Raw genomic sequence first — 1,148,559 nt, forward strand, 5'->3', positions numbered from 1 at the left:
GATCCGGGGATAACTTGCTTTTTACTTATTGCATGTGGCTTTGGCAGGCTTAGAGGTTATATTAAACTGCCCCAGTTTTTGCTGGAGAGGATTTCTAATAATAAAAAAGTCAACGCTTTTTAATAAGTTATAAACGCAAGAAGCAATGTTCCAGGAGAGGGGTGTAAGGAGCTTATCCATCTCTCTCCTTTGGTTTGCACAGTTTGCTGAGGTGATGCCTCCGCTGGGGAAATGGAAGTTGGCAAGTGGACAGCATCCCATCTGGTGATTGGTGGAGGACTGAGTCAAATACAGAGGCAAGAGATGGGTGACGGACTGGCTTAGAGAAATCGTGAGGGCATGAGAGGATGGCCCCTTTCACTCGGATCAATCTTCCACCTGTAGGGGTAAAGAAATCTCTAAGTTTTGGTTTTTCATTTTTGCAACCTTAAGTTTGGTTCTCCACATTTCCACATCAGTTTGCGGGGGGGGGGGGGGAGGGAGGAATTACATCTGCATGAAAATTCATCATCCTCATATTCATGTTTGTATGTGATTTTGCCTAATATGCCTTGGAAGGACTTTCCCTAATATAATGCATATCAATGTTTGTTTGTTTTAACCGATATATACATTTTTATACACCTTAAGCCTAGTATGTGCCTTTTTTCTTTTACACATTGCTTGGCTGGAAAATTGTATTGCAAAATTTGAAGAAATGTGCATTTTGATGGATAGCTGTCCTTTGTGTACGTATTGTTTCAGAAAGTGCTATTTAGGTATATTTGACTTTAAATGTGACTGATCCTAACTCCTCCATAACTACCCGGAGGTCCTCCAGTGGATTTTGTTAAGGATGAATTTAATTCAGTGCCTGCCCTTTCCATCCTTCCATGAAGAAACCACCCAAGCAAATTATGTTTGCCAATTGGTTTCATACCTTCTGCCAAAAAGCACTTCAGCAGTCATTCAGGGATCTATGCCAGGTGCTTTTTCTTAGCTTTGCTTGTCCACCTTAGTGAATTCATCCATAGCAAATGAACAGCAATTGATGGAAAGATCAATTGGAGTAGGAGGGATACTCTTGTTAGAGTAATTCTCTAATGTCACATTGTGCAGTCCTTCAGAATATTGCCTCCATTGTAGAAATGATTCATTCGCATTCAGTACAGGGCCAGCATCTCTTCCACTCACCTTTGCTTCTTCCTGTTTGTTTGTTTTTTAATGCTTGATTCTTTTTATCTTTCACTTTATTTAGCCAATTTCTTTAAATCACTTTTATAACAGCATACAAGCGTGTAAAAAGGAAACGGCAACTTAAAATGAATTAAAACATAAACATGAAAACTCACTGACTCAGAAATTCCCACAAAATTATACGGAAGGTGTGAGGGATTTATGCCATTTGGTTATACAATGACCCCAGCAAGGGGAGAATTTATGGCACTACGGATCTTGTAAAAGTTCTGGGCTCAAATTTCCTCTCTGGGAGAAATGAAATCAAGAGGACCTTGGAAGAGGCAGGGGGTGGATGGAATAGTGTGAGGGCAAACTGCTTCAACAATACCTTTTCCTCATCCCATGTTTCATCACCCAAAATGCTTCCTCAGCCGTTCTGTAATGGAGCACAGTAACTACATCAGCTTTGCCCTTCACACTGTTGTTCCTGTTGCTCTGTAAAGTTGGAACAAGATGGTGTGATGTGGGGAGTCTTTCAGGGTTCTGAAATATAAGGGAGGTCACCTCGAGTATAGAAGACTCCCCACTTCGCACAAATCCACTCACCCTCTCTGGTGGGTGCGATTGCGGGCTGGCATTACCCCATGCGCCGTGATCTGACATGGGAAGTCCCAGGAACTCTTTCCCAAGCAGCAAAAGAAGCGTTTGGGCTGAGCTTGCTGTCTGGATAATCGGCTAATCAGTGAATCACGAACAACAATGGGCCACCGTGTGTGTGTGTGTGTGTGTGTGTGTGTGTGTGTGTGTGTGTGTGCTTAGCCCATCTCTCCAGTAAATTACATATACTGTATATATTGTTGTGGAGGGGGGTGACTAAAAATCAGTCCTCCTGTCAGGGAAATATCTCCTCACTCACCAAGTGTAAGATATTCTACCTTCTCCTTCTTTAGCAGAGTTTGTCTTCTCATCCAGTGAAGTAAGCAGCTCACATATATCTTTGAAACAAAGCTTTAATAGTAGAAAAATGTAACATGGTTACATACTGACAGAGAGAAACGGAACAACTCGAGGCAAGTGACAGTTAGCCTCTTAACTGACAAGCTAAAAGGAGGGGCCAATTCTAGAGTACAGTATAAAAGCCCCACCCACTAGAGGCCAGGTATTCTATCAATCAAATTAGGCATCAATGCTTTGCCTACACATATTAAATATACATAGGCATGTGGCTTGCTCTGCAACCAATTTTTTTGTTGGACCTCCCACACTCCCACCCTTTATATATTGCATTTGTTGTCAATAAAGTTGCAGCTTGATTTCACCCAAATATTGGTTGTCAAGTCTCTTTGTCTTGGTATTGGGATGGACTGAAGAGTAGGGGGTGTGTGTGCCTGGCCACGCAATTGCCCTCCAACTGTGGAAGGTGAACTGGGGCAGGAGCAGTGCTAGCACTGGTCACTGCTGTCCCAAATCTGTCCACTTTCTCATTTTTCCCTGTCTTCTTGTTCTCCACCTCAATTTGAAAATGAAAATGATGAAATCCCTCAGCATTGCAGCTCAAAGTTCTCCTAATGTACACATTTTTGTATGCTATTTCCCCTAGTATGCATGTTTTTGCAAATTAATGTTCATTAATAGAATGCATTTTTGCATGTTATTTTCACTAAGATGTGCATTTCAATGCACTCTTTCCCCTAATATAAGCATTTCTGAACACAGGGTGTGGCTGGAGAACTGCGCTACAAATTTGGAGATGTGCGAATTGTGTCTTTCGGTTTGTGTATTGTCTTGTAAAGTTTGAATTAAACAGAGTCACCTTTAAATGAGAACTGAACTGAATTTCTCCACCTATCCCTACTGCTGCTCTCCCTTGAATGTTAATGTGCACAGAAAAACCAGGAGAAAGTTCATGTTCCCAGGATTCTGTCAACTCTTCTCGACCTCTTTCCAAGTTCCTTTTGACCCTGAGACATGTTCACCATCATCTCATTTTCATATGTAGTAGGAGCATTCACTCGTTAAATTCAATGAGAGTACAATCTGTAAACTATCTAGTGGAGATGTGCACTCCCAGAGTTATTCAAATGTAACTTTCAGTGAGTGAAAAGTCTGTGGGTGGATCTTCCGTGCTGAACTGGGGGTGCTTATATTCATTTGAAGGGGTTTTTATTTTACTTTTTAATTCCCTGTCTTCTGAGCCATTCCTTACACACCCTTGATCATTAGCACTTCCTTTTTCTTCCCTTGGCTTCTTGCTCTATCATTTACCCACCTGAAAACAACCTACCTGCCAAATAACAATGTGTTTTAAAAAAGAAGACACCTTGGCATGTGTTGGTTGGCTTGTATTATTAAATTTTGCATCTGGGAAACAGATGTGAAATCTAACCAGGAAGGCTATTTTTCCCCTTGCAATTAACATCCAACGAGTATTTAGCACAAAAATATATGTTTGAATATCACAAAATCTCATTTAGGTAAACATTTTATCTGTCAGACAGAGGGAAAGACAGAGAAACCACTCGGGGCTGACTGTTGCAAGGCATGATATGCGAGGGGATCGATTTTGCTCAATAGGAAATACAGAAACTGTACTGTATATTTCAAAACTGTAACCAGGGAGCAGTGGCTCCAAGCCTCCAAACGATGGTAGTTTTTGCAAAGATTTTGAGCTTTGCAATTTAGTGATGAATATGTCAAAGAACAGCTCTTTCAACTTTGCTGTGAAACCTTCCTCCATGAAGTTCACTCAAATAAAGGCATAGATGGCTTCAGAAAGGAGGCAAGTCTACAGCACCCTCAACTGATACCCACAGGTGTCCTACAAAGGCAGCAGCAGGAGCAGTGGCAAGAGGGAAGATTAACATAAGGTTACCAGACGTCCCTGTTTCCCAGGGTACAGTCCCCGGCAGTGGCGTAGCGTGGGTTGTCAGCACCCGGGGCAAGGCAAGTAATTTGCGCCCCCTAACCCATGGATTTGCGCCCCCTAACCCTAACCCCCAGATGTTGCGCCCAGTGCGGCCGGCCCCCCCTACACCCCCCACGCTACGCCACTGGTCCCCGGATTTACAAATCAGCCCCCATACAAAATCCATTGAAGTTGAAAAGTGTCCCCGGATTCATTGAAAAAGATCTGGTAACCTTAGATTAACACCTCTCTCTCTCTCTCTCTCTCTCTCTCTCTCTCTCTCTCTCTCTCTCTCACACACACACACACACACACACACACACAAGTACACACACACACACACCACAGTATCTCTTAGCTGCCCCACTACTGTGTTTAATTGCATTTTATTCTTGTATTTTAATAATAAGTTGCAAGCTACCTTAGAGATCATTTGATTGAGAGATGTAATTCTTTAAAATAAATAAGCATCCCTAGCCATAGGGTTGCCACCTTTCACTTGGCCGATCATCGGCAATTCAGAAACTTTTTGCATCTGTAAGAAAAGAATGAAAACTTCTGGCAGCCATGTATCAAGATAATCTTGTAACTTTAAAAAACCAACCATTTAAATATACAGTTGGAAAACAAGTCACTGGGGCCAACACAGCAATTTCTGAGTAAGCAGACAAAATAATGTCACACATTATATTTCTTCAGTCCGCTGTTTTAATACTGTACTAGCTATTCTTTGCTGCTGCCTAATCCTTAAGAGGATCAATAAAAATGCCAAGTCAGGAGTCTAGAGGAGCTGGAACATAGATTCAGAAAGAGCAATACAAGAGGAACACACAGGCCAACAGGCAGAGGATACTTAGAGTGTAACTGGGCAGCCCCCTCAAAATCAGAATCTGGTTGCAGCCTGCCCGCCAGGTCAGGAGGAAACCAATGAGCTGACTGAGTAGAAAGCTCTCTCTCTCTCTCTCTCTCTCTCTCTCTCTCTCTCTCTCTCTCTCTGTGTGTGTGTGTGGAGAGAGAGAGAGAGAGAGAGAGAGAGAGAGAGAGTGTGTCATGTTGTGAGTGTAGAGAATGATGCCACAACTTCACAATTGAAACTACCCCAGATCTCCTCACAGCCTCTGTCTACACAAAAAACAAAAACAAAAAAAATGTGTTGTAGTAATGCCTTTACTTACATCACATCCATTGTCATTTAAACAGTTTTCTCATATCCTCCTTTCGTGGGGCTGCACACTGATAACACGGCTTCCTGGTGTTGTGTTAGTCTATTGCAGCAAACATCAAAAAACCCCTTAAATGTGATTAAATGCAAAGGTGTGTGTTAAGAGTATAAGATTTTGTGTGTGTTTTTAAGGAACAGGTTTCCTCGCCAACTCCCTCCCCACAATGTTTTAAGGAGAGCACACACATTAGTTGCTTTTAGCAGTAGTAATGACCTGCAATTCATGTTAAAATAACAAAGGTTTTCATCATAAATAACCCATCAATCCCTTGGCAACCGCCCCATGAATTTTTCATGAGCTTGTCCCTTCCATTTTCACTGTTGACTCTAATCTATTTATTCTACAATATCGTTAGCATTTTCTGCCTTTGTTTCTCCCCACCCTTCACTGCATCAATGAACATTTTTATGTTCCCAGGTGACACTTAAGTTTTCTTTGCCCCACTCCCTCAGCACTGCCACAGCGGCGCACTTTTTACCTAGTTAACAAGCACAGCACTCTAAAAATTAAACTTGGCAACACTTCTTGGGGTCCAACAGCTTTCTAAATCACTGCAGACACCTGCCGCAGGGAAAATATTAGAGACTGTTCTCCCTATAATAAAACAGCTTCACAGTGCCACATCATTTAAGGGAACTACTCACCCATTTTCACCCCTTGTACAATTTTGCCAAGAAAACACAGCTTCCTCTGCTAATGGTTCAATAGTGATGCCACATTTGTTTGCTTGATTCCAGCCTGTTGGACCAGCTGTGGGGAAATATTGCTGCAGCAAGGAGGCGGCGACACCTTGGGCAATGGCTGTACTTCAGAAAAGTCAAATCGAATGCCAGAGATGAGAGCTAGAAGGCGAACATCAACCTTGCTAGTTGCTATGTACACGCTTTAAAGCATAAAGTGAAATTGATGTGCAACAAAACCTCCAATGAAAAAAATTCCCATTAACTCTAAATTTTGTGTGTGTGTGTGTGTGTGTGTGTGTGTGTGTGTGTGTGTAAACTCCAGAGGCCCAACATTTCCACCCTAATGGATGACTTTACACAGCTAAAGGGCTCAATTTGAATCAGAGCTCAGAAATGTATTACCCAGAGAAGTTCATTTGAACCACACTGTTCTTCTTGACAGATGTTACTAAAGTGAGTGGCATGGGATTCAGATAAGCAAATGTAGCCCCCATGCCATTCCAGTAATATATGAATCACCCCATAGCCTCCTTGTGGACTGCCCTCTGTGGGGTGGGTGGTCCATACAACAAGTCATTTGATATATCCCATCTTGCCATGATGACCACATTTTCTGCAGCCACAGCAGTGATGCTCTAAATGTTCCCACAGCAAACATATAAACTCTGAGGGGTGTGCATACTTTTCTCAATATATGGGGCCACCATATGGGTTGGCTGCAGCTCTAGCCAATATCCAATCCAGCATATGTTTCGACACAACCATCTATCCTTTGCAACATATGCTTTTGTGGTGGGGCATTGTGGTGAATTGCAGCAGCATAGACCTCATAGCTCCTAGCCCTAATGGTTATATACCGGTAATACCTCTTATACTGGACGGGGAACATAGGCATCATGGCCAGGAGGCGTTGATGGCCTTGCCCTCCATGATTTTGTCTAATCCTCTTTTAAGGACATCTAAGTTGGTGGACATCACTACTTCTTGAGGGAGTGGATTTCATCATTTCAGGGCCAAATGACAGCTACCACCAACAGGAACATCACCATCACTACTGGTGGAATTTTCTGTAAGCACTGTGGGACCTTCTGTGGTGGACAGGGCCTCCCCGCCAGCAGGGCACTTCGTGGTTGGTGGAGAGGCAACCTATTCAATCCTATCTCCCTCCAGCTAGCAGTTCTGAAGGCTTGGGATTGCTCCATATATACTGTATCCAGAATCTGAAAGTTGCACCAAATTGTGGCTTTATAAATATGCAAGTTTTTAACATGTGAGTTTAATTGATTAATTAATAAATTACTGAGTTAGAGTCAGGTGATTGATCAACCAACATGATTTAATTATTTGACAACCTCCCAAATTAAATACACTAATTAAACAAAAGAAAAACACAGAGTCAATCCAGCCTGCGTGCCTCTCCTGAATAGCAGATGGGCACAATTATTGCTTCTTTGAAGAGGTCTACATCATGAACCATAGCTCTGACAGCTGGACCAGAAAGGTGAGCCATGGACATGGCAGTAGGGATGCTTGTGGAATTTTAAGCTTTGTGAATTCCAATACAAACTGACCTGATCCACACTATCCCTGGCTTTAGCACTTCCAGTTTTCAGATCAAATATGTATCAGAATGTAAGTCACAAGTACATATTTTCAGAGAGAGAGATCTGTTTAGATATGCAATTTTGAGAGAAACCACAAATAGACATTTGAGTGCAAATCTTCATGCAGATCTCTCTCTCTCTCTCTTTAAAAGCATATTATTGTGGAAACTGAATCAGCTTATAAGTGAATGCATACAAAAGTGATATGGAATGGAAAGAAGACTAATTTGTGCTTTGCTACGTAACATCCAATTTCCATACATGGTTTAATATCCAGCTAAGGTTACATCGGGATGCGGGTGGCGCTCTGGGTTAAACTACAGAGCCTAGGACTTGCCAATCAGAAGGTCGGCGGTTCAAATCCCCATGACGGGGTGAGCTCCCGTTGCTTGGTCCCTGCTCCTGCCAACCTAGCAGTTCGAAAGCACGTCAAAGTGCAAGTAGATAAATAGGTACCGCTCCAGCGGGAAGGTAAACGGCATTTCCGTGCACTGCTCTGGCACACCAGAAGCAGCTCAGTCATGCTTGCCACATAACTCGGAAGCTGTACGCCGGCTCCCTCGGCCAATAAAGCATGATGAGTGCCACAACCCCAGAGTCGGTCACGACTGGACCTAAAGGTCAGGGGTCCCTTTACCTTTACTTAAGGTTACATCATCTGAACTCATAGTAGTGCTGGCTGAGACCATTCATCACACTATTTTTCATACAACAAATATTGGATTAATCATCAGGAGTCATCAAATTTGAAGAATTTTTGCTTTACTTGAAATGCAAGATGGCATGAGCCCTCATCCTTTCTTTTAAGAACAAAAATACAAGAATATAGGAAGCTGCCTTATACTGAATTAAGCCATTGGTCTATCTAGCTCAGTATAGTCTACACTACAGGATGAGGCTCTCTGTTCCATGGGCCCATCTTATCCTGCCAGGCCATTTCCCCCAAACTATGCCCACCTTCACTGACTTTATTCATCAAAGCTATGCATGTAAAGACAACAATAGCCCAAAGTACTTCAGAATGGACCAATGATCAGCTTGCTTCTCAACTATGCTATGCACAGTTAAAGTCTATTGTGGCAATGTTGGTAATTGACTGACACCGTCCTCTTCCCTTACAACTCTTTTAAATTACCTTGAAGCTTATTTCCGCCTAGCCCTGTGGAATATTAATCACCACTTCATTAGATTCACTGAAAGGGGAAGTTGGGAATTTACAAAAGCAATTTCTAATTGCACTTTTGAGTCACAGTGAGATTGAAATGGGGGAGGGGTTTGCTCATGAACAAACTCTACTATTAATTAGCATAAATGGTAACTTAGAAGAGGGGGGAAACATGTGTCAGCAATAACTTTTCCTATGAGGATCTCAAGCAAAGTACCATAGAAGCAACTATCTGAACTTGCTTTAATTGCAAAACAAATGGAATGGAATCAGGTGGAATGTGGCTCCTTCTGTCTCCTTCTGTCCTGGCCCATCCCAGTTAAGGAGGGCATGTGTCTGTATGCAACTACAGCTACAAGAACCTATTTACCCAAAAATGGAAAGAAGAAGATGTCCTGACAAAAGAAGAATGGATGCTGAAACTAATGGACTATGCAGAAATGGTGAAGCTTAGCAGAAGAATAAGAAATCAAGACACAACTTTTATATATATATAAAGGAATGGAAATGGTTTATTGACTATTTACAAATAAGCTGTAAGCAGATCAAGACATTGGCAGGATTATTGTTAAAACCTGCAGTTTCAAAAATAAATATGAGAACAGACAATTAAAAGAATGTTAAGATAATTTGGAATATGCAGAGAATGTGAAAATAAATATAAGGAACCAAAGAAAGAGGGGGAAGGAAGTCAAGGTTCAAAATGTTAGAATTATTGTTGAACTATAGCTGTAATGTATATACATTACACACACACACACACACACACACACACACACACACACACATGTGTCTGATAGTTAAGTATTTATTGACAAAACAAGCACTTACAGCAACTCCTATGGTACTCTGGATGCACAAGCACTCACACACCTCTAGCCACTAAGCAACTCTCCCCCAATGTCTGTGGAGCACAGCCCTCTGCTGGTTTAAATGCTCTTCCCTGACAAGCTGCACACCTACAACCTGAGACTTCTCCCGCACAGATGTTGTCACTGCTCTTCCTGGTTTCTGGTTCTAGGAGACAGCGGGGCAGAGAAAGATGTCCTGTTTGCTGCCTGAACTCACTCTTCTTCTGCCACATCCTGTGTGCTTTCCTCCATTTTGGACTGCCCTAACTCTCCCTCCTTTCCTTGCCCTGGCTCCTGCCTTGTGGACAGCATCAAACCCCATAAATTGTAGGTTCCCTTTCCTGGGTCACTCCCTTGGCCCCACTGCACCCTGCACCTTCTATGCTTTGCATCTTCCCCTAACCCTTTCCCCTCTTACCCTCCTTCTCTCCCTGTCAGATCTCCCTGTTTGAACAAGCTCTCAATGGTCTACAGTTGAATCTGTGGCCTGTCTCCACTGAACAGTATTGATGAGTTATTACAGTAAGACCTTTTCCTTGTGATACTCATATCTTGAAAATGAAAGCTCCTTCTCTATACCCAACCCATTCAAATTAGCAACATGCAACAGTCTTTGTGGTGAAAATTCTATTCTATTCTCCTTTTTTCAGTAAATAGGTATCCTCCTACCATTTTGTAGTGTTTGATTCAGTCATTTTAAAAAGCTAGAGCACCCTAACCTTCTGCCTTGAAATTCACTAGAAAAAGTCACATTGGTTTCATTTTTCATCTGACAGACAGCACCTCGGACATTGGATTTCAAATTAGTCTATTTTGCTCTTATGTGAAGAAACCTAGAATAATTCAGTTTCACTTGTTGAAAATAGCTGGCAGGGAAAGTACATTTCATTTCACTCTCACATGATTATTACCACCATGGGGAGAATAGGAAACCAACACTGTTGTTGTCAACAGTATTTAGAGATGGGGAAGGGCCATAGCTCAGTGGCAGAACAGCTGCTTTGCATGCAGAAGGTCTTGGGATCAATCCCTGGCACCTCCAGGTAAGGCTTGGAAAGATCCTCTGTCTGAAAGTCTGAAAAGTCAGTGCTGACAATCCTGACTTACAGTAGATGGACTAATGACTCACCATAAGGCAGCTTGCTATGTTTCTTTGTAAGGAACATATGATAGTGAGTCAAGACCATTGGCCCATCTTGCCAAATAACATCTCATCTGACTGGTACAGCATAATTTGTAAAAGGAGGGATGCCATTTCTCAAGACATGATCAGCTCATACCATTTGGAAGACCTTCCTTTCCCATAATGCCAACTTCATTCATGCAGCTGATTCCATGAGAAATTAGCTTTGGGAATCCTACAAATATTAACAATGAGTCACCAGTATATACAGTCAGTGAGCCTTGGATGACACAATGTGGACACAAGGAATGTTATCTTTCTCACTTTTGGATGGGCGGTAGCTACTGAAAGGTTCACTGGCCAGTTTCTCTCACCTTTAGGTGGGCTTCATGACCATGAAGTCCACAAAAGTCAGCATCAGCATGAGTTCACAATGGCCAGTCTTTGTCCTTCAGTTGGGCATCAGCAACATGAGGTCATAATGGAAGTCTCTCCTTCAGTTAGCAGCAACAACTGAGGTCACAATGGCCAGTCTCCCTCCTTTAGGCAGGCAGCATCAACATGAGGTCACAATGGCCTTGCCTATTCTTCAGGTGGACAGCATCAGAATGAGGTCACAACTGACACAACTGTCGGCGCTCCCAGCTGGTTGCCCAGGAAAGTATAAAGACAAGGAAAGGTTTCTTGCCATCCTTTTTTTATTTCAATATTTACAAAGACAGGCTATAGAACCCAGCCTCTTGGATAATGGCAAGTGAATCTCCTCTCCCCATCTCTCCCACTTTCTCATTTGTCACCTATGGGTGCTGCTATGTGCCCTCTGTCTTTGAGCTCTTTCCTCTCCTATTTTTAAGGCTCGCCGAGTTCTGGGAGATGGAAGGTCTGGGATGCTTTCTAATACACTGTGTAAGCCAGTGGCCGCTCCGGTTCTGCCTCCTCCTCTCCCATTATTTCCCAACTTCCCCCCTCATCTGCCTCTGAGCTGTGACCTCCCTCAAACCCCTGTTGTAAATCTATACTGTCTTCCTCTTCCTCCTCCCTGGAAGGGTCAAGATGGGGTGGCGGTCTCCACCATTCATCCTCTGCCCAGTCCCTGACACACACTCCTTCTCTCTCCTTCCAGCAGACTAATCATCACCACCAGTTGGCACTGGGGCACAACCCTGTTTCTCTCTCACACACACACATATATGCTGGAGCAGAAACACGTGGTCACAACCTCTCATTGAGGAGGAAAAAGAGCGGGATAATTGGTTGGTTGGGGTGGCAATCCCTTTCCCAAATTCGAATGCATCTTCTGACTGAAGCTGTGGCTCCGGGTTCCGCCACCGCTGCCTCGGTGTCTGTGGTTTCCCACGTCTTCGTGACCTGCGAGGGCTGCTTCTGCTTCGCCGCTGAGTACCAGAGGCAGCAGCTGCCCTTGCCTTATAAGCAGCTCACTTGCTTCTCCAGGAGTCAGTTTCTGAAACCACCGGTCCTAAGACGGGCAGGGCACAGAGGCTGCTGTGGTGCCATGAAGAAGGGGAGGCCACTATGTATAAAAAGGACATATTGGAAGTTGTGCGAGGGAAAGATTCAGCCTGGGAGCTGGTGCATCCTGGGTGGGACTGGAGCCCAGACAGAGGCCTCTTGTCTCAGAGGAACTGCTGTATGCACCGCTGTGGCTGCCGCCGAAGGGAAAAGGCCCTGGAGAGAGGAGAAAGGCAGACAGAGTGGTCCTGGAAGTGTATCTCTGCTGCTTCCTTAGTTATCCCCAGGACAATTGTGTGGATCTGCTACTGCTGGCTGAGTTTGCCTACAATGCCTGCCGTGCTTCTGTGGGACATAGACTATGTTATGCAATCTTGGGATTTCCTCCACGTGGCTCCCCTGCAAGTCCTATGAATGAGAGCAGAAAGGAGATGCTCTTGTCCTGAAGTGGGTGGGCCAAGCTTTCTTTGGGAGCAATGTCAGGGCTGGGGCATTGGGCATCCATTCCTCCACATCTGCCAGGAGGATACCAAGTCCTTCTTCCTTCACAGGGCCACGCTTCAAGAGAATGGTCTCTGATGCCGTTTCCCAAGCTGATGGACAAGAGCCAAACTCCGTCATCTGTGGCATTCCAATCTTGCCTTTCTGCATTGACTCCCAAAATATGTATGAGCGTGAAAGAGCTATGAGGAGCACCAGCTTCCTGCTGAAGCACGTCTCTCAACATTTGAACTTTGATGTAAGTAAGCAGGTCTCAAGGTGACTTCTGGACCAAGGCTTAACACTGCAAATTCAGACACACACCCCCAAGGTCATGCTTCCAGAGAATGGTATTTGTCACCACTTCCCAAGCTGATGGACAAGAGCCAAACTCCGTCATCCGTGGCATTTCAGTCCATCCTTTCTGGATTGTAAAGTCCTTCCAAGTCACTGAAGGAATCCATGCTACTCAGTGCCTTGCATGTCTTCGGGGATGTCCCAGTTGTTGTCTGAATGTGCCAGTCCCTGACAACAGGATAATGGCTTGACTGGCACATGTTAAAACTAAATAAAGAAATTAGAGCAACTGGTTGCTTGTGATCGGCCAACAATCAAATAATATTTTGTAATAAACCTCTCATTGAAGAGTAAAGGAGTATGTGGTGAGCAACTGCAGTAATGGACAGACACAAAGGATCTCGGTCACAGAACAAGATATCTGAACGTAAGTGTGCAGTGGACAGTGGGAGGGGGTACATTTCTCAAGAAACAGCTTCGCTATATCCCTTAGTGCATGCTCCATTTGTCACTATCCCTCCTTACGGACAGACAGATTAACTATTTCACAGAGCGCCCGCCCCTAAATGCAGTTGTCCAGATTAATTTTTAATCATATCTGGGTATTCCAAAACTGTTTCTACCCTAACAACAGCTTTTGTGTGATGAGCTTTCTGTAGCTATCCGCTGATCTGAGCTGACTCCACACCCTATTATAGTCTGCCAAGAAGAGATGGATAAATCTATTAAGCCCAGCTCTGCTTGACAACCTCACATGAACTTGCATTCATCAGACCCTTTCCAAAAGAGAGACAGTTCTTATTTCATCTGCCAGCTTAAAAAATATAATCAAAAAAATCTCCATAACCAAACTGTGGGTTAATAGATCTTTAATCTGTCTTTAATTACTCATTAATAATGCAGTTCCTAATTCCCCTCTTTTTTCATTAAAAAGGGAAAGAACAGATAGATAAATGTGTGTGTTTACCAAAAGAGCAGACTGATAGGGAAAATACGGCTGCTATAACAGCTCTGGCAATCACTTTCTGGTAATTTTGACAGACAAAATAGAATAAAAACGAGGGATGTATAAAATACTGCTGAGAAATCATGATACCAGTATCAACCCCCCTCCCCGCTTCCTTGGTATTCTTCAGATGTTTTACCCAAGATAAAACCGCCAAATCCACCTCAGAACTGCACTTTAGGCAAAATTCAGCAATAACATTGTGGGTTGACCAGAATCCCCACAGAAATTTCAAAGGTTTTTATCAAAATCCCTGTAAAATTCCTCGGGCATTCTGGCCCAAGAAGCAACATCTAAGTCTTCCCTGCAATTGATGGCAACTGAAAAAAAATGATTCTTCAGAAATATCGGTGACTTCCCTGGCTCTCCTATATAGTTCTGGTGGTAGCCAACCCTTTGGTGGGGTGGAGCCATTGAACCATCCTCCTGGCACCAAGAAAACTGTAGTTTACCTGGGCACAGCAAGGCAGCAGTGAGGTCAGGGCTGTATAGATTCATTAGTGGAGCCCATCAAGTGTTTCTGCCAGTGTCCCTGTGCTGTCACTGTCACCTCACTGTCACCCTGACCTACTGACTACCTGAAGTGCACTTTCACAAAGGCTGCATCCACACCATTCATTTAAAGCACAATTATACCACTTTAACAATCATAATTTCCCCCCAAATAATCCTGGGAACAGTAGTTTGTTATGAGCGCCAAGAGTTGTTAGGAGTCCCCTACGCAGAACGGCAATTCCCAGAGTCCCCTGTGAAAAGGGATTGGTTGTTAAGCCACCCTGGGCACCGTAGCTCTGTGAGGAGAACTCTCCCTAGAAAATAGGAAGACTTGGAGGGTCTGCAGTCTCAACCTAATCTCCTCCCCTCAATCCCCTGTGATTGGCAGCAGATCTATCAGGTGGTTGGGACTACAACTCCCATCAAGCCCATCAAGGTTGATGAAGGCTGTCTTAGAGGCTGATAATAGGAAGGGATATATGCTAGCACAAAGGCTGTTGCAAGGCTTTGTCATGTCTTAGTAAATATATAAATCAAATCAAACACAGAGATCAATGTCTTTCTTTTTCCTACTCCCACTCCATGCAATGCTTCACAGCTATTTTTTAAAAATTGTATGCGGCTAAAGAATGGTTGTTTTTCTGTGTGATTCCAAGTGACATCCCCCCCCCTTTTGACAAGGGTCAGTTGCATTGAAGGAGGATATTCCTCTGGTAATAGCTCATTTGACTGGCCTTCCTTCTTCACATGTGGAGATAGCATTGGGTCAACATATGCATGAAAGGGACTGAGCCAGAAGTAACAGAAAGCTGCAAAGTTGAGGGCAAGGGGAGATGGGGGGAGGAAATGGCATTTCTGACATGAGCCTAACCTATTAAGCAATCAAATCCCACCCTAAATGAAAATTGCTTCTCCAAATATTACCTTTTGTCAAATTGGAAGCACATGGTAATGAAGAATTTGGCAGGGATTATAGCTCCTCATTGGTAAGACACAATCAAAGACAAACTTAAAATATAAGCCTAGATCAGGTGGAGGGTCGGTGTTATTGACAACATGAGCTTTCCAGTGAATGTCCACGACAGACCAGAGCTTAGAAACTTCATTTGAAAAAGGAACCAGTTCAACACATCGAAAAATGATGTGGTTTGAGATCTCCCCACATATGCTAACATAAGCAGAATATCAAAGGACTCCCAACATTTTTTAAAGCATTGGCGCATCCCCATGATTTGTGTACCTTTGAGAAACTGGCAAGGACATTAATGCACTTTATGTGCCTGGCATCTAATGTATCAGAAAGCACCAGGAAGAGTTTATGAGGAATGAGGTAGGAAAAGGGCATTGGTAGTAAGTTATTTCGAAAAGCTGCAATGCATGACAGGTCCTGGCTAATAAATAAAACGTGGTACCCTCACTCATCTCCCAAAAGTTAAGCTTTATTACTGACAACACAATGGATGGCTCTGATATATTTGGAGAAGTCTGTTTTCTTTTGTTTGAAAGGGTTGGATTATTTGACTCTTGTACATAAGTGAATTTTGTCCCAGCGACGTCTTGGGACCACACAACCAACAAGGTTTGAAGGGAAGGTGGCTTGAAGGACTGAGGTTTGAATGAAATTCTTCTCTGGAGCACCCATTGTCCCCCTTTGTCCCCCGATCCTTGCTGAATGCAACACCACCTTATGGCAAATAGAGGAGATGATACATATCACAACTCACAGCAGGCCAATGAGCCCCAGCCCCAGCCCTGCTTCCCAGTTAGCTATTGTGGTGAAAAGCCATCCTGGGGAACTTTACCGGAGGGTGAAATATATCCCTAAAATCTATATAAATCATAAAACAACAACACTTGGAAGTTTGTGGGGTTAAACTAGGCTACCTGGATAACACCCCTAGTGCTTCAGAAAGCCCTCTGTGAATGTTACCTTTGAGTCTCTCATGTACTCAGTCTGATACTTTACTTTTTATTCTTACCAAAAAGAGAAAAGGAATGACAGTTGAAGCACCAAAATGAAATGGGGGATGAAAAACATTCACCCAAAAGAGCTAGGCCATCTATATGGGCATATTGGTGACTTTGGAGTTATATTCGTTTTGCTTTCACAAATTCAAGGAGTCACAGTGAGCTTAATATTAAAAAAGGTTCATTCAGCAACCAGAAAAGGGAAGCTAGAAATAGTTGCTGATTTTCTATTTTTATTTTTAATGACCAATATTTTCCTAAAAAGGTGAAATCAGGCTAAATGGTGTTTTAGAAAACAGTTTGGCATTTTGATGTGAAATATGTGTATGTGGGTGTAGGGAAGAAGAAGAGTTTGGATTTGATATCCTGCTTTATCACCACCCCAAGGAGTCTCAAAGTGGCTCACAATCTCCTTTCCCTTCCTCCCCCACAACAAACACTCTGTGAGGTGAGTGAGGTTGAGAGATTTCAGAGAACTGTGAGTAGCCCAAGGTCACCCAGCAGCTGCATGTGGAGGAGCGGGGACGTGAACCCGGTTCACCAGATTACAAGTCTACCGCTCTTAACCACTACACCACACTGGCTCTCTACATACATGAGGAGCACCATATACAATCATACAATGATGTAAGCTACACCAGTCATTTGGGGCTCTGGCTACACATGGGGGGAGGTGAGGTGACCTCCCCAGGCAACAGGATCCACAGGGACAGCAGATCAAGCCTCCAAGGAATGTATTGTCTGCTGCTACTGCCATGGTGACACACCCCTGTGGCATGCTCCTTGGAGACTAGATCTGTCATTCCCTCATCATCAGTACTCCCCATGCCACCTATACAGTAGCTTCTTTGGAAATAGGTGCTGCTGGTGGTCTCCCATCCTTATCCCTGGTAGGGTTGGGAGTACCCTTCTGTGGTTCACCTCACTGGCCAAAATGTCTTGGGTTGGTCCTGGCTCAGGCTTTGCCCAATGGACATTTCTCTTCAGAAGGAAGAGCCCGTCAGATGAAAAAAGATTCCCCACCCAGTCCCTACACTAAGGGGTCCATTCCAGTTCTAGTTGGAAACAACTAACCAGACACAGCTTTAATAATAATAATAATAATAATAACAATAATAATAATAATAATACAACCACAATGACATTGGCCACCAATATGGCAGACTGATTCCATATGCACCTTTCTGTTGATGAATTAGTGCAACTGTTTTCAGACTCGAAAGGTATGGGAATGTTTTTTAAAAGCAATGAAATTTCTTCAAGGCTTTGTTGTTAACATTTCCCTTTTTATTTTTTGCTTTGCTGCTAAGAGAGATGTGCCCTTCCTTCGCTGACAGAGCCCGCCTCCATACGGCTTGCCCTTCCTCAACACACTGATCACACAACACTGCATACGTAAATGATCTGTTTTATATTCCCTCCTATGCTGTCTAGTTAAATCTCTCATTTTTAAATCTATGACTTCTCTATCAAGAAACAGGAGAAATTGCTGACTGCACTGTAAAACTCCCTGAGCTGTGAGGCCCATAGATCAGCTTTATTTGAGTTGGAGCATTTTCACGAAGAGGGGGAGGCTAACAGCAATCTGTCTCAGGTTTGGATGCTTGCTGGGTTCATAATTTCTACTAGGGCTGTTTGGGAAGGCCTCTGGTAAGATGAGATCCACCCGAAAATAATAACCGCCTGCTACCACAAATAATAAAGCAGTAATATATTATTTCATGTGCCTTGCTGAACTGGTAGGCACACTGGTTTCAGAGCATCTCTGTGGGAATTATGCTCTGAAATCACAATGTTGTTTACTGAAATTTGGATACCTATTTTTGCACAAGGCTCATTTTTGAAAGGGTCCCTTAGGAATGAGTTCTCTTTGGGAAGATGCATTAGCCCTAGCGAGCCTGATTGGTACCAACCACAGCCAAGCTGCTACTCAAAAGCGTCGTTAGGAACTCAGCTGGGAACAGCAGCAATTGCTTGTGTTAGGGGAAAGTCCAGGGTTCTGATAATGCAGGTGAGAGACCAACACAGCTATCCACACATTGCATCCTCACATGGTCTTTCTTTCTGCAATGTGTGTACCAGTATCAGATGTGAGGGGCAGGTTTGTCCCTTCCCTCCCCATCACAATGTCCCGTACATATTTACTGTTGGACTGGGAGCCAAACTGATTATATGCTTAGACCTCATCTACATTATATATTTAAAGCAGTATCATACCACTATAAACAGTCATGACTTCTCCCAAAGAACCCTGGGAACGGTAGTTTGCTAAGGGTGCTGGGAATTGTTAGGAGACCCCTATTCCTATCAGAGAGTTATAATTCCTGGAATGGTTTAACAATCAGTCCCTCTTCCCAGGGAATTCTGGGAACTGCAGTATCAATTGGTGGCTCTCTGGGTTCTAGCAAAGAAACAAAGGAACATTTCCACACAAGTCTCCTGAAAATTCACCAGCATCTCTGCTAATATACAACTTTGCATGCAATTTTTCACAATATATAAATTTTGGCAAAACAATTTCCCGTTATATATATATTTATTTATAATGCACTTGTGTATGTCATTTTCACCAATGTATGCATTCATATGCCGATTTCACCTTAGTATATGCAATTTTGTACACATTACGTGACACACTGCAAAATTCAAAGAGTTGTGAATTTGGAAGGTTGGCTGTTCCACTTCACATATTATCTCAGAAAGTGCAAATTGGGTAAGTTAGCCTTTAAATGCAAACTGAATCCAATGTCTCCCTGTTCCCTAGCCCAGAGCCAATCCCCTCAATTCATAGCACTTTTTAATGGACGGAAATACAGCAGCTGGCATGCAGAAGCTGCATCAAGCCAGGCTATGAGCTCAGCTCGGCTTTTGGAGGAAAGATTGCTTTCAACACGAGCCATCAATCAAAAGAACAGCAGTTCTAAATAGAATGGCTCTGGGGAGGCAGGAGTGGTTTTCAGACAATGGCAGCACTAGGCCACAGAGATAGGTCTATAATTTGAGGGATTCCTGCTATATTGAAAGAAAAGAAGAAGGAAAAATGAAACACATACGTACCACATTGAGGTAACTGTGATTGAAAGGTCTCTTCCTTTTCTTCCATCAGCTGTTACCATAATTTAATGTCATTTCATAAAAGAATCCTTAAAGAAATCCATTAGCATGACAATAAGCCATTCTTTCTCTCCTAATTTTTATTTTGCCTCTGCCAGTGGACTAGGAAAAAGCTTGTACTATGAAACACCAACATTCGGTTTCATCCGTTTAACACACGCAGACCTAATTTCTGTCACTGTGTCTACTAACTGAAAAGCCATTGGGGTTGGGAGTATTGGGTTGCTACAAAATTTCACAGAAATTGGAAATTCTAAAACAAATCTGGAAGTTCTTACTTCTGGAAGGAATTGAGGGAGGGGAGCAAAAAAAAAATTCAATCAAGCTGATTTTTCAGGTGATGCCCTGATGGTCAGGACTTCAGAAAGCAGAGCTGGGCTGTTTGAAAGGCCTTTTGCAAACAGCGCCATGCTACTCTTTGAACCTCTGAAAACCAGAGATTTAAAGAGCACTGCAGAGCTGCTTGAATATGGGTTTTCTTCCCATATTGGGCCTCTTCCCAATATTGGGCCTCTTCCCAATAGGAAACCGAAGAGCAGGGGTTAAATCCTGCTACTGCGACTGCATGTGCCAGTTCCTAAACTGCCATGCAGCCAATGCATAATCAGTAGTTCTAGGTAGGAAGAAGAAGAAGAAGAAGAAGAGCAGCCCAGGATGCTTATTGAACACATAATGTCAATCCATGTGTGGTTGGTAGACCATATAGTTGGTCAAGTCAACTCAAAATGCATTTAGGCCTGCATTGATTCATTTTCGGTTAAAAATGATAGGCTTTAGCATTTCAGATTCAGTTCCTTCCTCCATCTAACAAGCTAATGGTGGACCCAGGGTGCATGAAAGCAATCTGGCATGTGATCAAGTGGCAGAGTCCAATTGCATCCACGTACTTAACGTGTCTTCTGGTCCAAAGATCCTGACACATAGCAGTGGCATATATTACTGCTGAATGGACTGTGATAAAATATCAGTTTTCTCTCTAGGAGGAGAGGGAAGGAGGGGGCTGATTCTATTTTCAGCTCCTCCTCAGGTTGTCAGGGCTGAGAAAGCTTACTGTGATAACCATCTTAGAGGATACCTACACCTATGCAGGCCAAATCCATCAGCAGGGCATGTGCAACCCTCGGTTCTGAATATGGGTTCTTTGAAATTTTGCACACATCAAACCTCTCCCAGTAGAGATATTCAAGCAGAAGATTCTCCATCAGCCTTGTTGAGATTAATGGGGGTTTGCATATCACCAGGTGTTTAGTATCTTTCTCTCCTTCTCCCTTCCGTGCCAGATATCCCCTTCCCCTTAGAAAACATTGGTCCTCATTTCCCCAAAAATGTATATTTAACTGCCCCACTGGCTACATTCTTTATCATTAACTGCGATCAAAGCTTAATAATGTGTAAACTGATCCTGTATGGCACTGTATTAGGACTTGATATCTGGTAATTTTGAAGAGTTTAGTTTCTGCAGCCTAAAGTGGTTTATTACATTGTTACTTATGTTTTATTTGGCAGTGCATTTAATGTATATGTTGCAGCTCATATTGCTTTGAGAACTGATAGGTTTTGATTTAACTGTTTTCTTGTGTGAAATTGAATTTGTTCCTAATTTTAAAGCTTATAAGTCAGCTGGGCCTATTTGTCTGAATAGCAGCTGTTGTGTTTTGGGACTGGCTCTCACCAACTTGCTGGCATGTGATTAATTTTAAAATTATCTGAAAACATTCACAGTTTTGAACATAACATATTGCATGTCTATAAAACATGTGCAAATCAATCCTCATTGCATTTTCCACGTGGAAATTAATAAATTGCATAGAAATGTGAATATTCTTTTCTCTAGTTTTCCCTGCAAAGTAATTAAAGTCTAGTCATGAGCTTCAGGAAGGAAAACAGATTCTTGCACGTAGCTCCCCATATTGTAATTTAGACACTTTATCCAACACAGTTATTCAATTCCATGTTGAATAATGCCAGGTCTGGATATTATTAATATCCAGATATTATTGGATATTATTATTATTTATTGTAGTTGTAGTTGTGGTAGTAGTAGTAATAGTAGAATTAGGGATGCGGGAGGCGTTGTGGTCTAAACACTGAGCCTCTTGGGCTCGCCAATCAGAAGGTTGGTGGTTCGAATCCTCACAATGGGGTGAGCTCCCATTGCTCTGTCCTATCAGTTCAAAAGCATGCCAGTGCAAGTAAATAGGTACCACTGAGGCAGAAAGGTAAATAGCGTTCCCATGTGCTCTGGTTTCCATCATGGTGTTCCATTGCGCCAGAAGCAGTTTAGTCATGCTGGCCACATGACCCAGAAAGCTGTCTGTGGACAAACGCTGGCTCCCTCAGCCTGAAAGCGAGATAAGCGCCCCAACCCCTTAACCTTTACCTTTTTACCCAGTAGTAGTAGTATTAGTAGTAGTAATAGTAATGGGGGGTTTCCACTATTCTGACATCTCCTGAAAGTTGAACTCTACTAAATATGGAAGGAGCAACACATTTTTTGTCTTGGCTTGCTGACAACTTCATATTTCAGAAGATGGAGTAAGGAACAAAGGGATCTCCTAACCTGAACTTAATCCTGACCAACAGGGGAGAAGGGACTGATGAAGTGGAAGTGGAAGGAACCTTGAGGGAAAGTGACCATGTCATCTTCAAAGTTGTGGTAGCAAGAGATATGAAAGCTAAGCAGAGCCAGATATGCACCCTGGACTTTAGGAAAGCTAATTTCAAGGAACTCAAAGAAAAGTTGAGAGGGATTCCCAAAAGAATAGCTGTCGACAACACCAGATCTTAACATCATGGGGCAACTAAACTACTGTAAAGCAACATTATGCCTCAAACCAAGATTTGCAGAAACATTGCTGACCCTGTATTGATTCCTGGAAGGTTTAGTACATGATTGATATTTTTTTTTTTAATAAAAATTTTTTATTAGTTTTCCAGATTTTATAAAGACATAACACACACAAATGGACAAAGACAAAAACATGCATAATTTCAAAAATCTTACTTTCATAACCTTGTTCCTTGACTTCCCCCCACCCCCCTTCAAGCATCCCAATTTCCATAATTATGTCAGCAAGTTATTATTTCTCCTCTTCACCTTCTTAATATAATATTTTTTATAGAAAATTTAGATTCTTTCCTAAGTTGGACTCAGGTTCCCTTCCATCGATTGCCCAATTTATATTAGATAAAATACGTATTAATTAAACCGAAAAGTCATGAGTGTTATTAAAATTCTGTTTCCCCCCCCCCTCCCATCCCCGGTTTCCGTCCCTTCCCAAATACATGTCCATAATAATAGTTCTTAGCCTGGGTTCCTCACGTCCAAGGCCTTCAAATCTCTTTGAGTCCCTCTCCGCCGGTCTTGTTGGTAGTCCTTTATGTTGGTCAGTAAATCTCGAAGAAGTTCTGTCTCATTCAAACCAAATCTTCTTTCCACAAGAGAACTTGAGAACCATTGCTGCAAAAGATCCACGAGCCCTTCATCTTCGAAATGGAGGCCCCAGTCATATTTCTTCTTTATTTTAAGTTCCTGTATTCCAAATGCTCTAGGGGCCTCCTCCTTCATCTTTCGCATCTTTCGCAGATTTGTAATCCATGTGATCCAAAGGTCTTCTTGTTTATACTCCACTAGTATAGCTTCCTGGTTGGTACTTTCCATCTGTACTTTCTCCTCTCCTTGTTTAGTCTTCAATTCTTGAGATATCTCTTCCAATTCAGCTGTGGATTCTTTCTCATTCAAATCCTCAGTACATTCAGCAGAGCTGTTTATTCCAGAAGTCAAGGTCATGAGCTGTTTGTTCATAGTCAGACTCTGCTCTTGTAAAATTCCAACAAGATAAAACGTTCTTTCTAGCTCCGCTAGTAACTTTCCATCCACAGCCAGTACATGATTGATATTAACCTCTTTTCTGTCACGTGATGCTTGGTTGAATGGAACTTTCAGTGGTCTAGAAAAATATGAAAATGTTTAGGTTACTTGTATTCAAAGCAGTTCTAAGTCACTCATTCCATTAAAGCAAGGATTTCTGCTTGCACAGGGTAACTTCCTTCCTATCTGCTCCCACCGTACAGCCCTAAATCTGTTCTGGGATGGGTTTCTCCAATCTTCTGGAGCAGATTTGGGGAGGGAGCAAGGCATGTACATCTCTCTCTACTGTATATATTAATGTATTTTGGTTGACATATTCAATTGTTGTTGCTCTTTATTGATTATATGTATTGAATATTAAATAAGTTTTTATTTTATGTAAAAAGCAGGACTGTCTTTACCATCCAAACAGTATAGGCTGCAATATTAGTTAGATGTCAGCAAATCTCTCTCTCTTTCTCTTTCTCTCTCTCTCTCTCTCTCTCTCTCTGTGTGTGTGTGTGTGTGTGTGTGTGTGAGTGAGTGTGTTTCTCCCCTCAACGTATCTGCCTGATACAATCTACACAGCTGAATTTGCTAAATGGGAGCTTGATGCTGCCTCTTCATATATATATTTTCTTTTCTTTTCTTTTTACATTTTTTAATATTAAAATACTGGTACTTTTACCAAGAGGAGTTACTGCTGAAGCAAGCAAACTGCAGGCTTAGATCCACAGAAACTGAAACGAAATTGATAAAAGCTACTCAGGACAATATGAAATACTACACTACTTTGTGGCGCCTTCTGCTGCTAACAGTTCTTATATCCCCCTCCTCTAAAAGAAAATTGCAAATATAACAGAAAGAGTGGGGAAAATATCAGCACATGGTCTGAGGGACAGTGAACCAGCCCCCTGATGATGTCCCACACAAACACACCATGTCAATTTGGAGTTGGCAGGCTCAAAATATTAATAACCCCCCACTCAAATGCATCATAAACTTTTAGAACTTTCTTGTTGTTAGGAGAGAAGAATCTGAAGGACTTTTAAAAGACAGGTTGCTTACAGAGAAGGGCACGGAGGCCAGGCAGCCTAATCATGATTTACTGTCGGATCTGTTTCACATAGTTTGATCATAAAATTCTGACAGGGTCAATGTCTTTACAGTCCATGTAAAAGTGTCCATGGGCTAAGGCAGGGCTGTCAAAATCAAATGAGCTGTAGGAGAAACTCTCCACCCAGTAGGTGCCAAAGGATCACACCTGTAGCTTATTGATAAAAGATTTCTAGGATTAGTGGGTGGGGGAGTCAGTGGAAGACCCAGTTGCTAACTTCTAAAAATAGTAAAGGTAAAGGGACCCCTGACCATTAGGTCCAGTCGTGACCGACTCTGGGGTTGCGGCGCTCATTTCGCTTTATTGGCTGAGGGAGCCGGAGTACTGCTTCCAGGTCATGTGGCCAGCATGACTAAGCCGCTTCTGGCGAACCAGAGCAGCGCACAGAAATGGCGTTTACCTTCCTTCCAGAGCGGTACCTATTTATCTACTTGCACTTTGAGGTGCTTTCGAACTGCTAGGTTGGCAGGAGCAGGGACTGAGCAACGGGAGCTCATCCTGTCACAGGGATTTAAACCGCCAACCTTCTGATCGGCAAGTCCTAGCCTCTGTGGTTTAACCCACAGCGCCACCCGCGTCCCAACTTCTAAAAATACTTACTACTATTCTCTACCAATATCCAGATCTTGCCTGCCAAAATCCCTTTGCTAGGCCACTGCTGTTGTCAATCGTTACCTTGTGCACTAGCAATGTGCCAATATCTTCAACCAGGTGTTTGGACTGCTTATATGAACGATGGGCAAAAAGAAACTGGCTGCAAAGAGAGAGAGAGATTAATGTAATAACTTCAAAGAATTTTTGAGCAAGGGGAGGAAGGGTTTGCCTACTGTGTTTTCTTACTTCAAAGTGATTAAGAGGTAGCAGAGTGGTGGGTGTCCTTTCTTGTACGTTATTTTAACACAGCAGTTTCTCACAAGCTGACTTCTTAGCTTACCAGTGCTTGTCTGTGTATAGAAGGAAGATGAATCAAAACATTATGCTATATGCATCAAAAATGAGGCTGCCTAAGGAGTGTAGGAGAACTCTGGAGACATACACACATACACACATGGTAAGGAACATAGGATTTGTTTTTGTTTTAAAAAAAGTTAAATTGATGTTTTAACTTAAAAAACACACACCTTATTTTCCGTTGATCTGGTGGTGGTTGTTCCGGAGTTCTTCAGCACTCTGCAAGTAGCCTCCTAGGCCATCTCACTTATTGTGAAGCTCACAGACTTAGAGAAACGTAGAGACATAGAAACTCTCTATGTTTCTGTACTATGTTTCTATACTGACTTTTTCTGTATGTTTCTCTGAGTCTATGGGCTACACAGGAAGTAATGCTCTCCAGGATGCTGCTTACAGAGTGCTGAAGAACTCTGGAATACAGAGAGCGAGAGCGAGAGCTCGCAAAACAAATTTTTTTTAAAAAAGTTAGAAGTTTCCTTTAACTGTTTTGCTTGTTTGTTCTTAATTCAATGTTGCTCTGCTTTTTTCTTTTTCTTGTTAAATAATCTTACAGAGTTTTTTGCAGCATTCTGGAAACCACCACTTTGTGATGACTTTTTGAGGACCATCATCTTCAGCCAAAAACTAAATTATTCATCTTGCTGTCCACTGTAGCAATATTACATAAATTAAATATGCTAGGTATCAAATTACATAAATTGCACCCTTTTATTTTAATGCAAAAGAAATGTCATGCAATTGGGCTGAAAACAACAATGGATACCAATCATATTTGCTAGATTGATTTCTGTTCCAGGCACAGGACAGATAAGTGAACATCACCAATTTTTGCTCCGCTTTCCACATCCCTAATTAACAGGCAAGTGCTAGTATCAGTGATTCTGCAGCTGTCAGCAAAGAGCAAAGGAGATATGTGAAGAAGAAATGAGACCTAATTCTATATCTTTAGATAAGTTGCATGCTGGTAGCCAAAGCCCTCCTTTGTCCTCCTTTTAGAGACGAGTGTCCAAAAACTCTAATTTTGTGTGCGTACCCTGGACCGATTTTATCCCTCAGCAAGAAGCTGACATATAGCTGTGTGTGTTGCTTATGAAATCTGACGTGATATCAGCACTCTCAGCATGAATGTGCAGACAGTTCATTCCCCCTCCTCAATTATGGCAAGTTGCAGGTTATGGCTGCATTAGGAGCTATCTAGCCCCAAATCCCATTCATTAGAAGACTCTGTCTGAGGCTGAAAATAAATATTTTTTAAAATGTTCTCAGCACAGTTTGCCCAGCTTTCCTAGCATTCCTTGTAGATAGATGCTAGCCTTCTTTAGGTGTTACCTTTAAACAAAGATAAAACACATGTTTGGACTAGCTTCACCTCTTGTGGTTGTTCCCATCACTCTCCAGTTCATGTGTGAAATAGGGAGCTTCCTAAATGCAGACATGGCTGGCAGAGCAGTGGGGTGGCATAAAATTGCTTACACCCAGTCACACGAATGGAGAGGAATGAGGTGGCAGAGAGGTTGGCATAGTGTGGGTTTAGCAGCAGAGCCAATAAAGGCTGCCAGGTGTAGATTTCTGCTTTTGCAAGGTGAGCAGTCAAAGGTTTCTACCCACAGAGCAGCCACTGCCTCCTTTTGCTTGATCACTTCGTCTGGGTGTCCATGCTGGGCCAAAACCTTCCTCATACACAACCCAAAGATCAAAGAGCAGGTTCAGCCTTCCAGAGGGAGAAAGCAGGAAAGTGGCCAGTTCCCGTTCACTTGTATTGGTACAGACTGGGTTTTCCCCCTTTCTTCCCTGACTATTTCAAATCAATATATAAAACTCACTTTCTGTGTCTTCACAAGGCTTTTTTCTGACACCCTCCACTGTTCCCACTGCTGAATACTAGGCAAGGGGAGAGCTTTGATTCAGCTTGCATTTGAAGGCATTTTCCATAATGAGAGGCAAAACAAAATACAGCCACCCTAAATTCACAACTCTCTGAATTTTGCAGCCACGTAAAGAATTGCATGGACTAGTGTAAAATTTTGCATTAAAGCATATATTTTTATGAATATGCATTTCTGTTTTCTAATGAAAACAAGATACAAAATAATTAAATCCGGGTAAATTTATTTGCAGAATTGTGTATGATGGGCAAAAGTACATACAAACATGCTTTGTAACATGTTGCAAAGTAAAACACAAACTTGCTACATGAAACACGAAACAGAAACAGCACTAAAATGCCTGTGAATTTTCATGAGGTATTTTTTTTTTAACACACCAGCAGATTTGGGAATGTGAAGGACTCAACTTAAGCCTGGGAAAATGAGAAACCTAAGTTGACAGATCCGCCCATCGCTACTGAACACACAAAGAAGAGGAAGTGTTTGGGATTCTTACTTGCAGTGCAAAGGCGCTACTGTGACCATTATGTTTTCACATCTGTTTGGTGAGAAGATAATGCCTCCGAAATGTATACATCGGCATTTCTAAAACATGCAGTCAATTTTCTGCTCAGACTACTCACTTAATGATGTACTTATTCTGTATCAGAGGGCAATTGTATCAGTCAGAAAATATATCCTGGAAATTCACAAGCAGGGAGGCTTGGTAAACAAACACACCATTTTTCCAGGAAGCTATTTATGTGGGTGCCTTAAAGTCCCACACTTGACAAAAGAAGCCCTAGACAGAGCTTCCTGCAATATTGTTCTAAATTCTGAGGATGGTCAGAGGGACATATGGACAGTTTTACTATTGGCCAAATTGGAAACAGTTAGAAAGCAATTGCGGGTATGAGGTATGAGGCAGCATTATTCTTTTGATACTCTAATGCCCTGCTGAGTAAGCCTTGTAATGTAACAAGGAAAGACAAAAGGTCAGAAGAGCCATCCCTGCAGCTGGCCAAGAAAATCCAAAGCTGTTGCCTGTGGAGAGTTGTTCATTAACAGAGGCTGTTAAGTACCATATGCAGTAAAATGCTCTTGATGAACATTTGCTCTTTCTTGTAATTCTGATTCAAGGCCTACACACAGGCCAGGAGCTTAGAGAGGGTGTGTGTGTGTGTGTGTGTGTGTGTGTGTGTGTGTGTGTAATAGCCACCCTCAGTATGGTCTTTTTAGCCAAATGGCCTGTGGGATGCATGAAACATTTGGATAGGAGAAAGTTGTGATCAACAGCAGAGTGTTGAGAAAAACACAGAGGGCATATTGAGAAAATGAGGGGTATGTAATACTTGGCTATTAGAGCCAGCATTTTGAAATAAGGGATTTGCGGCAACATCTGCCACTGCTAAAATAGGTGGCCTTTTTGTGTCTTCATCTTATTAACAAATTGCTAATTCCGCAGCACCAATATAAAGTTTACCGAGCCACTCAAATATTCATCTGCAGAGAAGTGAATCCATCATTCACACTGTTGCATGTCAGTCAAACCAAGAAGTGGCCACCACCTTCTCCACCACCAAGGCAAGGGTTTTTGCTCTCTCACAGGAATGATAAACCTGTGTCTGGTCTGTACCACTTCAGACTGTAGGTGAAGACCCATATACCTGAATGCTCCTGCAAAATCCCTTCCCCTTAAGGTCCAGTTCTTTTCCTATGGTGAGGGGATGTTTTGTACGGAGGAGCAATCAAATCAAATAAGAGACTCCCTCTGCAATCTCAGATGGTACAGTCCTGACATAGTTAACCATTTCAGTGATTGGTTAGATCCAGGCAGGACACTGAATGGAACTTAAGCAGGCATGGTTCTTAAAACAGTTATTATTGTATACCTACAGAATGATTGTAATGGTTAGGAAACATAGGGAGAGTCGCTATCCTGGCCCAATGTGATGGTGGGTGACAGACAGAATTTTTTCTCCATCACGACCTTGCAACTTCTTGCCCCAATGTAAAGCTTCTGTAGAAGCTTCAGACCCTGAGTTACAGCACTTCTTTTGTCTTCCCTTTGATTATTCTCTCTTTTCCTCTGATACTGCACTGCTTGCAGCCCTTCCTTGGTACTGATTACATGGGGGAGGAAGAGAAAAAATGCCTAGGCCTGATGCTCACCCCAGCTCCTGCTTCCACACAGATTTGTTGAAAGTAATGACGAACTAATACAGTGGAGGTTGCTTGTCTCCAGAGTGTGGGGTAAGTCTGAAAATATCAGTTTCAGGGCACATTGTAACTTAATTTTGCGAAGGCTTGCTTTAAATGTAATTCTGATGACTCATGCTAGATAGATTCCTTGCAGTGGTTTAATGTAATTTTCAGACATCAGAATGGTCTTCAACTAGAGCTCAAAAGTATCAGGGCTTTCTAGCTCATAAATAATATCTGCATTTTGGAAATGCTTACAGATATATATATATAGAGAGAGAGAGAGCGTGCAAAATACACTTCTGCTCAACAAACAAACAAACAAACAAACAAACAAACACAAACCCCACAGTATTTTTACGCATTCTTGGGTTCTCCAAGGTGCTGTGAAACTGGACTCTGGGCCTTTTGAGATTTTCGTACTAAAGCTGTTGGGATGTAGAAGCTAACAGTGTGAACTGTGAGCCAGGAAATATCCACTTCAAATATAATCTTAGCTACCGCCTCACAAGGAGAGATTAGGAAAACAACAGCCTCTCAGCCTCAGATTTCCATTTGCAATATGGGAACTACCGTATTTTACAGGCCTATTGTAAAAATTATTGACCCAAAGTATGTGAAGCTATTTGGACCCAAATATGCCTTATGGATGCTTGACAAGCATTCTGATTTGGCAGGACAGTCAAATACCCCATCACAGGGCATTCTCCAGCAAATTGACTATGCAGTCAGCCTAGTCATGCAGGACGTGAGTCACCATTACTAAGACTGGTATGCAATGCAGACCCTCCAAGTGTCCCTATTTTCCAGGGATGTCCCTAATTTAGAGATGCCGTCCCGGTTTCTGATTTGATCCTGGAGTGTCCCACTTTTCCTTAGGATGTCCCTATTTCCCATGGAGAAATGTTGGAGGGTATGGAGTTATCTGACTCCCGAGCTATCTGAAGGCAATCCTGTATAGGAAAGTTTTTTTAAATGTTTAATGTTTTATTATGTTTCTATATATATTGGAAGCTTCCCAGAGTGGCTGGGGCAACCCAGTAAAATGTGTGGAGTATACATAGTAAAATTATTGCTATGGAATGGGACTTCCCTATTTTCATTGGAGAAATGTTGGAGGGTATGCAAATGTTCCAAAGCTGTTGCCCATCCTCACTTTTATTAGGCTTGCGTTGTGCTTGGTGATGTTGATTTTCCACTTCATCAATTTGAAATTTGGATGACAGCAGAATCCATATTGAAAAACAATAACAACACAAACACAAACTTCTTGTATTGTCCATTTCACATCTCCCATTTGGTTAAATTCCTAGGAAATAACAATAGATTACAATCACATAATGTCATTCAATTCTAGTTTTGGTAATTTCACAAAGTTGTTCAAACAATTATTTTTCATCGATTGAACAAATAGCAAAATCTCATGTGATTAATAGAATCTTAGATTCCAGCTATCCATATTTGTGTCTGCTGAAGAGCAGTTCTATTGTTATATCAGTAGACTTCTTGCTTTAGACAACATGCATTTTAATATGTACATACTTTTATGCAGACTGCAGGGGTGTTGACTTGTAGTGTTCTAGAACTTTAAAATCTTATACAGAAAGGATGTCCTATAAAACTAGAATGTTCTCTTTTAAGTAATATATGTTGTATCCAATAAAGTCATACTCAGAGGAGAACCATTAAAATCAATGGACTTCAGTAAGTAAGGGTACAATCCTAACCCTGGCCACTGCCAGAAATGCTAAATGGAACTGTGGGGTCACTACTGCCCTGCTGTGCAAACTGCCTGAGGCAGAGGTGGGGGCAGGCAGATCACTGCAGCAGCCTGAAGCAGGTGCAATAACTGGGCTCAATGCCATCACTTAACAGCATTGGGGCTGACTTGGAATCCAATGGCTCTGGGGCTGGGTCATGCAATCTTCCTCCTGACTCCCAGAATACACCATTTTAGGCATTCAGTGGAGGGAAGGGGGAGTGCCACACCAGCTGAGTGACACCAGCGTCATTCTGCAAGCAGAAGCCGGCAAGGCTGGGTGGAGGGACACCTCCGCCAAATCATAACACACACCTCACAGCCCAGCACAAAGGAGGTTTGGATTGCACACTAAATTGGATACAACCCAAGGTATTTTGAAGAAGTCAGATGAGGGGGTTCAAAGACCTGCCTTGCCAAATGTAACATAACCGTAACAAAATGAGCTAAGCTTCATACTATGGGATGGTGGGGTGGAAGGAGGAATTGTGCATTTCATGCTAATATTCTGGTGGGCGAACTGTACTATTTTAAATGCCTTCCTTGAATAGAACATCCGTGCATGTGAAATGCTAAATATAACTATGGAAGCTATGTTCATTTATCAAAGCCACGGTGAGTCTCCAAAATAATGACTGGAGTCAGAAGCTGTTTTATAAGGCACCCAACCTAATCTGAAACAGCACAATCCGCCTCATGCATGCAAGGAGAGACGATCTTCTTAGACAGACTGTGGAGTCCAACCCACTCCCCAATGTCTGATAAGCAATGATTAGCAATGTCTGATAAGTGAGCATTGCTGAGCACCTAGACTCTGACAGTGCGGGTGGCTGAGGGCAAGTTGGGGGGAGAGGAAGGTGGCCCTGCCTCAATATCAGAAGGAATCTCCACCCAGTCTTTATTTTAGGTAAAGGTAAAGGGACCCCTGACCATTAGGTCCAGACGTGACCAACTCTGGGGTTGCGGCGCTCATCTCGCTTTATTGGCCAAGGGAGCCGGCGTACAGCTTCCAGGTCATATGGCCAGCATAACTAAGCCACTTCTGGCGAACCAGAGCAGCGCACGGAAATGCTGTTTACCTTCCTGCCAGAGCGGTACCTATTCATCTACTTGCACTCTGACATGCTTTCGAACTGCTAGGTTGGCAGGAGCTGGGACCGAACAATGGGAGCTCACCCCATCGCAGGGATTCGAACCACTGAACTTCTGATCGGCAAGTCCTAGGCTCTGAGGTCCATAGTTTTTATTTTATTTTAGCCCTAAAATTTGTACCTGAAGAATTTTGTCCCTTCTTTAATGGGCCAAACATAGCTACATCAAACACTGTGAGAACCAACTTGATCTTTCCCCCTTTGATGTGTAGGATGAACCCTCCAAGTTGCAATGAGTAAACATTTTCAGAAATCCATCAAATCTGCCCTGAATCTAATGGCAACATTTCCAGAGGACTTCCTGCTTCTAAGTCCAGTTGACACAGACTTTCCCTAGGTTACTGAAAATTACTACTATATACTGTCTGTTACAATGCCTTTCAAGGTACTGTAAGTAAATGAAAAACACATTCAATCAGTGAAGTGATCAAAACAAGAACATCACAATGCAATGTATAAGGGCATCATTCCTGTTAGATGGTGGCAAAAGTCTGAGCAAACATGTTTTTAGCAAATGTCACAATATCATCAGTGTGGGTGTTTGTCAGAGCCCAGAAGAGAGCAGGTTCCATAAAAATTGAACTGTGATGCAGAATGCTCCTCCACAATAAATAAATAAAAGGTCCTTAACTGAGACTGCAGCACAACCTGGAGGGTCCTATCAACCAAGTGCAATGCTTGGACAGGGCAAATCTTCACAGTTTGGATAATCATTCATAATACTGAAGGCTGAAATATGTGTTCTGCCACAAAATTAGGCTGTGGTGCTTCTGTGGTCATTTTCTCACATGCATTCCTTTCAAAAACACCCCATACATATGCATTAAGTGGGGAACAATTCTGAAGTCTGATTTCACTCTGAAGACCCCAGAGCAGTGTTTCTGCTACAAAGTAAATATTTCTAATGCTCCAAGGAAATAAAAAGGATTCTCTCACACAATCTTCTCCACAACCTCTCGCCTCAATCTTGCAGGAAAGGGGTGGGCCACTTGCAGCTACCACCATGTTTTGAGGCAGCCACTTAGCTGTGCTAGGCTGGATCTAGACTTGACAGCGCCATCTGTGTTATAACAGTGTTATAACGCATATAAAGCGCTTTTCTTTCAAGATGTAGCTGAGTCCCTAGAATGTCCTGGGATATAGCTGAGGGGACAGAAAACATCAGCTGGTTGCCCAGCCGCTGAACGGAGCTCCAGTAATGCTACAACACTTGGCAATGATAATCCCCCACCCCTGAAGCTTTTAAAGAAAATTTGCTCCCACACACTTACCCCAAATCATCTAGTTTAGCCCCCCCGAATACTCCCGCTTTAATTCCTCCTCTTGTTTTTGTCTGATTTCTAGAGATAGCAACAGCAGCTGTGTGCTCTTGCACAATCCACTCTTGAAAAACGTTACCCCCCCCCCCAAGCTGTGTTGTTCAAAGCCCACATTTCCATCTTCCTGGAACTGAGGCCACTATAAGCAGCTGCTGTCTGGGTGCGACCTACGTGCTGTCTCCCAGAATACCCTTGATTGCCACGTCTCTGCTTGTGTCTTAGCAGTGCAGGTAGCCATTTAAGACTGACATTTCTTCACCCCATTTGGAGCGACTGCCATGCTGAACGTCTCCCTGGGTTTTAATTGCATTGTCAGAAAAAAAAGAATCAAATAACATTAATTAAATCAGGCGCTTTCTCTCTCTGCGCTCTTTTAGGTTGGAGAGAGCAGGCTCCACAGGAACAGATACCTGCAGCACCAGAGAGATTGATTTGTCAGGATGTCAATTTAGCAAAACAAACAGAGCAGACTTTTTCAGGTGGGAGGGAGGAATCACGGGGAGTTGGAAAAGGGGAGAACTCCATGAAATATTCAGGGATGAATCGCAAACTGATGTCATTATTTATGAAAGGGTTCAGTCAAAAAGCAAAAAGCAAAAACCACCCTAGTTCAAACAAGATTTTCTTTGAACCAGTTCATCACATAGAATGTACAAGAGGATCCAAAGGAAGATTGGCTTCGTTAACCGACATCAAATTGGCAAAGAGAAGGGTTAAGATCTTCATTCAAATATACATTCTAATAAGGAGGATATATCATGTGGCGCTGTGGGTTAAACCACTGAGCCTAGGGCTTGCAATTCAAATACCCATGACGGGTGAGCTCCCGTTGCTCGGTCCTAGCTCCTGCCAACCTAGCAGTTCAAAAGCACACAGTGCAAGTAGATAAATAGGTACCACTCCAGCGGGAAGGTAAGCAACATTTTCGTGTGGTGCTCTGGTTTGCCAAAAGTGGCTTAGACATGCTGGCCGCATCACCCGGAAGCTGTACTCCAGCTCCCTCGGCCAATAAAGCGAGATGAGCGTCGCAACCCCAGAGTCGTCCACGACTGGACCTAATGGTCAGAGGTCCCTTTACCTTTATCATGTCATTATTGGGCTTGGAAGTTTTAACACAGACAGACAGTCTAGGCTCCAAATATCAGGTTGCGTTTTTCTGGGGTTTTGTTACTGTAAAGGAGCTGAGTCGTATAATATTTTATTTTGTTTTGTTGTATTCAGTGGATCCCAATGATACAGTATGACTGCTAATGCATTTCATGTCATAAATATCAGCATGGCTGTTAAGCCCAGCCAAATTGTGGGTAAGTCACCTTTCCCCTGTGCATTAGCTGGAGTTAGCCTAATAAAAAACCACATATTAGAAACCTCTCTGCAAAGGGTTTATTAGGAGCCACTATTGTGGACAGGAGTCAGACACGACTAAACGACTAAGCAACAACAACAACATTGTGGACAGAGCAGAAAGATGAAGTATCTCTTTGAATCAAGATGCAACTTTTTAAATAAAAAAGACACACAAATGTCAACCAAATTTTCTTGGGAGAAGTTAGAAGGAAGTGTGCCAGTGAGAAGAGTTCTTCCTGATAAGTTCTCCTCTACTTCTGCTTATTGCATGACCAGGCACGACAGCCCCAGCCCCCAGATATCATAAGAAAGGAATAAGGACTCTGACAACATTATGGGTTTAAAATTAGGCTACAACTTTATTAAACTTCCGAATGTAGGAAGACCTTGGCTTAGGCCTTGGGCGTGTATCCCTACCAGCCCCCCAGCTGGGGAACTGGGGCACATGAGGGTAAATGGGATATGGGGGTGCTCTGCGAGATGTAAGTGTAGGCAGGCAGCCCAGCCCATATCCCCGCACGCAGAGTAGTTCACTGACAACCTTTCAGTGCATGGCCAGTGACGCCCATTATGTAACCCCTTTAAGAGGGGACCCTGGAATTGCCACTGCAGGGGATATGAATCCCCCCCCCTTATAGGGAAGAAAAGACTAAAGGATTCCACCCAGGGCCATAACAGTTGTGATGAATTGCTGCAGGGAAGACAAAACCTGGCAATGCAGGAAAACTTCTTCCCAGTCCTTCAACAGCGACCAGTCAAAGACCGCAGCAGCACCTGCCAAACAGGAAGGGAAAGTTAACCTGCAAACAAGAAAACATTGAACAAAGGGAGGGTGAATCTCCAGAGCCGACTGCCTGGCTGTTGTCGGCTCCACCCCCTATTTATAAATGGGGCTGGCCCCACCTCCCAGCAAGAAGCCTAATTACTGAGGCTGGGCGTGAACCTCTAAGTAATAACACTGAGAAGCAAACCAGTCCCCTACTACCAGTATGTTCCCTGGGAAATGTAGTCCACCGCACGATCACGCAAAGGGCACCCATATTATGAAATGTGAGTGCTCACTTCATCAGTGTCTGAATGTCCGCAAAAAGGCATACAACTAGTTTAGTTTAATCATCTTCAGGGGGAAAAATCAATTCAAGATGGCGAGTGTACCCACCTTGGAAGAATGGCAGATGCAACTAATAGACTATATGGAGATGGTGGAAATGACTGGCAGAATCCGAGATCAGGGAGAAGAGTTGGTGGAAGAAGATTGGAGGAAATTTAAAACTTATTTGCAGAAATATTGTAAAATTTTTGAATGCTGATGACATTGAAATGAATTGAAGGGGTTCTAGCAACAAGGTAAAATGTAAGATGGGATTAATAATAGATAAACTAATAGGACATGAATTTGCTGAACCAATTTTTAAAAGGGATACAAAAAAGGGAGACGTGAGGAAGTCAGGAAAATAAGTTAACTAAAGATGAAAAATTAAGAAAGAGGGAATTTTTGTTTTCTTATATATGTGTTTTTTCTTTTTCTTTCTTTGTGTTTAATGTCTGTACTTTTGTATTTTGTAATTTTGTATCTTTTTCGTTTTTGTATTTTTCTAAACTTTTCTATTGATAAAACCTAATAAAATATTATAAAAAAACAAAACAAGATGGCGAGTGTAGGGGGAGTAGGCTTGGAGGCTCCTTGGGGTAAGGAATTTGATATTTTGAGACTGGGCTAACGTCTCTGCCCCACAGCAGCAGTGCCCCACCAGTTGACTTTCCCGTCAATATCAAATGCTTTGGGAAAGGTCTTCCCTCAGCTTAGATGTCAATTAGCATAATGAAGCCCATTTGGAGCAGAGGCTTTGTCCTAGTTATCCCCTTTGTACTGCTGACAAGGAGGAATGTGCTTAGGTGATCCACATCATTCATCTTTCGTTTCCCCGACAGGAATTGCATTAAAAAATAATGGAAGAGATAGTGGCAAAAAAACAGGGTAATGTATGGAAGCTTTTGTCGGCCTCAAGATTTACTGCCCAGTTATAAACTTATAAAAAGTTTATGATAGGGGAATATTTAGCACATCGCCAATCCGAAGTCCTGATAAGAGCCTCACCTTTAGACACAAGACAGTTACCTGTCATGGGGAAACAGCTGTAAATTACCCTGGATAAAAAGCCACTGTGAAGCGTGAAATCAATTGAGTACTGCAGCATTCTGGGCCTTTCTTACTTAATGGCCAATGCCTTGCAGAGGACATTCTGTACATAAATGGACAAAGAGGCAAATGTCTTTTTTCTTCCCCAGGAAATGACAAGGAAGAGATTGCTTTATTTAAGGAGGAAGATGGTTTTGTGCTGGAGCACACTGCTGCCTCTCGCCAATAGGTGAAAGTGTAACCGTGCTCTTCCCTTCCCATCAATAATATGGTAAAAGAGACATGGGGCACAAGCAGGTCAACTACCAGGCAACTGTTAACAGGGCATCTGAAATATTATTATTATTATTATTAACAACAACAACAACAACAACAACATATTTAGGCCTTGAATGTGACACCTCTCTTTTGAATTTTCTGTATAAAATGCCTGAAATATTGTGCATCAATTTATTCACATTTAAATCATACATTTACTTAGTAATTCTACAGCTATTTGCAATGGTTCATGCTATGTATTAAAATATTTACTGCTGCTTATTTGATATATTGTGTATTGCTTTGGCAAAGTGGCATACAAATGAATGAGATAAAAATGTGCATATTTGTATGTAACATTATGTCTGACTGCACGAGTGAGATCAGAGGTAACGGAGAAGTAATTGCTGCTAGATGACATCAGTGTTATTATCTGAAGGCAGCCCTGTTTAGGGAAACTTTTAATGTTTGATGCATTATTGTATTTTAATATTTTGTTGGGAGCCACCCAGAGTGCCTGGGGAAGCCCAGCCAGATGGGTGGGGTATAAATAATAAAATTATTATTATTATTATTATTATTATTATTATTATTATTATTATTATTATTATACTCAACCATTCACAAGGGGGATGGTTTGTGCAGCCAAATGCAACTTTGACCCATAGACTGCTTTCTGGGAAACAGCTTGGTCTGCAAGAACACAAAAGTTGGCCATCCCTGCTGTAAATAAATAATTTTAAAAAACCACTTTCTTCATGTATCTTGGTAATGAACGACAGGAGCATTTGCTTAAGGAAGAAACAGGTGTGTGGAAATAAAACCACTTGCCTTTGAAACAGAGGTGGGGAACTGCAAGCCTCTGCAATGGCCTCTCAGGACTCAATCTAGACCACACCCCTCCCTCAGCCACACCTTCTCTCAGCTGCCAAAATGAAATATAGTGCTTGGGACAAACAATCATATAGCATGGAACAAAGCCATTCCCAGAGAAAGTAAATGTCATTGGAGAGCTAAAACACCAACTGAGATGCTTTCTGGGGCAGGTTGAACTATCTGAATCAATATTTGCAAGACATCTCAATGGAAGCAGAGCCCGTAAATCTATTACTGCAAATCTTCACAGTCTTGGGATCTTGACCAGGAGGATACGTTTATGAAGATAAAAGATATGCTGTGGGTCAACGCCATTGATAACTTTTGGCTCTAGCCCAACAGAATTGGAAGAAGAAACCCAGGCCTAGAGGAGAATTTTCATTCCCAAGTGGTTGAACCCAAAGAAATTTATTGATCAGATTACCAAACTGAGAAAGGATTCTGAACATTTATAACTGGCATGGTTCCTGGGAAGAACTACCTCAATTCGAGGCAGGAGAGATATTTTATATCAAACTTGTTGAAGAAAATGCAGGGCAAACGTCAGCTACTGCACAAGTTAAAATGAAACACCCAAATCATATTCTGTTGAGACTTAGCAAAAACTGGCAATATCTTCTTCGTATCTCTCAAAAGGTATAATCACAAAATCTAGAAGTAGTATCTAAAAACCCAGCTTCATCTTCGGAGTCTGTTCAAGCTATCATGTAAGTTGGATTGGCTTGCTCACTCTGGTTGAGTAATTTGAAATCCTTCAAGATTTAGAGATGAGAGACTCAATACTCGAACTGCCATTTTTTTAATTATTGTTTCTTTAAATCAAAGGGGGAAAGATACTGTCACCATAAAGTTTAGTAACTAGATGGTGCTGAACTTATCTGGGTGGAGTCAGGAATGTCATGTTACCATCCTGTTTTTCTTCAGGCGAGATAATGAAGTCCTTGTCTGCTTTTTTGACTGGTGTGTCCTCTAAGCCTTCCATGACAATATGTAAATGAATCCTGCACTTGTCCACTTGTCTCCGTGGTGACTAAACTGTGTTTATTACAGGCAGAAAAGAATGGAAGAGATCCAGCTCTGTTCTGATTTTTTCTTAATGCACCAATTTATTTGTTGACCAGACAGCAGACAAAAATATGATCTTCACCCTGCTTTGCTTCAATCCTGCTTTGCTAAAAACAACAAGGAGGACTGACCTCCTCTCTCTGAGCCCTGAAAGGTCTCATCAGCCTACTGCAAGGCAGCTCACATGTTTATAAATTTCTATTCAAAAGAGTCACAGGCAGACAGTCAGGGAATCAAGACAGACAAGAGCAAAGACAACTTAATTCCCCCAGGATATTCAGAGTGCAAGATGAATTCAGAAAGGGCTTTATTTAGCTATGGCGTGTGTTTCCCCTCCCCGCTTTCCCAGTGCTGAAAGGCTGTTGTGTTCCTTGTCTCTTTAGAAGCCTTCAGGTACTCATATAGATTCAAAGGCATTTACTGAATATGATATCATAGCAAAAAGCCCAATCTCTGTTGTGGACAAGCACATGTTTATGCCATGAAAACATTTGCCCTGCAGACCTGAACTTTCAACCACCTTCCTCCTCCTTCTGTTTTCTTAACAATGTAGCAGATCAATGAAATGAAGACATTCTTTCAGGGATTCAGAGATTGAAACTGAAATATTGTCTAAAGCAGGGGTAGGCAACCTAAGGCACGTGGGCTGGATGTGGCCCAATCGCCTTCTCAATCCTGCCCATGGACGGTCCGGGAATCAGTGTGTTTTTACATGAGTAGAATGTGCCCTTTTATTTAAAATGCATCTCTGGGTTATTTGTGGGGCATAGGAATTCGTTCATTATTTTTTTCCAAAATATAGTCTGGCCCACCACATGGTCTGAGGGACAGTGGACCGGCCCACGGCTGAAAAAGGTTGCTGACCCCTGGTCTAAAGGATATTGCAAGAGTGCAGATGGTACATTTCCTGCCATTGTTTACTATGAATGGTTTGCTAATGCCAGGGCCAAACTGTCTTTGAATAGAAATGGGAGTCAGTTACCACATGTGAAGTCCTGTAGGGAGGAAGGCTGTAGGATAGCTGGATAGAGCAGTCAAGTCCAACATCTCCTGTTTGCTAGAACAAGCAGAGGAATGAGGCTCCAGACAGGAAGGACTTCCTGTCAAACCTTTGGAAGCCACCTCCCACTGCATGTGACCAGGTAGATGGGCATGGCCCACATAAAAGGGCTGGTCATCTAGCTATCTCTCTCTCGATCTCTTTGCACTTTGATCCTCTTGTCTCCTGCCTTCTCATCCATAACAATGGATGTAGGCCCATGTTGTCAGTCTGAGACTTAGGACTCAGGTACATTATTAAAGAAACAGCGATTTGAATGTGTTATAAACATGCAACACCAGATGGCACCAGAGGGCAGGAAATTTTAAAACACGATTTTCCATAGAGATTTTTTTCTTTTGTTAAAACAATCCAATTTCTGACTTATTTATAGTGTTTCCCCCCTGTGTTTAGATCCACCCTGTGTTTAGGCTTCTCTTCACTTTCATCTACAAATGTACCTGTAACTTCAACCTGCTTTCAGATTGCTACTGAATGTGAACTGTGAGCGAACTCCATTCTTACTCTGATAAGACTGTTTTGTATTGTTAGTGTTTTAAGAGGGAAATATGGGGGGGGGGGGCAGGAAGAATCCAGGCTGCACTAAGGCATCCTGGATTGCTCCATTAAAAGGCTGAAACCAGCTGATCAACAGCTTCCTGTTTGTTGCAAAGGAATGTGCTCGGCTCTATGCTCACTAACATGATTAAGGAAGGACAATATCTAACTAAAATATCCTCTCCTTTGTAGGAATAAATATTCCTACAAAGGCTTCCAAAAAGAGGTTTAATATTATAAAGGAGAAACTACAAGCTGGGATCATGTGGGTGCTAGGGAAAAAATTGAATGTATAAGGAGCATTTGTCGCACGACAAATGCCCTTCAAGAAGCACCTTGCATACAACTTCTTTGTATATTCAAAGGGAAGGGGAAGTGGGAATGGTGTTTAAATATTCAGTGTTTCTCAGAGAATTTCCACAGACCCTCATCTCTGGGTATGTGTAGAACTAGGGCCATAGATCTCAAAATTGAACAATTATGTTCTTGTACAGAGAGATCCCTGTGGGGGGTGTTGTTGTTGCTTAAACTCAATTGCCTTTCTGAGGTCTCCCTTCACCTTTGCATTTTGAACCGGGATTGGATCAATATCCTTTGCTGCAATAATTGAGGGAATTGACAAAACAGGAGGCATTACTTAACTGTTCTAATCCTAATGGCTTCTAACTTCATTAGGCACTGCCAGTACAGGTCATAAAATCTCCGACACAGAGAGCCAATCCAAAGTGCTAAAGTAAGTTGGAAGAGGGGGGAAATGTCGCACAATGGAAAAGACTCAACATGAAATCAATCTGGTTTTCTCCAAACGATTTAATAGCCTTTGGCGTCAGCCAATTTCCCAGAAGGTAGAGGAGTATAGAAGGTTTTCAACCTTCATCATATTTCAATGCACTTTATAGTTTTATTTCTGAATCCACCATATCTTACCAAGTACAGAAAGACAAAGGTCCTGGAGGCATTATATAAGCAATTGAGCTTGGACTAGATAGTGGGACACACATGTTTTAGGAATTTAGGAAACTGATTTAAACTGAGGGAGACAATTGGTCCATCTAGATCATTTTCTGTCTAGATGAGGGATGAGAAACCTGTGGTCTCCTGTGCTCTTCAACAGCAACTCCCATCATCCATGACCACTGGTCTTTCTGGCTGATGCTGATGGGAGTTGGAGTCCAACAAAAGGTCCCATCCATGGGTCCACACTCAGTGGAGTGGCTCTCCAGCATTATAAACTCGAGTTTCTCATAGCATTAGCTGAAGATAACAGGGACTCCATGAGACCTTATCCATGAAAAGTCAGTTCTCTACCACTGAGATACAGCTCTTCACAACTGAAGAACCAGATGACAAGTTTCTTTTTTTAAAAAAAGCAAACAAAATCTGAAATTATTCCAGGAATTGGTCCAGCAAGAGAGGTTCATACACATAAGTGGGCTTCTGTGAATTTTGCAAAATACCCACATAAAGATTGTGATGTTCAACCAATCCCTACTGAACTATCTGGATGTGTCTTTTGATAAATAATAGGGATAATGATGCACTTCTTGAGTCACCAGTTATTTTTTCTTCCAGCAGCACCTTAAAGACCAACTAAGTTAGTTCTTGGTATGAGCTTTCGTGTGCATGCACACTTCTTCAGATACCTGAAGAAGTATCTGAAGAAGTGTGCATGCACACGAAAGCTCATACCAAGAACTAACTTAGTTGGTCTTTAAGGTGCTACTGGAAGGAATTTTTTTTTATTTTGACTATGGCAGACCAATACGGCTACCTATCTGTAACAGTTATTTTTTGTGATCATTTGCCTATGCCTACCTCTGGCTCAGGGCCACTATTTATAAGATAACCAGAAGACGCTTCATTCTGTTTTGCTGGGATGGGTTATATTGATTCAGGACCCTTGATTTTTCTCTTGAACCTTTTCTGCAGATGGTGTGCTGTGCAGTGTGCACATATTTGAATATGGAATGAGATGGCAGAGCTTTAATTTGATAGGTCCACTTTAAAGCATATATCAGGGTCTTTTGTGTAGGAAGAAAAGGACATCATCATATAAACACACCAATGCACTAAATAGCCTTGCTTCTAGTAGTTGGACGGGACCACAAGGGTCGTCTAGTCCTGTAATGCAGGAATCTTTTGCTCAAACCCACAGTCCTGATATCAAGAGTCTTGTGCTCTACCAACTGAGCTATCCAGCATGTTAATTATCTGGCTTATGTACCCTATAATTAGTACCTAGCTGTGGGCAGGTTCTGTGATGGAATTTGGAATAAGAAGTTATAGTTTTGGTCACACAGGTGAAAAAACAAACAAACAGATGACTGAGTGATCTTCTGATACAGCAAAATGTTCCATTCTTGTTGTGTACTTCATTACAGTCAAAGTTTTCTTCCACAGAAACATCTGCAGGAAAGGGATTGATGCCCCCCCCCCTTTGGGGAGATATGCAGGTTGGTTTCTGAATGGAAATGTATGAAAAGGGTTTTGTGCGATTTACGCCTCTGCTACAATCTTGGCTTGCTACTCCTTTTTAATAGAGCTTTGGTTTTATAGGGCAGGGATGAAGAGAGAAGGTAGATTAGCATCTACTTGTAAACCTCTGGGTGATTTGCTGAAGAATAGCAAGGATTTCTGACTCCTGATTGTTGCAGAAGAACAACAATAAAGTGATGCTCCCTCTGAAACTAGTCTGCTGAAATGAAAAAAGCTTGTGGTAATAAGTAGGTATAGATTTGTATATGGAAAGACAGTGAGCTCAGCTCAGTTCTGCTTGGAACATATAAAGAGCCGAGCTGGGTCATTGGCAGACCTGGGTGGCTCAAATTTCAGCAAGTGTAATAATAATAATAATAATAATAATAATAATAATAATAATAATAATAATAATTTAGCTATACCCCACCCATCTGGCTGGGCTTCTGGGTGGCTTCCAACAAAATATTAAAATACAGTAATACATCAAACGTTAAAAGCTTCCCTAAACAGGGCTGCTTTCAGGTGTCTTCTAAAAGTCTGGTAGTTTTGTTCTCTTTGACATCTGGTGGGAGGGCGTTCCACAGGGTGGGTGCCACTACCGAGAAGGCCCTCTGCCTGGTTCCCTGTAACTTGGCTTCTCGCAGTGAGGGAACCACCAGAAGGCCTTCAGGGCTGGACTTCAGTGTCCTGGTAGAATGATGGGGGTGGAGACCCTCCTTCAGATAGTGTTAAAAGCTAATGAAGCCAGGCTAAATTCCTGGTGAAGATATAACCTGAGGGATGGACCATTAAGAAGAACAAAGGTTCAAGGGACTCTGTTGGAGATGGCAAATTGATGGGGCCAGTCCCTCCCTCAACAGATAAAGCCAAAACTAAAACAGATTAGATTTAGAGTTGCTGTGATGTGAACTAGAGGTAGGAGCAGTGCTTTTTTTGGGGGGGGGAGTGGGATGCATACCCCTAAACATTTTGTGAATCTAAGTTTGGCCTCATTGAAGGGCAGTATTTCAATATGAGTAGGAAAATGAGAGTCCCCCTAAAGATTATATTTTTTTAGAAAAGAAACATTGAGTAGGAGTTATGTGGCAGAGAAGCAAAGGCAACTGGCAGGGCATGAAGTTAATTCTCTGCGTGGATCCTAGGCTGTGATTATGCTGTGAACCCCTCCATCCTAGGCTCAGGTAGGATATATGTGTAAATAAACTATATGGCATAAAGACACCACAGTCCCCACTGTGCCTCATTTTCCAAAAGGAAACACAGACGTTGGGTAAGCCACCAGGAGCCCCCTGGAACCACCACTCAGAGACTGGGGATTGTTGTTGTTTAGTCATTTAGTCGTGTCCGACTCTTCGTGACCCCATGGACCAGAGCACGCCAGGCACTTCTGTCTCCCACTGCCTCCCGCAGTTTGGTCAAACTCATGCTGGTAGCATACAACCATACGGTTGAGAACCAAATACTGGGGACAATGGGAATGGGCTGTCATTTTCAAGACCTACATGAAGTCTTCCTGAAAGCATCTGGTTGGGCTCTTTTGAAAATAGGATGCTTCCTCCTGTTGCACTCTCATTGTGGTCCTACAAGACCCTTCATTTTATTTTCAATTACTTGGATGAAGGGTGAACATAGGAAACTACATTACATCAAGTCGGATAATTGATCCATCTTACTCAGTAATGTCTACACTAAGTGGCTCTTTGTGGTTTTAGACAGGGTTGCACCCAATGAAGATCCATTCATGTAACCCCACTTGGCCCTCCTCTGCTCTCCCTGCACCCCCCCCAGTCTGCTCTGGAGAGTCCCCCAACCCCCTGGAACAGTTTTTGAGGGTGTATGGTGGAGGCTGCAGTGGAGAGGAGAGGGAAATTCCACTGCACAAGTGGAAATCTGATGCACAAGCAGGACATCAGCATTGGAATACAACCCAAGAGCCTTTTCCAGCCGTACCTGTGTATCCCAGGGATCGAACTGCGACCTTTTACATGCAAAGAAGCCGTAATACATGTTGTCTTCCACAATGTAATGGCCCTTCCCCAAAGCTAGGAAGCTGGGATAGAAGTGTAACATACAAATAAATTGGGAACCTGAAACCAATTTATCTAAAGAACATAAGAAGATGGAGGAAAAGCAATCTAACACTTTACAAAGGGGAGGCAGGTTGGAGGATTGTTTGGCTGTAAATAGGAAATGGAGTTCTCTTATTGCTGCAGCACGCTGGACAGCAGCTTAGAAAGAGAAATAATGCCTGCGAGGGGGGGGGCAAGGGAATTCTCAAGTTGGAATGTGATAAGAGCAAAACAGCAGATGTTTCCCGCTGAGAATCTCTGTGGGGTGCCTTAGTTGGTGTACACCATCAGCTGTGCGGAAGCAGAAAGGCCAAGCAAAATGATGCAAAATTACCAAAATCCACAGTGTGAGATGGACACAGATCACAACAAAACATCTGAAGGAGAGCTTGTAAAATTCAGGGGGGAGACCACACGCTCAAATTATGCCATGGAATTTGCCAGAAGCTTTGAATCAGTGTGTTCCCGTGACAGACAGACAGAAACTACAAAATGTTAGCAGAACCACTTGGCTACAAGATTCTCCTTTAGAGGGAGAAGCACACACGCTAATCTCGCTTCCTAAAATGAGCTTTCCATATTGTGCTTGTCTATTAAGAAATGTGTTGGAATCACAATCTTCCGCAGGAAGACAGTTGCCTGTTGGCTTGTTGCTGTTTTCCCCATGATACGGCCTTTGCATTGTAATACTGTGCTAAGCTCTGCTCCCGTTCTGGCTCAGCATATGAATTGCCATGGGACTCCGTGTATATTAAAATCTCCCTGGCTATGTTACTCTTCTGTCTCTGAGCCTAATCATAAACAGCAAGCTGAAGATATATTAATCTCTTGGTTCCATTTTTTATAGCTGAACCAGACATTCTGCAGCAGATAGGCTCTTCAGTCTCCAGAGGCCACTTGCAAAGTGATGGGGGGGAGGAGGACATTATTTTGGAGGGGAGATCTGGTTGGCAGGGGAGAAGAAACTTAACCCTTCCTATCTCACTGCGTTCTCCCTAAAACTCCCCCTTCACCTGCTTTTGCCCTGTAAAAAACGCAGAGAGAAACTTATGGTGCTTTAAGATTGTCACTATTTTGGGGGTGGGGTGGGATTTAATCACATCCTGGCAAATGTAGCCTGCATGATTAAAGCTGATTTGGAGTTCCCACCCAAATTGTCCTTTTTCCTATGAGGAAAGTGACCAGAAAATGCATTGGAACATTTATAAATGCATTGGAAAGTTGCTTGGGTGCAACATCGTCTCATCTCCTAACAAACAGATTGGTGTGAATGCTGATTCAAGAACCAACATTGTCTAATCTCTCCACAGACCCAACAGGCTGAATGCACACCTGAAATTGACCTTGTGAATCTTTAAACTTTCTTCAGAATCCTTACAAGTGTTTCACCTGAACTGGACCTTTCAAATACATGTTATTTGAAGTTCAGTGGCAATTCTAGAAACTCTAAAAACATTTAATAGACTGGTTACAGAACAATGCATGAAACTGCCTTCACCTTCTTGTATCTGAAATCTGCTTGACATTTTCTATTCTCTCACGGAAACTTATTATACTATTATGCGCTTATACCTTTTAACCCGTTCAACTCTGCAAAAGGGTATCAAGGTTTTCTTTGTGGTTGCTTTCCTCTCACTAAAACCTAGTTCATCCAACTTTAAAACAAGTGTTCTCTGTTTACAAGCAGCTTTGTAATCAGTCTTCAAGCACAGGCTACATTGCAGTTTATAGGAGTATGTAAAATATTGGCTTTTTCCTGAGGAAGCAAGAGATCTTGGTTGTTTATAATCCCTGTGCTCTGTCGAATTCTTTAACACGGGAGCAGAAATTGTGCACAGAACACTTTACTTGGCAACCACGTTACAATGAAAGCCTTGGTAACAATGCATCCATTAATAAATACATGGCTGCATTATGAAACCCTGCTTATAATACCTGTGATTTTTTAAAAGGGATGATATGCACTTCTACAGTAGAACATTTTCTGACTTTTCCTGAAGTGGATTTCTTTTCTCCAAGAAACTTTGAATGACAGCTCAGCTAGGGAGACTCTGGACATCTATGATTTTCCCACTCCCCAAAATGAAAGCCATATATTTGCTCTTTTGTGGATAAGCATTCAAAACAGGCTGAAGGTTTGTGAACATTACCATTGAACCTGTAGGGGGAAAGGGGAGTGGCTTAATAGCACAAGCTGCTGTATACTTAAGCTTGTTGTGTCTGTCTTGTGCAACAGTGAGCCAAATCTAGATTCATGTATACTGCTTTCTCTGCTTTAGAATAGGGAATGAGCAAGCAATTCAGCCAATTAGGCATGTGATGAAAAAACAGTCTTACAGATTTGTATAGGTGGTTGCTTCTCCTCATGAATGGGGAACATGATGTGCAATTGTGGATAATCTTCTTCTTCTTCTTCTTCTTCTTCTTCTTTGGCGATCACTCGTAGCCGAGTAAGATTGTCTTCCATAAACACGGTTTTAACAATGAGTCCGTAAGTGACTGTGGAGGCCAATTCTGGATCCATGCATCCTTCCACAGTGGGGACATTGGTTTCTGGGCAGGAGTTGATCACAGTGTGGATTTGCCAAGTGTGCCTTCCTCTTAGCACGTTTCTCCCTTGCGTCCTGAATACGAGTGTCTTCAAAGCCCATGACACCTTTGGTAAAGGCTGTTCTCCGAATGGAGCGCTCGCAGGCCAGGGCTAGGCTTCTCCAAGGAGGGTGGGGAAAGGCTCACTTAATGGAGTGCTTTCTATGCTTTTCAAAAATATTGGCCCACAGGACAATAAAAATGGCTATTTTAAGCCGGGGTATATATGGGAAGCATCTTGAAAGTGTGAACCTATGAACTTCAACCTGCAAATAAAAATATGGACTGGATTAATTACCTACAATTCATTGCTGAGTGTGAGCCTCGGATTCACATTGTTTAACCCCATAGATGCTTGCTAGAATTCCAAAGTTCACTACTGAGAAATAAACTTGAAAATGAAGAGACAGAAATTGCCAAGTAGTTGCTGAGTAAGAAGCTACATAAAAAGGAGCTCCAATCTAGTGCTTCTCATTTCCTATGGTTTCTCTCCATCTCTTTGCCCTGCAGTCTGAAGTTGTAGAGTCCAGCAAGAGCTGATGATATAGGACGGCTCTGGTCTGAAGCCACTTTATTGCCCAAATGTCTATGCTTCATGAGTTGTAGTCACTTAGTTTTATTCAGAGTAGACCCATTGAAATTAATGGACATGACTAACTTGGGTCTGTTTAATTCAAATGATCCAATACAGAGTAATACTTAGTCGTGTACATCCCCAATGCCACCCTAGGGATGGAGGAGAGTTTTGTTTGGTCAAGTTATTTAAACAAACTGAGCTAATTCACAGCCCCCAAACAAAGTACATAGATCAGAGCAGTGCTTTTTTCCCTTAAAAAAAACCCCAACGTTTAGGGGTACTCACATTTTCCTACTCATATTGAAATACTGCCCCTCACTGAGGCCAAACTTAGATTCACAAAATGTTTAGATGTATGCGTCCCCCTGCGTCCCCTCAGGAAAAAAGCACTGGATCAGAGCATATCTCAATATTTTGCAGCACTATACCAAAATGCAGTTAAAATGTGTATTTTGGGACAAAATACATTTAGAAATGCATACATTGGGATAATATATCAAATAAGTATTTAGTGATATAGTATTTGTATATTGTAATCCGCATTTAAACATGGTTTGCATATTTTTTTATTAAAGAAAAACCAAATTAATGCCAAAACCAAATGGAATGGACTTATGAAGAAGCACATGTGAAACTGAGATGGGTCAGAAATAGACCAATCCACTTATCCTTATTCCCTTCAATAAGGCACCATGGTTTTGATTTTGCCAAGAGTTTGGTCGCCTTAGCACATGTCATTGGCTCCCACCTCTGCTCAGATATCTCTCAGGTTCTGAAGTTAAGTGGCACAGGATAAACCTCCTGAAATTAAACATTTAGAGATAATTAAGAAATGGGTGATGTGAGAAGTGATGATGCCACTAGGTGATAGAGAATTCACATTCATCTGAGCTCATTAAGATCCATAATTGTACAAATTTACAAATTAAGTGCATTTGCATTAGGTTTGTATAAAGGTGGAGCTGGGCTTTCAGTGATAAAAAATATACTAACAGAGCTCCAGAACATGTCAGTGACACTTAAATACTGTCCGTTTATATATTTCTTTTTCTTTTTTTTAAGGTGAATTGAAAAAAAATAATGCACCCCACATTGGATTTGAATTTACATTGAGCGGAACCAATTACATCAAATCTTGCCCTCCAAAGTATTCCTTGTTTTCTCAATGCCTCCAGGGTTTCCGTGTTTCATTTGCAGAGTAAATTAAATCCATTGTTCCAAGATGAGCCACTTGTTAGGCTTTCCAGAGTAGCCTCTTGGGTGAAAGTTGGAAACAGTCACATTTAAATAAGTTGTTTGGTGATCATATTTGCATAGTAATCTAAATCATTTCCTTTCTTCTCCTTTCAGAATAAAATTCCCAGCCTTCCTGCATTCTCTACAAGGTCATCAGAAGCCATCAAAAGAATTGCAATGATTTATATTAGAGGAACAACATTTTATTTATTTTAATAGTTACTTCATGCAATAGCATTTGCAGCCAAATTCCAGAACTTAATTAGAATCTATGGGCAAAATCTTGGGTCCATTCCCATGGATTTGGGCTGCTGGGGGTATATAACAGACTCCATTATGGGTCTTGAAAACATCTCCCACACTGGACCACCATACGTAAGTATTGCATTATGATAAGAAGGAGGAGGATATGTGGGTGATGTGCGTATTTAATGAGTAAAATTCTTCCTATTTAATTGCAGTGATGAAAAAGAGCCCTGGCAGCAGGTACCTAACCACAAGCTACCACTTTAAATTTCACACAATACCTCAAGCATGCTCTTGGTAATGGTGGAAGGCTTAAAATGATGGCTTCATTCTGGCCAACTGCCATGGGCCCTCGGCTTTGTCATGGGCCCCTCGGTTTGGCAGCCCCAAGACAATGAGCATGAGGATGAGGAGGAAGGAAATGGAGCAAAGGGGAAAGTTAAAGGCTGTACCCAGGGATGGGGGTGTGGAGGTTCTCCACTTTTGACTCCCAAGTGCCAGAGAATGGGAAGTCCATCTGCTGGCTCTCTCTGCCAAACCTCCTTAAGAGCACAGAGCCTCCTTGAGAGGGAGGGAGGGCCTTGACCAGCTCGTGGGGACAGGTGCACAGGAGGCAGTGTGAGCAGAACCAAAGTCAGAAAGCAGGACACAGTAATTGAGAACCAGGGCCTGTCTCCATAGATGTGTTCAGACACATCCACCCAGATGAACCATGGGTGGCATTCCCCCAAAATGAGGTAGTTTCATGAGTGAGCTTGTCACACCTCGACTTCAAAAGCTGGGTGAGAGAGGCACACAAACTGTTGGGACATCTCTGTTGCTTTCATTCGGTTCTGAATCTCTTCCCTTGCTCGTATACTTTGTAGTGTTACTAGCCCAAATAAAGAACTCTTTCTTGCACGTAAAAGCCTCTGTCCATGGTGGACTCGGGGTCTCAGATTTCAGCGGTGCCCTGCATGACACGAAAATTCGGTGCCCTCCCCCCCTCACGATCCATTCTAAATCAAAGTTGCAACATCCCTTGAGGCTCCACACCCAGTGCAACCCAACCAGTCATGCTCCCCTAAATCTGCCTGCCTCTCTCATTGTTTTGGACAGAAGCTGGACATGAGTTGGCATGGCAGGAGTGGAGCAGGGCACCTGGAAGCAGCTGGTGTAAGATGCTGGGAAACTGTAGTTAGTGTGGTGGGGCAGAGTCACAGAGTTGCCTTCCTGACACTGGTACCACCGCTGGCAATAGCTTAATTGAAGGGGAAGAGTGTGGTGAGGTGAGGCAGCAGCGAGGCTGGGGCTGGATGGACATGCGGACAAAAGCATTGGAACAGCTCCATTGGTACGTCTTGACAGCCTCCACCTCACTGTCACTGTGTTTCAGCCTTATCCAGGTAAGATGTAGTGATTTCGGGAGGGTGACTCTGAGGCTCTGCCCCATGACATCAGACGCTACTGTTGCCAGCTACTGACCCTTGGGCTTTGGGCTGAAAAATAGTGATTTGAACCACCATACAGGAGGGAAAAGGAGCTGGAGGAGAGTATACATGAAGAAACGTCTCCACCCCCATTGTTCTACACGGACACTGAGGTCCAGCTCTGAGGGCCTTCTGGTTGTTCCCTCACTGTGAGAAGTGACGTTACAGGGAACCAGGCAGAGGGCCTTCTCCGTAGTGGCGTCCACCCTGTGGAATGCCCTCCCATGAGATGTCAAGGAAATAAACTACCAGACTTTTAGAAGACACCTGAAGGCAGCCCTGTTTAGGGAAGGTTTTAACGTCTGATGCATTACTGTATTTTAATATTTTGTTGGAAGCCACCCAGAGTGGCTGGGGAAACCCAGCCAGATGGGTGGGGTATAAATTATTATTATCATCATTATTATTATCGTCATCATCATTAATCCCAGCAGAAAAATAGCCAGAGTGGAAAGGTTCAAGTCATTCTTCCCAGCATGAGGGTTTTCCTAGGCAGGTTGCAGCTTCTGACGCTCCCTTTTGTTTTGTTTTCGCGCAGAGATGGAGCGTCTGAGATTGTTTCAGCCCAAATCTTCCTGACACGGAGGATTTGCTTTTCCCCTGATATAAAATATTCCTAGATTAAGCATTCCGCTGGAGTTGAATTACTAACATACTATTCATCACACATCAAAAAAAGAGAGAAAAGTGGGGCTTATATTTTAAAATGACATGGTTCTGATGTATTCCTTCTTCAGTCAACCAAAACGAAATTTAAACACAATCTTGCCTGTATTTCTTCTGCAATCAACCAAGACCAAATTTAAATCTCTCTCTCTCTCTCTCTCTCTCTCGCTCTCTCTCTCTCGGATCCAGTCTCTTTTTCAATGAAGAGGTTCTACTCAGCCGGTCAATTCTTATCACTGGCAAAAGCACTTACCATTTCATTCTTTACGGAAAGTGTTATTTAATTTCAGAGCTTTATATCCTTTTGTAGGAGGAAGCGGTGGCGCTAGACTGGTTTTGTCCTGCTGTAAATATCCATGCATCATGGTTGGATTAACTTACATTATTAATTTCATCTCTTTCTCTGCTTCTCCTGCCTGGTGCCCTTTTTCAGATTCACGCTAAATAAAATCAATATCTTATTTTTTTGTGAAAGATCACACAGTGTAAATCCATACACACCGGGCTGCTTCAAGAACAAGAATTTAATTTCATCAGGAGGTAAATTCCACACTTAATTTGCTCAAATAATTTTTTTATATATAAATATCATGGGAATGCTCCATTGTTCATATAAAGATTAATGGGTAAGAGCAAGCTGTTCAGCAAATAAAAAACCTTATGCTTTCTCTTTCTACCTTTTTGGAAGGTTTAGCCTTACAAAACCATGCAGAAGCAGCATTTCCACTGTACTGGACAGCACTTTTGCTGCAGCAGTAGATGGAAGACATTTCTTATTAGAGAATATTGGGGGAAGGGCTGCAGCTGAGGGGCAGATCATCTGCTTTCCATTCAGAAGGCCCTAGCTTTAGTCCTTGGCATCTCCAGTAAGGCTGGGAGAGACATCTTGCCTCTGAAACACTCAGCAGCCAGCCAGCACAGGCAATAATTAGCTAGATGAACTGGTGGTCTGACTCAGTAGAAGGTAGCTACAAATACGTTCCTGTCTACTTATTCCAGCTGTGCACAGCCTGCTAATAGGTCTTAGGCCCCCAACCTGAGATCACGCCAACTCAACCCATGCTGACCTGGAGACCACCACCCCAGATCCAGCCCTGAATGAACTCAGGAGCAGGCCTTGTTGGGTTTGCAGCCAAATCACAAATGCATGTTTTGCTAGACAAGCACAGGGCTAGTACACAGAGAGTACTTGAACTTCCTAGAGAGGACATTCTGTGAGCTCACGTCCCCTGCCGCCTCCAGGTGGGAATTCTGTGACAAAGGAGATAATCTTTTATATTTCCTCCTGCCTCTGAAGAGATTCTCTTTCCACCATGCTTCCAAACTGAGCAGGCATGTGTCTGAGAGCTTGAGACACACATAGCCTATTTTGAAGCCAGCTTTTGTATTTTTGCACCTGAGATGTTTTCTTGCCTGTATTGTATTTGCTGCCTGCACTGAAATATAAGTAAACCTTTTTTGTTTATCTTACTACAAGAGGTTGGTTCATTCTCTGCAATAGGGATGAAGAGGAGGTCAGCAGACGGCAAATGGAAGATAAAAAGTGCAATTGCCTAATTTCTACGTTTTAATTATCTGCAAAAAAGTATGTGTTTTATTGTGCTAAAAAGCTTCACAGCCTACTTACTTTTTATATTTTCCCCATACATGTGGGGTAGGATGTTTAAATTTTAATCCTCAATCCATCTCCCACATAAACAATACGAATATGACAGCCATTAGAAATGTGGTTTAGGTCTTAGTCTCTAAAATATTATCTAGGGTTTGCATCTGAGGCCTTAGTCTTTGTAATGCACAGCTTGTGCCCTGAGTTTTATGGTAGCCGCGCAAAATTTGGCCACCCTTAGCGTGATCTCTGGATCCTTATCCTCTATCAGGGATTTTAAGCACTGAAGTTCAGACCCACTTGGAATTTTCTGTATAACAGGGGTGATAAAGACCGAGCATAAATCCTCATAAAACTGACATCGTAGCAAGACATGAGAGACGGTTTCCACCTCTATCAGGCCGCAGGGGCAGACTCGCTCTGCATACGGTTTACCCACATGTCTGCCCTGCAATAAGACAGATGGCAGCATGTTGAATCTAGTGAGGGTGAACAACCGTCTATATTTAAATATTTGTAATTTTGACAGATATGTTGCTGGGGTAAAACCTCTCCCATTGTCTTTGATTGCTGGGTGCTTATTCATCTCACTGACATGACACTGAAATTCTATGTCCCAGATTCATTGACGAATTGCTGCTCTGGCTTTCTCATAACCTACGGCTATCAGTGCCTGTGGCGAAAATCCCAAGCCTTTCAGCTTTTTGTATAATGTAGTTTTCCATTTTGATTGATAGGGATCCAGTAGGGTTAAGGGTGCCAACCCAACAGGAAAGAAGATGAGTTTTATCCAGCAATGGATCATCAGGATCCATATCCGAGCACTAACAGGGATTTGGCTGACCTCTAAGTGGACAGCTATATTATACACGCAAGACAGGATCCCTAGAAGGGAAAGATAAAACTTGGTTTGAAAGGTTTCTAAGGGATCTAGCTTTTGAGAGCTGCAGATCTGGGAACCATAAGTCAGTTGTGATAGTACCTTTGCAGCAAAGACCCGGGAGGCTGACAGAATATATTTGCTGCCTTTTCCATTAAAAAAACCCCTTACGATAGCTTTAGAGGATCTTTGGGCGTTGGCAACAGTGTTTTTAACCTGACCATTCTATGAACCCTTTTCCTGAAAGGTTATGCCCAGATTCTTAAAGGATGATACCTGTTCAATGAGTCAATTGTCAATTACCCATTTGTGTCCCGATCTTTTTTGGGAAAACTTTATAAACTTTCCCTTTCCCCATCTCCTCCCTTCTACACTTAGAGCATCTATACCCTGCCTTTTTGCAACCCCCCCCCAAAGCTCTCTGAGCAGCTTACAAAAATCAGTACAGTGGTACCTTGGGTCAAGAACTTAATTCGTTCTGGAGGTCCGTTCTTAACCTGAAACTGTTCTTAACCTGAAGCACCACTTTAGCTAATGGGGCCTCCTGCTGCCGCCGCACCACTGCCACACGATTTCTGTTCTCATCCTGAAGCAAAGTTCTTAACCCGAGGTACTATTTCTGGGTTAGTGGAGTCTGTAACCTGAAGCGTCTGTAACCTGAAGCATCTCTAACCCGAGGTACTACTGTACTGAGATGGTTCCTGTCCTCAGGTTCGCAATCTAAAAAGAAATGACACACAAGGAAAAAAGAATGCAGGGGAAGGGGGGAGGGGAAGCAAGCCCAACCACAACTTCTCAATACAGTTATTTCTCTGCATGGATATTTTCAAAGCAAGGACTGGCGCATGAGAAAATGTGATTGGATATGGAAAATGTGCACATATTCCAGGGCAATAGAAATTGGTAGCTGGATGCAGGTATTACTGTGAAATAGCTGGCTCACAGAAGAGATGTCCAGATATGGAACGTGAAGGTCTATGAAGCTAAAAGCTGAAGTTTCATGTTGCCAACTTGAAAAGCCAAAGAAATCAATCACTGTTCAAAGCTGCTGCAGGGATGACATTTTGGGCTAGGACAAAAGAGAAGGCCACCTTCAGACTATTTCAAAGGTGTGTGTGTGTGTGTGTGTGTGAGAGAGAGAGAGAGAGAGAGAGAGAGAGAGAGAGAGAGAAGTATTATCTACATTTTATTATGCAACCATAGAGGTAGGCGCAAGAAGAATTATGAGGCCCCATTTTGGTCAAGAAAATGTCACAGGCGCAAGGACTTGAGGAATTCACACACTACGCTGCCATTAATACCTGAGAAAAGGACTTATTCATCATAGTTCAGTGCATTACATGCAGAACACCCCTGGTCTGATTCCTAACATCTCCAGGTAGGGAGGAGAAGGATTCCCTGTCAGATGTTCACTCTCCATGATTTCAGTAAGAGTAGACTATTCTTGGGGGGTCCAACACTAAATGAACTAGTATGAGGGCCCACAACTCGTCTCCAGTTAAGCATTACTAAGTCCTGTTGAAACCAGGGAAACAAGTTATTCACCACAAAGAACTCCTTCTGCAATCAGGCAAGCCCTGATGTTGGGATGCTGTCACGTGATTTCAAAAATCACCATATGATCCTCTTTGTAAGCGCAGACATTGGTTGACAGTAATGATTAAGACCAGCCAGCTGCAGGCAATGTTCACTAATAGGGATTCAGGGTAGGAGACGGTCGTGACAACTTGAGATTCAAGTGCTATAAAAAGACAGGGATTATAAAGGCAAGTGTCTTGAATAGAAAACTATTTGCAAAAAAATGTTGGTGTCCCCAATGCTGCTAAGAAAAAAAGAAAACCCCAAGATGGATATCTCAGGCCATCTTAATCTTCCCTACTTTTGGTAAAAATTAATAAACATTCTCCAAAGACTTTGAACAGATGGAGAATAAAAACAATTCCTCAGGTGGATGCCTGTTGAGACTTTATGGCATCCAGGAACCTTTTCTTTTATTTTCAGCTTATTTGATCTATGTAGGCAGACCACCTGCCGCATATTTCAAGAAACTGTCCACTTCCTAAAATATATACCTGATGTTTGTTGTTCCGGATAAGTGTCAGTACTCACTTCACATGCCCCTTACTCTAAAAACTCAATGGCCATGTGTTACATGGTTTTTTGAAAAAAATAAAAAATAATCTTGTCTTTTAAACTCAAGTTTTAATAGTGCATTTTGTCAGCAGCAACATACGTGTGTTCAGCTCTGAACTGGAGAAGTTGTACTGCTTGCTTAAAACAGATCTTTCTGCCCTGGGAGAAATTCCAAGTGCTTTGTGGAAGCCTAATGAAGGAAGGTCTCAGTGGACATTTTTATATGTACTCTTGGGCATTCAAGTCCCTTTATACCTTCACTGGGCTGGCCCTAGCATTAGGTAGCATGAGGGGAGCTCTTTAATTGGCAGATGCTGGGATGGTGGTAGCCTCTCTCTCTCTCTCTCTCTCTCTCTCTCTCTCTCTCTCTCTCTCTCTCTCTCTCACACACACACACACACACACACACACACACACACCCTCACTCACTCACTCACACAAACATTCTGCTTGAGATCCATGGCTGCATTCATCCTCCTGCACTGGTGTCCTTGCCGCAGTTAAATCTGCTTGGCCGAGTGACTGTTTTGCCTAGCTTTTCTCCCCACACCTCATAGACGGTGTTATTGGAAAAGGCCCCAAATAAATAAATAAATAAATAAAACCTCACCCATCTAGCTGGGTCTCCCCAGCCAATCTGGGCAGCTCCCAATAGAATACTAAAAACACAATAAAAGATCAAACATTAAAAACTTCCCTAAACAGAGCTGCCTTCAGGTGTCTTCTAAAAGTCAGATAGTTGTTTATTTCCTTGACATCTGATGGGAGGGCGTTCCACAGGGCAGGCACTACTACTGAGAAGGCCTCTGCCTGGTTCCCTGTAACCTCACTTCTCACATGGAAGGAACTGCCAGAAGGCCCTCAGAGCTGGACCTCAGTGTCTGGGCTGGACGATGGGGGTGGAGATGCTCCTTTGGGTATACTGGGCTGAGGCGGTTTAGGGCTTTAAAGGTCAGCACCAACCCTTTGAACTATACTCGGAAATGTACTGGGAGCCAATGTAGGTCTTTCAGGACTGGTGTTATGTGGTTCCCCCATCATGTTTCATGTAGCAAAAGTGAGCAGTCTTTCTTGGCTCTGTCAGAAGTTGCAAGGGATTGATCTGGGACCTTCTGAAAGCCTGATCCCATGTGCTTCCCATGCACCCTATAGATAAGGATAGGTTGAAATCAGATTCAGCTGAACCAAACCAGAAGGCTGGTTTTCACAAACATCTCCAGCATAAGATGCCTACACAAAGTCACCTTGTGATGAAGACCTGATTATGTAAATTCTGCTTTAATCCCAAAAAAAGGGAAAGTGTAAGATATAATGGAGGCTTTCCCTCCCTCTTGCTTTCATCATCCTCTTCCTTCAAGTGAGAATAATTAACCGTTAGAACAATTTGCCATGGAAATATGGCAAATTCCCCAACAGCCTTTCTGTGAAGATTGGATCTTCCTTTGCAGTTTTAGGGCATGCTGAGAGGGAGGGCAAAAATAACACTATGACCTCTATTATGCAAAGAAAAGTTGATACTGCTGGTAACTTTGGTCCCTAGAAATCAATGGTTTTATTAAGAAGGCAAGAAGAAACGTTAAGTAGGATGTAATTTAGTTGCTTGGAGAAGAGAGAGATGGCCTAACACAACAGTCCCGATGTAGGCTGGGTCACAATAATGGAGGCAATATTTAAATAGAAAGGAGACTGATTGAAATTGGATCATTTTTTATGCAGCTCATGCTTAACATCCAGAGCTCTTGGCTTCGAGGCATTATGAAGGCACACAAACTTGGCAGAGATTTGCAGAAGGATAAGGGATTTATCAGACTAAGAACAAAGAACAGGCTGCTTTTTGTGCTAATCAGATGGCATTCTTATTTAAATGGGGTTCTTATCCTTTATTAAAATCTGTGCTGAACTATTAGCCTTGATATTATCTCGTGGCAACCAGGGCCTCATGGAAAGTTCCTCCAAAGTTGATTTCAAACTTCCCTTTTGCTCCCCCTTGGTTTTGGATGAAGTCCATAACCTCAGGGAGTAACTGTATGCTGATTTATGTGTGTCTCATTTTGATTTCATGCTATTATTGGGCCATTTCCATAATTCTGTTGAAATCAGACACTGCACATTTAAAGTTACCTACAGCAGAACAGCACCCGCCCCACTTCATCTAACTTTATAGGGAGAACATTTTAAGGGGATTGCATTTATGGGGGAATGCAATCTTTTTCTGCTGTGTTGACTGGGGCAGAGCAGATGCTGAACAAGTCTGATTAGTTCCTCTGTTTAAAATAAGATCTTCTGTCGGAAGGGTGCTGGATTAAACTGTTACACTGATAGGGATGGGGGCAGAGTTCTGCTCCATCTGGAATCCAGAGTCCCAAATGAAGCAGAAGAATGCACACTCAGTGAGCAGTTTGAAGGGTGAATTTCACAGTGTGCTTTTGAAATGGGCAGGCCTTGCATAGCTTGAGGGCATCCTTGGTTTAGGTAGGCTAACAATGTGCCTATGACATCGCAAAGGGTTGACACTGGGTGGTGGTGGATGCAACTGCACAGACCTTGGGACACATACAATTCCAATTTCCACAATCCACTCAGGTGTTTTGACCAAGCAGGGGGGGGGGGCGGAATCTATTCCAAATTCTGCCCAAATCACAAGTCAGGAAACTGCTGTTCAGCTCCAGGTCTGTTTTGGGGCTTCCCATAGGCATCTGGTTGGGAGAACAGTGAGAACAGAATGCTGGACTCAAGAGACCTTTGGTCTGATCCAATATGGCTCTTTTTATATAATGCTGCCACCACTCTGTCTGCCACTACCACTAGTGGCCATTGTCTCTGCCCACCCTAAATACCCAGTTCCCATGTGATTTTTTTAAAGTGAAAATTGAGGTTCTTAAAAATCAAATTTCTCACTTGTCCTTCATCAATTGACAATCCCAGGTTGGTCATATCACGAAAACAAAACAATGACATCAAATTCAAAGAGCGGACATCTTGTTTGTGTCTTTGCAACTATGTAATCTCAACCTACCAGAAAACTTTCACATTTTCTGTGAAAGCCAGTGCTGAGGTATGGAAGGGGAGACATTTCTCTATCTAAGCTTCACTTGATGCTCACACTGAGAAGGTTCTGTGCCCACATTTAGGCTTACATCAGATGAACTTATAAGGTTCATGAGTGGAGGGTGGGTAGAGAGAGGGAAGCCTTGGAATGAGCCAGTTTGATAGTCCTGCTGGTGCATTTGAACCATACCAGCTTCCCTGCCAATGTTGCCGCTTCCCCTCTACCTCCCTTTAAGTAACAGAGATGCAACTGGCTAGGAGCTCAGGGCCCCAACACACCACCTGCAATTGGAGTGGCTCTCCTGAGGATCATAGTGACCAGGGAAAAGTAGACAAAGACAGAAAACCTTGTTTAATGTTTGTCAAGGCTTTAGATACTACTGCTACTACTACTACTAATAATAATAATACAGAGGTACCTTGGTTCTCAAACTTAATCCATTTCGGAGGTCCGTTCCAAAACCAAAGCATTCCAAAACCTAATGCAAAATGAATTAATCCATTTCAGACTTTTAAAAACAACCCTTAAAACAGCAATTTAAACATGAATTTTACTATCTAATGAGACCATTGATCCATAAAATAAAAGCAATAATCAATGTTCTGTAGTATAAAATAAATAAGACAGCATTGTAGATAACAAAAATACAATTTATTTATTTTTTCTTACCTGCACTGATGATAGTCCTTGTTTGAATGGGGGGCTTTTATCCATTTTTGCAGTCACACAAATCAATCAATCAATCAATCAATCAATCAATCTGTAGCTGAACTGGGTTCCCCACAGTCACAAAAACAAATTAACCAGAAAAGCCTCAAAAATGCAAAATAAATAGCAAAAACAAAAGTGCCAAACTTAATCCGTTCCAAAAGTCCGCTTGACTTCCAAAATGTTCGGAAACCAAGGCACAGCTTCTGACTGGTGCAGGTGCCCCAGAAACAATAGCTGACCAGACATTTGGCTTCTGAAAAAACATTTGAAAACTGGAACACTTACTTCCAGGTTTTCGCCGTTTGGGAACCAAGGCGTTTGAGAACCAAGGTACCACAGTAGTAACAATAATATTTTTACCTTGCTCATCTGGCCGGGTTGTCCAAGTCTTCAAACCTGTCTTGGTAGCACTTTGGTGGTCAGTATGCTCTTCTAGCGCAGGTATCATGTCCCTTCAACAGCCTTGTCTCCACCAGGTGATTTTTACCTGCTTTGCCCCCCTCAAGGTGAACTTCAAGACAAGAAATAATTTATACTCTTCTTCCCTCTCCATGCATGAATGCCCTTCTGATCCATTCAAGTCAAATGGAGTTTTGCCATTTACTTCAATGGGGCATAGGCTGCATCCAAATTAATTAACATCTACGAGTAAAATAATTATAATACAGTAGATGAAATCAGCAATTGTTCCTTTTTACTTCAATTAGTTTTAAATCAAAGAAAGAGAAGAGCACAAGGGTGCTCTGAATGTAGATTTCCCTTCCCATTTGGATTGGAGAGGAATGTTTATTTTAACTTGATATCAACCTTTAAAAACTGTTGCATTTTTATTTTTGGCTAGGAAAATAATTTTTATGTGGGTGCAATGGGAGTCAATAAACACTTTGGATCCATGCCAGCTTCAGTGTTTCAGAGCAATCAGGCAAAGCATCCTTAATGAGCACTGCGCAGCCACTTAGCTAAAGATTTGCTTGTGCTGCCTATCTATCTTGGGTGGTGCCATGAAACCATAACAATTTGCAACCACATAAAAAAATCTGAAAGAACATCTCTACCACCATCGTTCAACCTGGACACTGACGTCCAGCCCCAAGGGCCTTCTGGCGATCCCCTCGTTGCGAGAAGTGAAGTTACAGGGAAGCAGGCAGAGGGCCTTCTTGGTTGTGGTGCCCACCCTGTGGAACGCCCTCCCATCAGATGTCAATGAAATAAGCAACTATCTGACGTTTAGAAGACATCTGAAGGCAGTCCTGTTTAGGGAAGTTTTTAATGACTGATGTTTTAATGTATTTTTAATCTTTTGTTAGAAGCCGCCCAGAGTGGCTGGGGAAACCCAGCCAGATGGGCAGGGTAATAATAATAATAATAATAATAATAATAATAATAATAATAATAATAATAATAATTTGCAATTTAAAAAGGCCTAGGGCAGTTGATTGCCATTTTGAATGAAATAGACCTGAGGGGTCAAATCCAAGGAAAGGAAGAAAAAAAAAAAGTGGGCTTCAGATTCTTCTCTGAAGGGAACCAATGATGTGATATATACAAGATACCAACCCTGCAATGTTAGAGTCAAGATTTCTGCCACCTCAGCCCATCACCTCACTGAATGTACAGAAGATCTCTGCTGGGTCAGTTCAAAAGTCCACCTAGACCACCGTCCTTTTCCCCACAGTGGTCAGACAGATGCCTCTGGGAAGCCCACAAGCAACAGGCATTCAGAGGTAGACTTGCCACATAGTGGAATGTGGAGGTCAAGTTCTAAATTTACGGCAACACATCCTAGATTCCTAAGAAGGAATAGAACTACCCAGGATAGGATTAATATACTGACAAACCAGCTTTTTCCACTTTGTTCCACAACCTGTCACAAAATAAGACAGCTGTGGGAAGCAATGGTATTTCAAAAGCAATATATTTTAATATCACCACTTTCAAATATTTCTCCCCAGGCCGCATTTGACAGATGGATGGTCCCTCCAGTTTTAATGTTACAGAGGTGTGCCTTGATGACCTACCTAAACTGGGATGCTTTACACAGGTGTGAGTCACCTGATGACTGCAACATTATGTGATGATTTGCATGTGGGGAATAGGTCATCGCACATATAGAACACCAAAAGTAAAACACTCATATGGCCTCATACGACTTCAAATCCAATGGTTTTCAATGGATACATTTTGCACATCAAACAGCAAGTTTCAAATATGCACTAATTTAGTGAATATAAGTCAAGGGGCTGTATTTGCATGTGTGGACTAAGCCCAAGCAAAAAACAAGCAGGTTCTCAGCTCCCCCCAATGAACTGAACATATTTGACTGGGTCAGAAGCAGGTTAAGGGAGGGAGGAAAACCCTTTTCTTGCCTGCCAGAAGACAGGTTTACAAGTTAATTATTCAAAGTGAGTCAACTTTTGTTACTCATACAACCTGGCACATGACCTCTTGAACAGTGGGATGGTTCCCTCTAGGTGTCTTGAGGGAAACATTTTGTCATGTTAAATGTGACTTCTCCCTTAAGATGCTTCCGAAAGTGATGGAAGGGTCTGGCTCCAGACGAAAACTCAGTGGAGGCAGCGCCAGAGAGGAACAAACCTGCCCAAGTTATGCAGTTAAAAAGCACCCTTGTTTGTAAAGTGAGAATATGGAACAGAATATGACTCTTGGCAGCTGACAGGGCCCATTTTATCACTAGTCGAATGCTTTCCAAATCCATTCCGCACAAAAGCCGTAGCCTCTCTCGCCCTCCAAAAGCAGTCGTCTCTCTTAGCTGCTTGGAGTCGGAATTTGAAAAGGCAAGTCTAAGTGTACATATACAGAAATAAGTGCCACTGAGTGCAATAGAACTTTACTCCCAGGTAAGGGCAGATCTACCTCAAACTCCCCCCCCCCTCCAATGCACCATAAATAGCATAGCTCCTGACATAAACCTTATTTGTGGGCCTTTGAATAATGCAGTGCAAACAGATGCAGTAGAGACAAAAGAAAATTATTGGCAAGGAACAGAACACCTACCTTCTAAGCAGCTGGTCTGTTTCATTCAAAAGCACCCCATGGCCTTGTCTCACCCCTAAAACCGTCTGCTCTCCTCCACGCTTGTCCTGCGTGGCTTCCCCTTAGGTCTGCAACTTTGCTTCTTCCTGCAAATCCTAAATTAAAACCCGCATTTCCCATAAGCCACCATGAAACAAAACCTGGTTATCTATAATTAAGATGGGAAGCTGCCTTATACCAAGGGTCAGGAATAAATCATGTAGCATCAGTGCAGCAACTCATCCTGGTAGATCTTGCCCCTGTGAGATAGTTGTGGAGACCTTGCCACAGTTGTCTAAGTCTCCTCCTCTCCCATGTCCTTTCCAAACAATCAGAGACTCTGCCACCATACTCTTTGCTCCACCATCTTCTCTCAGGGTGGCCCAAGCCCTCAACTGGAGCACTCCTTTTACTGGCTGAGGATATAATGTATGATTCACAGATCACGCTAAGCCAAACAATGGCTTCCATGAAGTTGTGGTTTCCTGGAGAGCAGCGTGATGCTGCTTTGCTCCTCCCTGGTCTGTTCTGCTGCTGCACTGTGCTCAGCTAAACCATGGCTTGACGTAAGGTGTGGCCTGAGCCTGGGCTCAGGATTAACCTCTCTCCAAGCTAATCACAAGCTGTAGCCCAAGTTTGTCCAGCAGTGTACAGCTCATGGTTTGTCTGGGAGAGGTGAACCATGATCCTGAGTCCAGCACAGCTGAGCTCAGCACAAGATCAGGAAGGAGAAAAGTGGTTGTGGTCTCCTATCTGGGAGCCTGCATGCTTGCACATTCATACTAAATTATAGTCTGGCTGAACGTGATGTGTACACCAGGTCTGTATGTATGCATAGCTGGGGAGATGGGATGCTTTATGCTCCAGCTCACTGCTTGGAATCATCACAACACAATACACCTACAAGAGGAAGAGATGGTATAAGATCAGAGACTCACATGGTCAGCCGCTGCACTCAAACAGCTCCCCCCTGAGCAGTCTCCAAGCAGGAATCCATTCTTGTGTTCTCCGAGAAAATGAACGAAAATCCATCCTGTAGCAAAAGAGGAGCTGGGAGTATGGGAGCGATTACCCAAGTCCCAAAGATTATTATATATAGGAAAAACAAGGCCCTCCAGAGCTTGGTTTCCTAGACAATAATTTGCACTTAAGGCAAAATATGTTAAGAGCAGGGAGAAACACAGAGTTCAAGGCCAGTGCAATTGGGAGGCCTCTGGGAGATCCTATGCTGCAGTCTGTCATTTAAGTGGTAATGATGCATAGCAGCTGCTTGATGAAACACCACTCAGGATATTTCAACTGGCACTCCATTCAGTTTCCACCGAGAAAGCTAAAGTCTGTCATGTTGCGGCATTTGCTAGCTCGGAGCTCAGAATGTGTGAGAGGGAGAGAATGTGAAGGAAAGAACTATGGAAGGGGAAAATCAGGTTGCCAGCCCTTTGAATGGCCCTGCGGGAGCGGCACTATGAAGTGGTGCGTGGCCAGTCAGTGGAAAGCTTCTGCGAGAGGGGGTCAACATCAGATGGACAACCAAAAACACAGTAGAAAGAACTGGGATGAGAAGCTAAAAACATGGCTGGATCATATTTACATTTTCTATTGTTCTCCGGGTATCCCTGCTGTCAGAGATCAACAATACAGTGGTACCTCGGGTTAAGAACTTAATTCGTTCTGGAGCTCCGTTCTTTACCTGAGGTACCACTTTAGCTAATGGGGCCTCCCGCTGCCACTGCGCCACCGTGGCGCTTTTTCTGTTCTCATCCTGAAGCAAAGTTCTTAACCCGAGGTACTATTTCTGGGTTAGTGGAGTCTGTAACCTGAAGTGTCTGTAACCTGAGGTATCATGCTTCTAGTCCCTTATGTTTTGAAGTATGCCTTTTGGATAATAGTGATTTCTCCTATTAAAGATGAAGCAATGAGATGAATATAGAGTTCATATGATTTAAGCATTAGCATACCTGGCATGGACTAATGCATGCTTCTCGGGAGTGGTGCCCACCCTGTGGAACGCCCTCCCATCAGATGTCAAGGAAATAAACAACTATCTGACTTTTAGAAGACATCTGAAGGCAGCCTTATATAGCGAAGTTTTTAATATTTGATGTTTTATTGTTTTTTTAATATTCCATTGGGAGCCGCTCAGAGTGGCTGGGGCAACCCAGTCATATGGGTGGGTAATAATAATAATAATAATAATAATAATAATAATAATAATAATAATAATTCATCTTTTAGGCTGAAGATGTTACGCCCTTTTAACTCTTATTTTTATTACTTGCTCCTTCAGAACAAACTGATCTGTGATCCTTCTCCATTAATCCTCTGGCAGCCTGCAATATTTATTTAAACACAGAACAACCAACATTGCGGAGGGTTGTTCCTATGCAGGTCAATTAAATATGTGGATAGTATGATAGCTAGGACCTGAAGATTGCTCTTTGAGTCTCAGGATAGCTCGGCAGATTATATGGGGGGAGCAGGGCTAGAGAGGATCCGATAGATGGGGCAGGGGAAGCGATTTTGTCTGCAATATTATTCATTCTGAATTACAAACTCCCTTGTAATGCACGTTTTCCTCCTGCTTGCTTAATAGGGGAACAGGGAATACAAGTCCAATTGATTTCTGTTTGATTTCTGCACAATGTAGGAAGCTTCGTTTGAACACTGTAAGGGAAAGCTGGCGAGGGGCGTCTGCGAAACTAGCTATTCCCCCTTGCTTTTTCCATATCTCAGGCTCCTCAATCTCTTACCTTATTTCTTTCAAGCACACCATTCCAAATTTCCTGAGACTCATTAGCTTCTCTTGCCCTGTGTGATGGAAGGAAAAAAGCATCTGGAAGGGTTTGTAGTGCTGCCGGAGCAGAACAGAGAGAGGGAAAGAGAGAAAAAGTAATTCTGGTTTTATTTTAAACAGCTGGGGCATCTCTTCAATAAAGTTAATAGCCCCAAACTAGACCAGCTGCAACAAGAAACCTGTTTTTGTCACCCACCATTCTTGCACAACTACAGATGGAATCAAATGTATCTGGATGCTTTAAATCAGGAGCAGCTAACTGTTTTTTTGACCCAAGAGTCACATTCAAAGCTGGCCAATCTTGTGAGGGCTGCAAGGTAAAGGTAAAGGACCCCTGGACAAGTTAAGACCAGTCAAAGGCGACTATGGGGTTGTGGCGCTCATCTCACTTTCAGGCCGAGGGAGCCAACGTTTGTCCGCAGACGGCTTTCCAGATCATGTGGCCAGCAGGACTAAACCGCTTCTGGTGCAATGGAACACTGTGACGGAAACCAGAGCGCATGGAAACGCAGTTGACCTTCCCGCCACAGCAGTACCTATTTATCTACTTGCACTTGTGAGGGCTGCATGGCAGCACTGGCCATGTAAGAACTGGTACCGAACATTCCTGGTTGTCCACCACACATGCAGTACACACAAACACATATTTACTATATGTGCTGGCCATACACACACACACACACACACATGCAGAAACAGAACACCCACTCTGAGACACACACACACGCAGGCACTCAGAGTGCACACAACCTCCCAATCTCTTTTTCTTCCTCACTCAAATGCACATCATTCTCCCACCCTCCACACACATATCCATGCACACTATGCACAGACTCTCTTCCCCCTTCCAGCCCTCTCTATCACGCAGAGGTGGATTTAGGGCAGAGCAACCAGTCTGGGCACAGAGCCTCAGTGGTGCCATGGGGGATGCGACAACAATGATGTAGAATAGAAGGCAAGAGGCAGGGTTGCCAATTTTGACATCTCACAGGGTGCAGCTGAAATTTGAGACGCCAAGATCCCCCACTGCTGTCATCTGCCATAAAAAGACCATCCTAATTCCAATAATAATAATAATAATAATAATAATAATAATAATAATAATAATAATAATAATAATAAATTTATTATTTATACCCCGCCCATCTGGTTGGGTCCCCCCAGCCACTCAGGGCGGCTTCCAACAAAATATTAAAATACAATAGTCTGTTAAACATTAAAAGCTTCCCTAAACAGGGCTGCCTTCAGATGTCTTCTAAAAGTCTGGTACAGTGGTACCTCTGGTTAAGAACTTAATTCGTTCTGGAGGTCCATTCTTAACCTGAAACTGTTCTTAACCTGAGGTACCACTTTAGCTAATGGGGCCTCCCACTGCCGCTGTGACGCCCGAACATGATTTCTGTTCTCATCCTGAAGGAAAGTTTTTAACCTGAGGTACTATTTCTGGGTTAGCAGAGTCTGTAACCTGAAGCGTCTGTAACTTGAGGTACCACTGTGGTTGTTTTTCTCTTTGACACCTGGTGGGAGGGTGTTCCACAGGGTGGGTGCCACTACCAAGAAGGCCCTCTGCCTGGTTCCCTGTAACTTGGCTTCTTGCAGTGAGGGAACCGCCAGAAGGCCCTCAGCGCTAGACCTCAGTGTCCGGGCAGAACGAGGGGGTGGAGACGCTCCTTCAGGAGACCCCTCCCCCATCACTGCTCTGTATTCCACAGCGAGTTTTAAACCTCTCCTCTAAGGGCAGTGCTGTGATGGGGAGGAAGGTGGACTGGGGTGTGGCAAATCTATATACAAAAAAGGTAGTATAAACACTGACAACTGGGAATCACTGGCATGCGAGTGCTCCAATTGGAGAACGCCCTCTACCAAAGGTGTCATATCCTCTGAAGCAGCATGAACTCAGGATGAAAAGGAGAAACGAGCTAAGAGGAAGGCACGCTTGGCAAATCCTCACCGTGATCAACTCTCACCCAGAAACCTATGTCCCCCCCCCCCCTGTGGAAGGACGTGTGGATCCAGCATTGGCCTCCACAGTCATTTACGGACTCACTGTTAAGACCATATTCATGGAAGACAATCTTACTCTGCCATGAGTGATCACCAAAGAAGAAGAAGTGTGACTTTGTCCAGCTTGGCAGCTCTGAATAAATCCATGGGTTTACCACCCCCATTTTAAATAATCTGGTCTCTGGGACATGTATGCGGGCGAGGATGGGTGAAAATGTCTATTTCCCATGTTGTGTCATTTTCAGTTGGGTTCACCTTTAATTCAGTAATCTGCCTTAAGACCCACACACCAAAAATTAACCTTTAAATTTAAAATATTTAAATATTTAATGTATTTGAAATATTTGAAAGCATATGTGTTCCTCAACACATCTTCTCTTGAAAAGTGCATTTCTACCTCATTCCTCCACCCCCCTGAAAAAGTGGGTTCTAAACTTATTTTGATACATGTTTGAGCCAAAGCTGTATTCCATTCAGGAAGCATGAAAGCTGCTTGATGGACAATCCTCGTGATTGACATTTTATTACACTTACCATTAGTATAAGAGTAAAATGGGGAAAGGTGGATTATCTGCTTATTGACGACAGTTTAGAAGAGTTTGAAACAGTCTTTATATCAATTAACTCATATTGTCAGGTTTCAAGAACAAAGGCAACAAACTACTTTTAAAGATAAACGTAGAAACCTAGTTTTTTTTTAATGGAAAGTTTTCACCTAAAATGTTTTGTCATGTATTTGATTTTTAATTTTTTTTTGGGGGGGGGGTATCTGTTAAGTCCACTGAGATGGACTTAATTGAAACAAATCAGTTTACATTGTTGTGCAAAATGTTTTGCTGCACTTGTTTATGACAATCTATTACTTTCTATATTAAGACGCTAGAATTTTTGTGTTACAAACAAAATTAAAGAGCACAGTGAATACATTTAACATTTTATTAAATCACAAGTCATTGGCCCAAAAGAACAAGTGTTGCAGATAAAAAGAAAAATCTGTGTTTTTTCAGTTACAAAAATCTGCACAGAAACTTGTATTTAAATAATGTTTAATCACAAGATATGTATTATTATTATTAATACAATTGTTTACCTTATACCACAAAAATCTCAAGGCAATTTCCAACAAATTGTTTCCAACAATTTACAAATATATATATATAATATATATATGCAGGTTTTGGTGTCTTCGGGTGTCTTCCCGTGTAAGAGTTGGGGTGTCTAGGCGACGTTTCGACGAGGTCTCACTCGTCATCTTCAGGCTGGTGCTTTCGGCTTCTTGTTACTAGAACAGAGCAGGATCTCAGTGTTTGAGTTCCTATAAATACTGTTGAGGGGGTGTGGTGTATAGCCTCCAACGTTCTGGGCAGAGAGGAAGTTCCCAGGTTAGTGTGCCTTTTCTTCTTTTGTTCATTAATTACTTGAGGGATATCTTGAGTGATTTCTTGAGTGATATTCTGAGTACCACTTAGGAGGGTCATTAGGTACTCAGAGTACCTAAGTGGTACTCAGAATATCACTCAAGAAATCACTCAAGATATCCCTCAAGTAATTAATGAACAAAAGAAGAAAAGGCACACTAACCTGGGAACTTCCTCTCTGCCCAGAACGTTGGAGGCTATACACCACACCCCCTCAACAGTATTTATAGGAACTCAAACACTGAGATCCTGCTCTGTTCTAGTAACAAGAAGCCGAAAGCACCAGCCTGAAGATGACGAGTGAGACCTCGTCGAAACGTCGCCTAGACACCCCAACTCTTACACGGGAAGACACCCGAAGACACCAAAACCTGCATTCCTGTACCCGTGAAAATCTACGAAAGCATAATATATATATATATACAGTACAATAAATGTAATAAAGTGATCATACATATGCTAATTCCCCAAAACTAAAAGTTCCATTCCTCAAGTTCCTTTTATCTCAATGTAAAATTCCTCAAGTAACCTGTCTCTTTTTATACATTTTGGTCCTTTTTGAGCTGAGAACTGTATTACAAAATTCAAAGAAGTGCAAAATTTGATGGATTATTACATTCCAAGCATGTATTAATCCAGGAGGCATGAACTGTGTTAGCTCACATTAAAAAAAAACCCTGTCCAAATGAAATTCTTCTACATCTCTATTCTCAACACAGACAGATATCCTTCTAAATTCACTGCCAGGACAGAGAGGTGTCATCTCTCTTGGTTTTTAGAAAACCTGGTGAACAAACTGGTTGTGAAAGTCTTTTCATCAGCAGTGAGAAGCAGCATGTTAACTCTTTTCCTTTAAACCAGAGTGTTTAATTTTTTAAAATATTTGTATAATATTAACTCTTATAGAAAACATCTAAGCAATGTACAGCAAAACATCAAAAAGAAAAAGGAGGAAACTTCATAAGGAACTGGCTATTTGTTATTGTCTCATCCTCCTACATCCCTCCATAGTAAGGTAAAGGTACAGGGACCCCTGACCATTAGGTCCAGTCATGGCCAACTCTGGGGTTGCGGCGCTCATCTCGATTTATTGGCCGAGGGAGCCAGCGTACAGCTTCCAGGTCATGTGGCCAGCATGACTAAGCTGCTTCCGGCGAACCAGAGCAGCGCACGGAAACGCCGTTTACCTTCCTGCCGGAGCGGTACCTATTTATCTACTTGCACTTTGATGTGCTTTCGAACTGCTAGGTTGGCAGGAGCTGGGACCGAGCAATGGGAGCTCACCCCGTCATGGGGATTCAAACTGCCGACCTGATCGGCAAGTCCTAGGCTCTGTGGTTTAACCCACAGTGCCACCCGTGTCCCATATCCATAGTACTTCAAATTAAAGGAACAGCAGTTTTCCTTTCTTTCTGTGGTGTCATCATTTCCTCCCAGTCTTAGAAATATGGTGGCAGCGATGCCTTGTACCCTGATTGTTGCAGATACAGCGTTAAAACTATTTTATAAAGCTGCTATCACATTGCCGCCCACCACAAAATAAGAACCCCAGCCCCACTGAACTAGTGAACTGGTTTGGGCCCCTCTGTCCAGAGAGAAGCCAACCTCACCTTGCTCCCCACCAGTAAACTGGGGTGCTGAGCTGCAGACACAGCTGAGGTAAGGTCATCCTAGTTCCTCCCAGCAGGGCTTTTCTAAACAAGGCATAAGGTTGAAAGGCACTGTACTTTTGTAGGTAACAGTAGATCTTAACATTGAGGAGCCAAAGACATAATAACCATTGAGAAAACAATCCACAATACAGCACTGTGGTTTCTTCCTCCTCCGCAAGAGGGCCTCCATTGCCAACCTTCAGCGACAGAAAGATTGGTTTGCCCCGTTCTGATTCCCCCCACAAGGATATCTGTGAACTTAGCAACCTTTCATAATGCAGCAGTGATATTATCCCGATGAATCTTCAGCTCTGGGATCCCGTCTCACGCTGTGCATTCCAGATGGCCAAAATGAAAGCACTGTAGGGATGTTCAGATAACCTTGGGGGCTCTTTGAGAAAATATAATTGAGCCATTTAGGAGATGCTGCTATATGCTCATCACAGAGTATATTTCCAGATTTCCCCCCCCCCCTGCCACGTGTATACATATACAGGGCAGGAATGGCTTCTTTCGCATTTAGTTAGTTAGTTAGTTCGTTCGTTCATTCCAGTTATCCATTCAGTTTCAAGTTCTCCCATCAATCCCAGGGTGGGCTACAGCACAGAAACCTAAAGCTATGCATTGAAACTCAAATAAAGGCAATTCACTTTTTATGCACACTAAATGTAAAATTTAACTTTGCCCCATAACTCTTTTTTGTCCAAATTGTCGATCTGCCAGCTTTATCTTCTGCAGGTCCTCTCTAGGCCAGGATGAACTGTGTTGACAAAGTAATGTGAGCAGAAGGTTAGGGGCAACTAATGCTGATCGCCAAGAAACTGCAAAAAAATAGCCATCAATTAAATATAACCTCATCAGAAACATCTGCAGCTGTCATTAGGAATCTGTTTTGCATCAGCAATTTTCCAGAAATCATGTTCGCAGCTAAACTCTAGAATCATCTGAAATTTCCCCTCCTCCTCAGGACAAACTCCCAAATGGGGAGATTGCCAGGTGTGAGCCCCATTTTTGATGTGTCCCAATTCCACCACATGCTCGCTGCTGTTTTCTGGCAAAGTACACTCCTGGGATTTGGAATAAACCTGAAGTTCTGATACCCCGTCCCCTTCTAAGATCTTTGCAGCCAGTTGGAACGGCAGGATACTTGGAACAAAAATGCATGGCTTGCAGCTGACTAGCATCAAAACAGACTCTAGGATCGATTTCAGCCTTTTTATTTCACACCTTGCCATCTCAGTAGACCCCCCCCCTCCACACAAATTCACAGTAAGGATATCCATTGGAATTCTAAATGACTGTGGCTCGTAACCAAAGCAGCAGCGAACAATCATCAGGTGGAAAGTTGTCAGTGTCTTCAAGAGCAGCACCAGTCAATTAACCTTAACATGGACAGAACAGAGGTTCACCTCTCAAAGCACCAAGTGTTGCTTTTAATCATCTCAGTATAAACTCTGTCATACTGGTAGAAATTTAAATTACCGTGGAGAACTAACAATGTTAGGTTTTGTATTTTTATTATTATTACAGAAGCCCTGTGGACCTTACATGCACACCTTGAGTACTTCCCTGCCTAAAAATAAGTGCCATTGATTTCAGTACGTGTGCTTGGTGCCTCATCTTAAATCCAACTCTTCTGATTTAGCATAATAATAATAATAATTTTATTATTAATACCCCACCCACCTGGCATCTACATTCAGAATACCAGTGGGGCAGGTGGACAGACAGAATTAAAAAACCTGCTCTAGTGGGTAGCTAACTGTTTTAGAACTGAGGGTTTCAGCTTTCAGAATTTTGTGGGGTTTGGAGGGGGTAGGAAACCCTCCCCAAAACTGAATTGGGTGGGTGAAAGTAGAGTTGTCAGAAGGCATAGTTTTCTTCTTTGCCCTGTATTCCTCACACTCAGTATTCTTTCTGTTGAACAGCCATCCATCTTCTGCCAAAAAAACTGTGTCACTGCCTGCTGTGGTGAAATTACATAGTTCGTGTAATTTACATAAGTAATTATGCAAACTAAATTGTCATTACTTTATTCTACCTTATTCATTTCAATGCAAAGTAAACAGTGCAACTAAGGGCAGGGCACAAGTAACCAACTACATATTATTTGTGGATTGGTTATGGATTTGTGGGTTGATTTGTGGATTGTGGAAAGACAAGAGCATTAAACACCAAATGCACAACCAGTGTTGTGGGAACTGCTTCCCTCTTGTGTGACTGACCTGACTAGCAATGTGGGTTGTTGTTGTTTAGTCGTTTAGTCGTGTCCAATTCTTTGTGACCTCATGGACCAGAGCATGCCAGGCACTCCTGTCTTCCACTGCCTCCCGCAGTTTGGTCAAACTCATGCTGGTAGCTTCGAGAACACTGTCCAACCATCTCGTCCTCTGTTGTCCCCTTCTCCTTGTCCTCTCAATCTTTCCCAATATCAGGAAGTCTTCTCTTCTCATGAGGTGGCCAAAGTATTAGAGCCTCAGCTTCAGGATCCGTCCTTCCAACGAGCACTCAGGGCTGATTTCCTTAAGAATGGGTAGGTTTGATCTTCTTGCAGTCCATGGGACTCTCAAGAGTCTCCTCCAGCACCATAATTCAAAAGCATAAATTCTTTGGCAATCAGCCTTCTTTATGGTCCAGCTCTCACTTCTGTACATCACTACTGGGAAAACCATAGCTTTAACTATACGGACCTTTGTCGGCAAGGTGATGTCTCTAATTTTTAAGGTGCTGTGGGTATGAAGTCTGTAATGAGCAATGAGCTAATGACAAGGTTCCCTCCCTCCTAAAAGCATAGCTGTCAACGTTTCCCTTTTCTTGTGAGGAATCCTATTCGGAATAAGGGAATTTCCCGTAAAAAAGGGAAACGTTGACAGCTATGCCTAAAAGTTGCTTTCTTAGGAAGGAGGAGAATTTCACTGGAAAACACATGTGATGCCTTCATATATTCATCCCTGTCCATGTGATGCCTTCATATATGGGGTGGGATTGCATGAAGTGTCTCACAAGCCACTTGGGGTAAATGTAAGCCTTAGTTATACCAGAGTCATGAAGAAATGAATTCACACTTGTTGGCTGCTACCCCTATATGAATATATTCATTGTTAGATAAATGGCATATTGTGCTCTATAGTGGTAGATGTAATTGTGCACTAGCATATGAAAGACTGGAGATGTGTACAAATAGCATGTCTTGTTTTCAGATTTAAACCTCCCCTCCTTATATCCAAAGGTTAATTGGCTAGTGCCAAAGTTAAAAAAAAACCAAGTAGCAACTTTCCATGGAATCATTATTTCCTGATGATATTTTAAGATGCGTATTTGTACTATGCTCTCTTATTTTAAAGTGCTGTGTGTACTGGGGGGGGGTGTGTTTAAGTTATTTTCACAATGGTCTCTAACATTAATTAGCCAACTGCAGATGCAATTAAAAATGGAAAGGTAATAAAACCTGATACTGACAATACTTAAAATAAATTGTTGTTGTTGTTGTTGTTCTAAACTGTCTGTCCAGGGATCACATGGAAGTATACAAAATGAAATGTGCAATATGAATTTAAAAATTCTGAAGACACCAATAAAATTTCAATTGTGTTATATTCCATTAAACTCATCCACGATGGCCAATCTCAGAAACAAAAAAAAAACAAAAACAAATACACCCCAGTACTGGTCTCAACTTTCTCCAGAGCCTGAATAAATAAACACTTTTTAAGACACTGGAAAAGCAAATCACATCTCCAGTAGGAAAGAATTCTACAGTCAGGTGCCACTGTGAGAAAGCCCTGTCCTTTGTCACCGCCAACCAGGCAATGCCCAGTGGTGGCACCATTAGCAAGGCTTCCCCTGACACTCAGAGGCATGGGTAGGCAAACTAAGGCCCGGGGGCCAGATCTGGCCCAATTGCCTTCTAAATCCAGTCCGCGGACGGTCCAGGAATCAGTTTTTACATGAGTAGAATGTGTGCTTTTATTTAAAATGCATCTCTGGGTTATTTGTGGGGCATAGGAATTCGTTCATATTTTTTCCCCAAAATATAGTCTGGCCCCCAACAAGGTCTGAGGGACAGTGGACCGGCCCCCTGCTGAAAAAGTTTGCTGACCCCTGCTCTGAGGACTCAGAGTGGAGTGTAATAAGCAAAGTACTCTAGGGTTCTAAGCCATTTAAGGCTTTATTGAGCATATCAAAATGATATATTGATGGTAGCTAACACTGAGTACATTGGTGAAAATGTATAAATCCAAATCAAATAAGTGTTGGAAATGTAAAGAGAAAGAAGGTTATTTTTATCATATATGGTGGTTTTGTAGTAACGTTAAAGTTTATTGGGAAATTATATATAATGAAATGAAAAGGGTGTTTAAAATAACATTTGTAAAAACAAAAAACAGAAGCCTTCCTTTTGGGAATTATAGGGACAGAACTACACAAAGTATAATTCATTTATACAGTGGCAAGAACGTTACTTGCTCAAAAATGGAAAGAAGGAGAAGCCTCAGCAAAAGAAGAATGGATACAAAAACTTATGAAGTATGCAGAAACGGTGAAACTTACCGGAAAAATAAGAAATCAAGGGAACAAACTGTTTATAAAAGATTGGAAATGGTTTATTGGATATATGGTTTATTGGATATTGGATATCGACAAATAACTGTAAACAGATAAGAGCATTGGCAGGATTATTGAGTGAAGTCCAAACTTTGAATGTGGGAAGATCCCTGGTGAGTGGATCTTAGGGGCAGGGATTGCATGCACAGCATACCTTCCCGTGTTCACAGCAAAGCTTGAAGAGGACTACACTGAAGGATAAATAATCTGAAGCTAAGTATCAAATCAAACTTCAGACATATAGAGTAGTGGAAACATCTTGCATATCTTATTGTGAAGGGAGATGCAACAGCTATATTTTGGAAACTCCCCAAAAGCAGATAGATAAGGAGTCAGGAGATTTTTGTGCTTCCTATCCCCTGGCACATCTGCAATGATGGAAGCCATTTTCTATGAAACCATTGCAGATTTGTTTCATCCTTCCCAGAGGCCAGTTCTGCTTTCTCTTCCCACCACCTGTGCATTTGCATCTCATTGCTACTGCTTTTGATCACATTTGGTTGCTCAACGCTTTCCTCAAAAGGAGGAAATATAGAGGCTCGCTTCTCGGAGGGAGCCGAGAAGGCGGTGAACAGCCTGAAGGAACGCTCCTTCAAGCATTCTATACTTAGTCTCAGTTTTCTTAATTATGGTTTAGTACACACATCCCAGCTGCATGGGGTCTCTTGCCAGGAAAAGAGCATCAGCCGGCAACATCATTTCTGAGCACAATACCTGCAGAAGGGTGAACGGGGAGGGGGAGAGATGGACGTGCAACATCAGCTGCCCACAAAGCAGAGCCTCTGATGTTAGAAAACCCGCAAGGCATTTCTCCAGAGCTGGTTCAAAGACAGTGATGGCCAATGTCTGCCTTGATCCATTTCATTCTTGGCCCACAGGAAGCATTTTCTAGCCTCCAGCCATGCCATTGGTCATGAGTATTTCTATTTTTTTCTCCCTTCCCTGTGGAAAAGCATGGTGTAAGGCTCTCTCGGTCTTCCTAGCTGAATTATTTTGCTACTCAGCTATGCAGAAGCAGCAGGCCTTTAGGCTAATTAATAAATCATCAACGCATTTGTGGTGTGAAAAATGAAATATTTATGCTTGCCAGAGTAATATTTCTGTCTTGCAGCACTATGCTCTGTTGATGCCTGATGGAGGATGAAGTAAATACCAGCTGGTGTAGAATGAGCAGAATATAATTACTTTCTACAAAGTTAACTGGAAATTAAAAAGAGAGAGAGAGAAGAAGAAGTCAGAGAAACTAGCTCAGGAGAAAGAAAAATCTAATCATGACATGGCATGGAATGTAGAACGCGTTCTGGCGGGGGGAGATGGAGGGGGGAAACCAGCCACGCAGCTAATGCTGCCACGGGGCACAGGAAATTGCAAAAGCCATACTGTGGACAAGCATTCCCATGCCAAGGTCCTTTTACCAGAGCAGTTTGTGACCAGCTGGTAGTGTGAAAAGGCCTGATGGGAAGCCAAGGACACTTTATTACTTCAGCCACTCACCTCATCATTACAGAAAGGACTTAAAGCCTCAGATGTCTATAGCTTTTCCAGAAGACAAGCCATTGTTTTCTAGGAAGACCTTTCCACTCTTTGAAATCGAGCAAGAAGAGGACTTAGTTAAAAGAAGAGGGAGGGAAAACATATCCTTGGAGTTTACTTTCTGGTTTCCCTGTTCTCTGTCCTCAGAACCTGACCAAACTGTTGTTCCACCACCTGTCACATTTGAACATCCAGTAGTGACCAATGAGGTGAGGTGGGACACAAACCCCTTCATGAACACCAGGCACCAGAATGAAAAACATAACACACCCACCTCTTCCCAGTGTGAGCCAGTGTGGTGTAGAGCAGTGTTTCCCAACCTTTTTTGGGCAAAGGCACACTTGTTTCATGAAAAAAATCTCGAGGCACACCACCATGCCAGATGGGGAAAGGTCACTTTTTACTTATGTAAAAAAAAAATAAAAAAATTGTAACAGCATAGAAGGTAATGGTAAATGACTGTTAGGGTCTCCCCCCAAATGCAGAATTCTATTAATATCTTCCTTAGCGAGCCATGTTAACCCCTGTAATGCTTTCTATAGAGTAAGCATAGGGGACACTGGGGGATGTGGAACCAAGGGGGCAGTGGGCCAAAAGAGTTCGGGATCTACTGCTTTAAACAGAAATAAGAGCCAGTGGGTTCTTCCTTTTTTAAAGTATCGTTTCAGCGGGGACAGCAGTCCGGATTTCCAAAAAGCGGCGCTTTTTTGCGTCTGAGCAAAGAAGAGAGAGGGGGGAAAAAAGAGAGAGAGATTGATTTGTGGCTGCGCAAAGGGGGGAGGAGCCCAGGAGTAAAAGTAGGAAGGACGAAGGGAGGGGAAAGGAAAGTTAATAGAAGGAAAGGCGGGTGGGAGAGAAAGAGAAAGAAAGAGGGAAGGAAGGGGGGAAGAGAAGTGGAAAGGAGGGAGACCGAGGCGGGGGAGAAGCGTCTGGAGAGTTGCTCCGAAGTTTGGGGGGCCGCGGGGGTGGGCGCGCGTCCCAGGAGGTGGAGGCCAGCCCGGGCTGGGAGCCGCGCCGCGGCCCGGGGGCGGTAGGCGGACCGCGGCTCCTAGGATGTGGAAAGGGGACGGCGGCGCAGGGGGAGGAGACCCGCACGGCTAGGGCAGCGCGCAGGGGGAGGGGAGCGGGCCGGAGGCGGGCGAGGGGGGCCGTGATCCCGCGCGCCGCGAAAATGGCCTCCTTCCCCGCGGGCCCCGCCGAGCCCCCCGACTGGGGAGGGCGGCACGCCCCCGCTGCCGGAGGAGAGCAGAGGCAGGAGGAGGAGGACGAAGGCGCTGCCGAGGAGGCGCGCCAACTTCTGCCAACTTCGGCGCCCGCCCCGTCGCCGCAGGCTCCTCCCGGCCGAGAGCCAGAGGACGGCGGCGGAGCAGGAGGAGGAGGATCGGGTTTGGCGACGGCTGCTGCGTCCTCTCCAAGCGCGGGGCTGGCCTCCGCTGCGCCCGATCCTCCGCGCTAGCCGCGCTTCTCGGCGGAGCAGGTCTCGTGCGTGTGCGAGGCGCTGCTGCAGGCGGGCGACCCCGGCCGGCTGGGCCGCTTCCTGGGCTCGCTGCCGCCCGACGCCGAGGCGCCGTGCCTGGAGGCGCAGGCGGGCAAGAGCCTGGCCAAGGCGCGCGCGCTGCTGGCCTTCCAGCGCAGCGACTTCGCCGAGCTCTACCGCCTGGTGCAGAGCCGGCGATGGGATGTGGGAGGGAGCTCGCTCGCCGCCCCGTGTGTGCCTATGTGGGGCACATTACAGCCCCGTGACGTCAGCGCCACGCAGGCAGCCAGGCAGGCAGACGGTGAGAGCCCCGCGCTGGGCGGCCTCTCCTTGCCGCCGCCGCCCCGCCTCTCACCGCCCGACTCGCCCGCCTCCCTCCCACGGCACACCAGGCAACGTCTCGCGGCACACTAGTGTGCCGCGGAACACCGGTTGGGAAACACTGGTGTAGAGGTTAAGAGAGGTAGTCTCGTAATCTGGGGAACCGGGTTCGCGTCTCCGCTCCTCCACCTGCAGCTGCTGGGTGACCTTGGGCTAGTCACACTTCCTTGAAGTCTCTCAGCCCCACTCACCTCACAGAGTGTTTGTTGTGGGGGAGGAAGGGAAAGGAGAATGTTAGCCGCTTTGAGACTCCTTTGGGTAGTGATAAAGCGGGATATCAAATCCAAACTCTTCTTCTTCTTCCCTCCTTTCTTTCTCCCCTCTCTCTTCTACAAGCTGTAAGGTAACTAGGACAGTGTCTCTCACTGAGGACTCAGCTACATCAGTCAAAAAACATTTGTAACACCAGATGGCTTTGTAGAGCAGAAAAATAAATTAAAAAATTCTAAGTGATTTTCCATAGCATTCCCCCCCCCCTTTTGTTAAAACGATTTAATTTCTGGCTTATTTATAGCATTTTTTCTTGTGTGTAGATCCACCCTAAATGTAAATGAACCGTGAAAAGACTTTGTGAAATGATAGATGCACCTTTCCCTGTTTATTTGTTTTGCTTTGTAACACAACAATCTTTAATAAAAACTAATTTTGAAAAAGCATAATGCTGAGGCATAGTCTTTGCAGCTGAGGCAGTGATGGGGGGAGGGGAGAGGTAGAGATTATGCCTATGCAGGTACATGGCTGTTGTCTGACTAGGCCCAGACTAGGCTATACAGTGTTACCTCGAGTTACATATGCTTCATGTTACATGCGCTTCAGGTTACAGACTCTGCTAACCCAGAAATAGTACCTCGGGTTAAGAACTTTGCTTCAGGATGAGAACAGAAATCGGGCTCCGGCGGCGCGGTAGCAGCAGGAGGCCCCATTAGCTAAAGTGGTGCTTCAGGTTAAGAACAGTTTCAGGTTAAGAACGGACCTCCGGAATGAATTAAGTACGTAACCAGAGGTACCATTGTATAGGAAGCTGCTTTCTACTGAGTCAGATAATTGGTCAGTATTGTCTGTACTGACTGGTAGCAGCTGTCCAGGGCTTCAGGCAGGGGTCTCTGCCACCCCTACCAGGAGATGTTGGGAGTCGGATTTGGAACTGTCTGCATGCAAAGCAGATGCCCTAGCATTGAACCGGCCACTGCTTTTCAGCTAGCAGCTGCATGGTTGCACAAGGCTGACCTCAGTGGCCTCTGCCACTGTCACACTGGTTACTGGCCCTCCCTTTGGTCACTGCTCAGTGGCCAAAGAGTTACATCCCACCCCAGCTCCACAAGTAGTGCTGTTGCCATCCCATGTGAATACCAGGCCAATCAAATGACAAGGAGTGCATTAGTGCTGCGTTTTGTGAGGTCTGCTCAGCTCCTTGTCCAAAGAGAATGCTCCCATAAGCATGTTATGGATAAGCCACAAGGATAGATGATTTGATGTGGAAATAAAGTGGGAGGTCGGGGAAAGGTGGGAAGGGGCTAAAGAAACAGGTAAAGGGACACCTGACTCTTAGGTCCAGTCGCGGACGACTCTGGGGTTGCGGCGCTCATCTTGCTTTACTGGCCGAGGGAGCCGGCGTACAGCTTCCGGGTCATGTGGCCAGCATGACTAAGCTGCTTCTGGTGAATCAGAGCAGCACACAGAAACGTCGTTTACCTTCCCGCCGTATTTATCTACTAAGTATTTATCTACTTAGACTTTGACGTGCTTTCGAACTGCAAGGTGGGCAGGAGCAGGGACCGAGAAGCTCACCCTGTGGTGGGGATCCGAACTGCCGACTTTCTGATCGGCAAGCCCTAGGCTCTGTGGTTTAACCCACAGGCTAGAAGTGGGTAAGTGAGATAAAGCTCCACTCTTCCATTATAGTTCTCAAGTAGCCACCCAACAGAGCTCTTTCACATAGTAAAAAACAAAATTATGATCACATGCCTCAGTTAACGAGGTACTGCAAAGGATGCTGCGATGAGTCCATTAGGCACTTTTAGGACAAAATCACTTGACAACGCTTGACCTTGATAACGCTGTTAAAACTGGTGAAGTGTCTTCAGCTGCTGGACAGCTCGGATGGCAGCACATGAGACTCTAAATCTTATGGTTGCGGTTTTGAGCCCCATGTTGGGCAAAAGATTCCTGCATTGCAGGGGGTTGGACTAAATGAGCCTGGTGGTTCCAACTCTACAATTCTATGGTTCCTCTACACCATCTTATTCCATTTTGATGAATCAATTTCAGTTCTTGAGGCCTGAGGATGTAGACAAAGTGGGTGCAGCTGTCTGTCCCTTGCTTCCCTTAACAATTGTCCATCTTGCCTTGTTTGTGAAAGTTTGGGGGGCTGTCAGGGCACAGTTAACACATCTTTGCATGTGACAATGGTCTCCATTGCCTTGAAGGAGGCTGTTGTGTATCCACTTCTAGTATTATTATTAGTATTATTATTATTATTATTATTATTATTATTATTATTATTATTATTATTATACCACCCTATGCCTGCAGGTCCCTACTTCTAGCAGAGCATGGGAAGGGGACACTATCTGAATTATAATGAAAAACACCTCTTGCTCCTTGGCAAGACAGTGCCACAAGGCACTATTCTATCCGCAAGGTTATTTAATGTTTATATAAAGTCTTTGGGAGCAGCCATCAGGAGATTTGGAGTGCAGTGTCATCAGTATGCTGGTTTCTCCTCTCATATGAAGGCAGTTTTATAGGACAGGAGCATTAATCTGTAGAGCATCATTTTACATTTTTTAAAATTCTCAGATTTGAATGAAACACAGAATTCCCCCCCCCCTATTTTTCACTCCTTTCCTTTATTATGTACTTTCTGAGGTCTTCTGTCACCACACATAGACTGGAGACAAGAGATTTTAAGATGCAACTTGGTGGTATACTTTTTGACCTTGAAAAGGGGGCATCCGTAGGACCTACTGTAAGGCAATTCATTGGGTTAGCCGGCAGATTGGTCATAATGAGGATTAGAGCTTTAAAGCAGGCCTATCCTCTTTCCAAATTTACAACACCATCAGTGTCCCCAGGCTAAATAACCCAACTGCTCCCTTCCACATTATTTCCACCAATCAGAATATGTTTTTTCAACATCTTCATCTCGTCTCTTGGGTTCTGGACTTTTAGCTTGAATCAACCCACTGTGTCTTCCTGCACTTGAGTGACGGACCCTGCTGTGACAGTTCAGCTCAGGAACATGGTTTGCCTCTGAAGCTCTGGGTGAGAACTTCAATTACCTGCTTCCAAGCCCCACATTAGAAACAACTGATGCCTAGATGGCAACCCATACTGTGAGGGATCAAATTCTGGTCAGCTCCATTTATCTCAGACACCTCTCTTCCTCAGTTTATTTCCCCTTAACGTTCCTTCTCTCTCTGTCCTGCACAGCAATAGGCGGCCATATATTTTGGTACAGTCTCATCCAATATATTAACACCCCCATGAGATTTGCATCCAATGCTGGATCAGAGTGTGAGTCTGGGAGGAATCCCCTTATGTGCCATGACTATCAATTCCTGCCCATTTTTCTTTTATCCTCCCTTTTTCTTTTTTTCTTTTTTTAAATGCACCCCTTTTGTTTATGACTTGTTGTCAAAACAGTGCTGAGAATTAGGCATGGGTATTGATTTTCCCTCTTCTTATTTTATGCCTCTTTTTTCTTAACAACAAACATAATTGAAACACTTGTTTGAAAACAAAACAAAAAAAGCAGAATTTACAGCTCCTTCTCCTGGATGCAGAGAGATCTAATAATGTCTGCACCTTTGTCAACGGAATGAAATTACTGTTGTGTGTTGCAGTCAAGGTTATGCTTCCAAAGCAAGCCTGCAAAAGACTCGGTTTCTGATGTGACCAGCTCATTATGAGTTATCTTGGTTTTCAGCTCACCCTCTCTAAACACCAATTTTTCTGATATCAGAATGGAAAGAGAAAGATCAGCATCTAATTATTATGCAAAGAGGGAACTGTTTGTTCTCCTAAAGGTCTCCCACCAGAGAAAGCAAGCAGCACAATTCAAGGACAATTACTAATGCTACAGTACACAGCCGGATCATCTCCCATTTAAATTCCTTGCACCGTAACTGGAACTGTGAGGCACTGACTGTCATGGTCCTGGCCACGCTGAGAGTCAGGAGGATGGATCTGGGACTGCTGAAAAAGTGACTCAGAACAAAGTTCCTGAAGATTGGAAAAATATTGCCCAGCAGAGGGCAGAACAGTTGGATATTAATTTAGATTGAACATTTGACCGCTTTGAAGAATTATTGTACAGTCGTAACTTGGTTGTCAAACAGAATCCATTCCAGAAGTCTGTTTGACTTCTGAAAATGTTCAACAACCAAGGCACGGCTTCCAATTGGCTGCAGGAGCTTCCTGCACTCAATCGGAAGCCGCAGAAGCCGAGTCAGATATTTGGCTTCCAAAGAACGTTTGCAAACTGGAACACTCACTTCCGGGTTTGCGGCATTCGGGAGCCAAAACATTCGACTTGCAAAGGTATGACAGTATATACAACTGAGGGATGGTTAGCTGGAATTCATTTTTGTTGTTGTTTAGTCATTTAGTCGTGTCTGACTCTTCATGACCCCATGGACCAGAGCACGCCAGGCACTTCTGTCTTTCACTGCCTCCCACAGTTTGGTCAAACTCATGCTGGTAGCTTCGAGAACACTGTCCAACCATCTCGTCCTCTGTCATCCCCTTCTCCTTGTGCCCTCCATCTTTCCCAACATCAGGGTCTTTTCCAGGGAGTCTTCTCTTCTCATGAGGTGGCCAAAGTATTGGAGCCTCAGCTTCAGGACCTGTCCTTCCAGTGAGCACTCAGGGCTGATTTCCTTCAGAATGGATAGGTTTGATCTTCTTGCAGTCCATGGGACTCTCAAGAGTCTCCTCCAGCACCATAATTCAAAAGCATAAATTCTTCGGTGATCAGCCTTATTTATGGTCCAGCTCTCACTTCCATATATCACTACTGGGGAATTCATTTTACCTTTTATCTATTTCTTTCTTATTTCCTTTCTCTTTTCTCTTTATTCCTTTATTCCTTTCTTTAATATTCTCTCTTACGGTACTTTAATAAGAATTGCATGCAGATGGAGATGGTGAAAGACCCTGTGTGAGAGGCAGGGAAGGGGAAATCTCTCAGAATGAGAGGCTGAGAGAAGAGGGAAATGCTCCCAGGTGAGAGGTGGGAGGATGCATGCTTCTCTGTATGGGATAAAAATTCAGATATATCTGTGAGAGAAGACATTGTATTCGGTGAGCTGGCCCTTTAAGGAGTCAAACTCTTCAAGTTTGCGAGGGGTAGACCAGATATAATTGTTCTTCAACTTCCTCAGATGTTGTTGGACTACAACTCCCATCATCCCTGACCATTGGCTAAACTGGCTGGGTTACAAGCATACATTACTCCAGTCAGAACAAAAGTGTAGCCAAATAAATGTTGCTTTAAACACAGTCTAGCTTTCCCTATCTAGACATTGCCCCTAACCCTAACAATTTAGGTCCAATTTGTAGAATCTTACACCCTCAACCTGGCGTGCTATTTGCTTGTCTGTATCCTGAGACCACACCTTCATCTGCTCATCTGGTTGGTAATGTTCCCTCTCAGCAGTGCGACTCCCAGTCCACAAATTCAAGCAAGCTAGACTGTGTTTATTCTCAACAGCTGACATGTCTACATGTGATCCTGCATCTTCCTCAATGATTTTACCAGCTTCCAATTTGATCACCTGGCCAGAAGGTTCTAGCAAGTTAAACTCAAACCCCCCAATCAATGTATGTGCAAAAGTTATAGTTTTTGTACTAGCAGAACAGTTCATTTCCTTCGCATTGGTGATGGAAACACTAGGGGAGGTGGCAATGATACTGTTGGTTAGCCCTTTGCAATAAATACCTCGGCTTGACTGAAGTTGTATTTACAGTCTTTTATTTGTACAATATTTACAAAGTACAGAGCATCTCTTCAAGCATCCAAGTCGTCCGTAACAGATCCCGGGAGTGGGGGCTTCCTGCTCCGCCTCCAGCAAAGCAGCCTGGGCAATCCCAGATGTCGGCGTTGTTCTCTACGCTTTAACCCCCTCCTGTCCTGGGTGGGCAGAACTGGTGCTCCCTCACCCTCTGTGCTGAAGCTGGTGAAGTCGTGATGTTGCTTTCTAACCTCATGGAGGTGTGCCTCCTCCTCCCCTTGCTCTCCACCCCCTTCCAGTGCTGCCTCTTCTACTGGCCCCTCTCTCCCCCCATCCTCCAACTCCAGAGCCGTCCCAGCTGGCTCCATGACAGATACTAAACTCATTCACATGGCCCCATCCCTCACATGTTAACTCATTTTCCGAACACCTGAAGAGGGCTCTTGTTACATGCAAATGTGTGTAATTGTAGCCTGATAGGAACTTAAAATGGAGGGACCACTGCTTTTCTCACATTTCAAATTGAGAACACATGAAGATCCTTGCTGGATAAGACCAAGAGTTCTGCACTCTGTTCTCACAGTGGCCAACTAGATGCTCAGATTGCTTCTTCAAATGGGCTCACTGTGGGTATTTTTAATGTTGGGAAGCACAATAACGTCCACAAAGGAGGGGGAAGCTGCTTGGGGAAACTATTTGGAATGTGGTTGTTGACAGGCTGCGTAAGTCATCCACCCACAATTCTCAGCTCCAAATCATCCATATGGAAAGGGTCTACCTATCTACTGCCACATGCCTCTGCATACAATGTGTATCTCAGATGCAGGATGTGGTAGGATCAGAGTTCAAGTCAACCCCAAGCCTAGTTCTATTTTTCTAGAAAAGGGGGTGCCAGAATTCACCACGAACACCTCCCTTGTTCACTTATAATGGCAATGGCACCCACCTAAGAGGTGCGAATGGAGTTCTGGTTAGTTCTAGCTGAAAAGAAGGCCTGCCCAAGCCTGTAATTTATCAAGGGGAGAAAACCATGAACTCACTGGCGGACAAAGGTGGGGGCAGGGGGAGCGGTCCGCCCTGGGTGCCATCCTGGGGGAGACATCGCGGCCGCCCCCCAGGATGCACGGCGAGCACCCCAGGGACGTGCACCACATCCCCTGTACGTGCGCCACCCACGCCCACGCATATTCGCTGCTCCAGGTGCTGGGGCATGTAGCTCTGCCACTGCATGAACTATGTGAAATTGATGAAATGTGGAAGACAGAAGGTGTGTCTTTGGAAACACTTTGCACCCAGGATAGCACCACATAAAGGATAAAAACAAATCGAAGTAAATAATATATTATAACTCAATTTGCCTGTATAGAAACAAAAGTTACCCAGAATGGTTAGTTGAGTTACTTGACTCTCACATTTTGTTTATAAATGATAACAGCCATGTGAGAGTGTCCCTTTAATACAAGGGTTTTTTTTAAGGCAGTAGATTGTGGGGGGCAGGACTGCCTGCGCTTCTGGGAGGGATTAGAAGTAAATGTCATATTTTAGCTTTAGCTTTGGCTGTTTGTATCTGAGAGAACAGGCAATTTAAATGTCAGTTATTTTAGCTTGTCAATAAATTCCACAGCCGAACCACATCTGGTGCCTGTGATTGACAACCACAAATTAATAATAGCTTTGTTAAATATCCAGCCGCAAACACACAACACAGTTGCCGGCAACCAGCGGCGTGCAGTACAAAGAGCTCACCAAAGCATTTACGCGGATGTGCTGGCATGTCGTATAAAATGTTCAAGCTTAATTCACATTTTTAAAGAGGTCAGATTTAAGGTTAGACAGCACCCTTTGGGGGAAAGGCCCATCAGTAACCCACCATTAGCATGGTGAAACTTGGCGAAGCTTTACAGTAAAATGACCCTTCATCGGTCTACAGAATCTTTCATCATATAGCAAGACAGATGTTGAAGTTGAGACCCAGGAAGTCATGAATTGGAAGGGGAAGAGGATCCCAGTGAGGGGTTTAGCCATAGCTTACTCTATGGCATTAACCCCTTCATGCATTAAGTAGATTTAAGCATGTTGTTTATATGCGGTAGGCTATCCTACAAAAAGAGTGAAACCTGCTGGCAAGGATGGCAGGAAAGCAAAATACACAACAATTGTAGGGATGGTAGAGTGAAACACCACCCTCCTTTAGTCACTGTAGGGAGGCAGAAATTTCCACCTTGCCTTGGGCTCATCACAACCAGTGCTGTTTCCATTCCACTGCAGTTCAGCTTCCACTTAAACCTATGGTGCTAGTCTCACTATTGGCTATGACCAGAACATATGTAATGGATTATATAGATAAGTTAAATGAATCACAGTGGAAGTAAAAAGGAAAAAAGAAAAGCAGAAAATAAAGGAAGCATTTACATAATTTTGCAGACAGGGAAAAATAAAAACCAATAGCAAATGCCATTTGTATTAACTTTCATTATTTCTGATCCTGACCTTGAACGAACATGCCAGTTGTGGGAATTTCCACTCCCTTTTCCATTTCCAGCAGAATTCACTGACATCTTACATTCACTTAGCCATTTCCCTAAGAGAACTGCCAAAGAGAAGCCCCCTTACCTTCTCATAACATTGGATTTTTCTAGTCTATGATGTTTTCCGATTCACTCACCAATCCTGTTTCTGCATTAATCTTCAAAATATGCAGTTTAAATGTATTTTGACATGGTTTGTGAGTCAACAACTGTGTTGGAACATTCAGGCAGAGTGAAAGGTGATGGATTACTAAGGCTGAAGCCTTTAATCCACACACAAAATCAATGGCAGCAGTAAGCATAATTTACAACCAACTCATTCACCCACCTCCATCTGTGGCAATATAGTATCACAAAACAGCAACATATCCACTACTTTCCATCTCCCACCCAGGTATTATGCATCTTTATAGCTTCCCAAACCATTACAGCCTAGACAGCAAACAAACAAACACAACACATAATTCATAATACATCACAGTTTAGCACTGAATAGGAGCAAACAAGAATTGGGTTTTATACGGATTACCATTTGTTCCGATTTATCACTAAAGAGTAGCAATTAACACAAGAATTCCTTACAGCCAAATCCTCTGTATGATGTGCTGTTATCACATATGAACATTCTCCCAAAAATTGCATCCTCGGAATCTCATAACCCAAGGGTGGATGGGCAGGAAGTTCTCAAAGCAAAATGGCTCTGAGCTCCAGGAGAAGCAGCCTTATATGTGCTTTCCCCTCCCCTTTGCAAGGGTTCATAGGACAGCTTTTTCCCACAAGCCCCTCACACAGACAAGATACTAGGTGAAACCTTCCCCAGTATTTTGCTTCATTCTATGGGCCACAGTAGGCAAAGGCGTTCCACTCTTATTGGGCATGGAATAAGGCTTCTTCAAAGATCACAGCTGGTCTGGAATAAGTGGAGACTGATATCAGTTCTAGAACTCTTTATGATATACGCATCTTTTCTTTGCTGTACTGAACATTCACTTGATGCTAAATTAATTCACTGACCTTGCTACAGGTGCTAATGAGAAGTCTGACGACATGCAGAGTCCTGACTCATGGAAGATGCATGATTGACCATACAGAGAGTTGCAAGGGGCTCATTTGTGCCATTATAAAAGTAGGAAAGCAGGAGCCAACAGAGTGTAAATGCAGGAAGTCAGCAGAATTTATGCTAAGCTGATGTAAGTTATCCCTATTCCACAATCCATTCAGGGGCAGGAGATCTTATGACATGTGTGGTAAGAGTACAAACCAGATTTACACTTCTAGGATAGGATGATATACTTGTTTTGTTGAAATTGCAAAAGAAACCAGTGAGGGCAATTACATTTGTGAAGCCAGAGAATTCCAACAATGGATTTGTTCACTCGGATCACTAGCACAGTTTCATGGTTTCTGAAGAATAACATTGCTAAGACAAATGGTTCCAATTCTGCTGTAAAATGCCAAAGAACAAAACTTAAATCTTCCTGTAAGAGATTTCCTGTTTTCTGGCTTCACAAATGATGTCGTCCTCACAAGTTTATTTTGCAATCTCAATGAAACAAGATTCTCATTCTGTCTAGAACTGTAAATTTGGAACGTACTCCTACCACAAATGTCATAAGATCTTCTCCTAAGATCTCACCAGTTCCATTAACATTTTTCAGTACAGTGGTACCTCGGGTTAAGTACTTAATTTGTTCCGGAGGTATATTCTTAACCTGAAACTGTACTTAACCTGAAGCACTACTTTAGCTAATGGGACCTCCCGCTGCTGCCATGCCGCCGGAGCACAATTTCTGTTCTCATCCTGAAGCAAAGTTCTTAACCTGAGGTACTATTTCTGGGTTAGAGGAGTCTGTAACCTGAAGCGTATGTAACCTGAAGCGTATGTAACCCGAGGTACCACTGTACCCTGGTTTAAGTGTGTATTAAGCCTTAATGATTTGAGTGTTGTTTTCCATGAACCACTGATGGGTCCAGGTGAGGATGTTGACAATGTAGGGGGATCAGAATCGAGGCCCAATTTTTGCATGATGCGCTATTGGGTTTTGCCAGAATTGAGGATTTTCTCAGCTCTTATCAGTACAAGCTAACAAAGTGTGGACCCTAGCAGGGATCAGCTGGGTACAAAAAGCCTCTCTGAATGAAGGATCCAGTGTTCCTGATGTTCATCAGAACCAACCTATTACTCTTCACTGAATGTGACCTTGTACCTGACTGTCCGGTGCTCAGACCCATAAGCCATTCAAAATCTGGACAGCAATATAATATACGATATTATCATTTTAAAACTTATGTAAAGGTTTTTGTTTTACCAATTGTATTGCATCTGTAGCTTGCAGCAGGAAGATTTAAGATTTGTTCTTTGGCATTTTACCGTCAAACTGGAGCCATTTATCTTAGCAATTTTATCCTTCAAAAACTATGAAACTGCGCTGGTGATCCAAGTGAACAAGTAAGCAAAGAATAGACAAAATGTGCTGAAACTGATAGAGTAAAGTGTCTGCGATGTTTTTCCTCCAGAGCATTGTTGCTAACTAATGGCTATGTTATGATGAAGGTTAAATTGGATTTGTGGCCTGAGCTTTGTGGGAAGACATGTTGCAGTGACTTATATAATTTATTATGGGGAAACCCAGTCAGATGGGTGGGGTATAAATAATAAAATTATTATTTATTATGTATTATTTATTATTTACCATGGTGCCTTGGAAGTTTTAGTGAAGAACCAGAAGTCTATTGTTTTTGGCTTATGTATCAGCTCATCAAATCTGTTACAATCAGACAAACAGCTAAGGCTATTTGTCAAATATGGTGAAGTGACCACAAGCTTCTTACACTGGTCTCCCCAAATGATACCTGATGTTAAATTTAAGGTAAATTTGGAGGCACCTCCCAAGAAAACATTGAAGGAGCGTCAATAGAAATTCAAATGGATTAGGAACATTTTTACACAGGTGGGTGCTATATGTCCCAAGCTCTGCTACTGAAGAAGGGCTGTCGTTTAAGGGTAGAGCATCTTTCTTGCATACAGAAGGTCTTGGTTCAATTGCTGACGTTTCCAGGGAGGGCTGGGCATGTCTCTGTCTGAAATTCTGGAGAGCTGCTGCCAGTCAGTGTGGGCAATGCTGGGTTAGATGGACCAATGGACTGAACATAGGCAGTTTCCTATGTTCCTAATCAAGCCAACAACTGACAAAATGCACAATTCAAACTCTTTCACGTACAAAGGGTGTGTGACTCCCCATAGGAAAAGTGATCAATTGTGGACAGGAGGAGGAATATCAACCAAAAACGAATGGCTGATAAAAGTGATGGACTATGTGGAAATTGTGAAATTGACTGCTAAACTAAGAGGACATAACGATGAATTGTTTAAGGAAGAATGGAGACCACTGATGGACTATCTGTGAAACTTCATCTATACATGAAGTCACAGGCAGGATTTGAAATATAAGCAACAGATTATTGAAAGAATTAATAATATTGGGGCTTTGGTAATAAAAGCATATGAGTTCTAAAACAGCTATTAAAAAGGAATAACAAAAAAATCAGGAAAGGAGGGGTGGGAAGTCAAGAATAAATTGCATATTTTTTTAAAAAAAATCTAAATGATGGCAAGAGTTTATTGTAATATTTTTGGAGACTTAATTGTGTGTGTGTGTGTGTGTGAGAGAGAGAGAGAGAGGGAGGGAGAGAGCGAGAGCTAGAGATTGTTTAGTCTATTTCTGGTCTACAGTGGTTTCAGATATGTTAGGGGAGGGGGAATCTCCCAAATGCATTTAAATTGTATGCCTTTGCCCCTAAAATACATTTTTTTTCATACATTAGCAAAGCTATCCAGCTGTTTGAAAGCCTTGATATCTCCCCACCTCCAAACTTCCACAGCTTAATCATAATGAGCCAAGAACATCTTATTAGAATCAAATTGCTCCAAGCCTATTAGGCTTCTACTGAAACACTCAGCTTCAGTCGCAGTGCTCTCGTCATACCCAGGTGAGAGATAAGTTGGTTATTCCAGATGCTGAAATATTTACAGTAGTGATTCTCTTCTATTTCATGTTACATGTTCTGAAACGTCCCTTTTTCCTCCAGCAGCTGCTTTGAAATCAAGAACTGTTGCCAACTGTTTGAGGATTCAGAAAATTCCAAAGTATCACATATCATCAGGCCCTCGCTACACTTTCTTGTGCAAACAAGTCCCCCAGCATAGCAAACATGGCACAAGCAGAATATGTAATGCAATTGGCTAGGGAGAATGAGTCATCTATCTGAAACTCTTAGACATGGTAAACCCAACAGGTAACAGATAAAAGGTCACCCTATTTCATGCACAGTGCTTTAAGATAAAATAGCCGCTAGAGTTAATAATTCCCATCATAAATCTCACTACTGTAAAGAGCTCTGTTATACAACTGGAGTTATTTTTATCACAATGACCTTAATTATTAACATGATCCTGTCTGTCTTTGAAGAATTTCCTCCATCAGCTACATTCCAGAGGTGGAAGGCAGGTTTCTCAGAGCAGAAAGGTAGAATTTTTCCCCTTTCTAATGTAACAAGATAAACTATAACTCTTAATGATGCAAGCAAATTATGCTTTTTGTGTTGTCAATTTAGTTCTGTAAAATGCAAGCAGCAGCTGGCATAAGCCATACTCTCACTGAGATCTAACGAGATTTTCACCACAGTTCCCCAACTCCTACTGGAACAAACAAAAGAATCTATGTTGAATCCATACAGTCCCATCAAACTGAGGCCTTCTGTGTGTGACCTACATAATGTATAAGGACTTTATTCTTCCAAGTCAGACCAATTATTCACATGGCCCACTACTCCCTGTAGCAACTTGTGGGACTCATGATCTCTCCTAGCCCTAATAGCTGAGTTTCTTAATCTGGTGTGCACCACATGTGACTTACAAAGCCAAAGGCCATGTTGGGTGACTGGCCCAGTGTTGAATAACCCAACTGTTTTGCAGCCAGAGAGGTAGAAAGAGACCTTTTGCCATGCTTTCGATGGCCTGCCATACATAGTTGGTGAGATGAGTTCGGCTTGATGGGTTTCTTAATCTGGTGTGCACCACATGTGACTTACAAAGCCAAAGGCCATGTTGGGTGACTGGCCCAGTGTTGAATAACCCAACTGTTTTGCAGCCAGAGAGGTAGAAAGAGACCTTTTGCCATGCTTTCGATGGCCTGCCATACATAGTTGGTGAGATGAGTTCGGTTTGATGGGTCTCCAGATTTGCCTCGCTTCCATTCAAGACAACTCATCTCCTTTCAAGAGATGAAATATCACAGCTTCAGCAGATGACTTACTGGAGGCTCCTACTGGTCCTGAGATTGGTGTTAGAGTTATCAAAGCAGCTCAACAATATGTGACTGGTTAAGGCATCAGGAGGACTATGGTTAGCATGCCCAGGCAATGGAAACACAGCCCGACACCAAAAGAAAGAGAGAACTGCTTGCAAGCATGCAAGAATCCTGTCTTAAATCCTGGAAAGATCATACCAGTTGGTGTAGACAGTACTGAGCTACAAGCTGTGGCAAGCTAGACATTCTCAGAAGTAGAAATGAGGGGAAGAGGAAACAGCAATGGAACAATGGAAAATTGCTGATATATTGGTGCAGCTCCACAAACACGTTCAGCTTCTATGGAAACTCAAGATCTAGGGGGGAGATTCAGATGGGGAGAATTTCATAAGCATCCCCAGTGACAAGTAAAGATGTGCCAGGCGTCCCTGAGGAAATTGGAAAGTAGAATGATAGATTTTCACCTTGAATCAACTTTACTTTCTTATAGTCAGCTGCTGCCTCAAAAATAGTCTCCTTTCATTTCCATCCTTTGACTGCCTCCTAAGGAAAGATTATTTGAAATCTTTTCTGTGAACTCAGTAGTGTACTTTTATGAACCTTTAATACATCTGTATTACCGAGGTTGGAGTGTTTTGGAGATACATATATGAGTAATCTTATTACCGTAAGCATGGTCACAGTCAATTGCATTTGAATTAAATCTGAATAGCAGAGGAAAGCTACCTGTATGCAGAAGAGACAATCTGGCATTTGCAGTGCAGAAGACCAGGGGAGGCGGGGAGGTGCTGGAGAGAAAGAGAGAGAAAGAGATTAAAGAACCAAAGAGTTGTTGCTGTAAAGAAAATGCTTACCCTGTTGTTTTGTAGAATTATAATTCTACAAAACAACAGGGTTGTCTGTCTATTAAGAAATCATGTTGGCGTTCAAAAATCTTAGCTATGATGAATCAGTCAGAGGTAATACACTTGAGAACCAAATGATTATGAGCCAGAAACAATGGCTTTGGGTTTGTCAGGAATGAGAATAGCATCCAATAGGTAAAACTGACATCCATTCATTTTGAAGGTACATGTGCAGATCTGCTCAAGGGGCATGATGTGGGAGTTCCACCCTGTACAGTACTCTTCCTAAAAGCAAAAAGTGCAATGAGGAAAATGATCCATGAGAGAAGCTTGTTCTCAGCATAATCCCTGGGAACCTGGAAAGTATACGTGCATAGTGCACATGGAGTTTGTTCATGTCTGAATGCTCCACTGCAAGCTTCTGACCACTCCATAGAAGTGAACATGCTATCATTTACATCTAGGAGCACTGGGTGTGCACTGGAGCACTTGCAGTTAATTGCCACAACAGAAAAGAATTCTAAATTGTAGATCACAGCCTGTTCATTGTATATCAGAGTTCGCCTTCCTCTTCTAGCACAATAAATGGGAAGCAATTCAAGGTCACACAAATTAAAAAAAATGTCCAGTAGCACCTTAAAGGTAAAGGTAAAGGGACCATTAGGTCCAGTTGTGGCTGACTCTGGGGTTGCGGCGCTCATCTCACTTTATTGGCCAAGGGAGCCAGCGTACAGCTTCCGGATCATGTGGCCAGCATGACTGGCAAACCAGAGCAGTGCACAGAAACGCCATTTACCTTCACGCCGGAGCGGTACCTATTTATCTACTTGACTTTGACATGCTTTCGAACTGCTAGGTGGGCAGGAGCTGGGACTGAGCAATGGGAGCTTACTCCGTCACGGGGATTCGAACTGCCGACCTTCTGATCGGCAAGTCCCAGGCTCTGTGGTTTAACCCACAGCGCCACCCACGTCCCACTAAGTAGCACCTTAGAAACCAACTAAGTTTGTTCTGGGTATAAGCTTTCGTGGGCATGCACACTTCTACAGATACATGCACACGAAAGCTTATACCCAGAACAAACTTAGTTGGTCTCTAAGGTGAGGTGCTACTGGACACTTTTTAATTTTTTAATTTATTTTGGCTGCATCAGACCAACTCGGCTACCCACCTGAATCTAAAGTCAGACAAAGTTCTTCATTTATGCACTGTTAGGATCCCACTCTGTGTGGGGCTGCCCTTGAAGATGGCTTTGAAGCTACAGCTAGTGTACAGCCTACCTCCCAACTAGATGAGCACAGTACTCTACCTCTATTCCAAAGAAACACTGACACATTGAATCAAGAAGTAGGACCAACAAGCCTTACTGCTGACATAAACGGATGGAAGGTTGAAGCACCTGCTGTGGCTGTAGAGATGTATTTGGTTGCAGCTGGTTGCAAATGAAGGCATCTGGTTTTGCTGCCGCAGATGCCCCATAGCATTTCTTCTCTCTGCATTCCTCACAGAGATCATTCCTCCTCTGGTCACTGCTATGGATACATGACCTGACTGTCTGTCTCCAAGCAGACAGGAAGCTCATGTGCATACAACTATATGCATGAAGGCATCCATGTGATTCCTCCCTGTGGACTTGGAGGTGAATACAGGGATGGTGGGGGCAGGATACACCAGTATGCATGACAGCCCCTAATTTTATGCAAGATGCTGCTTTGCATAAAAGGAATACTGCACCTTTTATGCCTATCCACTGTCTATCTTCTCCAAGCAAGTAGACATTCTTTATATATAAATCCTTCTGCTCTGACAGTGGTGGTCTTTGTCATCTAAGTTTCTGGGGAGCATATTATAAGGTTCTATTTAAAAGGGTAAGGCACCACAACTCAGAAAGTGTTTAAAACTGCCCCATAATTATTTCATTGAAACATTTAATACACAACCAACATGTGATGTCATTGAAATTTCAGCCTCCTGGTGATATATAACCTTTTCCTACAATATGTTTTTAGCATTTGCGTTTCATAACATAACACTCAGCATTTAGGCTTTTGTAGCTATTGGCACCACATATACGCCACCCAGCTCCCTGAAGGTATACATGAAGTTCCTTGACTCTTTCTCCTTTGTTTGGAGTGCTTGCTCTTAGCAAACTTAATGGCAGCTCTAACGTGTCAAGAATTAAAGCAGGCCTTTCTTTTCATTTTTCATCTGAAGGACTGCACATTTATTCAGTGGTATTTTGATGTTGGAGGTTCAAAGGCTATCCAACAGATGCCACAAAGAGAAAGATCAGGGGAGCACTAGAAAGTTTACTTAAATAGGACTGTGTCATGCAAATTTGATCAATCCTTTCCAAATTGGCTGAAAGCCTATGAGATCACAGGAGTGACTGACTGGCTAGTGTACCTAAAGGTCAGCCAGCTATTTTGTGGAACCTTTAATCTTTTCTGGAGCTCTTTTCTTCTTCCTTTCTACAAGATCTTGCTTCTCAATATCTATTTTTTAATAGTCCTTTGGACTTGCCTGTGACCATATAGAGTCTCATCTAAATCACCACTTTCATTGCTCCCATTGTTATGAATCCTTCAGATTTGGAGTTCATAATAGCGCCCTAAGATTTTACTGATTTCTCCTTCACCACTCAAAAAAGATGATATCTGTGAAATCGAATGGAGCACAGCTTACCCTCAATGGGAAGAAGGATTTCCCCATATATATTTATGCAATATACAGTAAAGGGCTGTGAAAGTAAGGTTACATGGTCCGATTAAAAACAGATCGTTCTGTCAAAGTTGTTGAATAGATTTCATTATATTCAATATAAATATAAACCCAGGGAGCGTGGAATGCAGCTGTTCTCAAAAATATGGGGAATGCATTCTGGACTACAGATTGTATGCGAGAGGTTGCATATTTTACAGTTACTCCCAAATAGAAAGCTTTTTCTATGCAGTAACCTAACACACATCAGGGAGAGAGTTCTCCTTTCTGTTTCTGGCCAACCTCACTGAGGGATGTTTTCTGTTGACATGTCAGAGGACTTGAAATGACCCTACCTACCATTTGAGGTGGTCAAGTCCAGAATTCTACATTTGGCGTAATATATTGATTGACTCTCAGAGTGTCTGGGGAATTGTACCAAATGGCTTTAACTGGACCAAGCAGTCCCTCAAAGTCTCACCTTATCTGTCAGTGTTCCGGTGGAGTGAACATGCAGGTTAATTCACAAGAAGGCCTTTGATCGAACACACTCAGTTCAGCCTTGGGGAAAGTCACTATAACTGACTGTCTGAGCCCTTTTAGATGGCAGTTCTCTCACAAGTAATCCAGCTCCCATCCTGTTCCTGTGTACAGTACTGTGCAGTGACCTGCTGATGCAGATAATTCAGGTTCACTCCATTACTACAATCAGTGATAGCTCCAAGCTCATTCCCACCCTACGTTTAAGAAACAGAATATGTGCTGAAGTTTAAATGGCAATATGCACACAGGTCCTGATTACTGAATGCAATGACTTCCATGGAAACCGTTCATTAGGTGACCGTTTGCATAATGAGTCCACAATGTCCATTATTTCCTACGGAATATTTCTAATGAGGGATTTGTCTGATCTCTTTCCCTCACTCTCTATGGTTTCTTCCTGAAATTGCTGCGAAGAAGAAGAAGAAGAAGAAGAAGAAGAAGAAGAAGAAGAAGAAGAAGAAGAAGAAGAAGAAGAATAGTAGTAGTAGTAGTAGTAGTAGTAGTAGTAGTAGTAGTTTGGACTTGATATCCCGTCTTTCACTCCCCTTAAGGAGTCTCAAAGCAGTTAACAATCTCCTTTCCCTTTCTCCCCCACATCAAACAGTCTGTGAGGTGAGTGAGGCTAACAGACTTCAGAGAATTGTGACTAGCCCAAGGTCACCCAACAGCTGCATGTGGAGTAGCGGGGAAGCGAACCCGGTTCACCAGATTACGAGTCCACCGTTCTTAAACACTACACCACACTGGCAAAAGAGAGACAGTGGAGAAAAAATTGTCTGTTAGCTCCTGCTCCCTGGTTCATCTGATCTTGTTCCCCCCTTCCACTCTCTGTGGTTTCTGCCTTAAAATGGCTGCCACCAACCAGCAAAGCACAGGAGGTTGGCTGTCTAAATAGTGGAATCTCTGGAGTGTATAGTGAGATTTGGGTAAAATTATTTATGTGTGTATAAGTGAATTTTCAGATAGCGAATGTGTGGATAGTGGGGCCTGGGTCTGTGTGTAATAATAATAATGATGATGATGATGATGATGATGATGATGATGATGATAATAATAATAATAATAATAATAATAATAATAATAATTTATACCCTGCCCATCTGGCTGGGTTTCCCCATCCACTCTGGGTGGCTCCCAACAGAATATTAAAATACAATAACCTATTAAACATAAAAAGTTTCCCTAAACAGGGCTGCCTTCAGATGTCTTCTAAAAGTCAGACAGTTGTTTTTCTCCTTGACATCTGGTGGGAGGGTGTTCCACAGGGCGGGTGCCACTACCGAGAAGGCCCTCTGCCTGGTGCCCTGTAACTTGGCTTCTCGCAGCGAGGGAGCCGCCAGTAGGCCCTCAGCGCAGGACCTCAGTTTCCGGGCAGAACGATGGGGGTGGAGACGCTCCTTCAGGTATACTGGACTGAGGCCGTTTAGGGCTTTAGAGGTCAGCACCAACACTTTGAACTGTGCTCAGAAACGTACTGGGAGCCAATATAGGTTTTTCAAGACCGGTGTTATGTGGTCTTGGCAGCCGCTCCTAGTCCCCAGTCTAGCTGCCGCATTCTGGATTAGTTGTAGTTTCCCGGTCACCTTCAAAGGTAGCCCCGCACAGAGCACATTGCAGTAGTCGAAGTGAGAGACAACTAGAGCATACACCACTCTGGCGAGACTATGTACACACACACATAGTAGCATCAGTCATAGATGTTGTGAGTATGTTTAAGCACCATGTGAGAAAGGAGGCATATCTAATATCAGGAACCTCTGCCATTTAACGTACATGCACCACGCACTGCTGATGGTGGTATGTACAAGGTGGCTCGAGGTTTTTATTTTTTGTCATTTGAAGTCAGTGTCTGTGCCAAAAAAATTTTTAGGTGAAGTGATAATCACTTGTGCAATGTAGATGCAATGCATAATATGTGCACAGGCAGGATTTGTCGCCCGGGTCATCTGCAAGCTGGACTCCAACAACTCTAAAAATTACTTCTGCCTGTGATTCACATTTAGAAACCATTGCTTGGACTATTTTTTGCATTTTATTATAACAAAACAATTTCTTCTTTTGGATGATTTTTCAGCCCTCCTTGCTCACCTACTCATTTAAATTTCCCTCACCCTCATTCTCAGGTGCCTCTGTTTGCATCTTGTGAGATACCATGCAGGTTTTATTGAGCCACATACTTTTATTTACAAATGTGAGCAGACACTATCAATCAGATGTGGAATTATGACATCATTTTGTTTACTACATGGATCCTTTATTCCATGGGATCACCCACCTGACTAATGGGGCGGGGGGGGGGGGAGGAAACAGCCTAAGTAAACAACACTACTGAAAAGTATTTAAAAAACTGAGTATTTTCACAAACTAAATTATTTTCAAGGAAATATGAATATCCCACAGAAACACATTTTAATCCAAAAATCCAAAAATTCAGTGCATTGACTTCAATGGGTCTACTCTAAGCATAACTTAGGTGGCAATCACTTATAATATCCACCAAAGAGCACCTCCCAAGTGTGTTATGAGGGTGATTTTTTTTAAAAAAGCATTGTGCTTTTGCTTTATTATTTTGGAAAACAAATTGGATTATTTGACTCATGATGAATGAAACATGATACTTTAATGCAAAAAAGTATTGTTTATTGTTTATTTCATTTTTAAAGAAACAAATTGAAATATCCTTTGATTTCTCCTCTCCCCAATTATTTTGGCTTGGCTGTTACACTCAACAAGCAGAAGAGATACAAATTTGCTTTTATAGGAAACAAAAGGAATTCTTGTGGGATTTCTTACCCCCATAATTATTCATGACATTGTTTGATTTCAGTATGACCTTTATGGTTTTATTGTTTGTTTGACATATGCCTACGTTTGGATAATTGATTTTTTTTCCTCGTGTAATAATGTTTTGCAGGAGCTTTTTCAATGATATATGACCCTGTCTGCAAATTCCCCCACCCCAACCTCCCTTCTATCAGCTGTAATTTGCTATTCATTATGACTGAGTATCCATTGTAAATGAAAGCTTGCTCCCATAGGATTCAGTTTCTTCAGGTAAAAGTTGTGACAGGCAGCAGAAACAATTTCCTGTGTGCTTGTTGTTTTCTGAATAAGTTAGGATGCTCCTTCTTGCTAAAATATAGTGTCAGTCATGAATTGAGAAATTGTCCTGAGTATTCAGTAACAATCCTAGAAACCTAGAATTGAAGAGTTGGAAGGGACCAGGAGGGTCATGAAGTCTAACCCCCTGCAATGCAGGAATATCAGTTACATCATACATGACAGATGGCCAGCCAACCTCTGCTTGAAAACCTTCAAGGAAGAAGAGTCCACCATCTCCCAAGGTAACTGCTGCTTTGAGCATAAGATAACTGAATTTAAATAGCATGATAATAAGAGCAGCAGTATCACCCTTTCCATTTCTGCAAGGGGTGAGAGAGGAATCCATCCACTTTACACATTGGACCAATCTCATTTGACATTCCAAACTGGACCACAGCATAACTAACAGCTGGATGATGCCCTAATCCAGATTTTGAGATGCCATTTTGGTTCAAAAAAAGTGCACAAAGTGGTATACAGTAAGTATATATTAGGGAAAAGGCACATTTCATTGAACAAGTGCATCCAAAATGCATACAATTTATGATTATGATTATGATTATTGGAAAGTCCACTCAAAATAGAGTGCAATGGAGCTATGATTGAACATCATTAAATCCTGCATGGAGTAGACTTAAGATGCTCTGTTCACTGTCCATCCATAAAGTCAGAAGGAAGTCATGTTACATTTCATGAAACTTAGTCAGTGGTAACTTTGTATAGCATTTCAACCTGAGTTTACCTGTTGGATATTCAGGATTAAGCTATTGCTGCTTCTCTGTGAGGAATGCAGAGGAGTTTGAGGAATGCACAAATAGAATTCTTTTAGAACTTGGGATCTGTCAAAGAAACTGATGAGCAGACTTTTTTTTTTAACTTTTTCACATTATGTACTATTAACTAAAGGTAAACATAGCCACAGGATTTGGTGACAGAAACCAGCTTTGGTGACTTTTAAAAAGAGATCCTTTGTGATTGGGGAACTCAATTATTGTTAAATATGATAACTAAAATCCTCTAAGTTCAAAGAGAGCCTCCTTCTGCATACCACATCCTGAATGTGACCTAGGGGTGGATGGTTACTTTCATGACTTGTTTGAAACCCTCCCAGAAGCATCTCACAGCCTGCCATTAGAAGCAGAATGCTGGAATTTATGATACTTTGTCCAAGGTGAGCCAGGAATCGGGCACTATGAGACAAAGTAAGTAATCAGGACTGAATGAAAAGTCAGGACCAAGCAACAAATCAGGAGGCAAGGCCAAGAAGCAAGCCAGGAGTCAGGGCCAAAGTATAATTAAGGATACAGGAACACATCAAGAAAACTATGTTCTTCTGTTGTTGATGTTTAGCCGTTTAGTCGTGTCTGACTCTTCGTGACCCTATGGACCAGAGCACACCAGGCACTCCTGTCTTCCACTTCCTCCCACAGTTTGGTCAGACTCATGTGTGTAGCTTCGAGAACACTGTCCAACCATCTCATCCTCTGTCGTCCCCTTCTTCTTGTGCCCTCCATCTTTCCCAACATCAGGGTCTTTTCCAGGGAGTCTTCTCTTCTCATGAGGTGACCAAAGTATTGGAGCCTCAGCTTCACGATCTGTCCTTCCAGTGAGCACTCAGGGCTGCTTTCCTTAAGAATGGATGGGTTTGATCTTCTTGCAGTCCATGGGACTCTCAAGAGTCTCCTCCAGCACCATAATTCAAAAGCATCAATTCTTCGGTGATCAGCCTTCTTTATGGTCCAGCTCTCACTTCCATATATCACTACTGTTCTTCTAGGAAGACTCAATTGGAACAGGAAGCTTCATACTCCTTCCTGTTGAGGAGGACCCAATGGCCAGCCAGTGGGATGGTAGATGGAGTCAGTCCAGGACCTGAAGATAATTAAGAAGCTGTCATGCAGTTCACTGACTCACCACACGTTCAGCTGTCCAAGAATCTTAACAGCTCCCATCAGCTTCTTATCCAGGAAGTCTGAGATCTAACAACTTAATTTCTATTGTCAAGTTTAAATGGGTTTCATTTGGAATTTGGAGTCTCCAAGATCACATTTGCTCCAGGAATAAGATCATTTTAGATCGATGGCCCCAGTAACCAAGTCTTTTTCATAAAAGGCAGGAAAGCAGAGAGCATGAACACTCATTTCAGCAATTGATGGATATTATTTAAGTTAGGGTGGGCTATGTGATTCATGGGAAAAAACAATATTAAAAAGGATAGATGAGAGTATGGGGCAAATGTAATGTATTCCCAAAGGCCACACATACTGCTTCATTATATTTGGTGTCCCGGGAGTTAAGAGAGTGCACTGCATTGCAACATTATTTTCTCAAAAGGCTCTAATAGGCATTGCCTTTTAAAAGCTTCCGAGTAGTTTGTCAGGTTGCAATACATCAAGAAATACACTTGATGCAAGTTCAAAACACACTTTTGTCAATCCAGCCTTTCCCCTGAAGGGAAGATTGAACTAAAAGTAAAATACCAAGTGTTTCCCTTGGCCGAATGGGAAATTAAAGGTTTCTTCAACCTGGTTCCTCCAGGTGTTTGGGGATAACAGCTCCCATCATCCCTGAACATTTGGCCTTGCTAGCTCTGGCTGATAGGTGTTGCAGTCCAAGTGGAGGTCACCAGGTTGGGGAAAGCTGGTAGGCATTCTTCATAGTTTTTCATGTAGTAAAGTGTACACTAGGGGTGGGTGGATATGTCTATTTCAGTTTCTCGGTTTCTAATTTTTCCAACCTTTGGGTCAGTTCTCCAGACTTCCACATCAGCTTGCAATTTTATTTTATTTTTTAGAAGTCCACATGAAAATTCACAAGAATTTATATACACAATCTTCGACATGCTTTGATTAACTTCTGCAATGTTATATGCTACAAAAATTATAGATAATTTATGGTAAGGTAAAAGTAATACAATATGCAGTCAAAAAGGAAACAAAGGACGGAAGTCTCAATGTATGGAAGAATTTGTTTTTTGTATTTGATGTGATTTTCCCCCCTTTGGTTCTTTTTGTGGTGAATGGATTCAATATTTAAAATCAATAAAGATTAAATGGACATTGGAGCTGGCCGACCTTACTGGAAGAATCCGCGATCAGAAAGAAGAGGAACACCAAGAGCAATGGATGAAATTTAAAGACTATTTAGTTAAATATTGTAATACAGTGGTACCTCGGGTTAAGTACTTAATTCGTTCCGCAGGTTCGTTCTTAACCTGAAACTGTTCTTAACCTGAAGCACCACTTTAGCTAATGGGGCCTCCTGCTGCTGCTGCGCCGTCGGAGCACAATTTCTGTTCTCATTATGAAGCAAAGTTCTTAACCCGGGGTACTATTTCTGGGTTAACGGAGTCTGTAACCTGAAGCGTATGTAACCCGAGGTACCACTGTATAAGACAAGTAGAAGCTACTTGAAAGTACTAATTTGGCTAAGGAATAGAATATGATTAAACTGTAAAACATTATGGGTTTAGAAATTACGAAAAGAAGTAAAGATAGTATTTGGAAGGAGTAAATTTTGTTAGAAAGAAGATATTGGAAAACTATTACAAGGGGATACAATGGAATTCAGTTAGGGGGGATTTGAGGAAGTCAGTTAACAATGAAAACTAAATTGGATTCTAGAAGGATTGTGTGTTTATTTGTATGTTTTTCTTTTTTTCTTTTTTCTTTTTTATTTCTCTTTTTAGTATGTGATATTTGTTATAAATTCGGAAAATTAATAAGAAGAAATTGGAAAAAAAAGAAATTAATGAACATGACTAAGTTAATTTCAGTGAATCTACTTGTTGGGTAAACCTTAGTAGAATACAACAAGGTTTGTAGGCTATTTTCACCAATATGTGCATTTTTATGCACATTTTTATTTTTATTAGGAAAAAACAGTTCAGTGGCAGAGCACTTGCTTTACATCTCTAAGATTGTAGGGTGTTGTTTTTTTATTTGCTTGCCTTTTAGGTAATAGGTAATAGGAAAGACCCTCTGCCTGATACCCTGCCAGTCAGAGTGGACAATATTAAGTTAAACCCAGCTTTCTTTCTGTGTTCCATAGGACGCGTGTAAAAATGTATCCTTGAATCAACTTGGGGATGACCAACACACTCATAAAGGATCACTTCTTGATAGCTGTTGATCTGGAATAATTTTACGTCACTAGAAATTTCTGTGTTGATGGGAAATTGCACAAGTAAAAGGTCTGATCCTGAACAATGACTTATTATTTCATGGCAAAAAGAAAATCTCTTTGAGGAAGGAATCATTGTTCTTTTTCTAGGTGAGCTATTGTCACCGCGGAGTAAACCCAGTTATCTGATAGGGTTTGTGGGGAGGGTATTATCTGCTGGGCAATGTGCATTTGGCCAATGACAATCCAATCAGCATTTGGTGATGGCTCACTGGAGTGGCAGTCTTAAAAAATGAAAGGGGAGGACATTGCAGGCTGTTGGCTAAGGCAGTCTTTCCCTAAATGAAGCTTTAATGAACCAACTTCCATTTCATCAAGATGGGTCAGAGGTTGCCAGCTTCTCTTCAAGTGTTCAACATTTCGATTTCACCGTCAACAACTCAGCCTCATCCCCCCCCCCCTCAATGTGTACAATCTGTGTGCTCTATCACCCAATCTGTTAGCTGCTCTAATTTTTCACACAATGAAATGTTAATGCTTTTAGGATCATTTACATATGGCCTAGTAGTTATTTAAGAAAACAGCAATTAGACGTGTTGGGATAATTAACAGTGTGCATACCATTAGCAACGTGTGAATAATACTTTTTTTTAAGACGCCAGGCATTCAGGCAATGAAAGCCAAGTAAATGTAATCCAGCCCTCTCAGTTAAGATTTTATTTCCTCATTACATTAATTAAAACTAAAAGTATTCTGTTCAGAGTCTGTGGGAGGCAGGGTAGAATGGGTCAATGACCACTTTCCCCTAGAGGAATTCCAATCAGTTTGAACCCTATTTTTCTCACACCCCTGAAAAGGGCTTTCAGAATCATATCTGCATTTTGTTCTTTTCTTTTCTAAAGGCAGAAATGTGAATTTTGGCTCACTCATTCATCAGCAGGACGCGGAACATAATTCCTCAGGGCAACCTAAACTATGGACAGCAGTGTCCATAGCTTGACTCAACTCAGCTCTTTTGCATCCATAATTAACTTTCTTGTTAATGTACCCACTGATGTCAAACAGAATGAAAACGTTATGGCAGCGTGGTCCTGAGCATTCCCTAGAAGTCAATAATTTCAAAGGCCCTGCTATGCTATTGTTTCCAAATTAGGCATTAAAAGACATTAAAAGGCTCCCCCTCTGGCTCATTGAATATGGCATTATACTTGGCAGTATCTAAAGTCAAATTGGAGAATGATCTTGGGTTATTGGATTAGCTTTCCTTACATGTACCGTATTTTTCACCCTATAGGACGCACTTTTTCCCCTCAAAAAATGAAGGGGAAATGTGTGTGCGTCCTATGGGGCGAATGCAGGCTTTCGCTGAAGCCTCTCCAGGCTTCAGGAAGCTCTGCGCAACCCTCGGGAGACCGGCTCTGAGGGTTGCGCAGAGCTGCCTGCAGTCCCGGGATCAGCGCAGCTCTGCGTGGCCACCGGGAGCTGGGCGCGAAGTCCCGCCCCGCTCCGGATGGCCGCGCAGAGCTGCCTGCAGTCCCGGGATCAGCGCACTTCTCCCCATAGCCAGCCCCACAAGCTCGGGGGACAGCGGGGAGGCAGAGCGCGCCTTGCCGCTGTTCCCCGACCTGGTTCTTCCAGCCCCGCACCTGGGGGGGGAATAAAGAATTTTTTTTTCTTTATTTCCCCCCCCCAAAAAAAAACTAGGTGTGTCCTATGGGCCGGAGCGTCCTATGGGGCGCAAAATACAGTACTTGTTTCCTGGGGAAAAAATAGTACTTATGCTCCATTTGCATTACTCAGTGCCTCTCTGTTTTACAGAAGGCTTTAAAGAACTGAAACTGATAGTTACAAAGGCGTTTTGGCCTTTTACTCAATGGGCTTTACTTTTGAGTAGTCATGAATAGGATTGTGCCATTAGTTACTTATTTGCTGAGCACATTGCTCTTCCCTGAGTGAGGGCACAATTGTGCTGTATTTCCTTCTTGTTTTCAGAATTTATTTTCATTGCTGATTTTATGCTGTTTGCCACCATGATTTTTTCCCTTGCTGTTGACAGTGTAGCCATTTTTGCCCAAATAAAATAGCTGCACATGGAAAGGTCCTCATAGGCATAGTCATCTTGGGGAGTGCTGTGGGTGAACACTCCCCACATAAGAAACTCACCATTCCAACTATTCTCTGTTGCTGGATCCCTTCACCTACTTGAAGGAAAGGGACATTGCACACAGAAATGATATGTTGTTATTTTTCTGGAAATCTAACAGCTGAGACAAAGCTTCTCCCCACCTACCAACTGAATTTGGCCCTTCTGTGCCTCCTTGGTTATTTTTTTCTGGTGTCACAACTTTTCTTAGGATACACTACAGCTCTTTTTGTCCCTCCATTCATGAAGACACTCAAGGTTCAGATATGCCTTTTGCATCCCCCATTGGGTTCTCTTACTGTGCTTCAACTTACTCAATAATCTCAAGTAATTTCCAGTGATCAAGAGAAGAGCTTGGGGTTGTTCCTGGACCCAACATTGTCAATGAAGGCTCAGGTTGATTTGCCAATTATGGTCTCCCTTGGAAGAAATGACTTGGCCATGAAACCCACACTGGATTATTGAAACATGTTCCATGTTGGGCTGTTCTTGAAAATAATTCAGGAGCTTCAACTGGTCCAAAATGCACCGGTCAGTTTAGCGACTGGGATTCTATTTAAAACTCACATAACCCATGTTCCAGAGAAGCCACATTGCTTGCCAATTTGTTTCTGGGCCCAATTCAAGGTGCTCACATTATTGTTTAAATCCCTAAGCGACTTCAGCCCCAAATATCTGAAAGGCCACCTCTTTCCCGCAGATGTTAAGATTGACAGGTGTTAAGATAAAGGTGTGACCTTGTGATAGTTCCACCTACTCTTAGGTGTTGGGGGAGTGCATAAAGAGAAGAATTCATTGACCTGTTTGAGTGCCTTGAATAAAGTATGGCTGACCAAATGGAGCCCTGTTTAGGAAACCACCATCCAAATGGCATACAAAAAAAAAAAAAATATTGGAGACAAAATCAAGCTAAAACTAAGTCTCTCATATATATATATGAGAAAAAAAGTATCTCATACACACACACACACACATATGAGAAAAATAAGTATAAAACATAAGTAAGTTTTAAAACAGATATAAAACTTTTAAATCAGTTCTGCATGACCCTCTTGTGTATTACATTTGTTATACATTCATGGTTTTCCAACAGCTGATTTTAGCAGCATAGAAACGGTTCACCCACATCTCTCATGGGACTGGGAAAAGAATATATAAAGAGTAATGCAAATGATCAGATGTAATGCATGGCTTCCCTGTAACCCTTAAAGAGATTGGGACACCTTGGTTTAAAGAAGGTACATTCATGAGAGGAACGAACAGTCTGCAAACAGAGGCAGCCTCTAGCCTTTTTCGTGAACTGGAGGGCACTCACTGAAAATGAACTTAAGGCACATACTAAAAATTAACACAATCGACTGAGCTGAGTATTCCAGTGTCACTAATGTAATAATACCCCCCTTGGACCCCATGTCCACCTAAGCTACGTAAGATGATTAGATGTAATAAATTGTTAATATAGCAAATATGGACCAGCAAATCTTAAGCATAGCCTTTAATAAATCAATAGTCCATGTGTACCAAGTGAGTGAGCGGACCCACAACCTCTTCTCACCACAGGCAACTAGCAGCCAATGTTGTATAGTGTCTAGAGGATGAGTAGAGAACCTGTAACACTTCAGATGCTCTTGGTCTACTACTCCAATAATCCCTGATCATTGGCCATGTTGGCTGGAGCTGATGAGAGTTCCACAACATTTGGAGGGCCAAAGGATTCCCATCCCTAATTTAGAGTGTGGAATTTGGATCTGGGTTCAAAATCTTGCTCGGCCAAGAATGCATTGGGTAACTCACCATCACTGTGCCATCTCTACTTTCACAGTACTTCATATATTTGGTGTCATCTTCCCATGGTATCTGCAAAATGGTTCATTGGATCAAGTGATGTCTGCAAGAAAGAACAAACAACAGGCAATAGAAGTATTTGGTCACCCTGCTCATGTTCTTAGGATGTGTGATTGCATCCTGTCCCCCACCATCCAGTTCTGGTCATTTTATGAGATTGACCCAGGAACAGTATCCTTACATTGACAAGTTGCCTTGAAGATGTGCCCCAAATTTTCCTTTTTATCACCTAAATGAGCCACACACTGCAGAAATCTAATATTCCAGGCCTTGTTCTTCAATGCACAGGCATGCAATTGCATGGTACCCGAATCCCATTCTACGAAATCTCAGAAGTGGGGAATATTTAACGGTAATGTCATGAATTTTTCAAAAACACTCATGGGAATTTTCAGTTGAAGCCTTAGAACCACACACTCATGCACTTGGGTCTACAGGGAATAAAAGATCCAATCAAAAGGAATCTGCCAGTGAGGGGAAGACTATACAGTTTTTTTGCAGGCAAAGGAAGACAGAAGCAAAAAGAGAATATTCTGGTAAATAAAACATGTGAATGTGAATAAAAAACAATAACTAGGGCCTGCCACAAAGTGTTGTGGCATGGAGGGTTCCCTAGTTAGGATTCCAGTGATTCCATTAAATTCACTTCCTCCTGTTTTACATTCACACACAGTCAGTTAGCACCCCATAACCACTGAATATACTTGGCTTTTAAAATGGGTGGGGAGGGAGTTTCCATCAGACATTTCCCCTAAATATTTGTTTGTAGTTCTGCAGATGTTGTGCCTTTCTCTTCCCCCTCCCCGTTCTGCCTGCTAATATCTCCATCTTCCATGCGGGTGGTTCGCGGTAAAAATCACACTGAAGTTGCCATCAATATTTCAGGAGTTCTAAATCCCCATTCCAGCAAAACAAAAAACAAAAAATAAACAGTAAGACTCAGCCACTTGGCATTATCTATAATTATAATATCAAGTTGGTAGCCGTGTTGGTCTGACGCAGTCAAAAAAATAAACTAATATATATATATATATATATATATATATATATATATATATTGCAGTCGCACCTTATAGACCAACTAAGTTTGTTCTGGTATAAGCTTTTGTGTGTGTGCACATTTCTTCAGATACACATTTCTTCAGATAATTATAACAGTAACATTCTACTTAGTAGATAGATACTGTAGGTAGATAGATGATGATAGATCTCCACACACACACACACACGAGTTCTTAGTGAATTGTTCTTAACTTCCAGTGCTGCCTTGCATTTATCTTCAGATTACCTAACATGGTAAGGAAGCTCAAAGTTTTGAAAAGGCAGTGCTGTAGACAGATTGTGTGCTTGAGATGCAGGGGAAAGGAATCCATCAACTCAAGGAGATAATACAGCCTTTATTCTTAATGTGAGTGCTGGCAGCCAATGGAGGCATCATTCAGCACAGGATCTCTTAGTATGACTTCTGAAGCTTTTCTGGTGGCAATCTGAATTCAATTTGACACACAGTCAGCTAATCAGTGGCAATTTTGGGGTATGAGGAAAGATAATTTATAGGCACTCAACCCTTTTCGATCATTTCATTCAGCAGTGGCAGAGGCAACTCTTGCGACGATATCCATTAGCATTCCAGACAATATTAGTGGAAGTGTAAAACACTATTCACTTTCCCATTTACTATGGGTGAAGTCTTATGTATGATGTGGAGCTTCTACTGAAAATGACATCCTTGTGTCAAGCTCTCCTCCATAATACGTAAGCTAGTTATAGCGGAAAATGCCATCACCAAAACTGGCAAGGCTGGGCTACTTCTGAGTGGGGCGGTGTTGGGAGCAGGCCATGTGGCCTCCACACCCAGTGGGATGTGGGCTAAGCCCCCTCATCATCTTGGGAAGGGGTACAGAATCAGGTCATTGGGTTGTGGATTTGGCAGTCCAATTTACACTGTCATTTTGCATGGTTCCTCAATGGCTCTACATAATTGGCTCCTACTGGGGGGAAAGCATACAACAAAGTCATTAACATGGGGCAACCAGAAAGTGATCCTGCATGTAACATCAGAGCAGGGAGAATTGGTACAGGGATGCCATTTACAGTGGCAGCCCAGTGAAACACAACCCTTTCTGCACTCAAGCATGTCATCAAATTCTTCTGCAAGGCGAAACAGGGGTATGCACAAGACTACAAAACCCATGAGGTGCTGCAACCATGTGTGAGAACGTATGGTCAACAATATCCAAGGCCTGGATTATATCAAACAATTGGGATTACCCATATGACAATGCACATGTAATCTGATAAATGTGGATGTCACCAGACGATTGGGAAGGGAGAAGGATTGCTTCTATTTTTCTAAAGTGCTGCTTTCTTATGTTTCCAGGCTTAAATAAATAATAGGTAAGTTTTTATTTGCTAATAATAATAATAATAATAATAATAATAATAATAATAATAGAAAAGCTTAAACATCCATAGAGAATTGTAGCATTGCACAGGGCAGGTAACATTTATATTTAGTGCAGCAATTTTCATTGAAGTTTTCATTTTAAAATGTTACTCATCTGACTTCAGAGCACATTCAGTGCTGTCCTCTGTTTAGTCAGCAGCTTCTGATAAAACTCTGTTGTCAGTTATGGATAGTGAGAGCTTGGCTGTAACACCCCTACAGTTTGCCATTGGCTTGTGGAACCAAGGAGTGTAAGCTGAGCTCTGAAGTAGTTGTGTTCCAGTCCATTAAGTGCCATGTAGATTAGGACCTGGTCTTTGAGCTCCATGCTGAAGTCAATGAGAAGTTCACAATTCACAGGTGTGGTGAGCTTGTCTCAGTCTGTGCAGCTAATGAGCCATGGTGTTGCATTCTGTCCCTTTTGGTAGTATCTTGGTGATGGTCATCTCATTAGCACAGAGCAGTAGATCCCAGACAATGGCAAACTTGCCCATACCTGGAAGGGAGTCTACGCATCTGCCTATACTTCACCTTTGCCCCAACAGATGGAAGATGTACATATTTCTGTCATTTGAGCAGAGTCAGCATGGAGGAAAAATAGAGGGTTTTGAAACAATGGGGTAGTAATCAAAGTCATGGGGAAAGTTAAGAGAGTGTGGGAGTCTAACCAGACAGCTGTGTGGCATGGGGAGGTATGGACCAGCCATAGATACCTGGGGCCTAGAGCTCACAGCAAACAAGGAGAACCACCAATGGGGTGAAGCAAAAATATAGAGATTTTGAAGAAATCCAGTGGGGTGCAATGAATAGCATGTTGCTGTTGAGACTTTGGTTTTCTAGCAGCTTTTGGAGTGAACAATTAGTGGATTGGTAACAAGCCGAGTTAAACAGAGTATGTGAGAAAGTCCGCTTGGAGATAAGGAAGCCTAACAACAGCTGGTGATTGGCTAAGTTCTTCCTTAAAAGCAGAATGAGAAAGCAGTTCTCTTGTTGGAGTATTTGAGTGTTGAAATTTGGAAAGAAGTTTGAATCTAGTCCATGTATATAGTAACTTGTACAAAGCTGTGCTTTGCTGTACATAATAAAGCTAACTAAAAATCAAGTTACTAGTCAAGTAAGTTCTGTTTCCTGTTTGTCATCCTGGAATTGTACGATTTGGCAGCTGGTAGCAAGAGTTTTGGTTGAGATCCATCAACAGTTGCATGCTATTCATCAGAATTGCTGGAAAACAGCAAAGCATGATCAAGGCACCCTTGGGCACATTTGCAAAGCGGAGAAACTGTCATGGGCACCTCATTTACATGCCACAACCACACAAATACTGAGTCCTATTTTATTTGTAGAGGAGAATGCTTCTTTCAAGACAAATTTCAGCATGGGCATGGGCAAGGACTCTGCAGGGACCACAGAAAAATGTACACAGGTGCGAGTGTATGATACTGGGTATGTTCTTGCCCAAGTAAACTCATTTGAGTTCAATCAAGAAAGATTTAAGCATATCCATTGCAAATCCTACTTAGGACCCATTCACACAAAAGACAAAGAGCCTTTATGTGGTCACAGTGGCTCAGCTGGCTGCAGCAATTCTTGGTCTTGACAAATACTACACTCAACTAGATGCCCACATTTTAGAACTCTCATGATTCCATCACTACCATTGTGGCTTCCCGCTGGCACTCCAGCTGCATGAGGATTCTTTGCACATTCTTGAAAAAACACTGATGTGGTATGTTACTGCTCCTCTGTGATTGCTGATCACTGAAGGGAGAAGAGAGATGACAGACCATCCACAGAGAACATTGGACCACCCACCACTGATTCGTAGCAGCTGGTCTTGACACCAGACTTCTGGGTGGGGCAGGGAGGCTAAATGAGAAAAATTGTTGGTCCGATGTAAATGTTTTTTGGACTAGGGGGGAGGCTGAGGTTTTATTTATTTGATAATTAGTGGCTCAGATTATTGCTTTGACTATTGTTAATGTTGTTCGCTACCATTTATACGGCTGGTATGGCTTTTTTGCCCTATGGATGTTATATGAAATATTAATGTATTATATGATTCCCCCTGCTTTCTCCCCTATGGTATTATTCATTGTGTATTTTTCTTTGCTTAAGTTGTGTGGAGACCTTCGGGTGACAAGCAACTAATAAGTTTAATAATAATAATAATAATAATAATAATAATAATAATAATAATATGGCTCCAGTCTACAGATGGTATTCTAATTTTTGATGCTCCTGCTATATTTACAGTCCTTTTTTCTTTTAAAAAATGTTCAGGAGTACTCTCATTTTGACTCAAGAAAATCACCATTTTATAGTTCAAATTGGGACAAATAAATACAGTAAATGGACAAAAATACAACGATTCACAAAATGTTTAGGGGTATGCATGCCCCTGCGTACCCCCAGAAAAAAGCACTGTGTGTGTGTTCAAAATTCTGCAAATAGAAATTAAGCACAACAAGGAGAAATATTTTGTCTTCACCCATTCTGTTGTTTTGTATTTGCAATGAGTTAGGCATGGAGCAATCCAGCCAAAATTGGGGCCAGATCAGGATTGCTGAATTGGGCCCCAAATCAAACTGGAGGTGACTTGCGCAGCCCTACTAGGTCCTACTTTTTTAAAAAAATCAAATTTGGGAAAATTTTAGCACTGTTCTAGATCCTAGCACAACAAGTATTGAATTTTGAATGAATTATAACTCAGCAAATTCATGCTCAGCGCTCTCTCGCTCTCTCAATTCTTTTTTAGCATAGTGGCTCCACATTCATCCCCAAAATGTCCTGGGAGATTGATTTTGCAGATCATTATCATAAGAAACAACGAAAGGTGAACATGAGCATTGAAGAGGCAGGAGGAGAGTTTGAGGGAAACAAAGTACAAGAATATTTGGCTTTAGAGACAGAGTGAATTGTAACATCTCCCAGCTCTTCTTACAATTATCTCCTATCAAGATGAAGATTTATGAAGCCCTGTTTGTGAGATGAGCAATAGTTTCCTTCCCAAAGCTGGTTATTGACCAGAAATGTTCATTCCATAGAGCTAAGGATTAGATGCCCATTTATCTCCCTTTTAAGGGCATGCTATCATGAAAATGATTAAATATGGGATGGGGGGTGTGAAATCCACTTGTTAACGCTTTCAGATGCATCAGTGTCAACATGTAAATGATTGTATTTGAACCACTGCACAAGAAAAGAGGTCTGATCCTCGCTCTCATCCTTTCTTACACATGCATCTGATAGCATCCAAAGGGCAATAACTCAGAGCTATAGCAACCTGCCTTGTATGCAGAAGGTCACACCATCTTCAGGTAGGACTGGGGAAAATTTCTCCCTAATATCCTGGAGACTTGCTGCCAGACACTACAGACACACAGTGCTCACAAAGAAGTGCAAGAGCTGCTTAAGCAGCTTTCAGTGTCATCTGTGAAAATGATATTCTCTATGACTGAACATGTCTGAGAATAATTTCATTCACTTTCTGGATTCTTCAACCATGTGGCCAAGAAGCTCATTAGAAGTTGAAATCATCCGTGAATCAGTTTCTACTCTAAATTACAGGCGAATTTTAGCATCCTGGGTGGGGTGGGGGGAGTATAAAAACGATAGCATTATTTAGTGTGCTCAATTAGTCCATAAGTCAATATATTTGCAGGTCTTGTGCCTTACCGAAAGCTACAGAACGAAGATAGGCAACCCCATCATTGCAGTCTCTGGGTACCATTACAATGATGTATGCTTCTGGGGGCACACCTTCCAGATAAGATTAATATTTTTGGAAGGCCAGATGGTTGACTATGCAATGATCTTGTCAACAGGAAAACTCTGGCATCCAATGCGAGCATAACCTTCTGACCCCCGGATAGATGCCTCAGATCTAAATGATTCCAGAGTGAGCCAAACAGAGATATCCATAGTGCACTTGTCCCCTCAGTATTCTTATTAGCACCTACATCATCTAGTACCATCTGGTATCTTTTCCTGAGAGATGCTGTAAATAAGAATTTAAGAGACTATATATATACATAATATCCTTGAAATACATCCACAGCTGCTACCGAATTCTGTACGAGTTTCTTTCATTTCTTATACTGCACACAAGGTATTACATGTCTGGCTCCTTTCTTTCCTTCTTTCCTCCCCTCCCTTCCCCTTTTTGGTATATTTTTATTTATGTTTAAGAACAACATCTAGGTACAGGATAATAAAAATGTCTTCAGCAGTACAGATGTTTGTCAATTTTGAGCCAGAAATGGGCTTTTGTTCTTTGCCTCACATGGCTCGGGGATGAGAAAAGGCTGTTAGTATATTTCTAACGAGAACATTTTGGCCAGAAACTAATTTATTTGTAGAACTTTTTTCATTACCTTTGATGATGACCCAGAAACTGCAGCTGGGACAAAATGCTGCCACTCATTTTCGAATCACCTTTCACTTTGTAGAGAAGACCCCCCACGCCCCCTGCTGTTGTAATTTCCTTGCCCATAGAAATGTCATAAAGTGATGCCATCACTTTCTATAGCTTTAAGAAGTCTACAGTGCCTTTGTCACAGCACCAGCCAATCCCTGTCCTCACCCCAAACATATTTGCATGCTTAGAAACCACACTCAGGAAAGGGCTGAAATGTGGAATGTGGAATGGCCTGGAAGTAAAGGAAGGATGAAAATTGTGGGGCATTCACAGGGAAACAATGACCAGATAAGGCAACAGACAGAACTAACGATACCATCTAGCTGTGAACCCGCAAGACCTGGTCCCTGTCTTTTTGTTAGGCTCATCTGCATCTAGCCTAGCAGGGGTGTGTGTGTGTGTGTGTGTGTGTGTGTGTGTGTGTCTGCCTCACAGTTGTTTCCAGGAGTAATATTTGGCTTTGGCTAAGATGCACAGTTGTTGCATCTTTTTATATTTCTGTTGTTAGGCCTTAGCATGAATTATTACTGGATTACTGGATTTTATGATACATTTATTTATTTATTCAAGATGCTTGAATTTTCTGTTATATGTTACTTAAACTTTTCTGATGTTCTAGTGAGCCATTTTGCACATGGTTTATCATGGGGAAATGGCATACAAAACTGATGATGATGGAAATGTTAGAGAGCAGGAGAGAGCAGGGAGAAAAGGAAATTGGGGCTCTCATCTTTATATACTCACATTTCCATATGATGAGAATTCCAAATGGTGGGAATTTCACTAGTTACCAGGAATTCTTGTCTGGGCTAAGTATCTTTACTTACTTGAAACAAGGCAGGGGAATGTAAAGTGTGCTCCCCAGATTGAATTGTTCATGGTGTACATGTCAATCAGCCATGATGATATTCATTTAGCTGCCTGTAATTAATCTTTTGGCAAAATGGAATTCCACAGTAAATCTTAATTATGACCAGATGCGTTTCAATACAGACTTTCAACCCTTCAATTGCCCAATATGGCCTCTCTTGCTTTTTGAATATAAATCATTAATTAACTCAGTAAATAATCACAGGCATGCTGTAAGCATAATGAGGGACCTATTAACTCTGCTGAAAATGCTATGAGCAAGATGCATTTGTGGGAAAGCAAATAGTTGCTTAACACAGGAAGAAGCATCGGATGGTATATGCAGACAGGTTCCCAAAGGCCCTCTTGTAATCTGCATGCCTGTGCATTGCTAATGGTGTTTACTTGCAGATCCATAAGAGAATGTGCTTGCATGGCCAACACATAGGCTGTGTAAAGTGTTACATGGTGTGTTAGGAGTCAAGTCTGCAGCAGGCCTTGAACTGGTATTTTGAGGGATGTCAGGTGTGGACTGGTCCAAGTCAAGGACAGCTAAGTAGATGCCTTTCAAATTATTTTAACTACAATTCCCATCATCCCTGGCCATTGGGGCTGATGGGAGCTGTAGGTCAGAACAGCTGAAGGCCACCATGTTGATAGCCCCTGGTCTATGTGTATGTGTACCTATGTTTAGCTAAGGAAAGGAACTGCAATAGCCAGAATAGACAAGAAAGTGCACCAGTAGACCACAGCATGCCAGTTAATGCCCCCTGCACACTAATAGGCTTTTTTGGGGGTGGGGGTTGCTAACCAGGCAGTTTACAGCTAAGAGGCCAGCTCTTGGACTTATTTATTTGGACAGGTTGATAAAAAATAAAATAAATATCTAAACACTGTACATTAAGCAAACTAAAATCACTACCAATAACACAGAGATGAAATACAAAAATGCAGAGATAAAAGTGTATGTCTGGGTCGACTTTGTGAAATCAAAGAAAAGTTTTTAACAGATGTCTAAAGCAGTATAGTGAAGGTGTCTGCCTAATATTAAGAGGCAGAGAATGCCAAAGCATAGGTGCCGCCGCATGAAAAAATTAATTGCCCGCACACCCAGGAAGAAGACTCGAGAGAGGCTGCATTTGCAGCACTAAAGGTCATATTTATTATAGAACATAAAGAGCTGGAGCCAATTCAACCCAATTATGAAAATGTGGGCAGGTGGAGCTTGGGTAAGTCAGGTAGGGATGCACTGTTCCATTCCCCCAGGCACTGCACCTGGTCTCCATCTCCAAATATTAGGATGAGAGACAAAATTACCTGCCTCCTGGTAGAACAGTGGGTATGAGTACTTAACTTGTGTACCTCGGCCCTGCTGTCCAGCATTCATCGGAGTACATATTCTAGACCCCCAAAGAGCACCCACCAAAAACCTGCCAACTAGTCAGTGATGGAAGGTGGTTGGAAAGTGGTCTTCACCCAAGGAGGCCTCAGGTTGTTTACGCTTTCCATTGACAAAATCCACACCCCTGGCCACATAGGTTACATGCCGATCAAGGAAGAACAGCAGCAAATTAAATAACCAACCACACTCAGTTAGAACTGCAGGCAATGTGGAGTCAGTGGTGGTGGTGGGAGCAGTCCAAGGTGTGAATCAATGACACACACACACAAAAACCCTACTCAGACCCCCACAGGGTGACTTGCTTAGACCACACTGCCATAGCACAAAGAAGGAAGTCGAAAAAGGAGCTGGTACAACCTTAAATGCCAGGATGACAACCCCCTTTGTGATTGTCCAGGAGGGCCAAGGTAGATCCCATTCATTCTGTTTGGCATTGCAGCATTGCAACAATCCACTCTTGAAACCAATGCCTGGGCTACTGGAATTAAGCCATCCCAATACAGGAATGGCCACAGCTGTCCTATCAGCCAAGGCCAGTAAAAGACACTCCTAGGTATTGAGACCACCTGAACCTCCAGCTCAGTTTACTTTTCCTGCATGGCCACTCCCCATTTTGGATCTCCAAGATCTGACTCTTGAGAGAGGATGTCCTCCTTTCCCATAGTTCTTTAATCTGGCCTCTGGAGACACAGGGAAGGTTCCCTTTTTATTTCCCCACTCCCATACTGATTCCCTACAGACTAAGATTTATGCAATGACAACAACATTTTGTATTATGGTCCAAAGATCCACAGGAAGAGTTTCAAAAGCTAATTCAGCAGAGATACAGGGAAAAGATTCCAAGGCAGTCACTAAGATACATGCAAGTGAATGCTTCGTTCTTTAGATCTGTGTGAGCAAAAACAACTGGCAGGATGGCTGAAGACTGTTTAATTACATCCACACACCTAGCATTGCTACATACTGTAATCCTGCTGACAGGCAACCCCTTACACTCCCTAAGGTGACTGTACCAGAGCAAAAAGAAGGAGGGAGGGTCGAGAACCAGGCCATAATTTCAGATGTGCCCATCAAACTTTGATTAAAAGTGACCTGAGCAAGAAGGTCAAAATGCAAGTCAAGGAGGTGACATTGACTGTAAGTGTGTTGACCTCAAAGGCCAAAAAGATCATGTTTTTAAAATTTATGGTGTGTGTGTGTGTGTGTGTGTGTGTGTGTGTGTGTGTGTGTGTGTAAAATGAAGCCTAGGTTTTAAAAATAGGGGCAGGAAATTTTCTTGTGATAGCTGATGGATATGCATAGCTGATGGAAGAAGCGACTCAAGCCAGTGCAGGTTGCAGAGAGAGGAGCAGAGTTCAAAAGAAAGAGTTGGCAAATATTGAAAAGGCAGGAGCTTACTGATATTTGCAGGTGCATGCCAAAGGTTGGATCTAGCCTGAATTTAGCTCATTGGGATGGATGGATGATTGCTTCACTACACTTGCTGCAGAGTAAGGCAAAAGACTGCTCAGATGGTAGACTACAGATGAGGGATTAGATTCTGAAAGCTTTCCATAAAATAAAATAAAATCCCTGAAGGAAGAAAACTAACAGAGCAAAGAGAAGGCTGGTGTGTAACCTTTACCTACAGTGCTAGCTTTCTATCTGCAGGGGTTTTTCTTCTTCTTTATTTAATGGGGAGGCAGCATTCAAAAATTTAATCTTCACCTGCAATCTGATTTTATTTTTTATTTGATTGCTGCTACGTTGGTGTTGGAAATAAATAACAATATATGTTTTTTTAAAAGGCATCACAACTTTTTATACTATAATTGTATTTCTAGGATTTCCAGACCTTAGACATTAGCAGAAGTAGCACTTGTTAGGATATTTCCGTTCCACCTTAAAAGGGAGCAGGCTTTGAGAGTCACAGAGTCTGCGTATTTCCTGTTCACAGGATGTTTATGTTTTCTATTGCTTTCGTTTTCTCTCTGTGTCTGGAGACACTGAAGCAGGCAGTCATGTCTTTCTTTGTTCTGATCAACACTGAATAAAACTTGTAAATAATGCTCTCCTGAGTGCGACTTTTGCTGTGAATTATCTGCTGATAGAGTGTGCATGAGCTCTGGAATGTGGCAAGATATTTTCTAGAAACTCATGTCGCTAATTGCTGATACTGCGTGCCTACGGGAGATTGATGGATCGTCCGGCAGACGGCTTGGGGCCATGATGGACTTTGTCTCCCTGGTAGTATCCCAACAGCACTCTTAGCCCAGAACTAGCAGCATTCTTGTGAGCTGCCTGCTGGTCCGGGAACCGTCTCCTCCAGAAAAATACAGAGCGTCTAAGTTTGGCAGCCGCTCACAGTAGCAGTGGTCTCAGATCATGCTCAACCTCTTGTTGACTAGCTGGATATACATGTGTCTGTGTACGTCAAAATAAATAAATACTTTTGGATTCTGGGGGGCATGCCCCCCCGGTACGTGCTTGTGGACACCCATAATGGCAGGGCCAGCCCTTCTTCCCTTGTCATTGATTTCTGGTGCTACAAGACCTGATTGCAGTTGTGGCAGTTGCCACAGTGATGGCTAGGAGGGTGGGTAGCAAGTGTTGTACTTTGTAGTATGGAACAGAGTTGAGAGATAGACTGAAACCATCATCTTCCTGCCCAAATGGGCATATGCATACGCATGCATTCTGTGACCCCCAAGTATAGGACGGTATATCAATTCAGTAATTAATAATAATGTTGATACACACACTCTCTCACACACTTAACTACAGCAGCAGAACTTTGCTTTTCATCACTGAACCACCCCCACTAGAACTGGTTCGTCATCCCAGGAAGATGATATATTTTTGGTAAGCTGAGAGCAAGGATGGTTAACACATCACAGTGAAAATCTGGCATATCTATTAAGACTGAAATAGTATTCATTTCATGCTCAGCAACTGGAAAAGTTTGATCTTAATTTGGCTGGATGAATAAGAGTTTACATCCCCCCCCCAAAAAAAACCCATTGTTGCTCTTTTCATCTAAATGAGGCTCCTATTTTCTACATAAATAATTTACGATGTCAAGCCAAGATGTAGTTTTCCACCGGTGAGAGAAACTAAATAAAGCAGAAAATGATCATATGCATAGTTCTGTTGTGCAAGATGCATGCAGCGCCACTTGTACAAGGAGAACAGTGAGTGATAAGAACCTGAGAATCTTGGGAAATTCTTGAGAAGAATTTAGCATAGCCTGGGTTATAAGTGAATTAGATGTGAACAAAGTATGAATGAAAACTCTTGGCCACACAGTTAGTCATGGCCCCAGTCTTAAAGCTTTAAACAGCTTAACTCCTGATGAGTCTGCCACTGAATCAGAGCAAGGATCTTCAGAAGTCCATGGGCCTCCGGAACTACTATCCCTGCCTAATGGCACAGGAAGCACACCAGGTAATCTCCAGGACAGGTGGTTGGCCTGTTGAGGTTCTCCATTCTTTGAACAAGGGAAGCAGGGCTTGGGAGGGGTGGGGTGAAGGCCATGGGTCAAGTGGACTCAGTTCACCTCCAGCCTTCCCTTGGAGCTGTCCATGGTCTGCAACCACCAACCTGTGTTGCTCAGCTGTGCCTCATGGACTCCTTGTCAGGGCCTGGCCAGGCTAGGACACAATACAGACAAGAGGAAAGAGGCTGTTTCCCCCCTCACATATCTGACTAATGAACCACAGATATAATCAGAAGCACACACACATGTGCATCTGAATGCTGATGAACTGTGAAGTGTGTTCCCAGCCACATTCTGACATAATTCTTTATAATTAACTATGGTGCCTGGCCTCTTAGACTCTTGAGAGTCCCATGGACTGCAAGAAGATCAAACCTATCCATTCTTAAGGAAATCAGCCCTGAGTGCTCACTGGAAGGACAGATCCTGAAGCTGAGGCTCCAATACTTTGGCCACCTTATGAAAAGCGAAGACTCCCTGCAAAAGACCCTGATGTTGGGAAAGATGGAGGGCACAAGGAGAAGGGGACGACAGAGGACGAGATGGTTGGATAGTGTTCTCGAAGCTACCAGCATGAGTTTGACTAAACTGCAGGAGGCAGTGGAAGACAGGAGTGCCTGGCGTGCTCTGGTCCATGGGGTCACGAAGAGTCGGACACGACTAAACAACAACAAGGTACCTGGAAACAGGCAGTCAGTTCATGTATTCATAGCAGTGACCAGAGGAGGACTGACTGCTGGGAGGAGCACAGAGAGAAGAAACACACCTTCCCCAGCATAACCAGACACCTTCACCTGCCCCAGCTGCAACAAAACATGTCTCTCCCATTTCAGTCTCTACAGTCACAGCAGGCACTGTAATTCTCCAATGGTTTGAATTCATCTCCAAAGATGCATTCTTCCATTGTCTCAGGAGAGAGATGGATTCCAGCAGCATGCAACTAGAGATGGATGAAGGTGTTTCTAGATAACACACTGACAGGCGAGGCCCTGCAGTATGGAAAGGTTAAGTCTTCTGATGCAGTATCTCATAAAATCCTCTCCCAAAAGCGAAAAGCTTCCCATGAGCTCATGACACTTCCTTAGTTCTACATGGACCATGCAAAGTGCTGCAGACACATTTTTCTAATAGTTCTTTGAACCTCACAAGGATGAGAACTCTCCAAACTTTGCTAAGAACTAATGCACAGACTTTGCCCAAGCTCTGATTGCAAGCAAATGTATTAAACTCTTCTTATAACTCCTGAACTCCTGAAACCAAACTGTGCCATTCTGCCCTGAAAATCCATTTCTGCCTAGCAGCTATATGCTGCAAGAAGCTATATTTTTTAAATAATAATAATAATACAGTGGATTTTGTATAATGTACAAACCTTCAGTTTGCTATATCCTTTGTCTCCTAAAAATAGCAATCCATTTCTCAGGTCAAGAGCGTTAACTGCTCATTCCCTCCCTGACTGTCTCATTAATGTTTAAATACGCAGCTGGCAAAGCAATGTTTTAGAGCAGATTAACCCATTTACACATTTTGAAACATAGCTACTTTCTACTGTGCTAGCAAATCTGATTTTTCTAATATTGAGCTCAGGTTGAGATGTGTATGAATTAGTGAACGTCAGATCAGTTTGTAGTAGCTTCTTCTCACATCCCTAAACATAATCATAAAAGTCAATAAGAACCTAGTTGCAGTTATCAGATTTTTTTTTTTAAAAAAATGATCAGCCTTCCCTTTCATTTCAAAGAGAAATTGCTTAGAAAGCAGACTGGATCTTTAAGTGAAAACCCAGATGGTGAATATTCTCAGCACAGATATTGTGCTTTTAATGCCTCAGGGATCCATGGGTGGGCTTAAGATTTCAATGCAGTGACCATGCACAAAATTACCGTATTTTTCGCTCTATAACACGCATCTGACCATAACACGCATGTAGTTTTTAGAGGAGGAAAACGAAGAAAAAATATTCTAAATGAAACAGTGGATGTATGATTTTTATGGTTCATGCTGTGGCCACAGACATGTGATCTGACAGTGAGTTTGGGGTAGCCCAATGCAAAAATCCTGAGGATCCATGTGGATCCGTGCTTTGTAACCACATTTTAAGTGGGGAGGGAAGGAAAAGAACTCAAGGGACAAGGAGCTTTTCCGCGGGGAGGAGGGAGGGAGGGAAAGAGCACTGTTGCTTTAAAGGTATACTTAAGGTATTTGCCCTGTGCCTGGGTTTTTTTTCCATTTAACAGTTTGCAGCCTTTTCCTTCCGCTCCTTGTTTTGAGGCAGAATAGATTTGAGCAAGTGAGGAGGACTTGGATTGCAGGGGATTCGCCATAGAATGGAGCACAAAAAAGCGGTAGGGGCACTAGGACCCAGACATTGCTCAAATCTATCCTGCCTGAAAACAAGCTGCTTCATCCCAGCCGATCAGCTGAGACGCGGGGGATTTGCGAAGTTTTCCCCTCTCCCTCATGCCCTCCCCAGCCTTTTTTTTTACTTCCTGGTTTTCACTGCGTGGCTCAGCTCGAGGTTGGTTTTATTTTGCTGCTGGTTGCTTAAATTTTATCTTTCCTGCCGTCTCTCTGCAGCCTCATTGCTCTGTTTAGAGAGAGCGCAGACCTTTGCAAGCGTCTCTCCCTCCCGTGTAAGCGGCTGCTGACGGCTTTGCTGCTATGGCTCTCCTTCCCTCCCTCCTTCCTGGCTCCAGGTCGCTTTAAAGAAAGCAAAGTGAGAGCCTCGTAGAGCGTGTAAGTGGCTCCCGCTTTGCCTGACTGACGGCAGCCATGGCTCTGATCCGTGCATTCGCTCCTTAACACGCACAGGCATTTTCCCTTACTTTCTCGGAGCAAAAAAGTGCGTGTTTTGGAGCGAAATTTACGGTAAATGCCTATAGGCACAGAGTTTACAGTTGATTCTTGGATGATTCCTGGATTTTGTCATTGAGAATATATTTCAAATCTCCATGCACTGGATTTTGAGTGGTTTGTATTCAAGCAGCACTTCCATTTCCTCTCCTCCAAACATGCACTCTTCTCTAGAGCAGGCATAGGCAAACTCAGCACTCCAGATGTTTTTGGCCTACAACTCCCATGATCCCTAGCTAACAGGTCCAGTGGTCAGGGATGATGGGAATTGCAGTCCCAAAACATCTGGAGGGCCAAGTTTGCATATGCCTGCTCCAGAGGGTCTTCCAACCCTCTGGAGCTGATTTTCAGGATACACAGGGGGCTGCAAGGGAGAGGAAATGAAAGGTCCATTCTGCTAGTTCAGAAGGCTAGTGTACCAAGGAGTGGTCCATGATAATATTAAATCGGTTCTTCGCAGCATCAGACATATGGCTCTGGAAGCGCAAGGATTTTGTTAGATCCACATTTTTAAGTAAACGATATCTGCACTTCCTCACGGACTCACACATGGCTTGGTATGCAATTACCCATCAGCTTTCACACTTCTTGGAATTTTCAGATACAGTTCTCAGCTCAGAAAGAATACCAAAATTGGTATGAATGCATGTTTTTGACAAAGCTACATAATCTAGAGTAAAATGCATTTTATTTCATGAAAAATAAGTTCATAAATAATGCAACTTTTCATTCAGAACCAGAATTGAATGAACATATAATTGAGCACATGGAATAATTGACACACACCAGAAACACACTGATCCACCCACACATCCTTATCAATATATACTTATAGCTATAGAAACTGTCAATTGAGGATACACTCAGTGGTCCTGATGATGTGAACTAAAGTCTCTGGAAGGTGATACATGATACATCTGTTGGTTCCTCAAGACTTTGGAATATTCAGCCATTATGCGTAAGAATGTTCAAAGCCAGTATTACTGGGGTAGGGAGTATGGAAGATTTTTTTTCTAGGGCATGTCATAGACCTGGAATGAAAAGAAGACCACATTCACTCCTTTTTCTGATACTTGTCCTAATGCAGCAATAAGGCGGCTATGCTATGAAGTAGCCCTCAGAGAAAATTGTATGTCAGTAGACTTTGTTAATATTAAGGAAACTTTATTTCTCCCCCTGCAATAACAATTTAATTCCTCAAAGGATTCAGATCAGCATTAGATTTCAATTACACCTTGGGGCTTAGGTTCCACAACAGCAGTGCTAAGAACTATTGGGCTTCCATTTCACTTTACTTGATTGGGGGTTTTTTTAGGAGGAAGTAATTCCTATTGATTTGCATTGCTTATTCACTTTCTAATTTGTGTTTTCCATTCCCTTTGTCAAGTAGGATGACTAAAAGCTGAACCCTATCTGCATAATCCAAACTTTAAACAGAGATTCTTACAATTGCACTGGGGAGCTGATCTACCTGGCCGATAATTTGTGGCAAAGGCCCCTGTTCCCTCCCCCAAGCACCTACGCCTGGGGTCCTCAATGTGGTGTCTGTCAAGGCCCTCGACCCCTCCCAATTTTCATATCTATTGAGTTTTTAGGAGGGTGCCTTTTTGCCTGTTGTTTGGGGATGGTTTGAGTATTGCCAGTTTTCCTGCATAAAATGGGGGTTTTGTGGCTGCCCACAATAGTTTTTTTCATTTTCCAAAGCTATCACTCCTCTAAAAGGGTTATCACACTAGCACAAAAACTTCACAAAGGATACTGGCATAGAAGTTGGTTCAAAAATTCCTGCAGCAACTTGGAAACCCAGCCATATGGAAGTTATTTTTGGAAGCAATCACCTATGAACCAGCATGATGAGGGTTTGGGGATCTGTGAAGAGTTGACATGCTGGGAGAACCTAGATGCCTAGAGATTCTATGTCTTCTATTTCCCCCAACTCTTCTGTTCCCAATTCCACCTTCCCTGCTGCCTTATTGAACTATTGCCTCTAACAGTATCCTTTCCAATGTAATGTATACAATGGTTGTTTAAGTTTACCATCTGGCTCATCCATCATCTGAGTATGTAAGTATTCTGTGTAAATTGGTTTCAGTAACTGCACTGGCATAATCCCATGGTTTATTGCAACGTCGTTATGGAATAAAGTTATATGCTGTTTGGCACTAGTCAATAGTCATTCTTCAAACACAAGGCAACAGCTACCATCACCCATACCAGCAACAACTTGAGACAGATATCTGGGGTGTATATTCCTACATTGCAGTTAGGATGCCTCTGCAAAACTGGTGGCTATTCCAACTGCCTCAAATCCTAATGCCAGTGTGAACATTTGTACACGTGGTGAGTTTCCTTTCTGTATCTTCACTGGTGGATTCAGAACGATGGGTTTAAGGGCACATACTACCACAATTAACAGTGTCCCCAGCACACACATTTCCAATACCATCAGGAGAGTCTGAAAGGATATAGTAATTCAAATCTGGCATGCTGGATGTGTCAGCAGAAATGTGCACTGGAAGCTTGTGGTCACAGAATAGTCTGCTTAGTTCAAATCATTTAATACACCACCCTATCACTTCTTGGACCTCATCCCATCTTCGAATTCCTAATACTGTACCACAGTGGTGGCAGGATGCACAATGGTAGAATTCTTCTTTTTAAACAACTCTTACTGAAGCCCTTTTCAGAGTCCATACCTTTCAATCTTAAGCATGGTTTCACTCCCTTCCTACATTCTTCAAGCCTTCTCCTCCAAACTCTCTCTTCCATCAATGTCTTCTTTTTCACTTGTTTTTACTCTGTTTTGTTTTTTAGGCACCTTGCATCTGGTCTCTTAGCTTCTGGAACGTTCTCCCACTCAGCTTTCTAGTCCCATTTCACACAGCACCTCCACCCAGAGCATGTACGAAGTATTTTCCCCCTCCAAATGACAAGTATTCCTTCTCAAAGAAGATGGACCGTGAACAGTTCGTTTCTTACCCATTTCTTTCCCAGGAAGTTAGAATGTTTGTGCATATTCTGTAACACCAAGCAGCTCAAGTAACTGGTGTTAGGGGAACAATGAGAGGAGCACAGCATGTCTTCCTGTAATTAATATAATGTATTGCTATTGGTACGCATGTTTGACTGAACAGCATATATATCAGAAGAGAAGAAGCAGGGAAGTCTTCTATCTCTGAAACTATTTAAAAGTTTGCTATGATGCTGCAAAGCTAGGATAAATCCAAGGATAAAAAAAAATCTTAGCAACTTCACCCTGTTGAAATAGGTATTTCAAAATATCCCTGCTCCTCATAAATCAAAAACCTGAATATACAGAAACAATACTTGAGGAGCAGGTGGCAAAACTGCCTAAAAATCTCTTTTCGATATTTCACCAGAGAATTAATTTCATGTTGAAAGAATGGATCATTTTTACTGTTAGTTTAGCCACATGGTTCCAGGGTGCCTATTTTGTAATGCATTATCCATTTTCCTTGTGGGTCATTTGTTTCCGCTGCAAATTTCCAGAGACATATGGCTCTGATGCTCATAGATTCCCTGCACCCACTTATGTATTTTTATGTGCATAAATGACAACTGGGGCTGATTCTCCTTTTTTTAATCTGAGAAAGACATGAGAGAAGAGAGCAAGACCCTTATCCTGTGTTATATGGAGCAAAATTCTGATTATTGTCATTGAAAGAGACAAAGGTGCCAATGCATTGCAAAAATTGCCCATTTCCCACTCTCTCTGTAAGCCACCTGTAGTCACTAAAGCCAATTTACCAAGGACATATGTGCTGGAGTAAAGCAGGTGAGGTACTTTTTAATATATAATAATAAAAAAGAGGAAGCTACATTTGCAGCAGATCACAGGCAATTATTAACTTCTCAAAAATATTGCCACACACACACACACTTAGTTGTCTGCGGGTGCTCACACACACACAAAGCCAACTATTTCAAATTAAACATTGCAGTCCATTAACACGTGCAGAAAATGTACACTTCTCAGAGAGCAGTGTTCCTTATTGAATTTTTTGCTCCCTACCATTCTACATACTGTTTTGCTCCCTACCATACTGTATTTCCAGTGCAAGCTGTGAGAGACTGTGCTTCAGCTTTGGCTCCAGGTAGATGTATGGCACATAGAGGTGCCGTGAACCTTTAGGGATTGTCCATTCCTCTTCTGAAAACTGCATGTTTGTTGTTGCAGATATGAACGAGATGAGAGTCCTAGCGAGCCTCCAATCTTTCCCCTGTCCCTCCTGGTTGCAGCAGGGGCTGAGCTGGGATAGTCGCCAACTGCTGACGCTTCCAAATCACGTCCTTTGTGGGTGCTGCTCTCTCAATGGCCTTCTCTGGGACAGTGACTGTGGCCAGCTAGAGGAAAGGGGTTTGCCCCCATTCTCAGAATGCAGTTCCCTTTAAGTGGTCCAAAGATTCTCCAGTAGGGAGGAGGGTGGAAGGATAGCGGGGGAAGCAAGGGGACGGAAGGGCATGCTGCACAGAGGATGAGGCAAAGAGAAGGAAAGCAAGGAGAGAGAGAGAGAGAATGAGAGAGAGAGAAAGAGAAGCAAGGGTGAGCTGCCTCTGAATACCAGCTTGCAGGTGAGGAGTCACTCAGGTTCTGCTTGTGGGCTTCCAATGTGCATTGGTTGGCCACTGGAAGGACAGGATGCTGAATCCAGCAGGGCTCTTCTTTATGTTCTTGAGATATGGACACAGTGGGACAAGGCAAGAGGGAGTTGGAAGGAGGTTATATCACCTCTCTGTTTGGGACAGTAGGAGACTCAGTACAATACTCCTGGAGATGGGAGGAAATAGGGAGTGGAAACAGAATAGGGAGATTTGAGAGGGTCCTACTGCCACTCTATCCTAGGACCTCTTTTCAGAGGCTTGACTTGCAATCCACAGGGAAGGAGATCAGTCAGGAAGCATCTTTGGTCATGCCTTTGTGGCAGTGGTTGCATCAAAAACTGCTGACAGTTCAATCTCAGAAGCACAAACAAGAACCACTGGAAAAAGAATAGCCTGGGTGTTCACCATCTGAGTTGGGAAGTATTTACATCAGAATCCACAAACACCTTTCCAGTGAAAAAAAGGAGAATATGTAGAGGACTGCAGTCTTAACTGAGAAACCAAGGCACATTTCTCAACTTTTGCATTTCTATCTCACGTTCACTTCACACAGGATGGAAACTATTTCTTTTCAAGCCACTGAATAATTTTCATTTTCAGGAGGTTTAGAGTAGAAGGAGCTGAATAAATGCTTTGAAGTATGCATAATATTAAAATAATAGAAGCATTAAAATCTAATATCTGAGAAAGCTTGCCATCCTTCCCATGTGAAATTAGTCTTCTTCAGCAAATGAGGATAACAAAGGCGAGTCCAAATGCTCACCAAACCAAGATTTTCAATTCAGAGTTGGACTGGGAGTTAGCTGCTAGAGAAATATATATTGCGAGTAAATCGGGTGTAAAGGTGACAGTTGAAATCCTGCTCAATCTCCGAAAGAAGTGAAAATACCCAACCACAAAAAAAATGTATCAGCTTGTAAATTTTAGTTCCATTAAGAACCAAACATGATCCATTTGGGCTGTTGTTATCCTTGGCTCTGTTGACGTCAACTCCGCTCTGTTTCCAGTAAAGAAAAGTTACGTTTGGAAAATTATGGCAATAATGGTTATTAAATTTTTTTGCAAGGATCTTAGAGGTGATTTGTTTGTTTCTATGAAACTATGCATGGCAATCTAATTCTGACAAGTGATCAGCAGCATGCTGTTTAGAGCTGTAATACAAACAGCATCTGGGGAATGGAAGGGGCACTATTCGGTCTACTGCCCTGCTGCTCATGCCAACCAGAGTCAAACTGTAGCCAATGCAGCAGGTCCCTCCAACTCCCAAGAGAATGCGATCCTTTCCTAGTATATATATGAAAAACTGGCAGTGGTCTACCCATTGTCATTGAGGATTGACCAGTTGCTGAGGTTTTTGGGGGGAGGGAGAGCAGAGTTGTTGAATTTTTGGGGTGGAGGATTATATATTTTTAAGGGGAATAACATACATCACTCACCTCTCCAAACACCGCCAAAGAGTGTGCATTTTACGTGGCGGAGGGACAAAGTGAGGCGGGAGGGGGGAGGAGACATCTTTTTTTTAAAAAAAAAAGATATTTATTGAAATTTCAGCATATTACAAAAATAAAAGGAAAAAGTAAATAAAAAAACAAAAATAAAAATACAAAATAACAACAGTTAAAAACAAATCAGTCTTTCCATATCTTGTCTTTCATTTGCTTGTTTCCCTGACCTCCTCACACCTCCCTTTTTTGTATTCCAGTTCAATTAGTTAATTCAGCAAATCCTTTCCCTCTTTAATTTTATCTTAATCTTTTATCTTAATATATTATAACTTTAGGTTATCACCTGTTAACAATCCGTTTTTACATATTCCTTTATAATATTGCTGCTAAAAACCACTTAACTTCAATCCAACATCATTCTAACATTCATTAATTTTGCAGTATTTCTGTAAATAATCTTTAAACATCATACTGCTGTTTTTTTTACTCCCGCAATTGATAAGGATCACGCGATCGGCCAGGAACACCAGGGGATCTACTAGTTGATCGCGGTTGACTGGTTGAACATCTCTGCAATACAGCAGTTGGGCCAGGATGGGGCCTGAGTAATTCCCAGTGACAGCTCTGGGCCTGGCTTGGAGCTTGCAGATCATGAGTCAACTCAGCCCGTCCCTGAGCTGGAACATCCTGTTTTCTCTGGGGTGACGCCAGTGGGGATTCCACAGGTGGACATTTCAAAGCAAGGTATTCTCTACCGAGTACTTTATAGCTACATTTGTCGTGTAATGTTATTTGATGACAATATTTTAATGTCAAGCAATGGTCTTAAGCATTTGACAGAACAGCTAGCACAGAGTGGTGCTTAACATCTGATTGTGAAGTGAAAGCATGAGGCAGGAGTTGGTAATGCAGGTGAGCTGTGCACAAGCAAGCTGCTAGCTAGCTCTGCTGAGGCTCTTTTTTTAGCACAATATGCAAAACCAGTCAGATACATTTTGGACTGTGACCTTTACAATCCCGAGATCGAGGCGTGGTACAAAGTTATTTTGGCACCTGTTTCCACCACGTCACTTTCCCCTTGCACAATGTTTGACAAAAAAGGTCACAGACGGGGCACGGCAGACCACTGAGAAAGCCAAAGGTTAGATAGAGGGCATGATGTTCAGACAGCTGTGGCTTGTCTGTGGGTGGAAGTGTGCTCCACACTTAGCGGTCATTCCTGCAGATTGTATTTAACAGTCAACATTTTGTGGCATTTAACAGACTTGGGCTCCCAAGGAAGGGGTCACAGGGGTTGAAGAATACATCAGATATTGTGCCCCAAATTTGGAAACAGAGTTATGCATTGCCAAGGGAGATGCAATGTCAGATAGCTCTTCCAGAGGGCTGTTGAAATGTCCAACACCCTGGAGCATCTCAAGGCATATCAACGATGTGCTAGGGAGGACCGAGAAAGAGACCCAAAGTCACTCCTGTCCCCTGGCATGCCTCAGTCCTGGAGAGAATTTCAGACATATTCCTGAGCATTTCTAAAACACTCCCTCCCCTTTCATGCACATTGTTTTCAATGGGGAAGAAAACACTATGGCAGTTGAGCCACCTTCGGTTTCCCTCACACTCGCATGTACTTTAGGATCAAGACCTTATAGCACAACTCTATGCACACTTCCTTAGAATTAATTCCCACTGTGGTCAATGAAGCTTACTCTCGGGTAGACTTCCATAGGTTTGAAGCCTTAAAATTATATTTACTATTTGACATCGGACATATTTGATGCCTGCCAAAATAATAAAGAAATACTAAGAACAATGCCCTTGAATCCTGATTTTTTTTTTTAAAAAAAAAATCAAAATGCAAAATATTAGTTTTAGAATCATCGAACCATAGAGTTGGAAGGGACCACAAGAGTCATCTGGTTCAACCACCTGCAATGTAGGAATCTTTCACCCAACGTGAGGCTCAGACCCCTGACCCTGAGATTAAGAGTCTCATGCTCTACCGACTGTGCAATTTTAAACCTCGCATTCAAAATCCCCGGAATGGCTTTGGAAAGCCTGCTGGATTGTGAATACATTTGCAGTTCTGTTCTAGTAATAAAAAGGCATTTGCCTTCAAACAAACATTGTTTATCAAAGTGGCCAGTTCTTTGTAGAGCACACTATACTAATATCGGTTTAATAGAACCAGGCTTTTTAAAAAAAATGTATCACAGCAAGCGCAAGAAATGCAGAGTCTGAAAGAAAGAGTAATTGCTGGAAGCAGTGGTATTTCTCATAGCTACCCATTTCTCCATGGATAAAATCATATCTGAATGTAAGTATTCACACACAACCCGAAAATGAAAGATAAGACGGATGTTGGGTAATCATTATGCGCAGCCCATGCTCCAATAACATGATTGTGGGCATGATGGAAGCTATATAATACAGAGGTACTGAACATGATTTATAGCCTCTGGAAGCATACTAGTTTTGCTACATTTCTGTATATTTAGCTCAGTGTTCTGAAAAGGTGCATATTTAACAGCTCTGCGTTTATATTTTAAATGGTTGCCATTATACTTATAAAATACCAGGCTTCTGTCTTTATTTGAATGCCTGAAGCCTAATTTTCATGGCTGCTAGTGCTCCTGATTTCTCCCTTTAGGATTCTGTACTCCTTTCTGTTTGATTCTAGATCAATTATTTCTGTTTTATTGTCAATTTCTAAGCATAGCTATTAAGCTCTATTCTTCCCCAGTGGTAGCTGCATTATTGATGGCATTTACACAGTAGTGTCCTGCAAACCTCCTTTAACAATTTTTGTGTTTAACTTCTCGCATTTAAGGAACACCTACCCATATTACAGAGCACACAATAAATATCTGTATTTGAAATTCAGTGCAGGCAACCAATCATTTAAAAATAATGTTCTATCACATATATTTTTTTAAAAAAATAATGCTTTGTTCTTTAAAAATGCTGAAGTCAATCCAAGTGCATTCAGAACCCTCCACCAATAAATATAGGTAAAACTGCAAGGAATCTGATTGTGTACTCTTCTTAACCTTACAATGTTAGCCATTCTGCAATAATACAAGCTGTCTTAGATTTATAAAGATAAAATTATATTCCACTTTCCCACCATAATAGGACCCAAGCTGGCTTAAAAAGAAATTTGAAAAACAGCTTCAACTATCCAAAGTATCAAAAATATAAAGTTGTTTTTTTAAAAGCAATAGGCAGAGTGATCCAAACCACAAGACCCTCTGACTGGGAGTGATTCGGATGTTGCAGATCTATCAGCTTAACAGCCCTCTGGTGGAGTCCCATGCTTTGGACTGCACAGCAAGATGACAATCCTGTTCGCACTTACCCGGAAGTCCCACTGAATTCAATGGTCCCTCTTTCTGAGTAGACCTGCTTAGGGCTGAATACATAAACTGTAAGAGGCCGAATTGACATAGAGTCCTAAGGGATGGAATAAGAGGTGCTAAGCAACTCCTATGAACACGAGCTTTCAGATATTTTTAATCATAGGACTATTTATGGTAATTTAAACTTATAATAGTATCTGAAACATGGGTAGGCAAACTAAGGCCCCAGGGGCCGGATCTGGCCCAATCGCCTTCTAAATCCAGGCCACGGACGGTCCTGGAATCAGCGTGTTTTTACATGCGTAGAATGTGTCCTTTTATTTAAAATGCATCTCTGGGTAATTTGTGGGGCATAGGAATTCCTTCATATTTCCCCCCAAAAATATAGTCCAGCCCCTCCACAAGGTATGAGGGACAGTGGACCGACCTCCTGTTGAAAAAGTTTGCTGACCCCTGATCTGAAAGAACCAATTGCTCCTGAAAGAACCTGTCCATTAATATCAGAAGCTTTGTTCTGTGTCTCCCCTCAACCCCACCCTAGTAAGTCACATGGGGCCTGAAGACAGGGCCTTTTTAGTTGTGGTGTCCTATCTTTTGGACTCTTATGCCAGAGAGGTTTCACTGATGTCATCATTTTCTGTCCTAGTGAAAACATTTTCATTCACTCATTTTTTTGCTTGATTTTTTAAACAGTTTGCTAAATGTGTCATAGTTCTCATCTTTTGATGCCTTGTTTTTCAAGCTATTCCAAGTGCTTTGACTGAACAGCAGCTAAAAAATATTTTCAGGTATTAAAAATATCATCCCTGTTCCTTGTAAATGTAGAGCTGTTAACGAGGCATCTTTTAGCTAGGGCACCCTATTTTACAGAGGACAGTCCTCTATTTGAAGGTGTCTTCAACTGGAAGGGCTCTCTGTTAATAGATAAAGAACCACCAGAAGGGAGAGAAGGAGCCTTGAAGTTGTTCATCAATCAGCTTTCACTCTCCAGGAACTACAACTCATCATTCCTCGCTATTGGCCATGCTTGCTGAATGTTGTACTCATGAATTAGCACCTAGTCATAGACAGCAAATTGAGGAGGTGCAGAAACCACAGACCCTCCAGGGACATTCCTGGATAAATCCAGGGAGAGTCCCAGATTTACAGACGCTGTCTCAGTTTCCAATTTGATCCTGGAATGTCCTGCTTCTCCTTAGGCCAGCCCTATTTTCATTGGAGAATTGTTGAAGCATATAGTAAGCCATCCCTATTTTCATTGGAGAAATATTGGAGGGTATGTAGTTATCTGACCCCTGAGCCATCTGAAGGTAGCTCTGTATAGGGAAGCTTTTAAATGTTTTATTATGTTTTTATATATGTTGGAAGCTACACAGATTGGCTGGGGCAACCCAGTCACAGGGGTGGGGGTAAACATAGTATATAATAAAGAAAAAGAAGAAGAAGGAGAAGGAGAAGGAGAAGGAGAAGAAGAAGAAGAAGAAGAAGAAGAAGAAGAAGAAGGGAATAGGACATCCCTATTTCCACCAGAGAAATGTTGGAGGGTATGAGATCACCTAGTTACAACCTTTCCCACTTTGGCAAAATGTTGTTCTATTTAAATTATAATTACCGGTAGTTTAAAACTCCCACCTATACACATGAAGCTTTGTCTGCTTGTTTTTTTGGCAACCAGAGCTAAATATACAGAAGCCCAGCAAAAGTGTTTTGAGGAACTATAAGCCTGGGACCTTCTGCATATAAAGGATGGCTTCTACTACTGGGCTCTGAACCCTCCCCACCTTAGCCCTCAAGATGTGATCTACCAGATGTTTAATCCAGCCACTGTCCATCAAAGTGGATTTTGTTCCACTGACTCCGGCTGGTTGAAAAGAAAAAGAAAAACCTAAACACTTTCAGTTCTGCAGTTTACATATCATTCCAAACCAGTGCCTGTTTTCTTCACCTTCTGATAAGCAAAGAAAATGCCACCAAATAACTGCCATTGAGATAAGTGTGTGACCTTTGGGATGCTTTGAAGAATTCCACTCTAATTCTTACTACAGAAATAAATCAAAGTGAAAGTAGGAAAGCCCTGTTTTCTGAGATGCTGCACGTCTTGAGAGATCGTGTACCTTGTTGGGCCCAACTGGCTTTAAGGCAGAGATGGGGAAAACATGGACTGCCATGTTTGTTGTTGGACCCCTAATCCCATCAGCCACCTTGACCAATGCTCAGTGTGATGGGTACTGGAGTAAATATCTAAGGGATCTCCCTGTTGCAGAGCAACAATCCTATCTACACAGGAATAAGTCCCACTGAACTGTGTGAGGCTCACACCCGAGTAGATATGCATAGGATTACACTTAGTCATGCCAAACACCCATGCACACAAACTAGAAATTAACTCACATTCTTGGTTTGAATTATGGGGCTATTACAGTTCACTGGAGACCCAGGTGCAATGCATTTCTGAACACTTCCAAACGTATCAGATTGGATCTTTATAATGACCAGTTTCAAGTTTCTTTGGCATCACAGAGGCAGGAACCTTGTCCTCTTTTGCATCTGGATGCCCTTCATTCGAAAGCCATGCCATCACACTGTGTTTGGACCTCAGGAAGTGTTTTCCTGGTGACTTAAGCCTTCCACTCTATGTGTTCCCTTCCTCACATTAGATTCAACTGAGGGTTTTTTGAGGGCCGAGGGATGGCTACTGATCTTGGTCTGCCTGCTTGAAAATTTTGCTCTTTTTTTTTGTCCTTTCCTTCGATGATTCAGACGTCAGGAAACCCCTTCAGTAAGGGTGACAAAAGAGTCAGTGTCTGAGACTGCCACAGTTACAACCATTTTGGGAGTGGAAAGTGGGAACAGTGTTTGAGGTTAACAAATTTGTATGCTTGGTTTTATAATTGTACTTTGGTTTTCAAACAGAATGCGTTGTGGAAGTCTCTTTGACTTCTGAAATGTTTGGAAACCAAGGCACGGCTTCCGATTGGCTGCAAGAGTGTGCTGCAGCCAATCAGAAGCTGCAGAAGCAGAGCCGTAGCTAGGTGATCTTGCACCCCTGGCAGAACCATCCAGATTGTGCCCCCTAGCCACAGACAAATTACCGGTAGCTCTTCTTTTCACCTCTCTTCCACACACCCCCTCCACCCATTCAATTCACCCTCTATTTAAAACCATTCCTAATGAGGCAACAACCAATATTTATATTTATGGACATATTTTTAGCTGATTTTGCCCCCCCATTGCCTATACCCCTGGTGGGGGCCCACCTTGCCACCCCCTAGCTATGACCCTGTGCGGAAGCCACGCTGGACGTTCGGCTTCCGAGGCAAAGTTTGCAAACCAGAACACCTACTTGCAGGTTTGTGCCATTTGAGTTCCAAACTGTTTGTGAACTAAGCTGTTCAAAACCCAAGGTACAACTCTATTTACCAAGCACCATTGTAAGCTCATCCACAACTTGGTATTGTGTTAATGCAACACATCATGAAACTATAGGAACTGATATTGAAATTTCACACAGCTGGGGTGCATGATGAAATGCAGTAAACCAAATCAAACCAGACCCACACACTCCCAAGAAAACACAAATGCTAAACGCCAAGCTCAAATGTGCACAGCGATGAACAGACATTCAAATCAAAATCCTAGCTTCCTGCAGGATATAGATGCAAGTATAGCTTTGGCTAGCCAATCCCCTGTTCTTAGTGTGTGTGCGTGTGTTTTCAGAGCAAATATCAATAGAGGAAATTACTTAGGGAAGATTGATTTTTGAGAATTATTAGGGGATAACATTCACAGCAGCAAAATACACAGAACAATAACTGGCCTTTGAGGGTTCATTGAGCATGGAAGCACAGGCAAGGCATTTAGATAATTGCAAAAGAAGTGCGTTTCAAAATCAGCAGAGCTGGAGCAGCAAGGTCATTCATACCATATAATGGTAAATAAACCAAACACCAAGACTCCACTGACCACCGTAAAGCAAGACTCCTTGGTCAAAACCACAGTTTGCTTTCCACTTGCATAATCTGAAGGGTTATTCTATTTGCAGTTGCACCAATTCCACTTTAAGAACACAACTGGAAGGCAGCTAATGTAAATACTATCAAAAAAACCAAGAGGGATGCAATCTAGTCAACATTAAAAGTTGTTTACTCCCGTTGCTTCCAATAGCTTTTCCATGAGCCCTTGGATTCTGTGTATAGCTGTCCTATGTGGTAAGCCAAAGAACTGCATCTACCTGGACTGAGCAATGAAGTAAATTTTTCTCAGGCTTTGGACTGGCCCTACCCACCCCAAATTGTCACTGGGCCTTTCAAGACAGGAAGGGCTATTAGAGACTTCCTGTTTCAGCTTAGACTTAGCCCAAGACACAACCATATTTCCAATGTGTTTCTTGGTTTTGACACCGATACAATCGACTCCCATTTGGCGGGTCGGAGTTCCCTTTCAGCCTCCCAATTTGATGTTTTTGGTCTTTTTCTTTTTTTGAGTTGTCGTATTTAGCTTATCTCCTGGCACCAACATTGCTGTGGCTTACCAGAAGGGGGAAGAGGAAAGGCAGTAGGGAGCTTGGTACATAAAATATGCTTAATTTTGGCTGGGTTGTGCTGGTAGAGTTCATAACCCATAATGACTGTTAATGTTGCCATGATGCACAAAAACATTCTGTAAATCTGTCCCACCCCCTTTTACTGGAGATTTTGTCACATTAAACTCAATAGGTTCACTTTCTAGTAGACATGTAGGATTACACTGTGTCATTTTTTGGTCTGAAAATCATATTTATTCTTATCACCCAAAGATGCTTTTTCTGCATGTAAAAATATTTCCATAGGAGCCATTTTCTCCCATGCTGATCAAAAGTCTCAGATGCTTTTTCAAACAATACACATGTAAACAAGAAGGTAAAGCAGATGTCTGATCAAAATATATGGATACTCCATTTTCGGGGCTTAAAAATAGGTTCTCTGGAGGAGGAGATCAAAGATCAGATGCTTCCAAAGCATCTCTTGGTTTACACTATGGTTTACACCATAGGCAAACTCAGCCCTCCAGATGTTTTGGGATTACAACTCCCATCATCCCTAGCTAACAGAATCAGTGGTCAGGGATGATGGGAATTGTAGTCTTGAAATATCTGGAGGGATGAGTTTGCCTATGCCTGGTTTACACCTTTGGGCTGGCTCCTAGCACAACAGAACAAAATACAGTGGTACCTCGGGTTGCATACTCTTCAGGTTACATACGCTTCAGGTTACAGACTCCGCTAACCCAGAAATAGTACCTCAGGTTAAGAACTTTGCTTCAGGATGAGAACAGAAATAGTGCTCCGGCGGCGTGGCAGCAGTAGGAGGGGAGGCCCCATTAGCTAAAGTGGTGCTTCAGGTTAAGAACAGTTTCAGGTTAAGAACAGACCTCCAGAATGAATTAAGTACTTAACCCTAGGTACCACTGTAAAACTATCCTCTCCCGCCACCCCCCCGATAATTCATTGACTGGGAATAATTATTTGGATTGAGTGTGAATACCACCTCAAATATCTTACAGTGGTACCTCAGGTTACATATGCTTCAGGTTACATACACTTCAGGTTACAGATTCGGCTAACTCAGAAATATTACCTCGGGTTAAGAACTTGGCTTCAGGATGAGGACAGAAATCGTGCTCCCACGGCACGGCAGCAGCAGGAGGCACCATTAGCTAAAGTGGTGCTTCAGGTTAAGAACAGTTTCAGGTTAAGAACGGAGCTCCGGAACGAATTAAGTACTTAACCAGAGGTACCACTGTATTGGCAGAGGAGAAGAGCAGCCCGTTACACCTCCTCATTCAAAGCCTGTTGTTGGATCTTGCTAGGAGATGTTACTCGTCTTTTCATGACTCTTTTTTACTTCTCTTGAAACGCTGAAGATAATTTTTCTGAGCAGGACTCTCCAAGTCAGCTTCAAAGTTTACTGAAGTGGTACTAATGCCCCCGAACATGACCTCACACTCACACTAGAGCTACAGTAACTTTACAAAGGCATTTCAAGCTTTGGTGGGGGTGGGTTGGAATTAACAAGTTACTGAACTGACACAGACACACTTCTTGCTGTCCAGATACTAATAACACCCAAACGGAACATTCATTAAGCGTAAAAACCATATTTGAACTTTCACAGCTGTGACAGGCAACAGTCCTAGATTTTCACACAATATTGTTCACAATATGGATTCTGGCATCTCTAATGTGCCCGACTGGTATCTGCTATATATACGTATGCACAGCTTTGGAACTGTTTTTAACTTGCAATTTACAGCACGTCAAGTTGATGGACAGCCTCAGCTTAATTTTACTGTATAAAAAGTGACGTTACCTCGGAAGAATCATTTTCACATGGAAGACATCATTTTAAGAAATGTTGCAAATAAATAAGGCCCACCTGCCTCCCCTTCGGATGCAATTATCTATAGTGCCTAATATTTTAAAATGCTGCTTTCAAATGCACAGGACTTAGCAATAGATAGGTAGCCGTGTTGGTCTGCCATAGTCAAAATAAAAAAATTCCTTCCAGTAGCACCTTAAAGACCAACTAAGTTAGTTCTTGGTATGAGCTTTCGTGTGCATGCACACTTCTTCAGATACAGGACTTAGCAAGATGTATATCTTTCTCATCATCAGTAAATTTCCAGCTGGGGGAACTGAAGAGTGCTAAGCCTATTGAAATCCATGGGGTTGTACTAACCTGTTTGAAGGGCTAATGGCAGCCATATGGTAGTGGGGGGCAGGGTCAGAGATGAAAGTGGGCATAGCAATGAATGTGAATTTTAGCTTCTTACAGTAGGCTAATTTTTCCGCAGACCCACACAAAGACACCTGCATCTTCCATCTAGCCAAGTGAGAAGCATTACCAGTGTTTGAGGACACACTCCAGCCAGGCAAAAATCTTCTAGGAGGATGTCAAGGATGTGCTCTAAGAAGAGGGAATGCGGCCAGGAAAGGATTGTGGTCTGGGGCCAGAGAGAAAGGCTTTGAGGGGTTGCCAGACTCATAAATTTGCAGGAAAATGTGAACCACGATGGGGGGGGGGAATGTGATCAAAAGACAAACAGAGAACCCCATCCCTATTCAACACCCAGACTCTAGAAATTGCAACTTCTAAATGCTCCTCTTTTATGCTTCAGGTTACATAACTGAACTCATCATGAAAACCAAAACTAGGAGAGGGACCTTTGGAAACTGATGCAGCCAAAGAGTCTTATCAGCGTACAAGCTGAAATTGTTGTGTCTGAGTACAAAACTTAATAAGGGGAATGGCACATGTTAGCTGCAAGTGACTAAGGCTGCAATCCAAACCCAACTTACCTGAAATCAAGCCACACTGAATAGTTAGGAGTATGCTATAAGGCATCGTTGTTGTTTAGTCGTTTAGTCGTGTCCGACTCTTCATGACCCCATGGACCAGAGCACGCCACGCACTCCTGACTTCCACTGCCTCCCGCAGTTTGGTCAAACTCATGCTGGTAGCTTTGAGAACACTATCCAACCATCTCATCCTCTGTTGTCCCCTTCTCCTTGTGCCCTCCATCTTTCCCAGCATCAGGGTCTTTTCCAGGGGGTCTTCTCTCCTCATGAGGTGGCCAAAGTATTGGAGCCTCAGCTTCACGATCTGTCCTTTCAGTGAGCACTCAGGGCTGATTTCCTTAAGAATGGAGAATACTTAGGAGTGTGCTATAAGGCATTAAGCTGAGTAAAATCCTGATTCTGAAATATTGCTAAATTTTGAATGTAGAGGATTCCCCCCCCTTTCTATCCTATAATATATGAAACCAGGAGACCATACAAGATTCCTCTAAGAAATGAGGGCAACAACCTTCAGGCTGCAATTTCTAAACCCTTTGTTCCTCCCACTTTATAGCTGTTCCTTTTCTTCTCTAGCAACAGCACACCAACTGTGCTTCATCTAATAAGCAACATACTTTTTTTTTCTTTTTTAAGAATTAAAAAGTGGGCATTAGGGAAAGTTTCAGATGGTGTCAATGCGCAAACTTCTGCTAGTTCCTGGCCACACAGCTGCTTTCAGCTGATGGTTTACTCTCCTGGGAAATCACTGGATGTGGGTACATTTCAATATGCATGCTTTCGAAAGAAAAGAGGAAAAGTCCCAAGATTAATAATAGTTGTCATGCTTTGCCTGCTCTAACTGGGAAGGTACAGAACACTGAAATTGATACAGAAAATGTGTGCTGAAGGAAGTAGCAGCAATTGGACACTCTTGTCATTCACCATAATATATGGAGCAAACATCCACTATTATGGTCTTTTTCTACCGAAATATCTTAGTGACCTTCATGGGATTATGGTCAATGCATGCAAGGACTGTATGCCCTATCCATCAGAAGTGTTACCACATTCCACCCTGTTATATGGAATTTCTTTCTTCACAGTCCAGTCAAAAATTTCTCCCATTAAAATAAGAAGAGGTGTCTAATGGTGGTGTAACTGTGTCCTCTGTGTCTTGAAGCTGACTGGCCTCTAAGGCAGCATAAAGCGGGACATCAAATCAAGGGAGTCTATGTATTCATTGAAATCACAACTCCTCTCTTCTCTTACACCACAGCAGGGAAATCTGTGGCCCTCCAGGTAGTGTGGGACCCCAAATCCTTTCATCCCCAGTCAACAAGGTTAAGGTTCATGGGTTGATGGGGTTGCAGACCAGCAACATTTGGAGGACCATGAGTTTTTCAGCCCTGTCCTGCAGTATCAAAATTCCAGGGCATCCACTTGGCAGGTCTTCTCATATTTCTTTGTGCAGTGATAGGCCCCTAACAACACCTCCTGCACAGTTTAAGGGACCATACATACCCTACCAGTTTCCTTCCTGTCTTGCCCATTCCCTTTGAATTCATTAGCTTCTTTCTTATTTCCATTTTTTTGACTGCTTATCTTTACACTCTTCCAGATTCATCCCCCTTTTTGGTTGTTCAGCATGTTGATGTGGATGGGTCAGTTGAGTGATTTTTTCAAATATACTCTTCAATAGTAGGTTATAATTCCATTTATTTAGTATTTTTATTCCTATTCCATTTGCAAAAGGAAAAGATTACGGAGGAGCAGAAATGAATACATGGAACTAGCACCAAAGCTAGGCCGAACAGAGAGGATGGCGCCTAACCAGTGACCTAAGAGAGACCCATAAGCATATCTGTGGGAAGAGAGGAGCTTTCAAAGGGCTCCTCCAATGAGACAAATTTGCTTGTTTGTTATGCATTTGGATACTTCTTAAGTTATCACAACCAAGGTTTGTATGGTGCTGAGATCAAGGAGTGTTTTTTTTCATCTATGGAGACACTTGGATACCATTTTGAGTCCGGATAGTGGCTTGAAACTTTCAAAACTGCACTGATTTTAATCACTAATTTCAAAACTGCACTGATATTTTTTTTTTTGGGGGGGGGGAGTCTTATACTTCCAAAGCAATGTTATGAAGCTTTTAGTTATTAATAAAGTGGCATTAGTTTAACTTGTGTTACTTTCATCTCTCTCTCATTAAAGCAGTACAGGACAATCTTTAACCTCTCCTACTTTCTTACCAGCTAGACTAACAGTATGAAGACAGTTGGGGGGGGAAACAAGATCTGCAGCCAAAGGACTGAAGCCTTGCAGCTCGATCCTTAAGCTGACATTTAAGGATCACTGACTCCCAAATACCACATCAGCAATTGAGGAAGCCACTGTGGTTAGTTGGAAGAAAAATAATTAGCACAGCATACTCCATTTAAAACCAGTAATGCTAATCTCAGGTTTACCAAACGCCAAACAGAAATGGAAAATATATGGGTGGGTGGGTTGGAGGGAGGCTACCAATGTATCTTGTGTAATACCTCAGTAAGGCAATAAGCAAGAGACATTAATGCCTATTAAATACATACTGCAGGCCATCATAATCGAAGCTGTGCAGCTGGTAGAGATCAATGCCAACATTTCACCTGCTGACCATTCCATTTGGAGCTGCGTCATCCATCTTTTCTCTGTTACAGTTTCCATTAAAGGAATTCCAATTAGATAGAATAATGGCACTGGGGAGAATGTATAGCAGACGAGAAGGATGGCCAGGTGGCGATAGTGATCCCTTGTAGTCTGGAAGCAAGCTCGTACACAAACCAAAAAGTACTGATAAGCAGGGATAAGAATGCTTTGAGAATCCAGCATCTGTGAATTTGTCCAAACTCAGTAGAAGGTTTCCATCTCTAACACAGAATCATAGAGTTGTAAGGCCCCAAAGGATCATATTGTCTAACTCCCTGCAATGCGGGAATATGCAAATGTTCCATACAGGGATTGATCCTGCACCCTTGACATTTTCAGCACCATGCTCTAACCAACTGAGCTATTATTGGTGAACTTAAACATGAATACATACAGAATAGTTAACTTAGACACGACTACATATGACCTCCCCATTTCTCAACAGGAGGGCATGGTGCTGGTCTTCATTTTATGTCACCACACCTTGCAGCACCCAATAGGAATGGAATCATTCTATAGTACTGTGAAGGTAAATTCCCCCAGTAACTTAATCAGAACAACAGAGCCATGTCAGATTTGACTATTCGTCAATTCCATCATGAAGTTCAATTCCAACATTATGAATGTGCATTATTATGCAAACGTCTTTAACAGCATCTCTTTTGTGCAAGCTCGGCACATCTTTTACTCTAATTCCATCTTTTTAAAAAAGGAAAAGACTTGAAAACTATCCTCCGTATGGACAGCTACAAAGATGCACAGAATCAGAATGTGCAAAGCCTGCCGCAAAGCCTGTGAGTAAGCCCTTGAACGGATAAACACTGACAAGCTTGAAAATCGCCAACAATTTCAGGCTTTAATTTTAGAACCCAACATATACTGAAAACATTAACCCACTTTGAGTAACATACCTCTGCTGAGCCAAGGCAGGAGGGGGGGGGGAGAGAGAGAGCTGTGCCGATTAAGCAGAGTCCTGCTTAACTTTGCTTTTGTGTTGCCCTCCACACGACAGGGGCGAAACACAAGAAGTAATGCCCTAGAGGAAAGCTGGATGCTATCCAGAAGTTTATAGCTTTCAAAAGAGCCCTGTGGAGAAGATGAAGCTACTTAACATTTTGACTTTCCCCATCTGTTTGGAAAATAGGCAGGGAAAATGACGGCTTATAATTAGTGGTCATACAACTGCAAAAGTTTTCATGTAGATGTCTAGTGGCCATAATTATCCAAAGTTGCGTGGGTTGTAGAAACTGAACAAGCACAATCTTAAAAAACCAGTTCATTTAGATGAATTACACACACACACACAGAGGATGGTGACAATTAACAAGCAGCAAGACACTGGAGTGATGGAAAAGATACTTCACATTCAGGCTGAATGTTCGTGCTTTTGTTGGAAAGATCACATCCAGATAATAATTGATGGGACCAAGCTACAGCTAACATTCTCTGGTCAAAAGTATTGGGAAAGCTACTTTTCACTTTGGCAGGATCAAGCTCAAGATTTGCAGTTAATATAATGCAACAGCGTAAGGTGGAACTGCTATCCTAGAAGAAACAAAATAATAATAATAAAGTTCATTCAATAGAGTCTTAAATGTACCTATGGCTGCAATCCTAACCCTACTTACTTGGGAGTGAGCCCCACTGAATTCAACAGGACTTTCTTCTGTGTAGGTAGGCATGGTGTTAGGATTTCATTGTAATGTTGGCCACATACCACAATGCATTGAAACCATTTTAAATGGTCATGGCTTCCCCCAAAGAATTCTGGGAGCTGCAGCTTATTAAAGGTTCTGAGATTAATAAAGGGGGGGGTGGCTTTTCTCATTCCAGAGCTACAATTGTTAGAGTGGGCCACAAACCAGGCAAGCCTGTTCTTAACATGTTGATCCTATGCTTTTCTGCCAATCAATATACCTGTGATAATGGAACACAGCATTTCCTTCATTTCCTTCACTATGCCTTGTGAAGTTGCAAATGCTTTTGGCCACGTCAGAAGAATCGCACGATAAGGCTGTAAGTAGCAGTTATTCCTCTCGTTAAAGATACCAGGATTCCATGTTAACAAGAAGTAGTCCTACTACCGTTTCAGCATACATATATTTTTCGACATCAATGAATCGGTGTGACCTTTCTTTGAAAGCTTCGGGCTGTGTGATATCCTAAATATTGACAGATCTACAAAGCCTACTGCCTGCATGGATATCTAACAGCAAAAGTCTGAGTCAAAGCTTATTTGAAGTCTTTCATTCTCAAGAATGGAGTAGAATAGCTAATAATAACTGCTGGTATGATGAAGCATGTATGCAGATGCTAGGTTCTGTACACAACACAGATGGTATGAGGTCCTTGTTCAAAGGAGCTAACAATATTCATTAGGCAGAATGTGCTGAGACAGGGAAGAAGATCAGGAACTGACCCTAAACACTGGAGCTGGGGAATGTCAAATGGCAATTGATAAGAAAAGAGAGGGCAGGAATCTCAAGAAGGGGCTTTGTTGAAGAAGTGGAAGATGAGAGGGAGGGAGGTCAATGCATCAAGAGGAGAAGATGGAACTAGGAGGAGACAAAAGAGCAGGGTTCAGAAAAGTGTGGAAGTTATAGAAGGAAGGGAGCAGAGAGCACGTATTGTGGAGTGAGTCAAAGGCTGTCCAGAGCAGTGGCGTAGCGTGGGGGGTGCAGGGGGGGCCGGCCGCACCGGGCGCAACATCTGGGGGTTAGGGTTAGGGGGCGCAAATCCACGGGTTAGGGGGCGCAAATCCACGGGTTAGGGGCACAAATCCATGAGTTAGGGGTGCAAATCCACGGGTTAGGGGGCACAAATTACTTGCCTTGCCCCGGGTGCTGACAAACCACGCTACGTCACTGGTCCAGAGATATCAGAGGTCTCTAATAGACTTGATCGTCTCACGAAAACCATCTCATATGGGTTCTGCAAAGCACATCTGCATCAAAGTATTCCTAATACCTATAACTGCAATTCAAAAGTTTGGTGGCAAAGAGTAATAAAATGCTATCTGAATGTAATTCATGCAAATCTAAGCATCTTAACTATTTGTTTCAAAAGAGAACTTCTGGCATAGGATTCAAAAACTGGAAGTCCTTGGACTAGATTTAGTTTGTGGAAGAATACCATCTCCCTCCTAGCACTGACCCTCTTCTTCAAGATGCAATGAGGTCATGCAGGAGGGAGGGCAAGAGGTCGGAAGGGTGTAACACATACAAAAAGGAACTTAATGTGCTCTACCAGCTGCCTGATGTCCTAGACCTAGGCATATAATGTCCTAAAAGTCTTCCTAGGCATATAATTTATGGACTATTCACATTTAATTAAGCATGTATAGAGTGGAATTCAACAAAGTTTTACTCAGAGTAGACCCACTGGAATCAATGAACACAACTAACTTGTACCCATTAATTTTGATAGCTTTACTCTGAGTAAAACATAGTTGAATACCACCCATATGGTTTTAAAAAAATCACCATGTTATGATTTTTCTGTATTTCTACATTCCTCTTACTGCTATAAGAGCCCGGGGTGGTGTGCAACATAGAAAGTATTAATCCATATAATAATTAAAAACATCTAAAATTGCATCTCAAAAAAACCACCCAAACAATACCAGCTGCTGGAATTCCAGTCAACATTCCTGTTTCAAAAGCCCAGGTGAACAGATGCTATGGTTAATTTGATTTCTGTGCTATGACACATTAGAAATTGCTATACATTATAAAATATTAAGTACAGCTTAAAAGAGGGGGGATCCAAAAAACTCACAAATCTGAGCCATTGTGATCTGTCTGTTTTTACAAAGACCCACATTCCTTTTGCACACACATTGCCCCCTCAGTGGCATTTTCTAGTGAACTCCTAGTTGTTTCTTTCAGTGTCTTCTGCTTTTCCTTCCAACCACAACAGCCTTGGGGCTTCCCTCAGGGTCAGAAGCACATACTACAGGTTTGGGGCTTTTCAAGAATCCACATCCAATGAGAACAGCTGGCCTAAGTCCATTAGAGCCCACCAGACCAGATGACATCTATCCCCCCAATGCAAATTGCACCAACCTGACACTTAGACTGATATGGACAGAAATGGCTTGTGCTGAAATGCCAGTGGACCTTGGGGTGTCTATTGTGGCCTGCTGTCATGACTTGACAAGTCCATTGAGGCTTATGCAACATTCCTGCTTTACAAACAATTATGTCTGGAAATGATCCACTTACTTGTAGACTAAGTGGATAAATCGTGTCTTGGGCTGTCTGACTTGAGTTGGGATTCATGTCAAATGCAGGCAGACTGCAGTATATCAAGCAACCAGGAGGCTAGTATCCCTTTGGAATTAGTTTGCATTGCTTCTATAGAATGGGAAACAAATATTTGGATCTGCAAAGTCCATGTCACAAGTCAGATCTGCCTAGAAACTACATTCTGCAACCACATTGCTATTGTGCAAATTGAGGTGCAGTATAGCAGTAAAGCTTTCCCTGAATGCCAGGTGCTGGGGGACATCAGCAGGAGGGGGTTATTGCCTGCATTTCATGCTTTGGGACTTTCCACAGGAATCCAAGTAACTTGGAGCAGGTCCTTTAGTGCAGCTGCCCCCGTTCTCTGGAAGAACATACATGTTGAGATCTGACATCATCTTGAGTAGGGTTGCCATATTTCAAAGGGTGAAAATCCAGACACAAAAGTTGTTGAGCTCTCTCCCTCCCCCAATCTACACAACCCAGACATATCAGTGATTTCTGCCCAGACACTGTTTCCGATGTATGGCAACCCTAGTCTTGAAATGTTTGTGGAAGGTGACTAATAGAATGTTGTTGCTGTTGTTTATCATCATCTGGTTGACCACTATGAGAAACAGGAGACTGTCTTGTGGCCTGCTTGATCTGGATCCTTCTTATGTTCTCTGCATTCCAGGTTCACGTACTATGTCGGATAACCTACCCATATGCAAGAGGTGGCAACATTTCAACCTACAGTGTGTGTGTGCGCATGTGCAGAGAGGCTTTGTTGCCAATTTATCATGGCACGGGAGATGCTCTGGGACAGTTGCTAGTATATCTGTGTTTGTGAAAAAACCAACTAAAAATAAAATTTGGGAAACAGTATTTTTTGTTAAGTCGAAGATGCATATTTTTCTGACTAAAGGCAGCATCATCTTCACCATGTCAGCATGCTTGAAGGAGGTAAGGCATGTCCAACAGATTGATCGTGATCTACCAGTCGATCTTGGTGCATCCCTGGTCGATCCTGGTTGAACACACAATCCTGTGCATTCCCCCACCCCAAGCCCAAAGCTCAATAACTTTGGTGAATTATCCCCCCAAAAAGCTCAACACCTTTGGTCAACCAATGGGTAGATCACTGCCAGTTTTATTATAGTGGGAGTAGATTGCAGTCTCTTGGGAGTTGGACATGCCTGAAGTAGGCATACATTTGTGCAAAGCCAGGCTGCTGAGCTCAGCCCCAGTTCATTTCAAAAGCTGCTACAACAACACAGTGCACAGTATAGTTGTTGTGCTTCCTCCATAGCGTGCACGTGCACACACACACAAATGTTTAGCTGAGATAGACGGAAGTGCGTAATGAGAGAGCAATGCGGCAGCTTAACAATGACAGCTGTGAGCATTGTTCTTACCACCATCTCCCTCTACATATAGTGGAACAGTGGCCTACTTCACCATAACTATGCATGGGATGCTCTTTGCTCTGCTCCTCCTGAAGCCCGCCAAGATCTAATCCAAGGGTAGAAAAACCTGTGGTCTTCCTGATGTTACTAGACTTCAACCTACATCATCTCATTGACTATGCTTGTTGGGGCTGATGGGATTGGGGAGCCAAGAACAGGTTACAGCAGAGAGAAGGAACCTGCAACTCTCCAGGTATTGTTAGACCCCCAATCCCATCAGCCCCAACAAGCATCGTCAATGAGATGACGTTAGTTGAAGTCTAGGAACATCACTGGGCCATGCCCAACTACAAGGATTTTTGGAATCAAATGCTGGGCACCCAGGAGATGGGGAAGAGATTGAGGAGATTCTCAACAAGTTTTAAAACTTCTTATACAGCGAGAAGCCCACACAAAAGAGGGTTGTTAGCGCTTAGTTTCCACAGCATCTCAGGAAGGTATAAAACGGGCATAGATCAACCAACTTGTTATCACATTCAGGTATTAAAGCAGCGTGGAAAGCCAATGCATGTTTGTACAATTCAGCTGCCCAAGGAGTGGGGCTTTCATGATTGCAGGTGAATTTTTGAACAAGAAGCCAGCATCCTACAAGCACTAGCCCTGTACAGTCGAAGTAAATACCCGGGAGCCAGATTTGTCAGTTGAGAAAGCTTAGCCCTTTCATTAACTGCATGAACTCCCAAGTCAGTCTGATTCTGCTCAGACTTCTGGAAACATCTAGTTCACACTCAGCATGCCGAGAGACTTAACAGAGGCATTGAACAGCTGCCAGGATTCTTGATCCAACACTGCTATACACAAGGCTTTGCAAAACAGGATAAACAGCTTTGTTTCAAGCTAGCACCCAGTGACTTGTGCATCTGCAAACCTGAAGGGATCTATTTCCAAACTTCAGAGTCCTTGTAAGTAAGATATAGTACAATCTGGAGGCTTACGGGAAGAGGAGTCTTAAGCCTCTAAGTCCCATGAATAGTTCCTTACATAATACCCCTTGGATGCCAAAATTTGATTTGCATATATGATCAATTTACCAAAATGCATGGTCCATGCATACCTAGATTCTTCTACCTACAGCTTAATCCCATGCATGCTTAATAATAATAATAATAATAATAATAATAATAATAATAATAATTTATTATTTATACCCCGCCCATCTGGCTGGGCCTCCCCAGCCACTCTGGGCGGCTTCCATAAAAACCAAAAATACAATAAAATATCACACGTTAAAAACTTCCCTGAACAGGGCTGCCTTAAGAAGTAAATCCCATGGTGTTTGGTGGGGCTTACTCTTAGTTAAATGGGTACTTCATACTGCAATTTTACACACAAGTGCTGTATCACTTCTGGGGATGCTTAGTTGCAGTTTTTTAAAAATGTGATGTAGCATAGCTTGTTGTTAGCATGCTAAGTAACTATTTGCAAAATGTGTACCGGTTCTGGTCCAGTCATAAGAACCCAAGAAGAGCAGAGGTGCCAACTTGAATAAAATATCTGGGGGGGAGCTGATGACATGCCCTGTGATGAGTGGGGGCTGGGAGGAGCCAGGGGGCAGGGGGCAGAGCCAAGTATAGTGGCAGTGGCGATAGCTAGGAGGGCACTCAGCTTCAATGGCAATTCCATTGATTTATATGTACCACTCGCTCTCCACTGCCGTCCAAATTGGGGGATGAGTGCATCAAAATGCCCTACCCCATAGTCTGCCCTATTCAGGAGTGAATTGCTTTTTGCATTAAAAAAAAAAATCCAGAAAAAACTGGACTGACTTATGGATGTGTATATATGGAGCTAGCATGCGATGAAAATAAGCTTATCTGTCCACCCCGAGTTGCTCCACAGGGGCCTACAATTATTTAGCCCCCAACCCTGGAGCAAGGGGTTGGTTAACCAAATATGAGAAGTTGAGCTATAAGACTTTCAAAATTAGCTGTTGCTCTAAGAGATGGACAGGGAGAAAAATTCTGGCTCTGATTCACATGCTGATAAACAAGTGCCAAGAGTACATTTTCACCTGGCCTCAATGCAAGTTTATTTTTGGAAGGGACTTTTTCTTTTCTTTTTGGCAACGAGTCTATACACTTGGCTCATCTGCACTTCAGTTTATCAGACTTTTCCATTCCTAACTACAATACAACAACAGACTAATGGCCTATCAAATGTAGTATCTTCTTCTCTGACCTTATAAAAGCAAGTCAGGCCTGATTCTCCGTAACTGACTCCTATGAAAGTTATAATACAATAGCTAAAAAGTCATAAAAGCTTCCGGAGAACTGTTCTGATTTAGTGGATGGAGGGGAAGATGAAGAAAAAAATCCATGAACCTTGCAAACCTTTAACCACCAATTATTTTGATGGTGGTTTACATGTATAGTCATCTCATGATCCAAAGGATCCTGAGGGCAGCTTACAATAATAGGCAATATCCATATCATTTAAAAACAATCAATAAAATTACAAGTAAAACTATAAAAGCTATAAAAGCTGCACTGCAGTTAGAAACATATTAGACACTAGAATCTCTCTCTCCCTCTCATGCACTGCCACCACTAAGAACTGGTGGGCAGAGAATAACAACAACAATATTATTATATATACCCCACCCAACTGGCTGGCTGAATTCTGTTGAATTTCAGTCTTGATGACAATGGTCCAATCTGTCCCGCTTTGTGTGAATTTTTTGACCAAGCATACAAAAAGTCCCCATTTAAATTGTACGACTTTTTGTACAAACACCTTATCTAAACAACATACTTTCCAATGCTCTTCTGTGCATTTGTCCATAAATATGCATGTGTGTGTTTCTTCTGCACCAATACGGCATCGCAAAAATCCAGAGAAGGGCATCATCCAACTGGGAGTTGTGTTTCAATCCATAAGCAAGCTGGAGGGTATCAGATTGGGTTGGTCTGCTGTGAAATGCGGACCAATTGAACTCTTCACCTATCCCTAGCCAGTGCCCACTGGAGATCTTCTTTAAAATGAAGCTATAAGAATGCCATAAAAAATTTGGTTGATGATTAAAATTCCCTAGGGAAGGAGGTCTGCTGCACAGCTACCACCACAGAAAATACCCTGCTCCTTGTTGCCACTTTCATTTTCAGCCCTGCATGACCCAAGATACAGAGCAAGATCTCATATGATGCCTTTTAGGATATGGATGGAGGTGGTACTCAAGTTTACCACTCCCAGCCTGTTTGGGTTTTTAAGACAAGTACCAACTCCTTGAAACTGACAGTGAGTAGATTATTCAGTCCTCTCCAGGTTCCAGTTAATAGCCAAGCTACCATATTCTGGACTAGCAAGTCCTCCAGCACAAAGTGGCTATGGTCAGCTGATGGTGAGAAGCTGCCACCACATGTAACATTAAACTTTTTTTGCATGTCATTGCAATCCCTACATTGTGGCAGGCTGCAAAAAATGGAACCTTGGATTAGGGATGAGGGAGAAATTGGATTCACTGAGCATTTAAAGCCCAACCTATCTATTTCACATTTCCCCAAACAATACTTGAACCAAAACACAGTGATCCTTCAGAATTCATACTTCTCTGAATTTTGCAATGCTTTTCTCCAGCCGTACAAAATTCATCTACCAGAGTAAAGTGCATAGAAATGTATATATATATCAATGAAAACAATGTTCAAAATGCATTATATTAGTGAAAAATGCTTAGCAAAACTGTGTATATTAGGCAAAATTGCATACAAATACATGTATATTGAAAGAAATTCACATTAAAATGCTGATAAATTTGCACAAGGGCTATTATTAAAAATGCATACTGATGTGGGAACATGACTGGAACATAAGACTGTCATTTTTCCAAACAGAGAAACCAAAATTGTCATATTCACCCATCCTTACCTTGGATGTATCATACACATGGTAATGTCAAGAGACGACGCATGGTCCCTTTGGTTTTGTGAATGGTTCCTGAGAGAGTGTGAGTGCATGTTTATATATACTTCTCAAAAAAACAACAACAACTTTTGGATTATACTTTTCTATGTCAGAACAAGCCCTTTTCTCCCTTTAGCCCCATGTAAACTGACAAACACAGACACATCACGGCAGGCGAGATGTTTTGTTTCATATAACTATTGCTTCAGGATCCATAACAAAAACATAATTAGAGTGATTCATTTCATTTCACCATGCATGGGATCTCCCAGAAGGTTTTCAAATGTGTCTGTGCAGTGATGCCAAAGCTACTGCTGGTTATATTAGAAACTGCTCAAATGAACTTCTGTTCCCCTCTAGGTTTTTTCCAGCCCCCAACTCCTTCTCCTCCTAAGCTGTGGTGCATATTTCTCCTCCTCTTACAAACAACAGATAAAGAGAAAAGGAGATGAAAATTTTTCAAAATGGGGGGGGGGGGCGTTTCCAGTTTACACTATTTCAGTGATAAGTTCTGGGGGTGTGCAACTCACGGGATTTGTTTCCTTCCAACAAGCCCTGGGGAGCTTACAATTTTTTTTATAAAAAAAAATATGTGCTCATTTACAAAACCGAACATTTGAGGAATCAAGCAGGCAACAAAAGCAGGAAGGAAAACTGTTGGATTTCCAAAGCACAATCATATTGATGCACATGCAGCAACAGCAACAGCATCACTCCCGACTATTTCCATTTGAGCGGCTTTCTGCACTAACAATTTGTGGGATAGCCAACATACTTAAGTCTAAGTACTGCATGAAAGGGTTAATATCATAGAGTAAGTTGTCCTGCCAGGTTTAGCTAGGTCACTTCTCCTTACCTTGGGAGGGAATGAGCAATCAAGCCTATTGCTGTAACCTCAGTCTACCTGAGACATTCAATGCCTAATGAGGTTTGAACTGGTTGCTCCAGCTCAGACCAAATGGCTCTTACAAGCCTCTCTTGAGTTCCTATACCAGTAATCTAGGAACTTTTAATACTTTGTAACTAAACCAAGGTTTACTGTCTGTGCAACTTTTCTGAAGCACATGAACCCGACCTTTGGAGGCTTTGAAAGTAAACTAGTTTTTAACTTAGCAAATTCATGATCTTCCTTTCCTCCCATTGTTCCTGATGTAGAACTTCCCTCACCCCTTCCCTGGTCTAGAGAGGGGCACAATTTTGGGGTCTTCCTCTGATGCCACAATGCCTTGGGCTGGCCCTGAAGACTGCTGTCAAACATCACCCTGGAGGTAGATCACCAGTGAAAGAAACATCCCCAGGTATCACCGTTTCTTCAAAGACCAATTCTCCCTATGCTTATGCAACCAAAACTGCACCATCCGTGCACACAAAGGGTGGAAAGGCATAGCAAAAAACCCAAAAACCCCCACAATGGCTTAATCCCATCAAGCCCAGCTTTCTACCAATATGCAGTTTCAAAAGTTCCGAGATGGACATTTGACCACCCTGAGTGAAAAATCAGAGAGACACTGAGATCTTCATTGATTTCTCTATTGCAGTACTCATTAAATTATGAATTATTTCCCCACTTTTTAAAGAGAATTATGTGTTCGGATGGAGAAATTATTAATGTATGAAGGGACTGGGATATTTGGGGCCTTTTTGCATTAATAGGTCTGTTGCTTTTGTGCTGGTGTAGTCAAGTAAATTATGTATGTATTGTTTCACAGCATGGCTCTAGATAGTGTATTATATTGATGGATTATGTTAAATTTATTCATTTCAAAGATACTGTTGGTGTTTTATGTCCAGCCTTTGTCAAATATGCCTGTTAAAGTTTGGCGGTTTCAGAGAACTCTGTTACAGGAGAGTGGGTGGTGAAAAACATTTTGATCTGCAATGAATTGTGACATTGCATTTAGGATAGTCCTAGTGCCATTTTGGTTGGGGGGGGTTGCAAAGAGAAAACTGAATTTTCAGAGGAGAAAGCACAGGCTAGGAGCAAGGGATGCCTAACCCTCCCTGCCCTGTGCTGCTTTCTACTTTCCACTCTCACCAGCTGCTTTCCCCACTTGATCCAGAAACCAGATATGTGAGAAAAGGTGTGGTTAGGGAAATGGCAGCAAGTGGGGTACTGAGATGGAAAATGTGGGCAGAGGAGGGCTAAGCCCCGCCTCCATTCAAGGAATGGGCAAATCTATCGATTTCAGTTTCTCTCTGTTTCACATTTTTTCTAATCATATAGTCAGTTCTCCACATTTCCACATCAGTTTGTGAATTTGTTTTTAAGAAAACTCTCCTGAAAATTCGTCAGCATATTATTCCAGATTTCTCCTACTATATGTAGGGATCACCCACACCTCCTTTTGCGCCATGTTTCTAGGCACAAGGATGAGATTTAAAGCTCTATATATGGGCAGTGGTTTCCATATCTATCTATCTATCTATCTATCTATCTATCTATCTATCTATCTATCATCTATCTATCTATCATCTCTATCATCTATCTCCTGGATATTTACCTGGGAAAACCTATGTTTTCGGAGCCTTGGAGCAAACAGCAAATGGGTTTCCATAGATTGTCATATGCTCCAGCTATACAGCAGCAAATATAATGTTTTAAGTGTGTTTTAAGTGCATTATTCAAACGTGACAGTTAGGTGGCGATGGTGAGCTTATATTTTTCAAAACCTTTTTGCGTTTTTTATATGTGTCTAGATTCCACCTCAGTGGTAAAATGTGAGTTTTCCTGGGGGAAATGCTGGAACAACAAAAACAAAAACCCCACTCAGATGCAGAGCTTTAAAGTGTGGACGTTTGCTATAAGTAAGTTAAGTTAATTTGGAATGTGCAGAATGTGCAGAATAATATATATATTATCAGAATGTGCAGAATAATATATATATATATATATATATGGTTTTGGTGTCTTCGGGTGTCTTCCCGTGTAAGAGTTGGGGTGTCTAGGCGACGTTTCGACGAGGTCTCACTCGTCATCTTCAGGCTGGTGCTTTCGGCTTCTTGTTACTAGAACAGAGCAGGATCTCAGTGTTTGAGTTCCTATAAATACTGTTGAGGGGGTGTGGTGTATAGCCTCCAACGTTCTGGGCAGAGAGGGAGTTCCCAGGTTAGTGTGCCTTTTCTTCTTTTGTTCCTTAATTACTTGAGGGATATCTTGAGTGATTTCTAGAGTGATATTCTGAGTACCACTTAGGAGGGTCATTAGGTGTGGATTAGTTGCTAAAGCTTTCGTGTCTTGACCTCTTGAGCTTGTGAAAAGTTTTTCTGAGAAGATGGCTGTACTGCACTTAGTTGTGCTCTGGCTTGGCTTCGTGTATAGGGGCGAGCTGTGGTTTTGTGCCCTGTGCCAGCCAGATCTGTGTAGGGATTGCAGGGGGGGTGCAGCATCCGGAGGTGCCACTATGGTTTGGCTACTGGATGGTGTCTGTACTTTATCTGTGGAGAGGGTCTGGGTTTGGGTCTGGTGTGGTTGATTGGAGATGGCGTTCTGTGTGTCTCTGGTTCTGGTGTCGGTTTTTGTGGGGAGGGCTAATTTCCAGATGTGGGGAGGGCTAATTTTCTGGAAATTTCCAGATTTCCAGAAATTAGCCCTCCCCACAAAAACCGACACCAGAACCAGAGACACACAGAACGCCATCTCCAATCAACCACACCAGACCCAAACCCAGACCCTCTCCACAGATAAAGTACAGACACCATCCAGTAGCCAAACCATAGTGGCACCTCCGGATGCTGCACCCCCCTGCAATCCCTACACAGATCTGGCTGGCACAGGGCACAAAACCACAGCTCGCCCCTATACACGAAGCCAAGCCAGAGCACAACTAAGTGCAGTACAGCCATCTTCTCAGAAAAACTTTTCACAAGCTCAAGAGGTCAAGACACGAAAGCTTTAGCAACTAATCCACACCTAATGACCCTCCTAAGTGGTACTCAGAATATCACTCAAGAAATCACTCAAGATATCCCTCAAGTAATTAAGGAACAAAAGAAGAAAAGGCACACTAACCTGGGAACTCCCTCTCTGCCCAGAACGTTGGAGGCTATACACCACACCCCCTCAACAGTATTTATAGGAACTCAAACACTGAGATCCTGCTCTGTTCTAGTAACAAGAAGCCGAAAGCACCAGCCTGAAGATGACGAGTGAGACCTCGTCGAAACGTCGCCTAGACACCCCAACTCTTACACGGGAAGACACCCGAAGACACCAAAACCTGCATTCCTGTACCCGTGAAAATCTACGAAAGCAAATATATATATATATATATATATATATATATATATATATATATATATATATATATATATATATATATATATTAAGGAACTGCAGAAAGAGGGGGAAGGAAGTAGGAATTTTGAGATGTTAAAATGATTGTAAAATTATTGAAATGTATAAAACTGAAAATCATTAAAAAGTGGGGACCTTTGCCTGAGAATGCAGTGCAAAAGTAAGTCTGGAAGAGCCCACTGTGTTTTATGTGATGTTGCCCAACATACACATTTCTTGAACACATTTTTCTGTAATACTATTTTTGTTTTGTTTTTTCACCAATAGATACATTTTTAGACACTCCTTATCCTAGTGCACACATTTTTGTATGCGTTTTTCGCCTGGAGAACTGCCCTGCAAAATTTGGAGAAGTGTGACTTTCAAAGGGTAGCTGTCTATTTGTTTTGGAAATGGCCAATTTGGGAGGTTCACCTTTAAATGCAAACTGAACTGAATTTCTCTCCCATCTCTGCTCCCAACACCAGCATTGCTCCCCTGATATTTCTGACCTATCTGATCTATCTTGACTTCGGACATTGCTCCTTGAAGGCTATCGTGCAATTTCATGGCGGTTGTGAAGTTGAAATCATTGGGTTTCCTGTTTCCACTTAGGGCCAATATGCTGTACCAGTTGTTAAACAGCACATTCCAAATAGGTTAGTGTATTTTAGTGTTTTGTTGGAAACTGCCCAGAGTGGCTGGGGAAACCCAGCCAGATGGGCGGGGTATATTATTATTATTATTATTATCATTGCTTCTCAGGAAAAGAAAATCTGGGCATAAAGTCAAGACCCCTAAGGAGCTCAAGGCAGAGTATTCCCTTAGAATTTGAGGCAACTTTAATTTTTGAAAAGCTACAATGGTGAACAAGAGAGGAGGGGGACATTAGATTTTCAAACATTCATTGACAGTAGTCACATCTGGCAATTAACGTTGTTAGTGGTCATGGAGATGCATTAGGAGTAATAATCAGAGGCCCTTACCAATTTGAAAAATGGCCAGTTAGTGCCCCCCAAAGATGCTTAGTTATATACCCTTCTGTGAAATGGAAAGTTCCTTACCTATGCTAAGCATTTTTTTTAAAAAAATCTCCTTTGAATAGATGTTCATGGTAGGGAGAGATATGATATCAAAGAACTGGATCAGCTCTTTCAGAGTACTAGAGAAGCTGCAAATATCTGTGAACATCACATATTCTCTGTTCTGGACAGTGCCACTGAAAAGCAGAGGTGTTGCAAGGTGGATGTGGTCCGTCCTGGGTGTCACCTCCGAGGGGATTTACAAAATGCTGCGCGTCAGTCAACGTCAGTGAGAGATGCTGTGATTTTGGCATGCGCAGGGTTCCCGCTGCCGAAACAGTCCACCCGCTCAGCTCCCCCCCAAAGAGCTCGACACCTTTGACTCCACAAAAAGCAAGCAAGCAAGAAAGTCAAACCATTTTTGCAGGCAATAAATAAATAAATTTCAAGGGTGGGGGGGTGACAAGATTTTTTTCCGCACCGAGTACCACCTGAACTTGCTACACCGCTGCTGGAAAGGCCCTTGATTTTCCAATATTTCGACTAGATCCACATGTGGGGTGGAGAGGCTGGAGGGAGGGAAGCACAAGATAATTAAGCTGGCTGATGGTTGCAAATGTTGTTGGACTGCAACTCCCATAATCCCTAAACATTGGCCATGTTGACAGGGGCTGATGGAGTCTAAGAGGGCTGATGGAGTCTAAGGAGAGCCTCCTGAGAAAATAAGTGAGGAGGAGGAAGAGGAAGAGGAAGAAGATGATGAAGAAGAAGAAGAAGAAGAAAGAAAAGAAAAGAAAAGAAAAGAAAAGAAAAGAAAAGAAAAGAAAAGCTGCTCAAAGCTGGTGTGGCAGAAACTCAAGAGGAGCCATTACATTTGTATGGGAACGGAATAATCACGGACACCCCAGTGAAGTGCAGGCTTTAAAGGAGGTTCGCTTTGCCCACTACAAAGAATCTTAGAGCTGTCGCCCCATTTTAATTAAATATGACAGGTTGGCAAAAGGAGCAGCTAGGTGTGAAACACATCTACTGCTGGAGGGAGGTTCTCCACAGAACCATGACCTGAAATCAGGAAGTCACCAACTGTGACCTTCTCTGTGTTTTACAGAGCAGTTGGCGCTGCAGGCAAGGTTGTCAACTGTGCATTTCCCTGAAACTGACATGCCAGATTTATTATTATGAGCCAGGAAATGAAGGCTACAACCAATACAACTTGCTTCTTGTGTTACCTGGGATGAGTCAGCAGCCTCTTTGCTGCCCTCCTGCTCAGACATTTGAACCTTGGTGAGCTTCTTCAAGCCGCCTGTGAACACAGAGCATCTTATTCTTAAAAAGGTGGCTAGCACCCCAGAGCCATTGATCTGCATTCCCTTAACTTGCCTAAGTCTGCAATCCTATGCACAGTTTCTTGGGAGTAAGGTTCGCTGACCACATTGGGACGAACTTCTGTGTAGACATGAATCAGACTGCCTTGTGTGGCTGCAGTCCCTGCTTACTTGGGAGTAAGCTCTATGCTTCTGAGTCGGCATACAGGATCACTTTGTGAGTCTTGGGTGGAGATGCAGAGAAATCCATTTTTGATCACATTTTAACAAGAAACTTCCTGATTTGCACTTGCCAAACCAATGCAGAAAATGAAACGCCTTTGAAATTCACACTGATCTGAATTTTGTGCTGCGGGTTTCCAACTAAACAATTTGTACATTAAGGGCCAGTGTGCATAAAAATATGTGTATTAGTGAAAATAATGTACCAGTATGCCTTGTGACGGGGGAAATTGCTTGCAGAAATGTGCATATTAGTTAAAACTGCGCCCGAGTGCGCGTGCGCACCCACACACTATTTAATTGGGGAAAATTCACACTGAAAACACTGACAAATGTGGAAAACTGAATTTAATAGTAAACCCCCCAACCCGCCCCAAAGAAATAAAAATTGAAACTAACAGATTCATTAATCCCTAGGTCACCTCCAGGCTGTCACTATTTTGCAGGAGGGGTTCAATTGCACACCATAAATTTAGGTACATGCAATTAAGGTGAATCAGAGCTTACCTGACCTCCTGTTACTGGCATCACAAGGAAGAGAAGGGGTAGAGACAAGGTGGCATTGAAGCTCTTGGTAAGCCACAGTGATACAGGTAATGCCACATCACTGATCTCTACTGCACATAACCTCCCACAAGGCATTATGATGCAAAATTATGAATAATATTCAAAAGAGCACTTCAAGTACAAAACTGTACTGAAATAAAAAAAATGGTTTCACTATGTCTCCTTTTCAAAGCTGACTTTGTCAAAAGATGGTTAATCAGATTCTTTCCTTAGACTGGGTGTAATTATAGCATATAATTGCACAGCTTTTTAATCTATACATGGCTTTTCCATTAGACGGACCCTTCAGAAGGGGGGCTTTTGAGCTAGGCAGCACTTTTCTGTGCTTCAGGTGTCTCCATCTTTAATTCATTTGCTATTCATTGTAATAAAACTAATCACAATGAATTTATTTGGCATAATGCGGATATTTTATGTCCTTTCATCATCATTCCTCGGCAATTTCAATTATAGCCATTGCCTGATACCAGCACGGCTACCTTGCATTTTCTTGTTTTGCCTCCTCAATGCATCAATGTTAGCAGCAGAATCATTTGTACCTGCTACCAGCATCAAGGAGAGTAATGATGATGAAAAAACCTTTAATCAAATTTTGAACTAAGGAGTGGGCATGCTTAGACTCTTCAGCATCAACACAATCAAGGACTAGACCACATTTTGCAATGTTGTAAGCTCTTAGTAGACCACGCAGTTATGCCAGAGATGTTGGTCCCATCCATCTGGCAGGGGAGTTTCCCTCTGCCTTTGTGGCTGCATGCCTGCATCCAGTCAGCACTTTATTCTGTCTTCCCCACATTTCCACATCTGTTAATTTCACATCTTATTCCAGCTTTCACATGATGTGAAAGCTACTTCTGGAAATCTAGTGGGATCTAGCAGATGTTTAGTTCTCATTTCCATGTTAGCTGTTGCCAGGAAAAATCTGTCTGTAACACTTTTAATGGTGCTTTCATTATCATGCCACCTCCCGGGCTGGATCAAGACATTTTGGCACCTGACGTGAATGACAAAATGGCATTCGCCCCTGCCCTATTGACAGGGAAGAAGGGGGGGGAGTGAAGATCTACATCAGGAACAAGGGGGGAAATAAAGATCTGCATTGGGATCTCCTGCCCCTGTGAATCCTACTGCCTCAGGCAGTCATCTCACCTTGAGTCCTCTGCTCACATGATGAAATTTGGGGCAGTGTCCCAACATAAGAGTTCTTTCTTGACGTCTAAAATGTGCTGCAACATGGTGGCATGTCCACCAAAAAACCAAAATGCAGCGGATACTGCAGCGTCAGATGAGTGTTAGAAATCAAGACGGAAGCACTAGCATTGCAACAAAGAAAACTAACATAATAAACCTCATGGATGAGTGCAGCCTGTGTCTGTGAGAGAATAATACCCAGTTCATTTTGCTGAAACAACAACAGTGTTCTTTCTTTGTGAGCTGAAAACTCATATGAGCTCACACAGCTTCCTTCCTTGAAATCAATTTGCCAGTTTTCTACCAGGCTAGCTTCCAGGTTAATTCACAAAGCCCTAAATAACTTGAGGCCAAAGTACGTAAATAACTTGAGCCCTTGCACTCCACCTGGTTCACTAAGATTCTCTTATATGATGCTTCTGCTGGTTTTCTGCACCCCGAGGTTCAGTTGACCTCCACTCGGGGTGAACCTTTAGTGTGGCAGGACTGCCCTGTGGAACTCCCTGCCTGCAGAGCTTTGGGAGGAATAGTCCCTGCCTTCTTTCAGACACCTTTTGAAAACTGCACTGTTTAAACGGCGTACAACCACAATACCCCAAGGGCTGCCTCTTTCCACATGAACCTACCCTGAGACCATCTTCTGAGGCCCTCCTTTGTGTGCCTCCTTCCTCGAGAGGTCTGGAGGGTGGCAACACGAGAATGGGCCTTCTCTGCAGTGGCTCCCTGTCTGTGGAATGCTCTCCCCAGGAAAGTTCACCTGGCACTTTCATTATACACCTTTAGGTGCCAGGCCAAAACATTCCTTGTCAACAAGGCATTTGATTGATCTGATTTATATCCTACGCCCATTTAAAATGTTTGTTTTTTGGGGGGAGGGGAGGCTATTGGGTTGTTGTTTTTACTTTTATTATGTATTTGTGGTTTTATATCTTGATTTTATTCTGTGAACAGCCCTGAGACCCCCAGGTTTAGGGCAGTATCAATAAAAAATAAATAAATTTAGATAGATTTTCACAATATTAATTTTCTTTAAACCAGTAAGTATTTACTGATGTTCTACTGATGCATATTATGTTTTAAAGATGTGTGTGTGTTTTATTGTATTTTATATTTTGTAAGCCACCTCGGTATATTTTATGAAAGAGTGAATTATACACTTTCAAATCAATAAAAGAGTGTAGAGAAAGTGAAAGAGGGAGAAATCCTGCTGAGACTTGATCTCATATAGGTGACAGATATGGCCCGACAACCGAAATAGTTGCCAGGCACTGTTCTAGGATGAAGCACTGAGGACAGTGTCACACAGCAATCAAATTGCCATGAGTGTTGATTTAAAATAGCTTTATATGTGATGAAGCCAGTGCAGCGTTTGATTCAGAGAAGGAACAGAGTAGAATAAAGGTTTATTTGTGAGTTGCCCTCTCAGCTCTTCAGCTGAACAACCACACACGTCCCCTTTGGCAACAGAGAGGCCCAGATCCAGCTGTCAATAATATATGTTAATTAATTGTGTCATCTCTGAATATCTACATATGCTAGGGATTTGAGAAAGGCAGCAGTGGGGATCCTCTAATGATTTGTGAAGTTCCAGGACAATCAGTACCTGGCCCTCATGCTGAGAAGGCTTTCCAGCTATGCCATCTGGGCAGGCTCCTCCTTGCCATTGCTCAAAAGAAACAGTTTGCCTACTAGGACGTAGCTAAGGCTGGGAGGTTTATAGAAGTGCTGGCAGATCAATGCACATGGAAGCCATATCCAAGTGCAGATCAAAGATACAGGTCAGCATACTTCACAAAACCTCCCATTTTTACTCCCTGGCTCTTCCTGGATGTCATAATCAGAGTGACCACTAATGTTCTCCCACAGTGGAGCCCAGATCCAGTTATTTCTGCCTAAGCACAATATCCCAAAAAACTTCAGTGGAAGCTAAATGAGTCAACAGCCTGACCTGCAAGCTTCCTCAGGCAGGCTTCACAACTATCCCTAAGCGTAGTGAAATTTGCCACATCAACAGCCGTACCATTACTGTAGCACAGCATTACTTGGCAGATGCTGCTGAGTTGTGATGGCAATTTGTCAAGGTTTTTCAACACACTGTGCCTCACATTATTGATTTGTCACCAGACCTAAATGATGACGTTTAAAATGGCTCTCATGACTTGTTCCAAGCAGGGCCAATCAGAGGAAGGACTGGGAAGGCCATTTGGCTCCAGGGTGTCAAGTTTAAGCCCCCCCCCCCAAATTTAACCCTTTTTGGTATTTGCAACTGATTAGTGGGACCAAATTGTGACGCATTCTCTCAGCTTAAGAGCTACAAACTGAAGCAAATAAGGGATGTGATTTGATAAAAGATGTGATTTTTGTTAAATAATATAGATTATGTGATATCAAAGAGTTAAAAGTGCCTTATTTTGTTTTTGTGTATCATAATAATCATAATAATAAATTAAACAAAACCAGGAAGCAGTCCGAGCTCTTGGACCTCTGAGGCCTGGCCCCATCCTGCTGTAAAATATAGTCCAGCTATCTGTATAGACTCTAAAACAGGAGTGGAGAATATGTGCCCTCGAGATGACATTGGAATCTACCTCCCATCAGTGGCAGACTTTGGGCTCTCAAATTTCAGTGGCACCCTGTGTGACACTAAAATTCAGCACCTCCTAGCCTCTCACACTCCACTTTATAACATTGTTTCGTCACCTGCAGTGGCACCTGTGCCCAGTGCGGCGAAACCAGTCATGCTACCCTAAAACCACCTCTGCTCCCATTATCCCTAGCCAGCATCACCAATAGTCAGGGGTGATGGGACTTGTAGGTCAGTATCATTTGAAGGGCCACGGTTTCTTCACCCATGCTCTGAAATCCAGTTATCATAAACAGCAAGTGAGGTGCTAAATCTCTGTCTGCCCTTTTCACTTCAGATTGCCTAGAGTCCTGACTCATGACTGAATGTTCACCCATACGAAAAGAAAACATACCATGTCCACAGAAAACCAGATATCATAACAGTTCTCCTCTGGCCTTCTTCATGACGTGCTCGATTTCAATGCCTTGGATTCATTTCCCCATGAGGTGCATGCCATGATGTGAACCCTCACCTACAATCTGAAGTGATAGAGTCAAGCTAGAGGTTCATTACCTCATTAACTGTTTATGAAAACTTAGCCTGTGCATCATTCGTGTTCAGTATCATCAAACGTTCCCCCCAATGCACACTGGGTGCCATATATACAGTGGTACCTCGGGTTAAGTACTTAATTCGTTCCGGAGGTCCATTCTTAACCTGAAACTGTTCTTAACCTGAAGCACCACTTTAGCTAATGGGGCCTCCCGCTGCCGCCGTGCCTCCGGAGCCCAATTTCTGTTCTTATCCTGAAGCAAAGTTCTTAACCTGAAGCACTATTTCTGGGTCAGCAGAGTGTGTAACCTGAAGTTTATGTAACCTGAAGCGTATGTAACCCGAGGTACCACTGTATATATGGCACCCAGTGTGCGTTGGGGGGAAACTGTTGGGAAACAGTTTTCCAAAAAATACTGAATTTGTTTTCCTCCCTTGTTTCTCAAATTTATCCCTTGCTTGTAAAGTGACATATCAGAAGCAAAATGGCTTTTCCCCCCATTTAGGCAGAAAGATAACAGTGTCTACTTCTTTGGGGCTGTTCTTTGATGATTTAAGTCTGCTCTGTAGAGCAAACAAAAACTCCAACTATCTGTATTATATAACAAGAGGAATTAACTATCTTAACTCAAGCCAGTTTCTAAACTTTCCAAATTCTTTTTAATTTATTGTGAGACTTGGATATTTGACTCTCATTTTAATGATTGCCTCCCACCCATATAATATTACGAAGCACAGCTATATCTGTTGCTGAGCCTTGCTTCTTATTTCTGCCTATTGTTGAGTGCCAGCAAAAATGAAACAGGGTGGACATAGGCTGAGCTTCCCAACCCTTGTCAACAGAGATCTGGTTACATCAAACTTAGGGCTGGATGCACGGCACCCTTGCTTAGGGATCTGTTTGATTTCCTTCCTATAGCTTCTCTTTGCAGAGCCATGGCTAATGAGTTGTCTGACTTCCCTGTCATTAGGCGCAGCCTGGCAGATAGCATGCCACAGCTTGGATAAGCCTCATGTGCAGTACTGCAGATTCTGCTCATGGCATAGGGATGTGGATGCCATGGCCAAAGAACTGCCATGTGGATAAAAGAAACCACTGTGGACAGAGCAGTCATGTTTGTTGTCCACCCCACCCCACTCTTCCATCTGGATAAATTTATTCTCCATTATTCTTACTTTTCCATCCTTCATTTCACAGGCTTCTATTTTCCTCGGAACACTTATCGCCGCTGAGATTCACAATGACATAAAGATAATAAATTGGCAGTAATTTCTACCCGCAAGCATTGTCCATATATTGACAACTGTATGCTGTTTGAATAGGTATGAGTGCACGTCTCCTGTATTTGCCTATCCATCTATCTTTGTTTCTCTGTCAATATGCTTCTGAGAGAGTTTCCCTCTTCCCCTCCCAACCATATTGTACTTCCTTCATAAATCTCACACAACACAATGAAGCGTCTCTGTATTTATACAGTACCGATGATGCGGAAACACATCATAGCACGGGGAATGGCTCTTAACTCCTCTTCTGTTGTTTATCAAACTACTTGAAATGCATGGGGAGAATGCATCAATATTGTTAAGGTTAATGACTGACTGATTCATAATGAGAGAGAAAGAGAGACTATTTACAGGCAAATGTTCCTTAGTAATTGTTGTCATAAAAAGTGTCGATTAAAAAACATAAAACCCATACAGAAACTTTCTCCAGGAACCATCTTCAAAAACACTGGGAAGTGGGGTGCCATTAACATAACCTCCAGCTGAAATCACTGAGGGAGTACACAATGAAAAGGACAACACTCATACTGATCAGGTGAGGAACTCTGTAGCATCACCACCACTTCCCCTTTCCACATATCTAGGTTTGGGCACAAATTGGACTCAGACCTGCAGCATTTACAACGATATGCGAGGGGGTAAATACTTTTCCAAATCCCCCAACTGGCTTACAGCATTGGACCAGAGTCCAATACAGTGGTACCTCGGGTTACAGACGCTTCAGGTTACAGACTCCACTAACCCAGAAATAGTACCTCAGGTTAAGAACTTTCCTTCAGGATGAGAACAGAAATCGTGCTCCGGCAGTGCGGCGGCAGCAGGAGGCCCCATTAGCTAAAGTGGTACCTCAGGTTAAGAACAGTTTCAGGTTAAGAATAGACCTCCAGAACGAATTAAGTTCTTAACCCGAGGTACCACTGTATACGATTCAAAGCTGAGGAACAAATGGCCTTCCAGAAAGATTGCCTCAAGAGGTAGGTTATCTTTCCAGAATGTTCTTAAAATACCGATGCAACAAGCATTTAAGAAAACAAACATGGTGTGTTTCTATTTGTTTTCTTTATAAGCAAAAAGACAAACACAACATTCATTTTATTAAAAAATTAACAGGTCCACGAGGGACCAAATAATGGTGGTTCACAACCAGATTTTGTACACCATTGTCTGGCCACCTAACACGGGTGCTAAACTACTTTCCCCTCCACTTGCCTTGATGAAGGATAGGGGTATATGGGGGGGGGTGTAGAAGCTAGCCTGCTGTACAAAGGTATAAATTACATCCATTGCTTTGCTCACTTTTGCCTCTGGTTCTACCCTCTGCTGACCTGTGACCCTGGAAAACTGACCAGAGAATGCTGTCCACCCCTGAGCTAAGACGTTGTTGACAAAGTCTTTTCATTAAAAAAAATCATACCAGTGTTGGCTATATCTTAATTTTTTCATGATAAATGGGAGAAGCCTCTTCTTGCTATCTATTCATGGTAACAAAGAAGCAACAAGGATCAAAGGCATCTGTTTGTTCCATCAAGGTTTTTGTTCTTTTTAAAAGAGAGAGAATGAGGTAAAATTCTTTGGAACTACACTTTGGGGTTTCCCCCCCCCCAACATCTGTTTTCCTAATATATGCACAATGTGATTGAGTTTGGAAGCAGAGTCCGTCTGCAGGCTCAGATGTTTCTACTGGGAGCAATCAGAACACAAGGCAGACAAAGATGCCAGTGGTGAACTTTATACCATGTTAAACTGTGAAAGGATGTGAGATGACAGCAGAAGGCTCTTGCCAGCTCACATCACTGTCTACAAAGCCCTCAGCTTTTCCTGCCATCCTTCTGGACATCCATCTCCCTTATCAGGGAAGGCTTCAGATTTCATAGCCCATGGACAGTGTTCTTACAGATCAGAAAGGGACATTATAAATTGTTAAACAAGTCGGCTTCAAGGAACTTCAGCTCTGTGTAGACCGTGTGATCCAGTTCACACAGCCGTCAGTGAACCAGCCTCTATTTGGGCAAAGGCCATGGGGTGACTGTAGCAGCTGCTGCTAATTAGCTACAGGCACCTGCAAAGAACATCTTTCCTGTCCTCTCAGCATTGCTGTCCCCCGTTACTCATTCTAGCAGGGCCCGGCTTCTTTTGAAAGTGGAGGAGAACAAGGATGTTGCTGCCCAGAAACTTGCATGTTCCTCAACAACTGGAGGCGACGAGTGAGCCCAGCCACTGGAAGGTGGCACATCTTCCAAAAGGGCTGAAAGAGGCCTCTCCATTGTTTTGTTTTCTGCGAAGTTGGATGCACCACCACTCTAGCCTGCAGTTACCGTACTGGCCTGAAGATAAGTCTCACTTTTTCCCCCAAATGCCAACTGTGGAAAGTTAAGTGCGGCTTAAATTCACGACCATACAAAAATTGGCTATTATGATATTGCTGCTGAAACAGACATACTGTAAAATGGAACGGGTGTGAGTGCCTGCGGAATTTTAAGGGAGCGGCTTATATTCGGGTACTGTCTCCCCCCCCCACTTGAATTTTAAAGGTGAGGCTTATATTCAGCTGCGGCTTATATTCAGGCAAATGCGGTATTTAAAAAAGAGACACACCTAGTTATTATTAGAATCATAGAGTTGGAAGAGACCACAAGGGCCATCGAGTCCAACCCCCTGCCAAGCAGGAAACACCATCAGAGCACTCCTGACATATGGTTGTCAAGCCTCTGCTTAAAGACCTCCAAAGTAGGAGACTCCACCACACTCCTTGGCAGCAAATTCCACTGTCGAACAGCTCTTACTGTCAGGAAGTTCTTCCTAATGTTTAGGTGGAATCTTCTTTCTTGTAGTTTGGATCCATTGCTCCGTGTCCGCTTCTCTGGAGCAGCAGAAAACAACCTTTCTCCCTCCTCTATGTGACATCCTTTTATATATTTGAACATGGCTATCATATCACCCCTTAACCTCCTCTTCTCCAGGCTAAACATGCCCAGCTCCCTTAGCCGTTCCTCATAAGGCATCGTTTCCAGGCCTTTGACCATTTTGGTTGCCCTCCTCTGGACACGTTCCAGTTTGTCAGTGTCCTTCTTGAATTGTGGTGCCCAGAACTGGACACAGTACTCCAGGTGTGGTCTGACCAGAGCAGAATACAGTGGCACTATTACTTCCCTTGATCTAGATGCTATACTCCTATTGATGCAGCCCAGAATTGCATTGGCTTTTTTAGCTGCCGCGTCACACTGTTGGCTCATGTCAAGTTTGTGGTCAACCAAGACTCCTAGATCCTTTTCACATGTACTGCTCTCAAGCCAGGTGTCACCCATCTTGTATTTGTGCCTCTCATTTTTTTCTCCTGGGGCATTCAAATCAGGCTTCTTACTTTCTGAAACATCTCCAGTGTAGATATTAAACAGCATCCAATAAGCCAAAAATGGCTACGTTCAACCTTCATTCAACTGTCAGGGCCGTATTTGCCAATCACTGTGAACCACTGAGTACTGTTGCGTTCAGGTATTGCTGCCAGGCTTCCCACTGGCATCTGAATGGCAGCTGTGAGAGCAAGATGCTGGACTATGGTGGCCTTTTGGTCTGATCCAACAGAGCTTTCCTTATGCTGTTGTGCTTTAAATTCTATATATAACAAACATCAGCTGGTTCCTGCAGGCTCCTCCACTCCCTGTCCTCCAACAACATTTTAAAAAATATATACACTATGTTTCTCAATTCTTAACTTCCTTCTCTCTTTCTAGCTTTTAGTCACATGGCCCTTCCCCTCAAATTTGATTATTACAAAGTATGTGAAGTCTGTAGTGTTTTTCTTTTTCAATTTTGCCCTGCCCAATGTAATTCCATATTGTAGCCGCGTCGAAGCATCGTAAACACTACAAGCACGGTTGTATACCATTTTTCTTCAGTGGGGAGGAGAGAATGAAAAGGTTCTCTGGGTGATGGATGCTCCAGGGGGGCCATTATCAGCTACCAGACAAAAAGCACAGACTCACACGACTGCTGTGAAACACTTAGAACACCAGCTTTCATCTAAATGCTTTGGGCATTGTTAAGTGGCCAAAGCACTTTTGGAGTGTGATTTGTTGCTGCTAAGTGAAAGGGGCAAAAATACTGTATTTAGATCATTCAGACATTATCATTTTGGTAGAAACATTTGTCACTAAGTCTACAATTCTACGTACCTGGGAGTAAGCTGCATGAAGAATAATGGGTCTTCCTTCTAAGTGAAACATTTATTATTATTATTATTATTATTATTATTATTATTATTATTATTATTATTATTATATCCTTCTGCCTAATCCAACACAAATGCTCCACCCAGCCTGCTTCAAAACAGGGTTGAAATGATATATATATTTAAACAGTGGTGTTAGTGTTAAGGCTTGCTGTGGCCATTTGGTATTCAGAGAATAAACTGGCTGCTGAGCCAATGGATGCTAACAGGACTGGCCCACCCATTAGGCAAGGTGAGGTGACTGCCTCAAGCATCAGGACCATAGGGGCAGCAGATTCCAATGCAGATCTTTATCCCCACCAGAACCACCTCTTGTTCCTGGTGTAAATCTCCACTCGCCCTTCTTCCCTGCTGGGGAGGGAGGAACCATTTTGTGGTTTGCCTCAGGTGTCAACATGCCTTGAGCAGCCCTGGGAGCTAATACATGCAACCCCTGATTGTTCTGAAAGGTGCCCATCTTTCCTTAAGTGAACGGGTATTTCTTTCACCTGTGAAAAATATGAAGTGCCTCCTGCATTTTATTATCAAACAGTTTCTATGTACTTACAGAGTTTCAAAGACAAGCTTTCAGTGAGTAACTATAATAAATATGCCTCCTGTCTTTTCTCTTCCTGTACACATTTGCTTAACTCTACCTCGCCTCTCAATTGTCTGTCAACAGAACAAAAATATCAATATCTAAAACTACTTTATATTATACCTTGCCTAATAATTCACTGTGAACTGATGGTGGCAAAGTGGCATTTTGGGGCTAATGATCCAATAGGCTATAAAGGAGGAGACATTTGGTGTCAAGGTGTTTGTATTAATAGTTGCATGGCACAATACAAGCCACCATTGATTTTATAGCTTTCTTGTCACTGAATGAAGTGGTTTTCCTCATGTTGCATAAATGATCAATCAATGCCCACACCCTGCGGCTAATTGGCACCTAAAATAACAGCATAAAATGTTAAAGGGGAAAAGAAAACAGATTTCTTGTAGAGGCATGTCATGGTAGGGCTTAGTAAAAAAAACCCAAAAAACAAACCAGGAAGATTGAGTACAATGGGAAACACTTGAAAACATGCAATATATAAGCTTTCTGAAATGGCAGAGTGGTCACACCACTGAAATTAGGCTTGAAAGATACTTTCTGTTGTACTAATGTACTAAGGTGCAGGCTGTGTGACACCCACAACAGTTTCTTCAGCTTGCAAGTGGGCCCAAAAGGTTGGCAACCTCTGAGATCACATAGTTATGTCTGCCCTTCTCTTGATTTGCTAGTAACCTGAGGGGTTGGTATTCCCGCAATGCTTCAAGGGAGAGCATAGTAACCAATTGTGTTTAGGGAAATTTCAACCTTTCACCTGGGGCCGGATTTAGGTTTGATGAGGCCTTAAGCTACTGAAGTTAATGGGGCCCTTTATATGTCCAGCTGTCCTTTGTCAACAACAAATTGTCGCTGTTTTTTGTGTTGAATATATGCTATATGGTAATTTATGGACCTAACAGGTATCTAAAGCCATTTGCACATGCAGAATGTAGGCACCCTGTATATAGAAATGAGCAAACGAGTAATATTTTAGGGAGCAGGCTAGCAGGTGGGGCCCATTACTTACATCATAGGAGCCTACACAATGCAAAACACTGTTGCTGTATGTAGGTTTTAGTTTGTTTTTTATCTTATATTTTGGAAATGTACATCCAGTTGTTTTTTCTTTAATTTTTTTGGGGGCCCCCAAGAGAGTGGGGCTCTAAGCTATAGCTTGTTTAGCTTATATGTAAATCCGGCACTGGGAATAAGTCCCCCTGTCCTTGAATGCCTCTTTCCCACTTATGAGGTATATTGAGGAATACCACTGTTTTCTTCTGCTATTGGACCGGGGGACACACGTGAATGCAAGTATCACCTTTGTGTCATCATCAGCCATTGCCCTAGTTCTGACCTTCATCACACACCTATTTCCATGCCTATGATCTGAGGCTACTTAGGACTAGCAACAGAGGCATGTGACTGAGAGAGACGTGGTATTAAGATTAAGGGGCAGATGCAAGGATCTCAGAGGATGGAGGATGGAGGGGGGAGGACAGAAAGCAAGAGAGAGATGAGGGGAAAATCTACCTGGCCAGCGATTTACCATATTTCCACCATTTGGTGGGTGCCATGTGAGTTCCTTTCATTAACCACTGCTGTAAGGAAGTACTTCAATACCAGGTTTCCACTGCATAGGAGTACACAGCTAAAGAGGTTATTTAAAATACGTTAGTTGTTCTACAAGTTAGAAGTTCACATAGCCATGGTATGAAGGGGTTATGTGGCACTCACAACTGATGACATGACAGAAATAGGAACCAATAGGTAATACTCATGCAAATAGAGAAACTATCTAGAGGAGGAATCAACTTTTAATAATAATAATAATAATAAATTTTATTTATATCCCGCCCTCCCCAGCTGAGCCGGGCTCAGGGCGGCTAACAACAATCAAATAAACAATCAAATAATGACACATTCTAAAAAAATTTCATTATAAAAATTAGTTAAAATCACATTGGTGGCAACCGATTAAACAAAATTCTGTGCAGGTTGCCAGAGGAGGGGGTCAGGCTGCGCCCTGACTAAAGGCCTGGCGGAACAACTCTGTCTTGCAGGCCCTGCGGAAAGATGTCAAGTCCCGCAGGGCCCTGGTCTCTTGTGTCAGAGCATTCCACCAGGTTGGAGCTGCAGCCGAGAAGGCCCTGGCTCTAGTTGAGGCCAGCCTAACCTCTCTGAGGCCTGGGACCTTGAGGGTGTTATTATTTGTAGACTGTAGGTTTCTCTGTGGGGCATACCAGGAGAGGCGGTCCCGTAGGTACGAGGGTCCTAGGCCGTATAGGGCTTTAAAGGTTAAAACCAGCACCTTAAACCTGATCCTGTACTCCACCGGGAGCCAGTGCAGCTGGTATAGCACCGGATGAATGTGATCCCGCAGCGAAGACCCCGTAAGGAGTCTCGCTGCGGCATTCTGCACCCGCTGGAGTTTCTGGGTCAGTCTCAAGGGCAGCCCCACGTAGAGCGAGTTACAATAATCCAGTCTGGAGGTGACCGTCGCATGGATCACAGTGGCTAGGTCAGGGCGAGAGAGATAAGGGGCCAACTGCTTAGCTTGGCGGAGATGGAAAAATGCCGCCTTTGTTATAGCTGTAATCTGCGCCTCCATAGAGAGGGAGGTATCGAAGATTACACCCAAACTCTTAACAGACGGTGCTGGCACTAATTGCACCCCCGCAAGAGATGGGAGTTGCCCCCTCGATCCCATATCGTCCCGCCCCAGCCAGAGGACCTCTGTCTTCGAAGGATTTAACTTCAACCGGCTCCCACGTAACCATCCAGCCACAGCTTCCAGACATCTGGTCAGTGTGTCTGGGGCCGAGTTAGGATGGCCATCCATCAAGAGATAGAGTTGGGTGTCATCAGCATACTGATGGCAACCCAGCCCAAAACTCCGGACAAGCTGGGCGAGGGGGCGCATAAAGAATGAAAAACAGCTGCACATTCAGTGCTGGGAAAATGGGGTACTCCCCACAATAGGAGCTGTAACTTGGAGGAAAGATGTCTGGAGTAAAGACAACGAGTAGTCAACCCTGATTGTCCAGAAAGGCCCCCGAGCCACAAAACACTGATAGGCAGCACTGCATTATAACCAGTGATCTAATTCTCCTAGCACCATTCTCTGCCCCCACCCAAAAACAATTCCCAAAAGGGCAGTATTCCATCAACAAAGTGTGACAAGAATACATATTAAGAGACAACTATCAAATGTATGAGCAGGCACATAGAGGAAGACCAGGGCAGAAATGTTTCCTTTGCCAGGTGGAGAAGCTCCACAAAACCGTGGCCTCTTCTTTGCAGTAAAACAATAGGAAATCATGTTTCCTAATTAAAGCAACTTCATCTGGTTGTCTCGCATTTCCCCTCTGTGCCATAATTCTCGTGTAGAGCAAATTATGCCCCTTTTAGCAGATATTTACATCTCTTCCCATGTATCAAAGTTTAGTGAACAGTACTAAAGTGGATTCAAAAGCACTAAAAAAGTGGAGCATGTACTAAATCTACTGTATGGAATGCTTTGGTTAAAAGCATAACTATATTCCTAGCAGAGACAAGTGATAAATTTGATTCAGTTTGCATTTAAAGGCGAACCTACCTAATTTGCAATCCCAAACCATTATACAAACTGAAGCACAGCAATCATTCGAAATACACGTCGGAGAAATTTGCCATATAGTTTTCCTGCCAAGTAATAAGTACAAAACACAGATACAAGGGTAAAATGTGGATAAGAATGCATATATTTGTGTAAATAAAATACAAAGCATGTGTATATTAGACAAACTTGCCTGCAAGCATGTATATATGCTGATGAATCTTCATGGGTGCTTAATGAAAAGACAAGACAGGTTGCAAACTGATTTTTTTTTGGGGGGGGGGAGAAATGTGAAGAACTGAATTTCAGGTTGGAAAAATGATAAACCGAAACTGACAGATTTGCCCATCTCCAATTCCTATCTTCAACAGCTGCCCCCAAATATGCTGTTATAGATATGAATACGAAGGAACAAAAATATAGCCTCCATTGTAATGCCTGTATTATATTCTGTTTGATTATTCTGTATAGCGTTTCCAGTTCCACCAGGTTCTTTTCTCCCCCCTCCCCCCACCAGCCCTGCAGAAATACTTGCTGCAATTGAGGCGAATGCATAAAACTGCAGCACTGCAGAGGAAATTGCAGGTCTGTAATAACGTGGCTGTAATAAACCTCTTGACTTCTCCTGTTTCCATTATTTATTGGGTCCCCCCACTGCAGTCAACCAGATGCACATGTAGAATGACAAAGAACATTGCTTTTGGGCTCCGTTGTGATTGGTCCCAAATAAATATACTTTATATCTCATACTAAAGAAAAGTATCCTTAAGTCTACAGACTGCATTTTAATAAGCTAGAGAGGGGGGGGGGGGAATGGACCAGATAAAATAGTGAGATATTTCCCCAACAATCCATAGACAGGCAAGCGCTTTTAAAGAAAAGCTATTGCCTAATGCTTCACAGCTCTTTTTGAATTTCCAGGATCTTGACATGCACAGAGATTCACTTGAGGGGACCAGAAGGAGAGCAAGCAGAAAGTGATAAACAACTTACCTATCAAAATGCAGCCGCCCAATATCTGAAGTGTAAAATATTACTATTACTTGTGAGTATTTAAGAATAGAATTGTTGGGTACAATAATAACCACTGTGAAATAACTGAACTGACCACAGAGTTCATCCAAAGAACAATAAAGAGGCAGACTTCACCCCACAATGGGTGCTAAACCAAGAATCTTAAAGTTGCCAGGCAGAAATTCAACCTGTAAGCCAGCATGCAGCTCTAATCAAAAGGAAGGAATGACAGCTTAACTAACTAGCCTTGCAAGAAAATGGGGGTTTTTTGGGGGGGGGAGTGGGGCAATTTGATTCAGTTTGCATTTCAAGTTTTGCATTTCAAGTTTCATTGCCCAAATTTGAACTTTCTGAAATTATATAGGAACCAAAGCACAACCATCCTTCAACATTTGCACTTCACAAATTTTCCAGTGTGGTTCTCCAGCCAAGTAATGTATACAAAAATATATATCACATACTAGTATAAAGTGTGCGTAAAATGCATACCTTGCTGAACATAAAATTAAAATGCATTTTGTTGGGAGAAATTGCTTTGCAAAAAATGTGTCAATTAGGCAAAACAGCATACAGATATGTGTATATTTGGAGCATTTCCTGATGAATTTTCATGATGACTTAAAAAAAAAAAATCACGAGTAAGAAATATAGAAATAAGAACTAAAAAAAGGTTGGAAAAATAAGGAACAAAGAAATTAGGTAATGTGATACTTCCTAACCTATATAAAAGCTCCCAGGGTGGACTTATTCCAATGGTCTGAGAACAAGATACTCTGTTACTGTGTTCCTTATGAAAGGCTACCCTAGGCTCACCATATTTAACGCCCCCCCCCCGCCAACTGGAAAAAAAAATATGTGGCAGAAGTTCTGATAAAATGGCACAATATACAAATTAGCTAGAAGCCAAGCCCTTTCCTTACCTCCCCCTCCCCAATTTTAGTCCAAAACCCCTTGCCCTCACCAGCTGTTCTGAATCCCTGGCCTATGTGGCAGCAAGTCAGTATGTCAAATCCAAAGCTCAAAACCCAGGACTCAAACCACAGAAGCAAAGTCCAAAGATCAAGAAACACAGTCCAGGGTCAATCCAAGTAGCCAAGCCTGAAGTCCAGCAGTCCAGAGTCAAACCCAAACAGCAGTCCTGTAGAGGTTCAGGAATATTCAAGTCAAGATCCTTCAACATGGTCAGCTGAGCAGACACAGCCCCTCAGCTCTTGTTTCCCTTTCTGCAGGCTGATTGCAGCATCTGGGCTTGATGAGGCATATGACCCTCACCTGTTCCAAGCCTACTCCAGCTGAGGAATCACAACCCTCCTCCCAGAGCTAGCAAGTCCCACCTGGCCAGCTAGAGGGCTGGGCTGTGGGCCCTTGCCTGCCTCAGCCTCCTGGAGCACCCCACCCACTGCTTCCTACACCTCACAGCTTGTCGTGTTTGAGGAGACAGGGGGCCCTCTGGCTCTGGTGATGGATCCTGCTGCTCTGGTTCCTATGCATTGACCCCATCTCCTCACCATCCTCCATCAACCAGTGAGTACTTCCTTTCCCATCCCCTGCTTGCCCTGGTGTATTCCAGTCCCAGCTACACCCCTCACCCATCGTCCTGCCGGTTCATGACAGCAGCTGGCAGTCACCCAATCCCTCACTCTGAGCAGCCTCCTGTCTGAGGGGGAAGTTCTGAAGGTTCCCACCCATCCAGACTCACACATGTCATTTTGCTGCCCACCCTTTATCTGTTCCCTATATGCCACTCATTTTATGGCCCCAATGGCATCTTCCACACAGAAGAGGGGGATTTCAATAAAGGAAAAGTCTGAGAAATTAATATACAGAGGGGAAACCCCTAAGGAGAAATCTCCAAAACTGTCCAATGAGGATGAGGCATGCTCAGTGGGGATGGAATGCTGATTGACTATTGTTAAAGGAGAAACAAAGGCAGGTAGGGAAAATGTAATGGAGTTTCCTGGAAGGGGGTTCAACTGACTGGCTGAAACCCTGAACAATTTTTATTGCAATTCCCCCACTTGCCATATATTTATTATATTGATCCTTTTCCCCCCCCTGGAGACAATGAAACTGAGACAGACACCACCTGACCTTGAAACCTATCAAGACCATTCAGCGAAATTAAGTTAAGACCTTAAAATCTGTTAAGTGTTCATTATAGAGGAACAAAATAAAATTTAAGATGCACATCCTGTCCCTGTCCAACTGTATGAAGACATCCTTGTCACTTGCAAAGAAACTAGGAAGTCATAAAAGAAATTCTGCACACCACAACTTCGGTAGTACATAAATAACTACCTTTCTAAAGCTATCGGTTACAAATGAGTCCACTTCATGATTTATTGCAATGAGAAACAAAAGGTTAATAAGCTGTAGCATCTCCTTCCAATGTATTTCCCCACTACTGCATTTTAAAAGGAATATTACCAGTACCAAGTGGAGACATCTCAAACCACTTGCATTTTAGATGAGCACCTTTGCAGACTTACAATGCAATTCTAAACATCTCCGTTCAAATGTAAGACAGGAAAAGATGAGCCCAGCTTGGTATGATTCACATCTAGGAATATACAATGCCCTAAACAGCTGCTTTGGGCTGTTCTGGTTAGCTTAAGTATGTGTGTATGTCTGTTTCTATCGTTTCTATTCTGCCCATCCTCCCAGATGAGCCTGGGTATCAAACAGCAAAGCAACAAAAACAATACAATTTAAAATAAAATAAAAACACCTCAAAGCTAATAATGTCAAGGTTGCTGGGAACAGTATCTTTCAGCCATCAAATATCTGGGTGAACAGGATTATTATTATTTTTTTAATTCCTTCTGAATATTCATAATGAGGGAGAGAGATACATATCACTAGGGAAGAGATTCCACAAATGGGGAACCACCACCAAGAAGGCCCTGTTACAAGTATGGATGGAGGAATAGAATCATGGAATCGCGAAGCAGAAAGGGAACACAAGGGTCATCTAGTCCAATCTCCTACAACACAGAAATCTTCTGCCCAACATAGGGCTCAAACCCATGACCCTGAGATCAAGAGTCTCAAGCTCTGCTGATTGAGCTATCCCAATAAATCTGGTTCTGTTTGCATCTAATGAGAAATGACTTAATCTACGCTTCTCAAATCAATGCACAAAGTGAAACACCATTATCCTTCAATATTCAAATTTATCTTTATTTTGCAATTTATTTCTACAACTAAATAATGTGTATAAAAAGTTAATCTTTGAGGGGTTGGTATGCATAAAATGCATATATTAGTGAAAGTAATGTACAGAAAAGCATTACACTAGGGGGTAATTGTTTGCAGAAATGTGTATATTAGTCAAAACTGCATTCAAAAATACATTGTCAGAATAAATTTGGTAAATTTGGTTTTAAGCGCCCAGAATTAAAGTTACAAGCCCTTCTGATTCATTGGTAAAAATAAAATGTCCGATTATCCATGTGAAATAATGGTGGTGAGGATGTTCGCAAACTGACAGGGAGCTTCTGAAAGCATTGAATCTGAGGCTTCTTCTGCCAGCAGCTAAAAAATATATAGATTAGGAGTTACTTCTGCCACTTGGCTACTACTAATGATGGTGAACTGATATCATCTACTGGGACTAGTGCCCACCAGCTTTCAAATTTCATAATGTTCTTCTTCAGATCACAGCATTAGGAGCAAAACTTAAAGCAGAGCAGGAAAAAAAAAAAGCCTGTTGATTGAGACACACATATATTTGGGTGCTGGTGCAAGGCAGAGATAAATACTTCCATCTTCTTCATCAGTTTGCATTTGTCACATCTTTTACGTTGTGATAAATTGGAAACAGAGGCAAGTTGAGTCTTGCAGATTTGCCTTCAAAGATAGTAGTCTATGCAGCTATTCTGCCATTTTGGGGAGGGGAAATCAGTGTTGTTACTTCCTTGTCTGTACCAGGTCCAAGAATGGCTTATAATAATGAGAAAAATAGTCTATGTTGATATCCCCCCCGCCCCCGCCGCAGTATTCGCTCAATATGTAATTGGGTATTTTGTTTCTTAAATGACAGCTGCTGCAGTGGACTTTCCAGCACATTCCTAAATTGCTTCTCTATGAATTTGTTTCTCCTCAGTTACAAGAGCTCCATCACACTCAGAGACACAGGCACAGAATACCGAGACATCAGTGCTTGGTGCCAAAAAAACAACAACACACAAAAAACCACACCAAAACACAATTCAGTCCTTAGTCATGCAGACAAACAGACTGCTGATAAATTAAACATTGTCCTTTGCTGCATCTCAGATTAAACACACTTACGTAAACCAAGATACCTATACCCTATACCCTATAGGCCGCACTTTTTCCCCTCCAAAAATGAAGGGGAAATCTGGGTGTGTCCTATGGGGCGAATGCAGGCTTTCGCTGAAGCTTGGAGAGCGAGAGGGGTCGGTGCGCACCGACCCCTCTCGCTCTCCAGGCTTCAGGAAGACATCCGCAGCCTAGGCAGCCCTGCGGGAGTTCCCGCAGGGCTGTCAAGGCTGCGGATAGTAGCCTGCTTCCCGGAGCGTCGGGCGCCCTGAAAGCAGAGCGCCCGGCGCTTCAGGAACACATCCACAGCCTAGGCAGCCCTGCGGGAGGTCCCGCAGGGATGTCTAGGCTGCGGATAGCAGCCTGCCGCCCGGCGGGCGGGGCGCCCTGAAGCAGAGCGCCCCTCGCACCAGGCAGACACCGGCAGCGTGGGGAGCCCTGCAGGAGTTCCCCGCAGGGATCCCCATGCTGCGGATAGCAGCCTGCCGCCCGGTGGGCAGGGCGCCCTTAAGCAGAGCGCCCCTCACGCCGAGCAGACATCGGCCAGCCCCACAAGCTCGGGGGACAGCATGGAGGCGCAGTGCCGCCATCCCGCTGTTCCTTGACCTGGTTCGGTTTCCTCGACCTGCTTTTGGGGGGGGGAAATAAAGGAAACATTTTTTTCCTTTATTTCCCCCCCAAAAAACTAGGTGCGTCCTATGGGGCGGTGCGTTCTATGCGACAAAAAATACGGTACCGTGGTGCCTCGCAAGACGAAATTAATTCGTTCCACAAGTTTTTTCGTCTAGAGAATTTTTTGTCTTGCGAAGCACCGTGTCGGGAAAGTTTTGGAAAAGCTTCAAAAATCACCAAAGTCTTCAAAAACCTCAAAAAAGGCTACCACACCGCGTTCTATGAGTTCTCCTCGAAGTCAAGTCGCAACTGTATTAACGGTGTTAAGAAAAAGGAAACAAACTTGCAAGACGTTTTTGTCTTGCGAAGCAAGCCCATAGGGAAATTCGTCTTGCGAAGCAGCTCAAAAAACGCAAAACCCTTTCGTCTAGCGAGTTTTTTGTCTTGCGAGGCATTCGTCTTGCGGGGCACCACTGTACCTGAAAAATTGCTTGTTCAGGGTTGCTGTATGGAGGAGCGGTGGAAATGTGATCAATAGTGAGGCTGAAGGCCATTAGGGAGTGCAAACCATTGTTGCAGTTGCTGCCAGGGTCACAACTGGCCACATCAATGGGGCTTGCCTCAGCACCATGGCTAGAGGTAGTACAACCATGCTTGAAGAACAGAATTTCCAAAATTCTGGGCAATTAAGCCAAGGCCAAATTCTAGGCAACAATATGACTGACAGCTCTTCTAAGTGGGGTTGCCAGCCAGCTACTGTGTTTCCTACTCCAACTATGACTTCTCAGGCAGTTGCATTGGGGGGTCTGAAAAACCAGTAAATTCCAAACTCTGCCAAGCCCCACCCAACAACAACCAGTGTCTGTTCTGGTTTCACCTGTCAGATTCTGCTGTGATGCACCAGCAGGAAAGTGAGTGAAGCATATCAGGCAAAGGTCAAATGAGCAGACAGAAATGGAGATCTTCTAGATCTAGAAGGACAGGAGCAACCTTCTAAACCAGCAGCCCCATCATCAGAGAAGTTGAACATTCTGGTGCAAAGCTTTTCTGGATTTCCTAGAACCCTTGCTAAATATATTCATCAGCCAATCAGGCTGAAACTGATCAGAGACTCCACAGGTAGGGTGGAGGTACTGAAATAATCCAATAACTTTTCTTTTCTATGACGCTTCATATCAACATTTTTAAGCGTATGTAAGTGAAAGAGAGACAGAAAGACCCATCAGTTAAGCTATATTATTTACTGAGTGTGAAGTTAGCTAAGCTGGTAACCTCCTGTTGTCGTTGGGCTATGTTTTATTCCACCATTCCCTGATGAAGCACATGAGAAATCCCTTTGGGGTAGGCTAGGCTGAGAGAAATAATGACCCTGCCAAGCTCACCCCACAAGCCTCACAACAGAGCGGATCCTAGATCTCCTGTTCCCATCCCATCCATCTGTTCTGTCCATTGCTCTGGGCTTGGATGGACTTCAGGCATGGAGGATCAACTGTGCCTCACACTAGGATCCTATAAGGCCCAGCAACTACCGCCAAGGGTCCAACTTTGGCTGTGCGTGGAGTCAGATACAAAATAGAGGCTTGAGAGTAGGGATGTCAGAAGAATCTGTTGAAAAGGCACAAAGAATTACTACCTGTCCAAACCCATTACAGCATAGACTCTTGCTATGAATACTTTTCACTCAAGACCTCTACAACAAAATGGACTTTTTAAATGCACAGTATATGTAAATCGAACAGGGCTGGTCCAGAACAGTTTGCTACTTCAGGCCAAACATGTTCATCTATGTATAACTGCTGCTGTCCTGATAGGGGTCTTGCTGCTTTTTTCCCCTTCTGTTGTTGACTTTGTGTGTACGTATGTTTGCTGCAAGAGCAGTCTATGACCACAAAGGCTGCAATCCTAAACATATCTCCTTAGAGGTAGGTCCTGTTGAGTTAGTGGGGTTTACTCCCAGGTAAGTAGGGTTATCATTGCTTGCTTCCTACAGTGAATGTAAAATCCACTGGAATGCATTATTCACTATTTTCTATTTTCCAATGGAAAGAAGTGAACTCATTTGTTGACTTTATCAGCTCTCCTCAGTTAAAGTCTGAAGACCTCAAGCTGTCAAGCACAAACATTTTATACATAAACTAGCTTGAGCATTATATTCCAGGAGTTGTGCACACATGACCATTTTCCGCATAAAATATCAATTTACAAAATAAAATGTTGCATTACCAAAAGGGCTTGTGTAAGTGGCATTAGAGTGGCTGTCAAATGTTTAATATGCCCCCAGGAATTCACACAATCCAGGATACAAAGAGGGAAATAACAGCAGGGTCCTAAACTGTCCTTCGCTGGCGCCTGAATGAGGGATATTAACAGGATTAAGTTTATTCTGGAGCTGTAAAGTCAAGATAGTGAGGCTGAAACCCTAACCCCACCCCCACCCCATCTGAATTAAATGGTTAGGATTGCTTTTGGATGGACCATTAGCCTCTTAGTTAAGTTTAGTTTGCTTTTAAGATGCCACAAGGCTCTTCACCATTGTTGCAAAAGACTTTTAGTCCTGTGCACAAATGGCCCATCAGAAGTCCTTGCAAATCATCTAGAGATTTACTAGTTGCTCTCAATCTCTATCATCTGCCCATTCTGAACTACAACCCACTGGTTCTCTTTGCTTTACAGATAAGGCCAAACATTTTGAATCTGCTTCTTGATTCCCTTTGCAGTCTTTGATCTAAGACTCAGAACACCTTGATCTGGGCTAAAGCAGCAGGACTCTCGTGATTTTTATTTCATGTTGTCAGCATAAATATGCCTAATCTAGCCAAGCGGTCAACACAATTAAACCTTAATAAATCACATTGTGGTGGTAAAAAAAAAAATCATTACGGAGTAGCTGACATGAACACAAAATGAGATGCTATTGCAACCAAAAATGGAGAAAACTAGACACAGATCTAGCCCCAGATCTCTCCAGGTCAGCCAACCCAGGGTATTCAGAGGCTGTCTCAACTCAATTTGGCCAAAGCCTGGATACTCCCAAATTGGCTCAGTTTGGTTCAGGATTGAGGCTGCAGCTGGATCAGGTGCACAGCCCTAATTTCCATGCACATTTTATTTCAGTTAATGCATTTTGTGCCCATTACTTTGCTGGAAAACTGCACTGGACATTTTGAAAAAATGGTTGTGGTTGGATTTGCATATTGTTTCAGGAAATAGAATTAGGTAATTGCCACCGCCAAATCCTTTCTTAACATAGTATAACCATGATTTCCATTGTAGCTTAATACTGCAAGGTTCTTTCCATGTACAATTGGTGTGTGTGTGTCTTGCTTTGAGAACTACTGTCTTTGTTCTTTCCATGTTCGAAAAACTATTTTTTGTTTGAAATATTTCCAAAAATACACTTTCTTTATCTTTATTTATTGCATTAGCCGTGTGGCCATAGCATAATATACATTGAGATAACAACATAAAATAGGGGTGGGGAGGTAAAGGTAGATATTGTCCTGGGCGATTAACAAACAAACAAACAAAAAAAACAACTGTTGAGGCTGGAGGAGGACCGTTAAAGGGTCCTTCAGCTCCTCAGATATGTCCTAGTTCGATTGTCCTTGTACAATAAGGCTACTTGGGACTTTGTTCGGTTGTGCGGCGTATCGGCTGCAGCTGTGGTGTTAAAGAAAATGTTGGTGCCGCTTTCCTCTTCATCACACTAAGCAGGAAGTTTGCTGTCATCTCGGTAATCCAACAATCAGAATCCTGCAGAAAGAGGGACACTATCCAAGGCTGGATTGGGAGATGAAGCTTATTCACTAGGGGGGTTAAAAACCGAGATCTTTCATCTGTCCAGTTGGGACAGAAGAGCATTACATGGTCCATAGTCTCCAGGGCCGTGTCATTACAAGAGCATGTTCTATTTGCAATGGGAACTCTGGAATAACGACCCGACAGAACTGCTGTAGGAAAACAGTTGAGACGGGCACAGGTAAAGGCCCTACGCTTAGCCTCCGAAGAAATTGTGAAGCAGTATAGAGGGATCCCTTCAGGGGGTGGAATAGCTAGGGCTAGGCCTGAACACGGTCCTCTTGCATAGGAAGCTGTGTTAGAAAAATCAAGTTGCTGTAGTTTCTTTTTAATTAGAGGTAGGGCCGCCGGGCTGATACACTCTAAGTTAAAGACAGTTTTACAGTTCAAATTGAGAAGAGAGCGGAATACACTTTCTTTATGTTACTTAGACCTGATAGCACTTCATTTGTACCCAACTCTCTTTCTACCTTGTCTCACATTACTAATGAAGGCAATACAGAACATAATGCATTCATCATGTTCAGAGACAGTGTCTCTGCTTGTTCCAGATCACCTGGCATATATCACTAAGTGAAGCACATGGTCCTGGAAGCATGCCTGAGGTTGTGTCATAGCTGGAACTCCAGAGTTATATCATATATCATGCTCTCAAAAGCAATTTCTAGCACATTAAAAGCCTTCCTTGTTCACAGTAATGAGTAGTTTGAGGTTCGCTACAATGTTTTAAAACACAGGGTGTCAAACTGTCGTCTGTTAACCACTGGTGGTCCACAAGCTCCATTCATGTTTAAGTACATGTTTAATTCAGTGTAAGAAAACATACTTGACCACTCTCACTATTGTAGACAATTCCTATCTGTCTGTCCCTTTGCACCGTCTGTCTCTCGTCTCTTCCATGCCAGTAAGTTTCATGTCTTTGATAATAGCACTAGATCAGGGTGAGGATTTGCTGAACTAAATATTTGAAATGGGAATGCAGAAAGGGGAGGTATGAGGAGGTCGGTGAAGTAAGTTTTAAGAAAATAAGGTTTTGAAATTATACTTGTTCTTTTTTTGTTTGTGTTTGTCTGTATTGTTGTGTTTGATACAATTTGTGAAACTTTAATAAATATCTTTTTTTTTTAAAAAAAAGATAATAGCACTAGATCAGTTCAACATGAGGCCAGGCACCAATCATTTTTGTGACTTGGTTATGGTATAAATGTATGCTATAAATATGGAGCTGGATGATGAAAGGTCCACCAGATCATTTTCAATCATCAGTCTGCCACATTTGTCCAATGTTTGTTTAATTGGTTTGTTTTCCAAAGCAATGTTTTAGCCATCTGTAAGCACTATGCACAGCTGTTCCTTCCAAATTCTAACATATATGGTGGAAAGAGGGTAGTGAGGGAATCTTCTCCACTAAGCAAAGCTCTCTCCATGCTTCCTGCTCTGCTCACAGTATCTCACAGGCAGCCCAAAATAAATTTCTTTTAATCCTTCTCTTCAGCTTCTTAATGTCAAAGCCTTCCAATTTCAGAACCAAAGTGGACTTTACATTCTCAAAATCATGGCATCCACTGTTGCAGTGTCTTGAAGCTATTTCTCTACAATTATTGTTGACTGTTGTGATTGCCCTATATAGAGAGACTTTGCTTCTTGATAGGGTATCTCGGATGTGACTGAAGTGCTGGCTTCACATCATTTTTAGTTTATGAAAAAGTGGAATTTATCCCTCGCTATTAGACATATTATCCTTGCTTTTCCTGGCTATGTGTTTCCCTTGTTGCCCTGGCTCTTATTGGCCCGGCTCATTTCCATCAAAGCCTCCAGTGTTAAAATTTAAACGAGATGTTACATACAAACCATTTGTGTGGTTTAATAGCATCAGTATTTTACTTTTTTACTTGCTGTTTCCATGTAAGGAATGAATGGATTCTCCCAATTATTTGCTTGCTTTATAGCTGCATTGGCCATGCTAGTTACTATCTATTAGTTTGAATCAGGGGCTGTGTCTTCACACTGGCTAGTTTCCATTTGATGGGCATAGTTGGGAACGGACATTAGTTCAATGATGAAAATGCATATGCTGTGTATGCAAGATACTCTGGTTCTTTAAAAGCTTTGGTTCAGTGTTATTACTTTATTTTCTCAAAGAGAAATTGCTGATAAACCAAGAGAGCTGTGAAAGAGACCCAGTAGTGTCAAGTTCAGTCAGAGTGGGGCAACACTGAATTAGAAAGTTCAATACAGTGGATGCTTGGGTTGCGAACGTGATCCATGCAGGATTCATGTTCGCAACCCACAGCATTTGCAACCAGCAGTGCCGCATCTGCACACACGCGGGTTGTGATTCGGTGCTTCTGAGCATGTGCAAAGTGTGATTTAGCGCTTCTGTGCATGTGCGACCTCCGAAACCCGGAAGTAACCCGTTCCAGTATGTCTGGGTTTTGGAGCATCTGTAACCTGGAAAAAATGCAACCTGAAGCACCTTTAACCCGAGGTATGACTGTATAAAACAACTTCAAATGTTCCTCCCGTAGCTCTGGTCATCAGCATCCTGACCTAAGATCCATCCCTATGAAGAGTCACTCCTGCACTCCATCTTCAGTCATTTTATCAAATGAGATTTGTAAATATGTTGTTGTTGTTTAGTCATTTAGTCGTGTCCGACTCTCCATGACCCCATGTACCAGAGGACGCCAGGCACTCCTGCCTTCCACTGCCTCCCGCAGTTTGGTCAAACTCATGTTGGTAGCTTCGAGAACACTGTCCAACCATCTCGTCCTCTGCCGTCCCCTTCTCCTTGTGCCCTCCATCTTTCCCAGCATCAGGGTCTTTTCCAGGAAGTCTTCTCTTCTCATGAGATGGCCAAAGTATTGGAGCCTCAGCTTCATGATCTGTCCTTCCAGTGAGCACTCAGGGCTAATTTCCTTAAGAATGGATGGGTTTGATCTTCTTGCAGTCCATGGGACTCTCAAGAGTCTCCTCCAGCACCATAGTTCAAAAGCATCAATTCTTCGGCAATCAGCCTTCTTTCTGGTCCAGCTTTCACTTCCATACATCACTACTTGTAAATATACAGTCCACCTAATTCTGCATCCTCTTCTCACAGTGGTGCACCAGATGCCTGTGAGAAACCAGCAAGCAGGATCTGAGTACCACAGCAATCACCCCTCCTGTGGTTTCCAGCAACTGGTCTTCAGAAGCGAAGCATTGGTGTTTCCAGCTGCCCAGGCAGAGCATAGCCATTGCGGCTAGCAGCTATTGATAACCTTTGCTTCCATGAATTTGCCTCATTCTCTTTTAAAGCCATCCAAGTTGGTGGCCATCACATGTCCATGTGTTTGGTGTAAAGCCCAGAGTCAGAAAGCACAGATCTACTGAAAATTAAAATACAAGGCATTTAAATCAATGTAAACTCTGTGTGTGCATACTTGTGTGTACATGTGTGCATTAGTGTCAAGGGCCAACCCATTTGTTCTTAAGCCTTGACCATTGGTGCCACCTTGCCAACCAGCAAAATTATGTGACTGTATAAGGACGCAGGTGGCACTGTGGGTTAAACCACAGAGCCTAGGACTTGCCGATCAGAAGGTCGGCGGTTCGAATCCCCGCGACGGTCCCTGCTCCAGCTCGAAAGCACGTCAAAGTGCAAGTAGATAAATAGGTACCACTCCAGCAGGAAGGTAAATGGCGTTTCCATGTGCTGCTCTGGTTCACCAGAAGCGGCTTAGTCATGCTGGCCACATGACCTGGAAGCTGTCTGCGGACAAACGCCAGCTCCCTCAGCCAATAAAGCGAGATGAGCGCCGCAACCCCAGAGTCAGTCACGACTGGACCTAATGGTCGGGTCCCTTTACCTTTACCTATAGACGGTTGGTGCAAAACTTATTCTGCAGTTGACAAGAGAGAAAATCCTGCCCCTTTGTCCTTCACTGGCATGTACATACAATGGAAGGATGTGAACACTGCTGTTTCCTCTTACTTGTCAATCACCAAGAGAACTTTGGGAAGCTAGTTAAAAAGCATAGACCACTTCCTACAAAGTTTTACTTATAGCTCCATAGGAGGCAAGAATATTGATTTCGATGAACTAATAGTCTGGCTCAGTATAAGGCAGTTTCTTGGGCTCCTAGTTTATATATAGAGAGATTATTAAAATGAAAGCTGAAATGTCGGGGAAGAAGCCTGGAATATCCCTGACACTTGGCACCTACAAGCCCCCTTGCCCAGCATGGATTTTGCATTTTGCCTCGTCTAAGCATCTCTTTCCATTTGATCACTTTCAGGTGAAGGCTACACTCCAAAGCAATTCCACTGAAATATTTAGTATTTATTTCAATGGGGCACACAGCACGATTTTATACATGGGACGCGGGTGGTGCTGTGGGTTAAACCACAGAGCCTAAGGCTTGCCGATCAGAAGGTTGGCGGTTCGAATCCCCGCAATGGGGTGAGCTCCCGTTGTTCGGTCCCTGCTCCTGCCAACCTAGCAGTTCGAAAGCACGTCAAAGTGCAAGTAGATAAATAGGTACTGCTCCGGCGGGAAGGTAAACGGCATTTCCGTGTGCTGCTCTGGTTCACCAGAAGCGGCTTAGTCATGCTGGCCACATGACCTGGAAGCTGTACGCCGGCCTCCTCGGCCAATAAAGTGAGATGAGTGCCACAAACCCAGAGTCAGCCACGACTGGACCTAATGGTCAGGGGCCCCTTTACCTTTACCTTTTACAAATGTACTCAGAAACAGGTATGCCCCACTGATCTGAGTGGGACCTAAAATGTCACATCTCAAAGCAGTTAGTTTGATTAAGGCAGTTCTTCACATTTCAGGATGTACAATGTCATCTCACCTAATGCAGCTCCCATTTATTTCAGTGTGATTGTCTCATTCCCAGTCTTTTCTCACCTACTTTCCTTCTGAAAGCTCTGATAAATGGCACAGAATGGAAAGATACATTAAGGATCAGAAAAATGTATCAGTAAAATATATTCTACTGTAAATATATTTTATTATCCTATCCTTTTTACTACATGTGCAAGAATGTTTCCTCCCCCCACCTTTTAAAAAAAACCTACTGTATACATTCCAACCCCATCAGCACCCACTTTGAGGGCAAAAATATGTCCAATTTCATCTATCTCCCAATTTATTAGACCCTTTTCCTTCAGTGCGCAGTTCAATTTGCCATTTAAGCCTTCCCCATATCTCTTCAGTTCTCCCCATATTTTTAAGGCTGGTGAGGGATTTCCATGCTGCTGTCATACAGGACCTAGAACAGCCCTTTAAAAATGCCTCTCTCCTTATAAGAGATGAATTGCCTTCCTCATGAATTTTCAGTCTTGTAGCTCTGTTTCCATACATTCCAGTTCTTATACAAGATTGAATTTCATCTGTTTCATTCATATTAGAAATATATATATATATATCCAGAAATAACTAACAGTTGTTTTATTCAACACTTAACTCAATCTGAGACCCTGTTAGTTTGAAGAGCTGTATTTCAAAATCATTGTCACTATCCATTTTGCAGGCGTTTGCAAAAAAAGAAAGAAAGAAAAAGGACATGAACTCTTGAAGTAAGCACCCAGAGGAGAAAACAAATTTCCCCTAAAGTCCAGCTGAAATTCCCTACCTTGGATTTTGATGGCGAAGATCCTCAAATTATTTTCAGAGCATAGATGTTTGACAAATATTTGATATTCAACTTCAGCATTTCACACTCTGATATTTGGTTGGTTGCTTGGTTGGTTGGTTAATTATAGCAGTACCAGTCAGTATTGGACAGCACCTGACACTTGACATGCAGTAGTAAACGATTTTAACATCAACATTCAAAATAAGATTGTTGGCATGATTACTATGTCTTTGTGACTTATCAGCTGCTGGCTGGGTGGGAAACATTCATTCACCTTCTTGTGAATAGGAATAAAAATGTTTCAGTTCAAACTATGGGAGATTGCACAGGTTACATCCATAAAAATCAACAGTTTTGCAAATGACCAGGGCACTTCCAGCTTAGTTATACTTAAGGGCCTCACTCAGAATACTATCCTCCCCTATATCCAGATACATTACGATGCCCACCACCAAGGGAAGGAATGGACCTAGCAATTCCTTGGAGATCAGGAGGTCCAGTGTTCTGAAACAGAGGGCCAGGACCTTGGATAAGGGTCAAGGCGATGGTTCAGGACCATGGTTGGTACTTGTCCATCTGACACAGAAAATACAAGTTGTCTCAACAGAGTATTGGAGCAACTAGCAGCAATTTATAGTCTGGACTAGGTAAAGATGAAAGTCCCATCTTTTGTGTGTATGCATATGGCCAGTTAAAGAATGGGAACCTCCTTTTTTCAGCCTTTGTTTGTTCCCATTTGTTTGTTTACTTATTGGTCCCATCATCAATCTGAAGGTTTTGACCCTTCTTCCCCTGGAGGTTCCCTGGGGCTCCCCCAGCTGATTCCCCCCCCCCGCTTCCAACCAGTCCTTGATATCTGCATCCACCAACCCAATGGATTGTAACAAATATAGTAACTCACAGCACTTATCAGTAAGTTTCCAAATGCTTTAGCTGTCCTCAGATTGGATGGCAAAAATGTTAGTCTTTTTTTTTTAAAAAAAAGTGTATTCTTTGGCACCTATATTGAACAGCAAATATAATTAATTCAAGTAGCCTAGATGTAGTTTTTGAAGCTCTGCAATCCACAAACCATATTGCACAATCAGATTTAAGAAGTAATATCTTGCAATGGATAATCAACACTGATTTAGACTGTGTTTCAGCTAGTTTTGCAATGAGGCTGTTGGTTTACTCCACCACCTGACGAGATTAATTTTCAACATGTGGTGAGATGACCATCTTTCTCAAAAACATTGGGAAGCTGTTGAACTGGCCACAAGATGGAGCAATTGGATGACAGCTCAAGCCAGCCAGCTTTGACTTTAAACATCTGATTTCTAAGACCCTGTATGAATGCATTTCTTTTCTTTCTCTAAGAAATGCTTTTTTTAAAAAAAACAAAAACCTTGTTAAAATGTCAACATAGGATAAGACAAGTATTCATCTGATGAGTCACTGCTGAATAATATTTAGAAATCTCTGTTCAGCATGTTGTGACCAACAATCTGCCCCCTTCAGAAGGTCATGAAAACTTAATTGATTCTCCCCCCCCATTCTTATTAGAAAATGCTTGCTCTTTTTTAAAACTTCAGTTGGCAATGCTTTTAAAAATAATTCTCTGTCGCTCTTGCATATTCTGCATTTCAGAAGTATGGAATTAATTCAAACTAAGTGTTTTGCTTCCCATCCTAAGAAGAGAAGCGGTCTTCTTTTTCCACATTAAGCTTGTTACGTGGTGCCAAGCTTAAAGGTTCACCTTTAAAGTTGTGTCTTATTTCATGTAAACCCTAGCATTTTTGGCATAATTGTTAGTTAGTCACTTCCTTATCATGAATTTTGTGTGACTGTAGTCTCTCCAGTGATAATCTATATGCAGTGAAGCCTCTAACTCGAACTGGTATAATGTCACAGAATGTAGTCTGGGAAGAAGTTCTGGGAAATAGTGAGATCATGGGATGGGGTCACTGAAAACTAAGGCAGCCAGCAGACAGATGCAGAGTGAACTGAGAAAAAGGAAACTGTGGAAGAGGTAAGTGGAGGAGAAGGTTTGAGGATAGGGGGCAAATAAGTCAAGAACCGAGATAAGAAATGAGGTTGTGAAATCTTAAGGTTAGAAGGGACAATCTGGTATATGAAGTGTGTGTTGAAGGGGGGTACTAGGGAAAGAGACATAAGTCAGGAGAGACTTTAAGACTATATAGGTAATTTTAGTCACTCTGCCTTAAAATGGATAGCACCAGGCTGAAGGAGGTTTAGAAAAAAATCAGCATGGTTGGAAAGCATTTCCTATGAGCAAAGATCAAAGTGGTCAAGGTTTTTGTAGTTTGGGGTGATGGGTAAGGCAACTGTTAGTTTATAAAATTATAAATGGAGAGCGGGGCATTTCTCGCTTTTTATTTTCCTCCTTTAATACAGTGGTGCCTCGCAAGATGAAATTAATTCGTTCCGCGAGTTTTTTCGTCTAGCGAATTTTTCGTCTTGCGAAGCACGGTGTCGGAAAAGTTTTGGAAAAGCTTCAAAAATCACCAAAAACCTCAAAAAAGGCTACCACACCGCGTTCTATGAGTTGCTCCTCAAAGTCAAGTCACAACTGTATTAACGGTGTTAAGAAAAAGGAAACAAACTTGCAAGACGTTTTCGTCTTGCGAAGCAAGCCCATAGGGAAATTCATCTTGCGAAGCAGCTCAAAAACCGCAAAACCCTTTCGTCTAGCGAGTTTTTCGTCTTGCGAGGCATTCGTCTTGCGGGGCACCACTGTAACCCTAAAAGTTTGATGTTGTATGATGAAAGTTAATTGGTAGGGTGGAGTAAAGAAAATGAACTAATTAATTTGTGGAAGTCATCAGTATCAGAAGATATAATAACGGTCCCTGGAATCAAACAGGGACATTTAGGAATAAGGACATAAGAACTGCCTCTTGGAATCATGCACTTCAACCACTTCCATCTATTCCTTTGTACAGCCATCTGTGTTTCCCCTACGAGAGTATACTGAAAAGTTCAGCACAAAGTATTTTACTGAACCACGCAATTGAGGAAACTCAAGAAAAGGAAAAGAATGGGAGGTTTATTTGTTTTTTTCACTTCAAGGAGCATTGCTTTGTAGCTTTGCATTGCTCTCCGGCATTCCATTTCATCTAACACTTGCCAATGAACAGTGTCAAAAGAGCCTTTTGAAACTATAAGCTGCTCTTGACAGAATCTCTGACAGTACCATCAAACCTAAACTATGAAAGTTTTACCAGTAAACACGGTCATTTGTCATCACTTTTCCTCATGGCCGGGTGTCACGAGGTGCAAAATCATCAAGTGCCGGGTTTTTATTCTCCACTTCCAGTGAGAACTTGGATGTGTGACTAAAAATGATGAGGGTTCAGCGGGCTAATCGGATGAAGGGAAGCAAAAATAGTCCACATTGTAGATTTGAGCAGCAGGACACAAAAGGGGACAAATGAAAGGTTAACAAACTGAGCGGCAAAGAGCAAAGATTTTGTCCCTTCCCAGCATCTCCGCATGAACCCAGCTTTCTGAGACAGGTTCACACCTAGAGATGGAGCCTGTCAGATGGATAGAGATGGGCAGAATATGAATTTTGCTGGGTGGGGAGTGAAATGAAGGTCTCCTGGAAAATTGGGGGATGTGACGGATGTCTCAAAAGTTTCAGGAGGGGGTTGCCGTTACCTCACTTAACCAAACAAGGTGACCAAGGGTTTTCCATTTCCCCCCCTGCTTTTTTCAACTTAACAGAAAAGTCCACGCCACCTGCAGTCTCTCTGCAGCTTCCTGCCAGCCACACAGCCCAGTTGCATTTTTCAGCGCAGAAGGCGAAGGAAAGTGGGTTTCTCAAATTCACTTACAACTCAAAAGAACAACAGGGACAAGTGAGAGAGCTCCTGCCATAAAGTTTTCATGGTGTTGAGAGTTAGCATGAATTTCTCATACACTCCCACTGTGCAGCATGACCAAACATGCTGTTTGGGCCCATCATGTCCTGAAAGAAACCACTGGCTCCCGAAGTTTCTCTAACTTCTCTGGTTGCTGCACTGTGAAGCAACTTCACGTCAAGAGGCGATCTAAAAAGAAGAAGAAAAAGGATTCAAGTATTGAAAGAAAGGTGGAGGGAAACAAAGCTAAATGCCTCATAATTATCTTCACATTGCAAGCAATATTGATTTCTTTATGAATTTCACAGAAATTTGTCAGTGGACTGTCAAGGGCAAGATTGATTCTCTTGCCTGTGGGAATGTTACAATATCAGCATAATTAGCCCCATCAGCGCATTTGCAGAATCCTTTTTGACATTTCTCCTGCGATGGCAAATTAACACCATGTTGATGGCTTCCATCTATGGCTCAGCCACCAATGAATGAAAAGATACCTTAATCTCCCTTTTCTTGAAATGTTTCGCTCTTTTTTTCTTCCCAAAGGGGATAGGGTAAAGAGCACCATTATTACTGTAATAACTGTAGAGAAGAATTAACAGGAATAGATAAAATAATAATGGCAGCTATGACTCTTTATGATGCTTTTACCAGAATGTGTTTTTTTGTTCTCCCCATATTTGCACCGAAACGTTCTAACAAAATCCTTTTTAAACAATACTTCTGAATGATATTGGGTAATATTTTCCAGTCACACAGAATGCATAGCTTTACTCCGCTCTGGAAGTAAGGAAGAATGTAAGCACTGGTCAGAAGCAAGAAATTATGAGGAAAGATGAGAGCCAGTGTGGTGTACTGGTTCAGAGCGGTAGACTCGTAATCTGGGGAACCGGGTTCAGGTCTCCTCTCCTCCACATGCAGCTGCTGGGTGACCTTGGGCCAGTCACACTTCTCTGAAGTCTCTCAGCCCCACTCACCTCACAGAGTGTTTGTTGTGGGGGAGGAAGGGAAAGGAGAATGTTCGCCGCTTTGAGACTCCTTCAGGTAGTGATAAAGCAGGATATCAAATCCAAACTCTTCTTCTGGTGATCTACTTCATACCATATTCTCTTACCTTGATTCCATAGCCATCCCATCCCAGAGTCACTCATGCATACTCTCCTACTCCCGCTTCAGCTTTGAGGTATTTACACAACCTAACTTAGAAATCTCATGAGTCTTATTGAAGTTCTTTTTAAGATACAATTCTAACCATGTCCACTCAAAAATAAGTCCTATTAAATTCAGCGGGGCTCACTCCTGGGTAAGTGGGGTTAGGATTGTAGCCTTAGCTTCCTCTGAAATTCTTCAAACACTTTACTAAGCAGAAATTGCCAAATTAATAGAATCACAGAACTGTAGATTTGGAAGATACCCTAAGGGTCATGTAGTCCAACCCCCTGCAATGCAGGAACATAATTCCATCTAGAATTTCTCTTCACTTTTGCTAAGTTCACAGTGACTCCAGCCTTCCACATGACATCTTGCTGTGACCTAATTCAGCAGGAAAGCTCCTACCTCCGCATCAAAGTTTTCTGCCCAATTACTGAAAGAAGAGAGGAGGCCAACAGCAGATGAGGAGGTGGAGAAGGCATCACCAGGAATCCTCCATGCCCCACTGCCTTCAAAAACATCTCCTGACCATTTTAGGCCAATGTAACATATAAAGAAGGAGTCTGTAACAAGCACTAGCCAACCTAAACTTCAATGACTGCGAGGTCTGAATTTGAGGTAATCTTCACACTTTCCCTCACAGCGAGTACCACTCCTATCAGTGCTGCTTCTGCTGAAGCTCAGCCAAGCCAGATCAAAATATTATTCTTGGAAGGAGGTTGCCAAGCCACTGCTACAGCCTCACAGTGAGCTACATCTACTACGAGTCACTTAATACCTCATAAGCTGGTAAAGCAAAGGTGAATTTTCACATTAGCAAGACTGCTGAAGTCTAAAGGCTCATAATAATTTATCTCATGAATGGGTGTACCTCACAACAGAAGCTAGCACAAGGCAAACTAAGTTGCACACAGAAAGGATTATCGGTGTTTTGGAGTTTTTTGGCCTCTCACACACTTGCATCATACGTGAACTAACCTAAATCAGGGGTAGTCAACATGGTTTCTGCCAGAGATGTTTGGGACTACAACTCTCATCAGCCCAAGCCAGCATTGGCAATGGTGGAGGATGGAGGGAATGGCAGTCCACCACATCTGAATGGCATCACTAGTATAGACAATGGCAGAGAAAGACAAGGGGGAAGCAAGAACTTTCCAGACAAGTCAGTTGATCCATATCCTCCCAATGCTTGAAGCAAAGACAATTTTCATAAATAAATTGTAGAAGGAGAATATGCCAGAAAATAAAACAAGTCTACAATCCTAACTGTTGCTATTCACCAAAACCAGTAGGGGTTACTTCAGGGGTGGGGGCTGTTTGGGATGAAAGCATTGTAATGAGATAATAATAATAATAATAATAATAATAATAATAATAATAATAATAATAATAATAATTATTATTATTATTATTATTATTATTATTATTATTATTATTATTATTAATTTATACCCCGCCCTCCCCAGCCAAGGCCGGGCTCAGAGCGGCTTACAAGCAATAATAAAAACAAGTTGAATGAATTACAACTTAAAAACAAAATTAAAATACAGCATTAAAATATTGAAACATTAAATATTAAAATGTAGCCTCATCACAGGAGAAGGAAAAGAAAAAAGAAAGAGAGGGAGGGAAGGAAGGTAGGAATCAAACTGGCTCCAAGCCAAAGGCCAGGTGGAACAACTCTGTCTTACAGGCCCTGCGGAAAGAAATCAGATCCTGCAGGGCCCTGGTCTCATGAGGCAGAGCGTTCCACCAGACCGGAGCCAGAGTTGAAAAGGCCCTGGCTCTGGTTGAAGCCAATCTAACATCATTAGGGCCCGGGACCACTAGGGTGTTGCTATATACGGACCTTGAGGCTCTCCGTGGGACATACCAGGAGAGGCGGTCCCGTAGGTACGAGGGTCCTAGGCCGTGAAGGGCTTTAAAGGTCAAAAGCAGCACCTTAAATCTGACCCTGTACTCCACCGGGAGCCAGTGCACAACTATTATAGATACACAACTATTTATCTTCCAGAAATTGAACATGTAGGCCAAAGCTCTCCCCCCATCAAAAATCCTCCATACTTTTTCCTGGTGATTTCAATGTGGGCAGGCTGATATCCAGTTGCATTGCATAAATATGCATTTATATTTGCAGGTTGGATTCACTGGTATAACATGTGGTAATACCATACTACCATGGTCATCTCTCAAAAATTCCACTCATTTATCAGACATATTTTGCTGTACCATTTCAAGCAAATTCAGTGGCATTCAAAATTCAAAAATTCAAAACCTGTATGGGTTAACACAGGCCCATGGTGTTCTCTCTCCCACTTTCCCCCCACCTCAATTCTGTCTTCTCCTCAAGCCCTCCATGACTTCAGGCACAACTTCTCCACAAAGGCACCTCTCCCTCTACTGGCTTCCTTTGGAAGTATGTGACTCATGCACCAATTTTCTACTGAAAAAAGCTTTCAATTCTGCTGCTATTCTTTCTTTCTTTCTTTCTTTCTTTCTTTCTTTCTTTCTTTCTTTCTTTCTTTCTCTCTCTCTCTTTTTCTTTTATCCCTTGGGGGCATATCCAAAGGTACAGCATCTGGGAAGAAGATGTCCTTGACAGCATCCTCTAAGGCTGATGGAACCAGCCAGGCTGGCAAAATTTGATAGTCAACCAGTAATTGTAGAGTTATATTAAGAGAATATTTGACTTTGTGTGCTAAATACCCCAAGTACTACTTCACTGCAGAAGACAATGTATGTCTTATTTGTGGGGGGTTTTTAAAAACCCCTATCCTTTATCTTTCTACCTTTTCATTTAGCAAATGTTACCATGCTTATTAATATTCCTCAGCAGTCAGACCTGTGTGGTAGAGCATTAATATAACATTTTTTAAAATGAAGTTCCTGTTCTACTTGAGTTACTCAGTAAATATTTGGTAATCTATCTTGATACGTTCCTGTCTGTCAAGGGCTATTGCCTGCTTGATGCTTCTGCTTGAAAAGCAGACAATGGCAACCAGGAAGACACTTTCCTGTGATTCTAAGTCCCCTTTTTTCCTTAATTATTCATACAGCCACACAGTTTCCAGCGTTTTGAAGTCTCCCAGCAATGCAAGTAATTACAAGCTGCACATGGGATTTACTTTGGTGTAAACGCATAATGATGCTGAACAGGTTTGAACAATAACAGACCTAAACATGAGAACAAATAGATATATTTCATGGATGTTTTAATTCAAGGAACTTGAAGGCAAACCTTGCCCTTATTATTGATGGAGTCTGATCTAGCAGAATGATTCTGGGCCAAGAGAGGGGGGCGTTTTATGGAATTGTGCACTTCCAAAGTTCTAACCCTTTTGCCCACATAGGATTTCTAAAGGGTACGGCTACAGAGAAGACAGTCATGTCCATATGGAATTGGGATAGGGGACTAGCAGCTGTCCATATGTCATTGAACTCCAATTTCCATCAGACCCAGCCAGCAAAACTAAAAGTCAATGGATCGTTCATTTCATCTATTACTCATTGACAAACTATAGTTACAACCACTACTCTGCTTTTACAGGTATCTGAACCTAGAAATTGGATTGCTGAGTTGGGAGAAATAAATTGTGGTTGGGGCAAACCATGGTTAGGCATAACATCTCAAACTGAGGCCTAAGAGATATTCATCCAAGACGCTCTTTAAACATGACAGTCGTCCTTCCAGTTGCTTTCCTGGATCAGAGCAAAGGTCTGCCATAATGTTTTCAGCACTTGCCAGTCAGATGTTTTGATGGAGCCCACAATCGGCTTCTCCAAAGTATGCAAGTCCTAGGTTTGTAAAATGGGTGAAGGCCTTCCCTAAACACAGCAGCTTTCTCTTGTCAGTTTCGCAGCAACAACTATTCAGATGTACACTGTCTCTGAGCTCAGAAGTTGCATGTAATTCTCATGGCTAATGGCCATTGCCAGGCCTATCTTCCATGAATTTGTCTAATGCTTTTTGAAAGCCACATAAGCTAGCGACCTTTGCTGCATCCCGTGGTAGTGAATTCTGTAAGTTAATTGTGCATTGTGCAAAGAATCACTTTCCTTTGTCTTTCCTGACCTCTGTACAGCCAGTCAGTTACACTGGATAACTCCAATCCAAGTTCTGTGAGAGTGAAAAGCCTTTTTGTATCCACTGTTCATACTTTTCTAACTTTTATCATGTCCTGCTTAGTCACATTGCAGAGGAGCGGGGGCGGGGTGATGAATCTCTAAATTGAAAGTAAATCACTGTGGTGGTGTTGTGTACTTTTAGGGAAGATCTTGACAATTTTAGGCTGCAACACTAGGTCTACTTATCTCACTGAATTCATTATGACCCTTGTTTCCTAATAATTCCTAGCATTGAATTTGCCCTTTTCACTGTAGCAGGTCATGGAGGTCTCGGTTTTATTTCCTGTGAGCTTTATACTATCTTACATTTTTATGCATCCATTCCCCATGGAACTTGGGGTAGTTTATATGAGGCTATTTCTTTTTATCCACTCAACACACTGGACAGGTAGACAAAGGCTGAAATCCTGCACTCACTTAACTGAGTGTAAACTAGGGTTGCTATATTTTTAAAAATGAAAATCTGGACACAAAAGTTCTTGAGCTTCGTTAGACAAAGTTGTCAAGCTATCCCCCCCCCCCTTTTCTGTTTTGCTTTTTTGACCAAAAAGATGTTTTTGAGCTATTTCTAAGGAAAGTTGGCAAAAACGAGACTGTCAACATGGGTTGCCATGTGTCTGGATTTTTCAATACACTTTGCCCATTTCTGCCCAGACACTGCTTCCGACCACAGTATTCCGGGTATGTCTGGGAAATTCCGGACGTAAGGCAGCTAGGGCAGGGCAATATCAGCTTTTCAACATTGTGGTGTATCACCAGCCAAGCATTGTGGTTTGGCGATATACTGCAATGTGGTTTGGCAATATACTGCATCGTGGTTTGGCGATATACTGCAATGTTGAAAAAGCAAGATGCATTGGCCTCTGCCCGCGAGACACCAGGTGAAACTGCCCCAGCTCGCACCTCGAGAGCTGAGGCGGTTTCAGCCAGGCACTCACGGGATGGAACAATGCAGCTGGTTTCTGCCGCTCAGCTGGGGAGGGAACGTTCCCCCTCCCCCAGCTGAGAGAACCCCAGTATTCTCCCCACTTGCCCATGAGCAGGTGGAGCATCAGGGCTCCATGACTGCTCACTGCGGGGAGAAGCAACTGTGCTCCCCCCAGCTGAGCAGTTTCATGGAGTCCCCACCCCACTGCCAGCTTCTGGGAGCCAGCATCAGGCTGGGGGCTCCTTCACTGCTTGACTGAGGCAAGGGCAGCTGCACACTCCTCATTTGAGCAGTTTAAAGAGGAGGGCATCATATGAAGGCAGAGTGGGATGGCGGTTTCACTCAGCAGTATATCTCTGGTGAAACTGACACCGCTCCTGAGCTAGCAGAAGGTACTCTTGACTTCTACCTGTGGACGCTGCTAGCAGAGGGACTCAGCAGTAGTGGGGTTTCACCAGCGATATGCCGCTGAGTGAAGCCAACATCGAGGTCTGCTCCTCATACCGGTCCTGGGCGATCTCTCAATATATCGCCCAGGCCTAATGGCAACCCTATTAAACTCCATTGAAATCAGTAGGAAACTATGTATTGTATGGGAGAGTGATTGGTCCAAGTCAGGGATAGGCAAACTCAGCCCTCCAGATGTTTTGGGACTACAACTCCCATCATCCCTGAGCACTGGTCCTGTTAGCTAGGGATGATGGGAGTTGTAGTCCACACAGTACGTCTCATAACTGAGGAGAGATTTGTACCTGGGTTCCCACATATGAACCCAACCCAAAATCTTCTCTGTTGTGTAATGAAAACCAGTATCAACAACTGTGTGTGCCCTAGGTTGTATTCCTTTGGACTTAAATTCAGGTTGTTTCCAAAATGGATCCTTCCAAAATGTTTTACTTTAAAGACAACTTTTGAAAAGGGTGGATTTTTTTTAAGAGGCAAATTATTTTTGTTCTGTTGTTACAAAAACAACACATTATCATTTGAATTCCTTAGGAAAAACTTTGGGATTGAATATCATGTGGTTCTGGTGGCTTATTTGTTTTTGTTTTTCTCAGTTGGGGCCATTAGTTATTAGATCCACTGTAACCTCTATAAGCTTGGGATAGCTCAGTTGGTGGAGTAGGTCGTGGGTTCAAGCCCTACACGGAGCAAAAGATTTCTGCATGGCAGGGGGTTGGACTAAGTGACCCTCATGGTTCCTTACAATTCTATGAAGACATACTTCAGATATTGGATGTTACTCTTATTCAGAGTAGACCCATTGAAATATTTGGACTTAAGCCTGCTGATTTCAATGGGCCTACTCTGCATATAAATGATGTTGGATGTCACATATTGGAGGGGGGCTGAGCTGCAGCAGTGGCCCCACCCTGACACCCTGTACTCCCAACTAGACATCTACACCATGCCCATGCACTGCATGTGGACATCTGAAATGGGGAAGCCTACCTAGGTGGGGTTTCACATGATCTGGAACCCTGGATGATTAGGGTTCTATAACATGGGGGAGGCTCGCTACAGAATTCATGCTCAAGATGTGGTTGGAAGTGAGGCTAACTGGTGCACAGGAATCTGAAACTGAACAACAACAACAACTTATTATTTATATCCGCCCATCTGTCAGGGTTTCCCCAGCCACTCTGGATGGCTTCCAACAAAATATTAAAAATACTTTAAGACACCAGTCATTAAAAACTTCCCTAAACAGGACTGCCTTCAGATGTCTTCTAAAAGTCTGGTAGTTGTTGTTCTCTTTGACATCTGGTGGGAGGGTGTTCCACAGGGCTGGTGCCACTACCGAGAAGGCCCTCTGCCTGGTTCCCTGTAACTTGGCTTCTCACAGTGAGGGAACCACCAGAAGGCCCTCGGAGCTGGACCTCAGTCCCCAGTGTGATGACGTACCTCCATCAACGTGTGGAGTCCCGTGTTACATGAGTAATGGGCGAAGGGGACTAGAGAGTCTTTTGACTGACAGTAAGTTCAGGACTGACAAACAGTAGGACCCCCCCCCCCGAATTGAAATGCAAAAGATGAATTGTTAATCTAAGAGGTGTAGGTGCCCTTGCACAACTAACCCTTCATACCACCATATAAAAGCAGCAGTGATTCTAAAGCCGACTCCTGCTGACTTGACTGCTTGCAGAGGTGCTCCTGGTGCAGAGCTAACACAGCTGTAATTAATTACTTTGCTTGCCTGCTCGTCTACATCAGGTGAAGGTAGCTTAAAAATCATATGGCTTGAGCCAGGTTAAAGGGATGTGGAGCTTTGATGCAGGCCTAAACTGATGTAGGTTCTGCATAGTGCGGCCAGAATGAGATCTACTCTGCGGCTAAATCCCTGGGATTCCCGGCAGCTGAAAGGAGGGGTTGTCATTTGCCTGGAATGTTAGTCTATTCTGTCATTTGCCTGGTATGTTGGTCTACTCTATCCTTGTGTAAAGGGGGGAGGATGTTGTTGTTTGCTTGCATTCTGTTCTTGTGTATGAACTGTCCCTCATTCAGCAGCCGGGGGGGGGGGATGGAGGGAGAGAATGGATAAAAGAATGAAACAGTATGACCCCACCCGCTTTTTGCTTCAACCCTACTCCCAGTCAACATGTAACGCCACAGATTAAACCCAAGGGAGGGTAGCCCTTGAGAAAAGTTTGCCCATCACTCCTTTAGCCAGAAACATAGTGCTAAGGACCATTCATGGTACCTAAATATACCTAAACTCACAAGAATATACCTGAATAAATCTCAGTGATCATGAGCTGTACCCACTGTAGCACTAAAGTGAGTGTTCTGTCAGTGCAAAGATTTCTCATTGCACAATGGAGCATTCTTTCCCCCCCCTTTCCTCCTCCTTTGCCCCCCAAATCTGTTCTGCGTTCCCCAAACTATACCCTCCGCAGTGGATTTGGGGATGGTGAACATACATGAGGTAGGAGGGGGGGGGGAACCCTTGCACTAGTTGAATACCACCCCATGTGTTGCACACTAAATATGGTAAAAGCCTTGCTCTCAGTCCAGTCATCTTTGAGAAGCATGCCAAAGTTCTGGTTGAAAGGAAGAAACCATTATCAGGAAATATATTTGCATGTATATCTATTGAAGATACTGAGAGGGAGCAGAAGCAGAAATACTAATATAGGTGGCGAGAATAATTTATCTTTCTTCTCCTTAGCTCTGCTTCTGTGATTTAACATTTGGCTGGATTAACTAATGGGATCCTCTCCAACCCTCCTTGTATACTTAGGCAACTATGGAGTGAACTTAACCCTTCCCATTATGGTTTAACCTTGAGATCACAACTAAGAAAGCAGCTGCAATGGGCATCAGACATAATTTGCAGTCACTGAATTCAAGGCTAAGCTAGCATGCAGGCCAAATTACTACTCAGGTTTGATAATAAATTAGGAAAAATAATTTCACCTGTAGATCCCACAAATTGCTAAGGAAGGATTATAAGACTTCTGGAATGAATAAATATAACTTGTGCATGGAATGAAAACAGGTCCACTGACGTTTGAAACAACGTATGCACAATAAGAAGCTTGATCCCTGAAGAAGTGTGTGTTACAATTGCCCTTTCTGTTTGCTGTTTGCTCTCATCTGTTTCTTTAGTCTAAAACCTGGTCTGAAATGATCAATGCAAAATTAAGGGCATTTTGCTTTTGTCCCATGCATTGTGATGGAGTTTCTGCTAAATGCTGCAGTCCTTGGGATGTCCCCTTTGCTAGCAGTCTGCAATTGCAGGTCAGTTGGTGTTATTCTCATATGAGACCTGATCAAAATTATAGGAGACCAAGAGGGCTTCACTCATTACAGCAAAAAATCATGTGACCAGTGAGAGAGGCTGTGAAAGCCTTCTGGCCTCGTTTCCAAAAAAAGACAAAGAAGCTGCTTGCACATTCTCTCCTTGAAAGCTCAGTAAACCAGCCCATAGCCATTCCTACAACTTCCAGCTCTATGGAACCAACATACAAAGCCACACTGGGTGACAAGTCCTAGCTTGAGAGATCACCACTGTAAGAAGTGGGTCCTAAAACCCTTAATCCCGCTCCTTAAAATACAATCTGAATGAAATTGGTGAAGCGGTAAAGAGTTGATTTAGTACAATGCGTTCTTGCAAGAGCGGGTGTCCAAAGTAGGCACACCCTAGCTTTGGCAAAGCATGAACTTATATTCCTTGAAGTGCAGGTTCCCTCCTTTGCCTCCCCATTGGCTGGGTACTACTAGGTTGACAGCCTATCACGACCACCTAATTTCCCTACTAACATCCCCGCCTCCGTTTACATCTCCCATTACCCTTATTTCAGTGCCCCTTTACCCTTATTTATTATTTCCCTTATTTAGTTTATGTTCTTATGCAGTTACTTGCTAAGCCAACCTAAACCCCACATCCTGGCCACATGCTCTAAGCATCTCTCGTAATCAGGTGTGAATCAATCTGAGCTGCTGACGTTTGTCTAACTTGCTACATTTGTGGTTTATGTGAAAAAGCAACATCCTCATTTCTCACACCACCAAAAACACTAAGGTCATAGGAACCTGCCTTACTTCAAGTCAGTCCACTGGTTTATTTAGTTCAGTATTTTTTATCCTGACTGGCCGTGGCTCTCCAGGGTTTCAGTCAGGTCCTCTCAATGCCCTACCTGAAAATGCTGGGAATTAAACCTAGGACTTTTTGCATGCAAGGGAGGAGATACTAAAGCACCAAGTTATGAGTGTTCCTCTATGCACTATGCAGAACAAGTTAGTGATTATGTGATTTGTAGCAGGGAAGCGGGTGGCGCTGTGGGTTAAACCACAGAGCCTAGGACTTGCCGATCAGAAGGTCGGCGGTTCGAATCCCTGCGATGGGGTGAGCTCCCGTTGCTCGGTCCCAGCTCCTGCCAACCTAGCAGTTCAAAAGCACGTCAAAGTGCAAGTAGATAAATAGGTACCGCTCCGGCGGGAAGGTAAATGGTGTTTCCCTGTGCTGCTCTGGTTTCACCAGAAGCGGCTTAGTCATGCTGGCCACATGACCCAGAAGCTGTATGCTGGCTCCCTCAGCCAGCAACCCCAGAGTCGGTCACGACTGGACCTAATGGTCAGGGGTCCCTTTACCTAGCAGGGAAGTTGTGTACAGGAAAGATGCTCAACTCTCTGTCCCCACATACCTCTTTACTCCGTCAAACTTGCAGCTAGAAGCACAGGTTAAGGGAAAGCAACTTGGTAGAAGAGGCCATATGAGAAAAGCAGTGTGCGGCAATGGGATTAAGCACCCTCCCCACTTTTCCACTCTAAATCATACTGTTGCTGCAAGCCAGCTTCCCAGACCTAGCTCTGCTCCTAAATATCTAGTACGGCCCTCCGAGCCAGGAAACATTCATCTGCTCGCAGTTGATTGCAATGCGGACAAATTTGAATAAATAAGATGGGTAACAATCTCCCTGTATCTTGCAGACAAATAGTGCGTTTCATTTGTCATTTTTGTGGCTATTGTGCAAAAATGATTGAGGGGAAATCTAAAAATGCATGCCGCAACCAATTCCAGACAGCTCAGCTTAACCACTGTAATCACTCACAACTTGTTTTTGCCTTCCTTCCTTTAGACAATGTTGCACATGAGCAGTAAAGAGAAAAAGAAGCCTCTCTTTCCATTTAATAGGCTAGCAGGCAGCCATGAAACCTGCTGAAGACAACGTGAGGTAAGCACTACTTTGTTTCTGAAGTTGCCTAAAGTCCCTCAGACTCACAACGGAGGCACATTAGATGGCAAAAAGTCCTAACATAATTATTAGGCAGGCTCGCAAAGTACCTAATATTGTAATTGTACAGACAAATGGACCTTCCTTATTCTATGGGTATATTTCCACCCCTCCTTTCCTTGCATGCCCTTTATTCCCTGCACATATGCAAAGGTTCTCATCCAGAGTAGAGCTGAAAGTGATGGTGGAAAGGTGACCTTAGTAGTATTCAAGGTACATATGTTGAATATTCCAAAGTCAGAGCAATGACAGAAATGTTGTGTTGCTAACAGAGATATTGCAAAGTGCAGGGTAGTCTTATGGTGACCATAGCCATCTACCTGCAAGTGGAAATGGTTATTTGGAATGAATGGTGCAGGCAACTGGTATTTTTTCCAACCCAGCACATGAACTTCAGGGAAGCTTCTGTATTGTCATTCTTCAATGTGTCAAGTCAACCAGAAGGTCGAGCATTTCTTAGTCAAACAATGAGGGTTGGGATATCTTGGGATGGGGTGATTCATTTGACAGATAGTCTTGGGTAATGGCCCCCACACTATTCTAATCCTACACTCTACCTTCACTGCAATTCTAAACACATTCGTTGGAGCATAGGAGTCAAATCCTAGCGGCTGAGGTCCCTTCATCCCCTAATAAAATATCTGAGGGGGCCAGTTCTCCCAAAGTAGATGGACTTTACAAAGTAGATTCAAATGGGGGGGGGGTGTCGTGTGATTATGTGGAGTGGGGTTTACCTGGGCCACCCCAATATTTTATTCAAGTTGGCACCCCTGCATTGGAGAGTAATGCCTAATTTAAGTGAGCAAAATGAGCATGTTGAGAATGTGGCTGAGCAGAGCCGCCTAATTGTTGCACCATGACATGGATGCTTTATGGCTTGTACAATTCAGTCTGCATTTAGTGTTCCACTGTTAGTGAATACACCCGATCATTTACCAAGTGGTAATTCATCGGTATGTGCATGCAACCACTTTCTAAACTGGTCTTCTGTAAAATTGGTTACGTTTGGTTTGCAAGTCTCATTGATTTAAGCCAGGCTCACCCCCCAAACCGAAAGGTAACATTTGAATCTGGGCTTGCTTCCACTGAATGCATTTAGAAATGAACCACGCTGCTAGAGAAAATGTTAAGTGCTGAGATCACAAGCATATTTCTACTTTTATGCAAGATATTACGAAATATGTTTGCCTCTGATTTCTCCCAACTTTTTGAGCTCTTCACAGTCTTACTTACAGAGAAAGGTGACTCTCTCTTTTTAAAAATAAGCTAATCTCTTGCTAGTTTATTGAAGAATTTGACCTTAAACTTAACATAAAGGAAGCTGGGAAGTAATATACAAAATGACATCCATCAGCTGTCTTTCCAGGCTTCTCCCCCCCCCTTTCAATAATTAATCCTCAGGTTTCCATAATACATTAATGGCATCCAACACAAGAATACTTAAGCGGTTTGGATTTGGTTCAAAAAAGTTTGTTGAAGCAAAAAGCCTCAGAGTTTATTTATTTATTTTAAGGGAACGGAATCAAAATTATATTTGGCATGTGTGTCTAAAGTCTGCCCCTCCCCCTTTTAAGATGCATGCTAAACCATTGTAAGTGTTAATGCTACTAATAAAACTGGTTGCTTATAAGCTGGGCAGAAACTGAAAGAAATTGAGCAGAAAACTCTAAGAATGGAATATTGTTCCAGCTAAAAATAAGAGGCTCTAAATTTAAGTCCATAATAGTCAGGATGTAGCAAATCATAAATAAATTTCAGACTGTAGTAGAGGCATTTTGTTGCGACTGTTAGACACTATATTCATAGCTCCGAAATCATGATTTTGTTTTGTGCAATGAGGAGGTTGAGGGGAGTGTGTGTGATTCATCTTTATTTTAAAGTGTGAAATTACATGTGCTTTCTGTGGTTTTAAAGCAGCACAAGCTTCTGTTGTGAAAGTCATAAACTTGCCTTAGCAAAGAGGGAACAACTCCAAAGAGCGATGTTTAGTTGAATGCTCTGAAATGACACTATATCAGTATGAAGAAACTTTAAAGAATGTGAGAAAACAGGTTGCCCATCTGCTTCCTCCCTAAACAAAGAACTAGGAAGTGGAACAAAACAGAGGAGTGCATGCAGGGATAAGTCTTCACTCCATAGCAACAGAACAATTTGGGAACGATGGGAGGAGTAAGAGTAACTACACAGAATAGCACAGAGTGGGGTTGCCATACGTCCCGAATTTCCTGGACGTTGCCAGGATTCGGCCTTTGAAAACTGTCTGGGCAGAGATCGTGGAAATGCCTGGGAAATCTGGACTCATGGCAAGCCATATCAGAGGTGTAGATTTTGGCAATTTTTATTAAAAATAGCTCAAGAACTTTGGCCCAGAAAAGCTTGACAACATTTGTGTTGGGATTGTGTCTGGCAACCCTACCCCAAAGCCATCCATGGATACCTGTGCTCCATTTTAGCATACATTTAAGGAACAGACAGGCTTTCCCCAATGAACCCTATGGTGTGCTGGGTATCGATATTCCGCCACTGCTGCTCAATCGAGCAAGCATAACCTAACTTAGGGAGCCAGGGAGTAAGATGGGAACCACCATAGATGACTGTTGTTAGCAACCTTTCTTACCAATGCCCTCTGCTGAGTTGTGGGAGGCGGTGTACCCACCAAACCATTTATGTTCACAGGTTAAGGGCTTGACGAGTGGCTGCTCACATCCACCACTGGGGAGGGAGGCTAAAGTGAGAAACTCCTGCTATGGAGGGGTGAGGCAGGACAGAAGCAAGAGAAATTCCATTGGATGTATGCCTACTCTCTGGAGCCTGTTTCTTCTATCTGACTCCTATAGGGATGCCCTGGGGCAGCAAGGGAGTGCAGCTCCTTCCTCCCCCTAATACTGCCACCAGGGCCGGATTTAGATGAAGAGAGGCCCTAGGCTACTCCACTTGTGAGGCCCCTCCCAACCCCCCACCCTCACGACCAGAAGAAAAAAGGAAGAGTGTTATAAAGAAAATGGAATGAAGCCAAGGATGATGATGGGTATTTCAAATTCTGCAATTCACAATTTCTCCTCTAAAGGACACCAGAAACATCATCAAAATTTGTTTACAAACTGGCACAAGAACTCAATAACAGGTCTGATTTCTGAAGGGCTTTGCTGACCTTGTGAAAATGACCTAGCACACGATTCTGCAGATTTGGGCTGTGAGCTAGGGCCCCACAAAAAAAATTCAACTTGGGCCCCACTGGCTGGCCCTGAGTCTCATAGTTGCTGGGCCCGAGTTGCCCTGCCCTTGCATGAAGTCTTGGGTTGACAATTTTGGGACAGGGGAGACTGCGGCACTGGGGAGAGGGCAGGCTGGTGAGGCCCCCTAGATTTAGAGGCCCTAGGCTTCAGCCTACTTCGCCTATACATAAATCTGGCACTGACTGCCACAACAATCTTATTCATTACTCCAAAAAAATAATAAAAAGAAACAGAATCAGTAACTGGAGAAGAAATAGAAATGACTTCAGAGCCAAGTATGCAAATACAGACTTGTCAGGTCTTGCAAATAACTTTTTTTAACACTAGTACCAAGGCAGTCCAGATCAGGTCAGGGGACAGCGCCAAGAGCTAGTTTGGGGAGTCTGTCTATTCACCTGAAAACATGCAACTGGTATGTGTGTGTCTGTAGAATGATCTGTCCCCAATACACACATACATATACACACTGAACACTGTCCCTGGTGAGTTACAAGCCCTAATGCTACATAACAGGTGTAGCTTATAGCTGTAGTTGAGAGCTCCATACCAGAATGAGTTAATAATAATTGAATTTTTAATGACAGTTCCCATCCACTTCCTATTGTTTCCAAAATGAATAAAAAAACCAATCCACTACCTTCAAAAAGATCTTCCCAGACCTTCTGAGACCCCAAATTAATTATCCCAGCACTACTTTTGCATGTCTATATTTAGCATCATTTAGTGTTTTTCTTTTTTTTTCTTTTTTTGTTAAATAGCCACTTTACAAAAAGGGGGGGGGGATTGCTCAAAGCAGCTAACACAAAGGACAAAAAAGAGAAAGAAATCCATTAAAACAGACAATGCCATCTTAAGGAGCCTTCTACCAATAATAAAAACCAGATAATAAAAATAAATGTACACATTGCAAAACACCGTTACCAAATGAGAATATAAAGGAATATTTGAAACTAAAGAAAGAAAGCCATCTTTTGAAAAGACAGCAATTAGGCCTTCTTTTCAAAAAGAACAGAAAGTCTTGTACTAACAATTTGCGGTATGGCGCTTTCATGGGCTTCAAGTTGAGGACACGTGATAATGCCCTCCAATTTATCAGGTGTCCTGTTTACTGTGTTATTTATGTGAGTTGCTAGCACTACCCACTATTCAGGATTCAGCGCCATTCATGAGGTGCACAGAGGTTCAACCACATCTGGGCAATGAATGTATCTTGCCCAGTGCACACCCATGTAAATGCATATGCTTGAACACTAAGGCGTGATACAGTGTACAGCCTGCAATTCCACCCACTGCAACTCCTGAAGCATATTTTGATCTCAGGATTATGTACTGCAGAATAATGGCATTTTTCTAGCATAACGAAGCATCGCCTTTGGGGCTTTTAAATGGCTCGTTTAAAGGCCCAAAGATGATGGTTCTTGATGCCAGAAAAGAGGAGGGTGCAGAGTAAACAAAAACTACACACTTAGAGCAGGGAAAGTAGTCTCCCCTCCCCCCCTTCCTGTGACCACACTGCAAAAATTACAAGCTGCAGAAGAATTTGACCCATAGATTAATTAATCGGAAGTATACCAGATAGATGGCCCACTGCAGCTTCCTTAAATGAGTGAGTGGTTCATATAGTGTTGTATCTCTTGCATCAGAGCTGTCACTGGAAATAGATTATTCTTATCACTGGCTACAATGCTGTGTCCAGAATGATGACCTTGGAAAGTAATTTTGTTGATCAATATTTGTTGACACCGAAATTAAACAACAGTAAGTGCTTGTGGGCAAGCTGCAGAGAAAGCGAATTTCACCACCTTAAATCATATATTTATATATAATTTTCCTTTCACTCCCAACTTTTGACTGCCGCGGCCGCAGAGGCACTTCGGATTTGGCTGTACGCAGCTACAATGACTAGGCAGGCAGTAATTTCTCCTTTATCTCCTACTTGTTTTCTTGCGGAGGGGTGGAGTTGTCACTTTTTTGCTTCTGTGCGCTGGCTCTGCTCTTGTGCGGCAGGCTGGCATGCCAAAACTAGGCAAGTGAGGTATTACTCCCCTGTCACTATAAAAAAATTCCTACAGTAGCACCTTAAAGACCAACTAAGTTAGTTCTAGGTATGAGCTTTCGTGTGCATGCACACTTCTTCAGATCCCCTGTCACTGTCTCCTTCTGCTAAACTCACGCATGCCAAACAGTTGTTAAAGGCACAGAAGGAAACTTAAGAAGTTGGAAGGCCTATTCACTTTCCTAGCACAAACGGTACTGTTGCCCCCCAACACAAATCAAATCTATAAGCAGTGCAGTTTGATGGATCATCGTCAGCTAGACATAGGCTTCCCCACTGCCTAGGAAGTTTTGCTTTGGGATCTATTGCCATATAGGAAAAGCTGGGTATTTTCACATCACCTCAACACAAGGCCTCAGAGTTCCTCCTTCAGGTCCCACTCAGATTCCAGATTTTGCTACCCCTTATAATGGAAACACTATATTGGTAGCTACAACTGACTCCCTCAGGAATCAGACTGTTAAGTTGTGGGTGAACATATCAGACGACAGAGCGATTCTTCAAACAGCTCTTGTTTATTCACAGGTCAGAACTGAACTGAACTGAAGGGTTCAGTCAGCCTGCTTATATAGAGCTCCAGTACAACGTAACTGTAACAATTTTCTAAAACTATCCAATCGGTGAACATCACTTTAGATCCCTTATTTGCATAACTATCAACAGTATCCCCCTGCTGGCCCAGGGTGAGAACTTCAGTACATAACACAGACACCCTACAATAACCATGTAATTTCTGATCCTTGGTCAGGCTCTCTCCAGATGTTTATGACTGGGCAGCCAATGTTGTGTTGTCTCCTTCCGTTCTGTAACTGGCACTGCATAACAAACAGGACTTTTTTTACCAGGAACTCATTGAAACTCAGGTGGGTGCCATTGCCATTATAAGAGAACAAGAGAGGCTTTCATGGTGAGATCCGGCACCTCTCTTTCCAGAATAATAGCACTGATAAGAAGTACCCTTGATGCTTCACTCTCAGCCTCTCCAGCCTTCATCCTGATTTGCCTACACAAAGCTTATGCAGAGGATAGATTACATTGAACCTCTTTCTTGAGCATTCATTCGGATTTGTTCATGGGGTGGTTATCCAAAAACAAGCATTTGTCCTGCAGTCACCCCAACTTGCTCGTGGGGTGTTTATCCAAAAACAAGCATTTGTCCTGCAGTCACCCCAACTTGCTCGTGGGGTGTTTATCCGCACTTTCCCCCCTCACTTTCCCAACTCCAATTCTTTTTCAAAGCTGTGTTTGAAAGTTGTGTTTGAGCAGCTGAATCGTTCAAACTGCTTTAATTTTGCAAACCTGCACTTCCAGTCAGTGGGTGCTGGAATTGCTCTCCCCAAACAATGGCAGTTTGGAAGCACTCTCTGCTCAGGTGTGGCACAATCTTCACTGCCACACTTTCCACTGAATGGGGAAATGCCATAAGTCAAGAGCCAGAAGTGATATTTTAGGTGGCAAGCACATTTGTTGATCATCATTCAGCCCGGAAACTGAGATCCAGCGCTGAGGGCCTTCTGGCGGTTCCCTCATTGCGAGAAGTGAGGTTACAGGGAACCAGACAGAGGGCCTTCTCGGTAGTGGCGCCTGCCCTGTGGAATGCCCTCCCTTCATATGTGAAGGAAATAAGCAGCTATCTTCTCTTTAAAAGACATCTGAAGGCAGTTTTTAATATTTAATGCTGTATTGTTTTTAACACTTGATTGGGAGCTGCCCAGAGTGGTTGGGGAAACTCACCCAGATGGGCTGGGTATAAATAATAAACTATTATTATTATTATTATTATTATTATTATTATTATTATTATTATTATTGGCAAGGTTGTCATTTATTTTATTTTATTTTTTAAATGCACCTCCTCCCAAACTGACCTTGCATGTGTTGCAGTAACCTGATATTCAGAGATTTAGCAACCGGAGTTTTTCCCATCACTTGCCTCCATGCCAGATAAAGCTTCATCTGCTTAATTTTTGGATGTTAAAGTTACTGGAGCAGGGGCAACAAAAATAACAGCAACCCTAAGCCTGAATCTCAGCCCCTACCAGAGGTTGATCCTTGTCTATCCCACCCACCCTTCCAGCCAGACTTTGCAGGTTTGGTGTGAATAGCCAAACACTCCTTTACTTCTGCAGTAGTGTTGACTCCTTGAGAAGCAATATGCTAGCAAGCTGCCTACCAGCTGCTGGCAATTAAGGCAGTTAAGTAAAGAAAGCTGGTGAGCTGGTAAGGCAGCGATAAAGCAGGGCTAGCAGATCAGCTCAGCTGGATAAGTGGGTGCTTATGCTGGAGCAGCAAAATCAGAAGCACCTGCTGGAATAAAGCTAAATTACCCCAGCCAGTGCAGTCTGTTGTCACTGTATGCATAATTTTTGCTTATATAAAGATAATTGTAAAACGGAGGCCGGGGATCTGCTCCATGTCACAGGCTATGGCTTGTTCTTCCTTGGGCCATTTGAGCAGCAATGAGAGGATCCCAACCTGATGGAAAGAAAATGTATGCCAGAGCTTTTAAAAATGTGGCTCTTTTGTAAGTTTGCAAAGGATGCTGTCGATTCCTGTCTTTTATTATTATTACACCCTCTCATAGATGGGTAGAAGGGCTTATCAGCAAGTAATGCAAGCAACGCTTCCTGAAATTCCCTTTTCTGCACAACTGTTAAAGGTGCAGGGGGCACTGTCAATGGTCACATCTGACCACGCTAATTTCTAGTGGGGTAAGAAAATGGGGCACCATTCCATTGGCCTTTAAAAGTCCTTTTCTTTGGCCCTTCCAGACAACCTATTAAAAATTTAATGTATATTTATTAACAAGACCAATAAAGTGAGATGAGCGCCGCAACCCCAGAGTCAACCATGACTGGACCTTACACATTCCTACAAATCCTAAAAGATAATCAACATCATTTTCTGTGTTGTTTACTATTTAATCTACTCTCTGTACTCTTAGACTTCCTCAGGCAGAGAATATGGATTCACTGGGTCTTGAACTTTGTTGCTGCAATGTATAATAAACTCCAATTTTCTGCAGAAAACATTTTCTCATTGCCAACTAGGGTTGCCATACATCTGGGGAAACCTGGACATGTCCTCTTTTGGGGAGCCAACGTGCCCATCTGGGCAGATTTTTACATTTTTAAGGAAATGTCTGGGTTTTGGGGGCTTGAGCAGCTTGGGTTGCTCTGCATGCCATGACTGCTGCCAGCCTGAGTCGGGGTAAGAGGCCCATGGGCCTCTTTTCCTGGCTTAGACTGGCAGCAGCTCAGGCTGTCCTCTTTTTTGCTCTTCAAGATATGGCAAACCTATATGCCAATGCTATCTCACTTTAACCATATTTGTTAACGTTACCCTATATGCCATATCCCAGACTATAGCTAGCCTAAAGATAGGGGGGTTGTGTCAGGTTAGTCATATTGATTTGTATTGGGGGGGCACACAATAGGTCTTCTTGTGTTGTATATGTGATAAAGGGGAATCTTCCTCACACCTCTACATTTTTCTGGTTCCCTGAATAATTTTATCTTACTTTTCACAATATAGTTCACCCAGTCTGGTGCTATATTAAAAGCAGTTGCCAAAGCACAAATTTCACATGAATGCACAACATAATGCACTTTCTGTAGTTTAGTTTCTGCTTTGTGCCGATCAGGAATAAATACCAACATACCTCTGTCGTGATTATCTGATTATTAGACAAGTTTGGTAGAAATTTGTAACTCTTTACCTAGAAAATGGAGGTAAGAGTTATTCCACAAAAGGTTAAGGTACTCCCAGACTTCCAAGAAAGCTGAAATATAGTGCAAACACAGCTGACAACACTGATTATTAGCAATATCTGTAAAGGGAGATTATTCAACATAAACATCAAAAATTAGGTCATTATAGAGGCCAATATTCTAGTGCTGAGCAAACCTAGCAATGCATGATGGGATATTGTGCCAGGATGTGCCTATTTCATTATCATTGCAGGCTTGGATTTGGGGAATAGGGCACATTTAGATAGGGACCTATTTATGTGCTTGCAGGATACAAGCTTATTTACATAGGGTGGCCAGAGGAAAAAGAGGCCAAACGTCAGCAAGTGACTCTTTTGGCAGCATGGAGACAAACCTATCTGTAGCGTCACATTACGGAAGAGAATTGTTATCACAAGGACATAGTGTGTTGTCATCAATTTTCCCTTGATGCCCCAGTATAAGGCCTAAGGCCTGGATCTAGCATTGCTTTATAACTACAATCCATGCTTGCGTGAGTTAATATGCATCTGTATATTCAGCTTTTATTCAGTAGAAAACATTAGAATATCACATGGCTGATTAAGTCCAAGGAGTAATATGCTAGCATAAGATCAAAGGCTGAAACTAGATAAGCCAACAGACTAGCACACACTGTTGTTTTTAGTTCAAAGCAGTGGCATAGCGTGGGTTGCCAGCACCCGGGGCCGTTGTCAGCATCCACATCACCCATGAGATTGCAGCCACAGAGAAAAGAAGTGTCATTCCATTGTTTGGAGAGGCCACTTGCTGGTTTGCACGGAGAACATGTTTTCAATGCATCCCAGCAACAAAAACACACAGCAGTACTGAGGCAGCACTAGCGTTAAAATTTTGCAACCCTAACAATTTTGCACCCAGGGCAACTGTCCCTGTGCGTCCCCACACTACGCCACTGGTTCAAAACCATAAGAATATATTCTGTAGATTTATTTTCTTCCTCAGAAATGCATAAGGAATGTTGGGACTAATAATGTATACCCAGGTGGGCGTGAGTAATAAGCCAATCAGTCCTCTCTAGCATAAGACAATAAATCGGCTCCACCTCTTAGTGGGGTCATGTTGCGGGTGAGCCGTCAAGCCTCCCCTCTCAGCGTGGGGGGACGGGACTGCATCCCAACTTACACTGGGGAGGCCCGGCCATGCCAGGTAGCTAAGCGGCCAATCAGGCGGCTTGGGGGGCATGCCTGGGACCAATTTAAACCACAGCGTGATGCTGATTCACCGCTTTTCAGCCTTGTGACATGGATCTCCAGCCTTGCAACCCTTTGTTCAGGTTGTGTCATTTGGCCTTACTATGGACTTTGGTTGGTTGCTGTTGAAGGGCCAGGTAGGAATTTTTCCACTTGGAAAATTGGCACTGGCCACTTGGTTTTCGCCTACCTTGTAGAAATTGTCACAACTTTGTAAGGTTTGGCGGTTAGGCATTGGAATAGCAATGTGTAGGGGAGGGGAGGTGCTGCCATCACCTGCCCCTCCGTGCTCAAGGGTATTCCGTTAAAGGAATCTGGTGGTGTGGATCTTGTCCAAAGCCTGGGGAGGGGCTAGGGCCATGCCACGACCCCAGTGGGAACCCAGGGGATGTTCAAGTCATTCCACACCGGCGGGGCTCCCCTACTGGTGGTTTACCCTTACCAGACTCCCTGCAAGACGGGCAGGAATCAAATGTAGTCTGTGGATGCCAATGCCTAAGCCAATACTGCTCACATTCTGTAACCAATAAAGTTGTGGCCTAAATTTTGCCCATTAACATTTACCTAAAATTCTGTGTCCTTGTGTCTTTATTCTCATGGGGGTGGCTTGGGGCTTTGACACACAATACAAATATGTGGGCTGGAGGCACTGTCTTTAGAAATCCAGGATTTCATCCTGCCACAGCTATGAGGGGGCTCTGTCCACTGTCGTATCTAAGAGTTCTGACAGCAGCCACTACGTTGTTTATTCTGTCTCTTTTAGTTGTGCCTGCGCGTGTAGTAATATGCTCTATGTGTCCACTGAAGCTTTGCTTAGATGCAACTGTGCCGTGATGCATTTATACTTGCTATGCGTCAATAAAGCTTGCAATTCCCCACTCATGAGCAGGTTTATGCCTTGCATCCATAAAAGAACCTGTGGTCTTGGCAAACCACCTGGCCTTGGCAGAACACTATCTTCAGCTACTAATACCTGCAAATCAAGCTGCTGTTAAAGGAACAGCTTCAGGGACTAGCCAGGAAGTTAGTAACACCCAGAGACTGAAAAAAGCAGTTGGTGACCTATTTTTGATAGGAACTCTGACCGGAATTACTAGCTTTATGCAAGGGTTGCCATGAATGCATGTGTTTATTCATTTCCTACAAAGCACTTAGCTCTACTCTCCCTTTTTGCCCCTCCATTGCGGTGCCAACCCCTGTCCTTCCTTTTTGTCTGTACCTCTGCAGAGCTCCTTGTAGCCTTCAACTCCGTGACATGATGTGCTGTTTTTCAGAACGCTGTCTTTGTAAAAGAATGTCATCGAGATCCATCAGAGCTAATTTAATCCCATCAAGGTCATTATCGGAGGCATTTTTGAAAGCTTTTCTTTTCATCGGAGCTGGCTCTATTTATAGTCTATCTTCAGATTTCGCTTTCAATAAGAACGTTAAGAATTGTCTGACTGGATCAGACTAAAGGTCTGTTTAGTCCAGTGCTCTGTCTGCCAGCAGGGACCGGCCAGGTTCCCCTGGGAAGCAGACAAACAAGATATGAATGGAGACAGTTCTTCCCAGGAGCTCTGCCCCTACCCCAGCACCTGGAAATTAGTGGGATCCTGTGGAACAGCTGATGCTTATGCATCAAAATGAGGCCATCCATACACGAGCAGGATGTATCAGCAGCCTTGGGGGAACCCCAACCGTTTGCAAAAGTACCAAAAGATTAGGAGAGAAATCCAAGGCCCCCCATTATAAGAAACCAGTCCAATTATGAATTATGCCATAGAATACTGAGTCTCTGTTGTGGGTGGAGATAGAAACGTGTGTGTGTGTGTGTGTGTGTGTGTGTGTGTGTGTGTTCAAAGTTTCCTATAAGAAAGCATGGCTGCAACCCTGAACAGGATTGTTCCATCTGCAATGTTTCATGTAAGGCTCATAACTATAGATTGATTTCTCCTCATGAATTTGTTTAATTCACATCTGAAGTCACCTACGCTAGCGGTCATTACTCCCATCTTGTGGTAATGAATTCAAAGTCTGTGGTGTGCAGAAGTACTTCCTTTTCTTTGTCCTGAACCTTCTGCTAGTCATTTCCATTCAGTGGCTTTGAATTTTAGTGCTTTAGAAGACAGAAAATAATGTCTCTCTATTCACACTCTCCACATCGTTGATAATTGATGTCTATCCTGTTCTACCCACTCATATTAATCTTTTTAAAAAGCCCACCTCTCTAGTGACTCCCGCCTCCTTTTTTGGGTAGGGAAAATGTTCTCTCCCCTTCATCATTTTAGAATATACACATTCTACAATTCTGGGATATTCCTTCTGAAATGGAGCTAGCAGAACTGCCTCAAAAGATCCTCAATATGGGAGTGCACCTGATATGCACATAAGTTATTGCACTTTGCTAATTGCCATTTTATTTTAAGTATTGTGCCTAATCATTCCCAATATCAGATTTTATTTTTATTTTTAATTTTGAGCAGGCCGGGTTCATTGTTACAACATACTGGGGCACAACTACATTCACCAAAAATAGGAAAATATGAATGTTTAAAAACTGGTGAACCCTGGTCTGAAACCAGCATATTTCTCTACCAATAGTCTAGAAACTTTTACCTTTTGTAAATAAGCAACATTTTGACTTCCTGTGCATCTTTTCTGACTGCTGTACAGGAAAGCACATTTGAAGTGTTGTGTAGGTATACCATTTTGTGTGGTCTACTCTATGCGAGGGAAGTGGAAAAGCTTAGAAAGAGATTTTAAAAACCAAATGGCCATAACCTTATTTGGTTTCTCATAACTACATTAAGTCTAGTGTAGCTATCGTTTGCATGTAACGAAGTATGTAGCTAAATCTGTGTAGCCAAATCTCAGTGAGCCCAAGCAAAACATTGGGTTTGCTTATGCTCTCTTTCCCCTCCTCCTGCCACGCAGTCAGGTGGAAACTATCTTGCAAGTTTACTTTCAGTTTCAAAGAATATTGGCAAACTAGGAATTTGGTTTAAAACAGGCAAAGGCAAACTTGCCCCTCCAGATGTTTTGAGACTACAATTCCCATCATCCCTGACCACTGGTCCTGTTAGCTAGGGGTGATGGGAGTTGTAGTCCCAGAACATCTGGAGGGGCAAGTTTGCCTATGCCTGGTTTAAAACAAACAGTGGCTACTTGCTAAACAAGCCAACTTGAAACCATAGGTTTGCTAGTTGGTTTGTTTAGCTAGCCATTGTTTATTCTAAACTAGGGTTCCTTGTTCAAACACAACACTAAACTGGAATTCTTTGAAACAGAAAGTAATCTTGGCATAAGCTCTCCTCTGAATTGTGCTGTAGGAGAAAGAGGCCATGTCCAAGGTTTCGCTGGGGTGCACTGAGGCTCATCCACTTAGCACCAAGCATGGTTTCCTATTACCCATTGTGGCAGAAATGGGTTAGCGGGGGGGGGGGGCACAGGTTTTTGATATTTTGATACCATGGTGTTAAGAGCGTTCTAGATTACTTTCACATTTTTTACAAGTAAAAGGGGCAGTAACTGCAAAATCTGGGGGGCGGAATGCAGGATACTGTCTCAAAGAAAATAGCAAGAGTTCAATCTTGTTACTGTACAGCTGCAAGTCTTGCTTTAGTTAGAGGGGAATGGTGCAGAATTTCTCAACTGCATCTCATGTTTCCTGATTCAACCAACCTGTAAATTGAAAGCTTCCAATTTATCCACATAAGCAGAACCTTTACATGGGGTGCAGGGGCTGGTTGGGAGATGGATTGCAAGAGTGGGCCTTGAATTCTAGCAGCTTAGTATTCTTGCCACCTCACAGTTGTTCATTAAGGCATGCACAAGAATGGGTAGAATTCCATAGGGTGGAGCTATATCTTACAAAGAACACCAGGCCATTGTTACAAATAGCAGCCTTGTGACGAGCTCCCTTCGGCCTCTCCATCACATCCAGCTCAATTTGCCACAGTCCTGCCACAGTTGCATAGCGTATTTTCTTTCCCCAGCTCCCCATAATGGCTGACTGGGTGGGGAAATGTTTGTCATAATGATATGGAGACATAACTCTTAAGACACTGAAAAGTTACAGTAAGTATAATAAGGTCTGCTTGCCACTAAATAAGGCAACATGCTGAAATTCCCTTACAAATAATATTAATTGAGCATCATTTTGAGGCTTCACCTACCTCACCTTTCCTTTTCCTTTTTCACTATATATTTCTTAGCCAAGAAAATTCCCCATAGCCTTCCTTTGCTGTATTGAAAGGTCTTCCTGCTGCTCTTATTCATAACAAATTCAAGTGAATTCTTTCCTCCCCGCAAACATCACATATAGGCTTGCTGACAAGCTGCTGGCTGTTGTTGTGGCTCTTCCAAACTCCTTTGCATTTGACCTGACCTAATAATGACCTGGCAGAGAAAAGCGAATCTGTCCCTGCTCACCAGAGTTTCAGGTTTATTAACATCTTGATTGATGCAAGTTGATTTCCCCCCTTCACATTCAGAAGGGGGAGGGGATAGAGACCACCTAAATGTCATTCTGTATTCCAAGATCTACTCTGCATGTGGAAGGAAAAGATTCTTATGGCTGAAGGAGCCATTTTATGCCAGTTTCTCATGTTCAGCCTTTTATGAGAGACACGGAATTAGGTGATTTCCTCCCATCTGTATCCCCCTCCCCACACTGTAGACTTGGGTTCTTAATGTGTCCCATTTGGGAAGGTCTGCCTTCTGCACATCCTGGAGACATACTGAGAGGGCAGAATCAGATATTTGAGTTTGTGGCTGCTGACTGTTTTCATCAACCTATGGTGGGCTCAGCAAAAGTCATAGAACTTTTTGCCCCAGAAGCAAAAATGTCAACTTGATGCCTTCCCTCCCTCCTTCCCACCCAGTGTCAAATCCAAAGGCTGGACAGGAATCAGCCAGGGCTGGTGAGATCCTTCAACCTCCAAACTGCTGTCATTCTCACCCTGCATCAGGTACTGAAAAGGGTCAGAGGAGGCATGAAGAAATGTCTTGTTGACATAACATTTGTCTCCTAGATTAAGGAGGCCCACTGAAGGTCTGCTCTGATTCCCCCCCCCCCAAAAAAAACCCAAACCACCCTTGAGTCACACTGCCCCAACCAGAGCTCATTTCATAACATGAGAGACGGAGAGAGATAAGAAGCAGAAAAATTTCACACTTGGGGAATCTGCTTCCTGAGGTTATTGCTTCTCAGCAAGGTTGGCCTTAATTCCACTAGGTTTGATATATATGGTGAGCAAGGAACTGCTGTAGGCCTAGGAGAAATGAGGCTACCCTGAGCCTGGTGGCTTTGTGAATCAGACCTCATCTCAGTACATTTCCATAAAATAGGAGGCTGAAACTAGTAATTACAAGCTCCCCGGTGTTAAAAGTTTTCAGAGATGCATTGCTCTCCACTCCTCTTTAATTATACCCATGGTATTACACCAACTTAAGAACCCATATTAATGCTGAAATATATCTCTGTGGAATCTGATTATTCAGCATGTGAGTAATATGGAGGCAATGTTCCTCCTTTGACACCCTTGCCATAGAATGGATGTCCTATCCACCTCTGTGTGTAGCACTGGCGTACAGTGGTCAGCTACCTCAGGCCAGTAAATCCCAGCCATAGAACAGTTCTGAAGGCCATATTGCCTATTCCTCCCAGGAACACGGTGATAATGGAGAAGAGTGGTTTCAGCATCTCCTGATCAGAAGCTGCAAGCTGGCTGTGATTTTATATTTCCTGAATGATCATCCAGTTAGACTTTAGCTACCTAACCAGTAACAGAGAAGCACCAGCAGGATATCCTTGGTTCCAGTTTTCTGCTTGAGTATACTGGCAGGAGGTATGTGCCAGCATAGGTTGAAGGCTATGGATCAGGCCCTAAGACAAGGGCAGGCAATGTGGTGCCCTTCAGCTGTTGTTGGAATACAGCTCCCATGATCCTCAGGCAATATGGCCAATGTCAAGGATTATGGGATTTGTAATTAGTCAGTGTTTGATGAGCATAATATCGGCCACCTCTGTCCTTAGTGCTCAACTGGGCAGGTCATAAATTTAATTCATACTCAGAATTCCCATGTTCTTAGGTTCACTTGAGTAGTGAAATAAGATGGATTATTAGCTCTGGGGCAGTGGCTGTGGAAATCATACTGCACCCCCTTCTATGGGAAGAGTATGTTTCAATTAGAATCTCCAGGGACCTTTTGGAAGGCTTTCAACTCCATCTACATTTTAACAGTGGATTAGTGATATATCAATTAATATATGTACCAATAATCCAATTAAAACTATTCTCTGAATAAACTATCTGGCTCCACTCCAAATCTGCAGACTATTTAAACTAGCTAATGGAAACATTATGAGCCAGGCTGCATATTCTGTTTTCTAATTAAGGTAGTATTTGGCCGACACAGAACCAATTTACATGTAAAAAACCAAACAATTAAAAAAGGTCATATAACAAAAAAGTTATGCATTTGTGTTTGAAGATTAGACTACTAGGCATATAACAAATAAACAGAATGTGCAAACAAGATTGAACTTTACCGCACATGCACCCAGCTTGACACATGGTGGATCTGGAGCTAATCTGGCCTCTATTTGCATTTTATAATTGCCTACCATAAATTTTTAAAGGCATAATAAAATCCCTATTAAAATTTGAAAACAAGATTGCAAACATGACTCTGTATGGAAAACATCCGCACCTCTTTCCATTGAAGTTGCTGCTTAAAAATGACAAGAGCAACATCTTGGCCACATTTTGCATTGATCTGCTTGTCCTGCTGCCATTGGCCAGCTTGCACACACAAGGGCTCTGTTCACACAACCTATATACTCAAAGGAGCTGTAGAATGTCACACACACTCATGATTTGGCAGGCCCGGAGGGCTCGTGTCCTTGAGGTAGGAAGGAGTCTTATGGCATGCTTTGGGGCCTTCTCTGGAGCTACCTCGGCTTTCTTCCTCACATTTTCTTATATCTACCATGATCATATGTAATATATTCATAATGCCATGGACCTTGTGCCACAAAGTTCACTTGTGGGCATTTGGTACTGCTATAAATGTCAAGAGTGATGGTGCAGAGAGATTCAGCTCCCTGAACAATGCCATCTAACACAAAAACACAAAAAGCCCCAGAAGCAAGATGAATGTTGGTCTGTACAGTGGTACCTTGGGTTAAGAACTTAGTTCGTTCTGGAGGTCCGTTCTTAACCTGAAACTGTTCTTAACCTGAGGTACCACTTTAGCTAATGGGGCCTCCCGCTGCAGCAGCGCAATTTCTGTTCTCATCCTGAAGCAAAGTTCTTGACCTGAGGTAATATTTCTGGGTTAGCGGAGTCTGTAACCTGAAGCACCTGTAATCCGAGGTACCACTGTATTGGCAAATAGGGAGAGGGATGCAAGTGCTGCTGAATCAGGCCCAAGGCCCATTTAACCAAACATCCTGTTCTTTCATTGGGCAACCAGATGCCTATGGGAAGCCCGCAATAGGAGACCCCTTTCACTAAAGGCAGAATGACGCCTTACAAAGAACATTGGCAATACTTGTTAGGCTAGGCTACATAATTCTGCCCAGCATGTGGCAGTGAAGGTGGCAAAGAAGAACCAATTTTCCGCTTCCATTGTATCCTCAAGGAACTGTGCAACTGAATTGATTCAGGTGGTCTGGAGCCTGAGCATCCCACAAATGTCTTTGAGGATCAAGTCATTCAGCTCCACAGTGCCTTGGGTGCCACAGTTGTTGCACCCCCTATCAAAAGTGTCCAAAACCGCATCTCCTTGTATTCCAACAGGCATGGGGAACCTTTGGCCTGTGGCCTGCTGGCCCTTCTCATTGGCGTGACAAGCCATTATGACCAAGCCATGCCTGATGTCATATACGGCAGGTGAAAAGTAATTGGGCTGAGCTTGGCCCTAAAGGAGCTTCTGAAGCACCGCATATCAGCAGGTCAGTGGGGCTCCAAAGTGTACTGTGTCTTTGCAAGGGAAGCTGTGCTTTGCAAGCCATGACAATCAGCTGATTGTCAAAGTGCTGTGTCACCTGATGTCAAATTTGGCACACGGGGAGTAGGGGGGATAAGGATCTGGCCCACCAACCTGATAAGTGATAAGGATCAGGATCGGGCCTGCCAGCTGCCTGTTCTGCTTTGGGCTGGGGCTAAAGGAGATCCTCAGGATCTTCAGATGGCCGAGTCAAATGTATAATTTGTCCCTTAAGTTGAATTAGGTGTTATGATGTGCGGGAGATGATCTCTTTCTTTTTTTTAAGATATTCATTGAAAGTTTTTAAGATATAACAAAAAAAGAAAAATAAACATACAAAATAAAAAACAGTTAAAAACACACATTAATTTTCAATAACATAACTTCCATACACTTATTTCCTCGGACCTCCTCATACCTCCCTTCTTTGTATTCCAGTTCGATTTGTTAGTTCAGCAAATCCTTACCATTAAACTTTTACCCATTTGTGAAACCTTTTTTTTTCATATCTCTTAAAGCATTACAGCTGGAAACCGCTTAGTTTCTATCCAACATCCTTCTAACATTCATTAATTTTACAATGTTTCTGTAAGTAGTCTTTGAATTTCTTCCAGTCTTCTTTCACCGACTCTTCTCCCTGGTCTCAGATTCTGCCAGTCATTTCTGCCAGGAGATGATCTCTTCACAGTGCTGCTGTTTTCAACAAATAGCTCCATATTCCCGGTACCATGTAATTCAACCACAATTTACCATTGTACCATTGTACCATGTAATTCAACCACAATGTACCATGTAATTCAACACACAAGCACACAAGCATTTCAGTTTCTCATTCTAGCAAGAGGAAAGAAAAAGAGTGATTGCAAACAGGCTTTCCCGTTAAAACTATGTACCTGCATCATGGAGTGGTAGCACTTTTCTCTGCACTCATCCTTGGACAACTCTACTGGTGCAAGTCCCATGAATGTCAAACCAAACCTTTTGAGGATAAAGCTCTTCAGTCCCTGCTTGTTTTTAATGAGTAAAATCGGAAAGCACAGAACAAAGCAACTTCAATCAAAATTAATTTTGATTGCTTTATATATTGTTCATGACCTCCAGGTGTCAGCAACTAATGTTCCATAACCTGAAGTTTCGGAGTAAAAAACTAATTAAGGTTTCTGCTCAAGCTATCCCACTCAGCTTAAAAGTAATCTCTAAAATACTCACCGTTTAATTCCACTTGCAGAAATGGCTGCAATGAAAGCAAGCATTCAAGAAAAGCTGAGAGCGAGCTTTATAAAACTGCAAGAACTTGCATCAGAAAGCTCAGATATCCCTTGTAGCACATAGTCAAATAGCTTCTCTTCCTGTAAGTTGGCAGTTTGTCATGTGCTTTCTTTGAATAATCAGCATCATTACCTGAATAGGCCTTCAGAGCGAGCCGAGGTGATCAGTGGCTGCATTAAACTGTCAGCAGCCCAGACTGACAGATCTGTGGGCTGCAAACACAGCTGTATGCAACAACAAAAAAGGATGAGGCTTTTATTCTCTAAAAGGCAATGTGGGGCTTGTTTCACAAACAAAACCTTTGCAATGTCTAAAGCACTGTTCCCCCACCACCACCTTTTTGTTAGAATAAATGTGCAGTCCATTTGGGGTAAGAAATTGTTTCCTGAGATCTTGGCTTGACAGGCCTTCACATTGTACCTTGTGTCAGATATTACTATTATGCAGACGGAGAAAACTTCTTATTGATCCAAATGCTCTGTGGAAACTTCATTTGAAAAGCCTGTCTGACATTTTTATTTGATTCACCTGGTAATGCCAGGAATGTAAATGGGAGAGGGGGAAACCTAATTATAGTGGTTCTTCCTGACAAGCTCTTGAGGAAAAGCCGCCCTGTTAATGTAGTTTGGAGAAGATTATATACGCCTTCTAGGTTTGGGGGAGCGATGCAATTGCTTTGCACCTCAACGCCAACTTACCAGATGTGCACTTTCTGAAACAATATGCAAACTGAAACACTGCCACATCCTTTGGCATTCACACCTGTTTGAATTTTGCAGTGCCGTTCTCCATCCCAGTAATGTGCACAAAAGCATCTATGCTAGGAAAAGTGTGCATCTTAATGCATATATTAGAGAAAACAGTGTACAAAAGTTAGGGAAAATTGCTTTGCAAAAAGGTGAATATTAGTCCCAACTGCATGCAAAAATGTATATATTAGGAGAAATTGGCACTAAAATGCAGATCATTTTCCATTACAGTGGTACCTCGGGTTAAGTACTTAATTCGTTCTGGAGGTCCGTACTTAACCTGAAACTGTTCTTAACCTGAAGCACCACTTTAGCTAATGGGGCCTTCTGCTGCCGCCGTGCCGCCGGAGCACGATTTCTGTTCTCATCCTGAAGCAAAGTTCTTAACTTGAAGCACTATTTCTGGGTTAACGGAGTCTGTAACTTGAAGTGTATGTAACCTGAAGCGTATGTAACCCAAGGTACCACTGTATAACTGTTTTGTTTTTCTTTTAAATCATAAACTTAAGTTGGAGAACTGAACTGAAGAATAGGAAATGGAGAGAAACAAAAAATTACATATCTGCCCATCCCTAGCCCCTTCCGAAACCAGGGCCAACTTTAGGCTTTGTGGCAATTTCTTTAGGAAGCATACATGCAATGCTGGTGCCAATCGCCTCTTGGAGCTCCTTCTTCAACCACTACCTCTGTCACAAGTCTAAGTAAGCTAGGAGCCCATAGAAATTTGTTCAATTGTGACTCATAAATGACATTCCAAATCCATAGCCCGAGGAGGAGTTTTCAAGCCATCTCTTGATCCAGCCAGTCTTGTTCTCAACAAAAGACACAGACACAAACTGCAGTCAGTTCCAGTTGCGGTGTGTATGTGTTTAGAAACAAATACATATTGTAAAGCAGCATTTTCAACCTTGCCTGCAACTGAAATAAAGTCTAGATGTCTTGTGCTCAAAATATAATAGCTGGAAAATAATATCCTGGAAAAGAGCACATGGAAAGCCCTTCGAAACAACATTAAAATGTTTCATCAGAAAGAACACATTTCTGAAATCCAATGCAAGTCATTTAACTATGTGAAAAAAATGAGTTAGTGCCTCCAGGGCCTCATCATACATTACCATAGTGGCACAGGATCTGCTTTCTGTGGTTTCCAGCCAAACTGCTTGCAGTTTTGTTTTGAAGCCTGGATACATGTTGGTATGCCCAATCATACAGGCCTATTTTTCCCCTTGGCAATTATTGGATTGGGAGTACCTATGCAGCTGAGCACACACACAAACACTATAGTGTTCCAGTATAATGCCGTCATATTCATTATTGTGCACACAAAATTCATTCGTGTGCATTCATGTACACCGCAATCAGGATCTATCCATCCGAACCAGCCAATTTTAACTTTCAACAAGGTAGGGAGGAATGTGGATGGTGAAGGAGGAAGAGTTTGGTCCTGGCAAATAGGCATCAGTACCATTCACTAACTTCTGTTGGAAGAGTTTCTTTGCATAATGGGCTGGAGAGCTGATACAGTGGTACCTTGGGTTAAGAATTAATTCGTTCTGTAGGTCCGTTCTTAACCTGAAACTGTTCTTAACCTGAGGTACCACTTTAGCTAATGGGGCCTCCTCCTGCTGCCACGGCGCCACCATGCAATTTATGTTCTCATCCTGAAGCAAAGTTCTTAACCTGAGGTACTATTTCTGGGTTAGCGAAGTCTGTAACCTGAAGCATCTGTAACTCGAACTACCACTGTATCTCTATCTACCTTTAGTTGGAGCTTGAAAAGTGTGGAGATTCAAAGTCTGAGGTGAATGTTTTTGAAATGTGCTGCTAATATAAAGCATGCGTTTTGGGCGGCAATACCCAATGGTGAACCACGGCAACACTGAGGGGCAAAAACGTCAGCTCTGGGTGAAGCCAAGTGCTGCTGAGTGAAGCACTTGGTAACCTGTGACTGCTGGTTTGCTTGGTGTTGTTTGTTGGTGCTTCCTTCAACATTGCATATACTGCTGGGGGGGGGGCACGAAAAGAAGCCATCTCTCGTTCTGCTTATATTATCAACCTCATCTTAAGTGCTTCAGGGCACTCAAAGCACACTCAAATCCCTCACGAAAACATTACAGTCTAGCCATTTTGTTGGCAAATAGCCCAAACTGCTCTATAAGCTGCAATTCAGTTTCTCTTCGCATAGTTGGACTACAAGCAAAGTGGAAGAAGCAGAAGTCTTTTCTAAATCTTGAAAAACATGAAAGAAAGAAAAAAGAGAGAGAAGAGGGATTGGGTTAGATCTAGAATACATTAGTTACACTTACCGTATTTTTCGCCCCATAAGACGCACCGGCTCATAAGACGCACCTAGTTTTTTTGGGGGGAAATAAAGGGAAAAAATTTTTATTTCCCCCCAGGTGCGCTGCGCTAATCCCGAAGCTTGGGGCGTGTGGAGCTCAGCACGCCCCAAGCTTCTGGGTGCCGGCAAGGTCTCCGCTAGCCTTGGGAGAGCCGCGCGGCTCTCCCAGGGCTAGCGGACAGCTGCGCTACACCAGAAGCTTGGGGCGTGCGGAGCTCAGCACGCCCCAAGCTTCTGGGTGCCGGCAAGGTCTCCGCTAGCCTTGGGAGAGCTGGGTCTCCCACAGCTAGCGGATAGCTTCCTGAAGCCTGGAGAGCGAGAGGGGTCGGTGCGTACCGACCCCCCTCGCTCTCCAGGCTTCAGCGAAAGCCTGCATTCACCCCATAAGACGCACACACATTTCCCCTTCATTTTTGGAGGGGAAAAAGTGCGTCTTATAGGGCGAAAAATACGGTAGATCCCATTGAAATCAAGAGGACGTATTTCATGACAAATTATTCCAACTGATTGCAGTGTGACATAAGTGTAACTAATTTGGTCTGGATCCATTCCATTATTCTTGTTTTGAAGCTAGCAGCTTTCTATCCTCTGTGTTATAATGTATTTTTTAACAAAAAGACTGATGTCAAAGATACTTGAATTAGAGCTTCATGACCAGAAGAGAATGATATTTATGACAGAATGCTGGCCCTTCATTGTACCCATTTTAATGAGTAATGGAATTACAGTCGTTACCCTGAATAGCCTGCGTTTGACGAATCTGGATTAGAGGAATAGAGCAACTCGCTCTACTTAAGGAACACCTAGATATCTTGATGCTGCAGGGAATCTATGAAAAATATTTTTAAAAAATCGAATTGGTTTTCTGATTTGGATTTTCTTTGGTGTGGGAAGATGTTGTGTTTCTTTCCACAAACCTCCCTTTTGTGAAATCAGTAGTAGTTGGCTTCTCTCCCTTTGTCATCACAATAGGCTTCCTTTCATTGTAGGCTGAGCTTCCTGCAGCAGAGAGTCTGTTCCCTATGAGATTTGGAAGAGCAGGGGTCTTCATCATGCATGGAGATTGTAAGAGAAGAGTGCTCTCTGTTGCAGAACTGCAGCTTCCAACTTGTGGAGAGCTGTAGCAGTAGTGAAAGGGAGCGCAACCCTGTTCCTCATACTTGAACTCTCAGTGACCTTTGCTACCATTGACCATGGTATCCTGGATTGACTGTGGGATGAGTATCAGAGTCACTGTATTATAGTGGTTCCATTCCTACCGGTGTGGTTGAATCCAGTGTTGGGGGAGTGCTCTTCAATCCATGGGACTTGTGTAATGGGGGCACCATTTTGTCCATGGTGATATTTAACATCTGTATGAATATGTTGGGAATGTTTTTGGATGGTGTATTAGGTAAAGGGGGTCTGTTGAAGCCAAACAGTGTAGTATTATTTTGATGGCACTGTAGCCCATTACCAGCTGGTAGAAAAATCCTCTGATTGTAGATGCTGTTGTGAATGAAAAGGACCACAGAGCCTTGGGATGCCTTTCAAGGGGTCTCAGGATTGAAAGGTAGATTTTCTTTGAATGCCCTTGCATTTGCTTTTCAGTCAAGCAATGGTAAAGGTAAAGAGACCCCTGACCGTTAGGTCCAGTCCGAATGACTCTGGGGTTGTGGCGCTCATCTTGCTTTATTGCCTAAGAGAGCCGGCGTACAGCTTCCAGGTCATGTGGCCAGCATGACTGTCGCTTCTGGCGAACCAGAGCAGCGCACAGAAACGCCGTTTACCTTCCCGCCAGAGCGATACCTATTTATCTACTTGCACTTTGACGTGCTTTCAAACTGCTAGGTGGGCAGGAGCAGGGACCGAGGAATGGGAGCTCACCCCGTCATGGGGATTTGAACTGCCGACCTTCTGATCGGCAAGCCCTAGGCTCTGTGGTTTAGACCAGTGTTTCCCAACCTTTTTTGGGCAAAGGCACACTTGTTTGATGAAAAAAATCTCGCGGCACACCACCATTACAGCCCCGTGACGTCAGCGCGCAGCGTCATGCCGGGAGGGACGCACGAAAGTGAAAGTTTTCAATTTTTTCCCTCCCCCTTGCCGGGGAGCCTCCAAGCTTTGGGGGGGGGAGGAGGCAGCAAAGCGAGGGACTGAGGGACGGCGGCAGCTGAGGCGGCGGCGGCTGTTGTGGTGGTGGCGGCAATAGCGGGCGGAGGAGGGGGCGGCGGCGGGGCCGAGGTGGCCGCCGGCGGCGGGGGAGGCGGCGGCGGGTGGAGCAGGAGGGCGGCCGAGGCCGGTGAGGGAGTAGGGTTGCCCGGGGCTTGAGGAGCCGTCGCCGGGTGTTGCTGCTGCTGTTGTTGCTGCTGCTGCCCGGACATGCCGGCCTCCTCCTCGTCCGCTGTCTCGTGCTCCTCCCTTTTGCACGCGCTGCCCCGCCGCCGCCCCATTGGCTGGGTCCTGTCAGCTGATCCTGTGTTATTTCCTGTGTGTGTGTGTGAGGGGAGAATGGAGAGAGAAACCTCGGCACCACCACCGCGGAGCCGCCCCCGGCTCGACGCGGATCCTCGCCGCCGCCGCCTCTCACCGCCCGACTCGCCCGCCTCCCTCCCACGGCACACCAGCCAACGTCTCACAGCACACTAGTGTGCCGTGGAACACCGGTTGGGAAACACTGGTTTAGACCACAGTGCCACCCACATCCCCACAAATATGAATGGTACCAAATCTTTAAAATTTGCTTTAAATTTTGATGAAATTTAAATTGAGGTTTAAATTGAGATGAAATTCAAAGGATTAAAATGAAATATGTGAAAAAGGATGATTTAGAGGACTGAAGATGTGTTCCCACCTTTGCGGCCCCATTCTCTTGCAGTGAAAATGGGGAGGCTCTTCCTGATGGCTTCAGGGGCGGGCTGATGAAAATCAATTTCATGATCAGAGGAGAATTTGCTTTTCATGCAGACAACAGCTTTTCCCGTCACATTTGCTCCTAGGATTGGCACTCGAGCATAATGAAGTGTCATTTTTCAGCGGCATATTGACTCCAAGGCTTGAAACTGTGACAACCTCCCTGCACTGCCCCACATAAAAGAATGAAATAAAAATGAAATAAAAACCTCAGCCACCAAATATTATGGCAAGACAAACCTCTGTCACTCCCTCACCCCAAAGATTCCCCCCCCCCTATCTTTGGGGGCCAGTTTGGCTCCACCCCCACAAAATTACCCTTCAGTAGCATGGCCAAATGATTAGGCCTAACTCTGTTAAAATAAATATGATTTAATCTTGTGGTATGTTTTATTCCTTGAAATTTCAAACTGTTTTAAAATTCATAGGAGAATTCTTGGCAGTCTACATGTAAAAGAATCTGCTTGGAAAAGTAGCAAGATTTCAAATATGAACAAATGTCAGTATAGTTTTCACTTGAAGAGACAGACTTTGCTATGGAGATGATGACAGTGATTTTGTCTTCTCTGAGCATCATCTCCCTATAATAGCCACAAATGCAGATCTATGACCTTAGCCATGCTGGCCTTCTGTATCTTCCTCGTGTCCAGTCTGAAGCTCCTCAGTAATATCACACGTGGTCCTGTTCTTCCATTCTTTCCCTGAAGGACACACTAGTATTCACATAAGGCCAGGAAACATCTTACAGCAAGCAATTTTTGAACACATTCTCAAACAAAGCAGATTATCTGAGCTTCTGTAGAATCATTTGGAACAATTAAATACTATATATGAATATTGCAATGGGGTGACTGAAGAACATCACCCCGTAGCTTTTTTTCCAACGCTCATCTAAATCCATCTTTTGTTTCACTGTCTCCAGGGTTGACACAACCATCTGTTGAGGCGTTTAATGATTTTTGGAGAACTGCAATGGGGCAACAAAGAAAACCAAATCTGTACCAAGTAGCACAAGGCCAATTAAAAAACAAAGCAAATAAATAAATAGAGGTGAGAATATTTCTGTATTTTCCAAAAAATAAAATCAGAATTTATTTTTATTCTACATTTCCACTTCCCCCCTAGGTAAATCTAGTAGTAGTAGTAATTATTTATACCCTGCCTATCTGGCTGGGTTTCCCCAGCCACTCTGGGCGGCTCCCAACAGAATATTAAAAACACCAAACATTAAAAACTTGCCTAAGCAGGATTGCCTTCAGATGTCTTCTAAAAGTTATAGTTATTTATTTCCTTGGCATCTGGTGTGATGGCGTTCTACAGGACGGGTGCCACTACCAAGAAGGCCCTCTGCCTGGTTTCCTGTAGCTTCACTTCTCTCAGGGAGGGAACCGCCAGAAAGCCCTTGGCACTGGATCTCAGTGTCTGGGCAGAACGATGGGGGTGGAGACGCTCCTTCAGGTATACAGGACTGAGGCCGTTTAGGGCTTTTAAGTGTTTTGAATGCCTTGCTTCAGATTATAATATCTGGAAACAGGATCTATATTTCTTTGTTCATCTGAGGCGGCTTTCCATGAAGCCAATGCCATTTGGTATCTGAAGATCCTACATGACCTATAACTAAAATGCTGAATGCATGCCAGCATTCTTTATTTTAAAACAATAAACTGCAGATTGTGAAGCAAATTCATGATTTTTTTAAAAAAGTTTTTCAATTAAGTTAACTTGCACCAATTGCCCCAGCTTCCCACTCATTGCAAGGGAGACTTTGTAGCTCATTGGCCAAACTCACACTTCACATATAATAAGGTCCCGGAGCAACATGCAAATAGCATATACATTTAAAGACTTTCAGGTACCTGGCAGAGATTCCATACATACCAAGTGTCACAGGGAAAAAATGGAAACATCTCATTTTTTGGTGTGAGATTGCAACGGCCATTTAGGGTGCCACGATCTCACATGCTCCATGGTGAGTCACATAATCAATGCTGCCATCTTGCCCTGAAAAAAGCATGAAATCATGGTGCAAGTCATGTGACTCCCCCTGGAGCACATCCTGTTTTTTGATCTGAAAAGTATGAGATTCTGGGACAGAGGACAATACTGGGCTCAACGAACCAACAGTCTGAGGAGATCTAGTTCTTCATTCAGCAGTCCTGGTCATCATAAGTCAGACGCACTCTCCTGATCTATTGTCAAATGCTGGGTAAAAGACAGTGATGTTTAGATCTAATTGTATAGGCAAGCTGGCCCTGTACACTAAGGCTGCCTAATGGAAAGTTAATTGTAGAGCAGTGGAAAGGCATATAATGTGAATGAGCTAGAAACAGTGGCAGATATATAGGTGTCAGGCAGCTATGCTGGGGCTGCAGAGTTTGGCATTTGGTGACGTGTCTCATGCAGATGTGAATCAACCAGGGAGTGGTGACAGAAAAAAAAAGACTGAAGGCATTGAAATTTCTAAGAGTGACTTATTGTCTTGGGAAATTGCTGAAAAAGCAATGATTTTGTAGTCCTCCCTCCACCCCCTGGTATATGTTTCTTCAAGGAACTATGCAAGGCAATATAAGAGGCAACCAATGAAACCTTTATTTATCCAAAAGTACAACTCAAGACTCTTATGCTGACTAATTATTTTAAGGGATCTAATAGGCATATCTGCTTTTGATCAGTCACATGTTTTTCCCCCCACACCCTCCATTAACACAGATAGTGATTTTGTTGCACCATACCAAGTTCGCCTGCATTTTCCACCTAGTGGTGCTCTGCTAGGAACCAGATCTGGCTGTTTATGAAAAGAACAAATTGAGTAAGAGCAATTTCTGTGTTATTCAAATCCTCAGATCTGATGCTTGCCGAGCTGCAAATGGAAAGAGGGCAAAATAACACGAGCCAACCAACTCAATGTGTACATTTGAGATGAAAAGGATGGTAGGGGTTTTTAAAATCCATATTCAATTTTGCTGATAATTTCCCCACCAAAAGTAATCATAACTTCTGCAACTGCTAATACATAGGCTAAAGGCGTAACAACTTTAGTGGGTCATTAGAAACCATAGGTGGGATCCGAAGACACATGATTGAAGCTTCCGCCCACATTCTGGGGCTTTGGGGCATTCTCTGATTCCATTCTGGAGCACCTTGAGTCCACCCAAACAGCCACCCTTGAAAGTTAGGGGCTTTTCCAGAGCAACCTCTGATTCAGGACAAGGAGCTAAAGTTGGACACTAGTGCATATACCGAAGTTCTTGGTTGTATGCATTGGGTTCTTGGGAGACCAGACCAGCAGAATTAGAGACAGATAATCTGGTGCAAATCTTTACGATGCAAGAGCCAGTAAGTCTAGATAGATACCTTGTTCCAGACTACAGATGTGTGTAGTGGAACATGTTTGAATGTTTACCCTAAGGGGGGAAAGCTGTCTGCACAGAAAATTAGTACATCAAGAGAGAGGCTAGATCAGGTCTCTTGTCCCTGGTTTTCTCTTTGAAATGGTTTCTTTCTTCTTCTCCTTTTCAAGCTGGAGGAGCACTCAGTCATACAAATCCCCTATCTGTAGTCTGAAGTGCTGTCTAGGAAGAGCTATTACATGATTCTCCATTTGTGTACTGAAGCGGAAATAATGGAAGTGTGCAGTACAACTGAAGGGGCTCAGGAAGTCTTCTCATCCTGTTGCTCCATGTGCAAACCAGAGAGCTCTGGATTAATGGCAAGGTTACAATATTCAATGAAACAACACATGGTAGAATTGAAGGTAGGGTTGCCATACAGCCAGGAAAACCCACACATGTGCTCTTTTGGGGGACCAACATGCCCATCCAGGCAGATTTTAAAGGAAATGTCCGGGTTTTGGAGGGTTTTTTTGGGCTCGGACTTGGGCTCAGGCTCAGGTAGGTTGGGCTAGGACAGGCACCCCCAAACTTGGCCCTCCAGATGTTTTGGGACTACAACTCCCATCATCCCTGACCTGTGGTCCTGTTAGCTAGGGATGATGGGAGCTGTAGTCCCAAAACATCTGGAGGGCCGAGTTTGGGGATGCCTGGGCTAGGGCTTGCTAGCCCCAGCCAGGGAAACAGGCATGGTGGAGACCCCTTGTGCCTCTTTCCCTGACTCAGGCTGTCCTTTTTTTTGTTCAAGATACGGCAACCTTCATTGAAGGTGATGACCCAAAACAACTGCCTGAGTTTGTGAGATGGGGCAGAGAAACATGCAGCATGATGGTATTACAACAAAGGCAAGCCTACCTGAATGTTAGAGGAAGAAAGGGATAACCTGACACAGGACTGCCTGGTTGAATGCCATGCCTAGTCTAAACCACAGAGGAAAATGGAAAACAAAACAGAAGCTGCAATTCCTAATTACCAGATTAGCCATGTCATTCAGAACGAGGCTGTTAACAGAGAATGTTGTTCCTATTAGACAGTGGTCCCCCAAAACATAACAGAAACAAAAACACCACCAGATTCTAATTGGCCACTGAAGCATGATCGCAACAGATAAGGCTCTATCAAGTCATAGCTCCACCCAATGTGCAACAAAGGAACAAGCATACAAAAGAGCCAAACTGCTAAGCAATGGCTGGCAATGAATCTGCAAAACTGTAGAACACATGCATGTGTCAATCTGACCCAACAGACTTTCGCGGACATCTACCTGCATTGGGAAGCCTGCACACAAACAGGTGATTGTGGTTGCCATTCTACTCCATCTCCAGTGCAGCTGCAGGGGCTGTAGAGATAGGGCCTAAATACAAAAGCTGGGGATGTTTCCCATCAGGAGGCACATTAGGGTTCTGGATTTTGTTCCCCTCTGCCAAATTCCTATAGGTGCAAATGCTGCTCTTCAAACTGGATCCACATACTATCCTACCTACTATCCTGCCTTTGTTCAAATGCAAAGTTGGATAGGGCCTTGCATATATATATATATATATATATATATATATATATATATATATATATATATATATATATATATATATATATATGTGTGTGTGTGTGTGTGTGTGTGTGTGTGTGATATATATATGTGAGATATATATATATATATATATATATATATATATATATATATATCACATATTTTTGCAGAAGCTGCACATACAACACAATGCAATAAAGAATGACCATTTCATTCTTGTCATGAGAAAGGAGTCCTTAATTTATTGTCTGCACAATTTTAGTGGCATTTTAGGTGTTGTTGCATGTGTCTGCACCATTAAATTTCCTAGGAGGACTGTGTTTTTTAATAAAACAGCAGAATCTGGGGCAAAATAAATGAACAGAATGGCAGGACTGGGTTTCCAGCAAGAAATAGCTTTCTCTGCTTTAAAAGTAGGAAATTAGAACACGAACCAAAAAAAGTGAGTACCAGTTAAAATCTGGAGAAATATTTTACTGCCCTCAGTCCCATTAACAGGTCTTCTTTGGCACTTGAGAATGGTCACAAGTAGTTTGCCTTTTTTTTTATTCATAGAGAACAAAATTTACAAAGTCATTCATACACTTTTCTTTTTTTCTTTTTTTCTTTTGTTTGTTTTTTACTGACTTTGAAAATTGGGAATATTCAAAATACACTTTTTACCCACTTCATTCTTTCATTATTTACAGATATGTACAAGAAAAATGTAAGAGTTCTTTTTAATTGTATTAAAAATCTTTGCTGGTCAATTTCATTATATGGATGTTCCATGGGACGACTCCATGGCTTCTGGAATGACTCCCCCTGGCACAGACTGAAAGGACATTGGGATGGGGGTTTTCACAGGGCTCTGACGAAATAGTCCTCCGTTTGGTGATCTGTGTTTACACTGTATAGAGGGCATGGTAGCTGAGCTGCTCAGAGGCAGCGGCAGGTTGCTACCAGAGGCACCTGTGAGTGTCCTGCTGGCACCATGAGTTGTCTGTTCTGGTAAAAAGGAGGTGACAGAAAGTTGTGTGTTCTGGTATTCACGGACAGGCTCTAGGGTCTGACTGGGTGGCATGCCCCCAATCTCCAAGGCTGAGATTTCGATGGATGCTGGGGAGAGTTGCTTGTGAGCTAAATCTTCATCGATTAAACTGTTCATACGTCTGTGGACCTGTTCCAGATTCACTTCTTTATCCTATGAGAGAAGAGAGAAAAGTTTATTAATCCTGAAGTATTGGGGAGGCTCTATTCCCATCCAAAGAGAAAGTGGTGACAAGTTTTTCTAGTTCCCATGTAATTTGTCCTTCTCCCCACAGTAAAGCCTAAATGTGTATGTCTTTGTGGCCTCTGGGTCTAGGCTGCTATTATGGAGACTCCTTTGACTATCTTTGCTGATTTAGATCAGCCTTCCATAACTTGTGACCTACCCAGTTAACTCACCAGCCATGTATGGTGGGCCACTAGCTATTTAATAAACCTCTTCTTGTTGTTTTCTGACAGTGGAATTAGAAAGGTTGGTGGTTGTCAAACACCTGATAGTATATGACCAGTGGTTTGGGTGTGCTTGATGAGTCACAGGTTGTGTGGATTGATCTAAACATGGTGGTCCAAGCCTTGACAGATGGCAGATCACTTTATCACCCTAACTGTTGATTTCCATAATATTACAGGCAGAAATCCTTTTGCCTTTAGGTCATTTGATCCTTGCATGGCTAAAACAAAAGCAAATGTCTCTGATATTTCATGGTGTGGACTCTTAAGACCAACTCAATGCCCTTTGATTATATTGTTACGCACCATCACAAGCCTGATTTATTTCACATACCCACACTGAGGAACCACAATTGGCAGTGGATTCTCAGCGCACACAACAGATTCTTGATGTACACAGCAACAGATAATGCTCTTTCACTCATGATAATGTACACTGGGTTCCTCCATTGTTTATGTGAAATATCGTGCATGAAGTGGCCCTGGGAATGTAAAGGGATAGATGCCAAGATCGTAGTGGTGGGGCAAATAATTTAGCCATCAGCTTGACAGAAGACAAGCAAATATAAACTTAACTGTAACCTATGCAAGACATGGCCTGTCGTGGACAAAAGTCTCAGAAGTTGATACAGAAAGAAAACACTGGGTATTGGAGATGGCGAAGGAGAGGAGCAGCACAAACATTTGTTAAATGTTTGGATATGGATTATGACTATAAATTCAGCATCAGAAAAAGTAATAAAGCCTACTGTGAATACAAGTAATAGTGTATGCCGCAACCCTCACCAGATACCCAGGCACTTGCCCCATGCACTATCCAAATCACCCTGCTTTATATGAAAGTCATACAAGCCAAGAGCCTGTTATGTACTGAAGTTCTCACCCTGGGCCAGCAGGGGGATACTGTAGATAGTTTTCACTCAGGTCCACATATGCAAATAAGGGATTGAAAGTGACATTCAGTGATTGGATAGTTACAGAAAATGGTTACTGTTGCATTCTAGTGGAGTTCTATATAAGCAGGCTGGCTGAACCCTTCAGTTCAGTTCTGTTCTGGCCTGTGAATAAACAAGAGCTGTTTGAAGAATCACTGTGTCGTCTGATATGTTCACCCACAACTTAGCAGAGCCAGTGCAAGCTGGAGGGACATTTCTTCCTGTCAGATATTGCTCAGCTGATTAACAAATGTTCAGGAAGCTAGAGGGCAAATAGTTGCACTAACATTAATAGCTTCAACTATGTACAATATAATGTTTTCATGGCCCACCACAGAGTTTCCCATTGTCCCAGCCCATTAATGTCTGTAGATAGGAAACAACATGGGACAAGATAATGATCTGGGTACTCCCAATATGAAGTCTTTCTGGCCCCGTGGAAAGTCAGTAGTGGCACAAGAAGCAATTGTGCTATGAACCATCTCTGTGCCCAGAGACATTACGGGAGTAAAGAAGGATAGAGTAGTGAAAATCATGCTACCCCTTTAGCGTCATCCAAGCTTGAAGCAGTTGCAGGTAAATAAGAGAAACTTATCAACAGATATGGCCTGCAAAGCCAGCTTCCTTAATGAATAACTGTGTGCATCTTTCAAAAAGATTCTTCCCTTGACAGTACATCAAATGTATTTTGAGCCGTGAGCCAATTACGTTTATCTACAACAAACAAGAGTTGTGAGAAACACCAACATTGACATCTATGCTAGGAAGTCTTTTTCTAAACAGCTAATTGAATAGAAACTAGAATATGTCATTTGTATTTCAAGGCAACATGGCCAGTTGGAGGGGGAAATTTTGCCACTAATATTTAATCAGAAAAACTGGCATTACTCAAAGAATTATGGCAACCATATTGGGATTTTATGGGTAGGGAGTGGCAGAAATCTAGCATTGATTGACCCCTTTTTTCCTGGTCAGTTAGGTGACTTCACTGCACCAGGATTGACCTGTATGAGGTACTCATGTTGGTTTCTTCTCTGTAACTCTGTACTTACATCCTTGTTGTTTATCCAAATAAAAACTATAAATAAAAGAGGATTGCCAGATATCTGAAGTGGCCCCCTTATAATTTGGGTGTGCTATATGAAATCTGAAGATGTTTTGTCCCATCTCCTCTTTTAAAAAGGAAAAGGCAGAAAAAGATGATGCCAGTGCATTTGTCTAACTGTCCACTACCTGGATTCAATCAATCAGAGGAAATGGTGTACAGTATAGAGGGTAGTGAGTTTCATCTGTAAAGTGCCCACTTGTAGTTTATTTGTAGTGACTTTAAAAGAGGAGCATAGGCACACTAGCTAAAAGAGATGAAAACTTTAATATAACAACTTGGCACTTTCCATCTCAGAAGGCGTAAGAAATGATAATGCCGTTAAATCATATTCCAAATGCCACAAGAAAATGTTTTGTTTTACAGTCCCTAATGAAGATATCAATTTTCATTAGCTTTAAATGTAAAAGAGATTTGTTTTAAGACAGGTGATGCAGAAATGCATCTACATAATATATGGAAAGTAAAGAAAAATAGATGGAAATGAAAACAGTGGTATAGCATATATACCTACCGTTCACTATAATGGCACTGTCTTGAATTTAATATGAAGTGAAAAACAAGGGATTGCATTAAATGATTTATTTGCCTTAGTACACCCACTTTAAAAAGCTGGGGAACTTAGTTTTGGCTGATCCCCCTATCCACTCAAAGCCTCCCATCTCCCATGGCACAATGGGTCAGTGTGTTTGGCTGTTAACCAGAAGGTTGGTGGTTCAAGCCCACCCAGGGACGGCTGTGGGCAGGATTCCTGCACTGCAGGGGGTTGGACTAGATGACCATGGGGGTCCCTTCCAACTCTACAATTCTCTGATCCCCAAAAGCTGCAACTGAAAGTTGGGAGACTCTCTGGAACAGACTGAGATATGATGTCAAGGACTGTAATATGCGGTGGCTATCCTGACTTTCGTAAGCAGAAGCAGTTTCACAACTGGAAGCAAGCCAATGTCTTGTTCCAAAAATCTCACATTGAAGGTGAACATAAATGACTATTGGCCAAGTGGTATCTTACCACAGTGTGCATATAATCACTTCGTATGATGGTAATCCATGTGACATGAAGAATTGTACTTCTAGTTTAAAAATTGAGGATGTCAGTCATGTTTCCAAGAACGTGGCTGCTTGAAACCTGACCAAAGGCACCCCCACACTTATAATGTATATAACCCATAAGGGAATAATTTTTTTAATAATTCTGCATTCACTCCCTCCGTTAATACTTTCCAATTTGTCTAGTCCATTTGCAAGGCCATAATTCCAATTCATTCTGTCAGAATTTGAATGGCAGAGGTTTAGTTATTATCGCCTGCCAAAGGGAAGAAATGGGAGTAACACATGTATTTTGTTGTGATTTTAAAGTAACCGCTATGCACCGTTAAGCTAAATAGATGAATAAACAGTTGGCTTTTAATATACATTAATTTACACCCTCATTAGTCAAGGTTTTCAATACTTAGCAAGGTGTAATCACTGAACATAGATACATGTGGAAAACAAGACTCAGTGGTGTACATTAATTTAGCACTGTCAACTGACCTCGTCAAACATCACTTAATGCTACATAAAATTTGCTGACTGCATTCAGAATGCAGTTTTGCTAGGCTTAGTTTGGCAATTACTGGCATTTATTAAATCAGACTGGAGCTATATTCCAGATCTCTTCTATGTTAGGAAGTGACCAAACCTGTTCCAGAAACTACAGGGGGACCCCCCAGCTGACAAATCATGGCAAGTTAAGCAGACAAATGATGAGACGGTATATGCCTGTGGACTGTCTTGCCATAGTGGTGCATGCTCTAATTATTTCCCACTTGAACTACTGTAATGCGCTCTGTGTGGGGCTACCTTTGAAGGTGACCTGGAAACTGCTATGAATCCAGAATACGGCAGACTGGTGACTGGGAGTGGCCACTGGGACCACATAACACTGGTCTTGAAAAACCTACACTGGCTCCCAGTACGTTTCCGAGCACAATTCAAAGTGTTGGTGCTGAACTTTAAAGCCCTAAAGGGCCTCAGTCCTGTATACCTGAAGGAGCGTCTCCACCCCCATCATTCAGCTCGGACACTGAGATACAGTGCCGAGGGCCTTCTGGTGGTTCCCTCATTGTGAGAAGTGAGGTTACAGGGAACCAGGCAGAGGGCCTTCTCGGTAGTGGCGCCCGCCCTGTGGAACGCCCTCCTTTCAGATGTGAAGGAAATAAGCAGCTATCATATCTTTAAAAGACATCTGAAGGCAGCCCTGTTTAGGGAAGTTTTTAATGTTTAATGCTGTATTGTTTTTAACACTCGATTGGAAGCCGCCCAGAGTGGCTGGGGAAACCCAGCCAGATGGGCAGGGTATAAATAAATTATTATTATTAGTAGTAGTAGTAGTAGTAAGCATCCATTTATTTATTTATTTAACTATTTGATATATTAGACTTTTAGCTTAGGGTGGACAAGTGAATACTAAGAGGTGATATTATCACCATCTGCAAATATCTGAAGGGCTGTCACATGGAAGATGGAGCAAGCTTTCTTTGTGCTCCTCCAGAGGACATGAACCGATGGATTCAAATTACAAGGAAAGATATTCTGAGAAAACATTAGGAAGAACTTTCTGATGGTAGTGGGCAGTTGAGAGTGGAATGGACTGTCTCAGAAGGTAGTGGGCTCTCTTTAATTTGAGGTTTTTAAACAGAGGCTAGATGGCCATTTGGCAGGGGGGTTTAGCTGTGATTCTTGAACTGCAGGGTGTTAGACCAAATGACCATTGGGGTCCCTTCCAAGTCTATGATTCTATGATTCTACAAATATAAATCTAAGCAGTGGGGTCCTGGAAGCAAAATTGAAGTTGCTAGGCAGGCTGTTGGAAGTCAGGACCTCCATGATAGCTTTATCATGAATGCTACCAATTCCATTTGCAGAGACAGCCAGACAGCTTTAGCCGAGTAGCCTCCATGTGTGAATCAGACATTGGTGTCAGGAGGAGGGGTTGGATTTGTTAGGCACTGGGGAATATTTTGAGACAAGCCAGGCCTGGACAAGAGGGATAGACTCTGCTTGAATCAAGATGGAACCAGACAGTTGTCACTCCATATCAAAAAGGTGGTAGAACAGCCTTTGAACTGATGGGGGGTGGGGACCAGAGGGAGCTGAGCCAAGTTGTATTGATGCTCTTGCATTTAACTGTAAATATCATCTAGGCCCATGCTATCATTTACTCCATGTTAATGGCAGACCCAACAGTTCACAAGTGGTTAGATTTTAGCCCCCTTCTTCTTCCAGAGCCACTGTGAGACTAAACGTTTTAAAATGTAAGTATCCAAAGAAGGTTATTAACATTAACATACTCTGCTTCAGAAGCCAGTGCAAGGCAAGCTATTTTCAGAGTAAATTAGTATAGCTTGGAGAAGAAATTAGTATAGCTTGGAGAAGTATACCTTGACAAGGTAATAATTGGATGGGTAGTAGTGATCCTCAAACCACAACCATTAGTTTGTTGGAAAGTAGAGTGTAAATGTAAATAAAGTTGGAACAGGCAACTAGGTTAGTCCAAGCTAAGGTGGCAAGACAAAACGTCTGAGTTTGAAAGAAATGATGATAGAAAGTAAAATTAAGAAAGGAGGAATAGCCAAAATGGGGAAAGAGTTTTATGGGTGAACAAAATAGCTATTAGGCAGGTGGGTTAATATTTGTTGTACGCTGGCATATTATTGGCTAGGAAGCTTCTGCTCAAATGTTTTAACTGTCTAATATGTCAATTTCCGCCCTGTTGTGGTAGATTTATTTTTATGCAACAATGGAAATCTAAACACATATAGGAATTTCTAGATATATATTCTTTCACTACTTCTTGGAACATATGAACCAGGTCTGAGAGAGACTATGAAAAGGGTCTCTTTAGCCAATGTGTCTGTCATTTTCAGGTGTAAGGTCTGAGAAGAGTGAATTAAAGGTGGCATGTGGTGGGTAGACCTTTGGTTTACACGAACACTTCAATTTCAGAAGCAATGGAATGATTTAATCCCTACTGTCTTCTTGCTGTGGGTCAAATCATGTTATGGGTGAAATGTAGCTGCCAGTTCCTCATGGACGGATAATAACATTTGAAATAAGTACTGGAATGACATGAGATGGATGGATCATGTGGGAAGATCTCAAATCAGTGTTGTACATCTATAGAGGCCTATGATGGGACCTGCCCATTTCTTCTGAATCTGTTATTCAAATATAAATAAAACTGTGCCCTATCCATTAGGGTGTGCTCATTGGCCCTGTAGGCATCCCAAATAACAAGGCAAATCAGGACAATACAGGGAAAGGTCTCTGATGCACCTTATGGTACCTTCTTGGTGGCACAATTCGATTCAGAAAGATAAGGTGCATCAGACATTGCCTAAGCTTTCTAATGGCTTTGTCTCCTTGACTGTCCAAAGTCCTTGTAAATGGGGAAATGCCCAGAGCTTGAGGTGGTAAGGATGAGATACTCTGTCCATTATGCTTCCTTTCTGTTGCTCATTTTTCCAGCCATAAGGGCACACATCAGTTTTCATTTCATGAAAGTTCATCAACATTTTGGTGTGAATTTTTCTTCTTCAAATGCACATGTTTTTGGTAGGGAAGTTTGCCTAACACATTTTGCAAGATTTCACCTAATGCCCTGCGACTTTGTACATTGTTTTCATTAACATGCAGAACTGTATTGCAAAATTCAGAAAAGTGCAAATATCAAAGGATGGCTGTATTTTGGTACAATACAGTGGTACCTCGGGTTACAAACTCCACTAACCCGGAAGTAGTTGCTCCGGGTTGCAAACTTTGCCCCAGGATGAGAATGGAAATCATGTGCTGGCGGTGCAGCGGGAGGCCCCATTAGCGAAAGGGTAAGAACAGTTTCGGGTTAAGAACGGACTTCTGGAACGAATTAAGTTCGTAACCTGAGGTACCACTGTGCATTGTTTCAGGAAGTGTGAATTATGTAGTTTTGCCTTCCAATTTATCCTTCATCCCGAGAGGTGAGTTGGGAGAATATTTCATTTTGACACATAGGTATAGGTTTTATTCACAGTGAATGATTTCCCCAAGACATTCCCAATCACAAGGATTGGGGGGGGGGTTAAAACTGTTAGTTTTTCACAGTGATCTATGCATTCTCCAATGCAAGTCAGTGGACAGATTTCTCAGCCCAAGAAAAAGTCATGGGTGGTGGAGGAGAATCCCACAATCAATGAACCTTTGGGTAACAGGGTCTTTGTGAGATATGAGTGAGATGTTCTACACGTCAGTCTTTCTTAGAGATCAGTGTTCTTTTCCTCCACCCCTGCCCCCAATAAGTCATACTGTCACAACCCTAACATTAATGTCTGCTCTTGTGAAAGAACCATTGCATCAATCAATTTGGCAGTCTTCTCCCATTCTGGCAGAAAATTAAAAGCCTTTTTTTAAAAAAAAATCAAAATTTAAAGGTGCCCTGCACAATGCCTCCCCCCCAGTGTATCTTCTTATAATTTGGCATGCATAATCCACTGGGGGGGGGGCTACAATGACCAAAAATTTCACCCACTTCTATGAAAAGGGGAATTGTGAGTCGAGGACTCTCCGCCTGCTTAGGATAAATAAGACACAAGACAGACAACAGAGTGAAGCCACGAGGCTGCCGCATACACTTGAATGTGGCTCGACCCTGCCCACAAACCAGCCCTATTGACTGGCCCGCTGGGCAGGGCGTGGCAGCCAGGACAGTGACACAGGGGGCCGACTACACCCCACTGCTGACATGGGACCGGCTCCCATTCACAACACCTTCCCTCTGTGAGGAGGAGAGGATATGTCATCACAGTTTTTAGATTCCTCATTATAGTGCATAGGAAGAAAGCAGGGCCTCACTTTTAACAGATCTGATTTGATCTCCTAAGACTATAAAAGGAGCCTGGGTCATGCTAGTGGCACAGCTAATTCAGCATACTGTTCTCACAGAAGCACATTCTTAATAGTCATATAGAAAGCATTCAGATAGGCCAATTCCCTTTTCTCATTCTCTCTCTCTCTCTCTCTCTCTCTCTCTCTCTCTCTCCCCCCCATACACACACACAATGACTAGTACCTCCCTACAAGGTAAACCAAATGCAACTGTTGACCACAAGATAATTTCAGATAATTTCACTGGGCAAGCAAATAATATTGAATATGTTTTTGTACTTAAAAAGCAGAACTGAAAGAAAGGATGTTATTTTGCCTTTGCTCACGTGGTCTCGTGTTTCTGGGAAGCATCAGAGTGCTGGCGAGTCTGAAATTCTGAGAAAATACTCAGCAGCACCCTGATGCTTTGGTGTTGGTCGCTTGAAACAGATTTCTTAATGTCTGCTGATCTTCAAACAAGATGAGAGCAGTAAAAGGCAATAGCACTACCAAGTAGCCATTGCTTGTTTTCTTGGGGGGTGATACTGTTGAGTAACCATGTGCAAAATGAAAGTACGTATGCCTATCCCTCCTGAATCAGAGCAAAGGTACATCGAGCATAGCATCCTGTTGTCTACTGTATAGCGCCAGATAAGGAAGGGCTATACCTCAGTGCTACAGGCAGTGTGTGGCATGCAAAATCAAAGGTTCGGTACTTGGTATCTCCAGGCATGGCTGAGAAAGACTCATGTATGCAAGCTTGCCTCTCTACAAGCTTACCGGGCAGCTTAGACAGTGCTCAGCTAGATGGATCAGTGCAGCTTCCTATGTTCCTATTCCTCCAGAGGACCCACAAACATGGCTTGAAGCTCTCTCATATTGTTGCTCCCCAGCAACTAGAAGCCAGCAGCTACCTCAGAACGTGAAGTTTCCATATAACCATAATGTCTTCTAACCTTTGATAAATTTTATTTTGCTGTGTTTTGTTTTGTTTTGAACTATTCTGGAGCTCCTTTGGGGAAATAAAGTAGATTTGTTTAAAAATAAATAATAAATAGACAACCTCCATCTAGGCTAGTGGCGATCAATTCCATGCATTAATTATGTGCTGTGTGAAGAACTACTTTATTTTGTCTGTCCTGCATCCAGCCCTAGTCACTTGTGTCTGATGCCCTTGAGCTGTAGTATTATGAGATACAGACAGCTTCTCTTTCTGTTTTCTCTATACCGTGCCTAACTAAGATCGATAGTGAGGCTTTTAAGCAAAACAAATTTTGAAAATGAGGCCTTGTTGGCATAATTGACAACATTTCCCGGTGTGAGTCAACATTGTTTTTAGCAAAGGTTGTTTTCTAGCTGCTGTGACAAAAAATGCATCTGATAGCCTGCTGAAACCTCACAGACCTCCAAATATGTGTTCCTCATGCCAAAATATCTGGATTCTGGGAACCTGGCATGTTAATTACTTCCCAACAGCCAGGTGGAAGAGCTAAAATTAGGGATGTATGAAACTACCCTCATTCCATAGATGAAATTTGTTGGGCTTAAATTCCCTTGGAATTCCTCACTTGAGGAAGGACTTTCAGATTTGCTTTGAATTTCATTCTAGCCAAACTCCAATGGCAACCAAACAGCATGTTGAACCTGTTGATACATTTCACTAGTGTTAATGCAACTCTATAGGCTTCTGTTGAATTCTTCAAATTACAGAGGAAAAACATTTTCATGCTTTGCATTTATGGGGGGGGGGGGGGAATACATCATTGGGGCTCACCGAGTCCATGTTTCATTGGGTTACTTTCCCACAAGAAAGAAACCTGGATTGACAGACTGAATCATCAGGAATTACAGACATAATCAAAGACATGATTGCTTTTTTCTCTAACATGAGGAAAATGAATTGTACTCCAATATACTTAAGGTATTTTCGCATTAATTAAGCAGCTGGAATTTCAAAACAGTCATGAATGGGCACTCCAAGCCAGGTTTCAGATAGACTGGCCCATTCCCTTGAGGAGTTCCTGTGGTTCTGCACACCCTTGAATTAGAGTTGGATTGAGGGAGTTCTCCAATAGCAGCAATGAATGTGTGTCTATACATATATAGTAGTCGGTTTTGTAAGGTTAAGGAATGGATTGTAGCTCAGTAGGTGATCACGTGCATGGCATGCAGAGGGTCTCAGGTTTGGTCCCTGGCACATCTAGTTATAAGGAACTCAGTTGCATTGTTTGGGAAGGGCATCTATGCCTGGACAAAGCAGTTAGCATGGACAGTACTGGCCCGATGCATCAAGGGTCTGATACTGACTCAGAGCAATACAGATAAAAAGCAGCAAAAAATGATGTACAATAACATTTTTAAGGAAAATGTGACATCACATGAGGGTTTTTTTTATTTTCATGCCAAGAGGTATGAAAATGAAATTGTTTGGAAATGACAGCATTGTAGGCTGAGGAAATGTGTGCGTTGTGCAGTTGAGGTGTGCATTCACTACAGGCAACAAAAGAGGCAGGGAGGGTGGAAAGGTTGGAGGTTTCAGGGAGTAACTGCAAGCATGGATTTTATTTTATTTAAAAAAAAAAATACGTGATTTTATAAATGCTCACCCTGGTTCTGTGACCCAGCCTCACCTCATGGGCAATCTCCAAGGGGCAAAAAAACACAGAGAAGAAGAAGAGGGAGGGGAAAATGATCAAATAGTGTGGCTTCTAAGAAATGTACACATAGTGATGACAGATATCGGCATACCTATGTCATGCAACACTGATGATAGTAAGCAAAATGTCTGCATCTTTTATTTTAACTCTTCCCCCCATCCCTTCAGCATAGGCCAGACACACCCCAAAATGTGTTGGGGTTTTGGTGGGAGTGGAAGAAATACTTTCTAATTTTTCTCAGATTAATGTGTTACCCTTGGTATTTTTTCATTGCTGATCAATCACACCCATCACTGACATGCCACATGACATGAAATTGTCATTTCAAAGCAGGTTTTGATTTATTTCAGCTATACCTGCATTGCATTTCAATGTACTCTTACTTGGAAATAAGCCCCACTGGATAAATTTGCTTCCAAGTAAGTATGAATAAAATGATAGTACATATCATCTGGAATATGAGTAAAACCATTCAAACAAATCAAGGTATGTTTTTCCGTGTGACCTGGCCTGGAATTAGTAGTGGCATGAACTGGTTGCCTCCCACTTCTGATTTTTTTGGCGGAGTTGTGCGCTCAGTCACGAGTTTGCCTTCAATCAGCTAGTTCAGATATTTCCTATTTGTGACACAAATGACACACTAAAAATGTACCCAAACTACTGAAAGTGACTGGCATGGTCTAGGTTAATTTGTCTGATTCTGTTGGAGGTTTTCGTTTTTAATTTTGGTGTACTTCATACTCTAAAATGCTATTTTCTTCACCATTTTGGATACTGAAAAAGAATTGTATATTGGAAAAGAAAGGAGGTATACAATTTTCACCAATAAATTAGGTAATCTCAATTAGTGCTACATTTTAGGAGTGCTTTATATATTTATTTATTTGGTGGCGGAGGCAGGCTCACAGTAACCACTGAGGCCAAGGTAGGAAAGTATTTCAAATTGTGTGCATGTTGACAGGTGTTTGGATGACCGGCAGCTCTGTCCCATTCACTTGGAACAGGATTTTACTTTGGTATAATTTTCTCTGTACAAGTTAAGCCTGGTACAGAGCTTAACTCATTGTATTTCATAACGTCATATTTCATAACATGGCTGGGCCATTCAGTGGCCTTATGGCTTGCCCTCCTTGTCTCGTGTATTGGAAAGTCAACTTCTTTTCTGATAAACCCTTGTATAGCTTCCATGGAAGCCAAGGCTTCTTGCGCTTATCTTTCATATTAATACAGTCCATACGTTATAGCTATATAACCATCCTTCGCTTCTGCCGGTTACATGTTGCAGTGGGAACACGTACATCTTCCTCTCCCCTTATTCCTCACTCTTCCCCTGGTACAGAGATGCTGGTAGATTAGAGTAGTCCAGATTTCTAAACAGTTCAGTACCTTGACTTAAAATTGTATGTCTGAGAATTATCCAACCACCTATCACAAAAAAACTGTCTGTCAAATGGCCAGGTTTTCAACAGCTCTTCAAGTTCTAGTTTTGGAACTCCATTCAGATGGTAGTAAAGGGCTAATGATAAGTTGATATTTCTCTGAAAAGTGTTGGAGAAGAGTAGAATGACTTCCATTCTTCTCTAGCTACACTCTGGAATCTACAGGAGATTCCACATTCCACCACCAGGGACTTTCTGAAGTGTGGCCATTTCTGATTCCTTAAGGCTTCAATGGCGGGTAGCTTGTTTGGGTGGAAATCTGTCTCAGTAAGTAAGAATGAGTGAATACAGGCCATTGTTTAACAAGTGATAGCTTGCTTCCAGTGCGTGTGACCATTTTACAGAGCCTCAAACACATTACTTTCCGATGGAATCAGTGATAAATTCAAACTCTCAGTCATCTAACCACAATTAAGGCTGCAATTAAGGTAGGACCTGCTAGTTCTCCCAGTTTCTCATCTTTCTCCCCAAATCTTAAATTCTGCTTTCTAGATTTCAGCCACAATTTATGAATTTCCTTGCAAATATTCACCAGCATTTTGGTGTGAATTTATCCTAGTGAACACATTTTTTTCATACCAAGCCCCATTGTACTCTGAGTCCCCACTGAACTCTGGAGTACTTACTTCTGAGTAGACAGGAGTGGACTGTAAGCAATGAAAAATCAAGAGGATGCACATATGAATTGGCCTTGTGTAGTAGCTAGTGTGCTACTGTTCTACTCCCCAGTATTGCCAGTGACATTTTTTATTATTATTTCCTGCTCCCAAAAGTTTATTTCATCTTAGAAAATTAAAGTACAATGCAGTGATACATACAGACGATTATTTATATGAGAAATTTTAGCAAAAAAAGTACACAGATTTCAGATGTGATTGAAATACATAAAAATAATAATTTAAAAAGCAATGTAAAATATAAACATACAATGAAGGGGAATTATATATATATATTTAAAATCTTGTATTTTTCTTCACATGGAATAGGGAACACAAGTTGAAAAAAACAAATAAAACAGTAAAAAGAAAAACAGCCAGCAACAGGGTGGGTTGGGGGGAGAAGACAGTGATGAAATGGCAAAAAAAGAGAGATAATAGTGCAGGAATAGGCAAACTCGGCCCTCCAGATGTTTTGGGACTACAACTCCCACCATCCCTGACCACTGGTCCTGTTAGCTAGGGATGATGGGAGTTGTAGTCCCAAAACATCTGGAGGGCCAAGTTTGCCTACGCCTGTGATAGTCTGTGTTGAGAGTAGTCAACCTGTTGTCTGGCAGATGTTGAGAAAGACATTTCCAATCAGCTACAGCCAGCATGGCCAAAGGGATGGTGGGAGTCCACAACATCTGGAGAGCACTATAGTGCCTGTCTTCAGTGTCTTCATTTTTAAGTAGGAGGAAGGACCCAGTTCCCAAAACAGTTCAGCTAATTTTCTACTCTGAAAGTGCATGAATGCCCCAGTTATGCTTTAAAAAAAGGGGGGGGAATGGAGGTGATACATGCCTAAGTACAATGGATCCAGGTGGTACACAATGGCTACCATTATGCAGAACCTGTGGTGTTACTTTGTTCAGTCCCTAAGGAATGTTCCTCCTTCTGGCAGCTAATCTACATAATCGGAAATCCCATGCAATGTATCCCTTGCTGGACTCTACTACTTTAGATTGCATGGAGAACAGCATTTCCAACTTAGTCTATTTATTGAGGAGCACATTACATGTAGCGTACACCAGGCACCAATATCGAGTCTCTCTTCAGTGCCAGGTGAATAATTTTCCCTAGCCTTTTCTTTAGTTTTTGCGATTTTATGCTAATTTGTAGTACAATTTGCTGGGTGATCAAATTCACTGTATTTATTGTATTTTCATTTTTATGCTGTGCACCACTCGGCGAGCCCAGGCTGCAGAGATGCTAGCAAATATTTCAGTAAATAAAACAAAGCGTGAGAGCAATTCACACCTCCCATACAGGAGAAAGATCAAATAACTGAATGCTCATACGTGAAATATTTCTTGCAAATACAAAATCAGCATGTTTGAGAGATACTTGTAGCCTGTCCTTCTCCCTTGCATACTAGCTTTAAATATGCAGAGTTTTTTTGTTCAAAAAGAGGGATCATTCAAACATTTCACACACACAGTTTGAAGTCATACTGTCCATCATTGGATACATTACATGGGACTGTCACTTGTGAAGCTTGACTCTAAGACAGCAGGAGTTTTTAGGATGCAAATGTTTTGAGGTAGGTTAGAATACACCCATCATTAACAGCTATGGTATTATTCAAGCTAAATACACTGAAAGGGGGAGTTTTTTTTTAGTTGATACATCAAACATTATATACCACTTACTAGAACAAAAGAGCTCTAGGCAGTTTAAAATATTCATGAAAAATACCAATAAAATTGTATTTATGATGGTTGTGGCATTAGAGATCACAATAAGGCATAAAACATGTAAACCTGGTTAGGCTTGTAAAAAGAAAAAGGTTTAAAAAAAAAATGGTTGACACTCCTACAGTGCCAGAGGCAAACCTGTAGGAACAGGTCATCTCTAGTTCAAAAGCTTTGCACACTAGAGCCTTGTGCACTGATTTCAAAAAATTATTGGTTCGCAGGAAGATGAGTGAAGGCACTGACAATAACAAAATGCCACTATTTTAGCTCCTGCAGTGCTAATCTCACTATTGGCCCTTTGAACGCCGCTAAGAGGCATAAGACATTTTAGTAGAATGTTTTTCACATGGTCTGATAAGGAACAGTTAGGCAAACACAAGTTGCTTTCAGCTGCTAATAGCAGCGGACCTAACAGACAGCTGTTTTCGCTACACAGCAAAATGAAGGTTAGGGAGTGGGGAAAGAACACTTAGCAAAGCTGAATTCAGTACAGTATTTAAAGGTGGCATTGTTGAAAGTCCCTTTTCCACACAACTGATAAAGGTACTGGGAACCTGTCCTCCTTTAAATCTTACCTTTCCAATATGATTAAATAAAAACCCTGTTTTAACTGATGGCGGCAACAGATTGCAAAATAGGATTTATTGATGGCTTGAAATGTGCCCGAGGGCCTCTCTCGTTGATAGTAATTTTTGGGACTCCCTAGGAACTGCTATAAAATTATGATGTAAATTAGATTATTAATTAGGACAGGTTTAGACGGTTCAGTGCGCATTATTTTTTATCGTTATCAGGCGAAAACTCAATAACAAACTGATAGTAGGGAGCTGTAAGGTACCTAGGAACTTCATAAATGTAAGCACATTTATTTTTCTTGAAAGAGGCACCGGAACTCACCATGAATGCCTCCCTTGTTCTCTTACAATGGCAATGATGCCCACCTGAGAGGTGCCGGAACTGAGTTCCAGCTGAAAAAGCCCTGGCAAGCACCATCCATATTCTCACAGCATGGAACAATGACCTAAATGATGGGGAATCTGTCACTCTCCAGGTATTGTTGAACTACAACTCCCATCAGCTCTGATCACGAGCCTTGTTACCTGGTACTGACAGAAGCGGGAATCCACAAAATCCAGAAGGTCACACATTCCCCATTTCAGACCTAAAAGTAGCCAAGGCAGTGAAGAGCTTGCAAGTCATGCCATGATCAGCATCAAAGTGGCTTCCTCTGCCTAGATACTACCTTAGAGAGGAGTTGTCTGTTTCTGTGATCTACCTGAAGTTATTAATCCATTTTTCATTTCTTAAAGTATCGCCTCCTACTGAACTTAGGTTAGAAATATACTCCCCAGGAGGAAATTCCCCCGAAATGTTTCAATCAAATCTTCCATGGTTGGTTTGCCTTAAAATCCTGGCTGTAAGATCCCTGCAGTGCTTGCAGGGCATAGTTGACTGAAATTCTGCACTGCTACAGTGGCCGGTGAGCGTGGGCTATGCAAAGTGCCTACTTGCTGGCAAAGCACATCTTAGAAATGGGTGGTTAGCATTTTGCAATGTTAGAGAGCATTTAGCAAGCAATGACTAGGCTCTGGCAATTCCAAGAGACAGTCCTATTAGCAAAACTGCATTCCAAAGCATGAGTGAAGCTGGACAATATCAGAAGCCCATTGGAATTCTGTGCAAGAAGCAGACAAAGAAAGAATCCCAACAATGAGAAACAGCAAAGAATGGCGAAAAAGCCCCTTTCCCAAATGAATGGAGAGTTAGAATGCCTTGATATAAAAAGAAGCTGACCTCTATTTAACCATTCGTTTTTGTATTTGGCTACAACTTTGGGGCATAGTTTTTATTACGTGTGCTTGGGGAAATAATATGACCACTGTGTTGCATTGTAAGAACTTTGTATAGGAAGGACTTTTCATTATATTATTTTTAATAGTGGCACTCTTTGATATTACGGCTGAAAGGAAGTGCCTCTCAAAATCCCTTTGCATATTACAAAAATAGTAGAGCTACTCCAGGTATATCTTGTAAAATAAAAACCACTTCTGAGGACTAGGGCTGGATGGTATCTGGTTTTCAACATTGTGATATATCACAATGCTCAAACACTGAAAACATCTGAAAAAGTGGCTGGGCTGGGGAGGGAGGGAGAAGCGACCAGGAGGAAGGGAAGGAAGCTTTCTGCTTGCTCAGTCGAAGGAGTTCCTAGTGACTCGCTCCCTCCACAGCCCAGTCCCGGCCTCAGAAGAGGGAGCCTGAGAAGGTTTTTTCTCATCTGCCTGCCTGCAAGCAGGGTGGGCTGCCTCATTCTTCCTGTGACTGACCGGGAGGAAAGAGGCAGCCCACCTAACTTGCTTGGGCAAAGGCAAACATGCAGACAGGCAGATGGGCAAGCTGGCAATACATCGCGACTCCCTGGCTGCCGTCAGCACAGCACAGGCAGGAGTGAAATGCACTGTGATGGGCCACGTATGTATTGCCGGCTCAAAATGTCTGAAACCGGTTTCAGACAATGAATTGAAATACATGTGCATCCACATGTACTTTTTAAAAAAGTTGCGCATTGTTTACACATGGTATGGCAGCTTTCTCCAGTCTTAGGTTTTCAGTTGTTGTTGCACTATCCCCATTATCCTTGACTATTCTGGCTGTGGACAATGGAGGTTATATTCCAGCAGCTTCGGAGGAAGGCTGTTGTGTGAAATACACTTTGGGCAAACCTTTCAGAAAAATGTCCCTGGCAGTTTGACAAGGTGTAAAATAGGCCCTATTTGAATGAACTAAATCAGCAATTCCCTTTTGCACCAAGAACCCGCCATGTTCGAAGTGGTGAGAAATGCAGGGTAGAAAGCATGTGTTTTAATTGGTCATCCATCCACTGATTATAAATAATATTTTGCATTTCAACCAATAACGGATTCAATTTATAGAAGTGTGCATGTATCCCCAACAGCTAATTCATTTTAGGTGCCATTTTGAGATAGTGAAGTGAGTGAACCTTAGAAAGAAAGACAATCCTTAATACATTTCTCTTTTTCTCTCTCTTTCAAGTGGCATTCTAGAACAAAAGGTCTAAACGTTTAACTTATAAATGTATCAATTAAACATTGTTCTCATTAACCCCAGCTGCCTCCCCACCACCACCACACCATCAACTAACATCCTAATCCTATCAAAGTTTTCTCAGAAACGGTTCCTACTTTCTTCAATGGATTTACTTGCCCAAATATAGGGAAAGTAGATTTGATGCAGGAAATCCATGGCCCATTTTTTAAAAAGTTAATAGAACAAGGGCTATGATTCTGGGGGGCAGAACAACTTAATCTCTCCCCTACTTCTAATTCTCTTGTCCTGGTTAAAATTCCACTGTAGGTTTCTCCCTACAGGACAAACAGCAGCCACAGGGGGAAATTTCAGTCAGGAAAATGCTGTGGGAGAGAAATGTTACTGCCACATTTTCCACAGCTCTGTATGAGGCCTTGTCCCACCGCATTCAGATAAAAAAAACAACCTCTGGGACACAGTTGGTTTATATATTTCTTCCACATCATGTCTAGTTGTGCCCTGAAAGTTGGGCAACACTGACAGGGCAAATCAGCATTTATTTCATGAGTCAGTTTCACAAGGGTTTATTCAGAAGTTATGTCCCACCTCTTCATTAATTTGCAGAGGGTTTTTTTCTAAATAATAATAATAATAATAATAATAATAATAATAATAATAATGCATGAAAACTTGTATTTGAATGGTATTTTTGAATCTATTTTCTCACTAAATAGTTTTTTTTATTACTTCATAGTATGCATTTATATAGGCTTTTTTAAATCCCAAAGCACACTATATATATAATACACATTTGGGTGTGTCTTTTGAACTTAGAACTGCATCACAATTTTGGAGAACTGAAAAATTCAAAAAATATCCACAGTATGTCTAAGAGGCTACTTTGAATCGGAATCCACAAAGAGCAAATTCCTCAAACATCCCTACTGCCATGAACATGCAGAAGACTGAACTTTAAAGTGTTCAGTTCAGTTTAGTTTTAGTTCACTCACTATTAACTGAACGAACTAAAGGTTTCAGCCTTCATACTAATAATGTGTCTTTGCCCATAGATGGATTTCTCCACACATCATCTCTTCGTGAATAAGAAATGGATTCATGATACTCTTGGCTACGTGAGCAAATTACCTAAGTAAGTTATTTTTTGACAAAAAAAAAGTTCCCTTTGAAAAGAATGCACAGTGGACTTACATACAAAATGATTTCTCTGACTTGGATGTGAAGCATGTTAGCTAAAGACTTGGAGGACAAAATTGAATGAACAAGTAGGAAATCCATACAAGTGGAATGTTAATGACAAGTAGCATTATAGAATATAAGCCTTCCCATCAGTTTGTATGTGGTAGGCATGTCAATTAGTGCAACACTCTGGCTATTCAGAAATAAAAATTAAAAGTGATAGGCCCTGTGTTCTTCCCCAGTCGGGGTGTGGCTGCTGTCATAACCCTCTGGTACAAAGCATCTGTTGAAGATGAAAAGAAGGTTAAAGTGCCTTAATGTCTCAAAGCCCAACAGAGAGGTGAGGTTGTTAAAGACTGAAACAGATGCAAACAGATGCTGTCTCTTTGCACGATATGGCTATGACAGGTTGATTATTATTGCTTTGAAATATTTGCAAGAAAAACCTTTGATAACAGGCAATTTCATATTCTGACTATAAGAGATGCTTAACTAAAAGCCACTCATTTAGCTCTGAAGAGTATTATTTTTAGAAAGAGACAAGAAGGGGGGGGACACATCAACCAGTGATGGGGCCTGAATGATTTATTGTGTTATTAATGAGTGGAATAAAGATTCATTCATCTGTTCACACAAAGGAAAACAGCATTACATATTTCTCTAAAAGCGCTTGCCTTAGTTATGCACTGCTCCCACACTTCCTTTGTAAAGGGATATTTTCCTCCACAAAGAAAATTGAGTTACATAAGAGCACATGGGAACATACTGAAGTTCCTTGCTGCCGTATTTTGACATCATCCTCTGCAATCCCTCGCTGACTGCTTTATCAGCTAACAGCAACTAACTACCATAGAGACTTCACATCTTGGAATGAATTTATCTCTCCATGGTGGCAGAAGACACCTGGGATGGGCCTTACTCAAGTCCCCATTTCACAAGCAACCAGTTCAGTGGCTTTCATATGCACCCTCCCCCCAAAAAAACATTCACCAAGCTGAACACAGACCCTACTAGAAGCTCAATAAACCTCACGCTCTTGTGGTTTACCTAGGACTGCAAAAAAATGGGACAGGAAGGGTTGTTTAGTTCCTGTGAGATCACAATACGCAACTATATTTGAGCTGTCGCCAGCATGGTGAATCATGAGTTGCATATACCCAAGTTAAAAAATATATAGTTAAACTATTAAATGGTTTGAAGTCACTAGATTCCACCTGACCTATCTAGCTTGTTACTCAAGATTCATGTCACCTGGTGACTGCATTATTGCTTCTATTGCTTTAACCAAAAGATCAGATGAGGGCCCCAACACTTGCTCTCAATCTTCCCATATTACAGGTCAAGTATTTTAACACCAAACCAGAAGGGCAAAAAGCAGTCCTTGGGGTCGAGGAGGAGGTGACATGTGGTGCAGGCTTGGCCAGCAGGTAAACATGGGATTTTTGTTGTTGTTGCAAGAATCAGGAGGTGTTGAATCTGTGTTTTTAAGGCAGCCCTAAACATCCTTGTCTGTCAGTTTTAACAGAGGGGGCCAAAGGCATGGTGCCTGAGCTACTCTCTTACCCCTAAAGATGGTCTCTCCATGGCAAGGTTGAGGCACAATGGTGGGGCAATGTGGGAATGTTTGCAGTGCTGCTGCTGCCCAGGCTGTATCTGCTCTATAAATAAATACAGGACTTTAGTTGCCAGAGCTGACATTTTGGTACCTTCCATAAAACACAAACATTAGGGATTTTTTTAAAAAAAATATGGAAAAAGGATATAACTTTTTAAAAAGAAAGAAACCTGTGCTTAAATGTAATTATCTGCAATCGTAATCCAGTGAACTGGATTTCCACAGCTTCAGTTTGATGTAAGTTTTACATTCTCTACACTTAATTGTGATAAGAATAAAAGTTATGGACCTCTTTGGGTGTCTCTTGATGACAACGGTTGCTGCTCCACCACAACTCCAGGGCTGCCACCAAACAGGCCAGAAGCAGGCCCACTGCCAAAATGCAGAAGACCCCTGCAAAACTGTGAAGCTTCAGGGCCTTCCCATCCGTCTGTGCGTTGGTGTGGCTGTTCAGATCACAGCGTCCCATTCGTGGCCACCATTTCTCTTTGAACACATCCAAGTATCCAGCTTCTTGTAGTTCTAAGATCCTGCAGAGATCATTTTAGGGAAAACCACAAGCATTATATTTCTACAAGGAAAGCTTCCACAGAGGAAATCTGCAACTGGAAGAATATAAACTTGACAATCGGCAAGGTTTGTGCTACCAAAAAAATGTATACCCAATTGCACAATGAATGAGATATGAACAATGTAAAGTTTTGCAGGAATCAATATTAACAACACACTCAGAAAGTTGTGAATAAGTAAGGGCCTCTCAACATATTGGGTTGGATCCACCGATGTACTTGTGGGGTGAAAATGGTGCTACTGTTGCTGTTCAGCAAACTGTGGGACAAGTCTTTCCTCAGCATTGAGAACGTTACTTAGTACAAATGAAGCCTCATCTGTGAGTTCAGAAGCATCTCCCTGTTGAAAAGCAACCCCCAGCTGTGACCAGTTAGAGGAAGCAAACACTGTCAAGCTGTGCTTTTGAAGCACACAAACACTGTGCTTGTGGGTAGGAGTGCAATAGGTCTCCAACTACAGGAGAAGTCCTAATGGCCTTTGTACAAACCATTATAGGCAGCGATGGCCACTCTCTTACTCAACAAAACAGCCCATGAAGAAAGGCTCGACTAAGAGACCTTGAGACCTTAGGATATTAAATCTGATAGCAAGAAGAGGTACAGCAGAGAACCCCCAACCTGTCAGGCCCCATTTAGTGAATCCCCTCCCTACACACTATGAGAGGACTGAACAGGCATACTTTCTTAGTTGTCCTGCCTATACATTTCCAGTGGTTTATTAAATTGACCTTGTTATAGTTCCAGGTCCCAAGATCTCCAAATCATACACTGAACTGGATAGATTAACAATGCCTGCCAAATTCCTGTCTTGCCAGATTTTCGCTCTGGGGTGCTGAGATGTGGACACCGAAAACAATGGACACTGGAAAAATTGGGATGGGAAGCAGCCTTGACCCCCGAACAAAAGCCAACAGGTAACTGTAGAGCTAGGCATGGTTTCCTGCAAATCAGCTTCTTTAGTACTGCGTATCAGCACAGCAAGACTTAAGAGAGCACTACCTTACATATGCATAGCCCCATTTTGTTTGACAACTGACAGGCATGAAAACCCCTGAATTAGGCACAACAGGGAAAAACTGCAAACTTCATACAGATGCTCTGATGATTAAATCTCCAGGAGTGCTTCTGTTTAAGGATCATACCAGTCGTTGACAACAGCTTTGTACTCCTCCGAAGAGATTGTGGGAAACAGAAATTCAAGTGTGTGGGGGGAAATTTATTTTCTATTGAAGCACTGCCAATCCTAAACTAGCAGATAGTTGAAGATGTCAAACAGCCCTGCCTGAGATCCTGGCGATCCACAGATAATCAAGACTGGGCTGCTCTGACTCACGCAGGCTTGGTCATGTACACATTTTGTACAAGATGTACAAAATCTGCCCCAGCTACAATAAACCATGTCTCCACCATATTGGTCTCTACAGCCACAACAGGCACTGTAACTCTCCAGTTATTTGACTTTACCTTCAATGGCACACTTGAGACAGATGGATGCCAACAGACAAAAGCTCTGACCGACCTGGATAGCCCCCCAAACTGCCCTAGTATAAGTCAAGTGCTACTTGATTATAGTTTAGGGAGATCCATCTTGAACCTGATCTTATCATGATCGGAGTGAATATAAGAGCATCATATATCAGAACAGAAGAATAGAAGTATTTCTGCAGAGTGAAAACTGTAACATATGCCATCTGCTTCCTTTCCTACTTCTGGAAACATCCCCATGTGCCCGTGATGCAATCCCACACTCCCAGGATAAATTATATAAGCTAGTGGTGTTCAGCAAGGTAACCGCCTGTTCCGCTTTCCTTTTTTCCACCTAAATTGTCAGTTCAGACTTCCAGGAATGCTCACGTTTTGTTTCCAAAGCAAGACACACTAAACCTAATGCAATCACTATTGCACATATTGATTATGAAGGTGACATGTTGTTCAGGACTTGCCCTAATGAAATGGTAATTCTGGTTCTCTGTTAGCTTATTTTGGAGGAGATCTCACAGAATGTCAAGAAATTATTCTTTCTGCTAGTAGGCGAAGCCTCCTTTTGCAGAAGGCTAAATCTGGATCCAACCCATTATGCTTTTAAAATATACATCTGGTATTTTAAAGAGCAGAGCAAGAAGCATGAATTATGAATGTGGCAAAAAGGTGCTAGGAAATTTATTATCATACAGGTATACTCATTAGAGAGACAGGGTTGACTGCAGCTTCCTGTTGAGCAGCAAACCTGGGTTTGTTGCTGTGAAAAAGGTAAAGTGGCTCTTAGGAGCACCTCTCATTTGTCTACCTTTGAGCATAGAATAATAAACCACACATTTCTCACTGATTATTCCCCACTTGACAGTTTTCATTAATTTGTAGCCATGATTTTCTACTCTCGCACAGCTCTTCGCCTGTGAACTAGTCCTAATTTAGAAAGGGCTGGACTGCCCCTCTGTCCCTGCATCCCCCATACTCACCTGAATTGAGAACCAGATGGGCCATGCTGCGACCCTGAAGAAGCGACAGAACTAAAATGCATTGCTACAAGCGATATTCACCCAGAAGCAGCTGATTAGCCAAGGCTCTAAATGCCAGCAAATGGGATACTCGGCTTGATGTTGGGGAAGGGGTTCAAGACCGAGCACTTTTGTATTACCTTTGGGAGAAGAGATCCCTGTATGGACTTCCATGCTGGAGCGCTATCCCATATCCTTTGCTGCTGATGCTGTTTCCAATGACTGTCACGGAGCACTCATCGTCCGTCAATGCCGCGTACTCCACTACTGCAACATCCCACAAGAATGCGTAGTTGCCTTTCTTTGCCTGTAAAAACAAGGAACAAAACTTTCAGACACGTCTTTAACTTTGATAGAATGTTAACATTCTCTTTCAAAAGCTATCAGTTTTTGAACAGAGAATTCTTTTCAACTCATTTTAATATATATTTTTTATTTTCTGTTTTACAATTTAGAGTATTCATTTAAACACCCTTCTCTTTCCATGGTTCATTTTGCATATCATAAATCCCTGCATATTTTACAAAAACTAAACCATTCAGTATTCCATTATTACATCCATCAAAACTTATTTACACTGTTGAATTTATATTACTGCTGCCAACGTTTTCAAATGTACACAATTACCCTCCATAAATTCAATAAATGCTTTCCATTTTTCTCCAAATGTATGTTCTTCTTGTTCTCTTATTCTATATGTTAAGTCTGCAAGTTGTGCATATTCTGTCAGCTTAAGTTGTCATTCTTCTTTAGTTGGGACCTCATTCGTTTTTCATTTTTGAGCTTACGAAACACGGGCCACAGTAGTGGCATACATACATTTTAAGAATGCTTTAAAATCACCAAATACATTTTGCCAGACCCAGGTCTTCTCAAATTCACCTCTATTTTCACTATATGTGCAACATTTAGTGATAACTTACCTGTATATGAATCCCCCCCCCAAAAAAAGCTGTAAGAAATTTCCCAAGATCAACATTCTTTTAGCTTCTCCTGAATTTCCAATCTATGTTTAAAATTGCTTAAAATTTCATTGGGGGGGGGGAGAAGCTCATAACGTAATGTGGCTTAGGTAAAATTCCAATGCAGAAGGACTCCTAAAATTCACCTCAAGAATTTGGGGGAAATTCCATATCAGTGTCATATTCATACATCAATGTGTTTTTGAAAGAAATTTGGGATGACTTGCCGAAATCTCTCTTTGTGTGAAACAGTAACACAATAAGTGAAAGACAGAACAAATTATGTCTTGTCAAAGACATCTAGTTCATGTATCAAAAGTGGCCCTAATGACCATTTCATCAAACCAATTATGTCTAGCCGGCTCGAATAAAAGTAGCCACTATGAGGGAGAGATGAGAGTCACAACCTTCCAAGATAATGTTAAAAAAAAGGGTATGCCCCCCACCCATACCTTCTACATATGAGTGACTTGCAAGAACTGTTTAAGTGCCCTGCTAGATTAAGTGAAGGATCTTGTAAGTATGTGATGGCTAGTTCAGACACAAGACCAAATCATGGGAGTAGATGGATGAGCTTACTTATTGTAAGCCTTCCCTCTGCCCATGCAACTAACCTTAGATCTGGGATTGGTGCTAGGGCATCATTCTTGCCTATCATATGGGGTAGGAGGAGTCCTTACAGAGCATATATAAAGGGACGCCTCTGGTTCAGATAACTCCCTGATTCTGAAGGCTTATCTACAGGGGCAGCAGAGTTTCCTAGAGCCTTAAAAACCAGGCTTAGTGGGCTTTACTGTAATTTGGAAAGAAAAAAACCCCAAGATTTTGAGGGTGAGGTTGAAAACTTACTGAAAATAGAGATGCTATTTGAAAATAGCAAGTGAAACTAAAACTTACAAGCCTGTTTGGGGTCAGTTTTATCATTTGGGTCAATTCTCCCAATTGCTTTTCCGCAGAGATGTGGTGGCTGTCTACCATCCATATCTGAAATCCATCATTATAAGCTGAGAGGGAGCTTTCTGAAAATAAGCAAGCTTCCTGCATCCCCCCCCCCACACACCCCAACTCCTTCAAAATACCATCTAATAATGTCAAGCCAATTTGGAATTGAGCCAAGGATAGTTCGCCCATCACTACCTGGAAGGTGCGGGAAGTGTAAATGTTTTATATTTACACTTTGTTAATAGATTCAATAACACACTTTTAATCCTTCATTCAATTTTGTGATGTGCTTTTTCCCTGTTACAAAGTAAAACTTTTCGGGTGAAAGAATGAAACAAGCCTCATTTTATTTCAGAAAAGAGTAGCGTGCTTCAACTATCAGAAGTTTAGTGATTCTAAGGAAGCTTTTCTCTTGTGACATCGTAGGCTAAAGGAACTGAATTCTCCCACGAGTTTCACTTGTGGCTAATATTTACTTATATTAGTACACACCTACAAATCTCTCGTCCGCAAATGTCAGCTCTAATTGGGATTCCAAACAGTGACTGCATGCTGTGCGCATGAGGAATGTAAATCATTTTCGTTAACATAAGATGTAAGAAATGTCTCTGGATGGGAATTCAGGGAGAAGAAACCCGATCGCTTTGCTTGGTTAAAGTAATCATTGACTTCCTAATACATTTAAGTAATATGTTTTTAAGTCTCCAGTGAATGTACAAAGCACAGTGGAACAGATGGGCTGGTGAATTTAATGCAAATAAATGAGTAATCATAAATGCAGGCTCCCAAGCTATTAAAAGGAAGTTTAGATCATTTCTGTTTTCTCATCAGGTTCAGGGAAGCAATAATTTTGAATGTGTAATTAAATAAGAACACCCCCCCTCCCGCAAAAAAAGGCATATGGATGTTTCATTTCTTTGGGGTGGTTTTTTCTCTCTTGCATATGGTTCTGCAAATTTACATCAGGAATTGAGGGCCAAATTAGTTGTTATTGTAATCACATGCCAAGTGCTAAAACTGCTGCTATATGAATCAGTCTCTTTAACATGCAGTAGAAGCCACACAGTGTCCTGACATCACACAGCACAAGGCATCTCTTTGCTTCTGCTTGCTGATGACAGGCAAGCACAGAAATTTGACCTATCTACGAGACACGTTCTATTAGTCATTGCAGAGGGGGAACCAGATGCACAGCACCTGCCTTTACCATAATGTTCAGATTGGCTCTTACTATAATTTAGTCATTTAATTTCCTCTCCCCAAGAAACTCTGGGAAATGTAGTTCTGTGCAGTGCATCAGAAGACTCCAAAAGAGAACTGTCAGTCCACTCACTCACGGAACCACTATTTCTAAAATTCATTGGCGAAAAACCGTATCAGTAAAAACCAATATAGAACCAGAATATCTTTGCCACCCTCCCTCCCTCCCTCCCTCCCTCTGTCCCGCCCCCACCCCTGTACAGTGGTACTTCGGGTTACATATGCTTCAGGTTACATACGCTTCAGGTTACAGACTCCACTAACCCAGAAATAGTGCTTCAAGTTAAGAGCTTTGCTTCAGGATGAGAACAGAAATCGTGCTCCGGCGGCGCAGCAGCAGCAGGAGGCCCCATTAGCTAAAGTGGTGCTTCAGGTTAAGAACAGTTTCAGGTTAAGAACGGACCTCTGGAACAAATTAAGTACATAACCAGAGGTACCACTGTAGAGGAAAATCCCATTCCAGCTGTTTATCATCTTCCACCTTTAACCAACAGCAAATCTTTTTTGGGTCATTGACCCTTGGTCAACCCTCCAGGTCCCTCATCCCAGTGGTGGATGTGGCCACCCCAAACTCTTGTGCATGCACACACACTTAGAGCCACGCAGATTAGCTGAGGGGGAGGGTTTATCAACCTCTTTCTGCTCATCAAATGATAGATCTGATGACTGAGGAGGGGGTGATTTGCATCTGCTTTAGGGTGCCCACCCCAGCACTATGCCTCCTCCCCACCCCACCCCACTAGCTGGCACCACCAAAATTGGTAGGATCTTAAAGGGAAGCAGGAAAAAATGGGGGAGGGGTGATCTAAGGATTAGCCAACTTTGTTTTAGAGTTCTAGGCAAACGGTAATTAGACTACCTTCCCTTAAAGATGTTTGGTCACAAGTATTTGCTGAACACTTTGATGGCATTTCAAAAGATAAAAGTGAGGAGTGAAGAAATGACAGAATGTTGAAAACAAAATCAGGTTCTTAGCCTTTAAACAGGGAAGTAAAACTGTCAAGGATTAGGTCTTGAGACACCTACTGAATCAAAGGTGGTCCTTGTTAACAAGAAGGCCAGACCAGGAGTCCCAAAAGCAAACCCAGGATGAAAACTGTTCAGTCTTGATGCAGTATATATGACATATACTTCCATTTAAGTCTATGTTTGTGTATGGAATTGTGACAAGATAATTGCTAATGGCATAAACATCAGAACATCAGAACAATGTAATATCATCTAAAGCCTCCCTGCTAAGCCAATGAGCCTTTATAGCTGAGCATCAGGGCCTGCATGTCTTCCTTGTCACTCCAGCCTGATGGATCTGAAACACATCTGGAATTGGGGCAACTTTTTGCAGGAAGTAGGTGGTACTTCCTTCTCTGAACCTGGGAAAACGGTCAAGGTTTTCTCAGCTATATCCTCTGAGCCTGACAAGAGTGGCTAATACTGATAAAGTTGTGAGGAACAGACAATAGCAGTACTATTTGTCTAGAAAAAGACTTGCCAGAACTCACCATGGACACCTCCCTTGTTTTCTTATAATGGCAATGGCGCCCACCTGAGAGGTGCTGAGACTGAGTTCTGGCTGAAAAGAGAAGACCTGGGCAAAAGTGTCCACCGTTGTCCAAAGCACTAGGAACATTGGAAGCCTTGGTACATCTAGCTCTGGTACTGACCCCACTGACTGGCTTTTTCAAAACAGGCAATATTCCCAGCCCTCCCTGGAGATGTCAGGGATCAAACTTGAGACCTTTTTCATGCAAACCAGATGCTCTACCACTGAATTTACAGCCCTTCCTTCTGACGACTATCACATTTCCCTTTGGGCAAATGTGATATTTGCCAGATCCGCAGTCTAAGAGATCACCACCACACTTTTATACATTACAGCGTGTATGCACCCCTCTGCGTCTCACTGTGGTTTTGCCCCTAGCCTACTGTGCTGGAGAGCAAACGGCAACATGGCAGAGGAGAGGCAGGCACGAGTACAAGCTGTAGACCATCCTACTCCATTATTATTATCATTATTGTATTTTTTAAAATTACAGAGAAAGCATGAATTAAACATTACATCCAAATATTCAAAAATAAAAAAATACATAAAAGTAAAAATATAAAAAGAAAAGAAAAAGAAAAAAGAAAAATGATAAAGAATAAAAAAATGATAAAGAATTAGTCAAGTACATATCTGTGAGATTAACCACAAGTAATCTCCAAGTATTGCTTTGGAACCATATTTTGTCAGGTAGTTTTTAAAGCAATCCCATTCCTTTTTTACCTTGTTGCCTCAGTGATCTCCTATTAGTTCTATCATTTTGGCTAGTTCAAGGGACTCGCACAACTTTAATTGTCACTCGTCTTTTGTTGGTATTAACTCACTTTTCCACTACAGTGATACATTGATTTTGAGCTTCTGCGCATGCGCGAGCAGCAAACCTGGAAGTAACCTGTTCCTGTACTTCCAGGTTTGCTGCAGATGTTCCATGAAATGGATGCTAAACGGGGTGGACTCATAATGAGGTACTACTGTATTTTGCTACAGTGATACCTCGGGTTACAAACTCCTCAGGTTACAAACACTTCGGGTTATAGACTCCACTAACCCGGAAGTTTTACCTTGGGTTAAAAACTTTGACCCAGGAGGAGAACAGAAATCGTGTGGCAGCAGTGCAGCAGCCCCATTAGCTAAAGTGGTACCCTCAGGTTAAGAACGGTTTCAGGTTAAGAACGGACCTCCGGAATGAATTAAGTTCGTAACCAGAGGTGCCACTGTATTAGCATTCTAGCCGCTGTTGACATGTAAAGAAACACACTTTTATTTTCATTTGGGATGCTTATTGTTAGAATGCCTAATATGAAAGCTTCAGGTTTCTTTAAAAATGTGTGTTTTAGCATTCTTTTTAGTTCCTCATAGATCATGTCTCAAATTTTTTTTTTGGGGGGGGACATGCCCACCACCTGTGGAATAGACCATGCTACTCCTATCCGGATGTGCCACAAACACCACGCTAGTGGTGTCCTAGAATTTGGCCACCTATAGCTTCAGGTGATAAATAGGTCCAGTCCTGCCTATGAACCACTAGCATAGCACGGCTTTAGTTGTGTTATTTCTAAATAGAGACAAAACCAGGAGCAAATGTAACCTGAGAGACAAGGTTGCACCAGACATGTTTACTTCATCTATTTTGTATCTGTCTCTTGCTTCAGGGTTTTTACTGTCACCAGCTCTCTTGAGCCTGCAATCTGTTGACAGGAATGATAGTCCCTATCTACAGGATGCCTCCTATTTGCACCATAGGTGCTTGGGGAAATATTATCATCCACAGGCATTCCATTTCCATTACAAGCCAATGCCTGGAGAAGAATACTGCTGTTCCAGCCTCTGCCGTACCAGCTGAATGTCTCCTAGGTGGACTTTCTCCCTTTCGTTCTCAGAAGCTTTCCAGTCTGAGTCTCAAAACAAGGAAGCCGTGAGGTTGTTCTCTCTCTTCCTCTCTTATAGCACTGCGGTACTGAGGGCTGCATTGAGAATATGTCGGAGAAACAAAATAGACCACAATCCAGCACAATAAACACAGTTAAGCCCCTTTAAATCCACAGGTTTAAGTGCGCCTAACTCTGTGCTGGATTGCAGCCATTAAGCTTACTGGGCCCTTCAATATCAATAACGAAGGTTTTAGCTTATAAAGGACTCTGGCCTGCACCATAAAAGTAGATCATTTTCAACTATCCTCTGCCACTTTAACATTAAACAGAAGATTGCGACCATAATTTTAGATGTCTTTACTACTGCTCTACCAAAATGTCGCCAGAACAACATCTGGAGTAAAATTCATAGGTACTTCTCTAGGTAAAACATTCAAGGAACTTAGATAGAAGTCATAAAGTTTCAGTAAACATTTTAGTCAATAAGGGATTAGGACAGGTCTGTTGAGAGGGGGTATGGGGGTGCAGATGTACCAAGCCCACAGACAGCAGAAGCATCAGACACTGAGCTATTATTATTATTTTTTTATTTTAAGTAAGCTGAATGGCCTCCTGTAAAGGAAGTTAAGAACCAAAATGTGCTGGCAGGTGAACCAATATGGCTGTTCCTGCCTTTCAGTGCTTTTCGCCAGAGTGAAGTCAGAACTGTGATTGACAAGTGAGGTGTTTGGATACCAGGACAGGAATTCCTGAGGTCATAAACAGCTGCAGTATTCCTCACCCCTGAACTTTTATTTATCTTTTTCTGTTTCTTGGAATCTCTACAGTTTGAGATCCAACACTCCCTAAAAGTGTGTGTGTTCCCCCTCAATTGGATGTCACGCACCCCTTCACTCCAAAATTTGAAAAAATATATATGCAAAGATGCTTAGATAACTCCAGGCACTTATTAAAAACTCACTGTATAGTTAGCTTACAGTGCAATGGTATACATGTCTATTCAAAAATAAGTATCTGTGTGTTTAATGGGGTTCATGACGAGAGGATCTTTTGTGAACAGCAAACTGGGAGCTCAGCTGAACACAAGTGGGACTTATGAATCCAAACATGCGATAATTAGGCCAGATGAAGATTGGTTTAAGCACTGGAGCTGTACTACTTTGCAGGGATAGAGGGGAGACCCAGAAAAAGTCCCTTTATAGTCGAATGGTGCATCATTCTGTTTAAAGGAAGCAAAATATGATTACAAGTAGACATTTTATTCCTCCTTCTATGGCTATATCCTGCAAAAGAGGATTCAAATTTGCATATAACATATGCATGCAAATTATATGTGCATTTTTTTCAGCAAGTGTAGCAAAGAGCCCAATTCACAGTATATTGGGCCCAGAAAATCCTGTTCACACCCCTGAATAAGGGTTTCTCATGTCCCCTATGTCAATTTTTCAGACACACAGAGAAAACACCTCTCTTTCCTCAGTTAGCAGTGTGGTAGGCATGAAGAAGACATTCTCATTCCCCCGCTTTGAAATTGAAAGTTCTTAGGTATTTATATTTTAGATTCTGCAAATTATCACCTTTTGATCAAATGTGTGCCTGCATGTTACTGTTTGATTGGATGTGACAGGAAGACAGCCTAATGTGCAAAGGGGGGAAAGGGAAGGGGTGTTTTATTGATAAAAATGTCAGATAAATGGGAAGAAAGCATATTTCATATAGTTTCCGCTAGAAATTTCTGAAATGACATCAAAAGGCATAAAATGCCACCTCAAATACTTAAGGCTGAAGCAGTAATTTATAAAACAAAATTACTTGAAAGTCAAGAAGCAAATTCGCTGCTTAAATCCATACAAAATATGGAACCTCGTGGGGAAAGTGCTGGATTTGCAAGATATTGGCATCTAAGAGCCCCACCCCCAAAAAGAAAGGTACTAAATAAATTTGCTACTTCTTAACTCCTTTCAACTGAATGATGGGTGAAATCCCAAAAACCCTTGAAATTCTCTTTATCAGGAAAGAAAATAATGCTGAACAATTGTATCAGCTAGATTTCACACTAATATTTTTGAACTCATGCGTAAACTAAAGAATTAGCTCTAGTACAGTAATTATGACTATTTAATATGAGTACTAAATAGCAATTATATAGAATATTTCCCCATAGATTATGTCTGTAATTCCTATAACAACCTTGTTATTACCTCTGTATTGCAGATGGGGAGCCAAGGCTAAAAGGTAGTGGCTTGCCTAAGACTTCCCTAGTGAGCATCTGATTAAATAGTATTTGAATCAGGAACCTTTTGGCTCACATATGCTTACGTCCTTTTTCAATACAGAACATCAGCTCTCTTCTCTCTAAAGGTGTTCCTTAGTATATCTGTGGGCTTCACCTGTATGCCTATCCTAACAACTGCAGTGGGTTGTGGGGGGGGGGAACGCTACCCTCCTCTATAGTAAAACGATTCAGACAACCAAACAAACTCTAAAGCACCTACCAAGGCAAATTTGACATTACAAGGCTTATACAATGAGGCAAAACCTTTTAAACCTGCTAGATTACCTGAAAAAACAACAACATATTGCTCAAATTTACCTAAAGCTTCCAAAAACATATTTTGTAAAGTTCATTTCACAAAACTGCTAAGGAAACTGAATGTTATGAGCCTGAGAGATAAAGTAGTGGATTATGACATCGGAACAACAGTGACATTTTAATAGGAGAATAGAAAGCACATGAATTAGCGGTCATGTGCAAACTGTTTAGGTCAGTCTTGCGATGAGGCAGAATGAGGCAACTGCGTCAGGTGGCAGATTCTGGAAGTAGGGGTGGACCCGAGGACAAAGCGAAGTGTGCCCCATAACTGCTGCCTTCAGCTATGGTGGAAGATACTGTCCTATTTCCTAAATAGAAGAAAGATTGAACCACTGAGCTAGTCGACTTCTGCATGTGTCATGGGAGCACGAAGCAAAACACCTTTGGCCAGCCCTGCAAATTGTCACTGAGATGAGTGTGGAATTTTTGTTCGTTTCTCATTGTCAAGTAATTTTATTTCATAAGGTGGCATTTCATGCCTTTTCCTTCTATTATCTGATGTAATTTCACAACTCCCTGGTAAGAAACGGCATGAAAGGTGCTTCCTTCCCATTTGTCTGTGCATGATTTTTTTTTTTTTTTTTTGGCAGATACTTTTCTAATATGAATGCCTCTTCACACTGATGGCTGTCTTGTGTCCAATTAACAGGTAAAGTGTGGGGATTGGATTCGTGAAACAACTTTTAGGTCTTTACCGCCTTCCCATGCCTTTAAGAAAATGGCAGTTCATTGCAAGCAGCTTAGTCCAATGAAAATATAAGAAATCTTGCTTTTTATAGTTAACATTTCAGATTAGTCTCCACTGAAGTCCAATGGCATGTCAAGTTTCCATCCATGGAAACATTTCCCCTGTTGCTTCCATTTGCTAATGCTAATTTATGTTCGAAAATATATATTATTTCTAGGCATTGTATTTGACACAAACAACTTGCCTGTTTTAACCAAAGCGCTCAGTGAGCCGTGAAGAAAATATAATATGAGCATTATATTTTATTTGAAAATGCTATTAAACATTAGGCCTGGCTTATGCCAGGGTTTAATCATGGGGCACCTAAGTCAGCCAGGTATTAGAATGGAACTACATTGCCATTCAAGCTTTGGGGCTAAGCAGACCAAGTTACGCAATTTTAAAGAGCCATTTGTGCCAGGAAATTAAGAATCAAACTTAATTTGACAATATTATAATATACATTTAAATAACTTTCCAATTCTACAGTGAATCCCAAAATGGAATGCATTGGTATTCAACCAGTTTGCCTGTGTGACATTGAAACATGAATGTTAAATAAATCTATCCATAATAAATGGATGTTTATGCAATAGGTTATAAAATATGTATCTTTATATTCTTATGCATGCATTCAGCATCCGACATAATAGATGGATGTTAAATGGTGACATATGCATATGAAGATTGCAGCTGAACTCTTTGCACCCAACAAAGGGTTCTGTAAAAGCAACTGTAATCCTATTACCAGCTGTTTGCCACAAAAGGGGGGGGGTGGTATATTCAGTCCTTGAAGAATAGGACTGAGGAATCAAAAACAAAACTTCCTGTTTAGCTAGGGCAATGTATGCAAAACCCTGATTCCATACACTTATAGCTTTTAGCCATTTTGGGGTATATGTCTGAGCTGCCAGTGACATTTTTGAACCTTAAGGCAGTGTGTAATCTAGATCTTTTCCATAAGGTTCCTAAGCAGATGTGCATTATATTGCTTCAGCATAGCTTTTGCAGTGCAGGACATTCGATGAAAACCAGCTTCGTTCTTTCTCCTATTTCGGTAGCTTCAGAGGCAAAAAACACACACACACCAAGGGTTCAGTAATGAGAAAATGAGCTGAAAAGTCTGAAACTAATGCACCTGACCCAGAAAGACCACAGCTAATTAAAACAATACCCCTAGGCTGAAGATGGCAAAGCAGACAGCAAATGAACTAATCAGGGGGCATGTGAGTATCAGGGCATGATCTAAAGCTCATTAAAGTCAATGGAAGTTTCTAACCAAGTTCAATGGTGCAAGAATCAAATTCATGATGCAGAACACGTTCAGTAGCACAAGACATACATTACATACTCACTCTCCCAAGCAGAACCTCAAGGACAAAGCCTTCCACTTCAGGGCTATGACATGTGAAGGATGTGCATCTCAATTTGATTTAACTGACATGTGATGTGTCATGTGCTCCTCCTTCACTCACTGGGGAAGATTTCTCCGCATAAGCTCATGGCTCCAATCACATGCCGTTCCCTGTCTGACAGCCAGCAAATGATTACCACGAGATAAGGAACGCTAGACTTTGAGTCGCTGCACTATCTAGTCTACTACACCGGAGTTATTTCCCACTTCTGAACAGGGAGACTACGGTTGCCACTGCGTTTTGCCCAAAGCGAATGGGATTTATGGTGTTGTGCAGGCAAAACAGCAGTGAAAGGTCCAGGAAAACCAAAACAGGTTTCAGTGGGCTCACTTCTCCCCAGGTTGTTGCCCATATTTCACCCAAAGCAAAATTTGAAGTAAATCAGATCTGAGAGATACTGAGAGAAAGCAAAACAGTTTTGATAAAACTGTTTAAATTTCTCTAAGGCAGGTTGGTACATCTTTAGATTCAATGGGGGGGGGTTGTGCCCAATTATGGGGGGGTAAAGAAATGAACGAAGGGTCACTTCAATAGAGATTTCATGAGAAGTAGTAAGTGACTTGAGAGGTATCTTAGTACAACGCTGGTGGTGGCTCATTGCTCAGCCGTTTGTTTGTTTGTTTGTTCAACTTTTATTGATTTCCATCCCCCACCCCCACCCCCGTTGTGTGAGTGTTCACTCTTTCTAAACTGATGTTTATGGGAAAGTGACAAATAGGTGAAGGAAATGTTAAATGAGCTACTGCTGTATATACCATTTTAAAAGATTGAAGTAAGCTGATCTTGCAAAAGTCTCTTACTGTAAAAATAGATATATATATATATTTTTCCCAATAGGACAATGACAGCCATAGCACAGAGAAGCATTATCATGGATGGAGTGAGATGTGTGATAGATAAGGCTGGGAATGACTGCCTAGGGGGTATTGCATTTTTAAAAACCCTGATGTTAGATCGATATAGCTGCTCAAACACAACTGAAGTCACAGGGCTCTAGAAGAATGGCAGTACTTCTGGGATGTGTCAGATATTTACCTCTGTTTTCTGCCCATCAAAATCTTTTAAACAACATAAATAGGTGGTCTGGGTTTTGACTTTTCATCATTCCCCCCCCCCATAAAAATGAAAAAAGTGTTAGTCACTGATGTAATTTCTGCCCATTCGTATTTAGAGGAAAAACCTGAAGTGAAAAGTGATGCCAACATTTACCTTTGGTACATGGGACAAACAATTGACTAGTTCAGAGGATTTAATGATCCAGTGTTTCTCAAACTTGGGTCCCCATCTGTTGTTGGACTACAACTCCCATCAACCCTAGCTAGCAGGACCAGTCAGGGACGATGGGAGTTGCAGTGCAACAACAGCTGGGCTGGGGACCCAAATTTGGGTTGAGCAGGAAGTAAGTGTGTTCAATTCTCAGAATTTTTTCAGTAAGTAAGATGTGTTAGAGGACAATCCATGAAATTTCAAACTTCTCTGTATTTTGGAAGGAGCCTAACAATTTTGACAACTTCATCAATGAACAAGTCCCAAGTGGTCTCTGTCTGTGTGTGTGGAGGGGGAGAATATGAATGAAAGATAATTTCTTGAGGGCTCCTCTTGTTCAAACACTTCAGGACACTCCAAGTTGTGCAGTATGGATTCCATTTCTTAAATTTCCCTATTTGGCATTTGGGAATTATGAAAGAAAGCAGCAGTGGAAATCTCAAGTTTTGGGGGTCTTTTGGGCAAGACGTTTTCAGCAGGCTGCCCTCTCTGAATAGGCCCATCTTGTCTCCCTTGCTGGTGTTAATGCTGCACATTTACGTGCCTTCCCCCCTGTGCCCATATGAAACCACCTGCCAGAGAGAGCAAGAGGGCAAGTCCTACTGAGATGACTATTCCTGATTACAGTTGCTGGTAAATGTGGGAAAGGAGAGTCCTCTTCTGGGCTTCCTGCAGGAACCTTGCTGACCACTGTGAGAACACCTTGCCAGACTAGATAGACCATTGGCCTGATCCTGCAAGCTTTTCTTATGTTATCATTGCTTCTTTTCTTCCTTGCTCACACTGAAAGTAAACAGCCCTGAACAGCAAGGAGGAGAAGCAACAGGACCAGTAGATTCTAGGGACAGGCAATGGGAATAATAATAATAATAATAATAATAATAATAATAATAATAATAATAATAATAATAATAATTCAATGCCTAACAATGCTGACCTCTGACACCAGCTCTGCATAGCTGTCAGACAAATGTTAAGGGCTTTCTCCTTAAACTAAATAATCTCACTGCTCCTATAATTATGTGGAGCATAATGCCTACAGATACTGAAAGCAAGAAAACAGAGGAAAGGACATCCTTAGAGACCTTTATATTGCCTACCATCTACCTGCATTTTGAGTAGAAGCATCCACACTGGAATCTAAACCTTATACACAAATTGCATTTTTCCTTTCTTTTTAGTGAGTCTACATTAATGCAATATAATCGTGGAGCGTGCTTTAGTTCTCACACTCACCCTTGATATGGTAAATTCCTTACAATGTGACTTTTGCCTGCGATTTTCATGTGGAGAAATTTCCTTTGAACGCACACAGTGTGAGGAGCTCTGCGCTTTGCTGTGCCCTGCAGAATGACAGCTTTCCATGGCTTCCTAAAGACATGGCAAATCTCTGATCTCAGCAAGTTGGGGGCACATTCAGGAGAGATTATCACATGGAAATAAAAGGTGAAAGTCACATTGTAGCAACTTTTCAACATCAAAAAATGAATGTGACAATCAGGCTTTCGAGAGGAGGTGGGGGGGGGGGAGAGAAAGGCAACGTTAGGTTGCATTTCTTTGTCCTGTTGATTTCCGCAGAATTTTTGTTCTCATAGCATGCAGTGCAAGAGGTTAAATTCAATTGCTCGGGGGGGGGGAAGTATTTCCAGAAAATTACTGAAATTTTAGCAGAAGAGACATTAGCACAAGGGAAGAGCGATGCCATGGTACGGCTAAGATGTTTTCACTGTTTTGCACTTGTGCCACATTCTCTGCATTTGTTGTCTAGTTCTACCAAGTACTCTTCCAATGGCATCTATCCTCCATTAATACTGATATATATGGCACAGGAGAAACTAGGAAGTACACATATAACAAGGGTCTCCAAGTTGCCACAGGGCTAGAAGTCAGATGGTTCCTCTATTGTTGCTCTACTCTGAATACATCCCTTTGCCTTGTGGCATATAGACAAAATGTGCCAGCTTTGAGCTGACACTTAAAATAAATAATGCAACAAGAGTACAGGGTTCAGTATGAGGTTTCCAGTCACCTCTGATCATTGAACCCAATAACTGCCACTTGAATCTGGCAACAGCAACAAAGGTTTGAAGGCATTTAAAATTATGTGAGCATATATGGTAGAGGAGATATAATAATAATAATAATAATAATAATAATAATAATAATAATAATAATAATAATAAATGTTATTTATACCCCACCCTCCCCAACCAGAGCCGAGCTCAGGGTGGCTAACACCAGTAAAATCACAATTAAAACATAATGGGGGGGGAGGGGGGAAACCAATTTAAAATACAGGTTAAAATACAATTTAAAATGCAGCCTCATTTTAATAGTAGCCCATAGATCAAAACCATAAGGGGAAGGAAACAAAAGGGTCAGACTGAGTCCAACCCAAAGGCCAGGCGGAACAGCTCTGTCTTGCAGGCCCTGAGGAAAGACGTCAAGTCCCGCAGGGCCCTAGTATCTTGTGATAGAGCATTCCATCAAGTCAGGGCCAGTACTGAAAAGGCCCTGGCCCTAGTTGAGACCAATCTAACCAGTCTATGGGGGAAGGAATGCATGACTGAGTGGAATTACATGTCCAAAACCAACAAGTGTTGTATGGATGGGTGAATGCATAATGACATTTGACTTGGAAGTTGGACACCCGAAGCAGCTATACAATGCAGCCTAACTGCAAACCCAGTTGCATGAAACAATATGCACCAAGACAGGAGTTGAGATATACATACTATAGTATCAGTGAAGATGTGCAATCCTTGCTACACCGTGTTCTGCATAGGTTGGGAGTAGAGTGAGCAGGCCAGTCAAAGCCCTGGTCCCACAATGATAATGATGATGACTTAAATATGTATACTGCCCAATGCCCACAGGTCTCAGGACAATTAGCCTCTTATTCCCTTACTGCGCAGCATATTCTTTAAAATAAAATAAAAAACAGTTCTGCCGTGGCAGTTGCATTGCTCAGCTGAGGACCAGCTAGTTCATCTTCCAAGCTGCAGCTCAGCAAGGTGAATCCTGATTTAAAAAGCAAAGAGCTGAGCAAAAGGAACCTCTTCTCTCCAGAGTGCTGTGTAGCAAGCTCTGGGGGGAGAACAGATGAACCAGGACAGATCCAACACCCCACCCACAAAAATGGAAAGGGGTTGTCTTTGTCTTGCTCCCAGAAAAACTTTCATTTGGCAGCTGGAACTTGGCTGAGCATCCACCCAATTAACGTATTTCCACACACAAAGGTTCTGTGAAGCTATATTTGGTGGGATGCAAATCTTTACACCAAAATTCCAAGCACAGGTTTATACCAGACCTTGAAGGTAAACCACTGGCTTAGCAACTGACTCAATACATAAAATGACAAGGACTAACACCCTCCCCGATATGAAAGAAAACGGTAGGAATCAGAAATTCACAATACAAGGGATGTAATGAAAGTTTTAATGGATTAGAACAATAGCCATTCACAATGGGCAGTCTGGACTCCTGCTGTGGGTTCATCAAAGGCAATATGATTTTGATTGTCACCTAAGTGCAAGCTTCAGTTCAGAAGGGGGTGGGGGGGAGAATACAAAAAAAGCACGCCAATCTCGTTCCAAACAGATTTGCAGCTTTCTTGGGAAGAATAAATGGCAATTTAATCACTACGGTTTAGATGGTTTCTTTTTGAATCTATTTAAAAATTCTTAATGCCAGGTCATTGCTTTTATGGAACAGCAAATGGATTTATCCCCAATGAAAATATTAAACACAAACCTCCTAGAGGTAAATTAATGATGCCCACATTCTTACCTTCCGGATGCCTTCAGAGGGATTTGCCACGCAGTTATCAGCTCCATTATTCTTGCTGATAGTCTTCCACAACTCAGCAAAGGTGCTGTCTTGCTCCAGAGGGTTTGTTCCTTTTGCTTTGAAGTATTCATAAACCGCAGAATCCCGGACAGTACCATAGGATACATCCATTTGTTTGGAAAGATCCTGGAATGTTCTGAAATGGAAGAAGAGTTCAAATGTTTGTGAAATGCGGGGCAACATAAATATTTCATTTCTCAATCTGAAGGAAGCAAAAGATGTCTTGGGTCAAACTGCACTTCTTTGATCTCCTGGTTGTTTTAGGAACTTAAAAGCAGCTTGGAAAAGGAAAACAAGATTGATCATGGCAGCAGAGTGGGGGGAGAGGGGAGGATGTGAAGAACAAGCCACCCTATGGCTCCTTTCATGGGACTTGAGGTTTTAAGATTTTTTTAGCCTGAAATTCAGTATTTCCCCTAAAAATCTAACATGACAAATAACACAATAGATCTTGCAGAAGGAAGAAAATCCTATAACAGTAGTCATAGAACATATGTGCATTGCATAAATGCATCTATACCGATTATTTGGCTGTCAGTTTAAGGAAAACAGCTTCTAATAATTGTTAATTTCATTAGACAAGACTAGAATCAATCCTCTTAGTACTATTGCTCCAGCAGAGATGTCTGAAAATGGAAGAGGAGGGAAGGGTTTTTTGCATCTCCCCCTCTTCCCTGCAGGCCCCTGTGTCTCCTGAAACTGTTTTTTTTAAGAGGGTTACACCCCTCCCCCTGTTAAAGGATCCCTTCCAGTTGATCAAAAGCATTTTCAGTTGTGCAAGGACACCAACTGGATAAAACCTGTTATTTCTTAAAAACTTCAATACATGCATCCCAGTATGAGTAACCACAAGTAAGCTTTCGTTGCTGCCGATAAATACAACAATATAAGACCATCATATTTTTAAACAATGACTCCATGATGATTCCCCCACTCCATAATTTTGCGTTCCGTTTTTCTTCATCCACATCAGTGTAGCAAAAGGTATTGTGGTGGATGGTGCCAATCCAGTAAAGGTAGCCCACTAGCAGTGGGTGTCTGGTCCTATTAATTACGCTGTCTCCTTACCACCACCCACTTATTTGTCACCTAGAGTGGGATTCCCACTACCCTGTGGTGGACTACTCATGAGTAAAAGGAACTTCCAGCAAGGGATGTATAAATGTGCTTCAATCTGTGCAGACATTCACACTTTCTTTTAGCTACCATTTTCTCTTCTGCTTCAATTGGCTAATTTTGCACAAGTCTTTCTTCCACTTCATCATCCACTGATGCTGAAAGATATGTACAGTGGTACCTCGGGTTACATACGCTTCAGGTTACATACGCTTCAGGTTACATACTCCACTAACCCAGAAATAGTGCTTCAGGTTAAGAACTTTGTTTCAGGATGAGAACAGAAATCGTGCTCCGGTGGCACGGCGGCAGTGGGAGGCCCCATTAGCTAAAGTGGTGCTTCAGTTTAAGAAGTTTCATGTTAAGTAAGGACCTCCGGAACGAATTAAATACTTAACCCAAGGTACCACTGTATTGTTTTATGTATATCAGAGTGCTCAATGGACACACATATCTCAGCTATCCACAGGTATCTCCTAATCAGTTTATCTTCCCTATGGTTCTCTTTCCAAGTTAATGAATTCCCAGAGGGGTGGACCTGTTACTAGTATTTGTCATTCCTAGACTTCCACTCTCTGACCTGCCTTTAGCAGCCAATTGAGTCTTCGCTTTTTGTAGCACCTGATTAACTCACTTTGACAACATATTCTGCCAGTCTCGAGGCATCTTATCTGGAACTGAGATTGAGCTGGCCGCCTTTGCATTTACAAATGCAGGTACTTAATGAGTAGTACTTAATGAATGGTAAGGGAATACACTGGAAATGTGCTGAAGAAATTCTTAAGAGGCATGCTGAGCTTAAACAGTAGTTACTAAACGCTCTCTTCTGCATTCAGCATTAGCACAAGTGTACAATCTGTACTGAGTTTAATGAATTATACATGATAGGAGAAAATAAAACTAAATCATGATTTCACAGTGAAGACATCTTTCTGATTATTGTTCATTAATTACATACAATTAGAGCAAAACAGCATCTTGCTGTAACAGGCATATGGGATAGAGATGCTTTCAGAGGGTGAATCTCCTCTTCCGTACTTTTCTCTCTGTGCTTCATGATATCAACATAAACAAAAACAATGCTTTGATGAATGCGGGAGATCAAAATGAATTAGGCAGCTGAACCTAAATATGAAAGTGCTCTGAATTATTGCTGTGACAGCCACTGCTAAATTAATATATAACTGCCACAGAACACCAGAGCTATCACTTTCATCCAGCATATTTGAAATGGTAATTTCCTTCCCTTTATTAATATTTATTCATGGGCTTTTTTAGCAGCCAGACCAAGAGGGAACGCTTCAACCATCTTCATCTGGCTGGTAAATTAAGATTCCCCTCCCCCACAAAGTGTTTTCCAACAAGAGATTGGATCACTCATAGTTGTACATCATTTGATCGCTTGTCACTTGATAGCTCTCAGTTGTGTCGACTTGAAAGGGCTTTTTAAAATGATCACATTGGGCGATCATTATTAATCACAGAGCACCACCGACCTAACATCTCCTTTGCCAAGTAGCAGAGCGAAAACAAAACAAAACAGGTCACTGGAATGCCCCTGCCAATATTAAATCATTCATCCCCTTATAGTGCAAACTAAGAGACATAATTTAGAGACTGGTTCATACAGATAATTCTTTCTTTTTTGTGATCTCTCCCTTGCCCCAAATATATAACATTCTGTTATCTTTTGCCAATAGTAGGTTTTATTGGAAACGGGTAACTCCTGAAAAGGGTATAGCATGCTCAATAAAGAATGCATTTTAATTGCTGATATTTTCCCTAAAACAGAGATTGGTTTTTTCAACTTTTAACATCTTTTTCCATTTTCTTTATATGGGGTAGAGTCAATTGGCTTGATATAGGTTGTTTTAGGGTATACTGACCCCCAAATACAAAACAAAATTGGACTAATGGGTACTTTTAATTCTTGTTTTATGTTACTTTGTATTTTAGGAGGGATGTTCTTAACTATATTAGATTTACTATAATTCATTTGTATACCTGCTACTTTCTGTTACTTTCCCCATTCTTGTTTTTAAAGGAGGAGCTGCAATGAATGGACCAGGAAGCATACCGTATTTTTCGCTCCATAAGACACACTTTTTTCCTCCTAAAAAGTAAGGGGAAATGTCTGTGCAACTTATGGCGCGAATGCACTGGACAGCAGAGGGATCCCTTGGCTGCCGCTGCAGTCGCGAGGTGAGGGATGCCTCTGCAGCCAGAGCAATGGCTCCCATCCGCCACTCAATGTAAAGCAAGCAGAGCAGGAACCACTGACACACTCTGTGCAGAATATTGTTTTCCTTGTTTTCCTCCTCTAAAAACTAGGTGTGTCTTATGGTCAGGTGCGTCTTATGGAGCGAAAAATGAGGTATGTAGCCATGTCATCTGTAAATGCTTGAGTGACTGGGAGGGGAAAAGCAAAGCTACCAGCTGAAGTTTGTGGGGGTCTCCCATTCCCTGTGGGTGCCTAGGATTAAGAAAAAAACTTTGAGAGACGATTTTGTATTTCTAAACTGTTCAGTATATTAGATACCCTGCTGCTGATTTTCTCCTCCCCCCCTTTTTTAAAAAAATATACATTTGCCATTGTTGGAATCTCTATAGGGTTACGTAATTTTTAACATTATACCTGTATTTATATCATTATCTTGATTTTTATGTTATAGAGATACTATGTTATTTAGTGACATTTGTGTTGTATGTTGTAAACCACCTTGAGGTCTTATAATGAACAGTGGTATATAAATTCAATAAACAAAAATAACAATAAAAAGGACAGCACTTTAAACTTTTATTTACTTATTTATTTAGCACCTTTTATGATAGGTCCTTTGATATTAATGTTAACTCTTAATGCTACTGCCAAAGCTTCCAAAGCAAGAATAGTAAAGGGGAGAGGGGACATTCATCCTTAGTAACTCTAGATAATGTTTAGAAATTTGGAACCATAGCCATTTTTTTCCTAATATTAGATGTATAGTGCTGGTAAATAAGTTTAATTAATTTTAGTCCAAGTTTCATGTTTGAAATTACTTGCCAAAGAAAAGTATTTTCTACACAAACAAAGGCTTTAAAAATAGTTTTTGTTTTTTGCAATAAAAAATAACATTCAGGCAGATACTGATGGGGTCTACTGGAAGCTATGCATTAGAAAACTAGAATAGTCCAGGTCAGTGTAATGAGGTTTACTCATCTTTAGTCTATTTACTTGAATTGTAGTAAAAAAAAATCTTATAATCTATATTAAATAATATGAATGGCCACTGGGAATCAAGCTGCTTAGTATATTTGTTTGGTTTAGAAATTAGATTTAATTTTGATTGCCTCCAGGTTCCTAGGATCTATTCTCTTGAAAATAACATTGTTAAATAACCAGTAAGTGTGGAGTAAGATTTTCCGAATAGTGTTTATAATATTCTACACCAACCCTATCCAGTCCTGAAGATTTACTATTCTTTTAAGAAATTAAGGAATTGGTGTCTTTAAATTCTTCCTCACTCATTCATTTCAAAATAATTTTTGATCTGGAGTAACTACCCCAAATTTATTAATAGTTAAATAACTTTATAGTTACTTCATAGGATGCTGAGAGTTCTTGACAAGAGCCAGTTAAGGTCTTCTGCTGACAACAATTGTTGAAGAAATAGGAAGGGGGAATCATTTTGAAATTTTGAGGTATCATGGGAGAAAGTATACACCATTCCACTAGTAAAAATTAAGGAATATATTTTTCATTCATTTCAGAGATTTCCATCCCACCTTTCAAAATACAGTTTTCTCAAGGCAGCTGACAACCAATATTAAACAATTTTTAAATAGCAAAAAAATAAAAAATAAAAAAATCAATATCTAAAATATTAACAACTAACACAACAGCATCCATTAGATCAGCAAACCAACACAGGAATGGCAGAATTAAAATTAAAAAGATAAAACGAAGAGGATCGTTAACTGAATATCCAGTCCATCTTCTCTCTAAACTGGCCGTGAGCATCATGATTTTTTATATCTACTGAAAAATTAATTTTCATCACTCATTGCTCACTCCCTTATCTTTAGTTACATTATTTATGGACTAGGTTATTTCTGTGGAATCAGATGTATAAGAAGATCACTACAAAATGTATCTTCATTAAGTGGAACAATAAGAGCACATGGATTTCTTGCAAGTATTTCAGCAGATTTATTCTGCTAATCATTAAATAGAGATATGGCCTAATAAGTGTATATCATTCAATGTTTCCCCTCTCCATAGTACAGATAAAGAGAAAAATATATGTCTGTCTTCCTGTTCTCATTTCCTATACCTCTGTTTTTTCCATTTCACCCATCCCCACAGTTATTAACCCCTCAGCCCTCCAAACACAAGGCGCTGTTGAGTTTCTCTTGAAACTCCTTTCCAGCAGAACACCCTCCAGCTACCACAACAAAACTCTTCAAGCCCTTAAGCTGATTGAAACATTTAAAGTGGTTTAAGTTGCTTTAAGGACTTCTATCATTTTAAGCCCTTAAGCAGCTTTAACTAAAGCTCGCAAATAGCATCAGTCTCTAGTTGCTGAACATTTGTGAATGGCTGGTGATGATGTCCAAAATTGCCTTGGCATCCCAAATTCACCTTTTCTTCTGGACTTAAGTATTATCCTAAGTTATTAGTGTAGGAGGCTAGTCTTTCATCAGTTTCTACTTCCGTCTTGGGATCTAACATATTATTCATGATGGAAAGCACATCTCCATTCATTCTTCAGTATTGCAGGCTCCCAAGGGATGGGACCAACTAAGTCACATTAAGTCCACCAGCTCTGAATGCCAGCCCAGTAGAGGCTTCATAAATTTGCTACCTGCCTGAAGCTACAGAAGGGATGTGCCTTTCAACTCCTTAGCAGGGCACAATGCATGGCTAGTGTGCTTTAGTTAGCTTGGTGGGTTCACAAAATACAGTTGGCAGAGGGAGCAGGTTGGGCAGGTAAGACTAGGAATGAGTGATGTGGTATTTTGTGGTCCTCCAGTTTCAGCTTCCAAACAAATGATCAGTTCCTGTAGGCCAGTGATGGCCAAACTTGGCCCTCCAGTTGTTTTGGGACTACAATTCCCATCATCCCTGACCACTGGTCCTGTTAGCTAGGGATCATGGGAGTTGTAGTCCCAAAACAGCTGGAGGGCCAAGTTTGGCCATCACTGCTGTAGGCAATACTCTCTGAGCACTACTTTCATAGCTTGCACAAAACCTTCTCTAAGTTACATGAAGCAGTGCTGAAATTGCTTCCTGGGCAAACAACATACCCAAAGATTTGGACATGAAATACCAGACAGATGTGTAACACCCTTAAATGAAGCTGGCACAATATAAACTGCAGCTGATGAATTAAGAGGTATGCAATGCAATCTCCTTAGCACTTTCTCATATCCTTTCGTTTTGCCCTTTGAGACCTAATCCCTGTTAGCTCAAGTACCAACCAATAAACCTTCCATTACTGCCGAAAATCATCTTTTTTGCTCTAATCGAATTTTAGATTCTCATCAGAGCTTAGGCTTGTTTCATTCTTTAAAGCCAGCTGCTGTGACCATTCATGAGCTTTATTTCTTTTCCTTGGCACTCTTAACTCCAAATCTTGTGCTCCTACTGCTTTCATATTATAACAGGAAGAAAATTCCACAACCTTAATATCCACAATATTTGCAAAATGAAGCTGCCAATGTATAGGATGCCCCATTTACTCCAATACTCAGCTTTCAAACCATCGAGGGACTGTTTTTAAACGTGAAGACCAAAGCCGGTGGAGTATCAAGAGGCAATGTTCTTTGTAATAATTATTATTACCACGATTACTGTCCATCATTTATATAGTGCCAGCCATGTGGCAAGGTGCTTGTCATTGTGATCAGAGCAAAACTTCCAATGCAGAGATAAAAATGAATCCAGTTGCAAAATAAAAATAAAAAGTGTCATTGCTTGAAGCAATCTGTTTAGACTGGAACTCTTTTGATAATATTTTGCATTTTGCCCAGCCTGTTAGCAAGATATCTCACAATAATAGATAATACTGTGGAATTAAATGAATGAAACTATAATTTCTGGTGCTTATATAGCAGGCTAAAAACCAGCTGTTCATTTGTTATCCCATTACTGTAGCCACTGCTCATTTGCTGTGATGTCATGTTAGGCAATATTATAACTGCTCAGAGCAAATGTCAGGCAGGTTGACAAATACTGAGGCCTCTGTAGGCTCTGTCATATACTAGGTTTTCCCCATGTATACAAGTAAACAGCCATACTTGCAGTGTTTGACATTTTCCTTTCTTCTAATATACTGATAAATGACTAAGTTTTGAAGAAAGAAAGCCAACCTTTTCCTGCAATGAGGGAGAAGGAAAGGCACACACATCTAGTATCTAAACATTAGTAGTAAATACATTTCCCAACACCCAAGTATTCTTAGGTGATATGTAATATATGACATGGTCCTATGAGGGAAATGAATGGGTTTTTTTTGGGCAGTGTGTTATGGCCTTGGCCTCAAGCTCCGAGTCAGAGGAGGAGGGTGAGCTGCTCAGATTCGAGGCTGCTGTGTGTGACAAAAAGGTTGGTTTTGCTGGACCAGTTGGATCAAAAAGTGTTTCTTTTTTCTTTCTTTCCCTGCCAGAAAATGGTTAATGAACGACAGTCTCTGATTGGCTGTGGTTCCAGGAGGGAGAGTTTAAAAGGAGAGGTTTTGAGAGACAGTGGGAGGTAGAGTGAGGGAGAGGGTTGGAACAGAGGTTGGAGAGGTTTGGAGATAGGTAGGGAGACAGGCTGAGATAGAAAGAGTGAAAACGAGAAAGAGTTGGTTCTGGAAAACAAAACAACTTCCACTCTGAGCATATGGTGAAGGACAGAGTGTGGTGTCCTGTAGGAGGAACAGACCGAAAATTTTACTGGGAGGCAGAGGTTGAGCCAGGAGAAGTAGGAGATGGAAAGGAACAGCCTACTTGGGACTCAAATCTAGTCTGGAGGGGAGAGATTCTTCTAAGGAAAAGAAGAAACTCCCAAACCCAGTGAAAGGAGGGGGTGTGGCAAGCCCTTGGGTCTATTGCTTAAGGTACCTCAGGAGCAGGAGCAGGATTGTTAAACGGGGTGGATAACTGAAAGAAAGTATCACCGTTTAAAGGAACCAAACCTATAACGCAAAACAACTGAGGACAAATTAAAGTGTAATTGTACTATATGCCTGAAGTAACCTAAGTTTAATCCATTTGTGTTATATACTATCTTGCATGTCTGAGACGCCAACTTATTAGTTACCCCCTCACAAAGGTCCCCTGCAGGATACTCTGGGTTAGAATTTTAAAGAGGAAAGGAAAAGAAACCTTCGAGTAAAGTGTTGTTCAGTGTTATGCAGAATTGATGCTTTTGAATTATGGTGCTGGAGGAGACTCTTGAGAGTCCCATGGACTGCAAGAAGATCAAACGCATCCATTCTTAAGGAAATTAGCCCTGAGTGCTCACTGGAAGGACAGATTGTGAAGCTGAGGCTCCAATACTTTGGCCACCTCATGAGAAGAGAAGACTCCCTGGAAAAGACCCTGATGTTGGGAAAGATTGAGGGCACAAGGAGAAGGGGACGGCAGAGGACGAGATGGTTGAAGCTACAAACATGAGTCTGACCAAACTGCGGGAGACAGTGGAAGACAGAAGTGCCTGGCGTGCTCTGGTCCATGGGGTCACGAAGAGTCGGACACGACTAAACAACTAAACAACAACAACAAAAAGTGTTGTTCAGTGAGGTGGGGGCAATTTATCTAAGTGAGAGCAAGCCCAATGGCGTGAGAGGGAAAAGTGCCATTGCATCCGTCGCTGCACTGTGCTATTGGCTGAAAAGCAGGGCTACTCTCTTATCACTGAGCCTGACACCACAAAACCAGAGTCAGGACCTTCACAGGCACCCTGCCCTGAGGTCAGAGAGCCAAATGTCTCCTGCCTTGTCCCACCTGCCCAGAAGCAGAGGAAACATGCCAGGCAGGAGGCTGCAGACAGCAAGAGACACACTCATCTCCAAGCCAGTCACTTGACTGCTTGAGGAGTCTCCATTCTTTCAGCAAGGGAATGGAGCTTGGGAGGGCTGGGCTGGAGACAGGAGCGCACAAGGCCTTGGTCCACCTCCAACCACTGTTGAGGAAAATTGTTCCATGGGAGTAATTTGTGCTGCTTCCTTGTGGGTTCCTTGTTTCAGTTAGGAAATTAGTATTGAAAGACTATATACATCAAGATCAGGCAGGATTCCTTCCAGGCAGACAAATGAAGGATGATATAAGAAATATTATTGACATTATAGAATACCTGGAAGTGAGAAATGAAAAACAAGCAGCTTTGACGTTTATAGATGCTGAAAAACCTTTGACAACGTCTCCTGGGAATTTGTGAAAAAAATTACCGGAGAAATGAATTTCGGAGATAAATTTAGGAAAGGAATTCAAGCCATATATTCAGATCAAAAAGAGAAATTAATTGTTAATCAGGTGGTAACAGAGGAATGTAGAATACCTTGTTTCGGTTAGGCTGAGAGTCAAAAGCCAGCTTGGCATGATCTCTAAAATAAAATGAAAACCTGTCTGCAGAAATGCATGCAACCACTAACTGCAGCCTAAGTGGTTAACCAAGAAGTGACCAGGAAAACACTGGGCCATCTTTAAATTCAAGATCCAAACAGGAGTTTTTATTGACATTCACTTTTGCAAGTGTGGAATACTATAGAACTAAGAATGGTTACAGCGCAAATACTTTTATGGAGAGTTTTACTGCAGCAATTACTGAAGTTGTAATATTTCTGAAAATGCTGAAATGTTTAGATTTTCTTAGTTCCTCTGCATAAATAGAGCCTTAATTACAGCTGAAGGGGTGGAAAATATTCAAATGCTAAGGGAGTAAAAAGGATAGTTAACCTTGCTGCTGCTGCTACCCTATGCAGAAATCTTTAAATATTTTTTCTGTACGCATCAGGAAATGCTGCAAATAGATCTCCTGTATTGTCAACGTCATATGTCAGTGCTTTCTTGAACCTCCCTAGATTATGTACTAAGGTTTAATCTAAGACTTGGGTATGCATTCAGATTACACCAAAGCAGCAGGAAATGTAGAAGATATGCCAAGAATCTAATATCATTTTTTAAAGTAGGTCTCTGGCCATTATTTCTCTTGAGGTGAGCTTGAAAGCCTGTGTACAGATGACCTAGTGAACCCTCAGGAATAGCAGCTGGGGTATATTTTCTAAAGGTAGGTCTTCTGCAGCCACAAAGCTCCTTATCCTTCCCAATGCCCTGAGGCAGCAAGATAAATTGTATGCAACATAAACTAATCTCTGCAATTTTCCATGCATGTGTCTGTGTGGCTGCATCTGGGTCACAGAATGTGATTTTCCTTAGCAAATAGTGTGCCACACAGGCAGGGTTGTCCCACCCAAGAGGCTCACCTCAGGTGCTTGATCTGGCCTCTGAAGTACAAGCCACTTGCTGCTGGCTCCTCTCTGATCTCTTTTCACTCCCCCACCACCTTCAGAGCACCACAGATGGTGTTTGGCTACAAAAACGGTGTTGCTGTTGGTAAACCGCTTTGCTTTGAGGTATTTTTTTTTTTTAAAAAAATCAAAGTGTCTACAGTGGTACCTTGGGTTAAGTACTTAATTCATTTCGGAGGGCCATACTTAACCTGAAACTGTTCTTTACCTGAAGCACCACTTTAGCTAATGGGGCCTCCCGCTGCCGCCGCGCCGCCAGAGCATGGTTTCTGTTCTCATCCTGAAGCAAAGTTCTTAACCTGAAGCACTATTTCTGGGTTAGCGGAGTGTGTAACCTGAAGCATATGTAACCTGAAGCGTATGTAACCCGAGGTACCACTGTAATTTCTTCAAGAAATTATGTAAGTAAAGCACCAGTGTCTAGCAAACATCTAATAAATTGGAAGAAGGCTGTACTGTTATCGCTGGTAATGTTTACTATTGGAGTTTAAAAGAGTAATGTCAGGAGCTGGGCTGGATCGGAAGATTGGGGAATGAGATCGCAGGGAGATCAGCTCCTAATAGAAGAGGAGGGGGACTATCCCCCCCCACTTCCAGCATTTCCAGAAGGAGACAGACAGGCAGAGACAGAAGCTGCACAGTTGAGAGAGGAGCTACCTACTTTTGAGATAGTAGCTAAGCAACCAGAAGGAAGGGAGCAGCTGGGCTAGACATCAGTTGAGAGTGGGGGGACCCCCTCCCTCCCCCTGCACTCGAAGGTCCAAGTGTGTCTGGAAATAAAGGAGACACAGGGCAGGAGGGACATCCCATTGGCACGCTTCTTGCTGTGGAAGTTGGGAGGAGTCAGAGTGAGCAACTGTTATCCTTGCAGAGAGTCTGTCTGTGCTGGCAACATGATACTGTAGTGAAAAGACTATAAATCTAACAGATGTTTGTTAATTCCAATCGGTGAGCTACTAGAAGGGAGAAAGGAACTCCCGTACTTGACAAGTAATTAGTTACCGACCCTGAGTAGAGCCAATCCCCTGTGTTTTTGAAGAGTCGCTGGTCTGGGGATGCCTCCTGATTAGAAAGCAGCAAGCCTAGAATAGGGTCACATGCAGGGATGCTACAGGGTATTTCAGGTTCATGTAACACCCTAGGTTTTTGACTTAGCATGTTAGAGTAGACAGGATAGATGAGACAGATAGGTTCGTACATATTTTTTATCAGTTGCTCTGCAGCATCTACAAAAAAGATGGGAAGTAAATTCTAAAATTAACAAAGGCAGATGTCACAGACTTTGGAAATAACATGTTTCACCGCATAGGCCATCTGCACAATTAAAAACACACTGTATTTTAGGGCAGATGCACGTTTTGGTGACATAGGGAGGCCATGAAGGTAAGCTTCTTGCTCAGGGCCACCACACTAAGCTTTCAGCTCAATGGTGCAACTAAGCTGCTCCAACAGAAGAGTTGCCACTAAGATGTAGTGCTGCCCAGGGCATGCAGACATCTAAGCTTCTTTGGACAGAAAATGTGTGTTACCCCTGTGCCAAATTCCCATTGCTGAGTTTAAAATTGCTTAGCTTTCTCTCCCTCTCCAACCTTCCCTCCTCCTCTCTGTCCAAGTATTAAAATCACTGAATAGACACATTTGAAGTTTCTGCCACCAACATTCTGAATAATGTAAATTTTAAATGCCTGGCTTGAATAAACAGAGCTGGGCAGGGGAATGGGGGAATGTATTTAACATCCATGTAGGTCTGAATTCAAAAACACTTTATGTTTCCCAAGTGCATAATGTTCTGGCCAGAGGAGGGGGGCATAAATTAACAACTGGTTAGATATAATTTGCATACAAAGAACAAAATCTGATGAATAAAGGGTCCTTCACTCCTCCCCCTCCCAGATGGAATTTAGTACAAAATAGGGGGTTTCACTAATGCACAATTGGTGTCCAGAATTACAAGCAATCCTTTATATTTGAATTTTAGGCTGCTTTTGCAGAGACAATCAAATAAGAAGGTAAAAACCAATAAAATCCAAGATGTGTAAAACAACTTAGATATGAAAAAGATGCATACAAAGTAGTACCAAAAAAAAAAGCCTACCTAGAATGAAATATTACTTTTAACCAGTTTACTGTAAACTAGCAGGCAAGCCACAACTCATTCAAATCCAAAGGCCCAGTGAAATAGAACAGGATGGAATTCAGTGATGTGCTATGGAAAATATTCTGTCTGTGCAAGTGTTGCAACTTGCAATACAGAAATATTTTCTCTTTCCTCCCCCAATGCTATACTGCAGGTCCTCCCAGCCCCACCCCCAAGACCATTTCAGGGTGTACAATGAAACAGGTGGAAGTTTTGCCCATGGCTTTCACTGACGGGACTTGTTAGTTGAATTTCACCCATTACAGCAGATTGAAAGATCTACAGCAGGGTGGTTTGATGACTGACCTGGGGGCTGCATGTGTCTCTCAAGGCCTTTTTGGGCGGCCCTCAGAAACATTTGATGCACCTCCTCCCAGCCCTTGTGCATCCTTCCCAAGACAGGTAATTGAGGGGCTTTGGAAAGGAGGTGTGAAGGCTCTGGCTGTGTCTTAAGAGTACTTCTGCCTCCTTCCTAAAGCTTAGGTAGCACTTTCATAGCCTGATGTCTCACTCAGCTGGATTTTGGAAAGCAGCATGAGGGCTGAGGGGGGCATCAAATTTTGGCCTCACTCCCCACCCCACATGACGAGGCAATGTGTGGCCCACAGGCGCCATGTCAAAGTGCGCTTGTGGCCCTTGGTACGAAAAGTTGGGCTGTCCTGGAATCCATTCAGATGTTCAGAGAGAAAGAGAGAAAGAGAGTCAAACAACTTAGGCCGCAACTTTCCAAACTATATGTCACAACAAGTTAGTGTGTTAGTTACAGTGTGTAGGTGCGTTGCACGAACACTCCCCATACTCCTTCTGGGGGGCTGGAAAGGGGTTAGTTCAACCTCCAGTTTGCTAGTGAAACTGCATTTCTGTTTTGAGAGATGATGCATGTCTAAAAACTGTGTCACCAACATGAAAAGTTTGGAAAGCTCTGACTTCGGTGGTGCTGCCCCAAAGGCCCTGTTCCATATCATCACCAACTTCACCTATGAAGATGGGGGGTTATGAGGCAAAACATCAAGTCAGAATGTTAATAGAAGACAGTCCTTGCAACAGTATTCTTCTTCTTCTTCTTCTTCTTATTATTATTAGTGGGGGGTTTTCTGGGGGGACGCAGGGGTACACATACCCTTAAACATTTTGTGAATCTAACAGGAGAAGATAGTTTAAAAAATAGCATTTTAAGTTTCTTCTCTAGCATAGTGAATTGTCAGTTCCATTGCTACCCCCAATGGTGACCTCATTTCCTGTCACGGTGTTTCCTCAGAAGAGATTGTTTAATATGTGAAGTAGGAGTTGGAATCTGGCATGGTGATTGGTCAGTTTCATTGTATTTACTGTATTTATTTTTCCCCATTTGAATTATAAAATGGTGATTGTCTTGAGTCGAAATGAGAGTACCCCTAAACATTTTTTTAGGTGGCTTACACATAAAATAGGGACAACTAAAACATAGGGGGAATCATTAAAAAAAAATTAAACACACCCACCCACCCTGAGCCCAAACTAGAAAGGGCTTCAGTGACAGTCACACATGTTTTGAAGCCTTGTGGCTGCATACACTGCAACACACATGACACAGCAACAGCGAGGGAAGAATAAATGCATAAAAAGATCTGGTTAATTACAGCGGGAATCTGCAGCTATAGCAAGTCTAACAATGTAGACCGGACCAACTGAAGCACAGCAAAGCAAATGCATTTTGCATGAAATCCCATCCTGTAGAGAAATGGAATTCTATTATGTGTATCACATATTCCTTTGTGAATAATGCTGTCTTAGGAGTGACCGATGGTCACTGAATTTTAAGTGCACATTTTCATAATTTTTTTAGCATATGCACAGGTATTTGAAAGATTAAAACCAAGTCTGTCAGATAGGCAAGATATCTAGCAAATATATTCATGGATACTGTCCTGTGGCTTTGAGCTGCATGTGGAAATGTGCAGATAAGAATGCTTCCCTATGTCCTCTGATAGTCAGGGGAATGTTTTGTTCATGTAATACAGGGGACCCCTGTTCATGTCAGAAACATCTTCATTCACAGGAGAGAAGAGGAATGCAGCAGGAGGAGGTATTTGGATCTGACACAGACTGTACTCTTTTTCATCCAGATAAATTGGATGTGCCATGGGCACAAACCAGCAAAATAACCACCTTCAAAATAGTGAGTTCCTGTAAAAGTATGTGTTTTTCTTTAGATGCTTAACCAGGAGGCTGCCATTTTGAATTGTGGCTGCCACTTTGAATTTTCCAAGATTTCCCAAGCCTTCTGGAAGAACCAAAACCGAAGCCGCATTGATTCTCTTCCTACCCCCCAATTTTTTTCACCCTATCCTGAAATATTGTAGACATGAAACATGTAATTTTGAGTGAAATGGCTGAGAAAACACTTGTTTCCCCTACTCCAGTTGCCAGCCTAACCCAATCAATTGTAGGATTTCAGATGCCGCAAAGAAAAGAAGCAAATAATGCAATTAGGTTAAACACAGAAGTGACACAAAACCACTAACTAAACATTTCAAGGAGAAACAAGGGCTTTTACTATCATTTATTCATGGTGACTTAGTATTAATTAATCTTGCACACACATGCTGAACAAGATTTCTCCTGCCTCGGGCTTCACTATTAGCAGTTCCGGAGCTTTCCATCTAAGTGACAAGCACAGAAATCTGTTGCACAAAGCCAAATAAAATAATATGTTCCTCACAGAGTCATAGCAGACTTCTTGCCAAGAGGAAACACTATGTTGCATTTCTGTATCCTGCTTTATATATTGCTCAGATACTGAAGAAAAGGTATGGACTATATAAGCATCTATTTGCAGGACCCTTACAGGACTTTTGTTAGACTGGACTGGTGACTTTTAGCCACACTGCCATAGACAGAGTCAGTCATCAGAGAGAGGAAGAGGACTCAGCAGAGTTTAGATTTTAGGTGGTTGCAGATGGGTGTTTATTGTCGAATCTGTGCTTGCCATGCATGCAGGCTTGCTTCTTTCTTTCTTTCTTTCTTTCTTTCTTTCTTTCTTTCTTTCTTTCTTTCTTTCTTTCTTTCTTTCTTTCTTTCTTTCTTTCTTTCTTTCTTGTAGCATGGTCTTCAGTATCAACATGCCAGATTATATTTCCCCTGTTTAATCTGGTTTTTACATTTTCTGGGGGAAATGCAATAAATTTGTGGAATGCTCTCCCCAGGGAGGTTCACCTGGTGCCTTCATTATACACCTTTAGGCGCCAGGCAAAAACTTTCCAGTGTGGTGTAGTGGTTAAGAGTGATAGACTCGTAATCTGGGGAACCAGGTTCGTGTCTCCGCTCCTCCACATGCAGCTGCTGGGTGACCTTGGGCTAGTCACACTTCTCTGAAGTCTCTCAGCCCCACTCACCTCACAGAGTGTTTGTTGTGGGGGAGGAAGGGAAAGGAGATTGTTAGCTGCTTTGAGACTCCTTCGGGTAGTGACAAAGCAGGATATCAAATCCAAACTCTTCTTCTTCTCTTCTTCCTCTTTAACCAGGGCTTGGGCTGATTGGCACTCGCCCTTTAAAAATGTGTTGGGCAGGGGTTATTGGGTTGTTCCTGGTTTTGTTTTGTTTTTTAAAAAATGATTATGTATTTTGTGTTTTTATACTGTGATTTTATCCTGTGAACTGCCCTGAGACCTGCGGGGATAGGGCGACATACAAATTTAATGAATATTAATAATAGAATAATTAATAATAATTTTTAGAACCCCGTTGCCACAGTGAGCCATTTGTGAGATATCAACAAAATATTAAGAGCTCACTTGAAAGCACCCCATTTGTCACTTAGCTGCTATGGACTGAAAAACCGTGATGTGCCAAAAACTAATCCCAGGAGATTGAGCAGTTAAACAGGGGTAGCCTCAATGCCCAAATGGGAGGCTGCCCCCAGACCCCTATGTACATCTCCAAAAGTTCCATGGAAGAAAGGCTGGATATAACCCATCCTGAGTGTGAGTGCAGCAGCTCTAATAGTGGTGAATGCATTTTATATTCTAAGTTTTTATTCTCCAAATGCTTTATTACTTAGAAGGAGCTTTCAGTGGTGTGGGGTGTTTGTTTGCATTCCTCTATGCATAAATCAGTTTAGAGAAGAGCTCCAGTTTGTTCATTAGCTTTAGGTCTAGGGAGTGAGGGAGGGTGGAAGCATCAACTACAGGGTAATCTTGTTTGCCAAGTGGAAACGGAACAAAATAAAAGGCACTTAAGAGCAATTTATACAGATGGCTACACTTTTCAACCAAGACACAAAAATGAGCATAATTGCGGGGTGAACGTTTTCAAACAATCACTATGCTATTTTGTCTTCTATTTGAGTAAGCTTAAAGGGTTAACGCATTTACTAAAGCAAAGTATTTTAATACATGCAATATAATTAATAGTAAAAAGAAAGAAAGAAAAGCAACTAAAGTGATAGGCTGAAATAAGGAGCAACTCAGTCCCAACAGCAGGTTTTAGCCATTTACCTAAATCAAGTGTATCATAAAGTTGGCATGAAACCATTCTGTTTGAATCAGACACATCTGGCGAATGACAAATGCTTTTGCCTAAAATGGAAGTAACAAACTACCTTGATAATCTATGTAGATTTGCTTTCCACCTGCTTCATATCTTTTTATCCAGCTACTCAGATTTGGAGACGCATCTATCAAAACTTCAGCAACAAAGATCGAAGTTATGAAGGAAAAAAATATCTGATACATTGCCATCCTTAGCGAGGACCCCTTTGCAGGAATAAAGGTCACACATTCCTCATTTAGGAGCAGCAACTGTTGTGTGATTATCACTAGAGCAATGGTTACCATTTTCTTCTTTCCTACAAACCACCTGAAAATTGCTGATGGTCTTGGCAGATCACTTAATGATTTTTTCTGCCTGAGCCAGATGCTTTATGATTTTTTAAGTGTATTTTAATTGCTTATTTTATTTCTTATATCTTGTATTTTACTGAATATACAATATAAGAAACTAAATAATCAATAAAATGCAATTAAAAAATCATATGGATATTTAACATGATGAATATGCTATCTTCCATCTTCAGACTCAATTCCACAGATACGCCATGGACCCCCCGAATGAAGCTCACAGACCACTAGTGGTCCATGGACCACATCTTGAAACCATCACTAGAGAATTTCTGCCTTCTGCTTCTCCAGCTAGCCATGTGTTCTAACTTAAAGGCGAGTCACATTAGGAACTGGAATACAGACTTCAGGAAAAAATAAACACAAGAACAATCACTCCAGTGACACAGGAAACAGAAGTACCAGAGAGTCCACTGAGATTGTTTGGGCTAAAAGGGGCTTCCATGTACCGGTAATTTGGCATAGTGCCTGATAAAGATTCTGAGAGGGCATGATTAAAGGGTTCTCTGGAACAGATTAGTTTTGACATTTAGCATAATTATTTGTTTATTCTAACAGTTCTAAAAGGCAATCATTTATATAAGAGTTGACCGTGACTTGGCTATATTTAGCAGCTGAGCTGGCCAGATTTTCTTTTTGACCAGTTAAAACTGAACATCACATTCCAAGGAGACCATGGTATCATGTGCAGTGCTGTAAAGAAGCATGGTAGCCAAGACTGGGAGCTGCCAGCCAGCTCCTATCAGTTCATTTCAGATTGGCTTTGAATTGGGCTGATATATTTACCAAAGCATTGGCAAAAAGCTCAGCTCGCTGAGGAACCATTGGGGAAGCTGATGTTTCCATGTGGCTTTGCAGCTTTGAAGAGATGTCCCCAGGAAAACAGGATGAAAAAGCCCACCCCACCCCCCAAGGCCCACAGAGGAACCTTGGGGTAAAATAGTCTTCCACAGGGTTGGGATTCTGGCCCCCATTCCAGTTTTCCAAGATGTACTTCTCCAACATAGCCCTCTAGCAAAGCAACAGAGATGGTTGTCAATGGCTTTGCAAGGGAGCTCAGCTGAAGAGCTACTCTTAGAGAAAGTCCATCTGTATGAGATCCTTGCAGCCCAAGTATATTTGATAGTGATGGGCTTTTGTTCCCCTCCCAGTTTCACCAAGGATAGCTCTTCAACGCAGCCTCCTTGCAGAGTCATTGTCAACCGTCTTTATCACTTTACTGGGGAGCTGCTTTGAAGAACTATATTGGGGGGGGGATCATGCTAGTTGCAAAAAGCCCACTCTCCCACTGGGGTATGGGCTTTTGCTTCTAACCCCTATCTTCTTTAAGAAGCTATTTATTCAATAAGCCTTTTCCCTCTCATTTTTCTTTTTTAAAATCTAAGCTGCAGAAGAATCCCGGGGCTTTGAATTCTTATCTCTTATTTTGAGGCAAACATTACTGAGCCCTAGTAGCTCATTCCTGGGCCTAACTCTGAAAAAGTTTGTTGGCATCTCTGTGAGACAAATGGTGCTTCCATCCAGGTTAGGGGGCAATGAAAATCTAATAAATAAATGAAATTACAAACTTGCAATATAGAAGTCAATAAAAGTATTATTGTGGAGTGGTTTAAAAAATAGCGCTTTAATTAAATGGTGCTGATTTGCATGACCTACAGTGCTGGTGGTTCATTATTTTCCCTTTCATAATCCCATTCACTGATAACGAATGCACTGGAAAATGTTAATAAACTGAAGGTAGATCTGGAACTTTGCTATGGAATCAGAACAAGCAGAGGTCACTGGGACTCTCACTTTGGCAATCCCATTAGTCTTATGAAAAGAAAGTCTACAAAGGACTCCTTTTGAAGTTCTTGACTCTGACAGGGCTTGCGGTATTAAAAGTTCTAGGGCGCGCTCTAAAGTATGCTTCCTTGATGTTGCTTCCACAGCTCGGAAAGAGAAAGAGGAGAGAGCAGTTCGTGCTTCAAGGAAGCAACGGGGAAATGCAGAGAAATACCAAAGAGACGTTTGATTGCTAGAACATGTAGTGTGCACTCTGTGGAAATTATAATGTACAGCTCTTCTTATGAATAGTGTAGGCCATCCCCACTGGGGAACATTTGCTACCTTACTTTATAAATTGGTAAACCCTTTTCATCTCTCCAAGGGTTCGTACTAAACTTAAGCCCATCATGGCCGATTCTTTCTCAGGATGTCAATGACAGGCACGTAACAGAAAGAGGTTTCCTGCCTGTCTCTACGTTATCAGATTGAAATGCTAATGAAAACTAGACATTTTATTCTATCACACCAGTTCCACGTGATTTGCAATGGCTGCCAATTTTTTTTTGGCCCAATTCAAGGTGCTGGTCTAGTAAAGCCCTATGCGGCCTAGGACCCACGTACCTATGGGACCGCCTCTCCTGGTATGCCCTGCGGAGGACCTTAAGGTCCACAAATGACAACATTTTGGAGGTCCCAAGTCGCAAGGTGGTTAGATTGGGCTCAACTAGGGCCAGGGCCTTTTCAGTACTGGCCCCGACTTTGTGGAATGCTCTGTCACAAGAGACTAGGGCCCTGTGGGACTTGATATCTTTCCGCAGGGCCTGCAAGACAGAGCTGTTTTGCCTGACCTTTGGTTTGGACTCAGTCTGACCCTTATGTTCCCTCCCCTTATGGTTTTGATCTATGGGCTACTTTTAAAATAAGGCTGCATTTTAAATTGCATTTTAACCTGTATTTTAAATTGGCTCCCTTCCCCCCATTATGTTTTTACTGTAATTTTACTGGTGTTAGCCACCCTGAGCCCAGCTCTGGCCAGGGAGGGCAGGGTATAAATAAAAGTTATTATTATTATTAATTACTTGGTGCCTGAGCATGTGCCTACTTCTGTAAGTTCCATCTCTGCACTTTGATAATTATCTAGGAAGCAGGACTGGTGCCAACCATGACTAGCGTTCTTTCATTCTATAGAATGGCTTCCTAAGTGAGGTCTGTCAGTCCCCATTACTAGACTACTTCAAGGTGACTGATGAAGACTATGCTTTTTAAAAAGTCCTTTGGATAGTTATACAAACTTTGTTGGCTCAGTTTTACATTACTGGAATTTGTTAAACAGGTTCAATATTGCTAATTTATTATGCCTGTTTGTTTCTGTGCTAGTCTGTTTCTATCACTATCTTTTAGATGCACTTAAGCTTTTTCAACTATGAAACAGTGTTGCTCAGAGCCGGCTCACCCATAGGGCAGATGGGCCTTTAACACCAAGCACTGGCCTTCCAGGGATCACCAAGCATCCAGCCTCAGATTCGCTGACAAGGATCACAAATAATGTGTTGGCAAGGTGAGTTTGCAATATTGCAGAATGTGTATCCCTATCCCTAAATACAAGCTAGAGACACTTAATTATGAGGCATTTGAGATTATTTCCTGCATGGCTTAATTTATAAGCAAAGGCATCTCTTCTATTAGACAGCCTGGAAAGCCCTGGGAAAGTCACGTATACCACACTGGGGCAATCTTCACAAATGCAGATGGTCGGAAGATGCAAGAGGGGGTTTACAACCTCATTTCAGTTGATCTGGAATTTTAAAGATTGTCTCATGAAAAACAACATTCAGTGAATGTTGTACCCTTTCCAAGACATCTTTGTTAGTATTCCTCCTGCTCTAAGGTTCTAGTACGGTTTCTATCAGGCTCTGTCCACCTATGTATTTATTTGATGGGTGGATTCTTATCTCTTGAGTAGCGGGCAAAGGGGTGGCAAGTTTCTGCCACAAATCTGATCCTCTTTTATTATACAGACAACAGTGGCGGAATCTGGGCTTTCAAATTTCAGTGCCCCCACTCTCTTGCCTTCCGTTCTAAGTCACTGTTCCGGTGCCCCCTCGGCTTGGCACCTGGTGTGAGCAAACCAACCACGCTCCCGTAAATCTGCCTCTGCGTACAAAGAATGAACGGGGCCATTGTATGGTTGCCTGGGAAATGTGCTGCCTCTATACATCCCGACAGTAGTGAAATTCTATTGTTGCTATGGAACCACCCCACCCTTAACAACAGGAAGATGCTAGGAAGTGGTGACAGCAGAAAGGGGAATGACAATCAAGAGCAAAAGGGTTAGAGCCAAAGGCTCAGCATCATCTTATCTTATTTGTAAAGGGCTAAATTATTAGATGCTGACCAATACATTTTAAAGAGGCAGCTCCCTGGCTGAAAGACTTTAAAACAGACCGACATGGGCAGAGAAACGGGTGGGGAAGGTGGAATGCATCACACACAAAAGATCACTTGTGGGCTGGGTGCTCCGTGTAAATGCTGATGTACGTGATTATTTCTCCTCAAGAAAACAAAGAAGGGAAGATCATGTTAATAGGGGTCTTACTTGACTAGATTTTCAACCTTGACATAAACGAACATGAAAACTTGGGAATTAAGGTCCAAATTCTGACAACACTCCAAATCACCAGACAATAGATATGATTATATAAACAGACACACTCTGTGTGTGCAATCAAGGAACAGAGTTAAACAGACGTACCTAAAATATTCATAAAAAACTGCAAATGTAAAAGCTTATCTGACAAAGGCTTTAATTTGAAATGCCTTTGAATTTGCAGACAGCCTACTTTCTATGTGTCCTACTTTGTTTGTTTTTAGCGTGGCACTTAATTATTACCAGAAGGGTGCGCCTGAACCTGGTGCCCTAGAATATGTATGTAGTTGCAAACTCCACACACTTATCCTTGCAAACAAGCAGCAACATGGGAATCCAGATCATCTCTAATTAAATTCAGGCACACATAGGCCTGGGCTACACAGCAGATGCCATGGCTCCAGGAAGGCAGAGTGGACAAGCGACACCCATAGTTGGGTCAGCCCTAAGTGGTGTGTTGGGAAAAGCACTGGACTCGGATGGAGGAGATTCAGATTGCATTTCCACTCAGCCTTGGTGGTCTTCTCTCAGATTGCTGTATTATAGGGTTGTGATGAGAATAAAAGGGAAAGGAATCATGTAATAGTGGGAAGAGGGCATTGTAGTCCAGTCAAACATTCTTTGAGGGGGCAGGATAGTAACATGGGGGGAGAGGGGTTAGCAAACTAACACTGGGAGGAAATCTCGGAAGATGACTGGTTTTCAGATGAGTGGGTGTGACTGGCAGCTATGATTTGATGTCCTGAATCTATTTCTGAAAAGAAACCTACCGTATTTTTCGCTCTATAAGACGCACCAGACCACAAGACGCACCTAGTTTTTGGAGGAGGAAAACAAGAAAAAAAATATTCTGAATCTCAGAAGCCAGAACAGCAAGAGGGATCGCTGCGCAGTGAAAGCAGCAATCCCTCTTGCTGTTCTGGCTTCTGGGATAGCTGCGCAGCCTGCATTCGCTCCATAAGATGCACACACATTTCCCCTTACTTTTTAGGAGGGAAAAAGTGAGTCTTATAGAGCAAAAAATACGGTAATTCAGATGTGTGTTCCTTACAAGCCTGGGGAAGCTCAAAGTAGCAAACAGCTGCTCTGTACTATGTGTAATTATAATGCTTGGAGAACTGGAAATCCATTCAAAAAAAGCAAAAGCAATATGCATTAGCACAAGAAACACACAGCAGGACTCTGTGCCTGGCACTGGATGAATCAGATGAGAGTTTGGCATCCAAATGGCAATAATCATATAATGTTTGAAAGTACCTTACAGAAATGAATGCCAGAAAACGCCTTCCAGATAAAACATGCTAAAGGTTTTCTAGGCACAAAGGAAGCTGCCTTATTCAGTCAAGACTGTTGGTTCATCTAGCTCAGTAGTGTCTATTTCAGGCTTACTCAACCTTGGCCCCCCAGATTTTTTGGCCTACAACTCCCATGATCCCTAGCTAGCAGAACCAGTGGTCAGGGATGATGGGAATCGTAGTCTCAAAAAATCTGGAGGGCCAAGGTTGAGGAAGCTTCCACAGAATCAGACAGAAATCTGTCCCAAACCTACATGAATTGAACTTGGGATGTTTTTGTTGTTGTTTGTGTGTGTGTGTAGATACGGATGGCACTGTGGTCTAAACCACTGTGCATCTTGGGCTTGATGATTGGAAGGTCAGCGGTTTGAATCCATGCAATGGGATGAGCTCCCATTGCTCTGTTCCAGGTCCTGCCAACTTAGCAGTTCAAAAGCATACCAGTGCAAGTAGATAAATAGGTACTGCTGCAGTGGGAAGGTAAACAGTGTTTCTGTGCACTCTGGCTTCCATCACAGTGTTCTGTTGTGCCAGAAGCAGTTTAGTCATGCTGGCCACATGACCCAGAAAGCTGTCTTTGACTGGACTTAACTGTCCAGGGGTCCTTTATTTTTTATTTACAATGTATATACACACAATGTGTGGTTTAGTGCTGATACATATCATTACTTACAAAACATTTGAGAAAGCCCAAAGTATTTCACACATACGCTCTTGATACTTCTCACAACAGTGAAACGCAGATCAGTATTAACATCACCCCACTGAAAATTGTTGAGGAGTTGGGAGAGAGTGGCTGGCCTAAACCATCTAATGGAACACTTCTCCTTCCACACACCCCATTCCATGCAGAAGCTCTCCTAGTACAGTGGTACCTCGGGTTACTGATGCTTCAGGTTAAAGGTAAAGGTACCCCTGCCCGTACGGGCCAGTCGTGTCCGACTCTAGGGTTGTGCGCCCATCTCACTTAAGAGGCCGGGGCCAGCGCTGTCCGGAGACACTTCCGGGTCACATGGCCAGCGTGACAAGCTGCATCTGGTGAGCCAGTGCAGCACACGGAACGCCGTTTACCTTCCCGCTAGTAAGCGGTCCCTATTTATCTACTTGCACCTGGGGGTGCTTTCAAACTGCTAGGTTGGCAGGCACTGGGACCGAGCGACGGGAGCGCACCCCGCCGCGGGGATTCGAACCGCCGACCTTTCGATCAGCAAGTCCTAGGCGCTGAGGCTTTTGCCCACAGCGCCACCCGCGTCCCTAGATGCTTCAGGTTACAGACTGCTAACCCAGAAATAGTACCTCAGGTGAAGAACTTTGCTTCAGGATGAGAACAGAAATCGTGCGGCGGCAGCAGGAGGCCCCATTAGCTAAGGTGGTACCTCAGGTTAAGAACAGTTTCAGGTTAAGAACGGACCCCCAAAACGAATTAAATTCTTAACCCGAGGTACCACTGTATATTGCAAACTGCCAAGGGTACCGTGGCATTGCAGCATGGTGCATCCTGCTGCCTCCACAGACTCTTTGGCTGGGTCCTCAGCAGAAAGGAGATGTAAAAAACCTCTTCTGCTGGCTGGGAAGCATTTGAATTGGTTGCAAATGGGCCAATAGCAGCCAGAACAAGGGGCGGGCATGTTCAGCAAGCAAGCCTGACTGGGCCCCTTGTAGCCTTCACTCAGGTCTGCTCCCAGAGTATATAAAGAGTGCCAGCCCCTCACACGGCACTTCAGTTTTACTGAATCTCCCTCCTAACTGCCCGGCCGTTAGACCAGCTCCTACCATTCTTGGGGGTAGCATTTGTTTCCTGACCTTGCTGTGTATTATGATTGGTTGCCATATTAGGGGCTGGAGAGGTATTTGTCTTTCTGGTCAGTTGGCCGACCTGGAGTTTTTGCCTACTTCATAGCAATTGTAACAACTTTGGTGGGTAAGGCATTGGGCAAAAAACCTGGTCATAGTCGGAGGGAAGGTTGTAAGTCCCTCCAAGGGAATTGAGTAACCCATTAAAGGGATCCTAGAGGAGGTGCTCCTGTCTGGATGCTCTGGCAGGGTCTAGGGCCACAGCTCTCCTCAGTAGTGATCTGTGTGGGGAAGCACCTATTTGCATATGTCATAGGACTTCCTCACCACTGGTTCAACCCCTTGGAGAATAAACCAAAAGGTGGGCTGGTTGAAACAACAAGAAGAAGAGTTTGGATTTGATATCCCACTTCATCACTACCCTAAGGAGTCTCAAAGCAGCTAACAATCTCCTTTCCCTTCCTCCCCCACAACAAACACTCTGTGAGGTGAGTGAGGCTGAGAGACTTCAGAGAAGTGTGACTAGCCCAAGGTCACCCAACAGCTGTATGTGGAGGAGTGGGTCGCAAACCCGGTTCACCAGATTACGAGTCCACCACTCTTAACCACTACACCACACTGGCTCTCTACACCACACTGGCATAGACATATACCCAATGTCTATGCCAAAACCACACCCATCTGGAATCAGTAATGTTGTGGCCTAATTTGAACCAAAAGAATATTGTCACAGGTTGTCCTTTCAAGACATGTTGCGGGATGGCAGGTCATGGCTCCTGGGCACGTAAAGAGATTATCACTGAGCTCAAGGGAAGAAAACTCATAGAAAACCGAGATACAAGCTGAAAGGCTAAGCCATACAGTCTATCATGGAAGGAATGCAGTCATGGAGTATTTTGTGTTTGGAGGTAACAGTGGAGAAAAGTGCTCCATGGATAATTTTAACAGGTAAGGAATTTCAAATGCAGAATATGGCAGCACTCAAGCACGAGTTCTTCTGCTGAGCTGGAAGGTTTTCAGAGAAACAAAGGGCACTTTCAGCTTCTTTAGAACTGAGCTAATCTACTCCAGCAACAGGGAAAGGCATATCCTCCAACATTTCTCAAATGAAAATAGGAACGTCCTATTCCAGAATAAGCAGAATAATTTTATTATTTGAACCCCACCCATCTGACTGGGTTGCCCCAGCCACTCCGAGTGGCTTCCAACATACAAAAGTAATAAAAAATACTAAACATTAAAAAACTTCCCTGTACTGGGCTACCTTCAGATGTCTTCTAAAGCAGTGTTTCCCAACCTTTTTTGGGCAAAGGCACACTTGTTTGATGAAAAAAATCTCGAGGCACACCACCATTACAGCCCTGTGACGTCAGCGCGCAGCGTCACGCCGGGAGGGACGCACAAAAGTGTAAGTTTCAATTTTTTTTCCTCCCCCTTGCCGGGGAACCTCCAAGCTTTGGGGGTGGGGGGGGGGAGGAGGCAGCAAAGCGAGGCAGGAAGGAGAGCGCGGCTTGGCTGGGTGAGCTTTGGCAGGGGCAGGGAATGAGAGCCGCGAGGCGGGCGCTGCGGACGGAGGCGCTGCCCGCCGAGCTCACAGGCAGCCAGGCAGGCAGACGGCGAGAGCCCCGCGCTGGGCAGCCTCGCCTCGCCGCCGCCACCCCGCCTCTCGCCGCCCGACTCGCTTGCCTCCCTCCAGGCAACATCTCGCGGCACACCAGGCAACATCTCGCGGCACACTAGTGTGCCACGGAACAGTGGTTGGGAAACACTGTTCTAAAGGATGTATAGTTCTCATCTCCTTGGCTCATGGGTCACATAACTCCATGCCTTCCAACATTTATCCAATGTAAATAGAGGCTTCCTACCATACACTCCAACATTTCCCAGATGGAAATAGGAGCATTCTAAGGAAAAGTGGGACATTCCGGGATCAAATCAGAAACCAGTATGGCTTTTGTAAATCCGAGGCTGTCCCTGGAAAATAGGGACACTTGGAGGGTCTGGAAAGGACTGAGGCCTGCAAATAGTTCTTTAGTGTTAATTTGAGAGGGAAGAATCAATTAATGTTTCCAGAAAGAAATGTGGGAAGAAAATTACATGTATATATTTAAGCAGGTGTCTTCAGATGAAATTGTCTTGCTGTCTCCTTTGTACATTATCACTGACTGTAACGAATCAGCTGGAAGCTGGCTCTTGCCAATTTTGTTGACAGCTGGATGCAATTGCACCTCAGGATGAATGGCTGGAAGTTTTAATCACTGACACAGAGAAAGGTAAAAAGGCTAAATGTTCTACTAAGGGTAAAACTATGAAGTACTTTTATAAGCCAGGGAGATTTACCATGCTGATATATGATGTGTACTATCTTCCACTCTACTGCTTCCAAGACCTCTGCTGCTCTCAGTGCAACCACGCTGTGGAAGCGTGTTCCCTTACGCACGTGCAATTTTCGGCGCATAACTATATGAAATGACACATACAACTGAGGTTACACAAATACATCCCGCAAACATTAAGGCCAGATGTTCTATAGTTTTTGCTTCATGAGCCTGTGCAGCTGTAGCCATATGGCAGATCCTAGAGCCTGGCCTCTCAAGCAGAATTAACATTTTTCAATAAATAATAGCACTGCAGTTTCCCAGCATTGACAGTTTCAGAGGAAATTTTGAATTAGTTTCCGATAAGCGATGGCAAAACAAAGTTAGGCGAATGAGGCTTTTTCATTCCAAGTGGGTATTTCTCACAAACTGCAACTGCTGTCCCCAAACTTTTTCAAATGCCCTCCTTCCTGCCCAATACACCTTTCTTCATGTTTACAGATCGAGGTTGAATCCTGACAAGACAGAAATACTGTTTTGGGGGGACAGGAGGTGGACAGGTGTGGGGGACTCCCTGTTCCTGAATGGGGTAACCGTGCCCCTGAAGGACCTGGTGCACAGCCTGGGAGTCATTTTGGACTCACAGCTGTCCATGGAGGCACAGGTTAAATCCATGTCCAGGGCAGCTGTCTACCAGCTCCACCTGGTACGCAGGCTGAGACCCTACCTGCCCATGGACTGTCTCACCAGAGTGGTACATGCTCTAGTAATCTCTCGCTTGGACTACTGCAGTGCGCTCTATGTGGGGCTACCTTTGAAGGTGACCTGGAAACTACAACTAATCCAGAATGCGGCTGCTAGATTGGTGACTGGGAGCAGCTGGCGAGAACACATAACACCGGTCTTGAAAAGCCTACATTGGCTTCCAGTACGTTTCCGAGCACATTTCAGAGTGTTGGTGCTGACCTTTAAAGCCCTAAACGGCCTCAGTCCAGTTTACCTAAAGGAGTGTCTCCACCCCATCATTCTGCTTGGACACTGAGGTCCAGTGCTGAGGGTCTTCTGGCTGTTCCCTCCCTGCAAGAAGCGAAGTTACAGGAAACCAGGCAGAGGGCCTTCTCGGTAGAGGCGCCCACCCTGTGGAATGCCCTCCCATCAGATGTCAAGGAAATAAACAACTACCAGACTTTTAGAAGACATCTGAAGGCAGCCCTGTTTAGGGAAGCTTTTAATGTTTGACGGACTATTGTATTTTAATATTGGAAGCCGCCCAGAGTGGCTGGGGAAACCCAGCTGGATGGGCGGGGTATAAATAATAAATAATTATTATTATTTAAATGTTCCGGTTTCTCGGCTATGTAGTAGGGAAAAGCTCTTACCTGATAGGATTGTCCATTCTGTTCACAGTGAGAAACGCCGCTAGGTTCGCTGTGTAGGATGAACACACAATAAGAGTGAAGAGCCACCAGCTACCCATCACGATCCGCATTGCCATGGAATTGACTGCAGATTCACCACCTGAAATATAAGAAAATGAGTGAGCTCTTGGGAACTTATTTACAAAGGCTAATGCCGGTCTGTAACTCCTGTCTGGTAGTTATCTGTTAGCATTCTAAGCCCACAACTTTTGTATTTTAATGAACATCATCATAAAAAGCTGGATGTACACACACACAAAAAGAAACACACATTTACACAATTGTGGGGATTAAAAGACAAAATGCTACAATTCTGCGAACTCTGTACCATGTGAACTGTCTGCTTGTGTAGATCAAGTTTTACACTACAGGTTGAAGGTTATTTATTTGAATACACGGCCATGGTGGGTGGAAGCCACACTCCATGACAAAAATGTGCATGTTAGGGAGTTTAATAGTCTGCATCCCAATCCCTGAGATAACTAGTTTTTAAGGGCAGGGAGGAATATTCAACTATAAAGTAATATTTAACCATCGGAGAACCTATTTGTCATTTGCACCACCACCTCTTACTAGGTGAGTTAAATAAATGTGTAAATTGGCTCTGAAATTCCCAAGTGGTTTACTGAAACATATTCGAAAACATCAAAACATTAATGACATATTTTTATTGCTTCTTCTTGGTTTATAGCACTCCTTGTAACATGTCTAAAATTAGACACTGGACCTGCACGTGTCTCATGGGCATTTTACTAATATAAACATGTTCTTCATCAAAATTTGGACATACTGAGGCAAATACATATTTGACCTGGGAATGTTCAGAACCCTTCTGAGAAGTTTCCCTGGTCCTGTCAACATTGTGATTTCCTCAAAATCCCTCAGAAGCTTTGGGAAACTTTCCAATTGTGCTTTGCATTCCGTTTTAGAAGTAATCCACTAAAAGCTAGAACTCACTGAGAAGCGTCCACAGCTTTAGTGAAACTCTTTTGGCTTCTCCTAAAATTCAGAAAGATTTTGCTTGTTAAAAAGCTAAATTCACTTCAGATCTTGATGGCACCTCTATTGGGCACAACCCAAAGAAAAACATTTCCCACAGTGTTTCCTCAGTGTGTTGTCAAAAATCACCATGTAATGGGACAAACTGGTCATGCGAAACCATATTTAGGGTGAGTGAAACATCACATTTATTTATTTATTGCATTCATATCCCACAGTTAGAAAGGAAAGTGTAATGGTATAGGAAGCAAAAAGCTGAAAATCCCCATACTATACTATAGAAAACTATACAAGCCTGACCAAAACTAATCACCCCAAGCAAAGATGGTGGCGTTAGTTATTTATTAAGATAAAACAAATTATGAGCAAGAGACTATGGCGTTAGTTATATCATTTCTTGCTGTGTTTTTAAATCATTTATGGGGAGAGATGATTCCTACACAATTGTGCTTCTCCTTTAATTCAAAGGCACATTCGCTATCAGTCGATCTTTGATTACACCTGTTGTTGGTTGCTTAATTTAAAGTGCTTCTTTTTTATATTACTGAAGCTTGTGAGACAACTATCTCAATGAGACCACATTTAGTGGGCAACGTTTCCCATTAAAAGTTTTGCATCTTGCTCCTCTCCCAATTTCTTTTCTAACAACCTTGCAAGATGTATCCTTGTAATTAAGGGGGGGGGGTTTACTTCCATGCGGTAATCAACAAAATTCAGCTTGAAATGCAAGACTTCAAGTGAAGTCAGTTGACCAAAGAACACATTTGGGAATAATCTAGAAAAGAAGAAGAAGAAGATCTCTACAATTCTATTTCTTTTGGTTACAGATTTGCTTATCTCTAACTTTGAAATTAAAGGGCCAGAAGATTTTTATATGTAGCTGGATCATTCCTATTAACTTGTGGAAGGTTAAGGAATAATGGAACAAGCTCTAATCTACTCTTCACATTATTATTTACCAAACACTAGGCAGGGTAGGATCATTGTTGTCATTATTTACTGTCCCCCTTTTTGCATTTCTAGAGGCATCTATTTGGGCTAAATGGAATTTGATCTGATCCAGTTACATTCTTAGGAGTCTGCTTCACTGCATGATGAGATACTGCCGGCTACAGCATGCATTGCACTAACTCTCCCCCCAGTAGGAGCACAGGCTGAAAATAGGTATAATACTGACACTGCAAAAAGAGTGCAGCAGTTAGGGAGGGACGTCCTTTTAGTGTTGAATGCCACAGTGGACCCTGCACTCCATGGAAAATTCCTCTTGCCCTTTAACCTCTGCTCTTTCAGTCACTGATCAGATTCACATACAGAGTTTAGCTATAAGAACAACAAAATAATGTGGTGAGGATTTTCCGCATGTTCAAAACAGGGATGGAAGAGGAATTAAACAGATTTATACACTGAATCTGGCAGTTTCACTCTGACCGAGTCTTGTTTACATCGGACTGCCTATTTTACTGAGTGCCCTCTAATACCTCAGCAGCTCATTCATAGTCATCTACATTTTTGCAGCGTAATTATGTAACTGTATTACAACATACATGTTATTTCAGAGGTACACGCATTTCTGTATTTATCCGTTTATGTGCTGGTTACTTTAGGAAACCTGGGTTGTATATGCATAACATATGTGAGAGTTGTTTGGGATTCTTCTGCTCCAGTAGCTTGGGCTCAAAGAGGCAAGGTAGCTTGTGCGTTTGAGACAGACCTTGTATCAGAAAATTTATTTCAGAGGCTCAGCTAGCTTTTATAGGGCAATGCACATCAACTGGAGCTACAGTTAGCAGCTCTTGACCGCTGCGAGTAATTTTTACTTCAGTCACTTTTCAAAAAGTTCACCCTGCACTTAAGACTAATGGCACTTAAGGCTTTTTTTATAGCCACAAAGCATAAATACTACAACAATCTGCTATAAATATAAATATATATAGTGGGGGGAAACTTCAGCACATTTACATAAGCCATAAAATACTACCCTCCTAATGTCCTAAAATAACAAACACAACATATTTATATGGGTGTTTTCAAAAGTAGAATAATTTATATGTGGGGGTATACTGTAAACCACCCTGCGAAGGGCGGTATAGAAATTTAATAAAGAATAATAAAATCATGCCTTGTTCACTCACAAGTATATAATTTGGCACAAACGGATTATTTTGGGTCAGCTTAAAAGACCAACATAGTGTTTTGTGTATCACTGCCCTAGAATACTACTTTTAAAGTGTGAGGGAGAAATAAAATAACAACAACTGAAAATGAGAGTTTAACAAGCAGCTCGGAGTACAGAAATATACATGTTTTGTGTGCTGTGAAATCACGCTATGTCAACTCAAAGCATATTGTCAGTAGCAGAACAAGTTCTGTAATGTACCCTTCAAGCAGTTATTTGTGAAAGGTTAGTCCACAGCCTACCCTTTTGTGCTGAGACTGAAAAGTAGTGAATAGCCATCAGTACTGTGGGTTTTTTGTCAGACAGAAAAATACTTGACCAAGTACCTTGCTGAACAAAGGCCCCGTACACAATCCAAATGGCACTGTGAAGTGTGGAGGAAGCGGAGGCAGTGGACTGAGAAGAGTTCTGGGCTCTTACTGCTTGGATTCGGTTCAGCACAAATATCAGGACGCCAACAACAGGGATGGCCGCAGCGATGCAAGCCCACACCGCAAAATCAAAGGGGGCAAAGAGAGAAAAGATGTTGATCTTCTCTTCTGGTTTCTTGATCAGGATTCCTACAGAATAATCCATATAGCGCTTGCTGAAGTCTACAACACTCTCCCGTTCCGGTGTGATAGTGATGGCGGAGATGGCCAAGTCAGCTCTCTGCAAAGGGAACAGAAACAATGGTCAGAGCCTTTCCTGGTCCAGTGGAACTATTTGCCATTCAGCAGCAAAGGAAAGGTGGGAAGGAGGGAGAAAAACTGCTAGGTTCTGCTCCAAAAAAGTTATGGCGGAAAGGGGAATAAACAAGTCCCACTCCACCAAAGACCAGGACTAGATGCAGCAATCTACTCTGGCTATTTGCAAAAAGGAAAAAAAAATGCATATCTAGCCCTGCCGAGCTGCAGGATGAAGTGATTGGCGTCAGGAAGCACCACAGAGCTGGGAATAGATGAACTGATGCCTAAATGGTGCTGTAAGGCTTTTTAAAGCAAGGAGGGGATGCCATCTGAGTTCCGCTTCAGGCAACAAAACATATTGGACTGGCACTGGCCTCTGCATATTTTAAGTCCTTCAGAATGAAGAAGGGCTGGTGACATTATCACTGGTGTGGACACAGATTCTGGTGGGGGAAGGATGTGATGCCCTGCTTAGCATAAGGGCAGTGAGTTAATTAATTTTGGGTGGAAATTCTCCTGTTTCCTTCTTAGGCTGCAGGTGATGGCATGAAGGTTTCAATGTTCTACCATTATAAAACAAAGAAAGAAAGAAACGGATTTTCTACCCATAGAAAACTAGAATACCAGTGGGAGCCTTTCTTTCTTGCATGCTTCCTTTCTTTGTAGGGGAGAGGGCGTTGTGAAGAACATTCAGACTAAATGGTAAAGTCCAGGGGGGGAGGAATGCACGGCATGATTTTGTTGCGTATGCAAATGAACTATAATTGCAGGACCCTTATCCATTCAAAAAAATTTCAGTACCCAAGGTCTGGGATTCAAAAGGCTGGGATGTGCTGAGTGGAACTGCGACTATTGACTGCTTCAAGTGAAACAGTAGGTCAGCCTATGTCATAACAAAGCTCCTTTGGAAAGTCCCCTCCTTGTCCACAACACCTTCCCATTTGCGGCATATGTGGGGCTGCTCTTTGAAAAACACAATTCCAAAACCATTCTAGATGTGCAAAACATTTCACTGAACCATTATGAAGAAGAAAGCACAGGGTGCTGGTGATTGCTTATTACTGCATACAACTCACTGTATGAACTATTAATCTTATGTGCTAACTTGTTTTTGTACGCACTGTACCCTACATCAATGCATGAATTGTGCTGCAACGATGAATAGAAATGAACAATTGGAAACAAGGTGGAGAAGTTTGCATTCCTAAAACGATTTTGCTGTGAAGAATAACATGCTGATGGTGTCCCGTTAACACTTAGCAGGAAATGGACAGATCAAAAGAGGAGCCCCATAGTCCTGCCCAGGCATTCTGCCTGTGTGTGGGATTTGCATATGAGCTCTATACCAGCTCCCACTTCCACTTGTGGAAGGTGATGGACTAAAGCAGGGAGCTTCTCCAAGGCCTTCCACGACACAGCTTCTCCCTATACAACAGCCTTTCTCAATCTTGAGTTCCCAGATGTTGTTGGACTACAACTCCCATCATCCCTAGCTTGCAGGATCAGTGGTCAGGGATGATGGGAACTGTGGTCCAAAAACTGCAGGAGGCCCAAATTTGGAAAACCCTTGTCGAGGGTTGAGAAAGGCTGTTCTACAACTTGGAGGTGAAGCTTTGCATGCTCAGCCCTGCTCATGTGTAGCTTTTTTCACATGCGCAAAATAGCCTATCCTGAATAGCTCCCAAAGCAGATTGATTTTCTGAGGACTGAGTCTGTTATTTCAAAGCAACAAACAAAGAACAAAGGTGACATGAACATCCAGGATAATAATAATAATAATAATAATAATAATAATAATAATAATAATAAATTTCTACGCCGCCTTCCCCAGCCACTCCAGGCAGCTTTCAACAGAACATTAAAAACAGAATAAAACTTCAAACATTAAAACCTTCCCTAAACAGGGCTGCCTTCAGATGTCTCCTAATTCGGATAGTTGTTTATTTCCTTGACATATGATGGGAGAGCGTTCCACAGGGTGGACGCCACTACCGAGATGCTTTGAAATAGTGATAAGATTAAGGATATTCCTGTACAGCATTATAGCCATAACAGTTTTTTGATGTCATGTTTTGCTTTCATTTGCATCTTAAACTTTCTCCGAGCAGATATGCTAGGTGACAAGCAATACAGTATAACGCAATAGAGCAAAAGTATTAGGAAATGGCCACACCATTGAATATAAATGCCTAAGATTTCATTCTATCGCTATGACAATGTTCAACCTCGGTCAGAAATGAAGTGATGTTTCCTACAAAATATATTCCAGCATCTGTGCTCCCAAGGATTAAATGGTGAAATCTGTTCCGCTTTGCTTTAAGCAGCATTCACTTAATCCAAGTGAACACAAGTGCCCCCAAATCAGTTGTGACTCAATCACTTTGAGATGTGTTTTCCATTTTCTACATTTTAAAAGTCTCTCTCTCTCTTTTTAAGGCAAAACTATAACTTGCTCTTTGGGAAACCACTCAACTGTTCATTATAAAATAGCATTACTATAAAAAGCATGCATCTAGCCCACTTGGAAATCAAGGTGGAGTGGCTTTTAGTAAGAAAGCGATAGCAGAAAAGATGCCATAAAGCATGTAAGGGGAATTCATAGTCTGCTGTTGTGTGCATATAATGTACACCCCTACTTGTAAGTTCCATCCTTTAGCCATTTCACAAAGTTATCTGTTTTAGAGTGGCCACTGGATTTCTCCTCTAAACAAAAATTCAAGTGCAATTCCAAATTCCTCCTCAGAATTTCAAGGGGAAACCAAAAAAAGTGTGTTGACAAATCTAGCAAAGTTTCACAGGGAGAGATTCCTAGGATTTCACTTATAGGCTAAATTGAAACAGGAAGTTTGTCTTTAGGTAAAATATCTGAGATATTCAAAATAAGCCGATATTGTTTCAATAAGGCTAATGAAATCTTCCAAGGATTTCTGGCACATCCCAAGTATGTACATTTTGATGTTAGAAAGGCAATATTCCAAATATTAGTCCTTTAATAATTACAGTGGCAATATTTTGAGACAGGCAAAGTGGCTCCATATAGTTGACATGTTGTTGTTGTTTAGTCGTTTAGTCGTGCCCAACTCTTTGTGACCCCATGGACCAGAGCACGCCAGGCACTCCTGTCTTCCACTGCCTCCTGCAGTTTGGTCAGACTCATGTTTGTAACTTCGAGAACACTGTCCAACCATCTCATCCTCTGTTGTTGACATGTTACATATCCTCAATTTAGGTCAAATCCTATACCTATTTATCTGGGAGTAAGTCTCATTAAGCAGGTATAAGGGATTAGGCAGGTATAGGATTGCCTTGTTGAGTTCATTCTCCAATTATTATTATTATTATTATTATTATTATTATTATTATTATTACAGTGGTACCTCTGGTTGTGAATGGGATCCGTTCCAGAGGCCCATTTGCAACATGAATAGAACGCAACCCGCAGCAGCACGTCTGCGCACTATTTCTATGCATGCGTGTGACATCAATTTGCGCATCTGAGTATGCACAAGCGGTGAAACCCGGAAGTAATCATGAAGCAAATGTATCATGAAGTAAACGTAACATGAGGTATGACTGTATTATTATTACCGGTAATTGAATTTATATACCACCCTATACCCGGAGGTCTCAAGGCAGTTCACAGAATATATCATCTTTCTGCCCTATATACCTTGTTAATTAGTTCTCCAATCATGCCATTCCATGAGCTGTTATGGAGCTGTTGCCCGTATCTGCCATCTGGAGATTGATATATCTCATACTTGAAGCCCAGATTCTTCGAAAGTGCATCCAGGACGTCAATGGAGAATCCTTTATAGCGCTTGGGCTGTCCAAGTATATTCTCAGCCACCATAACAAAAGGTTCTTCCTGAGAACAAAGCAAGGTTTAAGCTGATGCTTAAATGGAAATTTAAAGTTGATTAATCAAAGATAGTCCAGCTCACGGTATCAATGGCACCCAGAATGGTAATGTTGCCAAGCCTCCAGCACTTTAGCTTCACATTTATTGGATTGACTTTCCAAGGGGGGGCGGGGGCAGGGAAAGACTTCCAGGATAAAAGTGAGAAATCTGTTACTCATTCTTCCATTATTCATAATTTTAAACCAACCCAAAAATAAATCTTAGAGTGGCTGGCCCCCCAAGGTACTTTGAGAGTTAAGGAACTGCACTTTGGAAACCACAAGACGACAAGGGATCCTGTAGGGTGATGGTTTCAATATGACATAGTCTACACGCTCAATTGCCAGGGGGATGCCAGCCCAACTGATTTTACTGCCGTTGCTCTTGGCTATCTATGCAAAGTGCTGCTGACATCTTCTCGGGGGTAGAACAGCTCACCTCCTGGACAGACAGGAGATCTGATCATGACCCTTAACAGCTGGAGGGGAGAAAGCGAATAACAGATTGTGTGTGGGGGGGGGGTGTCCTAAAGATCTCACTGAAGCACTCTAAGTTGCTTTAATGCACTGTGATCTTAGAGAATAGCAAAAGCAAAAGGGAGGGGGGACAAAGAATTGAAGCTGCGAGGTGGAGGGGGCTTGCATACATCATATTGCAGACTAGAGTCTCTTTTCAACTTGGATTTGACATCACAAACAAGCAACTGGCATGCCCATACACTTTTGATACAGAAAGAAAACAACATATTGAGGTCACAATGTTCAACGCAGCAAATAACTTCTAAGCTAGGTGCTGTTTTTGCAAGTACATTGTAGGTTTTTCTTTTTCCAGAGCTGCAGTAGGTTAGGAATCAGCCTTTCTCTATTTAGTTTATTTAGTTCAAAATCTGAGCCATAAGTCAGATAGCACCCTGCAACATTTTAGTGTGTGCGTGGAATCCCACACCTCTAAAAAAACCTCATTATCATTGTCAATGGACATTTCTAAAGGAAGTTATAAAACAAAGCATGGAGACAACTCTAAGATGGCAGGCAGCACCTTTGGCAGGCAGCACCTTTGCTAAGGAAGCTTAAGCACTGTTGCTAAGTTAACAGGTGAAGGAATGTTGACCATCCTACCTTGGACTCCCAAAGCAATAGAAAAAGCAGGAGAAGCCAAATGGAGGGTAATGCTGGGGTAAGTTTGTTCAGGCAACTTCCTTGTGTTCACGTTATTTCATCCACTCCCCAAACATACTGCCTGGTATGAAAGCGCTTACTGAAAAGAATGAAGAGGCCTACCCCTGCTTTAAATTAAGAGTGGGAACTTGGGTGCGGGAGATAAGGATTTGGGTCTGCTGAGGGAGTTTAGAGTGTGGGGAGGGAGACTGGTTTGACCCCAGCCTAGAAGGTGTGGCGGTAGGGGTTTCCCCACACAAGCGCAAAAAAGGGGGAGGTAACTTGAGGTAAACATGGGAGAGTTGTGTGGGGAGGCACTTGAGAGTTAACAGGAATCTCAACTCCTACTCTGCCCTACATGACAAAGGAGGTAGAGGACAGATATAGTCCCCCCACACGGGTGGACAGCTAGAGATAAACCTGGGGTGGAATGGAAAGGTTTTGTGATGTGGAGTTGGGCTAAGAGGAGAGGGAGTTTTGAATCTCCAGTTCTCCCACCTTAAACAGAGAGAGGGAAACCCTGGGCAATGTAAAATTGAGGCAGGGAGAGCAAGCATGGCAAGCAAAGTGAGCAGGGGGGCACCCCCTACTAGTATATATTTATTAGCTCTAAGTGTTACATAAGTACCATACTGTACTGCAATGGAATATGGGAGACCGCAAAGAATTATGCGCTAGATGGACCAGTGTTCTGACTGTTTCCTGTGTTCATCAATTGATTGTCAATGGCCTGCTCTTTATTCTATGCACCTTTTTTTTTAAGTATTTTAAATTGCAAATCAACTTGGGTGCCTTGGCAGAAAGGTGGTATAAAAAGGCAATACATAAGTAACATTTTGATACCTTGACACAACATTCATAAACTCTAGTTTCACATGGCCCTTGCAGTGGAGAATCTGCAAAAATGGAAATTCTCATGGCTGTTTTCCTGATTAGACAATACCATGCATAATGTGCTGCAGGTGACAAGAGAACTGAACAAAACCTTTAAAGTGTATGCGTAGGGGAAATAAAAGATGGGTTAAGGAAGGAAGGAAGGAAGAAAGGAAGGAAGGAAGGAAGGAAGGAGAGGGAGGGAGGGAGGGAGGGAGAGAGGGGGAAAGAGAGAGACTAGCAAGTAACATTTCTGAGCATTTTGCTTCCTCAACTCAAATATGGTCATACCAAGACAGTCACCACTTTCAGTGTTAATCCTTGCAAGTCACTGCCCAAGCGCCGTTCCTGCAGACTGCCGTTCAGCCCCTTCTCAGAGTCCCATGTTGCCAACTGCAAATGGAAATAACACAACAAATATGAAAAGGAAATAATACATTTGTAATCTTTGCATAAAATACTTCAAAGAGGAGTTAGATGAGAAAGATGCGTGAAAACACAGAAAAGGCTGAGAGAGCAGAAGAACGAAATGTTCTGTTATCCAAACAATTTTATGATCATAATTACAGAGCTTTAAATGGGTTGCACAAGAACATTGGCCGCCTGTATTATTTCAAAACATTCGTTCCTATAGATCATTTTTGTACATCTTTAGTCTACAGCAAATTGTTTGTCTCTTTATCAAAATGGTTGCCTAGGAGTTCTGTGCCCATAATTATGCACATTCATCTCAGGGCATTTTTGCATTTCTGACTTGAATCAGTGTTGGTTTGAAGCATCTGAAACAGGTATCTGACACCACAAATCTGGACTGTAATGCATACTCTGTTTAATCATGCATGCTAAGACATTAATGGCAGTTCACCCAGTTCAGCAATGGGCGACATTTGTGGCCCGGTGCGTGGCTTCCCCGTCCTCCTGCAGCCACACCGTCTTGCCAACCATTGCTCCGTTCCCCTGGCCATGGTGGGGCCTTCTGGGTTCCCACCAAACCCAGATTCAAATTTTGATCTATGTGTAGTGGCCTGGGGGGCAGGGCAACCGGAGCAGACTGAGTTGGAGCAGGCTTCACTCTGGTCTGCTCATAAACAACAAAATAGGGAGCGGAGCTGCCGCCAGCCGCACAGTCAGCTTCAGAGCGTTGAGGGACATCGTCAGAGGAGAGGAACCAGAGAGAGGCTTATCGGCTTCTTGAGCAGAGTGGCGCCAAGGTGCGGCCTCCCTCCCTGAGCAGAGTATTGGGGTGGGTTGAGCCCTCTGAAAAGCTAAAGGCGCTGGGTGGTAATAGCTGTCCAAGCGCCATGGCGCAGTGGTAGCAAAGGCGCCATTAGGGATATGAACCATGTGGAACATTGTACCAACCTGATAAATTAAGCAAGCTGAATAATTGCAAAACTTAAAACTATATTCACACAGAACAGCATCATAAAGTTGGAAAGTCCATCAAATCTAATGGCCTGTCACAGTAAATGGCACACATGTTTCAAAGATAACAAAGGCGGAAACTCCTCCCACTTTGAGAAAAAGCCACAGACTTGGTCAGATCCTTGTCTTAATGTGATGAGAGGAGAGGCACTGTTCCGTGATCTCAGATGTAGATATAAGCTTATTACCAAAGTCTGGAAGTAACTTTTTTTCTTCATTTTTAACAGTACACAAATTCTGGATCCTATGATCACCTTCAGGGCTGGCCCACACATGAGGCAAGGTGAGGCAGTCGCCTCAGGGCAGCGGGCTCCAGAAAGCTTGGTGGGACAGCAGATCCAGTCTCCATGCCACTTGCCATCGCCACCTTCTCCACCATTAGCCTAGGCGGCAGTTTGTGTGTGAATGCAGCAGTGGGCACATGCCAAAAAGATGTACAGTGGGTGTTCTTTGGCATGCAGGCATGTAGCAGAGGCGGGAGTGGCATTTTGTGTTTTGCCTCTAGCAGAAAAATGTCCTGGGCCAGCCCTGATCACCCTTAAGCACTTATGACTTACAAAACTTAAAACTGCATTCTGTAGCAGTCATTAGGGGTATGCATGTGGTTTCTGTAAAATCAATCAATTTCCTTTCCAGCACATTCACTAAAATAAAAACGAAGCAAACAAACCTCAGCATCCGCATTGTCTCACACTGGCTGCTGTAACGCTGGGACACAAAACAACACAGCAAGTGAAGCCAGAGGGGATAGGAAAAACAAGAACCCTGATGCCTGTTGTCCCTGCTGGCCAGTTGGCATTGCAAACACATCAGGCAGCACTGTGACACTTCGTGACAAAACCCTGCCACTGGGTTTTGTTCAAGGGTGCCACAACTTGGCAATCACATTCAGGGGCACTGAGAAGAGGACACGGTGAAAGCTATTAATATAAGGGAAGGTTGTTTTAAGATCCTGTCTGCCACTGATTCTGGGCACAAAGTGCCTGGCAGATTGTTCCTTCCAACACTGGTTTCCCAAATCACATCACATCCCAACTCCACTCATTCTGACAATATGGCACATCTGTGGATGGTCCAGGGAGGCCATCGTCATCTTCTGTGATGTTGGCCACCTGGTGCCACCAACCTTTGACTGTGCTGGACCTTCCATTCCTTGGTCGCTAGGCCAATCCAAGTAGGGGTATATTTAAGAGAGCAGCCAAGTGCAGCTCTCCCTGTTTGCTCAATGTTGAAGGATTTTCCACCCACCCACCCAGACTATTAAAGGTCCACCCAGTGGGGAGCTGGCAATTTGGCATGTGCACCTTACTATGGTTTACTTGCTATCTGGGAACTGTGAGGATTTTCCCCCTGCAAGCAAATTGGCCGGCTTGCAGGTTTTTGCCTACCTCATAGCGGATAAGGCATTGGGCTGGATCCTTAGTTGTGGGGATACCCCATTAGAGGGGTTCAGGAGGAGTGAATCTGTCTGGGATTCCACAGAGGGACCAATGGGCCAATATACCTCTCCCAATGGTGGCCTATGCAGGGTCATTGACCCAATCCATGTCAGGGGTGGCTCCCAGCACAAAGTCAACCTCACTGGGTTCCTATTAGGTAGCAGGTGAGCTGCCTGATGCTGGATACATGCCCAACGCCTTAGCCAAACCTACTCTTTCCTGTAATCAATAAAGTTATGGCCTAATTCAGCCCAATACCAGTCTCCTGTGTACATTCTTTCAACCCTCTCTGCACCAGCCACTGACGTTATGTCCCTGTGGTGGCAATTTCTCTCTCTCACACACTAATGTATATATTTAATTCCAATAACAAATCGCTTCCCACCTCAGTGATAACAAGAATTACGCAATTTCATGTACAAAAAGAGTTCTAACGATTAAAAGCACTTTCATAGGTAAAAATAATTTCAAATCCCATACAGATACAGCATGGGGTAAAAATCTCCACTTAAAAAGACTCCTGGAAGGTCTTCAATAGGTGCTGAAAAGACAACAGGAACAGCCTTACCTGTGACTCTTCCCTAGTTTTAGATATGAAATACTAATGTGGTGGAGTACAGAAGAAAGTAAGAGCTGCCGTTTCCCAAAGACTTCTGACTGCCTCAGAGAGAAATGAGGGGTCATTGTGCTTCTGCCAGCTTCAGTGAGGCAGAGAGAGACTAATGCGCCTGATTGCTGATGCTGCCTTCTTAGAACAAAGCTGGCCACTGTTACCTAATGATGACCATTAATGATGACACTGTCTACCTGAAGGAGACAAGTTGTGCATTGTGAGCTAATGATGATGAGGCCTACTTGAAGGAGAAGGACTGGCCATTGTGACCTAATGATGACCCTGCCTATTTAAAGGAGATGGATTGACCATTGTGATCTAATGATGGGGGGGGGAGAGAGAGCCCAATTATGGTCAGCCAAGACCCCAACAACTAGAAATGTGTTATCAGGGAATACAAAGCCCTATTTCTCAACACATTTTCTTCCCTTGAACCTCCCTGATTAACATATTGGGACTTTAAGAAGAAACTGCTGGAACAGGCCAATTGAGTCCAGCATCCTGTTCGGACAGTGGCCAATAAGTTGCCTGTGGAAAGCCAGCAAGCAGAATAATAATAATAATAATAATAATAATAATAATAATAATAATAATAATAATAATTTATTATTAGTACCCCGCCCATCTGGCTGGGTTTCCCCAGCCACTCTAAGCACAGGATCTAAGAACAGGAGCATTCTCAGCTCCTGCGATTTCCATTATTTGGAATTTAGAAGCCACAGAGACAGAGCTAGCCACCCTTTCTTTTTCCAGTGCAGAAGGTATCCATAAAATTTAGAAGCAATCTTCACATTACTGACAGCTATTGAAGTCTCTTTTATACTGATGAGCTTGGCTAGATTTTAGTAATCTAGGGATGGCTGCTAGTTTCGTCAGTTGTTGATTCCTTGTGTTTCACCTCTGAGTATTAAATGATTTTCTGTGTTTTATTGGAATGGTTTACATATTATTGTTTGCCACATTGTGAGAAATTTTCTGAAATACAGGGTATAAATTTATTTTTAAAAAGAGGAATATTAAGAATCTGTTGTGTGCAAGAATTATGGCAGGAATGCTTTGACAGAGTATGATCAAATGATAAAAATTCAAGCTACAGGAAAGGAGATTTCAGCTAAACATAAGAAAGGACTTATTGACAGAAAGAGCTTTTTCACAGTAGAAGGGACTTTCTAGGAAGGTGGTGGGCTCTCTTGCCTAGAGGCTTTTAGGCAAAGCTGGATGGCCATCTGTCCTGGATGCTTTATATATGATTCCTGCATTGAAAGGGCTGGACTAGAAGACCCTTGGGGTCCCTTTCCAACTCTACAATTTTATGATTGTATGAATACAAATCTAACCAGTGGGAGGGTCAGTTTGGTCAAATAGTGCAGGGTCGGTTCATAAGGGTAGAAGTGGTCCTTGAGGTATTGCGGTCAGGAGTCATCTAACACACAAAATCTTTTGATCTTATTAAATTTAATAATGACTAAGTCTCATTGAAATCAATAAAAAAGGTAGTTGTTACTTACTTTGGATGGCTTGGGACCTTTCTCTTTAAGGCTAAGTATTTGTTAAAGGTAAAGGTAAAGGGACCTATAGGTCCAGTCGTGGCCAACTCTGGGGTTGCGGCGCTCATCTCGCTTTATTGGCCGAGGGAGCCGGCGTACAGCTTCCAGGTCATGTGGCCAGCATAACTAAGCCGCTTCTGGCGAACCAGAGCAGTGTATGGAAATGCCGTTTACCTTCCTGCCGGAGCGGTTCCTATTTATCTACTTGCACTTTGATGTACTTTCGAACTGCTAGGTTGGCAGGAGCTGGGACCGAACAACGGGAGCTCACCCCATTGCGGGGATTCAAACCGCCGACCTTCTGATCAGCAAGTCCTAGGCTCTGTGGTTTAACCCACAGTGCCACCCGCGTCCCTTCAAGTATTTGTTACCTTTGAAGAAATCTGAATAAATTCAGCACCAAGGCCAGGGAATTCTGGAAATCAGCCAGCATAAGTAAGATTTTCTATTATGTTTGACTCAAAAAAAGAAAAAGAAAAGAGCTACAATTTGCTTCTTGCATATTAAACAGTCCAAAGAGGAGGAGAATTTCTCTAAGGCATGCTTATAGTTTCCTTTTATTTCATACCAGCCAGCACATAAAAATCTTTTTTGTATGCAAGGGTAAAATTCTACACTGCATTCAAAAATAATAACGATGCAGATAAGGTTAATAACAGGACATGAAGAAAGCCTTTTACCAAAAAGGCTCCCCCCTCCTCTGAATCTCTAGGCCCCTAACCATCCCATTTGTTCACAAATGTGTCGATTCTGAGTTGCACTTGTTCTAGGAGGCAGGAATGCATTCTGTAGGATCGATGAATTTATGGATACAGACACCTGTTTTTGACAGCTGACCTGTCAAGATCAGTGCCTGAAAAACTAACTTCCAGCACGGTTAAACCAAATGAGTCCTGCTGCTGTTTGATAAGACTTGTACAATCCTCATTCCTTTCAGAAATTAGCTATCCCTTCTTCCAGGACTCTCAGAGCCAGAGGTTACACAACAGTCATCAACTGATGCGAGAGATAACAGCTTCTAAATCTGTAGAAATTTATATATAAAATAAAGCAAGAGATAACAGCTCCAAAATCTGATGATGACAAACAACTGCTCACAGGCATCAGCCAGTTATAGAACAAATCTGTTGGTCCCCAGAAAATATATCTGCCAAGGCAATCCAGTTTATTTCATTTATTTTTAAATTCTTGATTTACTGAATTGTGAAGTTGGCTCCCTCAGATCCCATAGCCCAATATTTTATTTTATTTGTTAAGTCACTTAATAAACAGCAGTTTCAATAGCTAAATAATTCGCCAGGTGAGTTAAATAAGAAAACGGCATGTACATAACCAGAGGAATTGACCCATGCACAAAGAGGGACAGAGTCAATGCTTTAGGACAAATAATATCAGAGTTTTGATATAAGAAAATCAGAATGACAAGAACTGTGGATAGCCTTGGCATAAGGATATTTTCAGGAAGTTTAAGGCAGTAGTCTCATTTTGTAATTTTTGAATGGTACATGGAATTTTCTTTGGGGAAGGTAAACCGGAATATTTAAAGGTGTCATTTATTGTACGATCCATTTTACATCATTCACATTCAGAAAGTCACCAATTAGATTAGTCAGGATTAAGCAATGCACTCATTAAATAAACTTTCGTGCTTTCTTCCAATCTCTTGACTAATGAGCAGAAGAAAATGGTTGTGCTTCTGGTTAAACCAAAACAAGCTATTGGAGAATTTCCTGCAACTTCCTCTTGGTCTAATCACAGGTGAAATATTAACTTAAACTAGACAGAAAGAATCCTGCTTACATATGCAATTCTTATATTTGTGTTGTACTGTTTACTGCGGCAGATTGTTTCAATGGATTTTCTTTTAAACTTTCATTGGGTATTGATTTCATTTTGTAACATATTTGTGTTAAATATGTTGTCTGCTCTTTTAACATCCATAGTGAGATAATCCTTGTAACTGGAATGTCAATATTCCGAGGATAAACATAATCTGTATCCATATTGTAGGGGAAAGTATTGGATTAGCTCTGTTGCCAGTTTAGTGTGCAGCTTCAGCTATCAAATATGCATATAGGTCCAATTAGGGGAGAAATATATAGGCAGTTATACTTTACTTCCTGTCTCGCTACTGACCAAGCCACCTGTGTCTGCATCTGGTAAGAATTTTAAGGCTGAGTGGGGGAGACGTTAGCAGACATCCAAATGAGACTTTTAAAGGGTTGCTATCCTGAATTCAGATTGCACTAAAGCCTCCTGGCACAAAGAAAAATATAATGGCTGATTCCCCATCTCTGGAAATACAGATGTTACTCAGATCTTGTTTCCATCCTTAGAAGAAACACACAGGTTTCTTGGTAGGTGGCCAAGAGAAATAGGCATTCCTTACATTAAAATAAGTAGAGATTCGTTTTAGGTGTGCTATGTAACAAAAAGAAAGTCATTATAAAGTTGGTTAGAGCATGATGCTGATAATACCAAGGTCACAGGTTCAATTCCCAAACAAAACAGCTGCATATTCCTGCCTTGCAGGGGGCTGGACTAGATTATCCTCAGGGTCCCTTCCAGCTATATCATTCTAGGATACTATAAGCCAGAATGGCAGGGGCATAGCTAGCTGCCCTGGCACCCACAGCGGTGGAGTGGGGCAAGCCACCCACGGGGGTGGGGAGAGTCGCTCACGGAGGTGGGGCAAGCTGCCCACAGGGGTCACCGTGGCAAGCCACTCATGGGGGTGGCACGGTGATCCACCTGGGGGGGCAGCATGGTGATCTGCCCAGGGGCATGGCCGGCAAGCTGCCCATGGAGTCCGCCTGGTGGGCACAAGCCCCATGTTGCCATTTCAGGCAGCGTGGGGCCCCAAGCCACTGCATCACTCCCAGGAGAGGAGCGTGGCTCAGGCACACTGTAAGGCGGTAAGTGCCACCCCCCCATGGTGTGCCATATTGTCACCTCCTCAGGGATGACACCTGGGGTGGGCCGCACCCCCTACCCCCTTCCTACGCCCCTGCAGATTGGCCAGCTTTACCTCATAGCTGAAGAAAATGCTCACTCGGGGAGTAAAGTCCCACCTTTAGGTTGCCTAAGATGGTCTTCCTCCAGTTTCGAATTCCCTGATAATGTGGCTAAAGTTCTTTTATCATTTAACCTAAGGAAGAGTTCAGGACGCGAGTAGCACTGTGGGTTAAACCACAGAGCCTAGGACTTGCCGATTAGAAGGTCGGTGGTTCGAATCCCCATGACGGGGTGAGCTCCCGTTGCTCAGTTCCAGCACCTGCCAACCTAGCAGTTCGAAAGCATGTCAAAGTGCAAGTAGATAAATAGGTACCGCTCCGGCAGGAAGGTAAACAGCATTTTCGTGTGCTGCTCTGGTTCGCCAGAAGCGGCTTAGTCATGCTGGCCACATGATCCGGAAGCTGTACGCCGGCTCCCTCGACCAATGAAGCGAGATGAGCACCGCAACCCCAGAGTCGGCCATGACTGGACCTAATGGTCAGGGGTCCCTTTACCTTTACCTTTAAGGAAGAGTTCTGGAAAATGCAAAAGCTTGCCTGTCACTGTCTCTCAGCCTAACCTAGCTCACAGTGTCACTGAGGTTAAAATGGGAAAGGGGAGTGTTGTGTATGCTGCTTTGATCTCCTTAAAGGAAAGGTGGAGTATAAGCACAATATATAAGCAAACAAAGCACTTGGAAACATTTTGGATGTGACTTGGGAGATACCGAATTCTGTACTTTTGCATCCCAGGAGGGAAGCCTGGTAAAAATGCTTCCCCCTCCTGCTAAATTGATTGTAAATGCAATTCTGGATTCCACAACCCACTCCAGCACCTTGACAGAATGAATGATTTTGTTCTACATTCTGCACGGTGGAGCTGAGAGGTTCTGCCCATCTCTGCTGTTAATTATCTAAAACATTGCTTATCTTTGACTTCTATCCTGGGCCAGTCACAACACAACAATGATTTGGTTTCAGATGGCATTGCATCCTAGCCAATCTGAAATGTACCTGGCCCTGGCCCCTTCTGATGCAGAGATGAGTTCATGAATGTCAATCCTGAAAATTCCTTCCTCAGTACATATACAAACGCAACTAGGGCAGCCAACTTCCAGAGTTCAGATGAGGACAAATGGACTATCTAAAATAAGTCAAGATAAAAGATCAATTCTCAACAGCAAAATAACTCAACAGGAAATTGAAGGTGCCATTCAAAATATGCAACTTGGCAAATCTCCAGGCCCGGATGGACCCACCTCCAAATATTATAAGACTTTGAAGGACTTCTTGATACAGCCGTTGTTGGAGGTTTGTAACCAGATTATGGAGGGGAAGAGGGCACCGGAAACGTGGAAAGAAGCATTTATCACATTGATACCCAAATCAGAAAGGGAAAAGACCCAGCTTAAGAATTACCGTCCCATCTCACTCCTGAATGTGGATTACAAAATATTTGCAGACATTTTAGCGAATAGACTTAAAAAAGTATTAAATGAAGTAATTCATAAGGACCAAGCAGGCTTTCTCCCTGGTAGACATATGTCTGACAATACTAGGAACATTATTGATATACTGGAGCTGTTGCGAATTAGAAACACAAGGGCAGCTTTAATCTTTATTGATGCGGAGAAAGCATTTGACAACATTTCTTGGATGTTTATGAAGAAAAACTTGAAAGGGATGGGAGTGGGATGGGGGTTTGAAAATGGATTAGAAGCAATTTATTCAGAGCAAAAAGCTAAGCTGATAGTGAACAATGTGGTATCGGAGGAACTCCAAATTGAAAAAGGGACACGACAGGGGTGCCCTCTATCCCCTCTGTTATTTATCTCGGTTCTGGAGGTATTGCTGAATATGATCAGGGAGGACCAGTTGGTGCAAGGTATAGTGGTCGGAGCGAAACAATACAAACTGAAAGCTTTCGCAGACGACTTAGTCTTGACAGTACAGGAGCCAGAATCTAGTACAAAAAGAGTTCTTGAACTTATCTTGGAGTTTGGTCGGGTGGCGGGATTTAAGCTAAACAAACAAAAAACTAAGGTTTTGCTTAAAAATTTGACCCCTACAGAGATAGAGGGGTACCAGAAAGAGACAGAGCTAAGTGTGGTTAAAAAAGTGAAATACCTGGGGGTATCCTTGTCCACTAAAAACTTAAACCTCTTCAAAGATAATTATGAAAAATGTTGGCTGGAAATTAAAAAAGACTTGGATATTTGGTCAAGATTGAAACTTACCTTGTCAGGTCGAATCGCAGCTATAAAGATGTGTGTTTTGCCAAAAATGTTATTTCTATTTCAAACCCTTCAGGTCGTGGACAGAATGGAATGTTTTGGAAAATGGCAGAAGGACATCTCTAAGTTTGTCTGGCAGGGCAAAAAGCCCCGAATAAAATTTAAAATACTAACTGACTCAAAAGAAAGAGGGGGGTTTGCCCTGCCGGATTTAAGGTTGTACTACGAAGCTGCAGCCTTCTGCTGGCTGAAGGATTGGTTCCTGTTGGAAAACACCGATGTCCTAGATCTGGAAGGGTTTGATAATGTGTATGGTTGGCATGCATACTTGTGGTATGACAAGGCGAAGGTTCACAAACTGTTTAAAAACCATATTGTCAGAAAATCAATTTTTGCCGTCTGGATGAAGTACAAGGACTTACTAGAAAGTAAGACCCCGAGGTGGTTATCACCAGTGGAAGCCAAGATTTCTAAAAAAAGGCCTAATATGGAGGCCTACTGGCCAAAATATTGGGAATTGATTGAAAGAGTTGGAGATAATTGGAAGCTCCAAAGCCAGGACAAACTAAAAAGTAAGGTGCGAGATTGGTTACATTATGCTCAAATTCAAGAGGTATTTAAAATGGATAAAAAAGTGGGTTTTCAGTTGGAGAAATCGAAACTGGAGACGGAGTTACTAGAACCAAAGACTAAGGTACTTTCGAGGATGTATGACTTGCTGCTTAAATGGAACACACAGGATGAGACAGTTAAATCTGCTATGATAAAATGGGCACAGGATGTAGGACACAACATTATGTCTGAGGACTGGGAAAGGTTATGGAACACCGGTATGAAATTCACGGCATGTAGTGCCTTGAAAGAGAACATTATGAAAATGGTATACCGGTGGTACATGACCCCAGTCAAGTTGGCTAAAATATATCATCTTTCTGATAATAAGTGTTGGAAATGCAAGGAGGCAGAAGGGACATTCTTTCACCTCTGGTGGACCTGCCCGAAAGTAAAGGCCTTCTGGGAAATGATACATAATGAGCTGAAAAAGGTATTCAAATATACCTTTTCTAAGAAACCAGAGGCCTTTCTCCTGGGCATGGTGGACCGGAAGGTGTTAAAGAAGGATAGAACTCTGTTTATGTATGCAACCACAGCAGCAAGGATCCTTATGGCAAAGTTCTGGAAAACACCAGATTTACCCACACTGGAGGACTGGCAGACGCAGCTGATGGATTACATGGAGTTGGCAGAAATGACTGGCAGAATCCGAGATCTGAGCGAAGAAACAATGGAGGAGGACTGGAAAAAATTTAAGGACTATTTGCAAAAACACTATAAGCTGTTTGAATGTTAAGATTTTGCACGACTAAGAAACGTTATGCTTCTGCAATTTATTTAAGTAAATGATAAAGTAAATAATGACGGAAAAATGAGACAAATTAGAAACAAAATATTATGTTTATTAAAAGTTTTGAAACTAAATTACAAACTTCTGAAATTGGTAACATAATAAATTCAAAGGTACAATAAGATGTGAAACAAGATAACAAATTGCTGAATTGGCTAGAATAATGAATGCAATGTCGAGAGGATGTGAGGAGGTCCAAAAGAAAGTGAATTGTTGATATCTAACTCCTGTTTTTCTTTTCTTTTCTTACTCTTCTTTATATATATATAAAAAAATGTTTCTTGCATGTTGCTATGTAAACTAATCTGTTAACCTATGGAAAGAAACGCAATAAAAAATTTCTTTAAAAAAAAAAAAAAACTTCCAGAGTTCAGAGCATATCCAATCAACTTGCTAAAAGAGGTTTAGGTTGTTCCTTCCAGTCGATAAATGTGACTTCTGCTGGTAAAGTGCCATACAAATTAACGGTGTCATATAATGGATAATAAACCACCACTACAGAATAATGGCAGTATGAAGATTAAACAGCATGATTTTATATTGAACAAATCATTCTAGACAAACTTCATTGCCTTCCCGATACAATCACAGAATTCAAATTCAGGGAAAGGGTGGAGGAAGGGGTGGGTGGTATCTAAATTTTGGTAATGGGTTTCAACTTTTGCTCATGAAATCTTAATCATGAGAATATGAGCATCTTTTCCTAAAAAACAATATTGCACAGATATTTACTATCAGGGAACTACAATGTATGCAGAACAAAAAAATAATGTTCTGGGGTACACCTTGTGGCAGCGTCATGGTTCAGAAATACACACACACACACAATATCTTTGTAGAGGGAGATGAGCTTTCTGGTCAAGTGTCCAAGGAAGCTAGGATCATAGAAAATATAGCTCTCTGCAGCTAGGGAATTATGCAATGGGTCTGTGCAACATTATTGCGACTGTGGTCCCTGATGCAACATTCATAAAATCATAGAATTGTAGAGTTGGAAGGGACCTAGAGGGTCATCTAGTCTGACCCCCTGCAATGAGGAATCTCAACTAAAGTATCCATGCCAGATGTCCACCCAACCTCTGCTTTAAAACCTCCAAGGAAGGAGAGTCTGCAACCTTCTGAGGTAGCCCATCCCACTGTTAAACAGCTCTTACTATCAGAATGTTCTTCCTGAAGTTAGTCGGAATCTCCTTTCTTGTAACTTGAAGCCATTGGTTTGAGTTCTAGCCTCCAGAGCAGTAGAAAACAAGTTTGCTCACATTAAGTAAGGCGGTGCTGGCAGGGAAGGAGGAAGAGACAGAGGCATATACTGACCCATTTCAGATTAAAACTGAACCTATGGTATACAGACCGGGAACTGTTCCAAAGTGGGTCCAGGTAGGAAACACTAAAAATCCAGTGTTTAGCTCATCCCCAATTCAGGACCCCCTTCAACTTGATTAAAATATAGCCTTAATAAAATATACAGCTTCATCTTGAATTAATGGCAATGAAAGTTCACATTTTCTATAAAGGCTTACACAGTATTATCCACCAAGCTGAACATAGGGCACAAGCCATTTATTGGTAGCCCATTAGATTACTGTTTTTTTTGCTGCGGGCCTAGAACTGCAAAACCTGGGATGAGGAGATGAGGTTTTAAGGATCTGGAAGGCCACCAGATATGATTGGCAGGCTCTGTTAATCTTCACGGGTCACAATTTATGCAATGCAGTGCTAGAGAGATACCATAAAAATGGATAGTGCTTCCTGCTATGAGAGAAAAAGGAATCTATTCTGCTGAGTTTATGATTCTTTATTGTAGAGGAGGTGAAATTCTAAAAAGTTATGTGCAGTCACATTCTGTAAGATACATCATTAACCTAGACCAAATTCAGTGAAATGCGTTCTTCTCTTTCTTGGGAATCACTTGCGTTGCATTCAAATGTGTTGGGAAAGGAGAACAAATGAATAGCTGTCTCGGCCCACACTGAGGGGAGCACAAATGCCAATTGGTTACAAGGAGGCATGGGAAATGTGAGGGGAGCCACAGCAAAGGCCTGTGGGGGCCACATGTGGCCCACATATTGTGTCTATGTGCTGTATAATATACTTTTAAAACACAGAAACATTGCAGGAACATCCATTTACTTTGCTGGTTTATATATTGCTTTATGTACATACCTTGCCCTGGCACCATGTTATGAAGTTGCGGTTTAAAAAGGCAGTAAATAAATGAATAAATAATCCAAATAAAGGCTACTTAAAATATTTCTTACTGGTAGATAACACACAGAAGCTCAGTTCAGACATAAATGAACCACGATCCTAGTTTAATATCCTAGCTAGTTAAGCAACTGTAGTTTATATAAAGCAACTTCCCAAGTTTAGTCAAAAGAGGAAACTGCAGCAAGAGCAAACCAATAGCAGAAACTTTTAAACCTCCACTTCTTGGGTGCCAAGAATGAGGTGGATAAATGAACCTCAAAACTGATACTCTTCCCTCATGGTTTGTTGTTACTGGGCCAATACCCACACGCAAGCAAACACACAAAACCAACACTGGTTTTTGTTTTGTTTTTACAATTTATGTAACTGGACCACGGTTGCAGCCAGGGTTATCTATCTTAGCCTTGCCACCATCAACTCAATCCCGCTCAATAGATTTCTCCTAAAAGATTAATCTTTTTAAGACTGCTGATTCATAGGGCAGCCACATCAATTGATTCATCAACTTGATTAAATAATTAAACATTTTTGGCTGTATGAAAACAACAACAATGGCCCAGAGCAATGAGATCCTGACTCCACACAAAACTAAGGCAACTTGTGTCATTTCAAAGGCTCACGGTGATAATATTCTTCTCCCTGCAACCGATGCCTCGATGAGCCTAAACAAAAGCCAAAAGGTTCCGAACTTTAAATTTATTTGTTTGTTTATTATTAAAGATGTATTGCACTCCTTTCTTCAGTGCTGATAACCAGCTGATAAATGGAATTTATGCATACCGATAGAAGAAGCTCATCAAACCTTAAATGAAAATAAACAGAGATGGAGGCAGCTAAAAACAACAGATCAAGCTAAAGCAGTCATTAATTCCCCACCGGAGCATCATGGAAGCAGCCAAGACAGACACAGGGCATGTGGAAGCCATACACCAGAGCTATTCCTGCCTGAACCTTCCTCTTGCATGTTCCACTGAGCAGCAGCAACCAACCAGGCAGCTCCTCCTGCCTCACACCCTTTGCATAAGCTTGCAAAAACTACTAAACTGCTAGTTCAGATAAACTACCTTGCAACGTCCTCCTGGGAAAGCATGGGAACATGCTTTCCAGAAGGTCAGCTGATAATCAGTTAAGAAAGGACCTGTAAGTCTTTATGCTGGCAAAATGAAGTCTTTAACATTGCCGATAATGCAACGTAAGATCCAGCCACAGTGAAGAATGCCTGAAGTCGCAAGGGATTCAATGCGCCCAACTCAAATCGATGGGACTGAACTTTGCTGAATTTTGGAGGCATTGCGGCCAGATTCTGGAATGTGTGTTTGGCTGGATACAAACATTTAAATAGATAATGCATTTTTTTTTAAAAAAAAATTGTTTTCTTTTTGTTATTAAGATTTTTATTAGGTTTTCATTACTTTAACCAATTAATTTCAAACTTCAAACATACATTTCTCTTATAATCACCTTCCCTTCCATGCTGTTTTCTACTGTCATCCCTTTTATATACTACATAATTCGTATTCCACAATTACATCACACATGTCATCCAATTCCTCTATTTCTTATATTATCATTTCTTCCTGTTGCTCAGATTTCAAATCCTGCCCACAATTTCATTCTGTAGTTATTTTTTCCCCCCAAACTGGTTTTATTTTCAAACCTACCTGTTTTGTACTGAATTTCCAAACACTGGCAGGTAAAGGAAACTTTCTCTAGTTCTGTGAAACTAGACTTCAATTATGATGCTCTTTCTTGCCTACAATGAGCATTGATGATGTTAAAACATTAATTTAGATCAGACCTGTACAGCTTGCAGCCATCAAGGCAAACAAGCATGCATTTGACAAACATGCCCCCTTTACTCCCCAATCCCAGGCAAGCGGCAAAATAAATAAATAAATCCCATTTTATAAAGTTCCTGGTGGACCACCACATATGACTAGGATGAAATCAGCTCAGTGCATCACAAACTGTGCAGGCGTGCATTATATATTGCTATTAGGAACCAACAACCATTATAACATTTCAAAACGGTTAATATTTTCCCTGGGTTACATTAGTGATGTCTAGGGAGGTCACAGAAGCTTGAACAAATGTATTGGCTGACATCAAATACATACTGATTGGAAACAGCAGTCAACCAGAAGAGATTGTTATAAGCACAGGTTGTTATAATGAGACATTGAGGGTTATAAATACACCGTGTCCACCTGTGGCGAAATAAATTGCTCCAATTAATGCCAATCTTTAAAGGAAGAATGACCACAAAACGCTGATGAAGGCGAAAGAAGAAGGAATTAGAGGAGGACATTGGCAGTTCTTAAAATGTAAGCTTAAACTTGAGTGAGAAGCATTCACAATAAGTAAATGCAACAGCAACAAAAAACGAAAATCCATTCTGAGATACGCATATGGTAGCGGCAGTCATTTATAGTGTCATAAAAGTTTGTGTTTATTTCCCATAGGGCACAGAATTGAGAAGATGGTGCATTATTAACAAAATGCCAGTCATTATGAGAGATGTAAGCGAAGAGGGGCCATATTGTGCAGGCACCAGCACAATCCATTCCTGTATCCTCTGTACACATATATGCACCCACCCCCCACCCCAAGCTATAGTTCAGGCTAACCAAAGTTTGCCCGTGTTTGAACAATATGGTAAATTATAGTTATTTTTTAAAAAACAAAACAAAACCAGAAGCAAAGGCTTGCTCCTTGCAGCTTCACCAGAGGAGGAGTGGGACATTTGACCAAGCCCCAAAATCCACTTGTCCACTTATAACCTTGCATTTGGAAAAGAATGCATCACTTCAAAAGCCTAAAATATTGGAAACATATGGGGGGACGGGCCATTTGTCTAATAAAAATACTGTTCCGGGGCTTCCCACAAAGTTCCAGGAAACAGTATTTACAGGGTCAGTTTTCTTGTGAGTTGAGTGTGCTGAAGAGACATATATACCGTATTTTTCTGTGTATAAGACTAGGTTTCCCCCCTAAAAAATAAAGTCAAAAATTAGGGGGTGTCTTATACATCTCCCATATTTTCTTAAATCTGAGTCCCCCAAAATACATGGGGGTGTCTTATAGACGGAAAAATATGGGGGGGTGTTTGTGTGTGTGTGTGGTGTGTTCAATTTCAAATAAACAGGTTGAAGAAAAGAGGTGGAATGGAGGTAAGCTAGTACACAGATAGGCAATGCTGATCTGCAGAGAACCACCAGTTTTCCAAAGAGCAGGTGTAGAACTCTCAGCTAGCCAAAAAAAGTCAGATTTCTATTTCTGTGGATTTTGCTCAAACTCCAAAATGTTTCTCTCCTCCCTCCTCCCCTGCAGAGACAAACCATAGGTACTTAATAGCCAGCAACCATCGAAAACTACCGAGCAAGAATATTTTAGTCCTTGGCGTCCACTGAAAGCTCTTCAGGCATTAGATAAACAAAATGCCTTCAAGAGGAAAAACTCATTTTACATAGCCAGAAAGGACGTATACAATATACATTTCATATTGGTTACATACTAAGGTTAAAGAAAAGAAGACTGATGCTGGGATTCAGTCCAGTGATCCTCTGTGGGGAGGATAGAATATGCCAGTGTTGCAGGCTAGAAACTGACAAACACTTATGGCCCCTGTCAAAGTTATAACAAAGCAGCCAACTGGGAAATGAACAGAAGTATATAGCTGTAAAATGGTTGGTGTGCATCAAGCATCACATAGCCCCTTTATCACACTGGAAAATGTAATGCCATGAATCAATGCTATGGCTTTTCCCAGCCAAATCACCGTACTATGAATGTGGATTCTCTATATCAATTGAAAGGTCTAAATTACATGTTAAGGCAAAACCACACTCAGCAAATAGAAGATAAGTGTATATTGAACGCTCACAAGTCTTCAGCATGGGTACCCTTGCCTGGTTAGGTGAGTGAACAGTTTGCAAATGGTTTGGTCTGAGAAATGCGATTCATACAGTCAATCCAGTCCCACAAAAAAATTGGGCAATCACTAGGAACTTGAAGGAAAATAAAAGGTATATAAGTAGAAAGTGATATGAAGAAAGGATTGGTTCTGCACAATGAGTCTGTTCTGCTAAATATCAACTACTGTTTGGGATGTAAAAAGTATGTAGGGAAAATTCATAACTGGCATAATTGCATTTTTTAAAATTCATTTTTATTAAATTTTCCACTTTAACAATCCAATCAAATCACATTAAATATTCCAAATTATACATATACATATCAAATAGTCCGAATATTCTGCAAAATTATAAATTTTTAATAGGACTTCCCATGCTTCAAGTTCGGAGGGCTCTAATCATCTCATACTTCTACTGCTTTTCATAGTCATTTCCGATGTTTCCTCTAATTCTTTCTGTTGTTGACCTTCACTCTTTCACAGCTTCTGAGCTGTTCCCACAAGCATGTTAAAACAAACAATGATGTGTTTCTGTGTGGATTTTATGTCTATAATTCCCCTCTATAAGTTCGCAGCATCTCCTTGCATGCTGGTGTTTCTGCCACATCAATCCAAAAGTCTTTTCACTACTGGCAGCCGCTATCTTCACTCAGTTCTGATTAAACCAAGTCTAAGCATATGCTCAGTAATTTTCCCAGACTGGTTGCATCAAACATTAGCCTTTCCAGGGGAGATTTACCGAATCAAACTGGAAACAAAAATATAATGACATATTAAAGGCTCACCTCCCCCTATGACTATTGTAATTCTGCAGCCGGGTCTTGACTTCCGATCATGGCGGATTTCCAAATTAAAAGTGTGACACATCTCCCACATAGATTCCAGGAAACCCTCCAAGGCTTTTTTAACGTCTCTCCAGCGGCTAATGAGATCCTGCTTCTGTCTGATGTCAACAAATCGGAGAATCTTTTATCCGTTTCCAAGCAAGTCAAAGATCATAAGCCTTAATTATACAGTAGTATTATTTCCACACATTTTATAGTTTTAGAGCCATATTATATCAACAAATACAAAACTTTCCAACCTCGCTTGTTATAGATAATGTAAATGGTTCTTCTGGGTTTGTTTGTTTTTTTGCCAAATAATATAATAAAGCAAAGTAAAATAATAAGAGAGGCTCCCCCCCCCCCATTTTGTTCCATTCCAACATACCAACTTAAATGTTAATCCTTCTTCCACTCAGACTTTTTGGGCACCTCAGTGGCTGGGTTAATTAGCAGAGTAATTCCTCCTTCCTTGCTCGAAGCATGTCCAAAACTTAAATCCAATTTTTCATCTTAAGAAATGGAACTTGATTTGCTCACAGAGACAGTATCCAGGAGAGCCAGACTCTCTCGAGGGGCTTTCCATCCAGTGCCCCAGCCCCTCCTTCCTTCTAAATTTGGGGCTGGTTTGTTGGACACCCGTGGATGAGACTGTGTCTTCCCGTACCCCCCGGGAAGATTTTGGGAGGCTGATTACTCCCATCTCAGCCTCTAATTACCCCATGAGAGCTGGAGCGATGGAATTTTCAGCCATCTTCTGTGGCGCCTCAAGTGGAAGTCCATAACTGGCATAATCGTAAAAAAATAGCTGGAACACTGGCATGAGCTAACAATGTACAAACAAATATTTGCTAGTACTCGATTCTTATATACCCAGGTTTTTCTCATACATTTCCTTGTCAGCAGCTCCATACAGTGAACCAGAAACTGCTCTTAAAATTCTCTCAAATTTAAGCAACATTTTGAAGTTTGGTACTGAAGAGAAAAGAGATGGAAGACCTAAGGGTTCACCTGGAACTGCCTTAATAGAATAGTCCTGTACTCTTAACTTTCTGCACCAGGTGCCTAACTAATAATAATAATAATAATAATAATATACAGATACAAATAAAATTGCAAATTAGGGATCAACAAATACAAATCAGGAACAGAGAAAGATAATGTAAGTAAATTAGAAACAACAGCTAACAAAACCAACAGCAAGGATTGACTCACTCAGAGGTCTAAACAAGGTATTCATCAGCTGATTAAAGTCCAGTAGAAGGGGAGCTAGAGTCCAAACAGGCTTCCTTACTATTGCAACTGCAAAACCTAGGTGCAGCCACTGATCAAGCCAATTCTCATATGCCCATCAAATGACTTTCTGTTATTGATGGGAAACAAGAGAAGGGCATCTACTGAAGATCATATAGCTTGGGGAAGTTCATACAGGAAAAGGTGATCCTTCAAGTAACGGGGTTTTTTTCTGCTTGTAAAGTGTCCCTTCTATTCTAGCTTTCTGATTTGATGGGGGTGAAAATGCTTCTTTATAATATTGTTTTCTCACCACCACCACAACAGAAAGGGTCCTCTCAGCTACCACAAAAGATACAGGTAGCACAAAGGGATATTTTTGTCATTGTGCCATTTTTCTGACACTCCCAGAAAATCTGCTCTGGAGGGATGGGAGTCCGCCAAAACAGTGTATTAAATGGGAATCATCCAGAAATGAATCAAAGATCCATTGGCGCACACAAGGGGGCTTCCCATGAATGGAAGAACATATATGAAAGGGCAACACTTAGTGCTTTAATATTATTATTTTCTGTAAGGAAGGTCAGGATCATTATTTCCAGATAGCAAGGTGGTGGACTGAGGCTGAAAGGGAGTGGCTTGCTTATGACCACCAGGTATGTCTGCAGCAGAGGTAACAGTTGAACTGCAGATTTCTAGCTTTACAGCTCAGCTTACTGCTCTTCCAGAGATTTCAAAAAACAAACTGTTTTTGTTCAACATAGGGAATTGTGCTAGGGAATTGTTTTTTTTATCCAGCAGATATTTAGTTCTCTGTGAAACAAATTAGACTTACTTGGCAATATTAAGAAGGTATGCATGCTTATCTCCATAAGGTTGCAGTTTAATGGTTCTAATTTACTAGGGAAACAACTAAGGATCTGTTTCCCAAAGTGTATTCCTCCCTTTTCTATTTGTGTGTGTGTGTGTGTGTGTGTGTGTGTGTGTGTGTGTGTGTGAGAGAGAGAGAGAGAGAGAGAGAGAGAGAGAGAGAGTTTTCTGGGAGCAAAACATACCGTCATCCTACTCAATTCTCATTAGCTCTTAAAAACACAGAACTTCCTGTTTCCAGAACTATTTATACAGCAGACTCATTATTATTTGCAATATTGGCTTACTGAGCTTATCCGTTTATCCTTCTAAAAGAGGCGTGGGGATACCCTACATTGTATCACAAAGTCACATGTAAATATTTCATTCTTTGGCTTGTGGTGTCTTTTCTCAAGGCATATTTAGTATTCTGGCATTATTAATTAGAAAAAATGTCAGCTACTCTTTAAAAAAGGCTACGAGTTCAATATTCAAATTTGACTAACAGACAGAAATTATTTCTCTGTGCAACCAATTTTATTAATCCAGATGGCATTTTGTGATAAGCATAAAGTACACAGCAAGCGGAAAAAGTATCAGAGACAGAAGAGTTCCAGTGCACATAATGGCAGAGATTCAAGGCAGACACTTTTACAAAATTAAAACTAAACAGGTATCTATTACCAATGGTAAAATGTGCTTTCTGTTTTGCAAAAATTACTGGGCATGATTCAACCAGGTTTAATGCACTCCCATTAATTGTAATTTCTCCCACTTACACTGCATGTCCCCTCCAATCCATTCCAACTTTCCAGTTCTATATTTGGTTTTGTCACATTGCTGATACTAAAAAAATGTGCAAACTAGCCCCTTCATCCCACTAACCCAATGCATTAATTAGAAAAGCCCAGTACTAGGCCGTGCTAAATTAAAACATGTGTAATTTCCCCCCTTTGCTCCCAAAACCAGCGCATACACTTTTGTGGCACCTTTTCAAACTCTCTTTTGGGCACACTCCACCTATCTGACAATGAGTTTGTACAATAATTAAATTTGGCGTAATTACTTTACAGAGTGATCAGTGACAGTCTATTGTTCAGGAAGAATTAATCCTCCGAGTCTTCAAACAGCATTTCAGTTCCTGGTTCTAAATGAGATTTTCAAAGAATGTAATTCATAATAACTAAAATCCCTAATGCACACTAATATAGACTTGCTTTGTAGCTCGCTGGTAAAATGCTTCTGAATTAGAATCCTTCTGGGGTAATGAGTTACCTATGCCACACTCGGCCACCTGAACTGAAGCAGGAATTTAATAAGCATCCTTAATGACTTTCATTTCTGATGCTGGGGGGAAATCTTTATTGATTTTTGGAGAGTCATGCAAAGCTGATTCTTTAACGCCTGAATTCTCTGTCCCTCTTGAGTACAATGCCTTTGGGAACAGAAAAGTCTCCTATTTACTGCATAAAAGTAAAGTACCAATATTTTTTGCATACATTTCCATATAACCAGTTTAAAAAGGAGGGGGACCCCAAATTTAGCAGGTGAGAAAGCATTGGTCAAGTATACTGCTTAATTCTTACAATTCCGATCTAGTCTTCCCTGAGGTGGTAAATCTGTGTCTCAATTCTATATCATATGCAGGTATAGGCTTACATGATGGAATCCTCATTTGTGGAAAAACATCATTTAAAAAAGGAAAGCTTTTAGCTTGCTTGTACTCTTTGTCAAATAAGCTGGAAGGTCTTCTTGGGCCACTGTTCTTGATCTCAGTTGTCAGCTGAGTAGACAGCTATAGGAGTAGACAGAATCCTAAATTTGAAATGTTTTCCCTGACATACAATTTTCTGTGTGAAGAGATTTTGTTTTGGGGTTCGTTTCTCAAGATACTGCTTTAGCACATCAAGGAGACAAATCCTCGTTGCAAACTGGCTACAAAACTTGTAGCAGCACAGTAAGTGGCTTGTTTTTAAATGTAGCATGTGTAAGCAGAAAACATTGTATCAGATCATTTCTGTTCCAAAAGCCTCCTCCAGTAAACGTGCACTGAAAAACAGCAATTGAAATCCTTATTGACTGGCACCTTAATTGTATCATTCAGAAGAAGAAGAACAGTTTGAAGAGTTTGGATTTGATATCCCGCTTTATCACTACCCGAAGAAGTCTCAAAGCGGCTAACATTCTCCTTTCCCTTCCTCCCCCACAACAAACACTCTGTGAGGTGAGTGAGGCTGAGAGACTTCAGAGAAGTGTGACTAGCCCAAGGTCACCCAGCAGCTGCATGTGGAGGAGCAGAGACGCGAACCCGGTTCACCAGATTACGAGTCCACCGCTCTTAACCACTACACCACACTGGCTCTCCAGATATATACCTCAGATGTATTTTGTACGTTCTTACAATGTAAGTAACTGGGTTTTCAAAAACATGTATTATAAAGGTATATGAGGACTGAGAGGGGAAGCTCAGTGGCATATAGGTAAAGAACCATGGCCCCATTCACAAGCACATACATGCATTCATTTTCAAATTAATTCTGTATGGGCGACAAATGAAAGAGGTTGCACAGAGATTCATTAATGGTTGGTATTCTTATTAACCTCCCTGAATTCTAAGTCCTTCTAGTGCTTGGCTCCTGAGATTTTTCTCATCCCAGAGAACTGGTTGGATAGGTAGGTTCTTGCTTTTAATATTTCCTTTCTTTTCACTGGGGAAGTGCACCAGTTCAAACTTTAGCTGCTAAAGGAAGGGCTATGGTTGCCATTTCCTATTTTCAAAAGTCTGCCAGTGGAACAGTTGGAGCCTGTTACAGATTGGCAGAAATTCTAACTCTTTCTTTCTGACTGACAAGGTCATGGGTGTGATCAGTAGCAACTACTACTTTATTAAAGTACAGGGGTAAGCTGTATTGAACTTTTCAACTTTCAAATTCCAAACATGAGGGGTGCTAAAAAGCTGTAACATGATTTAGGAATTGAAAAGACTTTTTGGTTAAATTAATATAATTTACTATTGCTTGGTAAGTAAAATGTGTGTAAAATTGTATAGAAATAATTAAAATGATTGCCAAGTACTTGCTGCTCAGCTGCTGCAGTTGTTGTTGTTGTTGTTGTTGTTGTTGCTGCTGCTGCTGTTGCTGCTTCTTCTATTTAGCATTACCTGACATTTTCAGAAGCTTATAATTCTTTGGTTTTCCAAAATCAGTTTATGTGCTTCTTGATCAAACGTAGACTTACCAATCTAAATGTTGTCGAATCACAAAAAATAATAGCAGATTTGTATTCCTCACATGGAAAATGAATTTTTAAGATCCCTCACTGAAGAAATTTGCAGTGATTAAGTTTTACCTCCCCCCTAAAATGGCATGCCCTCGTACAGGAGCCCTGTCCTTCTTTGCAACTTGTCTATGGCAGCTGTAGTTGAAGATACAGCTCTGTTGACCAAGCTACTTCAGAAGGATGAATTTTCATATCAGGGCCACATCAGGCAGGGCCATATCAAAGGCCTTATATTGCCTGCCATTCATGGGAACTGTGATGTTACACGTGCTTATTCCTTTCTGTGTCTAAATTGGGCTCCAAATCTGAGCATGCACAGCCCCAAGTAACTCATAGGTTCCAGCCATAGGTCAGAGATTTCCCAGTTTAGTTTGTGACAGGATCTGAGTTTGGGTGAAATTGAAGACTGAAGATATCCCTGCAGATAATGCAGCACCTTGAGACTGAGGTCACTTTTCCCCCAACTGTGTTCACTGAAGTCACTTTTAAATTATCTGCACATGCACAAACTGATAAGGCCCTTTCTTCCTAGAACGGCACCCAGCGAAAGTCTTGTGACGGTTTTAATAGCATGCAGCCGATAAATTGGGTTTCTGTAAGTGAAACCTATAACAGCCAAGTTGTACAGTTTAGTAAAAACAAACAAACTCAGAAACCAACCGAGAGCTTTGCTGTGTATTAACATAAGAAACACAATAAACATGAAATAACCGAAAAATAAATAGGAGAAAAACTTGCCTGCAGAGAGAGAAACAATGGTTCTTATAAATATGTTCTGATATGAAATATTTATTGGCTGTTTGCAATTCCGCAAACTGCTAAAAATGCCTCATGCTTGCAGGCAAATAAAAGGAAAACAGGTTACTTGCTTCTCCCCCCTCCCTCCTCCTTTCTCTTTCAATTAATTAAAGTGTGTTGAATGTGGAAAGACTTCGAAAGCATTTGACAGTATAATCCACAATGCCAGCAGAAATATGACAAGGCTAATCATTAAGTTTAAAGGAGTATAAGTTTGCCTTGCAGGCATGAGCGTCCTATCAGTTTTCTTGTGGATGGACAGTCAATAATGCTTTCCTAATCTCCTATAACCGGCAGAGGCCAAACATCTTATTACAAGCCACATTTTCTAAAAAAAACAAAACAATGTGGGGAAACTCTAATATTAGACCTGTCAGCAAAGGAGGCATGGCAGTAATTATTATTATGGTAGCATTAGGGAAGGAGTAGGTGATGGGTTTGTTTTCTTTAATCAAAGCAATTATTACAATTGTAAGACTTTTAGAATTAAAAAGGCTCAGCTAATTTATTTGTCTTCCTTCTGCTCAGCCTGTCTTCACTGTGCTTTATAAATGACATTCCTGCCCACTGTATGATCTCCCTGGTTGCTATTTAGGCCAAGTGGGGACAGGAGATGATGCCCAGTCTCAATTGCCAAAAAGATCACTACTTTTATGCACAGTGCCTGAAAATGAATCATAACTTACATTTCTAACAAGAAATATTTCATTACTACTTTATTGTATTGTGAGTAGAGTGTAGCCTTTGCTCAAAATGCATTTCAGTGCTATTACATAAAATCTAAATGCTGCTGTTACTAGAACTGGTAGTAAACATTTTGTTGATGTAACCTGGCAAATATAGGCTGTTACCTACTTGAGATTTTCCAGACATTTCCCTTCATTGTGGGAAATGTGCCTAGTTCTAGGTAAACTGCCAGGGATTCTGGAAACTGTAGGTTGATGGTGGAAATCAGAGCAGATAAGTGGCTCATTCATTTCTGCACAAACACTTTAAAAACTGTTTGTACCCAGGTGCCTTTGCCTGCAAATTCCATCCACTTATGTAAAAACACACACACTACATTATAGCTATTTTCATTATAGTGAGTAGAGACAAGACAGAGTTTCGGAATTAACAGATCAGATCTAAACCTCAATAACAAATCAAATCTGAATGACACAGAGTGCACCTGAAGCAGACTGGGATGCTTCCAAACACTATGGACACAAAGAGAATCCTGCTGTCAGCACCATCCTATGCATGTCTATAGAAATTTAAGACATAATAATATATATACTGTGGTAGGTATTGCTTTTGAACTCCTTTGACATCCTTGGGCAAGCAACTGCCTCAACCCCATATTTATCGCATTGGAGTTAAAAATAGAAATCCTCACATTATAAACTAATTAATTTAAAATATAAAGTGCATAAAATAAACTAGAATATTCTACACTACTGTTGCAATTAGCTTAGTGTTTATAAAATCATGTCATGTCACAGAAGGTGGCATAGGAGAATATCCACATTTGCTGATTGTGTCATAATATGGATGCAAAGGGTGGTGTTTCTGTAACAATCATACTGTTGTTTCATGCACTATTTTGATTTGACATCGACTATTAATCTCCATGATACAGGATCTGAAAAGCCTTTTTTCCTCTTTGGTTACTGATTAGTAAACCTGTTTATTAAAACTGTTTTAAGCCTCTCTAAAGCAATCAATCATTTGCTACAGCCAAGGTGCTACAGGGAATCAATAATGAACTACATTCCTGCTACATGCTAATTCAGAGTAGATTTTAGAGGGAAACTGTCTGGAAGCTTGTTATGCAATTTTATAGTTGTAGCAGGGGCTGCTTATTAATTACTACAGTAGTTTTGGGACCATTACATTTATTCTAGGCAAACAAAGAGGGTGAGAAAAACAGGGTGGTGGAGTCAGTAGGCTCTTAAATGGCAGAGCTAGACACAGACAGAAACCAATGTCAGATGCATCTATACAAAGAAGCTTTCAAAAGTTTTGCTTCTGGATAGCAACTAGACCTCATTGCAAATGACCTCTCAACGTTACCTACTCTATAAGTGGGCAGAGATATGAAGGAAACCATCACACCTAATTTCTCCATTGGGTAGAGAAATTCTCCAACAGATTCTCATGGAAGAGACTCACCATTAGCAATGACAGTAAGGCAGTGTCTTCCTTTCTCCTTAAGGTGTTTTGGTTTTGTTCTTTGCATTTGAGAACAGCAGCATTGGAATCCTGGCTACTATTTCCCATCCTCTGCCGTTCCCTGGACCTAGAATTGTTTGGGGACATGTGGAGGGGGAACAGCCATCTCTGCCACCAACACAAAAAGGTGGGTAGGAAATCTTCAGAGAATATTATGTGAAGTGCCCTTTTCTAGACTAAAACGGCCTTTTGAGAAATTTCAGTTCAGCACTAATAGCAACATTGCAAGCAGACTAAAGAAGAATGTTGGGAGGTAATAGCGAGCAAGAAACATCTATTCCTTTCAAAGACCTGATTATCAGTTCCCAAATTCCAGGATGCCTATAGGTTATTTCTTGCATGGAATCTAGCCATAACAAAGTCAATCTCCTTTGTTTTTTCAATGCTCTAGCTTTTGATCTATAATGTTCTCTATTACTTGTTTATTATACTGTCAGGCTTTGGGGAATTGGCTTCCTCCCCCGTAAATGAGCAGATCAAACGATAGGAATTCTTACCAGTTAGTTTCTTTAATAAACACAGTGAAGGACAAAAGAAAGTGTCAACCCAGAATGGCGGTGCTCCCAATTAAGGCTGACACCCCCTCCATCCCTATTAATCTACGTCACTCCTACATCTTGTAATCCGACCTTGAACCCTCTGCGCTTTCTGTTCTGAGACTTTCTGAGCTCTTCTCGACCTTTGGCTGGGCTGAGGAATGCTGTCCAGAGACTGTGAATCTGTTAACCCTCTCTCTTCCAGTGTTTCTTCTCCTAGCTGTTCCCCTTCCAAAATTTCCCAGCTTCTGCCTTCTGAACTATGCCCCTCTGCAAACCACTGTTCCAAATCTATACTGTCCTCCTGCTCCTGGGAAGATGCAGGAGCAGGGGGAGGGGGAGGGGGTGGCTCCCACCATTCCTCCTTGGTGCAGCCCTCCTTGGCACGGTCCCTGACAGATACCCTTACAAAATTCTTTTGGACACTATCCATTATTATTTAGCACCAGTGGGAGTGTTGCCAAAATAGTGCCATCGGGCAAAGTAAAGCAGCACACAGGATATGAATGGGTAAGCATGGGTAGGGATGTTCTAAGACCAGAGGATATGGTGGTATAAAAATGTCTGTCTAATTAAAAAAAAAAGTGACATTCAGTCCAAAGAGAAGGGAAGAGACAACTGAACAGCTCACTAGTGTCTCAATACTGAAGTCAATCATAGAATTGTAGAGTTGGAAGGGACCCTGTGGATCATCTAGTTCAACCCCTTGCAATGCAGGAATATGCAGCTTCTTCATACGGTGATCGATCCTGCAACCTTGGCGTTATCAGCATCACACTCTAATCAACTGAAAAATTCAGGCTCTAGGCCCTTTCCAGTTTCATTAGCATACATTGAAATGACTATACTAAGCTTTTCTTCACAGCTATGTTAAAGATGAATCTACTTTGAAATGAAATGTTTCAGAATTATGATGGATGCAATAGACATTGTGCTTAAAGCCACATGATGCTGATGCAATGAAATAGCACCTCTGATTGAACAGAACAAGAATCATGCTGAAGCATACAGATACTGACTGTCACAGCTCCTCTTCATTTCAGTAGGGTTCGCATAAGAGACAATCTCTGGAAAGATCACATATTTTGCAAATTGCTTTAAAGTTCAAACAATCTGATAGGACAGCTACCCCAACCTGCAAGCGAGTCCCATCAAATTATCTTTTCATCTTCATTTTTTTCTCTTCCCACCACCCACAAATATACACGTTATTGCTAATACCTGTTGTTTTTCCCTTTCAATGTTACTGAAAATGGATCTTTCATTTACCTGGCAAAGCACTTAAATGGACTTCCTTACTGAGAAAATATATGTATGTGAACAGCAGGTGCCTGGTTAGGAAATTTAAATAGGGAAACACATATATGGGGCAAGGCCCATTACTGCATCACTAAAGAATTCAGCGTCCCTCCAACTACTCTTCCAAGTCTGTTAATATGTGTACACATCATGGCAATGATGATAGTTGACATTCTCAGGACAAAAGTGGGGGGGAGCACTTTTGCATGTTAAAATTGTTGAGTATTAAGAGCACATATGAATCGTCTGCATGAGAAGTACAATTTGTGAGTCAGAATCTGATCAACCACTATGGCAAGAACTTACATTATTTTACATGCCAATATTTTCAAAACACAATTAGATAAGCAACCTTATTAGAAAGCAGCATTGAAAATACCCACATTTATCAGAGAAGTACATTTGTGATAGCATACCAATAATACCTGAACAACATTTTACACAACTCATACATGTGAGTTGAAATAAGAAAACATGTGGACAGTTGTACATGTGCTCAGTCTGCAAACCAATTTACACGTGTAACACTGCACTGCACAGAAACAAAACAAAAAAAAACATGGCTTCACCTGTAGGCATGGGGAACAGCCATAATTAAGCCTCTAATGGATAAGAATATTCAGCAATAATCATACATTACAGATAGGCAGCCTATGTTTTCTGTCCTTACCAACTTATTTGGTAAACTTTCACAAGTTCCCATGGTTATTATTAAAACCTTTACTCATTTTAATCAGTAGAAAAATCAATTAAGCTTTAGCTGGCTGGGGCTGAGATTGAAAGGCACATTTGTTTAATTTTTTTAGACTATTTTGAGATTGGTCTATACAAAATAGGAAGTATTAAAGCTGTCCTTTCCTTCCAAACTGTTTAATAAACAGTTAATAAACAAAACTTGTTTATTAAATTTTGAGATATTGAAGAAAGTTCTTTTGTGATTGCTTGTATGTTTTAGTGACACACCCATTTATTTAACTGAGAGCAATTTTATATTAATCATCAGATTACTGAATATTGTTTCTGACTGCATTTGACATTAAAGTATATCTTTTTATCTGAACTTTGCCTAGGATTATACAGATTCAATAAAAACAGTCTTCAAACATATTTATAGAAGGAAGATGATTAATTGGTTTATAGTTCTAACAATAATTCCAAGTGCTCCAAAACTGTAGCTGGTATTGTGCAAAATTGTGCATCTCTGTTTATACATATTTATAATTTTATTTTTCTGTTACATTTTTAAGACACATTATTAGCAGTAGCTCCTCTGTCTTTCTAGAAATATAGACCCAGATATATCAATCTGTCAAGAACTACATGCACATTGGCATCTTAATGTGTGTCATAAACTCCCTTTCCCCAAAGCAAAACACACCACCAAATTATACAGAAAGAAGATTAAACTAGGACAGGATATATCCCTCTAATGCACATAAAGTTCTCTGTAACATCAGCTTCAGGTTTCATTAGTTTTGATTCTAATAATTTAAAGTAACTGTCAGAAGGATGCATGTGAAAAGCACGCTGATCTTAAAAGAGTGATGAATCTTATAATCATGTGGCGTTTTGAGGTAAAATGCCATTAAGTACATCAGAAACCTGACTTGCTGTACTAAAAAAGGGGGGAAATTCTGACTCACATTCCAACCTGTAGCAGAGCTGCTGAAATCAAAAACATTTGCAAGAAAAAAAGTGTCAGCTCCCAAAGTCTGATACCAACAATTATAATAGCGAGTGTAATAATAATTATAAAAATAAATGAATGCATCAGGTGTCAGACGACAGATTACAATAACTGGGGAGGGAAGGAGTTTGGTAACTCCTTAAAAGTGCATTGGGAACAGAACTCCACTGACAGCAGAACTTTACATAGAAACAGAAGATTTTTGAAGGTGTCTCTTCTGAGAAGTCAAATCAGTGCTCCACCAATACCGCAACACTGGGTCTTGATTCAGAAGTGCATATTATATGACTTATGATGAAGACAGACATAGCCTTTTAACTGCACTGGAGGGGATGTAGATTCACCTTCAACACCTTGAAAAGTAGGATTGAGCCAAAGCTCCACACCTTCCTGTGCAGCCTCATTTGTTAATACCTGAAAGGGGCTTTGAAGAAGGGTGGAGTCTACCCATTGAACCAAAGAAAGAAAGTGCTTCTTTTTTAGCCTATGCTATGTTGCAACTCATAATACAGTACAGTGGTACCTTGGGGTGCAGACGCTTCAGGTTATAGACACTTCAGGTTACAGACTCCACTAACCCAGAAATAGTACTTCGGGTTAAGAACTTTGCTTCAGCATGAGAACAGAAATCGCGTGGTGGCGGTGCAGCGGCAGCGGGAGGCCCCATTAGCTAAAGTGGTACCTCAAGTTAAGAACAGTTTCAGGTTAAGAATGGACCTCCAGAACAAATTAATTACTTAACCTGAGGTACCACCGTACTGGCTGGAAGTGAGTGAGAGAATCACACAGCATTGTGATAGCTACAGGAGAGGGAAGTCACCCAATTTCCTAGGCAATCTGGTGATTCTCTTTCTGCCGATGCTCTGACTGACAGAATGGCCTGGTCTGGAAGAGATGTAGTTTTCTTAAGTGTGGTTTTCTGTGGGCTTCACAATATGCAGGTCATATTTACATTATTTCAGTTTGAATCCTGGGTTGCTCAGCCTTGTTTCTATCTCTATGCTTCAGCCAGGCAGGAAGTCTTTCTATTTTCTGAAGGGTAGATATATGAGAGCTATTTTTCTGTGCCTTCCGCAACCAGCTTTTCTGTGCCTCCCACAACCAGCAAACTAGAAGGCCTGCTTGTTTTTGAACTTGTCCCTGAAGTGGAAAAGGCATGTACACACTGTGTTGAGGGTACTTCCAATCTGTTCCTCACTAATCTACACATTTTTTACCTGGTTGCACACATTGTGTGAGTGTGATTAACATGCACATTTTTTGTTATGTAAATAGCAGCCTGGGGAGCCTCACAATCATGGGATGGGAAGCTTAATTCTTCCCATCCCTGCCACAGGGTTGTCAGAAATTGCTTCTCTGAAAGTGCCTGGCAGATTTCTCGTTCCCAATAACAGCCTGTAGGGTCCCTTCAGAGTCCCAGCATGGTTATTTACCCCTGGGTTCTGCTCAGTGAGTTCTCAACTCCCCAGGGAGGAAATGACTCTTCCCATCACAGGTTCCTTTTTGTAATATGCTGTCCTTGTAATTTTTCTTGGGTATCTCTGCCTCGCCATTGAGGCTGTAACCTCAACCCTCTCCCTCCCATTTATTTCTCTCCCTGCCTGGTCTCTATCACTGCCAACTTTCTCTCTCTGTCTCCCTTTTATTCCATTCTCATTCATTACTCAGCTCCATCGGCTTTGTTGGTGGTAGACGTTCTCCCTTCCTTGCTGTTCATCCCTGTTCCAAAGGCCCAGTATTTGTCACCAAAGTTTTCCCACTTTTTGGCTTCTCCTCCTATCTCACTCCCCAGCTCCCACCAGGCATCCTTTATGAGGCTGCCGTGAATGTGAGGGGGTGCTCCCTGCACCTCCATGGCATGTTGCCACCAGCTCTTCACATTGCAGTTTGTAAGAGAAGCTCCCACCAGTGGCTATTAGTGTCACTTCTAGTTCAGTCCTAAATCAGTCCTAAATTAGTCCTAAATCAGTTACAAAATGGTTAAGCACGAAGTGTTCAGGACACCCCAGTAAATATTATATCCCACTACATAAATCATCACACAAATGCTGTGAAACTCCAGTTTGACTTCAGTTCTCAAGCCCTTCACTCCTATGAAGCTCCCCCCCCCATATAACTTTAACTGAGTTTCACCAAGAACCAAAAAAGGAGGCATTACGCAGTACATCCTTGAATAGCCTCTTCTGCGGCTTATGTTTGGCCACTTAGCAGCTCTAGTGGGAGTTGAACAATGGGGAAATGGCACACTGGGAGATAGTGTTTAACATAAACACCATCTCCAACTCCTTGAAAGATTCGGTGTCTCTGAAAATTTTTACACATCACTTGGGAAGACAGGCAAACTAATACCAGTGTACTGGAAGAAGCAAAGATCATCAGTGTCAAAGCAATGGTTCTTCAACATCAACTTTGTTGGACTGGTCATGTTGTGCGGATGCCTGATTATTGACTTCCAAGGCAACTACTTTATTCCGAACTTTAAAATGGAATGCGTAATGCTGATGGTCAACAGAAGAGGTTTAAAGATTCTCTCAAGGCAAATCTAAAAAAAATGTAGTATAAACACCAGCAACTGGGAAACACTGGCTTGCGAGTGCTCCAATTGGAGAACAGCCTTTTCCAAAGGTGTCATGGACTTTGAAGATGCTCAAACTCAGGATGAAAGGGAGAATTGAGCTAAGAGGAAGGCACATTTGGCAAACCCTCACTGTGATCAACTCCTGCCCGGAAACCTATGTTAAACCACAGAGCCTTGGACTTGCTGATCAGAAGGTTGGCGGTTCGAATCCCCACGACGGGGTGAGCTCCCATTGCTCGGTCTCTGCTCCTGCCAACCTAGCAGTTCGAAAGCACGTCAAAGTGCAAGTAGATAAATAGGTACCACTCCAGCGGGAAGGTAAACGGCGTTTCCGTGCGCTGCTCTGGTTTCACCAGAAATGGCTTAGTCATGCTGGCCACATGACCCGGAAGCTGTACACCGGCTCCCTCGGCCAATAAAGCGAGATGAGTGCCGCAACCCCAGAGTTGGTCACAACTGGACCTAATGGTCAGGGGTCCCTTTACCTTTACCTTTACACTGTGATCAACTCCTGCCCGAAACCTATGTCCCCACTGTGGAAGGACGTGTGGATCCAGAATTGGCCTCCACAGTCACTTATGGACTCTGTTAAAACTGTGTTTATGGAAGACAGTCTTAACATATTGCTCCCACTCCCTTTTCCTGAAACTAAATAGTTCTATGAGCTGCACCCAAACCCGACCCCACCCACTTCCTAAGCTGATATCAGTTTTGGAAGAGGATTGCAAATTTGGGAAAGGACACAGGAGGAAAGAATTAAACACCTGAGTGCTTCTTTCCCAGTTGGGCTTCTAATTAGTTAAACAAAACCCATGGGAAATTCTAATACAAGATCCCCTGTGTAGTATCTTGAAAAATGTAACCCTAGGATTACACACCTTGGGAAGGAGCTTTGAGGCCTGCAACTGATTTTTATACTGAAAATGAAAGCTTGCCCATAACCACTCACCACTTTATTATTGCAGAACTTATATGAGCATTTTCTAAAAAATTGTGGAGTTTATTTTGCAATCACATAGCCAAACTGGGAAACACTTTCTGTTATAAGTCCCCCCCCCCCCATTTCATACCACCATCCCCCTTCTGGTATATCATGATTTTCATTTACGATCTCAGTAGATTTTCAACTATCTAGGGAGTGTCACAGTTCGCACAGCAGTAAAAGGAAGCACTTAATTATTGAAATAAGCTAATCTTGTTAGCATTGCCGTGGGAGGATCATATCTCCAAAGAATTCAATAACAAAAGAGATCTGCTAGTATGTACGAAGACTAGGTGGCGATAACTAGACCTCAGCGTCAAATCTAACACTTTGAACAGTATCAGTGTCTCCCTCAGCTGGCAGGCACAAGGTATGCTTGGAAGAAGTGGTGATTGTGTAATGGGACTCCCTGGCAGCACTTTGGAAAGATGGTTGGAAGTTTAACCCCTTGTCTCAACCATCTCCAGAAAGTGGCCCTCTCATAATAACTCCCTTCTTATACTGGCTCATAACTGAGCATGGAATGTGGTACACCTTTTGGAACCTCACACCACATGGTCATGATTAATATAATTTGGGTACCAGCAGAAATACAGATGCAAATCAGAACCAAAATACCTAACATGAACTGTCACCACTAAAGCATACATGCGCGTGCGCGCGCGCACACACACACACACACACACAGGGCGGGTGGGGGAGAGGGAGAGAGACTGCTATATCATCAGCTTATCTTGAACTACAAGCTCCTAACTGAACACAACTGAAAAATGCAGAGGGATATTGAAGCCACTGGACACATAGGTCAGTGACACAGCACATGCTTGATATGCAGAAAATGTCCCAGATTCAATCCCCGTCAGCACCAGTAAAAAGGGCTTCAAGTAGCAAATATCAGATAACAAGGCCTCAATCATACCAGCTTCACCACACTTAAAATGAATGTTCATCCCCGGCAATCAAACTAGTATGATAGAGCTAGCGTTGCTCAGAAGTACAAAAATACAAAATGTTATTCGGGGGAGGGATGCAAACTGAAACATGGCCAACCTTTAAAATTAGTTGCTTTCTGAATTTTTCAATGCAGCTTTCCAGTACAACAATGAAAATGGTATGTAGTAAGATGTGCTAGCAAGGTTATGCTTAAAATTCTACAAGGAAGGCTCAAGCAGTATGTGGACCGAGAACTCCCAGAAGTGCAAGCTGGATTTAGAAGAGGCAGAGGAACCAGAGACCAAATTGCAAACATGCACTGGATTATGGAGAAAGCTAGAGAGTTCCAGAAAGACATCTACTTCTGCTTCATTTACTATGCAAAAGCCTTTGACTGTGTTGACCACAGCAAACTATGGCAAGTTCATAAAGAAATGGGAGTGCCTGATCACCTTATCTGTCTCCTGCGAAATCTCTATGTGGGACAAGAAGCTACAGTTAGAACTGGATATGGAACAACTGATTGGTTCCAAATTGGGAAAGGAGTACGGCAAGGCTGTATATTGTCTCCCTGCTTATTTAACTTATATGCAGAATTCATCATGCGAAAGGCTGGGCTGGATGAATCCCAAGCCGGAATTAAGATTGCCAGAAGAAATATCAACAACCTCAGATATGCAGATGACACAACCTTGATGGCAGAAAGTGAAGAGGAATTAAAGAACCTTTTAATGAGGGTGAAAGAGGAGAGCGCAAAATATGGTCTGAAGCTCAACATCAAAAAAACAAAGATCATGGCCACTGGGCCCATCACCTCCTGGCAAATAGATGGGGAAGAAATGGAGGCAGTGAGAGATTTTACTTTCTTGGGCTCCATGATCAGTGCAGATGGTGACAGCAGTCACGAAATTAAAAGACGCCTGCTCCTTGGGAGAAAGGCGATGGCAAACCTAGACAACATCTTACAAAGCAGAGACATCACCTTGCCAACAAAGGTACGTATAGTAAAAGCCATGGTTTTCCCAGTAGTGATGTATGGAAGTGAGAGCTGGACCATAAAGAAGGCTGATCGCCGAAGAATTGATGCTTTTGAATTATGGTGCTGGAGGAGACTCTTGAGAGTCCCATGGACTGCAAGAAGATCAAACCTCTCCATTCTGAAGGAAATCAGCCCTGAGCGCTCACTGGAAGGACAGATCGTGAAGCTGAGGCTCCAATACTTTGGCCACCTCATGAGAAGAGAAGACTCCCTGGAAAAGACCCTGATGTTGGGAAAGATGGAGGGCACAAGGAGAAGGGGACGACAGAGAATGAGATGGTTGGATGGTGTTCTTGAAGCTACCAGCATGAGTTTGATCAAACTGCGGGAGGCAGTGGAGGACAGAAGTGCCTGGCATGCTCTGGTCCATGGGGTCACGAAGAGTCGGACATGACTAAACGACTAAACAACAACAACAACAAGATGTGCGTTGAAGGTGTATACGTGAGTGAAAATAACATGCAGAAATGCATTAGATGTGGGGAGATTGCTTTGCAGAAATGTGTGTATTAGGCAAAATTGTATACAAAAATGTGTATGCTAGAGGAAATGCAGGTGAATTGCACAAACTCTGCTGGAAATTTGGAGAACTGAATTTAAGATGGGGGGGGGGAGAGAAACTGAAATTGGCAGATTCTGAGTAAGTAGCAACTTGATGTTTTTAAAGCACTATACAGTGGTGCCCCACAAGACGAATGCCTCGCAAGACGGAAAACTCGCTAGACGAAAGAGTTTTCCGTTTTGGAGGTGCTTCACAAAATGAATCTCCTATGGGCTTGCTTCGTAAGACGACAATGTCTTGCGAGTTCCTGCTGGTTTTTTCCCCTTCCCCCCCTTTTTCTAAGCCGCTAAGCCGCTTATCAGCTGATCTGATCAGCAGATAAGACGCTAAAAGCCGCTAATAGCGCTAATCCGCTAATCCGTCAATGGGCTTGCTTCGCAAGACGAAAAAACCGCTAGACGAAGAGAATCACAGAACGGATTCTTTTCGTCTTGCAAGGCACCACTGTATAACCTCTTTGATCAGAGGTTATGGTAGGCCTTAAAAAAAATAATCCAGGCAAATACAGTGGTACCTCAGGTTAAGTACTTAATTTGTTCCGGAGGGCTGTTCTTAACCTGAAACTATTCTTAACCTGAAGCACCACTTTAGCTAATGGGACCTCCTGCTGCTGCCGTGCTGCTGGAGCACGATTTCTGTTCTCATCCTGAAGCAAAATTCTTAACCCGAGGTAATATTTCTGGGTTAGCGGAGTCAGTAACCTGAAGCGTACGTAACCTGAAGCGTATGTAACCTGAGGTACCACTGTATTGTATTATCTTCAAGTTTCTGAAAAGAATTATATCCAGTTTTACATGGCATATGCCCCAAACATTATGTCTTGTTTTTAAAACCAGCTGCTTCACCAATGACAAGATTTTGTTTAAAATAGTAACAGGAATGAAAAGCATCAAAAAGCAAGACTTCAACCACAACCAAGCGAAATCACAAACACTACCAGAAGTGATTTCTGCAATCTGCTTGGGAAAGTGCTAAGGGAAACAGTAAGGCTGATTCTAAGAAACAGATGATATTTAAAGAAAATGAAGCTTTTTTTAAAAAAATAAATGTTTGAAATGACACAAATGAATAACCAATGATAAATGTTATCACTGGAAACAGAATGTTTCTTGTAAAATAAGGCATGTGTGTGAGATGGCAGTTTTGCCTCCGTTCTGGATACCTTGAGAAACAACTGATAAGGCTTGCTTTAAAAATGAAAAGAAAGCACAATGTTGTGAAACGAAACTAGTAGAAATGTGTACAACGGAGCTGCATCATACACACATTTAATTGATGTAAATTCAACTATACGCATTTGGCTGCAGCTCCCACAAAAGTGTCAAGGAACCCTTTTGCTTCCCATGTCCTTCCTTCCCTCTTATAGGATCCCATTGGGGTGGACTTTGGTTTTCAGATTTCAATGGCACCCTGTGTGAGACCAAAATTTGGTGCCCCCCCACCTCTTGCCTTCCTTTCTGCTGAATTCACTATATCATAGTTGTGACACCCTGCAGTGCCCCCTAGGCCTGGCACTCAGGGCAGTGGAACCAGTCGCCTGCCCTCTGATCTCATTTGCCAGTTCAAGGATCCGTTCCAGCCTTTTCATTCTGCCTCAACGGGACCTGCTTGACGTTGCCTCTATCTGCCTACCTTCTTCCTCCTATTTTGTTTTAAATCCTTTCCAGGATTCTTCCCCCTTTTGGAAGGTCCTTTCTGCTGGTCACTTGCCTGTGGAGAGGCAGCAAAGAGATGGAGAAGGAGAACCCAAGGTTCTTGAAATATACTCAGAGTCGAGAGTGGATTTCATGCTCTTTATTCAGCTCCTAGTGGTGAGAAGGAATGGAAGTTCCCCCAGAATGTCTGCTTTATATACATTATTTACACAATGGGCCCCATGTAACTGGCTAATTCCGGGATTCTTCTGTAGGCCAATCAGGTTGCGGATTCCCTTCCACCTGGAGCTGGATTGGGTGGCTCCTGTGGACCAATCAGACTGCTGCATTCTGGATCCTATTATTCTAGGACCAATCAGACTGCTGCATTCTGAATACTATTGTTCTAGGACCAATCAGACTGCTGCATTTTGGATCCTATTCAACTCAGTACATAACAGTTCTCCTCACCCCATGAGAGCTAGCTAGTAGCCAACATGTACCAGAGCTCCACCAGCCAGAGGAGAAGGCAGGGAAGCCCTTCTCTCCCTTCATTGATCCACGCAGTTCCTGCTCACTGGCCCCGAGAAGGCCCAGGGACTGAGGGGGGCACTGTCGGCATGTAGCAGTGACCCCAGCCAGATGAGGAAGAGTGAGTAAGCTGGAAGACTTCCCTGAGCCCAAAGTTCAAGAGTGCACTTTGGGGGCAATTGAAGATAATTTTGACTATACATGATTTTCAGCTTACTTGCTGACTTTAGAACCTAACCAAGACGTATTATAGAGCATTGGTCTCAACTGGTTCGTTGGAACCTACAAGTGGATTGTGTCCAGCCTAATTTGAGTCGCACCTGAATAGTAATAGTAATTTAGTATTTGTACCCCGCCCATCTGGCTGGGTTTCCCCAGCCACTCTGGGCAGCTTCCAACAAATATTAAAAATACATTAAAATGTCACACATTAAAAACTTCTCTGAACAGGGCTGCCTTCAGATGTCTTCTAAAAGTCTGGTAGTTGTTTATCTCTTTGACATCTGATGGGAGGGCGTTCCACAGGGTGGGCGCCACTACCGAGAAGGCCCTCTGCCTGGTTCCCTGTAGCTCAGCTTCTCCCAGTGAGGGAACCGCCAGAAGGCCCTCAGCGCTGGACCTCAGTGTCTAGGCAGAATGGTGGGGGTGGAGACACTTCTTCAGGTATACTGGGCAGAGGCCATTTAGGGCTTTAAAGGTCAACACTAACACAGCACATAGCCATTTTATTTTCCTTTACTGGGCGTGGGTGGAAGAGCAGATGGAGATACAGGCACTTTGGAGAATAAAGGGGTGAGAACAACAATCGCAGTGAAAATAAAGAGAACCATGAAAATTTTCAGTGAAAAAAGGCAATTGGCTTTGCCTCAATTCACCCTTAAACTTTACTTGAATTCAGGACCTTAATTTATGTTCCTCTCCTCCCCTTCCATCAGTCTCCCAACTCCTCCTTCTCACAATGTCCTCATTCAAAAACCCATCAGCACAAGTTCAATTAACTGCTGAGTCTTTTGTTTTCTGGCACAGCCTTTCTTGAGATATACTTTCGTTGCACAACAACTAAACCACAGACTCCATCCCCTCACACCTTTCCCACTAATTATTGATTAATTCATTTTGCTTTCACGTAGCAGGTTTTCATTTCAGTAGCTTCAGATCCCAGAAGACACCGATTTCCCCCCAACAGCAGGAGCCTAATTCTGTATGGATTTCTCAAAACCAAAATGCAGCAAGGCAGACAGCTACATACACAATGAAAAAGTTACACTCAGGTTCCAAGCAGATTGACAAATCATTCTATTGCTTGAATCTCTATCAGGCTTCACCTACTTATGCATTTCCTTCTAAGACCCCAAGCTACACGTTACACTGTGGATATATGCAATGATAGATGGTTGTGTCTCTGTTGCAGAGGACCCTTGGGAACAGACAGTTTTACAGGGTAGAAGAGAGGTCCAGAGTGTGTGACATCCTTTGCCTACCTGTGATTTCTCCCTGAAACATCCCATATTGCTGTGTTTCAAAGAAATTTTTGCCCTGATCAAGGTGGTTCTTTTTTAAAAAGGCAAGAGACACAGGCTAATGTTAAACAGCTGAAATGCAAGAGCCCCACTCTATTGTATTTGATTTTTAAGAATATGTAAACTGCCTTGGGGAACAGAAATAAAATAAATTTATTTCCTCTTCTACATAGTCATATCTTTCTTTCAGTATAACACTCTGTCTCTGCATTGAAAGATTTTACAGGGACTAGAAATAAAATATCACATTTTGTTTCCCAAGTAGGACAGGTCTTAGTTATACCAATTATACTATAATTCACCTGGAAATACCTACAAGTAGAGCTTAACATTTTCACAATTATGCTCACTGTCTCAGTGTTGGAATATTTTAAGGAATATAGCACATTTGAGAACAATTTTCTGGACTCCATCCTGACAGCCTAAAATTGTTATCTCTCAAGGCTTAGGTGTGTGAGAAATTAGAAAATATTATTTCCACAGCTAACGACTTTAGTGCTGTGAGGAAGATCAGTTCCACCAGTTGTTCTAAAATGGTTGCATTATCCCTAGGAAATTAGAATGTAACTCTCCTTCAGTGTGAACAGAAAAGCAGAAAAAAAGAGAAAACATTGTTACCCTCCGCACATCTTTCCCGAATGTTTCACTGTAGCTGGTTCCAAGGATTTCAAACTGGACGTAGGGGTTGGCACCATCTTCTCTGAACTCCATAACACCTGTGAGACCAGTGATGTGACCCTAAGGAAACAAGGTCATCAGTTTTAGCACATTTATTATATAGGTCACAAAAGTAGCGTAATGAAAATGAAAGTTGCATCATGTATCATAAGCACCACAAATGCCCAGAATAGTCTACAAACACAAGAACCCATTTTCTAAAAATAGAACTCATTTTCTAAAATAGAATCAATTTTTAAAATAAATAGATTTTTATGTAAATTGTACATTGTATGATCTTAATCTACATCAATGAAAAATAATAATCCTTTTTTTAAAGGAACCCATTCTGTAAAGAAACTAGAGAATGTTGGCAAAGACCATTTAATACTCATAAGCACCTGTGGGAGATTTAACACACACTAGAACTGCCAAAAGAGCAGAAAAATATTTTATTTGGATCTAAAACAGAATTCTGCTGGGGCCTTGTGCAGATATAAGCCATACTTGGCATGTCTGGATAATGTTGGGGACTGACCACAACCTAGAACACAAAACCACAGTTCTCATTCTTCATGCCTAGAGTTGCAAGTAAGAATGGCATGACTATTCAAAGCTAGGATGCTAAATTCAAGCAGGGCGCAGCAGGCTGCCTCCAACTGGGGTTCTTACCCTACACTTGTCCTCCCAGTTTCCCCTTCTCCTAAGAAAAACAACTTACCTCAGCTAAGTAGAAGGGGGTAGAGGGCTCCAATCATGAAAAGAGACACCTGGCTGCTAAATCCCATTATCCCCAGCAGCAAATGACACTCCAAGGTCATTTGCAATCAATGAGAAGGCTTATGGCAGCAGCCAACACTACACAATGTGATGTTTTCTGCCAGGAATCATGGGGCACAGGCCCTTCTCATGCCACATAAGGGCCTTCGCCACTTGTTATTTCCTCCTTCCACAAAGCTTTTGTTTTGTTGTTTCTTTTATATTAGGAAAGAAGGGGACTGGTGGGTGGGGCAGGGCAGAGGTGATACAAAGCCCAGATAGGTCTATGTCGGCATTCACAAAACCTCTTGCAAATTCTTCCCTTCTTCTCCTGCGCTTGTGCAGGAGATATAGAAGCATGAAAAGCTGCACCAACAAGTTAAAGAACAGTTTCTACCCCTGGGCTGTGAGGCTGCTGAATGGAAGACAGCAACATTGCAGCTGACGTTTGGGTTTGGTGGTCGTACGACAGCACACAGAGTGTAACAAGGACTGGGAGATTAGGGGGGGGGCTCATTTAATCTCACTGTAAGCAAGTGGTACAGTGACAATAAAGTATTTCCATTCTATTCTCCCTGAATCCTGGCCAATGTGTTCCCCAGCTCACCCTCCGTTTTCCTCCTGATCCTGCCATGCCAAAGCAACGTGACTTCATTGGTAAGGAAGCTTGCCTGCTCAGTCTGCCCGCTGGGTTTCCATTTTCCTATTCTTACCTTCTTAATCGTTTCCAGCATGGAGCGGCCTCCGTTCCAAGGCTTGGTTGATTTCCTCATGCAGTTCAGGCTTGCCATGCTGTGCCACTTCCTGTCCTCCAGCTTTCTGTGGAAGGCGTTGGCCAACATAAGCACACTGTCATAGAGATAGAGGTTGGAGACCTGAAAACAGGGACAAAACGTAATATAGATATGAGGAAATTGTTAAAGAATCCCCAGTATGTTTAAGGGTATAGTGGGGTATGCAAAACCAAGCATGGAACTGATTCATATTTAAAGCAATAGCAAACCCATCATGTAAATAATTGTTGATTACCTATTTTGCTGTGGTTTCACAAATGACAGCAAGATACAGAAGGAATCAGCACTCTGGTAGAGCGCATGCATTATATGTAGAAATTCTGGGTTTTACTAGAATAAACCCATTGAAATTAATGGACCTAACTTAGTCAGGTTCTTTACTTTCAATGGGTTGACTCTGAGTAAGACTCTTGAGTAAGTCAACTGTGATTACCATCCTCTGAGTTTAATACCTGGCATCTCTCCATACCTAGAATCCCATATCTCTGTATTTTCTTCCCCAGATGAATTCAATGCAAAATGTTCATTCTTCACCAGGTTAGGCTGCTGACACAGAGCCCATGTAAATCTGCAAAGCGGATCCTCCTTTTCAAGTGTCTGCGTTGTGCATGTGCCAGGGCACCCCCCCCTACACACACCCAGGGGAAGGGGAGGGGGTAATCCCGAGCTCACAGTGACCCCGCGATTGCACTACTGGCCTGTTGGCCAATCAGAGAGTGGTGGCGTGATTGTGGGGGCCTTTAAAAGGCAGTGGTGCATTGTCAGGGCTTCATCTGGCTTCATGCCACTGAACACCAGCCCACCTGTCCTAGTTTTAAGTGTCCACTTTGGCCTTGCTCTGGACACCGGTTGGCCACCTGTTTTGGAACAGGGGCCAGGTAGGATTTTTTCCCATTTGGCAGATTGGCACTGGCCATTTGGTTTTTGCCTACCTCTTAGCAATCATCACAACTTTGTAAGGTTAGGTGGTTAGGCATTGGCTTATTGTGATGTGGGGGAGGGGAGATGCAGCCATCACCTGCCCCTCCAGGTACAAGGGTATTCCATTAGAGAAATTCGTGGGTCTGGATCTCGCCCAAAGTCTGATTGAGGGGCTAGGGCCATGCCAGGACCCAACAAGAACCCCGGGGTGAGCTTCAGTTGGTTGCCATTGACAGAGCTCCCTCTTTTGGTGGTTTACCCTTTCAGACTTCCTGCAAGGCTGGCAGTTATAATTATTGCCAATGCCTAAGCCAATACCGGGACACGGGTGGAGCTGTGGGTAAAACCTCAGCGCCTAGGACTTGCTGATCGCATGGTCGGCAGTTCGAATCCCCGCGGCGGGGTGAGCTCCTGTCGTTCGGTCCCAGCTCCTGCCCACCTAGCAGTTCGAAAGCACCCTTAAGTGCAAGTAGATAAATAGGTACCGCTTTATAGCGGAAAGGTAAACAGCGTTTCCGTGTGCTGCGCTGGTGCCGGTTCGCCAGAGCAGCTTCGTCACGCTGGCCACGTGACCTGGAAGTGTCTTCGGACAGCGCTGGCTTCCGGCCTCTAGAGTGAGATGAGCGCACAACCCTAGAGTCTGTCAAGACTGGCCCGTACGGGCAGGGGTACCTTTACCTTTAAGCCAATACCACTCACATTTCTGTAATCAATAAAGTCGTGGCCTAAATTTTGCCCATTAACCTTTAAACTAAAATTCTGTGTCAATGTGTTTTTATTATTCCTGGGGGTGTGCCCCTGGGCCTTGATGCACACGTCTCTCTCTCTCTTTTTAACCTCAGTCACTCTCCAAGCAAGCTGATATCTGAGTTTGCCTCTAACACCTTGAAAGCATGTCTAAAAATTACCAAGACAAAACTGACGGCAGATTAAATATGATTATTTTAAGAGCTCTGAATTGTGACTTGGCCTTAGAGGCCCATTTTTGCATCCATGCCCAAATTATAGCAAGGGCAGGAAACTCTGATTGCCCTAGACTTTTGATGCTATTGCACCAATATCACTAAATCTGAGAAGGTAAGCTCTAGGAGACTCAAATCAGAGTGCCAATGGAGCTGCAAAAATAGCCAAAGTTTAACCTCAGGGGATTTGAGTCTGCAGCTCATTATTCTACCCAACTCCAGTTTTTGTCTCTTCATACCACATTTCAAAAGCCAACGTTCAAGCAAGTATTTGTCATTTAGTTGGACTCCCCGTTCTCCTTTTATACTGAGCTTCTCATCGGGGTTCTGTAGCTCACTTAAAAGCAAGTTTTACGCATAGAAGGTGAAACTATACCACTTTGTTTAATGTACCGAAAGTGAGAGACCGGATTCCTTCTGCTCCCTGATGAATTCCATTTCACACCCACACTTCATATTAGTAATTCATTGTAGAGTTGAGTTTTAGTAGCCAGCATGAAATGCACTACACATACTCTCAGGTTTGAACTGTTCTATTATAGTTCTGGAGAGAGGGAAGTCACAGCATATATAACATGTGGTGCCTTTTCAAAAATTCTTCATTTTGAAGACTTTTCATTCTGAACATCTTCTATTTTGAAAGATGGATATATATATATATATATATATATATATATATATATATATATATATCCTTGCCAAAAAAACCTGCTGTTTGAGGATGCAGACAGCTTGCCTATTTTTCATTTCCCTCACTGTTTGCAGCAGGGATGGGAAATCTGTGGCTCACAAAATGTGGGGGACAACAGTTTCCACAGTCGCTGGCCTTTGGTCCTGATAGCTGAGGTTCATAGGGGTTGGAGTCCAACAACATCCAGAGGCCCACAGGTTCCCCATGCCTGGTTTATGGTATTTAGTATGTGTGCTCTCACTCATGGCCTCTAGGTTTTTTGTTCATTGTTAATGTGCATGTTCTCTTTAAGGGAGAATCCACTTCTCTCTCATATGCCTGAAGCATAGGTACAGTGGTACCTCGCAAGACGAATGCCTCGCAAGACGAAAAACGCGCAAGACGAAAGAGTTTTCCATTTTTTTAGTCGTTCCGCAAGACGAATTTCCCTATGGGCTTGCTTCGCAAGATGAAACGTCTTGCGAGTTCTTGCGAGTTTGTTTCCTCTTTCTTAAAGCCGTTAAGCCATTAATAGCCGCTAAGCCACTAAGCCGTTAATAGCCACTAAGCCGCTAATAGCCACTAAGCCGCTAATAGCCGTGCTTCGCAAGACGAAGAGATTCACGGAACCGATTAATTTCGTCTTGCGAGGCACCACTGTATTTTCATATGTTTAGATGGGCAGGTAGAACGGAGGGGCAGATGTTAGTGGAAAATAGAACATCCCAGAGGTCCTAATAGTGACAAGAAGTGATGGGCAGGGAATCCAGAAATCAAATAGTAGAAAAGGTGGGTGCCTTTGACGTCGCTATTGGCAGTGCATAGGGTTGCAACTGTATTACACCAACACAAGAAGCACAGCTGTAAGCAGCTGCTTATAGGTAGGAAACCTAAGCAGAAAATTGGGGACCCAATAAATTTCAAATTGAGAAAATGAGCAAAAAGCACAAGGTAGGGAAAATAGTACACACTATTTCCTATCACATTTCAGACCACTCTGATCCTTTGTCAGGGAAATCTACAATTTAAAAATATTTATAATTACAGAACTGAGTATTTCAAGCTTAATAACCAATCAGTAAAAATCATGACAGCCTTAAAACAAGAACTGTTCAAAAAAAAAAGTTTAGAAAAGATACATAAATTCAAAGTAGAGATACACATCACTCAAACTCTGCATCTTCCACCAGCGACTACTAAAATCACTCCACACGGAAAGGCCCCTTCAAACTTTGCAGTTCACTGCACAGAAGGAAAACAACACCGCCACAAATGTGTTTCCAGATCAGGGTCAAACTAATTTCCCCCAGTTCCCTCCCATGCTTTAGATACAGCAAGAACCTTTCCAGCTACCTTTCCTCCTTTAAACATGACATTCAGAATTCCACATTGCTGTCACTTCAAATCCCTTTCAGGGGCCCCATCCGTTACGGACTCATAGAAGTGAACACGTTTCCCTCACACAACTCTCTTCTGGTGTTAGAGAAGATATTTACAGTATCACACTTTTGCTGCCAAAAATGGAAATGCTGTGAAGGAGGAAAGGGGGGAAGCTTGCTCATATTTGTTACCTCAAGCACCACCACAAATCTCAATTTGCTGTGAACACCCACTGCACATGGAGGTGCATGATAACAAGGAATTCATGTAAATTCCTGAACCGCTATGCAAGGCCTACCCTGGTGGTCTCAAGACATGAGAAAAGAGGAAACTGAAGAATTATCTCAGGTGCAGTGTGCCTCGATTGGTAGAAAAGGAGTGCTAAGGAGAATATAAAAACAAGGTCACCACTTTTGATTTGGGTTTACTGGGTTGTGCAGCACTGCTGATTTTTCCTCGTTACACACTTGGGAGAAGGAATACTTTGTTTTATTCAGACAATTTGTTTCCTGCCCCACATCTGGAGGTAAAAATAACATTTCACAAAACCAAACACAATACACTAAGATGCAAGAGTAGAAATGGCCGTTAAAACCACCTCAAGTGAAAGCTTAGAAATCTGAGCAAAAAGGCAGGTTTTAACCTGGTGCCTAAAATTGCCTGAAATATAGTTGATTTCAAGGGGGAGGAAGTTCCAAAGTCAGGATGCCACAATGGAGAAGCCCCTTTGCTACTTTCAATACATTTCTAAATATGTACATAAGAACAGCAAGACAACCCTCTCCACTGTAAGACCCAGGGAACTTTTACTGGACACATACAAATGTACTTCTTACTACTTTTGCATAATGCATCCTGAAAGAATTGGTGATATTGTCCATCTTCATTATAAGCCACGTCGTTTGAGTATCTTTTCAGGAAGCTCTGGTAGTATAATATGTTCAGCAAGTAATGTCAAAATGAAGACCTAGTGTTCATGGAAGGAACCCCCCCAATGTAGCTCTTCACCATGCCAGAATCACCTTGTTTGGAAACTTGGTCAACATTGCCACAAGAAGTTCCCTTTCATATGTTGAACTGCAGCTAGAAAAGGAGGTGCAGGAACTCACCATGAATTCGTCCCTTCTTTTCTTATAATGGCAATGGTGCCCACCTGAGAGGGGCCAGAACTGAGTGTCAGTGAGTTCTGGCTGAAAAAATAGCCCTGAGTAAGGAGATTTGTTAGAACAGCCCCCATCCAGTGAAGGTTACATGAAAAGGGCCTTCACTGATGCATTAAGGCTGCAATCCTATACTTCATTGCCTGGGAATACACCCCACTGAACACTGGGATTTCCTTCAGAATATACTTGCTATGGGATGTTTCGCACATTAATGAATAATCCCAGATCAAACACTTCAGAGAAGTTTTGGTATCGTCCAGTGTTGCCTAAAATTGATGCTCATCACTGGAGCCACTTCACACCTTAAGCTCCAAGTCAGAAATTGCTGAGGAATGAAGGGAAATCAAATCAAAATCAAGTGTATGTGTGTAGGTCAACCCCATACAGGGTCCATTCCAAACTAGGTTAAAAGGGGACTTGGAAATCCAGGAGGAAATTACTGGTATGGTGAACTGTCAACCTCACCCGGCAGTCAGGAACAAAGAGGATACAATGGTGAAAAGGGGAGAACCGGCCTGCAACTTGGAACGTTCTACTGCTGAGCAAGTTCAATAGATCAGGAACAATTTCTTTCTTTCTTTTATTGGAAGTTACTCTTTCAAACTTTCTGTTCCTTTAATCAAAAAGAAACATCTTTCAGGAGAATAAGGCAGCTCAGCAGGAGAATGACCCAGTATCATACCTATGGCAGGTTCAGAATAGTCAGCAAGGCTAGGTATCGAGTTAGGCAAGAGGACAATGGGGAGAGACACAAACTAGGAAAGCAAGCTGATTGCCAGATGCCATTGCTTGAATAATGCGTTCTCAGGCTGAGTATCCCGAGACTTTCAGTTGCCAAGCACACTCCATGAGTGGACACAACTGTCATCTTTCAAGACTGTAGCAGATGGAGGTAACTGAAACACATGCCACTCTTCCAGAGGCAGAATTTTCTGGAGAGACTTAGACAGGGGCGCCGACTTATAAAAAACATTGGGGGAGCCCGCGAAAGCTCATGAATAATAAATAAGCTCATGAATATGCAGATAAAGTGGCACCGCCTACTCGTGAGCGAATAGGGGAGAGCGTGCTGTGCCTATTAATCAGCTCCGAAGGAAATTGGGTGGAGCTTTTGCTCGGGAGGGAGGGCAGGAGGCATGCAGCCCGACCCTGTGCATTTTGGGCTGGGGGAGGGGTGGCGGTGGCGCTCTGCTGGAGGGGCGCCCGAGATTATTGCGGGGGCGGAGCCCCCCAAACGAATTTTTGAGGGGGCTCGGGCCCCCTCAGGCCCCATGGAGTCGGCGCCTATGGACTTAGAGCCATGTGTATTCACATAGTAAGGTATTACAAAATTCTACTATATACTTAAAGTTCAAAGAGACAGAGTCGAGCCAAAACAGAACTCATCCTGCCTCATCTGTACAAAGTTTGTGGGAAGGTTATATGATGCTGGATGCTTATTGAGCATTCATTCTGATTTGTTTGTGGGGAAGCTAGATGACATCTTATCAAGGAGTTGCGACCCCGCACTTTGCAATGCTTTTGATCCTTTTGATCACTTTTCATCCTGCAAAAAAGTCAATTTCTTTTGGAAGCAGTTTTGCACACAAATGCTTGTAAAGTGAGCTTTAAAATGACCTAGGAAATGAGAAAGCTTTAGGCAAAAATTTGGTCCAATGTTTCAAACCAATATACATGAGCATCAACTTTCCTTACTTCAGCTATTCCCCTTCCAAGTTGTTCTTTTCTTCTTAGACCCCTCCTTTCTGGTTTTACCCTTTACTGTTTATTCTCCTGGACCAGTCCCTCCCAATTGTCTCCCTTTTCTAGGCTGTGTTCTAGAAAAATCACAAAATTGGAGAGATTGATGGCACAGCAGGCTTTGGAAGCTAGCAGTAGCAGAGAAGCTTCCCCATCAGGTTTTTGTGACCAAAGGGCTAGAAAAAGCAGAAAGCAGATTTTGTTGTGTCAAATGGCTTTCTTGCTTATCCTACATAAAAATAAAACAACGAGTCCCCCTCTACCCCCAAAAGTATGTTACAGTTTGGAAAAATTAAAAATCGCCCAAGTCAGAAATAGATGAAGTTTTTGGTTGACATACTTATGGGATCAGCATTTGCAGACTGAAAAGCGTCTTCTTTTGTTGTATTTGAAACAAAAGAAAAAATGATGTACTGTTTGCACTCTGTAATTTGAATTGTAATGTTTCTTTATAAAAAAGAGGGGGGGGGACCAAAAGAAAAAAAGGAAGAGCAAAAACAAAAGAGCCATTCAAATAGATTCAGTCCATCTCATATGACAGTGAGGTTTCTCCTTTTTTAATACAGCTATTTTCTGCTACTTTGTCCATTCTAGTTTTCAAAAGACTCAAGTGACAAGACTTACAGTCCTTTCTTTCAGCAACTCTTTCACTATTTAATGGATCACCCTGTCAGGGAATTTTCACCAATACTCAGTTTTCATTTCTTTTTTCTTCATTTTGCTCTTTTACACACAGTTATAACTCCCTGAACAATTTCTCTCTGTCTCTGTTGTTCATATCTTTCAAGTAACAAGTGTCCTTCAGTTACTTGCATAAACCCCCCTCCACACAGAATCAACATCCTTCTGAGAGTAACAAAAGATTTCTAGTAATCACAGGACACAAATTCAATCTCAACCGTGTCCCTTAGGCAAAAAAACCCCAACAACCCCTGATTGACAAAAATGACTTGGCTTCTGTTTCTGAGAGCAGACTGACAGTCATTGGGTTATTCACACAAATTCCATTCCTGTCATCATCCCATATCAAACCACATTTCTCCTTCACATATTTGCAAAGCACTGTGAAAGGCACGTCCACATGGCTGGACCAGTGGCAGAGCTTCATGCTCCAGCACCGAGGGTGGAGAGCAGGTGGGGGCAGGGTGCGTGTCCCGGAGGCGTGGTGTGCTGCCCACAGGGGCAGGGGGTGCGTCCTGGGGGCAGGGTGTGCCACCTGTGGGGGCAGGGTGCCCAGTGCAGGCAGGGGGCAGCTGCGATGGCACCCTGGGGATCGCGCTGCCGGGGGCGGTGCACTCCCCCCCCAATCCTCTTCCTCCACCAGTGGGCTGGACCTCATAGATGATGCTGTCATTTAAAAAAGATCAGGCTATTTAGCCAACCTATGTGAATTCTCTTTAAATAAGTTAGGGGAGTGGCAAGAAGCTATTTTATAGGGAAGCAGCTTCTACACTGTTCCAGTAAAGAATGACACACACACACACACACAGAGAGAGAGAGAGAGAGAGAGAGAGAGAGAGAGAGAGAGAGAGAGAGAGAGAACACACATAAAAGGTACAGTGGTACATTGGTTCTCGAACATAATCCTCTCTGGAAGTCCGTTTGACTTCCGAAACATTAAAAAACCAAGGCGTGGCTTCCGATTGGCTGCTGGAGCTTCCTGCACTCAAGCAGAAGCCGCGTTAGATGTTTGGCTTCAGAAAAATGTTTGAAAACGGAAACACTTACTTCTAGGTTTTTGGCGTTCGGGAGCCGATTCGTTCGTCAACTAAGCCGCTTGAGAACCAAGGTTCCACTGTACTAACATACGTTCCAAAGACCCCAGAATTAACTCCCGAATCAATCCATGGACTATTAACTTTGATGAAAGGTTCTCAGAGGGGTTGTACATACAGCAATATTACTTCTAATGTTAACTAAGATCTAACATGGTGGAGTAGGAGAAATATATTCTTTCCCTATTCCTTAAGAGATATTCAGAATGGACTACAGCAGTCAAGATCAAACTAACAGACTGCTCTTATAAACATCAGGAACTGTTTGGGCAGGCAGTAGCCATAGTAGTGACTGATACAGATATGACTCCCTGGTGCTATTGAAACATCGGTCCTTCCAAATCCCTGCATAGTGCAATTTTGCAATGCTGAAGTCAAGGAGAAGAGCAGAGCATCGGCAAAAGGCTGTGCTGGCACTTCTGAAAAGGGCAGCAATTACTGTCCGGTATCAAATCTTTCATTCTTCAGTAACGTTGAAAGAGTGGTGGCATTTCAATTCCAGGCAGTCTTAAATGAAAGTAATTACTTAGATCCATTGCAATCTGGTTTCTGGCCTGGCTATTGGATGGAAACAGACTTGATCACCCTGGTGGATGACTACACCAGGGAATGGATGGGTTGAATGTAACCCTCTTTGTTCTTCTGGACCTCTTGGCAGCTTTCAGTACCATTGACCATGGTTTCCTCCTAGATCACCTTATTGGATTGCCACCATTTTTTATTGGCTCTGGGCCTTTCTGAAAAGACAAACCCAATCAGTGGCGCTGGGAGACTTCTGTTCCGCCTTTGGTCTATGGAATACTGTATCTCAAGCTTGTTAATATCTACTGTACATCAAGAACGTTTTGTTGTTGTTGTTGGCTGTGCAGACTATAGTTCAAAATAACCTTACATCTACAACAAACCTGTAAAGTAGGTCATATTACAGCTCAGGGTGAATAAGGTCTGAAGCTATTGGCTTATGTAAGAGCACTCAATGCACATTAAAAGAGCCTGCCCATCTAGTCCAGCAACCTGTTCCCAAAGTGACAAATCAGATGTCTATGACTTCATGGCTAAGATTATGTTTGAACTAAGAACTTGTAACTCAGCTCATAGCATGTGTGTTTAACTGCTTCAATCCCCCAGGGTACTATACGTGCTTTTTTATATTTTGGGTTTAGATGGAGTAAGGTCAGCTGCCTCAGATCCTTTCATCCCATATTTTAAATAAAAAAACACAGAAGAACAAACTGAGTTTAGGTAAATCAGTTCCTGCAAGAACACACAAAATGTGAATAGAAATAACATTTTTAAAAAAAAAAAACCAGAAGCACAGAGCTGTGAAATTGTTTTTCAGTAATAACTGAAACCCTACACCTTAGCTGGTAAATATATTATTTCAGGGGTAATGGATGATCTGCATTCACACAGCACAACTAATAATAGAGCAGGAGTCATTTTGAAAATCTGTGCTCACAACAGCATATTACCCTTATTCTGTCTAGGACAACTTACTCGCATTCTAGCAGTGCAACACTGTGTGCTTCTTCTTGCCTCCAGGTCACATCACTGGTGACTTCCAATGATGGCAAGACGTCTGAACTTATAGGTCAATTGTCCATTAAGAAGAGATTAGTCTCCATTGTGGGAAGGAATGTTAACGTGACACGTATTTCCAGTTCAAGTGTGCGAGAGATGCTGCAATTGACTCCCAGGTTCAGGATAAACAGTTGAGGGCCCTCAGCCAGAAAGTGTTGGTTAGTGTTTAATAGCTCATATATGTTATTCAATAGAGTGAAGAATGGGACAACCATTTTCCTAGCATGCAGTACATATTCAGGAATTGAGTAACAGACTTGCTCTAGACTTAGCTAGTTGCCTCCCCCTAGAGGAAGAGGCACACAGTCTGAGACTGCTCCTAGAGTCGTCACTCAGAGTTCAAGTTGTTTCAGTGGTTCATGGTGCTTTTTGCTGGCCCACCAGCTACAACTGTTCCTGGAGAAAGAGAGCCTGGCCACAGCAGTCCATGCTCCATATAAGCTCCTAGTTAGACTACTGCAATGCACTCTGCTTGGGGCTGCCCTTGACAATGACATGCAACTTGCAGATAGTGCAAAAGGTGGAAGTGAGTTTGCAGTCCAACACCAATCCTAAAGGAATTGAACTGGCTGCCAATATGCTTCCTCCCCACTTTCACAGTGTTTGTCATAATGTTTAGAACCCTGAATGGATTGGGACCATGATACTTGAGAGAGCACCTCTCACTACATATTCCTGCCTTAAAGTTAAGATCTGGTGAGATGGGAGAGGGCTGTCCTCCACACCAAATTAAAACCTGGCTTTTTACTCAGGCATTTGGCCTATGGTGAGAATAGCTTAGAATATGACTTGCTTGTAATGTTTGCTGGCACTCAGCATTTAAGATTTTATACTGAACATGACTATTATTGGTTGTGCTTCATGTTTTTTTTGTTTGATTGCTGTATCTTGCCCTGAGATCAACTGATATTTATTTATTGCATTTATAGACTGCCCTATACCTGGAGGTCTCAGGGCTGTTCACAGAATAAAATCAAAATATAAAACCACAAAATACATAATCAAAATAAAAACAACAACCCAATAGCTCCACCCCCAAAAAAACCCACTTTTTTTAAAAAAAAAAAGATATAGCTTGGATTAGAGGTATGTTAATAAATTAATACAGTGTGGAAATGTAATTGTCTACCCTGAGGTGTGCCCCTGCCCCACTGAAAGACCTTGACAGATTTTGAATCAGGGTGGAATAAATCCACATAAAGGCAAGCTTTGTCTTGACAGAAGACTCTTCACCTAACTCGTGTGCACTTGCTTAAATGTCAGAAGAGAACCCATGTGCATATACTTGTAGGTTCTCTTTAGGCATTTAAACCAATGCATGCTGCTGCTGTCTGACACACATTGTTCTAGCCAGATCAAATGTCTGTAAACCAAAGCCAATCTGGATCCCAAGGCCTAAAGTCTAACAGGGGTGAGAAGGTCAGCAGGGCAGAAATGTTTAGCGTAAAGAAGATCCATAGGGTAAAATGATCAAAGTGAGAGTGCATCCCAGAAACATCTGCAACTCATAGAAAAGTGCCACTCAAACATAAACCAGTGTGTGGCAGGTTGCCATGGCAGGGTCTCTGTGTGTGATGAAGCAGGGCTTCTACCACGATTCAGAAAGTAGTAACATGCCTCCCAAACTCATTCTCTGCCATCCCATACATTTACCGTCAAGACCTTCCATCAAAATCCTCCCACTTGAGAGATTTGGAACAAACAAAACCTAAATTTATTTAAACATTTGGCTTCATGGCTCCAAATGAGGGCCAGAAGACAATGCTGGCAAGAGATCTGATGGAATAAGGTAGGCACTGCACAGTCAAGGCACACACAGTTTAGGAGCGATGTGCTCCACTGTCTGAGTTTTATGGACAGTTTTACTAGCCTTGTCAGACAGAGCTTTACAAGGTTTGTCACCAATAAAGAAAACCTTTGGGTGCTGTTCACGAGGACATTCAGAACCAAGTAGCTCCGGCAGAATTTTAGCTAATTCTATCAGATTAAAGTTAATATGCTGTGACCTAAACATTTTTTCTTTATTGGCTTATATTCTAAGTAGTTGCATTTATTTGCCCCAATAAATACTACCCTAAGAAGATGGCAGAAATCTGTTTGCTTACTATAGCAAAACAGAGCCAGCAACAGCTAATAAGAAAGGGGGCCAGGTATTATTTATTACTACATATTAAGCTGATTTGATGACTACTGGACATTTCAAAAGGAAACAACAAGACCGAAACACTCTTTCCAATCTGGCAGAGAAAGCAGTAAATGTTTTACCATTAACATTCTAAGCAACATCTGAGGTCTGGCGGGGGGAGCAGTTAATATAATCATCACTCCTGTCCTACTGCTTCAGTTGCAACTGGGAGCAGGAAGACTGAGCTGGTGCAGAATCACCAATGGCCCAAGAGGAGGTGCTTTGGCTCCAGCAATGAGGTGGGGTGGGGAAGTAACTTAAGAGCCCCACTGGGTCACACCAAAAAGCTTTTCTAGCCCAGAATCCATGGCGGTCAACCTGGTGTATATAGGAAGCCCACCAACAGGAGATTGGGACAATAGTACAGTGGTACCTTGGGTTACAGACGCTTCAGGTTATGGATGCTTCAGGTTACAGACTCCACTAACCCAGAAATAGTACCTCGGGTTAAGAACTTTGCTTCAGGATGAAAACAGAAATCGTGTGGCGGCAGCAGGAGGCCCCATTAGCTAAAGTGGTACCTCAGGTTAAGAACAGTTTCAGGTTAAGAACGGACCTCCAGAACAAATTTAGTTCTTAACTTGAGGTACCACTATACTCTTGCATTAGTGTTCCTCAGCTACTAGCACTTGGAAGCAAATTGCCTCTGATCTTGGAGGCAGCATGACCACTAGCCACTCGTAGCTATTAAAGCTGTTCAAGTCGACAAACATCACTACATCAGATGTGCACATACCCAAAGCTTAACATCCTCTTCAGAGGCCCTGTTCTGGATGTCCCCTCCAACTAAAGTGAGGTGAACAATTACCAAGGAGGATGGTCTTGGGAAAATCATCTTTCCAGCATGTAATTATCTCTTGGAACTAGATCTTTTTAAGCAAGTCCAATGAAGAATGCCATGTTCATTTTTCCTTTTCAAAAAGACTGCAATTGACTTGGCGGCCTAGTACCTGACATTTTCCTGAGTCTAGTGGACTATTGATGTAGCATCTTCCTATGACTTCCTTACAATCAACGAAAAGTCCTATTCTCTTTCCTTTCCCCACAATTTGAGCTTCCTGCTTGCTTCTATGTATGGGATAATGTATAAACATGAATCCAATGTACCTGTGAGGACATTTTGAATATAATTCTCACATTCCTGGCTATGACAGTTTGTTTAGTCTTATTTGATTTTAAAAGGATATTGGGTCAGAAATTCAGAATGAGCTTAGGAGTGCTTAGCTCTTTCTGGGGTTGTGGCGCTTATCTATATTCACACAACCAAACCACACAAGAATATCCTCAAGCGTCAAAAATTGCAAATTTCAACACATGCCAAGGAATGCAAAAACCAGGTACAGTGGTGCCTCACAAGACGAAATTAATTGGTTCCGCAAGTTTTTTCTTCTTGCGAGTTTTTAGTCTTGCGAAGCACGGTTTCCCATAGGAATGCATTGAAAATCAATTAATGCGTTCCTAGGGAAACCGCTTGCCAGGCTGGCGGTGCGGAGAAGGGCTTTTCTCCGCACCGCAAGCCTTCAGGACAGGTACGGGAACAGAGGGGAAGGCGCGCAGCGCTTTCCCTCTGTTCCCGGGGCTTGCGTGGGAGGAGGGTTTTTCCTCCCCACCGCCAACATTCAGAACAGCATTCTGAATGTTGGCGGCGGGAAGGAAAACCCTCCTCCCACCCCAAGTCTTCAGGAAAGCCATCCGATGCCGGGCGGCGGGAGAAGGTGTCCCCGCCCCCCCGCCCGGCATCGGAGCTTCGTTCCGATGCCGCGCGCCGGGAGGAGGCGTTCCCCCCCCCCCCGCCCGGCATCGGAGCTTCGTTCCGATGCCGCACGCCGGGAGGAGGCGTTCCCCCCCCCCCGCGCGGCATCGGAGCTTCGTTCCGATGCCGCGCGGGGGGGAGGAGGCGTTCCCCCCCGCCCGGCATCGGAGCTTCGTTCCGATGCCGCGCGCCGGGAGGAGGCGTCCCCCCCCCCGCCCGGCATCGGAGCTTCGTTCCGATGCCGCGCGCCGGGAGGAGGCGTCCCCCCCCCCGCCCGGCACCGGAGCTTCGTTCCGATGCCGCGCGCCGGGAGGAGGCGTCCCCCCCCCCCGCCCGGCATCGGAGCTTCGTTCCGATGCCGCGCGGGGGGGGAGGAGGCGTTCCCCCCCCGCCCGGCATCGGAGCTTCATTCCGATGCCGCGCGGCGAGAGGAGGTCTGAGGACAGTGGGGAAGACGTGCTGCGCTTCCCCGCTGTCCCGGAGATTTCCCTATGGGCTGTCGTCTTGCGAGGCAAGCCCATAGGGAAATTCGTTTTGCGAAGCGCCTCCAAAACGGAAAACCCTTTCGTCTAGCGGGTTTTCCGTCTTGCGAGGCGTTCGTCTTGCGGGGTACCACTGTACCTAAGTCATTTCAGCAGAGCTCTTGTCAAAATTTCCATGTTCAACTTCCCTAGTCAATACATGAAATTGCTTAATAAATGGCAATAGAACATAACATACTTTTTACATAAAATAGCATCCCAAGAGGATTTGACAGGAGTCAGTGCAATGGGCTGCCAATAAAATTAGATCTAAAGCATTTGGAAACTAGGGGAAGGAGATAATTGGGTTGGCCAACAGCCATTTACATCTTGTATGTGGAACACACTGAGACCTAAGTCCTTCCATTTGCATTTCTCCTGTTCTATTACTCCTGTGAAACTTTCCTAGTAAAGTCACAGGTCACAACCTCCTCCCAGGGGAAAGAGAAGGGATACTCAACAGATATGCTACTGACCTGAAGCATTTGAAGATAACCTTCTTGTGGGTCACAGAGGAGCGAAGATATCCGGTGGTTGTTCCTCATGCATCGTTGATTATTCTCTCTTGACAGAGGGAAGATCTGTCGTATGACGGTCATCCTCCCGAGAGCACTGTGCACCAGTTCCAAAATTTCATTGTCGCTGATTTCCTGTGAGGAAAGAAACGAATTCATTAGAAGCTACTTCCATGATAAATTGTACTTTGTTGTTTTTTTAAATAACATTTTTATTAAATTTTCACAAATTTTAAGACAAACACAAAAACATAGACATACATAACACCACACAACACAAATAACAAGTATAATTTCAAATCCTTATTTTGTTAACATCTTTCACTGACTTCCCCACATCCCCCCTTCTTGTATCCCAATTCCCATAATCAGCTCAGCAAGTTCTTCTTTCCCATTTTTACCTTATTAATGTCATACTTAATTCATTTCAGATGCCCAATTTTAACTTATGAACCTCAATTTAGACCCCAATACTCATCATTTACACCCTTTTCTAAGGTCGATCCAAATTCCCTTTCACAATTTTCCCAATTTTTATAAGTTACAAAACAAAATACCAAAAGAAAAAACCATATAGTTATACACCCTTTGGATTCCAAAACTCTCACCCCCCCCCTTTCCCGGTTTCGATCCCCAAATTATCTCTCAGTCATCAACTCTCAGCCTGGAGATCTTACATCCGAGGCCCTTAAGTCTCTCTCAGTCCCTCTCTGCCGGTTTTGTTGGTAGTCTTTTATATTAACCATGGGTTTCGGAGAGGCTCTGTCTCAAAAAAAATCTGATTTTCTTCCAACCAGACCTCCATATTCGAAAGTGGAGCCCAAATCTTGTTTCTTATTGCTTTTAAGTCCAAATGTCCCTAATGTCCCACAAGCTCCAACTTTCATCTTGATCAAATTTGTAATCCATAGGTCTTCAGATCTCCCCATAGGGAGGTCTCTCCAAGCATGATAAATTGTACTTTGAATGAATCTTTTAGTTATTGAAGTCCAGCACCTATATATTTCTGAGGACATTAAAAAAAAACACGGAAAATAACTGAGACGGAGAGAACTCGGTGCACTTACCTAGTGAAAATTTAGCTAATCTCTGGCCTCATCTACACAGGACATTCTGTGCCTAGAAAGCATGGCTCCGAGCAGCTTTGCACTTGCCCCATCCTTTCTAGGCATGGGTCTGAGTTGACTTTGCCTTTGCCTCACTGCATTTCCCTGGGAAGGCTGCTCTTTAGTGCTAAATCGGAACAAACTACAATCTGCAGAAAACCCAATTGTGTTAAGCCATCAATTTCAGCTCTAAACCATCAATTTCCCCCCGGGAAAGTGGCAGGGTGAACAGGTGTGGATAAATTTGGTCAGTGTCTGGATGAGGAACTACTTATTAATAGCTTCAAATATTTTTCTCAGGCTTCACAAGGGAATAGTGAAGTCTAAGTGTAATAAGGAAATAGGTAGAATAATTAAAATGGAGGAAATTTATGCTTCTACGGCATTTTTCTTCTTCATTCAGACTTATCATGTGAAGACAGTTGTGGTTGTTTTGTTGTGGTGGCTGTTAATTTCATTTATGAATCACTTCCCATGGGGCATCCTAAAGCAACATACAATATAATCCCACCATTTGTCACAAATTGAAACTTCAATTTAAAACATTTGTTGGATTGCTGTATATTTTCTCATAATAGCTATAGCAAATGTATCAACAGAATAAACAGGCACTTTTTAATCAAAGGAGCTTGCACTTATGGCATGCATGCCCTAAAATATAAGACAATTAAATCAACCATAAAAACCACCACTCGTTACACAGAGCCTATCAAGTGGCCAGAAATATAGATGTTCCTGGGGAATAATCAGGATCCTCACTAAATGGCATTCTTACGTCATGTATTAATGTACTAGTAAATAAGCACAGCTTATCAAATGTGCGCGATAAGTATAATCTGAACCTATTCTTTGTAGTGTTTTCTATCCTGTGCCATAATATGATGATGATGATGATGGAGGACAGATTTCAGACCAAGGTATTAATCCAAAGGTTACTAGCTAAATAATGGCTCATTTAAAAGCACTTATGGCTTTTTCTTGGAACTAAAGAAAATAAATCCAGGAAGATTCTCCCCCTCGCTTTCTAAATGACAGGTGCCATAGGATATTGTCAGGGCATCCATGCTTTCTGAGAATATTCCATCTGATTAAATTGGCTATTTCGGAAGGGTTAGGAAAACACATTTGACATGAGTCACCTTGTTTTGTCCTGCCCTCCACTTGTGCTTGTGGCACAACAGTGTCGCCTACTTTATGCAACTTAATCTGTGTAGGGAGCGAGATTCTTGGTGCCCGGAATAACATCACTCAAGATTTTTTTCTGGGGTTTCAGGCAAGAGTGTGTCTCTTTTGCATCAGCCCTTCTTCTTTTAAAGTCAATTACATCCAATCAAGTCATACCGATGAACACAAGCTATATCAAACCCAACGGTACATGCAAAGCATTGCTTTTTGGTCTGATCAAGCATAGCTGTACTTAATAGTCTCATTATTTGCTTACTCTTGTGGCCAGGGGAAACGCCTCAGTGGCAAACGTATTATGAGAAGCTGACATAATTCTCACAACTTACGACAGAGAACACACAATGATTTGAAAGCTACCAATTTCCCATATAGAGTATTTATTTAAATAGTTGCTAGGGGGGGAGGGGAGGCTGCATAAGTAAGAAACTATTTCCATGTTACAGGCAACTTCCAGTTTATGCGGGGGTTACATTCCAAGGCACCACACATTTAAGTGAAATTGTGTATATTTGAGACACCACTGGAAAAGCCTGCAAACACCCCGTTCCACCCCCTACCCCTACCCCTCTTGTGACGTTTTCTGTCACTTTCAGGATTCGGCATGATGCGCGTGTGCATGATTGCACACATATTGCACACACAAAAATGGGGGTTGCCTGTATTAACAATGGGAAGTGTTTGAGCTTCAGTGTTCTTAAAACTCAGGGGCGTGGGGAAGAGATTGAGGCAGAAAGACAGAACCAACACATTTGGTAGCTCACACATCTAAAAATATGCTAGATGGGGGAGACAGAATGTAGTCTATAAGAACTTCTGCTTGTTTTGGTTGTCAAATTTTTTATTGATTTTACATTTTCAAAACAAATCTCCAGTATCAATACTAAACATTCATTTTTCAATTCCCCCCCTCCCTGTTGACTTCCCTCAGCTTCCATTTCTGGTTTATTGCATCAAATGATACATTCTGCTGTTCGTATATTATGCTATGTGATATTTCTTGTTTTGTGTAAATAAAGTTGTAAATGTTTATTTAAATCCTGCCAACAAGTCTATTTTTTTTGTTTGTTTCTGCAAATACACTGTAAAAGGTTCCCATTCTTTTTCAAAGTCTCTAATGTCCTTTTCTCGCAGTTTGTCCATTAACTTTGCTAACTCTATAAGAACTTCTGTTAACCTCACATTCCCCTTCTAAGGCATAGATGAGATGTAGTGATCTTAGTGCAATAACCTATGGTCTGGGAATGGAAGGGGCAGCATCTATGTCAGTGGAAGCTACTTCTTGCTTTGCTTGCTAGCTTCTGTAAGAGGCAGCATCCCACAGGCAGCTAATGCTCTCTGGAGGCCTCTGGGGGAAAACGTTCTACCACCACCACCATTTCAGCCCCCAAAACTACATACTGAATATTTAATCTTCCTGAACATTCAGGAAGTTAAACCCAAAGATTATTTTAAAGCATCTCAGGCTCCCAGTGCTCAATCCATTTGTGTATTTATTTATTTGCAGACAAAGAACATCAATTATTGTGTTTGCAATACCTAGCTATTTTGCTCAGGGGAAATATTTAAATCTGCTTTAGCTGCATTCAGTTATCATAACACAAATTGCAAAATGAGACAATTATGTTTCACATTAAAAACTCCTATTTTCCTAGAGGTAATGAAGGAAAATTATAAATTTTAATGACATTAATAATTTACCAAACCAAAAAGAGCTCCATGAAAAAAAAATGTCCCTGAGAAAAATCTGAAGATTAAACTTTAATAGGCATGAGGATCATGAGGTTGATGAAAAATCTGTAGACTTATATGCAGTATTTACAGCAGGGCTGGTGCTTTAAAAACGTGAAATGGATTTCCCTTACTTGCATATTTTGGTTTATAGAAGAGCAGCAATGTGGAGTCATGGTTGGTGCAGTTCTAGGTATGCAAACAAGCAGGGCTTTTTTTTCTGGGAGGACGCAGGGGTACGCATACCCCTAAACATTTTGTGAATCTAAATTTGGCCTGGGAGATTACAAGGGGTCAAAATAATAATAATGGATGTACCATGCTATATTAGAAGCAAAAAAACGTGTTTTTATGAATTGGAAGAGCCGCAAAAAGATTCCATTGAGCACATGGATTGATAATATGGACAGATTAGCTACATACAAATGAATTGCATGTCGACGCAAATTAAGAATGGATAAATATGAAGAAATCTGGAAGGAATATTTAAGCGATAAGGCGGATAGTGGTGGGAAGTAGGGGGAGGAGAGAGAGGTGGGAAAATATTGTTAAAAAGGTGTAGTCATAGGTATATCAGTGTATTCAAATCTGAATTGTCAAATTGTGTTATCATGGTTTTTTTGTATGTGTCTTTTGCGGTTGTTATTTGTATTGAAAAAAATGATTATTATTTTTTTACAAAAAAATCTAAGTTTGGCCTCATTGAGGGGCAGTACTTCAATATGAGTAGGAAAATGAGAGTACCCCTAAACATTCTTCTTTAGGATAAACAAGCATGGAGCCTCACTCAATGACTCATGGAGGAAACAAAGCAGCTAGCACCAGCAATTTGCATGGAAATGAACAAACAAATTCACAGTGCCAGCTGGAGTTCCTGGTACTGTGGCTAGGTCTGGGCATTTTGCTTGGCCTGCTCAAACACAAGCATGATGTCACGCAACCTCAGCGAGACCATTACTATGAGCCCCGCCATCTGCTTATTCACCACCACCACCACCACCCGGATCCATGGGAGGGGCTGGATCCAAGGGGAGGAGGAATGATCCTGTTGCCACTGTGTCATTTGCTGGAATCCCTCCTTCGCTGGGCCCACCTGTGGCTTCCACAGCATCCTACTCTTACTGTATCCTCTAGCTGCTCAGAAAAAAAAAAAAACTGCCTTGAGTTGGCCCTGAAATACTTCCACAGGGCTCAGGAAGCTAAAAAATGGTACATTGGTTCTCCAAGATTATTAGGAAATGATATTAATTGTTGCCTCTTACTGTCTTGAGCATATCCAGCCCAAGGAGTACAAACAGCCAGTAGTTTAATTCTTTATTGCCAAAGTATGAACTTACAATGGCTAGGCAGCTGCCACCCCTCCCCAGGCTTGTGCCCCGGGCCAGACTGTTGGAGCAACAGGGGGCCATGCCAACATGCCAACTTAAGTGCTCTAGTCTGATGGCACAAGTACAAGCAACCTGAGACTTCTCCTAGATTGAAGTTGTTGGTCTGCCTGGCTCTTTAAACTGCCCCCCCTTCCGCCAGATCCTAGGGAGCAGTGGGGGAGGGAAACAGAGTGGGTTTTGCCAGCCCTCTCCCTTCAGGCATCGCCTGTCCTTCCTCCACCGTCTCCGACTACTCAGACCCCTCCTCATCCTCCAGCTAGGGCTCCTGTCTTATGGGAGGCACAAAAACCCCATAAATCGCTACTCTCTTTCTCTGCATCAGCCTCTGGCCCTGCTACCTCTTCCACCTGCTCCAGAGCCCTGCAAGTCCCTGACACTTTCTCTCTGTAGAAAAAAAATGATTAAGCTATTCCCACCCCACTCAGAAAACTGAAAATGTGTTAAGCGTGCAGAAGAAAGTACAGTACCTGAAGACTGATATAGGGTATGGGGAACATTTTCATATCCAGCCACCATTGGAAACAAAAAGTGGACCTAAGCTTTCTTCTGCCAAAAAATATCCCAAATATTATACAGTGGTACCTCAGGTTAAGTACTTAATTCATTCCAGAGGGTTAAGTACTTAATTCATTTCTGTTCTCATCCTGAAGCAAAGTTCTTCACCCGAGGCACTATTTCTGGGTTAGCAGAGTCTGTAACAAGAGGCATATGTAACCTGAAGCGTATGTAACCTGAAGTGTATGTAACCTGAGGTACCACTGTATTCAGTAAACAATGTTGATTATGATATTTTAAGTTCTGTACCTCATTATCAAGACAGCACCATCTTAGTTATCAATGCTCTTCCTACTCTGCTTCCATCAATATTAACTATGGACTGTATCCAAACTAAGTTTAACTTACTTGAAACCACTGGGACAAGTTAGACATGACCTAAGTCTCATTTATTTCAATGAGAACTAACTTTAAGTAACGGATTATTTATAGAGAGAAGCAGTAACAGCTGAAGATTTACATAAGATACATCCCAGATGCAAATAATCTAACTCACTTGAGTTTTGGAGGAAGAACATAGCTACCAATAGATTTATTAGCCAAGAATGACATCAGACAAGTGAGAAATAAAGCCACCAGCACAAACAATGAATGGGGCCATGAGGTGAAAATGGGAAGCAAGGAAGTCTAGACTACGGCAGAGACAGCAAAGTAAATAATCATCCATCATGCACTGAATGGGTAGCATGGCCTCTGACAGTCAAAAGTAGAAGAGCAGGTGCTCTGTAGAATTGGGCAGAGATGGTAGAGGACATTAAATCAAGGATCCATTGGAAATTGGAGGGAAAGAAAATTAAACAGACCAGGAATGGACTAAAATAATCATGCAGCCACATCCTAGACACATTTACTTGAAAGCAAATTCTACTGAGTTTAGTATTTCTGGGGAAGTTTGTGCATGGTCCCAGGCTTAAAGACAAAGAGGCTTCAGTGTCAATCCACACATTACAAATTGGTTCTGATACATGTACCTCAATGTACATGGTGGTGGCCTAGTGTCATTGTTGGGAAACTTTGTACGTGTAGCTACTCACACAGAGTCAATTAAGGTTTGGCAGACAGCCAGAAGGCAATCTGAAGGAGTAAGTCTGCCTGGTGATAACAGAGACATGGAGACTGCTCCCTGATTGGTCAGGCTCTCTCAAGGGAGTGATAATTAGTGGCCTACTAACTGGAATGTGTTAGTTCAGAGGTTCGTGAGTTCAGAGTTCTGTGTGAGTGTAGGAGGTTGTGAGTCGTGTCAGAGAGAGCTAGCAAAAGATCCGTGTTCTGTTCCTGTAAATAGTCCACTGTATATAATAAACACCTAACTACAAGTTCCTGGTTCCTGCTTCGTCTATCCTATCTGCAGCCAAGTCGCCAATTGCTTCCGTGGATTCTGCGTGTACTCTGCTAGGTCTGGCTAAGGTCCTGCAACTAGTCAGAAGGTTGCGAAGCTCCAAATCGACAAGGTGCCCCATGATATTCTTGTAAAGAAGCTGGTAAAATGAGGTCTTGACTATGCTACCACTCAGTGGATTTGTAACTGGCTGACTGACCGAACCCAAAGGGTGCTCATCAATGGTTCCTCTTCATCCTGGAGAAGAGTGACTAGTGGGGTGCCACAGGGTTCTGTCTTGGGCCCGGTCTTATTCAACATCTTTATCAACGACTTGGATGATGGACTCAAGGGCATCCTGATCAAATTTGCAGATGACACCAAACTGGGAGGGGTGGCTAACACCCCAGAGGACAGGATCACACTTCAAAACGACCTTGACGGATTAGAGAACTGGACCAAAACAAACACGATGAACTTTAACAGGGAGAAATGTAAAGTATTGCACTTGGGCAAAAAAAATGAGAGGCACAAATACAAGATGGGTGACACCTGGCTTGAGAGCAGTACATGTGAAAGGGATCTAGGAGTCTTGGTTGACCACAAACTTGACATGAGCCAACAGTGTGATGCGGCAGCTAAAAAAGCCAATGCAATTCTGGGCTGCATCAATAGGAGTATAGCATCTAGATCAAGGGAAGTAATAGTGCCAGTGTATTCTGCTCTGGTCAGACCTCACCTGGAGTACTGTGTCCAGTTCTGGGCACCACAGTTCAAGAAGGACACTGACAAACTGGAACGTGTCCAGAGGAGGGCAACCAAAATGGTCAAAGGTCTGGAAACGATGCCTTATGAGGAACGGCTAAGGGAGCTGGGCATGTTTAGCCTGGAGAAGAGGAGGTTAAGGGGTGATATGATAGCCATGTTCAAATATATAAAAGGATGTCATATAGAGGAGGGAGAAAGGTTGTTTTCTGCTGCTCCAGAGAAGCGGACACGGAGCAATGGATCCAAACTACAAGAAAGAAGATTCCACCTAAACATTAGGAAGAACTTCCTGACAGTAAGAGCTGTTCAACAGTGGAATTTGCTGCCAAGGAGTGCGGTGGAGTCTCCTACTTTGGAGGTCTTTAAGCAGAGGCTTGACAACCATATGTCAGGAGTGCTCTGATGGTGTTTCCTGCTTGGCAGGGGGTTGGACTCTATGATTCTATTGGTTTTGCCAATAGTCACATCACATGGCAGCATAACTTGGGATAAGAATACTCATGACACCCACAGTGGAAATGTCTATATTAATTGTGGGCAAGGGCGGGAACCTTTTTTTGACCTGGGAGCTATGTTCCTTGGCAGACGCCCCTTCAGGGCTGTGTAGCAGAGGTGGGTGAGACAGGTACAGATCCAGGAGGAAAAGCAGGTGAAGAAATGTATACCACTCTCCATTTTTATTGTAAAATAATTTAAGATTTTTAAAAATCCGCCTAATTACAAGGAAATCAGTGTTTACACCTGATCAACTGCGAATTAACATTTGCAACAGACAGATCTGTAGGCAGCAGGTGGTCTTGGAAAGTAAACTTTAGTTTTTAAAAATGGGTGTTTTATCCGCTTGCAGTCCATTGGGACTGTTTCTCACATGTGTTCATTTCAAAAGAACATCTTGTTGCACACCTTTTTTTGTTCAACTTAATTTTACCGAGATATGCTGAGAAGACGCTCTTGGATGTTTCTGCACAGTAAGCCAATGTGAAGTACCAAAGTAAGTGTTTTCCTATCACTACCATACTATAGAAACTCTGATCTAATCTCACAGTAACAAGAAAAGAACAAACATCCTCAAATATTTCTGGGATCTCATACAGAGAATTTACAACATGAATAAAGCATGACATTCTTTCCTCTGGCAATGTGTTTGACAGATAAAAGAAACAAAAGAATGGTAATGATAGCTTGTGGTGAGGTAATAAGCGCTACCCTTTGAAACTTATTGGATGTGTGTTAATCTGAATTGACTGAAAGTCATTAACGTGAATAGCCACAAATGAAAGCCTCAAAGTCAAGTAGCAACTCTAACCTTCAGCTCTCCAACTTAGTTTAGCAACTTGTAATTAAATCTGTTTTGTGGCATTTCAGGTGACAGCAATGGGGCTGCACTTTATCTTCCCATCAAAACAAAGGGGAGAAAATTTCATTATAACCAATTTATGTCTGGAAACACTGACTGCAGCTAATGGAAGTTGCATCGACAGGGAGATACAGCAAGGAGGAAGTTGACTTCCAGAATTAGCTAATTACAGGCCAGGGCTTGATGTGTAGCTCACTTAGAGCACTTATGGAAAATCTAAGAAACTACAGGAAGTGCAAGTCCTTCCAGTTTTTACATTTCTTCTCTACGAATCTAAAATGGGAGTTCACACACCCTGGGATGGATCCAGAGTTGCCTTTCCATCAATGGAAGGGCTCGTTCCATTCGCAGATAGTGAATCCAGCAGTCCCCAGTGCCCATGTATTCTGGATCACCTGGAGCTGTATTTGAATGGCACCGAGGGCTAAAATGAGTGAGAATGGGCAAAAATGGCCTCTCTCCCCACTCGCCAATCAGTAGAGCGCTGCCACAGGTAGTCTGAGTCCAACTCCATTTCCTAAAGCTTCTCCCTTGCCCTAGGCATCAGGGAGAATTTGCACAGGATAGTTAATATTAATAGTAGAATAAACAGGTCATCTTGAAACGTGGCCACCCTATATAAAATCACAGGGCAAGGATGCACAACTGAAATTGCTCTGAGGGCTACTTTTACATTTTTATTAACTCGAGAGGGCTGCACCATGAATTAATCATGGGAAAATGTCCGTGTCATATTTGTACTCAGTTTACTCACACATGCAAAACGAACGTACGTGGATAAAATATGTCGCTGCAAATCTCGCCACCATGTTTAAGGTTTTTCTTTTGCTTAATCAAACACAAAGATCAAGTACCAGGCTGTGACACAAATGTTAAGAGCTCTCTCTCTCTCTCTCTCTCTCTCTCTCTCTCTCTCTCTCTGACACACACACACACACACACACACACACACACACACACACACACAAGGGGCTGGGTGGTATCTGGTTTTCAATATTGTGATATATCTGCCCTATCTGCCTCCTTGCCCTTCGACATTCCTGTTTGTACCTGCTTCAAGTAAGCTCCGTGTATCTGATTCTGGCCTGGAATCAGCTTTGTTATTTGGATTGCATTCCTTATAGTTTGTGAGCTTGGACCAGATTTCTTGATCCTGTCTAGGTCCTCCTGTGGGATCTCTCCTGGAATTTGAATGATGCTGGTCTTGATCCTGCAGGGACTTGGGCTGTCACATTTCTGAGTGGTCAAACTGCTTACAGCCCACAGCTGTCAAAGAGATGCTTGCTTTCCTCCATATTCTTCCTTGTTCTTAAAGCCTTTTATGCTAAGCAGATCACTTATCCTTTCATTTGTCCTTCCTCTCCTTTAATTTTCTTGTACATTCTGATAAATATTAACCCTGCAGCTCTGTGACTTGCATCCTGATCATCCCTTCTGAAATGCAGATAATCCAGGCATAACACAAGTTGAGAGTGGCTTGTTCCTTTTTAAAATAAAAATCAGAATATAACTTCAATTCCCACTGAATTATAGTTGAACCTTGGATCTCAAATGCCTTGGCTCCTGAACAAATTGGCTCCTGAATGATCGAAACCCGGAAGTGAGTATTCCGGTTTTTGAACTATTTCCGGAAGCCGAAAGTCCGGTGTGGCTTCCATGGCTTCCAATTGGCTGCAGGACGCTCCTGCAGGCAATCAGAAGCTGCGCCTTGGTTTTGGAATGGTTCCAGGAGCGCATTCTGTTCAAGAAGCAAGGTACAACTGTATTGCTGTTTGAACCAAATGGAAAGGTTCCTTTCAGACAAAACATTTGAGGAATTATGAGGGACACTAACAGACTAGCCAAAAGCCATGTATCTTTCAACCTAATGTTTGTATTCCTTTACTTGGTAAGGGTGGATTTATGCTTCAATCTGGGCCCTAGATCCTAGGCAATGGCCACCACATCCCATAGCATGATTTACAATGGCAGAAGAAAACAGTCAGCTATGGACCGAAAAAGACATGCTCCATTAACAGTGCATATACTTTACATGCTGCAAAAATGCATGCCTGAGTATCTCAAATTTGAATCAAACTCCAGAGAGCAAGTCCTTTTATGGAAGTAGGACAGAAGGCTTTACACGGGTTAATTCCTTCCAATCCATACAGAAGGTCCAAATTGATAAGCCAGCCACCCACCAGCCCTCTGTATCTAGACAGCATACCAAGTGCTTCTCTGTTTCTCTGAGTACATATTTACTCTGTTCAAACTCTCAGATTCTAGACATTTGAGAGAATGTATAGTTGCCTGTTTTAACTCAATTGAATTTTATAGAGTCTATATAAGCTTGCACATTGATAGTTCTTCGCTGGATTATATTTATGTACCTATTTGCACTTTGTAACCCATCATAACCCTGTCCCCAGGATTTTATCACACTATGTAGGGATTCTAATTTGTTCTTGTCTCGTGAACTTTCTGATTGATACCTTTAGATCTGCATCCTGCAAGTGCTTCTCCTATCTGTACTCTGTCAGTGGAAGGGGGTCCATATTTTGTGGCATTTAATAAATGATGTACATATTTGTAAGCCCACGGGAGTCTTATTTTGGCAGAAGAGAGGTGAAAAATTATGCATCATATTACACAGTTTTAATTGGGGGTAGTGAATTTCAGCACCTCAACAACAACAGCAACAACAACATCCTCCTATAAACCCTGTACAGAGTAGACAGTGCATTGTATTTATGTGAATATAAACACTGATTTCCTCTGTGCGTTTCTCGTGGTGATTTTTTTTACGAAGCTATTACAGCAAAAAAGAACGAGTTCTATAAACATCACAGGGACTGGAGAAGATTCATAATGGCTTTTTGGAGGTAGCAATTTTATACCCACTACCCCTTTTAATTTCCATGCATTACCGCTAACCAGACAAAAGCAATTTATAGTTCCTGTTAACATATATGGCTGCCTTCCTCCGCATGATTAGTGAGAGGCAAAGGACGGTATGAAACGTGAACAAAGAAGTCTGTACTTAAACTTGATGTCCCCTATATAATGCATTAGCACAAAACAACAGATAACACAGCTCTCTTTATTTAAATATTTTACCAGCCTTAAGCACATAAACAACATACATTTATTAAGATATACAAATGTTTATAATAATGCAGCTTCCACTAAGTGGCCAGAAATTTATAAATGATCACATAGGAAATTTTCTCTCCCTAACCCCCACTGCCATGCTTATATTATGAGTCATTTCTCAGTGCGCAGACTTTCAGTATGGGCCTCTATAAAATACAGCTTAGGGACATTCTCCCCCCGCCCCCAGTATTGATATACACAACATAAATAAAGCTCGATTATCCTTTAAGTGGAATGGGGGGGGCATACAAACCAAACCCGTACATTGCTTCAATGCAGAACTGGATAACAGTGATAGAATCAGTTCAGTTCTACAGAAAAGATGTTAATGCATCAAGCTCAGAGAGCTAATCTTTTGTAACATTCAGACACTGCAAACTGGAGAGCAGCGGCCTTACATGTAAGCTCAGTGCTTTCTCGGTTGTCCATGGTAACAGACTGCAAGCTTACAGACCACCAAGAGCTATATATCTGCATTTCTGAGGTTTATGTGGAATAATTCTTTCTTCCCTACAAGCACAGCTAGTGGAGTAGATCAGCATGAGAAGGAACAGGATGACAAGCCTTGCCATTTCCTGGGCACACTCGGGACTTTGTTTTGATCTTTATCATGCTGTTTATGCCAGCCAAGAAGAAGTCTGGAAATGGAGCCGTACAATTTGCATTCTGGTATTATTCAGGCTGGAGAGAGACAATCTCCCTGTCCTATCCCCCCAACCCACCCCGCCAACAGAAGTTAGTGTGAGAGAGTCTCCATCGCCAACAGTGTCTGCAGTAAAGCTGAGTGTTTACAAGTTTTGATTCTTTTGTCCAAAGGTGGTACACTTGACAAGCAGAGGGAGGGATAAGAAGTATGTGAATCACATCTGTTTCCCACCCACTGCCAGATTACCAAATAGGCAGAGTAGGCAACAGCCTATGGGCTCCATGCCTTTCACGGGCCCCACAACAATGGATCAAAATAATATTGATTTGATAGAGAATTACAAAAACATATTAGGAGATAATTTTCAAGGGCCCCCCTGAGATTTTGACTGCCTAGGGGCCTCCACAGGGTTTAATCTGGCACTGTTTCCCTCTGATTAATGGACACATTAATGTTGCTTGTGGGGGAGATGCACAGGAAACCCCTAGAGGATGGATGTCTGTTTTTTTTTATTATTCTTTGCAAAGATCTGTAAAACTGCTAACTTGCAGGGCCAAGCTCAGGGTAGCTTCCGAGCCTTGGGACCAAGGAAGCTCGTGAAGCTGATGAGCCAATCTGCAAACACCAAACTTGAGAAGCAAAGCTCAGGAAGCTAAAGGTCTGTGAAACACACCCATCCAACAAATTGGATTTTCTTCAAAGAGGGTACGTGTTGCTCTCAGGCCCCCAGGCATCTCCCACCTCCTAGTGTGGGCAGGGCTATGCCCTGCTCCACTCTGGTTGGTCGTTTCATGGCCACTTGGTCCCTAAAGCCAATGGCTTGGCTTGGGGGGTGGCTGCAAAACATTATTTAATCCTTGCGCGATGTTTCCTGGACCTCTTTGCCTTCGTGCAGTGGATCACCCACCCACCCACCCTTTATCTGGTGTGTTGGCCTTGCTATGGACGTTGCTGGTCACCTGTTTTGCAATGGGGGTCTGGTAGGAAATTTTTCATCTGACAGACTGGCAGAGCCATTTGTTTTTCACCTACCACGTAGCAATCCTCACAACTTTGTAAGGTTTGGCGGTTAGGCATTGGATCAGCAATGTGTGGGGAGGGGAGGTGCGTCCATCACCTGCCCCTCCAAGCTCAAGGGTATTCCATTAAAGGAATCAGGGGTTGTCCAAAACCCCATGGTAGGGGCTAGGGCCATATCAGGACCCCATGGGGGCACCAGAGGGAGCTTGAGTCGGTTTGCATTGGCGGGGCTCCCTCTGGCGGTGTTTCACCCTTTTATCAGATTCTCCACGATGCGGGTGGGAGTCTGAGATAGTTTGGATGATTCCAGTGCCTAAGCCAATACCACTCACATTCTGTATTCAATAAAGTTGTGGTCTAAATTTTGCCCAATAACTTAAACTAAAATCCCATGTCACTGTGTCTTCATTTTTGGGGGGCAGTCTGGAGTCTCAAAGCACAAACCTAAACCCCAGCACAAGCCCCATTCCCTGCTTCAAAGCCCTGCAAAAAAGAGATGACAGAGGGCAAGGGATTTTTTTGGGGGGGGAGGTAAGCCCCACCCCACATAACTGATCACAAGATGCAGCAATGCCTATCAACTTGGGGGGGCAGCCCCCTCAAATATTTTATTGTGGAGGCCGAAGGGACCTCAGTCCTTAGGAGTTGGCTGCTATGACAAAGAAACTGATATGTAAACCACTGGAAGTGATGGCTCTATCACAACACCTTCAACTTTCTGAAACCCCCCTTCCCCACTACTGTTGTCTATTGTTAAATACAAAAAAGGAAGACGAGTGGGCAGATGAGAGTGAAATGGATGGGAGAAAGAGAGACAATAGGCAAAGGAACCTTTTTACGCAGCCTCATTCTCTTACCTCGTTAACATAGACCCAGTGACTATCCTTTGAAGCCAGGTTGGTTTCCACTGCCTAGAGAAAGGAAAGAAAAGAAAGAAATAAACAGCTGAAAATAAAATAAAGGAGCTGGAAAACATTCCCCAGTTAATGTATGCCTTGTGCTACAAAGAGGTATTTTCTGGCACTTTTTGCTCTCATACAATAGTTATATAATTGGCAGTCATCTAAAGAGCTACATACTTCATTGTGAATTAGATGGCTACCTCCAGTTGGGCAGCTCACAAGGACACAGCACTGTAGCATCAAAGATCATTTATTCAGTATAGGAAAATCCAGAAGGATCTGGTATAATTCTCTATGGTGTATATAAATCCTGTGACAGCGTTCCTTAGGGCTTCCTTTATTCATCTAACTAGGACACTGACCAAGTACGGGATCAATGCAATGAATAGGTCTTTTCTGGCTTCAGAAAGAAGGCTGAAACTGTACATGATGTGTCAGGCTAAATTGATGGATGCAAAACTGCAATGTGATGCAGAGGGGGAAAGGGCTTCAGAAAGAAGCTGACTTGTTAGTATTTCATATATCCGACGGTGGAATACTAGTAAGTGATTTCACACAGTGTGTTGTGCAAATTGCACCGATTTCCCCAGGACATGTCCCAATTTCCCTGAAGGAAAGCTCGCCCAAATATACCCCGGTGCCCCTCCCCCACATCCCAATGTGATCAACCAAATATTGGTTGAGCAATTTCGCCCGCCCAATTATTACTAATGACAGGTCATTGGTAAAGCACACTGAAGTAAAGATTGCTTTACTAATGAAATATCAGCACCGTAAGCAAGTCCATGTTTACCCATCAACAAGATTTCCTGGAAGTGGAAAGTAAGTTAAAAGGAGCAATATGGGTTGCAGACGAAGAATGCTCCCTCTCCAATATTGTGATGATCCTGCCCTGTTCTTGCTTCGTCTACATTATCTTGCTTTTCTCTTATTCTCTTTTGTGACATCCACCTTCCCTTTCATATTCTTCCTTTCTGAAGAATATGAAAGGGTGGGGAGGCAGTCATTTAAATCTGAGGTTTTGAGGAAAAAAATATTTGGAAACCCTCTTGCTTGTAAGCGTGGAGCCTTTTTGCTACCAGTGTTGCAGTGGTGAAAGATCTGCTACCAGCAACAGTGGAAGCCAGCAAAAGGGTGCACAAAATTGATACAGGTTTCAAAGATCGTCTGATCTCCCAGCTGGTAACCTATCAGCTAATGGTGGCACAAGACATAGCCAGAGAGCTGTTCATTCCCTGCAGATTTTACTATTCTGTAACTTTGCATGAGTCTGGGCAGCACTATCTTTTCAAAAGAAAAGCACACCACATGAACATGTCATTTTTTTTTTAACCTAAGGGTGTCTAAGTATATCAGAACAACAGTGGCTATTGTTGCAGAAGCAAAGCTTAGTTATTCATCCTGTGCTATTCTGTGTAATATATTGTTCAAGAGTTTTAAAAATGGATTTTTCCTCATGGAAATGTTTTAGAGTATGTACAAAATGACTCAGTCATTCCTATGGTGTGTGTATGTGTCCATTTTTCATAAAATTCCCCGAGGCTCTAGACTTCATTCAGGACTAATGGCCTGCAGCATTTCCTCCCAAAAAAGAAACACAGCTTTTAAGACAGATAGTGCATTAGAAAGTGGAGACTTTCCAGCTTTCATTTATTTCACCTTAAAAATACCCAAACAAATTACTTCTGCAAATTTAGTACAAAAAGAAACACATTGAAATAGATGCATTTCCCTTTGGTTGCACCTCAAACAGATTTTAGGAAAAAAGATTGATTTTTTTCTTTAAAAGGATCCCCATTCATTGCAGTCCATTAATATAAATCCTCATAATGAGAGGTAATGGATTGAATCCAGAGAACTGCAAACAGAATGTCTTGGAAGGAACCTTTTGGAAGAGGGTTCTGCTCTGTCCTGGAAAGTCACTCCTAAGAGCCGGTTAGGGGGGTTCCTTGGAAAAGGAGGCTGATAGAGGAGGTGTAATCACCAAAAGGTGAGCAGAGACACTAAGTGAACTGAAATAGTTAGCACGTGATATTGCATGGGTAGCCAAGTTTGTTGATGACCTCAAATTATTTAGGGTGGCAAAACCAAACAGCTCGAAAAAAAAGATCTCTCCAAACTGGAAGAATGGGCATCAAAATAGCAAATCTGGTTCAGGGTGAGCAAGTGTGAAGTTCCAGACAAACAAACAATCCATCTTCATATATACATTGATGGGATCTGAGCTGGAAGTGACTGACCAGTAACGGATCCTGGGGTTGTGGTGGAGAGCTCAATGAAAATGTCAACCCAACATTCTGCTGCTATACAAAAGGTGAATGTTAGAGGTCATTAGAAAAGGATTTGACAATAAAACATACAAGATCATAAAGACTTTATACAAATGTGTGATGTGACCACACTCTGAATGCAGTGTACAGCTGCCCTGGGCTCCTTTGGAAGGACAGGATAAAAATTTAATTATAAATAAACGCAGCTCTGGCAGCCACATCTCCAAATGGTTATTGCGGAGCTAGAAAAGGTTAGAAGAGGGTGACCAAAATGATCCCTGACCTGGAAAAAGTCCTCTGTGGGGAAAGGCTACAACACTTAGTGTTTTTCAGTTCAGAAAAGGGGAAGTCCAAGAGGCCATAGTAAGAGTGTTTAAGTATGCATAGTATGAGGAGAAGGGACACAGAGTTGTTTTCCTTCCACCCTCACAGTACTAGAACCTAGGCTCACCCAATGGAGCTGAAGGGTAGGAGTTTCCGGAGAGACAAAACTACTTCTACAACACAGCATATAAACATGGAATTTGCATAGTGATAGCTGCTAACCTTGGTGGTTTTAAACGGGGATTAGATAAATTCACAGAAGTTAAAGCTACCAATGGCTGCTGTTCTGCTGCCCAGGAGGACTCTCCTGTGTGAGTGTTTGAGGGCCCTGCTCCTTCCTGCCACTCACCATCTGGCCCAGGGCGGGGCCTGAAGGACTCACAGGGACTGCTGCACTCTGCTGCCCAGGAGGACTCTCCTGTGTGAGTGTTTGAGGGCCCTGCTCCTTCCTGCCACTCACCATCTGGCCCAGGGCGGGGCCTGAAGGACTCACAGGGACTGCTGCACTCTGCTGCCCAGGAGGACTCTCCTGTGTGGGTGTCTGAGGGCCCTGCTCCTTCCTGCCACTCACCACCTGGCCCAGGGCAGGGCCTGACAGGCCTCACAGGGACGGTTGCTGTCACTGCTGCTGCAGCCCAGGGGGATCCGGAGGGGCGCAGAGTTCTTTTTAAAATGTTTTAAAATGTTCCTTTTCCTTTTCCTTTTATTTTTTTGTATTTGCGGGGACGGGGATGGGGGTGGGATGGATGTTTAGTTGGGAATTTGTTTGATTTTAATGGATTTGTAATTTTTATAGTTTTTCATCTGTATTGTTTTTTGTTTTCTGGGGTTTTTTATTGTTTTAAGGTCTTATTTTGTTCTTAAGGGGAAGGGTCAGGGCTGCCGGGGAGTGGGTCCCAGCCAACAAAATGGCTGGGGCATGTTCCACAGAGGGGGATGCGCTGGGACAATCGATCTCAGTGATCACGGGTAGGAGGAGGAGTTACGCTAAGACCAGACCATGTCATTACAGAGGAGGCAGGTTTAGTCGTTGTCTGAGGACTATCCCTGCCTCCGGGTCTGGTCTTGTCCGGACGGATACTAGAATCAGCAAGGGATACCCACATAGCCTGAAGGTGCTGCTGTGCAATGCCAGGTCAATGATTCGTAAGACCACTGCCATCCATGACTTGATCATGGATGAAGGATTTGACCTGGCTTGTGTAACAGAGACTTGGTTGGATGAAGCAGATGGGCCTGTTCTTGCCGCTGCTTGTCCACCAGGTTTCTCTTACGCACAGCAACCCAGGCCTTGTGGGCGGGGAGGGGGGGTTGCAGTGATTTTTAGGAAGTCATTAGTTTGCACCAGGCGTCCTATTGGGAAGACCCAGTTTTCTGAGTGCATGTTCTGGAAGTTGGGCAATAGGGGCAGTACAGGATTCCTTTTGGTGTACCGACCTCCCCGCTGCACCAAGGATTCCCTGCCCGAGCTGCTTCAGGTCGTGGCGGATGTTCTCCTGGAGACACCTAGTTTGGTTGTCCTAGGGGATTTTAATATCCATGCCGACACGACCTTACAAGGGGCCGCTCGGGACTTCGTGGAAAGCATGGCCTCCATGGGGCTGTCCCTGAATAAGTTTGGCCCAACCCATAGCCGCGGACATGCCTTGGACCTGGTGTTTACCTCCACGGATGTTGGTGTTCTGACACTAAGTAAAAGCGAAACAAAAGAAGTGCCATGGTCAGACCACTTCCTGGTGCAACTTGACTTCTCCGCGACCCTTCCCCTCTGCAGGGAGGTGGGACCGATTCGGATGGTCCGCCCCCGCCACTTAATGGATCCAAATGGTTTCCAGAGAGTGGTAGGGGATGCTTTATCCCATGTTGATGGCCTTTCAGCTGATTCCCTGGTGGCCCGCTGGAATGTGGAGTTAACCAGGGCTATTGACTGTTTGGCTCCGAAGCGCCCTCTCCGATTGCATGGAGCCCGGACAGCCCCGTGGTTTTCCACGGATCTGAGGGCAATGAAACAATCGTTGAGACGGCTAGAGCGCCGGTGGCGGACGACCCATTCTGAAGCTGACCGGACACAGGTTAGAGCTCAGTGTCGAGCCTACCAAGTGGCGGTAGCGACGGCGAAGAAGGCTTTCTTCGCCGCCTCTATTGCATCTGCAGAAAACAGCAGCAGGAGACTTTTTCAGGTGGTCCGCAATTTAGCGGAACCACCTGCTACATCGGGGCCCAGTACGGGCCACATGATCTCCTGCAATGATTTTGCAAAGTTTTTTGCAGATAAAGTCGCTCAGATTCGGGAAGAGGTAGACGCCACCGTGGGAGCAGGGCCGGGGCGGGAGAGTGCTAGAGTCCTGTCTAGTCAAATTGCGTGGGATCAATTCCAATCTGTTACCTCCGAGGATGTGGACAGGCTGCTTGGACGAGTGAAACCAACCACCTGTCTCCTTGATCCTTGCCCATCCTGGCTTATAAAAGCTAGCCGGGAAGGGCTGGGCGATGGGCTTCGTGGGGTGGTGAATGCTTCCCTCCGTGAGGGAGCCTTCCCAGACCCGCTGAAAGAGGCGGTTATTAAACCGCTTCTTAAAAAACCATCTTTAGATGCGGCCACGATGGCCAACTATCGCCCAGTCTCAAATCTTCCATTCTTGGGCAAGGTGATTGAGCGAGTGGTTGCTGAACAACTCCAGGCCCGCCTGGAAGAAGCGGACCATTTGGATCCCTTCCAATCGGGATTCAGGCCTCATCACGGGACTGAAACTGCCTTGGTCGCACTGGTTGATGATCTCCGGCGGGCTAGGGACAAAGGTGAGAGCTGTTTCCTAGTTCTGCTGGATCTCTCAGCGGCGTTTGATACCATCGACCATAACATCCTTCTGGACCGTCTTGAGGGGCTGGGAGCTGGGGGCACTGTCATACAGTGGTTCCGCTCCTTCCTCCTGGGCCGTGTTCAGAAAGTGGTGGTGGGGGATGAGTGTTCAGACCCCTGGGCTCTCACTTGTGGGGTGCCTCAGGGTTCTGTCCTCTCCCCCATGCTTTTCAACATCTACATGCAGCCGCTGGGAGAGATCATCAGGGGGTTTGGGCTGGGTGTTCATCAGTATGCAGATGATACCCAGCTCTACCTTTCTTTCAAATCAGAACCAGTGAAGGCGGTGACAGTCCTGTGTCAGTGTCTGGAGGCGGTTGGAGGATGGATGGCGGCAAACAGATTGAGATTGAATCCTGACAAGACAGAAGTACTGTTTCTGGGGGACAGGAGGCGGGCAGGTGTGGGGGATTCCCTGGTCCTGAATGGGGTAACCGTGCCCCTGAAGGACCAGGTGCGCAGCCTGGGAGTCATTTTGGACTCACAGCTGTCCATGGAGGCACAGGTTAAATCCGTGTCCAGGGCAGCTGTGTATCAGCTCCATCTGGTACGTAGGCTGAGACCCTATCTGCCCGCGGACTGCCTCGCCAGAGTGGTGCATGCTCTGGTTATCTCCCGCTTGGACTACTGCAATGCGCTCTACGTGGGGCTACCTTTGAAGGTGACCCGGAAACTACAACTAATCCAGAATGCAGCAGCCAGACTGGTGACTGGGAGCGGTCGCCGAGACCATATAACACCGGTCTTGAAAGACTTACATTGGCTCCCAGTACGTTTCCGAGCACAATTCAAAGTGTTGGTGCTGACCTTTAAAGCCCTAAACGGCCTCGGTCCAGTATACCTGAAGGAGCGTCTCCACCTCCATCGTTCTACCCGGACACTGAGGTCCAGCACCGAGGGCCTTCTGGCGGTTCCCTCATTGCGAGAAGCCAAGTTACAGGGAACCAGGCAGAGGGCCTTCTCGGTAGTGGCGCCCTCCCTGTGGAATGCCCTCCCACCAGATGTCAAAGAGAACAACAACTACCAGACTTTTAGAAGACATCTGAAGGCAGCCCTGTTTAGGGAAGCTTTTAATGTTTGATGTACCATAGTATTTTAATATTCTTTTGGAAGCCGCCCAGAGTGGCTGGGGAAACCCAGCCAGATGGGCGGGGTATAAATAATAAATTATTATTATTATTATTATTACTGTTCATAATGACTAAATATTACCTCAAAATAAAAACAAAATGGGTTGTTGGTCTGCTCTTGTAGGGCTATTTTTATGTTACTGTCAGAGACAAACACAAAAAAATAAAATCAGGGCTTTTTCCACCCGCTGGAACTCAGTTCCAGCACCTCTCAGGTGGGTGTCGTTGTTATTATAGGAAAACTGAAGAGGCATTCATTATGAGTCCAGCACCTAATTTTCTAGAAAAATAGCACTGTGTTTAATATTGTTATTGTTGCTACCACCAAATGTCACAGAAGGCAGAATTCTAAGACAAAATTCTAGAATTCTGCTCAAGCACCATCTCTGAGGACCCTTGAAAGAAGCAAAGCAGGTTGATTCTAAAATTTTGTCTAAAATGTATAAATTGCCACTTGAATGGCATTTGAAGGACGAGGAGGTCAAGTCGGTTATGATTCACTGGGCCAAAGGTTTTGGCTATAATATACAGCTGAGTGATTGGGTAAAATTATGGAAAGAAGGCTTAAAATTTACTGCATGTAATGCCCTAAAAGAAAATGTATGAAAATGATGTATAGATGGTATATTACACCTGTCAAGTTAGCGAAAATGTATAAAGTCAGTAATAAATGTTGGAAATGTAAAGAAAAAGAGGGAACATTTTATCACATGTGGTGGGAATGTAAAAAGGTGAAATGCTTCTGGGAGATGATATATCGAGATGGAAAAAATGTTGAAATCTACATTTATAAAGAAACCAGAAGCATTTTTACTAGGCATTGTTGGGAGTGATATAAATAGAAAGGAATATAAGCTTTTTTTATATGCAATAACAGCAGCAAGAATATTACTGGCCCAAAAATGGAAGCAAGAAGAATTACCAACGATTGAAGAATGGAGGATGAAGTTAATGGACTATGCAGAACTAGATAAACTAACAGGAAGGATTCAAAACCAGTGGGACCAGAAAGTCATGGAAGACTGGAGTAAATTTACGGACTATTTGAAAAGTATTTGTGAATATCAGATGACATTTGTAGGTTTGCAAGAAGTTCTGTGAGGAGTATTATTGGAAGTATTGCAAAAATGGAGAAGGGGACGGATGATTTGTTAAGAGATGTAAAGGCAATATAAAGTTAAGAAATGCATAAGAAGTGGTTAAAACGGTGGATCATCAGAGGTGCTGATGGAAGTCTAAAAAGATTGTATAAGTGATAAGTTTTGTGGTACATTTTATAATTTATATGTTAAAATCAATAAAAATTATTTTAAAAAAGAAAGAAGCAAAGCAGGTTTTGATAAGCCAAAAATCTTTCTCATGGGAGTTCTGTGTATCCCACAGAAGACACTGGTATATGTCGTTATTCAGGTTATGCTGTGGTCACCAGCTGCCTCTCACCAACACTGGAGATATATATATATATATATATATATATATATATATATATATATATATATATATAGTGGTGGAAGTCCAGGGCTGATGAAGAGATTATCTATGCAGTAGGTCTGGGTTGCAGTTGCCACAGAAAATGTTGAGTATTTGAAGGTTCGCGCTCAAGTGGAAAAGCTGAGGCATTTCAAAGGAATCCAAAAAGAGTTTCAGTGATAACAGACTCCCAGGAGGCTTGCACACAGTGTCCAGGCAGATAAATGAACATATAACACTACAGATAAAATGGTATTTCACAACTAAATTAAAACTTCATTTTCTCAAAATCTATAAACCACATAACTAGTTAATAAGACACAAGAAAATGTATGCAACTGCATTAGAAAACTACACTCCCTTTGAGAGCAGTTTGGGCACATCCACATTTAGTCTCTCCATCTAAATGATCAGGATCTTCTGCCATGAAAATGAGATGGGCTGCCATGATTTATCATACATTCGACTCTGCTCTTATTAGTATAATCTGGGACAACCAAAATTTATGCTGAAGGGAGGAATAGATACTTGTCAGCTAGGCTGATCGGCCGACTGGATTGATGTGATTAAACCCCACCCTTCATCTCTTTTGTGTTCCCAGGGTGGTTTTCAAAAAAGATAAAAGAAAAACACATCAACAATTAAAATACAGCCAATTACAGTTATTTTAAAAAATCGAGCAGCAGTCGATAGTAAATATCTCAATGCCAGCAGGATACACACCAGCAACACTACAAAATAAAAACCAGAGGTCTTGAAACATTTACTTTTCTGCAGTTACTAACAGTTCATTCCCAATACTTACTGCACTAACACATTTGTCCTTACGGTGGGATAGGCTGGCCATAAGATTTGGAAGTATGCATCAGAGACCACACAAATTTCACTAGAGCGAAATTGAAAAATTATATTTATACCTGGTTGGGCTCTGCAAGTGGTACCAAGTCGGGGGTATGTGGTTTTTTGTTTTTGGCAGGGATTGGAGAGAGCACAGAGCCTTAGCACTAAAACAATTTATTCTCCTAAGCTTAAATAGCATTGAAAGGTTTGCAACTAGCATGAAAGCAAAACAAAAATCAACCAGCCAGCAAGTCTTCCTGCCTTTAATGCAGCTGGCATTCCACATTTACACACATTCCATTTCATCTCTGTCTTTACGGAATAGTAAATAAAGGCAAATTCCTGTACATGGATATATTCCAAGAGCTTTCAGTGAGATTTCATTTTTACAAAGCTCAATATGTCATAGATTATTTATATGCATGTTAACTATTGAATAACTACATGCTACACAGTTGCCGATACAAGTTAATTGCAGAGCTGTCGGGAAGGAACATTTATTTAAAGTCACTTGCTTAACATTCTCTTAGGGACTTAGCCTGCCAGGGGACTTTATGTTTGGGATCTTAGCAACATGCCTCATGGTTTTAAAGACATACTGATAATGGAGCATTATGAGGGCCAATTGCTGGCTGCTTATTTGCATGTGTATTGCTCTAGTAAAGCAGAGGGGGTTGCAGGTAGCATGTTCAAGAGCTTTTTAAAATACTCAGTACAAAGAGCATCCCTCGGTATTTTTCAAACTTTATATTTTCTGCAAAGATGTGTCTGCCAAGGAGTCGTTCCAGGCCTGCCAGCAGTGGCAAGATATGGTAGAGCACATGGGGGCAACCTGGAGCCCTCACTTAAGCACCTCTTGAAACTGCTCAATTCTTCCATCACTTCATAGAATCCTGGAGTTGGAAGGGGCCACAAGAGCCATCTAGGCTGGATCTTGGCTGGATGTTGGGATCTAGGCTGGATGTTGGGATGCAGCCAAGGAATTGGGGGCAATTGGCAGGCTCCCAGCAGGCCCCAGCCCACCGGCCGGTGTGCCAGGCGATCTCCAGTCCTTGGATCAGCATGAAACTGCGACCCTAGCTTCAGAAGGCTTCAGAAGCTGGGCATGCACACTCAGCAGAGTAAATAATGCTGTGCAACTGAAGTGGCAGGGAGAGGCTGTGCTGAGCATATTGACAAAAGGAAAAACATGTCTTCTCCCCTTCATGTCCAAAGCAAGAAGCAAAAGCAAAAGCTATACACAAACAGAAGTTCCCAGCAAGCTGTGCTGGAGTGTAAACAGACATGTGACACACAACAGTCTCATGCCTGTCCCTTAAGGTGGAACGGAATATTCTAACACTACACACGCACTGCAAACTCATACAGGGAAATCCGTTAGCAAAAGACGGGACACCACAGCGCCATGTTCATTTATCCCAGTGTTATATCGCATATACAACACAAATACAATGCTATTTCTTTACCTATCTGAGTTCCAAGTCAAGCCCTCTGCAATGCAGGAATCTTTTGCCCAATGTGGGGCTCAAATCTGTAACTCTGAGATTGAGTCTCGTGCTCTATCAACTGAGCTATCAGAGCACTCCTTTATCCAGTTTGTTTCCTAGCTTTCAACATGGATGAGGTATATAAATGAAAGCCTTCTAGAAATAGCTGTTTTGAAAAGAATCCCATTTTCAGAGTAGCTGGAGGCCTGTCAGTTCTAATGATAAATCACCGCTCCGCTTTGGCAGTAAAAGAACAATCAGTATCTGCTTACTGTATTGTATCATCTGACTTTATTGATAAAGAATAATTTTTAATCCATTTGTAATAACTACATGAAGGGACTTTTAATTTTCACAGTCTAAGCAAAATGTATTATGATTGCTTGTTGCAGCAGATTATACATTTCAAAAGATTTCCTGTAGGTGGTGCACATCTAGTGGTGCACATCCTCATGTTCATCTGCATTCTATTTCTGAAATGAAAGTTAGAAAGGAATGTGTCAATTTTACCTGACACATAGCTGCAACAATAAGCACCTGCTTATCCCCAGTGCGAGCCAGTGTGATGAAGTAAATTGATTTTGGATCTGGATGCAGAGTGAGCTTAAGCACGTCACTCTCAATCTGCCTGACCCATCTCTCAGCCAGGCAATTCTTTGCCCCACCCAAATCCCACACTGCTTATCCTGCACTGTGACTCTTTAAGACGATAGAGGGAGGAGAGGATGGCATTTCATCACCTCCTGGAATCAGTAGTACTTAAATGTGCTTAGTTTGGGATGGGTTGTGACCTTAGCATAAACACGGTGGCAAAACACTTTGCTGCATGCCATCAAGCCTTTGCCACTACGGTTCCAGTGCTGGGAAACAGAAGAGAGATGCTGCAGATCATTCCTTTAAGAAACTGTGCATTTTAGCATTCACGGGTCTCTCGGTTGTGCTGTTGCAATCAAATCAATATGCTCATTCTTTTGTCAGCTAATGCAGAGCTTTACAATGGAAAGGAGCAGAAAGAAACTATTAATCAAACTTAACGATGGCTCTACTGTGGTGCCCTTTAGAAATTATCCTCGCTGTGGCTGTAGGAGAGCTGCTTCTCTGTATGTGGCTCCCACATGGGTTCTTTCAGTGGAAACACCCCATGCAATTGAGCCTCACCCATAATCCTGATAACAATACTTCATTATACTTTGGTACAAGTATGCACCATCTTAGTTCATCTTCCTCATTCTCTCACACTCCTCTTCTCTGCTGTTGACCACCACTCCCACACACTTCTAATATATTTTATTTTGGTTCCTTCCAGATCATCTCTTAAAGCAGTCTTACTCTCACCACCCATGAGGGCTAGCATTTAAATGTTCTTCCAAACATACATGAGCTGCTCACAGAAGAACTGGCTCATATATAGCTGGGAGAATATCTAAAGCGCCTTTCACAATTTTAGTCTGCCAATATTTGACTGCAACTCCCATCACCCCTGAAAACCAGCCATGCTGGCTCAAAATAATTGGGGTTTTAGTCCCAAAGCAGCTGGGGACCCAAACTGGACAAAGGCTAACCTAAAGGGTACTATATATTGTGCCAGTTTTAGCATCACATACATAAAAAGTATACATTCCCACCATCTTACCAACCCCCCTACTTTGTCTCTAGCAATCTGTTGTACTAAATGTTTCCATCTTGGGGATATTAGGCTTCGGTGTGTGAAGGAAGCTAGCCGGGGGGGGGGGGATATTCTGGGATAAATTAACATCTAATATATAAATAGGCCTCTAGGGCTCCCCCAAGCTTCAAGCAGTAAATAGGCAGACAAACACCACAAGCCTTATCATGTCTGTTGAGAAGGACATCCAAGTGTGTTCTTCTAAGAACATTCAGAATTGCAGATTTAAGAGCTGTTTCGGGCAACTATGTATATCACCTGACTTCTCACAATTGGGTATGTGAAATGATTCCATTGCAAAACAGTGTGTGGCTAAGATCACATGAGGTGATGAAAACATTATCTATGGTGCTTCAACTACATTTGAATATATCCCCCTGATGGTTATCACGTGATGAATGTGTGAACTGATCCAGAGTTTGTGCTTCAACTACATTTGGATATATCCCCCTGATGGTTATCACGTGATGAATGTGTGAACTGATCCAGAGTTTATATTGCACAGTAGCAACGTGACAAAGACGTTTTGAGGAATATTTAAATGTGTGAAAGGAGAACGGTCAGACATTTTACAAGTTTGCCTCATGGACAGATGTGGCGCCATCAATGTGTTCTTTCTTTGAGCAATTTGCACTGAACACCCAACTCCAAATGGTGATTTGCATTCATGTTAAATTTGTCCCACAGTAAAATTGCACAGTACTCCGGTTCTATTAATCCAGTTAAAAAGCAATTAAAGCATACTATGTTTATCTCTTTCTTTCTGCAGAATGCACGTAAGCTGTATAACACATAAAGGTTAAAGACAAATTCAAACACATTCTCTAAATATAAATTGCAGCTGAGAAAACTCTATATGTACTTTCACATGCACCCACTCTCTTTGCAAAGTCATCTAAAAAAAAATATATCTAAAATTACAGACAAGTCATATATATTTTATGTAAGTGGTTAACCCCTAAGAGATAAATGCCACACAAACAGGTAGGCCACCGAATAACAAGGCACATTGCAGAAATACTCCTGCAGCTCCACAAGCCTGAGGGGCACCGCTGGATTTCAAAAAGTACATTTAAGCCATTCCAAATTGCAGTAGCACTCCTGGAGCTAATATCGAGTTGACATTTCTATTAGAAACTCAGACATTCTGGGTTTAATATCTCAGCCATTCCAAATTGCATCGTCCCAGAACTTGGCAGGAAGGTTGCCAGCCTCAATGCTGTTTCTTGATCCCAAACTAAACTGTTTTTAAAAGATTAAGGTGTTTAAAAAAATTAAGGCAACAAGGGCTAAAGTGACAATCTTTTACCATTCAGATAAGGACTTTACAACTCAGCCCCTGTTTTTTCATTAGAGGCTAGGGAAAATAAAAGCCTTTTTTGGTTCAGCTAGTTTTCCAGGTGTTTAGTGCCAATTCTTGAAATCAGAAACCAAAAATTAATAAGGTTGCCACAAAGTACTTCTGGGGAAACAATTATTTTTTTTAGATCGTGCTTACATATTGGGTTATCTGACCAGCTCCTCAACCCCCAACGGCACCTCAGAACAGTCTGGCCCACAGAAGATTAGATCCTTCAGCGATAAATTTCAAATTAAACCTCCAATCCTGAATTATTGCTGCATAACATTATGAATATGCCCATCCATATCACTGCCCCATAATGGTAAACATTTAGGAATTTAGGATATTAATGAAAAATTAATCAATTTGAGTCATGCAGCTCAAATTGGGTCTACTAGACCGATTTTTTCAGAGCAATGTGGACCAAAGTTGCTTCCGAGGCCTCTCTAGATTAGGGGCCCTTAAGCTTAAACTTAATTAGTTTCATAGTAGATCTGTCCCTGCATACACCTCCTTAGTGTAACAAGAGACATCCCATTCCTGCCATTGCCACTGCTGAACCAAACAGTCCTGTGTCCTTTTGGTCTGCAGGATCACAGTTGGACTCACGGAACTGATCAAGTAGCTACTACACAAAATCTTCCATACGAGAGAGAGGTGAAAGTTGACCACCACCATACCTTCCCATCGGTTTGCTTTTTAGGTCAGTTACTAGCTCTTTAATTTGTTTGAGCCTGAACTTGGCACTACATACCATATTTTATTGTGGTTGTGGTTGTTTTCAAATGGAAACTAAGTATACCTGAGTTAGGCTGCAATCCTAATTCTACGTACCTGGGAGTTAGCCCCATTGAATTCAACAGGGCTTCATTTTGAGTAGACATGATAGGATTGCACTGTAAGACTGTTTTTTCACATAGCTGTACTGTATATTCCTAGTAGTAGACTCGGTTGTTTACCGATTCATATGCAAGAGGAACTAATGTAATCCAAATGGAAATGAAAAGGCAGCATGCAAGCATTCAAGTTCATCAGAACTCTTCTTCAGTGTAGATCTTAAGAAAGGTTGTGTGTGTGTGTGTGTGTGTGTGTGTGTGTGGAGAGAGAGAGAGAGAGAGAGAGAGAGAGAGAGAGAGAGAGTCGCTGTGCATGATGAAAAGGCAAATTGACAGCTTGTAAGAGATTGAAGACGAAATGGAAGAGGTGATCTGTAGATTTAATTAGGTTAGACTGTGCCCACTGCAAAAAAAATCTAATGCTGTAGAAAGGCATCATGGGCTAAAAGAGTCAAGGCAACCCTAGCGCTATAATTATAAAAATAAGAGTAATTCAGATCTGTCCAATCCCCACTCCTATGGGGAAAACGATGTGCCCTACAAGTGGGCAATAGTTTGATAAACTTTATATCTGGTACATCACCCAAAGTTCAACTCTAGATTTGCTAAGAATAAGGGATGTCACATTTTTTTCTGCACTCTTGCCCTCTGCCTTACAGGCAATCTGTGTGTTCCAATTAGTTCCAGAGGCAGATCCAAAAAATGAAAGCTTTTATATTTCCAAGGGGGAGTAGGTGTTTCTCCTTCATTGAAAAATGCTTTGCCGTAACCTGAGAATTTCTTTGTGCTGGGCACAGTAATCTCTCAGCCTAACCTACTTTACAGGATTGCTATAAGAATAAAAGTGAGAACCCCATACGTGATGTTTTGAGTTCCTTGAAGGAGGGATGTGATACAAATTTATTTATTTATTGTGGGAAACAATGAATGCAGACAAGCCATCCCCTGAATGTGCAAAGTGTTAGGTCTCAAACTCTGCCATTATGTGCACGCCATTGTGCTGGATTCCCCCCCCCCCATTACACTATTTTCATTTTGCTCACTTAAAACTAAAACCTTCAATAAGACTCAGCTGCAGGTTATGTATGGTTACAAAAAGATAGGCTGTAGACATCCACACTGAATTACATCCTACTACAACTGACAATGACCGATCCATTTCAGTGGTCCAGAATACTTTTTAAAATTATAAAACACATTTCTGAATTTCCCATCTAACTAGCAAGCCAGAATGTTTCCCCAACCTTTTCTTCATTTAAGTCTCCCTTTATTATTTCAGTGCTCCAACCTCAGGCCAAAAAGCCAAATGGCCAGTACAGCAAATAGAGTATGCTATATTTGAAAAGCGACGATAATGCAATGCAATTTTCTTCACTTTACAGTGGTACCTCGCAAGACGAATGCCTCGCAAGACGAAAAGCGCGCAAGACGAAAGAGTTTTCCATTTTTTGAGTCGTTCCGCAAGACGAATTTCCCTATGGGCTTGCTTCGCAAGACGAAACACCTTGCGAGTTTGTTTCCTTTTTCTTAAAGCCGCTAAGCCGTTAATAGCCGCTAAGCCGCTAAGCCGTTAATAGCCACTAAGCCTCTAAGCCGTTAATAGCCGCTAAGCCGCTAATAGCCGTGCTTCGCAAGACGAAAAAACCGCAAGACGAAGAGACTCGCGGAACGGATTAATTTCGTCTTGCGAGGCACCACTGTACACTTCACATCTTGGGAAGAAGAAAAAAACAGACAGGAAGGAAAATATCAGCTTCACACAGAGCCCACTATGTGGATCTGAGAATTTTGCCTTATGTTTTGGTTCCCCTGTAATAGCTAACTAGGGTAAATGCACTATTATGAACAGTTACACTAACAAGTAAATTGAAATATTACACTTTGTGCATATATCGTGTGAACTAATTTCCATCTTGGCTCCTGTGAGTTTGGCTGCATTTGATGACTACTTAAATTAGGGACTCATATGGAAAATGATGTAACTCACTCAACATGCACATATGGCCTGATTTTCCACTCTCTTGTATTATGCACAGTAATTTGGGCGTATGCAGAACAGCATCAAAGTGAGGCTTTTGACAGTGCAACCCTGCTTGCATCTATTCAGAAGTAAGTCCCACTGAATTAAATGGGGCTTACTCTTGGGGAAATGGGCACAGGATTACAGCATGAATCAAGCATTTGATGCCTAGTTGTGCAAGAAGGCATTCACGTGAACCAAAACCAAACCCTAATTACAACTATTTCTACTGAGATAATAGCGCTTACAATTTTCAAATTCTAAAACTGATTTTGGTCATGTATTTAGCTTTTTGGAACTGATGACATTTAAATTACTTCTGCTCATTGACAGCAGTGCCATGAATATTTGTGATTTTACTCACCTTGATGCAAAAACCACACATTTGTTGTTGTGGATAAGTGTCCTAAGTATTGTTGTGGATAAATGGCCTCCCAAATAGGAGGTCTGAAATTACGACTGGGTTCATGGAGAAAAATAGTGACTGAAGACAGTTGTTGTTGCACAATTAGGCAAACTACTCAAATAATGTGCAGCAATGATTCAGATCTGCCTTATATTGATTATATAGTTTCCTGTTCTAAATGGGCTGGAGAGCCTGTGGAGTGCTGGTATAGGAGAACTGATCAAAAAGGAGAGGCAGTTAGCAGCAGGGTACAGCAATAAGGATCAGTAAGCCAATCATAGGCAGCTGGTCCTTCAGGACCTGGGAGAGCTCCCATGGATACTAGGTGATAGTTCTGACAAAATCCAAAACCCATCTGAGTCCTAACTTTAAGTCCCAATGATCACCAGATTCATGTCTCTCACGTGAGGCTGCATAAATATTTGAAAGAAAGATTTAAACACGCCTCCCTCCAACTGGGAGTGATGGCACCTTGGAAATAGATGCTGATTGAGAAGACTAATGTGGTTCAGAATCGTTGTCAGAGTGGACAGTTCTCAACAAAGGCCCACACTTTTAAATGGGGAACAAAATGTACACATGGTAAGTTATTTATTTTTTTAAAAAATACTTATACCCTTCCCCCAGCATATGCAAAATGGCTGTTAGAACAGAGAAGAGAGTAAATAAAACAACAGCTGTACAGTGGTACCTCAGGTTACAGACGCTTCAGGTTACAGACTCTGCTAACCCAGAAATAGTACCTTGGGTTAAGAACTTTGCTTCAGGATGAGAACAGAAATTGCGTGGTGGTGGCATGGTGGCAGCGGGAAGCCCCATTAGCTAAAGTGGTACCTCAGGTTAAGAACAGTTTCAGGTTAAGAACGGACCTCCACAAAGAATTAAATTCTTAACCCGAGGTACCACTGTACCAAGTAAATTAGAAACAGAATTCAGCAAAAAGATAATAAGTAATTAGATATCTACGAGATCAAAAGTTCATCGAAGATTGGGGAAAATTTTTAGATTATTTGAAATGTATATGTGATGAGCAAACAACGCTAGTGGGATTTCAAGAAGCTCTGTGAATGTTTGAGGAATGTTGTGTTGAAGAAAAATAAGAGGGTGCAATATAAAAATTAGGAAATGTGTAATTAAAAAATTGAATAATGGATGATTGTTAGAGAGGCTGAAGGAAGTCCAAAAGAGAAAATATGTGATAAATTTAGATTGGATATTATAAATGTATGTTGGAAAATTAATAAAAATTATATATATATATTTATATATATTATATATATGTAACATATATATGTATGTTATATGTACATATTATATATATGTAATTTATATATATATTTGCTTTCGTAGATTTTCACGGGTACAGGAATGCAGGTTTTGGTGTCTTCGGGTGTCTTCCCGTGTAAGAGTTGGGGTGTCTAGGCGACGTTTCGACGAGGTCTCACTCGTCATCTTCAGGCTGGTGCTTTCGGCTTCTTGTTACTGGAACAGAGCAGGATCTCAGTGTTTGAGTTCCTATAAATACTGTTGAGGGGGTGTGGTGTATAGCCTCCAACGTTCTGGGCAGAGAGGAAGTTCCCAGGTTAGTGTGTCTTTTCTTCTTTTGTTCATTAATTACTTGAGGGATATCTTGAGTGATTTCTTGAGTGATATTCTGAGTACCACTTAGGAGGGTCATTAGGTGTGGATTAGTTGCTAAAGCTTTCGTGTCTTGACCTCTTGAGCTTGTGAAGAGTTTTTTCTGAGAAGATGGCTGTACTGCACTTAGTTGTGCTCTGGCTTGGCTTCGTGTATAGGGGCGAGCTGTGGTTTTGTGCCCTGTGCCAGCCAGATCTGTGTAGGGATTGCAGGGGGGTGCAGCATCCGGAGGTGCCACTATGGTTTGGCTACTGGATGGTGTCTGTAATTTATCTGTGGAGAGGGTCTGGGTTTGGGTCTGGTGTGGTTGATTGGAGATGGCGTTCTGTGTGCCTCTGGTTCTGGTGTCGGTTTTTGTGGGGAGGGCTATTTTCCAGATGTCTGGCAGGCGGGACGTATCGTCACGCTTGTTCATGTTGTGAGGGTGTTTCTCTATCTCGATGGCTTCCATGATTATTCTCTTGTGGTGGTGTTCCATGTTAAAGAGCAATTGGGAATCTGAAAAATTAATTTCGTGTCCTGTTTCTTTCATGTGTTGGTAAAGAGAGGAAGTTTTTTCTTCTTTTTTGACGGCATTCTTGTGTTCTGCGATACGTGCATTTATTCGTCTGTTTGTTTGTCCAATGTACGTGGCTGGGCAGACTTTGCAGGGTATTTCATAGACCCCTTGGTTTTCTAACTGGATTTTATCTTTGGGGTTTCTGAGGATATTGGCTATTTTTTGGTTGGTGCAAAAGGCTGTTTTGATATTGTGTTTATGGAGGATTTTGCTAATTTTATCTGTAGTGCCCTTGATATAAGGAAGGAGGGCCATGCCATTGTTTTCTTCTGTGTCTTGGTTTTTGGGGGGTGTTTCTTTTTGGATTAGCTTCGTAACCCTGTTTTGCTGGTATCCGTTGGCGATTAACACATTTGAAAGATTCTGTAACTCAGTTGTCAAGTGGTCTTTGTCAGCCAGGCGTTTGGTTCTGGAGATGAGAGTCTTGGCTACGGAGTTTATTTGTGCAGGGTGGTGGTGTGATTGTGCATGTAAGTAGCGGTTGGTGTGTGTTTTTTTCCGGTAGATAGTGTGTCCTAGGGAGCCATCAGGTTTTTTGTAGATTAGGACGTCAAGGAAGGGAAGTTGGTTGTTGGCTTCTATTTCCATAGTGAATTGTATTTTGGGGTGTAGGCTGTTGAGATGTGTGAGGAAGCTATCTAGTTTTTTCTTCCCGTGTGGCCAAATTACAAAGGTGTCGTCAACATACCTGAGCCAAAGTTTGGGTTTGTGTTCTGACTTGTCTAAAGCATTGGTTTCAAAGTGTTCCATGTACAGATTTGCGATGACCGGTGAGAGGGGTGATCCCATAGGTGCTCCTTCTATCTGTTTGTATCTTTGTCCATTGTGGATGAAGTACGTGTTGGTTAGGCAGTGGTTGGTCAGGTCCAGGATGTATTTGGGGGGATTGTATTTGTTTTGAATGGCTGTCAAGGCTTCATTAATGGGCACTTGTGTGAAGAGAGATACAACATCGAAGCTCACAAGTAGGTCGTCGGGATGTAGGTTTTGCTTCTTTATTGTTTCTATGAACTGGAAGGAGTTTGTAACGTGTGAAGCGATAGATTCTGCATAGGGCTGAAGTTGCTTAGCGAGAAATTTGGCGAGATTTTGTAGAGGTGAGCCTATGGAGCTGACTATTGGTCTGAGTGGTGTTCCTTCTTTGTGTATCTTGGGGAGACCGTAGAGTTTGGGGCATCTGGATGATTTTTCTCTGGGGATGATTCTTAGCTGGATTTCTTCACTGATAGGAGAGGCTTTTATTTTGGATTTGGTGGTTTTTTCCAGATAGGTGGTGGGATCTGTTTTTATAGGTTGGTAGGTAGGGTCTTGGAGTAGATTTGATAGTTTTGCTTGGTAGTCCGATGTGTTCATCACAACAGTGGCATTACCTTTGTCTGCTGGGAGAATGATTATGTTGTTGTCTTTCCTCAGGTTGGTGAGTGCTTTCTGTTCTTCTTTGTGTAAATTGCTTCTGGGTGGTTTGCTGGAGCAGAGGATGTTGGTGACTTCAAGTCTGATTTTATTGGCTTCATCTGGGTTGATTTTGGTTAGGCTAGCTTCGACTCCGCATATGATGTTTTCCGTGGGGATGCGTCTCGGGGCGACTGCAAAGTTGAAACCTTTGGAGAGTACTTTGGTTTCAGTTGAGGTGAGGATCCTGTCTGATATGTTATGTACTGTTTGTTTCATGGGTTGTTGTGGAGGGTGGCTGGGCTTCTGGCGTTTCTCTAGTTTGTGGAGTTTGTTGGTGTGTGTGTCTGTCTTATGTGCGGACTCCGTGTGATGAACAGAAAGCACTCACCAACCTGAGGAAAGACAACAACATAATCATTCTCCCAGCAGACAAAGGTAATGCCACTGTTGTGATGAACACATCGGACTACCAAGCAAAACTATCAAATCTACTCCAAGACCCTACCTACCAACCTATAAAAACAGATCCCACCACCTATCTGGAAAAAACCACCAAATCCAAAATAAAAGCCTCTCCTATCAGTGAAGAAATCCAGCTAAGAATCATCCCCAGAGAAAAATCATCCAGATGCCCCAAACTCTACGGTCTCCCCAAGATACACAAAGAAGGAACACCACTCAGACCAATAGTCAGCTCCATAGGCTCACCTCTACAAAATCTCGCCAAATTTCTCGCTAAGCAACTTCAGCCCTATGCAGAATCTATCGCTTCACACGTTACAAACTCCTTCCAGTTCATAGAAACAATAAAGAAGCAAAACCTACATCCCGACGACCTACTTGTGAGCTTCGATGTTGTATCTCTCTTCACACAAGTGCCCATTAATGAAGCCTTGACAGCCATTCAAAACAAATACAATCCCCCCGAATACATCCTGGACCTGACCAACCACTGCCTAACCAACACGTACTTCATCCACAATGGACAAAGATACAAACAGATAGAAGGAGCACCTATGGGATCACCCCTCTCACCGGTCATCGCAAATCTGTACATGGAACACTTTGAAACCAATGCTTTAGACAAGTCAGAACACAAACCCAAACTTTGGCTCAGGTATGTTGACGACACCTTTGTAATTTGGCCACACGGGAAGAAAAAACTAGATAGCTTCCTCACACATCTCAACAGCCTACACCCCAAAATACAATTCACTATGGAAATAGAAGCCAACAACCAACTTCCCTTCCTTGACGTCCTAATCTACAAAAAACCTGATGGCTCCCTAGGACACACTATCTACCGGAAAAAAACACACACCAACCGCTACTTACATGCACAATCACACCACCACCCTGCACAAATAAACTCCGTAGCCAAGACTCTCATCTCCAGAACCAAACGCCTGGCTGACAAAGACCACTTGATAACTGAGTTACAGAATCTTTCAAATGTGTTAATCGCCAACGGATACCAGCAAAACAGGGTTACGAAGCTAATCCAAAAAGAAACACCCCCCAAAAACCAAGACACAGAAGAAAACAATGGCATGGCCCTCCTTCCTTATATCAAGGGCACTACAGATAAAATTAGCAAAATCCTCCATAAACACAATATCAAAACAGCCTTTTGCACCAACCAAAAAATAGCCAATATCCTCAGAAACCCCAAAGATAAAATCCAGTTAGAAAACCAAGGGGTCTATGAAATACCCTGCAAAGTCTGCCCAGCCACGTACATTGGACAAACAAACAGACGAATAAATGCACGTATCGCAGAACACAAGAATGCCGTCAAAAAAGAAGAAAAAACTTCCTCTCTTTACCAACACATGAAAGAAACAGGACACGAAATTAATTTTTCAGATTCCCAATTGCTCTTTAACATGGAACACCACCACAAGAGAATAATCATGGAAGCCATCGAGATAGAGAAACACCCTCACAACATGAACAAGCGTGACGATACGTCCCGCCTGCCAGACATCTGGAAAATAGCCCTCCCCACAAAAACCGACACCAGAACCAGAGGCACACAGAACGCCATCTCCAATCAACCACACCAGACCCAAACCCAGACCCTCTCCACAGATAAATTACAGACACCATCCAGTAGCCAAACCATAGTGGCACCTCCGGATGCTGCACCCCCCTGCAATCCCTACACAGATCTGGCTGGCACAGGGCACAAAACCACAGCTCGCCCCTATACACGAAGCCAAGCCAGAGCACAACTAAGTGCAGTACAGCCATCTTCTCAGAAAAAACTCTTCACAAGCTCAAGAGGTCAAGACACGAAAGCTTTAGCAACTAATCCACACCTAATGACCCTCCTAAGTGGTACTCAGAATATCACTCAAGAAATCACTCAAGATATCCCTCAAGTAATTAATGAACAAAAGAAGAAAAGACACACTAACCTGGGAACTTCCTCTCTGCCCAGAACGTTGGAGGCTATACACCACACCCCCTCAACAGTATTTATAGGAACTCAAACACTGAGATCCTGCTCTGTTCCAGTAACAAGAAGCCGAAAGCACCAGCCTGAAGATGACGAGTGAGACCTCGTCGAAACGTCGCCTAGACACCCCAACTCTTACACGGGAAGACACCCGAAGACACCAAAACCTGCATATATATACACACACACACACACACACACACACACACACACACACACACACACACACATATATATATATATATATATATATATATATATATATATATAGTAACTATGAAATGTATCAACTAGTATAGTTTCTCTAGGAAGAAACCGTGAAGGTCTAACAAAAAGTATGGGGTGTTCCAGTTTGCGAATGTTTTTTGGAAGCTGAACGTCCGACGCGGCTTCCATGGCTTCTGATTGAGTGCAGGAAGCTCCTGCAGCCAATTGGTAGCCGCGCCTTGGATTTCAAATGTTTTCGGAAATCAAACAGACGTCCGGAACGGATTCCGTTCAAGAACCAAGGTACAACTGTAATTACTGAATAAAAAAGAGGACGGTAAGAAACCTTCCCTTGTCTTTATACTATCCTGGACCACCAACTGGGAGCCGCTGCCAGCATCCTGACAGTACCAGCTGAAGTGTGACCTTCAACAGCAGCCTCACATAAACTGTTTTACACTAGCCAAACTGGCAGAGAATGAAAGGCACAGATCATCAATTTGGGATAGCAATGTCAAATCTAGGACCATCCCAAATGCAGGTGTGAAGCCAGATTGAACAGTGATGAAGATAGCAACAACAAATCAAAATTGTGTACCCACAGCTCACAACAATCTTTTAGAAATTTGTTCCACAAAATCCATATCCATTCTTGTAGGTTGTGTATTTCCAGCTCACAGGAAAGAAGAAATATCCTCGGAAATGACAGGTTTCGCACATTTCCACCTATCTCACTCCAAAACTAGTGCAACTTCAGGGGCTTGGTGGAAAATCACTCAAACTACAAGCTTGCTGGTTACTTTCCCCTTAAAGGCCATATCACAACTTCTGTCAAATTGAAATGTCTCAGGGCTCTATTCTATGTCAATCGTTAATCCTGGGAGGCAACATGCTGTGCTCAAAAAATCGTCTCCCCTAACCTCCCACCATCCTAATTGTCCTGTTTCTCTTCATTAGTTCCGTTCAGCATCCTTCTCCATAATCCATATATTGGCCTTTTTCTCTCATCAAATTCCTCTGTCTTTTTCAACAAGGGTAAGACTTCTGTCTGTAAGTGAAACAAATCACAGAAATTGCTGTGATAGATATAAGTCACAAGAAGCTAGGCAGTCATGAAATTTTGTTGCCTCTTGTCTCTTGACATTTCATATAGTCCAAAGACTCCTGTAAAATGTTTAGGAAGAACTGGTTTAATCTTCTTTTTAATAGCTGTGGTCCCAGACTTGCTATGAATATATGGAAAATTCATCAACTCCCTGATTCAGAGTTTACCTCTTCCAATAAAATAAAATAAAATGGAAAATTCAACTTTCATTTTGTTGCCTATGGGAAAATACTATTTGATAGCCCTAAGTTTCTTAGGAAAGCAATTGAGAAAGATGAGCGGATATTTGAGTAGCCACTTTTAATGCTTTGAATTAAGTTAGACACTACCCAGAATGCACCCATAAGAATTACTGAAACAATGATTTTATGAAGCTACATGAAAATTAACAAATATGAACAAACATATAACATGGCGAATTGAACAAACAGGTTGACAGCTCCTGTTGCTTACTACCAATGCTTACTACCAATAATAAAATTAATAATACTTTTTAAAAATGATTTTATTAATTTTCTTTTCTCAAAACAAATATCAAATATCATTACTAAACATGCATTTTCCATCCCCCCCCCCCGTTGACTCCCCTCAACTACCATTTCTGGTTTATTACATCCAATCATACATTCTGCTGTTTGTATACAATACAATGTTATCACATTGTTATACTTCTTGTTCTCTGTAACTAAAGTTGTAAATGTTTAATTTAAATCCTGCCAACGAGACCATTTCTTTTTGTTGTTTCTGCAAACATATTGTAATAAAATTAACAAAAATCTTATCTATGTTCACTACCTTAAATAAATGTTCTTTCATTGTTAACAATCTTAGTCTCCAAAATTGGCAATGAACATCTAGCAGCTTAAGTCAAAACATTTTATCTAACCACCGCAAAAGATTAAACATCCTACTGGGCTTTTGGATGTACCCAAAGTAGCTCTATTAGGTCCTGGCTCTTCTGTTGCCAGTTCTCTCTCTTCTTGCCTTGCACAGACTGTCCTTAAGGTTTTATCTTCCTTTCTCTTTCTGTGGGTAGAGAAAGGCCCAATTCTCCACCTTTTCTCCTGTTGCACTGTCCTCTTTGGGCAACTCATTCACCCTCACATTTATGTCAATATTTGTCCAGTACCAGGCACCCTCCTGGTGGTTTAGAAATAACTTCATCAGCTTCCCCCACATGCCCACTTAAATCTGCCTCAGAGGATTGGGAGTTCCACCAGAGTATATCAGGGACATATGGGGGTGGAAAGGCATGGGAAGTTCCATTACCTGGGAAGAAATCCACTTTGCAGCATCGAATGAGTAAGACGACTGGAATAACAATGCAACCCTATGTGTCTGCTCCACGCTATACCCCATTCAGAAATAAAGAATTTCAGCCTCAGAGTACTACTCTAATACAGTGGTACCTCGAGTTACATACGCTTCAGGTAACATACGCTTCAGGTTACAGACTCCGCTAACCCAGAAATAGTGCTTCAGGTTAAAAACTTTGCTTCAGGATGAGAACAGAAATTGTGCTCCGGCGCAGCAGCAGCAGCAGGAGGCCCCATTAGCTAAAGTGGTGCTTCAGGTTAAGAGCAGTTTCAGGTTAAGTACGGACCTCCGGAACGAATTAAGTACTTAACCTGAGGTACCACTGTACAGAAGTCCATATCACAGAACTTCCAAACAAAAGACTGTTAACACAAAAAGCCGCTTCTCAGTATTAGAGTGGCAGTGGCTGGCTGTTTCCCCATCATTCATCTTGCCAATGTTCTTTCCCACTAAATACTATTATTCCTCTGCCTGTGACCCATCCACTTAATGAAGTGAAATTAATTTACCGTAATAGGAAATTTTCAGAGCCACAATCTACATGAAAGCACAAGGCTTAATATGGGAAGAACAAATGGCATTTTCATGCAAGAGTGACCACAAGCACTGAAAAGAAATTTGAAAGGACATCATACCTTTCGAAGAAGGAAAAGTATTAGCCAAGATAATATGCTGCAATAAATAAGACAAATCACCATATATATCATCAGAGCTGAAAGCAATGATGCAAATTTAGGCTGACTTTCAAAATGCTAAGCAATTATTTCCTTTCACTGAATGTGTATCTCTTCCTTTGAGCCAGGCCACTCAGTGCCTTTTCTATGTTCATAGCCACCTATATAAGTGAGCAGAATGTTTTTCCTGAGCTATCCACATTATTAGGCTGGCCTCAACCAGAGCCAGGGCTTTTTGACTGTGGCTCCGATCTGGTGGAAGGAACGCTCTGTCACAAGAGACTGGGGCCAACAGGCCTTTGGCCAAGGCACAGCCTGACCCCCTCCTTTGGTAATTCCTCACAGAACTCTAGCCCAATGGTTGCCATTAATTTGATTTGAACTGATTTTATAATGAATTGATTTTAGAATGCTGTATTATTTTACTGTTGTTAGCCGCTCTGAGCCTTGCTTCAGCTGGGGAGGGCGGGATATAAATAAAATATTATTATTATTATTATTATTATTATTATTATTATTATTATTATTATTATTATTATTATTTCAACACCAAATACTTTTGGATCTTCTTGATACTCATCTTTTTGAAACAACCAACAATATTCTTATCACTTCACGCTTTTGCGTCAAATCACTGCCAGAATCATGTGGCCAAAGCATATATTTATGTACTTTATCGGTCTGATTTATACCCTGCCCTTCATCAATTTCATTGATTTGAGTGTTACATGGCACCCCAGTCTCAGAGCAGCGTGAGATTCCAGGGAACTTTCTGCTTACCCAGGGTTGGGTAATCCACCAAGGATCATGCTCATCACTATCCCCAAATACTAAACAACTTGAAAAGAAAAAGGAAGAACTTAGGTTTCTTTCAACAACAGCAACATGAGTAGGTCCCCCGCCCCCCAAATTAGGCCAATGGTTACCAATTGTGTTTTAAAGATCCCTAAGGATTTCAGAAGCTTATCGTGGGCTTCACAAAGTGATCAGTATTTATTTATTTCAGAGGTTTCTCACCCAGCCTTCAGCACAGGATTCCAGGGCAGGTCACAACGATATAATCAATACTAAAAGGCCATGAAAATGATTTAAAACAAAGCAAGGAATATAACACAAGCCAATAGTGATAGAGAAGATGAACACAACCACCATTTCCTATCCTCTGCAACATACAGCCTAAGAAATTGCTTCATGTATCTAGGATGCATTCTCTGTTGATATGGCATGGCAGTCAGGCCAGTATGAATGAGGTGTGCATCACATAGAATCATAGAATTGGAAGAGACCACAAGGGCCATCAAGTCCAACCCCCTGCCAAGCAGGAAACACCATCAGAGCACTCCTGACATATGGTTGTCAAGCCTCTGCTTAAAGACCTCCAAAGAAGGAGACTCCACCACACTCCTTGGCAGCAAATAATGATGTCCAAAATCCCAGTGACACGAAAGATTCCACCGAAGTTATAGAGCAGTTCCTCAGCAAACCATTTTGATAAGTAAAGTCATTAAATACTTGCCCACATATCTTACACAGCTACTACTATTTAAAAGTGTAGGGATTTGGTTCAGAAAACAATGTTTTGCTGTGGTGATAGTTTTCAAAACCTCAGTTCTCTATTCCCAAGGAACAGAAATTGGCCTAAATGCTTTATATATTTTGCTACACAGAAGCCTGCAGTGAGTTAGTGACATGGCTCCAGCTTAGTAGCAAAACATGCATAGCATCCAGAAACATGAAAAATAAATGTGATTTAAGATCATTAGAAGTCATTTGCTTCCTCTTCTGTCACCCCCTAGAGCATACTTGAGTATCTTCTTTCAAACCAAAATAACTATTAAAAAAAACAAAAAACCCTCACAAAATAGTGCATCCTTGGAAACCAGTTAGCAACAATAAAATAACAAGAACTTTTGATGCTCTCAATCACTCTCAGAGAAAAGTTCAATGTATTCTGAAGCCTGGTCTTTACAGAGTGCTCCATCAAGTTAGAGCATCTCTTGACAAGAGAAATCAGTGAAAGGAAATTGCTGGCTAGATCCTATATTCACCATAGGGATTAGCATCCCCGTGGCCAGATTCTCATCACATGGCTGTATCAGTTTGTAGAACTCACTGCAGAAGTTGAGGTCATCAGGTTGTAAGTTTATTTGCCCACACCAGGGAACATCTTTGATATGGACCTTAGGTAGGAATACTCATGAAGCGAGGCCATAACTCACTATGAACTTGGAACAGCCTTTCTCAACCTTGGGTCCCATCGCCCAGATGTTCTTTGAATACAAATCCCATAATCTCCAACCTCTTGCCCCGCTGGATAGGGATGACAGGAGTTTTAGTCCAACAACATCTAGAGGCCCATGGTTGAGAATGGCCAACTTAGACCATCTAAGCCAGCTCTTCATTGTCTTTGCTTTGAAGCTCTTTAGACAAACAGCTCTTAGCAATGTTCCTTAACTATGTTTGCAACTTCAGACTAAAGGTATGGGACTGCAACTTTAAATGTTCTCCTATGGAGACAGGAAAAAAAATCCATCACCCCTCCCCCCCCCAAAAATGATTTATAATGAAGAAAGTGGGAGCCAGAACACTTTCTCCTTGACTTCTAGTTTTCTTTGTGAGGAGTAGGTTTTAAAAAAATAAATAAGAGTGCGCATTCAATCATGCCCACCTGCAGTCTGAAATGAATGAGCTGTTTGTCTTGATAGGTTCTAAACAAAAGGCATAAAAAGGTAACACATCAAACTGCATAGCTACTGTGAGCAGTGATGGGAAAACTCCCCAAGTTCACATCATAATGAGTTTTGTTTTGCTAAGCCTCTTCAGGTAACTTTCCTCATGTTGTTGTTCTGTGGCTGTTTTGAAAATTATTGCTGTGGCTTAGAGTCCCCCCCCCCCTTTTGTCAATCATGCTGATTCTCTGATTGGAAGCCTTGCTATATTTTCATATTATCATAAAGTGTTTTGATTTGTTAGCCACCCTGAGTTTCTTTTAAAACTAGAGAGAACATAATAAAATAAATAACAAATTTTTCGGATGGGGGCCGATTGGTAGCTTTCATGAGAGCTACCCATGGCAGCCTGAAAAGCTGAGGCACTTGGGAAATCTTACTATCAAACCCCTACTCCCCTAATAAAATTGATCTTGTGGAGAGTGGAAGCAGGCAGCAGGGAGAGCTGGGGAAATGAATTTGTCTAGGAACTGAAGCTATAATTTCTATACATCCAAAGGCAGTGGACTTTCCTTGACATGCTGCTGTTTCCAATCAGCCCTGACCATCCATGGTTGTCCACACTTGAGGGAACAGGCCTGGCTGGTGGCAAATGAATTATGAGCTGCACCTGAACTTCTCTGCTTGGTTCATAATAGACTTGGTGGTGAGTAAACCCTTGAAACTACAAGTCTCCACCCTGCCTTCCAAACTAAAGACTCTTCCAGATGCCCTGTTTATTGAGCATTCATCCCGATTTAGTTGCAGAGTGGTTACACAATAATGCACATTCATCCAGATCTACTTGACGGGTGTTTACATGCCTTCACATTAATCATTCATTCTTTCCACACTCTTCCGTGGATTTTCCTGTCACTTTCCTCACTGCAAAATGTCTGTTACATTTTTTGAAGTGGATTTGCTGTGCTAGGAAGACAGAACTCTTTAATCTACTTTAATTGCCCTAACCTAAATTTCCAGTAACGGAACCCCTCCCATAAAATAACGACAGTCTGGAGGCAACTTAACAGAGCAATTATTTCCATCCAGTGTTTGTGACTGACAGATCTTCTGGTTATCGTAAATCTACTCCAGGAAAGAATGGAATGCTAGAAAATGCAAGGTGACAGTGTTGCGGAAAATATTTTGGAGCTAAATATGAAGCACTTCAGCTGCTCATTCCCATTTTCCTGTATGTTGTCTTGAATGTGGAAGTTAGCAGCTTGAAGCGCACAAAGGAAGAACTCTGCCAATGCCTCTGTTATTGCTCAGAGTTGCAGGTGGGGATGAAGAGTTTGGCGTCTTCATCTTGGAGTAAATAGCTGAGGCCAGGGATGGAGGTGGGATCTGCTTTGGGTGGATTGATACACAGCACTGTCTCCAACTGAGCTGATTGAGCTTTATCTGCAACAGACCACCTCTCACATCGAGCATCTGCTTATGCCCAAGTTGCTTGTGCATTTTTTGTTTTGACTAAATTTATGTGAAGTTGCATGCAAAACCACACACATATTTTTATGTATAATATGTACAAAAAAGTCCAGACCAGGTGGTCCTATATTTCTACAGTGTGATTATATAATAATTAATCCATAAGTATTTTATACAGTTATATGCATTGTTTTATGTTCTGCTAATGTGCTGGCTGCTTTAGGAAATGTGTAGAATATGCATGTATTTTAGTATTTTGTTGGAAGCCCAGCCAGATGGGCGTATTATTATTATGGTAATAATAATAATAATAATAATAATAATAATAATAATAATAATAATAATAATAATAATAATAATAATAATATACAACAATGTACATAACATCATCTATAATGTGCAATAATTGCTCATATTTTAGTGGAACCAGTGAGGGGAGAAAGTAACTTGCTTCTCATTTAGATCAAGGAGCAAGATGGGAATCAGAAAAAAAAATCTGTGCAGATAAATCCTACGTTGAGATTTTCAGAATATTCCACCTCTAACTGAGATGCATAATGGTAGGGGACAACTCTTCCAAAGCCTCTATTATTGCTCACAGTGGGGTGAGGCTCACAGTGGGGCTCACAGAGCCATTTACCAGGGAGATTGAGTAGCTGAAGTATATAAAGCAAGGGGTCTGTCAAAACTTTTTGTTCACATTAGGTGAAAGGAGATGAAGCGTCATTCGCATCTAACTCTAGCATATCAGTGGCTGGAAGGAATGTTCCTTCAGCCTCAGCCCCCACCACCCGTTCAAAATATGGTCACAGTTTAAAATTAGTTGCCAGTGAGGGACATAAATTATCAACAAATATTTTGTACAAATAATGTTGGAGAGAATGTTCAGGACTTGGATCGCTAGGTTTCTGTTCTAATATTCAAAGATGAAAAACTGAGCATATGCATTCTAAAAAAACACAAACCCAAAATCAAACCACATGCTGTTGTTAACAAACTTTTCAGTAAATGCATGGAAGAGCAGGAGCACATGGGATGAATAAAGCTGCTTATTTGAAGAAATTATTATGATTATAGCTAATTGAACTCTTACCCTCTTACCCTCTGTTCAACTCTGGCGCACGCTGATGTTGCATGCTATTTCAGTGGAGAGTTCTGCAGTTGTTTTCTTTCAAATTAGTTGGTTACTTCAATTAGTAAGTGGTCGGCAGGCAGCCACATTAAGCATAAAAGCCTTGGCAGGAAATCCAATAACTCTCTCACACACATTTATTATCAGAGAAACCCTTCTGGAGGTTGAGTCAAACCACACCTCCCTTTTACCTGTCCTCAAATTCATTTCTTTTCCTATGCTCTTTACACTCTTTTTCCTATGCTCTGTGCACTCATCCCATGATAAAAAAAGATCCCTGCTGATTTCAGCAGGACACAGTGTCCTTGCAAAAGGAAGGCAAATGATTTGAAATTATATTTATCGTCTGCTTCCCAGGTCATCTGAAACAAGAAAGCCGGATAACACCTTTTTCTATGTGGAATGTAAACAGTTCCATCTTCTGCAAACACTGAGCTTAACTGTCTTTAAGATCAAGTAGATTAGTTGTGTTGGAGCCAAGCTACATGTCATATAGCAGATCCATAACTAGATCTCTCAACAAATTCATGTGTGTGTGTTAGAAATAAATAGGTATAGATATAGATAAATAGATAGATACAGATATAGGTATAGGTATGTTATGGGGGAAGTACTTGGGGGAATGTCAGGAACTCCTGATCAACTCCAACTGAACTACAGGTGCCCATCTTCTCTGTGAATAATTCGTCACATTGCCTCCACCTAACCAGGCTGTCTATTGTATTCTCTGGCCATGAAGGAGAATAAAGGCCTTCTTGTTCCAAATGAGACTTGCTTGGACAACACATTATTCTTTAGCTCTGGTGTGCTCCTGTGTCTTTGCGTTTTCTTGGGTCTTGTCTCCTGGTTTAAACTCTGGTTCTGCTTTGCTCTTCAAGTGCTGACATCTGGCTTACCCCTTGGCCCATTTGTACTTCCCTTTGCTCATAACTTATCTCTTACTCTTTGGTTCCTAACTCATCGCTTGTCCTGTGACTTCTGGTTTCCAGCTCCTGGATCACCTCAGGCTACTCTCAGGCCATCCTTAAATCTTTCCTCTGTCCCGCGTCTGTGGTAAAAATCATAGCTGCCATTAGCTCCATTGGGCAAAAGATAGAAGTACCTGACTTTTCCCATCAGGGCTTATAGCAAACTCTTCCTGACCTTTAATCTGAAAAAAATTACATAGTGGGAAAGTGTTTACTCCTCTCCACCCCCACTCCTCTAGTGTCCCTATCCTGCTCAACTACCCTCTCTTCCTGTGAATCTAACGCTACTGTAAATCTCATACTTGGTGCTGATCCTACAAACTGAGCAACAATTGCTGTGAACAATTACATTGGACCAAAAATGGGAAGTGTGTGGCTCTGTGGTCTACATCACTGAGCCTCTTTGGCTTGCCGATCAGAAGTTTGACAATTTGAATCCCCGCGACAGAGTGAGCTCCCATTGTTTTGTCCCAGCTCCTGCCAACCTAGCAGTTTGAAAGCATGCCAGTGCAAGTAGATAAATAGGTATCACTGTGGTGGGAAGGTAAACAGTGTTTCTGTGCACTCTGATTTCCGTCATGGTGTCTCGTTGCACCAGAAGCAGTTTAGTCATGCTGGCCACATGACCCAGAAAGCTGTCTGTGGACAATTGCCGGGTCCCTCAGCCTGAAACAGAGATGAGCGCCACAACCCCATAGTTGCCTTTGACTGGGCTTATCTGTCCAAGGGGCCTTTACATTTACCTTCCTGTCACAAATTCTTATGCTTAGATTATTTATTAAAACAAACAAACCCCGAGTAGATCTATTCATGAATCTTCTGCCTCATGTAATTTTGGCCTTCAGCCTTTATACCTGAAAGGCTGCTATATGTACTGCAGCATGAGCTTCCATCAGCAAAGAGTATACAAATCTCTTGCTCTGCTATTCTTAAAACTGGTGAAGAGTCTCTTTGAGACACAATGGTTCCTGCTGCCTGCTCAGAATGTTGGAGGTAACAAAAGAGGCACCATCACTTATGACGTGCACCTTTATCTCAACATTTCCTTTCTTCACATTTTTAAAAAGATTTCAGTAGTGCTTCAGAAACCTGTCTGACCAGACACAAGAGATAAAAGAAATGAGTGTGCACACCCCAAGTAAAATATATCATCACCTTTGACTATCAAAAAATTCTGCCATCTAATGCCATCTGCTGCCTTCAGGAAGTGTTTCTAAATGTTTGTGAAGGCAGTTCATTGTAGGCAGAATGAAGAGAGGTTTAATTGTTAAAGGTGAGGCAAACACCTCCATCCCAAGATTCTGAGCGTGAAATTTATTTCTAGTCTTCCCTCTAATGGTTCCTGCATCCATCTACTGGCTTGCCTCTGAATAGGTTACTTCACAATGCTATTATATACTTATTAAATGCATACCCAACACTACCTACAAGGAGCCCAGGGTGACATGCATTTGGTTTTCCCATTTTGTATTAAAATACTGCATGAGGCGGGACACAGGTGGCGCTGTGGGTTAAACCACAGAGCCTAGGACTTGCCGATCAGAAGGTCGGCAGTTCGAATCCCCGTGACGGGGTGAGCTCCCGTTGCTCAGTCCCTGCTCCTGCCAACCTAGCAGTTCGAAAGCATGTCAATGTGCAAGTAGATAAATAGGTACCGCTCTGGCGGGAAGGTAAACGGCGTTTCCATGCACTGCTCTGGCTCGCCAGAAGCGGCTTAGTCATGCTGGCCACATGACTGTACGCTGGCTCCCTTGACCAATAAAGCAAGATGAGCGCCGCAACCCCAGAGTCAGTCACGACTGGACCTAACAGTCAGGGGTCCCTTTACCTTTACTGCGTGAGGCAGGTCAGGATGAGAGACAGTAACTGACCTAAGGTAACTCAAAAGAGATTCCTCGCTGAGTAGAGATCTGAACTGATCTCCTTGCTCTCTGTCCACTGCTCCTAGCCACTGTGCCACAGCTGAAAGAGAGTTCTGGAAGATTTTTGAATCCAGTACCAACATTTCTTTTTACCTAAGACATTGTATACCAGTAAGTGACTACCTCTCTGCTCATTTCTCTGAAAGGTTACTGCACTTATCATCAAAATGTCATTGTAAACACAATGGCAGGCAAGAAATTAGGCCAAGACAGAGAGATGTGTGTGTGTGTGTGTGTTTTGCATATTTTCAACCATCTGTTTTGTAGTACATTTTTGGAGAACACAGTGGTGGCTATTCTGATTAGAAACATCATGGCATTTTCAGAAGAAAATAGATCATACTCAGAGAAAATATTAATTTCCTGTGCTAAAGCACTTCACTTTCCTTTCCCCCTCCTTTAAATCATATTCACAAAATAATGATGAGAAAGACTTTAGAAGCCTTTTAGGTTTAACTGGTTCTTTCTTCAGCTGGTTGCAAACAGTGTACTCTCATTTGAACAGCAAGGGGGCACTTTTCAAAAGGCTAGTCAGGCAACTATTGCTAATGATTCATAATATTAAATCCATCTGAAATCAAGGGTGTTTTCTGAGAGTGCTATTAGGTTTCTGATGCTTTCCATACAGTCCAATTTACTCTCCTCTAATACAACAATTCAATTGCTTTGCCCAGCTCCTTACAGTTTTCATGAAATAAACATTAGCAATAATCAGCATGGAATAGAGGGCGTTTGCCTTCCCCCTATTCTTCCTCCATTCATTTATTCATATTTTGCTACAAGTCACAATTATCTTCCAATGGACTTTTTCCTATGTGATTATGAGCAGATAAAAAAAGAAAAAAGTCTATAAAAATAATAATAATTAAGCAAACCACCCGTTTACATATATATGCATGTAAATAAGTCCTGACAATTTGTAGATACTAAAAAAGAAATGGAAAGAAGCCTTGGGAAGCAATAATTTGAAGAGGGGCACTGGGAATATAGTCCCATTGACATTATTTTTTAATAATCCCCCGCTCTCAAAAGCTGCTTTTCATGCCATGAGTTCGACAGGGAATTAATATAGACAGTGGGGAAAGCAAATGTCCAGATAGAGCCCTTAGTTTTTCCACATGAGACTGAATCCCAAGAGTTAGGTGTGCTTAGCAACCTTCATCTCCAAGAATCAGCAGAAAATAGGTGTAAATTGAGAAGGGTTTCCTCTTGGGTTTCTGCAAACAAGATGAAAATATTGTCTTCTGTATTGGAGGAAGATGTTTTAGGCATAACTTATTCTCTGGAAAAGTACATAGAATCCTGGCAGAAACAGAATGAATTAAAGGGCTGGTGGTGGGGGGAGTGGGAACTTCTCTTTTGCTGCAGACCCATAATAAAGAACAGCAGGACAGATGATCAAACATTTTCTTCAAAAAATGTTATGTTCAGTCATAGTTTCCTTTTCCCCAACTGAAAACTGGCACAAGCTCCCAACTTCTAAAGGGCTAATTACGTGGGAGTCTGATCAAACACTCCAAAAGATTCCATTTTCTAAACCGTCATAACCAATGAGAATGGGGTGAAAATATTTTTTTCCTGGTAATTTAAGTCAAACATTTTTGCAGATTTAAGTCAGAAAAAGTAGGTGAGAAAAGCTTATTCTTTTCTCTTTTTTTTGAAATGATATTTTCTTTTTCTTTATTTTGAAAAGGTTAGAATTGAAGGGTTGTGGGGGACAAGAAATTCCAACCCAGCAACGCAAGTTAAAATAAAAGCAAGAAAGTGGTAATAGAACCTTAAAATAGTGTACACCTTTACAGACCGAAATATAATTAAATTTAAATGTATTTTTTTGTGGAGAATAAATGACAGGGATCCCACTCCTTTAACATGTCGAGACTGAAATTTAGCAAAGGAAAACCAAAACAACAGCTATGCACAAACCTTTCATCCTTCTTGAGCATATAAAAATTCAGGGTGGCCATTTGAAATAATTTTTAAAAATCAGTTCCGGTGGTTTTAGGAAACATATGTTGGAAGAGCAGAAATGAATGTTATGATTTTGCTATATAAACCTGACCTTAAATAGGGACAATGGACTCTTCTTCCATGTTAATCATTGAAAGAACTGTTCCTCATGAAGTTCAGTTTGCTATCACATATACCTTGTACAGTGGTACCTCGGGTTAAGTACTTAATTCGTTCTGGAGGTCTGTTCTTAACCTGAAACTGTTCTTAACCTGAAGCACCACTTTAGCTAATGGGGCCTTCTGCTGCTGCTGCACCGCCGGAGCACAATTTCTGTTCTCATCCTGAAGCAAAGTTCTTAACCTGAAGGACTATTTCTGGGTTAGCGGAGTCTGTAACCTGAAGCGTATGTAACCTGAAGCGTATGTAACCCAAGGTACCACTGTATATGCATATCCAAGTTCTTAGAAAGAGGACAACATTTTGTTTAACTATCCTGGAGTTCTTGTTGCCAGATGATCTGACCTGGCATCTGAAAAAGTAAGTTAATAGCCTACAATAACATGATGTAATAAATAATAATCAAATTGAGCTGTTTGACAGTGGAATGGTCTCCCTCAGAAGGTTTAGTGGACTCTCCTTCCTTGGAGGTTTTTAAGCAAAGGTGGTCATCTGTTATGAATGTTGTAGCTGAGATTCCTGCATTGCAGGGGGTTGGAATAGATGATTATTGGGGTCTCTTCCAGCTCTATGACTATATGAATATAGGTGACTGTAACTGCAAACAGACTTGGCCATTCCAGAATATTTCCCCACAACTTCCCACCAGTCCAAACTTCACCTGCTAAATTTCTGCTCATCACATTGCCTTCAGCAGCTAAGAAAATTGGCAACCAGTTGGCAGAGTGAAACAAGGAGGTAAGCAAGCAAGCAAACTGGGAAATAGATCTCAGCTACAAGAAAGCACTGTAATTTAAATTTATAGCTTGCAAGTTTAATTCCACAGGTCAGTTGTGGTTCAAATTAGGTATTATTTGATCTCCCGGGAGTGAAAACCCTGTCTGCCACGGAACCAGTCAAGTTACAGCAACACTATAATTAAACCTGTGGTGTCACAAATCTGTAGCCACTCCGGTCAGACATCTCAGCAAAGTAATCAGAACTAGAGACTACGAGGGAAATGTTTTCTAAACCAGCAAAGTGGGATGAATGTAATAAATCCCTAATTCATGACACAAGCATGTGTTTTCCTCAAGAGGGCAGCTCCGGGCTCACCATGGGCTACAAGATACAGTGGCACTCGGTGAACAAAATTACAAATAGTATCATGAAATCAACCGAAGATTGCACTAAGCTCTTTTGAGACCCGCGAATAACTGCTGCTCAAGGAAACCCTCAATTACACCATCAGTGCCAAATGATGTTGTTTCTTACTCAACAATATTTTCCCCGCAAAGCAGTTCTCTGCAATCAGCCAAGGAAAATATTTCTTAAAATGAGGGACGCTGAAACAGAAGCTGGTAAATTTTCGGGATTGAAATGTCACTCTGGGAAGAAAAGGGATGGGGGATGAGTGTCCTCAAAGAGATATTACTTGCAGTTTGCCCTGTGGAAAGGCATTAGCAGTGGTGATGGCCAAAAAAAGCACACTGGAATTGGCAGTGATAAAATGTCAGGCAACAAGTTGGGGGGGGGGATAATCTCTGGTGCGCAAAACTCAAGTCCAAATGGGCTTCCGCTGCCAAGACTCTCACTAATATCCTGCTCCTTGCAGGAGGAAAAAACTCAGGGGAAATCTAGAAATAGTTTCATTTGGTGGTGGGGAATGTGTGCGTGTTAAAAAGAGAAAATGATAATATGGAATCAAGACGCTTCTCAGCCATGGCAGAAGACAGATTCCATCAAAATATTACTACTAATGTTTGCATTTATGAAGCACTTTCAGTATCCACATACACTCTCACTGTAAACCTTACAACACTATTATCATACCCATTTTGTAGATGGTTGCCTGAGACAGGCTTTGAGTGATTTGAACAATTTGGGAATGTACCATATACATGGTAAGCATTATTATATTGGATTCCTAGAACCTGAGAGCTTAAATGTGAACATTTAGCATTTGGGTAATGTCAGGACTGAAGTCAAACAAGTTTTCAGATGTGAGGTAGATGCGATGATTTGAAGTTTCTGCAAGTGCTAATAAGGAACAGGTGAAGTTTTAAAAGAACTCTGCTAATAAATACATTCTATTATAAGAAATAATTACTTTCTGTATCTACCAGCTGTCATAATGAAAAATCAAAGAGCTGCTTCTCTGGGTTTGTTTTTTTAAAATAGACAATTTCCACCAAGACTTATCTAATGTGTTTGCATTTATATTGGTTTAAAAACAAGTTTTCTTTTGTATGTAGGTGATAGCAGTAATTAAAATTGTATTTTGCCAGTGATACTGCTTGCTTTCAGTGAATTGCACTAACTCCAGACGCCATGGAATTTCCATCAGAGGTACACAGTATATTTCATGTGCCCTTTTTTAAACTCCTCAATTTGAAGAGCTGTCCGAGGGCAGTCCTGTTGGAAGGGCTGTTAGTCTGAGCCTGTTTTAAAGCCAAGGAGCCCTAAAGCAGAGGCAGCAGAGTCTGAATTTGCCCATCAACAGTTATATACGAATTTTATGCAAACCTGTCTTTTGTCCTTTTCTTTCTCTCTCTCTTTCCCCCTGAAACTTTTGGTCACTCTGTCAAGTTTGCTGGTATTTGCTGGATATTTATGCTATGCCTCCCTTCACTATACCCTCCAACATTTCTGCAATGAAAATAGAGACGTCCTATTCATTATTATATTATTAACAAGAAGAAGAAGAAGAAGAAGAAGAACACCCTGCCCATCTAACTGGGTTGCCCCAGTCACTCTGGATGGCTTCCAACATATATAAAAACAAAGAAACATTTAAAAAAAAACCTTCCCTATACAGGGCTACCTTCCAAAGGTTTTATAGTTACTTATCTCCTTGACTCAGGGGTTGCATGACTCCAAACCCTCCAATGAAAACAGGGACATCCTAAGGAAAAGCAGGACATTCCAGGATCAAATCAGAAACTGGGGCGGCTTCTGTAAATTCAGGACTGTCCATGGAAAACAGGGACACTTGGAGGGCATGCTTCAAGGATCCCAGGGCAGTGCTTAAGAATTGATTCTAACACTTTATTTTCGCAACTCTGCATTAGGCAAAAAGAGGGATTGGTCTAAGATCACACAAGGTCTTGAACTTGAACGCAGGGACTTGAATGCATGTCCTACTCTGTGTGTTCACCATCCCACTGACTTGTCTTTGGATTGCTGTACTTTGACCCCACCACACACCATGATCTATCACTGCTGATGTATTTAATGAAATAGCCCAGTAGGAGAGCACTTCCATTTTCAATTCTGTGCTAAAGGCATTTGCTAGGTTTAGGTGGGGGGGACTGCCCTTGACTTACTTGAGTTGAACAGATTTCCAACAGATTTCCAATTATACTTAGAGTCACACTGTAAGCGTGTGATATCATTAATCTGCTTTAATTGCAATAGTGGAACAATTATTTGCATCTTTACAGTTTCTGGAGAGGTTATTATGGCATAGAAAGAAGCCACAATCTGGGATGCTCCCTCTTGGCCTAGGAGTCCAAACATGATCCTAAGGGCAGGGTGTGGAGGAGTCACTGGCATCAATACAAACATCTGAATCTGACTTTGTCCGCCTAGGTGCACAAAACTTTATCTGGCAACAGGCAATAGGTTTTCACAGTTAAGTCTTCAGCAGAGCTCTTTCCTCTGCTCCTTGAGATGCCTTGAACTGGAGATAGCAGGCATTGCATTATTTTGCATGCAAAGCATGCACTTTCCCACTTAGCTATGATAATTTCCTGCTGTTCTGGGTCTCTTACGTAATGTGAGATATAGAAATTGGATCTAATTAATTCTCCAGGATCACAAATTCAATAATTCAGAACCGCACTCCCGTGGATGCTGTACTATAATAGTAGTTCCACCATCATAAAATGATCTTTAACTTTCTCACACAAAGAATTATTCAGACTGTAACTATTTCTCATTTGCTACTTTTGTCGTTCTGTCTTATCTTGGAATTCTGAAACCTATTACACTTTTTACAAATGCACTTTCGGAAAACAACAAAGGCATTGTTGGAAACAAGAAAGATGGAGTGAGCTTGCCAGCTAAACACGAATCATTGAGATACTGTAGTTCTAGTATCTTAAAATGCCCTGGTGCAATAAGTATGGATATAATGCAAATTTCCAAGGGACCATTAACAGAAACCAACCTTCATCAAACGATAATTTTTACAAGACACTTGGAAACTTTATGATACCAGATCATGAAATTATCAATCAGAAGCCACATTCATTTTACTTATTTTCCAATGGGCAATTTGGATTATATTATATGTGGACATATATCTTATGCTTATAAAAATGAGGCATTTTTAATTGAAATTTATGGAAAATTATTGAAATGGTAATTTGAAAGGTACTTTGCTTCCACAGATCAAAAGACAGCATTAAACAGGCCCGATAACACGGCAAAGGCTAATCTGGAACATGCGATTCTCAAACATTGTCCGCAACCCCTAATAAATCTTGCTAAATTTTTAGAATTTGGTTTAGTTTTCGTCTTCCCTCAAAACTCCTCAGATGTTTTACCGGAAGAGGACCTCCACTTTTGTTTCAAAGTACACTTCAGATTAAGTTTTGGTGACAATTCTGCTGTACAGAGCTTCCTTGACATTTTTAAACGAAACTTCAAGCCTCCACAAACAGAAAATCAAAGACACATTTACTTTATGTTTCTGCAGCTTGTTGGAATGCAAATGGTATCATCAGAGCCATGCAAACACTTGATCTACTTCAATGGACACTAATGGCTGGAATATCTCAATTTACTATGGTGTTGGTCTGTACTGCTGCCCTCAACAGCGCAATGGGACAGTGTCACCACATGAACCATGAATGTGTGCCAGAACCCCCTGAAATATTACTAAGGGTTCCGTTACTAAGGGTCACCATTTAAATCAATATTGTTACACACCACCCCAATCTCTGAGCCATGTGAGATTCTTGGGGTACCATGCACACTTACCCAGGGTCTGTGTCTTTCCTTTTGAAGAATAAGGCACAGTGCAAACTGTGGTGTCTTTATGATATGTGGTTTATTTGCACATATATGCAACCTGAATCTAGATGGGTCAGGGGGATCAGAGCATCACTTCCCAAGAGGTTTCTCTTCGTCTCATGACTGCAGTCTGGCAGCAAAAAGCCATGCCTCCTTCTGACACCCCTCTCCCAACTTCCTCCTGTCAGCTTACATCCCACTGTTCCTAAGGTTTCCTTGTCTCTGCCTTTTCTAACTCATGGAGATGCCCCACTCCTTTGATGTGCTCATAGCCATCGCCTCGAAGGAAATTAGGCTGACTCCATTTCTCTCTTTAGTCACACTGATTTCCTAGGATTATGAAGAATCTAATACACAACTCATCTAACCTAATTAGTCTTTCACACATGCTAATAAAAAATCTCAAGGGCCATCGCACGGAAGAGGGAACAGACTTGTTTTCTCCTGCTCTGGAGGATATGACTTGAAACAATGGCTTAAAACAGGCATAGGCAAACTCGGCCCTCCAGATGTTTTGGGACTACAACTCCTATCATCCCTCGCTAACAGGACCAGTGGCCAGGGATGATGGGAGTTGTAGTCCCAAAACATCTGAAGGGCCGAGTTTGCCTATGCCTGGCTTAAAGTTACAAGAAAGGAGATTTCAACTAAACACCAGGAAGAACTTTCTGGCAGTAAGACCTGTTTGTCTGTGGAACTGTTATGTACTGAAGTTCTCACCCTGGGCCAGCAAGGGGATACTGTAGATAGTTATGCAAATAAGGGATCGAAAGTGACGTTCAGTGATTGGATAGTTTTAGAAAATTGTTACAGTTACGTTGCACTGGAACTCTATATAAGCAGGCTGACTGAACCCTTCAGTTCAGTTCTGTTCTGGCCTGTGAATAAACAAGAGCTGTTTGAAGAATCGCTGTGTCGTCTGATATGTTCACCCACAACTTAACAGGAACGGTTTGCCTTGGGAGGTTGTGGCCCTTGGAGGTTTTTAAGCAGAAGATGGATGGACATCTGTCATGGATGCTTTAGCTGAGATTCTTGCATTACAGGGGGCTGGACTAGATGACCCCTGGAGTCCCTTCCAACTCTACAATTCTACTATTAGAAGCATCTGGTACACAGCTCAAATACACACATGGGTCTGTTTTAAACACACATGAGTCTGGCTATTGCCCAGTTCTAACACACAAACACTAATTGAATTCTAATGTATACTGAACCCATGCATTTAGAACCCACAAACCTATAACAATATGCATATTCAGTAAGTTCAACAGGCGGCAGATGAGCACTGTGATGGGAGGAATGTGTGTCAAGATTGAGGAACTTCACTGTAGACTTCGTTGCTTGCCTTTCGTATGGTCATATAACAGTCACTATTTCACTCTCCCATCACCAGGCAGAGGGCCTTCTCAGTAGTGGCACCCGCCCTGTGGAACGCCCTCCCACCAGATGTCAAGGAAATAAACAACTATCTGACTTTTAGAAGACATCTGAAGGCAGCCCTGTGTAGGGAAGTTTTTAATGTTTGATGTTTAATTGTGTTTTTAATATTCTGTTGGAAGCCGCCCAGAGTGGCTGGGGAGGCCCAGCCAGGTGGGCAGGGTATAAGTAATAAATTATTATTAGCACACACCCCACAAGGGAAGTCAGTAGTTCTTTGTTGCATCAGTCAATACAAAAAAGGGGGAATCTCTGACTGGCCAGTCACACAGTCAGATTATCCTTTGGTTAATGTCTGGTTAACATATTTTGGATGCTTAGGGCCTTGATGTGTTAAAAGAAAGGAGGGATCCATTGCCTTGATGAAACACACATATCCACCTCTCTTAGTGGTTTGCTTTCCAAGTTATTGATGTTGACAAGATTTGCTAAAATACTTCCAACGATTAAAATATGAGAAAGATGGTGGCTTAATAGGGAACAAGAGGAAGTAATGAAGCTTGGCAGATGATTCTGTGGAATGCCTGAACGACAACTTAATGTGACACTTATTTAATGGAATCCTCAATTTTGAAAGATTGACACTGCTGGCTCAAAGCAGCATCGCCACAAGCACAGTTCCAGAAGAGTATGTGGTTCGTATACTAGAGGGCAGATATCCAGATAACTCTCCGCTGAACCTTTTATAATTGCCAACCCAAACATAAACCTCTGACCTAAAGCACTTATGTGCAGTTGTCCACCAAGTTGGAGAACTAGTCAGTAGCATGATATCTCTTAGCCTCAGGTGCCTCCATTACATTATTCATTGAAGCAAAGGCGGGAATTCAGCTCTAAATCTCCCAGGATGTTACTCAGTTTCTGACCTTAAGGGCATCACATCGTAGGAAAAGATGCTTAGAGGTCAGATAGAATGTGAGACTGCTGAGTTGCAGTTCATTTGCAGATTTGATAATATATCTCCTGGCTTTGCCTGAGCTTGGAACTGGCTACAGCTGGTTCAGAGAGTTGTATCGCCACATGGGCAGGTCTTTTCTCATTATCACTTCAAAGGGTTCTTATCCACCAGAATGCTAAATCGGGGCAGGAAGAACCTGTAGTCTGGATCCAGCCCACCATACCACTTTAAGGGCTCAGCCACACTTCCATTTGCCCCACAGCTTTCTCCCTGGAAAGGGATTTTTTTACTGCAGAATTGGACCAAACAGCAATAAGGTTTTCCTCTCCTTTTCTTTTTTGCATATTCTTTTATTAAAGCTATTTTAACAAGATAAAAGAACCTAATCTATATAAATTCAAAAGCAGAAAAGGGGGGGGAGAGAAAGGGGCTTCTGTTTCTCCATCTGTCAGCTACATAAAAATAATTATTCAAAATATTTGCTCCAAAATAAACATCCCAATAGTCTACTTTCTATAAACAGCAATAAGGCTTTCCATGGATTGTTGTTTGTTCCGATTTAGTGGTAAAGAGTGTGTTTTCCTGGAGAAAGCTCCAGGCAATGCAAAACCACTCAGGACAAGCACAAACTCTCCCAGACCCATGTTTTCTAGGCAGCAGACAAGCAGGAGGGTGGCTGAATCCTAACTTGGCCTCTTTTCCTTCTGCAAAGTCAGTGCTATTTTTCTAGAAAAATAGGTGCCGGAACTCACCATGATCATTTCCCTTGTTCTCTTACAATGGCAATGGCACTCACCTGAAACTCCAGCTCAAAAAAGAGAGAAAAGCCCTGTGCAAAGTTGCTATTGCTGGGAGGACTTGGCACTCAGGACACAAAAAGGATCATTCCTTCCTGTTGCCTAAGACCTCTTAGCAATGGTGCCACACCAGAGGGAAAAGAGGCACCTTTGAAAAGTAAGGAGAATGTGCTTTCCTGTCCATTGCAGTGCTGTGCTGGATATAGTGAAGCTCCTCACCTCCTAGCCCAGCACTGCTATGGGAGGAAAAGCATTTTCTCAGCACTTCAGATAGCAATTTCTGAATAACAGTAGGTTTTCCTCCTTCTCTCATTCTAGGGATATAAGGAATGGAAGCTGTCCTCCCCACACAGCTCTGTGATGGGGGGGTGGGTATCCCCCCTCCTCTCCTCATCAACAGTACAGCAGAGGGTGGGGCTGAATATTTGTGTGGTCTGCATATGTGCTGCATGTTCAGTGAGTGTGTGTGTATGTCCTTGCAAGACAGAAAAAGAGAGGAGGAGATAATCACCGATCATATAGTATTGTGCTAGATCCCTCTGTGGGCCGGATCACGTGCATGTGTGAGCATGTGCACCTGCAATTTTTGGCGTGTGCATATGCGCAGGCGAGATTTCCTGCACCACGAAAGTGAGTCCCCGCGCCGCGCTGCACCGGTTTAGCACAGAGCACGAACGGGCAGGTCGGTTCGGAGGCGGCTCGTGGGCTGGTCAAACAACCTCTGCGGACCGCTTCCAGCCCATGAGCCTTAGGTTGGTGACCCCTGTGTTAGATTTACTGTGTGGATTGGAATTACACAGTGATCCAAAAATTCTGCTGTTCCTTACAGGGTCCATTCAGAAACACCATGGTGCACCTGTAACAGCAAAACCGGATACCTAAATCTGCCCCAGCTGCAACAAAACTTGTGTCTCTTGAATCTGTTTCTACTCACACAGCAAATAACAGCTTACATGGGATTTCAAGACCATCTCCCACCCCAGGCAGTTTGGAGGGCCAGATCTGCTTGGGCTTTTTTACCTGCCCTGTGTGTGTGTATCATTATCTTGGCTTATTAGTAAAGGTAAAGTGACCCCTGACCTTTAGGTCCAGTCGTGGCCGACTCTGGGGTTGCGGCACTCATCTCGCTTTATTGGCTGAGGGAGCCAGCGTACAGCTTCCGGGTCATGTGGCCAGCATGACTAAGCCGCTTCTGGCAAACCAGAGCAGCGTACGGAAATGCCGTTTACCTTCCCGCTGGAGTGGTACCTATTTATCTACTTGCACTTTGACGTGCTTTCGAACTGCTAGGTTGGCAGGAGCTGGGACCGAGCAACGGGAGCTCACCCCATTGCGGGGATTCGAACCGCCCACCTTTTGATCGGCAAGTCCTAGGCTCTGTGGTTTAACCCACAGTGCCACCCGCATCTCTTATCTTGGCTTATTAATGTTGTCCAAATTCCTTTAGCACTTCAGCCTTTCTACCTCTATGGTACACACCCAGGTTTACTCGAAGAGGTGGTCCATCTCTGTACATCTCTGGATGCTTCCAAGCCTGATTTATTACAAATGACGTTATCTTTCATTCTACTGCAAACAAAGCCTACCACCTTGTTCTGAAAATAAAGAGACAACTTAGAAGAAACGCTGTAAAGTGAGATGACACCTGTAAGGTAGGAAAGAAAATTACACTGACGTTGTGCAGGATTAAATCATGTTCAGCTCAGCTCCTCAAACAAGGGAGACTGGGTGAGTGGGCAGTGTTATTTCCAGAACAGCAGGCACTGGAAACACGAAAAGGATATTAACCATCTCTGGAAATTAGACTAAGAGGTATATGGTCTCTGTTGCACACACACTTTCTCATCTAACAGAGCTGTGAATGTTCAAGCTGTTCCGCCCCCTCCTCCCCACCCTCTGATCTCATCTTTGTCATGAGGACTAAATGTTTATTGCAAAGGAAGATATAAACCGCCTGCCCTTCCTGACATTTATTGAACCAATACTCAGCATTAAGTTTCCTCTCTGGCATCCTAGAGTGAGATAAATAGGGATTTAAATGGCAGAGAGCAGCAGAGGCTCTGTAGATTTTTATTTATGCATTCATTCTCCCAGGGTTAGAAATAAAGATGTACCAGAAAACAACATGTGCTAGCCTATAAAAGTTAACAGTAACGCCAGACTAGAGGATTTCTGAAGGAAATTGCAGGTAATCACTCTTGCTTTCACAAACACATGCACACTTCCACTGCATCTCACAACCCATTTGCATGAAAGCTGGTTTGCCGTGATCCATCGGACTCTGGCAGTGGGACCCAAGATGGGAGATGAGGATGGAAAGGTGCGCATGCTCAATTATAGAACAAACATAGTGAATTGAAATCTCAAACATAGATGAAAAGGGGCAAAACCTGACTCTGGAGGAACAAGGAACAGATGTAATGCCCCACAAGTGAAGACCCTATACATTCTCTTGTATAAATGACTGGTTACCACTCCTATGGGAGAAGTAAGAAATTGTACTTAGGGACAACATTACATTTTGCATATCATCCCTGACCCTAAGAGGGCCTGGCCTAGCCTAACTGGGATCCCAGCAAGATGCAACATGGTCAAATTTGCGTTTAGGGCAGACTCGTTACCAGGGGAGGGAAAAAGTGGAAGGCACATCTAGCAATGCAAAACCTGTGTCGTGACTTCATCGTATGGAGAGTTTTGATGCCCCATTCCCTTCTATTCCACTTGACGCTGCTGCCATTGTTCAGACTGCAATACTTTCTATCTCTTATTCAATATACAGTCGTACCTTGGTTTTCAAACAGCTTAGTCCTCGAAAGTTTCGGCTCCTGAACGCAGCAAACCCGGTTTGCAAACTATCTTTGGAAGCCAAATGTCCTGCATGGCTTCTGATTCGCTGCAGGAGCTTCCTGAAACCAACTGGAAGCTGTGCCTTGGTTTCTGAATATTTTGAAAGTCAAACAGACTTCTGAAGTGGATTCCGTTTGAGAACCAAAGTATGGCTGTAATGAACAACATCCCACTAGTCTTTTTATCTTGTATTTTTGTGGTGAATCGCCCTGAGATCTTCAGATGAAGTGCAGTATAATTAATAATAATAATAATAATAATAATAATAATAATAATAATAATAATAATAACAATAATAATAATAATAATAACAATAATAATAATAATAATAATAATAATAATAATAATAATAATAATAATAAGTGGTGGTGGTGATGTACCTTGCATCATTTAGCTTAAAGAAATAAATAAATTTAACCAGGCAAATAATATGATTTTATTTTATTTTTAAACGAGAGGCTTGTGGTGCAGCCTAAAATGTCAAGACAAAGAAACCAACATGTTCTTAAAATGCACTTTGTGTCCCCATATTTTTTTAAACTCTATCAGGTCACCATGCATCAAATAGTTTCTCTAACGGATTTTGCATCATTATGGCAATGATAGAATATTTTTTCTCAAACTCCAGCATCTAGTGATATTCGTCAGAAAAACACAAGAGGTTTCCCTGCCTTTCTGAAATCCTAGCCTAGGAGCTTTACTTTACGTAATTTATTTATTTAACCTATTTATATGCCACATCACAGATTAACCTCACTAAGCAGGGCAGCATTGCTTACATGGGGATGCCCATGACAAGTGCGTGAATGGCAGCACATTTAACCCTGAAGTGGGGAATGGAGGACAGGGCAGTGTAGCTTATTTGGCTTCTCAATGTTGCATGTCACTGCCAGTTACTAAGAGGGAGGTGGAAGACAGTAACTGGCAGTGGTTTGTGTGCGTTGGAAAGCCAAGTAGCAATGCTACAGGGTTAAATAAATAAATATAATAATAATAATTTATTATTTATACCCCGCCCATCTGGCTGGGTTTCCCCAGCCACTCTGGGCGGCTTCCAACTGAATATTAAAAACAATACAGCATCAAACATTAAAAACTTCCCCAAACAGTTGACTTTTAAAAGTAAAATAGTTGCTTATTGCCTTGACATCTGCTGTTCAAGCACTTGTCGTGGGAATCCTTCCTCGCTCCTCCCATAGCATAGTCCACTGGTGACAAGGGTTAAAAACGCTGCTCCTTTTACACGGACAGGGATAAAAAAACTGTCTGGTAAGAGCCAAAGCCTTAAAGAGGATACACAGAAACAAAGGAGTTTATCATCGGAGGAGATGGACAGCAATGTCTCAAAGTTGCTGCTCTGGCTGGCTCTCCCAATAATTGATTTTCTCCATCCATGGCTTCCCTCAAAGAATCCTGGGGAATGTAGTTTGTTAAGGATACTAAGAGTTGTTAAAGGTAAAGGTAAAGGGACCCCTGACCATTAGGTCCAGTCGTGGCTGACTCCGGGGTTGCGGCACTAATCTCACTTTATTGGCCGAGGGAGCCGGCATACAGCTTCTGGGTCATGTGGCCAGCATGACTAAGCCACTTCTGGCGAACCAGAGCAGCCAGAGTGGTACCTATTTATCTACTTGCACTTTGACGTGCTTTCGAATTGCTAGATTGGCAGGCACAGGGACCGAGCAATGGGAGCTCACCCCATTGCGGGGATTCAAACTGCCGACCTTCTAATCGGCAAGTCCTAGGCTCGGTGGTTTAACCCACAGTGCCACCCGCATCCCTAAGAGTTGTTAAGATACCCCTATTCCTCTTCCAGAGCTGCAGTTCTCAGGGTTCCCTGGGAAGAGCGATTGATTGTTAAACCACTCTGGGAATTGTAGGGTTCTGGGGGGAATATGGGTCTTCTAGCAACTCCCAGCACCCTTATCATGCTATAGTTCCAAGGATTCTTGGAAGGAAGCCATGAATTAAAAATAACATCATAGTGCTTTAAGTACCTAGTGCACAGGTAGTCTCTGGGACTTACGCCATTGATTTCAATGCTATTTAATAATGACTGCATTTCTCTGAACTGAGGGCAATAAAAGTAAAATATTCATACTTGCTATTAGAAAGATGTTAATAGTGAGCAAAATAATTTATATCTTAAATAATTCCCCATTTAGAACTGGGGCTTATTTACTATTAGCAATGTGTTGTTTATTCAGATATGAAGGTACTTTAGCCAATGACAGTTAAAAGAATAGCCTTATTTGTAATTATCTTTGATTGTTGAAGAAATAAAATTATGGCAACCCCTTTTTATCCGGTACATTCTCACATCCCAAACAAGATCTCTTGGCTGACTTCAGTCAGTGTCTGTAAAATTTATGGGAGTGCTTCTGACTTGTTGACATAAATTACATTTATAGAGTCTCTTGATTACAATAGCAGTGCAGAAATGTTCTACAAGCAATATGAATATATTAAGTTAATCTACAAACAACTGTTTGTTCAGAATCAAAATCAGTGTGGGGGATGAGGGTTCTTCTCAAGGAGCATATTTAAAGAATCCCTCATCCATATGTCGCTAAGCCTTTGGCAATTATAGCGAAAGCAGAGATGGTTCAATTTGACGTGTGTAAAATATCCCTGAGAAACTTTGCTAAATGATTACGCTTTGTTCCACTTTAGCTTCCCTCAAATCCACACAGACGTTGCACCAGAGCAAGACCCTCCAAATTTTCCCAGATTTCTTCTTCAGACAAAATTTGATTGAAATCTCAAAAAGCCCCACTCAAGACTTTTCATGGATGCAAAATTTCATAGATCTTATTATTTAAACATTTTGAGACAGATTCCCTTCAAATTCATCTCAATGTTTGTCTTAGGTATCATTCAGTAGCAACTTTAATTTCACTGTTAAGAGACTTCATTAGCACAGTAAAAACTGAGCTGAAAAGGTCTATATCAGGCTTCCTCAACCTCAGTCCTCCAGATGTTTTTGAGACTACAATTCCCATCATCCCTGACCACTGGTCTTGCTAGCTAGGGATCATGGGAGTTGTAGGCCAAAAACATCCGGAGGGCTGAGGTTGAGGAAGCCTGATCTATATTTTGGAAGCAACAGGGTAAGCTGCCCATGGTATTCACCCAGCACTCAAGAGGCATAGACCCAGCCCTCTCCTAGAAGGTCTGTCCACCCATTGATATGATAGTGGCAGTGGTGAGCTAATCTCCAGGCTGCATGCCCAAAGTCACTGGTATAACTGTCTTAATCAGGCACAGGCAAACTCTGCCCTCCAGATGTTTTGGGACTACAACTCCCATCATCCCTAGCTAACAGGACCAGTGGTCACGGATGATGGGAACTGTAGTCTCAAAACATCTGGAGGGCCGAGTTTGCCTATGCCTGGTCTTAATGAAGCTGGTCCTGTCCCACTGGCATAAAGGCAGACTCTCTGACTTTCCTTCCTCATACATTAGCCTGCGTGGGGATGTGGGAGGCTTTTGCTCGCTCTGCCTTCTAGGATAAATGGTATTTGATGCAGCCAAGACAGCAATGCATTGGTGGCAAGGGAAATTTGGAGAACCTGGTCTAGTCTTTCTACTGTGGTGGGTCAGGCAGGTGGAGGAAGGAAGTAAATGGATCAAAGGCAAGCAGGCAAAAGCGGGCAAAATAATGGCAGCAGGGAGAGGAGTGGGGAGGGAAGGGAAGGGGGACAAACCACTTTTCTGCCTCTAAGATGCTCCTGAGGCAGGGGTACTGAGTCAGCTCAGGAAAGTACAATGGCAATCTAGATCTTAGCTACACACCTTATGGTTCCCTGCAAAAGCATTTGAATTACATTGGTTCTTCCGGTTACAAACTTAATTCGTTCTGGAGGTCCGTTCTTAACCTGAAGTAACACTTTAGCTTATGGGGCCTCCCGCTGCTGCCACGCCACCGGTACACGATTTCCGTTCTCATCCTGGGGCAAAGTTCTTAACCCGAGGTACTGCTTCCGGGTTAGCGGAATCTTCAGACTGAAGCGTCTGTAACCCGATGTGTATGTAACCCGAGGTACCACTGTACAGGCAAGGAGACAAGACCTCCCTTTGGATGCAGATAAGCTATTTCCAAGCACAAAACCCCCTATGCAAAGAAGATCATTGCCACATTCAGAGAATCAGTTTTTCGTGTGAAAGATGTTCCATGCAGCAGTATGTTTTAGACTAAGAAAGAAGGCTGGAGTACAAGCATTGGCCAGTTCTCTCTGGCTCTTCACACTGAGTTTTAATCATTTCCCCTGGGGAGCCTGAGAGAAGGCTACCTTGAAATTTTATGGCCATCTATGAGCCCTGACAATCCTGCTTTTAGTAGCTGCGTAACAGGGCGAAATTCAGCAGGTACAGCTTTCCCCAAGGCTGTCCTTGCTGAATATTTACCTTCATGCAGCTGTTAAAGCCTGGGGGCAAAGCAGGGAACTGACCTGCAGCCTGGGATTTATCATCTCCTATTACGCCTAACTACACCTCACCATTCAGTAGAGCTGCATCTACTATTTTACCATCCTTTTAAAAAAAATTCAAACCCTCAAATTTATGGGTGTGTTTTTTTTCAAGCAAACCAATGTTGACTAGATGCCAAGCAGCCTCTGTTCAGAAAATGCAAGTATCAACTATTTCTCCAGTCTCCCATCCATGATACAAACATAGTTTGGCCTCTGGCTTAAATTACAATAAGTCCTCCAAGGGGCTCTATTAACAATACATCCCCTGCATACACAATCATATATTTTTCTGTGCCAAGAGACTTCCAGGTTAGTTTAGCCCCAGGCCTCTAAAACTTCTATGTGGCCCAGCTTCCAGGGCAGATTTTCTGACAACTGAGATTCCCAAGATGTCGACAAACAGCACCAGCCTATTAACCAATTTTAAACAGCATCCACCCTCGCAGCACACAGTTTGTTCTAGATGAAATTACACAAAGTAGGGCAAAACAAACAAGGAGAAAAGTCTCCGAGAAGCGAAATAAACCTGTGCAGGCTAGTAGTTTAATTTGCATGCACTGAAAAGACATGATAATATTAGCCTACGTAACTTTTCATAGTGGGGCTCTTGTTTGAATTTATGGTTGCTGGTAGATGTCTTTGCTTTTACAGTGGTACCTCAGATTAAGTACTTAATTCGTTCCGGAAGTCCGTTCTTAACCTGAAACTGTTCTTAACCTGAAGCACCACTTTAGCTAATGGGACCTCCCACTGCCGCTGTGCCACTGCAGTGCAATTTCTGTTCTCATCCTGAAGCAAAGTTCTTAACCCGAGGTACTATTTCTGGGTTAGTGGAGTCTGTAACCTGAAGCGTATGTAACCTGAAGTGTATGTAACCTGAGGTACCACTGTACATCTATGCACACACACAATGGTCTGTGTCCCTCTCCCAACACAGTATGTTCTTATATCTCTGTAGGAGCAGAAGCTAACCCATTAATTTCCAACCAAGGTCTACAGCCAAATGTTTGGCTGGTTATTTCAAACGAGTAAGAGTGGAATATTCCTCACTGCTGCAGCTCCTAGTGATGGGAATCTCTTTTAACTGCCCATTCTCCTTCCCAGTTTTCCTTCCTTTCTTGGGTCCCTCTCAACCTCCCTGTCTCAGTCCTCCTTTCCTAGGCCCCCTTCCTCTGCTACCTACTTTGTCCATTTGTCCCTCCCTCCCTCTTTTCCCCTGCCTCTTGTCCTGAAGCATCCCTCCCAGCATTTGAGCAACCATGAACAGCAAAACTCTTAAGGTGAAAGCAGCTGAATCAATGATAGGGAGAGACTTATTTGCCCACTCCACCCTATTTAAAAAATGTTTCAATTAAAGATTTTCTTGGGTTACAAAAGTACATACTTAAGTTTCTGCTCTCAGTTCATACAGTCCTTTATACAAATCACTTATATTTGATGTGAGAAACTAATGTTATAAACTGTATAAGGTTGAGGGAGACGACAGGTGGAGGTGGGCTGGAGAGAGAGGGGGAATAGTAAACTTTCATTCTTTTATGTAGTGTATGCACAAGGTGAGAAATATTGACCCTTTAAATCCATCTCAGCTAAAAGAAGGGAACTCACTTTGAAGCTAATCTAGATGGCACTTAACACCACAGAAGCTGGTCTGATACACCAAGAAACCTCACCAAAATGCTGGAGAGGTTGCACCTCTACAGGCACATACCTCCACATGTGCTGGGACTGCCCCCAAATCCAACCCTTTGGGACATCAGTCCTAAAAGAAATGTGGTATTAGAAGCCACTCCAGAACTGGCTTTTTTAAATATCTTCCAAGACAACAACACACACTCACACTACAAAGAACTCATAAGCCACCTATTCTCAGCAGCCAGGAGCATCATTACTAGACACTGGAGGGACTTGTCAGAAGTGAACATGGACCAAGTCATATGGGAAACAGCCCTCCTAGAAAAACTAAGCAACAAACTAAAACTATCACACAGACAAACAAAAGAGGTGCCTTCACCCCGGTGTGGCTCCCCTTTATTACATACACAGCCCAACAAGAAAGCAAGAACCCACCGACAGCCTACAAGTCAATATGGTTAACTTGACCTAACAACACCTCCTCCTGTCTCTCACACAAACCGCACTGCAGTCAACTGAAGGCCACCCTTTTTTGAGAGACAGAGCAAGGTCACTGATAAAACATTTCTTTGCCACGACACTAGCACAGTGTAGTATAGAGGAAAGGGATGTTTCCAGGCATTAAGTGAGTGGGATTGTGTAGACTTTTCTCCATTGCTTATAGTGTACCTCCCCCCCCCCAACTGTCCCAGCTGCATAGAGCTGATATAGTCAAAAGCCAGAAGTGGATTTGGGTTGCAGCCATGTTGTAAATGCATCCGTACCTATTATGAGATAGCACAATGCATTTAAGCAGCATCCAGATTGCCTAGACATATAGATAAAAGCTCTTTCATGGTGTTGTAATAAAATACCTATTGATTTTAATGGCACCATTCAAACAGCAGGTACCACTTGACATAAATAAGAGTACAATCTGGATATCCTCAGTTCCCTTGAAACAGTCCACATCATTAGCCTCTGATACAATCAAATCTTTTCAAATTTAATTAGATTTTTTAAATCTCAATTCTCTCAGTTTTATCTGCTCCATAAATTTTAACTGGTTCATCAATGCTCCTACTATGAAGATAACTTATTTAGATTTACAAGTGCCAATGTGCAATAAATACCAGCTTCCATGAGCGTTTTAGTAAATGTTTCTGTTCCAAAGCCGTTAATCACATGCTTCTCTTGTTTTGCTGTTAAGATTACTGGGATGGTTGCTGTGAGTTCACTGCAGTCGCGGACACGTCTTTGGAACAAGGGCACATCTGTTGTGCCAGTTCAGTGTCACAGCCTATGATGCTGTGCCTGCAGCACAAACCAAACCACCTTGTTTTTGTGCAGCAGGGAAGCATCAAGAAACCCCATCAATGTCATATGTAGAGTCAAATTATGCAAACCGCATTGTCACGTAGTAGAGCTTTAGGGATCGTCCAAACTTCCACTTGTCCCATGCCTAGAAAGCATGGGTCCAAGTAATTTCCTGCTTGACCTGTGTTTAATAGGCATGGGTTATGCTATACAACACTAACATAAATGTTAGATGCAGGTGTTGTTTGTTTGTTTTTGACGAGTGGTTCCATGTACTGAACCTCCTGGAATCTTGTATATATGTCAATAAAGGTTTCAGACTCTATAGGAATGGGTCTGTGTGGTTTTGCCTTTGCCCAGCCATCTTCCCTTGGAAAACCCATTCTTTACTGCTAAATCGGAACAAATAGCAACCTGCAGAAAACCTGATTGCCGTTGGTGCCAATTCAGTGCTAAACAGGAGGGCAGCCCAGGAGTGAAGTGAGGACTTTTTGCATCCACAGCAGATGCTCTACCATTGAGCTACAGCCTTATCTCAATAAGGCATGTAAAAGAGAAGAAGACTGGGGTAGGCGGAGGCATCTACACATTCCAGCCTGGGATGTATATAAAGCATTTCAGAATGTTGGCAGAAGAGATGAGCAAGCTCTCTGAAACTGTCTGTGTATTAATTTGACAGTGATTCAGAGGAGGGTGAACAAGATGGTCAAAGGTCTGGAAACCAAGCCTTATGAGGAATAGTTGAAGGAGATGAGTATGTTTAGCCTAGTAAAGAGACAACTAGGAGGAGATATCATAGCCACCTTTAATCATCTAAAGGGCTGTCACACGGAGGATGGAGCAAGCTTATCTTCTCCTGCTCCAAAGGCTAGGACCCGAACAAACAGACTCAGGTTTGGAGATTACAGAAAGGAGATTCCAACTAAACATCAGGAAGAACTTTCTGACAGTAAGAGCTGTTCAGCCGTGGAATGGACTCACTCGGGAGGCGGTGGACTCCTTTCTTGGAAGTTTTTAAGCAGAAGTTGGATCAGTCACGTATGATTTATTTGAGATTCCTGAATCACAGGGGGGTTGTACTAGCTGACCCTCAGGGTCCCTTCCAACTCTACAATTCTATGATTCTATGCTATCTGATTTCATTGATCAAAAACAAGAATATTATTATTATATTCATTTGTGAATCGCATTCCACATATATGTCCCAAGGTGATTTACAAACAGACCCTTTAAAACTGTTAAATATTTTTAAAGCATGACAAGAACAGAGCAGAGATTTTAATTTAACACTCAACGCAAAGACCTTTTTTTATCTAGGTGGGAAAACTTGAACAAACGTGTTCCCCGCCCCCCAATTTGGTGCCAGAATGTACAGATAACAGACCCCTGTTGTGTCTCAGCAGGAATACATTTCCACGGAGTAACATGGTGCCAGGTTTTTTCAGGTAATGTTTTTTTTGCTCTCAATCTTTGTCTTCCTTGGTATTGTTAAGCAGCAGGCCCTATAAGGAAAGAGTGGGGATAAGCAGCTGGCTCTTGCTCAGCCCACAATGAAGTCGTCTTCCCTATGAACTTCTGTGTAGCTGTGTGCCTGGCTGCATAATTGCCAGAATGTGTGGCCCAGGCAGAGCAGAGCAGTCACTTCTGGGTTATGCAGGTTGGGCAGTTCACATATATGAATGCTCCACTATGCAGCAAAATTACTCTTGCATCACGAAATTCTCATATTAGGGACAAGAGTTTTCAGTAGGGATCAGAGATAGGCTCCGTCAATTTCAGTTTCATGTCTTCTAATTTTTCCAATCTTAAATTCTCTTTTCCACTTCAGGTTGCAATTAAAAATTGAAAGTCATCGTTAAGATCCATCAGCATTTGTGTGCTGACTTGTAATAAAAACATATTTGCAAAGCACTTTCCCCATATACAGTGGTACCTCGGATTACATACGCTTCAAGTTACATATGCTTCAGGTTACAGACTCCGCTAACCCAGAAATAGTGCTTCAGGTTAAGAACTTTGCTTCTGGATAAGAACAGAAATCGTGCTCTGGCGGCGCAGCGGCAGGAGGCCCCATTGGCTAAAGTGGTGCTTCAGGTTAAGAACAGTTTCAGGTTAAGAACGGACCTCCAGAACGCATTAAGTACTTAACCCGAGGTACCACTGTACAATACACTTTTGGGTGCTATTTTAAAAACCTATATATGCATTTATATACACACTTTACCCTAGCACATGCGTTTTCATATATATTATTTGGCTGGAGAACAGCACTGCAAGATTTGGAGAAGTATGGATTCTGAAAGAGGGCCAAGTGTAGGTTCGCAGACTCTTTCATAAAGGGCAAATTAAATGAGAACTTAGTCATATTTTTCACTCATCCCTAGATTACGGTTTGTCTTCCACTTAACATGCTAGTTTTACAAGTTGTATGTGAATAACTGCAAACTGGGTGGCAGTGGAAAGTGAAACAATCCAGGAGAAGCTTAACCGTGAGAGCTTCATCTTTACATTTTTATGTAGAATGGAAATGGAAGGGGATGTAATAATTAGAAATAGAATGACTTGCCTAGGCATGATTGTAAAGGTGTTGGAAAAATATAAACACCCACCTCCATCCAGATAAAGCACCAATGAACAGAAACAGAGTGCATATATTCACTCATTGGCCTAGAGAACTCAAAAGCGACTCCTATGTGCTTAGCTGACACCGCACAACAATCATCAATCTATATGCATCAGTGGGGTTTGTATGTGTGGCTATGGCATCCTGTCAGTGGCAGCAACACTGTTTGTCAGGATACAGAAAGGTGACAGTGAAGTCAAATGAACCCCAGGTTGATGGTGGTGAAATCCAGTGCCAACAACGCAGAGCCCTTCATCCTCACCTCTGTCTTGTCCTATTTGGGCAAATGCTGTGCTGCCCCTGCTCACAGCCTCATGTGCCACTCATTCGGCCATGAGCTTAAAGGAAACGAAACTTGAGGCAGCAGGACATTCAGCAGCCTTGAAAGAACTGAACTAGAAAAGAGGTTGGAGTGCAAGTTGCAAGCTGGGCTGCAAAGCAACTACTCTATTCCAAACTTAAAAATGGAAAGCGTAATGCTGGCGGTCAACGAAAGAGGTTTAAGGACTATCTCAAGGCAAATCTCTAAAAAATGTAGTATAGGTAAAGGTAAAGGGACCCCTGACCATTAGGTCCAGTCGTGACCGACTCTGGGGTTGCGGCGCTCATCTCGCTTTATTGGCCAAGGGAGCCGGCGTACAGCTTCCGGGTCATGTGGCCAGCATGACTAAGCCGCTTCTGGCAAACCAGAGCAGCGCACGGAAACGCTGTTTACCTTCCCACCGGAGCAGTCCCTATTTATCTACTTGCACTTTGATGTGCTTTTGAACTGCTAGGTTGGCAGGAGCAGGGACCAAGCAATGGGAGCTCACCCCGTCGCGGGGATTCAAACTGCCAACCTTCTGATCGGCAAGTCTTAGGCTCTGTGGTTTAACCCACAGCACCACCCGCATCCCTATAAGCACCAACAATTGGGAAACATTTGCCTGCGAGGGCTCCAGTTGGAGAACAGCCTTTACCAAAAGTGTCATGGGCTCTGAAGATGCTCAAATTCAGGCCAAAAGGGAGAAACATGCTAAGATGAAGGCATGCTTGGCAAACCCTCACCATGATCAACTCCCACCCGGAAACCAATGTCCCCACTGTGGAAGGACGTGTGGATCCAGAATTGGCCTCCACAGTCACTTACAGACTCATTGTTAAACTGTGTTTATGGAAGACAATCTTACTCGGCTACAAGTGATCACCAAAGAAGAAGCAAGATGCCACCCTGCCTTCATTTCCTATGGCATGCCTGCAGCATTTTGCATTTGCAGATGCCCTGCCTATTCAAGTGCTCCAAGATCTGCAGCCAGGCAGAACAGAGGAAACCCCTCAGGGTTCCAGGGTTGTAAATCTGCCCTGGCTGCTCTTGCCAGATTCAGCTGTTCTGTGAGTATCTGGGACTAGAACTCCTCTAGCGGCACCAAACCAGATATATATGTGGCCTTTGGATATAGGATTATGACCACTGTTGCCAATATAAGGATGACATCTAATATGTTGCAAACCTTCATGGCTTTTATTTGACAGTCATAAATTTTTGCCATAGTACTGTAGTATACATATAGTGTGATAGAATGGATATATCCCAGTTGTGCCATACAGTTGCAACCCTAGAATATACCGCTCTGCGCATCTTTATAACTATGCATAAATGAAGGATCATTTACAATTTTCAGTCCCTGAAGCAATAAAGCTCTCCACATCAAGCTATATTTCGTTTTAGTAAATCTTCATATACGGTACATCCCTTTCTGAAATATTTGCTATTTGGGGGATACAATCACATTCCAATTTAATATTATCCACCCCTCCCCACCAAAAATATTCACAGCATTTGCTAACGGCAAAGCGATAGCATTCTGTCAGAGATGGAAACACTGATCATTTTGAAATTTGTTAATTTTTAATATTTCCATCACAGAATGCCCTTTCATTGAAATGGTAGCCCGTTAAAATGACTTATTGGGAAAATGTACAGCATCCCTGGTGAAATGGATGCAAATATTTGCACAAATTACATACTACAGCCACAGCTATAAAATGGAGGGGCGTACTGTTGCTGCCACTACTGAGGAGCAGAGATGATCCCTGCTCTCTTCACAGTCTTGAAAAATGTGAAGTAGTTCCTTTTCTGGGTCTTGGATTGGTTCAGAAATCTGAGAGCACCAGTCGAGGGGGAAATCCCCAAAAGACAATGGATCACTTTCAGATTAATCCAAGGACAGCTTCAGAGAGCTTGCTCCTCTGTACTAACATGCCACAATGTTTTGTATACAATCCAGGCTTGTATGTGTGTGTGCCTCCACCTACCACCAATCTTTCTTTCTTTTTACATGCCTTATTGCATTATTGCTCAATGGTAGAGCATCTATTTTGCATGCAAAGGGTCCTGGCTTCAGTCCTTGGTATCTCAAGGTAGGGGTACTGAACATTCCTGTCTGAAACTCGAACGAGCTATTCTCATTCAATGTTGACAATCCTGAGCTACAAGGACCACTTAGCTGACTTGAAACAATAGTTTTCCATAAGATGTTCCAAGACTCTCTGAGTTTCTTCCAATTTTGTGCTAACCAGGAACCTCAAAATCTGCATCACATTTTCACTTTAGGTGAAATCTAGTCGTGAGTCAATTTGAGGACAGAACATCCCCTCTCTCTCCTGTCTACGGTGGTGTGGATAAAATTGCCTTGGCCGAATGGGAAGTCAATGGATCTGAACAGCTTTCTATGTGGAAACAGCTGCCATGGAAAGACATTTGAAAGAGGTTTCCATGTGGCAGCCATTCTTGGCATGCTGGCCTTTCTTCCTGTTGCACTGAGGACATGAGCAAATTTTCAGCACATGAATATTTCAACGTCGCAGCGGAGAAAGACAAGAAGCAATGTACAAATAAAGCATAATGTACATGAAGGAAAACCACTGTCCTGTCACAGTGAGAAATTGGTCAATTGCAAAGCACTTTCCATTAACCATCTTGCTTACAATGTACATTTTAATGCAGCATTTAGGAAGTGAAAACAATGTTTATGTACATACTCCATCAAATCTAAAAATGTGCCATATTACACACTATAATTAGCAGTGGCTTGACAAATTAATTAGACTCATTATTCCCTGCATTCGCAACTGCCACTTAACACATTTTTTTTCCTCTGTGAAAATATCCTCCAAATTGCAACCATTATTAAAAATGAGAAATGTCATTTTTTCCCCTTTGTATGTTGCTTAGGTAGTGAAATTTAGGAAGATGAAAGAAAGAAGATATAATTCGGAAATAGTGTGTCACAATATTGCATAGTTAAAGTAATCAAAGGCAAGGGGTTTCATCAGTAAGTTTCCACCATCACCAAAGGGATGGGGGTGTCAATCAAGATCTGACCTTGTCCATGTAGGCCACATCCTGCACTAAGACTGTGAATGTTACACAGTAATACTTCCGTGAACGTCCGCCTTGTCTAGTGTCCATTTCGTCGAACATCCGTGGGGAACCCGGAAGTACCAGAATGGGTTACTTCTGGGTTTGCCACTCATGCATGCGCAAAGCGCTAAATCACACTTCACGCATGCACAGAAGCGCAAACCACTCTCTGTGTGTGCGTAGACACGGCGCATTGCCCTGCGTCCTTTTAAGCTAGTGGCTGGGGCTCTGGAACGGATCCCGGCTACAAAACGAGGTACGACTGTAGTGCACAAAAGGGAGCAGCCACTGTTGCCAGATTTCATGGCAACATTAGTTCCAATGTAACATACAACTGTTTCAAAACATCACTCATGGCAAAACACACTTGGGAAAGGACAGTTTCAATAAGTCATGAAGAAAATATGAAGAAAAACCCTCCCCAAGTGGTTGTCCATGTCAGCCTTCAGAGCTGCCACCAAATCCTGCCTACAGCAAAATAAAAATTAGGACAACATGGATATTTATACAGCCCTGCCTACAACTAAAATTAACCAAAGAATTTTTTAAAAACTCTTCCTATAACCTCCCCCTTCAATTATGCTTCAATGCCTGCAGAATGCTAAAGCTCAGTGGATGCGAAGACTCAGCATAGACTGTAGGCCTGATCTTGCTGTAATGTGTTTCCCATTGTTTCTTTATTTCAGGTAAACCCTTCATCACAATAAACTTATGGTTGGGTATAGGACTCTGCCCATGCCTCAGGAACACGCCTGCCTGCACCACACAAATATAATCTAGTGTGAATAGGTTCAAGCAATCTACCACACTCACAAAAGACATGGTTAACGTAAAAGGAGTTCTGTTGGATTAGACTAAAAGGTCTATCAAATCCAGCATCGTATTCTCAAGGTGGTCAACCAATATACCATGGAAATCCTGCAAGCAGCTCATTAACTCAATAGTTCCTTAGCAACTGATATCCAGAGGCATATGAGGCATATCATGACTAGTAGCAAAGGCCAACCTTATCTTCCACGAATTTCCCTTTTAAAGCCATCCAGGTTGGCTTTAAAGCCATCACTAAGTCTCACAACAACCAGTTCCAGAGTTTAGCTGTTTCCTGTGTGAAAACGGGCTTCCTCTTGTTTGTCATAACTCTCTCACTATTCCCCTTCACTGGATGACGCCGATTCTAGTATTATTAGAGACTGAGAAAATTACGGTACTTTCTCTCACTATGCATAATGGTAGATATCTCTATCTTGCCCCTGCTACTTCACTCCACCGCCCCCCGCCGGCAAGTAAAAATTCCTGATTTACTCAAATCAGAGTTGCCCCAGAACCTTGATTATTTTGGTTGTCCTTTTCTGCATCTCCCCCCCCCCCCGCTCTATTTGCTGTCAGGCACATTCTCCCCAGATTGGGTTCTAGTACCCACCACAATGAAGGACATTGCTACCATCCAGTGCCAGAACCAGCACTTAGGGGAAGATGAAATGAGACACAGTGTTTTAGAATTCATTTTAAATGGAACAGACTAGTAGTACTTAACAACAGCCTGGTGCTGTCCAGATATTGTTGGACTGCAACTTCCCTCATTCCTGATCATTAGCCATATTGGCTGGGGCTGATAGGAGCTGTGATTCTACAACATCTAGGTGGTACCACACTGGATAGCCCTGGTTAAGAGAAAGTGATTTATCCATCCATTTGAGTTCAACAGAGCAAGATACATTAATGCTGTAGCTTGAAAGAGCTGCAGGAAAGTTGTTTTAGAGCTGAAGCCATTTCTGCTTCTCCCCCACTCCATTTAGAGTCACCTTAGAAGGGTAGCCTTGTCTTAGGCAGACTCTCCTTTCCTTATTTCTTTCACCCTTTGATTGCACATCACTGTGTAATATTAATTCACATGCAGATCAAGCATTTACTTCCTGTTAGCAGAGATAAGTCAGTCCAACAATGCAATCGAATTTCTATGCAAGAATAATAATAAAATTGTCCACTTACAGATTATTTTTAAATAAAAGGAAGGAAACTGTTTAAAGTGTGATACATTATGCAAATGCTTCTTCTGCAAAGCCTGAACTGAACAAAAAGCTAGTTGGACAGGGATATAAGAGGAGTGAATACAGGGAGGGAGGATCCCTGAATGTCAGTAGAAGTATATTGACATTTTTTTAAAAAAATGCTTCCATGTATTCAGCTGAGAAACAGAGCCCTTAAATCCATCAAATGGTCCAAAGGCACAAAAAATTGGTCAAAATATCAGTTTTGCTTTGGGTCTGGCCATGTAAGCTGTTTGAAACAGAACCAGAAATAAGCCTTTCTGAGGATGAAATAAAGACATTAGGGTGAGCACAAGGTGGTCACAAAAAACATCTCTCTCAGATCTTGTGTTCCCCCTCTTCCCTATAACATCTAGAGCAGGAGAAGGGATTATTTTCAATCCCAGCGACAGCATTCCTTTCTGGCCAGTCTTCTTGGAGCCACATGTCAATGGTGGGTGGAGCCAGAAGCAAAAGTGGGTGTGGCCCAACGGATGCGACTCCCTCCTTTGTTTAGGAGGCTCCATTCTAGCCTTCCTTGCAAAAGGCAGAGGTTTTTACTAGTGCTGTGCCAAAATGTGTCCTCCAATTTCTCGGAAGTCTGCTACCTGTGCAAAAGAGGCTTCTGTTTTTCTGCCTCGTTCACAGAATCCCTTTAGAATTTTGGTGGGTGCAAGGTTTTGAGTTCACCTTATTGTCACAAGGGGGTTAAGGGTAGGTGTGTGTGTGTGTGTGTGTGTGTGTGTGTGTGTGTGTCCAAATATTATGCCAAGTGCTGTCATTCCATGCTCTGTCAATTTTTGTTTAAAACTTTCAGACAAGTGGGTTTATTTCTACCACATCGATGAAGAAACTGTTCCACAACTTAATTCATCTCCGTCAGAAAGTTTTCTTTCTTAAAATGTGAATCTTTTAGTTTTGACTTGTTAATCCCCAGAGTGTTTTACTACATGATTCTGGTTCCAGAATAATAGAATAATTCTTTTTTAAAAAAAGTTATTCCATTCACACTATGTTCATAGTGTTTGAATAAAACTGAGGTCTTTGTATCTGCACTCATTAACCACCATGTTAGGCTTGTCTGTCACTGGCAGGAACGCATCACAATTTTCCTCAGTATGAAAAGTTGTTCAACTATTTTCCTGTCATACTGATAAAAATATAAGGATACACGGATAACTCCTCAGCCTGTTGTCAGTTGTCACCAGCACCCACAGTTTGCACCCTGTCAGTGCACACACCAGACTTCAGTGATGGGCCTGAAGTTATATTTGGATTCCTTGAATAGATACAGAGGCATATTAGCCATTACTTTGCATATCTTCACCCCCAAGTGAAATAAAGCCAAATGACATTACCCTGGCCTCTCTCCATTCTCCCTATTGAAGGTATCCTTGTCTTACCCTCTCCCTCCAGTGATGGCTGGTGCCCATTAGAACTGGTAGGGCAGAAAGCAGAAAGCAGATCAACAGTAGGTAGGGTCAGAGACAATGACAGGCAGTGCCAACTCCCTGGGGCCCTGGGTGCCTGAGCACCCACAAAATTCTCCATGAAGGGGCTGGGCCCCCACAAATTTCGATGCCAGGGTCATGCACGCTGCATGGCACCTACAGCCCTGGGTGTTAGAATTCCTGCTCCATGATTGCAGTCATGGGATTGCTGTTTTTCACATGATGGTGTATGTTTTGACTCCACAGAGTGGGAAATGATGGAGACAGGATGTTTGTGTTACTGTGTTCCGGGAAGTGGGACTATCATCCTTTGTTTTTTCTCTTTGCTGTCTGATGCTAGAGAGAAAGGGAGCCATGTTACAGTGCTCCGTGTGTGTTTATATGTAAATAAAGTAGATTAGCCAAAATGCTGAGTTGCTGAGATCTGTCACGCAAACTGCGAAAACGCTCTGCGGATCCCTAAGTATGCCAATGTCTATTGGCATCGGTTGCTGTGATGTTTGGGCAGAAGAAAGCTTTTGAAGCTCCCAAAAGAAAGGCCAGGAGGGAGAGAACATGCCAGTTGGGCATGTGTCTCTGCCAGGGTCCTACCTGAGTGTAGGACAAGCTCCTGACACTGGGCACCCATGGGGAATGCCCATGTTGGCACTCCTGGCGTCAACTAATTCTGGTTTTGTCCTTGCTGAGTTGTGCAAGGGCAAGCTCACATTCATGGGACATGGAAATAGGGAGGCAGGTAGGTAAGGGCTGACTGAGGTTGGTGGAGGAATATCTCGCTAGCCTTTATAGATTAGCCTCGCTGCTCACCTCCCTCTGTTTTCTCCCCCTCTGCCAAAAGATTGCAAAGGACCTTTCCCCCGTTTTGTGCTCCTTCTTTTTCTCATACTGTGTATTGATAATGCTTTAAATACACAAGACTGGGCCCAGGGAACTGTATAGTTAGCTACTACGTCTTGGGTTTCTCGGACAGCAGGCTGCTCATGCTGCAGGAAAAACAGCTTTCAAAATGGGCAGCTGAACTGCAAGCCAAGAGACAAACATGGAGTTCTCAATCCAGTGTTTAGCTTGGAGGCAGAGGAGGCATTTGCATGAGGGAATCAGTAGGTGTGGTGGGGAGACTGCTTAACCTTCCCCCATTTTAGCCTGCAATGCTTCTCCCTTAATCACTTCCCCCCACTTTCTCCCCAGTGAGTTCCAGTAACAGAAATAATGTCCAGCGGTAAAAAGAAAAAAAGTTGAAGCATGCAACCTCTCCAGCCAATTCTGCATTGCAAATGTCCCTCCTATTGTACAGCTTGGATTTATGATCGCTTCCTTTTTTCTTTCTTTTTAAAGCACAAAATGTAGAAAATGTAGTATAGAAGGTGTAAAAATGAATAAGCATTATAAAAAACAACCCATTAACTGACAAGAATGAGTTTAGGAAATGTGTATTTTTGAAAGTAATATATAATTCTGTCTCAAGGGGAACTTCAAATACAGTTTATTATACAGTACACCAGCCTGCCTGTCAAAGGAGGATATACCGTATATATTTTTAACCCACTAAGCATGCACAAAGGAATCTTTCAGATTCCATTTAATAACACTCTTAACAATAATTTTAGCAGGATTGAAGTCTAGCTGGTGTTTCTGGCAGTAAGATTCTCCGGACTAAATTATTATTTTGCAGTGCTGTTTTTGTTTAGCAAACAATTTATACATGTGTCCATTGCTCAAAGATTGCAGCATCAACTGGTGATATGAATGCATAGACATAATCACCAGACAGACCTTTCAAATCCCTTCAAACACAATTCTTTTCACTGGACAGCTCCCACATTCATTTGCCCGAGTTATCAAGTAATCAAGTGCTGTGTGTGGTTGTATGAACTGACCATTAAGTTTGGCTTAACCTAAAAATAATGCTAAAAATCAAAATATAGGATCTGCCATTGAGGGATCAAAGCGCATATTGCACACTAACATCTCACAAGAATACTGAATGCTGAAAGGAACAGCTTCAAAAACAAGTGTCAGTGGTTTGGCTGGAAGAAACTCTGGAATGGAACACACAAGAAAGGAGGTTGCCTAAAACATCCTTTTTTTCAATGAAGCATTTACCAGCATGTGTATATTCTTCAAGAGAGACCAAAAACAGAGATTGCTGGGCTGTCAGATTTAAAAATGGCAAAATTCTACAGGCCTGCAATGGAAGTGTTGCTTTGGGAAACAAAGGACATCTGTTACAGTCTAGGGAGATGTCATGTTCTAGAATGAAACAATTCACAATTCTCTATCACAAAGGAGCCACCTAGCAACGGTAGTTACACTTCTGGCAAAAGGCAAAAATAAAGGAGCTTGACTTCTCCCTGGCTCGCGCTGCACAATTATTACAATTAGGCTGCATGCACGCCAGGAACACTTAAAACACACCCACCCCAGGAGTGCTGGGATCTGTAGTTTGTTATGTAGCTCAGTGAGCTCTTGGGATTCTTTGGGGTGCAAGATGGGCTTTAAATGTATGGTGTGCATGCAACCCTAGTGGATCCAGGAGAATCTATGGAGGAGGGAGTAGCTCTCCCTCTCCCTCTTCACTGGATTCTATTCAAAGCTACTCTTTGTCACTAAATTCTATCTGCCCTTGAACTGGCTATTAAGTTTCTAGTCTGCTAAGTTCATTGAAATGAACAGAGCAGTGCCATGCATGTAAAAAGGTAAAGAGACCCCTGACCATTAGGTCCAGTCGTGACAGACTCTGGGGTTGCAGCGCTCATCTCGTTTTATTGGCCGAGGGAGCCAGCGTTTGTCCGCAGACAGCTTCCGGGTCATGTGGCCAGCATGACTAAGCCACTTCTGGTGAACCAGAGCAGCACACGGAAACGCCGTTTACCTTCCCGCCAGAGTGGTACCTATTTATCTACTTGCACTTTGACGTGCTTTCGAACTGCTAGGTTGGCAGGAGCAGGGACCGAGCAACAGGAGCTCACCTCATCGCGGGGATTCGAACCGCCGAACTTCTGATCGGCAAGTCCTAGGCTCTGTGGTTTAACCCACAGTGCCACCCATGTCCCTACACAAGTTAGGGTCAGATAAATATTTAGATGTGGATTAAACAAAACAGATTACATATATATTTCCAGGAATTGTTCTCAAATAGAAATATTTTGGAAATCACTTCAGGCTAATATCTCTTGTATGTTAGGATACCATATACACTTTCAGAGACACCTGCTTCTCAAAATGATTGAGGGGGTCTGTCATGATTTTCTGACATCATGTGTGCAATGTCCCACAAAGTTGCAAGGTCCAGGGGGTGGGGCCAAGTGCCCTCTGAACAATGAAGGGTCCCTCTCCCTCAAAAAAATTGGAGGGGGAATTGCTGTGGCCCCAGAACCTATGTACCCTTTGAACCTTAAATATTTCTGCTTGGTTATCTGAAATACGTTATTCTGGAAGATGATCAAGAAACAATGTTCAACCTATTAACTGCTGCTAAGATTATCATACCTAAAAATGGGGGGGGGGGAGAGCATATCTCCTACTGCAGCTGAACTAATTGAGAAAAATTGATCCATATTAACTATGATTAAGCCAGCATATTATAAAAGAATACATATAAATCAGCCTAACTGGGCTATGGAGAAATGGGTATTTTTTGTAATGTTTTGGAACAATAAGTTCAGTGATAATGTCCAACCTTTTACTGCTTTCAACCTTCTATAATAGTATTTATTTATGCTCCTTATCTTTGCTTATTTGTGTGTGTGTGTGTGTGTGTGTGTGTGTGTGTAGGCACGCACGCACACACACACACACACACACACACATACTCAGCAGCAGCAGCTAAAAAATGTTGAATGCCTGAAACCAATGTGTATAGTATACTATGGGCACAGAAAAGTACAGTGGTACCTTGGGTTACATACGCTTCAGGTTACAGATGCTTCAGGTTACAGACTCTGCTAACCCAGAAATAGTTCCTTGGGTTAAGAACTTTGCTTCAGGATGGGAACAGAAATCGTGCTCCGGCAGCACGGCGGCAGTAGGAGGCCCCATTAGCTAAAGTGGTGCTTCAGGTTAAGAACAGTTTCAGATTAAGAACAGACCTCCAAAATGAATTAAGTACTTAACCCAAGGTACCACTGTATTTATATAATTGCTTCAAATGACCCAAATGACCAAATTGGTTTTAGCTTTGGCTGACCACTCTACCACCAAGCATTATTTGAAGGCTTTGCTATGGTGCGATAACTTTACTTTGATTTAGAATACAATTGTATATAAATTTAATAAATAGTAATAATACCAACAACAGGGCTTTAAGGAGAAGATGACAAGGCTGCCTGTTGCACTCATGACACCAAGTGGTTGATTTTCCACTTCGTGTTTTTTTAAAATATACATTTATTTATTTACTTTTTAAAAAGACTTTTTAAAGATAAAGGAAGAGCTTCCTATAAAAACTTCAGTGACCCCACTAGTTTCAGACAGTTGGTACCCAGTCTCTCTGGCTTTCCAGGCTTTGATAAAAGCTCACAGCAAGAGAGAACTTGCCCCATGGGGCTCTTTCAGATCAGAAAGCGTAGCATCTGGGGAGGCTGCAGAGCACTGGTTAAACATTTAATGGAAAGAGGGGGGAAACACGGCCCACAGCAACCTTGCAATGATAGCGTAAGCTGTTGAGTTATAAATAAATTTTGATTAGATTCTAAAGTGCCATGAAAAAGAGGCAGGAAATCTTTTGAAGGGGAAGAAAACTTTTGAGAACCTGGAGGACAGATTTTGGCACAGCATTACCAAAAATTGCCCCCCCCCCTTTCCCCAGTTCTGCTGGTGGATGTCTGTTGTTAGTGTAGGGCAGTGTTTCACAAACTTGGGTCTCCAGCTGTTTTTGGACTACAATTCCCATCATCCCTGACCAGCTAGGGATGGTGGGAGTTGTAATTGTAAGGGAACACACTGGATACCACCATACTTTGCATTTAAAACCATTTTGTGCAATAAGGTAGGCTGTGAAATTGTGACTGGTGAAGCCCCACACAATGAGTTTCATGGCTGGGCAGTACTAAAGCCCAGGTCTCCCTATTCTAGCACTGTATCCATTGTAGCACAGCCAATTTACAAAAAAGTACCACTGCTTGAAAATAGGGGTTTGAAAGGTTTGGCAACTGCAATGAAGGAATTAAATCTTCCTTCAAGCTGCAATTCAGTGTGCTCATCTCTCTCTCTCTCTCTCTCTCTCTCTCTCTCTCTCTCTCTCTCTCTCTCTCTCCCTATATCCATCAAAATTTGAGCGCGTAGTGGATGCAGTCAAAAGTTCATCCTCCTGACCCAGAATTTGTTTCCAGCACTGTCTAGGCAGATGCCTCTCAGATGCTAACATGTAGGCTCAAAGGCTACCACACTCCTCCTTTTAGTCTTCTCATTTGGTGTTTAGGGATATATTGGATTTAAATAGCATTGTAAATGATTGCTTTTCACTGTGTAAATTACCATATGCACAGATGGCATTGATGATGATGATGATGATGATGGGGATGGCTGGCCCCTTCCCACTGTACAAGTCTATGTTTCTATGATTATGACAGCAGCATGTGAATCCTTCAGGCTATCATCTCTTAATCTGGGATGCATCAATAGGAGTATAGCATCTAGATCAAGGGAAGTAATAGTGCCACTGTATTCTGATCTGGTCAGACCTCACCTGGAGTACTGTGTCCCGTTCTGGGCACCACAATTCAAGAAGGACACTGACAAACTGGAACGTGTCCAGAGGAGGGCAACCAAAATGGTCAAAGGCCTGGAAACGATGCCTTATGAGGAACGGCTAAGGGAGCTGGGCATGTTTAGCCTGGAGAAGAGGAGGTTAAGGGGTGATATGATAGCCATGTTCAAATATATAAAAGGATGTCACATAGAGGAGGGAGAAGGTTGTTTTCTGCTGCTCCAGAGAAGCGGACACGGAGCAATGGATCCAAACTACAAGAAAGAAGATTCCACCTAAACATTAGGAAGAACTTCCTGACAGTAAGAGCTGTTCAGCAGTGGAATTTGCTGCCAAGGAGTGTGGTGGAGTCTCCTTCTTTGGAGGTCTTTAAGCTGAGGCTTGACAACCATATGTCAGGAGTGCTCTGATGGTGTTTCCTGCTTGGCAGGGGGTTGGACTCGATGGCCCTTGTGGTCTCTTCCAACTCTATGATTCTATGATTCTATGAATCCCCTGTACATGCATGGCGGGACGCGGGTGGCACTGTGGGTTAAACCACAGAGCCTAGGACTTGCCGATCAGATGGTCAGCGGTTCGAATCCCCGCGACGGGGTGAGCTCCCATTGTTCGGCTTAGTCATGCTGGCCACATGACCCGGAAGCTATACGCCGGCTCCCTCAGCTAATAAAGTGAGATGAGCGCCGCAACCCCAGAGTCGGTCACGACTGGACCTAATGGTCAGGGGTCCCTTTACCTCTTTACCTAACTTGTGTATTTTATTCATCTTGTAATGTTTTAAATACCACTGCTTAGAGGGTTTTAGAATAGTTCTCCTTTAGGTCTGCTGAAATTATATTGGAATGGAAGTTGTCCCAAACCCAGTTCCATTGTCACCTGGTTAATCTCTTATCCAAATCTTAAACCAATTTTCTCCTAGATGTATTCTGCTTCTGATCCAAAGTTAACCAAATGACATAGAATCTTGCAATTATGCCTTTATCCAAATGAGATATAATTATAATGTTCTCTCTTTCTTGACTTGCACATATTTTTTTATTGAAAATATTAATTTGAAAATATTGGAAATGTGGAGGCCTTCTTCCTTCCTCAATTGTGACCTCAATGGACAGAATGGCATCATGAATCATTCTGTATTTTGCCATTTCTTGAAATCTTTAACTACCCAAGATTCTGGATTTAGAAATTATAAAATGGAAACGTTAATGGCAACAAACCCACAGATATCCTATTTTTAATTTCATACCCAGTAGCTAATATTGAAGGAAGAATTTCAAATTTAGAGTCCTGATAGCTTTCTTTAAATCATAGGCAATATCTAAGCTTCCTCTGCCTCCAGTACAGCATTCAGCATTTTTACTGCTTTCCGTGGATGTACATAATTGACCAATTTGATCACTGGGCATAACATTTTGCCACTTAATCAATAAAGGAAGTCAAATGTTGGAGGGAGTGGGGAAATTGGGAAGGGGGCAGTGAAAATCACCGCAAGCTTTAATAGCACAGAAAGCCCTGACAGTAAACATGTCAGTTCCTGCTATTGACATTTTAAATAATGACAAGTACTGCCTGAACACCTCGAAGTCTCATTCCTCAGTGATTAGATGGAAGACCCAATCAGGTAATAATTTATACATACAGGATGCATAAACATAATCAGAAACAAACCTAGATAACAAAAATGCATCTTTAGTTCTAAGTTTAGCACTGTGTGATTTACAGCTGCTCACAAATGATCTGGTGCCAGTGACAAGTCCCAGACAAATAATTGGGTGAGACTGGCCCTACTTGAAGTCCCTTCTATCTAGCAGGATTTTTATTTTTTTTACAAATGTTCTTCTCAGATTTGGTAATGAGCTCCTCATGAAGTAGACCAGTTTTAAGGTCTTTGGGGGGGGGGGTGCGCAGAGTATTCTAATATTGCCTTTAGGGTCTGACACATAAGATTTCTGTATGCACTTTTAGTACAGTGGTACCTCGGATTAAGAACTTAATTAGTTCTGGAGCTCAGTTCTTAACTTGAAACTGTTCTTAACCTGAGATACCACTTTAGCTAATGGGGCCTTCCGCAGCCGCCACACAATTTCTGTTCTCATCCTGAGGTAAAGTTCTTAACCAGAGGTACTATTTCTGGGTTAGCGGAGTCTGTAACCTGTAGCGTTTGTAACCTGAAGCATCTGTAACCTGAGGTACTATTGTATAGGTTTGTTAGGATGTATCCAATGGTGGAGCAGAGCACTTTTGCCCATGCAAAGCAGGGATTTGTTTTTTGTCTATCTACCCTACCTTCTGCATCCTCCTTCCCCGCAGACACAATAAACCTCCCCCTGAGGACAGGCGCACCCTCCAGAATAGTGTGAGATATGGGGCAGAAGGCGCCCACCCAGTGGAATGCCCTCCCATCAGATCTTAAGGAAATAAACAACTATCTGAGTTTTAGAAGACATCTGAAGGCAGCTCTGTATAGGGAAATTTAACATGTTTACTGTTTTTGATGTTTTAATTTGCTGGAAGCCACCCGGGGTGTCTGGGGCAACATTTAATTCCCCTTCCTCCATACTATAGAGACTACAGAGTCTCCACTATCAAACCTTGGACTGTCAGTCACTTAAGTTGGTGATCTGTATTGATACTGTATTAGCAGAAAGGTTCCAGATGTTAGTGAATGCATCTGTGAGCAAGTCAGTCCTCTTCCCAAAGCACATCACTGGAATGGGAAGAGTAAATATGTCTTCCTGGAACAAGTAATTGTTGAGTTCTGGGCATCATAAGTAACTACATGGGAGAAATTAACTAATTTCACCTGCTTTCTGGGGAATTTCCTTGTGAAACTAATGATTATCACACCACCCTGCAACCTTCAACTCACCTTCATGAATGCCTAGTAACCAACCAAGTTAAAGAACAAAGAGGCCTGAAGCAAGAAAGTGGATTGGTGCAATGATTGATGATGTCACAAAGGCACTGCTTTTTACCTCAGTAAAATGACCACACAGGAACGGGCAACAGCAGAGTAAGGACTCAGCTACATTAGTAAAGAAACAGTGATTTGACTGTAGTATGAAGATGGTGCCAGAGAGCAGAAAATTTTAAAACGTGATTTTCCATAGATATTTTTTCCTTTTGTTAAAACAATCTAATTTCTGACTTATTTCCCCCCTGTTTTTAGATCCATCCCAAGACTGCAAACAAGGGGAGAGTGATGTTGGGGGCCTACGGTAAGTTCCTCTGGAAGTATACAGAGCACTCAAAGAATGGCTGGGAGGGTGGCAGAAAGACTAAGAGGAGGAAAAACTGAGTCAAGCAGGCAAAGAAAGAAAGTTGGCACTGGCTCTAGAGCTGCAATATTTAGTTGATAAATCAGTAAATGGAATGAAACACCTGATTAACCAGACAGGACCCCAGCAGTATGTATAACATAAATGCACATATAAGAGAATCACAGCACAGTTCCTTTTTTATAATTTATCATCTTATATAATTGGTCAGCTACTGCCTACCTGAAGCCAGGTGGCCCCAATTAATAAAATGCTGACCCGCCACTTCAATGGGTGCTTGGAGCTGAGAGTATCACTCAACAAGTAGACTGAACAAAGAAAGAAAAGAAAGAAACCCACCTGCGCCTCTACAGCCACAGCAGGCGCTGTAACCTTCCAACATTTCGACTTCACCCCAGCGGCGTAGCGTGGGTTGTCAGCACCCAGGGCAAGGCAAGTAATTTGCGCCCCCTAACCCGGGGCAAGGCAAGTAATTTGCGCCCCCTAACCCCTAACCTGCCGCCGCTGCCAGCTTCTTCTTGCTGCTGCCTGGGCTGGCCTGGTGTGGTTCTCTCCCGCGCTCAGCGCTGCGCTGGGCGGCCGCTGCACTGTCCCTCCCCCAGACAGTCCCTCGCTCTCTCTCCGCACTGCACACCTGGCACCCACCCCCTGGGCGGCGACCCAGCGGCTCGGATCGGATTCGCACAGCCAGCACTGCAGTGAGAGTGAGCGAGCGAGCCAGGTAGGGGCAGAGAGCTGTGAGTGCGAGCGCGCGCCCCCCCCAGATGTTGCGCCCGGTGCAGCCGGCACCCCCTGCACCCCCCACGCTACGCCACTGCTTCACCCCCAAAGGCGCACTCCTCCGTTGTCTCCCGAGACAGATGGATGCCAACAATATGTAATTTATCAGCCTACAATATATATATGAGCAGCCTATTCTCTTAAGCATGCATACAAATCCACAAGCTATAAACGTCCATTAGTGCATACCTCAGCCATATGTTATGTTATTTTTATCTCTTTCAGTGTGAAAGTACTAAATAATTCTGTTTAAAATTTCTTCATGTAGCGTTCTATTACTAGCTCTCCTGTAATCAAACAGGGTCACTGAGCAGCCAAATTCTATACATATTTCTATACATATCCCAATCCATTTAACTGGTTTTTTTTTGCTAGTTAATTGGGTCCTCCCTTAAAGAGGGCACGTATTGCGGTGAGACCTGGACAACAGGCACCCTGTGTTGTGGGTGGGTTCAATTGCTAAGCCACAACACCCGATTGGTAGGTCCCTCAAAGCTGGGTACAATCTGGCCAATGGGACACAGTTCAAATGGTTTGAGGGACCTATTTATGCCCATGCACGTGACCCAGCGCGTCCTCTTGCGGCGCGTGCATTCGGAACACCCACCCACTTCTACCTATTTTAAGAGCCTGTTGTGCTTGACCTTGCTATGCTGTCGTGTGTCGTCTGTCGTTGGGACAGGGGCACGGCAGGAATTTCCCCCACTTGGCTGATTGGCTGGTGCCATTTGGGTTTCGCCTGCCATGTAGCAAATCATCACAACTTGTAAAGTTGCAGACAGGCTCTGGTTCAGGTGATAGGGAGGGGAGAACGCTCTCGCCATCCCTATGTGAAGGGTATTCCATTAAAGGAATCCAGGGACTTGATGGTTTGGTCAACCCCTGAGAGGGGGATGTGCCCGTGCCTGAGTCCAGGGGGACATTTGGGTGGGGGAGATACCCTGCTCCTGGCTTTCCACTTATCCAGGTGTTCACCCTTAGCTGACCTATGCTGGTGCCCTGGGTCAGCACTACCTGCATGGCAGGGAGCTAGTTAAACCAGAGCCTATGCAACCAGTCACTTTCTGTAATCAATAAAGTTGTGGCCTAAATTCTGCCAAAAACCAAACCTAAACTTTGATTAAAGTGTGAATTTATTTAGGGGGGAGGCTTCTGGGTCTGAACACGCAAATAACAAAGTTTCTATTCTTTACTTCATGGTAGATGTGCACCATTTGGGGAAAAACAAACTCCTCACACTAGGTTAATTGAGTAAACTTAATATATTAATATAGTGTATTTTATGATAGACTTTTTTGTTCATACAGTGTGTTGTTTACGCACTGTTGAACCATTTTGGTAAAACTTGAGGGGGGGGGAGCTAAATTGTTTCATTTTAATCAAAGGCAAAATAAGGCTAGAAATCCACCCGTAGGATTAATCTCAGTAAAATCCATTGTGTTGAGATTAAAATGCAGGGATACATTGCATTAACCCAGATGGTTAATAAAGCAGGGATACATGGAATTAAGCCAGATGGTTAATAAACTTTGCACATTGTTTGGAATTAAGATAACAGCAAATGGCTTCTTGACTAGAAGACAAATTGTTTGTGAATTGTCAATCCTAGTGGTGTGCTAAAACTACTCACATATTTTTCCACAAACATTTTTGGCAGTTGTAAGAACACCCACCCCCTTCTTAATGATTTTTGGCAACACTCTGGGGGGGGGAAACAAACAAACAAATGTTTTCGTGTTTTTTGTGTTTTGTTTTTTACATTGTTAACATTCTTTCCTTTGGCTTGTTCTCAGAGACATTATTAGGCTACATGGCATTGTGACACTCTAATGGGTTAGGATCGCATGTGTGATTTGCTTTCATGAGTGTTCACTTTCAACCTCTCTTATTTTCCCTGAACGACATTACCATGTAGTACAATTTGATTGGGTATGTAGTGCCAGTTGCATGATACCTAGCTGACTGAGATCATCACCCACTGACTAATTCAGCAAGGAGAAAGTTGCAGCAGCTGGAGGGAAAATGTGACACTGACACAGCAGTAGGGGAAGCAATGGTGTCAAATTGTGATGAGAAAGGTGAGTACAGTAGTACCTTGGCTTAAGAACAGCTTAGTTTATGAACAACTTGGATTAAGAACGCTGCAAACCGGGAAGTAGGTGTTTTGGTTTGTGAACTTTGCCTTGGAATAAGAACATGTTTTGCTTCCTGTTGAGTGTGTTCCATTTGTAAATTGAGTCCCCTGCTCCTATGGGAAAGCATGCCTTGGTTTAAGAACAGACTTCCGGAACGGATTAAGTTCGTAAACCAAGGTACCGCTGTACCTGCAAAGCCTAATTTCTAGCCCACCAAATTAGCTTCTTTTTAGAATGTTACAATTAAAACTGGGGAAGTTGCAGCTTAGTCCTCATCAGTTCACCATGGGTGGGCAGTGCAACCGACCACTGGTATTCAGACACACAAACACTGAATATTAAAAGCTTGTTAATAAGCTAATAAGCATGTTTAAATAATCTCTGAGTTATATGCTGACTACGTCCTGGCAATACTAAAAATGATTAAATTCTCTTCTCTTACTACCTGGGTACAATAATATGCATGCACAAAGGAGTGAACGAAGGGCATGTTGCACATACAATAAGCCAACTAAAAAATGATTAAAACATAAGCTTGAAATCACTTACTCTGCATTAGTATGATTAATGGAGCTGGTCTATTGGTAAGACATTGCAGCAGTCCTGAGAAATGGCACAATTACTTCTTTTGAATAGGAAAGTTAAAAGACTTGTTACTAAAGGGCAGTGAGTACCATTTGGCGGTTAATTAGCACTTCTAGTGAACCGCACCATTAAACACTGTAAACATAATTCCCAACCTGATCACTTTCTGACATCCCTATTGGTATGAAGTAAATTGAAATGAATGGCAATATTGATTGCTGCTCTGTTAATTAAAAACTGGCAATCATTCCTGAATTTTAAAAGGTGATTCACTGACCACTTATGTCAGCTTTAGTCGGAGTACAAGGTACCATAAGAGCCAAAGGGTTTGCCTTTTATCAACTTAACCTCGTAAGAGAACAACCCTGTAAAACCAGTGTAATAAATTAGCTATTGATAAAGGTAAGGGCTGTAGGACAGAGATAAAACAAATTTAGAGGAAAATATCAAGAGAATTCTTCCTGCAGTTGACAAATAAACAAACAAACAAATCCCTATTTTGATTTTATATTTTTTACATTCCCAGTAAAGGCTCTTCAGCTCTGGAAAAAAAATGATCTCCTAGTTTCCTTCCAGCAATATAATTCTATGGTTCTAAAAGAACCATAGAACTGATAGGTAAGCAGAACTTCTAAACTCAAGGGAAGACTAGCTCCAAGAAACAGATGTTAAAATCAACATTTCAAAATGCCAGAGTGAATTTTTGAAAATCCAGTCAATTCCAAATTTCTCCAACATTTCCAAAGAGCTGCCCCCATCTGCCTCAGCCTCTGAAATTCACTAGAAGCAAAACAGAAGCAAGAGAACACACGAGGTGCTGAGTGATGTCACCTCCTCTTCCAGCCAGTGGCGTAGCGTGGGTTGTCAGCACTTCCCTATAAAAAACTTAAAGGTCCCATAAAAAACTTAAAGGTAACTATTCCCTATAAGAGGAAAACATAAGAATTAGAGAAGCCTTAAAAGTAAACATGTACTTTTAAGAGGCCTCTATTTTTCACTTTTACCAAGATATTTTGACTAGCAGCAGGAACACAGTTACTTCGTTTTACCTTTCTTGAGTTCAGGCTGCTCACAGGTAAATTTTTGTTTGGAAAGTTTGAAGAAAATCCATTCAGTCACTTTGGAAGTTAGCAGAGCATGAAGGCTCAGATGGTATATATTTTGTGCTCTGATAGCTTAATCTAAACAGTTTTTGAAAATTCAAAAACAGGGAAGGAATGCTAAGTTAGGTAATACTCATACGAACAATTACTCCATGGGCTACAGACCATAATTCTCTTTCAGCTCTCCTCACAACGTAAATGGAGGTAAAGCGATGCAAACAGACATGCAAATTACAATTTAACAGCAGTCCTATTTAAATAACACTTACCCTTGTTGCAATTGTGAGTGTATATACTCAAAGCATGGACATTACAAAAGAGAAGATTCTTCTGCTTAAAAGTCTCTGGATATATAATACATTTTTCCTTATATAAACACAGCCTTTAAAAAGAGGCCCTTTTTTGAGGGGTGATGGACACAAAGGCACACTCAAGTAGATCATACTAAGTGTTGGCTTACAACCTATTCATACATGTTCAAGTGATGGTCTGCATGTGCTAATGAACCATCACAGAAATTAATCACCACAGAAATAACCTTAATTTCATTACACACGCATTGTGTTCATTGGAACCAGTGCACACAATTCAGCAATCAACTCACACAATTCAGCATCATTAAGCTCCAATTCATACACTCCATGAGGCGTCACAGGGTAGAGGCACAGAACCCTTCATTCCACCCCAGTATTCCATGCTCGATTTGTCTTCCTCTTCCCAATTGCCTGTTGCCATTGTTACCACCAATACTGAATTTGTTGCAGAATCTTGCTGCCAACGCTATTGCCAGTTTCCCTCCGATTTAATTGATTCCGCTTTCTCTTTCCCCATTGTGTTGCCCCTGCTCTGCCCCAACTCCTCTGCGTTGACTTGGCTACTGGTGCTTTCGGGTTTCAATGCTTCTCTAGCACAACTGTAGCAAAGAGGAAGGTATGTGGGGGAAAGCCAGCTTCATGTGCCTTCCTCTGCATTTAAACCAAATGTACCACAGCCTACCAAACAGCTATGTGAAGGGATGAGGGGAGCGCAACAGCAGTGGGGGAAAGCCTATCTTCTCTTCCATCATAGCCAGCAATATCTCTCTCTGTGAGAATGAGAATGTCCCCCAGCATACAGTGTCTGCTGGGATGCAGACCCCAACCACTGCATATGGCCCTTGGGGGCAAAAGGTTGCCTACTTTTCATGCACACAGTTCAGGGGTAAATAATGTAAACAGTACAAGGGTCAATATTTGGAACATTCTGTTGCAGCAGGGTTGCATAACCTCCCCCCCCCCCCCGCCAAAGCAACTTCTGCCAGCAATCAATGATCTTCAGGAATTTGCCTGCTGTGTTGAGGTTGTGTGTGTGTGTGTGTGTGTGTCTCCTTTTGATGAGCTGGTGCTGTTGAGTGCCATTGTTGCATTGGTGAGAGGAGAGTGCTTTTGTCCATTCTTTCCAAAACAGCAAGATTATCAGGATGCGTATCTCCCCCTCCACCTGTTCATCATTTTTGGTTTTGCCATCTGTTGAAAAATGGCCCCATCTCTAGTGGGCACAGTTCTTTGAATTAATAATAATCATTAATAATAATAATAATTTTTACTTATACCCCACCCATCTGGCCGGGCCTCCCCAGCCACTCTGGGTGTCTCCCAACAAAATTTTAAAAACACGATAAAGCATCAAACATTAAAAACATCCCTAAACAGGGCTGTCTTCAGATGCCTTCTAAAAAGTCAGATAGTTGCTTATTTCCTTGACATCTAATGGGAGGGCGTTCCACAGGGCAGGCGCCACTACCGAGAAGGCCCTCTGCCTGGTTCCCTGTAGCCTCACTTCTCGCAGGGCCCTCGGAGCTGGACCTCAGTGTCCGGGCTGAACAGTGGGGGTGGAGATGCTCCTTCGTGTATTCTGGGCCAAGGCAGTTTATGTTGGCACCATTATTATAAAGTCTTAAAGAGGATTAAGGTACAGGAAGAAGCACTCCATCCTGTTTCCTCTCTAACAGGAATAAGAATGGTAGTACCAGCCTTCTCATATTAGTGCCATGCCACAGAGTGTGGGACCGTGGAAGCTAGCCTACTGGGGCACACCTCCTCCTCCCACCCAAGCATAAGCAACTTTTCTGTCCCACACCTTTCAACCTGCCCCTGTCTCACCAATGAGAAGCCTCAGTTTGTATTTGATAACAGGAGTGCAAAAGTTCTGTATTTCTCTGAAACCCAGAAACACACACAAACCTACAGTTCCTATAGAAAGACTTGAAAGTTGCAATATACATAGAAGCCACCTTCCATTTTGTCCCAATCCTTCTCCCATTTTCACAAAAATAATTGCAAGTGAGCAAGGAAAAAAACAGATAGCATAGAAAAATGTACACTCTCTCTACCAATGTGCTTTCTTTGCAAATGGGGGGGGGGGGTGGTCATAGTCTCATTACTGAGCCACCATGTGCAGAGAACAGTGGAGTGGAAGTCCAGCCAGCCAGAAGAATCTCTGAGGTGTACTTGCCTGGAGTCAGCATCCGAAGTTAGGTCGAGTCCTAGGGTCGGGCAAACAGCAATCCATGTGGTCAGATGCTCCAGGGGCCAGGGAATCCAGTGACCAGGGGGTCAAGGATCAAAACGACCAGGAAGCAGCAAGGCAGGGCCAGGAAATACAAGTGTTGTTACCAGTATCTTGCAGCTGCTGGAAGCTCTGCTTAAGAAGGCTGGAGCCAGCTGGTTCTCATCAGGGCCTTTTCCTCCTTGTCCTTGAAAACTGATAAGTTGCAGGTGGAGTCACTCTGCCTTCTCCCCCTTCAGGCTGCTTTTCAACAGGCGAAGCTGACTCCTGGCCCATGGCAGGGTGGGACACAAACAAGCAGCCACAACCTTCTCCTGGCTAGCTACACAGAATGTGTTTTGAGGTGTGAGTGTGGCCTTAGGGCAGGCTTCCTCAACCTCGGCCCTCCAGATGTTTTTGGCCTACAACTCCCATGATCCCTAGCTAGCAGGACCAGTGGTCAGGCATGGTGGGAATTGTAGTTTCAAAACACCTGGAGGGCTGAATTTGAGGAAGCATGCTTTAGGAAAATGTACTGAACAGGCTCTTCAAGGCAGCCCTATAAAGCCATCCCTGAGATTGCTGGAAAGGTCTCGTAACAACAGATAATAATAATAATAATAATTAATTAATTAATAATAATAATAACAACAACAACCACCACCACCACCACCACCACCACTCTGGGCGGCTCCCAATCAAGTGTTAAAAACAGTACAGTATTAAATATTAAAAACTTCCCTGAACAGGGCTGCCTTCAGATGTCTTTTAAAGATAGGATAGCTGCTTATTTCCTTCACATCTGATGGAAGGGTGTTCCACAGGGCGGGCGCCACTACAGAGAAGGCCCTCGGCACTGGATCTCAGTTTCCGAGCTGAACAATGGGGGTGGAGACACTCCTTCAGGTATACAGGACCGAGGCCGTTTAGGGCTTTAAAGGTCAGCACCAACACTTTGAATTGTGCTCGGAAACATACTGGGAGCTGGAATAGGAGCCTTTCCATGTAGGGCTCAATTTCAGCCAGCCTGATCAGTCACAGTTGTTGTTTTTCTGCTTAGAGACACTTGGGAGAGACCTCTTTGCAATAGTTATACTTATGGATTACAACTGGTTGCAGAGACTCAACCAGTCAGAGAACAACAGATTGCCAGAAATGTTTTCAGAGCTTGTCAGACAGGAGAATAACGTGTGTGTTGGACAGGAAAGTGGGTGTGGCTTTTATATTTTGGAGGGATTTCTTAAAGAACTGCTGAGGCGTTCTGGGGGGTGGAGTGGGTCTGCCCCTGTAGTTCTAGCTCCAATGACAACAAACAAAATATATAAAAAAGGGCTGGGATGTGCACTTTCTTTTAGAACAGTTATCTTCTGTCTCCACTTCCCACTCTGGCTACATAGCTCCCCTCCTCAGTAATGAAACCCAGCTCTTCCCATGGTTGTCATCCTAAATTGCAGATTGTCAAACACTCTGAGGCCGCTTGCGATGTAACACACAATATAAATATCACACATTATTGAGAAAGTTGTACACATATTGCGCTGGAGTTCTGATTATTCAGCTTCCTCCCAAACGGTGCCTCCTATCACAAGCTGATTTCAGCCCCTTATTTCAGATTCATCAAGTGATAAAGGAGTTATGTAGGTTTCTTTCTTGAACAGTAATTTCCACTGACAAGCATTTTCTAAGTGATAGAACATTTTGAAAAGGCAAATTAAATGAAACATAAAAATTGTGCGATTTCCCAATCACAGTGTGAGGGGCACATTAAATGAAAAGGAAAAATGGGGAGGAAAAGTTTTCAGTTATATGGCAAAGTTATGTGAAAACATGTGCAGAGGCTACAGAAACAGTACTTTATAAACATGACAATACAGTCAGAGATCACAGATTAAGTGGGCTCAAAAATGAATGGCAAACTATCCACTCAGTCATTTCCACTGTTAGATCATCTTAATATTTTTTTGTTTTGTTTTTTATTAGATTTCTATAGTGCCCTTCATCTGAGGAGCATTGGGCAGTTTACAATATAAAAACAGAAGAATGCATAGCATAGTAACAAGCAAAAACAACAGCCCTTCCACACACAGTTTAAAAGGTTGTTTAATTAGCCAAAGGCCTGGAAGAAGATGAATGTTTTCGCCTGGCGCCTCAAGATATGTAACAAAGGCACCAGGCGAGCCTCCCCGGGGAGAGATTTTCACATATGGGGAGCCACTGCAGAAAAGGCCTCTTACCATGTTGCCACCCCTCCAGACCTATCATGGAGGAGGTGCATAAAGAAGGGCCTCAGATTATGATCCGGGTTCATTACTGTTCAAGAAAGAAATAACCATGACTCTATTATCACTTGATGAATCTGAAATAAGGGACTGAGATCAGCTTGTGATAGGAGGTACTGTTTCGGTGGAAGCTGAATATTCAGAACTCCAGCGCAATATGTGTACAACTTTCTCAATAATGTGTGATATTTATATTGTGTGTTACATCGCAAGCGGCCTCAGAGTGTTTGACAATCTGCAATTTAGGATGACAACCATGGGAAGAGCTGGGTTTCATTACTGAGGAGGGGAGCTATGTAGCCAGAGTGGGAAGTGGAGACATTTCTGGCAATCTGTTGTTCTCTGACTGGTTGAGTCTCTGCAACCAGTTGTAATCCAGAAGTATAACTATTGCAAAGAGGTCTTTCCCAAGTGTCTCTAAGCAGAAAAACAACAACTGTGACTGATCAGGCTGGCTGAAATTGAGCCCTACATGGAAAGGCTCCTATTCCAGCTCCCAGTACGTTTCCGAGCACAATTCAAAGTGTTGGTGCTGACCTTTAAAGCCCTAAACGGCCTCCGTCTATTAGATGCCCCCTGTGTATAAGACACCCCCATATTTTGGGGGACTCAGTTTTAACAAAATGAGGGGAGATGGCCCAAAGTTGTTGAGACTATCCCCACAAGCAGCTGTGAGCAGGAACCACTCCCTAGATCATGTCCAGCGCACAGGTAGGGAGTGTTTCCCGTGCGCAGCAGGATTGGGAGAAGCTGCGCACTACTAGCCAGCACCACCAGATCGCTCCCTGTGCGCAGCGGCAACTCTCCCCTCATGCCACTATCCATGTATTAGACAACCCCAGTTTTTTGACATGATTTTTGTGTCAAAAAACCTCATCCAATATACGGGAAAATATGGTATGTACTTACATTGTACTTACATCACAAGCAGCCTCAGGACATAACTGTTTCACACTCAGATATAACTAGGTTCAGTGCCTCTTGGTGACTAAACTATATAAAATGTTGACACTATCCATACAAGTTTAGTGGTCATGGGCACCTGGTGCAGTGGAATCTAGCCTAAATGAATCCCACTGTGCACTTTCAGGTGGTTGATTGATTTTATCACCTCTATAGCAATTAATCCAGAATGCGGCAGCTAGACTGGTGACTGGGAGTGGCTGCCGGGACCACATAACACCGGTCCTGAGAGATCTGCATTGGCTCCCAGTACGTTTCTGAGCACAATTCAAAGTGTTGGTGCTGACCTTTAAAGCCCTAAACAGCCTTGGTCCAGTATACCTGAAGGAACGTCTCCACCCCCATCGTTCAGCCCGGACACTGAGATCCAGCGCCGAGGGCCTTCTGGCACTTCCCTCATTGCGAGAAGTGAGGTTACAGGGAACCAGACAGAGGGCCTTCTCGGTAGTGGCACCCGCCCTGTGGAACGTCCTCCCTTCAGATGTGAAGGAAATTAGCAGCTATCTTCTCTTCAAAAGACATCTGAAGGCAGCCCTGTTTAAAGAAATTTGTAATATTTAATGCTGTATTGTTTTTAACACTTGATTGGAAGCCGCCCAGAGTGTCTGGGGAAACTCAGCCAGATGGGCGGGGGGGATAAATTATTATTATTATTATTATTATTATTATTATTATTATTATTACAATGTTGCTTTCCATTAGTCCTCCAATGAGGATATCTGTTCAAGATGCTGTGTGATGGCCTTAAACTTTCAAAACAGTAAAGAGCCATAGGAGTGTCAAACGACGAAAAATGCCTTTAGCTCTGTATGAATATAAGGGGCTGGAGGTCCACCAAATTTCGCTATTAAAATTCTGCATGCTAAATTCCAAATGCAAAACGTGGATTGTTCTAAATGTGAACAAGTTACTTCAGAACTCAAATTCTGCTGTTTTAGATCTCTTGATTTCTTCCAACTGTCAATTTAATGTCACATGATGAAAAAAATTGGCAGGTTACCAGTCAAAGGATTGCAGATGGAACATACATGTCAGCTATTAAATACTATACAGTACTAAGGACCATTACATGTCAGTTATCATATGCAAGGAAATATGGTTGCATTCCATTTATCAAATATTATGACATATAATGATAACAAATAAAAATGCAATATAATGAAAGAAACCAGGTTAATTGGTTCTGCACATATCGTTGTTTCATCCACACACATTACAAGCAACATGGAATCTCTCTCCAGGGAAGTGGCTCCCATTCTATTGGGCATGTGAAGGAGACCTGTAGCAACGAGGAATCAGTAAAAGGATAGCAGCTTTCACAAAAGGCCAGGAGGAAAGGAGGCTACTCCCATACGAGTATCAGGAAAACCAAACTTGTCTAACAATTACCAATAGTGCTTCATAAAGGAGTTAAATCAAAGTCTAGAGCATTGCATCTACTCTGTTGCCAAAGAATAACTCAACTACAAAAAAGAACCAGCTATGCATGACATTCATGTAGAAGTCACCAATAATCATTATGTATCTGTCACACAGGCAGCTAAATAATTAAAATCTGAATCTCAAATGTAAATATATTAATCATACACCTTTAAAAAATTACACATAGTTGATTTATTCTTCTGATGTCCTTTCAAATGCTGGTGTTCTGGGAAAGCTAATGAGCCGCGCTGGGTGCCTTAGCTTAGATTGTTTTCAAATTTCATGAAGTGAGATAATGCAAATAAAGAGTGGGTTTGCAGTGAGCCTTCCAAAGCCCCGATAAGGTGTTAATAAACCTTGGCAAATCCTGATTATAGCTGTCTTATTACACACTTTGTTCCAATTTCCACAGCATGGCTAAATCAAAGTAACTAACGTGCTAAAAAGTTGCATTTATATTGGATCACCTGAACAAGCAGTGATACATTGCAAAGCATGATACACAAAATGCGTGCTTTCCTCCCTGAAGCTCTTACCACCATGACAAATTTGCACGGCCGTTGTTGCTCCTTGTCTAATCTGTATTTCTTTTCTGAGAAACCTAAACCCTACAGAACACAATTTTTCAGTTTAACTTTTGATTATGATTTCTATTATTTAAACAGCCACCGGCAAATGAAAGTTTGTGAATCCTAGGAGTTCACAATCCTAGAAATGTGCTCCCCTAAGATACTATTGAGAAGGCTGAAATGGGACTCACCAGCTGGCTGTAGCAATTGTCAGAGATTGTCAAACACCATAGCCAGATGGCCTAATAGTTCATAGACTTCTGTACCAGCCCTCCAACTATTCCATATAGCATGTTCTCACTAGCAGAGAGCACGTGTTGCGGTGGGGTCTAGCAGGCCACCCCACTGTTGCTGGGCTGATCTGTTGGATGGCCACAGGCTATGATTGGGTGTGTGTGTTTCTGGGGAGATTTTGATGTTGCCAATTTGGGGGTTGGGCTAAAAGGTTTTAAATACTGGGCACGCAGCTTTCAGCGTCCTCTTTTGCTGAATGCATTGGATCACCCGCCCACCCTCCCTGAAATGGGGATTTGCACTTGACCTTGCTATGCCTGTCATGGGGTCGCCTGCTTTTGGGGCAGGGGCCTGGTAGGAATTTTGTCCATTTGGCTGATTGGCTGGAGCCATTTGGTTTTTGCCTACTGCATAGCAAATCGTCACAACTTGTAAGGTTGCGGTTAGGCATTGGTTAAAAATTGGTTGGTGGAGGGGTAAGTGCCTACCCCTCCAAATGCTGCTGCTGCAAGGGAATTCCATGAAAGGAATCCAGGGGCTTGCCATGCTTTCGTCCAAGTCCCTGGTATCGGGCTTGGGCCATGCAAGGGCTCGGGGAGCATGCGGGGAGAGGTGAGGGTCTGGTGCCCAGCTTCATGTCTCCCCGATTTTGTTTTCCCCGACTGGCTTTCACTGGAATCCGGAAGTCAGTTCTGTCCCTAGGTGGGGGGACAGATAGTCGGAACCAATGCCTAAGCAACCACTCACAGTTATGTATTTAAATAAAGTTGTGGCCAAAATTATGCCAAAAACCTTAAACAAAAATTACTTGTGATGTGTGAGTTATTGGGGTGGCTTGGGGACCTCAACACATAACTCCCATTTCTCCGAGTCATCAGTACTCATTTCCAGTTTAAGTCCCTGCATCCTTTAAACAAAAGGTACACATTAACAGGGAACAGAGAATTCCTTTTTAACCACCATGCTGGTTTTTTTGTGTGTGAATGTAGTTGCTACCCTGAACACCCCAATACAACTACTCTATTTTGCAGGAGAGTTGTTGCCATGAAAGAAGCCTCCAGAGATAGCTTTCTCCTCTTTTGTTCTATTATAACACCTCTGGCATTTATCCTTGTCAACTTTGTTTAAATTGTGAGACTCACCGTGCAATCCTGTACATACCTATTCCAAATTAAGCCCCAATGAATTTAATTAGATTCTGTTTCGGGTAAGTGTGTTATACGATTGCAGCATTAATTAATGTTCAGAAAGATATAACTCTTAACAGAGTGCTATTCAATTACAACTTTGATTTTTTTCTGAGGCAGCAAGCAGAGCCACCCCATCAAAACAAAATCAATAAAGTGAACCACAGAAAATCCGTTGTGATATTAATCCCAGTAAACACCAGAGAGCTAAACAATTGAAGAAAAATAATTCCTATGCCACTTAAGTGCTTTTATATGAAGTAACTCGCCTTTTCCATTCAGAAACAAACTCATATTTATGGAGATATAAAATAGTATTCATTGTAGTGCACTTTTCCAAGCATAAATGCTATTAAGATGCACTCCTCGCGTACCCATGGATAGTTCTTGTTGGATTTTTGGTGCTTGTGTTTGACCATTTTGCCTTAAATGTGCCAAATGTGAATATATGTGCAGAGAGATGTCTGGCCGATGTTTGCAAGTGTGTGCATTTTTTAATCCATTCAGCAGACAGTGCAAGTCTCCCAGGTCAGTGCTTGGTCGGCTCCATTCCAATACTTATTTGCAGTTGAGTCTGCCTCTGCAGATAATGTGATGGCTGCAGAATGAGGCAGAAAAATGTGATTGGAATTGTAAGCAGGCAGCGGCAGTTGCTAAATCTGCTAAACAATACGAATTAGAAGAGGTTCTCTGAGCAATGTGGTTAGAATGCCACAACTTTCTCCTGCCAGAAAATCCATGCCCAACCTGAACATCAGTGATCACAATGATGGGAATTACACAAATTATGTAAACGGTAAAGGGCAGTGTGTTGTGGACATAAACTCTATTCAGCACTGTGACACTTTGTTCAAAATGGTGCTACCCATGTTGCATGCCCCATAGGGCAACACTGAAAGAGGAAACAAAAGGAATGTTCTTCCATAACGGGGGAGTTTGTGTCTAGACTGAAGAGGAAAATATTAATGGGAGACAGGGGCAGACTTTAGTAATATAGCACCCTAAACAAGGATAAAATTTGGTGCGGGTGGCGCTGTGGGTTAAACCACAGAGCCTAGGACTTGTTGATCAGAAGGTCGGTGGTTCAAATCCCCATGACAGGGTGAGCTCCCGTTGCTTGGTCCCTGCTCTATAAGATGCATCCGACCATAAGACGCACCTAGTTTTAGAGGAGGAGAACAAGAAAAAAAAAATTATCTCCCTCTCTGCGCAACGCCCCTTCAGCGAAGCGGCAAGAGAAACGGAGCCCCTTCCATTTCTCCTCCCGCTTCGCTGAAGGGGCGCTGCACAGAGAGGGAAAGCTGTGCAGTGCCTCTCCAGCGAAGCGAAGCCAGGAGAGCAAGAGGGATCGGTGTGCACCAATCCCTCTTGCTCTCCTGGCTTTTGTGAAAGCAACGCGGAGCCTCCAGAGTGCAGAGGGAGCTCCTGCTGTGCTCCGGAGGCTTTGCGTTGCTTTTGCTGTAGCCATGGAGCCTGCATTTGCTCCATAAGATGCACACACATTTCCCCTTACTTTTTAAGAGGGGGAAAGTGCATCTTGTAGAGCGAAAAATATGGTATCATCAGAAAAAAATACAAAACTAAAACTATATCCACCTTCATAATGGAACTGAGCAAATACAGTCATACCTCGGGTTAAATGTGCTTCAGGTTGAGCGTTTTCAAATTACGCTCCGCGGCGACCCAGAAGTAATGGAGCATGTTACTTCTGGGTTTCGCCGCTCTCGCAGACGCTCAAAATGACGTCACACACATGCGCAGAAGTGGCAAAACGTGACCCACGCATGTGCAGACGCACAGTCGCATCTTACGTTCTATTCAGGATGGGAACGGGGCTCCAGAATGGATCCCGTTCGCATCCAGAGGTACCACTGTACATGTATCACATCAATGAGACTTTTGTGTATGACTTATAAAAAGCCTAGGGATGCTGGAGGATTCCATTGAAAACATACTATCAGGCAGATTTTCTTCCATCTGCCCAGCCAACTCCCATCACGGCATGGACTCTTCCTATAAATGATTTTTGGCTTCGATCTCTACAAAAAATCATGCACATTAAACATAGATTCATAAATTGCTTTCCAATGTACATTATTTATGTATTCACTGTTGTATAGCTGCCATTGTCCCAAAGGTTCCTCTTTGTGTTGCTTTTTCTGAAGTGTTGTTAGCTGATGTTAATTGTTGGAGGTAAACTATAAACACTAAGGCTGTAATCCTAACCTAACCTAATCCCAATCAGAAGTAGGTCCCACTGAATTTCAAGCTTACTTACTGGGAAGTGGGGTTAGTATTGCTACCTTAATCGTCTTCCTGCAGTGAGTGAATTATAAAAACATTATTCTTTTCACATGGATATTAGCTTGAGTGTTATATTTCAGCGCGCGTGCACACACACACATATACAGAGGGCAATTTTCTGAAAACAACACACATTTATGAAATGCAATGCTGCTTTTAAGAAAAAGATTTAAAAGGTAAAGGTAAAGGACCCCTGACAGTTAAGTCCAGTTGCAGACGACTCTGGGGTTGCGGCGCTCTTCTCACTTTACAGGCTGAGGGAGCCGGCGTTTGTCCGCAGACAGTTTTTCCGGGTCATGTGGCCAGCATGACTAAGCCGCTTCTGGTGCAATGGAACACTGAAACCAGAGCAGCGCACGGAAATGCCATTTACCTTCCCAACGGAATGGTACCTACTTATGTACTTGCACTTTGGGGCATGCTTTCAAACTGCTAGGTTGGCAGGAGCTGGGACCAAGCAATGGGAGCTCACCCCTTTGCAGGGATTCAAACCAGTGACCTTCTGATTGGCAAGTCTAAGAGGCTCAGTGGTTTAGACCACGGCGCTACCCACGTCGCTAAGAAAAAGACTTATATGTGGTTAAGTGGCAGAAGTAATTAGTCAAATCTGGGATACAAAGAGCAAAATATCAACAAGGTGCTACAATGCCCCTCCTTGCTGTTGAGTGAGAGAAATGAGGCTGGACAGGAAATTTAAACTGAACAGTGAAATCAAGCCAAGTAGGCTGTGATCCTAATCCCATTTACCTGACAGGAAGCCCTGCAGCATTCAGTGGAACTTATGACTGTGCAGACATGGTTGGGATTACAGCCATAGATGGATTTGTTATGAGCTATTAGCCACTTCATTAACTTTGTCTTTAAGGTACCGCAAGACGCTTGGTTGGTTTCGCGGCCAAACACTAGAAGGGCTACCCCGCTGGAAATTAATTAAAAAGGAACATGGCAGCATGGTATCTGATTTGTAAATACCTGTTGATCGCTGAGTCTACTGTGTGTGTCTACTGTGGATTACAGGATATATAAAAAGTATGTATATTTTTGCATCAGCAGACAACAAAATGGAAGAAAGATGATTGATTGGTATGACGGGATATCCTAGGAACTCAACACCTAAGTCTTTTGATAGCTAATGATGCTCTAGTGCAAGCCTGAACTTTTATGACAAAACTCTTTCAGATTCACTGCAAGCTTGTATTTAATTTTTCTTGTAACTTGCTGCAAATTGCATTCCCTGTTCCTTCAGAATCAAACCAGAAGGCTGTTCCGTGACATTCTTTCTCAGATGTGTCACCCTCATGAATATCTTGGGTGTTGTTTTTGTTTTCCTCTGCTTATATTTGCATAGTTTCCTTCCTTCTCTGTGTTCTTTGCCTGAGAAATATCTTTGGGGGCGTAGTCTCACCTCTCAGCAGAAAGTCATCTGTCAATGTCTTTCTGAAAAGGGGAAGATTTCAAGCAAATATCTGGTGGATTCACAGCCACTTGAGGAACGGATTGTTTTAGAGAGAAAAGGTTGACCTGGGGTTGAACGACTGGCGATTGTGGATAGAGCCACATATCATATTTAACAGGTAACGAGCTAACACCACAACACCACTTGCCATAGAATTCAAGCCTACCTGTGATAGTGTTCCTGTCTGTCACTGCAAAAATGCCAGAGCTTTGGGTTCAGCATTGCTTTTCCATCTATTCCTCACTGTGCCAGCTAACTACTACATCACTCCTGTTATGCATTTATAATTTCTGTTTTACCATGATCTCCCCTTGCTAGCTAATACTAAATTCCTTGAAGCAAGGTATTCATAGCAAATTCAATCCTGTGCACACACACACAATTTTTTACCCAAGAATCCCCAAATCACCACTTTCAGTGGACACCCTTGTAAGGCGTGTGTACTGACAGATTCGAAGATCTGGTGTCAGCTGTCAGCAGGTTCAGTGGGGGTGGGGGAGCTTTAAAATAAACTGTGCACTTGCTACCCTCAAGTTCAAGTCTCTTAATGCAAACATCCTAAAACTAGAGACTGTGAGACCTGTGAAACTCTTGCATTCATTATCTCACTGGAATTTCTTCTGGAATGACGGCTAAGTAAAGCTATGTTTGGTTGTGTCCTGCTCACCTTGATGGGTCTACTGCCCACTCACTGATTCTCTCCATTATCCCATCTCACTTTCTCCTTCCATCACTATCAAACACGCAAAAGCCACTGCTACTCATTGAACTATTAGACTGCATAAGGCAACAGGGGCAAGGGAATATAGTTCTCTGCTAGTTCTATCACCTTACATGTCTGTCGTGAAAATTAAGAAGGCAAAGTGAAGGAAAATAAAGTTAGCTCTATGCCAGAAAAATGTTCAGGGCTATCGTGAAGGGCTGAAGACTGCAAGAGAAATACTGCCAATGGTCCACATCAGACAACATTTAAAGGTAGCAGCTGCAGCCAACACATGACAAAAAAAAAAACCTATCTGCACTTTAAACTCCCTTTATGAGAATTTCCCTCTGACTTCCCTTGAATTTAATGAATGTATCATCACAATTCTTAAGAATATAAGAGCCTTGTTGGATCGGAAAGGCATTCCCGTGGTACGCAGCCAGATGCCTATAGAAACTCACAAGCAGAAAATGAGCATAACAGCCCTCTCCTGCTTGTGATCCCCAGCACCTGCCTAATACTGGAGGTAAGTACAATGAGTACTTAAAAGATCTGCACTGACTTCCAGCTTCCTTCTTGATCTATAAAGCCAGGGCTTTTTACCAGCCAGAACTCACTGGAACTCAGTTCTGGCACCTCCCAGGTAGGTGCCATTGCCATTATAAGAGAACAAGGGAGGTGTTCATGGTGAGGTCGGGCAACTCTTTTTCTAGAAAAATAGCACTGTATAAAGCCATAACTGGCTTAGGGCTAAGGTATCTGAAGGGCTGCGTCCTCCCATATGCCCAGCAATTATCTTCAAAGGAGGCCCTGCTTTCAGGGATTAGGCAAGGGGACAGGGAGTAGGTGGGTGATGATGCCCTCTTTGTAGAATACCCTATTCGGCACCATTGTTATGACCTTTGTGGGTGTCAAGCAAACCTTGCTCTGTTTACCCCTGCCTTTTCACATCAAGCTATGTTAGTGCTGGCTCTTTACCTTGCTGATTATATCCGCTAGGGGTATAATTAGAAATGTATGTTTGGCGTTCATATTTGTAAGCTACCTTGAGTGCCATTTTAGTGGAAAAGCAGGCTATGCATTTTCTAAATAAACAACTGAGAATTCAAGTCCACTGATTTCAATGGGCTTAAGAGCACCTAACTGTGTTGGTAGTCAGGACTAAGTGAGCTCTGCACCAAAAAAAAAAAAAAAAAAAAAAAAAAAAAGCGTGTGTGTGTATCCAAATTTCATTTCCAAAACAAATCCAACATTTTTAATAAAGAAAAACAAGTCTAGTTGCAGACATCTACTGTATGTGGCAAAAACTAGGAAGTACTTGTTGTCTACGGAAAATAGGCTTCCAAAGGACACTTGCCAATCTCCTATCATGAATTAATTGGGCCAAACTCATGGCTTCAGCTTTTGACTGCATTCTGGTGCTACTAGACAGGCCAAGTCGACTCTTTGAAACACAAGTGACTGAATGCATAAGAAAAATAAAATAATTTCCTCAGCTGATAACAGAGATGACAGCATGAATGTTTACTGTGGAATTGCTAGTTATCGTGTGGAGAGAACGTATGATTTATAAAGCAAAGGAAGAACACATTTCCCCCATGAGATAGTGGAGGCTAGAAACCGAAGGATTAATTCTACTGGGGCACAAGGGAATGTGGAGTGTGAAATGGAGTTCAACAAACAAGACTGGGGAGAAACCAATGAGAAAAGAAAGGGAGGGGGACGACAAAAACCATGCTATTCAATAAAACAGCTTAATGAGCTACATAAAAGCTAAAATGACATAAAAATGTATTTAAGAAAGTAACGAAAAATGAGGAAAGTCATGCATTATCTGTGTTACATTTCTTACTAGCACTTAAGAATAATTTGTGTTCACATAATGCTTCTCTGTACCACACCACACAGATATTCAATAATCCCTGCGACAAACCATTAAGGTAAATCAGGAATCATAGCCCCACACTGCAGATGAGACAGGGAACGAGGCCAGGATTTAGGCTGAAATGGCTTGCCCAGGGCCACCATGTAAGTACATGACACAGGTGAGGTTTGAACTAGATGCCCACTCTCTTGGCCACTGTACTAAGCTACATCTACTTTTCATAAATAGGCTTCTTTGGGGACATTCTCAAAACTAAGGAAAAGGCTGTGCTGCAATTTCAGGTATAACTGTTTGCAACCCACATTAATTTGGCTTTCTTGCTTATGATAATCAAAGAACACACTCTGTGCAATATTTTCTAAGCGCTAGCACCCTCTAGTGTGTACCACTGCATGGCTAGTCTTAAGCATTTTAAACAATATTAGTGTGCCTTGGACATTTCTTCCATCTCCCATTTTGTCAGTTTTCAGGCTGTGTTTCCATGGAAGCTTATTACAGGTTCCTCAATGAGTAGATCAAGCTTCCCTGAAATACAGCTTGTGCGCTGCTAGTAGTGATCTTCCCCAGAAATGTGCATCTGAAGGAGAATGTTGGCGTCATTCTAGGACATGGGCCCAGCCAAAGGCAGGGGGCAGAGGGGGCAGCTGCCCCCCCCATCAACTAAATAAATAAAAATACTTAACTGACCAGTCACATCACAGATAGCTCACCTCTGCTCCCCCAACATAAAACCGGACCCATGTCCTAAGATGCACTTTAATTCTCATGAATCAGTGATAAGGCCCAGGAAAACCTGCCCAGTGCACTTTAGAATGCACAGCAGAAACGTCAGCAAAAAATTTGTGGTATTAAACTTCTGCCTTTATTTATTTGTGTTTTATTAGACCCTCCAATCAGACTATCTTAGGGGACAAAGCACTGAAATGTCAGTTGTTAAGTTGTGGGTGAACATATCAGATGACACAGCGATTCTTCAAACAGCTCTTGTTTATTCACAGGCCAGAACAGAACTGAACTGAAGGGTTCAGTCAGCCTGCTTATATAGAGCTCCAGTACAATGTAACTGTAACAATTTTCTAAAACTATCCAATCGCTGAACGTCACTTTCGATCCCTTTTTTGCATAACTATCTACAGTATCCCCCTGCTGGCCCAGGATGAGAACTTCAGTACATAACATCAGTGAATCTAACTTTTTTCTTCATTAATCCTATGAGTCATCATGACCTGGAGTCCAGCTGTGACCAGGACATGGAAGTTAGAGTCACTGCGGCAGGAGTTAGACCGGTCTCCTGACTTTGACCTTGATGCTGGTGATCAGGGGACCACTGAACCAAATTCCACAGCACCTGGGCCCGTAAACAGAGCTGGTAACCTTACAGACACCTTCCCCTGGGTCCAAGGGGCCAGGAGCCTCCCAAACTACGTTGCCAGCCCAACAGCAAAGGGAGCACATCAGGTAGGGTTGAGCACTCCAGTCATGAGCCTGCACAAGCTCAGGCTTGTACATTTGCCTCTCCTATCCTTCTCTTCTGTGAGGAGGAGAGCAGAAGAGCCTGAGGCCTGTTTTCATGACACCAATAACTTAGCATTGCACTCAAATTGGCTGTATATGTATTAAATTTACAAAGTAAAAGTGCATACTAATTATCTCTTGGCAATTAATGCACATATTAATCTATACTAAGTGATCCTGTTAAACATTTTTTTGCAGAGGAAAATCAGTACTTTGCTTGATCAGACCAAGACCTACGTAGCCCAGCTTTTTTTTTTCAAGAATCCCATAAAGAGATAGCCATCCAAAATTTCATCAATGGTCAACTGTTGTATGAGGTACTACTCAATGACAATATTTAATGTTGCCCTGAAGGAAGGCTTCCTTTTCTAAAACACACAGAGCATCCTGCCACTTGTTCTCTCTTGCTCCTTCAACTTCTTGGTGCCGTCCATTGTGTCCTATTCCAGATAAGGCCAAGCACAGCCAGAAGCTCCAACATATACAGATTTAGGGGTCAGATTTTGTTGTTACTGCATAAATATCTTCAAACCCCAAAATAAACATAATAAGGGTGTGCCCTTACAGAGAAGCTACTTTGCAAGGAAAAATAGGTTAGCCCCAGAAAGATGACGAGCAGGCATTTAGCATTCTTTGTTGTGCCATGGCAAGCTACGCAAGTAATATTTGGTTCATTGTTCTCTCACAATAAAATGAGTTTTGCTGCAGTAATTGGAAGAGTATTTTAAACTATCCTTGATTGCCACGTATTGTTGGAGGAACAATAAGCAGGTTAGCTTTGTTCAGCTACTATGACAGTGCTGGGTGAACCTCAAAAGCAGAATATTCTGCAAGTTTCAAAATATTTGGATTATTTCTTTTTATTTCTTTTCTTTTTTTTTACTCTTCAGAATGTTTCTGTCTGGAGACAGACAGTAGTGCTTCCCTGCCTTCAGAGTGTAGGTGACAGTATTGTTTGTACCATCACCTCCAGTAAAGAGGTTTGTTGGCATCTGTTGCATTGTAAAAACCTGTGAAGCCTATATAACTGGAGATTCTAACTGGATGGGGACAAAGAAAAGTTTATATACATCATGAATACTGATGACATTTACCATACCTTCTCAAAACCTAGTGTTTGTCCCCAACCTATATGATCCTATATAACCAGGGCTTGGGGGGAAGATGGATCTAGCCTGTGGGCAAGATTGTGACATCCCCCTTCCTCTGCAGGTCAACTTTGAAAGGTGGGTGGAACCACACACCAGTCAATCATGTGACATCACAATGACACCACAGTGCCCTGTTTTCCTTTTACTTCCTTTGAAATCAAACCATGTGGACAAAGGCACAGCATGTTGCAAACACGGGCAATCATATATTATGTCAGAGGTAGAGCATACAGGCGTGCCTTGGCCGAAATGGCTTCAAGGGTTCAATGGGGAGAGCTGGGAGTTCCACTGCTATACAAAGTTTCCTTCCCAGTGATGTCTTCTCTCATTAATGTACATATTTGCATGGCCATATCTCTTCCGAAAGTATTTGCTTTGTAATTTCTGTTAATGGCTTTAATCTCCTTCTCTGTGATATGGTCCATTGTACCACTTAAGCTCATAACATACCCTTTAATGAATGTTGTGTATTGAAAATGCCATGGGAAGTAAAATGTGGCAGTGCAAGGTTAGAGGAGCATTTACTTAATGTACAATAAAAATATCATAAAAAACTTAATGGGATGAAACATGTTGAAATGACTACTATATGTTCAGCAATGTCATCTGATTTGAAATAATATAGTTGATATTAACAGAATTCTATTTGAGCTAGGAATTACTGCTGTACTTAAAGAAAGTTCCCCTACTGTGGTCCTAAATTCCACATAAACACAATAATTTTGGGCACAATCCAGCCACAGTTTAGCGCATTGAAACCCCATTGATCTGAATCAGAGAGAATTAAGCATGCACTTAATCAATCAATCAATAGACTTTACTGTATTTGCGTAGCCGACAGGCCATAGCAGCATGCACTTAAATCTTCTATTGAAATCAAAGGGATTTCAATTTGCTTAACTTTAATTGGATTGTCCTCCAAATTATTATTTATTTATTTATTAAAGAATTTTTTTATTTTCAATGCAGAATCATAACAAAAATTACAAACATTGAATCCAAAATAATACTGTACAAACAAAAATCCCCGGAACATATTGGGAAAAAAAACAGAAAAGGGAAAGGGAAAAAAAAAACCAAAGGAAACAAAACTAAACTAAACTAAAATGAAAAAGCACACATCTACAGAAAAAAACCATATCATTACGTACATAAACACAAATTGACTTCCTTCCTTTGTTCTAAGACCTCAAAAAATTAGTTGGATTACTCCAAATTAGTTGGATTCTCCCCTCAGAAGCCTGCTGCAGGAAGTTTGCAAGACACTTGAAAAATTAAATGAATTATCTCCATTGGGATTTGGATGCCATTGTTGTGACAGGTCCAAGTGAGTTGTTCAGTGCACCCTCTAGTCTGGTATTATGGGATTAGTTTCGGCTATTAAAGCCTGAGGATGTGGAAATAGTTCTTGTGGTTGTTGGCCAACCACATGCCCTCCCAACCCTTGCCCATCATGGCTGCTTCAAACAAGCAAGATGGGGGTGTTTACCAGGGGGTCCGGAAAGAAGCAAATGCATCTTTCTGAACGGTAGTAGAATCAGCCATCATTAAGGTGGCTGTAGTGTGGCCACTTCTCAAAACCCTCACTCTATATCCAGAGTTGCAAGCATTGTTGCAAGCACTGGCCTCAGCAGAGGTGAGGGCATCCTGAACAGTTCCATGCATAACACAGACTAAACACATCATGGGAGCAGAGCTCAGATGTTGTTTTAGCAGCAGACATCTCCAGACTACATCTTGGATAGCAGCTATTTCAGCAACTAGCCCCACTTTTTCTGAAAGTAGCTGTATTAGCAGTCATTGACTGCTGGGGCAGAGTGAGAGACCCTAGTTTCACCAGGGCTTCTGAGCTACAGTCTTCGTCATCAGAAGAGGACAACACAGGAGAGGTGAAGAGGCACCACAAGCTCTTCCTACTCTGAATCTTTGGCATCATCCCATGACGCCATTGAGAACAGTCATTAGGGGATTGGGGCTGAGGTATCACCAGCATAAAGATGACACCAATCTCTATTTCTCTGTCATATCTGTGCCAGGTGTGGCTGTACGTCCTGGACCAGTGCTTAAAGACCATGGAGGGCTGCTGGATGAGGGCCAAAAAGATAGTGCTGACAAGATGGAGGACTACTAAGTATGTTGTTCCTGCACCCAGGTGGGTTGCCTGTTCTAGACAGAATTGCACTCCTGAAGGAATAGCAGATATGTAACTGGTATTGCTCTGGCTTCCCCTATTTTTTATTTTAATTTTTTTGCCACAGAGGGTAGGAGCCAACTGAAGCACTAGCTATGGTTCTTCCTCCATCAACACAGCCTGGCCACAGAGCTGGTAACTTCAAAACTGGACTTCTGGAATATGTTCTATGAAATTAGTTCAACATGCCTGTTATGTTAGGAAAATGTGAAAACTAAGTTCCATGTTTTGTCTTAAATGGCATTGTTCTTAAGCACCACAGTTGATTTGCTTGTTTTGTACGCCGCACTAAGCTTAATCTCACCCATCACCCTAAGAACTGCTATAGTCGGGTCAGTTTTCCCCCCAACTTTTATATTTTCCCAGAATGCATGTATTTTGTCCTGGTTGAATTTCATTCTGATATTGACTGCACGACCCTCCACTCCGGGCATTTATGTGTCAACAGCTAGAGATTTGCAACCCCAAACCATTATTGTACCATCATCAAATGTTCTAAGATAATGTCCAACAGCAGACTTGATCCTTCTGAAATTCAGTACTGAGGTATAAAAACAGCTAACAGCTTACAAGAAGTAACAGCATGCAGCATGCAGACCCTATGGTTCCAGCCCACTGACTGCATTAAGTTGCCTGATGTGAACTGACCATTGCCTTTTGGTGATTGTGGCAACAGAATTGGGCCATTTTCTTTGCTGCCCACAGCAGCATGCTAATCAGATTTCATTTTAAATATCTATGCAATGACAAGAACAGGACTAATTAATGCATCAATATTATCCTCAGTATCAGACTTCCTGGAAAAGAATTTGGCAAAGCTGTAGATTTCTATTTTTATTTCCCTTTTGAAAAGACTAGTCTTGCCCTTTCAGAAAACATGTTTTCTTAATATATATATATATATTAAAGACTGTACTGGCATTACAATTTGGAAATAGAACATACGGCGGTTGTTAAAACTTCCCTTTTATCTCTGTACCACATCTGAAATAAATAGTGAAACACTGAATAACTAAATAACTTGATCACCCTTGATCTGCAGGTGATGAGCCATACTGATCCAGGATTGAAAGCACTTTTAAACCACTTAATATTTAAAAATCTGTAAGTGATAAACAAAAATACAACACAAAACAATAAAAAACTGTAATAAAGACAGGTATTAGCAGAGATCTCTCATCTCGCTGCCAATGCCCAGTCTCTCATTGTTCAAGGTGGCTTTTCAATCCTCCAAAACATTTTTTTATGAAGTTAGGTCACATGTTTAGCTGGTGCTAAACTCATTGGTTTAAATTCATATCTGGACAAATTCCAGAGAGGTGGGGGATGTCTGAGGAAAGAGAGTGCTGAAAACCTGGATGCTGAAACCTCCCCCTGATATATTTCCTAATGTCTTCTTTCTCCTGGTGGGCTCTGATACCAACAGTGAGATCATCTGGGAAAGAAAACCACTAAGGACAAGCGAATATGGAGAGCTATGCCACAGATAGCCAATGTGGAACATTCTCATCATCCTTGGCTGTTGAAAGTACCATGTTGACAGCCTCTCGGTTGAAAGGGGGGTATACTGAGAGTTCCACTTTCCTCACCTGAAGTGTAGGTGGGTTCCATGAGGCAAGACAGTGATAACAGCAAGAATGTTTATTGAACTAACAGAACTTGACAACAGGGACAAAGCAACTGCCTATATATATTTCTGAAGGCCTGGGCCACTCCCATTCCCAACGTGATTGGCTGCCTAAACTTCCAAGCTATAAATCATGAGTTTAAGGGCCAATGCCAGTAGCCCAAAACCTGATAATGCTACATGATTGGATATCATGTATCGAATCAGAAGGGGCATGGGTGGCACTGTGGTCTAAACCACTGAGCCTCTTAGGCTTGCCGATCGGAAGGTCGGTGGTTCGAATCCCTGTGATGGAGTGAGCTCCTGTTGCTCTGTCCCAGCTCCTGCCAACCTAGCAGTTCAAAAACTCGCCATTGCAAGTAGATAAATAGGTACTGCTGTGGCGGGAAGGTAAACAGCGTTTCCATGCGCTCTGGCTTCCATCATGGTGTTCTGTTGTGCCATAAGCAGTTTAGTCCTGCTGGCCACATGACCTGGAAAGCTGTCTGTGGATAAATGTTGACTCCCTTAGCCTGAAAGCGAGATGAGTGCTGCAACCCCATAGTCACCTTTCACTGGACTTAACTGTCCAGGGGTCCTTTACCTTTTACCTTTTACCGAATCAGAACACAGGGGCTAAGAATCCTTAGCCTAGACTCAAGCTCAGAAAAACACAGGCAACTGAATACATAACACCACCCATTCTCTTTTGCCCTAAATGCCATACACCCTATTACCATCACCTACATTATTGGGCTAATCCAGACTTAAACCAATGGGTCTGCATGTGTCACATGTTCGATCTTGTGAATTATTAAATGTTAGGCAATCAATGAATGTGCAAACACTGGAGCTAATTTTCTGAGCACCGAGAGTCAAATGATACAGAAAGCTACTTGCATCACTTGTAGCTGCAGAAATCTGTTTAAAATAGTAAACAGCAGCTGCTGGGGAGTGGGGTGGGCAAGCAGGAGGGCTCTTCTTTAACCTTTGCACCTGTGACATGGACCTGACAAAAATCACCATCCTGAAGCTGTTAGACCTTGGAAGGGAACTTCCTCTGGCATGAGTGGGAACTGAAAATAGCAGGGAGTGGCAGTGAGATAGTTGTCAGGACTATGGTGTGAAAGAAAATGTTGATCTCCTCCCATGTGCCATGTTCTAATATGACTGAGGTCCTTCAACAGCTGCTACGAACATTTTTAAAAACATTCATGCAACTACAAGTGACATATTTAGCATAACATGTAATTTGGCCTTGAAATTTAGTGATCTTTTCCACAAATGAATAATCTGTGGAGAATGCGCTGAGTAAATGTACTTTCTGTGGAAGGATGGAGTTGGAAATGCTGAAGTATTTGGCATTTGGGCCTCATTGCTGCCATATTATGACAGAAAATTGCTGTTCTTTTGCATTTTTGTATTACACTGCAACATGATTTGCTTATCATTCTGCCTTGGGCACTGAAAACCAAGTCATTGCTAATGGAAATGTTGCACTTAATTCTGAGATGTTCACGCGCCGGAATTGTTAGTAACAAATATGAGTCAACCCATCTAAAGTCATGACAAATGCATAATAATCTGAACAATATGAGGCTATTAATTTTTAAACATATTTTTGCTTTGAGTTCCTGAGGTTTTATACTATATATACACACACCATATCCTTCCAGTGATTTAAATCGCCCTGGATTGCACACAAATTGCTATTATAATTTCAAGCTGTAATCATGAGGATTAGAACAATACTCTAAGAAGCAGAAGTGGGAGTTTCAGGATTCTATGAACCAGGGAGTTCAAAACACTACAAGCATTTCATGTGGCTATATATAATAAAGGTCACACTTTCAGAGGGATTATCCAGAAGCGAGGAGAAAAAAATAATATATGGAAATATGAAAAACGGAATTTATTTGAATCTGTGTTACAACCACAATACACCATTGATTATATTGAGTAACAAGCTGAAATATCAAAGTGATTTGGTAATAACAATGCCTATATTTCTTTTTCATATTAATATAGAAAATTACTCTGTTACAATTTGTTTAAGAAATAAAGGCTGCAATCCGATATCCATTTGCATGGGAGGAATCTGTTTGAATTTGCTGGGGTCTGCTTATGGTAGGCATATATGGTATTCTGCTATAAACGTTAACAGTTCTATTATGTATACTCAACACTTAAAACACACACACACAATTTTTAAAAGCACTTCACATGGCTTTGAAATTCATGCATTTCATTGTGTTTATTCTTGTGGTGGTTTTAGAACTGTTTATATCATCTTTGTTGTCAGTGGCCAGGATACAGAGGGATAGCTCAGTCGGTAAAGCATGAGACTCTTAATCTCAAGGTCAGGGGTTTGAAACCCGTGCCGGGTGAAAGATTCATGTATTGCAGGGGGTTGGACTAGATGATCTTTGTGGTCCCTTCCAACTCTACAGTACTATGATTCTATGAGACTTCAGTGCAATCTATAAACAGTGCAAATGATAGTGTATTTAATAAGTTCACTGGCCACTAGTTCTCAGTTTTCCATCAACCTTGCATAAATTTCTTAAAACACAACCTTTGGGAACAAAGTACACCTGGCATGGCATTAGCCCAGAGGGGAATTTTCTTTACAGTGACAGTAACACCCAATTAAACTATTCCTGGGTTATGGAAATATAGCTCACTTTTGTCCAACTGAAGTTCATGTGTATGTATGTGTGTGTGTGTGTGTGTGTGTGTGTGTGTGTGTGTGTATCCCTTCACACTTATCCAGCTGACTTTTACAGCGTAACCAGAGTCTCTGCGGTTTCACCCTCACTTTGATATTTAGCAATACTGTGAATACATTTTAACAAGAAACAAAAAAAACAAACCAACACACTGTTTGGTACATTCTAGCAGCTGTTAGTTGTGATTTAAGTCCCTCTGAAATCGATGAAACAGTTAAATGCTTAAGTCCCTTTGATGTCGATACAATTTAGAGACAAAGCCACACAATTAGCAGCCTCTCCAGACGCATCTGCTGATGCATTGTGCTACTACATGTACAATGAGTTGGGGAGTGTGTGTGTGTGTGTGTGTGTGTGTGTGTGTAAGTGCAGGGAAGCACTCAAACATATATATAAACATTCAGCCTGTACTATTTTAGGCCCCACTGCAACCTACAATACAGCAATATTTGCTGGATTTTGCTTATTGTCTCGACACCACAAACCAATAACCAAGTAGTTCTGGTAACAGAACCCCCCCCCCCATTCCACAACTATGGCAGCACAGAAAATACACATTTGTCCTCCGCCACTCTTAGCAGGAAATGCTCTGTCAGTTTGGATTTTAAACATGATTAAATTTCCTAGTAAAACTGAATCAGCAGAGGTGGGTTTTTTTATTGCTTTGAAATATAACAAACATTCCTATCATTGCCTTATTCTCTTTTTTTATCAGTTCAGATGCAGTGTTTGTGCTGGCAGCAAGAAACAGCCATATAATTTATTGCTGTGGCTGGCTAGATTCGCGCCAAAGAGGTCTACAGAGACACATTCCATAAGATTTGGGGCAAACAAAATTCAGAAACAGACTCTTGCTCACCGTGTACCAACTTTCAGCTAACGTTTCCATATATGTTTCCACCATTTGGTGGACATACTCTTAGCATGACCTCAGGGATGTGTGTATAGGCTGAACGAAATTGGTAGATCTGAAGGAAAAAAGAGGAGGGGTGCCATGTGTGTCGTCAGTGAGGGAGCTCCAAGAATCAGAGGAAGAAAGGATGAATGGATCAAGTCATATAAAGAGACGGACCAGAGAGAGGCAGAATTGGAAGAGTGAAGGCCACAAACCTTCACTTATTTCAATGGGAAACAAGGGCTGGGATTTACAGTAGGTCAAGGTTGTGGGAAAATTTAATGGTAAGGATAAGGGGTTTTGTTCCTCCCTTTGAAAAAAAGGTAAAGGTAGAGGAAACTTAAGAAATCTGCAAAACAGCACGGAGAGCTGTCTCTTTTTTCCCCACTTTAAAAATCAACACCATCTCAAAGTGCCAGCATTTGTTCGTGATATCTGTTACAACTTGGAAGTGCCTTTGCATCAAATATTAACAATAAAATGTTATAATTATGTCAGCTTGTGTTTATTTCTCAGTTTGCTTCCCTGAACTATTGCACCCGCCTTTCATACATGCCACTGTGCACATATTTATGATTCTACTACATGTTTTCAAGGAGGATGTTTGTGAATGCAACAGGAGGTAAAAGAAAGGAAGAAGAAGAGGGATAAAACAGCTAAAAATGAAGCAGCTGTCATCCTAAGCAGGTAACAGGATCTTAGTATCTAACGTGTCCCTTCATACAAGCACAGTTCCTGTCAAGATTAATTTAATTACAGCCCCAAACCTCTACTTTCATTATTTCTCTACATAATCACGTCTATAGAAAAGCAAAATAAATAAATGGAATGATTTGTTATAGAAAGGAACATCTGGCACCAGATCACATATAGTCATTTCCAATTAACTGGAGGAATCAAATGCTATCTTAAGAACATATTGTTTTGTGAAATGGTTTTGCCATTGCCAAACTTGAAAACACCAGCCATGGCTACTGCATACATGAATATTCAGCAAACACATGCTTCTTAAAGCTTAGAGGTAATACGGGGATTATTGGATGTATTTGTGCGAATGCTAATTCATAATCCATTTTTAAGGTAAAGTGTAAAGGGACCCCTGACCATTAGTGACCGACTCTGGGGTTGCGGCACTCATCTCGCTTCACTGACCGAGGGAGCCGGTGTACAGCTTCCAGGTCATGTGGCCAGCATGACTGAACCACTTCTGGTGAGCCAGAGCAGGGCACGGAAACACCGTTTACCTTCCCGCTGGAGCGGTTCCCATTTGTCTACTTGCACTTTGACGTGCTTTCGAACTGCTAGGTTGGCAGGAGCAGGGACCGAGCAACGGGAGCTCACCCCGTCGCAGGGATTCGAACCGCCAACCTTCTGATCGGCAAGTCCTAGGCTCTGTGGTTTAACCCACAGCGCCACCCGCGTCCCTAATCAATTTTTAGTTTTAGTTAAAAAACAAAACCACCCAGAGTCCAGCTGAATCAGGCCATCAAGTTATCTTTCTTTCCCCCCAACTATAGCCAGCCAATACCCATGGAGAGCTCACAAGTAGGTCTTTTGTAAGCTAGTTCATACACTAACATTGGACAGCCAATGCTTGTCCACTGCTTGGCACTGCAATGTAATGTGTGCAGAATCTTTACCCACTTTTTTTTTTTTTTTGACGAGTAGGAGAAGGAGGAGGAAGGATTCCATGAAGTGTGAACACATACAGTAAGTCATGTTGTAGGTTTACTGGGAATGCGGGAATGTTTGCTCTTCTTCAGTAGAATCGATGTAAAGGGAGCTCAGTATGGTAACTCTGGACAGGCCTTGTGATTGGAAATGCCAATCAGTAATCACATAAACTCTCAAAAGGTCTCAAGTTCTAAAGTTCTTCTAATAAGGTTTATTTTCTCTTCTCAACTTTCTGAAATACAACTTGCAATCGTTGAGAAATAAGACTGTCAAGCTTTAAATATAAAAGGGAATTAATACTCTGTTGTCCACTGGCTAGTTGCCACTTTCCCCGCTACAAATCTACTGCCAGTAAATTAAATGCCACAAAACTGCTTATTATCTTTTTCTTTTCCTCAGCTCCTTTGGATGTGGTGTTTGCAGCTAATTTTCTCTTCATCACTAGCCTTCAAAATGGGGGAGGGGAGTAATTACATCGAAAAGCACCCAACTCTGTTTTCCTTTGAATTAAAACGATATCTGAAGGCATCCAAGAGACCTGAACTGTGGTAGCTGACTCATCAGGAAGTCTTTGTCCCTATGCAAGAGATGAAAATTGTTTTGTCTGGGTTTTCTTTTTCTTTTCTTTTTGGTGAGGAACATACTGCAGTTTGGAACTTGCTGCCAATATCAATCCAAATCACCACCACCATGGGCTTAAAAGAAGCAAACGAGTCTGCAATCCTTTTCACTCATATCATCAATTTAATCTGCCTCTATTCTGATTTCGAATAAGGCCAGATCACTTGAAGCCACCCAAAGGCAGGTTTAAAAATGCTCCCTGAAGGATCTGTCTCCAGATTGCGTGTCATTCACGTGTAGCTTCAAAATCTCTCTCGGATATCTCTCTTTGCTTTGTTGTGACTTGTGTCCAATCAGGAGACTGCATTCAAACAACATACCGCAAATCACCTTCATGTGTTGGTTGTTTCTTGTGGATGAGTCTGTACAAGTGAATTGCCTGACAGGCTCAGGATAAACATGGTGTATGAACCTATACCTCCAAGCAGATGCTCAAATGTGGTTAAGGCAGTTGATGGAATTGTAGTGGCTGAAAATCATGTCCCTACAATCATGGAGATTGCGGTTGCCACATGGGTATGTCTCTTATGGAGGTGTTGCTTCATATCATCAGTGCCCCAGTACAATCCTCACCCAGCTGAATAGCCCTTGGTAGGCCTACTGAGTCCTGGGTTGAAATAGCATGAAAACTGTTACTTGCACGGTGCTGTGCAAGGCAGTGAGGGCTAAGCTACCACAAGGCTAAGCCAAGGGTCTAATGGAAGAGAAATAACACATTGTTGCAGGAATGCTGAGGGATAAATTTTATAAAGGGCTGGCGATACCAAGGCAGAAAGAGAACAATTCAGCTGGAGCAAAAATGATCCAACCTCCATCGAAACAGTGGTTGGGCTGTGAGAAATGGAAAGGTAGAAATATTCTGTGAAATCCACAACAGCAACGATCCTCTGTACTTTTTTGGGTTAGCACCAGCCTTTGACGGCTGACCACACACAGCAGGGCAATGGCCTGGATGTTAAAAAGAAGCTGGAGAAAGAGGCAAAAATCCACTCTGATTGGAACAGTCAGGGTCCCTTCTTCCTTTCAGCAGGGCAATAGCTTGATTCTGAAGAAAGCTGTGCTGAGAAACAGGCTAAAATCCCCTCGGTGAGAATGAAATATGGCCCATTCTTGCATTCTCAATGAGCTGCGCACTGGGGCTCAGTTGAAACCACTTGTCAGGGAACTGCCATCAGAGCATCAGGTGGTGGAGGGACTCAGGCAGGATGAAAGAGACTCAACTGCTGAAGCAGGGACCAGCAGGGGGAGGAGTGATTCTCTGAGGGAATGTGAGCAGGAGGGAGGGCTCAGGGACGCTTCCAGCGAAAATAGTGGGGAGGTATCTGAGTCTCACATAGGGAGACCCATACCTCGCAGGAAACTGTCACGCCGTGAGTCCAGGAGACGCGTTTCCGTTAAGGAACTTCTTTGCTGGAAACGCTTCCGCAGGCAGCCACTGTCGGACTCTACTAGTGACTAGAGCAGACATGTCTGAGGAGCTCCGTCACACACAGAGGTTTGTGGGGGCACACAAACTCTGAGGGAGCACGTTTTCACGCACAAGCAGCTAATCAAACCCTCACAGCAGTCCGACAGTCTTTGTACGCTGCCTGTGCAAGAGAAGGCATCATGAGCGAACCAACCGGAACCGGAGGAGCAGGGGCTGGAGCTGGTCCAAGCTTGGAAGATAGATACCGAGCGTTGGAGGTTCAACTGGCCCTGCAGACGGCGAGGCTGGAGGAGAGAAGGGCTCAGGATGCAGACAAGAAGGGGAGAGCCACTCAATTCCCCAGAAAGGTACCAGGATTGGTGCAGAAATTTGGGGGGGACCCCAAGGACTACCATGCTTTTAGGACAGAGATGCAATATGCCCTTAATGTGCAGTTCGATGAGTTCCCTGATGAGGAATCGCGAGTTGCTTTTGTAATTGGGCATCTTGAGAAAGGGGCTAGAGACTGGGTTCGACCCCTAATGGCAACGCACAATGACATACTAAAGGACACAATGAAGTTCTTTCGTGCAATGGATATCATGTTTTCCAGCGATATTGAGGAAGGGGTGGTGCGCAGACAGCTAATGGCTTGTAAGCAGGGGAGTCGATCTGTCCGTGAATATTGGACTGAGTTTACCATGCTGATTCACAGACTGAGTTGGGATTTATCGGCGGCACCCGTTCAAATGCTATTTGAAGAAGGTCTTTCTTCGGGGGTGAAAGACGAGCTGGCACGGAGCCCCAGGGCGGAGTCTATGGATCAGCTGACCAAATCTGCGCTGACCATAGGAGCGCGGCAGGAGGCAAGAGCCTTGGAGAGGCGGGAAGGGAGAGGGGAACGTTGGAAGGAGTTCCGCATTCCAGACATTCCTGAGCCAGCTTTCCCGCCGGCAGAGCCGATGGAAATCGGAACAGCGCGCGCGCGCGCATTTTCAAAAACCAGCGAGGGAGCTAAGAAGGAGGGAAAGGGCCCCCGGAAATGCTATCTCTGCCAACAGCCAGGCCACTTTGCCAGAGTCTGCCCCCAGAGGAAGGAATGGCAAGGGATGGTGGGAGCTGTTGAGGGGGGAGAAGAAGGGGGAGAGGAGCAGGTAAAAGCCAACGCCTGGTTGCCACAATTGGGGCACTGCAGCCAGGCCAAAGAGCAGTGAAAGTGCCCGTGCCAGAAGCTCCTCGACCTGCTCTAGTGATTGAAGTGTCGCTAGAGCTGCAGAATGGGCACCCCCTAAAAATAAAGGCGCTATTGGACTCAGGCAGCTCCTGCAATTTTATGAGCAAGGAGTTTGCTGCTGAACACCAGATACAGACCATCCCTTTAAGCAACCCCCTGCAGGTGACCACGATTGATGGCAGGGAGTTGTTGGGAGGAGGAGTCCGCTTGCAGACTGTCCCAATGATAATGAGGGTGGCAAGGCACACAGAACTGATAGCGTTTAATGTGGCCACCCTGGGAGGCGCTCCCATTATTTTGGGAATGAGCTGGCTAGCTCTACATGATCCGCTGGTTGGCTGGCATCAAAGAGTGGTGTCCTTTGGTTCAGCACATTGCCTAGAACACTGCAAAGGGGAGAAGGGTTCAGTAGGGGTCCAAGCCACCCTAGCAGGGACTGAAGTAATGGGGAAGGTGAAGGTACCACCACAGTATGCAGATCTCAGCGACGTGTTCAGTGAGAAGGAAGCTGACCAACTACCACCTCATAGACCCTTTGATTGTCAGATCAATTTACTCCCTGGAGCACAGCTTCCCGTGGGCAAGGTGTATGCCATGTCAGACAGGGAAATGCAGGAGTTGCGAGGGTTCATTGACAAGAACCTGAAGAGAGGCTTCATCAGAGAGTCCAAAGCAGCAGGGGGGAGCCCAGTGTTCTTTGTGGACAAAAAAAATGCGGACAAGCCGAGACTTGTATGTGATTTTAGGCGGCTGAATGCAGTGACTGAACCGGTGGCGTTCCCTATGCCCAGAATTGATGATATTTTGAACATGGTGAGGAAGGGAAAGATTTTCACAAAGCTGGATCTAAGGGGGGCGTACAACCTGATACGCATAAGGAAAGGGGATGAATGGAAAACCACCATGTTTACCCCTTTGGGGGCGTTTGAATACCTCGTTATGCCATTTGGATTACAAGCAGGCTCCGCGTGTTTTCAATCTTTTATGAACCACGTGCTGGGCCCTTTGCTCTACAAGAATTGCGTTGCCTTTCTAGATGATGTGTTGGTGTATTCTGAGAATGAGGAGCAACATGTGAGAGACGTCAGAGAAGTGTTGAGCAGACTGCAAGCCAACAGGCTGTGGGTCAAACTGGAGAAGTGTCGGTTCCATACCAAGGAGGTGGAATTCCTGGGGTACCGCCTGTCAGACAAGGGATTGGCCATGGATCCCGGCAAGGTACAGGCAGTGCTGGAATGGAAAACACCCAAAACCAAGAAGGATGTGCAGAGGTTCCTAGGGTTTGGAAACTTTTATCGTAAGTTCATCCGCAACTTCGCCCATCTGACGGCGCCCATCACTGACTGTCTCAGCAGTAAGAAGAAGTTTGTATGGACGGCGGAGGCGGAGCGAGCGTTTGAGGAACTGAAAAGGGCCTTCGCCTCTGAAGAACAACTTCTGCATGTGGATTTACGAAAGAAGCTAAGGGTGGAAACAGACGCATCTGACAGAGCCATAGGGGCGGTGCTTCTTCTGCAGCCGGGGAAGGAGGAGTCGGAGTGGCGTCCGTGTGCCTTCTTCTCGCGGAAGCTGAACAAATCCGAGAGGAACTACACGGTGTACGACCGAGAACTGCTTGCTATTCATGAGGCGTTCCGGAGATGGAGGCATCTGCTGGTTGGTGCACAACATAAAGTGCAAGTGTGCACGGACCATAAAAATCTAGAGTACTGGAGAACGGCGCGAGTGCTCAACCAAAGGCAGTTGAGATGGGCCCAAGAGTTCTCCAAATTTAACTTTGAGATTTGTTATGTGCCAGGCCCAGAGAATGTTAGGGCGGACGCTCTCTCACGCAAACCTGAATATTTGGAGGGGGAGGGAGCACCCGAAGAAACCCATATCATTCCAGAGGACCGCTGGGTGTGTGGGGCGACTTTGGTGGGGCAAAGGGAATTGGTAGAGGGTACGGTGCAGGATGCATACGCCCAGGGGAAACTCAGGGATCTCAGAGGGGAGGAAGACAAACCCGGTGGTTTTGAGGAGAGAAATGGGGCATTGTATTATAAGGGAGCGTTATATATACCTGAAGGGGAATTGAGGGAGAAAGTACTCAAGCAGCTGCACGATAGCCCCACAGCAGGGCACTTTGGGCAACACAAAACCATGTGGCTGGTTACCAGGGAATTTTGGTGGCCCAGGGTCAGGGAAGATGTGCGGGAGTATGTGAGAGGGTGTGAACAATGCCAAAGAGCCAAGGGGGAGAGGCAGGCGCCGGCTGGTTTATTAGAACCACTGCCCACACCTGAGAGACCGTGGGAAGCAGTGGCAATAGATTTCATGACTGATCTGCCAAGGTCTAGAGGGAAAACAGCCATCATGGTTGTAGTAGACCTGTTAACTAAAATGGCCCACTTCATAGCCTGCTCACATGCGGTTACAGCAGAAGAAACCGCCAAATTGTTTGTAGAGAATGTGTTTAGGTTGCATGGCGCCCCCTTGAGGGTGGTTTCAGACCGAGGGAAACAATTTACTTCCAGGTTCTGGAGGAAGCTCATGAGCTTACTGCATGTAGAGGTTAATTTCTCGACGGCCCGTCATCCTGAAACCAACGGGCAGGCGGAAAGAGCAAATGGGGTTCTCCAACAATATTTGAGGTGTTATGTTAATGACAGGGAGAATGATTGGGTGGAGAAGCTGGCGTTGGCAGAATTTGCCTACAACAATGCAGAGAACGTGTCCACGGGGATGAGCCCCTTTTTGGCCAATCACGGGTGCCATCCCAGAGCCTTCCCAGGGGGGGAGGGGGAGAACTGGAGCGTTCCAGCTGCAGAACAGTTCGTGGAAGAAATGGAAGCGATCCATCGCCAGCTCCAACTCAACTTAAACAGGGCTAAGGAGGAATATAAGAGGCAAGCAGACAAAAACAGAAGGGAAGGTGAAAGCATCAGGGTGGGGGACCAGGTGTGGCTGTCTACCCAAGGGTTGCCATTCAAAGGAGGTTGTAAGAAATTAAGACCCAAAAGGCTGGGTCCATTTGAAGTCATACAGCAGGTCAATCCAGTGGCTTTCAGGCTCCGGTTACCGAACCACATGAAGCTGCACCCAGTTTTTCACAGGTCGTTGCTGTCACCGTATAGAGGAGACAGTGAGGGGAGGGTCACTAGGGGACCAGCAATGGAGGAGAAGGAACACAGCTACCATGTAGCAGAGATCCTCGATTCCAGGTGGAAGGGAGATCAAGTAGAGTATTTGGTAATGTGGGAAGGGGAACCGGAGTCGGAAAACACCTGGGTTAGGGCAGAGGATGTCCATGACGAGGTTTTAATAGAGACTTTTCATCAGAGGTTCCCACGTAAACCTCAGCCTGTAGCGAGGTTCCGAAGGGAATACTTTGCCACCACCGACGAGGAAGAGGAGTTGGAGGGGTTCCCAGATTCTGAAGAGGAGGAGGATTCAGCTGGCCAGGACGACGATCGATGGAGAGAATTGTTCGAGACGTCAGAAGATGAGGAAGATTCGTTTCGGGGTTTTAGCCCTTCACCTCCCAGGGGGGAGGAATTGGGAGGGGGTGAGGGGGGCCCTGGAGGGGAAGTGGATGTCAGGGAACTGCCATCAGAGCATCAGGTGGTGGAGGGACTCAGGCAGGATGAAAGAGACTCAACTGCTGAAGCAGGGACCAGCAGGGGGAGGAGTGATTCTCTGAGGGAATGTGAGCAGGAGGGAGGGCTCAGGGACGCTTCCAGCGAAAATAGTGGGGAGGTATCTGAGTCTCACATAGGGAGACCCATACCTCGCAGGAAACTGTCACGCCGTGAGTCCAGGAGACGCGTTTCCGTTAAGGAACTTCTTTGCTGGAAACGCTTCCGCAGGCAGCCACTGTCGGACTCTACTAGTGACTAGAGCAGACATGTCTGAGGAGCTCCGTCACACACAGAGGTTTGTGGGGGCACACAAACTCTGAGGGAGCACGTTTTCACGCACAAGCAGCTAATCAAACCCTCACACCACTCATCTCGCTTAATGTTCTTTTTGGAGAGTGTCAAAAAGCACCTCTGAGTCTTAGCAATTTTTGGTGCTTGTTGCAAACACATTTGCATTGTTCTGTACTGTTCTCCTCAATGCCATTTTTGTTTTTGCCCTCAGAGTCCTTGGCCTCATTTACTCCTGCTGTCCCGATTCTATTGGCTATGGCGACTCCTGTGAATCTGTAGAGAGTATTGTAACGCTATGCCCAATGTGATGATGTCATGGATGCCCATCCCATGGATCGCCACAGCCAAATTAAATAATAGTAGGGGCATTTGAAGCAAAGAAGGGGAAATTCTGCCAAGAAGCAGCAGCCTAGAAAAACAAAAGCATGCCAAATGGCATGGGAACAAGGCAAATGTTAAGCAATGTTTCTTTTTTGGGGCTTGGATGAATTGAATGTGGTACTTTCAAGGTTGAGCATTTCACATAACTCTAGTGCGTATCAGGAACATCATGATGGCTTGGCAGGCTTTGCCAGAGATCAGTATATTCTGCAGGAACAGGGACTCACAATATGGAAAACCCACAATGATTCAAATGCTTTACTGCCAAAAAGAAAAAAAAATGGAAAAAAATTATTGAACCCATCTAGGCCCCTTAGGCAGATTCTGAGATAACAGGTGGAGGTAGATAAACCACAGAGAAATCTTGCAATGACTTCCCCAATGTCAAATACTGGAGTCTAACTTGTCTAACCACTATGGAATATCACTGTAACACAGTACCCTACTTCAGAATTATGTTGCCCAGAACTGCAAGCAATAGATAGAGGGAAATTGTCGGTGCTATTCCACAAGGTGGACTGCTTCTGTCTTATAGGAAAGTGCTACAGTGGCCAAAACGGATATGGTCTCCATTTTGTCTCTCTTATTATTCTTATTGAGTTCTTTACCACTTCAAAGAGATCATGGCTGCTCCTCAAAAGATACACAGGAATAATTCAAGTGATACATGTGTAGAATTGATCTGCATGAAACTTCTTCCTCAGAAAGGAGTTACTTCATTTACATGAACATTAAAGAGTTCTGCTTTAATTATTATTCTGCTTTCTTCTTTTTGGGTGATACATTTATCTGTAACTTTTCCCAAAAAAATCCATACACGACTTAAGTTGCCCATAAATATACACAGCCTCATTCACTGAGCTCAAAATGAGCATGTGCTATGTTTCAATTTTCAGCATTTGTCCTTTCTTCTTTTACATTAAGCTATTATCTTCAATATTGTTCATCTCCCAAACCTTGAATTTCAATTGGAAATATAAGAATGTAAAGCTGTTCATAGACAGAAGACAAATATTCAATAGGGAAGTACAATAGGTGCAATCACCTTCTCTGGAAAGTCCTACAATAGTGCAGAAGACAAAGAGTGGACCAAATTTTGTTCACAGTGATGCTGGTGTAAATTGGATTGTTTTTCACTGCAGTAAGAGATTTAGATGCAGTAGAAGATTTAGATGGTTAGAACAGATAGCTGCAGGATTTAAAAAATATATTTAAAAAAACTTTTCACCCTCCATTGTCTAGTAAAATTAATGTAGCAGGAACTTCTCCTCTCACCCTATAACTTTCCGTGCTTAAGCTATCATTGTCAAAGCACTTTACAAATTTAATAATTAGATTATGCAAACAGTATTACCTCAAAATTAGATTATGCAAACAGTATTACCTCAAAAACTGTTTTGAGCATATATGGAGGAGATCTTACAGTAGTTTTGAATGGCCTCAATATTGTTGGCAATGAGGCTTGAAGGCACAGACTAGTAGTAAACATTAACCTGAGTAATAAGCCATTGGTTGTTCTGACCTTCTGTAAAGCCACATGCTGACACCATTTTCTTTTCAAAGGGCAGAAACATTCAGCACTGCCCACTTCAAAAATCTACCTGCCGGGGGTGGGGTGGGGAATGCAGGACACTGTGCTATGAATCTTATACTAAGCGCTCCACGGCTGGAGCATTGATGGAGAGGACATAAAAACTACAAAATATCGTGAGAGTGTTTTGTTTGTAGAATAGCTATATGACCCCATGGGGGGCATACAAGTCTGTTTAGCCCCCCCCACACACACACCTTCCAGCCAAACAGTAAATCAGTAAAATTGCCAATCATCTGACCAAAAGAAACACATTCATGTATCAAGGTTAAAACTAGTACCTGTGCTGAAACCTCTCCTTCAATCTCCTGAAAGGTGTATTTCTGCTGGAAAGCAGCTTACATTTTTCTGCTTCATCCACACCATGCTTTATAATTTTTAATTTTCATGGATGTGGGGTTTAGTTTACCTTATCATTGCAAAGTGGCCAGTTTCCTTTCCATTCAAACATGAACGGCCGCCCACACTTCCTGATCTGAAAAAGCCCCATGGGAGGATTTTGCTCATGACTTCTTCCTCTGCACTGTGACTGAAATGGGGGGAGCTGGCAACCAAGCACCTGAGAGCAATGCACTTCCTTTTGCTGTTCAAAAATATTTCTGCAGTGGCATCTTAAAAAAAAAATAAAAAAAAATGAACCAGGAACAGTTGCCAGGCAAATGACAGGCAGCCTTTCCTTTCTTACCGGAAAGCCCAGCTTGAGAATGTCATGAGGTTTTCGGGAAATGTGTGCACCTGGGAGGCCTGCAGAGTGCAGACCACCAGAGAAACTATCTACAGAATGAAAGAAAGGACACTTGCAAACCCCCCACAACCAGCTCAAAAAGAAAGGAATCACAACAGAAAACCCTCACCCCATCTATGAAAATTCCACCAAGAAGTGTTGGCAGCCCCTTTGATAAGCTTCAAATGCCATTTCTTTTCTCATCAGTTGGCACAGAGTGATTATAAAAGTTGGGAGGGTAATTATTTAGGATGGCACAAATCAGGCCACGTCCCTTTTCTCATTTTTAAAACAAGAATTCTGATTGAATCGCATTTTAAACCAGGGCAGCAAACTTCTGAAGGCAAGCAAAATTGTTTTCGCAGCCTGTCTGTCCCCATTCTTTCATGCCCACATTCAAGTTACAGCCTGCAACATTCAATGGATGTCCTTAACATTGCATTGCAAATTTGGCCTATGGCACCAACATGAAAGTCAAGCCTTATTGGCTTATGACAGCAGCTGATTGGAACAGGCATTTTTCCCCCTTCCAAGATCTTCAAGCAAACATCTGTTTCCCTGACACCTGTGGATATTGAGAGTTTCCAGTTATAACTCCCCTCTCTTTTACTTGGGATTAGAACATTAAAAGCATATTTATTTCATTAAGAAAATGGGCACTGTTCCTTTCTGCCCAAATTAAATATGCTTCCATACATGTTAGCAAACAAGAGGATGTTGGGGGGAGGACATGAAATTGTTATGAAAGACATCTACAGTGGCATTTGAAAGATCAAAGTAGGAATTATTTACAGATTATTCTCAGCAGCAGAATGAACACCACCAATGGGATTAGTTGCTTCTGCGACGTGACAGAAGAGACACACATTGAACCTCTCTCGCCTCCTCATAATCTCCTAATGAAGAATGGGCTTTAAACTCAACATTACAGTGACACTGATGAAGATTTAAGGGTGGTTCTTGCTAATCTATTTCTTATTCAATAAATCACTGAAACACTTAAACATCTGGGAGGCTTTCATTATTTTCCCCAATTTGCAAACAAAACACAAGGACAGAGTACCCATCTTACTGCAGAAGTCAACTAACTTATTTGTCTGGGTGAATTGCCTGAGTCACAAAGTATATTGTGCCCCTCTAAATCTTCTCATAGGAAAATGTAAACAGTCTATTTTAGACCCTTTGCTTCTTTTACTTACCTAGCGGTGCAGCTCAGCTATTGGAAGCAGATGCAGGCTGAACTATTTAAAGGTGAAGGAGCCCTACCATCCTTTTCATTTGGCAGGGGCAGATTTAGGGCTGTGCAAGCGATGATCATGAGGGACGTGGGTGGCGCTGTGGGTTAAACCACAGTGCCTAGGACTTGCCAATCAGAAGGTCGGCGGTTCGAATCCCCGCGACTGGATGAGCTCCCGTTGCTCAATCCCTGCTCCTGCCAACCTAGCAGTTCAAAAGCAGTCAAAGTGCAAGTAGATAAATAGGTACCGCTCCAGCAGGAAGGTAAATGGCGTTTCCGTGCGCTGCTCTGGTTCGCCAGAAGCGGCTTAGTCATGCTGGCCACATGACCCAGAAGCTGTACACCGGTTCCCTCGGCCAATAAAGTGAGATGAGCGCTGCAACCCCAGAGTCGGTCATGACTGAACCTAATGGTCAGGGGTCCCTTTACCTTTACCTTTACCTTTACCTTTAAGCGATGATCGTGCACTGGGCACTGAGCTGAGGGGGCACTGTCTCAAAGCTCAGTAAGCAAGGCGCTGGGCTTGGGGAAAGAGGCATGAGGGCTCTGACAAGGTCCTACAGCCCTCCAACCTCCTTCCCAAAGCCTAGTTAGCACTATCCCAGCTTTGGGAAGGAGATGGGAGGGCTTTAGGAGTCTGCCATAGCCCTTCCACCTCTTTCCCAAAGCCAGTTGCCTCCTTACCCATGCGGGCTGGGTGGGGGCACCAAATTTTGAACTCACACAGGATGCCATAGTACCCAAGTCTGCCGCTGCCTTTGACCATCCTACTAAATGGATGCTTATGATGAGAACACAAGCAGAACACAAGGACATTAGATTAGTTAAGTAGGTGACTTACTGCGTATCAGACTCTTCTTCTGGTGCCCTTGGTGAACATGTCCTGAGGAGCCACTAGACAAAGCAAGGTCTTTTTGGTGATAGCACCCAAGTTATGGAACTCTTTCCCTGCTGAGCTCTTATGGTCCCCCACCCACCAATTACTCTCATTCAGTTAGGCCTACCCAGCCTTTAGAGCATGACGGAGGTATCACTATTTGTATAATGTATTGCTGTCCAATGTGTTGCATTAAACATGGTATTTTATGCTGAATTGTGGTTTTAACTTTGTTTTAATGTTGGATTATTTATTGTTAACGACTCTAGCCTCTCGTGAGAAGAAGGGTGATGTGTCAGAAATGAAATGAAACAATATAAAAATAATAATCTGGATAATGTTGGACTCTGTATGTAAAAGCTCTGCAACTCATCAACTCCTAGCAATGTTCAGTTTTTCTGAAAAATGACAGTTGATTTGAAGTTCTCTTTATCACAAGATGAATTTAGGTTCAGCAGTAGCACTACAGAAGGTTTCTGACAGCACATTCGACCAATGGACTTTTCACTCAGTCAAGAGAGACCACCGTGGGTTAGTCATTCCCTAAATCTCAATCACATCTTGCAGCCTTCACAGAGCAAAGGAAACAAATGATTTTTCGCCCCAGCACTGGGAAGAGATAGTTGGTTTGTCAGAACCTGGACAGCAACCACCACCTCATTTCACACATAGCCCCAAAGAGCTGTCAGGAGGTAATTACTGTTGGTCAATGCTTTCCTGTTTCTAACCCTCTGGCAGTATTTATCTGAAAACCCATTCTGTTAGTAAGTAATGGTTGTGCTAGAAAGCTTTTTACACAGTTTGTTAGCTGTTACAGAAGGAACATTAGTCCACTAAGATATAAGGGGAACGGTTCACTAAAAGAAGAAGCCAGGGAACAATAATATCTGAAGAGATTGGGCTGGATTTGCAATCCTTCATTTTGAGCTCTTTTCTGTGATTGTACACCTCAGTCACAGGGAAAAGGGGAATTGATTTGGACCACTGCAGTTTCCCTTGACAGCATTATAGGAAAGCCAACCTGATTAGAATTAGTAAAATGTGGGTACAAGACTCTGCAGTTTCTAAATTACGTCTGACTGTATCTAAAAATTAACTGTCACATCTACAAGAATTTCACGTTGAAATACCCTGTGTGAGAGTTATCATTACATCACAACTCAAATTTTCTCCCCACCCCCCTCATCTTTCCTATGATTTTGAAAAAGCAGGCCAAATTCACAGAGTAGTCAAGTCATAAAACAGGCATAGGCAAACTCGGCCCTCCAGATGTTTTGGGAATACAACTCCCATCATCCCTAGCTAACAGGACCATTGGTCAGGGGTGATGGGAGTTGTAGTCCCAAAACATCTGGAGGGCTGAGTTTGCCTATGCCTGTCATAAAACAACTTGACATATTAGGGCTCAGAGCAGGAGAAATGAATGAATCATTGCCACAAACACCAGGTGACATGGCTCTGAAAGATAGTTATGGGCTCCAACATCCCATCTTGCCTTCAGGATTGACCTTCCATGGACTTCTGATACAGCAGCATTTTCCACTTTGCATAGCTCCACCCAATGGCATGCTATCAGCCCATGGAGGTCCCCGCTGCATATAAATACTTCCACAGCAGGTTGCAGCCCACTGTTTCTCTGACCTGCAGCTTGATCCCTAAATCCTGTATCTTGTCCCACTGTAGCTGATGCCTTTGTGCCTTCTTGTGTTACTGCAAGTCTTTTGCCTATGCCTGCATTGCTGTCTTTTCTCCACAGATGGATCCTCCACTTCTTTCTTCCTTGACACATTTGGGGCAGGTCCAGAAGTAACAAGGTGACTGACTTGCCTCAACTTTGGCTCTGTCCTTTGCCTCTGACATACATCAGGCTCTGAAACCTTGCTCCTGTCTGCTGGTTCTGGCTCTTGAAACTGACTTGGGTCACTACTCCTTCCATAAATCCCAGCTGCAACTTTGATTTAAAAAGGACGCTGCATGACATGTAGATGAAAATCCCCACTAACCATGTCCCTATACCTTTGTCAAGGGAAACAAGGGCAGTCAACCCCTACTGAGGTGCTGTCTGCCCTGCGGAGGACCTTAAGGTCCACAAATGACAACATTTTGGAGGTGCCAGGTTGCAAAGTGGTTAGATTGGTCTCAACTAGGGCCAGGGCCTTTTCAGTACTGGCCCCGACTTGGTGGAACGCTCTGTCACAAGAGACTAGGGCCCTGCGGGACTTGACATCTTTCCGCAGGGCCTGCAAGACAGAACTGTTCCACCTGGCCTTTGGTTTGGACGCAGTCTGACCCTTATGTTGCGCTCCCTTTATGGTCTTGATCTATCGGCTACTTTTAAAATGAGGCTGCATTTTCAATTGCATTTTAACCTGTATTTTAAATTGGTTCCCCCCCTCCCCACAATTATGTTTTTACTGTGATTTTATTGGTGTTAGCTGCCCTGAGCCCGGCTCTGGCCGGGGAGGGCGGGGTATAAATAATTTATTATTATTATTATTATTATTATTATTATTATTATTATTATTATTAGCACAGCAGTGCAGCAGCTGTGGCACATCCCCTCCCTGTACTGCTCTAATACACCAGAAGCTCTAAAACACCTGGGAGGTGTCCATAATACCTCCTTCCCACAATAACACTGCCATAATTTCTGGGAGAGGCGACAAGCCACCCTAGAGGAAATCTGGTGTTTCCTACAGAAATAAATTAGGGGGAAAAACCCCTGAGAAATCTCTAAATATCTGCAACTCAGCTCCAAAGATACATTATTACTGTTCATGGCCAACCTTGTGTAATTCAGCTAGAAGAAAGCATAGCTCTAGGATTCACAGGGACATGGTATAGGGGTGTCTTTAAAAGTAGGTGTGTCCCTTCAGGGGTTGTTTCATGACAATTCCCACCATCCTTGATCATTGTCCATGCTGCCCGGGGCTAATGGGAATTGGGAGTCCAAAGGTCTGTGGAAGATCACAGGTTCCCATTCCTACCTTACAGAGTCTATGCCAATCACCAAACTACATCAGGATGAGCTGCTTCACCCCAGGAATATATGGCTGGCTGTATATCAGGTAGTAAGGAACGCCCAACCATACATCAAATGTGGATGTGTAGAAAAATGTGTGCTAAAATGGCCCATATGTCTGGGCTCATAATTGTACTTTCATTCCCCCAACAAGGACAGGCAATTTGGCAATGGAGGTAAACAGCAGAAAAATTCTCTTCCTGCTCTACTGCTCTAGTTTGCCCCGCTTTATGCTCTCCCTGAAGATTTGAACAGCTTTGCAAACCCAACACTCGGACGCATTTGCCAAAGTCCATTTGACTCAAGTTTGGGAAAGATTACATTTTTATCTTGTCAAGACCCTGTTTACATTGTCCTAAATAAATCTGAGGGGGAACAAAAAAATGTATATAGCAAGAAATCACAAGACAGGAACAAATTGGCTCTGGGAGCATCAAGGTTCAGTACATAAAGCGAAGAAAATCAGATTGAGAAAGCATATAACGAGGTCTCTGGCTAGAGAAGAGTACGGCTGCGAGATTCTATGGGCCATTGCAATTGTGATAAGAATGGACAACTAACTGGATAACACATTTTGCAAAGCTTATTCGTTTTCTGCTTCCACATAAAGTAACAGCAAATTGCCCCCACCCCTTATACAGCTCACTCCATTCTGAGACTCATGACAACTCCCCCCCTTCCAAACCTACTTCTATATTATTATGTTTCCCCCCGCAAAAAATTAATACATTTGTTTATTTTATATTGACCCCTCATGACCAGTTCTGTCGACCGTTCCTGGTAGTGGCTCTCCACAACCTCAAACAGAGCTACCTGAGATCCCACATCTTCCAACGTTTTGCCAATGAAAACAGAGATGTGCCTATGCATGGTGGGTAGGGTCAGGGACAGAAGACGGCAGTCCCAGCAACATAACTTGATGAGCAATTGTGGATTCAACACAATCCGGACGCAAATGTGCAAAAGCAGAAAGCAGGAACTAAAAGTCCATGTAAGCAAGGCAAGAGCCACCAGGAAAGGACAGTGACCACAAAGCAAGTCAAGCACGCGTTGCCCAAGATTAAAGCCTCAGTATCTCTCTTTAGAAATGAAGTATACCAGGTCCATTGCTACCTAACTACAACCAAACCACACATACACTGCTTCTCTCTTCTTAATAATCCACTCGTTTCTTCCACTCTGCTTCAGAAAAAGTGTAATGTGTTTCACAACTTCCCTCACTCTCATTGCAGACAAATTTCCATTATCTACGCCCCACCCTAATTTGCACAATGGAAAATACAGTGGTACCTCGGGTTAAGTACTTAATTCATTCTGGAGGTCCGTTCTTAACCTGAAACTGTTCTTAACCTGAAGCACCACTTTAGCTAATAGGGCCTCCTGCTGCCGCTGCGCCACCGGAGCATGATTTCTGTTCTCATCCTGAAGCAAAGTTCTTAACCCGAGGTACTATTTCTGGGTTAACAGAGTCTGTAACCTGAAGTGTCTGTAACCTGAAGCGTATGTAACCCGAGGTACTACTGTAGAGAGAAAGATACGTCTGAGCATGTGCACATAACATTTTCCTCATCAGTGAATACTGCAGTCTCCTGCCTCCCCTTTATTTGATCCCAAACCAAGATGTCATGTGTTGTCAAGTTATTTGCACCTTAGGGAACACAGGGCCTCACTACACAACATGGCGAGAGAGAGGAGGGGCTGCAGCTCAGTGGAAGAGCACCTGCTTTGAATATAGATGCTCCCAGGTGAAATCCTGGACATTTCCAGTAAAAAGAATCAGGAGATCTCATCCAGGTGGAGGGTTTAGTGTGGGATTGCCACACTTTACTTACTCACATTTTATGGGTGGGTGGGTGGGTGACATAAATATGATTAATAAATACACAGCTACACATGCTTTCTCTTTGGTTTTCTTTAGTAGATCTTTCCAACATTTTTGGTATGGAACATAAGTGCAATCTCCTTCAGGTACAGACAAGAAGAATTGTGACTGAGGTAGGCGAATTGGTTGATCGACAACATGGTTTGTGGTCATTTCCTGTTCTCAGTGCCATTCTGCAACCTTTTGGCAACTATGTGTGTGTGTTTAATTACACTCTGTCAGCAATGAGCTTTTGCCAGCTCTGAGATGCTACTGAGGAAAGAATTAGGGGAAAATCTTTCAGCAGCTTTGTGTTTGGGCACCTTTCCAAAGGTGGATGATTTAGCAACATCCAGTCATTACTGTTCTACTTTTATCTTTTATCTGTAAGTGGAATAAAAGCTCTCCTCCCGGGCTTCCAGAATCCAAATAACAATCTGAAGCCAAGTGAGCAAACCCCCTTTCCCCACCCTCAAATACTGGTGGGGTGAGGACAATTTTCACTGGGACCATGATGTGGGGAAAGGGGGAGAATACTACTCCCCTTCACTGTGCCAACAGTCGTGTTTATCCCCCACCCCGATTCAACTGGGGAGAGAGAAAAGGGTTTGAAGAGAAGGGTTGAAACCTACATAGGTTTGGACCAATCTATATAGTCCAAAATTATCCTCTTTAGGGCAGAACAGGTGAAATCTGGATAGGATAGTCTGTCCATAGGATAGTCTGTCCATTTCAGTTTCTCATTTTGCCATTGTTAACTTTAGATCTTCATATTTCCACATCAGTTTGCAGATTATTATTATTTTTTTAAGTCCTCATGAAAGCTCTCCACCATTTTAGTGCAAATTTCTCCTAATATTCACCTTTCTAATACAATTTTGCCTGGAAAGCATTTTTGGCACCCCAAGGGGTGCCACAGCATTGGAGTCAGGTAGAAATCAGGCATTGCTCTGACCCCCGGCCTTGCCAGCTTGCCACTTTGCTTCCAGCTTCTAACACGCATAACTCAACTCTCAACTGTCTACTCTGGCCTTTATCTTTCTAACTACCAGCGAGTTGTCAATAAGTCACTAGAATGAAATGTAAGATAAAGAAGTGGGGGAGGGAAGTGAAATAGCAGACTTAGTTTGAGGATAACTTAACCTTCCATATTTTTTAATTTAACAAAAAGACATTGACTCAAGCGATTGTTTTCATAATAGATGTAAATGTTCCTTTGCATTGTCATTACAATCCCTCCAGCAAAGATTAAATTCATTCTGGGTATTTTGTTTTGTTTTGTTCTGTTATTTATGTAAAATCTAATATGCTCTATAATTTATTTTGTGGCTCTTTATCTCTTGGATGTTTTAAATAGCTGTGCTTGTTTGTCCATATATTATGCATTTTTTCATTAATTGTTGTTTTAAATCATTCTTATAGAAATTTATGAATCCAGTATAAGGTCACCTTAGACTATTGATCAGCTCCTATATATCTTAGGGAAAGCAGATTTTTTGCCAGTCCTCAGACATATTATTTCTAGGTTGATTGGTCTGACACAATTGGATCATCTTTTAGGCTGATTAAATTAATGGGAGTTTTTTTGTTCTTAATAGGGTCTCTTCTTTAAAGAAAATGAGCATATTAAATCATTTTGTTACGCTGAGTTCACATGAGTATAATCTGAATTTTTATTTTCTTGGAATCAGTGTTACCCCCTCTTCCAATCTAGTTCAGTTCCTGAACTCTGTTAACACACACGAGTTCCCACATTGAGATGAATTGGGAAGCCCTTCACTGGAGGAAGTGTGCTGAGATAGATTGCAATTTGACGTTGTTTTACACCTTTTTGTTTTCTCTCCCCCCAACTGAACATTCCTCACTAGCCAATAGTAAAAGCATCTAATCTATATTGGAGAAAAAATGAGGGGGGTGGAGGGGGGAACAACAGGGGCATTTCAAGTATGTGTGGTATTCAACTAACCTGTCCTGTCAGCACACAGATTACTGCTAGCACAATGGGACTTTTCACCCTTCTCCTTCCTCCTGCATGTATCCCACACTCACCCAAATCTGCTTTGAAAGGTTAGGTGAATCCCTAGAACAGATTTAGGGGACTTAATTATTATATGATCAATAATTTCAGATCTGGGCATATCATAAAAATAGAAGTTTATATAGAACTTTGGTCAGCAGCTTTTTAACAGTGCATACTCTGCATCTTAGCAATGTGCAATGGGCCTATAAAGAGCGAGTAAATGTAGCTGCTTCCTTAAAATCAAATGATTGAAGGGTGAAGTTATCCCTGAAATGAGGCTGCAACAAAATGTGGCAAAATTGGGATTGTTTGAGACACGAGATCCTCTCCTCGGATATCTCAAGAACTGGACCGGGAACCTTGTGTACATGTACTGTATCAACTGATATGTGACCTTTAAACTGCCTTCTTGTTAAACTTGAGGGTCCTTCACCAAGATGATTGGTGCTGTGGTGTTTGGTGTGCTGTGAGGGTAACTTCTGAAAAGGGAGGAGACTCTTGAGAGTCCCATGGACTGCAAGAAGATCAAACCTATCCATTCTGAAGGAAATCAGCCCTGAATGCTCACTGGAAGGACAGATCCTGAAGCTGAGGCTCCAATACTTTGGCCACCTCATGAGAAGAGAAGACTCCCTGGAAAAGACCCTGATGTTGGGAAAGATTCAGGGCACAAGGGGACTTCCAAGTGGACAACAGAGGACAAGATGGTTGGACAGTGTTCTCGAAGCTACCAACGTGAGTTTGACCAAATTGCGGGAGGCAGTGGAAGATAGGAGTGCCTGGTGTGCTCTGGTCCATGGGGTCACGAAGAGTCGGACACGACAAAATGACAAAACAAAACAAAACAGGAGTCTGTGTGTTTCACTTGGGGCATGGGAGTGATACGGATCATTGCTTGCCTTTGTTTTCAAAAATGGGGAGCAACAATTGCTTCTTTGTCCCTGAATCCTAGGTGTGTAACCTGATACACATGGCACCAAGCAGAGTTTCAACCTGTAGTCCCCATTGTAGAAGGTGAGCTTAAAATTTCCTACAATGAACAGGAAGGTTGGAAGTGGGATTGTATGAAGTTTAAGTACTCACAATCCCTGCCCAGACCTTCTCCACCAGTCAATGTAAGGGTGGCCTTACTGCTCAATGTTCTCTGAATGATTACAGTTTGAAGTACCTTGATCTGGAGAACTGACACCAAAAGTTTAAACCAAGAGAAAATTGGTGTGGATTTAGGGATTTTTCCACAGATTGAACATCTAAATGATTTTTGAATGAAGCCAAAAGGGTGAGTCCTGAGGAAACTAGTGACATTTCCAAGGATGGAGGCAAAGGGAACCAATATCCCCAAACTACTATAGCATATTTCCAATGAAGTGTCACAGAGGTGACCTCCCCACATTCTTCTGGCACATACCAAAAATTCTGCCCAATTTCTAAAACTTGAATAGTAAACTCATAAGGAGCACATATCACAGTGTTCTGCATTTTAAAGCAATACACTGTTCCACATTGAAGGTGATAATGGTTTCCCCTCCCCATTTTAGAGTTTGGGAGCAATGAGATACTTTTGTAATATGAACAATTCATATCTTAATGCATAAGTTGCATAAGCTTGGTGTTTTGTGAGTTTTAGAGAGCAAATCTGAACAACTTGTGACCCATTAATCTGAATTCAACCTACCCACTAAATATTGCAGGTGCTTGGCGAAGCCGCTGTTTTAACAGTCCTGGGTAAGTGGCAAAACCAGAGCCCTTCTCAGGTTGCTGTTTGGACTCAATGTGAACATGATTCACATGTCACAATAAACCATTTTGAAGTTGGAGAAGTCATGGGCATATGGGGGAAATAAATCAATAAATAGGAAGACAGAAACACAGGGTAGGATAAGGACATGGAGGACATCAAACCAGTGCTTTTTTTTCATCTTAAAAAATGTTTAGGGGTACTCTCATTTTCCTACTATTGAAATACTGCCCCTCAATGAGGCCAAATTTAGACTCAGAAAATATTTAGGGGTATGCATCCCCCTGCGTCCCCCCAGAAAAAAAAGCACTGGTAGTGATAATCAGCTCACTGGAAGGACAGATCCTGAAGCTGAGGCTCCAATACTTTGGCCACCTCATGAGAAGAGAAGACTCCCTGGAAAAGACCCTGATGTTGGGAAAGATGGAGGGCACAAGGAGAAGGGGATGACAGAGGACAAGATGGTTGGACAGTGTTCTCGAAGCTACAAACATGAGCTTGACCAAACTGTGGGAGGCAGTGGAAGACAGAAGTGCCTGGCGTGCTCTGGTCCATGGGGTCATGAAGAGTTGGACACGACTGGACGACTAAACAAAAGTGCCAATCAACTTGCTCTAGACACAGCAGGAGGCAGAATCAGAGTGGCATGATCTGAGCAATGGGGAAAAAATGGGTAAACTTGGCAGCAGAGTTTTGGTCCTCTTTGGCTTTCCTGATCCTTCCAAGAGACAAATGACAGTGATAAACAATGGGACAAATGAAAGAGGGTAAGGATTTGCTGAAAGGACTTTGTAAACAGGAATACAAAAGGGGAGGTGTGAGGAGGTCAAGGAAATAAGCAAATGAACTTAAAGATATTGAAAAATGGATTATTTCTTTTTAAGATATTTTTCTTTCTTTTTTCTCTTTTTTATTTTTTTAACTACCGGGTTTTTTTTAGGTTTCTTTTTTGGTAACTTTCTTATTAGCTCTTGTTCTTTTTTCTTTTTTGTATGTGTAATAGTTGGTTTACTTATGTTTTGTATGTTTTGTGTAAAATCTTAATAAATATTTTATATAAAAAAAAAGATAAACGATGGGAGCAGGAGCCTTTGGAAAACTACCGTATCCTGACTAGAACACTTTGCTGGAGTAACGACCCGATTCCTATAAACAAACAGGCAGCCTCGTTTGCAAATCAATATCAATGAGGGAAGAGAGGAATGGGTGGGTGTCACTAAGCACAAACGCATCCCACTAGTCTGTTGATTTATTTGTTCCCTCGCAACCACTGACAGTGCTCATAGCTTCAGTGATGTGGTAAGCAGATGGGACGCAAGCACTCACTTTTAATTACAAATCTCAGCACAGAAGCTTCACTAGTTCCAGGAGATTTGTTTTTGGTCTAGCCTTGACAAATTTTTGGTCAAGGTGAATGAGATTGGCTGAACACCTTTGCGTAATAATGTTTTCACTGGGCCATTTCCTCCCTGTCAAGATTTATATACATGCTCTTATTTAATTCTAATTTTAGGTTAGCGATAGTAGGAACGCTAACATATCTCATTAAATGCTCATACAATAGAATCTCAATCCATATTTCCCCCCTCCCTCAGAGGAATTCAATTAATGCAAAATTTACCTCCACGGTATCGAGCAGGGAGGAAAGGCATAAATTCCCCTTGTTATGAAACAATGAGTTTCATTTGTCAAAGTGTTGTAAGGTTGTATCCAGGCAGTAGCTTCCCCCAGCAGCTGTGGTGCTAACAAGAAGAGGGGGGAGGCACCTCAACCAAGCGATATCAACCAGTTTCTGAACATCTGGGAGTACTAACACCTTGAACTGGGCCCAGTAGCTCACCGGCTTGAGACTCCAGAGAAAATTGGGACTCCAGGAGTACTCCCAGAATATGAACCTGTTCCTTCAGTCCAAGCTGAACCAAGACCGATCATACAACATATTCCCAAACATGAGAACTACCCACCTGTAGTACTGGAGGGTGGAAAAATATAAATCACCCTTATAATAATAATAATATAATAAAAAATTATTATTTATACCCCACCCTTCCCGGTTCAAAACCGGGCTCAGGGTGGCTAACAACAAATTTAAAACACTTTAAAACACTTAATTATAAAAGCAGCATAAAATACGGTATAAAAGCATGAATAACAATAAAATTCAAAAATCAATTACAGTGGTACCTCTGGTTACATGCTTAATTCGTTCTGGAGGTCCGTTCTTAACCTGAAACTGTTCTTAACCTGAAGCACCACTTTAGCTAATGGGGCCTCCTGCTGCTGCTGCGCCGCCGGAGCACGATTTCTGTTCTCATCCTGAAGCAAAGTTCTTAACCCGAGGTAATATTTCTGGGTTAGCAGAGTCTGTAACCTGAAGCGTATGTAACCTGAGGTACCACTGTAGATAATCCCCAGGGCTAGCTGGCTGAATTGGTCCTACTTGGGCCAGCAAGGAGGCCAGGGGGGAATTAGCTGTGGGGTAATTTTAAAAAGGATTGGCTGGATCCCTAGATCAAAAGTGTGGGGCTAAGCATATTTTCCAGCAAGAGAGACCACCCCCTGCTCCCAGAAGTGTATTAAAATCACAAAAGCAAGCAGCAGTATAGCATGGAGATTTCGGCTGTTAAAACTTTTAAATATCCCAACAGTGCTTCCCCATTTCTTCCCCTTTTACAATAAACAGACCTTACCATTACTAAGTTTAGATGCTTTACTTACAAAACTTCTTAAGTCAGATTCATGTGTTATTCCATGCAGCAGAAAGATCACAGGTAGAAAATTTTGGGCTGCACAATGTAGAAAAATGTTTCTAAGCACATTGTCTGAGCCTGCAGCCCCAGGTGAGAGGTCCATTACTCAAGGAGTTCACATGGTGAAAGAGAATGAACAAAGGAGGAAACTTAACTTACTTTATTCCAGGTGAGGTAAGCAACCCTGCTGAGCCCAGCATACAGATCTATGGTCGTAATCCTTCATGCAACAAACTAGCCCCACCTTGTGAGTTACATTTGACTGCAATTTACCACATCTTATCAAGATTAAGCCTTATTTTATTAGCCCCAATGCACCCCTTCACTGCTTCCAGACATGTCCACCACCTTCACAGTCTCACCTGACTTGATGAAATGGAGAAACAGAGCAGTATGCCATCAGCAGGGATTCAGTTTCATATTGATGTTAATATATTTTTTCCTCCCAGCCTGGCCTTCTGCCTAACACCTGGTCACCAGTACCACCTGCATGTCAGGCTCCAGTTTCCAGCTTCATCAGTGTCCTGACCCAGCTCATCCCCCAGTCCAGTCCTGCTCCATCTAAGGACCTCAGAAACCTTAGACTGGATTGGAGATTCAGGGATAAGCTCCCACAGTCTTTCCTTGGCTATGACATGCACTGGGTCTGGATGCTTATCTTTTGACACCCTATATTTAAAGTACTGAAGAATAAAAATTGGTAACTAGAACAGACTTTGGATAAATGCAGGGACGCGGACTTATAAAAAATATTGGGGGGGCCTGGGAAAGCTCATGAATAATAAATAAGCTCATGAATATGCAAATAAAGTGGCGCCGCCTCCTCGTGAGCAAATAGGGGAGAGCGTGCTGCGCCTATTAATCAGCTCCGGAACAGCTGATATGCTGGAAACGTGGGGCTAGCCGGAGAAGAGAGGGCTGGCTGGGAGGTGTGGCCGGTCGGGATTCCCCTGTTCTCGCGGGGGCTGAAACCGCCAGGAGGAAGATAATTCCCCCCGGCAGTGCCTTGGCAGTGGCGGTGGTGCTCAGGGACGCGGACTTATAAAAAATATTGGGGGGGCCCGGGAAAGCTCATGAATAATAAATAAGCTCATGAATATGCAAATAAAGTGGTGCCGCCTCCTCGTGAGCGAATAGGGGAGAGCGTGCTGCGCCTATTAATCAGCTCCGGAACAGCTGATATGCGGGAAACGTGGGGCTAGCCGGAGAAGAGAGGGCTGGCTGGGAGGTGTGGCCGGTCGGGATTCCCCTGTTCTTGCGGGGGCTGAAACCGCCAGGAGGAAGATAATTCCCCCCGGCAGTGCCTTGGCAGTGGCGGTGGTGCTGCGAAGCAGCGAGGCAGGAGCCCCCGCCCCCGGGGATTCCCTAATCTCGCGGGGGACGGCCGGGGCTCTCCAACTAGGGTGCGCGGCTGGCTGGCTGGCTGGCGAGGGAGCAGGTGGGGAGGAGGCGGGGGACGGCGGCGGCGCTCTGCTGGAAGGGCGCCCGAGATTATTGGGGGGGCTGAGCCCCCCCCAAAAAATTTTTGAGGGGGCTCGAGCCCCCTCAGGCCCCATGGAGTCGGCGCCTATGGATAAATGTCTCATGAGGACCAACCAGTAGTGTCTGGAAAGTAGTAATAATTTGTAACTATATAGGACATTTTAAATGTTCGCCCCACTTTGGCTTACATTATCTGTGTAACCCTTATTAACTTATTTTGGATGTGGCTGAGAAAATAGTAGCTAAGTCGCAAGACAATCTAACAGATTCACCAATATAAGATCTGAAGTGTTAGTGCACACCCAAAAGTATGCAACTTTTTCAGTGATGGAAATTGCACCTTGCACATCTTGATCTTTCCATATGACCTCAAATCATGCTCTTCTACCAATGCTTCCCTATTTTCCATGATTTACCCAACACTCTCCCACTTAGAACTGTCCATGCACCAAACACAGAAACAAAATATCTGCATTTTCTTTAGAAAGAAAACCATTTCATATCAAGTTCTGAATAAAGCGTTCAAACCAAACCACTTCTATACAGCATAACAAAATTAGCATAAAATAATTAATTCCATGTTGCATTTTAAATGGAAAATGTAGGTGTTCTTTGTGAAGATCTCAGAATCCCCTGGTGTTCTCCCACTATAATAAGAACATAAGAGTTTTATCTTGCCTCTCCCAGAAACTAGTTACAAAAGCCTAGAAGATTTGGGCTAACAATAAAAAAGTGGGAATATGTAACATCTGATAATATATATTTCCTAAGTTGTTGGATAATATATTGTCAAGGTTATAACAAAAACTGTATTTCAAAGTCAACATTTCATAATTCTCTCCCCCCAGCATGCAACCCAGATATATGGCAATAGCATACACATAACCGTATAGGAACCACCTTTTCAAATAATCAAAAAATGGACATAGTTTTCTCTGGTATATGTTGAAAGGTACACTCAAGGAAAATAGTACACTTCTTACATTCTAATACTCTGCCAGTGTATATCTTTCATCTACAATGATCATATATATTTTATCACCTTTTGACAATACCTCTAAATCAATTTTTCCCCAGCCTCCTAAGTCTTGTAGGCTGCTATGAGACACAATGTGTAGCTGTGTTTTTTATCCCCACAAGGAAAAGAAAATTGCATAGTCACACCAGACGTGTGCTCTGAATGCAACAACAGGAGTCCAAACACTTGCTGCAGATCCTCAGAAATCAAATGTCAAAAACCCTTCTGAGTTACACAATATGTTGTATAATTAAGCCCATTTCACCAAACTGGAAAAGGTGTGAAAGAGTTTGGTGTTTATTTCAGAAACAACCCAGCACAAAGAACAATAACAAGATGTTCCACTCCCACAAGGAGGAATATTAAGCAATAACAAGCTGATTAGCACTCTTGATTGTGGTCTTTAAACAAGCAACACTCTCTCAGCCACACATACCCTTCCCCTTTGCAAAAGTGAAGCAATAATAATTATCGGCCTGGATAGCTCAGTTGGTTAGAGCATGGTGCTGTTAACATCAAGGTTGAAAGTTCATATTCAAAGCTGCATATTCCTGCGCTGCAGGGGGTTAGAAGGGGGTTCCTTCCAAATCTACAACTCTATGATTTCTGCTATTTCATTTCCTGCTATTGGAAGGACTGCTGAACTGCGTTGATATATGTGAACACTCTAAGCCAGAATGTAAATACTAACTATTTCCTCTACAAAAGCATCAGCTTTTAGATCAGCACGTACCTGTGGTTGCCATCTTAGCAATATACATATAAGTCATAGGAAGGAAGGAAGGAATTTCACTGATAAGATAGCAAACATTGCTTGGGGGGGGGAATTAGATGCTTGTACTGAGTTTGAGAAACATTTCTACAAAAAACTAAGAGATGGGCTTTGAAGAGGTGCTGACTGGAATTTTGAAACAAGCGGTCCAGGGAGTCCTCAGCCCTGGAAAATGTTTGAGGCTGTTTTTATAGTTGCACTCAGCTGACAGCTTTACAAATTACTGTGTGAGTCAGTGATAAAGAAACTGAGCAAAAGACCCTTACCAACTGACTTAACAGCTATAGTCCTGGCCAAGTATTCTCTTTTGTCTCTCTCTCTCTCTGTTCTCTTCTCTTTTGCTCTGCTGTTGAATTTATGCATACCCAGTGCAGAAGTCCCCACTGGCTTTTCAGCCTTGGACTCAAATGGTATGCATACATATATTGCACAGTGTAGTTTTGCTGTAGTTTATAGAAGGTAAAAGTAAGTCTGTTAAGTCCAGTTGCGGACAACTCTGGGGTTGCAGCGCTCATCTCTCTTTCCTGGCCAAGGGAGCCAGCGTACAGCTTCCGGGTCATGTGGCCAGCATGACTAAGCCACTTCTGGTGAACCAGAGCAACGCACGGAAACACCGTTTACCTTCCCGCCGGCGTGGTATCTATTTATCTACTTGCACTTTGACGTGTTTTCGAACTGCTAGGTTGGCAGGAGCTGGGACTGAGCTCCCTGCCAAAAACTTTGAATTGGATTGCACATTCAGACTTTATGCTAACTTATGAGTCATGCCTATTAGGCTACACTCACCAAGAATGAATTGACACAACCATTTTCTATCATGATGTGACTTATAGGCAATCACCTCCTGCCAGTGATCTGAATGAAATCAGTTTGATGGAATGTGTCAGAATGTTAAGCTGCTACCATCACATATTCAGTAAGCATTTCTATGTATGTTGTTATTGTTTAGGTATCACAGGTATAGTTGTTGTTGTTATTTTTTATTTTAAAAAAAATCATTGCAAAATTACAATATAAATTATACATATAAAACCCAAAAGAAGAAAGAAGAAAAACAAAGAAAAACCATAACAGTCACAATACATAACAAAACATAGACTTTGACTTTCTTCCACTGTTTTGGGACTTCAAATTTTCAATCTTCTTAATTGTGTTATATTTATATTGCTTCTAGCTTTATACCTATTGCAACCATTTCTTCATTTCTTTAACTCTGCAGAACTTCACTCATTACATACCGATATTTTTACTCCAGAACAATGTTTTTTCATGTACTCTTTTATGAAGTCCCATTCTTTTATTAATTTTTGTTCTAATGCTGTAAGGGAGAGCAGAAAGGATGCTTTTTAGATGCACTAGAAGGAAACTATGATCTATTTTGTTCTCCCATTTCAAATATTTTCACATGCATATTCACATCACTGGCTGAAATAGTAGCCTGCATAACTAAATAGGGCATCTCACAGACAAAGCCATTAAGGCCAGTTGAAAGCCAAAGATTTCCTATTGAGAAATGTTTATTAGTTGTTGCGATATCAAGTGATGCATGTGCATATATGAGCTAAGCATTCTTTGGAGAATCGATCTGCTTACTGCTACCAGTTTTTCTGCTTAAAAAGATGGCTGCTAGGAAAGTTGAGACTGGCATACTTTTTCAAAAAGGAACTGTGCTTATAGAACAAACACCTATAGGTTTTATACAATCACTCTTCAAATGTCCTTAAAACTTATGGGGGCTGTTTTTGGTACTGTACTCATGACTGCAATGGCAGCTGTGTTTCTGAACTCTCACAAACAACTTTAGGAGTCCAGTCGCCCAACGGTGAGGAGTAGAATTACTACCAAATTTCAATGAAGAAGACATTTGAATCAAATTTGACAAGAATATGTGGGTGTTTCTACTCCAGCAAAGCACACATAGGATTGCAAGAGAAAGCAAAAGTGTGTTTGTTGGTTTTTTTAGAACACTGTCAAAATTCCCCAGAGCTGGTTTGTGCATTCCTAAATTGTCACTGAGATTTGTCTTAAGCAAAAATTTAAGGTGAATTAAGAAATCCTGCTTGGACAAAACACCACTTGAATGTTAAAAAGTGATTTTTATTTTTATTTTATTTTTTAAAAAAGGAACTTTCAGTAAGACTAGCATCATTTCTTAGAAGGAAGACTCACAAATCCCTGACCAGGAGCTAGCAAGCATAAAGGAGCCCCTATTGAAAGCCTGGGTGCCACCGCCAAGAGAGAACAGGCTCCACACAGATCTGCAACACAAGGCTTATATAGATAAAGCAATGGTTTTGATACAGCTTATTTCTCCACTTAAAGCTGGAGAGGTCAAAATCTCACTGAAACATCTTTATTCAAGAACATGGCTGCAAGAACTGGACTTTTGCCATGAAGCATTCAAAACTGCAGTGATGATGATGATGATTAAAAAGTTCTTTGAAGGAATAAAGTAGTTTTGGAAACAAGTGGCAAAATATTTTCACAATCACACATGCAGCTGTGTCCCCATATTCCAATTTTGCTGGGGCTGTCAAGCAAGAAGCATGAACTCTGAAGCCAAAACATTTATTTTTTTCATTTTTTAAAATGGTACTTGATGTCTGGTAAAACAAATAAAGGAACCAGAAGCTTCTTGAACTGGAGATCAGGGGAGAGAGAATCTTAAGCAACTGAGGGAATGGGGGATACCAGGATTGATTATTGAAGGTGCTTTCACAAAGAGTGTCCTTGGAACTCAAATGTCATTTGCACACACATTAATAAAGTGTAAAGCTTTTTAATCTGATTGCTTTGAGTTGAATGGGTGGGACTGTGCCAAACACACTGATCTCATCCACTGAATGTGGTCCACAGCACAGTGCAAGTCTATTAAAATTAAGTGACCCAAATTCAATCAAAAAAGTTTCCAGAGCAATTCTTCAATTGCCCTATAGGAATTTATGGGCAGGATATAACACCTTATACAGCCAGCTATAAAATCAAAAACTGTTTCTAGGAGTTGAGAAGAATATAGTGTTTAACACAGAGACAATGAGGTTGGTAGCAAGTCTGACACAGAGCCCCTCTATGGAGTTTTGGATTCAGAGGACATCAGAAGGATTTAGAAGCCAGATCAGATTTTGTGCTTTTGTGCTTACAGATCTAGCCCTGAACTTCCCCTCTATGTATACCTGTTAAAGTCACGTTTTGCTTGTTTCAAGGTACATATTCTTTCTCCTCCTGTAACTATATAGCAACTCCAAAATCGAGTTAAGGACACTCTTCTGTGGAGTGGAGTGATACGACCTTCGTGAAGTTGGCAGTGGCCATTCTTGTTTTTAGTATAGAAAACTTGTTTTGATAACCTTACTGTAACACTAGAGCAGGGGTAGGCAACCTGTAGTGGTTTGGAGTTACTCGTGCGTAAACTGTCCCATTTTGGAGCTTGGCTGCCTGGGTTAAACCATCCTGACTGCACAGCCCATCTCAGCGTGGCTGCCTCAGTCGCTCGCAGAGTCTGTCTGTGGGCGTTTCTTAAACCGTTGCCAGCATAAGAGTTGTTTGACTCCCAATCGTCTCCGCCTCTCATTGCGCGGGAGTCTCCTGCGCAAGGAGGGCGTGGGTAGTGGAGGACCAGGGCTCTCCTCACTGACTTCCAAGGAAGAATCCCGGAGCCCTTCCACCTCTTCTCCCATTTGCTCTCCTGGCTCCTTGGTGTTACGCTGATTTCCTTCCCCCTCCATCAAGCTGCGTCTCCCCCTAGTGCTTGTTCCTTCCCCTGCAGAATCAGAGAGCCTCTCCTTCGCCTGTTGCTCTGATGTCAGTTTCCTGACACAACCTAAGGCCCATGGGCTGGATGCGGCCCAATCACCTTCTCAATCCGTCCCGTGGACAGTCCGGAAATCAGTGTGTTTTTACATGAGTAGAATGTGTCCTTTTATTTAAAATGCATCTCTGGATTATTTGCGGGGCCTACCTGGTGTTTTTACATGAGTAGAATGCATGCTTTTTTAAAAAATGCATCTCTGGGTTATTTGTGGGGCATAGGAATTCATTCATTATTTTTTTCAAAATATAGTCCGGCCTGCCACATGGTCTGAGGGACAGTGGACTGGCCCACGTCTGAAAAAGGCTGCTGACCCTTGGACTAGAGGGAAAGCTCCAGAAATTGGTATTCTTAAGCACAGAGAGGAAAATTTGATGATGAAAATGTACAAACTCTGCCTGTTACCAACTGAGGGCAGTCTTTGAAAATACTCCTTGAGCTACCATATGCTCCTTGGAAACCACAGAACTCCAGGTTATATTCAAGAGGAAAAGTCTCGGGAATAAACCCTACATAAATGCTGAGTGGAGTTCCTAAGGTGGTTGGATGGTGTCTTGTACACCTCCCCCTGGCAACTCCTGCAGCTAAGCTATATGCTTTCTTATGGACCACATCAGCAAGGCTGGGGGGATTTGTAATCTGGACAGCCCAGGACCTCCATACACACTGCCCAGGCTTGTGCCCTGGAGAGGTCACTTCAGTGCTGCTAATGCATCAAAAACGATGCAAGAGAGAGCAGCTACGAGTTACCAGCCTCTGCAGCTACAGCAGGTGCTGTGATTCTCCAGCGGCTAAACTTTGCTCTTTCGAGACAGATGGACGCCAACAATTTTTGATGCTTTACTACTATAGTATAATATGCATCAATTTAAGAAAACAAAGTAAATGCACTAATCAGAAATAAATCAACAAATTGTTAAGTGCTGCCAGGTTTTCTGCATAATACGAAATAAGTATGTGGGCAATGTGTGTGTGTGCAAGCACACTGTATCTCTCAAGCTGATTGTGAAACAAATGCAAGGCATTGAAGCATGACTTTACTTTGCCAAGTCCATATCTAAGAGGACTTTCAAGCCACTGTTAATACGTACAGTCAATTTTTAGTTTTTGGAGTGCTCTTTTTGCCTTCTGATAAGATGTGCAAATGTCTCCTTTTCATACCACACAGTCCCCTAAAGGCCCAGTGCCTCTGGCAAATGCTGTTAGCTCAACACATATCTGCTCTTCATCAGATACTGTACCCCAAAATTCACAATTTGAACGTAAAGCTGCGGGAATCTGGGGGCAGTAGACTGTTCTATTTATCAAAAATCGACACACCTGCACATAGAGAATCTTAAACACAGTTCATTTGGAATTCTGTCTATCTCTCCATCCATCCATCCATCCAACTGAAGCTGTTTGGAGAACCTTGTGTTTCCAAAAGGTAGACCAACAAAATATCTGTGCAAGGAAAAAGAGCAGGTTTGCACAAGTGTGTTGCAGATAGAAAAACTGTTTGTAATGAAGAAAAACTGTTTGTAATGAAGACCTTCTACCCCCAATCAAAGCCAGGAGGGGGGAAAAAACGTTGAATGTTTAAATAAGAATTTTGAGAACTTTGAGTTTTGAGAATTTACATGTTAAATTAAAATTGATTAATGCAAATTAGGCACATTGAGAAGGGGATTGTAAAGAAAACACTGGGGCCTAATTTGAATAGTAGAGTGCTTGGTATCTGGTGGGTGGGGCTTGTGTGCTTTGCTTCAGAATCAGCCCCTCCCTTCAGTATGTGTTCAGTTCTGTTCAGTTAAGAATGTCCGTTAAGAGGGACCAACTATTCTTGTTTCTTGCCTCAGACTAGCTTCCTGTTGCTGTATTTAGTTTCTCTCATTATGTTACTTTGTTACAACTTTCTTTATTATTAAAGCTTAGTTTACATTTACGTGAGCCACTTATTTTTCTCAAAGAAAAATTCATGGGTGTGCTGGCCTTGCCTGACGTCATTATGGGTATGAACACTGGTATCTGTTTAGCTGTAAGCACACACCTTTCATTGTTGTTGTTTTTTAAAAATAATAATACAAGTTTCTCAATCTACCAGCTTTGCACAAAAGAGCAGCCATGTGTATTTGTTGGTGTGTGTGTGTATGTGTGTTTATACGCAGGTGAAGAAGAACTCAACAATTTTGGTTGAAATATGACATTTGAAATATGGCAACCCTATCGTCATTGAATAATAGAATTTCAGAGTTGGAAGGAACCCAAGTCATATAGTCCAGCCCCCTGTAATGCAGAAATTTGTCCCAGCATCCTCTTTTGAGGCAGGCCAGGATGCTAAGGCAGAAAGACAAGATCCTTCCAATGCCTGACCCCAGCAGCTGGAATTTGGGGGTATACTGCCACTGTACATGAAAGCTCTACAGCTATCGTGTCCAACAGCAAGCATTGAAAGTCCTGTCTGCATCCATGACTTCACTTAGCTCCTGGTAAATTTACTTTCACATATATCTGCATTTCAGACCACAGGTTAAAGCTGCGCAATCCCAGATATATGACTAACTGAATGCAAATCTCTGTGATTTGTTTATAACTTCTACAGGAATGTAGATTATGGGCACAAGATCCACAGAAATTTACAAGACCAGTGGAAGGGAAGTATTGTGATGTTGCTGTTTGTTCCTATTAATTTCAGTGGAGCTCGCTGCAGAGAACTTCCTAGTCAATTGGACCCAGAGGGCATATTAGCAGGAGGTATTTACCACAAATCAATACTACCTTCAACGTATATTTCACAAACCATGACTACACTGCGATAATACATCTACCCGAACCACTGTTAGTGTCACATAAATGTTACGAAGCAACACAAGCAACAGTAAAAACATCACTGAAGGTTGGAGGTGAGAACTCACCTCCTCAGCCCCAAGATCAATTGTGCTGCTCGAGTACTCAAGTTGATCTCATAAAACTTCAGTGGTGACAAAATTAATGAATTTAAAACAAACAAACAAAACTGAAGACGACTTGGCTAAGCTTCAGAAGATTCTGAGAAGTATGGTAATTGATTTAGAGCAGAAAAGTTCTATCTGCATTGTTTGTTGTAAGCAACTTGGAGGAAAACTGAAGAAATATGGGGTCTATGATATGCTGACCAACAGTAGTCCTGCAGTGTTTCAGACAGGAATTTCCTGAGACTTTTCATATGCAAAGCATGTATTCCAAAGCCATATTTCTCATCATGTCCCTACCACAGCATCAGGGTATCTCACAGGGCAATTATCCACCTTCTCCTTTGACCCCTTTCTACATTCTGTCTTTCACTCTCTCTGTGTATGTTACATCCTCTGCATATAAAGGTTAAATTGAAGCAAGTGACGTATCACATTCAGATTTGATGATGCCCTTCTGCATTTGTCTTTCTCAGAACAATATTTGCCTAAGGAGAAGAAATCTTACTGTACAATTACAGCAGCTTCTTAGTTGTGAGTCTTGGAAGACCTGCTCCCTGCCTTGCGGGCCTTTTTCACCTTGGCCTGGGAGGTGGGGCCCTGACTGACTCCGCCTACAAAAACACTCGGGGGGGGGACCGTTTTGGGGTTGTTGGGGTTTTTTAGGGGAGGTTGTTGCTGCTATTCATGTTGGTTTTTGTATCTTTATTTTAGATCTCATTGTGATTTAGATGGAAATTGCGTATTTTTAAATATTTTATTTATGACTGCTTTTGTTATGTTGTAGTTAGGCACTTTTTCATGTTCTAAGCTGCCTTGAACATGGTTTGAACAGTGGGAAAATGGCATATAAATAACAAATATACAAATGTATGTTTGTATATCCTCCAGTGATAAACTTAATTTAAACATATATGAGTGCTTGGCCTTGATGAACATCCCTAAATGTATCTTTGGTTTTATCTGTAATAAAATGTAGCTTTTCTACCACTTCCGGGAATTGCTTTTCTGTTTCCCATTGTCTACAATTTTGCTAGTTTATGTTCTGTTAATAGATACCAAACCAGATCTTATTCTCAAAAATACATACTGGAGTCCTTTTGGAACCTGCCATCCTAAAATTAACTGATCTTAATCAAAATATCATCACCCAAAATGTGTTCCTCACAGAAACAGAGGCACAGCCACAGAAACATGCACTGTTAATTTTCAGCAGGAAAAAAAATCTACCATTTTACATCTGTATAATTTGGATATACTTATAACAAGCAAGCAGACAAGGCTTTCAGATATTTCTCATTTCATAGTTTTAGTAAGATGATTTCTACATTCGCTCTTAGAGTGTTAAATATTACATTATTTAGTGAAAGAATGTTGTATAATAGTCTAATTTCAGAAAAGCGATCTAACTGGAATTTGTTGCTGCTTCTTAGCAGATATGCTTCAATTGGGTAAAATAGCTTTAGGATATTGTTTTTTTTGGGGGGGGGGAGAGAAAAAATGATTTTGTCACTTCTTTATTCCTGAGAATGAAGACATCTGAGAGGAGCTCATGCACTTTAAGAGAGCTAGTTACCATTATTCTATATAGCACCCATTCATACTTAATTTAAGCAAGTGCTCATTTTCTATTATCCCATCTCATGCTATTGTTCTGAAACTGAATAATGTGACCAGGTCCAAGCATTGAGTTTTTCTCATCCAACTTGAATGGGGCATTGGTCATTTCCCACCAGAAAACTATACAGCAGTGCTCCCTTTTCCTACAAATAATGCATATTATTTGATTATTTTCATCATCACTTGGACTCTTTTCACCTGACTCTCTCCTATGCGCAGAGCAAGGTGACAACTAGGAGGGAACAATCTATAAAGTCCCATTCATATGGTTTGATTGAGCATAAAAAAACAGCTCAACACTGCTGTGATATTGTATGGGGTGGTGGGGATGCTGACTTCTGACTAATAAGTGAGTATCTCTATATATAACAGAGAGATAGATAGATAGATAGATAGATAGATAGATAGATAGATAGATAGATATAACTGAGTGATCTCACTCGCTGGATCAGCACGTTGTCGTGGTGAGTGGGCTTGCACGTTCCTATGACCCTTGTGAGCGAAGCTGTCAGGAATTCTCGTACAGTGGTACCTCGGGTTACAGACGCTTCAGGTTACAGACTCCACTAACCCAGAAATAGTACCTCAGGTTAAGAACTTTGCTTCAGGATGAGAACAGAAATTGTGCGGCGGCGGCCCAGTGACAGCGGTAGGCCCCATTAGCTAAAGTGGTACCTCAGGTTAAGAACGGTTTCAGGTTAAGAACGGACTTCCAAAATGAATTAAGTTCTTAACCCGAGGTACCCAAGGTGGTAAGGTCAAAGGGAAAGAGCTAGACAAAGAATGATCCAAGAAGTCCTCCACGGCAGTGGTATGTTACAACGGCTGTGAAGGCAGATGAAGGCTGCAGCAGATAAGAATCTACCAGTCGTCATGACTACTCATGCCATCAGAACAGAGCCTTACTGTGAAGACTGTGTGTTGGTCAGTGTGCACTGATTTACACATATAAAACAAATTCACGCACAGGTGTCTTCCAAAAACCCATCCCAAACCCCAAAATCGCAAATTGGCAAATCCACAACGTGATCAATTACACTGGGCAAATGTACACTGCGATCATTCCTGCCCGAAAACCAATGTCCCCACTGTGGAAGGACGTTTGGATCCAGAATTGGCCTCCACAGTCACTTACGGACTCATTGTTAAAACCGTGTTTATGGAAGACAATCTTACTCGGCTACAAGTGTTCGCCAAAGAAGATCTCTTCACAGAAAAATGGTTGTTATGGATCTTTAACATCTCCTAGAAACAAATTGCCTTTGAGCTTTCTACAACATATGGCAAAAAGTTGAACATCCCATAAATAGCTCTAGGATTCAGTTTTCATCTATTTTTCAGATTCTGCAATGCAAAACTAGTGCTACTGCATATTTGTTTAGTACTTCTACAGTTTTAGGGCAAGCAAGCACTCAGGTAATGAAATGCAAATGTGAGGTCATGTTTAAGAATTAATCATCCACTATTAATTAGTCATCTTAAGTATTCAGGTAAATGATTCTGAAATTGCACAAAATTATCCCTTGCTATAAATGATAAAGTCATTTCCTAAGTATTTACAATTTTATGCATATTTATATATTCTGTGACCACAGACTTTTCATAGTCCTTGATTTATCTTCACAGTGCATGCCAGGGAACTTATAAACTTTATCTTTGAAATGCAGGGTGTAATTGAAACATTTACCCAGCCTATTAAAATAAATCAATTTACATGTTTATCTCCACATCTGCATTTTCTCAAAGAAAGAAAAAAAGGTGAAGAAGAATACTTACTGTAGTGATTCCAAGTTCAACATAACTGAACTGATTATTCTAACATCTGCAATGAGCAATGTGTAGTTCATGGATCAAATTAGGCCAGCCACACATCTTTCACTTGTTAAGCAAACAACATGGCCACTTTTCAGTCGTTTTTTTCACTAGGATGGGCAAGGTGAGAAACGGGGCCCCTCCCTTCCTTACTACAAAGAACATTATTTAAATATCCCCAGATAGGCAGATTTCCTCTTTCAGCTCCAAAAGGATAGAACTTACTCAGTGGTCCCCAGGACTCAGCACACTTCGCTTTCTCCTTCCCCCTCCACTTCTAGTGTGGGTTTATGGAAAAATTGTCATGGTCACATTTTTGTAAGCTACTAAAAATAGTTAGGGAATCTTTCACTTTTCAGATCAAGGTGGGGGGGTGGCAAATGGCAAATGTGGAAGTCTTCTTTTGCAGGTGTGGCTTGATTGCAGTAAGTCACCTGATGTCATGGTGACATCAGCTGACTAACAACAACAAAAAGTCACAGAATAGAAGTGTTTATTGAAGCATAAACATGAGAGCATGTGCCAATATATATGTAGAGAACTCAAAATACAAGTTATCTCAGCTGTGGCCACTATATAAACAACAATGAAAATCTCCAAATAATCATGACTGAGTTCCAGGAGTTTCCAGGAGATTATTTCATATTCTTCGGAAATAAATTCGATAATTATTCATGGATAGCAGCCATTAATCTTATTGCCTTGAATTTTATTTCAAGAAAATTGTAAATTGTAAATTGTGATTCTGCTACATACAATTAGGTTGTTACTCCAAAACTGTAATTCAAACGTGAAGCGTTTTCATTTCATAGGCAGGCAGCAGCAGACCATGCATTTCAATATATTTACCCCTTGCTATGAAATGAAACCTCTTCACTTTTGGACTATAGTTCTTGGAGTAACAACGACCTAGAATGAATTCAGATCTCTAGATTTATGGATGCCACCCACAAAGTACTGTATTTTTCCGTGTAAAACACGCCTCCATGTATAAGATGACCCCTGTTTTGGGGGACTCCAGTTAACAAATTAGTGAGCTTTTTGGGGGTGGGATTGTCCAGAGTTGTTGGGTTTTTTGGGGGGGTGCCAACTGCACGCCTCCCCAAAGCCACCAATCGTCTGCCCGCTCACCACCAGCAGCTGCCAATCGCACACCCAGCCAATCAACAGCAGCCCTTGCCGTCGCAGCCACCAATCACCCACAAAAATCGCTGCTGACAATCTCCTGCTCGCAGCTGCAACCAATCGTCAGTGTCCCCCCCCCAGCACTATCCATGTATAAGATTACCCCAAATTTTTAACATTCTTTCTTAATACAAACACATTGTCTTAAACCCAGAAAAATATGGTAGTTCCTAATCATATGCTACAACCCATCCTGGGAATCTACAAGCCATCCAGGGAATCTGGATGATCCCATATAGACTTTAAACTTTAAATCCTGCAGCAGAAATACAAGGCTACTCACACATCGACATGATGTCACATGTTTGCAGCATCTGAACTGACAATTCATATGTGTCCAGAGGAGAGAGATTTTGTTTATAGGATTCCCAAATCACCAAGATTTATTTTGTCTTTAACAGAAATCAGTCTATGAAGTGAATGCCATTATTAAAAATTAATATTGATTCTATACTGGGCTTATTACTTTTTATTTAACAAAGACATCTTGATTCTGTTAATATATCTTGGTTAGTTGTCCAAAGTACAGACCTGCTATCCTTTTCATGCCTTAATGATCCATTTGCATGCAATATTAAAATTTCAAGTTGCATTAATAATGGATTCACTGTGCTTGTCCACATTATAATGAATTTTCAGAGAAGCAGGTTAATCTTGAGGTCTAGAAAGAGGGGGAGAGACTCTACCACCACCTCTAGGTATGTTGGGGAATTCTGCATTGGCCAGGAAACAAACCTAGGTCATCTGCTTGGAAGGCAAGTATGCTAACCACAATAACACTGATGTTGAAGAGAACAGGACATAAAACTGTGCAAAAAGAGAGCAAGCAGACAGAAAGAAGGGAAAACCCTGTCCCAGAAAAACTAAAACCAATGGCTAGGCTCTGAGGGAGCTCTAGATGACCCAGCCTATCCCATTGCTAGGCAGAACAGGTCTGGAGAGCAGGATGCCACCTATTCTTCTTGCTGATTTGATCCAAAGGGAGGAGTTATGCCAAGAGGAACAACATCCTTCCAATGTGGCACCAAGAAAAATAATAGTCTGCCTCAAACACAATGGAGTCTGTTTACACATTGTGCTGCAAGACATCAAATGAATCTGGGTCAGGATCCCACCCAGTGATATTACTGGTGTCTTTACTTTGAGCAGCTGACCCTCTTGTCACATCACAACCTACATTTCAAAGTCTCTTCAGTTTCAAAAGTTGTTTGTTGCCTGACATGGAGAACTACTATTTGGGAAATGCAATCCCCCAAGCCCCTTGGGAATCTGATGCTAATTGCACAGCGCTTTGTATCCTGGAGTAAGGGACGTGGGAGGCGCTGTGGGTTAAACCACAGAGCCTAGGACTTGCCGATCAGAAGGTCGGTGGTTCGAATCCCTGCAACGGGGTGAGCTCCCGTTGCTCGGTCCCTTCTCCTGCCAACCTAGCAGTTCAAAAGCACATCAAAGTGCAAGTAGATAAATAGGTACCGCTCCAGCGGGAAGGTAAATGGCATTTCCGTGCACTGCTCTGGTTTGCCAGAAGCGGCTTAGTCATGCTGGCCACATGACCCGGAAGCTGTACGTCGGCTCCCTCGGCCAATAAAGCGAGATGAGCGCAGCAACCCCAGAGTCGGTCACGAGTGGACCTAATGGTCAGGGGTCCCTTTACCTTTACCTTTGTATCCTGGAGATTATCCCCCAAATATAGACCAAGCAAGTGATATAAATGTATTTGTGAGCCAACCCTAAGCTTTTTTCTGATTTCAGTGGGATGTTCATTCAAGTACCGAATTAATGCAAGGTCACACCAGCTCTGTTAATCAGGATTGTAACACGCCACACATCTTGTCGTGAATCATTAAGCTGGTAGAACACTTTCAGGGCCTTTCATAAATGTTCAACATATGACAGCAACAATAAGGGCAGAGTAATAATTCATTCGGGCACATGTACATAAATATTTAAATACAGGTTAACGGCAAGCACCATTTCAGAAACTCATTCATCCTTAGGAAGCACTGCGCATATGCAAAACACACACATAAAACAACAACAAAATCCCACCCAACCCCAACATGTCACATTTAATGGATGTATCTGCATCGACAAGATTATTCAAATCTTCAGGGAAACAAAGGTGTCTTTTGAGCACATTTATTTGGAATTCCTTTCCCAAATTCGAAATTTATTTAGGGTTAATGATGGTGAAGGTAAAACATGGAATGAAATGAGGATGTTGGAATTCAAAGTTGGACATTGCTTTATAAAAACTGGGAAATATGGTAATTCTGGATACTGTTTCTATCTTAAAAGTGACTGGGTAGGCATGCCATCAATACTTTCATCTACTATTAGCATAGAAAGTAAGAAAGGTATTCTAAGGGGGTCTAAGCAGCACAGCAAGCCTTTAAATTCAGGGCCATTAATTTTGAGACAAATATTTGAAATTCAGCTGCACCTTTGTCTGCACTCTCACAAGTATGTAGATGATTGACAGAGAGATGATACAGTAGATGATAGACAGATGAGAGAGAGGGAGGGAGGGAGAATATAGATGATTAGATAGATAGATAGATAGATAGATAGATAGATAGATAGATAGATAGATGATAGATAGATAGATAGATGTTAGATGATAGATGATAGATTAGATAGATAGATAGATGATAGATAGATAGATGATAGATAGATGATAGATGATAGATAGATAGATAGATAGATGATAGATAGATAGATAGATAGATAGATGGATGATAGAGATAGATAGATGATAGATAGATGATAGGCCAGGAAACTTACTATCTGTAGAACCACCAAACAAAGTCTTGCATGACAGTCAAGAGTAGGGGGTGGGAGCGGTATATCAACTTCAAGGTTGCATATTTTCCCTTCCTTGCCAAGTGTGTGTTGAGGGGAACCGAAGAGCTTTTGATCCCATGGGTCCAAAGTCTCTCTCAATCTGCCACTGAAAGGTTCCCTTTTCCTTCCCACTCTGTAGCACTTACAGGAGAGAAAGGTTTCTGTAACTGGAACACAGAGGCCTTTGGGAGTGGACTTCTTTCTCCACCCATGGAGAGAGAGTCCAAGAACATCCTATGGGCCATCTCTCCATGATTGTAGAATTGTGCTGTAAATCAGCCAAACATCATCATGTTCACTAACTGCTTGGGATGACTCAGTGAATAATTCAGAAACCAAGGAAAGATGGTGCCAAAGCTAGCCACAGGTCAGGGAAACAAAGGTAGTGGACAGTTGACTAAAAGGTGAACTTTCCCAATGCAAGTGTTTTCAAGAAATATCCACACATGCACATATGCACATGCACACACATTTCACATACACAGAGCACCACAAAAAATTGAAACCAGCCAACATTCAATGCAGCCCCCCAAATAAAATTACTATAGGAATGAAATTGACAAAGATGAAATGTACAATGAGTAACATTTCAAGTGAACTTTGAGGCAGGCTACATTAATAAAAACAAATGTCTCTCACGCTAAAATTAATCTCAGAATATTAATGTCAACAATTCCCTCGGTGTCTGAGCTTGCCTTTCAATTCTGACCCTTTAATATTTATATCATGTATCTCTTTACCCTAAGCAGTCTTCTGCCCTCACTGAGCTGAAACCTATTCATGTGATAAAACCACACACATCACATCATATACTCATGCTGAAACAAGATTTAATCGTTCAAGATTAATTTAGCAGCCAGTATTATTAGATCTCCTACCATACATTCCATAGACACTCAAATATAACCTTGAAATGCTCCATTCAAAAGGCTTAGAGCAGAATAAATGTGAAAATACGAATTTACATATGTTTGGATTAACTTTATTGTCTGTATCCCCCCCAAAAAACCCTAACCCCTAGAGAACCTAACAAAGCTAAATTCATCTGAGATGCTGCTTCAGCATAGTTACTGCTCTTGTACCAAATTTTCAAAAACATTCATTATTTAATTGAGAATGCTGGAAAATATCTGGATTATTTAAGACATGGTTGTTCTTCACAAAACGCTAGGGGCTGCTGCTCCTGCTTGCATTGTTCATTACCCCTCCTTACCTGTCACACCCCTTCCCTGCTTGCCTACTACACTCCTTTTATATCTCACCAACCTGTGTACCTGTCATGGTACTGCCAGAGAATGCAGGGGAGGAGCAGGAACAGGCAGAGGGAGGTGGGCAGGAAGTGGTGATTGAGGAAAGAGGGGAAAGCCAGGAGGCGGGAAGGCTCTCAGATGTTGAACCAGAGCCTCAGCACCAGACAGGAAGTTCTGGCACAGATAGTGAGACAATGCCTATTCCGTCTGCCAGGGAAAGGAGAGAGTTAAAGAGGAGGGGGGAGAGGCATCACATGAAACTTCCCCGCCTTTTCTAGGCCACTCCCAGAATCTGAACCGGAGGATTCAGATGCATGCACTGCCTGTACATATGTAAAATAAAGAATATATATATATATATATATATATATATATATATATATATATGCAGGTTTTGGTGTCTTCGGGTGTCTTCCCGTGTAAGAGTTGGGGTGTCTAGGCGACGTTTCGACGAGGTCTCACTCGTCATCTTCAGGCTGGTGCTTTCGGCTTCTTGTTACTAGAACAGAGCAGGATCTCAGTGTTTGAGTTCCTATAAATACTGTTGAGGGGGTGTGGTGTATAGCCTCCAACGTTCTGGGCAGAGAGGGAGTTCCCAGGTTAGTGTGCCTTTTCTTCTTTTGTTCCTTAATTACTTGAGGGATATCTTGAGTGATTTCTTGAGTGATATTCTGAGTACCACTTAGGAGGGTCATTAGGTGTGGATTAGTTGCTAAAGCTTTCGTGTCTTGACCTCTTGAGCTTGTGAAAAGTTTTTCTGAGAAGATGGCTGTACTGCACTTAGTTGTGCTCTGGCTTGGCTTCGTGTATAGGGGCGAGCTGTGGTTTTGTGCCCTGTGCCAGCCAGATCTGTGTAGGGATTGCAGGGGGGTGCAGCATCCGGAGGTGTCACTATGGTTTGGCTACTGGATGGTGTCTGTACTTTATCTGTGGAGAGGGTCTGGGTTTGGGTCTGGTGTGGTTGATTGGAGATGGCATTCTGTGTGTCTCTGGTTCTGGTGTCGGTTTTTGTGGGGAGGGCTAATTTCCAGATGTCTGGCAGGCGGGACGTGTCATCACGCTTGTTCATGTTGTGAGGGTGTTTCTCTATCTCGATGGCTTCCATGATTATTCTCTTGTGGTGATGTTCCATGTTAAAGAGCAATTTGGAATCTGCAAAATTAATTTCGTGTCCTGTTTCTTTCATGTGTTGGTAAAGAGAGGAAGTTTTTTCTTCTTTTTTGACGGCATTCTTGTGTTCTGCGATACGTGCATTTATTCGTCTGTTTGTTTGTCCAATGTACGTGGCTGGGCAGACTTTGCAGGGTATTTCATAGACCCCTTGGTTTTCTAACTGGATTTTATCTTTTGGGTTTCTGAGGATATTGGCTATTTTTTGGTTGGTGCAAAAGGCTGTTTTGATATTGTGTTTATGGAGGATTTTGCTAATTTTATCTGTAGTGCCCTTGATATAAGGAAGGAGGGCCATGCCATTGTTTTCTTCTGTGTCTTGGTTTTTGGGGGGTGTTTCTTTTTGGATTAGCTTCGTAACCCTGTTTTGTTGGTATCCGTTGGCGATTAACACATTTGAGAGATTCTGTAACTCAGTTGTCAAGTGGTCCTTGTCAGCCAGGCGTTTGGTTCTGGAGATGAGAGTCTTGGCTACGGAGTTTATTTGTGCAGGGTGGTGGTGTGATTGTGCATGTAAGTAGCGGTTGGTGTGTGTTTTTTTCCGGTAGATAGTGTGTCCTAGGGAGCCATCAGGTTTTTTGTAGATTAGGACGTCAAGGAAGGGAAGTTGGTTGTTGGCTTCTATTTCCATAGCCAATATCCTCAGAAACCCAAAAGATAAAATCCAGTTAGAAAACCAAGGGGTCTATGAAATACCCTGCAAAGTCTGCCCAGCCACGTACATTGGACAAACAAACAGACGAATAAATGCACGTATCGCAGAACACAAGAATGCCGTCAAAAAAGAAGAAAAAACTTCCTCTCTTTACCAACACATGAAAGAAACAGGACACGAAATTAATTTTGCAGATTCCAAATTGCTCTTTAACATGGAACATCACCACAAGAGAATAATCATGGAAGCCATCGAGATAGAGAAACACCCTCACAACATGAACAAGCGTGATGACACGTCCCGCCTGCCAGACATCTGGAAATTAGCCCTCCCCACAAAAACCGACACCAGAACCAGAGACACACAGAACGCCATCTCCAATCAACCACACCAGACCCAAACCCAGACCCTCTCCACAGATAAAGTACAGACACCATCCAGTAGCCAAACCATAGTGACACCTCCGGATGCTGCACCCCCCTGCAATCCCTACACAGATCTGGCTGGCACAGGGCACAAAACCACAGCTCGCCCCTATACACGAAGCCAAGCCAGAGCACAACTAAGTGCAGTACAGCCATCTTCTCAGAAAAACTTTTCACAAGCTCAAGAGGTCAAGACACGAAAGCTTTAGCAACTAATCCACACCTAATGACCCTCCTAAGTGGTACTCAGAATATCACTCAAGAAATCACTCAAGATATCCCTCAAGTAATTAAGGAACAAAAGAAGAAAAGGCACACTAACCTGGGAACTCCCTCTCTGCCCAGAACGTTGGAGGCTATACACCACACCCCCTCAACAGTATTTATAGGAACTCAAACACTGAGATCCTGCTCTGTTCTAGTAACAAGAAGCCGAAAGCACCAGCCTGAAGATGACGAGTGAGACCTCGTCGAAACGTCGCCTAGACACCCCAACTCTTACACGGGAAGACACCCGAAGACACCAAAACCTGCATTCCTGTACCCGTGAAAATCTACGAAAGCAAATATATATATATATATATATATATATATATATATATATATATATATATAGAGTGAGCAGAGGTACTTATTGCAAACAGCATTCACAAGCCATCACAGTACCACTCCCTAGACCTCTCCTTCCCACTTCATGAAACTAATAAGCCCCCAATTGACCCTCCCAATCTCATTTCTGAAGCCACTTCTCCCTTCTACCCCGCAGCCTCACTTGGCACCACTTTTCACATCCACCTTTTTCTGTAGCCTTCCCCCTTGCACACAGACCACCCCACAGTGGTCTCCTGGGTCATCTTCCTCCTCCCCCAACATGGCAACTACTACCTCCCCCCAATATATGCTGATGATGAGGATCATGGTGATGAGGATGCCTTTCATCTGTGGACATACATATGGTTCACAGAATAAAGAACTAGGCCATGCAAACCATTCCAAAGAAGAGTTAAGCTGAAATGGCAGGCACGTATGGCCATTGGGTTCAACTGGCATCATTCGTGAAGGACTCAATACATATTTATGCAGGTGCAGCCTGTCAGTTTGCATTTCTTAGTACAGAAAGTATTGATCTGAGGTGTAGAGATCTTTCCTATTCTAATTGATTCAAGGGGGTTCTGGAGGCTTCTCTGTGTGAAAGAAACAAGCAGAAGGTTCATGATGGTTATTCCTTCAGAGAAGCCGAGTACAGCTGGCTTAAACTGGTTCTGTTACCTTTTTCTGTCAAGGTCATGCTGACTGTAAAAGTGAGTGCAACACGTACAGCACGTTAGCGACAAATATTCACACAGTTGTTCAAAAATAATTTTACACCATTTATCAAATATGTGAGAAAGAGACAATTACTTACAAAGTGCCATGAAAACTTGCAAACTATCTAAAATAAAGTGAACTTGCAATATCAGATTTTACTAGGTTCTTACAAATTCTTGATTCAGTTTTTTGTTTTTTTTTTGTTTTTTAAATAAGTTCAAAAAGATTCAAGAAAAGGGTAAGTTCAACATTGTTCCTGGTAGCTGTGAGGTGCTGAGGAAGCAGCGTATGAGGTAATAAAGAAGACAGGGTGCCAGAATTCTATCCCTGTTTCACCCTAGCAGTCCATGCAGCTGAGAGACTTCTGATTTGTTGGGTTTGGTGGATAGCACACTCCCTGAGCACAGTTTTCTGGGCTTCTTCAGTTGTCTCGTGCTATTGATGCATCTACTAGTGCTAAATATCTCTGAAGAGACAATTTTTTGGCTTAAGCATACAAGACTGAACAGCATGACTATAAAAGTAAGGCCGGAAGAAGCCTCGGTTTCACTCTCTTTCTCTCTCTCTCTTTCCTTCCAGTCTGGTGTTCTGTTCTGTATGCTTAGTGTTAAGGTTTAATCTTATTATAAGTTATTCTAAGTTTAAGTTTAAGTCTGCTGCAATTGGATTTCTTATGGACAGGGCCAATCCTGAATGTATTGGATTTGTGATCATTATGTCCATTTGCCTTCAGTAGCAGTAAAGCTCTGCTGGATGAAATACAATTGCTTCTGGTCTATTTGGGGGGAATCCCACAATGTGTTTAAGTTTTCACTCTGCTAACTATACGTTCTGCTCTGGATCAATAATGAGCAGAATACATTACACAGCTCCTACCAGGCCCAGCACCACCAGTAGTATCACCATCAACAAAACTGTGGCCATTTGCTCATGCTGGCAGCTGACAGAGACTTGGAGTGGTGGCAGTGATCAAAGCTTCAGGTCACATGCTGGAACTCCCTGTCCTCGCTACTTTATGTATGCCATCTGGGCATCTTGAGACAAAGTCATATGAACTCACAGGAAAAGGAGGCCTTATAGCTAAGGAAAAAGACTTGGGATAAAGCATAGGGTGCAAAAGGTTATCCCATCTACTCACTCTTCTGCTTACATCCATACTACTGGATTTCAGAATGCTCAGCCTCTATATGCAACCATAGTCTGCTGCACATCTGCTTATAAACAACATATTTAGAGCTATCTAAAGATTTGCCCATGGAGTTTTCTTGGCAGGGATACTGGAGTGGCTTGCCGGTTCCTGCTCCAGGGCAAAGGCTAATAGAGTTCTGTCAAGAGAACAAGCTGGTCATCACAAACACACTTTTCCAACAACACAAGAGATGACTCTCCACATGGACATCACCAGATGGGCAGCATCGAAATCAGATTGCTTATATTCTCTGCAGCCAAAGATGGAGAAGCTCTATACAGTCAGCAAAAACAAGACCTGGAGCTGACTTTGGCTCAGATCATCAGCTTCTTATAGCAAAATTCAAGCTTAAACTGAAGAAAGTAGGAAAAACCACTGGGCCAGTAAGATACAATCTAAATCAAATCTCCTATGAATACAAAGTGGAAGTGAGGAACAGGTTTAAGGATTTAGATTTGGTGGACAGAGTGCCTGAAGGACTATGGATGGAGGCTCGCAACATTATACAGGAGGCAGCAACGAAAACCATCCCAATGAAAAGGAAATGCAGAAAGCAGGAGGCCCCATTAGCTAAAGTGGTACCTCAGTTTCAAGTTAAGATTGGACCTCCAGAACGAATTAAGTTCTCAACCCGAGCTACCACTGTATAAGAATCACTAGTAATCCACAAACGTTTATTTTTGTTGCTATTGCACTGAGGAGCTTTCTTCAGGAAATGTTTAAGGCTTTCCACTTCACACGGTGATCTTCATTACATCAGTGCCTCAGGTCCATTCTCAGGTATTAAGCACCTTGTAGCATAATAATAATAAAGTTGGGGAAACCTAGTGAGCAGCTAATCATCATTGAAGCAGAAAAGCACATGGTGTCGCAAGGTGCAATATTTTAGAATCTGAGGCAAAAGGGAGTTGTGTCTAAATAAATAAAGCAATTTGCTGATGAGACACTTCAGACTGTTCAGAATCTCAGCCCAAGTATTTCACATGTATTACATCTCCAGACACTGGGGAAAACACACTATCACATCTAAGCAAATCTAAAATTGGGGGAATGAAGCTTGCTTGCATTCTTGATTTTTAAATATTTAAGTTTTCCTTGAATTAAATTGACAAATTCACCTTTCACTGTAGCAACTTATAAGCAAACATCTCATAACATCAGATGAAGAAATATTTAGCTTTACCATAGAAATGGGAGTTTTATGAGATACTTGAAAGATTTTCTAGTCTTTTGGTTAACCTTCGATTATAGCTGCAGAAAATAATAATTTTCAGACTGCACAGTGTATCGAGTATGAGAGATATATAGATTTCAAACAGATTAATATACTCTTACTAGGAAACCTTTCTTCCAATTTTCCTTCAGTTTTTCTTTAATCAATTTCTTTCCTTTTTTCTTTTAACTTTTTGTTTAGTTTCAGACACAGGTGAACAGAGATACAAAATAGTTTATATATACATTTAATTTGTTGTAATGTTTGAAAAGCTTTAAAAATAGTTGAATAAGAATGGAACAACAACACATCCAAAGGTGCTGTGATCCAAACCATTTGCACTTCTGTGGTGGCTCCATTAAAATCATTGGAACCAAAATGGATTTGTCATTCTGTGTACACTCTCTTTTTTAAAAATAAAAATAAAATAAAGCTTAAAAAGCAGCATTACATACTTCATAGCACTTAACCTTCATCCAGAATATCAGTAGATATTCCACCAATTTCCTTAAATTCATTAAAATCACAATGCCACCGAAAGTTGAAAGACATGTTTAAAAGTTAAAAATATATAATGTCATTCTTAGACTATTCTTATTACGGTAATAAAATATCCTAAGGATGTATTGCTAGGTTTCTAGAATAAGGTAACAAATATGCCTCCTGATTAGGTACTCTCCATCATCACACACACACACACACACACAGAGAGAGAGAGAGACCTAGGAGAAGAATTGCAATAAGAAGGTACAGTGCACACAGGATTGCATGGGCCCTCCCATCTCCTAAATGAGAGGAGAAAAGAAGAACCAAAAGTACGGTCCAGGTCCAAGTTCTGTGATGCTCCTAGATGGGGTGAAGCAACAGGAGAAGATCTGCTCATTGTAGACTGACTCTTGCATAATCCACTTCTACCCAGCTCTTTGTGATTTTATTGAACTCCTTGGCTGGATAACTGCATTGCTGAGATAGTCTACCTTGCATACAACGTGCTCCTGTTGTGCTGGACAGCTCCTCAGCCTCACCATTATGGTCGGAAATTTAGTCAAACCTACCCCGAGGTGGTTATCACCAGTGGAAGCCAAGATTTCTAAAAAAAGGCCCAATATGGAGGCCTACTGGCCAAAATATTGGGAATTGATTGAAAGAGTTGGAGATAATTGGAAGCTCCAAAGCCAGGACAAACTAAAAAATAAGGTGCGAGATTGGTTACATTATGCTCAAATTCAAGAGGTATTTAAAATGGATAAAAAAGTGGGTTTTCAGTTGGAGAAATCGAAACTGGAGACGGAGTTACTAGAACCAAAGACTAAGGTACTTTCGAGGATGTATGACTTGCTGCTTAAATGGAACACACAGGATGAGACAGTTAAATCTGCTATGATAAAATGGGCACAGGATGTAGGACACAACATTATGTCTGAGGACTGGGAAAGGTTATGGAACACCGGTATGAAATTCATGGCATGTAGTGCCTTGAAAGAGAACATTATGAAAATGGTATACCGGTGGTACATGACCCCAGTCAAGTTGGCTAAAATATATCATCTTTCTGATAATAAGTGTTGGAAATGCAAGGAGGCAGAAGGGACATTCTTTCACCTCTGGTGGACCTGCCCGAAAGTAAAGGCCTTTTGGGAAATGATACATAATGAGCTGAAAAAGGTATTCAGATATACCTTTTCTAAGAAACCAGAGGCCTTTCTTCTGGGCATGGTGGACCGGAAGGTGCCAAAGAAGGATAGAACTTTGTTTATGTATGCAACCACAGCAGCAAGGATCCTTATTGCAAAGTTCTGGAAGACACCAGATTTACCCACACTGGAGGATTGGCAGACGCAGCTGATGGACTACATGGAGTTGGCAGAAATGACTGGCAGAATCCGAGATCTGAGCGAAGAAACAATGGAGGAAGACTGGAAAAAATTTAAGGACTATTTGCAAAAATACTATAAGTTGTTTGAATGTTAAGATTTGCACGATTAAGAAACGTCACGCTTCTGCAAATTATCTAAGTAAATGATAAAGTAAGTAATGATGAAAAAAACGAGATAAATTAGAAACAAAATATTATGTTTATTAAAAGTCTTGAAAACAAACTACAAACTTCTGAAATTGGTAACATAATAAACTCAAAGGTACAATAAGATGTGAAACAAGATAATAAATTGCTGAACTGGTTAGAATAATGAAAGCAATGTTGAGAGGATGCGAGGAGGTCCAAAAGAAAGTGAATTTGATGATATTTAACTTTTGTCTTCTTTTTTCTATTTTTCTTCATATATTAAAAAAAAAAAATGTTTCTTGTATGTTGCTATGTAAATTAATCTGTTAACCTATGGAAAGAAACGCAATAAAAAATTTTATAAAAAAAAAAAAGGAAATTTAGTCAAACCTGCTGTGGTTGTTGGGAATGGGACAATATTTCTTTTCTTCCATAAATAATAAAAACACATTTAATGCCTTGCTGAAAACCATCTCAAACACCATACTTTGTTCCTCCTGTGATTGTAATGGTGTGCAGGGGGTCCACAGATGCATAAATACTATGGAGTTAAGTAACCTGCTAGCTTCCATATGGCCGACATGATTGCCGAATTACTCCCTTCAGCATATTGCAAATGCACAGAGCCTTTAGAGAGATTACATACTTCCATTATTCAACTTCCCTTTCCTAAAGCTTTTTTTTTTGAATCAATCAAGATTCAGTAACAGAAGATTTTTGAACAAATTAGTTCTTAATTCAGCCCAGACTTATACTCCTGCAGGGATCTGGAAAAATATCAGGATCATTAGCCCTAATAATTCCTGTAATAGCACTTTTCTCTGGGGATGGCCAAAGCAGCATGATAATTTAGTACATTACCCTTTAAACTTCACAGTCCTGCAGGGCTATTGCCTTTCCAACATGTGAATGCAAACCTCATGAATATTAGCAGGAGTTATGGATTTTAGAGGTGACTGGTTTGATAGCATGTAATGAAATACGGTTGCTAGAATGAAAAGAAATATAACTCAGCCTCTGATTTAACCACTTTCTTTTCAGCAAATCTGAAAGCCTACTCATAGGTGTATCCTTCCAGATTTGGAAGGAAGCCAACATATAGAGAAAATCGTATTAGAGATACTCAAAGAGCATTGGAAAACTAAGCTGGTTGAACTGATTTTAATACCTTACTCCAGTGGCTTTCAAACTCAGTTCTGGGGAGTCCTGTGGTTGGCTCAGAAGCTTATTGTTTGTCCCTCAATAAGACCACAAATAATGGAGGACAAGCTTTCCTTAAAGGTAACTCAACAGCAAATACTTATTTTTCCAAACAACTACAGAAGATTGTTGAATATATATTGTGTAATCTCGCTGTATACAAGTTGTACAAGTGACAACAAAGTATTTCAGTTTCAGTATTCCAAGGGCACACACTAGTTTGCACAGTGCAATAAATACCCCATGTGAACCAAGTATGCACCCCAGAAAAAAACTCCCCAAACCTTTGTTATATGCACAAAGATTCTGTTGAAAGCATGTATGAGCTCTTCGGCAGGTGCTAAAAAGGAAATGGTTTCTTAAGGCAGAGCATTTCAAAAACACTGCCTTCCACAAAGTATCTGCTATGCTCACGACAGTTAGTTCTTGCTTATTCCTCATTCAGTCTTTTTTTCCACTCACATATGAATACCTAGCCATTTGCATTTTTTTATTATGAAAATTTAGTCTGCATTCCATGTTCACACCAAGCAGCCAATCATAAATTAAATAAACTGTTAAATACAAAGTGTAAAGCAGTGATGAACTACAATAATACTTCAATGTCACATTGGCTAAGGAACAAAAACTGAAAGAAGAGCAATTAAGATCACATTCCCTTGGTGTACAAACGTGGCATTACCTGAGCTCTGGCACTTGTGTTTTTGATTTTTCAAGTTACTAATAATCTATTTCATTTCAGAAGACAATGTGTGAAAATTAATAAATGACAATATTATCCCACAAGATAATAACGGTAATCAGATTTGCTGCCCAACAGTTACACCTGAATTGTAATTAGTTTCATATCTCCAACAATTCTAAAGATTAAAAAAAGGATGGCAACAAATACTTACTGCTGTAGATTAATAAGGAAGAACTGACATTGAGCTGCCATAATAAAACTAGTGGTGTGGTGTGGATGACTACTAGTTAATTAAATATATCTTATGGTGGTGGAGTTCTGCTACATGGCTCAGCTCACAGGGCACCCAGATCACACCTATTAGGCGCTAGTTTCTCCTCAGATCCTATAAATCTTTCACCTTTTACTACTAGGCAATCTAGATTAGGGTGAGGAACCTTTCTCGGTCCTTGTGGGCATCCTTCTTGGGACCACATGGCAGTGGTAGATGGGGACAGAGACAAATAGAGGATGGAGCAACAGACAGGACACTTTCCATTGCAAAGTAGGCTACATTCTAGCCTTGTGAAATTCAGGAATTGCTACACACACCTCTTCATCCTTCATTTAGGACAGGGGTTGGCAAAAAAAAATTAGCCGCTGGCTGGTCCACTGTCCCTCAGACCTTGTGGCGGGCCGGAGAAGCTGCACTGGGAGGGGGAGCTGGAAGAAGAGGCGAGGGGGACAAGTAGTCCCAGTGGCGTAGCATGGGGGGTGCAGGGGGGGCCGGCCGCACCGGGCGCAACATCTGGGGGTTAGGGTTAGGGGGCGCAAATCCACGGGTTAGGGGGCGCAAATCCATGGGTTAGGGGGCACAAATTACTTGCCTTGCCCCGGGTGCTGACAACCCACGCTACACCACTGAGTAGTCCTCCTCCCCAGCCCCAGCCCCAGCCACTGTGCTTACCTTCCCAGGTGCTGCCACCACCACCACCACCACCACCTCTGCTGCTGCTCCTTCTTGTGGGTAGGCAGAACAAGCTCATCCACTCCACTCTCTGGGCCACAGGAGCACTAGGGTGGCAGTGGCAATGGCGGAGGGAAGATGAATGGCACGAAAGGGCTTGCTCCAGAGAGGGGCTGCTTAAAATGGCACTCAGCCAGCTCAGCCCAGCCCCCTTCTTTCTCTAGGCAGGGAGGGGAGAAGCCAGGAGGAGGGAGGGAGGAGGCCCCACCGCGGTGTGTATAAGGGAGTGGGGGGAATGGAATGGCACAGGGGGGAAATGGTGCAGCCCAAACGAACAGAATCCCCACGCCAATCCACGGACAGTCCACGGCCAGATCCTGAAGGCAATTGGGCCTGATCTGGCCTGCGGGCCTTAGTTTGCCGACCCCTGATTTAGGAAATCAAGCAACATCATCCCTGTTCAACAACAGCTTCCAGTCACGTTGAAGAGGACACAGAGCACTGCCAGTAAATGATTTTCCAACTGAGAGTTCACATAACCAATATAGAAAGGCATGAGGGCCACATTTGGCCCCTGGTCTGAGTTTCCCCACCTCTGTTTAGATTATCAGGTGTAACACATTTCAGATAACTAATATTTCTGAGGCATATTCACATGAAACTCTTTTCTGCTCTCTATCCCTTCCCTTTCATGGGTTCAGTTCATACTTCAAGCCATCTCTCTTAATTCCTTATACCCCTTTTTCCCAAATCACAATTAAAAGTTCCCTACAGTCACATGTCCTCCATCCAGGTTTTCATGGAATAACTAATACTCCTCAAAAGACAGCATCAATTCATCTACCAGTGCAGTGCTCTTCAAGTGCATACTCACCAGCTTAACTAAGACAACATGAAATCTAACTCCTTGTCAACTTCAGAACAGAAATACTACAGTTAAATACTTGTTTTAGCTTTGCAGACCTCATCACTCAATTCAGATGAAATATTAAAAAGGGATGCTGAGTCATTTAGGCCTTACCCAACACGACATACACACCTCTGACTAATAGCATATTACACAGAGCTTTTAGTAAAGACCGGAAGAGACCCAACTCAGACTCCATGACACAAGTGTGGAAATTGTATTTCCCAGATATGCCAGTGTCACCTCATATCTCTCACACCTCTGCAAATGAGTGCTTTTCAGAAAAGTTCCCAAGACTGCAAACTAGTATTATTATTTTTTTACTAGAATTACAACTAGAAACTGGTTACAGAAAGAATGTACTAACCTCGTTGATAAAAGTTTGTGCTCCCCTTGGACTCAGAAGTAAGATCGCTCTTCGTAACGTATCTCGATAGCGATTCAACTCTTCTGTTTTCATAGTAGTGAAAAGGCTGGCAAAAACCCTGCTGATGTTTCTGTCTACTTTTTGTAAAGATACATCAAGTCCTAGCTTTGAAGCTTGGTCCAGAAATCCTTGTAGACCACGGATATCTGCCAAAGAGAAACACAAATTATGTTCTTGGTGTTTTAAAGCTAGGAGCAAGGAGAAAGCAACGACAAAGGCCAAGATGCAAAGAGATGCCTTGCAGGGGCTAGTGACAGCCCAGTGGAATTTTATTTGAATAAATTACCGTATTTTTCGCCCCATAAGACGCACCGGCCCATAAGACGCACCTAGATTTTAGGGGGGGAAATAAAGGGAAAAAAATTTATTTCCCCCCCAGGTGCGCTGCGCTAATCCAGAAGCTTGGGGCAAGCTGAGGTCAGCGCGCCCCAAGCTTCTGCGTGCCGGCAAGCAGTCCGCTGCCGCCCCAAGCCTCCCGCACCCGGCAGGAGGTCCCGCTGGGTGCGCAAGGCTTGGGGCGGCAGTGGACTGCTTGCGCGCACCTAGAAGCTTGGGGCGTGCTGAGCTCAGCACGCCCCAAGCTTCTGCATGCCGGCAAGCAGTCCGCTGCCGCCCCAAGCCTCCCGCACCCGGCAGGAGGTCCCGCCGGGTGCGCGAGGCTTGGGGCGGCAGCGGACTGCTTGCGCGCACCGAGAAGCTTGGGGCGGGCTGAGCTCAGCTGGCCCCAAGCTTCTCGGTGCGCGCAAGCAGTCCGCTGCCGCCCCAAGCCTCGCGCACCCGGTGGGACCTCCTGCCGGGTGCGCGAGGCTTGCAGACACTCGCCCGAAGCAGGGGGAGCCCTCCAGAGGGCTCCCCGTGCTTCGGGCGACAGGCTGCCGCCCCAAGCCTCGCGCACCCGGTCGGACCTCCTGCCGGGCGTGCGAGGCTTGCAGGCATTCGCCCCATAAGACGCACCCCGATTTCCCCTTCATTTTTGGAGGGGAAAAAGTGCGTCTTATGGGGCGAAAAATACGGTACTTGTATGCTGTATCAAAACCTACCCGTGAAAGTCTCCATATACAAAGACAACCCAAGGCATTATGGTGCTCAAGGTACAAAACCCACAAATATGCTTTTACCCAGTGCTATTTTTCTAGAAAAAGAGGTGCCAAAACTCATCATGAATGCCTCCTTTGTTCTCTTATAATGGCAATGGCACCCACCTGAGAGGTGCCAGAACTGAGTTCCAGCTGAAAAAAGCCCTGCCTTTACCTTTTCTGATAGTAGTGCCAGACCTGATGCCATTAGGCATGGAGGAATGTCTGGGTTCCCAGAACTACGGCTTGTAGCTCTATGTATTCTGGCCAACATGTTTTGAGTTAACAATTGGCTTTCCCCGCTCCCCTGCAAAAGGTAGACAGAGTTGTCTTCAGCTGTGTGCTATCAGTGTGCTTTGCCAAGTTAATTTCATCTCACTGAACGTTTCCTGTGAGCAGAGCGGTGCCCTTTACTTACATTTCCTGGAGATATGTTAAATGCGGCAATTGCATGATATCATGGAACTATTTCCATGCAACCCACAGTGACTTCCATCAAGGTCAATCTGCAAGCTGCCTGTGAGAACCAAACCTGAGACTCTGACAAAGCCTGATTTCACAATCTTATGTTTGTTTGTTTGTTTGTTTAAATGCTTTAGGATTTGGGAACAGCGGCACAACACAACGGTACCCTACTGTTAGTGCCAATGCCGATGGTTTGAATTTGAAAGTGCCTTGATCAAAGCAGTGTGCAGGACTTGCAAACATCTTCAACTGTGTCCAGCCGTGGGTATTTTTGCACAATAGAAATACACTGAGATCATTAGATTTCCCCCCTTGTATCTAACATTGCCAACTCATACTAAATATGGGTAACTTGATATTTTTGCTCAATAATATGAGAGGTTTAACGAAGTTATAGGAGGAACTTCCTTACCCTGAGAGCCGCTGCATATGTGACCTATGCCATAGAGGTACAACTGTGAATGCCATTTGCATCCTCACCCTCCTTCCCTAACATTAAATATTCCTCATTACAGCACCAACTGCCTTCAATAGGACATTTGTATACTGTTGTACAACGACACTTATTTGTTTAGAATAGATCAGGGGTCAGCAAACTTTTTCAGCAGGGGGCTGGTCCACTGTCCCTCAGACCTTGTGGGGGGCTGGCTTATATTTTGAAAAAAGAAAAGAAAAAAGGAACAAATTCCTATGTGCCACACATAACCCAGAGATGCATTTTAAATAAAAGGACACATTCATCTCATGTAAAAACACGCTGATTCCCAGACCATCCGCGGGCTGGATTTAGAAGGCGATTGGGACGGATCCTAAGTTTGCCTACCCATGGAATACATCAGGGATGTCCAACACGTCAATCGTGATCTACTGGTAGATCCCCATGAGGTTTTGGTAGATCGCGGTCAATCTCTGGCTCCCGTTCCTTACTGTGGCTAAAACTGACTCCGGCCCCACCCTCCATTGTTGTTTGATCTCTGGAAAGGGAAGACAGAGCTTTCTCTGTGCTGCTGTTTTCATCCATAGTGATCTTTTTGTGAGTGACTTTACCCCTTTGTCCTTTGCCTTTAACCCCCTCCCCCAAAATGGAAGTCCCCCCAAAGCTTTTTTTTAACCCCTAAAAAACAGGGCTTTTCTCCTCCCTAAAAAAAGTTCAGCAACTTCAAGCTGACCCAGTTTTTATTCTAGATCACTGCCAGTTTTTAATTCTGGAAGTAGATCGCAGTCTCTTGAGAGTTGGCCACCCCTGGAATAGATCATAGTGTGCCCTGAAGTTCCTCCATATTTAAAGCAGCCATACAAGGTAAATTACCAATATTCCCGGGGGGGGGGGGCAATAACAGAGGCTAAGGGGTGGTGATTAGTAAAAGACCACCGAGTAAGTCCAGAATCCACCCTTGAGCCAAGGAACTTAGAGTAAATGTGTGAATGTCCTTCCCTCTATTTTAGCATCACAAAACTTCTGTTAAGATGAGAGATGTTTAGATGTGGGTCTCTACAGGCCAAATCCGACCACACTCTTATTCTCATTGAAATGAATGTAGCATGTAAGTGTCAGGAACTTTAGATTTTTAAATCTAATTGTTTAGAAACAGCAAAAAGAGAGATACTATTATATAGTATATGTGGTGTGTGTGTGTGTGTGTGTGATTATATTCATAATTATCAGGGCTTGGATTATACTTTGTAATGTATAACTAAGTCTGGATTCAACATACTGCTTGCCATACACATTCAAATAATAATCACAATGATAAGGATGCAATGTACTCGATAAAATATTTTATTGATGCTGTCATCCTGGTGTTTGCCTTTTGCAAATTCAGATTCTCTGATCTCTTGCTATCTTTATTCTTTTATGGCTCTATAGTATATGACGTACAGTGACAAAGTAGTAGTAGTAGTTTTTAATACTGTCTGGTTCTTCATATTAATGCAGAGCTTGACAAATAGACAATCCTCCTTTTGGGTTGACTAACATTACGTTTTACCAGCATCTAAAGCTGTTTTGGAAAAAGGAACATTATTTGCAGTGGATGATGAATGAGGATGCTGTTGCTTTAGGATGAATTATATTCTCCACAAGCTCACTGAGCAACCAGATAGGAAAGCAAAAGTATTCAGAAAGTTTGAATGAAAAATTGCAACTGTGGTATGTGTGTAGTGGGAAAGAAGGTGTTTTGTCTTGAATAGTGACTAGATGTTGCATATCATGTATGGCAGGCAAGCACTGAAAATATTTTTAATTAAAAAACACACACATTCCTGCTCCAATCCCAGCTGCAAGTTGGAAGTCACTGCCAATAATTTCTATGGGCTTTGGATTCAAAGGACTCACTTAGAATCAGATTCCAATGGGTTTCCACAGTTCTTTAAGCATACTACCAAAAAGACTTTTAGGTTGATAGAATAGTGTACCTGAGGAAATATGGCAGGTATAATGCAGAGCACCTTCACCCATTGTGGGACTCATTTCAAGATGTGCCAGGCCAAATACTGTCAAGAATGAATGACAGCTTTGTCTCTCACCTTAGTTTGTTCTCAAGTTCAAAACTTTACTTCTCTGCAGAACTGGCAAACAGTCACTTATATGGGAGAATGTAGAGAGCTGTACCTGAGGACAGGATTAGGCGAGGGACTCAAACTTGCTTCCTGCCTCTAGTGTCTCCTGCCGTTAAGAATCACACTCACTCTGGTCTACAAAGCCCCACTATTTGATACATAACCGTATCCTTGCTTAGGGATGCTTAAGTAATTCTATTTCTGTGAATGTCAAAGCTTACTGACCTGATCAGCATCTTCCAGACAAATGTGCAGATCAAAATATATTAATCCTTTGGATTTTGCACTTCTCCAAAATTGGCAACCCAGGCTCAGTGCAAAATAAGAAAGAATAAAAGGCACACCCAAATGCATACTCTGAGATAAAAGGCATGCATAGATATATAATTTGTGATCTATTTCATAATAAGTTATGTATTTCAACACAAAGCACTTGAACACATAGTTCCATGTGGCAAATTAATGCGGAAACAGGACAGGACTTCTAAATGAACACTTGTAACACTGATGCGAATCAGAAATAGAATGATCTGCCCATCTCTATCCTCAGTTTTGTTTTGTGGTTGCACTAGAATGTGTTGGGGTATTTTGGAAAGGAAACAAAATGTTGGGAGCTTGTTGCATGATTTTGCTTTAAATAACCATTCTCCAGTGATCACATTGGATAAAAGCATGTGTTCCTTCCTTCTAGGAGGAGCTGGGAGCATTAAGGCCCAGATATTTAAAGGTGGTGTTTGCATGCATATGTGGCGAAGCCACATGTGGTGAAGTCAAAGTGTGGATACAGATGCAGGATCACTCATCCCTCCCTGCATAACCGATCATACTAATCACAAATCACTTTTGCAAAGGAATGATTTAATGGTGGTACTAAATTTCCTACGGAAACCATTCTTCACATTAGGTGTGGTGTGGGAAGTCCAGTTATTTCAGAGTCTCCTGTGACAATAAGTCAATTGATGTTGGAAAGGAGAGAGGCAGGCATCTAATCTCCAGCGCTACTTATGCTCCTGCCATCAAGGTAAATGGAAAGGGGAGTGTGTATTTGGGTGCTAAGATGTAGCAAGAATGACTTTTGGATGCAGGTGAGAGGGCTGATGAGATAAGTTAGAGTGGGACAGCACTCTTTTAAATCTATGGATTCACTAAATAGCTCCCCCCCTTTACCCCATTTGGGAAAGAGAGAGAAATTATGAGTAGCCAATATAAGGAGAAGCTATCGCTCCTTCATGTACCCACTCAATGGTCAGTTTTTGCCATTATGTCTCCTTTGTACATGTTTGTATTGTACCCAACACCAGTATTTTTACATTGGGAACCCACTCCTTCACTTGTTGTTTTCTAATCTTCTTTCTCCCATCTTCCTTTTTCATTAAATTATTTTGTTTCAACTCCTACCATCTTCCAAAGAACTCTCATTTATTATTGTTTTATGTACAGTGGTACCTCAGGTTAAGAACTTAATTCGTTCTGGAGGTCTGTTCTTAACCTGAAACTGTTCTTAACCTGAGGTACCACTTTAGCTAATGGGGCCTCCTGCTGCCACCGCACAATTTCTGTTCTCATCCTGAAGCAAAGTTCTTAACCCGAAGTACTATTTCTGGGTTAGCAGAGTCTGTAACCTGAAGCATCTGTAACGTGAGGTACCACTGTAATGCAAGTGCTTTCAGTTGACAAATTAACACTGCATGTACAATGAAATTTCTGTCTTGGCACTCAATACAGACGGTTTTTTGTATGTGTGTGTGAAATCTGTTTATATTGCTACTTTTCTGTGTCTCACTTGTGAAAAGACATTTCCCACACACTTTGTCCTTGGTGGAATCATCAGCACGGATCAATCTTCCTCAGTACACATTAGATTTCCTTGTTCCACCACTTCACTGCTTCTGTATTTACCTTTACCTATTATCTCATAACACTTTATCTTATTGGCATTTATAGTTAGTCAAAGTGGACAACACCAATTTTCCAAGCTAGCGAAGAGTATCATTATGCCTGCCGGTTATATGCTTTGATTTGCCTAAGCTAAGGGGCTTAACTTTAGATCACTGTGCCTTCCGACTCATATAACACACCTATAGATTAAGGACATGATTTTTAAAAAAACAAAAAAGCTATGGTAATTGTATTGCTACCAGACAAAGGCAAAGTTTGACAACAACAACAAAAGTTGCTTCATTTCCCACAGATTAACATGAGTCTCTCATTAATGGGAGTCTTGGAAAATTCTAATCAGAAATACCACAGCTTGTGACTTTGATAATTTTTTTGTTCTGTGAAGAGGTTCAAACAGTTACTGAAAACAATAAACATCCCTAATCCACATTCTTCATTTAATTCCATCAAAAATTAAATTTTCTTAAGAATAGATCCGCAATTGCCTTTTACTATAAACCTACAACTTGCTCCACTGATTTAATGTCTTAATTTACAGCTTTTGAGTTTCCTGTTTCACTGGTTGTGTTAACATGGAACACTAAACCATGGGGAATTCCTTGAGACTAAGCAAAGCCTTGGTCTCATTCATTCTCTTCTCCTCCCGTGATAAGTTTCAGTTTCATTTTTAAAGCATCTCAGTTTAGTGTTATGTATAAAGAAACAGCTCAGTTTTTAAACAAGTTAAACAACACCATGGGTTATGGGCTGGCTTGTTTAACTAACCACTGCTGCCTAGAGGCTGATACAGTCCAATAATTCCCGTAGGTGGAATCTGTACATAAAATATGCATATAAAACGTTCTGAAAACGCTTTTTCTTTAAACCTTTTTTCAAAAAAAACCTTGAATTTCCCATAAGGCTCACAATCGCCATCTAGTGTCTCATTATATATTGCACTTTAAACACACTTAAAATGTTTTATTTGCAGCTCTATAGCTGACTAGCCCTGCACTAATTGGGTCACTGGCCACATTGCCTTGACCAAAAGAAAAAGTTTGACCACTGTGAAGGAAATGGACTGCTATAAAAAGGAAAAAATCCTGTTCTGTGTTTGGGGACTATGAAGCTAGTTTGTGGCTTGACTCATGGCTTTGCCTATCGGGGGTGGGGGGAGGATAACTTGGAAGGTGTCACAAATTAATTAGGTGAGGATAAACTATGTACAGTATACCCAGGACAGAGAAAATTGCTGCCTTTGAGGCTTTTGGAACGTGTGCAGATTGGAATGTAAATCAAAGGTAAGCCCAGCCTATAATTAGTCAGGGACTTCTTTTGACATTTGGCATTCAGATCAGGAGATGATCTCACACATCATTCTGGAGGATGAAGAAATGAGATCTGCTTCCGTCAGAGGTTTCCAACTTTCTTGAGTCCACGGCTCCCTTGGCCAACTACATTCCTTCTGTGGCACCTCTGTGGGGCTCAGGAGCCCAGTTATGTCACCCCTTGCCTGCAGAGCTAGCAGCCTCTCACCCTTTTTTGAACACCCTCAGCCTCCTCTCCTTGGGAGTCCTCTGGACAGCCGCTGCTGCCACCCCTGGTCTCTGAGCCACCCCACCCCCCACCCCAAAGAGAGGTGTCTCCTCACACTGCCCTACAGGGGCTAAGACTTGTCTGTCCATTCCCAGCAGCAAGGGCTGGCTGGCTGGGCTCCCTCGCCCACTTGCTGGTGTACTCCAAGGCCACCTCAGCTCCTTGCAACCAGCACCCCCGACCAGCCCCAGAGGCTCCATTCGCCTGCAGAGCTTGTAGCCAGGGCTGCTGCAACAAACAGCTGTGCAAGTCTTTGGGAGGCAGAGATGCAAGAGGGCATCACAGGAGGGAGGGAAGGAAAGAGGGACAGAGGCCAGTGTTGCCCACGGCACATGCTCCCTTTTCCGTCGGCAGGAAACCGGAAGTCGTAACCACTCTTATGTTTAAACCTTTTTCATAAGAACAACCTTGCTTATTCTTTCTGTGACATTAACTTTTGCTTACAAAACCTTGGTGCTCTCGATTTACATACCCTCCTCACACACATCGAAGTGCCAAGTTCCATGCTAGCTTGTACGGTTCTCGAGGAGATACCAGGAGTTTCAGGCTGTTTAATGAACAGCAGCCTGAGAGGAAAGAAAACCTTTCAGCTAGAAGCAGCAATAAGGTAACATGAAGCATGGGCAGCAGAACTGGACGCTCCCCCCCCCACAGCCTCCCCCCACAGACCATAACAATCACAGATTACATTTCTTTATTTCTTTCTTTTTAATGCCAGACCTTCCAAGTGTCCCTGTTTTCCAGGGACAGCCTGGATTTACAGATGCAGTCCCAGTTTCTGATTTGATCCCAGAATGTCCCACTTTTCCTTAGGGCACCCCTATTTTCATCTCAGAAAAGTTGGAGGGTATGAAATGGTCCTCTTGAGGCAGCTATACTCAAGCCTCTCTTGCATTACCGTTTGGGGCACTTTGTGTGGGTTTTTTTCCTGCTTTGATACCTGCCTGTGTCTCTACTTCTCTTCTTGGCCTTGTGTTTTTCAATCATACTTCCTCTAAGCAATCTTAAACTTGGAAGAGTTTAAGATTGCGTAAAGAAAGTATGATTTTTTCAAAAAGTCTACCCAAAGAGCTGCTTTTTGCACACATTATTGATTTGTTTACACTTTCCTGGGTTTCTCTTCTTCCATTCCCAACACCTTCCAATAATGGCCTCTGCTATGTTTTGCGCCATTTTTTACAGGCTGTATGTGAAAGCTTTAAAAGACATTAACACTATCATCACACATTAACAGGCTTCAACATACCCTACGTGTCATTCTGAATCTCAGTACAGACCATGAGACAGGCTATTGGTGCTGCACAACTAGACTGATGCTACATGGATTATATTAATTGCAAGCCTTCTGGGCTCGCTGAAGAGACCAAGGAACACAACGCTCCCACAACCCACCACCATCCTCAAAATACACAAAAAGTATTTCAATAGGTGTACCTTTGATTACAGTATCTTGTGATTAGTATAGTACAGGAGAACCTATATATCAGTATGTAGTACCTTTAGCCCTGAATATGTTTCTGGGCTACAACTCCTATTATTCCTTACCATTGGACATGCTGGCTAGGGTTGGCGAAAGTTGGAGTCCAACAAAATCTCGAGGACCAAATACCACTTGCCCCTGGTGTATTATATCCCCTTTATTATGACTAACTAAAAAGTCCCAACAATTACAAAATGGAGCGTTGCTGTATTTCATAATGGCCAGCAAAATCTGTTCATTTTACTTCTAATTTCTTTTCATTTCTGTTTAACTTTCAGCCTGAAGAAGAATTTTGAGGAAACCAAAAGTTCGGTCAGTTCCTTGTAATTTGTTGTTGCTGAACTTTATAATAAAGGTATTGAATTGCTACTGTAACTTTTGGACTTATTTATTTATTTATTTTTGTAGTAGGCCAATATGGCTCCCTGCAATTTTTTATTTCCATCCTGTGAGAAAGTTATGATCATTTTTAACCATAGGATCTAAGGTATATTACAGATTATCTAGTTCAACCCTCTTCTCAGTGCTGGTTTCACAAAAAAGGATGCAACTACAGCATCCCTGAGACAACAGTAAAGCCTTTCTTTTTGATTTGGGCATTCAGTGGGTGAGATTCAGCAGGTGATAAAGGAGTAGCATTTATTTGAGAATTTTGTTTTTAAGTCCTTTGATTTTAACTGTGGTTCCACACCTACAAGGGCCCAACAGAAATTCTACTTTGTAAGTGAATAGACACATATCCCCAATGTCCAGAGAAAAAAGACCTCAACTTTCCACTTTGTTGATTCCCTGCTGCCGCCCACCCTAGTACGTCGTTTTTGAGGTTGAAATTTTTCACTTCCTTGTCTTAGAGGGCAAATGAAACACAAATACTTAAACAGAAGAAATAAGGACAATGCCTTGGCTCCTCCTCCTAAACACTTCACCTCATGCCTTCTTCAGCCCAGATGCTGTAATCAGAATGCAAATAAGATAAATTCAGATGACCAGAAAGGTTCTCAGGAAGCCATGGGCCACTATTTATAGACAGGTAAATGTCATTTTGTTCAGGGAAATGTCCTTTTGTTCAGGGTAATATCATTTGTATGAGTGGAAATGAGCTTTTTCTCCATAAGCTCCTCCTCCCCACGAAACAAGGAAACTGCAAGTAAGTGGTAGCCGAGTTTTGCCATTCTCAATATAGCCACATTTCCTGTTTCTGTATCAACATCTGAATTTTCGCTTCTGAATGAAGATTATTCTCTTCAAGTCAGTCCCTAAAATCAGTCAGCTACACTTCCACAAATAACAGCTCACATGGCTGGTCTACCCACATAAACAGTGTAACATCAACACAGCCTATTCACTCAAAATCTTTCCTTTCCTTCTGTGAAGTGGAAAATCTCAACTTGCAATTTTCCAGTTCAGGGGAGAGGAGCCACAATCTCATGTGAGTTCATTGCTCTGACATTACACTACTCACATGAGTTTTATTTTGGTCTGGGGCAGGGGCGGTGGAAGTTTCTTTTGACAAGAAGTCTGATTCTCAGACTTGAAGAGCAGTTCTGCAACCAAATGCATGAACAGGTGGGCCTAATTATTGGCCTATGATGAGCGATCCCTGGTCATTTTTTTTTTGAGACCATTTCAGTATTTTTAGCACATACAGCTTACTCTCGTTGAATTTAAAGTAAGTCTGGAAGCAAAATTTGTTCCAGAAATGGAAATGAGGGACATGACTAAGAAGAGTCTGCTAGCATGGTCTTCTGAAAACCACCAGGCAGAAAATGCTGTGAATGTCTTCCACTTCAGAGCCAAGGCAGAAAGAGGTATTTAGGGAAACCTCTGTGTCTATGTACCACACATAGCTTCTGTGAGCTTGTTAGTATTGCCTCGTCCAAAGCCCAAATGGACAGCTTAACAGAATCAATTTTAATACAGCATTTGAAGCAAATGCATCGATAATTATCTTCACAAAACAATGGTCCTTGAGAGAATCAAAGGAATTCCTATACTTCTCAAAGCAACCTAGACAGAGCAGGGGCATAGACCCAACATGGACGTTTTCGCTTCAAAAGCTATTTTTTTCACAGGAGCAATGGAACTAAGATCACAGAAAAAGGGGTGTACAAATTAAGCTTCAAGCTCCATCATCTCATACTGTGTGCTCACAAAATTCAATCACATATGCAAACTGCTTTTGCCAAGTTATATTTTGTATATTTCCTGATGTTCTTTCTTCTATGTGGGGGCAGCAAGAGCTTGCCTCTCTCGATTGACCCCCGGAGACTATTATCCCATTAATTGCTTTACAAAATCAAACTTTCTGACTGGTGCTACAGCCTTTCAAGTGCAGTGCCAAAGCTTTTCATATGGCAACTTGCTTGGAACATTTCCATTTAAAACTGCTTTTAAATGGAAATGTATATTGCAAACTTGGTGGGGGGATGCTTTGGCTCACAGGAAAAAAATTCTAAATTATCCTTTCGACTGTCAGTCATTTCCTGAGAATTAAAGCAACTCCAGCAATAAAAGAACAGCACTATATTCCACAGTCACTCAAAAGTACTTTCAAGGTAGGCCAAATAAATCATCCAAGGGCACCCATCAAGCCAAATTTAAACTTCCAATGATTTAAATGGAAGAGTAGAAATCAACCGAACCTAAAAATGCTTAATTCTGCACCCCAGCTTTTTAAAGGCAATGCTAAAGCATGGTTCCCTAAATTTCAGAAAACCAATATATACTTTTTATGTAAGTTGTTTATGTTTTAAAGAAAAAGAACTACATGTTCTCGCAAGTGGCTGTGCCCTATGTTTCTCCATAAAGAATAGTTCTGGGCATGTCTGTCAGCTGGTAAAAGGCAAGGCAGGAAGACCAGCACTGAACAGTTAGTTACGCAGAGATGCACAGGGCAACCTCTTGTCTAGCTGAAGACTTTGGGATCACAGGATATTACGTTACATTATTCTTCATGGTGCTGACACCAGTGGTCCATATAATTCAGCATCGCCTATGCTGTCTGGAAGGATGGAGGTCACTGTGGCAACAGGCTGCACCCCAGCCTCCATGCTTTCCTTTAAAAGTCTCACAAGCCATTCAGGGACTTGAAACAAACTCATGCAGAATGGGGTCAAGCCCACTCCTTTAATGACCCATACACATTTGTGGCAACCACTCAAAACATCTGTAAGAGGCTTAGCTCAAAGACAGGCATAGACAAACTCTGCCCTCCAGATGTTTTGGGACTACAACTCCCATCGTCCCTAGCTAACAGGACCAATGGTCAGGAATGATGGGAGTTGTAGTCCCAAAACATCTGGAGGGCAGAGTTTGTCTATGCTTGCTCAAAGATGTACGAGTTCCAGATGTGGGTACAAGCCCACTTGTCTATTCATGGATCCAGAGTATTTGTGATCTGGACTTTCACTTGAAGCAAAAGAACAAATCCATTAAGTCACTTATGCATACACTATGCTCCTTAGCTACACACCCCATTCCTTAGCTGAGTCCTATGGTTGCCATATGTCTGCTTATTCCAGAACAAATCCTCTTTTTCATGGGTACATAAAATGAGAGTTGCCATAGCGATCCATCGTTAAAAGTAGAAGCAGACAAATGTTCCCTCTTTTCTGCTCTTCAAAAAATGGCAATCCCACTTAGCTCGGTTGGTAGAGCATGAGGCTTATAATCTCAGGGTCATGGGTTTGAACCCCACGTTGGGCAAAAGAGTCTGCATTGCAGGGGATTGGGTTAAATGAACTTGGAGGTCTCTTCCAACTCTACAATCCTACTTCTGGGTAATATCCAAAACCACTCTTAAGATATTTTGTGGGTTTGTGTTTTGAAACAATGGAAAAGAGCAGTATTAATAGCCAAGCAAGTTACATTCCTTATGCCGCTAACCATCAAAAGCATAGATTTATATTAAGAAATATTTGAAGACTACTACAGGCAGTTGTTGAATCATCTGTTGTTATCATTCCTGAAATAGCTGATACGGTCTGAAAGCAGGGACCTCCCAAAACGCCCAGCAGAAAAGAACAACATCAAAACTACCCTTAAGGCTACAATAACCCTTTCACATTTAGCACAAAAGGGCAACCACAGGTCCCCTGCTGGATTTCAGTATTCTATATTCAAATGCATAAAGGAAACTATTTCAGGAAATTAATTACCATAAAAAATCAAGCAGACATAGACCAAACTCAATGCAGGAGAGGGATTCCCTGAAGAACTATTTCCATTCAACACACCCATTTAATTTTCCACACTGCCATAATTGCACCATTTCCAAAGTAATAAATCATCCAGTCTGAATATAATAGCTTTTCGTCTCCCCACCTTCTTCCATAGCTGCTACTAATCCATGAAAATATGTTTCAAGGACACTAGATGTGGTAAGGGCAATGTCCACCCATTCCTGAGAATTATCAGTTTGGCATCCTTACACTAGAACCTCAAAAGTCTTGCGCTTTCCTGGAAATGCATGTTGAAAGGAGGGGAGGAGGGATCAGCGCTAAGCTTTCCCAGTCTCTTACGGCAACATCATAGGCCTCTTCAACTCAAGAAGTGAATGGGGGAGCACAAATGCTGGCTTCTGCTACCGACTGCCTCTCAAACCAAACCTAGTGGCAGTTCTGATCACCACATCTCAAGAAGGATGCTGTAGAGTCAGAAACAGTGGAAAGGGCAAGGGGTTGGAGCAGCTCTCTGAAATGAAGATGTTACAAGATTTAGGGCTTTCTTAGTTGGGGAGGAGGAGAGCCATGTGAGGCACGGTGGCGTAGCATGGGGGTGCAGGGGGGGCCAGCCGCACCGGGCGCAACATCGGGGGGGGGGCGCTCACACTCGCAGCTCTCTGCCCCTACCTGGCTCACTCACTCTCTCTCACTGCAGTGCTGGCTGTGCGAATCCGATCCGAGCCGCCGGGTCGCCGCCCACTGTGGAGGGGGGGGGTGCCAGGCGTGCGGTGCGGAGAGAGAGCGAGGGACTATCTGGGGGAGGGACAGTGCAGCGGCCGCCCAGCGCAGCGCTGAGCGCAGGAGAGAACCACACCAGACCAGACCAGGCAGCAGCAAGAAGAAGCTGGCAGCGACGGCAGGTTAGGGGTTAGGGGGCGCAAATTACTTGCCTTGCCCCGGGTGCTGACAACCCACGCTACGCTACTGATGAGGCATGATAGAGGGATATAAAATTATGCATGGAGCCAAGAATGTGGATAGATGGAGGTTCTTCTTCCTCTCTCATAATACTACAATCTGAGAAAATCCAAGCAATCTATATATTGGAAGTTTCAGCATAGGCAAAAGGAATTACTCCTTGTCATGAACTGGCAGGACGATGGGTAGGAAGGAGAGGATACCAGCGAGGGGTGTAGCAGGGACTGGGACACACCTGGGCAAGATGGGGATGGGGAAGGAAGTACTCACAGGGTCACAGAGGATGGCGAGAGGATGGGGGTCAATGCACAGGAACCAGAGCAGCAGGACCCATCACTAGAGGGGCTCCTGTCTCCACAAACACAGGGGGCTCTGAGGTGTAGGGGGCAATGGGAAGGGAGCTTTAGGAGGCTGAGGCAGGCAAAGGCCCACAGCCCAGCTCCCTCGCTGGCCAGGTGGGGCTCATTAATTCTGGGTGGAAGTGTGTGATTCCTCAGCTGGAGTAGACTTGGAACAGGTGAGGGTCACATGCCTCGTCAAGCCCAGATGCTGCAATCAGCATGCAAAAAGGGAAGCAGCGCTGAGAGTGTGTGCTGCTCAACTTCCCATACTGATGACCTTGACTTGGACGCTCCTGGACCTCTATGGGACTGTGCTTCAGGTTTGACTCTGGGCTGCTGAAATTCAGACTTGGCTACTTGGACTGTATTATTTGATGGGGGAGGGCGTTCACCCAAACTGCAGGAACCAGTGGTGCTGAACAGTATCAAAGAAAGATGAATAATACTCAGATAAAATGAATAGAGGTGGGTGAAATTATTACTTAAAACCCATGAATCAAAGCTAGAAAACATTTGGTGGGACCCAAAAATAAAGCACCCTTGCAGATGAAAAATGTAATAAATTATAGCACATAAACTACTTGCCTCAACATTTATGAAATGCTTGCTATCTAAAGTTGTGCTTTAACACTGCTCTTGCTTACTGCCACAACCACAAGTATCCTTGAGTAAGAATCCCTGAATTCATAAAAATTGCTCTTCCTCTTCTAATGAGCATTTTTTTTACTACCAGCAAGTTCTATTATGTACTATGCCCTTTATAAAAGTGCATTCAGCGGTTTTAAAGGATGCAAAATCAATTACAACACAAAAGTTATACCCAGGCCACACTGTAATGTTTTCCGTTGAGAAACAGATGGTTAAAGAGGTACCCACACTTAAGCTGCCTATTCTGTTTATGGGCTATTATATTTTGAGAGCTCTGCCTATAACAAACAGAAAATGTACTATGGACTGAGTTAATCTGTATTTTCTATCAATACAGTGTAAATAAACTTCAGTTTCAAAAATGTACTTGTGGAAAAGGATGTGTCTGCCTACAACCAGAAAAAACCTTTTTACTTTTAAAAACAGAACTCCTAGACACAGTTTACGTTGCAAAAATATATTGCAGAATGTTGTTTTTTTGGCGTTTGCACCCTGAAAATGGAAAATGCCACTTAGAAAAAGAAGGGGTTCCAATAACTAAAAAACAGCCCACCTGCGATAGCTCAGTCAGTAGAGCATGAAGCTCTTAATCTCAGGGTTGTGAGTTTGAGCCCTGCATTGGGGGAAAGATTCTTGCATTGCACAGGGGTTAGACTAGATTACCCTCATGGTCCCTTCCAACTCTACAATTCTACGATCCAACTTTGATAATTTAAGCAACTCAGACGCTCACAGTTATTCTGTGCGTGATCACTTTAAGATCCTTGATGTATTACTCGTTTTGCCACACTTGTGTGGGACAGCTAGACTGCAGTTTTCAAGATGGCAGCCTTAACTCACAGAAAACTCCATGTGAGACAAAACTAAAATGCATCATGCATATCAGGAACTGAATGCCACCAACTTTAATTAACAACCACCAGTTGCAACATGAATCAGAAGGTCCTTCAGTCATTGTTGCATCAAGTTATGTTTTCATGGTGACTTAGCTTCTAGATCCTTCCTGTTGGTTAGCAACTCCATCTTGATAACAAGCTTGTGCCAGAATAAGCTCCTGCAGTAGCATTTTGATCATTGAAAGAATTCTGCTGGTGAAAGTGTCCAAAGAGATTTAGTCTCTAAGGTAATTTTATCATGTAGACCAAAAACCTGAAATGGTACAGTTGCTGAGTATCAACACTGAACATATATTTTAGTGTTGTATTCAGGGGCAGCCTGAGAAGTTTTGGCACTTGTGGCTAAACACACCCCTGTAGTCCCCGTGATGAGTGAGGCATAGGGCTTGGCAAGAGCTTCTCCTTGAAGAAAACCCCTTGCCGTGCCCCACCCCCCGTGGGGCAAGGTGGAGGAATATTCAGCAAGGACCTCCTCAAGGAAAACCCTTGTGTAACCGTGTCCCTCTGCCAGGCTGCAGGGAGTGGGACGTGATATAAGGCAAAGGGCTTCACCTTGAGGGAAAGCCCTTACAAAGTCTTGCTGCCAGGAGGGCGAGGGAGAGACTTGAAATTCCAAAGGTGGCATGCTGAAGCTCTGGCCAGTAAAAAGGTAAAGGACCCCTGGACGGTTAAGTCCAGTCAAAGGTGACTATGGGGTTGCAGCGCTCATCTCGCTTTCAGGCCAAGGGAGCTGGTGTTTGTCCACAGACAGCTTTCCCGGTCATGTGGCCAGCAGGACTAAACTGCTTCTGGCACAACAGAACACCATGACGGAAACCAAAGCACATGGAAATGCCATTTAAATTCTCACCACAGCAGTACCTATTTATCTACTTGGACTGGCATGCTTTCAAACAGCTAGGTTGGCAGGAGCTGGGACAGAGCAATGGGAGCTCACCCCATTACAGGGATTCGAACCGCCGACCTTCTGATCGGCTCAGTGGTTCAGACCACAGCGCTGCTGCTGTGAGGAATGAGGAGGAAGCTGAAGCCTGCTCAGTGCACCTGCGCCATCCTCCCCCCTCTCCCCGCGACCCACCTCGTCAATTTCAGGACATGCCAGACAGGCCACCATAGTGTTGGTGCAACCGCACATGGTCACGAGGGGGGTAAAGAGGCAGATCCGGCCTCCAAGACACATGCCATGCCATCACCACCACTGCAGCAGCAGCAGAAATGGATGCATTCTTTGGAAGCTGCCGTTTCTGTGGATCATGCTGCCCAAAGCAGGCTGCCTGGCTGTATCCAGTAGGGAATGCTTCCAGTCCTAGGAAGTTTCCCTGAGTCCTATTTAAAGTAAGTGGTGATAAGGTTCTAAAACACATATAGGTACATTCAACCCTTGCTGAGTGCTCCTGGAATGACTTAGGAATCGGGTGCCATTTGGGGACCAATTAATTATCCTCACTTGGACACACATTCATGGTGAGGGAGGCTTTTTAAAGCTAAGAAGTCCTTTTGTCTTCAAATTATGTGGCCCCGGAGAAAACTGTTCAGAGATAGGTTATTTTTAGAATAGTTTCCCAGAATTTAGAAGGAAACGGCAGCATGTAAATAGCAGAGATGTAAACTAATTTGTACGAGACGGACATACAAGTAGAGTTAGTGTCCATTAGCTCAGAGACTGAAAGATTAAAAGAATCAACTAAAAGGTACAGAAAGGACTATGAGTTCCTTTGAATGGCTATAGCTTGTGAAAGAATTAAGCTGGTGCTTAACCTCCGTTACAAGAGTAAAGACACTGATGGCCAACAAACCAGATGTTGGAGTAAACAAATTGGCTTGTGCACTAAGAATAACTAGTCAGATTACATCTGTCAAATTTAGGCAGGAATTGTCTTGGTTTATAGCAGACTGGATGGCATGCAATGAATTGTTTATAGGCTGTCAAGTTCAGAAGGTGCAAAGAGAGACAGAAATCCTGCTCCTTATCAATCCTAACACACACACACACACACCCCAAAAAAGAATCCACCTTATACTGACCACTCTGTGGACTGATGCTCAGATAATGAGAGGAAGAAAGTGGCTGTTTCAAATGACAGTGCTATTATGAATAAAGAAAGGATGGAAAGAAACTGAGAGAGGGAGTGGTGGTTTTAAATCATGGCAGAGGTTTCAGCAGAGTGAGTAGGGGATGACAAACATGGGTGGGAAGTGGAGTTTAAAACAAGGTTTGCTTTTGGGTGTTCTTTGTTGAACCAATCTCTGCTATTTCTCCTTGTTTAAACTGGTTTGTTGGTTTGTTTGATGTTGTTTTATATAAAAAGCAGCTCATTGGTAGCTCTCCATCCCTGCTTTACTCAAGCCTCTGTTGTTCTTTATACCATCACTTCCCCCTCAGTGTTACTCCACCCACACTTCATTCAAATGTCTGCTATTGTTTAAAACTGCCGCTTTCTTCCTTTCACCATTTCCCTCTTCCAGTTCTCACCTGCCTCATGTGAGAGAGATAAAGGAAGTGGATCTCTCAAATATCCCATAGTACCTTCACACAATCACACAGTTCACTCCTGGTACCAGGTGTTATCTTCAACGTGAAACTCCACATTCAATGTAGCAATTTAGAACAGAAATTTTATCACCAAGCACACACTAATAAATGTACGCCCTCCATCATCTGACCTTAACCTTCTCTTAACTGTCAGGCTTGCTCCTGAGATTCAAGTCATCATAAAAATACAGATACATGCATCGTCATGTGTGCAAAGGGGGCTGCAGAATAGAAGACATGGAGAAGGCTAGGAAATGGGGGTGTGGAAGGGAGAGTTGGAGAAAAAAAGGGGTGAAGATGAAAGCTGGGACATGAAAGGGTATGCAGAATAGGAGTGGATGATTGGGCAGAAGGTGAAAATAGTGCTTAGTAGCTGCAATTGTGCAATGAGTGCACAATTGCACTCATTTCACACGCTAGCAAGGTTATGCTTAAAATTCTACAAGGTAGGCTCAAGCAATAAAGAAGGCTGATCACCGAAGAATTGATGCTTTTGAATTATGGTGCTGGAAGAGGCTCTTGAGAGTCCCATGGACTGCAAGAAGATCAAACCGATCCATTCTGAAGGAAATCAGCCCTGAGTGCTCACTGGAAGGACAGATTGTGAAGCTGAGGCTCCAATGCTTTGGCCACCTCATGAGAAGAGAAGAGAAGACTCCCTGGAAAAGACCCTGATGCTGGGAAAGATGGACGGCACAAGAAGAAGGGGATGACAGAGGATGAGATGGTTGGATTCTCAAAGCTACCAGCATGAGTTTGACCAAACTGTGGGAGGCAGTGGAAGACAGGAGTGCCTGGCGTGCTCTGGTCCATGGGGTCACGACTAAACGACTAAACAACAACAAAAGCTGCAATGTGTATGAGGAGGAAGATAAGTGATATTATCAAGGGGGTGGGTTGTGTGCACAAAACGGGGAAGAGGAGGCATGAGAATGGAAGTGAAGGTAAAAATGGGTAAAAAGTGGGGCTTTGGAGCAGAAGAGAGAGGTGGCTTCAGAAAAGGGTGGAAAAGTGAAGAGCATGTTTAGGAGCTGTATGGGGTGGGAAGAAGCAGCTCTAGGGGATTAAAATGGGGGAAATTGCGGGGGTGGTGTGTGAGCAGGGGCACAGCCTCCTTTTTAAATGGCAGTCCACTTTGCGAAATTTAGGAAAGAGCATGTATTATGAAAACAAAAATCTTTCCTTGCTAAATCTAATGGAAACTCCAACTATAAAAGCAATATAAGGAAAGAGAGTTATTCTCCCTCTGTGTGTGCATATTTTCTTAGGCTGGAAAGCCTTTTAAAAGGTCACACTGATTCAGCTAAGTCTCCCCCAAGTGACATTATAAGAGCCGCATGTCTCTTGTGTTTACACTGGGTATCAGTATCAGTAATAGACACTCTGTAATTGCAAACAACATTGTTGTTGGTTTAATATGTTTCTCAGAGAAAATTTCCTGACCTTCAGAGAGTTTGGAAACATGCATGGTAAGACTAAAGCTAGGCATTCCACAGAAAACAATGGGCTTGCCAACCCTGGATAATGCCACTGGCTCCAAAGCGATGAAAGAGGGTGCAATTTTGGGGTGGGGAGAGAAGTCCCAGGTAAATGAGGGGTGTTTCAATTTCTTTCTGATCACCACTTTCCCCCTTAAACAGTTCTCTCTTTCCCCTTGCCTTATTTGAAGATTTCCTTCTACATGCCCCAGCATTTACTGCTTCCAACCTTGCTCTCCCTCTGTAAATGGAATGAAATGACATTTTAGCTGTAGCCTGCCTTGAGTCCCTGTCAGGGAAAAAGGTGGGATGTAGTAGTAGTAGTAGTAGTAGTAGTAATAATAATAATAATAATAATAATAATAATAATAATAATAATGAGAGAATGTGAGAATGATCAGGAACATACCAGAGACTAAATCCTATTGAACTCAGTAGGGCTTAGTTCTGAGTAAATATGCTTAGGATTGCAATGTAAGGCTCCATAATCTTTACCCAGTTACTTGGGTGTAAGCTCCATTAAATACAGTGAGGCTTACTTCTGAATAGACATGTAAAGGCTTGCAGTATAAAATTTACAATAAAAGAATAAACACTCCAAACGATTCCTAAAAACGGCTGACTGCTGAAGCATTGCAATTAAAGAATTTAATGTGGATTGGTTACATTTTCTTTCAAAATTACTAAATTACTCCACACAGTGTCATAGAGAACAGAGCATTAAACATCACAAAATAAGACAATCCTGTGTGTTGCAGGAAATAAACTCATTTCTAAACTTTTTGGCCTACAGATGTACTTCCACACCTCATTTCTCTTGACAGTTCCTCGCTATCACTGAAGCTTTTGAACTGGAGAGCATATTGCCAACCACATATTATTGCTCTCTGCCAAAAGTACATGCTTAGAGCTGCATCTAGTTACAGAAACTAACCTTGATCCTTGGAAATATCCCAATCTTTCTATGCTGCTGGGTGCTATCAACGAGAGGTGTGACGAATAGCTCTGCTACCCAGGAGAGTTGGTGGAGTGATTGTGGCTTAGGAGTGCAACATGTACTGGTTCAAATCTTACTTGTAACTTGTAAAATTAGGGGAGTTGAAAGGGAAAACATCTCATCACTAAATCAAAATACTGTTAATGTCTTCTTCCAGATGGACCACCATATCTTGCCCTAGTTACTACCTCATAGATTTTTTTTTAAAGCCTCTAAGCTCACAGAGAGCCCATCTCACTGCATAAAGGCAAAGAATGAGATCATCAATACATGACAATTGAATCTGATAACAGGACTGCAACCATGGATAGCTCAGCTGGTTAGAGCATGGTGCTGATAATGCCAAGGTCACAGGTTCAGTCCCCACATGGGACAGCTGCATCTTCCTGCGTTGCAGGAGCTTGGACTAGATGATCCTCAGGGTCCCTTCCAACTTTACAATTCTATGATTCTATGATTGGAAGCTCCCCTTAAGTAGTTTCCCCTTAATGGCGCTAGGGAAGGTGCTTAATGTGAATCCGGAGAGGAGCTTTGATAAGCTGGGCTGGTCCCTGACATATACAGCAACACAGGCAAGAAGAACCTGAGTAAATGTCAACAAACACAGCTTGGGCTTGTTTGGCCACTTCTTAAAATGAGCTCTAAAACATTCATTCTTGCCTCTTCCTTACTTCTGATGCCTTGTCTGTTATCTAAATGTCAGTTTTAACTTGCTTGGAGTAGGGATCAGCCTTATTTGGTATGTTGAAGCATATGTAAGAACAATATATTCAGGGGGGGGAGGGAGTCAGTGATTTCCCAGGGCTGTGTCATGCGATAAACGCGACATCTGAAAGCAGCCTAACAGCAACCAGGAGTAATAATTTAAGAAGGAGAAAGCGTTCTGAAATATTGCACTGAAATATTGGCGTGCATATGTCCCTGACACAAACAGGTGGAAATGGAAGAAGCGAAGTCTCTTAACGGCTGTTGGAGACGCTCTGGCAAGGAACACCATGGAAATACAAATAAGAAAACCAGAAGGAGGAAGAAAAGGAAGGTCTAGTTCAGATACTTAGTGACTCCATTATGATTGTCTTTAGACAAACACAAGGTTGTTGACAGCCTTGTGGCAAACACTGAGCCAACGCAGCACCCATGTCAAAAGTCAAGGGTGAAATGGGACCATAAAATACTCTGCTAAACAAACAAACAAAAAACCAAATGTACTTTTCTTTTGTGGCTGTTCATAAATGTTCCAGTCGTGACGGTCAGTGCCATTTTGTTCTTCCCACATTGCACCGCAGTTTATCGGACAGCTTTGCTGCTGGAAGACAGCAAAAGTGACCCCATTGCCTAGGCAACTGTGTGACACTCTATTGCTTTGGCACTGTGTTTCAGCACAGCTCTGGAAGAAAAGAAAAATAGCATAAGGGACACCAGGCAATGCTTCCTGTCTCACCACGCTGTGCTCCAGGACTGTGCCAGAAGAAAGACAAATGCTGAGCATGCAATGGGTGAATTTTGTAGGCCCCACAAAGCAAGGATGGAGGGTTCCAACTTTGGACCCTGTGTGAACAAGGCTGAAAGGTTAGAGAGCAACTTTCCACCCACGACCTAACATGGATCACGTGGAGGTAGTCATGGTATGAAATGGTGCCTCCACACTGGGGCTCCATGCTCAGCCACTCTGATTTCCATGACTGCAGCAACTCAGGAAGAGGTCACTATTGTCATCCAAATCACACAGGACTCATGTGGAGAAACCGTTTCATACAACTGGTGTCTTTACATGACATTAATGGTCATTCATAAATCTGCAGGCCACTGTGTGAAAGCTATTGTGCATCTTAATTGGGAAATATGATCCTAGCATTTCCCCCCCAGATCCAGCAAAAAGGACAAAAAGTGAAGTGTCTAAATTAATAGCAACAACCCTATAGCTTAATTTTTCCAACTATTCTCCACAAGAAAGGTGAAGCCTTCCTATTAGCGGTTTAAAAAAAGCAGCAAAAAAAGCAGTATTGCTCACCTGGGAAATGTACATTCCAAATCTTTCCAAGACCACAACTTGCATTTAATCAGCCTCTTTTCCCCTGAGTATGAGAGCAGAGCAAAAGTGCAGAATATTTTAAAGTTTGACTGGAAGAGCAAAGTTGGGATGAATGCTTCTGAAGACAAATAATGAATAAATATGCCTCATCTATCACAAGGGCTATGCAAATGGCTGTGCATTTTCTCAAAGAAGAGTATCATCAAAAGCAAACCTTTTTGGAGATCAAAGCTTCCTTTAGATAATTCCGCTGTACCATCCTTGAACTGTGAGCCTGATCCGAAAAATATGAAGGGGGTCGGGAAAAGGTATTCTCGACATTATGAACTGCCATTCGCTTTTGAATCAAGGGGATATTTTAAAAGGAAAACAATATAGCACTGATGAGCTGCATATCCTTAAGAGCAGTACATTTTCATGATTATGAAAGCAAATGATTTTGTACTATGAATCCTATCAACTCCAGGACAAGGCAGTATTTGGAGAAACTAGAAAACATGGTGCGTATAAATGAATTATTTGGCTGAAGTGTATACTTACAACCCTGTGGCTGAATTCTGGGGGCTCTGATATGTACACTGAACTCTGTGCCCTATTGTTTTCAAATATCAGATAGCAAGGAAGACTTGCAACAACTGATGCACATTTTTCCCCGAAAAAAAGAAAATGAAGGCAAACCAAAATGGTGACCGTTGGGTTTCCTGTGAAGAATGAAATAGGAACCATTGTTACCTGAATCAAAGGTTCAGTTTGGGGGTATGATGCTACTGCAGACTGTATTTTTCTTTCATTCATTTGCTTAAGACAATGTCCTTCAAGACATACTGTCTGTATCGGGAAAGCTTTCATGTATGCAATTCCTGCCCCAGGCACACTGAAGAAAATCTGAAAATTCCATGAACAACTTGGATGTTCAAGTGCCATGTTAGCTAATGGGGCCTCCCGCTGCCGCTGCGCCGCCAGAGCACGATTTCTGTTCTCATCCTGAAACAAAGTTCTTAACCTGAAGCACTATTTCTGGGTCAGTGGAGTCTGTAACCTGAAGCGTATGTAACCCGAGGTACCACTGTATTTTTCTAGAAAAAGCACTCATCATGAAAGCCTCCCTTGTTCTCCTAGAATAAGGTTACCAGACGTCCCCGTTTCCCGGGGACAGTCCCCGGATTTACAAATCAGTCCCCTGACAAATTCCAATAATTCCTACTGAAGTTGAAAAGTGTCCCCAGATTCATTGAAAACAATCTGGTAACCTTGGACCTAGAATGGCAATAGCCCCCACCTGAGAGCTGTCAAAACTGAGTTCCGGTGAGTTCCAGCTGGGGGGGGGGAGCCCTGTGTCCACTTCTGCGTGTTCACACACAAGAACCACTAGAGTCGCCCCTGCATTTACAGAACAGCAAAATCAGCCAGCGCTAACATTCACTATGTAAACTACATGGGGGGGGCAGGGCTGCATAATATTTACATACCGAGTTATTTCAAGTAACACGCTAAATCAGATAAAATTAAATTGTTACATTTTCCACTCTTCGTGGACTTTAAAGAAAACCCAGTAAAACAGCTCCCCTAGAAGTTCTCGATTAAGAAGAGTTTAATAGAATGCCTAAACCATTGCTCAGGAATAAAAATCACTTCATTAAGTACTTGGAATTACATAAATTACACCAACCAGCAAATTTACATAATGATCGAAATTTGCATTTTGCATGGTGTGATAATAATGGGTTTAGAGAGTAATTGTTCACAAACTTTTGCTCAGTCCGAAGCTTCAATATTGTTGTGAGGAAAACTTGATGGATGTCTTCTACGATTATCTCTCTCCCCCCCCCTTTTAATCTAGCTATGTCTCTTAGTCCCATTGCAATATATAGTTAGTTTGATTTGTAATTCCCTTCAGCCAAAAGCACACAAATGTTCAAAAACTGAAAGGTAAACAGGATATCCATCAGAAATATTATACTTTCCAAATTTACCATACATTAGAATTTCCATTTTTAAATGTGACAAATTCTAGACACCAGGACATGTACTCAAAACAGGCAAGTGTCATATGGATCCCTGAAGACCAATATTTTTTTTGTGTGTGATTTAAGTTTTCATGGACTGGCACTCGCTTCAACAGAAGTATTTAATAGTGTGGATTCTAGCCTATGAAGCTTATGCCACAATAAACCTGCTAGACTTTAAGGCAGCCTTTCCCAGCCAGAAGCTCTTCAGAAGTTTTGAATTATAACTCCCATCATCCCAGAGCATTGGCTATAATGGCTGGGGTTGATGGAAAATGTAGCCCAAAAGTCTGGAAGGCACCAGATTGAGGAAGGCAGCTTAAAGGTGTCACAATATATTCTGCAGTGTTGAAATGTGAATTTAAGTACAGGTATGTAGGTTGGGATGGAATCACCAAATGCTATACAGTGGTAAAGGTAAAGGGACCTCTGACCATTAGGTCCAGTCGTGACCGACTCTGGGGTTGGGGTGCTCATCTCGCTTTATTGGCCGAGGGAGTCAGCGTTTGTCCGCAGACAGCTTCCAGGTCATGTGGCCAGCATGACTAAGCCACTTCTGGGGAACCAGAGCTGTGCACGGAAACACCATTTACCTTCCCGCCGGAGCGGTACCTATTTATCTACTTGCACTTTGACGTGCTTTCGAACTACTAGGTTGGCAGGAGCTGGGACCGAGCAACGGGAGCTCACCCCGTCACAGGGATTCGAACCGCCAACCTTCTGATCAGCAAGTCCTAGGCCCTGTGGTTTAACCACAGCTGTGGTACCTCGGGTTAAATACTTAATTCGTTCTGGAGGTCCGTTCTTAACCTGAAACTGTTCTTAACCTGAGGTACCACTTTAGCTAATGGGGCCTCCCACTGCCACCGTGCCACCACCCGATTTCTGTTCTCATCCTGAAGCAAAGTTCTTAACGTGAAGTACTATTTCTGGATTAGTGGAGTCTGTAACCTGAAGTGTATGTAACCTGAGGCATCTGTAAACCGAGGTACCACTGTGTTGCAGGCTTCCTCAAACTCGGCCCTCCAGATGTTTTTGGCCTACAACTCCCATGATCCTTAGCTAGCAGGACCAGTGGTCAGGGATGGTAGGAATTGTAGTCTCAAAACATCTGGAGGGCCGAGTTTGAGGAAGCCTGCTATATTGGGTACATCTAGGCACAGGGGGAAAATGCTATAAATAAAGCATAAATTAGATCGTTACAGTATAACAAAAGAAAAAAAATCTATGGAAAATTGTCGTTTAAAATTTCCTGCTCTCTGGCACCATCTGGTGTTGCTTATTCAAACTGCTGTTTCTTTACCAATGTCACTGAGTCCATTATTTACGATCAATGAAATGCCTGACATTATATTCAGTAAAATTGGTGTGTTCTTTGGAGGAAAAAAATAAAAGCTTTTAAATTCCAAGGATCTTGGGAAGCATGTAGTTGCACCCTTGTGCTCAATGCACCATGTCACTTTGCATCCCACACCCCATCACTGAGGGTCAAGGCCACATAGGAGAGAAAGGCAGATATGCCTTTCCACAATACAGTCAAATCTCCTCAACGGCTCCATTTTGGAACTTTCAGCTCCCAAACGCCAAAAACCAAGAAGTAAATGTTCCGGTCTTCAAACGTTTTTTGGAAGCCGAACATCCGACGCGGCTTCCGCTTGAGTGCGGGAAGCTCTTGCAACCAATCGGAAGCCACACCTTGGTTGTCAAAGGTTTTAGAAGCCGAACAGGCTTCAAGAACGGATTACATTCGACAACCAAGGTTTGACTGTAGTATTCTTAAGTGTTGTACTTTCCACCCCCCAGGAGTTCACTCCAATGGGAGAATGTTACAGGTGTATTCACAATACTATTGAAGTGGAAACTCAGCCTACTCCATTTCTTCTGTTTTCATCACTAAGAATCAAATACTTTTCTCCATAGTCTTGTCCCCTTCTCCATTCAGGAGCAATTTGTGGTGCTATTAGTGCAACAAACAGTTGTGAAGTGGCTTGTGTATATGTAGACTGATTTTGCTGAACTACATTTGGAAGATATGTTTAATATTTAACATGCGAACCTCAGCAGATTCGTTATATCACCTTTATATTGTGAAGTCCTATGGTTCTAAGACATACTACCTCCTTCATCCTTTTCTGTCAACCTGACAACAAGAAAGATAAAAAAAATAGCTTGGTCTTCATCTCTGAATAGTTAAAGGCATGGGCAAATGGAACCTTTACTAGAGAAAGGCCAGCAGATTATAATGGAGGAAAATGCCAGCCTTACATAAAAAGATCCTTTTTGAGTTCTTCTCTTGTCTCTGACATCAATTTGTAGCCAATTGTGTAGCAGTCAGCCTGCATTTCAAATACTGAAATGTCATTCTTAGAAGTACTGCGGCCCTCTGTAGATGGTTATTTCAGCAAACAAGCACTCTAATTCAGAATGGTAGTGAGAGGAGTGTGGCACAACTTTTGCTTTGTCAGTCAAAAGCAAGATGTTGTGGTGTTACACTTTCCATGCATGAAATTAAATCCGCATGGAATTAATTGTACTTTATTCAAGCCAGAAGGCCTCAGACTTGTCTCTGTCATGATGGGTAGCCTGTGTGATTCTGCAGTCAGAGGGTGGAGGGTGGAGGGTGAGTATGAAACGGGAACCAATTCACAAGGTCCTGTCAGGAGACAAGTATGTCCTCGAGCTTCACGAGTTCCATCAAGTCCACATTGAAATTGAATTGAAATACTTTATTATCACTTGTACAACTTGTATACAGTGAGATTACATGAGCACCCCCCCCACTCAGCTCTCTTAGTCTTAATTCCCCTCGTTTACTGATGCACACCCACCAAACCCGAAAGTCAGTTGCCCTGTTGTTATCTTTTCATTCAGCAGCCTAACAGCCCATGGATTGAAGTTATTCTTTACCCTGTTGGTGTGACTAATCATGCTTCTATATCTTCTGCCTGAGGGCAGGAGATCAAGAAAGTGCCAGCCAGGGTGTGAATCATCCCTGAGAATTTTCTTCACTCTCCTGAGGCAACGTTCTTCCGCTATTTCATCCAACAGATTCACGGGACAGCCCATAATAACTTGTGCTGTATTCACCACCCTCTGTAGGCACTTCCTATCAAATGATGTCAAACCAGCGTACCAAACCATGCTGAAGTATGAAAGTACACTTTCTATTGTTGACTGGTAGAAGGAGATCATCAAATGTTGATTGACATCATTCTTCCGCAATACTCTTAGGAGATGGAGTCTCTGTTGGGCTTTCTTAACCACCTGGGTTGTATTTATTTTCCAAGCAAGGTCTTCACTGAGATAAAACTCCTAGGAATTCAAAGGAAGATACTCTCTCCACAAAGCCCTCCCCGATGTACAGCGGGGCTAGTTCTCCTCTCTTCCTCCAAAAGTCCAACACCATCTCCTTTGTCTAACATCTCTGACAACTTCACTTCCTGTACTGGGACATACATTATGTCCACTCACTCCTGCATGAGACAGATGTGAAACTAGTGGGCATTAATCTGGGCCCCAAGGTAGACAATGTTCCGCGTGGGCTTCAGTTCACACTTTTCCAAATTCACTCAAATCCATGTGTCCTGAGCCAGGATAGTGGGGCCTGGACTTCTCTTCTATGCTGTCCCCTCAACAGGGCCTTGATGAGAATGTCATCAAGACAGGAATGGAACCTGCACCCACAGGGTCCTGTGATGAGCCATCAGGGCTACTAAGACATTGGTGAAAACCCTGGGGTCAGAGGTGAGGACAGAGATGAGGGGGAGAGCTCTGTGCTGGTAACACTGGTTGCCATACCAGAAATCCTATGGCTCCAGTTGTATGGGTTATGAAGATACGCTTCCAACAGTTCTCTTGATGCCATCCAGTCACCTTGATCAATAGATTTGGTATCGCCTTCAGAGCTTCCATTTTGAACCATTTGTACTCCATCAACTTGTTGTCCAAATTTTACCGAGTATCCTCATTATTTTTCAGGGCAAGGACTATAATGGAGGAAGCCCAAGTTCCTTTCTTCAAGGCTAGAACCAATAGCACAGCTCCGAAGGTTAGCAATGGCTTTATGGCTTTGTTTAGTTTCTTGGAGCCTGGAATTATCATGAACTTCACCCTTGGCACTCTGGAAAACTCTAAAAAGGAAACTCTTTATATCGCCCACTTCTCTGTTGTCACTCTAATCCATTCAGGGGCCAAACAATGAAGCCTGTCCCCAGCATCACCCCTTGCAGCATGGGGTTCCTGGTATTTTGATGTCAACATAGTGATGGGGGGTAGTTTCACTATCAGCAATGACAGTGGTGGACCTTGGGGTTTCAGATTTCAGCAGCACCCTGTAAAACACAAAAATTTGGCACCGCTTGCCTCTTGCCTTCCATTTTACATCACAGTTGTGGCACCTTCAAGGCTCTGCGCCCAGTGTGAACAAAGCAGTTGCACTCCCCTAAGTAGACCTCTTGTGATTATCTTTGTTCTGGGCACCCCTCCTGTAAAACCAGACCCATGCAGCACAGACTACAGGCTGTTGGTCCTAAAGAGTCTTGGGGCAACTGCCAAATTTATCACAGCAAAAGTAGACTAGAGGCCTCGTGCATACAAATTTGCTGATATAAATACACATGGGGGAGCTTGAAATTGTAGGCACTGATCTCAGAGGGAAATAAAATGCAGAAAGCACAGGCAGTTGCAATTATATGATTAACAGTGGCCATTCATAAAGAATGTGTAGATGTTAGCACAAACATCCCAACATTGGTCTGCTAATTAATATTGGTTTTGCAATTAGAAACCCTGGGAAAGCAGGCTGTACCCCAGTGGTAGAACATCTGCTTTGCATGCAGAAGCTTTCAGGTTCAATTGCTGGTGTCGCAACGTATGGCCGGAAATGATTCCTACCTTAAACACTGCCAGTCAATGTAGAAAAATCTAAGTTAGATACAGGTTGTGTGGTGGTAGCTTTCCATGTTCCTAGCCCATTTCCCCAATTCAAGCCACATGCAACAGAACGGAATCTCTTGATAGCTGTAATTCACTGCTTTTCTGTCGCAGTCTCCCTCAATGGGATGGATATCTTTAGCAGTGATTAGCTGCTAATCCATTTTAATCATTCTGGCATTAGAAGTTAAACACGGTGCCTTCATTAGTGGAGGGAAAATGAGTAACGTTATGAAGCATGGGAAAATACTATATATATATATATATATATATATATATATATATATATATATATATATTTGCTTTCGTAGATTTTCACGGGTACAGGAATGCAGGTTTTGGTGTCTTCGGGTGTCTTCCCGTGTAAGAGTTGGGGTGTCTAGGCGACGTTTCGACGAGGTCTCACTCGTCATCTTCAGGCTGGTGCTTTCGGCTTCTTGTTACTGGAACAGAGCAGGATCTCAGTGTTTGAGTTCCTATAAATACTGTTGAGGGGGTGTGGTGTATAGCCTCCAACGTTCTGGGCAGAGAGGAAGTTCCCAGGTTAGTGTGTCTTTTCTTCTTTTGTTCATTAATTACTTGAGGGATATCTTGAGTGATTTCTTGAGTGATATTCTGAGTACCACTTAGGAGGGTCATTAGGTGTGGATTAGTTGCTAAAGCTTTCGTGTCTTGACCTCTTGAGCTTGTAAAGAGTTTTTTCTGAGAAGATGGCTGTACTTCACTTAGTTGTGCTCTGGCTTGGCTTCGTGTATAGGGGCGAGCTGTGGTTTTGTGCCCTGTGCCAGCCAGATCTGTGTAAGGATTGCAATCCTTACACAGATCTGGCTGGCACAGGGCACAAAACCACAGCTCGCCCCTATACACGAAGCCAAGCCAGAGCACAACTAAGTGAAGTACAGCCATCTTCTCAGAAAAAACTCTTTACAAGCTCAAGAGGTCAAGACACGAAAGCTTTAGCAACTAATCCACACCTAATGACCCTCCTAAGTGGTACTCAGAATATCACTCAAGAAATCACTCAAGATATCCCTCAAGTAATTAATGAACAAAAGAAGAAAAGACACACTAACCTGGGAACTTCCTCTCTGCCCAGAACGTTGGAGGCTATACACCACACCCCCTCAACAGTATTTATAGGAACTCAAACACTGAGATCCTGCTCTGTTCCAGTAACAAGAAGCCGAAAGCACCAGCCTGAAGATGACGAGTGAGACCTCGTCGAAACGTCGCCTAGACACCCCAACTCTTACACGGGAAGACACCCGAAGACACCAAAACCTGCATATATATATATATATATATATATATATATATATATATATATATATATATAAAATCAGGAATGTTACAAGATCAAAAGGAAAGCATTCCAGTTTACTTGGACCTCAGAAAGCTTTGCAGATTTAGACATGAGTACTAAAAAGTGAACGCAATTATAATTTGTTTTGGAAATGCAAGCTTATCCAAAATTCTATTCATAATAAAAAGTTATTCATTAGAGATCAGAGTGCTTAATACCATGCCACAAGATAGTCACAAAAGTGGGACTTTCCTCAGGTAATAGAAATCGATTGTAAGTTATTTTTCATTACTGTTTTATGTATTTGTTGTTCTAGCCTGCTCTGGGGTTCTGGGATAAAATATGGAATATTAAGTTTAATAAATAAATAAGGCCTCAAGGGAGAAATAGCTTGATTCATTTGCTATACATCTAAATATGGGATCGGCAAAAATAGAAGCAGCAGCCTGCTCTGGTTATTAAGCTATGATTCATCTTTTGTAAGGTCTTTTGGGATGTTTGGTTTACATGCTCAACAAGTGAGCCAATCCCTTGCAGTTCTATTTTTTTAATCTATGTTCAGTAAACATTTTACACATATTTGTTTTATTGCTTTCATTTCTGTGTTGTTTTTTTATTTTAGTGAAATTAATTCAATCAATTAATGCAGCCCATCAAATGTCATGTTAAAAAAAAATCAACACTGTTTAGAAGGTAAATTATGTAAAGTAATGGTTAAAATGCTAATGAAAAGATACCAGCAAATATGATTAGCACTCCAAACAAGATCCTGGCAGATTCAATCCCAACATAATCATCTCACCTCTGTGGAAGGAATACAAATGAGATGTTCAAGAAGGAGACAGTTGGAGAAAAACAGTATTTTAAAATATTATATCAACTCTGCTTCTGGTACATCATGGCCGCTACGAACCATTGCCCACAATGCACCGACCCACAATAAATCAGACCTCTAATTCACCAGTCATAATCCATCATGAGAGAGCCAGACAGGAGAAATTGTGTTGTATTGCACAGTACACGCCTTTCTGAGATCTATAGCTCCTTGACGATCTGGGAAATTTAACAGATACACAATGTGCTGAAGTAACGATGCTTTTAAATAGCAGCTAATCAGAGCAAACAAATAATTTGTTTCCAAACCTAAGATGCAGAAGAGACAATGGTTGTTTAGGAATTGGAAAGTAAAAGTGCTACCCAGCAGTAGTGTTGAATGTCATTCTATTAAACAGATAACCTTGGATTTTTTTAATAAACAAAGCAGCAGAGATACAAAAAACAGAAAATAACTGACATGACTCTTACATTCATATGAATATTAATTAAGGTGGCCTTCTGGCTGATCAGTTTAGCCTCCAACCTGTTGAAAAGACTGCTAACTATACTACAATTACTATATTACAAGTCATCATGCTAAAATGTTTCACAGCATCAGTAACACTGAAGAGAAAGTGTAAACAGAAGGTCACATACTCATTTTAGCAATGTTCAGGAAAAGGAAGAGGAATCCTTCAAGGATTTCCTCTTAGGAAAGTAAGTCCTATCACTAAGGGAAAGCCACCAGAGGATCTTTCTCCTACTCTTTCTGTATGGATGTGTATGGATGGAAGAGGCAGCAATCTGAGGCGCAATGCAATTTTCCCAGGTCATTTAAGGACCTAGATTCCATTGCACACAAAAGTTATAGAAAATGTGCATGCATTTGTGTGTATGTGCACATTGTACAGGGTGAGTCTTTTAAAAGAGGCGCCGTGGAACATGTGTACTCTGTATCCATGGGGCCTCTTTTAAAGGGTTCACCCTGTATGTAGATGTATAGGATGCAGTTTCATTGTAAATGTACATTAAAAGGTGTGAGGAATATGTGCAAACTTCTGAAAAATTGCTATGAAGGAGCAGACAACATACAGAGACAGCAAAAATATTTTTGTAAAAAAAAAAGCATTACATATCCTGTTATCAGGTGATTGACAGGTGGGTGGGTGGATTGACAGTTGGCCCGCCTGCCAGATCCACTTACAAACCATTGGCCTAAGGCCACCTCGTGAGTTCATGACCAAAATTACATTTCAATTGGCTCGTGTTCTTAGCCAAAATAGCACTAGATGTAAGAAGCCAAAAATGATTCGTAAAGCTAGATTTGTAAGCCCTACAACACAATATTGAACTATATTATTACAGTACTTCAGGATACTCCCTTCCATCCCTTCTAGTTTCCCACACACATATTCCCGAGAATGAGATTCAGAAAGTCCTTCTATGTTTTCTTAGCTCTGGTAAGTTGGACAGGAGTAAGAGAGATAATCAGGGCCTTAAATTGGTAGTTACACCCCTCTCAACCTCACAGGGATTCTATATCAAGAGGACCAGCATTTAACTGTTATCATCTTCCACACCTCTGTACACTTGCAATATGCAAGCAAAGATGGGAACAATCCAGAATTATGAAATTCATGCGGATTTTCAATATCTAAGTGGTATGTAGATGCATGTCAAAACCCAAGAATATGCACAAAACTATATTTCTTAAACAAAGACAGTGGACTTCATAGAAGGAATATGAACTAAAAATTAAAGAGGGAAAATTAAATTCACTCCTGTTCTCTTTTTTTGTAACAGTGATTTTCAGTTCAGAAAATCATTCAAAATGATTTCAAACTTATGAGGGGCACGAGGAAGTGTGGACAGCTTATGTCACCTGTTTTCACTCATCTGCAATACCTTGAAATGCAAGTTTTCATCCATCTAATAGCTCACTCATCCCTCCATGCAGAAATTTATGGATACCACCCCTCTTTCCAAGTTTCGTGAGGGTGGAGGTGGAGACTGTTCAAACCCACCTTACCTGAACTGCATTGGGCTCTAATATACAACAGAGTAGCTTACCATCAGAAATTGGCTTTCTTTACTTTGAAACAGGGATCAAAGGTTGGTTATGCAAATGAGGATTAATGGGTTGTTATCAGGGTGTACCTAGCCTCTGTTAATGTTATTATCCACTTCAGGCATGTGCAAAGTCTGCTTCAGGGGTCCAATTCGGCCCGCTGGTTGATTATTTAATCCGGTCCCTAATAAAAAGCTCAACAACTTTGGTCGCCCCTTATGCAAGTTCACTTCATCATATCTGGCCCTCTTTGAAAAAAGTTTGGGCACCCCTGAATTCTACTTAATATATTGCCTCCTCATCTTCCCTTTCCCCTTCCTCTTTCCTCTCTCCTGTCATTGTCTCCACTCACATGATCATATCTTTATAATAACCAGCAGTTTTCTGCATCCTGTTGCTCAACTTTGAACCTGCCCACCCGCTAGTTGCTTTAAAACGCAAGCCACAATTTGGGATTTGCAATTCCAGTTCCCCCTAAGTAGATCTGTTAGGTCTCAGGTGAAATAAATCTCCAGGCCATCTGTTTCTTTACTGATTGCCACCCCTCTCCATTTTTCTGGGCCTTCGCATCGCCAGCTTGTCCAGTTGGCCATGCTCCCTGGCCCATCCCACATAATTGTGACATCACCAGGTACTGATTTGTGACATCACTAAGTCAGCCTCAGGCTTTGGTAGACTGAGATCTGGCAACTGTAGTCCTGTCATCCTCCATACTCACATCAGGGCTTCAACAGAATCATTTCCTTCCATCTTGGGCAGCTGAGTCCACAGCAGATTTTGAATCTGTTACCTGGGGGACATCGAGTGAGGAATTGGCCTTGTCACCAGCCATAGGAATCTGGCTGTGAGGTATGTTGAATGTCGGTTACTCATTGACCAGCTGAGGTGGGAGCTGGGTATGTGTCTGCCTATGTGTGTACATGAGTGTATATGAGAGAGTGTGGTGTGAGCACACCCATTGTTGAACCTATGACCAAAAGAGGACATGTCTCATGGTGCTGGGGTGGGGGAGATTTTATTGTTAAAACAGCCCAATGTGTTTCGACCAGTGCATATTTAAAGGCTTTCTTCAGGGAGTTGCAAAACAGCTAGTAGAGATCTCTTTTGGATACATTTCCCATTAACTGGGTCGCCAGTTAATGTTAATGCAGTTAACGTGTAATGCAATGAATAAAGGAGCAATTTGATATGATCCACTCTTCCACATCTGTAATTTCTCCGTTCAGTTTGAACCACACTAATTTTAATAGAAAATTTTGAGTCAGAAAATTGAGATAATGGTAAGTGTGCTTAATGTGCTTTTAACAGATTCAGTCGCGTTCAGTGTCTCTGAAGCGGTATTCGATACAGGAAAAATAAATCAGAATGTGGTATCTGCTGCAAAGCTTTCTTTTTTTCAAAATAATTGACAATGTCTGGAATTTATGAGATGCCATCATAGAGTTAGAAATAGTCACAAAGGTCATCTAAGTCTAACCCCCTGCAATTCCCTTCAGGTCCTCATAGCTTCCTGTCCAGCTCCACACATCACAGCTTCACCAATCGTCCATGTTCTTTATAAATTGATATAGCAAATGTTGAAATTAGTTTATGTATGTTTGAGGCAGCCAGCATGGTGTATTCCACATACTACAATAGACCATAACGCCTTTCTTTCCTGACCATGTTGACTGGGAGTGGATTTTAAGCTACCTTCAATCATAGAATCACAGAGTTGGAAGGGACCCTGCAGGTCATTGAGTCCACCCCCTTGCAATGCAGGAACATGCAGCTATCCCATACGGGGATCAAACCTGCAACCTTGGGGTTGTCAGCACCATGCTTTAGCCCAGGGGTAGGAAACCTAAGGCCTGGGGGCCGGATGCGGCCCAATCACCTTCTCAATCCGGCTCACGGACGGTCTGGGAATCAGCGTGTTTTTACATGAGTAGAATGAGTCCTTTTATTTAAAATGCATCTCTGGGTTATTTGTGGGGCCTGCCTGGTGTTTTTACATGAGTAGACTGTGTACCTATATTTAAAATGCATCTCTGGCTTATTTGCGGGGCATAGGAATTCATTCTTTTTTTCCAAAATATAGGCTGGCCCACCACATGGTCTGAGGGACGGTGGACCAGTCCATGGCTGAAAAAGGTTGCTGACCCCTGCTCTAGTCAGCTGAGCTATCCAGCAAGATGGTTTCCTTTACTTACCCCTGCCTTCTCATAATACAAAGGCTGCATTCTTTTGTTTCTGGCCTCCTTCTAGTTTGGAATTTTTACATTTGTAAAACACACCTTCTCCTAAGGACTTGGTGAAGCACATATATCCCGTTTGATCATGAGCTCCAGACATGCATAGAGCACTCAACCGCATGACAGTGTCCATGCAGTTTTGTTCCATGTTTGCCTTCCTCCTCATCTTGCTCCATAATCTGATGAGCCCCAGGATAGGAAGACTGCCTGCGAGGTTTATAATCTTATATGTTAAACAGAATTGCATTACTTTTGTACTTTAAAAAATGCAAGGTTTTGGGAGCAATAGCTGAATTCTCTTTGTGTGTGCACGCCTGCGCGCGCACACACACTCTCCTAACCTGATTTTATCAAAATGCTCAATTTACATCCCTGTAAAGCTAAGACACAGTGTTTCATTGCGAGAAACATTTGCAGCCAACACAGTTCAGCAGGCAATTTATTCGATTTCATATTTCTTTTAGCTGGACTATCCCATTTCTGATGTGTGTATTGCAGTTCAACCTCTTAGAAAAATACACCTACTGTATCTTCATTTATTCGTATAGCCTGTCATCAGGGCATAAAAACAAAGTTCACTCAGGAGACACACAAGAACAGAAGGAAGCCAAAAGGGTAACCTTTGTGAGATGAATTTATTTTTTGAAAATGGATGGGGAATTGGGGGGGGGGGGAGAGATACTAAAGTAGCATGATTCACTCTCTAGCATTCACAGTAAGATTTATTCAATTACTGCAGCAGCGTAAAAGAGTCAGGATAGCATGTGAATGCTGGGTGGGTCAGTATGACCCTCAATTCTAAAATCAAGACTATACCCTTATGAGAGAATTATCAGAAAGAAATTGGTGCCTTGAAAGAGAGACCGAATGTATTTATAATAGCTGCACATTTCTTTAACAATGAGGACATCACGTATCTTGCGATAAATTCAAAGCCTTGAAGAATAGGCTAGGAATAGACTTTGGACTTTCAAATTTCAGTGGTGCCCTGCGTGGACCCAAAATTCAGGGGGACCTCACCTCTCACCTTCTCTTCTGCTCATGCAGTACATCATAGTTATGACACTCTGTGACGCCCCCTAGACTCAGCACCCAGTGTGGCAGAACCAGTCACGCTGCCCTAAATTCACCTCTGAATACTCTATTTGGGATCTCGTGTGTGAAATTAGGCCTGAACTATACCTGTTTCCAAATCTACTTCAATAGCTTGTCTTAGCCTCACAGACATTGTAAGCAATAGTAAAGGGGTAGTTCTAGAAGAGTAGCACGCTAGTGCTCTTCTCATTTTCCCTTTCATGTTTCCAATCAAAATTTGCAGGTGAGTGGGATCACAGATGCCAGGCCCATTTCATTGTTGTTGTTGTTTAGTCGTTTAGTCATGTCCGACTCTTCATGACCCCATGGACCAGAGCATGCCAGGCACTCCTGTCTTCCACTGCCTCCCGCAGTTTGGTCAAACTCATGCTGGTGGCTTTGAGAACACTGTCCAACCATATTGTCCTCTGTTGTCCCCTTCTCCTTGTGCCTTCAATCTTTCCCAACATCAGGGTCTTTTCCAGGGAGTCTTCTCTTCTCATGAGGTGGCCAAGGTATTGGAGCCTCAACTTCACAATCTGTCCTTCCAGTGAGCTGATTTCCTTAAGAATGGATAGGTTTGATCTTCTTGCAGTCCATGGGACTCTCAAGAGTCTCCTCCAGCACCATAATTCAAAATCATCAATTCTTCAGTGATCAGCCTTCTTTATGGTCCAGCTCTCACTTCCATACATCACTACTGGGAAAACCATAGCTTTAACTATACGGACCTTTGTTGGCAAGGTGATGTCTCTGCTTTTTAAGATGCTGTCTAGGTTTGTCATTGCTTTTCTCCAAAGAAGCAGGCATCTTTTCATTACCATTTTATTACCTCTATGCATTAGGCAGAATGTTAATTGCAGGCGCTGCACATATACAACTGTGTGCACATATATGCATACGGCTTTGCATACTTCTGGAATCAAAGCTGTGCTTAACTTCCCATTTATATATGTAGGCCCTATACAGGTTTTCAACCTTTTTGAATCCAGGACTCCCTTGACCAACCACATTCTTTCTGCAACTCCCCTGTGGAAGCCACTTATACTGGGGTTCCATTACAGGATGCCCATAAGTGGGGATTTCCCTGTTCTGCCCCTTTTCGGCGCCACTTTTGGCTCATGTTTAAGTGGGAATGCATGTATCCTCTGAATGTTCCTCAGAGAGAGAAAGATCATGCAGGGAGATACGCGCTTCAAGTTAATGAAAGAACAGCCCCTGGGGCTCCCCTGAACGTTCCTCAAGTCTCCCCAGGGAGCCACAGCACACTGGCCGAAAACCAATGCTATGCACACAAGGGTGTGTGGGTGTGTGCATGTGTGTTATGCTCTGCTCAAAGGCTGAAGCATGAGGCAGTGCCAGCAGACAAGGGAGATTGGAGGCAGGGCCAGATGGTACTATCCCACTTCCCTCCATGTAGAGGGGGATGTGAGAAGAGGCTACAATGCAAAAGTATGATCAATTTCACCTTGTGGAAATTGAAAATGCTATTTGCTATATTGAGGGGGCTGTATGCTACAGTCACAGAATATACAGCCTTCAAAAATTACATTTTGAGACAGGAAAGTTCTGTGAATCAATGGGGCATCTCTGCTGCTTGTCACACACCCCTTTTAAAGGTAGAGTATTTCCTCAGAGGGTGGTGCAACAGGAGAGCTTACAGTCTCATTAGAGGATGGAAATAATGCCTAGAAAATACCAACCTAGGTCCATCTGAACCTTTTCCTCCAATGACCTACCATGGAGGGGGGAGGGAACTGGGTGGACTCCTTGGGACAGAAATGAAGCAAGGAGAAAAGAAATAAATATGGATGTTTTGACATTTCAATTAAGGCCAAATGAGTCTAGCAATTCTGTACCTGCTTTTGTGTGTGAAAGGTTTGTTTTTGTTTTTATGGCACTAATGGTAGCTTCTGGTAGGAGGGTGATTTAGATCAGGACAAGAACAAGGAAAGAAAGGATTTAAAGCACCACTTCTGTGTCCTTCAAAGCAGTGACACTTGAGATCCTAATCATGTGTCTACTTTGACCTTAATCAACTTTTGTCCAGGGTGAGCATAGCCAGCTGCATTAGTCCTTCCTAATAGGAGCTGAGCTTATGTCACTTGCCATCATTGTTACCTTCATTTGGGTACAGTCCCCCAGGTGAAGCCTGACCAAAGCAGAAAGGGGTGGTCCAAAATTGCTTCTTATGAGCCAGACAATATGCTGTTGGATGCAGCCTAGGATTTTAGCTGCAGCGCTACATGGCTGATTCATAGTTAATTTGTGATATGCTAAGACCACGGCTTTCTGAAGAGCTGCAAATCAACAGAGACATGCAGTCATTCCTTTATTCACACCTTGAGCTGATCCACAAAACCAAAACAAACCACATAAGACCTGCCTTGCGTTAGAAGACACAATTTGAAGGTTGAATAGAATGCTGGATGAGACAAGTCTGATAGGACTTATGCTTTCATATGACAATAGGAGTACCCAAAACTATTTTACCAGGGAAGAAACCAATCATGTTGCTAAAGAGGTCAATAGAACTGATAAGGACCAACCTCAAATTTCACATCAATACAATGGAGAAAGGTGGGAGGGACGCTCACTTTTAATGCTTTAGAATAATTTCAGCCTTAAAGGTTAAGATTCAATACACCATACAACGAGTTCCATGTATTCAATGTACGTGTGTGTGTGTGTGTGTGTGTGTGTGTGTGTGTGTGTGTGATTTCTTAAAAAGCTGACTCCTGTGCAATATACCAAACCACTTTTGGAAATTGTGAGAGGGGTGCCGTTTATGACAGGGAAAGATGCTTACTGTTCAGAAAAGGGGGGGGGACATTCCAGTGGCCAAATTGAAGCCCCTCAGCACGCTTTGGATCATGGCCACACTTAAGAAGAGAAGAAGAAGAAGAGTTTGGATTTGCTATCCCGCTTTATCACTACCCGAAGGAGTCTCAAAGTGGCTAACAATCTCCTTTTCCTTCCTCCCCCACAACAAACACTCTGTGAGGTGAGTGAGGCTGAGAAGTGTGACTAGCCCAAGGTCACCCAGCAGCTGCATGTGGAGGAGCGGGGAATCGAACCCAGTTCACCGGATTACGAATCTACCGCTCTTAACCACTACTCCACACCAGCTCTCTTAACTGAATGGGGGGGGGGATGGTGGAATCTATGAAACAGCACCATAAGTGTCTTTCCTGCAAACAGAGTAAGGTGTACCCAAAAATCTGTTGAAAAGGACCTTACACTCCCTTTTGTAAAAGTAGTGTAACAGTATCTTTGGAGCAAACTGCACAGTTGAACTTGCTTGCATATTTGTTGAAAAGTGGCGCTGTCTCACTCTCAGACTCTTAACAGTCAGCCTCAAGAGGATATCTCAGTGGTTAAAGAACAATGCTCATGCTTTGACAGATAGGAAGAAGCTTTAGAAAACTTCACTTAAGCATTCCCAAATCAGGGAGGCATATACCTAGAAAAAGAGGTGTTGGAACTCACCATGAATGCCTCCCTTGTTCTCTTAGAATGGCAACAGCACCCACTTGAGAGGTGCCGGAACTTAGGTCCGGCTGAATATATGTTTATCTGGCTGAATATGTTTATACACACTATAAACACGACAATTTCACAATTTAACTAAGCCAAGGGATCTCAAATGAAGCTCTCCCCATCCCCCACCCCTGCCGAACATGACATCTGCATCCCCATTGTAAGATTCTATACAAGACTTCAGACAACCAGCTTGGAAGACAGAGGAGTGATTGATTATATGCATAATAAGCGCCGACATCTGAATGCCTAGACTGAAGGGACTTTGCACAAAGCAGCCCAGCTTCTTGTTCAAAAGACAAAACCCATCAAATGCATAAGAAAACATCTCTGATCAGCTCAGTACATTTGCAAAACGGGCTCTTTGATTTGTCCGCCTCTAGGCCAGAGACCATTCATTCCAACACAAGAGATATCACACACAGAGGTGCCCTCGCTGGATCAGGAAATATGGGCACAGGCTAGATGCCCTGGGCACCTCCGTTGCCCTGAATCTTTGGACATGAGGTATTGAATGTGGGCCCTGTTTGCACTGCATGGTGTGAACCACCAATCACTGTGTCAGGCTACACAAGCATTGTTGGGCATGGCTGTATCTGGATGGGAGCCAGAGTGTTTTGAAATAAAAGTGAACAGCAGCAGAACAGACGAGTACACCTTTACATATCAAAGGTGTTTTGTGTTTTTAAAAGGGAGAGCCATTCATTATTCTCAACAACATCCCGGTGCACTCCCAAACCTCTTGCTTTTGCTAATGGCACTGGTGAATGGGCAATGAGAGGACTTAGCCATGTTTTCTGAATTTGTGTTATAGCAACCCATTGTCACAGCAACCAGCAAACAGATTTCTGCCATCTTTCAGCTCCCTTTGCTATAAAGGGTTTGGTATGGATCTCAGCGAAAACCTAATTTGGATTTGAAGCTTACCATTTAAAGCAGGTGCATTGGCTGGGAAGGTTACAAGACCCCCTTCCCAAAGCCATATTAACATTTGAAATAATAATAAAAAGATTATTTGGAATGAATTGGTTCTTTCCATAAATATGTTTGTGATACCACTTTGTGATGGTTACCTGTTTGAGAGAGGGCTCCCATGCCTTTTATTTGTAATATTTACTAACCTAACATCTACTCTGACAGCTGAAAAACAAAAGCTTTCATTCTTATTACAGCTCATTCTCTTTGGCAGATATTTCTCCCTCCCTGACCTCTCCAAATACACATTGGGCTTAAAATGAATGGTTTTGTTTGATTCCTTTCCTCCAGAGCGATGCAGCAGTATTTGATTGTTTTTTAAGGGATCAAGCTGCTTTTTCTATTGAGTAGCACCATCTAAACTTATGGCTTCAAAGGAAATAATATTTTTTTTAAAAAAAAATGGCACTAAGTCCATGTGCTGTTTCACTCCCATTGGCAAGATGAGATACATTATAACATCCCAACTGCACAATGCACATTTGCATTTCAGGTTCCACTAGCTGTTGGCTCTACCTCCAATCTAAAAAGTACTTCGGCATGCCAGAAAATATGCTACAGTTCAAGATTTTTGATAGATGCTTAAAAAAATAAAAAGTCCATCCCAATCAACACTGTTGATCTTTATTTGGTGGTCATTTCAGCCATATATGCATTCTTCATACGTCAGATATAACAAAGCATTAATATTGAGAATATAAACAGAAACTAGTGAGGTAGTGAAATATTACTTCTGGACCCCAAAATTTTAATTTACTTATCATATTTATATTCCAGCTTTCTTCAACAACAAATAATGAGGTCTGCTAATTTACTTGCATAGACCACTGGAGACTATAGTGATTTAAAAGAAGCCTAGAAGTGACTTCACATTTTGACTAAAGCAAAATTTGAGGACATTTTGAAGTGTCTTCTTCAAACAAATCATCCAAAGGAATTCTGAGTTAAGTTCACAGAAGCTCAATAATATTAGAAAAGTATGCTGGGGACAGACAGTATGGAATCTGTATACCTCTAAGTTGTCATGGAATTCCATCCTGAGTAAAAACTGAGGTAAATGAAGAAGGTTATTCATAAGTGAAACATCTACAGAAATTTTGAATAGATCCCAACAGAATTTCAGTACAGCCTGCAAAATGTCACAGGTTCACACATCTGTTCCAATAACACTACCTTCTCTTAATAGGCTACCTCTCAGGGCTAAATTAGCCATGTTTTGGGAGATCCAATCAACAGGATTCTTCCATTTTAACAGAAGACGATAATTTTTTAAAAAATGGCAGGAATGTGTCTATAATTCAGATCAGGGCCACAGTGCTGTGGGAAAGGGGAGCTAAGTCCCTCCTCAATCCTTTACCCCTACTGTAATCTGCCTCCATCCAAGCTTCTATTTGCTCCACAAACATCTTTTCCCCAGCCATATTTTCCAATTTTCAATGCTTCCCCTTGGTTGCTTTTATCTTTAGAGAATAATCTTGGCTTTTAGACTTGAAGGTGGTCTTCTCATCTGCATTTTCCTAAACAGTGATGGGATTGCTCAGACAAGGGGAGCAAGAACTGTCCAGGAATCGATTCACGCTGTACGTCACAAGCATATCTGCTACATGTATATTAGTACTCATGCTGACAGATAAACTGTGAAGGGGAAGTACATGCTTGCAAACATCTTGTGGGTATGCACTGGTTAGGCATAGCTCCTAAGCACAATCACTACCTGTTCATCGCAGGTGTGCCTCCCCTCAATGTGAGGGGTTGTCCGCACCAAGTGCTACTGTGAACATAGCTAAGACACTCACTGCATAAAGTGTGCGTGTCAACCCTAAAATTCCAAAGTTACTCAGCTTTAGAGACAGGCACCTTGAAGAAGCCAAGGGAATCCCAAAGAAAAGCTTGCTTGAGGCTTGTGTATTGAGCAAAATCCGAACATTTACATACTTGTCTCTGGCTAATGTTCTTTGAATTCTCTTGACAGCAGGATTATACATATTCTATATATTTTAAAATTCGGAAATATCACAGAACAGATCATTTCTACTTTAAACAACATTAAACTTGCCCTTGTCATTTCAGCTCGGAGTTTTAAATTCAGCACCATCATTAAGTCCATCTTCAAAGTCAAGGTAACTGGATTTTCTTTCAATAGATTGCTCTAGAGAAATCCTTTTCATTTTAATGGAAAGATGAAAGCTAACCTAAAAGCATCTTCTTGCACAATATTCTAATAGCAAATATATCTGCTTTTAAAAGGATGATCTTCAATTCAGTGGTCTATATCTACCACTGGATTTTGGCCTTTAAAACACATTGATTTTTTCCCCCTACTGACTTTCACAGTGCAGATGTCATTGTTAGATATAGCATTTGAACCAAGTAATAGATTCATAAACTGGATATAGTGGGTTTTTGGGTTTTTTTTAGATTTTACCTAGGTCTCTCAATCTAATAACAACCTAACAACATTTTGGAGGAAACATCCAACTTTTAGTTTAAGTTACTGGATAGTTTCAAAACAGACAGTATTTGATTTTTTTATTTTTTATTTTTGGAAAGTGAGGCTGATGGTTGCTCCAGTACTAAGACAGAGAACCTATAACCAGCACATAAATGTTTCATTTTTCAAAGGAAGATTTGACCAGTAATGGCATAATTATTTCAATTTCAGAAGTAACTGAAATCTTGGCAACTTATAGACTAATTCAAAGTCAAGAAATATGGTAGACGACATCCTTCCATATAGAAGACTTCTCAGAGAAACTATGGGAAGGATCCACCTACCCAGACTTGTCCACAGAAGTTCTTCCACTTGCTCAACAGCATTTTCCTCTCCTCTTCTCCTTCCCCATGCCCCCTAAAATTGGAATTCTTGTGCAAATGAATTCCACCCAGTGTAATCTCTCACAACATACAGGAGCAAAAGGGGCAATCTGTTAAATATATACCTCCACCCATTCCATTGGAGCACATACATGATAGTGCAAAACAGAAGACAACCCTATGATGAAGGACAATTGTAAGGGGTGTCTACCACACAATATTTACTGTGACAGCCATTGAAGACAGAAATTCATCTTGCTTTTACTGAAGCACGTGAACATAAGCGGGTACTCGCTTGGTGTTAAATAAGGATCAGGCAGACTCAGCAATGGAGAATAAGAAGGTAAGGTTTATTGCCAGGCCATAAGGACCCAGTTTGGAATCTCTTCCAAAAGGAACTGGGACCCCGATTGACAGAAATCCAGAGGTCTTTATACCTGAGCAAATCACAGCAAATCATAGATCACGAGACAACCATGAGGGATTCACAATATTGTCAGCGAGAATCAGCCAATTAGCAAGCTCTTGTCACGCTACCAGCTCCTGGTCAAGCACTGGTCAAGCACAGAGTTCTAGTTCTGCTTTCCAATGCTTGCAGTGATGCTCTGTCTAACCTTTCCCCTAGTTATGACAGGACAGGGAGTTTGGAGATTTTGTGGTTTGCTCTTCCTGTTCTGTGGATTAATTTAGCCTGTATCTGAGGGGATTTTGTACCAGAATCTCTGATTCACGTCTTCCCCTTGTCCAGGGTACACGGATGTTTGTAGGGGAAAGGTCGGCTCCTAACTTTGCTGTTCCAAGCAGTTTGCAGTTAGCTAAGGCACAGCTTCCCTTTGATTCAAAATGGATTATAAAATACTGTAAGCCTTGATTATGTGTAAGCATATATGATATATTGATTACTGATAACTGATTATATGGATAGCATAGGGGTAGCCCTTCTTCCTTCCCTCATTACAAATTCTCCTTCGCTGGTTGCTATGATCAGTCAAAGAGTATTGATGGTGCAAATTAATTTCATGACATATGTTAATGTTGCATGCCACCCCAATCCCAGAGTGGTGTGAGATTCCAGAGGTCCCAGGAGCTTACCCAGAGCTCAAATTTCCTTTTGGAAATGACTGTGGTGGTCTTTATGATATATGGTTTATTTACACATATATGCCTTCTGAGCCTGCAATGGATGGGTTCACAGCAGTAACACCCCAAAAGGGTCCCATTTCTCCCATAGCCACAGCCTTGGATTCAAGCAGAAATCAAACATTGCTCTGACACTCTCTCCAGTTTGCTGCTTTTCCTCTCACTCACATCACTGCCACTCAAAACTCTGGCTTTTTCTGTTGACAAAGGAGACATCACCCATTTGCCATCTCACACTGAGCCCCTTAATCCCTCATCACCTCACCAGGAAGCCCAGGAATTAAAAGGCTTGATTAGATTTTAACACTTGCTGGATCTGGGGATTAGAGGGGTCTGGCATGCAGTTTAACGCCCACAAAAAAAACTCATAACATTTTGAGATTTCCACTAGTAAAGACAAACATACAAAAAAGGGAGAAAGATCTGATTACCAAGCAATCAAAGATGGAACTATTTCTGCCTCTTGCTTCATGCTGAGGAACATTAGACTATTGGACTGCCTACTGAGCTACATTTGCACCACTGGCATGGGGTAGACTGTAGCAGGCCTTACTGAAGGATGAAATGCCCATTTATCACAATATAATAATATAGTTAAATGTGCTACAGTAGAATATCTAGTTTGAATTCTGCTTGAAAATTTTCAATAAAACTATTGACAGGACTGTAGCGAGACTGTTAACAGCCATACTTGAATGCAAAGTTGGAGGAGAGGCGTAGGAAGGTCAGGTGGTACCAGGTGCACAAAATTTCTTGTCACCATTGATTTTTATTTTTTATTTTTTTGCCTGCAAAAATGGTTTGACGTTATTTCATATTTTCTTACAAAGGAATAATAATAAGTAATAATAATAAAAAACTTTTATTTATATCCCGCCCTTCCCGGCCAAAGTCGGGCTCACGGCGGCTAACATCAGATACATAACATTGGTATAAAATCAAACAATAATTAAATTACCTCCTAAAAACATGTCAAAATCAAATTAAAGTCTAATTAGATGGCTTTCCGCAGGGTTAGGGTTGGGAACAGTAAGTGCTCCACTGAATTGAAATTTCAGCCTTCACAACATGGGAAAACGGCCAAGTAAACAGCTATTTTTGGGGAGGAGGGTCAAGATATTAACTGATATGCATGAAATTTCATATATACCTATATAATCCCTAGTGTAGTAAGATAAGACCTTTGGAGCAGGCATTTTCAAAAAAAGTTTTTTATGAACCGCCCTAGTAGGGCAGTAATTGTTCCTTGATAATTTGTCACCCCCCTCCATGATGGAACCTGGGGCAGACTGCCCCCGCCCCCCTTCCTACACCCCTGAGTTGGAGTATGAATTCTCCAATTGAGGGCCCCTAAGGTCAGTTGAAAAGGGACACTGGTGGCACTGTAGTGTAAACCACTGAGCCTAGGGCTTGCCATTTGGAAGGTCGGTGGTTCGAATCCCTGCGACGGGGTGAGCTTTTGTTGCTTCCGTCCCAGCTCCTGCCAACCTAGCAGTTTGAAAGCACATCAAAGTGCAAGTAGATAAATAGGTACTGCTCCAGTGGGAAGGTAAATGGCATTTCCATGCGCTGCTCTGGTTTCGCCAGAAGCGGCTTAGACATGCTGGCCACATGACCCAAAAAACCCGCCTGCAGACAAACGTCGGCTCCCTCAGCCAGTAAAGTGAGATGAACGCCGCAACCCCAGAGTCATTCACGACTGGACTTAACTGTCAGGGGTCCTTTACCTTTAAGGTCAGTTGCTCTCACAGTCAGGGTGTTCTGTTCTATTGAACAGGCAAAAGGTCAAGTCCCCACTGTTTGTATCAAACCTGGTCAACCCAGAGACCTCATACATCCTGCCTGGACTGATGAGGTTGCATGCTCCTGCTCCAGTTTGCACTTGACTAAGGTCTGGGCACCCACGTAATCAGACAACTCACTAGTCCTAGCTTCAGGCACCTGGGTTTCTAGATTACACCCCTCAAACATTAAGAGGCATTTAAATATCACCATGTGCAATGTTTTGTAAGTTTCAGGGTTGGATAAGTAAAAGTTAAATCATCTCAAACAAGGACTACATCACCAAGAAAGGAGTCACTAGTCAACTTTCACAAAGGGATTCTCATCCACAATAATGCAGTGAAATAATTAGCCTCCCCTTTCTGAAAAATATACCAAGATTTCTTTAAAGCAAATGAAGTGTGAAGGAAACCCAATTACAGGGAGCTGAACATGCAACAAGACCTGAACATGCAACAAGAAATGACAGGGGACATCCTGTGCAACAGGCATCACGCTCTGTGCATTCAGTCAAATGATGGGGCCAGTTAATTCTATTATCCCATAAAACACCACTTTTAATAATATAATTCCTTTGGCTCATTAAGATATCTTTATTACTCTATGAACACAGTTCTTGTTAGATTTTAATCGTCTGTGGAATTACATTCCAGGACACCATAAAAATCCAACTGATGGTAGGTCCGACTCAAGCCCATATCCCAAATGTCTACTGAGACTGTCATCAGCTTTGTGGGAAAGGCTAGGCTGAATTTTCATGAGCTTCAGTTTTCATACTGAAATCTGCATTTTCAACAAGTGGTGATGTTTTTGTTGAGCTGTATATAGATGGTGCAAAAATCAAAATTGTTTCACTATTGTTTGTCCAAGCACAAAGAGCCACGCATACACTGTGACAAAAGGGCCATTTCTAGGGCTTCAAAAACTGGGCTTAGTTTATAAAAATTCTCCCTTAAGCTTTCTCCCGATATGAATGCTATGCAAACCTGACCCAAGTCTTGTATCAACCACACCTCTGCTCTATCTTACCCACAGTAACAGGATTGCAATAACAACAGAACTAAAACAGGGTTTCAGAATTCTTTCAGCCCCAAAATGGAAACAGCAAGAAGTACCAACAAAAGAAGAGTGGCAGATGAAAATGATGGACTTTGCGGAACTGGCGAAGCTGACAGGAAAAATCCGAAACCAGCACAATCAAGTATTCCAAAAAGATTGGACTAAATTTATATTTGAAAGATCATTGTAAGCAAATAACATCACTTGTAGGGTTGTCTGAAAATTTGTAATGAGAAACTTTCTTCCTTTTTATATTTATTTAAATTTTGAGATATTTTGTAATGAGTTTAATTGGAAAATGTATAAAATGCTATGATCTAAAGGTTAACTTTAACAGCCATGAGGTGGGAGGGAAGGAAATCAATAGGCTCTAAAGAGCCAGAGAGGTAAAGTAGATAATAATGGTGTGATTATATATTGTTAAATGAAAAATTAATAAAATTTATATATATTTTTAAAAGAAGAACTGAAGCAGGTTGGATAGTTTCTACCAAGCCCTTGTGATATGTGGTCTTTTCATTTCCCTAATGAAGGTGTGGAAGTTGTTTTTCTTTTGGGAACTAGTTACCTTGCCATACAGGCTGGGACTTCAGAAAAAGCAGATCAAGTCCAAATCCCATCTTTTGTGGAAGAAGAAAACAACATGTGATTTCTTGTTTTGTTTTTCTCCCATGGTTTAGATTACAGAACTGTGAGAGTGACAAACAGATTCATTCCATGGTTCAGTTCTCCTGAGCATTCTGGTTTGACTGTATTCTCCATGAATTTTCAACGTAACTTTTGCTTCCTCAGATTTGGCACCCTTCTCCTCCTTCTTTTTCCTTTTTGCATCACCCAGTTTTCTTAATTTATTTAATGTATTGCTTGCCATGAAATATCACAAAGCGATTAACATAAAAATATTTATAATAAAAACATGGTTGGCATCCATCTTGGGAGACTATGGAAGAGTGCCCCCTTTGCAGGTGAAGTCAAACTGTTGGAGAGTTACAGCGCTTTCTGTGAGTTTAGAGAATGATATGGGAGACAATTTTCGGGTTGCAGCTGGGGTAGATGAAGGCGTCCAGTTGTGCTGCTGCAGATGCACAATGACATTTCTTCTTTCTGCACTCCTCCCAGAGGTCTTTCCTCCTCTGGTCATAGACTGAAATGAGAATCTCCCCTTGTTAAAATGTGGCATCCACCCAAATCTATCAGGTTCCAACAGAGAAGTGATCCTCTGTTTACTTCTTCCTTTGGTTATTCCTACTTTTAATTTATTGTACCTCCATGGCATCCTAGATTTCATCTCCTCTAATATAACTGAAGTGAGGAGGTTGCTCTTTTTTCTTTTTTGAGTCTGGCAGTGTAGTGCACAGTGAAACATAGACAACAAGCAGCACAAGCAATGATCAATCATACAAGTATCAGTGACACATGCTGTCATCCACTTGGCAAAAAATGAGACGTCAGCAGCAGGCAAACAGTGTCAAAGCATTGCACACAATGCTGGAAAAGCCAAACATTTGTCTTTCTTCAAATACGTACAGTATCCCACTTCCAAGCTGAAATTCCCACAGCAGTTTATAGCTAAACATTAGTTACAGAATACTAAGTGCAGGGGGAGACCCTACTAAACTCAATAATATCAGCTTGTTTAAATTAACACTGATAATAAGAGCAATCAATTGCTTAAGCAGAAATGATAGCAATAATAGCTGGTTCCAAAATAAATTCAGGACTCATCCGTAGTATCTATGCAGTATTACATTGAGGTCCAGCGCCAAGGGCCTTCTGATGGTTCCCTCACTGTGAGAAGTGAAGCTACAGGGAACCAGGCAGAAGGCCTTCTCGGTAGTGGTGCCCACCCTGTGGAACGCCCTCCCATCAGATGTCAAGGAAATAAACAACTATCTGACTTTTAGATGACATCTGAAGGCAGCCCCGTGGTGAATGGGCAGTAAAATAGCAAAAGTAATATACTGTGGTACCTCGGGTTACAGACGCTTCAGGTTACAGACACTTCAGGTTAGACTCCGCTAACCCAGAAATAGTACCTTGGGTTAAAAACTTTGCCTCAGGATGAGAACAGAAATTGTGCTTCGGCAGTGCGGCGGCAGTGGGAGGCCCCATTAGCTAAAGTGGTACCTCAGGTTAAGAACAGTTTCAGGTTAAGAACGCACCTCCAGAACGAATTAAGTTCTTAACCAGAGGTACCACTGTAATGTTAGCAAGTGTAACATGAGTGTAAAAAAAATAAATCTTAATTTCACATGTACGCTCATGGATGATGACTGGTGATGACTGACCAAAAACAAGACCTTGGGATCCTAGTGGATAGCTCAATGAAGATGTCAATCCAGTGTGGCAGTTGTGAAAAAGGCAGATTTCATGCTCTCTCTCCACGGTCAAAAGCAGTAACTGCTTCTGAATCCCAGTTACTGGAAACCGCAAGAGGTTTATGGTTTCCCACAGGCATCTGTTTGGTCACTGTGACAGGATGCTGAACTAGATTGACCATTGCACTGATCCTGCAGGCTCTCCTCATTTACAAGACTCTAGCAGGTCACATGAGCAACTGTATAACAACACATCTAAAGGAGGGGCAACATAAAGTAACCGGAAATAGTGGGTATTCCTGATGAAAAAGGGACAGTTGAAGTTGAAACTGGGTGAATATTTGTATGTTTTGGAAATAATTTGCTCGGTTTCAAATTATTCCAGGGCTTTCTGACTGGACCGTTGCTATAATTCATGCTTGCTTTTCCAAGATCCAAGCATGCATTAAACTGAAGGGGGTCATAGTTGGCGTAATTTCTATTTTTTAGTAGGCTGTTTCTGTACAAAACTCAAAACCAAAATCAGGCGCAAATTGAATCAGAATCTATTGCCCATAAAAGAGAAATATCTATTTTGCACAGTCTTTGTGAGCCATTTGGTGGGCTGCTAACAATGTTAGGAAGAGCCAGCAGGGATTAAGAAAGCAGAGACTATGTAAAATGCCTGCCCTGAAACAAATTATAAATTGAATTCTGCTAATGCATTTCAGTCCTGACTTACAATAATACCTCCAGCTATTTCATTTCCATCAATAGGCATTGGCAACATTCTGTAAAGAACTTTATAAAGAACATTTATAAAACCTTAAATAAAAGATCCCACAATACATACATTGGGCGAAATGTTTAAAACGTGCACTGACTTTTTAGGAATGTGTCCAACTTTTACGAAAGCCTAGGGCCTACAGAAAGTGTCAGAGGAACCTGAAATTAGCTTTCCCAGATGTTAGGCTATTCCTCTGTCAGTTGGCCTTGTGGTTTTGTGAAACAGGACACAAAGAGATGATACCAAATCTGCATTCACACAGCATTGTATTCTAGAACCAATGGAGACTAAGCGATTGCGGTTGTTTTACAAAGTCCATACACAATCTGAATCTACTACATATTATTTTGCCAACGGAAATTGCTTCTTGAGAAACTGGTTTCATTCTGAAAAGAAAAGCTCATTACCCATTGATTCTGGTGGCCCCAGCAATGGAGGGAGGGTATCAACATCTATCCAAGGATGCCATAGGTGGATATGTACCAAATTCACAATCACTACTCCCATCTTCATTCACCTGGGGCATGTGCAAGGAAGAAAAGGCATGGATAACATATTCAAGGAGGGAGGGGTTGCAAACATGTGTCAAGGAACTACACCAACTCTTATGGATGGTGGGCTCTTGAATCAATCTAGTTTGAAACCAGCATGTTGAGGATGACCATGAATTATTTCAAATCGAGAGGAACTATGCTTTGGTGCTACAAACAGGTTAGTGTGTATGCAGCTGGAGTATTGTTCATCTAACGTTTTCTATAATGAATGATGCTGTGCTGGAACCAGTAGCATTTCAACACAGCTCTTTTAACATGTCGCACAATGAATAATCTGAAGTCTTGTGCCATTGCACCACCCCCAAAGAACAAGTTGGCACCTTCACGAGCTTCATCTAAACCAAGATTTTATTGAATCTCAACTCCTTTCATTTCTTAAAAAAATATGCAGACTGTGCTTTACACTGTCTTATCAAACCCAACTCCTGTCAAGCATAGAGGGTAGATTTTGGATAGCCTCACCCTGCAAATCCCACAGACCTGGAGAAATGTAGAGTTAAACAGGAACCAAGTTATAGGGTACAGAAATACAAGAATTCCAAAGTGACTGAAAGTTTTGTGGGGGATCTGATCCAACTCATGGACAAGGAGGTTATTGTTAAATTGCTTCATTCTTTGCCTCATTATTCATCTCCAGAGTTCATGCACACCCACCCACAAAATATGTATAAAAATAGTTGATTTTTTAAAAAAGAAGTCAACATTTGTGACTCTAATTCTGATTTATTTTTATCTTTCCAATGACATCAGAGTGCCATCTGTTGCATACTCATGTTAGGAAGATTAGAGATTAATAGCCCTATTCTCAAAATATATTTGAAGACATCCATTTTCCTCCCCTATCAGCCTGCGACAATAAGTATGTAGGCATTCCCAGTGTGATAAAGGATGGCTATTTTGGGGTAAAAAGATGAATGGTGATCAAAGTAGTTTGAGAGGATCACCCAGTGTAAGATTGCTCTCATTTTCATGTAAACGTCGGTCTGAGAGCCATTATCCCAACCCCATTATGTGGATGTGAGAAGCAGTGAGAAAGAATTGGTAAAATTAGAATGACTCAGAGTGAGAGAAAGCTCCCAAGACAGTATGGAAGTGTACAATTGGGTGGCTCATGGAGAAAATTCTGAGTGGGAGAGTCTCTCAGGTAGACTGCATGAGTCAGCCAAATGTGGGCATTGCAAACGGAGCTAGGGAGATTGTCACTGTCAGAGATCACACATGGCATTCCTGCTCAGATTTGAATTACTTTAGCAACTGAATGTGCAATTAAGCAAGAGCAACAGTCAACTGAACATTTCATGTAACAGAACTGGAATTGGTGCCACTGTGGTTCCACAAGGGCCCTCAGTGAAAAGAAAAGAAAAGAAAAGAAAAGAAAAGAAAAGAAAAGAAAAGAAAAGAAAAGAAAGGAAAGGAAAGGAAAGAAGAGGAGAGGAGAGGAGAGGAGAGGAGAGGAGAGGAGAGGAGAGGAGAGGAGAGAAGAAAAAGCCATAGCCAGGCTGACAGATACACCAATTGGTTCTTTTGGTTCAGCCCCTGAATTAGCCAACAGACCAAAGTATGTCTCACAAATCAGCCTTACAAGTAAGTATTTCAGAGAAGATTGTTCCAATTTCTGAGCTTTGCCTTCACCCCCTTTCATTCTGCTGCTACCACCAAAGACAATTCTCTAAAGCCCAATTCAGATTTCCACCTGGGCCGCATATCCCTTTCCCTCCCCTTTTTAGTCAAAAACGGAGATCACCCAGAACATACAGTATATTAGGAGTGGGGGGAAATCAAGTTTACAGGATCTACTTTGCTGTTTTGGGAACCCCGTTCCACCAACTGGAGCTGGGTGCAGAAGCCAAATGCTTTGAATTCAAGAATTCCGAGCCCAGTAATTTGTTTGAACTACCAGAACTGAAGTGAACTTATCTCCCTCCATTTCAGCAGTACAATTTGAGAGTGCCAGATGTGAATGCTATTATTACACAGCTGTGAATCAGAAATGCCTGCTAAGCTACGTAAGGTCACCCAGAGATCCAGCAGAACATCCCAATCCATCTTCTGCAAAGCAGGAGATGGTTGGCTTCTACAAGATGAAACATTGATAAATGCCTGAACAGGAGTTAAATTTCAAAATAATGTGACTACAGCCAGCCTTCTCATACCAGAATAAAGTGAATCATTGTGCAGGTTGTGTACCAGGATTAAATATCATACTGGCACATTCATGATATGTCATGGAAGGCATAATAAGAAAAGGTGGTGGAAGTAAAAGCTTAAATCAGTAAACGATGTAGAGTCACCCAATAAGTGATTCAGCTAAATTATCTGTCGGAGAAAAATAGCTCTGTGCGCCTGGTGTCAGTGAGAAACTTTCAGTTAACGCTGTGCCATGATGAACAGTACATAATATTTAGCTAATTAAAACTAGAAGAGAGTTGGGGTTAGATAGTTCACTGTAATATACAGATGTGGCACAATTTATTTAAACACCCATGAGAGGGTTCCGGATGGCACTGCAACCTGCACCATGAAAGGGAAGGCAAGCAAGCAAACCAGCAAAACCATCCTCTTCTTGTAAACTTTAAAGTTTTATCTGTGTTTGTTTAAATTTCTGTGTGCCACCTGGAGTCCAGGTTCTAAGGGATTCCAAGGGGAAAGTGTAATATAAAGAAAATTATAATATAATAATAACTGTGCTATTTAACACTTTCCAGGGTGCTGGCTCTCTTACAAAGTGCTCCAACCCTTTCTCCCTCTCTTGCAGCTCCTCAACTCCAACTTTTCAGATTCCTGACTAAGCAAACTTCTGACTAGCCCACTCTATTTTCTAGCTTATTTTCTAGCTTATTTGCACTCCTCCCCGACAACCTTTTAGCCAATTAGGAGGAAGGTAGAGTATTCCTCTTTCTTTTTCAGGTTTGAACATATACCTTGACTCCCTGTGAACAATTTCCTGAACAAAACAACCCCTTGTACTTTTAACTCTCATGGGAACCTTTGACCATCCTATGCTGGAGAGCATTTGAAGCAAAAAGCAACCATTTTAGAAACCATGTTTTACAACGAAATACCCAACACAAAATGGGTGAAAGTTCTCTTCCTTCACACGTGTGTTTTCAAAGATTACAAATGGTTTGACATGTGCTATACATGGAATCCCCTTCGTGGATCACTGCCTTGCCGTGGCGAAGGGGCTTGAATAACTCGGAGAAGCTATGAGCTATGCCGTGCAGGGCCACCCAAGATGGACAGGTCATAGTGGAGAGTTTTGACCAAACGTGATCCACCTGGAGGAGGAACCGGCAAGCCACTCCAGTATCCCTGCCAAGAAAACTCCATGGACAAAGACAAAAGGCATATAAAAGTTATGACACTGGAAGATGAGCCCCTCAGGTCGGAAGGCGTCCAACATGCTACTGAGGAAGAGCGGAGGACAAGTACAAGTAGATTCAGAGCTGATGAAGTGGCTGGGCCAAAGCCGAAAGGATGCTCAGTTGCAGATATGCCTGGAAGCGAAAGGAAAGTCCAATGCTGTAAAGAAAAATATTGCATAGGAACCTGGAATGTAAGAACCATGAACCTTGGTAAGTTGGATGTGGTGAAAAATGAGATGGCAAGAATAAATATTGACATCCTGGGCATCAGTGAACTAAAATGGACGGGAATGGGCGAATTCAGTTCAGATGACCATCATATCTACTACTGTGGGCAAGAATCCCGTAAAAGAAATGGAGTGGCCCTCATAGTCAACAAAAGAGTGGCAAAAGCTGTATTGGGATGCAATCTCAAAAATGATAGAATGATCTCGATACGAATCCAAGGCAGACCTTTTAACATCACAGTAATCCAAGTTTATGCACCAACCACTGGTGCTGAAGAAACTGAAATTGACCAATTCTATGAAGACTTACAACACCTTATAGAATTGACACCAAAGAAGGATGTTCTTCTCATTATAGGGGATTGGAATGCTAAAGTAGGGAGTCAAGAGATAAAAGGAACAACTGGCAAGTTTGGCCTTGGAGTTCAAAACAAAGCAGGGCAAAGGCTAATAGAGTTCTGCCAAGAGAACAAGCTGGTCATCACAAACACTCTTTTCCAACAACACAAGAGACAACTCTACACATGGACATCACCAGATGGGCAGCATCGGAATCAGATTGATTATATTCTCTGCAGCCAAAGATGGAGAAGCTCTATACAGTCAGCAAAAACAAGACCTGGAGCGGACTGTGGCTCAGATCATCAGCTTCTTATAGCAAAATTCAAGCTTAAACTGAAGAAAGTAGGAAAAACCACTGGGCCGGTAAGATACAATCTAAGTCAAATCCCGTATGAATACACAGTGGAAGTGAGGAACAGTTTAAGGATTTAGATTTGGTGGACAGAGTGCCTGAAGAACTATGGTTGGAGGCTCGCAACATTATACAGGAGGCAGCAACGAAAACCATCCCAATGAAAAGGAAATGCAAGAAAGCAAAGTGGCTGCCCAACGAGGCCTTACAAATAGCGGAGAGAGAGAAGGCAAGCAAAATGCGAGGGAGACAGTGAAAGATACAGGGCAAAAGGAAAAGGGGACAACAGAGGACGAGATGGTTGGACAGTGTTCTCGAAGCTACCAACACGAGTCTGACCAAACTGCGGGAGACAGTGGAAGACAGAAGTGCCTGGCGTGCTCTGGTCCATGGGGTCACGAAGAGTCGGACACGACTAAACAACAACAACAACATACATGGAATAAACCTTCCCCCCATTCCTGGTTTAAATAAGATCATGTAGAATATGTATCCTTCAATTCTCCCTTCTGAGGTAATCAACTTTCTAATAATTTATTTAGTCTTCATGTTCAGATACTTAGGCTTGTCTGTGTTTCTGTATTTCCGTTTTCGTGAAACTTTGACTCTAAGAGTTTGGTTTTAACCATCTAGATTTCCAACAGACTGGACCATTCATACAATTTACCAGGTTAAAAGGTAGCAACCCTACAGAACCAGAATCTACACATCTGCAGAAACTGCTTGCCATTGGCAAATTTCTTATGCCTTTCAAAAGAGCGATGACCTTTGAGCTTTGAAAGAAGCTTCAGATAAAAACCGCCGTCTCGATGAAATCTAACCACATGTAAGCTAGGCCATCTTGTAGTCTTTTACTTTCACACACAGTATATTTTATTCGGTTTAGATGCCATTTATAAAGAAAATGTGGCTTACACAGGATTTGCGGAGTTGCCTCCTGCTAAGTTCCTTGTAGCAGAGAGAAAGTGAGAATGTCCTTTCACTTTCCTGTCACGTTATTCAGTGCTTTATTCCAGCACAGTGCTTAGTACCAGCAGAACTTATCCCTTCTTTCCAGCTTCAAAACAAAAAGGATATGGTTTTTTTTTGGGGGGGGGAGTTGGTATTCACTCAGATTGTCACATGTAGTTCAGAACTGGGCAACTTGGCTTTATATAACAGATAAGGCTGAAGCAGTAAAAGCCGTTTGTACAGATTCTTGTACCTACCGATATCTTTCAACTATCTCCATAAGGAATAGAAAGAGTGTGCCTTCTCTTTGTCCAAGTCTGTCTGTATATCTACTTTCAATCAGAACTCTGAAGGTCTATTGCAAGAATAGTATAAAACTACAAAATCATTTCCAGTTAAATCACTAGACAGCAGGTGTGGGGATCCTTTGGCCCTCCAAATGTTGTTGCACTCCTGTCTTTCCTGGCTATTGGAGCTAAAGGGAGCTGCAGTTCAGCAACATCTGGGTGGCCAAAGGTTCCCCAAACCTGCTATGCAGCAAGGGAAGAGCAGCCACATATGCTCAGCAAAACATATGCAGCAACATCTTGGTGCAGCAGAACATGGAGCAAGGCCACCGAGAGAACCCAGCAGCAGCTGTAGAATCTGAGAGAAAGGCAAACTTTACAAAACAAAGGACATAGTTCTCATATTTACAAAGATAGACTGAAAACAATAACTTAGTGTTGTGTAGGGAGCTTTGGGGCCCAGTGTATGCACTAATTTCCACATGGAAAAAGATAGCCTATACTCTATAGAAACTCTGTTCCCTTCTATGTGGTGTTTGCAGCCAAAATCACAGATACAGTCGTACCTTGGATCTCCAACGCCTTGATTCCCGAACAAAACAGATCCTGAACGATCAAAACCTGGAAGTGAGTGTTCTGATTTTTGAACCATTTTTGGAAGCCGAACATCTGGCGTGGCTTCCGAATTGGCTGCAGGAACTTCCTGAAGCCAACCAGAAGCCGCGTTTTGGTTTCCAAACATTTTGGAAGTTGAATGGATTTCCGGAACAGATTCCGTTCGACTTTCAAGGTACAAAATACATGTTTTGCTAGATAAGAAAAGGACTAGTACACAGCGAGTTTTTGAACTTCACAAAGAAACCCTCTTTGTGTGGTCACTTCCTTTCCCTCCTCTAGACAGGAACTATGTACCAGATGAGACAATCCTTTATATTTTCTTCTGCCTGTGAGGAGACTCTCTCTTTCCACCATGCCTCTAAGCTGACCAGCTGTGCATGGCCAAGGCTCCTGCTTTCAGCCATGTTAGCTAAGACTACCAACTGTAAGTATTTTTCTGTGTGCTACTTTTGCTGTGTATGCTGCCTGCATTGAAATGTAAGTAAATCCTTTTTCTGTTTATCTTACTAAAACTGTGTGGTTCATTCTCTGCAATGGGGGTGAAGAGGTGCGGATCAACAGACCACAAATGAAAGGGATAAAAACGTATAACTGTCCAATTCTTAAGTTTTAATACGCTGTGAAACTTATAAGTGCTTTACTTTGCTAAAATGGCTTCACAGCCCATTTTTCTTTCGGTATTTCTCCCACACACATAGGATAGGAGGTTTAGATCTAAATCTACAGATTTAATCCTCAATCCATTTCCCAAATTCTAGATACACACCAGCCTATGGTATTCTGTAGGGTGTGATATCACAAGCAGAATTCCCCCCCCCAAAAAAAATGTTACATTCTATACAGCAACAGAGGAAAAGGGAGAGAGAGAAATGTGGCGTTTTCAGCAAGGTGAAAGAGAAGTTGAACTCCTCAAATGCTAATATTTCCAGTTCTCTAGAACAGATTACCACCATCACCCAGCTCACCCCTATCCATGTAAAACAGTTAACATCATAATCATGGCCCAATAAGCCATGTTTTGTCAGACCAAGAACAAGCCTTGTGCCCATACACTTTCTCCTCTCCCCTCCCCTCCTTATATATCCAGCTATGGAAAAGATAGACGCGGGTGGCGCAGTGGGTTAAACCACAGAGCCTAGGATTTGCCGATCAGAAGGTCAGCAGTTTGAATCCCCGCAATGGGGTGAGCTCCCATTGCTCGGTCCCAGCTCCTGCCAACCTAGCAGTTCGAAAGCATGTCAAGTGCAAGTAGATAAATAGGTACCACTCCGGTGGGAAGGTAAATGGCATTTCCGTGCGCTGCTCTGGTTTGCCAGAAGTGGCTTAGTCATGCTGGCCACATGACCTGGAAGCTGTACACCGGCTCCCTCGGCCAATAAAGCGAGATGAGCACCGCAACCCCAGAGTCGGCCACGACTGGACCTAATGGTCAGGGGTCTCTTAACCTTTATGGAAAAGATAACCTAGTATTTTAAACCACGACTCCATGTCACACTCCATGTCACACCCAACTAATTCTCCCTTCAAACCAAGGTCAGAGAGGTGAGGGGCAAGCACATGGCCACTTGATTTGTTCTGGTCCAATAAGCCATGGTCCATGAGTCCCAGAAATTGAGATCAGAACCACACCAGTGAGGGCTGTTCATGTGGTGACAAGAATAGCTTGTGAATGAAAAAATAAAAACATTTTTAATGCACTATATACAGCTCATCAAAAAGCTGTAACAGTAGATCCAAGCTATAATTCCATTTCCCGGTAAATACACTTATTTCACCTAATTCAGCAAGGCTGTTATCACAACAGGATTGGCAGGAAAGCAATAAAAGTACAAAATAATACAATCATTTTTGCACCCATGGTAGCCAAAAACGATTCGTCTTTCTACAAAGCCGCTTCAGGCTTCTGTTCAAGACTCTTCTTCTAACTGCTAAAGATGGTGATTATAAAGTCTTTGCCTTGTACCTAAAGTCTTTAATAGACTTTGCTTGCTTTCTCTACTTCCAAAAATCATTTTTCTTAGTCTTTGTGCCATCTGATGATTGTTGACATGTGAAAACTCTTGACAAAGGAAAGGCAGAGAAACTACCAATTTGTTTCACCGTTAAAGAACTCAAATAGTAACAAATATCAATTGCATTCTGCCTGCCTGGCCTAATGTTCAAAGGCTATATATATCTCCTGTTCTCCATAAAGCTATCTAGACCCTGTTGCCTTTACTTACAATGTCTTATCAACAATAACATGTTGATAACTAAAAAGAAAACAAGAAATGACAAAGCCTGTTTCAGGTTGTAATGGAGTTACTCTTCACCTATCAATTGCATCATTCAGAAATAAACAGTCAGAATCTAGAAGAATAGCTGACATTTGTCCATTCAAAAATAATTGTGGCATGGTGCCCTGGAATCCACAATACCACAATTTGTACACAAATAAAATCTCATTCTGCCAACTTCAACACCTCAGAAGAAGGAACAGTGAGTTTGCAACCCTACAGTCCTCTCTAATAACTCAGGGGGCAGAGGTTGGGCACCAATAGCTCTTTCCTGACCATGTGCCCAACAATTTTGAGCTGCTTACAGACCTTCCAAGTGTCCCTATTTTCCAGGGACATTCCTGGATTTACAGAAGCCATCCCGGTTTCTGATTTGATCCTGGAATATCCCGCTTTCCCTTAGGAAGTCCCTATTTTCATCAGATAAATGTTGGAGGCTATGGTAGGATGTCCTTATTTTCCTTGCAGAAATGTTGGAGGGTATGGAGTTATGTGACTGTCAGCCAAGGAGATAAGTAACTTTACAACCTTTAGGAGACATCTGAAGACAGACTTGTATAGGGAAGTTTTTTTAAAATATTTAATGTTTCATTATGGTTACGTGGGAGCCGGTTGAAGCTAAATCCTTCGAAGACAGAGGTCCTGTGGCTAGGACGGGGCAACATGGGATTGGGGGGGCAACTCCCATCTCTTGCAGGGGCACAATTAGTGCCAGCACCATCCGTTAAGAGTTTGGGTGTAATCTTCGACACCTCCCTTTCCATGGAGGCGCAGATTGCAGCTATAACAAAGGCGGCATTTTTCCATCTCCGCCAAGCTAAGCAGTTGGCTCCTTACCTCTCTCGCCCTGACCTAGCCACTGTGATCCACGCGACGGTCACCTCCAGACTGGATTATTGTAACTCGCTTTACGTGGGGCTGCCCTTGAGACTGACCCAGAAACTCCAGCAGGTGCAGAATGCTGCAGCGAGACTCCTTATGGGGTCTTCGCTGCGAGATCACATTCACCCGGTGCTACACCAGCTGCACTGGCTCCCGGTGGAGTACAGGATCAGGTTTAAAGTGCTGGTTTTAACTTTTAAAGCCCTATACGGCCTAGGACCCTCGTACCTACGGGACTGCCTCTCCTGGTATGCCCCACAGAGAAACTTACGGTCTTCAAATAAAAACATCTTGAAGGTCCCAGGCCACAGAGAAGTTAGGCTGGCCTCAACTAGAGCCAGGGCTTTTTCGGCTGTGGCTCCGATCTGGTGGAACGCTCTGTCACAAGAGACTAGGGCCCTGCGGGACTTGACATCTTTCCGCAGGGCCTGCAAGACAGAGCTGTTCCACCAGGCCTTTGGTCAGGGTACAGCCTGACTCCCTCCCTCGACAATCTCCGCGGAGCTCTGGCCCAATGGTTGCCAGTGGCCTGAATTAATTAATTTTATAATGAATGATTTTAGAGTGTTGTTTATGCTATACTTTTATACTGTTTTATTCTTGTTAGCCGCCCTGAGCCCAGCTTCGGCTGGGGAGAACAGGATATAAATAAAAATTTATTATTATTATTATTATTATTATTTTATATAAGCTGGAAGCTGCCCAGAGTGACTGGGGCAACCCAGTCAGGAGGGTAGGGTATAAATAGTAGAATATTATTATTATGGAGTAGAATGCCCCTGTTTTCATTGGAGAAATGTTGGAGGGTATGTGCTTACCCTGCATACCTGCCAACATTTTCACCCCCATAATCAGGACATGGGGGGACACAACAAGGAGGGAGCCAGTCTAGTATCTCTAGGAAGGGAGTTTCAAATTTTGGGAGAAGCACCCCCTTCCACATTCCCACCAAACATGCCTGTGAGAGCAATAGGACTCCAGTCATTACACATATTTCCTGGAAAGACTATTTCATGTAAACTTTTCTGTGTGTTGGAATGGAATGCCCAGAATAACTCTCAATCAGAAGACACATTACATTCAAAAACTTAGTTTTAAAAAGTCATTGTTTTCATCATAGTTTGAAACACACCAGTGTAGACAATTCACAGTAGTGGTCTTCCAAGCAATTGTATTTGCATCTACTGGTAATTTTTTAAAAAAAAAAAAAATTCTCTATGGGATATTTGTCTCTGAATATATTTCTACAATACAGCTGAATTACAGTTGTGCCGAGTTTTGTAAAGCTGATCATTCTTACTTTTGGAAAGCACAGTTTGGCACTGAGTTTCCCTGCTTGCCTACATTGTTTTGTTTTATGGATGGTTGCAACTGGGAGCAGGGGGAGATAAAGGGGGGGGGGAGAAGAAACATTTCACATTACAATAACTGTACTCTGATTTCAGTGCAAGACATAGAAATTCCAATGACTTACAGTTTCTATTCAGTACCCTGCATGTGGTTATTCTAAAGGAGGGACAGAAGGTTCCATTGATAAGACTCAGGAAATGGGATAGTTCTTGCATTTACAATACACAAGATCACATACTGGGCTTTGTTACCATACATGGCACCCCAGAGTTATGCATGGTAGGTAACTTCTGAGGAAGATCCACCATGCAATATAAATTCAACAGTGATTATGGACACTCCACTGAGCTAAGATGGGTTTTGCTATTTCCCTCAGAAAAAGAAACAAGGAAAACATGGACAGCATGCTTTGTACAAGGCTGTAACACTACTAAATAGATAAAATTACCGAATCTTAAACAAGAATCTCCAAAATAAATTAATAGAACATATTCTTCCAAAGGTCGTCCATAATAAAAATGTTCCCATTGACTGTATGTAATTTCAGGCTAGATCAGACCATGGTTTCAAGGCTGGTACAAGGTAGTTTTCTGCCTGGGACAGAGAAGCAAATGTCACATGACCAGTAGCCCATGCTGGACAAGTTATTTTGACATCAGGAGAGAAACTGTGCTGGAACCATCAGGAGTCCAGCTTTCCTACCTGCCTTGACCTCCCACCCCCAAACTGTATGGGACCCTTAGGAGGAGGAGCGGCTGCCTATGTTTCTCCCCTATTAGGCATAGGCCTTGCATGTTAGTTAAATAAACATGAGTACCATCTATTAAATGTTTTCTCCACAATATGAGCAAATATTTCATTACTGCCTGTTGAGGTTAATGGATTCCGGTGGATTTCTGAGGGGGGGGGGGGACTTCCTGACTGGTATAGTTGGTGCTTCTGTCAAAGCTCTAGTTGCTCCCTAGAATGGAGAGGCAACTCATGCAGATGATACAATCATCCCAGCGGCCCTCTTCTGCTACTTCATATGCACTTGAGCTGGCAGTAGCACAGGTAAAGAAAAACACATATTGACGCCAATGAAACATAGGTCTACTCACTGTGGCAGTGATAAAACTGAAGTAATGAACCTTTCCCACTGTTGTGTCCTTATCCAGAATAAGTTGTGTTTTCCCCCCTAGGTGTGTGGGGCCTTTTAAAATCTGACCCAAGGCGAAATGGAGTAACTTTGACTTCACAATTAATGTGGTGTCATTGGTTACGGGTGTCTAGAGCACTACCTGGTCCAGTTTTGTTGGGTGACTTTCACCTATTGGAGCCTGAGCATGTGAACAAAGGTCTTGGTAGAGTCTGGACAACATTTCTATGCTCAACCCTTCCCATTCATGTTTTATTAAATCTAGCAGACAGAGGATGTCCGTCTGGGTCCAAGAGGTTGTAAATGCCTAATTGAGAGGGAAACAGTCCTAGCTTCTTGAAAACAAGCCATAATTTGATTGCTCCTAAAGAAGCCTAGCCTGAACCCAGATCATGTTAACTACAGTCCAGTATTGATGGCAGCAGCATTCCATGATGATGCAAAAAATGTATATAGCTGAGCCCAACATTTCACATTAATTCCAAAAAAAGGGGGGGGATATTTAACACCTACAATAAGAAATTGAGGATTAATGCAGACAAATACATGGAAACCTGAGAATTATTTTTCTGGTTTAAAACAATGCCTAATGAATCACATTAAACTAATGAAATATTTATTCATTCAGAAGTTCTCAAAATATTATGCAAACATCATTCAAATGAATATTTACTGTGTAAGAGCAGAGTAATTTGATACTTGAAGTTCAGAAGTTACATTCATTGTCTCAGCATACTAGCCACTGATGCCTCCAGCAGCTTTGCCGACTGCACCCCAGCAGTCTTACCTGGTAGCAGACATTGAGCAAGTTGCTTGGCTCTCATTTCTGAGAGAAAATTCTGGAAAATTTAATGTGGCAGCGAGCTGGCACCAATGGGAGCCAAGCACTCACTCAAACTAATATTTGATGGACTTTGTTATTCCCATATGAAAAAGAATTAAGCAGAGAGAGCAATACATTGTTACAAGTTTTCCTCACACCCAAAAAGCAACTGGACCTATTTCTTTTGCACGTAACATACCCATGCAATAAATCCTCTGGACAAAGTTATGCAAACGCATTCCACTCAAAGCCTGTCAAATAGCCAAGGCAAAGAGCTCATTTGGGTTGAACTGGGAATTTTAGCTACTCTCAAGGGACTGAATCAGGAGAGGTGGAAAAAGGCGAGAGCTGAGGTAGATCAGTGACAGGAGAGAAGAAGGGTCTGGAGCCTCACTAAGAGACATCTTCCCTCACACCATGACATCCCAGGCCTTTACCGCTAGCAACAAACAAGAAATCCAAGAAGAAACAAAATTCTGTCAATGACAAATATATTATCTCCCACAGGAAATTATACTACATTTTGCTTCTTGAGTTTTGTTTCTGATGACACTTCAAATTTAACGAGAGTCTTTCAAGAATTAACCATGCAGAAAGCATATCATATCCATTGTCACCATCCAATAACGTCTCTGTAATGCACTGTGGCTACTGTTCGTATCATAGCTATGCCAACACAACTCCAGCCTCTCTTCTCTCTCTGGCAATATATCTTAGGTGACAGAATGCAATCTGCCATCTTTTTGGATGGGAGCTGTTGCTGTCAAACCACTCCCTAAAAATTCATAACTGACCAAACAAAATGCTGATGCCTCGTCAAAGTGATGACTTGATTTTGCACCTTATTATTTTTGTCCCATTACAGACATGACTCAGTGCCAATCAATTCAGGTCAGCCAAAGGTTATTAATAATTTTTCTCTTTTACAAGTTCCCAGGCAAGGGGCAAGAAACAAGGATATAAAAATCACTGATATATTATAATTTACATTATTAAGAGAGTTTAAAGCAACCAATAAAACCAACAAGGGAAAAATATTGATCACATTTGCCAAATAGGTTTGTCTTTAATATTTTCCCATTTTCTTCTTTTAATTTTCACAGTTTTAAAAATCTGATATTAATTGTAAGAACTATACCATGCAATTGGGCAGATGGGCTGCACATTTTAAATCTCTCCCTCCACATACGCTAAAAATATCATTGACATCTTACTTCACTTATTTATTTAAAATAGTTGAAGAGCCAAGCCATCACAAAGGAATGTCAGATAATTGTGCAATTCCAAGGAGAAAGCTAACACACTTAAGAAAGGCAGCAGTGAGACCCTCTCAAAAGTCTATACTGAAGGTGCCAAGTATAAGTCAATTGGAAGGAAGTTCCATAACTGTGGAGCCACAGCCGATAAGACCCTGTATTTCAGGCTTGCCAACAAAACTAATTTTCTTAAGCAGCACATGAACAAAATCTTCAAAGCAGATCTTTGTGAATGGCAGGATCACACAGGTGAAGGCATTCCTTAAGATAACCTGGTCCCAAATCATTTAGGACTTTAACAGTTAACACTAGCACTTAGAATCAGGCAATAATAATAATAATAATTTATTATTTATACCCCGCCCATCTGGCTGGGCTTCCCCAGCCACTCTGGGCGGCTTCCAACAAAATATTAAAATACCGTAATGCATCAAACATTAAAAGCTCCCCTAAACAGGGCTGCCTTCAGATGTGTTCTAAAAGTCTGGTAGTTGTTGTTCTCTTTGACATCTGGTGGGAGGGTGTTCCACAGGGCAGGTGCCACTACTGAGAAGGCCCTCTGCACGGTTCCCTGTAACTTGGTTTCTTTCTTTTTTAAAAAAATAATATTTATTAAAAGTTTAAGAATTAAAGAAAAAAGTAAAAGAGAAAGAGAAAAAATAAACAGTACAATACATATAAAAAAGCAAAAAACACAATACATCAAGACAAAAACAAAAGCAAAAACAGTTAAAAGCACATCCAATATTTCCATATCTTTATCTTTCATTAACTTGTTTCATCGACCTCCTCACACCTCCCTTTTTGTGTTCTAGTTGTTAATTATTTCAGCAAATCCTTTCCATCTTTCACTGTTTTCTGTCATTTAATTATCTTAATTTATTTTAACCTTATCTTACCATTAAAACCCTAAAACTTATTTATACTTAGCTCCTTATAACATTTCTACTAAAACCTGTAACTTTGCTTCTCGCAGCGAGGGAACCGCCAGAAGGCCCTCGGCGCTGGACCTCAGTGTCCGGGTAGAACGATGGGGGTGGAGATGCTCCTTCAGATATGGTAATCAATGCAACTGGTGCAAAAACACTGTAACGTGTTTGGACTTTCCAGCCACCACCAGCATTTGGGTGGCTACATTTTGCACCAGCTGTTTTCAAAAGGCAGCCCCATAGAAAGTGCATTGTTGCAGTCAAGATTGGAGATAACTAGTAGATGGTTAACAGAGACAAGGTCTGACTGCTCCAGCTAGAGCCACAGCTGGCATATAAACCTGAACTAGTATAATTCATATCTGGTCATACATCTGTCTCACCAGACAAAGAAGAGTACAGGAGTGTAGCGTTCGTATGGAGCCCCCAGTCGTCTCATGGACTATTGACCCGTACACCACTAATCTGCTGCCACCAACCAGGTCCTCCCTGGTAAAATCACTTCAGTCTCAGTCAGCTTTTCAATTAATAAAGAAGAGTGTATTTTATTTCAGACGCAAACAAAACTTTTACAGCATTCCAAACGTTGTTGCTCTTTACTTTCTTAGTCTTATTTTCCTCTCTCTATCTCTTCTACCTCCCCACACTCAAGAACCCACTGCCCTAACTGTCTCTCTATTCCCAACTGCTTCTCCAACTGCCTTTCCCAACCAGCCAACCCACTAAAACCAACCAACTGCCCACCAACAACTCCCAACGAACTCCTCCCAGAACTAGTTTTATAGACCCACTGACTCCACCCACCCTGGGTCCTGTCTGTGAAACCTATTTAACTATTTCCCCTCCAGCACTCTCTCATATATGTTAACGTCACATACATCCCCCCTTAAGAAGTTTCAATTCAGGAGGGTTAACTTCTTAAAGTTACATTCCTGATCAAAGAGTTGTGTATGTTGTTTTGTGTGTATATATATATATGCATACATAAACAAGTAAATTGTTGATTGTCTTTGTTCATCCTTCACTCTCTGGTTTTCGTGATAAGGCATCCTTTCACACTTTTGATGGTAAAAGTGAAGTTTTGTAGTAGTAAGGCCCACCGCAGCAACTTACTATTACCCTTCATCGATCGCAGCCATATCAACGGTGAGTGGTCTGTACATAACACAAAGCCTCGTCCCCAGAGGTACGGCTTCAATCTTTGAAGGGCCCACACAATTGCCAAGCATTCTTTCTCAAGTGTCGAGAAGTGCTTTTCTCTAGGCAGTAACTTCTTGCTGATGTAGGCAATTGGATGCAGGTCTCCTTCTGGTCCTGGCTGGCATAATACGGCCCCGATTCCAGTGTTTGAAGCGTCTGTGAACACAGTGAATTCTTGATTGTAGTCTGGCGCTGCAAGAACAGGTTTTGACATCAAGGCTCCTTTCAATGCGTCAAACGACTGCTGACAAGCTGATGTCCACCTGACTTGGTCTGGCTCCTTCTTGCGCGTAAGGTCAGATAACGGTGCTGCTAGTTCGCTGAAGTTTGGAATAAACTTCCTTTAGAACCCTACTAGTCCTAAGAAAGCGTGTACCTTCCGTTTCGAAGTAGGGGTAGGCCAGGTGGAAATGGCCTCAACCTTTGCCTCTACTGGTTTAATCACTCCTCTGACCATATGTCCTAAATATTGTATAGTCGCACCACCTATCTGGCATTTATTCGCTTTGATCGTCAACCCAGCCTCCTTAAGTCGCTGTAAAACTAGTCTTAAATGTACTTTATGCTCCTCCCAGGTCGCACTGAACACTGCAATGTCATCCAAAAAGGCTACCGTGCACCCGCTCAGTCCATTTAGAATCTTGTCCACTAATCTTTGGAACATGGTGGATGCATTTTTTAACCCAAATGCCATAACTTTGAACTCATAGAGCCCTAAGGGACTTCTAAATGCTGTCTTCTCTTGGTCCTTCGGATTCATCTTAACCTGATAATATCCTTTGGTAAAATCTAAACACGTGATGTAATGGCATCTCCCAATGGTCTCTATCACATCATCCAATCATGGCATGGGATACGCATCTGCTTTGGTGACATGGTTCAGTTTTCTGAAATCCAAACAAAAGCGTACCGATCCATCGGGCTTGTCCAATAGCACTATAGGGGCTGCACAAGGGCTTTCTGAAGGTGCAATAATTCCCGCTTTTAACATGCCCCGCACCTCATTGCAAACCTTCTCCACATACCCTCCTGTTATACGGTAGGGGTTCACTGCAAAGGGTTTGGCTTTCCCTGTGTCTATCCGATGTTCCGCACCCTTGGCCACTGCTGGAATATTACTGAACAAGCAGCACCCCAAAATCCAAGGAGTACCTGGTCCTTCAAGGCGAGTGCCACCTCATCCAGCACTGGGTTAACATTTCATCCAGTTGGGGCAATTTCCAAACTCACAAAACCTCTGTCTTCTCCAGGTTGAATTCCAGCTTCTTATCCCTCATCCAACCCAACACCATATGATATGGTTACATCTGGTTAATGTAATGGGTCATCTTCTACTTTTTGCAATGTGTAACATTGGGCATGATGTCATGAGTACAGGTTCTGTTTAAGGGTGCCATAGTTCTGGGGGATCCCAGAAGAGTACTTACCTCCCCAAGAACCTGCAGGCAGGATGAGTGAACCACAATGCAACAATTTTATTGCTGGACTCAAAGCCCACTATAAACCAGTAGCTTAGAAGGATTATTTATTCACTTTTGAGCATCAGACCTCCCAGAATACCAGCTGGAACTATTTGTGTTAAAAAGATTGTAATTAAAAGTACAGTGGTACCTCAGGTTACAGACGCTTCGGGTTACAGACGTTTCAGTTTACAGACTCCGCTAATCCAGAAATAGTACCTCGGGTTAAGAACCTCGCTTGAGGATGAGAACAGAAATTACGCAGCGGCGGCAGCAGGAGGCCCCATTAGCTAAAGTGGTACCTCAGGTTAAGAACAGTTTCAGGTTAAGAACGGACCTCCGGAATGAATTAAGTTCTTAACCCGAGGTACCACTGTAATATTCATGATTTAATAAGAAAAAAACAACACATCTATAAGCCAGCACTCTGAATTCAAGTAATGCAAATGGCCCTTGAGCATTTCTCTATGGGAGGCTACCTCTGCTGTTCAACACATCAAAAGGACATGAAGTAACTGTCCCTTCGTGGCAGCCTTTGCACCCCTATTTGCCTTCCCCCTATTACCAGAACAAAGGGGAAATCATGTCAAAGCTTACAGGGAAAACATATTTTCATTAACTCATTAACAGAAAATGAACCTAATCACCTTATTCTTGTAACTTTTGATGTCAGAAAAAGAGTAAGGAAATCTTTTGCTTCTGTCAAGTTCATGAAAAGCAAGAACAATAGCAGCATATCTTTCACTTAGGCTTCCTAATGCAGTATATAACTAATAATCTTGCATGCAAGAAAATAATGCTGGGTTCGTATAGATTAGAACTAGATAAAGCATTATTAGCCAAAATTAATTTGAAAAAATAATTCCATGGTAAGGTAATAATCACTTTAAAAAGAGAGAGAGGAATTTTCTTCTTCTTCTGACAGACACTATATTATGGCTTCTTGAAGAAAGGTTGTGTCGTGATGATCTAGGGGGATTAAGTTTCAACTGAAATATAATCAGCGGAAGACAGGGAGGGGAAAGCCATGAAATACAATGACCTGTCAAATATATGATAAAGTAATTCCTTAAAATAACCAAAATGTTGTCAACACATGTAGAAAATCTGTTTCTTCTGAAAATGTACATTTTGGAATTATCCATTTAATCTCACTTCATTACCCACAAGAGGTAACAGAGAAGGTAAGAGACATTTTAATTGGCTTTATAATTATAAAACATTCTGCCTCAGGCTATAACATTATGGCTTTTGTTGCATACTTCTAAGAGTCCACCCCTTCTCATGTAAAATAATTAATGACAACAAGAATAATTATCCATGCATTCAGTCACCAATATTAATCTTCCCATGTGGCCTTTTCAAAGGTCACCCAGTTATATACAGCGCTCACATTACATTTCTACTGGCAGGATGCCCACAAAATGATAACAACGCATATTGAAATGTGGACCAGAGGTGGGTTGGTCTTTTCATAATATTCAGAAGGGGTTTACTCCTTTTTTACTCATAAGCCTGAAATACATGACCCTACCTTCTCAAAGTGCGCATTGTTACTCAGTTGTCTCTCTGGCCAAATTCACCTTTGTCAGCTCAGAATTTTCCAACACACAGAGCGAAAGGGCAGTAGAAGATGATTGGCCCACTGATTGCTGATGTCACAATCACCTTAACTCTGTACAGAGAGATATCTTCTTTACTGTTGCCTTCATGGAGGAATAGGGAACTTGGAGGTCTTGGTTGGAGAAGTTATTGCAGTGGTAAGATGAAAAACAGGTAGGCTGCATGGGCTGACATGCCAGTAAATGGCAGTGGTTTGGGAGTAGTTCATTGTTTACCCAAGTAAGGAGTTGCTCTGTTGAAGAACCAGGCCTGAGGATTTGTAGGATGTGGTTGAGCTTCACCAACTTTTTGTGCCATCCAGAATCTGGCATGGCACTATCTACAGTGCTATCAACACAACACAATCTGGCCATCAACACTGGTGGTGCTGAAGCACTCAGAGGGAACAGGCCAGCAAGCAATAGGGGTAATGCAGATAATAAGGCATCTGACACTTTATAGATCCACACAGAAATGTATCAGAAGCTATCTATATTGGATTGGGGGCAGGTGGGACAGGGTGCGGAGAGGCAGAACAACACACAATACACTCATTCTGGAGTACTATAGCAACTCCAGACAAATAGTTTTCAAGACTCAAGATTGGAGAAAGTGATGGAACAGAGAAAAGGCCAGAATCAAAGAAAGTTAGCAGGCAACAAAGAGATCGGAAAGACAGATTTTAGAAATAATGCATTGAAATACCATGCTGAGCAGAAATGGACAGTGATATATCAGATAAAGTTCAAAGAGATATTTGAAACCAAAATTGTAGCCACTTAAAGGACAAGCTGTGAAAGCAGGACATGTCTAGCTTTGAGGAAAAACACCCTAAGCCATCTTAATCAAATTACTTCCTGGCTGGTACCTTTATATTTTCCCCAAAGAGTGATGAGGCATGGTTGATCATCAATGGTTTTAGAGTAGCTTGTGTTCCTTACTTACAAAGATGCAAAGTATGAGTACTGGCATTAATGCAACCTTTCTATCAGGAAGAGCTTTTGTCAGAAAGATAAATGCTCTCTTGTCCCAATTGCTCATTGTAGATGTGAGTTGTTAGGATGATATGATCCTATGCCACTGGGATATTTGTGAATACTAGAACCAAACCATGTGAGATGGATCATCAGGCAGATCTTAACCCATCCATCACTGCCAGAGGTAGGTGACAACTGAGTGAGGAAGACATACACGATTGGCCTCAGCAACATGTTTTGGGTATTCACATGCATCATGCAGTGCTGTGGGGAACCAAAACTTGTGCTATTAAAGGTTTGTGTCAATGCCCTCTCTCGCGCACACACAGATGGACACCATGGGTGGCATTCAATTAAGCTTTACCCAGATAGACCCATTGAAATTAATGAACATGGCAAAGTTAGGTCCATTAATTTAAAAGGATCTACAAGTAAAACTTAGTTAAATACTACCCCATAGCTATACTTGAATATAAAATACTGTATAGAAAGATTACCTGCCGTTAAGAGTGCTGCATATACAAACTGGTTGAGATTCAGGTAAACGATATGTGGGGAAATGAATTTGAAAATGACAGCGTTGTGGAAAACTGTGTGTCCTTGGACTCATTATATTAAGTACTCAGAATACAGTGCTAGCTGTTTCAATAATGTAAATGTCTGAGGATGCACTGTTCCAATGCCCACCTATGCATAGATATTTATAGCAGCATTAGCATAACTACTGAGCAATACAGAGCACAGAAGCAAGTTTGAACACTATTTGTTGTGTCAGTCTCATTTCCATCCAGCAGAATGAATGTCTTTCATGTTTACACCGGGGTAAATCGTTCCAGTGGAGCTAATATATACGGGCGGATATAAAAATGGCATAAGAAAGCTCAGGCCAGGTGCTTTTGTTTGCTTACATGATATGCACTGACTGAGCCAAATATGCAATATCATCACGAAATCAAAGAATACATTTGTCTTATTTATCAGGAATGTGCCCTACCATTTTCCTTAGATGCACGGCAATTCATTCACTTCCTGTCTGAAGCAAGCTACTCTAGTATCTTTAAATCTTGCCTCTATAGCTCAGGCTTCCTCAGCCTCAGCCCTCCAGATGTTTTTGGCCTACAACTCCCATGATCCCTAGCTAACAGGACCAGTGGCCAGGAATGATGGGAATTGTAGTCTCAAGACATCTGGAGGGCCGAGGTTGAGGAAGCCTACCATAGCCATTTCATATATTTCCTACTTAGGGAGGAAACACCAGGCAAGAAGAACCAGATGCACAAATATAAGATGGGAGACACTTGGCTTGCCAGTAGTACATGTGAAAAGGATCTAAATACATATTTAAACAGGAATTCTCATGCAAATTAAAAAAACCAAAAGATTAATTTGGAAACAATACTAAAGGGAATTACAAACAGATCTGAAAGAGACACAATCTGGAAAGAGACTGATGCAACCTCTCTATTAGGAACAAGTAATGACAATCCTAAATCTAAATATTATGCTCTTTCCTTCAGACAGCTTTGAAAGACTTTGTGTAGAGAGGTAAATTCCTAGAATCCTACACACGAATGCCTGCGCCAATTATTGCCCTTTTCTTCCATCAGGGCTTGGCTAAACCCAAGTGTTGTAGAAAATGGCTGATGTTTGTTCATCTTAGAAAATTTAGAGGGAAAGGGACTCTTGGAGTTCCTGCAGAGCACAAACCTCGCTAATCAACAACTGTTTTGCTCATTCTGCTTACTGTAAGATCCAGGATTTAAAAACCAGCAGAGCAGTGATCTGTGCATGAAGCAGCAAGCTAAGCCTGACTTGGAGGAATCCATGCTCTGTCATTGTTATTTCAGACATTTGATATGCACAAATTACATAATAGGATAATCAGATGCAATCTGGCTTCTAACCCTGTTTGCAACAATTGCATCTTATCTTTAAAGGTTTCTTTTTCAAAGCTCTATTTATAAACCCTGAGCACCAGCATCATAATCAGTTTTATATCCAAAACACTACATCTAAAGAGGCAAACATGGACCGTTCACAGCATCCCCTTTCTCTAATCTCTGTGCTACTGAGAGCAACTGAAATGGATTCTGTACAGACAAGTTTTATCCACGGCGTGGCTTCTGTCAACGTCACAGCCCATGGGCTGTATGAAGTATGCCAGGCAGGGGCTGGGGAAAAACAAAACAAAAACACCATGGGATTTATTAGGTGGAGCTGCAGTACAAGAGTGGAATAGCATATACAGCCCAGTGTCTGCAGATTTGACACACTTGCTGTAACTAGGTGCTACAGTTTAAGCTTAATTGATGCTTTTTTAAGTTTAATTGATGCTTACAGTTTAATTGATGCTTTTGAATTATGGTGCTGGAGGAGACTCTTGAGAGTCCCATGGACTGCAAGAAGATCAAACTTATCCATTCTTAAGGAAATCAGCCCTGAGTGCTCACTGGAAGGACAGATCCTGAAGCTGAGGCTCCAATACTTGGCCACCTCATGAGAAGAGAAGACTCCCTGGAAAAGACCCTGATGTTGGGAAAGATGGAGGGCATGAGGAGAAGGGGACAACAGAGGACGAGATGGTTGGATAGTGTTCTCGAAGCTACCAACATGAGTTTGACCAAACTGCGGGAGGCAGTGGAAGACAGGAGTGCCTGGCGTGCTCTGGTCCATGGGGTCACGAAGAGTCAGACACAACTAAATGACTAAACAACAACAACAACAGTTTCAGCAGGTAAATAAAACAATATACATTTTAATTATAATGACAGAGGATGGAATCCATGGGTGCCGCTTTGATCCAGCAAATGGAGAGGAAGGAAGGCAACTTTTACCAAGATGAATTCTGCCTCCTCCCATAGCTCCAAGTGACCCCTAAAAATTAGCAAAGAGAGTTAGTGAATGCCTCTACTGGAGCAAATGCCCTCAGGGGTGGACTTTGGTCTTTCAAATTTCAGTGGTGCCCTGTGTGAAACCTCTTGCCTTCCATTCTGCTCAATTCACTACATCATGGTTGTGACGCCCTTCAGAGCCTCCTAGGCTCGGCACCCAGCATGGCAGAACCAGTCATGCTGCTCTAAATCAATCTCTGATGCCCTTCCATGGGTGTATTGCGGGCACACGCACTAAATCCTGTCTGTGGTGCCTACCCCTTTTCCCAAATGATGAGACAAGAGACCAGAGTATGGGTTCAAATTGGCCACAACATTATTGAACTTCAGAAGTGGGAAACTTGGCACGGGCCTTGGCAGGTAACCCTCTCAGCCCGTCTGGCTGAGGATATGAAGGCAGCTGAGGCCCAGTGAGAGGGGACTGCAAAGCACAAACTTACACAGCATGCCCTTCCACCAACCTCATCCCAGGAGTTTGACCTACATGCTGCCACTCTAGGGCCAGGGATGCCCGGTTTTGCCCTTTAACCGGCCCTGCGAACGGCACTGCATGGGGAGGGAGCATGAATGCATCCCCCCCCGACTTGATGTTAGACTAAAGGCTACCTTGCCAAGGCCTAAAACCGCCAAAGTTGTGATGAAATTGCTACGGGGAAGGCGAAACCTGCCAATGCCGGGAAAATTCCTTCCCGGTTCTGAATACAGCAACCATCTTACGACCGCAGCAGTGCCCGCTGACCTGGAACGCAAAATATTAGCCTGTAAAGAAAGAATCATTAAATTGAAGATCACTGACCTAAGCTGAAATTAATAAGGCAAAAAATATTAATTTGAGGGAGGGTGGGTGAGTGATTCTGGAAGGAAGAACAGCAAAAGAGGCTTGAGTCCAGGAGTCAGCCTCTTTGCTTTTGGCCTTAGGCCCAACCCTGGTTGGCCATCCATTGTCCTCCCTGGCCGAGGGCGGGTCAAAGGCCAGCTCAAGCAGGTGGGTGGCACCCACCCAGGTGAGCCCCACTCGGCGTGGCAAACCCCGCCCACCAGTGGGGAAGGGAGGGCGGATATTCTATGCTGATAGCAGGAAGTCAAGAGGGTGGCAGAGCCAAAAGCTGAGGCTTTTCTGCTCCCATGAGAAGGGTCTCGTGTTTGGCAATCTTACACTTAGACTGCGCTATGGAGGTGAACATATTTGCCCATTTTTCAGGGACGTGGCTGAACTGAGCGCAGGGGAAGAGTCAGGCTCAGAAAATGAACAAGGAGAGACAGAGGCTGACTCTGCAGACAAGAACTCACTACCAGAGCCGGGAAAGGGGAGCCTGACCTCCACTTCACAAAGAAGTCACAGACACAGATAGCTCCCAAGAAGGGGGGAGAGTTAGAAGGCAGTCAGAGGGTTGCTAGGCAACCAGTAGAGAGACAGTGGACAGAGAAACAAAATTAAAAAAAAATTCCTTCCAGTAGCACCTTAGAGACCAACTAAGTTTGTTATTGGTATGAGCCTTCGTGTGCATGCACATTTCTTCAGATACACTGAAACAGAAGTCACCAGACCCTTATATATAAGTGAGAGATTGTGGGGAGGCGTATTACTCAGAAGGGTGGTGGGAATGGGTGATTGGCTGATAGGTGTGGTAAACCTATTGACGACTGTTAACGACTGCAATTGGTCTTACAGGAAAAAGCAATGGGTGAGATGGCTAAAAATAGCTTTATCATGTATAATGAGATAAGAATCCAATGTCTCTATTCAGACCAGGTCACTCCATGATTTTAAGTTTGATAATAAGTTGCAACTTCTCTTTCCAGTCTATTTCTGAAATTCTTTTGTAATATGACCGCTACTTGGAGATCTTGTATAGAATGTCCTGGGAGATTGAAGTGTTCTCCTACTGGATTCCTGTGCTCCTGCACTGTGTGGAGCCAGGATACCACTTTGACAGTGCAGTGTTAGAGAACAAGCAACTCACCCTCATGTTGCCACGGTAACCGGACAATGCTCCCTTTTGTTTCACACTTAACTATGAGGGTGAGTTCTGTGATACAGGGTAGAAAAAATTGGGGTGGGGTGATCCATTACTGTTCCTTTTTCCACATAGTATTTTCCACTTTTAGAAAGGTGAAATTAATTAAGTTGCAATGCTAGTCCCACTTACAGTGAAGTAAACGCCACTGAATTCAGTCTGGGAAGATATGGTGAGGATTGATTGCACTGTTATTAACAGAATGAATAGATTCAGTACCACAAGTCACATTGGGCCACTGAGATGGACACACTGCTAGCCAAATCTAAAATCAAAGTTGCAATTATTATTATTTTTAGATGACCATTCCTTTTTAAAAAAAACCCTTAACTTATTCATGCCATGTCTACTCAGAAGTCCTATTGAATTTAACTGGGTTTACCTCCAGGGAAATGGGGCTAGGATTGCAGCTTTAGTATGTTAGCAACTTTCAGATCATGATCATGTTTACTTGACTGGAAGGATGTGGATTTTGTCTGTTGCTTTTAGAATTAGTCTATGATCCTTTAGTTCTTGTTTTTAATCTTATGCATATTTTGTACTGCAAAAGTTTTTTTGTTTCTTAAGTCACCTTCAATTCCCGCACTTAAATCTAAGTAATGAAAGGGGAGTATATGCTTCTGAGTTGCCTGTCATGCCTTAGAACATTTTTGAGCAAAATACTTTCAAAAATAAAATAAAATCCCAGTATAGCTTTGCATTTGTTTGAATGCAACATTTAAACCACACTGCTTATTGATTCCACTTCCCTTGACAAATACTTCAGTTCAGTTACTTTTGACTATTGGAAAAACTTTTCAGTTTTCCAATTCAGACATTTAAACTAGATATATAAGCCAAAAAATTAAACCATACTGTTTATTGATTCTGTTCCCCTTGGCAAATACTGCAGTTCAACTACTTTTGACTATTGGGAAAACCTTTCAGATATTATACAGCACAGAAAAGTGAAGTGACATACTTTTAATTTTTTTTTTGTTTACTAAATTTGCATCAAACAAAACATAGAAAATCCCATCCCAATTGATTTAGGGCATGGGGGGGGGGAGAGAATGAATTTAACATTTGCAAGAAAACACCCATCACTGAGACAGTTTTGTTGTCCTTGTATCTACCCAGTTTCCTGGGAAACATAGGGGTATGTTCTGTCTCTTGGTCTAATGTGGACAATGTTATTTCATATAGCCTTGGGGATTATGCCAAATCTGTAGTTAAATCTGATTGGCTCTGTTTCACTGTGACATTATCTCAGTGTTCCCTGTTTGGCTATTTGGCTGAGTCCACATAGCAAGGGAGACACAAAAAGTGTATGAACAGGGGCAGACAGAGGAAACAAAGTGTCTGCAAATGGTGCATAGGTCTCCCTCATTGGAAAAAAGCCATCACATTCCTGTCAAAGTGTTCCGTGAGTAGATGTCCCGTGATTCAGAAAAAGTTCTGGAGGAAACCAAACCAGTAACATTTTATTGTATCATTGTAAAAGTTGCACAGAGTTCCTATGTTGTGCCATCCAGTATGCTGTATAAAGCTTGCAGCAGCAAAGATTATGCACATATTGTGTCACAATACCTATTCTGAAAATTGTACACTTAGGTTTTATTTCATCCAATTCTTTTCCGGGATGTGAACATAACAACTGAATACCACAAAGAACGCACTGCAGAGAAATGGGCTAGAATTATGTTAATTATTTATTTTGAAACATCAGGTAGAAATTAAATTGGCAGAATGCCACTTTGCAAGTTGAAAATTCATTCTAGTCCCTTTATGGCATGGCTTCTCCAGAGCTTTCCAAAGGTAGTTTTTAATCATTAATGATTAACTGGCAGACCCAGAGCTCCTGTCCTGCCACGTCTTTCAAAATACATGAGACTTTTACAAAAGCATGACTAGGAGCTGCCTAACTGAAGCCAACACCCACAATGGGTGGTTCCAGTGAAAAGGGACAAAGTAGAGAGTTTATTGGGCTTCATTGTGTATCTTGAAAACCCCTGAACCCTATGAGAGCAGCTAAGTGCAGTCTAGGGCCTCTCTTATTGTGGGTCTATTTTGCACCACATTCTTGACACAAAACTAAGGCATTAGTGGTTGGTTTATTCTGCTTTAGTTTGTTCTGCAAAGCTTCCTCAAAACAATCACATTACTGCTGTCTGGAGGGGTTACAGGGCAACAAAAGGGGAACAAAAATAGACAAGAACACTTGTGGTACTAAAAGCTATGGGATTTCAGCACGACATTATGGGCTATGGATTGATTTGAAATGAAGCAGTAGGACCACACCAAAATTCTTACAGGCTCCAAGAGTATTGGAAGTGGGATCAGACATGACTGCCTCAATAGTATCACGAGGACATATGGAGAAGCCTTTGCTGAGTTATTTTGCATTACGGATGCTCATTCCTTAGATCCCTCTTCAAGTACAGAAAGGAATCCGCTTATGCCGCAAAAGCCCCTGAAATTTGTAGGCCAGTTTGAAGCCTCTGCATTGGCCAGTCCTGGCTTTCTGCCCTTGCCAATTGAGCAGTATATTCTGCCTACTAGACTTCAAGTGCCAGCTTCAGCACTCAGTTCTACCAGCAGCAATATGCATTTAGTTTTAGCCATAACTCCATTCTTAAGGAAATCAGCCCTGAATACTCACTGGAAGGACAGAAGCTGAGGCTCCAATACTTTGGCCACCTCATGAAAAGAGAAGACTCCCTGGAAAAGACCCTGATGTTGGGAAAGATGGAGGGCACAAGGAGAAGGGGATGACAGAGGACGAGATGTTTGGATAGTGTTCTTGAAGCTACCAGCATGAGTTTGACTAAACTGCAGGAGGCAGTGGAAGACAGGAGTAAGAGAGTTTGTGTACTGGTCCAGTAAACGCTTCCGCTGCGCCACCAGCAACAGCTCTCTTTGCAGAGCATTAATTAAGTCCAGTGCAGAGATTCTTGTTGCAGTACAAGGCTTCAGAGTCTCAGCAGCAAAGAAATAACGACACAGGGAAGCCTGTCTTTCCAAAGACAGGTTTATTGCAGAAAGATAACAGAAACACCTCCGGAGCTTTCGGACATTTTTGCTTCACGCCCCCAAACACAGAGAAAACAAACACTCTTTATATACTGAGCAACTTAACAACTTAACAACTTAACGAGCTTGACTACTTAAAGTCACATGACATTGCTAACTTGCCAGCGTCTTAGGTTTCACACCCTAACACCCCCTCTCGCTGGCAATACAAAAAACAAAATTACTTCAGACCCATTTCTTCACAAAAGTTTTCATGCCGCTGAAAACCAAGCGGTTTTGTAAAACCATCAGCTTGATTTTCATGACTGGGACAGTAATTTAATTTAACAATTCCTGCTTTTACCGTTTGACAAACATTTTGAAAGCGGATATCCAAATGTTTTGTACGACCTTTAAACTGCCCATTTTGTGCTAACTTAAGACACGGTTGATTATCACCCCATACAGTGATTGGAGTGATGGCCTTTTCATACATCTCTTGTGCCAAGCATTTGTAAAATTCTAGATCTCTACATAACTCAGACAAGGCACAGAACTCAGCTTCTGTTGACGACAAAGCAATCAGGTTCTGTTTCTTGGATCTCCACCCAATCAGAGAGTTACCAAATTTTATTACACAGCCAGACACTGATTTTCTATCCTTTAAATTTGCCCAATCACTATCTGCCCAACAAGTAATCTGTGCTTGTCCTTCCGAAGATAATTCAAGGCAAAAATCTTTGGTGTATTGTAAATATCTTAACACTCTTTGAATTCCTTTCCATGCATTTACACTAGGTTTCGAAGCTTCTCTGCTGAGTAAGTTAACAGCGTAAGCAATATCTGGTCTACTCCATTGCGAAAGATGAAGTAAGCTTCCCAGTGCTGACTGAAAAATTTCAGCACGCTTGAATTCAGCACTATCCTTGAACTCATTGTCTTTTACAAAACCCATTTCCATTGGTGTTCTAACACCTGCACACTCCGTCATGTTAAACTTTTTCAACATTTGCAATATCTTGCCTTTTTGATTCAGTAGAAAACTGCCATTTTTGGTCCTATCTATCTGAACACCAAGATAGACCTTCACATCACCAAGATTCTTAACTTTGAAGTGTTTATTTAACTCTTTGGCTAGTTTTTTTACTTGTTCTTGTGTCTTTGAAGTATAAATCAGGTCATCTACATAAACAAGCAAAGATTCTTTAGCATCTCCTGAATTTCTGAAATATAAGCAATTGTCAGCCTTGCTCCTGCTAAAACCAATGCCTACCAAAACGTCATTCAAACACTCATTCCAATTATGAGCAGATTGCTTGAGTCCATAAATAGATTTATGTAGTTTCCACACCTGATTTGATTTACCAACTTTCAATCCTGGCGGTAGCTCCATATAGAGCTCTTCAGCCAAGTCTGAATGAAGATAAGCTGTAGAGACATCAAATTGATTCACTTTGAACCCTTTCTGAGCAGCAACTGCTAATAGTGCCCGTAGGGTTTCACTCCTTGAAGTGGGTGCATAGACTTCGGAATAATGTAACCCCTTTCTTTGCGTAAAACCTCGAGCTACAAGCCTTGCTTTGTACTCTGGTTTCCCCATCGCTGTTGTCTTTATCCTGTACACCCACCTACAACTTACTGCCTTGGTACCTTCTGGCAGTTTGGTGATGGAAAACACACCCAGTTCTTTCATAGAATTCAACTCCTTTTGCATGGCCTCACGCCACCTACTGGCCTCCTCCTGGGGTAATTGTTCAACCTCCTCAAAACTTTCAGGTTCGCAATTTGCCAAACCAGCCCAAACACTAATAGCTTGGTACCTTTCAGGAGGTATACCTTTGTTGGTACGCTTAGAACGCCTTAACAGTTCCTGTGATGTTCCTTCAGTTTCCCCCTCTGACCCAGAATCACTAGTCGTCACCTGTTTGTCACTAGTAGTTGAAGAACTTTCTGATTCTGACTTTACACGTCTCTCTTGCTGTACAGGTGAACTTTTAGAGCTAGAAGATTCTGACTTTACAGACTTGGGTGAACTAGACGATTTCTCACCCTTGTCCTCAGACTTAAATTCCTCAGTCTGTTCTGGAACTAATACCTGCCCTGGGGCCTGAGTTTCATTGCTACTGTTCACCACATCAAATAGTATGTCAGGATTTCCATGAATTTTATTCCAACCATCCTGTTCACAAAATTCTGCACTTCTGCTGATTGTGATTTTCGTTTGATTGCCTTCTACATTCACAAATCTCCAACCTTTTGTGTTTGCTTGATAACCACAGAAAAACATTTCTTTAGACCTAGGATCGCCTTTCCTACGTTGTGCCCTAGGCACCAGCACATAAGCACGACATCCAAAAACTCTTAGATGATCAATTTTTGGTTTTTTTCCCAAACAGCATGAAGTAAGGAGTGTTGCCTACTGTGCTATTGTACACTCTGTTAAAAGTATAATTCGCATACAATGCAGCCTCAGCCCAAAAACGCTGTGGAAGTCCAGAATCAAACAGCAAAGCAGTAATGGCTTCCTGTAATGTTCGAAATTTTCTTTCGGCAACTGCATTCTCCTGTGGTGAATAGGGATTGGTAAGTCTATGAACTATACCTTTCCTTTTTAACCATGTCTCCAGCGTGTGGTTCACAAATTCCCCACCACGATCTGATTGTATTTTACGTACCCTGGTGTCAAATTTACATTCAACTTCTTCAATCCAATCCATCAGGATGGAAGCTGCTTGTGATTTTTCTTTCAGAAAGAAAACCCAACTAGCCCTTGAAAAGTCATCCACCAAAATTTGCATAAATCTCGCACCTCCAAGCGATTTGACTGGCATAGGGCCACACACGTCTGTGTGCACAAGTTCAAAGGGTTTCTTGCTTACTCTATCAGATCTAGGATAGTTACATGTCTTAACCTTAGCATGTTTACAAGCACAACAATCCAGAAAATTTGGACAGGGTTTAATGTTACACTCCTCAGCTAAATCTGGCATCTTGCTTACATACTTAAAGCATACATGAGCTAACCTTCTGTGTAGCAGATGTGCACAACCTGTATGAGGAGCCTTATTTACACACTTAGCTTGTGCTTCACCTGTTGAACATCTACCTGCTGCTAACTGCTCTTCATCCAAAACAAAAAGCCCATCCTCACAGGGAATTTTAACTAGCTCCTTCCCCTGTTTCGAAATGGTGCACACATCATTTTCAAACTCAACCTTAAAACCACTTTTTACCAGGCATGACACACTCAAAAGTCCATTCTTCATTCCTGGAAGAACAAAAACAGGAAGGTTAGTTTGCAAACAGTTAACATAAATTGTGCCTTTAAGGTTCATTTCTCGTTTACTATTGTCTGCTATAGTCACGGTTTTTGCAACTGGCAATGTCTTGCAGTTCATCAAGCAGCCAATAGATGTCGCTGGAACTAAACTGTGACTTGCTCCACTGTCAATTATCCACTTCAAAGTTTGTTGGCTCCTTTTAGGACTCTGTTGTGCTGCCATTGCAGATAGTCCCTTATCAGCACCTGCTCCCCCTCTGGAGCGTTGATTCTTGTAGTTCTCATGTCGTCTTCCCCTGTAACTCCGGAAACTGGCCCTGGACTGTTGAAATTCCTGTTGCTTTTCTGGACACTTTGCTATCAAATGAAACCTGCTTCCACATCGAAAACATGACTTGCTGGCCATAGCAGACACTTGTGAGGCTTCCTTACAGCTCTGCCTGCTAGTTTTGCCACGCTGGGAATTATCTGAACATCCAGCCCTTGGGGTATTTGAATTATCAATACGTTTTCGATGATGTTGATATTCTTGCTCACACAATCTACCAGTCACATAATTCATATTCAGCTGGTCCTCTGGCAAAACTTGTAAAGTTAGTACTAAGTTTTCAAACCCTGCATGCAGGCTGCTAAGCAGAGTATAAACTTTAATATTTTCAGGAAAATTCACACCTAAAGATGACAGTCGGTTGAAATACTCAGTCATCTGTGACGTGTGTTCAACCACACTATCCTCTGGCTTCAGTTTCAACTCATACAAAGCACGTATAATGTTCACCTTCTCTCCGGGCGTGGCTCTATGGTGAATTCGCCTAAGAGCTCCCCAAATTTCAAATGCGGACCTTAAATTTTCCACATGAGGTAATTGGGAATCGTCTATCGATACCATCAACATGCATCTAGCTTTAGTGTCCATTTTATCATGTTCCCTGTTCTGAGCATGTGCAGCAGCCTGTTGCTCTGCTGTGGCATCTGCTGCAACAGCCACAAACGGCTTTCGCCTCTGGACATAGTCAGCCCACACTTCTTTGGCTTCCAACCAGACTTGAACCCTCTTAGACCACTGCACGTAATTAGCAGAGTTCAACTTTGTAAAGGGAACCTGGAAATTTTCCACTGCCATTCTTGGGTCTGCTGCTACTCCCTCTGTGTGCCCTTTCTTCTCTTTCCCCTTGGGATTTGTCTTACTCACTTTTCAGACGCCTCCAGCCTCCTTTAAGAGCTGGATTTATGACCAAGCCCGTCTTCTCTCATCCGAAGCTGCTTTCACTTTCTCTGCACACAATACAGCTGTAGAAACGTAGAAAGAGTCCATAACCTAAGAGAGTTTGTGTACTGGTCCAGTAAACGCTTCCGCTGCGCCACCAGCAACAGCTCTCTTTGCAGAGCATTAATTAAGTCCAGTGCAGAGATTCTTGTTGCAGTACAAGGCTTCAGAGTCTCAGCAGCAAAGAAATAACGACACAGGGAAGCCTGTCTTTCCAAAGACAGGTTTATTGCAGAAAGATAACAGAAACACCTCCGGAGCTTTCGGACATTTTTGCTTCACGCCCCCAAACACAGAGAAAACAGACACTCTTTATATACTGAGCAACTTAACAACTTAACAACTTAACGAGCTTGACTACTTAAAGTCACATGACATTGCTAACTTGCCAGCGTCTTAGGTTTCACACCCTAACAAGGAGTGCCTGGTATGCTCTGGTCCATGGGGTCAAAAAGAGTTGGACACGACTAAACGACTAAACAACAACAACAAAACACAAAAAAGCACAAGTCATTTAGTTTTAGTCTAACTGTGGCCTCAGAGTTGGCTGCCAGGAGGCTGTGATGCAAAACTATGCAGGAGCTTCTGCCAGAAGATGAGCAGGGGGAAGAGAAGGATTAGGAAACAATCACAGCATCCCTGCTGGCCAATGAGCATTAAAACCCACCAGGCAGTACTTACATGTAGAGAAAAACCCTGCCGTAAGGTTTCATTCAGTGCTGTCCCATCTTGCCAGTACCCAGTCAGGGCCATTGTGAGATGGGTTCTATGAACACTGCTATTATAGGGAACCATTGCCTTAACTGCACACTGCTGCCAATTCTGGAGACAGAATAGCTGGCAGATCTCTCTCCATGCCCCCCTTCAGTATTTGCTTCCCAGTCCTCACTCATTTTAATTTATTTCTGTTCCATTCTCTGATTCTTAGCTTTAACTAGGTGTTGTACATCATGGTGGTTGGGTTTTGCCCCTTTTAATAATCAACTGAATCATCTCTGTCTGCTCACCTTTGTGCATCTCCTACCCCTTTTTCTCCCTAATCCTTCCCCGACAGTTGATATTCATTCCTGAAGGCTAAACTGTTAGGATTCCTGTTCCATGACTGCAGTCATGGGATTTTTGTCTATCACATGACGGTGTATGTTTTGACTCCACAAAGTGGGAAGTGATGGAGACAGGATGTTTGTGTTACTGTGTTCCGTGAAGTGAGACTATTGTCCTTTGTTCTTTCTCTTTGCTGTCTGATGCTCGAGAGAGAGGGAGCCATGTTGCAGTGCTCCGTGTGTGTTTATATGTAAATAAAGCAGATTAGCCAAAATGCTGAGTTGCTGAGGTCTGTCACGCAAGCTGCAAACACTCTGCAGATCCCTAAGTGTGCCGGTGTCGGTTGGCATCGGTCGCTGTGATGTTCGGGCTGAAGAAAGCTTCTGAAGCTCCCGAGCGATCGACCAGGAGGGAGAGAACATGCCAGTCAGGCATGTGTCTCTGCCAGGGTCCTACTCGGGTATAGGACAAGCTCCTGACATAAACTTCCACTGCTGTGGCTCACGAAGCTATCCTGTGAATTGTAGGGTGGGGCCAAACCCAAGGTGAGCATTGCACCCCACATACACTCTCTCAGTTCCTCCTCCTTATAGGCTGCATGCTCCCCGACTGACCCCTCTCTCACATTCAATTGTTCATATACCCAACACTTGCCCTCCAGTCTCTCACTCTCCTAACATGTTCCCTATGTGGCACATGCTGAAATGTTATGCCCCACCTTCTCTGTGGTGTCCTGCTGTTCTTCTGACCACCCACAGCCTGCTAGACTGCCTATCAACCTGTGGCCCCCTCTAGGAGACCTTGGAAGTTGTTGGCCTGCCTCAAGTTATCCTCACCTCTTGTGGTGCCACTGGAGTACTCACAGTGAGAAGCAGCTCTCCTGTGGATGGGGGTGCTTGTCTACTATTGCTTCTCCTTCCCCTTGCCAGCTGTGTCTCTGCCCATGTGCTGCTGCCCATTTCAGTAAGAGAAGCAATATTCATCACCCTGGCCTTGCACTGCCATTGCCCAATGTGCAGGAAGAGAGATTGAGCCCACATGCTCTTGCCCACTGAGAGATAGAGTGAAGAAACTGGCCCTTGTGACCTCATGTTGATGCCGCCCAATTGAAGGAGAGAGATCAGGCATTGTGACCTTTTATTTATGATGCCTGCCTGAGGAAGTAAGACTGGCCACTGTGACCTGAGACAGATCATGTCTGTCAAAGGATCAGTATTTGCCACTGTGTCCATGTATTGCTGACCACTTTTGCACCCCAAACTTTTTGCACTTTCATAAGAAAGGTACTTTTTGCGCTCCAAACTGGAAAGGAGTTTCTTAATTTTCTGTGTTATTCTCTTATCCTTTCAAATGCAAGTATCACTTTTCCTGGCTTGCAGCCTCCACTGTCCACCAATGGGTTTTTTTAAAGTGATTGCTGTGTAGCTTCTGTATGCAAATAATAGATAAAATTTGAAATTTGAACTTATCCAGATTATGCAATGCAATGCAGTTCTCCAACCAATGTTTACAAAAATGCATATATTAGAGGAGTATGTGCCTAAAAATGATGGTATTTGTGAAAATAACATACACGTTTTCCACTTTTCTGCAGCAATTTGTGATCTATTTAAAAAAGAATCATTGTGAATTTTCATCAGCATTTCCGTATGAATTTATCCTATTAAACACATTTTGCTATACGGTTTTGGCCCATGTAAGCACTTTTGAAAGTATTATTTCCTGATATGCTTGTATGTACATTTTCTCCTTTTGTAGAAAGAAGACATGTGAAGTATTAGCTAATTATTCACACAAGCCGAAGTTTAATGAGAGAAAGTGATTCCCATGAAGGATGAACCTTCTCCAGGTACCCAGAGGTTATGGTGTAAAACAATCAATATTCTAAGCTGAGAAACATCAGTTTTACCTGAAGCTGCACAGCCCCTATGTTCGTGATGTGGCTGCTTTATCAGTAGTGAAGTACCATGAAATGGAAGAAATTATACTTCTTGAAGATTTCATAATTATTGTGCTTTTAATGGAATGAAGGGAGCAAAAACAAGTTTCCAATTATTTTCAGATGCCCTACGGAGAAGAAAGAAGTAGCCGCACTATCTCCAATCCCCCTTTATTATAGTCATTATTTCTTTGCAAGGATGTACAACTTTTGTCAACTACCCTAATAATGACATGAAACACTGAACATTACTGAGTGGGGAAAGCTCTTTCTGCTTTCCAAAGGTTATCAAAAGTGCTGAGAACGGAAGAATAGCAGAGTGATTTGCTTCCCCCCCTTTTTTTTATAGAAAACGCAGGTAAAATGCTTCCCAAATTGTTTCTCCATTATTACAATGATGTGCAATGAAACCTTTTGAAAGGTGCAAGTCCTTGAAAGGAGCATACATGCATAATTACCAATAATATTCTGCCAGCCCATATCTTTCAAAAGTTTTAAATGCCGTATTTAATTTTTATCTCCCCGTTTAAGGCTGGACGTATGTTCAGCCCTTTAAAAGCAGCTCAGTTTCACCTTGAGGCAGGAACTGCCCTTCTCTGTACTCTACCACTCCTTCCAGACTGGGCTTACTATGAATTCCTAAGTGTGCATAACATTACAGCCTTAAACTCTTAATTTATTCTCAAGAGTTGCCTGTCTTTAACCGCTCCTTGTGATTCATGTTAAATCAGCCACATGACTTTTCATTGTATCTCTTGTTGTTGTTTAGTCGTTTAGCTGTGTCCGACTCTTCGTGACCCCATGGACCAGAGCACACCAGGCACTTCTGTCTTTCACTGCCTCCCGCAGTTTGGTCAAGCTCATGCTGGTAGCTTCGAGAACACTGTCCAACCATCTTGTCCTCTGTTGTCCCCTTCTCCTTGTGCCCTCCATCTTTCCCAACATCAGGGTCTTTTCCAGGGAGTCTTCTCTTCTCATCAGGTGGCCAAAGTACTGGAGTCTCAGCTTCAGGATCTGTCCTTCCAGTGAGCACTCAGGGCTGATATCCTTAAGAATGGATAGGTTTGATCTTCTTGCAGTCCTCCAACACCATAATTCAAAAGTATCAATTCTTCGGTGATCAGCCTTCTTTATGGTCCAGCTCTCACTTCCATACATCATTACTTCCCTAAGCAGGGCCTTTTTTTCAGCCGGAACGCTCCGGAACTCATTTCCGGTGCCTATCAGGTGGGGCCCATTCATGATGAGTTCTGGCACCTCTTTTTCTAGAAAAATAGCAATGGTCCTAAGTATAAAACATCAAAATCCCGCCACCTTTCTAAATAAATGAATCCAAAAACTATTTGGGGGGGGGGAGGGAATCAGACCAAGAAACATACAGCTTTTCTGATTGCAAAGAGATATAGCAGATATTTAATGTAAGCATGGGTCACTAATGGTATGTCTGTTGCATACTTCTGTAGGTCTCCCATCTCCCATACCTCCAAATTATGCAAGATTGTGTCCTGAATCAGTGCCATAGCTGGGGGGGGGGAGCTAGCTGGGTTGTTTTTTTTTTTACCCAGGTGAAGCTCTCAGAAGGATGTCACTGAGGCTCCCAGCCAGTGTGTTTGTGTACACAAATGTGTGTGGTGTGTGTGTGCGCCAAACTGGGTCTTTGACCTGGGTGAAATAAAGTCTCATTTCACTCTTGTCCTGAATCCACAATATGCACTCCTCTCTCTCTGCACATGGAACCATTATTGACGTGAAGGAGGAGTTCCTGCTGGACTGGTGCAGCAATAAGAAAATGCTACCCCAAGGATGGATTTACACAACAATTGTTATTACTACTAAGACAAGAATGATCCTGGTTTTGAGCCTGTCCCCTTTCTGCCAGTGTGAGTGATACAGTACAAAATGAATCTAAGAGAAAATGGATTGAGGTGGGGGGTTGTGCTCTGTGTCTTAATATCGTCACATAAATTGAAATCTAAACAAATGTATGGCCTCTGAAGATTTCATTCACTCAAAACGTATTTTTCAGTGGATAGGTTTGAAGCAATAAACACACACACACACACACACACACACACACACACACACATGCACAATATATAAAGCATAAGAATTGCAGAATGTGGGTGCTACAACCAATTAACCCTTGTTTGCACTCCTAGCAACCTTAGTTGGAAAAAGGCCAACACCTACAGCAGGGCCTCCCTTGCTGATCTAAGGGTATGGGGAAATTTATATGGGATAAGGCACTCCATATGGCATTTGTTCCTAATCTACGTGCCAAAGTTTACTACTGTGACTTGAGAAAATCACTATTGTGCTGGGCTTCTTCTTTTTTTGGTGCCTGCTTCTAATTAGAGCACTTAATTCTACTGTATTCTCAAATAAGGAGTGATTCAGTGATCTGATTATGTCTGGTGTAGATAATGCATCCGAATCGCCCAGTGGAGGTCCCTAGCGAGGATGACTGCTGTGGTTCTGACTTCTGTCAGGAAGCATGCTCAGTGCAGCTGTTCCAAGAGAGATGCAATAGGTGAGCTTTTTAAAAAGGTGGCTGATTTTGCTGCATCTCAGTGTGGGCATTGTGAAGCATGTGCTCAGGTGCAACGTGCTTTCCATTATAATTTGAAATGTCTGCCTCAGGTATCAGAAGCTTTAAACAGACTGTGCTCAGGTACTCAGGACCTGGCTGTTGCGGGTTTTTGAAGGTCAAAATTACTACCTTTGGCTAATTTTCTAGAATGACCATTGCAAACCAACATGCCAGCCAAATCATCTTATCAAAATGTGGTTTTAAGTACGCACACTCTGATCCACATTGTACTTAGGAAAAACACCACTTTGTCGTATTGATATGAAATGATCACCCAGTGCTTTTTATAGGCAGATCTGACATTTTCTGGCTACCTGAGGGCATGTTTGGCATAGAATGCTGTTGTGACACTATTGACCGGAGGACAGTGAAGGGAATTAATTGGTCGTTATTGTCATTATGTATGTGTGCAAAGTGCTAGTTGTTTACATTGCAAAAACAAAACTAATTATATGTCTGCTGTTTAATATCAATACATAGTCAAGTGCTGAAACTCCAAATAACAAAGAAGCACTTAGGGGAAATGTAATTTATTCTCTGCTGGACAGAAATGGCAAAATTGGTTTCTTCTTATAATTTTTGCTGTCTTTTTTCAAATTGGGCTGCTGCACCTGAGAGTCTTCAAGGACCTGGCTGATAGTTAATTTATTAAAATGTAATCACATTCATGACCTGTAGTATAATTGAGCGCCTTTTGGAAAAGTAGGCTTCTGCAGAAAATAGTGAGTGTGTCGGCTTATTAGGATGTGTTGTTTCTGGCCCACCTTTTTAAAGATTGCCTCAAACTAAAAGTTCCCAAGGAGGGATTTGAAGTGCCTTGGCTTGTATATTTTATAAGCAAATGCTAATAAAAATTAGCATTTGGATATTGGTTAATAATGTGGTTTAGAGAATTGAAATTGGAAAGCTGGGAATATGTGCATGCAGCTCAAAACTCAATACTAGTTCTATAAAATTTAGTTAAATGATAAAGTCTCCTTTGATCAATTAAAAAGATGTCCTCAATCAGGCAACAATTGTTTTCCATCCATTTATTTATTTTTTTACAAAAAAAGAGAAGACTGTTAAGATCAGCTGGAGCTTCATGCTATACCTTTTATAAGGTGCTTGGCTGGTGGGTCTTGCAGGGCAGGTCTTCTCAAGTCACCAGCATACCACACATTAGCATTGGTGATTACATGCTTGAGGGCGGTAGACAATTTTGTCTACCTGGGTTCCACCATAACCAGCGACCTCTCCATTGATACTGAGCTGGCAAGGTAGCTGTGTAAATGGCTCGGCTCGCCAAAAGGGCATGGGAGAATGTGATACTGTAATGGTTGGGTCTCTCCCACAGAAGCGAGACAACTCCGGCAGTAATTAACTCAGGTTTATTGCTCAAAACAAACAAATCACTCTGGAGCTCAGTGTCTGCTTCCAAACTAGCTGTTGCCGAGCCTGAGTTCCGCCCCTTCCTCTTCCCACATTTAAAGCCCCACTTTCACTTCCTTTCCTGTTCACGCCTCTCATTAATTCTTGCGTGCCTGCACATCTTGGGATAGGCTATTTCCAGTGGCCCTCCCTCTGAGTCTGAGCTTAAACTGTCAGTCTGTGTCTTCTCCCTTGAACTCCCCCCTTCCTTCTCCTGGTTCTCGGAGCTCAGGCATCTATTGCAACTAGGCTGCTCCTCCCTTGTTTCACATTCCTGCCTAATTACCTCCTCCTGTCTCTCCACGCTCCCCCCCTCTGTCAGCAATGGAACGCAGCTGACAGATACTAACGTCCAGTACCAAGATTAAGGTCTTACCAAGCTTGTGTGTTGAGCACAGTGCTTTATAGAAGTGAGCCATGGATATATATCTTACACAAATCTGTGTGCCAAGGAGACTTGTCATGTAAAACTACGCAATTAGTAAAGGTGGAGGAGCCCCACCCATTTTTGCATCTTGCCTCCCAAACAGACACAGAAGCTATGACATCAAGGATGGTGAACGTGTGACTCTCCAGATGCTGTTGGACTTCAGGTCCCATCAGCCCCAGCCAGAATGGTCAGTGATCAGGGATGATGGTAGTTGTGGTCCAGCAACATCTGGAAAGCCACAGGTTCCCTGCTCCTGCTTTACATATACCCAGTCGATTGTGGGAGGCAGCTCTGAGGAAGCATTAATGACTCCAGGAAATGTAAGGGGGTCTAAGTGATATTAGGATACTAGTAAGAGATACAATAGCATCTTAAAAAGCAGAGACATCACCTTGCCAACAAAGGTCCGTGTAGTTAAAGCTATGGTTTTCCCAGTAGTGATGTATGGAAGTGAGAGCTGGACCATAAAGAAGGCTGATCGCCGAAGAATTGATGCTTTTGAATTATGGTGCTGGAGGAGACTCTTGAGAGTCCCATGGACTACAAGAAGATCAAACCTCTCCATTCTGAAGGAAATCAGCCCTGAGTGCTCACTGGAAGGACAGATCCTGAAGCTGAGGCTCCAATACTTTGGCCACCTCATGAGAAGAGAAGACTCCCTGAAAAGATCCTGATGTTGGGAAAGATGGAGAGCACAAGGAGAAGGGGACGACAGAGGACGAGATGGTTGGACAGTGTTCTCGAAGCTACCAGCATGAGTTTGACTAAATTGCGGGAGGCAGTGGAAGATAGGAGTGCCTGGCGTGCTCTGGTCCATGGCGTCACAAAGAGTCGGACACGACTAAATGACTAAACAACAACAAGAGATACAATGAAAAGTTATGTGGCTGATTTAACATGAATCACATGGAGCAGTTAAAGACAGGCAACTCTTGAGAATAAATTACAGGGAAGTAATGCACATAGCTGGCCCTCACAGATTACTACTTCTGGAGGGTTGTGTGCATTCTGCTTCAGGGACTTCATCCTCCCATGTAAACCACTCCACAGTCTCCAACTTCTCACACACTTAATGAATATAGGGGGATATGAAACCAATTCTGGAGTAGCCCCATATTAAGTCAGTTCCAACTCCTCCTAAATTAATATTGCTTACTGTAATCTGGGTGGTTATTCAACTAAATTTTACTTAGTGATGTTTCTTTATTTCAATGCGTCTGCCCTGAATTAAACTTAGCTGGAAGCTACCCTGTACAGTTAACAAGCAAGGGCTTATTGGAAGGAAGAGCTACACAGATCAAAACGTTACTGTTCAAAATGAATTTACATTGGCAACAAACACACTTTTAAAACAACTCTAATTCTTAAAAGACAGAGGAAAGACAGCATTCCCTCTCTTTCCTGCCTGTGTTAACCCTGCCACATTGTTTATTTTTTTACTGCTGCATTGAAGTTGCTGACTTGGTGAAATTAAGTCTCTTTATCATCTTTATTATGTGCGTTAAACCCATAAAGACAAGCATACAAATCTTCCTGCTAACTTTGTACTCTTTGCTCTTGACACCAGAATTTAGAGTTAATGAGAGTAGTTCCAGTCACAGCAAGCCTTTAAAAAAAGAAAAGAAGCCACCCAGGACAATTTTGGAATCAAAGGCTAGAAATGGAATTGGAAGAACAAACCACTTCCAAGAACCTGCAAATATGCTAGGCCCAGAAACCAATTGGCCACAATTTTACTTTTCTACACACTCATTGGCAAGCTTCAGGGTAGAGGGTAGTCAGAAAGCCCCAAGTCCAAAATTCACTTCTGCCATGAAATCAGCAAGTGGCTTTAGACAAGCCACTCTCTAAAATGGAGACAATAATTCTGAAACATGATAATATATGCCAAGTATTTGAAAACCCTACAACTCCTTGTAGATGCTGTCTTTTAATTGTTGAAAAATAATCATAATTCTAATGAAAATTCAAGGAAAACCTCTCTACACATTAGGCCAAACTCTGTTGCTCAGTAACATAGCATGGGTTGCCAGCACCTAGGGCCACTTGGGTGGGGGGAGTTTATATTCCAACTAAGTAGCTGCAGAGACATCCTGTTCTAATTAAGATTTTCTTAGGGTGAGGTGCCTTCCTTTTGCTCCGATCCCGAGGGTGCAGGCGTTAGCCCGCCTCCAGGCAGTATTGGTGTTGGTAAGGTTGGAAGCCAATCTGTTCCTTTTTGGAGATCTTCTCCGTGGTCGTGAAGGAACTTTTGGTTATCTTCAGGTGTTCTAATTTTGACCTTCCTTTCTTTGTAGGTGAAGGATAATCCTTGTGGAAACTCCCACCTATAGGGAATTGCGTTGTGTCTCAGCAATTTTGCTAGTTCTGTATAGGTGGCTCTAAGGTCCAACAACTGTCTCGGAATATCTCTGTAAATTTCCACCCTTTTATCTTGAATTTCGATTGCTTTTTTGAAGTGAAGGCCTAGGATCTTATCTCTCTCTTCCTTTGATCTTAAAATTATCAAACAGTCCCTGGATCTGTCTTTCCTTACCAATCTTCCCAGTCTATATGCCGAGACAATCCTGAAATCTGTGTCCTCCTTTAAACCCCAGAACTTCGTGAATTCCTGCGTCAAGTATCCAATCAGATCTCCTTGCTCGAGTTCCGGGATGCCTCTCAATTTAATGTTGCTCTCGCGATTTTTCAGTTCCACCACTGACAGATAAATTTGTTGTTCACCCACCTGTTTGTGCAGGGGCTTGACTTCTCCTTTAATTTCTTCAACTTCTTTTTGTAGAGCTCCCACTTTCTGAATTGCTTCTCCAGCTAATTCCCGATTTTCCGCTGTTGCTCCTTGCAAATTCTCTATAGCCTGCGTGTGCTGGGAAACTTGCTCAGTCAATTTTTGAATCGAAGAGGTCGCTTTATCTATTTTCAAAGACTGGTCGTCCACTTTCTGGTTTAAACTTGATAGTTGCTCCAATATTTGTTTTAATAATGTATCTGACCCACCTGCTGCCATATCTTCTTCAGTGGACTTCTCGGTTATTTCCCCTTCCCTCTGAGACACCAGTACAGCTGGAACCGACGATCGGCGTCCTTGGGTCAGTGTTGTTTGTACAAATTGTGTTGGTTTTCTTTCTTTTTCTTTTTCCTTAGCCTCTTTAGATTCCTTAGCTTTAGATGCTCTTGTTCTCCCTGCACCACTCATTACACATCTGTCAGTGTTCAAGGTCAGATTGTCTATTGTTCCATGGGAAAGACAAATTCAGAAGTAAACAACCAGTGAAGTGGAATTCAAAACAGGAGTCAGTTCCCAGGATTTTATAATCCGAAAGCCCTGTAGGGGGAGTGCCACCAAGTTTCAAAGAAAAAGAAGGAAGTAATCCGCCATTTAAAGTTCCAAATTATTTCAAATCAGTAAATCCAATAGTCCAACAGTCCCTTCAGAAACTCAAAGTTTCCCAAAGCACCTTTTATAGTTCAACAAAGTTTCACAGGAGGTGCTTGCAACAGTATCCCATCCAATCTTTTCTGCTCAAATGTAACAGTTACGTTCCGGCAAAGTTTTTACAACTGTTTCCGCAGTTTGACACAGTCTCCCTCTCTGGCAGCCCGACGATCTGGCTCCTTAAAAATACAGCCCGAAGAAGAGAAAGGATAGGAGGAAAATCCCCATTTACTACTTCTTTTAGTCAATGTCCATTTCCACCTTCAGTTTGAAAAAAACAAGCAGATCTGATAGCACGAAAAAGTTAAAGCTTCCCACAGTCCCGTTTCAAGCGCTTTCCGCTTTTTAAAGCTTTGCTTTGATCTTGTCAGCAATGTCGGAAGACGGACTTCCCTTTTCTCGTCTCCCGCTTTCAGCCGAATTTACGAAATTCTTTGCCAAATTTTAAACCCCTTTACTCACGGGTATGTTCCTTGCAGTTTGGTGTTGATTTTAGGAAGAAGGATCAGCGCTCATCTGTAACAGCCGCGCGGCTTCACTTCCGCGGAAAGAGCGATGAACTCACAGCACCGCTACCCCTCCTTCAGAGCAGCTACCCCTCCTTCAGAGCAGTGTTTTCAGAGCAGCTTCTGGTGCCCGCCGAGTCCCACGGCCACGGGCTCACTCTACCCGTGGTTTATCTTGATGGGTCGTCGCTATGCCGCAGCGAGCGACCCTTTTCCGCGGAGCCCCTCTTCAGAGAACGAAGAGGACCGCCATTACAGTTTCGCGCCGCCCCCGGAAGTCTGGAGAGATTAATTCCTGGTTTGCATGGAAAAACCATTTTTAATGGAGCCCAGTGATGGAAGCACGCAGCTGTATTGAGGCAGTACTGGGTGTTGAAATTTTGCACCTCCTAACAATTTTGTGCCTGGGGCAACCACCCCTGTGCCCCCACATGGTACGCCACTGCTGTTGCCCTAGTCACAATTCAAATTAAAGCAACAGGGGGCTAACTTGGGCACTGCCCAAAGATGTGCAGTTTCTGAGGAAATCTCTATACACACTGTGCTTATAGCTATTGCGTGACTCTTCTTTTTTTATCCTTATTTTGAACATTTATACTGCCTGGGATAATGAAATAGGTAAGGCATGTTTAATCATCATGCTATAGATCCTGCAATGTAAGTCCTGGGCAAATGGAACAGAGAGTGTCTCTGTATAGAGTGTGTGTGTCTTTCTCGCTCTCAGGACTATGTTCTTTAATGCTCCCCATAGGTCACAGAAGAAGAAATTATACATATCACATGCACAGCATAGATTATGCTCAAGAGTGATTTAAATAAGGGAGGGGGGAGAGAAATCCAGGATTTTTTTAAGAGCAGGAGCAATGACATTCTCTGCCAGATGGTAACTGATGGATTCTCCTTGCTCTGACAAGTGAGTTAGGTGATAACAGGACTTTCAAGTTTTACTGTTGTTTGTGACAGATTAGCACAGAGGAACTCATATTCTATTCCTGCCAGCTGATCCTGATAAACTGGGCATTACACTATGTATTGCTGTGGAGAGTGAGAGCGAGAGAACAAGAGAGATTGGGGGGAGAGATGGATAGATCAACGTATCTCCTTGCATACTGGACTCCCCTTTGTGGCATGGCTATAGGTACTGTCATGGTGAACTCCTTCACTTCAGAATTTACCAGCACACCACTGATGGTCAGGCGTCAGCCTTTCAGAATCAACTTGCAGGGGTAGGTGCTTCATTAACTAACACCTGAGATCCACCAACCAAAGACAGGTGTGAAATAGTGGCAAAGCTGCTGGGACCAGATGCAAAATGAGGGCATGGGTGGAGGGGGCAAAGCCAGTTACCAAACTGTACCCCAAGAGCAGGTTATACACTGGAATGACCCGCATATAAATGTACAAATGTATCTCTGAGTTATTGCCCAATTTAGCTGTTGCTTTTATTAAACAGTAGGGACCCAGACGCAGAGGGAGGGGACACGGTGATGCTGTGGTCTAAACCACTGAGCCTCTTGGACTTGCCGATCAGACAGTTTGAATCCCCGCGACGGGGTGAGCTCCCGTTGCTTGGTCCCTGCTCCTGCCAACCTAGCAGTTCGAAAGCACCTCAAAGTGCAAGTAGATAAATAGGTACAGCTCCGGCGGGAAGGTAAACGGTGTTTCCATGCGCTGCTCTGGTTCGCCAGAAGTGGCTTAGTCATGCTGGCCACATGACCCGGTAAAACTGTCTACGGACAAATGCCGGCTCCCTCGACCTGTAAAGCGAGATGAGCACCGCCACCCCAGAGTCGTCTGAGACTGGACTTAACTGTCAGGGGTCCTTTTCCTTTACCTTTAGGGAGCCAGAAACCCTTGCTAATCTATTGAAAATCATACTAATCTGGGGTTTATCCGCACATATTTTGCCCTGCTTTTTCCAGTCAGAAGTCTGCCCTTTACTGCTCTGTGTACAAGTGAGTCCCATCCCCCACCTGAGCTTTCCCCACAAAAACCCGCTCTTTAAAGCTGAAACAGAGCAAATGTCAGTTCAAGTTTTCCATGGATTGACTTTTGCTCTGATTGAGCTTCAAAGAGTAGGTTCCATAACAAAAAAAGGGGTGCTCAGACAAAAAGCTTTAAATTGTCCAGAAAGAACAGAGGAAAGGTAAGTATGGGTAAACTCCACCCTGATTTAAAAACATATGTTGGGGGAGGGCATCCTATACAGTGGTGCCTCGCAAGACGAAAAGAATCCGTTCTGTGATTCTCTTCGTCTAGCGGTTTTTTTGTCTTGCGAAGCAAGCCCATTGACGGATTAGCGGATTAGCGCTATTAGCGCTATTAGCGGCTTTTAGCGGCTTATCTGCTGATCGGATCAGCTGATAAGCGGCTTAGCGGCTTAGAAAAAGGGGGGGAAGGAAAAAAAGCCAGCAGGAACTCGCAAGACATTGTCGTCTTGCGAAGCAAGCCCATAGGAAATTCGTTTTGTGTAGCACCTCCAAAACGGAAAACTCTTTCGTCTAGCGAGTTCTCCGTCTTGCGAGGCAATCGTCTTGCGGGGCACCACTGTACTGTGGTTAGATTAGTCTCACACTGCTTTTCACATTGCACTAGATTTAAGCAAGTTGTCAGGATTTGGAATTAACATCTCTGCAGGAAACCCCACAACTTTTCCATTACCTGAAATATATATGAAGAAGACACTGATTCACAGTATTAAAAAGCCACACATTTGTAGAACAAGAGAAGATTAAAGGCAAGTATAATCATGCCTCTTATCTACAGGACCCTGCTGTTGTTACAATGTAGTAATTTGAAAAATAGACTGGGGTTTGTTCAACTCCATAATGACTGAGGTCATCTTTACAATCTGTGGGCCAAAATGCCTACAGCACTTAGATCAGCAGGAGTCCTATTGATTTGCAATGAGTTTACCCTCTAGAGGCTCACCACATTTTGTTGGAATGTACTCTGGAATTAAATAATTAAAAGGTGTCTCTCTCTATCTTTAGTTCTCCCACCCCAGTCATCATAGTTTGTATCTCACTCCTTTTTGCTTTCCAGATCTATAAGCACAGATCTCATTTTTATGAATGGCTGAATGGCTGAAGAAGAGACTTCTCTTCATGACTTCAGAAACCACATCAAGCAAATCTGGGTGGAACTACAACCCTAATAGTTCCATGCCTGACTACCACTCTGCATCTGCAGTAGAACATCCAGCTCACAGCTGTATTATTGCTAAGGTGCATAAATAAAGGCATCAAATTTCTCTTCCAGAGAGGGGGAAAACAGTAAATGTTGGAGGTTAGTTGCATTAAGAACAATGTACATCCCTTGCGCTCTCCTCCTAATCTCAGGAGAACAAAATAGTTCTAGCTAAACAGTTAGGAGGTAGCCATTTTAAAGCATGTTCATTCCTACATATACTTCTCTTGATTTTGCTACACTTGATGACTGAAGGTTGAAGATGTGAGCTGATCCCTTTAATGGTGATGTCAGAGGACAGAAAAGTTCTGCCTGTGGTGCTGTATGTGCCACAGTTTACTCACACATGTAAGTCACCATACCTCAGAAATTCAGATGCACACAAAGCACATTGGCAAAAATGGACCAGCGGTGAAATGCCTATCATGATGAGGAATGGGACACATGTGGCGCATGGGCCTGTACAATGCAGAGACTCCTCCTGGGGGGTACAGAGCATCTCTGTTAGGAGTCCAGTTCACATGACTGCAGCATTATCCTGATGTGCAGTGATTTATTGCTATTATTTCCTCCATCAGTGTTGATGGCACCCAACCATTTTAGAGGGAGAAAGTAAAGCGTACACTTGGGGACTTCATCTGGGAGCAGCTAAATCTGCTCCTGTGACTTAAAAGGCAAGTTTGGGTCCCTCCCAATAGTGTCCTAGGCTAGAGTTTACAATGTCTCACAAAACTCAGTGAAAAGCATTGAGAAAAGAGTCAGGCCTCCCTCCTCTGAACCCGTGGCATAGTGTGGAGAGGGCCACAGGGGCGGTTGCCCTGGGTGCAAAATTGTTAGGGGCACAAAATTCCAACACCCAGTGCTGCCTCAATACAGCTGTGTGCTTCTGTCGCTGGGCTCTGTTGGAAATGGCTTCTCCATGCTAACCAGGAAGTGACCTCTCCAGACAACAGAACGACTCTTCTTTTCTCATCTAGGCGGCTACAATCTCCTGGGTGACACAGACGCCATTAGGCAATTCAATGTGCAGGTGTATTCCATCTGTTTCCCTCCCTCCTCCCCCACACTCCACATGGCCCCAGGCGCTGGGTACCCACTGTTCTGAACACCAGTTGCGGAGATTCCCAGATGGGCAGAGTTGCACACATGTCCATAGGTACCAGGACGGCCACTGTGAGATCAGGACACTGGACTAGATGGTCTATTGGTCTGATTCAGCAGACTCTTCTTGTGTTCTGATTTGCATAACTCTGCCCTGGGTTCTATTTCCATGTTAAATGGAGAGTCACAAACATAAAAACAATACAGCCTGAATTCAGGCAACTGCTCATTTTAGTATATTTTCCCGGCAATTAGACTTAATTCATTTACTCACGTTGTATGGAGAAGTAATGTAGTGCTTCCATTTAAAACTAATGCTGCAATAATGCTGTTCATATTAGAATACTCCCCACTGAAACTCAGTCACACAGACTGCGTTTCCAGTGGGCTTGAATATTGCAGCATTCAAATCAGGAAGCAGTTTGATAGAAGGAGAAGCACCGTCCATGCAGAAGACTGTCACTTTCAGAATAACTTATATTCAGAAAGTTCCTTTTAAACAAATACATAAAGCTCTAAGGCGTTCTAAAGTGCAGTTTTGAATCATAGGAGAGTAAAAAGGGAGCACTCACTAACAACAGTGGGTTCCAGGGAAGGGAGACTTTAATATGGCAGGAAAAACTCAACAGGGCCATGGGATCCTGCATAAATGAGAGAGACTCCTGGACTGGGAAAGCTGTCCCCTGTTTTTGAAGAAAGGTCATAGCTCAGTGGTGGCTCAGTAGCTTCTTCGTCTGAAAAAAGTCCCTGGTTTAAACTCTGACTGGCATCTCCAGTAGGGACCTGACTTGGTATAAGACAACTTCATAAATACCTAAATTGTAGGGCTATGGGTCTCACATTTCTTTATGAGATCTCTGTGTGCCCACCCAAAATCACGTTAGCAATCACAAGAAAGGCTTTCGGCTTAGAAATCTCATAGGCCTTGGCCCAAGACCAAAAAGAATCATCACAACAGAAAGGAGAGGATTAGTGCACACTGTGTCAGGCCAGATGGTCTTCCTCCTAGGCTGGTAGCTTGAATTGTGGTCATAAAGGGAACCAGGATGGAAATTTGTCATGTCATACTCATATTGACTATACAGTGGCCCTGACTCAGACAGTTCTGCTGGTCTCTAGAGTCTTTTTCAGCCTTGGGTACCCAGATGCTGTTAGACTTCAAGTCCCACCACCCCTGACCATTGGCTATGCCAGCTAGGGCTGATGGGACTTGTAGTCCAACAACATCTGGGGACTCAAGATGAAGAACGCTGCTAGAAGATATGACCAAGAGACGGGAAATTCACCATGGATATGTCAATTCCCTTGTTTAATACATTAAACCAGCTTTGAGTTTTCCTTCTACATGGCAAATGGCATAGCTACTTCTTCTTTCTTTTTTTTTTTAAAAAAAGCCAAGCAAAAGCTGCTTGAATGTGTTTGTGTATACCATATTAAAAATTTGCAAATGAAGCAGACTGCGATAGTCTATTCACACCAAGTAGCTGCTCAGCCAGATTCCCAACAAGTGTAAATCAACATGAGCGTGAAGTCAATGGAGTGACACTGATTTAGAACAGCAAAAGTTATGGGCCATTGACTTCAATGGGACAACCCCGGTATGAAATGCTATGCAGCATAAGTGAGGACATAAAACAGCAGCTCTCTGTATTTCACCTATTACGTTTTTATTACAACTGCATAGGCTAAGTAAATGTATTAAATTTATGTGTGTTTAATCTGTGTAACAGGGAATGAAAGAACAGCTTTTATTTTGATCCTTTTCTGATCACACACCTGAAATCACAGGGTCTTGTTTATCATAAATCTTAAGATTTGCAAAAGAGCATTGTTATGCCTCCAGAATGCTTTGCAATGGCTAGGGGAGGCCTGTACTTTCATTTTGTTTACAGTTGTACCTTGGTTTTCTAACAGCCTAGTTCTCGGACATTTTGGCTCCTGAACGCTGCAAACCCGGAAGTGAGTGTTCCAGTTTGCAAACTATTTTTGGAAGCTGAACGTCTGACGGGGCTTCTGCGGCTTCTGATTGGCTGCAGGAGCTTCCTGCAGCCAATCAGAAGCCACATTTTGGTTTTTGAATGTTTTGGAAGTTGAACGGACTTCCGGAACAGATTCCGTTTGACTTCCAAGGTACGACTGTATTATATTTACGTGCCATGTTTCCTCTGAGGAGGTCAAGGTTCCTTTTATTCTCACAACACCCCTGAGAGGTAAGTTAGGCTTGAGAGTCAGTGTCAAGATCACCCAGTGAGTTTCATAACTGAGTGGAGAGCTGAATCCTGGTCTCCCAGGTTGTTGTTGTTGTTGTTATACACACGATCTGTTGGCCACCACCGAGTAGCACCATACTGGTTCTCAGAAATAACACAGAGGATTGACAAGTGGTTAATCCCATCTGGGCTATGACTGGGCCTGAGGCTACTTAGCTTCAACAAGGTAGAGATGACACGAACCATCAAACCATACCTGAGTTTGAAGTTACAACATGTGACTGCCACGCCCCCCCCCGAAAAGCCAAGTACAGTTCACAATCCTCCTAGGCATTTGGAGTCTCATTTCCCCAAATGGGTACAAAATTACCTAAAACTATTCCTCTAACTAGTGTCAATTCATACCCCGAGTGCTCTCCTACAATAAGGGTTCCGTTATGGGGTTTCAAGTCCCTTTCTGTTGTCTCTGTGTGTGGTTTTTCTTTTGTTTTAATTTGAGGGCTCTATTAAGAAGACATTACTGTCATTTAGACTCCAATTAAAGTGAATGGGGGGAAACAACCCCAACGGAGGGAAAACTTTCATTTAACAATGCAATAATTACTTTATCTTAATACAACAGTTAAGATGAGGTGCAGCTTACTGTTCAATATGATTTTCTTATTCATACTAACAAGAATAAAGCATAAGAAGGAAATGCATGAGCAAAGTATCAGGAGTGTGTTATATTTGGGGTCATTGACGATCTTTAGAAATTAACATTTAATTCTTATAGATAAGCTGTATAGACCTACCCTTGCACTTAAAACAATTTCTTATATTTACATTAAATTTGCACAAATTATTATAAAACTACTTGTAGTTTTTTGTAGTTTTTACTCCAGTGCTTGATAGGATTGGCCATGTGGGTTAAACTAAGAAACAGAAATATTGATAAAATGTTATTTTCTCTTATAAGAATGTCATATACAGACTCAAGAGTCAAGCATGCCTGGAAAGTCAAGTCTGTAGGGTAATCCTACCAGGGGAGTTTGAAAAGTTTGTCTGCTGGTTCCCTACCTATTCAAACTTGAAATAATAAAGTTGAGGATTAACGCTTCCTTTCCAGCCTCAGACTTGTTTAGAAAAATGTCTCTGTCAATGTACATGTTGCTGATATGGTTGCATTTTTCATGGTTGAAACATCTTTGACAGCTTTTGGCACTATGGCTTGATGTCACCTATGTCAAAACAAAGATAAGGACGGCTGAAACATGTCCTTTGTGCTACGAAAGAACAGGTGATGGACAAAACTTGGGACAGATTCAGATCTTCAATTACCAAGAAGTCTGGTTCTCTGGAAAAAGCACATAGAAACATCATTTAGTTGCTACCGTGCAGAAAATACTGAGATCCTCCCAGACAGTTTTGGAAGAAGGAACAAAAGAGGAAATATCAACAGCTCAGCAATTTTGATTTTTGCAGCTAAAAGTTTTCGAACAATTACCATACGCAGCAGAAGTCTGAGCCTCACTGTGATTTTAAAAACTAGAACCTAGAGAGCATGTTCTTAAAATCTTTGCTAAGTCTGCTACTTGGTACCCCAGCAGCTCACATAAGGACAGGTTAGCTTAATGCCTTTTGATTTATGTATTTTGTTAGCCGTCTTTATGCATTATTCCAAGTTGCTCCAAATGGAGGATAATGGGCTTCCAGAAATGTTTTATGGAGCAGGCAAAGTCTGGTAGTCAGCACAGTTGGCTGAAACAGTATGAAAACATAATGTTGAAGCATGGTATACGCTTTTGGGACTTGGAAGCTGATCAGACTCCAAGATTTATCAGAAATAAGTGAGGATGTGTTCAGATGAGATATGGATTTGATACAGGAGTCACCATTTTCACCATATATGATTCGGGTTGTCACAGGCTGTGGAATCTTGTTCTCATGATTTACGTAACTTGAGTCCAACACCCTGCCACTATCTGCATGGGTGTGTCGGGGGGAGATGTTGACTCCAGCCCACTCCAGCCCGTTCCACTCTTTCAGAATGGCATGTGGGGTGGGAGACGAGAGTCACCACTGTGAGCAGGTGGATCTTCTGCTCATACAAGTAGAAGTTTAGAGCCAAACCAGGATTTGGAAGGGTGATTCCACAGGAACACAAGCTATGCACCTGTGCTTTATACCGTATATACTCGAGTATAAGCTGACTTTTTCAGCACATTTTTTATGCTGAAAAAGCACCCCTCGGCTTATACTCGAGTGAGAGTCCTTTCACGCTGCTCCTTCCTCTTCCTCCGCCTTTGCTGCTGTCAGCAGAGGAGGAACGAGCAGCCCAAAAGCAGCCCTTTCAGGCTGCTTGTTCTTCCTCCGCCGCTGCTGCCACCAGCCTCTGCCTCTCAGCAGCAACCTAGGTAGGCAGGGGGATGGGAGGGGCTGGGGGGGAGAGAGAAGCCCCCTCTGCCATGTGCGCATGTGCACACACACACACACTCCAGCCCTTAAGGAGGTTTGTGGTGTGGTGAACGGGCTTATATTCGAGTCAATAAGTTTTCCCAGTTTTTTTGTGCTAAAATTAGGTGCCTCGGTTTATATTCGGGTCAGCTTATACTCGAGTATATATGGTAGGTAGTAAAGGATCGGTCCCATCATTTATTGTTTCCCTCCACGTATATCAAAGGAATGCATACTTATGGCTGACTAATTATCCCAAAGTGTCAATTCAAATGAATTATCTAAAATGTTTCTGACCCCGCCCCAATCTCTCTCTCTGGCAATCAATTTTTGTTGCTTAGTGAGTAGCCGGATTTGAGATGGTTGCATGGAATTTCATCCAGCCATGTTAAATGAGTCAGACATTTTAATGCTGTCTGATGGGGTTTTCGTGTTATTTTGGTTGATTTTATTAAGTGTATCTTTTCATTATGTAACCACTTTGTTTATTATGTAACCAGGCAGAGGGCCTTTTCAGTAGTTGCGCCCGCCCTGTGGAACGCCCTCCCGGCAGATGTCAAACAGATAAACAGCTATGTGATTTTTAAAAGACATCTGAAGGCAGCTCTCTTCAGGGAAGCTTTTTTTTGGTTGATGTTGTACAGTGGTACCTCGGGTTACAGGCGCTTCGGGTTACGCGTTTTCAGGTTACGGACCACAGGAAACCCAGAAGTACCAGACAGAAGCGCTAAATCGTGCTTTGCACATGTGCAGAAGCACCAAATTGCATCACGAGGATGCGCAGACACGGCACTGCAGGTTACGAATGCTCCGTCATGGACTATGTCCGCAACCCGAGCTTCCACTGTATTAAATTTTACTACTTTTTGGTTGGGAGCCACCCAGAGTGGGCAGGGTATAAATTAATTTTGTTGTTGTTGTTGTTGTTGTTGTTGTTGTTGTTGTTGTTGTTATTTAACTGGCCAGTGAAGAACACACAAGTGTGTGTGTGTGTGTGTGTGTGTGTGTGTGATGTTTTAATGGCAAAAGCTTATGTCTCCAAGATTCCCTATAGCACTCTTTATGGTTATTATTAATGTGGTGTTGCGATAGCCATCCTGGTTGTGCTGTACAATAAACCGATGCTGTAATGGTTCTAGGGGTTGCTCGTGCGTAAATCGGCACCACCACTGGCTGGGTTACCTGGGTGAACTCTCACTGTCCGGACAGCCATTCACCTGTGGCTGTCTCAGTCGCTGGCAGAATCCGTCAGTAGGCGTTTCTTGAACTTCTTCCAGCATAAAAGTTCTTTGACGCCTAGTCGCCGCCTACTCTCCCTGCGCGGAAGCCTTCTGCGCAAGGAGGGTGTGGGCAGCGGAGGGCCAGTGCTCTCCCCGCTGGTCTCCGGTGAAGAGTCATGGAGTCACCTCGCCGATTCCCCCATCTGCCCCCCTTCTCCACTGGTGCTACGCTGATTTCCTTCCCCATAAGATGGGCTGCTTCTCTCCCTCCTGGGACGATCTCCGGAATCCCTCTGGACTCCTCCCTCTCCCTCTGGCTCTGATGGCAGTTCCCTGACAGATGCCTAGCTAAAATCATTTTTTAAACTGGGCCAATCTGAGTACTCAGCTGTAGCTGGCACTCAGCACTTGAAAATAAGCAAGCTTTTATAAATTAAGGTTAGAATGCACTCCACCCTCTACCCAAAATCTCTGACAGGGGACTTAACACAGAGGCATCAGGAACTGTGCTGGGCATCCTGTAAGATTCTTGTTGGCTTTCAGTTTGCTTGATTTTATCAAGAAACAAAAGTTAATGAAGTGATAGTGGGAAGGCAAGCAGCTGCAGCATTGGGGCTTGAGGTTTAAATATAAATTACATAAGGTTTCCCCAGCAGCACTACTGCAAGGATTCTGGAAGCTCCTGGGCCTATATTTTGTGTGACACACAAGCCAGCAATTCTCTCACACCATTCCCAACCTCCTCAGATAGGGGCGCCATCTCACCCTTAGGATTGTGGGTGCCCACCAATGCAACGCAGACGTGCAACGTCACACGCACTATGTGCAGGTGTGTGTGTGTGATATTAAGCATCCGAGTTGCGGTGGAAATGGTAAGGCCTCTTCTTCCTCCTATCTGCAGCCAGTGAGGCACCCTTTTCCATGGGGAGAGGCTTGGACCTGGAGACAGAGAGACTCTTTGGGTGTGGAGGCCCCAGCAAATGCCCTCTGTGTAGATTATAGATATAATGAATAAATAAAGGACCAAACATACAAAGGGCACTGAGCTGATGATCGCTGCCTTATAACCAGGCCAAAGTTTGCTTTTCTGCCCCTTTCAAACATAATTTTTGCTTAATCGTTCCATGAAATGACATGATTACTATTCTACTATCGCTGCTTTTTTTTGCCATTTGCCATTTTGTACATTACCTTTCGCCCTCTCACCCCTCCCCAGATGAACCACAGAGGATTTATAATTTCACCTTTTGTACACCGGTTTGCTGCTGTTATTATTTTTCAGCTCTCGCATATTCAAAATAAGTGCGCTGGATATCCATCTCCACAGAGTTCATTACACTCTTTAAAAGATCAACGTGTATTTTTCAGAATAAACTGAATTATGATCTTACATTTGAAGGCAATTAACTTTGTCATTTCCTGGTTCCTGAGTGTTAAGTAAATTGTTCTGTCTAATAACACTGCAGTTCTGAATTTAAACTAACCCAGATAATATCCCTCTTCTCTGAAAGTGTATTTATAGTGCATGCTAATACAGATGATGATGCCTTTGAGATGTGTCCCTCTGCATCGGAATTTTATAAAGGGTTTTATTAATAGGCATAGGGGATCCAGTGAGGAGCCAGTCAAATCTATGTGTCCGGAGGCTAGTTCTTTAATGATGGAAGCAGCAGTGATGCCACACCAGTAATGTTAGAGTCAAAAAGGTGGGAGGCAACTGATAGTGTAGGTTACTTCCTACACCAGCAGGTTCCATTCCCAATGACAACACTGGCACGGGGCATTGTCTGTTCCTCTCTCATTCTAACATTACTTGAGTGACATGGGCGGACGGCCAAGGGAAGAAATAAGCAACAACGATGCCATTCTTGTAATGTGAAAACTGATTCAGTATTGCTGTCAAAATGACTCTACACCAGGGTTTCCCACACTCGGACTAAAACTCCCATCATCCTGTGCTGGGCCTGGGGGTAACCTGAGAAACACAGTCCAGGACCGGTCCAGAATCTGAAGGTTCCACTAGGAGTCAGTCTGACAGAGCCAAGGCAGGACACGAGGCAGGAAACCAGGCAAAGGCAAGGGCAAGGACAGGATCTCAGGCAGGATCAGGCATATAGCAATGTTGCTCCCGCAACCCGGAGGCGAGCACTCCTCCTGTGAGTACTCAGGTCTCTCCTTCTCTCAGACCTTAGTCTCTGCAACTCGGGAGACGTTGGTGGGTTACTAGACCCAGAAGCCGCCTCAGCCTCCCCTGACCCAACCAGTAGTGGAGCAGCTGTAAGCGATTGCCCAGCTGAAGGCAACGAGGTCATCCCTGCATCTGGAGCCAGGGCAGGCTCAGGCCCCTGGCTTGGCCCAGCTGGTGTTTGTTGCAGGGGAACCTGTGCAGACTGGGACTCTTCAGGATCAGGCCCCAGACTTGGTTCAGATGATGCCTGAGGCAAAGGATCTGGTGCAGACTGAGACTCCTCTGGTTCCAAGTCCGAGTCCCAGGCCATCACACATCCCTAGCTAGCAGGACCAGTGGTCAGAGATGGTGGGAATGGTAGCCCAGAGACCCAAGTTTGGGAAACCCTGTTGTACACAGTTCTTGCCCCACTCATGAAGTTAGGGTAGTGACCTCCTTTCCCAGGAGAAAAGAGTAGTCTTGTTTTACCTCGGACCCATCCCCTGCGAAGTCATGGGTGGGCCAACCCAGGAAATACAAACTAGAGAACTGCAAGGTATAGAATCTTAGGATTGTAGAGTTGGAAGGGGCCCTGTGGGTCATCTAGTCCAATGTAATCCTGGGCAAATGTGAAAGCAACCAATAACCAGCGAAGTGCAGTGAGAAAGGGGTCTCTTCATTGCTAACAGCAAACAAACTTGAACCAGAAGCTCTGTTGGTGTAAAGAAATGTGCTTCCTTCCTGATGCAGCGGCTCTCCCTATATTTTCCCTCATTTGGTCATAGTTGGGTCATAGCTGAGCTGCCTCAGGTAGGCAGCTCACTGGTCCTGATATCCCCATGTGGACATGGCCTTGGTCCTTTGGGGCATCTGAGGTAGAAACTGAATCCACACTTCCTACCACCACTGGCAGCAGATCTCCAGTCAGTCCTCCCTGGACTGAACCTGGGATCTTTTCCATGCAATGAATGGACTCCCCCACTGAGCTACAGTCCCCACTCCCCAATGTGATTTCTTCCTCACATTTTTACCCAGCCCCTCCTTCAAGAAACCAAGACATTGTACATAGTGTCTTCACAACAACCTTCTGCGATAACAGGCTGAAAGACGGTGAGTGTCCAAAGTTCATGTTGTGACTACACATTCAAGCTCAGGTCTCTCTGGTTCATGTCTAATATTTTAACAACTATACCACATTTCCTTCAGCAATACTCAGAGCTGAAGGACTGTGCTCTTCAATGAGAGGGAGGAAATTTCTCATATATATGTAGGGAGTTTATAACTCAGTCTTTGATTGTATGTTTCCAGTCAATCACAAAAAAGGTACATACTGGAATCAATTTATCTGTAACATTTTCACTGAGATTTTACCTAATTCAATTACATTTTTAATGTTACGTGAGCATTGCTAAATAAAAATACTAACAGGAATGAGAAAATCCACATTTAAATTAAGTAACCTAATTACGCAGAGTGCTGTTGCGGTTACAAGTAACTGGGAATAAAAGCAAAATGCATAATACCATTTGCACAATGGCTTCCGGATCAAATTTGTTCAATTAGAAGTCAGAAGATTTTTTTTAAAAAAAGGAAACTGACAGCATAACAAAACTCAACATGGAACGGGGGCGTGGAGAGAAGGGTTCTTTTTCCATTTCCAGACAGCTACAAATGCATTAAAGAAAAAACCGAGGCAAAAGTTTACGGTAAAGCTATGAGAATGTGTCAGAAATAAAGGTTTAAAATCATGTTGTTGCCCTGATTAGTATTCCACCCAAGACCTATATATAAGTGTGTAGGAAGAAAACGAAAGAAGGCTACAGTTAAATGATCTAGGGGAATCCACTGAAACTAACCAAGTGTAGGCTAGGGATGGGGAAGTGATTCAGTTTTCTTTGCATTTTTAACATGAACCTACCTAATTTGCACATCCCAGAACAATATGCAAACTGAAACACAGGAGCCCTTCACAATTCACACTAATTTTGTGACGTAGTTCCCCAACCCCCCAAAAAAGGTGTCGATGAATGCATATACAGTCGTACTTCAGAAGTCGAATGCCTTGCCAGTTGAACGTTTTGGCTCCCAAACATCACAAATCCAGAAGTGATTGTTCCGGTTTGTGAACATTCTTTGGAACCCAAATGTCTGCCACAGCTTCTGATTGGCTGCAGGAGCTTCCTGCAGCCAATCGTAAGCTGCACCTTGGTTCCCGAACGTTTTGGAAGTCAAACAGACTTCCGAAACGGATTCCATTCGACTTCCGAGGTATCACTGTACTAGCAGAAAGTATGCACGAAAATGTTTATATTAGTTTATATATGTCAGGCACATCCAACTCCCAAGAGAATGCAATCTACTCACAGTATAAAAATACTGTGATGTACCCATGGGGGGGGGGAGCCAAAGTTGTTGAACTTTTTTAAGGTAGATCGCGATCGACCTGTTGGACATGCCTGATATATGTGTTGTGCTGAAGGAAACTGCTTGCAAACATGTAGCTAATAGGCAAAGTTGCTAAGAAAAATGTGTACATTAGAAGAAATGTGCAGTAAAATGTTGACAATTTTTCATTTTTAAATATTTTTATGTTGCAAATTATGTGGACATGTGGCAAACTGATGCTTGAAAAACTAGAAAAGTGAGAAAAGTGGAACAGATTTGTCTTTCCTTATTGTGGACCTAACTGAGTGCCTAGACAGAAGACCACTGGCACTCCTATGTAGCTAACATGCTCTATGCTTTCTAAAAGGAAGAGTTAGAAAAACAAATGAATATCCGAGGTGTGCTGACATTAAGCATACCAGCTCCCAGCAAAACATCTTGTACTAGTAGCACAGACATATTGCCTACCTCTGCAATGTGACATGGGAGATCAATAGCTGATCTTGAGGTGATACAGTAAATATGAGTAATATGATTGTGCACCAGGCCTCTGTAGTCCACTGCCTAGTTTACCATATTCCATCATATACTTCCTATTTTGCACTACACTGAAACTCCTGTGTGAACTTCTGCAAAGATCCAATATTTCATATTCTAGACAAATAATTAAGGAACTACTGGCAGATGGCAAGTTTTTAGTAGTTACTAGGCAACAGGGACCAAGCTCTACAAATCCAGAGAAACAGTCATATTTTAACTTCACATAATATCACAGCATTCCCATTTGCAACACGCTTTTAAAACTCCATTGTTTTTTCTCAAGATTCCACACAGCCTCACCTATCAGTTTTCATCCGGAAGTTTGTTTCCCTGGGTTTTGGAAAGTTTGATCAGAATTGAATTTGCACTGTTGCAGGAAAGCATTTAGAAATGCTGTACTGTATACTCAGGTAGTCCATTCCTGTATTAATGTATCAACTTGAATATTGTACTGTACGAAAACAGTATACCAAGTGATCCAAGTTGCAGTCCAAAGATGGCATAATGCAAGTCAAGCTTTGTAGTGTAATATGTCTTCGTGCCACAAGTAGGTGTGTGTGTGTGTGTGTGTGTGTGTGTGTGTGTGTGTGTGTGTGTCACACCAGACTGCTCCTAAACAAAGCTTGGCATGTATGATGCTTGAAGAATAATTTATCAGAGGAAAATGAAGAAATACAATTTGATGACCAATGGGACTGTGTGCTTCCTTGATATATAAATTTTTCCAATATTTATCTAACTGCTCTAACCACATATTAACTCAACACACAGATGTCTTGATGCCCAGAGAGTCGTATCATCCTTCAACCTGCCTAACATTTTACAAACATCCACAGCACAATCCTATAATAGGCATCTATTCAGATGTAAATTTCTTACTCCCAGGTTAGCTGGTACAGAACGGAAACCTTACAAATAAATATCATGATATCCCTGTTCCTCTCAAACATCTTTAAAATAAAGACATATTTTATACTTTCTATCGACCTTAATTTTTTTCTCTCTTCTTGTCTGCCTCTTTCCACAGCCATTTCTTACTTCACCAATGACTGATTTTTCCTATAGAAATGCAGATTAATTCAATAGAGTGGTTTGGCATGATTATTCTACATAGAAAAATAATCTACTCTCCAAACATTTCTGTAGCCATCAGTAGGGACTAGGGCCACAATCTTATGCTCATTTCCTAAGAACTCCATTGAATTCAGTTGGATTCATTTCTGAGTATAAAGCATCCAAAGGATAGGATTTATATGCCCCACTGAAATTAATGGAACAGAAGTGAATCAGAACTGGAACATGTTCTACTATTTCAGTGAGGTATTCGCATATCTATTTTTTGCAAAATTGGATCCAGTGCCTAAATTGAAAAGGTGGCTTTCATAGTTCCCTTCACTTTAAAGTGGTATAGGGCCATAATGCCTACAAAACTAGTTTTAATTCACAAACTTGCCATTTAAATGCATCTTTGCATTTCCTAAAAATGGATCCATTTTGGTTTTAAAAGGTTCTCTGCCCCTCCACCCCACTCATAATTATACTGAAGCTTTGCCACAGAGTAGAACAAAAGCATAATGTTGGCAAAATTAGGCACTTTGTTATCTGTTTACTATATATAAAACATGTTTCTCTCAGCTCTAAATGCTCTCTTCATCTGCTTATTCAATAGTTTCTTCACAATGCGGTAAAATGCAAACACAAATACATGCAGTTCATTATTTCCAAACAAAGTGTGCAGATTAAAAAAAAAAAAATGCAGTTTATATTTTTAGCAGAATTTAATGATTATAAGTTTGAGTTTTAACTGTACTGTATTTTAATTGTATGTGAAATGTTCCCCCCGCCCACACTTAAATAAGAATACAAGTATTTTAAATGAAATAAATACACAAAAATAAACCAAAACAATTGTCAGTTGCTTGTCCAAGTTCACCACACCACAAACGAAATTTAAAAATAAAGTAAGGGTGTACGTTAGCTATTTTAGTTAGTGCAAAACAAAAACAAATTATCTTTATCTGAGGGTCTCAGACAGGCTTCCAGGGACAGCAGTAGGGTATTCACTATTGCTGCTACAAACAGACTTCTTTGAGCCCAACCACAAGCATGTATGTGGCCTTAAGAATATATGTTGTGCCCCTTTCTGTTGTGATTTGTTCACCACACTCCTCAACAACAGCAACCAGGTTTTCTGCAGTGTGCAAAACTGAGAACCCCCGTTTCAGATACGTTTCCAAAATATCAGTGCTCTAGAAATTAGATGCCATGAGTAATGCAAGACTTGTTGTCATTCAGGAAACAGCAGAAGGTGCCAAAGGGGCTTTTCACACCTAGTTTCTCTTCCTATACCGTAATGCTGGTCCTGAATGGGGTAATTGTGCCCCTGAAGGGCCAGGTGTGCAGCCTAGGAGTCATTTTGGACCCACAGCTGTCCATGGAGGCGCAAGTCAATTCTGTGTCCAAGGCAGTTGTTTACCAGCACCATCTGGTACGCAGGCTGAGACCCTACCTGCCTGCGGACTGTCTTGCCATAGTGGTGCATGTTCTAGTTACCTCCGCTTGGACTACTGCAATGCACTCTATGTGGGGCTACGTTTGAAGATGACCCGGAAACTGCAACTAATCCAGAACGCGGCAGCTAGACTGGTGACAGGGAGCGGCCGCCGAGACCATATAACTTGAAAGACCTACATTGACTCCCAGTACGTTTCTAAGCACAATTCAAAGTGTTGGTGCTGACCTTTAAAGCCCTAAATGGCCTCGGTCCAGTATACCTGAAGGAGCTTCTCCACCCCCATTGTTCTGCACAGACACTGAGGTCCAGTGCCGAGGGCCTTCTGGTGGTTCCCTCGCTGCAAGAAGCCAAGTTACAGGGAACCAGGCAGGGGGCCTTCTTGGTAGTGGCACCCGCCCTGTGGAACGCCCTCCCATCAGATGTCAAAGACAAACTACCAGACTTTTAAAAGACATCTGTTTAGGGAAGCTTTTAATGTTTAACAGACGATTATATTTTAATATTTTGTTGAAAGCCACCCAGAGTGGCTGGGGAAACCCAGCCAGATGGGCGGGGTATAAATAAGTTGTTGTTGTTGTTGTGCATCCTAAATCAGATTAATAAAATGCCTAGTTAAGTATTGATTGTTAAGAAACATCACCTCTTCATTGGCAGCCATATCTTTTTCTCTCCCAGTTGCTCGTTGTAGCAGAAACATCTACACGGCGACCTTTCTCATCCACTTGACCCCACATTTGCAAATATCACAAGTCCAAAATTTACTGACTATGTCTTCCAAAGCAAAATTATGCTACTAGAGTATACTTTCAAAACATATGGCCTAAGATGGGTGAGTCAGATATCAGCTTCCAACACCATCTTTCTAAGGGACACATCTACCATGGAGAAGAAACTGCAAATAAGGGGCTCAAATCTCCTTCATGATAGTGTGCATGTGGTTTTTATTCCCAGCCCCACTTCACTATTTGCTTTCCACCTTCCAGGCCATGAGTACTTTGATCCTGATGAGGACATCTGTCTTCTTTCCATGCCTAACTTTCAGAGTGAGCTCTGGGATTCTACCTTTGTCTGACTTTGACATCTGTTTGACATGTATCTCACACACATCCAGCCCCATGCCCAGATCTTTCCTAAGCTTGAACTTGCATATGGTAAGGTCCCTTTCACACATGGGCACAGTGATGTACCTCAACTAAAAGTGAATGGTGCAACCATGTGGGAAGAGTCAATCACTTGCCTCTTTCTCACCCATCAGTCACAATGATTGGTTGCATCAACCATAAGAGGGAAGCAATTCCCCTGCTCTGCTTTTGGGGAACCTGTGAATACGCTAATTTGCCTTACAGACTTCATTCCTGATCTGGATTGGGGGAACGCTGTATCTGCTATTCACATTGAAAGAAAACCTCCCTTTTGTGCTAATGGAAGCTTTTCTTCCAGCATGGAGGAGAGGAGCAACTCAGGTCAGGACCTCAGAGAGGTAAAAAGGTTAAAGTCTCATGGGTTCTGCTTTGGATTGCTCCCTCTCTGTGCCCACTACTCACTTTTTTAAAGCCACAAGCTAAAATTGCTCATTATTACATGAACGGCATCTCATTTAGTTTGGACAGAAGTTTCTGCACTCCCAACACTTCAGCATGGCAGCAGAGATCAAGTCTGAAGTTTCACGCCAGAAATAAATTCATCATGTGGACTGTACCTATGACACAGAGGAAATGCTAATCCTATCATGTGAGGAATAGGTTGCAATGCTATCCAGTCCAGAAAGGAGAAGTAGGGGAAATGCTGTAAAGAAATAAATTACACATGTGGCAATACGGAAAATTAATTTTTAAAGCAAGCAACACGGAGACTTGAAAAGAAGCAGATCACAGAGGAATGGTTTAGGAACTCTTGTTGTGCACTGCCTTGCATACAGTATATGAACCCTGCCAATCAGTGTCAACAGTTTATTAATATTTTACTGAAAAATTGTGAGATGAATCAAACTTCAGCTGTCTTGATAAGGTGTTGCTAAGCAACTTGCAGTCTGGCTGAAAATTAGTTTTCACAGCAACCTTTCACTCAAAAGAAAGAAAGCAAGCAAGAAAAAAGTGTGTCCATTCAACACGTTTTCCCCGTTGGTTACACAAAAAACCCCAAAGTACCATACCAAAACATGTCTTTGGTCTATTTTCTCTGGCGGAAAGAGAGGATACAGAACATTCAAAGAAATGGAGACTCAGGGGATGTTTCTGAAATGATTCATTGCACTTACCGTAATCGCTGTCATAGAACACTATAAATTTCTGCCATCGCAATTCGGTGACTAGCTTCAGCATAACATCATTGAGGCGAACAGGCGGCCTGGCTGCTAGCGTGTATTCGTCCTCCTCAAGGCTAGGATTTAGGTGGCAAGCTGTCCGTGGGGACCCTCCTGTGTTGCGCTGTACGAAGAGGTGGGGGATGTGCATGGCATCTGTCAAAGACTGCAGGGCGTTGGCAGAAGCACATCCGGTGGAGGTGACTAAGGCTAATATCCCCAGGGTCATCAGGTCACAGGCTGAGGAGAAAAAGAAAAAGTAGATGAAAATCTAGAAAGCTGGGAATATGCGGAGTTGGCAAAAATGACTAATAAGATTAGACATCAAAAAGTAACAAAGTTTGAAGAGGAGTGGAATAAATTTGTTGTATATATACGCAATAATTGTAGAAGTTTAAAAACTGTAGCAGGATTAACTTAAATCTTGTGATGTGGGTGGAGGGTGAATAAGAATCTGTAGGAGTAGGTGTTAATGTGTGAAAGCCGAAGCAGGGAAGGAAGGAAGTCTGAGTGCGACAAAGCGCAGTGTAAATAAGAAAACACTAAGATGCTGGATGCAAGAGTTTATGTTTAAGTGGACTTTGTTTTTGGAAATTTGACTTATGTTCTTCTTTGAGTTTGCTTTTGAAAACTTAATAAAAAGTATTAAAAAAAGAAAGGAAAGAAAATCTAGAAAGCTGTGGCCAAGTCACGTCTACTGAAAAGGTGAACCTGCTGAGGCACAGAGGTTTTTCAGCCAGAATTCATAGGAACTTAGTTCCATCACTTCTCAGGTGGACACCATTGCCATTATAAAAGAACAAGGAAGGCATTCATGGTGAGTCCCGACATCTTTTTTTCTAGAAAAATAGCACTGGATAGAGAGCACATGCTGCTTTTCAGAAGTGAAATTAATATTGGCAAATACTAGACATCTGACCATTTTTCTCTTCACCAACTTTGAATGTGATATTTTGAATGCACTATTTAGTTTTACATTCTGAATATGTACATTCTGCCTCAAAAGTCGGATGCTTTAGGTTTGTTTAAATGTTTTGGCAAATATCACACATGAAATCTGATTTCCTATCAGCTGTCAGTCGACAGCTGCATATAAACTATCAAGCGCTGTCAGATACTAAATACAACTGCTTTGTAGCCATGTTATTATCGCTTATAAAATGCCATTACATATCATTTATTAAATACTGCCATGACATCAACTATTAGCAAATATCATATAATGAAATCAGCTATCAAGGACTATCATATACAAATCTAAAAATATTCAATAACCAACCAGCAAATTTGCAGATAAAATTTGGCATCAACCGCCTTAAAGTATATATATTTTTTAAGCAAATTCATTTCACTTGTAATGTTCTGTTGTTAAACTTAAGCCAGTCTATTCAGCAGACCATTTTAAAGACCTATGCAATTTGTTTTCAGAACTTTGTATGAAACAGTGGCTGATCTAGGGTGGGCTGGATTTACCAGCAAGCAAACTAGGAAGGTGCCCAAGTTTCAAGAGGTCTCAAAATATCTAGAGAATAAATGTTTGTATCCAACATAGTCAGGGCTGTATTTACCCCGGGGGGGGGGTGTGCAAGGGGTGTGGGGCACCTGAGCGCCGAATTCTGGGGGGCACCAAATGTATACCTACTGTATACCAGTCCATTTCTATCGGTGGCAGTGAAAAGCAATGGAATGCAAGTCCCTGCCCCCCTCCTCTATTACTCCTTAGTGCCCAATATTCCTGATGAGTCAGGAAACAAAAGTAGTTTTTTCCTCTGCGTCATTTTTACAGGTAAGTGATTACTTCCACCCCAAATAAAGCTCAATAACTTTTAATTCGCTCCCCTAAAAAAAGGTCAAAAACTTTGGCTTCCCCCCTCCCAAAGAAAGCTCAATAAATGTTAATTTGGGGGGCTAAACTAAATTTGGGGGTGCTGGGCGGATCTTTGCACCCCAGCGGTGTATATGTTAAAGACGGCCCTGAACATAGTGCTAAGTTAAAGACACTTAGTGTTATATTTATTCTGCTAGTGAAATATTTTACATCAACGAAACAAGATTGTACAAGAGAATGCACAAGTAGGTTGCTGATAACTTTGTTGCACAATGATTGCACAATCTGTTGACGAGGAAGACCAAGGTTCTCAATGTTAGGATATTTCCATTCCACCTTAAAAGGGAGCAGGCTTTGTAAGTCACAGAGTCTGCGTACTTCCGGCTCACAGGAAGTTTCTGTTTTTGTATATAGCTGTTGTTTTCTCTCTCTGTGCCTGGACACCCAAGCAGGCAGTCATGTTTTTTCTTTGTTCTGATCAACGCAGAATAAAGTTGTAAATAATGCTCTCTTCAGTGCATCTTTCATTGTGTGAACTCTGCAAAGGGCGTGCACCAGTCCTTGGAATGTGGACAGATGTTTCTGAGGCTTGTGTCGCTAATTGACTGATACTGTTCTACGGGAGATCGATGGATCGTCCGGAGACGGCATGGGGGCATGATGGCTTTTGTTTCCCTGGCAGGATCCCAACACACAAATCCCTGCTCAGCTCTGAATCTCAATGGGTGGCCTTGGGCCAGTCACTGAGACTCTGTCTTATCTACTTCACATAATTATTGTGAGGATTATGGGCCACCAATACTGCATGGCCTCCTTGGAGGAATAGCAGGGGAAAAAAGGAATATAAATATATACATTTGTAATATACAGTACAGAAGAAGCCTTTGATGGTGGATTGGATTTTTGTGATTATCTCCTGGAAGCTGCTATTTTATTTCCCCCAAATGTGACACTGTAACATTCTGAGACACTCTGAAGGAGTGGCGATAGAAGCCAACAGAAAATGGTCTCCATTCGCTGGCAGCTGCCATTTTCTCAGAATGCCCTGGAATGACACAATCAGTGTACACAGAGGGAGACTAACATGACAAAATAAATGATAGAATGTCTATGGATGGAGACAACCACCAAGAGGACCTCCGCTGCTGCCAGAGAAAGTTATTCCCCCCCCCCCCGACACTTATGAATGAGTGATGAAAGGGATAATGGAAATGAATCCTAATTGGAACTGATCAATTCAATGTTTTGCTCATTATAAAATGTATGCACACCCCCGTAAGAAGAGGCTGCACTGCGCTTTGCATTCCTTTAAAAAGGAATGTCCTCCAAGCATGTCTAGAATGCAGCATGGAGAACTGAATCTTGAGCATTAAACACCACCATGTATGACACTTAAAAATCTGGAAAAGAAGAACACTTTTGAAGGCCTAAGATTGACTGTCGAACAAATTCTGAATGTTTTGGTAGCTTGTTAAACTGAATCAGTTATTACTTCCTTCAGAACAAAGGCAGCATGAATGTGTGGGGTTTTTTGTTCTTAATGCAAAAAGAATCATGTATTTTCAGTTTCAATCCCCCCCTCTTTTTTCAGATTTCAGAGAAAGATCAAAAAGGTACTTCTGAAGAAGAGTATGCATGTCCTGAATGACGATGCTTCAGCACTGCCCAATATTGGTCAAGGTGTGATAAATCACTTCACAATTTCTCTTTTACAGAAGGAAAACAAGGTTAGTTTTATTTACTTATCAAATTGAAATAATATAATGTTTAATTTGGGGAAAATGTTTTCAAATCGCAATAGATAGTTCACACTTTATCACTACATCTTTCTTTAGATTTTGAATGCAATGTCCTGGCTATAGCTGAGTGTATTTCTTTCCTATAACTGTGAGGAGTACCTTACTCCGGAGGGAGCCAATATAGTACCATCCAGATGACTGGAACTAAAACTCCTATAAGTGCCAGCCAGCTTAGTCAATGGTTTGAATGATGGGAGTTGTAGGCCAGCAAGATCTTGAAAACACCACGTCGGCTACAACTGCCTTACTGATCTATGGAACCAAATTTATCACTAAGCCTGACCATCCATGAGGTCAGTTTGTGTGGGGAAATGTTTCTCAAGCCCACAGAATACTCTCTGGAAAACAGAGCATGAAGAAGTTGGGCATCTCTGTTTTGAAATGTTAGACTTGTATTGAGTACTTTGGGAAACAACTCTGAGGGAACAGGAATAAATGACCTGATATCCCAAACAAGTGAACCTTAGTTGAGGAAAGCATATCCTGCAGTTTTAGGGTCTGGTGCACAATTGTGGTACCAATTTGCTAGAAAACCTGCCTATATTCAACAAAACATTTGTTGTTCTGAAGTTCTAGGATGTCTGAGACCACATATTTGGTGCCGTCTGATAACTATGGAATCATTTTATGGTCTTGGATTTTAATTGTTTTTCCTTTCTTTTCCATCGTCCAGTTCTTGCATCCAGCCCCAGCGCTAGCACTCCCCCTCTGCTTCCTATTTCTGGCTATCGGACCAACGGGACAGTTTACTACTGTCGAAGCACAATTACTTCACAACTTAGAAAGAGCAAGAAACCATGGAGAGCCACCAGTTTTCCAAAAGAATCCACTGGGCGCCACTGAATAACCCACGCTCCAGATTCAGCCCATTAGTAATTAAATAAATAAAATCTACATTTAACGAAGCTACATGAGAGTATTTCAACAACAAAAATGGAAAAAAGATGATATTGAGTTTAGATCAATAGTAGATAAGGAAACCCAATGGCTCCTTTTGGAAGGTTAGAACACGGTAAAGCTGTGCAGTAAAGGGAGAGATGGCATGCTTGCAAAATTATTTCCTTCTTGACCCTTCCCATAAATTTATGCTGGCTGCATTATCTAAATTTACTCCTTGTTAATTATAGGGATATGATTTTCCTCTTCTTTGCCTCCAAAGGAGGTGACCTGATTTAGCTACAAGAAAACACTTCACTTTCAAATGGGAGGCCTAGGTTTGGGAACAGATTTGATTTCCCAGGCTCTCTGCCAGAGAAAGCTTAGCGTGTCACACAGGTAATTTATTGAGTCTCAGTTGGAGAGGGAAGATGGGAGGATAAAAGAGAAAAGTATAGCAAGGCTGAGACCAAAAAAGGAAGGGGGGGACCCACAAATCACTAGGAGGGATCACCTGGCGCCGGTGTCATCTCAGATTAACAGCAAAGGCAGAAGCTGCAGGATACCAAACCTTTCACAAGGAACCATGAGAATTGCCAAGATATTGCTGTCCAAAGAGTAGGTCAGAGCAAAAATAGGATGGAAGCAGATGTAAGTTCAGCATAAAGTGTGAGGAATGGTTTTATGTTTTGGGGTTTGTTTGGTGCAAATCTGACAGATTTAGCTTTGAATGCCTACTGAATCAAATTACTTCTCCATCCCTGATGGAGGAAGTGGTAGAAGCTAACCAGACAGACAGCGCTCACCTTTAAAACACCAACAGTATTGCTGATTTCCTAAGCCAGCTGCAGAATGTCAGTATGGTTTCTTTTTGTGGCCCAAATTTAAACTGCTTTTTGTTCCTCTGCCACACACAAGTGCAGCCAGAACACTGATTCAAACTCTCGCCCTGACTGCTAGTTACGTCCAGAAGATTCCAGTAGCTTATAGCCACCAGCCAAAGTCCATTAAGCAAGCAAGCAAGCTAGACAAAGCCCAGGATGATGGTTTCTTACTTGCTTGACAGAGCACAATAGCATCATCATAACAATATCAAGTAACACTGGAAGGTGGCTGCTTTAAAGGGCTATTTTATTCCATCATATCTTCCTGCTCTCAAACAGTATAAAAAGAGGAGAGGCAAATGCAAGATATAAGCAAAAGGAAACGTCCCATTTTTATTTTACCAACAGCAGCTTCCTTTGTGTGCCACATAGCACTTGGAGAGATTTGTGTTGTGTGAGAGAAAATAGGTAACCCCTTCCCTCTACAGCACAGTCACAATCAGGACCCTTTGGGCTACTATTTATTTAAAGTCTTAAAAACAAGCATGGATAAAGAAACTACATTTTTAACTTAATGCATAGTTTGGCCCTACCTTTATAGGACATGTTCTTTAAGGCTTAAGAACTTTCAAAAGGACACATGCAATAGGAAATTGTGAGATTTACAATGCTGTAGTTGCAATCCAGTTTGTGCCTTCATTTTATACACATTTGGGATATAATGTGTTTCCTGAAAAACCTCAATAAAAGTGCTAATAATGAAAAGAAAAGTGTATAGAACACTCTGAAAATGTATGCCTTTTTGCAATTCAGTTTTGAAAACTTCTGATAGCAGTTATTTGAACCGTACTGAAAATTTTGCTCTCTCCTGAAATCCCTTCGCACCTCCCCTCCCTCTCATAGAAATGGCACCCCTGACTTTTTTGTTCTTGAAGCTAAAACTCCTAAAGCAGTTTAGCTAAGCAGCAAACAAACATAATAGGAAACGGAAGGGAAATTTGGCAACATTTGTAAGGATTCCATTTCACAGCGACAGACACTTGGCACAAGACTCAACTGCCTGTGTGCTATTCTACCACAGCAAGTAAGGTTTGCAAGAGCTGTACAAGGAATTCAAAAATCCTGGAACGTTAATAGGACTTAGTGAAATATTTAGCCTTCCTAGGGTGGCACTGTGGTCCAAACCACTGAGCCTAGGGCTTGCCAATCAGAAGGTCGTGGTTCGAATCCCTGCAACGGGGTGAGCTCCTGTTGTTCGGTCCAAGCTCCTGCCCACCTAGCAGTTCGAAAGCACACCAGTGCAAGTAGATAAATAGGTACCACTCCGGCAGGAAGGTAAACTGTGTTTTCGTGCGCTGCTCTGGTTTGCCAGAAGCGGCTTAGTCATGCTGGTCACATGACCCAGAAGCTGTACGCCGGCTCCCTTGGCCAATAAAGCAAGATGAGCGCCACAACCCCAGAGTCGTCCACAACTGGACCTAATGGTCAGGGGCACCTTTACCTTTACCTAGGTTTGTAAAAAGTGTGTTAATCATCTGGATAGTGGAGTGAAATAGATTAAAATTAAGATTATTCTGTATCCTAACACAAAACAATGAGTATGGAGGTCAATTTAATATCATCAGTGTGTAGTGTTTCAGAGAGAGAGAGAGAGATCAGTTAGTTAGAACATGTTGCTGATAATGCCAAGGTTGCAAGTTCGATCCTCGTATGGGACAACTGCATCTTCCTGCCTTGCAGGGGGTTGGACTAGATGATCCTCAGGGTCCCTCCCAACTCTACAATTCTACGATTCTATGAAAACCTCAAAGATAGATAGACAGATAACCTTTACATGTAGAAGGGCCCAGTGTATATTCTTTTCCCTCTCTGATTAAAATATGTGCATAGACAGTGCAAATGTCATTTCATCTGGGTACATTAAAATAGCTTAGCCTCATTACAAAGTTGTTTTCACAAAAAACAAAACAAAACTTCAGATCCTGCAAGCTTGCCCATCCAGGGTGGAAACACCTGATATTTCTGGTCTAAAGTGTGCACTGGAAGTTGGCATTTCACTGCTCATAAAAGAGGCTTCAGTCCGCCACCACCCCAGACATTTGCATGATTGTGGAGCCCTGGCTTCTGTTGATGCTTTGTTCCAAGCAGACTGGCTGAAGACTTTTACATCATAAAGGTTATCTTCATAAACCAGAAATAGACCAGGAAATGTATTTTTCTGTGCCTTTGCAAATGAAAGTTTCAATTCCAGAAAAGTTGTATGGATAAAAACTAAATCACTGGAACCTATGCCTCCTCTAGTTTATGTTGGCTATGATAAAAAAGTGTAGCTGTAATACAGGGCATAATTATATTCTTTCATGTCTGTATCCTATGCACACTTCCCTGGGAGTAAGCCCTGTTGGACAAAGTAGGATTTATGCTTCAGTGAACATGCATAAGATTATTTTTCTTGCTTGTAAGTGTAAATAGATTTACTTGGAAGTACACCCCACTGAAATTAGTGGGCCTTCCTTTCAAGTAGGGTGGCCACCTATGTATTCCCTCAAAAAGAGGAAATCCATCACCAAAAATATGGCACGCATTTGCATCATATTTACATATGCAAATTTGGAAATCATCACTGTAATTTAAATAGGAGTAGAATACATCTCACCATAGTGGGGGAGAATGAGCAAAGGATCTGTAGTGTGTTCAGGTACTAATTGTTGAAGGCAAAGAGTCCTCTATTTGAAGGATCCTCTGGTTCATGCCTGGTTGATAGATTACGAACTATAAGGAGGGATCAGGGACCTTGTAGTTGCCCTTGGACAGTTAGTACCTGAAAACACCTGTGAGCAGAAACACAGACCAAAGCCCCTGCCGCTTCTCATAGTTCTTAATCTTTAAAGAAGACTTGGACCAGAGAACACTTCAAATAGAGGACTCTCCTCTATAAAGTAGGATATTTGCTCACCTTACTTTCAAGTGAACATGGCTAGGATCAGGTTGCAAGTTTCTTTGGAATCATTAAGGGATTGTTCTCCATGCTTGGATTAGGCCTTAAATCTTCTAAATGATGCAGGCAAATATTCAACCAACTCATTCCAGTGAACTAAAGCAGTTTACACAGACCCTAAAAAATATCCAAGTATAAACAGATGCAGCCCAATGACATCCTCCATTGAGAACTAAGGCTTCCTACCATGGGGAAACATACCCCTTAATTTCCCTGGGCTCTGATTTTTGACAGAATGGCATCCAGGAATTGGCATTACAAATGACGTGTGTTCAAACATCCTTTTTATTATACGACATGGGGCTGCACCTCTGTTTGCCCTACTCACCAACCCCACCCACATTACCCCTCTCCTCTTCCCACCCCATGAAATTACTAAACTCATTTTCACCTTCCCAATCACTTTTGCTCATGCAAATCCAGGATTGTGATGCCACACTACAGATCCTCCAATGGAGGCTGCATGACGACAGCTTTACATTTGTATGTTCATCAGAAGATAAGATTCTTGTAAGTTTCCATTAAAAATACAAAACAATGCTTGACAGCCCCATTGCTATGAATGACTCAAGTGCTCACCAGAGTTCCTGTTTTGATTGGTTTTCTAAGCTGAGCCCATTAAAGTAATGGTGATTTCTTTAAGTGCCCTGATTAGCCAAGAGATCAAAATGCATCAAGTCAAAAGGCCAACCAGTTGTATGTTTAATTAAGGCTTAAGAAATTTCAAAAGGACACATCCAAAGCAGTTCCCTCTCTTTGCCTCAGCTAATGACCTGAATTGTTAAAAAGAAGAAAAAGGAGATGTATATGAGGCTGCTTGACAGGAGTGACAGAAAGGGAACAAGAGGATGCTACTGCATCTGAAAATCTCTGCCATGCCAACAAAGAGAGTGAACATGAAGTAAGATTGCATATTCATGTGGGATAGACTTAAATAGAAGGGGGGAAACAAAAGAAAGTCGTATAGAAGGATTCCTGGCCCTCACTCAATGACCTACTCTTTCATGGTGGTATCAAAGTGGTTAGGATCCTTCCACAATTGACAGAAATGTCATATTTCATACACATGTAGGCCAAGACACTTGGATAACTAAAAGAAAAATGTCGGCAAGTCATATCCAGCACATCTAACACACAAAATGTACAATGCAAAGTCGACTACGCATACTGTCAGGAATACTGCCAGCACTATGGCCCATAAATCCATCACATGAGACGCGAAGCGGGGGTGTCCTCTTTTGCATGCTTCAGTCAGGGATGCAAGTGGAATTAAGGTGGTCGTCAGGAACGTAACCCTGGCATGTATGAGACAAGCCACATGTGAAAATGAAAAGATGTGGCCATTCCTGTATGCAGTTGAATATTCTAATAATCCTAAAAGGCTGAGGGGGATTGGTATGGCAGGAATGCAGAATTAAGCCGTACACAGTGACCGGCTATTTTGTACCCCAGGAAAGCCTAACCACTTTCATGCCACTCACCATGTGATAGTTTTTCCCATTTAAATGGAGCAGCAGCATTCCAAATAAGTAATAGGCCCCTGGGTCTAACCACCATTTTAGTTTCCCACAATGCCCCAAACAATACTAAGTTGGAACATTCTGAGAAATTAAGATGATGATGCTTGGAGTGAAGGTCTGGGGGTGGGAATCAAACAGGTCAGGTCAGGTCAGGTATAAATCAGGCATAAGTGGTGCCGGGACCCTGGCATCTGCCGAAGGATGCCAGACTCTGAAGCAGGCCCTGAAACCATTTTTTAAAATGTATTTTGCTTCAGATTAGTCTTGCATATCTGAGAAATGTTCTGCTTCGTACCCTTTCAGAAGCTGAAGTTAAACCTCTCACATTCTTTCTGGTATCTGCTCCTGGAACACAGATCACTGTTATTCAATATGACTCAGGAGTAAAACTGTGAAAGAAAGAGGGGGTTTCTTTTCTTTTTCCCCGCTAACTATGAACCAAAAGCTGTGAAGCATCTCCTCATGGCCATTTTGTCACATAATTCTCCAGTGTGTCCTTATAGGTCAATCAAGGAAATGGCCAGACTGATTTAATGGCCCACAGAACAATTCAAAAGTATCATGTAAGCCCTCAAACATAACATTCCACAGACAGCTTAGCATGTCATTAGTGCTTCTTGACTAAAGCAAATGATCTTTCTTAGTTTTAGGAAACAATTATACAAACCCAGCAGAAAAGGCATTATGCTTTCCCATATAGAATGAACAAAGAGAATTTAATCTTAAAGTTGTTTTACACATGCATGCCCACCCATCATTTAAATGTCTGCAAAATCAAGTGTGAAGAACGGACCCTTGCAAATCATACTACTACCAGAGACAGATATTATATATTTGCCTCACATTCACCTCAGATGCAATGTCTTTCCACTCACTCAGCTGCTAGTCATTATGAGTTGCTTCCAATAGGCCATAGCATTCAGAGATTATCTATCTGCCTATGTGAACGGGCCACCATTGATCAATTTTTGCACCATCCAAACACAAAATATTTTCAACAGAGCCAAACTGCACATTCTGTTGCTAGTCATCAAGTCTACACTAACCCAACATAAATAAATTCAGCAATGTACATGCATTGTGAGCAAGGCATAAACACATCAGTTACCTATCCAACTTTGCACCCCTGCCCCCCCCAAACCACCAACTATCTTGTTCATAGGCTTTCTTTCTTCCCAGTCAAGATGCATTTGGATATACAGTAGTACCTCGGGTTACAGACGCTTTAGGTTACAGACACTTCAGGTTACAGACTCCACTAACCTGGAAGTAGTACCTCGGGTTAAGAACTTTGCTTCAGGATGAGAACAGAAATCATGGTCTGGTGGCGCGGCGGCAGCGGGAGGCCCCATTAGCTAAAGTGGTGCTTCAGGTTAAGAACAGTTTTAGGTTAAGAACAGACCTCCGGAATGAATTAAGTTCTTAACCCGAGGTACCACTGTACCTTGTAATGTCTTATACTATCATAATCTCCTGAAAACAGGGAGGGGCCACCACTACCAAATACACACAAGAAATATGGTAGTTTCCAGAAGTTGTTGGACTACAACTCCCAACATCCCTAGACTTTGGCCATGGTGGCAGAAGCTGATGAAAGTTGGGAGTCCTGCGACGGAGTCCAGCCACATTGGCTACCCTGAGCTGTTTACATGTGAGAGCTATATGGAGCCTCTGTCTTCAGAGGCATTACACCTCTGAATCCTAAATGCTGGAGACATGCGATGCTGTTTGCATGTGCTGCTAGTAAGTTGCCCAGATGCCTCTGGCAGCCAAATGTTGGGAACGCTGTTCTTTTTGGTTTTTGTTTAATGCAGGAGTTCGGCTCAGAGTCTCACTCTGGGGACCCAAAAAGCACTTAAAACAGTCTGACCTGTCCTTGACATTGCAGATGTTTGGCCATGTCCTGCAAGTGTATTCCTCCAATGTTCTCAGGAGGACCCTGTAGGCTTCCCCAAGAAGGAATGGGGCTCACCTGCTTCTGTTTTGAGAGAAACGTGGCAATATGCAGCAAGCAAAGAAAAGATGAAAATGACAAATGCTGCCTCTAAATTAAAGGCAGAGGAAGGAAATCTAAATGGCTGTTCCGTTGGTTTTTATACAGGCGAATAGAATCAGTAAGAATACTTAGTAGTAAACTAGAGAAAGAGAATAAGATTTGGAAAATGAGGCCTCAAGCTTTCATTTCATTTACTGGACTTTATTAATAAATAGCTGCCTTCCTATTCTGGCACTCTAAATTCTGAATGTGTTCTCTCACCAAAGAAGTACAGAGATGTGTTACAGCAGGCAGCAGTGCAGTTTCCGTACAACGTAGCGATGCCATCAAGTGGTCAACAGACGCACTGGTCGGTTTTCCCTCAACATAATGCTAATACGCATTCAGCAAAGTCTATAATACTGACAAGAGAATTAGAAAGTATCATAGCGTAGAAGTATAGTGTTTGTTCATTAAATGGAAACTAAAGTACAATTTAAAAAAATCTGTTCCGTATTTGCCAGAACACCCAGAGGTGGAAGTTATTACTCTGAGACAGGACTTGTGTCTCTACCCTATGCTTAACACAAATAGGACTGACACTGAAATTTTGTGCAATGGAGTATTCCTTTTCAGGGTTCCAGCTAGCCAGCCATGTCACCTTCTGAGATATTCCATTCCACCCAAGTCTCCTTGCTCACTCATCCAACATCCAGTACCCTCTAAGCACATTCATTCCTCATTGAGCTACTTTGGTTTTCTCCCACATTTAGGGTTCTTTTCTTTCATAGCATTTTTAATGTACTTCTGCAAAACTTGGAGTTCCTCCAAGACCACTAGCACCTATTTTACGCATGAATGACATTGTTTTGACTCACTCAAAGAATCCACGCTCAGAGAATGAGTCCACTCTCTGCATATAGGATTGTGTACACAACAAACCTATTAATGGATTTCCTGTGATAAATATACACATACCTTGTTGCTCTTTTTGCTAAAAATAACTTAAGTTTATTCATAGAGTAATTTTCCTAAGTGCTCAAAAGTGCTTCACATAAACTCTCTCCATAACAATCCTGTAAGGCAGGTTAGCATTGCTGCCTTTATGCTATAAATGTGGTCTTGGAGATGCAAGATTGTGACTTGCTTAAGGCCACAGTGTGAATTCATGGCTGAGATGAGCTTTGCGTCAGGAATTCCTAGTTCGTAACTCCCCCCCCCCCACTACTAAGCTATGTTAACAATACCCTTCTGCACCCTACCCTGGAAGTAGATGAATGAACAGATAATTCTGTACTTGGCCATATTAGAAAGATCTAGACCCCAGATAGCAAGGGTTTCACTTTGGGCAGAACACTCTATCCCAGGCATCCCCAACCTGTGGCCCTCCCGATGTTTTGGCCTACAACTCCCATAATCCCTACCTAACAGGACCAGTGGTCAGGGATGATGGGAATTACAATCCAAAACATCTGGAGGGCCGAAGATTGGGGATGCCTGCTCTATACCCTACCCTACCAAAGTAATGTCACTTGGACAGACCAGCCTAATTCCATTCAATGTCAGTTTCACATGGGTTCAGTCACAAATCCATTCCACCCTGTTTTCTGTGGAACTTCTTCCCATCTACAATTGTTCAAACACTCATGTGGATGGCCTGTTCTACAAGAACGTTAGGGTGAAGCATGGTCCATAAATTGGAAAGATGTATTTTTTTCTATTCTAGCCTTTGCTTGGAATTTGGGAATTGCAGATGTTCTCCTTTCCTTTTATTCACATATTTTGCTGCCCCTGTTTTTGCATGAATCACAATATTTTGGATAGTCTCCATTAGCAAACACAAATGCAATGGCCATCATTGGTTTGCATGGAACACCAGGCCATGATTTAGAACTATGTGTACAACCTACAACAAGCTCAAGCAAAGCATTGTTTGCCAATTATTTTTATTGATTTTCCATAATTTTAAACAAATTCTCACTAAATTAATAGAAATTCAATACAAATTTAAAAACTGACTTCCCACCCACACCCCAGATGTCCCCTCCATTTTCCGCCTTCCTTTCCTGTCCCAAATAAAATAACTTTTCCAACTATCATTTCAAAATACATTCATCCCTTCTCCCTACACATCACCTGTTTGATTACTAATTTCTGCTATGGCTTTTATACATTGTTATAACCTGTCCTCAGAATAGTCGAGAAGAGTAAATCCTCTTTTATCTACCTATAATACTCAATTTTGAAACATTTCCTTCTGATACATCTTGAGTAACACTTTGCCTGAGAAAAACATGCACACATTCCTCCCTAACATGGCCTTGAACATTGCTGTCTGACATCTGGACCCCAGTAATAAACAACTCAGCCTCACTGGAACTGCGTGCAGAGGGTGAAAATTAAACCCCTAGGGGAAAATATGTATAAATATATAATATACATCCCCCCCAACACTGCCAATCTCCCAGCGTCACCCACCCTTCCCATTTCACCAAATTTAACCCTCAATTTCCCATGCAACCAGCTCATTAATAAATCATTAATAAATAAGCATAATCCATATCACTTCTTCTCCATCTGAAAGTCTCAGAAGCCATCAGGGTGGTATACACTGTGGTCCACCCTGTCCCTTTCACTGTTCTTTTTTCCAACTTCAACTGCATTTAAATTATACGCATTTTATTCGCATTTCCCTCCTAAAATATACCACACTTTGGCAGGGCCACTGTAATACACAGGCTGCAGCATATGTATCCCTGAAAGGAAAATTCCATAGAATTTTGACTCTCTCGCTTTCCTCTAGTAAATATATTGCAAGCCATTTAATGTTTGAAGCTACTGAACACAGCAGTTTTACCGAAATCATATGAATACTACTCACAGATTCCACTACCCCACCACTAATCCCATGTATCAAATTCATGACAATGTACTTCAGACATCAAAATGAGCTTCACTGGCAAGAGACAATCACATATGAAAGAGAGAGAGGAAAGAACAATAACAGCATGTCACATCCATTTGTTTTCTAAAGCCTAGCTCTGTATTTCCAAATATTCAAATCAAACACATTTATGAAATAAGACAGCCTTAAAAACTGCAACAGAGGCATGCACTTCAAGGCTGAAAAGGGATCAGATGGTTGCAGAAGCTGCCCTGTCCCCTGCCTCCAGGTGTACTCCGGACCACTTGCCTGAATCCTCAGCTTTCTATTAAAAAACGAAAGCAAAGCTTTTAACTTAAGCAGGGCTTTTTTCAGCCAGAACTCACTGGAACTTGGTTCCAGCATCTCTTAGATGGGTACCATTGCCATTATAAGAGAACAAAGGAGGAGTTCATGGTGAGTTCTAGCACCTCTTTTGCTAGAAAAATAGCACTGGATATAAAGAACATGTACGTTAGAAGATGACACAGCTGCTCAGTAATTTTAGACCAATGAGTGCAAAAACTCTAGTCAAAACACACTCTCATTCAGTTGCAGCTCCTAGCTCCTTCTTGCCTTCTTCAAAATCTATCCAGTCAGGAATCCTAAGGCAAAAGCAAATGGTAATGGAGCAAACAACTTTCTAAAGGAAAAGGCAAGAGATAAGACGGTTACAAACCGGACCTGTGTGTGATACTGGTGGAAGCTGCAGCACACATGGATGCAACCAGTTTTCTCAGTGCTCTAAAAAAAATAGTTTACATATTTTGGACTACAGAGCAAGAAGATGTGCTCCTCATCTCTTGCACAGACCCAGTAGCTAGATGCACATGAAACTCATGCAAGAGACTTGGGTATGCATTGTCCAAAGATATATGATTTTGGACTAAGCGCTGAGAGAGGTGAGGCTGCTCCTGAACATCTAAAGGATTCCCCCAAAGCAGTCAGGCACATTCAGTTCTCCATCTTAGCTAACCCTGACATTGCAGTGCAATTCCTGAAGGACAGAGCTGCTGCAGTCCTTGAGATTTAAACGCAGATACCTTCTGCCATCCTTTGGTGGATGCTCAATAAGAGCCCAATTTATTGCCCCAATTTAAAATGCAATGAAAATCATGATAGAACAATGCTGAAACAGACAAAGAGACTATTAAAAGGAGGTCCAGGAAATATCGTAAAATACATCTGGGGAAAGGTTGTTTCAAGATGCAGATAAAAAACAGGCTTGCACATGGAAAGGGGATTTGGTCTGCACAGATTCAGATTAATTACTACCTAAGCACCTTTTACTTTCTTGGGCTCCATGATCACTGCAGATGGTGACAGCAGTCACAAAATTAAAAGACGCCTGCCTCTTGGGAGAAAAGCGATGACAAACCTAGACAGCATCTTTAAAAGCAGAGACATCACCTTGCCGACAAAAGTCCGTCTAGTTAAAGCTATGGTTTTCCCAGCAGTGATGTATGGAAGTGAGAGCTGGCTGATCGCCAAAGAAATGATGCTTTTGAATTATGGTGCTGGAGGAGACTCTTGAGAGTCCCATGGACTGTAAGATCAAACCTATCCATTCTGAAGGAAATCAGCCCTAAGTGATCACTGGAAGGACAGATTGTGAAGCTGAGGCTCCAATACTTTGGCCACCTCATGAGAAGAGAAGACTACCTGGAAAAGACCCTGATGTTGGGCACAAGGAGAAGGGGATGACAGAGGACAAGATGGTGGGACAGTGTTCTCGAAGCTACCAACATGAGTTTGACCAAACTGCGGGAGGCAGTAGAAGACAGGAGTGCCTGGCATGCACTGGTGCATTGGGTCACGAAGAGTCAGACACAACTAAATGACTAAACAACAACAACAACAAGCACCTTTTAGGAACACTTTCATAACCACAGCAAGGATGTGTGTGAAAGGCTTTTTTCTTTCAAGTTATAAAGAATGAGTTTCCGGACTCAGCTACACAGCTGCAAATATAACATTTTAAGTGTGTTTTAAGTGCATTATACAAATGTGACACTAGATAGTATTGGTGAGCTAATGGCAAATTCAATATATATATATTTTAAAAACTTTTTTTAAAAAAAGCATTTGCACAGTGTTCTTTATGTGTGTCTAGATTCCACCTCCGACTAAACAAGAGGAAGAACATTCTGACACTGACTCCCTTGGGAGGTTGTGGACTCTTCTTCCTTGGAGGTTTTTAAACAAAGTTTGGATGGCCATCTGCTATCGGTGCTTTAGTTGAGATTCCTGCATTGCAGGGGGTTGGACTAGGTGACCCTTGGGACCTTTCCAACTCTACAATTCTATGATTCTTTAAAGCATGTTTGGGTGCAAAATGAGGATTCTGATCCTTGGGGTTGATAATAAAAAAGAGAGAGGATTGTTATTCTTTCAGATCAATGAACAAGACTGCATATGGGGTACAATGGCATGACTCTACTGGGGATGCCACCAATTCCACACCAGGTGTCAGTCAGGGAGGGGAAGCTTTCTGGGAGATTGAACAAGGGTATGACACATTGTGGCAGGGTTTTAGGCCCATTTTGAAAATAACCGGAGGCCTCAGGCTTGAAAGATGACAGTATAACATGGCCTAAAGAGAGCCCCAGGCAAGCTCCAAGACTCCAAGACTTAGCACCTTCCTTGCCCTGAACATGTCAGAAGCCTTCAGGCATGGAGCAGGAAATGTAAAAGCTAGGCCTCTTGTGCATGCTTGAAGTGAATGGTGGAATCCAAGGTCATTAAAAAATCATTTTTTTATACCTCACTTTATAAAATATATTTCTAATTTGTGGCTTTTAAAAAAACACACCAGTTAAAGCAACAAAATAACAAATATAAGCTATAAAAATAACAGAATCAAGCAAAACACCAGTTAAACAATAACAATAAGGCAGCAGCATCAGATTTCCTAGTCACTAAAAGTCTGGGTGAATGAATGCCTGAAGTTCAGTCCCAGTTCTGTGCCTAAAGTTCAGTCCCAGGGGAGAATGTTCTGAAGCTGGGGGCCACCACCAAAAAGATCTTTAATGCAACTGCTCTATGCCTAACCTTTGAGAGAGGGGGAATCAAGGAAAGGACCTCTCATGGAGAGGTTTGTGTGGGAATGAGCAGGCAAACTTTTAACCCAATCTATTGTTTGTATAACATTGAGAAGTGAACTTAATTCATGTACTGATTATGGCAGAAGAACCACAGAACCAATACATGAGAAAGGATCATTCTTTCGCACAATCTAAGTTGTGATGCCAACACAGTTTTGCTCCCCACCCAGGAGATTTGTCCTGAATGTTTGGTTTGCAATTAAATGTTAAAGTGGAAACATAAGACGCTCCCATGTAGCCTTCTCCAAATGAATGTAATCCCTTGTGATGACTTTGCCTTTGCAGGATATGGGACAGACAAGATGTGCTAATGTCTTCTGTGAATAGGAATGACATCTGACTCATAAATCTAGCCCTTCTCAATGTGCCAGTCCACAAGTTTCCACTGCTGGAAACATCATCAAGAACATGCAAGATGAATTATTATTATTTATTAAAGTTTTCACAATACAGTAAAATTATATCTAGAACAAATGAAATCTAAAAAGAAAAGAAAGAGAAACAATAGAAGAAAAGAGGGGAAGACAAAGGAAGAAGGGAAAGAGAGGGGAAAGACAATAGAAATAATAAAACACACACACACACACATATAACCCTCTATTCTAATTATACCCTAATCTTCAATCCACATACAAAGCACATGCAAGATTAATTAGAAAAGATATTTAAATAGACAGATGATAGATAGATGATAGATAGATGATAGATAGATGATGATGATGATAGATAGATAGATAGATAGATGATAGATAGATAGATAGATAGATGATAGATAGATAGATATGAAAATACTTCGGCAGTGACAATGAGTCTCCAAGTTGTGACATGCGAGGATGTGGATGAGGCATCTGAAGGGCATGTCAAGACCCTTTGGTCTTTGAGAGTGGCGCATAGATTTATCACACTGAACACAACCATGTGTGGAACAATCTTTCTGGCTGCGCAGTTTCTGGTCCACAATTCCTAAGACCAAAGCAGCAGGGCATTTAGACCAGTTATCGGAGAACATGGAGGAAACATGGCCTTTGAGGGAGGCAGTCAGATGAGAAATCCCTGTCTGAAAAGTGGCATGGCTTGACAGGAAAAGAATAAGAGTAAGTGGAAGGTGTGAATCCCTGTTCTCTGTTGCCTGACTGTATCATTGGATATGATAAGACGTTGTTACTTTATCATATGAACTTACAAAGCTGCCTTGTTCAAAAGTATTGGCCCATCCAGTTATGTCTAATCCTGTGTCTACTCCAAGTGGTAGGCAGCTCCCCAGGGTCTGATGCAAGGAATTTTCCCAGTTCTGTTATCATTCATGCATTCATTCATGCATTCCCCACTTGTACATTGTTTAAATTCTTTACCAGAGATGGCAAGGATTAAACCTGCAACCTTCTGAAGGTAAAGCCCTAGTTAAACTATGCCCATCCCTCAGTCAAATCATTATTAAAAAGTGAAAGCATTTAGAAGTTAACAGTCTCCAAATAACTAATAAGCTTGTAACAAGAAAGAAAGAAATATAAAGATTTAGGAAGTTAGTATAAACTTCCTAATGGCAACATTCATTGAGCAGTGAAATTATCGAGCAGTTGCCCAGGGAGATTTATGATTTATAAAATGGGTATAGATAAAATGTGTGTCAGGGTTTATTTAAGCATATTGCATCCTGCTGCATACGGCTGAAAGCAGAAGGCTAAGACCCCTTAGTGCCCTTTTCAGGCTCTAATACGCTGCAAGGGATATATTATTTAGCATTAAGAAATGAATCATAGAATCATAGAATCATAGAGTTGGAAGAGACCACAAGGGCCATCGAGTCCAACCCCCTGCCAAGCAGGAAACACCATCAGAGCACTCCTGACATATGGTTGTCAAGCCTCTGCTTAAAGACCTCCAAAGTAGGAGACTCCACCACACTCCTTGGCAGCAAATTCCACTGTTGAACAGCTCTTACTGTCAGGAAGTTCTTCCTAATGTTTAGGTGGAATCTTCTTTCTTGTAGTTTGGATCCATTGCTCCGTGTCCGCTTCTCTGGAGCAGCAGAAAACAACCTTTCTCCCTCCTCTATGTGACATCCTTTTATATATTTGAACATGGCTATCATATCACCCCTTAACCTCCTCTTCTCCAGGCTAAACATGCCCAGCTCCCTTAGCCGTTCCTCATAAGGCATCGTTTCCAGGCCTTTGACCATTTTGGTTGCCCTCCTCTGGACACGTTCCAGTTTGTCAGTGTCCTTCTTGAATTGTGGTGCCCAGAACTGGACACAGTACTCCAGGTGAGGTCTGACCAGAGCAGAATACAGTGGCACTATTACTTCCCTTGATCTAGATTCTATACTCCTATTGATGAGGCCCAGAATTGCATTTTTTTCAGTACAAGGTACAAAGAATCTCACAGTACAGTCCAAATATTTACTGCACTAGTGAGAGAATACTTATGCTGATATATATATATAACCTGGCTATATACACACATGTGTGTGTGCGTTGGTGTGTGTGTATTTCTCACCTGCCCACACATTCCTAAACGTTAATGAATTGTTGACTAAAAATAACTTTTCAAAAATATGCTTTGAATGTTCTGTAAAGGCATTTTGTGTGTGTGTGTGTGTGTGTGTGTGTGTGTGTGTGTGTGTGTGTAGCCTCTCTCTCAGCACACTTAGATGTTACATTGACACCAGTGACATCAGTGAGCCTTACTGTGTTTGGGTTTATGGATCACACTGTCAGTGACCAAGAAATGTTAAATCCCATTTTAAAATGTGAGACTTAGCCACCAATCTGTATTAAGCCAAGTGGGATTTGTGATGTGCATTGAATGCTGATCCATGCTGTTCCCATCTCCTTATTGAGCAACAAGTTAAAAGCTCAATCACCATATATCTGAATATACTTTCCCTCCAAAACAGCATCTGTGTCCTTGCCATGTGGCATGATTACACACACTTTCAAGTGGCTGGTTTTGGAGAAAGCCTTTGGTCTGTCTTACTGTTAAGATGCCTGTGACTAATCTAAGTCTCTTTTCTATCAATGAAACATTGGCCTTTCCCCTTCAATTCATAACACTCTAAGGCGTTTCTACTCATCCATGAGTAAATCCTTTCCACATATTGTTTGTTTGCTTGTTTTATTAAATGCTCTCCTCCTCCAAGCCTTGAGCTAGTGACTTGGATATACTAGCAACTGGCAATCTGTGGGTTTTTCCTGCAGCACCCAAACCACTGATATGCAATGGAAATTAATGTAATTTGTGTTTCAGTGAGCAGCGGGGCATGCTTAATTTCATTCTGACAACTGAAGAAGTTTCTGCAGTAGCTCAGAAAGACATGATATGGGTGTGGCAGGCCATATCTCAACCACCTGTATCCCTTGCCACCAGGGGAAGAGAGACTTCTGTTCTCCCTTTCTCCATTTGAGACTCTTGCTGCCACCAGATAAAAAATCTATTATTTACCAGTCTAGAGATTGACAAGGGGAATCGGTATCAGCAGTTGCCACACTGGACGTTGGGTAGATGAAAGGGATCTTGGCATCCTAGAAGTTTTGAAGCCTGGGAATTTATAAAGGTCTGTTCATAAGTAGCCCTACCTGGAGATGCTAGAGGTTGAAATGTAAGCCTGAAACACGAGACTCTAGTACTGAGCTACGGCCCTTCTCCATGCAATGCACTGCAATTCCAATTTCAGGGTTGGACTAGCAGAAACTACTCTGGTCAATGGGCCCAACATTTGCCAGTCCTCCTACCCAATGCCCCTGCAAAAACTATAAACAGCAAGGGATATGGCATGGACTCTGTAGTTAGTAAGGGGGAGATCACAAAATTCAGCTGCCGCACCTTTCATGAGTGGATGCACTTTCTGTTAGTGCAGAGCCACTGTTGGGTACAACCCAGATGATTTAAATTTAAGCCTTGTTCAAAATACTGACCAATGGAAGGGAAATAAATAATTCCAAGCACTTTATCTCAGTTGTGTTAAGAGCAGGACTGCCAACTTGAATAGAATATGGGGGGGGAGCACTGCCCCATGTAACCAATCACATGACACTGTACACACACACACACACACACACACACACACACACACAATTTGAATTGCAGTGCCCATCAACGTTGGGGGGGCAGCCACCTCAAATATCTTATGGGGGGGGTTGAAGGGATCTCAGCCTCTAGAAGATGGCTCCTATGGTTATCGAATGGAATGAGAATTGGGGATTCTGGCCAGTTATGAGGGTTGATTCATTCAGGCATACACATTATCCAATTTCTCATAACTGAATTACTCAACATTTGATAACGCACAACTGAACAGGAATCTATTGACAAGCACTGTGTTTGAGATGATGTGAGATGACATGGAAGTCCTAGCTGATGTTTGATCACATATGCAAGTGCTGCAGCCATTAAGCATAAGCTAAAATTGAGTTTCAATGTGTCTATTTCCTTTGAAGCTTTAATACAAGGAATTTTGACAGGGGGCGATTGCCTTCTAATCGTTCTCTTTCTCAGTTCTTCATTATGATGGTAAAAAATGTCTGCTTTTGGAAATTCTCAGATTCACAGGGGTCCTAATTTATGCCAAGGTAAAAGCTATATTAACTATGAAGAAAAGACAATTGATACTATTTAATAAAATTATTGTTAGATGTTCAAGGAGTTTGCTGAGTCTTATAATTAATTTTAACATTTGTCTAATTTATTAAGCAATTTCAGGGAGAATGAAATAAAATAGAAATAGTGCTTGTTAAATGTGAGGCTGATGATAAATGCAGGTAATGGAGTGGGAGGGGGGGGAGAGCACACAAGAAATTAATCACAGATTAAGAAGTCATCAAGAAAGGTACCAGTACTTGCTGTTATAAAGTCTTCCCCACCTCACTCAGAATGTTAACCCATTTCACTATCCGTTTAGCCCAGAATATATCCTTAACAGGTTGTTCCACTTGTGGGCATTCCATAGGCATCTGACTGGCCACTGTGAAAAGAGAATGCTGAACTAGACATACCATTGGCCTCTTGGACTCTTCTTATGTTCCCATTGGACTCTTCTTATGTTGGTGGGGCGGGATTGCTCCATGCTCTCAGTGATATATATGAAGTACGAGAAGTAAATCAATAACTTTGCCAAGAAGATAAGCTGCATTTTGGAGAGGTGTACCAACACAACTCTTGTGAGGCTTAAATAGCCCCTCAGTATCCATATTTGGACCCACTGGATGATATTTATTGTTGCATTTCTACTCCTCCTCAACCTCTAAGCTGGTCCACAGCAACTGTCAACCATAGGCTCCAGCTCCTAGGGGCTGAGGCACTTCCTCCACCATGTTCTTTTTGAGGGGGCTGGGCCGTTCCAATGTTCAGAGAGCATTTAGCTCCACTTCCTGGCTCCTCGCAACATCAGGACATTGTGTGTTTGATGACGTTGCATGTGCACCATCAGGATGTCACACTGAGCCCCCTCAATCTAAACAGCCTCGGTCTGAAGGAGTGTCTCCACCCCCATCGTTCAGCCCGGACACTGAGAAGAAGAAGAAGAAGAAGAAGAAGAAGAAGAAGAAGAAGAAGAAGAAGAGTTTGGATTTGATATCCCGCCTTTCACTCCCTTTAAGGAGTCTCAAAGCGGCTAACATTCTCGGGCTGAGAGACTTCAGAGAAGTGTGACTGGCCCAAGGTCACCCAGCAGCTGCATGTGGAGGAGCGGAGACGCGAACCCGGTTCCCCAGATTACGAGACTACCGCTCTTAACCACTACACCACACTGGCTCTCACTGCTGAGGGCCTTCTGGCGGTTCCCTCATTGCGAGAAGTGAGGTTACAAGGAACCAGACAGAGGGCCTTCTTGGTAGCGGCACCTGCCCTGTGGAATGCCCTCCCATCAGATGTCAAGGAAATAAGTAGCTATCTTATTTTTAAAAGACCTCTGCAGGCAGCCCTGTTTAGGGAAGTTTTGAATATTTAATGCTGTATTGTTTTTAACACTTGATTGGAAGCCACCCAGAGTGGCTGGGGAAACTCAGCCAGATGGGCAGGGTATAAATAATAAATTATTATTATTATATTGAGAAGCTGGTGCCTCTGCTGTCAACTCCGGCTTATCATATGATTACTGAATGCTTTACAGTCAGCTGTAATCAGTAAAAATAATAATAAAATATTAAATGCTGTGAGCCTAGCCATGTCTGTTGTTGTTGTTTAGTTGTTAAGACATAAACCCTATTGAATTCAATGGGCTTACTCCCAGGTAACTGGGGTTAAGACAGGTAAGAGGCACAAAGTAAAGCAGCAGCAACCAATCAGACATCTATTGAACTCTAGAGCGTCCTATTCCCCAAATGAAGGAAAAAGCTTTAGCTTGCTTCCAGTGACCCTGTGAATGCATTAAAGAGAAGTGTCCACCATAGATGATTAAAACATATAGGAAAACAAGTAAAATTACTTATTTGATGAAGCCATTATCAGGGCTGACAAGACGGAACTAAGCTGAGGAGCAGACGGACAAACAGTGAAATAAGCAGCGAGTTAGACTCAGCCTGGAATCGGCAGCTTTAGAGGATCAAGGAAGAATGGTGATGGACCCTTGTGCCAGCTGACCTACTGGGCTCTTGGCTACCATACTACCCGCTGGGCAACCGCAGTGGAAAAAACAGGCAAGCATCCTCCGGCAAGCTCTCACAGAAGCACAGCTAAGAAGCAGGCTGGACCCAGTGTTTGAGCAGTTGGGCATTGGGGCAATCCTTTGTTTTGGATGGAGGAGACCTGCCCCTCCAAACACTGGGGTATCTCATTAATGGAATCTGGGGGGGGGGGAGTGGCCATGACCGTGTGTCCAGGCAGGGCCAGGGACAAAAGAACTCCCTCAAATGGCAGTCCCTCTGGGGGTCACCCTATTTGATGTAAGTCTTAGGAACCCCCATCTGGATTGACCATGCATCACTTCCGGTGGGCAGGCGGGGAGTATTTTGAATGCCCGATGCCCAAGCCAAACAACTTTCATCTGTATTCAATAAATGGGGGGCCTGTTTTGACCCCCAATACCAGTCTCATTGGTCTCTTATTTGCATGGGTTTGGCTATGGGGAACCCAACGCCTGGTCCTGCAACAAGTTTTAGAGTTATAGAGAAATAGGCCACAAACCAGACATGTATGCATATGTTCCCTATTCTGCGCTTTCAATAAGCTAAAACACCTAAATTAGTTCTTTCAGTTCCTCCAAGTTCAAAAAAATAGTTTGGAGATTTGACACAAGAGCTTTTCAAAAGGGCAGAGCTGCTGGTAATGTGCATGCAATACCCTAAATCAAATCATTACATGAAGTAAAGAAATGAGAACATGACCCCAGGAAAAAGTTATTATTTGAAAGCAGTTCAACCTAACACATTATTAGACTTTCTTCTCTGTGTCCCATGGCAACACCATTCATCAATGCTGCTGTCGAGACGAGCTCTCTTACACAGATGGAGATAAATGTTTAAATTTAGAAGATTGGGTCTCCTGCCGAGTTGGCACCAGTGGAACTGGTGCCAAATACCTGCTCCCCATCTGGTCATGCAGGGAGATCAATGAAACTTAGAGAGAAGACACCCCTTAAAACCGGAGGCGAAAACAGTGGGGTGGAGAATTGGATTTGGAAATTATGCCAGCTTCCAAATGCCTAGTCCTCTTTCACCAATTACTGAAAAACAAATGATAGGCTAGCTCTGAGAATTGCACAGAGAAGCATCGTTATGCATGGGAATTGTTTTTATTTATTCATAGCTGACTAGTTTCTCATTAAAGTCTTCTTTTACATCTCCAAAATGGCATTAGCTACTTGGTCACACAGAGGTTATTAAGGAACAGAGGTCTAAGTCATGAATATGATTGGTCTGCTCAAGGGTAATCAAAATCTTTTTTAAAAAAGTCCAGAATATAAAAGTGTGCCCTCGAGGGTTATGTCTGCACTAGGCGCTTATTCTGGAATGGCCATGTTTTGCTCATTCAGTTTTTACAAAGCATTTACATGGCATCATCATCGGATCATAGTTCTTCCTGCTCTTTACCTGTAGTTTCACTGATAGCAAAAAAAATAGACTTTGGAGGAAGGATGGAACATAAAGCGTAGTCTCCACAGGTGTAGATCATCTTAGCCATATTTTGCTGGCTTTAAAAGAGAGGTGGGGGTAGGGAGAGAAGTGATTCTAGCCTGCACAGTGACATGTCAGGTGGGTGAGACTGTCACTATGCATCTATTCTGGCACACCTCACTATTATCTTTCCTCATTGCTATTTTATCTTCATATTTATTTTAAATTGATCTTTACCTTTTTATTTTTCAAAAAAGAACTGATTGAAATTCTTTTTTAAAAGACTCGTTTACTTGGGCATGAGCTTTGGTAGACAACAGCTTACTTCACCAGATGCATCGTGGCCTGTAAATAGACACACTAATAATCAGAATAAAACAGACTGCAATGCATACTCTAGAAGAGCCGTACATGAACTCAGCCCTGGATACAATTTACTGCCCTTCTTTGTTTCAGGCTTACTTTGTTACATGTTGGAAATCACTTTAATCACTCTTCACGCCTGGTTAGTTAAGCTTGCCATAACTCTGTTTCAGCAATACTCTCTGATTTCCCAGAAAGGGAGTTAAATATATGTTGTTCAAACTTTTCTGATCTTAGCTGGGGAGGGCAGAAGACTGCATTTTCTCCTGCTCCCACCCCGCATCTTGACTCTGGCAGACAATGACCTTGTACACTTATTACCCTATGTATTTCCACTGGGAACTGTCTGATTTCTTATGATAGATTTGGTGTGACACAAGTATTTCCCAGTTTTACAAGATGAAATTTATTTCTTCCATTGATATCCAACTTCGTTTGTTCCACCAGCCTCAGGCACAATATGCTATTGCCCAGATGTGGTACTAAAATGGAATCGGTGGGCGGGGGAAGCCAGATCCAATCACGCCCAGAGTTTTGAAGTACAACAACAATGCTGGCCTTAACTCCCCAGGTCAGTTGAGAGGAGAAAGAACAATTCAGAGAAATTCCAATTGCCAGGTCACAAGAATACAGTGACCTTCTTTTGTCTGCTCAGCCTGCAGATAACCAACATGCAGGCTAGAACGGGAACTGCTAATACAAATCTGTACCCTCATAGGATCTTCCTATAAAAATAATATTCCCACTAATTACACACGGGGAAGATTGATTTAACAGTTTCATTTGGAGAAGGGGGAAAACAAAACTATGGCAGTACTTTTTTAAAGACACAAGTGAAAAGTCTTCAGCTGTCAGAACTAACTAGGGCAACTTCCTCCCTGATGGTTAAGCATTCAGATGATAAACTTAGGATTAAAGAATGAACAACTCAGGCCCTAGGCTGCTGTGGGGCAAGCTCTGGAGCATGCCACAACCCCAGGACTGTCCCAGTTAACCTAACTCAGATGCCTGCAGTAGTTGCCCCATTGCTGCACTGCAAACTAGGCAAAGCCGCAACGGCAAAGCAAAGAGAAGAGCGTTCATCACCCTGCAACAAACATGAGTCTCCCTTCTCTTGCCATGGGGAACTTCCAACACAGCACTTAAGCAGGGCCGGCCTAAGACATTTTGCTGCCTGAGGCAAATGACAAGATGGTGCCCTCCCCATTCCATGTACAGAAGATGAGTGGACTGGAAGTTGACTCTTATAATAGGATAGTTACACCTGAGGGCAGCAGGCCAGTGGTACACATAGCTTTGATCTCCAACAGAAAGGAATCTGCCACCTGTAGCAAATGCTTCACTCTACCTAATGCTAGGGCCAGCTCTGCACTTATGACTATCATAACTGTAGTGTACAATAAAAGTGGACTACATACATCAGGTGATCTTTAGGACACACAGGAAGCTCCCTAAACACTTCATTTCTGATATGTTACGCAATCACCTCTGGCTTAATTGGTGTTAGACCTTCTTTATCTTTTCCATAACATGGCTATACCCTTTATCTTTTCCATAGCATGGCTATACCCCTTTTAACATTCAGGACAAGATGTTCCAAATCCCACCAGCTGGACTTTAGTAAACTTCTACCAGCTGATTGGCTAGCATGGTTTCCTAGCAACGACAGGCAACCGGGATGCATTCATAGCCTTGGACGAGATAAGCAGCTAAATAGTCTATTTGTGCCCAACAATGTCCTAATGCACTGGAAAACAGATACACTTCTAAAGGAATAGCCATCTTCAAGTGACAGCTCCTTGCCCATTGACCCTTGCCCAAATCGTTTTAATGCAAAATAATTTCCCATAGATCAGATCACTACAGAGTAACGAGGCACGGATATTTGAGAAAAATGCACACTCCACATGGAAGCATCTTGCTTACCTTTCTGAAGTTGGACGAACAAAACATATTGCAAAATACATACTGCAAACATAATGGGACTTTAAAAAAGAAAATCAACATAAGAAAAAAACTGAGAACATCTGAATTATGCTGTATCACATAGCCAGGCCCAATAGTTTCTTGCACCCACCCTTTGTGTACCCAAGCTTACAAAGTATAGTTGATTCATAAAATAAGCATATTGCCAATTAGTCAATTTGATGAATGGATGAATGCATCCATTTGCATCTGGATTATTTATCCCACAGATTATGGACATGTGTCCAAATAGCCAATTTGCCGCAATCCATCCATAAATAGGAAGAATCTTCATAGTAAGAAATTCATGCAATGGCACCATAATAAACATAGATATTTATTGAATGTTTGTTAGCTTCAGGTTATCAGCATTTCTCTAGCATTTTAAACCACTATTACTCCAAAGGGAGAATCATACTACACAGGTATCTTTGAAAACTGAAACGTTCTGTGTGTATGGTTCCTAATATTTACACAACTATTCCTCTGCACTGCTTATTTTTTATTGCTGGGTCACTGTAGATATATTGACACATTACAGTAGTGAGTGGTATGTAAAAATTCCGCCCTGTTTTCATCTGGGTGGGGATTTCATAGTAAAGATCCATGCAATGGACCTTATCTGTGTTGTTCCAGGCCTTTAAGGATTACAGCAGAACCATGGGCTGAACCCATGAAGAAGAAAAAATTTGCACACAACTACTGCAGAGCTGCCATCCATATGTATTCCCAAGAAAGTTCAAGAGGAGCCAGTAGAAAGAGCCACATCTAAGAAGTAGCAGAGAAGGTTTAGCAGTGGGATTCACAACATGGTACCAAAGGGTGTAAAGGTCCCCTTGAGGACTTCCCCTGAAGTCTGGGAGACATGCTCTCTTTGTCACACACACTGCTCTCTTTGTCAGGAGGTGGCAAGGAGGATGCAGAGCTGACAGAAGATGGTGGAAGAGCTTTCAGTTCCATGTGGTTTTGGGCAGCTGAACAGAAAGTGGAGCAGCTGAAAGGGGACAGGAAGTGATCTGGGAGACTGGGGAGATGGGCGGAAAAAGAGTAAATGAGTGAGACCTGGGGACAAAGTGTGAAGTTGCAGGAATCAGAGAAAGAAAATGTGTGTGTGCGCGTGCGCACACATGCAACCACACACACAAATTCTGAACCAGTAAAACAGATTGTCTTGAAAACTGAATACTTTTTTAATTGATCTCTTCTCCCCAACTGCCATCAAATCACAGACCACCTCTGTTTCCATGCACTGAGCTATTAAAAAAAACTATTGATCCAGAGCTTTCTATCACTGTCATAGCACAAAACCATGGATTCAAGACACAGATTCTTATGGATTCTCAGATTTTTGCAAAATCACCATCAAACTATTGTCAGCTATGTGTCCAGAGATGTGATTTGTTGGTGGTTTTCTTATCACTGTTTGAAGAAAAAATCACGAAGATCTATGAGTATCCATGCTTTGGATTAATGTTTTGTGGTACTGGAAAACACCAGACTTGTGCTATTGATTGATATATTTTATTGTGTAGTCTATCAATGTGAACTTTGATTTGATGGTGGGTTTTGGGGGACGCTGTGTAAAATCATGAAAATTCAAGGTGATCCTAGCTGTTGGGGAGTGACAGGGGCAGGGGGAAGCAATGAAATCTCTTGAAATTTCAATTGTGTCCATAAGGCTACAAGTTTGGCAACCCCTGATTTAAGGGGGATATGGAATTTGTGAAATAAAATACTATAAATCTCCCAGACTTATTAATGACCTATTAAGGTAATTATCAACTATTATCTAAAGCAGGGACTATGTAAGTATATTTTGCAGTCAGTTCAGCCCAATTTCATTTGACTATTTCACTAGAAGAAGTCATCACTCATCAGTGACAAAACCTTATTCCATGCCCACTGCCTCTGCCATAGCCACAAAACATTTCTCACTTTCAGGGATCATAGCATCAGTTCCAAACCCTTATTATAATTTAGTTACTGCAGATCTTGCAATAACTCCAAGGATTGCCCTGGCTGGATCTGGTAGAAAGTAATACAGCAGAGCATTAATTTAATTCCATGGTTCTCGGAAAGTCATTCATGGGCACCCCTATGTTCCCTGGGTGGAAGATGGTGATGGAGATGGCAAATGTCCTCTTGGCAAACTACCTGACCAGCTGTTGGTTGTATTTAGGACCAAAGTAGACATGATATGCATGCAATTGCATACAACAATTGTTTTAAACCAATAGTAGACTCAGAAGACTAAAGGCATGAGCAGGAAAAACAAGAAAGGGAAGGGCTGTTTAATCTTTCATCCAACTTTTTTTTCTCTCTCTCTCAAAAGCACAACTAGAGCATATTTTGCTTCCCTCATGGGAAAAAAAAGATTTGTGTATCTGTGTCTCCCCACTCCTTGCACTTCAAATGGGTGGAAAAACAGGTTGAGAAGAGGGTCAGTCTTGAATACAGCCGGCGGAAAAAGGGTTAAATAGCCCTCCCCAAGAGGCAGCTTGTTAAGGTGGCTACTTTTGCATTACTGTCCCCCCCCCCCCCGCTCCACAAAAGAAGACCAGTGAGGTTTGAGTTGTGTTATTTTTCTAGAAAAAGAGGTGCTGGATCTCACCATGAGTGACCTTGTTCTCTTGTAATGGCAATGGGGTCCACCTGAGAGGAGCCGGAATGAAGTTCCGTCAAGTTCCAGCTGAAAAAAAAGCCCTGGGCTTAAGTTGATTTAAGTAGAAATATATACAGTGGTACCTCGGGTTACATACGTTTCAGGTTACATACGCTTCAGGTTACAGACTCCGCTAATCCAGAAATAGTGCTTCAGGTTAAGAACTTTGCTTCAGGATGAGAACAGAAATTGTGCTGTGGTGGCGTGGCAGCAGCAGCAGGAGGCCCCATTAGATAAAGTGATGCTTCAGGTTAAGAACAGTTGCAGGTTAAGAACCGACCTCCAGAACGAATTAAGTACTTAACCCGAGGTACCACTGTATAGAAATAACCAGGGCCGTCTTTAGCATATGCACTGCCAGGGTGCAAAGATCTGCCCAGCGCCCCCAAATTAACTTTTTTGGGAGGGGGGAAGCCAAAGTTGTTGACCTTTTTTAGGGGGGAAATCTGTAACAAGGATGCTCACCTGTAACAAGGATGCAGCAGAAAAAACAGCTTTTGTTTCGTGACTCATCAGGAATATTTGATGCTACGGAGTAACAGAGCAACAGAGGAGGGGGGCTCCATTGCTTTTCACTGCCGACAATTGAGAAGTACCAGTATACAGTAGGTATACATTTGGCGCCCCCCAGAATTCAGCCCCTGGGTGCCCCACATCCCTAGGTAAAGACGGCCCTAGAAATAACTGCTATAATGTAGACAAAAATGCAATACATCTCACCGCAGTGGGGAGGAGACCTGTTTGCTACCCAGGTGCTCACAGCTGATGATCAGTTTCAAGGCTGCTACTCTTCCTTCTTACAGTTCTTGGTCTTTAAACCAGACTTGGACTGGGCATACCTTCAAACAGGATTCCTCAAAGAGAGGGCTGCCCCATGGCCAGGGGTGCCAACTTGAATAAAATATTGTGGATGCCCAGGTAAGCCCCACCCCACATAATTGCTCACAAGATGTGGTGCATGCACACCATTTGAATGACAACTCTCATCAACTCTGGGGGGGGGGGCAGACACCTCAAATCTTTTATTAGGAGGGCAAAGGGATCTCAGCCCCTAGGAGTTGATTCCTATGTCCATGACAGACTGCCAGGAGTGTGTGGAGGATCCAGGCCCTGTAACTGGTAGGGCCTCGCAGGACTGGCTTGACAGAAGACTCGTAGCACCTGGTGGCAAGGGCTGGGAGGGATATATAAGACCAGCATTTCCCTCTGACTCTTTGCCTCAGCAACACACTACCCACCTAGCTGTGCTTCAGCTTCCTTTTTTTTAAAAAAAGATATTTATTGCAAATTTTAAACACAAAATCACCAAACATATAAAATGCCATCACCACAATATAACAAACAAAAGAAAAACAAGAAAAACAAGAAAATAGACATAGAATAAAAGAAAAATATAACAAAAACAGCAATCCATAAATCATATTTCCATAAGCTTTGGACTTCCTCACATCTCCCTTTCCTGCGTTCTCAGTAATAAAATTATAAGCAGCAATTTATTACCTTATTTCAATTCTTATCTTGTAATTCTCAAATATTATGTCCCCAACTTTAGATATTCTTATCAATATACTGAACTACTTAATTTAAACATAATATTACTTCAAATTTCATTTTTCTTAAATATCACTTATTCTCATATATCTTTCAACTAAATTACTGATGCCATGTTGTTTTCTATCGTGCATTTTCTCAACATTCATACAGCTTATAGTGTTTTTGTAGGTAGTCTTTAAACTTTTTCCAGTCCTCTTCCACTGCCTCTTCTCCCAGGTCCCGAATTCTGCCAGTCATTTCAGACAACTCCATGTAGTCTATCAGTTGCGTCTGCCATTCTTCCAGTGTGGGTAAATCTTGGGTCTTCCAATGCTTTGCGATGAGTATTCTTGCTGCTGTGCTTCAGCTTCCTGACCCTCAGACTCTTGGCTTCCTGACCCTTGGACTGCTGAGCCTGGACTGCTGATTCCTGCATCCCGTCCTCTACCCTGGTCCTGACATACCAAGCCAGGACTCCGACTGCCTGTTAACCCAGACTGTGGCACAGTCCTTGAAACAGAGGACTGTCTTCCATAAAGTAGGACACTGCTAGTGCTTTAAATGAACACTGCAAAACACATTAGAATGCCACGATCTGAAGCTAGGCTCTTGAAACACTGTAATCGACTAGTCTAGGCCATGTACAACTTGCCTGGCCAGCTGCTTCTCGCTTCACGCCATTTAAAAACCTCCTTCATAATTCAAAATTTCACTTGACAAGACAGGGATTTAAACAGATAACAAGGATCAGTGGGAAACAGTGTAGAAGACTCACTCATTCACTACAACATCAGCTCCTGGGACTGATATTTCAAAAGACTGATGGATGGGCGGTCAAGCAAGAGAGCAAAATGTATAAGATACAGCACTGCAATGTTTTCTTGCCAGGGTAAAACAAAACTGTCTTTCTGGGGATTTTACTGAGTCTATGTATTTTATTTTGCTTCATTCATAGAATACTGCCCCTATGTCGCAAACAAGTGTCAGAGGCATATGCAGAGACACAACCATCCCTTGAAAAAGATTCTTATTTTAGCTGATTTCTTATGCCTGGTGCAAACATAATGTTTATGATTCCTAAGCAGGAAGAGGCTGTAGGATTATGCATTCTCTCCATCCTCTATCAGTTACCTCCTTCTGACCATGCAGGGATGCCAACTTGAATAAAATATGGGGGGGGGGGGCAGGTAAGCTCTGCTTCACATAATCAAGCACATGACACAGTGCACACACACCATTTGAATGGCAATGCCCATCAACTCCCCACGCCCCCCTCCACCCTCAAATATTTTATTGGGGGGGTTGAAAAACCCTCATCCCTTCTGAGTTGGTTCCTATACTACCACAGCACTCTTTAATCATGGAATAGTGTTAAAATCTGCCTCACTGCTAACTAGGTTTACCCTCAAGTTTGAGACCAGTGTTTTATACTGGTTTGCAAAGGCCTGGATACCAGGGAGTCTAGTTAACATAACCAAGATTAATGCTGATCAAAGAGCATCAAGTATATAGCGTGAGTATAGCAGACAATCAAAGGGAAGGTGTGTGACAGTTCACAACACACCTCATATCTCGAAAGGATACAAGATTAGAGAATGCTTTGTCTGCACATTTGACCCTAGTTTTTGAAAACAGGAATTCTTTTTTATTTTTTGTTATTTAAAAACACACACCAACAAAACAGAGAAATCACTGCACATTATTAGCACTGCATTCCATTTCCCCCCTAGATTTTGCATCTTTGTTGTCATATTTTCCAGGTGTTTTTCATTTCCACCCAATTTAGCAATGTTATCTCACTGGGTAATACTTTTGTTGTTGACTGTTTTCCTGTTCTGATTCCACACCTAAGGATCTACCATTCCATTTTGCTTCTTTATTTGATTTTACAAACTTGCCACCTACAATTATCTGCCACAATGCAGAGTGATTTCTCCTTCCATTATTTCGCACCCTTTAGTGGGTTTTCTCCTCTCCACCAAAGCCTTCAATCAAACACTCAGTGACTCCAGGGCAAAATGTGGGACTGAAGAGGTAATGGAATGACATGAAACACAAATAGAAGCTAATGACCTTTAGCATTAGCAAGGCCTCATCTATCAACAAAAGAAAGTTATTTTAGAAGCTGCTAAAGACAGAAATGTTTGCTTGCTTTCCACCTCTAACCATTTTGGACTAGGCACTCTAAAGACTGTGTGACCCCTAAATAGTGGGTAAAAGGTTGTTCTTAAAGCACAATCCTAAACATGTGTAGTCAGAAGGAACTCCTACTGAATTCAATAGTGCTTTCTCCTTACAGCCTATGCTGCTCGTACAGTGGTGCCTCGCAAGACGAAAAGAATCCGTTCTGTAATTCTCTTCGTCTAGCGGTTTTTTCGTCTTGCGAAACAAGCCCATTGATGGATTAGCGGATTAGCGCTATTAGCGGCTTTTAGCGGCTTATCGGATCAGCTGATAAGCGGCTTAGCGGCTTAGAAAAAGGGGGCGAAGGGGAAAAAACCTGCAGGAACTCGCAAGACATTTTCGTTTTGCGAAGCAAGCCCATAGGAGATTTGTTTTGCAAAGCACCTCCAAAACGGAAAACTCTTTCGTCTAGCGGGTTTTCCGTCTTGCGAGGCGTTCGTCTTGCGGGGCACCACTGTATAAATAAATTAAACTAATAAGCAGGAAACCTAAAGTAAATCGTGTTCACTAGTTCCAATGGGACTTCCTTCCTAGCATAAAAGTTCTAAAATTGTTGTGTGGCCCACACAACATTTGTGATTATTTCTTAAAATTTATAAACTGCTTGAGTGTAAATAAATAAATAAATAATCTTAAAGTGGTTTACCAAAGAAAAATAAATGCCTAGGGTTTTGAGAAATACTTTTAAATGGACTGTTAGTGCTAGACATTTCCTCTGCTCTGAGTGAGCAGATATTTGGGCTGTCTCTACCATTAGGCAGAAAGAACCAGCCCCCAGTTAGCCTTATTTTATATATATATATATATATATAATTTTATTAGTTTTTTAACATACCATTTTCAACAATAATTAAAAATATTTTTACATCTTAGTAAATTTTTTTGACCTACATCAGTCCTGTCTGAAAATTTTCCAATCTAATTTCTTAGTATGCAATTCGTATTTTCCCTATTACATTTCAAACTCATAATGAATCTCTCCATCTTTTTCTACTTTGTAACACTTCGTATATTTCGCCTTACAAAACTTAGTGTAGTCCTACTAGTGTAATTTGTTGGTTACAGTTGATTAATCAACAGTTAGCCTTATTTCCATCTGCCTCTCAACGAGGCCAACCATGCCTTACAGCAGGGTCAAGTGATCTGCTTTAGGCAGCACCAGGAGGGGGCTAGGCGAAGGCAGAGATTGCTGCCTGAAGGGGAGGATGGCTGTGTTTTTGAAGTGTTAAGTGTAGTGTGGGAGGGGTGTTGTGTCTTGAGGTAGCCCTGCTTCCAAAGTCAGATTTGGATTTGAACAAGTGGAACTGGAGTCTAACAACAGTATGAATGTATAAGGGAAGGGAGGGGAGGGGAGCAGTGAGTGCTTATACTACAACACACACACACACACACACACACACACACACACACACACCCCGCACAGCCCAAATGGTTAGACAAACTTTTGGCTATGATTGAGGCTCATGTGCAAATTGATTGATTGATTGATTGATTGATCTGATTTATATACCGCCCTTCATCCTAGGACCACAAGGTGGTTTACAGTATAAAAAAACAAATAAATTACTATGGGCAATATTACAACCCCAGTCCACAGAATGAATGAATGAATCAATGAATCAAACTTTATTTGCGTCAGCCATCAGCCATAGCAACAAAAGAACATTGTGATATACACAAAACAAAATAAGAAGTCAATTATAATAAACACAGTTTAGGGTCCTGAATCAGCAGTCCAGTGGTGGACCTTATTCTGATTGCCCCAGTCCACAGATCTTCACACAAAAAAGCCCCCAAACAAAGTTGAACTCTCGCCCATCAAACAGACGTTTGGTTCTTGATTAGGGATATCAGAAACTAGGGTGGATTTAGAAGGGAAGGGGTGAGTTTAAGAAGTCTGAGATGAAGAAAGGCCCATCTCTCAATACTACCTCAGAGAATGGTCTGAAGGCGCGATAATACCATTACATTATAAAAGCTAAGCAGATCTACACTTCATCAATGCTTGTATTGATAGACTGTCTTTAAATTTCACATAAGCTGATCTGAGCTTTCTGAAGCAAGAACCAGGAACTACTGCAATGAGTACATAACAATGAGTACATATGTACAATGAGTACATATACATATATGCAAAAGAACTGTGCCATCTGCCTTTGCATCAAAATAGAGAGAGGGTCCTAGGAAGGTTTAAGAACACACTGTAACCCTGCTGCTATCCAATTGCATCTGCCAAGTGAAACATGCTTATTAAATAAGGTTAAATGTTGGATATGTCAAAAAGAAGAGAAAGAGAAATCAGCCGAAACTCAAAAATGAAATGAATAATGTAAAGGAAAAGAAAATGTCTAAGGCCACAAGACACCAGTAAGGAACCTTGTCTGAGATGCAGGAAATATTACATTTCAATTTGTAATGTTAATCCATTTTACTGCAACAATCATGTACTGTGTAAGCATGAGGACAGGCTGCCTGGATTCTCATGCACTAGGTGACCTTACTTGTCATTTCAATCAATGCTACAATTTAAAGTCTTGATTAAGCATTATCTGAGTTCAAGCTAAATGGGGAAAGCAAAAAACATTGCTTTACTGCTCTCGTTTTTGCTCATGGTCCTGCAGATCTAAAAGCAATGGCTGACACAAAATAATTCTTACAGAATTTATTAACTATGAGCACAAAATGTCACTTAGGAAACAGCATTTCTGTTTGTGAAACAAACATAATCCCAGATCTGTATATTCCTAAATGTGTTTACTAGGAATTAAGTCCCATTGATTGATGTGTTTGCATCTGAGAATCTGTATGAGTAGCACATTTTTTCCTTCACAGTCAGCAGGTATTAGCTATGCCTTTAGAAATTATATATTGGGATGGCAGCCTAAGAGGGAGAAAACTGGCTGATGCCCCCAAACTTAGCTCCCACCCCTGTTGTGTCCCTGAATTTTGGCCAGCACAAAGTGACTGTCATGGGTTGCAAATACAGAGGTGCTAGAACTTCTTACTAGTGAGCAATGTCACACACAAAAAGCCATACAGTGGACCCTCCGGGGGTCCGTCCACAGCCTGAAAAGTCCATAGGCAGAGGCCCCGCTTCTGCGCATGCACATTCATAACCCGAAGGTTATTTATCCAGAGCAGTACATAACTAGAGGTTCCACAACTGTATATGCCAGATTCTCTCTTCTTTTGACAGAGATGCAAGTTGTTGCTGGATAGCCCAGTCTGCAGAGCATGAGACTCTTAATCTCTGGGTCATGGGTTTGAATCCCGCATTGGGTGAAAGATTCCTACATTGCAGGCGGTTGGGCTAGATGACCCTCATGACCCCTTCTGATTCTATTATTCTAAATAAATGTATGTATATATTGTGTAGCTCAATTGAAATTATAGTTAATTTATACTTAATTATTGCCTGCATAACTTTTCAGACCCACAAGTGTCATTTGTTGCATGTTGACCTGAAAAAAGGGGGGATAAGGAAAACCAATTCCTTTCCCATTTGGAAACACTTCTCTGCCTAGTCATCTGGGGGCACATTTCTCCTCACAGGAGACCAGAAGTGTGACTATTTACAAGCCTACGTTAAGGTTATATTGCAGTGGGCAAGGAAGGAACAACGTTCACCAGGTTGGAGCATTAGAAAAGCAATACCTGTTTACGTCTGCAGGAAAGTTTGCACCGCCAACATGGCCTAATGCCATGTTTTAAATTTTCTCATTACCAAACAGGATTTATAAAGGTCTCAGAGATAAAAGCTCCCACTTACATCATTGCAAGGCAGGACTAAATAGACTGCAGTCAATGGAGGAGAACTGAGCTGATAACAAGGCTTATTATCTTTACTTAAAAAATGGATTCCACCATGAAGGCAAGAGGATTCTGTCCAAGGAGACAACCAGAGATGCCTGAAAGCACACTGTGTTCTCACGGTTTAACGTTACCAGAATTGAGTTCCTGACCTCAGCAACTTTCCATATACTAATTAGGATATAATGCAGGGAAAAGGTCACATTTGGATAATGCAGTGAGAATTAATATCTAATGTCCTTGCAATTGTCTTTGATTTGATTATGTGTACACTGCCAGCAGAAGATTTAATATTATGCATTTTATTCATATTCACTTTGTCAAACATCTCTTGTAGAAAGAGTACTAATCCCAAGATGCATTTATTCTGATTGAAGGAGAAAATTATTTGAAGAACCAGCATGCATAGTTAATAGTATCTTAAAGAATCGGGCAATATTTTTCCCCCAATTTGATTTTCTACCAACTTTGTATTTATTAGAGTTGCTTTATCACCAAGTAATATACCAGTGGCACATGAACATAAGCCTCTTTTCAGCATTACTGCAGCTGGTATGCTATCCTAGGCTAGTTTGAGTGGAGGAGTACTTATAAGAAGAGGTAGAAGGTGCCTGGCAGATAAATAGGTTGCTGAGAAATCCTATAGCCACAGTCATAACCCCCCCTGCCCCCTTCTCAACTCTGTTGACATGCTGTTAGTCTGATAACCAAATCTGGCCTAGGGCAAGTTTGGAGACAGTATGGTCAATGATCAGAGCTGATGAAAACTGTGCTCCAACATTACCTGAAGATGCGCCAGCTGCTGATTCTTATTCTCTTGGACTTCTTTCAATCCATCTATATACTTGAATCTAAATCTATTTCTGTATCACTGTATAATCTGTATACAATTGTTCCTATTCAGTTGTGCATGAGAAATAAAAGTTCCTGAATTCCTCCCCATGTTTTATCCTCCCCAAACTTCAGGAAGATTTTGGGGAACTTCAAGAGATATCTAAGATGGGCTCCCTTTTCAAATGGAAATCTAGACAACACGATCAGGATGTGCACTTCATTGCAAATACTGTAGTACCTCAGGTTACAGACACCTCGGCTTACAAACACTTGGGATTACAGACTCCGCTAACCCGGAAGTAGTACCTTGGGTTAAGAATTTTGCTTCAGGATGAGAACAGAAATTGTGGGGTGGCAGCGGGAGGCCCCATTAGCTAAAGTGGTACCTCAGGTTAAGAACAGTTTCAGGTTAAGAACAGACCTCTGGAACGAATTAAATTCATAACCAGAGGTACTACTGTACATGCTTAATATTCTGCCCAGAGTTCATAACTGTTGTCATTTAGGCTTCAAACTGATGCAATTAAAAAAATAATTTAAAAATGCTCAAAACTTCAGTAGACCTTTACAAAATACTCATTCTGCTCTTAGCATTATATATACTGTATTACACACACACACACACACAAACACACAAACACCCCTCTTGTTTTCTTTCTGGATGTTCCTGTTATATTTTTAAAAATCGTCACAATCAAGCTGTACATGTGCCTATCTGCATGAAAATGAGGCTGTGCATTTCAATTCGATATTGGATTCTGAGTTCCATTCAGAGGCCTGCTTGGATGCACATCTGCAATGACTCTTTTTTTCTCCATTTATGCTGGCACCTCCTCTGCATTAAGCATAACCACATTGTTACATTTTCCGGTTCATTAACAAAAACGCTTGATACAAGCCCAGATCTCTTTTCTCACCATCACACCCATTTCTACCACATCATTTACCAGAAAGTTAGGTTTACCGTATCATAGGTATTCGGGGCCAGGCAGGAATTTTCCCTCCTGTTAAACAGGGCCTGTCTGGGAGTTTTGCCTACCTCATAGCAATTGGCACAACTTGTTGGCAAGTCAATCACTGGCATGAATCCTGCCCCCAAAGGAAATGGGGTACCCCAGGGAGAGGTCCTTATGTTTGAATGATCAGACAGCGGATGAAGAGCCATAGGACATCCTCAGTTGGCAATTCTGTGAGGGTATATCATAAGGCGATCCTTTGCCCAGGGTTGACCCTAACAGTTATTCAAACAGCAGTTGGGCTGCGTCATGAATTGGCAGGCCAATGGGGAGGAGAAAGAGGGTGCCAGCGAGGGGTGTAGCCATGACTGGTACACACCTCGGCAAGATGGGGATGGGGAAGAAGAGGATGGGGACATAGAAAGTACTCACGGGACAACAAATGATGGTGGGGCAATGGAAGTCAGTGCACAAGAACCAGAGGAACACTATCCATCTTCAGAGCCAGGGAGGCCCCCATCTCCATGAACATGGCAGGTTCTGAGGCGTAGGGAGCACCAGGAGGTATGCTCTAGGAAGCTGAGGCAGTCAAGGGCCCATAGCCCAGCTCATTAGCTGGCCAGGTGGGGCTCATTAGCTTTGGGAGGAGGTGTGTGATTCCTCAGCTGCATTAGGCTCAGGACAGGTGAGAGCCACATCAAGCCCAGATGCTGAAGTCAAGATCCAATGGATAAAAGGGAAGCAGAGCTGAGGTGCTGGGTTTGCACAACTTCCCATGTTGATGGACCATGGCTTGGGTTTCCTAGGTGCTCCATGAGACTGTGTTTTTTGGGACTGAATTCCAGGTTCCCTGACCCTGGGTGGGCTGTAGAGGTGGAAATCTGGTCTGAGTGTTGGACTTGGTTTAGTGTATTGAACCCTGACTGTGTTTGCTGACCTGTTGGACTGCCGGACTACCTGCTAGCATTTTCCCTTGAGACTGCATTCACTAGCGGGACTGGTTGCCATGTATGCTGGGGTTCGGGACAGGCTGGATGATTCAGGATACACACCCAATGCCTATGCCAAAATCTACTGATGTCTATAATCAATAAAGTTCTGGCCTGCTTAATCCCAAGACGTCTGTCTTGTGCTTGTTATACCTCTCCCTGTGCCCCACTGGCAGAGGGCTCACTGCACCTGGGCCCACAAGAACATTTTAGCACACAGCCTGCAGGAAAGAAGGAATGGTTGTGGGGCAGAACAATCCTACGTGTGATCAGGAAATAAGAGAGCTGTGGATCAATTTCTGCATCCCAACCCCTCCAACCCTCCTCCTTACAAGGCAGAGTCTTAATTTCTCTAACAGGCACTAAGTCGACCATTCAATTCACTGTCAAACTCAAGCAGAGGCTACTTTAACAATTATCAAAATAACCATCTAACAGACACTGTGGAATGGCCCCCACTAATGCTGGGCTCTTCACAGAAGTGGCTCCATTCATCAGCAGCGTTTTGTACTTGCTCATTATTTTGATAGCGTGGATTGTTGTGCTCTCCCATTCTTTTCCTTGCCCTAGTGCCATGTTCCAAAGGGAGGCATGTACCCAAAGCATCACTAGCTAATCTAACATGGATGCTTTCTTTCCCTCCTCCTGCTCTGCAAATTACTCTAGCGTTGAGCTGGGGCTGCCATGTATATGACAGCGAGAATGATGGAACTAGCAGGAGGCACTTACCAACAAGAATAATTTCAAAATTTACTCTGCTAATACAAGCAACCCTTCAAAGTGGAGATAGGATGTCAGATGGCATTTCGTCACATATTTATTTGAACCAAAGGCCTATGATCAACGTGACGAAGAGAGGCGGCAAAATAACATGCATCACTGATAGCTGCTAAAAAGTTATCGGTGGTGGAGAAAATGTCTTCTTCCAAACATGAAGAGAGGATGATGAAGGTAATAGCTTCAAGCCTGAGCAGACTGATTTCTATTACTGCGGTGCATGTCCTCCAAGCAAAGCATGTTTGTTTGTCTCACAGGCGCTGCAACGCTTGTCATCATTTTATTAAGCAGAAACAAAACTATGACATTGAGGCATAGCTTTTCCCTTGCAGCTTGTGTCTGACTCACTAAAACAAAAACCTGAGAGGGAGAAATCTGAAGTTGGGGAAATGAAAAAAGCATCTAGTGTACAGCTGGAGTACTGCGTGGTCTAACCTATCTTTCTTCATAGGGGTGCTACTGGGATGCTACATCAGAATTTGAGGGGTTTGGTTTCCCCCTTCCCGCTCCCTGGCTGAAGTGCACAGATATCCCAAAAGGCCCCAAGAAAGCCCCAGAATGTCTAGTCATTCCCAGACACCTCTTGGCTCTGTCACATATCCTATGGACAACATAGGAAGCTGTGATTAAGTAAAAGTCAAAACTTCTGGACTCTCCCTCTTGCTGAAGAGCCAACTTCTGAAAAAGATTGTGGGGGCCTGATGCAATGTCCTGACATCACACGTGCAATGTCATGAGGAGCCAGGGACGGAGTCATATGCAGAGGCAGCACGCCCCAGTGGCTGGCACCCCCTGCTGTGCAAGGAAAAGATGGGGAAAGCTGCTCTCAGTCAGTGGTGGCGGCAGCAGCAGCAGCAGGAGAAACTGCCAACCACTAGAGCCGCATTGTGACATCACACGTGTGATGTCATGAGAAGCCAGGGACGGAGTGATGTGTGGAGGCAGCACAACCCCAGTGGCTGGCACCCCCTGTCCCCCCCTCCTGCTGTGCAAGGAAAAGATGGGGAAACCTGCTCTCAGCCACTGGTCAGCCACTAGAGCCACATTGTGCTTGGCTCTAGTATCAGCCACCTTTGCCTCCTCCTGCACCAACACCAGCTCAGGGGCTGCTTTCTCTGTTCCTGCCCCAAGCGGTAGGCGGAGGAGCCACTGGCCACCAAAGCCATCTGGCTCCACATTCAGACTCCTCTGCCGTCTGAACATTGGAGGGGGCGGCTCCTTCAAAAAAAACACATGGGGGAGCAAAGTGCCTTGGCCCCTAAGAATTGATGCCTATGTCTTCTTGGAGCCAGTGTGGTGTAGTGGTTAAGAGTGGTAGACTCATAATCTGGTGAACCGGGTTCGCGTCTCCGCTCCTCCACATGCAGCTGCTGGGTGACCTTGGGCCAGTCACACTTCTTTGAAGTCTCTCAGCCCCACTCACCTCACAGAGTGTTTGTTGTGGGGGAGGAAGGGAAAGGAGAATGTTAGCCGCTTTGAGACTCCTTCGGGTAGTGATAAAGCGGGATATCAAATCCAAACTCTTCTTCTTCTTTTTTCGCTGTGTGGGGAGGAGAGAGACAGAAGAGCACGAGCCTGGGGGAGCCTCATTCCTCTGTCATTAAACCACAGATCAACATGATGTTCAAAAGCTACCACAGTCTGTTCGGTCCAAGTTAAGCTGAAAGCTGTACCACGCCTTGCTAAAATGCTTCTAAACTGTGCCCACAAATTCATCAGCATTAACGGATCTAGACTATGTTGTTTCATTAACTCTAATTGGATGGGAGCCTTTTGCTGAAACATTAAAGAACAGTTTGGGGTTGACACTCCTTGTGTATTTCAGGTAAAATAAATATTTTCAGTTAGCTGCAAGTGAGAAGAAAGAGTTACAATAGGAGTCCCAACATAACCTTAAAGTGGGCTTTATTTTGAGAGAAAAGTATAATAAAGGGCTGCTTTTCCCTTAAAAAGAGCAATACCCGATAGTCGCACTCTGTTATTAAGAGCTTAAAATACAGACAAAGCTGTATAATTCAATAGCAAAGGCACTTTACTGGAAGTAAGAAACATTTAGAGTCTTTTAACACAAGCCTCGTGTCCCAAAATACTAGTTGTAATGGACTCCACACTCTTTTGATTGTTTAATACACAGTCAGAGAAATTGCTGCGTAAAGTGCAATTCTCCTAGCATGCAAAGGGATAAGGGTTGTGTTAGGTCTTATTCTTTGACCCAATACAAGAGGGAGGCTAATGTATTATCTCGTCCACAACTATGCAGGAGGAGGGGGCAGGGTCATTCCTCATGCATTCACCCCCACCTACTTCTTAGCTAAATGTTTCCTTTTTCCAAGGGTCTAAAGACCTGTGCATTGCAATGTACCATGTGATATCACCTCACTGTAAGTTTCCCTAACCTCTCTGCTTCATTGGCCAACAGTCTAGCGAGGCCACATCACATAACTGCATGACAGTAGTTCTCAGTAAGACAAAGCAGCAAAGCATGTTCCCCCAACATTTAGTTTTAATAGCCCATGCAGATATGGTTTGGACGCGGGTGGCACTGTGGTCTAAACCACTGAGTCTAGGGCTTGCCAATCAGAAGGTCGGCAGTTCAAATCCCCGCGACGGGGTGAGCTCCCATTGCTCAGTCCCAGCTCCTGCGAACCTAGCAGTTCAAAAGCACTTCAAAGTGCAAGTAGATAAATAGGTACCACTCCAGTGGGAAGGTAAACGGCATTTCTGTGCGCTGCTCTGGTTTCGCCAGAAGCGGCTTAGTCATGCTGGCCACATGACGCGGAAAAACTGCCTGCAGACAAACGCCAGCTCCCTCAGCCTGTAAAGTGAGAAGAGCGCCACAACCCCAGAGTCACCTAAACATTAGGAAGAACTTCCTGACAGTAAGAGCTGTTCGACAGTGGAATTTGCTGCCAAGGAGTGTGGTGGAGTCTCCTTCTTTGGAGGTCTTTAAGCAGAGGCTTGACAACCATATGTCAGGAGTGCTCTGATGGTGTTTCCTGCTTGGCAGGGGGTTGGACTCGATGGCCCTTGTGGTCTCTTCCAACTCTATGATTCTATGATTCTATGATCTGCGACTGGACTTAACTGTCAGGGGTCCTTTACCTTTATCTTTTTTAGATATGGCTTTGGACTGGATTTTGTTCGTGAGTTTGAACGAGTTTCGCCATTGATGTGCAGTTAAAGTGAGCTCTTATATGCCGTGTGGGTTTCAATCTAATTTGTTAACAGCTCGTGAGTGATAGCAGTATTTGGATCCTCACATCAGGAATCCTTTTGTAAGAAAGAAAGAAAATTCCACATCTTGATCAAGAAAGGGAGTTGACCATGGCAAGGTGGTGACTCTGTGGACCAACGCTTTTGAGCAGACAGGAGCACCTGTCAAAAACTGGAATAGAGTACAAACATCAGGGAATGGTCCTCCAGATGTTGCTGAATTACAATTCCCATCATCCTGCCCATGCTGGCTGGGGTTTATGGGAGATGAAATCCAATGAAGAATCATAGAATTGTAGAGTTGGAAGAGACCCTGAAGGGTCATGTAGTCCACAGGAATCTTGCCCAAAGCCACCCCCTGGTTAACAGCCAGAAATTGCGTCACAGTACGTTGCACACCTGGAGGGTTATAGATTTGTAATCCCAGAGTATTAGAAATGAGGGTGCAGGGGCTTCCTGGGAACCAAGAAGAGGGTGAAAATGAAAGGATAAGTGTGTGGAAATGGCAGAGAGACTTATGGGGGTAACACCAAGCACAGAGCCATGTGGATTCATTATAATCTGAAAAAGGATTATTATTTCTAATCCAAAGCAGGTCAATGTGGAGGACAGAACATCCATAACTTCTGTTCTGTTTTCTACCTTGCTTTTCGATGTGGGAAAGACTATGGCTGCATCTCTTAGGCTATCCTTATAATTTGGTTTCAATTATTTTATATGATTTAATTTCTAGACTGCTTAATGTATTCAAAGCAGTTTACAAATAACTGAAGCAATAACAGACAGCATAAATATCAAAAATGCACAGCTACATATAAAAATGTTGCATTAACACAAAAATGTTGCTAATATATATAAATCAGTATCATTTTCCTTCTGACACACCATGCTGAAGTCACCTGCACTGCCTGGTCATCATAATCCACAGCCCTTCTAGTTCACAGAGTCGTGCATGAACTTTTCCTGACAGGAGGAGACTAAAACTCCTCGCCCATTTGCAGAAGCTTCTCTTCCTTTCTTTTTGCACATGAGTCAAAAATTAAAATCTCTCTTTTTTTGTCTTCAAATCAAATTAAATCATTTGGGTAAGCTTGTTGTGAGGCCCAGCACATTACACACTTGAAGAGGAGCCACAGGCACTTAAAAATACTGCTCCTTTTCCTCTTGTCCTCTGCACAATAAAACCAATTAACAAGAACAAATCTTCTATGGATGAAAAGATATGAACGTCCTCAAAAAGCCCTAAATATTAGGTCAGTGCCACTTTACTGAGCCAATCAAATAAAAAAACCATTTGTGCAGAGTTAGGCCTCATTAATCTCCTTTCAGATCCAACCCTATAAAATTAATTATCATTTATCTCCATATATTTTTCCTTCCACAATTATAAAAAAGTATTTTATAAAAGTATCTCAGTTTTTCTTTTATTGTTTTAACTTGGGTAGTCCGATGGCTAATGGCCAAGACAAAAAATCTGTACTTGGGTTGTTGTTGTTGATGATGATGATGATGATAATGAATGTTATTTTCTGTGAAATAACAGTTAAGTCACTTAGGGCTAGTGCAAAAGCAATGGTCCTGATGGCCTAACCATAACACAGAGATTAGTATAATACTACAGGCTAAAGCTATATGGGCACTAACCACAACTGCTCCATAAGCAGGGCTTGCAAACCCACCTCAACAACAGAAAGCCTGGCTAAACATGGATAGCACTGCTGCCCATTAATTGAACATTATGGTTACAACCAACCCACACTCGCCAACATTTCTCTGAGGAAAAAAGGGGCATCCTATTCAGTAGCAACAACAACAATTTTACTATTTATACCTCACCCATCTGCCTGGGTGGCCCCAGCCACTCTGGGCTGCTTCCAATGTATATAATATACATATATATATGTATAAGTATATATGTATATGCATATACTGTATATACATATTTATGTCTCTCACCAAACGTAAACAAACTGTGAAAAAGACTATGAATTGAAAGTGGAGACAGCCTTTCCCTGTTTGTTTGCCTTGTAACACAAAAAATCCTTAATAAAAACTAAATAAAACATTGAACTTTAAAAAGCCTCCCTATACAGGGCTGCCTTCAGATGGCTTGGGGGTTGGATAACTGCATACCCTCCAACACTTCTCTGATGAAAACAGGAACATCCTAAGGAGAAGTGGGACATTCCAGGGTCAAATCAGAAACCGGGACGGCTTCTGTAAATCCAGGACTGTCCCTGGAAAATAGGGAGACTTGGAGGGTCTGCAAACCATGGAAGGTGGGAAGGAGCTCACAAAAAAGAAGAGAAAGATAGGGAGGGAGGGAGTACCCGAATCTTGTTCCGAGTCATCTACCTGTGGCTAGGAGATCAGGATAATTTGTTTGTTTATTTGAGTCACACTAGCCAGAGTGAACCATAGCTCTACACTAGGCCTTAATAAAAGTAGCATTCACTCATTCTTCTGAAATTCTATTCCACAAGCTGCGCATCAAATGCCTTGGATATTTCAGTTGCCTCCAGACTGTCAGAATTTCATCAAGTCATGATGAAGAGCTGTAAGATTCCAAAGGGAAATTTCCTTGAGAGGCTCAGAGGTTTCTTCAGTGCTTCCAGAAGATGTGGAATATACCCTGAAACTCCACGGGAAAATTGTCATGTCAGAGATCAACTCACGGACTGAAGATACAGTGAAGGAATACTGATCCATTCATCTCCACATCAGAGGGGAAGTCTAGCCCATGATGATCACAAACACAATGAGCTCCCATCTGTTACATGACAACTGTGAAATGAATTGACACACACACACACAACTAGACAGTGTCTATTGTACCAACTTCTGTTAATGAAAGCTTTTGAATCACATCAGGAAATGCTCAAAGGCAACAATAGCAATAGATGTTGTTCCAATGACGACTATCATCTTACTTGTCTTGTACTATTCCTTGGGACAAGCAGAACATTAACACCAAAAGGAGCTGTCCTGACAGCTGTTATATACTGTATATGGGGAATCTTAGCAGGGACTTTTCTGTTCCAAGTCAAGGAGAGTGAGAGCAACAAGGAAACTCACTATCCAGGTTACTCCAGCTATCACCCATTTCCACCATGAAATTAATTACTTCTTAGTTAGAGAGGGCAGAGGAGTGAGTTACTACAGAAGCTGGGATACGAGTAAAAAATAAAATAAAAAGGGTGGTGAACAAGCATAAATAGTAATTTTATATAGTAAAACACTGAAATAGACAACACAACCATAAGATTAACACAACATTAACTACAACAATATGCACCAGCAGCTAAAAACATGCAGCAAGTTTAGGCATTGCCCAAATTTAAATGCTGGGGGAAATAGAACTGGTTTAACCTAGTGACAAATAAATTGCAATGTGGGGGGGATGGCATTCCAGATTGGGACCTTGCCAGATTGTGTTACATAAAGGTAAAGGGACCCCTGACCATTAGGTCCAGTCGTGACCAACTCTGGGGTTGCGGAACTCATTTCACTTTATTGGCCGAGGGAGACGGTGTACAGCTCCCTCATGTGGCCAGCATGACTAAGCCGCTTCTGAAGAACCAGAGCAGCGCACGGAAACGCCGTTTACCTTCCCGCCGGAGCAGTACCTATTTATCTACTTGCACTTGATGTGCTTTCAAACTGCTAGGTTGGCAGGAGCAGGGACCGAGCAACGGGAGCTCACTCCTTCGTGGGGGTTCGAACCGCTGACCTTCGGATCGACAAGTCCTAGGCTCTGTGGTTTAACCACAGCGCCACCCACGTCTCATTGTGTTACATAGAACCATAGAATTGTGGAGTTGGAAGGGACCCTGAGGAACATCTAGTCCAAGCTCCTGCAATTCAGGAATATGCAGCTGTCCCATATGGGCATCAAACCTGCAACCTTGGCATTCTCATTCAGCACCATGCTCTAACCAATTGAGTTATACATAGTGCACTTCTGATTGTGAAGAGACAGTGAGAAGGGCTTTGGTAGAAGCTCTCAAATACAGCCTATTGACCCCCAGGCTCCATGTACACAGGCTTTTTTCAGCTGAGGTGGATGTGGACTATGTTTGGGGCTTGTCCTGTGCAAAATGCAGGAAATTCCTGCCTGTGGCTGTGCATGGAATCACATCCAAATAGGGTAAAGGGGAAAGATCTTTGTGGCTGACCTAAACTGCTTGGTTCCTATGGGGAGCCCCTCCACAACCAGCACTTCACACGCACAAAACACACTGGGGAGCAGCAGGACCATCACCAATATTGGTAAGGTTGGCTACAATGAATATAGATGAATCATGCCATATAAGTGCCACATTTTGGAACAGCACCCAGTCTGGAGAAGTGTCAGAGGGAACCTCAAAAAAACATAAAAAGAAGAAGAAACCAACAGACTGTCTGGCTGAACCACTGTCTAGATTAGGCACCCTCCAGAAATACAATCCATAAAGCGTTCAATCCTGTATTGTGACATACGATCTCACCGCTGAAAAATAAACACAACTTTAATACACAATCAATGCTTTCAGGGAAAATACCCCACTGCTCTTCAAATCTCATTTTGTTCTGTATATCCAAATTGGAATGAATGTGTGCTGCAAACATTGGTTACTGAACGGTACTACATAAGCATTTTGAAAATCTCTCATTTGCACTGGCCAGATACACTCTGGTAGTTTGGCTGTATAAGCTAGGAAATCTGTGTCATTTTGTCTGTCCACAATTATCCCGAAAGATGTCAGAAAAAGTCTTGAGGGCAAACTAGGTTGTCGGGGGGAAGGAAGGTAGAGATCCATCTTCATATCTTCCAACATCTTTTTCCTTGGTTAAAATCAGCACTGGGGAATCGCCAGGGTGTGGGGGGAGGTTAACATTCCCCTAAAAGTGACTTACTCAATGGAAACCACCAACTGATGCTGCTCATTTTATTATGTCGGGCATGCTTACCCTGAGACTCTTACTCCATTCATGATTAATAATGAGATGCATTTTGAGCTAATGTCTTGCCTTTAGTACCTGAATGTGTAGCTTAGCATTCATCAGACCAGGCCAGCAAGGCTGGCAGCCACAGGCGCAAGCTCAGAATTTGATTACTTAGAAGCTTGATTCAGTCTCAATGAGAAACTGTCCTTCCTTCCTGACAGCTGTATTTTAGTCCAGCGTTAGCATGGACTAAAGGGACATGGGTGGCGCTGTGGGTTAAACATAGAGCCTAGGGCTTGCTGATCACAAAGTCGGCAGTTCCAATCCCCGCGATGGGGTGTGCTCCCGTTGCTCGGTCCCTGCTCCTGCCAACCCAGCAGTTCGAAAGCATGCCAAAGTGCAAGTAGATAAATAGGTACCACTCCAGCAGGAAGGTAAACGGCATTTCCGTGTGCTGCTCTGGTTCGCCAGAAGTGGCTTAGTCATGCTGGCCACATGACCCGGAAGCTGTACGCCGGCTCCCTTAGCCAATAAAACGAGATGAGCACCGCAACCCCAGAGTCGGTCGTGACTGTACCTAATGGTCAGGGGTCCCTTTACCTTTACCTTTAGCATCATAGCATTAATTCCCCCTCCCACCCATTATCCCTCCTTCCCACAGGCATCTGGTTGGCCACAAGTGATATCACAAGGCTTGTGATGTCACAAGGCTGGGACTGGTGATGTCACAATAATCTTGAAAGGCAACAATCTGGTATGTGGGCTGGATCTGAGAGCATGACTTAGTAGTGCAGGGGTGGTGCTAGACAGGTGGTAATAAAAAAAAAACCACACAGGTGAGATTTACTTGCCATTTTATGGCTCTAACCTGAGTCTCAAAGCCGAAGATCCATCAGCCCTAACAAGGAACCATGTTGTCACTTACAGGAATCAAGCTGCATTTCTGTACAGAGATGAGAATAGACCCCAGAGTCGGTCACGACTGGACCTAATGGTCAGGGGTCCCTTTACCTTTACCTTAAGCAATACAGAGATGGATACCAGTGATTTAGTGAACATGGGTAAATTGAATCACAATACAACAATCACTTTGGGGGAGACACCAAAGGCAACTTGACATCCCACTTTGCATTATACAACACTAAATTAAACTTTGATTAGCATTCAGTTCTGCTGGAATTGGCACCGATGATTGCTTAGAACTAATCAACTAAGTGCTGCTCATACTGGAACAGCTGATAAGGGCTTGTCAATTGACATCCTGGGCCGGCCTTATCATTAGGCAGAGTGAAGTGGCCACCTCTGGCAGCTAAATTTGGGGTGTTGTGAAAGGGCAGCAAATGCTTAGTCGTTTAATTAATTTGTTTGTTTGTCTTTTTACTGCCAGGGAAGAAGGCAGGATTTTCTGCCTCATGTGCCAGAGCGATTTTGTGGGTATTGGGTCTTACGCACCTTGTCTGAGGGAGTGGGGTGGCGTGTGGGGTTTGCGCCATCACAGCAAACAGCAAATTGCTTTCCAGGTATAGCAGGTTTGTACCACACACATGCAAATCAAGCAGCAGACCGAAACTCCTAGCTGTTTTCTCACAGGTCAATGAACAGCCTTTGGATGGTGAGGATTTGATGGGCTTAATTATTGTGCAGTGACCTACTGTTCAGCATTCATGACCCAAGCCCCATAGCCACTTCCTGATATGGAGCCATGTTTGTTTGTTTTTAATACCTTGTTCCTCAGACGACTTTCACATCATTCAGGGGTCCTCTCCCCCCCCCCCCCCCCCCGCTTCATTAGATGAGAATAAAAAACAGTCCAGCAGAGCCGAAACTCAAAATAAAAGCCAAACTCAATGGGCTGAAACGCAGGCTGCACACATATTTATGACTAAAAATCTACACGGGTGCCTTGCCAAGTCCTCATAAAATCCCAATACTTGGCACAGGATGCTCAGTTTTACAGTTTTAGCTTCCTTTGGCATAATCTGCCATGTTTTAATTAAACAGAGAATGCAGAGTGCATCCCCAGTAGCCCATGCCTCTAGCCTCATCTCTTTCAATGTGCCATCATGGAAATGTAATTGCAGGAGAAAACGCTTCTCCTGCATACCTTAGAAGGGTGAGCTATGTCCAACAAACAGGATAAGGAAAGAAATGTTAGAATATCAGAAGGAGATGTGTTATTTGTAAGGCAGAAGTTCCCAACTCACAGCCCAGGTGTATCAGACCAAAGGTCTATCTATCTGGTTCACCATTCTCTTACCATAAAAAGCCGAACAGATGCTTCTAGCAAATGTGTGAGCAAAGAATGAAGGTTGCCCGGGCCTTTGTCCATAGCGACTGGTACTCAAAGGGATGCTGCCTCCAGTCCAAGCATGAAGATTCCATTCAGCTGTCTTGGCTAATTGCCATTGATAGGTCTATCCTCCATGAATCCCTCTAATCCCTTTTAAAGCCGTCTAAGCCAGCCTCCATCATTGCATTTTGTGCCAGCGAATTGCATGTTATCAATTATCTGCTGGTGTGATTTCCCACCCCCACCCCATCACAAACCTACCATCCACCCATGCCACATATAGAGAAGGTGCAATTCTTAGCTATCTAAGTACCTTCACACCATAGGTGCCAGGCCCCTGGGGTCCTGAGGACCCACAAAATTCCCCATTAAGGGGCTGGGCACCCACAAATTTCAGTGCCAGAGCCATGCACGTTGCATGGTACCCAGGGCCCCAGGCACCCACAGTCATGGGGCCAAGTTGGCACTCCTGCTTCACATAATTTATGAGTACTGTTTGTATCACACTATTGGGAGTTTGTCTCATGCTCCTAGTAATTTTCTGCAGTCTTCCTTATATAGCTAGAGGGTTGTATCAAGTGACCTGTTAGAACAAGGATTTGTGCATGCACAACACTCATTCTCCTCCTCCAATATGGGCTCCACACCCTCCCCAAATTGCAAGAAGCTCCAGAAAAAAGAGTTAAGAGGATTTGGATTTTCTTAATCTAAATTATCTGATAATGTGTTTACCTGGTATCTATGTTTATGAGTTATTTATTTGGATTTTCTTTTTTGTGTAGCACCTTGAGATGTGTGGATAGTAGGTGGTCTACAAATGACATCATCATCATCAGAAGTAAAAATAAAGTGTGTGTGGCTGCCAAAGCATAGGTAAGAGAGTTATATGCAGATGCAAGGAGGACATGGCATGATGAGGGAGAGCGGTCACTTTGGTACCTGCTCAAATCCCTCAGCAGGTAGATCTAACTTTCCATTTCTTTTCCTATGGACCCATGGAAGAATCCTGCTCTTTAGCTGCTTTGTTGAAGCTGTAGGAGAAAATGTGGGCCCATTGCTAGGCAACAGGCTTTTGAGTTTCACATTGAACCAAATCATTTGAATATAGTAAACTCAACTGAGGAGATTTAAGTATTTATGTCACGATTGCCTGAAAGCAGACCCACAAGACTACAAAGCCCACAATGCAATGTGATTTCAAGCATAATGTCCATTTGAAGAAGAAGACGATGAAGAAGAAGAAGAAGAAGCATCTATTCTATGAAGCAAGTAGTTGAACATATTAAAGGATGGCCGCGGAACTAACTCAAGGATCAATAGTCAGATATATTTTCCACTGAGGTCTATTCTTCAGGTCCAGAAAAATGGAACTGAAAATAAACTGTGCTCCCAGGCTTCACACATGCTTAATGTATGCCATTATACATGAATAATTTTGCTATAGTTTCTGTTCTTATTCTAAAGCACATATAAAAATCTCCTGTCTGAACTTCTAATGGTTTTCTAAAATTCAATTTTGTAAAAATTATTTTATAGAAGGGAGGTAATAATGCAAGTCAAGACTTGTTTCAGGATAGGCTTTCAGCAAGCAAACTGCATTTGACTTATTAAAGTAAATCTGAAACAGCTTGAAGTGTTTATCCTTTGCTTTTAGTTTATTTTTGTAAGTATAAATTTTTATCAAGCTCATTTAGGCTCACTGCTATCCCGGGTGCTCAGAACCCTGAAGCATCGCAAGTCTTTGAACATCACATTTTGACGTCTCCTGAGCCTTGAGGAAGCTATTAAAATGGGAGTAGTGTTAAAATTACCTCAATTTATTCTTTTATCTGAAAAATTTCATACACACCACAGAACGGCATGTGCAAATGGCTGAAGGATGGGTAAGAGCAGAGCTTTTTTTCAGCTGGAACTCACCGGAACTCAGTTCTGGCAAATCTCAGGTGGGCGCCATTGCCATTCTAAGACAAGGAGGGAGGCCTTCATGGTGAGTTATGGCACCTCTTTTTCTAGAAAAATAGCACTTAGTCCAGCATTTTGCCCCCACAGTGGCCGACCAGACACCTGTGAGAAGCCAACAACCAGGATGGGAGTGTGGCGGCATCATTCTGCTCATGCTCCTTGGCAACTGGTATTCAGTGGGACAGAGTAGGTGACTTGCTTAAACAAAGACATATGGAGGGGAGAGGGAAATGGGTCTGAGAAATTTATGTTCCCTGACAAATAAACCTACTGATGTGAATAAATCATGATTCCAATAAAGTCTTGGATTTGATCCGCTGTTTAGCATGGGAATAACAGATGAATTTATTATGATATGATAGCGAAAAGTCCCAAAGTTGAAGGAATTGCACTAAAGTTCACACTTTAATAAAAAAAATCATGAGCATTTAATATTAACTGCCCCTGGTGGCGCATGTCTTAATCGAAAATTCTGAACTCATTGGGAACCTTCTCTAATTTTTCGCAAGGTTACTGAAGGAGCATCTCAGCTAGGCAACTGGTAGCTGCACACTATTTATTTATCATCCAGGGATAGCCCTATGCAGTTTAAATCAAAAGCAGAAGAAAGGCTCTTTGTAATATACAAGTTCAGCTTCTCTGTGAAAGCTACACAACCGAAGTCCCCTGAAGGTGTGTGGAGATCTTGGGTGTCTCCACACTAATCTTACAGAATACATTAGATGGGATCGCTATCAATGAGCCATAAGAATTGAATCATATTTTATTACTATTATTTAATAACTTGATGCTGGAATGTGTGCTTAGGTGCTGCTGCGTGTACACAAAGACACTTAGGACTCACTGACTCATTCATTCGGGATATCAAAATGCCTTGGTACTATATGTGCCTCCTACAAAGCTGAAATTTAGTAATCAAGAAATTGCAATCACTAGAGAAAAACACCCAGAACCTCTGAAAACAGAATGTGTATATGTCTCTCCCTCAAACTGGAGGTGATGTGGGGTTAAATTAAGGTAACCAGATTTTTTTTTTCAATGAATCCGGGGACACTTTTCAACTTCAATGAATTTTGTATGGAGACTGATTTGTAAATCCAGGGACTGTCCCCAGGAAATGGGGACGTCTGGTAACCTTAGGTTAAATTATATCTTACATCATTCACACTTATAAAGTAGTTCAACTGGCCACTTTTGTGTTACGTTTGCACCTCCAGGGGCCTACAGCCAAATAGGATTTTTTTTCCAGAAAAAAAGTGGCACTGGGCCCTAGAAGAATTTGGATTTGATATCCCGCTTTGGCACTACCCTAAGGAGTCTCAAAGCGACTAACTATCTCCTTTCCCTTCCTCCCCAACAACAAACATTCTGTGAGGTAAGTGAGGCTGAGTGAGGCTGAGAGACTTCAGAGAAGTGTGACTAGCCCAAGGTCACCCAGCAGCTGCATGTGGAGGAGAGGGGAAGTGAACCCCGTTCACCAGATTACGAGTCCACCGTTGTTAACCACTACACCATGCTGGCTCTCTAATCTGGTTTGGCAACACATTCCATATTGGGGCCCCACAGCTGATTTTTCTTCAGAGTAACATTGGCCAGTATAAGCCAACACCAAACAACGTAATGTGTTGTTTGTCCCAAAGTGTACCAGTAAAATATTCTTCCACGTCACCTAGAAAGCTATAATATGAGGTGCTAATCATTTGAGACACTTTGATGACGAGAAATGTCTGAAAATGAGAAATGGTGAAATCTATCACCATCTTGGCTGTTATTTACCTCAGAACAGAGGACACACACACCATTTAAATGGCAATGCCCTGTTTGGATTTTATGATATGTATTGGTATAATTTGGAATAATGTGATATGATTGGATTGTTAAATGGAAAACTTAATTTAAAAAAAATATTTAAATGGCAATGCCCATCAACTTGGGGGGGGGCTTCAAATATTTTATTTGCTCCTATATTAGGGTGGTTTCCAATATTAATCATACTCAAAGGCAACTTAAATTCTTTATTCCATTGAGTCTTAGTTGGATGTCACTCTTAGCATCCATTTTTAAACATATTGTGCCTTTTAATGATTGTCTTTAAATAGTTTAATCCACTGCAGCTTGTAAAGTCTATTTACACTTTCATCCTAGACTGCATTTTTCAGCAGAAAGATATGCTATACACATCACAGAAGCTCCAAATATAGACTTACTTCTTAGCAATGGGATGTGATCAAAGTTTGGAAAGTGCTTTGATATCTTGAATGACAAAAGCTTTATTGTAGAAGTACTGTTGTTGCCATTAGATATCTAACTTGGAAACATCTTTGTCCATCACAATGTGTATTCATATTCAACATTCTACTTAGAGCAAACAACAATCACAGCCATGATTATGTGGAGATGTGGATTTAAAAAAACACACAAAAAAAACCTGCCCTAAATACATAAAAAGTAACTTCCTCTCTCCACCACTGTCTCTGCACAGCACTCTAATTTTTTTCAAAGCACAATTGATAAGCTGGTTTGTTTCATGATGTAATTTTTTAAAAATAAAATCATTTGCTGGCCTTGTAACGCTGACCCTAGCAGTAGTGCATAAATATTTAGGCAGTTTCCACCCAAGTTGCTTTCCTCCTTTGAATACTAATGCAGGCAGCAATGAATAAAATGAAGTATTGCTGTAATGGAACTAAGGACCAGTCATGAATACCTAAAAACCTCTGTTTGTCAACCAACTTGTTAGCCAAAATTAAAGAAGCCATTACTAATACCTAGGAACCCAAGATTCATTTCATTTCCTAATGATTTCTGAGGTTATATTGTGACAATATCAAATATCATTAACCAAGTAGCCATTAATGTTGTAACAACCAGGGGAAAAAAGCAATAGCCAAACCAAGCCTAAGGCTAGAGACAAGGAATCTAAAGAGGTGCGTGCATATGGATACATGTTATGACGGAATAATCAACGTTCTAGTTTGAGTTGCATTCCCCATTAGGTGCGCCAGGTTCAGTCAGCAAGGAAATGAAGACAAGTGATATGACTTCTCCTTTGTAAAACATCTTGCAATTGCCGAAAGTCAAACCTGCACTCCACTTGGGCAGCAGGCCATTTGGGTTCTAAGTTTCAGCCAGAGAAAGATAGAGGGATTGTTTGCATTAGATAAAAACTTTTGTTTTTCTAAGTTATGCTTTTCTTACTAACACATAAAGGGGATGGGCTATAAAGAGAAAGAAGCCAATAATTAAAGCACAATGCTTGAGAGGCCTTGCTTTAAATCAGAGCATGTTTTGCATCTCTCCTCCTCTCCATAAAACAAATATGGGGGCTGAACATGCATTGAAATGTTTTGAAATTGCACAACAGTTTCTCTCAATCTTCAAGAGAAAGTTTGTGTAACAAACAAAGGATGTCAAAAGCAAATTAAACCAAAGGTTTATTCATTTGGCCAATAAATCAGTCATGATCATATTTTGACTAACAGTGCCCCCACCCCACACAAAAAAAAAAACAAAGTAAGTTTGGACACCATATTTGGTGGACCTATTGCCCTGTGCCCATTTGTATCCATGCACAGATTCCTCTCTGGAGTCGCGACCAAACTGAAATTGATCTGTCTCAGTTCCTCCCTGTCCCTCTCAACTCTCCTTTCTGTCAAGCCCAAACTTATTGTTGCCTGCCTATGCCTGATGTCATGTCTGATGTCAGGTGATTGGCAGGTGGGTGTAGCCAGGTCAAAATGGCCTGGTGGGCCCAATGGGGAGGTGTGATGGGGTTAACTAGCTCTGCCCATCAATAGTTCCCCCCCTTCTGCGTTAACAGACCCAACGGCGGTGGTTACTCACAAGGCATACTTAGCAGAGCCACGAGTAGGCCGTAAAAGCTATTAGGGCGCCAGAGTAGGGACCTAAATTGTGTCGCTGAATGTTGGGAGGATATTTGGCAATATATTCCCATTCCTGCAATTTATTTCCTGCAACAACAAGGGAAATTTCATCCATCCTCCATTTTGATTGGCAGATGTGATGGTGCACACACAAAAATACATTTAACTAAATAAAGAAGGAGGAATGAATCTAGGCAGCTAGGAAACTGCCTTAGACTGAGTCAGAGCACTGGTATAACTAGTTCAGCATCATCAATACTGACTGGCCTCAACTCTCCAGGATTTCAGACGGGGGCCATTCTAATTCCTGTCTGGAGATGTTGGGGAATGGACTTGCAGCCTTCTGTATGCATAGAAGATGCTTTACCGCTGAGCTACAGCCCTCTCCCAAATGCTTATATATTATTTGGACAGTGGAGGTTTGAGACATGGCCTAATAATATCTCTGTTTCCCCACTTTGCAAAGGCACTCATTTTATCTGACTTTAAAGGAAGGGGCTTTGCGCTAATCTTCTTGGCACAGCGGGGCTGTCAGAGTCTTCCCAGTTCCCTACGCCAAGCGTGTTGCAAGCTTGGGAAGAGAGTCACAGTATGCCCCTTGTTCGCCAGGTCAGCAGATGCAGCCTGCACATTCAGTCTCTTGGGGACAGGGTCATTCAGCCCATGAAGAGGCATTTCCACGCCAGCTGGCCAGACCTATCTGGAAGCTCCAGATGTAGAAGCAATTGTTCTCTTTGCCCAGCAGGAGCAGCAAGAAGAGAAGCTGCAGCAAAAACGCCAGAATTTGCCTCTCCCTTGGCATCCGCTCCTGCTGAAAACCTTTATCCCCATCTTCAGTGCAGAGATTTCATTTAAATGGGCTTCTCCGGTAACAATTTTCAGAACACCAGGAAGGAATCCAGAAAGCAGCTTTGGGGATTCTTTCTTGAGCACTCAAAGCAGTGCATATGTGATTTATAACCATGCCACACAAGCATTAAAGTTGGTGTCTAGCATGGAACCACAACAACCTGAGAAGAGCTGGTCTACACATTTAGCAAAAACATGTTGTAGACATTTCATTCTGACCCAGACCAAATTAGATAGTAGGCAGAGGGCTGCATTCCCAATGTTCTTCCTCGAAATTAATCCCTGCTCCATGCAGATAACTAGCTACCACACCAGGGGGACGTTTAAATTACATAGGGGGGACATTTCAAAAAATACAACCCCCTCTTCCTTGCAGCCTGAAATGGTACATGCCAGGAAGAACTCTGCTACAGGACTGCACTGACATCCAGGTTAAACTACAGCAATGTATTGTTCACAGAGCGATCTTTGAAGATTTATCGGAAACCTAAGTACTCCAAACTACCGCTGTTGCTAGGTGGCTAACCTAGACCAACCATGTGGAAGGAATCTTACCACTACACTTCCTGTCGGACTATTTCTGAGCACATTTCATAGTGATGGTGTTAAGCTTTAAAGGCATTCATGGTTTAGGACTGAAGACCACCTTATCCCACACTAACCTGCCTGCGTGTTAAAATCATCCTCTGAAGCCCACCTCAGGGCTCTGACACTTTCAGAGATTTGATGAAGTGCCTGATGACCAGAGAAAGGGCTTTTTTTTCAGTTATCACACCCCATCTGGGAAACACAAGGAGTCTTGCCTAATCCCTACTCTAATTTCATTTCAGTGCCTAACGAAAAACATTTTATCTACCCAGGCCTATTAATCCTTTAAAATGTGGTTTTAACCTCTGCTGGTATTTAGTCTGTTTTTTATCGCTCTGCTGCTTTAATTTGTTTTAACCATTTTTATCTTCTTTTGAAGTGATGATGTTGATTAATTTACTGAGCAAGTTTTCCTGAAAATGGAAACAGCGACCTGGCTCACATGTTGCAGTAAGCCATACTATGGCTTCCCAGAACTGTGCAGGTCCTTTTTAGCCCAGTTCAGTGTAGCAGCTGAGCTAAGATTTGGCTTGGCATGTTGTCTGGACCTGGGACCGTGGTTGAGCTGTCTCCTTAAACATGATCTGTAACCAAAAGCAAACCTTGGCTATATATTGGAATTAAGGAGGAATAGATTATAGCTGTTGTCTTAGCTGCCATGCCATGCTGAGCTAAAAGGATCAGGGAGAAGCAAAAAGGGTGCCATCTTCTACACAGGAGCCAGCACATTTATGCTTAGCCATGGCTTTGCTCAGCATTAATGTGCAAAGTGCAAACATTCATATTGAAGGGTTGTTGCTGGGTTGTTGTTTTTTAATGATATTTGACTACAGTTCTTTTTTTTGAGGGGAATACCCCCCCTACTTTGCTGCAGCTCTCCTCTGCCTCTCACCATTCAGTTTTCCTTAAGTTTCCTTCTCACCTTTTTGTTCCTGCTCTTCTAAATAAATACTTGTCTCCCTGACTCTTGTAATAGAATAATTTTGGACAGTTTACCTTTGTGTGTAAACTCTTCCTTTACTCTCTGTAACAAAGATTCCTAATGGTAATTAACTTCCTTACTGATAATTAAATGGTAGGAGAGTGGAATAGGGATTGCTGAACTGCCCTTGTATACCAGACAGAACACTCCACTGACAGGTTGGATCCTATCGGAATTCATCATATCAAATGGCAACAGTAAAAATGTTGAAACAGTGAGAGGAAAAGGCTAAATATTTTAGTAGTGTTTGATCTGCAGAAGAGTTTTTTAATTTATATATATTTATTGCAAACCTCATATATGTTTTCTGGCAAAACTGGAATTCATAGTAGAAATGATTTTTGTCCAGAGGCAGTTTGAGAGCTTGCTGTGTTTTGTTTGAGGATCTTAATCCAGAAAAGAAACATTATTTTATACAAAGACAGAACTACCATCAACCCTCTAGATGTTTACTACAATCAAACAATATATAAATGTTGTTAAACAAATTTTGTTAATTCAAGGCGGGAGTGCCCCCTCCCAAAGCAGATTCGTATTGAATCATCCTTTGTAACTTTGTAGTAAAGCTTCCCTGTGTCTAATTCCTGACACCATAAAGTTGTACACACTTCCTCACTCCTAACAATATTATTACACACTGGCTGAAGCAGGGAAACAAGGCACATTCAATTTCAGCAACAGCTCTGGGTTAATTATAGTTCAAAGAACTAGACCAAGCTATAAGAGTTTGGCGAAGACTATTTTCTCCTCAATGTTTCTTTGTGCCCAGAATGTAGAAAGGAGAATTTGCTCACTAAAGATCATTTTTTTAAGCATACGGGATTGGATTTTCAGGTTGCTGTGCCATAGATTCCCCTAGTGGCAGCCATGGGTAATTCTCAGTCTCTCAATCTCAGTTTCCCATATGTAAAAGGAAATAGAAAAAGATGGAAAATGACTTCTTTGCACAAATCACCAATGGCACCACATTACAAAAGCAAGCAAAATGGGGGTGCGTCTATAATGTCAGTATTTTTCAGAAGGGATTCAACAATATACCAAAACTTTAGGTTTGCACATTGGAAATGTGCTGAAGTGTTCTGTTTCCCTAGCAGAACAAATTTACTTTTTCAAAAAGAAAGGAATGTTTGCTGTTAGGAAATTGACAGGGAAATGCACTGAAAAGTGTGGGATGAACACGTAATAAACAGGAAGACCTCACAGACAAATCTGAATGAAGGTTTATTGTTACATAACTGCCCCGTAAACAAATCAGAACAAATGCTCAGTAAGATTGAAACAGGCTAACCACTGCAGGCCAGTTAAGGTGAAAGCTTTGTGCAAGTCAGACAAGATGATGGTACAGTGGTACCTTGGGTTACAAACACTTCAGGTTACAGATGCTTCAGGTTACAGACTCCGCTAACCCAGAAATAGTACCTTGGGTTAAGAACTTTGCTTCAGGATGAGAACAGAAATCGTGCAGCGGTAGCGGGAGGCCCCATTAGCTAAAGTGGTACCTCAGGTTAAGAACAGTTTCAGGTTAAGAATGGACCTCCAGAATGAATTAAATTTTTAACCTGAGGTAACATTGTACTTTAACAACTGGAATGGCCCAAAAGTGCTTGCCGGCTCTTTTGTGCTCAGTTTGCAGATAAATAGATAGACGGCACAGACTGTCTATCTGCACTGAAACAGTGGGAACAGGGAGTTCTTAAGTGGATCTGCAGCTGATGGAAGTGATAGAAAGCACCCAAGATGGGCTGTATCTATTTAAGGACAGTAGGCCATGTGTCAAAACCCTCAAAGGGATTTTAAGTTCATAGTACCAAAAGTGGGTCTTCAAGGCCACCCAAGAAAGTGGCATTGCATCTCACTTGATGGCCTGTCAGAAGTGCTAGGAATTCAGAAAAGAGCTGAAAATGGGGGCTTTTTGCCGATTGCTCTCTAAGCAGAAGTTACACTTCTCTTCAAAATGAAAAAGGAAGGAAAAGCAGTTCTGGAGACTCTTTCAAGAAAGCATACATGCTGTCTTTCAGGAAAACTAGAGACTCTATGGGGCATTGCCCAGAGACAGATGAGAAACATGAGACCGAGCAATGCAGAAGAGCTGAAGGCTGCTATTGAAGCATCCTTGTCTTCCATAACACCTCAGCAGTGCCACAGGCTGATAGCATCCATACCACGCCGCATTGAGGCAGTGATTGATGTGAAAGGGGCCCAAACCAAGCACTGAGTACATATGCATGCTTCTACTTCTCAGAGGTCCAATACCAGTCTATTTGCAATCCTTGTTTTGCTGATTTCATTTAATATTCTAATTTTCTGAGATTGTTAATTTGGTGTTTTCATCAGCTGTACGCCATGATCATCACAATTGTAACAAATAAAGGCTTGACATATCTCGCTTTGCATGTCATGAGTCTATCTCATATATTAGTTTCACCTTTTAAGTTGAATTACTGAAATAAATGAACTTTTGCATGATATTCTAATTTTCCGAGTTTCACCTGTATGTCTGATAATGAGCTCCTCCTTTGAGAAGTTTGAGCTTGTCATCAAATGGCTTCCTCCCAAATCTGTGTCCCAATATGTCCTCAGCCAGGTGGTAAAACCCCTGTCTGGACTGTAACACATACTGAATGTTCTTCCACACAAAAATACAAATCCCTCAAGTGAGGTGTCGGGGGAAAGGGTTCTAATCTAGGTTTGAAACATAATCTCACCATAGGAACAAATATGAATCTGTCCCAATGGAGAGCTTTTGGAAAGAAAATGCTAAACACCTGTCCAGTTTGGATTAAAATGTGAGACTGGCAGCCTCCAGACTCAGGGTACGGATGTCCATAATTGCCCTCTTATGAATATAGTGGGGTTTAGCTGTGCTTTTCTGGATGGAGTCATCACATTTTGTCCTATCTACACAACCCACAGCACAGAGTGAACTTGTTTTAAGCATGCAGCCATTTTTTTTAATAGAAAGACCGTCTTCAAGATACTGTTCCCCTGTGTGAACTCCCAAATTGCCCAGTTCTGTTCTGGCTTTGTGAAATTGGCCTGAACCAATGTCCACCTTGGTGACATTATTACTATATTAATACAACAGCTGTCATGGCAAGCTGTGTTAAGGACACAGCAGGGCTGTGAAACTTGACTAACTAGAGAAGAAGGCCTGGGCTGTCATTATTATGCTGGACACACAGTTACATAGCATCAGGAAGCCCTCACTTAACCAGACCATAAGGCCACTGAAGGAAGCATGTGCTTTTAATGTCCCACTGTGGGGCATAATAAATAAATAAAGAGCTGTTCTTAATTTGCTGCCCCATCTCCTTAATTTGAATGGCCTGAGTGGGGTGGTCTTATTTATTCTGCAATGAATAGACTGAGGAAGTTGCCTGCTGGCAAACATAGGAAAGGACACTGATATATGTGCAGGGTTTCTTAGCATGGAAAATGGGGCCGCTTTTGACCATTACAATTTCACTGGACCACTAGTTATACCTCCCAATTGTAAACATCCTCAGCCCCAGAGAGTAATACAACTGACAAAGCAAGTCCCAGGATCAAGGTCAGTGACTAGTTCTCCTAGAGGGTAATTTTGAGAAGTGATAGAGGAGTGGTGGGTCAATGCCTCAGCCTGCTCACCTAAAGGGGCCTTGCCAATTAGTTCTGTTGCCAGATCTCAGCTGAGGCTAGAAGGGTACAGCAGCAATAAACATCTTGTCCCTGCTCTCCTCCTTTCTGATCTGGGAAGGCACTGCAAGAGGATTCATAAGGGAAATCAAGCCTTGCGATTCTGTCTTTGAGGTAGGTGAGGTTAAGAGATAGCAATCAGCCCAAAGTCATCAAGTGATCATCCTGGAGGGATTTGCAGCTAGCCGGTTAAAATCCACTACCCAGTCTGGACAATCCCTCTTTCTCACACACTTTGTGCTGCCACACACAGAGATCCCATCGCTTTCTGACTGGATTGTCTTCTCCAGGCCTATGAACACATAAACACTGATGCCTTCAATCGGGTCATCAAGGACACTTTTGCCATCCATACTCCCTTCCTTTGAGCATGCCATGTGGTTAAGAGGAAAGAGGGGAAATTCTCTGCCATTGAACAGTCTGTTTCCTGAAGCAAATTGTGACTCCTAAGCCTCCATCTGGTTGTTGTCCTGCTTTTTATAACACAGCATAATAGAACTATATGCAAGAGTGAGTGTCAGCTTGAGGTCAACTTCTCAACAGCACACATCCAAAGCTCTTTTTAGCAATATTCACCACTGCAAGTTTTTCCTGAATGCTTTTCACACTGGTATGTAAAAGAACTGTGCTTTTCGGGTAAATAAACATTTAAATACGCATTTAACTGTGTTTTTCCCTTTTCCAGATTCAGAAATTAACATGACAATATAAATCTATTAAACACTGTTGCCCTGGAAAGCATAATTTAAGGTTCCACATAGTGTGCTGGACAAGAGAGCCAAACAGCAAGCTAAAGCATTGGTATTGGTTTTACAGTATTGGTTTTACAGAATCTCGTATCAACAACAAATTCCCAGAAGTACTATGTTGTGTATCTTGGGTTGCATTGAAACTTTATTATCATTATTAATAATCACAGTAACATACTTTTAGTAGCATCTTGAGTTTCCAGATTTAGCATAAATATTTGACTAGACAAAACAAGAAGAAACACGCAAGGTGGTAATGTAGATGTTCTCCAAGTTGAAAAACACACTCCATAGGAATGTAGGAAGCTGCCAGATACCATATCAGACTATTGGGTCATTTAGCGCAGTATTGCCTACTTGGGTTTCTGGCATCATCCAGGGGACATATGGCTACTGGAAGGTGATATCTTCTGCTACCCAAGATAATATCAGGTAGGCTGGCCCTATCCATCAGGCAGAGAAGGAGCAGCTTCCCCACTTCCTGTCTGAGAGAACAATCAGGTGCAAACTGCTAATTTCTCAGCAAATGCAGAAGCAAAGAGAAAGGACACTCTGGCCCTGTGCCTAGGCCAAGGGGCCAAGAGGCACCAACAGCAATTCAAGCAAGAAAAACACAAAGGGAAGATGAGTGTAGCCTTCACTGGAGAAAATGTCTAGTTATAGCAGGGATGGCTAACCTTTTTTGCACTGGGGCATGGACCCATGGCCAACTCTTCAAGGGCCACATGGCAAAGTAGGCAAAGAATCTTAGTATTGTAGATTTGGAAGTAATCCAGTTCAACCATATGCAATGCAAGAATCTCAGCTAAAGCATTCCTAACAGATGGCCATCCAACCGCTGCTTAAAAACCTCCAAGGAAGGAGAGTCCACAACCTCCAGAAGGAGTCTGTTCCACTATCAAACAACTCTTTCCCCCAGTTCAAAGCCAAACAACTTCCTTAATCCTCCCCCAAACTCATTCTATTTCTATTTGCTTTTACTTTTCAACTGAATTTAAACTGATTGTTTTCAGAGTTAGTCCTTCAACATCCTCTACTCCCACCCCAAATCCCTTGAGCTATTTTTGGGCAAAGTTGCTTAGCTTTTTTAAAAAGGAAAACCACCAAAAATGACACTGCTGACATGCCTTGCCATACATCCAGATTTTCCCAGACTCCCCCCCCCCCCGCCCTGATTTCCACCAAGACACTGCTTCCAACTACAGTATTCCAGATATATCCGGGAAGTTCCGGATATATGGCAACCCTATCATTGCTCATAGCGACTCGTATTAACTTCTGGTTGCCTTGTTTCTCTCACTTTGATACCTTCAGCCTGACTTGGGAATGATAGTTAGTCTCTGGCTGCTGAAAGCATCGCAGCAGGAGCAACAATGCAGCCAGCAGTTAATAGAAATGAAGTGAATAATCTGCTAATGAGTGGAACTATTAATAGCTACCTGCAAGCAGTAATAGGAAAGAATCAATTAGACAATTTGAAGGTTTCTTTGGAAGTCCAGATTGAATTAAATGAGTGTCGATTACCCAAGGGAGCTTGGGGAGCCCCAAGGAAGGTAATTAACTGTGGGGGGAAATGGGGGAAAATAGGGAGTCTGTCATTGTTATAAGTAAAGGAAAAACAACAACACACAATTGTGTGGTCATCATGAGCAACCCAAAACTTCACTGCAGGCAGCTTCTGAGCCATGGGGGCTTGTTAACCACACCTGACATAGCTTACTGCACATCTCCTTTCTCTACATTTCCCAGTATTTGAATTATGTCCACATTTTTCTGGCATTTCCGCCTTGGGTAAATTTCATGGGTTTTACCTCATATTGTTCACCTTTGTTTTATTAGGTGTTTTAATCCATTTCTAATTCTGCAGACTTGCACAGTTAACTCGCTAATGATTTTTCCTTGCCCACAGCCACTGCTTGCTAATATTATGGGGAAATACACCGGTATGTTTTGGTGCAACAAATGGTAGACTTTTGGGGTGGCAACCAATTCAAGTCTTTATGTTTCTATGCCACCTGCCTTTTAATCATTCAATTTCTTACATTATAATATATTTCCATAATTTATAATTATATTGAAATTCATTTGCCCGGAAGCATCAATGCTGGACCGTGTTGAAATACTTGAGAATGGCTGAAATAGCTTACAGTTTGAAAAAATAAAAGCATTATTCAAAAGAAACAGACACCTATGTTCTCCTAATACAGTGGTACCTCAGGTTAAGTACTTAATTCATTCTGGAGGTCCATATTTAACCTGAAACTGTTCTTAACCTGAAGCACCACTTTAGCTAATGGGGCCTCCTGCTGCCGCCACGCCGCCAGAGAACGATTTCTGTTCTCAGCCTGAAGCAAAGTTCTTAACCCGAGGTAATATTTCTGGGTTAGAGGAGTCTGTAACCTGAAGCGTATGTAACCTGAAGTACCACTGTACACTAACACACCAGAACCAAAATAGCAAACAAATAGTTTGTGTGGCCTTCATTCACACCACCACCAATTAATTAAGCAGAGCTTTACTTGGTTTATCTCTAAATCGAAGTTGCAGTTCTGGCCATCAGTGCAAGGAAAAAATGAAACACTGATTTCGTGATTAGTGGTTTGAACAAACCACCATTTGTGAAATTTCAGCAAGTGGTCATTAGTTTCCAATCAGGAATTGAACTTTCAAATTGACCTTGTGTGTGAAGGGGAGAGAGAACATGCAAACCTGAGGCTTGTGCAGGTAACAGCAAACCATGATTTGTTACTACATCTGAAACAGACCACTGGGATGTAGAGCAAGATCAAAAAGCCAATTGTTAAGTTGTGGGTGAACATATCAGACAACACAGCGATTCTTCAAACAGCTCTTGTTTATTCACAGGCCAGAACAGAACTGAACTGAAGGGTTCAGTCAGCCTGCTTATATAGAGCTCCAGTACAACGTAACTGTAACAATTTTCTAAAACTATCCAATCACTGAACGTCACTTTCGATCCCTTATTTGCATAACTATCTACAGTATCCCCCTGTTGGCCCAGGGTGAGAACTTCAGTACATAACACCAATGGTCAGCAAACTGCTGCAGCAACAGGATAATGCAGATTTCCCCAACACCAGACTATTTAGATATTGCTTTCTGTTCATTCATAAAACCAGGCTTACTTCCTTCAGTCATATTCTTCACAACCTGACCAACTGAATTTTTATCAAAATGGCTTTGATAATGAAAGTAGATGAGCATTCTGGCATGAGATGTATTTTTAAAAAAAACATATAAGGAGAAAAATAGCTATACCAGCATAAGCCAAAGTCCCTGTTTCATTAATATACTAAAAGCAAGGCTGGCAAGCGCCCAGGTGCGTGGTCACCCAAGCACTTGGAAATGATTTTTTATGCCTAGGAATTTGCAGTATTTTTACCCCCAGCCCTGTCTAAAAAGAGGAATCCCGTGCCCAAACTCAAGATTAAAAGGATAAAGCTTTTATTCATGCTTCTAGCTTAAAGGGTTTGGCAAAGCTAATAAATTAGCTGGTAGTAAGCAAGAGCAGGGATGCCAAGTCTCAAGGTTTACCTTTGATGTTTTGCACCAGAATTGGTTCTGAATGCAAGACGGAGGCTGTTGAAAACAGTTATATCAGGGCCAATGCCAGACTTGAGTGGGCCCAAGGCATATTGCCATCAATGCCCCCCCCCTTCCACACACACTGCCTCTTGCTGCCCTTGCCTCAAGGCTGCCACTCACTGTCACCTTCCCAACAAACTTTAGATGCAGAACTTGTCATGCAGTACAGTGGTACCTCGGGTTAAGTACTTAATTCGTTCCGGAGGTCCGTACTTAACCTGAAAGTGTTCTTAACCTGAAGCACCACTTTAGCTAATGGGGCCTCCTGCTGCTGCCGCACCGCCGGAGCACGATTTCTGTTCTTATCCTGAAGCAAAGTTCTTAACCTGAAGCACTATTTCTGGGTTAGCGGAGTCTGTAACCTGAAGCGTATGTAACATGAAGTGTATGTAACCCGAGGTACCACTGTACTCTTAGATGTAAACTGCTTGGCGGCCACCATTTTCTATTTCTCAAAAGATGAGAACAGATGACCAGGCCTTGCCTTTTGAAACATGTAAGACGGCGGCTGGCCCACACAGATCAGAGGCGAGCAATGGATCAGCTGCCATCAAAAAGTACTGCCAACAGGTAAGCACATCTGGGCAGCAGCAGCCAAATGAAGCTATAGCAGGCTAGTCTTGGCAAGGCAAACAACAGCTCTAGTGGACATTGCTGTTTTGTGTGAGACCAAGAAGCTGCCTGGGTATGATGGGTACTGACACTGGGCCTAAATCATATTTAAAATGCAGGCAACTGAAGTTTATACTCTCCTGATCTATGAAATTTTAAGGATTCTACTGTTTGCTCTGCACTGGGCCTTCTCCAAGTTTCTGCATCCAATCATAGCTGTCAACCTTCCTTTTTTGTGGGAAATTCCCTTATTCCAGCGCCATTTCACGCTGCTTTCTGCTGCTATCCTGGATTGTTAGATATGTCGTAGACTGTCCCCGGGACAGGTGAGGCTGCTGAGCCCTTATTTTCAAGGCTGCTGATCCCTTATTTTCAAATCTGAAAGTTGACAGCTATGCATATCCAGTGAAGTGAGGAGGAAGGTAGTTACTTGGGTGAAGTGATGGCAATCCAGTTCTGGTATGCTGCCCTCAGACCTCAGACGGGTTAACTGGGTGTCTGTGTTAGGATCTCTAGGTGAAGACTTTCTTGTTCTTCCAGGCTTTTTATGTTTTTTGGTCTTAGAACGATTTCCCTTTGTTAGTGCTGTTTTACATCAAGTTTTTGCTGCTTTGTACGATTTTAATCTGGGTTTTGCTAATTTTTGTTCCAGAGCTGCTTTTATATTGGCTGCTTTAGTTGATTGCGTTTAATTAGTGAACTAACCAGAGGACATGATTAAGTGGTACATAAGTGCCCAAAATAAGTAAAAATAAGTAAAAAGTAAGCAAGCAAAAAATTCATGGTGCATTTTGATTTTGTTATATTGCAGCAATCCAGTGTCTTTGAATATTTGCAGAATGCTCTGGTCTTCCCTTCTTCTTCTTCTTCTTCTTCTTCTTCTTCTTCTTCTTCTTCTTCTTCTGGGAAGAGCAGAGCATTCTGCAAATATTCAAATATTCAGAGCAAATATTCAAATATTCAGAGTGCACTGTAATTTTTTTGCTTACTTACTAGGAAGGCATATTTTGGGATTAGGGTTTGCAAGTCAGAGACTGAGAGTTTCAGAAAGCTACTCCTCAAGCATTTGTTGTTGTTGCTAAGAAGTTATCCATTGATCATTCGTTGATCAATTTCCCCCAGTTGCCACTTCCTGGAGCCCATCTCTGGACAAGGTAAATGCCAGATTTACCCACTTATGTCTCCTCATGTGCAAAATTAACCAAATTGCCATGAATCTGGCCCAAATGTTATGCACACACACACACACAACTCTCCTCCATCCAACTTCCATCAATTAATGTACAGCTGAGGGAGCCGCAGGAGCATCGTCTCTGAGGCCAGCTGGCAACTCCTGGGGAATGGATGCTGATTCCTCATTTTCAGTGCCAAGCTGTAGTGTGAAAATGTTGGCCTTGGGCTACTACAAAGCCCTTGTTCACAGATCCTCTCATTGTTGTAGTTTCCAACTACTGCCTTCCATGTCTTCCCAGTGCTTTGATCCAGACAAAATTGTAGTGTTCAGTTCAGTCCAGTCACACAGGGCCAAGGCCACTGAAGCAGGAAACTGTTCTCTCTCTCTCTCTCTCTCTCTCTCTCTCTCTCTCTCTCTCTCTCTCTCTCTTTTTCTCTCTCTCTCTCTCTCTCTCTCTCTCTCTTTTTCTCTCTCTCTCTCTCTCTCTCTCTCTCTCTCTTGTGTCGCCAAAGACAATTAGTTCCTGCTTCGAAGAAGAATTCTCTGCATGGCATGGCTCCCTATTATAGTTCATTCCTAACCAGAACATTAACTTTCTTGCTTTCCCCCAAAACGACTATATCAGTCTTTTCTAATAGTCAAAGGTATCTACTAATTTTCTCCTTAATGCCAATTCTCATATGATTAGTGAATATCTTGATCAATTACTGGAGAAAAAGTTATTGTCTTGACAGTTCTCTGTCCTATCATTGTGTCTAGGCAAATAAGCATCCTTGTCAATCAATTACATTAATCACTGCACAACTAATGGTAGAGTTATCATAAATGAGCAAATTAACTTTAAGGAAAGCAATTTTTTAAAAAACAAATCTGAATGGATTTATTGTTTGAGAGGGGGACATCAAGCACTGCTGAATTATACTCACATAAAACACTTAAGAAAACCTGACATTTGAGTTATTGTTCATAACCAAAGACTTATCCATATCGAGAAATTGTATGTTTAAAAAGATTTTTCTTTCTCAGATGATGAGGCCTACACATTTTGAGAATGATAGACACCACGGTTCTCCTACACAAGAGTTTTGTGGGTAATAAGTCTGAAAACTGGTGACATAAGAGTGGTGCTCTTGACAAGTGAGTAAGAAAAGGCTAGCAATGAGCAACTCAGTTGGCAGTTTACTGAAGGGACTAAAAGGCTCATCTTAGTGGGGAAAAGTAACAGACCGGGGGGGGGGGGAATGCTTTAATTTAAAATGCTAATAATACTGGACATCAAGAATTCAACATAATGAAATTACAGCTACCGCAAAATGAAAGAGAGGAGGACAGGGATCCCAACTTGAATAAAATATAAGGAGGCCCATCCAAAATGTAAGATTGGATTAATAATAGATAAACTAATAGGACATGAATTTGCTGAACTAATTATTAAAAGGGATACAAGAACGGGAGACGTGAGGAAGTCAGGAAAATAAGTTAACTAAAGATGAAATTAAGAAAGAGGGAATTTTTGTTGTTTTTTTATGTGTGTTTTTCTTTTTTTTTTTCTTTCTTCATGTTTAAAGTGTGTATTTTTGTATTTTGTAACTTTGTATTTTCTCTGTCTTTGTATTTTTCTGAACTTTTTTATTGTTAAAACTTAATAAAATATTGATATATATATATATATATATATATATATATATATATATATATATATGCTTTCGTAGATTTTCACGGGTACAGGAATGCAGGTTTTGGTGTCTTCGGGTGTCTTCCCGTGTAAGAGTTGGGGTGTCTAGGCGACGTTTCGACGAGGTCTCACTCGTCATCTTCAGGCTGGTGCTTTCGGCTTCTTGTTACTAGAACAGAGCAGGGTCTCAGTGTTTGAGTTCCTATAAATACTGTTGAGGGGGTGTGGTGTATAGCCTCCAACGTTCTGGGCTGAGAGGAAGTTCCCAAGTTCCCTGCTCTGTTCTAGTAACAAGAAGCCGAAAGCACCAGCCTGAAGATGACGAGTGAGACCTCGTCGAAACGTCGCCTAGACACCCCAACTCTTACACGGGAAGACACCCGAAGACACCAAAACCTGCATTCCTGTACCCGTGAAAATCTACGAAAGCAAATATCTCACCTCTACGGGGAGGAAACCTTCCAGCTGACAAGAACCTACGAGAAACTAGAAATCCGAAGAGCCACCATCTTATGTGATCTCTTGTTCCTACGCAACTGCCGAGACAACAACTTAATTCCCACATGCTTCCAACTTAAATTCCACTCTAAAACCCCAGCTACCGAAAGGATCCTGAAACGAACTGAACTATCCCTAATCAGAAACGAACTACATAAGAAAAGATACCTACTAAACCAAACCAACAAAGATCTGCTCACTCTTCACCTTAAACTCTGTAACAAAAGAGAGAGAGAGAACAGTTTCCTGCTTCAGTGGCCTTGGCCCTGTGTGACTGGACTGAACTGAACACTACAATTTTGTCTGGATCAAAGCACTGGGAAGACATGGAAGGCAGTAGTTGGAAACTACAACAATGAGAGGATCTGTGAACAAGGGCTTTGTAGTAGCCCAAGGCCAACATTTTCACACTACAGCTTGGCACTGAAAATGAGGAATCAGCATCCATTCCCCAGGAGTTGCCAGCTGGCCTCAGAGACGATGCTCCTGCGGCTCCCTCAGCTGTACATTAATTGATGGAAGTTGGATGGAGGAGAGTTGTGTGTGTGTGTGTGCATAACATTTGGGCCAGATTCATGGCAATTTGGTTAATTTTGCACATGAGGAGACATAAGTGGGTAAATCTGGCATTTACCTTGTCCAGAGATGGGCTCCAGGAAGTGGCAACTGGGGGAAATTGATCAACGAATGATCAATGGATAACTTCTTAGCAACAACAACAAATGCTTGAGGAGTAGCTTTCTGAAACTCTCAGTCTCTGACTTGCAAACCCTAATCCCAAAATATGCCTTCCTAGTAAGTAAGCAAAAAAATTACAGTGCACTCTGAATATTTGAATATTTGCTCTGAATATTTGAATATTTGCAGAATGCTCTGCTCTTCCCAGAAGAAGAAGAAGAAGAAGAAGAAGAAGAAGAAGAAGAAGAAGAAGAAGAAGAAGAAGAAGGGAAGACCAGAGCATTCTGCAAATATTCAAAGACACTGGATTGCTGCAATATAACAAAATCAAAATGCACCATGAATTTTTTGCTTGCTTACTTTTTACTTATTTTTACTTATTTTGGGCACTTATGTACCACTTAATCATGTCCTCTGGTTAGTTCACTAATTAAACGCAATCAACTAAAGCAGCCAATATAAAAGCAGCTCTGGAACAAAAATTAGCAAAACCCAGATTAAAATCGTACAAAGCAGCAAAAACTTGATGTAAAACAGCACTAACAAAGGGAAATCGTTCTAAGACCAAAAAACATAAAAAGCCTGGAAGAACAAGAAAGTCTTCACCTAGAGATCCTAACACAGACACCCAGTTAACCCGTCTGAGGTCTGAGGGCAGCATACCAGAACTGGATTGCCATCACTTCACCCAAGTAACTACCTTCCTCCTCACTTCACTGGATATGCATAGCTGTCAACTTTCAGATTTGAAAATAAGGGATCAGCAGCCTTGAAAATAAGGGCTCAGCAGCCTCACCTGTCCCGGGGACAGTCTACGACATATCTAACAATCCAGGATAGCAGCAGAAAGCAGCGTGAAATGGCGCTGGAATAAGGGAATTTCCCACAAAAAAGGAAGGTTGACAGCTATGATTGGATGCAGAAACTTGGATCCTCACCTCAACTGAAACCAAAGTACTCTCCAAAGGTTTCAACTTTGCAGTCGCCCCGAGACGCATCCCCACGGAAAACATCATATGCGGAGTCGAAGCTAGCCTAACCAAAATCAACCCAGATGAAGCCAATAAAATCAGACTTGAAGTCACCAACATCCTCTGCTCCAGCAAACCACCCAGAAGCAATTTACACAAAGAAGAACAGAAAGCACTCACCAACCTGAGGAAAGACAACAACATAATCATTCTCCCAGCAGACAAAGGTAATGCCACTGTTGTGATGAACACATCGGACTACCAAGCAAAACTATCAAATCTACTCCAAGACCCTACCTACCAACCTATAAAAACAGATCCCACCACCTATCTGGAAAAAACCACCAAATCCAAAATAAAAGCCTCTCCTATCAGTGAAGAAATCCAGCTAAGAATCATCCCCAGAGAAAAATCATCCAGATGCCCCAAACTCTACGGTCTCCCCAAGATACACAAAGAAGGAACACCACTCAGACCAATAGTCAGCTCCATAGGCTCACCTCTACAAAATCTCGCTAAATTTCTCGCTAAGCAACTTCAGCCCTATGCAGAATCTATCGCTTCACACGTTACAAACTCCTTCCAGTTCATAGAAACAACAAAGAAGCAAAACCTACATCCCGATGACCTACTTGTGAGCTTCGATGTTGTATCTCTCTTCACACAAGTGCCCATTAATGAAGCCTTGACAGCCATTCAAAACAAATACAATCCCCCCGAATACATCCTGGACCTGACCAACCACTGCCTAACCAACACGTACTTCATCCACAATGGACAAAGATACAAACAGATAGAAGGAGCACCTATGGGATCACCCCTCTCACCGGTCATCGCAAATCTGTACATGGAACACTTTGAAACCAATGCTTTAGACAAGTCGGAACACAAACCCAAACTTTGGCTCAGATATGTTGACGACACCTTTGTAATTTGGCCACACGGGAAAGAAAAAACTAGATAGCTTCCTCACACATCTCAACAGCCTACACCCCAAAATACAATTCACTATGGAAATAGAAGCCAACAACCAACTTCCCTTCCTTGACGTCCTAATCTACAAAAAACCTGATGGCTCCCTAGGACACACTATCTACCGGAAAAAAAAAACACACACCAACCGCTACTTACATGCACAATCACACCACCACCCTGCACAAATAAACTCCGTAGCCAAGACTCTCATCTCCAGAACCAAACGCCTGGCTGACAAAGACCACTTGACAACTGAGTTACAGAATCTCTCAAATGTGTTAATCGCCAACGGATACCAGCAAAACAGGGTTACGAAGCTAATCCAAAAAGAAACACCCCCCAAAAACCAAGACACAGAAGAAAACAATGGCATGGCCCTCCTTCCTTATATCAAGGGCACTACAGATAAAATTAGCAAAATCCTCCATAAACACAATATCAAAACAGCCTTTTGCACCAACCAAAAAATAGCCAATATCCTCAGAAACCCAAAAGATAAAATCCAGTTAGAAAACCAAGGGGTCTATGAAATACCCTGCAAAGTCTGCCCAGCCACGTACATTGGACAAACAAACAGACGAATAAATGCACGTATCGCAGAACACAAGAATGCCGTCAAAAAAGAAGAAAAAACTTCCTCTCTTTACCAACACATGAAAGAAACAGGACACGAAATTAATTTTGCAGATTCCAAATTGCTCTTTAACATGGAACATCACCACAAGAGAATAATCATGGAAGCCATCGAGATAGAGAAACACCCTCACAACATGAACAAGCGTGACGACACGTCCCGCCTGCCAGACATCTGGAAATTAGCCCTCCCCACAAAAACCGACACCAGAACCAGAGGCACACAGAACGCCATCTCCAATCAACCACACCAGACCCAAACCCAGACCCTCTCCACAGATAAATTACAGACACCATCCAGTAGCCAAACCATAGTGGCACCTCCGGATGCTGCACCCCCCTGCAATCCCTACACAGATCTGGCTGGCACAGGGCACAAAACCACAGCTCGCCCCTATACACGAAGCCAAGCCAGAGCACAACTAAGTGCAGTACAGCTATCTTCTCAGAAAAACTCTTCACAAGCTCAAGAGGTCAAGACACGAAAGCTTTAGCAACTAATCCACACCTAATGACCCTCCTAAGTGGTACTCAGAATATCACTCAAGTAATCACTCAAGATATCCCTCAAGTAATTAATGAACAAAAGAAGAAAAGGCACATTAACCTGGGAACTTCCTCTCAGCCCAGAACGTTGGAGGCTATACACCACACCCCCTCAACAGTATTTATAGGAACTCAAACACTGAGACCCTGCTCTGTTCTAGTAACAAGAAGCCGAAAGCACCAGCCTGAAGATGACGAGTGAGACCTCGTCGAAACGTCGCCTAGACACCCCAACTCTTACACGGGAAGACACCCGAAGACACCAAAACCTGCATATATATATATATATATATATGGAGGCCCATGTAAGCCCCACCCTGCATAATCAATCACATGATTTGAATAGCAAAGACTATCAGCTTTGGCTCCCTCAATATTTTTTTTTGGGGGGGAGGGGCGAATGGACCTTGATTCCTAGGAGTTGGCTCCTGTGGAGGAGGATGAAACTTGGAACAAGCAAACTAAAACAGAGAAGTGATGAGGAACAGAAATAAACAAAAAGCAACAAGCACAAAGGCACACATGGTGCATTTGTAGGGGGGAGTGGTTTGCACAACCACAAGGAGAAAGAAGAGGAAGCAACCTGAAATGTAAAAAAATAAGGAGGTGTTGTTTGTTGGAAAACTAAATAAAAAGGAACAAACAGATAATATGGAAAAGACTTACAACTGAACAATGATCCTATACTGAGCTCTCCTAAAACTTGCAAACTAAGAACCAATCTAATACAATTTGGGGTTTTTTTGGGAGGAGAAGAAAAGAACAACAGTGGAATGGAAACAAATTGAAGTACAGTGGTACCTCGGGTTAAGTACTTAATTCGTTCTGGAGGTCCGTTCTTAACCTGAAACTGTTCTTAACCTGAAGCACCACTTTAGCTAATGGGGCCTCCTGCTGCTGCTGCTGCGCCGGAGCATGATTTCTGTTCTTAGCCTGAAGCAAAGTTCTTAACCTGAAGCACTATTTCTGGGTTAGCGGAGTCTGTAACCTGAAGCATATGTAACCCGAGGTACCACTGTATTGGCCTCCCCCACTCCACCCATTGTTGGTATACAGTTGCTTTCTACATATCTATACAGATGCTGGTGAATGTACGCACAGCACAGCATAGCATAAAAGTGACTGGGCACGTAGGAGTTCCTGTGGATAAGACACTGAACAAATGTCCAGGCCAGGAGCTGAAGACCCCTATGGGTGATAGCAAAGTGCTTAAATACACACACCGGGAGGAAGGGGAGATTGTTAATTTACTCCAACAGCTGAATCATCTGAAATATATTTTTTTTTAAAAAAAATTGTCCAGTAGCACCTTAGAGACCAACTAAGTTTGTTCTTGGTATAAGCTTTCGTGTGCATGTACACTTCTTCAGATGCTGAATCATCTAGCACAGCATCAGGGTCCCCCTACACACAGAACATGGTCCCTTTGGCCCCTGCCCTAAGATCCCAGTCACAATTTTAGCTTAAATGCATTGAAAAATGAGTGTAAGGTCACCTCTGCTTGGCACCCCAAATTTCATGACAAATATTCAGTGGTTGGCTGCAGTTTTAGAACGTTAATTGCATGTTACTAAAACATGAGTTGTAGCTGTGTTTCTTTTAGTTCAGTATTTTCCTTTGCATCACAGAAAGTATCCATCATTGCAATAATGATTAGCCTTTAGATAGTACTTTTCTGAACACCCAAAGCACTTCTCTCACACTATTCCTGATACAGTTGCAGCAGCTCAGTACTGCGTGCCAGAATGAGGGATTGTGAATCAGTGGCTTGCCTAAGGCCACCTTTACTCAGGTAACTCCAATTTTTTATAGCTCTTTAGACTAGGGATGGATGAATCCATCAATCCACATTATTTCATTATCAAGTTCAGCTCACCCCATTTCCTCATCAGTTTGTGTTTTAAAAAGATGGGGGAGATTGGCTTGAAAATTCCTACTCATTTCCATGTGCCTTTCTTCTAATATACACATTTTTGTTTGCACTTTTTATGCATTTTTGCAATCAGCTTTTCCTAATATACTGAATTTTTGTATATTATTTTCACAAATATGTGCATGTTAGCACATTCCTGAATATAAACATTTTTGTATAAAATTTGAATTGCAAAATTTGGAAAAGTGGGAACTATGAGGGAGATGTTTTCATTAGCCTACTATGACTAATTAAATGACAGTCATGAAAATGTGAACAAAACACATTCCTTTGGCATCCTTTCTTTGGACCCAGTTCAGGCAGTTGGCAACCCGCCACAATATCATGTAGGGATACTGATAGATTTGTGAACTCCTGGGGATCACACAGAGACACTAATTGTATGGCCAGATTTCTCCTTGGACTATAAAAATGACTGTCAGTATTTGCACAATCGTGATTAGTAACAAAGAAAGGAAGAAATGCAACAACCATTCTAATCACAATGTCCCTATGTAAAGTAAAAAGGTAAAGGACCCCTGGACGGTTAAGTCCAGTCAAAGGCGACTATGGGGTTGTAGCGCTCATCTCCCTTTCAGGCCGAGGGAGCCGCCGTTTGTCCGCAGACAGCTTTCTAGGTCATGTGGCCAGCAGGACTAAACAGCTTCTGGCGCAACAGAACACCGTGACAGAAACCAGAGTGCATAGAAACACTGTGTAGAAGCACACAAGGCAGTGGTAGTTCATGAAATTGGTGCCTCCACCACACAGACTCTGCCAGATTCACTCTATGCTCTTCCAGACCATTACATGGAGGTCAATGGCTACCCAAAATGGATATTAGTGGACATTCAGTTTTATAAAATCATGTCCCCAAATAATGGCACCAGTGTAGGCAATGGAAACTTCTTAGCAAAGAGAAGAACTCAAGGTCATTGTTAGAGCACATGCTTTTCATAGAGAAGGTGCCAGGAAAGGTATGGAAATGAAACAGCATGAAATGAAGGCTTCTGCCAGTCCGTATAGATAGACAATCCCAAAATAGATGGACCAGTGGTCTGACCTGGAATCTCAAGTGAAAGCACAAACACAGAAAGGCACCCAAATATTTTGCTTTCTCAGACCTTCTTAACAAAAGAATGATTACAGCACCACTAGCTGCAATTAAAAAAGTGAGCATGCTAACAATTCAAAAGAAATTGAGCAAAGTTTTTACAGCTCAGCAGCAGCTTCAAAAACAACAAACTGTGTGGCACCCACAAGCCCATGGGAAAGTAATTGACTGTTCACAGTTAACATAATTTAGTGGCTCATCTAAGCGTTATCTAACAGATTACAGAGGACAGCACAGAGTGAACACTGAGCAAGTCACTATGTCTTTTGTATCCTAAAATCTGCTTAAGCATCTTGTTATTATGCTAACCGAGACAATAGAGTCATGATCCAGTGGCTAGATAGTAGTCTAGCCTTGATCATAAATTTTATCCAGCCTGGCAGAAATGTTACATCAAAATGCATCTACCCAGAGGAAAACAAGAGGAGATGAAACATTTTACCAGCAGTGAACATCTAAAAAAACGAAGCAGATCCTCCCCTTCACTTAATCCAAATATCTATCCAGCTCTGTGCTTCCTTTTCAGAAAATTATTTCAAGATAGTCAAATTGAGATAGTGCTTATCAGAGAGTGGTAAATTATATGGGCTGAGCTAATGAGATCTACATGTGTACATTCACTGCCCCGCAAAGCCAAAAGTTTAATGAATTTTATAATATATTCAAAGCAAAATATCATTTCGCTTCTTCCAGTAGGAATATATTTTAAGCACACACAGCCTGAAAAAGGAGCAACGGTGCTGAAAATTATGGATTTTATCCCTGGGAACAGAGTTGCAGCTTATTTAATTAGGGCCCTATCTCTCTACTTTGCTTTACATACTGCACTAGGGAAATGGGGACAGTGTGAGGCTTTTGTCTGGAGCAATTGCGCAAATGCATGTATCTCTTTAATGAGGTATATGCAATTCTGCCTGACAGCTGGGGAATGAAATAAAGCCAGGGTCTCTACACTGGCCTGGCTAGGATCAAATTCCCCAGAGCTCAAAAATGATTCAGCAAAGCGTAGATAAAATGAATCCAATGCTGGCATTGCCTTTGCAAGGGCTCTCATATCGGGTATCACATCCACATCATATGATTAACAACTTCATTTGAACCCCCATCCTAAACAAAGAGGTCATAGGGCAGCTCCATATCATACATAGCTCCACAGTTTCCAGAGTTCCTATGGCAAACTGCTGCATTTAACAGGTATTTCCTGCAGCAAAAAGTATGGAAGGCATACATAACTGCACTTGAATCTTGAAATAACCATGTACCACATCTGGGGACCGTGGGCTCAATCAGGGAACCTAAACAGGCATATATGAATGTTTGGAGAGGGCTGCATAACTTCCACACTGTACATGTTTACAACACTGGTGGAACATGCAGCAGGCATATTTGCTGCATAAGGTGCAGAGAGGAGAACACTTTGCAAACCATCCATAGATGGTACTATATGTCGATTCGTATGACACAGAGAATTCAAACTATCAGTTTTGCGGCAACTCTGGAGGACCTGCCCGCAGGCCTCTGTATTCTGGGTGATCACAAGTACTGGCAGAAATTGGGATGGTTGTTGGACACACACCAGACTTGGACCCAAAACTCTGCATATTATGAATGTTCATTAGAGCCAATTGTACACTCCCTTGAAACCTTTCGTTATCTTTTTGTTTCTTGCTGCCAGGTTAGTCATTTAGCAAACAGAAGCTGAATAAAATAGAAGCCTAATCACCTAGAAAGACAGAACTTCAGACCAATCCAAAAGCCAGTCCAACAGCAAGGGACGTAGGAAGGGAGGGAGGGCCCCCGGTTGCCATCCCTTAAGGGGGGTACAAGAAGCCCCTGGGGCGGATCTCCGTGCTGCCCCCGGGTGCTGATTGCCACACTGATCGCCCCCCTGTGCACGGATCGCAGCACTGATTGGCACCTCCAATGGGGCTTCCTGTCCCATTTCCTTCCTTTTCCTGCGCTGTTCCTTCCCAATGGACGCCGATCACAGTGCACCCCGGGTGCACGGCACGTTCAGGCAGGCAGGCACGCAGGCAGCTATCTGATGTAGATCCCAACTTCTCCCCTTTCCTCCCTCCACCCCAGATCCCACCTTCTTCTCCCTCCCTCCACCCCCCTCAAAGCTGTGCAGGCAGCTATTCAATGGAGGGAAGGGGAGAAGGCAGAATCTACATTGGATAGTTGTCTGCACTGCTTTCTTTGACAAGGGGGGGGGATGGAGGGAGGAAGGGGAAATTTCAATGTGTGGGGAGAGTAACAAAAAAAATTCCGCACCGGGTACCACCTGACTTTGCTACGCCACTGCCAACAGCACCCAAAAGCATGCCTCTGAATGTCATTTGCTGGAAATCACAGGTGGGGAGAGTGCCTTTGCTCTCAGGACCTGCTTTCAGGCTTCCCATGGGCATCTGCTTGGCCACTGTGAAAACACGATGCTGGACTAGGTAGCCCCTTGGTTTGTTCCACCAGAGTTCTTCTAACATTCTTAAAAGTAAGGTATTATGCTTTAAAAAAAAAAAAGCCTTAACAGCCGCCTAAAGCTTAAGAGGGAGGGTCCAACCCAAATTATCTAGGAAGGGGGTCCTACAACTTCAAAGGTGCAAAAGAAAAGGTTCAGTTATTTAGCCCAATCAATCATGCCTCTGACAGTAACAAGATGCCTAGCAGGGCTCCTGAATGTAAGGAGGTGGGTAAGGATCTTGGTCCCATACTGGTAAATATACTGTCACTGTTTGTAGCCTGTGGCTTGGTTTGCAAAGGGAAGTGTGGAGGAAAGCTAACACTCCTTCCTGCCAAATGCCAGGTTATTTTTTAATATTGTTACCTCCGCAATGTAACCAACCAGTCACAGTACATGAACAAAGAAACATGTTGAAATGTGGGATTATGTGAAATTGTCCAGTTGATCGTAGCTTTGAACATCCTCAGAGAAAGGCCATCACTACAAGCAAGAAATAAGGGCTCACTCGGGATGATCATCTCTGTGTTTTCAATTCTTGTGGTCTGTGGCCAAAAATTATTATACCAGGTGCATTTAGATTTTCCTGAACTTCATAGATTGAAAAAGTCATTCCGTGTCAAAGGTAAACAGTGGCCCACAATATATAGCAGAAACATACTTTGTGCCACATAGATATTTTGGGATAATTTTCATTTGGCACCCAAGGTCAATAATTGCTTTCTAGCTATTGATCTCCCACACACCACAATAATGGAACTTTTAAGGTGAACGCTGAAATTTAATGGCTTACCACATGACTTATTAGATCCAACCGTGTGCTGTTAAAGGTTTCATGTACTATAACAATTGATATTGATTCATTTAGGTTTTCTGACACCCAACAGTATTGCCTAAGGGCATAATTCCACTTCTATTCACTTGAAGGGGAAGTGGACTGGCCCTTTTAGTGTGAGTTTTCCTCCACTTGACTTCAGTGTCACCAGCTGTAAACTCTTCTGTAGCAAGTTAATATCTCCAAATACAGGCTGAATTTAAAAGCTCGTTGCAAGCGCCCATCTCTAATCAATACATTCTGGTCATGCTGGAGTTTTATTTTCCTTACACACTGGGCATTTGGACAGGCCCAAGATGACTAGGCTTGAAAAACATTACGCCCAGAAGTTCTCTCTGAAGAGACGCCATTGAAACTACTTTATGTAGCATTTAGTCCTGTAGACGTAGTGCTAGAGGTGGATATGCAACATACAGCTTCAAATCACAGGTCAGCCATTAACTCATCAGAGCCTCACTCTCTCTGTTCCCCTCCTGCTGCTGCCCCAAATGGGAATTACCACATTTTTCACTCTATAAGATGCACCAGACCACAAGACGCACCTAGTTTTTGGAGGAGGAAAACAAGGAAAAAAATATTCTGAATCTCAGAAGCCAGAACAGCAAGAGGGATCACTGCGCAGTGAAAGCAGCAATCCCTCTTGCTGTTCTGCCTTCTGGGATAGCTGCACAGCCTGCATTCACTCCATAAGACGCACACACATTTCCCCTTACTTTTTAGGAGGGAAAAAGTGAGTCTTATAGAGCAAAAAATACGGTATATTCACCTGCCCTCCAGTATTGCTGTGAGGATAAGAACAGGACTGAGTGCCATAATGTACATGTTGAAGTCACTATAGATAAAGATTAGCTGTAACACTGATCATGAGTGGTGATACTAATCTTAAATTAAATTAATTTTAACAGCCCTCCCTTTAAAGCCGTCCATGTTGAACGAACAGAGAGATATGCTCCTCTACCTCCTTCATGCAATATTAGAACCTGGGGTCATTTAATTAAATCGATAGGCAGGTGGGTTCGGGGCTGACAAATTACAGGACAACTTCACACAATGCATAACTTTACATATGCAATTTGTCATCATAAGAGCTGTCGTGTCCACCTCTAGCTTAGATGGCTTTTTTAAAAAAGCATCGAGCAAATCTATGGAGCAGAGGCAGATTTAGGGGAGTGGGACCAGTTTGCCCCCACTGGGCACCAAGCCAAGAGGGAGCCACAGAGGGTGCTGCAACAAAAATTGCCAATGCAATTCTGGGCTGCATCAATAGGAGTATAGCATCTAGATCAAGGGAAGTAATAGTGCCACTGTATTCTGCTCTGGTCAGACCTCACCTGGAGTACTGTGTCCAGTTCTGGGCACCACAATTCAAGACGGACACTGACAAACTGGAACGTGTCCAGAGGAGGGCAACCAAAATGGTCAAAGGCCTGGAAACGATGCCTTATGAGGAACGGCTAAGGGAGCTGGGCATGTTTAGCCTGGAGAGGAGGAGGTTAAGGGGTGATATGATAGCCATGTTCAAATATATAAAAGGATGTCACATAGAGGAGGGAGAAAGGTTGTTTTCTACTGCTCCAGAGAAGCAGGACACGGAGCAATGGATCCAAACTACAAGAAAGAAGATTCCACCTAAACATTAGGAAGAACTTCCTGACATTAAGAGCTGTTCGACAGTGGAATTTGCTGCCAAGGAGTGTGGTGGAGTCTCCTTCTTTGGAGGTCTTTAAGCAGAGGCTTGACAACCATATGTCAGGAGTGCTCTGATGGTGTTTCCTGCTTGGCAGGGGGTTGGACTCGATGGCCCTTGTGGTCTCTTCCAACTCTATGATTCTATGATTCTATGAAAGCTAAACAATGGAAGGCAAGAAATGGGGGGGGGGGAGCCGCTGAATTTTGGCAATGCACAGGGTGCTGTTGAAATTTTAAAGCCCAAAGTCCACCACTGTATGGAGGATAAGACTATGGTGGCCAATACCAGGCTGAATAGAAGGGAGCACATATTTGAATGCCCGTACACGTTAAAAACCAAAACAATCCCAGCAAAAGTTCCATTTCCAGGAGAAAGTCCACCCAGGATGGCTAATGCAGCTATCACTCACTCCAAAGCGAAAGCTGTTTTCAGTTTTAGTCAACTTGTCAGGAAATAACTCATCCAGAATGCTTCATTCCTAAAAAGATTGCAACAGTACAAAAAAGCATGGCAATTGTAAGTGGGAAGGCACAGTGATTCAAAGAATGACACATTAAATTAGGGTTTGCTACCCTTCTCCTGCCTTGCAGAGTGTGACTCATGCTGGATTTGACAAATCAACTGGGGACCATTTTAGCTGGAGTCTAAATCAGGCAAACTAGGCAACCCTCAGGCAAGCATTGAAAAACACACACACACACACACACAGCCAAAGATACACACATGTTAGTTCAGGTTAAAGGATGTCGTTTTCTTGGATCATTTTACATAGAAGGATGCTGGGAGCTAGACTTGTTTGTATCCCCACGCCAATATGCCAATTTATTTGCACTGCGCCTGAATTTCAAAAGAAATGTTAACAGCCATGCTTCTACATAGCAGTGGTATTTACTAAATGGCTTTGATTACAACTTCGAACGTCTACCAGTGGGCTCTTATTTGCTATTTGTGAATGTACAAAAAGAGAGAGACAGCAGTGGTTCAAGACTAAAGGCAAGAGTCCTAGTTTCAGTGCATGCATTTACTGGGCCAGCCAAATCATCTCCTCCTTTCCATCACATCATACAGGTACTTCTTGCAGATGTCAAGTTGAACTGACAGCTGGATCTAGACCAGGGCTGAATGGAAGGCCAGACACTAATCTAGACCTTCAGACTCAAGGTCTTTGTGTTCAGTGGCTTGAGCTACAACCTGGAGAAACTAAAGCTTAAGGTACAGAAAGCTTAAGATGTTGCTCTGTTGAACAAGTGATGGTAGATAGCCTAGTTGCCATAACAAGGAAGGGAGGAGAAATGTGTTCACTCTGCATTTCAAAACCAACCAACCTAATTCAGGGCCTCCAGACAAGAATTGGAACAGTTATTGAGTGGGTGTATTTCTGGAAAGGAGAATCTGCAAAACGCGCTTCAAGAAAAAAAAAGTGCATATAATTTAAATGCAATTTTGGGTCCTGTTGGCGGGGGGGAGAGACAGAAAACCCAGAACAGACCTTATGATCCAGTGCATGTGAAACTAACACGCCTCTGGTTATATCAGGTCTAGTTAAAAGGGTACATGTAAGATTTTGACCTGATAAAATTGCTAGTTATTACAGAGATATAAAAAGGTAACCTCAACAGATACTCTTAATAAAAATGTTGCTCTTAAAACAACGGTCTTGGGTATATCCAGGAGTCTCTTCTCTGAAACCTATTTAGCCTGGCCCCCAGAATCAATACACCCACCTCTCTCTCTCTCTCTAAAATAAAAAAAAAAGATTCATTATTCTCTTACTTCTGGACGTGACAATATTTTAACATCGAATCTCATGCAACATCCTGATTCTTAGGAAATTTCAGGCCTCATATCCAGCTTTCCAGTCCCAGAAAACTAAAATGAAATACCCATCAAGCCCCTGAACCTTTTTTCCTATTCAGCACGTTCTCTTTCTGTTCTTCTAGATGCTTCTGGCTCCACAATTGAGATAATTTTTTTTTAGCATGAATCTGCTTCTTCTCCATTCCCCACCCAGATGTTCCCAGCCTCATATCCATAAAATAAAAGCTATTTCCTTGGCTTTTCTTTTCTTTTTTTTGTAACTGCAGAACAATCATAAGGCAGTCGGCTGGAATGTCATTTTCCAGACAAAAGGGTGTGTGTGTGTAATTTTTTTGCCCAGTTTCTTCTTTGTCGGCAAGAAGATTACACAGCCAAATGTGTCACAAAGCCCTGTGTTGCCCAGTCTATATTTACATATATTATATTCCCAGAGATAATATTCCAGTCTCTGAGGTATCTCTGGCTTAATGTAAGATATTGGAGAATACTATAAATCATCACTGCAGTGATATCATGCTGTATTTGCTATCTAGCAAACTACAGTGGTGCCCCGCAAGACGAATGCCTCGCAAGATGGAAAACTCGCTAGACGAAAGAGTTTTCCATTTTGGAGGTGCTTCACAAAACGAATCTCCTATGGACTTGCTTCGCAAGACGAAAATGTCTTGCGAGTTCCTGCGGGTTTTTTTCCCTTCCCCCCTTTTTCTAAGCCGCTAAGCCGCTTATCAGCTGATCCGATAAGCCGCTAAAAGCCGCTAATAGTGCTAATAGTGCTAATCCGCTAATCCGTCAATGGGCTTGCTTCGCAAGATGAAAAAACCGCTAGACGAAGAGAATCACAGAACGGATTCTTTGTCTTGCGAGGCACCACTGTATAAAATGGGGCAGGTGGTGGTGAGGGAAATGTTTTCTTTTGGGCAGCTCCAGCGCAGTTTCTCCAACCAGAAAATAAGTAGTAATGATATTTGTAATATGTTTACAGACAGCACCTGGAGTTCCGTGGCGATAAGTCATGAAATAAATACTTAATTAAGATAGGAAACGGTATTGACTCAAGTTAAATTCAGAATTTGTCCCGGATAGCAGATACGGCAAAGGGAAGGTGGAGGAGAGAGAGGGAGAGAGGGAGTGGAGCAGAGCGAGGAATAAATGTCATTAGTGATCTGAAGTTACAATGAAATTTGCAGAAAGGTGCTTTTTGGTAATTACATTTGCTGTAGCTATAGAAACTAGGAGCCCTTTCCGCAGTGACAGCTCCATGTAGCCAAAAGAATGGCATGGTCGACTAATGCGAGGCAAGGCATGGCCTGATTCAGACAATATCATTTTCCTTCTCTGTACACAAGCTATCTTGGCCATCCTCCGACACAGAGTTGCATGAAGAACCCTGATGTGTGAAGCAGGCAATCAAAAAGAGTGATGGTTGGAATACCAGGGACCAGAGCGGCATTCCTACCCGCCCCCCGCCCCACCTGCCAGCTGCATGGTATCATGATCATTTTAAAAATTTCTATACCACCCTTCATCCAAAGATCACGTGACGGTTTACAATATAAAAATGCAAAATAATAATAATGCATAACATATAAAGAAATGAAAACAATACCCCACACAAACACAGTTAAAAGGCCAATGGTTGTTTAATTAGCCAAAGGCCTGGGAGAACAGGGATGTTTTTGCTTGGCGTCTTAAGATATGTGACGAAGGCGCCAGGCGAGCCTTCCTGGGGAGAGCATTTCACAAGTGGGGAGCCACCTAGTCATAGGTTCTCCACATTTCCACATCAGTTTGAGGATTTTTAAATTATTTTTTTAAAGTCCTCATGAAAATTCATCTGCATTTTAATGCAACTTTGTCTTAATATACACAATTTTGTATGAGATTTTGGCTCAAATACATATTTTTGAAATGCATCTTTCCCCCTTTATAATGCATTATTGTATGGCATTTCCACTGATACAGTCATGTTTATGCTCAGCCAGCAAATGCATTTCTCAATACGTTATTTGGCTGAAGAACTGCTCTGCAAAATTCAGAGAAGTGGATAGCAGCGTCAGTTCATCTTTTGTTTTGGAAAGTGCAAACTGGGGTAGGTTTGGCTTTAAATGTGAGCTGAAAAGATTTTTTCCCCCAGCCCATGGCTGATGGGAGTTGGAGAACCAGTTTTCCCCCTCCACCACTATGTGTTATCATTTGCAATTGAAGTTCTAACATAGTCTCACCAGCATGTGATATGGCAGGCTGCACCAAACTGACCCCTTTATATTTTTACATATGCACTAGAGAAGATCCATCTGCTTATTTGAAGGGAAGGGATAGTGCTGAAACCCTAAGGTTGGCAACTCAGGTGTACATTAAGAAAAAGATTAAAAGGTACTCCCATAATTCACAGTGCTGGATTAAACCCCGTGGAGGTTACTAGGCAGTCAAAATCTGGGGGGGGGGGGCTCACAAATTATCTCCTAATACATATTTTATTTTACCAACCAACAATTTTAATAAACCAGTCTTATTAAACGGTTGTTGCAGGACCCCTAAAAGGCCGGTGCCTTTGGTAATCTAGCACTGATAATGAAAATACAATATGAACACAAAGATTTCTGGGCAGGCTATTAAAAACAAACAAACAGGGAGCATCCCTAGTAGAGATGCAGAAATTGTACATATGAAAATTGTCTCTTAACATCTGCCACCTGAGGCAGCCTCATTCAATCTAATGGTAGAGCTGGCCACAAAAACTACCAACACTGGTTCATCCCAACAAATCCTGCATGCCTTCTCTTTATCTTTGCCCTTGACAGCAACCCAGAGGGACCTATTCCACATCCACCCTCTCATAAGCATGAATTATTAAATTCGGGTAGCTCCCAGCTTCCAATGCAAAAGCTCTATCCTATGTTTCCAAGCCGGCAATTAGATGTCGATACCAGCAATGTGTATGGATAGCCACCCGGCCATCAATATTGCAGTGCTTTTAAAGAATCCTTATTTTTATTGCTCTGAATTTAAAACATTTTACAGTAAGGTCTGCCTAATGAAGCAAAACATTACAACAGTTCCTTTACACATTTCCATTATGGTGGCAAATGATAGGGGAAGCCGCACCAGCACAGGAGGCCCTGACTCAGCAGAGTGAGAGATAATAATAGAAAATAAAACCTGCTTTTCAATATTCCATTGCTTTTTTCACAGACCATTACTTGGGATCACCTTCTGACACCTCCTCTTATGTTTGCCTGCCTTCAGGCTGAAACCTCATATCCCGACATTGAACATGTTCATAGGGAAGGCTGTGCTACTGAAGCCAATCCGACTCCTCTAACTCAGGTGCATGGCAAATGAATCTGCCGAAATGCTGAAGGCTTAGTGAGAAATTTTAGCAACATAGTCAGCTGCATTATACCAAGGCAGACAATTGGCCCAGCTACCTCAGTAATGTCTATTCTGACTGGCCATGGCTCTCCAGGGTTTCAGGGAAGATGAATCTTTTCTTAGCTCTACCTTGATATACCAAGGATTGAATCTGCTACCTTCTGCATACAAGGCAGAGGTTCGAGCAGAGAGCTATGGCTCTATTCCCCAAATCCAAGGATGCTCCCTGCCACCTTGTCCCCATTAAGCAAGACCTTTCTCGCCGCCAAACTGCTCATGTATTAAGCAGACAGACCCATATTATGGCTCCACCACCAAGGGAGGTGCATGGTGTGGTAGTTTGAGAAAGGGCCTTCTGTGTGGCGCCCCCCACTGCCCCCCTCTTGAATGACCTCCTTTAGAATAAGTGTGTGGCACTGACGTTACTTTGGTTTTGGCAAAGATGCATCTTCTCATCCAAGGCTCACTGGGCTAGCAGGTCCTGTGCCCCAGAATCTGCCCAGACTACTACCTGGAGACAGAGCCGGCCAAGGACAGTATGGCCCCTGAGGCAAACTACAAAATGGCTTCCCCTCCCTTCTAGGGAAAAAGCAGCAAGTGAAAATCTACCTCAGGAACAAAGGTGGAACACAGGAGCCAACTCCCAAGGGTTGTGGGGGCTTCGGCTCCCACAATAGAATATTTGAGGGGGCTGGGCCCCCACAAAGTTGAGGGGCATTCCCATTCAAATGGAGGGTGTACACTGTGTCATGTGATAGATTAAGCAGGACAGGGCTTACCTGGGGCTCCACAATATTTTATTCAAGATGGCACCATGGGATGGAATAAAGATCTGCTGTCCCTATGGATCCTGCCGCCTGAGCTGTTTTCCTCACCTCATCTTATGGGTAGGCCAGCCCTGCCTGGATGTGGGGAATGACTTTCTATGGACCACCCTAAGGAAGATAAAACCACCAGGCCTCGAAGCCTCAGAATGGTAGCTCAGACGTTCCTGATGCTAAGCCTGAAACAAGCCACCAGCTACCCAAGGCACCCTCTTGAAAGTTTCACTGGAGATGCTGAAAGACACAGTTAAAGCGTACTGCAATGTATGACTCAATGTATCCCATTCCTTTTAAAAAACTTTACACCTTCACTCAACTGGCAGGGCCCTTATCAGAGCCTGATCAGAGAGAGACAGGACTCAAATGTGGACTACCATGTGATCATTGACTAAAGGGTGTCTACATGAGCAAAACTCTAGGGTCAGATATGCATCTGATGTACACCAAGGCACAGCTGACCACCAGCCATTCAGCATATCCCAGGTGCATGAACACAGAGGTGGTGAACACAGTCTGTGCCACACTAACTGGAAAAACAGTGCATAATTCCCCAGGCCCATGTACCTGTAGTGCATGATTTAAAGGGATTGTCTTATTTTAGTTCTGTTTTAATTACCTAGAGGAGAGGACTGTTCAGATACTTTTAAAAGAAACGTGACATGTTGAATATGCTATGGTTCATCAGGGTGAGTGTGTCATCCTCATAAAACAATAGGATCATTTTTTTTCTGCGTCCAGCATAACCTTAGAACTCTATGCAGCCTCACTCACCTGTATTTTTCTGCCCTCGTTTCTCAGTATATCCCTGCTGGAAACCTTTGCTCCTTTAACTGTGCTGCCTTCATCCACCCCAACACCACCTGCTCTCTTGACTCAATAACTCAAATAATTCAAAACCCCAGAAGCATTTTCAACAAGACCATGGATTTGAACTCAGGACTTTCTTGCCCTCCAACCAACCCTTCTCCTATCAGCTCATTTCAGAACAAAAAAAAATGTACAAGATGAGATTCATCTAGCAAAAAAAATTTAAAAAATGGATCCAGCGGCCAGCAAGCTTCTTTCATCTTTCTGCAATCAGACAAATCCCCATTTAGACACTTACTGTAAATGGAGTCTATGCCCTCTAAGCTTATTTTACTGTCTTAAAGCCAGACAGGCTTTCAAGGTTGAAATCCACTTCTTTGCTGAGTGAACTACCTAATGCCAGAGAAGCTGAGGTGATTGACACTCCATCCCCTAATAACTTTCCTACAAATTAAGTCTTTTGCTTTAACAGTTATTTGGGAAACAGACTTGTCTTATGTGGATAGCATGTAGGGCAGTCGTCCCCAACCAGGTGCCCTCCGGATGTTGCTGAACTACAACTCCCATCATCCCTGACCATTGGCCAGGCTGACTGAGGTTGATGGAAGTTGTAACCCAACATATGGACAGCATCGGCTGGGGGAGACTAATTTATGAAGCCATGTTCTGCATAAGAGAACCAGCATTACAGACTATAAATAGAGTAAAACGCTAAAGACAGATGTTCTCAAGGGTTCAAGAAGCTGCCATGAGGATCTCCATGTCAGAGTTCAGGGGCAACTTCTGTCTTTGATATAGTCACTATATTGAAAACAAATGGAAGGGGGGCAAATGTATGCCCTGATTATTTGTTGTAAATACTTTTAATATCTCAGGGCAATGTTGTAATGTGAAAACCTTCACCCTTTTTTTCTTTATAAAAGAAAGGATATGTGCCTTTGGCATACATAGCCATTGTATTGGCCCAATGTAACTGTTCACAGCAATAGTTACTCAGTTTGTAGGATCAGTGCCAGGTATCATATTTACAAGAGCATCCGACCCGCACGGGGAAAGCACCATCACTTCCCTCCTGGAAAACATGCAATTCACAGCTTTCCAAAATCCTGAACCCATGGCTCCTCACTGCCAGGAGAGCAGCAGTGAGGGTATTTTAGAAACCACCCTGGACTTCAATTCAGTTTGTTCTTCAAATTTCCGTGGGCCTAAGGCAGCAACCCAAGCACACTGGGTGGCAGCGCTGGCTGCAAACAAATTATACCTCCAGATTCATGCCTGTTACATTACTCGAGATACAGAGGCTGCCAACTTATTGGGGACCATGACACATTTGCAAATGAGCGAAACAGTTGTGGGTAACACACATATGCTGCAACCAAGCACACACACAGAGAGAGCAATATATCCTATTGGTTACAAGACAATGGTTCCTTCAAGACAAATTAAAGCAGTGTGGGAGGATGCTGTGGTTCCGAGGGATACAGCTGTGTGGTTGAAACCGTGGGTGCTCATGGGTGCCAGATTGGCACTCCCTTCTGTAGAAAACAAGCATATGAACCGCCTCTTTGTTCCTCAGCTTTATCACACTTTTTGCCATCTCATTGATGCCAGCTTGCCTCAGGAATATTTTATATAATTTATCCTCTTCAGATGGCATTTTGTTTCCATTGGCGGGGGGTTGCGGAAGGAAAACAACAAAGTCAAGTGAATCATGACAAAGGCAGTACCAGCATGCAGGCTGTAAAATGCAGAGAGAACAGACTAGGCCGCTGCCTTCTCAGAGATGTTTGTGAGAGGCCATTAAGCTATCCTAAGCAATTGAGGACTCATGCTATGAATTGCCATCTCTTATTAGTATTAGATATGATTCATACTAATACTCAGTAAACAGTGTAAATAACAACATGGGAATGTTAGTACGGAAAGGGAATGAAAGACAAACGGAAGCAGCCTGGCCAACAAATATTCTCAAGGCCTTTCCTCTGACAATTACAGAAGAGCTCTGTGAAAGCAAGATGTCCCTGGCCATCAGTCTCACTCACTGTTTGCTACACTGGTTTCATTAGCTATTACATCAGACTTAATTTTCTTAATTGGCTTTAGCTCTGCAGTTTAGAAACTGCTCATATTCCGTGGTCTTGCACATGCTGTTGAGTCCCAGTCATATCCCCTCATACATGCTTTAAAAACACACACACAAAAACCTATGAAACTTGGTTCAGGTCTACAGCACTCTACTATTATTCCTACTACATTTATTAGTTCCTTACTACACAAAAGGGTTGTATCCAATGTAGTGTTTAGTAAGAGCTCATCTACACTTCCGCTTGACTTGCCACTTTCCTCTGGGAAAACAACTCAGAGCAAATATCAACCAGGTTTTCTGTGGACTGATGTTTGCTGCGATTCCACGGTAAACAGCAGGTTTTCCTGGAGAAAGTGGTGGAGCAAACTGAAAACCTCTTGGACCCATTTCTAGAAAGCATAGGATAAGCGGAAAACCACTAAGACCCATGCTTTCTAGGCATGGCACAAGCAGAAGTGTGAACAAGCCCTAACTGTCCTGTCAGCATAAGGATTTTCACTTGTGCAACAGCACTTTCTTCCCCCTCTCCATGGGGGAAAGTCCCATTTCACAACTGGAACTTTTTTCATTGAGAGAGCTAGACGATTCCCAGTATCTCCAAGCAACTTGCTATGCTATCTACACTATCAGTTTGTAAATTTCACTGAATGTGTCAATGTGTGTGAATGCAAGGTTGATAGCAATTACTGCCTCAGTTGCCTCATGAGCCCTTTCTGCTTTTCTTTTTTAAAATTTATGCCTCCCACCCCAAGCTGAGTTGGAAGTTTATTGCACAAAACACACTGAAACGAAGGGGATGAGGAAGAGAAGGTCTCAGCAAATTGTTGTGCCCCTGCATTGCAAAATACTGTACAAGCTAACTATAGACACAAGCCCAGCAGACATGAACCAGTCAAAGATGGGCACTTTTAAGTACTATTGATTTCAGCAGGAGATATCTAAATGCATAGGGTGGTGGTCAACATTAGTCCTACTCAGTGCAGACCCTAATGGGTCTTCTCTGAGCAGGACTCAGTTGAGTATAAAACATGCACATTGAAATCAAAGTGTGTTAATGTTTACTGGGTAATGCTGACTATTGTGGGCTATCTCCATTTCCAGGTCCAGTGTAGCCTGACTACTAGGAATCAAACTCGTACCATCCTTACAGGAGTTGGGGTGGGGTGGGGGCAAATCTTTCTCCACAGGGGCTGCTCAGTCACTCTGAGCCAATGCTTAATATCGCTCAATAATCCCCTCAATCTTTTGCTAGGCGCATCATGCAACAGACATTATTTCCTAAATCATGCTAAAAATAGGTCAGGAGTCATCTTTTTTATCCATGAATATGACGTTACAAAATAGAAAGCAAGGACCGCACAGTCACAGTCACAAGGGCCACCCGAGCTGCGAGCCCCATGATCTGTAGGTGACACTAAGTACAGACTGACAGTTATCAGCTTCCTGCTGTCAGCCCAAGATTCAGGGGGCGGGGGGGTGTGTGCTTTGAGGGACAATCTGGGCTAAGCAGAGATTTCATCTGCATCTGGACATTCGGCTCCATGAATTAGAACATTTACAGACATAATGGAAAGATTCAGACCGGATTAGACACAAGCCACAAAGTTCACATCTGGGTCTCTTGTCCAGACTGGCAGCTAGGATGGCAAGCCAAGGGGCAAGCCATTGTGTCTCAGGTTGCCTAAGAAGGAGTTCTGTTCCACCTGCAACAAAAGAGGGGGAACCAAGCCAGACACCAGACATGCAAGTGGGACCCCATGGGATTCCTCAGGTCAGCTAATGCTGCTCAGCTGGGAAGCTGTAATACACCGCCTGCTGATCTGCAGAGCACAGTGATCTGTTCTGCCACTGAATACACAGGCTGTGATGGATCCTGCCGACCCTCCCCACCCAGCTGCACACTGGATGCCTGAAAAGCCCTGCTGTGAATGTCAAGCAGACAACTGTGCATAGCACCCCTTCTCAAACTACAATTCACAGTATTCTTTGGACAGTATTCTTGTCCAATGGTAAAGAAAGCAGTTTCTGCACATGCTATAGAAGGAAGTGAGGGGCAGATGGGGCTCATCAACCTGGGAAGGTAGCCCATCTAGGAGAAGGAAAACTCTGGTCCTAAGCCTTTGTTGCTTTGTGGGACATCTTTGGGAGAAGAAAAATCTAAGGAGTAAACCCTACACAAATCCGGAGTGGGGTCCCTAAGACAGTTTGATAGTGCCTTGTACGCCTCCTTCCGGCAACTCCTGCAGCCACGTTGATGCCAAACGCATTGCTCTGCTTTCTTTTGGACCACATCAGCAAGGCTGAGAAGGGAATCTTGTCATCTGGGCGGTCCAGGCCCTCCATACACGCTGCCGAGGTTTGCGCTCTGGGGAGGTCACTTTGGTGTTGCTAATACAGTGGTTTGCCTTCACCCCTGGAGGTGCACTCCATTGTCTCTTGGGACAGAAGGATACCAACAACAGCAATTCAGTGTCGTTTTAGCAAGATGCAAATCCTGTGCCCAAGAACCAGCCGGCTGCATGCAGTCGTGAACTTCTGTAACAGAGGCTACTGCGGGAATAAACAGCTCTAGCAAATGTCATAGGTTCACTGTGGTGAAGCTGGTTTGTAAAGCTCAGGCATAAAAACTAGGCATTGCCAATAGATCTAGTGATCTCATCTAGCAAGGCAATCAATTGAGGGGGCAGAAAAGACTTTGCAGGCTTGTTTTTTTACTGCAACTTTATGTGTTGAGATGCAGTTCAGTGAAGGCTGTGGTGTTTCACTCAGTAAAGGCCTTCATGTCCTAGTTCTCAAAGAAAGTGGGTTTTATTCTGACAGTATTTAGACCATTTTTTTGGTCTAAATTGACGTTCGGCCATAAATGTGTCCAAACTTGAACAGGTTTCTGAACTGTGGAACTTGAAAGCTTGAAACTCTCCTCGCTGCTGTAAAGTAGGTTGCAACCGCGTTGCTGTATGTTTTACTGTTTTTATGGCAGCTGAGGGACATTTACACCTAGAAATACTGGACACTTTATTTCCGGTCAGCTTTTTCATTGCCAGCACATGTGAGCCTATACTTTATGTTGCACTTACGTCTCGGCGCAGTCCATTACCTCCTTACACCTTCTAAGCGGTGCTGCCTGTAGGAACACCTTCGTTTTAAGATTTAAGAGGCGGGTTCCTGTTGTAGAAGTTGAAACAACTCAGCTTTGTTTTCTGCCGGGTTGCTGGGGACATTCTTTTTTTACGTAGGTATACTAGTTCCCCTCCCAGCTAAGGTTGCCAATGTTTTCCTAGCAGGGCAACTGTGTCTTGCAGATATTTTTGCAGGTTTGGCTTTTCCAAGTGTGCAATTCACCAGCTAACTTTCAAAGCAGTTTCCCCTAGTATAATGCATTTCTCTATGTTCTTTTCATTAATATATGCAATTGTATGCTCGCTTTACCCTGGTATATTCACTTTTGAACACTGTACCTGGCCTGGCAAAATTTGGAGAAGTGTGATTTCTGTTCATCTTTTGCTTTGGAAAGTGCAAATTATACAGTTTCACCTTTAAACAAGAACTGAATGGAATCCCCCCATGCCTAGTTGGGGTGAGCAGGTTCACTGGTGGTGGTGGCCCAAGGGCCACAATAAAGATGATAATGTGAACCCCTGTAAATCTTTGAGTGTGCTTCTAATAGAGAAGTTATGGTAACCTGTTGCTCTATGAAACTGATTATTTGTGCAAGTTGCCACCCCCATTGGGACAGAAGTACAGCTAATATGTGAATCGCAAAGATGCAGCTCATAAGCTAGAACATAAGTTGATACATGGTGCAAATGGCTACGCGTAACACAGGTTCCCAACATGCATACTAACACAATTAACAGAAATTTGAACTTTTAACAGAGAGCTCTGGGAATCAGAGCTGAATCAACAGAAATTGCTAATGCTTATTGTACTGTGTATTAAACATGAAATGTGGTAATGATGTACATGATTGGTGGAAATTGAAATCCTTTGTTTAAAATGTTAAAAATACCACCGCCCTTGGGCGGGGTTGCAGTTTTGTGAAACAATTTGACTGCAACCTATTGCATAGCAATAAACAACAATGGACTCGTAACTCCTCGTCTCTGAGTTTTATTGGCGTAAACACAGAAGATAAGCCATTTTTGGCTTACAACAGGAATAGGACCTGGGAGCTGTGCTAAAACATACATTTCTGTATAGCCTGGGAAGTGTGTTTTCTTTACACTTTGGTGTCACCGCTGTGCATTTTTTTTAATCGTCACACATATCTCATTCTCAGTTTAGTCAGTATTCTGCATCGGCCAGCAAGCTTACAAAACCCTTGTATATCAGCCTGGTTTAATCCCCACACTATAGCGGGGGGATTCAGTAGCAGTTTCCCTGCTCCAAGGGGGTTCGGTAGCAGTTTCCCTGCTCCAAGGAGCTTATAATAAAAACCACTGTACACAAAGGACCCCACAGAAAAAGTAATAATCCAACATTCTCTGCAAATTCAGTGCATGCCGTCAAATGAGAAAATAGGAGCTACACTTAGCCGGAAGGTGTACAGACCATTGTCAATGCTCAGACGCACAAACAGCATTTCAGAGACCTGTTCATTTCTCGCCATTCTGGGGGCCATGCACATCCACAACACACAGAACCAATGGCAACGCTGACCTCTGAACGAGGCGTCACATATACGGAAAGCCCTAATGCACCCAAAGAAGCCATGGGCTCAGACAATCCCTATAGACATTCACAGAAAGAACGCCTCCTTCCACAATCCCAGGCGCTGCATTAAACCTAAAGAGAAATAAACCGCTGCTGTTGCTGCTTACTTACCATCAGGACTGCAATACTTTAAGGACTGCCTCTCCGCATAGAAACCATCCCAGACTCTGCGTTCCTCATCTGAGGCCTTTCTTCGTGTGCCTCCTTCCACATGAGGTTCATGTTGTTGGAGGGAGTAGTGATTTAAAAATTTAAATTAAAAAAAATCTATCCTCCTGTCAGGCTGGCAATAGCCCCTCACTCCACCATTCTTCAGCAGAGTTTATTTTCTTTCAGCAGAGTACTGTATATGTCAAACAAAGCTTTAATGATAAAGAAAATTGTAACACAACAATGTAGTGTCTGAGAGTATCTAAAACTACACAAGGCAAGAATGACAGCTGCCTCTCCAACTGAACTTCAATGAACACCAGAAGGAGCACAAAAGCCCCGCCTACCAGGTGACAGACATTCTACTATTCAAATTAGGCCCCCTTTTCTTCCTTACAGTTTGGAGGGTGGCAACATGAAAACGAGCCTTTATCTGTGGTGGCTCCCCGTTTTTGGAATGCTCTCCCTGGGGAGGTTCACATAGGGTCTTCATTATATAATTTTAGATACCAAGCGAAAATGTTCCTCTTCAACCAGGCCTTGGGCTGATTGGTATCCTGCAGCCTTTTAAATGTGTCTGTGGGGAGTGAAGGTTGTTGTTTTGTTGTGCCATTTTAATTATTTGCTTGTGTTTTTATCTTGTATTTTATTCTGTAAACTGCCCTGAGATCTTGAGATCTTGAAGGGTGGTATATAAATTTAATAAATAAAGTAATGTTATGTTGTTATGTTATGTTATGTTATGTTATGTTATGTTATGTTATGTTATGTTATGTTTGTTATGTTATGTTATGTTAAATAACATAACATAACATAACATAACAACATAACATAACATAACATAAAACATAACATAACATCATAACCTAACAGGGTTGCCATATTTCAAAAAGTGAAAACCTTGCTGAGCCTTTTTTTTGCTAAATCTCAATGAGTATGGGTTTCCATATGTTCTGATTTTCACTGACATTTTGGAACATTCTGCACAGACACTTTTTTTGACTGCGGTATTCCAACTATGTCCAACTATGTCCAGGAAACTCTGGACATATGGTGACCCTAATATTATAATAATATAATATAATATAATATAATATAATATAATATAATATAATATAATATAATATAATATAATATAATATAATATAATGAGAAAGGTCTGTAGCCAACAGGGCAGTGTGGACACTGAGGGCACTGAGCCGAGGTGGCACAAAACAATAAAAATAAAACCTATATTTATACAGTTTCCTACTAAGAAGATCCATTAAAAAGCAACTGTACCAAAAATATGAAGTATTGGGAGGATGCCAAATTTTTGTCCTTGCTAAGGGCGCCATATTACCAAAGTCCACCCCAGTAGTACAGCATCTGCTTTGCACACGGAAGGTTCCAGATGCAACCCCCAGGGTAGGGCTGGGATTTGAATGCCTGGATTTGCTTTTCTGTCTATTTCTGGCATGGACTACCTTTTCCCAGAGCCCCTGCCCCTCTCCCAAAGTGGGTGGAAGGAGGCATTTCCAGGCATGAGCATGTGTAGTGGTGATCTGAACCAACAGCTTTGTGAGATCCATCAAAGCTATGAGATACTTGAGGCTTCATTAAGAGGCTGCATGAATCCAGCTCTTCATTTGTGTGAACACAACAGCTATGCTAGACATTTCATATCATGTCAACACACTGTCAATGGACTGCAAGCTTATTGCGATAAGTGTAACACTTGATAATAACCATCAATTTTGCAGATGTGATTTCCTCTCATCTCTTCATATCAGGATATGTTTTCTCTCCCCCCACTTTCATTCACTTAGGAGTTTATTCAGAGACAGCTGTCAAGTGGAAGAAGTAAAGCAGTTTCACTACATGGATGTGTTCTATTCGTATAATGGAACAATTGTCTCAAGGCCATTAATTTTTATTTTACAACTGCTCAGTGTAGCAACAGAAAGCTGGGGCCAGATAATGCTGTATATTCCTTAGAAAAGCCAGTCAGGGAAACTAGCTAAACTCCCTCAATTAGATTTGGGATATACAAACAAGTCCCCATTTAGATCCATAATTTTTTCTTTGATGTTGTCAGATCTAAACTGAACTAACGGGAAATATGTGTATGTTTAACAGGACCATATTTAGCCTGACGTAATGGAACAACTTTCCAAACCCTTAGTAAATTAGCAGTAGCAAAGTAAAATAAGACAATATGCATTGCTCAGGACCAAAATCCAAAGGTCTTCAGTAGCAGAGCATATGCTCAGAGGCACTGATTTGGAAGAAGTTGTGCTTGTGTCCCTGCGGTTCTGGAAAAAGAGCTGGACTTATGCACAGATTAATAGTCATTTCATATATTATGCCACAACAAACCTGGGTTTGCCATGAAGTGTACATAGAGTATATCATTTCTATCATTTCTACCTTACTGGAATGATGCAGCTACAAAATACACATTTCTGGTTACATTTGTCACTTTTCCAGAAGGCCTCTCAGAATGCTACATCAAAACATAGACTAAATCCGAGGCGTTTGGGGCTAGGATGAAATGGTGATGGACCACAGCAAGTTGCCTTCAGGAACACCAGCAAGCTTCCTCCCCTCGCTCCTCTGCAAAGCCACATCCCACTACGCTCTGCCAAAATTTCATTGCCTATGGGTGAGGCTGAAAGGGCAGGGATATGGGTTCACCACAACTCTCTGCATGCACTCAAAAGCATTTATTTCTGGAGCAGAAGTCTTGCAATCAAAATTATCTCAGCTTTTATACCATAGGTCAATTTGGCTTTAGAGCTGCAAAGTACAGCGGTACCTTGGGTTACAGACACTTCAGGTTACAGACTCTGCTAACCCAGAAATAGTACCTCGGGTTAAGAACTTTGCTTCAGGATGAGAACAGAAATTGCATGGCAGCGGCAACAGGAGGCCCCATTAGCTAAAGTGGTACCTCAAGTTAAGAACAGTTTCACGTTAAGAACGGACCTCCAGAATGAATTAAGTTATTAACCTGAGGTACCACTGTATTAAAATATTCCCCCTCATGAACCAAACCCCCCTTTTTAGAAGCTCATTTCTCAGAGCCTTATAGATGCTTTCACCCATTTACTCATTTACACATAATCATAACAGTGGAAAACTTGCGCTCTCTCGCTCTCTCTCTCTTTAAGGAAAGCAGGTATTGTGTGTGGAAGAGCAGCCTTGCTTTCACCCACAATGTGAGCCCAGGTTCTCAATCTGTCTTGTCTCCACACTTGCAAGTCAGATAAAACTGTCCTGTTTAAAAAATAAATCTTTGAAGCAGCACTATATAGAGAATATAATCATGCTGTACTTTATATTTATTCCTCCCCTTATTATTAAAAAAGGTAAAAAAGCAGTTGTAAAAAACTGTTACAAAAGTGTTTTAAGGATTGTGGGAGGTGGGGAGGAAAAATGGCTGTTGGAGTTGGCAATGTTATGGGTACTTTATACAAGTTGCCCTGCCAAGCTGCATAGTGTGCCTTAGGATATGTAGCTGATGTAGAACTGTAGATTCCATCTCTATGGTAACCATGTTGTTTTGTTCTTTTGACGACAAATATGTCTCCTCATTTTGAAAATCAGATGCTGAAAAGGCAATTTTACAAGCTTGGGCGCTGGAAATAAATTGTTGTCGCTGTTTAAACAGCAAGAAAAAACACTGTCGATTGCCACCCCCCGTCCGGTTTTCCAGATCAGTTCCTCACAAACTGAACTTTAGAAAGTCCAGAAAAGATGCTAAAATGCCAACAAAATCTGTGGAGTCTGAGTTCCAGACTCTGTGATGCGCCGAGTGCTAGGAGGCAATTCTGACAGCAGAGCCAGATTAGGAGGCAAGTCTGTTAAATTATAGCTAATTGAACTGCCTTTGTGGAGGATGCTTGGGTACAGGCCTTGAGAAACGTTGTCTATTATTTCCATGTTGCTAATTAATGAGACATAAATTAGTTTCCTTTCTCTGACCTTTAGCTGAGTTGGTAATCTACGCTCTACAAATGAAAACGCCAGCAGAAAGTTCTGCAGTGACATCGAATGTTACCCAGTGGCCACATTTCCCTAACAAATGCTAGCACAAAGGCAGAACCCAGGGAGGTGAGGGGCTGCTTTGTGTAGACTCTGATCATATCTGGCCTCAGAGAATTTTGTCATCTTCTTAGGCTTCCTCTCGAGAACCCTCAGTTACTCTAAATGTGACTTTCATCCTACAGAAATGGTACTTATGCGTTCCCTCCGTGATTTTCAAACTGGGTTCAGGGAAGCCTTGAGATTCCTCGTAAGCTGTGCAGGATCCTCCAATCAGAAGGTCAAGAAAGAGCATCCCTAAAAGACAGTCTGACCACCTGTACCAATCACTGCCCCACAATGTACATCCTCAGGGTTCTTTCTAGTTATGCCTCCCAAGTCTGCACGCATGTCTGCAGCTCACAAAGCTTAGCTAGCGTTTAATCAAGCACAATCTGCCCTGTGTTTTTCCCCTCCAGCCAGCTTGTAATTTAGGGAAGGAGTTGGAGAGTGGGAATGGATTGGATCCATTCCACTCCAAATGGTTAAGCTACTCTCACTCCAGCTAGTAAAGGTAAAGGGACCCTTGACCATTAGGTCCAGTTGTGACCGACTCTGGGGTTGCGGCGCTCATCTCGCTTTATTGGCCGAGGGAGCCGGCGTACAGCTTCTGGGTCATGTAGCCAGCATGACTAAGCCACTTCTGGTGAACCAGAGCAGCGCACGGAAACACCGTTTACCTTCCCGCCAGAGCGGTACCTATTTATCTACTTGCACTTTGTGCTTTCGAACTGCTAGGTTAGCAGGAGCAGGGACCGAACAACGGGAGCTCACCCCATCGCGGGGATTCGAACCGCCGACCTTCTGATCGGCAAGTCCCAGGCTCTGTGGGTTAAACCACCCGCCTCCCCCTCGCTCCAGCTTGGAAACTGAAATTAACATATCCTAAGTACTAAAGTTCAACTTTTCCAACTATAGTATGATTCTATGATTACAGAGTGTTTCCCTGGCTCTACTACCTGTGGTCCATCTTTAATTGGCTGTACCAAGCACTGAACCCAGGCCCTTCTACATTACAAGCATGTGTCCCACTAATGAGCTATGGCTCCTTTCCTGAGGTCAGAGCCCATGCTGCCTTCCATACATCAGGGCCCTCCACCACATTGGCTCCTAGCATGGAGAGGCCTAGACCAGACTTCAAGCCTGCCTTCACGGTGGCCTTCCCAGAGGAACATGGCTGGCCCCTAGTGGTTGCCCAACATGGATCTTTGCAGTCCAAACCCAGCAGGACTGTTCTTATGGTGCCACATGCTATCTCCACCACCAAAATTATTTTCTTGTGGCATTTTCACAAAGCAACAATATTTCAGCATCAGCTCCTTGCAGCAAGTAGTTGCACCTCCAAGTATTTATCCAAAATGAGACTTAACTTGACAAATGGAACTGTTTGGAGGTTTACTGCTTGCCACTCAGGGTGTACCTTAAATTAATGTAAGGTTACCAGATTATTTTTTTCCAATGAATCCGGGGACACTTTTCAGCTCTCTACTAAATACCGTATTTTTTGCACCATAACACTCACTTTTTTCCTCCTAAAAAGTAAGGGGAAATGTCTGTGCGTGTTATGGAGGGAATGCCTACGGGTGGCATGCCTATGGATTTTCCTCCTCTAAAAACTACGTGCGTGTTATGGTCGGGTGCGTGTTATAGAGCGAAAAATACGGTAGATGGATTTTGTCAGGGGACTGATTTGTAAATCCGGGGACTGTCCCTGGGAAACAGGGACGTCTGGTAACCTTAAATTAATGAGCACTCCAGGACTCCTAACACTTTGCTTCTCAGTACTACCCATATTCGCTGCCTGGCTCTGCTCTACACCCATCACATGCAATTCGACTTTCATTATCAAGACTTGAGTAGGGCTGCGTCAGAACAGGCAGCAAAGCCCCATTTGGCCTTCCTTTCCCTGGCTTCTCTTCTGTTATCTATTCCCCATTGTGTGCCAGCTCCTGCTCTCTGTCCTGCATGTTGTATCTGCTTGTGTCAGGAGGCAGGGGGTTGGATTTTGCAAGTACCCTGGAGCACTGTGTACATTTAAGGGCAAGACCCTGCTGGCTCAGCAGAACAAAGCCGCAAGGCAAGGTGGGCCATGAATGCCACATGTTCTGCATGGCTTAACAAGCCAAGTGCATATTGGCACTTGGAGGATCAGCCGGCCAAAAGGCGGTGGTTTCATTATCTACAGGCAGAAGCAAAACAGAGAGCAATATTTTATTTGGGCAGCACAGCCTGGGAACAAGGCAATGTGCTAGATTGTCGCTAAGTGCTCCCATGTTGTTGCAGGACATGTACCCAGGAACAGCAGCACTGGGCATAATTTAATAACTATGACACCACAGCGGAGGGGAGGACTACGGCTTGATGTAAATGTCAGATTGCTTGCGGGCAAAATGCTTGCTGAGCTAAGTGCTCCACAAGGCCACCACCTCATTTAAATGCACTAGCCAGGTTTACTGACCCATATGCATGTAAGCTGCTGTGTGTGTGTGTGTGTGTGCGTGTGTGAAGCAAGCACATTTGAAGCAAGCACATTTGAGTGAGATGGCTTCTGCTTTCATGTTTCTGCCACATTCTCCTGAGTTTCTTCTAGTCTCTGTGTTTTATCCTGTCCATTTCCATATGAAAGCAGATTAAAAATTATTTCCAGAAGGGTAACTGTGTTACCCTGTTGCAGCAAACACACAAACACATGCACCCCAATCAACCAAGAGTCTTGTGGTACCTTGAAGATTAACCAATAATGTGGGCCCAATAATTTAGAACTTCCTTCCAGCTGAGGATCAGAGAGTCCTCCTTCCTGCTACTGAGTCCAGCAAGTATCTCAATTGCATGCCAATGTTGTAGTTAGTTTTTAACTGACGCTATTTTCATTGTATGTATTGAGTTTGATGTACACTGCTTAGAAACCATTGTAATTAAGTGGTATATAAATTGTTTCAATAAATAAATAAGAGCAAGTATTAAACCCTGCAGCTGCACCATGGAGATGTTTCTGCTTCCATGTTCATTTCCGTCTCATCCTCCTAAACAATTGTGGCAACAAAGTAAAACTTCAAGCAATTAGAATATGGTAGCAGAAGTATTTGGTGTGTTGCAGTGTAAGTTACAGATTGTGACCTTGAGGAACATTACCATTTGCTTCTCAGTAAAACAAGATGCCATCTGCTAATTCATTCTCCCAGAGAACATGACTTCATTTCTAAGATAAAAGTGGGAAAGTTTCTTCAGAAAAGCTGGTCAATAGAAATGAGGATATATTGAAACCCTGGGCAGAGGGATGGGGAATCTTAGAGCCTGGGGCCCAAATGTGGCCCCCTCCAAGCCCCTCTATCTACCGATTGGGACTCCCCCAAACTACACCCTTTTCTCAGCAGCATCCCTTCTCTCCAGGCCAAGCCCTTCACTGCTTTCTACTGTCCTTGAATCCCCCCCCCCATCAAAGGTATGAACTCTGATCATACCTTTTGCTTGTATGGATGGAGAAGAAGAAGAAGAAGAGTTTGGATTTGATATCCCACCTTTCACTCCCCTTCAGGAGTCTCAAAGCGGCTAACATTCTCCTTTCCCTTCCTCCCCCACAACAAACACTCTGTGAGGTGAGTGGGGCTGAGAGACTTCAGAGAAGTGTGACTAGCCCAAGGTCACCCAGCAGCTGCATGTGGAGGAGCGGAGACGCGAACCCGGTTCCCCAGATTACGAGACTACTGCTCTTAACCACTACACAACACTGGCTCTCAAGAGATTACAGAAGGGTATATGTGAGTGTGTCTTTCTGTGTGTAGAAACTAGCCTACCGCACAAACGTAAAATTTATATTAATTACTCCTCTCATTTTGCCTCAGGTCCCACCCATGACTGGCATATGGCTCCCAGAACATTGCCTAGAAGGAAATGCAGCTAACAACAACAACAACAACAACAACAACAACAACAACAACAACAACAACAATATATATTGTTTTTTATACCCCGCCCATCTGGCTGGGTTTCCCCAGCCACTCTGGCCGGCTCCCAATAGAATATTAAAAACACAATACAGCATTAAACATTAAAACCTTCCCTAAACAGGGCTGCCTTCAGATGTCTTCTAAAAGTCAGATAGTTGTTTATTTCCTTGACATCTGATGGGAGGGCGTTCCACAGGACAGGTGCCACTACCGAGAAGGCCCTCTGCCTGGTTCCCCGTAACCTCACTTCTCGCAGTGAGGGAAGCACCAGAAGGTCTTTGGAGCTGGACCTCAGTGTCTGGGCTGAACGGAGGGGGTGGAGATGCTCCTTCAGGTATACTGGGCCAAGGCTGTTTAGGGCTTTAAAGGTCAGCACCAACACTTTGAATTGTGCTCGGAAATGTACTGGGAGCCAATGTAGGTCTCTCAGGACGGGTGTTATATGGCCCTGTTTCTGATGCAGATATGGGTACTTTGGATTCAAAACAATATATTCTCAAAGTCAAACCGCAAAGTCGAGCTGCAAGAGGTCAGGTTTTGTGGTCTGTGCAATGTTAGAAGAGATCTGCCAATTCAGGCCAGAGAGCTACTTTGGTTTTAGCAATGTGCTGAATTTGTTTATCTACAAGAGAGGTGTTTAATGGTTCCAGGTTGTAGAGAGAGGAGAGAGGCACATATCACATTAATACCCAAAGCAGACTCAGATATACTTAATATAAAAAACTACAGACCAATATCACTACTCAATAACGATTATAAGATTTTTGCAGGAATTATGGCGAATAGATTAAAGAAATACTTGAATAGATCGATCCATAAAGACCAAGCCAGATTCCTGCCCGGTAGGCAGATAAAGGATAACGTAAGACATGTAGTTAATATAATCGAATATTTGGATCTTAGGATCGATATCCCTGCTGCCTTAATCTTCATAGATGCCGAAAAGGCAATTCCTTATTAAATGTATGGAGAGGGTAGGTATAAGAGGGCCATTCTTGGAAGGCATTAGAGCGATTTATTCAAACCAAAGAGCGAAACTTATCATCAATAGTAACCTGACAAACTCATTCACGATTACAAAAGGTACAAGGCAGGGGTGTCCATTATCACCCCTGTTATTTATCATGGTCCTGGAAGTTATATTGAATAAGATCAGAGAAACATCGGAAATAAGAGGGATTAAGATAGGTAAAAAAGAATACAAAGTAAAGGCATATGCCGACGACCTAGTAATATCAATAGAAGAACCTCTAGAAAGGATAAATATAGTTATGGACTTAATGGAAGAATTTGGAAGGCTATCTGGGTTCAAACTAAACAAAACTAAAACAAAAATGTTGGTAAAGAACTTAGATGAACAATCAAAAAATAAAATTGAGTTGGAATCGGGGATAAAGATATCAAAAAAGGTCAAGTATTTAGGTATTTGGGTTTCCACGAAAAATATAAATTTGGTGGAGGATAATTATAATAGAACCTGGAGAGAATGTAAAAAAGATCTAGACAGTTGGAGTAGACTATATCTCTCATGGGAGGGGAGAATGGCTGCCATCAAAATGAACATCCTCCCAAAAATGATATTCTTATTTCAAAACATCCCAGTAATCAGGGGCACAACAATGTTTAAGGACTGGCAGAGGACCCTATCGAGATTCATCTGGCAGGGCAAAAGGGCCAGAATCAAATACAAGCTGCTCACTGACAGAAGAGACAGAGGTGGGTTCGCGGTTCCGAATCTGCAATTATACTATGAGGCCTCGTGCCTATGCTGGGTTAAGGAATGGATAGTTTTGGATAATACCGACCTACTGGACTTGGAAGGCTTTGATGCTAGGTTTGGGTGGCATGCATACCTGTGGCATGATAAGGGGAGAGTGCACAAAGGTTTTTCCAACCACATTATAAGAGGGGCGTTGCTGGAGGTGTGGAATAGATGTAAGAATCTGATAGAAAAAGACACCCCATGGTGGCTGTCACCCATTGACATTCTAGTAATCAAGAAATTAAATATGGAAGGTAAAAGGTGGACATATGCTGATCTTTTGAAAAGATCTGAGAAAGGATGGGAAATTAGACTGTACGAAGAACTAAAAGATAAACTAACGGGGTGGATACAATTTCACCAAATTAATTCCTTATGGAATGAACATAAAAAAGCCGGAATGAGTAAGAACAAGTCCAAGTTCCAGTTAGAAATAATAGAAGGGAAGTCCAAACTCTTAACCAAAATGTATAACCAACTATTAGATTGGGATACCATGGACGAGGAAGTCAAAGGGGTTATGATCAAGTGGGCCATAGACCTAGGACACCCCCTAGATTATGAAAAATGGAAAAAACTATGGAATAAGGATATGAAATTTTCAGCATGTGTCGGACTCCGAGAAAATATGGAAAAGATGATGTACCGTTGGTACATCACCCCAATAAAATTAGCTAAAATGTATAAAACCGGAGATAAGACATGTTGGAAATGCAAAAAGAAAGAGGGAGATTTTCTCCATATGTGGTGGTCCTGCGATGAAGTGAAGAAGTTCTGGGGGTCAGTTTACGATGAACTAAAAAAGATTCTAAAATACACCTTCCCCAAAAAACCCGAGGCATTCCTTTTGGGAATGGTGGGGAACGAGATCAAGAAAGATGACCAAACCCTATTTCAGTATGCAACAGTATCCGCTAGGATACTGCTAGTGCAGAATTGGAAAAAACCCAACATCCCAACAATTAAGGATTGGCAAACCAAGTTAATTGAATATATTGATTTAGCAATGATGACACAGAAGATCAGGCATCAGAAAAACACCAAATTTATTAATGACTGGAATAAATTCTTTTCATACATGGAGACGATACTAGGGAACATCAAAATCACAGCAGGTATAATATAAAAACCGCGAGGCAAAAAAATGACAGTTAGCAAAAACACTGCTGAACATATTGTTTAGATACAGGTCACGTCGCGGTGGTGGGAAGTCAAATAATGTAACAGATTTGTAAAATGATTTTGCATTCAAATAGTCTGGAGTTTGATTGCGGCTTTGTATAATTCTCTTTTTTTTCTTTTTTTTCTTCTTCGTTTTGTTTTACTGATAATGTATATGTGCTTTTAGATGCTGGATTAAAATAAAATTCTTTTAAAAAAAAAAATGGTTCCAGGTTGTATTTTATTTGATACGTCGATAGCAAACAGCTTTAAGAAAAGTTTTTCTGGAAAAGTGGTATACTAGATAACCCTTGGGATCCCTTCCAAATCCATAATTCTATGGTGATAACTGAGGACAATGGTAATAATACTACATGATCCGTATTAGGGGCCCCAAATGCTGCTTTTTGTAGACCATTTGCAAGCATGTGATTCAAAAACACCTAGTTTGATGTAAAGAACTAAGCATGTTGTGACCAACTAATATTGTGATGTTTACTTGCAGGACTGAGGTGAAGTTAGCCAGGCTGGGAGCAGCTGCCAAATTTAACAGCACTAGATTCCCCCAAACTGATGTTTCCCTGGCTCCTTGATTCTCCAGGTAACTAGATGTTTGTTTCCCCTTTTCTTTTTAAAAATCTTCACTTTTTCCCAACCCCCAAATTCAGTGAGTCAGTTTTGAAAGTTGAATTAGAATGAAAACTTGGGGGAATCAATCTTGCACTTTCCTCTTAAGCTTGCAAGCATTTTAATCATCCTTATATTTTCAGCATATGCAAATCCCAGTCCTCTGGGGGGGGGGGGTTCACGAAAGGTAAGAAAAAATCAAATCCAACTGTCTTGATCATACAATCAACTATCTCTGTTTAAAATATTTCACCCAACATGAGAGAGAGGGAGAGAGAAAAAACACAGTTCTGAGTACCATTTATGTCATGTGGGTTTTCTCTTTACAGTGAAACTAAGAAACTGTTGTAACCACTTAGGGGGAGGGAAGAAGGACTGGAAAAAGCCAAGTGTAGTAGCTGAATAATTTGGTCTCTATTTTGAAGCTCAGTCCATATCCATTGTGGTTTCTGCTCAAGCTTCTATTAGTTTCAGTGAACAAATTTAATTCTGCTATCTAATGCATTAGTTAATTCAATTTACCCAATTTCTCCCATTGCTGTTGGATGAGAAAAAGTTAAACCTAATACAGATGGACTGCAAATGCCTTGGCCTCTCAAACAATTCCCGTTTCCCCTGTAGCTTAGATTTAACCTAAGTAGATAATGCAGCAGAGGACTGGATATATTATTCATGTATTAATAGCAGCAACAACAACAATCCAATCAAGTATCACAACCCAGTTGCCAGGCAATGACAATGAAGACAGCCTCTGCACAAGAGATAAGTGGACACAGTGAAATTAATGGGTATGGATAGCTGCAGACACTGAGTAACACATATATGTCTTCCCTAAACAATCTGAGATGCTGCAATCAAGTTAATTGAAATGTACAATCCAAAAGACAATATAAAACCATAATGGTATGTGCCTATTAAGAAAATATCTGTTAGTGCTTTGAGCTGCCTTGTTTTTTAAAAAAGCAATAAAAAAGTCCTCCCCCCCCCCACCCAAAAAATAATCATGCAGCTTCATCTTGCAATTGCTTCAAATTAAGGACAGTCCGAAAAGCTAGCAAGGAGACTGCTTGGGATGGAACATAAATTAAAACCCCATTTATTCAGAACCAGATGTCCTTGATGCTTTGCAGAAATCACAGGAAGACACTTTGCAAATTCCAAAACATCCTAGCAAAGCTGCAGGGCATGGCTCTCTGCCAGTGCCTAGGATCTGGCTCATCATAGTGGTAATTGCTTCTCACTTCTCCTGGGTGGTAGGGAGTCCTAGAAGGAAGCTCACTGCAGGATCAGCTCCAGGTTTTTGACAGCCTGTTGCAAGGTCTGCTCCCAAGGTGTACTAGTGATGTTGACCTGTAGGCAGTGCAGAAAAACCTGGGAGCAGGAGAAAGGTTTCAATCCCTCAGGGACAGATGAAAGGAATCAGGCAGGGGAGCTGGGGATAGCTGATGGACAGGCAAGGCCAATGCTGCCTGTTACCCAAGTCAAGGGTGGAAAACCTGCAGCCCTCCAGATGTTATTTGACCACAACTCCCTTCATCATGGCCCACTGGTCATGATGGCTAGGGCTGATGGGAGTTGGAGTCCAGCAACACCTAGAGGGCCACAAATTCCCCTTCCCTGACCAAAGCAAAGCCCAAGCCTGCCCCTGAAGCTTTTATACACCTACTAGATCGGGGGGGGGGGGGTCACCAATGGGCTCCCTGGGAATGTGGAGTCATTCTACAGCATTGCTTCCCAAATGTGGGTTTCCAGCTGTTTTTGGACTGCAACTCCCACCACCCATAGCTAGCAAGACCAGAGGTCAGGGATGATGAGCATTGTAGTCCAAAAACAGCTGGAGACCCAAGTTTGGGAAACACTGTTCTAGAGCATGGGAGGACATCATAGCCCTGTGAACTATTTGATGGGCAGGTCTGAGTGGATTCATAGCCGAGAAGAGTATAGATTCATAGATCCCAGCTGTAGTCCTGCTAGTTCCTGACAGTAGTGGAAGCAATGGACTACTGTGCCAAACTGTGTAATATCTGGTTAAGTCAGGATGCTGCCTCCAGCAGAAGGAGAATTTGACCAGCCAGGATTACAAGCAGCAACTGTGCCTGGATTTATATGAGCCAACTGTCCATGTGCAATCATAAAGAGACACATTTAAACAAGGTGCTTGCCAGTAACATTAATCTCCTATGTTACCTCCTAGGGAAGCTAATGTGTTTCAAAAAAAAGGGAAGGAAATAGTCAAACGTGATTTCAGCCACACCAAGCCCTTACTGACAGCCCACTACAAGTGTATTTTAAGTCTCCTTAATGTAAGCAATTAGGTACCTTTCACATGCATGCCACTTTATCCATTACAAGATCACCTAATTGCAAAATTATGCTTCCAATCTGAATGCAGAAGGGGTGCAGATGTTTTGCCCACACATTAACATATTCCACAGGTAAATGGCAGTGTACGAAGCAGATGGCAAGTTCAAAGGGCACTCCAAGAATGCTGGTGCCTCAGAACGCCTGTGTAGTCAACTGAGCCAACCCCAGTTCAGCGTCATTTGGAGTTGCCAGCCTGCTATTGCACGAGGACAGAATGAAGCCCTTAGGGAAGACTCATAGCCCAGTGGCAGACAGTGTGCCTTGCATGCAAAAGGTCCTGAATTCAATGCTGAGTTACGGACCATAAAAGGGCAGCTTCCTGAGGAAATTTTAAAGACGTGTTGCAAAGTTTGCATGAACAGAAAGAAAGTATCGGTGTGACTAGATAGCGTTCCATGTGACCAGATGCTAACACTAAAAATAGCAAAGAGTCTGTGCCGACTTAAATACTTTTTAAAAAATAAAGGAAAGCAGCTGCTAAAAGAAAGGTGTTGCCATCACTTTAGTATCTAAATCACTGTAAGAAATAGTTCCATTCTACACTGCACTGGTCAGGTTGCGTCTGAAGTACTGGGCCCCATTCTGGGCTCAGCATCTTAAGAAGAATGCTGACAAACCAGGGTGTTATGTACTAAGTTTGTATCCTAGAATAATAGGCAGGTAGGATCCTAGAATGCAACAACCTGATTGCCTTCAGGAGCAGCCCAATCAGACCCCAGGAGGAAGTTAATCAGCCTATTAGGCCAGTAGGATACTAGGATGCAACAACTGATTGGGCTGCTCCTGCAGGCTCCAGGAGGGAAACATAATCAACCAATCAGATGGTGCTCATTGTGTAAATAATGTATATAAAGCCTGAGGTTCAGGGGGGAATTCAATCACTGTTCCTATGAGCTGAAATAAAGAGCATGAAATTACTACTCAACTCCGAGTATATTTCACAGAGCATGTCCAAAGGAGGACGAACAAGATGGTGGGAAGTCTGGAAACTATGTGCAACAAGGAATGGTCAAAATAACAAGGTATGCTTAGCCTTAAATAAGCTTAAGGGGAAACATGATAGAGGTCTTCAGATAACAGAAATGCTGCCAGAGAGACATGCATCGCCCCCATCTCTTTTCATGGAGCAATAGGCCAAGTGGTGCAAAATCACTTGTTTGGAGCATTTCGGTTTAAAGAAGTTCTTGCCTCTGGAAGCTGATGCTGGAATAAGAGGGCCAAGCCTTGAAGATGCCAAGGCTCCCTTCATAAAATATAATGGGCTCCTCTTCAGGCGCATTAGGCATTCTTCTCAATGTACAGGAGCTAAACAGAAGATTCATGTGTTTGTAACGTTCAACGTTACATGTAACTAATTTTAAGACTGTTCTGCAGTGAAGCTTTGAAACTTATTCTTGGAGTGGAAGGCTCATTTATTTCTATACGTGATCAGGAATTCTGCTGAACAGTTCTAACACCTTTCAGGGGCACTGGGAAAAGAAAACAATCAACGTTGGCATGCATTTTGGAGGAAATGTACGGATGAACACTCAAATGTATAGCCACTGTGTACACAACAACAGAATCCAAATTCTGCATGAAAAGCCCAAATTTATACATTTTGCAAATCAACACAGCTTGACTATGTTTGCCTATTTTATGCACCACTTATCCTGGTCCTGCTACTGTGGCGAGACAAGGAGATGTACAGAGCTCTGAAATCACGACTGTCAGATGTGCTGTACAACCTGCCTCTGGCAGACACTGCCCACGTGTGTCAAAATGTCTCTCTGGAGGCGCAAGCCTGGAAGCTTATCAACTTCAATGTCAAAGCTACTGATGAAGAATTCTACCTATGCCACAGAGCTGGCCCCTTGGGTCAAATGTATCCCCTCCTATACAGGCCCAAACAATAGTCTCCTTTCTTGGCTGAAACACAGAACTTAGGAAATCACCTCACACCAAAACAGTCCATTAACTCATCAAGCTCTGCATTGTGTATACAGTGGTACCTCGGTTAAGAACTTAATTCGTTCTGGAGGTCCCTTCTTAACCTGAAACTGTTCTTAACCTGAAGTACCACTTTAGCTAATGGGGCCTCCTGCTGTCGCCGCCCAATTTCTGTTCTCATCCTGAAGCAAAGTTCTTAACCCGAGGTACTATTTGTGAGTTAGCAGAGTCTGTAACCTGAAGCGTCTGTAACCTGAAGCATCTGTAACCTGAGGTACCACTGTACTTCTAAAGGGTTTGACAGGAGTCTTTCCCTTTCCTGGATACCATGGAATTGACCTGGGACCTTTCATATCCCAGCTTATTCTCCTTTCCAAAAGTACTGCCCTTTCTGATAATAGTATCATTCCAGTAAGTGGAGCCTTCAGTGGACGGAAGTCATATTCCCTGTTAGAATTCTTTGCCTGTGGCAAATGCAGAGGCTATCTTGCCTCCATAGCCTGCCCTGCACCAACAATAATCAGCCAGGTAAAGTATTATGATCACAACTATTCTGTTCCTTTTATTCTCGAGTCCAGCCTCATGACAATTGCCCATACCAAGACAAAATGTGAGGAAGGAAAGCTCATCAAAATACCTTTCATTTCCTAGTGCACAGTGCAGCAATCGAAGGGTTAGAGTTGACTCATTGCACAACAGAGCAATTAACAGATATATCTCAAAGGCTGACACAGGACAAGCTAAAATAAATTGTTTGGGGATAAGAAGGGAATGCGCTTATAATTTTGATTATGCAAGCTGTCCTTGGCGTCATTAGAATTGCTCATATCTACTGTTGTACTTTCATCTCTTTTTTTCCTACTTTCTTTCTTTCTTTCTTTTTAACAAAGACCTTTGTTTGAAAGCAGATAAGAAGAGTTGTTAAAAGCTGTTTACTTGTGGAAATAAGGGCACAATTAAGTGACAGCCAGTTTACTAATGGAAATTGAAATGTTTTTTCAGAGTGCAGATCATGGCAGAATCAATTTTTCGCAGAAAGGCTGAAAAGCAAGCGAACAGTCAAAGGCATACACGAAAGCGACAAACTAGTAATGTGGTTGGGTCCAGCACAAACATTCCCCTCCCCCATCTGCTCATTAACCTTTGCTCAGTCAGTCAGTCATTTTCTTTGTGCGTCATTGATCATTTTTAAAAATGCATTCTCATAGGTCTGTAATGCAAGGCTTCATTATACCTGTGCTTTCTTCACTTGGTGATCACAATACCAAGCGGCGACTCACATGTGTGAATGCCCATCCCATCCAACAACAAAGGCAGAAATGATTTTGTTTGCTTAGAGCAGTCTTTCCTAAACTTGGGCCTATAGCTATTTTTGGACTACAATTCCCATCATCCCTACCCAACAGGACCAGTGGTCAGGAATGATGGGAACTGTAGTCCATAAACAGCTGGAGACCCAAGTTTGGGAAACACTGGTTTAGAGCATTGGCATCACACCTTTCTAGGAAAAAAAATAACTTAAGCACCTTGATTTAATTTTTTTAAAAAAAATCATTACAGTGGTACCTCAGGTTAAGAACTTAATTCATTCTGCAGGTCCGTTCTTAACCTGAAACTGTTCTTAACTTGAGGTACCACTTTAGCTAATGCTAAATGCTAATGCTAAAGTGCATTAGCTACCACTTTAGCTAATGCACTTTAGCTCCTGCTGCCGCTGAGCGATTTCTGTTCTCATCCTGAAGCAAAGTTCTTAACCCAAGGTACTATTTCTGGGTTAGTGGAGTCTGTAACATGAAGCGTCTGTAACTTGAAGCATCTGTAACCCGAGGTACCACTGTACTGGTCATTTTAATCCATCATGAAGTATTGATACATCTAGCCCCAAATTATTGTAACCTACCGATTATATATATATATATATATATATATATATATATATATATATATACATACATACATACATACAGATATGGATTTTTTCTTTTCTTCAACTGCCCACCAAGCATTTACAATGACAGCAGCCTGGAATGGTATCTAGAAGCAGCATCCAAAGAAATCCCACTGGAAAATGTTTTTATATGGAGTGTGCATTGAAGTTGGACAAATCCTGAAATGAAATGAGGTGCCTTGGTGTGATTCTGGGGTTGTGTAAGGTGTAGTGGGATCTGCATGAAGTGCCCTGAATTGAAGCAGGAACCCTCAACGTGTCACATGATTCCTCTGGATTTTCTTTTTTTTTTCCAATAAAATTTTATTGCATTTTTTCCAGATAAAAGTAACCAGTCAGATATACAAAGAAACAAGAACAGCAAGAAAATAAAAGAAAAAAAGAATCGTTTCAAAGCTTATTTCAGTCGTCTATCGGACTTCCCCACATCTCCCACAATGCATTCTTAACAATAAAGTTATCAGCAAATTGTAACCTTGTTTCATGTGTTTCTTTTATACTTTCAAATCATTGCATTTTAAGTTTAAATTACTTATTATCCAATTACTTTATAAACAAATATAATATCATTTTAGACATTTAAACCATTAATCTTTTCATTGGTTACCTAATTTCATATGTCATCAACTCTCATTGCTGGAGCTAACCCTTCCAAATCATGCGAATTTTTATAGTTCATATAACTTATAAAATTTTTGCAGATAGTCCTTAAATTTTTTCCAGTCCTCCTCAATTGTTTCTTCTCCCAAATCTCGGATTCTGGCAGTCATCTCGGCCAATTCCATATAGTCCATCAATTGCGTTTGCCACTCTTCCAGGGTGGGCAAATCTTGAGTCTTCCAATATTTTGCGATAAGGATTCTTGCTGCTGTAGTTGCATACATAAAAAACGTTCTATCCTTCTTTAACACCCTTTGGCCGACAATGCCCAAGAGGAAGGCCTCCGGTTTCTTAGGAAAGGTGTACTTAAACACCTTTTTTAACTCATTGTAGATCATTTCCCAGAAGGCCTTCACTCTTGGACAGGTCCACCAAAGGTGAAAGAATGTCCCTTCAGCCTCCTTGCATTTCCAACATTTGTTATCAGACAGATGATATATCTTAGCAAGCTTGACTGGGGTCATGTACCACCTGTATATCATTTTCATAATGTTTTCTTTCAGGGCATTACATGCCGTAAATTTCATACCGGTGGTCCATAACCTTTCCCAGTCTTCAAACATAATGTTGTGCCCAATGTCGTGAGCCCATTTTATCATTCCTCTGGATTTTCAACTTCTAGGGTTTCCTGGAAAAAAAGCTCAACAACTTTTGGGGTGTCCTGGTTTTTACTTTTTGAAATATGGCAACCCTAAGCATGGAGTCAGAATGTTTTCAATTAAAAGCAAAACTAATGTCCCCATATAACATAGGAACTATGAAGCTGTTTCATACAGTCAAACCTCTGTTGTCGAACGTAATCCGTTCTGGAAGCCCATCCGGCTTCCAAAATGTTCGACAACCAAGGTGCAGTTTCCGATTGGTTGCAAGAACTTCCTGCACTCAAGCGGAAGCCATGTCGGACGTTCGGCTTCCGAAAAATGTTTGAAAACCAGAACATTTACTTCCAGGTTTTCGGTGTTCGGGAGCCAAAACATTCCAAAATGGAGGCGTTCGGGATCTGAGGTTTGACTGTACTGAGCAGCCTATTGGCCTACCTTGCTCAGTATTTTCTACTCTCCAGAGTTTCAGGCAGGAAGTTTCTCCCAGCACTTCCTGGAGATACTGGGGATTGAACTTAGGACCTTCTGCACCCAAGGCAGATGCTCTAAGACTGAGCCACAGCCTTCCCTATGGGAACCAGTGTGGTGTAGTGGTTAAGAGTGGTAGACTCGTAATCTGGTGAACCGGGTTCACATTCCTTCTCCTCCACATGCAGCTGCTGGGTGACCTTGAGCCAGTCACACTTCTTTGAAGTCTCTCAGCCTTACTCACCTCTCAGAGTGTTTGTTGTGGGGAAGAGGGGAAAAGAGAATGTTAGCCGCTTTGAGACTCCTTAGGGTAGTGATAAAGCAGGATATCAAATCCAAACTCCTCCTCCTCCTCTTCCCCCAACAGTCTGATGGGACCATGGTATACTCAATTTCCCCAGAACGCCCACCTCCCAGAGAGGAGTAAAATGTTTTGCTGGAAAGCAACAGGCAATATCCAAGGGCAACCCCCAAAATACACACACATACACAAACCAAAATTTGTATAAGGAAAAACACTATTGAGGGGAGAGAAAGGGAGAGATATTTTATGACCACCAGGTTTAGCTTGCAATCAGAGAGGTGCTCTTACCCAGACTCACCAATCCCAATGCATTGGAGAAGGGTAAGGTGGAGCGCCGTTGTGACTGACAGGTCTAGCTTGTAACCAGAGGGGAATATTTGGGTAAGTGCTTTGAGGAAGAGAAACAGGCTGCAAATGGGCATTGCAGTGATGGCAAAGTGTGCCCTCCACCCCCTACATGGCGCAGGCCTAGGCCTCAGTGAAGTGGATAGCACAGGGGAGTCAATAAAACCCACACCAGGCTCCAAACTCTCTTGGTGACTCTGAGTAAACCACCTCTTGGTCTGATCATTTAACAAAGACAACATGAACTTTTTGAGAATGGTGCTCTACTATATCAGCATGCATGCAAGCACGCGTGCGAGTGTGCACACACACGCACGCACGCACACACACACACACACACACACACACACACACACACGTATTTGCAAAAGAAGGCCCATGTCAGTTCTTGAACTCGACTCTTCTCTCTTTCGAGCAGAGTGAATTAGCAAATTGCCGTGGCTGTGCTGCCTTGAGCTTTACTTTCTGCGAGGGAATTGGCTCTGCCTTGAAGAAGAAGAAAAGAGCCCAAGGCAACAAAAACTGGCTAAATGCAACATAAAGAGGCTGTAAAATAATGTGAATAGGTGTCCCTGGAAGTCTAAAATATCTCCTGGTTATTTCACAGAGATCCTCCCCCCTTCCAAATTGCATTTAACATTTCTGCTTAAAGAGCGTCAAGAGGGTACTCTTTTTCCATTCCTTATACTGCTGTCCTTGGAGAGAAAGAGTATATGTTTCCTGTGAGAGAACATCTCTTTGTTTTCAGTCTTTCACCGTCTGGTAACGAAGAACTTTGAAAAGTATACTTAATGCTTTCAGTATCATAAAGAGCTATGCCACAGCGCACTGCACCACTGCCAGTTGATGATGCTAGAATCAAGGTTGCAATGGTTAGCCACCTTAGAGCATCCGCTGAAAGGCAGGCCAGAAATTGTCCAAACCAACCATAAAACAAGCTTCTCCCACCCAATGTCCTCCACACAGTTTGGCGCACAACTCCCCCACCCCCTGACCATTGACCATGCTGGCTAGAGCTGATGGGAGTTGTAGTTCAAATCTTCTAGAAGACATCTAGATGTGTCCCTGTTTTCCAGGGACACCCCCGGATTTACAGAAGCTGTCCCAGTTTCTGATTTGAACCCAGAATGTCCCACTTTTCCTTAGGATGTCCCTCTTTTCATTGGATGGTATGGAGTTATGTGACCACTGGGACAAGGAGATAAGTAACTACACAACCTTTAGAAGACATCTGAAGGCAGCCCTGTATAGGGAAGTTTATAAATGCTTATGGTTTTATATATGTTTGAAGCCATCCAGAGTGGGTGGGGTATAAATAATTTAACAACAACAGCAACAGTAACAACAACAAATATGACACCCTTGTTTTCATTGGTGAAATGTTGGAGAGTATTGTGTTGTAGAGAAAGGACTGGACGGATAACTTTCTAATTCATCTCAGAAAGCTTTTTCCCTGTATTAAGAATGAGGAAGCAGGGAGATTTTTCAATCCCTGCTAATCATTCTGAATATGGGACTGCATTGTACTTACAGACAGATTCTGCTGGGGTTACTGAATTAAACCCAGTTAGTTTGCTGGGTGGAATCCTAATCCAGTTTGCCATCTGTAGAATTTGTTGCATCGGCAGAGTACAGGCAAGAGTCTCGTTTTGCTTACAAAGCACTTTTGGGGCAGTGGAGTTGGGGGGGGGTGTTACAGAATCAGAACCTATCTTCTCCCCTTGCTCTCTGCAGATATTCCCAAAAGGTTAACTCTCATTGTGCAGAGAACGTTAACACACCATTTGGATAGATGCTTGAAAGGATGCAGTTGAATCATTAAAATAACAAATGATACACCCATCTACAACCACCTGTACAGCTTCTCCCAGAAGATTCCCCAAAACCGTGCTGTGCTACCTTAGCTACTAATGGCTCATGCATGAGTACACAACAATGCTATCTACAGCAACATGCTTTTGTCCACCTGATTTTTCATGCACTTACCTTCTTTGTTATATTTTCCATAATTACTTTCTCTGTGTGTGAAATCTAGGACTGTTAACCAACTAAGGGATATTTTGTTGAGCAATCATCTGCTTTTTGATCAACTGAATGAAAATCACTATGCAAATCTCAATGTTTAGTGCCTTTTTAAAGAGACCACAGCATGCTGCAGATATCTCTGAATTTGATAAACAAAGGCCAGATAAAAAGCCATAATTAATATGTGTGGCTTTTTTCCCATCTTGTTACAGTAACACACACGATACCGGGCTCTCTAAACTTGGGTCTCCAGCTGTTTCTGGACTACAGTTCCCATCATCCCTGACCACTGGGGTCCTGCTAGCTAGGGATGGTGGGAGTTGTAGTCCAGAAATTGCTGCAGACCCAAGTTTGGGAAACCCTGCACAAGAACAATAGACTGAAATACAAACTAATGTGTCCTTAGCTTGTCACCTCACAACATTTGTCTTCATTAGTTCAAATGGCTTTTACCGCCATTTAGAGTTGATTAAGGTTACAAACCAGTCCTAATTGTCTTGCACATCCTGATCCACTTAAATGAACAGGGACACTGCAACGGCCCACCATGACTACCTTGTGCACTGGGTTATCCTAAACACTTATCAATCAAAGGCGGTGTATAAAATGGCATGGCTAACTGCTGTATTTTGTACATATTTCATTTACATGTTATTACTGTTTTTCTTACGAGCTTTGACTCCCCAATACGGGGGGGGGGGGGATGGGATCATGACAATGGCATCATTATCAGTTAAGAAAATGACAGAATCTACCACTAGTTTATACAGATGACTTTCCTTGAGGTCAGCACTGCACCCAGGTACAGGTCAGACTGGATCTGGTCTCATTCAATTTTGCATTTGTTTATTTGTTTATCTGTATACATTAACCTTCCATTAAAAAAAAGAAATCTGGGTGAGATGAAAATCTATGTGTAATATATACTTTTCTCTCCATGTACACATTTCTAAACACATTTTTGACATATTGGGGTACATTTTCTGAGCCTAGAACTGTGTTGCAAAATTTGGAGGTGTGAAGTCTGAAGGATAATGGCATATTCCAATCTGCATATTGGTCTGGGTGTTTGCGTGTGCAGATCAGGTTAGTTTGCCTTGGGATTGACAGCAAGAGAATTCCTCAAGCATCCCTACACCCAGGGCAGTGAATATACATAGCAGAACAGCCTGCTTGAGTCAGACTTCCTTAATGACTATGTGGCCCATGCCTCCATGCCTGAGCAGTTATGTAATTGTTCTCTTTAGCCTGTGACCTGATGACAAGCTTAGATGATGTGAGCGAATGTGACATGGTCCATCCCCCTTTCCCCCTAATTCTCCAGGGATTACAGAATCAAGCCTGGCAGTGTTTCAGAGTAGCCAAGCCTGACAATTCAATCTGGTTGTTGCAACCTCGGAAATCCTACCATGTGTAGGATGTTACTGAGATGGAGAGGGGAAGGGGGGCAGAGGAGGAAATGGGGGGGTGGGGGCGGGGAGGAATAGAAAGCACGCAGGGTTGAGAGAGACGGCCTAGCAAAGAGCATTGCAATAAACAAGAGCAGTGGTAGTTTGCACACCAAAAATATGAAACGCCCATTCACATCATTTGAGAACCCTTGCAGATGGAAAAGTAATCTCCAAATTGAGTTTCTAATATGCATGGCTTCACATTTAATTACAAGCGAATCAGGTAATAATCATTGCATGCTAAGCGGCAATTTAAAATGTATTGGCATCAAAGAGTGATACAAAACGCACTGACTCCATTGCGAATTAAGACAACATTACCACTCTTAGGTTGCTTGCTTTGTGCTGGAAACAAACAAACACACTATTAGCACTCCTGCTGCTGCTCCTATTCATCATAGTAAGGCCAACTTGTTATTTTCATCAAGGAGCATCCCCAGGACATGCTACCGCTGAACTCTCCCCCTCCCACCCTGGCCACCAAGGTGATCTAGCATCAACTGCCTTGTGAGAAAAATCCTGATGTGTTTTTTTATATATTGGAACTGCCAGTGCTATTTTTCTAGAAAAAGAGGTTCCGGAGCTCACCACGAACTTCTTCTTTGTTCTCTGCAATGGCACCTACCCAAGAGGTGCTGGAACTGAGCTCTGGTGAGTTCCGGCTGGGGGAAAAAAGCCCTGGGTATTGTTCAGTGGGTGTTTAAAACATGTAAATGAATGTTACTCCTAAGCTACCTTGGTAGGATTTCTATCCTGAAGGGCAGAAAATAAAGAACTGGAAGGAAAACATTCAGCACACACTAATGCAGACTCTCTGGTCTTGCCTTTGCCAAATCTGGCATCTTGACCATCAGCCAGATCCTCTGCTTCTGGCCCATTTGAGTCTCACTTGCCTGTGCCAGAATCAGGATCCTTGCAGTATCCTCTGGTAAGGCTAGTGACAGCTCCAGTGCTAGACCCATCCATTTGAGACTCCATGTGCTTCAGCACTTCTGCTTTTGAATAAGGCAGCAGAAGCACCAATTTGCTGATGATGTGACACTGTCCCCTAACAGTGTTAGTCTCTGCACTCCTCCAGATAAATAGCACACCCTGAATCATGGCTGGGAAAAGGCTCTGACTATAGTAAAGTAGGTGATACTTTATAGACTCTGAGAACCTCCTCTCTCTCTCTCTCTCTCTCTCTCTCTCTCTCTCTCTCACACACACACACACACACACACACACACACACACACACCAGAGTCATTTTACTTCCTAGTCTCTGTTTTTCAGACTGGGTCATAATTGCTCTATGGAAAGGAGGATATAAAAATAAATACTACCTCCACCTCTCTGGAAACAATGGGCTGTATCCAACAAAGTTTGAGTCAGAATATGCCCACTGAAATGAATGAGCCTAAGTCAGTCATGTCCATTAATTTCAGTTGGGTCTACTCTCAGCAGAACTAACATGGGGTACATACTTATGTTTCTCATTTTGAGATTTTTCTGAGCAACAGTGATGTCACTCGAACAACCTCTGTGCCACAGGACATACAGGGCAAGGGACAAAAACTCTTTCTGACAAAACTAGGAAAACCCCATTCTAGTTTCAGAACTCTGTTAGGGAGATCCATCCATCACCGTCTTTAAAAGTGACACTTCCCAGGAAAAGCCTGCATTGCAGTATAACAGATGGAGAGCGTCCACCTTATTTATAACAGTGCACTGCAAACACATGGCAGGATACAGATGTAGCCGATCAAATATTTTTGCCATGAGGAAGGAACACAGCTCTTTCCAGCTTATTACATGGAACAGTGATTGCAAGCGATAACAAAGAAAATAAAATCCTTTTTGAAAGAGGAAAGAATAGCCTCAAAGCACATGGGTGCCCATGCGCCACATGCGCATGTTTACATGCACACAGAGAGCAAATATATAAAACCACTTCCAAGATCATGTTATCTTTAAACTGATTAAGCCTTACGAGCTTTGTACGGTTCATGAGGAAAACTCACATGCCTCTGCAGAGTAGCTATTTTAACATGACGACAGAAGGCCTCTTATTCGTGTGCAGAATGAACATTAACAATCTCTCTTCCCACAAAGAAATGACAGCTGCAGAATGCATATTGTGTACTATTATGAATTGGATAATCATTTTTTAAAAAAAATATGAAGAGTGAAACTTCAAACTGATTAATTGTAAATGGATTTTCTTTGTACATGAGTAGATAATTATGACAGAGCATCTCAAATAAATACAATAGAGGATTTCAATCTCCTTACCCCTCCCCAAGTTAAAAATCTCTCCTGTTGACTTTTCATTGAAAGGATGACTAAAGCTATTTCTTTCTTTTCTTAAAGGAGGCAGAATCACAATCCCACATACAAATCTCCCAGATTCATTAACGTTCAATCTAGAAATGATGGAAGTAATCCTCTGTGACAAGAAAACACAAGTGGTGGGTGTAGAAAAGAGGACTGTGGCTCCCAGCTTTTGTTGAGCGTGTTTCTTAATAAACACGGGAACATAACACCCTGCTCCTGGTTGCATATTTCAGGTGGCCCCAAAACAAAGTTTTGCATTGTTCTGCAAATGCAAAAAGTCTTCCGTTTCTGAAATATTTCATTGAGGGAAGTAGCTTTGGCAGGACAGCACTTTCTTTCAAAAGATCACTGAATTAAATCTTAGAAGCAGTGAACTTCACCCACTTTGAAGAAGGATAGAGCCATACTCCTCCTATAGAAAATCCCTCTATTATCTTGATAAAAACGACTTTGATTCAAAGTCTACTCAAGGACCTTTATTCCTAGGCTTAAGAAGTTGGGGTACAGTAGAGATAGAAATTCTCAGAAGGGTCTCTTTAAAGCAAAGTGGGTTTCTGTGGCGTGTGCATGTCTTGGCACGCTTTCAAAATATGGGACCTGTTCACACACCTCTGTGGAGAACGACGAGACATATCTGCAGTTGTTCTCCTGGTAGAAAGGAAGGAACATAAGATTAATTGGCCACCTTGAGGCAGTGAAGAGGGGGGAAAGGAACAGTTGAAACAAATATGTAAGGGTGAAAAATGGAAAGAGATTAACCTCCTTGGCTCATATATCCATCACTGCAGCTAGCCATGCTGGTCTGTCACAGTGATGCAGAGGTATTTTATTTTAAACATCTGGAGGTACATGAGAGGATCTGGGGAGGATCCTACAGCTCAGGAATTTTGTCTGTTAGCCCTCAGAAATGTCTGAAATTCAGGTGCAATCACTATGCTCGGCTAGCTACAGAGAACAGGTTTTTCCTCTGCTTCAGACCTGCAAAATGCTTTCTAGGGAGCCACTGTGGTGTGCTTATTATGAGTGTCCGGCTTGGACCAGGGAGATCCGGGTTTAAATCCCCATTCAGCTATGAAGCTCACTGGATGACACTGACACACTCCTCCTCTCTCAGCCTAACTTACTTGACACGATTGATGTGAGGATAAGATTGGGGTGGGGGGAAAGGACTCAGTTCACTGCCTTGAGCTCCTTGGAGGAAAGGAAAGTAGAAATGAAATAAATTGACACACAGAGAAGGGGGCTAGTTTTGTTGTCCTCTGCTTTGCACATCCATACATGGGACATCCATGTGGTCATCCCTATGCATGGTAAGCAAACCTGTTTCCAAATAATAATAATAATAATAATAATAGTAATAATAATAATAATTTATTATTTATACCCTGCCCATCCATCTGGCTATGTTTCCCCAGCTACTCTGGGCAGCTTCCAACAAAATATTAAAACACAATAGTCTGTTAAGCATTACAAGCTTCCCTAAACAGGGCTGCCTTCAGATGTCTTCTAAAAGTCTGGTAGTTGTTTTTCTCTTTGATATTTGGTGGGAGGGCACAGGAAGTTGGTAACTGGGACCCCTGCGTGGAGAAACCACCTTGCATATCACGTACACTGAAGAGGAGAGGGATGTATGCCATCCTTGCTAAAGTGTCTGAACCAGGCCCATTGACGTGTCTGCTCAGATTGAAGTGGGCTGACTGCTTGTAAGACAACAATTATTTATGATCTGAATCAAGCTGCTATAGAGAGCAGTTATAGTCTCCATCGCGTCGTAAACAGGGCGCATGCATTAAAAATGGAACGGTTCCCTGCCGGTAAATTCGGCTGTGTAATCAAGCCTTGCTTTTTGCCACTCTTCAAATGTGGAAGGTGACTACAAATGGTAATAATAATAATAAAGGAACTGTGATGTTCACAAACTGGATTGCATTCTGCGACGTGAACATTGATATGCGTGTGGCAATGTTAGCATTTGCAAGATTAGGAGAAACAGAGTCCACTTCGGCTACAATGTCTAATAAATAATACATAAAACGCAGCAGCGGCATCAACAACATAACTTTGTTGCACTGAGCTGGGAGCGGGGGAATGCCATTGGAGAAATGATCTGGAGTTTCATGTTACTCTGGAATAAATGAGAAGCTGGTGCCAGTCTTTTTGCACTACCACTCTTGCTAATCCTACTACTACAGGGGTCCTATACCCTCTGATATGTCTGGGGGCAGCTCAGCAGCTTTGGTTTCCATAGACTCAGTAAGAAGCAAAGTTCAAGGTTTCCATTGCAGTTCAAGTTGCTCCATAAAGACCTCATTATTTTTCTCATAGTGGCAGCTCAGTCAACTATAGCAGGAGCTGGAAAACATCCTCTGACTTCTCGCTTACCAATTGGAATAGGCGTGTCTGGCACTGAGCTCATAGAGAAAGGCTGGCTCACGTCCACACAGGGCTAGGGGTCAAGCCAAATATGACGCGTTTGATCCAGCCCAAGTTTCAGAACACCGGGTTATTTCTGGAGCGACAATCTCTACATAATTCAAAGACAGCGAAAAGTCAACGATTGTCGCAAATCAAAATACAGTGGTATCTCGGGTTAAGAACTTAAAATCTGGAGGTCTATTCTTAACATGAAACTGTTCTTCACCTGAGGTACCGCTTTAGCTAATGGGGCCTCCCACTGCCGTCGCTCCACCAGAGCACGATTTCGGTTCTCATCCTGAAGCCAAGTTCTTAACCTGAGGTACTATTTCTGGGTTAGCGGAGTCTGTAACCAGAAGCGTCTGTAACATACAGTACTCTTTTAGAATAGTCAAAGCCATTGAAATATAACTATTATCAAAAGGAATAAAACTGTTATCCAGTAATTAAGAACGAGTGTGTGAGAGCGCATGCACAATCATAACGGTTTTAATAGATATATAAACAAAACATAATTGGACCAACATAATTTTCTTCTGAAATCATAGGTTATCATTTCAGACTTAAATGCAAGAAGTGTTGTCAGAGTAGACAAAACTGCACTAAAATGTATCAACAGTCCCACTTGGTGCAAGGCAATGTTCTATTCAATGACAGCCTAAGGAGTCTTAAGCAAGAAAAGGCTGGTGGCGATAGGGGGCCCTGTTGGTTCCTGTTAAGTTGTGGGTGAACATATCAGACAACACAGCGATTCTTCAAACAGCTCTTGTTTATTCACAGGCCAGGACAGAACTGAACTGAAGGGTTCAGTCAGCCTGCTTATATAGAGCTCCAGTACAGCGTAACTGTAACAACTTTCTAAAACTATCCAATCACTGAACGTCACTTTCGATCCCTTATTTGCATAACTATCTACAGTATCCCCCTGCTGGCCCAGGGTGAGAACTTCAGTACATAACAGTTCCTGGCCCTCCAGCTCCTGCTGCTTTCTTTCCTTCAGTCCATCCCCCTCATCTCTCTTCATCCGGGCTTTACCTTCCATTCATCTTCCTGTCTCCACCCTGCTGTTTACTTTATCCCCACCACCACCTATTCCTGGTGATCCAATCGAGGCCTGAGCTGCGCCAAGAGATGTATTCCTCTTATTGCTAGGGCACAGTGCCTAGCGTTGGCACCTGTATATGTTTTTTTTCCTGCCCCAACCCCACAGCTACTTCTAGGCTGTCAGAGTTTCGGTGCTCCTCCTACTGTCTTTGCGGTACAGTGGAGATGGATGGAAAAGCCATCAGCTCAGAGCTACTTATTGACAGCCATCTTCCAATATCTCAAGGACTGTCCCATGGAAAAGGGAACCAAGTTACAGTGGTACCTCGGGTTAAGAACTTAATTCGTTCCAGAGGTCCGTTCTTAACCTGAAACTGTTCTTAACCTGAAGCACCACTTTAGCTAATGGGGCCTCCCGCTGCCGCTGCGCCGCCGGAGCACGATTTCTGTTCTCATCCTGAAGCAAAGTTCTTAACCCGAGGTACTATTTCTGGGTTAGCGGAGTCTGTAACCTGAAGCGTCTGTAACCCAAGGTAAAGGTAAAGGTAAAGGGACCCCTGACCATTAGGTCCAGTCGTGACCAACTCTGGGGTTGCTTTATTGGCCGAGGGAGCCAGTGTGCAGCTTCCGGGTCATGTGGCCAGCATGACCAAGCCGCTTCTGGCGAACCAGAGCAGTGCACAGAAATGCCATTTACCTTCCCGCCGGAGCGGTACCTATTTATCTACTTGCACTTTGACGTGTTTTTGAACTGCTAGGTTGGCAGGAGCAGGGACCGAGCAACAGGAGCTCACCCTGTCGCGGGGATTCGAACCGCCAACCTTCTGATCGGCAAGTCCTAGGCTCTGTGGTTTAACCCACAGCGCCACCCACGTCCCTTGTAACCCAAGGTACCACTGTATTTTCTCCTGTTCTGGAGGATAGGACTCAAACCAATGGCTTCAAGTTACAAGAAAGGAGATTCTTACTAAACATCAGGAATAACTTTCTGACAGTTCAGAGGTTGTGGGCTCTCCCTCCTTGGAGTCTTTCAAGCAGAGGCTGGGTGGCCATCTGTCATGGATACTTTAGTTGAGATTCCTGCATTGCAGGAGGTTGAACTAGATAACTCTTGGGGTCCCTACCAACTCTACAATTCTATGACCCATTTGTAATGGCCAATGTTTCTTCCCTTCTTCTAAACTAATGTTCTATATATTCATACATATCTTAGATTTTTGCAGTAAAATGTTTCTCAGTTTTTAACTAGAAAAATGAAAGTGCCAGCCTACTTATCTACAAATGAAAAGGTGCCTCTGTGTAGGATTCTAAAAGATTATAGATGTGAAATGCAATGCCACATTTGGTATAAATGTACTGGGGAGATATCTTCTGTTTCATTTGTGGTTTATTACCTAACACAGTGCCACATATGTTGAAATATCATTGTATGGGGTTTTTTAACCAGGGAAAAAAGTGTTTTGTGAACTGATAAAAGCTGAACTATCAAAGTTGTCCTATATCACACCTAATATTTCTTTTCTTGAGGAAATAACAGAGATAATAAGAGATAATAAAAGAGGAGGGAGAATGAATGGAGCCATTTAAAGTAGGCAAACAGCTCCACACAATCTCCTTACTGAAAAGAAGAGAGAGACTCCACGGGACTTACAGTTCTTCTCAGCAAGGAGGAGAATTGTAAGCAGGTTCATGACTAAAGAGTGGAATGAGCAGGGATTGCTGGCCGTCAGCAATTAACGAAGAAGCAGACAATGCACTTTATATACAGACTATTGGTCGCACTCAGTAAGGCTGATCCACACTGCACATTTAAAAACACATCCAACGCACATTCAAAGCGCCTTGTTGGGGCATGTGCAAAGTGCTCATTCAACATACCAGTGGAGTGTGTCAATGGAACAGAAGAACACCAGGCAGTTCTAGGTAGGATCAGTCCCTTTACTGACCGTATAATGCAGTTCCTCAGCTTATAGGTTACATACAGTTGTAGTATACTGTACAGTCCTTCCACCAGCATACAGACTCCTTGCAGAGTCCCAACACAGACTAGGCTCGGGACAGGGGTGAATACCAAACTTGCTTCAGACACCAGTGTATGTATACTTCAGATTGTGCTGACTCACTCTCACATTGCTGACTCACTCACACCTGCTTAACCAGGTGCAGGTGCAGGAAAAACACCCAAAAACACACAAAAATTAACCAGCACACCTAGCATATCCCTTTTTTGCCCTTTCCCCCCCCCCCCGCATGCATAAACTTATACATTAACACACATGACCTTCCACAAAGAATCCTGGCAGCTGCAGTCCCCCCCCACAGAGCTAGAATTCCCAGCACCCCAAACAAACTACAGTTCCCAGTGTTCTTTGGCAGGAATTCATGTGCTTTGAATATGTGTTGGGTGTACTTAAAATGTATATAGTGTGAATCTGTCCTACGTTTATACTGACTGGCAGGGGATCTTTAGCATCCCAGAGAGAAGTCTTTACCAACCCATATCTGGAGATGTTGGGGACTGAACCTGGGATAATTTGATCTAACAAATGTTGCAAATGCAGAGACAAGGATGGTATCTTTTACCATGTGTGGTGGACTTGTAAAGAAGTAAAGGCTTTCTGGAAAATGATATATAATGAGTTAAAGAAAATGTTTAAAAACACTTTTGTTAAAAAACCAGAAGCCTTTTTACTGGGTATAGTAGGTGAAGAGATACCCAAAAAAGATAAAAGACTGTTCATGTATGCTACAACAGCGGCAAGAATCCTTTTAGCCCCAAATTGGAAACAACAATAAATACCAACGAAAGAAGAGTGGCAGATGAAAATGATGAATTTTGCAGAACTGGCGAAGCTGACGGGAAAAATCCCGAAACCAGGGCAATCAAGTATTCCGAAAAGACTGGAGTAAATTTATTCAATATTTGAAAGATCATTGTAAACAATTAACAACACTAGTAGGGTTAGCTGAAGACTTGCCATGAGAATTTTTTTACCTTTCTATATTTATTTACATTTTGGGGTATTTAGTAAAGAGTTACATTAGAATTGGAAAACATAGAAAATGCTGTTATATAAAGGTTAGTTTTGAAAGTCGAGAGGTGGGAGGGAAGGAAGTTGACAGGCTCTAAAGAGCCAGAGAATAAAGTGGATAATAATGATGTGATTATATACAGTGGTACCCCGCAAGACGAATGCCTCGCAAGACGGAAAACCCGCAAGACGAAAGGGTTTTCTGTTTTGGAGGCGCTTCGCAAGACGAATTTCCCTATGGGCTTGCTTCGCAAGACGAAAGCCCATAGGGAAATCTCCGGGGACCTGTTTTAAATTGCTGGCGGTCGGGAGCAAAGACTTTCGCCCACAGCCGGCCTTCAGAAGAGGTCCTGGACCTCTTCTGAAGGCCGGCGGGGGGCAAAAGTCTTTGCTTCCCCCCCCCCGCCTGCCTTCCCGGGACAGCGGAGACTTCTCTGCTGTCCCGGGGAGATTTTAAAATGCTGGGGGTCGGCAGCGAACGCTTCGCTCCCGCCCGCCAGCATTTTAAGATCGCCCGGGGCAGCAGAGACTTCTCTGCTGTCCCGGGCGATCTTAAAATGCTGGCGGGCGGGAGCGAAGCGTTCGCTGCCGACCCCCAGCATTTTAAAATCTCCCCGGGACAGCAGAGACTTCGCTCCCACCCGCCAGCATTTTAAAATCGCCCCGGGACAGCAGGGGCTTTTAAAATGCTGGCGGTCGGCAGCAAAGCCCTCCTGTCCCTGGAGCTTGCGGGGCGGGAGGTGGGAAGAAGGGCTTTTCTTCCCACCGCCAGCCTTCAGAACAGCCTTCTGAAGGCTGGCAGTGGGAAGAAAAGCCCTTATTCCCCCCCCCCCAGCCTTCAGAAGAGGTCGGGGGACAGACTGTCCCCGGACCTGGTCTGAAGGCGGTTTCCCTAGGAACGCATTAATTGATTTTCAATGCATTCCTATGGGAAACCGTGCTTCGCAAGACGAAAAACTCGCAAGAAGAAAAAACTTGCGGAACGAATTAATTTCGTCTTGCGAGGCACCACTGTACATTTAAATGGAAAAGTAATACAATTAAAAAAAAAAAAAGAACCTGGGATAATTTGGCTTGCATTGCATGTGCTCAGCTACTGAGTTTCCTTTCCAAAGAATCACCACTATCCACCAGCACATTTCTAGCACAGAAGACCAGGTTAGACGATCTAGCCCAAAATGGCAGTAGCTCTCGTGCCCTTTCCTATCACCGACACTACTTGATCTTTTTAACAAAAGATGCCAGGGGTGGGCTCTGGGACCTTCTGCGTGCAAATCAAGTGCTCCACAACAGAGTCACAACTCCCTCCCAGCTTATTTTGCCCCCACTGCAGGAATAAAATGTGTTACGATGTTTGTGAGCAGCCGAGGGGCTTCCTGCTCCCTCATCACTGCTCCCATGTTGGCAGCACCACACCTCTTTTACCTGTATGACACAGCAGTGCCTGTGAAGCGCCAGTAGCAGCAGCAGCAGCAGCTTCTGGCAAGATCTCACGAGATTTCGGCGAGATCTCGGCGGAAACCGGTGCCGCTGCTGCTTCTCTGCTGGCAGCAGAGGCAAGGTGGCCAGTGCCTCTTGGGTTTCCGCTGCTTGCTCCATAGCCTCCTTTGCACTTGACTCAGGGGTCCAGTGTGGTTGGAGAGGTTATCAGAAACACAGATGCGATGTCCATGAGACCAGAGACTTTAGGATCCCTTTGAACCAAAGCAGGTTCTCAAAGGGACCCAGTTGCACTGGGGTTCTCTGCATGGTCCCGCAACTCTTCCACAGAGGAAGACTCCCTGAAGTTCCCATTGGACAAGATACTGGTAACACCTTCCAAATTACAGGTAAATAGGTCCTGGAAAGCTTGAACTGGGTACTTGCAAATTTAGGGTTTTTCTCCACAAAACAGGAACCACTTTTTGATGTTGGGGGAATGAATCCTACCACATATCAGAAGGATTTCATGTTTTAGAATGGGTTTGTTTTTTTTTTTTAAAGTTTAATCTCTCCCATTGGTTTATAGGCAATTTGTATGACAAACACATAGAGATACCCCAGGCAAAAAACCAATCAAATCACAGACAAATAAACCCAGGGTTAGATTTTATGGGGGGGGGGATTAAAAAAGATTAATTATCTCCCTGTGGTTTCGTGGGTGACAAAGCCCCCTGGTATTTATTACAATCTGCAGAAATAGGGAAACAGTGCTGGAAATTTTAGTGCTAAAGGAGGACTGAAAGAAGTACAATTCTGTAATAAGTTATTCTATCTCTAGCAGAACTATTCTTTTCAAAAGATTTCAATCAGAACATGGTGGGTGATTTTTAATTTTTTTAAAAAAAATGGATTAAGCTACCAATAATTAGACATGAGGATTACTTTGAAGATGAACAATTTATTAATTACAGCAGATTATCATTGGAAGGGATGGAGAGGACCATTATTTCAGTATCTTCTTCAGCTGAGGCACCATAGAAAGATGACAATTCAAGATAATCTATTGAGGCACAATTCACCCTCCGGAAAACAAGCTGTTTGCAACGTGGGGAGGAATATTCAAAATATGTATGCAGGATTCAAATGGAAATTAACTCTCCAAAAGGTCACATGTAAAACAATGAAATTGCATGGGGGTATCATTTAAGGCCCAATACAGTTTGGGACTAGGTTATCTGAAGCCTCCTCTCACAAAACACCTACATGGGCCCTGAGATCAGCCACAGATGCCCAATTCACAGTTTTGTCATCATGATCCATCAAGTTGGCAGGTCCAGGAGACAAAGACCATCGTCGTGACTCAAAATGACAGCCTATTGTATCCAAAGATAGATTAAAACCTTCTCTTTGATCTGAGGAACCACCATGCAAAATTTGGTTACAATATCTTAAGAGGAGTCCAAATGCATAACCAACAAGCAAACAACTTTCCAAAATACATAGCAGGTTTATTTGTTTTATAGCCCAGCCAGATCTGGAAATGACTGAAGGGTGTCTAAAACAAGCAGCCTCTCTGCCTGTCAGAGGTCACAGTGAACTTGGGAAGGCAATTTTTAACTTGATTGATTTGTTAAGCATCAAGGGACAAACGTAAGATTACTGAAAGTGAAGTGGGCACTTGGCAGAAGAGCGACACAGACTTCTCACAGCATCCAGCCCTTAGAAAAGCAAAATGCTGTTTGTTTGTACCAAGTCTCCTGCCTGACATTCTCCCATTACTGAGCGGAGCAGTTTCTTGTCTATCCAACCTCTCTCACTGGACCATATCCAGTAATCCACTGTTAATATACTGCTCGAGTTGGACGGAAACCCATCATAACATATGATATATATATCCTCATGTGAAGAGACACTGTGGACTTCAACCAGTAGCTTATATTTGCTACCAGAAACAGAATGGAATAAGCAAGTTGTTAGAAAGTCAAATCATTGGAATTCCTCAGTGCGGTTGCTCACATCTCTTGGCAGCTGTTTTTATCTCTGTTCTTGCATTCTAACCTTTTTAGAACAAGAAGGCAAGGAAATGCTGCAGAAAAGGCCTCTTTGAAGAAGGAAGGGTCACTTCCAGCGACTCACAAGGCATAACTCACAAACTAATATTATTTGTTTAGCTTAACCGTCATGGCATTTCCCCCTGAATTTAGGATAAGTGAGTTTTGTGGGCAATGAAAATTCTTCTTACAGCCTTTGTCTCTCTTCACAGAGGTACAGATCTCAGAGCATCAAACTTAAACCTGTGAGTCCTGGGTTCAAATTTACACTCAGCCACAAAGCTCACTGCATGGGCTTGGACCTGTCACTGGGCAGGATTCAGCTGTGTCCTGTCAGCAGAGGGCTTCTGCTTGAATGACAGAGCTACGGACTTGAATACTGTCCAGTCTGGTTTGGCCTTTAATAGAAAACATCCTGGTTTTGTCAAACCACAGTTTATAACCCTCAGTGGTTGGTTGGTTGGTTGGTTAGTTAGTTAGTTTATTATTCTTTATGGCAATTTATATCCTCTCTTTCAAGTTGGCTCATTGCATAACATAAAACAATAATGTATGATTGTTTGGACAGGTTGCTGCAAGCCTAGTTTGCTTATGCAGATGTAACAACACACTGTGGTTTGGTCAAACCAGTATGTGTTCTCTTAAGTCACTAAAGGATAGTTGAGGGTGACTTTCTCTTCAATCTAGCAGAAGTATGCCCAGAAGCTCCCCACACTCAGCAAGAAAAACAAGAGATGTAGCTGTACCCTTTTGGTTAATTATAGTATGTGATTTGATCCTAAAACCATTCAACAAAAGTAAGGATGTCAAAACATGTAGCTTCTACAGTGGCCCAACTGGATCATCCACTCTTCCAAATGTTGGTGAACTACAATGCATTAGGTTTCTTTAAAGAAAGAGAACTAGCTTCTATCCAGAGCATGGAAGCAAATACAATGATCACCTGCTTTTCAGTTTTGGGGGGAGGAAGGGGACAAATGTGCTTCAATAAAGCAAATTTTCCGGCAACCAGCATGTTAAAATAAAGTGTCACCTTTCCTGTGTGAGAGAGGGGTAAGAAGAGACCTGCGGGATCAAATCAAAGGCCACCATTCTTTTTCCCATACACACACACACGCGCACACACGCACACACACACACATACATACATATATACACATATATATGTTTCGACAAAGGCTGATATAACTTAGAGATTGGCAGTGTAAGAATTGAATTTATCCAGGCCATTCTGGTTAGGTAAAAGCTTATTTTACATTTTATATAACAACAGAACTTTATAATTTTTAGGCACAAATCCAACCAAGTCAAGGATACCATCAAAACAAAACTGACAAAACACTGTCTGTGTTACACTCCCCCCCCAACCTCCCCTGCAACATACTGATTTTACAATCATATTTGTTTCTCAATAACCAATATATAACTTCTAAAATACTTTGTCATGTATTTCTTCATCTGTACACTTTCCACTTGTGTGTATGTGTGTGTGTGTATACCCCACATACCTCCTCATTTCTACAATCTAACGATCTTCTATTTTTTAGTCACCCCCCCCCCCATAGGATGTCTGCACCTCTCTTGTGTTCAGCCCCTCTACATAGTGATTACTGGCTACTATTTTCTGCACTGGGACACTTGTAAGCCTAATTAATGCACTACTCAGCTGTGATTTAATTGCTCTCTCCGCACTGGTAAAAACAGTGGGTTTACAATTAGTAAATGCAATAATTTAGTCTGATTTGTTAAACACATAGCTAGATCTGCTTAGTGAAAGGGTTTCTTTATTGGATGGTGGCATTTGTGACACCAAACCATGAGTGTGCCAAGTTCTCCATTCTAGATTATAGTAACATGAACATAGGGTTTAAAGGCATTTAAGGAGGGGGAAATAAAGCTTAGGAAAGCTGTGTTTTGCAATTCCAATAATCAAATTCTGGCTCTCTGGTTTTCTTACCACTTCACTTTCAGTTGGACCATGAACTCATGTCAGCAGAGCCTGATATGGCTTTAATCAACCAGAGCCTTCATAACAAATCAGAACAATGGGCTATCTAGTCCCAATCCTCGGACGCAGGTGGCACTGTGGTCTAAACCAGTGTTTCCCAACTACTGTTCCGCGGCACACTAGTGTGCCGCGAGATGTTGCCTGGTGTGCCGCGAGATGTTGCCTGGAGGGAGGCGGGCGAGTCGGGCGGCGAGAGGCGGGGCGGCGGCGGCAAGGAGAGGCCGCCCAGCGCGGGGCTCTCGCCGTCTGCCTGCCTGGCAGCCTGCGAGCTCGGCGGGCAGCGCCTCCGTCCGCAGCGCCCGCCTCGCGGCTCTCATTCCCTGCCCCTGCCAAAGCTCACCCAGCCAAGCCGCGCTCTCCTTCCTGCCTCGCTTTGCTGCCTCCTCCCCCCCCCACCCCCAAAGCTTGGAGGTTCCCCGGCAAGGGGGAGGGGAAAAAATTGAAACTTACACTTTCGTGCGTCCCTCCCGGCGTGACGCTGCGCGCTGACGTCACGGGGCTGTAATGGTGGTGTGCCTCGAGATTTTTTTCATCAAACAAGTGTGCCTTTGCCCAAAAAAGGTTGGGAAACACTGGTCTAAACCACTGAGCCTCTTGGGCTTGCCAATCAGAAGATCAGCGGTTCGAATCCCTGCGACAGGGTGAGTTCCTGTTGCTCGGTCCCAGCTCCTGCCAGCCTAGCAGTTCGAAAGCACGCCAAAAAAGTGCAAGTAGATAAATAGGTACCGCTCTGGTGGGAAGGTAAATGGCTTTTCCGTGCGCTGCTCTGGTTTTTGGTGTTCCATTGCGCCAGAAGCAGCGTAGTCATGCTGGCCACATGACCCAGAAAAACTGTTTGCAGACAAACGCCGGCTCCCTCAGCCTGTAAAGCGAGATGAGCGCCACAACCACAGAGTCTGTGACTGGACTTAACTGCCAGGGGTCCTTTACCTTTACCTTTTTAGTCCCAGTCTGTTAACTGTGATAGGCTCCAGCTTCTCATAGTCTCAGGCAGAAATCATCTAGTACTGGTGAGACCACATGCTAGACCTGGAATATCACACATGCAAATCATGTGCTCCCCCACACCCCTCATTTGTGGCTCTGAGTTTGGTGGCCAACAGTGGGTGGAGTTTTGATCATTAATGTCCCTGTTGATTGTTGTTGGGCACATGAGAACAGCATGAAGCATCCAACACATAATGAGATAGAAGCAACTCAAAAAGTAGAGGAGAGTCAGTGAAGAAAGGGAGCAGAGATGTGCATGTCAGGAAATCAGAACAACCCAGACTGAGTCGGCAGGGTAATGAATTCCTGAAGCAGTACAAAATTCAAGGGGAGTTTGGCGCATCAGTACTATACATAGTGGTCTTGCCGACAGCCAAGTAGGAGATAAATATGCATTTTAAAAGGCTGCTGTTACATATACAATCAGTGCTGTCAATCTCTGCATCTTAAGGTTGTGCACTTAAACTACATTATCTTGTTTTGCTATCCATAATGGGCTTTAAGACTCACTTCCCAAAATATCGGTGGCAGGGAAAAACTACTTTCCTGATAAGGATGGATTATTGCCTCCCTATTTATTAAGATAGCAAGCGAGGTTTAAAAAAGAAAAATGAAGATCAATTAACACTATCTGTCTCATGAAGACATTACAATTTATTGTTTCAACTTACCCATGTTTCTCAATGTACATTTTGATCAAATATACAAGGGGAAATGTTTTTTTAAAAAAACAAAACAAAACCCACTCTCCAATAGGACAACACCAGCACTGTACCTTCAGAAATGATGGAGGGTATGAAGTTATGTGACCCACAAACCAATGAGATAAGTAACTATACAACCTTTAGAAGACATCCGAAGGCAGCCCTGTACAAGGATTTTAAAAAAATGTTTAATGGTTTGTTATGTTTTTATATGTGTTGGAAGCCACCCAGAGTGGCTGGGGCAACCCAGTCAGATGGGAAGGGTATGATGATGATGATGATGATGATTGAATAGGACACCCCTATTTTCACCAGAAAAATGTTGAAGAGTGTGCATTATAGGCCTGGAACCCTTTTTCACTTACTGTGCACTAATGTAGCTGGGGAATACTGTTTGAGATCGTTTGGCCGCTTAGTCCTCAACTTGGTGCTGCAGCTAGCAGGCTCAGTGGAGGTTGGGTGGGAAGACAGCAAGGTATAGAGAAGAGCTCTCTGAAGCACTGCAGTGTTTAAAGAGACCCAGGTGAGAGCTGGGAAGAAGGGCTGCCACAGGTGCGGGGTGTGGCTTCTATCTTACAGATGTAAGCAAATAGTGACACCTTTAGGGATGACGAACACCAGCATTTTGGGTTTTAAATGCCACCGTTTTATTTCTGTGTCAGGCATTTTTCTCTCCCCCATTCATACTTGAGCTGTTCAACTGGGACTGCTTATTGGCCTTGTTTTTGAACCACTGTTGTTGTGGAAAGGTGGCATACAGTTAAATGTACGACGGTGAAAGGAGGTCTCCTCAATGCAACCAGAGAGGATGAACTGTTGTAGGGGATCCCTTGAGGGCTGGCAGTATTCCTAGTTCCCAAGGCTTACTGACTGGAGGGGATGGGGACAAGGACAGGTTCTTCCCAGGCCATAGATGGCAGGACAGGCAATCAGTTGCTTTACATAAGTGCAACTCATATTGGTATCTTCTATTTTTATTTCAAAATGCAGGGTCAATCAAATGCCAAGGAAAGGCTTCAGAAACACCATATGTGAAGTTCACGCTCCCCCTTAGGATGACTCTGCCGCCTCGTTCTGCTGCATGTGTAGATCTGGCCCATGAGAATAGTTGGGTCAACAAGAAGCAGTAAGTTACTGAGTGATGAAACCCAAGTGCTCTCTCTGTGTGTTTGAAATCAACCCTTTCTCACTTACAGCAAGGAATGTGCTTTACCAAATGAAGCAAGGTCACCTTTAGAAACACTTCAGGCTTCTCTTTCTTGTTTTGCTCACGTTACAAACGCTTCCGATCCTTTTGGTCCCCTTTAAAAGCTTACGGAGTGAACAGAAACTTTTCCTCTGGAGCTTCGATAAACAAAGCCACATTTATCCATTTTCAGTGAAGGAGAGATATTGAGAAAGGTGACTCAGCAGCCTGTTGTGTCTGGAGAGCTGCGTCACAGCTTCTAATTAAGAAGGAAAGGCCTCCATGCTAGTAGCAAATGGGTATCCATCACACTGTTTGCTGATCTGGGGGAAAATAAACTACAGCTGTAAGTCAACAGAAGTAGGGGGCACAAAGGGAAAAGCACACAGAAAGTGTTGAATATGGGCGATCTGAGACAGTTGGGAACTATAAGGAAAGAGCCACGCACTGAAAAATAAAGGAAGAGGCATAGATCAAGAAAGGGCAGGATGCAGCTATAGATCCTGGTGTCAACATTTGAGAAGATGCATGAAGATTATGACAACTGTTTGCTGCCACTAAGTCAAGAGGAAGAAATCTGCCGTGTCGCGCCCTCTGACCTCCATTATTTAACTATATGGACCTGTGTAATTGGGCCAAGACTAAATTAAACACGGCAAGTGCTGAAGCTCACATGCCGAGATGGAAATATATTAAATGAATTCAAAGCTTTGGCTAATGGGAAATCAATAGCAACGGGTGCGTGCAACCATCTGGCCCTCAAAGAAGGCATGTTCCCTTCAATTAAAAAACAGCTCATATTTGCAATGATTAAAGAAGGTCAAAAGCAATAGGGATGGATGTTCCAGGGCAGGAAAGGGAATATGAGCCCAGGTATGGAACAAAGAGCCTTATCACTAAGAAAATTAACTGGAGGAGAAGGGAAAATCCAGCACAGCATCCAAGAGATATAATCAAGAAGCAGATTACAGTGGGGCTTGTTCTGAATGATTCATGAAGCACAATGCCTGGTCTTGTATGAATAATTAGAATGAGCTTTGACCTCCCTCCTTTTCCCCCATTGCTCAGACATTCAAGACATCACTGGCTTTGCTCCCTTTCACAGGTAAGGGCATAGTGTGTTTATACCCATGGCTTAAAGGTGACGTACAGTTTATTAGGAGCAAGGTGGAAGCAGGGACTCCAAAGGGGGTGGGGTGCCACTCAGACCTGCTGCGCTACAGCAGGGACTAGAACAACAAAGCTACACAGCCTAGTAGACAGATCCAGAGATGTTGCTCCACCCAGCATGCCCAGCGCAAGTTCTTCCCTCCTCCTGAGGTGAAATGGGAATGTGCTGCCTCTTGCCACCTTGCCACATCACACCATGTCCGCTGCTGCCAAAATTTGATGAGATTGGGGCATATCGCAAGGCCTTGCTGCTCGTCTCCTGTGTCCCAGGGGTGGCAAGCGGCAACACCACACACTGGAACACCTCCCTCTTGCCAAACTTGGGGGGGGGGGCATTCTGCAAAGTTTTACTGCTTTTCTTCTCCACACCAGTGGCAGGGAAGATAAGCAGCAATGCCACACACTGGGCAGCTGGGACACTGCCTTTTGCACATTTGCAACCTGAGGTAGCTTCTTCCCCCTGCCTAATGGGTGGGTCGGCTCTGTGTGCTTCAGTCATTTATGTCAAGGGGCAGTTGACAAGGGGCAGCTAGCAACAATTTTTTAGGGGTTCTCAAGCTCCCCCACCCCCCCAGCAGCAAGGGAGGGCCAACAGGTTCAAACCCCTCTGCCCAACTCAGTGTGTCTCTCTTGCCAGTCACCAGATTGAGCATTTGGTGAGTGGGGTGATAACTGCTCCCCCATCTCAGCTGAACTGTGTCGATCAGTTGAGGGGTGTGTTTGCCTGCATATGTCCTGTGTGTGAGAGAGAACAAGCATGTGGGGTGGCCACTGCCATGCTGTCACCCCACTCAAGTAACTAAGTGTTTCCAGAACATTGTTGTCCCAAGGTAAATGCTTAACCTGCCAAGAGGCACTGGATTGAAAGTACCAGCTCATTTTACTCCAACTATACAACATCTGGTAGTCAGCAACCTCTCGGGTCATAGGAAACCTTGCCTGGATTCCAGCCAATTGGGCTATGCAAGTCCTCATATTAAAATTAATTATGAATCGGACTAATCAGTAATATGGGTCATGAAGTAACCTTGTCGAGTTGGGGATGCTGCAACTGGGTTTTAATGAAGTTAAGTATCAGGCAACATTAGAGTTTCCTTCATCATTGTTATTATTATTGAAGCAAACGTGTTTCCCAAATACCCATTCTATTTAATAGAAACTGTAATCCCACAAAATGATTTTTAGCCAATTCTACAAAAGAGTGTGCACATATCCAGATTCCCCTGACCTCTGAGCTAAGTGCACTCCAAAGTCTTGCTTTGATTTTCAACGTTAATCCTGCTATGAGCTGGAGAAGTTGGGGCATATCCTGTTAACCATTTGACAACACACAGCCAATGCTTTGGCCACTGCTGAATTGGAGAAGTCTCCGTTCAAAGATTTGCTGGCTCCTGAATGATCTTTTGACTGTCCTATATTCAAGGCCTGGAGGGCCATATGCTACAAATGGCACCAGGCCAATTCACAAGTTAGGTCACCACTTTCATTAGGCACATCAAAGACAGCCAGAGATTACTCAACCACACAGCAACTATCATCCTGCATAAATCTCTTGCTTGCACTGCAAAGGTCATAGAGATGCCTACAACTCAGGAAAAAGACCATAGCTCAGCGATAGAGTACTGGTCCCCAATTCAATTCAATCCAGACATCTCCCAGTAGGTCTGGGAAAGACTCCTGTCTGGAATCCAGACAAGCCACTGCCAACCAGTGTAGGACGTACTGAGCTAGATGGACCAATAGTCTAACTCTGTTTAAAGCAGTGGTGGCTAAGCTGTGGCTGCCCAGATGTTGTTGGACATAGCCAAGGGTCAGGATAACGGGAGCTGTAGAAGTCTTCAAACATCTGGAAGGCCAACACTTAGCTACTCCTGGTTTAAGGCAACTTTTTGTGTTCCAGAATTTACTCCTTGGCATTCCCTTATGAGAATAACAACTGGTGAAAATATTTGGAGCCTTTATAATAGTGAAAGGGCTGGTTCCCACATATTAGCACATTGCTCAGTGATCCAGCATTTTGCTTATCTGCATGGAGGCATTTAGCATTTAGCAGTTAATGGTGTGTTTTTAGGAGATAGGCCCTAGGGGGTCTGATCCTTCTGCTCTTGAACTTGGGCCTGGTTCAATGCCTTCATGGTCAAGAAGACTTTCATCAGGATTCATGGGTCTTCCTTTGAAGACAAGGCATTCTCCGTCTGCTAAGCATGACAAGTCCTTCCTCCTTGAAGCCATTCTCTGAAGCCTCATATTAGGGACTCTAGCTCTCCCAACATCAGGCCTTACATTCTAATTTAGAAGTCTCTAATAAGTAATGTGCGCCAAAGAAAATCTTTTGAGCAACTGCCAGGGTTCTCTCCCATCTTAAATCTGTGCCCATTTTAACAATGTAGTGGAAGCCTCACATCTAATTTCCACTTGCATCCTATTTCTGGCTCTGTGTGTGTGTGTGTGTGTGTGTGTGTGTGTGTGTGTGTGTCTGTCTGTCTGTCTGTCTGTCTGTCTCTTTCTCTCATATAGAAAGAACTTATCTTAGACATGATTCCTGCATGCCAGGAATAGGGATGCAATCAGATTTTTGCGACTGGTTCAATATGATTCAACTGACTCATCACCCATACCATTTCACTTCAGTTTCAACTTAGCTATTTTTAACTTCTTCCTGATCCAGTCCTTCAGCTTTTAGAAAATAACACCATTGTTTACTTTTTTAATGACGATTTCAGGGCTGGCTAAAAACTGAACGAGCTGGTAATTGCCCATTGAAGTATGCATCTTACATCAGGGTTGCTATCTGTTCAAGAGAGAATCAGGAGGCGATGGACACCCTCTGCACACAAACGCACGCATATGTGCGCACACAAACACACAAGTTACTGTTTCTCGTGTCATCTAGCTAGCATTTTAACAACTTATACTGTCAATAATATATCTCCACCCCCAAAAAAAGTTAGTTCCCATTATTCAAGGCATAGTTTGCAGGGTGTACTTATGATCTCAAGTCACACGCACACCCACCCACACGCAACCCACACACTCACTGCCCCACTCAAAAGAACAAAAAGATGTAGTCAGCATTTTTGCATTGATGAATAATGAAAAGTAATAAGCATAAGAAGGGTAATAGGAAAACTAGCCATTTATTATAAAGTTTTTATAAATAACGTTACTCCAAAAATACATGCATCAGACTCATATTTTAACATTCAGGAAATACAAGTAAGGCCCTTTTTTGTTACATTAATAAATATCAAAGGTTCACCTTAAGACATAATGACTGTGCTTTCTGTGTGCATTTGGCAATGTCACATGGCAGGGCGGTGGGGGGGGGGAGTGAGAGAAAGGTTACCAATAAAACAGTGAAAGTTAATGGTGGTTAATGGCTAACCTAATGACCTCAATTGCGAATCAAGACTGGCTGAAGTGAATGCACATTTCAGTGGTACCCAGTTAGAAGACGGTTAAGATCAAATTGACAGCTGGGATAGCTAATTCGGTAGAACATGAGACTCTTAATTTCAAGGTTGTGGGTTCAACCCAATATTGGGCAAAAGATTCTTCCTCTGCAGTGGTTGAAACTAGATGGCCCTTGTGTGGGTCCTTCCACAAGGAAGTCTATGTTTCTAAACACTGATGATGATGGTAGCCGACTAAATTGTATTGGAACACATATCATCATATTCAAATTATTCTAAAAGCAAACAAACCGGCATCAGGGAAATCTGCATTATTCACTGAAAGAAAGACCACTTTGTAAACAGAGCAGATGAGTAGACTACAGGGGCCAATTCAATGTTTGGTCCTCTTGCAGTGAATTCCATCACCACCCCTAGCCAGGAACAAGGCTCAGTGAATTACAAGAAATAGACCTGCACATTTTTCACTTCAAATCTCTGTTCCTTTGTCGCTTTTAATTGTATTTTTAGGAGGAGAATACTTTTAGGTTTCTGTTACAAACGACCCTGTTGAGATTCTTTTTTTTCCTTTTTAAGTGTGTGGCAGATGTTGATAGATAGATGGATGATTCCTAACGCAGTATATGTCTATTTCATCCACTGATCTCAAAACACATTACAAAGATGATTGAGTGTCTTACCGTAGGTATGCCTTATTGATTTCTCTTGCTATTGCTGTGTCCGAGATGACAGCAGGAGAGCAAAGACAAGAGTCTTATCAAATCATGGTTACCCCATCCTTCCTTCTCTCCCCCACCACTCCCAGTCTAGATGAGTACCATGCAGCGCTCTCTTGTCTACCTGTTGCATCTGGGTCACCTCCCTGCACCTGAACTACCTGTGGGAAATAACAGACACCCACCCACCCCCAAAACCCCAAACAATGCAGGCATGGGATGTAATGGTAGAGTTTATAATTCAGAGATATTCTTTTGGTATTAAAAATTTGGTAATCTAAGGATTGCCCTAAAGTCATGCAACCCAAACTGTCCCATAGGCATAGAAATTGTTGCACAAGTTTGCATGAGAAGCTCTGCAGAATAACGTTGGTTCAAGACATTTCTCATTCATCTAGTCCAGGGGGTGGGGCTCTTCCAGCCCACAGCCCTAGTTAGAAGTCCAAGCCAAGCCATGCCTGCTTCTCCTACACCAGACCTCAGATGTGACGTCAGTTGTGGGGCCAGTAAAAGCTTGGCTTAGCTGAAATGGGGCTTGGCAGCGTCTGTAAAGCCCTATGCAAAGTGCTCCGCAAGATAGTGTAAGGGAATTCTGAAGCCCTGACAGCCAGTGGGTTGTGGGGTCACGGGAAGCTTTGAAAGGGGGTTCTGCAAGACATGACAATCAGCTGAGAGCTCTGCAGGTCTCTGGTAGGCACAAAAGGTCACCTGACATCGTGGTAACTCTTTCCTGTTGGGTGGGGTAACAGCATTAGAGCCCAGGGTAGCTAGAGAAGGAGGAGATGACAGAGGGTGAAGAAAGAGCTGTGAGTAGAGGGGGGCCCTTTCCCCCAACTTTTGCACCCCTGGGAAACTCAACAAATCTACTGCACCTAGAACTGGGTGTGGCGAGTACAGCTGAATGGGACACAGCTATGGGCAACCTGAAGAAGTACCCTCCATCTTGAGCCTCTCCATAAAAAGCAAGTCTAGAGGAAGAGGCTAGGGTGATGTTCGCTATCTCCAGGAACCCTTCTCACTGAGAGACTTTTGTGGGCAAGCTGAGAGTTTGTTTGGATCCTGGGTGAGAATCCGGAGGGTGTGACCAAAGGAAAATGAACTGATATCAATTTATAGATTACATATTAGTAACTTTGTATTACAGTAACCTTTTTCTATATAGCTGTGTATTTGTGCAATATTTTGTAATACATAGTGGAGTCCCTAAGACGGTTGGATGGCGTCTTGCACACCTCCTTCCAGCAGCTTCTGCAGCCAAACTACTGTCAAATGCATTGCTCTGCTTTCCTTTGGACCACATCAGCAAAGCCAATTGTCACCTGAGCAGCCCAGGAACCCCACATAGAGGGCCCAGGCTTGCACCCCGGAGAGGTCACTTTGGTGCTACTATAATGCAGCAAAAACAACAACATGGGAAGCAGCAGTTACAAGTTACAAGTCTCTGCCGCCATAGCAGGTGCTGTGTTTCTCCAGCGATTTGACTTCACCCCAGAGGCACACTTCATTGTCTCTCGAGACAGATGAACGCCAACAACAACAATAAAAGTATTGCCCTAATGTGGCTTTCAAAAATTATCCTTAAAGTTATTCACTTGGGTAGCCATAACAGGCTTCATCTGAGCTACCCAGGAGATAAACAACCTCTTGTTGGTTTGAAGCTTTAATCTCATCTTTGCAAAGTGCTCCCAACACCCTTTGCTTGGCGATTCTCTTTGCATAAATATTTGTTGCAAGAAACCAATCTTGACAGCTATAAATAAATCCCAGATTAATGATTCCTAAAACAGCTAAGGGAAAAACACCCTGCCTTTCGAGCATTTGTGGCAAACATGTCACGTACTCTTCCAAATTCTCACCCTCTGCCTTCTGCTCGCTGCACAGTAACGACAAGATTATTTGCAGCCCCTTGAATAAGATGATCCTCTTTTGTGCTGCCTAAACCAATAAACGATTTCTTGCTACCATTACAATCTTTTGTCATATTCCACAGTCATTAGCCAAAAGACAAAAGCAATACTAATTCATATAGTGATATGAGTGCCATAAATTAACGGAAAGAAATCCAAGGCCTCAAACTGACCCCAAGGAAATGTGAGAGGAGGGGGAGAGGAAGAGAGAAAGAAGAGGAAGAGGTGGTGTTATTGACAATTTTGGGGGCTTCCAGTATGCAAGCTTCAATTGCTCAAAGTATAATCGTTTTAGAAGTAGGACACACACAGTATCCACATTTGGAGGGATGAGTGCAAACTGGAGGCATTTTGACTTTTTAAACGTTCACCTCACATTGACCTCATGTTAGTTTACTTCTTTTGGATTTTTAATTCTTGGGAGGTAAAAGGGAAAATGCTGTTGTGCCTCCTTAACCAAGGTGAAAGAATGTATTGATTGCCAAAGACAACTCTGCCCTCCATTTCTGTCCTAAAACGTTTTCAAATACGTATGCAAGGAAGACGGACACACAGCTGCAAACGTTTGGGAACCCGAAGAAGGCCAGACCCTTTGAGTCAACCGTATAGGAAGATGTCAGGGAACTGACATCGGAGCGAGAGGCGAAGGGAAGGCTCTCAGATGATGCTGGCGAAGGACCCAGCAACCGGGGGAGAAACAGCTCAGTAGAGGGGGGAGCCAATCGGCGCAACACCAGGGATAAAGGGGGACAGACGGGGGAAGTGGAGAGAGGGCTCCAGGACTCTTCACTGGACATCAGTGAGGAGAGCCCAGGTCCTCCGCTACCCACGCCTTCCCTGCGCAGAAGACTCCCGCGCAGCGAGAGGAGGAGGAGACTGGGTGTCAAACAACTTTTATGCTGGAAGAGGTTCAAGAAACGCCCACTGACGGATTCTGCCAGTGACTGAGGCAGCCACCATGAGAAGGGGCTGTGCAGTCAGAAAGTTTTAACAAGGCAAATTAACCGAGAAAGGCACCAGTTTACGCACGAGTAACTCATACCCATTACAGAAGAAATCCTTGCTTTCGAAAGTGCCAGCACATGATGGTTGCTGAAATGTGGCTTCTTACGGATCAAGGCTAAGTATGGCAGAAGAGTCAGACTGGATCAGACAAAAGGCCCATCTCCTCCAGGACCCTGTTCTCACACTGGCCAACCAGATGCCTATGGGAAATCCATAAAGTAGGACCTGAATCTAGCAGCATTTTCCACACTTGTGATTCCCAGCAACTGATATCCGAAGGCATACTACTTCCGACAGATAACTGCAAGGCCTGTACTTGCTGATTTAGCATTTGAGGGTCAAACTACATCTGATGCTAAGTAAGAAATGGAAAGAGCAAATCAGGGAGGAGGAGCAGGCTCAGGACTGGAAGGCAGGGAAAGGGATTGTCAACTCTGTCCTCTAGCTGTGGCCCCAAAGAAAGAAAACACAGGAGCTGCTAGTTGCCTGAGTGCGGGGAGCTTCCATAGGTGCTAGCAGCAGCTTCCTTCTGAATGTAAATATCAATGGGAGGGTGCCTATCAAGATAGCAGTGGGGGAGGTCAAAATCCACTGTTGACCCCTGGAGTTTTGACACATACACACTGCTACTTGTGTGCAACTGAAAGACATGCATTGACGGTCTTATGTAGGTTGGGTCTAATTTCTGTGCTCGAATGGCTACAAGAATGCACCGACACAGATACTCAATATGTTGAAAGGTCAGACTGGGGTCCAACACATGCACATATGGAGGGTTGGGCCATCATCATTCAGAGCCCACCTTTTCTGTGAAGCCTTTCACACAACTCACTAGTCCCCATAACTTCCTACGGGGTGGGAAACCTCAGGCCCTGGACCTCTTGTCTAGTCTACCATCTCCTCTATTCCTGTGGCCCTAAGAGTGACATGGCAGAAGTGGTGGCTCCAAAAGTGGGTCAGGAATTGGTGTAGATGTCTAGGGTGGGGACACCTGGATCTGATGGCTCCCCAAGCATCCTGGCAGCATAAGACTGTGGGTGGTCAGGGGGTCCTGCTCCTCCTCTGAGACCCCAGTTCTAGGTATGGGTAGCACTGAACCCTAACACCATCTCTGCAACCCCCCCCCCTCACTCATCATCAAGAGCTCTTTGCTTTAACTCCCACCTTTTTATGCACAATAGATATATATTACAATTATTCCAGTTTCTTGAACTATTTTTTTTCTTTATTCCATGAAAATAAAGGGGTGGCCATGTTTCTAGAAGCACATCCATACATTTGGGGCTCCATTTCACTACAGTGACTGTTATTTCTAAAGAAATGCCACTCTCAGAGATATGATGAATTGGGAAACATACAGTCTAGACTTCAGTTTTTATTCTAGCTGTGGAGTGGTGGCTGGAGTTCCCAAGGGCAAATTCAGTTCTCTCAGGGGTATTGCAAAGGCTTCCAAGTTGGCAGCCCAGAGGCAGGAGATGTGGGTGTGGAGAGACCTTTTGTATGGGTGGGACGTCATGGCTTTGGTCCTCTGCCCCTGACTCGGTTCACAAACTGGCCCTTCAAGAAATCTAATTGCTACAGTGAGTCATGGGGAAACTTGGAATCATTAACAGTTGTCAGATTCTTCAGAAAATGTCAGAGCCAAGATGTGAACAACCAGAGTGTTGAATCCTTCTTTCACACCCAAGCTCCACAGATCTCCCTTCTCCAATAACTGCAAAGGTGACCTTGTAGAGGGGAGCAATCAGGTGAACCTGTCATAACTATTTCTCAAAGGAAGTTATATCTTAAGCAACTGAAACAGAAACCAATTTTCTCAGGAAGTATCCGGATTTCTTTATGACTTGTTTTGAAGAATGGCTGGTTGGCTTGTATTATCGATCAGCACTTTCCCTATATATATATATAGTGCAAACTACATGGAAGCCTGAATTCCAGGTGATGCCTATTTGTAAATCTGTTTGGAATCTATAAAGATCATTATAGCTTTCTTTAATATGATATGCATTCAGATCATCATTGCTACCACAATATGTTCCTCTAGGCCAAATAATGTTGAAAGACTCGTTAGTAACTTGTCAATAATTTCTTCTAACTGTACTCCCACTATTGATTTCCTAAAAAAAATTTTTGGGAACAAGTCTGTTGAAAACTTATCTTAGCCTGCCTCCCCTACCAAGATGTTTCCTGTTTTATATTCTGAGGGAGATGAGAAGAGCAAAGAAACTGGCAGAGCCCTGCTGCCAAAGAAATTGTGTGTTATTTTGAGTATATATGCAAGTTTCAGCCTTTCACACCTTTGCAGCACCTGTTCACACAACCTATTTTGTTGTTTTTATTTTGATTATATATATTGCGGTTTTTATGTTGATATTTTCTGTGAACTGCTCCGAGACCTCCGGGTATAGGGCGGTATATAAATTACAACAACAACAACAACAACAACAACAACAACAACAACAACAACAACAACAACAACAACAATTCTCTCCTCTCTGTCCATTCACTCTGCCAGTTTTCTTCTCAATCTGGTCTTCTTTCTTCACAACTCATCTGAGCCAGCCTATGTTTATTCATAATTTCTGAGACTCCTTTGCTTCTCTTGGTCTATAGCTCTTGTGGACATCTGTTTTGTCTATTCCCAAGTGCCTGGACCAGGGGTGGAGAACCATAGGCACAGAGGGTAAAGGTGGCCCCATAAGCATCTCTATATGACTCTGGACTCTCCCCAATGCCACACCATTCTCCAGTCACACCACCTCTGCTCAGGCTATGCCCTTCACCAGACCTATTTTTCACCTTTCATGAGTGGTTTTGCATGTGCTCCTGGTGATGCCTTTGCTTTTCTGGATGGGGGATTCAGAGGGTGGAAAATAGCTTACTGTAGAAAGGTAAAGTTCGCATTCATTGCACCATCCACTTTTTCTTTTGGTTCTGCCCAGCCCTGGTATGAAAAAAGATCCCCCTCTTCTTGGCCTAGACCCTTTTGACAGCTCTGCCCCACTCTAGAATCAGATGAGTTCTAGCAATGGCGGCCAGAAGGCCCCTCTGTGATTGTCTCAACTGCAATCCCCACCAGAAGCTTCATCATCACCACCACCACCTCAGCAACACACCCCTCCTGGAATCATAGAGTTAGAAGGGACCCCAAGGGACATCAAGTTCAACCCCCTGCGATGCAGGAATCTCAGCTAAAGCATCCATGACAGTTGGCCATCCAACCTCTCCTTAAAAACATCCAATGAAGGAGAGCCCACCACCTTCTGAGGGAGTTTGTTCCACTGTCAAACACCACTCACCATTCTTTCTGATGGAATCTCCTTGCTTGTCACTTGAACCCATTGGTATGGGTCCACAGCATGAGAAAACAAGCTTGCTCCATTTTCCATGTGACAACCCTTTAGCTATTTAATATGGCTATCATATCTCCTCTCCTTCTGTTAACCCTCACTAGAGATTATTTATTGAGAGGACCAAGTTTAAGAGGCCAATGTACGTTCCAGCACCCTTAGAATGTGCTTTCCTCTCGCATTTCTATTGCACATAATGCAAAACCGGCTATTTTAAAATTAAAAACATTTCTTCCTACTTTGAGTGCCCACTCATTCTTTGTGCTTTCTATACTTCACATTCCCCAATGGCCTTCAGCTACATTTCTTCACAGCCTCCTGTTGTTGTCTAAAGTGGGCACTAGCTCATCCCCCCGCTTTCAAGTAGTGTTTATCTTATGCTTTTATATGGCACTACACAGCCACGACATAATCAAATTACATGGTTGTCAGTTATACAGCTCTTTATTTTTCTTTTTACACTGACGCTTGTGCTCCAGCAGTACACCTCCTCATGGACATTACTAAACCAGCTCCATTTCTGCATATATATATTTTTAAAAAAAGATTTTTTAAAAGCTGATCAGAATATGCATCTTGAATTGGTATTCCACCACTACTCTCTGATCATTATAAGGATAGAGTCATTTCTTGGAAGTTGTTTAATGCATTTCTAATCCTGCTGTTTCATTTGATTCTGTATCCACTGGTTCTTCCTGGGCACTCTGCCAATGGAATTTATCCTCCTCCTGACAGTTGTTTTGAAGCTGGTGCTTAGGAGAGGTTCTTGATACAGTTCTGGAAAAGTTAGCTCGGGAAAAAAGAGAAAGGTTTGCACTGGGATAACTAGTTGCAAGAAAGGCTCAGTGCCATGGGTCTGCAGTGAAAGGTAAAGGTAAAGTTAAAGGACCCCTGGACAGTTAAATCCAGTCAAAGGCAACCATGGGGTTGCGGCACTCATTTCGCTTTCAGGGCGAGGGAGCTGGAGTTTGTCCACAGACAGCTTTCTGGGTCATGTGGCCAGCATGACTAAACCGCTTCTGGTGCAATGGAACACCATGACAGAAACCAGAGCGCACAGAAACACCATTTACCTTCCTGCTGCAGAGGTACCTATTTATCTACTTGCACTGGCATTCTTTCTGCCAAACTGCTTGGTTGGCAGAAGCAAGGACAGAGCAACGAGAGCTCGCTCCGTTGCACGGATTCGAACCACCAACCTTCCGATTGTCAAGCCCAAGAGGTTCAGTGGTTTAGACCAGTGTTTCCCAAACGTTTTTGGGCAACGGCACACCTGCTTACCGGAAAAAAATCTCGCGGCACACCACCATTAAAGCCCCGCCCCGTGACGTCAGCGCGCAGCGTCACGCCGGGAGGGACGCACAAAAGTGAACGTTTTTTCCCTCCCCCTTGCCGGGGTGGGAGGAGGCAGCAGAGCAAGGGCAGCTGAGGCGGCGGCGGCAGCTGAGGCGGCGGCGGCTGCGATAGCGGGCGGAGGAGGAGCCGTCGCCGGGAGTTGCTGCTGCTGCTGTTGCTGCTGCTGCCCGGACATGCCGGCCTCCTCCTCCTCCGCTGTCTCGCGCTCCTCCCTTTTGCGCGCGCTGCCCCGCCGCTCGGCACCACCACCGCGGAGCCGCCCCCGGCTCGACGCGGATCCTCGCCGCCGCCGCCTCTCGCCGCCGCCTCTCGCCCGCCTCCCTCCCACGGCACACCAGCCGGTGTCTCACGGCACACTAGTGTGCCGCAGAACACCGGTTGGGAAACACTGGTTTAGACCACAGCGCCACCTGCACCCATCAGTAGCCCACAGGTGCCAACCAGTTCCATCCTCTGCTCCTCAACTGGTGGCACTTGCAGTCCTAGGGGGTGGTTGGGCAGTTCAGTGAAATTGTGGGGCATTCACTGACTTCCTCTGCGCCATGGCAGGGAGGAAGGACTGTCACGCCCTATAAAAACTTCCCAACCAGTCTTGCTCACTGGCTGGATCAACAGGGAGATGGGCTCTTGCTAACCACAAACTGCATTCACCATGCCCTCCCTCTCTGCTCCTTTCCCCACTTTATCACTCCAGAGGAGCCAAATCTAACATAGCATGGGTTGCCAGAACCCAGGGCTGCATGGTGGGGGTTATACAGAGGGAAATGGATGGTGTACACATGCACATTCAACTGCTTAACAGCATCCATGTCACCTCGGAGATTGCAGCTGCAAAGATAAGAAAAGAGTCATTCTGTTGTCTGGAGAGTTTACTTCCTGGTTTGCACGGAGAAGCCGTTTTCAACAGAGCGCAGCCACAGAAGCACACATCTGTATTGAGACAACACTGGGTATTGAAACTTTGTACCCCTAATAATTTTGCGCCCAGGGCAACCACTCCCGCGGCCCCTACCAGGCTATGCCACTGACCATGTTCCAGCAGCAAATCAGGAAATACCCTGCATGCCTTAAACTCCTGCCAAATCTTCACTCATCCAGAGATGTTAACGATCAGGACAAATCCAATGCCATCCACCAAAGTTAAAGCAGAACTGTTAAAAAGGATCACACTTTTATTCAATGTGTTTATACAAAGGCAGATGTTTTGAGAAAGCGACACATTATTTCTTCTTCAAAGAGGATTCTTTAATACATCGAGTTTGCTATGTGTGAAAAGGCACCAGATAGGCAGCTGCCAGAATGGGGTGTTTATATATCCACACTGCCAGGCATTGGATATTGAGCCTCCCCATTTCGTCTGGCAGCACAGTGATGTAGCTAGAGGTGTGACGGTTGTTCAGCTACAATGACCACTGAAAACTATTGACTCCGCAACTGGGGCTAACTAAAGCCAGTGGCAAGGAGGCCCTTTGAGTCATGTAATTGGGCAAACCAATTCCCAGCAACAGCAGCCTATGGATGTCGTTAAGTTCTTTATTGGTTAAGGAAAAGGGTAGCCAAAGGTGCAATCCGGAGGCTATAGGCAGCTCATGACAGTCCTTGCTTCAGGCACCGCACTCGTATGTGCTGCCATCTGCACCGCAGCAGTGCCAGGAGCTGCTGCCAAGTGTAAAGTAAAACCTGTTCCTGTTGGCACTCGCTGCAGTACCAAAATTCTCTCGCGTTACACTCGCTGCATGCTAAGGCGCTGCTCAACAGAAGAGCGAAGGCATTGCAGAAGGGACAAAGGGTAAAAAAAAGAGTTAGAACACAGGTTGAGGGAATCTAGTGGTGATTATAATGAGCTTAGGGGAGAGTGACCTGGTGGCCCGATTCAGTCTGCAATCTCCATCTTGGATCAGAGTCTTAAAGCTGCAGTCATATTTGCACTGTATTCAGTTTTGGTTCTTCCTCACTGCTCCACCTCTCGTTTCGGGTCATATCTTGTCCAGTGAAGAGCTCTGGAGAAACCAAGAGCCTGCTGCTAACTTTGGCTAGTCTAATAAAAATACTGTGCATTTTGGACTCACCATCTGCCCCCCCCAAAAAAAAACCCTTTTCTGAAACAATACAGATATGCTAACAAATGCAACAACCCTGTGATACAGACTAGCAAAGCAATATAGTAAAAAGATATCTCTTTCCAACAAGGCATTTCCCAATGCATTATACTAAACCAGGGTGGGCAACTGGAACTAGCCAGGAGACTGGGCCTTTTTGACAGGTGGGTGGGGTGTATCCTAAATTAGGTCTTGCTATTTCAAAACATATTGAGGGGGCTGCTTACTTCTGTTCATTCAATCTGACAGCACCTTAGTAAGGACATTTGTATGACAAAAATATGTAATCATTGTTAAACTAAAAAATTGAAAAGCAATGTGATACTGATGGTACGAGCCACACAGCTAACCGCAAGTAATGCTCTTAAATATATATTATTTTTGGTTTTTAATTATGCACATTCACTACATCTGATGTAAATATATGCATTTATTCCATGTCCCACCTCATAGGCTCAAGATGACTTATGGTATTTCAATGCATATCATATATTAGTGCTAAAATAAAATACTATTCAAACTGCTAGAACAAGCTTCGGGATCTGTTTAAAGGAAGTTGTAAAAATCCCAACTTGCTGACAACATCTTTATGTGCTGCACAAAAAGTGAAGAAATTGCTTTTGAATAAATGATGGTAGTTTCATTTATTCACTTTTTTACAATATTCTAAAATGGTTCTCCTACTTATATCTCTACAGACACTGTATTGTATATCAACCACAAATTCTCCTTCTATTTAAATGTGTTCCATCTCATCCTGTATTAACTGAGCATGGGGCATCAATAGTTATGCTGAATTTAAAGGTTACACAGGGAGAATTTCACCTGTTTTATTCTTCCATTGCAGCACTACGCTTCTAGCTAATGCCTTTTTCTACACAGCTATAGTCTTCCCCAGCAATGAATCTACTTCAGCTGAGAATTTAAGGAACAAAATTATTTTTTTACACAAACTAGTGATGTCAAAGAAGTTCATATTTTTTAGGCTCAGAAGCACACGTCGCAGGAGATCATTCATGATGCTTGCCTTACCTACGTCAATTTCTTCACCATCTTGGATTTTAATTCAAGTCCCCCCCCAAAAAAATCCCCTCTTGCCCACTCAGATCTCACTGGTCCCCCAAACCGACACTCCCCTCCCTCCTTTATGCTACAGACTGAGCTGGAGAAATGGCAATGCTCTGAAGGTGACTGCTGCAAGAACACATCATTACAGTGGTACCTCTGGTTAAGAACTTAATTCGTTCTGAAGATCCGTTCTTAACCTGAAACTGTTCTTAACCTGAGATACCACTTTAGCTAATGGGGCCTCCCGCTGCCGCCACACCTCCGCCACACGATTTCTGTTCTCATCCTGAAGCAAAGTTCTTAACCTAAGGTACTATTTCTGGGTTAGTGGAGTCTGTAACCTGAAGCGTCTGTAACCTGAAGAGTCTGTAACCCGAGGTACCACTGTAAATGAAAAGGGATGGAAGGAAGTCTCTCACGTTGTCCTCGTTGGCTCTTGAGGGCAAAGATTTTACCTGCGATATCAGGGAACCGAGAGGAGGAGTGTAGAGGGGAAGGGGAGAGCAAGAGAACTGCGACCACTTCCATCTATAAAGAGGCTGGTGAAGTGAGTTTGGACCTAGGCTGGTGGAGGAAGGAGGTGGTTTGGGAGATGAAGTATGGTTAATGTGACTCCAATGTGTCTAAAAAATGTAGAGGTATCACCACAACAGACTGAAATTTATCATACCTGCTGCTGAAGACATTTTTATTACTAGAAAAAAGCCTACAAGTGGGGAATTTATACAAAGCCTAAGACATACATAAGGCTTAGCAGCGGTCCGCTCTCCAGCAAACAAACCTCCCTCAAGCCAGCAGATAATTGCCTGCTCTCAGAGGCTCAGAGCACCAACCAGTACACCAATCCCAATGTTCCTTTCACAGATTGTCTGATCATCAAGGCTCAGTGCTTTTGTGACATCACTCACCAGTACACCAATCCCAACGTTCCTTTCACAGATTGTCTGATCATCAAGGCTCAGTGCTTTTGTGACATCACCCACCAGTACACCAATCCCAACGTTCCTTTCACAGATTGTCTGACCATCAAGGCTCAGTGCTTTTGTGACATCACCAAGCAGTACACCATCCTTTTCAGGACCTAATATCTTCTTTGGATGGCTTACTCAGGGGCCACCAAGCCTCACTTTCAGGAGTGAGTGGCAACAAAGACCAGAAATGAAAAGTTCTAGTACCTCAACTTCCCACTTTGGCATTCGCCAAGAGCCCAGTTTGTGTTTAGACAGCAGGTAAAGCTTTTAAATGGTATTTGATTTTTAAAAGCCTTTTAATGATATTTGCTGTTGCAGATCAGATGCTTTATTGGCTTTAAGTTTTATTCCGTCGTTGCTTTTTCCTGTGAGTTGTTGGCTGCATCTAACGGTGAAGTAGGATATCGATATTGTAATAAATAAATCATTGCATCCTTTCCCCTTAATTGGAAATGATATTTAGTCAAAGTACTGTCTAGAAATAGGGAAGAGGCACCTGAATATAATTCCCTCTCTATGGCAGAGGGAAGAACTGTTATTTTTGGACTACAGTTCCTATAATTTCTTATCATTGGCTGGGGCTGATGGGAGTTGGGAGTCCAACAACACCTAGAGTCCAACAACCACCATGTTGGCTATGCCTAATCTAGGGGTTCGCCATACAATGGGGGACAAAATCAACAAAGAAAGCAGTCTGTCCATTATTCAAGAACGTACCACTGGACAAGTTACTGTAGTTATATGTTGTTCTTGTATTTACAAGAAAACCAATAAAAATTATTTGGATTTTAAAAAAACAAAGAATAAAAAAATTAAGAATGTATGTATGTTGCCAGATGCCCGTACAATTTCAAATGGAACATGTCAGGAAATAGCAAAGATAGGCTTTTGTTGAGTGAGTGTAAGAATAAAAGGAAAAGGACAGAGATATATGAGGCGAGACATGGATATCCAACCCAGTTCTTGTGGGTGCCTGAGCCCCACATTGGGTGAAATATTCCTGCATTGCAGGGATTGGACTAGATGACCCTCGTGGTCCCTACCAACTCTCTATGATTCTACATGAAGCAAGGACAAAGGAATTTGGGCAGGACCAGTTTAGGGATGTAAGAATGAAGGATTGATTAAAGAGAGGATGGGAGGGAGGGGGATTAGGCAATGGACAGAGACAAGTGTGGCAAGAAAATGAGACAGCAGAGGCCAAGGAAAAACTTGGTGGAGCACAGCCAGCAATCAACTGGAAACGGAAGTGAGATTTGTTGCTTATTCATTAGCTCTGCTAAAGTCCATCTTCGTAGCCCATTTTTCCTCACACATTACTGTCGTTTGATGAGTATCTTTTCTAGTACAGCAATTAAAAATAACAGCACCATGTACAAACACTGAGAGCAGAGGATTTCCTTTCCCAAGCCAAATGCTTATTTTCAAGCGTTCCTATATGCTGTGCAAGGCAATTTCCGTAACTACTTACCAAATGCCCAAACCTCAACAGCTAAAAATAATCATAAAGAGTGTGCGCCGTTTTGCTTAGGCTATCAGTAAAGTGTAATATCCCACCATGCCAGAGAGATATGGCTATACAAACTCAAAAATGCTGCAAAACTGCACAAAGTTTCTTATGGTCCAGATGCTACTGCATCCACGTGCTGTTTATCTCCAAATAATGCTTTTCAATTTGGCCTTGCCTAACTTGATGGATCTAATTCTCGGGGCTCCCAAATTCATTTTTACATTCCTCTTTGTTTAAGCAAAACTTATGCACTAGCCTGCCAGGAGAAGTGCATTATTCCCTCCCCTCCAAAAAAATAAAAAGCATTCTGAACAACTGTTGTTTGCTTCGGAGGGTAACAGCAAAGACAGCCCTTTGCATGTTATTTTACTTGTTAATTATCTACCCAGCATTGCCCACAGATTTAAGCGTACATACTGTGAAATGTGGAATTAATAATATACCAGGCTGTGTCGTATTAGTCACGTTACCCAGCACGGAACCTGTCTTGTGCTACAGTGTGTTTGGATCCATCGTGCTGAGAGGTACTGTACAATGAAACCATTCAAAAAAGGGGGAGTAACTTTCTCCCTATATAATATATGATGCTATTTTTCCTACAGCAATTTCAATAAGTAATGGTCCACGTTTAAAAAAAAGGTAGAGATTAAACACAATGGGCAGTCCATATGAAGGAAGGCAAGGAGAGGAAGTAGGGAGTGATATTCGAACCACTATTCACCAATAGTAGACCGGTTCAGTCTGATCTGAACAGTGGATCTCATCCACGATTGCACTGGCCACTCCAGTGCAAGAAAACATAAGCGACAAATATAATTTATAAACGAAATAAGAATACATTCAAAACCAGCATTCTATGATTCTTTATAGAATCACAGAGTTGGAAAGGGACCACAAGGATCATCTAGGTCAACCCCCTGCAATGCAGGAATCTTTTGCCCAACGTGGGGCTTGAACCCATGAGCCTGAGAGTAATAATCTAATGCTCTACCAACTGAGCTATCCAGCAGCTATATGTGTATGTGTGTGCAAACGCATGCCTCTCTGAACAGACCTCAAGCAGGGTTGTATAGCATCTTCAGCAGCCCTGGGACTGCACTGGACAAAACAGCAACAAGAAGAAACAGTTTGACGTTCTAACAGTGCGAGAGATTTCAAAGGCATGTTCCGATCAAGATAAAGCTCGCAGTTCCTTGCAACCATTCCCTGCTTCATCCCATAACAATATCAAGAACCCACAGAAATATGTAAGTACTGAAAACATTGAGGCCTCCACCAGACTCCTGTGGAGCAGCTCCTCTGCCTCCTCTTCCAAACTGACGTCTGGAATTTTCGCAGAACAGGTTAGTGAGTACACTTCACTACTGTAAAGAAAAGGGAAGAAGTGGTCAGCTGATAGACCCTCTGCTGGTTTTGAAAATATTCTCCTTTTAATCATGAGGATAACAGCATGGGTTTACAATATCATAAAAAGGTAAAGGGACCATTAGGTCCAGGCGCGGACGACTCTGGGGTTGCGGCGCTCATCTCGCTTTACAGCCCGAGGGAGCTGGCGTACAGCTTCCAGGTCATGTGGCTAGCATGACTAAAGCACTTCAGGAAAACCAGAGCAGCACACGGAAACGCTGTTTACCTTCCCGCAGGAGTGGTACCTATTTATCTACTTGCACTTTGTGCTTTCGAGCTGCTAGGTTGGCAGGAGCAGGGACCCAGCAATGGGAGCTCACCCTGTTGTGGGGATTCAAACCACCGACCTTATGATTGGCAAGCCCTAGGCTCTGTGGTTTAACCCACAGCGCCACCCATTTCCCTTGTTTGCAATATCGTACATTTCCCTTTATCAGAAATTTTTTGAAAGACCAAAACAGAAAGATATTGGTCATGTTGACTACAAGAGAAGAACACTGGAAGGTGACTGGAGCTGTAGCTACCATGGCCCTGTGATTTAAGGAAACAAGAGTGATGGAAGTGACTTAATGGCTTGGCTAGAACTTACAAACGATACATGCCGGTGGCCCAAAATGGCAACTGCTTGAGTTGCCTCTCTCCTCTTCCATAGTCAACCTAGAGTCTTTCAGATGTTCTTGGCTCACAACTGCCATCAGTCCCAGCCTGCAATGCCAATGACCAGGAATTGTGGGAATTATGGTTCAGCAACATCTGGGGGCACCACATTGTATACCCCTGATCTACACAAGATGATTCCCTGGACAGGGAGCGGGTGCACAACAAAGTCCCACCCCAAAGTCTCTGTGCACATTGCTACGCACGCTCAGCCCCCATCCACCCCTGCAATGAGCAGCAAAGGTGATTTGCTAAAGAAGTGACTTGCTGAAGACTACACAGTGAGAACCCATGTCACCTTGGTCCAAAACCAGCATTCCACTCACCAGAGTTAATCCAACTGTATAGATTTAGTTCCTGATGCTGCAAGATCCAACCCATAGGCCATGGTTCTGTGGACATAGGCCCAATGAAGGGTGGCCAAATCAATTTATTCCCAGTCTGTGTCCATTTCACAAGTGTTCACCCACCAGTCCGTCCCATCCCAGTTCTGCATTAACCTTGAATTTTTACTTCAAAAATTCTGCAGGAAAATTCATATTTTAAAACATTTGCTCAGCATCTTCTCTCAAAATTTGCATTTTGAAATGTATTTGTACTCATTTCAAACACTGGAACATCTGGGAAGTGCAAAAGCTAGTGGTTAAGTCAATTTCTGATCGGTGCATTGGTGCAGATGAGGTCAATTCATAAAGGAATCTGCAAAGCTCAAATTTGTTGGTCCAGCTCAATGGCCAGTGATAGCAGTACACATTTGTTATAAAGGAGATTCAGCATTGCAAGACCAATTTATATCTCAAAGTGACAAATTAATGCAAACAACACAACCAGTCCCATTGTTCCCTCTCTCATTTGCATGATAGATTTCTAATTATTTGACTGCAGCTATGAATGCAGGACTGACTTCTGGATTGGGCTTTGTAGTAACACACACACACACACACACACACACACACACACACCACTGTTTAGCATGTGGCTCTTGCTAAAGCAGCAACAGATCCATGCAAAAAAGTTTATTTATTCCATGGGCATATTCTCTGTATCTGGACTGAGGTGTTGGGCTCCTTGAAGCTTATTCTGCTTGTTGACATTGTACTGTACCAGTTCCTTGCAATAGAGGAAATGGCAGGCTAATGCCCAGCAATAAGACAGAAAGATCTATGTTGCAATCACAGTGCTGCAGTACTATGCTTTAGGAAAAAAGAGAGAGAAAAGATGTAAAGCAAAAAACAAAAAAAACCCAAACTAATCTTCAAAGCAAATGAAGCATCCAAAAATGAAATCCATGAGCCCATTTTCACTGCTGTTGGAAGCTCATTCCAGTTCCCATGTATTGCTCCTGAAGGACACCCACGTTGAAAGCAACAAATGGCAAAGCACCCTATTACAAATATTGCACCAATAAAAGGCATTTTGTGCAACTATTTTCAACATTAGAGCAAGTTACTATGGCAATGTATTAAAATCTGCTGAAGTGCTTCCACCATATTATTATTCTGCATAATGAATATTACCTTGATAAATATTTAAACTTACTTAATCATTTTTAATTGCTGATTTTCCCCCACTGGCATATACTAACAGCATTCATCGCCAGTTCAGAAGAATTCCCATTCAGACTAGGCTAACCCGGCAAAGAGTTCTCAAAGGGATCACCCTTGTACTAGATAAATAAATAAATAAATAAATAAATAAACAAATGCTCCTTATTCCATTCAGGATGCAGTCCAGGATCTTTGAAATTCAAGCTTAAAAAACAAACCACTGATCAAGTACAAGTGACCAAAATAAGCAAACATACATGGTCCCTGAAACCACTACCTTTGAACCAGTTCACCCAATCTACACTGCAATCAACCATAAAAGCAATTATTATGATCATGTTGTTGTTTGAAATGATATTATTAGAGTGACCAACCAGCCAAGGTTTTACCAGTCCAATCTGTTCTGTCAGATAACCTTTAGGGTCTGGAAATCCACTAAACTGCAAACTGCAGAGAAGTTTTTAATGTTTGATTCTATTTTTAATATTCTGTTGGAAGCCGCACAGAGTGGCTTGGGAAACCCAGCCAGATGAGCGGGGTTTAAATTATTATTATTATTATTATTATTATTATTATTATTATTATTATTATTTACCTGCCCATGAGCAAGAATATTCTGTCAAGTGTCAACCTGTTCATTCCTGGCTCCATCTCTAGTCCATTTGATTTCCTCAAGCTTCACCTTCAAACCCTATCCCTGCCCGGGCTGGGTAGCGCTTCTGAAATCCAAAGATGTCAATACTCTCATAGGTTGGCTTGTACAGCCAGAACCCACTTTTTGTGTGACCATGTTGTTCATCCCTGCATTCCACAAAGCCTTCTGGACCCATCCTCCAGAAAGCTCATTGGTCTTCTGCAGCGTGACCTACCTATTAATCCTTGGTTATTATTCAACTATTCTATTTTATTATTTAGTGATACACTTTAATAAGGCATCCTTTCCAATGAGATGAGCATGCATGACGGCTTCAGTGAGCAAGGCGTCAGTTACCCACACTGACTGAGCTTGAATAGTAATGTACGTGATGCTACACTTTCCTTCCCTTTTTATTACTTTTAACAGAGAGGAGGGGGAGTGGAAATGCACACTGCCAGCATATGAATGAACAGCGGAACATTTTGTCTACAATGTGAACAATGCATCTCTCTGAATACAAGACACACTTGAGCCCTTTGTGATCTATTTATCGCATGGGCTGCTACAGGAGAGGTCATGGCAAAGTCATTTCCTTCCTGTCTTGCAGAATGTGCCACAGGCAATTTTGCATGTGTGTTTTTTAATAAAAATAAAAATTAAAAAGGGGAAGGGGAAGGGAGGGAGGGAGGGAGGGAGGGAGGGAGGAAGGAAGGAAGGAAGGAAGGAAGGAAGGAAGGAAGGAAGGAAGGAAGGAAGGAGGAAACCTTAGACTGTCCTAAGGGGCAGCTGGTATAATAAGCCGACAAACTATGTCTGAATCTTCCAGTCATGCTGCAATGATTTCAGATGCTTCACAACACTGACAAAATTTACTGGTAGTGACAGATTCACTATGTTCAATTCGAAGTCGTAAATTCCTGCAAAAATAGTGCTCTCCAGGTAAGGCAAAGCAAAAGTTATCAAGGCGCTCCCAGCATTCTGAACAGGAGGAAAGCAAGAAAGGTGCCAGAGCCAGATATGGGCTCCCCTTGGTCAATTTGCTGCTCAATACCAACATCTCCATTCACCCACTCGCCTCTCCCTTTCTGAAATCCTGGACAGTTGCTGCAAGGATGTGTAGAAAGTACAGAGACTGAATGCTCTGACTTGGTCAAAGGCAGCTTCTGATGTACTACTTGCTTCAATGCTTCCCAATCCAGAAGCATAATTTTCTTATGGTTGTTTACACTTCATAAAAGTTCACCATTTCCCCAGCATGGCTTACTGGGGATGAATGAATGGCTGAAAATTACTCCCGCCATGTTGGCAAAGGAACCAGCCATATAATGAAATCCGGGAGAGGCAGTATGGTAAGAGTCATGTCCTGTTTTTTTTCCTACATGTGCAAGGGTTGCTGTTTACCTTTTGTTTGCTCACACTTCATGTCTTTATTCAGACTTTAAATGGTCACACCCATCAACATGAAAGTTCTCAATTTTTATTAACTCTCAAAAATGCTCTTTATGTCGCTGCATCTCTGTGATTTTTACATCTGAACCTTTTTGTGGGCTGTGTCACTTGACTCTCCCCCCCCCTCTCATTCTAACTGCTGAGTGTGTCTGTCAATTACATACACTAAAGCCCTCGTGTAGGTAGCTCTAATGTAAAACTTCCATGGCTGTGGCTATTTGCCTTGAGGCCAAGAGTGCCTCTGAACCCTAAGCAGGGCAGGACCCAGCCCTATCCAGACAAGAGATTTTCACTCGGCAGTTCAGAATCTTTCTGTTATTTCCCTTGCATATATATTGGTAATAATAGAAGGTGCCATTCCTGACAGACAGGAATTACGATGTTTCCTATCCACAAATGATAAGCTAAAAGATCAAACTCCCAGGACAAGTTTCCTAATGTCATTTGTCTATGTTGCCCAACTACTGGCTTGTCAAAATCCTATAAAATAGTACGCAGTAGTTTAGCTCCCTCGCTTCCCTGCTCAGTTTTTGCTCTTTCTTGTTTGTATATTCACAGAAGAACTGACTTATTGAGTTGGCTGGTATTGAATAGTTATTTATCAGTGGCCAGAAATGTGTTGGAAATAAAGATAAATTTATTGAAGGGGAGCCCAGTCAGACAATAAATACACTGCACCTCTAAGAATAATAACACATCTCTCAATTAACACTAGTATTAAGATTAGGGGCAGACTCAAGTAGTAAAGCTTCTCCTGGGTTGCACCACTTCAGGCTGGTGATGACAGTGTGGTGTGTTAGAATGCCCACCATGGTAAGGAGAAGAAAAAAGAAACCATCCCTACAAACGGGGGGGGGGGGGTGTCCTAAGAAGCAGAAGGCCACACTGAATCTGTCTCTCCATTTTGTTCATTTTCTTTTAGATCTATAGACCAGGGATGGAGAACCTTCTGGCCTTCCAACTCCAACTCCCATCAGCCCCAGCCAACATGGCTAATGGCCAGGGATTATGTGGGTTGTAGTCTACAGGAGGATTTGGTGATGCCACCTTCCTGTTTCTGCTTGAAGTAGTAGAATCCAGAAGCAGCTTCTTCACTTGATTCTTCTAAATGTATTAAACATCCTTGAATAATAAATTTTTGATCCCATTCCTTCTGAGAATAAGAGATTCACACTTCCAAAGGTTCATCTTCCGAGAGGTAAATCCAGCTTAACTGACACAGGAAGTACAATGCGACACAACCAGAAACTGAGCCATGCATTTATTCATGAGATTAACAGCAGAAGGCAAAGCTTAGCATAGAAAAAAACAAGAGAGTGCAAAGAAACTGATTATCAAGGAAGTCCAGACACAAGTGTCTCCCTCCTAAATTCCTAGAATACCGATATGAGCAAAGAGGCAAGATTATATATCCTTACAATTTTGTGGCCAGTCACCCCGTCACTCCCTTTTCATCTACAGCATCAGCATATACTGTACACAAATGCATTCCTAAGCCTACTTAGAAGTAATTCCCAATGAAATCAAGCAACTCTCCTGCATTTTGCTGATCTTCTCCAATTCTCATTGCTTACTCTCTCTTTTTTTGGCAAAGAAAGAAAGAAAGCCATTCTGAAACAGGTGCAGGTTGTTGAATTTGATAATACAAGTGCAACTGCCCAAAACATTTTGACAGAATATCTTCTTTGAGGAAGAACCTTCCCAAAACCAGAGAACATTCAAACTCGTACCTGCAGAGTACTGATGGTCACAGGGGTGCGTCCGTAGCATGGACAAGATGAGTGGATGGTTAACTACTGGGCAGGGAGTATATAGCTCAGTGGTAGGGCACTTGATCTGCATCTAGAAGACTCCAGGTTCATCTCTGGTTTCAGAAAGCGGTGATGTGAAAGATCTCTTCCTGAGCCCCTGGAGAAAGGCTTCATAAACAAAGAGGCTCGCTTGGTGCGAGGCCAGTTTCCTAACTGCCAGGTTAACTGAATTAATAAATATTGTAAGGAATTAGAGAATGTGGCTAGTCAATGATCTGTTCCAGCAAATATGGAACCTGAGTGCTGAATGGAGTGAAGTCATTCCGTTCTGGAAAATGTGTTACAGACAACATGATAATACAGATAATGAAGATAATGCAGGTAGCCTTTCTTTGTGTGCCCCCACCAGAAGGCCTTTTCAGTGGAATGTTCTCCTCAGGCATGCTTGGCATCTTTTTTCTATTTTTAGGCACCAGGCAATGGCTTTCCTCTTTACTTGGCCCTTAATTTTAAAGGTGGCCTTGTGGCCTCTTTTAGTGGGGTACAATCAATAACACTCTCTCCTGAAAGCAGTGGTGGGTGTATATTAAATTTATGTCAGAGAATGGCAACTTGGTTGTATTCTTTTCTTCCTACCCCTGCTTTCTGATGTTTATTACAATGTAATTAAAATATTTTTAAAACAAATCAATAGTTTGTTGTCTGTGTTTTCAGACACAGTTTCCAGTTACTAGAGCTAAATTTCCGTATTCCTTATACAAGAAACCCCAGCACACAATATTATGAAACATTTGTAACATAGACATTAAAAAGCAGGCTCAAGAGCCAAGCCGCCTTCTCTGCTTCAAAGAACCCATTGAAATGGTAGCATTTTAAAACTCTCTGCTGACTTGAGCTGGATTTGAACCAGCAATCGGAAGGGCAAGAGGCTCTAATTCCTTGTCCCTTAAGGTATGGTTCTCCCTCACAGCTTGTAAAAACCAAATACAGAAACTCAGTCAAATGAAGCATTTCATGTCTCGGTGTTGACAGAAAAACAACAAGCTTGCAAATCCAGGTCCCTTTGCCATGTCTACAACTTGTAACAATTCAATTGTCTCACCAACAATACTCCATCTCCAAGGAGGTGATATTTAAGCTTTTGCACACAGCTTGCTCTCGTTGCATTAAAAGCTGTGCGATACAGCCCTGGCTCATTGCACAGAGGCCAGTGCAAAGGCAGAAGCATGTAAGTAATATAATGCTGCCAGTGAAATTTCTCATGTTTGAAAGGAGCTCGTCAAGTATCTTATGTAATTGGAAAATAGGCAGCTGCTCCATCCAGCCTAGTAGTGTCTACACGGACTGGCAGTGACTCTCCAAGACTTCAGACCGGGTCAATTCCCAGCCCTACCTAGAGACATTGGGGGGTAGAACCAGAAACCTTCTACATGTAAATAAGATGCTCTACCACTGAGTTATGGCCCTTCCTCAAGTATGAGACTAAATCAAATAGTCATCATACTCACAGAAAAATATATACTCTCAACAAAGTGATAAATGCTTTGTTGTTGTTGTTTAGTCGTTTAGTTGTGTCCGACTCTTCGTGACCCCATGGACCAGAGCACGCCAGGCACTTCTGTCTTCCACTGCCTCCCACAGTTTGGTCAAACTCATGCTAGTAGCTTCAAGAACACTATCCAACCATCTCATCCTCTGTCGTCCCCTTCTCCTTGTGCCCTCCATCTTTCCCAACATCAGGGTCTTCCAGGGAGTCTTCTCTTCTCATGAGGTGGCCAAAGTATTGGAGCCTCAGCTTCAGGATCTGTCCTTCCAGTGAGCACTCAGGGCTGATTTTCTTAAGAATGGAGAGGTTTGATCTTCTTGCAGTCCATGGGACTCTCAAGAGTCTCCTCCAGCACCATAATTCAAAAGCATCAGTTCTTCGGCGATCAGCCTTCTTGATGGTCCAGCTCTCACTTCCATACATCACTACTGAGAAAACCATAGCTTTTACTATATGGACCTTTGTTGGCAAGGTGATGCCTCTGCTTTTTAAGATGCTGTCTAGGTTTGTCATTGCTTTTCTCCCAAGAAGCAGGCGTCTTTTAATTTCATGGCTGCTGTCAACATCTGCAGTAATCATGGAGCCCAAGAAATGCTTGGCAATAAGCAAATTGTCTAATTAATAAAAAATAAATGCAATAATAAGCAGCAGCAATTTGTGCTATCTTTTCAGTACCTTTCTCCTGTTACTCTCAGCTGTGACTTACTCAAATAGGATCCCGTCTACCTGAACACCCAAATATCCAGGGATAAGAAATATCTCTAAGGAACAACTTGAATTCTTTCGTAGGTTTCCACATCCCACAAGTGTGTCCACTACTGGCAATGACTTGCTGGCAAAAGCATGCAAATGCTACATTAATATGGTTCCATCCATCCTAATATTCAGTCTGGAATGAGGACAGTTGAGATGTTGCTGTGGATTCCCACCCCCACCCACAAGTACAATGGGAAACTCTAATCTTGGAGGGAAATCATTAACAAAACTTTTAAAAAGAAAGAGAGCAGCCCCTGTAGTGTGGACTATCAAGAAAAGAACTGCAGTGCTCCCCAAGGATAGTGTCAATCAAAATATTAGTTGAAATATACAAAAAAAGAAAGACAAACAAGGAAGGCATTTTTTCAATGTAAGGAAAAAGGGAAAGGGGGAGAATATTGAGTCATTTCAGCTCTTTTATCAGCTCTTTTATCATCTTTTTATTATAAAAGATGAAAATCTTTTATAATAATGGTTTCAACAAAACAGAGATGGGAATGGAGGAAGGGGAGGTAGTGAAACTCCAATGCCAATCCCATGCAATTTTTTTTTATCACGACTAACTCTAAATATCTGAAGAAGTGTGCATGCACATAAAAGCTCATACCAATAACAAACTTAGTTGGTCTCTAAGGTGCTACTGGAAGGAATTTTGTTTGTTTGTTTTGACTACAGCAGACCAATATGGCTACCTACCTGTAACTACATCTAAATATCCTGCATTCTAATAAATACGTAAATAAAAAATCAAGTGTACAATTGCAAAATATGGGTCAAGCTCCTGTTCTCCAGTTCTGAATATTTGTGAGGCAATGTGCCAGTAAAAAGAATTAAAGAACAGTGAAATGTTTCAGGGAATTATGTCCTGGAATGAAAATGGCAAGACATCCAAACTTCTACCTTTACTAAAGAGCCAAGAAACATGGTACAATATTTATTAATTTATCAAATGCAGCTCAGATCGCTTATCATTTAATCACAGGCCTAAAGGCCTTAGAAACTCCAAGCTGAACTTTCACCAGCGGGCTTAGCAGCCAACTAAACAGGCTTATTCTACCAATGCAACTTATTACAACATTTGTCCTTCGTTAGTTTACATTGCATATGGACCCCAGCCCAATATCTATTAAACTTAACTTAACAGGTTCTCAGTATGCCCCAAATAAAAAGAGGTACTATACTTTTACAGGATGTTTACCACAGGGATCAAAGCTAAAGAGGTTAATTATCCTTGCTCTCTGTAAAAGCTCTACGAATTGATTCAAAACTGAATCAGTGCCAGCGTCTTTGAAAAGTCCTCTGAGGCATTCAGGAATTCTTCTGAGGCTTGGCAAAGGGGCTTGTTGGGGGGGGGGAATGCCTATATAAAGGTGCCCCCTACTTACATGGGGTTACATTCTAGGTCCACGCATGCATAAGTGAAATTGCTTAAAGTGGGAAGCACCCTCCAAAAAGCCTCCAAAAAGCCTTGAATGCGTATTTCCCCCTGCTCTCCAGCTCTCTCTCCCACTCCCTCTCAAATCCAGAACCAGATATCTAGAGTTGAAGCTCTGGGGCCAGCTGGAGACTAGAGGACATGTGGGAGAGCTGCTGCTGCTGCTGCTGCTGCTGCGCTATTTCGTAAACCAGCTGTTAGGCGGGGAGGCAGAGCAGCCTAAACAAAGCCCCACTGATCCTCTAGTCTCTTTGGGGCTTCCTCTGACCTCACTGATGCACCCTACAGGCTCCAGGGAGGGTCTCCTCGCGAGCCACAAGGATTCTCCAGCTGTCTCCCACCATTTCCTGGTATGATTTTCTTTATTCATTTATCTCCTGCAGTCGCATGCAAGTAGAATGCCAATAGATGCAGATGTATAGCTATCCCCTCCAACAACCATGTAAGAATTAAAGGAGATATTTAATTTGTTTAAATAAAGTTACAATATGACCTAAAAAATTAAATAAGAATAGCTCTGCTGGATCCAGCTGGTGGCCCATCTAGTCCAGTATCCTGTTGGCCAACCAGATGCCCAGGGGAAGCCAGCAAGACCAAACCTGAGAACAAGAGCACTCTCCTCTCCTCTCCTCTCCTCTCCTCTCCTCTCCTCTCCTCTCCACCGACTGGTATTTTGAAGCATTCTGCCATGGAGGCAAAGTATAATCATTGTGCCTAGTGTTATATATACTGAAAGAAAACTATCTTAAAATGCAACATAGATGGTATTTAACACCTGAAAGAATAGCAAAAATGAATAAAAACTGTGGCGATATCTGCTGGCGATGCAACATGGGAAAAGGTACTATGATACATATATGGTGGAATTGTTTAAACATCAAACAATTTTGGGAAATAATATATAATGAAATGAAAAAAATGTTTAGATACTCATTTAGGAAAACACCAGAAGGTTTTCTATTGGGAATAGTACCAGGAAGCCTAAAGGAAGAAGATAAGACCTTATATTTATACGCAACAGTAGCAGCAAGGCTATTGATTGCAAAAAACTGGAAAAGTGGTATAATACCGACAAAAACAGAGTGGCTTGCCAAATTATTGGAGTATTACAATATATCCAAAACAATGGAAGAAATTGGAAGGATTTCAAAAGAAAAGATAGATAGGGACTGGAAGGTGTTTAAAAGATACTTGCAAAATCATATCGAAAAATCAGAACTCCTATTAGAATAAACAAGTTCCGTTTCAAATACTGAAATATCAAATAAGATGGAAAACAATGTGTAATAGAAAAAGAAGTATGAAATTAGGGTAAAGGTGTGTGAAAGAAAGTAATAGAAGTGGAAAGAAATTGTAATTGAGTAGATTGGAAGTCAAACACAAAGGTGGGGTGAAGGGTTGGTGGATGGTGATGGGGAAAGGAACTATTTGTGGGATTGAGTGTAAATATGTTTGAACATTTTTAAGGATTGTATGAAATGTGTGTTTGTATGCTTGTATATGTGTATTAATGATGAATTTAAATTAAATAAATAAATAATAATAATAATAAAAAATTCCTTCCAGTAGCACCTTAGAGACCAACTAAGTTTGTGATTGGTATGAGCTTTCGTGTGCATGCACACTTCTTCAGATATTATTTTGTTTCGACTACGGCAGACCAACACGGCTACCTACCTCTCTTTTAAATCACTGATGCAGCTGGTTAGGCATGGAACCTACTCCATCTCCACTGCTAGGAATGTTGAAAGCTGCCTTACACCACGTCAGATTATTTGTTCTTCTAACCCAGACACAGCAGTGCCTACTTTGACTGGCAGTGGCTCAGGAGTTTCTCAGGAGTTTCAGGCAAAGGTCCCTCCCATCACTTGCAACCAGATTTTGTAACTAGAAATGGCAGGAATTCAACCTGGAGGTATTCTGCAGGCAATGCATGTGCTCCAACACTGTTACAGTCATTGCTGAGCACCACTACAGACTGGCTGCCAAGGAGGAAAGAGACCAGCCTTGTTACCTGAGAGTGGTGGCAGCTGTGGCAGGTGGTAGTTCAATCCAACATGCCATACAACAGCTGCATACTAACTTGATTCTGATTCTTCCTTGGTGACAATCTCACATCTCCCAGAGATAAGAATGTGCAGGTCCTCCTCCTACTTGGCTGCTGTGGAGTGACCAAGTACCATCTCAGGCTTCACAACATACCAGCTGGGTCATTAGATTTAAAAGAATTCACAGTTTCTTGATCATCACTCAGATGGAAGGGTGCTATTTATGGATGGGGAGAGCCCACACTATCTGAAAGCCAATGGGCAGAGCTGACTCGACTATGGCAGGACAGGAAGAAGACCTAGGGAAGCAGCTCTTGTACCACTGCAGAAACATACAAAGTGGTCCCAGGAGCACCCAAACTCTCTGAAATCATCATACAATTTACATTACCTGGGACAAGCTTACAGCACTTTCCTTTCTTTTTTAAAAAACCTCAGTGTAGCTCAGCACTGCATGTTTAACTTGGTGGGAATACACCAAGGTTGGCTCCTGGCACAGTGATATATTTGACTGAATGAGTCTTGACAGACCACCCCCACCTCCCTAGTTTCAATTCTGCTAAAAGTATAATAATGAGAAATGGAAGCAGAGACCCAATTAGAAAGAGCTGTCTGGGACACAGATCGATATAATGTATGTGTGCCAAATGGCAATGGGGGGGGAGGGGAGAGAGAATGGATAGCTGAGGGGGGTTTTCCCCCCTTCTCCAACCAAGGGCGTAAAATTCCAGCTAGATAACCATTTTATATTGTCACATAAGCAGAAGATCCATTGGAGAAGAAATGAATAATTTTTTTGAATGAGGCTCGGGTGTACATTGAAGAAATGCATCTCTTTCCAAAGTTTGACACAGAGAAAAGAGAAACATGTGGGCTTGCAGATATTGTTTGACCCCAGCTTCCATCTGCCTCAGCTAGAATGGTCAGTGGTCAGGGATAATGCAATCTAACAGTATTTGAAGAGCCCGAGGTTCCTTGCTACAGAGAGAAAGCATGGAGAAAAGGACAGTGGGTGAAGTATGGCTGAGCGAACTTTTTGCAGTATCAGTTAAACGCTTTCCAAATGTGCCCCCTAACATGCATTAGTGACAGGGATGCCAGGTTTCCAGCAGGTGAAAACCTTTACAACTGGAACTTTAAATCATATTATCAGCCCACATGTTTTCTGTACTGCTCTACAGCATCTGTCTTTTAGCCTTTGCAGGGGTCAAGGACATTGATGATAGCACCCTGGTGTTCCATCCAGCTGAGGGAGAGCAATATGATAATATCACCCCAGCATTCCTCCAGTCCTGGCCAATGAGCATAACTGTGGCTCTGCATGCTGCGACTGCCAACCTTAAAAAGACAAGATAGTCAGCACCATGGAGAGCACCACATCCACAGCCATCTTTCAGGCAAAAAGGAAATCGTGATAGAAATGGAAACAAAAGCTGCTTCCAAAAATTACCCCTTGCCAAACTTCAGTGTGAAATATTCACTAGAAGAAGTTCACATTTGCCAACATTAACTGAATATGCTATATGACATCTGATACCTGACAGTATTTGACAGCTGGCATGGAATGGTATTTAGCATTGAGTGGTATTTGGTAGATGAACAAAAAGATATCTAAACAAGTGAACATTTTATTTTACACTGTGTGTAGTCAGAACAATCATACAATGCCAAGTAGTTTAAGGATTGGCAGGGCTGCCTCCCTGTGCAGCAGCCTGGGCTCCAACTCAAACAAGAGGCAGGTCAGATCCATCAGACCAATGGAAGACGTTCTGGAAAGCAACCCAGGACCTGATGTCATGACACGGACAAAGCCCACTGACTTGGGAGCCCTTGAGCTGTGGGCCACCAAGAATCTGAACCCCCCAAAATCTTCAATGTACTGAATTCCTCCTGGCTAGGGATCTGCAGCCCCAAGTCATCCTGTCAGCACAGGTAACGAGCTGGAGGGAGTTGTCAGGGAGGAGGAAGAGTGCTCAGATCACAAGTCTGCCCCTTTAAGGCCTTTCACTCTCCAAGAAGTGGGCAAGAGTGTGGGAGGAGCAATCTGGCTCAGGAAGAATAAAAGGCCACTCCCAAACTGGAGGAGGTTACTCACTTGCAGCTTCCCTACATACTTCCTTGCCCCATCAGGCCCCCTGGCGATGCAAGTGTTTGCATTTGCAAGTGTGAAAATCTTCCCTGATCCTACAGGCTAGCAAAGGGTGCAAATATAATAAATACATAGAGCATATTTTGACTTTCACAAGTTTCTCATTCAAATTTAAAATGCAAAACTGGAACTTGATGAATCAATGAACAACCCCTTCCCCCCAATTACAGCTCTATCATGGGACTGTTTCCAAATGGGTACCTGTAGCTTTCTCCCTTTATGGCAAATAGCATGTTGCAGCGAGGGAGGGTAGAATTCAGATTGGGAAAAGAGAGCAAATGGAGAATATTAAATCCACTTTCCCGATGTGCTTCAGCCCCATTCTGAGCCAAGACCCTCCACAGCTGCATTTACCCTTTAAAACACAGACACACACGCAAGAGACGACCACACATCTCCCAGAATGACATCTACCCTGAGCCTCAATCATTATGTAATTATTTTAAGTAACAAGGCGTAATGTATTGGAGATATGTGCCACAGCGTGGTCCAGATCTGGATCACTGGGAGCTCCCATGTTATGGAGCACCTTAGTGAAATACAATTTGTGAGCTGCTCATGTATTTAAGAAGAAGGATGTAAAGTGTAAATCTGTGAAGGTAAACTTAGTAATATGTTGGGTGGACACAAGGAAGAAACATTAAGTGGAGTGAAAGGAGTAGGTGTTGAGGTCAGGCTAGATCCAGAGGGAAGGTCTCACTCAAAATTAGACCTAGAGGGCGTGTTCTCCGTTCCTCAGTCCAAGAGGTAAATTTATTAAGATGGATGGAGCAAGTCGAAGGTATCAACTACTCTGTTGATCAGGGAAATACAGAAAGCCAGGCCCTTTAATACCAGGCATGGTCTTCTCCAGAGGCTACTATTGGCCAGTCAAAGAGGCTGGTGTTCTGGACAGCTGTTCCCCTCTGCACCTGAAAGTGACTCAAGGACGCTATGCTTCTATGACTCAAGCAGACACAGTCTACGGTAGTTCTGTAGGTTGGGTCTCAGACCCAGAGGTTTGTACCCCAAGCCCCAGAGACTCCAACCTTGGCAAACAAGTCCTAGAAACACTGTTTGGTACTGCACTTAAAAAAATTAAATTAGGGATGGGGGAACTATTAACCTCCAAACATTGTTGGACTTCAGTGCCATCAACCCCAGCCAGCAGAGCCAGTAGATAGGGAGGATGGGAGTTGTAGTCCAAACATGTGGAGGGTCACAGGTTCTTCATTCCTGTGCTATAACTACACACACACACACACTTTTATATACATTCACTAGTAATCTCTTTTGAATTGCTCAGGAAATGTTTTTATTTTTAATCTACAGGGGAAGAAAACCTGCTTTACTGCTTCCTTAATGAGAACTGAACGGCTAGAAAAAGTTGAGTTCTGGGTGGCTGGGTGTGGTGACAAAGCTGTATTTTAACAGCAACAAAGTTACTCAATTTCATGCGTTATTTTGCATTCATTGCGCTCTGCTTTCAGTCTTACATTTAGATGTTCATGTGTACTGCACAATAATACACCCAATTAAACTTTATTGTTCATTAACCAGTTTATCAAAAGCCACGTGTAGGCTTTCCAAACACAACAGGTACTTAAGTTTTAATTATGAAATGCAGCTCTGAACCCTTACTTGGAAAGGGCATAAAAGAGGTGGATGACTCGCAAGAGCTGAACATGCCACCCCTTAAAAATCAGCCTCTCCCTGCTCCAAAGAAATCCTGAAATGAAGTAGGTGGAAGTTTCCACCATCAAAATCTGCCTACTTATAAAAGGTTGGTCAAATGTTAAAATCATGAACTTATTTGAACAATAACGAGTAACAAGTGTGTTGTGCAAATTACAAAAATGGCAGTCTTCTAGGACTCTCCATAGTCCAATCTTTCTCAGAAGCACTGAGCATGCTCCCAGATCACATTAAGGTCTCTGCTCCCCACAGCAAACACAATGGATTCCATTATAGTCTTGGCCCCTAGGCAGCTAGGACGTTTACCATTGTGGTGACACTTCCTGTTCCTGTTCAGAGACATTTAGAACTACAGCCCAAGGTCTGTTGGGAAAGAAAGGCCATATGACATAATGGGAAGGGCAGGTGAATATGTCTTTTGTAAAGTGTTGCATGCCTAAATAAAATATATGTGGACATGTTTGACCCTGACTCCTGTAGAACTAATTAGTGGGGAGAGCTTCACTTCTGCCATGGCTATCAATGGCCCCCATGATTAAAGAGGGAAGGTAGACACCTGGCTTCACAGAATATTTAACCAAAATTCAATAATTATTTTAAAAAATAGATTTATAAGTATCTGAAAAATTTACAACTTCAAACAAAGATAGAACTGAGTAATGCCATATTGTGTTTTAATTCATTGGAAGCTACCCAGTGACTGGTAACCCAGTCAGATGGGTGGCATACAATTATTATTATTATTATTATTATTATTATTAGCTGTCAAATTTAGATCAGTCATCTGACAAGGATTCCGAACCTACTTTACTTCTTTTGAAGCACCCACATTGCAACAATACTCAAGGGATCCTAAAAGGAAGTTCAAGTGTTATAAATGGCATGGGATTGGATTCAGAAAACGCCTTTCTTTTTGAACTCTGCTCCAGGACAGTGTCTCTCTTTAGCTGGCCCCAATCACCATGGCCGATTGTGGAATAATGTGTAGAGGAGCACTTTGTAATAAAATAAGTTGCACAGATCTGAGGGCGGAAAACAGTCCTTTAGAAATTAAGTGATCTGTATCATCGCTGCCCAGTCATGAATACTTAACAGCCATCAGTTCCCTTTTCCTTCTTCATATTTTCCTTCTTTATATTATCACTTATCAGTCATTTAGCTACCAATTAATTATCTCAGCTCCAGAAGTTGCAATTACAGGCATTTAAATGATACCAGCAATCCAAGGTTAAGCATTAAATAAATACTTCTACCAATGTGTAAGCAAGCATGGACACACACCCCAACAAGAAAAATGATTTAAAAATAAATAAATTAGTATTTGCCTATTTTAGTATTTTAATATTTGCCTACTAACACCAAATCTCAGCAATGAGATAATTCTTTGCTGCCACCATAAGCACCAACAATACACCTTCCAGGAAACATGGGTAATAATGATGTAGAGGTTTGGGCTTTTGACAGGACTTCATGGGGAGGTCTCTATTTCACAGTGGGTGCAATTTCACTTCCCCTGCCCTGATCTCCCTAAATCTTCATAGCCAGGCATAATCTATCTACAAGCAGCGTTTAGTGTGGGCCCAGGGGGGAACGGTGGGGCAGGCCCTGCTTGGGTCTTTTTGGGAAGAACTATAACTTCCTGTTGTTTTTGTCCATGGAGTTTTCTTTCCAGGGATACTGGAGTGGCTTGCCAGTTCCTGCTTTTGAATTATGGTGCTGGAGGAGACTCTTGAGAGTCCCATGGACAGCAAGAAGATCAAACCTCTCCATTCTTAAGGAAATCAGCCCTGAGTGCTCACTGGAAGGACAGATCCTGAAGCTGAGGCTCCAATACTTTGGCCACCTCATGAGAAGAGAAGACTCCCTGGAAAAGAGCCTGATGTTGGGAAAGATTGAGGGCACAAGTAGAAGGGGATGACAGAAACGAGATGGTTGGACAGTGTTCTTGAAGCTACAAACATGAGTTTGACCAAACTGCGGGAGGCAGTGGAAGACAGGAGTGCCTGGCGTGCTCTGGTCCATGGGGTCACGGACAGTCAGACAGGACTAAATGACAATAATGTAACTGCCTGGCCTCTGGCTTCAAGGACTGCTTAGATATTTGGAATTAGGGCACCAAAAGCCCATATACACAATGGGTCAGATCCAGGGTTGCAGGAACAGTACATGTAATATTGTGTATTTTATCATTGTTCACATTCTTTGCTGGCCTACCTGTAAATGGGAAGGGAACAAAACACCCCCAGGCGAAAGCTGGGAGGAAGGCTGCTAACCCATTTCTATAGGTCAAGGGTAGCCAAAGTGAGGCCATCCAGCTTTTGCTGAACTACAACTCCCATTATCCTTGCCCACTGGCAATGCTGACTGGGGCTGATGGGAGCTGGAGTCCAGCAACACTTCCTGTTGGCTACCCCTATTGTAGGTTGATGGCGGTGAACCCCAGTCATTGGGATGAATTGTGAAATGCTTTGGCCACAGTCTTCTGGCAAAATGGCTGGCGAACAAGCAGACAATGGTGGCTGAAGAGGAAACGATCTTGCTTGTCAGTGGAAGTCTATTTCCCCCTGCCCCCAAATCACTTCACTAGGTTATGCAAATGCCACAGGAATGTGGGGAACACAAGGGCTAAACTTTATTCTCTTGGAACAGACCTCAAAAGAAACACAGAAAGAGAATAAGATATGATAACCCATCCTCCCACCTAAGTATAGCTCTGAGTACTACATTCTTAAAATTCATTGTTACAGATATATTAGAGGTTCTGTTATGTCAGACAACTGTCCTCCTTATTAACAGAGAGAGGCAAGGTCATATTCCTGTCTTCTAATTTATTAATGTTGCACAAATAAATGTTTGAAAGGAATATGAATATTTTATTGTCTACGCGAAACTGGTGCTTTAGGAATTGCCCTACTGAACAGATTGAGATTAAATTTTATATATATATATATATATATGCTTTCGTAGATTTTCACGGGTACAGGAATGCAGGTTTTGGTGTCTTCGGGTGTCTTCCCGTGTAAGAGTTGGGGTGTCTAGGCGACGTTTCGACGAGGTCTCACTCGTCATCTTCAGGCTGGTGCTTTCCTCTCTTTACCAACACATGAAAGAAACAGGACACGAAATTAATTTTGCAGATTCCAAATTGCTCTTTAACATGGAACATCACCACAAGAGAATAATCATGGAAGCCATCGAGATAGAGAAACACCCTCACAACATGAACAAGCGTGACGACACGTCCCGCCTGCCAGACATCTGGAAATTAGCCCTCCCCACAAAAACCGACACCAGAACCAGAGGCACACAGAACGCCATCTCCAATCAACCACACCAGACCCAAACCCAGACCCTCTCCACAGATAAATTACAGACACCATCCAGTAGCCAAACCATAGTGGCACCTCCGGATGCTGCACCCCCCTGCAATCCCTACACAGATCTGGCTGGCACAGGGCACAAAACCACAGCTCGCCCCTATACACGAAGCCAAGCCAGAGCACAACTAAGTGCAGTACAGCCATCTTCTCAGAAAAACTCTTCACAAGCTCAAGAGGTCAAGACACGAAAGCTTTAGCAACTAATCCACACCTAATGACCCTCCTAAGTGGTACTCAGAATATCACTCAAGAAATCACTCAAGATATCCCTCAAGTAATTAATGAACAAAAGAAGAAAAGGCACACTAACCTGGGAACTTCCTCTCTGCCCAGAACGTTGGAGGCTATACACCACACCCCCTCAACAGTATTTATAGGAACTCAAACACTGAGATCCTGCTCTGTTCTAGTAACAAGAAGCCGAAAGCACCAGCCTGAAGATGACGAGTGAGACCTCGTCGAAACGTCGCCTAGACACCCCAACTCTTACACGGGAAGACACCCGAAGACACCAAAACCTGCATTCCTGTACCCGTGAAAATCTACGAAAGCAAATATCTCACCTCTACGGGGAGGAAACCTTCCAGCTGACAAGAACCTACGAGAAACTAGAAATCCGAAGAGCCACCATCTTATGTGATCTCTTGTTCCTACACAACTGCCGAGACAACAACTTAATTCCCACATGCTTCCAACTTAAATTCCACTCTAAAACCCCAGCTACCGAAAGGATCCTGAAACGAACTGAACTATCCCTAATCAGAAACGAACTACATAGGAAAAGATACCTACTAAACCAAACCAACAAAGATCTGCTCACTCTTCACCTCAAACTCTGTAACAAAATCCACCCTGCACTCTGGGACAAATGCAAACAACTAGCCGTTTGGAGAGCTGAAACTGAGTCCTCACATAAGACAGACACACACACCAACAAACTCCACAAACTAGAGAAACGCCAGAAGCCCAGCCACCCTCCACAACAACCCATGAAACAAACAGTACATAACATATCAGACAGGATCCTCACCTCAACTGAAACCAAAGTACTCTCCAAAGGTTTCAACTTTGCAGTCGCCCCGAGACGCATCCCCACGGAAAACATCATATGCGGAGTCGAAGCTAGCCTAACCAAAATCAACCCAGATGAAGCCAATAAAATCAGACTTGAAGTCACCAACATCCTCTGCTCCAGCAAACCACCCAGAAGCAATTTACACATAGAAGAACAGAAAGCACTCACCAACCTGAGGAAAGACAACAACATAATCATTCTCCCAGCAGACAAAGGTAATGCCACTGTTGTGATGAACACATTGGACTACCAAGCAAAACTATCAAATCTACTCCAAGACCCTACCTACCAACCTATAAAAACAGATCCCACCACCTATCTGGAAAAAACCACCAAATCCAAAATAAAAGCCTCTCCTATCAGTGAAGAAATCCAGCTAAGAATCATCCCCAGAGAAAAATCATCCAGATGCCCCAAACTCTACGGTCTCCCCAAGATACACAAAGAAGGAACACCACTCAGACCAATAGTCAGCTCCATAGGCTCACCTCTACAAAATCTCGCTAAATTTCTCGCTAAGCAACTTCAGCCCTATGCAGAATCTATCGCTTCACACGTTACAAACTCCTTCCAGTTCATAGAAACAATAAAGAAGCAAAACCTACATCCCGATGACCTACTTGTGAGCTTCGATGTTGTATCTCTCTTCACACAAGTGCCCATTAATGAAGCCTTGACAGCCATTCAAAACAAATACAATCCCCCCGAATACATCCTGGACCTGACCAACCACTGCCTAACCAACACGTACTTCATCCACAATGGACAAAGATACAAACAGATAGAAGGAGCACCTATGGGATCACCCCTCTCACCGGTCATCGCAAATCTGTACATGGAACACTTTGAAACCAATGCTTTAGACAAGTCAGAACACAAACCCAAACTTTGGCTCAGATATGTTGACGACACCTTTGTAATTTGGCCACACGGGAAAGAAAAACTAGATAGCTTCCTCACACATCTCAACAGCCTACACCCCAAAATACAATTCACTATGGAAATAGAAGCCAACAACCAACTTCCCTTCCTTGACGTCCTAATCTACAAAAAACCTGATGGCTCCCTAGGACACACTATCTACCGGAAAAAAACACACACCAACCGCTACTTACATGCACAATCACACCACCACCCTGCACAAATAAACTCCGTAGCCAAGACTCTCATCTCCAGAACCAAACGCCTGGCTGACAAAGACCACTTGACAACTGAGTTACAGAATCTCTCAAATGTGTTAATCGCCAACGGATACCAGCAAAACAGGGTTACGAAACTAATCCAAAAAGAAACACCCCCCAAAAACCAAGACACAGAAGAAAACAATGGCATGGCCCTCCTTCCTTATATCAAGGGCACTACAGATAAAATTAGCAAAATCCTCCATAAACACAATATCAAAACAGCCTTTTGCACCAACCAAAAAATAGCCAATATCCTCAGAAACCCCAAAGATAAAATCCAGTTAGAAAACCAAGGGGTCTATGAAATACCCTGCAAAGTCTGCCCAGCCACGTACATTGGACAAACAAACAGACGAATAAATGCACGTATCGCAGAACACAAGAATGCCGTCAAAAAAGAAGAAAAAACTTCCTCTCTTTACCAACACATGAAAGAAACAGGACACGAAATTAATTTTGCAGATTCCAAATTGCTCTTTAACATGGAACATCACCACAAGAGAATAATCATGGAAGCCATCGAGATAGAGAAACACCCTCACAACATGAACAAGCGTGACGACACGTCCCACCTGCCAGACATCTGGAAATTAGCCCTCCCCACAAAAACCGACACCAGAACCAGAGGCACACAGAACGCCATCTCCAATCAACCACACCAGACCCAAACCCAGACCCTCTCCACAGATAAATTACAGACACCATCCAGTAGCCAAACCATAGTGGCACCTCCGGATGCTGCACCCCCCTGCAATCCCTACACAGATCTGGCTGGCACAGGGCACAAAACCACAGCTCGCCCCTATACACGAAGCCAAGCCAGAGCACAACTAAGTGCAGTACAGCCATCTTCTCAGAAAAACTCTTCACAAGCTCAAGAGGTCAAGACACGAAAGCTTTAGCAACTAATTCACACCTAATGACCCTCCTAAATGGTACTCAGAATATCACTCAAGAAATCTCTCAAGATATCCCTCAAGTAATTAATGAACAAAAGAAGAAAAGGCACACTAACCTGGGAACTTCCTCTCTGCCCAGAACGTTGGAGGCTATACACCACACCCCCTCAACAGTATTTATAGGAACTCAAACACTGAGATCCTGCTCTGTTCCAGTAACAAGAAGCCGAAAGCACCAGCCTGAAGATGACGAGTGAGACCTCGTCGAAACGTCGCCTAGACACCCCAACTCGTACACGGGAAGACACCCGAAGACACCAAAACCTGCATTCCTGTACCCGTGAAAATCTACGAAAGCAAATATATATATATATATATATATATATATATATATATATATATATGCATGCTTTAAAAAGTGACACCTCAATTCTGCAGGTTCTTGTACAACTCATCCCATTGCACACCTGTAGCTCAACTATTATTCCCCTCTGTATTAATTTAGATTGCACAATTGTTATAAGGAACAGGATGATACCTATTCATGGGAGCTGCCCTTTGATAATATGGCAACAAGGCATATGGGAGCCATTCGTGTGAGAGAGAGGTTTGGCGAAAATTTAAGAGGGGATGTGTGAGATTTGTACGAACAGCGACTAAGGTAAAAGTTTTTGACTTTGCAAATTTGGGTCTGATTTTCATGTAGAACATCCAATGTTCACTCTCTGGCATCTCCAGTTAGGGAGAGGATACAGGGGCGGTACCTACAGAGAGATAGGGGGCCAAGGCCCCCCCCCATTTTCAAGGAGGGGGCTGGGCCCCTCGAAATTCCATGGTGATGTGTGCTCACCGCATGTACACATCATGCGCTGTATGCGCAACACATCAGTCTGTCGTACGGCGTGTGTGCATGACAACAGCATGCATGGCTGTCGAGCACACTGCATGTGCCGGGCTCCTCAATCATGGGGGCAAGCTGGTGCGTCTTCTAGGAGACCTGGAGAGCCACTGTCAGTCAGTGAAAACAACACTGAGATACATGAGTCAATGGTCTTATTCAGTATAAGGCAGCTTCCTTCTAAAAGAACACATAACACTAGGAAAACCTTACTCCTGATCCAACTGAATAAAACATTAATTGTAAAAGACCACTTTGTTCTTGTCCATGATGTAAGAAGCCCAAAGGGAACTGAGCCACCAAAAAGGTCTTTGCCAAAGGTCTATGGGGTATAATGCTCCATGAGGGTCAGTGACAGGTGTAATTCCTTCCATGAAATGGAAACTGCTGTACACAGTAATAATGCAGGCTTCCTCATTCTTTAAATAATTAGGAAGCCTATAATTTTAGAATTTGGAGTACATTTTCTAATTTGGCCTGCATGTCCAAGTGTCGCTGCTCTCTAATAGCCCTAATAGAAAGTCTTTAGAAATGACTCTAATTGTGCTCCATTTCTCTCCATTTAACGAAATCTGAAGTTGCTTTCTTATTCCGCAGCCTTTCAAAAGATCATTTGACCTCCACTGTAACAGCATTCAAGGACATCACAATCTCTCTTTCCCCACAGAGCACCAATAGAATTCTGCGGTTCCCATTTTGGAGCAAGACAATATGTACCATAATAAAATGCTTACCCATAAATTGTCAGCTTTCGACTTGATAAACACATGCAATCTCATGAGTCACTTCATCAATGGGGCAAAATGAGCAGTAAGAAGCTATTTCAACCACAGCACAAGCATGTGGGTGGACTAGACTTGAAGTAATACTACTCAGATTTCCCCTCATTCCCATCAAGTCCCCCCCTCCTTTCTGGGACTTTCTCTACAAAGCACACAGCCCATGCAATGAGTTCCATGATCTCAGAGATCATATTCCAAGTTACTGGCATCTGTAGCATGAATTTTCTAGGGAGCAACTTGAATGCTCCCTGGATGCTGCTGCTTTTAACATTCTGGGCCTTATTCAATGAAGTAGTTTCATTAGCGCAAGGACTTCTGCCTATGCAATGGAATTCTCCTTCCTTCTCCTCCCCACATGCACCCCATAAATCTGTTCTGGGTTTCCCACCCAAGCCCTCAAAGCAGATCTGGGGAGGGCGCAGAGATTGGGGAAGGAAGGGAAGCTCTGTTGCGCAGCCAGAAGTCCTTGTGCTAACAGAACTGCTTCGCTGGATACAGGCCACTGCCATGAATGCTAGCAACACTTTTTTCTTTAAACTGCTGCCTATGTCTGCAGTAATGGGGAAAGTGATGGCAGTCATCTAAATCTGCTAAAGCCTTCAATACGAACCTAAGGGTCCATATTATAGGCAACAGCATTCTGGTTGCCTGTTCTTCTGATTAGATCTATGGACCCATATGATCTTATTTGAGGAAGTCTTTGCTGAAGATAGCAACTGAGGCAAATATCAATCACAGAACAATTCTCTCTTCAAGTGCATAAGATCATAGAATTGTAGAGTTGGAAGGGACCCTGAGGATCATCTAGTCCAACCCCCTGCAACAAAGGAATGTGCAGCTGTCCCATACAGGGATCAAACCTGCAACCTTGGCTATAAATATAGTTATTTATAGCCCAGCAAGTCCTTGAAGAATGGAATGAATTTTTCAAAGTAGTGGTATGTGAATGGACAAAGGATGATGGCAATAAATTATCTCTACAAACCAGGTCTGGGAACAGAGTGCTGGAAAGGCTACACATGAGAAATGGATGCAATGGAAACAATGGACATATGTTTGTAACAGGAGCGGGAAACCTTTTTTTTAAAAAAATGTATTAAATTTAAATAATTTGGATCAATGTGTTAAAATCTGGAAAACTTGTGTGTGTGTGTAATTACAACCTTGGTGTAATCAGCACCATGCTCTAACCAACTGAGCTATGTATTTTGAGGCAAAGAAGATTGATCAACGCAAACACAAAAATGGCTCAGCCCCTTTATCTGCTCATGTTGGTTTAAGGATTGAAGATGAAGTTGTTAAACTGGGAACTAACACCCAAGTAGTAATGGGGGGGGGTAGAAACAGCATGGTCTTGGGGGTGGGGAGCAAAAATATGCATTTTATTTTAAAAATGAGATTATCCTATCTCTGTGGCATAACTTGAACTCTGTAGTTCATGTATTTTCATCTAATGCTGTCTCTGTACTCTCTGAGATGGGGGTGGGTAATTTTATATTTGCAGTTCATTCCTTTGGATTCCTGGAAAACCAATAACATCTGTATTGTTTTTTAAATGAAGTTACCCTTAGTTCATTAATTGTTCCTTTGCCCTTCCTTGTAACACAATCCATGACGGACTGAAATCTGTTTGAACCCAGAAAATACAGGCTGGGTCTATCTATCATAACATTCATTGGGTACACATTTCCTAAACTAAGATCAGCCCATATCAAATTCTAAACAGGTGGCAACCTTATTTCCCCATGGGCCTTAAATAATTTCTTTTCCGGCTAGCCTCATATAACATCTATGCTGGAATTTCAGCATTGTTGAAGGTCATGGCAGGGACCAGGGAGATCATGCATTTGAAGCACACCTAGAATGTACAAAATGTCAAACTTTGGGTATTTTCACAGGTGAGTCTTAAATTGCCTTTGAGCCTCTCATAGGCCAGTTATGTAAATGCCTGATGATTGTTACTGTGGAGTGAAAACTGGAGGACATTTGTAATGCAAATCAGTGTACTGGCCAATGTAGATTTCACATTCACATTAGGAAGCTGACTGAAGGGACAGCTGTATTAAGCATCAGAGTGTAAAAAATTCCTTTTGCAGAGAATTTGCCTCCATCTTCAACATAAACATAAATGTTAGTATCTAACAGGGGGGAGAATATTGTATACAATTTGTGCATGTTAACAAGTGCACTAAAGTTTGATCCTGTGGTTTTTTTTAAATGCGGGATTTTGTCTCTTCCCACAACAACAGGCAGCACTTGTTAACCCAGCAGGGGGTGCCCTCCGGTCAATCATGTGATGTTGCTATGACGTCACATTATAAGAGGGAGCGGGTGGAGCTGTGGTCTAAACCACTGAGCCTCTTGGGCTTGCCGATCAGAAGGTCGGCAGTTCCAGTCCGTGCAACAGGGTGAGCTCTCATTGCTCTGTCCCAGCTCCTGCCAACCTAGCAGTTTGAAAGCACGCCAGTGTAAGTAGACAAATAGGTACCACTTCCTGCGGCAGGAAGGTAAATTGTGTTTCCGTGCACTCTGGCACTCATCACAGTGTCCCATTGTGCCAGAAGCCATTTAGCCGTCCTGGCCACATGACCCGGAAAGCTGTCTATGGACAAATGCTGGCTCCTTAAGCGAGATGAGCGCCACAACCCCATAGTCACCTTTGACTGGACCTAACCGTCCAGGTGTCCTTTACGTTTACATTTACCTATTGACCACGCATCTGTCAAATCTGGCCCACACCAATCTTGATAGGATCTGTCCCATATACCCCAAAATATTTCCTAGCTCTGTGGCAAATGCTAGGCGGGAACTCCCAGATCCATTTGGATTTGTACATATCTACATTGAAAGATGATGATCAACTCTTTGCTCAAAAACGTGTTTGTGTGTATATTACTTAGATGTGAATCCTACCAAAACAGCTGAAGGTAATCAGGTAAATGATTAACAACATGTTTGGGGAAATCAATGAAACTGATGATGGGTAGAATATAAAACTGAGTAAATAAATAAACTGAAGAGGGGAATCCATGCTTCATTGCTTGATTTATCCATGTAACACTGATCTCATGTGCAACTTTACCCTATCCTTTCCACTTTAGCCTTAACCATAATTAAGTCTTACACTGGCATGAATGTTCACAGTTGTAAATGGTTATCAGGTTCTCTTAATCAGAGTTTGCTAACCAACTTCAAACACTAGTTTCAAATCCTGGTTAAGAAGGAATGATGTTCACCATTCACCAGTTAACAATTATAGTGCGGTAAGTCTAACCATATCGAGATGGTTGGGAAAAGGACAGAAGGAATCTGTTTTAGGGAGCTAAAGGGCTGGGGCAAGAGAGCACATAATCCTGTTGTCAGCTCCCATTGACCAGATCACCAACCTTACTTTTGCATTCATCTACAGTATTCCAAAAGTAAAATAATGTATTCCAGAAAAAGTAGAGTGCTCCATGATCCTCATATGAGCATATTTAGGTTTGGCAGCATTTTCTCTAGCTTTCCATTGCATCTGTTGGCAGATTATTATTATTATTTTGGAAAAAAACACCATTCAGATTGTAGAGAGGATTAGAGAGGATGCTTTTAAATGTTTGAACTAAACACAGTTTGAGCTAAGCCTTTTCAGTCTGTGCAGGGGGAAAAATGAAATGCTTTCCTTTACAACCAAAATATACACCTAGTTGAGTTCTTTTTGCAATTTATTTGTGCTAGCAAATTCCTTTTAAGATCCCAGCTCTACTGTCCAAACAGAATTCGTCTGGGACTTGTATGAATAAGAAGCTACATTATATGCAATAGGACAAAGAAAACCCAAAGCTGCCGCAAGCTTCACTTGACAGAAATATACTCTTTTCAGGGAGAATATCTAAGCATTACATTTGCTATTGTCCATGAAAAACCAATAACCCCTTCCCTCTAAACACCTGCTTTTAATGTTTTTCGGGGGTAGTAACATTTAGATTTGCACACAGGAAGTCTCAGACACCTGTCAACTCCATGTACAGTTGAGAAACACGCCTGATCAAAACATTGGAGCACCACTGCTACTTTGTGAAAACCAGGGGTGGCTAACCTGTGATACCTTGTTGGAAACTTATTGAAAGCCCAAATACAAACCATCTATATGTGTGTTGTCTTTCTCAAAGAACTCTAATAGGTTGCTGAAACAGGATGTACCCTTGAAGAAGCCATGCTGGTCTGCTTCAGCAAAGGCTTGTTCTTCCATTTGCTTAGGTATTTTATCATTAACAATACTTTGCTGGGACAGATGTTAAAAGCTAACCAGCCTGTCTTTCCAGGATCTTCTACTACACATTATGCCATACATTTTGACCCTTATACAACTACTGCTCTTTCTTCCTGTATTATTACTTTAACTATTCTTCTTTAAAAGGCCACACTTTCCCATGGTAACAAGATAGCTTGTCCGGGACTTGAATCCATTCTCCCTAACTCAGGAATAACTGCTAGTTATTACCCAACTTTAAAATGTTTGCTGCATGATGTAACTCCTCATATGGTTTGGTACTCCAGTGTTCAAATGGTGGAGTGAGATAGTCTCAATGTCTATTTTTCATCTTCACTTATTCAGTGAGTCTGGGACAAAATTAAGTCGCATTTCCATCAGAGCAATCAACCACCCAACAAATTTTATTGTGTTTGCTCCATTGTTTGGTCGGTTGGTTGGCTGAAAGCAAAATTTCCAACTCCACAGTGTCATTTACATTACAGCTAAGAAGACGACAGTTTTACTATTGAAAGTGAAGAGTTGGTGAACTTAGAACTGCAAATGAAGCTAGAGAAAAAGAGATGACTTGATTTAGAAATCAGAGGAACAGATTGCAACTTTTCAACTTCAGTCTGCTCAAGAAGAACCATGTAAAAATACTGATCTGAATACACGCTATTTGTATAGGAAATCTTCCCAAACTAGCAAGGATGGAATCAAATTTAAGTATTCATACTGTCAGTGTTGCTCAATCTTTTCAGTTTTGCACACATATTTTGGTTTTGTAGGTTCAGTCCTCAACGTGCAAAGCCATTGGAAAAGGAAAGCTTAGACCATGCACCTTTGAAATCCACAAGTTCAAGTACAACACACCCTTCTGAGAAGAATACTTGGAGGCCCATGCAATTTATTCCCATCTCCATAATACGAGTATGGAACTGCCGACTGGACTATATGGTAAGTTAGATAGTTATACAGTGACCTGCCCAAGGCTGCCTGGTAAGCTTCATCTTGAAGGCTTTTGGGAAACATCTACGGTAATCTGGGTTTGCTATTGCACAAATATGCAACAGGGGAACCACAGCCAGCCAATAAGTGATACAAGTGCTTACAAAAGACAAATTTCTCACACTTTCAATATTCAAGTTTATCTACAAAAGTGAAATTTGAGCCCTGATCAAGGGTTTGACTTCTGTGTCCCATATTCAGATGCAAACACTCTGGCATATTGTCTCTCACAAATTTTGCATCGTCAGTACAAGATAACTAAAATAACTGGAAATGTAGTTACTCCAACACCTCTGTCACCTTGGATAATTCCAAGCAGGCCAGTGTTTGAGGTTGAGCACATGGTATTATACCAACTTTCCCTTCAACATTATTTTAAGGCCTATATTTTCTTACCCTTTTATTACACTGGGAAAATGTAGTACTTTTAATAGCATGGAACATATTTATTTCACATTGTATTTGTATTCTTTTAGATTTTAGATTATTTTTATATTTTTATATTTTTATATTTTTATATATTTTTATATTTTTATATTTTTATATTTTTATGTTTTTATATTTTATTTTATTTTATGCTGCAGCTCATGCTTAGTGAGGACAGAGTTTAACCACAAGCCCAGGTTCAGATTCCTTGCTAACCTGGACTTACTCAGCATGACTCTGGAGTCAAAGAGGAGGAACAAAACAGTTGCAAGCCCTGCAAGTTGTGGTCTCGGGAAGCCATAGTTTGGTTGGCTGAGATGTGCAAAGCAGGGCATTTAGTATTCCAAAATGTAACCAGGAGCAATTTTCATGAAATTCCCTAGTCAACAGTTTTGCTCAGTTGGTTTCCAGCATACATGGCAATAGCAAACAAAAAGGCGGGCGGAGTGTTGATTCAATTTCAGCTTCAAGTCAGAGGATCAGAACTTTGGATGCAATTTTAAGCGCACATCTTAGTGTTTTTTTCTAAATGAGCTCTCGAGGGGAGAAAAATTCTGGGCAACCACACTAAAAAAATGATTAATATTTGTGCGGCACGTACCAATATACCTAGATGTGATGATAATAGCTACTCCATTCCTGTCATCTGTAAAATCTGCATTTCTACTCCAAAAATACATTATATCTGCCTGAAAAGATTTATCCTTTATAATCCCATAATACTGATTGATCACCATTTGCTTATACCCTCAAGAGGCTGTGCTCCTTAAATTTCTGTTCCATTATTCCACTACTGTGATGGCTGCACCAATCATTCCTGTATTCCCTCTCCTGAAAATCTATACTACATTTGCTTTTTTTTTTCTCTCCCGCATTTCGTTGGCACATATCAATTTTTCATAACTTAACAACAACCAACAACAACAGTCATCGCTGGAACATTAAGTTCCTCTGCTAAACCCATTAGGATCTTACAATGCATGACAACCTGATTTATGGATACTTTTCTGAATGCTGCCTTACTTTCTATCAACGATTTTTGTTTGAAATAACTCCCCTACTTTTAAATAGGCCTGATATAAGGGTTCCCCCACCCCCTTAAATCAAAGATGACTATGGGTAAATGCCAAAGTTTAAGTTTCAACAATACAGTATTGACTTATCTGGAGAGCAGCAGAGAATGGGCGGGATACAGATTATGGTAAATAATAATAATAATAATAATAATAATAATAATAATAATAATAATTTATTTGTACCCTGCCCATGTGGCTGGGTTTCCCCAGCCACTCTGGGCAGCTTCCACAAAGATCAAAAATAAACTAAGATGTCACACATTTAAAAATTCCCTGAACAGGCCTGTCTTAAGATGTCTTCTGAATGTCAGGTAGTTGTTTATCTCTTTGACATCTGATGGGAGGGCGTTCCTCAGGGCGGGCACCACTACCGAGAAGGCCCTCTGCCTGGTTCTCTGTAGCTTTGCTTCTCGCAATGAGGGAACCGCCAGAAGGCCCTCGGCGCTGGACCTCAGCGTCCGGGCAGAATGATGGGGGTGGAGACGCTCCTTCAGGTATACTGGGCCGAGGCCATTTAGGGCTTTAAAGGTCAACACCAACACTTTGAATTGTGCTCAGAAACGTACTGGGAGCCAATGTAGGTCTTTCAAGACCGGCGTTATGTGGTCCCGGCGGCCACTCCCAGTCACCAGTCTAGCTGCCGTATTCTGGATTAGTTGCAGTTTCTGGGTCACCTTCAAAGGTAGCCCCACGTAGAGCGCATTGCAGTAGTCCAAGCGGGTGATAACTAGAGCATGCACCACTCTGGCAAGACAGTCCGCGGACAGGTAGGGTCTCAGCCTGCGTACCAGGTGGAGCTGGTAAACAGCTGCCCTGGACACAGATTTGACCTGTGCCTCCATGGACAGCTGTGAGACCAAAATGGCTCCCAGGCTGTGCACCGGGTCCTTCAGGGGCACAGTTACCCCATTCAGGACCAGGGAGTCCTCCACACCAGCCCGCCCCCTGTCCCCTCAAAACAGTACTTCTGTCTTGTCAGGATTCAACCTCAATCCATTAGCCACCATCCATCCTCCAACCTAAATAGAGGTGGGAACCTTTTGTCTGACCCTTTTTCTAGGTCCAGTACTGGCTAACTGTCAGATGGTTTACTAGTTGAACCAGGAAAATAATAGTTGGCGACTAGAAAAACACAGCTTACACTCATAAGGCAAGCAAGCTGCTGTCAATGGCAGCATGAGGGTAATAATACTATCTACCCTAAAGGGTTATTGCGTGTGAAGCACTTCAGACAGATTAAGGGGTGGAGAAGAAATTTGTTTACCCCCCATTTTCATGCGAGTCTACTAAATTTGCTCCTCCTGAATCAATACATAAATTGAAACACAGCTCTCCTTCAAAATTTTCCAACTACAGTGATACATTTCTCCAACCCAATTTTTTTTTTTAAAAAATGGGTATATTTGTGGAGAATCGATTTTTGAAAATGCTTGTATTATTGAAAATAAAGTACAAAAATGCATTCCCTCAGGGAAGAAATGTATGCAAAAAATGCATGCGTTGGGAGAAATGTGCACAAAGGTGTGCATATGTTTTCATGCCAAGATTTTTATATTTAAAAAAATAAAAATCACAAACACATGCAGCGATAAAGCAAACTGCAGACTGTAAAAATGAGAAACTGAAACTGAAATTGACAGATTCATCCAACTCCACTTGAAACGTGCTATTTTAAATGCCAAGTATTATCATTTGTAGACGATTCAGTTTTCTGTTTATCAAGGTTCTGTCTACAAAGAATCCAGTTCAAGAGGAAGCCTAGACACATTCAGTGTACAATGCAAGCATAAGTGGCTGAATTAAACTGACGGGGGCTTGAAACTGAAAAGCATCGCACTCTGGTTCTAATCCGCCAACGCAAACCATTTGCAATAAGCACCGTCACTTGCTTCAGTTACATGAATGATTTTCCAGAGTAAAATATGCCTTCCTGTGAGGAGAAGTTGCAAGCAATTCCAACACTCTAGCCACAGAGGGTGACAGGAGCCATTAACTTTTTAGGCCTTCTAAGACCCAGTTTTTATGTTATTTACAAGTATGACATGCCTCAGCATGAGGAAAAGAAACACATTCACCTCAGCATCCTAACTGCCTACAGCCACAAGTATGACTACTGAAAAACAGGTATACTAAGTCAGAACATTGGTCCTACTAGTTCAGTTTTATCTGCTTTGTCAGGGGCTCTCTAAAGTTTGTTAGGCTTTCCCTCAGCCTTACCTGGAGATCAGAACATAAGAACAAAAGAAGAGTCACTGGATCAGGCCAACAGTCCATCCTCTTGACACAGTGGCCCCTCAGATGCCTACGAGAAACCTGCAAACAGGTTCCAAGCGCAAAAGCACAAGACCTGCCAGTCACCAACTGTTGAATACAGACCCTCCAAGTGTCCTTGTTTACAGACAGATTTACAGAAGTCATCCTGGCTTCTGATTTGATCCCAGAATGTCTTGCTTTTTCTTAGGACGTCCCTATTTTCATCGGAGAAACATTGGAGGATATGGAGTTATGCAACCCCCGAATCAAGGAGATAACTAATTATGCAACCTTTAGAAGACAGCTGAAGGAAGCCCTGTATAGTTCTATGATATTTTTATATATGTTGGAAGCTGCCCAGAGTGACTGGGGCAACCCAGTCAGATGGTCTGGATATAAATCATAAAAATATTAGTAGCAGTAGTAGATTGAATAGGACATCCCTATTTTCATTGGAGAAATGTTGGAGGGTATGTGAGGAATCAAGTGAGATGCACTTCTAAAAGCAGAATGAATGATGGGGAAGTGAACAGGATGGCAACAATAAAATCACCCTTCCCCTTCCCTGTCCAAAACAAAACAAAACAAAACAAAACAAGAATTTCGCTGCCTACAAGTCTGGCAAGTAAGCTCATGATGAAGAGAGTTGGAATAATGCTTCATTATGGCTGTCAAATAAAACCACTGCTCTGCATTGATTAGCTACAATGCAGACTTTATCAATATATAATAGCATGGATAAAACACTAAGAAAAATTGTATCATTATAGTGCAAGAACACTGTTTTGCACATTGCCAAACTGGATCTATTTTCATAGAGCAATGCTGCAGTTTCAAAAGCAGCAGACGCAGAAATTTCAGCTCTATGTTTCTACTCTTTAGAGTAGGCGGTAACCATTCCCTGCCCCCTTGGTGAGCAATGTCATTAGGACCCCCTGGGCCGTAAACCGGGGTGGGGGGGGCAGGATAAGCTTCAAAAGCTTTTGCTAAAAGCCTGGATTACAACCAGCACTGGATTTGAAAAATCAAGACCAAAACGTTCATAGAGGCTGCACTTTGATTCACTTGATGACAAGACAAATGCTCACAGAAAACAGAAATGCCCACTACTCAAAACATCAAAAGTCCAGACAAATGAAAATGGAGTTCTCAGCAAACACGATTAATGATTATCATGATTACCCTTCAATATTCATTGCACTCTCCAGCTGGATATGCAAGGTATGCCATTTTCCTGCTTGTCTAACTTTTAGATTTCCCAGTAATAGATATGTCACTTCTTGTCTAACATACAAGGCAATGATACTCTCCCACAAACGTGTCACTCGGCTTCATTTCAATCCCTCTCCCAAGAGCATGTCTTTCAATGGCTTGCAATTCTTGGACATTTATAACCCCTTGGTGGGTTTTGTACATCTGCAAGGAGTTTCAGGACTGCAGTCTCAGATTGGGCAAGAGACTATATATAATCCTTTAAAGAACGTGCGCTTATCTAAAACTCTAGCCCCTATCAAAGAACAAAACATTTTCTCTGGAAGCACTGCAAATTTGAGGAAGAGATGGTCCCTCTCTTACCTTTGCATTGTAATGTGAGGCTTTCAGACAAACTTAGAGTTGTTACAGTGTGCTTTTCGATGGAGCAGAAGTATCTAAGCACCTTTAACCGTACAAAGCTTTGAGGGATATCAAGACAGTACAAAGTGGCTATCGGAAATGCAGCAGGAAACTCGCTGTGATGTTAGGCTAGCAACTTCAACAGTTTAATGTGGACAATATTAAACAAAACAAAAATGACACGGAATTAGTTGTATCTGTGCACATGAAGTGATCCTTTCCTAATAAATTCACTCATGGCCTAACAGAACTAGCCAAATAAACATCACTGTGATGAGCAGTGAGTAGTAAGATGACTAATATACTACAAGGATCCAACCTGGGGGGCAGGGAGACATCATGGAGCACATTAAGACACACAACAACCCCATAAGGTTCTTCTCAGTGGAACCTGGGCCTGTCCAGTTTTAAGGAAAGATACTGTACCCACAGTGGAACATTTTTAAAAGATATATATATTGCGCATTTTAGATATTTATTCTGACTATGCTAATGTGCAAAACAAATGAACCTCCCTATAAAAGTAACAGTTGGATGTTCTGCCCCACTCCTGAAAGAGAAACTCAGCAAGCTCCAAAGAGGAGAAAGAGATGGATAGGAAGAGTCAGAATAAGGGGGAAGAAATGGAGAGGATGAAAGCGCTGGTGTGTGAAGCCACACCAAATACACAGGCATGGAAAGAATCAGGATTCAGAGAATTCTAAAAATTCAGACAAGATGACATTAAATGCATTGCTATGATCATATCTGTTAAGTCCAAACCTTTTCACTATAGAGCAGGGGTAGCCAACATGGTGCCTTCCAAATTTGGTTGAGCTCCACTTCCCATCAGGCCCAACCAATGTGGCCAATGATCAGGGATGGTGGGGTCTGGAGTCCAAAAATAACTGGAGAACACCAGGTTGACTCTAGATGGTACACCAGGCTGGTTTGAAGACTTTTAAGGGGAAAGGATGCTAAGCCGCTGTAGCCAAACACCAAGGAGTCTCCTCAGCAACGCACAGCCCAAACCTGTGACTGAACCCATTCAGTAGGATTTGTTATTTGACTGACAAGTCTAATAGTTCCTCCAATCAGGTTTCAATGGTTGCCGAGTTCAATGTTAACCTGTTTTGGGGAGCTATCATAGAAGCTTGTGTGTTCCATACTTTTCAACATGGTGTAATCTTCAATGTCAATGACATATATCCTTAATTTAGGTTAAAAGGAGAAAATATGAAAGCTGAATCAAGGCAGTGGGGTGGTGGTGGTGAGCTAATTCACAGCTCTGCTTCTTGCCAGAATGGAGCTCTGACAGGCCAAGGCCATAAAATATGAACTACAGTCCCCCGAGGTGCAGAACATCTCCAGCAGATGTTGTCATCTGCAAGTCCAAGTCTGTGGAATATATTCTGGAGTTCAGTGAGCATGCAGAAGATTTTGCTGTCGTTGCATCTGTTGCAGCCTCAAGTCCAAGGAGGACAACTTAGTAGCTTTGGGGACAAAGCTATATAGTGATGATTGCTTCTGAAGTCCCACCTTGGCTTTCTATTTAAGCTGCAGCTCTTTAAATTTAGCACAGATGAAAGAATGCAGACTACCGTGTGCCTGTGGGAGTGATTCTATTGATTTCAGCAGGTGCAGAATGTCTAGAGCGGCAGACGCTGCCTAGGCTTCAGGGCCAAATTTAGCACCGAGACAACCTCCCCACACTGCATACAGCCACAATGGCAAGGAAGGCAGCTAGAAATCTAATTTTGGGTTCTAAAGGGATTTAAAAACTGGCAAAATTGTTGATCTGCTGGGGCAGTGACACAAATCTTAATTTGACCCAAGCAGTCCAAATTACCATCTAGTGGCCTGCTTTCATTGTCCCATAAGGCAGGGGTGAGGAACAGGAGCTGGCTGATGCATGACATCCTGAGCTCCCCCCTCCCATACTGTGACCCTCTTTGATACATAGGCAGGGCCACCCACCTGCCAGACACCTGACATCACTATGGTGTAAGGTGACCCACTGTTTTCTTTGAAGGCACAGATTGGCTTCAAACTGTACCTGCAAAGGAAATTTAATCAGGCAAAGGAAATTTAATCGGACACTGCCAGTCAGCTGATTGGCAGTGACTTCAAACCTTATTTTCAGCAAATGTCACTGTAGTCCTTTTACAAAATTCACTACTATATTTAATTGGCCTCTGTGACATTTTCCTATATTCTGCGAAGCAAATATCCTCCCCTCCTTTCACACACACACACACACACACACACACACACACTTTTTCCTTTTCTTCAGTCTTTTCAGCTAAATATCAACCTCTTGATTTCACATGTGAAAGCTGATCAAAAGTCTTCCTGCTAAGTGAAACTTCTTCTCTTACTTATTCCAAGTGAAAACTTTTTTTGCTGGCACTTTGAATTTTATTTTATTTTTTGCTTTATTCCTGCACAAAGAGGAGACTTTGCTACAACTTGTATCTTGAAATAGCATTGCTGCTTCTAAATAAATAAACATCCTCCAGATGTTTGTCTACTCTACAGAGTGATACATGGCCCTCAAGAGACCTTTAGAGGAGAGTTTAACCTGAATGGCCATAGTAGCTATATGAAGGAGGGAAGACCTTGTAAGCAACCTCTTTGGTGCTCCAGCCATTGCTACATTCCACCTGCTGCAGGCAATATATTGCTGACAATACTACTGACAAAAGAGTTGCACAGTGGCAAAGTATAGAATCATAGAATTGTAGAGTTGGAAGGAACCACGAGAATCATCTAGTCTAGGGTTTCCCAAACTTGGGTCTCCAGTTGTTGTTGGACCACAACTACCATCATCCCTAGCTAGCCGGACCAGTGTTCAGGGATGGTGGTAACTGTAGTCCAAAAACACCTGGTGACCCATATTTGGGAAACAGTGATCTAGTCCAACTCCCTGCAATGCAGGAATGTGCTTTGCATGTAGAAGAAGCTTCAGGTAAGACTGGGAAAGACTCCTGGGGACTAGCTACCATTCAGTATCAGCAATGCTGAGCTAGATCAACCAATGCTGTCCATCATTATATGGCAGATTGCTCAGTTCTTAAGACTACCAGCAAGAAGGCAGTGTGTGGCGATCAGCAGCTGCCCAGCCATGCCATCTAGCTCATTGAAGAAACAGCTCTCTAGGAGCAAGGGATCTGAACAATACCAGCCTTGCAAACTGCTCAGGGCCCTAAAAATGACTCAACACAGTTTTACAAAAAGCAAAAAGAAATAGGTGCAAGCTCTAATCAAGGCAGCTCTGGCTAGAAGATAACAGATAATGGAAGAAGACATTATCTGAAATACTCCACGCTTCTATTTATCCTGTATCCAGAGTGACTTTCCCTGACTCATCACAAACAGGGTCTTTAATAACTGGCAAATACTCTTCCAACAAAAGGACCAATATGCATGCCCAGCATTCTAGTGATCCTTCGATACTAGAATGTCAGAAGATAACACACCATGTTATCTTCTGCCACGTGTTCCACTTGGGACGTCTTCCCATGCTCAGAGTCTTATCGTCTCACCAAACTCCAAAAATATTGCTGACAAATTCTAACCAGAACATTGTAAACAGACCAAGTATTTTTGCTATGTTGATGAAAAAGGTAGGAGAATCAAGTTAAGTGAAGCATTCAAACTACAGAGAAGCACAGATTTGTGCTTCCCCCTTTAGCTATTGTTTTAGAAGGCTTTGGGGGAGCATGTGTTGGTGCCCTCCCTCTGTTTGAGGGACCTCCTTTGCCCCCTTTTCTGGCTCTCTCTACCATGTCGCCCTGGTGAGTATCTACATAATCTCCATCACTGCATTACCTTGTTTTTTTCAAGATGTCTGTCAGGAACTACACAACAGTGGCTTAAATTGGAGGGAGGCTGGGGGTGGGGACTTGCCTTCTCATTTTTTGTTATGTTCCCCTGGCCAAAACTGAAAGTAGTCAAGGTAAGTTTCTCCCCCCATTACCTGTCCCCTGTGATACAAACAGTGAACTTTTATTTATTTGCACTGCAGTGCCATTTTGGGGTTTTTACAGTGTTTTAGGTGTTTCATGAATTTCTAACATGGTTTCTTTAAAACAACACATCAATGATTTATGTTTTGAGAGTGTCACAAACCAAGTTAAATATAATAATAATAATAATAATAATAATAATAATAATAATAATAATAATAATAAATATTATTTATACCCCGCCCATCTGGCTGGGTTTCCCCAGCCACAATGGGCAGCTCCCAACAGAATATTAAAAACATGATAAAACATCAAACATTAAAAACTACAGATGTCTTCTAAAAGTCAGATAGTTGTTCATCCATTTGACTGGCCAAAAGAAATATTTTCTCAAACATCTAGTCAATAAGAATAACAGAACAATAACAATAATATTGTTATATGATCGGTCCTATTCAACTGTTATAGACACATGTAAGCATGAACAACAAAAGCAGGAATGGAGCCTTGACTCATATAGCTTACACAGCCGGAGGCTTCTTTCTTGCAACAGGCTCGCATCACCACAACTATTTAATTGCCAATGTGTTCTGCAAGCAGTTTGCAATTATGAAACAGATTACAAAAAGGGGTGATTTAGGACCTCAGGGGTACAGCAGGTTCCTTCCTGAAGCAGTTCAGTCCCAGCACATGGAAGGCTGTGGGACCAGTGATGGTGCTTCTAGGATACCTGCCCCCTCTCTTGCTATCATGCAGTGATAATAGCATGAGTGGGGAGGCAAAGAGAACACCCAAACAGAACACCCCTTTTGCGTTCTCTCGTGCAAGTCACTGCTATAAGGAAAAAGCAAAGAAAAGCACCTCACTGCAGGGGGGAGGGAGATACAGTGCGCAATGCAAGGGTCATTGTAACATACAAGTCCTCCCTCCAGGCTTTAAATATTTTTATTTTATTTTATTTTATTTATTAAGATGATTTTGGCCTCAAAAACCCGCAAGGTGGCTTGCAGCCATTTCAAAAGCAAAATACAGTAGAACAACTTCAAAGCAATAATAACAACTGAGAGTTAAAGCCTGGCAAGTTTTTTAAAAATCATTAATTATATTAAGAAAGTGTGTGACACATATATCTACATAAGCAAACTTCTGAAATGCTTGTTGGTATCACAACCACCGGCTGTGTGTTATTGCCGCGGTCCATCCGTATTGTTTCTCCTATTTTTAATTCAGACTCCATGGGCTACAGCTCAGAAAAAAACACCCACCACTCAGCAACCAGAGGGCTAATTTCCTTGTCAGCATCAGAAGCTGTCTCCTCTTTGCATCGCTGCTCTGCATGCTATTTAAAGGATAATGCATCAAAAATTAATCAGCCCGAGTGAAACTTTTCATGTCTTGCTGTAGAGAGCAGCTATTTCATGCTAGATGAGACGATCCTCAGTCTTTTGCTTTTAATTCCGCAGTTGAGATTGTGCAAGCAAAGGAGACTCACGTGAAGAGCACTCGCTGCACTCAGACTGCCTTAAAGGGTTTTCATGGTCTTCTGTGGACGCTGTATCATTTCTTAACGTCATCAGTTTTAGCCATTAAATACATTTCCCCTGTGCCCCTTCCAGCTTTTCCATTCTGTGCTACTTAATTCACAGTAGAAGGAGGGCGGCTGCCACAGAGCAGCTTTATGTTCAAGGTACTTTGAAGGCCGAAAGGGAGCCTGCATAGTAGTGGCACAGTGATCTCAGGCAAGATTTCTGCCCAACACCCCTGCTATGCTTTGAGTGGATCTGCGACAATGCCTTCTCCCATACTGGCCTGCCTCATCCTTTAAGATCAGCAGGTGAGGCCCTGCTGGTGATCCCTGCACAGGATGAAGTACATGATGTGAAGTCCTGGGAAAGGACTTTTTCGGTGGTGGCTCCTTGCACCTACTGAGAACTCTTGTCCTACTGAGGTGCACTTAGCCTCACTTCTTTATAGATTCAGGAAATTGCTCAAGATGCATCTTTTTTTTTTTTTTTGGAGGGCATTTGGAGGAGGAGAGACCTGGTTGCTCCTGTTATTCATCACCGGCCTTCAGTTATTGCTTGTTGTGCGTCATTTCTGGACCGTGGGTTTTCAAGAAGCAATTGCTTTTATTGTAATGGGGCTTGTGCAAAGGGCGGTACATAAATCACCTAAATAAACCAAGCCTGACACTTCCCTGCAGAATCGGGGCCTATCAAGAGAGGAGTCCTTGCAGGATTGCTCTTTGGGGAGATCAGGCTACAAGGAAAGCAGTACCATACCCTCCAACACATTGCAAAAAATAACCAGGGTGCCATCCTCCGGGGCCCCACTCCCCCATGAGTCACATGACCCATGTGATATTGAGGCCCCCAAAAAAGTGTTCCTCGGGGTGACATTGTGGCACCCAGAATAGCCATTGTGCTCTCGGGGGGAAGGGGAACAGGGTGTCACAGTTTTTTCTGGGAAAGTTGAGGGGTATGTAATACCCAGTGTGTTTTTCTGGGGGGGACGCATACCCCTAAACATTTTGTGAATCTAAGTTTGGCCTCATTGAGGGGTCAGTATTTCAATATGAGTAGGAAAACAAGAGTACCCCTGAACATGTTTTTTTAGGGGGGGGAGCACTGGTGATACCCCCCCTGGCTTCTTTGGCAAGAAAACCAGGCTGTCTTTGTTGGGAGGCTAGTTCTGTAAGAGAAGCCCAAAGCAAACAAGGAAGGCAAAGACAATGACAATGTGGGTGAAGAAGCGGTCAAAGAAGGCCAGGGATCAAGGCAGGAGCAGCTAACAATGATGCACAGTAATGAGTCAGGGAGCAACAGCCTCCAAATGAAAGGCTGAAAACACGGCGGGGAGGTGGGGTTGCTATTCAGGAACAGCAAAGGACGTAGCCAACCCAAGGGGCTGACAAGCCTGCTTGGGACCATGAGGCCCATCATTTGCAAAAGGAGAAATGGTGGCCTAGGAAGCACGGCTGCAGCCCAGCTGCCAACCAGAGCTGTGCCCTATAGTGCAGAAACAAGCAGGTAAAAAACATTGCCTTGCTCAATGCAACTTACGTATCCTTTAGCTCCTATGAACTTCTCAAAATTGGAGAGAAAAAGGTCAAACTTACAGATCCACCTGGTTTTGGGTGAGGTGTCAACACTGTATTTCAAGGGCCCTGGATTGTCCCACCTCCACATTCTGAGTATCACCATAGATCGCTTATTTGTGGGCTAGGGGGAATAAACAGCTTCACTGTGTTTAATGCGTTCTAACTCTGTCATGTTTCCAGATATCACCGCGAAATGCATCGATGTTGTGCTCCAGTTATCCAGAGGACATTACTTGAAGCAGCTCGGTTTGCAGTCCCAGCCACAAGCAGGAGATGAAATACACTGCAATATCAATGCAATAAGCAGAGAGATAACGTCTAAAATATATCATTGCTACCTGAAGGGATATCAATCACAGCTGGAGAATATATTGAAAGGGAAGGAAATTAAAGTAGCCGGCCTTTTTACCCAGAGATCCCGAAAACATCAAGTCTTGTTCCATAAGTCTCGATTCTGGTCGGAGATGCCATAGCAGATGACGCAGTGCAATAAAACTGTTATATATCCTGAACAGAGATTTCCACCAATACACCTTTTGCAACCGAGTAGAAACAGCCTCTTAAGCTCCCTCTCAAAATGACCACGAACAGATAGCTTCTTCTTGACTAGCCTGTGGAGCGTGGCATCCATTCTTTCCCAAGAACAGCTCTGTTATCACTAATAGTTACAGACACAGCAAGTGTGTGGGGGTGTGCATGCATCCTAAGGAGAAAATTAGACTTATATTGTTTCACTTTGTCTATCCCTGGAGGAATGTATGGAGTAACTACTCCTGATTCCATAACCTCCAACATTTCTCTGATGAAAATAGGGAAGTCCTATTCTATTATTGTTGTTGTTGTTGTTGTTGTTGTTATTTACAATGTCCCTCTGATCTGACAGGGTTGCCCAGCCACTCTGGGCAGCTTCCAACATATATAAAAACATACTTAAATAGTAAAAAACTTCCCTATACATGGCTGCCTTAAGATGCCTTCTACAGGTTGCATGGTTACATATCTCCTTGGCTCGGGGGTCGCATAACTCCATACCTTCCAACATTTCTCTGATGAAAATAGGGATGTCCTAAGGAAAAATGGGACGTTCCAGGATCACATCAGAAACATGAATGGCTTCTGTAAATCTGGGGCTGCCCCTTGTAAATAAGGACACTTGGAGAGTCTGTGATTCTCTTTCTGTTGCACTGCAGTCTTTTCTGTTAATTTGATTTGTGCCAATGAAATGAACCAAATCTGGGGTTTGTGTCTGGAGGGGAGTGAGGAAGAAGATTGCTTGGGCTGGGCTGTGTTAATGCCAGTGAGTGTGGAGAGTTGAAGGGAGCATGGAGTTGGGGGAGACAGTTGGGGAGTGTCAGCTCACAGTTCAAAGAGGGTGGAGAGTAGAGCAAATTAGCTGGGTAGGAATGCATTTAGAAGATTACTACAGTCATGCCTCAGGTTACAGACACTTCAGGTTGTGTTTTCTCGGGCTACGGACAGCCGAAACCCGGAAGTTCCGGAACGGGTCACTTCCGGGTTTTGGCAGTCACACATGCGCAAAAATGCTAAATCGCACTTTGCGCATGTGCAGAAGCACCGAATCGCAACCTGCGCATGTGCAGACATGCCGCTGAGGGTTGCAAATGCTGTGGGTTGCGAACATGCATCCCACACGTATCACGTTCGCAACCTGAGTGTCCACTGTATTTACACTAGCACCCGGCCCAGAATTCAGTTTAGTGTTTTTATCATTCCTCAAATAAAATGCTGTCTGTTGCTAACCCTGCATAATTGTCCATGAAACCCACGCTTAAAGGGTTTAGTACCTACTCCAACACCTACAAAGTGCTGTTAACACAGTTGGACCCTGACATCTCTCAGTACTGAAAAGGGGAGAAAGGTATCCCTTAGCACAGTGACCTCTTTAGGATTGTGTACCAGAACGAATGGACTCTTGGGCTCCATGATCACTGCAGATGGTGACAGCAGTCACGAAATTAAAAGACGCCTGCTCCTTGGGAGAAAGGCGATGGCAAATCTAGACAGCGTCTTAAAAAGCAGAGACATCACCTTGCCAACAAAGGTCCATATAGTTAAAGCTATGGTTTTCCCAGTAGTGATGTATGGAAGTGAGAGCTGGACGATAAAGAAGGCTGATCGCCGAAGAGTTGATGCTTTTGAATTATGGTGCTGGAGGAGACTCTTGAGAGTCCCATGGACTGCAAGAAGATCAAACGTATCCTGAGTGCTCACTGGAAGGACAGATCGTGAAGCTAAGGCTCCAATACTTTGGCCACCTCATGAGAAGAGAAGACTCCCTGGAAAAGACCCTGATGTTGGGAAAGATGGAGGGCACAAGGAGAAGGGGACGACAGAGGACGGGATGGTTGGACAGTGTTCTCCAAGCTACAAACATGAGTCTGACCAATCTGCGGGAGGCAGTGGAAGACAGGAGTGTCTGGCGTGCTCTGGTCCATGGGGTCACGAAGAGTCGGACACGACTAAACGACTAAACAACAACAACCAGAACGAAAAGGCAGTCAAGGCTAAACAAACACAATAATAGCAAAAATGATAAAAACTTGAAGTAAGGCAACAGTACAAAAACCCAAACCCTCCAACAAATAAAAGGGAAAGATTTTATAACAACAGTAGATCACACATTAAGAACAAGTTTTTTAAAAAATGATTCACTGGCATTTTATAAACAAAATGAGAGGTTTCTCTGCAGGTATCCCATCAGGAACTAATTTTATAACATCAGCACAATCATCAAGAAGGCCCAGTCTCTCATTCCTAGCCACCTGACATCACATATAAATTGAACCTATATAGAGCAGGGCTTCCAAAGGTAATCTTATAAGTATGGGCAGGTTGGTATTGGAGGACTTGGTTTCTGAACCATTCAGCACATTACAAAGGTAAATGCCAGCACTTTAAATTGAGCCTGTAAATGACTGGACAGCAAATGCCAAAGGAGCAAGATTGAAGTTATGGGCTCCATGTACAGAGACCAAAACAGCAAACTAGCCATGGCACTGGGCACCAGCTGAAGCTTCCAGGCTGTTTTTCAAGGCAGCTCCACATAGAAAACAATATTGCAGTAATAGGGCCTGGATGTAACCAGGGCATAGATAACTGATGCAAAAAAGGTTTCCCAGCAATTTACAAAACATAAAAACTAGTTCTACAGACATTAAAATACCACCTTCCACCTTTAAAATACACAGTAAAGCAACCCCGTTAAGACAACAGATGTTGAGAGACCAAGGTAATTCCTGTATAAACAGGTACATATTCGAAAGCCAGTGGGATGCCAATACAGATGGGGCCTCTCATATTCATCATTAATGTTGGCTGGGTCAAATGGGGGTTGAGTCCAACAACATATGGAGGATACTGCATTGATCACCCACTCTAACATACTGTAATTCCTTCCTGTATCCACATGGCACCTACTGTAGGACTGGATCAAGTCCTAGAGGATGTCTGATCTAATTTTTCTTCTGTTTTTAATTATACTGATTGTTATCTGATGTGATCCAGTGCAAAAGCCTTATGAGACAAGTTAAGAAGTTCAGGTGGGTTTTTTTAAAAAATATATAGAATACCATGTCTGCCACCCTGAGCTCCCTGGAGAAAGTGTAAAGCAGAAATATAATTAGGCAAACAAACTGAAACAGATGCATACAAGAAAGCAGACATGCAAATTAGTAAAATGCAGAAAAAGCAGAGTATGAAAATGCGATTTATAGATTACTGTAATACACATTTATGAGCACAAACTTTTAGGTCAGTCCTGCTGGGAATGAAATTCTGATTTATTTTGCTCTGCTTCACAGATTAATCATTAAATAAATAAAAATGGCAAAGCCTGAGACTTAGGGAAGATACTTCCTGTTTGCCTGTTTCCTGCATGAATGAAATTGAGAATAGAAGTGTTGAGGTCCGTCCCCGTCCCCCGCAATCCCCCTCTCTTAGTTCAAAGTTAAAATTCTAAATCTTTCATCTATCAGCAAGCACACATCTGTGACAAGCACAGCCAGTCTGAGCTGCTGCACACAGTTTGGGCTTTCAGGTCTAGAGAACATCGCATAATACTAAATAAGAGCCACTCCAGTTTACACATTATGCATGATGCAGAGATAAGACTGACACGACAGAATCCTGGAACGTACCACTTCAGACTGTGGGTGGGCAGAGGGGGAAGGGTAATACCAAAAGCTTTATTTACAGAATAAGCCAATTGTATCAGAAAAGGGACTGTGCTGAGCTTCTCTCTTCAACTTCAAGCTAGGGGTGGGGACTTCTTTTATGTGAGGGAGCATTTAAAAAGTAGCACCCCATTTGCAGTCTGAAGTGGTACAGGTGCAGATTCCATTGACTTGTTCTGCATGATGTGCAAAATTCAAGAAGCCAGTCTCCCCAAATCTGGGGAAAATTTTGGGGCAAACGCAGAATGCCAAGGGTACTCCTGTAACTCTGGAAAATGTACACAAACCAATGAGACAAAAGCAGGCAAGAAATTAGCCTCCTGGCTGATGACCATGTAAAAAGGTAAAGGGACCCCTGACCGTTAGGTCCAGTTGCAGATGACTCTGGGGTTGCGGTGCTCATCTTGCTTTACTGACCGAGGGAGCCAACGTACAGCTTCCAGGTCATGTGGCCAGCATGACTAAGCCGCTTCTGGCGAACCAGAGCAGCGCACGGAAACGCGGTTTACCTTCCCGCCGGAGTGGTACCTATTTATCTACTTGCACATTGACGTGCTTTCGAACTGCTAGGTTGGCAGGAGCAGGCACCAATCAGGCTTCTTTCTTCACCTTTTTGTAGCAATCCCCCTCCCTAGATGGGAGTCTGGGGCTGCGCCTCCTAGCTCCACCCTCTCACCCTGTCCACATGTTGGGGGGGAATATCCATAAAGGAAAATCTGCTGAGCATAAATGCATACAGCACACTTTACTTTATAGATATTTCCGAACATCCCTTCCCCGCCCCCGAAAAACCCCGTATGTGGACAGTGGTGGAACAAGGCCAACAGGAAACACAAGCGTACCAGCAGCCTTGCTTCATGCCACCAACGCAATCATAAATCACGTGGAGAGGGGTGCTTGTTTTAAAGATTTGCTAACCTCCATTCAGGACTTACTAAATCTCCTCAGAGATGCTCAGAGCATGTCCTACCACGCCACACAGGAAGGTATCCCCCCCCCCAATCTACATAGCTCTTTTCTTATTTTCCCTGATTGGCTTCCCCCTGCCCTGCCCCGTCCTGGTCATAACATCTCCATACATTCCTTTAACAGCTGATCTGCCCCTGGCATCTGGCTTCAAATGGCAACTCTTCATTCCTTTTCACATGACAAAAATGGTCTACCATTAAAACCTACACAGAAGTGCTATGTAGCTTCAGACATAGCTTGTAGCTCAGTGGTAGAACGTCTGCGAGGTTCAATCCCCAGAAATGCCAAGTAGGGCTTGGTAAGACCTGCCTGACACCCTTGAGAACTGCTGCCAGTCAGTTTAGCCAGGGGTTGCCCACATGATGCCTTTGAGGTGTTTCCTGCTGCCCATAAAGCCACTGGGCTCCTCCCCTGCCCCCTTGGTCGTGAGGTGTTGAGGGTGGCAACTTTTTCCTCCCTCGAAAAGTACATAAAGCTGGAGGAGAAAGGTGGACGAACTTTACCACTTCCTCTTCCTATATGTACTTTTCAAGGCTCAGATTAATTCAGCTGGAAGCGTCCAGATAGGGTGGTACTCATAGTACTCACATAAAAATCCACCCTAAAAAGGGTGGTGACCCAGTGCAAGGCATCTTCCTAGGTTCCTAAAATGCCATAAAGACTATTGCCCCATTACGTCCAAACTGGCTCCCCTAAGCAGGCCTACTGAAAGCAGCCAGACTCTTTTCTCCCCTCAGCTGCCCCTAGCCAAGGGGTTCTGCCATCGCTTAAAAGCCCTGCTCTGTGTTTGTACTTCTCACCCGCCAGCACAAAAAACTGGGTCACTTTTTTTCTCATTATGCCACATGCCTTTTTCATTACTTTGCAGTTTAATAAGCATGTCAGGCAGCTCTTGTTCTCATACAGACCTAGTGACACGAAACTTATTGAAGCCCTCAGAAGAAAAATCTGCTCTATCGGGAGGAAAAAAACAAAATCAAAATGCACAATTCATGCACCAGCAGCATTGGGGAGGCCAAAGATGAAAGACCCACCTGCACAGACTCAGGTCAAAATTTCTGACAGATAATTTGGAAGACCATGCCTCAGTGACAGAGCACATGTTCTGAATGCAGAGGGTCCATGGACCTGTCATTGGGATCTCCCAGTAAGTCTGGGAAAGTCTCTCATCTGAAACCCTTGGTGAGGTTGCTGTGGTCAGTGTCTACAAAACTGAGAGAGATGGACCAGTCCTCTCTCTGACCCCATACAAGGCCATGTCTTATGAATGGTGAGCTGGTACACAAAAATAGAGCAAAAGCTGCCAGGCCATATAAAAGCAATCAAGGATGAAGAAGCAGGAGGAGAGAGCATGTCGTCTTAACCTAATCAAAAGGTATTCTTTGCCTCGTAATGTACAATCGCTTTACTATTTTTTAAAAAAGCTTGCTTTTCTTTCCAGCAAACCAAATAGCTCAATACAGCAAATCAAGGCTGTGTCTTGTAGGATGCATCTTAGAAAATGGTACCCAACGTTTTTGTGTACCTTTCTACCTTGGCTTGCAATAACTATCAAGGACATATTCCTCCCTCCCATTTACTTACTTTCACTTCTACCTTGCCTTTTAAACTAGGGGCGGCTAAGCTGTGGACCTGCAGATATTGCAGAACCCCCACTCCAATCAGAACAAATTATTTATTATTATTATTATTATTATTATTATTATTATTATTATTATTATTATTATTATTATTTCCTGCCCACCTGAACAGGTTGCCCGAGCCACTCTTCAGAATACAGAGGGAAAGAGGAGGGGACCTCAAGCATTAAAATCTTCCCAAACAGATGTCTACGAAAAGCTAAATAGTTGTCTGCCAGGAGGGTGTTCCACAGGGTGGGTGCGACCATCGAAAACCTGCTTCCCTGTAACTTCACTTCTCTCAGTGAGGGAACTGCCAGAAGGCCCTCAGAGCTGGAACTCTCTGGGCTGAGTGATGGGGATGGAGACGCTCCTTAAGGTATACTGGGCCGAGGCCGTTTAGGGCTTTAAAGGTTAGCACCAACACTTTGAGTTGTGCTTGGAAACATACTGGGAACCAGAGATCATTTAGGACTGGTGTAATATGGTCCTGGCATCACAGGTCTGGCAGCCACATTCTGGATGAACTGTAGTTTGTGAGTGACCTTCAAAGGTAGCCCCACATAGAATGCATTGCAGGAGTCCAAGCAGGAGATAATCAGAGCATGTACCTATGATCCCATCAACCTAATATGCTGTTGTCTTGTCTGGTTATTCACTCCCTGGGGAACTGCTGGGTCACAGGGCCTTGGCATGCAATAGACAGCTCCTGCTCAGAAAAAAGAAAAGAAAAACTCCCAGAGTTTCATTGCTCGTTTCTACTCCATCACACCAGAAAGGAAAATAATGTAACATTTAGCGGTCCTAATGAGGCCGTTGGAGTAAGAGCCAATTCATCAGTTCCATTTTTATGATGTTTTTATGATGTTTTAACCATAACCTTCATATTTGATCCTACAGCTGAACACCTGAACTTGCTAGGCATCCCATTCCTATGTCCATAGGAATCTTTGGATTGATTCTAGAGGTTTTTTGGAACTACCTACTGGGGCAGGATTCTCCTTTGAGCTTGCAAATCTCCAATGACAGAGGCAAGGTCTCCAGGGTTTCAGGCGGGAACCTTTTCCCCAACCCTACTTGAAGACAGCGAGGATTGAACTTGGTACCTTCTGAGTGCAAGGCCGATGTTCTACCACTGAGCTACATCCTTCCCCTATAGTATCGCCACCAGAATAAGATATCTGAACCAGCACCCCAACCAGATCTGCATTGCCACTGGATTCCATTTTCCAAAGTTTTGCCCCGATGTGAGCATTCCATTTGGAAAGAATGACAACAGACTCCCCTGCTAGTAAAGCTATTAGTTTTCAAAAATGTCTCTGTCTACTCAAATGCATCTCTATTGTTGGAAGTGCACTGCAAGGTCTATAAATCTACAGTCTAAATTAAACAACTGAAACAGAGCCGAACCCAAATTCTATTATTCTTTAATTAAGAATCTATACATCTCCATCAGTTTTCTAATTAACCAAAAGGTGATTTAACGTATCACTACAACTGAGCAGAAGCCAATATTAATCCTTGATCAGACAATGGGTATGACACTAAGAAATGATCCTCTTTTGAATTAAGACCATATTAAACTGACAATCTTACAGAGCTCTGCTTCACAGAAGAAAATAGGAGTTGCGTAACATTTCTTTCCACTAATAGGATAAGCCTTTTATTTTCTCATTCCCCCACCCCCTCCACATCCACACAATGTCTGAAACTTCAAAAATGAATGCAGGAAACCAAGAGAACAGCCAAGTTTTTGTGTGTGTGTAAGAGCGGGTATACGTGTGCAGGTGGGGGCAGTGTCTGAGATGCAGAAGAATACCACCACAGTTACCAGGGACAATATCAGTGTTTAATTATTTAATCCCTGTTTATGCCCTCAAGAGATAAAAACAAATACAAATCATTCCTTCTGTTTCCAGTGTGCTTTCTATGTGCTGTTGTGTATAGAGCAAAAAAGGCACCATCTATTTGTATGTGTGTGTGAGAGAGAGAGAGAGATCAGCAGGTCTGGGGGAATCCCAAGGTCAAAAAGATCGAGGGGGGGGTTCCCTCTGATAGAAACTCCCGCCCCTCCAGGCAGCCTAAAGAGAACTGTACATGCTCAGTAGCCACTGCTGCTGCAGTGGTGGGGAACAGAACACTGTGGAGAGGATATGATATTGCAGAGGCAGGCAATTGCTATATCACAGGCCGCCATCTGCACTATACATTTAAAGCAGTATCATACCGTATACAACTGCCCTGTGATCCTCCGATGGCATAGAAACTTAATACATACATACATACATACATACATACATACATACATACAGTCATACATACAGTCATACCTCGGGTTAAATACACTTCGAGTTGAGCGCGTTCAAGTTGTGCTCTGTGGCAACCCGGAAGTAACGGAGCGCGTTACTTCCGGATTTCGCCGCTTGCGCATGTGCAGACACCCAAAATGACGTCACGCTCATTTGCAGAAGCGGCAAAAAGTGATGCACGCATGCGCAGATGTGCCGTCGCTAGTTACATTTGCTTCTAGATGCGAACGGGGCTCCGGAACAGATCCCGTTCATATCTAGAGGTACCACGGTACATACATACATTGTCCTGTATTCTCCAAAGTATCCTGGGAAGTGAAGTTTATCAAGGGTGCTGAGAATTTCTAGGAGACTCCTATTCCCCTCACAGAACTACAGTTCCCAGAGTAGTTTAACAATCAATGCCAGGGAACTATGGAAATTGTATGTCTCTGAGGGGAAAACAGTGGTACCTTTGGTTACATACTGAATTCGTTCTGGAGGTCTGTTCTTAACCTGAAACCATTCTTATCCTGAGGTACCACGTTAGCTAATGGGGCCTCCCACTGCCGCCGCATGATTTCTGTTCTCACCCTGAGGTAAAGTTCTTAACCTGAGGTACTACTTCCGGGATAGCAGAGTCTGTAACCCGAAGTGTTTAAAACCCAAGGTACCACTGTAGAGGACTTAGCATTGATAACAAACTACACTTCCCATGATTCTTTGGGGAGAGCCATAACTGTGTAAAGTGGTATGCTACTCCTTAAATACAGGGTAAAGATGGAGCCATATACTCTCACAGTAATTCCATCACCCACCAAAACACACTTGCAACCATCTCGAAAAAGCCTTTCCACTTGGATATACCAACTGGATAGACTAGTCCTGAATTGCTCTGCAAGGATGCTAGACAAGACACATTGTTTGTCTGACCCAATAACACAGTTCTTTGTTTTGTTGTTGCTGCCAAATGTTTTAAACCAACAGGGCACTGTCGTTAAACAACAGAAAACAAGAGTATTATTGCCTGTCACAAAGTAACTGTGGCTCTTTATAGCAAGGCTATAGCTGCACTAACTTTGCAGCCCACAAAAAGGATTTCTAAAAATAATGCAAGATCCTTAGATGAAGTGTACTACAGAAATGGCAATTAATGCTACATTCCAGCAAATTTGGAACAACATATCAACTTCCACTAAAGGAGGGAAATTAATGCCCACTATAAACAGGAGTAGGTTTTGTCTAATTAGATTCAAAATTACTCCCTTGGATTTAATAGCACTGTGGCTTAATATGATAATTATATGCCACTTAAATATCAAAACATAGCTGGTTAAAAGGAAGTTTAAAAGTTAGAAGGTGTTTACTGAAAGCTGGATATATAGTTAAATTAAAAATAATGTTTTTATGCCAGCTAGCTGGTGAATTCAAACAAAGTACATTTGCTGATGACCAATGTAGAAGTGCATTAGTGGTTAGATAGCTGTTTTGCGGTGGAAGGAATGAAACATATTTGACTAGTACTAGATGCATGAGATGAAGCGAAGCTCCTGTTAGAGCTAAAAAGAACCGCGAAATACAGGGCAGTTGTTATCATTGCCGTTGGCATCTGTCTGTCTCATGAGACAATGAAGGAGTGTGCCTTTGGGATGAAATCAAACCATTGGAGAGTTACAGAATCTGCCATGGCTGTAGAGACTTAGGGCTGATGAAGGTATCCAGTTGTGCTGCTGCAGATGCACCATGGCGTTTCGTCTCTCTGTGCTCTTCCTAGAGGTCATTCCTCCTCTGGTCACTGCTGTGGAAACACGACTGTCTGTCTCCAAGCACTGTGGTCATCTGCAAGGGATTCCCACATAGCAGGGTCGATGTTGCCAGCCTTTGTGTCATGTTTGCAGACATCTTTGTCAATGCAGAGTTGGCCAGCGGGCCGAGAGCCTGAAGCCAGCAACCCGAGAGCCTGAAGCCAGCAACCCGTAGGGCAAGTCATTGGGGATCCTGCCAGCTTCTGCGGACATGACCAAGCCAGCGTATGCATCCAAATAACGAATGAAGATGACAAACAGGCCGCTTTCGTACCCTCATACCCTCCAACGTTTCTCTGATGAAACTGGGGGCGTGATGAAACTGGGGGCGTCCCATTCCATACTGGTTATTTTACTATTTATACCCCACACATCTTACTGGGTTGCCCCAGTGGGTGGCTTCCAACATATATAAAAACATGATAAACATTAAACATTAAAAAAGCTTCCCTATACAGGATTACCTTCAGACGGCTCGGGGGTCGGATAATTCCAGGAGCAGTGTGAGTGGGGGCTGGGCGCACCACAATGGAGACCCTGGGTGGAGTAGATCAGGCAGTCCCATCCTTTATTTCCACACTGTGGCACCAGACCAAATCATCTGTCAGGAGAGCTATGGCCTGGTCAGGGTGGCTTTCCTGTTATACCTTCTGGGCTTGATGAGGCATGTGACCCCCCCTTGTCCCGAGCCTATTCTAGCTGAGGAATCACACACCTCCTCCCCAAGCTAGTGAGCTCCACCTGGGCTGTGGGTCCTTGCCTGCCTTCCCTCAGAACTGAGACAGCTGCAAATTCTGGAATCCTGAGATCAGGGGTGGTACATCCCACCTCGCCACTTGAGGCCAAACAGGAAGTGCCACTCTGCTCTGCCAAACCACCACCACCACCCATGGGACACTCACCACCACTGTACCACCTGCCAGTGTCACTGCTGCTGTACCATACCCTCCAACATTTCTCCAATGAAAATAGGGACATCCTACCATACCCTGCATAGGGACGCGGGTGGCGCTGTGGGTAAAACCTCAGTGCCTAGGACTTGCCGATCGCATGGTCGGCGGTTCGAATCCCCGCGGCGGGGTGAGCTCCTTCGCTCCCAGCTCCTGCCCACCTAGCAGTTCGAAAGCACCCTTAAGTGCAAGTAGATAAATAGGTACCGCTTTATAGCGGGAAGGTAAACGGCGTTCCGTGTGCTGCACTGGCTCACCAGATGCAGCTTGTCACGCTGGCCATGTGACCCGGAAGTGTCTCTGGACAGCGCTGGCCCCCGGCCTCTTAAGTGAGATGGGCGCACAACCCTAGAATCGGACACGACTGGCCTGTACGGGCAGGGGTACCTTTACCTTTACTTTTACCATACCCTGCAACATTTCTCCAGTGAAACTAGGGACATCCTAAGGAAAATCAGGGATGTCCTTGGAAAATAGGGACACTTGGATGGTCTGTACCCTATATCCGAGCTGCAGGACACATCAGGCTCTCTAGCTCCATCACTCTAGACTGAAACAATCTGACTCACCAGGGGCCAAACTACAGATCCTGGGGGAGGAGGGAGATTTATGGGGGAAATGGGGGGCATTCAGATTTTAGAGAGCCCTTTCTCCTTTTTTGCCATGGCTACAAAAGGCTCAGAGCTGGAGGGAGTAGGAACAGGGGCTGACCTTGGTAATACACCACTCTTTATGAGGCTGTTTGATGCTCCCCCCACCCAGCCCACATGGCACCATCTTCAGTGAGGCTTCGGGAAGGAGGCACAAACCTCGGGCAGGGTCCTAGAGCCCTCCGACCTTCTTCCCAATGCCCAGTAAGTGCTTGTCCAGCTTTGGAAAGGAGGAATATATTCTATAGACCTAAATGAGACATGTATTGGTTGAAAGTGGAGGAGGAAGACGGTCCTCTGTTTGCCCTTACTTTTATTATACGTACTTCTCTGTTCCAAGCAGGTAAGGGTAGGCACTATTTGCAGATAAAACTGTTGAGACACCAAGATTAATTCCTATTAATCCATTTGTTTAGAAACAGGAGGGGGTGGCTGAAATCAATAGGTTAGAGACTATTGTCCCATGTCATTCTCATCTCTCACCGAGTTTTGCCAAAGCTATTTCAGAAACTCTGTCCTGCTACATTACTCCCCATAACCTCACAAAACAAGGCAGTGACCTTTTCTTCAGACTCAATGGTCTTCCTGATTTTTTGGTCCAGCTAATAATTTCCTCAGGTTGTTAAAGGAAAACCAACCTCGGCTTTCAGGTCTGCAGAAGTTAAAGGTTTCTTGAAACATGGGCTTTTATTACCTCCCAATTACTGCCCAGAAGATATCAAACTCCACAAGGCTTTTGCGGTTTTTCTTATCCATCCTCTGTCCTGTGGCAACAACAGTGGGATGTACAAAGCAAAAGCTTCTCTGGAAAAGAAACAACCAAAAATCTGTTTCTTCCTCTCATGGTTTTGTGAACTGATTCAGTCAACAGATCAGGTGCTCAAGACAGACACTGTCTTGACAACAATAAGAACATTTAAAGAATAAAAAATATGAGAAGGGCCACAATCTACTGATAGATTTTCCTCAAAAAGCATGACTCCCAGATATCTCAAATGGAGCTTATGAATGAGATTTTCCTGCTAAATAACTGGTGCTGTCTGTCTGTCTGTCTGTCTGTCTGTCTGTCTATCATCTATCTATCATCTATCTATCTATCTATCTATCTATCTATCTATCATCTATCTATCTATCTATCATCTATTAATTTATCTCATTTATATCCTTCAAGAACCTTCGGGTGGCATACATTGTTCTCCTCCCAGCAAGAACCCTTTGAAGGAAGTTAGGCTGAGAGATTGTGACTGGCCTAAAATGTCTGGTGTCTGGCCTCATGGAGCTTCATGGCTGTGGTAGAGATTTGAACACAGGTCCCCCACGTCTTAACCCAACACTCTAAGCACTAAACTGCACTGGCTTATGGAAATTACAGTATGTCTCAAGGAGAAGCATTAGAAAAAGAAGAAGAAATGCATTTACAAAATGGGGGGGGGTATCTTGAATATGTAGCTCTGCCTGCGCTCTTAAGTATTTGCCCTCGTATCACTTGCTCAGAGGTCCCATTAAAAATAAAGACAACCTTCCAGTATTTTCTGAGGTCTATCACCTTGTGCTTCAGTGGCCGCAGACTTAATGATCCAACACAGAGCTGCCCAGAGCCAATTTTGCCAGGGACGTCATTCAGGGTAAATGAAGCAAAATTGTGACCAGAGGAGCAGGTGCCACCCTGGCCATGGCACTCCTGCAAACGTCATGCCTGCTGCTGCCATATCCGCCAGTACCACCTGGGCAGCACAGATTTCAGGCATGGGTGTGATCTCATCCAAAATGGACACGCTGAAGCCTGAAATATGCACCAAGGGCACTGGCACGTCTCCGCTGCTGGAAGAGGCAGCGGGACAGACAGGGCACCCACAGGAGTGGTGCCTGGGGGCTTCTGCCACCTGAGGCAGCAGGCCTCACCTTGCCTAATGGTTGGGCCGAGACTGATTTGTGACTCTATAATTCCTGGCAGAGACATCACCTTGCCAACAAAGGTCCGTATAGTTAAAGCTATGGTTTTCCCAGTAGTGATGTATGGAAGTGAGAGCTGGACCATAAAGAAGGCTGATCGCCGAAGAATTGATGCTTTTGAATTGTGGTGCTGGATGAGACTCTTGAGAGTCCCATGGACTGCAAGAAGATCAAACCTCTCCATTCTTAAGGAAATCAGCCCTGAGTGCTCACTGGAAGGACAGATCCTGAAGCTGAGGCTCCAATACTTTGGCCACCTCATGAGAAGAGAAGACTCCCTGGAAAAGACCCTGAAGTTGGGAAAGATAGAGGGCACAAGGAGAAGGGGACAACAGAGGACGAGATGGTTGGACAGTGTTCTCAAAGCTACCAGCATGAGTTTGACTGCGGGAGGCAGTGGAAGACAGGAGTGCCTGGCGTGCTCTGGTCCATGGGGTCACGAAGAGCCGGACATGACTAAATGACTAAACAACAACAACAAATTCCTGGCAAGGAGCCACAGTTCCTGGATTCAGGGTGGCCTAGGCCAAGGGTGGGGAGCCTCAAGCCCTCCAAGCCTCTCTGTCTGACCCCAACACACACACACAGTTCACAATCCCTGCTCTACACCCTCCTCAAGAGCTATTGCCTGGCTGGAAGTATAACTGAACTCTGATCATGCCTTTTGCTGCCTGGATGGAGGGCACAGAGGGATGTTATGAGTGTTTGCAGAAACTAGCCCACTACACAAAGGAAAAATTCACATTTGCAGCTCCTCCCACTTTTGCTACTGCCCCCCCACTCCCCTGGCCCGCAGCATGTTCCCCACAAGAGTATGTGGCCTTCCAACAAAAAAAAGGTTATCCATTCCTAGACTAGACCATTGGACTTGAATCTCTGGTGATTATTCATTCAAAATATTTCAACCACGAAACCTAGTATTTTCAAAATACTAGGGCAGCAAGCCAACTGTAATAAAATCCAAAGTTTAATCATATTGCAGTATTGTACTGGGGTTTGGTTTTGGAGGTTTTTTCTATTTCCACCAAGCTGAAGTTCAACAGAAATTGGTATCATTAAAAGAGAAGCTCAGATATAGCACAAGTCATTTTATTTTAAAATATTTCCTTTCCTCCTCCCAACCTCCGCCCACCAAAAATGTTTGAAGAAAATAATAAATTCACCAAAGGGACTTGCATCCAGTTCATAGCTAAAAGCTGCATTTTAATTTTTCCCACAGTCCTCTCAGCAGCTAATGTATACAAGTTACGAGAGCTCCCCCTCCCCTTCTTCTTGATTGACCTTGTTTCTCAAGAGAAAAGTGTATTTTAAATTATATGTTTCACTCTAGGGCCTTTTAAATAACATCAACTACCATTCCTGTAGATTTCAAGTACGTACATGAAGTTTGGAATTTTCCTGTTCTTCACTTGGACTGTTCTACCATAAGAGCAGTTTGAAGTAAGCAAGCGCACTACGGCCGGGGTGGGATTTAATGTGACCCTCCAAATCTGGTGGGACTCCAACTCCCATGAGCCCCAGCCAGCCTGACTGTCAGGGATGATGGGAGTTGTAGTTCAGCAACATCTGGAGGGCCAAAGGTTAACCACATCTACCCTACGGTGACACGAAAACAGTAGGCAACGAATTCTCTTCTGGGGAGCTTTGAGTCCTCCTCTCCTTTCATTCATGCATTTGTTGCCTGTCCTTTCCATCTGAACCCTGCTCAGCCTTGAAATGCAATGGGTGGCTATGGACCAGTTGCTGTCTCTCAGCTTAAGGTGGCTGTGAACATAAAATAAGGAAAACTCCATTGCAACACCTTGTGCATTAGTGGAAGGATGAGATAAAAATCCAGTGTGCAATAAATACAACAAAACAATTCCCCCCCTTCCTCTCTCATAATACTAGAATCCGGGGTCATGCAATGAAGCTGAATGTTGGAAGATTCAGGGCAGACAAAAGGAAGGTTTTTTTCACATATAACATATCCCAAATTTGATGTCCCTATTTTCCAGGGACAGTCTCAGATTTACAGAAGCAGTCTTGGTTTCTGATTTGATTCCAGAATGTCCCGCTTTTCTTTAGGACATCCCTATTTTCATCAGAGAAATGCTGAAGGATATGGAGTTAAGTGAACCCTGAGCCAAGGAGATAAGTAATTATACAACCTTTAGAAGACACCTGAAGGCAGCCCTGTAGTTTTTTAATGTTTAATGTTTTTATATGTATTGGAGGAAGCCGCCCAGAGTGGCTGGGGCAACCCAGTCAGACGGGTGGGGTATAACTAGTAAAACTGTTGTTGTTGTTGTCATTGTTGTTGTTAAATAGGACGTCCCTATTTTCACTGGAGAAATGTTGGAGGGTATGAGGATGTAGTAATGGACACTAACCTAGATGGCTTGGAAAGACAAAGTCCTGGAGGATAAGGTTACCAAAGGCTACTTCTAGTTGTGGCAGCTATATCTTAAATTCAGGATCAGAGGAAGCATGTTGTGGGGATCACAACTGAGAGAGTGTCAAGTCCTGCGTTCAGGCTTCCCAAAGGCAGCTGGTTGGCCACTGTGAGACCAGGATGCTGGACTTGTTAGTTCTTTGGTCTGGTCTGATATTACTCTATCAAAAATAGAACGTATAATAATAATTTTTAAAAGCACAAAAACACCCACCCCAAAGAAACTACTTCCTGACAGCATGAAACAAATTACACCCTGGATTTCAAAAGCACTAAGGGTGAGCTGCCATTCCATTATTTCAAGAACAGCAACAAAGATGCTTTCTTCTGCAGTTTGAGGAAAAAGTGAAAAGGGCACAGGAGAGCAATTATTTGATGACAGTGACATGTAGGTGACCCATAAATAGTGAATTAACAAAATGTGGCTATTTCACAGTAAATGCCTCATATGCAAGCATCCACTCTTAGGTTTCTTCCAATTCCTGAGCCCATTCCATCCAGAGATCCAGTTTTGTAATGAGAAAAACTGAATGATGCCACAATTTGTTTTCCAGCTTTGTAATGCAGAGTCATAGGATACAACAATAATACAAATTATAAAATAAACAGTGGTCTCTTTCATGAGACATCAAGAAGCAGAAGAATGAAAATTAATCATTTTATTTGTAAGAAGCTATTCCTTTGGTCCTGGTTAATAGTCCCCATAGATTCTACCCAACGGACACAAAATAGCTCAATTAAATGTGTTGCGAAAATTGGATTGATGAACTCTTGAAAGGTTAAGAACCTCATTTTGAATGCTCTTTTGCCTATATTATTGACCTCAAAGGCTAAGGTAATAAATCTGTTTTATGATAATCATGTCCGACTCATTTAGGCAAACCAGCTGATTGTGACAAAGCTACATCTTGCAATAATTATGAAAGAACACTCATCCTCCATCTTTAAGTGCTTCTGACAATCAAGGGAATTCAAGAAAGGGAGAAGTGGAAACTCATTATGTTGACCATGGGGAAAAATCTTCTCCCACAGCACTCACGGGGTAGGATCCAGGGCTTCTCCTGCAGGCCAATACACATCATACATGCAGTGGGGGGTTGGAAGGAAGTATAAGCTACTGTGTGATCAAGCTCCTCTGAACATGTGCTCAAGAGAAACAGGCTTCACATGCAACAGGACCTCTTATGCACATCACATGGAAGAAAATTGGGAGTCCAGGTCATGGCTATTGATTTCAGAATTCACTGGTCAATGAATGACCACTTATTAGTGCTATTTTTCTAGAAAAAGAGGTGCCAGAATTCACCATGAATGCCTGCCTTGTTCTCTTAGAATGGCAAGGGCGCCCACATGAAAACAGCCGGAACTGAGTTCTTGTGAGTTCCCCCGGAAAAAAGCCCTGTCTGTGATCCTGGTGCAGGAGCCCCAAACCCAGGAAGCAGGTGAGAGAGACTAAAGGTTGGTGGCTGAGGAGGCAGAAGGAATCTGCAACCATTTGGTCCACCATAATTCCACAGCTCTGTGTAAATCAGATCACAGATCGCTCTGTGCATAGCTGCCCTAGTAACCACAGACTTGTGCTCAAGCCACCCTGAGCAGCACTGGGGACTTCCCTGGTAAGAAATAAAAGGCACGGTTTTATTTTTAGAAGTAAGCAGTGCAGTTTTCAACTGCATACGCTGCTACTGAGATATGCACATGGGTTTCGCAATGTGATGCTGAGAGCAATATGACCAAAAGGCACAAAAAGATATTCAAGAGGCAAGCCTAAGGGTAGACCTTTCTGCATGTTGCTTGGCCTTAAGCCCAAGTTGTCTGCTGAGTGAGCTGCCTTGCATCAGGTGAGATTATTTGCTCATCCTGCTACCCAGGCAGGCCATGGCTTTCCAGGGCCTCAGGAAAAGGTCCTTCCCATTACCTGCTAACTGATTCTTTTAACTGGATGCCAAGGATTAAACCCTAGATATTATGCTACTAACCCTAGCTCTCTAAAGAGTACACCTGTAGGATGGGTGCATTATCAAACATCTGTTGAGACTCATTCACACACCATCTTTTTGGGGGAGCAGGGATGCTAACCAATAACAAGCACACCCAACTGTATACCCCCCAAAATCTACAAAACCTTGCCTATTGGTGTTAGACAAGCACCTTTAATTCTACTGTTTTTGGCACCTGCTAAAAACTTTTTTGTTCAGACAAGCTGACCCAGACATGTCATTTTATTATGTACATTTATTTTTAATTTGTACATTTAACTGTTGGTTTAATTTCTATTTTCATAATTGTATTATGTCTACTGTTTTTAAACTCTCAAATTATGAATTTAAATGAATATTTTATATCATTTAATGCAAGCTGCTTGGAGATTTTTTTATCAAGCATTATATAAATTTTGCTGAAAATACATAAAGTCAATGCATCATGTGCAAGCAGCCAACAGAGGGTGCAAGCCATAGCAAAAAAAAAAACCCTAGGTAACAGGGTAAGCTTGACACATATTTCTTGTTACAATAAAAAACAAGCAGATAAGAGTGAAGCACATTAGGTACGCAATTAATTTCCTCCAGATGGCTGCCAAGGCTGCTTCAGAAAAGTGAGGAGATGCTTATAAAAAGATGTGTGTGTTTAAAAAAAAAAAAGACAAATTTTGACTGTATGTGATCATGCAGCAATAGCTAAACACCCTTCTCTCTCCCTGTGTTGCAGGAGAGACTTTGGTAAGCAAATTGTGTCTTGAGGAGCCAGGTGTGTTTATTAGCCTTGGGCCCTTGAAAGATGATAAATTTGTCATGGGAAATGAAAGATGGCTGGCTTGGAGAGGAAAGTTGGCTCTCATTCTCTAACACTTGTGCATGCACATGAGGCTCCAGGATGCTATCACCCCCTTTAGTGATTCATAAGCCATTATGGACTATTTAAGTGCTTTAGTGAGATGATTTCTCTATCTTAACCCCATAGCAATAGGCTGAAGGGAACACCTGCCCTCTCAGCTACATTTCAACTCTGCACAGGGGATACGCAAGTCTTTCGGCAGAAGCATCAAGACCCGATTAAAAGGCACAGGGAGGGGGACACTTCTCTCGTCTTGAAGCACAAGAAAGATGAGACCCTACTCTTTTTGTCATGAATAGGGGTTGGAGGGGGGGGGGGAATGAAGTATCTGTTAGGTTTGGTTACCATGGCAATCACCCCCACTTGGAAGGTCCAGAGATCTTAGTATCTTGACAGAATGATTTGTAACGGAGTTGCTTAAAAAAATAAAAAGATAAATAAATAAAAAGGAGCTGTTCATCATATTTTGACCGAAACAACTCATTTTCAGCATTTGCTTTTTGCCTCTTCTTTCAAGTGCAGGACATAAAAGCTACCATTTATTATGACTACAGGCACCAGGAAGAATGGCTAGAGATTATTTACTGCCCTTACACGCCCTCCGGCGTCTCGCAGATGAAAGCAGGAATAACTCCGGCACATGAGTGACGGCGGTATGAGGGGCAGAATCCCACAGCGGCCCTGTAGCTCAGAGGCAGAGCATCCACTTTGTGCGCAGAAGGTCCTAGGTTCAATCCCCATCATCTACGGGTGAGGTTGGGAGATAACCCTGTCTGAAATCTTGGAAAACCATGGCTAGTCAGAGCAGGCAGCACTCAGATAGGTAGGCCCAAGGGTAACACTCAGTATAAGGCTGCTTCCTTTTGTACAAATCCTAAAGCAGACTTCCTCAAACTTGGCCCTCCAGATATTTTGAGACTACAATTCCCATCATCCCTGACCACTGGTCCTGCTAGCTAAGGATCATGGCAGTTGTAGGCCAAAAACATCTGGAAGGCCAAGGTTGAGGAAGCCTGTCCTAAAACATCAGGAGAGCTTCCTATAATGTTCAATTATGAACCTTCGTGGGAATAAAATGCAGATGATGCTCAACAGTGGGGTACTTAGAAGTACTGTAAATAAATACGAAACATATCTCTGATACTTAGGGCTGGTTCGCACATGGCCTTGACTGTAAGTTGTCCATATGGTGCAATGTGGTTGCAAGACTCAGGTTTGCATGTTCTACCATAGCCAACAAATAGCAGGTGTTAATATTGTGCAGCATGAAGCAATTGGATGTATAAAAGCCGACTCCTTTTGGAATAAAAATTGTCCAGACCCATAAGTATTAGTCAAAGCTTTGCTAAGCCTAACCAGAACTTCTTCAAAACAGGTACAGAAACAATCCATGATACATCCATAAAGTTGGATAAAGTATTTGCCTATTCAAACATATGTTCTTCTTCTTAAATATATAATTATGATCACAGCACAGATCAAAGCTCTGTCTCTCCCATAGCTTGCATCAACCTGCATCCAACCTAAGGCTATGCAGCTCCTTGAGAGGCTTCACAATCACATCCTTCTCTCACTCTACTTGGAAACAAAAGGCAAAGCCAAAGTGGCGAATTTCCAGCTGAATACCTTCATCGCATGATCTATGGTTAAACACTCACGGCGCCTCCTTACTAACCACACCACAGCGGCATCCACACCTCAGAGGACATGGTTCTCCAAACAAGAGGACTAGATTCAGTTCAAGAAAACATTATTTTGTTATTGCTGTTATTATTACCTTTCATTATATCTCATGATTCCTCCAAGGAGCTCAGGGTTCTTGCTTCTCCCTGCCCCTCAAATGTTAGTCCACTGTATTAATTCAATACTCTTACCACTTGGCTCTTTTTTCCCTCCTGCATCCACAATTTTTTACATCTTTGTTGCTGCTTAAAATGTGCAGAAGACCCTCGTGTTCACAGACCAAGAGGAATCTAAACGAGGAAGAGTATTCAAGAGCTTGCTAGTCACATAAAAGTATAATTGGTGGAAATATTACTGGATTAACTGTCCATGCTAAATCCTTGCACCAGACCAGGCTAGATCTCAAGATTTCGGCCCCCACCCCCTGCATTCTAGCCACCACCGACTTCTTTAAAGTGTTTTTTCCCCTCTACACATTCAAATCCAGATATTCTCACTTTCAAGGGGCTCTGTGAATTGTTTGCAAATCATTGTGTGCAAATGAGGTATTTCACGGGCTTTAAAAATATTTCTTCCTAGGTACTATTATTGCTACCAGAGACACTTATCAACATAGTCTAATCTTGGCTTCTTGAGAGAGTTCTTAGATTTCTTAAGAGCTGCTGCTGCTCATTTCTCAGTTAAAGTAATAAACCTCTGGCTGTGTTATAGCTGCCTGGTTGTTCTGGAGAAAGCTGCCGCGACAGGCAAATGAGCGAGGTAATGGTATCGTATACAGGGCACAACAATCAGCCTGGTGGAGGGGGAAAGTGTGTGATCCCTAATAACTTCACATGAAACCTCATTCTGTTCTCTTTTATACTGAAGTAAAGTTTGTGTGGGTGTGCAAGGGTGGGTGTGCATTTGGGGGGGGGGAATTCACTGAGGTTATCCTGCCCCCCAATTGTTGTGGCTGTTTTTTACCAGTCTCTTCATACAAAAGAAAGGGGCGCGGGTGGTGCTGTGGGTTAAACCACAGAGCCTAGGACTTGCCGATCAGAAGGTCAGCAGTTTGAATCCCCGCAACAGGGTGAGCTCCCGTTGCTCGGTCCCTGCTCCTGCCAACCTAGCAGTTCGAAAGCATGTCAGAGTGCAAGTAGATAAATAGGTACCACTCTGGCGGGAAGGTAAACGGTGTTTCCGTGCGCTGCTCTGGTTCGCCAGAAGTGGCTTAGTCATGCTGGCCACATGACCTGGAAGCTGTACGCCGGTTCCCTTGGCCAATAAAGCGAGATGAGCACCACAACCCCAGAGTCGGTCACGACTGGACCTAATGGTCAGGGGTCCCTTTACCTTTACCTCATACAAAAGAAAATCTCCGAAAGTGACTTGACAAGATGAAATAAATAAAAGCCAATTTAAAACCGGGAGGGGGGGGGAAACAATGGACAACACAAAATACACAAAAGGCTCCTCTAATAACATATTAATAAGGAGAAGTCCTATTTCACTAAAAGATGAGCATCAACATAGCTGGCAATGTCATTACCAAGAGAATGAGTAACAAAGTTCTTAGCCAGGTGCCTGGTGGCTGACAAGGATGGTGCCTGGTGTGTCTCCCTAGGGAGAACATCTCATGGGTGGTGGGGACACCACTGGAAAGGCCCATCCTTGTGTGACCACCTTCCATGCGTCCCCTCACGTGGGGCACACAGAGAAGGGCTAGCTCAGTATAAAATGACTAGTGTTTTCATTGGTCTGTTATTTTGTCCAGTTTTATTTTGGTTTACAAATAACCAGAAGACATGACCATCCAGAGGGAACTATTTCCAAAAAGGACAGGAGTTGGGTCTGATGTCTCCACCACTTTAAATTGTTTTCCACAATGAGGAAAAAGGAAAGCCAGGGCATTCCAGTATCAAATCAGAAAGAGGAATGTCTTCTGCAATTCCAAAACTGTCCCTGGCAAATCCAAACACTTGGAGAGTATGAGAGAGGGAAAGTTTATCTTCTGGTTCAGCCCCACCTTCTTTTGTGGTCAAGTTATCTTAGTGACTTGTGAATTCCTCGAAGCTATCTTGAAACTGACCAGACACATTGTGTTTGGGGTTGTTTTGAACTTGACTTCCCAGCAGGCATGAATAGGATTTATGCTGGAGAAACTCCTCACTAGATTAATTATCACTGTGTGGAAGATCTTTATATAAAAAAATACCAGATAGTTTACAGTAAAGTCTTCATCACATTAAAGAACCAACATCAGAACTTTTTCAACTCTTATTTATTTATGCACCACAAAGAGGAAACTCAGTAGGTTCATAGTAAGGCTGACATATGCCTTCTAACCAATTAGAATATTAATTTTAAATAAGTGTGCACATTACCAAAGCCTCAATAGAGTGGCCTTTGGGAAAAGCCACCTTTCAGATTAATTAGTAAAACTCACCAGTCATCATTGGTAGAAAATGAGTTTTAATGTTCTCTTTCATTTATTACCAAAAGTAATCCAACTGATTAAAATTTGCTCTGATTAATCAACTAAAGCTTTAGTTGATTTGTCTACTGATCAAACAAATTAAAAGTTGTGGCCATGGGGTGAGATTCAGGCCACATTCAAACAGCAAACCCCCCCCCCCTGATTTTTAAGATGTTTCCTTACCTAATAATTTCCACATTTTATGAGATATGTCACATGGCATAAAAACCACTTCTGGAAAGCTATCAGAATCTAGAGGAAGTTTAGCTCCCATTTCAATGTTATTTGCTTCCAGAAAAAAAATATCCATTTGCAACCCTCTTAATCCAGAAAATTGCAGTTCTATGTTGCAATTTCATGGGGTGAAATTCCAGGTGGTATTCCAGAACGCAGCTCTTTCCCGCCATTAAAAAAATTAGTGTGATGAAAAAGCCACAGGTCCATAGCACAAGAGGTAATGCAGTGTAAATGGGATGTTAGAATCCAGGGTAAAAACACTAGCATCCTCTTCTGGAAAACTAACCCTATAATCCCCATGCACCTTCAATGTAGTGTGAGTGGGCATCCGCTTGGCAACTGGGCTTCAGGTTTCTCTCATCCTCCAGTCCCAACCCCAACCAAGTGCCTCCAAAATATGCTCTGGAGAATTGCAAGACCCCCTGGAGCAGATTTTGAGAATGCACTGGGCTCTGGAGGGCAAGTACAGAGCATGCAATTGTGCAGGGGGATTTCTGTGGAACAAGCAGGCACTCACTGGGTGTTGCCCAGTTTCCACGTCAATCCTAGCAAAACTCACTGATCAGTAAAGTTGTATATATGCAATGAAAAGACAATTCAGAGAAATATCTGAAGGGGAGGAGATGTTAAGGAGATTGGTAGGCATCCTGAAAATTCATTTCTCTGAGGTTAGGCGCATGCATAGATGGTTCAACCTGCTTTTGCAGAGAGGATGGCTGAGTTGCTTTGTGGGCGCTATAATGGATTTAAAAACAGTAATTCAATTGAAAAACAGACAGCCTGGTGCCAGATACAAAGATGTGATGGAACTGAGGCATTTCTGTGGTCAATCAAACATAGGAGATGTTTTGAGCATGGCTGCTCTTCAAAGTAAACCTCAATATTTTTAATTAGAACTGCAGCTTTTCATTTATCAGCAAGATGCCATTCCCCTGTATATGTTGGGTGGTTCTTCTTCCCAGGACTAGTAATCATAAATGTTAGTGTTTATTGGCTTATAGTGTCAATTATAAATATGTTATAAACTTCCTTTCATAAAATGGAAAGGAAAATATTCCGCCGTCTGTTTGGCTAGTGAGAACAACCCAGAAGTAGAAGTTGGAGGAGGAGGAGGAGGAGGAGGAGGGAGGGAGGGAGGGAGGGAGGGAGGGAGGGAGGAAGGAAGGAAGGGAGGAAGGAAGGAAGGAAGGAAGGAAGGAAGGAAGGAAGGAAGGAAGGAAGGAAGGAAGGAAGGAAGGATAACATCTCTCCAGTTTGATGCTCAATTCAGTTTAGGTTTCTGGTGGTACATATCAATTAAAATTAAAAATACCATTAACAACATTTGATTAAACAAACACACACTGATAGTCATCACATTATTATTTTTTTGATTAATATCACAGAGTTCACTAACAATTATCCAACACACTGCTTCTTTCCCAGTCTCAGTCAACCAAAATTCAGACCAGTCACAGATCAGTTTTGAAAGAGAGTTTTTGCGGAAGCATATTTGGCACTTCAGATGAGAACTGACTGGAGGGTTTCTCCCCAGCTACTCAACGTGGCCATTGTTCAAGAGAGGCAGTTATACATGTAGCTCACAGAGTTTGTTGGTAAAACCATTGCTCAGATTAACAGTTTGTTGCATGGCAAACTTGCATTTGGATGTCACAGTTTCAGATCGTAGTTTGCATGAGTGAAAGCTCCTCCATTTCCTTGTCAGGAATCATCAGTTACGCTGTATCCCACCAGATGTATAATGTGGAATGGTGGATTCAATGGAATTTACTCCATATCAGGATTGCAGCCTTAATATGCACAAACACCTTCTTTAAAATTGTGTGTCACATATGAATGACACACAAAGCAATTGTGTGTCACATATGAATGACGCACAAGGCAATTGTGTGACAAGGCAGTTATGTTGTTCTGGGTTTCTTTTCTCTCTCTTTTTTATGGGACATTCACCAGAATTTACTTAAACTGCATATTTAATGAGATTAGACAGGAAATGATAAAATTCCAATTTCCTACATTTTCTCACCAGGAAGCTTGAAACAAGAAGCCAATTTGAGTGAGTGAATTAGCAAAACACAGGGAGTCCTCTTCAAAATAATCCAAAAGCAGACACAAATCACACAAGTACCTGTTCATCATTCTGTTGTGCATTTAGAAATCTTACCTGTCACAATAACAGTGATTACTTTTTATAAACAAGAGAAGTGCTGAAGATCAATCCTGTTTTGATTCCAAGCCACACAAAAGGGGGGCGACTGTAGTGTTAAAAGAAAATACACTCTGTACGTGACCAGAGGCACTTTGATCTTCATTACATATACTTCAAGTGCTAGTTGACCTCAGAAAGGGCTGATACAGACACAGATCAGAAAGATCTCAAGTGCTACAGAATCTGTTCAAGGGCTAGTCTGGGACAGGGCCTTGACTCCCAGTTCTGCCCAAAGCCAAGTTTATGAAGAACCATTTAATTTTGCGTGTAGTAGGGGTGGAATATCCCTCCATCTTAACCGGCAGAGATTAAAACTGCTTGAAAAGCATTGCCTCCATTTCCTTCCTTGACCCATTTGCTTTCCCTCTCATGCAGGGCTGAAACAGGCGCCACTGTAGTCATGGGTAAAGCACTTGTTTGTGTGAATATTGTGCATGTGTAGCCATTGCATTAAAAACACCCTTGGCCATGTGGGCTAAACCATTCACGTGCAGAGCAAGCTGGCTGCCTATTGGTGGACTTTATAGGCGGCCGTTATTCATGCAAATCAGCCAACTTCTGTGACAAGCCTTATCATCACTGAGAGGGTTCACATAAAACACTTAACAAGGTAAGTAAGCACTTTACTGAGGAGCACCATGATATATGCAGGGAGGAGCACAGAGAGTAGAAACACCATTGTGCATCTGCAGCAGCACAACTGGACTCCTTCATCATCCCCACCTGAAACCAAACGCCTCTCTCAGTCTCTACAGCCACAGCAGGCGCTGTAACTCTCCAACAGTTTGACTTCACCCCTAAAGGCGCACTCTGCCATTGTCTCCTAAGGCGGAGGGATGTCAACAACAATGATAAATATTTCAGCTCTTCACAAGGAAAAGGAAAAGAACGCAGGTCAGAACAATTTTTTTCATCCTCTCTCACACACCCCTTCTTGGAAAGTCCAGTCTTGGGTCAAATTTTAAAGTTTTGGGTTGTTGTTTTTTTAAAAAACAAGTCTGACATTTAGTCATCTTTTTCACTATTTTACAATGTACATACTAGAAGGTACCAGCAAGGGTGACATGTCAGAAACAACACTGCAGCAGAAAGCAGAAAGTCACAACAAACAGAAAAACAGAAAACAAAGTATTTTACTTCAAGTAGGAAGGAAAACAAAAGGAAGCAAAAAGATGTGAGATGGAAGAAAGCACCATTCATTCCTCTTAGCGAAATACCATTTGCACTCTGCAGAAAAGGTTATGCATTTCCTGAAATTAAGCATGTGAGAGGGAAATGTCACAATTCTTAGAACAGCAAACAGACCCCATTAGGAACTACAGGAGTGTTGTGCTTGGCCCTCCGGAGAAGCTGAGGAAATTATTCTGGAAAAAGAGGAAAATATCAAATAATCTGCATAAATTATGTACTGCATAGCATGCACCAGGTCTTCTTGGTGCAGGATTTTTATGATTTTAGGACAAACTACAATGCTGTATTGTTTTACTGTTTTAACTGTCTACTATAACTTATAGGGTGGATGGGTGTATATAAATCTATAAATACTTCACTTCTGGTTGCCAATCCTTTCCTTCACACACAAACACAAATAGCTCTTTGCCTCCCCTTTCCAGCAGCCCTATTTTAGCTTTCACACAGAATTTTCTTCTTCACCCCGCCCTCTATTTCCGAATCAACCTAGGAACGTCCACCCTCCCTCCATCCCATATCACCACCTAATTTCTCCAAATGACGCTTCTTGCCCCTCTCCAACACCTATTTCCACATAATTACATTGGTAAATCTGGCCATAGCAAACAGGAAAATTTCAAACCACTGTGGATGAAGACAAGACAGAATGGAAAATTTTAACATCCTTTTAACATCCTTTGTTCTAAGTAGTAATGAAACATCACCTAAATGAATCATCTAGGAGCTACAAACTAGAAATTAGCAAGTTAAAATTTCAGCTCAGCTGTGTACTCCTTAGTGGCCTTAATATCTTTAAACATCAACCCACCTCACAGTCAATAATAATAATAATAATAATAATAATAATAATAATAATACTGACCTACATGGCACCGTTATAGGAGATAAAGAGAGAATGTATAGCAAATGCTTTGAACACCTGGAAATAGCAATATACAAATGCTTAGTACAGTGGTACCTCAGGTTAAGTACGTAATTCGTTCCGGAGGTCCATACTTAACCTGAAACTGTTCTTAACCTGAAGCACCACTTTAGCTAATGGGGCCTTCTGCTGCTGCCAAGCCGCCGGAGCATGATTTCTGTTCTCATCCTGAAGCAAAGTTCTTAACCTGAAGCACTATTTCTGGATTAGCGGAGTCTGTAACCTGAAGCGTATGTAACCCGAGGTACCACTGTATTCCTTTATGACGACTGAACCCATTTCAATGGTCTTCAGGCATGGCATCTAGCATATGTAGAACTTAAAAGGGCCCCAATTTTCTGGGCTAATGCAGATTTGGTACGGTCACTGGCTATATAAATTGAACGAAGAAAGGCAATCTCTAATTTGCCACTCTGGCATTGCAATGTTCATGCATGTAACATTGCACACAGAAGGGCAGAAAGGGATAGGATGATGGCTGGGTTGCAAAGCAAATGTAGCAGTTCTAAAGAGTGTAACACACCCAATTTACCCTACACAATTGAAAGCTGATTTTTTTCTTCATGAAATCACCACATATTTCTATATAAAAATCACCTGCTTAGAAATGCACCTGAGCCAATTACCACACACTCACCTTGAAGAATACAACTTGGTTGCTTTTTGGTGGAGCTGAAGAATACTCAAAAAATAAAAACTGGATTGGAAAAAAATGAAGATTAGATACAGCCCAATAAAATCCTCTGAACTAAGCAAGCGAGGAATGCTACCTTTGAAATCTGCTGGTGTGGAACATTATGCGGAACTGTTTCCAGATCACCCTCCTACGTCCAAAAGACCCGTGGAAACTGTCTCCTAAAAAGAGTCAGGCTAGCTCCTCCTCAGTGCAGCCTTTGGAATTTCCAAACTTTATGTTGTCATATTTAAAATACTGAAAATACTATGGGATGCTTACAAGAACACGGTGGTTTGCCATGGAGAAGGAAGCTGGGTAATGTGACCCAGAATGTTCCTCACTGCTATGATGCTATTATGAAAAGAAATCTTCATTTTTGAATTTTGTTTTAACCTTAGGTAAACCTCAACTCTGCCCTCAGAAGGCACCATTTCAGAGCTTCTATCAGGCACCCCTAGTGGGGATACCACCAGCAAGTCTCCCACTTGTCCACACATTCTGTGATTGGGTGGGGAGGTCTTCGGCAGCAGAGTATCATAAGGATCACTCTGTTGGCAGCAGCTGGTGGGAGGCTAGTTAAGTTGCCTGAAGTGAGCAGAAGGATGCTTCCATTCAAGCCACTACCACTTCAAAGCTCAATAGAAGATGGAGGTAGATTGCAGCCCCATCAGTCAGTTTGGAGAACAGGACAATGGTCAAAATATTTGCCATTACTACATGCTAATGGTGAATATTTTGACCATTGTCCTGTTCTCCAAACTGACTGATGGGGCTGCAATCCACCCCCATCTTCTATTGAGCTTTCCGTGCGCTGCTCTTGTTCACCAGAAGTGGCTTAGTCATGCTGGCCACATGACCCAGAAGCTCCCTCAGCCAGTAAAGCGAGATGAGTGCCGCAACCCCAGAGTCGTCTGCGAAAGGGGTCCCTTTACCTTTTTTTTACTACATGTTAAAACAGCATTAAGGTGAATCACCACAGTGTTTAAAGCCCCAAGCCAGTACTAAATGAGAACATCTATTCCCCAACTGAAGTAGTATTAAAAGTCAATTGTGCTCCAATAAAAACAGAAATGAGCTCTGCTGGGCTTTCTCTCCCCCCCCCCATGAGGTCCTTCCTAGATTATTTTCTTGAGAGAAGGTCTCAAGAAATGAGTCTGTTTTGCAAGGAGTGGGAGAAGCTCAGTGTATTTTCTTTTGCCTCCTGGGACAATTCATTATCAACATACATTTGATATCTTTTATTCATCAGGAATAATCTTCTCATTTGGTACCCATTTGGTACACCAACAATTGGCATGCCTCTCTTTGCAGATTCCTGAAGATACAACTGTCAGTGATATGCATAAGGCATCCAGAGAAATGTGGCTACTCTAAGGCTGTAAACCTACGTACACTAACTGTGGGCTAAGCCTCACCCCAAAATATCTTAGTGTTTTGATAGGAAGACCAGTCTGAACAAAAAAGAGAGGATGTGATAAATCATCAGCTGCAGCTTAGCCCCTGATGTATGTCTGCCTCAGCAACATATCTGGAAATGAAATCAGCACTCAGCTACACAGCTGCAAATAAAACGTTTAAATGTGTTGCAAAGTGCAATATACAAATGTGACACTAGAGGGCCTCAGTGAGCTACGCAAAAAATCAATATATTTTTCAAAAAGTTTTTTAAAAAGCATTTTTACAGTGTTTTTTAATATGTTTGTAGATTCCACCCTAGTGAGAGTTCCCTCTTGGTTTTTATTCGGGAACAGGGTATGTGCTAGTCTGTTGCAACAGAAGCAAAGGCTGCAAGTAGGGATGGGGGAAATGCAATTCAGTTCACATCTGAAAGCAAACTTACCTAATGTGCCCTTTCCAAAGCAAAATATGTGAACTGAAACAGAGCCATTCTTTGAAATTCACACTGAATTCTGAATTGTGCAATGCAGGTCTCCAACCAAGTCATTTGTACAAAAATGTATATATTGAAGTAAAAATGCATACATTAGTGGAAGGAACATACAAAAATGCATTATGTTGGGCAAACTTGCATATAAATGTGTATAGTAAGAGAAATTTAAACAATGGTGAATTTTTGTGATAACTTTTTAAAAAATGCAATCTGCTATGGAAATGTGAAGAATTAATCTTAAGACTGGGGGGAGGGATGAGAAACTGAGAGAAACAAAAATTGACATAGCCATCCTTCCTGCAAGCACATTTCATCAAAAAGGGCAGGTTATTTACTGAAAACACGAAATATACACCGTCTACCCACCTCACTACATAAACTGGGTTTCATTTTCCTAATTTTGATTAGGCCATGTCTAAAAAGGCAAAAACTAATTCACATGATAGGTCTCTCTCCTGCGTCCCATCATCGGGCTGTTTCAAACTCAGACTTTGCAGCTCTTGAACATCTGCATACATTTCTAATCATTCTGTTTGTTTGATAAGTGCCACAATCATGAGTATGAATCATCTTGCAAGATACTTACGGAACTAAAACTTATTTTTGTTGGCGGTATTAGGAGCTAGCAGAGCTGCTTGATTCTTGACCACAGGGCAAGCGGTGGCGTCATTTTAAGAACTGGTGGTCACTGCTGACACACAACAGGGAGGCAAATGAAAAGCTACCAAACTTGCTCCATAGAATAAAATAATTTTACTGTTGGGAGGAGCTATGGAGATAATCTAATATGACCCTTACTTAATGCTCTTTGTTCTTCCAGCAACTGAATCTTCTTCCCATCATTTGCCCTCACTGTCCTCAGACTCAGACTCTTTCTTAATCAGATTGCTCCTGCCAATTTTCTGGATTTTTTTTTTTAAAAAAGCAGGCATCCAGGATGCCTCCATGTCAGGTATAGTGGTATGCTCCCATTCATGCAATTAGCAGGACCACTGGTGGGGGCACTTGAGGTGGAGGGGCAGTGAGGGCAAAAACAGAAGAAGGAAAATTATGTTGCAAAGCAAGCAGCAGTATCCAGGAAGGGAAAGGGTGTCAAACAGCATTGAAACAAAGTGCCTCTGTTTACAGAAAGTTTCATAAGCTCTAACACTCATGAAAATGAAATATTAAAGTAGGTTAGTAGCATCAGGTCAGCCCTAATGATAAGGCACAGTAGGACAAGTTCTAACAAACACTACTGGAGCCTTCCTCTTGGGCATTGCTAACCAATTGGTGTCGAAGAAAGATAGAACTTTTTTTATGTACGCTACTACAGCAGCAAGAATACTTATCGCAAAGCACTGGAAGACTCAAGATCTACCCACTCTGGAAGAATGGCAGATGAAGGTTATAGACTATATGACATTGGCTGAAATGACCGACAGAATCCGTGAACAGGGGAAAGAGACGGCGGATGAAGATTGGAAGAAATTTAAAATTTATCTCAAGAAATATTACAAAATTAATGAATGCTAAAATGTCGAGGTTTTTAGTAAGAAAAGGAGATTACAGCAACAAAAGATTAAGTAAAAGAAAAGAACAAATAAGAGACAAATTTGATAAAATTAAGTTTAGGATTTGCTGAAACAATTTTGGAAATTGGGATGTAGAAAGGGGAGGTTTGGGGGAGTCAGAGAAGTGAGGTTTATGAAAAAAGGAGATGAAATTATACATGTTTGTTTGTTTCTTTATTTGTTTGTATTGTTTATAAAAACTTTGTAAAATCAATAAAAAAAATTATATATAAAAAAAAAACACTACTGGAAAGGGAAATAGATGAGCCAAAGAGAATGTGGGCCCATCTGTACAAAATATAAGCTGTCCCTTATTTCAGCAAAGCCACAAACAATTCCTTGCTATTATCAGGTGGAATCTAGACATATACAGTGGTACCTTGGTTTTCGAACTTAATCCATTTCGGAAATCCGTTCTTAAACCAAGGAGTTCTTAAACCAAGGCTTGCTTTCCTATAGCAGCAGGGGACTCAATTTACAAATGGAACACACTCAACAGGAAGCAGAACATGTTCTTATTCCAAGGCAAAGTTCACAAACCAAAACAGCTACTTCCAGGTTTGCAGCGTTCTTAATCTAAGTTGTTCATAAACTAAGCTGTTCTTAAACCAAGGTGCCACTGTATAAAAACGCTGTGAAAATGCTTTTTTTTAAAGCATTTTTTTTTTAAAAAAATTGAATTTGCCGTAAGCTCACCATCACCATCTAGTGTCACATTTGCATAATGCACATAAAACACACTTTAAATGTTATGTTTGTAGCTGTATAGCTGAGTCCTCAGTCTTACAAATCAGCCGAGGCAAAGCAGCAACAGTGGTTCTAAACCACATGCCATAGAAAATAGGTAAAGGTAAAGGGACCCCTGACCATTAGGTCCAGTTGTGACCGACTCTGTGGTTGCGTGCCCATCTCGCTTAAGAGACCGGGGGCCAGCGCTGTCCGGAGACACTTCCGGGTCACATGGCCAGCGTGACGAAGCTGCTCTGGCGAGCCTGCACCAGTGCAGCACACGGAAACGCCATTTACCTTCCCACTATAAAGCGGTACCTATTTATCTACTTGCACTTAAGGGTGCTTTCGAACTGCTAGGTGGGCAGGAGCTGGGACCGAACGGCGGGAGCTCACCCCGCTGCGGGGATTCGAACCGCCAACCATACGATCGGCAAGTCCTAGGCGCTGAGGTTTTACCCACAGCGCCACCCGCATATAAGCATATGCAAAACCCTCCTTAAAAATTTGCTGGCTTTATTGAAAATCTTCCTATCTTCAGAATCTTTCATGACGTTTCTCCTGAGTGGGAACCTCTAAAACTGCCTACCTCCAAATTAGTATTTTCTGTCACACTTCCTTATTTGGTGTCGCAGCAACTGTTAGGGGCAACACTTGAAAGCACCCTAACATATTACCAATGGGCCTTTAGGCAAAATGGAGCCAGCAGTTGAGCTCAGTTCACCTGTTCTACACTCAAAATTCCACAGATCATTCCCTGATGGGCTCAGCCAAGCAGAGCAAACCTAATTTATCAGGCAGAACATGCTGACTAAGGTTTACCAGTGTTAGAAACTGAGATATGAAAGCTAAGAACTAAATGGCACCTTAAGCCTAGGTTATGGGCACAACAATGGAATGTCTAGGTGCACTTTTTATATATATAAAAAATACAAAGCTGAAAATGAATGAACTGCAGCTAAAACCTTATGTTCATTTTTCACATGGTCTGGTCCTTCCCCTGCCCAGCCCCCTAATATTCTTAAGAGGGTCTCTTCTCCTGTCTTCAGAGAGTAGCTGGAAGTGGCTAGGCAGAAAAAGCTCCTCCTTTCCTTCCACTCTGCAGTTTTAATCTGAAATCTTAGGTGCAGTACCGTGTCCAGAGCTCAGAAACTGCTTGCGCTAATGAAATTCCCTGTTGCAAAATGCGCCTGGAACGATGGGAGTTTAGAACACTGAGATTTATCACACCATCAGAATCTCTTTTGTGTGTGAAAAGAGAACTGAATTCCACTTGCCTTCGGTATTGTGCAACATATTGTACAAGGCCCCGTATGCCTCAAGAGGTGCGCCAGCCCACATCTCTTGCAACAACCACAACTTGTTTCGCATGCTCTCACATAACAATCCACAAAACAGCGCCTCTCCCAGTTTTTAAGGCACTCACACATTTCTGGATCAAACCCCATATGCACTACTTATTCAATGAAACCCTAAAAACAAATATTTCCCCAAAGTCTCGCAAGGTCAGCTTCTATTACTGCAGTATAATGGAACACTATCTTTGATTCTACTTTCATCTATCTACTTACAACACCTCTGCCGACATAATTTTGTATTATATATTTCATACGCCGCTGGACTCCAGACTTCACATTTTGCTAGAGAAATCCGCTGAAATCTTCATGTACAACTAAAACATCTGAGAGATTAAATCTTTCACCTCCATCACATTGCAATTCTGTTATTTATTTAAAAGCTATTCTTCTCTCTGCTATCTGATGGAGCCTAATACCTCTTTTCCACAACAGTCCTTAAAAAGTATGGAACGTTATTTTCTCCTGGTGGCCTATTACATGACCTGTAGTTCAATAGCAAACTTTATATAGTCAACTCGACTGACTGGAGTAAAAGGGAGAAAATATTAAGTATGTATTATGAGTTTACTCTCCCCATCCATCAGACTTTGACACCAATAAAAACAAGAGCACATTATCCAATCATAGCCACTGCCACCTCATAGAATGTGCCTAGAAGAAGAAAAAAAACTGACAGTAATTTTATTTAATATTAGCTTTCTGTGGGATAAATCCTAACTCTTCCTCTAATGCGTGTATCATTCTTTGAAGACCCTGATAGACAGAACCCATTTTAAGTGAACAAAGCATCAAGTGTACCCTGTCATTTTGAGCGATTTGCTAGCCTCAAGCCAAGCCCATGCATCATAAAACAAACCAAAAAATCCACAGACACACACACAACAGGACAGGCATTTGTCTAGCATAATAGTGAATGAACAAAAAGATTTTAACAGAATGACGGACAATAGTGCTTTTTATCCCAAAATTTCAAAATGCTTTCAAGAGTTACAAGGGTGTATTATTCTTAAGGACATCTTCTCTGCAAAAGAGAATCCAAACTAGTTTCTTTTATCAGTGGAGAAGCTGTGTAGCAGGGTGATATATAATGATTGACTGGAAAACACAAAACTCTGGAAGTATGCTTTCTCTCACTCTCTCTGCAGATAAATGTTCTGCATCTGTTCAAAAAATACGGAGGGGAGGGGAACAAATTTCTCAGCTCTGGCTACATCTTCCACCAAACACCTTTCACCATGCTGGAGGGCTAGGTTCATGGGGAAGAAAGTTGTGCCAGGCCTCTCTGAACAAGGCAGACGGTGGGTTGCGTAATCCATTCTGGAGTTTTGGTGGAACTCAATGGAGCCCTGGGTATCTGCAGGATTTTTCTCCAGTGGAGGAGCAAAGTAAATACTCCCGCTAAAGAAGCAAACGAAAACATACACAACTAGAACCAGAGAACAGGTCTACCATTTATGACAGATCTGGTGATTGAGTGGTGGTGAGGATTAAGGAAACCCGGCCTCTGAGAGACAAGTATTCCAGGTCTACCTCTCCAACTTGTGGGCCAAATTTGGCCTGGCAAGGGTTCCTATTTGGCCTACAAGGCTGTTTTCCCCAAACCACATCCTTGTACTACACACATCCAGCCGGACCCAAACCTGATGTCATATGAGAGGTCAGGTATGGAGCAGGTAAGAGACACAGCTGGATGGAGACATAGCAAGGTAGGCTACCTGACCAAGGGAATCTTGAACACACAGCTGTATCCCTGAAGTGATCAGGGTTGAAGTCATCTACTAGATCAGGGGTAGCATCCCCACCAACTGTCCCACTTTTAGCAGGACATCCCGGATCACAGAAGCCAATCCTGGCATCTATTTCGATCCTGGAATGTCCTAGGCTTGGTACTCTGGTACTCTGGCATGCACACTGGACCAGAAGACACTCATTCTGGTGATTGTCAGCAGCATTGCACCAAAGTGCCTTCCCATCCAGCCCTGTGGCATGACTCTGCTAACCACCAGAGTGCCGGGCAAGGGCGAGGGTGAGTGGTACAAACAGACAGAGAGGGTGGGGAGGAGGAGCAGCAAGAGTGGGTGGGGTGTGGGGGTAGGGCAGCTAGAAATGTTCCTGGATCAGCAGCATGGCTGAGCTCCGCACGAGTAACTCGATTGTGCCGCCAATCCCTGCAGAAACCAGCTTGGTCCACACTGTGCTTGGAGCCTGGGAAGCACTGAGCACAGGGCTTGCAAAGCGCTCGACAGCCAGCTACTTTCAAATATCTGGGAAAAGTGGGCATAACCCTTCCCAAGCAACTAAGCAAAGGGCTGGGAAAGCCCCTTGCCCTGTGGTTCCCAGGCACTTGTACAAGGGACCTGGACAGGTGGGAGGGCGGGAGGGAGGAACAACCATCCTGGCCATCATGACACAGAGCAATGATGTCAGGTGACTGACAGGTAGGTTGTCCCTTCCACCTGTCCAAGCTGGTCCTTGGGAGAAGGGAGCCAAAAAGTTTCCCCACCCTGATCTAAGAGTAAAGCTTGCATCCATTTGATGTCTTTCCACGCACTGCTGAAACCCTCTGTTCTCTGCCTAGCTCCCTTAACCCTCTCCAGATCTGAAGTAATTACACTCTGCTTACCGTAAGCTTCACACACACCCCTCTGCATTTACCTGGATAACTCACCAGGTCCACTTTGGGGGTGTCACACACTACTGTAATGGCTCCCTCTCCCAAGCACAACTCCCATCATCCCTGACCATTGGCCATGTTGACTGAAGCTGATAGAAGCTGGAATTCAAAGATTTCTAGAGGGAACCCCATTGACTACCGCTCACCCAGGCCTTCAGTATCAACAAGAGCAGCTACATTACATATAAAGTACTGGCAGACTCCATTCCCCAATTATTTATCTAGGTACCGTAGATGATCACCCTCAGATCAGTGTCGGAGCTGTGGAGATGGAAGATGCACTGGAATTCAACTGGCTCCGTGACAGGATCCACCCCCAACTCTGCCAACAAAACATTACAGAGACAAACGCCTTGGCTCCTCTCGTCCCTCATTACAGTCTTGTGTGTTCATTCCAGCTCTTCCGTTATGGTGTAAGACAGGCACACAAACATGAAGTTATATTTAAATGTTAGGCCTTTTCGTGAAAAAAAGTGTTAAAAAAGGAAAACAACCCAAAGCAAACATTCGCAGAATTCTGCCAAATCGCCGGTGAGCAAACATCACTAATTTAAACAGGCTGTGTCCAGGCCCTGATGTGGAGCAAAACAGAGAGTCCCTCGATGCTTTGCCTTTTCTGTGGGGGTGAGGACAGCAGGGGTATACAATGGAGAACTAACACTCTAAAGGAGCATTATTTCACAACACATCCTCAAAGAAGAGAAATCTTCTCTCCGTTTTTTGAATAAGCAGATGAAAAATATTTGTGGTCTTTTAAGTATGCCATTTTTGCCTGTGAATAATTAATAAGCCTATTTTTAAAAATTTCCTCAAACACATAGCAACCCTCAGCTGTAATCTTTCAGCATATGTTCCAGCAGCATGTTTTATTTAATTACATCTGTGGAGCTAAATGTGTCTCTCATTTGGTCCCCGTCATAGCAGCTTTGGTCAAAATACTAATTGCCTTGCAGTCCAATTTGGTTCTTTTTTTAGCAACTCAGAAGCAAAAAAAAAAAAAAACCTTTCCTAATGGCACAGGAATGGTTCCCCATCCCACAAACTTAGCAGATACACTAAACATCCCCCCCCCACGTACTTCATCTAAATGAATTAAGCAGGTATTCTCCATCTGCAGTAGCACCTCAGCTTACGTAAACTTCGAGTTGCAAAAGCGGCAAACCTGGAAGTGTTTCACCCCACGCGCATGCGCAGAAGCGGTCCCTCTGGTTGCGGAAACCTCGGGATCTGACTGGAGCTCCGGAACGGATCCCATCCGCAACCGGAGGTACCACTGTACTTCTGATCCCAGCTCCACCCAATACATGTTGCATCCTTGTGCATTGCCAGTATATAGCCTGCAACAGATTATTCCCAAGGAAAAGTGGCCCTCAACAACAAAAAATGTGTAATTACCCCTGGATTACAGCAAACTCCATGGCCAAATGGAGAAATAGCTGAGCTAGCCTCTTTTTATATCCCTTGCGAAAGCATCTGTCTCACTAAACTCACACACACTGCAAGCCCACACGACTGTGGGTGGGCCAACGACATGAAGCTTTGACCCCTGCAGAGATCTACAGGAAGCCTTCAGGCAGGCTCACTTTATATACAGTGATGCTGGAAGACATTTATAAAAAGGAACAGTCTCTCAGAACTCCAATGGAAGTCTGCCTCTAGAGTTTCCAGGACTGCTCAGTCGTAAGTTTCTAGGGGCCGTTCCAGGCATCCTTCTTTTCGTGCTATGCTGTTCCTATTGCTACCTGATGCAATGTAATTAGAAGCGCCACCAAGACACTCATTACGTCTGGTGCAAGTCGAAACTAATGCTGTTTGACCGACGGACAGATCCAGAAACAGTTATCAGGAATGAAATTAAATAAAGAAGAGGGAAAGTACACCTCTGTCTGTGCCAACCTCACTTTTGTTCCTTCAACTGCTTCTCACTACTTCCTTAACATTTTGGCTCGACTTCAGGGTATGGGTGTAAGAAGGCTTCATCTTCCACACTGCCCTGTATATCTCGCATGCAGCGCTGTTTTCGCCCTGTCGCAGTTCATCTTCTGGCAAATTCACCTCCGTGTCTACACAACTTACATTATTTCACCCCATTCATTTTGTTGCAAAGGAAACACAGTGCAAATGGGAGGGGTATAGAATGTAATAAATTACATCTTGTTGGTCAAAAACTAAATAGTAGAGATTTTGAGGGGGCAAAATCAGGTCTTTGAAAATACTCCAGAATAGCCAATGCATATAATTTCTACTGGCTGTGTGAAAGACAAATCAAAACTCAACCCCAGAATATAAAACAACAACACCACGACTTGGGATGCAAAGGCTTCCCTGGATTACTTAATGCCAAGTTAGGCACCTTGTGAAGTTTTTAAGGCTCTCAGGACAATTGCACAGATAGACAACATATTTCAGAATATGACATGGGCATTTATGCATGATGATTCAAACCTTTGGTGCATCCTTCTCATCACACTTGCACACTTAAATAGTAGTTTCATGAGGGTTAAAAAACCACACAATTTGTGTACCAATTGCATGCAGCAATTCAACTCTTAACAAGCAGAGACCTGGCATGGCTACCATGACATTTTTAGTGCAGTATCTCTCTCCACCACTGCTACCATCTAGCAGCCCAACCTTAGCCATATTCACACAGATGTATGTTCCATTAATTCGATTTACTTCCAGGTAAGTCATAATACGAGAATATGAATGACCAAACGTTGGCCTTCTACGGCTGTGCCTACCACATCAATTAAAGTTCTAAGAATTGCTTCTTTGATCTCCTACATGCTTCTTGAGGCCGGTCAGAAGTCGCTCACTTATCAGGTTACCCATGTGTTGCTCCCTCCCTCCTCGTTCAATGGATCCACATTACTTAACACACCACTATGTACATTGTTCTTAGTATACAACTACATTATCCTCAGAGTAGACCCGCTGAAATTGAAGAACATGACCAAGGGCCATTAATTTTAATAGTTCTATTCTGAGTAAAACACAGTTGACTACCACCCTCTATGAAAATGGCCATCATATGTAAATCATTGTGGAATAATGTCAGGATTTAATATATCCATACATACTTCTGGCACATTTATTTGTGTTTGCTGCTGCTAAGCATTGAGAAAGTTAAGGAGTTCTACAGAGACCCATTCTCCATTGGCTGGAAATCCTATCCAGCTTCCTCTCTGTCTTCAGAAATAGCAGTGGGACAGGTCAGGGGAACAAAGGCTGATAGCATCCTGGCTTATAAGGCCACCTAAGTGAATCTGAGTAAGGTGAGACTTGAATTGGGATATTTCCAGCTCACATTTCACCTCTAGAGGCCAATTTATATGATCAACAGAATCAAGCAAGAAGGTTTTTCTCCTCACCCACCCCCCACCCCCAAGTATGCCATTTCATGCTACACCAGCTCAATTTGTCAAATATTGACACAATTTTGCTCAATCTAAAACAGGCCTAGAAAATGTTTCTGCTATTTGCTGGATCGTTCTGAGCTTTGAAGAAGAAAGAAAGCACTGTGCAAAATGTAAGAGATAATTTTGTCAGGGCAACTATAGTCTGAGGTAAAAAGATTATTCTGTCAACTGTTCTTTTTACCTCTGACTATAGTCTCCCTGACTGTGAAGGAAAACAGAGTTCTTTAGAAAAGAGTGCGCCAATAAAAAAATAAAAGTTATGAAATTATCTAAGGAACAAGAATCATCTCCCTCTCTAACCTAGCATTATTCCCAGCCTTAAATGATAGGCTTGGCTTTCAGATTGCTTTTGTGGACATCTCATACAGCAGCTGTAATTGATCCCAGACAACAGCAGTTGCATATGACCTTCTTTTTTTTTTCAAATGGCCTGGCTATGCAGTATGTCCCAAATATATGCAGCATTTTACAGAAAATAATACATTTCTGATTATAGATACCGATGGTTATATATGGTTTTGATGTTCCCAAAAAACTGCAGTGGCAGTGACAGCTAATAAGTATATTTATCAAATAAATTACAGTGGTACCTCGGGTTACAAACACTTCGGGTTACAGACTCCGCTAATCCGGAAGTAGTACCTTGGGTTAAGAACTTTACCTCAGGATGAGAACAGAAATCGTGTGATGGCGGCGCGGCGGCAGTGGGAGGTTCCATTAGCTAAAATAGTACAGTTTCAGGTTAAGAACAGACCTCTGGAACGAATAAAGTTCATAACCAGAGGTACCACTGTATTGTAATAAGTGTGGACTATGGTCTTTGGCAGAATATTCTGGCTCCAATCCATGGAAACATATGGCAATATCTATGCCCACAGCAAAGTCCTACCTTGGAGTTTATCAATGGGATTTCTGAGGAAGGATTCTTAAAACTGATTCGTATTGATCATTACCTCTCCTGCATAGGATCATATACCACTTTCTCTGTGTTTTTCCTTCTTTCATGTAATCCCACAATGGCTGAAAGCCATTTCTGCACTTATAGCATACTTTGAACATAGACATAGGCTACATATTTAAAGCACTATGATACCACTTTAAATAGGCACGGCTTCCCCCAAAGAATTCTGGGAGCTGCAGTTTGTCAAGGGTGCTGAGTCACAGAGCTGCAATTCCCAGAGTTCCTCGTGATGAGGGATTGATTGTTAAACCACTCTGGAAATTGCAGCTCTATGAAGGGAATAGGGGTCTCCTAACAACTCTTAGCACCCTTCACAAACTAGAGCTCTCAGAATTCTTTCAGGGAAGCCACAATCATTTAACAAGGTTTCATAATGCCCTAAATGTATATTGTGGCCATTACATAAGCAGATTGCCATGAGATTTACTCCAAGAAGAGTAATAAATCCTCTGAAACTTGAAAGTAAGAGAGGTAATAAAAACATCTGCCCCACAAAATGACAGAAAATGTTACATTTGGAAGTTCATTAAATCAGGGCTCATTGGATCCAAAGAGAAAAACGGGGCACATTGGTCAAGATCTGGGTAGCAAGCTCCACTGAAATCAATGGGACTTGAGTTCACTTTGCTCATTCCTTCAAATGGGGAGTGAGGAAGCTCCTTTCTACCAGCGCTGAAAATAGGCTCCTGGACAGGAGAGGCTCCAAGGACAGACATTTGACCAAGGCATATTATTATTATTATTATTATTATTATTATTATTAAAGGTAAAGGGACCCCTGACCATTAGGTCCAGTCGTGGCTGACTCATCTCGCTTTATTGGCCGAGGGAGCCAGCATACAGCTTCCGGGTAATGTGGCCAGCATGACTAAGCAGCTTCTGGTGAACCAGAGCAGCACACAGAAACGCCGTTTACCTTCCCGCCGGAGTGGTACCTATTTATCTACTTGCACTTTGATGTGCTTTCGAACTGCTAGGTTGGCAGGAGCTGGGACTGAGCAACAGGAGCTCACCCCGTCACAGGGATCCGAACCGCCGACCTTCTGATCAGCAAGTCCTGGGCTCTGTTGTTTAACCCACAGCGCCACCCACATCCCATTATTATTATTATTATTATCATTATCATTATTATTAGAGCCAGTGTGGTGTAGTGGTTAAGAGCGGCAGACTCGTAATCTGGTGAACTGGGTTCGCGTCTCTGCTCCTCCACATGCAGCTGCTGGGTGACCTTGGTCCAGTCACACTTCTTTGAAGTCTCTCAGCCCCACTCACCTCACAGAGTGTTTGTTGTGGGGGAGGAAGGGAAAGGAGAATGTTAGCCGCTTTGAGACTCTTTCGGGTAGTGATAAAGCGGGATATCAAATCCAAACTCTTCTATTATTACTATTTTTTGAGAAGCAAAAGAAGGAAGCACTGCATTCAAATTCTAGAAAGCAACAGTGGCCAATGACTGCTTTCCACATCAGCAGCACAGCCAAGGTGACAAGAGGCCACTTCTACCTTGAGGAACGATTCTGATCCTTGGTGGAAGGGAGCCCGGATCTTCCAAACTCCAAAGAGCAGGAGCAGGACTCATATTAATGTCTTCAAGGAACTGAGCAAACCATCACAGCCCAGCTGCAAGTCAATGCATACAGACTTGGGTGTTAGGCTGTAATCCTCAAAATATTAAAAGTGTTTAAAAGGATTTGAGTGCCAGTGCTTTCCCCCCTCCCCTTGGATTCCGCTGTAATTTGTTTTTAGATTAACTCTTACCCCGTTGTTTTTACTGGATTGTGTTGAAAGGTTGCACAAGCAAAAATTTCCCTTCCCCTCCTCTCTTCTGCAGCCCTCCCCTTGCACCTCTCTAAAGCCTCTCCAGAGGATCAGGGTGCCCTCCTGCAGAACATGGGCTGAGATGCACAGAACTGTGGTGCAAGGGGAGGAATCGCCTGAAATCAGGTAAAAAGATCTTCCTGTGCTCCACTGGCAGCAGTTCCATCCTTCCCTAACACTCATTGCTCAGGATAAGCCCCCAACCCTTTGGAGAGGCTTATCAAGGGGTAAAGAGGGGAGTGAAAAATGAATTTTTGCTTGTTTGTTTATGTCAGGGGTCAGCAAACCTTTTCAGCAGGGGGCCGGTCCACTGTCCCTCAGACCATGTGGTGGGCTGGACTATATTGGGTGGGGGGGTGAATGAATTCCTATGCCCCACAAATAACCCAGAGATGCATTTTAAATAAAAGCACACATTCTACTCATGTAAAAACATGCTGATTCCCGGAAGGTCCACAGACCGGATTTAGAAGATGATTTGGCTGGATCTGGCCCCCAAGGCCTTTGTTTGTCCACCCATGGTTTATGTATATACCCCACTCAAAGTGGCTCACAACAAATAAAGGAAACACAAATAAAATGCAGAAAGCAAAAAACATAAAAGATAATAGTCAAGAAGTATTTAAACTATATTATAATTAAAGCAATATAAAATATATAGTTAAAAACAGCACAGTCCTTTTCTTAAAAGCAATCACTTCCCAAAAGCCTGCCAGAATAAAATAGTTTTCACCTCCCGGAGGAAGGGTAATAAGGAGGGAGCCAGTCTAACTTATCTGCAGAGGGAGTTCCACAGTCTGGGGGCAACCACCGAGAAGGCCCTCTCCTGCAACCCTACTAAGCACCTCGGTGAGGATGAGAGAAGGGGGTGAGAGAAGGGGCTCCCCCAAAGATCTCAGGGGCAAAAAGGGGGTCGGACTCCAGTCATTGCTTGTACAATAAATCTTTGATGTAGCATGTATTTCAAAGTACAAAAACTACTTCTTCAGGAGCCACAGACAATGGACAACATAAATACACTGAAAAACAGCATAAATAACATTCATGCTACAATACATTCACACAAGAACACATATACATAAGGTTCCAAATAATTCATACATATTGCTATGTATTATTTTTATAACTGCTATTTAAAGTTTTACACAGTTCAGATACAAATATGTAAATAGATTTGTAAGCACAAATGTGGTTTTGGACCAGGAACTAAAAACAAAAATAAAAAATTAAGTTTCACTTTAAAGTCAAAACACCAAAGTAGCCAAGTCCAATATTTACTTTAAAATATTTCATTAAAAAAATATTTTTACGTCCATTAGCCTCCTGACAAAAAATGATTTAAAATCTCCATGTTTCTAACGCTAGATGTTTAAATACGACTTATCTGCTGCATGTTGCTATTATTTCCCCACCACAACATTTAATATAGATTTTTAGGTGTCATTATTGTAATGCTGCAATTATAAGTTTCAGCAGAAGGGTGACATAATTAGATGCAATTATGCAAATTTGCCATACATTTTTAAAAAATTAAAACCACACACTCAGAAAACTCACGCAACAAAAAAAAGTTATTGGGAATTAGAGAGATAGTCAATCAAGAAGCTATCAGACAGAACAACACTGCAATTAAGGTGATATCACCCATGGCATATATATTGGCATCAAAAGCTAACACCACTCTGTCACTTGGCTTTTAGATAGTGAAATATTCTTAACAGAATAAGAGAGTGGTACATTACATATTGTAGAACCTGAAAAAAAGGGGGAAGGTGGAAGGGACTGGTTTCATCACTGTGCCTGGACCAAATTCTCTACCACTGGTGCTTTAGGAACCTGCTGTCCTTTTGTTGCTTATTTTCAGATTTGGTAGGGACCACTGTGCATAAACAGCAATGCAACATTTGATTTTCTTCGTTAGCATCCATCCCCCTTCCCTCCCTGTTGCACAAGCACTTCTGCATATTGATAAAAGACAGTGCAAAAAGAGAAGAAAAAACTGTGCTCTTCTTATGGACTGTTTGTCCGCTAATGCACTGGTACACTCTGCATTTCATCAGTATGCAAAATCGCCCATGCACATCCCTAAAAGAAGAGGACAAAAGGGAGGAAATAAAAGCCCATATGCAAGTTCCAGATTGTATTTTAAATTGGAAAGGAAGTGGGAGGACAACACAGGTCTCAAGCAAAGCTTTGGAACAGTAACTCAACAGAAATGAGAAACTCTGATCGTCTCTGCTATTAACCAGCACCCTTGGGGAGACGTGTGTCAGATGGAAACAAATTATTCATTCAGCATATTCAAATTAAGTTTAAAAATGTTTGTCTCCTCCACCCACTCACCCCAACAGCTCAGTCTTAATTACCTTGATTCAGAGTCCACTATTTAAAGAACTGTACTTACAGTAAATGGGCAATATGTAATAGATGATGAATCCCCTCCCGCACCCCACAGCAAGTCAAGCAGTTGCTATCTCCCTCTCAGTGACAGTGACTCCACTGCTTGGCTCATTATCTAATGTGTTTCAGAATGTTGTTTCTTGCCATATAAAGTGTTATGCATTTTAGGCCTTCCTAAAATTGTTTTCAAGTTTATTCAGTTCCCTACATTCTCATTCTGCACTATGATGCTTTCATGCATCCAAGCATGGGTCAAAATTTGCAAAGAGACAAACAGCAAGCATCTTCGGCAGTGGCGTAGCATGGGTTGCCAGTGCCTGGGGCCACACGGACGAAGTATGCATGTGCATTCAACTGCCTAACGGTGTCCACATCACCCAGGGGATCACAGCTGCAGAGATAAGAAAAGAAGAGGAGTTCCGTTGTCTGGAGAGATCACTTCCTGGTTCACATAAAGAAGCCTTTTTCAACAGAAGCACACAGCTGTATTGAGGCAGTACCAGGTGTTGAAATTTTGCGCCCGTAACAATTTTGCGACCAGGGCAACAGCCACCCCCACCCCCACCCCACTAAGCCACAGATCTTAGGCTTACAGGCACAGACTTATGCCTCCTCCCCATTCCCCCTGCTCATCTCAAGCTACATATACACTGCACTACTGTTTATTTGACAATGCCACACCATTGTCAGGGAGTAAACAATGTGTGGTCTTTGCAGTGATTCACAAATATGCAAATACACACTCTCCAGTCGTAGCCTCACATGATGCAAGTCAGACAATACACACGTATAAAACAATTAAGGAAGCACATTAGTTTCCTAAAGCTGCTTAAAAATTACTGAATATGCTTTGATGTGATTTTCAAGTCCTTCGTAGAGCAGCTAATGAAATCGTCAGAGTAGAACTCAGCCCCAATCAGTGCCTCTTTCCAATCTGATGTCAATCAGTTATTACCCTAATCAGTCTGAACACTCAAGGAAAGCTTGCATCCAGTATTTCAAGCATTAGATGGCTCAAATTAGAAAGCAGTCTCTTAATTTCTCAAGACTTCCTAGAATCTATTCTACATTCATTATTAGGCTGAGCAAAGATGGGGAGGGGGTGCCACTCAGATGATATGCTTTATTTTTTTTGGGGGGGGGGAGTTGTAGTTTCTTGCAAGCCACCTTGGAAAGATCTGTATCCTGAAAGGCAGGTCATAAATGATATGAGATAAAACATACTTACCCAATAAGTACTTTCATGGGGGCACTTTGAACAAGTATTTGGCAACATGCTCCCTGAAAGCCACACAAGAGTGAGGACTCTGCTTCCTTCCCCTAGACTGAATTGCCTCAAGGATGCCATCAGCCAGCCGGAATGAAGGCAGGAAGTACTACCCCAGCTATGTCTATGTGGCATCATCACAAAGGCAATTCCAATCAGATTTGGTGTCAGGAGATTTCACCATGCTGACTACATGATTCGCTGGGATCAGGTTGCTAGGAGGAAGCTGAAAGTTTATTTTAAAATGGGGATATCTTGGGGAAGTCAGTTTTTGCAAATTACAGCACTAGGTGACCTGATCTGGACTTCCCCAGCACATCAGAACTTTGAGTTATTTACCAGCCTTCAAGCTTACCAAATGCGCCAACGTGTTTTCCAGCTCAATAAAAAGTATCAAAATATGTTTTGAAATGTCTTGTACTGAGAGAAAATGCAAGTTGAAAAGTACAGTTTTAAAGTGTTTGTGGTTTGTTTTTAAGCCACGTATGAAGGCAGAAATGGGAACACAGGCTATAAGTATCCCAAAACTGTTCAAGAACAGCCCTGATCAATACAATGCATTGCTTCCTAGTCCTTCTCCGATTGAAATCCCACTGGCACATTTCTTCTATGCTTCAAAAGGAGCAAGAGAGATCTCGTTTGTGAACCTCTCCTATCCCTGCCAGCCAGTCTTTGGTCCTGGACTACATAAGCATCTGCTGCCTTTGGGAATGGCTCCTTTTAGCAGGCCAACAGCTAGGCTCCTTTGGGAGCATGTTAAGCATATATCTTTAAAGCATTCCTTTAATGTTTTTGAGGAGGGTTGTTTTTTGTTTTTTTTTAAAGGCTCTCTTCGCTATTCTTTAGAAGTTATCATTGTCACCAAGCAGGGACAAAGTAAAACACCCAAGCTGTCATCACTAAAGGAAAATAACTTAGAAAGAGAAAGGTTTCAGGTACATTCCATGCAAAACCCTGAACATGTTATCATGTTTTGAGTGTGCTTCCTTTAAATAAAACTTTTGCATGTTTTAAACTACTGTTGTGATATTTTTTTCTTGATTTTCTTATCTTTTTGTAAATCCTTTTGAAGTCTTTTTTTAAAAAAATCAAGCAGTGTATAAATTTTATGAAATAAATAAATCTGGCAAATAGGGCACGTCCCTTCAAATAGCAACAGTTTCCTCAGAAGGAGCAGAGTTGGCAATGCCAGACTGAAAGCAGGACTACTTAAACCCTGGCTAATTGTTTTTTTACATGTTATTCATGACATTTGGTGTGTTGCTTTTAGCAGCTTAGCCCTTCTGTTCCTAAAGGGTGAGGCAGAAATAAAACAATATAAAAGAACTAAGGAAGAAAGCTTTGTAGAATTGTATAGCTGGAAGGAACCATGAGGATCATCTATTCCAACCCCCTGAAATACAGGAATCTTTCACCCAATGTGGGGCTTGAACCCACAACCCTGAGATTAAGAGTATCATACTCTTCAAATAGTTGCTGGAGCAATGTCCTAGCTGGCTCCTCTTTGGTGCCCTCTATCTAGCCTGATACTAGCCAGCTCTGCTGGGAGCTGTCCTTGGTCCTGTTTTCCTGCCTGGGCTTTGTGCCACCAGTACACCCTTGCTGGTCCCGGGGCAGGCGGGGGGGGGGGGAGATGGTTGACAGGCTTTATTCAGCTTTGTGAGTCAAATATACATGAAGCCTGATGTTCAGTCTTGACCTGTTGGTCTCAATGGGAGTCACTGGTGAACAACACCCTCCATAGAAAGCACTCAGCCCCTGCACGCAGCTGCATGCATCTGGATTGATAGTCCCAATGGGCATTGTGTTCTTATCTGTTGGAATTAACGAAGAGCACAGCTACTACCACAATGATAATGATGATTTATTGGATTTCTTACCCACCCACCCTTCAACATAAGGTCCCAGAGGTACAACAATATTAAACTACAACATCACAATCAATTTGTATTTGGAGCCTAAAGAGTAGGATGGATCCAATAGAATAAATCTCAGGTGTCAAAGGCCCAAGCAAAAAAAGCTGCGTAGTTTGCAAATGGCAAAAGTCAGGGACTTCTGTGGAGAGGGAACGTCACAGCTGCTTAGGGGCTGCCCCAGAGGATGCCTCTCCTGAGTCACCCCTTTCCCCCTCCTTGAACTTTTGAGGGCAGTGGGACAACCAAGGGGGCTCCCCCTCTGCCAATCTTAACACCCCAGAGGACCTGAAGCTTAAATTTAAGCAAACAAAGTTTTATCTTACCGACCAATTAAGTGGGAGAGCATTTAACCTATTCCCCAAGAGAGGTGAGTCACGGCCCAGAGGGGTTTCGGTGGGGAGGGGCTGTGAAAGGAAATAAAATACGCTGTTTATGAATTCCGAGCAGAATGTGGGCGGTTTCTTGGCAGACAATGAAATCAAATATGGGCTTGGGGAAAACAGTTTCTACAGAGCACAGAAGCAGCTCATCAGATATTCACAGCCTGGATATCCACAGGGCACGGCTTAACATGAAAGAGAAACCAAGCCCATGCCAAAGTTATCTTTGTGCTGAAGCAACGCAGGAGAGAGAACAAGAATGCCGGCATCTTCTACCAGGAGTGGCAGAGTTTGAAATTCAAGCTTCATGGTCCTCTGTGGGGAAAGCTGGTGCGGAAATCACTCTAGTGCTGGCCTCCTGCTTCTTTTACAAATAGTCAAGGAGGAGGAGAGGCCAAGCAAGCCTCTTCCATCTCGGAGCAAATTCCCTCTGGATTCCTATCATGGCCCAGATGACAGGCCATTTCTTCCCCTCTGGGGATGGAGAGCAGGCAGTAGAGGTGAAGCAAGAGACCCCCTTAAGGTGGGCTGGGTACCTGCCTTGATTCTGCTCACAAGAGCTCAACCAGGGATACTCCTGTTCAGGCTCTGGTGACATCCCTAATGCAAATCCATGCATTTCAGGAAGAACACGTGCCTTTTTCAGACTACTTAAAGAAATATCGTAGTATGACGAACTCAGGAGCAGGAGGGGAGAAATAACAACTCCACAAATACTACAGGTGCAGGGCTATAACAGTTGGCAACTCATTCTAAACCATTACTGGAAAACAATTATGCTTATTCAGCATGTTTGTTTCTTTTTCCAGACCATCGGAAATGATCTCAGGGCAGTGCACAAAAGAGCATTAAAAACCACATACGAAACCGAAAAAAATTAAACCAGGTCAAGCATTAAAACACTTCAGCAGTGGTTTAAAATAAAGCAAATCCTGCTCCAGACGTAAGAACAAATGCCTTCTTGTGTTTAAGACAGCAGGAGAAAGGCCACTGCTAAGTATAGGGGGGGGGGGAATCAGTCAATATACTTGTTCATTCGTAACTTTATTCTGAAGGTTTATTGACCCACTTTACTGATAGATCATAGACTGCAATCATCTGCATTAGAACTGGGGTGATTCTAGTGTGTCCCTATTTTTAATTTTAACAAGATGTTAAGCAGGTTTCGCAACAGCTGCATCAGTCCATAATACTATACGCTCAACACGATACACCAAGAATATAAGATCATCACAGGCACAGCTGTCACTTAACATCCGGAGTACAGGTCTTCTGATCTATTGTACTACTTTCACTGTGGGACGGTGAGGAGGTGCTCGTCTACGACTACTACTTACGTATGGTCCCTGCCTCTACATATAGCCATGTGAAGAACACTTTCTTGCAACCGTTCCCACTTACAGGACTTTGTGCTTCCAGTAGATAACTAACTGTAGAACGATTTGTTTGTTTCAAGTGTGCTATGACACTATTACTATATACATTATTGGCAGAGCTGTGCCACTAGTATCTCCAGGCTTTGATATGCATGTTGCACGTTAATTTGCTGAACTAAGTAAAATTGTCCTTTATATTTGCAAGCCATTTGGTGTTTTGGTTTTGTTGTATTACAATAGAAATGTGGACCAAACAAAATTTTCCTCCATCCTTCATGCCAAGTAACATTTGGAGGAAAGAAACAGGCAGAATGGCCGTGTGATGGCTCTTGTGTTTTATGAGAAAGCGCTTTGCTCCTGACTCAATGAGTGGTTTCACAGATGCTAGTTCAATCTGCAGTAAAATCCCATTTTATGTCACCCCATAGGACAGCCTATTTAAATGATAGAGAAACAGAAACTTTTTAGAAACACACACACAAAATAATCTTGCCAAGTATCATAAATACAGCTTCAATAATTTGACCACTCAGGCAACGGTCCTCCTGAGCAGACATAGTGCTTACGCAACCCTGAATTTTATAAGCTGCAAACGAAAAAGACTGTGGAGAGGAACGGAGCACAATTCGTCAATAAAACAGGTCTACATTGCCCCAAATTGAAAAATAAAGAGAGGAAATATGTGAGATGATAGAGTGAAGAACTCTGAAGTAATAGAGATCCAGGCATCTCTCACAACCTCTTCTCTTTCCACTAAGAATATGGAGATGTGCTTAAACAGGGTGTGGAAAAAGTGGGCAGAGAAAAGTTTCCCTCCATCTCTCTTACTACTAGAACTTGGGAACACCCAATGAAGCTAAATGTTAGAAGATTCACATAGAGATTACACAGGGGATTTGTTCCCACAGGAGGCACTGATGGCCACCAACCTTGATAGCTTTATAAGAGGATTGGGCTAATTTGTGGAGGATAAGGCTATCAAGCATGCTTTTATCTTTAGAACTATTGTGTTTGTTCATATTCAGATGTATGCAAATGTAATCATTTAAAATCATACATTTAAAATCATACATTTCCTGCTTGGCAGGGGGTTGGACTCGATGGCCCTTGTGGTCTCTTCCAACTCTATGATTCTATGATTCTAAGAGCTACTAACTACACCATGGTTCTGTTCTACCTTCACTGTTCCCAATTGTTGGGAACTGCAGGCACAGTGTGCTATTGAACTTCTTCTTGGGGTCTTCTCACAGGCATCTGGTTGGCCACTGTGAGAACAGGTTTCTGGATTAGATGGGCCTCTTGTCTGATCCAGCAGGGCTTTTCTTGGGTTTTTATGTTCTTCTGAAGTGGTGCAAAGTGGGGGGAAGCATTCCCCCAATCATGCCAAACACAAACAGCTCTCAGAACCATGAGATCTGAGAATGAGACCTGTCACCCAACTAAAGTCATCCTAGTCAATTAAATGTATGATTTTAAATGATTACATTTGCATACATCTGAATATGAACAAACACAATAGTTCTAAAGATAAAAGCATGCTCCCGTAGTCTTTAGAAGATTATGAAGCCATTGTTGTTTTAAAAATTAAATAGACTACATACAGTGTTGCAATGTTCAGCTGCCAGTCTGCAACCAGCATTTCACAACAGAGAAGTTTTCAAATACAGAGCCGTGCTGTTGGTGCCTAGCAACCACAGGGCTGTGTGATGAGAAAGGATGTGTGCAGCATGGAGCATCAGAGAAGAGGCATCCTCTTCCATGTGATGGAGGAAGGATGAGGAGAGAAAGGGAAATATTCCATTGCTTCCTTCATCCATCTGCATAAACTTCCAACATGGTTTCATTTGACACTGACAAGATCAAATTGCACTGTAAGACAATTATATATATATATATTTGGCCCAGTCCAAATTGTTGGAGAATTCTGTCTCTCCCCAGACTACACTGTGAATCCCCTCCCATTTTGCCCACCCACAAATAGGACGGATCACTTTTGGGAGAGCATTTTCGCAGAGTTCCATGTGGTAGAAATGCACACTGTCCTCACTGGAAGTTTTGTGGAACATTGTGGGAGGCAGCATGGCATTAGTATTCCAAACAGACTCTTCCTGACACACTATATCGATCAGAAAATGCTTGTGCCCGTTTTCCTGCTTTTAATGAATTTAATTCTCTTTCCTTCCATTTAAGTACCATGGCACCTTTTTATTACATAAAAGCAATCTTTTTGCAGGCTTAACTTTGTATGGTGACACCATTAACAGAGCATCATTTCAAAGAGAATTTGTGCTCATTTAGAGGGCTGATGCTCTATGTCCCCATCAGACAGCCATGGCAATTTCTTCTTGTTTTCAAACCCTCCGGAGCATAAAGAGAGAGTAGTTGACTTAACCAAACATTCCCTCTAATAGGAAACATGCTTTAGAAGCCTAGGCTCTTATAGCTTACAGAGTCTATTAAAAATCTTCCATAAGAACTAGGGTCTCTTAACACAGCAGGTGCAAAAAACTATTATTCCAACTGAATAGCTTTAAGCAGGTGGAACTATTTCAGCTTTTCTTCACGGTCGCTAATCGCATCACAAAACACACACACACACCCCACTTTTGCAGCAAAACTTTATAATTCTTCTATAATTCAGATTTTTCCTCTTGGATTCAGAGGGGAAGCACATATCTTCATGGGAAACTATTAGAAGAATTAACAGAGATTAAAAATATTACTTCATTTCAGTCTGCCTCATAACTGTTTGTGTAAAGGTAAAGGTGATCATTATTATTTTTGAGAAAAACAAAAGGCTTCAAAGGATAAATAAATGGTTGATCATTGGGCCTCACTGTATAAGAGAGTCATTGATGAAGGATTCCTAGCTTTGTGATTCTACTTGAAAATCCCAGGTTCCATCCCAAATATCTCCGATAAAAGGATTACATGTAACAGGGCTGTTTCTATGCCGCCACCAACTGAAATAGTGAGTATGGCATCAATGTGAAACCTATGGCCCTCCAAGTTTTGTTGGATGACAACTCCCATCCGCTGTTCCTACAAGGGTGGGTTGGCTGTACAAATGATCAGATTTGAGATGAGACAACTCCATACCCTCCAACATTTCTCCAGTGAAAATAGGGACATCCTAAGGAAAAGCAGGGCATTCTGGGATCAAATTAGAAACTGGGATGGTTTCTGTAAATCTGGGACTGCAACTCCTTATACAGTGGTACCTCGGGTTACATACACTTCAGGTTACATATGCTTCAGGTTACAGACTCTGCTAACCCAGAAATAGTACTTCAGGTTAAGAACTTTGCTTCAGGATGAGAACAGAAATCGTGCAGCAGCAGCACAGTAGCAGCAGGAGGCCCCATTAGCTAAAGTGGTGCTTCAGGTTAAGAACAGTTTCAGGTTTAGAACAGACCTCCAGAACGAATTAAGTTCTTAACCCGAGGTACCACTGTATCTGAGAGCCATTTCTAATTCCCCAGAAGAGAATGTTTGTGTAGAAAATACACTTGACTTGCAGACTGCCACATTCAATACCTGATTCACAACTAATAGATGGTTTCGTTTTCCAGAAGCGTTATCGCTTTCGGTGTTCTGTACATCACGGTTTTAATTAGAAAACAGATCTGTTCACAAAGGTTAAACGTTTTTACCATGCATTAACCCCACAAGTGTTTTTCGAATCCTCAAGCTTCTGCTGATGATCACAGCACAGCCGCAGAAAGAGCTGTTCAAATGGCACGCAGTGATACAGAACTGTGTAATTAGAAGAACGCTGTGGTACATGTCAAAACACATCAACCAAAACACAGGAACAAGTGCTATACAAGGAGTCAAGGACCATAATTTGGAGAATACAGCCTAAATACTCAGCACAGTCAGCTCCATACTTTCCCAAATTCAGGTCCATTTTAGCTTTATAAAGTTAACCCTGCCCTGGCAGTTAGCAGGACTCAGTGGGACACAATGAAGGCAGCCCTAAGTTACCGTATTTTTCGCTCTATAAGACGCACCAGACCACAAGACGCACCTAGTTTTTGGAGGAGGAAAACAAGAAAAAAAATATTCTGAATCTCAGAAGCCAGAACAGCAAGAGGGATCACTGCGCAGTGAAAGCAGCAATCCCTCTTGCTGTTCTGGCTTCTGTGATAGCTGCGCAGCCTGCATTCGCTCCATAAGATGCACACACATTTCCCCTTACTTTTTAGGAGGGGAAAAGTGAGTCTTATAGAGCAAAAAATACGGTACATTTCTTGGTCATGTGGAAGTAAGAAAATACCAGAAATCAGAGAGAGAGAGAGAGAGAGAGAGAGAGAGAGAGAGAGAGAGAGAGAGAGAGAGAGATCTTACTTTGAATCACAGACTTGGAAGGGACCCCAAGTGTCATTTAGTCCAATGTCATGCAACAGAAGAATCTCAACAAGTGGCCCCCATCCAATTTGGAATCATACCAGACCCTGTTACAGGAGAAACCCTTTTCCCACATCAGAGCTCGTCTGTTACTCGGGAGGAGAAGTCCCCAGACATGCTCTGCATATACTGTATATTGCAAAATTTCCACTGCAGAGATGACAAGTAAAGGCACTCTCCCAGTGGTATTCTATTCCCTCCGCCCACAAAAAGGAGTTCTATATTTAGACCTATTCCCAGCTTATAGTTTGAATTCAAACAGGCCCAAAGCTAAAACTGTTTCACATTGCAGCTAGTTGACGTAAGCACACAGGTAGTCTCCCACTAAAATAGTGTTCTCTCTCTCTCTGGTCTTGATGGTAAACAATCAAACTAAAATTAGTGAGCCAGTATTTCTCAACCATTTTAAAACTCATGCCCACCCCTTTAGCTAATATAAAAATTCCATGCTGATGTGCAGATCATGTTCAGAAGCTGCATATGAGCTTCTCACCTGCCAAAGTTCAATTATTTTTTATTATTTTTTAATTAAATTTATATGCCACCCTTCATCCAAGATCGCAGGATGTTTTACAACTTAAAACACAAAATAAAACCACAAAATGCATAACATAAGAACAAAAAATAGCAAACATAACACTTTATATTTTTATGATTGACTACTGCAATTTTTTACTTACATTATACATGTTTTTTTGGAAACACACACCCAGCACCCCACCCCAACACACGGTTGATAATTACTGAAATAATCAGTTTCAGTCTGTTACAGGAGAAACCCAGGCACTGAAATTGGAGGAAAAAGGAATTCAGTGCATCAAATGCATATTTCTCACTACATTTCTAGTGTACAGTTTCTTATCTGCCTAAGGACTTTTACTAACAGTGAAATTCAGTGCACTACTTCTACTCAGAAGTAAGCTCCGTTTAGTTCAATGGGACTGATTCCCAGGTAAGTGTTATAGGATTTCTGCTTTCATCATCTGGTAACTGCTTTGGGAGGGTAGGGGTAGAGGAATGCCCCACTAGTTTGTTTTGTTCCCCTATTTATTTATTTTTATTGTTCATTCTGTATAAAGTTTACTTTATTCCATCCCTTCTCCAAACAGGTCAGGATAAAACACCCAAGGCAATAGAGTTCTAGTTTACCTAGGCTGCCACAACCCAGCATAACTTTGAAGAGAAAGAGACTGTTTCAGTGTTATCAAATTTGAAACAGAACCCTGCACGCACACACACACACACACACACACATGCCATGCACGAACACAGCACAGTGGCACCGTGACTGTGCACCAAACTCATTATGTGCTTCACTGCAGCAGACTCAAACAGAGCAAATAACTTGCAGTTAATTGGCTATCCTGATTTTTTTTTCCCTTCCCTGATCGTGAATGTGTTCCAAGTCTCAGTTTTATTAGCAATCTGAAGGCACTAAATGATTTCTGTAATTAAGACTTAGTCCATCTCTCATTTCCAAGACACTGTTTGCAACTGACATTCTAAATCATGCGCAGGATACCGATGATTGGAAAGATAGGGGACAAGGTTTATTTCTCTGTTACCCTACAGGAAGTCTAAGCCTGCCAGAACAAAACATATATGTTCATATATAGGGCAAGGTGCATTTTTTTAAAGCTATTGTCACAAAGTACCCTGAACCAAGAGAGATCCAGGGGGTGTGGATTCTGCACCATGGAAAGCTGGATTCTATAACTGTCAGATCTTGGCTCATTTTCTTAAGCCTCACAGAGTCCACGTGCAAGGGAAAGCTGGCTTGTGCCCCACAACTCAAGTATTACTGAAATTGTTCACTTCCAGAAACAGAGCAGCAGCGCGGAGTTAGCGGGCAATTTTTGCTGACTCATCTGAGCTCTGCTACCCTCAGTCATGTCATGCTTAGTGTTTTATATGGCAAGACGCCATTAATCTGGATTCACATAAACAACCTATCAAATTTGACTACATGGCATCACAGCAGGCAACTGAGGATAAGGAAAATGTGCCTCTGCTAAGCTAAACTCTCCCCACCCACAGCTCCGATGAGTGCCAAAAAGTTACTGCATCGCATTATTAGCTCAGCTCTAATGGACACAACGGTATGGATTTTCATAATATTGCTACCTAACAGGAAAAGGACATCCACGTAATTCTGCACAGATCTGGAAGTGATCGAGTAAGGTTATGAAAAAGTATATGAATGCAAAAAGTTACTGTATTTCAATTCTGCTGTACAAGCTGCATGACTCACTTGTTCTGTTGCTACCCCATTGAGTTAATAGCCATCCTGGTACTTAAATTCACACAACCTGTGATCAGGCATTAAGCGTTCTCTCTGGCAGCATGCATCACCCTCTGGTTTACTGGAATGACCCTCTGATCCCACTGGGAAATGCTTTCTTTCTTCCAATTCTATTCAGTCAATGGAGACTTAAAAGTCAGGCCCTTATAAATAGAAAGCTTCTAATAAAAGGGAATGTGAAACATTCTGGTTGCAGCTTTCAATTGCAGAAGCATCTTTGTTCACTGCAAAAACAAACAAACCCAAATCAAAAGATTATTTTAGCAAATTTCATATTAAATGTTTTGGTTTTTTTAAAAATAGTCTTGAAGAACCTGCTTTTGGGTTCCAGTTTGTACACATCAACAAGAAGCACTGAGCAAGCCAGGAATGGGACACCTGTAGCCCTTCAGGTGAAAGTCAACAGCTTCCATTATCTCTGTCCATTGACCACACTGGCTGTGGCTGATTCTATTGACATCCAACATCTGGAGGGCCACAGATTCCTCGTTTAAGTCTTGGGACCTTGCCCAGCCTTGCCAGTGATAAAGGATAGGTTGGGGAGAGAGAGAAACAAAACAAAAAAAAGCATGCCTGCCTCCTCTAGAGCCCTTTCTCCACTCCTACAAGATATTAGGAAGCCATAAACATGGCTGACTTTTAATGAACTTTTAATGAAACATTACTCTCTTTTAATGAAATCTGAAGGGCATAAATGAGACAAAGATGCTAAAATTACAGAATCCCAGCATCTGTGCTTGTTCTGTTTACTTGCTGAAAGAAGTCAGGGTACTTTGAAATACTGATTTCTGGGAGGATTTTGTTTGGCATCCCAACACTCCTGCTCACTACCGACATGATGAGAAAAGTAGCTTTGCCGTACACCACCGATTCCCTCAACTAGCTTCTCACCCTGCTTCTATTGCCTTCAAACTTTTGATGTTATTTTCACCCCTCCCTGTGTTTCAACTTGGAATGCTGTCTACAGCATAGGAATATTTCGTATAAACGCATCTGCCAGTCTCTTGCAAGCTGCCCAGAGGAGCAGTTTGGTCAAAAGGTGACATACAAATTAAACAATAACCACTGCTGCTTTTCTTCTCTTGCAACAGTGGCGTGCTTTGGTTGAGCTTGGGAGTCAAAATGTATATGCACTTGGAGCACCAGTATGCTGCAGTGGATACAGTGTTGGACTTGGGCCAGGGAGAGCCAGGGTGAGATCTTTACACCGCCATGAAGCTCATGGGACTCTCAGCCAAACCTTACATAGCTTCTCATTGCAGAGCCTGGGAAGGAGGTTGTACATACTTGAATTCTGACAAAGCAGAAAACTCACCTGTTTATCTTTCATCAGCCTCCATCGAGCCAAGGAGATAAGTAACTATACAACCTTTATAAGACACCTGAAGACAGCCCTCTATAGAGACGTTTTTAATCATAGAGTTCAGAGGGACACCAAGGGTCCAACCCCCAGAAATGCAGGAACCTCAGCTAAAGCATCCATGACATATGACCATCCAACCTCCATTTAAAAACCTCCAAGGAAGGAGAGTCCACCACCTCTCATGGGAACTGCTGAACAGCTCTTACCGTCAGAAAGTTTTTCCGAATGTTCAGTCGGAATCTCCTTTCTTGCAACTTGAAGCCATTGGTTCAAGTCCTTCCCTCCAGAGCAGGAAAAAACAAGCATGCTCCCTCCTCCATGTGACAGCCCTTAAGATGGCTGTCATATCTCCCTCAGTCTCCTCTTTTTCCAGGCTAAACATACCCAGTTCCTTCAAACGCTCCTCATAAGGCTTAGTTTCCAGACCCTTGATCATATTGGTTGCCCTCCTCTGCACACATTCCAGGTTTCCAAAATCCATTAAATTGTGGTGCCCAGAATTGGACACAATATTCCAAGTGTAGTCTGACTAAGGCAGAATAGTGTGGTACCATGTGGCTGGCACAAATTAAACAGGGTAAGCCTGTTCTACTATGGCAATACAATGATGGCAAAAGCTTCACCTGTTGACATTCTATCTGCAGACATCTTATTACTTGTGTGTGGTCCCTGATTTACTTTTGGATCCTATATCTCATCATAACAGCTTGTAATAGCATGAAAGCAGGGGGAAATTGCAGAGGATAAACCTTTTAGGAACGATCCAAGTTCATCTGGATGAGCTTGAACTGAACTGGTTCCTCTTTGGACAGGATGAACTTCAGCTAAAACTATTTCCTTTTTTAAATGAGCTTTCCAAGCATGGAGGCTCCTAAAATCCTTAGTTATCACTTTGTGTGTTCTTTGCCTAAACAAAAGGCCTCAGCTACACTGGACCGTAAGAGAGGATTTTCCGCAGCGACTATGGAAGAGCAAGAACTTTGTTTATATCAGCCTATCTATTATGATGCCACCAGATTCCTATCCGGCATTCATTCAAGCGTTACTCCCTTGAATACCTGGAGAAAGAGAGAAAGGGCACCCATGCTCGGATGTGCTTTATTTAGGTTGAATAAGTAGAATGCAGTCCAGAGCTTCACCCTCTGAATGTCAATAGTACTGAGTACCAGCTCTGAATTTCAATGAGCCTTTCTGCCAAGTAAGGTACTATGCAGAGTGCTTCTATTAACAATGCAAACGTAGTTGCCACCGACCTCAGCCGATCCAGAACACCACCCAAAAGACAAATGAGATTATCAAAAGCCAGCCTAATGAGCATCCAAGATAAATATTCATCGGAGCACAGAGCACAGTGCAACACCCACTGAGAAGAGAAGTGACTTTTTCTTCTCTCTTTCCATTTAATAGCGTAACAGAAATACTATTGTGTGGTGTCAACTGATCAGATTACCATATTCTGCATGCTTGATCGCTTGCTAATGGGCAATAATGGTCGGTTGATGTTTCCAGGGTTAGCGGAAGGTGCTTGCCCAATGACTTTTGAAGGCTAGATGATGTAACTTTAACAGCCACAGCAGCGGCATCATGGGGGAGGGGGTGCCCTGGATTTGGGCTGGTAAAAAATTGGAGCATATGCTATTATAACACAGGGAACCCAATATCTTGCCTTTTCCTGGTCAACAGCATAGTATCCTCTGCATGCTGTAGCTCAGGCAGCTGACCCAGGACCAGGCCTCAAGATTCCCCAAAATGAAGGCCACACTCCTCAGCAGTACACCTGCCTACAGCCCCAGACAAGCCCCAACAATGAAACTGATACCACAACACCACAAGACTGCTAGCATTCTCTCTGTGCTTTCCTCCATGCAACAGGATGTGTTTCATTCTAATAGCATGTCACACACATTTCCTCTCCCAGCCTTCACATCCTCTAAAGGCCTCCATCAATACGAGAAAACATTGGCAGACTGCCTCGGCTCCCCCTCAGGCAACGCCGCTGAGTTCAGTCAATATACAAAATCCTCTGACAAGGGAGAACACAGCGAGCAGCGCGCAAGTGGCTCCAAAGGCAAGAGGGATTCATCAGATAGCGAAAGTTGAAGCTCTTTCAGACTTTTTGCAAATCTTCTTCTGTGTGTTTCCATTTATTAATGCCCTTTAAACAAGAAGCAAACTCCTCTAGAAGGTAGATATAAGAGACTCTCCGGAGATGGAAGACACAGGAATGGAAGTCAGTGGGTTGAGAGAGAGAGAGAGAGAGAGAGCGCATTACAACATTTTGGTAAGGCTGGAAGCTGGTAGCCAGTTCAAAGTCCCATAGACCTCACTTCCTAATTAGAAAGCATCCTGAACTGGAAGAGAGCAATCCTTTTTTTCTTTAAGAATAATTTTTTATTAACCGACCAATCACATCAAATCAAACCAAATTACATAAATTCCAAATTACACAGCCGAATTTTAAATTGTTGTTGGGGGTACCCATATTTCAAGTTCCGAAGGGGATCCAATCAACTTCTTGCTTCTTGCTGCTGTTTTAATGTCCACAAATCTAACCATATGATGTTCACAGTACTATCCAGTCCTTTCTTATTGTTTTTCCACATCTCTTGTTGTTATTTTCATATATTTTTCCTTTCTCTTTGTGACCTCTGATAGTCTCCACAAGCTGGTTAAAACAGTTTGTAATCCTGCGTGGATTTTTTTATTTATTTATCCAGTAGCCATATCCAGACGTTTTCCATATAACATCACGTCCATACATCAAAACAGTCTTAGCGTCATTAATCTTCACCAATCTGCCTCCTTTCTCAAACCTCTGAGATTCACCAGGAATGCAGTCTGAAAACAAGTCCGTTCCTCCTCCCGGCTATAAATCCTTTGGCAAGATGGCAACTCTGAATTAATTGATGCGCCATTCCAAAAGCTCTTATTCCTTCTCGATCTCCATAAAGCATACTTTTGGTTAAAGTTTATCTCCACACAGACCTTAATCATCAACGGTTCTAATGAGGAGGGGTTCTTGGTAAATCACATAGAAGAAAAGTAAAAAAGGTTTCCCCCCCCCATTCAGTCCCGTTGCCGACATACCCAGCCTTTGGTGTATCTTCATCGTAAAATATTCCTGTTGCTCCAACCCGTCGTCTTCTTTCACAGAGGTCCCTTAAATTAGCAGTCTTCACTCCCCTTCTTCACTTGAAATATGTGCATTTGCTTCTTTTGTAATTAATTATTCCAAATTGCTGCAGCTAGTGCACTATCAGAGACAGCGTCCAGGAGAGCCGAGGTCCACACGGGGGCATTCTGCCTAGGGCCCTCACCCCCTTCTTTCGAATTTGGGGGTGATTTATGGGCACAGCAGGCAAGGGCAGTGTCCCCCATTCCCTTGGGGCAACAAGGGAGGCTGCCTACTCCCATAACAGCCTCTTAATTACCCCGTGTGGGTCGGAGAGATGGTATTGTCGGCCATCTTCCAATGTGCCCCTAGTGCCCCCCCCCCCCCGTAAGAGAGCAATCCTTGTCTCATTTCAAAATGGTAACAGCTAGTGGCTTTACGAGAAAGCCAAACACAGCCGAGAAATGGGGCTCTCAAAACTGACCCTCCAATTAGAAACTTGAGCGAATGATATACTGACCAATTGTATCTCAAGGTGTTTAAGATTTAAAGGAGAAACAATAAATATAGGTGAGAAAATGCAAGGAGGCAAGAAGCTTGTTTCCCGCTCCAGGATAACAGCACAACCACCAAAGTCATTGTTAAGGAAGCAAAGCCAACATTTGTTGCGTCACAGGACAAGCAGGATATGACAGACTGACACTGAGCTGACAGTATTATTTTTAAAAGAAATGAGAATTAAGCATAGCAAAAGAATAATGCATGTTCTTTTTCCCTTTGATATAAAATGACGCAAATTTTAACCACTTAACGTTTCCAATGCACCAAAAAAGGGTCATCGGCTTATGAAAAGTTGTGGCTCATTTCACTTACCATATTTTAATGGAAATAAAACTATAAAAAAAATTAAAAGCAAAGAAGATTTTTTTTTAAAAGAATCTGAATGCACTGGTGTACATGCAGAAAGAGACTACTCTTTTGGGTAGAACTGAGGTCACATTTGGAAATTAAAGTGAAATAAAAGGGAAACAGAGGGAAGTACAGCTATCGTTGTAGTACAATTCATATATGTGCAAAGAACAAAGGAAATTTATTTTGACTAGAACTGTTGCAGCTCTGCTTATATGTGGTCATCAGCTGCAGTTTCACAATGGCCAGCCTACAGAAAGAGTACTTCTTTAAACTTTAGAAGAAGCAAGTTTTTAGGAAAGCAACACAAGAGAACCCACTCATTACATTAGAAGTACATTTGGGGGTGTGCATTTTTTGTGTTTTATCTCCTTCCTCCCTCCCCTTCTCTGCCTCCCCTGACTGAAACCTTCCCAGCCTGGTGTCCTCCAGAAGTTTTTGGACTACAATTCCCACCATTCCCAAGTATTGGCCATGCTGGCTGGGGCTGCTGAAAGCTGGAGTTCAAAACATCTGCAAGGTGCCAGTTTGCTGAAGATGGTGCTAAATACACAACATTGCCATTTCCATGCTCTGTTTTCCTAGAGCTTTCTAGCTAATGGAATTGGCAGTGGTAAGTAGAGATGGGAGAGAAATTGGGTTTGGTTTGTATTCTAATGCAAACCCATCTAATTTGCACTTCTTGCAACAAGACATGTTAAGTACAGTATAGTGATTTAATTAACTGAAATTGGACGGTAACTGAATTCTAGAGAGTTCTCTAGTAGTTCTCATGGGATTGGCTAGCGTTGGTCACATGGAAGGTATCTAGCAAAGGAGAGACTCCATTTTATGTGATGCAAGATGACTGTGTTTTAGAATCCACTTGTGAACACTGAGTTGAACAGAGTGTTGGGCTGCTTCTTCGCTGCTTGAAAGAAAGAGAGCAGACCACAGGAGAATGTAAAAGTGGAAATCTCTCATAGGAGCTGCAAGGCATGGCCTATTTGAGATACAGAAATCTGAGTGCTGAGCTCTGGAAAGAGGAAAATATAGTTGTTTGGAAGTTAGAAGAAGAGACTGTAAACCCATGCTTGGAGAAGCATGTGACTGTAAATATTATGTTTGAATTCATCTATAAGTTTCTGCAAGTAAAGTTTTTGAATGTTAAAGTCTGGACATTGGTTTAATTTCCAAAGAAGGGTGTCAGTCACATATATGATTTGGGCTTCTTTGCTGCTATTTCACTGCTATTACTTCAACAAGACAGAAACCAAAACACAGCTATCCTTCAAAAGTCCCACTGCTCCCACTGTTGTGATGCAGTTTGCCAACCAAAAAATGTCTGCAGAAATGTGTATGTCTTTAAAAATGTCTGTTTTAGTGAAAATAATAAGCCAAACACATAATGTTAGAGAAAATTGCTTGTGACGTATAGATAAAGCAAAATTGCAAGCTAAAATACTGGCAATTTATTATTATTATTTTAAAATAATCACAAACTGATGAGGAAGTGTGGCAGACTGAACAAAATGAGAAACTGAAATTGATTGTTTCATTCATTCCCTTGTGCCAAGTGGGGTGGCGGAAGAGGCACACAGATCATGAGTCTGCGGAGGTAGAAAAGTGGAACAAAAAAAAATGTACTGAGCAAGTAAAGGAGAATACCAAAGCAGTAGTAATGGAAAACATAATACTATTATCTGCTGATTATAAATAGTAATATTGGATTTGTTGTCATGGAAATGTTTTGGTATGGTGTTATTAAAGTATTAATGTACTGTTGATATTATGACTTTGTGAGTCATTTTACCCAATTGTTTACAAGGAAGTAAATTTGCAACAGGCATTCATGGGACCGGACCAATAGACAGAAAGGCAATGAGATGATTGACCAAGCACGAGACATTGTTTCTAATAGATATGAGAAATGCAAACTTAACTGTAATACAGTTGAATATTTTTTGAATACTTATGAGGTTATCTCTATTGGCTTTTTGGTTATTTGGCATCAATGCACAGTCTCACTGCTTCATAAGAATGTAAGACCCTAAGAAGAGCCTAGTGGATCAGGCCAATGGCCCAGGATCCAACCCCAGGAACACTCTCTCCCCTCCTGTGGCCTCCAACAACTGGTATTCAGAAGTTCTGCTGCCTCCAACTCGTGTCCTTTGGCCCCTTTCCCTATCCACTTCCTTGTTACAGAGCTTCTGGTTTAAAACATACCAGCTGAGCAGATGCTCAGAGTGACAACTCTTCGGAGAGAGGTGAGGAAGGAGCTGAAGACCATGCGATAACAAGGTAAAAGAAAATGGCCATGTACCAAGAGCAGCAGAGTTCCAGCACCTAATGAGATCTGAAGGGAGATGAGCTCAAGCTCTAAGGAACTTGGCAACACATCTTCTCCACTATCAAAGATGTAGAATAATTAGCAAAGTTTAGTCTGGAAAGTAAGCTGGAAGACAACAGAATAGGGCAATGGGAGCACTGAGCCTCTCCCATAAAATAGCCACACGTAGGCATCCCAGAGATGAGGAACCTAGGGGCCAATGCAGCTCTCTGGGCTTCTCATATCTGGTCCTTGAGACACTTAGAATCATAGAGCCTGAGGATCATCTAAGTCCAACCCCCTGCAATGTAGGAATATGCCGCTGTCCCAAATGGGGATAGAACCTGAAACCTTGGTATTATCAGCACCACATTCTAACCAACTGAGCTATCCAGTCTTCCAAGGGTACACACCCTTCTGAGATACACCACTCACCAGCTGCACTTCTCAGCCTCCTTGGGTGCTTTTGCCTGGCTGGTCAATAATTCTTGTGGTGAGGAAGTGGAAAAACGAAACAATACCGACAATCACAGATTGGCAGATACTCATGTTAGAATATTTACAACTAGCAAAACTGACGGGAAGAGTTAGAGGAGTATTGAACCAGAAAATATTTGGAGAATGGAGAATATTTAAGGATTAAATAAGATCATATTGCACCAACCACACCATATTAGCAGAACTTGAGTGATACTTGTAAACACAACAAATACCGTTTGTGGAGTAAGGTAAAGGTAAAGGGACTCCTGACCATTAGGTCCTGTCGTGGCCAACTCTGGGGTTGCGGAGCTCATCTCGCAGTAGACAGGAACAATATTAAAGAATATAAAACTGTGCGGGGGGAAACAATGACAGTATAAACAGTACAATGAGAATGATTGGAAGACTCGTTTTGTCAGAAATCTTTTTTATTTAAGTGTTTATTTAAGTATTAATTAGGAAGATTGAGTTTTTTATGCACGTAAATCTGCTTTTTCTTCTTTCTTTTTTCTGTATTTTCTTCTTTTCTTTTTTCTTTACTTTTCTTTTTGTAGTATGAGATTGTAAATTCTTTGAAAATTCTTTGTATATGTGTTTATTTAAATTAATAAAGATTATTAAAAAAAGAAAAAGAAATAAGACCTTGAACTCTGGCAGCTCTTCTTGCTTGCTGGGATGGGGGGCAGAGACGGGGGTGAGTGGGGGGGAACTAACCTACTCTGGATAGGTAAAATCCACTCCCCCCCCCCCTGTCCACTTTTGCCTCTGGCTCCACCCACCATCGTCATGTGTCCCTCTAAATTTTCCAACCCTCGCCGTGCACAAGCCATACAGAGACCCACCCTACTGTTGCAACTGTAATTTGTTTTAAGCAGTTTCTAAAGTTGCAATTTACAGAAAAATTGTGGCAACCTGCCCCAGGACCTTATAATGAATGGCAGTGGGAAAGGAGCAGCAAATGGAGCATACAGCTGAATGGTCAAATTGGTGTCTGTTTTGTGAAAATACTGTAAGTCGCCCCATGCAGTGTGTGGCAAGGCTGATGTTGTGTCACACAGAAGCAGCCTCCATGCTAGGGCCAGTTCCAAGTTGGAGAAGATGCCCAGAGTTTTGGGCTGGGTTGCCATCAGTATGCCAATGACACCCAACTCTATCTGTTGATGGATGGCCATCCTGACTTGGCCCCAGACACACTGACCAGATGTCTGGAAGCTGTGGCTGGATGGTTACATGGGAGCCGGTTGAAGTTAAATCCTTCGAAGACAGAGGTCCTCTGGCTGGGACGGGACGATATGGGATTGAGGGGGCAACTGCCATCTCTTGCGGGCGTGCAGTTAGTGCCAGCACCGTCCGTTAAGAGTTTGGGTGTAATCTTCGATACCTCCCTCTCTATGGAGGCACAGATTACAGCTATAACAAAGGCGGCATTTTTTCATCTCCGCCAAGATAAGCAGTTGGCTCCTTATCTCTCTCGCCCTGACCTAGCCACTGTGATCCATGCGACGGTCACCTCCAGACTGGATTACTGTAAGTCGGTCTACGTGGGGCTGCCCTTGAGACTGACCCAGAAACTCCAGCGGGTGCAGAATGCCGCGGCGAGACTCCTTATGGAGTCTTCGCTGCGAGATCACATTCATCCGGTACTATACCAGCTGCACTGGCTCCCAGTGGAGTACAGGATCAGGTTTAAGGTGATGGTTTTAACCTTTAGAGCCCTATACGGCTTAGGACCCTCGTACCTATGGGACCGCCTCTCCTGGTATATCCCACAGAGGAACCTACAGTCTGCAAATAAAAACATCCTGAAGGTCCCAGGCCACAAAGAGGTTAGGCTGGCCTCAACTAGAGCCAGGGCTTTCTCGGCTGCAGCTCCAATCTGGTGGAACGCTCTGTCACAAGAGACTAGGGCCCTGCGGGACCTGACATCTTTCCGCGGGGCCTGCAAGACAGAGCTGTTCCACCAGGCCTTTGGTCAGGGCGCAGCCTGACTCCCACCTCTGGCAATCTGCACAGAATTTTGCTTAATGGTTGCCATCAATTTGATTTTAATTAATTTTTTATAATGAAATGTTTTTAGAATGTTGGATTATTTGATTGTTGTTAGCCGCCCTGAGCCCGGCTTCGGCTGGGGAGGGTGGGATATAAATAAAATTTATTATTATTATTATTATTATTATTATTATTATTATTATTATTATTAACATGGCATCCTCTCATGGTCCTCCTAGGAACCTTTCCCAGACCATGATGTTGAGGACAGCAGAAGCAGCTGGGAAGAGAGAAGAGGAGTTCAGTGATATATTTAAAAAAAAAAAGTTTAAAAATTGTTTGTCTTTTCTTCTCAATTTGATCCTCTTACATGATGGTTTTGTGGTATGTTATGCATTGTGTCTTGCTGCTATTTTTATTGATTATAGTTTAGTAATTCTTTATTGTAACTGATAAGTACAAACTGTTTAATTATTGTTTGCTGGTATTTAGTTTTACTATGTACCATCATATTCTAATGGATTATTGAATACTGCTTTATTTGATACAAGTTGTTTATTTTAAAGTGATTGTGATTTTTTTTTTGTATTGGATCAGATTTTTATCATCAGTGTTTGATATTTTATTATGTTTTTATATGTGTTGGAAGCCACTCAGAGTGGCTGGGGTAACCCAGCTAGATGGGCGGGGTATAAATAACAAAATTATTATTATTATTATTATTATTATTAAGCAGCCCATTCTACCCTTTCAGTTTCTCATAATGTTCCTGACGTAGCTTTGTGGAAGGTTAAAATAACTGTCAACAATTGCCACCAGCAGATAAATCCACAGCCATGGGCACAGGGTGGGTGCTGCCACCAGTGGGCACCCAAGGGTGCCAGAAGTCAGCAACAACATATAGCTCCTTAGTACAAAAAAAGAACACCCCCCACTCCAATGTCTATGGCACAAGCCATTGAAAGTTCTTTGAAAGCAGAAAGGGAGAGAAGCCAGAAGTATGAGACACATACATTTCTGGATCTGTTGGTAGGTTGGACAGAGAATGTTCTTAATAAAGTGACAACAACCTGCCACCCACAAGGAGATTTACAGGACAGCTCAAGTCATGGTTTACGTCTAGAAACACCATCAGCTTGACAGTCCAATTTCTACAGCACCCAGCAGGCTCACCAGCAAAAACAGATCATTTAAACGTAATAGTTGACTAGGGGCAAACTGGAGGAAAGGTAGGTGGCAAAAGAGCACAGCACGGCCTCAGCCCAGTATACCTGGAGTGTCTCCACCCCCGTCGTTCAGCCCAGACACTGAGATCCACCGTCGAGGGCTTTCTGGTGGTTCCCTCCCTGCGAGAAGTGAGGTTACAGGGAACCAGGCAGAGGGCCTTCTTAGTAGTGGCACCCAACCTGTGGAACGCCCTCATCAGATGTCAGCAAAATAAACAACTATCTGACTTTTAGATGACATCTGAAGGCAGCCTTGTTTAGGGAATTTTTTTAATGTTTGAATTTTTATTCTGTTTTTAATGTTCTGTTGAAAGCCGCAAAGAGTGGCTGGGGAAACCCAGCCAGATGGGTGGGGTAGAAATAATAAATTATTAATTATTATTATTATTGCAGAGAATGGGAAAGCCAGGGTGGCGGGGATCACCTCTGCTTAAAGCATAAGTAGGGAGTCAGAATTATGTGTGCATGCACTGGAGTTTCATGGCCCTGACTATTTTTGCTCCACTGCCATTTTTGCCCCAATCACCCTGCTCAACCCTGCTTATACAAACTGCAATTAGTGAAGATGAAGCAAAATGAATCAAAGCTCTCTCCATGGCAGAAATGTGCAATTTAGAAGAAGATGCATATACCTCCCGCACACCCCCAATGAGATCCCAACATGACCTGGTCATTTCCTAAATCCCAGGGGTAGCTAAATTTGATGCCTTCCAGATGTTGTTGAATGACAACTCCCATCTTCCCTGGGACTGATGGGAGTTGGAACCTCACAACAAGTGGAAGGCCACAGAATCCCCAACCCTGATATATCCTCCTGAATTCCCAGAAACAAATGGGGGGGGGAATGTTTTGGCAACTACCATGAATAAAACTGTAATATTTAGAGCGGTTGTATCGTTCTGCCCGGACACTGAGGTCCAGCGCCGAGGGCCTTCTGGCGGTTCCCTCGCTGCGAGAAGCCAAGTTACAGGGAACCAGGCAGAGGCCTTCTCGGTAGTGGTGCCCGCCCTGTGGAACGCCCTCCCACCAGATGTCAAAGAGAAAAATAACTACCAAACTTTCAGAAGACATCTAAAGGCAGCCCTGTTTAGGGAAGCTTTTAATGTTTAATGGGTTATTGTGTTTTGGTGTTTTGTTGGAAGCCGCCCAGAGTGGCTGGGGAAACCCAGCCAGAGGGTGGGGTATAAATAAATTATTATTATTATTATTATTATTATTATTAAGAGCACACTAGTATCCACACTGGTAGGAAATCATCATCCGCCATGAGAGGATTGTTAGCAAGTCCTTAACAGTAAATGAAAAGCTCCCATGAGTTCAAGAGGGCTCCCTGCTGCAACTCTGTACGATTCACCATTCTGGCATTGGAGCATTCCATGTAACTTCCACTGGAGAGAGATATCCCAGGTCAACCCTCTGTTCCATTACATTACCCCAATGTTTTCAGGAGAAATGCATGCATTTGTAGAAGTGCTTAAGGATAAAGGATGGGTTTTGGGTTTTTTGTCACATTGCTTGAATTGTATCCATGTATCAGAGGAAAAACAGTATGTTATTTGTAAGTAAATGGAATTATAATCTCTGTCTGATCTTTTGCATTGCAGTGACACGGAAGAGTAAGCATAAAGATTTCCCTCTAAAATGAAAACAAATTAGCTATTTCCGTAGAACCACAAAGTTTTCAGCATTTTTATTTTATTTTCTCTAATTGTTACAAGCAGCTCTTGGTAATTAGCTCTTGAAGGAGCCTCATAAAGTAGATTAGGAAAAAAGAACAACGTGTCTGGGATTGCAAACCTCATTGATATTTGTGTGTCTGCTAGAAAAGTCAAACATGATCCAGTGATTAATATACATTTCAATTTATGCAAGTGCACATTTTACGTGAATGCAATTCTGCGGACTGTTCATTTGGAATAAAGATTGATATCTTAAAATTCCCTTTGACAAGTCTGAAATGTGTAACTACTCCAACCAATCAATGCATTTCCATATTCCTACCTGTCTCTCTGAAACATTTAGACCATAATAAACTTTGACATTGCTAAAATGACAAAGACTACATATGAAGTAAGTGGGTAATGGCATCGCATCGCCTTTCAGTATTCATCTAAATCCTTCTTGACTAAAACCCTTTAGGATTCACTCAAAAGTAAATGGATACAGTTATTATGCAAAACAAGGAGGAGAAACCTTCTGGATTAAACAGTGATGTCAACTCCTCTTCTTTCACAACCAAAGGTTTTGCTAACCTTCAAAGCGGGGGGTCCACAAAGGTGAGCAACTTCCCACAGGTAAAACATGCTGGTGCTTATTTTGTATATAAGCTTACTCGGGATGCAGGGATGTGGAAGCTGAAATCTCCACTCACCTAGAAAATAGTAAGCACCAACTTCCTCTGTTTGCATCAAAGTGCACTTTGATCATTTTCAAGTTGAGAAATTACATCAGCTAGAAGAGGTTCAGCATCAGCACAGGACACCCTCTGCCTGCTGCCAGGACTCACCCACTCTGGCATTTCCCATTGCGTCGGTCAGAAGTTCTGAGAGCCACTTTAGTTTCCCACAATGCCCCTGAGCAATGCTACATCAGGGGCATTGTGGGAAATCAATATGGTGGCTCTTGCCCAGTAATGACAGGACCATCTGAACTGGATTTCTGGAGACTATGTGCATTGCAGAGAGGAGAAGCCCACATCTCAACCATGCTTTATCGGGTCCTCCCTTAAAGAAGGCACGTATTGCGGTGATACCTGGACAACCAACACCCTGTGTTGTGGGTGGGTACAATTGGTTATCTGCAACACCCGATTGGTAGGTCCCTCAAAGCTGGGTACAATCTGGCCAATGGGACGCAGTCCAAATGGTTCAAGGGACCTATTTATGCCCACGCACGTGACCCAGCGCTTCCTCTTTCGGCACGTGCATTTGGAACACCCGCTCACCTCTCCCTACTTTTAGGGCTTAGAATCATAGAATTGGAAGAGACCACAAGGGCCATCGAGTTCAACCCCCTGCCAAGCAGCTTGCTATGCTGTCGTGTGTCACCTGTCATTGGGACAGGGGCACGGCAGGAATTTTCCCCACTTGGCTGATTGGCTGGTGCCATTTGGGTTTCACCTGCCGCGTAGCAAATCATCACAACTTGCAAGGTTGCGGATAGGTTCTGGTTCAGGCGATAGGGATGGGAGAATGCTCTTGCCATCCCTATGTGGAGGGCATTCCGTTAAAGGAATCCAGGGACTCAATGGTTTGGTCAACCCCTGAGAGGGGGTTGTGCCTGTGCCTGAGTCCAGGGGACATTTGGGTGGCAGAGTTAGCCCGTGCCCGGCTTTCCACTTATCTAGGTGTTCACCCTTGGCTGACCTATGCTGGTGCCCTGGGTCAGCGCTACCTGCATGGCAGGGAACTAGTCAAACCAGAGCCTATGCAACCAGTCACTTTCTGTAATCAATTAAGTTGTGGCCTGAATTCTGCCAAAAACCAAACCAAAAAATTTGAGTCAAGTGTGAATTTATTTAGGGGGGAGGTTTCTGGGTCTGAACACGCAATTCAGCACACCCGACTGAATGCATGAACCAGAGCCTGGTTCCAGAGCTTGGAATTATTTTCATCCCGTATCAGCCCTGTGAGGTTGATACTGCTCTTTCACATAGTGCTTTGAGAATTACAAGAGCAATGTATATTAAGTATTTTTGAACAATGGAAATATACCCAATAAATTCTGGGTATTATTAATACGGTGAAAGCTGATTCAGATTGACAGGAAGACAAATTTTAAGCAAGAAGTGATGTCACAGAAGTACGACCACAGCCTAGCTGTAAGGAAGCACTTTCCCGTTAGAATCAATATGACATGAGAGTCAAACTCCACCTTAAGGAAGGGCTACCCGAATCAACTTTGCATCTCAAAAATCTGCTGTGAAGGTTAATCAAGATTTATTCAACATTTGTCACCCATACTGCTCTTGGCTTAGTAAAGAATGCAGTGCTTTCAGGAATACTGTATCTTGGTTTCACAGAAATTCCATGTCAATTTGCATAATTTTTGGCTAAACTCAGAGTTTAAAGAAATAGTCATCGTACATTATTCTCTCATAAGATAATCTACTGTTTTTACAGCTGTCAAGTAATAGGACATGTGGTATTATCAAAGAAAATAAGTGGGTTGTATCCGGATCAAGGGCCTCTCTTCTCCAATATAGAACAACTATCCGTCGCTGAAAGATACTGTCCCAGACATAGAATCATAGAACTCTAAAGTTGGGAGCTACACCAAGGTCATTCAGTCCAGCCTCCTGCAATGAAGGAATCTCAACTGAAGCATCCATGACAGATGGCCATCCAACCTCTGCTTAAAAACCTCCAAGGAAGGAGAGTCCACAACCTCTCAAGGGAAACACAGATGTAATCTAAAGGAACCAAATGCTCCACAGACACACCCAATTTTGTACATATATAGTTATGAACAGTCTACATTTTAAATTATAATCTTTCATTTTTTTCTTATCATAGCACATTCCCAGAAATGAAAGCTAAATGATTTTTTTAAAGTCCCACTGGCCTCAACGGAAAAGCTCACAAAAGATAAAGCATTCCCCACTCGGTTAAGCATTTGCTTGATCTGGCCCCAGGACTGTAAACTATAAATGTCTGAAGAGCTTTAACCAAAAGGTGAATTATAGCCCAAAGTCGTGTCTAGTATGAGCAATATTACATTATATGCCCTTGGTTCTAAGAATAGTAAATCTCCCCTCCCCTCCCAAACACTGCTATGCAGTTTGTTTTGAAAACCAGACTAATAGGAGGAGGGTGTGCGTTTTGGAGGAAGGGCTCCACAAACGTCCCTACACCAAAAGCGCTTTCAACGTGAGTTTGCAGAATGCTGCACTCAAAAGGTCACACGCATGTGACATTTGCAGAATTTCCTATGCACCTAACTTCCAAATTGGTTGTGCAGTCACGAGCCTGAGATTCAAGCTGCTTAGAAAGGTTTGTAGCCGTAGCCACACACACACACACACACACACACAGAGAGAGAGAGAGAGAGAGAGAGAGAGAGAGAGAGAGAGAGAGAGAGAGAGAGAGAGAGAGAGAGAGCTGTCATCAAACATGCCCTGAATGCTTGATGGAGGTAGCACATATTTATAATGCAAGTTCACATCTCGCACAAACACAACTGGTGAAATACAAGTTGTCCCATTTTGGATTTTATCTTTATTTTGGCTTCACACACACACACACACACACACAGAGAGAGAGAGTGACAGAGACTGAGAGGAGAGAGAGGACTTGCTTGTTACAACTGCCATACTGTTTTTATTTTTGTTTTTATTTCATTTTATATACTGTACATATGCCAAAATAGCATCTATGAAGGAGTGAAATATTCAATGCATAATCACTGTACCACATTTATTTTGTGCTAATGTATATGAACGGTTCCTAGATAGTTTAGTAAGTGTGTGGCAGAAATGCTTTGCTGCCTCATCTTTTTCGGCAAAGCATCTGAATTCCACAGACTGCTCCACTTTCACTTTTAGGTATTACGTACAGAAGGGGGAAGGTCTGTATAGTTAAAGCTATGGTTTTCCCACTAGTGATGTATAGAAGTAAGAGCTTGACCATAAAGAAGGCTGATTGCCGAAGAATTGATGCTTTTGAATTATGGTGCTGGAGGAGACTCTTGAGAGTCCCATGGACTGCAAGAAGATCAAACCTATCCATTCTGAAGGAAGTCAGCCCTGAGTGCTCACTGGAAGGACAGATCGTGAAGCTGAGGCTCCAATACTTTGGCCACCTCATGAGAAGAGAAGACTCCCTGGAAAAGACCCTGATGTTGGGAAAGATGGAGGGCACAAGGAGAAGGGGACGACAGAGGACCAGATGGTTGGACAGTGTTCTCGAAGCTACTAACATGAGTCTGACCAAACTGCGGGAGGCAGTGGAAGACAGGAGTGCCTGGCGTGCTCTGGTCCATGGGGTCATGAAGAGTCGGACACGACTAAACGACTAAACAACAACAGAAGGGGGAAAGGGAAGGTATAGAATCTTAGATCTGGAAGGGACTCTGGGGATCATCTAGTCCAACCCCCTGAAATGCAGCTGATCGAACCTACAAGCTTGGCATTACCGGCACCACGCTGTAGCCAACTGAGCTATCCAGCTGAGTCAAAGGGAACCTAAATTATTTCAGTCACAAGAACCTATCATATATAGCTGTGATACTAGCTGTACTGTTAAGCCTGATGTCTTTTTGAAGGTATTGTGAAAGATATATCCAACGTGCATGCTACTTCTCAATCTTCTCCTGCTTTGTCAATCTGGGCTGGATTATGCCTCTGCCCCGATGCTTGGGATTTGCCTTTGGTAGAGAAAGTGAGGGAAATGCATTTCAAACACTTTTCCTTCATGGTGCAGGAACAAACAAAGGAGAAGGAACACAAGCACTGGAAGAAAAAGGGTGAAGACACGAAAGCGCTAAAGCCTTGCCTGCCCCCTATCAGCCTCACCATCTTCAGCGTGGTCCTTCTGCTAACATCACAATAAAATCCCAGGAGAACAGAGATGTATAATCCCTGTGGCTTTAAATAGGAATCCATAAAATGGAACTCTGGGACACCAGAAACCATTATTAGGCCAATATTACTTCAAGACACATTTCCCCATTATAACAGCACAGGATATCAGGAGATGAAAGAAGCCTGGGATATCATTATCATAGGACTTCGCAACACAGAGTGCATCAGGAGGAGTTAAAATAATTATTCACTCGCTGATAAGCACCAAATATGCCTTCTTTCAAAAAACAATAAACCCTATACAATGGGGATAGAGCCCTTACGCTCAGCAAATAGAGGATAAAATTGTCTCATTTTCCAAATCCTTACATCCAGTTCATTTCATCGAGGCCCATTACCTCTGAAGAGCCTACAGGGCTATTTCTTCAACCTGTGTGGTACATTATGTAACAGGCCTGAAAACGATAAGTAGAGAGGCGATTCGCACACCAAGGTCCCAGGCTCAATGGCGTTTCTTCATTTTAGCTCATTGAGGACAATCAATCACTGTCATCTTTGAAACCATCCAGTATATGACAAAGTCCTTCAGCTCTGCAGCCTTGCCAAATTAAACAAGAATGTGTCCCATCTTGACGCGGAAAGTAATGGGCAAATAATTTGGCGCCAATATATTTATACTCTGTGTTGGGAACTGGACTGAGTCCAGCCCCTTGCAAACTCCAGCTTTATGAAACAGAGGCTCCAGAAAAGACCAGAAACAAGAGTAAACACTCAATAATCTCCATGCCTAGAGTTGGCACACATGTGTCCAAAATGCACAATCACTCTCTAACATAGAGCGGTTGCTGAACAGCTTGGTAGGTTTCTGGATGAAACATCTGCTTTCGATCCATTCCAGTCCGGCTTCCGCGCTGGTCATTGGACCGAGACGGCTCTGGTCGCCCTAACAGATGATCTCCGTAGGCAGCTGGATCGAGGCGGGTCGGGGCTGCTGATTCTTCTAGACCTGTCAGCAGCCTTCGACATGGTCGATCACGAACTTCTGGACCACCGCCTTGCCGACGTGGGGATCCAGGGCAAAGTCCTTCAATGGCTGCGCTCGTTTCTCTCCGGTCGGGGACAGAGGGTGGCGCTTGGGGGGGAATTGTCATCGCGCCACTCCTTGGTGTGTGGAGTGCCTCAGGGTGCGATTCTCTCCCCGATGCTTTTTAACATCTTTATGTGCCCCCTCGCCCAGCTTGTCCGGAGTTTTGGGCTGGGTTGCCATCAGTATGCCGATGACACCCAACTCTATCTGTTGATGGATGGCCATCCTGACTCGGCCCCAGATACACTGACCAGATGTCTGGAAGCTGTGGCTGGATGGTTACGTGGGAGCCGGTTGAAGTTAAATCCTTCGAAGACAGAGGTCCTCTGGCTGGGACGGAGCGATATGGGATTGAGGGGGCAACTCCCTTCTCTTGCGGGGGTGCAATTAGTGCCAGCATCGTCCGTTAAGAGTTTGGGTGTAATCTTCGATACCTCCCTCTCTATGGAGGCGCAGATTACAGCTATAACAAAGGCGGCATTTTTTCATCTCCGCCAAGCTAAGCAGTTGGCTCCTTATCTCTCTCGCCCTGACCTAGCCACTGTGATCCACACGACGGTCACCTCCAGACTGGATTATTGTAACTCGCTCTACGTGGGGCTGCCCTTGAGACTGACCCAGAAACTCCAGCGGGTGCAGAATGCCGTGGCAAGACTCCTTATGGGGTCTTCGCTGCGAGATCATATCCACCTGGTATTATACCAGCTGCACTGGCTCCCGGTGGAGTACAGGATCAGGTTTAAGGTGCTGGTTTTAACCTTTAAAGCCCTATACGGCCTAGGACCCTCGTACCTACGGGACCACCTCTCCTGGTATGTCCCACAGAGAAATTTACGGTCTGCAAATAAAAACACCCTAAAGATCCCAGGCCACAGAGAGGTTAGGTTGGCCTCAACCAGAGCCAGGGCTTTCTCGGCCGCGGCTCCAATCTGGTGGAACGCTCTGTCACAAGAGACAAGGGCCCTGCAGGACCTGACATCCTTCCGCAGGGCCTGCAAGACAGAGCTGTTCCACCAGGCCTTTTGTCAGGGCTCAGCCTAACCCCCTCCTCTGGCAATCTGCACAAAATTTTGCTTGATGGTTGCCATTAATTTGATTTTAATTTGGTTGCCATTAATTTGATTTTAATTTGATTTAATTAATTTTATAATGAATGTTTTAGAATGTTGGACTATTTTGATTGTTGTTAGCCGCCCTGAGCCCAGCTTCGGCTGGGGAGGGCGGGACATAAATAAAATTTATTATTATTATTATTATTATTATTATTATTATTATTATTATTATTATTATAACATTGAAGGGCAAGGACAGAGTGTTATTGGGCATGCAGATGCAGGAATTTTATTTGCACAGATGTGTCCTTTAAACACAGTCTGGGCCAGTCATTCACCATATGGAATGATTGTACCTAGGCAGTACCTCTTCAGAGTGAGGAATCCACTTGGGGTGTGCAACTGCTTTGCACCAGTGGTGGGGAACTGGTGGCTCTCCAGGAACTTTTGAACTCCAGCTCCAGTTAGCCCCAGCCAGCATGGCCAGTGATCAGGGATGATGGGAATTGTATTCCAGCAACATCCAGAGTCCACAGGTTCCCCACACCTGCCTTGGGCAAACCCTGAAGTGAGAAGCGAAACTGGGCTGCTTTGGGGTTGTCTGAAGTGAAGCAGGGGTTCTCTGAAGGTCCTCGAAAGTTTTGTTGGTGATTTGGAGGTAAATGGAGACACTCTCTGTCTGTAAAAATTGATCTTGTTTTGTTGTTTAGTCGTTTAGTTCGTGACCCCATGGACCAGAACACGCCAGGCACTCCTGTCTTCCACTGCCTCCCACAGTTTAGTCAAACACAAGTTAGTAGCTTTGAGAACACTGTCCAACCATCTCGTCCTCTGTCGTCCCCTTCTCCTTGTGCCCTCCATCTTTCCCAACATCAGGGTCTTTTCCAGGGAGTCTTCTCTTCTCATGAGGTGGCCATAGTATTGGAGCCTCAGCTTCACGATCTGTCCTTCCAGTGAGCACTCAAAGCTGATTTCCTTAAGGATGGATACGTTTGATCTTCTTGCAGTGCATGGGACTCTCAAGAGTCTCCTCCAGCACCTGTTTAGGGAAGTTTTTAACGACTGATGTTTTAATGTATTTTTAATCTTCTGTTGGAAGCCACCCAGAGTGAGCGGCGTATGTATGTATGTATGTGTGTATAAATTATTATTATTATTATTATTAATATTATTATTATCCTGGCCACATTTTTTAAAAAATTCCTGTAAGAAACAGGAAGAGATGGATCTGTTCCAGCAGGCTTTTGGTGATGCTTTGGGAAGAAGCTTTAACTGTTAAAAGTGGCACAATAACACTTCAAATGTATATTTTTTGTATCTTTATTTTAGAACGTATTATTATGTGAAAATTGTTTAATTTGGTTGTGTATTTTTTGATGCTCTATTTAATGCTTATGACTATTTTTGTCATGTTTGTAATCAGTGCTTTTAAAGGGGGGGAAATGCCGGTGCTTTCCATCAGGGTGCCCACTTGAATAAAATATTGCGGGGGCCAGGTAAGCCCTACGCCACATAATTGATCACATGACACAGCACATGCATTTCATTTGAATGGCAATGCCCATTAACTTGGGGGCTGCCCTCCTCAAATATTTTATGGCGGGGGGGTCAAAGGCACCTCAGCTGCTAGGAGTTAGTTCCTATGCTCACCATGAAGTTGTTATCGTAAGTGCCACACTTTTAATATTGTAGGTATTGCATTCCCTTGAGTACCCCTAGAAAAGAAAGCACTGTCTGTATTTTTTTAATATATATAAAACACTTTGAGCTTGGTTTTAAATATGGAAAGGCAGCATACAAATAAAATTATGTATGCATGTAGTGCAGATGGGGTTTATTGAGAAAATATAGGAGAGCACAGCTCCAGAACATGAAATAAAGTGTGGCATTGGAGTCACAGACTAGATTTGGATGAGACAATCTGATTCCAAATTCCTCTTGGCCATGAGAATTGCCAGCCGGCCATCATCCTTCAGACAGAGCCTAGCCTAGCACAAAAAAGTTTGTGGGGAGAGGAATGCTGAAAACAACTCCATACATAACATATTTACGCGAGTCTAATGCGCCATCAGATCTAATGCGCACCTGAGTTTTCAAAACCTTGAAACCCAAAAAGTATTTGCTGGTAAAATGTAAAGGCGCCATCAAATCTAATGCACACCCTAATTTTCGCAGCGGAATTTGGCCAAAAATGGTGTGCATCACATTCAAGTAAATATGGTAGTTCTCTGGAGAAAAAGCAAGATACAAATGTAATAAATGTTGAAAAGGGGAACAATAAGCTTTTTCATATTCAAGAAAACAGATTTAATTTTAAGATGCAGTGTTATTTAAAGGTTTCTGTTCTTAAGCAGCCTTCCCAAAGCAGCTTTCAATATTTTTAGAATATTACCGTTTTGTCCAGCAAGACAAAGAATGCCTTGGGTTCTGGGCCTGCTAGGAGATGTTTCCATCCTTCTCACTGATTTCATTTCAAAGTTTTCCTTTCCGTGTTCACTGAAGCGCAAAGACGCTTAATATTGAAGGCCATACTTTTTCTTAAAAGAGCAATTATCTGCAGATGTGCAATCCTGTTATGAATAGAGTGTGACCGGTAGCGCTCTGCCTCAAAGACAACACAGCTCAGTGCTAAACTAATCCATATTTGCCTTATTCTACAACACAATGTCGTGACTCACCCATTCAATGCTCCATCATACAGCCAGGCATAAGGGATCAATAGCACCCTTTTACTTATATCAGATAATAAGTGTATCGTTTGTACATCCACTATGTACAACCGGGCAAGCTAGCTGAAGTCTGGCATCTGGCAAAATGTTTCAATGAGGGAGAGAGAAAAAGGAAAAGCCACCGTCAGAGAATCCTTGCTTAAAATCCCATAACTTGTGTTTTTCTTACACAATTCAGCCAAGATAAATCTCAGTTGTTACTTTGGCATTTGTTGGCTGACTCTCCCCTATAAAATGCATGCTCACGAGGACTTATGGACATGTTTTATTTCTTGTCAGGGCAGGGACATTGTTCTTTTCACCTTAAAAAAAAAAGGTCATAATCTGGTTTTATTTCACCGGAACTGAGTGAAGATGGCGTCTGCCACCAGAGAAGGACTTTTGGATTGATTTGGCATAAACACCAGAATGTGAGGACATTCTGCAAACAACAGACTTACCAGCTGCAAAAGAAAGGAGAGTCATACAAATTTCACACAGAAGCACATTATTGTTTATTTCAACTCACCTGTGGAAACAACTCAGAGGCCACAAAAGAAGGAAGGATAACAACAGGAAGATTTAAAGAAGGAACTATTGGAAACTCAAAGCAGTAGAAACATAAGATGATTAGAACTTGAAGCATGGGAAGCCCCAACAAAAATTTATAATTTGGCAGAATATTTGGACTATACGATATGTATTTGTATAATTTGGAATACTTAATGTGATTTGATTGGATTGTTAAAATGGAAATTTTAATAAAAAAAACATTATTTTTTTTTAAAAAAGGTCATAATCTGCAACAGCAGCAAAAAGCAAAACCCTCAGCTAATGATGTGGATGGCTGTGTTTGTTTGTTGAATATCTTTGTATGCAAACATTTCCATACATTCCTGGCCGTTTGCTTCGAAGCCTCTTTTTTGCACAGTCTCTTCTGCTTTCCTTAGATTAGGTCTGCTGGTTGCTTGCCATGCCAATAGGCCTGCTATGACAGCGGGGTTTGGTGTGTTATGTACTGAAGTTCTCACCCTGGGCCAGCAGGGGGATACTGTAGATAGTTATGCAAATAAGGGATCGAAAGTGACGTTCAGTGATTGGATAGTTTTAGAAAATTGTTACAGTTACATTGTACTGGAGCTCTATATAAGCAGGCTGACTGAACCCTTCAGTTGAGTTCTGTCCTGGCCTGTGAATAAACAAGAGCTGTTTGAAGAATCGGTGTGTCGTCTGATATGTTCACCCACAACTTAACATGGTGCAATGCCTGCCAATATCAATGACACCAATGGCTTCCGTAACTGACATTGCCTGCCAGGCAACAGGTTCTCCAACCAGCCAAGGCCTTTCCTTTCAGCTTGCTGCTGCTGCTAGCACACCAAAAGACAAAAGGGTGATTATCATAAAGATATAATCCGAAATATTTATTTCCCAAAACTATTCACAGACCTTCCAAGTGTCCCCATTTTCCAAGGACAGTCCAGGATTTAAAGAAGCCACCCCAGTTTCTGATTTGATCCGAGAATGCCCTGCTTTTCCATAGGATGTCCCTATTTTCATTGGAGAAATGCTGGAAGCTATGAGAGTTATGTGGGAGGAGACAGCTACCACATCTTTTGTCCAAAAACACGCACTGACAGTGGCGTAGCGTGGGTTGTCAGCACCCGGGGCAAGGCAAGTAATTTGCGCCCCCTAACCCGTGGATTTGCGCCCCCTAACCAGTGGATTTGCGCCCCCTAACCCTAACCCCCAGATGTTGCGCACGGTGCGGCCGGCCCCCCCTGCACCCCCCACGCTACGCCACTGCCCACTGATAACACTCTTCTCCTTCCTGCACTTTGATATTCACCTTCCAGCAAAAAGTCTCAGGCCACTGTCTCCTTTGATTCAAAACCAAAGAAAACAAATCACCCCCCACCACATCATGGTAGCGGGCAGGGCATAAAATTTTCACACTGGCGATACGTTACAAAGATTGGCCCCAGTTGGTGTGTGTTTTAAAACACACTTCACTGATTTTGTTTAGAAAACTACAAAACACAATGGGGGAGAACTGGCAGGTCACATTTTGATGGGCAGTAGAAGCTGGAGTATCTTATACTTCACAGAAGGAATGCAAAAATGGGGAATGAGCTACAAAGAAGGGGAAATGGGGATGCATTAGAAATATCAACATAACGCTACAAAAACCACACCATTTCCACAAATTCCATATATCTGCTGGAGTGGCAGCTGTGCCCTCATAGTATTTTCAGTAAGATCTCTCCAAACTGCCCCAAAGGCTTCTGGCTTAATCCTACCAGACAATAATCTTACATGCTATGTACGTTTTTCCTGCATAGCTACTGTATACTCCAGACTTTACGCCACCACTTTCCAATGTCAGTTTCCTCTAATGCCTTCCACTTCTGAACCATGGCCAGTATGTGCTACCACTAATAACAAATTCAATAGTGTCGTTGATTTTATTTCCTCATTTCTGCCATCAAATATTGATAAAGCACAGCTTGAACAGGTTCACTGAGAATACTCCTTAATTCAATTTTTTCGGGGGGGGGGAGGGCTCATTTGTTTCTTGTTTGCTTCCTTTTTTATGCTTGAATCTATGTGGAGCACCCATGACAAAATGGACTATCCCCTTTTTTCCTTGAGGAAGAATCCCAACTTTGGGCTCAGAGGTTAACTCTTTGCTCCTGCCCTAACCTATGGTTGAAATTCCCCCACCACAAACACACACACGCAATGTACTTTTTAGTTGTTGAGGGAAGAAGCCAACTATGTCCATATGCAATGGTGCAGATAAGTAATTTTAACTAGACTCCAGATCAAGGTAGGGAATTTGTGGTCCTCCAACATGGGCAATGTTCAGGGATAATAGCACTATCTAGAGGGTCAGAGGTTTCCTCCAGCATTTCCCCAATATCTTCCAACATCTCTCTGATGAAAATAGGGACATGCTAAGGAAAAGCGGGGCATTCCAGGATCAAATCAGAAACCGGGGCAGCTTCTGTAAATCCCAGACTGTTCCTGGAAAACAGAGACACTTGGAGGTCTGTGTTTCCCATTCCTGTTGCAAAGTACTGAGGAATGGCAGTGGATTTGAAGTAAAGCCTTTTAAATGATGCTTGGTTCCCATATGAGAACATGCTATGCTGCCCCACCATCATTCTCTTATCCTTCCTAGATTAAAGCAAATATAGCAGCTGGAGGTCCAATACTATGAATGCTGGGGGTTTTTAAATCATATATTTTTGGACTTGCCCTAAGATCAATATTATAAATTCATTAAAGACGTTCCTGCCTTACATATGCCTTATGATCCTGAAGCTGCCTTGTTAGGTAACTTAAAAGGGGTTATTCAGAAGTCAGATGTGGAATTTAATTGTAGCCTTACTAACAGCTGCAAAACTAATAAAGCCACTAATTGGAGGGAACCAAGTCATGCTTTTAAAAAGTTTGGGACTTAATATTTGAGTGGAAATGGCCTTACATAATTTAATTTCAGGCTGAACGCTGCATCCCAAACTCTTACTTAATGAGCATGACTGCCCCATCAGAAAATAGATGAACTCTCTGATCAGAGCCTCCATTCAGCTTTCCCAGAAGTTAGTTGCACTCGGCAGCTGCTGTAGGTGTATGAACAAAAGTATATAAAATCCTATGACCTTCTACTTAGGAGTCAGTCCTAATAAGCACAGGGCTTATGCTCACATAGGTGTGCCCATGATTAGATCCCCAAGTATGAAGATAAGATGGAAAGAATGAAAGAGGAGAACAGAAGAATCATAGAACTGTAGAGGGGGCATTTCAGAAATACGAGTGTTGGTTGTATTGATTCAGTGCCCCCATTAATAGTGTGTGAGGGAGTATTATATGACGAGAGTGAAAGACTAGGGGGTGTACATCTTTTCCTTCAAAGAACAATGGGCACTGTAGGTCACCTCTCACAGAGTTAAATTCCCAGCAACATTTAACCAATTACAGTGCCCATAATCTGTGACCATTGATCATGCTGGCTAGATTCTAGCAACCACAGTTTGGAGAGATATAGGTTCCCCATCCCCGTTATACAAGTTATATTTAATTCTCACTCTAAAGATACTGTGTTTTGTTCAAAGAACAATCAATATGTCTAATCAACCCTTTAGCTCTAGGTTTAACTATTAATGACTCTAGAATATTTTTTTGTCTTATCCCAAAATACTTAATAGCATATACTACATGCCTTACATTTCAAAAAGCATGGGAGAAGATGGCTTATGTTCATCAGTTTGATTAGCAACTTCTTCACAGAAGAGGATATGATTATCTATAGTTATTTCCAATGTACTTTCAGTCCCCCATAATGTCACCATACAATACCAACTAATACATTAGGAGAATTCTAAAAGATTTTGAATTTAGTGGTGATATTAATTCTGGACAAAGTATTCCACTCATCATGCCACATAATACATCCTCAAAGAGTCTGCAGTTCTCCTTGTTCAGCCTTAGCAAAATATCCCTATTATATCAACCTGATATTACTGCCAATTTCACACAATAACACTCAGTAATGTTGGAAAATCCGGTCCTCCTTGAGACTTGATATAGTTTATATAATATGCTAACTGAAGCACTTCCTAGTTTTTCAGACCAAAGAAAATCTGAAAATTCTTCAAATTAAAATTAATGTTCTTATTTTGTTATTGCTCCATTAAGGTACTTTTTGTACAGGAATAGCTGAGAACAGGAACAAATTTGGGGGGAGGGCATTCATTTCAATCATAGATGTCAGCACAAACCAAGAAGTCATTAAATTTTCCCCATTTACCTCCAAATAACCATCCTATAGTGGTTTATGTTCTGCTATTTCGCCTATACTGGTTTCATCCAAATATCAAGAGACTTAGCTGGGAGCTTCTCCCTGGGGAACAGATCAGTTATGGGCTATTTAAGTTGCAACCCTATAAACATTTATGTAGGAACAAGTCCCACTGAACTCAACTGGGAGGGCCACTTGCAGTCCCACCACTAAGTATTGCTTGCCATGTTGGGATGAGAAACAGAGCCTTCTCAGCAACTGCACCCCAACTTCTTGCCATTTCTAAAAACCTGTATTTTCTCCTGAGCCTTTGGAGGAATCAGTTAATCCTGCCTTGGGGCCAGGTTGTCTGCATTGCATAGTTTTAATACTGTAATGTTTGTACTGTAATGTATGCAATTGATTTTAATTAACTGTGGTTTACAATGTTCTACTATTGTTCTACACCACTTTGGAAACTGGTGAAAGGTAAGTTTAATTAAACTAAATTCAGTAAGACTTACTTCTGAGTAGACGATAGGATCACGTTAAACTGTCAAGACTTAATCCCATCCAGTTGGCTATTTTCTTTAAATTTTTTGCCAAAGAAAATTTAATATTTTTGCCAAAGAAAACCATTTTGTGATGCAGCTTTCCTTTAATTTCCACAATGTAACTTCATCCACTGAAGGCAGGCCATATGGGAAGATCTAAAATGCACTGTGTCCTCAAAGGTCCCAAGTCCTTTTCACATTGTGTGTATGAAGTGAGGGAAGAATTGGAACCAGATTAACTGCATGTAGGCTCTATTCAGATCTTAATATGAAAAGGAGTGGAAGTGGAAGTGGGAACAGCAAACGTAGTCTACATTACACAATATGTATTCTGGTTAATATTTTGCATCCGCTACATGGGGAAGGGCAGTAGCTCAGTGACAGAGCAGGTTCAGTCCCTGATATCTCCAAAGTCCCCTACCTACACTGCAGAGCTGCCACCAGTCAGTGCAGATGATACCAAGGACCCAGCTACACAGCTGCAAATAAAAACGTTTTAAATGTGTTGTAAGGTGAAATATACAAATGTGACACTAGATGGCGACAGTGAGCTGTGCAAAATTCAATGTATTTTTCACAACTTTTTTTTTAAAAAAAGCATTTTCACTTTTTTCGGGTCGGGTTGGCTCGCCTGCATTTGGCCTTTCTGCTTATCCCTACACACCAATATGAAACCCACCACCATGGAGATACTGCTGCTTCTCTTGGCTGCATTCCTTGTCCTGGGGGCCAATGATCCTACTGATCCAAACAGCCCCTTTTATTACGACTGGTACTTGCTGCGTGTTGGCGGTTTGATTGTTGCTGGTGTACTCTGTTTTCTGGGAATTGTTATCCTGCTGAGCGGAAAGTGCAAATACAAACCTAAGAGGAAAAACAGTGTCCACGCCGTGCAAAAGCTCCCGCTTGCAGGAGAAACCAGTGAATGCTGAGTGAAGATAATGACTGCTCCCACTAACATACAAGCCATACCTGTCTCCTCTCTCAATTGATGTAACACACTGGATCTTTCAGTGTGTTTTTGGGCCCTCACACCTGTATTAGGTTTTGTTTTGCTGGGGGGTTTTTTAAAGAGACATATAATAAAATTCTGGTGTTTTTCATGGAGGAAAAAAAAAGCATTTTCACAGCGTTTTGTGTGTGTATGTGTAGATTCCACCCTAGTTAGATGAGGAAATGATCTGCCTCGGTATAACACTGTTTCCTATGAATGACTCAACAGGACCAATGACATATATATACAAACACACATATACAAAGTATCCCAAGCCAAGACAAATAATTTATTAAGTGATAGAAAATGAGAGAGAGAGAGAGAGAGAGAGAGAGAGAGAGAGAGAGAGAGGAGGCTTTGTATTTGAACAAACCCTGATAGGGTTGGTTAAGAAAGAGATGGACCAACAATTTGGAAAAATATTAGAAGAACTGGTGACAAAATAATGGAAGCGAAGGCAGCCACGGCTTTATGATCATATTGTACCTCCCATCCATATCTATTCAGTTCCAGTTGCTCTTGGGCAGATGGGAAATGAGAAAAAAGATCCATTTTCTCAGAAGAAAGAGAGAGAGAGTAACCGTTTACAAACTGTGTGCTGTCAGACATCTGTGTGCCACTGCCAACAGATGTTATTGTAATTATGATTAAAATGCTACAGAAATTATAATAATCCAGTAAGTCATGTTCATAAATTCATCTACATTGAGCACTTGACTGGGGGAGCAGCACACACACACACACAGGCTATTCTGTGTTGGAAAAGCAGGGAACAGGTAATTAAGATACAATTGGGAGAAGCAATCTGGAGGGAGAAGCAATCTGGAGCAGGAAACTCCTGAAGCAGCAGTGCTGGAGCAGCAGTGGCAAATCTCTGCTGGTCAAACGCATCACTACATCCCACAAACAAGGTAATAACTCCCATGTGTGGCTTAGTGAGCCAGTGTGGTGTAGTGGTTAAGAGTGGTAGACTTGTAATCTGGTGAACCGGGTTCGCTTCCCCACTCCTCCACATGCAGTTGCTGGGTGACCTTGGGCCAGTCACTCACCTCACAGAGTGTTTGTTGTGGGGGAGGAAGGGAAAGGAGAATGTTAGCCGCTTTGAGACTCCTTCAGGTAGTGATAAAGCGGGATATCAAATCCAAACTCTTCTTCTTCTTCTTAGTTGAGGGAGCTAGAAGATGACCTGGGGGGGGGCGGGGAACCATTGGGGAGAAAAGCCTCCTAAAATGTTGACTGGCTGTTGCTGTTTCTAGAATACAGGAAGTGTCTGCCCCTCCCCAAGTTCAAATATTCAGCAGGTGGGTAATCTGTCCATTTAGGTTTATTTTGGTTTCTCGTTTTTCCGAACTTAACTTTGGTTTTCCACATCAGTTTGCTAATTATTATTTTTTAAGTCCTCCTGGAAAACATCAGGTTTTTTAGTGCAAATTTCTCCCAGTACATACATTTGTATGCAGTTTTGTATAGTAGACACTTTTTTTCCAGTGTGGTTTTCCTTGATATAACAGATCTATGTAGGGTTGCCATATTTCAAACAGTGAAAATCTGGAATTTGCCCAAAGCTGTGGAGCTTTTTTTTGGCAAATTCACGGGTTTTTGAGCCGTTTTAAAGGAAACTGACAAAAATGACACTGCCGACATGGGTTGCCATACGTCCGGATTTTCCTGGACATTTTTGCGATTTCCACCCGGGTGCTGCTTCCAACTGCAGCATTCTAGATATGTCCGGGAAATTCTGGACATATTCTAACAATGGCAACCCTAGATTATTTATGTTCTTTCCATCCACTCCTTTGTCCATCCCACAGCCCCCAGTGTGGATCACGCCCTGTAATATAAGTGGAAATACAGTGGTACCTCGGGTTGAGTACTTAATTTGTTTCAGGTCCTTAACCTGAAACTGTTCTTAACCTGAAGCACCACTTTAGCTAATGGGGCCTCCTGCTGCCGCTGCGCCACCTGAGCATGATTTCTGTTCTCATCCTGAAGCAAAGTTCTTAACCCAAGGTAATATTTCTGGGTTAGTGGAGTCTGTAACCTGAAGTGATGTAACCTGAGGTACCATTGTACTCTGTAAACTTAGTTCCCTCTGCTCGCAAGTCAAGGAGGGGAGAAAACCCTTCTGAGCTCTCACACCAAAGTGTTCTCTAATTTGTAGTAGGCAATACAGAGCTAAATGGACCAATGGTCTGACTCTGTACTAGACAGCAGTCTTTGTACCTCCTTATGCTCTCAGGACAGGAAACTATTTATTCTCATCTGTGTTTTAAAAGCCATCTTAGAAGTATTTTATGCTGCCTAGGTTGGTTTTTAATGGGATCGTTCTATTCTTTTAATTTAGTTTTTCACTAAATTTGATACAATTTTGCTATGGTTGGTGGCCATTTCATGTGATGACGATGCAGCAGTCAAGAGGAGGGAAGGAACTTGCCCCATATGGATTTGAGATTGCCACGAAAAGAGCACTGCATTTTTATTTTTTGTCTATTCCTTATCTCTGTTTGTTCAATAACCATTCGCAGTTGCCAGATGTATTGGCAAAATACTTTTGCTTTTTTACAACAGATTTGTCACAGCGAGATCCTTGGACCAGATCTTGGAGAGGACCAGATGCCTATTGCTGAGACAAGAGATGCCTTTTGGATTGTTTGGAAATGATTTGGGGCTGGCAGAGAGTGAGAAAATTCCAGGATCTGAAAGCAGGAGGCTGCATGTACCTCTAGCTTCCCTCTCTCCCAGCACCCATCTCTAAGTAGCAGGAGAACAACTCATCATGATTGTCAGGGACTGGCTAGGCAAGGAGGAACGGGGCAAGGAAAGCATCAGAGGGGGGAGGCTCTGAGCCAGGAGAATGGTTGCGGGATGCAGGAGACAGGTCAGAGGAAGACAGGGGCGCAGACAGGTTGGAGATTGAGCAAGCAACAGGTTTAAGTGCGACCGAGGCTGCTGGGAAGGCGACTGATGTTGGAACAGATCCCCAGCCACCTGCCAGTTCCACTGTTTCCTTCTCCCGTACTCCTCTGTCCCCAAGAACAAAGAGGGGGTTATATGTAGCAGAACAAAAGACACAGAGAGCCCTCCTTGAAGGAGTTTGTGACTGTTGGGTAGGCAGCCGCTGGTGAGGAGCCTTAAGAGGAAGTGGGAGGCTCAGATCCTCAGTTCTGGCAACTGCCTTACCAGGCTAGTCCTGCCCATGGAGTTCACTGTTGGGTTTTGTTTCTCTGGATAAAGAATCAGGTAGATGGGGATTGTTTGAGCATGCATAGAAACTAGCCTGGTGTACAATGGTAAACATTATAGTCATTGCCCCACCCACTTTTGCTCTAGCCCCGCCCACCACTGGCCCCCAGAAGGCAATGTGGCCCCCAGCCTGAAAAGGATTCCCCACTCCTGCTGTGGCTCTTGCTCTGCGGCCTGCACACATGTTGCTGAATTGGACTAGGGAAGTGGCACAGCTCAGGCTCGAGATAAAAATAAAATAAAATTAGGAACTCCTATTCTGTGTTACCAGCACAACATAAAAGCCGAGATGTTATTTTAATCTTCTGTGCAATAAGACACAGCTGTTTTTGAAGCCAGTAGGATTGCAGGGAGTTATTTACACAGTACAATGTACATTTTTAGCAACACTTGGGAACTAACTACCCAGTAATTAAAAAAAAAATAGAATTAAATTGCAATTTTAAAACCGAGACTGGAGTTTTAATCATATTTTACTTGGATGTAATGCACTTGAAGTACTGTGTATTATCACACTTCTTAAGCAGAAATATATCCATGGGTATTGCTTCATTGCTGGATCCTAGACACACATATCTGAAAGAATGTTCATGATCCAGCCAAGAAGTGGGACAATAGGAGATGTTTCTGCTTAGGGGCGTTGCAATAAGTGACAACCACCTCTCCAAATCTACCCTCCCCATTCTGTTACAAGCCAATCAGTTGTTTTTCCTGGAACCAACTTTGAGGAGGAATGGCAAATTGCAGTTTAAGCCACCAACGTAACGTTTTTTCCAACTGAGCCAGTCAAAAATCCATCAAACTCTGGCTTACGTGCATTTTTAGATTTCCATATAGCAGCAGGCTGGCAGGTGGATGAGGGCACCGACCCTGGGCCAAAGCACTGTGTTCAAGGCGATACAACCTTTTTTCACCTATGGTGCCAGATCTAGGATAGCCGAAGCACACAGATACTAGCAGCACTTAATCAGCTGACTGATAAGTATGTGCAAAACAGCCCTATCACTCTGCTTCACCTTCTTTGTGGGGTAGTTGTTGGAATGAAATGAGATAACCACATTTGCACCCCCATCAGCTCTTCAAATAAAGGGTATGTTATATACAAAAAACAACTGTGCTGTATAGACAGTGTGGTGCCGTGATTAGAGTGCTGGACTAGAACCGGGGAGACCAGGGTTCAAATCCCTGACATGAAGTGACGTTGGGCCAGCCGCAGTCTCTCAGCCTGGCTTATGTGACACAGGATTGTTGTGTGAGGATATAGAGAGGTAGAACACATGCCACTTTGAGTTCCACAGAGGGAAAGTGGCATATAAATGTAAAAGGTCAAGGTAAACGGACCCCTGACCATCAGGTCCAGTCATGGCCGACTCTGGGGTTGCGGTGCTCATCACGCTTTATTAGCCGAGGGGCCGGCATACAGCTTCTGGGTCATGTGGCCAACATGGCTAAGCCAATTTTGGCGAACCAGAGCAGCACACAGAAACGCCGTTTACCTTCCCGCTGGAGCAGTACCTATTTATCTACTTGCACTTTTGACGTGCTTTCGAACTGCTAGGTTGGCAGGAGCAGGGACTGAGCAATGGGAGCTCCCCCCGTTGCGGGGATTCAAACCGCCGACCTTCTGATCAGCAAGTCCTAGACTCTGTGGTTTAACCCACAGCGCCACCCGCGTCCCTGCATATAAATGTAACAATCAATAAAACAAAACAGATAGAGAGAAGCCCTCTTCATGTGTCGCAGGGACAAACCTAAGGAGGAAAGCAGGAAATGATGCTCCCCTCCCAATCATTGGCTCCTTCCATTTGCCCCATATCTGCCAACTCTTCCCTCTTCAACCCATGGAGGTTCCTGGAAGACTGGGGAGTAGGCAAATTCATGGACAGATTAGACCAGAGCTTTCCAAACTTTTCTTGTTGGAAACACACTTTTTAGACACGCATCATTTCGCGACACAGCCATTCGGTTTTACTAGCAAACTGGAGAATAAACTAGCCCCTTTCCAGCCCCAGGAGGAGCATGGGGAGCATTCATGCAACACACTTACACATTGCAGCTGACACACTAATATGTCGTGACACACCATTTGGAAAGCTCTGAATTAGACAATGGAGAATCTGAAAAATGTGCGAAGGATAAGGCTATCAGTGCCTGCTAGCCACAATGGCTATGTTCTCCGCTGCTGCTGTGGAGCGCAAGTGGGGACAGCGCCATTTGCACTCATGTCCTTCTTGCGGGCTTTCCACAGTCATCTCCTTGAGAACAGAAAGTTGGCAGACAACATGGGCCATGTGATCCCGCAAGGCTCTTCTTATGTTCTTAAGATCAGCACCCCTAATCATGCAGGGAGCCCCAAGTAGAAAAGGCTCCCCATTGCAAACCATATACCCAAACGTAGGGAAGTTGGCAAAAGCACAGGGGGGTGATGGGAACAGGGCAAAGGGGGCAGTTCTTTTCTGATCATTCATGGCTGCTGTGCCTGAAGAGGGCTACAGTACCAGGAAAATCACATCGCCATAAATAAAGTGTTTCAAAATCAATACAGGAGATTTTAAAATAATCCGACTGCAATCCCTTTCTTCTTTCTTTCTTTCTTGGCCGTACAGTAGTAAGAACTTGGGACTTTGCGCTTTCAGAAAACAAAAGGCACCTGCTGACAAAGTTAATGCTCAGTAACTCCAGAAACATTTCATGCCACAGAAAATCCTGTTTGCTTCACTTCCTGTATCAAACAAAACAAAACCCAGCGATGGTGCCGCAGACTAGAAGCCCCAAGGAGTCTAAAACTAAAGCAATTCCAAACCCATGGACAAAAACAAAAAAACTGTGACCCAAAAACAAATCCCGCTGCCTGTTGGCCAGGCTTTGTTTTCCATTAAAAAAAAAAAATTAAGGTCATCCCTCCAACTTTATATTCAGCTGAAAAATGGGGGGGGGTGTTTTAGTCTCTTTTTCAACATTGTCTTTCTTTCTGCTTTGAAAAGTTGCTAAGGGAATGGCTCTGCGTAAGGTCAAGCAGGAGAAATCCTGCTGGGAGACTTAATGCAGCCAAAACAGCAGGTTTTTCTCCCCCTTCTTTTTTTAGATTAATGCCACTCGGTTTCCAACCCCCCCTTAAAGGGAGATCATTACTGTTCCCATTTCTTACTGCATATATTTAATATAATATTAATGTACAGGGAGAGGAAGGCTCAGGAGGCTGTAGTAGCAGCAGTGGGGGTCAGGGAGGGCGACCGCAGCCACATCAGTGCACCAAGATGGAAACAGAGACTTGCTAGGGAAGCAGAGGGTTGCTGTGGGAAGGACAGCTCACCAGCAATTCAAAACCCACAAACCCAAGACCACCCTATCAAGTGCAATAATCATCAAGTCTCCAGCATTCTCATTAAATGTTAAGTCATTAGGTATCACATAAAAGAAAACCGTTTCAACATGCCTTTCCCTTTTTTATATACTTAGCGCCTTAAAGCTATGGAAATGAGGAAGCAGAGGAAAAAATGCTTGGGGTATTAGCATATCATTGGAAATTACCATCCCTTCTAAATTCCAATGTGCACTCAGCTAGATTTTCAAGATGTTGCATGCTAGTTAGATAGTCTCCTGTTCCACTGGGTAAGTTTCTTGTTATGTACTGAGCTTTCACACTTGACTCCAAGCATATTTCATTTCCTATCGGAGAAAAACAGCATCAAAACTAGCCGGCCCCACAGCAAAGTTGTGACAAGGAAGGGGTTGGCCGTTGGCTAGGGTGGGGCAACATGCCATGGCTATATGGAAATGCAATAGTTGGGTGAATGTGATATCGCAGCGAGGCCCCCGTAAGGAGTCTCGCCACGGCATTCTGCACCCGCTGAAGTTTTTGGGTCAGTCTCAAGGGCAGCCCCACGTAGAGCGAGTTACAATAATCCAGTCTGGAGGTGACCGTCGTGTGGATCACAGTGGCTAGGTCAGGGCGAGAGAGGTTAAGGAGCCAACTGCTTAGCTTGGCGGAGATGAAAAAATGCCGCCTTTGTTATAGCTGCAATCTGCGCCTCCATGGAAAGGGAGGTGTCGAAGATTACACCCAAACTCTTAACAGACGGTGCTGGCACCAATTGCACCCCTGCAAGAGATGGGAGTTGCCCCCCCCCATCCCATATCGTCCCGTCCCAGCCAGAGGACCTCTGTCTTCAAAGCAAAGAAGGAAAGAATGTCCCTAATTTCTCAGTGTGCGAGGCAGCCGCCTGCTTCATCTATGCTTATTGCAGGTTTCATCTCTACTTTAGCAGGGGGAAAGGCAATTGAGAGTGCTAACATGCTGACCTTTGCAGGAAAAAAATAATTAGAGTGCTCAAGCACACAATTGCAATGCCAGAACTTAAAATGAGCATATGGACACTGCAAAAGAGGGGGAAAGCACACACACTTCATCATGTCAAATTACCTTAGTTTGACATATAGCAGGGTGATGCAGACCATTTTCACAAGAGCACATAGCCAGAACTTTGCAACAGTGAACACTCCCCTGTTGGGCATCAGTGTTGCCACAGGCTCACAGTTCTTGTGTACACATTTGCATACGTACACACTTCAAGAAACTGTTAAGTCAAGCATTACCTCAACAAAGACGGTTGGAACTTCTGGGTTGTCGCCAAATGTACCCTTCCGCAAGTGAAACTACTCTTTCGCAAGTAGAAAGCCCTAACTTAGTACAAGTTCTTTCCAGCTACAAAAGAAGGAGGGGAAATGGGAGAGCTGCTTTGTATAAGTTCATACCCTCCAACATTTCTCCGATGACAATAGGGATGTCCCATTCCATAATGATAATTTTGCTATTTATGCATCACACCCAGCAGCTTCCAACATATATAAAAACATAACAAAATATTAAACATTAAAAAAACCCTTCCCTATACAGAATTGCCTTCTGACAGTTCGGGAGTTGGATAATTCCATACCCTGCAACATTTATCCAATGAAAATAGGGACACCCTAAGGAAAAGTGGGACATTCTGGGATCAAATCAGAAACTGGGATGGCTTTTCTAAATCAGGGATGTCCCTGGAAAATACACACACTTGGAGGGTCTCTAAATTGTCACACAATCTCTTGCACACATCTAGAGATGCTTGTTTGTTTTCTGCTCAAGGTGTGCAAAGTTTTTCACCAGCTCTTGCACAGCAATTTGCAGAATAGAACCCACCAGCAGAGAAACACTACTTTAAAAAGTTTACTTATTATTAGTATTAGTATTCACAAAACTCCAGAGTAGGTGAAGACTCAGAGTGTAAGCTTCAGATGTCAAGGAAATAAACAACTACCTGACTTTTAGAAGACATCAGAAGGCAGCCTTGTTTAGGGAAGTTTTCAATGTTTGATATTTTATCGCTTTTTTATTCTGTCCAGAGTGGCTGAGGAAACCCAGCCAGGTGGGCGGGGTATAAATGATAAATTATTATTATTAATAATAATAATTTTTGTTGTTGTTGTTGTTGTTACAGTGGTACCTCGCGTTAAGTACTTAATTCGTTCCGGAGGTCCATTCTTAACCTGAAACTGTTCTTAATCTGAAGCACCACTTTAGCTAATGGTGCCTCCTGCTGCTGCCGCGCCGCCGGAGCACAATTTCTGTTCTCATCCTGAAGCAAAGTTCTTATCCTGAAGCACTATTTCTGGGTTGACAGAGTCTGTAACCTGAAGCGTATGTAACTGAAGCGTATGTAACCCGAGGTACCACTGTATTAAGAACAGGCTTTGACTGCAAACCAACACACACTTAACGGAAAGTCCCACTGAATTCAATAGGATTTCCTTCTGAGCTATTCTGCATTATTCCTAGCTCGTCTCAATGTAGGCCCAAGAAGGAGCATCAAATCAAGCAGCTCATAAGCATAAAAGCACATGCAGAATGAGACGATAGTGTCGCAGATGTCTTCCCGGTGGTAGTCTTAAACAAGTCTGGGTTTGGTCTCGGAAGGCACCAGGAGGTAAGCATTATGCGTTTTCATCCCACTGAGCACCAACATTTAATGGCAGCAGACTGGTTAGCAAATTGTGCAGGAACACTGTCAGGACTCCAGGAATATGGAAAAGATCCCCCTACTTTCCACTGTGTCTGGCACGTGCTTAGCAAGCACTGAAAGAACAGATTAAAACTCAGTGATGCATGCAACCGTATGTTCTTTCTAGAGAGCCGGGTTTGGTTTCTGCAAGTTCACATATGTACGCTACCTCCCAATGAATCAGCATGAAATCGGTTGTCAAGAAAGCAGCTGAAGATGCCAGAATACAAGGGAACAAATGAAGCCCCATAGCAGCCTCCCAATCCATATTTACTGGGGTGTAAGTTCCATTAAACACAATGCAATTGTGGTGCTGGAGGAGACTCTTGAGAGTCCTGTGAACTGCAAGAAGATCAAACATATCCATTCTGAAGGAAATCAGCCCTGAGTGCTCACTGGAAGGACAGATCCTGAAGCTGAGGCTCCAAAACTTTGGCTACCTCATGAGAAGAGAAGATTTCGTGGAAAAGACCCTAATGTTGGGAAAGATGGAGGACACAAGGAAAAGGGGACGACAGAGGATGAGATGGTTGGACAGTGTTCTCGAAGCTACCAACATGAGTTTGACCAAACTGTGGGAGGCAGTGGAAGACAGGAGTGCCTGGCGTGCTCTGGTCCATGGGGTCACGAAGAGTTGGACACGACTAAATGACTAAACAACAACAAAGTGCCATTAAACACAATGTAATTGCACAAGTGTCGTGCTAAGGTTCGGAAGACTACTTTGCCCAGACCTAGTGCTCATCCAAGAATCCTCTGCAATATATACAGGAGTCCCATGGCAAGCAAGCAGGAAAAGCATTCCTTGAAGGTGGCAAGTTTGAAAACTGCTGCTATAGCCTTGCAAATCAAGATTCCAAGTTAGGCTGGGAGCATTCCCAAGGGAGTGATCACATGCAGTGCCTAGAAGTGTGAAGCTGATCCTTTGCTGAAATGTTTGCATAGCCTTGATGCCACATATCAGTGTAATTCACACATGCCTGCATATCAGTTAATTACTGAATAGCTCACAGATAGATGAACCAACTCCACCGAAAAAGCCTTGTAACTGAGTCAATGTGACATGCTATGAAGAGTCTCTCTCTCTAGTGTTTTGATCTGTGATGGATCATTCACAGATGCACATCATTAGATCCTAAGCCATCAAATGATGAAAGTGCATGTATGAAACAGCTCATAGTTGTCACTTTAATTTGTGTTGTTTTGAGTACTTGCCAAGATTGGTTATCTCCTTGCACACTATAATCCTTGTGGCATTTTTTTGTCGTCTTTAAAAATCAAAACTATGTTCACAATAATCTAAAGTCGTATAAAGTACTGATGCCACAAATAATAAATAACCAGCTACTCTCACATGTCTCCTTTCCATATCTTCCCTTTAACTCATATATAAATTAGCTAATTTGTACATGACGGTGTAGTCAAATAACCTCTTTAATAGAAATTTCTTTATCCTCTAATTCTTTTAACATTTGCTGTTCCCGTAAACAGATGAGTTCTGTCTCATTATGATTTTCCAAAATTTGCATGCTATGCCAACAGAATGAGGAGGATCTTCTGCTAAGCCCCAATTTCATTATCGCTTCCTTGAGTTTCTTCCAGTAAACTTTTACTTCAGAACACAGCCAGAAAGTGCCACTTCATTCCTATAGAATTGGTTAGGTTCTCCTTCCTTTCTGGACCAGCTAGTGTCGATTTCACTTTAGTTCATCCTTCTACCATCTGTACACACCCAAAAACAAATGGTGTGAAACGCCTCTCTTTTAGAATATAACAGTGATCAGTAACTGAGGTGGAGGAAGGGAATGATAAATCTAAATAATAGTCTCATATTAACCATTCTCTCTCAATGGCTCAAACACCCCTGTGTCTATGTCTATTCCTTTAGTGGTTTTTTGCTGTCCACACTCTATGAGTGCAATAGAAAGGGAAGCAGATGAGAGCACTCTTTAAAATGTGCTGCTATTTTACATGCCACCTCTGTCTACCCTTAGGCTTTATATATACTTAGGATGCCCCTCACAACACTACAGTTCCCAGATTGGTTTAACAACCAATCCTTCTTCCTGGGGAACTCTGGGAATTGTAGAGTTCTGTGAGGATAATTGGGATCTCCTTACAACTCTCAGTCTCTTGTGGGGAAACTACAGTTCCCAGGATTCTTTGGGGGAAGCCGAAAGTGGTGTAACAGTGCTTTAAATATATGGTGCATAAGAGCGATGATCCCCCCCCCCCCATTTTTTATTTTTTTATTTTTTGTTATTGGAGATTATTGCTGACCTATGAGAGTTTAAAGAGTGTAAATATTAGAACCAGTTTAGAGAAGATCTGGGAAGGCTTTTGACATCTCAGTCCCTTACATTATTATGGCTGCCTTTTCCTCCTCCTTTGGGACAAGCTGAGGGAGATCATTTAAGTATGATCCTCAAGGATCCTTAGAAAGCTGTCTTATTTTGTTTTTTGCTTATTTCAACTACCACTATTGCATTTTTGCATGTATTCCATGCTTTCATACCATATTTTCTTATCCTATACATATTGTTTGACAATTTACTATATAGTCATTTCTCTCACGTAACTTGATTCATATTCATGGACAGAATAACACCTGACAGGACCTCCAAAAAATATAGACGTACATTCTTTATGGGTGATCTCTACTTAACACAAGCAACTCAGGGTTTGCTTAGCTACAGGGGTGCGAGAACCTATCTCGAAGCAGATAGTATTCCACCTGGGCACAAAGGTACTGCAGGAAATCCTCTCTCTGTGCTAGAATCTTGACGGATGGTTTTTATTTTAAAGCTGAGTGAAAAGAGGCAAAGAGACATACACTTGTGAATAAATGTAGATACAGTCCACTTCTTGCAAGATCCTCACCTGTGCAAGAGCACAAATACCTGTTGACTGATGGACAACCACAACCATAACCGCAGCCAAGATATGCCATATTTTTCGCTCTATAAGACGCACCAGACCATAAAACGCACCTAGTTTTTGGAGGAGGAAAACAAGAAAAAAAATATTCTGAATCCCAGAAGCCAGAACAGCAAGAGGGATCGCTGCGCATTGAAAGCAGCAATCCCTCTTGCTGTTCTGGCTTCTGGGATAGCTGCGCAGCCTGCATTCGCTCCATAAGATGCACACACATTTCCCCTTACTTTTTAGGAGGGAAAAAGTGAGTCTTATACAGCAAAAAATACAGTAGCTTGCCTCACTTCTTACTTGACCTTCTCCAAAAGAAGGAACACTGGTACCCTGGGCACCTCTATCGTTAATATCGCTGTTTACAGCTCTTGAGCAACATCTCTCCAGCACTGGTGTGGCATCATAGGCCGAATTCACAGGCTTCCCAGAGAGCCATGTGACTGATCTGTGGTTGCATCCCATAATGCTCTGAAAAGGTGAGGGATGGATCACACAAGAGGTTTCCACAGCCATAGGCCCTGCCTAGCCAGTGATGACTGGAAGCACTGACATGACCATTATATATGTGAGCATAGCCAAGGGGGGGGGCAGGGGGGAGCTGCCCTCCCTAGATCAAGTAAAATAATAGAATTACTTAACTAACTGACAAATCACATCGTTTCTGTGCCCCCTCCCCCCAAAAAAAGTCCTGCCTCCCCAACCAAGTCCTGATCCACCCCCCAACAAAAATCCTTGCTATACTAAGGTTACCAGACTTTTATCAAAGAATCTGGGGACACTTTTTTTTTGAAAAGAAAGTTATTTTTAATAAATCTTTATTTATTTTAAAAAGAAGTAATATCTTCTCTTCTGTGGTCTCTTTGCGTGGCCTTCCACTGGGCCCTAGCCTGCTCTCTTGGAGCGTTAGCCACCGGGGAGTAGGCTTGGGTCGAGCCTGGGCTTGGCCACATGTCCTTGCCCTCCTGGTGTTCTCCTACCTCTCCTCCTCAGTGGCAGCAGCAGCGCAGCAAGCTCAGGGCTCTCCTCTTTTTTTCTCCTTCCTCTTTCTCTCCCTCCCTTCTCCTTCTCCTCTCCTCCTCCTCCCTGCATCGGCTCCAGGGTTTTTACTGGCCCCAGAGCACCACTGGGCAGTCGGCCAGGCGCTCTTGCTCCTGGCCCAATTTGGGTCGTGGGGGGGTGTCAGCGGTTCCCCCTGTTGATGTGCTGGGCATCCCTGGTTCCCTCTCAGCAGCGGCAGTCTCAGCAGCCCGGAGCCAGACTGGTAGCACAGTTGGATCTGGCTGGCTTCAGGAGCTTCTCACTGCTGTGGCACCCACCATTTTGCCTCACCAGAAGTCCCCATATGATGTGTCTTGTGCCATTGAACCAATCACGCAACATTCATTCCCTACTGATAAATCTACAACACTTAAAATATAAATCCAGGGACATTAAATGAAATCTGGGGACATTCCAGGGACAGATTTTGTACGGGGACAGATTTGTAAATCTGGGGACTGTCCCTGGGAAATGGCGACATCTGGTGACCATAGGCTACGCCCATGACTATATATACTGTAAAGGAGCATCAACCATGGCTAGACACCATCCATTACTATTCAGGCAACACGCAGATTAGGCTATGTTGAATACCTACTCGAAGGTGTCCGTTGGCACAAATCACCATAGGAACAGACCATAAATGCTTCTGCAGCTACGCTAATGTTTGCTGTATAGCACTGCTCACGAAAGCACGGAGCATCAAAACAAAACATTTTACACCTTAGGGCCTTAGTGCAGCTGCCGTAGCACCGTCCTCGCAGAGCAGGTCAGTTGATTTGCTTCATCTTTTCTTTCATTTTGACAGCTCTTAGCAAAGTTGCATGGAAAACAAGCAGAGCATCTTGGAAAAAAACCAACAGCACTAAGATAACAAACGGTAAGAGTGACAGCAGAATGCAGTCCAAAACGATACTACAGAGCAATGGTATGGCTCCTGGCTCATCCATGCATCATTCTGTCAGCACACTATATAACAGCAAAGAAAAGAAAATTAAAACGATGGGGGGGGGGGAGAGAATCGTCTGTCTAACACCAACAAGAAGCCTGGAAATCAAGATACAGCTACCACTATCATCTTCACTCACCCATCGTGTCAAAGTTCTGACACCCCTTGAATGAACAGCTGATCACTCTGTCGTCCTCCCCAAGAGAGAGAAGCACATATTAACTTCCCCAAAAGAGGTAGTTCTTAAGTAGAATTGTAACATTTATCCAGCATCCCATCTGCCCTCCAGCTTATCAGCTTCTGCTTAGGGAGAGATTCTAATTTTAGAGGCCTACTGCCCATGAGTGGACAGTTTAAAACAACACCTATCAGGGTCTTGCAGAAAATTTTGCAATGCCTAATGAGCTGTACCAAAACAGATTAAAATATGACTAGACTCTTTCCTGGACTCTCCAGAGTATGCCTCATACATTAGCTTTGTCATAGCTTCTTCATCTGATATAGAACTGAAACACCACAAATTTTATATACATATATCTGTGTCTGGATGCACGCCACGCAAAGGAAGAAAATACAAGCCTTCTGTGCTCCAAATGCTTCCATTCTCTGCTTGGGTGTCATATTTTAAATCCCAAATGCAATCAAACCAGGGAAGGAGATGCTGTAAGGTTGTGCGAGGAGACACTGTTCAAAATGCTATTTCAGCTATCCAACTGCTGTTACTTCCATGAATATGAATCAGCTGCAAAATAGGCCACTGATCCTTTGTAGCTTTATGAAGATCTGATTGTATGCTAAAACTTTTGACAATAATCAACTCCCCTATTCTCTGCTAGTTTCAAGTGCAAGATAATGCAATAGGAAGCACACACACACACAACTCAGATGTTGCATTGCTTGCTGCCGCTGCTGCACTGTCATACATTAAGGCAGCAATGATATAAAGCAGGGATGAAGAATCTGCAGCCCTCCATGTTGTCGGCAGAGTCATGCAAGGTTGTTGGGACTACAGTCCCCATCATCCCTGACTGTTGGCCATGTTGGCAGGTGTTGATGGGGGTTTGAGTCCAACAACACCTGGGAGGGTCACAGGTTCCCAATCTCTGCAAGAAACACTTACTTGGGAATAAGTCCCATTGAACACAGCATGACTTACTTCCAAGTAAACTTGCACAGGATTGTGCTGCGCAAGCCCAGGACAGGAACTGGCTTCTGAACCTTCCTTGAGCCTTGCCATCTTGCTATGGGCAAAAACTGATGTCAACACTAAAATAAAACATTGTCTTCCCCAGTAACTTGGCATCTCATGGAAAGCGAAAGCCTGCCCCAAGTAGAAAATTGTCAAAAACACCCGAGAGAGCACAAAGCACCAGTAAAAAGAGCAATTTAAATATAATATGCTATAATAAGTGCAAATAACCGAGGTGAGGTTTGATGGGAACGATCCAGAAAAAAATTCATTAAAATGTGCTGAGCCAACAAGAACCCATACAAGCATGCATGAATTTTGACGGGGGGGTGGAATAACTATTTCCAATGCATGGTAAGAAAGGCTTAATGATTCATCGTTCAGGGGAGGGGGGAGAATAGTAATATTGCTAAGGCATATAAATAGCTTTCCTTTTCTGGAGAACTGCTACGGAGCAACACAGCTGCTGAAGTAACGCATCCGGTAACCAGTCTCAACTTCTTTACCAAACTCCCCCCACATAACATTCCTAATCTGAGGCAGGATCTAGGATGTTTTCTTCTGTGATTTGAACTCATTTACCTGCCCAGCTACTGTCTTAACCTTTTGAACTTGAGGATAGTTTGCAGACTGTCATTTAAGCTGGCCTATCTGAACCATCTTTAAGTCTGTATGGAATTACTGGCTGCATGGCAAGAACACACAAATAAAATGCATTTGTACATCATATCGGTTGGCAATTTGCCTGCCTCCATCATCTAGGCTGACCAGTTGATCAGAACCTAGACTTGGAGAGATTCGGGTTATCACATGTTTTCCATGCTGCTTTATTTGTAGTTACAACAGAAAGATGCTGTGACAGTTGCGCATTTCAAGTAACTAAGCCTGATCTCACAGGTCAGGCTCAATAAAAATCTAGATGTAGTATGCTTTTCTCCCACCCTTTCTCCTGCATTTACATCCCCTCTCTTTCTAAAGCAACCATTCATTCATTCCTTTCATGCAAGTAGGTCCCCTTTCAAAAGAAAACCCTTCAGAAAACACCACACTAGGTGATAATTCCTACATGCGACTCCTGATCACGTACAATGTATCCTATTTATTGCCGTAAAAAGCACATCCGGGATGGGTAGGACACAAGAGTCCTGAAACAGCTCTTCTTTGTGCTTATCCAATTAATATTTCTCTTTGGGTCTCCTGTCCCCTTGCCAACAGGATGGTAGATTGACAGGTGCCACAAAACAAGACCAGGGTTGGAGGAAATGTTCAGATCACAAAGCTGCTGTTTAGTTGCCCTCCTCCCACCTCCCTGTTCTTTTGTTTTTAAATAGTTCTGGCAGCAGTTCAGAACATCGGCTCAACATGTTTTGTTCACGGCATAGCCAAACGCACACCTATCCTCGGTTCCCTGCTGCAGGGATAGACTCTCCATAGGCCAAGACTAAACAGAAGAGTAGAGATACTGCAAAACACAGGGGAAAATACCACACCATAACACTTTCTCACATCATCTGGAATACAGTATTTAAAAGGGTGAGGGTAGCAAGAAACAGCAAAGAATCTCACAAACACCTTGTTGGTTAACAAACTGATTAGGGACTTTCCTTGCAGAAGCCACTGGCCATTTCATCCACACAGCATCAAACCCATCACCCTGCAAAACACTTCATGCTGCTCCCATTTCCTACACCTTCAGTTTCGGTATTTCTCTCCCTCTAAGCTACCAATCCTGCCCTTCCTTCTTCAAAAGACACAGAACCAATCCTTTGCAACCAGGAAAAAGATTTGGGCAAGGCAGATCATATGCATGTTTACTCACACAGGCAAGTCTCACTTTGTATAATGGAGTGAATAGGGTTATAATATTTTTTATCATTGTTATTCTTAAAGGTGGAGAAGCTGCAGTCCTGCCTACAGACTGCTAGACCACAACTCCTCTCATCCCTGGCCATTGGCTATGCTGGTCAGGACTGATGGGAGTTGGAGTCCAGCCACATCTGGAAAGCCACAGCTGTGCCACACCTGCCTTAAAGGCAGCAATTTCCTTTTGAAGAACCTTGGAAGCCTCCAGTTATGGGCACAAATTAATCCACCTGTTGCCCTGCAAAAGCTCTTTCCACAGGCAATATATCAATATCTAAAGGTGTTCCTCTTTCATCCACACGGGAATATTTCATGTTCCTCGATCCTTTTCTCCACTTTAAGAAACCGCCCTCCCTTCATCCACTTCCATTCCTCTTTAAGGCTGTAAACCACAGCACACTAGAAACCCACCAGGATTATAGGTTTCCAAGGATCTGGCTTGCAGGCCTTTCCAGTATGCCTGTGTGTATACATACACACACTCACAACCACACAGCCGCACACAGAGAGCCTCGGATTTCTTTAGGCAGCTGGCGCGTCTGCGCCCGACAGCGCTGCACTGATTTATCCTTTCACTTCGTTTCAGGGCTTCCAAACCAGCGACCAACTCCTCCAGCCAGCGCTTCAAGCAAGGCCAGAGGATGCTCGCCTCTCCAAGGCGCTCAAAACACCTCCTGCAGCTTTCATTCGCTCCCCGCTTGCTTTTTTCCTTGGCAAACAGCGCCAACCTTTGGCCGAAAGGAAAGTTTTCAGCCAGGCCGCGCAGCAAAAAAACCACACGCACGCACACACAACCTCGGCCGGCAAACAACGTCCGCTTTGTGCCACAGGCCCTGCCAGGCAGCTGCCTGCTCCCTTCCCCCCCCCTCCTACCCCCGGGTGGGGGTCGAAGCCCCTCCCAGAGACAGAAAGAGAAGGGGGGCGGGCGCGTGGGAACCGCAGGCTTGGCTAGGCAAAGCGCCCTCCATGAATCCCGCGCGCAAAAGGAGAGATCGGCGAGAAAGGCAAAAGCTCTCCGGGCATAGCAACAGCTAAAGGCAAGGCGGGGCAAGAGATCGACTACTGCCCAGATCTCCTCCTGCTGCCCCCGCCGTCTACAGCGCCTCTAGGGAGAGAGCAACCCAGCCTGAGTGGATCTCTCGCGCCCTCTCCAAGTTCCAGGGGCGCATTGGAGGCCAACGCGTCGCGAGCCCCTCTTTTCTCCTTCGCGGTCGCCCTTACCTTCCTGGACGGCGTGGAAGGGGTTGTTGGCTTCTATGAGTTTGATCGTGTACGTGATTTTCTCGCTCTGCAAGATGTCATCGTTGAGGCTCAAGTCCGCCACCGCCTGCTTGAAGATCTCGTCGTCCTTGGCCGAGTTGCCTTCAAATATGGCACCTGTTGGGGGGTGGAGGACAAATAAACCATCATCCCCATTACCAGCATATGGGAAGGAAAGGCCGTGCCAGTGGCGTGAAGGTGAACCCAGAAAGGCTTTCTACTCCGAAGGCTACTTTATCCACGCTCGTCCCTCAACTTACCATGCACATATACTTCCCAATCTCCTAAACCGCGGGGTGATTTAAGCCTACTCAAAAGGGGTCGTGCCCAGTGACTGCTTCTTGACGGAGCCACACACCCCGAACTGGCCTTTTTTTCTCCTGCAACAAGTGCGCAAGCCTGTCCCACATTCACACAGCTACAGATGCGGGTTGGGGAAGGGTCAGGAGCATCAGTTTTACCCGCAGAAGGTGCCGGGTTCAATCCCCGGCCTCTCCGGGCAGAGCTGCGGGAGTCGGCTGCCTGAAGACCTGGGGGGTTGCTGCCCGTCCGTGTGGACAACACTGGCTTAGGTGGACCACTGGCCTGCAACGATAAAAAGCAGGTTTTTGTGTTCACCCAGAACTGGCATGCATTGAAAGGGGAGGAAGCCGCTCGCTCGTAGCCCTGCTGTTACAACAGGAGAGCTAAAGAAGAACTCGCGCGACTGAGCTCTGGAAGTTTGCTCAGCTGAGCTCCACTCAATAAAAATGACAAGGCCGGACCATCCTAGCTGCTGTCCTGGACTTGCCTTGAAGGAGGGATGTGTGGGGCAGAGGACATGCCCGAGGCCTTCCCGGAAGCGTTTCTGCGGGCCAGGCCACGGCTTGGCAGGAGAACTTCCCGCTCCCTTTTGCCTTATATTCACCAAGGGCAAGTCCTCTGTGACACCACGGGCAGCTAAAGAGTCCTTATTCCCAAGGCAGAGAGGAGCGCCTGCGATGGGAACCTTCTCCTCTTCCCTTGCTCAGGGGTTGTGGGGATCAATGAGATTTTTTTCGGTTATGAAGCCCTGTGGCAGAGGGCAACCACATTTCTTGTTCGTTTGCTTGCAAATATATATGTTCTGCTTTTTCGAGTGCCAAGGCTGCGTGGCTGCGGTGCCCAGGGGACTGCCCAACCAGGCGCTGACCAGACCCAGACCTGCTCAGCTTTAGCCAGTGGGCGAGCTCGTGAGCCTGCAGACTGTACAGTCCAATTTATAAGCAGCGTGAGCTTGGGGTTCCACTCGGCTCTTGGGATTTTAGCCTGTGTTGATTTATATAGATGTAGACACGCGGGGTGGGGGAGGCGGAGGAAAGGCTTCCTAAAAGTTTTATCCGCAAAAAGGTAGGACAACACAACACCTACGCGTCAGCCTCCGGAATGGGTGCCCCCCCCCTTCTGTTCTTAGGGCTGCCCGTCACTTCCCTCCTGCGCATCGCCCCATATTAACGGAGATCTGAGCTTTGTGTTCAGTAACCTGAAAGCTTTTAATTTCAGAGCCTTGGTTATGCAGCTAGCAGGAAAACATCTGGCGATAAGCCTTACATAATATACCCCTGCTTTGAGCGTGAAGAGAGAGGAGAGAGGTAAATATATAGTGGTGGGGTTTTTTTTTACTCTGTTATTTTGTTTTTTTGGGGGGGAAAAAATAGCCTAAGCATATTATTCTGCTCATCCTCACACGCCACCCACCTCTACGTTCCGCCTCTCTAACTTATTATTCACGTCTCTCCTGCGCCTTTAAATGCCAACCAGATGCTCACACCGTGCGCAAAATTCCAAAGCGAAGTTCAGCTTCGCTTTTCAACCTGGAGAAGCCATCATCCTTGCTCGCAGCCTCCTCTTCCCGCCCTCCACTTGAGCGGGAGGCAGGTGGCTGAGAGACTAAGGGGGCAGGGCTGAGATCTGACTGGAACAGAATCCTTCATCCACAGGTACAGGGAGATTTGGGGGGATACTTTATCTGCAGGTGCCTAGCTTTGCGCGCCCCTCTGAAATCCGACGTCCAGAGTCGCCCATCCTGAGCCGGTTCCTTCGCGCAGCTGAAGTTAAAGTTTAGCCGCTCTCTCTTTGGGGTTGGGGTGATGGGGGAGAACTCTAAAGTCTTTCCGAACCTAGCTGTAGCACAGCAGACTCCCTCCTCCCCTCCCCAATCGATCTTTTTTAAGGGATCCGCAATGCTGTTTGGCCTGCTCTCGCCAACCTCCTGCTTAAGGCATCGGGAGAGGAGCACGCGGGGTAGTAGAGAAGGACGAGTTTACCATCAGCCACCACCGAGCGGACCCGAAAGCATTCCCAGCCCTCTTTTTCCCTCCAGCCTGACCACATGCCTTTCCTTCTCCTCCCCCCCCCCTCTTCTCCTTTCTCTCTCTTCTCCCCGCCTCCGGGGAGGAGACCTTTCCTCTGATTTGATTTTTTTTAAAAAAAAAGATCTCTACGAAGTTTTTAAAAAAGATGTCATCATCTGCTGGAGCCTCTTGCTTGGGTTTTTCTCCAGCCTTTTCCATCGCATTGCCTCTCACTAGGGAGCTTTCCCGTGCCTCCCTTCACCAGGACCCCTGGGAATCAAAAGCTCCCCAGGCTCCCTTCTCTCTCTCTCTCTCTCTCTCTCTCTCTCTCTCTCTCATACACACACTCATTTCCTTCTTCCTGCTGATCCCTGCAGAGTCTGGCCTTTGCTTTTATTTAATTTCAAGGAAGAAAGTCTGCCAGTGGCAAGTCCCGCCCCCCCCCCTTTGGCACGAGCCACCGTTCTCCTTCAAAGTTCCTTTTAGGGAACCCCGGATCTCCCTTCTCCCTTTCCGGCTTCCTCTTCTCCCGATCCAACCTTTGAGACCCCCTACCGCACCCCACCCCCAACCACGGTGCTCAGTAATCCACCAATGAAATCTCATCCAGTCCAATGACAGACAGACAGAGCACCCACACTACGTTCCTTTGGCACCTGCAATCTCTCCCCCCCCCCCAAACCCCGGCAAAAACACACCAGCTAACTTGAAAGTGGCAGTTGTGTGCCTCCCACAGTCCGGGCTTGGGAGAACCACACCTGCCCGGGCAGAAGGAAAGTCCCTCTCCAAAGTTTTCCCTATGGGGAGCTTTTCAGGTGGGGGTTGGTGGTGTGTGTGACCACCTCCTCATCTTCCTCTTCCTCTTCCTCTTCCTCCTCGGAAGTGGAGAGTAATATAGGCGCAAACAGGTCCAAAGCCACAGAAAGGGTTTGCTTAGGAAAGCAACTGCAAGCGCAAACCTTCCTCCGTACCGCCTCCGGAAATTTAGAGAGAGAGCATTCAGCTTTCACCATAGACAGTCTTGTTTCGCCCCTAACTTTGCAGTGAGGTGCATTCAGAGGGCTTTTATTTGCGGTGGCGTGGAAGAGAGGAGGAAGGGAGAGCGAGCGAGAGCTCTCGCCATCCTCTCTCTTTCCGTCGCTAGAGTTCAACTCGCTTTCTCCATCTTCCCTCCTGGATCAGAATTATTATTGCGCCTTAATGAGACCCATCCTCCTTTCACTCTTATAGTAATTGCTTATGTGCCACTCTTACCCTGCAGCCTGCATATATATCTACACACACATATACACACGACGCACGGACGGGGACACACACACACACACACACACCAGCTTCTTCCCCTTACCAATGTGGATGATGGAGTCCGCTCGCACCGTAACGCATTGAAATATCCAAGGGAAAAACCAAAGCATCAGTACTTCCATTTCAGACCCCTCGTACAGCACATCAGCCCGGATTGGGGGCGAAAAGCCACCGAGATGGGGAGAGGGAAGGAGGTGGAGAGGAGCAAGGAAAGAGAGAGGAAAGATGCCCAGATTTTTTTTGGGGGGGGGGATAAAAAAAAATCCCAACCTTCCCAAAACCTAAGTAATTTCCAAGCTTGAGGTTTGAAAGTCGGAAAGCGCAAGGCGGAAAAAACCCAAAGGGGGAAGAAAAAAAAAGCACAACCCCCCAAAAGCCACCAGCAACGATGGAGCCACAGCAAAAAGAAAGAAGGAGGAACGAGGTTGAGGTTTTTAAAAATGTATGTCGAGAGATAGATCCCAGCTTGGTAGGAGGCGACAAGCGACAGCAGCAGTAGAGCAAGCAGCCAGCCTTAGACTTCAGCAATAGCTCTTGAGCACTCCGTGGGTGAGTGTGTGCGCGCGTACGTGTGTGTGAGAGAGAGTGTGTGTCTCCGTGTGCGTGTGTGTGCGCGCGCGCGCGCGTCTCCGGGCCCCAGCAAACAGCAAACTGCGGAGGCACCCCCCTCCTCTAACTCGATCCTCTCCCCCCCCCCGCATCAAACCGAGGACCCACGTGATTGCAGAGCCTCACTACTGAATATAGTCTGGGCGAAAAGGCAACAGAGAAGAGATGGAGAAGCAGCTCCTATGGGGGGGGGGGCGGCGAAGTGTGCGCGCGCGTGTGTGTGTGCAGCAGGAGCAGCAACCACGCACGCAGCAGCAGGAGGAAGCAACCGAGAAAGGAGAGTTGAGTTTGGATCAAGGATTTGCAAATGCTTCTCTCTCTATCTCTATCTCTTTCTCTCTCTTTTAAGGGGATATGGGGAAAAGATGTGTGGAAATCTGCTTTCTCAGAACGGGGAGGGAAGCCCATCTCCACAGGAAGGCGCGGAGTGGTGCCAGTTTTGCGCACGGGGAAGGGGATTATTTTTTTGAACATGTTGAAGAGGGGAAGCCGGAGCGCAACTCTCGAGAAACAGCCAGGAAGCGTGGCCCCGGGGTCGCAGGTGGAAGAAGTGGGGAGGGGAGGGGAGGATGGAAGGCTTCCCAGCATCTTGAGACGACAAACAGCGACCCTCCGGGAGAGCGGCTCGTGCGCAGGCGAGAAGCTCATGTTCCTTGCGCTGGACCTCGGGCTTGTTTGTAAGAACTCCGAGGGATGAATGGACACCGAAGAGGGACCCGGAGGGATCGCAGCTACATCTTAACTCTCTTCCCATGGAGGGTTGGAAGGGGGAAAGAGGGAGGAGGGGCAAGCGAAAGGTGGGGGCGCTGCCATCTAGGATTATGGAACCGAGGTGCCTTTCTCGGAAGATGATGACCCGGGAGATCCTGTTCACTCCCACCCACCTTTCGCGAGGGTGAAAGGGCTGCCGAAAAGTTTTAAAAGGAAGCAAAGGAGTAGAAAAGCCTTCTGTCGAAGTTATCCATCCATTCAACATCTGGGCTCTTTGCTTAATAGGAGGACCAGATGTTGTGTCTTCATCACTCCACTCACATGATAGTAATGCTAGTGATTATCACAAACTCTGTGCATTTGAATTCATATTTTCGGGCTCCCTATTTTGACAGTTTCATTCAGGTCAGTACCTTGCCACTTGGCTGCAGCCCTTGTTTATATATAGATATAGATATAGATATAGGAGATATATATATATATATAGGGGATATATATATATAGTGTGTGTGTGTGTGTGTGTGTGTGTGTGTGTGTGTGTGTGTACATACATACATACATACATGAAAATCTGGGGCTGTTAAATTCAAAATCCAGCTCAAACTCTTCTGCTATTCCCCCCCCCCCCGTTTTTGCTTTCTGATTTTAAATCCTAAAGATGTGTTGCTTTTAATGGAAAATAAATATTTAACTCCTGTGCTGGGAGAAAGTGGTGTGTGAAAGGTTGCTTGTGTGCTGCTGTTATTGTAGGGTAGTTTTTTTTAAAAAAATGTATAATGAAAATAAAAGCCTTCAATGAAATCTCGTGCCTAAATTGGACATGCTTAGGCTCAGAAGACTGATTCATCCCTTTAAAACAAACGCATCTGTGATTGCAGGCACCCAAACGTGAGAAGCCTTTCAATACGCCACAAGGATCCAAGAGAAAACAAATTCATTCAGGAGCTGGAGAGACAAAATTAAAACCACTGCCAGGAAAAATGAGTGGAGAAGCAGGATGCCAAGTACGGTACTTAAGTGGCTCCGAGCCTGAAGCCTCAGGTTAGCCTGAGCAATGGAGAGCTGCAGTGTCAGCCTTTGGGTACCCGGAGACAAGACTAGCAGTCAATTTCGAAAGTGCAAAGATTGGTGATGGAGCACTGAAGCTTGTAGCTTGCTGGCATCACAAATGTGACAGGCAGGCCTCTAGCCAGGTGGGGCATTGTACATTGAAGCAAAATAGCAAGCGATCCCAAACAGAAGTCATTTAATATATTTGGGGCTGCTTCATTCATTCAACCACTGCTTTTGTATATAAAGTGGACTTTGGTGCAATGTTCCAAAATTTATACCTGCCACTCTTCCCAGAGCCTTTCCCCTCACTGTTCTTAAGGCGAATGTCTAATAATATGATGTGGAAAATACATACAGTGGTACCTCGGGTTAAGTGCTTAATTCGTTCCAGAGGTCCGTACTTAACCTGAAACTGTTCTTAACCTGAAGCACCACTTTAGCTAATGGGGCCTCCTGCTGCTGCCGCACTGCTGGAGCACGATTTCTGTTCTCATCCTGAAGCAAAGTTCTTAACCTGAAGCACTATTTCTGGGTTAGCGGAGTCTGTAACCTGAAGCGTATGTAACCTGAAGCGTATGTAACCCGAGGTACCACTGTATAGTATACAGCAGGCATGTCCAAAGTCCATTTTGGGAGCCTAATCCGGCCTGCCAGTCGGTTTAACCCAACCCCTGTGGCAGTTTATTTCCTGGGGTAAAATCCTAAAAACCTCAATAACGTCAATCCTAAAAAAAGTTTGAACACCACTGATATACAGATACTTAAGGATCCTGGACAGACAGCCACTCCCAATCAAGAGCATGTTTACTTCTTACTGAACAATTGGATGTAAAACTGCCTTCTCATTGCCTCCTACAGCTTTGTGCCTCAAAGGGGCAAGAACCTTAGGGCACAATTCAGTCAAAGTTAAGTGTTTTGAACCCACTCGTTTCCCAATGGGAGAGAGCAAAGTCTGAAATAAATGGGGCTTATTTTTTTTAAAAAAATGATATTTATTGGAGGTTTAAAAATTACAGAAAAAGAAGGGGAAAAAACAATAAAAAGTTAAACAAAACAGAACAATACCTTACAACACATCAAAAATAAAAAGAAAAAACAAAAAGCAATACAGGAAAACAACAAGAAAAACAAAAACATTTTAAAAAACACATCCAATATTTCCGTGTCTTTACCTTTTATTTACTTTTTTCATCGACCTCCTCACACTTCCCTTTTTTGTATTCTAGTTCAATTAACTAATTCAGCAAATCCTTTCCATCTTTCTCAATTTTTGTTCTATAATTTATCTTAACACAATCTAACCTTAAATTTTCCACTTTGGTCCATTAACAATCTATTTTTACTTAATTCTTTATAACATTTCTGCTAAAGCCATATAGCTTCATTTCAGCATCCTTCTAACATTCATTAATTTTGCAATATTTCTGTAAATATTTTATACTTAACTCCTTATAACATTTCTACTAAAGCCGTATAATTTCATTCCAACAATTTTTCTAACACTCATTAATTTTACAATATTTCTCTAAATAAATTTTTTAAACTTTTTCCAATCTTCTTCCACCGTCTCTTCTCCCTGGTCTCGGATTCTGTCGGTCCTTTCTATCAATTCCATATGGTCCATCAACCTGGTGATCTTCTATCCGAGGCTCTTAACTCTTTTCCATGTCCCTTCTGCAGATCTTCTTCATATTTATACATATGCTTTACTTTGTCTTCTGCTGATCTTGTTTTTAATTTCCTTCCTTTGGCACTGAGGAGTAGATCTCGGGGAAACTCCAACCTAACAATGTCTTTATTCCTTCTCGACAGGTCAGCCCATTCTCCATAGTCAGAACTAAAGTCCAAAAGATATTTCAGAGCGTGTTTCAAAGTCCCTCCAAAGCTAAATAAATGGGGCTTAACTGCTATACTCATACCCTTCCTCCCCCTCTTAAAAAAAAGATTTTTAAAAGGGGGGGGCATGGAAACTCTGAGAAGGTCAAACCCTCCCTGCTGTTCTCCCCTCCCCAGTGGTTGCAAGCCCTTCAGCAGCACTGCCCGCACCTCTCAGAGAAAGTGACCACAGAAGCATTTCTGGTCTTCCACATTGGTCAACTGACCTTGACTGCTGATTGGTCTTTGTGCCCTCAACATGCATACTTACGATTCAGGCACATTTCCTTGTCACTGTGACTATATGTCAGAGTGACAAGGAAATGTGTCTATTAAATAAGTGTGCATGAATATATAAAACTAGGCTGAAACTGAATACTGCAGCCCCAAACATCAGTCCTGTGGCTTGTTCTTTCCCCTCTCCTCCCATCGTACCTGAGTTGATGTCCCCTAGCCTGGTGCCTTTCAGAAGATTTGGACCACAGCTCCCATCGGACTTGACCCTTGACCGTGTTGGCTGGGCTGATGGGGGATGGGGTCCAACAACATTTGGAGGGTACCAGTATGAGGAAGGCTGGCATAGGCACACTTAGTATGTGGCATCACGCCATCATGTTATGCTTTTCCCCATCTTTGCAGCTAGCATCCAGTCAGGATCAGGATAGCTTGCAGTATGATAATGTCACATCACACATTGAACATCTTTAGATGTTACACAGAATGGGATGTTGTTGTTGTTGTTGTTGTTTAGTCATTTAGTCATGACAGATTCTTCGTGACCCCATGGACCAGAGCACGCCAGGCACTTCTGTCTTCCACTGCCTCCTGCAGTTTAGTCAAACTAATGCTGGTAGCTTCGAGAACACTGTCCAACCATCTCGTCTCTGTCGTCCCCTTCTCCTTGTGCCCTCCATCTTTCCCAACATCACGGTCTTTTCCAGCGAGTCTTCTCTTCTCATGAGGTGGCCAAAGTATTGGAGCCTCAGCTTCACAATCTGTCCTTCCAGTGAGCACTCAGGGGCTGATTTCCTTTAGAATGGATAGGTTTGATCTTCTTGCAGTCCATGGGACTCCCAAGAGTCTCCTCCAGCACCATAATTCAAAAACATCAATTCTTTGGCGATCAGCCTTCTTTATGGTCCAGCTCTCACTTCCATACATCACTACTGGGAAAACCATAGCTTTAACTATATGGACCTTTGTTGGCAAAGGTCAGAATGGGATAGGAGATGCTAACCTAGCCAAATGATTTGTGCTCTCCCTCCCAATCAAATATTCTCTTTCAAAACAAAACTGGATGGAAAACTCCCATCATCCCTAGCTAGCAAGACCAGTGTTCTGGAGCACCACAAGTTCCCACCCCTGCCTTACAAAAAACAGAAGTGCATGAAAGGTTTTCTAAGTTGTGTGTGTGTGAGGGGGGGGGAGGGAGGGAGAGAAAGCGAGAGAGAGAGCGCGCTCCATAGATGGAGGATGATTCGAGGTAAGGAGAATTATGTCACTTGAGATGCGGAAAAGGAGAGAACATAAGGAATGAACATAATAAAAGTATCAAATTTATGCCAATAGCTTTTATAGCTACAGAGATAGTTCTTGAAGATGTGTGTGTGTGTGCTAGTTTTAAAAATAGTCTAAAATCACTTTCTAACCATCCTTACTTACAGGCTTTGATTTTACACATGCAATTTCCTACGAATCAATGCTAGCCCATTAAATAGATACCATGCTCAGTATTTCATGTGATAAAAACACTTAATCCACGTAATTGGGCCCTAGAACAAAGATCAATACAAACTTTCCTTATTCTGACAAATGGAGCAACTAAAAATTAATCCTAATTTACATTTGCATCAAATCAGTATGCAACCACAGCGGACCAAGGATCCAAGCATGATCTCTCTATACTGTGGGGAAAGCCCTATATTATTTAGCATGGTACTTTGGCTTTTTAAACACATACACAAGATTAAGTGCTTTTCCCTGCTCCTGCCAACCTAGCAGTTTGAACAAACATCAAAGTGCAAGTAGATAAATAGGTAGCACTCCAGCAGGAAGGTAAACGGTGGTTCCGTGCGCTGCTCTGGTTTGCCAGAAGCGGCTTAGTCATGCTGGCCACATGACCCGGAAGCTGCATGCCGGCTCCCTCGGCCAATAAAGCGAGATGAGCGCCGCAACCCCACATTCGGTCACGACTGGACCTAATGGCCAGGGGTCCCTTTACCTTACCACATCCTACTTTCTCTGGGAGGTGCTAAAACATCTGTTCAACCTCTGGCATCTCCTAGTATGACTAGGAGAGTCTCCTCCCTGGGAAGCAACCGTCAGCCAGTGTAGAGAACACTGTGCTAGTTGGACAAACGGTCTGAGATTCATCTTAAAGCAAATTCCTGTCAGGGAACTGCTTAGCTGCCCTCTGCTATACTCCCAACACTACCATCATGGATGGTCAGAGGGTGATATTGCAGCTACAAGCTCAGTGACGGGGTCAGGTGCCAGAAGGAATCATGGCTGGATCTAGACACATCAAAAAAATGTTTCAGGAAAACGCATTGTAAACCTCATAATGGGAAATCACGTTGCTGAAAGACATAGCTCAACAGCACCATCTGGTGTCACAGTGCTATAACGCATTTAAAATGTGTGTGTTTTTGTTTGTTTGTTTTTTACTAATGTAGCTGAGTCTCAAATAGGATTCTACCTGGTCCTATGAAGGGCTCTCTATGGTGTGGCTCCTCAGGGAGGAATGTGTTTACTTTGTCCTGGCTTACTTCCACCTAGCCCCAACAAGGTCTAAATATCACTGAATACAGCTGTCCTCCATTCAATGTCAATAAATAAAGACACTCACATAGTCCCATGGCTATGAACATATTCTCCAAGCTAAACTAATCCACATGTCTTTTGCATAGTAAGAACAGTTGACTGCCCACAGCATCCAATCATTACCGGGCAGGAGAGAAGGCACTCTCATGTGTTATTACATGAGGGAGCCATTTGAATGAGCATATATAGTAAATGGAATGCCTTATAAATTGAACACCACGGAATGGCAACATTCATGCATCAGCCTCTCTCTCTCTCTTTATTTTTGCAGTTTTGACCTTTGACTACCAGCACCATTTTATCATCATTCCCCTTCCTGCAAAACTGCTGCAGAAATGCAAGCGCTTGCCTCTCATGAGATACCGGTGCCCGGATTTCCATTTTCAGAATAAACGTGAAATGAGAAGTTCCACCTGTATCGAATGGGCTTTGCTACTGTACAAGAAGGGTCGTCTGCAAAATTCACAGCCATTACAATTCCTGAATATCCTGAAAGAGTGAGCCGAAGCGCTTTAACCCGTGAAGATGTGAAAGTCAATCAGTGATGTCACTTACCACCTGAGCCAGTTCAGATATATATATATATATATATATATATATATATATATATATATATATGCTTTCGTAGATTTTCACGGGTACAGGAATGTAGGTTTTGGTGTCTTCGGGTGTCTTCCCGTGTAAGAGTTGGGGTGTCTAGGCGACGCCTAGACACCCCAACTCTTACACGGGAAGACACCCGAAGACACCAAAACCTATATATATATATATATATATATATATAACCTAGCAGCAGTTCAAGACAATTTTACAACTGTAGAGGTGCTGCTCTGTTGCACCAATTCTTAAAAATTTGACAGATTTACAATACAACCTTATATTTATTTTCAGGTCAGGACACCCCACCCTACCCCTGGTATGCGGGACATTATATTTGATGACAGGGTGGGAATTATGTTAAGGATCTGTGGCCCTCTCCTCTAGAATTACAGCTCCCAGAATTTCATGGGAAGAAAAGTATACTGTTAATCCACTTAAACACAATTAACTAGGAATAACCTTAGAGACCTCAAAGGGGTTTAATTCCAGTAGACATGCATAAGCATTTTGCCGTAAATCTGTGGTGCAGATGGGCACCTCATTTCCAAACTGGGCACAACAGTTTGCACACTGAGCAGCAAGAGCCAAGTGTTCCAATGACAAGCAATAATGAAGGTTGCTAAGAGTCCAGGGAGTCTCCCCCTCCTGCTGCGACCAGCTCCCCCTGCCCTGGTCTCCTAGAGCACGCAGAGAAATGAAGAGGGCCAAACAAAGAGAGGCAAGACAAGACAACAGAGCCTTAGGCTACTGGGGGAGGAGCCTTAGAGAGCAGAGGGAAGGCAGGGGCCTTCAGTCTTCATGAATGCTTCATCGGGGCAAGACCTACTGGGAAGACGCAATAAAGAGTTAAATTGACTGACACTGGGGCTGGATATATAAAGACTGTAAAAATACTATTTTAAAAAGTTATATAGCTCTCAATACAATTTTACATTGGCATTTTACATTGCTCTACAGCACCCTCTGGTGTCACATGTTTATAATGCATTTATAACGTTGCAGGTGGAGCTGTAGTCTAAACCAGTGTTTCCCAACCGGTGTTCCGCGGCACACGAGTGTGCCGTGAGACATCGGCTGGTGTGCCGCGAGATGCCTGGAGGGAGGCGGGCGAGTCGGGCGGCGAGAGGCGGGGCGGTGGCGGCGAGGAGAGGCCGCGCCTCCTGCTGCTGCCTGGCGCTCCTCCTCGCAGCCGGCAGCGCTGCCTGGGCGCCTCCGCGCGACTCTGCCTCGCTGGGTTTGGTCTCCCAGCAGAGACGGGTCACACGCGCACCTCCCTCCCTCCCTCAGCCTGCGCGGAGGGAGAGCCAGAGAGAGGCATCGCTCCTGCGCGGCGGGAGAGGGAGCAGCCGGAGCGATGCCCCAAACGAGCTGAATTCCGAGCGAGGGACTGAGGGGGGAGGGAAAAAACTTTCACTTTCGTGCGTCCCTCCCGGCGTGACGCTGCGCGCTGACGTCACGGGGCGGGGCTTTAATGGTGGTGTGCCGCGAGATTTTTTTTCAGTAAACAGGTGTGCCGTTGCCCAAAAACGTTTGGGAAACACTGGTCTAAACCACTGAGCCTCTTGGGCTTGCTGATTGGAAGGTCGGCGGTTCGAATCTCCCATTGCTCTGTCCTAGCTTCTGCCAACCAAGCAGTTCAAAAGCACACCAGTGCAAGTAGATAAATAGGTACCGCTGTGGCGGGAAGGTAAACGGCATTTCCATGCACTCTGGTTTCCATCACAGTGTCCTGTTGCGCCAGAAGGGGTTTAGTCATGCTGGCCACATGGCCCGGAAAGCTGCCTGTGGACATACGCCGGCTCCCTTGGCCTGAAAGTGAGGTGAGCGCTGCATCTCATGTCACCTTTGAGTGGACTTAACCGTCCAGGGACCCTTTAACTTGTACTGACCAGTATAGATTAGTTCCGGGTATTTTAATACAGTACTGACCTACACCTGACTCTGGCTCCTGACAAAGGGTTAAGCTAACACTCACATGTTTTGCCATTTCCCCTGTTTCCCATGCTGAAACTGTGGGTGCCGTTGCACATGTAGCCACACTGGCGCCCACCCATGCCCAAGGTTTTTGTTGACGTGTACGCTTAAATGAAAGTTTTATCTGAGTTGCTAGATCTGCAGGAGCTCTTTCACATAAACAAGTAATAACTTGATATTGCAGCCTTGTGTGAACCAGGCTTAGCTCTAATTAGAAACTACGGGCTGCAGGATGGCACCTCTATAACTCTACTGAAGAGTTATTCTGATAAGGAGATTATAGGACTGGATAAAGCTTTCCGACTCCTCATCGTAGAATCTGGCTCATAAAAATAGATATTCTACTTTGTCTTATTAAGCAGTGCCTCAAGCGCTGTCTTTAAGTGCTGTCAAAGGAGATAGTAATGACTGCTACTACCTTCTCTCCCTTATTCCCTATGTAATATGCATCAAGCATCTTTACTTATTAGCTGTTCAGTCTTCAGTGTACAGTATCCTTCTAAGTCTCTAGCAATTAAAATCAAAATTATTGTGTTTACAACGTTTAGATACCTTTTTTGCAATCAGCAGGAAGTAAAGGCATAATTGCTGCAAAATTATCGTTGTATTAAGTTTCAGAACAAGAGAAGTGGAACCTATTCTTAGCTGGATTTAATATCACACCCTCAAAAAAACTTTGCCATTAAGCTCCAGGTTAGGAGGATAGGAGTCCTTTGAAACAGCATTTTTCTCTCTCTGTCAATCATCCTCTTTTAAAGTTAAATCAGACCGTAGATTTTTAAATATTTATTTATGCATATACAGCAGTAGATACACATAAACTGTTCTTGTTTTCCCCACCTTGCCAAGAGGACAAGATCCATACCCACTATAGGCTGCAATGCTGTACCAATTTACCTGGGAGTAAACCTCACTGAGCTCTATCAGTCAGATGGCTCTTCTAGACAATCTGACTAGACAATTCATCCTGATTTGCTTGTGTGAAGCTTAGGCAAAGGTTAGACTATGTCCAGTCTCTGTACATTTATTTATTTCATCTATATGCCACCTTTTCTTCCAATGAGCTCAAGGTGGTGGGTGTGATTCTCCTCCTCATTTCATTCTCAACCACCCTGTGAGGTAGGTTAGGCTGACGAATGGTGACTGGCCCAAGATCACCCAGACAGCTTCATGGCTGAATGAGGATTCAAACCCTGGTCTCCCAGATTCTAGTCCAACACTTTAACAGGGTGGCTATATATGCCAATGAGCATTCATCATGATGTGTTTGTGGGGTGTTTGTATGTCTCCCCGTTAATCATTCGGCCATCCCATACCCGGCACTTTTCAGGGCATTTCCCTATCAGTTTCCTAACTGCAAAAAACACCCTGTGGTTTTTAAAGTGAATTTATTTCACTAGGGTGACAAACTGCTTCCATCTACAGTGGTACCTTGGGTTACACACGCTTCAGGTTACAGACACTTCAGGTTACAGACTCCGCTAACCCAGAAATAGTACCTCGGGTTAAGAACTTTGCTTCAGGATGAGAACAGAAATCGTGCAGCAGCGGCAGCAGGAGGCCCCATTAGCTAAAGTGGTGCTTCAGGTTAAGAACATTTTCAAGTTAAGAACGGACCTCCGGAACGAATTAAGTACTTAACCCGAGGTACAATGTTAAATTTCCATTATGCACCAGAATGCCTCCTGCAAAACAGCAACAGCCTGGAGATTTACCTATTTTCAGGAGAAACATGCTGTACATTGGTGAGTCTCATTGAAACAAGAGAGCTCTTTTTATGTATCAAATTGCAAGTTTCCTATTTTGAATTCCCTCCATTTCTGATGTTCAGGCTGTGAGCGCTATTGTTTGTATAGCCAAAACGGCACGTTAGGAACTGAGCATGCTCAGTAGGCGCAGAGTGCTAACTGTTGAAGGGGCGTGTGGAAAACCAAGGGAAGGGGGGGTGAATGGAATGTAGCAGAGCAGAGTGGCTGGAATCCTGAACGAGACCGCTCCGCACTGCAACATTTTGTTGCAGCTTCCACAAGACTTTCTAATAACAAACCTACCCACCTATTGTACAAATTGCCTCTGGACTACACACCATGCTTTCATAGCTCTTCCCTCCCCAGGGTATCCCAGTACCTGTAGCTTACCCCTCACAGAACTATGATTCCTAGCACCTTTAACAAACCACAGTTCCCATGATTCTCGGGGGGGGGGTGCTGTAAATGTATCGTGCACACTCAGCCCTAACCCTTCTATTGTACTGTGCACTACTGGAAAACGGGCCGTCCCCCTTTGATATGAATTACTGAGGCATTTCCAAATACCTAAAAGTTGAGGTACTGGCTGCCATTTATTCCTGCTTTTGTAACTACTGACGGCATGAAGCATTTGGGGAGGAGGCTGGTAAACCCAGCCGCTTGGCTCCTGATCTCCCACAGAGACTACAGAGCAGTGTATTTTAAGTAGGGTACAGCTCAGCTTCGCGGCTCTCCGAAGACATGGGAGAAGGCAATGGGTAGCATTCTGAAGTGGTCGGTTTTTTTATCCATACTAATGCACAAAGTCAGATAAATCATAAAATATATATGCCGTCTCCTCTGCTGCTTTACAATAGCCATTGTGTTCATATAATGTAATGCTTCTTGCCATGGAGCATAGGAGAAAGAGAAAAGAAGAAGAGTGAGGTGCAAGGTTTTCAAAAGAATAAAGGTATATTCAATAGCAACGCTTACTCTTTAAGTGTTGCTGCTGCTGCTTGTGTATCTATATCTCCATTATCTTCCCCTGCTCCTTTATGGCTAGCTATTTAATACTAAAGTGCTGTAGAGTTTCTTCCTCAGGTCCTGAATAACGAACATCCCCGGGAGAAAGATGGCCGGTTAAGTGCCCCACAAAGCTGAGATGCAGCTGGTGGCCACAGGAGGAAGGACCTTCTAGGCAGTGGCTCTTAATTTATGGGACAACTTCCCCAAAGAGGTTCACCTGGCACCAGGGCTGGGCAAGACATTTTGGCACCTGAGGCGAGCCACAAAATGGCGTTCCCAACGCCCGGGTCAGGGAAGAACAGGTGAGTAAAGAACTACATCAGGAATAAGGCGGGAATAAATATCTATTTTGGGAACAAGGTTAGGAGGAGATTTGCCAAGAGGTCACTGTGGGTCCTGCCGCCTGAGGCTATCGCCTAACCTCGTCTCATGGGTGGGCCGGCCCTGCTTGGCACTGGCCAACTCTAGCCTCATGAAGGAGCCCATGGGGCAAGGCACCACATCATAGAAAAGCTTGTTCCAACAAAGCCTAGAGGGGAACTGAGACCTTTTGAGTCTCTGCTTCCAGGTCACCCCTCCCAGGCTCCACCCCTTTTTGAAAGATGCAGTCCTTATAGGGCCAATCCTACACAGGTCTGCTGGTGGGGAGAGCTCTATGCCTTTTATGTGTGTGTGCATGTGAGAGTGTTGAGTGGCCACAGCCATTGCTGGCATGCATTCCCACCCCCAGCTGCAAAGCTTGGCCCTCAAGTCTCTGTCTTAGACTCTGCCTTGCGGAGCCCTGTCCATTAGAGAGAACGTGTCCATTGGGGCACATTCTAGGCCACAGAGTGATTGTGGGACCTTTGAGTCCTGTCATTCCACACAAACCAAGGCCGAAACTTAAAGCGTTTCTGCCACTCGGCATATGCAAGCCAGCATAGGGTAGCAGTTGGAGTGTTGCTCCAGGACCAGGGAGACCAGGGTTCAAATCCCCACTCAGTCACAAAGCTCAGGGGTGACTTTGGGACAGTCATGACCTCTCAAGCCTAGCCTACCTCACAGGGTTGTTGTGAGCATAAAACTCGAGGAGAACCATGTACGCCACCTTCAGTTCTTTGGGGGCATATGGGATATAAATGCAATGAAAATAATAAAATAAATAGGGTAGAATCATAGAGTTGGAAGGGACCCTGAGGATCATCTAGTCCAACCCTCTGCAAGGCAGGGCTATGCAGCTGTCCCTTATGGGGATCGAACCTGCAACCTTGCCGTTGGCAGCACCACGCTTTAACCAACTGAGTCAAGGCTCAGAGGCACTCAAGTCATTAAGCAATAATACTTCCTGCTCATGCAGAGCTATTTTTTCCCCAAGTCACACCGCTGATCTGTTTAGCTCACTGGCTGGCAGTCGCTCTGAGGGGTTTCAGACAGGAGTCTCTGCTACCTGGAGATACCAAGGATTGAACTAGGACCTTTAGCATGGAAAGGGTCTGCTCTGCCAATGAGCTACAATCCCAGCTGTTCATGGTAAGGGAAAGACAGACATTGGGAGGTCAGTCAGGAAAGCCTGCCTGCCACACCTTGCAGTTCATATTGGGGAATCCCTCATAAGTGTCCAAGGAGCCTCAGTTTCCTGGGGGAACCCCGTTTGCAAACCCTGCCCAGCTCCTTTCAGGATTTCACAACAAAGGAGATCCTGCAGAACCTATTTTTATGAGGATTGTATTGTAATTCTATTGCACACATTAACATAAATGGCAGGCAGCCATCAGGGGAATGCAAAAGAGTATTCCCCAAGGGATTTTTGTTTCCTTCTGTGTAAGGTTGCTCTTCATCAAGTTCAGCACACACACCATTGCTTTCAGTAATAGATGCAATGAAGGCTTGATAATGGAAAACATTAGCCCAACTTACACAGTATGCCTCACTTCAAAAAGTATGGGGCAGGGGGCTTAGTTTCCTGAATTTCTTTCCCCGGGAAAATCCAGCCTGTTCAATTGTCACCCTGCTTCTTAAACACGCCCACCATCCCAGGTTTTAAGAAGTGCGACCTAGGATGAATGTCATGTTTCTGCAACCTATAACCATACATCAAGGGTGAAGGACAGGGTTTCCCAAACTTGGGTCTCCAGCTGTTTTGGGACTACAATTCCCATCACCCCTGACCACTGGTCCTGCTAACTAGAGATGATGGGAGTTGTAGTCCAAAAACAGCTGGAGACCCAAGTTTGGGAAGCCCTGGTGAAGAACCTGCAGGCCTCCTGATGTTTTGGGACTTTAACTCCCCTCAGTTCTAGTTAACACAGACAATAGTCAGGGATAATAGGGGATGTATTCCAGCAGCATCTGGAAGGCCAGGTGTTCCCCACCCTTCTATGGATCATGGTATATCATCGTTTCTAACCATCTTTTTTATCACACTTAAAATAACTTCACATTTTATCACTTATAAATACAGTGGTACCTCGGGTTACATACGCTTCAGGTTACATACGCTTCAGGTTACAGACTCCGCTAACCCAGAAATAGTACCTCGGGTTAAGAACTTTGCTTCAGGATGAGAACAGAAATCGCACGGCGGCAGCAGGAAGCCCCATTAGCTAAAGTGGTGCTTCAGGTTAAGAACGGACCTCCAGAACAAATTAAGTTCTTAACCCGAGGTACCACTGTATTCCTTTTTCAAAATGGGTTGGGGTTTGATCCTAATCTTAGTCATCAAAACATTGTTAAGCATCTCAATGCTCCTCAGGTGTTCTTTCCTGAAGGGCCCCTCTGAACTCACCTTGAAGATGTGCTTTAGATAGGAACATCCTGTAGGAATCTGTCTTGGACGAAGTCAGACCACTACAGGCAGCAGTTCGCCAGGATTTCAGACTTGGGACACTCCCAGGCTACCTGGAGATGCTGAGGAGTGAACATGGGAGAACTGACTTACATCCCAAATAAAGTTTGGTGGCAACTCTTGTCCCAGGACTTAGCAAACATCTCCCATTGCAAGAGGGGTTTCTTAAACAGTCCTCGCAGGACACTCAGCTTGGTGAGAAGCAGGTGGAAGAAAAGAGTCTGGATTTGATATCCCGCTTTATCACTACCCTAAGGAGTCTCAAAGCGGCTAACATTCTCCTTACCCTTCCTACCCCACAACAAACACTCTGTGAGGTGAGTGAGGCTGAGAGACTTCAGAGAAGTGTGACTAGCCCAAGGTCACCCAGCAGCTGCATATGGAGGAGCAGAGACGCGAACCCAGTTCACCAGATTACGAGTCTGCCGCTCTTAACCACTACACCACACTGGCTCTCTGGAAGCCACCAAGCAGTCAAACCACCCACATTAATGTGTTCTGTGGGTCCCACATAAGTATGTGCAAGACCACCTATGTGTGTGGGGGGGGGAGGAAATGGTTCTAGTTTCATCAAAACTAGTTCTACTTCCCTCAAGCACCTCCAAATTAAATTTGAAATGCATTCTGGACAAAATCCAGGAGCCATTTAAAACGCAAGCATTTCACAGCATAGAATGAGAAATCTCCAGCGCCCAAAACAAAAGCATACCCATTTCCTGTCCTCTCTAGTACCCAGCCAAAGCCACAGAGTGGTTGCATTGCAGCTCAGAAGTGCCACTGCGCCCTCTTGAAAGCAGTAGAAATGGCAATTAAATTAAACAACCCCAGAATCCATTTCTGAACGAGGGAAAAAGTGTCCACACCGCCATTCATCTCCTTATGCAAAAGAGAGCAGGGAAAATGGCATTCAAACACTATTTGATGTCAGCCTCTTTTTCAATCCTCCTCAATAACACAAAGCTACCTCTTGAGCAGAGTGAATTTTGCTGCCAGACACCCACTCAATTCCGTGCACTCTTTAAAGCCGGTTTGCATACTTGCATGCCAATTTAGCATCCCGCCCTTTTGTTTCAGGAGCTGATCCACAAGTAGCCAAGCATTTTCACCTCACAACAACCCTGTGCCTCAGAGACCAAGATACATATGACCAAGGTCATGTGGTGAAGCTCATGGGTTCAAAATCTGCATTCCTCCACATCTAGATATGGTCACTTGAGCCACCAAACCACACTGCCTCTCATCTCTGTAAGACTACTTTTGTGGATGTTACCGTTTCTCCCACCTTCAAAAATAGCACTGCACCATGGTTCTGAACAAAACTGGATTAAGTTTTCTTATGTACGCTAGCCAAAAATGGACTAAGTATTTTTGTTTAGCTACCATGTACCATGGTACCATGCTCACTGGAAGGACAGATCATAAAGCTGAGGCTCCAATACTTTGGCCACCTCATGAGAAGAGAAGACTCCCTGGAAAAGAACCTGATGTTGGGAAAGATAGAGGGCACAGGGAGATGGGGACGACAGAGGACAAGATAGCTGGATAGTGTTCTCGAAGCTACCAGCATGAGTTTGACCACACTGCAGGAGGCACTGGAAGACAGAAGTGCCTGGTGTGCTCTGGTTCATGGGGTCACGAAGAGTCGGACTCGACTAAATGACTAAACAACAACAACAACCATGTATTTGCCTATGCAAAGCACTATTATTGCATCAGTCATGATGAACCTGAGTTCATGGCCAATGATCAGGGATTATGGGAGATGAACAACTACACCTTCCCCAGTTCCCCATCCCTGCCTTAAAACTACTATCAGAGGTCAATATAATTTTATTAAAAATAAAAGTTTTGGGTGGTGGTTTTCTCCTTTTTGTGAATTAGCCTTGGGACTTTAGTAAAAGGAAAAGTGATATCATCAATGCACCACAAAATGTCAAGTACACCTGAAAACACACGATTTAAACTAAAAGACTTGGAAATGGCATTATAAATCTTCAGACCAAAATAAAACTGTCCATTATTAAATATGCCATGCTTATCTTTTCTGCCCTGCGATTCCTGCTCAACCAGCTGATGCTTCAGTTTTGTGGCTTCTAAAGCAGATGTAGCCATTGCCTTTGTGACCCTGGGGTCCTCCAAACAAAAAGGATATGGTAAAAGATTGCCTAGAAGAGCAGCACCTCTTTGCTGATATCTGTGGTGGTTTGGGCTGCCTTGCCCTTGATATAGATTTGTCCCATCTCAGAAGCATTCTCCCCACACCAATTTCAATTCAATAAGTTTATTGTGCTAGCCAAAGGCCAGGGCACCCCACACCAATCAGATTCAGGAGCACAGCTGGTGCCAACATGCGGGCCAAGAGGGCAGGACAGATCCTGCCCTCAGTTCTTCCCTCAGCCAACTGTCTTAGAAGCATAGAATCGTTGAATTGTAAGGGACCTCAAGGGTCACCTAGTCCAACCCCCTGCAATGCAGAAATCTCAGCTAAAGCATCCATGACAGACAGCCATCCAACCTCTGCTTAAAAGCCTCGAAGAAGAAGAAGAAGAAGAAGAAGAAGAAGAAGAAGAAGAGGAGGAGGAGGAGGAGGAGGAGGAGGAGGAGGAGGAGGAGGAGAAGGAGTTTGGATTTGATATCCCGCCTTTCACTACCCTAAGGAGTCTCAAAGCGGCTAACATTCTCCTTTTCCCTTCCTCCCCCACAACAAACACTCTGTGAGGCGAGTGGGGCTGAGAAGAAGAAGAAGAGTTTGGATTTTATATCCCACTTTATCACTACCCGAAGGAGTCTCAAAGCGGCTAACATTCTCCTTTCCCTTCCTCCCCTCCTTCAAAGAAGTGTGACTGGCCCAAGGTCACCCAGCAGCTGCATGTGGAGGAGCAGAGACACGAACCCGGTTTCCCAGATTACGTGACTACCGCTCTTAACCACTACACCACACTAGCTCCTCCACTTCCCAAGGGAGACTGTTCCATTTTCAAACAGCTTTAACTGTCAGAAAGTTTTTTCCTGATGTTTAGTCAGAATCTCCTTTCTTGAAACTTGAAGCCATAGGTTCAAGTCCTACCCTCCAGAACAAGAAAGACAGAGTTAAGCATATGCTTAAGAGTTAAGTCCTACTGAAACCAATGTTTGTTTGTTTTTTGATTATGTATTTTGTGGTTTTATATTCTGATTTTATTCTGTGAGACCTGCGGGTATAGGGCAGTATATAAATGAAATAAAATAAAATGGACTTTAATGTGCCCAATTTTGGCAGATCACAGCTAAAACTGTTAACATGTTATTCAATTGGCTAAAAACCAGACACCACAGGGTGCAATTCCACCAGCATCAAGCATTTTTCAGCAGCATAGACGATAATTTATTATCTGTTGCTTTCTTCCCCTCCTCCCCAAAAAAGAAACGCAAAATGACCTACAAAAATGAATATTCAGAACAAGGGAAAAAATGAGGGGGAAAACAACTAAACATGCATGTAAAAAGGTAAAGGTAAACGGACCCCTGACCATTAGGTCCAGTCGCGGACGACTCTGGGGTTGCGGTGCTCATCTCGCTTTATTGGCTGAGGAAGCCGGCATACAGCTTCTGGGTCATGTGGCCAGCATGACTAAGCTGCTTCTGGCGAACCAGAGCAGCGCATGGAAACACCGTTTACCTTCCTGCCGGAGTGGTACCTATTTATCTACTTGCACTTTGACGTGCTGTTGAACTGCTAGGTTGGCAGGAGCAGGGACCAAGCAACAGGCGCTCACCCCGTCACGGGGATTTGAACCAACGAACTTTTGATTGGCAAGTCCTAGGCTCTGTGGTTTAACCCACAGCTCCACCTGCGTCCCTAAACATGCATGTAGCATTTATTTTTTAAAAAATGAAACCAACTCAAATCCACCCACTAAAATGTAAGCAGAAAATGGAATTCCCAAGGCCTGGATGAATGTGAATGTTTTTGTCTGGCCCCTCAAAAAAGAAAGTGGTGATACCAGGCTGGCCTCCCTGGAAAGAGCATTCCATAAGCAGGAAGTCACCCTCTGAACCTCCCTCAGAGGGGGCAGACAGAGAAGGGCCTCAGGTGAACAATACAGGGTCCAGGTTGGTTTATGTCAGCAGAGGCAGTCCTTGAGGTGCTGGGCTGTGAGTCACAAAACAAGGCCTTTGAAGTGGGCCCAGAAACTAATTAGAATCCAGGACAGTCAGGCAGGAATTGTTGTTATGTGCTCAGACCACAGACCAACCTAGACGCTGCATTTCACAGTTTCAGAACTGTCTTCAAAGGCAGCCCCACGTATAATGCTTTGCAGTAATCTAACCTGGAATTTAGCATACATTTCAATGGGAGAGATTTAAACGTGTGATCCCTGCTTCTCTCCCTTCAACCATTACTAGTTTAACAAAAAAAAAAAAATGTATCACTTAATTGTAAACTAAACCTCCAGTAGGTTTACAATCTTGGACCATGTCGTACTTGCTAACCTGTAGCTCACCAACTGAAGAAACTACAGGAGAAAAAATGGTGGCCATGGAAAGATTTCAACTTTAGCCTGAATGTACTCTGTACCTTCTTCATCTGGTGAGCTCCTGCTTAACCAGCAACTCTCTGTTAAAGATTTGAGAGGTGTTGCTTTATGACATATCCATTATTACCGTGAACCGTGATATGTTCGTGGTTACATAGGGTCTGCTATTTGCTCAAAGTGCATAGAAGAACTGTCATAGGCTATTGCGTCTCTTGACATACAAATTGCCTTAAAGAGACAGGCCTGCTATTTTCACAATATACAATGTAGATCCATTTCAGCAATTGTGGCAGTACAGTAGAGAAATACATTTCGTCAGCTTTATTGCCTTGCTATTGCAATGGTGCCCTTTGCTTTACCATATCCTGAGGCTTCCTCAAAGCCTTAGATGTCTCTGCGCTAGTGAAAGCAAACTGATGGCTGACAACCTGATCTGGCCCCCAACAGAATTTCCTCTGGCTTTTGGTGGCCTTAGTAGATGTCACTCAACATATGGTGAAGTGTTGATAAATACGATTTCAAGGGGGGAAAATGTGTTCAGGTTGTGCGAAATAGAAATATACCACACTTCGAATGCAGTATTTAAAAGACATGTATACATTGGCATGAGAAACTATGCCTGAGAATATTTGCTCCATATAGCAGAAAACTTACTATGGAGCCTGGCCAATGAGGGTGTGTGACAAACTAGACTGCTCATTGGAGGATATCATGACCCTCCAGGTTACAGATCCACTCCTGATCTCTGGTATACTATCACTGACTTGCAAGATTTTTACTCACATGCACTGACAGTTCATCCTGATCCAGCTTTGGCTTAGATTTTAATAACAATAATCTCACCATTTTCAGATTTCATTTGCATCACTTGTATTTCAAGGCAGCTGTTCATATTCCTTTTTGACATGGAGTTACGAGGGATTTCACAGAGCTAGGATTCTCCATGTCTGGAGCCTACCAAGACATTGTTGCTCAGGGATCTGTCAAGTCAGAGGTATAAGTCTCACTTGGTCTATCAGACCAGTATTCTTCAATCTTGGGTCCCCAGATGTTGCTAGACTTCAGCTCCTCTCATTCCTGGCCATTGGGTTAAGCTGTCTGAGAATGACAGGAATTGTAGACTAATCGCATCTGGGGACCCAAGGTCAAAATATACAGCATTAAGCAGCACATAAGATTACCTACATCAACCCAACCAGAAGAATACACATCTCAGAGTCAGGCCATGCTTAAATCTAGGCTGCAGAGTGCCCCATGTAAGACTGCAGAATGGGAGCTAAAAGATGAAACCTAAAAGGTAGGAAGTTTTGCTCTGCTGCCCCAAGGCAAGGAGCTAGACTTCAAGTATTTAAGCCTGGCCTGGCCAATTCTATACCTTCACAATACTTGCCACCTAAAGGGGATGATGCTCTAAGTGTCACATCCTCCTGTGGTCAGAGTAGGCCCTGGACCCCCAACTTACACTGTTCCAGATGCTTCAATAGGCTAGGCCGCAGCCTCGAGTCAAGAGGTCCTGGAACATGCAGCTGAGATGCCACTCTACTTGTGTGGGTATACCAAGCCTATGAGGCAGAAGAATGCTTCTCAGCACTTTCTCCATTTTGGGCAACCACATTTCAAATATGTTTTCTCTCATTCACATTATCAACCTGGGCCCATGATTAGGATAGGAATGGTATCTTGCAGACAAGTTACTTATACTTTCTATCAGGCATGATTCCACAAGGAAAAAGCATCATCTTTTCAAGCATAAGCATTGTCACTAGAGCATCAGACGAGTGCTGAAGTTCAGGCCAAAGGCCCATCTAGATCAACAATCAGTTCTCCCAAGTGGTTAAACAGAAGCCTATGGGAAACCCATAAGAAGATCTTGAGTGCAATCGCCTCTCAATATTTAAACAGATCGCTCACATTACTACTGCCCTATGTGGCTCAGCGAGACTTTAAAACATAGACAGGGATGAAGGGGGGGGCACCGTTCACTTCAGCTGCAATGCTCCACTACTTTACTAACAACAATTTTTTCAATCCTGCCCCATTAAGTTACCCACACAAGTTGCTACTGGAGCAATTTTCTATTAAGTGCCTTCGAGCTTAAGGCAGAATCTGAACGGTTGCCAGATCATGATGCTGCAATTGCTTCTAATTTCTTGCAGCAAAGCAATCCTTTTTTCCCCTCTCTTTGAGGTCAAACCAAGCATGTGCATGAGCTTCTCCTGCCACCATTGAAATCTGGCAGCCAAATTTTTTAAAAAAAAATCTCTGGAACTCAGCCCTCGTTTCTCTAGGCCACTTCATTGTAAAAAACATTTGTTCAAGCATTTCCAGAATGCTTTAGTGGGTTCTGGCATTCGAAAAGATCCCAGAGTGCAAATTCCAGTGGCGGCAGTATTTGTGAAATAGAGAGTTCACATCTGGAGATAGAGTCTGAGAGCCAGGTAATGCAAGGACTACCGCCAACCGAATCAGCATGTCATCTTCCAATCATCAGGGGGATGTATATGGGGACTGACATACATTATCCACCTACATAGGAGTTAAAAGAACGAGAAAGGGCACTGGCTTTTATTACGCAGCGGATGCATCTTGCTGATGCCTGCACATTTCCCACATCTCCAGCAGGACTTTCTCAAAAGTAACAAGAAATATTATTCAGATCAGATTCCGTTAGTTCCATCACTATCCAGTCCTTTCCCAAGTCACACAGAGGTAAGTGAGCACAGTTAAAAATAAAAAGTCCAATTAAATTAAAGGCTCCCCACACTTGAATAACCCTTTCCTAGTCAATGAATGCCAGTCGAAGAGAGAACATTTACAAGCTCAGGGTCAGCCTACACAATTTTGTGGAAGACGCTTGGAAGATGTCCAGATTGCAGTTTCCTGCAGCTGCTTTAAGTAATAAACCTTCCCATGACTGAGCATCATATGGAGTTTGACGTGTTGATTGAGGGGAAGGGAGTACCATGGAGAATGCCTTTTAATGCCGTTTCCCTTAGAAAGCGATGCAAGGAGGGTGTTGTCAAAAAGATGCTCCTAGTTTATCTTAACTATGAAGTACTACTACTACTATGAGTACTACTACTAGGAGAAGCAGTATTAAAGCAAACCGTGTTGGGCTTTGAGTTGCTGCTGGGTTGTTGTTTTCTGAACCAGAATTTCACAACACACTTTGATTTTGTGCCCCAACCATCTTGGGGACTCTACACTTCTTGCCTGTCAGTCATTCCCCATCAGCAAATATATCCCAGCTCAGGGGAAATAATGGGAAAGAAAAATGACTATGCAGGAGTAAAATGTACCATCAGCACAAACCCCATGTGAGAGCGATTATCATATTTTGCAATCACTCACCGTAGACAAAGTATTCCTTCACCCGCTCATCTTAATGAGTTTTGATTACATATTAAATGGATTATAACTGTTGATATGACTGGGCAGATCTATTTTACACATTAATACTGAACAAAAAAGGCAGAATCAAATCTGATGATGATAGTGAGAGGGTATCCATTTTTTCCCCAGATTTTGGCAGTGCCCTCCCTCCCAAAATAGTAATTTCTTATTTCCCTATCTTTGGTATTTCTGAAAGATTTTGATCCTGAAAAAAGGCTGGAAAGGTTTTATCTGGTTTCAGAAAGCACATGTCAACCAAGTACTGGACAATGAGGAATATTTAAAGGAATAGTTTCTAGGAAGCATTCAGAAGACCTGGAGAAAAGTATTTGAAATTCACCAAGGTGTCACCAAAATGAGAAATTGGAACACTTTAGCTCTTGCAGCCTTCCCTTGATTGCTTTGGTTTGGGCAAGTATCAGATATGAAATCTCATAACCTGTCAAATACTAAATACCACTGCATGTCATCCACTAAACACTGTCAAATATTAGCTATCAAATGTCAACTATTATCAGCTCTTGAATATAGAGAACTATGTTCAAATACGCAGTTTAGACCATGATTAGACCATGTCAATTATAAAACACGGTCATTTCAAACGTTTATAAAATTGAGATGAATTGAAGGATTAACTAATCACTCCTCCAATATTCAGAAAATATCACATTAGCAGAGGAAAATTTAAGGGAGCAAATTAATTCCATCTCTCCTTGGAATACTCTTTTCTTCATTTTGATTAGCATTCTTGTAGATTTTCATAAGTTTTGCTGCAAAGGGGGTTGCACAAACCACATGAAAACTCTACTTACTCCACACTTCAAAAGCAGAAACTTATTTTTACTGAAACATATCTTGAACTTAATTGCCAGTTGCTGCCTTCCCTGCGACAAAAGGAGAGAATGCCTTCTAAACCGCGTGAAATCCTTTCTTCAACAGAAAATATCATCGCAGTGCCAAGCAAACTTCATAGAGTTAGGAACTGTAATCAGCAGAGGGCAAAATAAATGGGATCCATTTGCATGACAGATGCCCACATTTAAGTGTTCTACCTCACAATGCCCTTTAATAATATTTTGTGTGCCACAACACTGCATAAACAGTGAGAGGCAGAAAGGTATTTGTTGTCTACTTATGCGTAATATATATAACTATCGGGGAATGAATATTATTCCTTCAATGTGGTCATTATGCACTTGGTAATCTCCGTTTGTAGGACAAGGAAGCATGGGGTTTATCAAACGCCATCTGTTGGTCTCTTTTCAGCATATGGGATTTTTGATCATTGGAGTTGTAGCTCTCTAATGAGAATGCTCCCCACGTACAACAATTCTTTGGCTATGGATGTTGGAATCATTACGCATGAAGAGGCCTGGGCAGATTTACAGCACAAAATATCATCTGAACAGAACCTAGATCAATGTTATTTAGGCTACAATCCGACAAACACTTTACCTATTGAACTTATTGGCGTTTACATCTGAATTTTATGTAAGCCACTTACTATTTAATGTAAAGTACTGGACCTAATGGTCAGGGGTCCCTTTACCTTTACCTTACTTATGGGACGCGGGTGGCGCTGTGGGTTAAACCACAGAGCCTAGGACTTGCCGATCAGAAGGTCGGCGGTTCGAATCCCCGCGACAGGATGAGCTCCCGTTGCTCGGTCCCTGCTCCTGCCAACCTAGCATTTCGAAAGCACGTCAAAGTGAAAGTAGATAAATAGGTACCACTCCGGCGGGAAGGTAAACGGCGTTTCCGTGCGCTGCTCTGGTTTGCCAGAAGTGGCTTAGTCATGCTGGCCACATGACCCGGAAGCTGTACGCCGGCTCCATTGGCCAATAAAGCGAGATGAGCGCTGCAACCCCAGAGTCGGCTATGACTCGACCTAATGGTCAGGGGTCCCTTTACCTTTACCTTACTTACAGATTTGTTTCTGTGTGTTAAACGGTCTACAAATTCTGCAGCTGATTAAATAAATGTACGCCAGGAATGGGGAACCTCCAGCTCAGGGGTCAAATGCAACCTTCCAGGACTCTCTTTTGATGCCCCAGGACTTTCCCCCAGGTTGTGCACACAGACACTCCAACACGCTGCAGAGGGAAATCGAGATGCACTTCTTTTGGGGCCACACTCCTGCAGGAGTCACAAGACTTGTGCAATAGCATGCCCTCCCAAAAGGCATCTTTCAGAGCCACACTCTCACGGGAGCCAAAACGAGACATCCTGGGAGCCAATCAGAAGCTGCGATGGCTTCTGTAATTCCAGTTGGTCCCACTCAAAGTGGGACAGTTGATGGGTATGTAAACACAGCCATGTCTTCTAACTCCAGGCCATATCCTTCACCAGCCTCGCTTCACACCTTTCTGGAATGCTTTTGTCAGGCTGGAATGTGTCCTTGAATTCTGATCGTGGCTCTTGCTTGGTAGATGGAGGATAGAGAGGAGTGTGAGCGTCTGTAGGGACCAGTCAACTGTACAAAGGTAAACTCTATTTCCATTGCTCCACTCCCTTTTGCTCCCTGCCACTCTTTCCAATTGCAATCGACACAAGATAATAGCACCAATGGCAACTATCTGTAAACAAACAATAACTGTCCATAAAAATGGCAAAAGTAGTTTCTTTCCAAAATAGATTTTGTCTTGAACAATAAAGAGCAGCAATAAAGAGTCCACTTGTAATATACCAGTGGTTCAGTGCTTGGACGTCATTCCAGTAATCAAACGTTTCGTTGCTAAAGAGCTTATTCATCAAGCTTTGTAGTAAATAATATACAAGAGAAGACAGTATGTAAACTACTTAAAGCATATATATCTGTCCCCATCTGCATGTTTCCATCGGGAGAAGCATGGAAGGAGGACAATGTCCTTCAGTTCGTTAAGTCTCCTTGATATCGTCATGCAAGGCATTACCTACCCAGTGCCTGGCTAACAACAGATTTCTCAACATACATGTAGTGGCAAAGTTTGTGAGCTTGGAACTCCTCGATACAAATGTCCCCTCAGTTATGTCCCAAATAGGTGGCCTTGGTCAAACCGCTATTCAGAGACAAGGTGGAATCTAGACACATATAAAAAAAGCCATGAAATGCATTTAAAAAAGGTTTTGAAAAACGTATTGAATTTGCCATAGCTCACCATCGCCATCTAGTGTCATATTTGTATAATGCACTTTACCACACACTTAAAACATTTTATTTGCAGCTGTATAGCTGAGTCCACAGTGCGGTGTCAGTGGTAGTCTTTGGGCTCTCAAATTTCAGCGGAGCTCTGTGTGACACTAAAATTCAGTGCCTCCCCCCCCCACTCCATTCTACAGCAGTGTTGTGGCAACCCCTGCAGTATAGCACCCAATGAGACCTAACCAGTCACACTACCCTAAGACCACCTCATGGTGACATAGAGGTTAGAATGCTGGACTAGGACCAGGGAAAACTAGGTTCAACGCTCCACTGAATCATAAAACTCAAAAAGTAGCCACTATTATCAGCCTAACCTACCTCACAGGGTAGCTGTGGTTGTAAGAAATGGGGCCAAATTACTACCCTGAGCTCTTGAGAGGAAGGTCATGATAAAAACTTAACTAATAAATAAATAGCCTTAGCCTCCTATCTGCAGTGTGGGCATAATAATACTGGCCACTCTTGCAAGGATTACTGAATTAATCTGAAGTGCTTTGAACATTTGAAATGTACTGCATTAAATGCTGAGCATTATTGCATCCCTTTTATCGTGGAAACAAACTGCTCTAACAACTATTTTCTTCTATCTTGGAAAGAACGTAGCCCTGGTTCTGTTTAACCTTATTAATTTTATTTGTTTACTCCCATATCGCTTGTCAAATTAAAGCACATAAGCTAATGCTGAATGCTTCAGTAGCACAGTTGGAATGTTTGCTTGGTTTTCAATTAAACCAAACGCAATATTATTAGAAAATACTTCACAGTTCTATGTTTTGTTTCATTTATCCTTGGCTGTGGAGAATTATCATTCAACAGTTTCTACTCGGCAGACATTTAAGAAGATCTGGAGATGTCTTAAATTATTTGATGGGGTTCATTTAGAATCTGCTACATGGATTTTTAAAAGACCTATTGGTAGTGAAAGCAGAATTCTGACTGAAATGGAGGAGAGGTTGTGACCTTTTTTAAAGGACAGGGCCTTGTTCCTTTAACTGCTGCAAAACCAACAGATGCAGCAGCCGAAGGTTTTCTCATTATTACAGACATATTATTATTTTCTTTGATAATTTTCATGCCAGAAAATGCTCCTACTGTATTGCCATAAGAATCTCTGAATCTCCATAAGAATGTAGGAACAGTCTGCAGGATCAGGCCAGTGGCCAATCTAGACCAGTGTCCTGTTCTCACAAACAGGACCTGAGCACAACAGCCCTCGCCCTTCCTGAGGTTTCCAGTGACCAGTATTCAGAAACGTACTGTCTCTGACAGTGCAAGTGGAACCTAGTCATCAGGGTTAGTAGCCATGTCACTCAAAGTCACAGGACCCTGTCCACAAAGGTGGCAGCAGCCATATATAAAAGCTGGAAACAGACAATTATTTTTAAGAGAGTTGGAACATCATGCACTAAAGACAGGCATCATTGCTACTAGTGTGCTCCTACCATTGTGTCCTAACAGCATTTCTTGTAAAAACAGATCTGGCAGATTTCAGCAGCACACAAAAACCTACAGACAGTATAGAAGAATTAGTTGGGTGTGCTCACCATAAGCAGTTATGACTCGGCCATATCACCTCCAATTCTCTGAAATATCTATCAACTCTCTCCAGCTTGAGTTAGAGAGGAAAACAACATTAAGGCAGGCCAAGTATCATGCCATTAATTTCTGAAGAATGGGTATCAAATCCCTTGACTTCAACCGGAATGGATGGGGACTAGAATTCTTTCCATTTTGCCAGGAAAGAGAATTTAGAATTCCTATTAAGCATGAAAAATGCAATATGAATTTCAGGAAGTGTGGATGCATGCGTGTCTCCAGAATTAAGCCTCCTTATTTTAGCTTATTTATTATAGACAGTTGGATTATTGTCAAGAAAAGTTGAAACAGGGTATGAGACTTCTAGGTCCTGGGGCATTCCTGTGATGTCATTATCTTGCAGGGGCCTTTGATGTTTCAATATTTGCAGGGCACACTGTACCAGGCCTCTGAGCACTGGATGAGGGATTTGGGCCTAGTTTGGAATATAGTCTAGTTTCTGTGAAATACAGCACATTATAATTTCTTTTTTATATATAAATATTTTAATTCAACATAGAATACAATAAAAGTCAAACTAATTAGAATTACTTCTGAATCAGCCCAGGGAGAAGCTTATGCTTCACTAATTATTTTGTGTATTGATCTGCAAAGGCAGGGCATGGAAAGTTTCCCCTTTAAGGACTGTCATACTTGAACCTTCATTGCATCACATGCACTCTCCAGGGTGCTGAACGCTTTATCAAAAGCAACCCAACACACTTGCTTGCATGCCAATACTGCATTTGTTTCCCATTGGCCAACATACAGATGGGGAAAGGCGGTGCTGCTAGTTGACACTCACTTGCATTAATTCAAGACAGCACCACAGAATGGCCAGTCGGGTGGTGGGCAACATTTACAGCCCTGCACACGGCTTCCCCATCCTCCCAAAGCCACGTCGACTCCTGCCAGCTGCTGCTCTGCTCCCCTGGCTCTCGTGGAGGCTGCTGGGTTCCCACCAAACCCAGATTCAAAATTTCAGCCTATCCATGGTGGCCTGGGCAGCTGGAGCGGACCAGTTTAGGGCAGGCATCACTCTGGTCCACTCCTGAAGCACAAAAGAGGGCCAGAGCTGCCACCAGCAGCGCAGTTGGCCCCAGAGTGTGTCTCTCCCCCCCCCCAGCCATTTTTTTTTCTTACTCTAACTCTAACCCATTTTTTTTCTTACAGGCTAACCTTTCTCCTTTCTCCTTTCTCCTTTCTCCTTTCTCCTTTCTCCTTTCTCCTTTCTCCTTTCTCCTTTCTCCTTTCTCCTTTACTCCTTTACTCCTTTACTCCTTTCTCCTTTCCAGGTTCATGGGTGTTGCTATGGCCATATGATGGTTGCTGCTTTCCAGAGCCGGGAAGGAATTTTCCCTGCTCCACAGATTTTGCCTTCCCCATATCAATTGTCACAACTTTGGTGGTTTTAGGCCTTGGATGGAATCCTTTAGTCTAACAACTGAAGAAGGGGTGAAGTGGTTACTCATCCCTTCCGTGGCAGCAATAGCAGGGTACTCCATTAGCGGGGTCTTAAGGGGAGTCTCTGTCCACAAGTGCATGGTAAGTGGGCCATAGAACTCCCCCCAGCACTGTGGGAGGGGACCTGCTGTGTAAATGCACATTTTGCAGTAGTCCCATATTCTTGTTTGACCCTACCATGCCTCAGACCCCATCTGGGGGCTGAGAGGGATACACACCCAATGCCTATGCCAAGGTTGCCTACATCTGAAATTTAATAAAGTTGTGGCCATTTTGATCCCAGAATACATTGTCATGTCTACTCCTTTGCCCTTGAGGTCTGGCTCCCAAGGGAGGCGTAGACTGAGTCTGGGCACACAAGGAGATCCAATGCACAAGGAAGCATTCCAATTTTAAGTAGATGGTAGCTTTAATACGTGGTTGTACTCTTTTTGAAACTAGAAAAAAACAAAAAATGGATGGAAATGGCAGCATTATGAGTTAAACAGGAACCAAGCATACATTGAAGGAAATGAAGGGGATTTGATAAAATTTTGGCTTTCAATGTATGGAACTGCATTCAATGTCTCACATTGTTTGTTTTGTTCTGCTGTTTTCCTGAGCTTTGAAATAGACGTGACAAAATCCCACCTAGCCCAAAACAGTAAGCAAATCCTACTGGGACCAAACATATACACAGCCTCTGATCTCTTCATCATACCTTGTACTCTAAATATTTCTGAATGGATGCAAATTCTCATCCTAGTCAGATGGGTTTGGGTATTCTGAAGACATAATTAGAGACAGGTGTGGACTAGAAGGATCAGATTCAAGTACTCTCTGAGTTTGGACAGGGCCTCAGTTCAGTGATAAGCAATTCTAGGGCCTTGGCTACAGCTTAGCTGGAGTTATAAATGTAAGATAAACAGCAAGGGTGGTTGATAACTGCCTTTCATAAACGGTGTAACTATTACACAGTTCAACAGCCTTAAAATAAATAGTGCATCATCAGCCAAGTATGGAAATAAACATTTCACCACTTTGAGCATCATCAGTCTCATTTCAGTGCTCGGTAGGTCATCAATGTTTTGACTCTCAGCCCAATTTCAATAGTGCTGAATGCATAAATGGCACACAGACTAGATTAGCTTCAGACAGGGGCATTCATCACCACTTGTTCTAAAAGAATCCTCTACGAGATGCTAAGAACTTACCCCTGCCAGCACCTTTCATAAAAGTTTCCATCACAAGGGACCACTAAAATGGACTAATTGAAGCAATTTCAGTGCAACTCTATCAGCATTTACTTAGAAGTAACACTGCATTCAATGGGATTAACTTGAAGATAAGCGCTGCAGTCTTGCCTAGTTGTTGGTGATATTTCTAGACCTTTACCCCAAGGTTTCAGGGTGGGAGTACAACATCTTAAAACACATTAAGAGCGATAAAACCAAAAGTACATACAACAAGCAAACGTCAAAATAAGTAATCAACATCAACACACTTTCAGAACTGACAATATTCAGTAGCCATTGAACGACTCCTTATAAACCCCAATCCCTACTAAAGACCAGAGCAATGAGGTGCATCTTAATAAAGTTAGCACAATACACACCTCAAAAATCATTCCAGAGATGGAGCACCACCACAGAGAAGGTCCTGTTACATCTCACCACTCCCTTTCTTTTAGCTGTCCGTTTAAGTTCCATTGAAATAATTTCAAACTGTCAAGTAAATATACCGTATTGACCCAAATATAAGCCACACCCGAATATAAGCCACACCTTTAAAATTGGAGGGGGGGAAATATACCTGAATATAAGCCGTTCCATTCCTCGCTGCTCCTGGCTGCATACGGGGGGGGCACGCTGCGTTGCCGGTGGCCTTTCCCCTCCCTCTCTCCCTTCCCAGCCTTGGGGGAGAGGATGGGGGACTACACACAGGGCGGGCACCACTTTGCCACGCTCCTGGCACTGTTTGCCCCATGCTCCTGCCTGCATACCATAAGGTCGCAAATACAAGCAGCACTTTAACTTTACATGGTCAGAATTTGGGGGGGGGGGGAGTGAGGCTTATATTCAGGCCAATATGGTAGATAGCATCCATTGCAGCCTAATTCCCAACTAAAGCTGAATTCAATATTCGGGAACTTTGAGGGATTTATTTGAAGGCAGGTCTAATATTTAAAGACAAAGTGGCTGAGGGTTCTTTCTGCACTTCTTTGTCTTTCTATCTCACCACACACAGCTTTTGCCACCCCTTCAAGCAGCACCTTGTCTGCCTTCAGCAGCCTAGCAGCATTCTTGGGACAGAGGGTCCTGACGGTAGTGACCTTCGTCATGAAATAGCATCATTCCTAAGAGTATTCTTGGGGTAGGGGAAAGACAGCTGCCCCTATTAGAAAATGCATTATCCTCATCACCTGGACAACCATGAAGCTGTCAGCTTGGGACATGTTGTCACTGTTGTCTCAGGACTTTCCCTGAGCTATAGATGCTAACCTCTTTGGGCCACAGAGGACCCCTGCCATATGGATATTCAGAGAAGGAGTCACCAGCCAGACTCATGATTCATGCAGAGATAGTCCAACATGTTTGGCAAATGAACCACCAATCAAATACTAGAGTTGCTCCTGTCTGCACTACAACACATAGAATCACAGAATTGTAGAGGTGGAAGTGACTACAAGGGTCATCTAATCCAATGCCCTGCAATGCATAAATATTTTGCCCAACGTGGGGCTCAAACCCCTGACCCCAATGTTAAGAGTCTCATGTTCAACCAACTGAGCGCAGCCTCATCCCCTCTGATGCCTTGATGAGGTGTTTTGGTTTTGGTATTGGTATTGGTTTACCTTTGTCCTTACTGTGCTGGGGAGCAGGCAGCACTATCCTTTAGGGAAACAAGCAATAGTCTTGGTCAGGGGTCAGCAAGCTTTTTCAGCAGGGGGCCTGTCCACTGTCCCTCAGACCTTGGGGGGGGGGGCTAGACTATATTTTGGAAAAAAATATGAACGAATTCCTATGCCCCACAAATAACCCAGAGATGCATTTTAAATAAAAGGACACATTCTACTCATGTAAAAACATGCTGATTCCCAGACCGTCTGCAGGTCAGATTTAGGAGGCGATTGGGCCGGATCTGGTCCCCGGGCCTTAGTTTGCCTATCCATGGTCTTGACTCTAGGCTAAGATTCCTTCTCTTCCCCTCCTCCTCTTACTTAGGAGTGCTGCAAATCCATCTGCCTGTGGCCATATTATTTCACCCTTGCCACAGGTTAGATGCACACAGTCTATACCACTTCATACCATCCATCATAATATAAATACCCACTGCAACCTCTGACAGCTATAGGAATACTTGCCAGCAGCTCCCCTGTCGTTGCAGTTTGGGACAGTCCGGAGCAGACACCTTAACACTGTGTCCTCCTTCACAGGCTGCGCATTTGGAAGGAAAAACAACACCCCTGCTTTGTCAATATTCCAGGAGGGTCCTCTAAAGATTATGTTTGCCCACTGCCTAGGGAAAGAGGGATGAAAGCAACCCCCTCAGTTACCTAGGTAACACAAACATGCTGCCTTATCTTCTGGTGATGTGCTGCAGTCTTGCACCACAGTGCCAAAAGACATGGCAGCATCCCTTAGGCCAAGGGAGGAGGAATCTCCTGCAACAAAGGACCACACACACCCCATCGTTATCCAGGGGCCTACATACCAGTAGTGGGGTGTGGCCAGAGGCAAAAAAATGGGAGGAGCAACAGATGCCACTCTTGCCTTTGTGCATTCAAGCCATACACAGTTCAGAGTTCTCTACATGCTCCTCGTTCCCTCCAGGCAAGTTAAGAGGCATTATCACAGTTTGAGAACACATCCCAGCCAGCAGAAAGCAGTCAAGAAAGGGACAGAGGAAGGCTTGGGATGCAGAATGGCAGTGGGACAGGTATGGCCTGAGAAACCCCAAGAGTCAGGCAGAAAGGCCTGGAGGACTGCATTTACTCCTAGTGCTTGCGGTCCCCACCACTGCCCCAGCGATTGGACAGTCCCCCCCCCCTCCATATTCTTGTGCTGCAGCAACCTAAGGAAAATTGCCATGCTTCTCAATCTTTCCGTGGTGGACTGAGAAACTGAATCGCATCCCCAGAGGACAGAGAAGCGCCCTGGCAAGTTCCAGGCAACTGACCAATGGTGACCAACTCCCCATGTTGTGCTGCTGCCTAGGCAACCCGGGAACACACTTTTAGAACAATGCTTTCCCTCAGCAATGACTGTACATCACCAGTTCCAACTGGCTCTGTGGAAGCATGACATCACCTTGTTCACAACCTGATCCTTCATTGGCTAGGATTGTGAGGTGAGTGAGGAGACAAAATGGCACAGAGGAGGGGAGAAGTTGGTCGTTGCTCCATAAGCCCGCCTCCCATTTTGCCCTCGACAATACTAAGTTCCACTTCTAACCAATGCTTCTATCTTGTCTATTTGCAGCAGTGAAGCAATCACAATTCACCCTGTGTTTCCATGCATAGATAACATGACAAAATACTCTTGTTGGTTTCACAGCAACAGCCACCACCCCCCCCCCAACAAAAAATAGATGCTATGGTTCACAAGCATCCAAGAATATCAGGAATACACCACTTATTTCATTCTGTGATTAGCCCATAACACAAACCGGAATCATTCTTAAATGGCCATTTAAGATGTGACAATTCAATAAGTACTTTTAGTTTAAGAGGGTTAGAAATGCAAGTCCAAAATCCTTATCAAAACACAATCTTACTAGTATCCTGGAAGGGGTTGTAATATATTTTACACAAAACAATTTTTAAAAAACAAACCAAAAAGAACCAGTAATAAAAGTGGCTTGTCTATTTTCTTCCTAGTAGATATGAAGCTTTTCTGTAAACAGGCATTTTAAAACAGAGGGCTGAGAAAGCAGCAGTACAACAGTGCCATCCCCTGTTTGCAAAAATCATTGTTTGTCTCGATAAGCAAGGCAAAAGCCTCCATAAATTTTTGCTTGTCATTTTTCCCTTCCCTTCCCTTCTTGTTTGTAAAGGAGGCTTACTTCAACCTGCAACAAGGAAGCAATTTTCTGGTGTCTCTTTGGGCTGCTTCTTACATTATCTTAACTAAAAGAGTATCCTTGGTAAGAGATAAGTACACAAAAGCTGCAAACCACAAAACATACACCTCTCGCTCACTCCTGAAAACAAAAGCCTGTATAAATAAAAAATGATAATAGATTTTATGCTTATTTAGACCATTTCTGTACCGGCTTAATATAGCAAAACTTTTGTAACACCAAATGTTGCAAAAAATAGACAACTGGCATAGACTCCTAGCACTTCCTTCTGCTTCCTCCCCAACTCAATACCTCTTAACCCGGACTCCAACCGTGAACCCTGGCTCTCTCCCAGGACCCAAACATACTCACCAATCCTCTCCCAAAAAAATCTCACAATGAAGAGAGCACTGAGAGATTGCTGATACCACCCTGGTCTCTCCTTCTCTAGGTTTGTTTTCATGAGAAGGCAGCAAGGTTAATGGAGCTGTGGCTCAGGCCTGGTCACAGCTGTGTCACGTTCAGCACTCACGTCAGCTTCTTAGCACTTATCCAGCTGAGGCAGGTTGGTTGGGTCAGTTTCCTAGAGGGCCCAAATCATGGCAAATAAAGCACCCCTACGCCCACAGCTCTTTCTTGGGCCTCTGCATGCCTCTTCGCCTCTAACTGCTTTTATTTTCTCAAAGGTTTTAGACTATTCTGCAAAGTGGATATACAATTTTAAATCTTCAGATGAGAATGCCTTTACAGTGGTACCTCAGGTTAAGAACTTAATTCATTCCAGAGGTCCGTTCTTAACCTGAAAGTGTTCTTAACCTGAGGTACCACTTTAGGTAATGGGGCCTCCCGCTGCCGCCGCACAATTTCTGTTCTCATCCTGAAGCAAAGTTCTTAACCTGAAGCACTATTTCTGGGTTAGCGGAGTCTGTAACCTGAAGCATCTGTAACCCGAGGTACCACTGTATTAAAAAACACACACACAAAACTAGATGCATGTTCACTTTGACCAACGCACATGATAGGCCTATGACGCATTCAATGTGGAGAGCTCTGGATGTCACAAAACCCCATGCACAGACCTTCCAAGTATCCCTGTTTTCCAGCGACATCCCTGATTTAGAGAAGCTATTCTGGTTTCTGATTTGATCCTGGAATGTTCCCTCTATTTTCATTGGAGAAATGTTGGAGGGTATGGAGTTATCCGACCCATGAGCCATCTGAAGACAATCCTGTATAGGGAAGGTTTTTTGAATGTTTAATGTTTTAATGTTTTTATATATGTTGGAAGCCACCCAGAGTGGCTGGGGCAACCCAGTAAGGTGTTGGGGGTATAAATAGTAAAATTATCATTATGGAATGGGACCCTATTTTCATTGGAGAAATGTTGGAGGGTATGTATGCATGTAAGGTCAATGCAAAATTTATTTGGATAGTGACTTATCCCCAGCCCCACCAAAAAGCCTACAGAAGTCTAGAATTCACAGTAAAACCATCTTCTGGGCTACAGCAAAGGTCTGGATTCTGCCTGGCATATCAAGGAGCAGAGGAAAGCTTTGTTTCACTGTCATAAATGCAAAAGCATGGTCCCCATCCAAGTACTAACCAGGCCTGACCCTGCTTGGCTTCCCAGATCAGATGAGATCGGGCATGTTCAGGGTAGTATAGCATGCTAAGGTGTACTCCCCCCCCCAAGCTTTGAGGAATGTGCAATTGGTTGCTTCACCTTGCAGTTAGTAATTTTATACCAGTTATGACAAAGCGATTCTAGCAGTTTCTGGCTATTTAAGTGCTGCCCTGTGTTGTTTTATTATTGTAAAACCCGCCCTGGGACCTTCTGGTGAAGGGCAGGTAATAAATGCACCAAATAACTACATAAATAAAAGAGAGAACATTTGAGTGCAGAGAGATTAGTACTTGCATGTGACATATGGCCACCCATTTCTGTATTGCTAGATTATTATGAAAGTGGGGGTTATAAATTTGCAAATAAATAAATAAAACAAATCCCTCAGGCATGAGAATGGCAAGAGTCAGGAACAAAGGACCATACATGTTGCACGACAAAAAGTATTTTGCACTCAGCTGGTGACATCCTCCTTGGCCATTGGGGTTGCGTCTGCTCTGCTGCTGCTGCTCCCTTCTTCTTCTTCTTCTTCCTCTTCCTCTGTCTTCTTACCTGCCTGCTTTACTCCCTCCCTCCTCTTGCTGCTTTCCCTTCTGCCTCAGCACCCAGAGGGGCCTGCGCACCTCACCTGGCTACGCAGAGGAGCAGCCCAGGGAGTGCACAGACAGGTGGGCAGGCTTTTAGTCACTGCAAGCCAGAGTGAAGAAGAAGCATGATTTTTGCATATGCATGCACGTACACACACACACACACACACACACACACACACACACACACACAGGGCCTGCATCCTTGGCAGGTGCCAGTCTAACCAACCCCTAGCTACAATCCTGGAAGCAACACATGGGCAATGGATGCTTAAACCTTTCCCTCAACCCACTGTTTCTCACGACCTCACCAAACCTCTTTAAAAGAAGACTGTCAGGTGACTACAAATGACATTTGTGTATCATTTGATCCCAAGCAAGGCTTTAGACCAGGGTTTCCCAAACTGGGGTCGCCAGCTGTTTGGAACTACAATTCCCATTATCCCTGCCCACCAGTCCTACTAGCTAGGGATGATGGGGGTTGTAGTCCAAAAAGCTGGAGATCCGAGCTTGGAAAGCACTGATTTAGACCAAGGATGAGGAACAGTCCATGGGTCACACACACTTCCAGAGTCAGTCTTCCAAGGACCATGTGCCAGTGGCGGGTGAGGCCAGAGTCAAAAGAGGACATGGCCAGAAGAAGAAACGAGGGGAGCAAAAGATGTGACTCTTACCTTTGTACAGTAGGCTACATTCCATCTTTGCATAGTCAAAAGTTTCTATACAAATTGATTGAAGGGGATGGAACGACTCCCCTTTTTGGAAAGGTTGCACCATTTAAGACTTTTTAGGTTAGGAAAAAGGCAACTAAGAAGCAACATGACAGAAGTGCATAAAATAATACTTTTAATAATACATAAAATTAACAAGTTAAAGGACCCCTAGATGGTTAAGTCCAGTCAAAGGCGACTATGGGGTTGTGGTGCATCTCACTTTCAGGCCAAGGGAGCCGGTGTTTGTCCACACAGCTTTCTGGGTCATGTGGCCAGCATGACTAAACCACTTGTGGTGCAATGGAACACTGTGACAGAAACCAGAGTGCACGGAAACACCATTTACCTTCCCGCCGCAGCGGTACCTATTTATCTACTTGCACTGATGTGCTTTTGAACTGCAAGGTTGGCAGGAGCTGGAACAGAGCAACGGGAGCTCACCCCGTCATGGGGATTTGAACTGCTGACCTGATCGGCAAGCTCAGGAGGCTCAGTGGTTTAGACCACAGCGTCACCCGCGTTCCTCCTGATGCACGGCATAGAGAGAGTGGAGAGAGGAAAGTTTCACCCCCTCTCTCATAACATTAGAACTCATGGTTCCAGTTGCAGATAGGTAGCCGTGTTGGTCTGCCATAGTCAAAATAAAAAAATTCCTTCCAGTAGCACCTTAAAGACCAACTAAGTTAGTTCTTGGTATGAGCTTTCGTGTGTATCTGAAGAAGTGTGCATGCACACAAAAGCTCATACCAAGAACTAACTTAGTTGGTCTTTAAGGTGCTACTGGAAGGAATTTTTTTATTAGAACTCATGGTCAGCCAATGCAGTTGAATGTTGGAAGATTCAGGACAGATAAAAGAAAGTGTTTCTTCATGCAGTACACAGGAGGCATTGATGGCATACCCTTTAACATTTCTCTGATGAAAATAGGGATTTCCTATTCCATCATCATCATAACAATAATTTTATTATTTATACCCCACCCATCTGGCTGGGTTGCTCCCACCACACTGGGCAGCTTCCAAGACTGGATCTACACACAGAAAAAAACACTATAAGTCATAAATTAAATCATTACAACAAAAGAAAAAACACAGTATGTAAAACCACATAAACAAAATGCTCTACACCGCCATCTGGTTTTGCATGTTTATACCGCAATTATAGCGTTGTGACATGGCTAATGTAGCTGAGTCCCTACATATATAAAAGCATAACAAAACATTTTAAAAACTTTCCTATACAGGGCTGCCTTCAGGTGTCTTCTAAAGGTTGTATAGTTGCTTATCTCGGGGCTGCATAACTCTATGCCCTCCAACATTTCTCTGATGAAAATAGGGACGTCCTCAGGAAAAGCAGGACATTCCAGTATCAAATCAGAAATTGGGATGGCTTCTGTAAATCAGGGACTGTCCCTAGAAAATAGGGACACTTGGAGTGTCTGTGATGGTCACCAGCTTGGATGGCTTTAAAAGAAGATTAGACAAATCCAAGGGGGGCAAGTCTTTCAGTGGCTACTAACCAGGATGACTGTGTTCTGCCTCCATAGCCAGAGGCTATATCCTTCTGAATACCAGTTGCTAGAAACCACAGGAGGAGAGAGTGCTGTTGTGCTCAAATCCTGGTATCTGGGCAGCCTCTATGAGAACAGGATGCTGGATTAGATGGGTCATTGGCCTGATCCAGGAGAGCTCTTCTTATGTTCTCATGCACACACCTCTCTATCAGAGTTTAATGCCACAGAAAAGCACTTGAAGAGGGTTCGGATCAGGGCCAGTGACAGCTGTTGCCACCTGAGAAAGAGGCATAGTTAGGGCAGTATCCTGATAGACAGGGAGGCCTACAGGGCTGCATTTATGCAGAGAAGAGAGATGCAGAAGAAGCAGGGAGACACGAATTGATCGCATTAAGGTGCAGCCTGTAAAGATTAAAGGAAACTCAAGAAAGCGGAAGTAACTGTGGTTACTACTGGAGTTTAGTATTCATGTCCTCTTTGAATCCTCCGCAAAATTAGGTAACGGAATTCCTGCTGCCGTTTCTGCCTCCTGATATAACATTACACTCGAGGGCTGGCTTTACAGAAAGACCTCCGCCCACTCTGATCACTACACAGCTCTGCCCTCCAGTCTAATTGTTAATTCATGAGAATATCAAACAAAGATGCTACGCGGTTTTCATGAACACCCCGCCGCCGCCCTAGTATTTCCAAACTCTTCGCTTTGATCAGCTTTTATTCAATAGTCAATATCCTCCTTTAAGCAGCCGCAAGAGAATGCTCTTTAAAGAAGAAGAATCCCTTTCTTGCATATTATGCTAAGTGTGTAGTGTGCAACTATATCTGTGCTTTTTCTCTATTTAATCATAGGCACTGGAAAGGGAGGTTTTCCCTGGGGAGAAAGGTTTATTCCTTCCTTCCCTAGCCAAGAACTGAATGAGACTATTATACCTTTAAAGCACATTTGAAGCAGACACACTCACAGCGAGAATTCTGGGCACTGTAGTTCTACCCTCACAGAGTTACAGCTCCCAGCAACCCTTAATAAACTACAGTGCCCATAATTCTTTGAGGGGGGAAAAATGTGTTGTGAATGTGCTTTAAAGGTATAGTGTGTACATAGCTAGAAAGGCTTTGAAAAAGAAGTGGGGGGAGCTACTGATGTCACTCAGGAAAGCAAGTCAAATGAAGTAGGACCATATCCAAGGTTTCATCAGAAAAGAGCACCAAGAAATACAGAACCCTGGTGCCTCTGGAGAATACGCGATCTTAATTGCTTGATGACAACCAAGAGGAAGAAGCGCTTGAAATGCAACCATTTGCAGAAAATGCAGTATATCATTCCATGGAGTTTATTATTTTCCCGTCATTTCAATCACGATTAACTCAGCACTGGACGCTTAGATGCTCCGGCATGCAGTTATCAATAACACTCACTAATATATTGCTTTTGGAGCTGTCACCATGTGTGTCTAGCTGGGGTTTCCATGTCATCATTTTTCATGAATGCAAAAGCAGCTGAGCCAGTGGCTCAACCTTTTCTGTCACAATGTGGATCCTGACTTTCAAAGCCCAAATCATTTAATATAATGCCCAGAAACTACAGCAATGAAACTGCACGGATTCAGCCATTGTATCTGATGATTAAAAAATAAATAAATGACCCTGTGGGTGCAATCAGGGTGATAGGGCATCTTCACTGTGGGTTGTACATACAGTGGTACCTCGGGTTACATACACTTCAGGTTACATACGCTTCAGGTTACAGACTCCGCTAACCCAGAAATAGTGCTTCAGGTTAAGAACTTTGCTTCAGGATGAGAACAGAAATCGTGCTCCGGCGGTGCAGCAGCAGGAGGAGGCCCCATTAGCTAAAGTGATGCTTCAGGTTAAGAACAGTTTCAGGTTAAGTACGGACCTCTGGAACGAATTAAGTACTTAACCCGAGGTACCACTGTAGTGATTTTTAATATGAGCCACATGTTGAACAGAAGAGCCAGCCATGTTGATTTCGCTCCTTGAGACAGGCAATGGACTGTTTATCCTACTTCTCTGCCCCTCCAAACTCCATGCAATGTGCATAATAACTGATGCTGAGAAGTGGGCAGCAGGCAAAGGTGAGTCAGAAGGGACCACGGTAAGGATCTGGAGTGAGGAAACAGAGCCAGGAATACCTTGTTGATCAAGCAAAGTCTCCACCTCAGACGGAAGCCTTTTATATCTCTTTCTGACCGGAAGGACCCAATGGGCAGACTGGGTAAGCAGGACCAGTACAGAGCATAATGATATGAGCTCTCCCCTTACGCACCTCAGAACCAAACAAGACATTATGGCAGCAGACCAGCATGCCTGCCCCAACCACATGGAAAGAGTAGGTTCTGGTTTTAGCAGCTCATTTTCCTCAGCTGAGCTCCAATAATGGGGAAAGCTGCACAGACTGGCTGCCATCTTGTCTAGTTTGGCCTTCAGAAGCTCATTCCTAAGCATCCATTGCTATTCACACTAAAGAGGGAGAAGGTTACATAAACATCCCCCTCTGCTTTGAGCAGCTGAGATGCACAAAAGACGTCTGCCTAAGCTTCTGCTGCCTCTCATACTGGAGACTGTGGGCGTGAAAAGAGCCTGTTGCTTTTCTGCTGAGGTTCCTAAGAGAGGTGTCCTTGAAACTGGATGCTCTGCTGATGGCTAGGTGGGAGCCATTAGAGAGCCAGACTGAGTCCCTGGCCTGTTAATTAGCTGTCACTAAAACCCCCCACAAAAAACCCATACATTAAAAGTAAATTCTGCAAGCAAGATTTAACCGAAATTAAGAATCCTGCTCAGGGATCCTCCATAGAATAAGATAATCCACTCTGACATAATTTTGCCACAGTTATTCTCATGGCCATCAGCAATTAGATCAGAAGTCTTTTATCTCCGAATCTTTGCAACCACTCAACTCATAACATTGGGGTTCCTGATGAGGACTGTGTTCACCTAGGACAGTGATTTAACTTGAACTGTCCCTGAAGAAGAACAGAACTTAAATAGTCAGCTACATTTTACTACAGCTTTTATAAAAACAAAGAAACAAACAGTACAGCTTCTTACAAATATGATGTGCTCTATAAGAAAAGACCTGCTAGGTCAGATCAAAGGCCTACCTAGCTGGTCCCACGGTGGCCAGACAGGTAACAAGCAAGGCATGGGTACAATAGCTCTCTATTGCTCCTATTTGCTCAGATTCAGAGGCATCCCACCGCTGATTCTGCACCCAGCCTTCACAGTTACTGTAAAAGCCATTGGCAGCCTTATCCCCCATGAATTTGTCTAAGCCATCCAATCTGGAGGCCATTATTGCAGCTAATGTAAGCAACTTCCATACCTTTGTGCACTGTCTGAAGGATTTCCTTTGCTCTGTGTCTCCCAGCATTCTGCTTCACTGGAGATGATCCTGGGTTCAAGTATTGAGAGAGAGGGAGAAAAGCTTCTCTCTATTCACTTTCTGCATACCATGTTTTGCCCCTGTCCTCCCAGCCTTATTTTCCTAAACTAAAAAGCCAAAAATATTGTAACCTTCCCTTGCTTCAGTCCCTTGATTGTTTTGGCTGCCCTTTTCTGAACCTTTTCTGATATCCTTTTTTGAGGATACTGGAACCAGCTTTGATTTTGATTTCTTTCTCAATGATCCACAACATGGAATTTGCCGTTTTCACTGCAGACACTACAAGCTCAATCAGGCAATGGCAACTTCCATACTAATAGGCTGCTTTTATTCTCTACAGAAGAAAGCAGGGGGAACAATAAAGAACTGGGACATTCTGTAATAGTTTACATTCCCTGCAACTTAGTTCGTGTCACAATTATTACGGTAATGAATGCTTGCAGCAGCGCAGCCCCCCCCCCCCCAGTAGCTGTTTTGCTAAGCAATTCTTGTGAATCTGTACCACTTTGAGTGTCACCTAAGCAATTGCCTTTTGCTCGGGAATGTTACATCTATGCAAAGTCGTGATGATCAAGTTACTGGCACAGATCATACAGTTCTGTTAAAAAAAACCAATGATGCAAGGTGACTGGGTATCCAAGGCAACAATTTTGCCGCTGTGCAGACTTGGAGCCACCAAAAGCAGAGGGGAAAGGGAAATTGTTATGTTCTGAAAGGCAGTAACTGGAAGGTCTTGGAGAAGTTGTTGCCCAGAAAGTCTCCTCAGCATTGTCCTCTGTGAATTTTGAGTCTGAAACTTCTCTGGACTTCCTTTGAATGCTCAAATTTTCATGGGATATTCAAAGATCTATTACCTGCTATATATGTTGAACAATTTAGTAGGTTTGATAATATTTAATGTTAAGTATGTAACAGGCTCTGATTATCGATATGCAATAGTTTGGAGGATTTCACGACCCAGTACCTGGACACTCCTGTATCAAGTGAGTCATCCTGAAATATCACAAGCCCTGAAAAGTGTGGAGTACCTTCTTCTGGACAATCTTAGGAACCAGCCATTGAGGTAACCCATCTTGCAGGTTCTTACTTAAATGGAATACACCAAGGAACAGTAACTCCTCTACCAATTGCTCTCAATGTTTCTTGCCAATACCCACAGAGACTGACGACTCCTTCCTGGAAGATCCAAACATCCTGACTTTGCCAATTTGTCAGAAGAAGAAGAAGAAGAAGAAGAAGAAGAAGAAGAAGAAGAAGAAGAAGAAGAAGAAGAAGAAGAAGAAGACATACCAGGGTTGCACACCTCAAAAGCAAGCACTGCCCCTTTAAACTGAGAACTAATCTCCTCCACTGACATGTGTGGTGCTCAGGAATGCAACCTCCATGCAAAACTGCCATTGCCTGTAAATATACATACTATAAAAGCTCCTCTTGTGGCAGCAAGGATAATAGATTCTGGAAGATCTCAGAGTACAAATTCGAGTCTTCTACTTTGTATCTTTTCAGCACTGAATATCCTGTCTCTACTTCAACATTCTTTAACCTTTCTGCGTTTAAATACACAGCAGCATATAACTTTTTGAAACTAACAAAATAACTGTTTTTCAGCCCTCATACAGGAAATACTTTTGTGAATGCCAAAGTTGGCATGATGCTTGATAAACAATGAATTTTGCCCTATACTTTGGTCATCAATCATGCTGTAGAAAAGGCTGGTTCAGCAATTTGCTGTGTGTTGTCTGCACGTAGCATTTTTTAACAAGATGGCTTTGTTCTGAGAGCAAACACTCCATCCCAGTCCTGTCATTAATTTGAGCAATTACATGCATGAGTCCCAGTTCCTTGGAAACATGGATGCCATTTTGCAATTATTCTTTGTGAAACAAGTTTCTGAGTAAGCAAGGATGCTTATTGGCACAATGGCTGTCAAAGCAGGAAAAGGGAATATAAAGGAGAAACCATTCATTTTTTGCTTTCAAAAGAGAACTTTCTCCTTCCATGTTCTGTATGTAATGTACTTTTGCAACAACAACAACAGTAGTGACAGCTCAAGGTTACTTACTTGATCACATCACCTGCCAAAAACCCAAGACATTGTATCACCAAGAAGAATGAAAGCAGATGAATGGAAACTCAATTTTGTTAAACTGTGAATTATGTTCTCTACGATATATAATCACTTCTGCACAAGGGACATAAATGTATATATTGCACCCAGTCCAATTTGTAGGCCACAAGATTCAAAAACAATGGGCAGAATGCAATGAATTTCATAACTACTTCCACATCGCCACAGCTTTCTTTGCAGCTCTCTGCTTCTCAAACACCAGTTTCCTCAAGGCACTGCTTTGAGAAAGAAAGGAACTTTGCAACATGGCAATGAAGTCTTCTGTTCGGAGAGAAACTAAATCAATCAATCGTGTGCTGCTCTGGTGTCAGTGTTCCGTGCGCCAGAAGCGGCTTAGTCATGCTGGCCACATGACCCGGAAAAACTGTCTGCGGAGCGGACAAACACTGGCTCCCTAGGCCTGTAAAGAGAGATGAGCAACACAATCCCAGAGTTGTTCGCGACTGGACTTAACTGCCAGGGGTCCCTTTACCTTTTTATGCCTTTAATGGCTCTTTGGTTCACAATGCAGTTTCTTTTGCACTGTCGAAAAAACTGTTTGCAAAGAAGCAGCAGGGGGAGCTGTTTACCCCCATCCAGCTAGCACTAATATTTATTCATTTAATTCAGATATTTGTTTCCTGCCCTTTTGCCAGACCTCTTGGTAGCTTCTCAAAAGTATTCCACAGTGGTACTAAGCTGTAGGTGCTCAGAGGGCATGGCCCAATTTTATGGGACTGCACCTCTCCCATTACTTCCTATGGGGCATGCCCCTGTGTGCTACCCTTTTAGATGGCACAATACCCACCCAGTTGCAAGAGTTGTGATCTGGGCAGTGGTTGGCAGGCAAATGGGCTTTTGATGATAGGAGTATTTATGCTGGCATGGACTCCTCTCAACTGGGACACAAACACAGACACACACACACAAACACACATACATACACACACAAATGACCATATCCTAACCCCTCCCCCCTTAGCCTGGTAGATTGGGGATTCAGATTGTACTTTATCTTTATTAGAGTTAGAAAAAGCAGACAAGAAGACAGTAAGCTCCCTGAGAAATGGAGTTCATGAATGTTCATTTGTATTTTATTGGAACAGTAAAGTAGAGCATCGAATTAATCCACATGCTTTACTTTAAGACATACCGTGGCTGCATCATCTGCATGTCTCCAAATAAAGAGTGTGAATGATATGATAATGTTGTCAATTCTGGTATTGTAAGATCTTTTATACATCCGGAAATAAAAAAATTATGGAGTCTTTGAGACAAAAACACACAAAGTATTCTTTATAAAAATATCTATTAAATTGCTTTCATACATTTGTATGTGGTTTATGGTTTATAAGTATACATGATTATTTTATCCGTGAATCCATTATATATTTGGAAAATAAAAAGGCCCCTACCTGATTCTGGAAAGACCCAGAATCTGGCACAGGCAACATGGGTATAGCCAGGATATATATTGGGGGTGGGGGTGGAGGCAGGACACTCACCTGTCATCGTCTGTCTGATTCTGTCTAGCAGATTCAGAATGAAATGTCTCGACAACAGTTGTTTTAAATTATTTTCTTTTGACCCCAAGTGCTCAGAAAAATCTGTCAAAATATTTCTACAATTTCCACTTTTAGTTAAGTATTTTTTTATTTACTCGATTTAGCGGAGGTAACTGCCCTCTGCCCCCCCCCCCGGAGAATCCAGGCCAGGCAAGTCTCTTTGCAGAGGGCATTTCGCATTCAGGATAACAAAGTCAAGAAGATACTTTCCCATAGAATCTCAGAGAGAGGGAAGCCCTGTGGACAAAGGCCTATTTGTAAGATATATGTTTCCTTTGTTCTTTCTCATCTAGTAGTTGAGCAATCGTACTTTGGACTAACCACATTTTTTTGAGAGTCTTCAAAGGTAGCCACATGTACACTGCATTACCATAATTTTAGCTTGGAAATTAGCAGGGCATGGGAAACCGTGGTGAGGTGTTTTCTGACCAGGAGGGGGTGCAGTGGGCTCACCAGATTTTGGTGGGAAGTATTATATATTCACCATGAATGCCACAATACAGGATCTATCAACACCCCCAGTCTGCAAACCTAATCCTTCAGGGGCAGTACAATTCAATCCAGAATCAGTTGAACACCACACTCCTGGTTAGATGAAGCAACCATCAACAGCACCATCTTCCTTTCTGGCCTGTACTGAGCTTCATTTTCTTGACCCTCATCCAGTCCAGTATCGATCCAAGACACTGATTCAGCAATTTCTTTGTCTCTACCAGAATGATGAAAAAGAGGGATTTTGTGCATCCTTTTAAATCTCTGAATGGCCTCACCCAATGATTTCAGGTTGATGTTACCGAACCCTGGACTCTGTTTATTTCATAAAACGTATATACCACTTGATTGTGAAGCAAAAAGAAAAAGAAAACAGCACATCTCAAAGCAGTTGCAAGGCTTTATGGGGTGTAATCAAGTGAGAGCCAAACTAGTGGCAAATAATGCCAGCCAGGAAGCTGCCTCCTTATTGGATCTGGGCCTCAGCAGCTGCCAAACCTTATCTAAACTCCAGTTTCAACGATAAGAAACAAAGTGATACTCAGAAAAGAAAAACGTTTCCCGCCTGTTGCTTCTGCAGCAGACGTGGTACTTGGAAGCTCTCAAGCAAAATGCTGCTAGCCCAGCCAACAAGCCTGGTGTCTGGAATGTACGTGTATATATAACACCAACTCACAGTGAAACTGGGTGATGGAATTTTGAAGAAAACAGAGCGCCTGGGTGCAATCAATCAATTTACATCAACATACGTAAACAATTTTAAGTGAATTCAACTGGGGAATGGATGCTCATAATTTAAAAATGTGACAACTGTAATGTGTGTATGCATTGTCCCCCGACAACGGGATATTAATAGTGTTTGAGATGTAGTCAATATGTCACAACTAGCTAGAAGACTATTGTCCTATTAATTGTGAGATCAGTGATGCAAAATGTTTACTAATTGGGACAGGCTGGATGTTGAGCTAAATGAGTCCTTAGAGAAGGACTTTCATTACTTAGAATGAGTATAAACAGGAGGGAAGGTGGGAGTCGGGGCAAAAGAATGGTTCGGCACCATGACTGCCTTCTGCTTGAGAAAGCTCCAGTGTATAAGACACCGTAGCGAATGAAATGCTTTACAGCTAATGTGATTAAGCTGTTCCTTTTGCTTTCTCCTAAGCCCCAAATTCAGGCTCTTTCTAATTAGAGGTGTTACATCTGTAGAACAAGGTTCTTGAGACAGCATTACCTATTAAAATTATCAGTCTACTCTTTTCCCCAGGAGGGCTATTTTCACAAGCAATGCTTAAATTGGTTACCTCTCCTTCCTTTTGGCATTTTCTGCATCTATAAGGCTAAGTTCACATAAACCTAGGGGACCGTATCAGGTACTTCTGAGGGGCTACTTAAGAGTATGAGTCTTCCATACTGTTCATAAAGGATGATGATGATGATATTCATATGCCACCCATCTGACTGGGTTTCCCCAGCCACTCTGGGTAGCTCCCAACAAAATATTAAAAACACAGTAAAACATCAACCATTAAAGACTTCCCTGAACAGGGTTGCCTTCAGATGCCTTCTAAAAATCGTGTATTGTAGTTCTTTATCTTCTTGACGTCTGATGGGAGAGTATTCCACAGGGCGGGCGCCACTACTGAGAAGATCCTCTGCCTGGTACCTGGTAGCTTCATGTCTCGTAGTGAGGGAACCACCAGAAGGCCCACAGAGCTGGATCAGTGTCCAGGCTGGACAGTGGAGGTGGAGATGCTCCTTCAGGTATAGGGAGCCGAGACTGTTTAGGGATTTAAAGGTCAACACCATCACTTTGAATGGTGCTCAGATACATCATGGAGTCAGCGTAGATCCTTTAGGACTGTGACACTATATTTCCCCCAAAAGATTCATGACTGCCCAGGTGTCAAATGAACCTGTTCCAGAGTTGGTTGTTTGTATGTATGTATGTATGTATGTATGTATGTACGTACGTACGTACGTATGTATGTATGTATGTATGTATGTATTGTGTGTGCCCTTACCTTTCATTCAAAATTAGTTGTAAGTCTGTGATGGGGTCACCAAATAACTCTCAGCATCCTTAACAAACTACAGCTCCCAGGATTCTTTGAGGGAAGCCATGGCCTAAGAGAGCTCTAAAGGTATGGTATATGGGTATGACTTCTTCTTGAGCTCATCTCCGGGTCAAGAGCCAATTCAGTGTGGTAGAGCCCCCTTGTGGCACTGACCTCAGCTTTCACAGGGTAAACTGCCCATTTGAAAGGATGCTCTGTGGCAAAAGGCACAGAAAACTACTTTCTGAGAGTCTCAAAAGCCTAGAAGCCACCCTGTCCAAAGGGGGGGGGGGGTCCCACTTGACACATGCAGGGCCTATAAGCACACCTGAAGTTAGGGACAGCATGTCTCATTGTGCCTCTTGAGGCAAAATGGGAATGTTACTTACTTACTTATCAAACCTTTATTAGGCATTGTGCAAATAAAACCATAAAAGAGGAAATAACATATAAAAGCTTTGAAATATATATAAAAGGCAGCAGTTTTGTTTGGATAGGTTACTTCCTGGAGCAACCCAAGATGGCGCCGAGGTAAGACGCTCTTATCGGAGCTCAAAGAATTTCTTAACTAAATGCCTTTGTTGCCGGCTCTCCTCCTTCTTTTGGATTTTATTTCCTTTCGCTACTTCGCTGGGCTTTTGAACATCTTATCTTATCCTCCTCGGTGCCGGGACTTAGTGAAGTTAATGAAGTTTTAACGAAGGCTCTCAGACATTCCTTCCCGGGCATTAAGGCACTCCCTCCCAGTTTCTCGTTGACTCTTCGTGACAAACTTATCCCAAGGATCTTTAAGGACCTCTAATGGGCTTTTAACCCTAAAAACTATAAAACTATAAATTTATAAAACCACAAATTTCTCCCACCACCTCTAATTTCGTGGACCCCCAAACATCTCAGCTGTTTTAACAAACTGAGAAGAAGGGGGGGGATACTTCAAAGGAGTGCTCTAATTGGACCCAGTTTTAAACTCCTCGCAGCAGCCCAGCCAGGACTGAATGAGAACTGAATGAGATTGCGACCTGAGAACTTTAACACTCTATCACTCCGTTTAGAAGTCTGATCTCATTGATTTAAGAAGAATCTAGCAATGAGAAGAGCCAAAAGACTCAGATGTTCTGATACAGAAACTGACGCAGAGCCCTCCGGTTTCAAACAGAGTAATCTAGATAATTACCTGCTACCTCAGAAACAGCACATATCTCCTCCCAAAACCTCCCTCAACTCTTTACATGGAAAGACAGTTGAAGAGATATCCCTAGGAATAAATGAGGACAAGGCTACTACTCCCATAATCGAGGCACAAGTGCTAATTGATAGAAAGGTGGAGCTGCTGGAGGAATGCTGCCTAATGACTGCTCAAACAGTTCAAAAAATCTTTGAACAATTACAAAACATCTCCAAGAAGCTGGATAACCCAGATGAAAGGAGGCAACTCACTCCCTTTTTGCCATCCTTAATAAGCCCTGGAGACAAACAGAACAAATACAAATTTATACCTCTAAACCAGCCAAAAACCAGAGGAAGCCCCCCTCACTCAGTCAACCTGATACTGAGGCCATGCGAGATTGTTCTCCACATTTTTCCATATAGAGGGCCCCTACCTTACTGGGAGTCATCCTTCTGGGCCAGACACCATCTAAATCTGCTCCTAGGCCTTGAAGGTGGAAGCATCGACCTAAAAGCAGTCAAGAGGCTCACTAACGATGGACATTCCAAAAAAGTACTACTAAAATTTGGTAGTCATAGAATTCCAACCAAAATCCTAAGGGTAAAGGCTTATTTAGCCCAGAAAGGAATTATTCCGCGTCGACACTTTGAAGATATATCACTCAGACCATTGATTGCATCTAAAAGACAGAACAAGATGAATAAGGCCATTCTACCAGAAGCCGACATCTGCCTTACTCCCGTGGAAGAACCCAGTAGATGGGAGAAACCGCAGCCAGCTACCCGGGAAATCACACAAGAAAAATCCAAGCTCTCAAACCAAGCGACTGTAGCATCAAATAACAGCCTTGCCCTTGATACAATAGACTGGACAGTCCCAGAAGAAGTAGATCTGCTGAGTAACTTTACCAAAAATGGGAATGTTACCCCGCCCCCCACTTGCTGCTACCTCTTTGCACCCCTCCTACCTGCTTTGCACTGGCAGCGGTTCCCACTTCTGTTGAAATCTTGCAAGATTTTGATGAGATCTTGCTGTAATCCACTGCTGCTGGTGACAGCAGTGAAGCATATGCCTGCACTGCCCAGGGTGGGCACGCTCCCAAGGGGGGCAGTGGGTGCTCCTGAAGGGGGCAGAATGCCGAGGGTGCCCTCCCAGGCATGGGATAGCTGCTCAGGTGCATGCACACCCTGTAGCCAGGGGCGGAGTTAGCTGCCCACAGGGGCAGAGCGAGCTGCCAATGGCGGACATTTGGCGTGCCACCCACCTGCGACTCCCAAGCCTCCCCCAAGCTGTCAAAATGAAGGAGGAAGGTGGGAATGCTGCCGGCAAAACAGCGCAGCTCTCCCTTCCCCTGATGGCTTGGGGTAGGCTTGGGAGTCGCGGGTGGGCGGCGTGCCAAATGTCACCCCCCTCAGCGAAGACACCCGGGGCGGTCCATCCCCACCGCACCCCCTTCCTCTGCCCCTGGGTGGTGATGGTGCTTCCCCACTGCTGGCAGAGGTGATGGGGTGGGTGGTGGATGCCTCCTCTTGGGCTTCTGCTGCTTGAGGCGCTTCACTTTGATTCATCAGTGGGCTGTGTCTGCCTGATGTAGCTTTCTGGGTTGTGGCCTTTGCTGTTGAAGGTTTGAAGTCCATGTCCACAGGGTGAAGAAGATAGGAAAAGGAGACTGCTACTGACCAATGCAGTTAAACTGTTATAGTTTCCTCGCAGAAAGTCCATTTGTGATGGCCTGGGATTCGGACTTGGAGGCTGAACCTGAGGAATCCCAGCCTGCACAGGATTCCCCACCTCCAGAACCAGCTGAGTCGGGGCTGGGGCTTGAGCCTGAAGGGTCCTCACCTGTGCTGGATCCTCAGGTGCAGGCACCAGCTGAGTCTGCTCTGGCTCCTGAGGGGATGGAGGACCCACTGCCTGCAGGTGCTCCACTCTCAGCCCCGTCAGGGGAAGCTAAGGTTATCTCTGGGTCCGGTAACCCTCCAGCCTCTCCTGAGCTGCAGAGGCTCAGGGTAGAGAGGCGGAGGGAACTAAGTTCCCGCAGGAGGAGTGCTCGCCTCCAGGCCAGGAGAGGCGAGTCACCTGTGGACCAGGGCCACCCTATGCCTCGGGGCAGATAAAAGCCAGTCAGCCCCAGTCTCAGGTTGCGGGAGCAACATTGTTGGTAGCCTGTTCCTGCCTGCACCCTATCCTGCTTTTCTGCCGGAGCTCCTGACCTCACCCGACTCCCTGCCTTGGACCCCGCTTCAGCTTTGATAGACAGCCTCCATACCGCACCCTCGACCTTGGACTGGACTTGGAGCTTGCCGCACCGTTAACCCTCGGGACCAGTACACCATTGCTGTTCCACTTTCCCTCTTGCCACACCTCACCAACTGCCTCCCTTCAGCCAACTGCCACTGCTCCAAACAGGAACCTTGGTATTTGAATCAGCCAGTCAGGACACAGTCGTAGTATTCTACCCCTTGGAAGTCATATTTGCTATGGTGTTCTTGTTACTGCAATGGGACATCAACTGTCTTGTGTGAGTGAGTGTTAGGAGAAGCAGGCTGGCCAAGACACCATCTATGCACTTGCTATCAGATCAGCTGGGAGTTGCTTCTTTCAGTGTCCAGTCTTCCATGCCCAGTGAAGAGGAATTTATTGTTCTCCAGGCATTTAATAATCCTGCTCTATTCAACCTTGGACAGACCACACCTGGAGTACTGGGTGCCACAATTTAAGAAGGATGTTGACAAGGTGGAGCATGTGCAGAGGAGGGCAGCCAAGATGATAAAGGGTGTGGAAACCAAGCCTTATGGGGAACAGTTGAGGGGACTGAGTATATTTAGCCTGGTAAGGAGGAGACTGAGAGGGGATACAACAAACATCTTCAAATATTTAAAGCGTTGTCATACGGAGGAGGCAGCAAGCTTGTTTTCTCCTGCTCCAGAGGCTAGGACCCGAACCAATGGCTTCAAATTACAAGAAAGAAGATTCTGACTAAACCGCAGGAAGAACTTTCTGGCAAATTTCTGAACAAATTCCCATGAGAGGTAGTGGACTCTCCTTCCTTGTAGGCTTTTAAACAAAGGTTGCATGACCACTAGTCATGCATTATGTAGTTGAGATTCCAGCGTGTCTGAAGTGTGAATTCGACAGCCTCCAGTTCAGAATCCTGACTTGCCTCAGGCACAAAATCATCAGGTGGCTATGGGCAAGCCACCATCTCTCAACTTCAGATCTGCAATAAGACTATGATCCTGCTGTTATTGAGCCAAATGCATGTGAAAAGCTTCTGAACACTCAAAAGTGCTATATAACTTTTAAACATTACTGATGGATATTCACCAAAGGCCAAAAGGTTTATAGAAGTAACACTAGACTTTTGTCTTTAAAACACAGGGAGGGATGACAGTTATTGATCATTAATGAATAAAGTATAGCTGAAGATTTATTAGGTCATTACTCACCCAGGTGTTAGGAATAAGGCTGAAGTCTGACTGAATGGATATAAATGTTGACGATTCTTTGCTGGCATACAAATTTTATGGACCAGCAAGGTGCAATGGGCAAATTACTGGGCTTCACTGTGAAACTCCTGCATTTAAATAGTTGCTTGTCCCTGGTATGAGCTGGTGGACCAAGTCAAATCATTATCTAATCCACCCACTCAAAGGCTAACATCAGCTTGTTTTATGATGTCATAACTGCTAGTTACACCATAGCAACCACTTTTTAACCCAGGGAGTGAGGAGCCTTCACAGATGTGACAAAGCACACAGAGTTCACCGAACCATCACTAGAAATTTAATTACCTTCTTTTGATAACTGGAGTTTCATATTCTTACCTACTAGACATTTAAAAGTTTGCCTGAAGTCCTGCAATATAAAATTTCATACCCACTCAACTACCTCAAATAAATGAGCACAAAGGATGGCTTGTCTGCCAAGAAAAGTTCATAAAATCTTGTTCCTGGGAGAGAATGTTACCCTATAACATCATTAAAACATTTTGAAGTTAGGGGCTGTGATACATGATTCTGAAATGTCTTAATTCCCCCTCCCCCCAAAAAATGCACTGATGTAGTTGCTTCCCTGGGCTCCTTTAGGAGGAAGGGATATAAGCTAAATACAGTGGTACCTCAGTTTAAGAACAGCCCTGTTTATGAACTACTCGGTTTACGAATTCCACAAAACCGGAAGTAGTGTCCTAGTTTACAAACTTTACCTCAGTCTAAGAGCAGAATCCAAATGGTGGAAGGGCACCAGCGGCGGGAGGCCTCATTAGGGAAAGCACACCTCAGTTTAAGAACGGTTTTGGTTTAAGAACGGACTTCCAGAACGGATTAAATTCGTAAACTGAGGTACCACTGTAAACGAAACAAAACAAAATGAAATGGTCTAGTGGACTTTTTGACAGCTTGTTTTTGGACAGCTGACCCTATTACACAGGTCTTTTTCATTAATATTGTAAGCTACTCATTCAGCTCATGAGCTAAGCATATATTTCATATTATTCCTTTTGAAGATTCCTAGCCAGCATAATGGATGAATTACCTTCAAAAACTACAAGAAAACAACAACAAAGCCATCAAACTACACAAAAACAACACACTGTCCTCAGTCCTGTCACTTACAGAGGGAACCAGAGTGTGCCTTTTTTCACCTCTTTGGGCAGAGCTGAGAATTCTTCCTAGCAAGCTCAGAAAGGAGCTATGTTACAAACCTGTGTGACACATCTTTGAAATATTTGCTGATACCTTCTGATAAATATCAGGCATTCTCTCTCCATCAAACATTTTCTGATGTACAAAAACATCGCAGAAAAGCAAAGATGATCCTGGAGTCTGTCTTGCAGTTCAACATTTGTACACTGCACCACTGGTGGTTGCTTTGTCACCGAAGGCCCATTATTTAAGGTGGGGAGGGGAAGCATCGCTTTTACTTGCTGGACCTTGAGGAACAACTTTCAGATAATAAATGTATGGCAAGCAGGCTGAAACAGATCGCTCCCAAGCATTTGACTTGTTGAATCTTAAGCATCAATTACTCACAATGGCAGAAGCCTCACAATTCATCACAGCTCAAGCAGCATCCTCCTTGAACTTCCACCGAAGCTCATACATAACAGCAGAGGGAGAAATGGTTTTGCTGTGTGCATGCTTTCTCCACTAACAGTTTCAGTTTCAGAGGCAAGTTTTTGTTGATGATAACAGTGTGTCTCTTTTCCCATTAGTGCTCTCAAGAGTATTGCCTTGAAGTTACAGCACCAGTTTGTTTTAAAAGCAGTGTGTAATCACTAAAGTTGTTGCTCTTAGCTTCCATATTGTAAGTTCATTCCGTGGCAGAAAGCTCCACTGGTGTCAATGGGACATATTTCTACAGAATCAGCCTACGCCAGAGATTTCCTTTGCTACAGTGATTTTCCTTTTAGCTTTCATGGAGCATACAAATCTGTCTCTGAGACGGAAGTCAACGAAGAAAGACTGATTATGCTCAGTATGTGTAAAAACAACAACAACAACCAAACTCCACAAAATTGGACCAACTGCTTCAAAGAGGCACTTCCTAATGCTGAATTATGGTACCTGATGAAACTTACTCCCTCTCTCTCTCTCTCTCTCTCTCTATATATATATATATTTCATCTCCTCTGTGTTTGCACAGGTTACTATTGAGAAAGCAGTAAATATAGCTAAGTCTGAATCCAGACCAAGGTCATGTCATCCATTGCATGAGGATAAGCATGAATACAACAAACATGTCCTTGCAACACCTGAATTATATGGGTAGATTCATCATGACACCATAATGGTAAATCTTGGGTTCCTTCTGTTTTCATGTGTGAAGTAACTAATAGTGATAGAGGCATTGGGGGTTGGGGGTGTGAACCTACATGTTCAGCTGAACTGCAGATTTCTAAAAACGTCTAGGTGGCACTGCAAACCAGGAAACAATCAGAGAAAAGAAACAAACCAGTATTTAAAGGGGCGTTACTTCTAGAGGACTTTTTTTTTTTTAAGAAGCAACACTGCATTTGCTAAGATATGCTACTTCCTCAGCTATTCATTGCAAAAGTCCCAGAAGTTCACAGCATAATGCAAGAACAAATATAATCTTATATACTTTGCTTAAGGCAAAGGATGATAAATGGTCCTAGCAAAGCACTTCTTTGTAGCATTAAAAAAAAAAATACTACAGAGATTAAAATTCTGGAACAATCACAGAGGTTGGCAAAAAGGGAAGCTTAATGAACTACTGCACTTGTGGCAGACTGTTCAGTGCTTCCTTCTTTAAAAAAAAGCACAAAAAAGGCTATAACTGAAAATAGCAATGTTTGCTTGGAAGCAAATAAAATGTGAGTGCACTTGTTGATTAATTGGGGGGGGCGCGAGATCAAAATAAGCTTTTACATATAACAGAAGATGTTCAAGAAGCAATGAGTCACTGAGCACTCAACTTTGGGTCCCCTTATTCCAGGTACCCTATCTACAAAGCATATTTAAACTGGTTTAACACTTCCTTCTTCTTCAAATAAAACCTTGAGAATTGTAGCTCTGTTGTTGAGAGATGGTGAGGATCCAACAGCCTTTGCTGCACACAGTTTGTAGGCTTCTTTGTGGGGGTCCTGATATATGGCTTTGTGCCCCAAAAGGAGTCTCAAAGTGATTTACATGACAATAAAACACAGAAAAATGCAATATACAATACAAAATCCATTAAAGCAATACATATATACTAAACGTGTTTGTCTGAAAACAACAGCAACAACAACCCAACATGACAATGTAAAATATCCATTGACATCCAACAAAAGAATGGACACCAAAAAGCCAGAGCATTAGTGCTGTCCAAATATCAAGGAAAATAAAACATCTATGCCTGGTACCAAAAAGATGGTGACGTTGGAACCAGCTGATCTTCCCTGGGCCAAGCATTCTATAAGGACAGGGTGGAGTGCTACCATAGAAAAGGTCGGTTCTCTCATTACCACCCCTGAACATATCTTGAAAGGGGCACACAGGGAAGGGCCTGATATGTTAATCTCAAGGTCCGTGCTGATTTCAGGGTCCAAAAATGGGTTCATATGGAGAAAGGTGGTCCTTGAGCTATTGGGATTCCAAGATGTGCTGCAAGGCATTATAGGTCAAAACCAGTTCTTTGAACTGGGCTCAGAAACCAATTGACCACCAGCACAAGTGGGCCAAGAACTGGAGTTACCGGTATATATTCAGACCATCTGATCCTGGATAATACTATGCCCACCACATTCTGCACTAATTGCTGTTTGGGAAGTCTTCAGGGGCAGCCCAAAGTACAATGCATTGCAGTAATCTAACCAATAGGTTTGGTTACTGGAGCACAGATCTCTCAAGTCAGGCTATCCCCATGCAGATAGGATGACAGCTGGGCCACCAGCTGAAGCTGGTAGAAGGCACTCCATGCAACAGTGGCCACATGTTCCTTTGATGACAAATCCACAGCACCCCTCAGCTGTGCCCCTACCCCTTCAGGGGAAGAGTGACCCAAACTATAACAAGATGCACTTAACCCATCCAGACTGGGGAAGCAGCTATTAACAGTGTCTCTTTTTTAGCTGGACACAGCTTCAGTTTGTTAGTCCTCATCAGGTCCACTGCCAAGGCCAGGCACCAGTTTATCAAATCCACCACCACCCTTTGCAAATGAAGAAGAAATAGAGCTGTGTGTCATCAGCATACTGAAGAACTGAAAGTGATGAATGCAGTGAAAGGAATCAGTACAAAGTTTAATGACCAAATTTGTTTCAACCACAAGGTCTTTTTCAGTGAGTTCAAGTAAATACCACTTGTCTCTAGTGCGCTCTTCTCCAGAGGAAGCCATAATTGAGGAATGACTGCCCCTAGATGCTTTCATCACTTTAAGGAAGTAGAGAGCATCTGACAATATAATATTGATGCAGGATTCCTCCTGAAATTCCCACTGAGGACTTCTTCACATTCATGGGTGAAGTCTTTTGCTGAATGCTTCATGTTATTGCCAAAGCAAGATGAACTGAGAACACTCCCTTCTTAGGCTTTCCAAATGCCTTTATGGCTATTAAGCTTGTGCATCACACTGCCTATTAACCACAGCAAAGATCAGGCCAGTAAGGAGTTTCCATCTAAGCTGCAGAGGTTCTGCTGACCTCGCTGCAAGCTTTGAGGTGACAAGATAGTAAGTAGCAGCATGCAGAGCAAAGAAAAGGAATGACCCATCTGTGCAGCCAGAGTCTTGTTCTGTTCCATCATTCCAGATTACCCATCAAATTATGCCAGAGCTTTAGACGCACTGGCTACCATCCAGCACAGCAGTGACTGGTCCTTAGCAGGATTTTACAGCTGACATCTTCCTCAGAGGCTTCTGCACACAACTCCCAAGACACTTTTATTAAAACTAGTGGGTTGCTGTTGTTGTTGTTTTAAAAAACAACACTTTTAGGATCTGCAAGGTGAATCTCCAAACTGTGGTTTTTCACAAATCATGTTCTGTTCATAGATCTTGAGAAATAAGCAGGAAAAGGGTAGGTCAAAACCACCAAGACATCCTCCAGTGACCTCTTTAGAGAAGACGTGTGCAGTGTTAGAAACTCAGCAATATAAGCTAGGCGTCAAATGGCTCCTTAAACCAGGGTGATGGTTGCCAAAACTGAATGCCTGGTTGCCATTTTGGGACAACTTTACGAATGGGGCAACAATACAACTTTTTGGTTCCTGAAATTTATTCTGATTGTGCAGATAAAATACAACAGGATGTGTTGCTAGTGTGTGAAAATGGTCAAGATCCAAGGATCCCCAGGCATACACCTTCAGATAGTGGAGGGGAGATGGTGAGGGGAGAGACTCCATCAGGCAAGGCCTCCTTCCACCTGCCTTGTCCCACCCTCTGACCCTACAAGACCTCATAAGGAAGCTGGTCCTGGAGGAAGAACTGTGAGGGGAGAGGCTTCATCAGGCAAGGCCTCCTTCCACCTGCCTTGCTCCACCCTCTAGTCCAGGGGTCAGCAACCTTTTTCAGCTGTGTGCCGGTCCACCATCCCTCAGACCTTGTGGTGGGCCGGACTATTTTTTTGGGGGGGGGGATGAACGAATTCCTATGCCCCACAAATAACCCAGAGATGCATTTTAAATAAAAGGGCACATACTACTTATGTAAAACACACTGATTTCCGGACTGTCCACGGGCCGGATTGAGAAGGCGATTGGGCTGCATCCAGCCCCCAGGTCTTAGGTTGCCTACCCCTGCTCTAGTCTCTGCTTCTCAATTTGTATTGCATTATTTTATGTACTGTGGCTTGCCGCTGTTTTATTGATTATAGTTTAGAAATTATTTATTGTAACTTTGAGTGGATTTCTGTTTAACTTTTATATGTTATTATTATTATTTAATACTATTCTAATGATTGCTGAATGTTACTTTTTGATGTAGGTTGTCTATTTTAAAGTTATGTTTTATTATCACATTTTTGTATTGCATTAGATTGTTATAAGATGTACATTTTTTGTTTCTTCAGCTGGTAAACCGCTTTGAGTATTGTAAGGTAAAAAGATGGTATACAAATTAAAAATGATGATGATGGAGCTATCAGGCGTCATCCTGGCACTTGGACATCTTCACGTGGTCACAAGTGACCAATAGCCAGTTACAAAATGTGCCTGGTGCCTGGCAATATTTCAAACACTAGGTGTATGGAACCTCAGGCCCAGGGGTTTAATGTGGCCCTCAAGGCTTCTCTATCTGGCCCTGGGGCTCTCCCTAGACACTTCTCCTCAGGGCACAGCTATGGTTTTCTTTGCTTGGCTGGAATGTGCGCTCTGATCATGCCTCTTGCTTACCTGAATAGAGGACACAGAAGCATGTGTGCAGAAGCTAACCTACTCTTCAAAACTAAAATTTGCATTTGTTGCTCCACCCACTTTTGCCTCTGGTCCCACCCACCACTGGCATATGCCCCCCAGAAAGTTGCCCATTAAGGGGATGTGGCCCTCAGCCAGAAAAGAGTTCCTTGTCCTGGTACTATGCAGACTGACAGTTGCTCTCCAGGCTCTTTCACATCATGCGCTGGCCTGGCTTCTCCGTGTGAACAGTTCATCCCTTGGGGAAAGAATGAACTGCTTTCGGACTACCTGTCCCAACTTGACTGCCCATCTGCTTTCCAGCATTTGCTCAAGTCCTTGCCTGCCTGGAGTTTCTGGACCACCAACCTGGACAGTCTTCTTGGGCATCAAGCCCAGTTATGGGCAGGCCAATGACACAGACATTGTGGAGGTTTTGTCTCATTTGCAGAGCTTCTGTTGACCTCCTTGCTGACTTCACAATGGCAGGTCACAGCTGACAAGACAAATACAAGAAAGCATCATACCCTGAAGCATGAAGACCTCATTTATCAAGCTCAGCTGCAGTGCGCTAAATAAAGCAAACAGATTCCAATGAGAGGATCGCCATTCGTTTCAATGTCAGCTATACCCTGGACTGATATTTTCCCCACAGGGAAGATGTGGGGAGAGGGAATCCTATATCTACCATATCATTCAAAGTATATATATCTGTGTCGATATATACAAAATGCCAATTGACAGGTTTTGGTTTTTTTAAAAAAAAGCATCCATATGATTTCACAGTGGTTTACAAAACTTTGAACAAATTGAAAACAGATAAAAGTGCAATAAAGTCTCAGAGTGTTAAAAACTTTTATGATAATATTAAAAGGTGCTTTAAAATGCCTGGGTGAATTTTAAAAGTGGGGCGTTGCTGATAGCTACGAGATAGTGAAGGTGATTATCTGGGGAAGGGCTAGAGATGTGAAGGCATAGGGAAAAAAGGAATTGGGGGGTCACTGTCACCCCCCCACACACACAATTTTCTGTTGTTGGTTTTCCTTATTTCTCTATGAAGGGCAGTGCCCAATGACCATAGAATGCAGACAGGTTGATAGTGCTCCATGAAGTACTTTGCTCCCAAGATGCTTTTAGTGTCTTAAAAGTATGCACCAGCAGTTCAAATTGGGTCCAGAAGCATTTCCGAATTGCTCTCAGAGGCAGTCTCTCTATATAATAATGCAGCAATCCAGATAGGATCTCAACAAAGCTTTCTGGTAACATGATCCCAAGCTATTTACATGTTAAAACCAGTATTTAAATTGGACCTTGGAAATGCAGTGGAAGCCAGTTGAGCTGACAAAACACAGGTGAAATATGGTCAAACCACTAAGTTTATTTAGTGAATCCATTACAGAAGCAGATTTGAACCAGATCCTCCCTAAATTGGCCCCGAGTTGTCTGTTACACTATACCAGTTCCCAAGCTCTGTAAGAATTTTTTCTTGACACCTCTTCTTCCCCTATGAAGCCTGAAAATTCATATGAACCATCACCTTCTAAATCCAACACAAGTGCTTTGTTCCAAGCTTCCCAGCTTCCCATGGCCCTATTCTATTCCACCTGCCTCCCCTTATTCCTTTTTAATATCCCTGACCCGTAAGACTTTTACTTTTACTTCTCTAAAACTAACCCAACCCTAGCTATGTCTATTTGGAAGTAGGATTCTGGATTTCAAAGGGACTTATTTTCATGTAAGTGTGCTTAGGACAGCAGCCTAAGTTAACCAAAGTTTGTACATCATGAGTCTTGGTTGGTCTTCATAAAGGTACTATTTTACTCTCACTGTTTAAATTTTGGCTGCAATTGTTATCTTTTCTTACTAGACATTTCTATTAACAGGGCTTTAGCTCAGGGGGAAAAACACCCACAAAGAAAATTCAACTGTCTAATTCAAAGCTCCAGTTTGGAATTTATTTCAGGCTATTTATGACAGCAGCCTGTTTTTAAAAGTGCCTGTTATTTTGCATCAGAGTTTGTCATGCTTCTTACAGCCATTATGAAAAGCCTTTCAAACCCTCCTCTTCTTAATTACCACAAAGAACTTGGATGCATTTCCCCGCTCTGATCTGCTAATTTAAACCTCATCCATGGAAATGAGCAACAATGGACTCAAGGAAATTATATTCAACAATTGAAATCAACAAGTTAAGCAACTGAAACGGATGCCAGCTTTTCCTTGGTCAGCTAACCAGGATCAAAGAGTGAGTGGATCAATTGTAAGGTCATTAAAGGACAAGAGAAAACACAATGGATATTGATGTCAGAGAAAACGAGTCTAATTGGCCACACCTCCATCGCTGATCAAGTGAGAAAGGACCCACCTCATGCCCTTGGACATGGAGGTCAGCTAATATATGAGTTCTACATGCCTGATTAACTACTTGCTTGCCTAGCAGATTTCAGATGACTACCACTTCATAATTGATCCCAGCGGGACTACTGGGTTCATTTAATCCAAGACAATTATTGAATATTTCAATGTGGTATTCACTTGTCATTTCTGGCTTACAGACCATACATGATGCACAGTGGCATGATTTTAGATCTTTGTAGAAAGGGAGGCAAAGCGATCAGAGAAAGGTGGGTGACAGTTAACAGGGGTTTTTTAAAAAATCAACTCTTGGACAAATTCAAGATTAAAGGAATGGCAGGGATCCAAAAAGAGCTGCCCAAAGGCTTGTTCATGCATGGTGAAATTTCTGACTGCGAATGGCAGACCTCTGTGCCTTTGTAATATCCCTTTTATGTGCACCTATACGAACAGAACATAGTGGAAGCATATAACCTCCGGTAACAGGTTGCAAGATCCTGCATCAGATTCTCCAAAGCAACATAGCCTCCCATAGTTTCCAGCCCAATTACTTCCAGCTAAAAAACTTTCAGCCTCTGTCAGTGTCCAATTCAAACTCCCACTGTCTCCAGCTGTCTCTGTTTCCACCACGTTCTGATGGATGCCGCATTTCCAAAGCTAGTGTGCATGTGTCGAGGCACTGGGTTTCTAAGGGGCAACCATAGGATATGTCCATGCATGCTGAGACAGCCAAACTGATGTCAGCAAATTGCTGAAAGCCCTTCTCCACCTGCTACATCTTGCAGCAATAAAAACTCAGAAAACAATGGTCCTAGATCATAGGCAGCTGACCCGTCACCCTTCAGATGTCTCTGTACTACATCTCCCATGATCCCTAACTGTGGGCTGGGTTGGCTGGGGCTGATGGGATTTGGAGTCCAATAACATATGGAGGGTCACAAATTAGCACCCCTGCCCTAGACTATAGTCCTCTCTAGATGTTCCCCCTCATGTGCTCCCTACTTCATTGGTAGTGGGGGAGCAGGAAAGTGCTAATTTTCCCTGCCCCCCTCTGCCACTTTCCCAGTGGCCTCCCTGCCCACCTGCATGGGGCTGAACACCTGTAGCAGAGAGTCATCTCCACACAAGGAAGCTCCTGCACTATTTAGAACCCTGATTGTACATGGTCTAAGGCTACAGACCATGTCCCAGGTTTTGGTCTGAAGGCACATGCGATCTGGCTGAAGCTAAGCAGGTCTGGGACTCTGGACCATTCTCTGAATGGTGAACTGCCAAGTATGTGTGCCACAAGTATATCACCTTGGGTTCCATGAAAGAAAAAAGGCAGGGTATAAATGAAAGGGTATAAATGAGTAGATAAAATGCAGAAGTCCATTCCCAACTTGTGCAGCAGGGAGAGCAGGGCCAGTGAGTGAGCTCATTCTTGCTCTCCGCAGTCCTCACCCTGCAGGGCAATTGCACAAGGCCTGAATGCCTAGAGAGAGCTTATGTCATCTATAGTTCAAAATGAATTTCAGCAGCAAAAAAACAGGTTTTGCCCTATATGCTACCTAGAAGGTGGCACAGCCTTTCTTTCAAAGGTAACACTTCCTGAACTTCACTGATAACAAGCATTACCATGAAAGTCATGGACTCCTAAGCTTCTGTGAAGAGCAGCATTCTTGTTCTTTACCCCAGGTTGGCAGTGGAGGGGGAGATTAGCCTGTGGGCGCTTGTATAGGACAGACAGAAGTGCCTGTCTTGGAATGAATGGCCTGGCTGTGTGGCAATGGCTTGGCATAGAGGCAGCCCACTGCTGGGTGACAAGCTTTCCAGCACCTAAAAAGTGGGTCTCTGTGTATGTGTCGGCCAGACTCAAGACTCAAGAACCATCCCTGATAAATAGGGGTCATCACTAGAGCAGATGGAACCAGCAATAGGGACAAAATATGCAATCCTGCAGGGCTGGCCCTACCATTAGAGAGAGTGAAGCAGTGTCCTCAGGCTGCTGAATTTGGGGTGTTGTGAAAAAGCAGAAAATTGTTAATTGATTGCCATGGTCTTTATACATACAAAATCTGATGGCGTTTAGCATAAATGAATCTCTTCTCAATGCGAGCAACTGAGGCTGAATTTCAGAGGCTCGAATCAGCAGTTGTTATAACTATAAAACCAGCACTATTTAGAGGTATCTTCATTGATCCCAGTTTCAACTTTGTATAAGTGTATGTAGCGGGGGTGGTAATTGAACATATTTTAAATTATCTCATTAACCTCCTGATTACATAGAGAAGGGGAGAAGGCTTTGAACATCATGTTGTTTTAGCCAAATTGGTGACGTAAAAGGAATCAGAGAATCACAAATGCAGCAAATTAGGGAAAACTCTAAACATCTATATCCTCTCCTATGGCAACAGACAAAGAAGAGATTGAATTGATGGAGACTGTGAAATACAATTTACTGGTTAATTTATCAGGTCATGTTTGCTTTGTGGCACAAAGTTCTATCAGAGGAGCTGTTTCGCCTGACACTGGAATCTCACTACTCAGTAGCATTGATTTAAATGGTGTGTCTCTGGCGTAATTTGTAATGTCTACCAAAAAAGAGGTCTGAACAGAGATGAAAAGATTTCTTTGCAATGGGCTTTGTAACACAGGGGAGGACCTATCAATTTAGTTATATAATATTATTTTCTTTTTGTTCAGTATCTTATGGACCTGTAGTTAATATGACAATAACTGGGACTGTATAAAAAATAATAAAAAGCACTTCCAGAATTTCTGCAGAGTGTGGGACTGGGATCATGCCATTCTGTTACCATTTGTTTGCAAATTTTACGTTTTGATAAGTGCCCCAAGATGTACACTCACACTGTGCAGCCTGTACAGTACACCACATTGCAGTTGGGCAGAATTTAGCCTTATAGGAACTACTAAAAAGACAAAACAAACCAACAGGAACCTTGTGGTCTACTAACCAGAGCCAGGTGCAAAACAGTGCTTAGGAGGGAGGATGTTAGCTAAGAACTAAGAGCTATGTGCCTATTACCCCAGCTCCAGTGCACTCCCGGCAATGGCAGCTGAAGCCAAGTACACATGTTGTTAGCCATCTGTATCCTGCAGTTTCTTGAGAGATAATGCTGGTTAATGTATGTTATGTACTGAAGTTCTCACCCTGGGCCAGCAGGGGGATACTGTAGATAGTTATGCAAATGAAGGATCAAAAGTGACATTCAGTGATTGGATAGTTTTAGAAAGTTGTTACAGTAACGTGGTACTGGAGCTCTATATAAGCAGGCTGACAGAGCCCTTCAGTTCAGTTCTGTCCCGGCCTGTGAATAAACAAGAGCTGTTTGAAGAATCACTGTGTCATCTGTTATGCTCACCCACAACTTAACAATGTACTTTCCCTCAGACCAGCTTCCGTCTGATTCCATAACGCAAACCGCCGTTAAGCTAAGGTGTGTAAATTTTAAACATCCCTTGTGCTTGCACAGATGAGGGCTTCACTGAACAGGTGTTCAGAGAGCTGCAGACAAGGGGAAGCAAATCAGGTAATGGTGTGTACAGCAACATAAAATGCAATGTGAAGGAGGAAATGACCTCACGTTCTACAGGCCCTTGGTCAGGATGCTTCAGGCCACAGGCCAAAAAATTCTCCCCAACTTTTCTTTGTCTCAGCAGCCTAATTTAGGGTGGTGGTGGGAAGCTTTTTAACTGTTGTTATTTTTTATAGTTTTAAAACAAATACAATAACCATTAAACTCTTATCCAGCAGTATATCTAATGGTGTTTGTTTCATCCATTTACACGTTCCACATTCAAACGTAACGTAACTCCTCCCCTGAGAATACTAAGCAGTTGATATAAGAAGGTCTTGATTTTGGTCATTAACATAGTTAAAGAAAGGGGTCCACGTTTCTTGGATGGTATTTCTATTTGATATGCCTTTGATATCCTGTGTCTGGTAAGACACTCAGACATTGCTGTATCCTAGATATATCATTTTCCCATACGTTCAGGGGTATTTCAGTCTGGTTCTTCCATTGCTGAGCTATTGCTAATAATGTTGCAATCAGAAAGAAGGCTACTAGTTTGCTGTGCTGAAGGGTGGAACCTAAGTCTACGTCCAAAAATAGTAAGGCTAAGGCGGGATTTGGAGAAAGGGGTTGGCAGGTAATTGTGGATATAATGCAGAATACTCTATTCCAAAAGTTCCCCACCCAACTTGAATAAACTGTGGCTATTGTTAGGGGGCTGGGAGTCAGAAACTACTACTACTACTATTATTATTATTATTATTATTATTATTATTATTATTACAGTGGTACCTCGGGTTACATACGCTTCAGGTTACATACGCTTCAGGTTACAGACTCCGCTAATCCAGAAATAGTGCTTCAGGTTAAGAACTTTGCTTCAGGATAAGAACAGAAATCATGCTCCGGTGGCACGGCAGCAGCAGGAGGCCCCATTAGCTAAAGTGGTGCGTCAGGTTAAGAACAGTTTCAGGTTAAGTACGGACCTCCGGAACGAATTAAGTACTTAAGCCGAGGTACCACTGTATTATTATTATTATTATTCATAGTTTTAAAACTGATTTTTAAAGAAACAAATCAGTAGAACAGTCAAAATAACTCTGAATAAATGACATGGACTGGCTGGGAGCAGAGGGAGGCACCAGCTGGGAAACCCCTAAGGGAAGAAGGTTCAGTGCCAGGGGATGGGACAATGATGAGGTCAGAGGAAGAAGGGGGAGGAGGTATCAGAAGCTGGAGAAGTAGCAAATCCTGATCTACCTTCTGCCCAACCCTGCACTACAGAATCAAAGTGTACAATTGCCTGTTTGTTGTTTGGACCTTGCACATGTGGCTCTATGTAAATATACTCTTATGGGCAGCAGGAGCAGCCCTAACAGGAGGCAGAGTGGGGCAGCTATTGCAGATGCCATGGAGGAACAGGAGCTGGTAGATGCTGGTGGTAGATGCTATTGAGGGGTGGAGCTGGAGAGACGGCAATGTGTTGGGAGGATAGAGCACTGTGTGTCACGTGACTTGCCATGTGCTCCTCTAAGCTGGTCTGCTGACCTCAGCTGCAGTGGAGAATGCAGTCCAGCTGCCAGTGCCGAAGTAAGATTTAGCTGCCAGTCTCGCCAGCATGGTGTAGTGGTTAGAGTGTTGGACTAGGACCTGTGAAACCAGGGTTCAAATCCACACCCATCCATAATGCTCACTGGGTGACCTTGAGTTAGTCAGAGTTTCTCAGCTTAAGCTGCCTCAAAGGGTGATTGTGAGGATAAATGGGAGGGGCAGAACTATGTACACCCCCTTGAACTTCTTGCAGGAAAGCTGGTATATAAATATGATGACTGAATGAAGTAGCTAACTAATTTGGAGGGGGAGACTTTCTTGTTCTTCCCCTCAGGCAGCAAAATGTTTGAGCCAGAGTGCCCTATGGAAATGTGGGACAAAATGACAAAAGGGAGGTGGAGTTGATGCGCCATGAGGTGGGGCAGGCTGGCACTATCCCAGTCCTCTGCTGCACATATGTTCCAGACATCAGCAGAGGGCTTTTTTCTACATCAGTGACAGACTGCATTTGGGGTGGTGAGACAACCCTGGGAAGAAAATACGACAGGAAAGAGGGTAATGCCTTCAGTATGGAGTAGTCTAAGGATTAAAAGTGACCAGGAAATAAATAGCAATAGACTAGTTCACATTTTCTCTGGCCATAGTCCACATGACAATGCATCTTTCTTGAAAGAGAAATTGCACCTAGTCATTCATTCCCCTCCCCACCCTGCCAGAAAAAATAAATGAATGGGTCACTGAAGGTGATTCAAGGTCAAAATCAATTTATCTACATAACTGTCTGGCATCAGAATGACACATTTTATCAGCCCGCTTTCTTAATGATGTGACATGATGAATTTGGCTATTTCCCCTTGAACATTTGACTTGTTTTTCTTCTCCCATGTAGCAAGAGGCAGAAGCTGATCTATTTTTTGGGGGTTTTTTGTTTTTTAAGGCTTAAATATAACATTGGTATTTAGAGAATTTGAAAAGCAAGCACATAAGGATCTCATCACCGACAGAGACAAAAGGCGGGATGTTCTAGGCTAAAGAAAATACGCATCCAGCTGAATTTTAATTCATTCCTTGGGAAAGACATGATGAAGAAGATCAGGAATGCAAAACCTCCATACTTCTCTCAAACCTAGAAACATGCACAAACCCTACAGTTTCAATAGCACACAAGGTTGAAAGTTGCAACACACATGGAAGCCACCCGCAATTTCTCTTCCCAATCCTCCTCCCCAAGACACAAAAATGCAAATTATTAAGTAAAAAAAATAGTTATTATAGAATGATACGCGCTCTATCCACCATCGTTCTCTCTTAACAAACATTATAAAAAACACAAAGCTCCTCAGACCGGCAACCCCTCCCTTCTCCTAGATAGCAACAAAAAATGTTCTTTAAGGTGTAGCTTTCAAGGAAACAGCTCTGAGCATGCTCAAACTGCCCTTCAAGGTAGCCCTACTAGGCCAATACTGAGAATGCTTGTCAGCTTTCAGATAGGGTAGGATAATTGCATGTCAAGACACCGCAGCCACACCCTCGTTGGAAATAACTCACACAAGGACATGAATATTAGGTTTATGTTATTGGGCAAATTTTGGCCACAACTTTATTGAAATTACAGAATGTGAGCGGTATTGGCTTAGGCATTGATTGGACCTGACTATATCTGACTCCTGCCCATTGTGCAGGAAGTCCAGTAAGGATGAAGTCCCCCGCCCCCAGTGGGGAGTGGGTGGCCACACGGTCCACCGCAACTCCTCCCACTGGGAAGTGGAGCGGATTTTCCAACAGTGCCTAGAAAAGAGGTAGTCCCTGCACAATTCAAATTCTCACATGTTTTTCTCCCCAGAGACTGCTGCAGAGACCTGATTGGCCATAGAATAGTACAGTGGTACCTCGGGTAACAGACGCTTCAGGTTACAGACGCATCAGGTTACAGGCTCCGCTAACCCAGAAATAGTACCTTGGGTTAAGAACTTTGCTTCAGGATGAGAACAGAAATTGTGTGGCGGCGGCGCGGCGGCAGCAGGAGGCCCCATTAGCTAAAGTGGTGCTTCAGGTTAAGAACAGTTTCAGGTTAAGAATGGACCTCCAGAACGAATTAAGTTCTTAAGCCGAGGTACCACTGTAGTAGCTTGACAGAAATGTTTGGAGAGCTTTTCTGAGATCAAATTGCAGTTTAAAATGTGTGTGGGACTTCAAAGATTATGTTGCCTTGAGGTTTGGGGGATTTTATTTCTTTGTTTGACACTGTCCTTGGGATTTGTAGCCCTAATGAACCAGCCTCCACTGTGTGCCTATGTACGTTCCTTCTTCACCTGATTAAAAAATAGTTGCAAACATTTGTGGTTTTTTAACTGCATTGAAAAGGGCTCTGGGAATGGGGAGGAAGATGAGCTGGCAATGTCACAGGTTCTACCTAATGAGCACCCTTCGCAATCCACTTTTCCCTGGTTGGAACGATGCCGTATTGAAACCCGGTAGAACCAGTTTTGGAGTGTTCCAGCACAGACAACAGATTAATGTAATCAGGTTGCTTTCATGTTACATCCTCTTCTCTTAAAAGCTTCCATATATATATATATATATATATATATATATATATATATATATATGCCCTCAACTTAAAGCACTGTACAAATTAATAGTCCCTGCAAATGCACTTACTCTTTTCCAGTTGTTTTTTCCCCCTGGGGGTACACAGGGGTACGCACACTCCTAAACATTTTGTGAATCTAAGTGTGGCCTCATTGAGGGGCAGTATTTCAATATGAGTAGGAAAATGAGAATACCCCCTAAACATTGTTGATTTTTTAGGAAAAAAGCACTGCTCTTTTCACTTTTATAGCTTGCCTTGCTTCCAATAGTAAGAGCTAAGGTATTAAACAGGTTTGCTCAGAAGCCAAACAAACCCAACTCCATGATTCACAAAGCAGTTATAGCTACAAAGTATGCAAGCATCAGTGGCCAGATATATTCAGTTTGAGGACTAGAGAGGTGATTTTGTTTCGTAAACTTCCCTGTGGATCTTTGGATGAAGGGTGGCATAGAAATTTAATAAATAGTAAATAAACAATAGGGTTTTTTTAAAAAAAAATGAGTAAAAGACTAGGCAGACAGCCTGGCGCGTTCTTGGATTTCCGTTGCAGACGGTATATGTATGCTGGAATGAAACAGAATTGCCATGCAAGTATTCTTGCTAGGAGAGAAGGCAAATGATTGCTAATGACTTTCATGGCCTATCAAAATGTAAGAGAACCTTGGATTTATTTACAAAACGGTAATGTCAAGCCAGCTTTTTATTCATGCATATCCATTAGCATGGCATAAATGTATGCTGACAAGTGAATAATTCATTTTATTGGCTTGTAAACCTTGTTGCATATTTCTTGTGCAAAATACTTGGGTGTCTTATGAGCTGCATTCATTCTCCCTTCTAACTTTCTCTTTTCTGAACGATGAAAATAACGTTCTACTCTACTTCTGTCCCCTAGAGGGCACTAACAAATATTGAGGATGTTTGGGCCTCTCTGAAAGTGTATTATTAGTGCTGCGAAATACAGTATTAACATCAAGCAAAAGAAAGGATAAGTGGAGGAGACAGACATCTAGAAGAGGTTTCTCATACAGCTGTTCTTAATGACACCCACGAGAAGAAATAAAAGGATTTCCTGAGATGTGCCGCTGGAAATTTGACTAGCTTCAAATGAAAATGAGTACAGTACATTTAATCTCCTTTTGCTCCCTAACTTGTTTTTCCACAGGCTCCAGGGCTCCCTTGTGTCTTCCCTCACTATCAGCCAACTGATCATAGCCTCACTTGTTTACAGTTTTCCTCTTCTTTCCTCAACTCCTTGCCTTTTTTCAGCTTCCTCCCATACATGTTCCTCTGATTCCTACTCCTAAGACCATCATCTGTTTTGTCCTCTTGCAGCCACTTTGCCTTTGTATCTCCTTTCCCTCACAACTTCCAATTCCCAAGTCCTTTTTTTCATTCCCCTTTGCATCTCTTCCCATCTTGCTGAAGTAGCCCACTTTCTCTCATGCTTAAGCCCTGTATGAATTTTTCCCTAGCTAAACTAACCTTTCACTTCCCACACAGAAGTGGCATTTCAATCAACATGATTGCTACCTGACCTTTATGATTTATTAGGAGGTTTGTGGACATTCTGTGATATCACAGCAGCTCTGTCCCCAAGTCAATAGGGTTGTAGGCAGGCAAAAGCAGACAGCAGTGGAATAAAACCTCTATTTTATTAAAGGTTGTATAAAATACCATCCATGGCACTGTCTAGCATTTTACCATCTTCTACCATTTTCTCTCCAATCCAAATAACCTTTCTTCTTCCTATTGAGTTCTCATGCGTGATAACTTGAAAACCTCTCCCTGAAAACAGTATTTTTGCACACTCATTGAGAGCTGGAAGACTACGTTGACATTCAAGGAAATAACACTGCAGTAGAGAAATCTTTATGAACTCTCAAAACCCCTTCAATATGGAAACTCATGTTCTTTGGCAAGCCAGACCTGCTGAAATTGGGTCCCTTCCTCCTCATTCTGCCAATTAGGGCAGAAGATCAAGGCCCTGAATTCCTGCCCTGATGGTACCACTATATGGAAGGTACACTAGGATTTAAGCAGGGAACTTTAATAGCTCGACCTTAATGTTTCTTAGACCCCACAACTTCCCCAAGTGGTAGGGCATTCTAGGGTAGGGCTCCTCCTTCCTTGCAAGCAGAGAGTACTTGAGCCTTGTAGTTATTTTTCTATTGACTTATTTAAAGATGTACAAGCTGAGAACAAGGAAACGGAGAAACACCCAGGCCAGAAATAACCAACAGGTGGCTTCCAGAAGTTGCTGGACTGGACATGGTGGCTGGAGCTTATGGAAACTGGAGTCCATCAACATCTGGAGAGTGCCATATTGGCCATCTCTGATCCACACATGCACACCCCAAGCCAGCTGTTTTTTTTCCAGGGAGTGACAAAGCTCAGACTTCTGCTGGTTGCATTCTGTTGTCAACCTTTCTCTCCAGTCATTGGGGGGCAGGGGAGAATCAGGAGGAAGACATCAAAGCAGTGCCACAGAAAACTGACTTTAAATAATTGCCCAATATGTTTCAAGCTTGCTATTCTTTTTATGGGTGCCATAATACATACATATGCATTGAGATGAAGTAATTACTCCCACTCTCATTATGTGCAACCCATACAACATCAGATAAAAGCCAACCTAAATGTATTACCCAAACAAGATGTTAAAAGTCTTCCTACAAAAATGATCCTCCTTTAAAATACAGGGAGACTTTTTGTTTTTCTTCAAATATTTCTCACTATCTCTTTCACAGAAGAAGCATCACCTACAATTTATAATGTGGGACACAGAGTTTATGTATGTATTTATGTTATTAAATTGGTATACCACCCTTCATCCATAGATCTCAGAGTGGTTCACAACAGCTCTTCCCCTTTAAAAGTGCTTTTCTAGTTTTAAAGTATCTCCATTTGTTTTATAGTAAGGGTTCGAAAAGTACTTTTAGACATTAAAAGATTATAGATGTTTATCCAAACAATATTTTCTTAAATAAAATTCTAATCAACTGTTCTGAGAGAAAATGTAATTCACTCAATTTCCTTTAATCAACTTGCTCCAAAGAAAACCTAAGTTTCCTTATTTGCTTTCGATCTCTGAAAAATCGCTTCTCACTAACTATTCAATGTAATAGTTATTTGCTAAAATAGAACCATAACCATCCATTTTCCAAGAAAACCTGACACACATATAAATCTTGAAGACATGATTGAATCATTTTGAACCATTATTTTAAAAGAAGATAAGTACTAGTAATTATTTCGCAAGAGAAAGTAAATACTGGCAAACTATTTAGCGACAAAAAGTGCAGATGGAACTTTTCAGAGAGAACAAGTTCAATTTCTTCAGTTACTTCCTGCCCCTAAAAAGTTTGACTTTCTACTTACCATCAGAAGGATGAATTCAACAAATCCTATGCATGTTTCCTCACATGTAAGTCACGCTGCATTCCATGGGGCTTGCTTCCTAGTAAACATGCTTAGGACTGCTGCCTTAAGCAAACATCAAGCCAGGTATTTTTCTTACATTTTCACAGAGCCTAAGGTGGTGTTATCAAGTGCTCATCAAGTAGTCACCCAATCTAGGCACTGACCTGCTTAGCATCAGTCAGGTGGTGGCCTCATCTACCTTCACACCATAACCTGGGAGATGACAAGTGCTGGATACTTAAATACCCCTCGGTGTCCAAATGAGGAGGTGAAGAAATTGAGCACTGCTTGGTGCAAACTCTCTTCTCATAAAGGACACAGTATACAACCCTCACCATATCTGTCCAGAAATAGCAACATAAGCTATTATGGGGCCAGACACAACCGCTACTGGGTCACAACTTCACAAGTCTTTGGGAAAGGCCATTAAAATCAGTAGTTCTTGCACTGTCATGGCCTCCCTTGAGGGTCTTTCATGGAGGTGCTTAACTGGCTTAAGCCAGTCCTCTCTGATGTGATCAGAGGACAACATGGCTGCACAAAGCAGGAAGGCAGCAGGCTACTTGCTACTACTCTTAAAGGTTGAAGGAACACCAAGCATGCCACATTTGAGCATCTCTTTTTGACTTTCCACTGCCCTTCAGCCTCTTTGGGTAATTTCCTCTGGCCAGGAAAAGAATGGCCACAAGGCACCTTCTAAAACAAAGCTGAGCCCACCTGATACCCCAACTTCTGAGCTCCTTGAAGAAAAGGCAGAGTAGAAATGAAACAAATGAGCAAACACTCGGTCTTCCCATCCACGCTCAGGCTGGAAATCCCATAGTGATTCCTTGTATTCTTTTGGTATGTGTGCAGGGTGTATGTATACATGTGTGTATGTGTATGTATATGCTATATACACACACACCACACTAAAATATATTTACATAAATATGTATTTATTTGTGTCTTGGACAGACTGCGGTGGGGGAGTTCAGCTACATAAAAAGAGCCTTTCATTTCTCTCCAACGAGAGCCTGAAGAACCTGATTTGGTTACGTCACTTTCTAGGACTCCTCAGGGATCCTGCAGCCCAGTAAGTATTTCTTCTGACCTCCATCTTTCCTGAAAGCCAATGAATTGGCTAGAGAGATTGCTCTGGTTCATGTAGTCTCCCTCACCCCCCCCCCCATCCTCACACCTTGTACCCTCCCATCAAGAGTGCGCAGGACCATGAAGCAGGAAGGTCTTGGCAAACAGCTCTAGCTGGATCAATCAAAGTGTGGGCGGCATCCTGCAGAGCGCCTAATGGGATTAATTTGAAAGCTGCGGATGTGCATTACCATGGCTTCTTTGGCAAGAGGCACAGGGAGGCCTGTGAGGTGGCCGCCAGTTCTGCTTCACGCCTCTCCAGGAATTAGCCTCTCGGCATCTGCTGAAAGAAGAGGCAGGTCAACCCACCAGCTTGCCCCATATACCACCTACGGGGGCCTTAAAAGCCATGTCATTCAATTTGATGCTCAGGTGCTGGCATTTCAGAAGAGGAGCGTGGGCATGTTTCGTTCATCATCATCAGGCCTGGCGGTGACTCTGAGGTTCTATGTACATATGGCAGTACGGGGCTACTGTTAGAAGGTGGATAGCGGTGAATTCTTTAAAAGTGGGGAGACAAAGGGTTTAAAGGTGGCTGGGAGGGGCTGCTAAACCCTTTGCCTGTATTTTTGCTACAGCCAGACCAAGACATATCAACTGCTATCTTCCTAAAGTGGTGCGGTAGGAACAATAAAGGCTGCTTCCCTGACCCCAGCCCAACTTCCACCATGTGGATTCCCCTGAGGAATGAGAAAATGTGGGCACAGATTGACCATAGACGCACAACTGAACTGTGATCCACATGCATTGTCAAGCTACACTCATTGGCTCCACCCCTCCTTCATGTCCTATTGCTGTTCCTACAGTGTCCCTACCTGTTGGGGGGTTATTGTGAGGGTCTCAGCAGCAAATATGGGATTCTCAGTACACTAGCTGCTTCTGCTGTGTAGGTCACTGGGCAAAGGCCACTTGCAGGAAACAAACAGGAGAAGGGATTACTTAACCTCTTCCCTGCCTGGTGCTTCTCTACTGGTGTCCCACCCTGGCTCCTCCCTGTTGCATTTCTCTCCATTTGATTCTCCATTGGAAAATGTAGACTCCCAGCAGGAGCTATCCAGACCCGAATCCTTTGAGTGGGGAGGAGAGGCTACAGGAATGGGGATGTGCAGGATGAAGTGGGGCCAACTGGCTCATCCCTACTCCCCACCACCACTTGTATAATGATAATTGTGGGGAGAAGAAGAAATGAGTAGAGCTATTATTCAACACGTTGCTGTTTTAATCATTTTGGCAGCAATTCCTATTAAGTGAGTAGAAAGCAAGCATAGCCTTGGGGTGTGGGCAGGGGGTATCACCCTGACACTTCAGTACACAGGCTCTAAGGTAAGTGCATGGAATGCCAAGGAAAATGAAACCAATGCTTATTTCGTTGCCATTATGCTGAAGTATTATAACAACAATGTGCATAACATCACAGCAGCTCGTGATGCTTTGAAAAAATATCTTTTGAAAGGTCTGTCCTAAAAAAAACGACGAGGTGTCACAACACTTCAGTGGTGAAAAGATGGCATTGAAAGTTGTGGTTTTCTTGGGCTGTTTTTTTTTTTAAAAAAGATACCCTTGGCTTCTGCATGGATATTAATATCATTCCAAGGTCCTGCTGAATTCTTTCTACCTGCTGTGCTTTATTTCAGACTCCATGGCTATCTTTCAAAACTGTCTGGATCGTCTCCGCGGTGCACCCCATGATGTCGCAAAAGAAAACGGCAAGGCCTTTCTCGGAGAAGCGTTTCCCACCCCAAAAAAACTCTTCAAAAATGCCTGTTCTTTTGATGCCTGCCATACCGCCAGTGATGCACTCTCCTTAGAGACTGCCTCGTGACATGTACTTTATCAAATGGAAACGGGATGCTGCTGGAAGATGACTATTGTGCCGCTGTGGTACCTTGTGGTACAGTGGTACCTTGGTTTATGAACTTAATCCGTTCCTGACGTCTGTTCTTAAACCGAAACTGTTCTTAAACTGAGGCGTGCTTTCCCTAATGAAGCCTCCTGCCACCAGTGACCTTCCACCATTTGGATTCCATTCATAGACCAAGGTAAATTTTGCAACCCAGAACACTACTTCCGGTTTTGCGGAGTTCATAAACTGAATCATTCGTAAACAGGACTGTTAGTAAACCGAGGTACCACTGTAATAATTTTTTTTAAAACAAGATATATATGTATATTTATTGCTCAATCTTTCATGCATGTTTATGGTCTGTGTATCTCTGGATATCCTTAGCACCACAACCCTTAATAGGTGATTTGCAGCCCATTCTCCCTTAGGAACATAGGGTATGAAGTCAGATCACTGTCCATCTGGTTCAGCATTGCCCACGGAACCTGTGGCACTCCAGGTGTTGTTGGACTCCAACTCCCATCAGCCCCAGCCAACATGGCCAATGGGCAGGGGTGGTGGGAGCTGTGGTCCAACATCAGGAAGACCACAGGTTCCCCATTCTGGTCCACACTGACTTGCGGCAGCAATCCTGGTTTCCAGGCCCTAATCTATCCCAGCCCTTCTTGCTGCCCCGATACTTCAACTCCAGCCGTTAACACGTCTTATTCCTTCTCAAAACCCACCTTTTCCACAGTACAACCCCTCAGCCTACATTCCTTATTCAAATAAAGTCTAAATGCACAATTACTGCCTTTGCTCCCATCCATTACCAGTTACACTTCCCTCAGGCGCACCATACATTTAAAGTGCATGGCTTCCCCTCAGAGACACCTGGATAGCTCAGTTGGTTAGAGCATGGTGCTGATAATGCCAAGGTTGCAAGTTTGATCCCCATATGGGACAGCTGCATATTCCTGCGCTGCGGAGGGTGATCTACAGGGCCCCTTCCAACTATACAATTCTATGAAAAGAGGTAGTCTGTTAAGGGTTCTGGGAACTGTGGCTCTATGGGAGGTAAACTACAGTTCCCATGATTCTTTGGGGGGAAAGCTGTGCATTTTAAATGGGGTGGGGTGGGGTTGTGCACAGTCTCTTTAATAACGCTTTCCTTTAGATTAGGTCATTTCAATGAGAATCAAGAAAGTCCTCTGAAATGGTAGCTCAGCTGCACCGCAGGGGGTTTTTGTGGGTAGGGAGGGAGCCCCATGGGACTGCTTGCAGTGGCGTGAGACTTTCTGACGCAGCATCTGAGCTGGCCCCACTTCCTGAAATGGAGGATGTGCAGCCGACTGGGAGGAAGCGGGCAGAACCACTTTGGGGCAAGGCAACTGTTTCTCTCACAATCGTCGGCAATTGCCTGAGCCAGGGGAGTCAGCTCAGAGTGGCATAGAGGAGACAGTGCAAGAGACCCTAAAGAGATGCATGGTGGTGCAAAAAGAGATGCCACATGGTGCAGGAGATGCCGGGGCCCACATAAAAGATGGCAGAGGACTGCATGTTGCCCACAGACTCCCCATCTCTTCTTAGGTATAGTAATAGGGCATGATTCAGGCAAGGCAAAGCACTTTCTAAGCATCTTTGGAGAGTAATGTACCGTATTTTTTGCTCTATTCGATGCAGTTTTTCCCCTCCAAAAATTGAGGGGAAATGTGTGTGCGTCCTATGGAGCGAATGCAGGCTTGTGCCATAGCCCAGTGTTTCCCAACCTTTTTTGGGCAAAGGCACATTTGTTTGATGAAAAAAATCTCGCGGCACACCACCATTACAGCCCCGTGACGTCAGCGCGCAGCGTCACGCCGGGAGGGACGCACGAAAGTGAAAGTTTTCAATTTTTTTCCCTCCCCCTTGCCGGGGAACCTCCAAGCTTTGGGGGTGGGGGGGGAGGAGGCAGCAAAGCGAGGGACTGAGGGACCCTAACCCTAACCCTAACCCTCACCGATCACCCGGGAAAGCATGCGAACGAGGAGCCCCCGTGTCCTGCTCCCGGCAGCGGACGGCACAAAGCGAGGAGGCCTGGACAAGGCAGCACGCTCCCCGCTCTCGCTGCATCGGGGCTTTTCTCCTCCAGGCCGCTTTCGAAGTCCCCTTCTCCGCTCCCAAGAGCCGGAGCCGCTGCTTCCAGGCCCTGTCCGAGCCCCGACTTGTGGCCTCACTTCGAGGAGCGCCTGTTGCTGGGGACGGGGCTGCATCCCCCTCAGCCGCCGCCTCGCTTCCTTCCAGGGGACCCGACGGCTCCCCCTCTCCCGCTCGCCCTCCTGCGCCCGCAGCAGACCGAGACCTCCCCGCCCCCGCCCGGCTCGGCCCTACCTGGGCGCCTCCAAGCCCGGCCGGCTCCGCGTCGCGCTCCACGCCGGGCAGCTGCAGCGGGGGGGCGCGGCAGCCCGGCTGAGCGCGCCCCGGAGCCGCCGCGCCGTCGCTCGCGAGTCCCTCCGAGAGTCCTCGGGACTGACTCCGGAGTCGCGAGGCGGCGCGTCGCCCAGGGAAGGGGCGGCTTCCCACAAGTCCTCCGGGAAGCAAACGCCCTCGCCCGCCTCCCTCCAGGCCGCCTCGCTTCCTTCCAGGAGACCCGGCGGCTCCCCCTCTCCCGCTCGCCCTCCTGCGCCCGCAGCAGACCGAGACCTCCCCGCCCCCGCCCGGCTCGGCCCTACCTGGGCGCCTCCAAGCCCGGCCGGCTCCGCGTCGCGCTCCACGCCGGGCAGCTGCAGCGGGGGCGCACGGCGGCCTGGCTGAGCGCGCCCCGGAGCCGCCGCGCCGTCGCTCACGAGTCCCTCCGAGAGCCCTCGGGACTGACTCCGGAGTCGCGAGGCGGCGCGTCGCCCAGGGAAGGGGCGGCTTCCCACAAGTCCTCCGGGAAGCAAACGCCCTCGCCCGCCTCCCTCCAGGCAACATCTCGCGGCACACCAGGCAACATCTCACGGCACACTAGTGTGCCGCGGAACACCGGTTGGGAAACACTGCCATAGCCGCGCGCAACCCCTCCGGCAGGGAGAGGCTGCACGGGGCTATGGCTTCTTTAGCCCTGCGCAGCCTCTCCCGGCAGGGAGAGATTGCGCGGGGCTAAAGAGGAAGCCAAAGCAGCGAGTGGGATCCATCCCGCTGGCTGCCTTGGCTTGTGACATAGCTGCGTGCAACCCCTCCGGCAGGGAGAGCTTGTGTGCAGCCTGTATACTGCTCTTTGGGGCTGGGGGGGGGAAGATTTTTTTTATTGATTTCCCCATCTAAAAACTAGGTGCACCCTATGGTCTGGTGCGCCCTATGGTGCGAAAAATACGGTATGTGCCAAGCCATGTACTCCCAGCAAGACTCTTCCAACTGCAATCTGACACTGGCTGGATCTTCTGTATAATCCAGGAGTAAGGAACATTTTTCAGTGTGGGGGCTGCATTCCCTTCTCGGCAATCATCTGAGGGCTGCATGCAAGTGGGGGGAGGGGCCAGAGGCAACAGTGGGTGGAGCAAGCAATGTGAATTTTATGCAGTCAGCTGGTTTCTACACACTTCCATACATACATACACCTTTATCCTGCAGACAGACAAGCAAGCAGCATGATCAGAGTTCAAGGACCCCTTTGAGCCAGGCAGAAATACTAAACACACTCCAGCCTAGGCAGGAGAAATATATACAGTGGTACCTCGGGTTACAGACGCTTCAGGTTACAGACACTTCAGGTTACAGACTTCGCTAACCCAGAAATAGTACCTCGGGTTAAGAACTTTGCTTCAGGGTGAGAACAGAAACTGCACGGCAGTAGCAGGAGGCCCCATTACCTAAAGTGATACCTCAGGTTAAAAACAGTTTCAGGTTAAGAACGGACCTCCAGAACGAATTAAGTTCTTAACCCGAGGTACTACTGTATTTACATTATAGCTCAATAAGCAGCAGCAAGAGGTGGCATATGGAAGTTAATACTTCAATATTTGGCAACAGACACTACTTTAGTTGTTTACTAAGAAAACAACAAAGCATTAGATCCATAGAATACTGAACTATCCATAATTTTGGCCAAAAAAAAAAAAAGAGAGAGAGAGAGAGAGAGAGAGAGAGAGAGAGAGAGAGAGAGAGAAGAGAGAGAGAGAACCTATGCATACCAGTGCAGTATACCACCAAGCTAAGGTTACCAGATGTCCCCGTTTCTCGGGGACAGTCCCCAGATTTACAAATCAATCCCCTGACAAAATCCTATCATTCCTACTGAAGTTGAAAAGTGTCCCCGGATTCACTGAAAAAAATCTGGTAACCTTACACCAAACACTAGATGCAGCAGACAAACCTGAGAAAAGGGCATAGCCTTCATGTCTTGCTGGTGTGCTCCTAGCAGACTGTTTGAAACAGTAGGCAAAATGGACCGTAGTCTGGTACAGTAAGCAGTGGTGCCAAGTGGCAATTTTAGACTCTGAACTTAATGGTTTTTTAGATGGTACTATATATGACTGGGGGGCATAAGGTGTTAGGGGAGGTGTAGTACCTCTGGTGGGGGGACACGTCGTGCTCCTTCCGGGGTAGTTTGTTCACCTTTGGACCCCACCCTGCACTCAGCTCTCATCTGTGGCTCCTAGAAGCTGCCAGCATGTGACAGGAACAGCTTTGGCTGGTCAGCTAAACCAGCTAAGGGTAGCTCAAACCCTTGGTGAGTTAGGAACTTCCCCTGCTTGCATAAACAAGCTCTGGCGGATTGAGCAGATACAGTAATACCAATGGTGGGTCTAACTCAAGGTGGCAGTTTCTAAAGGTGCTGAAGAGGGAAGTGAGGACTCATCAACCTGGGAAGTTAGCCCATCTAGGAGAAGGAAAACTCTGATCCTAAACCTCTGCTGCCTTGTGGGATGGATTTAGGAGAATAAAAGGCTAAGGAGTAAATCCTACACAAATCTAAGATGGTTGGATGGCGCCTTGTACGCCTTGTTTAAGAGACTCCTGCAGCCAAGCTGGTGCCATATATACTGCTCTGCTTTCCTTTGGACCACACCAGCAAGGCCTAGGACCTCCATACACACTGCCCAGGCGCAGCACCCTGGAGAGGTCACTTCAGTGCAGCTAATGCAGTGGTTTGAGTTCACCCCCAGAGGTGCACTCCATTGTCTTTCTATAGACAGATGCCAACAATCAACAACAATGTAGGACTTCAATTCCCCCCAAGTGGCACTCCAATCCTGCTACTCAATCTGCTGAATGGGGCTCTTTGACTTCTGCCCTGATGGCGCCACTGAAACCAAGAGTACCCTTGCAGTCCAACGGTACAGAAAACCTACCAAACTTCTTAAAAAGTAACCTGGATTGCCTCAAGTTCTGCAGTCCCTCCCCACCCACAAACACACTGCCTTGCATTTTTTTTCGCCAAATGCCCCTACAAACGGGAGGTTTGGAGGCACTTTAATCCTGCTGAGTTGTTAATTTTTAATAGGTGTTTGAAAGCGATCCAAGAGAGAGCAAAACCCTTTCAAAGTGGTTAATATGGAATCAGGTCCCAGAATGACCTTTCATTAATGCCGGCTCCCTGCAGAGATGTCTGATTTCTGTAGCGCTGTGGCATTCTTAACAAACCACAGGAGAAAGAAAACACGGGTGTGCCCTCCCCCACAGCCCCAATTTAATGCTCTTTTACATCTCTCTGCAATTGTGACAAACTTCTGCTGCTTTGGATTCAAAATGCAAATACAGGAAGATTGTCAAAGAATAAAGGCACTAAAAAGGGCTCGTCAGAACTGCTTCTGGTGGCAAATGAATAGTCTGATAACACGGGAAACTGTTCTCCTGTTCCAACCCCAGATGCCTTTCAGAAAACCTAGTTTTTGAGCCAGGAACTGCAAAGCAAAAAATAGTGGGTGGGAGAAGGGTCAAGTACCTCTCCCTGTTGCTTCTGCCCTGCAGATGCCACCTTGTTGCATGGGGGGGGGGGCACTGCTACCTTGGGAATCCTCTTTTTGCCACAAATCAAATCCCTCCCTCAAGAGTCACTTATAAATTCATAGGACTCCAGCCCAAATTTTCTGGAGAAGCAGCAAGGAAAAAGTGTAACAAGCAGAGCATGGCCAGAGGCCGAAGAGGATGAAACTCCTAAACCTTTAATAACTGTATGGAAGAGGGACTCATTGAATGTACAGAAGCCCCTTCTTTCTTGGTTTCCCATCAACAGACGAAAATAAAATCTCTTTACCTGGAAATGTCCTGAGAATCCGAATCCTGGCTTTCAAAGGCTTCCTTTTTTCTTCCCGTACCAAGCAGTGGGGTGAGGGAAAGGACTTGTGGGTAGCCTGGTAGCGCTAACTATTGACCGGACCTGCCTAAAGGCATATGGGATGTTTGCCCATGGGGCTATATGTAGGCAGCCTTCCTAATAGCTAATGCTCCAGACAGTTGACTCTGCTCCAGAGAAGGGCGAGTGCGTCCCACTGCTATTCCAGAATGACCGAGTTGCATGTTCTGCCAGAAGGCAGGAGAAAATCTTAAATACATTGTCACATGCAGTGCCGGATTTACGTATAAGCTAAACAAGCTATAATTTAGGGCCCCACTCTCTTGGGGGCCCAAAAAAAATGTAAAGGAAAAAAACAACTGGATGTACATTTCCAAAAATAAGATAAAACAAATAAAATAAAACCTACATACAGCAACAGTGTTTTGTGTTGTGTAGGCTCCTATTATGTAAGTAATGGGCCACGCCTGGTAGCCTGCAGCCTAAAATATCACTGGTTTGCTCATTTCTGTATATAGGGTGCCTACATTCTGCATGTGCAAATGGCTTTAGATACCTATTAGGTCCATAAATTACCATATAGCATATATTCAACACAAAAAACAGTGAGAATTTGTTGTTGACAAAGGACAGCTGGACATAAAGGGCCCCATTACCTTTAGTAGCTTAGGGCCTCATCAAACCTAAAACCGGCTCTGGTCACGTGCAAATGGTGATATGAAAGTTGCACCCTCAGGTTTGGGGGAAACTCACTTTAGAGCTGGATAGTGGTGATACACATTCAACAAGGTTGGGTTGAATGCAGTATCTATGGGGCCTAAGTGAGAAAGAAGACAGGCCTCTTGCACCTCTGACAGTTGCACAGAGGAGGCATTTTCAGCAGGCGTGGCTTTGAAATCCCCTCATGTACACGACTATTAAAAGGTGCAGGACCCCAAACCTCTTCAGCATAGTAGAAAACTGTTTTTGAGAGGTGGGAACAGAAACCACCAAAACTGACAAGCATGGAGCACTGGTTAATTTGGGGAAGGGGTTATAAGTGCTGAGGTAGCAGAAGGATTGTGGCAGTTGCACATCAAGACCTTCAAACTTTGCCTCATATCGGCTTTACACATATTGCAGCATTCAGGAGAGTGGCTGAACCACTTCAAACTTTAGGGGTGGTGGTGGCAGGAATACTGTTTTTAAAGCTAGCTGAAGGGGGTTGGGAATCCCTGCAAGCAAAAAGCAGCCAGTATTAGTGGGGAGAATAGTTTCAGCCCATGTCTGCTCCTTGCCATTCTTGTTTTCCATGTACACAGTGGTGTTTTGCTTTTCACTACAGGCGAGTATTCACCCGCAGTCTGAAATGGAAGACTCCATTGTGCCATCTCAGAATTCCAGTACCTCAAGATTCTGTGGAGCAGGCCTTGTGAGGGCAGGTTGGAATTGCTGTTATTCCAGCATGGAGGTCGTGTCTCCTTAGCAACGCAACTGTGAAAGAGGAAGGCAACTGGGACTTCTCCTGACCTTCTCTTCTCCTGGTCCCTGCCCCGCCCCCCAGTACCCTAGTTCACTGTGGAGCAAAAAATAAAAATAAAATTAAAATAAACGAGTTTACTCCAGAAGGGGCAGCACAGCAATGGGGCTGTTAGACGAGTGGTATGAGATGCAACCTGACTGTCCCAACATGAGGGAGTTGTGGAGCCACGCTTGACGCAATGTGTCTTCTTTATTATCATTTTACACAAGGGGTGAAGAACCTTTCACAGCAAAAAGCGGGTGGGGCAAAGCATGGGACTTGGCACATGACATTGTTCCTTCTATTCTGTGCTATTTCCCCCTTTATTTCTGATGTATAGAGAGAATGCTGCTGTCCCGTATTTTCTTTCCAGCACCTATGGCAGAATGTAATAGGATTTGCAGATAAACATCTTAAACTTGTGTGTGTGTGTGTGTGTTTGTGTTTTGCACAGTCCTAAAATAGCATAATGCTGAGAAAATGCTAATCCACAGCAGTGTTTTCCTGCCACATTTGACTGTGGTAACCTTAAATGTTAATAAAAATCATGAGTGTTTTCTTGAAGGTATTTCATTGTATAGTAGGCCTCATTCCAGCTAGGCAAAAATGACAGGTTTCTAATCCAGGCAAGCAAGGCCACAGCACTTGAGGGTGTCACGAACACCCAAACCCTGCTTTTAAGTGTAAATAAAAAATGTTGGTGTTTCAAATCATGGATCTCCTGCGTGACATTCATACAGTGCAGCTTTGGGAGCAGGCAGTCAGGACAGAGTCTTTACTTGCCTCATTTGTTTGCAAGATCTAGGCCCCAAATCCCTCCATTTTAGATCATTTAACAGAATTAATGAAAGCAGGAAATTTTCCGTTGAAAAGTTGTTCCACAGCTGCAAGGTAATGACAAATGGAGTTTGCTGTGACCGTCAGGGCCACCATGGCTGCAGAGACTGATATTTGTGTCTGCTACCAGAGCTGAATGGATATTTACCCAGAGGTGGGATTGTGCAGTACCGGGCATGGTACAATTATTTTGGGGCTGGAAGTAGTTTTAAAAACACACAGGTGAAAAGGCCTGCTCTGGTTGTAGTAGCAAGACCTTCCCAGGTGAGAGACGGAATAATTATTGATTTATTGCATTTATATCCTGCCTTTTCTCCACAACAACCCTGTGAGGTGGGTTAGGCCAGAAGGCAGCAAGCAAAAATTTGAATCCTGGTCTCCCAGGTCTTAGTTCCACACAGTATTCACTCCACTTGTCCATTAGCGTATCAGAGATGGGGCAGGTATCGTATATGTATGTTTGGCAGTGATCCTTTGCATATTGGTTGTAATATTGTGCAGCACAAGTAGTTGGTTGCTAACGTATGTGGTAGTGAAAGATTGTAGTTGTGGGGAGTGGATTATGAGGGTGAGACTGGGTGCGCATTGCATTAACTGTGTTTTATGCAGGTTGGGATTTTGCATTCTGCTGCCTTGCAGTGCTCTCCAACTTGATTTCTATGTATATTGTGTTTATGGATCTAGTGATAGCTTATGTATTTGTAATTTTCTCTCTCCTTGTAAATCACCCAACGTTGTTTTTATTGTACTTTGTCCTTGTGTGCATCTGTGGTACTTTTAATTTATTGCAAACCACTTCAAGATCTCCAGATAGTAAATGGAAATAATAAAATGTCCAAATGACTATTGTCCTTGCGTTCCAAAGCTTTTTAAAAAACAAAAAACAACCCTGTTCCTTTTTCAAACTCAAAACTGCATGCGATCCTTCCATGTGGAAGGATCTAATTACATTTTAGATTAGAGGATTAACGCCTCTTTGATTCCTGATGCCACACTTCAGAGGATCACTCGGGAGAGACTAATCCAAATTGAATGAACTCCCTTAATAGACTCCCTCCACCCCAATCTCCTCCTCCTCTTTTTTTATTTTCCTTTGAAAGTGACAAAAGTTGTCACGGTTTCGCTTTGAAACCCCCGTGGGTTTTGTTTGCAAGCCTCCTCCCTTTCCCCCAGTGATCTGCCTCGCGTGTCTCGTCCTCCCCCTGCGCCCCAAGCTCAGCAATATAAACAAACCAACCTCCCTGCCTTTGACTTGCTCATTCGCACGTGCTCTAACCGGAGTAAAAAAAGAAAGTGGGAGGGTGTGCTTGCAAATCTAGAGAGGCATCCAGATCTCCCAATCGGAGCTAAAATGAAAGAGCTCCGCTCCCAACAGCAGCCCCTAGGGTGGGCCGGTTTTGAAACCGCCAGTCCGTTGAGACTCCCTGTCTCTTGGCACAAGGAGGGGAGGGAAGGAGGAAGGGCGCCGGCTCGGCAGCAAGCGAACTCTTCGCAGCCGGCACTTGCTGTCTGGGCTGTACCCGATCAGCAGTTCCTCGGCAGATCCAGTTGCCGCGATCACGTCAGTGCAACGTTGAGCGCCGCCCGCCGCCTGGACGGGGCGCCCGCGGCGGCGCACAAGAAAGCGCTAGGCGCTTGGAGACGCCTTGGCGAGCCTCCCGGCGGTGCGTGGATCCGGCAGCGGCGGCGCTTGGCCGCCAACGCCCGTGAAAGGAGGCGCATGCTGGTGCTCAACGTGGCCTTCGACCGTCTGCGGAGCGTCGTGCCCGCGCTGCGAGGCGAGCGGAAGCTCTCCAAGGCGGAGACCTTGCAGATGGCCAAGATCTACATCTCCATGCTGAGCGAGCTGGTGCAGAAGGTCGCCGCCGGCGCGCCGGGGAGAGAAGTGGCAAGCCAGGCTCCTGCGACGCCACCCGGAAGCGACGGGAACCGATCGCCTCCCGCTGCCTTCCCAGGATCACCAAACTGATCCTGCGTAGCAGGGACCTGCTGCGGCGGAGCGGATCCCTGCCCCACAACCCTTTGCAAAAACTGCTCTCGCTAGGAGAGGGGCTTATGCCTAGACAAGCGCGCAGGACTTCGGCTGCAGCCTTCTCCGCCCGGTCAAAAACCCCTGATCTGCATCAGTGTGCAAACATAAGAGGGTTGTTTTTGTTTTTTGGAAAGGGGGGCAAAAAAAATATGAAAGTTTGACTTGAAAAGGAGGGGGTTGCTTTCTGGATAGACGACACGCTCGTTCGGGGAGCGACTCCTCTCTCTCTTCCATGTTTATATTATGTGCATGGGCGGCGTTGTAAAAGTAGAATTAACCTTGGGGTAGTAAAAGCACTAGGGAGGGAGCCCCACCGGAGAGTGGATCGTACTGCGTTAGGATTGCGCTGCTAAAGTGCGATTCTATCAACCCGTTAGATTTACAGTCTAGTCCTGACCCTAGTTTGCTGGAAGGGATCCCCATTGACTTCACCAGGACTTCCTTCCGAGTAGACACTGTTAGGCTTCCGTTGCTACTTAAGGGTGAGCCCCATTTAATTAAATTGGACTTCTCAGTAGATATGTACAGGCACGCTTGCACCTGGGCATTAGAAGCATTGTCTTAAGAACACCCAGAGAGCATCTTCCTTACCTTAGCCTGTAAAGCAAGATGACAGTGAAGTCACTGGGTGGGTCTCAGCCTTAAGCCAGTGACAAAATGTTCACTTTGTTTGCAATGTAATTAAAGGTTTATAATGATGGCAAGCTGCTGGTGCATGTCTGCTTCAGAGGAAAAGGCAGAAGCTGTACAAACCCTGTATGTTTTACTAAGAGCCTTAAAGCAGCATGAGTAACAGTAGGATCCTGCACATGTCCACTCAAAAGTCCCCTTGAATTCAATGGGGCTTACTCCCAGGTATGTTTGCAGAGGATTGCAGCCTTTCTTAACCATGAAGTTGCAAAGACATCTGTCTCCTTCTATCACTTACACAGCAGTGGTGTCCAAGATTTGATGAAGTGAAGTTGTTGAAGGTGGGGGGGGGGTTGTTTTTGGTTTTTTTAGGATTTTACCCCAGGAAATGAACTGCCACAGGGGCCAGATTTAACCAACTGGTGGCCGGATTAGGCCCCTGAAACATTAGACATGCCTGGCCTACATCAATATGCTGGCAGATATGCAGTTATTTAAAATTTAATCGAAGGGTTAAAAGGCAGTTTTTTTAAAAAAAAAGTCTTTGAGTGCCTGCCATCCAATGAAGTGTAATGTAATGCGGAGAAAATAGACAATGTGAATATTTTTTTCAAAAATTGTGGGTTTCCCCCAGAATGCACAACCTTCTCTTCCAGCCTTCACTGTAATCTCTTCCCGGTTAATTATCTTAAGCATCCTCATCACACAATGCACAATTAGCTTATCACAAGAGACAGGGAAAGGGGGTTGGACTAGATGACCCTTAGGGTCCCTTCCAGCTCTATAATTCTGTGATTCAAATGGCCTACCTTTGATGGCCAGAAAGGTAAAGACAAATTTAAGGATAGCTCTATCACAAGGGTGGGGAGCCTGTAGGCATTCCAGATATTGCACATTTGCCAACAATTGGCTATGCTCTTTGGGGCTAATGGACATTTGAGTCCAACCACACCAGGTTCCCCATTCCTGGCCTTGTTAACAGCTGTCACTAGTGTTGGAGAACTTACATACAGGCTGTATAACTGACATGCAGATGTGAGAAAGCGGACAAAAGGGCATGTTGCTGGCATGCCCTGCTTAAAAGCTTCCCAGGCCCAAACTAGGCCAGTCTTATACACACCTACCAGGGAGTGAATTTCTGAGGTGGAGATTGTGATGGCATTTTAAAAGCCTCTTATAAACACATATTTACTTAAGCTTTTCTTAACTCTTGACCCTTGTACACCACTCAGTTTTGGGACAATACGGCTGCATTTTCTCTTTATGTCTCTGACACACACTTTACCCCTCAAATAATCCTGTAGTTTAAGGGATGCTGGGAATTGTAACTGTGAGGGGTAAACTACAGTGCCTGAAATACTTTGAAATAATGTGTTTCAAATGTGCTGTAAAGGTAGTTTATATACCGCCATTGGAAGGAAATTGCATTGAATATTGTTTTATTTTTATTATTAAACCCCTTCAAAGAGATTATTATATTATGCAGACTATGTTTTATATAAACATAGACGCAATGGAGTTTACTCCATGCCAAACATGTATAGGCTAGTGCTGTTAGTTACTGCTTTTAGAAACAAACAAAATTAAATGGATCTCTGACTCAGGCAACGTGTTCTTATGTTGTTAAATGTGATCATGAGCATCATTAGCTCAACGTTCTTCCGTTTGTCAGCAAAACAGTGTTTTCGTGGCATGTCCTGGGTGCAATTACACAAATTGTATTTTTAAAAGATTAAATCCGGATTACTGTTTTGAGTATATGGAGTAGAGTGGAGGAAACCTGCCAATGCTTACTGTTGTTTAGAGTGCAGTTCCCATCAACTCATCTGGCTGAGGCCTTTAGGAGGGGGAGAGTCCAGCTTCAACTAGAAGACCACAGGTTCTCCACCCCTGGTCTAAAAGGTAGTAAATAAATTAATCACTGAAATAATTTACAGGTACAGATTAGAGATGGGCAAATATATCCATTTCAGTTCTACACGTTTCTTGCCTAAAATTTGGTTTGCTCCATGTCCATGTCTGCATTTTTAAAAGAAATCTTTTAAAAAGTGTGCGTGTCTTCATGTTTTTGCAAGCAATTTCTTGTCTTCTGGGTTTCTGGGGGTTTTCCTGTTGTTATTCTGTCTCACAGCTACAATAAACCTACTATTAAAATTATGGACTAGTCATTTCTTCGTCAGAGGGCAAACGGGCAAATTTAGCAGGGGATCAAATACTTTTTCCCCTCACTGTACACCCTCCTCTTGTCACAAGACAGAAGTACACTCTTCTCAAACTCATCTTCAAATCCGTTATTCTCAAATGGCTTACAACATTTGAGACACACTGCCCAAATATTATACTGTTGCCACATCAAGCCTTAGCCTTCTAGAAATTTGGGGTAGCAAGAATGTTTTCAAAGAAAATCAGAAATGAATTAGAGAAGCTACTTGCTTTTATTCTATTAAGATAATAAAGGTCCTTCATAACTGCTGAAGGTGGCATTTCCTAGACATTGTTCCAGTTAAGTGGATTTTCTGGAAGTGCTTATACTTGCCTTCTGAACGCTGTGTCGCTGTCAGCATATTTTCAGAAATAATCATTGTGCATTAAGAGACGAAGGAACAGAGGATGTGAAAACCACTTGGAGTCCCAAGTGTAATAATTTCTGTTAGAAGTCCAAGTAAAAATGGAAAGCCAACATTTCACTGCTCAAGGGAAAAATAATTTCGATTTCATATATTTAGGAGCCATTGCACAACACTGCTGTGAGTCAAGAAGTTCAAGGTGCAAATTTTGCCTCTCTTCCCTGGGTGACAAGCCTTTATTTTGGATTTTCTGTAATAGTGGTGTCTGTGCGTATGTCTTTTTATTGTTGCAAATGGCTTTAGATGGGCTTTGTTCACCAAAGCTGTGTTTCTTAAAAATAAAAGCAACAAACTTTCATTCCACCGCAACCTCTCGAATTATCTCCATTACCTTTTTGTGAAGCCTTCACCTACTTTCTTGGCAGCATCTAAGGACACTGCATGGGGTAATAGGGATTTCCAGACGCTGGTAGAGTTCTGTTCTTCCAAGGCAGGTGCAGACACTGCAAAGAGTCATTGTGGGTTCTGCTCTGGGGTGAAGTATTACTATTTCAACCCAACACCGGTAGTATGTCCAGAAAAACATTCTACCTATCTCAGGGGACAGGTGTTATTGTAACTTTACCTTGCAGGTGCAAATAATTATTAACCATTCATTCTTATCTGCGCATCACAGGGTAGGTTGATATAAATCTATCAGGCCCTTGTACAGAAGGAACCATTATATAAGCTAATTTCAAGACTGCATGATTACACCTCATTATTACTGCTGAAGAGCAGGTCTACAGTACCAGAAGCACTTCTAGTGCTTCCAGAAATAAGCCATTATTAAGGCATTAGCACAAACACATTATCATGCAGATAAAACAGCTTCTCTCACCATGTGTGCCCAACATAGCCCTGGCAGCTTGCATTAGCAGGAATCTTAACTTGAACCAAAACTGCAGTGTTACCGGCAAGTAAGCTTTGACCTGGCCTTGCTCTTTAGTTAAAAAGGGCTTTCCAGTCAGCTTGTTTGGGGCCATTTTCTAGACAGGTGTGTATAAATTAGTGTCAATGTTTCACTGAAATGAACTAGGACCTTTTGTTTAAATAAGCCTTGAATTGGGCAGTTCAAAGTTTTTCATAAGGCCCCTGCCATGAATTAAGCTTGATCTCAATTTTAGGCAATGAACAACTTGAAGTCTACATATTTTGACATAAAGATGAACAAGCCACCAGGTGTCTTGCTTTTCGTGGCAGCTGTAACTACCAGGGTGCTATGTGCATAGGATTTTTCTTCAGTGGGGTAAAAGAAGGGAAGTAAGTGTATTTTTTGTTCTTGAGCAAATTTACTCGTCTGCTGAAATTGCATAGGGCTAGCCCATCATATGTAGAGCATCACTGTGAGCTAGTCCGTAGCAATGCCAAGTGTGTACACTTTGTACCATGTACAACTGCATCCCATAGCGCTCCTGGTTATTTTGATTTGAGTCTCTGAGGCCTCACTGGCCACAACTAGATGTCAGACAATCTTCTGCTTCAATACAACAGCAGTGGGGAACTTTTGGCCTGGCAGTTCATCCCAGACCACTGGCCATACTTGCTAGGGCTGATGAGAGATAGGATCTAGGATCTAACATTTAGCCACTTCAATTCAGCAATGACCAGCCCGTTAATGCATATGAAAACGATGGTAGACAAAGCTAGATAATAATACCATAGAACTGTAGAGTTGGAAGAGACCAAGAGGGTCATTTAGTCTGACCCTTTACAAGGCAGGAACCTTACACCCAAACCCATGACGCTCAGATTAGGAGTCTCATGCTCTACCGACTGAGCTATCATATAAACCTAAAGCCTAAATATGAAAAAAGTTATATATATTTAAATTGATGCTAATGCAAGAGAGGTTGTCCTTTGCTATTGGTAACTAACACTAAATCTAAACAAGATTTTTAAAAGCCTTATTTCGATAGAACAAATTTAATACTAGCATGCAAATTGAAATGTTGCATACTTTCATTCATTAGCCACTCAATTTGCAGAGATTTACAAATAAATTTGAATGCACATGAACATACTAACAGCATACCATGAGATGATAGAAGAAATTGGGTTTAACACACAGGTCAATTCATCTTAGGTTTCCGGTGAAAGCAGTTTCTAGCAGTTGCATGCGGAGTGACCTCAATACTTACCTCCAGCAGAGCTACTTGTTTTTATCATTCAAGTTACCCATAAGTAATTACTGCATAATTGGCATGGATACCTTTTTGAAGCCCAAAAGCATGTGTTGGCTACCAGATGGGTGCTACTGGCTGAAAAAGATAACTGACTCTTATTAAAATGTTAGTACTTAGGAAGGAAATGGCCCACTATCTAATCCAGAGCTTTCCGAACTTTTCATGTTGGTGACACACTTTTAAGACAGGCATCATTTCACAACACAGTAATTCACTTTTACTAGCAAACCAGAGGTTAAACTAACTCCATGTAAGAGATATGGGCACATATTGCGCGGCACACCTAAACACTAGCTGTCACACTAATGTGCGGTGACATGCAGTTTGGAAAGCTCCGATCTAATCTTTAGCACCCCAATGAGAAATACTCTTTTACCAATGACACTCCAATTATAACAGAAGTGGACAATGACATGGGATTCTCTCATACTGATTGTGGAAGCACAACACAGACACCATGGTGATGCTGCCACAAACAGCTATGGGGAAGCACTCTTGTCAATCTTTAATCTACCCTGGGTAGTTGTTCTTTTAATAACAGTTTGATCTGCAGCAATTACCAAATGATAAAATGTTTAGCACCAGCTGTTAGACAACCCAGGCCAAGTTCATTTTCTGATCACAGAATGGCACTCATTTTACTGCATCATAGTTAGAATAATTTCAAGATGGAAGCCATACCATTTGCTGTTTCACATTAAAGGTCATGGGTAGAGTCTCCAATAGCAAGAAACTATGCTCATTACATGTATGTTATGTATTGAAAGTAGCAATTTTTATTCGAGTTAAAATTATTTACAAAAACCAAAAGACATACTTCATGAAACTGGTACAAACTATTATTCCTGCCGTTGGCTTTTGCTCCAAATATCACAGCTGAGAAATACTGTATAAAATAAAAATAGGATTGGATTCAGAAAAGTACTCTACTGTTCTAGTTTCCAATTGCGCTTATTTACATATATATTTACAGTGGAAAAAAAGTTACTTTAAAACTTTTAAATTTGAAGGTTGGCCTCAAGTACCCATTTAATGCAGAGCTTGATGAGGTTTAAAACAAGAAAACACACTGCAGCTTGCAGGGTGGTTTCCTGACCCTCTCTCCAAAAACCAAACAGTCTGCATGTTTCAGTGCTTGCTAATTAAGAAATGCTCAACACAACAAGTTTAACCAATTCCGATCCAGGTCATTACCAGTGTAACAGAGAAGTGTGGCTCCTGATTCCACCTCATCACTGCATCTATTTTTAATCATCCCCCGTCATTGCGCATACAGAAAAAAAGCCTAACTTAAATCTATATGAAATCCAACTAAAAATGAAAGCCATTGCTCTAAGTTGTTAAAACAAAATGCCAAAAAATATATCCAGTAAATCCTGCATCTCAGAAATAATTTACAAGTACAGCTTTACTAAGTTGCTCTTCCTCTCATAAGGAAGCTCTATCCAAGGGAAAACATAACCTCAGCATTTTTTTTCTAAGTTACACTGGTACATTGTAGGGGGGTAGTTTGCTTAATTAAGATGTTAAGGAAAATAAAAATAAAAAAGCAGGACCAATATAGGATTTTGTTTCTAATCAGTCACTTCCTTACCAAATTCCCAACAATCTGCATTATCAAAAATAGGAAGACATAGAAGGCAGCCACTGTATGTAAAAATTTTACAGCTGGCACTGATACAAAAGCACAAGTTTGTAAGTTTATACATGGAGATAACACAAGATCTAAAAAGCAGGTTAGATTTTCTGTTATTTCTCCCACCCCTCATTATACACAGAACTAATATTTTTATGGCTTCAAGTTTTACAAATTCAATGAAGTAACATGATGCAACTAGCTACACAGGTAATGTGGAAAGTGTCTGTGATGCAAATGTCTCAAAACATTTTGTGAATAATTCAAGACCAGCTTAATAAAAACCATGAGCAATTCTGTCCATCGGAACAATGAGTGCGAGAAGTCACTAATGTCCAAAACCTCTTTTACAAAAGTATTTAGCAGGGATTTTTGTTCCATTAAAGTCTCAACACAATCCTTTGCTGTGAACTAAAACCCCTTACTGAACAAAATCTTCACTATATTCAGCTATTTAAGGCTTTGTATTGTATGCATTTACCTGCGCCGTACTAGAGAAGAAATAGAAAGATTATGTCAACTGGAAACATTAATCCCCACTGGTGTTTTAGCTCCACATTTCTTCCTTGAAACAAAAATCAACAGCTTCTTTTCCTTTCTTTTTTGTGCATCATGAAGTGTAAACTCCCCTGGCATTGAACATTTTTTTCACATTGTCCTTTTTAAACAGGGTGCTTTACAATTACTGCATTTCAAAGAAATACAGACAGCCACCAGCTGGGAGGGGATTATTATTTCTTCTTCTTCCTGCATGCCTCTCTTAGAGCTATGAAGTGTTATGGTCAATCAGTTTACAGTACGTAGGCCACAACAATTTTAAGAACTGAGAAGTAGTTTCCAACAACCCAATTTTCAATCAAAACAGTATAAAAAATAAACTATCCAAGCCTCAACCTCTTTGGATTCCAACACATTTTAAATATAGACAGTAGTTAAAATCACAAAAAGTATTTAAAATTTTTCTATTTCTTATGATTTTGGAATAATCTCTTTAAAAAGCAAGAGCAAATTAAACTCAAATCAGAGCAATGCTGCTGCCCAGAGCATCTTTATTAGAAGATTTTTGATACCTCAGTAGCTAAAGCTGCCTTTGCACCTGGCTGGCATGAAAAACAGTGGCTCAACAGTAAACAGCAGTTGCACTACCAGCAGCAAGTTTTCCCCTTTAAAGTTGTCACAAACAAAGCCAGAAAAATAAAGAGGGAGAGTAAACCCTGCCAAATATATTTAAATACTGCACTGCATTATTATAAACATAATGAATTCTTGATTTACTTTCCTCAGATATTTCCCCCCTAATTTTTGATAGTTGCAGATTGATGTGGTGGTGAACTGTCTCTCGGAAAATGCTGAGTGTATGGTGAAGAGACCAGGTAGCCTTAAAAATCCAAACACGAATGAGACTGATGAATGCTCTTGGTGGTGCTTCCTCAAGGACTTCTTTCACGACTTCCTTCCTTTATCGGAGGTGTAGAGCTCCAGCATTCAAGTGCCTGCGGCAAGACTCGAGTTTCTAGCAGTGTTCCAAGTATTCAATCACTCTAGAGATAGTTTTCTGGCCTGTTGTCCCAACAGCACACTGGGAAGGAAAGGAGGTGTGGAGGGAAACACGGGACGTTTATTAAACGTTTAAGATGCATTTTCCCACCTAATTTAAGGATTATGTGACAGCAGGTCACAGTCTGGAATGCTATGTTACATCAACCTAAGTAGCAGCAGTTCCCCATTTACAAGCAAAGCGGTCTATTTACAAACAGTGGCCTGTAATTTATAATGTCTCAGCCTTAGAAGAAGCCATTATTTAACACCTGCTGTTATTTAAATAAATTTGCAAAAACAATCTTGCAACACCAGAGAGATTTGCTGCAGCTGCCACAGCTGATTTGATTGAAGGTGATCTTAGGTTTTGGGGGGGGTGGGATTTGACTGCTTCTCAGACTACAATAGAGGCAAGTCTAGTGGTGTCATTTGGACAGATGGAAGAGGGTAAGTCACTTAACCTGCTCACTGTTAACCCCATTAAGTGGGGCGGGTGGGACAGGGGTTACAGTTCCTTGACAAGTGGAAAACTGCCCCACCAGAGAGAGAAATAACAAGGAGCTGTCACTCCAGATTATCTTCCTATGCCTGCCCTTCTATTACATCAGGGCTTGTAGAAGACGGGATGATATCGACTGGTACATTACTGGGCTATTTACAGTTGATCAGCAAACTTTTCCATATCAATGAAAAGGCTTCTCAATTATGCTGATGAAAATAATAATAATAATAATAATAATAATAATAATAATAATAATAATACATTTGGAGAGGAGAATCAGGATTTTTGCACCAAAGGATTGTGAGCTCAGTTCTGCCACTGCCAATATATATCCTCAGAGGTGCTCTGTGCAGGGCATCTCACAAACCAATTTTTTGCACCTGGCGCTGAGTGGTGTACCTCCGGAGTTCCTAGTAATACACACACACACACACACACACACACACACACACACACACACAGCAAGCTTGCCTACCCTTCCATAAGATGACAGGCATACTGGCATAAGTAATCTCAAGCATTTTGATCTGAAACACCAGACAAATAAGCAATTGTAATATACTACTTACAGTAAGGTTCATGAAACTGAGAAACTTTTTCAGCATTTCTGTCATGATTGAGAAATCCCCTTCAGGCAAGTATGTCCTCACAGTAGTCACATTGATCTAAGGAAATAAATGCAGAATTAGGAAGTTTCTGACAAGGCAATTAAATCGACTTCCCAACACGACGCTGGAGTAACCAACCCGCACATTTATTCTCTTTTCCTGCTCGACATACATCTTTCTTGCAGTACGGGCACGATGTCAGAAACCTATCTGCATTTCCTACAGTGCCTTGACACAACAATGCTACCAAACCTTAGTAGTTGACAGTTTTTCACTAAAACACAAGAGCTTCCAAGTCACAAATCTCAATATTTCGTGAAAGTTGGAAGCAAACCCCGAGCCTTAATGGAAAAGCCAGAGCCCCTTCTTGCCCCTTTCCAGTTGCACACAACCACACAACTACTGAAATAATGTAGCACACAGGAAAATAAAAAGGAGAGAATATCAAGCATATATAAAGACCAACCCACAGGATTAGTTATTCCCATTCTCTGAAGAATGTCCCTTCAAGATTTAGTAATGTTTTTTCATCTGTGGTTATTTACAAGCATGTCCTAGACACTCCAGTTGAGTGTGTAATATATCCTCAGGGAGGGGAACCGGTTAGTAAGAGAGCACATTCTTCGAATGCAGAAGGTACTCCACTTAATCCCAAGCATCGTAAGCAACAGGACTGGCAAATACATTGGAGAGCTGTTGTTATTCAGAGCTGTTGTTATTCAGGCTAATAGAGCAAGGAGCTGGCTCAGCATGTAGGAGACTGCTTATTACTGAGAGCTCTGCTGAAAGTATGACTGAATTTCCATTAGACTAACACATTGAAAAGCATCAAACTTTTGCACTTTAATTGACAATGCAATGTAACCCAAAGCTGGGTTTTGCCCCTTATGGAAACTGCATTTTGAGACAGCTTGAAGCATATGAAGTAGTTGAAAAAGGTTAACAACTGAAGTTTAAATTGTAAAATGCCTGTTCCCAAGATCCATTTCATGGTTTCAAGACAGTCTCCTTTACCCAGCCTTATAGACCCATTTAGTAACCATGCAGAAAAGTTTTCTTACTGGACTCTCCTGGCAAAGGCATCCCAGAAGCAATGCTGTGTACGAGGCCACAATGCAATCTTCCATGTGCTTCCCAGCATGCTGAAGGGCTGCAAGTAAAAACAATAATATTTGAAGTATAACCAAACTATATTTTAATGTCACTTTGCCCAAATACTTATAAAGCAGCTACTTCTATGTGTTCTATGTGTATGTGCACATGCACACACAGAGCATAATTCTGTACCCAAGAATGTCAACATTTTTAACTGTGGATATTGTGATTTTGTGGAATGCCACTGTTGCCCAGACCAATACCCTCATCCCATCCCAGTAAGCATAGTTCAGTTTATTCCCCTTGCAGACGCAGGGCAGTGTGATAAATTAGATGTTCAGGTGGAAACCATAAAGGGAAGGGAAGGGAATGATTACAGAGAAGAGTGCTGAAAAACAATGTTTAAGAAAGGATCAACTGATACAATGTTTGAGCCAGAATAAATGGGCCAAAATTAAATAGAAGTATTAGTAAAAAGGGAATATTAACGTTTACTATGACAATATGTCAAGGAGCAGCTTTTTGTATTTTTGTAACAGTAACAATCTTCAGCAAAAGAAGCTGAAGTGAGGCTTGTAAGAATCAGGAAAGTACTTTGATCCTTAATACCACTGCATTTTTGGGAAGAGATTAACTAGGACAAGAGTCCCAGTTGCTTTAAAAGGGAAAGAAAGAGGATTCTAAAACTGCAGCTCTTGACATTTTTTAATTTAGCACTTCTTTCCTTTGCTGACTTCCCCAGGAACCTGGTTCTACCTTTATTAAGATCAAGTTCTTCTTCATCTTCTTCTTTCTTATCTTTCTCCTCTGCGTTCTCAGGCTTTTCTGTAGTAACCCACTGGATCTCTCCGCTCGTCTCCTGCCACTCCCCACTCTTGTCATGTTGTGCAGCAGGAGCTTCCTTAATCAGTTCATCCGTCTGACTCTCTGCCAGCTGCGCTGCTCGCTCACGCTCAAGGAACAACTGAGAGGGAAAATTCCACAGATGATGAGTCATGAACCCAAATGCTACATGCGACTTAACTGGCAGCAGGGAGCATCTCATCTGTGTGCCTTCCCTTGCTTAAATTAGCATTCGCTTTTGTACTGAATGTTTCATCCTGTCATCCCTAGGCAGCGTTCGAAACTCCCGTTGTTCTAGGTGCGCTTTGCGACAGGGAATTTCATTAATGAGAGCAGCTTCTGAGCTCTGGGTGCAGTACTGCGCCGAAGAATTCAGATTAAAACAGCCACTGCTGGAAGGAAAGGAGGACCTTTTTCTGCCTCCCCACTTCCAGCTACTCTCTGAAGATTGGAGAAGGGACCCTTCTCAAGAATATTAGCGGGGTTGGCAGGGGACGTTTGGCTGTTTTTTGCAGTCTTCAGATGAGGACTAGATTATGTGGAAAATGAGCGTAAGATTTTAGCTGCAGTTCATTCATTTTCAGCTTTGTATTCTTGTTATAAAAAAAGCACGCCTAGACACTCCGTTGCGGTGCCCATAACCTAGGTTTAAGGTGCCATTTAGCTCCTAGCTTTCATATCTCCATTTCTAACACTGTGCGTAGGCTACAGGAGAAGCAGAGAAGGTACTCTCTAACAGCTCTGCTAAAGACTACATGCCATCAGGCTCCTCCGTCAACTGTCATCAGCAGGCATTCCATCAGGCTGCAAGAGAGATGGGACTACAGGAGCTCTCCATTGGCTCTCCTGGTTTCCCCCCCCCCCCATTGCTACAGTTCACTACAAGATCTCTGTAAGTAAGAATAAGTGCCTGAGTCCCCCCCCCCACCTACTTTCTCTCAGTGCCTTTTCCTTTCTGATTCTAAGCCCGAGATCAGTATCTGCCTCCTCAATGGTATTTGTGAGCTCCTCCAGGACCTTTTTTTGGCTGAGGAGCAGGATAAAAATGCCAATAATAATATTTCGTAAAGGAACTGAGGGATTACAGCATAGTACACCAACAGTTGGTGTGCAGCATAATAATAAACTAAGTCCTAATGCCTATGGCAAGAACAGCCAAACACAACTGAGACAGAGAATATACCTTATTCAGCAGGAGATTAATATATGAGTTTCCAATTCATGCTGCATGTAATGCCCAGTGAAAAATGTAATGCAAGTGAAGAACAAATATAATCTCTTATCTAAAGAAGAAATAATTAAAGAGGCAAGCCAAATGTTCACAACTATGTTTGACTCAAAACTCTACAAAATTTGATCCTCCGCAAATTAATCAATTATTATTGGCAACAACAACTAAGGGGAACACCTTGTTCAAAGGTAAAATACAAGTTGCTGAGAAGAACCAGTTGATGGCCATCACAAGGATGCTCTTTGTAGGGCTCCCAGTAACATCTGGTTTTCCACTAAGATAGTACACAAGACGGCTTCAATTATCCCTTGCATCGATTAAATCAATGGCCTATAAAGAGATGTATGGCTCAAAATATGTTGGGACAAATAAGTGACTCAGTGCCTCCTTTGACCTATCGTCTCTGTTAGTTTAAAAGGGAAAAGGGAAAGGGAAAGGTACCCCTGCCCGTATGGGCCAGTCGTATCCGACTCTAGGGTTGTGCGCCCATCTCACTTAAGAGGCCGGGGGCCAGCGCTGTCCGGAGACACTTCCGGGTCACGTGGCCAGCGTGACGAAGCTGCTCTGGCGAGCCAGCACCAGCGCAGCACATGGAAACGCCGTTTACCTTCCCGCTATAAAGCGGTACCTATTTATCTACTTGCACTTAAGGGTGTTTTCGAACTGCTAGGTGGGCAGGAGCTGGGACTGAAAGACGGGAGCTCATCCTGCCACGGGGATTCGAACCACCGACCATGCGATCGGCAAGCCCTAGGCACTGAGGTTTTACCCACAGCGCCACCCGCGTCCCAAGTTTAAAAGGGAAGGGAATGACAAATAGTTCAACATTTGAACATTAGACCAACACTGCTTCTTTCCTCTGGAGATAACTGTTTCTCACACTGCATAAATGGTTGTTCTTTTAAGTAAAAACTATGATTTACCTGAACTAAAGCATGAACAGCAGCCATCCGTCCAGATGTGCTTATGCTATCATTGGCTTCTCCCAAGCAGAAGGAATCAAAGGAACATGTTGTTTCCATATTCACAAGACAGTGCCGATTTCGTGCACTGTACTCTACCAAATTGATTAGCAGACCCAAACCCTGCAAGGAGGAAGAAAATATTAGATAGTAGAGTACAAAGAACTGTACTTTGCACTCTTAGGGTGCTCAGAAGTATGGCCAATTTTGGCAAATTCAAGAAGTGGCAAGCCTCATGAAATTTTGGCAATTGCACCTTCAACAATCCTATAAAATATTCTTGTCCATTTACACCAGCCAACATTACCTTATCTTGAAAATGTCTGTCTTAAAGGTCTTCCGAATGTGTGCTTTTAAAGATGAAATGAGAGTATGTGTTTGGGTCTGTCCCCTTCCCCATGTAAAGCCTTCTCCCATACCCTTGTCTCATCCAGAAGTAAAGAGGAATTAATTTCATTCTAGGAGTCATACAGAAACATTTGAGATCTGTAATTCCTACAAATGTTTTGCTAGAGGACACACCAAATTCACTTTGATCGCTGCCAAAGCCTTGTCCTTCGGAAACAGCCATCAGTGCAAAGATCAGTTGTGTTGCCTAAACCATGAAATAATCTGCCAGTCAGTGTCTGTGTATCCACCCATTTTGGCATGCTCGAAGATTTATTTTTTTATTATTATTACTTTTTTCCAGTGGCAAGTTTTACCTGAACCTATTACGGCTTTCATTCTACTGCTGTTCACTTGGGTTTTTTATGTTTTATGATGCTGTTTGACTGGTGCTTGTTGTACTGATAGGCTTATACTCAGAAATGTGTTGGGAATCACAACTCTTTCAACAGAGAAATTATATTATCAGTTAACAATAAGGCTGTCATGTTATGAACCAGTGGAAGTTTTCAAACAGTTTTCATGGGTGTCATGTTAAATGTGATGTTATCACAAGTAATTTTTAACATGTAGCCTTACATTTTCTAGAGGCATTTTTTAAACAGTTTTTCTTACCAGAACCCGAATATCAAATCTCTGTTCTTGAGGTAGAAACTTTGGAACCTGAAGCACACAATTCAGCGCTGTGCCAATAAGACCATCTTGTTCACCTGTTTTAGTGCTACCCCACTCTGCAAACATTAAAGAATATAAATGCTGATTAGGCGTTTAAAAAACCAGAGGCATTTCAAACGTGCATTTACATCACTTAAAAGTAGCAACTGGCAATAACACCTGGCCATGATCGAATTTCAGATTAAGGTTTTGGTCCCACAAACAAATCTCTGATCAAGTTTACACCTCTCCCAGACCGACACACCAGTCTCCAATGGAGGAGACTGAATCTCACCTTTTACACCCGGTAACTGAACCAGAACGTAAACCATCTAAGCCCAACGTAGCTGGGAATACTGCATTAACCCATCATGTCTCTGGTGTCATAGTAGGTGAAATAACTGAACAGACTAATCACGATAGTCATCTTTAAATGTAACAGAGTAGAAGCCAAAAGAGTATTTTTGACATTTCTGCTTCTTAACTCATACCTAAGTGACATATGCAAGGTCAGTCGAAAAATTCAGGCTGCTTTATGAGAGACAGTTTGTTTTCCATTGTTCTAATTTGGCAGTCATGCACACTCACCCCCCTCAGTTTTGTAAACTGAAAACCAACATTTGCAGTACTGACACTAACTCTACTCAAATGATAGTTGCATACATATTTCACATTTGCAGCATTGTTTTGCGGGAGCTGGAAGGACATTATTACACCTCTTACTGTCCACCTGATTAACCAGCCACCTGGCCTAAGCATAAATACAGGAATACTTTTCTCTAGACGTCATGGGAAACAATCTGACAAGACAGATGATAATCTGATTTTATGTTTCAGGATAAGTAACTTACCATTATCATTTGCTAAATTGAGTAAGACACCAATGATGGCTCTCATACAGTCCTCCACTGCCTTACCCACATGGTTTGTTACATTCTGGTGCGGCAGTACCCTACTGTCTGGAAGACAGATGGTGTCTTCTGCACGGTTGTATCTCTGAATCAACTCCTCACAATGCTGCAGTGCTCTGAAGGTTACAAAAACAGGAGTCAAAATATACAACGCAAATCATTTTCATATCAGTGTGACAAAATTTCTTCACGTAAAAAATCCAGTTCCAGCTGTAAACAGCAAGCTTAGTTTTCATTTATCATGCTGGTTTAATGGTAACTGTACTTTTTTATTAGGAAAAAAGGTCCAAAGGTGCACTTCATAATGATCTAGTCCCAGATTCTTCACACAGGAATCTGCAACATATTAGCAGCACAAAGCACTTTGGAACCAGCAAGTATTGAAGTAAGGCGTTGAAAAAGCAGAACCATAACTACTGGTATGTTAGTCACTTGGCCCCCTTTATGTGCATTAGTTGTCTGGTCATAAAGCTAAATGTGAACAGGACTGTTTGCACGTAACACCAAATGTCTGCAGTAAGATTATTTAAAATATATATATTATTTATTTGGTTTTTCAGATTAAAGTTTTACAATCACATATCCAATATCCAACATAAAACATAAAAACAAGATTCCAGAGAATCTCCTGGGCTTCCCTCCTCCCCTTTGTGGGTCCTATTGTTAGTCATTTCCTCCTACATCTTTTATAATAATCCAAATCTTTTGCATCTCCATTATGTCCAAAATTCACCATTCAACTACAAATGTTATTCCAATCCTACTAACAATTTTAGCTGTTTACAGTGGTTTTTAAGATAAATTATAAATTTCCCCCAATCCTTATTAATATTTGAGTCTTCCTGATTTCTGATTCTTCCGGTCATTTTTGCCATTTCGGTATAATCCATAAACTTTTCTTTTCTGTAAACCGCCCTGAGACCTCCAGGTATAGGGCAGTTTATTAAACAAACAAACAAACTTGCAATAAGAATTTTTAACATTCGTGACGTATTTTGATGGTGAGATGAAGCCAAGTAAAGCTAACTCTTGTAGACACAATGCTAATTCCAGGTTTGTGTCTTCATTCAATTCTGGCAACAGATTAAGCTTCTCCCCCATACTATACACTCTAGAGGCTTGCACAGAAAACATGCATCACTGTATATGGCCATGAAATTCTCTTTAATTGCTATGATTCAAACATAAGTAAATGTATACAGGGTTTATGTCAACAAATTTCCCTCTCTGGAACCCATAAACTACATATAAATCTTCCTGTCAATATTTTTACTCCGCTTGAGTGCTGACTAGAATTTCTGAAAGCAGTACTTACATCACTCCCCCAATCCTGTGAGTTCCATGGGGAAGTTGTTGAAAGAAAAAGAAGTTCCCCCAAATTGAGAAGAACGTATAAAGATAATGTGACGTGAGTGTATAATGTTTATATGGGAACATTTCACAATCAAAAGTGATTTTGATTGCAAAACTTTATCATACAAAACATAATTAGCAACAGAAGTTACTTCGAGCAGGTAGAAAAAAGCATTATCAGTAAGCGGAAGCAGGAAACAATCTAACTCGCTTTCCCCCTCATTTGAAAATACTAAGCTGCAACACACACACACATGCTGAGGAAAGCTATCACCAAGATTGCAGTGTTAATACATAACCTAACAACATAAACCTTTAAAGAAGTATACCATACTGTATTTTAAAAAGCATTCATTAGAACTTACTTAGCTGAAGAGACAATGAGCTGCGAATCCTTATATGCTATCAAGTAACTCTGATTTTCTGGATTATGAACTGTTACCTAAAAAAGAAAAGAAAATATCATACAGCGATCATCTTTTGATGTGCGGGTTAAGCTCCTTTCACCTTCTGAAAGAACTCTATGCTTTTAACAGATCTCTCAAGCTTCTGGAATGCTGCAGTTTAACATTCTGCTTTGTACTAAGCAAGCACCATTAACTTAATTTCTAGAAACCTGGATTTTCTAGAACACTTGATGTCGCCTAACAGCCTGGGCTAAGGGAATAGGCTTGAGCTAGGAGATCTCCAGCCTAAAGCAAAGAGCTAGGGAGTCCTCAAGCCAAACAGAAGAAACTCAGGGAAGCCTACAAGGCCAACTAACCAAACCCTCAGCCAGTTTAACTTCTCCAAGCCTGGCCATTTCAACACTACCCCCACTTAGAGCTGACTGGGCAGGCGGAGGTGTTACAAATAGTATATTGTTAGCTAAGAGCCTCATTAACATATAGGGCCAGCGCCACATTTTTACTTTGGGCTTGGTAAGGAATTCTAGAGTCACCGTCCCACCATTAACAGGAAGTGAATGCATAATATCTCTCATGATAATACACATACAGACATGCTAATATACAAATGGACCAGGGTTTCTCAAAATTGGGTCTCCAGCTGTATCTGAACCACAACTCCTGTAATCCCTAGCTAGTGGGACTAGTGGTCAGGGATGATGGGAACTGTAGTGCAAAAACAGCTGGTGTCCCAAATTTGGGAAACCCTGAAATAGACAAAGAACCTTGTGTTCACAAACATCCATACAGTGGTGCCCCGCAAGACGAAATTAATTCGTTCCGCAAGTTTTGTCGTCTAGCGAATTTTTCGTCTTGCGAATCACGAAATCCCATAGGAATGCATTGAAAATCAATTAATGCGTTCCTATGGTCAAAAAAAGTCCAAACAAAGCCAAATTTGGTACAACAACAGTTTATTAACTGCTCTTTAAAGTCACACATACTGTAAAGAGCAGTTCAAAAATTGAAGGGAAAATAAATTAACTTTATAAACAAAACATGTCTTTGTTTTTAGACAAAGGAAACAAAGTCGCGAGACGTTTTCGTCTTGCGAAACAAGCCCATAGGGAAATTCGTCTTGCGAGGCAAATCGAAAACGGAAAAACCTTTCGTCTAGCGAGTTTTTTGTCTTGCGAGGCATTCGTCTTGCGAGGTACCACTGTACTGTCAAATATACATGTCTGCTAGTCTACACACACAAACAGGTACATACAAGCTCCCCTCCAATGTGGCTGCAGGTCTCCATTTCTCTCCCCCAAGAAACCAAAAAACAGAATAGAAAAAGGGAACAAAGAAATTCTCCCCACCCTCTCTCTATCTCTCTCTCACACACACACACCTTTGTCAGCAACATCTTTCACCTCAATACCATTTAGGAAAGCGCTACCAGTTAGACATTTGCTGAAGTGGGCTAGTTTTTTATAATTAGATTCAGAATGCCCAATTTGAATATGGCCCATCAAGCTTAACCCAGGGCTAAGCCAAAGCAGCGTAGTAGCTAATGAACACAAACGGCACATAAATAGTAATAAGCTATATGGACAGAACCCATGGGTCTTACTTTCCTCATCCCTGGTTCTGGACCATTAAAAATAAATCACTCTTTACAAAGTTAAATACTTACGCTTTCTAAAACCCGTAAACATCGTTCTGCTCCCCATAATGAAGCAACCAATTTCTCTTCATTTTCATCGCTGCTTAAGTGATCCACACATTCTTTAACTAAGAAACAAAGAGTTTATGTTATTACTAAACTGTTAAAGGAAGTAATTTTTACTTTCAAAATTGCATGTATATGATGAAATACCCTAATATTCCAATTATGTTTTATCAGTATACTTTAAGCCAACTTGTGTCACACACATAAAACACAAAGAGGCAAATTTAAAAATACATGTAGGTCGTGCACATATATGACCATATTCACACTTCATGCTAAAGCAGAGTTTAGCCCTAAGTGAATGGGCCTGTACAAACCCAAGAAATTCCACCTTCTCCTACCAAGTCAGGAAGAGGGCATCAGAAGACTTTAGCTTCACTCATTCAAAATCCAGAATTAACTTCACTTTCAAACCAGGGGTTGTGGTTTAAAAAAGATTTCATAACTTATTTGTTGCCTTGTTATGAAATTTACCTACGGATGTTTTAAACCAGGACCCCTGGTCTGAAAGTGAAGTTAATGTTAAGCCAGGATTCTGTAAAATTGAAATTAAACTGTGCTGAAGTCCTCCATATGGCAGTAAGAGGGAAGGAAGAGGGGAGGTGGGGAACATGAAAGCCAACCCTTTGCTTGGGCATGTTCAGGCTAATCTGCATAGCACCAAACCATGACTGGTTGGTTTATCTAGTGTGATACATATACTGTTAAGCTGTAAAAACAAAAACAAAAAAACCAACAACACTAAGTGGTTTAGTGTTACATGTGAACACAACCACAGAGTTATATGCTGGGTAGCCTAAGCTATCAAATTGTAAAATGTACACAGAATACAGATAACCATTTGCTATCATTTAAAAGATTTTAAGATACAATCCTGACTGTCTCAAGGATTTGGCAAAACCACACCACAAGTCTTGTAACTCTATTAACACCAAGTGATCATGACACTTGCCCAACAGCCCCCATGTCAGATGTGCATGAAAGTCAAGTAGCAAAACACACAGTGACATGACATGGATGTCAAGAGAATCCAGTCTGTACCCTGTCCAGGAAAAGTCCACTACAACTTCCCAGCACAGGTGTGCCTCAGGTCAGTGGGGATCAAGTGATACCCACAACTTCAGATACAAGGTTTCAATCCTGTGGCAGCTGATACTCATAGCCAGAACTTTCCATATAACCTCTGACAGGGAAAAGCGGGAGCTACGTAGGCTATTGCTTCTTGTAAAATAAGATTCACTTCAATGAGGACAGCTGATCCCTTCCCATCCATGTGTAGCTCTGGCCACAATCCATTTCCTTTACTCCAAAGGTACGCATTATCAAGACAAACTCTTATTCCCAAGGTCATCATTGGGATGGCTTGCAATGTTAAAATTTAACTAGGGAACTGAGCACTCCACAACTACTAGGCTCATTCAGCAAGGAGTACCAACAGGCCTCTGCTGCAATGGTGTGGGGGGGGGGAGCCTCTCACAGAATTAACTATGATTAAGATCTCTATTTAAGTTACTGATGGGATAAATTAATAAGGCAACTTAGGAATTTTATTTCTTTGTTTTCTATTGGGGACAGTTCTTTCATGATCTTGTTGAGTATACCTTTTTATTGGGCAAAAGTTGAAACTGAGGTCATATCACTACAGTTGTATATATTATTTTACTACTGCAATAGCTAAGTTTAAGTACACACACTACAAGAAAAGGCTTTTGGAAATTCATAGCATTCCATGGGCTCGTCTATCCAGCGCATCAGAAAATTTCACTATTTGCATGTATTCTAATTCACAGTCCTTTCATTCTACCAAACAAGTAATATATAAACTACCTTCTAATAATAAAAGATATATACTTTAATTCTCACTCGACCTATGTGCATACCTTTATCTACAATGTGATCAAGACCACCAAGAAGTCGCAACTCTTCTTTAAACCAGTCTCCTGCCCGTTTTGAAGTGAGAGAGAGCAATGTTTCCATTGCCAAATGCCCTGTCTAGAAAACACAGAGAAAAATGGTTTATAAATTAAAAGCAGCACTCTATCAGGTACTTCTTCCATTAACACTGTCACTTGAATCTCGATTACATGATTATGTATTATAAGTTTGAAAGTGCAGGTTAATTAACCACCAAAATATTTTACTGCTCCGTGTGTTTATAGATTATTATTGTATCTTAGCAAAATGCTGCTGCACTATCACCATGTCTTACTCCCTTCCAACTCTTTTGCTACTCGCAAAAATAAATGAATTCATATGCAAAATCAAATTGCACCACTGTATTTCTTTACCTAGTCATACAATGATTGAGTCAATGAATCACTGTACTGCAGATTGGGGGCAAGTCTCAAAATATAAGTGGGTACTATGAAACCAAACTGATAATTTTAGCTTAGCTTTACGCATCTCAAACAAAATGGCATCAAAAGCCGCATGAGGAACGTCTAATGTAAGAAATGGGTGGCTTTAGACAAGTGACAAATATAGTCCCTAAGTGAGAAGATTGTGTAGGCATCAATCCCTCTATTTGCCAAGTTGTTAACAAAAAGAATAAAACATTTAAAACAATCCATAAAAAGGTTATAAACAGCTAATTAAAACATTTAAAGAATAAAAACCCAAGATAAACTAAACATAGACTAAAACACATATCAACATTCTACATGTCTGGGTAGGCTTGCCTAAACAAAAATGTGTTATCAGGCACCAGAAAAAGTACAGTAAGCCTGCAATTTACATAGGGATTATGTTTCAGGGATTACACCTAAGCCAAAACTATGTATAGTCAAAACACATTGGGTTCAATGATGGGTGGGATTGCCAGCCATTTTCCCTAGAACAGCCCCCCATCCCTTTTTTTTAGCCTCATGCATAAACCTAAATGCACACAAGTTAAATGCATGTAGGTTGCAGGCTTACTGTACAGTAAATGTGCCTGGCCAATATCAATAGGCAAGGAGTTCCGAAGTACAACAGCTGCCACACTAAAAGGGGTTCTATTCAGCAGCTGTAACAGTTCCAGTTCCACAGACTGAAGTGGTCAAGTGGGGATATATGGGGTGAGGCGATCTTGCAGGTAAACTGGTCCCAAGTTGTAAAGGGCTTTATGTACTAATAGCAACACACTGAATTTGGCTCAGCAGCAAACTGGCAAGCAATTCAGGTCTCAGAGCACAGGTGTCAGATGCTGACAGGGTCTCACTCAAACAAAGAAATACACAAATGTTTTAGGAGGAAGACCTTAAGGTGGGGGAAACCCCCCAACACAGTCCAATTGATAACTTCTGCTCAAGAGCCACAGAATTCAGAGTTGTCTGGCTGTTGCTGTTTTTTTGTGGGGGGAGGAAAAAGGAATCCTGGAAAAGGAATGGGTGCCTGAAAAGGAAAAATCCACACTACAACCTCTTATAGCATGTAAAGATTTCATACCAGATACCACATTTAGCCCTAGTAAAGTGGACATTTTTATACACACAGAATCACAAAAATAACTGTTTTCAGCTCCCACTCTATCAAGTGAAATATTATTCAGAAAATTCATTGGTGTTTAATTATACAATCAATTAAATACACTATTTTAGTGGCTTAGCTAAACAGATCTATTTGTTCTATACCGTCTGCCTACTACCATGAAGAAGAAAAAACCATGAGATGAAAACTGCACTGTTAAATACTTAAAAGTGTTTGGGTTTTATCTTTCAAGAGTTCAACACTCTTCATCTGCCCTAGTTAAAAATTTTAGAAGATGTGAGAGAAAGAAGCCATGACTACACTAAGTAATACCTGCAGGGATCACTGCTGTTATTTCAGAAGTGCCAGGGTTTTCCTACACTCTGCTCTTCTAAAAGCATCTTTTAAAAGTTAACCAGTTTCTACCCACAAAAACAGCAATAACACCTGTACCATTTTCACATTAGAGAAAAATTAGGTTAACAGTCACACAACCTACCGTTATATTTTCTAGATCAAGGTGTTTGTTGTGAACAGTTTCACAGAGTCTTCGAATTTTTTCCTTAATCTTGTTCATGTCTTTTTCATTGAGCAACTTGGATGAAGAAGAGTCTTGTTCTAGTTCCAGAAGCCGGATCATTAAATCTAAGCTGGCTCTATCTAGATCCATGTTCAAGCGATCTCTGCTCAAGATATACATTAAAGCTGCTGTGCAAAGTGATAAATTCTTCAATGGAAAGGAAAAACAGGAAAACAAAGTGGTAAATATTTGGTTAAGATGCAGAAATCCAGTAAGATTTAAACATGAATGTAAGATCCAAGAAGTTACAGTTAGCCCACAGACTTTCATTATGCAAGTCAGGGGCAAGGCTATGTCCAAGCAAAAGCTTTTTGAACTCTCAGTTTAGTGGTTCTCCAACTTTTCCCCGATGACTACTTAAAAATCACTGAGGGTCTTGACAGATTAAACTTAATGATTTTTCTGCTTGTTATAACAATTGTAATGCACAGTACTAGATGCTGCATTATTTTTAAACAGTATTTCTTTTGCTTCTTTCATTTCTTAGAGATTATATTTCAGTGCATTCCAAAGAATTTAAACTGCAATAAAATAATACACAACAGACAAAATAAAAACACAATTAAAACCAGTATGAGTATTTAAGTGATGGATGTGCCAGAACTCTACATACGTGGTGATGCTGCGAGTCATCCAGTGTTTTGAAGACCATAGCTACCATTCCATGTGCTCTCAAATGCATTCGGAAACTGGGCATGGCGCACTTTGTCGCCAGGCTGATAACACTAAAAACAAAACAAAACAAATCTTATGAACTAAAGTTTCTCCAAGTCTCTAGAATTTTTCTCCAAGTCTCGCAGAATTTTAAAGAATTCAACAACCAATGGAGAGCCCAGGTTGCCTGCCCGCAAAACCCCTACAGTCACGATGAAGCAATCAAATGACAAAGTGCACACCACAGGACAATGGCTTCGTGTCAAGCAAACCCAAAGTGCGTAGAGGTAACTTTGTTGATGGGGTACTACCCAAAAGTGCAGGCCTGTAGCACAAATAGCCTGACAGTCAGACATATTTCCTACTCCCAGTGCAGCAGGCCTATAGAAAAATGAGAAGCAGTGAGCAATTTGACTCAAGGTGCTCCTCTATGGGCATAGTGTGCCTAGCAAGTGTATGTAGTGAGGAGGAAACCCCCCAGGGCTCCACTGATCCCCTTCCCCATCTCCCCGCTATGGCTACTACTATGCTGTGTGATGCCGTGGGAAGCAGCTGAAGTCAGGAAGTTGTCAATGTTTACAATCAGCTGGCCAACCCACAAACCAGCAAGAGAGCTGCCACCATCACAGCTCCTGTCAATCACTTGTAGTCTGGTCTCTTAGTTAAGGGCAGTCCAGCAAAGAGGACTGATCAATGCTTAGTTTATAGAGGGAAGAGCTTCAGTGACTGAAGAGCTCCAATCAAGATGTCTGCACAGTCACAAACATTTAGACATCTCCTATTCATTTTCTATTTACCCTGTACTACCTCAGAAAGATCAAGCTACATGAAACAAACATGTACAATCTTATGCAGAGCTACCATTATGTTCTTTGATAGTGGTACTCTGATGACACAAGCTCTTTCTCTTTCCAGCTGATTCGGTGCCAGCTGTCTGGTGAATTTACTGTATCTGGATCAACATGCTAAAGATAATGGTTAAGGCTGGAGAAGGGGTGCCTGCCATCAGCAGTCTCGCTCTGATGTAGCAGACAACACCAGTTTGAAACAAGATTTCTTCATGGAAAGAAGGGTGAGACTGACTGGCTACATATGCAATTGATTAATTATTAACCTATTAAAAGCAACTGATGAATTATTAATCTAATCTATGTGACCGTCTGGACGTTTGACCCGCCCTAAAATGTAATCCAACTATGGCTCTGATCTTGTGTTTTTCTGTTGCATTTGTGTAAGTTTAGTGTCATTTTTTAGTTTTATTTTAAACTACAGCAAGTTCCCTTGAGAACTCCCTGAAGATGAAAGAGGGGTTGAAAAATGCATCAACGAAATACTTTTGCGATAACTACTCAGAAAGAAAAAGCGAACTAGGTTATAACAATGAATAACATCTTTTCACCAGTGTGTTTACCCAAGTAACTATCCAATGCTTTCTTTAAACAGTATGAGACATTCCTTATTAACCATAAGGGGAATAAAAATCACACCATGCAACTTCAGAACAATAGTGGGAATTATTTCATTTACCTATTTACTGTGAATGCATTGTCAGGTCAAAATCTGGCTACTATATTCTCTTGAGAACACAGAGAACAAATAGCTCTCCTTATTAACAACTATGACTTAAGCTATACAGATTGACTTCCATTCAACATCAGCCCAATTTACTAGCAATACTTTTTACACAACTGCACCAGTACATGGGTTCTCCATAGGACGTTCCTGAAGGAAACCAAATTGCTCCCAATGGCGCAACAGTCTACAATGCTTATGAACACAATACACCTAACAAGAAAATGTGGAAATGCCATTATTAGAAATATCTTACCTAAGGCAACGTGTGTTTAGGGGCTGATTGCACTTCAGTCCACTTAACAAGTATTCAATATCATCGGTGAACTCTTGATTCTCTCCAAATTCTACTACATCATTGAAGTGCTTCACATGTTGAACAACAGTGTATAACTGAAAGGCAGATGTATAAAACTTGTTTTTAGTTTTAGAGCTCCCATTTAAAAGACTACTTTATCTGGCAGCAGCAGAAATCATCAGCCAGCTCAGACTGATAAGTTATCTATTTTTAATAGGGAGATTTCTCCACCTGGCCAATTGTTCTTTAGATCATAAATGGTAAAAAAAACTTTCACCAAGTTTACTTTCGAAACAAGAAAGTTTTAGATATTCCACTTACTTCTTTATCTTCTTTCCTACATTTCAAGGCAGTTACTATCTCTTGATAGGGTTGAGTGGGTATGGTCACAGTTTTTATCACTTTGGGAGGTGGTGCAGGAGCTTTGAACACTCCATCATCTTTATGAATTGCCTCCTTTGAAGACAGCCTTACCTATTAATGAAAAGTACTTGAATGGGTAGATGTTTAAGCCTTATATGAACACCAAATAGGTAACAGAAAATTACGTGCATGTGTTGCATTCATCCACTGGGATTTTCAGAGGCTTCAAAAGTGCAAATTAAATGAGTGAACACATGCTGTATGTGCAAGATGATTACAATTCAGATGTTGTGGGGTATTTTTTTAAGGGCCTCCAGGGGGCAACTGAAATGGAAGTACAGTGTAGTGACATCCTTACCATTTACTTTAAGAATCCAGACTAATGGAACCACATTTAAGCTTTAAAAAACTAAGCAGACATACACCAACCCAAAAATATTTTTAAAACACAATGGCAGCTGTTAACTGTTCCCTCTTCTATGTCCCTGAAACCACACTCATGCTGAGCCATAGAATCATTCAAAATATTATGCCCCCAACAAAATCATTTTGTACTTTCATTCTTGGCTGTGTAATGGAAACACTTTCTGTGCACAGTTATCACCTCCAGTTATTTATATGATTTGGAGATGTCTTTGACCAATAAAAACCCCGATTTAAAATTGTGTGGACTGAGGACCAATAACATTTCTAAGTGCATTATAAAGTAATAGATGCAAACATTTACAGCTAGCTGCCACAAAAAAATAACTTGTTGAAGCAATTTGTATTTCAGTTTAAATTACATAAACCATCCCATATGCTAAGAAGTAAACATGCAGTAATGAGTTTGGATTCAACCTGCATAGCCACGTACAAAAGAGTAGCCTAAATGTAAGAAACCAGCGCCAATGGACAACGTATTCTTTGCAATCGAAGAAAAGGTAGTTAAAATATCATTATTATTCTTGGTTAAATTCATAACCATTGTCATACTAAAGGCATGACACAACCACGGAATATGCTAGGTTTTTTTTAAACCTTAATATCCAGCAGTGTCTGCAACACTGCCCTGATGTTTACTACTATAATATTAAGCCATTTCTCAGGCTACTTCTCCTGGTGTAGATGAATCATCTCTAAGTTTAGTGTTTAAGCACTGGGAGGGTTGGCAGAAAACAAGATCCCCTTACTCACAGGGACACTTGGATTTTTCAACACCTGCGATGTCGGAAGAGTCTCAGATTCTGGTTGATTCCAATGTCTAGCATTGTATACAGCTTTTGTTGGTGACTGCAAAACAAAACAGTTGGAATATTCATTTAGAACCTAACCAGCTATTTATAAGAACATCCATTTCAAATCCTCTATGAGATTTATTTCACATCATGTTTTGTCTTCCACAAAACATTTCACGAGAGTTTTGAACATTAACACTGACATGACAGTGCTTTACTCCCTTAAATTCTAAGAACATCAGAACAGAACTTATCACCATGACATTATGTGCAAAACTAAGCTTTAGAAGGTGTACATATTTGTCTCAAATTCAAGATTTTCTATCAGTTAACATAGTCATGGGGTGTGGAATAAACAAATATTTCACATTATTCATCTCCTAAAGGAATCTGCATTTTAGTTCACTAGTCATGGGCCTACAACTCTTGACTCTGTTTATTAGCGAGCCATTATTTGTTGCCACAATCAATGGCCTCTCTCTCCATATTCCAGAGAGCTGGGGAGGTTTTGGGACGGATATGCAATCTTCTCTCATTTGAGCTGGAGTACAGAAAAAATAAAGAGTCTCTTCAAAACAGCATTTCTTATGTTCACCAACCCACAGTTCAAATGAGAGCCCCTGGAAGGATATCTGGTGAACAGGACAACAAGCAGCACACAGAGAGCCCAGTAACATTCACCTCTGGTGAACAAATGGTGGGTGCCTGTTGCGAACTGTTTTCTATCAAGATATATGAGAAATAAAGGAAGTAAAAGACCTGAGGAGCAACCAGCAGGATACTAGCCTGCTATAAAATCCAGATGGGTTTTTCATCGTATTAAATTTTCCATTTATGCATTCGTTCTTGGAAACATGCATTATGAACTACTAGGCTCTGGGACTGTCTCTTAAACAAAAGTACTGCTAAAACCATGACAGTCTAATTTCATTGGTACTACTTACCCTCTTTGGTCCACTAAATATCTTCCGTGTGTTTTCCTTAGACTTATCACCTTGTGGATTTATGGATTTCTTATTGCTTTCAGGAACACTGGATGCATCTTCTGGAAACTCCAATAGCTCTGCCAGGATAAGAGTAAGACAAGGAGTTGTAATTTTTCAAGTTTGCATCAGGGGAGGTTTCCTTCATGTAAGGCGAAAAGTTCAAACACACTGAGAACTGGGTACTGCATACTAGGAGGGAATTAACAAATAGTACTTTGCAGCAAAAAGTGTCATTTGTTTGTTTAGCACAAAAATGTGTGTATGTTATCTGTTACAGAATGTGCAGCCAACTCCTTTTTAAAAACAAACAAACATATTTTTATTAAAGATTTCTTAGTTTACAAAAGTATGTGCAATGTCTCTTTTTTCAAGTTACATTTTCTACAGATCAGTTTCATTTGTTGATACATTAGTGTTACATTAGGAGGAAAAGTCTCTCAGCAGCTTTCTCCTTTTGACTAATAATAATAATAATAATAATAATAATAATAATAATAATTTATTTACATAAATATCACAGGAGGCTATTCTACATTTTAAAAAGGGAACAGTGGAATTCAGATGAAAACTTTAGTTGAATATATAAAATTTCCCCCTCCCAAAGGATTAAGGAAAACAGGTGGGGCTGTAGGGATTTACCACAAATTATTGTGGAATAACAGTTTCAAATGCACATTCTATGTTAAATAAAGCATGGCTTAAGAATAATCACATGAACATGAAAGCTGAAATCAAGTTATCAACTCATCAAGAACAACATTACATAGCCCTGTCACAATCACATCATATAGAAACAGGTTTCTGCAAGTCTTATTAGCCAAGTTGTTAACACCTTCAGCTCCACCAAGTCCTGTGCCAGACAACGCAGGGAAGGGGTCTAATATTGCACTGCACTTTGAAAACAGACAGAAGCAGCAAGTCTAACCACTACTACCTACTCCAAAGCTCAGTGCATTATGAAAAGCCTCACCGCCCTCCCTTTAGAGCCTTGCGCCGCCTTCCAAAACTCAGCCTGGCACCTCACTTGCCCAGCTTTGGCAAGGCAGCGGGAGCATCAAATGCATTCCCACCCACCCCTTCACTGCATGACAACACAGCCTGCAGGTTTCATGTCAAAGTACTCTTGCAGTCCACTCGGTATGAAAAGTTGGACTGCCCTGATCCAGAGATAGGGAAGTCTCATTGGCCCTGTTCTGTGGTAAGGGAAAGCAACGTAAACCAGACACTACAACTGTCTTAGAAAAACATGTAAACCAAACAGGCTTGCAACAACTTACTATTGGATTAATAACAGGAGAAAGATAGGATCATCATATAATAGTTATAATTAAACTACACACAACAGAAAGAAAATAAACTCACGAGGCCTGTTGAAAAACCTCCCGTAGTGAAATTAATTGCTCCCATTTCAGATATTAAAACCAGTTCAATAAATTATTATTGCATTGGGGACAATCTGGAAGAGTTTTTTATCTGTGTAGTTCCATTCAAAAGCATGGAAGTCATGATTTGATACTGCAGTCATGAACATGTGCAAGTGAGCCAGGCTCTTGGGTGTTCAACTACAGTGGTACCCCGCAAGACGAACGCCTCGCGAGACGAAAAACTCGCAAAACGAAAGGTTTTTTCGTTTTCGAGTTGCCTCGCAAGACGAATTTCCCTATGGGCTTGCTTCGCAAGACGAAGCTTGCCCCGGGGACAGCGGGTCTTCTCTTTTGAAGCAAGGGGCTGCAGGGAGATCGCTATCTCCCTGCAGCCCCTTGCTGCAAAAGACGTCCGGGGGAAGCGGGGAAGAAGCCGCTTCCCCCGGACGTCTTTTGCAGGGTTGCCGCCATGCCGAAGCCTGCGCGCGCTGACATCAGCGCCGCGAAGCCTGGGAGCGCTGATGTCAGCGCGCGCAGGCTTCGGCATGCCGGCAACCCTCCGCCAGCAGCGGCAGCGCTGCCGCTGCTGGCGGAGAGGTCCGCGAAGCCTGGGAGCGCTGATGTCAGCGCGCGCAGGCTTCGGCATGGCGGCAACCCTCTGCCGCTGCTGGCGGAGAGGTCCGCGAAGCCTTGGCCGGACAGCTTTTGAAGGCAGGCGGGGGGGGGGAGCAAAGACTTTCGCCCCCGCCAGCCTTCAGAAGAGGAAGGCTGGCGGGGGGCAAAAGTCTGTCCCCCCTGCCTGCCTTCCCAGGGCTTTTAAATCGCCCCGGACAGCGGAGAAGTCCTCCGCTGTCCGGGGCGATTTTAAAATGCCGCCCGCCAGCATTTTAAGATCGCCCCGGACAGCGGAGAAGTCCTCCGCTGTCCCGGGGTTTTTTAAAATGCTGGGGGTGGGAAGAAAAGCCCTTGCCCCCCCCCCAGCCTTCAGAAGAGGTCCGGGGACAGACTGTCCCCGGACCTGGTCTGAAGGCGGTTTCCCTAGGAACGCATTAATTGATTTTCAATGCATTCCTATGGGAAACCCTGCATCGCAAGACGAAAAAACCGCAAGACGAAGAGAATTGCGGAACGAATTAATTTCGTCTTGCGAGGCACCACTGTATTTTGATGTGCCTACTAAACATTACTCTATTCATGGTCATGGTTTTAAAGCAACACTTTCACATACAAACCAACAATGAATCCCATTTTACTGCGTTCTCTCCAAGTTATCCACCTCTTTAATTCCATCATTCCTTTTTAACATCCACACCAACACAGATTCTTTGGCAGATTCACGAATCAGGCATTAACTTAAATCTGCAATAACTTAAATCTTTAGCTAGAAAACTAACTTAACATTTAGGGATCAAATGTTTAGCACAGGGTTGACATTTAACAACCTCTAGGGGGAAAAGCTGTTCCTCTGGGCCAAGCAGAAGGCTTGCATTTGGAGGTGGTGCAAATGGGCAAAAATCACTTTGATGGTAACCCTTCATATTTTACTACATGTTGCTCTGGAGGGGCTAGAACTTGCAAGTAGGCTTTTCCAGGTGCAGGGCAGTGTTGCTTGGAAGGTGGGGGTTAAAAAGATACTCATGTGCAAACACAAGCAGTCAGTCATGCCAGCCTCGATCCTGGGTTTGTCAAACTGATTGGCTGTTCATTGGTCAAATTAAAGCACATTAATTAGAACAGTAACAAAAACTGAATTTATTGCAAGTTACAAATATGGTAGTCTTCTAAAAGCCACCATTCTTTTACAGAAGATTTACAGAGCACCACCCCAGGTCACAAGGGGGACATTTCTCACCACATCAAATACAATAAATTCTGTAGCAAACATTTGTGTGGCTGCTTGTGTGATCTGTGTGTTCCTGCTGAAAGATGCCTACAGTAACATGAAGCTTGAAAGAAATTAGTCGTACCTTGGATCCCAAACACTCTGGAACTCTGACGTTTTGGCTCCCAAACACCGCAAACCCGGAAGTGATTGTTCCAGTTTGTGAACGTTCTTTTGGAACCTGAACATCCAACGGGGCTTCTGATTGGCTGCATGAGTTTCCTGCAGCCAATCAGAGGCCACGATTTGGTTTTCAAACATTTGGAAGTTGAATAGACTTCTGAAATGGATTCCATTCAACTTCCAAGGTACGGCTGTATATAATCTGTGTGGCTTAAATGGAAGAACAGTGAGAAGGAACAATCTGAGGAAAGTTGCAAGGCACCACCTACCTAAGAAGAAAGGTTGGCACCTACAATAGTGGAGAGCAATGGGCCTCATTCCTGCCATTGCTAGCAAGCAACCTTGTAATACCTCTGAAAATGGAGGCTCCCACTTACACAACACTATACTTTACTTCATGGAATATTTGGCCATCTCATTTGACAGTTCAATTAGACTCAACAGCAACCCACCTACTTGACCATTAAGACATAAAATTCTGTTAGCAAGTTCACCATTTTAAAGCATTTTCAGGAATATTTAAATCCTCTAGTTGACTACTGTGTGAATTATTACTTCCTTCCAAGAATAACAGAACTCATATAATTATCTTTTATAAATAAGATCTGCTTTTATATGGAGTTTCACTGAAAAGGAACAGGGAATATTTTGGGACTGGTTTTTTGGAGAGAGACACTTGAGACCAGCTTTTTCGGAAGAGGAGCATACAAATAAGTGAGGACTTTACAAATATTATCCTTTAGCTACCCAAGTAAGAACAGAGTTCACTTTCTCTTTGACAGAATCCAATAACCTATCTATGGCAAAGGAACATCATGCAAGCAATCTTTAATGCAACAAATTGCTGCAATGTTTAATATGGAAGAGTAAGGAAAATATGAGTTATCTGTTGAGAGGAGATCCATTCTAGCCTTGATATTTTTAGACTATGCTGAAGAACCAATAAGAGACAGAAGACTTCATTTTGAAATGTTTACAGGAAACACAGTCATCTTTGAAGTAGCTGGTTCATAATCTGTCACTCTCCTCAATTCTCTTCTACTCTGTGATTAATTCATGTTTGTTTTGGCTAAAGCAACCATCACTACAATGATTAACCAGTTTATCTTGTCTGCCTTGCTGATCAAGCATTTTATGTGTTGTACTCCAATGGCCCAGTTTAGTTTTGGGAGACTCTGTAGTCAATGAATGAAACTACAGCAACAGCTTCCATTTATTTCACAGGACTACAGTTATCAAACAATTACTGGAGGAGGTGATCTTCATCAGCTTTCTATCATAGGTCTGGGTGCCTGAAGATTTATAACCTCATATACTTCCACACACTCAAAATTAATGTAACTCACCACCTTGAATGTTTAAAAGCATATGTAAATAAAGGAAAGAGGTCTTGATTATTCAGATCTTCAGTCTGCATATTTACCAATCCAAACCAAAAATAAAGATCAGTAACTTGATTTTATCAGAAAGGCACAATGCCATCACTAAGTTCAATTATTTTTTGTTGTTTTCAAAGACAGTCTAACACATACTACAATAAAAATCACATCAATATTTTGATGAGACTTCACTGGAATTTTTGTGAAACAAGATCAGACCCTGTTGACTACACAAAGATGAAGCCACAGTTTCTCAATTCAACTGCAATGGAAAACTGCTTTGAATTAACCAGGTCAGAAGCCCTGAAGCTGACACGCAAAATGTGGGGGACAGAAAGAGGGAGGGGGGGATAAAGAGAAAGATTCAGATTTCCACTCTTGGCTTAATGAACCAAATTATTAACTATCAAACTGTGGCTATCAAATTGTGAAACAAGTGCAAAAAATTAATGTTACCTGGGTTAGTGGTTGACTGACTGTCTTGTGAATAGTTCTCACTTCCATCAGAACTGGACTGAAGTGAAGAGGATGGAGCTGCCCGGTTTCTTTTTTTATTGACTTTTCTTTCTAACGGCCGCTCTTCATCATCATCTTCACTTTCACTCAAGTCATCAAAACCAAAGTATTTAATTTTGTAATTTGAGCTTCCAGATGTTCTAGAGCCGCCTTCACCACCCCCTCCTTCATCATTGTCGTCAAACCCAAAGAATTCTAATTTGACATCTTTTTTGGATTTGGTATTGCTAGGTCGAAATCTAGTTGTTGTCTTGGTTGTTGCCATGTCGGCTTTCTTTCTCAGACGTCCTGCTTCTCCCAAATCAGTAGGTGTAGATGTGGCATACTCATCAATACGATCCATAGTGTCTTGTATAGTAACATTACAAACCGACAAACACGATGGATGGAGAACAGTGTAGTCTCTAGTCCTTCCAACAGTCCCTCTAAAACTGGTCCCACTACTTAAAGCAACTTTTTTCACTGGGTTCACACCATCAGTATTTGAATCACTGTTTGCTTTGGCTAAAGGTTGAAGAGTGCCATCCAGTAGCTTATCAAAATTTGTTGTCCCCTGTGATTTTGTTTTGTTGGATCTACAGTATGTCCGACAATTACTTGGCCTGAGAACAGTTTGCATCAGTTCTTCGCTAATGGTTTCCTTTGGACTTTCCATATCTTCCTTAACCAGATATTCATCCTTGTTTTTTATCTCTGAAAGTGGTTCATCATCAAAACCCAACATATATTCTCCTCTTCGGGTATCCTCATTCTCATCTTCCCATTCATATAAACCAGTCACTAATGATTCCTTTGGAAGTGACACTTCTGATGGAGAGTCTCTCTTCCCGATATGGGAGTCCCAAGAATCATGAGATTCCTTCATTTCAATATTGTACCCAGAGATTTCTGCTGTTTGAGCATTAATTATATTATTGTCTTCAACATTCTTGTAGATGAAGTGACTGTTCTCACTGTCATTAAAAGTCTGTATTGTATCTATAAAACAAATAGCAATAATTAAATATAGCTTATATTTTAAGTTTAACTGAATTTTATTTATACTTTACAAAGAAATAGAGAAATATTCAACAAACAGCAATTTCCCAGTTGGGACACATTAACAAGACAGTTATTTGTTACTATTAGGTTCACTACAATATTACCCTCTGTTTTTTAGTGACACGAGACAATAATCAGGCCTGGGTACAGAACATATCTCCACCCAGGTGCAGGAAAGAGTCGCTCCATAGCTGCAGTTTTTCTTCTACTGCAAAACCAAACCAGCATTCACATAACATGTCTGGAGTTTGCTGACTAAAGCTGCCACTCCACCCACTTTCATTACACTCCACTCGGGTTATCCAGTACAGTACCATGCTTCAATGTAAACTCAGACAGGATTGCTATGGACCAGCCTCAGCCACATTCACAACTCTAATTGAATTCAACTTACAGATCCTTTGAACAAGCCATGTTAACACTGTTTGGGATAGTACTAAACATAGACCAAAACCTATAAAGAGAAATGTTGGAATGGCAGGTCAGATCAAGTTACTACATTTAGTCAGAAGGTTGCAAAAGAAATTATAAAGTGATGTATCCAATGTACAGTGGTACCTCGGGTTACATACGCTTCAGGTTACAGACTCCACTAACCCAGAAATAGTGCTTCAGGTTAAGAACTTTGCTTCAGAATGAGAACAGAAATCATGCTCCCGTGGCGCGGCAGCAGCGGGAGGCCCCATTAGCTAAAGTGGTGCTTCAGGTTATGAACAGTTTCAGGTTAAGTACGGACCTCCAGAACGAATTAAGTACTTAACCCGAGGTACCACTGTATATAATTTGTTCATAATAGGTTCAATACCTACAAACAGCTTAACATTTCATTAGCTGTGTGCTAGAAATTTCTGTATTCAATCTTCCAATATAAAGCGCAGCTTATCCACTAAATAACTAGAAGCTTTCTTGCTTCTGTAAACCAATTAAAATTTGCATAAAAGGAAGTAACTGCAGTTACTGTCACAGAATTATAGAGCTGGAATGGACTCCCGAAGGTGTTCTAATCCACCCCCCTGCAATGCTGGAATGTGGAGGTGGCCCTATGGGAATTGAACCCGTGTCCTTGGCATTGGTTCACTTCGTCAGGTACTGCATTGAAATCTTTAAATGCCTAGGTTCAAATCTCTGCTCAGCCATGATGCATTGTAGATGTGATTCCAACAGGTTACTTTCTACTCATTCAACCTCTGTTAACATTTTTAACCATGTTTGCAGGAACAATGACCTGCTTCACAGGACTGTTGTGAAGGCAAATAAGTCAATAAGCATTAAATCAATGTATTAGCAGTGCTTTAACTACACCTAATGAGCCCATTATATGTGGCCTTGTGACTTCTTTCCTAGCCACTGTAAACTGAGGTGTAAACTCATCAAGTTTATTCCTGCAGAAAATCCACACAATGAAGCCAACTAGAAATAATGGAAGGATATTAGGAACAGTTTGATAAAGATAAGCAGTTATTCTCCTACCCCACAAGACCTAAAAGACCGCAGACTGTTCTATCTATTCTTTTCAGTTTTGCTTTTGTTATATTTCTCAAACCATCGGTCCTTTTTTTTGCCTATGGCTCTGACCCACGAAAACAACTAGAAACATAAGTGGGTTTTTCCTGCTTTACTCCTCTCTTCTGCTAAATGCCCTATATGCTGTGAAAAGTCACTTCTGAAGATGACATGGGTAGGCTGGACACCATCACCCCATGACCAGAAATATCTTCTATTTATATTTTCACACAACTGAATTCAAGTCTGCATCTGTCCTTTTCAGTTGAAGCGATCAGAGAAATCAGCAGAATTATGGACCATTCATGTTCAATTTACACTGTTCTCTTTTGTGAATGTAGAGAAGTGAAGGGGAAAGTCCTCAAATAAATCCTAGGTTGTGGAATTTCCTTCTAGAAGAAGTTTGCCTTGTTGAATTTTAAGTATCAGGTCACACACTTTGCTTTTTTCAGAGGCTTTAAGGTTGCAAACAAAGTTTCGTTCCCTACTGTTTTATGGTTTATTCTTATTTTTAGACTTGCTTTTTAACTACTCACCTAGTCACCACTGGCGACAAAGAATTTCATCCAGGCAAATGAGCAAGCTGCCAGAGGAAGAATGGAGTACTGCCCTGACAGCCTGCCATGTTTCTCTGCCATATAATCTTAAAATATGTGCCAAGCTCATCTCATTAAAACTTGCAGCTGAAGTACACATTACCATCTTTATGATGGAAGGTGCAGAACCAAGCCTGTCGTTACCTACACTTGAGTCCAGGAAAAGAACTTTCTGCTGGTGGGCAATACAGGGTTGGCTGCCTCCATCAGCCATGCTCCTCTATTAAAGGAAGACAAAAATGTCATGAGAAATCTCGAATCAGTCCTGCTATTGGCTATGCTCCTTGCCCATGCTAGTACCAGGTGGCTCTCCAGAGGAAACCTACCTCTGCCAGGGATGAAGTCATTGGGGAAGGAATACTGCCCACTTACACACTTACACGTAATAGGGAGCTTCTGCTGCTGCTAGAGTGAACAGGCATGGTGGGGAGGGATGGTGTAAGGTGGCACAACCACTGGGGACTAGCCCAGCCCCTTGTGCTGAAGACTAGCATCAGTCACCAGATGTTGCCTGTATTATGTGCCTACTCTCCTTCTCTAATACAGATCCTCATGAATAACATGAAGCATGAGGTGAGAGAAGTGTATGTGCACTACTTAAATGACTGGATTCTGCTTTTTCAAAGGGCCCGCTACTGCAATGTGTATGGTAACCATGCTTTGTGCCTATTCCTTATGTTGTAATTAGCATATTGTTTGACTGTCTTTGGCCATCTTTATTTGATTGTTTATTTGTACCAATTCAAGTAACACTTCTTCAGACTGATGAATGGTCACTCGCCTCTAGTAAACAACTACATGTTTTGCAAGTTTTGAGCTGAATTCAAAGTGCTTATGTTGTCCTGAATAGCCTGGGACCCAAATATCTTAGAGAATTTCTTTCCCAAACCAACCTGTCCTGGTTTAAAATCAGCTAAAGAGGCTTTCGTGGTGATTCCTACAAGTGATGAGGTCAGAAGTACAAGGGTCTATATCAGAGCTTTTTCAGTGTCAGTTCCAAAACTTTCAAATGATCTCCCCAATGAAGTGCATCGTACTTTTGGAGATGAGGAAGTCTAATTTGTTGAAATCAGTTTGTACAGTACCATATTGGCCCGAATATAAGCCGCACCTTTAAAATTAAAGGGGTAGAAAGACATAACCCAAGAAGGAGTGGGGGCCAACGGGACAGTGCTTTCACTCCGCCGCCCGCAGCAGTGCTTCCAGAGGGTCAGCACCACCATAGCCCCTGATGGGATGGGCAGAGAGAGGTGGAGGCTGGTGGGACTCACACGCCCCTCAGCGGGCTAAAGCTAGGCAGCACCTCGGGCTAGTGCCAGTCCCAGCACACCGGCTAAATCTCCTGTTCCTCCTCCTAGCAGACCCCACTCGCTGTCTTGTCTGTGCTCCTTCCTTCCTTCTCCTCCTCACTGCGTTCTGGCTCTCTCTCAGCAACCCCCCTTGCTGTGCCACCATCTTGGGAGCCGGCCCAGCCAAAACCAGGCAACATCCGGGGACAAGCCTGCTCCAAGCCAATTTTTGTTTGTGAATATAAGCCGCAGATAACCCTACTTTCCTCACAAATCTCTCACTATTCCACCCTCACTTCATCACATATAGGCTTCAAAACATTCCAAGTCAACAAGTGTAGCATGAAGCTTTCAGAACATACTTACTTATAAATTAAGAAGAGTACCTACATTTACATGGCAAATAACCCATTTTCATGTTCTATGAAAAAGCTATCAGCCAAGTGTCTAAAATATTTCAAGATCACAAACAGTTAAACTGAAGCTTCACTACAACTTCTACCAACAGTGGTAATCAAACAAAACTCTCTGCACTGCTTGTGCTCTAAAGCAGAAATGCAATGTCAATTCTCATGAATTCAGCAGTAGAGCTCTTTAAGGATGAATGCTGTTGACAACAGAATTTAGCTTGCTACTTCTGCTTTGTCCTTTGACTATTTCCTACCACGTTTACCAAAATTGCTTCTTTGCTGGGTGAGCTGTTGCTCTAATCTTTATGTAACCTTTCCACAGCCTTCTTATCTAGAATCCTTCCAACAGATGTTCCCTTTAACCACATCCTTACCAGGACAAGCTTGTGTTTTATACAGATAATAAATGATATTTAATAGGAAAGGGAGGCTTCAAGGAATATCATGATTTTATAGGACTATAAATTAGAATCATAAAATGAATTAGGGAAAACTGGCACCACTATGCATGTCTCTGCTGTATTACTACTTGTAAAGGGCAGAAAAGATAATATAACCATTCTTTAAGCAAACTCCCAACTGTATCATCAAGATAAGTTTTCCAAAGTGACCAAACAGAACCATTACAGGTTTTTTGAGGAATTCAATTTTTAAAAAAACATAGTTAGAACATGTGCCCATAAAGAGTTGTCTCAGACTACAATTGTAAAGGTCTGGGTAAAACAGGCACTAACTACCAAAGAACATGCACTACTCATGAAAGAATAGTTTATACTCAAAAAAGGGATGTGACACTTAGTACCTGACAGTCAAAGTCTGCAGCTACAGAAAGGGGGAAAGGATAGCTCTACACGGATTGTCCTTCATCCCTCTTAATTTGGCATGGCACCTACATACTTTCATTTCACCCGCATAAGGAAAGCAAACTCCTTCAATCAGCTGTTGTTCATAAACTCATCCAGCTCTGGAGAGAGGAAAAGCATGGAAGATCATATGTGTAATAGTACAAAAGCTTTCCATTAGCATGGCATTTCGTTAGCAGAGCTCAAGCGTCTATCAGGAGGCAAACATTAAGAGCCTCCTCCCAACTACTACTCATGATTGCACACACCAGAGCATTATCAAGAAAGCCAGAAGGCAAGATCAAACCCTCTTCACTATGCACATAAAGATCATCCTAGCACTTCTAAACACAAGATCTCTCTGAAATATAAAGAGGTTCTGCTGGTTATATAGATCAGAGATAGCTAAGCTGTGCCTCTCCAGGTGTTTATGGACAACTCTCATCATCTCTGGCCAATGGCCATGGCGTCTGGGGCTGATCAAAAGTTAGGCAACATGTTCTAGATTTTGTGTTTTTGGCTTTGTAGCTGCAAGAGCTATTAGCTTGTACTCTCAATTGGAGGAGGCAACATTTACAAAAGCTACATAAATCATTATGATTACTGTGCATCTCAGCATCAGATTGATTACAACATCTCTAATCATAACTCACATTCCTATTAAAAAAAAATGTATACATAGCGGCTGCGTTTCTGCATCATGCTAAACCAAAGCTCAGTGCAATGTGAATTAGAAGAAACAAGCAGCAACAAACTGCAAGCTTATTTACTTCCCTCTCTTTTCCTCCCATGTGTCCGGACTCCGGAAGGAGTTCAGAAGCGTTTGTTTCAAGCTTTGATTAACCAGAGCTTGCCATGCCATCTGGATCCAGAACTGTCATCAATCTTAACTATGTTTAGTAGAAACAAACTTGCTTCAATAACTACTGTTTGAAGGTGACTTGTTTGAAACTAATCATAGCTAAGCAGGTTTGTTGGTCCAGAGTCCGACAATTGAACATGTTAGAAATCTTCTGTATTTCTCCTCTAGGCTGGACAAGAGTATGGTGGGGGGAAGCAAGCTCATTGTGATTTGTTCCTACTAAATTATGGTTTCGGATGACATGCAAACAATGCCAAATTGACAGTCAAGCAAGTGGCCCGCTTTTAAAAATGAATTAGAATCTTCAGTCTTGGACATAAGAGCACAGTAGAGCCCTACTAACTTAAAACATTCCATAACTCTCTGTCTGAAATTTAAGCTGCTGAGGGGGCGACATTTTGTGAGATGCCAGACTTCGAGTGCCCAACTATGCATTTAGGAAAGTAACAAATGTAGTAATTTCCTGGATCACAGCTTATGTGATCAGATTTAGAGATCATATACTGTAATCATATAATATATGTGTATACTACCTTAATTTGATTATTTATGCAGGGACGTGCTTAGTGGATGAACACTTGTTGTTTTATCAAGTATTTCAGGAATCCAGATGAGTATTACTCTGTGGGATTTAATTTGAGCACACCAGAGATTTCTGGTAAACATGATCTGTTTTTCTTCAATTCTTGAGCAGGTGGATTTTGCTAATGAGTATTATTGCTCTATGATTTTCAAATGAACCTCACCTCCTGTTATACCTTAGGTCTTTTATCCAACTTTTAGACACATTTTCAGAAACTAGTAACATTAAAATACAGGTAATTACACCACAAGCCTCCCCTTACAGATATGTATAAAATGCAAAAGCAGTTGCACATTATGCCAAGTGAGCAAAGCAGAAGCACAAGCAAGTCAGTTTTGTGCTTTCCTTGCTTCTGCAGTAACATACAAAGTGAGGACCCCCTGATCTCATACGAAGTGATTTACATGTTCTATTTTGTAGGGAGGATACTTAAGTCCCTACTCTGCATGTTACCAAAAAGACAGCAAAAACAGAACCCTGTTTCAGTAGCATTCTACCTCTAGTTTTACAAATCTGTTTTTTCCTCACAACAGCAGGACGGGGCTTGTCACCTGACAGGGCAAAATAAGTTCATTAAAATGTTTATGGGAGTTATGGGGGAGTGGTCATTGGTTTGCCACTTAATGTAGCATTAAGTGGCATTCAAGTGCTGTTCTTTTTAAACTATTTTTAAGCCTTGCACCACTCTCCAGGATCTCTGCAGCCTGACCCGTAAGCTAGATATTGGAGAGTCCTGGGGGTATGTGCCAAGCAAAAAGCCAAACTTCTGCAACTGCCCCCTCCCAGGACATTTCTTCTGCTCCACTCCAATTTTAGATTTTTCACTTCATCCACAAATGGCTAAAAAATATCAGCCACAGTTTCAATCGTATTTCTGTTTTTCTTACTTCTCTAATATACAAAGTAGATATTTTGACATTTCTTTAGAGATCTTGACATTTGTACATCACTATAGAGGTGCCTTAAAAATAATAAAGGAAAGAACAAAAGCAACCATACTGAACTTGTCATAAAAGTTATTTTAATCTTAAAAGCTAACACACTACTTAATCACACATAAGTTGGCAGAGCCATTGTAAAGGGAGGAATCCATCATTGTTTGGGCAACTTCCACTCATACTGGGTGCGTTTTCACCTTTCCCTCCGCCGCACTGCACACCTCCAAAATGTGCTCCAGAAGATCCCTCAACCAATTCCTTGCTTCCCTGACTTTCAACTTGCAGCTAAAGTGAGCACAAATTTATTAAACGTTCCAACTTGCAAATATGTGAAGTTTATGATACTTCATCTCTCACAACCAGAAATCCCTACGCATAAGCCCATGCCATGGAACAATTAAAGTAGAGGATCTGATAAGCAGCTGAATCTGAAAGAAAACATTATTTGGTCAAAAGAGTGGCCAACTTGCATGGCTGACTTTAGTTGTTAACTCTGAAATTAACTATTATCCAAGCTTACCTGCTATTACAGTGTTAACACTGCTGCTTTTGAGGTCACCATCCTCCATATTTCTGTTTGAGTTCTTCTCTTTTAATCCATGAACAGCATTCTCGAAAGACACACATTTGCTGGACAAAATATCTTCACTGATTGACTGAGTAATTTTGCTATTAGATTCAAGTACAGAAGAGAAGTCGCCAGACTGAGATGGTTCAACTGACTCCAACTGAGAAGAACCTTTAGCTTGTGACACATTCTTTGAAGATACTGGCAGGGATTCTTCATCACTGTCAAATCCAAATGGGTCTTCTATTGCTTCCTCTTCTATTTTGGGTTTCTTAGGAATTTCAGAAATGTCTGGCTTGATGTTGGGCCTCTTCTGTCCTAGCTTGGCCATAAAGGTAGTTTCTCCCCATTTTGTACTAAGAGTAGTCCGTTTGTTGGAAAAAACTTCATCAAATTTTGAACTGCCATTGCCCCCTTTCCTGCTATACGTCTTCCCAAATCTGGATGTCATTTTGACAACTGTTTCATATTCTCTGTAGAAATAAAAAAATAAGTATCTTTTAGAATACAATTTTTACTACATTTTATTACATTAAGGGTTACACAAAGAAGCATCTTTCAAATAAACAATAATTACAAGAAACAATACTCATGGCACTTTTACAGAATATCAGCTAAAGCACGGCTGTCTAACCTGTGACCCTTCAGACATTACTGAACTATAGCTTCCATCAGACCCATCAGAAATGATGGGAAATGTAATTCAGAACCTCTGGAGGGCCACTGGTTTAGCTGCCGCCAACCTAAAATAACACAAGTTATGGATAAAAAATTAAGTTCGTCATCTTAAAATATTTTTCACACTACATTCACAGACTGTACCTGACATTAGTTTTATTGGGGGGGGGATGCATAGTTAAGCTCCCTTTCAATTGTTTACATGTTCTTGTTTGTTTTTATACTACTGATGACATGCCATTCATATTAGAAAGTATTCGCATCAAGCCTTAAAGGCAAGGTAGAAAATTTGGCCTTTACTATTCCATCAGACTGCAACTGAGGCAGAAGGGAAGCAGGACCACTCCACCAGCTCCGCAGATGTTTTAGGCTTCTTCTCTCACTGAACTGTTGTCATCTAAGCTGGTTGTTATAAGAACCCAACAACATCAAGAAGTGGTTCTTGTACTTGCTAGTTTCCATCTTCCCTCCTCAACGCTTTTGCCTTGTGTGTCATGTCATGAGGTCAGAGACTACTTTTTAAAAAAGATTATCTACAAGCTGTCCTGGGAAGCTTTTTGGTTGATGAACAGGGCAAGAATGCTTTAAATTTATGAAGTTAAACCACGGGAGTGGGGGGAAGGGGACATAGCTCATAGGTTATGGGTACAGGCTTCTGCCTCTGACCACAACACTTTGGGGGGGCTGCTGCTTCTAAAATGATTAACACCAGTGGCTCACTCCATGACTCTGATGCTACAACCATAAACAGCTTTAATCATCAATGACAGCACAGCCTGTTCTCCTTGTGGTTTAAACCACAGCCATAATATTAGCTCTCCTCTTAGCAGTAAATGGCCGATGCTTCAACCATGATATGGAATCAAAACACTATTTGGGGCTCTTATCTTAACAGTGATTCTCTTTGTAGTTTTCCTAAGAACTTGGGGCACCAGCTATATTGTTTTAATAAACATTCCTGAACCTCCTAACAGATGATAAAACTACTGACTGTGACCACAGTGCATCCTACTGAAATTTCAAAAACAAAACATCCGAAGACTCAATATTTTGAGTGGGGGAAAGAGTTTCTTATCAGCATAGAGGACAAACATTCTGCTAAAGAGAAAAAAGCTGATGTTTCAATATACCAGGTAAGTATTTCAACACACAAAATTCAAGACACAAAGCTTGTACAAGAGAAAACTGCAAAAAAAATCTATTAACTGTTAATCCCATTTTACATACATACATACATACATACATACATACATATTAAGTAGATTAATGTTATTTTCAGTATTTCATTTTATTTCTGCCTATAAGGTAGCAACTGTGGCAACCTTTCTTTCGGTTTATGTCCCATTCATGGGTGTAGCCAGGATTTTTATTAGGGGGTCAGAACCTCAGTTAGTTAAGTATTTTTATTGATTTTTGTTGATTGGGGGAGCAGCTGTGTCCCGTCCCCCCCGCTACACCCATGGTCCCATCTCAATCAAAGCACATAATTCCCTACAGACCCACACACAACTAAGTCAGTGTTTGCAAAAACAGCCACAGATTCAAATTGTCTAGAACAGTTCTGTAGAAGGTAATACAGTAGACAAAAGAAAGTATAATGTATTGATTGATTTGTTATCAAGCCATGAAAAGCACCCCTAACAACTAAAATCCTGACATTCTATGTATCGCACATTGTTCAGGAATACCCTAAGGCTGTGGATCTCATCCTCTCAAACATAGGCATCCTTACGCCCACAAGACTAGAAGAAGATTGTTTTATAAACGCTGTTGCCCTTATCATAAGATTTGTTTCTTTTTAAAACCCTATTGTCATTTTAATTCTTCAAGCTTTTTAAAGTTGCTATTGAAATATGTGGAATATTTTATTAAACCAGGGTAGATTTATTACTAGACCATCAAATGATATATGCATACATACTGTACTAGAAAATGCTGGTGAAAGGGGCAATTCAAATATTGATACACTGGTGCAACTTGTCAACTTATGCTATAGGGGTGGTTAATAATAATAATAGTAGTAATAGTAATAATAATTATTTATACCCTGCCCATCTGGCTGGGTTTCCCCAGCCACTCTGGGCGGCTCCCAACAAAATTAATGATGATGATAATCATAATAATAAAGCGAAAAAACATCAATTAAAAACTTCCCTAAATGTCAGATAGTTGTTCATTTCCTTGACATCTGATGGGTCTTCCACAGGGTGGGCACCACTACCGAGAAGGCCCTCTGGCTGGTTCCCTGTAAACTCACTTCTCGCAGTGAGGGAACCACCAGAAGGCCCTCAGACCTGGACCTCAGTGAATGATGGAGGTGGAGACGCTCCTTCAGGTATACTGGGCCGAAGCCGTTTAAGGCTTTAAAGGTCAGCACCAACACTTTGAATTGTGCTCAGTAATAGTATTACTTGCTAAAGGACAAATTACATTCAGCCACACACACCAGTTTTTAGAACAGCATCTTGCATAAATTGCCTGGTAAATAACTTGTTTTACTTTACTGTGGAGATGAGGAAACCTGCAGCCCTCCAGATGGACTCAACTCCCACGAGCCCAAGTCAGTAAAGACCCTTAGTGAATGGTGATGAGAGCTGTACTGCAGCAAGGTTTGGCGGGCCACCCTACAATTTCATTTGATTAGACTAGGAATTATTTAAGTTCAAACACCAAAGTTGATCTAAAGTTCTGAATCAGATCAAGCACACTATGAAAAAAAATTAGCCTTGAAATGTTTGCAACTGAAGCACCTTCTCCTTTCTGCCTTCTACTCTTCCAAGAGTGCTTCAGTTTTACTTTGCAGCTTACAACCTAGCCCTTTCATATTCTTTGCTGACCACTAAGATATTAGTTAAGGCTGGGACAGTGAAAAAGAAGATCACAGAATATAAATGTGCAAAGTTTACTACATCATTAAGTATTAACGCTACGCTCATATGGTTGTTCAAAAAGTTATATCGAAAGCCACCTGATCAATCATTTTAAAGATAGCCTGCCTCAAGGGCCTTAATGTATTTTCCTGCACTGCTTCTCAGATCATGAAAGGCGGCCTCCCCCCTTTTAACTTAAGGCACGGGCGATGGTGCCTTATGACGGCAATGGAGGGGCGGGAGGATGAGGATACCGTGTCATCCCGAATGAAAACACCAAGTTAATGGAAGATGTCGTCATTTCCCTTCCGGTTTTCTCATGGCTGTTACCGTCCTCCCGCCTCGCTCCCCACCCACCCATGTAACTTGCAAGAGAGCAGACAGCGCCAGCGCGACCATAGGGGAAAGCGGGGAAACAGAGCCACTGCGGCTACTGTTTCGGGACTGGGGCCCCTACAAATAATGATGGGTGGGTGGGAAGGGGGGGGCTCTGAACCCGAGGAGGCGTCCAAGCCGCACCCTAGTCCGAGTTGGGGGAGGGGGGGATACAGGACCGCACGAGAGAGCTTGGCAGGAGTTCGTACTTTGGGCAACAGCCCCCCGAGATCGGGAGCATCCCGAGCCGAAGCGGGCCGTTCCAGGATGAGGCCAAAGTCGTCTCCTCAGCACTTACCCCGGAAGAGGCCTCGGCGCTGGGAGTCGACGCCTCTCTCTCGCCTCGGATTCCGACCCACCTGATCGCCCCAAGGACCCCTCGCTCGCAACCGCCCCGACTCTCGATTGGGGGCGAAGGGAAGGGGGGGAGAGGAGAAATGCAGGGCGGCAGGTTAAGACCCTCGAAATAAGCAGGTCGCAGGAACCGATTCGCCGCGCACGTCTCCTCGGGAGTCACTTGCGCCGCGATCCGCTAGGAACCGAGTCCTCCTGCCCGGGATTGCAGCCCCCGATCCCGGTTAAGTGCCATGGGGGGCAACCGGGGAGGAGTATTTTTTAAGCTTATGGGGGGGTAGGGAGAGAAGATCCCTTGTTTGGTGTTTATAGTCACAGAAACGCAGGCCATTCGGGCTTCGGAGTTAACGCCTCCACCCTCCCCTTCTCCTTATGTACACACGCATATTTATCTACGGATTCCCTCCCGGCTTCATCCTCGGGGCCGCCTCGCCTTCTGCGGCCTTGCGAGGCTTCCCGTCGTGTGGGAAGGCGAGGAAGAGAAAGCAGGCCGCCGCCGCCTCCTCCTCCTCACCCAGTGCCGGAGATCCCGGCATAGGCCTCCGGGAGTTCGCTCGGCCTCTCTCTAATTCTCCACACTTACCACAGCGAGGCCGAGGAAGCGAGCACACAAACGCACAACCACAACCGAGAAACGGAAGGGGAGGGGGGGAAACGAAACCTGCCGGGGTAGGTGGAGAGGGACGGGGGTGGCGGGGCCTCCGCCGGCTTCGCTCCCAACGGCCGGGCTCCCGGGCTCTCTCCTTCCTGCCCTCGCTCGGTGCCTTCGGGCGACGCCCCCGGGGCCTCGGGCTCCTCCGGCCGCCTCTCCTCACAGGCCGCCGGGCTAGAGCGCCGGCCTCGCGTCTTCGCAGGAGCCGCCGAGCCGCCACCACCGCCGCCGCCGCCTCCTCCTCCGGCTGCTGCTGCTGCGCCGCCGCTTCCTCCGCGCCGGGATTATCGCTGCCGCCGCTGCTGCTGCTACTACTAGTGCGGCTGCTCTTTGAACAGGGCCCTGGACCATCTCTCCGCCATTTGCCCCCCGCTCCTTCCGTCACTGCGCTCACACACTCGGCCTCCCTCCGTCGCCGCCGTCGCCGCGGCCAATCACAGCCCGCGTTGCTCAACCGACGAGCCGGGCGACGTCGCGCAGGCGCCGCCGCCGGCCGTGTTCGGGCGCCCCCGCGAGTGCGCGCGCGCGCCAGCCAGCCGAAGGGCTGATAGGATTTGTAGTTGGTGTTCCGTCTGGCTGGTTGCAGCTCCTTTCCTCGCCCCCTGCTCCTCCTCGCACGCGCACAGTCATGGTGACTTCCCTTTTTGGGGACGCGTTTTGGAGCCTCTGGAGAGTTCTGCAAACCGCAGCAGTGCTGACTCAGTGACCCAAGGGCTCCCTTGACAGCTTACCTACTTAATATCCCCTGTTTTTTGTGGTCTGGCTGTTGGATGCGTTGCTTTTTATTGAGTTTGAAATGGGTTGTTGCTCTGGTTTGCGGGAAGGACCCATGGGGTAAAACGGGTAGGCAACCTAAGGCCCATGAGCCACAAGCGGCCCACGGGGGTCGCTTAACCGGCCGACAAGCCACCCCCAAACCGAGCCACCCGCACAGCGAGTCCCTTCGCACTGCACTAAACCGGCGCTGCACGGCAACTCGCTTCCGCGATGCCAGAAATCACGTCTGTGCATGCTCAGACGCCAAAAATTGTGTCTGTGCAGACGCAGATGCCAAAAATTGCAGCTACGCACGCTTACAATCCGGCCCACAGGGATCTCCACCAGTGGCGTAGCGTGGGTTGTCAGCACCCGGGGCAAGGCAAGTAATTTGCACCCCCTAACCCGTGGATTTGCGCCCCCTAACCCTAACCCCCAGATGTTGCGCCCAGTGCGGCCGGCCCCCCTGCACCCCCCACGCTACGCCACTGATCTCCACTGGAGTGAACTGGCCAAGGCGAGGTAAACCTTGCTGGCTCCTGGATTAAAAGCAGCATGCAAACAACAACAACAATTTTATTATTTATATCCTACCCATCTGGCTGGGTTTCCCCAGCCACTCTGGGAGGCTCCCAACAGAATATTAAAAGCACGATAAAACATCAAAAACTTCCCTAAACAGGGCTCCCTTCAGATGTCTTCTAAAAGTCAGAAAGCTGTTTATATCCTAGACATCTGATGGGAGGGCATTCTACAGGGTGGGCGCCACTACCGAGAAGGCCATCTGCCTGGTTCCCTTTTAACCTCACTTCTCGCAGTGAGGGAGCCGCCAGAAGGCCCTCGGAGCTGGACCTCAGTGTCCGGGCTAAATGGGGATGGAAATAACAACAACACATACACACAACACCATCAGGGCCGGATTAAGACCTGTAGAGGCCCAAAGCACTTAAAAGATTTTGGTTCCCCTATATATATCTATTTCAAAATACAGTCGTACCTTGGGTCCTGAACGCCCTGGAACTCGGACGTTTTGGCTCTCGAATGCCGCAAACCCGGATGTGACTGTTCCGGTTTGCAAACATGCTTTTGGTATTTATTGAAAGTTTAAGATTAAAGAAAAAAGTAAGAAAAAGAGAGAAAAAAGAGATTAAACAATACCAATCAGTACATATATAAAAAAAGAACAAAGCACACAATACATCAAAGCAAAAATAAAAACAAAAACAATTAAAAACCCATCCAATATTTCCATATCTTTATCTTTCATTAACTTGTTTCATCGACCTCCTCACACCTCCCTTTTTTGTATTCTAGTTATTAATTATTTCAGCAAATCCTTTCCATCTTTCACTATTTTCTGTCATTTAATTGACTTAATTTATTTTAACCTTATCTTACCCTAAAAAAACCCTAAAACTTATTTGTACATAACTCCTTATAACATTTCTACTAAAGCCATATAGTTTCATTCCAACATTTTTCTAACACTCATTAATTTTACAGTATTTCTCTAAAAAAAAATTTAAACTTTCTTCCAATCTTCATCCACCGTCTCTCGGGTTCTGTCAGTCCTTTCTATCCATTCCATATAGTCCATCAACCTGGTGACCTTCTGTCCGAGGCTCTTAACTCTCTTCTATGTCCCTTCTGCAGATCTTCTTCATATTTATACCTGCACTTTACTTTGTCTTCTGCTGATCTTGTTCTTAATTTCCTTCCTTTAACACTGAGGAGTAGATCTCGGGGAGACTCCAGCCTAACAAAGTCTTTATCCCTTCTCGACGGGTCAGCCCATTCTCCATAGTCAGAACTAAAATCCAAAGAATATTTCAGAGCATGTTTCAAAATCCCTCCACAGTTGAAGGCCCCCACCACTCCAATCTCCCCCTGGCCCAAAACCAGGTCCCAAAGGCCAGAACGTCCCTGCATAAGGGGATCTATCCAACTTTCCTTCTCCAATCCAAGCAGGACTCCATCTCTCCAAATCTGGCTTTCTCCAGATTCGGTCATCAAAAACAACAGCTTATGTTCATACAAGGCCGAGGCTCTCTCCACTTATATTACTTGAGGTTCAACTACAACCTCCTCCTTTATCTTCTCCACAGCTTGCCATGTCAAAACAGATTCCTGGGTCGGTTCCTGAGTAGTTTCTGTATAGGTATTCACTTTTTGTCCCAAATCAGTCATTTTTTGTCCAAAATTGTCAATTTTAGTAATCATCACATCCGTCTTCTCATGAAGCTGTTCCAATAAGGCACTTGTCTTGCAAAAAGCAATCACTAAGGCTTCTTCTGTCCACATTCTTGTCCAAGGTCAACGTCTAATTCTCATGGTCTTTAATCTCTGCAGCTGGAGAATTCCACTCCTGCAACAGTTTCAAAAGCTCCCTCTAGGGGAAACAATTTCTATTTGTATCCGTCCTTTTACAAGCAGGTCCAGCAACAAAGTTATTTTCGATTTTCAGATATTTTGCTCCTTTTAAGTGCAAAAGGAAACATTGGAATCAATATGTTTCTCTTATTTGACTATCTGTCAACATACGTTTTATTCATAGTCAATGAACTTTCCCAAAACGTCGCTTCCTGGCAGCCCGTTCCCAGGTTCAAAACGGTGGTAATTTATCTTTCTTCACTCTCTCTCCTGCAGGCTTAAACAATCTGAAATTCCCCCCCTCTTCTCCTGCTTCCAAGGGGGGTTTAGTAATTTTAGCCGATGGAGGTTTAACCCTTTACAAAAGACTTTAGCTTGCAATGTCTTTGCTTCAATCTATTTACAAAAGCGGAAGGCGGGTTTCCTGTTTGGAACCTTCCTGCTTCGGTGCCAAATTAAGATGTTTAATAATCCAATTTTCCGTTCTACTCACGGGTAGTTGTTTAAAGTCCAATTGTCCACAGGAAAAAGTCAGCGCTCTCCGGCAACAGCAATGCGGCTTCACTCCGTGAAAAGAGCAGTCGATTCGAAGCACTGCGCCGCTCACCCCACATCGCTCCAGATCCCCGAAACCGGGTTTCCCCATGAGTAGAGGAGGCGCAAAAGGTGCCAGCCGAATCCCACGTCCACAGGCTTCTCCCGCCTGTGGTTTTTGATGGGTCTCCGCCTCGCCGTGGCGGTCTAGACCCTGATTTCCATGAAGCGGATTCCTTCCGGTCAGAGGAAATCCGCCATTGCCGGAGGCGCTAACCCGGAAGTCTCTGCAAACATGCTTTAGGAACCCAAATGTCCAATGGGGTTTCCGCAGCTTCTGATTGGCTGCAGAAGCTTCCTGCAGCCAATCAGAAGACACAATTTGGTTTTCGAAAATTTTCGGAGTTGAATGGATTCCATTCAACTTCCAAGGTGCAACTGTATAAACAATATTAAACCATAAAATACAATTTTATTTTTCAAAATAAAGCAACCTAGAGTAAGATGGAAAATGTTTCTTTTCCTATATTTGTATAAATAATGTTTATTTTCAGCTGCACCACATGGTCCGTGGTAAATCTGGCATTGGAAAATGTCTGGGGTGTTTCCCTTCCCTTGATGCCTTAATTATGTGTTTAATATTTAATCCAGCCCCAAACATCTGATTGTTCTCTCGTCTCTAAATGCACAAGCTTCTGCTGCCATTTAACTCCTTTTCTTTCTGTGATTTGGCTTTAGTGTGGACCAATGTTGTATATAGTCTGATTCTCTAACCTAGCAACGTAACTCTCTCGGTAGAACAAGAGACTCTTGATCTTAGAGTCCTGGGTTCAAGCCCCACATTGGGCAAAAATATTCCTGCATTGCAAGGAGTTAGTCTAGATTATCCTTTGTGGTCACTTCCAACTCTACAATTCTGTGATTCTAAGAACCTGAGTGTGGTCAAAGTGGAGAACGTCCAATAATGGGCAAGGGCAAGCTGGTTAAGAACTCTTAACTCTCATTGGACTTTCTGGACTTTACTTTGCCCCATAAGAATTAATTCCATTCACATATATGGGATAAAATAAAGGAGGGCTCTTGATGAAACTGTTGACGAGGGCACTGGCCCTCTCCCCTCCAACCCTACCTAGGAGACTGTTGAAATCCTCATCATAGTTACTTTATATAGCTCGATCAGTATAGCAGTGCTCTACCATGTAACAAGCAAAAGGGCAGGTCCCTACATGAATAATTTTAGTCTAAATTTCAACACTCTGGCCAGAGTCAACAAAAGGAGAGGAGGGAAAGAAGGGTAACTAGAGCAGGGCTCAGCAAACCTTCAGACCTTGTGGGAGGCCGAACCATATTTGGGGGGGGATAATGAACAAATTCCTATGCCCCACAAATAACCCAGAGATGCATTTTAAATAAAAGCACACATTCTACTCATGTAAAAACATGCTGATTCCCAGACCACCAGTGGGCCAGATTTAGAAGTCGATTGGGCCGGATCCGGCCCCCAGGCCTTAGTTTGCTTACCCATGAACTAGAGGGAAGAAATTGTTGTTGTTGTTATTTTAATTTCTTTTACCCTGCCCATGTGACTGAGTTGCCCATCCGCTCTGGGCGGCTTCCAACAGAATACAAAAGAATATTTATTTAATTTGAAAACTGCTCTTCATCCAAAGATCACAGGGCGCTTCACAACATAAAAATGCAAAATGAAACACAAAATACATAAAGTTACAAGGGACATTTGTGGTGTTAAATGTATTTACATTTCATTTCAATCTATTCCATAGGCGCCGACTCCATGGGGCTTGAGGGGGCCCGAGCCCCCTCAAAAATTCGTTTGGGGGGGCTAAGCCCCCCCAATAATCTCCGGCGCCCCCCCAGCAGAGCACCATCGCCGCCCCTCCCCCAGCCCAAAATGCACAGGGTCGGGCTGCATGCCTCCTGCCCTCCCTCCCGAGCAAAAGCTCCACCCAATTTCCTTCGGAGCTGATTAATAGGCGCAGCACGCTCTCCCCTATTCGCTCACGAGGCGGCGGCGCCACTTTATTTGCATATTCATGAGCTTATTTATTATTCATGAGCTTTCGCGGGGCCCCCCAATATTTTTTATAAGTCCGCGTCCCTGATCTATTCTCCCAGTTCATGTTCCTCCCTCTCTCATCCATATTGGAGACTTCTGGAGGCAGTAATCTGGTGGTTTTGGTTAGTTTTTGTTTTATGTATGTTGATATTGTAAAACACATGTATATTGATGGGGCTTTGTAAAATATTTTATGAAGCAATCTTTCTTCATTTGTATCTTAAGAATCAACGTTGTCTTAGAAAAGTTCTGCGCTTGCTTATGTGCCCAAGGCCATAGTACTGAGTCTACTTTTGAGGCAGAACTTGAACTGATTTTAGCCAGCAATCTGCAGTTCAGCACCAGCTTCTGACTGGTTGCTTTCCCTTACTAAAGGTATTGCAACCTGGCACATAGATGGCCTGAAGCCTAAATGCTAGAATACGTCAGCTTTGTAAATGCCGGCAAGTGAAAAACCAAGTATCAGTGACTGAAATCAAAATTCAAGAGATGGGGAATCAATAAGTGATCCCTATCATGGCTCCACTGTGTCAGAAGTGCAAGCCAGTCAGCAAAGAACTGCTGTGCGCTCAAACACCCTTTCTTTTCTGCAGTTTACACTCCCATATGGTACAATCATGCCAGTTTGAGAATCCTCCCTAGTAGGTAATAGCTGCTGGAAATACTGGTTCTACAGGATGAAGCAACAATGATAGTCATGCATCTCATACAGTACGTCTTCACCAGTCTCCCCCCCCCCGCCCCAACTCCTACATGAACAATGAGCAACGTTCTCTCCTGAAAGACAGTATTACTAAAATATATTGCATTAAAAATCTCAGTTTTTAACAGGATTGCCACCACTGTTTCTCATAGAATATATTTTAAAGCAAATTTTACTTGGGAGTTCTTTCTCTCTCACACACAAAAATTGTGCTAGGCTGAAAGAATTACATTAAGACTAGCAATATTTCTGTGTGTCCTGCATATCCCTTGGTTGTCACAAGTTTTTGTCTAAAGCAAAATCTGAAGTGAATTCAGGTTCATTCTCAGGCAGAGGTATGAGAAACTTTGAGGAAACCCACAGGTTGTTTTTTAAAAATATAGTTATTTTAGACTGGGTTGGAGTGGGAATTGCAGGATTACATTTTCTCACGTTGTAGCTATCTCTGATAAGATGTGGTAAGACACCAGATGGTTGAATCCAGTAGGACTTAAATCAGTGCAGTACTGTTGAAGGTAATGGGGCAGGTTAGGCTGCATTCCTAACCCCCTACCTGGGAGTACGCCCCATTTAATTTACTATGTCTTACTTTTGAGTAGGCATGCTTAGGATTCTCCTGCTAGTCATGTTTTAGGTCCCACTGATTTCAGTGGGACAAAAGCACACACAGTACTGGAATCCAACCCATGATATTGCCACTGGCATTTGGGGCAAGTTAAAGTTCTTTTCTTTGGTGGTGTTTGGACTTTTGGTTTTATTGTTTTTATTTCATGAACACGGCTTACTGACATGAGTGTTGGATGACTAGGATGGTGATGGGCGAGGGGGCAACAGGGTTCAGGGTCATAGCCTCCTCCTGCCCTGAGTATTCAAGATGAGGAGTTAAATCTCAGAATGAGGTTGTGGTAAGCTACCGTATTTTTCGCTCTATAACACGCACCAGACCATAACACGCACGTAGTTTTTAGAGGAGGAAAACAAGAAAAAAAATATTCTAAACGAAATAGTGGATATATGATTTTTGTGGTTCATGCTGTGGCCACATGTGATCTGACAGTGAGTTTGGAGTAGCCCAATGCAAAAATCCTGTGGATCCATGCTTTGTAACCACGGAGGAGGGAAGGAAGGGGAACTATGGATCCTCTGCTCACGATTGCAGCAGATCCCCCCCGCCACCCGCAGGCATTCGCTCCATAACACGCACAGACATTTCCCCTTACTTTCTAGGAGGAACAAAGTGAGTGTTATGGTGCAAAATATACGGTATTTGGCACAGGACAAGGCCATATTAAGGCACGTTGAAGCCCTAAGGTATATCAAGCTTCAAATGCCCCATAGCAGTAAGCCCCACACTGGAAAGGGTATTATTCTCACATAATGGAAATGGAAATAATAAATCATATTTTTGTCTTATCAGAACAATGATGTCTGTTTTAGGTTCCGTTTTCCCCGTTTATTTTCCAACCAATTATGTAAAACTTGAAATTCTGTTGTTATTTTAAAAAACGTTGCAGTTAGAGGTCCAAAACTAGTTTCCTCAGCTTGCACAGCCCTATACCCATCCTTCTCTCCCTTTTCTTTCTTTACCACCCTTTTTTCCCCTCAGCAAGTCTTTGTGTCGCTTTCTGTGGAAGGGATTGAAAGGGACTCATCAATAAAGCACATGGCAAAGAGGGCCCCAGCCTCCTTTAACTCCTAGGATGTATAGTAGCCATGTTGCAGGTCATAAAGTCCAAAATGAGCACCCCTCACATCCACCCCATTAACCTAAAGCAGTCCCACACTTCTTTCATACTCATGTAGAATCCTGAGAACTGTAGTTTGTTGAGGGTGCTGAGAAGTGTGAAGTTGGCGCCGTAGAGGAACCACAGTTCCCAGGATTCTTTGGGGAAAGCCATGGCGTTAAACGGATATGGGTGGAGGAGTGAAACCTGATGACAGAAACCCCCACTCCCAGAGATGGCCCCTGGACATCCAAAGGATTCATTCACACAAGCACACGTCATTTATTTACAACGTTTAACATAAAACTAGGTCCTCCAAGCAGGCTTGCAAACTTTCTTGACAAAATACAGCTGAACAGGAAAATATAATCCACCCATCAGAACACAAAACACAGAGAGCCAAGTGCCAGCAATGGCAGGATTAAATAATGGTGAAACCCTCAGTAAGATAGTTAAAACAGCTCAGTCTCCACCCTGCCCAAACACACCTTGTGAAAGAAGGTCCTAGCAGCCCATCAGGGGCTATTAAGCAATCAATCAAGGAATACAAAAGTCCATCCACATTCCTCTGCAAAACAGAAAAGCCTAGTTATTACATTACAAGAGAAATTCTAAGGAAGGGGGCTAGGGGAAAAGCAATTCACAGGCCACTGAAATCTCAGGGTGGCTGTGTAGTTATTTACCTCCAGGAGGTGACAGAATTAATGATCCAGCTAGAATAATGAAGTGGAATAAAATAGATTTTTTAAAAAACAAAAATGTGTGTGTGTTGTCACTAAGAGGCAATGGAATATGGCAAAGCACATCTGTCAGTAAACGCATTAAAAAGCAGCACTAAATAAATGAGCTGCTCTACTCAGTTTCCTGTGATTCTAATTATATTGGTAGTACCAACCTCTGTAGTGTATTAAGCAGATTCTGCGTGTTTCAATTGCACAGTCCTTTGAAATCTAAGAAGGTACCAGATGCACTAGATAGATGATAGATAAATCTGAAGAAGCTGACAAGCAAAGTGAAATCACAAGCCTATTGATTGGCTATTGTGACTTCTATAATAAAAATAGATCATTACCAGAGCACAGAACATCCAAACATGCATCTTTACCCTGACTTATGGTATTTGATCTACCCCACACTGTTTTTGTCATTTGTTTTAAACTGATTTTAATGTTGTGTTTTAAATTGTGGTGTCCTGCCCTGGGAACTTAGGACAAAGGGCCAGTAATAAATCAAGATGATAATATGATAAGTTGATACTTGTAAAAAAATAGAAAATAAAATCAACAGCCATCCCAACAGCTTGTAACTCTTAAGACTGTTGCCTGTTTCAAACATTCCTATGGATCACCTACTTGCTGAGAGGCTAAACAATCTAGCCCATATTGGGGAGGGGGGGTTGGTACATTGAAATGATAACTTGAAAGTGGGTAGGATAAAATAAACAAATATTGTTCATCCTGAAATAATTCCATTTAGAAAGCTGCTTGAGGATGCACTTCAGCTCTCAGAAAGAGCATTGTTGTCACGTGTAAAGTGAGGAGATGAACTTTGCTCGTGGCTTTTGGGTAAATAAACAGGGACAGAAAAGAATTGTCAAAACTAGGTGAGGTGGGTGCCCAAAACTGTGATCTGGGGAGGGGGGGGCAATATTGGATGGTTGTTTTTATTTTGATTATATATTTTGTGGTTTTATATTTTGATTTTTTCCCCCCTGTGAACCTCCCTGAGACCTCCGGGTATAGGGTGATATATAAATACAATAAATAAGAATCATAAAATTGTAGAGTTAGAAGGGACCACAAGTGTCATCTAGACCAACCCCCTGCAACACAGGAAACTAAATAAATTAATCTAGCTACTTTTTGCAGGAAGATGGAGTAGGCAGGCTGCCTAAGTGAGCAACTGATACGATAATCTTTATTGTCGTTGTCCTATACAGAACAACGAAACTGAAAAAATCTACATCAGACATTCAAAAACCAACAAGCCTGCTATCCCAGCTATCCCAGCCTGGTTAGCCCCCTAAAAACTCTGATACCCCATAATTAAATACAATATACTCCCATAGAGACAGACTACCTTACACTGCGTTTAAAACCAAAATCACATTAGGATAGAAACTGTTTCTCAGGCGGCTAGTCCTAGTCTTTATAACCCTGTACCTTCTTCCAGAAGGCAGAAGCTGAAAGAGATCATTTCCGGGGTGTGCACTATCCTGCACTATCTCTGCAGCTTTCTTATGACACCTGGAAGTGTAGATTTGATCCCAGGTGGGAAGAGTGCACACTTAGGCACACTTAGGGCAACCAGAGATTCCTGAAGCCTGTGGGTCAGGGCTCTGAGGCCCATGGGGTAGGATAAGAGCTCCCTTTGGTGCTAACCTGACTCACTTGCCTGCCTTTTTGGAATCCCAGGAAAGTTTCCTTACTCGCTTTCAGGGGTGTGGCTGGTGTCATGGACTGGTTGGACACAGAGGAATGGTGATAGTAAAGGGAGATGGGAAAAGTTTCTCTCAATATTTTATTCTGTTGCTCTCATATATTATCTACACATAGTAAATTCCTGCACTCTGCTAGGAGGGTCAAAACAGTCCAAAAATTGCAGTTGCTTGCAAAAGCCTAAACCAGCTACTTGAAACTGCTGATGCTAGCTACAGGTCAGAAGGTCGCTTCCTGCCCAGCCAGAAACTGCTGTTAACCGAAAAACCACTAGCAAGATGTTTCCTGCTTTACTTCTGCTTTTAAGTAATGCAAGAATAAGAAGAGATACGAAGGGAAAGCTTAGCTAGCAAAAGAAGACACGTGTACAAGGAGGTGGGAGGGAGTGCTTGGCTTAGCAGAAAGACAAGAATGTTTAGCAAGCAATAAAAATGTGTTTAGCAAGCAAGTCTGCGGGTATAAGAAAGTCTGCTGAAATGTCTTGCTTTACAGCCAGTATATTTTAGGAACTATCCAGCAGGCTGTCTCTGAGTACAGACCTCATCTCTGTGCTCAGACTTTCAATAAACTCTTTTTCTCCAAAGAAGATTTTGCTTTCCTGGTACTTTTGTTCCCTCCAAGGTCCAGGGGATGGCGTGGCTAATGGATCCCTAGGTAAATAAGGCTTCATCTCTCTGGGGGCTCGCTCGGGATTTGCCCCCTCTCCAAATACGGACCGGAGGGCCAGGCTCAACCAAGGTGAACAGCTCCGATCGGCGTTCGCATTTCCGGTGCACACCCTGCCAGTTTGTAGGGGGAAATTGCCACACCGTCCTGGAGTGGAGACATCTGGTTGAGGGAGAATAAGAGGACAGAACGGCGCCGAGGGGACAGGTCCGCAGCGGAAAAGGTAAGCCCGAAGGAAAGGGCTAGGGGCCCGAGGGAAAGGGCTAGGGGCCCGAGGGAAAGGGCCAGAGGCCTGATCAGCCTCACCTGGTAGTTGGCAGTAGCGTGCCCGGCAGTAAGAATGCCACCAGGAAAGGAATTGGTAAAGGTTTGGGAAAGGGAATGGGGAAGAGGGAATTGAGTGTTTTGTTGACATGTGTGTCAGATACTCCAGTGGATGAATTGTTGAATGAGGGCTAAGGCTTAGTGTCCCCTTGGCCGAGCGATTGTAGGGTTGTGCATTTTCTGACAAACTGTAGCATGTGGAGTGTGAGAGAATTTTGAAAACCCAGTTAGGAGCGGTAGTATCTGAAAAAATAGGGTCTGGAGCAAGCCAATGTATTCCTCTGGAATGCTTTTTAAATAACTGGAAAACAGCCACGAAGAGTGATGATTCAAATTGAAAAACAGAGACTCAAAACTTTATGTGAGGTGGACTTGCCAACCCAGGGAACTGCGTGGCTTTGATTTGCAATTAATCAACCCCCTGTGGCAAATCAACCCCCTGTGGCAAAATATATTAAATGTCCACCCAGACCAGATCCCCTATATCTCTACATGGAAGACCAATGTAAAAAAAAGAATCTACCATGGCTAAAGTCTTGCTGTGACAGCAACACACAGAACAGGATTTGTACAGTGAAGCCTCTGGTGTTAGAAGACCCAGAAGATGAGGAGGGGGAGTGATTAAGCCACCACCTTACACTCCACCAACAGCCCCTCCAACCCCCCCCCAGGCCAAGATCAAGAAGCACAGGGAGGTGCTGGTGTAGGGGGAGGAGGACCTGCGAAGGAGGATAGTGAGACGGAAGAAGAGGAAGAATTTAGGAAGACACTAGATGATATGAATCAAGGAAAGAAAATGTGGACAGAAAAACAGAAAAAGAGACTAAAGGAGTTTTGCAAAGCCATTTGAGGAAGAAGTTGGATATAAGCCCCTTGTTAGTTGAGGCAGCAGAATGCTGCACCCCTGAAAAGAGGAAGAGATGGCAACGTAAGTGGGGACAGGCGGCGAAGAGAGTTATGTCTCACAGACAGTATGAGAAAACCAGGAAGGATCAGGCAGCTGGAGAAATGCCCCTTCAGAGGGTTTATGATCCACCAGCCCCTGTCCCAGCTGGACAAACGAAAGCACCACAGACAGCATATACCCTTTTCAAGTGCAGATGTTTGTAATTGAAGAAATCAGAACCCCTCTTTTGAGGAGAATCCAGCAAAGATTGTAAAATTGTTTGAAGGGATTTTTTTTAAAACCTATAATCCCACTTATGATGATGAACAATATCCCCTGGACTCACTACTAACTACAGAAGCATTGCTTGGCCACTGCATGAGTCAGCTAGGGGAATAGAGAAGGATCCTTTTATATGGGGCAGGAACAGCAGCAGGCTTTTCAGGATCTCAAAGTGGCATTACAACAAGCCCCAGTGCTTGGCATCCAAACCCCAAGAAGCCTTTTACCCTGTTCACAGATGAAGACCAGGGGGGGGGTAGCCAAGGGAGTCTTATGCCAGAAACTGAAAAATTGGCAGCAACCCGTCGAATACTTGTCAGAGAAGCTAACCCCAACAGAACAGAGGTTGCCCCCCCCCCTGTATGAGAGCGATTGTGGCAGTGGCCACCCTACTCACAAAGGCAGATAAATTCACGTTTGGACAGGACACTAGCTGTGTGACTCCAAGAGGAAGTGCCAGATGCTGTTATTACATTCACGCCTGAAGTTTCAGGTTACCACAGCCCTTAACCCAGCTACCTTATTACAGGTAGGAGAAGGTGAACAAGGGAGCTGCCCACTCAGTCTTACCTGTGCCTGTAACAAAACCCACAAACCAAGTGGTTAATATAATTAGAGCCACAGGTAAATCACAAAAGGCCCCGTTTTTGCAGTCTGTTACCTGCTGCCTAGACAAATTTTTGTATATACCAGAGTGTCCCATTCCTTATTGGGCCGAGACTTGTTAACAAAATTACAAGCCCAGATTTCCTTCCAACCAATGGGGGAAGTAATGATGACAACTGGACCAGCAGGAGAGTTTTCTTTAGAAATACCCCTGAGAGACCATTGATGCTTGATGATGGTAAAAGAAGAGGAGGGAATCCTCCCTGTTAGCCTGCTTCATGATGTTGACCCTAGACTATGGGCGGAAGATAAAAACCAATACCCCATCCCACGACAGGCAGCTGAAAGAGTGTGGGTGCATTTGAAGCGATTGCTTCAACATGGAATTTTGAAACAATGCCAATCACAATGAAACACCCCACTGTTGCCAGTGAAGAAGGAAGATGGTGGGTACTGCATATAGGCCCCAAAAGTTCTGGAAAAAAAGGAAAGGAAGAACAGGACTTTGAAAAACCACTGACCCAAGAAACAGGGTCTAATTGGGTGTTCATGTTGCCCTTGGCTTTGCTTAGATTTTGTAGCCTCCCATTGAAACGTATTCACTTGTCATCCTTTTGAAGTGATGTTTGGAAGACCGGTTCCTTATGTGTGCATGCTTTCACCTATCCCTGCTCAAGATGTGGAATTGAACAATTATGTACAGTCTCTCTCTCGAGATTTTCTCTCTCAACCCAGGCCCGAACTCCTTGCGTGACCAGTTTGAGCCAGGTGACGAGGTGTGGATAAGACTGGTCCCAGGCACCACTGCAACCGTGCTGGAAGGGCCCATCTGCTCTCCACACCCACAACTGGCACCACCCCTTGGGTCCACTACATAAGAAAGCTGCTTCAGATTGGACTGTGTCTCAGCATCCTGAAGATCCCCTCCAGTGACGACTGCCTTGCTGATATCACTCCAGAGGCTGATATCTCTACGCACGGTGAAGAATTGGATGGGAGGGGCGCCCGCAGGCAGCGCCCCCAACGTAGACATTTGTTCTCCAACCAATTTAGAGGCACCACCAGGACTTTTGATATTGGTACCAGAACTCACTCCAGACGATGTGGAACCACGTTACACCCTTGATGAACAGCAGTGGACCAGCCAAGAAGGAGCAACGCTCCAGGAAGGACCAGACAGCCGTGTTTTTGTGCCCCAACATCTGGCCAGCACAATTGTAAAGAACTACCACGAGTCCACCCATTTGGGAGGCCCAGCTGCTACAGCACACCTTGGGAGAATATTCTACCTCAACTAACTGCTGCTATATCCCAAAATGTGCCCTGTGCGCCAACCAAGAGACTGAGAACTATCACCCTTTGAACTTCTATATGGCAGGCCAACCCCTTTCGTCCGAGGCATCCCCGCCAGTTTGGGGCAGATGGGAGATCACATCACCCAAGAACAAGTGCAATCCCTGTGTTTGTTGTGTGTGTTTGCTTTCTTTCCAGGTATTCCCTCGAGCGTACACCTGCAGTCCCGCGGCAGTCTCGCTGAGCCGGTTCACCAGTTCCTCTGAGTGACAGCGTCTGGCGACCCCCCCATCCCCAACTGCAGTGAAAGTAGTCGAGGTGATCCCCTGGGTACATCACACGCATCTGAAGAAGGGTGTCTGGACTTGCAAGAGAAATCCTGCTGACCATCTGAAGTTGATCATCACCTTGTGTCTGACGCTACCAGGAAAAAGCGTTAGGCCACGGGCAACGCGATCCTGCGACTAATCATCACAAGGACAGTTACAAAGACTTTCTCTTTTCTCTCTTATTTTCTTTATTGACTTGCTCTATGTCTTATTGCCCTGACCCTACCGAACCATACCAACCCTATTGGCCTGATGGCCTCTGCTACGACTGGTTCGTCTTGCCGGTGGTAAGAGATGGCGTGCTCTTTGGCTATTGGAAACTGGGGTTTGATGAGATTACCGTATTGAAACACCCCACTACCCCGTTGTGGCTCCTCTCCCACACCACTGACCAGCACGCGTGGACAGTGCTCTTACGGGAAGCTGCAGAGACGATCGAAATCTATCTAGTTCTGGACCGCTCTTGCTGTTGTGGGAGGGTAGTCGACTGTTATCTGGAAGGTAGAGCACTGTACCAACCTCATTTGATAGACCAGGTCCTACTCTTAACCCAGGTCATAGATGGGACAGAACCTATCTTAATGCAAGTATTGCAGGGGTGGGAGCCTTAGCCAGGTGTGCATTGAAATTACTAAACAAGTGCCAGTAAGAATTGCCACCCCAGGATTTCAGCTTCCATATGCTTTGGTCACTAGGGAGGCAGCACGAGAGTTCAATCCACCCAACAGGGCTAATAGAAAAATTGACCCACATAGTGGGAGCATCAGCTCACCGGTGGGCTCTCATCCTTGAGGCTCAACAGGTAGTCGGGCACAAATATCAGTGGGCTCTTCAACAATGAGCACACCCCCTGAATATTGGTGGGAGGAACCATGGAGATATTGGGTTTGGTGGGTAGGAGTAATATGTACCGCCCTTGTCATATGGATGCTCTCGTATTTCTGTTGGCATGAACGGTATCGTATTTGTGGGAAGAATAGGCCCAATAATGCTTCTATTGCTTTTCTGCTTCTGTATACCCTGCTTAATGCAATGCCTGCAACATATGATGGGAAAGATGATGTCTCGCATGATGGGACCTCGCGTGATTGCTTAATGAGAGAATATAGACCCCTACCCCAGAACGAATCTAAGTAATAGATTGTTCAAAAGAAGAGGACGGAGTAAAGGGAGATGGGAAAAGTTTCTCTCAATATTTTATTCTGTTGCTCTCATATATTATCTACACATAGTAAATTCCTGCACTCTGCTAGGAGGGTCAAAACAGTCCAAAAATTGCAGTTGCTTGCAAAAGCCTAAACCAGCTACTTGAAACTGCTGATGCTAGCTACAGGTCAGAAGGTCGCTTCCTGCCCAGCCAGAAACTGCTGTTAACCGAAAAACCACTAGCAAGATGTTTCCTGCTTTACTTCTGCTTTTAAGTAATGCAAGAATAAGAAGAGATACGAAGGGAAAGCTTAGCTAGCAAAAGAAGACACGTGTACAAGGAGGTGGGAGGGAGTGCTTGGCTTAGCAGAAAGACAAGAATGTTTAGCAAGCAATAAAAATGTGTTTAGCAAGCAAGTCTGCGGGTATAAGAAAGTCTGCTGAAATGTCTTGCTTTACAGCCAGTATATTTTAGGAACTATCCAGCAGGCTGTCTCTGAGTACAGACCTCATCTCTGTGCTCAGACTTTCAATAAACTCTTTTTCTCCAAAGAAGATTTTGCTTTCCTGGTACTTTTGTTCCCTCCGAGGTCCAGGGGATGGCGTGGCTAATGGATCCCTAGGTAAATAAGGCTTCAATAGTAACCCACTGGGGAACCCCCAAGGGAAGAAGGCTCAGAACCAAGGGGTTGGTGGTGGGATAATGATGAGGGGTCAGAGGGACAAGAGGGAGAAGACCGGGAGGAGGGGGTGCTCTTGAGGCCCTAGCTAGTGGCAGAGGCCAGTTTGTTGCTTCCCATCAGCTCTCCACTGAGCGATGGCACAGTATATTCTCATACTACCACTAAAACGTTTGGTTCAGCAATCTGTATCAAACTGGGCACATGCATTTGGGCTTCTGGGCCTGTGACATGACTCCATGCAGGTGAAGCCTTCAGCAGAACGTCAGCAAACACATTCCCTCCCCAACAAGGAGGGGAAACAAAATTTTTTGGCTTCTCTGCAAAAAAACAACCTGTCGCTCGTCCTGGTTCCAAGACACGGGCCTGCCTGCCTTTATTTTCTGTCCATTTTGCTCCTACAAAATAGACTAGATTCTTGGGGGGAAAGCACCGGGTGATTGTTCATTCAAGGGCTGCAACATCAAAGGCTGGTTGGTCCTTGAGACGCACCAAGAACATAAGGTCAGGTGGGCGCATTTTGAAAAGTCAAGTCACAAACACTTTGGTAGAGAAAGGAAGACACTTAATGCCACCTGAATGAGTGCAAGGGTGGTGTGTGGCTTAAATGGTTTTACAATTCAATTTTCCAGTGCCTGCCCCCCCTTGGCTACGCCCATGTATCAAATTGTTAATTATTTTTTCTGTTCTGTTTTCATTTGCTGAGGGCAGGGAGAGATGCTTATGGGATTTTTCTGTCTCAGGGGCCAGCCTTCGGTATTATTGATGCCTTGACTGAGGAAGGCATTTGCCACTCTCCCCGAAAGCAAATAAATAAATAAATAAATAAATGTTCACAGGAACATGAGATGCTGCCTTCTGCCATTGGTTTATATAGCTTAGTATTGTCTACACTGACTGGCAGCAGCTGTCCAGGTTTTCAGACAGAAGTCTCTCCTGCCAGCCCTAGCTGGAAATGCTGAGGATTAAAGCTGGGACCTTTTGCATGTGAAATAGTCACTACGCCTTAGCTACAGGCCTATATTCAGCTGGCCTTGGATGCAGCTTGCTTTAGGGGGGGTTTACTGTATAAGGGCTGTCTCCCCTCCCCAGCTGACATGGCGATAGGTGCGTCACATAGTCTTCACACGTAAAGTGTGCCTAGACGCATTTTTATAAAGGAGAAAAGCATATTTAGTGGCATCCTATTGCGTTAGTCTGCACTGACCCCTAATGGGAAGCAAAGAGCATGGCAGTGGCTCTGGAGGAAATGCTGGGAATGTTTAACTCACATCTCTGTCCTTCGGTTCATTAAGAAGGAGATTGTGGTAATTCAAGGTGAAAATCATGTTAGACGCCTGAATTACAGTTAAGGCAAAGCTGTGAACTTATTATTCAAAAGAGGATTTGGGCTGCACCTTGAGTGCGTTGTTTTTTTAATCATTGTCTTCAAAGGAGCACTGCTAAATTATACATCACCAAGCAGGTCCTTGACAGATGTAAATGCAGGGAAGCAAAGACTGCATTATAAATCGGAGCTCAGCAAAATGAAATTAAAATGTAATTGATTCAGGGGGGAAACCCTACAGAAAGTGGGATCAATAAAGAGCTGCCTGCATGTATTTATAGTTCCGCCCACACCCCAAAATGTTAGCAAGGTGGGATTCTTTGGGGGAGGGGAGAGCCAAAAAACAAAGAAGTTTGTTTTAATTGTTGTAGTTGTTGATGGAGGCAATTCATATAATATCAACACACACAAGAAGCATATTGTCAAAATGTCAAAGCTAAGGAACAGGCAAAATGCTTCGAGCCCCTGGTTGCTTTTTCGTTAATGGAAAGCATAGCTATGACTTCATTTGAAAGCATAACAAAGGGCATGGACTGAGCAAACATGATGCAGAAACCTTGCTGAAGCTAAGCAGGTCTGGGTTTGGTCAGTGCTTAGATGGGAGGCAACCAGGAAATACCACATTGAGCCCCATCATGGGAGAAAGGCGAGATATGAATGTATTAAAATATGTAATCATTTTTAAAAGCATATTGCTACAGTCTCTCCACTTCTGAGGATGAAGAAATCTACAGGGCTTAGTTTTCTTCCAAACAAAATTTGGAAGATTGTTATGATAGCCATTTATTCATTTATACATGTGTATTTTCACACACACACACACACACACACACACACACACACACACACACAGAGTATATGATAAGCATGGGGGAGCAGACTGGCAAGTAGATGGAAAATGCAAGTCTCAAAAATAGCAAATAGCAGCAGGACCCCAAAAAGTAAACCAGATGCTTTGAAGCCCCCCCCCCATGATTTCCCCTTGCTGGTGGTTACTTTCCCATTGCCAGCTGATTTTCTTCTCTGGTGGTGGGTTCTCTGTGTTGTGGAGGTAGGTGGAAATGCAGCAGCAGAAATCATTTAAGTATGTAATTTAAGGGCTAATTCTGCTAGTGTTAAAGTAGGGTTGGCATATTCCCAAAAGTGAAAATCCAGACAGAGATGTTGAACCTCTTCTTTTTTCTTTTTGGTTGAAGTTGTTGAGCTTTCAGGGGCTTTTCTTTAATTTTTAAAGATTTTTTTTTAAAAAAAATTAAAATAGCCCAACTTGCCATACATCTGGGTTTTCCAGGAATTGGGGAGGTGTTGCTTAGCAACCAGGCAGACTGACAAGATGTTTGCTGGTGTATGTTGGATCCTATACATCCCATCTCTGAACAAGGACCAAAATAAGAAAGACAAAAACTCTCTGTTTCTTTCTCCTCAAATTATATACTGTTTTTGTTCAGTTTCCTCAGGAAGCTGTTATCGAGATTTCCTTTCCTTTTCTCCGGACTCCTTATTGTAGTGACTTTGCTAAGGTGAGAACCTGCCCTGCAGAGAGATTGGCCATTAAGGTAACGTCTCAGGCCAACCTTTCCCTGACCATGCTAAGATCATGGTAAGATCTGCAAGTCGCTCCACATTACTTTTGGAGGAGATGCAATGACTGAGTGAGTTTAAACCCTTAAGGGCACAGCTCACCAGGACCTTCTCCTGTGCAAATCTTGACATGGGTGAGCACAGCCAATTCGGAGCAATGAATGGCTGCCATGCCCCATCAGCACTAGAGGACGGTAGTGGAGGGGGTGGGGGCGGGGACAAAATCTGCTGCCTCCCCATATTTTTAACACAGGGGAAAACCCTTCATTTCAGGCCTTAACTGTGATTGGAAAGTGTCCATTCGTCTCAATGAGCTTGTGCAGCCAGACATATTGAAGGACTGTGTTTTCAATTTGGCTTGACAAATCTGAACTTCTGATATTTCATTTAAAATTCAATTAAGCTGTGATCGTTTTCAGTTTTCTTTTTCTTTTTCTAAAGGTTCTGTTCACGACACATTTGGAGGCGTAATAATCACAGACCCAACCTTTTTGTTTTATATCCTACCTTTTCTTCAAGGAGCACAACATAGCCTGCATGTTCCTTGCCTTTCCCCCCTACTAACAGCCCTTTGAGATAGGTTAGGCTGAAAGGTAGCGAATGGCCTACAGTTATCCTGAGAGATTCATGGCTGAGAAGGTATCTGAACCCAGATTTTTAAAAGAGATACAGTGATACCTCAGGTTACAGGCGCTTCAGGTTACAGGCGCTTCAGGTTACAGACTCCGCTAGCCCAGAAATAGTACCTCGGGTTAAGAACTTTGCTTCAGGATGAGAACAGAAATCACACGCCGGTAGCAGGAGGCCCCATTAGCTAAAGTGGTACCTCAGGTTAAGAACAGTTTCAGGTTCAGAACGGACCTCCAGAACAAATTAAGTTCTTAACCCGAGGTACCACTGTACATCAACAGGCCCTGGAATTCGTGGTGAAGCCAAGTTGAGATGCCGTAATGCAATTAAGTACAAGGAAGCAGTCGGTGCCTCAATTAGTATTTTGCTTCATTAGCCGTAATGGGGAAGCCCAACATTCTCAGCTGGCCCTGTCAGTTAATATTAACCACCGACTTCAGAAAGCACTATAATAACAGAACAGAAATGGAATCCCACAGAGACACCAGCAGTACTTGACAAGGAATGCAAATATCCCTCCGCTGAGGAGAGCGTTATTGCCATCCTCAGTTCACACCACTGTAGGGCTTGTTGGAATACTCCAAAGAGAACAACAGAGCCGCATGCCGTAGGTTGTTTTCGTGACCTGCTGCCAGGATAAGAGCAAAAGGCTTGTGAAGACATGCGTGTACTGCGTTATTGTTACAACCCTTAATCAAATTAATCTGTCAAACCACCGCTTTGTTTAGCCCAGCATTGTCTCTTCAGACTGCCAGCAGTTCTCTAGGTTTCTGGGCAGGAGAATTTTAACCCCTCCTGGTGGTAATTCTTCACATTTGATGCCAGGGACGGAACCTGGAGTCTTCGAGGGCCTCATTCTCCTCTGGGCAATTTTCTGAGGTGTCGTTGATGGGTGGGGCCAGGGGCAAAAGTGGGCGGGACATCATGTAAATGATACGCTAGGCAATTTTCTGCTTACACGGACTGCCACGGACTGGCTGGCTGCCGAGGAGTGGCAGGGCTAGGGAACCTCCAAGGGAAGAAGGCTCAGTGCTTGGGGAGTGGTGGTGGGACAGCGATGAGTGGTCAAAGAGAGAAAAGGGAGCAGGCTGGAGGAGGTGTCAGAAGCTGAAGAGGTAACAGGGTTTAGTGAGCAGGAAGAGGCTGTGGCAGAGAGCAGTCCAGAATCAGAGGCAGAAGCTGAGGCAGGAGAAGAGGGAGGCCAAGAGGCAGAGATCAGGCAGGCTGCTGAAGAAGTCAAGGAGTCCCGTCCCCCCCGCTGCAACCAGCTCCTCCCCACCCCACCCCAGTCTCCCAGAACTGGCAGAGGTATGAAGAGGGCAGAGTAGAGACAGACAAGGTGTCGGAGTCTCAGATTGCTTGGGAAGGAGCTGAGGCACAAGGAGACTTGAAAACTGTCCTCGCAACTGCCTCATTAGGACAAGACCTGCTAGGAAGAGTTGCTGTGCTCACTGGGCCTGAGCTGTTTTGTTTCTTTGCATAAACTGTTCCCTTCATTGATACCTTGCTCAGCTTCTGCCTCTGATTCTGGACCTGCTCCTGGTACCCGCCCTGAGGCTCACACACAGCTTTCCGTCCAGATGAGAGTTCAAGGCACAATCAGAGTTCAAGGGCACATTCCAGTCAGGCAAAAATACTCAAAAAGTGTGAAAAGCAGAGCTGGTGAGAGGGGTGGCCTGGGGAGGGGGTGTGGTGTGGAAACAGTCCTGAGGGCCACATAGAGAGGCCTGAGCTTCCCCACCTCAGAATTACAGCATTTCTCATTCATTCATTCATAAAACAGACTAAAATGTAGATTCCTTCTCTGCAGGGAGATTCCAGTTTACAACTTAACATCCGCAAAACTACTGTGTCTGTCTAGTCACAATCCCACGTCTCCTGAGGCCACACAGCCTCTGGCTTTACAAAATATCCCTTATTTAAACAGGAGTGCAGCGGAATTTGTACTCCACCATGAACCTTTGTCAGCTAAAATTGACATAACTCAAAAGACAGTGATCATGCACATGACTGTCTTTGGAACATGAATAAAACATTTGTGCCGTTGCATTTTAAAGTAGGTTCCCTTTAAAGGTCTCTGTTAAACGCTTGCCATTTACACTAGGTGTGGATCCTGCTCATCAGGATCTAGTCAGGGAGAAACTGCTTCAAAGGAACCGGCAGCAGCAAATTGTTTCTGATAGCAGAACCTTGGAAGTCGAGATGTTCCTACCTGAAATATTAGTGCGTCCTTGTGCTGTAGCATGAACCAAGGTGTATTCACTCGCTGACTCTTGCGCTTGTTGCTCTCTGTGTGCAAAGTCATAGTGGAGGTGGTTTTTAGGTGGCTGAGGCGCGAGGCGTCTTGTCATAGCTTGTGTCAGCTCATCGAAAGTGCATGCCCTGGGTGCCATCAGACCTTCCAGGAGAGTGATGGCGGAACTTCCCAGCACTGTCAGTAGCACATCCACCTTGTCTGCCTCCCTAGTGAAGCCTTGTAGTTGGACGTAGCGCCTTATTTGGCGGAGCCACTGCGCCCATTCTGCAGGATGGCTCATATCGAAGTCCGGTAGCGGCCAACTATGACTGGTAACTATCATTGGACCTGGAGCAGTCTCTTTTGCGATTGTGGGTGGTTGCGAAGACGCGGCAGGCACGGTCTCGTTTCCGGGACTATTTGCTGAGTCCAGCGTGGCAGTGAGGTTGCACTTACTGCAAGGTGGCAGGTGGAGGTGCTGATGTGCAGTCTTGGGCCTCTGGCAGCTGGCAGGAGCTCATCGATCCCACCTTCGTCACCAATATTAAATGTTTGGAAAAAGTCAAAAGCCCAAGGCAGTACAGTGGTACCTCGGGTTACATACGCTTCAGGTTACACACTCCACTAAACCCAGAAATAGTGCTTCAGGTTAAGAACTTTGCTTCAGGATAAGAACAGAAATTCGGCTCCGGCGGCACGGCAGCAGCAGGAGGCCCCATTAGCTAAAGTGGTGCTTCAGGTTAAGAACAGTTTCAGGTTAAGTACGGACCTCCGGAATGAATTAAGTACTTACCCCGAGGTACCACTGTATATGTTCCTCAACTAAGTTTATTCAACATTTGTCAGTGACAACAGCTCACTCATAGGAACACAAGAACCAAACTGACTGGACACACAATAATAAACCTGAGCATGAACTGACCGTTGACAGTTGACAGTTGAAAGTGCATGTGCCTACTTGCCCTTAGAACGTTCGTCTACCAATGCTCCTATGATGGGTTAGAATGCGCCTTGTAACATAAAATGTGTTAAACCCAATACATAGCAGTTTGACATATCTCCTACAAACCCACTTTGACAGACCAATGGTTATCCTTAGGGAACTATACAAGATTTCCATCCTCTTATTCAGGAAATGGTAGTTAGATTAAAGAACATAACAGGAGCCTTGCTGGATCAGACCAAAGGCCCATCTATTCCAGTATTTTTCTTCTCACAGTGGTTGCCTGAAAACCCCAAAGCAAGACGTGAGAGCCATAGTCTTCTCTCACACTTGCTCCCCAGCATCAGGTATCCAGTTCAGGGAGGCAGTATAGAGCCAACATCAACAGCAGCCACTAGCAGCTTTATCCTCCTGTCCAATCCCTTTTTGATTTCACCTACGTAGTCACAAGAAGTGTGTGTGTGTTTTCAGCGCACCTTATGAGCTGCTGTAAGTGCGTGCTTTGTCAATAAAGAACTACGGTAAACTCCTGGCTGTTTGTCCTGCTTGGGCTAGATCTGCTCAGGACACCTGCGTTAGATGGAAAAGTTTATAGACTCAGCGCGAGTTTCCGCTGGCTGACCAGGAGGGGCTGGGAGACTGGACCCAGCAGCTTCAAGAGAGGCTGCAGCAACTAACAATCCTGGACACCTTTCTTCTCTGTCAGCCCCTTAGACGAACACACCGATATATTTTGCCCTTGAGTTACGACCGGTATGCGAAACACAGGAGGATTCTTTCCCAATGAGCTGAGAACTTCAGGGATACGGTTATAAATATGGCTCACAGTTCACTTTGGCCAACAGAAAGTCTTCGCCACTCATATGTACTCTCCTCACGGCTCCCTCGGTTCTGTATTCTGTGACCTGGAAAACCTCCAAGTAGGCCTGACGTGATAAACCGTAGCTGCTCCAAATGTCAGTGGAAACCGCATCCGTTTAATAGACTACGGCGGCTCCATTCATTGGCCCTGCGTTCCCAAGAATAACTCTTTAAATTGGCCTTGACGGTGACATGCAAGAACATCGTGGTATATTATCTGTGATAAATGTTTGCATTTCTGTGAACTGCTTAATAACACAGCATTTACCTGTTAGCTCAGAAGAAGTTGATAGGCCCATATGGAGAATTGGGAATTAATCTTCCTGGATTGCTGGGGAATGGAAATGCAGGCCTTTCCTCCTCATATATATATATATATATATATATGTGTTTTGGTGTCTTCGGGTGTCTTCCCGTGTAAGAGTTGGGGTGTCTAGGCGACGTTTCGACGAGGTCTCACTCGTCATCTTCAGGCTGGTGCTTTCGGCTTCTTGTTACTAGAACAGGCTCTGTTCTAGTAACAAGAAGCCGAAAGCACCAGCCTGAAGATGACGAGTGAGACCTCGTCGAAACGTCGCCTAGACACCCCAACTCTTACACGGGAAGACACCCGAAGACACCAAAACCTACATTCCTGTACCCGTGAAAATCTACGAAAGCAAATATATATATATATATACACACACACACACACACACACACACACACACACACCCTGGCATTACTTACTAATATGACAGCAGCAAGCAGCATTGGTGGAGTTCAGTTCAGCAGCAAATGTAGGCTTGTTGCCCATATGTAAATCTGTGGTTTTTCCTCTAGCTGTATTGAACATAGCACTACAGAAGCATGTTTGCCCATACTGCGTGCACTCCTGTCCGGTAAGCATATTTTTAAAAAAGATTTTAGGTGTTTTGAAAACCTTTGCAACCTGTTTGATCAGGAGAGATTAAATGGTTATAGTATCATTTGAAGTTGCCCCCAGCAGTTAAGGCTTGCTGGTTATTTAAAGAGGTGCTCAGTTTAAAGCGGATGGCAATTATACGCATGTGTCAAGAAAACTGGGTTGAATGCAGAAAAACTCAGGTTGGGCTCTCTTTAGGTGGCCAGCTGGTACAGAACAGGGCTTTTGAAAAAGCATTTTCACAGATGAATGAAATCAAAAGGACATTTTTCAACTTCCATGGCAATAGAAACGACAGAATAATCTGAAACTGCAATAAATGCCTTTTAACAGTAATTAATGTGTTTAAAAGAAATCCATATGTCCCGGATTAACAAAGATGGAATCAACCTCTGGTGGGGGATTTCTGAAAGGTGGCACTTCGTCCTTGATATTTTTGCCCATTTACAGGTTACATACACACGTTCTGCATGCGAAGACCTCGGCGAGTTAGGGACTTCCCCTGCGTACAAAGCAGATTGAGAGGATGAGACTGTTATAAGAATTTTAAGGTCATATATATATATTTTAAATGTTCATAACTGCATATATAAACCACATGCCTGGAACCCCATAAAAAAGGTCTGGAACAAATTGACCTCAAATATTTCTCTGCAAGGTCAAAGTGGGAAACCTCCCCATTGTCTCTTTCCTCACAAATCCTGTCCTCACAAATCCTGTCTTAAGGGCACATTCAAGATATGAAGAGGGTGTGACCTAGATTCAGGAATTAAGTAGTTATAACAACAAAAGAATGGCCAAAACCCAGGTAATGCAATCAGGTAACTTGCCACACATGAGATAAGCAACGCACTCAGATTTCTGTTGCAGACTGCCTTTTCTGTGATGTAGGTATGATGTATATGGGCATGGTCTTGGACTCCAGGGTGGGCAATTTAAAATGTCTATATAAGGGCAGGCACACCTTTGTTCTGGGTCCTCTTCCTTTCTCCTGCGTGTGGTGGATCACCCTGTTGCAACAGTTATTAAAGATAAGGCTTACTAGCTGCTTTGCTTCTCAATATTCTCTGGTTGGTCTCTGTTATTTTCTCATACCAATAGAGAACCTACAAAAGGACTCTATATGGGCTCTTGGATACCCCATAAGGGAACAGGAACAGGTTTTTTCCCCTTATATCAAGACCAATAGTAGGTCTAATGGTAAATAATGCAGTTTTCTTGAAGCTTGGTCTTGTTTTGAAATTAGCTATCAGCTTGCTTTGTGAGTGCTTGGCAAAAAAGGCTAATCCATTTACAACATTTTGCAACAGCCCTGTTGCAGTTCTGCCTGCTTTCCTTTAGGATGGCTTTTATTTTATTTTATTTTTAATTTTTTATTGATTTTACAAATTTTTTTTAAAAAACAATACAAACATATAAAAAGACATACACACACGTATAGTTTCATAACCTTCTTTTCATAAACCATGGTTCTCAGACTTCCCCATACCTCCCCTTTCTGCATCCCAATGTCCAAAAGTTTTTAGCAACTCTACATATTTCTGTCAGTCCTCTGTCCTCTTAATCTTTCCTTTAGTCTAGTCTTATGTCGCTGTAACCCTTTATTACTCAAAACCTCGACATTCTAACATTCAGCAAGTTTATAGTAGTCCTTAAGATAAATTTTAAATTTCTTCCAATCTTCTTCTGCCGTCTCCTTTCCCTGGTCGCGAATTCTGCCAGTCATCTCGGCTAATGTCATATAGTCCATCACTTTCATCTGCCATTCTTCCAGGGTGGGTAGATCTTGTGTCTTCCAATACTTTGCGATGAGTATTCTTGCTGCTGCTGTGGCATACATAAAGAAAGTTCTGTCCTTCTTTGACACCAATTGGCTGACGATGCCCAAGAGAAAGGCCTCTGTTTTTTTAGGGAAAGTGCATTTACCGTATTTTTCGCCCCATAAGACGCACTTTTTCCCCTCCAAAAATGAAGGGGAAATGTGCCTGCGTCTTATGGGGCGAATGCAGGCTTTCGCTGAAGCCTGGAGAGCGAGGGGGGTCGGTGCGCACCGACCCCTCTCGCTCTCCAGGCTTCAGGAAGCTCTGTGCAACCCTCGGGAGACCGGCTCCGAGGGTTGTGCAGAGCTGCCTGCAATCCCGGGTCTACGCCGCCATCCCGAGCGGTGCGCTAAGTCCTGCCCCGCTCGGGATGGCGGGGCAGAGCTGCCTGCCGTCGCGGGACTGCAGGCGGGTCTACGCCGCCATCCCGAGCGGTGCGCTAAGTCCTGCCCGGCTCGGGATGGCGGCACAGAGCTGCCTGCCGTCGCGGGACTGCAGGCGGGTCTACACCGCCATCCCGAGCGGTGCGCTAAGTCCCGCCCCGCTCGGGATGGCGGCACAGAGCTGCCTGCCGTCGCGGGACTGCAGGCGGGTCTACGCCGCCATCCCGAGCGGTGCGCTAAGTCCTGCCCCGCTCGGGATGGCGGCACAGAGCTGCCTGCCCTCCCGGGACTGCAGGCGGGTCTACGCCGCCATCCCGAGCGGTGCGCTAAGTGCTGCCCCGCTCGGGAAGGCGGCACAGAGCTGCCTGCCTTCGCGGGACTGCAGGCGGGTCTACGCCGCCATCCCGAGCGGTGCGCTAAGTCCTGCCCCGCTCGGGATGGCGGCACAGAGCTGCCTGCCTTCGCGGGACTGCAGGAGGGTCTACGCCGCCATCCCGAGCGGTGCGCTAAGTCCTGCCCCGCTCGGGATGGCGGCACAGAGCTGCCTGCCTTCGCGGGACTGCAGGCGGGTCTACGCCGCCATCCCGAGCGGTGCGCTAAGTCCTGCCCCGCTCGGGATGGCGGCACAGAGCTGCCTGCCGTCGCGGGACTGCAGGCGGGTCTACGCCGCCATCCCGAGCGGTGCGCTAAGTCCTGCCCCGCTCGGGATGGCGGCACAGAGCTGCCTGCCCTCCCGGGACTGCAGGCGGGTCTACGCCGCCATCCCGAGCGGTGCGCTAAGTCCTGCCCCGCTCGGGATGGCGGCACAGAGCTGCCTGCCTTCGCGGGACTGCAGGCGGGTCTACGCCGCCATCCCGAGCGGTGCGCTAAGTCCTGCCCCGCTCGGGATGGCGGCACAGAGCTGCCTGCCTTCGCGGGACTGCAGGCGGGTCTACGCCGCCATCCCGAGCGGTGCGCTAAGTCCTGCCCCGCTCGGGATGGCGGCACAGAGCTGCCTGCCGTCGCGGGACTGCAGGCGGGTCTACGCCGCCATCCCGAGCGGTGCGCTAAGTCCTGCCCCGCTCAGGATGGCGGGGCAGAGCTGCCTGCCCTCCCGGGACTGCAGGCGGGTCTACGCCGCCATCCCGAGCGGTGCGCTAAGTCCTGCCCCGCTCGGGATGGCGGGGCAGAGCTGCCTGCCCTCCCGGGACTGCAGGCGGGTCTACGCCGCCATCCCGAGCGGTGCGCTAAGTCCTGCCCCGCTCGGGATGGCAGGGCAGAGCTGCCTGCCCTCCCGGGACTGGTGCACTTCTCCCCATCGCCAGCCCCACAAGCTCGGGGGACAGCGGGGAGGCAGAGCGTGCCTTCCCTCTGTTCCCCGACCTGGTTCTTCCAGCCCCGCACCTGGGGGGGGGGGGAATAAAATTTTTTTTCTTTATTTCCCCCCCCAAAAACTAGGTGCGTCTTATGGGCCGGAGCGTCTTATGGGGCGCAAAATACGGTAGGTACCTTTTTCATTTCATTATATATCATTTCCCAGAAAGCCTTAATCTTCGGGCACGTCCACCAAAGGTGATAGAAAGTACCTTCAGTCTCTTTACATTTCCAACACTTATTGTCAGGCAAATGATAAATTTTTGCTAGCTTGACTGGAGTCATGTACCACCTGTAGATCATTTTCATAATGTTTTCCTTTAAGGCATTACATGCCATGAATTTAATACCGGTGTTCCACAACCATTCCCCGTCAGCAAACATAATGTTATGCCCAACATCCTGTGCCCACTTAATCATAGCTGATTTAACTGTTTCATCTTGTGTGTTCCATTTCAGCAGCAAATTATACATTCTTGACAAATTCTTAGTATTGGGTTCTAGCAGTTCAGTCTCTAATTTTGATTTTTCCACCTGAAAGCCAATTTTCCTGTCCTGCTTAAAAACTTCCATTATTTGGAAATATTGAAGCCAGTCTTGTAATTTAGGTTTCAGTTTCTCATGACTCTGTAATTTCAATTTATCTCCATCCTGTTCCAGAATTTCCCAATACTTTGGCCATCCGGCCTCCATATTGAGTTTCTTCAATGCCTTAGCCTCCAAGGGTGACAACCATCTAGGGGTTTTGTTTTCCAACAAATCTTTGTATCTTATCCAAACATTAAACAATGCTTTTCTGACAATATGGTTTTTGAAGGCCCTATGCACTTTGATTTTGTCATACCATAAATATGCATGCCATCCAAATGCATTATTAAACCCTTCCAGATCCAACATGTCTGTGTTCTCGAGGAGCATCCAGTCTTTCAGCCAACAAAACGCAGCTGCTTCATAGTACAATTTTAAATCCGGCAGGGCAAATCCCCCTCTTTCTTTGGCATCTGTCAATATCTTAAATTTAATTCTGGGCTTTTTGCCCTGCCAGACAAATTTCGAAATATCTTTCTGCCACCTCTTAAAACAGTCCATCTTGTCAAGAATCTGTAAGGTTTGAAACAAAAATAACATTCTAGGCAATACATTCATCTTGATAACTGCAATTCGGCCTAACATTGACAGTTTCAAATTTGACCATATTTCTAGATCTTTTTTAATTTCTAACCAGCATTTTTCATAGTTGTCCTTATACAAATTCAAATTTTTAGATGTCACATAAACCCCTAAGTATTTCACCTTCTTAACCACTGTCAAGCCTGTCTCTTCTTGAAATTTCTCCTTCTCCATGACTTAAATTTTTTTCTAAGACTTTCGTTTTTTGTTTATTCAATTTAAATCCAGCTACCTGGCCAAATTGTTGAATTATCTCCAACACCCTTTTCGTACTAGTGTTTGGCTCTTGTAAGGTCAATACTAAGTCATCTGCAAATGCCCTTAACTTATAATGTTTAACTCCGACCTGTACACCTTTAACCTGCTGGTCATTTCTAATCATATTCAGCAACACCTCCAGGACAGAAATAAAAAGCAATGGGGAAATTGGGCATCCCTGTCGTGTTCCTTTTTCTATTTTAAGTTCCTCAGTTATCACATTATTTTCAATCAACTTGGCTTTTTGTTCAGAGTATATCGCACCCATACCATTCTCAAATCCTTGGCCTACCCCCATCCCATGCAGATTCTTTTTCATAAAACTCCAAGAAATATTGTCAAAGGCTTTCTCCGCGTCCACAAAGATCAGCACTGCTTTAGTGTTTATTTTCACCTCTAGCAATTCCAAAATATCTATTATATTCCTTACATTGTCTGATAGGTGCCTTTTTGGGAGAAAGCCTGCTTGGTCCTTATGAATCTTCTCCATCAACACTCTTTTAAATCTTTTTGCCAAAATGTCTGCAAAAATTTTGTAATCCACATTAAGTAATGATATTGGGCGGTAGTTCTTAAGTTGAGTCTTTTCAGTCTCTGTCTTTGGTATGAGTGAAATATACGCTTCTTTCCACGATTCCGGTGCCTTTTCCCCCTCTAAAATCTCGTTGCAGACTTCCTTTAACGGTTGTACCAACCACTCCTTCAAAGATTTATAATATCTGGAAGTCAATCCATCTGGCCCTGGAGATTTGCCCAATTGCATGTCTTGAATGGCCCCCTCTATCTCTTGTTCTGTTATTCTCTGGTTTAAATCCACCTTGCTTTGATGAGAGATTTTCTGTAATCCATGTTTATTAAGGAATTTATCTATATCCTCTTCGTTTTGTGATCCTTGAGAATAAAGTTTTTTGAAATAACTCAGAAAGCAGTTTCTAATCTCATTGGGCTTAGATATATTCTTTCCATCCACTTCTAGGCTTGTAACTGTATTTAGTTTCTGCCTTTTCTTCAATTGCCATGGCAGAAGTTTACCACATTTGTCTGCCGATTCAAATGTCTTTTGTTTCATTTGCTTTATCTTCCATTCAATCTCTTGATTCATCAATTCCATATATTGTGTTTGATATAACTTAATCTCTCTCAAAATCTCCTGGGACTTCGGTTTTGATCTTAATTTTTTCTCTCCTTCTCTTATCTTTTCCAAAATCTTTTCCTTCTTCTCATTCTGCTTTCTCTTCTTGATTGAATTTTGTTGAATCAAAAATCCTCGCATCACAGCTTTACTTGCGTCCCATATCACTCTTTTTTCCACATCGGCCTTTAGGTTTATTTCAAAATAGTCCTTCAAAGTTTTTTGGGCCTTCATGTGAATCTCTTTATCTCTAAACAGGGTGTCATTCATCCTCCATCTGAATTGACCAGTTGTTGTAAGTTTCATTTCCATCTTCAAGGCGTTATGGTCGGAGCAGGTTTTTGGGCAGATTTCTATTTTCTTAATCTTTGGAGCCATCCCACTAGTAATCCAGATTTGGTCGATTCTGGTCCAGGTCATCATTGCTTGGGAGAAAAAGGTTCCCTCTCTCTCCAGAGGGTTCCTTGTTCTCCATATGTCTATTAGGTCCATATTTTCGGTCATCTCAAAAAAGGTTTTCGGAAGTCTCCCTTCCTTGGAGATTGTCAGTCTTTCTGCTTTGTCCATATTTGTAGAGACCACACCATTCATGTCTCCCATGATTATCATATTATAATCCAGATAGTCCGTCAAAGTTTCATGGAGTTTCTTGAAAAATTCCGCTTTGCCTTCATTTGGTGCGTAAATTCCAACTATTAGATATTTTTCTCCTTGAACTTGTATTTCCACTGCCAGGTATCTTCCTTGTTCATCTTTAAACATCATTTTTGGGGCCCATTTTTCTTTTACATAAATCACGACTCCTCTTTTCTTAACTTTGTCCGATGAAATAAATTCTTGTCCTAATCTTTTATTTATAAGTAGTTTCCTGTGTACTCTGGTTATATGAGTTTCTTGTAAACAAATCAGGTCCAATTGTTCTCTTTTCAAAATGTGGAATACTTGACGTCTCTTCAAAGGCATGTTCAGCCCATTACAATTCCAACTAAGGAATTGCAGGGCCATCTTGTTATTTTTCTGTTACTCCTCCAACCGCTCCAAGTTTTTGCTCTTCCTCCGATGGTGCTGGGTCCAGTCCGTACGATAGGTTAAGGATGTCTAGTGCTCTCCTTTGTTCTGCAATTGGATCCACAGTTCCCTTCTGTAAGTCCTCTTGATTTCTTTCCAGGAATCTTTCTTTGTCTTGTATTGTCTTTATTTTCACCTTCTTTCCCTTATAGTCAAAAGACAGTCCTTGTGGGTACTCCCACCTGAAAAGGATGGTGTTCTTCTTCAACAGATAAGCCAAGTCCTTATAGAAGGCTCTCAGCTCCAAAATATGTTTAGGGATATCTTTAAAAATCTGTATAGGTGAGTTTTCAATTTGCAAGGCCCTTCCGTAATGTAATTTTAGTATTTTGTCTCTTTCTTCCTTCGATCTAAGGGTAATCAAGCAGTCCCTCGGGGTCTTTCTGTTCTGTCTTCTGCCCAGTCTGAATGCTGTTGTTATTTTTATTTCTTCATCCTCCAGGTCTTCCCAGAAATCAGCAAACTCTCGTGTCAAAAACTCCACTAGGTTGTCTCCTTCGCTCTCGGGGATCAGCCTTAATTTAAGATTTCTTTCCTTTCTCTGTAAATCCCACAAAGCCAGAGTTGTATCATGTTCATAAACTTTTTTAGCAATCGGTTCTAAATTCTGTTGAGTTTCTCCAGCAATAGCTCTGGCTTCCTCTGCAATCTTACGTGTTGCGGAATTTTCTTGGACCAACTTATTTATAGATTCTGTGTTCAAATCCAATCTTGCTGTTAACTCTGTTAATTTCTGTGTATTTTCTGTACTCTGCTTTGTCAAGTTCTCCAAAGACTGATTTATCTTGAGAAGCGCTTGTGTCACTGACTCCATGGAAGCAGCTGTCACTTTTTCTTGTCCTGTTGTTCCTATAGGAGTTGCGCCAGTGATTGAGCCTCTTTTCTTTTGTTGCTGTTGCTGTTGTTGTTGTTGCTTTGCCTTGGCTCTTGTGGTTATCTCTTCTGCTGAGCCACTCATGTCCCAAGGTCGTTCCCAAGGGAATAATCCTCTGATGGAAAATTCCACTGTCCTGAACTGTTACAGCCGTTACTTTAGCCCTCTAGAGGGAGCAAACCAAAATGTCCGAATACGGAGACAAAGAAGTTGAAGACAAAAATATTAGGAGGCTTATAAAAGTCTTTTACAGCACCTTTCCCAGTAAATACAATTTCAACATGCTCCAATAAACTGTAACAACAGAGTCCAAAAACTTTGTAACAGAGGAAACTTCAACTATGTAACTTTCCCAGGAGTTAAAAACAGTTCAGTGCTTTAATGCCTTATTTGGCAGTCCGCTTCAGGGCAGTGAGGCAGCAGAAGGGTTTTCCCTTTTTAAATAGATCGTGCAGTTCTTAATATCCTTTTTTTTTTTCTCCCCTCTGCCCTGCTTGCTAGAGGGGAGATCTAAGTTCAATGTCAGGTTTAAGTTGTCAAATAAAAAAGTCACATACGGATGCAGCTTTAAAGTTCCGTTGCTTTTAGCTGTCATGCAGTCAGGGGAGGCAGACTTCCTTAATTTTTACCATCCCCGTTTTCAGCCGAATTTTCCTTTGAAAGGTTCCAAATTAGCATTCAATCTTACTCACAGGTTTTATCAGTCCAGATTTGTAGGAAGGAATCAGCGCTCTCCGTCAATGGCGACGCGGCTTCACTCTGCGGGCTGGGTAGCGACTCTCAGCACCGCGCTCTCCCGATGCCGTTCCAGAGCCTTTAAAAAGGCTCTTTCTGCAGTAAGGGGGGCGCTTCTGGTGCCCACCGAGTCTCCTTGTTCACAGGCTTCAGCACCTGTGATTTTAGGGGTCCCCCGCTTGCCGTAGCGGGCCAGACCCGAACTCGCAGAGCAGTCCTCCTCCGGAGCTCGGAAAGAGGACCGCCATTAACGCTGGCGCCGACCGGAAGTCCTCCTTTAGGATGGCTTTTAGCATTTGGCATCAGGCGCAGACTTCACCTGAGTCTCTTAGATTGCTTGGCTTTAGACACATAGTCTCATGACTCAGACTCAGACCTAGGATTTCCTGTCTTATACAGAAAGATTCTTCTATTGAGGTGCTTCCTTGCATTCTGATTGGCTCTCGCATTTCAGTAAAAGGTAGTGCACCGGGCAGATTTAGACCAATGAGTCCTGGGTTCAGATCCTTGCTCACCATGAAGCTGGCTGGCTGGACCTGGACAAGTATTATCTATCAGCCTAACCTTCCCCACAGGTTTTAGTTACAGGTAGGTAGCCATGTTGGTCTGCCATATTCGAAACAAAAAAATTTTTCCTTCCAGTTGCACCTTAGAGACCAGCTAATTTTGTTATTGGTATGAGCTTTTGTGTGCATGCACACTTCTTCACAAAAGCTCATACCAATAACAAACTTAGCTGTTCTCCGCAGGGTTGTTGTTAAGATAAAATAATATATTAAAATTGAAATAGTGTTATCGCTATACATGGGGACAATGCCATGTAAGCTGTTCTGCGCTTTGAAAGAGGACAGGGAACCACTGTGAAAAATAAATGCTAATCTAGGTGGGGGTGTTGAACGGCAAGTGCTGGGGGGGGGGAGCGTCAAAACCCACAAGAAGAGGATTAGTCCATCAGTTAAATGACGGAATTTGTTTGGGATAAACATTTCCTCAGGTCCTGGTTACGCTTAGTGTTTATGTTGTTAATGTACAATATTCAATGAAAACACTGCAGCTTCCTTGAGCATGAAAGTAAATTTGCATCTAAATTGAGCATTATTTCTTCCTAAGAAGAGGTCACTGAAAGGGCCACTGTAACTTGGCTCTTATAAACTAGCCTCTGCATTATATGAATGGAGCTAAAAGAAACTGCTTACGAGAGCATTTATCCTTTGCCAGAGATCAGTTGTGGGGTAAGGATCTGCCACCTACATTGCTATTAAAATACTGCTCCAGTAACCACCACATTGGCATGTGAAGTCCTTTTGAGCCCTGTTGAAGAAAGAATTCGGAGCCATTTCCAGGCAACTGACCATGTTAAAAGTTTCTTGCATGGCTCCATTCTCTAACTCTGCCTCTCCAGCATTGCTTTGGGTTTCCACACTGTTGATCTGCACCAGCTGCAGTTTCCAACCAGTCTTCAGAGGCAGCCCCACTACTGGGTGGTTGTGAAGGTGAAAATGGGAGAAGGGGAGAGCCACATATGCTATCCTGAGAACCTTGGAAGAAGTGGGGAGGGAGAGATGTATGAAATAAACAGCAGGCAGTGGCTTGCATGTTCGAATGGGCCATTATAGATAGAACATCCTGTGTTTCTTAAGCACAAAAGGAACACATTTCAACAGAGAGAAGGCATGTACAGTGGTGCTTCGCAAGACGAAAATAATCCGTTCCGTGAGTCTCTTCATCTAGCGCAGTGTTTCCCAACCGGTGTTCCGCGGCACACTAGTGTGCTGCGAGACGTTGCCTGGTGTGCCGTGGGAGGGAGGCGGGTGAGTCGGGCGGCGAGAGGCGGGGCGGCGGCGGCGAGGAGAGGCCACCCAGCACGGGGCTCTCGCCGTCTGCCTGCCTGGCTGCCTGCGTGGCGCTGACGTCACGGGGCTGTAACGTGCCCCACATAGGCACACGCGGGGCGGCGAGCTCCCTCCCTCCCACATCCCATCGCCACTCGCTTCGGCCGGCCTACTGGGCTGTCACAGGCGGAAGGCCTGCGCATGCGCGAGGTTTTCGCGCCTTCGGGTTTCCCTTCACGCCTTCCTCCTCCCGGGTCCTTGAGAGCGTGGGAAGCGGCAGCGCGAGACCGGCGTTGAGCCTGGTAGGTATTGCGCTTGCCAAGGCAGTCATTTGGGAAATGAAAACTTGCAAAGCAAGCAACCAGTTCAATCTGAAGTACGTGTATGCTTAATATCCTGTATCTGAAACCTGTTCTGCCCCCCCCCCACACACACTTGGTGCCATTTTCATCTACACATGCAGCAGAGTAAGTTGACCCAGAATAGTACCAATTCAGATGGCAGATGGGAGAATGACAGTGCTGAATGCTTTTCCATGTAGAACAGTCCCTGCAAATAAAAACCTAGCATATTTGAAAGAGGGATGCTAGCCTAACCATTACCTTCTATGCTGTTACTATTTTTTTATTTTTTTTTACATAAGTAAAAAGTGACCTTTCCCCATCTGGCATGATACAAGCCCATTCTTACAACTCAGAATTTTTTCGACTATTTCAGCTACATATGTAGAATATGCCTTCATTGATTCCTATTAAAGAGAGTTACTTTATATATAGTCAATATAGGCACAGAGTTAATTTTTTAAACATTTTCTAATGGTGGTGTGCCTCGAGATTTTTTTCATGAAACAAGTGTGCCTTTGCCCAAAAAAGGTTGGGAAACACTGATCTAGCGGATTAGCGCTATTAGCGGTTTAGCGGCTATTAAAGGCTTAGCAGCTTAGCGGCTAAAAGGCTATTAGCGGCTTAGAAAAGGGGGGGGGAGCGAAAAAAATCGCAAGACTCGCAAGACGTTTTCGTCTTGCGAAGCAAGCCCATAGGGCAATTCGTCTTTCGAAGCGCATCAAAAAACGGAAAACCCTTTCGTCTAGCGGGTTTTTCGTCTTGCGAGGCATTTGTCTTGCGGGGCACCACTGTACCATATGTAACTTATGTTTAGAGCATAACCGTCCAGAGAATTGAGGATGGGGCTACATTTTTGGTCCCATCCCCAGGACTAGATCTTTTCCAACAATGAATGTGATAGGATACCATCACAAGCTGGAGGTTGGACTTTCTTTACAAAACCCCATGTCAGGGAGCAGGGCCAAAAATTCAGCCTGTACTCCAGTCTCCACTCAGCACACTATCTTGTCATAACATGCTTGTTACTAGCTTGGTCCACGCGCCACAGGAAGTAAAACTAAAGAATGGCTCCAGCTCATGGTTTGTGAGGAGAATAATTAAGCTTGGCCTCATCTGCACGATACCACTTTAAACAGCCATGGTTTCCCTCAAAGAATTATGGGAATGGTAGTTTCTTAGACTCCCCTGCCCCAGGTCCACTCAAAGGACTCCGGGCATGTGCTTTTGTGTGCTAGAGTCAATTCAGCCTTCCTCAACCTGGCGGGCTTCAGGGGTTTTTGAACTCCCATTACCTCTAGCCAGTATGGTCAATGATCAAGTCAGGGATGGTGGAAGTTGGGGAAGGCTGATGTGCACATTTACCTCACAGTCATCTGAGTGTACAGATTTCACACAGTAATCAAGTTATAATTCTATATGTGAGAACCATGTCTTTATAGCCCCAAGCCAGGGGTGGGGAAACCCTCCAGCAGTTGCCAGCCTACAACTCCCAATTACCATGTTGATTAGGGCTGACGGGAGTTGGAGTCCAACAACAGGGCCATAACTTCCCCATTCCTGCCCTAAATGACTGGGGTTCCAAGTATCTGAAATAATACTTCCTCCTGTATCATGTCTTAAAATCTGCCATGGAAGCCCGCTTAGGGATCTGCTCACACAGTGAGATCCATGGGGTGGGAACATGATGATGGGCTTTTTCAAAGGCAGCCCCTTGCCTCTGCATTGGCCTCCCCTCTGAAGTGTCTCACTCCATGATGTGGTTGTCATTTCATCCTCAAGTGAGGACGCACCTCTTTGTTCAGGTTTGGGGAAAGGATGAGGTACATTTTTTTTTTATTGCTGCTTTATTTTTATGGAATTTATGTTGGCTGATTTTAGTATTAGTGTTTCGTTTCGGTTTTAGTTTTGTTTGTTTTTTCTGCCTCAGGACCTTCAGGTGAAGGACTATAAATAAGGTTAATAACAACAACATCCAGGCCTCTGTCCACTGCTTTTAATCAACTTTAACATATCTAAATCTCTCCTGGATTGTAGCCATCAAGTTTATTCATAGAGTTATATGACAGTGTAGTTTTGTGAGCATGGGTGAAATTGGTCCTGATTTAAACCTGATGGGAGATTCTAACTTAACATAGAGAAAACCTTCTGACAGTAAGAGCTGTTTGACAGTAGAACAGTCTCCCTTGTGAGGTTGTGGACTCTCCTTACCTGGAGGTTTTTAAGCAGAGGTTGGATGGCCATGTGTCATGGATGCTTTAGCTGAGATTCCTGCATTGCAGGGGGTTGGACTAGATGACCCTTGGCATCCCATCCAACTCTACGATTCTGTGATTCTATGACCATCTGATCTATTATCAAAGCAGTTGTGGTAAGCTCCTAGATCTCACAATGGCTCTTTCCTACTTGAGGTTCCCAGGAGCTGTTCTTGCAAAGAAAAGAAAGAAATGCAAATAACGAGAGATGAAGAGGAGACTGGATATACCCAAAGTTGTTAAGAAACAACTTTTATTTGACTGGAGGGCTGTTATTCAAGTCCAACAGTCACAAAGAACTGGGAAATTTTCTGTGTCCTCAAGAGACTCACACTTCCTCATTTCTGTTCAAAGTGGAACTTTTGCATAAGGTTGCAGGGTTTTTAAAATTTCCTAGTACTGCAAAAGAGAGCAAAATCAAAATGAATTCGGAAAACATACATGTGCCCTTAGCTCACTCATCAATTAAAATTTGCCCTCCTCAGTTCAATTTTGACTACCTACCCAGTAATGAACCAGAAGCTTCCAGCCATTGTGAAAAATGGCCTAATGTCCATGTGATCAAGCTTTCCTTGAGAAGCCTTTGCCTTGACATCCGCTGGTCTGTTCTTCTTCCCTGAGGTGGCTGGAGCAACATTTGCAAGACAAGAGACAGGAAAATTTGCATTTCTGTTTCATCCTCTTCAATCTCATGTTGACCTCCAAGCTGCAATCAACATGCAATTGGGAGCTGACAAGTATAGGAATCTGAGAGAAGTGTTTTGGAAAAAGCTCAATATGAGAGAGAGAGAGAGAGAGAGAGAGAGAGAGAGAGAGAGAGAGAGAGAGAGAGAGAGAGTTGTATGTAATTATAAATAAGTAGCAGGCAGGGAAGCAGGAAGACAATGCAAACAGGCTCCCAGGCCAAAGAATGCCTCTTTGACTGTACCAATTCATTCCTGGCACACAGGGAGGGAAGGAAAGAAGAGTACTTCAAAATGACTGCAGTTGGCCTTCAGCTTGATTCAGAAAGGACTGGTGTTTCGTTAGGCTTATTAGGGTTTGCCAGCACATTTCTTAGGAGTTTCTAACAAATCACTAGTACTGCTTAAGCCTTAACAGTCCACAGGGCTTCTAGGAAAATCTACAGGGCTGCAGCTCAGTGGTAGAGCATATGGGTTCAGTCCCTGGCCATTTCTAACTCCTATGGGTAAGCCTGGGGAGCTGCTACCAGTCAGTGTGTAGACAATACTAAACTTCCTATGTTCCTGACATTGATTATTTTATCTATTTTCAGGACAGAAAAACTGCCACCCACACCCCAATGCCAGCCCTTAGTCCTCTCAGTTTTGCCTGCTTCCTGGCACTGTGTTAGCCTGTCTGTCTACTCTGGGGTTTGTTGGATTTAAAATTGTGGGGGACAAAAGGGAAGGTGGAAATAGGGTTTCTTCATCTACTGCTTGCCAGGCTGTATGACCTCAAATCCAACAAAAGTTCCATCTAGGGTAGGGATGCAGTTGATTCCCTTCCCCTTCCTCAAAGGTTGGAAAACACTTTCCTGATAATTTACTAGGGAAGCCGGGTGGGCATTTTGAGATACAGTGACAAATGCTTATGATTGTTGTAAGAGACATTATACAGAGAAATTGGTGAGGGATGGGTTATGGGTTTTAATGGGTAGGAGAGGATATATTAATTGCAATTTATCTCTCCAGGAGCTCACGTGTGTGGGTTGCACAGAGTTTCAAACTGCCGTCCTTTGCAGGAAAATTAAAAGCATAGGAATGAGACTGAAAAACCTTGTTTTGAGCAAGTCCAGCTTCAAAGTAAGCTGGCTTTCTCCTTCTAACCCAAATTAAGAAAGAATAAGGCAACAACTTGCAAAGCAAGATTAAAAATACTATTGTTATAATAATTTATTTACATACTTTGTAACCATGCATTCGTGCACAACAAAGAGTAGCAGTAAAAACTATGCAGGCAAAATATGGGGAGGGCAGATACAGAATGCGTTCTTCTGCAGGCACCCTAATCTCAGGTTTGAGATACTGAATACCTAAATAGTAAAAACTGACTTGTATTGTACAATCCTGTGCATATCTACTCAGACATAAGCTTCATTGAGTTCCGTGGAACTTACTCCCAGGTAAGTGAGTACAGGACTGCAGCCTAATTGTACAATCCAGTACACGCCTACTCAGAAGTAAGCCAAACTGAAGTCTTTTTTATTTTTCAATTATCTCTGGCCTTTTCATCATTTTCCATTTAAGAATATTTTCCATTTTTAAAGTGCTTTTTAGACCTTTTGCACTCATGGCATTTGCTGTTGCTGGGTTTACTCTGGTATATCCTATGGCTGGTTTCAATTTGTTCTAAAATTATGTTGAGACAAAGAGATAAAATGCAATTTAAAACAAATTAAAACCAGTCACAGCGTAAGCCAGAGTTAACCCAGCAACAGCAAATGCCACGAATGCAAAAGATGTTTAAAAAGCTCTGCAAGATGTCTTATTGTAAACCACCCAGAGGACAATTGCTGTTGGTCAATAGGTAAATGTTGCTCAACAAACCAACAAACCATGATTTTTCAATAATAACATGTGTACCGTAGGGATAGGGAACCTGTGGCTGTCCAGATGTTGCAGGACTCT

General features: G+C 42.8%; 2 protein-coding genes and 5 long non-coding RNA genes across 15 annotated transcripts in view; 4 read left to right on the forward strand and 3 right to left on the reverse strand.

Annotated features, from left to right (window-relative positions):
• LOC308585335 overlaps nucleotides 1-6,238 on the forward strand; it is an 8,814-nt gene extending 2,576 nt beyond the window's left edge. The window contains exons 2-3 of the long non-coding RNA XR_014007290.1: nucleotides 203-386; nucleotides 6,024-6,238. This is a non-coding gene — a long non-coding RNA (uncharacterized lncRNA). The remainder of the gene's footprint in view (nucleotides 1-202; nucleotides 387-6,023) is intronic.
• Nucleotides 6,239-233,777: 227,539 nt separating this feature from the next.
• Nucleotides 233,778-974,377, reverse strand: GRID1 (glutamate ionotropic receptor delta type subunit 1). 6 transcript variants are annotated; one of them, XM_081190826.1, is made up of 19 exons: nucleotides 973,792-974,377; nucleotides 970,093-970,248; nucleotides 664,413-664,697; nucleotides 547,995-548,200; nucleotides 388,725-388,778; nucleotides 373,626-373,799; nucleotides 358,418-358,579; nucleotides 356,916-357,026; nucleotides 316,305-316,406; nucleotides 313,753-313,950; nucleotides 309,741-310,065; nucleotides 306,201-306,339; nucleotides 277,317-277,512; nucleotides 261,092-261,258; nucleotides 258,174-258,414; nucleotides 257,833-257,922; nucleotides 248,140-248,175; nucleotides 236,315-237,314; nucleotides 233,778-235,913 (listed from the first exon to the last, which is right to left on the reverse strand). In XM_081190826.1, the coding sequence occupies exons 1-18, from the start codon at nucleotides 973,868-973,870 to the stop codon at nucleotides 236,886-236,888; spliced, it is 3,150 nt and encodes a 1,049-aa protein (XP_081046952.1). In that variant the 5' UTR covers nucleotides 973,871-974,377; the 3' UTR covers nucleotides 233,778-235,913; nucleotides 236,315-236,885. The 6 variants fall into 6 exon arrangements, with proteins under 6 accessions (XP_081046952.1, XP_081046951.1, XP_081046953.1 ...); XM_081190825.1 differs by having other exon boundaries at nucleotides 356,907-357,026; XM_081190827.1 differs by lacking the exon at nucleotides 248,140-248,175 and having other exon boundaries at nucleotides 356,907-357,026; nucleotides 973,792-974,376.
• LOC308585358 lies at nucleotides 249,582-261,085 on the forward strand. Its single transcript, XR_014007324.1, has 4 exons — nucleotides 249,582-249,896; nucleotides 256,143-257,696; nucleotides 259,269-259,367; nucleotides 260,839-261,085. It is a non-coding gene; the product is annotated as an uncharacterized lncRNA (long non-coding RNA).
• LOC308585328 lies at nucleotides 461,659-466,244 on the forward strand. Its single transcript, XR_014007278.1, has 4 exons — nucleotides 461,659-461,671; nucleotides 461,828-461,876; nucleotides 464,632-464,794; nucleotides 465,963-466,244. It is a non-coding gene; the product is annotated as an uncharacterized lncRNA (long non-coding RNA).
• On the forward strand, nucleotides 821,675-830,215 carry LOC308586490. Its single transcript, XR_014007913.1, has 2 exons — nucleotides 821,675-822,604; nucleotides 828,700-830,215. It is a non-coding gene; the product is annotated as an uncharacterized lncRNA (long non-coding RNA).
• A 56,718-nt stretch (nucleotides 974,378-1,031,095) lies between the features above and the next one.
• LOC308585347 lies at nucleotides 1,031,096-1,034,175 on the reverse strand. Its single transcript, XR_014007310.1, has 2 exons — nucleotides 1,033,494-1,034,175; nucleotides 1,031,096-1,032,297 (listed from the first exon to the last, which is right to left on the reverse strand). It is a non-coding gene; the product is annotated as an uncharacterized lncRNA (long non-coding RNA).
• A 32,221-nt stretch (nucleotides 1,034,176-1,066,396) lies between these two features.
• Nucleotides 1,066,397-1,130,119, reverse strand: WAPL (WAPL cohesin release factor). Of its 4 annotated transcripts, none has more exons than XM_081190810.1 (19): nucleotides 1,129,977-1,130,119; nucleotides 1,102,436-1,102,956; nucleotides 1,093,792-1,094,829; nucleotides 1,088,546-1,088,664; nucleotides 1,087,561-1,087,656; nucleotides 1,086,343-1,086,495; nucleotides 1,085,980-1,086,116; nucleotides 1,084,111-1,084,222; nucleotides 1,083,417-1,083,644; nucleotides 1,081,351-1,081,462; nucleotides 1,079,435-1,079,532; nucleotides 1,077,730-1,077,806; nucleotides 1,075,952-1,076,127; nucleotides 1,075,062-1,075,177; nucleotides 1,074,021-1,074,182; nucleotides 1,071,780-1,071,987; nucleotides 1,070,990-1,071,078; nucleotides 1,069,890-1,069,985; nucleotides 1,066,397-1,068,858 (listed from the first exon to the last, which is right to left on the reverse strand). In XM_081190810.1, the coding sequence occupies exons 2-19, from the start codon at nucleotides 1,102,932-1,102,934 to the stop codon at nucleotides 1,068,793-1,068,795; spliced, it is 3,582 nt and encodes a 1,193-aa protein (XP_081046936.1). In that variant the 5' UTR covers nucleotides 1,102,935-1,102,956; nucleotides 1,129,977-1,130,119; the 3' UTR covers nucleotides 1,066,397-1,068,792. The 4 variants fall into 4 exon arrangements, with proteins under 4 accessions (XP_081046936.1, XP_081046937.1, XP_081046938.1 ...); XM_081190811.1 differs by lacking the exon at nucleotides 1,129,977-1,130,119 and adding an exon at nucleotides 1,107,422-1,107,619; XM_081190812.1 differs by lacking the exon at nucleotides 1,129,977-1,130,119 and adding an exon at nucleotides 1,107,426-1,107,570.
• Between the last annotated feature and the right edge of the window lie 18,440 nt (nucleotides 1,130,120-1,148,559).

This window comes from Podarcis bocagei (genome assembly GCF_964188305.1).
Source record: "Podarcis bocagei genome assembly, chromosome: 4".
In the NCBI taxonomy this organism is placed as follows: Eukaryota; Metazoa; Chordata; class Lepidosauria; order Squamata; family Lacertidae; genus Podarcis; species Podarcis bocagei.

Bases quoted from the DNA above. Each gene is read 5' to 3' on its own strand.
- GRID1 (XM_081190825.1), bottom strand. From the start codon at position 973,870: ATGGAAGTACTGATGCTTTGGTTTTTCCCTTGGATATTTCAATGCGTT. The intron at 373,800-388,724 runs GTAAGAGAATGA...CTTTCCTCACAG, and splicing joins ACTGGGTCTATGTTAACGAG to GAAATCAGCGACAATGAAAT. The intron at 261,259-277,316 runs GTAAGAATGTGG...TTGTTTTTACAG, and splicing joins CCTCTGAAGGCATCCGGAAG to GCAAAGAAAGGCAACTACGC.
- WAPL (XM_081190810.1), bottom strand. From the start codon at position 1,102,934: ATGACATCCAGATTTGGGAAGACGTATAGCAGGAAAGGGGGCAATGGC. The intron at 1,077,807-1,079,434 runs GTAAGTATTTAA...TTTCTTTTTTAG, and splicing joins GTTTACGGGTTTTAGAAAGC to GTAACAGTTCATAATCCAGA. The intron at 1,068,859-1,069,889 runs GTAAGTAGTATA...TTTCCTTCCCAG, and splicing joins TCAGTTTCATGAACCTTACT to TGTGCTGTTGGGACAACAGG.